General features: G+C 39.1%; 10 protein-coding genes, 3 long non-coding RNA genes, 1 other non-coding gene and 8 pseudogenes across 67 annotated transcripts; 12 read left to right on the top strand and 10 right to left on the bottom strand.

Annotated features, from left to right (window-relative positions):
* Positions 1 to 135103: 135103 nt before the first annotated feature.
* HNRNPLL (heterogeneous nuclear ribonucleoprotein L like) lies at positions 135104 to 174923 on the bottom strand. Of its 3 annotated transcripts, none has more exons than XM_077843553.1 (13): positions 174360 to 174921; positions 163769 to 163887; positions 158370 to 158607; positions 156626 to 156711; positions 154621 to 154717; positions 154462 to 154534; positions 149957 to 150028; positions 144897 to 145114; positions 141505 to 141626; positions 140839 to 141040; positions 139881 to 139938; positions 139695 to 139793; positions 135104 to 136249 (listed from the first exon to the last, which is right to left on the bottom strand). In XM_077843553.1, exons 1-13 carry the CDS (start codon positions 174558 to 174560, stop codon positions 136194 to 136196), a joined length of 1641 nt encoding a protein of 546 aa, XP_077699679.1. In that variant the 5' UTR covers positions 174561 to 174921; the 3' UTR covers positions 135104 to 136193. The 3 variants fall into 3 exon arrangements, with proteins under 3 accessions (XP_077699679.1, XP_077699681.1, XP_077699680.1); XM_077843555.1 differs by lacking the exon at positions 174360 to 174921 and adding an exon at positions 167057 to 167125; XM_077843554.1 differs by lacking the exon at positions 149957 to 150028 and having other exon boundaries at positions 174360 to 174923.
* LOC144280959 (mitochondrial fission 1 protein pseudogene) lies at positions 155378 to 155860 on the top strand (annotated as a pseudogene).
* GALM (galactose mutarotase) lies at positions 174112 to 284234 on the top strand. 3 transcript variants are annotated; one of them, XM_077843559.1, is made up of 8 exons: positions 174112 to 174200; positions 234512 to 234770; positions 241329 to 241483; positions 246615 to 246821; positions 252462 to 252543; positions 280313 to 280454; positions 281922 to 282096; positions 282874 to 284234. In XM_077843559.1, the coding sequence occupies exons 2-8, from the start codon at positions 234743 to 234745 to the stop codon at positions 282949 to 282951; spliced, it is 867 nt and encodes a 288-aa protein (XP_077699685.1). In that variant the 5' UTR covers positions 174112 to 174200; positions 234512 to 234742; the 3' UTR covers positions 282952 to 284234. The 3 variants fall into 3 exon arrangements, with proteins under 3 accessions (XP_077699685.1, XP_077699683.1, XP_077699684.1); XM_077843558.1 differs by lacking the exon at positions 174112 to 174200 and adding an exon at positions 232885 to 233007; XM_077843557.1 differs by lacking the exons at positions 174112 to 174200; positions 234512 to 234770 and adding an exon at positions 232608 to 233007.
* SRSF7 (serine and arginine rich splicing factor 7) lies at positions 283100 to 307035 on the bottom strand. 11 transcript variants are annotated; one of them, XR_013349408.1, is made up of 10 exons: positions 306852 to 307033; positions 305645 to 305825; positions 305190 to 305366; positions 304241 to 304315; positions 304050 to 304160; positions 302038 to 302091; positions 301461 to 301496; positions 297465 to 297549; positions 296599 to 296629; positions 283100 to 287648 (listed from the first exon to the last, which is right to left on the bottom strand). XR_013349408.1 is itself a non-coding variant. In XM_077843565.1 (9 exons), exons 1-8 carry the CDS (start codon positions 306877 to 306879, stop codon positions 297495 to 297497), a joined length of 708 nt encoding a protein of 235 aa, XP_077699691.1. In that variant the 5' UTR covers positions 306880 to 307035; the 3' UTR covers positions 283100 to 287648; positions 297465 to 297494. The 11 variants fall into 11 exon arrangements, 7 of the variants coding, with proteins under 7 accessions (XP_077699691.1, XP_077699687.1, XP_077699689.1 ...); XR_013349411.1 differs by lacking the exon at positions 296599 to 296629 and adding an exon at positions 294132 to 294263; XR_013349410.1 differs by lacking the exon at positions 296599 to 296629 and having other exon boundaries at positions 283100 to 287322; positions 287421 to 287648.
* Positions 306580 to 362447, top strand: LOC144280955 (tetratricopeptide repeat protein 39B pseudogene; annotated as a pseudogene). 4 transcript variants are annotated; one of them, XR_013349407.1, is made up of 5 exons: positions 307201 to 307426; positions 322199 to 322356; positions 350393 to 350627; positions 361226 to 361336; positions 362145 to 362447. The product of XR_013349407.1 is annotated as a tetratricopeptide repeat protein 39B pseudogene, transcript variant X4 (transcript). The 4 variants fall into 4 exon arrangements; XR_013349404.1 differs by lacking the exons at positions 350393 to 350627; positions 361226 to 361336; positions 362145 to 362447 and adding an exon at positions 306580 to 307176 and having other exon boundaries at positions 307304 to 307426; positions 322199 to 324357; XR_013349405.1 differs by lacking the exons at positions 350393 to 350627; positions 361226 to 361336; positions 362145 to 362447 and adding an exon at positions 306580 to 307176 and having other exon boundaries at positions 307304 to 307447; positions 322199 to 324357.
* On the top strand, positions 324507 to 340094 carry GEMIN6 (gem nuclear organelle associated protein 6). Of its 3 annotated transcripts, none has more exons than XM_077843569.1 (4): positions 324507 to 325543; positions 332983 to 333138; positions 334340 to 334471; positions 336925 to 340094. In XM_077843569.1, exons 2-4 carry the CDS (start codon positions 333089 to 333091, stop codon positions 337298 to 337300), a joined length of 558 nt encoding a protein of 185 aa, XP_077699695.1. In that variant the 5' UTR covers positions 324507 to 325543; positions 332983 to 333088; the 3' UTR covers positions 337301 to 340094. The 3 variants fall into 3 exon arrangements, with proteins under 3 accessions (XP_077699695.1, XP_077699696.1, XP_077699694.1); XM_077843568.1 differs by lacking the exons at positions 324507 to 325543; positions 332983 to 333138 and adding exons at positions 333478 to 333617; positions 333826 to 333964; XM_077843570.1 differs by lacking the exons at positions 324507 to 325543; positions 332983 to 333138 and adding an exon at positions 333467 to 333558.
* Positions 341236 to 404745, bottom strand: DHX57 (DExH-box helicase 57). Of its 8 annotated transcripts, none has more exons than XR_013349403.1 (25): positions 404624 to 404745; positions 396107 to 396324; positions 388529 to 388687; positions 387335 to 387520; positions 386003 to 386841; positions 384256 to 384434; positions 382676 to 382797; positions 381059 to 381254; positions 380375 to 380499; positions 375641 to 375774; positions 374095 to 374149; positions 372245 to 372450; positions 369135 to 369251; positions 366058 to 366154; positions 365065 to 365238; positions 364243 to 364443; positions 362741 to 363017; positions 360035 to 360130; positions 359869 to 359952; positions 356951 to 357085; positions 355986 to 356060; positions 353763 to 353897; positions 350451 to 350651; positions 347170 to 349110; positions 341236 to 345283 (listed from the first exon to the last, which is right to left on the bottom strand). XR_013349403.1 is itself a non-coding variant. In XM_077843546.1 (25 exons), exons 3-25 carry the CDS (start codon positions 396316 to 396318, stop codon positions 348967 to 348969), a joined length of 4149 nt encoding a protein of 1382 aa, XP_077699672.1. In that variant the 5' UTR covers positions 396319 to 396324; positions 400572 to 400709; positions 403905 to 404204; the 3' UTR covers positions 341236 to 348966. The 8 variants fall into 8 exon arrangements, 7 of the variants coding, with proteins under 7 accessions (XP_077699672.1, XP_077699671.1, XP_077699673.1 ...); XM_077843546.1 differs by lacking the exon at positions 404624 to 404745 and adding exons at positions 400572 to 400709; positions 403905 to 404204 and having other exon boundaries at positions 341236 to 349110; XM_077843545.1 differs by having other exon boundaries at positions 341236 to 349110.
* On the top strand, positions 404243 to 412133 carry MORN2 (MORN repeat containing 2). Its single transcript, XM_077916002.1, has 6 exons — positions 404243 to 404636; positions 404720 to 404851; positions 407564 to 407614; positions 408172 to 408278; positions 409131 to 409267; positions 411902 to 412133. Exons 1-6 carry the CDS (start codon positions 404243 to 404245, stop codon positions 412002 to 412004), a joined length of 924 nt encoding a protein of 307 aa, XP_077772128.1. The 3' UTR covers positions 412005 to 412133.
* A 3005-nt stretch (positions 412134 to 415138) lies between these two features.
* ARHGEF33 (Rho guanine nucleotide exchange factor 33) lies at positions 415139 to 500741 on the top strand. 4 transcript variants are annotated; one of them, XM_077843529.1, is made up of 19 exons: positions 415139 to 415267; positions 420489 to 420558; positions 443914 to 444024; positions 445596 to 445645; positions 452988 to 453152; positions 453472 to 453593; positions 454566 to 454708; positions 457573 to 457632; positions 458445 to 458669; positions 463524 to 463653; positions 469321 to 469453; positions 470964 to 471047; positions 472217 to 472300; positions 473968 to 474116; positions 475169 to 475333; positions 477921 to 478737; positions 483025 to 483164; positions 488163 to 488237; positions 490030 to 490162. In XM_077843529.1, the coding sequence occupies exons 3-18, from the start codon at positions 444000 to 444002 to the stop codon at positions 488212 to 488214; spliced, it is 2544 nt and encodes an 847-aa protein (XP_077699655.1). In that variant the 5' UTR covers positions 415139 to 415267; positions 420489 to 420558; positions 443914 to 443999; the 3' UTR covers positions 488215 to 488237; positions 490030 to 490162. The 4 variants fall into 4 exon arrangements, with proteins under 4 accessions (XP_077699655.1, XP_077699656.1, XP_077699653.1 ...); XM_077843530.1 differs by lacking the exon at positions 490030 to 490162 and adding an exon at positions 489316 to 489597; XM_077843527.1 differs by lacking the exon at positions 488163 to 488237 and having other exon boundaries at positions 490030 to 500741.
* On the bottom strand, positions 431028 to 478502 carry LOC144280951 (uncharacterized). 4 transcript variants are annotated; one of them, XR_013349395.1, is made up of 10 exons: positions 477297 to 478502; positions 469346 to 469432; positions 464961 to 465030; positions 458827 to 458897; positions 458053 to 458141; positions 445451 to 445589; positions 443870 to 443974; positions 439675 to 439849; positions 435952 to 436602; positions 431029 to 431381 (listed from the first exon to the last, which is right to left on the bottom strand). It is a non-coding gene; the product is annotated as an uncharacterized LOC144280951 (long non-coding RNA). The 4 variants fall into 4 exon arrangements; XR_013349397.1 differs by having other exon boundaries at positions 443875 to 443974; XR_013349398.1 differs by lacking the exons at positions 469346 to 469432; positions 477297 to 478502 and adding an exon at positions 466112 to 466595 and having other exon boundaries at positions 431028 to 431381.
* On the bottom strand, positions 499481 to 639417 carry SOS1 (SOS Ras/Rac guanine nucleotide exchange factor 1). 2 transcript variants are annotated; one of them, XM_077843519.1, is made up of 23 exons: positions 639232 to 639417; positions 575792 to 575917; positions 567985 to 568116; positions 565878 to 566042; positions 563806 to 564015; positions 559782 to 559925; positions 553624 to 553734; positions 553451 to 553549; positions 538590 to 538717; positions 537142 to 537797; positions 528164 to 528245; positions 527251 to 527373; positions 526899 to 527002; positions 525734 to 525956; positions 524491 to 524610; positions 518783 to 518945; positions 518162 to 518279; positions 511903 to 512075; positions 511589 to 511705; positions 510075 to 510339; positions 504667 to 504711; positions 502824 to 502942; positions 499481 to 501951 (listed from the first exon to the last, which is right to left on the bottom strand). In XM_077843519.1, the coding sequence occupies exons 1-23, from the start codon at positions 639316 to 639318 to the stop codon at positions 501460 to 501462; spliced, it is 4002 nt and encodes a 1333-aa protein (XP_077699645.1). In that variant the 5' UTR covers positions 639319 to 639417; the 3' UTR covers positions 499481 to 501459. The 2 variants fall into 2 exon arrangements, with proteins under 2 accessions (XP_077699645.1, XP_077699646.1); XM_077843520.1 differs by lacking the exon at positions 504667 to 504711.
* On the top strand, positions 584619 to 584715 carry LOC144281487 (U6 spliceosomal RNA; annotated as a pseudogene).
* Positions 639418 to 642565: 3148 nt separating the features above from the next.
* LOC144280952 (uncharacterized) lies at positions 642566 to 708330 on the top strand. Of its 3 annotated transcripts, none has more exons than XR_013349401.1 (5): positions 642566 to 642676; positions 699709 to 699808; positions 703769 to 703839; positions 705299 to 705384; positions 708278 to 708330. It is a non-coding gene; the product is annotated as an uncharacterized LOC144280952 (long non-coding RNA). The 3 variants fall into 3 exon arrangements; XR_013349402.1 differs by lacking the exon at positions 642566 to 642676 and adding an exon at positions 670806 to 671206; XR_013349400.1 differs by lacking the exons at positions 642566 to 642676; positions 699709 to 699808 and adding an exon at positions 702483 to 702769.
* On the bottom strand, positions 664217 to 746405 carry CDKL4 (cyclin dependent kinase like 4). 12 transcript variants are annotated; one of them, XM_077843542.1, is made up of 12 exons: positions 742460 to 742671; positions 741784 to 742127; positions 726203 to 726426; positions 722777 to 722898; positions 710478 to 710550; positions 703989 to 704079; positions 702548 to 702745; positions 701079 to 701161; positions 699122 to 699178; positions 694778 to 694912; positions 682990 to 683036; positions 664217 to 664535 (listed from the first exon to the last, which is right to left on the bottom strand). In XM_077843542.1, exons 3-12 carry the CDS (start codon positions 726368 to 726370, stop codon positions 664499 to 664501), a joined length of 1011 nt encoding a protein of 336 aa, XP_077699668.1. In that variant the 5' UTR covers positions 726371 to 726426; positions 741784 to 742127; positions 742460 to 742671; the 3' UTR covers positions 664217 to 664498. The 12 variants fall into 12 exon arrangements, with proteins under 12 accessions (XP_077699668.1, XP_077699662.1, XP_077699665.1 ...); XM_077843536.1 differs by lacking the exons at positions 664217 to 664535; positions 741784 to 742127 and adding exons at positions 680425 to 681350; positions 742169 to 742295 and having other exon boundaries at positions 742388 to 742672; XM_077843539.1 differs by lacking the exon at positions 664217 to 664535 and adding an exon at positions 680425 to 682884 and having other exon boundaries at positions 742460 to 742672.
* LOC144280947 (mRNA cap guanine-N(7) methyltransferase pseudogene) lies at positions 729827 to 741217 on the bottom strand (annotated as a pseudogene). The gene is made up of 2 exons (XR_013349393.1): positions 741093 to 741217; positions 729827 to 731657 (listed from the first exon to the last, which is right to left on the bottom strand). The product of XR_013349393.1 is annotated as an mRNA cap guanine-N(7) methyltransferase pseudogene (transcript).
* Positions 744713 to 932225, bottom strand: MAP4K3 (mitogen-activated protein kinase kinase kinase kinase 3). 6 transcript variants are annotated; one of them, XM_077843526.1, is made up of 36 exons: positions 931957 to 932013; positions 863750 to 863807; positions 842782 to 842876; positions 836776 to 836866; positions 825200 to 825264; positions 819489 to 819544; positions 818845 to 818892; positions 814525 to 814567; positions 812948 to 813020; positions 810395 to 810526; positions 810126 to 810188; positions 809961 to 810042; positions 809753 to 809863; positions 805271 to 805349; positions 799901 to 799959; positions 798578 to 798640; positions 789019 to 789077; positions 787363 to 787395; positions 783400 to 783438; positions 783113 to 783166; positions 781013 to 781055; positions 779223 to 779382; positions 778273 to 778385; positions 775330 to 775371; positions 772739 to 772823; positions 771339 to 771418; positions 766015 to 766075; positions 765817 to 765934; positions 761351 to 761409; positions 760257 to 760360; positions 756054 to 756225; positions 753053 to 753121; positions 752877 to 752969; positions 749915 to 749985; positions 747130 to 747185; positions 744713 to 746466 (listed from the first exon to the last, which is right to left on the bottom strand). In XM_077843526.1, exons 4-36 carry the CDS (start codon positions 836829 to 836831, stop codon positions 746379 to 746381), a joined length of 2529 nt encoding a protein of 842 aa, XP_077699652.1. In that variant the 5' UTR covers positions 836832 to 836866; positions 842782 to 842876; positions 863750 to 863807; positions 931957 to 932013; the 3' UTR covers positions 744713 to 746378. The 6 variants fall into 6 exon arrangements, 5 of the variants coding, with proteins under 5 accessions (XP_077699652.1, XP_077699647.1, XP_077699648.1 ...); XM_077843521.1 differs by lacking the exon at positions 842782 to 842876 and having other exon boundaries at positions 931957 to 932221; XR_013349392.1 differs by lacking the exon at positions 842782 to 842876 and having other exon boundaries at positions 746384 to 746466; positions 749915 to 750010; positions 931957 to 932225.
* On the top strand, positions 931252 to 934003 carry LOC144280950 (uncharacterized). Its single transcript, XR_013349394.1, has 2 exons — positions 931252 to 931690; positions 932773 to 934003. It is a non-coding gene; the product is annotated as an uncharacterized LOC144280950 (long non-coding RNA).
* Positions 934004 to 943946: 9943 nt separating this feature from the next.
* Positions 943947 to 944021, top strand: LOC144281428 (small nucleolar RNA SNORD59). The gene has a single exon (XR_013349962.1). It is a non-coding gene; the product is annotated as a small nucleolar RNA SNORD59 (small nucleolar RNA).
* Positions 944022 to 951821: 7800 nt separating this feature from the next.
* On the top strand, positions 951822 to 952457 carry LOC144324664 (transcription factor BTF3 pseudogene; annotated as a pseudogene).
* Positions 952458 to 967992: 15535 nt separating this feature from the next.
* On the bottom strand, positions 967993 to 969160 carry LOC144280949 (large ribosomal subunit protein uL1m pseudogene; annotated as a pseudogene).
* Positions 969161 to 1045524: 76364 nt separating this feature from the next.
* Positions 1045525 to 1045872, top strand: LOC144324547 (MICOS complex subunit MIC13 pseudogene; annotated as a pseudogene).
* Positions 1045873 to 1069443: 23571 nt separating this feature from the next.
* LOC144324663 (microtubule-associated protein RP/EB family member 1 pseudogene) lies at positions 1069444 to 1070621 on the bottom strand (annotated as a pseudogene).
* Positions 1070622 to 1089042: the final 18421 nt, after the last annotated feature.

Genomic DNA, 1089042 nt, shown 5'->3' with positions numbered 1-1089042 from the left:
CACTTGCTATGGATAACCCAGAAACTGGAGCAATCCAGGCTCCAGATTGCAATTCTGACTCTGTGACAGGATTACTTGAAAATGTGTTTACCCGCCATGTAGCTTCATTTTCACAAAACTGAAGGGGGTGCAACATACCACTATCACTTATAGACTGGTTGGTTGGTTTCTTCTTGAGCAAGTATTTATGCGCAATGTACTGCTCTGCCCAGCCAAGCCATCTCCTCCAGCACCCCTCCCATCAGCATGTGCTTTCCTCAGAGTTCTTAAGGACAAAGCCATATCCTTGCTGGTGCTGACAGTGCCCATGGAGAAAGCTAGGGTGTGTGCCAAGCAGGCAGACTGCTGATGCTCCTAGAACCTCTGGTCCAGTGGGCACCACAGCTAAGAAAATTCCACATAGAGGCAGTGAGATCAGCCTCTAACCAGTGCTGCCACGGTTTGTTCCAAGCAGTTCTGCTTATGCCTAAAGATTCTCAAAGACTGCAGTTTCATCCTCTCACCTCCTGCTGGGAATGCCTCAAAATCTCATGAAGCCAATTCCTCTGTTTCTGGATTCTCCCCTCAAAGTTTCCAGATATCGTGCCTCTCTTCTGCCACTCACTTCTCAGAACCAACTCCTCAGTAATCCTACTTGTCCTCCCAGCAGGGGCACTGGATATTTGACCAACCCAGCACAATGCACATTGTGGATAAAAAGGGGATGCAAAGCCAAAAGAGACTTGAACAAGAAATATTGTCCTCACTAGCTGTATTTTGGCCCTAGTTTGGGACAGCAAAATTGGCCTATAACAGATGTTAAAAATACTTAAGAATTTTAGCCTGGAAAAAATAAAGAATTTTAGCCTGGGTTAAGTATTTTCCTCCTGTTCTTATTTTAAGTATGTAGAACCAAAAATGTGCATGTCCATCTGGAAAACAGCATGTTTAGGTTTTAGTTGTGGGTATATTTAAATCTGAAGGTCAAGGCCAACAACACCCTACATCCTGAATTGGAACCCTGTCCTCATATACAGTCATGTTTTCTTTTATTTCATCCTGAATGATGAGGGACAGGATCTGTCAAATGCCATGAAGAAACACTAGAGTAGGTTCATCATGACTGAAGATAGGATACTCGTTCTTGACAAGATAAGCAGGTTACATCTCATCAGAAATGTTGCAGTTGTATAACAGAACATGAGATTTTTTGGTCTAATATTTTCACAAGGATAACTATTTTCAGAGTAATTTCAACATCTTTCATAATGGTTATGTGACAACCGAGGGCTGGTGGCCATTCTGGGCTAAACACCATTCACAGAAGACTAAGGCATGGTAACTTTCCAAAATTAAGACAAGAGAGTTCCAGGAAACCGCTAAAATTAGGTATACACATAGATGCTCCAGGCAGGTAGGAAGGAAAATAACAGGTCTCTAGTGAAAAAACAAAAACAAAACAAACAAATGAACAAACAAACAAAAAACCCCAGGAAAATAGGTATGTGGGGATAAAGGAGCTAGTTTTGAGCAGTAGAGAATGGGCAGAGGAAACTAAGAGGAAATTCAATTTAGGAAGGTAAGAGAAGGCTGACAAGCAGAGAAGTGCCCTTTGTGGGTCCAAAAGCAGGAAAAGAAATTCAACAACAAAAGTTCAGGAACCCCAAAAACGAGAATAAAGGGAATGTATTAGAGTCACATATGATTCTGGAGAGTTTGTATCTGCTCATGAAAAGATGGTGCTCCTAAATCCCACAGCAAGGAGATGAAGAATAACATGACCTTGATTTCTATTCTATCTTCCCCAGCATCTGCGAAAGCAATCTGGCCAGCTATTCCCTCTTGGGTGGGTAGGGAAGGGGAGAAGCATACACACTACAAAGGCGAGAGGGAAATATAAAGGAAAATAGCATCAAGTATTTCAGTAGAGAGACTTGGGAGTGCTGTTCAGGAAACACCCTGAGATGAGTGTGGGATCTGTTAGACTGTGCCTCAGGGAGTCTATAATAGGCTTGTAGATAGTGATCACAACCCAAAGGCATCTTTGTAGGCTGAATAGATCCTTTCAAAATTAGATCATCTGCAGTTCCACGAGTATGAATATTTTAAATCTAAGACTATGCCTGATTCCCCAGGTAGCATACCTGGGGAATTTACAGCATAAGGATATAATATTGGACACAAGCTACCAATCCACCACGGGTTTCCAAAATAGCTTTTCTCTCCTGCCAATGAGATCTCTGATCACATCTCCAAGTCTTTAGCAGGTTCCTCCTGGAACATAAAGGGCAACATTAAAACTCATAGGCTGTGTCTAGTAAACCCCTTTTTGAGGACACAATATAATCTTGAAGGGAAAGCTAGGCTATTTCATTACTCAAAGTGGAATAATAATTGATAATACATTTTCTATTTCTCCTTCCTCTGCTCTTCCTTCTTCCAACCAAAATGTTGACTTGTCCACACATTTATCTTCTGTAGTTGCAAACTGGCTGCCAAAGTTGTTAAGTGCGCCATAGAGATGTAACAGTGTGAACAAAGGAGAATCTATTTCCTGCCTTGAATCCCTTTTCTTCAGGGGGAATTTTAAGTTTTTAATTTAGTTTTTAAATTTTTAACTTAATTTTAAGTTTTCTTTAAACTTTCTTACAGTCTCACTGCTTAAAATTGCTACTCATGCCAATTCCTAGTCTTTGACAAGGAAAATGGCCTTTCCATGATTGGATCTTGTAATCAAGATCCACCCTGCCTTGGGCTAAAATCAGCTTTCCCTAAAGCACTAAGTTGCCTTATATCTGACCAAAGTTGAGATATTGTTAGTAAGGAAGGGAGGAATGGCTGATGGAGAGACAGCCATATTGTTTGTCGTAGAGAAGAATATGACTTCCAAACATACCCTAACCCACCACCTAGCTCCTCCTGCTCCAACAATCCACTTGCCACAAGGCTAATGACTCCTCCTCTCCTACCCCTAAAATTGGGCATAACTGAAGCAATGAAGGCTCTCCACAAACAGGCTACGAGCAAGCCTGGAAGTCCTAAGACCCAGTCAAGAATTCTACAAGTACCAGAAAAATTAATATGAGTCATAGACAGCTTATGTTGAAACATAAACCAACTGAGAAGCATAAGTTGTACCACTGATGATAATAAAGGACCTTTTAATTCTTAGTAAGCCCCAGTTAGGTATTGTTCCTGTTCATGCCTTGACCTGGGTTGTTTGATTGAGGTTTCTGTGGGTTTCTGTGAGGTTTCCTGGGTTTCTGTGAGGCCTTGCTGTATATTGAAAATCCTGTTTATCTTATTGTCACACATATCCTTATAATAGAGTCTCCCATAACTAAAAGTAACTTTAATAGTTGGATTTTTCTCTGCAGAAAATCAGTTTAACCTGGAGGCCCAGAGTTGGGAACCAAATAAGACCTACAGATTATTTTATCCTCACATAGTTAGCCTATAATGTGGTTTTAAAAATTTCTAAATTAGGGCACCTCAGTGGCTTAGTTAGTAAGCATCTGCCTTTAGCTCAGGTCATTATCCCAGGATTCTGGGATAGAGCCCCTGTCAGGCGTCCTGCTCAGTAGGGAGTTGGCTTCTCCCTGCGCCCCTCCCCCCACTCTTGGGCACTCTCTCACTCGCGCTCTCTCTCAAATAAATAAATAAAATCTTTTAAAAAGTAATAAAATTTCTTCGTTAACTACAAACATTTAAAAATCAAGAAATCACATTTTTAAAAATCTGGATTTCTGGATTTTTCTCAAAAAACCAGATCTGACCATGGAGTCACATGGTGACCATTATCTGAGGCTGACTAGAGATTCCCCTTTGGAAGGAAAGTAGATTCTCCAGCTTGCTACAGACTCCATTTCATATTCATGCTGCCTGCTTGATCCATCTGAAATTTATGGCCCTTGGCTACCTAATCAAAACTACACATGCACTTGCCTAATGTACCTGAATTTAATAAACACAAGAATCATAGCCAATTCAATCTGAGATTGAAAAGCAAATGTATATATGAAGTGAGAGACATACATGTGTGTAACACATGATAGGAGACATATGATCTCCAAGAAGAGCTGAGACATGAGGCCCATCCCCCAAGGAAAAACATTCCAAAACTCACAGCCCTCCTCCCTCTCCCCACAAATCTTGGGAAGCTGGCCAGCCCTGATAGGAGAGGAAGAGGAAAGAGTCAAATGTGCTATTGTGTTCTGGTCTAGTCTACAACAATCACCATGTCGGGGGAGGCCCCAGAGCACTAGATCTGATTACCTACTGATTGTGATTTCAGCTTGCAGAACAAGCCTGTTCCTATTAGTGACTGTATACAATTACTAACTGATATGCTTTTGGGATTTTACCACAATATGCTTTTCAGGGATTTCTCATTTCTTGCACCATCCTCTACACACAGTCACACAGACATTTACACATGTGCACACACACGCATACACACAAACACACATGCTCTTACCTTGATAGGTCGGATAGCAGGCGGCCCAAAAGGAGTCGAAACCTAGCTCTGTTTCAGGGTCCATTTTTTCTTCTTTTAATCCCCACTTAATGACCACATCCGTTAAAACCTATCTTCCTTGCTGAATGTCAGAGTCCAAAATGGAAAGGCCAGGGATGGGAGTGGAGGGATCTATCTACCAATTATTTTCAGTAAGTGCCTAATTCCAAACTAAATCAGAACTGTAAAAATGTACTAACTTAACATCTCAGGATCTCATCCAGAAATAGCCAACATCCAATATGAATAAAAATGTGCATAGCATGATACAAGGCTGTATGTTGAAATGGGCAATTGAGTACAGATCTTTTAGTTGATGAGATGACAGAAATAGTTCTTAAAAATTAGGACAGATAAAAAAAAAGTCAGCAAAACAGGGAACTAAGTATCATAGAGATCACTGTGGCCTTTGGAGAAATTTCTATCAAACTGGATGCAGCCATAGGGAAATTAGGCTAGTGTAATAAGATCAGACATTTTGAGTCCAAAGCACCCCTTTAAGCATGGAAGAACACAAACAATGCTTCCTCCTGATAACCCAGGGTAAGGCAGTCTTCTATCTGTTCTACTTTCTGGTGGTGTAAGGTACGTGCCTCAGGAAAATCCTGTTGAAAATAGAAGGGTTCATTCTACGTAAAGAGTTTTAGCTCTTGGAATGTAGGTTCTGGTAGAACATCAAGAGGCTGGACATTTTCTAGAATTCCTGTCGGATCCTTTCATCACCCTAGGAAGTGCCTGAAAATAATGATTCAGTGAGGAACTGGGAACAGAGAGATGTTGCATAGACCTTAATGGATTTGCTTCCATTATTCAGTTCAGCCCAATTCAATCAGAACTACTCTGTGTCCAGCACTGTGTTAAGGGATATAACAAATGTGAAAGAAGTTTATGACAAAGCCCTTGACCTCGAGAAGCTTGCCATCTTGTTGGGTAGGCACCGAAATCAATCTAATCTTTACCTAATCTCAGGTTTCTTATGTACCATTCCACAAATACATTTATTAAATTATAACAAATTAAGTTAAAATCCATCACTGGTTGTATTCCAGCATAGCTAAAATGAGTAGATAATGTCAAGTGTTGAAAAGAATGTGGAGCAACTGGGCCTCTCATATATCTATGATAGAAGAAAAATTGGTAACACCATTTTGGAAAATTCTTTGGCAGTATTTGTAAATATAAGTATATCCCAGGATCCAGAAATTCTACTTCTGGATTTATACCCAACTGAAATCAATGTATATTTTCACCAAAAGACATATATAAAAATGGTCACAGCTGCACTATTCATAAAATTGCCCCAAAACTGGAAACAACCCAAATGGCCATCAGTAGCAGAATAGTTAAACAGCATACTCAGGCAATAAGCTGCTAAAGAGCCTGGGAATAAAAAAACCATACCGAACAATATGAATGAGTCTTACCAACATAATGTGAGCAAAAAAAGGCAGACCAAAAAAAAAAAAAAAAAAAAAGACAACTAATACAATATGATTGCATTGGTACAAAGTTCAAAAGCAGAAAAACTAATCTATTGTGGTAGAACTCAAGATAGTGGTTATCTTTGCTCAGAAAGGATAGTCGTTTGAATGACAGGCAAGAGGAAGACTCTGGGGTGCTGATCATGATTTATTTCTTGATCTGGGAGGTGATCACATGAGTCACATGAGTGTTCACTTTGTGCAAAATCACTGAGCTCTATGTGATTTGCACACATTTCTACAAAATTTGTCAATAAATAAATCCATACAAGGGTCACATTGAGTATTTTAAATGCATCGATATTTTCTAAACATCTCTACTAATGGAGAATTGAAGCCCAGAAGAGTAGTAGAAATTTACTTCCGGCAGTCTTTGACTGGGACCAGGAATTGCAAGTTTCTGAACTCCCTGTTCTGTGACTGATTCTCTAGACAATTTTAGAAAAACATTACTTGTCATATATCTATTTTTAAAAATAGCAAGTTTGGCTTTCATTCTTCAATCACCATCTAATAGGTTTGCCTTTAAGGGTAAAATATGTGAAATTGCCTGGCAGTTGATGCTTTCAATGTTAAATCAAAATGAAAATTCTAGTCCCTTTAAATTTTCATGATAGGTAACAAAATTCTGCTGCACATAGGGAATGGGTTGTTATTATCCAAAGGAAATCATTATCATTCTCATCCTCTGCTCAGCCCACAGGTAAAGTTTAGACTGTCTGCCATAAATCTTTATGTGGAAGCCAAGCTCTCCTTTCCTTTCCTTTCAGAGGGACGGGGACAGGTGCTTTCTCAATCCTTACATGGATGGATTCCTTTGCTCTGAGGAACAGGAGAAGAAACAAGTCTTAGCAGAATCTGAGCCAAAATGACAAGAGAGTTGGTCTTGATGGAAGGGGACCTGGGGCTGTCTCTTATTAACAGGAAAATTGTAACCAGTCATTCTACCCCTCAAATTTCAATTTACTCATGTTTAAGATGAAGCCATAACAATCCTACTTATGTCATTGGGTTGTCTTGAGGTAAAAGTGAGATTATGTATATAAAAGGTTTTTGGAAACTAGAAAGCGCTACACAAATGCAAAGGATTATATTTGTGTAAGAATGCTGTCAGTAAACTCTGTTGTTTTAAAGTCAGGGGTCCAGGGGATGAGAATATAGCACAGTGAGCAAGACAAACAAGGTCCCAGCACTCAAACAGCTTAGGTAGTGAGATCTTTATACATAAGATAGCAAAAGGCCAAACAAAAAATAAGATGACTTTGATGGTCAGTAATATTGTCATAACATTGTGTGGTGACAGATGGTGACTACAGTGATCATGGTGAGCATTGATTAATGTATAGAATTGTGGAATCACTATGTTGCACACTTGAAACTAATATAACATTGCATATTAACTATACTTCAATAAAAAATAAATAAGTTTGGCTAATTAAAAAGTGCTATGAAGAAAATAAAGCAAAGCAGTGCAACAGAGAGTGACTAGGAGATTCCATTAGGTTGGATGACCAAGGACAGCCTCCCTGAGAGGAGGTCTTTGAGGCTGTGTCCTCAAAGGGAATAGGAAGCTCTGGAGGCAGAGTGCTCCAGGCACAGGGGACAGCAGAGCCAAAGGTGCTGAGATGGGAGGAAGCTTCATGTGTGTGTGAGGACCAAAGAGAGAGCCCCTGTGGTTAGAGCAGAGAGAGAAAGGAAAGATGGCCTGACAGGCAGGCAGAGGCCAGAGCACAGAAGACATCGTGGATTGTGCTAGAAGCTGGTCACTTAGGGAAAGGATGCAGGTAGAAAAGAGGGCACAGGACCAGGATTCATTTAAAGCAGAGGAAGAACTGGCAGCAAAAGACTTTTCTCCCAGGGAAATAGCTGTGAAACCATAAAGTCAGGCCTTCCTCTGACTTGCAGTATTTCAGACAAACACCACTCAGGTTTCAGACATGGATTCACTTTGAAGCTGGTGAGGGGTAAGCTTCAGAATGCCCCACTTGTACAAGGCTCTTCCAAGGCCCCTGGAGGTACTTCAGCATTTTGTAATCCAATTTGGTATTCTTTTTCTTCAAAAGATCTCCCCAAACCTATCTCTACCCCTGAATGTGTCCAAATGTTACTGCAAATTTCTAGAATCAGAACTTCAGCAACAAGTCAGAACCCAGAGGTTTGTAAATATGCCTCCTTTTGACTACTCAGGGTTCATTTCAACCAGCTGGGAAGCCTGAGATCAACATTTCTGTGGGCTGCCCTACTTACTTCTCTTTGCCTGACTAAGCCCTGGGACCAAACTTTTCACAGTCTGACCCTGGCTAACCTTCCCAGCCTCATTCTCCATGGCTTCTCTAACCTTCTCCCTCCTCTGCCTCCACTACCTCCCCACACCTATAAAAATCTTCAGCAACGTGCTCCTGTTCTGGCAACCAGTAAATCCTTTCTTGGCTCTGTATTTTTATACATGCTATTCCTCGTGCCTGAATGCTCTTCCCCCTTCTCCTGTCAAACCCTTGTTGCACCCATACTCTACAAAACTGGAGTCCTCTTGCCCTTCTCCAATTACTGCTCCCATGACACTGAAAGCATCACTCAATGAAGACACCAACCTCAGTGTAATCAGTTACTCTTTACATGACTATTCTCCTCACACCCCGCAGCACACTGGCCCAGTAGATTCCTGGAGAACAGTGCATATTCATCTCCTGCATTCTCTTGCCCCATCCCAGGATCTAGCACATCAAGTAGTGAATCAGTGGATGGCAATCTCCCAAATGTTCGGCAGGAGAGAACATGAGTGTTTGAGGAAGCTTCTAGTTTGGCCAAAATACCTCTAAGCATTTTTTTTTCTTTTTAATTTATGTCCGCATCCATCCCAGTATGCCCAGGGCCTGGTAAATACTGGGTGGTCGGTAAGCAGTCGTTGGCGGAGTCGTTGTGCATGATTCCAATACAAAGTACAGGCACTGCCAGGTGGCTCCCCTGCTCTCGTGGGGAGCTCACACTCCAGTGCAAGGTGTAACATGGCTCTAATTATAAACAAAAGTGAGTAAATAGCTAATTGCAAATAGCAGAAAGTATTATGAAGACCTTAAAAGAACCACAGGTAGAGGAAGGGAACCACGGTGAAAGGGCACCAAGGTTGACACTGTAAAGGAGTAACCAATGACTTATCCCTGGGGTTTGCTACACAAAAGAGAACAAAATCGTCTGGTTCTCTCAGGGGCTATGGGTTTGGCAAGGAGGTGGATGTGGCTTGGTTGGAACTCCTTCCCCTGAAAACTCTTCCTGGAGCCCTGTGCTAGGAGCAAAGCTTTCCCAGGGCAGTCACAGGCCTGGTGCCAGGCAGCTGGGTGGTAGAGCCGGCCTCAGTGTTTACTAAACAAACCAATGTGATTATCCTGTCAAGATCTGAAAGACAAAGACAAAAAACTTAGCATAAATACAAGGCCACCTATTCAATTAAAGCTTCAAACCAGGGCAGCTAAAAGCCTGAATATAAAGCAGTCAGGGAGAGTTTTATTAAAAGTGAGTTACATAACTTGAGACTTGCTTGAGACTCAAACAAAGGCGTTCTTATCTCAAGGTTAAAGCAAAGAATTAAGACTAGCAGCGGTCTCCAAGCACTTCTCCTAAAACTTGCTGCCGTAGTGAGGGACCAGCCTGGGAATGAAGGGTGACAGAGGCCTCTCCAGCCAGCTGCTCCCTTGGGTTCCTTAGGACGTCTTCTGGGTGGGCTGTTGCTCCCCGCGGATGGTGGAATGGCAGGACAGTCACATCGATCACCAACTCGTAACTCAAGAACTGTCCCATTCCACCACCCACTCCTGTTACGGTGAAGAAACCCTAGAGATGACCCAGCCAGGTACTGCGGGACAGGGACCAGAGCTGCCAACCAGGCCAGCGCCCCTTCCACTCCACCCCACCACCTGCACCTTCAGACACATCCACGCACCTTGGTCAGCAGCCCATGGCTGGAGGGGGCAAGGGCACATGCCCCCAAACACTGGCTGAGGCCAGCCCCAGCCCCACCCCCAGCCCCACTGAGAGCTTCACTTTTCTCCTTTTCCTTTCTTCATTCTACCCTTTTCCTTCCCAACCCACTGATGACACAGAGGGACCCAGATGCATTGTTTTGTCTTACTGGCACATGGGAGGCAGTGCAGTCTGGAAACAAAATGTTTCTCTTTCAACCTCTTCTACCTCTCTATTCTAGCCTAAGCCTTGTCCACCCGGGGCCTCTAGCCACCCCCATCCCTGACCCAGCCTTTTCCTCCTTTGTGCAAGTCAAGAGTCCTATCAGTGGACATAATTAAAAGATAAAGTCTTTGGGCAGCCCAGGTGGTTCAGCGGTTTAGCGCCGCCTTCAGCCTGGGGCATGATCCTGGAGACCCGGGACCCAGTCCCACGTCAGGCTCCCTGCGTGGAGCCTGCTTCTCCCTCTGCCTGTGTTTCTGCCTCTCTCTCTCTCTCTCTCTCTCTATGTCTCTCATGAATAAATAAATAAAATCTTTAAAAAAAAAAAAGATACAGTCTTTGGGATAGGGATTTCTGGCTCTCCCAGAGATTAGAATTTAGAGGTAATTCTGGTGCTCCAAGGGGAATTGAAGCTACCCAACTCCCCCACCACCTCCTTGAGGGAGCAGTCATCCCATCCTGCTGTCCGTCACCAGCTCCAGTCAGGGGCTCCTGCTTCAGTGGAACCTACATTTGCCAATGCTGTACTCCGAGGTTACACCCTCGGGTGCTGTCCTCCTTGGGGACGTGCAACGCTAGGCAGCTCAGAAGTCCTGACTTGCACAAAGGAGAAAAGGGTGATGTTTGAGCCACGTATGGCAGCAGGCAGGTGGTTTATAGCTTTAAATCCAGTGGGATGTCATCCAAGCTGGTTCTACAGAGGGACAATGAAGACCTTCTTTGGAGGACTGGGCGGGGCTAGGTTAAAGCACCAGGCAGGCTCTTTGAGCCGTTCTGTTCTGTAGGCTCCCAGGAGTGTTGGCATTACACAATCTCTTGCCGGACAGACAGGCAGAACTGGCAAGCTCGCTAGAACACAACGAGGTCTTAGGAGAGAGCTTTTTCCCTGCAACTCTGCCAGCGTTCCTAATCACACTGGCTCTCGATTTAGGGACTTCAAATGACAAAATGATAAGGTCTGAAATTTGTTTTGCCGCACCATAGAAAATTGTAAGACTCCCCCTGGGCCAGAAAATTTTTCTAAGTGTTAATTCTGAATAAGTGGCTTTTCCAAACCCTTTGGCATTAGCCAAGCACACCAGAGAGAATGAAAACTTGCTTTTCTGGGGGACCAGGTCCTGCGCTGTCCCTTTCTCTTTACTGGGCAGGGTTTGTCTTAAATTTGCATCTAAACAAAGGGCGCCAGCAGCAAACTGGGTGGCTGTTGCTGGGTTGTTTTGCATTTTTCCATCATCTTATTTAGAAAGCAAATATTATTATTTCTTATTTTGGTTCCCTCCAAGTGAAATGGTCTTTTAGATCCAGCATATTTCGGGATTAGTTTGTGTAAGGGTTTATGAGAATGTCTGTTTAAACTTCTAATGCTGGGATCCCTGGGTGGCTCAGCGGTTTGGCGCCTGCCTTTGGCCCAGAGTGTGATCCTGGAGTCCCGGGGTCAAGTCCCACATCAGGCTCAAGTCCCACATCAGGCTCCCTGCATGGAGCCTGCTTCTCCCTCTGCCTGTGTCTCTACCTCTCTCTCTCTATGTGTCTCTCATGAATAAATAAATAAAATCTTTAAAATAAATAAATAAAAATAAATAAATTTCTAGTGCTGCCTTTAGACCCATCCAAGAGTGAAGTCTCCCCAGGGTACCCAACTACTCCCAGAGGGTAAACCCTCTACGAGGAATCAGCCAGGGAGCTAAGTAACACAGGAGGAAGGCTGCCTCTTCTGTGGCATCCAAGGGTTGGGCCTACCGACTTCTGATTGTACTTCTGGAAACTACCATCCACCTCTACTGAAGTTAGCTACTGGAAAGAGCCACAGAATATCTCCATGGTATTTCCTTCATGGATGTCATTGAAAACATGGTATAACTGTCATGCAAGACTCTCTTTATGAGGATTCTTAGGAGAAATTTCTTTCTGGACTTAAGACCACAGGCATACATACCTTTTTTGAATAATTATACCACCTTAGGATATTTGCATGCAGTCTTCAGAACCCAGCCATACATTCTGGATGGAACCTGCCTATGTAGTTCTATCAGGGCTGCCCTGAGGTGATCTGCCTGACTAGACCCTCAAATCCCAGAGAATACCTCCTAGGAACCATCAACCCAGACCCAGAGCTTCAAGAAGCCTGACCTCAGCCCAAAAGCAGATCCCTATGGACATATCATTCTTTCAATAACAAATATTTCATATGACAAGTATGTACAGAGCATCTACTATGTGTCAGAGGATATAGCCATGACATGACAGGCACAATTCGTTCTTTTCATAGAGTCTAATAGGATTTATCTCACTGGATCCATTTGAGCTTGTAGATATGCCAATGAAATTAACAGTCAGCTAAGAAGGAAACCTCAGAAAAAGACCAGAAGACCAAATTAACAGCAAAAATGAAAAGATGGAGCCAGAGTGAATGAGAACACATAGAAAAAGAGAAAAACTATATTTCTGTTAGCAGTATAGTCTTGGGCAAATGACTTAAACCCCTGAGTTCCCACATCTAAAAAATGATTATACCACAAAGGCTTATCGTGAGAAATAAGTGAGATAAAGCTCTTAACACACACTGATAAAGCTCCTTGCACATGCTCAATAAATACTGGCTGCAACTTTCACTACTATCCAAGGAGTGCTGAGGGGAGTAGAGCCCATAGGATGAGCATTGTGGCCACTTGACCCATTTCAATGGGATTGACAGGATTGGTGTTAGCAGGAAATGGAAATGTGGGGACAATAGAGGGGTCATGCCTGTGAGGTCACCTGAAGCCTACTATTTCCCATAGAAACTATTTTTTCTCTTACACTTCAATAATTTTTCATCAATCCTCATACCCTCTCTCTTTTCAGATACAGAAACTCCCGTTGTCCCTTCCATTTTACTGATGAGAATGGTTTCCTTTTTATTGATCTTGGCCAACGTTAGAAAGTTAGCACAGATAGAAAGTCCAGACTTTCTAACTCGTGTTTGTGCATTTTCTCACCCATGATTGTGCATTTTCTGTTCTGAGGGAAAGCGGAAATCAATTGGTTTTCTTGTTTTTTCCTTTTTGGCAGTAGCAAGCAGTGTCACATGCCACACACAGAAGTCTAAACAGCACACATTCTAATTTAGGAGTTCCTTACAACTGGCTTTGGGGTTATTGCTTCTCTAAAGTAAATAGTCAAATACCCCATTAAATGTAACATCTAAGTGACTCTTGGCTGCAGCCCTTGACCTAGAATTCTGGGGTGCAAAAAAGTTAGGGAAGTTCCAAAGATGTGGTTCCCTCTGGCTCACATATCAGCCTCAGTGAATGGCTCACTTCTGTTTCAAGGGGTTGATCTTCTTTGTACTGTCTGGGCAATGAAAGTTGAATTTCAAAGCAACAAGATCCTAAAATCCCAGATTTTGAAAAGCCAGTTTCCTCATGTTCTGTGCTTCATTGTACCCATCGGCCCCGGCCCACACCCATTCCTCTACCCCTCCTTACCCTTTATGGCCCTGAAGAACTTCTCCAAGTCCAAGCAGAGAGTAGTTCTATCAACAAAGTGGTGAGAGGCCCACTCCCACCCCCAGCACTGGAGCCGCAGGAGTTGAGACACACTTAAGAGAAATGACCTTGCTGTAGGAAAACCTAGAAAGGCTAGGAAATGATGGAGAAAGAGCATGCCACTAGTAATTTCTACTCATGCAAGGTGCAGAGGTCAGCAATATAAATAGAACAGGGGCAACTCTCAAGCCTTCATGCCTTTATTCTCCATAGACATTTTATTTTATTTATTTATTTATTTATTTATTTATTTATTTATTTATTTATTTTAAAACAACCACCTTTGCTCCACACCATTGCACTGAACACTTTCCTCGAGTTCCTTCCTCCCCCTCAACTCTATGCCTCTCACCTTCTTCTGCTGGCCACATTTTCTAACTCAGTATTTTTTCCCATCCTCTTTTTTTTTTAATTTATTTATTTATGATAGTTACAGAGAGAGAGAGAGGCATAGACACAGGCAGAGGGAGAAGCAGGCTCCATGCACCAGGAGCCCGATGTGGGATTCGATCCCAGGTCTCCAGGATCCCTCCTTGGGCCAGAGGCAGGCGCCAAACCGCTGCGCCACCCAGGGATCCCTCCATAGACATTTTAGTGCAAATGAGCTAGATTGGGCTCAACATAATCCCAGTTTATTGACCCTCAGTTACCTTCAGGGAATCAGTTGGCCCTTCCAACCCATTGCTAATGAAATTTGGAAGAAAAACCCACTGGGCGTAAACTCTACATCCAGAATCTAGAGTTAACTGTGACCATTGGTAACAGTTTTTGGACAAAGGCAATGTTTTTAGAAACCTACTCTATTATTGCTCTGCACCATAAATTCAGGGGACCACCCCCTTACTTCTCTTATCTCCTCAGCCTGGTCTCTTAAGGAACCGTTGAGTGTTTATCAACTATTCATTCTGGTAAGAGTGATAAGGGGAAATGCTTTTGTTTTCTATGATAAAGCTTCTGTGTTCTGTTCTCATGGTTAGGCAAGTCACCACAGCCTGGGAGATTTATCAGTTACCCACGCCAATTTTGGGAGCTTACAACTTTGAATCAAACAAGAGATATTCGCTATTTGTACAAACCTAGCAAGCCAATGTGGAAAACTCGGGAGAGAATATATACTTTGACCAAATTATTCAAGTCAACAACATCTCATCTCCTAGGTCAATTGACCACTGAATCATAATGCCTGATAGCCACATGACCCTTCAAGGAGAGCTTACAAAGCATGTTCTCATTTGTTATCTCCTGACACTCCCAGCAGCCCTCTTGCTGTGGACTTGACTGGTGTTATCACAGAGCAGGCTCTGAACTCTGAGCCCAAAGGATAGAGCTCCAGCTCCAGCCACTTCCTTGGTTGATGTGCTTGGGTAATTTCACTTCAACTCTGATCCTCAGTCTTCTCTTCTGCACAAAGGAACTAAAACACCCAGAGATGGATGGAACTGACAAAGCTTTAGCTTCAGCACCTACTGTTGTACGATTTCTTTTCCTTTGGTGCCACAGTTCTTTGATCACTCTGCTTCAAAGAATGAAGAAGTAGACCAGACACAGAGTGGTGGGCAGCAAAGCAAAGTTTATTGAGTGACAATACAAAGCTCCCAAAGAGAGAGAGGGGACCTGAGAGGGTTGCAGATTTGACGTTTAGATCTAGGGGTTTTAATGGGCTTGTTGGCAGGCTGTTTTAATCTGATTAATCCTCTATGCGCCTGTCACCCAATCAGGTTTTTGTCATGTACCTATCATGTGGGAAAGGGTAGAGGGCTCCCTCCAGGGTGGTATAAAATCCTTTGAAGGGTGGTTTCCTCTTAGGGCAGGGGGACTCCTTGTCCCTGCCTGCCTTACTTCTGACTTTCCTTCATTACTACCACCTGCACAGGATGTGAACCTAATTTTGTGTCCCTTTCCTTAGAGAAGACTCCCCAAATTGTAATAAGCTTCAGGATTCAAAAAACCTAGATCAATTTCCCAATAAGACCTGTTTAGTCTCATACCAAGAAGCCAAAATATGACTGGTATTTGTATGGCCTCAGCTCTGCCAAATGGCCCATGATGATCACCATTCATCACATACTAGAGGGACTTTGGTGGAGAATTGCTTTCCACTGCATCGGAGCCCCTGGTCTGGAGATTACACCATCACCTCTGTTAGGGCATTTGACCAATGTCTGCTTGAAGCGGAAGAGCCCTCTGTATGAATAGCTGCAGCCCTGTCTCAAGGTGGGACGAGCTCTGTGATACAATCCTATAATCCATGCTCCTTTGGGATCAGATTGAAGCTAGACTGCAGATGGGCTGACATCCTTACTTAGCTCTTTCTGCTTCCCTCACTCCCTTTCATCGCCCTACAGGTTATATATGTCCGTGAATCCTCACCCGGGGCCCAGCTTCCAGGGTACCTGACCTAAGATACAGTGATAAGGAGAGTATATCATTATCGCCCACGTCAAAGCCTTTCTGGTCCACTTTCAAACACAGTCAAAGAGCCATGAGCCCCTGAGACCCCTGCAGCCAATGCTCAGGCTACTGCACAGATGTATTTACTTATTCCATGACTAGTATCCCTGTCTGAGGCCCATCCTGGGCCCCTAGCCAAGTTCAGAGATGCAGGGTTCTAGGTACCTTTGGAACTAGGCAGTGGGAGGGTGAAGGCCGTGAAGCTGAGCGTTTGGTAAAACTCTACACTGTGATCGCCCCACCCTTAATGTCTTCTCTGAGCACTTGTTTTAGATGTTAGGAAAGGAGACCAAATGATGAGAAAAGAATGATTGGTAGCATTATGCCTCTTTTGATCATTTTCTCAACGTTTTTTACCCAGGAGATTTATAACTAGCTCTTTGTCCCCGCTGAATAGACGAGAAATCCAGGCTCTCCAGTGTTGCCTGTCATTTTACAGAAGACAGAGTTCGGGAGGAAAAAGATTTAGAGCCTCTTTCTGTCTCATCTCTGACTTGGCCTGTGACTTTAAATGAATTAATTGTCACCCTTTAGCACTCATGTGTGTGGCATGGAAATTTACTTTCATGCCCCACAAAGAGTAAAGACTCTTGGAGAAAGATATCATAACAGCAAGACCACCATCTACAAAAGAGACATAATTTTTAAATCACCAAAAAGGACACACAAGGAATTCTTCATGAAAGGGAATAAAATGTGAGGCAGGAAGTACTTATTACCAAAGTGTTTGCTCCCCCAGGCCTTTAGCGCTAAAGGGTCTAGAGATCATTAGTCCGCCACTTCCTTACACAAATGAGACAGGCAGGTATAGGCTTTGCAGACACATTGTGAGGAGCTAGGTCCAAATACAGAAGTATCATTTAAGGGAGAGAGGAACAGGTAGGCCTGATGAAGCTAGGCAGGTATATTCCAGAAAGAGCTATCATAGGCTGGAAAAGCCCAGTTAGGGGACTACGACCCAAGAAGCAAGGGTTCAGGGAACTCACCCAGGTAAGGCTCCCAGTGCCCAACATGGAATTCACCACAATCCTGGCTTTTCTGGATCAAAAGTTTCCCATAGATATCCTTGGAACTTATCTCAGAATGTGGATAGTACTATATTGAGTAGGGAGCAAAATAACAGGGTTAACTGTGTGACCTTGGTCAAATTACTATCTTCCATTTCCTTGTCTGTAGTAGGTCCTCCTTTACTCATCTTTTGGGCTGGAATCAGATTCTGTTCCAGGCAAGTATGTATGAAATTGCTTTGAAACCTGTAGAGTGAGAACTGTCAATGTAAGATAATAACATCTGTGGATAGATAAGAAGGGAGAGAGAAAAGAAAGCTTTTCAGAATAGGAAGAAAGGAGCTCCAAGATCTGTAGGCTCATTCAGCCTGGTCGCTGAGCCGATGCAAGGCCAGGCTTACAATGCATGCAGAGTCTTCCCTACTGTTGAGAGGGAGCTGGAAGGAACCCCATGCTCAGTGTCCAGTGCTCCTGGCAAGAATGAGTCTGCCTTTGGGAATCCACAGAAGTAGGAGCTGCCATCTAGTCTTCCTATCATAAGCAACCACATATGGTCCATCTGTCTGACTGTTCTCTGCCATGATTTCTGGTTCCAATTCCCTCTCCAGCACCCTGTTGGGATTAGGGCCCATTCCTAAGCTCTGATCCAATTGGCTGGGGCCCTGTTCATTCCAGTCTCTTCCCCAGGACAGATGGACATGTTGGATAAACATATTAAATATACATAGAGCAACCAAACTCTCAGAAATCCTGCCCTCTACTTTACCTGCTCAATTCCAACAGAATCTCCCGTGGACTCGCTCAGTCTGGATCACACTCAGCACCACTCCCCAGGCTTAATGGTTTGAACCATGGATTCCGCTCCTGGGGGAGGAGTCTTCTGCAATTCCCCCCATTCCAGCTATTTCCCCCTCCCCCCCTACATTGACATTAGTTGCAACATGCTCCCTCTTCCCCGGAGCCTACAATACTGATAATGACAGTTTCAAATATCTTTCCCTAAAAATTTCAGCAAAGAAAGGCACAAGATAAAAGGCTCAAAAGAAATAAGGAGCATGTACTTCTAAAATTTTCATCCTTCAAAGGAACAATCAAAGATAATTAAAATATTAGTGAAGAAAACATAATTATATTTGCATATCCTTTAAATTATAAATTAGCATGCTGCTCCTTAAAAAAAGTTTTTTTTTTTTAATTTCAACAACTTAGGTAATTGAAGTGATGAAGTTTGTGGAACCCTGATTGCCTGTGAAATAAATACACCTTGTATGTTCTCCATATAACACTTCAAAGTGTTGTTCTTGGAGCAGAGGAGAGTACTCCTAGAGACTTCATCTTGAGATTACCAGGGCCAAACCAGACTGATTGTAAACCAAGTGGCAGTTGGTGAGAAGTGGCTTTAGGGGCTTGGATTGGACACTCAGAGACAAAATGGGAAGACAGAGGTGGGAGCAGAGACAGGAAATTGTCTACTTGGAGAGAGACTGGAGTAGGTTTTGATAAATCCTTGGTAGCCTTGGAATGGCCAGGGAGGGAGCCATTTAGGCATCAGGTGGGTCTGGATTCTTCTCTTCCCTCCGGGAGCCTGTGTGAGAAGGGTAGGTCTCTGGAGGTAGAGAAAAGACGGAAGACATTTCTGGTTTTGATGCTAATTCACCTGCTGCATGGCAACTGGTCAGAAGGCAGATGATGACTTTCTCCTGAAGTCACAACTCAATCTACTCACCTCTAAAATTCACCAATATTGCAGCACCAAGGATGGGCACAGCCTCAAAGTTAGAATATCCACGCATCTAGAACAGGAATTCACACTTTGTTTTGTTTAGTGAGAAGTCTCTTCTTCTTTCATCTTGACTAATAGGTAATGTGGTCGATCATTTAGATCAAGTCTGGTAAACAAAGCAGGCAAATACAATTTGGAACCCCAAATCACAGTGCGAGCATGTGGGGTCCCTAACTAACATGGCTCCCAGGGGGCTTTGCTGGGACTAGCTGGTTATTAACCTAGATAGCAGAAAGAACATTTCAAAGGGGGCAAAGGTAACAACTGAGAGAAGAGGAGGAAGGTCCCTCATGAGGGTCAAAAGCTTGAATCGTCAACTATTGTGTTGATAGTTACTCTTCTACTTAAGATCCTTCTTTGGCTCCCCCTTGTCAAAGGATGACCCCCAACCACCATTGTCCATTAGGGTGACATACAAGACCCTGGCTTGGCCTTATCTCTTCACATGACCTCCAGATATTTAACTTCAGGCATCCAGATTGCTAGTGACTGGGTTGATCTAGTAACTACTCAACCATGAGTCAGCTTTCCTCACCCTGTAATAATTCCTGCCCTTCCTATGCCTGGGAAATGCCTCTTCTTCCTTAAAAATCAGACCTTCCCCTTCCCAGCAACGTGCCTCCCCCAGTTGACCATTCCCTCTTTGGGCCACTAACCTAGTTTCTGCACCGCTTTATTAGACTCATTGATTTTATGAGTCTGTAAATCCCTCCAGGTGAAGATGACTGTGACTTACCACCCTCCATACTTTCAGTGCCCAGCACTGTGAATGGCAAAATTTAGGAACTTCACCAATGTTTGTTGAATCAAATTGAATTGAAATTGAATATGACAAAAAATTGACTATGACTCTGAAATAACAAGCATTTTTTTAAAGATTTTATTTATTTATTCATGACAGACACAAAAAGAGAAAGAGGCAAAGACACAGGCAGAGGGAGAAGCAGGCTCCATGCAGGGAGCCCGATGTGGGACTCGATCCCACATCTCCAGGATCACACTCTGGGCTGAAGGCAGCGCTAAACCGCTGAGCCACCAAAGCTGCCTGCATTTTCTTTTTCTTGTCTAACTCACAAATAGCGTGAGAAGAAAAATAAAGTAATATGTGCATACCATCTCCAAATAAATTATCTTAGAGAACAACTTCTATGTGAATTTTGGATCTGCAAATTCTATCAAAGAATTCTATACATGAAGGTAAAACCAAATTTGTCTCCTCAGTTTGCAGTTTAGACCCAGGATGACATTCAGTTAACTTTATCCATTAGTGGTTGTAAAAAAGGTGGGTGTTCTAATTAATCAGTTTAAGAGCCATCATAAAAGAACACAGGAGACCTGGATCCTGGGTCCTGGCTTTTCCATTTACCACCTTCTATGGACTCTGGGCAAATCACTTCACCTTAATTCCTTCAGCTTCAGAATGTGGATTATAAGTTTTTCTTGTTTAAAATACTGGATAGGGACATCTGGTTGGCTCAGTGGTTGAGCAGCTGCCTTCAGCTCGGGTCATGATCCCGGGGTCCTGGGATCGGGTCCCAAATTGGGCTCCCCACAGGGAGCCTACTTCTCCCTCTGCCTATGTCTCTGCCTCTCTCTCTCTAAGTCTCTCATGAATAAATAAATAAAATCTTTAAAAATAAAATAAAATACTGGATAGCTGAAAATCGATCTGTCAGTATGAGGTATCATTAGGTATACCTGACCAATTCCCCAGGAATAAATATCTTAACATTTAACACCAGAAAATATTAAGCAAAACTCACATCTTTCTTTGCTGATTCAGAAGGCACTTCAGCAAGAGCTTTGGGCTCATCATTATAAACATCACTTCCCATTACACCATTTGCACTTTGTGCAAATACCAGTCAGTTAATAGAAAGTTCCATTTGATAGAATGGTACATAAACCAACCTTTGAATAATATTATATATTTTCTTAAATGGACACACCATGAAACAATTTAATGAGGTTACTACCAAAACAGCTTTGAGTTTTCATGAGTTAAATGCATAGCTATGGCTGGAAAGGATTGTTTCAACTCCATCAGCTTAATCACAGTTTACTGGTCCCAAGTGGGTTTCGAGGGATGGTGTCAGGCATTACCATGTGTGGTCAGTGACTCACACCCAAATCACTGTTTTCAGGCAGGAGACTCAAACATTTGGGCAATAAGCCTTGTAAAATTCTTATTTATAGGGAGGTTAAGCAGCCTTTGGGATTAGTCTCATCCAAAGAGGGTTTTAAAGACCTGCATTGACTGCAAATCAGAATATTCCCATTTACTTCAGTGACACAGAAACTGCATTCTAGGGAAAACATTTGTCTTCCTCCAGACTTGTTAGACACTATATATCTTGGTGAACATTACCTTATAAAGAAGTGGTCTGGGAGCTGAACAAGAGCTGTCCACTGAAGCTACATGTTCAGTCTCATAAACTCATCCACCACTGGGAAATTCCATTTGTAATTTTGTTCTGAAACAGGATCAGAAAGAAAAGGTGGCAGGGCTGTTCTTGGGGCAAAGACTGGATTAAAATCTCTAGAGAAATAAAATCATGTTTGGCAAAGTAAGGAGGACAGAAGAATTGGATGACTGATTGAGTTCAGCCAGGAAAGCGCTGGAAATGAGATGGAAAAATCAGAAGTCATGGTGGAAGGGAAGTAGAAGCTTCTGGAAAGAGGCTGGAGCGAAGGGGACTCCCATGCAGGATCAAGGGGAAGCTCTGCAAAACTTGACATGACACGAAAGAGCATCATCAATAATGAAGGAGGTAGCAGGTGTGAGAGAGAGCCAGTGGCAGTGAGGGAGCATGCCTTTGCCCCAGTTCTAAAATGGAACAACCCACACAAAAACCATGTTTCTCAAGTGAGAGCTGTGGAGTGACCATCCACACTTGGAGCTTGTTTGAAATGCAGAGGCCCAGGCCCCATCCCAGATCCACTGAGTCAGAGCTTGCACTTTAACAGGAACCCTGGGGGAATTGGTGCACAGGAACCTGAGCCCTGGTTTTATTTTAGGGCCCTGGCAACCTCCTCTCCTCTTTTTCTTTGTTTTCCTTCTTCTCCCCTTCATCTTTCATTACTTCTTCCTCAAATTCCAAAACCAGGTCATGTGTGAAAATCAGTATCTGCTTGTCTCGACCTGATCTAATTCAAACACTCAAATATATTGCTACTTGGTCCTGAGTCAAAGCCCAAACTAGCCTCAATTCATAAACACGTGAACAAAATCATTCATCGGGCCCCAGAAAAACAGAAAGCAAGAGCCCTCCCCCACAAGATCTATATTTGTGTCATTTCTTGATACAGAGCCATAAGTGTACACAGGGCTTTGTTGGGGAGCATGCCAACAAGACTATAATCCTTGCCCTTTAAAAAAATATTTTTTTCTTTTTCTCTTATGCCTTAGGGAATAGCTAGGGTGGGGATAGCGTTAGGAAATCTTTGGGCCAAACTATATAAAATGAATGGAAGGAAGCCATAGGTATTTGTTAGGGCCTCCAGACTACTCTAAGAAAACAATCAAGACTTTCCCAAACAATATGCATATGAGCAGATTCTTGCTGTGCAAGGAAACCAGCCCTCAGTTATCTAAAGAAGTCTCAGCCACACACACGCACACACACACACACACACACACATCCCACAAGAGATCCTACAGGAATTTGGGCCAAAGATACCTGTTTAAAAAATAAATGTATAAAAGAAAATGTAAAAAGGAAAAATATTTCATAGTACTTATAAAAACAGTTAAATTAAATCTGAAATAGCCATTTGATAAAATATCCTGTAGTCACTCAAATCAGAGTTTCAATAATATTTAGCATAAAGCATTAAGAATAAGTGGTGAGGCAGGATACAAAATATATTTATATTCACCGTTTTCCCACTTTTACGTAAATAAAAAAGGAGAACTAAATATACCAAAACGTTAATGGCCTGTATCTCCAAATTTGAGATAAGTGACTTAAATGTTACTCTCTGCACTCTTCTATATTTTCCAACTGGTATGGGCATACAACTCGTACAAGTACTCTTCCAAATGGTCACATTTGTCTCGGTAAAAATTCTTTCTTGACTTCACAAATTCTCTTTTCTCTCTACAGCCTCAACAAAGCCCACTTAATTTTCCCATCCAGAAAAGAGGTGGTTCAGAGAATTCTATCCATTGGAAAAATCATGCCGGCTCTAGACACCGAGAAGAGGGGAAAGCAGGATCGGGAGGGGGTCAAAACGAGGAAATTTAACAACTTCCCAAATCGTCTTACATCAGCCCTTCAGTATGAGATTCTAGATTTCATTCAGAGCATTTTTCATTCCCAAACATACCCATCATTGATTGACACAGAAACACTCTAAAGTCCAAAAGCATGTTCGCACACTATCCAGAAGCTCAGAAGCAGCACAATTTTTTGAGATATTCCAGTTCACTAGTTCTCAATTCTGGTGTGTGTTGGAGTTGCCTGGTGAGCTTGAAAAAACATTAACACCCAAGTCCTACCCTCAGAGCTTCTGATTTTACTGGTCTGGGGTGTGGCCTAGGCATCTGGGTTTCCTTAGAGCTCCCGATTGGGTGATTGGATATGGAATGCTGTAGCCCCTGCTCTTACCCAAACTACCCTGCAACCCCACAGATGTACATTACCCTGGTCCAGGTGACATGTCCAGCTTTAGCCAGCTCATCCCTGGCATCCAGAACCTGATCACATATTTGGCTACAGGCAAAACAGCTACCTGACTATAATGAACTACAAGGTGGGCAGCCAGGTTCTGTAACTGTGCAAGAGGAGGAGGACCAATTTAAGCGGACAAGTCCAATCCTGACCACATGGGTAACACCTGCTTTTTGGGGCCAGACAGATGCAAGGTAATTCACTTGGCCAAGAGCTCTCAGCTGCTGAGTGGTTGGGTCAAGATTCTCATCCTAAAGCCTTGGTCTTTCACCTGAATACTACAGGATAAAACATCGAATGCATTTTTAAAATATCTTTTGGATTTCAAAATAAGCTTAGATCTATAGAAAGTTTGAGGAGAGAGCACAAAGTACTCCTGTGCAACCCTCACCCAGCTTCCCCTAATATTAACATCTTACCGAGCCAGGGTACATCTGTCCAAACTAACACAGGGGCATTGCTACGTTCTCATTCTAACTACGGACTTTATCCAGGCTTCACCAGTTTCCTTACTAATCTCCTTTTGTCTGTTCCAGGATCCCATATTAAGGACTAATACATTTTAATACAACATAGGAAATGTCACAGGATAATTAATTATCAAATGCAGACAGTAAAAAAGAGCTGAGAGAGGCTCTTTTCTAGCTTTCTAGCTGAGAGAGGTCGAGGCATGTATCTCAGAACCAGTGGGATCTCTGATGTGCCTTGAGGGATGTGTCCTGGTTCCATGGCAGACAGGGGTAGGGCAGGCATTCCAGCTCTCAGGAATGTCTGATGGGGCTCAGTGTACTAACTGCCTGAGGAATTTGCAGCTCACATTGGACAGAGTATAAGGCTCCAACCACAGACTGGGACCAGAGACCAAGGGGTCAAGCGTTGCTGTGCGGGAGAGGAGAAACTTTCCCACGCCCTGAAGTCACACCGCTTGCGCTGTGCTCTGCAAAAATGCAGAGTCTCCAGATCCAGGCTTATTTCTGAAGTTACTCTCTCAAGTCAAAGGAACCAAAGTAACAAATTAAATATTCAGACTTGTTCTCCTGAGGGGTCTCTTTTATTTGCTTCTCCAGGGGCCACTGTGGCCCTGAGGCTGCGTGGGGCTGGCGAGCAGGTGCTAGCACTGAGCCGCTGCCAGGAGGGAGCCAAACTGAGTCTGCCTGAGTAGAACCTCGGCACCCTTGGGGGACCCCTCAGCTCTGGCTGTCTCTCCTTAGGAAGTCACTGATCTTTGAGGTGGACTCGGCGCCCAAGGCAGGCTAGGACTGACATTTTAGTGTTCTGACTATATTTAACGTGGAATACATTCTAGATTTAGCTCTTCAGCTAGGATAGAATTTTCCCCTTCCCCTGCCTTCACTGTTCGGGGCCAGGTCTAGGGTGAGGCAAGAAAGGTGGCTGGGGCACACAATTGAAGGGGGACCTTGTACCACCTTGAGAACAAGCACCTCCCTCAGTTCCCCCACCCCCGGGGCCCTCGGCTCACCTCACCCCAGCCCCAGCCCAGCTACCACCTCCCCATCCACTGCTCCACCCCTGTGGTATCACCGCGATGATTTTTTTAAAAAAGATTTTATTTATTTATTCATGAGAAACAGAGACAGAGGCAGAGACTGAAGCAGAGACTGAGGCAGAGGAAGAAGCAGGCTCCCTGCGGGGAGCCCCGTGTGGGACTCCATCCCAGGACCCTGGGATCAAGACCTGAGCCAAGGCAGACGCTCAACCACTGAGCCACCCAAGTGCTCCTCACCTAGCACCTGCAGAATAAAAAAGGGGCCAAAAAACCCCCACATTTTGAGCTTTCCCTGTTACAACTAATAGAGGTTTAAATGTCCAAACCCCTCGCTTTGAAACAGGACTAAATATGAACAGTCCTCCCCAGGCAGCAGGCTAGTTAGTGAGGGCTTATGTTCAGCAGCTGCCATGTGGGACAGCAGATAAGACCTGGGACACGGCCACTTGCTGGGTCGTGCTGCATCAGGCACCCTCTGCTTCAGCTCCTCTACGGACTCTGTGCCTAAGGAGTCTGGGGTTTAGAAAGAAGAGAGATTCTAGAACTTCTGAGTCTTCTGACTTAGAAATATAAAGCCAGTGAGGAGAAAGAAGTAGGAGAGCTGGCCAATGGTCCAGAAAGATCAACTTAGCAGAAAAGAGCAGAACTCTCCTGATGGCTGTTGATGAGTCTGGCTTGTTGGACACACTGGACATCCACGCAGGGCTAACAGCTCAGAACTGCCTCCAAGCACCTCAGTCCTGATTTTCTCAAATGAAAAATAATGGAATTTTAATTAGCGAATGGTTCTCAACCCTGACTGCGTCCTAGCATCACAGGGGGCTTTAGAAACATCAATGCCTGAGCCCTGCTCTGGAGGCATGGTTTAATTAGTCAGGCCCAGCCACCAATGCTTTTCAAAACCCCCAGGTGGTTCAAACGTGTTGCCACACAAGAACCTCTGTGACAGGTGAGATTTAACTCCACCTCTGACATTCTATGATCCTGAGAAATAATAGGTAACTGTTTTTGGCCTTGCTTCTCTGGACAGAACCCAGTTCAGGAGCTCCCATTAAAATGCCACAGTGGGTTTGTGTGTGTGTGTGTGTTTGTGTGTGTGTATGTGTGTGTGTGTGTGTGTGTGTTTTAAAAAGAAGGTTAAGCGTTTTTAGTAAAGTCTCTGGATCCTGACAGAAGGATGTCGAGGAAAAGGCAGCCATGATAACAGGGTGAATGAGCAAATTTTCAAGTAGAAACTGTCCCGGGGGGCTCACAGCTACAGTGGCAGCTGAAAAGTCACCCTTAAGTTGCTTCAGTGCTCAGAAGCCAGGGGCCCAGTCCCAGAGAATGGCCTTGTTGCCCTAATGATTATGCAATGACCCAGCTGCCCACAAAGTGGGTGCAAGGCTGTGAGTAATCAGTGGACAACTTCAGCTCCACATCCCAGGAGGACACCAATGCCAATTAAACCAGAGGTCACCTGTGTCTGACAAGGATGGTGGCCAGCCTGGGCTTCACTGAGTGGTAAGTGATCATAGATGCTGCTGTGCAGTAGCCATTAGGGACTAAGCACACTGGTCACATGCAAGAGCATAGTGATTGAAAGGTCCACAGGAGATTGGGCAACAGTGGATTTCAGGACCAAAGTCCCAGGGCAGAAGTATGGCTGGTGTCTCACAGTAGCTTCCCAGGACAGCTGCCCAGTGTATTACAACAGGGCTCTTATCCAGAGCATAAAGAGTTTTTATTCCCTTCCTGCTTTTTTTTTTTAACCCTCTTCTGGACTTTCCACGTGGACTATGAATGCCAAGTGCTGTGAACACCAAGTGATGCTTTGGAACACACTGCCACCTCAGAAAACATCCTCAGGAACTTTCTGCTTGTCTGGTAGTGGAGGTTCTTGACCCCAGCTGCATGTTGGATTTGACTGGTCTCAAGTGAGGTCTGGGTATCAGTAGGGTTTTGGTTTTTTTTTTTTAAGATTTTATTTATTCATGAGACACACACACACATACACACAGAGAGAGGCAGAGACACAGGCCGAGGGAGAAGCAGGCTCCACGCAGGGAGCCTGACGTGGGACTCGATCCCAGGATCCCGGGATCACAACCTGGGCTGAAGGCAGCGCCAAACCGCTGAGCCACCCGGGCTGCCCTCAGTAGGGTTTTCAATCTCCCCAGATGACTCTGATGTACAGCCAGTGGTGAAAAGCATAGGACTAAGCCGTGCCTGGCTCAGGTGAGGAGGTGGTGGGATGGATTGGAGGGAGTCATGGCAAGTGTCTCAGGGGAGTCATGGAGAGATGGAACAAGACCAAGACATGGCAAGCTGGAAAGTTTTCAGAAATCACCTATGGGGGCAGCCCGGGTGGCTCAGCGGTTTGGTGCTGCCTACAGCCACAGTGGCTGGGTGACAGGGGAATGGCTGGGTGCCAAGAGTATAAAGATGAATAAGACCCAGGCCCTACCCTCAGGGAGCACACAGTCTACTGGGAAGACAGACATACAAATTGTGTAACGAAAGTTGGACATGGACTATGTATGTATTCAACTCAGGCATATGGGGCAAGAACCTTCTGTGATCTGGGAACTGTCTACGTTGGGGACCAGAGATCTGAGGCTACGAGACAGGTAGGGCTATATTGGGATGTAAGCTAAGCATATACCAGCTTAAAAGTATGGACCTTGTCTTGTAGTGGATGAGAACCCCCCAAGAATGCTAATCAAGATCGTGGCATAATCTGATGAGTGGAAAGATATGCCCAGCAGCCTAGTGGCACTGTTTCCAGGTAGAGGAAAGTCTTTGAGGAGATCTTGAGATGATTTTTGCTACCTATGCCCCATCCTGCTTTTGGAGGAAAGGAAAAGAGAAGTGGATTGAATCATTGACCAGCCACTGTTTCTCCATAGCTGACACAGGAATTGGCCATGGTCTCTGTTGAGTTTTCTGCTGCTCAGAACCATAAAACAAAGGGTGTCTTTCAATTTCCAAGCATTGCAAAAACCTTGCCTTCCTTCCCTCTAATTCAAGTTATAAAAAACAACAACAACTATCTCGACAGTCAAGGGTAAAACAAAAGGAGCTGGTCTTTGAACTTCAGGGGTCTGCTTCCTACATAGGAAGTAAGGGCACACTGAGCAAGTTCCTTACCCACCTCCCACTAGCTCACTTTGACCTTCCTTTGATGGTCAAGCCCATTTCTCTAGACCCCCAGTGATTTCTATCATTGCTTGGGTCAACCTGCTGCCTCCTCCTCTGAAAGAAAGCAGCACAGAGTCCCTGGGCTCATTGGTTCAACAATGATTTCTGTACTTTATTTGCTCAGATCAGGAAAAAAAAAAAAACCTCCAACTTTTTGACTGCGAGAAGACGCAGACATGCAGACATCATGCTTGATAGAGTGTCAGAGAGAGGCATTATTTATTCAACTGGCTTGATTAGTGAGTGCCAGACAGCTATTAGAACAAAAATCATGCTTTCAGACAACTGTGTCTATTTATGAAATGGTGAGCCTCTGCTGAAAGCCCAGATAATGCTTGTTATCTTCACCCACACTAGCCAAATGTTTGGGTAAATAAAGATGTTACATGAAATTCCCTGTCACTTTAACACAAATTGACATAAAATGGAACACTATTCTGTTTTGTTCCATTTCATGGCTGGGTGACTTCCAAGGCCAAGGAAAGGGGAAGGGGAGGGTTTCCTGGGGCTAAGGATCCTGCTTAACCTGCCACCCTCCTCTGTGCAGACATACCAGGTCCTCCCCTGAGACCATGGTTCATTGTATATCAGGTAACCTAATCTTTGAGTGGTTGCTAGAATTGGCCATCTGTAACCAGTATTTTAATCTAAATAGACCTACACACACAGGTGACCAATACAAGGGCATCGGGCACACTGATCCCATTGCTAGCCACTTGTTAAGATTGTCTGCCTTTGTTTTTTTATCTGGCTCTGACCCCTTGCTCAATGTTGATATCTAGCCAAAGGCCAAAGACACTTCAGGCTTTGTTCCTTGTTCTTGGGCCCCTGGAGAACATGATCTATTTTTTTTCCTTGCTTTTGACTGTAAGTACTGGGCATGCACTAACCCTGAAGCTCCCCTGTGACAACACCCCAGATAAGCACAAGTGAGCCCCTCCACTAGGCAAGTTCTAGTTTCCCATATAGAGGGTTGAACAAAAGTGGAAGATGAGTCAGTTGTGACAACCAGAAAGAGCAGTTACTGGACTTTTCCTAGAATCCAACTTGCTCAAATATTCATCTTGCTCAGGTATCCAACTATAACACGGAGAACCAGAAGTAGCCAACCCATTTTACCAGTCAGGCTACATTGACTAAGAAGCCACTCTTAGGCCGATCCACTTTTTGAAAAGCAGCTGCAGACATGGTATAAACATGTGCTCTTGCTAATAGAGACCATATGCACCTCTTCTTGCCCTTAGGTGTAGTCTGCCCACACTGACTATTTCATTTTGCAGCTTCATGCAGTGGAAGGAGGGCTTCCACCCCATTCCCTTCTCGTCTCCCATCCTAAATCTTCAGAAGGAGCTCATTGACCCACTTTGTAATGTGGCTGCTTCCACTGTAGCCCTTTGATGCAGGTGAGAGCATGGCATGAAACATTAAGACATGGTGGCCCTCCAAAGAAGGGAATTCCCACAATTGATCAAACTAAGTGAGGGTTATCACACTGTCTTGTTCCTGAACTCTATCAATCCTGATCCCATTTCACAAAACAAGAGTTCCCCTGTTGCATCCCAGCTATATCAAAAGATAAAGGCTGGAGTCACTTTAAGATAAGCCACTTGTGGAACCCTTACCAATTATTGCCTTGTAATACAGATGATCCCTTTTCTATCACTGTATAATGGAGAAAAAAAATTGAGCTGTCCAGTCTGAAGAGACCCTGTGTCTTAGACAAAGACTTTGTTCTGTATTCTGGAGGAGGCCAGTCCTCAACAAAAGGCAATATGATGGAGAAGTTAAGCTCATAGTTCCTGGAGTTAATTAAGGGCTGAGTTCAAATGCCTGCTCCAACATTTATAGCTGTGTGACATGCAGCCTCAGTTTTACCACCTATAAATGAAAATAGTTGATACCCACCTCCTGGTGTTGGCATGACAATGACTTGAGATAATGCACGAAGAGTACCTAACATGGAACACAGAAGGCTTTTCATGATGCTGGATAGACTTGGTCTTCAGTGATGTCCCTTTGTAGTGTCATCCCTATTCCCCACCCCTGTGTCCTGGGGTGCCCAAGACTCTATAACCAGGCTTGCTTCTCAATTGTTCCTTCTCCATATGATTTCCCAAGGAGACTTTATGAAATTTTTACCCCCATTTGAATTTAAAATCCTTCATGGCTCATTAAAACAGTCAAGTCAAAGCTGAAGTCTTTATCATGGGCCCCCAAACCCACTCTCAGTTTGGATCCTGCCTACCTCTCCCACCTCACCTTGTCTATTCCAAGCTCTCACCATGCTAGACATTTGCTATTGCTCAGATAAGCCATGCTCTTTCATTACAATGCATGTCTGTACAAGCTGTCCCCTCTTCCTGCCATACCTTTCCCCTGGCTACCTCCAGAGAGCCTAGCTAACCAGTTTCCAAGATTTGTACTATCAGGAGATTCCTGGAGACTCTTGACCACCTCAACCTGCATTCTGTATTAGATATGCTTCACTTGGCTCTATCAAAGTCTTTATCCACTGTATTTACTTGTCTTTGCTATTAAATTCTGAGTTTCTTGACTATAGGAATACATTTTCAGAACCAACCACAGAGCTTGACATGAATGAGACATTCAATAAAGTCTGATTGCCTGAAACACCAATGATATGTTTTTGAAACCATGTGTACTAGAAGGGATGATGAAACACGTAGTCCTTTTCTCCATGTGATTAAGTGAACTAGTTGGGCACTTAACCCATGACCTTGGCCACAACAATTCAGCTGGCATGTCTAGATGCTTCACCAGAAACAGAAGCCAGCACTGTGTATAAAATATCAAGTTTTAAAGTTGGAAACCTACTTTCAAAGTCCTTGTTTCTTGTGATCTTGGCCAAAATGCTTAACTTTGTTTTCCTTGCCTACGAACAGAGTTTATAGTGCCCGGCTGTAGAGAATAAATGAGACAATGCCTATATAAGTAAAAAGTACCATTAAAATTCTTTCTGTATCTAATTGTTATGGCCACTTTCAGAAAATGGGGGATATTCCAATTTTCTAAGCCACAGTTCATCCTTGTCCCTTAAATATCAAGTCATTGTCTGGTACCAGAAAATATTGATCACCTGCGTTTTTCTCATGTTTGTACTGCATCTCAAGTGGAGACCTGGGCATAAATTTTACACCCCTCATGACATTTAGATGTTACAGAATTCACTGGAGCCTGACTCTAGCCCAGCACCATCCCTAGAGACCATGCTGTGGGACTGGGGTCACAGCAAAACTCCTATAATGAGCTCTTTCCAGCACGGCCAGCAAAAAACAACCCTCAGCTAGGATATAACCTGTCCTAGCACAGATTTCTATGCTTTCACAGGTCAGCCTCTAGTGAGATGAGTGATAAAACCAAAAAAAGCTGAAATTAACTGTGGGAATAAGGTTTGCATTATTCATCTGTAAGGATTCTGTATAGCGTTTTAATAATACATATATTAAGCATGGCTAAGCTTCTCCCTGCTTATAATTATTAACAAGTTGCAGAGAGACTCATGGTAATTATCGTCTGGGAATACCACTCAGTGTATAACTCTCAGAAGGTGAACTAATTCCCAAGGTCAGGTGATGTGGAGCAGGAATGTCAAAGTGTGCAGTATATAAAGTAATTAATAAGGTAACCACGAGCAATAAGGCCATAAATCCATCTAAGAGGTTAGAATCTCCCCCGGAAGGAGAACTTGTAGCCTGACCAGGATTTGCACATTTCTAACCTTTGTTGTTACTGATGTGCAATTTTTGGTTAGCATCCCCTTGGTAACCAGCACATGGAACCCAGAATGTGAACCTGAGACGGAGGAGAAGTCAGAAAGCCTTTATTCATTACACAAACATTGCAGAAGCACTCACTGAATGCCTGGCACAGCACAGGTCCATTAAGATAAGTTCCCGGCCTTAAGGAGTCATAGATGAGCAACAACGTGATAAGGGTAGTTCCAAGTGTGCACAGAGTCCCAGGAGAGCCCAGAGAAAGAAGCAGCTCATTCTTTCTGGGAATACTTGAAAGGGTATCTATGAGGATGTGGCTTTGAAGCGGAAGTCTTGAGAAGTCCTTCTGGCCCAGAAGTCAGAAAAGGGCATTCCAGGTGAAAGAGAAAAGCAGATGCATTGACTCCCTGTCCACCGGGAGCCAAAATGGGTCCACCTAGGGCATGAGTCAGACAAGCTGGCCATGAACCTCAGAGTCAAGCTAAGCAAGGAGAGGAGAGGGCCTGAGAAAAGGGCCAGCCAAAACCTTTAGAGAGCTGGGAGGTCATCGATGACCAAGTCTGGGTCAGTTGACAGCAGGGTCGGAGGGTCAGATGCTGACAGAACAGAGGGAGACAGGAGAGGTGGAAGAGACCCAGCCTCCTGTTTATTGGTGACAGCTACTTGGTGGGTTGATCTGGTTTAAAAGTGAGGGACTGGGGGCACCTGGGTGGCTCAGTGGTTGAGCATCTGCCTTTGGCTCAGGGGGGTGATCCTGGGGTCCTAGGATTGAGTCCCATATCTGGCTCCCTGTGGAAATCCTTCTTCTCCCTCTGCCTGTGTCTCTGCCTCTCTCTCTAAGGAATACGGCTCCATCTCGTAGTCCATGGGAAAACATTATGGTATCTTAGGCCTGGGAGTGACACAGAATTATATTTTGGAAAGATCACTGTGGCAGCACTATGGAAGACTCACCAGAGCAGCCTTTCTTGGAGGGTAGTAGACACTCTGTCTTAGAACTTATTTAAAAGGAATATGCATCATGTTAGCTATACCCTATATCTACCAAATCCAAATTCAGTGGAGACGCCTAGGAATCTGCATTTTTATCTTTCCCTGGTATTTGGGGGGCACACTCGAGCCTGCAAGCCATCACCGGGGCAAGACAAGACAGGATCTGTACTGAGAAGGAGGCTAGTAAAGAAACATGCAAGCAAAGACCCTGTCACACATAGAGGGTGCATACTAAGAATGGGACAGATAAATGAATAAATAGGACAGAAACAGGTTTTGGAGACTGATGGGATGAAGAGAGGTCAACTCCAAAATATAAGGTAGAAGCATATGACATACAGTGTCTGCCTTCCACAGTGCAATAAATGTTGAATTTGGGGGGGGGGGGGAAGACACAAGAATACTCAACCTCCATGAATTATTTTGTAGAATAAGGGCAGACCAAACTCCACAATGCTTGGTTTCAGTGGTTCTCACCCTGACTGCACATTAGGATCACCTAGGGACCTTTACAAAGTTATAGGAACCTGGAGCCTACCCCTAGACCAATTAAATCTGAATCTTGGAACAACAGGGGCAGCCCGGGCATCAGTACATCTCCAAAGCTCCCCAAAGGATTTTAATGCACAGCCAGGGTTAGGAATTGATAATCCTTAGAAGTGACAGATAACAGAAGGGAAAAGTGGCTTTATTCCTTCGCCCTGATCATCATGGAGAATACAAAATCACCAAAATGGGAAAACGGCAATTTGGGGATGAGACGGACCCAAGACTGATTTCATGGTATGTAATCCAAGAGATCCAGTTTAATATCCTTGAAAGGCAGTGTGAGGAAATGTCCAGAAAACCCAGCTTTCCGTTATCCCAATGTGGAAACCGGGACACAGCAGATGGCAGGATAATGGATTGCATCTGCTCAAGTTAGAGCTGCTTTTATTTGCAAGACATCAAATTCATATTGACTGCGGGACAGCTGATATGATTTATTTCTAATGAAAATGGAGGCATCGGGGCTCTGTCTTTGCTCGTTACCCTAAGACAGAGTCTTGTCTGTGATCAGGACACACCGGATGACAGAACATGTATGCAGGGACCGCAAGAGGCGGTCCCTGCTCTCAGGGACTAACTGTTGGAGAATCTCCACCTGCCCAGCAGAGAAGCAGTGAACTTCCCCACCCAGAGCCCCGCTCCTCCAGAGCAGTCAGGTACGTACCAGGGAAACACCATTTATATTTCCTTTTCACCATTAATTATGTAATCCTACATGTGCTCTCAAAAGTGCAGCATGAGATTTCGAAAAGAAAATGCAATAGGTATAGTGCATTCATTCCTGAAAGAAATCATCTCCAGCGACATGAAAGCAGCCCTAGCCCCTGGCGCCTGAGATCCTCTCCAGCTCAGCAGTGTGAAATGAGCAGGGAGCCTGCCTGCTGCCCCAACCGCTCCTAGCTGCTTCCTGAGGCTGTGACAGTGTGAAAGGGAGGGCAGAAGGACATGGGGTGGAGGGAAGAACAGGAACACCTGAGTGACAAGCAGCATTTTTCCCACACCTCTCAGGAAAAGAGCAGAACCAAGCCAGGTGCCCCGCTACCTGCCCAAACCTGGGAATGCCTACTGATGTTTCAAAGAGGGTCAGTCCTGTGGAATGGGTCTTAGGAATCTTCCACTTCTGAACTCCCAATTTACAGATGAGAAAACGAGACCAGAGGAAAAACTGGCTTGCCCAAGATCACAGGATGACCCAGTGGCAGTTTGGGCTTCGGGTCTCCTGATTCTCAGATGCTCCCCTTCTTTTCCTCACCAGTAGATCTCAAGCTTGGCTCCACAGAGGAATCATCTGGGGAGATTTACAAAACCCATGCCCAGCCCTACCCCCCAGAGATCCCAGCTGTGGGATGGGGGTGGGGAGAGTCTGGATGTTGGCACTTTACAGTTCCCCAGGTGATGGGCAGTGCGCCCAAAACAGAGGGCCCCTGTGCCCTGGCTTAACTTGACTCAGCTGTCTGTTCCCTCTTGGTCCAGGATAAGCCCAGCCCTGTGCTAGGGGCCTGAGCTGGGAAAATGCAGCAGACTCGGTTCTTGCCCCATAGCTGCTCAGCATCAGGCAGAAGAGCCTACCGTGAGAGGCTCATTCCAGCAGCAGAATTCGTAAGAGTAACCATATAAAGAGAGATAAGTGGTAGCAGTGATTAACTCCATATGGGAAGGCTGAGGGAGGCGGTATTTGAGTCTGTGGTAGAGGACAAAGAGGAGTTTGCTGAGAGAACTGCAAGATGCAGAAGGGTTTTCCAGGGAGAGAGAACAGCAAATGCAAAGTCCTGAAGGCATGAAGTGACCCAGCACATTCGAAGCTTGGTGTATCCAAAGCAGGGCGCAAGGTGGGAGGCAGGCAGGTGCTGGATCCCAAAGGGCCTAATGATATAAACCATTCTAAGGGTTGGGGGATTATCTGGGAATGATGTTGAACCACTGATCTAGGTCATGCAGAAGGATGGCAAGGTTAACTTGCATTTTAGGAAAGCAACCCTAACGGTGGCATGGATAGTGAATGGGAAGGGCAAGAAGCCAGAGGCAGGAAGGCAGAGGGACGATGAGGGTCTAGGGAGTGGCAACAAGCCCTGAGAGCAGAAGACAAATAAAGCCCAAATGCTCATCTCTGCCCTGATTCACTGCACTTAGAGGTGGGATTGATAGCATGAGGTGGCTAATTGGTTAAGGAGCAAGAAGGCCTGATTCCAATGCAACTCCTTCCTATTCCTCTTCATATACTTGGAACTGAACGGCCCACTCCCCACTGCCTTGGATACTGCTGGCCCCTCAGCCTGGCATGCCTATCCCTCCCCATGTCCAAATGTCCGAAGAGAATATATCCTTTAGGTCTCAAATTGATGCTGCTTCCCTCGAAAATCTGGATTAGGAAGGAAGAAAGGTAGGAAGGAAGGAAGGAAAGGGCAAAGTTCAGCAACTCTATTCCACGTGTTCTCAGAAACAGGTCTTTGCACCATGCCTCCTGAGAGTCTTCCTTCTCGTCCACGGGGTAAGCCACCATTCCTTCACAACTCCGCCAAAAGCCACCTGTACTGGGAAGGTGTGTTTGGTACTTGCAGACATGGGTTGTGTCCCATAGCACTTCTGCATTCCTCTGTCAGTATTTAGAGAATTGTTTCAAGTTGTCAGTACTGTTTTCCCTCCTAGGGTAAATAGGCTCTTCTGAAAACAGGAGCCTTTTCGTCTTATTGTCTCCTATTCTGACCCAGCACACGGAAAAAAGGTGATGAAAGTTCGTTGAATGAATGGGTGTCAGAGCCAAATTGATGAATCTAGGGAAGTGTTCTACAAGGACGATGATGATGCTTATGGGATGCTGGAGGCCCCCCCCCCTTAGAACAGGGCACCTCAGATTTACCTCTCTGGCATCAAGTGATGCCCAAGGGTGGAGTCTTATAGTGGGGAAGTACACCCATGCCTTTTGAACTTGTCTGCAGACCACTTGGAAGGCTTCCTGAGGCTAGTGCAAGGCTGGGAACTGCACTCTGGGAGCTGCTTCCAAGGCATTCCCTCAGAGGAGAGTTTAGCCATGGCAGGGAGCGGAAGGGAGAGACAAGACTGCCCTATCCAGGAAGAGTCAGGCTTATCCTTGTCTTCTGTGCAACTCTCCCTAGGGCGTGGCCCTCTCCCAAGGAACTGATATGTTCCAGAAGCACCTCTCCCTCCAGCAATCTCTCTTAGCTGGGTATTATGAAGGAACATTTGATGAGCTGATACACTCAAGCAATGCACCAGTACTTCCTAGCTTAGTCATCCCACAGGATGACCTTTTAAGGTGCTGGAAGATTCACAGGAGTTTCAGGTGCTGTAGCAACCTGAAGGGAAACGTATGTAGACCTCAGCAGTGTCCTCCAACTCCCCCACCATGAGGGAACTCGTATATTTGAGAGTCATTCCTGCTCCCTTCGAGTCACACATCCAGGCATGGAGTCCAGATTTTTTGAGTCTGAGCTGACAACTCAAGGGAGAGAGCACTGAGAGCTCTGCTGGAGGGCAGCATTGCTGAAATTAAAAGGAATCATTTTATCTGGTGCAGTGTCTCCACATGATTGCTCCCCTGTGGCAGCTATGATGTTGGGGTAAGCCTCCGTACGTACCCCAGGGCCTAGGGGGAAGGAGGGGGGAGCAAGGAGAATCATGGGAAGGAGGAGGGACAGGAAGAGGCCCTCCTGGACACACATGTGTCAGTGGGAGATTTATGGGGGGGCTCTGCTGATGCACAGACAACAAACACCTTTCAAACCAGCCACATTCCTTTCTGGGAACCGGAGAGGAGAGGGTGTGACTCCATGGCAAAATTCCCCCTGAGGCTTTGGCTCTGCAGGAAGCTCCTGGCTGTTCTCTAGAAGGTGCAACTCCCATAGGAGAAGACAGACAGGCTCGGCAAGGGCAGGCAGGTGCGGCTGGGCCAGCCCTTCATCACCCTTAGGCCGGTTCAATCTGGAGGGCCCCACCTCAGGTCTGCCATCTGCTTGGAAATGAGGTCTGGGCAAAAGCCATTGATAGGAAAGCCTCTCTCCCTGGGAGGCCGTGGGCTTTAAATCACCCAGAGGAATTGTGGAGTGGAGGCCTGGCTTGACACCCTAAAAGCCACTCCCAAGAATGGGTACAGTAAAATCATCCTGAGGGTGGGTTAAAAAGAAGTTAGAGTGAAGGACACGATGCCCACATCCAGAACGTTTCTATTGCTCAGATGGGTGGATGTGTTCTTCAGGATGATGCTTGGAAGCCTCTCGAATTTGTTCTCGATCAGGCTACCCAACTTGATACTATTCCTTCAGGCCAGCTTCTTTTTGCCCAGACCTTAAATTCAACCTCCAGCATTACAATGGTGTCCTCGAGAGACACCATTTTAATTTTCAGTGAAAAGCATCAGCCACCTCTTCATATTGTACTTCTTCCACTTTGAGTTTTAAAAAGAATTTCTTCCTTCTGTCTCTCCTGATCCAGCTGTAGAATTCCCTGACCTCAACATGAAGTCCTTGTAGACTCCAGCCCTAAAACATTCTGAGTCCACATAAAGCCTCCCCTGTGGCATGCTACCACGGTAAGATTTGGATGGATCTAAGCTCCCATCTGACAGTTCCTCCTCCCTTCTCTTGGTCCATCCAACAGAAAGGCTATTTACCAAATGGCCTTGAAGCCTTTCCCTGGTGCTTCCTTCTGGATTGATCTAGCAGACATTCATGAAACTCCCATTTTGTGCCAGGCACTTTACCAGCCACTAGGAATGCACAACAAGTAGGACTAGAGAGAGGAGATAGCAAGCCAGAAGGTCCTTTTCCTTGCTGAGAGTAGAGGACTGACCCTAAAGTATGACACTGGCCCTGTGAGACAGGATTAACTGGAAGCTCTCAAATTCATTTACATCATCAGATTTTTCTAGGCCTCACTTGCTGCCTCCACTGCAGTTAGACTTATAGGTGTGGCCCCAGTGACAACTAAGGCAAACCATGTTGCAATTTTCCTCTTAGCCCCGTACACATCTCTGAGCCTGGGAGAGCAGGTGCACGAGAGGAGCACCTAGGAGGCAGGGAGGGTGGGGTTCTCCATGCATTCTGCCGGTAACTGGCAGTGCCACCAACTTGGTTTGTTCATCTGACCTGCCCTCTCCCCGCAGAATGGGTTAGGAATAACAACTGTCCCAAAACCAGACTGAAGGTCTTGGCCCACTTTTAAGGATTTCCAAACCAATGCAGCTCAAGCTATCCTGCAGCTGTGCCTTTAAGAGAATGATGCAGGCAGCTGAGCTCATCTTTCATGAGCTCATCTTGCAGAAGGTGTGGTCTTTTCTTCCTTACCATTTTTCTTATGCTGCCAGAGTCTGAAGACTTAGAGGAATTCCTACAAAATAGCTCACCTTTGCTTGGCCCATGAAACACAAAAACCCTGCAGCAAACATCAGTCTAACGGGTCATCATACTCCGAAGGAGTGTAATAAACGGCATTTTATTCTGCGCCTGACAGTTGGTTCCAGCCCTCTGTCCTCAGCCCCTGGTTTAAGACGCTTATTCTGGGCAGTTCCAGAGAGCAACAATAGCCATTCATCAGTAATGTTTGAACTACAGATCGTTATCCATCCATCACTTTTGACTGTGACTGTGTTTGTAATAATGAAGAATTAGGCCAGCAAGTGCTAATCCTCAGAATCTGGTCTCAGACCCAGTTGTAATATCACTTCTGCTACTATAAGCAACACGATCCTGGGCAAGTTACTGAATTTCTCTGAGTCTCAGTTTTCTCATCTGTAAAATGAAGTTAATGGCACTTACCTCATAAAATCAACGTGACAATTGTATTAAAGAGTGTCACACATGGGTGGCACAGAACCAGTACTTGACAGATGGTCCATGAATGCGCTGATGGTCTGGCAGGGGAGGGCCATAATATTCCCTTTGACAGCCGTTGTCTATTGACCAGGAAGATAGAGAAAGGAACAATTTTGCTTGTTAAAATTCTCACACCTCTTCCTCCACAACTTAGCCCTTCACTCTCTCTTGGTTATCTGCCTGCGGCTCCCACCAAAATGCCAAAGCTCTTTGAGGTCACAGATTATGGCCCAGTGGTCAGCAGTCTTTCTACATTTTTTAGATAGTTAATAAATATTTGTGCATGAATGCATGGATTTTTTTTTTCACCTGACTAGTTGAATATGACTTTTGCTGCTTATGGGTATCACTACCCAGGAAATGTAGAGTCTAAGATGGGAGGGACATGGGTTTAATATTTACTGATTCCTCATACCTGCCACCTATCATTAAATCCAAAATCTTTAGACCTTGCTGCTTTGCATGACTGGATTAGATTGCATATAGGAATTTTGCAAAGCAAGAAAGATACATCACACCAATTTTCATCTCAGTTTCTATTCCTTTCAAGAGGCTCTCCAAAGCCACTTAGTCCCCCAGCAATAATCACGCACAAGGCAAAGAAATTAAAAACTTTGGATGGGAAGACATTAAATTAGTCTCTGGAATGTAGTAAAAGACATAATCAGGGATGTATCCTTTCCCTGGACTTCTTTCCGGCCCCTGCCACTGACTCTGAGCAGAACAAGTACTCATGGGGAAGGTTCCTCTTGGATAATGAGAGAAAATACATTAAAATCTTGTTACAAATTGCTGCTTGGTACTTTGGATTTGTTGTACTATAGGTATGATCATGTTCCCATGCACAGTGGTGTATAAAAAACATCACTCCTGATAACAACAAAAACCTACAATATAGAGTTTCTAAAACACAGAGTCTCTTGGTAATAAAAAGCTGCAAGGCCCCAATAACCCAACAGTTCTCTTTATCCCCTTTCATCGACGATGTTCCAGGGAAATCTACTGTGCTTCTCCCTTCCAGTCTCTTGGGAATCATGGGGATAATGTGCGCTTGGGGAAGGTGGGGTGGGGAGGTGGTGCTTGATGGGGTGTGGATGCAAATAAGCTGGTTATAGCGCAGGGTAGTTGTATCAAAGAGGAGCCTGGTCAGAAAGGAAGCAAAAGGCCCAGCCTGGCTTGTAAGGACTCTGGGGGAATCAAAATTCCAGATAGAAAATCCAGAGTAGAGTTTAGTTTGTTTGTATTTGTTTTAATAGAGCAATAAGACTGGACATGGGTTTTCTGCCCATGTGTATGTAGGTTTACTGCTTGAGGTAGAAAGACTTCAATGCAAAGATGGGACTTCCTCTCTCATCAGGAAGGGGATTGGCCTTCAGTAAAACCCCAAAGCCTGTAAACAAGGTTTTGTCTGCCAAGTGAACAGGCCTGGGTGGTTGCCGGTCCCATTTTCAGAAGTCATTTCCTTGGAAACCCCTGCCCAGCTGAGCCCATTTGGCCTGGTAGCCCAGAGCACTTGAGGAAGTTCTTAACCTCCACCCACCAGAGCTGAGGCACCCACATGGCCCAGTTTCCCTTCAGATATTTCACCCATAGGTCTGCACGATTAGGCTTGTGTCTGACAGGTGTTCTCAGAGGGGAGGAGAGGAGGGTTGGAAAGTACAGCCATGGGAAACACCCCTGTAGTAATAACTGATCCCCTTACCAAGTCCCTCACTCCCTCATGCCCCTTCTTAGTGAAGCCTTCTTGGACATGCTAATTAAATGTGCAATTTCCCCAGCCCCTGTCCCTAGTACCCCTTAGCTCCTGTCCCTGCTTTATTTTTCTCTGTAGAACTTACTACCTTTTGACATTATTTTTTATTTTTTTAATTATTTTTTAAGATTTTATTTATTTATTCATGAAGGACACAGAGAGAGAGAGGCAGAGACATAGGCAGAGGGAGAAGCAGGCTCCATGCAGGGAGCCCGATGAGGGACTCAATCCCAGGTGTCCAGGAAGACGCCCTGAGTTGAAGGCAGGCGTCAAACTGCTGAGCCACCCAGGGATCCCCCGACATTATTTTTTATTTATGTGTTTACTTTCTCTCCCACTATGTTGTAAGCTCCAAGAAGGTAAGATTTTTGTCTACCTTGTTCACTGTATTCCCAGTACCTAGAGCAGTGGGTGGCACATAGCAGGCACTCAGTAAATGTATTTGTTTCAATCAAGGCCTATTGACAGCCAAGTGCTTTACATTGATTACAGCCCCCAAGCCAACCCTACAAGTGAACATTGGTCCCTGAGGGAAACTAATGTCCTCTCCATGGATAGGTAGGGCCACTCTCTGCCTTCAGAAGAGTACTACTTTCCTAAAGGGTGTTTGTTTGTTTTTAATTTAAATTCAACTTGCCAACATATAGTATAATACCCACTGCTTATCACATCATGTGCCCTCTTTAATGCCTGTCACCCAGTTACTCTCATCCTCTCAAATTCCTTCCCTTCCACAACCCTTTGTTTCCCAGAGTTAGGAGTCTCTCATGGTTTCTCTTCCTCTAATTTTTCCCCACTCAGTTTCTCCCTTTCTCTTATGGTCCCTTTTGCTATTTCATATACTTGACTTACAAGTGAAAACATATAATAATTGTCTTTCTCCTATTGACTTATTTCGCTCCACATAATACCATCTAGTTCCATCTATGTCAATGTAAATGGTAGATAGTCATCCTTTCTGATGGCTGCGTAATATTTCGTTGTATATATATACCACATCTTCTTTATCCATTCATCTGTCGAAGAACATTTTGGCTCCTTCCATAATTTGGCTATGGTGGACATTGCTGCTAGGAACATTGGGGTGCAGGTGTCCTATCATTTCATTGCATCTGTGTCTTTGGCGTAAATACTCAGTAGTGCAATTGCTGGGTCATGGGATAGCTCTATTTTTAACTTCTTGAGGAACCCCCACACTGTTTTCCAGAGTCGCTGCAGCAGCATGCAGTGTTCCCACCAACAATGCAAGAGGGTTCCCCTTTCTCCACATCCTCGTCAACATTTGCTGTTTCCTGTCTTGTTAATTTTAGCCATTTTCACCGGTGTGAGGCGGCATCTCATTGTGGTTTTGATTTGTATTTCCCTGATGGCAAGTGATGTGGAGCATTTTTTCATGTGCTTGTTGGCCATGGGTAGGTCTTCTTTGGAGAAATGTCTGTTCATGTCTCCAGAGGGTGTTTTAACAACCACTGTGTTAGTGGGAAGAGTCACTCTGTCTGGTTAAAATTCTCAGAATAAGTGTGTCTTCTTCTGTTTCTTAAATTCAAATTGGTTAGGGGATCCCTGGGTGGCTCAGCTGTTTAGCGCCTGCCTTCGGCCCAGGGCATGATCCTGGAGTCCCACATCGGGCTCCCTTCATGGAGCCTGCTTCTCCCTCTGCCTGTGTCTCTGCCTCTCTCTCTCTCTCTCTCTCTCTCTTTGTGTCTCTCATGAATAAATAAAATCTTTTTAAAAAATTCAAATTGGTTAAAAAAAAAAAAAAAAACAGACCCTGCTGTCCTCCTCTGTCTCCCAGTTAGACTTGCTTCTGTCAAGGAGTCAGTCTTGGCCTGAAGTTTGATCTCTCTAGAGAATGGCTGGCATCCCACTTTCTCGTTTTCACTGGGCAAGGTAGCTCAAGAAGTCATGGTTCTTTGCTGAACAACAGAAATCCAAACTGGCTAATTTAAATAGAAAAGATATTTATTGAAGAATGTTAGGCAGTTCACAAACTCTCTAGCTCTCAGCGCTAGAGAAACAGGCCTAGAAGCAGCTAGAAAAACACCCTAAATCACACCACAAAAGTGGTCCCAGAGAGACACCATTTTTGCCACTCCTATTTTCAGACACTCCAGCTCACCCCCCCCGCTCCCCCCCGCATCAACAACCCCAGCATGGGGCACAGATGCTGCCCTGGGAATCTCGTCCACACTACCTGAGAAAGTGGACCAGGCTGCTGCCACTTTCGCATAAATGGGTTCACACACCACCTGCTCCTTACATAATCAACTTCAGAGTCTGCAGGGAGAGTGTCCTACTGTCTAAACCCAGTTGGAACACTGGCTCCCTGGCAGCAAGGGAGGCTGGGAAAAGAAATATCTGATCTTCTCCCATGGGAAGAAGATGAGGTCACATTTCTCAAATGATGAAGTGATCAAAAAAGTATGACAAATGTTTACTTCATTGATATACTTGGTTCTCCTGGTCAAATGCCCTCTTACTAGCACCGTAATGCAACATTAATTTCTAATAGAGAAATCTTATAGTCCCCTTTTCACACGAGAAGATGGACTTAGGGTCAGAGACTTGTCCAAGGTCACACAGCTCAACAACATCTGATTAAATATTCAAACTCCCACACCACACTGACTCAGCTGCACCTCACTGCCTTCATCCATCAGTTGCCTCCACTTTCCTATTCTTTATTATCTATGTCTTCATGTATATTTCCTTTTGGTCTCATCTCCCCTGTCACATGATAGATTCCTATTCCTTCTCCACTCAACCCACTGACTAAAGGTAGGAGGGAGCCCAGAGGTCTGCAGCAGATGCAGGTGCAGCCATCCAACAGCCATTCACTGCCCATCCCCTGCTAACAGAGCACCCGCTTTGTCCAAGAGACAAGAGGCTGGGCCTCGGGAGTGCATGGTGATTGGTACAAGTGTGCTTCTCCTTTGAGTTTCCATCACCTCTGATTCCCTGACCACCTTAGCACCTCCTGCCTCGAGGTACCCGCTCTGCTCTCACCTGCCCTGTTCCACTCTTCTGGTCCCTGGCCTCACATTCCACCCTCTATCAAGTCCTCTTCTCGAGGAACCTTGACTTCAAAGTAAGCAAAGCTTCCCTCACACCTCGAGGGAGGCGGTGGTTGTACAACATTGTAGATGCAATATATGCCACTGAGTTGTATGCCTTAGAATAGTTCATTGAATATATGTGAATTTCACGTCCAAAAAAAAAAAAAAAGTCCCTTTACTCTAAACTTGCTCTGCTCCATTTTCTTGCTGCTAGCCTTCACGAAATTTGGCCCTCCCTTGAAAGAAGGCACCATATGTCCTGATACATCTTATCCCCCACTTCATTTGCCACCTTTCCCCACTCAATAGAAATCCTTAATATGAAGCCCATGAACACCCAAAGAGGGCTGTGAGCTCCCTAAAAATATTTGCAGAATTTTAAATATTATATATGGCATTACAAATATTTTAAAGGGACTTGTGATCTCCAAAAATGTTAATGTAAAGCACATGTCAAAAAAAGAGGAGGAAATTGATATATATTTGTATATGTATGCATAGAGTATACCTTCAGCAGCAGTTTACAAACTTCAGCATGCACCAGGAGGGCTTGTTAAAACGCAGATTTCTGGGTTCCCCCCCAACCCCCTGCCAAACTTTCTTCTTTAATAAGTTTGAGGTGGGATCTGAGAATTTGCATCTCTAACAAGCTCCGGGGTGATTATTTTACTGCTTGTCCATGGATAGAGTCTGTTGTGAGATACATAAAAACTGTTAATATGATTGACTTCAGGGAGGGAGAACTTGTTGGCTGGGGGCACAGGTAGAATTTCTCGCTGCACCCTTTTGTATCTTTTGAATTTCTGTCTATGTGAGTATATTACCTACTCCAAAACAAACTTGATATTGAAAAAAAAAGAAATGAGAACATCACTACCTTGAACTCACTACCCTCACCCACATGATAAAAGAGAGAGTTTTATTTAAATAACTAGAGATTCTTCCAGAAGGTCACCACCCTCTTCCCTCTTTCTCCCTTTGTTTCTCATTTGTATGCTGTGCGTCCACTCAGTGTTACTTTATTCAAATAACCCCTGCTGCTGGGTACCCGAGCACATTTCCACCTTCCAAGAGGAATCCTACTTGTGTTCAAAGAGCTAAAAAACACAATGGCAAATTCAGTTGTCTAAGAAAATAAAACAATGAAATACTGCTTTCCACAAAATTTAAAAGTTATTAAACATCCAAAATATGTTGGCAGGCATTGGGGAATACAGACTTTTTGCACTACTGGTAGAAATAAAAATTGGATTATCTCTAGAAGGCAATCTGGCCTTTAAAAATGTGCACAGCCTTTGACCTAATTAATTCCACTTATAGAAATAAATCCTAAGGAAACAGCAAGAGATGCATAAAAGCATTTATAATTAAGGATGTTCATCTCAGCATGAAAAACCAGAAAAAAAATCATGGTCGAACAATCAGTGTTTATTAAATATACTATGCCACATTTATCATGGAACCCAATATTACAATTTAAAAACTGTATTGTAAAAAGATACTTTCTGACATGGAAACGTGCTCATGTTGTATTATCACGCAACAGAATAAATCAGGTGACAAAACAGCATCATGATATGTTTAGAAAATTATGAATATAAGATAATTTGAAAGATCTATTCTGTAGTATTTAATAGCAGTTAATCTCTGTCGTGATTACAGGTGGATTTTACTTTCATTTCATTTTCATTGTACTCATCAATATTTCAAACTTTCCACACTGAGTGTATACTGCTTTTATTAAAAACAAGAACAGAAAAAAAGGGGAAAGGGAGCTCATGTTGACATTAATTACACTTCCTCGTACAAGGACACTCAAGATGGGTCAGATACAAGGCCTCTGAAGGAGAATCCTCAGGGAATGCTGTTGAATGCCCATCCTGAGACACCACTCCCCGGGGTTTCTTGAGCTTCTGGCAACCAGGGTAGTGTGGGGGCAAGAGCTTTTCACTCTGGTCTCTTCTGCTGCTGCTGCTTATCAGGACAGCACCCACAGGAGGCGCCATGGTGGTGCCCAGCCCATGGCCAAGGCCCCAGCAGAGCCTGCAGTAAGTATACAGACCCACCCAAATCACTGGCCGAGAGCAAAACATGGGTGCAGGTCTTAAGGCAAGGAGTGAGTGTCCCGACCTGTGCGGAATGCTGGGTGGTTTGTGGTTAACCGCACCTCCCAAGGAGCTGGGCAGGCTTGAGGCCAAGTGAGAATGGAGCGTGGGAGCTGGTTATGGGAGTGAGAAAAAGAAAGTGTAGTAATTGAGACTGAGACTTAAGCTGAAACAGTGTAGGAGTTGACAGAGATGGAGGTGCAGATACAGACCGACTTGGGCTAACTTTGGAGGAGAACAAGTTTTTCCACCAGGGAGCTGGACTTTTGCTAGGGCTGGAGCCCCCTGCTCATGGGAGCGGGAGCCATTGTTTAAAACAACACCAACAAAAACCTCATTGTGATTCTAAGAAAATACTGAATCTGAGGAATACACAAGGTTTAGGCCTCATGGGGACTCTTCAGTATGTCCAAAGCCTCCAACGTTATTCTTCACAGCCATCTTCCAGGGTAGACTAGCCATGGCATGGTCCCCAGACTTAAAAGAAAGAAGAAAGAAAGAAAGAAGAAAGAAAGGAAAGAAAGAAAGAAAGAAAGAAAGAAAGAAAGAAAGAAAGAAAGAAAGAAAGAAAAAGAAAACAGCTGAGGAATTAAAGTTGCGTTTCCACAACTCGACCATATTGAAGTGACAGGACATGTTCTATCATGTTGGTTAGTTTACTGTTCAAGCAAAGTTTGCAACTTCTCTGAACTTCCACATGACAAAAAAAAAAAAAAAATTTTTTTTGCAAAGATGGAAGCTGTGATTTAGTAGAAGGATCATAGGATTTAGAGCCACCCAACTGTGCAACTGCCCAACCACCACAAGGTTTGAGTGCTAGCCCCACACTTGAGAGAGTCAAGTAATCTCTGTGAGCTGTGTTTTCCTTGCATGTAAAATTGAGAAATTCACTCCTCCAACAAATATTTATTGAGTACCTACTACACGTCAGAGACTGTACTAGGCACTGGGGACCCAATCATGAGCCAATTCCCACCGTCCTAGGGATGGGATCATTTTATGGCCACAGTCTTCGTACTCTGAAAGTTAAAAAATGCTTTTCACATTTTTGAGTTAGTGAAATAATTAAAAGGAGGGTATTAAAAAAAAAAAGGAGGGTATTTTGTAACTTATAAAAAGTCATACAAAATTCCAATTTCAGTGTCCTCAAGTCAAAGTTCATTGGAACACAGTCCTATTCATGAGTCCACTTGGTGTCCAGGGGCTGCTTCCACAATCCAGTGGCAGAGCTGAGCAGTTGTAACGGAGATTGAAAAGCCCACAAATCTGCAAATATTTACCATCTGGCTCTTTAAAAAAAAACATGTGGTGACCCTTGAACTAAAGGAAGAATAACAGGTGATAACAGACTCCAAAAAGTTCTATGAAATTAAAAGAGGAGAGGAATTTGTCAAGGCTGTTAAGAAGGTGAAAATTAAAATGCTCCATTGCTTTTTCTGGCATTCTGTAACATCAGCTCCCAAATCTGAGTGTTTCTAGGTCTTGCTGGGCTGTGGGTACCCACCAGGTGGAAGGAACAGATGTATCTGGAACTTCAGTGGCTCCTGCCTCCACCTATGCAAGCCTGGCCCTCTAGCCCCACCTAAGATGCACCGGTGTTCCCCACCCAGAGTCTGGGAGGGAGACTCATGTCTTCTCAGGCTGCCCTCTGGGAATACACCTGTATTCTTGCCAAAGGCGCTGTTTCCATGACACCAGAGGTGCAGACCAGCCTGCAGGTATGCCTTCTGCTATCCTCACATGAAAGAGAGATGCTTTGCTGCACAGGGACAGAAGGACAATGCCCCTCCTCTGCTCGGTGTCCCTGAGAGTTAACTTTAAAACCAAAGCACATAGCTCTGGCCTCTGCCTCCCCAAGGCCCTGTGGAAAGGGCCCCTCAGGTCCCTACCTGGCTGCCTGTCCTATTGGCCTGGGAAGACAAGGCCAGAGATTGGCATTGCCTTGTATCTGTGCCAAACTCTCCCCCTTCCTCTCCCCCAGCATTGCCCCCCACCCAAGCCAACCACCTGGGACCTGTATTGACAACTGAATACAGGTGTGCCTCAGTTTTATGATCTGCTATATAATCTCTGTGCTGTACACGTGGTATTTCCTAATCCAGCTCCCCGTCGGCCACGCACCCCTGGACTTTCTCCTGCCACAATTTGGTGACACATGCATTCAGGAGGTCAGCCTGGGGCTCCCTCGCTTCTCTCCACGTGCGGCGGGCCCCAGGCAGCTCCGTCAGTACGTCAGCAGCACTGTGCCAGGCCTCGGGCCCAGGGAGCCGGTGGAGGCACCAGGCAGCAGGAACACAGCCTGCAAAGGAGGCCTCTGCCTCTGGTTCCCTGTGGGGGGCACGCTGGCCTCCCGAAGTGTCAGGTTAGAGCTCTGACAGCCTCCCTGCCTCCAGCCTGCCCCTGGCCCCTAGGCTGAACCCTGTCCTGACTCTCAGGCCAGCTACTCCGGCCTGCACGGGCTTTGATAGCGACACCCTGCTGTGAAGAGTCCAGTTCCTCAGGCCTATGGACCTCCTGCCACAAAGGCCCACCCAGCTCCACCACCCAGGGCACCCACACCATTTCTCAGCTTTGGCTGAGCCTCCGGTGCCCACTGCATCTTGCATGCTACGTGTTCAGACTGGGTCAGCACCCTTAACCGTCCCCTCCCTACCCATGCCTGGGCTTCCTGCCCTCCCCCCAATTTTTAAGGAGCATCTTCAGCTCCCCTCTTTAGCCCAGAAACTCTCACCAGCTTGTGTGAGATGGGGGTTCCGGTGTGGAACAACCCTGCTGTTCCATTAGTTAATTCTGGCTTTTCCAGTCTGGCTTCCTTCCCTTACCCTGAAGGACCTGTGCCACCAATGTCCCAGCATGGCTCAGGGCCCAAACCCACTTAACAATGATGGCAGCTGGGGTCATGGCTTGCTTCCGTGCTCTAGTAGAGCAGAACAGAAAATGGGGAGACAAGTGGAAAAAACAACTATTAACACACCTCACATAGGCTCTAGGTGGGCTCAAAAACTGGGGTGGGCCCAGCTTAACGGGGAAAGGCATCCAGGGACTCAGGAGGTGGGAAGACAGAGGGTAGAAGAGGGGTGACAGAGAGGCCTGCTCCCCCCAGCAGAGGCTAGCGGTGAGTTTCTTTTTTGAGGAAAGGCCACATCTACATGTGTTTCTGTACCTTTAAGGAGGCAAGAAAGCAGAGACAAAGGGACGGAGGGAAATGTGCACACAGGACTCTCAAGCGATTAGTCAAATCCCCCTGGCTTCTCTGCCCTATTTCCAAGTATGTGGATGGATCCAATTCCTCTGTTGTTCCTCAGTCTCTCCTAATCCAGGATATGATTATATGAAGTAGATTAAAGGTGTCTGTGACCAAAGTAGGGGCTGCTACACTCCTGGAACCGGTTTTGCAAGAGTCTGTGTTCATTTAAATTCAATTAGCAGACTTGGAATTGCTCATGCTGACTTCTGATTCTTGATGACAAAGTGAAAATTGATGTAAAGTTTTATAGGGAGTTTGTAACTTATGGGATGCTGTCCCTCCAGCAATGCCCTTAAAAAGCCAGCTCTCAGAATACAACTGAGATCAAGCGTGTTTTAGGGAAAATTCTTTCATCAGGTGGGAAGTTGGATGGAGGACTTCCAGGGTCCCTTCTAATTCAAAGCTTTTATGTCTCTGAGGTTACTGGATGCCGAAGTGCAGGGCCAGAAAAACCATCTAACAAAAGAGGTTTAAAAAGACTTGACAACGTGTTTTATCCAGGGCAAAGTGAGCCCAAACATTTCAAACTAGAGCTATCAACAAAGAATGTGTTTGCAAACCAGACACAATTTAAAATAAGCTTCAGCTGGCAAATGATAAACCTTCCCTAAAAAGGTAATCAGATGGGAGAGTGAACAAACATTGGAAGTGGTATTAGAAAAGATATCTGCACCATCCAGCAGGCTCTCAGACTTTTAACTCCAAATAGACCCGTACACTTGTTTGGGGCAGGGTGGGTGGGGCGATAAAAAAAAAAAAAAGGGAAAGTTAGGATTGTTGCATCCTACTCAGCTGGTGGCTGTGGGAAAGCCACAAGAAATGGAGTACTCCGTGGCAGCTTTGAAAAGGAAAACAAAACAGGCTAAGTCCTGAGGATTGTGGTGTGGGAAGAAAGGGTTATAAAGTGGGTTAGGTGAGGTCCCTGGGCCATGAGAGCAGGAAGTCCCTGGGATGGTGGGACACACCCCAGTCCAACTGCTGGTACCCATGGCAGACGGGCAGGGAGTGGCTTACGTTCCTCCTCTCTCACTGATGCCATTCTACGTCTTCACAGCACCACATTTGATGCCGTCCTTTAGGTTCAGACCATTCACCATACCAACCTCCACCTTTTATTGGCCTGGTAGGGAGCTTTGGCTTTGACAAAATAGATTTTTTAATATTTTCACTGTGCAATAGATCATACTTACAAAAGAATGTGTGTGATCGATATGTACTGTTCAAAGAATAATAATAAAGCCAAACACCCACACATTACCACCCAGCTTAAGGAATAAAATATGGCCAATACCCTGAAGTTCCCTCTGTTCTGAGCCCCTTCCCAATTGCTTCTCCACACACCCGACCCCACACCACCCCCCGGCAAGCCCCTGACCTGACACATGTGTTGTTCACTCCCTTGGATTCTCTTCAATCCATTTATAATGGACCCCCTAACCATCATATTACTTAATGGTGCCTGGTCTTGAAGTTCACATAATGAATCCATACTAATTGCAGTCTCCTCTATTTGTTCCTTATGCTCCGCAGTAGGTATTTTTGAAATTCATCCATGTTGATATATGTAGCTGGAGTTTATTCACTGTCTCTGCTATGCAGGAGTCCATTGTCTGATTACATCACCATCACTTCTTGTTTACAGACATCTGGGTTGTTACCTTTTTTAGTTGTAAACAAAGCTATTATGAACATTCTGGTACGTGTCTCCTGTAGAATATGGGGGAGCCTTTCCTCGGGCATAGCTCCTCGAGGGTAGTCCGCAGACCCACTGCTGGTGCCCATACTGGCACTGCTTTACCATGAGGTAAGGAAGCTGTACCAGAACATGAAGCAACTGCACTATTTAATACTGTGGAGCGGGACCAGTGGTTTTTCCACAGCAGGACTCCACTGCGAAAGAGCAGCTGAGTTAAAGTCTGGCACAAGCACCTCATTTCTTCTTACCTCTGGCACTTTGCTGAGCCCAAGGTGCCCTTTGCCTTTTTTCTTCACCCTCATCTACCAACCTGTAGATCTCTCCCCGGTCAATGAAGACTCCGGCCACTTACTCAGTCTCCAAGTTTGCTCAACAAAAATCTGTTGAATGGATGAATGAATGAATGAATGAATAATTTGCCCTTCCCCACTCACACATCTACCTTAGGATTTCCATATTCTTCCATGAACCTCACCTCCCCAGTTGATTTGTCAGGCGGTGGGAACAAGCACTGACAAGCAAGCTGGGAGAGTCAAAGTCCTTTCCAGCATTTTTCATCCCGAAACCAACAACGGAAGTCACTCTCTCTCCAATGCAAAAGCTATGAGGCCATTCACCAGGACGGTCAGAAGCCCTCTTTCCCACCTCGGGAGAAAGCAGGTCTGCCATGACGGGGGATTGAGTCGCACAGAGAAAACGAGTAGGAACAAGAATAGGAGCAAGAACCTGGCAGCACTTCAGTCCCAGCCCTCAGTGTTGGGTCTGGCTGCATCCTGCCTTTTCCATGCAGTTATTCAAGAGCATTCTTGGTTTGTCCTTTTTCCCAAAGCTGGCTGAAACTGTGTTTCCGGGTCTGGAAAGAAAATAAATACTCTATACTTTAGCCCTTGTAAGCTGCAGAAAGCTGGAATCAAGATTGACCTTTGGACTGCAAAGCTAGTTTTCAAGGATATTTTTGAAGAATGGTTGTCAGTCCTTTGGATTTGTGTTGGTACCAACACCAAACAAAAACAAAAACCAAGCAAAACAAAAACTTACAAGCAGATGGGAGATCACTGTATTGTAGTATGAGAGTCATTCCCATCTTTCCCACCACTGCTCAGGTATTGGCTTTTACTTGGGGCACACTCATGACCACACGTGTCTCAATGCTGATCTCACACAAGGTGTGCAAGGCCCTCTTTACCAGGAGTTTCCTCTGTGGTACATCATTCAGGATGCCATGTGACACCACCAGGAAGGCTCTTTTCCCACATCCAAATATAACCCACGTGTATGTGGAGGGTCCAGGAAGAACATGTGACAGTAGCTGGGACAGTCAGGACTCTGTTGATAAAAGGAGATGGAGAAGAAGCTCTAAGCAAAGGGACTTTAAGAAATAGCAGGAGTCTCCTGAGGAACATTTGATCCAGAGATAATTGCTTTAAAAGCCAAAGGGGCTTTTAAATCATTTACCACAGAAACTGAAAGCCCTTTGTGGGCATTTCATCTGTCTTAGTTCATGGTCTTAGTGGACACAAAGCTCAATTAAGTCAGGGTCATGGTATCTGCAGTGGACAGAACAGATCAGGTCATTGCCCCCACCCCACCCCCCACTCACCCATAGATGAGCACCCTGAGTGTTCCTGGGTCACCTGGTCACACAGTCTGTTTTGGAATCTACCCAACCTGGGCATGCTTCTGTGGTGGATAATCTTGGTGCTCCTCCAAGGTTCTCTTCCATGTTTTCTCTCTCTGCAGAGCTGCTCCTGGGCTTCGGAAACCCACTTTGCCCGCAGCCAGAATAGCTGAAGGTGGCTGGCCATTTAAGCCCAGACCCTGTGGCCCTTAGCTAATGAATGCGGATGAGTACAAAAGCATGCATGCAGCAGGTGTTGAGCACTTTACTGGTAAAGTAACTAGTAGCCAGTGAACAGGGGGAAACAATGGGGATCCACAGCAGGAGTTTGCCATTAGTTTTCCCTCTGACACCTCCACGCAAAACAGCTCAAAACCCAGCAGAGGATAGTGGGGCACAGACTACACGTGCTCTAGGTCTGATCTGAGCAGAAAAGGGAATCCTCGTGCTCAGAGGCAGAGGGCAAAGTGTACCACTTTACCGTTTTTCCTTTCCTCTTCTCTGCTTCTCTGTGTCCCAGCCCCTAAGCTGTGCCACAACTACTGGGGGACAAATGATGTCAAAGCTGGAAGCTGGTGTTGGAAGAGAAAGTTGTACTTCTGGGAGTTGCAGTGACCTACTCCCACTTGAGAGCATCCCACATTATTTTCATTCCTCCTTCTCCCTCCCTTCTCTTCCTCCCTTAAGCAAGTGACGAGATGAGCCTATATCCGAGAGGACATGTCTTGCAGGAGGTGAAAAAGAGTGAAACTCATTTCCTCACTCTCCGCTCCAAGCCCAGACTGAGAACACTATTAAAGAAATCACATAATCTGGAAGTTAACAAAAACGGAGAGGAGAAAGAGCACTAGCCTTGGAATCAGAAGGCCAAGATTCAAACCACAGTCATATCTCTTATTAACTCAACGGTGGTGAGCAAATATCTTGTACTCAATGGCTTCTGGTCTGCTCTTAAATTGCATCTTAATTGCGGGTAATAACACCAGCTTGAGGATTCATACTCTGACACCTGTGAAAATATTTGGGTACATATCAGGTATAAATACTGTGGGACTTGGTCTTGATATTTGTCCCCTAGGTACTCAAAGTTTAAGCTAGACACAATGAAGGAAACTCAGAAAATATCAAAAAGAGAATTTCAAACCTGAGTTGATGTGACCTCTCACCTCTGTGAAGAGAAAGTGGGTGTTCAAGGGGTTAAGTGACTTCTCTAAAGCCACCAAGTCAGTTACAGAGCTGGGGTTGGAATCTGGCCTTCACCAACTGGTCCTCTGCATTCTTCTGTTACCACACGTCCCCTTACAGTGAGTGAGCTAGCCTGGTGGCCACCCTCATGCTGAACAGGCAAGTCTCACAAATACCAAGCAGACAGAGTAGCTGAGAGGACATTAGGTCATACAGCCCCAGGCTGCCATTCACTGTAAAGGGACCTCAGGATCCATGGGGATGGAGAGGCCTTCTAATGAGCCTTACAGACTATTTGACCAGGCGGGAAAGATAACTAATACCTGAGGTAATTGATTTACTACGTGAGCCAGACTCCTCAGCCCACAAGAAGAGAACAACTTTATTCTTTCCCACCACGACTTTTTAACACCTCTGGTGGGAGGGACCCTCCCCTCCCTGCCCACACACAAAGGACAGTTCAAGCGGGTCTATGCATTTCCCAGACACTTTCACGATTAACTGATTGCATCATTTTCAGATACTGAAAAAGCACAATCAAATCTAAACCTAAACATCTCTGTCATGTCCAGTTTAAAGTACATCCTGTCTCCATCTCCATCCTGAACCCCAAACAGCAGACCAGCAGTAGGAGTGATTCTGTGTCACTTGTTCTTTCTGCATCCACCTCTTCCTCTGCTTCCCCCACTGACCATAATGTCCAAGGTAGTGAAGCCTAGGCTAGTCCAGGGTAGTGGTGAGGGGGCTCAGGGTGAGGGAACAGGTAAGTGGGCCACAAGGTCTTATTTAGCCAATGCTGTTGTAATCTGCCTTGGTGAGTTCTGTGTGGCCAGTACCCAAACACTGCGTCTTTCTCAAAGAAAGAGCTTTGTGGGTTCTCCAGGGACCTTCCCCTTTGACTTACTCTCTAGTTCCTCCACATTCCTCCAAAGGCACACCAACAGAATGCCCTTCTGCTGGGGCCACCTTGACCTCATAGGTCATCTTCTTGGGCCAGACCTTTCAACTCAAGCCAGATCCCCTTCCTCTGGTGTCTGCCACATGCTAGAATTGCAAGCTGTCCCCCAGAACTTTTTCAATGTCTGTCCAGTAGCAGCACATTGCCACATCTCAAATGAGCTGCAGGAGAGGGGCAATTGCAGATGTCAATTTCCCCTTACGGTAGTATCCTCTTCCACGTTAATGGTTTTTAAACCTCCACCACTTGGCTTGAGTTACGCAGGAGGGGAGGAGAAGCACATAGCATCCTGCTCATTGGGCCAATGGTTTTCATCCATCTATCACTTTCTCTTTCTCTTGTATTTGGGATGAAAGTGGATGATAGGCTAGGGTTTTTGAGGATATCTTTTAGCAAGTCTTACAATGCCTTTTTAAGAATAGGGGTACATTGATACTTCTCATTCACCTAGGGACCTCACTTATGACCAGGAGCATTTCTACATTCTGTCACACCAGATTTTTACACCAACAATAAGTGTAATTCGTGGGGATATAAAAAATACCTGAAATTCTAATTCATCTGCCTTCTCCTTTGTTACTCACTGGCAAGAAAGGAATCACTATGGACCGTTTTAATTGATTCAACAAAAGTTTCAACATCCTTCATGAAGATAATCATCTCTGATCATAAAAGTTCTGGCCATAATAAATGTAGACTATGGGCAGACAGCATCCATCAGAAATCTGCTTTTCTACTTGAGCACAGAGTCAGGAAGCAAAGGACTTTGCCCACAACAGGGAGACCCAGAGAGTCCATGTGCCGACCAGTGAGCCTACGCTCATTTCCTTACTCCCCAGTCACATGCTAGCTCAGAAGTCTGATCTTCTATAAAAGAATCATAATGTAGATGCCCTTCATTATTTGCTTTATTCAGAAAAGAAGAAATGTGCTGTTGAAGATGATAAAATACTTTTCACAATCTGAAGACAAATAAGAATGGAGGGAGGAAAGAAAGAAGAAAGGAATCAAAGATGTAACAGACATTGAGAAATTGGCATGACGGAGGAAGTAAACCTCAGGAAGGGTAATAGGACTCCTTATCTTGATATGCAATGAAACTCATAAATTATCTCCTCAAATCTTTCCCCAAAAAACTCCAGCTTCGCTTAATTTTTCATGTGTTTCAGGAACACTTGAAATTCTCACTTAAGATCTAAAAGGCAGGATGCCTGGGTGGTTCAGTGGTTGCGCATCTGCCTTTGACCCAGGGTGTGATCCTGTAGTCCTGGGATTTAGTCCTACATGGGGCTTCCTGAATGGAACCTGCTTCTCCTCCCTCTGCCTGTGTCTCTGCCTCTCTCTCTCTCTCTCTGTATCTCTCATGAATAAATAAATAAAATCTTTAAAAAAAATGATCTAAAAGGCTAAGAGGCATATGCATCCTAATGTTTATAGCAGCAATATCCACAAGAGCCAAAATATGGAAAGACCCCAGATGTCCATTGACAGATGTGGTATATATACAACAGAATATTACTCAGCCATCAAAACAATGAAATCTTGTCATTTGCAAGGATGTGGATGGAACGAGAGGGTAATTATGCTAAGCAAAATAAGTCAGAGAAAGACACATACCATATGATTTCACTCACGTGTGGAATTCAAGAAACAAAACAGATGAACATAGGGAAGGGGAAGGAAAAATAAGATAGATACAGAGATGGAAGACAAACCATAAGAGATTCTTAGCTATAGGGAACAAACTGAGGGTTGCTGGAGAGGAGAGGGGTAGAGGGATAGGGTAACTGGGTGATGGGCATTAAGAAAGGCACATGATATAATGAGCATTGGGTGTTATATGCAAATGGTGAATCACTAAATACTACCTCTGAAACTAATACACTTTATGTTAACTATACAGAATTTAAATTAAAAAATTTTTTAAAGATTTAAAAGGCTATTTATTAATAATGCATCCTATTTATATCATACTTTCTACTTTTCAAAGTGTTCTATTGTTTTCAATTCTCATAAACACGCTGTGGGGTAGATAGGGCAGGCACTTTCATGATTGAAGGTAGCTAAGGTTCAGAGAGGTTCAGTAAATTATGCAAGATCACACAGCCAGGTATTAACAGAACCCAGGCCAGAAATGAGAAATTCTCAGGCCTGGTTCAGTGCTCTTTTCTCTATACTGTGCTGCCTTGGATCACCACTCAGGAAATCTCAAGGAGAGTTCAAATGGTATGAATTAAAATGTAATTTTAATTAAAATGTAAATGTATAGTCAAGTAGCTATAGTTTCCTCCCCATTAGCATGTAGGACAGCTATCAAGTGGCAACCCTGGGACGTCCTGGGCATTTTATTACCCTGACACCCAACTCTTTGAGAGGCAGATAGAGGCCTGTAGACCTTTGAGTCTGAGCTTTTCGTGGGGATTATGAAATCAATTAGTGTGTCAACAAACATTTCTGAATAGAATAGAAAATATCACACTGCATCATATGGGAAGATGAAGCATTGCCTTGCAAAGTTGTTATTATTGTGTGTGTGTTTGTGTGTAATGTAAGTTTTGTTTTGTTTTGTTTTTAACCATGGATCATTGTCAAAAATGTTTGGAAACTCTGCTTTACAGAAGAACTTCTAGCCAAACTCCTAGCCAAACTTCTAGCTGTTACCAGTTAGTTATATGCTTTTACATTCCACAGATATAAAATTTTAGAAAAAAGGGGGGGGGGGGTTGCAGTAAACAAAATTTGGAGCTATTTTAATAAAAATCCAATTAAGCAGAATGTTTAGGGAATTTACTGTCCTGGTTAATTGAATCTCTACATTAATGAGGACAAATTGAAAACCCTGTCAAGATGCAGGATTGCAGAACTTTATAGGTAGGCGAGACCTTGGAGATTGGTTTTCCCCTGCTCCCTCAATCCTCTGCTGGTGGAAGCCCAGACCCAGAAGGAGGGAACCGCCTGCCCTGGGCCCTGCAGACAAGCCAAGACCCAGGCCCACAAATTGCCTGCTCAAAGCTCCTGTGAGATTGAGCTGAATCGCAGTGCAATCGTCCGTAACCCTTGGGATTGCTTAATAAAACCTTTAAAATAAAACCTCAGCTTTCAGTTTGTCTTTGCCATTGTCTTTTCTCATAGGTCAGTGTCGTTGAGTTACAGAATTTAGAGCAAACACCAAAGATCTGTTGGTAGCATCAAAAGACTGGAGTGGCTGAGCCCCTCTCCCTCTCTCTCTCTCTCTCCCTCTCTCTCTGATTGATTAGAATTCACTTTTCTTTGTTTCCTCTGATCTTGTTTCTTCATACATTATTAGTATTCCAGACGCAGGGTGAGAACTTTCTTTTTTTTAATATATTTTTTATATTGCTTGAGGCTGAAAGAGGCTGTTTTCATCCTTGGAACTCTCTAAAGCATCCCATGACCCCACTCTGCCACCGTTCCTGCATACAAGCTATTATTTCATTCATTCTAGCACATCGAAACTGAAACACCTAGCACCATACTTCAAAGGCACGCGTTGTTCTCTGTGCACAGTCGTCCTTTCAACACATATATACAAGCACCTCCTGAATGGCAGGCACTGTACGAGCTGCTGGGGATGCAGCAGGGAACAAAATGGAAAAATTCTTGCTCTTACAAAGCTTATATTTCAATGTCAGCAAATAGACAGTAAATGAATACACAAGTAAGAATGTGGTATGTCAGATGGTAATAGGTACGAAGGAGGGGGAAACAGCAAGATATAGGAAAACAGAGATTGTCAGGGGTGGGTCATTACTATTTTATGGGGAGTCATTGGGGAAGGTCTTGCTAATCAAAATACAGAGACCTGGAGGAAGTAAGGGGGTGAGACATGTCACTCTCTGGGAGAAGAGAGTTGCTAGCAGAGAAAAAAATTGTAAGTGAACAGCATTTTAAGCATCAGGCTACAAATGCTTTCCCTCAGGTACCAACGTCTGACTGTTAAATCCCCCTCACCAGTGACACAGTCCTAAAGGGTATTTTATGTTGATTTAGGGATAAGACAAGTTGCATTGGTTCATTCCAGTCACAAGCATAAGTGCCAAGTGCAGGGATTCTCTAATGAAAGACACAGATGGCCCCTGCCCGCGAGATTAGTGACCAATGGTCTATACACAATGGTCAGGGTATGAAAAGTATTGCAGAGGAAAGAAAGCATAAAAAGTCTTCCAGAATAGGAGGAAGGGGGATTTCAAGCAGAGGAAATAACAAATTTGGGTAAAGGTACAGGGGTAGGAGAGCAGATGGTACATTCCTGGTTCCCAAATTGGTATGATTGGAAGGTGAGTCTCAGGAAATGGGGGTAGAAATGGGAACAAATGTGGATGCCCCTCTGATCTCTGGAGCACTATTAAAATCTCTCCTGGTTGCAGCCCAGAAAAGCAGGCTGAGGTGGAGAGATGGGGATGAGAGTGGGAAGGCTCTGGACAGGGGAATAGGAGCCACATTATAAAGTCACGAATTTAAATATTTGAAGCAGAAGAATTATTTGATCAGATTTGCCTTTTATAAAGATCTATTGATACATAGAGGATGAAGGAGGAAGGGACTGGAAGCAGGAGAAGCAGTGAAAACTCTGAAGGGGCTCATAGGTCCAGAATAATGCAGGTAAGAAAAGCAGAGAAGGTCCCCTAAGAGGCTGGCAGATGATGCAGAAAGAGTGGGATGGACTTGCCACTATTTCAAGGATAGGATGGACCTGGGGTTGGATGTGCTCTCAGGGCACAAGAAACAAGTTTAGGAGGAAAGGGAGCAATTCCCTCTTAGAAGACAGAGCCAGAAAAGAAAAGCTATGTCCTGAAGGCTGTTTGGAATTCCTCAAATGACACCACTGGCATAGAAGCAAGGACTGTTACTTTCACAGATGATGGCTTTAATGTGTAATTGTAGAACTGGCTGATTGGTTTGGGGGAGTAGATTCCAACCGCAGACTATCATAAAATACAAGATAAAATGTACAGTAACGTGGTTAACTCTACAAAAGCCATACCAGGATTTACATATCCAAACAAATATTATATTTCTTGGAGGCTACACATTATTTCCAGTCTGCACCTGTTGAGAACTGCCTCAGACTTCTCTTGGGGATATCCCTTCATGACCATAGCCCCAGAGCTAGAAAATTTCAGCCTTTGATGGAAAATCTATTTTTCAGAAAAGATGCTTATTTGCCACAAAAGAACAGTGGTTGCCTGAGACAGGGTAGGTGGGGGCATAGAGAAAAGAGATGGGATATCAAGGGACACAAGAGAATTTTGGAGGGTGATGCACTCATGTCTCAATTGTGGTGATGGGTTTCATGAACCCATGAGTTTATTTATTTATTTATTTATTTATTTATTTATTTTTATTTTTATTTTTTTTTATTTATGATAGTCACAGAGAGAGAAAGAGAGGCAGGGACATAGGCAGGGGGAGAAGCAGGCTCCATGCACCAGGAGCCCGACGTGGGACCCGATCCCGGGTCTCCAGGATCGCGCCCTGGGCCAAAGGCAGGCGCCAAACTGCTGCGCCACCCAGGGATCCCGAACCCATGAGTTTATATATAAATTCATCAAAATGTACGCTTAAATATGTGCAGTTTATTGTACATCAGTTACATCCCAATAAATCTATTTTTTAAAGTCGTTTGTTGCAAAGAGTAATACCTAAGGCTCATGATCATGTTGAGGAACCCTCTCCTTTATTATTTTTTTAGTGAAAATTTAAAAGAATATTCTACTTGTGTGTCTACCAGGCTGACTTGAAGGCAATTCTCAGTACAGATTGGTTTTTGTTTTAAAAAAAAAAAAAGGAAGAAAAATAAATAAATTAATTAATTAATTAATTAATTAATTAATTAAAAAGGAAGAAAAAGTCACAGAAACAAATGAACTGCCCCCAGTAAAGGATAGTTTTCATGTGAGCAAGTACATCCTAGAACATATAGTCATGCCCTGTAATCTAAATTGGAATCCAATGACTTAGTATCTTCTGGTTCTTCTACTCACTCTCATGAAGGACAGCTCTCCACGTACGTATTGTGCCTTTTGCTTGGCTCATCCAGAGAAGGGGTTGAATAAGAACAAGTATCATTGCTTCTACTACCTGGGGTTTGCATTTCAAATATCCAGGTCCAGTCTTAGAGAGCTGAGATTCCAGAAAGTTTTCCTGACTGCCCCCACTCCCACCTCACCTCCACCTAACATCGTCCTCTGACCAGTTTACCAATGTCTGGAAGTCTACCACTGGAAGATTATTTCCTTTGGGTTAAACCATCCCATTCTCCAAGAATCCCATTGGAAAGTAGGATCCTGGAGGGCAGGCCTGGATGGTGTGCCAAAAGGGGAGAGCCTGGAGTTAGCTGGGGGCGCTGTAAGGACACTGGCCTCCAAGGGTGGAGGTCACCAATGAAAGAAAAGGGAGTCCAGCTAGGGGAGATAAGTTGCCACAGAGGGCCTAAACTAAAGCTATTCCCCATTTTTTAGTCATATATTTATTCAGAAAGCATTTATTGAGTATCAGCATTCCCAACTTGGTTTTACTTCCCGACTTAGTATCAAACACAGTGATACAAAGGAGGAAGTTCTGCAAAGTTGATGAGCAAGCTGACCTGCTCTGTAATAAGAGAGCTGGCCCGTGCATCAGCAGCTGGTCCCACAGGGACTCAGAGGCCAGGTGCTCACATCACACCTTGAGCAGAAGTTTGGAATTAAATGAAACAGAATATTGACAAATGAAAGTTTTAGAGAAGCATGAAAACTATGAATGCAAAGCAGGTGGGGATGCTATTAAAATAGTTCATCTAAAAATAGTCTAATTCCATCTAGGGGCCAAACCCGATTAGGTTTCGTGTTCATTTGGGTTCATAGTCTGTCTATGCCTCCTTCGGCTCTGTGGGGCCAACATTGGAAGGAAAGAGGGTATCCTCCTCAATCTTTATGCTCAGTCACAACACACTGACCCATCATCCAAAGCAGAGCCCAAGAATGGAGAGGTTTGGAGACCAGGAAGTAAATGTTGAATGTGGAGCTGTCTGGAGCTAGAAAAAACTTGAAGTGATTTAGGAAAGTTAATAAGCCCTCCTTTTGACCCATCTCCCCTCAGGCAAATGAAGTCAGAACCTCAGTGGGGTCATCCATAAAATTCCCAAACCTCTGGCCTCTCCTGTGGTCCCAGCCGTCACATGGCTCAGCCTAGGGGACATAAAGGAGAGTGAAGCAAGGTCCAAGTGGAGAAGCTTGTATTTCACTCAGCTGTAGCACGGGGCAGTGGTCTGAGAAACCAAATCCATCCTCAAAGCTTATTCTTGAGTCTGGCAAAGGCATAGTGCTCAGGGAGTTCCACTGTTGAGGGGAGACCACTGAAATCAGGACCCAGAAAGCGGATTGTGCTGGACAAGTGTCGTGGCTCCTACCCATCCTCAGCCCTTTTTATAGAAACGGCCCTCTGATGTAAGGCTGGGCCCTATGGTTAGACCATGTGACACTGAGCTCTTGCCATCCCCTCCAGCACCACAGCTCCCTGGCCCAAGGTGGCTCTGCCTGGCTAGTGACCCAGGACTCAGGGCCCCACCTGCGCTCAAAGATGGCTAGGCCGCTCCACCTCCCTCCCAGCAGCACCAGCGGTGGGCAGAGCAGCCTCGCTCAGTTGGGTCTTGTCACAAGAGCTTCATTTTTCACTAGTGCCGTCTTCACCCTGCTCTGTTGCAATGTCCCTTTCTTCTAGCAATTTAGAGGAGGCCACGGAGGTTATGAGTAGCCAGAGTCAAGGAGTGACCCAGGAGAGAAGCAACGAGGAAGCCAAAGGTGGGACAGGATAGCAGACCTAGGGGGCAGCTGAGTCATCTGGAGGAGCCTGCAGTGCTCATCAGCAGTCCCACTGCGGGGTCCGCAGAGCCAGGCAGGATCTGGAGCCACCACCCAGGTCCTTCCCTGTGAGCTCTGATCCCGGGTGGCTCTTGTTTCCCTCCCTGTACAATGTTCCTGATTGCTCTGTATGGGGCAATACCAAACTCACCCCAAACACCCCTTCCTCGGGTGAGCTCGAGGTTTCTCCCCCTTGCTAACCAATGAGCCAAACAACGGTTTTGCAAGAGGTCTCTGGCCTCCCCTGAGCACAGAAGGCCAAAAACATGATATGGTTCCAGGGAAACCAGTGAGGCCCTTTGCCCACTGGAAGCAGAGGGTGAACCTGCAGGCTGCTTTCCTGTGAGGCATTAAATGTTTTTCTTTCCACAAATCATTTTTCCAAAGTTTAGAGGAAGCAACATGGTGTAGGAGAAATAAAACTGTGCCTCCCTAAATCAGTGATGCGAGTTTGGCCAAGCAAATTTAAGTCCCTGTCCCAGTTTTGTTTTATCATAAAAAATGCAGAATGAATAATAATTGCCCTACTGCCTTGAAGATCTTTTTGTGAAGATCACATAAAAATAAGCATAAGAAGCCTTGGGGAAGCATGTATAAGAGCTATATTATTTTATGAACTGAAAATGAGAGTGGGAAGTAGGAGGTGGCATTGCACATGCCAACCAACAAAGGAGTCACTGCCATTCCCTTCTGCCAAGGTTAATGGACTCAGCACTAAAGAAGCCAAAAGATGAATGTTTGTATCTCCCAATAATGAGGACTGTGGCTTCCTGCCTATACCCAAAGTCACTGTTATTTCCACAAGGGACATTAGAAGAATTAGAATTTATCCCCCTCCACTGCCTCCCTATCCTCTCTCTCCCTCTCTCTCTCTCTGTCACTCACTCTCTCCACTCCTAGCTGCAGGTAACCACACAATCCAGGTGAAAGCAGCTTAAACAACAGAAAATTCCCATGCAATTTCCAATCCCCCGATTTGTTAATGTAGTGGCATATGAGTTGGCCTATGTCCTCGGGCTTCCCGCCACAGGGTTACAAAAAGGCTGCTTCAGCCCTACACAGCACATTCTCCCCCAACCACACCCAAGAGCAGGAGAGATTTTTCTTAAATGTCTCTGGGGCATTTCTGTCATTGGAGCAAAAAACTTGTTCAGGAAAGCTCCCTTCCTCTCACACACACACACACACACACACACACACACACAACCAACACAGAACATCCTCCAAAAGGGCCGGGAAAGGTTCTCGGCATCTCTAGTGGGAATGGGCACCGCCAGCAAGAAAAAAGCAGAGGGCGGGATTGCAAGGCAGTAGCACAGAAGAGACATCTGTAGGGTTGGCAAGAGCATTTCAGTGCAGAGAATGAAGTTCATTCTTGTTAAATGAAGCAGAAGAATTTGTTCCAGGGTATTAATTGGCCAACAAAATTATTGTAAAGGCTAAAGAAGCAGATTCTGAGTTGAAGATTCAGGAAAGAGTCCTATAGTCACCCAGCTGCCTGATCTGCGCTCGGAAAGCCAAGGGCTCCAGAACCACACTGCCTTGAGCACACCATGTCTGCCGTGGTCCACACTGGGCTCACGGATGACCCATCCTGCCTCTTCACACCCACAAGGCCAGAGACTGGACGTTGAGATCCCCACTCCAGCTGTTATAGGAAAACCAAACACCTCCCCAACCAAATTTTCTGGTAGAATCTTGGATCCCCTCAATTCAGTGGTTCAAAATTCACAGGAAAGATTTCAACAGGCAGAATCAAGTCGGAACAGAAACTATAGCTGCAAGAGAGTCTGGGAAGTGTCCTTGTTAGCTCTTAATCACCTGTGATACAGGGAGGTACACCAGAAGGATGGAAGACATGGAATTCCAACCCCACCTAATCAGCCACAGTAATCAACTGTGTTGGCCACACTCTGCTTCAGGCTATAGCTTCGAGCTTCAATTGGGTCAGTCCATATGTTCAAGGTAGGGGCCAGAGGTGGGGTCTTTCCCTGATTCCAGGGCCACAGAACATGACAATCAGCATACCTCATTCTCCTGGCCGTAGTAGTCGGCTCAAGCAGACGCACGCCTTAGGGCCGTTCAAGCTGATCAACCCTCGGGACTCTTGCCCAAGCTCCTGGAAAATGAAGCTTGCTCTTTCCAGCTAAACAAGAACCTGAAAAATCTAGAGCTGCTACATCCATCTTTCATTACAAAAGAAAAGCCCATCTGAGAATGGAGCCAACAGAGATGAGGCAAAGCCAAGAGATGGAGAGAAGTTAGGATCTGATGATATTTTTGAACCCCTGGATTCACCCATTCCTGAAGCCTTCTGGGCTGTTCAGGTACATGAGTCAATATCTTCTCTTTTTGTTTAAGTTCATTTTAATTGTCATGGTCAGGGTGAGGGACACAGAGGAGTGTTATCCAAGACGAATTTTGATCATTTCCCCTTAACATGCAGGAGGTGGCCACTGGTTTATTGAGATTACTACCCCAACTCCTTAAGGGTTAACTACTCATAGTGAAGTGAGAAAGTCCAGAAACAATGGAGAGATGTGAGCAGCTGGAGCTAGGGTTACAGCATGGACAGCTGCAGCCTTGCTTTTCTTCATTGATATAAAAACCACTCTTGTCTCTGAATCCCCAGTGGGCTGGGGGTGTGTTCATTTTGCTTTGAAAGATTACAGGGGTCTTCACATTTTCCTTGGGAATCTCATTTAGAAGCAATAATAAGATCAGAATGCATTATCCTATTTTCAAATAGATATTAAATATATATTTAAAATTTTGCATTTTGGATGAATAAATACATTCTTTTTAATCAATCAAATAAACTTATTAATAACAACATATACATTTGTCTTCATAATATTGAAGATGTTGTGCAAATGGACTGTTCAACACACTCAAGCTAACTTATCGTTTCAACCGCTGCCTAGGTGAGGAGAGATGAGGGGCCCGATGAATCTGATGGTCCTCAGCATTGAGTGTACAACTGGGCAAGGGGACCCTCACGGAGTCAGTGCACCGGGACCCTGTGCTGTGCCACTAGATACTCCCTTTGGGAATGGAAGTCTGATTCCGCCAGATGCCCCAAAGGTTGTCAGCTAATAGGCCTCAGCTGTCCACCCTCTTTGGGGATTATATTGATTGAAGATGACTGCCTTATCCAAGGTCACAGTCGGTCCTTCCAAGGGCAGCCCTCATCCAATGACTGACGATGCAGGAGAGAAAGGTCATGTGACCTCCCCTTCCAGTCACTCCTGCTCCCTCCCCCTGGGGGTGACCCCAGCAGCACTCCCCAGTAAACACCCTAGCTCTACCCTCCATCTCAGAATCTGCCTCCCAGGAGACTCCTGCAGACCCCAGTCTCGGACAACAGTTGCTGGATGTAGGGGTTCAACCAGGTGTAACAGAGAAAGATTCCAAACCAATTTCCACACTTCTCAGCAGCTCCCACTGTTTCTGCTGCTCCCCGTCCCTGCCCCATCTTCTTGTGCAAATAAAATTATCCTTCATGGTCCAGGCTCACTGCTCACCCTCTCTACGAAAACCCCCCAAATCCCCAGGCAGCAGTGGGCTCTCCCTGTCCTGAATTCCCATAGCATTTTGTGTGTGCCTCTTTCAGGATGCATCATCTGCTTGGGTTTTTTGAAGTTTTGCATTTTCAGTTTCTGCCACTGAGTTTTTGAGTTGGTGAGGTACCTTCTCTGAGCCAATTTCTCTGTTCTATAAAATGGGAACAATGATACTCTGGGGGATAAGGTAAGCCAAAGCCCCTACCCCAGAGTCTGGTCCTCCAAAAAATCCTCAATGTGCCTATTTCTTCTCTCCTTCCTCCTAAATGGGCCACTCTCCTCAAGAAAAATGGAATGCCTTCAGTTTTTCTGCTCTCTCAGGGAGGAGCAAGCAGCAGGAGCCCCCTTGAGAGTATCTGACCTCCCCACACACTGCCCTCCACAGAGCTTTGGCTATTTGCAAACAGAAGAAGCGATATTATTTGTGGCTTTGAAGAGACAAAGGATACACCCAGGTATACTCCTCTGTGGTCACACTGCAGTCAGCTTGCCCTAGAACATCTAAATCTCTGTCTATTTTTAGGATCAGAGTTAATTTTCTGGCTTGGTGTGAGCACCCTGAACGGGGGAGGAAGTTAAAAGTGGATGGTGTTTCACTGTTAGGTATATATCCAAAGAATTGAAAACAGGGACTCATATGGATACTTGCACACCAATGTTCACTGCAGGATTATCCACAATAGCCAAAAAATGGAAACCCTGGTGTCCACCAACAGATGATTGGGTCAGCAGACCATGGTGTATATATATGATGGAATATTATTTAGCCTTAAAAAGGAATGAAGTTCTGACACCTGCTACATCATGGATTAACCTTCATAGCATGAAGCTAAGCTCAGTGAAATAAGCCAGACACAAAAAGGACAAATGTTGTATGATTCCACTTATATGAGATGTCTGGAATAAGTCAATTCATAGAGACCGAAAGTACATTGGAAGTTACCAAGGGCTGGGAGGAGGGCAAAGTAGAGAACTAGTTCAGAGCTACAGAGTTTCTGTTTGAGGTGATGGAAACATTTTGGAAAGGAGTGATGGTCGTTCAACATTGTGAATGTAATCAATAGCTCTGAATTCATACTTAAAAATTGCACACTTCATGTTACAAATATTTTACCACAATTTTAAAAGTTAATGTTGTAATATGTCAAAAAACTATTGAATTATACTTTAAATGAGTGAATAATATGTGAGTTATAGCTCAATAAAACTTTTTTTAGAATGATATTTACTATAATGGCTCATTCTGGGGCACAAAGGGCTGTATAAAATTCAAAGACCAAAAAACAAACAAACAAACAAACCCAAACCTAATCCGCAACTGAAGGAGAGATGTGACATTTTTAGCTAGGGTCTCCCTCTGGGCCTCCTTTCCCCCCTTGGCGCCTAGACCATTCTGCAGGGCTGCACTCCCCCTCAATTTCTTTATTTTTTTTTATTCTTTAAAATTTTTTTTATTTGAATTCAATTCGCCAACATATAGTATAACACCCAGTGCTCATCCCATCAGTACCCTCCTCAGTGCCCGTCACCCAGTCAGCCCATCCCCCAACCCACCTCCCTTTCAGCAACCCTTTGTTTCCCAGAGGTAGAAGTCTCTCATGGTTTGTCTTCCTCTCTAATTTTTCCCAACTCAGTTTCCCTCCTTTCTCTTCTAGTCCCTTTCACTATTTTTTTATATTCCGCATATAAGTGAAACCATATGATGATTGTGCTTCTCCAATTGACTTATTTCACTCAGCATAATACCCTCCAGTTCCACCCACTCCCCTGCAGTTTCTGAGAAAACACCAGATTTGTTGCACACAGTGCTCTCCCAGGATTTTGGTCATTTCATCTGGCAGCTGAAGACTGTAGCAACCTCCCAAACCCCCCACCCCACCCCCAGGTAGGACAGGTCTTGAACAGGCACCCTGGGTGTTAGTGCTTCTCCTGCCTTTGCAGTAGAGAGGACTAATCCTTGGAAAGGCTGGCTTCTGGTATGAGAGGGGTTGGGGACAGAGAGCTCAAGAGGCTAGCAAGTCTGCCTCCCACCAGGATGCAGAGCCTGCTGGGCAGGCTATAGAACACTTGCAATGAAATGTGAGAACCTGCGTGTTTTATGCTTCTACATCCTTCTCTAATTTAATACCGGGATCCACAGCCACCGCTGCCGCCAAACACATAACCATACACTTCAGATTCCGGGGCAGGTACTTCTCAATTAACATAAGAATTAGTAAGGGAAGCAGGTTTGCATCATACAGGAGTCCTGAGCCCACAGGCCTATAAAGGGCACAAGGGAAATGCAGATGAACAAAGCAAGCTTCTCTTCATCCAGTGAAGTGTTTTAGGTGAAATTTCTTAATATTCATGTCATTGTTGGCAACTACCTCAATATTTCAATGTCCTGAATACCCAAGCCCAGGCACAACTTCAGGCTGTTGCCTCTGCCCCTGACTTGTCAATTTTTACCACAATCCTCTAAGATGAGTGTTATTAACCCCATTTCTGCAAACAAGGTGTCACACAAGATGGGTCCCTGTTACCAGGATCCAAGACAAATGCCATGATGTCACAAGGCATGAGCTAGGGAATGTGCTATCTAGGGGAAAGGACAAATGAATCAAGTAAGGATCTACAAAATGAGTGAAGGCAGCCATCCCTTGGATCCACCCATCCTCCCAAATAGTACAAGCCTAAGAACAAACCTGACAGTAGAGCCAGACAGTCTGGATTTGCCAGCTGCTTATAGTTGTCAGAATGCCAACTGTGCAGATCTTGGGGTCCATGGGATATTAGAGACCCTCTGTCAGGAGAGCATAAGTGAGCCTAAAGGCTAAGTTGAGATGCAGTGCCTCCTGTAGGGAGTCAGTGGGAACCTCCCACCAGGTCCCTGAAGGCTCACTTTCCGGGCGATCTAGAATAAGAACCTAGGGTCACTTTAGACAATTCTGATTACTGTACCACATGAGGAATCTGAGGCCCAGAGAGTTTAAGGCACGTGAGAGCAAGATCACACAACTGGTAGATGGCAGAGTTCAGATTCTAAATCACGCTTTTTTCACCACACTGTATCTCAAGGATAACATCCTTGTTATCCAACCCATGGTCCTCCCTGCTTTCCGCTGGAGCAGCCCGTGGGGTCAGCATACTCGCAGGTGTCTCAGGTTTATTGTGGGGATGAGGCTGAAACCTGCTCTCCCAGGTTCTCTGGGATGACTAGAACCAAGGGGAAGCCTTGGAGGCACCAGTAACACCAGTTCACTCTGTGCTATCTCCGAGATTTCTAGATGGCAAGGCCACTTGTCTTTCTCTTTCAAGTTTGATTTCCCAGTTTCCAGAGCCAGAGGCAGACCCTGAAAAAAATCTATACTAACTCCAGTAAATACAGATACCATTAACACCTCAGCTCCTTCTTTCCCCTAGGACAACAGAAATATAGTTCAACATGGATAATAGTAAAGTCTTGCAATGTGGGTGTGGGTGGGTGTGTAGATCCCTGTATGAGGTTCTGGGAGAGTTGAATAAAAATGTCCTTCCCTTTCAAGGGATCGGTACACTTTGGTAACAGCCAACCTATGTGAGCCAAAGACCATCATAAACTGAGTGATTCTAATAGAAGGCAAACAGAACACAGAGCAATTTATACCCTATCCTTGTTGTAATTTCAAAGTCTCAGAAAATTTAATTAGAGGAATCCCAAGAGTAATTTAGATCTGTCTTGTGTTTCATTGGTCTTGCATTGGCACGGCTTGGGACATTCAGGATGTATTTGTGTCCTTCACCTTTTCTTCTGTCTGAGTCAGAGTCTTTTACTGTCCCATTTGGCCATAGTACTGGTCTGGAAATCTTTGAGCCTAGCGCCCAAGGACACATATGTACCACTGACCAGCCCCCATAACACAGACATTCTTTTGGTTCTCTTGTTGGCTGGAGTTATTTTGCCATGTCTGAGAAGCTGCTGAAGTGACAGCTTCACCTGTGTCCCGGCTCTATCAGCTCTCACAGCTGTGGCAATGTGAGCGCCTGATGTAAATGCAGTCAAGGCCCTGGGAGGAATCCCTGGTTGGAGAGAACAGGTTGTGAGATAAGAATGACATTCCAAACCGTGCCGAAGGCATTTGGAGATGCAGCCTGAGAAATTCTGGAGGACGCGCAAGTTGCTCCCAGCTACAGAAGATGCAAGGACACGTGGTCTGAGAGAGGCCAACTGACCTCAGAGTCATCTCAAGCACGTACTCTGACCCACCCAGGAAGCAGCTGGCCAGAGATGGACCCAATGGGGATCCCTGTGGTCCTCAACCTTACTGCCTTATTAATGGGTAGATAAGTCAAAATATTTATAAAGGCAGTTCTTTTTCTCCACTGTGCTTGCTTGCTTGATTTACAAGTCCAGGGACGAGGCCTGGCCGTCCAAGATGACAGCGAACTGAGATTCCATTCTTTAATCATCCTTATTTTTAGTCATGGGGATAAGGGAGTTGAATTACTATCCTGTCACCCCCTTGAGCTGAAATCCATCTGTTCCTAAGAATCTCAATGGAAAGTTTAGGCCTGTCTTTGTGTTCTGTAACCTCTATTTTTGGAATAGAAGTGTTCTCCAAAATCTACTTTTTAAAAATCCAGATTTGCTAACCTGTGTATAACCTTATTATTTTTCCCTCTTTATCTGCTCCGTCATCATCACCACTCCCCATATCCCCTGAGATCCACCCCTGTCAAACACCTACTACACAGGGAATGTTGTTCTGAAAGTCATCATTCCTCTCATAGGTAACTGCACAGAACAGCAAGAAGGCACTTCAGGGAGGTCGAGTGTTGCACTCGTCATGGAATTTGGAGAGCAAGCTTGAGCTGGGAATTCAGCAGTCAGCAAAGGTGCCTGTCCTTTTTCTGGAGACCTGTCAGTCCTGGGTTGAATGTCAGAGTACACTCCCGATCCGCCCGCAGGTTTCATCTGATGGTTTTGACCTTTACAACGGGGTGTGTTACCGGGGCAAGTTTCCCATTGATTCAATGAGCCTCATTTGGAATCAGTTGAGTAATTACGATTTTTCTGGCTTCCCACCCTATTCTAATTAGTGTACTTTACCTAACCAGAGCCAGCAGGAGCTGCCTCAAAGTCTCTGCATCCCTTCCTCCTGGATCTATGAAGCTTGTTTGACTGGAAAGTAAATATTATTTGCTAAAAGTAGCTCAGATCGAGTTTATAAGCTCAAGATTCCTCATCCTCCTTCCTGCCTCCTCCCCAGCCACCCCCAATCTTTCTTCTTCCCTGTCAATGTATGCAATAATAGAATCTTGATCTTTAATCATCTTTTTCATCTCTTCAGTTAGTGTCACACTTTTGGGCTCATCTGAGAAAGACTTCAGGGATGGGTTGATGAGTGAGTGGGAGACCCTGCGGGGCAGTGAGCTGTGGGGCCGCCCTGAGAGCACAGGTGGAAGCTTGAAGTTGAGAAGTTTCCAAGGAAGGGTAGACTCCCTGAGCTGTCACCCTGACCATTCTCAGGGGGGAAGAGAGGATAAAGCCCAGGTGAGCCTTCCTCAAAGTGGAAATAGTCAAGGTCTGGCCCTTGGGATGAGTAGGCTTGGTGAAGCTCCCTCCCAAGCCGGTGGAGGTGTGAGCCTTGTTGTCTCCCATCCCATGTCTCCCGCCTGGATCAATACTTCTCAAAAAGTTCCAGCAACAGAATCCCCACCTGAAACAAAATTTAGGCAGAATCAACCGATAAAGCCAATAAAAGCTAAGTAGCCGGTGGCAGGGGGTGAGGGGGTGCAAGGCATGAGCTTCTTCCTCAGTCCTCCCTTTCGCCACCCACCCTCTGTCCTTGCAATAGCCCCAGCAAACATCCAGGGAACAGTGTTTGGGGACCTCTGCACCTCCAGAGCACGTGGGCTGCTTTAGGCAGAAGGACATTGTAATCTTAGCCTTCCCCTGCACCCCCTCCCTTTCCCCAACTGGAGAGGACAGATGCTCCCAAGTAAATGAGTTGAAATTCAAGTAAGAGAAATTCCTGGGGGCTGTTTACTTGGTGTTCCATGGCTAACAGGTTTTACTGTGCCCTCTGGCTGAATCATCCCTCTGGGGGTGGGGATGGGGGGGTGGCAGACGGTGCCAGGAAGCCTGGGCAGCGTTGGGTGGCAGCACTGCCACCTCGAAGACACGTGGTGTCTGCTACCTGCCCACCTGCTCGGTTCTTCCCACATCTCTCCCTCCTGCAGACAGATTCCTGGCTCTAGTGTGTGGGGTTTCCTCATGCCCGCTCACCCCTTCTATACCGAGTCTGCATCAAATTAAGACAGCAGGGATTTGTGGGGGGAGAGAAGATAGGGAAGTGTTCATACCCGAAAAAGTCCTCTTTTTTTTTTTTAACCTGGTGCAGCACTTACTGAGCATCCATCCAGCAGAGCAGATGCTAGACTCCTCCTTGACATCTCCTGGGAGCCCTGGGAAGCGTGTTGGACCCCGAGTCCTCGGAGCGGGGCTCTGCTTCCAGCTCTGCCACGAACCGTTCCAGTGGCCTTGAGCAAATGTCTCGATTCTCCAAACTTGGCTTTCGATAAAATTAAAAGGTGGTCCCTAAGGTCTCTTCTAGCCTTACCCTTAATGGGCCACTCGTGGTCACTGCCTGGTCAGTCCTTAGCCTCCCCTCTGACGTCAGGGGCCCCGGAGGCTCTTTGGGTGACATTACTCTGAATAGTGCCCTGCTCCTTGAATGGAATCGGCCTTGCAACCCGCCCACCGGGAACCACCTGGAACGGAGAAGATGCCAAAAGCAGTCCACACACTCAACCAATTAGGGCTAGCCCGCAGGGAGGTGGCAGGTGGGGACTCTATCCCAAAGGGGCCCTCCTGACTGATGGTGACCAGATCATCAGATTTTTTTGTGTCAGGAAGATGAATGTGAGGTTCTTACAGAGAAGATGCCAGAATAACCACAGGGAGACAGACTGCCTCGAAACAAAGTGTGGCCATTGTTCTACTTTTTTTTTTTTTTTTTTTAAGATTTTATTTATTTATTTGACAGAGCAAGCACAAGTAAGGGGAGAGGCAGGCAGGGGGAGAGGGAGAAGCAAGCTCCATGTGGAGCAGAGAGTCTGACATGGAGCTTGATCCCAGGACCCCAGGATCATGACCTGAGCCTAAGGCAGACACTTAACCATCTGAGCCACCCAGGCACCCCCCATTGTTCTACTTCTTGAAGGAGGTCCCACAGGCCAGCTCCAGGAGCCCTGGGACAAAGCACAGCTCTGTACTGACGAGATGGCTTTCCAGGACTCCTCATGTCCCCTCCTGTGGGCTTACAGTTCACATTCATCACCTGAGGAGAGCCAGACCTGTCTTGTTCCCCGTAGCCCAAAAGTGCCTAGAAGCGATGATCCTATTCTATTCTGTCAGCAGGTCATGATAGGTCATTAATCTCCTAGGTCATAAATCTCCTGACACCCTGAATTTGTGTTGGGCATGATTGCTCCTTCCTGACCCAACACGTAGGGTTAACTCCTTGTGGGTCAATGGAGCAAGCATTTCTTCAAAATCAGGGCCCTGAGTGGTTCGTTTATTATTAACTGGTAAGGTAACTTTGAGAAAGGTGCTTGACCTCTGCCTCAGTCTCCTCAGCCTCTGATGAGAACAATATTATTCAATCTACCTGCCTCCAAGGGCTTTTGTGGAAAGAAATTAAATGCGATCGTGTACATGAACCTGCTTAAGTGTACACAATGTACTGGGTAAACAATTGTCCTTAATAGCCAAACAGTGAAGGGCATGAGACAGCAGAAGGTAGAAATTAAGAGCACCAACTCTGGCGTGTCCTACAAGGCCTACTTAGCCTGTGTGCCTCAGTTTTCTCATCTGTAAAATGGGGGTGATTACACCAGCACCGCTTCATAAGGCTGCTTAACTTAATGTACATCAAGAACTTAGAACAATGCATAGCATATAGTAAATGCTAAATTAATGTCTTGTATTATTAAGAAGAACACACTCCTCTGGCTAGAAGCACATCTGGTGGGCACCCACAGCCCTCCTGTGCACCTGGGAATGAAGCCCTGCCTGGGCCTTGGGAAGGAAAACGTGGCAGGTCTGGCACAACTCCTCCCTCACAGCAGGTTCCTGGCCTTCTATCCTGCACTGGTACTGTGAGACTCCATGCAACTTCCTCTGGCCCAAAAGCCCCCGTAGAAAAGAAAGAAGACCATAGTGACTTGTCCCACAATCCTCTGGATTGCTTCCTGTGTGGTATCCGGGAAGAATGCCTCACTCCAGGAGTCCCCAGGTGTGCACCCTATTGCAGAGGGGAGCCTTAGCACATGCATGTTGAAGAATCAGAGAGAGAAAGAACGCAGTAGAGCTCCCCTGGAAAGGAATAGAGAATTACTATTGCTGTAAATACCTTTACAAATAAATGATTCCTCAGCCTTACTTTTGCCTATAATGTTCCTCGTTATAGACCCCCACCGCCACCCCTTGAGTTCAGAATGAGGTAGAAATTTTTTTTCAGGATTTTATTTATTTCAGAGAAAGAGCAAGAGAGAACATGAGCAGGGAAGAGTGGGATTCCCCACTGAGGAGGGAGACCAGCATGGGCTCAATCCCAGGACCCTGAGATCATGACCTGAGCCGAAGGCAGATGCTTAACCAACTGAGCTACCCCTGAGGTAGAAATTTTAAAAGCAGTCTTATTCCAGAATTTGGTGTACTCTTCTCAGCAAACCTCTATATTGGGAGCAGCAGTCACTGACCCCATTGCAAGGGAGGTGGGGGGAAGGATGCACCCAGACTGCTGTGACCTCACGCTGCCATGTCTGAGGAAGTGACTTGAGCAAGAAAGCCCCAAGTCCTGGGGGCCTGGCCCTTGCCCACCACTCTACCTGGCAAAGGCATAGAAGCATCTCTGCCACACATCACTCTGTTGTTTCTGCAGTGGTCCTAAGTCAGACTGTCACAAATGATCATCCAAGTGAACCCTGAAAGGTCCCCACTGCAGCAGTGGGGACTGGTGAGGAACAGGGTGACCACTGCATTTTGAGAGACTCTTCTGTGTTTAGTCAGCCTCCGGTTGGCTTTCCACACTCCGCAGTGTCTATCCATGACCACATTCATGTCCAGCTGGAATGACAGCTTTGGCTCCGGGTTTGGATTTCTTAACCACGACATGAGCCGAGAATGCGGAATGGCACGTAACAGTGACCAGGTCTTGGTATTTGCTCTGATGGCACAAAGACTTTTGTCCTGGAGTCAGATGTCAAGCCAAACCTTGAACTCTGCTGCCCTGGCTTCAGCAGTTGCTTCATAAGTGAGTCCTAACAATTGTTCCACGTGATCAGAGGGAAGAAATAGCATAGTGCCATCCTCAAGGCTTAGCAAGGACACCAGCATGCAGTCCCAGGAAGGCTGTGGGTTACAAGAGAGTATGTCCCAGAGCCCTGGAGTGGAGTTAGTCTCGGCAGCCTCTGTCATGTGACTCCTGTCCATTTCCCCTCAGAGGGAATTTCTCTCTCTCTATGGAGTAAGGGGGCAGGCATGAGGTTTTCTCTGTGGGAACCAAAATGTTCCTACAGACTTTATCTTTTTCAACTTCAAAAACACCTTTTTTTTTTTTTTAAATGTAAGGTATTTTCTGAAGTCTGCATGAGGTATGCATAGTATTATCATGAATCCTATTGTAGGGCTAAGCTGTGAGGTCCATGGCATCACATGAGTGTAATTCACTCTTTCCTTCGACCAGTATAAAACTAAAACAACCTGCTAAGCAGTGTGTAAGTTTCTCCCACTAAAACTCACATCTGGTCACAGGATGGTTCCAAGGTGGGGGGCAGACCCCCATGAAGACCTTTCAGAGGCCACAAATACAGAACCAGTTAAGGAATCCACCCCAAAGGAAAATAACATCAAATTGCATTTTTTTCAAAGTGTAAGGGAAGAAGAACACAGATCTGGTTTTACTCATGATAAATATTTCATTAGCAAACGATCTCCACCTCTCCCCTCCTCCCACCCACTGCTCACTCCTCTACCCTCCTCCCTCCACCGACTTTGCAACCCAGCCTAGGGGAGTGGGGGAGGCGGAGGGGGGGTGCATTTGAGTGATGTCATTGCCTAGAAAGTGAGAGCTCTTCCCAGGGGAGAGGGGGAGACTTCCAAACACTGCAAAGTGGTCGGAAGCAGGAGCCGAGGGGCAGTTCCCTGGGGGAGGGATGAGAATACTCTGGGGAAAGCCGGGTGAGACTCTGTAATCTCGAGGAGAGAGAGGACTCTTCTTTGCAGAGTCCAGCTGTGGAAGGCTCACCGAAGGGAGCTGAAGCTGTGGGAGCCTGCGAGAGAATGATAGGGGAGGGCAGACATGGAGTCAAGCAGAAAATTATCTTGACTCATCTAGGAAACTAAGGACGAAAGCAATAACTCAGTTTCTACATGTGCTCTTGGGGAAAGGAGAAGATTGTTCCCAGAGAAACACTGGCCTTCTTAGTCTGCCTTAGAAGACCTTAGACTCAAAGCCAGGGCTGGGGGAATAAAGAGGAGCAGGAAACCAGAAAGATCTGGAGATAACTCCGTAGTATTTTTGGTTAACACAAGCGGGGCCTTTAACCGCCAGATCCGATACTCTTAGAGGTAGGTACTGCACCCCAACACTTGTCTCCACTTAGCTAGGCACCGAAAGTTTGGATGTGTAAACACTGCTGTTGGAGGGGCAACACAGGAGCCCAAAAGGGGGGGAGAGACAGGAGGTCATAGTGGCTCAGACGGTTAGGCATCTGCCTTCAGCTCAGGTCATGATCCCTGGGTCCCTGCTCAGCCTGGAGCCTGCTTCTCCCTCTCCCTCACCCCTGCTTATACTCTCTCTCCCTATCTCTCACTCTCTCTCTCTCTCTCTAATACATAAATAAAATCTTTCAAAAGGCGGGGGGGGGGGGGTGAGGGGTAGAGGCTATGATTCCCGGGGCACCCCTTTGGAAAAGCCATTTCTCCTTGACCTTAGATGAAGGTCTATTCCTTGTTAATTTCTCCCTAAATAAGTTTCTTTAGCTCTTAAAAAAAATAGTGGTTCTCAAAGCAGGGGTCCTTGTACTAGCTGCATCAACATCACCTGGGAACTTGTTAGAAATGCAAATTCCCTACCTGATGCCAGCAACCTATGTTTTAACAAGCCCTTCTGCTGACTGTGATGCCCATGTGCAGGCTTGTCTAAGCACCATCACTTTAGCCGAATGGCAGACCCACTGAACCAAGAAAGTATTAAATATTTCACCCTTTCCTGTTTATCGATCCATGTTTGGCTTTTGTATTTAAAAGTTCTTTGCAGATGGGACGCCTGGGTGGCTCAGCGGTTGAGCATCTGCCTTTGGCTCAGGGCGTGATCCTGGAGTCCCAGGATGGGATCAAGTCCCACGTCAGGTTTCCTGCATGGAGCCTGCTTCTACCTCTGCCTGTATCTCTGCCTCTCCCTCTCTCTCTGTGTCTCTCATGAATAAATAAATAAAATCTTTAAAAAATAAAATAAATAAAAGTTCTTTGCAGAAATGTACAGGGTTTCTATGACATGTAGCTCAGTGTTTCTGAGGTTATGATGCACACTATTGAGTTAACTCTTTTAACCTTGGGGGTAAGGAAGAAGTAGGTAAAACAGGGCCAAAATGTAATTTGATCAACCTTCCTTCCTAAGCTGAGGGAAGTGCATCAAAGTGAACGGAAGAGATGCAGGGAACAAACCTTGAAAGACTCTTAACACTCCAAAACAAACTGAGGGTCACTGGAGGGGAGAGTGGTGGGGGATGGAGCCACTGGGGGACGGGCATGAAGGAGGGCACTTGATGGAATGAGCTCTGGGCATTCCATGCAATTGATGAAACACTAAATTCTACCTCTAAAACTAATAATATATTATATGGTAACTAAATTGAATTCAAATTTAAAAATTTTTTTAAATATTTTATTTATTTATTCATAGAGACACACAGAGAGAAAGAGAGAGAGAGAGAGAGAGAGGCAGAGACACAGGCAGAGGGAGAAGCAGGCTCCATGCAGGGAGCCTGACGTGGGACTTGATCCTGGATCTCCAGGATCACACCCCGGGCTGCAGGCGGCGCTAAACCACTGCACCACTGGGGCTGCCCAAATTTAAAAATTTTTAATAAAAAATTAAAAAGAGAGAGAAAGAGGCAGGGGACCAGGCTCCAGCTGCCTTTGACTCCCTCCCTCTAAACAGAGCCGCCTGAATCTACAAAGCAACTGAGAAGTGTCCTTAAGACTACACTAGCTCGTCCTTCTCTTTGGAAATAAGAGCTTGCAGGGCTGCCCGTGGCAGGTGAGTAACCCCCAAGATTGTTCATATGCATCCCATTTCCTTTTCACTTTCAAGGTCAATCATTCTAGTATTTCTCAACACTGATTCCCTGCCCCACTCCTGGGGAAAATGGAATTTAGAGTCCTGGAGACTCAGCTGCAGTCAGCCACCCATTGGCCTCACCCTGTCCCTCCCCCAAGCCACACATTCCCTGTGACTCTCTCCTCTGGGTTCCAGAACTGCCGAAACATTCCAAGACAGAGGTGATCCCTTCCCACCTGGCTCACATTGTCAAAAGAGATAAGGGAGGCCAAAGACAGGTATCTGTCAGGGGAGCCAAGATCTACGTGCTCCCTGCAGCCTCTGGCAGGCCCAGATGAGAAGGGAATTGGAGCTTTGGCACAATGCCTGGAGAAGGCTGAGGCTGAGGCGGAGAAGGGGCTGTTATGTAAGTGAAGCACATGGATTGGAGCCCTGCTATTCACCTGTTGCTAATTAGTGCACTCGCTCGCAGGAAAAAAATCTGCCTGCTGGTACAAGCTTACCTAACTTTCAGAGTAAAGGCAGAAAGAGGCAATCTAGAAGGGTTTCGTTCAGTTCAGCAGAAACATTCATTGAACCATAGGGTACCTATTAGATACTGGGGATCCTGAAATAAATAAACCAGGGTCCCTCCTCACCACTGGCTCATGGTCAAGAAGAGGGACACAGGATTGTCAACAGTCCTTTGCAACCCATGTGATTTACGATCCATGTGATACATAAAATGAAACTCTCATCAGTGTACAACAAGCCTGCAGAAAAGCTTTGAAAATTAAGTTAAGCAGACCCAGTGGTTTCTTCCAGAAAGGCGTTCCAGGCAGGAAAAACAATGTGTGCAAAAGCTGGGGAGTGGGGCTGGGGTCCTCTAACCTGGCAAAATTAAGTGAAGGTTCAAACGCCAGGAGCAGAGTCAGGAAGACCGGCTGCCTCCTTGCAGGGCCAAAATCTGAGTGGAAGGAGCAGAGAAAGAGTGAGGGTAAGAACAGGTCAGGACTGAATGGACAGGGAAAGATCGGGGGAAGGGAGGCCAGGGAGATTGCTCGGACAACCAGCGAGCGTGGAGGCCTTTATGGGCCAGTGGGGACGCTGCTTAGAAGAGCCAGCCTAGCCCAGATGGCAGGGTGGCTGCGGCAAGCAGACACAGCTGTGTGCAGACCCCAGTGCTCCCAACCAGTAGGAGGGGCTGCTCTGCTTGAAGAAAGAGTGGAAGTTGGAGCCCAGAAACTTTTTTAAGCCCCTGGACGAGGCCTACTGTGTCTGGGAGGGCATGAACAGGATTAAAAGGGAGACTCCAGGAGAGCAGAGCATAAATCTGCCCATTTGCACCCAAGAGGAAGACAACTGCTTACTGGATATCTTTACCTTGAACCCCCATGGACACTCAAACATAACATGTCCAAAACAGATATGTGATCACCACCCCTCCTCCCTAACTCACACCCAGAAACCCCATGAGGCCTCTCTCCCACCTCCTCTCTCTAAGCAAATTATTTACTAAATCACTCTTGAATCTGCTCACCTCCTATTAGTTTCCGGGTGCCATGGTCACAAATGACTACAAATTTAGTAGCTTAAAACAACACAAATTTATTATCTTATAGTTCCTGGAGGTCACAAGCCTAAAATAAGTCTCACTGGGCTCACATCAAAGTGCCAGCAGAGCTGTGTCCCTTCCGGAGACTTTAGGGGGAAATTCATCCCCTGGACTTGTTCCAGCTTCTGGAGGTTACTGCGTTCTCCGGCTCTTGACCCCTTCCTCCATTGTGAGAGCCTCTCTGACTTTGACCTTCTGCTTTCTTCCATCTTTTAAGGATTCCTGGGATTAGCTCAAGCCCACCCAGAACATCTAGAGTAACCTCTCAATCTCGAGATCCTTAATTTAACCACATCTGCAAAGTCTCTTTTACCATGAAGGTAACACTGTCACAGATTCCAGGCTTAGAAAGTGAATGAAGTCTTTTTTCTGCCATCTGGGCAGTTATTCGGCCCACCACACAGCTCTGCCCAACGCCTCTGTCACCAGCGTCTCTCATGTGGAGCTGTCACTATGTTGCCAATACATAGCCAGCTCATGAAGTATTTAATGAGGGGAGAAGAAAAGAGGGAAAGAAGAAAGAGAAGTGGAGGAAGGAAAGGGTTCCTCTTCCCATGGTCCCCTTGTGGGAAAGGATGCCTTCATTCCCAGGCTCTCACCTGGGCTCCCTGACCCCAGGGTGTCCCCCTCCACACCATTCTTGGCCATGCGGTTTCCTTCTGTCCTTGCTCTTTGCCACCAAGCTTTTCCTTGCTATCTTCTCTGTCTGGAAGCTTTTCTCTGACCATCCTAATAGTCATCCTCACTGCACCCCAACCTCCACACAGAGCACCTGGCCAGGTGATGGCCCTTTGGCTCCAGCGGCTCTGTTACCTCCCCAGAAGCCTTCTCAGACTTCTAGGTTGCGGTGAGTTGGGGCTCTGGGGGGCACGTGGAGCCCTGCTCTCATCTCTCCCAGCCTTTACTTCATCTGCTTGGGACTGCCTGTCTCCTCATCCATCTTTTCTGAGCTTTATATGCTTGAGGACAGGTCAGAATCTTGTTCCATGTTGTCCCCCAAGTACATTGTAAGGCTCGGTAAATATTTCTGAATCAGAGGTGCCTGGGTAGCTCAGTGGGTTAAGTGTCTGTCTTTGGCTCAGGTCATGATCCTGGGGTCCTGGGGTCAAGTCCTGCCTCAGACTCCCTGCTCGGTGAAGAGTCTGCTTCTCCCTCTGTCTCTGCCCCTCCCCCTGCTCTCTCTCACTCAAATGAATATATATATATATAAATATATATATATATATTTATTTCTGAATCAGATTTTTTTAAATAAAATAATATTCTCTTTGATTGAAAAGTCTTTGGGTACCAGATCCAATCTGGCCAGCTCCTAGACAGCCAGACCCTGCTCTTTCTTAGTGCTTAGGGCAGCATTCTTTACTCATGGAGATATGTTCCCAGGCCTCCAGAGGATACCTAAAACCTCAGATAACACTGAACCTATACAGGCTATGCTTTTTTCTCTACACACATATCTATGATAAAGTTTAATTTCTAAATTAGGCACAGTAAGAGATGAACAACAATAATCAATCATAACAGTATACCAGAATAAGTTATGCAAATGTGGTCTCTCTCTCAAAATATCTTCTTATACTGTACTCACTCTTCTCCTCCTGTGATGATGTGAGATGATAAAGTGCCCACGTGATGAGATGAAGCGAGGTGAACGAAGTCGGTCTTGTAGCATGTTAGGCAACTACTGATCTTCTGTCGATACGGCAGAAAAGGATCATCTGCTTTCAGACTGAGGTTGGCCTCTGGTAACTGAAACCTCAGATAAAGGGGGACCACCGTATTACCTGCTGCTGACTCGACTGGAAGGTGTGGTGGCAAAGTCAGTAGAGGGACATTTTCCTATAGACATAGAGGGGCCAGTAAACAGTTCAAAGCTTGTCAGTCGGTCCCAGATCAGGAAGGCAACTAGGGACAAGGCCCTGGCAAAGAGGCCTGGGAGGTTTTCCAAAGCCAGAATCCAGAAAAGAGGTTTCCCCACTTGGGTCACATAGGCAAGGCTGGACCCTGCTGTCTGTAATTTCATCACTGGCCAGAGCTGGATTCCTGCAACATAGCAAGAATTCCAGGACAGCACACGTGAGGCAGCAGCTGGACTGTCAGCCTTGTGCTAAACCAAGGCAGAGCCAATGCGGCAGCTCTCCAGCAGAGGTGCACATGTGGGGGCCCCACAGCCCTCCCACACTCAGCTCTTCTCCACCAAAGGCCTCTCCCCACACCTCTCCCCTCCCGATTGTACTCCCCCAAATGCCAGGTCTGCTCAAGGAGGGGAGACATTTAGGAGAGTACCACCAAATCTCTAGCAACTTCAACAGTTGATGAGAAAAAATTGTTAACAATGACTCTTTTCCGTCTGCTTTTAATAGAAAAATTTACAAAATAATAGTTTCCTTCAAGAGTTAGTGTGGCCAAGACAAATTATGTCAAAAGTACTTGTCAACTTGCTTATAGGCTAAACAAGTATCTCTTTTTTCTCACTCTCTTTCTCTGTTTTTTTTTTTTAACTTTCTTAAAATGAATATTATTAGAACTTTTCACAGCCCAAACTCAGCTTCTCACTTCCATTCCATATGGAAATTTTTGCTTTGGCTTATTTATTTTCACAGCTCTATGATATTCCGTAGCATGTCTACTCTACAATGTATTCATCCATTTTGCTCTTGGTGGATATTTAGGTTGTTCTGAGTTTTTTCCCTCTGTCAAATAATTTTTTTTCCTCTTTCAAATAATTCTGCAATATATTCTTCTACAAAGTCTCCTTATGCACACTCAGGAGAGTCTCTTACGTGGAATCGATGGGTAAGTACTTCCTCAACTTGACAAAAGGAGTAGTGTCATTACTAAGCTACTATCCAAAACGGCTGCATCCATTCACCCTCCCACCAAGAACACGTGTTCCCATTGCTACATATATCCCCCAATACTTTGCAAATATTTTGGGGTTTCACCAATCTTACAGGTATAAAATGTTATCTGGTTTGCGGTAATTTACATTTCTCTGGCTACTAGTGGGATCGAGTATCTTTTCGTGTATTTATTGACCTTTTGGATTTCTTCTGTGAAATGCTTGCTCATATCTTTGGCCTGATTTTCTACTGAGTTGTTTGTTTTAATCTTATCAATCTATATTTTGTTTTTTTCATACACTTTCTGGATACCAGTCCTTTGTCATTTATAGGCTATGTCTGTTCAAGTCCTCCAAGAAGCAGACACTAGAAGGGAATTAGAAGTGCAAGACAAGGGCAGCCCTGGTGGTGCAGCGGTTTAGTGCTGCCTGCAGCCCGGGTGTGATCCTGGAGACCTGGGATCGAGTCCCACGTTGGGCTCCCTGCATGGAGCCTGCTTCTCCCTCTGCCAGTGTCTCTAATCCTCTCTCTCTCTCAATAAATAAATAAATCTTTAAAAAAAAAAAAAAAAAGAAGTGCAAGACAATTATTGGGGCTAATGCTTATGAATGGGAGTGGGAGTGATGGGAGTGGGAGTCATTGGGGAGAGTCTTCAGATGCCAACGCAGATCTTGATACATGGAAAGGGGAAGGAAAAAGAAAGGAGGATTGGGCAGGAAGAGCCTCCACTGTAGGGCAACTCTGAGAAAGTGTCTGTCCAGCTAATGAGCCCTAGAAGTTTGCCTTTTAAAAGAATTCGACATTGGGCAGGAATGTCTCAGCTCTAGCTCTCCAGCCATGCTCAATTTTTAGCAGGGACCAAGCCAGGGAGAACATGGCCTCAGCTTGAACACGGTGGTGGATCTCAAGGGTACAGCAGCTACAGGCTCCCCTCTAGTCACACACCTGGCAGGTGCTTCTCTCTAGAAGGGAGACTGAGCAGCACACTCCTATGGCTGCCACACTGCCAAGATCTTCTGCTTGGCACTTGTCTATTTTTTATTTTTCCCTTACAGCATCTTTTGGGGAAAAGAAGCTTCACATTTTACATGGTCAAATTTACCACTACTTTTCTTTATGGTTTGGTCTTTTTGTTTTCAGATAGTATTGCCTACACTGTGATCTTGACAGTTTTCTGTATTTGCTCTTAGAAGTCCTAAAGTCCTGCTTTTCAAATTTTTCACCCAGAACTTGATGGGTTCTTTTGGGTTTTGTTTTTCTGTATGGATTACCAAATTCCCAGGGCCATTAGTTGAATGGTTCATTCTTTTTCCATGGATCTACATGTCATCCCTGTCACATATCAAGTCTTCACACATATAGGGACCTGTCTGGGGGTTGTCTATTCTGTTCCATTGGTTCTGTCTCTTTCTGGGCCAACACCACATGGCCTTAATTTAGTAAATCTAAGAACCTTACAGGGCAAGTCACTCATCTTGTTTTTTTCAAAACTTTATAACTCTTTTGGCCCTTTGCTTTTTCACAGCAAGGTTAAAATCATCTTGTCTACTTACAAACACACACACAAAAAAAAAAGAAAAAAAAAAAACCTGCCCAGATTTGGTTTGGTGTCACATAGAGTTTATAAATTAATTTAGGAAAAATTGAAAGTGACAGTGAATCTTTGTATCATGAACACTTTATTCATCTATTGAAGAATACCTAAATAAGTGTGAAGTTTTATCATTTTCTTCATAAAGATCACGTATACATTTAATTAGATTTATTTCTGGTCCCTTACAGCTTTTGTTTCCTTTTCAGATGTTAGCTTTAAAAGCTTCTGTTTTCTAACAGGGATTGGTCATAAAAATGCAAATTGGTTTTTGCATAATGATCTTCTATTTAGCAAACCTGATGTATCTCTTACAAGTTGTATGAGGCTCCTTTTTACACATCTCTAGAAAATCTGGATCCTCTGTACCCAAAGAGAATCCATTAGGCTTTTACCCTTGGTTACCTCAGCAATCCTAGCAGGGGACTCTGCTGACTCCCCTGGCTAAACAGCAACGCCCCCTTCTGGAGACCTGCCAGGGAGCCAGAACTCTTCTGCAGGATAGCTGTGGTGCTTGTTTAGATCCAACAGGGATCTGGACAGAGTAGCCTAACTTGAGGTCAGCTTTACTGTTACAAAATAGAATGATCCCCAGGCAAAAGGCTCAGAGCCAGCCGGTTAGACAAGGGGCTGCCTGGATGACCTGATTAAAAGATGTCGTTTCTTGATTGGCCACATCCACTCTGTCCTTCCACTCTCCCTACTTGAAAAGGCCTTGGGGACATCAGAAAGCAGGCCAGAGGGAGGAGGCAGCACTGTATGGAGAAAGGGAGTTAGAGTGAAGCCTGCCCCTCACCCAGCCCACCCCCACTGAGCTCTCAAACTGTTCCCAAACTAGGTTCCACTTCCAGTGTCCATCTGGCCTGCTGCTGGAGGGCAATTGGGCAGCTTCCAGAGACCTATGTGAGGCCAGAAAGATGTGCTCTGTGGATCATTGGCTTTGGGGACTCCAGATACTGGAGAGAGACAGAAGATGAAAATGTGATGTCCAGGGATCCCTGGGTGGCGCAGCAGTTTAGCGCCTGCCTTTGGCCCAGGGCGCGATCCTGGAGACCCGGGATCGAATCCCACGTCGGGCTCCCGGTGCATGGAGCCTGCTTCTCCCTCTGCCTATGTCTCTGCCTCTCTCTCTGTGTGTGTGTGTGACTATCATAAATAAATAAAAATTTTTTTAAAAAAGTTTAAAAAAAAAGAAAGAAAACATGATGTCCATTTAGTGGACACAGGCCTCTCATTAGCCTTCAGCTATCTCCACAAAACAGTCCTGAGGCAAAGTGACTTTTCCAGGGATCCCATTATCTCTTCTCTCATTTCTCCATGGCCTACTTGGGTGTACAGGGTCTTGGTGACTTAACGTGAAGTCTTGGGTTTTATTCCCATATCCATCAAAGCTGTGAGCCAGTGACGCACAGTGAAAAATGAATGATTTGAGTCCGACAGATCTGAGTTCAAATTCCCATATGGTCTCAAGCATAGTATAGTCAACTCTTCCAAGCTTTAGTTTCTCCCTCTGCCTATGGAAGAAGGAAATATTTTCTTTGCGGGCTTAGTGAGATGATAAAATTAAATCAAGTACATCACCCCAGAGTGGGTGCCTAATAAAGATGTTTGAGTCCTTAGATGGTTTGTGAGGAAATTGTTAGATCACTCTTCTAGTTTAATGGAGTGTTGGGTACTTGCCAATCTCACCTCTTTTCCAGTGAATCAAGAAATATGAGTTCCCCTGAAATGAGCAGCCACTATGTACAATGTTGTATGCTCAAGATGGAGTTCATGTGCATATGTTAACTCATTTTATCCTTAGGACAACTCTGTGAGGTGCACGGAGTGGATATTATGGCCATGCTTCAAATGAAGAAATTAAGGTCCAGAGAAGCAACATGACTTCCTGAAGTTGGAGGCAGGATATAGAAGAACTGAGATAAGCTGTGTGCTTCATGGAAGCCTTTGCTGACTTTGGCCCCATTGGGTCATTTCCCTTCTCCTTTCCTGGCAACCTAGTTCCAGACCTCAGGTAACCCCACGGTTTTTAGCTAAGTTCCAGGGCAGTCCTGACGTCTCCTTTTCAGATGACAAATTAAGTATTTCAATTGCCAGGAGCAACAGTTCACCCACTCACTGGACCCTCCCAGTCTCCAGTGTTTTCCTGCCAACAAGAATTGACTGAAAAGCTATTGTTTCTATTATTCTTGCTTTTCAGAGGAACTGCTGTTCTGTATAAAGTCCCTGAGGTGGAAAGTGCAATCAGAATAAGGTGGAGAGGAAAGAAAGGTTAATGAGAAGAAAAGAAGGGCAAGAGAGGCTGTTTATAGGAATTAGCAAATCATTATTTAAACCAAAAATGATTTTTTTGTATATTAACTCTATTATAATTTCTGTGCATTTGTATGGCTTCCTCCACTCACCTGTAAGCTTCTCGAAGGGGAAAGTGTGTGTGTGTGTGTGTGTGTGTGTGTGTGTGTGTGTGTGTATCTGTCCTTCTGTGTCTGTATTTAATCTATGGCACCTGACCTGATATCTAATACATAAACAACTACCCCATAGAAAGAAGGAATTGCTGGTCCATCTTTCCAGAAATGCCTCATCCTTGGGCTTTCAGTTGTGCCTGACACACCATGACAGTCTCCACCTCCTGGAGGGCTATTCCCTTTGACAAGTTAACTGAGTCCTCTCCCCACTGTCCATAGAGCAGAGTAGCATACCGTGGGAGAGGACTGTGATGAGTGAGGCCAAGGGAACAGAGGATTATATGGGATACTGTCAGTCCTGGGAGAGACCCAAGTGGGAATATACTCCTGGGACATGCAGCATGGATGGTTTTGCCCTTGTAAGAAGAAGACAAATCACTCCACCAGGAGGAGCCCTGAGAAGGCAAACATGGCTCATGCTATCATCATTAGCTTGACCTGGGTCTGCTTCCACACTGCAGCCTGCACCATAAGGCAGAGCAACGCTATGTGGCTGCTGTGTGAATCAAGCTGACAACCCCAAAGCTCATTCCTTTGGTCCCCATCAAAATTGAGCCAGACAACTACAGACCTCTGCAGAGTAAGAGATGCTCTACAGCAAGGGATGCCCAGAGCCTCAATCCACTAGGACAAGTCAAGAGGCTACTGATGTATTTGTTTCTTATTTGTCTGTTCCATTCACTGTTTTGATCATTGGTTTTTTTCACTCATTCGTTCCTTTATTCTCTTATTTTGTCACTCATTCATTAACATATTTATCCCTGCTTTGTTACAAAATGGACTTAAGGTGGAACAACTTATCCCAAAGATGACATTTTTAAGTTGATTTGATCCCATCAATAATTCAATAATTTGAATATTTGCAATACTAATTTGCAATTGTATGAATTGCATTCAGTAATTTAATTCAACAAATAATAATTAAATGCCAATTCTAATAAAGATGAGACAACATCAGTGAGAAGACAAAGATGGGCGCCACCCAACTCTACCTTCTAGCCTGGGTGTAGACAAGTGGGTGTGGACAAGTAAACAATCACAAAACAATTGCACACTAGTTATCTTTTTTTTTTAAGTCTTTACTTATTTATTTGACAGAGAGAGAGAGAGCTGGGGGAGCAATAGAGGGAGAGGGAGAAGCAGTCTCCCCGCTGAGCAGGGAGCCCAATGTGGTGCTCGACCCCAGGACCCCGAGGTCATGACCTGAGCCAAAGGCAGATGTCTGGCCGACTGAGTCACCCAGGTGCCCCCAGTTGTCTCTCTAGTGATCAAGGCTGAACATTCTACATTACTGTCAGTCCCTAAATACTGCAGATATTCATTTTAAAAGCTGTTTATATTCTACGTACTATAATGACATCTCACTAATTGTCATATCATTCTTCAACAACCAAAAACTGCTCCCCAGATTAAGACTGATGCAGCAGCAGCCCCATGTCCCCCACCGCCAGGCTTTGCTGTCTAAAAACCTGCTGTTCCTACCCAGATAGTGGCCTTGGGACATTGCTGTGTCCTTATGAAAGGAAGAACTTACAAACAAACCTATCAGAAGTTAAGACAACCAGTGGACAATTTTAAGTGCAACCTGCAAACCTCAAGTAAAAGGCAAAATTTGCCAAGATCCCATTCTGGGTCTAATTCCTCTGGTGCTGGCCCCCCAACCCCAGGTCTAATTCTTATTGGCTCAGTGAGAATCCTTTGTTTCACTTCCCTCCACCCTGAGTGCAAACCAGGGTTTCTCCCTTCAATGAGGAGCTGCTGGTGATCCAAGTACTTTTCCAGGTTTACTCAGAAAGAGACCTTTGTTCTCTTGATCTTCCACGTTTCATGAAAGAGCAGATTCCAAGCTAAATCCTGTCCAGAGGACTATGGGAAATCCATTTAATCTCTGAACCAGAGCTTCTGCTTGGAGAAATAAGAATTCTGCTGCCTGTCCTGCCTACCTCCTCAGGCTGGCTGTGAGACTGAGCCCTGTGAAGCACACAGCCAGTATCAAGAGAGGGAGGAGTCCTACTCACTCATCCATCTTCCAACGAATGGCCTGGTTCTCTGTTCTGTGTTCACCTGCATCCGCTGTGGTCAAGTCAGATCACTCTGCAGAGGTCCACAGCCATGTTTTACTTGCTTTTTGTTTTCACTTGGCCTTGTTATGTGGTAAATGACCCTGATATTTTTCTTCCCACAAGCCTCCCAGATGCTTTAAATGGAGTATTTGGTGCCCCAAACCTATATTACACTCTGAAGAAGAGGAGAAACTGACCTCTGTATAAACCAACATAAGAATGAAACCAATCTCAGGTGCTGGGGTTGGGAGTCAAACCCCATGTTCCTCCAGCTACAAGCAACATTTGAGACCACCCAGGCCAATCCCTGCCTTTAATGAATGGAGACCACTGGACTCCAGGTCACCCCAGTTAGTGAAAAGCCAAGCCCCACAGCCACCATGTTTGTCTCTCCAGTCACATAATAGCCAGCATTTGTACCCTGAGTTTTAAATATTTCTTAATGTGTTTGAGTGTATTCTCTCATTTCATCTCCTTAAGATGTCACCTTTTTCAGATGAGCAGGAAATCAGGCCAGGGAAAGAGAAATGACTTCCTTTGTGGTCATTCACAAAGTTAGTATCTGGGCTGTAAGTAGTGTCTAGGTCCTGGAATCCCAGGGCCTGAGTTTCCCAACAGCTGGTTTTAATAGTAAGTAGGACAATTGCAGGACCTAGCAAGAGCAGGGCTCTGGGGTAAAGGAGCCTGGTGATTTAGGAGGAAGCCCTGGCATGTCAGATAACACTACTGTTACACATCAGAGCTTGAAGTAAAGAAAGGTCTCTCTGGTCTGGATTAAGGGCCAATTGCTTTTCAATGCAATGGAAGGATCTAGCAAGGTAGCTTTCAAAGTATGGTCTCCAGGTGAGCAGCATCAGTGTCCCCTAGGGAATTATTAGAAATGCAAATTCCAGGATCCCTGGGTGGCGCAGCAGTTTGGCGCCTGCCTTTGGCCCAGGGCGCGATCCTGGAGACTCGGGATCGAGTCCCACATCGGGCTCCCGGTGCATGGAGCCTGCTTCTCCCTCTGCCTGTGTCTCTGCCTCTCTCTGTGTGTGTGTGTGTGTGTGACTATCGTAGATTTAAAAAAAAAAAAAAAAAGAAAAGAAATGCAAATTCCCCAACTAATGAGATCAGAAACTGGCCCCTGGGTGTGGTGCCCACGCACTGTGTTTTAGTAAGCCTTGTGAGGATTCTGATGCAGGCTCCCAGTTTGAGGGCATCCACTCAAAGAGCAATATTCTCAAGTTTTGGTCCCGGGAGCCCAGCCTCAGGATCTCCAGAGGCAGCTTTTGAAATAGGTGATTGGAGATGCAATGAAAGAACCAGAGATTACTCCTTCCGGCCATCATTTCCCAAACCGGCCTAACCTGAAGTATTACTATGGACCTCTTGAAAAGACCAATGGGAAAGGGCAGACCAGCACTCTGAGCTAGAGCAGCTAACAAACCATGAATTGGTTAATGGCTTCTCAGACTTGAATGAGCGTCAGGATTCCCTGGAGGGCTTGTTCTAGCACACACTGCTGGGCCACCCCCCCTCAGAATTTTTAATCCCATGGGTCTGCAGTGGGACCTGACATTAGATCATCTTGATTATATCACCCTTGATTGCAGTACTGGTCCCAATCACCAGTGCCCAGGATTCTGATTCTTATTTATTGAGCATGATGATCATCTCATAATTTTGTTTTTAATTTATGGAGAACTTGGCATCCAGTATCATATGAAGGTACTTGAATGACCCATTGGCCCAAAAGCACCTCCTGCTTTCTGAGAAATTTCCAACATCAGAATCACCAAGTGAGGGACAGGGTGACTGGAACTACACAGGGAGCTAAGAGTTCCTCTGGTCTTCTCTCATTTTGCCTGGAAACATGCATTAAATTGTTTTGTTAACATTTTGGTGCTGGGATAGTGAGATGCAAAGGAGTTCTGTAGGTAGAACCATGGCTAAAACCAGCTCCAAGGAAAACGAGATGGGGGCAGAGGGCAGTCTGAAGATGGGTGTGAGGGTGGCTGCCCCAGGACAGTTCTGGGGAGATATGGGGCACGCGGGTACCTGCTTTTGTGTACTACCATCTGGATTACCAAAGTGGTTGCCAGACACAAAAGAGAGAAATGAATGTCCGAGCAAAAGAGCCCCTGATGGCTCCAAAGGGAAGTCAATAGGAACTAGTGACTCGGCTCCCAACCAGCTGTGTGTGTCCTGTTTAAGTCACAAGAGCCTTGTCTCTCCCTCGTGTATTGTCCCAGTTCTCATCCTGTACCCAGGAAGGCAAGTATTCTGTCTAGATCATTCCATAAGGAGGCTGGGTCACTTATTTCTGGGAGGATGTGGTACAGGTCCATGGAGGGAGAAGACAGACAGCTCAACCTCAGACAGAAATATGTATCCTGAAACTGGAGACCCCCATGGAGACTGGTATCAGATAACTGAGGACAAGACTGTAAACACAGGCACCTCTGTCTGCTACTGTCCTGCAAGCAGTGTCCAGGGGATGCTATCTTCCTAGGGCAGCCTGATTGGGCCTAGGGGCCAGTTCTTTGTATAAAAGCTTTGCCTGGAAAAAAATATTTCCTTTGTGCAGGCTCAAAAGAGGCTTCTGGGTGAGCTCAGTGCCTTAGTGGACAGCGAGCAAAGAGGGGGATTAAAGTGTTGGAAACAGATGGATAAGGTTAGGGGCTGCAAACACAGAAGGCTGAGGGCTACACCGACAGAGGCTTTTGAACATATCAAAGAAACTAATTTTGCAACATTCTGCTCGCAAGCCAGGCACTTTGCTGGTTATTGGTCCTCTCCAGGCAAAGGTACAGAAATGGGCTCAGACCTAAGTCACTTGCCTGAGGTCACCCAGCTGGTAGTGACAAAGCCAGGGCTCATCTGACTTGAGGCTCACCCTGCCATGTGGTCTTCAGGGGGAACAATAGTAGAGCCTGTGTTTAAGGGGAAAAAAGGTGGCACTTGGGTATTTTCTATTTCTGCAACATGAGAGATTGGTTTACACATTAATAGGAATTGTCTGAAATAAAAACAGATTCTCTCAGGATGTTAAAGAAATCTCTTTGTGAGATGACTGCCCTGAAAGTGGGAGAGTGCATGGCGAAGGGGCCCCTTGGTAATCCAGGGGCAACCCAGAGGAAAGGACATGGATTTGGGGCCTAGAAGTAGCTTTGGAGAGTCACAGAAGAGAGAGAGCCACAGAGGAGGGAGAGCCACAAAAGCCTCCCACCCCCACCAAACAGACACACATACACAAAATCAAACTGAAAATTTGGGGGCCTTTATTTTTTTACCTTAACACTCAAAGGATGGGGATCCCTGGGTGGCGCAGCAGTTTAGCGCCTGCCTTTGGCCCAGGGCGCGATCCTGGAGACCCAGGATTGAATCCCACGTCGGGCTCCCGGTGCATGGAGCCTGCTTCTCCCTCTGCCTATGTCTCTTCCTCTCTCTCTCTCTCTCTCTGTGACTATCATAAATAAAAATTAAAAAAAAAAAATACCATTTAAAAAAAAAGCACTCAAAGGAATGAGGCTCTCAGGTATGATAGGCAGTGAAGTGGCTATTTTGGGCCATTACACTTGCCTGTCCCTCCCCTCATCCCCCAACATAAGTACCATTGCTTATTCTGATACTTGGAGGAAGAGGGAGATTTGTGCTCAGAGACCTTCCAAGCAGAAGCCATCTGAGACTGGGTGCTTGTCCTCCACGGGCCCTGCCACACAGCTGTTGTGTTCCCATCCCATCTGGCTGTGTCCAGATGCAGGCTCAAAGGTCCTCACACTACAGGTGCCAGCCAAGAATGGAATGATTAAGAGCAAAATAAAATCCAAACCTTGGCAGTCTCTTTGTCCATGAGTTTCAGCATCTGCAAGCTGTTTGCCATCAAAAATGAGCCCCTTGGGGAGGAGTTCTGCATGTAACTGGATCCTGAGAAGCTCCAATTCCCTAGTGACTGAAGACAGACTCCCCCCATTTCAGGAGCAGAGAGGGTTGCTCCACAGTCACACTGAACTGTGTCAGATGCTCAAGGAGGACCCTCTCTAATTAGCCTTGTCTACCTGGTCCCCTGAACACCCTATGGACCTTTCCTTCACCTCTACTTACAATACTGTTCTTGCCTGGATGTGCCTCTCTTCTCTCCCTGCCATTTAAATCCTATTCATTTTTCAAGGACTGACTGGAAGGCACTTTCTCTCTGGAAGACTCTCAGGTCACCCCGCCCCTGGAGATCTCTTCCTCCTGTGAATTATTCACCTTGCCTGTCTGCACCATTCATTTGGCTTCTAAATGGCCCTCACTCCCCTCCAGGTTAGTGGACTTGACTTTGAGACGAGTCTATTCAGATGATTGTGCTTTTCCTGGTATTTCCTGGTATTTATGTGCACAATAAGCACTCAAATACTCATTGTTTGACTGCCAATGAATTATGGACAAACTCCTTCAAAAATATTTTTATTGGACCTGCATTATATCCTCTCAGGAACACATATTCCAGTCTTCTGAAGCTTATAACGTGAAAAGAAAGTCTTGCCGAGTACAGGAGAATATAACAAGGCATATCTATTCATATAGGAAAGAAAACGGAAAATATTCAAAATCCCACTATCTAGAGTCAACCAAGGTTTGGTGTTTTGTTTTTTTTTTTTTTTTTTCATTTTTGTTGTTTTTTAAAGATATTATTTATTTATTTGAGAGAGAGAAAGGGAGAGACAGAGCGGGGGAAAGGACAGAGGTAGAGAATCCCAAGCAGACTCCGAGCTGAGCTCAGAGCCCAATGTAGACCTGACCCCATGGCTGTGAGATCATGACACGAGCCAAAATCAAGAGTCAGACACTCAATGAACTGAGCCACCCCAGTGTCCCTAGAATCAACAAGGGTTTAAGTGTTAAGATACAGCCTTCCAAACATTTCTATAGATAGGTAGTTTTTTTTTTAATAACAGCTTTATTGAGATATGATTCACATATCATACAATTGGACAGTCATATGGAAAAAGATAAAATTTAATCCATTTCTCACACTAAACACCTGGATAAATCTAAATGGGTCAAAGATCTAAATGTAAAATTGAAATCATGTAAATAATAGGAAAAAAATAGATGAAATATTTTATAACCTAGGGGAGGCAAAATCCAGAAGGAATAACAGAAAAGATGAATAAGTTTGGCTCCATAGTAACATAAAAACATCCTAAGTGAAATCAAAAGGCAAATGAAAAGCTGAAAGAAATAACTGGTAAATCCAGACAAAGGGCTAATATCCTTAATAATCAGAGAACTTCAAAAAAGAAAAAGCCAGACAACCTGATAGAAAAACGGGCAAAAGAGATGAACAGGCATTTCATAGAAAAAGGAAAGCAAATGAAACTACATTCACCATTGCTCATAACAAAAGAACTGTAAAATTAAACTAAACTGAAATATCATTCATTATTGTTGGGATCATCAAAAGTCCAAACATTTGACAATATACTCTATTGGTGAGTGTTTGAGAAAATAATTGCTCTCCAGCATTTTTGTTGGGAATTCAAAATGATACAATCTCTGTGGAGGAGGGTTTTGTAATGTCAAGCAAAATTGCATGTGCCTTTTCCCTTCGACCCAGAAATTACAGTTCTAGGAGCCTACCCCAAATGTAACTACCAAAATTGTGAAATGACATATGCTCAAGGTTATTCATTGCAACACCATCTATAATAGCAAAGACATGAAACAACTCAAATGTCTATCAACAGGGGACTTGTTGAATACATTCTGGAATATAAAAGAATAAGGATGTGGGTTGTCTGGGTGGCTCAGCGGTTGAGCGTCTGCCTTTGGCTCGGGACGTGATCCCGGGGCTCCAGGATCAAGTCCCACGTCAGGCTCCCTGCATGGAGCCTGCTTCTCCCTCTGTCTGTGTCTCTGCTGCTCTGTCTCTCATGAATAAATAAATAAAATCTTAAAAAAAAAAGAATAAGGATGGCCTTCAGAAATACAAAGTTAGAAGGGTAGAGTGTGCTGTTTTGTTAGAAAGGGTGGAGGACTACAAGCCTATGTACATATAAACAACAATGGAACACTAAAACGAATCTAATTATAGACAAGCAAGAATCCAGATGGTGGTTGAATGGAGACATGAAATCTAAACTTCTCTGTTTGTATCATTTTTATAATTTTTACTTGTAGCCATATAGATATTTTACAGTATTAAAAAACAAAAACATATTTAAAAAAGGCAACACCCATCCATCAAAAACAGACTGAGACAGATGAAAAGAACAGGGTTTTCAAGTTGATTTCATGATCACATGAAGAAGTACTTCAAGTGACTTAAAAGCCAGTTTTTGACTGTGGATACCTAGTGGGTAGAGCCTGGGGTGACAAAAACATCTTAAATAAATCGTATTCCTCAGTCTTCCTAGTTATTCCTTTTTTTTTTGTTTTGTTTTGTTTTTTGTTTTGTTTTGTTTTGTTTTGTTTTGTTTTTTATTTTTTTTCCTAGTTATTCCATAGGACAAATGACCCACTTTTGCCAACAAATAAAATGGATAAAAACTAAAAAGAAGACAATCTCTTATAGATTAGAAGGGACTTAAGACAGCCACAACCAAATGCAACCAAAAAGAGAGTTTTGAAATAGAGAAACCTGAACTCTAACATTAGGTGAGATTAGGAATCATCATTAAATTTATTGAGTGTGATAACAATAACGTGGTTGTAAGTTTTTTTAATTCTTTCTCAGAGATTTGTTTTCTCCCTGTGTCTTTGGATTTTTTTTTAAGTATGGCTTCAATCAAATAAGCTTCCCAGGAACTAAGTGGTGACTTCCAGAGTTCCAGGGAGACATACTTAGGATTCTGTGACACTAAGTCCTGTGTCAAACACCTGAGTCAATGGTAAACTTTTCAGAAGGTGCGAGTGAGAAATAGAGCCTTAAAAATAATGACCTTAGAGGATGTATTCTGTTTTATCAAGTTGATTGAAGTGGAAAAGCCTTTGCAGTGTATATAAATCAAACCATCCAAGTCAGAGAACGCAGGCCCTAGAGCCAAGCTGCAGGTTCAAATTCCAGCTCTGCCAACTCCTCCTCTATGGCCTTGGGGCCAGTTCCTTAGCTTCCCTGTTCCTCAGTTTCCCTACCCACATAAGGGGGGGGGGGGTGTGATAATCATACCTACCTCATAAGGTTATCATAAGGAGTAATTAAGTTACATACACAGAAAGTGCTCAGAACAGTGACTGGCACATATGAAACATAATATGTTATTAAACATAATAAATCTTTTCTTTAAGCATTTTTTTAAAATTTTTTTTTATTTATTTATGATAGTCACAGAGAGAGAGAGAGGCAGAGACACAGGCAGAGGGAGAAGCAGGCTCCATGCACCGGGAGCCTGATGTGGGATTCGATCCCAGGTCTCCAGGATCGCGCCCTGGGCCAAAGGCAGGCGCCAAACCGCTGTGCCACCCAGGGATCCCCTTCTTTAAGCATTTAAATTTTGGAATAAATTTGCCAGCCATATACATTGCCCCTTTTAGTTTTCCAAGAGAAATTATTTTTTCTAGAATTATTTTTGCATCTTTAAATAGTGAACATGTTAGTGGGGAAATACAACCAATAGATCATTACATTCGCCCCCTAGCACCCTTCCACAATGATGTGCCCTCTTCTGGTGACTCTTGGGGTCTGAGGAGTGGGCTTGCCCACTAACTATAAAGGGCCCACCAGGCCAGGTGCCAATCTCAGGACTACTTTGTCCAGGAAGCCCCCCACATCCCTTGGTCCAGGTTAGGTTCTCTCGTTGGCCTTTTTGCCTACAGTGGGTAACCACCACTTGAGAGCACACTCATTACAGTGAAATTCCCATCTTGTTCATCTTACAGGATGGCATTTATTGAAGAGAGAGCTTTGCCTTGCTCTCCTTTGTAATCCCTAGCATGGTGCCTGTCACCCAGTGGGTGTTTGATGATCGCTTGTTAAAATGATCTGAGTTGCATCATCACCCAGTGGGTAGAGGACCTAGTGCCTGAGCAGAAAGAAGGAGATAGAAGAAGAGTGTCAGAAGGGGAAAGGAGGCCATGGGCAAACTGCCAGTCTGCATTTCTCCTTGGGGACCACCCGGGCCATCAAAACTTAAATCCCACTTCATTAAAAATATGTTGCTTAATCACTCCTGGTATATGTTCCATGCTTCACCCCACAGCCATTTACTGAAGAACCCCCTGAAATATAATCTTACCCCCAAAAAACTTCAGATTGGTAGAAGAGATCAAGTCAAAGTATCCAATCAACAGAATGAAAAGGAAACTGATGAAATGGGAGAAAATATTTGCAAATCATATACCTGATAAGGGATTAATACCCAGAATATATAAAGAACTTCCACGATTCAACAACAAAGACCATAAAAATAAATAATCCAATTTAAAAATGGACAAAGGACTTGAATGGACATTTCTACAAGACATATAAATGGCCAACAAGCATATGAAAAAATGTTCAATATCATTAATCATTAGGAAAATGCAAATCAGAACCACAGTTAGATATCAACTCACACCCATCAAGCTGGCTGCTATAAGAAAACAGAAGCAAAAACTAAAATAGAAAATAACAAGTGTTGGTCAGGATGTGGAGAAACAGGAACCCTTGTGCTCTATTGATGGGGATGTAAAAGACTGCAGCTACTCTGGAAAACAGTGTGGAAGTTCCTCAAGAAATTAAAAATAGAACTATATGAACCAGGCAAGAGACTGAACATCTGTGTGCCCCCACTATTCGTACGTTCAAATTCCAACCCCAATGTGGTGGCATTTGGAGCTATGGCCTCTGGGAGATCATGAAGGCAGGACCCTTATGAATGAGATTAGTGCTCTTATAAAAAAGACCCAGGGAGGCCCCTCACCCCTCTGCCATGTGAGGACACGACAAAAAAAACAGATATCTATGAACCAGAAAGTAGATCCCCACCAGACATTGAATCTGCCCAACACCTCGATCCAGAACTGTGAGAGATAAACTTTTGTTGTTTATAAGCCACTTATCTATAGTATTCTGTTACCACAGCCCAAATAGACTAAGACAATCCAGCAATTCCACTTCTGAGCATATCTTCAAAAGAACTGGAGCGGGATCTCAGAGATATTTGCACACCCGTGTTCATAACAGTACTATTCCCTATAGCCAAGAGGCAGAGGGGACCCAAGTGTCCATCAGTATGAATAAATGTGTGTATACATACAATGGAAAATTATTTGCCCTTGAAAAAGAAGGAAATTTTAACACATGCTACATGAATGAACATTGAGGGCATTATGCTAAGGAAAATAAGCCAGTCACATAAAGTCAAATCCTGTATGAGTCCACTCACATGAGATATCTAGAGAAGATAAACTCATAGAAATGGAAAGTACAGTAGTGGTTACTGGGGGCTGCCGGGAAGGAGGAGGTGAGAGTTATTTCATGGGTACAGGGTTGCAAGTTCTGGAGACTGGCTGCACAATAACATGAATACACTTACCACTACTGAACTGTACACTTAAATATGTTTAAGATAGTACATTTTACTTTATATTTTTTTATCACAATCTTTGAAAAGAGAGAGAGAAACCAGGTGCAAAAACCAATTCCAAACAACTTATTGAATAATCTCAACTAGTTAGGAGATAAAAACAGGATTCTTGGTCCTATAATTGCCTCCCAACTAGTCCAGGTTGTCCGTCCTTTTTTTTCTAAATAGTGGGTCCTATAAGCACTTCTTTACCATATTCTATAGCTTCCTGGTCATCGTTGATTATTTCAGATTTAAGACTCAATCCTGGGCAGCCCCTGGTGGCTCAGCGGTTTAGCGCCGCCTGCAGCCCAGGGTGTGATCCGGTTCGAGTCCTACATTGGGTTCCTTGCATGGAGCCTGCTTCTCCCTCTGCCTGTGTCTCTGCCTCTGTGTATGTGTGTGTGTGTGTGTGTGTGTGTGTTTCTCATGAATAAATAAATAAATAAATCTTAAAAAAAAAAAAAAAGACTCAATCTTGTTCTTCTTTTATCTGATCACCTTTCCTCCCAGACTTCCTGGGAGACCAGTCCACGGCTGCAGCTTTAGACTTGTTCTTCTCTTTACCCATGACACCCTCTCCTCTCTAGGCCTCAGATAGTGTTGGACCAGGAAGCAAGAGAGGTGGTAGAGAGGTGTCTCCTTACTTTGACAGAGCTTGGTTACATGGCTCTATCTCCTACACTTCTCAAAGCAGTGGTTCTGGGCCCTCTCTGCCCCCCACAGGATCCCTTGAGCATTACCTTTCTCTCATCCTTTTACCCCTGTTCCAAACTGCAAGGTCAACAAGTCTTTGGACCAAGCAAATAACCATTTGGGAGAACAATGCCTGACTCCTGAAAAACACTTGTGTTTTTTTCTGATTCCCTCAGATCCCCACTCCCTTTCTTGGCTTCAAGGAGTGGAGTGAATAACCTCTCTCCCTTTTCAATCCTCTTCTTATATGGATTGATGGGGGTAGAGGAGATAGCTTAGATGGCTGGTTAGGGCAGGAAGCCTGGCTTTTCCAACTTCTGGGGCTCCCTGGGGCTCTCTGAATTGAGAGAACTTTGACCCTTACCAATCACCCTCGCTCAAACCAGCTGTGTCATAAGCAGTCAGAAGAGGAAAGCTCACCCTCAATACTAGGGAATTCAGGGGGCCAGGAAACATTGGAATGGACCTCCAAGGATGGGTCAAATTTGGCAAAGTGGAGACTAACGGCCAGATGAGAGGGAGGGAGAAGCCGAGGGCACTGAGTGGTAGGCCAGCACAGGCAAAGGCCCAGTGACAAAAAGTTATAGGACTTGTGAGTGGCACCATTGACACATTCATGAAGGGGTCATAGAAATAAGGCTGGAGCAGACCTACCCCTGCCCAGGGTTCTATTTCGGATCGTACTCAGCTCTGTCTGCCTTGAGGAAGGATGACAGCTACTGTGCACCGCTCCCAGGACCAGGTCAAGATTGGCCAGGGCAGAGCCCTGAAATACCCAAATTCACTTGCCCTGCAATGAGCTGTTTGCACTGGCTGTCAGCCTGGAAAGCAGCCTACATTTATGGCTTACGCTTTCTTTCTTTCTTCCTTTTTATTTCAAGATTTATTTATTTATTTGAAAGAGAGAACACTCGAGCAGGGGTAGGGGCATAGGGAGAAAGAGTCTCAAGTAGGCTCCTTGGTAAGTGGGTAGCCTGACTCAGGGCTCCATCTCACCACCCCAAGATCATGACCTAAGACAAATTCAAAAGTCTGTCACTTAATCAACTGCGCCACCCAGGCGCCCCTGCTTGCGCTTTCTTTTGTCTCCAGACATAAAATCAGCAAAATTTGTTCTGCAGTCAATCACATTTTTTGTGGGCTTCTTGCAGAAGTGCCAGCTGCTTCTCTGTAACTCGGACCACTCCACGCAGCTCATTCTAACCTAAAGGACACAGCCCCAAACGCATCGTATCCGGCCAGCCTGCCCTGAATTCCCACCACCTGAATTCCCAACCTTATGGGGAGGGGGGGAGTTACTCAAGGGGACAGGTGGACTTTAGCTCTGACCACTCACCTGCCATGTGACTTTGGACACGTTAGTCTCTCAACCTCAAACTGATCAGAAAATGGGGTGAATACAATCTGCCTTGACCTAGGATCAAAGGGGGGAAGTCATATGCACGAACCTGCACTTGAGAAGTGTCGTGACAGACACACGTAAGAAGCAGTGACAATGATGTGTAGCTCTGTACGCCAAAGGCAGCGTTTCTCCTCTCAAAGCCCAGAGACTCTAAGTGCATCAGGAAGCAGACAGCATGTGCGCTCCCAGGGGAGAGATCTGTGCACAGAGGACATGATAAATAATAGTGCCAGCTCAAAATAAACACTAGTGTCACAAAACACTGCTTCCAGCCCCCCCCCGCACCCCGTGTTTGGGGTGTTCCCTTGCTCTGTTCCGCCTCCCTGCTCTTTCTATTTCTATAGCACCCATCACCATGGCATCTAGGTACTCAAATAAACACATGAAGTTTAAACCAGAGCCGTCTGTGGGAAGACACACTCGGCTTCCGAAGCTTGTCGCCTGACGCTGGGCCTGGAAGAGGAGCGACAGGTCGAACTGTCTCCGTGGATGATAGAATCTCAAGATTACCTGTGGGAGGAGAGAAGTCAACACTCAAGGCCTAGCAAATACCCACGGGGGGTAGCACCTTATTAGCTGCCTGGGGACTGAGAGTAATGAGTCGGTGCTGCTTGCCCTCAAGGATGCACAGCCTCTAAGGCAAGAGCAGACTCTCCAAATAGAGGCCCAGAGTGGGGACATCAGATGACACCGGGGCTTGTCCCCGCCCGAGGTGGATATACACACAGCCCACGTTTTTACGAACCACAAGCCAGAATCTATTAGGCAAAACGACCTTATTATTCTATTTCCAAAGGCAAGATGTCTTCAAGAGGGTGTGGAGTGAATGTGGGCATCCTGGAGTCTCTGGGGCAGGTCATTGTTTAGAGTCACCGTCACAGGTGGCTATGGGAAATAGGGCTGTGCCTGAAAGCCTGTGACGAGGGATCACAGGGATGGGCAGCTTTCCAGGCAGGATGCTCCTTCCCAGGGCACTGCCACGTGTCCACAACACCTTCTTGAATATTTCTGGGGGTGGGGGTGGGGTAATTTCAATATTGAAGCAAAAATCTGCTTCCTACTAACTTGTTCCTTGATCCCAATTTGCTCTCTTATCTTCCCCAGAATAAATACCTTCTCCTCCACATTCTAAATATTTTTAATCTTTTAAAAAAATGTTTTAAAGATTTTATTTATTTATTCATGAGAGACACAGAGAGAGAAGCAGAGACATAGGCAGAGGGAGAAGCAGGCTTCATGCAGGGAGCCCAATGCAGGACTAGATCCCAGGACTCCAGGATCATGCCCTGAGCCAAAGGCAGATGCTCAGCTGCTGAGCCACCCAGGCATCCCTTTTTAAAAATTTTTTAAAGATTTTATTTATTTATTTGAGAAGAGAGAGCAAGAGCTGGGAGAGGGGCAGAGGGGGAGGAAGAGGGAGAGAATCTCAAGCCGACTCCATACCAAGCACAGAGCTCAATGCGGGGCTTGATCCCATGACCCTGAGATCATGACCTGAGCTGAAACCAAGAGTCAGACGCCCAACCAATCAAGCTACCCAGGTGCCCTCATGTTCTAAATATTTAAAGAGGGATTAGTTATTGCATGTCTTCTTTATTCTAAACCAAACATCCTTAATTCCTGTGAATATTTCTTGTTTCCCTGGCCTGTCATCCACAATGCCTTGTTAATTATATGCTAATGTATGATGCGTCTTTTTAGAAAGATGGTTTGACCAGAGTCGTGGCATACTTCAGCCACAAGAGGAATCTCAAGGCTCCCTTAATCCACCCTAGAAGAGAAGGAAGCTTTCTAGCTTTCCTGGAAATGGGTACAGAGTTAAGCAAACATTCGTTCGGCTTCTTCCATTCTCCCTGTTAGCATCTCTATCTCTTGGAAACACACACCTCTGGTCTCTTATCAAAGGGACCAGTGTTTGCCTCCTGTAAGAGCAGAGAATGGGCCCTTAGGAAAAGGGAAGCCAGACAAAGGAGATACAGAGTGTCTGGCCTTCAACCATACTCAAGGCCCAGAAGGGCTTTGGTCCCTTTACCCAGGTTTTCTCATCAACCAAGTAAAAAGGCCAGATAAGGGGGGCCAGAGAGGCTTCTCCCCCGCCTTTGGCCTGGACTTAGATCTAGGGAAAAGGAGTGCTTGAGGCCCACTCAGCCAAGAGAGCTGGCCAAGACTGAGCCATCTCCACCTCCTTCCAACAAAGAACAGCCAACAACCAACAGAGAGTGAGTACACTACAGTGGGATGACTACATCCCACGGGCCAGGTGCTGTGCTATTGATGCAAACACACATTGCATTTACCTTTTGAACCAGTTTCACTATTGGCTCTTACTGAAATCATGGGTTACAAGGCACAACGTTTTCCTAAATAAAATTGACCCTAGATTCTGCGAGGTTTAGCATCAGAAGGAGGAGTCAAAGAGGAAGGGATGTCACTCTATCATTAACCTTCAGGTTTTCTCACTTCCATTACCATGTCAACCCTGAACTGGTACCCGGGGCCGCAGCCTTCTCTTACAGTTGGAATCTAAATGCAGACATCACCCCCCTTCCCTCCTCTGTTGATTTTCCGTTGGCTCTGCAAAACCCAAGTGGCTTTGCCAGTATAGGGATTGACTTCAACATAGCTATTTTGTCCCTAGGTTCTAACCCAGCTCAGTCGGTCTGAGAGACCCATACACTTGCCCAAAGAGTCTGATATAAGTCTTCAAGTATCCTCTTTGCATTCCTCATTTCTACATGGAGGGCACCATCCTGCAGCCCAGCCCCCCGGAGACCTCCCATTGGCAGTTTTGACATCTTCAATCTCTGTACAAAGTGAGAGCACCCACTCTGCAGACTGACCAACTTTATGCTGCTCAGATCATGGAATCAGATATGAGAAATGTCCCTCCTCCTTAAGAGAGTACCCTTAATAATGAATGACCCTGCCCTTCAGGACCCTGCCTTTTCATAGTGAGGTTATGCACACTAACGCAGTATTCACAAAGGAAAAGGCCAGTCTAGTCCCTGGCCAGGGCAGGCCTCCATGGACTTGGGCCTTCACTGCAGAAACTGTGGGCAGCTCTGGATGATGGATGAGGCCTTGCCCTCAAAGGGACTGCCCTCCCTCTGTGGCATCCAGAACCTGCTTCATATAACGAGAGGTGGCCTGTGTGCTGAAGAGGATCCAGCAGAGAGCTCCCTTCAGGATGGGCCTAGCCTCTGAGCAGTGCAGACCATAGGAAAGAGAGCATGTGCCCCCAGAGAACTGCCTTCAGGTTTAGGTAGCCAATGAAGTCCTGCAAATTCACCTTGTGTGGCTGTAAGTTGCCAGGACCTCACTGATCTTGGCAGGCTCATGAGAGAGGGAGAGTTGGTGCCTAGGTCCCTACCTGGGTCGGGCCTGCAGGCTATGGAGCACTGTGCCCTCTGCCAGGGCCCCCACAGACTCTTCTGGCTTCACAGTGGTGTTCATCGTCCTCCAGCCCTGGGGCGAAAGGCTTGTCTGCAGACACCAAAAATTTGGTGCTCAGAATCTGTGCTGGAGGTCCTCGAGACTGGCCAAATGCCCTTGGGAGGCATGCTCACTCTGTCTTGGCTCTGGCGGACCACAGGTCTGCATTCCTCACAAGCCTAAGATGACTGCGGTGAGGGGAAAAATAACATTACATGGCACGATTCCAGCTTTAATAGGGTTTCTGCAAAGAATTGAGGATACCAAGAACTATACATGTGTATGTACATAAATGGGTGAACTTTAAGTACTTGGAATTCTTAAAGAGCTCGTTTTAAGAGTCCTTAGGCAAAACCACCCCTTTCTCAGCTAAACTTCCCCTTTCTGGAAGGTGGAACAGGCTGGGGAGGTGAGCCCGGCTGGGGCTGGAAGGCGGGTTCTTCACTCAGTCTCTCCGGCCAGGGCTCCCGAGGCCTGAGGCCTGCTCCGCCCAGACAGAACGCTCCAGGCAAGGTCAAAGGCCTCCACCAGGTCCTCAGAGGAGGGCCGCCCCCGCCCCCGCCCCCGCCCCCCCTCGGGACCGCGGCCCAGGTCCCACCGCTGAGGGCCGCGCACCCCGCCCGCGAGGCCCGGGCACCGGGGAGCCCCCCGCTGGTGGGGCGTCTGGCCACCAGGTGGCGCCACTCGGCTGCCGGCGCGCCCCGGGGCGGGGGGGCGGGTGGCTGCGGCCCAGGGAGCAGAGGACCGAGGACCACCCGAGCCAAGCCGCCCCACCCTACGGCTCCGTCACACCAGCTCGTGCCTGGGGCTGGGGGCAGGCAGTTTCAGCGGAATTACTGAACAGTCTCGTAAAAAAAAAAAAAAAAAAAATCAGTGGAATTACTGAACAGTTCCATCCCACCCACCACTCTCGCATCAATTTAAAAATAAACTGTGCTAAGGGAAGTTGTTGGCGACAATGGAATAGTACAGAACATCCTTAATACTGACAGCAGTAGAGGACTGTGTTTAAGAAGGAGTGTGGGTTCTGGAGTCTCAATGAGTTCGAATCCTACCTAATGACCGTGTACATTAATCCCCATATCCTACTGCCTCATCTGCAAATGCAGATAGGTAACCTAGAACTTATACATGGAGCTGTGAACAGGAATTAAATGAGTCGATACACCACATATGTAGGTGTGTATATTTAATATATGTACATATTAACTATATAAGAGTATATGTATATGTCTATAAATTATATTTTATATATACAAAATTATAGGTGTATATGTAATAGTATACAAACGTCTAACATAGTGAGCACCAATGTCAGCTCTATTGTATATTTCACTATGCAACGTCTATGAATCATTTATTTTTAAAAACATCTTTCAAAAAAATAAACAAAAATAAAAAATAAAAACATCTTTCATTCAAACAAGAGAAAGTCACACCTTTGGAGCTTTTTTGTTATCTTTTTATATGGAGATTTTCAAATGTTTATAAAACCAGCAAAAATAGTATAATGAACCCCTATGGACCCGTCACCTACTTTCAATAATTATTAACACATGGTCAATTCTGTTTAATCTATACCCTGTGTCCCCTCCCACAGTCAGCTGGGTTATTCTAAAGCAGACCCCAGATCTCATATTATTTCATTCCTACACACTTACCTATTACACAATAACTTTTAAAGCTCAATGTATATTTAATACTGCCTCAATGAATAGTCTGTTGTATTCATCAGTCCATGATTTCCCATGACACTGAGTATCTTTTCCACAGCATCATTTGACACAGAAATTGGAACTGAATACTGAATCAGTAATGAAAATTTTGGAGCAACAGATTTTTTGCTGGTAAAGTATTTCCACTTCTCAAAAGATGTGTTCTAAGGAAGGAACATTGCCTTCAGCCACTGGCTCCCTCCCAGTGAGAACCCCAAGGCTGCTCTTTTATCTATGGAGACCCAGCCCAGGCTGAATTATCACAGTCAGGGAAGGAGATTTCTCTTAAATTACACAATCAGATTCCTGCACTCAGAGCAGGGTATGATCCATTTCAAGAAGGAAATCACTTCTCCAGACACTTGAAGGTTTTAAGATACACACTCAATACTTCAGTGGATAATTCATGGTCTGCCTAGAGTGTTGCTGACACAGTACCAATGTTATTTTCACGCTGAAAATTCAACTAAATTTTTTTCCTCAAGGCACTTTGGAACTATGTTAATGTTTTAAACTATTGTCATTAGATATATAGGTATATAGAGAGAGATATACATATATATATTCTAATATAAGGAATACGTGTGTGTGCCTAATATTCCTTGCATTGAGAGCCCTTTGAGACAGAAAAAAATATGGAAGCCAAAGAAATAATAAGGTCCTGTTTCAATTATATCCTTTTGAAATTCTGCGCTTGTGTTACTATACACTGCCTGAGTGGCAGACAAAGTTAATGTGATGGGAGGCAGGATCTCAGTGCGCTCTAGGATACTTTTGAGCTTCTTTGGAAAGGGTTATCTTATTTCCAGTATAATTAGTAACAGTAGCCAACATCAGAGTGTCTCAGATTTTGTAATATTTATATTACTATTAATAAGGGACTTTCATAAGAAACAGACTATTTAATCCTCAGAACTCTATGGAGTTGGGATTATACCCATTTTACAAAGGAGGACACTGCAACCAAAATTCAAGACAATCTGGGAATACATACACACACACAGAGTATTTCAATTTGTAGTTTAATGAGCTAAGTGAATTCTCTCACTGAATCAAAATGGTATACAAATCTTGGTGCTGTTCTCCTGTTATATTTATAAAGTAGGCATCTGTCTTCCTCTCATTCTCAACACAGGAAAAAATGTAACCATGTTATATCAAGCAGAGAGACTGTCTAGACCTAGGTATATAATTCCCCATTTCCTCCATTCTCTTTTAGCAAACTGACTGAGTTATCTAGCACAATTACGCCTTTTTCTGATCATTAGTCTCCAGTGTCTGGGTTAGGATTCTGAGCGCTCCATAGGGTAAGGTGTCCAATTCCTACAGCCTCTGCACCTTGAGAATGAGACTCCTTGGGGATCAATAAAGCTGAGTAGCAACGCTAAAGGTCTGGGACAGTACAGTCTTGTAGGAACCTGGGCCCTCACACACTTCCAGGAGAGGGCCTGGGAGGTAACCTTTATGTCTATGGCTGTTGGCAAATGATCGGAAGCCAAGATCAAGAATTCTCCAAAATTCTGGGGCAGCCCGGGTGGCTCAGCGGTTTAGTGCTGCCTTCAGCCCAGGGCGTGATCCTGGAGACCCGGGATGGAGTCCCACGTCGGGATCCCTGCATGGGCCCTGCTTCTCCCTCTGCCTGTGTCTCTTCCCCTCTCTCTCTCTCTCTCTCTCTCTGTCTCTCATGAATAAATAAATAAAATCTTAAAAAAAAAAAAGAATTCTCCAAAATCCTTTTCTTCCTTTAAAATCTTGATCCTTTGGGGTGCCTGAGTGGCTCAGCGCATTAAGCATCCGACTCTTGCTCTCCACTCAGGTCTTGATCTCTGGGTTGTGAGTTCAGGCCCTGTGTTGGGCTCCACAGTGGGCATGGAGCCTACTTTTAATTAATTAATAAAAATAAAATAAAATAAAATAAAATATAAAATAAAATAAAATCTTGATCCTTCTAGGAAGATAAAAATCATCCCTTTCTTCACATTACCATGACAGCTTGGGCACATTTCCTAGGCTCTTGCATTCTATCAGTTGATATCTTTGTTAGCCTTCCCACTTCATGACAAATGTAGAGAAGGAGGAGATAGGCCCATTCATCTTCAGATTCCTCAGGACCCAACCCCATAGAAAGTAGGTGCCTAATAATTATTGATTGACTTTATGATTCAAATCATTGGGGCAACTTGACTCTTATACCATCTACGGCTAACTTACATGCTGTTGTAGTTCTTTTACATCATTCACAAATTGCCTGGGTTTTTGCATTGTGATGTTTTGTTTTGTTTTGCTTTGTTTTGTTTTGTTTTGTTAATACCAATGCTCCGGATCCAAAAGTTCCTTGCTAAGTGAGGAATGTGCCAGCTCCAAGTGTCCCTGGGGTACTATTAACTATAAAATTTAAGAACTACTAGAAGTGGAGCTGGTGAGAAAAGAGTGATTGCAAAATGTAGCTCTTGCATCAGTCATCCATTTTTCCATTTTCTCCTCCTTAAAGTCATGTGCCCTTGGGCTACAGTGGAGTCGTCTGCCCTGGTCACTCAACAAGTAATACATGGAAGAAAGCCCAAGCCAAGCTTTGGGCTCAGCATAATACTCCTTTATGTGAAGCAGACTCCTTCTGTGTGACTGCAAAGCCCTGGCAACAATCCACAGCTAGAATATGTTATGGCCCATGGACTTATTTTTTAGAAATGGGCATCTTTTTGCTGACTGCTGCACTCTGAGGGAGTCTATTCCTCTTGCTATTCCAACTGGCCCAGAGTTTGACTGTCTTTCTACAAGTGTCCCTAAAGTTAACATTTCCTCTTTTTTTTTTTTAAGATTTTATTTATTTATTCATGAGAGACAGAGAGAGAGGCAGAGACATAGGCTGAGGGAGAGGCAGGCTCCTTGAAGGGACCCCAATGTGGGGCTTGATCCCAGGACTCCAGGATCAAGCCCTGAGTCTAAGGCAGATGCTCAACCTCAGCGCCACCCAGACATCCCAACATTTCCTCTTTCTACCCTATCCCGCTAAGGCTTACGGTAAGACATGCTGTGTGGCATGCCTACAGCATTCATTCTTTGCCCATGTCCATCCAGGACAATCGTGTTGCTCGTGAGAACACAATGCAATCTCTGCAGTGGGCAGCAAGTGCCATGCGATCTGGAGGGTCCCAGCCTCTCTGAGGTCTGCCTACACCTCATCCTTACATTGTCTTGCACACCACCATCATGTCTATCTTCCTAAGATTCCTACTCTCCTTGGGCTGCTTCTCTTTCAGGAATCTACTGTGGCTGTCCACTGCCTACTGGGAGGGAAAAAGGTGACATATTTGGTGAGTACCCACTACCCTATGTACCAGGGATTTACACACACTCTATTGAAGCCTGTGGGTGAGGGATATTCTCCTCATTCATAAGATGCAGGCTCTGCAGCTCAGAGAGGTTAAGAAACTTGCTCCAAGTCATACATCTTGTAAATAGTAGAATCAGGACTGACCCTAAAGTCCACACCCTCCACACCATCTGTCCTCCTGAGAGCAGAAGACAGATGGGTAAAGCACTCTGGAATTCAGACATTTCCTCATCTGTCCCTACCTAACCAACATACCCTCACCTTCCAGTTCCCACAGTCAGATCATTCTCTGAAAGGCCCTCACACACCTGGCTCCTTCACACAATGAATGTATCCTGGAGGTGCAAATGTGGAAATGATCTTCTTGCACCTGGGAAAGTAAGAGGCGGGGTGAAGACTCTTTGGCCTCTGCCTTCACTGGCCCTCACTGGGCTCCCTGGGAGCCTACTGTTTGCCTGCAACCTCCTGCAAAAGAAGCCACCAGAACACACCTACAGTCAAGTGCAGAGTTTGAGATTTGCTGCCCTGAAGGGGACCACAGAGCCTCAGTGAGAGGGCGTCCAAAGGAGTTGATGGTAGGGTTTGGGATTGTGCTCAGTGATTCTGGGGAGGATTCAGGAAGTGGGGCGGTGCTCTGGATTGGATGTTGGCAGGAAGCAGTAGTGATGCTCTGATGGGTACCTTAATTCTTATCTAGAAGGTAGGAGGAGAGAAGCAAGCCTACAGCTATAAGGGAGAAGGAAGCGGCAGGCGCTCCTATTACCCAGGAGTAGGGGAAGGCTAGGTGGTCATTTTTGTGATCTGGACAAGTTCTTGCTTCCGATGATGGTCACACATGATGACAGATGGGTCTTGTTTTTGTCTTGACCCACCAGAGTGACAGAGTGGCCTTGTCTGATGCAAGTGTTCTGTGAGGCTGTTCATGTTTTTTTTTTTTTTTAATTTTTTTATTTATTTATTATAGTCACAGAGAGAGAGAGAGAGAGGCAGAGACACAGGCAGAGGGAGAAGCAGGCTCCATGCACCGGGAGCCCGACGTGGGATTCGATCCCGGGTCTCCAGGATCGCGCCCTGGGCCAAAGGCAGGTGCTAAACCGCTGCGCCACCCAGGGATCCCGCGGCTGTTCATGTTGAACAAGAGTGTACGACAGGCAGTGGTGTGCGGCCAGCTGCTCTTCTCTTCTCTCTCCCACTTTCTCCGTAGAGCTGGTGTTCTGGTTTACACATTCTTTTTTTTTTTTTTAAGATTTTATTTATTTATTCATGAGAGGCACAGAGAGAGAGAGGGGGGCAGAGACATAGGCAGAGGGACAAGCAGGCTCCCCGCAGGGAGCCCGACATGGGACTCGATCCCGGGTCTCCAAGATCACACCCTGGGCCGAAGGCAGCGCTAAACCGCTGAGCCACCCGGGCTGCCCTGGTTTACACATTCGATGTCCTCTCCCCACGGCCCTGTCTGGACCCTGGTTCTCTCCCGTCAGTGAATCTCTGCCTCCAAATACAACTTAGTGCTCGTGTGTCCACATGCCTACGGAGGCTGAAGCCGTGTAGAGGGGTGCAGGCATTTCTGGAGAAGAGTGGGACCAGCGTGAGAGAGCTGATGGGCGCAGGGAGCCAGGCCCACCATGGGACCAGCCAGCCAAGTGGGAGGCAGAGGGGCAGGGAAGGCATTCCTCCCCCCAGGAACCAAGGCGCTGCTGGCTCTTTGGGACTCTGAGGGCACATGCTGCTACCTTGTAACTCTGGCAGAGCCCTGAGCACAGACTGGGCTCCCTAGCGGGTACCTCTGCCTGGACGCTGTGCCAAGGTCCCTCCCCACACCCAGGAGGCAGGCTCTGAAATCACGGGAGCTGCGGGTACTGCAAAATGTACGGTATGACTATTACATGATCCAACATACATCCATAGATTGGGAGACAAAGGCTGGGCTATTTTTGTGTCTTAGGAAAGCACTTTTAAAGATGACAATACCCTCACTGTAACAACTTAAACAGGTTGAATTACAGAAAGTTTTTTTTTTTTAGATTTTATTTGTTTATTCATGAGAGACACAGAGAGAGAGAGAGAGAGAGAGAGGCAGAGACATTGGCAGAGGGAGAAGCAGGCCCCATGCGGGGAGCCCAACGTGGGACTCAATCCCAGGACCAGGATCACACCCTGAGCAGAAGGCAGACACTCAACCGCTAAGCCCCCCAGGCATCCCAGAAAGATTTTTTTTAAATCGTTTCTTCCTCCTCTGCCCAATCCTACTCTCTTAAAGTAACTGGTGTTAGCATTTCCGTGTAGTTCATCCCATACTTTTCTGCTTATACAGAATTGCCTATTTAGAGTCTCACTTTTGCTTTTTATAAAAATATGATCATGCTCTTCATATTATTCTACAACTTGCTTATTTGAACTTAACTATATGTCTTCTACACCTTTCCAAGTTAATATGTATAAATGTGTGGTTCATTTTATTTAAGGATTGCCTAATATTCCATAAAATGGATGTACCACAATTTATGAAATCAGCTCGACATGAATCATGGTTTAGGGTTCCATCTTATCAGCTTTGTTTGCTAATGGTAATGTCTGGGCTAGTCTTGTTTGGTTGTAATCTCTTAAATAACGAAGACCATGTCTGAAATACAAATTTCCTTCCTAGAACCTAACACATCACTGCCTACACACATCACACATTTGACATGACATGAATATTCTTTTAATTTTGGAAATGCTCATAATGTCTTCTTTTCATTTGCTAAAAGGAAGACAGTTCTTAGGATGAGAGACCCATATTTGGCACATTTGCTGAGCTGGAGGGGATAATTTTTATTTTCCTAATCCCATACATTCCAAATTTTCTCCGTATGTCAATCTCCCTCCCAACATGTGCATCAAATTTTCCTTTGAAAATACTGTTGTATCACTACAGAAATTATTTAAATTCAACCCTCTGCACCATAAAATAATTCAAGTTTCAGAGCAAGGCTGCCTAATCGAACACCCTTGTTTTAAAGATGAACCAAGTGAGGCTTGAAAGAATTGATAACCTGCTAAAGTCACATGGCTGCTCAGTAGAGCACCTGGGCTAGGACCACACCAGGGCTCCCTCCACTGCTGGACACAGTCCCTCCAGGGCTTGGGGACGGAGGGGCTCAGCACACAGGCCGTGGTGTTTGTATTCGAGGAAGATTTAAAAGTAGACTATTACTGTTTCTCAAAGACAAACAGGTAAGAGACTAGAGTTCCTGAAGAGGGAACTCTTTCCACCAGATGCTAAGCCAATGCTTGTTTTCCCCAGGTCTGCACTTGTTCCAGCTGGCAGTTTTCCCTGCATCCAGCAGTGACTTGAGTGGTGAATGGACCTCCTTTCTCACATTCCCACATGATCCCTGGCATTCCAGCACACCCTGGCCTGGAGTTAGGGGCTGTTCACTAGCTGGTTATATAAAGATGAAATCCACCAGGCATGGACAGAGAGGAAACCCTGATCAGGAATGAATGGATCCAGCTTATAAAATTTTTGAGATAGTTTTTAATGGGAAACAATACCAAAAAATCTTCTTTTTGCTATTTATACAAACACATGAACACAGCATCACTAGGCATCCTTCTAGTTCCTTAGAAAAGGTCAGCCCCAGCAACTAAAGGATGCTAAAGGTTAATTTCCTTTAGTTTCAGTGTAAAATTCTCCCTGGGCCTTACATAAAGTGGGACATACCTGGGGCACACTTTCTGATCCCCCACATATATTTGGATGAAGCTGCTCAGACCCCTTTGAGAGGTAGTAGCACAATAACCAGAAGACCCCGAGAGTATTTGGGACACTTCCTATTTCAAATATTTTATCAGACCATATGTTGAATGATGCTTCTTGACTTTTCAGAAAATATAGGTGATAATGTTATAGAATGGAAGTACAAAAGACAAAGAAAGCAAAAAACCAAAAATCAAAAACCCAACCCTCTTTCTTCTCCTCACTAAATGAGTATAAATGAAGACAGAACTACCAATTGTTTCCTATGGATGTTTTATTTCCTGTCTCAAAATGGAAAAAACAAACACAAGAAGTACAAGAACAAAACACAGCCTCTTAGAGACACAAGTTTCTACCTGCTAGGAAAACAGGAATCTTTAAAAACAAGTCTTCTTCCTTTATAGGGTAGCAATAATTATGTTGCCAAGGAAATCTTGCCTCCTTAGACTTACCTTGTATAAGAAGCAAAATGTAGCCAGAAAAGACGAGTTCAAAAGCCTGGAGACCGTTCTTCTAGTTCCTGTCCTCAGTTTTCCATTCTGTGGAAACTGGACCTGAGACTTCCCAGCAAAATATTGAGGCAGCTGTGCTGTGTATAGCTCCCGTGCCCAAAGACTCAGGTCCATTATTCCACAGACTTCTAAGGGACTGTCAGGGAACAAATGGGCAGTGATAATGCTATTTTCCAAGCATTTATGAATCAACCATGAGGGTCAGGGAAGAGGAGCTCATTTTGCTTTCCAGGAAACACCCTCTATCTGAAAGGAAGGTGATACATATGAAGCACTTCCAGAGTTAGCCCAGTGCATTTGCTGCCCTTTCATTATGGTGATAGTGATAAAAGTCATAGCTACTATTTATTGAGACTATGTGCTATAAATGTATTATCTTGTTTAGTCCTCCTAATGACTCTATCACTATTCCTACTTTACCTACAAGAAAACAGATTTCGAGATGTTAAGAAAAATACCTAATATCATACAGCTAGTAAGTGCTAAAGCTGGTATTCAAACTAGTTCTATGAGACTGCAAAGGCCATTTAGCTAACAATTGTGCTTTCCTATCTCCTTTAATGGACATTTGATGGATTTCTGAGTGATTAACTAGAAGAAAGACAGACAGAAAGGGAGGAAGGGAGAGAAAGAAAGGTAGGAAGAGGGAGGGAGAGAGGGAGGAAAGGAGAGAAAAGGAAGGAGGGAAGGAAGGAAGGAAGGAAGGAAGGAAGGAAGGAAGGAAGGAAGGAAGGAAGGAAGGAAGATTCAGTTAAACATATCCACAAAGATCAGCCAACAGCTGCTCAGTGGTGATGTTAACAGAAACTGCTATGGAGCCAGCTCCATTCCCTCATCAGTTCCAGCATCAGAATAACCTGGGCACACTCTGGAGAACGGTATGGAGGTTCCTAAGAAAGTTAAAAATATAGCTATCCTATGACCCAGCAATTGCACTATTAGGTATTTACCCAAAGGATACAAAGATACAGATTCGAACGGGTATATGCACATCAATGATGTGTCTAGCAGCATTATCAGCAATAGGCAAACTACAGAGAGAACCCAAATGTCTATCGGCTGATGAATAGATAAAGATGATGTGATGTATATATACAATGGAATATTACTCAGCCATTAGAAAGAATGAAATCTTGTCCTTTACAATGACATGGATGGAACTAGAAGGTATGCTAAGTGAAATAAGTCAGAGAAAGACAAATATCATATGATCTCACTCATATGTGGAATTCAAAAAACAAAACAGATGAACATGTGGGAAGGGGGCAGGGAGGGAGAGAGAGAAATAAACCACAAGAGACTCTTAACAATAGAGAACAAACTGAGGGTGGATGGAGAGAGATGGTGGGATGGGCTAGATGAGTGGTGGGCACCTTTTGTCATGAGTACTGAGTGTTGTACATGATGAATCACCGAATTCTACTCCAGAAACCAACACTGCACTGTATGTTAACTGAGTAAAATTTAAATAAATTTTTAAAAAACAGAGAGGAAAACCTGGGTAGTTAGGAGAAAGGACTATTGTTGGGCTCATTCCAGACCTGCTGAGTCAGAGTCTCTGGGGATGGGGCCTAGGAATCCCCATGTTCCCACACCTCCCGCACCTGCCTACCCACCCTCAGGCAATTCTGCTGCACTGCTGTTTTAGGAGGTCTGAGAACAGCTTCTGGTCAATGGCCATGCCTACAGGCTCACCTGGAAGACTCAGTTGTCCTGGCATAAGTAGCAATAGTAACCACCTTTATTCCCATAAGTGAGAATAAGCTTAGACAATCAATTTGCATGTGTATATTTCTGTATTTTTTGTACCAAAATCAGACCATATGATACATGCTATTTTATAACCTGTTTTTTTAATTTAATGATTCCTGCTTTTCTATATAAGTAAAATTTCATCTTTGCTAATACCAATTCATACTCAGATTTCTTGTCATCCCAAAAATCTAGTTTAATCAGCATATAACTGTTTTATAATAGGTAGGACTATTTAAACTGAAAACAGTTTATATATATATATATATATATATATATATATATATATATATATAACATCAACTTATTAAATAGACAAGATGTACTATGGGCCATGCCATCTTTTGGATTTTTCTGGATACTTCTTGTTGATTCATTCATTCCCGTTTTCTGTATTACTTATCAACGAAAAATTAAAGTTTGATGGAGTCAAGTTTGGGTCTACATCATAATGTTTACTTCATCTCTGTATCATATTGGAAAACATGTACCACCTCATCTACCTGCCATTACTGATGCTAAGGTCAACCATTGGATGAGGGTGATGACCTTCTGATCCCACAACAGGAGAGTTACATTTTTCCCCTTGCAATTAGAAAGTCATCTATACAGCATCAATTTGGCTTTCTATAAACATACGGTTTCGCATCAACCGTATACCTAATGCTTTTAGCACCCTTGATAATTGTTGCCTGAGTTAGGGATGTTGCAGAATGTTGACTTGCTAATTCTATTAATCCTATTACATTATTAGCAGTTATTATTTGGTAACATAGAGATTTTTACTAATCATCTGAGGCCATTTGGTTACCAGTTCCTATTTGAAAGGCAAATTACATTTCTTTCTTTTCCTCTACCATTTTCCAATTAAGGAGCTAGTTTAACAGCCATTGGGCCCAAATTCTAGAGTTCCCTTTGCACAGACATGATTGGCAATCAGAAATATTCCACCAGAAAGAGTACCCGTGGTAAGTGTTGACCTAAGCTAGCTATAATTTTCACATCTGACCCTTGAGCCACTATCCTGTACTGCATTTCTTTGAGCTCAGAAAGTTCTTAAATAGCACTTAGTTTGTGATAAAACACACTCTGTTGCCTCTCAGAAATGAGCTTTCATTAAGCAGAAACAGAATGGTTCTAGTTAATGGGCTTTCAAGAAACAGGAGCATTGTACCAAGTTACAGGACAATGATTCTTGTGTTCACAGTTTGACATATGGTGTAGGTCTTTAAAAGGGGTCACATCATCACACACTGTGGCAAGATCAACAATATCTCTCATTGTAAATGCCCTTCTTACACCGTGACTTTAACACTCTTGCCAGTGAGAGGTGGGGTCTGTGTTCCCTTCCCTTGAATCTGGGCAGGCTGGTGGCATAGCAGAAGTGACACTATGTAAGGATATATCACCATTTGTTTATTCATTTGCTTGTTGATGGGCATTTGGTTGTTTCCAATTTTGTGCTATTACAAATAAAGTTGCTATGAGCATTTGTGTACAAGTCATTGTGTGGACATGTACTTTCTTCTAGGAGTAAATGGCTGGATCACATGGCAGGTGTATGGTTTAACTCTTAGGAAACTGCCAAATAGTTTTTGCAAAGTGTTGTACCATTTTACATTCGTGCCAGAAATGTAGAAATTTCCAGTTCCTCCACAGCCTCACCAACATTTCTTATGGTCAGTCATCTCAATTTTAAGCCATTCTAATAGGTATGGAGTGGTTACTCACTGGGGCTTTAATTTCCATTTCCCTAATGACTAATGATGTTAAGCATCTATGCATGTGCTTATTGATCATTCACATATATTCTTTGGTGAAATGTCTATTCTAACCTTTTTGACAAGTTCTAATAGGGTTGTTTTCTTTCTTTCTTTCTTTCTTTCTTTCTTTCTTTCTTTCTTTTTTTACTAATTTATTTTATTTAGTTTTTTGAGTGAGAGCACACATGTGTGCATGAGCAAGGGTGGGGAGGGACAGAGAGAGAGAGGGAGAGAATCTTAAGCAGGCTCCATGCTGGGCATGGAGCTCGATTCTCACAGTCCTGAGACAAGACCTGAGCTGAAATCAAGAGTTGGATGCTTAACTGACTGAGCCATTTAGGTGCCCCAGGATTGTTTTCCTATATTGAGTTTCAAAGGTTGTTTATATTTTCTAGATACAAGTCATTTATCAGATATGTACATTGCAAATATTTTCTCTTAGTCCATGGCTTGTCTTTTCATTCTAAGAGCAGAAGTTTTTTTTTTTTTTAAGAGAAGTTTTTAATTTTGATTAAGTCCAATTTATGAGTTGTTCTTTTATAGATCATTCTTTTGGTGTCATAACTAAGAAATCTTTGCCTAAACCAAGGTCACAAAGATTTTTCTATGTTTTGTCTACAAGTTTTATAGTTTTAGCTTTCTTACATTTATTTTTTTTTAATTTTATTTATTCATGAGACACACAGAGAGAGAGACAGAGGCAGAGACACAGGTGGAGGGAGAAGCAGGCTCCATGCAGGGAGCCTGATGTGGGACCTTATCCCAGGACTCCAGGATGACGTCCTGGGCTGAAGGCAGACGCTAAACTGCTGAGCCACCTAGGGATCCCCTCTTTCTTATATTTAGATCCATGACCTATCTTGATTAATTTTTTCTGTATATGTTACAGAATATGAGTTGGAAGTTCTTTTGTTGTTTTTTGCTTTTGTACAGCCAATTGTTATGGCAACATTTGTTGAAAAGACTATCCTTTCACCACTGAATTATCTTTTCATCTTTATATCATCAATGTATGTATAGATCTCTTTCCACGCTCTTTATTCTGTTCCACTGATTTATTTCTATCTTGTGCCACCACCCACTATGTTTATAAGTTTGAAACCAGATAGTTTCAGTTCTCCAATTTTGTTCTTTTTCAAAGTTGTTTTGACTATCCTGGGTCCTTTGCATTTCATATAAGTTTTTTGGAATCAAGTTATACATTTTAATTGGGAAAAAAAAAGCCTGCTAGGATTTTGATGGGATTGTCTTAAATTTATAGATCAATCAGCAAGAGTTGACATTTTAAACATTCTGAATTCAATAGCCAAACATGATAGTAGAGTAACTAGTCAGAAAATATAATGAAAGAAAAGATTCAATTCACAGTAACAAAAATAAAACACCTAGGAGAAGTATATTAAACTCCACATAAAGAATATCACAAAAATAAAAAAATAAAAAAAAAGTATCACAAAAATATGCTGAAAGACTTAAAAGGAGACCTAAATCTCCTAGATAGATTAATGTAAATAATATAATAATAATGTAAACATGTATTTAGATATTATATATTTATATTTTACCTGTTACATGTACAGAGTAAATGTAAATATATAATAACATAAAACTATATTAATTCCTCTCAAAATATAAACCTAATGCCACTCTAATGAAAACTCTGGCCTTTGTTTTAACTTGGTAAATTGATCCTCAAATTATTTTTTTTAAGATTTTAATTATTTATTCATCAGAGATACACAGAGAGAGAGAGAGGCAGAGACACAGGCAGAGGGAGAAGCAGGCTCCATGCAGGGAGCCCGATGCGGGACTTGATCCTGGGACTCCAGGATGACGCCCTGGGTCTAAGGCAGGCAATAAACCGCTGAGGCACCCAGGGATCCCCCAATCCTCAAATTAATCTAGAAGAATAAGTACTTAAGAATAGGCAAGAAAAATGTGAAAAATAAGATACATGAGAGTTGCTAGAGTAGCTTACTCTGTCAGATATCAAATTAAAAACATAATATGGGTTCAGTGGGACAGATTAGAGAATACAAAACCAGACACAAGCATTAAGGGGATTTAGTATACCGCCTGTGTAGGATTATTCCAGAAACTATGTTAAGACAATTGGTTATACATAAGGAGAAAAATTAGATCTTTGTGTTGCACAGTACACAAAAATGAATTCTCAACTGGATCAAAACTCTTAAATCCTAAAAAAAGAGACTATTAAACTATAAGAAAATACTTGTAGAACTTCAGAATAGAGTTTGTCTTTCAAATAAGGATTTTTAATCTATAAACCTCATGTTTATTTTAAAATTTTACACAAATATGTAGCTAGGTTAATATACATGTAAACAAAAAGTTGGAGGAAGATCCTGCAGGCTGTAATATGGCTAGGAAGTGGGATTACAGTGGACTTTCATCATCTGTTTTATATTTTGAAGATGTTTGAATTTTGTCTGATTATCTTTGCAGTTAGAAAAAAGCAAACAAAAAATCCATATTATGTACTCTGATGAAATATATCAATACTCTCAGAAGATAATTAACTAAAACAAAGCTATGTGCAAAATGCTTCAATTTCCAAAATATTAAAATTTTGTGAATTCTATGCTTAGCATTCTATGTTCATTATGCTTGATTCACTTTGATTTGCTGATGACTTTCCAAATATAGCATTCAGAATTGACCTAATATTCCAGAAATATTCTGGCCAACCTGCAGAACAGTAAGACATGACCTGAAAACTAATGTTTCCCTCTCCTTATTTTGTTAGTGTTGTTTTAGCCTCCTCACAGTGTGGTTTCATCGAGGCATACTCCCTTTTATTGCGCTTCACTTTGGTGCACTTTGCAGGCACTGCTTTTCTTACTAACTAAAGGTTTGGGGCAACTCTTCATCGAGCAGGTCTATCAGTACCATTTTTTCAACAGTATTTGCTTACTTCATGTCTCTGTCACATTTTGGCAAGTCTTGCAATATTTTAAACTTTTTCATTATTATCATTATATTTGAATTGCTGTAATCTCACAATACAACTTTAATGGATAAGATGTTCCTTCTTACAGATGAGCAAAGAAAGTGGTTTCTTGAGATGGAATCTACTCCTGGTAAAGATGCTGTGAAGATTGTTGAAATGACAACAAAGGATTTAAAATATTAAATAAACCTAACTGATAAAGCAGCAATAGTGTTTGAGAGGATTGACTCCAATTTTGAAAGAAGTTCTGTGGGTAAAATGCTGCTAACATCAATGCTACAGAGAAATTGTTCATGAAAGGAAGAGTTAATCAATAGGGCAAATTTCATTGTCTTATTTTATGAAATTGTCACAGCCATCCCAGCCTTGAGCAACCACCACCCTGTTCAGTCAGCAACCCTCAACATCGAGGCAAGACCCTTCACTAGCAAAAAGATTGATTACCTGGAAACTCAAATGAAGGCTAGTATTTTTTAGCAATGAAGTATTTTTAAAGTATGAACATTATTTTTTAGATATATTATTGCACACTTACTAGATTCCAGTATAGTGTAAACATAACTTTCACATGCACTAGGAAACCTAAAAATTCATTGACTTGCTTTATTGTGGTATTCTTTATTGCAGTGGTCTGGAGCCCAACCCACAGTACCTCTGAGGTATACCTGTATTTAGACTGTGGTCAGTAAAAAGCCCCCCAGTCATCCAACCAGGTTTCTGTTGGAAAACTAACCAACTCTATTAGTTTTTATTCTTGTCATAACAAATTACCACAAAGTTAATGGGTTAAACAACACAAATTTATTACCATACAGTCCAATAGATCAGGAATCTGATGTTGGTTTCACTTGGCTAAAACGAAGGTGTCAGCAAGGCTGTGTTCCTGTCTGGAGGTTCTAGGGAGAATCCACTTCTTTGTTCCTTCGGGTTGTTGACATAATTCGGTTCACTGCAGTTGTAGCACTGAGACTCCTATTTGCTTGCTGATTGTCAGTTTAAGGACTGTTCTCATCTTCTAGAGGCTACCCACATTCCTTGACTTGTGGCCTCAACCCTCCATCTTAAAATCCATCAATAGCAGGTCAAATTCTCTTCGAATATCTCCTCCTTCTCCTATCTCCTCCTTCAATGCTGAAGGAAAGTTCTCAATTTCAAAGACTCATGTGATTAGATTGGCCCCTCCTAGATAATCCAGGATATTCTCCCCAACCAAAAGTCAGTAAATTTACTCACATCCGCAAAATCCCTTTTGCCGTGAGGTTATATATTTACAGGTTTTGGGGATTAGGACATCAACATCTTTGGGAGCAGTTAAGTGCGTATGCTTTGGAATCCTCAGGGGTTGGAATCTGGTTCTAACACCTAACAGGCAAAGAATCTTGGACAAGTTACTTTAAATTTTTTCTTTTTTATAATAATGGCATCGACTCCAACTGACTCTCATAAAAACTACAGAACACATATACTTAGCAGGTGCCTAACATACAAACATAACTGTTAGCTATTATTAAACTTAAATGAGGAACATTTAATCTCAAATTTCATATTATTGTTTCCAACCCAGCGCCACAGCCTGTCAAGATAGTTTTTAATCTCAATTCTGTGGTCTGCAATATTATAACTTCCTTTTAGATTTGTGTTATCTTCCCCTTGATAAGCACACTTGCTCCTCCATTTTGGTCACAAAGTTAGGGAAGGTCAAACTGTAGCTCTGGCACCCATGGAGACAACTCTTCTCTTTGAGAACAATTTCATGTGAAAGGCCCTGACTCCCTGGGTCAGGTGCTGAGAAAGGGAAAGGAAATACAAAGGCTTCTGCCCTCAAGACATTTCTAGTCTAATTAATGGCCCTTTTCAAAACAAGAAAAAAATAGGGTCACTGCAAATGGCACCATGGCCTGCTCTAAGACAATTTAGTTTTAGGTGGATAAATGAGGTAAGTAAAGGAGATATTAACATCCCCATTTTATAGATTAATAAACAACCAAGGCTCAGGACATTTTAAAGGACTTGTTTAGGCTCATTTGGCTAATGAAGGGCAGAGGGAAGCCATGAACCCAGGATTTCTGAATCCAAATTCTACATTCCTTCCCCCTCAGCACTCTTCCTTCTAAGGGTATGGAAATCACAATGAAAAATAGCTTCCTGTGAACTGGGGTGAGCACACCACTGGCATACAGTTCTGCTTGCCACATATCAGAACCTGAAAAGCCCCAGAAAGGAGATAACTAAATGATGTAAGAAATCCTGGGCCTTATCAGGGAAATACAAATCAAAACCACAATGAGATACCACCTCACACCAGTGAGAATGGGGAAAATGGGAAAACAAGGCAGGAAACCACAAATGCTGGAGAGGATGCGGAGAAAAGGGAACCCTCTTACATTGTTAGTGGGAATGTGAACTGGTGCAGCCACTCTGGAAAACTGTGTGGAGGTTCCTCAAAGAGTTAAAAATAGACCTGCCCTACGACCTAGCAATTGCACTGCTGGGGATTTACCCCAAAGATACAGATGCAATGAAACGCCGGGACACGTGCACCCTGATGTTTATAGCAGCAATGTCCACAATAGCCAAACTGTGGAAGGAGCCTCGGTGTCCATCGAAAGATGAATGGATAAAGAAGATGTGGTCTATGTATACAGTGGAATATTCCTCAGCCATTAGAAACGACAAATACCCACCATTTGCTTCCACGTGGATGGAACTGGAGGGTATTATGCTGAGTGAAGTAAGTCAATCGGAGAAGGACAAAGATTATATGTTCTCATTCATTTGGGGAATATAAATAATAGTGAAAGGGAATAGAAGGGAAAGGAGAAGAATTGGGTAGGAAATATCAGAAAGGGAGACAGAACATGGAAGACTCCTAACTCTGGGAAACGAACTAGGGGTGGTGGAAGGGGAGGAGAGCAGAGGATGGGGGTAAATGGGTGACGGGCACTGAGGGGGGCACTTGATGGGATGAGCACTGGGTGTTATTCTGTATGTTGGCAAATTGAACACCAACAAAAAATAAATTATTAAAAAAAAAAAGAAACAGAAATTGAGGGTTGCCTGGCTGGCTGAGTCAGCAGAGCATGTGACTCTTGACCTTGGGTTTGTAAATTCACAATGGGTGTAGAGATTACTTAAAATAAAATAAACAGAAATTGAAAAAAAAAAAAGAAAGAAAGAAAGAAAGAAAGAAAGAAAGAAAGAAAGAAAGAAAAGAAAGAAAGAAAGAAGAAAGAAAGAAAAAGAAAGAAAGAGAAAGAAAGAAAGAAAGAAAGAAAGAAAGAAAGAAAGAAAGAAAGAAAGAAATCAATCAATCAATCAATCCTGGGCCTTTGATGAAGAGCTACTTCATTAGAATTAAAAAAAAAAAGGGACACCTGGGTGGCTCAGCGGTTGAGCACCTGCCTTTGGCCCCCAAGCGTGATTCCAGAGTCCCGGGATCAAGTCCCACATCGGGCTCCCTGCATGGAGCCTACTTCTCTGTGTCTCTGCCCCCCTCTCTCTCTCTCTCTCTCTCTCTCTGTGTGTCTTTCATGAATAAATAAATAAAATCTTTAAAAAAAAAAAAAAAAAAGAGGGCACCTAGGTAGTTCAGTGGTTAAGCGTCTGCCTTTGGCTCAGGTCATGATCCCTTGGGTCCTGGGATCGAGTCCTTCAGCTCCTTGCTTCTCCCTCTGCCTATGTCTCTGACTCTCATGAATAAATAAAATATTTTATTAAATCACAGATATGGCCAACATAGATGAAAATCCAATATTGTGACTTCAAAATCCCATATTCATAAAAGGGTCAATATGTACCACATCCTGGTTGTGTAAGATCTCAATTTACTATAACATGTGTATACAAACATACATATATATATTCAATACTAAAAGTGAAATTCTATCACATAAACTTCTTTTAAACTAACAGTTTAATTTTGCCTGGCTTTAGAATTTAGGAGGTCTTTTATGGAGATCGTATAAGTCTACAGAAAACAAACAAACAAACCACTGTCCAGATAGGTTGAAATCATTCAAACCAGCAACTTATTGGATTTTCTATTACCTGAGCTATTACATTTTATTTTATTTTTTTTTAATTTTTATTTATTTATGATAGTCACAGAGAGAGAGAGAGAGAGGCAGAGACACAGGCAGAGGGAGAAGCAGACTCCATGCACCGGGAGCCTGATGTGGGATTCGATCCCGGGTCTCCAGGATCGCGCCCTGGGCCAAAGGCAGGCGCCAAACCGCTGCGCCACCCAGGGATCCCTGAGCTATTACATTTTAATCTACAAACCCATTTTTATTATTGAAGAAGTTTCAAAGGAGCAGCTGACCATGAATTTGAAATGACAATGATTGGGTTGTGACAGCCTCTATTTCTCTCCCAAGTGTCAACCCCATAGCAGTGCAGAGGTCCTCTCCAATGGAAGTGCCCCCTATCTGTCCTGAAGATTTATATTGACTACCATCAGAAGCATGTTTATATTCTTTCACTGTGAGGTAAGTAGGACAGATATTGTTCTCATTTTACACAAAAAGAGTCTAAGGCTTAAGGTACCTTAAATGACTTTGCTCAAGGTCACACAGCTCATTGGTCGAACAGCTGGGACAGGAAGTCAGATCTCACAAGTCCTGTTACACAGTGCTACCTCAAAGTTATTAGCAATTATTTTTCACTCATCCAAAACAACAGAATGTAGTAAGAGTTCTGTTTCTGTCCCTTCTTAATTTCAATACATTGTCTTGAAATATGTATAAATTATGCCTTAACTGAAAAATACCACTTTCCCGCAGTATATCCAGTCACCTGTCTGCCAGGACAGAAAGATATTTCTAAGAATCTTTGGGAGTTGGCAAGTTGTATACATGATCAAAGCAGGACTTTTGGTTGAGACAGGACTATAATGCAGACAGACTATTAAGCCAGGTCTTTCCAGTAAGGTGTCTCCCATTTAATGGAGCTGTTTCTAAAATGCCTATCTATGATCACTCCCTCTCACTAGATGGCCAATGGCACAGTGAGATTTTCTTGTGATCATAGATGTCTAGATTTTTCTCAAAGCCACATAGCTTCAGGAGAAAAAAAAATCAAAGTTTTAGCTACTGTGTTTCTTTTTTTCCAACTCTTGAGTCAGAAGCTGGTGCACCTCAGATATTTCTTCAAGCTCAGAAAGGCAAACCAATACCTGAGTGTGCCAACACTACTGTTCTCCTCCCCCATCACAGCAACCCATCCCATAACCTGGCCCCATCTATCTTACCTGTAACCTGAATAGAGGTGGCTGGTATCATTAGGGAATACCATGGAAAAGCAGCACTGTTGCTTGGCAGCAATCTCCTCAGCTAGCTTCCCATAAACTGGGATAGAAATTTCTTCCTCTAATCCAAGTTACCTCTGTAATATATACCAACTTGAAGGATCCTCACATAAACATTCATGATGTAAGAAATTGGTAGGCAGCCTGATTCTTTCCTTTATTCCTTTATGCTATAAGGGCAAAGTTACTAGGGAACAAGAATAATTAATCCAATCAGGGGATCCCTGGGTGGCTCAGCGGTTTAGCGTCGCCTTCAGCCCAGGGCCTGATCCTGGAGTCCCAGGATGGAGTCCCACATTGGGCTCCCTGCATGGAACCTGCTTCTCCCTCTGCCTGTGTCTCTGCCTCTCTCTCTCTCTCTCTCTCTCTCTCTCTCGAATAAATAAATCTTAAATCTCTGTGTCTCTCATGAATAAATAAGTAAAATATTTTTTAAAAAATTCAACCAATCCATGAAAATTATCTGCATAATTCAGACAAGAAAAAAACTCACTCAAGAACAATTTTACTCATTTTATTCAAATAATTTTGACAGCCCCTTTCCCCAGTGATAACTGCTGGGTCAGAGAAGAACTTAAAAAAAAAAAAAAAAAGTGAACACCACCAAATAGAACTGCTTTCTTGAGCAAACAGTGTCATCTAGCCCAAATTGTATCAATTCTGCATTGTATCAATGCAGAACCTAGGAACCATTACTATAATCCAGGTCTCCTTCCTCACAGTCTCTGCCCTTTGCACTATATGCAGTCACGTGCTCTTCACAGGAAGAGCATCACAGCCCATCAAACAATCCAATGTGTCACACCTGGTGGTAAGTAGGTTGAGCGTTGGCGCTCCCAGGGGTTTTCCCTGGGCATTTTCAGGGACTTACCCTACAATTTATAAACCGTGTAGTCTTCATTCACACATAATGGAAATAATTCCCCAAAGCAGTCCTACCTTCCTCAGAAACATAAATGAACAAAGGAAAATAACAGGTTTTACTGATTCCAAGACTAGTGTTAAGAGCAGAAACTGGGGGGGAAAAAAAGAGCAGAAACTGGGGACTACAGGGTTATTACACAGCAGCAGGACATTCAACAGGCGTGGAACTGTTTTTGGCACAGTGGTAGAAATTTCAGTTCAATAGCACTTTGCTGAGAAATATTGTGGTATTAAATAATCATACGAGGTCTTTTAAGAACAAATCTAAATTTGTATTAGCAAAAGTCCTGTAAATATTACTTATCCTTATAATAGTTTAGCAAGAAAAGCTCTACCATGATTGAGGTCACTGATATTGGAATCAGTCCTTTTCGACTACTTTGGTTTGTTTTTTTTGTTGTTGCTGTTGTTGTTGTTTTTAATTTATCCATTTGAGAGAGAGGCAGAGGGAGAGGGAGAAACAGATTCCCCGCTGAGCGGAGAGCATGACATGGGACTTGATCCCAGGATCCTGAGATCATAACTCAAGCAAAAGGCTTAATGGACTGAGCCACCTAGGTGCCCCCAATTACTTTGTATTGGGCAGAAAAAGCTCAGGTTTTATCATGTATCATACAGATGCATAAAACAAAACACATTAGCATTCTCATTTTAGATAAAAGTCCCCTAAAGCCCTCTTGAGCAAACCATAAGAACACATATATACATAAACTTTTTTGTTTTATGTATTATTTTCCATATATATATATATATATATATATATATATATATATCAGTCTCTTATTGAAGTTCTCAAGACTTTGAAGCAGCTATAAATGCAATACATGGATCAAAGTCTAAAAAAACAGGGTAGACTGGATAAGATAGCCTATAAACTTTCAAGGAAATTGGGTATATTCATAACTATGTCTGTAGTCTGAGGCTCACTAAGTGAAGACAGCTCAAAACTGTTTTAGTAGAGAGTCCCCCTGAACTGAGCAGCTAGTGTACTACTCTGGTTTAGGAGTGCTGAGAAGTTCTACTTTCTATTTATGGAATTATACCTATCATTTCTCAAACCCTCTTTCCTAACTGCTCACTGTTCATGAGACCCAATGGACTCTCTTCCCTGGCTCCTACTCTCCTGCCCCATAGTCCATGACAGAACAGAAGCAGCCAACCAACAGAGCAATTCAACCATAAGCCAGATTTAGAATCACATCTTCCACTGGTGTTAGGGGATATTAATCCACACTCCCCCCATGCCCACTTCCTCAACCTATTTAACTAGCTATATGAAAGCCCTGACACCCTCACTATATTGAACCTCATCCAAACTGAAGGGTTGCTGGGCCAAACCTTTTCTTTCATTGTAAAATACACATAAAATTATCATTTCAACCATTTTAAAGTGTACAATTCCATGGCATTTAGTATTTCATAGTTTGGCTAAACGTTACCACCCTCCAGTTCCAGAGCAGTATCATCACCCTCCTGTATCCACTCTCCATTCATGCGACCCCCAGCCCCCTGGCAAACTACTTATTCTGCTGTCATTTACCACAGCAATTAGTAGTTTGGGCTAATATTGCTAATACTTCACTGAGAAGGACCAATTAATTCAATGAAGCAAAAGGGATTTTTGTTTATATTAAGAATTTTAGGGATCCCTGGGTGGCGCAGCGGTTTGGCGCCTGCCTTTGGCCCAGGGCGCGATCCTGGAGACCCAGGATCGAATCCCACGTCGGGCTCCCGGTGCATGGAGCCTGCTTCTCCCTCTGCCTATGTCTCTGCCTCTCTCTCTCTCTCTCTCTCTCTCTGTGACTATCATAAATAATAAATAAAATAAAATAAAAAAATAAAAAAAAAAAAAAAAAGAATTTTAAGGACTAACATCTGGATTCTAAATCCAATTTAACTTCAGGTCATAATATCCCTGTAGGTTTTGTTAAACCTTAACAGATTACCATATCTGGGTCCCTCATCATTAATTTGTCAAGTAAAATTAATTACCATCCCCGTTTCCCTCCATACTCTGTAGTGTTAATCACTCCTTGATCTCATTTTTCCATTTTATAGAATTCATAAAAGAACAAATTTAAGTTATATTACTCAAAGATTAAAGATTCACTAGTCGATTTTTGGTTCCTCCTTCCTAGGAAATAGTGTTTCCTATCTGGGAAGATATCTTTGCCATTCTTCTGTTGGCTCCTTTGTAAGCTCAAATTGACCCACTGACTTTTAAAAGCCCAACTTTTAATGTCTGGCACATTCTGTGCACTTAACAGATGTTTAAAAAAAAAAAAGAGTTAAATGTCCAAGAAGCTAAATGGTTGCAAGTGACACTTCTGGTATGGTTTTTGTAGAAACTATTATCTGTTGGCTCAAATTGTCATTTTTCCTTTGCACGTCTAAGTAATAACAAAAATAATCTTAACTACATTTGTTTTGTGACATCATAAGATCACAAATTTTAAATGAAAAGCAACAAATAATACAATTTGCTTTGACTATTAGAAACACAAACATATAGTCCAATTAAGTCAAAATCTGCAGATGGACCAGTATAATTCTAGTTTCTACTCATGGAATCATCCCCCTCCTCCAGCCCTCCAACACCCCCCCTCCCAAACCCCTACAAAATCCTCTTTTCTGTTCAGAATCACTGTCAACTATTACTGGGCAACACAAGGCATCATTTACCACGTTTTTCTCCTATTGTCTTAAGAAAAAGGAATTTCAAACAAACAAAACCACATCCATAATCATCTTAACAACCTAAATTTCATAATCCTAAATTGTAATCAAGTTTCAAGTCTCCAAATTATTCCACTGGTATTCAGTTATCTAATCAGCTATACTCAAATTATAGTAATAATCACAATATTTCAGGCCATTTATTGGTTTAACTTTCCAAGCTCTCAATAATCCCCAGAAAGGATTAATATTGCTCTTGATTTCTCTTGGTATTTCTGCGGAGAAAAAAAGATAATCAAATTATCAAATCAACTCAAAGCAAGTATTTCAAGGTTGTTCAGCAGCTTTAGCCTGATTACTGTCACCTAAGGGAGCTGTGTATGTTTTCAAATCAGAAATTCCCACTAATTCAGTGCTTCTACTAAATTCAATTAAGTTCTGTAAAATTTTCATAAAAAGATTTAAGTTACACAATAGGGAGAATTTGTGTCTCTCTCTCAATAAATAAAATCTTTAAATAAAAAATAAAAATAGGGCTACCTGTCAAACAATTCTCCATGCTCTTTCATTCAATTGTGTGGTTTTTTTTAAAGATTTATTTATTCATGAGAGAGAGAGAGAGGCAGAGACATAGGCAGAGGGAAGCAGGCTCCATGCAGGGAGCCTGAGGTGGGACTCGATCCCGGGACTCCAGAGTCACACCCTGGGCGAAGGCAGGGGCTCAATCACTGAGCCACCCAGGCATCCCTGATTGTGTTTACATTACAATGGCCAAAGATGAGATTTAGGCACTTAGACATTCTTCAAACTGAAAAGGAAACTCTGAAGACAAGAGTCTACTGAGCATGATCAAACTTGCTTATGCTCACGGTGGTTTCCAAAGCTATCTAAATTAGGGTGTCTTTATAGTTCTCCTCCTTCTGTGTATCATTTTTTTCCACCTGCTGGTTGCTCTCAAGATAGTAAATTGGCTGTTGCAGTCCCAGGCCGACCTCACAGATGTAGGCCACACCCCTTTGGGAGAGTATTTCCTCCTCCATTCTTCAACAAATCCTGTCTTCACTGTCTTTGGATCAATCTATCCCCCTTACCTGTTCAACCCAGAACCAGATTAGTTTAAATCCACAGTTCCCAACCCAGCCCAGACAATCTGACATCCTTACATTAATGCTGAACTAAGTCTTTGATAATACCTACCTACCTATCTACCTAATATACACACACACACACATACACACACACAGTTTTTGAAGAAAAACAACATTAAAACTTAATTATATTATCAGGGAGAAATAAAACTTATAATGAAATGCATAGTGTGATACATAAATGTTCAGGAATGGCTATAATAGAGGAAAAAGAGGAGTATGACTGCTGCAAATGAAAACTGACCCTGATGTGCTGTAATGTCAAGTACTGTAATGACATAGTTTTCCAAAATAGCAAAACAACTCTTGGAAATATTCCAAACAAAATAATCATCCTTCCTTGATTTACAAGGCAGTTGCATTCCTAGGAAATTCTTTGTACTGTATACAAAAAACACCATTAATATCTACAAAATATTATTCACTCTAAGATCAGATAGTATCTGATGGGATACTGGCAAGTCATATAGGACAGGGACAATTCTTCCTAGTCCCTGCCCATCAAATATTTGTAGTAGTATCCCCCAAACCATGAAGAAGCACCCCTACATGCTGTTGAAATGTTCTCTAAGGGGGCCACCGGCTGTAGGAATCCGATGAAGTCAGTAAGGCTCACTCAAACCTCAATTACTTTACAAAATGAAGAAAGGTGAGAGGCAGCAATATCCACTTCCTCATTCATAAATTAAAACTAAGAGAATTTCACCCAAAACCCAAAAAATACAATTTAAAAATGAGCATAAGACATGAGCAGACATTTCTTCAAAGAAGACATACAGATGGCCAACAGACACTTGAAAAGATGCTCATCATCACGGAAATGCAAATCAAAACTACCTCACACTTGTCAGAATGATTAAAATAAAAAAGAAACAAACAACAGGCATTGCGAGAAAGTGGAGGAAAAGAAAACTTCTAGCACTGGCAGGAATGCAAACTGGGGCAGCCACTAGGGACAAAAGCATGGAGGTTCCTCAAGAAGTTAAAAATAGAGCTCCCCTACAACCCAGCAACCCACTATTGGGTATGTACCCAAAGAATACAAAAACATTAATTCAAAATGATACAAGAACCTAATGTTTATAGCTGTGTTACTTACAACAGCCAAATTATGGAAACAGCCCAAAAGTCCATCCACTGATGAATAAAGGTGTGTGTGTGTGTTCACACCAGGGAGAATGGTGAAAATTAACAAGACAGGAAACAACAAATGTTGGAGAGGATGTGGAGAAAGGGGAACCCTCTTGCACTGTTGGTGGGAATGTGAACTGGTGCAGCCACTCTGGAAAACTGTGTGGAGGTTCCTCAAAGAGTTAAAAATAGATCTGCCCTACGACCCAGCAATTGCACTGTTGGGGATTTACCCCAAAGATACAGATGCTGTGAAATGGCAGGACACCTGCACCCCAATGTTTATAGCACCGATGTCCATGATAGCCAAACTGTGGAAGGAGCCTCGGCATCCATCGAAAGAGGAATGGATAGAGAAGATGTGGTGTACACTGGAATATTACTCAGCCATTAGAAATGACGAATACCATTTGCTTCAACGTGGATAGAACTGGAGGGTATTATGCTGAGTGAAGGAAGTCAATTGGAGAAGGACAAACATCATATGGTTTCATTCATTCGGGGAATATAAGAAATAGTGAAAGGGACTATAGGGGAAAGGAGAGAAAACGATTGGGAAATATAGAAGGTGACAAACCATGAGAGACTCCTAACTCTGGGAAAGGAACAAGGGGTAGTGGGAGGGAAGGTGGGCAAGGGGTGTGATTGGGTGACAGGCACTGACGGAGGCACTTGATGGGATGAGCACTGAGTGTTATGCTATATGTTGGCAAATCGAACTCCAATAAAAAGTGTGTACACCTACATATAATGGAATATTGTTCAGCCATAAAAAAGAATGAAAGCTTCACATTTGCAATGACATGGATGGAGCTAGGGTATAATGCTCAGTAAAAAAGTCAGAGAAAGACAAATAACAAATATCACATGATATCACTCATATGTGGAATTTAAGAAACAAAATAAGCAAAGGGGGCGAAAAAAAAAAAAAAAAAACCTGATGGTTTACCAGAGGGGAGGTGGATGGCGGTTGGGTTAAATAGGTGATGGGGATTAAGACGTGCACTTGTGATGATGAGCACTGGGTGATTAAAATAAAAACTTAAAAACAAAACACCAAGAGAATTTCAAGTGCTTCCTCAGATAAAAGGCTTTATATTCAAGAAATGTCTACTAATAAATCAAAGTCTTTTGTATTTGTTCAAGTTCAAAGCATGTTAAAATTGAGATGGCCAGAAAGGTGATAAGCTGAATGAACTAAATAAAATATATCAGTTTTTAATTAGCACTTGAATCCATTTGGTAGAAATGGTAGGTTTTAGGAAAAAGCAACAATATTACAAATTAAATATCCACTAGATTTCAAACTCCCAATAACTTTCTCGGCTTTAAACAAGAATCATGTTTGCACATTCACTTATATTTTGGTTGACATTGGAAACCATCATAGTAGAAATAATTTAGAAGGAATAAAACATGCTGAGGGACAGAAACTATGAATCTTGTTTCCTCTAAATCCGCTTATGACTTAATTCTGTGAGCAAACAAGTGGAATTATGAATAAAAAGGCTTGCTACTTTTCTTAATAAAGATTTTATTTATCTGAGAGAGCAAGCAAGCATGAGTAGGGGTGAGAGAGGCAGAGGGAGAAGGAGAAGCAGACTCCCTACTGAGCAGGGAGTGGGACTTGGGGCTCAATCCTGGAACCCTAGGATCATAACCTGAGTAGAAGGCAGACACTGAATGGACTGAGCCACCTAGGTGCCCCCCAAATTTTTGCTACTCTTTACGTGGTCCCTTAAATGGACTAAGTCTCTTGAGCCAAAGGACCATATGGAGGCAGGAAAGCTTACTGCAGTTATCTTTCTTACAAGGACCCTTGTCACCTGAAAAACTTTTGGAAGCAAAGCTCCTTGTGCTTGATTCTTAATTATGGAAGAATGCTCTAGTCAAAATTGCTTTGCGCTAGAGAGGGAATGAAGTATCACTAACAACTACTAAAAAGCAATTACCTAGCAACCTAACCCTACAGATAGTGATTTTTTAAAAATGAAACACAGCTGACCCTATTTGGTCATTTTTATTCTCTTCTCTCATTTCAGTCCCAGAAAGTATAGTCTGGATAACCAAATCACTAGGATGCTGGTAAGTCTCATGTCAGCTGCAATTGCAATTTTTTAAAATTTGGGGTAGTACCCTCAGTAGGAAAGTATGGTTTTAATAGGCAGCTTATATTCCTTAACTCAGTCATACAGATGTATTATCAAACATTTACTGGAATTTAGATACGGAACAGGATTCTATTATTTAAAAAAATAAACTCACAGCTAATATTATTTCTTTACAGCTATAGAATCTGCTCTTTCATGTTCTCCTAAAAGTGGAAAGATAGCATAAAGAAGTTGTTGTTAAGGCTAAGGAAAGAGAGAGTGTTGTCAGAGCCAATTCCATTCTAGGATCAGATAATATCAGATATTCAACAGCAGTGCTGCCCAAGCAAGTAAACTGTCAAAGATATTACTGATAGCAACAGAATAGGGCTGACGTATCAGTGATCTATGAATAAACAAGGTACAACTTAACATACTTTACACATGAAGAATTTACTGATCATTTTGTTGGGGAAAGAGCATTAAGATAGAGTTCATACCTAAAAGTCAATACCACTTAGAGGTGCCTGGGTGGAGCAGTTGGTTGAGTGACTAACTTGGTTTCAGCTTAGGTCTGATCTCAGGGTTGTGGGATCGAGCCCCAAATCAGCTCTCAGTGCAGTCTTCCTATGACTCTCTCCATCTCCCTCTACCCCTCCCTCCCTGCACTCTTCTAAAATAAGTAAATCTTTAAAAAAAATAAATAAAAAATAGTAATACCATTTAAACCAAATCTAAATTAAATAAGCCCTGTCACCATCCAAGGGTTTCTTTCCTAAAACCTTAGGTACAACATAAAATAATCTATAACACTGACATCACGATTAGTTTTCAGAAGAGGGGAAGGGAAGGAAACAATTCTACAAACTCAGAAGTTACCTTTTAAAATGAAAGCATTTTAATTTTGCAATAAATGTAGAAAAGTATTTATAGGAGAGGGGGGATAAAGCTTTGTTTATTGTAGAGTTACGTAAACTTAGGTATTAAATTGGCAATGAATGAATGAGGAATATACACCACTGAGTACCACACACTTACAGTTCATATACAAAGTTACCCTTGGCAAAACTGACTGGGTTCTATAAGAGTCTAAAATGCCTCAAGACTGAACTTAAATTTTTCTAGGTCTTTAGAGGGCTAAAGGGACATTGGTTGACAGCTGTTTAAATTCAAAGGGAAATAAATGTTAATGTGTTTGGTATCCATCTTTACTTACTGTTCAAAAATTCTAAAACTTTTTAAAATCCTGCCTCATTTCATTTATTTTTTTAAAGATTTCATTTATTTATTCATGAAAGACAGAGAGAGAGAGGCAGATTCATAGGTAGAGGGAGAAGCAGGCTCCCTGTGGGGTCCCTCATGCGGAACTCGAACCCTGGACCCTGGGATCATGACCTGAGTCCAAGGCAGACGCTCAACCACTGAGCCACCCAGGCATTCCCGCCTCATTTCTAAAAGGATTAAGGCAAAATGTCTTTTTTAAGTTAAAATTCACAATAAAACTTTTACAAAAGATCTAAATGGAACTTCTACTTGCAAATTTGTTTAAAACTCTCAAGATCACAAAACTGCTATTGCCAACTATAAACTTCAGTTATTTTAGGTAGATGAAATATTGTCCCTTTTATTAAAGATAAAAATATAAAATGGCTATATGACATTTTTATTATAAAAAAGCTCTGAATTTGCTAAGTGTGCTACAGTCTCTTAATACCATGTTTACACCTTCCTTACACCTTCCTTGAGATGTAGTACTTTCCAAAAAAAAGGAAAAAAAACAGATCCAGTGGGAAAGAGAATGTTTAATAAATGGTGTTGAAACAAACAGCTATCTGTTTGGAATAAAAATAAAATTAGATCCTTACACCTTGCACCATATAGAAAAATACATATATTACTGATGGATTCAAGAGTAAAAAATAAAAATGCAAGTACCCAAAATTCTACATACAATTTTAAGGGGTTCACAGACTCCCTAAAGCCCCTCCATGGATCTCAGGTTAAGAATTGTTAATAACTTCTATTAAAATCTCAATGCCAAATACCAAGTGTGTTTTCAAGATCAAGTCACATGCAACAAATGAAGATGAACACATTAACTCATTGTTGTAACTTTATAAAATCTCCAAACTGGAACTAGAAACAGAGGCATGTCAATACAAATGGACAATGACTTAAAAAAAAAAAAATACACCAATTTAAATAAGTTTGAGTGCATACTGTACAAGTGTATCCATGTCTGTTAGCCTTTCAGAAATATAAAATCAGCTAAATCTTTAGTACTTAAAATTCATTATGTGCAATGTTATTCTCAAACTTGATTAAAATACTTAATAAATACAAGTTATGTTTAATATGAATAACTGCAACATACTTAAAACATCTAAACATATAATAGGAACTCTATAATATTAAAATGCAATACTTTCACCTGCATTAATCTCATACACAATGGAAAAATACTTGCAGATAATTAGCATTAAGAATGCAAATATATTTTCACTGTGGAAGAAAAATAATAAGATTAGAAATCATATATTTGTGTAATCTACAAGGAAGCTGTAGATAGTCTACATTATGACATTCTATTTTAAAATGAAAACAATTCAATATTTAACTTTACAACAAATTTACTCAAGGCAAAATATCTGTTTATTACAGAACAGGATCTTAAATCAAAGTAAGCAAGGCAACATTAGATCAACCATCTTAGATTTTTCTTAATGAAGTGTAGCTTTAAAATTGTAATAAAGGTGAACATAAATTCTAACATGCTCTTCTCTTCTTATAAATGGGATGATGTAGAAAAGCAAAGCTTCAACGTGTAGGGATTGGAACCATCTGTAAAAATAAAAAAAAAGTTAACAGCTCACTTCATCAAACTTTCAAGATTACTCTGAGTTAGCAGAGTAAATTATTTCACCTTTTTATAGAATCAGAAGCAGAAACATAAAGAAGGAAAATTTTTATCTAAGTAAGGTAAGGGGAAGATTACTTTTGTATATCTCCACCAGCAGGTAAGCTACATGTAGGCAGGAACTTTTATCCACAGCTACACACTCTTGCTACTGCTCTAAACCCTATCTGACACACAGAGGCACTCAACATCTCTTAGTGAATTAGTTAATCATTACAGATAAACAGTATAGGATTAAGCTTATGTCCATTAGTGAAGCTCATTTTGCAGAATATATTAGAATGGCAATTCCTCTATAAAAGCCAATTCAAACTGAAAGGAAACAAACCATGAGACCCTTAACTCCAGGAAACCAACTGAGGGTTGCTGAAGGGGAAGTGGGTGGGGGAATGAGATAATTATGAGATGGGCATTAAAGAGAGCATGTGATGTGATGAACACTGGGTGTTGTATGCAACTCATGAATTACTAAATTCTACATCTGAAACTAATGATGTCCTTCCTGTATGTTGGCTAATTGAATTTAAAACTTTTTAAAAAGCCAATTCAAATAGAGGCTGGGAAATGGGATAAGAATGGAATGTAAGGGAAGATATTAATAAGCTGAAAAAGTTCCAGGATCTAGTATTAAATTCTAGAATTAAAGGTTCCCTGGGTGGTTCAGTGGTTTGGTGTCTGCCTTTAGCCCAGGGCATGATCCTGGAGTCCCAGGATCGAGTCCCGCATCGGGCTCCCTGTGTAGAGCCTGCTTCCCCCTGCCTGCGTCTCTGCTTCTCTGTGTGTGTGTCTCTCATGAATAAATAAATAAATAAAATTCTTTAAAAAAATAAAAATTCTAGAATTACTCAAAAAACAGAGTATAATCCACAAAATTTTTTCCATTTTACACATTTTTCTTTCTTTTCAGACCAAAGAGAACTCCTCCTCAATTAATTATGCAAAGAAATAATTCCAGTATCTTAATGGATTAAATTTTTTTAAATTCCTATAAAGGAAGAAGCATATAAATTAACAGGTATTTGCAGGACACTGGAGAGAATAAAAAGATAAATAATTATTCCTGCCTCCAAGTAGTTTATTTACTTATTTATTTAAACAAATGTTTTCAATTTTTTTTTTAAAAGATTTTATTTATTCGTGAGAGACAGAGAGAGAGAGAGAGGCAGAGACAGAGGCAGAGGGAAAAGCAGGCTCCATGCAGGGAGCCTGACAGAGAGAGAGAGAGACACAGAGAGAGAGACAGAGAGAGAGAAAGGCAGAGACACAGGCAGAGGGAGAAGCAAGCTCCATGCAGGGAGCCTGACGTGAGACTTGATCCTAGGACTCCAGGATCATGCCCTGGGCTGAAGGTGGCACTAAACTGCTGAGCCACTCGGGCTGCCCCAAGTAGTTTAAAATACATCTTGAGTATGTCTCAAATATGTATATAATTTTAAAACCTTTAAAAGCCTTCTAGCAAAGATTAAGCTTGATTCACTACTTAAAATTTATTTTCGTTGACTAAAAGTTATATGAAAGGAGGTACTCTTATTCTTTAATTAAAATTTTCAAACATAGGGCAGCCCCGGTGGCGCAGCTGTTTGGCGCTGCCTGCAGCCTGGGATGTGATCCTGGAGACCTGGGATCAAGTCCCACATCGGGTTCCCTGCATGGAGCCTGCTTCTCCCTCTGCCTCTGTCTCTGCCTCTCTCTCTGTGTCTATGAATAAATAAATAAAATCTTTAAAAAAATTTTTTTTTCAAACATAAAAAATATATAAATTGACACGATAAACTCCCATTTATCTATCACCTAGTTTTAATAACTGTCAACATTTGGCAGTCTTATTTCATCTACTTATTCTCCACACACATTTTGGGAGCTGGAATATTTTAAAGTAAATCCTAGATATATTATTCCACCCACAAATCCTTCAGTGTGTATTTTTCCTTTTTTTCCACATTACACCTAATAAAATTAATACTTTTTTCTTCCACTATTAGAAAAATAAGGGTTTAACACTCCTTAAATCCAGGATCAAAGTAAAGTACACAGCACAAAGCTTCAAAAGTTAAATACTGGAGTGTATTTTGTATGATAGAAAAAGAAGCCTTTACCATTCTGGAGAATAAACAGTGACAATTTCACTTAATACAAATTAAAACAATGGAATTCCATTTTTCATCTATCATACTGGCTAAAAATTGAAAGTTTGACAAGACTCAGTGTTGGTAAGAATGTTGGGCAATGGGCATTTTCATATACCACAGCTAGAGATGTAAACTGTACAACCTTTCTAAAGGGCAATCTAGTAACATTTATTAGAATATAAACCTTTATGTTCTCCACCATTAGGAAATTGCCCTACAAAATAGAAAAAGTGCAATGATAGGGAGGTTATTATAGTAACAGAAAAAACAACTAGAAAAAAACAGTATTCACTAGTAGGGAAATGGGTAAATCAAATAAACTGTGGTGTATCTCTACTATGAATAGCTACTCTGTCTGTGCTTTGGGGGAAAAAAAAGTAGTAGCCTTGCATATGCTGATACAGAAATAGCTCCAAGACATATTAAGTGAAAACAGCAAGGCATAGAAGAGTATGTATAGAAAAACCATTTTGTATAACTTTTAAAAACATAGATATACATACACTGAGGAGGAGGAATAAAAGGAGACAAGTTAGAAGCTACTGAAAGCTTTTTAACTTTCATTTTGTACCACTGTGTGTCGTTTTTTAACCATATATGTATTGCTTTCTTCTAAAAAGATCAACAGGGACTGTGGGAGCCAGTATCCAAGACGGCCCCAATGGTCTCTACCCTCCTGGTATTCACAGCTCTGTATGGTCCCCTCCCCACACTGTACTCTGGTTGATCTGTGGGACCACAAGGATACAACATAAGTGATAGTATGTCACTTCCAATGTTAGGTTATAAAAGATACTGGGGCCTCTGTTTTAGTCATTTCTCTCATCTCTCGCAGATCACTCACTCGAAGTAAACCAGCTACAATGAAATGGCCAATGTAGCTTAACTGGACTTGCAAATAAGCACATAAATGAGCTTGGAAATGGATTACCCACTTCCCAATCATGACTTGAAATGACTGTAGACCCAGACAACAGCTTGACTGAAACTTCAAGAGACCCTAAGCTAGAAATACCCAGCTACACTGTACATGTTACTGACCCTCAGTTTGCTGTTTTAAGCTGCTTGGTATGGTAATGTTACACAGCAACAGGTAACTAATAAAAGGACTGTTATGAGTTGCAGGACTTATATGCCTTTTTTCTTCATACTTCTCTATATTTAAAAAAAAGTGTTATTTTAAAATTGTTGATGTTTCTGAAGTAACTCCTATTGAATAATTATGACACATCTTTCTTACTTGGAACTCTTATCTGGTAGTGATTAAGTGCTGTAAGGGCTTCTACCGCATCAGTTTTGCATTCCCATTCTAACAGCCCGGAAAGCGTTTTGGCAGAAGCTAAAACAAAACAAAGAAACAAAAATCCAGTTATTTGCTTGTCATCAGTTTAACCAGAAAACTTAAAAAGAGGGAATGTGCACTTACGTTTTGCGTCAAACACTTTATATTTGATAAATGTAAGAACTTCATGGTCATTACATAACTGTCAAAGAAATGTAAAACCCCATTAAAAATATGGCCAAAATAATATTCCTGCCTTTTTTTCTTTTTTTTTTTTAGAATGTAAACTTTATGGGGGCACATGGGTGGCTCAGACAGTTAAGTGTCTGACTCTTGATTTCAGCTGACCTCATGATCTCAGAGTCATGAGATGAAGCCCCACATCAGGCTCTATGCTGGGTGTAGAGCCTGCTTAGGATTCTTACTTTCCCTCTGCCCCTCCCCCCTTCCTGCGTGTGCACATGTGTGCATGCTCTTGCATGTTCTCTCTCTCTAGAAAAAAGAAAAAAAAGTAAACTTTGTGGTACAGTTTAAGTCCGGCATGAATGAATTAAGTCAAACATGTTTTTAGACTGGTAAGTTCTATGAGAAAATCAATTTTAAAAAGTGATATTTCTTATAAACTATGTAAGTAATTTAGTGCTAATACAATAAAACTATAAATTTTATGTAACATGTATGCTCAGAGTTGTCAGGATTTATTTAGTACCTAAGGTAGAGAGTAGAGTTCCAGAAAAATCAATTATTTTCTAAAGCATTTCCTACAGTTTGACAAAAAGGCAGGGATATATAAAATTTTGTAACGGACAAGATTTAAGGGCATAGTAAAATAATTTTCTAAATGCAGAAGTCAGGTATTTCATTCCAACTCTCAAAATAACTGAGCCACAAACCAACAAAAGACTAAAAATACTAATAATGCAGAATGGAGGCCAGAAAAGCACAATGGTCAAAGAGTGAGCTATAAAGTACCAAATAAATAACAGAACACCAATAATATCAAAAGCAGAAGATGAATAGTGCAAGACTTTAAAATGAGGTAAAAATGTTATAAATTTTAAAATAATAGGAACATTCTACGTAATTGTATTTTAACACCTACCTTTGTGAAGGTCTCCTCTGTGACACACAGTGGAACATTATAATAATGCAGCACACATGAGGGTGGCTGGATTATATTCTTAGATGCTTGACCAGCACTTGTAAAGCGATTATTTTTGCTCATTGCAAAATCTTTGTAGCTACTTGTACCATCCTCCAGCTCAAATATTTGACTTGGAACAACTGAATGTTGTTTAGACACACTAAAGATTGGGAAGGAAAAAGGTAAAAAACATGTTAGATAAAAAGCAGCAAGTAGGCAGTCTCAAAATGTTAGTATCTATGCCTGCACCAATTTTAACAAATAATACACATAGCTATTTAAATATGATTCAAATATTTAATATTTAAACACTTATTTGAATATTTAAATTTAAGTTATAATCCACGACTCTTATAAGTTTAGGTATATTCTCACATTAGGAAACTTTACATAAAACTTGCCCATTTTAACATGCTGTTTTACAATCATAACACTAAAAGCTAAGTATAGGTGAGCAAAACCTGAATTATATGACCTTAACATGCTATGTCAAAAATGGTAACATTATAGGTGCTAGTTTCAAATGTGCTCTCAATTACATTAAAATATTCTAAAACTGAAATATCTAATAAAAACGATAAAGATTTTTTAATACATTTAAAATTTACCACTTAAGATAATTACCAAACATTAAGTCTTTTCCCAAATAATTTGACATTGTTAAGGTGTGTGACAGCTCTTTCTACAGCATACTCATCACCCATTTCTACCAGTGCTGTACCAGGAATGGTCTTCATAAATTTTACCTGCAAATACAAAATCCCAAAAAGGTGACTATTTCCCTTCTACAATAACAGAATTTCTGAGAGTATGATTTAAGTGGTTGAGGTCAAATACAGACGATCATCTAGAATCTTGACTTTATTCTGCTGTGCTATTAAGACACTCTTAGGGCAGCCCGGGTGGCTTAGCGGTTTAGTGCCGCCTGCAGCCCAGGGCCTGATCCTGGAGGCCCGGGATTGAGTCCCACATTGGGCTCCCTGCATGGAGCCTACTTTTCCCTCTGCCTGTGCCTCTGCCTCTCTCTCTCTGTGTCTCTCATGAATAAATAAAAAAAAAAAAGACACTCTTAACTCTTACCAAAACTCAACAAAGATAAAAGGTAAAAAGGAAGACTGTAATTCTACTGTGTAGCACAATGAAGAAGAGCACAGGCTTACTCTGTCTCTGCTATGTATTGCATGACTTAGGGTAATTTTCTTCTCCAAGCTACAGACTTCCCTATAAAACAGAGACAATGATAACATCTGATAGGGTTCACCGATATTTATTCATTCAATAAATATTAGGTGCCTAAAATGTCTTAATAAACACTGAGCTAGATACTGGGGATTAATGGTGAACATAATAGACCTGGTCTTCTTGAAACTTATATTCTGGTAGGTAGGATAAAAAATTTAAAACTATTCAGAATGCTGTTAAAGCAATTAACAAGATGCTATAAGAAATACTGCAAGACAGCCTTGAGATAGCAGTGACAGCAGGAAGGCTTGTACAAGGTAGGGGCAGTTTAAAAACCAGGCACACTTCACAAGTTTCCATTGCATCTTGGACAAAAGCTCATACCTATCCTCTTATTTTATTCTGGTTTTAGTAGGTAACACTGTAGTAATAAGGGTTAAATGGGTTAAAGTAGGATAGTCATTCAGCATATTACGCACCCCTTACAAAGTCCTTAAATAGCTATTCTGTACCACTAACATTCATGATACCTTGAACATACTTATTTGTTAACCGTAAAAGACTACTACAAATACATTTATACAACAAATACAGCATAGTATTTATATCCATCCTTGCAACTACCAAATTTATTTATTTATTTTTTTAAAGGGAAGGATTTTATTTTATTTAAATTTTTATTTATTTATGATAGTCACATCAGAGAGAGAGAGAGACAGGCAGAGACACAGGCAGAGGGAGAAGCAGGCTCCATGCACCAGGAGCCCAACGTGGGATTCGATCCCGGGTCTCCAGGATCGCGCCCTGGGCCAAAGGCAGGCGCTAAACCGCTGCCCCACCCAGGGATCCCGCAACTACCAATTTTAATGGGCTATCCTAGCATTTTTATTTTTATTTATTTATTTTTTTATCCTAGCATTTTTATACTATACCTATACTTCAACAAAACTCAGTTGTAGCAGAACTTTTCAACTTGAAATCAATTACCTTCGTGTGGGCAAACCTTCTATACTTTGATTTAATCAACCTGCAAATCTAGCAATGACTAAATATCTAATGCTAAACATGTAACTCTTATCCTTGTAAATTTCAAAGAAAAAAAAAAAAAGGTGAGGCATAATTAACTATATATAAATCTTTTAAAATATTACCATAGCTTAAGTTTCATATATCATAATCATTTAAAAAGTTGAAAAAAAATTTTTTTTACTTTTATTTAGTTATTCATGATAGACACACAGAGAAAGCCAGAGACATAGGCAGAGGGAGAAGCAGGCTCCTGTAGGGAGCCCGATGCAGGACTCAATCCCAGGATCCTGGGATCACAACCTGAGCCAAAGGCAGACACTTAACCACTGAGCCACTCAGGGGCCCCTGTTTAAACATTTTTGAGATGTGAGACCGGAATTGCTCAAATAGCACACAGAAAACTTAAGTTTATCAGACAAAGCAATTTAGGTTTCTAAATCATGAGATAATTAGTTCATAACAGAAAAGACAAAAATATACTAAAGATGTTAATTAAACTGCCTGATTCTGATTGCCTATAAATGTGAAAAGCACAAACAGAAAAGTAACATTATGTGATAAGGTTAAAATACACATTAAAGCCCATTTAGGTATCAAACATGCAGTTCTTCCACCTTAACTAACATCTAGGTGTCTAAGAGAAATGTCTGTGTGAAAAAATCTGAACTACTTCTCAATGTTGCTAAATCTGTCCCATGTATTCCTGGCAAGTTATATAAGCAGAAATATCCCATATGTTATCCCTAGACCAAATGTGGGATTTTCTTTCTTTTCTTTTCTAAATGCGGTCAAATGGTTATGTTGAGGAAATTCTTGTTTCAGAGATTTTCTGAGTTGCTTTCTCAGATCAAGAAGCTTTTAGAATTAACAAAGTAAGAACTAAGAGTACCAACTTTTCAACCCAGGCTCCCTCATGCACACACATTTATGACTCATGCTTGTACCTTTTTTATTGTGAAAAGAATAAAGAAAAATAACATTATCTCAGTACTGAAATTCAAATTAGCAAGTGTATCAAATAACTGGTAACTTAAAACAACCAATCATTTCCCCAGTTAAATTTTCCATGATTCTTTAAAAAATAGTTTAGTGGGACACCTGGGTGGCTCAGTGGTTGAGCATCTGCCTTCGGCTCAGGGCGTGATCCCGGAGCTCCAGAATCAAGTCCCGCATTGGGCTCCCTGCATAGAGCCTGCTTCTTCCTCCTGTGTCTCTGCCTCTCTCTCTCTCTCTCTCTCTCTCTCTCTCTCTCTGTCTCTCATGAATAAATACATAAATACATAAATCTTAAAAGGCAAGCCTCCAGATACAGTTTTGAACACATTCTTTCAAAGTGGGTCACTGTTTTAGATACTGATAGACCTAAAAGCACATTGTTCCTCAGAAGATACTAGAGCCCTAGCACTTAGGAGGCAAGTATTAAATCTAGAAGTCTCCTAAAACTCATGATATACGGCCAAGCTCCATGAAAGTAACTGCTCTTTCTAATTCTACAGTTAACAGGTTAAATGCTAGACACTCTTTGCATCATTACAATCAAAACAGGGTAGTAATTGATTAAACTACTGCTTTGGATTTCTATTTATATTAGCTATTTTTAAAGTATTTTTAGTAGCAACAACCTATACTGATGACTTACCAATAAAACCCAATTTCTGAAGCTTGTAATGAATTTTTAGCTTATGTGGGTTATTACTGGAAGAACTTTTATGTTCCTAATATAAGAAGACACACATATTTGCTGACTTTTCAGACTTCCCTACTAGATATCCTAGCAAAAGAAATTAATATAAAACAAAACTTACCTTTTCAATATTTCCATATAAGCAGAAAAGGTTGAACACTCTTGAACAATTCATTTTTAGCTGATGCAATCCACTAACCATTACAACTGAACCAGAGGGATTTCCTCCATGCATGTAAGAGGAAGAAGCCTGTGGTAATGGATACGCAACAAGTTCAGGTGTGTCTCGAGAGCCCATTCTGTAACGACTCGGTAAAGGCAATAATGGACCATGGGATCCTATAAAAATGATAAACAAAACACAACTTTAGCAGACACACTTCACACTAATAGTAAACTCTTAATATTAGCTAGTGTGATGCATGTCCAAGGAAAACTCAAATGTGTTTTCAAATATAACCTGTGGAGATTAATAAAATCTGTACTTCTTTCTACCAAATCCAAGATGCATTGACCTGCATATATGTCAGGCTTTTAAGTTTATATTTTAAAAAATACTGTTAACAAAAAAGTGTATATAAGATCAGGCCAAAGATAGCAGGGATGGAGGGGTATTAATGTAAAACTTTGGGCCACTGTGTATAAATTATAATTATCTCAAATTTGTTTAAAAACCATTCTGTCAATATCTTTTGGAGATAATATGATAATATATACAGTGAAATCTCGGAAACTATCTATATACAGATATAACAAAAAGAACATCTCTTTAATCCACTGAAAGGCTATCCCCTTGAATAGATTTTACTGTAATGTGCTTTCTGGTTAGTATTTTATTCCCCTAATTCTAATCTAGGAAATAAAACCTCTAATTTTGTTAATATCACACCTACTGAAAGGTGTCATTTATTCAGCATCTGCATTATCTGAAACATCAAGAACCCAGAAGAAAATAATGCCTGAGTATCTGAAACTGTTGTCACAACACACACACAAAATCTACATCTCTTATTGAGAATCCTTATGAAGAATCAACTTGCTAATTTTAGAGTAGTTCTAAACAACTTTGATTTATCTGATTTCCCATCCGTAAAACAAGAAAATAAAGCTAAAGTGAATGGAACAGACAGGAATGGGGGAGTCTGGAGAACTGATACTAAAAGCAGGCACAGGGCACATTCACAATAGCAAGAACTGAGAAGCAACTAAGAAGACTGATAAAGTGGTGGTTGCGGAGGGGAGAAGGGAGGGGGTGAAAGAGGTGAAGGGGATTAAGAAGTACCAACTCCCAGTTACAAAAATAATAATAATAATAATAAGTCTCTGGATGAAAAGTACAGCATAGGGAATATGGCCCACAACACTGTAATAACATGATATGGTACTACACTTATCATGGTGAGCACTGCACAATGCATAGACTTGTCCAACTGCTATGTTGTCTAGCTGAAACTAATATAACATTGTATGTCAGAAAAAAAAATTTAAAAAAAGAAAAAAAACACTGTATGTCAACTATACCTCAATTAAAAAAAAAAGCAGCAAAAAAAAAAAAAAAGCAGCAGTAACTAAAATGGATATATAACTCAGAATTATAAACCTATACATGTTAGGTGTTCCTGAGTTAGTGATTACAGAAGCATACTCTTGTACATGCAAAGCTCCTCCTGATGTGCAAGATACCAATCCAAAAGCCCAAGTCTTTTCCTCATTTCTCAAGAAATAAAGAGTATGTAATGCTACTGGCTCTCATTTTTATGTAAGACTAAGGGACACTTGTCATCTATCAGGTAAGTTACCAAAACCACATTTTGGTATTCATATTAGAGTTTCTGCAGACTCCAATTTAGTATTTATATTTAGTATTCTAAATATAGCTGCCATTCATAACAACACAGCAATACTACCAATGAGCATACACACAGTGTGAATTCCTACAATTTCATGGAGGGAGAAACACTTCATCAATGCATCATCATCATCAGTGTTGCCTTAAATTGGAATGGTTTTCAACTGCCCTTCTCACTGATAATTAGTAGTTTATCAAAACAAACAATATAGCTCATGGTGAGTTACTTGTTAGTGACTATACTTATTTTGGCCTCTAATTTAAACTTGATACATAAGCTAAGGTCAAATATCACTCATTCTTATCCCTACTGCAAAAGTACATATCCATACCACATCATCCCTCCACTACCACCATTTGCTTGTACAGTAATGACACTTCACTATTATCGCTACATTTTGTCATAGAAAGTAGGAAGATGTGTGGCAGACGAGCAGTGGAAACTTCCACTCTATTTAAAGTCCAAAAATGTTGAGATCCACTGCCATAGGTAACAACTGAATTCAGTGCAAGAGAATATAACTGATATTGGTAATCATGACCTCAGCTTTCAGGATTAAATTATGTTGTCTACACTATTTAAATTGTTGCCTATATTTTAAGAAGAAAAAATAGAAATCTTTTAAAAGCTTTCTATACATAAAACAAAAAGTTCACACAAAATGTTTTGATGCTTGGACAGCCTGGGGTAGGCTCAGCAGTTTAGCGCCGCCTTCAGCCCAGGGCCTGATCCTGGAGACCCGGGATCAAGTCCCGCATTGAGCTCCCTGCATGGAGCCTGCTTCTCCCTCTGCCTGTGGTCTCTGCTTCTCTCTCTCCCTGTGTCTCTCATGAATAAATAAGTAAAATCTTTAAAAAAAAAAAAAAAAAAAAAAGTTTTGATGCTCAAAAGCTAATACTTTGGGTATTAAAAAAATTAACTTTATGTGGAAAAATGCTACATAAATGGCATTATTATAATTTTGAAGACATTTTTCACCCTTATACTTTGAAACCTTTGGTTCAGGGGCCATATCCAAAGATGCTAGCAATTAATATACAATTTTTTTCTGAGGTTTAGAGAAAATAAATCTGTGTAATGGCAAAAATAGTATTTTTCAAGTATGAGGGCGTCTACTAGTTCACCTCCTAGGACAGGGCTTCCCAAAGTAAAAGATTTAAAGAATTCTGAAAGCACAGATCTTTAATACTATAATAAACTGATGTATAAATTTAATATAAGTAAACAATTAAACCTTTTCTATTCCTTTATTCTCATAGACCATCAGAAAGGAAAAGCCACCCATGGTATCATATAACACCAGAGTGCAAAAATACCTGTTTTGCTGAACTGCAGATGTGAAGGGATACAGCTATGATTTGCAGTTTTTAAAAAGGCTCAACATATCACTAGCACCTACTCCCATCTCTGCTTTTCCCCAATTTCCTCACCTTACTTCTCCACCTCTTTTTAGTCATCTCTCTCTCTTTCTCTCTCTCCTCCAATACTCTATTCTGCTTACTTCCCGAGGAAAGCAGAACAAGTTATCGTCAGAATTAACTGTTTCAATGGACATAGCTCAGAATGTATACCCCTACATAACCCCACCACAACCATTCTTCCTCAGGAGGACCCTATTTATCTGCCAATGCAAAGAATTTTGCACCTCTCTTTAAGTTTACATTTTAAAATTTATACACACACACACACACACACGCAAAATCAATTAAGGTATGAAACTGACAAAGAATTTCACTTTGGCTTTTTAAAAATATCAAGTTCTTCTAGGACATATAACATTTTTATTTATACAATTTTTCAGTGAGATATAGTTTATAAAAAAAAAAAAAGGCAAACCTGAAAACCCATACTGAGAAAATAGTCTGTGTCAACACTACCACAGCAGGGTTCTTGGTCCTTCATTTATTTTTTTCACAGATTTTTCTAGATTCCTTTGGCAAAATATTTAAACTATTTTTAGCCCTTTCCTGACTGTCATAACACATATACTCCACAACTACACTACAAATTTATGATTAGGGAAGCCCTGGTGGTGCAGCGGTTTGGCGCCGCCTGCAGCCTGGGGTGTGATCCTGGAGACCCGGGATCAAGTCCCACGTCGGGCTCTCTGCGTGGAGCCTGGTTCTCCCTCTGCCTGTGTCTCTGCCTCTTTCTCTCTCTGAATAAATAAATAAAAATCTTAAAAAAAAAAAACTTATGATTAGAAATCTTTGTTACCCTCCATTATGGAAAGCGCAGTGGGCTCCTAATAAGGGCTCCTAATGACCAACTTAATATTTATGCTGTTAAAGAAACAGCTAAGAAAAATGATCAAGGAACGCACTAAAACAGCTGTAATAAGATTCTCTTTCCATATCACATTTACTGTTTTGACAACAAAGAGATTGTTTCAATCACTTCTGCCATATAGACTACCATATAACTGAACATACACACACACACACACACACACACACATAAGTTAATAAATTCCAGAGTTCAAAAAAAGACACTAAGGAATGCAATTTGAAAACATTTCAGAGCCAACACCGGGTGCTTTTCGAAAATAAATCCCGAGAGTACAGTATAACAATTTCTATTTTCTATCACTTCTAAGAGCATTGTACTTCAGCTTTAAACCACAGAATAGGTGAGGTCAATAACTACTACTAAAAACTAAAAAACATTTAAAAAACACAAACCTTATAACCAGTTAAAAGTCTTATCAATAACAATTCTCAACATCTACCCCTACAAGGATAATAGTCTGATACCTAACTTTTTCCTTGGGAAGACTATTATTTTAGGTTTCATGATCTCATCTTATCAACATAGCAAACATTAAAACTGAAGTTTTAAAAGAGGAATTAAATACAAACAAATTTAGCCAAAGCCAAAATACCAACTCCAGAACTAAAGAATTAGGCTCTAACCAGAAACATGTTTCTTTTTGACAAATGCCCCTCTTTCTGCCTTTATTACTCAAAGTTCCTCATTGTTCGTAATTGCTAGAATGGAAGAAAATATACTTACTAAGCAGTAATATTTCTCTTTGGTCCTCTAACAGACCAGAGCCTATTACTAATCAAAACCAAACCAAACCAAACTAGTAATAAAGCTTTCAATCCCCAACCAACAGCTCTCATTCATCTCAAGGATTATATATCAATATCCTAAGAAAACAAAGGATTTTGGACAACTCCTTGGGAGTACATTATAAGGGACTGATCCCCTATAAACCAAGTCAGGTGAGCAGGAAAAATAGAGACAAGAAATGTGCCATTCTTCATCAGAAATGCAAAAATTCTAATAGTTCATCTATACTACCTTCCTTCTGCCTTGACAAACTTACCATAGCCATCATGTCTAAACGAAGAAGGGTGTTCTCCCAAAATGGCTTGTCTCTGGCGACCCTTTCCTCTATCTGACACAAAAGTAGAAACATGGTTTTAACAATTTTGACCCAAGTACTTAACAGAGTACTCACATGGGAAACACCCATTCAAAACATCCATTACAATTCATAAAAGAAATATGATTCCTGGTTAACTTTAAACATCCATTCATATCCAATTTAAATACAAACACCAAGAGTTTAAGGAAGTAACTCTATCTAACAAATTCCACTTAACTTGAAAATATCTTTTTGGCAAATGCCAAATACAATCACACTTTCAAATTTAAGGAAAGAATGGATACTTTTCAGAAAGTGAACATACACAATGCTAGAGTTTGACACTGTACAGAAGTTTTTACCAATACATGTCTTTAAAACAAGCTTTAAGTGCAGTACTTTTGAAAGACAGTACCTGAATCATACTATTAGCTTCAACAGCAACACATTTTCAAAGTGGGCTTCTTTCAAGAAGTTCAGCATAAGCCAACAACAACCTGTATTACATGGTTTCACAATCAGTAAACACAGAGTATTTTGTATGTATATACACATATTTACAAACACCTACTGACTTGAGAGCTGGAAATTTGCACATCACTGGCCCATATTATATCATGGATTGGTCATTGTGTATAGACCTTAACACCAGGCAGGACTATGAGCACTCCCCAAAGTTTAAATATGCCAAGATAAAGCTAACCAAGGGGGCTACATTATTGGATGAGAGTACTACAATACTCCTAAAAAACAATTTTAATTCTAGCTAAGTTTTTAGGAAAGGCATGCCAATTTTCCTAAATTTAATTTGAGACATCAAAAAAAAAATTACTTGTAAGTTTCTAAAATAACACTTCCTATGTTGGTTGGTAAATTTTAGAAATTATTGTACAATATTTTTAGAAAGTTTGCTGATCATATTATAGTACCAAATAAGAATTTTTTTAAATGTATCTTTGAGTCTGGTCATTCTAAATCTTTGAAAATTCATAAAGAGGCTTTCAATAAATCCTTAGTCACCTAAACAAATGAGGTTTATGGGAGATGAGAAATAATTTTCACTTCAGCCTAGAGAAGTTGTCATTTTAAGTACCTATTTCAAGTTATCATAGCATTAAAAGGGACCTAAGAGGTCATTTAATTCAACTTTTATTCAGTATATAAATTCTCTTTATACCATCCCTATCAATCAAAAAAACCATCTAGCCCTCTGCTTCCCCAAAACCCATAAAAAGGTACTCATTACTTTCCCTTAAATTTTCAGTTGGTCCAAAATTAGAAGATAATTAATTTTTATATTGTATAGAAATTGGTCCTCTACCCATATTCTATCCCACTTGGGGCCTCACAGACTTAGTCTTTCTCCAAAAACCCTTTCATATGCTCCAAGTTATTAAGATCCTCCCTCCATTTCCCCAAAGTCATTTCTTCTCCCATCATTCATAGTTCCTTCTTTCCATTACATGGATTCCACCATCACCATTTAAGTCCCACTCCTCTTGAATTAACCCAGTCAGCTAATCCTTTCTGTTAGTATTCCTCTATTTAAGTATGCCACCAAACACTACATGAAATTCCTTATCTGATCTAAGGAATCTTAAACCAAAACCACTATAAGGTCTTCACGGCTCAGTTTTATTGAAACAAGTTAACAGTGTGCTATAAAGGAAAGAGCACTAGATTAGGAATCAGAAGATTCCAATTTAACCACTAATTCACTGTATAATCACAGAAACTCGGGACACCTTGGTAGCTCAGTGGTTTAGCGCCTGCTTTTGGCCCAGGGCATGATCCTGGAGTCCCAGGATCGAGTCCCACATTGGGCTTCCTGCATGGAACCTGCTTCTCCCTCTGCCTGTGTCTCTGCCTCTCTCTTCTCTGTGTCTCTCATGAATAAATAAAATCTTAAAAAAAAAAAAATCACAGAAACTCACAATCTTCATTCATAAAATGAAGGAGTTAAGAGTAGATGGTCTCCCAAGGTATCTTTCAACCAAACATTCTCATTATTAATAATTCTCTTCATTTGAAGTATTCGCTACCTAATATAAGGTCACATAAAACAGAAGTGTGCAGAAGAATCAAATACTGATTATATCAGTCTATAAATAGTGGCTTGTAACTTTCCATGAATACATCTAAAATCTGATGGAAGCTATATTACCTTCTCCCCAAAAAAAGTGCACACATACACAAGTTTTGCTTAACATTTCTGGAACGATTTTCTGGAGTCCAGGCTAAGAACTTTTTGCACTAAAATGTAATTTGGGCTGAAAAGGACTTTTAAAAATGAGGTAATATTTATTACAGAGTTCTTTTTGGTAGAAAAAGTTACAATTCAGTTATCAACTTGATTGGATGATGAAATCACTACAAAAACAAGAATATAAACTGCTACAGTCTTGCCAGACAAGTATCTGTCAGGAATTACAAAGCAAGAATTCTTTTCCTTTGAAAACCAACTAAAATTCCACTTTACTTCTTTATATTTCACTCTTTAAATATCTACCTCACACATTTCTAACCTTTTCTGATTATAACTCTTATAGGAAAAACTAACCAAGGCTGGCTCTGCATAAACTTTAGACCTCCTAACAGAACAGATGTAAACACTAGTAAGTAAGAAGCATATCCACAAACGTTTTAAGAGACATTAAGAGAAATGTGACCAAAACTCACTCTCTCAAATGAGTTTTTTAAAAAAAAGTATTCAATAACAGACTGTAAATTGACAGAAGTGAGAGATTTCTCATCAACCACTTGTTCTGTTGTTTGAGTACTAAGGCTTTTTTTCCAATACTGTATTCAACTGTACCAAGCTTATGCCAAGCAGATTTGTGAGTAGGGAAAAATGTGGGGTCCGGCCAAAGCTGCATCACAATACAAACCTGTTTGCAACCCCGTGCATAAGGCAAGATGATTTCCTAACAATTGAGAATTAAAGAGGCCAATCATCCAAAGTTCTAAATATTGGAACATGCACAAGATCATTGCATTGTCTTTTATTTTTTCTTTTTGCAAGAGTACATGCACTATTGCGTCCCTACTGCCCAAGATATTTTGGATGCCACAAAAATTTTTCCTACTTTATGGACTTTTACAGATATGATCATATTGGTAAGTTTTTCCAACATGTGGTTCAAAAACTGATATTGTAGTTGAGGTGTAGCCAATACTGCAGCCCCCTTGTTTTTACAAGATCCACATTTTAATTTGTATATTCCAAAATTGCCACACAATTAGTTGAACAATTTTATCAGTCAAATCTATGCTCATGAAATCTAGCATTTATAAGTTATAGGTGAAAATGCATCTCAAATGAAATGCTTATTTTAAGATTTATCAGATTTAAATATAGTGTACCTTGAACAGACATGTTACTTTCACCTATATTTAAAATGTCAAAATTTCTAGTTACACAAGTTAACATGAGTGATAGATAACCTTAAATTGTTACAAAAAGTGACAACTTATAAACAGCCACTTTACAAAAAAAAAAAAAAATCAAACCACACAGAAACCATCTTTTACATATAATGCATCTTTTCATCGTGTTAATCTGTTCGATGTCCACAATTAAGGTAAAAAAAAAACCCAAAAGAGTAAACTTAAGTGCAGCAAGTGTGCACCTTTCTAATCCTTTTATCTTTAATATCTGTGTGGATTGGTTGAGCATTAGCAGTTCTCAAGACCTATAGATAAATTGGTCCTGGTTATTGCCAATTAACAATTTGAATCTAAGCTGCAAACAGTTACATTAATGGGCATTAAGATTTACAACATTGTAAATAAAGTCTAGTACTTCGTGAAAAGTCTTAAATTCTACAACTGAAGCCTTAAGGGAAATCAGACCAATATACATATACAACTTGAATAAATGGGCACAGTCTATCATGGTGTTCATCCCATGCAAGTCTGAAGTACTGTTAAGTGTCCTCCTTTAAAAACTTGGGGTGATGGTGCATGCAGTATGCAGTCAAGGTGAATTGCAAGTCTGAGTTTTTCAGAGGGCTTTTTGCTGATGCCGATGTTGTGCATGATGAAGTGTAGAGTCAGCCTGCTGGAGTCCTCTATCCTTCTTAATGCCTCGTCCAGCTTGGGGGAAAAGTCCTTTCCATAGAGAAGCAGTGTGCAAGTTTGCAGTTTGTAAGGAATATTCTGAATCAGTTTCCTCTCCTCCAAAGAGAGAGAGCTGCTTGGAGAAATGCAAGTCCTTGAACTGCGGGCGTGCCTGTATGTGTGGGCTCCTTGTTGAACTAAATATAAATAACTCAGTACACACCAGTAGGGGGCACTAATTTCAAGGTTATTTTCCAGTATTACAAGGCCTTTAGCAACACAAGCATTCACCAAACAAGGTTTTCATTTGAATGAACTAGCTCACCTCAGGAAAAAGGAAGCTAACTGCACGTAAAAAATTTGTCAGCAGATGTAAGACATTCTAAAATGCATAAAATACTTACCTCGTCTTCCCAAATATGGTTTAGTGTAGTCCCAACTGTCATTGTCATTCCTAATAACATTTAGACGAGTTGGCTGTTAAGATTAAAAAAAAAGTAAGCTCAAATTGTATATCCAAAGCATAAATATTTCTTTGGCAAAGTGTTGAAAAAAATATTTACCCTTGCATATTCAATTTTTAGTGTGCAACATCCAGCATATATATCTGCTCCATTGAGTGCTGCTTTAGCTTTCTGGGCACAAAGGACTGATTCAAACATAAGATCTATTAAGGAAATTTGGTTTAAATTAAATATTTAATCATTATTCACTGCCTAAAAAAAAGAACTGAAAATAATCAGACATAACTCTCGCTTCTAGAAATGCTTTACCAATAAAATTTCTAGATGAATTTTAGGAGAATTTCTTTTTAAGATCAAGGGTGCCAAAGAAAACATAATAAACCAAAAACTCGACATTAATCCTCCTATGCCATTAGAAGTACTTTATAAATTGAAAGGAAGAGGGGAAATGGAGCATGGTCCCATTCCCTGGCAAACGACAGTCTGCTCTCTTAAAACAGGAAATATTTTACTCTTAAAGGAGGAAAAACATTACAAAAAAAAAAACTATATAAAACAAATAATTGATTTTATATATTTCTGAGAAGGCAGGGTTTTTTTTAATTTTTTTTAGAAGGCAGGGTTTTATAATCACTTAACTACCTTCATTTTATTGGTTTTAAAAAATTATTTGGTCTATAGTTAAAAAAAAAAAAATCACCAAAGTGGTTTAAAAAAAAAAAAAAAAAGAGCAAAACACCTTGCTGGAAGTCAGCACCATTAAAAGTTTGCTGTAGAAGAAAGTGGCTCTCCCTGCCAATAGACCATGGAGACTGGTGGCACAGTAGCAACCTAGGTGTGAGGAGTGTGAGGATTGCAGTGGCAGCGGCCATGGAGGCCATACTGAACAAGTTGGTGTCTGTGGATGACCTGCTGAAGTTTGTTAAAGAAATTTCAAATCTGGGAAGGTAGCAGGTTTCGTGTCCAAGAGCACACGGTTTGAGTATGGCTGGTGCCTGATGCAAAGCAAGTACAGCGATGACATCCGCAAAGGCATTGCACTGCTAGAGTAGCTGCTCCCCAAAAGGAGTAAAGAGCAGTGGGCTTATGTCTTCTACCTGGCTATGGGGAACTACTGGCTCAAAGAATATGAGAAGGCACTAAAGCATGTGCGGGGGCTGCTGCAGACAGAGCCTCAGAACAACCAAGCCCAGGAACTGGAATGGCTCATTGACAAGGCCAGGAAGAAAGATGGACTAGTGGACATGGCCATTGTTGGAGATGTGGCCCTAGGCGTAGTGGACCTGGCTGGACTCATCCGACTTGCTGTATCCAAGTCCAAATCCTGAGTGAGATCATACCTCCAACCTCTGCCCAGAGATATGTGGGAGTCTATGGGGGATACTTGAAGAGGGGGGACCCATCCAACTTTGTTGTACCTTTCCTCTATATCCCATCACTGCCTGCCAGCCTACAGCCTCCTTTCCCCAGAGACATGTCTAATAGCCCCAAACCATGTGCTCTAGAATGAGTGTTAATAAAACTGGGCCTTGGCTTAGGGGGAAAAAAAAAGTTTGCTGTAAAGCCCTCATGTTTTTCTATGCATACACATGTACACATAGGTGGGGGGGAGGGGTGGGTAGTTATTATTTTCTTTTTACATGGCATTATACAATACATAGTATTTTGCAACTTGCACCTTTTACTCAACAATTAACAAATTTAACAATGAAAAATTCTTACATAAACTATGACCATTTAAAAAATTCAACAAAAAAAGGTAAGAAGAGTTTTATATTGTCAACTCTATAAAGTTTTGGTACTTTCAAACTACTTATTTTAAGGAGAGGTTCACATTTTAGAAAGGTACAAATGTACATATTATCAAACATTTTTTCCCCATTAAAAAAAAGACAAAGCACACTCTGGAGATGCAGCACTAGAATGTTTTTAGGTAGCAAGGTATTCTTATCTGTAAGTACTGCAGTTTCATTGTTTAAATCTAAAGTAGTTTGGGGGAGAGGAGTGGAGAATACCACTTGTCTAGAAATTATAAAGGGAAAACAAGAGCACATTACACAGCATTCCTATACATCAATAAAAAAAATTTATAAGTAAAGGATATTCAACCATTGCTTGTATCCCATTTCTCTTGAATATAACAATACGCTGTACTTTTCCAACAGGGTTGCATACAGTATATAAAACATCCTATGAAGGAAAGAAAACAAGATTTCTTCACATTTTATATTTGGAAAAACAAGAAAGTTATACTATACCTTTTTCAACTTAAAAAAAAAAACTTGTCAAGATGTCATTTCTATTCATTACTATTAAACTTTTAAAAACTGTTACACTTCTAAATTATTTCCTCACCCATACAGTATATCTAACATTAAAAAAATTACAATGAAACATTTCAAAAGGACTGTAACCTATTTTATCTCCTAAATAAATACTTGATTCCTATTTCACAGGTACCTAAAATAACGTCTGACAATACACAATAAAACCAACCTATAATCAATTAATATATGTTTCATTTTCCAAATGTGATTCTGAAATGTTTTATGATCCCTTAAATTATAGTAATAAATACTTATTAAGAAGTGTTACTACTTCTTAAAAAAAAAAAAAAGAAGTAGTAACAGATCAACTTGGTATTCATTTTTTAAGGGATGACTATACAGAGACAAGACTCTGGGAAGATCATTTATACAATGTTAGATATCAACAAACAAGATCCCTGAATTAAATAATAAAGAACTAAAATACCCACTTAACAACAACTCTTCAGCTGTCAAGAAATTTCTTGAGCATCTACAATTACATGGTGGCACCATTAGGTACTAGGAATACAACCATAAACCAATGAGAGTACTTGTACTAGATCAGATTTGTTCTTTTTCCTCAAACACAAAATACTAGAACTATATTGATACTGCTTATTAATAAGTCTAGAAGTATTACAGAGGTAAATAATATCTAGTAAAATTTAAATAGTATCTTATGCTTTATGTCCCAATATCACATACCCTTACTAGAAATCATACCAAGTGAAGCTTCCCTTACTGTGATACTCTATTCATCACAAAAATAAAGTTCCCTTGTCACTGATTTATTATGAAACAGCATGTGACTATGGAGTAAAAAACTTAACTGATTCAGGACATGAATCCTTTATATAAATTCTGCTAATATCACTTTTTTTAAAGGGTATGACAGAATTTTAAGTAAATCAGACAGGTTTTTTTTGTTGTTGTTGTTTTTTGTTGTTTTTTTTTTAATTTATGATAGTCACACAGAGAGAGAGAGAGAGAGAGAGGCAGAGACACGGGCAGAGGGAGAAGCAGGCTCCATGCACTGGGAGCCCGACGTGGGACTGGATCCTGGGTCTCCAAGATCACACCCTAGGCCAAAGGCAGGCGCTAAACCGCTGCGCCACCCAGGGATCCCTCAGACAGGTTTTTAATACGTGATCTCAAACCACTTAAAATGATATATACATCTTCAGGCTTCTGTCCTTTCTTAGTAGTTGCCCTTAACAATTGTGCTTGCACATGAGTGAGAGAAGTTTCTTGGTCATTTCTAACAAGTCTAATTCCCTATCCAAAACAGAGTTAACACTGATGCTGAATGTACAAAATCTATAATGTGCTTATTTAATTGTGACAACTGCATATCTGACCTTTTCAGCTTCAGTGCTCAAAATCTGTTTGTTACATGATAGTCAAAATTAAGATTCATCTTAATAATCCTTTTAAAAACATTATTTTTAAATATCTAGAAGGCAGTGAAGAAAACTAAGTCACTCCAGAAGCAATTTTCAAAATCATTTTTAATTTAGCTTATTATCCTAAAATACATACCACTGTAATTGGATAAAGAGGATTCTGAATTGATAGCAGAAGAACTTTGTTGCCTCCTGATGGATCATCAGTATTTCCTGGCCGAGTGATCCTCTTGCTTGTAGAATAGTTGAAAAAAGCCTGTTGACCAGCAATGTACACAGGTTCATCCGCAGCAAATGTCACACATTCTTTGGCACTATCTATGTTTTCAAACTCCACTAGAGCCTGCCGTTTAAATGGCATCATCATAACATAGCTGAAAGGCAGATTGGGAAAGAATATCCAAATATAATAAATTCAGTTACTGTTATTCTCAATCAAGAAAAAGTAGACTTTAATAAAAATGTGTGAAATAATACAGATTAGTATTCTTTACTATATATATCCAGTTTTCATCAATTATTAAATCATCCAAATAAATTGTGGTACACCAGGCAGATGATTCATATTTGAAAACTTATCCTATGACTGAAAGGTTGTCCATCTTTGGCCCTTCTCAAGCACAAGTCTGTTATCAGTCATTAATGACACCGCCCCATTTTATTCTTCAGGCTGCCAAAGCAGTATTAGAAAATAGAGAGATATAGAAACCAATAGGAATAAAACTGTAGAGTAGCAGATGGGACCCTTAACAACAGAAACTACCCCTATTGAATTTTCTAAATAAATAAGTGCTCACACTAATAATTAAGAAATGACTATATACTTTCATTTATCTTACTAAAAACAAGGGAACCAAAAGATACATGAAAGCAACTCCAAACCAACCAAATTTCATACAAATAAATGATCTCCAAAATATTTTTAAATATTAAAGAATCTAGGATGCCTGGGTGGCTCAGTGGTTGAGCATCTGCCTTAAGCTCAGGGAGCGATCCTGGAGTCCTGGGATTGAGTCCCACATCGGGCTCCCTGCATGGAGCCTGAGTCTCCCTCTGTCTGTGTCTCTGCCTCTCTCTAATGAAATCTTTAAAAAAAAAAAAATTAATCCATGAAAAGATACTCACTAGATTATGGTAACTGCGGTTGCCTATGAGCAAGAAGGTGATATTATTTACATTTCACTGTATACTCTTGGGAAGGAACATATTTTAGTACACCAAATGAAAAATAAAGCAATGAAGGGAAGAAGGGAACAAAGAAATCAAAGCACGTGGATTACACCAGGGGAAACAATATGCCCTCTATTCACAAGAACAAACACCTTAAAAATATTTAAAATACAATTATGGTTTTATAATAACAGAAGGCTGCAGGAAAAAAAAAAAAACCATCAGGTCAGGTACTCAGTGACAGCACTGCTTCTCAATCAAGCATCCAGACCTACTGCTATCCTTTAGAAACTGGCAAATGGTTTATTTTGTGGCCTGGCAAATTATGTAATTTTTTTTTAATTTTTTTTTTTTTTTAATTTATGATAGTCAGAGAGAGAGAGAGAGGCAGAGATACAGGCAGAGGGAGAAGCAGGCTCCATGCACCGGGAGCCCGATGTGGGACTCGATCCCGGGTCTCCAGGATCGCGCCCTGGGCCAAAGGCAGGCGCCAAACCGCTGCGCCACCCAGGGATCCCCAAATTATGTAATTTCTTATGATTTTCAGCTTCCTCATTTATAAAACTTGGAAGGATTGTTGTCAAGATTATGTTACTGCATACAAACTGCTTGCCTTGCTTCATTCATCTTCAAATCCTTGGGAATTTAGAAACAGAGCAGACACATTAACAGGCATTCAATCAATTATTTGCTGGTCTATGAAGCTTGCTAGCTCTACCCACCCACACTGTTTCAAATTAAACAATACAGAAATAATAGACTTTTTTAAAGATTATTTATTTATTCATAGAGACAGAGAGAGAGAGAGAGAGAGAGAGAGAGAGAGAGAGGCAGAGACACAGGCAGAGGGAGAAGCAGGCTCCATGCAGAGAGCCTGACATGGGACTCGATCCAGGGTCTCCAGGATCACGCCCTAGGCTGCAGGCGGCGCTAAACCACTGCCGGAAATTAAAGATTTACCAATCATGAATGCAAAATATAAATCCCAGGAGGGAAACATTCCTTTTAGAAACTTCTGGCTGAAGTTCTCAAGTCTTGCATACAAAAAATAGAAAACCCTGGAATCAGGACTACGCTAAAGAAATTAAAGAATAAACATTCTCCTCTCACAAAAAAAACAAAAAAAGTTGGTTGAATAAATGGTATTACCAAGTAAATATGTTAATAATGCCCTTTTATGGACGCCTGGGTGGCTCAGTAGTTGAGCGTCTGCCTTTGGCTCAGGTAATGATCCTGGGTTCCTGGGACTAAGTCCCATATTGCGCTCCCTGTGGAGAGCCTGCTTCTCCCTCTGCCTATGTCCTGATTCTCTCTCTGTGTCTCTCATGAATAAATAAAATCTTAAAAAAAAATAATAATGCCTTTTTATTCTTTAGCACAGGAAATTATAAAAGTTCAAAAATAAATTCTTTATTGGCCTATTTTAGACATGGTCATAGTAAAACTGCCTTCTGTAACTAAACTAAGTGAGCTAGAGATTTAAAAGTTGAGAAGTGGCAGGATGCCTGGGTGGCTCAGTGGTTGAGCATCTGCCTTTGGCTCAGGGCCTGATCCCAGGATCCGGAATGAATCCTGAGTCCCAAGTCCCACCACTGGGCTATCTGCGGGGAGCCTACTTCTCCCTCTGCCTGTGTCTCTGCCTCTCTAGGTCTCTCATGAATAAATAAATCTTAAAAAAAAAAAAGTTAAGAAGTGGCATCATGTGGAGATAAAGAAGAAGAAATTAGAATATTGCAGATAGCAGATATTTTTAGAATGCACCTAAAGTATTGGGCATGTAATTTGTAAGAAACCTTTAAAAGCATTAATATGAGGAAGATTGGAAGAACAAAGAAAATAAAAAAGTAAAAGGCCTAAGGACATGGTAGGGTCAGTGCTTTCAACTTCTAACTCAAAACACATTTACTAATTTTTAAATAAAAACAGAAGGAAGCAAAAGATTTATTATACAAATTAGGTCCCAAAAGTTTTGTTTTAAAATTTTAAACCAACGTAGCTAATTATACATAGCATCCTCTCCTTTAATGGAAGGGGGAAAGGGAGAAAGAGAGACTCAGTATAGATTTTTTTTTTTTAAGATTTTATTTATTTATCCATGAGAGACCCACAGAGAGAGAGGCAGAGACACAGGCAGAGAGAGAAGCAGGCTTCACACAGGGAGCCCGACGCGGGACTCGATCTTGGGTCTCCAGGATCACACCCCAGGCTGCAGGCGGTGCCAAACCACTGAGCCAGCCAGGCTGCCCCTCAGTATAGATTTTTAAATATTATTTTGATCCTAACACATGAATACACTAAAGAATAAAGACAAAAATAGAATTTTATTATACTGACACAACCATTCTCAACATCTTATACTTTCTCCTAAACTTCTTTCCTACACATCTAGTTTTTAGGCGTAAACTTACTATGTGTTGAACTTAGTGACACATCCTTTTAATATGTGCAGCTTCTATATAATCTTATAATCCCACACACACCACTAAAGAAATAAACAGAGAAAGATTCTATAAATGCAACATTTGAAGTAAAATACCTACTCCTCGCTGGAGGCTATTTCAAGGTTCTTTCAGCTTTAACAGCTGCCATCTTATTCAAGATCATTGCATATAAATAAAACTCCTATCACACATATTTATCCCAATTAAACTTTTAATTATACACTAATTTTTCCAATTATTTTGCAACTTTTTACCCACAAAACTACCAATCCTGAAGGCAGAATGCAAATTAACTGAATTACATTCACATATAAAACACTTTATCATGGACTAAGTATCAAAAAGTATACAGGCTAAAAATAGGCCACTCAAAAGGGATTCAAATAACTAACCAACTTCAACAAATAGTCTTATTTCTTTAAGGCCCAATATTCAGGTCATGGTCATAATTAACATCAAAATATCAATACAGTTATTATTTCTCTAAAGTTTCCACCAGTATTTGCTCATCAGCTTGTTTTCTGACATTGCTTCAGTATTTCTTCACTTTAAGGAAATAACTTTAAAAGCCCAATATAAAAGAATAGAAGAAAAAATAAGCCCAGAAATAACCATCTCTTTCTAACTCCATGGGATGATGCAATCCATAGGGTTAGTCTAGAGCAAACATGCAAGTCTAAGCAAGGTCTAAGAGGTTTGCTTCAATATATAAAGCTCCAGACAAACTTATTTCCAATATCCACTTAAAATGACTAAGAAGTGATAGTCATCTTAATGACACTTTAAGAAATGGGCTTTCTTCTGCCCTGTGGATTGCCAATTTGTACCTCCAAGAATAAACAATATATAACTGTAGTTTCTGAGGTACATAAGTTGAGGATAACAGGTTTGCCAAGTCATCCACCTCTTTATAACATGGTCATCAAAAAAATTAATAAAAAAGATGACAGAAGGTGTCACCTAACACTACTCCTACTCCTTTGAAGCAATGATTCCTTTCCGTTGGACATGTCTGATCAATCTCTCACCATTTATTTATACATCCATTCAATACTCAGAACTCCACATCAAATTTTATAAGATGGAAGCAATCAAGCAACCGATTTATCTCTGTAAATATACTGAAACTTCTCTGCTGTTTCTGTATTTTGAGTTAGTCTGTGTTTCTAAGGCCTATAACCAAAACCCCAAACATATTCACCAAGGAAAAAATAAAAAAATCAACTCTAGACTATCCATACTAAGAAGAGAACAACAGCCCGGCATACTCCAAAAATAATTTAGAAAGACTTTTTGAGTGTCTATTTTTGGCAACAGATTCACTTTTCTGATTATGTTTTCACTTAAGTCAATATTCTTAAGCACACACCAGCTGTGGGAAGAGAAAAGAGGACCCTGAGTGAATACAAAACACAAAAATAAAACTAGGATAAAACACTGACAGCTCATGACCTGCTTAAGAACTCATAGCAACACACCTAAGCAAATAATGCCTACCCTTAATCTACCCACTTTTACTTGCCAATTAATTCTTAAAAATTCCAAAATAAATAACAACAAAAAATCAGTTTTTAAGTACCACTACTTAAAACTCTAAAGACGAAGAGTGTAATCAACTCGTTTAAACATTAAAGCAGTGTTTAACAAGGAATCATGGACTCATTTGAAAATCAGATGAAAGATGTCATAATCTATTTTACATACAACACCTGGCTGCGGAGTGAGAGGCAAGCATGGATCCACAAAAATACATCCATGCATCATCCGAGAAGGTTAAAAATAAGAAGCTCAAAGGGTTCTAAGGAAATACACTCACAGGCAAACTTAATATAAATTATGGTTAAACATCAAGGATTGTAGCAAGCAAGCAAGGCTTGTTTTACCATACTGTTTTCAATCTGCACAAAGTCCCTATGAGCCTTACCATATTGTCCCAAATTTCTCCAGAGCCTCCACAAGGTCTGCTTCCACCACAGATTCACAGAGTCCTCGAACATGGACAACAGGTGAAACAGAAACTTTATGATGACTTCCACCTGCCTCCTAGCAAGAGAAAATAATTTCTAGTTAAAAACTTCATTTTTAAAAGATCTTATTTATTTGAGAGAAAGAGAGCACTACACGCACGCACACAAGAGCAGGGGCCAAAGGAGAAGGAGTAGCAGGCTCCTTGTTGAGCAGGATCCCCCAGGATCCCCCAGGACCACCAGGAGCCAAAGGCAGGCGCTTAACCAACTGAGCCACCCATGCACGCCTAGTTAAAAACTTTAAAAGTCTAAATTGCATTTTGGTAAATTCAATTCTGCATTAAAAAGCAAACATTAAAAAAAAAAATCCAAACCAAACTGCATTCACAAGTTAGCAAAAGGACCTAAGAATAAAATCATCAATTAAATGTTTGGCATGATAATTTTGATTTCTTAAAAGGTAGGATTCTCTAATAAGTACAACATAATAACTTATTTCAACTTCAATCTCCAAAAAAATTTTAGCAGATACGAAGTATGCTATGACTGGAATTATATGTTATACTCATAATTTTATAGTTTCACGTCCATAAAATCAAAATCTCAAGTAGTCCAAATGAACAAAACATTTTAATTTTAAATGTTTCTTTAACATAAAGATTATAAACTTTATTTATATCCTCTTTTGTTCTTAATTGGTTACCTAGTCCCACTATAATTTGAAGTTACTTACTTAAGCAGTACAATCACATTTATACAAGGTACCTCTCTATTGACAAACAAGTATCACTCAAAAATGCAAGCCTCCCAGGGCTTCTAGAGTACTGTATGTCTTGGAGTACACCCAGCAGACAGTTTTAAATGTAAGTAAACGGACTATATTTAAGAATTACTTGGGCAGCCCCGGTGTCTCAGCAGTTTAGCGCTGCCTGCAGCCCAGGGTGTGATCCTGGAGACCCTGGATGAAGTCCCAGGTCAGGCTCCCTGCATGGAGCCTGCTTCTCCCTCTGCCTGTGTCTTTGCCTCTCTCTCTCTCCTCTCTGTGCATTCTCATGAATAAATAAATAAAATATTTTTAAAAATAATAATAATTACTTTGTAAATGAAAACAGCTTTCTCACCTGCTTAGTCAAGTTCTATTAAGACAAAAATCTGTATTAACAACTAGCCACTGGGCATCTCTCTTACATCACTTCAGAAATGACTTCCATATATGATCCATACACACAGAAAAAAAATCTATTAAATAAAAAGCTTTTTTCTCTTACAGACTAACCTAAAAGCACAAATGTTTTACCTTTAAAACTTAAGAATCATGTTAAGAAAACTAAATCTCTTTATGGCTAGTTTAAAATATTCACCAATTTCTCTTTACTATAAAGACTGTTAGAAAAATATAACAGTCTAGTGCCCTGCCAATAAAAAAGTTACATCATGGTTTAAAGAGCTGATTTAAATATATAAATTAACCATGGGACTACTCTCTTACACTATTTTTTTTTAATTTTTTTTTTAATTTATTTATGATAGTCACAGAGAGACACAGAGAGAGAGGCAGAGACATAGGCAGAGGGAGAAGCAGGCTCCATGCACCGGGAGCCCGATGTGGGATTCGATCCCGGGTCTCCAGGATCGCACCCTGGGCCAAAGGCAGGCGCCAAACCGCTGCGCCACCCAGGGATCCCACTCTCTTACACTACTGTCAAATTCAACAAATAAATTCAGTCCTCTCCAAATACTAATAACTTGGAATTTCATTTGAATTGCTTATGCTGAGTCTTTTCTATGGTCAAGTAGATATTCATTATACACCACTAAGTTTGAAAGGAATAATTCTGATTGTATACTATGCAACCAAACACTCTATTAACAACCTTAAATGAGCTCTGCCCAAGTAAAGTTCAATAACCAAATGTACCTTAACATCAATAAGCTACTAAATATAACTGGACAACAATTCAGAAAAAAAGCTCTAAACCATACATATATTTAAAGTTTAAGTTAACAAATTTTACTCTAAAAATAATGCAACAGTAAACTTCAAGAAATAAGACAGTCATCTCGGTCCTTAAAAATCAGTTGGCGAAGGTAAATGTGCAAAGGAAAACTACATTGGCCAAGGCTCTTCAAAAAGTTAGCATGAAAAAATAGTGGAAGATCTTAGATTAAGACTAAAGAGAGACAACAATCAAAGGTAATACCTTAGTCTTCATTTTATAACAGATAAAAACTGCTATGAAAGATATTTTAAGGACAATTGGAGAAATTTAAATACAGATAGGATATTATATTATGTAACAGAACTATTTATTGTCTTAGGTACCATTATGATAATGGTAATGTTGATGTGAAAAGAATATCCTTATTCTTAGGAAAGCTGGGATATATTTAGGGATGGATTGTCATGATGTGTGCAACTTACTTTCACAGTTTAGGGGGAAAAATGTATATGAGTATGGATATACATGTACAGAGATAAAATCTCAAATGGCAAAATGTTAAGAACTAGGTAAAGGGCATATGTAATTGGATTATTTCCCATAATAAAAAATTGGAAAATTATTTTATTATATAATATTTAAGGTCTACAATAAGGTATGAAGAACAATGTAGTCATTAATTCACCACCCGGTTTAACAAATAAAACACTACCAATCATCTGAATATGTCTCCTACCTCCCTTCCCATCATGGATAACCACTACCTTGAATATAATGGTAAAAAATATGACTATTTTCAAATTGATCTTCTCACAAAGAAGTGGATTATAGGACCAATTTTTTAAAATCCCTCAAAAATAACTGCTGTTAATATATTATTATTTAATTTGTTTTCTAAATGGAACAGTTCAAGACTTAAGTCATTCTTCTGAAGCTGGAAGCAATTAAATAGGGACGCCTGGGTGACTCACGGTTGAGCATCTACCTTCGGCCCAGGGTATGATCCTGGAGTCTCAAGATGGAGTCCCCCATGGGGCTGGGCTCCCTGCATGGCGCCTGCTTCTCTCTCTGCCTATGTCTCTGCCTCTCTCTCTCTCTGTCTCTCATGAATAAATAAAATCTTTAAAAAAAGATTTGGCAAAGGCTATTAAAAAAACATTTTTAAAAAATACTATTTTTTAATGCTATTAAACATACTTAGGGGGAAGATACAATTATCTCAACTTCAAGGCAGAAAATATATCATATCCCCCTTGCATTTCTCTTATCCCCACTAATGAATCTTCCATTCATGAGTTTATCTACCTTGATAGTTCTCCAATCTTTAGATCTCTTTTCTTGAACTTCACATTTTTTCATCCTTTGTTTAAATAAAAAAAAAGGAAAAAAAAACCCTGGGATTGTTTCCAAATATAAAACCAATCAATATATTAGTGACATCTTTTCAAACAATATTTTCACACGCCCCCCTTTTGTTTTTTTGTTTTTTGTTTTGGGTTTTTTTTAAAAAAAGAGAGAGTGTGTGCGCACAGGTGTGTGAGCATATGTGCAGCAAGCAGGGGAAGAAGGGGCAAAATCTTAAGTAGGCTCCACACTCAGCACAGCAGAGCCGGATGTGGGACTCAATCTCACAACCCTGAGATCATGACCCAAGCCAAAATCAAGAGTCAGTTGCTTAACCTACTGAGCCCACCCTGGCGCCCCCTAAAACTTTTCTCAAATCAGTATTTTCTTATCTCTAGCTATGCTATACACTGGTGATAAGAAATCTGAAATCATCTGTACAACTTCTTTTACTTACCCTAAAATTACCTCTTTAAAGCATGATACTATGAATCTAATTTCTAAATTGGTAAATAAATATTATTTACCCTACCCATGTATTTACATTTTGATCATGTCTTCTCCAGTTCAGTTTTTTTTAAACCTTTCTCATACAGAAGTCCAGTCTTTCCATTTCAAATATTTAGTTATCTAGATTCCCTCCTGATCTATTTGTCGATTACTTATCAGACTAAAAACAGTAATCCAAGTAGCACTCAGCAAATGAAGCCATTGCTGCACTTTACATATACCTTTTTTTTTTAATCACCCTATCCCTTCTTTAGCCAAACTTTGTCAACTATAACGGAGGCATTATTTTTTCCCTTTGCAGGCTACAGACCAGTCTAGTCATAACCATTCCAAACTCTCAGTCCCGTGAAGGCTATCTCAAGTACCAACTCTAATAATACCAACTTTAAGTGCTAATTTTGACTACTGCTGATTGAAGACCATGCTCTATTGAAGAGAAGGGAAGCTCAGGAGAGTATAGATGAAGCTTCTACCTGAGAGTCCTGAGAGGACTAGGAAGGGCCCATAACGTCTCTTCACATAGTAAAGCAACAATTATAAATTATAAATTATAAACCAGTAAAGGCCAGGCACAACATCCTTATTAGGCTTTGTTTTCCCAACATCTTCATGCACAACACATGCTTAACAACACAAGAAATGCTAAACAGCAGCTGAACCCTCTTCTGCCCTCTTATATAGTTAGAGGATTAAAAAAAAGACCAACCTCAAATTCAATAATTCAGTCCCCAACACCAGACACAGAACAACTGCCAAGGGATTATCTAGCTTCCTTACACACCTCCAATGACAGGAAACATACTACTCATGAGACAATCCATTAAATCTTTAGAAAATTCTCCACAATATGCATCCAAATCTGTCTCTCCATAGTTTTGTATCCAAAATGACCTTTGAAGTCAGACCAGCGTCTGAATCTTTGGACATTCATTGGCTCAGTGATCTTAGACTAATTAACTTTTTGAGCTTCAGTTTCACTACTAAAAAAAAAAAAAAACTCTGATCACATAAGATTACAATAAATGGGACAACAAATATAAAATGTCTAGCATAGTTGCAAGATATAGTTATTTAACAAGGGTTCAAGAAATATTAAATGGCACCCCCTACCCTGATATAGTTATTTAACAAGAGTTCAAGAAATATTAAATGGCACCTCCTACCCTTATCTACATTTCCCTTTTCTACATGACAACCTTCCAAATATTTGTAATGATTGTTCAAATTACACCTAAATATACCCTTCAGGCTACACAGCTCCAGATTCTTCTGTCATTCCTCTTATAACGTGATTTCAAATGTCTTTTCCATGCTGGTAATCATTCTCTGGATGAATTAGAATTTATCAACATTAAAAAAAAACACAATCAATAGATATTTATATTTCTTTTACTTTGGATACTTCATACAAACAAAAGACAAAGGGGTTTTAAGGGGCAGCTGCAAATATTTTTTAATTCACACTATGCTTAGAGTTAACTACATAATTTTTCTTACTAAATAAATTACACCTCTTTACTTTTTTCTTCTTCTTTTTTTTTTTTTTTAGAGAGGAAGTGAAGTGGGGGGAAGGGCAGGTCAGTATAGGGAATCTTAAGAGGGCTGCAGGAGCCCACCACCCTGAGATGATGACCTGAGCCAAAATCAAGAGTTAAACACTTAACTGACTGAGCCGAGGGGCCCCTTTCTTTTCTTTTTTTTAAAGAAATACAGCAGATCCAAAATATGGGAAACCCTTTAATTTTCTTATCTAAAGTTTTTAGGTACATTTGATCACATAACAGAGCTATGATTAAAAAGAACAGCCATACTCAAATAACTTTTTAAAAAAATCTTCATTTTGCTCGTGTAGTAGAAATTATTTGGGTTGCCTACCTAGAGCCCCTGTCCCCTTCTTCTAGTTAAACACATACACACACGCACACACTTGGAACTCTGTTATTCCACCAGTGTTCTCAATCACACAATCATGCCTGCCCAATTTCTGAGGTAGCCCAGTGATTAGATGCAGGGAGAACAAAGATTAAAAGTGTTGATCAGAAGGGATACATATGGACACTGAGGAAGAGAGTGTTCTCTATTTGCTAGCGCTAAGAATGTAAGTCTAGCTTTATAACTACACAGAAGATATAAAGCACACAGAATCAAGTCACAATGACATCACCCAAATCCCTAGATCCAGCCATGCCTGAAACCACCACCACAACTTGGCTTTCCAGTTACATGGGCCAGTAAAATTCCCCACATCTGCCAACTTTTTGTTTTGCTTAAGCTCACCTGAACTGTTGCTGTGGCTGCAACTGCAAGCTTTGAAAGTTGTATCCAATTTCATAGAGGCAAAAAAAAGAAGTACTAAAGATGTAGAATCACAGATTTTTAGATATGTAATTTTTTTTCTTATATCCCCATCAGTGAGAATAGCATCTAGCACACAAAAGGTGCTCAAGTATTGTTTTTTGATGAATTAAGAGATCACAGTGATCATCTAATCCAACCTCCCCATGTGATAGTTGAGTTCCAGAGAGGTTAAGTCACAAAGCATGTTGGTAGCAGATCCAAGACAACTGCCTTTGTTGGGCTTATGGCTCTATTAACAGCTCTTTTCACTGTTATGTACTAACATGATGAAATATAGTCACTTGTTAAAACCAAAAGATAGCAGGGACGCCTGGGTGGCTCAGCAATTGAGCATCTGCCTCCAGCTCAGGGTGTGGTCCTGGAGTCCTGGGATCAGAGTCCCACATGGTGCTCCCCTCCTTGGGGAGCCTGCTTCTCTCTCTCTGTCTCTGCCTCTCTGTGTCTCTCATGAATAAATAAAATCTTTAAAAAAAAAAAAAAGATAGTAAAATCTACTACTTTTCACTTCTTTCCTAATATCAGGCCAGAAAATCCTCACGCTACTACAGCAGCTTAGCTAAAGGAGACAGGGAACACTATTGCTATAGAAGCCTCAAGACTTTGGCACTTCCCTCCAGGGCACACATCCTTTAACTTTTTTATTGCCCAGGGTATAGTTACCATGCTCACTGTCAGCCTCTAAACTTTTCCTGTGGGAGCTAAGCTAACAAAGTGACCTCATCTCCTCTCCCATCCCACATTCATCCAACAAGCCATCATAATATTCCTATGCATCTTTGTAATTCAGATCCTTAAAGTATAGTAGTGTATCATAAATTCAAACTAGATTCTCTATATGATATATATCACTAGGAAATCTTAGGATCTACATTTTTATCTTGGCATTTTGCCATCTTGTAAGTCTATTTATTAAAAAGTTGAGAAATAAATTCTCACATCAGCAAACAAACCACTTTAACAATCTGATTTGCCTGTTTACTCACCGGCACAATACAGTGAATGAAAAATTTAAAAGCCTCCAAAATGAATTAGCACTCTATAAATGTTTTTTGATACCAGTCTTTTATAAAAGATCTTTTCTATGTAATCTCCCAATTTAATTCCTCAACTGGTTTTGCCAAGTAAAGTCCTAATATTTGTAAGTCAAACTGCTTTTTTAAAAGTAAGCAGATATGAATGCCTGGGTGGCTCAGCAGTTGAGCATCTGCCTTCGGCTGAGTGTGATCTCTGGATCGGGAATCGAGTCCCACATGGGGCTCCCTGTAGGGAGCCTGCTTCTCCCTCTGCCTCTCTCTCTCTGTGCTTTTCACGAATAAATAAATCTTAAAAAAAAAAAAAAAAAAAAAAGCAGATACAGGGGTGCCTGGGAGGCTCAGTTGGTTGGGCATCTATCTTTGGCTTAGGTCATGGTCCAGGGTCCTAGGATTTGAGCCCCCACATCAGGCTCCCTGCTCAGCAGGGAGTCTGCTCCTGCCTCTCTCTCTGCCTATCCCCTCATACTCTGCTTTCTCTCTCTTATACTCTCTCTCAAATAAACAATCTTTTAAAAAAATAAAGCAGATACAGAAATGTACCATTAATATGATCTTGAAGGTCATGACTGCTAAATTTAAGACTACTCACTCTACAAGAATAAAGTAATTGTATAATACATAGCACAAACCTCCATAATCCAGCTTTGTGCAACAATGCAGTCAAGTGGATATGAAACACTCTAGGAATTTTTGATCTTCAAATTAAGTACAAGAAGCCATAAATCTAAAGTATCTTATTTCTCATATCCAAATTCATTTCTTCTTTTCCTAACTCATTTGTCTATACACCTTAAAACAACATGATCATTCACAATGATCAATTCATCTTTAAATTATAAGTATTTATAAAAATACTCATTTTCTTTCTTTTTAAAGATTTGAGAGAGAGCACACACGAGAGGGGAGGAGCAGAGGGAGAGGGACAAGTAGACTCCCAGCGTAGAGCTTGAGGGGGGACTCCTTGATCTCACAACCCTAAGATTAGGACCTGAGCCGAAATCAAGAGTCAGACATTTATTGAGCCACCCAGGAGCCCCATCACTGCTTTTCTAAATACGGCAGTCTTTAAATCTAATCATTTTTAAAGCACTCATGGAAACTTAATTATCCAAAGCAAAATAATGTAAATCTTTGAAGTCTTTGCATCTTACAAACCTCCAACTGGAGTGGAAAAGCTTGATTATTATTGTATCTAATCTACGTTTACTGTTTTTAACAGTTTGATCACCAGGTATTTATTTCTTCTATGGCTGGAGGTTGAGCCAAACCCATTTCAGTTAGATGAATTATCATATTTCTGGCTGATGACGCACTAGACATTAAACTTCTATCTAGGGAATGTCTATCCTAATAAAATTTTATTATGTACAGGTTTCCATAGTTGCAATTATTTCAAAATAGTACCAAAAATTACACGAATAAAAAAGTTTAAAGACAGGAAAAATAAGCCTTCATTAGATTTCATGGTACAGTATTGCATTCTACAGTTGAATAAAAGCAATTCACTCTCCCCTAAGAAACAAAACTGTAAGATAAACAAAAATTAGAATTTTTAACTTAATCTGCATATGTTAGTTCCTGCCTGGGTAATTTAAAAGCGGCATTACATTAATCACTGAACTACAACATCAGGTATGGAAAGATTCAACTTTTTATATTTTACAGACTAAGCAAATTCAAGAGTAGTAGTTAACTGACTTTCCCAAAGGCACATAGATTGTATGCTAGCTAAGACTTCTGACTCTCCTCAAGCCTTGCCCAGTGCAATTTCCACTGCCAGATCCAATTCACTTTGGATATGTTAATTATATATTATTTTCTTACCAACATCCAAAATAATACTATTGCCCTAATGTTTAATCAATTTTTCAAAAAAAAATTTTTCATAAACAGATTAAAGTATCTTTCCAAGACACTGAAGGGAGATATTTCATGCTGCTATGCAAAAAACTCAAGACTTTTGGCAAAAGAAATACACTGATCCATGAGATCCATCTAAAATATCAGTTACAATATTCCTGTTTCAATTCCACAGTGGAATGGTCTTTGAACTGAAACTTTTAAGAAAACATGCATTTCTTTTATTCGCATGTTCAAGTTACATTCTGAATATTCCAAATACCTAGGCACAAAAATCAAAAGCTATTATTTAGCCAGGAGGAGACATTTATTTAGAAGAAGAAAAAGTTCCTTTTTTTCTAACGTGTTGAAACCTGTTTGGTATTTGGAAACTCTAACACGGACTACTTGACCAGAATTTTTTACGTAAAAATTCAAACTATTACTAAAGACTTAAATAATTCGCCTCTTATAAAAAGTGAAAACATCCTAAGTAGAATATGTGTGCACAATTCTTTTAAACTTCAGGTAAAGTTTCCTTTCAAAAAAAAAAAAAATCACAATTGTGTTAAATGTTTGAAGGACATCTAGGCTATTATTAAGACCCCTTAAGGGCACCCAATAAAGGGCGACAACTTGCTTTGCTTTGTTTCCTTAAAGTCATGCAACTGAAGCCGAGTTACTACTACTACCTGCGGACCAGACGACTGTTCACATTCCTTCTGCCTCCAGCTAACAAGAGCAACAAGAATGCAGGAATGTGTGTTTAAGGCAGTCAGAGTTCTGTTCCTCCTTTCGTGGGGCAAATGTGCCACGAGCAAACGGCCAATGAAGAACTAAGGCGATTTTACGATTTTACTTAAAAACAAGGGCGGTGTTAAGACCTTACCAACACTTTTTTTTTTGGAAAAAGGCATGCACGCGCGCGCCATGCCTGCCAAGAGTGAACATTTTGAAATTAAACCTCCAGAACTGGGGTGCGAGCGCCGGGGCGCGACCTGTCAGCGGGTGGCGGCTGCGCTCGGGGCCCAGGCGGAGAGGGACCCCGGCCGAACCCACGCAAACCGTCCTGCGGCCGAGCCGGGCGCGCGGATGCTGCGGGCTCGGCGGCAGGAGGCGGAGACCGAGGGTCGCGCCGACGCCCGCCCGCCGGCGGAGTTGAACTAACAAAGAGCAAGCGGCGCTCGAGCGGCGCTCGGGAGCCCCCAGGGCGCGCAAGCAACGCCGCCCCGCCGCCCCCGCCCCCGCGCCCGCGCCCGCGCCCGCCCGGCTCCCCTCCCCGAGTTCGGGGCCGGCGGACGAGCGCGCGCGCGGGGCCTGCGGCCAGGCCGGAGCCGGATTCGCGGTCGGGATGCGCGAAACAGGTAGGGCAGACAGGCTAATCCCGGCCGGCCCCGCGCAGCAGCAGCAGCAGCAGCAGCAGCAGCAGGGAGGGGGCCCCGGGCGCGCGGAGGGCCCCGCCGCCCGGCCCTGCTTCCCCGGGAGCCGCCAGGCACCGCGGACGGGGCGCCGCGCTTTGTTACCGGCTGAGAGAAGCTCCGGCCGCCGCCGCCGCCGCCGCCGCCGCCATCGCCCCCGCCTCGGGGCGTCGCTTCCCGGCGGTTCTCGCCCTCTTCGGCCGAGTAGTCGATCTCCCCCTCCTCGGTCTTGAGGCGCTTGGCCTGGCTCTCGTACTCGCGGTCCTCCTCGTAGGTCTCCCTGGGGGAGGAGGAGGAGGAGGACATGGCGGCGGCCGGAGGGACCGGCGGGCGGGCGAGCGGGTGGGGGTGGCGGCGGGGCGCGGGCCTCGGACGCCGCCGGCCGTCCCCGCCACTGGCCGAGCCTCTCGAGCGAAGGGCCGCGCTGCCGGGCGGGCCGCGGGAGCCGGGCGGGCGCAGAGGGCGGGCGGGATGCGGGGGGCGGGGGGCGCCCCAGGAGGAGGCTCCGGAGCGGCCGCTCCCCTTTATTACGGAGCCCACATTCAGCCTCTCCCTCCTCCTCCGTCTCTGCTTCCAGCCCCGGGGAGCGAATCTAAGGATGGGGACGCGGCCGTGGCTTCCGGTCTTCCCTCCTCCCCTAATCCGCTCCCCGCCGCCCAGGCCGAGCCTCCGCCCCCGCCCTCGCGGCCGCCGCGCAGGATCGAATCCAGCCGCAGCCCGCGGGAAGCGCCCCCCGGCCTGGGCCCCGCTCCCCATTGGCAGGCGGAAAAGTCGACCGCGCTTCCAATTGGCCGCACGGACTGTTCGTCAAGAGCCGCCCACGGCTCGGCCCCGCCCTCCTCCCTGCGCCGGGCCGACTCGCCGCTGGCCTGCGAGTCCCGAGCGCGCAACGCTCGCCGCGCGCTGCCCGGGAGCCGTTGCTGCGCGGCGGCCGTTAGCGCCGCTGGATTCTCTCGCGCGCCGGAGCCGGGCGTGGAGGGAACCCCAGCGGGCCTCGAGGCGTGCAGGGGAGCCGGGGCTGCGGGTGTTAACCGCCCTCCCGCTAATTTAAATGCTCTTATTCTCTTGACAAGACGGTGGGGAAAACCTCTAAACTCCCTGCAGAGAGAGCTCGCACAGCCCTTAAAAACTACAGAGGCCGACGGGAGGAGAGGGTTTTTGGAACCATGAAAGTAGGCTTCTCTCTCTCTCCCTCTCTGTTGTGTGCAAAATCGGATGAGAGTGGGTGCACCCTCTCCCCGCCCCTCACTAGATATTTGGAGATCAGCGGTCTACATTTAGCAAGGCGCAGGTGGACGTCAGTGCGACCCGTGATAGCGTTTGCCATCTAGGCCTCTCTTTCCTGACACTTAGGGGGGACTGCTGTGTGTAAATTCCTGGGTTTTAGATCTTCCGTGCGATATGTCATCCTTCATCCCAACCCTTTGCTCTCGGGCTGATGAATCTGTTTCAACGTTATCGTTTATTTTTGAAAGATACAGAAACTTAGGAAAATTCTGTTTCTCCCTCGGGCCAGGACTCCTTTCCTTCGTGGAGCCCCGAGGACTCTTCCAAGCTTCTACTTGCTGCTTTCTCTCTGTCTCTCTCTCTCTTTTTTTTTGCAGGGCCCTTTATATTTCACCTCTTAGGGTGTTCTGTTTTAAAGACTAGAAACGCTTGAAGACGAACTGTGCTGTTTTTTTTGTTTTGTTTTGTTTTGTTTTTCTCACCTGCTGTGCAGATCCCTGGCATAAGTTAGATACTCAACAATGCGGAGTGAGTGGTCCTTGGGAAATAAAGGTCCAGTATCTGTCAGGAGAGAAACTAGCAAATCTAATCCAACCTAACTGCCCTCTGTGACTTAACCCCCGGAGGGTTGCCTGGGATAGAGACCCTTAAGTGTTTCCATTGTCTTTATCCTTCCATGCTCTTCTAAATGTGGCTCTTCCTTTCCTAACCTTGTGGATTGTTTCCTCCTCCCACCTTGTTCTCCCTCATTTCCAAAGTTATTTCCTCCAAAAAAAGCCATTTTTATTTATTGCTGGCAGTGCTTTAACACACACTGTTTTTTACTTTATAATTTACACTGCCTGTCATTTTGGGGGGGAAAAATGCAAGCTTTTCACAGCACCATAGAGCTTATAATCAAATTTGTGTGCAGCTGCAAGTGTACACTGACAGAACTAAAAAAATGTTAGAAATTTATTTTTTAGATTAAGATAGAATGGAAGTAGACAAAAGAAATACCAAAGAGGGAGCTGCAGTGCTGGCCACATGAGGAAATATTACCGACAGAGCATTGGGAAGAATGAAAAGAGCCAGAAAGAAGGCCTTATCCAAACTTTCCAAATATTTTATAGTGATAGTGAAAATATTCTCCAAGCCTACCTCCAACTCCTAGATTATACCAGGTTAAAATTCAAGTCTCACACCAATCCAGAAGGAAACCCAGCCTTGCGAAACCTTGCAGTTATACTCAGTGTTTACTAACAGAAGGTGGGAAGGAATATGTACCAGCATGAAACTTGGTTCTTTTTTGGAATAGGTCACATCAAACTGCTCAGTAAAAAAAAACCTGAAGACGTGAAACATAGTCTGTTTAAAGGACATCGATCCGTACATTGACCACAGGTTATCTGTGAGCTTATTGCTGATAAGTTGTTCAGTGACAAGTCCTTCGATAAGGAGAATGCTAGCTAGCTAATCACTCTGCCATGAGAAGAGCTAAAGAAGGAGGGCATAAATTATACTCTGCATGATTTAACTTAAATGAGATAAATTACACACCTCCCAGGAGCCAGAAATGCCTAAGAAACCCAGTAACAGCTCCTAAATGCCCTGACCATCTGGAATTTCTTTTGCACTACATCTAGCCTCAGGCCTTTGGCTGATTGTCTGAATGCTTGATTGGATTGGATGCTCTTGATTAGGATAAGAAACAACCATGAACTACCATTACCACAACTCAAAGTGGATTCAGAGGCTCTACTAGAATGGGAGACAGGTCTAGAGCAGCCCTGGGGAAACTGGAAACTGATAGTCAAGGTCCTTTATAATCTAACCCTGAGTTGCTATTTAGTTTTAAATTTCATTACTGACTGTAATTTATAAGATACCTGGGGATCCCTGGGTGGCTCAGCTGTTTAGCGCCTGCCTTTGGCCCAGGTCTTGATCCTGGAGTCCCGGGATCGAGTCCCACGTTGGGCTCCCAGCATGGAGGCTGCTGCTTCCTCTTCCTGTGTCTCCTCCTGCCTCTCTCTATGTCTATCATGAATAAGTAAATAAATCTGTAAAAAAAATTATAAGATAGTGTGCTAAGTGATGAAGGGACCAGAAAACTATATGAAATCATCCCTGCCTTCTCAAAGCTTGCAGTCAAGTCAAGGAAACAAGACACATGTAATAACAGCCATTCACAGTGTGCTGGGTACTATGCTAGCCACTATACAGGTCATGTCAGCAAATTCTGACAGAAGCCCTCTTACAGGCATTATTACTTTGCCCATTTTACAATTAAACAATCCAGGAAGGGTTAAGGAGGACCTGCCGTAAAGACCAAGCCAACCAGAGAGTAAGAATTAGAACCCAAGCTATCTGATTCCAGATCCAGTACTCATCAAGAATGATTTTTTAAATTTACTGCCACAAACACAGATCTTATACTCACTTATCATGATACTAACTTATTCACTAATTTCTACCAGGGCTTATGTAGTAGTAATTCTAGAAAGGGATGAATAGATTATAGTTTTCATCATTTTTATTAGTATAAGGAAATTTAATTGGCTTCCATAAGAAATTACAAACAAAGCTGTTTTAGTGTTCATTTTTAAATTTAATTTCTATAGAAAAGGCTCAGAAATCAATAGAGAAGTATCTTTATTTTCTGATGGATACATCATATGAACAACTGGCAATGCAAACTATGAACTTTTCATACCCAAACTCAATTTCCAATATTGCAACTATTTGACTGAATATACAAAACTTTGTTTTCTGCCTCAGCTTTTTCAAAATCAAATAAAACCCTTATGCACACCTTATTTGTGAGCCACATTTCCAAAGAATTGGAACTATAGAGGTATATTTTCATTAAGACCTGTTTAACAACAACAACAACAAAAACCTGTTTAACACAGGGACGCCTGGGTGGCTCAGCAGTTGAGCATCTACCTTTGGCTCAGGGTGTGATCCTGGAGTCCCGGGATCGAGTCCCATGTCGGGCTCCCTGCATGGAGCCTGCTTCTCTCTCTACCTGTGTCTCTGCCTCTCTCTCTGTATCTCCCATGAATAAATAAATAAAAACTTAAAAAAAAAAAAAGACCTGTTTAACACAAACAAAGCCCAGACAGAGACAAATCAATTAGTTCCTATGAAACTGTCAAATCCCAAGTATGCTTGTGATGATATCACTTCTGTGTTTGACAGAGATCCCCCAAGAAAGGACACTCTGTCCTGTACCCAAGCTAACCCCTTTAATTTGATCTACATTTGGTTTGTTATGGTGAAAAGCCACAGTTCCAAGTGGATGCACCCTGTAGGAAGTGCTTGAGCACTATTAGCTCGCTGTGTAGTCAAGTGTAACCACAGTGGTATTCTCTTTTGGGCACTATCATCATGCACATCTGCTTTGGGGCTGGAACTACTACCTTATTCTGCCTCTTTAAAAAAAAAAGTTGTGATAAGTCAGCAAAAATAAAATAGATTTACTTTAGAGGACTAGCTCAGATACTAAATAATGATGGGTAAAATTCAGATTCTTACCATCATAGTGGTAGCCACTTAGTCTTAGAAATAATACTTAAATTATTTCCACTTCTAACTCCTGTGAATTGAGAGTGCTTTAGACATCTTTAAAATTTTTTTAATAAGCAAGAAGAGTAAAATCGTAGCATTTCTATCCCCAGTTGAGAGCAAATAGAATTTATCAAAGTAAATTCACTGACATGAAAATATAAAGATTAACAAGTAGTTGCTCACACTTAACAAAATGGTACTAAATGCTATGGATCATTCCCAATGGTATAGAAGATGAAATAATTGGGAGTAATCAGTATTTAGTGCCTTTTTGTTAAGTAGAGCTCTTGGTTCTTTTCTTTTTTAACTTAAGAAAAATAAAAACTTCTTGGAAACACCCCATTTCACCCCATCAAGGAAGTTTCCTTAGTAAGAAAGTTACTAATTCACTCATTGTTTTTCCCGATCTTTGATGCTGCAACCACTAAAAATGACAAGGAATACTAAAGAGAACACATAAACTAGGTTTTTAGACCTTTTTTTTTTTTTTAAGATTTTATTTATTTATTCATGGTAAACATAGGGGGAGAGAGAGGCAGAGACACAGGCAGAAGGAGAAGCAGGCTCCATGCAGGGAGCCTGATGTGGGACTCCAGGATCGCGCCCTGGGCCAAAGGCAGGCGCTAAACCGCTTAGCCACCCAGGGATTCCCCTTTTTTTTTTTTTTAATTTACCTTTCCCACCTTCAGCTTTCTCGGCCTGGCAATGTCTTTGCATTCTGAATATGTTAGGGGGCATTTGAATCAAATGGAATGGATTTTTAACAGAATTGTATAATCGTTTCCCTTGATACTATGTACTTTCCGAAATTATTGTGGCAGTTTCCTCCACCACTACCCCTAAGATCAGAAAATCAATAGATCATCTTTAAGACAAGAAAAGAAGAAAAAAAAAAAGACAAAAGTGTTTGGCCCATGCAGCCTAACCACAAATCAGTTACTGAGTTTGGCTAGACCTGTGCCATCCAGTGCAGTGGCCACTAGTCACACATGGCTATTTACATTTAAATTAGTTGTAATTAAAGAAAATGTAAAATTCTATTTCTGAGTCATACTAGTCACATTTTTTAAAAAAGATTTTATTTATTTATGATAGACATAGAAAGAGAGGCAGAGACAAAGGCAGAAGGAGAGGCAGGCTCCATGCCGGGAGCCCGACGCAGGACTCGATCCCGGGGCTCCAGGATTGCGCCCTGGGCCAAAGGCAGGCGCCATACCTCTGAGCCACCCAGGGATCCCCCTACTAGTTGCATTTTAAGTAACCAATAGCCACATGTACAACTGGCTGCTGCTTTGGATATGCTGGACTGGACTGTAGCATAGGACCGTATCTTATTCATCTTTTTGTGTTCTCATCACCTACAACATTGTACATGGTAGCCACTGACTAGACACTTGTTGGTCTGAGTTAAGCTCTCCTTCTCCTAGCTTAAGAAAAGGAAGCACATAAAACATGTAAGTTGTGCAACTTAGGTATATGTATATGTCTCAAAGATTTATCCATAATTTGATTTGCTCCTCACCCATATTTGAAATGAGATCATTTAAAAGATATAATTACATTTTTCAGCCAACTAAGCTATATTTTGTACACTAGATATACCAAAATGTGTATGATTTAAATTTGTCAACCAGTTGTATTAAATGAAGCACATCTATCGAAAGATTTCTTATTGTGAATATTTTTCAAACGTGAAAATTCTTCTCACAAAGTAGTCACTCTCTGACTTATCTCTAAGAATGCCATTACATTGGGGTACCTGGGTGGCTCAATTAGCTGAGTGTCTGCCTTTGGCCCAGGTCATGATCCCAGAGTTCTGGGATCAAGCCCCACGTCCTGCTCCCTGCTCAGTGAGGAGCCTGCTTCTCCCTCTGGCTCTGCTGCTCCTCCTCCCATTTGTGCTCTTTCTCTCAAATAAATCTTTAAAAAAAGAATGCCATTACACGATCATCAGAATTTCCACTGAATTGAGAATAAAGCAAACAAAAGTATTTTTTAAAGGTGCTATCATAAGCATCCTATATTAAAAGTCCATAGGATAAATTTACTATTATTACTAATTATAAATAAATAAATAAATAGCACTGCATAGAAGAACTTTACTATGTACAAAGCAGTTTCATATACATTGCCTGATTTGATTCTCACAGAAACATTGAAGTAGAGCAAGTCCTTACTGTCTCCTTTTGACAATGTTCAGAAAAACTAATCTTTTGTCTCTCAATTCCCATCTTCTTTCCAGTATATCAATGAGGACATATGGACTGTTATTTATGGGGATTAGTTTGGCATTGGAACTTTTAATTTTTCTGTCCTATTTGGATGGGACTACTTTCTTAGGAATATAATTTTGGGGCAGCCCGGGTGGCTCAGCGGATTAGTGCCGCCTTCAGCCCAGGGTGTGATCCTGGAGACCCAGGATCAAGTCCCACGTCGGGCACCCTGCATGGAGCCTGCTTCTCCCTTTGCCTGTGTCTCTGCCCCTCTCTCTCTCTCTCTCTCTCTCTCTCTCTCATGAATAGATAAAGTCTTTAAAGAAAAAAAGGAATATAATTTTTAATTATATATAGATATGTAATATATATAAACACTGGTTCAGAGAAGACCCTCAATAAATACTGGCTAAATAAATCAGTGAATACATGTATGGTCCTGAAAACAGCTGACTATATGAATCAAAGTTGAATTTCAGAGAACAGAATTCATTCCAGTTAGTTTAAGCCAGAAGTATTAAAATACTTAAAGAATAATTGAGAGTATTAATGGAATGCTTTTCTTTCTTTTTTCTTTCTTTTTTCTTTCTTTTTCTTTATATATATATAAGAGAGAAAGTGTTGGGAGGGGCAGGAGAAGAAAAGAGAGAATCTTAGGTAGGCTCCATGCCTAACATGGAGCCTGATGTGAAGCTTGATCTCACGACCCTGAGATCACGACCTGAGCTGAAATCAAGAATCAGATGCTTAACTGACTGAGGTACCCACGCGCCCCCAATTTTGCATTCCTAACAAGCCCCCAGGTGCTGCTGCTGCTGCTGATGTGAAGACTACATTTTGGATACCAGCATTTTAGATAAGTCTTCTCCAACTCAGCTGCCAAAAGAATGGATTGTGCCAAGGCAATGATTCCCTTCAACCCTTGGGACAGCTAGATGAGGCCAGGTGCAGGCAGTTTCAAGGCTGATTGGCTCCAACTTCCATCAGTGTGCCATACGAGTACTAATATTTTCTACATGTGCTGTGATGTGGGAAGCATTGCAGTCTTTGAATAAATATGTCTGTTATTGAGTCTTTGTCAAATATTGGCCAATACATGTAGTCTTTTCGGAATCCTTTATTAGTAGCAGATTTTTTTTTTAATATTAACTATTCCTGCAACACATTTAGAGAACTAAAGATAGCTTGGGGTTCCCCAGGTGGTTCAGTTGGTTGAACATCTAACTCTTGATTTCAGCTCAGGTCATGATCTCAGGGTTGTGGAATTGAGCCCCGCATCAGGCTCTGCACTCAGCATGGAGTCTGTTTAAGATTCCCTTTTACCTCTCCCTCTGCCCCTCTCTCTGCTCACTCTCTCTAAAAATAAGTAAATAAATCTTAAAAAAAAAAAAAAAAAGAGAGAGAGAGAGAGAGAGAGAAAGGGAGAGAGAAGGATATACCAGGGTGGCTCAGTGTTTGAGCATCTGCCTTTGGCTCAGGGTGTGATCCCAGGTCCAGGATAGAGTTCCACATCGGGCTCCCTGGGAGGAGCCTGCTTCTCCCTCTGTCTATGTCTCTGTCTCCCTGTCTCCCTCTCTGTGTCTCCATGAATAAATAAAATCTTTAAAAAAAAATTTTTTTTAAAGAGAACTAAAGATAGCTATAGTCAACTTACATATCACCAAGTCAACCCTTATAATGAAGATTTACAGTGAGAAAAGATAGTAATAGGGCACTTGAGCAGCTCAGTTAAGTGTCCAACTCTTGATTTTGGCTCAGGTCATGGTCTCAGGGTCATGAGATGGAGTCCTGTCTTGGACTCTGAGCTGGGCATGGGCATGGAGCTTGCTTAAGAGTATTTCTCTCCCGGGCAGCCCCAGTGGCTCAGCGGTTTAGCGCTGCCTTCAGCCCAGGGTGATCCTGGAGACCTGGGATCGAGTCCCACATCAGGTTCCTGGCATGGAGCCTGCTTCTCCCTCTGCCTGTATCTCTGCCTCTCTCTCTCTTTGTGTCTCTCATGAATAAATAAATAAAATCTTTTAAAAAAGTCTCTCTTGCTCTTGCTCTCTCACCCCTTGCCCCTTTCCAACCCCCCCATGCACATGTGCACTAAAAAAAGAAAAAGAAAAAAAAAAAAGATAAAAGATGGCTTCAGCTCTTCTGCTAATGACATCAAAATGACCATAGGAAGGGAGAAGAGAGAAAAGTCCATCTGCTAGATTGTTTCTATATTGTGCAATGTTTTTTTGTTTTTGTTTTGTTTTTGTTTCAGAAAAGAAGTGGCAATTTATAAAAATGATATTTGGAGTTGTTTCTTCATGGATGCCAATGTTTGCAATTTAAACACAATATATATATATATATATATATATATATATATATATATTTATTTATTTATTTATTTATTTATTTATTTTGGTCCTACAGACAGTAAAACAAACTCTAGGCCTTTTAAAATAGGTGAGGCAATAGTTCTACATAGTCAAATTGAATTCTTTTCACAAGCAGCAACATTTCAACCACTCCTTAAATTCCTTCTCGGCCCCCAGCTTTTCAGCCTTATCAACCAGGTGTAAGTGGAACACTAAAGGTGTATTTGTTGGATAAGAAGAGAGAAAATGTTGTAGCCATTAGCCTTACATGGAGAGCAACCATGTGTGCCCTTGATGTGGGGTTCTGAATGGTTGGGACACCATAGCTATTGTATGCTCAGTGTAAGAGGGTGAAGAACTGAGATCAACAAAGGTAAGTTTCACCCACTTCCACAACTTTAAAAGATTAAATGTGCCCAGTGTTGTTGGGAAAGACGATTGCCAGTCACCTCCAGATTCAAATAAAAGAAAGAGAAGAATGAGTTAAAGAAGATAAATGATCTTGGAGTGCCTGGCTGGCTCAGTCAGTAGAGCATACGACTCTTGGTATCAGGGTCTTGAGTTTAAGCCCCACACTGGGCAGAGAGCCTCCTTAAAAAAAAAAAAAAAGGACAAATAATCTAGTAATGAAATGGGTTGAAGTATCAGGCCTGTATTGATTTCTGTTTACTTTGGTCTTGGTATTTTGAAAGGATCTAGTTGTGACATTCCAGCATCACAATTCAATACTGAGACAGAGGGCAGCCCTGGTGGCGCAGCGGTTTAGCACCGCCTGCAGCCCAGGGTGTGATCCTGGAGACCCTGGATCGAGTCCCACGTCGTGCTGTCTGCATGGAGCCTGCTTCTCTCTCTGCCTCTCTCTCTCTCTCTCTGTGTCTCTATGAATAAATAAATAAAATCTTTAAAAAAAAAAAATACTGAGACAGAGGGCAGCCCTGGTGGCTTAGCGGTTTAGCGCCGCCGTCTGCCTGGGGTGTGATCCTGGAGACCCGAGATTGAGTCCCATGTCAGGCTCCCTGCGTGGAGCCTGCTTCTCCCTCTGCCTGTCTCTGCCTCTCTCTCTCTCTCTCTCTGTCTCTCGTGAATAAATAAAAACAAATACTGAGACAGATTCAATGATTCATAATCCAGTTGACATCATTACCACCTGGTAAAAAGAATTGATTATTAGTGGGTGGTTTTGTTTTTAAGATTTTATTTATTTTAGAGAATACGAGCAGCAGGGCAGGAGGGACAGAGGGAGAGAATCCCAAGCAGATGCCCCACCAAGTGCAGAGCTCAATGCAGGGCTCCATCACACAATCCTGAGATCACGACCTGAGCTGAAACCAAGAGTTGGACGCTCAACCATCTGAGCCACCCAGGCACCCAATTCTTTTTTTTTTTTTTTTTTTTTTCAGGCACCCAATTCTTACTTTGAGATACCAACAACGACTACATCAATTCTTCTCTGCATTTTGGGCTGGTCTTACAGTCACCTGACTAAAAACTACGTTCCCAGTTCCCCTTGCAGCTAGGTGTGACCTTGTGACAAAGTTCTTGCCAATGAAATATGAGCAGAAAGGTTGGTGGAACTGCTGTGTCATTGCTTAAAAAGAAATGGTTTGCCCTCTATGTTCTCTTTCCCTTCTTGCATCCTAGAGTATAGACATGGGACTGAATCAGCTTCTACCAAGCAGAACATGTAAGAGATGGCAGGGCAACCAGACTGAAGGCACTAGGTCCCTGGATGAGTTTTGTGGAGCAAAGTCACTCCCCAGCCTGAACCACATACTTCCAGACTGTTACATGAGAAAGGCAAACTTCCATTTTGCTTTTATGCCTTATTTTGGGATTTCTTGGTGATGGCAGTTTCTAACCTATACCTAACATATCTCTGGTAGACCCTCCAGGGAGGGAAACAGGATTGCTGGAGACCACAGCTTGAAAGAATACTTCACATATTCTTTTATACTTTTCAATTTTGTGGCATATACACTATTCCCTAGTTATTAAAAATTCATCAATCAGTTCATTAATTTGTTAGTGCCTTTGTATCCCTGTTGAATTAAACAAAAACAAGTATTATCTTACTAGAGAGTGTTTTTTCGTCCTGGCTAAGAGAAAGAGGCATGTTGTTTGTCCCCAGATCTTCAATATCTTGACTCTACCACCAACTTTAGCAGATATTCCTAGAAGCTGTGCTAGCAGGAGCAACAATCTAAATCATTAAGTGTAATGAGAACTAGGAACCAAATGCCACTATGAGTGCTACTGGTTTTATGGGAACACAATGCTTTCTATGCTGTCATCTGCCCCAGTAAAGTCAGTCACATTCAGCTAGTTGCTTCAAGTGACTACTCCTACCCCATCTGTCCATCTAACAAATATTGATCATGCATATAACTTTATAGTGTACCCCTACTCGACCCCATGGTAGGCACTAAGGAAAGGAAGATGAATAGGACACTGTCACACTTCTCTGTGTCTATGTCAGTACTTCTATTCTTAATGAAGGCTAAAATATAGAATTACCCCTCCCCACTTATGTGATACTTCAAGAAACAGTGGCAGGGATGCCTGGGTGGCTCAGGGTGTGATCCTAGGATCCAGGATCCAGTCCATGTCAGGCTCCCTATGGGGAGCCTGCTTCTCCCTCTGCCTATGTCACTGCCTCTTTCTCTCTGTGTCTCTCATGAATAAATAAATCTTAAAAAAAAAACAGTGGCAAATATAAATTGGGTAAAGAGATATCCTCTTTGCCCCTCAAATATCACTGTATATTCAAAAAGCCAAAGCTGTCAGATATAATCCTCTCTCGGCACCATCACTTCCCACTTACAAAATTATAGCATTAGAAACTGTGGAAAAAAAAAAAAAAACTGTGGTTAAAGGCAAATTTTAATTCTCTTTGATAAACTGATAATAATTAATGTATTTTGCCAAAGTTAATGTTTGTTAAGTTATGTATACCAGTTTTAAGAGTCATTAAGGTTATAATACCCTGGGGTGCCTAGATGGCTCAGTCAGTTAAACATCAGACTCTGGATTTCAACCCAGGTCCTGATCTCAGGGTTGTGAGATCAAACTGTTGTGTCAGGCTCCACACTCTGCTTGAGATTCTGTCTCTCTCCTTCTGCCCCTCCTCCACTCCCTCTGTAAAATAAAATAAAATAAAATAAAATAAAATAAAATAAAATAAAATAAAATAAAATCTATAATACCCTTTATTAAGGTAATTTTACTCATGGGAATTTAATTCAAACTAATATAGAAGCCATATGTATGAAGATGCTCATAACATCATATCTAAGAGTGGGGACATCATTACCTAAATTATGATTGCCAGCTAGATGATATAAGTGATAATTATAAAAATTTTATAAAAATAAAAAAGGATACAATAGTTGTTAAAAGTATAATACAAATGTGTGTGTGTACAGGGTTTCTCAACCTTGCCACTATGGACATTTTGGATTGGATAATTCTTTTTTTGAGAGGGAGCTGTATACTGTAGTCTTTTTGTTCATCTATTGGAAACCCAATAGATGCCAGTAGCCCCTACCTGCCCCTAGTAGGGACAATTAAAAATATCTCCAGATATTCTCAACTGTCCCCTGCAAGGCAATCTTCTCTAGTTGAGAATCATTAGTAGATGTACTCTCTATATAGTGCATGTTCTGTGATCACAGTTATATAATATATTTGCACATACAGATAAAGGTGGAAGGAAATTTAGAAAAACTAAAAAGACATCTTTACTAGAGTGATGAAGTTATTGAAGCTTTTAAACATTCTTTTTAATATTTTTGCAAAAAGAGGTTCTTGCGTGGTGCAGTTAAGCACCTGATTCTTGGTTTTGGCTCAGGTGGTGATCTCAGGGTTATGGATTGAGCTCTGAGTTGGACTTCTCACTCAGCACCGAATCTGCTTGGATTTCTCCTCCCTCTGCCCCACTTGCTCATGATATCTCATTCTCTCTCTCTAAAATAAGTAAATAACCTTTTTTTTTTTTTTTTTTTATGATAGTCACAGAGAGAGAGAGAGAGAGGCAGAGACATAGGCAGAGGGAGAAGCAGGCTCCATGCACCGACGTGGAGCCCGACGTGGGATTTGATCCCGGGTCTCCAGGATCGCGCCCTGGGCCAAAGGCAGGCGCCAAACCGCTGCGCCACCCAGGGATCCCAAGTAAATAACTTTTAAAAATATTTTTGCAATAAAACATTAAGAGAGTTAAAATTGAGTATTGTTAAAATTCGTAAACTCTTCTAAGGAGTTTTAATCTTTAAAAATTATTATACATTTCATTATTAGAGATGATTTTCTTTTTTTTGTTATTTGTTTAAGTTTTTATTTTAATTCCAGTTAGTTAATATACAGTATTATATTAGTTTCAAGTATATAATGTAATGATTCAACAATTCTATACATCACCCAGTGCTCATCATAAGTGTATTACTTAATCCTAATCACCCCCATCTCCCATTCCCCTACCCTCTGGTAATAACCATCAGTTTGTTCCCTATAGTTAAAAGTCTGTTTCTTAGTTTGTCTCTCCCTCGGTTTTTCCCTCTTTGCTCATTTGTTTTGTTTCTTAAATTCCACATATCGGTGAAATCATATGTTATTTGTCTTTCTCTGACTGACTTATTTCGCTTAGCATTATACTTTTGAGCTCCATCCATGTCATTACAAATGCCAAGAGATAGGTTTTACCTTCCTATGATAGTCATATCATCAAAAGAAACTTTATTTAGATGACTGCAATATCATTTTTTAAAAGATTTATTTATTTATTTATTTATTTATTTATTTATTTATTTATTTATGAGAGAGCCTGAAAGCACAAAGCAGGGGAATGGCAGAGGGAGAGGGTGGATGTGAGGCTCCATCCCAGGACCACAGGACCATGCCCTGAGCCGAAGGCTGGTGCTTAACTGACTGAGCCACCCAGTCAAGGAAGCCAAACTGACATATGATTCAGTTGGGGAAGAAGGACACAATGACCCATTAATAGTGGACATGATTGTCATTCTGCAGAATGCTGCCTGGAGCTAGCCCACAATCAGAATTGCCACTGATTTCAGAAGAAACTTTGTACAAGAAAAAAAAAATGAATTCAGAATTATTTCATCATTGATCCCCATGATTTGAGTAAGAACTTAATGTATGTGGCTTCAATGGGAAAGTTACTGAAAATATTTTGACAATGCCCAGTGTTATAAAAAAAAAAAAAAAATGTAGGGATCCCTGGGTGGCGCAGCGGTTTAGCGCCTGCCTTTGGCCCAGGGCGCGATCCTGGAGACCCGGGATCGAATCCCACGTCGGGCTCCCGGTGCATGGAGCCTGCTTCTCCCTCTGCCTGTGTCTCTGCCTCTCTCTCTCTCTCTCTCTCTGTGACTATCATAAATAAATAAAAATTTAAAAAAAATGTATTAGGGATTACAACATCTAACATTTGCAGGATACTTTACAGCACTTCTTCTCTTATATAATAGATGTGAGCACAAGAAATAGAACCTCACTTATGAACATGTACTGAGTAATAGAGCAAGTATATAATATAGTGTAAGCTACTCTAACCCTGTAAGATTGGGAAAGAATAAAACCATTGTCAACATTTATATAGCCACTCTGTTTTTGCTCCACTAGTACAGATGATTTAAGATGATTTTTTGAAAATCTCAATGACATTGAAAAGCAATCTGTCTGAACGGCAGGTGATCTGGTGGACCTAAGCTTTGGCAGACAGGGAGACCTTCTCCTGTTCTGGGGCATATATTTGAATCTGTTAACAAATACAGGAGCGTTTGACTCTTAGTGAGGTATGTTCGGAGACTTGGGGAATTTGGAGGTTGAGAAAGAAAGGAAAAGAGAGAAGATTGGGAGAAAATCTGGAAGAGCAGTGCAGAAGGCACGGCTTCTCACTGCTCTACCTCTACTCTACCCCAACACACTGGGTCCTGTGCACTCATTAGATCCTTGCAAAAAGAAGTGTTAGAATCAGAAGCTGAAACTTTCTCGTGATACTTTGTTGGACTGAGCACATATCAGTGCTGTTTTGAGACCCAGGTAGGAAAGGACAGAGTGGAATGGGGGCATTATCTTAATTGCTGGGTGGGTGGATCAAATCACACCTACCAAGTGCCTTGTAGGATTGGAGCAGCAGAAAAGCAGAATTTACATGGAAGGTCCTAGCTACAGGGTGGGCGCCTCCTTCAAACAGATTTTGAACAAGAAACTTCCACCAGGAAACTATAATAGAATCATTTCTGCTGGTACTATTATCACACCAAATTAAAACTTACTTAAAATGATGTAGCACAGGGGCACCCGCCTGACTCAGTCAGTGGAGCATGCAGCTCTTGTGGGGTTGTGAGTTCATGGAGTATGGAGATTACTTAAAAAGAATCTTAAAAAGAAATTATACAAAAAAAAATCAGTTCAACGTTCATTCCAAAAGTTTAGAATGCTTTATATTGAATGTTGTAACCCCTGTTAGGGACCGTGCTGATTAGCACAAAAGGACAAGATTTTAATCAATCAGTAAATGATAGGTAAATGAACCTACAGTGGATATCTCTTGTTATTAACAGTCTGGTTTCACGACCCTTTATATTAGAACTCTTCTTTCCTGTAAGGAACCCAGTCCCGGTATCTCAGGTGGGGCTGAACTCTCACATGACCATTATGACAGATGTGTGCAAGTGACCAGGGCAGGCCAGCCAGAGTTCTGTTTCCTCAGTGTCTTTGCTTGCTTGTTTCAGAGATGTATATGTGACCCACCAGAACATATCGGAATTTTTGGTTAGAATTGTTGGGATAGACTGTCCTCTTAGTTGGATTTGCTAAGCTGGGGATATAGGCATCTGGGACTGGAGAAGCCCAGAATGAAACTTCAAGAGATAAGCAGAGCTGGAGATAGGGAAACAGGACTAATGACATTGTTGGAACCTTTGGATTCAGTTATGCCTGAAGCCAACTTTGTGTTGACTCCCCTATCTTCTACCATCCACTTCGGAGTAGTAGGCTCAATTACACCAGTCCCAAATCAATTTACCTGGCTCAACAGGAGTCAAAACTCCCATCATTTCCTAGTTCTAGGTTCCTGGGCTTTGCTTCCAGGCAATGGTGTCAATGAAACAACTGGTGAGGGCAGCCCCGGGTGGCTCAGGAGTTTAGTGCCACCTTTGGCCCTGGGCGTGATCCTGGAGACCTGGGATCGAGTCCCACATCAGGCTCCCTGCATGGAGCCTGCTTCTCCCTCTGCCTGTGTCTCTGCTTCTGTCTCTCTCTGTGTGTCTCTCATAAATAAATAAATAAAATCTTAAAAAAAAAAAAAAAAGAACTGACAATAAGAATATGCAAGCAAATGATTCTTTATTTTCATTAACTTTGGCCAAAGAGGAATGCCTGGCTCAGCTGTTAAGCATCTGCCTTGGGCTCAGGGAGTGATCCTGGGTCTAGGGATCAAGTCCTGCATCGGGCTCCCTGCAAGGAGCCTACTTCTCCCTCTATGTCTCTGCCTTTCTCTCTGTGTCTCTCATGAATAAATAAAATCTTTTTAAAAAAACAAAACAAAAAAACAACTTTGGCCAAAGACAGGGAGAAAGACAGCAGTTTCGAAGTATCTAAAGCTCTCTCGAGCCTACAGGATGTAGATAATCCTTTTTATAACCAGAAATCATTTTCCTCATGATACTACTCTTATCTGTAGTCATGTCACTTCCAAAAGTGCACTACCTCCAAGGTTTAGTTAGCTAGATTACCTGTGGCTTTGTTACTAATTGTTATTTTTCTTGCATGTGATCTTTGCCATTATCATAAAGAAAGTGTTTCATCATCAGAATACCTGGGGCGTGGCTGGCTCAGTGATAGAGCATGCAACTCTTGATTCTCAGGGTTATGAGTTTGAGCCCCATGTTGGGTGTAGAGATTACTTAAAAATAAACTCTAAAAAGAGAAGAACACCCACAGGGAAAGAGAACATCACAACTTTAATGAAGCTTGAACCAACCCAGGTCCAATCCCCACTGTGTTCTTGGTTCCTCTTGGCTTTGTATTCATAAAAACAGACTTTCTGCAGTCCCTGCCCATCTCCCCCTTGTTTTGCCTCCTTCCAAAACTTTGGCTGACATGTTCAAATTTGCCCTAAATTTGCTATCTTAGCTAATTTTATCTTTACTAACTTACATGGATAGCTTCTCTTCCTCCTACGTAATACATTCTCTCTCTGAATTTCTCTTTTAGACCAAAATTGTCCATTCAACCCTCTGGACCTCCTACCTTTCAGGAGCCAATAAATTCTTCTTTTCCTTAAGCCTGTTTAGGGAGGGTTTCTTTTGCTAAAAAGCAATTCTTGGGATCCCTGGGTGGCGCAGCGGTTTGGCGCCTGCCTTTGGCCCAGGGCGCGATCCTGGAGACCCAGGATCGAATCCCACATCAGGCTCCCGGTGCATGGAGCCTGCTTCTCCCTCTGCCTATGTCTCTGCCTCTCTCTCTCTCTCTCTCTCTCTCTCTATCATAAATAAATAAAAATTAAAAAATAAAAAATAAAAAAAAAGCAATTCTTGCTCCTGCCACAACATGCTGAATGCTGGACCATTAAACCCTTCTCAGGGGTTTTCATTGCAAGAGCCAGTTACTAGGATGTTTGCTATCATAATTCCTGAAATGAAGAAAAATATGGTAGAATGACCAGACACCTGTGCCTCCTCCCAAACACTAGTAAAATAATGGTAAAAGAATACAGTTAAAAAAAGTATTAGCCCTCAACAAAAAAATTGGAAACAGAAACAAAGGCTATTCAACAAACTTATGGAAGATGAAAAGTGAAGGGAGAAGTAATAACTAACCTAACAGAATAGAGGAAGTTGAAATCCAAACATCTCAGAAGGGGGTTTCCAATGAATAATAAGCTAGAAACCAAGAGTCTCAGTGCTTGGACCACAAAAGGTACAAGTGAAGGTGTAACTCCAAAAGTAATGTGAATAATGAACTATAAAAGGACAATGGTTGGACCTCTAGTCCCCAGTCCCCTTCTCAATGCTAAGTAGCCAGCAAAATACCACTCCATAGGAGAATGGAGGTTCATATTCTGGAGAAAATCCAAGAGGCTCTGGATTTGAAGACTAAGCCACATGCAGGGTAAGGACAAGTCATTGAGTTGAAAACTGGAGTATCATATAAGTAGCTAATACTGACCTATGGGGAGCCTGAGGCATGTCCTTCTCCCCAGCTCACACCAATCAATTAGATTCTCCTCCAAAGAAACTAGACCGGTCCAGAGGAAAGACCTATAGACACTGATATTAGACAGTCCCCAAATAATAAGGCTGGTCAGGACCCAGTGGTCTATAGCAAAGCCCTTAAAGCAATAAACCTTGTCAATGCACCCAGGGCCCCCAAAGAGCTTTCTTCATGAGTCAGTCTTAAAAATTAGTGGCCAGTCAGTGTCCATCGAAAGATGAATGGATAAAGAAGATGTGGTTTATGTATACAATGGAATATTACTCAGCCATTAGAAACGACAAATATCCACCATTTGCTTCGACGTGGATAGAACTGGAAGGTATTATGCTGAGTGAAATAAGTCAATCGGAGAAGGACAAACATATGGTCTCATTCATTTGGGGAATATAAAAAAAAGTGAAAGGGAATAAAAGGGAAAGGAGAAAAAATGAGTGGGAAATATCAGAAAGGGAGACAGAACATGAGAGACTCCTAACTCTGGGAAACGAACTAGGGGTGGTGGAAGGGGAGGTGGGCGGAGGGGTGGGGGTGACTGGGTGATGGGCACTGAGGGGGGCACTTGAGGGGATGAGCACTGGGTGTTATTCTATATGTTGGCAAATTGAACACCAATAAAAAATAAATTTACAAAAAAATTAAAAATTAAAAAATTAGTGGCCAGCCAAATAAACCAGATATTTGAGAAAAACCTGCAACATGAAAGAAGTATGCCAAAACAAACAGAAAAACGGAAGCCAGAGAGTCCTCAACCCTAGAAAGAGTAGTCTAGTTACAATCCCTGCTTCTGAGGATGTTTGATAGCAGTGTTAGAACTACTATGGCCACAGAGTCTCGTTGCTAAGATTACATTCAGTTGCAAGTAACAGAGAACCAGACCACAATTGATCAAATAGCAGTTTATCACATGAGAAGAAATTGAAGGTATTCAGCAATATCCTGCTAGAGTTCAAACTACGAATTTAGGGATCTTTGCTTTGTTTCTATCAACAGTGCCTAGAACAGCACATAGAATATATATAGTAGGACTCAAAAAATATTTGTTAACTGAATGAATGAATCTCTTCCTCTCTTCTCCTTGCTCCTCTACTCCACCTTCCACCTCTTTTGCAGAAGAAAATCACAACATTTCAGGCATGTGAGGGATTGTCCCTTAGTTCCCATTCAATGCTACACATTGTCCAGCCAGCAAAGGGTATTATCAATCACATACAACTATCTGAATGACTAAACTTTTAAGAATTATGCCCAAAATGTGATGAAGAAAGAGAATTTGTACAGCCTTTACTTCTGCCACTATTGCTGGTTGTTTTATAAATAGATCCTTTGTGACCACTCCCGCCAGCAAATGCTCCTATGTTCTCTAGGCTGAAGTTTCAAGGAGAAAGTGGAGTGGTTATGATGGACTGTGATTAGAAGACCAAATAGGGGGCAGTCCAGGTGGCTCAGCGGTTTAGCGCCACCTTCAGCCCAGGGCATGATCCTGGAGACCCGGGATCGAGTCCCACATCAGGCTCCCTGCATGGAGCCTGCTTCTCCTTCTGCCTGTGTCTGTTCCTCTCTCTCTCTCTCTCTCTCTCTGTCTCATGAATAAATAAATAAAATCTTAAAAAAAAAAAAAAAGACCAAATAGGACACAGATCTGAAGTGGGGCATTTTTAAACAGCTGTTTTGATGTAGCCAGGTCCAAACGGCCTATATAAATGTGAAATCACTATTTTAAAAATATACCAAGTAATGGATGCAGCAGACATTCTTAACTGTTGCACTATTATTAAGACGTTATTTTCAAACTTAATGATGATTCTGGGAAAGGAGAATAATGGATCCTGTTATATATATATATATATAATATATATATATATATATATATATTATATATAATATATATTAGATCAAAATCAAAGATAACTATGAGGTCCAGGATCCCTGGGTGGCGCAGCGGTTTGGCGCCTGCCTTTGGCCCAGGGCGCGATCCTGGAGACCCGGGATCGAATCCCACGTCGGGCTCCCAGTGCATGGAGCCTGCTTCTCCCTCTGCCTGTGTCTCTGCCTCTCTCTCTCTCTCTCTGTGTGACTATCATAAATAAAAAAAAATTTTTTTAAATTAAAAAAAAAAACTATGAGGTCCACAGGATGTAGAAGTATCTATCCTCTAGTCTAGAATAGTATTTCTCACCATTTTTTTTTCTTTCTCCTCTTTCAGTAAATACAAGAATCTCAGCTCCTGCAGAAATTCATTTCTTACCACCCAAGGAGACTTTGTCAAGCTTTACTTTCTTCAGTTACAATATGAAATTTGTTTTAACTAGCCGATCAAAAGTCTCTTAGGCTTAGCTTTTGAGCAGCCTCTTGGATAACTCAGTCATGAAGGCAGACACTCAGTGACATTCTGAGGATGGTGGTTCAATAATGGGGGATGGCAGGGTAGAAGGAGAGGGGGACCTCAGATCCAGGTGGTATCCAGGATCCTTGCTAGTCTCTGCTATGAAAGGACTGATTTCTCAGGACTCTTCTCCCTGCCTGATGGATCCTGAGTGCAAATGTTCCTTCCTCTCTGGCCATGTAGGGTATTGTGCTGCCATCACTGATGGAGTTGCTCATTTTGTCCATTTGTTTTGAGACCTAAAATCTCTGTGTATGTGGTTCTTCATCCCAGCACAGGCATCTATTCAAGGGTGTACTGCGACATGCTTAACAACTATTTCCAACTCACATCATGTCCTCAGGCCCCTAACTGCACAGAGCGTGTTCTGGGATGCCTTTTCAGGGACCACATGTTACTCTGGCTATACCATGAATCCTTCTGAAGCTCTGGCTGCTACAGAAGAGAAGAGCTTCTCAAAGATCTCACAGTGTTTTTTCCTGGTCTCTAGCTAAGCAAAGATGAGAGCTTGGGGTGGCCATGAGGGGACAGGGACTTCAGAGAGTTAGAGTGAGTAGATTCATGGTGATGTCCCACATCCACCTCTTCAGCCCTCTTCTCATGGAAGATTGTCACTGGCCAAGGAAGAGAGAAGCTGAGAGAGCAGGAAACTTTGCTTTTCCCTCCTGGTCTCAGTCTCCAGTAGCTGCCCATCCATCTTGAAAGGCCTCATTCACTTTTCAACAAATGTTCACTCTTATCAGAAGTTTTTTTTTTTTTAAGATTTATTTTATTATTTGTTTGAGAGAGAGAGCACAAGTGGGGTGGGGTGGAGAAAGGGAGAAGGAGAGAATCCCAAGGAAACTCTGCACTGAGCATAGAGCTCAACGAAGGGCTCCATCTCATTGCCCTGAGATCATGACCTGAGCCAAAACCAAGAGTCGGATACTTAACCAACTGTGACTGAGGCACCCTGTCAGAAGAGTTTTTAAAAACATGAGTCAAAACTCTTATGTGGTCCTATCCCTCAGGTACTTTGTAAGCATCTCTCATAACTCATGCAGCTTGCATTTGGTTTAAAAATTTGTAATTTAAAAAGCTCTGTCAATCAGCATTAAAAGATATGTAAACTTAACATGGAAAAGTAAAATTTATTAATTCGTTATGGTGCTGGAATTATGGGTGGTTTTCACTCAGTAGTTTTTATTTATATCACTATTACATAATGATGTTTATGAATTTTTTATGCTTTAAGAAAAAAGGCTAAAAGTTGTTGTCATCTATAACCCAGCTCCAGAGACTGATTCCCAAGTTAGCCTAGTTCATCTCTGAATTAATCTCTTGAGGATCTGAGAACTCTATAGTGTCACACAGAACACCACCAACTTTACATGGTCATAGCAACATACTTTTAAACCACTTGAGGATGTTTTATGTATCATATACAACATGAAATACAGTGTTAAAATGATAAGTGTTAAACCTTTGAAATGTAATGTGCTCAGAAACAAAATCATACAAAAATCAGTTGTGTTTCTATGTACCAACAGTGAAATATCTGAAAAAGAAATACAGAAAACAGTCCCATTTATAATGGCATCAAAAACAATAAAATACTCAGGAACAAATGTAACCAGGTGAAAGAGCTGTACATGGAAAACTGTAAGACTTTGATGAAAGAAATTGAGAAGATACAAATAAGTGGAAAGATGTCCTGGGTTAATGGATTGGAAGAACAAATATTATTAAAATGTTCACACTATCTATAACCATCTACATATAAATTCAGTGCAATCCCTATCAAAATTCCAATGGCATTTGGCATAGGTCGCAGATTTTTTTTTTTAAATCCTGATATTTGTATGGAATCACAAAAGACCTAAAATAGCCACAGCAATCCTGGGAAAGAAGAACAAAGCTTTAGGCATCATCTGCCTTATTTCAAATTTTATTACAAAGCTATAGTAATCAAAACAATATAGTACTGGCATAAAAATAGACACATAAACCAATGGAACAGAATCAAAAGCCCAGAAAAACAAAAAAACATGTATCTATGGCCAACTAATATTTGACAAGGGAGCCAAGAATACTCACTGGGAAATGGACAGTCTCTTCAATAAATAGTGCTAGGAAAACTGAAAAAACAATCATGAAAAAGAATGAAATTAGATCCCTTACATCACTCACAAAAATTAACCTGAAATGGTTTGAAGACTTAAAGATAAGGCCTAAAACTATAAAATTCTTACAGAATAAAACATAGAGGAAAAGTTCCTTGACATTGGTCCTGGCAATGACTTTTTTTGGATATGATACCAAGAGTGCAGGCAACAAAAGTAAAAATAAACAAGTGGGACTACATCAAACTAAAAAACTTCTGCCAGCAAAAGAAAATATCAACAAAATGAAAAAGCAATCTATTGAATGGGAGTAAATAGTTACAAACCATCTATGTAATAAGAGGTTAAAATCCAAAATATATAAAGAACTCCCACAACTCAATAGCAAAAATAATAATAATAATCAGTTTCAAAATGGGTAGAGGACCCGAATAGACATTTTCCAAAGAACGCATACAGGTGACCAACAGGTACATGAAAAGATACCCGACAATACTAATCAAGGAAATCAAATCACAACCACAGTGAGATACCACTTCACATCTGTTAGCAAGGCTATTTTCAAAAAGACAAAAGAGTTAAGTGCCAGGGAGGGTTTGGAGAAAAGGAGGGCACCCTTGTGCACTGTTGACAGAAATGTAAATTGGTACAGCCAATATGGAAAAACGTTGGAGGCTCCTCAAAAAAATAGAACTAACCATATGATCCAGCAACGCACTTCTGAGTATATATCTGAAGGAAACAAAATCACTGTCTCAAAGAATCATCGGTACTTCGATGTTCACTGCAGCATTATTCACAATATCCAAGACACAGAAACAACCTAAGTGTCTGTGCACAGATGAATGGGTAAAGAACACCACACACACACACACACAGAGAGAGAGAGAGAGAATATTATTCAGCCATGAAAAAGGAAGTTCTGCCACTTGGCACAACATGGATGGATCTTAGGGCATTATGCTAAGTGAAGTAAATCAGAGAGAGAAAGATAAATACTCTATGATTTCTCAGATACGTGGAATCTAATGAAGCCTAACTCCTAGAAAGGGTGGTGGTTGACAGGGCAAGGTGGGGGAAATAGGGAGATGGTGATCAGAGGGTACACACCTGCAGGGATAAGATGAATACATTCTGAGGCCCTAATGTACAGCCGGTGACTATAGTTAACAATACTGTGTTATATACTTGAAAGTTGCTGAAAGAGGAGATCTTAAGTATTCTCACCACACACATATACACACAAAAGGTAACTTTGTGAGGTGATAATGGATGTATACATGTATCAAATCATCACCCTGCACACTGTAAACTTATACAATATTATATTTCAACTACATCTCAATAAAGCTGGGGAGAGGGAATGATGTGCTTGCAGAACTCTTTTTTGAAGACTCATTTTACATTTTTAAAATTTTTTTTTAATATTTTTTTTTTTTTTATGATAGTCACACAGAGAGAAGAGAAAGAGGCAGAGACACAGGCAGAGGGAGAAGCAGGCTCCATTCAGGGAGCCCAACGTGGGACTCGATCCCAGATCTCCTGGATCAGGCGCTGGGCTGCAGGCGGTGCTAAACCGCTGAGCGGTCCAGGCCATTTTACATTTTTTTTTGATGCTGATCGTTAACAGTCCCACATGGACACGCTAACTGCCAGTTAACTAGAGGGAAAGTTTCCTTAGGGAAAGGAAAGGGTGTCAGCAGCAATACCATCTGCTAATTTGCCAATGATCATTATTCTGATTACCTGTATTTAACAATTAGCAGTCTAAACCAAGGGTTCTCAAACGGGAATCGGGCTCTACTAAAACCAGGAAACAGGGAGCAGCCGGGTGGCGGTAGGAGCCGTTACAGGAGCCAGAGCTGCTGATTAAGCTGATCAAGATGACAACCTCCCAAAAGCACCGAGACTTCGTGGCGGAGCCCATGGGGGAAAAGCCAGTGGGGAGTCTGGCTGGGATTGGTGAAGTCTTGGGCAAGAAGCTGGACGAAAGGGGCCTTGACAAGGCCTCTGTGGTCCTTGGCCAGTTTCTGGTGCTAAAGAAAGATGAAGATCTCTTCCGGGAATGGCTGAAGGACACATGTGGTGCCAATGCTAAGCAGTCCCGGGACGCTCCGGGTGCCTTCGACAGTGGAGAGCCCCCAGCCCCAAGCCCCAGCATGGAGTCTCCCGAGTTTGCAGCCGCGTGGGGACTCCTCCCCTGTCCTCTCCTCTACAAAGGAAGAGATTGCTGTTGTTGTACTCACTTCTGATGTACTTCAAGGTCTTTGGGAGTTCTCTTCCTCTCACCATTTCAACTTTTTTGAAATTCTCACTCTTGCATGCATCTCCCCACTCCTTCCCCCTGCCAGCTTCATGTCAACAATTATCAGCTTTACTGAGTGAGTTCCTGGCCCTTCCCTCACCCCCACCCCCACTAGTCTGGTCTGTTTTATGCTATTTGGCTCCTTTTTTGGCAGAACAGTCACTGTCCTTGTAAAGTTTTTTAAATCAATAAAGTCAGTGGCCTTCAAAAAAATAAAATAAAACCAGGAAACATGCCTCTGAGCCTTTGGCAGCCATCAAGCCACTCCTGTTAACAACTTCCCTCACAACCTTCACAGGTCCCCAGCCCCCCAAAAAGGCAAGGGGCCAGCAGCATCCTCTTCTCTGCTTTGGTCCGGGGTCCCCTCTGGAGAGACACTTGTACCACCCCCTCCCTCTCAGCTCCCACGCAGGTCTCCCCGTAACCTAAAACTTTCACGGAGGTGCTTAGGAGGTAGAGATCTCCGCATTGGGTTAGTGACAAGCCCAGGAATGTATCTGAATCTTGGTGGCAAGTCATGTTATAGTGGTGTCATATAATCCTTTGTGGCTTCACAAAGTGTCCTGTACTCGTATATTTGCAGCCTGACTGAAAAAAAATCAGTAATAAAAATAGCATCTAATGTATTGAGAATGTACCACAATGCCGAGTACTCTGTTAAACACTCCACATTTATTAACTCACATTATCCTTAGAGCAATCCTGGCAAATACTCTTACTATCCCATTTTACCAACATGAAAAGTGAGGCTAGGAGGTTAAATAACTCGCCTAAAGTTACACAGCTAGTAAATAATTGTTAGAATTGGGTTTTCTTACATTGTAAGCAAGAGAAAACCACTTGAGCTAAATTCAGGTCCATCCTCCTACACAAAAAGGAGATTTAACAGAGGCTATTACCAGGAACCCAAGGGTCAGGAACATCAGGCATCAAGATGGAATTGAATCAAGAATTGGAAATCGGGATCCCTGGGTGGCGCAGCGGTTTGGCGCCTGCCTTTGGCCCAGGGTGCAGATCCTGGAGACCCAGGATCGAATCCCACATCGGCCTCCCGGTGCATGGAGCCTGCTTTTCTCTCTGCCTCTCTCTCCTGTGTGACTATCATAAATAAATAAATAAAAAAAAAAAAAAAAAAAAAGTCCTTTAGGGACCTCTCTCTCTGTCTCTCATGAATAAATAAATAAAATCTTTAAAAAAAAAAAAAAAAAAAGAATTGGAAATCTATTATGAACAATGTGAATGCCCAGAATTCATGTGAGGGTATGTTTGTGATTAGGAGTTCATCTCTCTCTTCCTTTCGATCTTCCTTAAGATCTCTTGCCTTATTCTCGGCCTATCTTCCTCCTTCTGTTTCATTCTTTTCTATGCTCCAGGCATAGCCTCTGCTGCTCCATATGTGCATAGCCAAATATAGCTGCCCCCTACCATAGCTTGCAAGTCTACTTGTTCTTAAGTGGGAACAACTCTAAATATTAGGAGAGAGAATTTGATTAATCTTGTTTCCTCCTTTGATCCAATTAAATATGTCCAGTCAGCTATGGGCGTTCTCAGAGGAGGCTGTGGTCTGGGAACATTTCCCAGACCAAAATATGTATTCCCCAGTGCTTGAGATAGGATTAGAACCCAGATCTTTCTCACTCCAGAGCCAGAGTTCTTAACTACCATGTTATTCTAAAAGAATGAAAGTGAATACCTAGGGGATTTCCACATTGCTAAAATCATAGCAAACAACATTTTATAAAGTTGATTTATTAAACTGGATGAAGATTCAGTACATTATTGCACACACTTTTGTGTATCTAAAACATTTCATCATTTAAAAAGCCAACGCATCAGTAGCAACAAGAAAACAAAGCACTTGCTCCCCAGTGGCTTCCCAAAGTTCCTAGTTTCACAAAGTCAAGGAGCTTGAAGTGCTGCTGATGGACAACAAACCTCAATGGGCAGAGATTGTTCACAGTATCTTCCCCTAGGACCATGAAGCCATTATGGAAAGAGCAGCCCAGCTGGCCATCAGAGTCACCAAGCCCAATACCAGGCTACACAGCAAAGAAAGTGAATGGACAGATGGCTATGTGCACATCGTATTTGTGTTAATAAAACCGTAAAACTACAAAACAGAAAGACTTTCTTAAAAAAGCCAAAGCATATAAAACATTGATTTTTAGAAAAAAAATCAAAAGGTGCTTGGGTGGCTCAGTTAAGTGTTTGCCTTTGGCTCTGGTCATGATCCCGGAATCCTGTGATTGAGCTCTGCATTGGGCTCCATGCTTAGTGGGGAGTCTGCTTCTCCCTCTCCCTCTGCCTCTCCTCCTTGCTTGTATGCTCTCTCTCTCTCTCTCTCTCTCTCTCTCTCAAATAAATAGATCATTTTTTAAAAAGGTGATTAAGGAAAAAAAATAAAAAGGTGATTAAGGACTATCCTTTTTAGCAGTATAGTGCCCTAACTATTCAGAGTAAATTTCCCTGTAAAGAACACCTAAAAATACTGGATAAAGTATTTCTTTTTAAAAACCACACATTTTTAAAAAGTCTTTTATTTTTTTTTAATTTTTATTTATTTATGATAGTCACACACAGAGAGAGAGAGAGGCAGAGACACAGGCAGAGGGAGAAGCAGGCTCCATGCAGGGAGCCCCACGTGGGACTCAATTCCGGGTCTCCAGGATCTCGCCCTGGGCCAAAGGCAGGCGCTAAACCGCTGCGCCACCCAGGGATCCCTAAAAAGTCTTTTAAATACATGGTTGCATATGAAGGAAATCCATGGGTGGGGAATACAAACTTGTTCAATTTATTATTAATCTTTAAACTGTACAAATATGTTATATATACTTTTTTGTTTTAATATCTTCATATTTTTAATTTAAAAGATGATGAGTTCATTTTAAAAATCACTACATTTTTTAAAAAGTTGAAAATGCATAAATAACGCAGAATTAAAGTATCAATATTGTATACAGCTCATATAAATCCATCAGATAAATACTAAGACCATGTTAGACAATGGAACAGAAGTCAAGAGTCAATAAATTCAAATAAAAGGAAATATAAATAGATCAAATATGCACAGTAAAAAACAAAGTTTCATCAACCCAGTAGTAAAAAAGAAATTAAATATTTAAGTGCTGTCATGTCTTGAATTTTAAAAAATATTAAAAATATATTCATTTTCGGCACTGCTAATAGATAAATTAATAGAATTTGTGAAAAGCAACTTCTCAATACCTATCAAGAGTTCTGAAGTGTTTATACTCTTTGGTTAAATAATACCATTTCTAGGAATCTTGTATAGAAATTATTCTTATACACCAGCAAGTATTTTTTATTACAAAGAGGGTGATATTTACTGAATGCTTATGCCATGCACCAAGTATGGTGCTAAAATCATGAAATCGGAGGTGTCATAATCTCAATCTCACAAATAAGGAGACTTGGGCTACATTACTGCCCAAATTACTCAGCCGGCAGGTACTATGGCCCCATCCAAACCCAGGCAGTGTGATTCTATAACCCATATATTTTTTTTAATTTAATTTTTTTGAGAGAGAGAGAGAGAGAGAGCACAAGCAAGGAGGAGAAGCAGAGGGAAAGGGAGAAGCAGACTCTCCGCTGAGCAGGGAGCCTAATGCAGGGTTTGATCCCAGAGCCCCAAGATCATGACCTGACCAAAAGCAGAAGCTTAACTGACTGAGCCACCCAGGCAATCCTAGAATCCATATTTTTAAGTGCCACACTATACTGGAGCATTGCAGCATTGTTTCTAATTGTCAAAAACAAAACCGAACACTTCTTAACAATTCAATAAACAGCATGAGACAACTATTCATGGAGAAGAAATGAAAGGGGAAAAAAAACTGGCAACAACCTTAATATCCAATAGTAGGCAAATAGCACAATAAAGTGTGGTACTATGTTTATGTGCAATAAGAGAAGGGAGATTACTCATTTCAGAAAAATGTCAGTACATGGGAGAATAGGCATCTTAGAAATGAAGAAATGTGGCATCATGGTTCAGTGCAAATGTATTACGGTTAAAATTAAACTAAAAATGAAACTCCTACTTATGGTAAATCAATAGCATCATCTTAGTAAGCAAAAGAGAGCACTTCTGCATTTATATTCTAATTTACTGTGAGCAGATAATACGTTCACATTGTCCAAACATCAAACAAGCATAAAAATATACACGGTAGAAAGTCTCAGTCTTGCTCTGTCCCAATTCCAGTCAGTTATCATCCCTAAACCCAACACAGCTCATCAATAGTAGCAGTTTTTTGTTTAGCCTTCCATGGGATTGTTCCTGGTCAAAGAGGTCAACTTTTGTCCTCTTCTTTTTTCTCACATTATAAGATACTAGATGCATATTTCCAGCAACTTGACTTTTTTTCATTTAGTCTTTTTTTTTAATACTTTTTAAAATTTTATTTGAGAGAGAGGCAGAGACACAGGCAGAGGCAGAAGGAGAAGCAGGCTCCATGCAGGGAGCCTGATGCGGAACTCGATCCCAGGTCTCCAGGATCACGCCCTGGGCAGAAGGCAGGCACCAAACTACTGAGCCATCCAGGTGTCCCTCATTTAGTCTATCTTGAAAATCTTTCTAAATCAATACAAAAAAGCACCTACTCATTCTTTTTAATAGCTGTATAGTATTCCAAAGTAATTGTACCATAAATTCTTTAATGAAGCCTATATTAGTTGACATCTGTGTTGCTTCCAATTTTTTGCTATTACCAAAAAATGCTGCAATGAATAATATTTCTTAGATACTATCTCTAGAAATCATTGTTAAAAGTGGAATGTTGGGGGGCACCTAGGTGGCCCCGTGGTTGAGCATCTGCCTTTGGTTCAGGTCGTGATCCCAGGGTCCTGGGATCGAGTCCCTCATCAGCCTCCCCACAGGGAACCTGCTTCTCCCTTTGCCTATGTCTATGCCTCTATCTGTGTCTCTCGTGAATAAATAAATAAAATCTTAAAAAAAAAAAAGTGAAGTGCCAAGTCCGAATGTATACCAATTTATAGTTTTGATGGATCCTACCAATCCCTAATGCACTAAAACTTTATGCCATTAGGTCTTCCTACCCAGGAACAGGTCTGCTTTTCCATTGATCCCAGCCTTCATTTATGGAGGACAACACATTTTGGGCCCACTACGGTTTTTTTTGTTTTGTTTCTAAGATTTTATTTATTTGTGAGGGAGAGGGAAAAGTAGACTCCTCGCTGAGTAGAGAGTGTGTGTAAGGCTTGATCTCAGGACCCTGGGCTGATGACCTGAGCCAAAGGCAAATGCTTAACCGACTGAGCCACCCAGGCACCCCAGGACCCACTACTTTTCAAAACACAATGCATATATAAAAAACAAAACAAAACAAAGCTATATATCAATGATTTCAGTTATGCAAAAAAAAAAAAAAAAAAAGAGAGAGAGAGAGAGAGAGGTTTGGTGAGGTAAAAAAAAAAAGTAGTTCATTATGTTAACAATCTATCAGGGCAGGTGGGATTATGAGTCACATGTGTTACCTCTGTAACTACTCTGTAGTCTTTTTTTATCCTTTTCTGCATTTTTCAATTTCTTGCTTTAGTTTGTTTTGATACAGTGAGCATGATTAGTTTTTAAATAAGAGCTTTTTAACTAAATGTCATTTGGCTCAGTCTTTTGCCTTCAGTCTGCCAATGTGAGACAACTAAAGCAAAAACTTTAAGTGACAGGCCTGGGGTCACATTAAACTACTCATCTTGGTGGGAGGACAGTTCAAGGTTCCTGCCTCCCAGCATGGGACCTCCCTCTCGCCCACAACTTCCCATACTTCTCTGAGTTATTTGGCAACTATGGAGGTTTTGGTTGCTTTGTAACGTTTGGGAAATTGGGCTCCATAAATTTCATTCTGTTTTGATGTAGTATTTTAAGGCTTGATTTAGTGCTGCATTTTGATACAACTCTAGACTGTTTTTGTTTTGTTTAAGATTTATTTATTTTTGAGAAAGAATGAGAGAGCTGAGGGGTGGGGGTGCAGAGGAAGAGGGATAGGAAGAGAAAGAGGCTCAAGCAGGCTCCCTGCTGAGCACAGAGCCCCACACAGGACTCCATCTGAGACCCTGAGACCATGACCTGAGGAGAAATCAAGACTCTGTCGGTTAGCAGACTGAGTCACCCAGGTGCCCCTAGGCTGTGTTTTGAAAATGATGTCATCACCAATATCCCTGCAATAAATGTCTCCTGAAAACCCCAGGTATCCTCATCACTTTCCTGAAGACTGAGCTGAATGCAGTTCAATCTAGCCAACTCTCACTGAGGCACATTTTCACTTCCCAAATGTCCACCTGGCTCTTCACACGTGATGTCTGCCTGCACTATAAAAAAATATCAGGGAATCCCTGGGTGGCTCAGCAATTTAGCGCCTGCCTTTGGCCCAGGGCGTGATCCTGGAGTCCTGGGATCCAGTCCCACGTCGGGCTCTCTGCATGGAGCCTGCTTCTCCTTCTGCCTGTGTCTCCGCCTCTGTCTCTCTGTGTGTCTCTCATGAATAAATAAATAAAATCTTTAAAATATATATATATATCATAAGGCTTTTGCTTGGCAAAATATGGCCCAGTTTTATGACCAATAACTGAGGCAATAAATACACTGGAAATTCTACATTTCCAGGAAAGACATCATTTGATGGAAAAGGTGATGCATGGTAGAGGATAGGAAGCAGGTGGAACCAGGCATATGTGGGGTTTCTAGAAGCCTGAAAAGGAAGCACAAGTCTGCAGTTATACCATGAAATTTTTTTCCTTTTTTTTTTTTAAATTATAAGTAAGTTCTACACCCAATGTGGGGCTGGAACTCACCACCCCAAGATCAAGAGTCATATGCTCCACCAACTGAGCCAGCAAGGTACCCCTATTTTTTTCTTTCTTTTTTTCTTTTTTCTTTTATGTAAGCTCTACACCCAACATGGAAGAAAAAAATATTTTATTTGAAATCTCAAATTAGTCAATAACTTTTCAAAGTAATAAGATTTAGCATTATTCATCAGGGGAGAAAAGCAAGATAAATCCACGAAAAATTGGCCCTGAGAGTTAGGTACTTTAAGATGAAATTGTGAAGTGTCTAGATAAAGCAAACTCCCTTTTTGTTCTTACAGCATCTTATATCAAGGGATAAATTCATGAAAGACCAATCAAGAAGCAGCTATATCCTTGCTCTGACTTTGACCTTTCTCAGAGAAGAATGTGGTTTTGCTAAAATAAGAAAAGAATCTATTGAGGTCATGCTATACTTGATTTTTATCTTTTAAAATTTGGCAGAAATTCTGACCTAAACCTACTGGCTGTGCTGACAATCCCATCGAAGAATTTATTTAAACTGGTGCCACTGTCACTGGTGCAGAATCTTGTCTTAGGAAACTTGACAGTTTTGGGAAACCACAGTTTAGAGATGTATAATTTGATTCTCTATGGGACAATTTAAATCAGAATTTTTGAAGGGAAAAATTCTAATATAGAGACTCATTAAGGGAAAAATTTGCTGAAAACTTCCGTTAGGGGATAATTGCTATGTGGCATAAGAGATTTTCCCCTCTTTGGTCAATTCTTATAATAATTCTTTTTTATAGAACAAAGCCCTCTGAACTTCATATTTGGGGAAGGAAAGGAAGGAAGAAAGATCTTAAAATTCTGGGGGAAATAAAAAAATGGCTACTCAGTTACCTTTTAGGGGCTCATCCCAGACAAAAGTATAAGCAAGTTTCCTCTCCTGCTATCGTAACTCCCAGTACTCCTGTTTTGTTTTGGGGGTACTGTTTTTACCCCAGTACCCACCTGTTTTGTATTGCTTCAAACTCTTGTTCTCAGCCAGATGTTTTTTTATAAACAAATTCTCATTAAGATGACTTACCTTTCCGAGGAATACTCACATTTCAAAAAGATTTATAAATACCAAAAGGCACATAACTCTGTGCCTTTAGACACTGTGCTTTAGAGCTTAGAAGAGGCTGGTGGGGAACATAGTAGGGAACCATATCAGAATTCCTGATTATAGTACACAGGTTGGTCACACATGTCTCCTGCAGAAGGTTAGTGTCAGTTCACCAAAATGCCAAAGAAAAAGAATCTTGATTATTTCTACATTCAAATAAAGAAGGAATAGTTTAAAACTGATAGCATATACATTTTATTTTTAAATTTTATTTATTTCTTTGAGAGAGAGAGAACACAAACAGGAGGAGGGGCAGAGGAAGAAGCAGACTCCCCACTGAGCAGGAAGCCTGATTCAGGACTTGATCCCAAGACCCTGGAATCTTGGGAGAAGATCAGATGGCAGATGCCCAACCAACTGAGCCCAGTCACCCTATTTTTATTGTTTGAAGCAAAAAAATCAAGCCATGGCTCCAAGTCCTATATCAACCATTTCATTTAACACATTCAAAATATTTTAACTGTTAGGCAAAGGAGATTCACAAAATATTCATAGAAAAATAATAAATGAAGGCATCTACCATGCCTAATACATACCTCAGTATGAGAAATAATTAATCCTTCCAATTATAAATTTTCTTTTTCTGTTACTTGTCAGCTCACTGGGTTTTCCTGGATTAGGAACAATGAAAACTCATACCGACTATAACAGATTGTTAGATTTTCATTCTCCTGATTTAAAAAAAGTTGGGCATCTTAAAGAAATTCATAAATTATGCCGTATAAAAATGTATAAATGAAGAACATTGAGATAAATGGAAATGAAGGTAAGAAAATAAAGTCATGTGATTAATACACAAAAGCCATGCCATGAGGATCCTTCCTGTAAATAGAGGTGGGCTATATTTTTGGTTTTGAGCTTCCAGCAGTGAAGAAAGAAAAAAACTCAGATCAGTTATTAAATCAAAAGCCAAGGGATCCCTGGGTGGCGCAGCGGTTTGGCGCCTGCCTTTGGCCCAGGGCGCGATCCTGGAGACCCGGGATCGAATCCCACATCAGGCTCCCGGTGCATGGAGCCTGCTTCTCCCTCTGCCTGTGTCTCTGCCTCTCTCTCTCTCTGTGACTATCATAAATAAATAAAAAAAAAAAAATAAAAAAAAAAAAAGAAAGTAAAAAAAAAAAAAAAAAAAGCCAAGTTGGAGTTCTATTCACAGAGCCTAAGTAAACAGGGCCCAGATGTTGTTAGGTGCAGCACTGTGCATGTATTTGAGCTCCTGTATGAATCTGGAACTAAGGATCAAGATGCAGAATTGTAGTAGAGAGAAGACAAGCCATATTTAGGAAAGAGCAAACTCCTTACGAAATCTGGTGGCTCTAGGGTATTCACAGACCAGTTGCAGAGAGGGCCAGCCTCAGGGGCTTATAGCTGTCACCGGCTCATCCCCATACAGCAGCAAACAAAACAAACAAAAACAAACATCCTAGGGGCCTCTAGATGGCTCAGTCAGTTAAACATCTGGCTCAGATCATGATCTCAGGGTTGTGCGATGGAGCTCCATGCTGAGTATGAAGCCTGCTTAAGATGCTCTCTCTCCCTCTCCTTCTGCTCCTCTCCCACCCCCATCTCCTCACCCCTGCTCATGCACGCATGCTCGCTCACTCTCTCCCTAAAAAAAAAAAAAAAAAAAAGTCCTAGAGCAACCCACCAAGAATTCTATACTAGGGCAGCCCCGGTGGCGCAGCGGTTTAGCGCTGCCTGCAATCCAGGTCATGATCCTGGAGACCCCGGATTGAGTCTCACGTCAGGCTGCCTTCATGGAGCCTGCTTCTCCCTCTGCCTGTGTCTCTGCCTCTCTCTCTTTCTGTGTGTGTCTCTATGAATAAATAAATTTAAAAAAAAAGAATTCTATACTAAAAAAAAAAAGAAGGAAAAAAGCATTCATGACAAAAAAGTGAGAAATAGTGAAAAATGAAGTCGAAGGATTCACAGCAAATGTATGGTTGATCATTGCAGAAGATGAGACAGAGATGAGCATGTGATGACAGTGGAGATCAAAGGTACTTCAAATGCATTGGGGAAGATTTTATTATACACAGAAATACACATAAAGGTTAAAAGCAAATATGCCAACATGCTAACAGCTCTCAATTCTGGGAAGTGAGAAAACTTTGTATTTTATACTTATCTGTATTTTTTAATTATTTAAAAATTTAAAAATAAAAATAGAGGAGATGGTAGTAAGAGGGGATACATTGGTAAAAGATTCCTGAAGAAGATGAGTTTTGGGGCAAATTATGAAAAACAGACTTTGGATGGCCTCAGGGGAGACTTGCCAGAGTGTAAGACTGAGGAGCTTTCTGTTTGGAAGCTAATTAGGGACATAAAAATTATGTATGTGAAACACCTAGATGCCAATACACAGCCACACAGAACTAAAGTTCCAGCACTTATCATTAATAACAGAGAAAGCGGGCAGCTTGCGTAGCTCAGAGGTTTAGCGCTGCCTTCAGCCCGGGGCGTGGTCCTAGAGACCCAGGATTGAGTCCCACTTCAGGCTCCCTGCATGGACCCTGCTTCTTCCTCTGCCTGTGTCTCTGCCTCTCTGTGTGTGTGTCTCTCATGAATAAATAAATAAAATCTTTTAAAAAATTAAAATTAAAAAATAACAGAGAAAGCAAAAAAATTACTTCAGAATGAGTAATTCAGAGTTTTCCACATGACTCAACCTCAGACACATTTCCATTTCTTTATTCTTCCTCATTCATCTTCACCCATACTTATACCATTACTATGTCACTGAATTTCTTTGGAATGGTCTAGAAATAAGAGGAAGGAAGGAAGGAAGGAAGGAAGGAAGGAAGGAAGGAAGGAAGGAAGGAAGGAAGGAAGGGAGGGAGGGAGGGAGGGGTGGACAGGGAAACTAAGGGAGACAGGGAGAGGAGAGAGAAGAGAGTTCAGCATATTGTGCAAAGAACTTACTAATGGGCAAGATGATCATGCATCCTAGAAAAGAAAGAAAAACCAAATTAGTTCACAATAGGTGTTCCACAATATCATCTTAGAAAATAAGAAGTCTTAGATTTTGAGGAACAAAAGGAAAGGTTGCCCTAGAGGCCACATGACAAGTCTCCCACCCTGTGACTAAAACATACCTAAACATTTTTTTGCTTTGTTGGATTGGCTATTTTTCTGAGTATGTGGTTACAACAAAAAAACTCCACCTCATGTTTCTCAATCCTATTTATATCAACTCAAGTTCTTGATGTCATTTCTGTGTTAGAGTCCTTTTCTTTCTTTCTTTTTTTTTTAAAAAATATTTTATTTACTTGTGAGAAAGAGCATAAGTATGGGGAGGGGCAGAGGGAAAGGGAGAAGCAGACTCCCCACTGACCAGGGAGCCCAATACGGGGCTTGATCCTAGGACCCTGGGATCATGGCCTGAGCCCAAGGCAGAGTATTCACTGACTGAGCCACCCAGGCAACCCAAGTCCTTTTCTTTTTAAGGACAGTTCATTTTCTTGGTATCTCTGGGTACTGTGTATCAATTAACAGGGTAAGCCACTGGGACACCTGGCAATAGATGCTGTTACTACAGCTGCAGAACTCATCTATGCTATAAAACTGCATTTAAATTTTGTCTTTTACAGTTTGAATGAAGTATGATTCCATTATGATGCTATTGAGCACATTTATAATGTGAGCATTCACAAACACTCTGTGGTAAAATGGCTCAATTGCCCTTTCTTCCTGAAGTGTTGAACACCGAGATCTGTTGCCTGGTTTAAAGCAACTGTAATGTGAGGTCAGAGTCAGATACTTTAAGTCCTGCAGATCAAAAAGCATAACACCATATTGACAATTTTCTTTGGGGGAAAAATGCATATATTTTCACTATAATTACTGTATCTTAGTTCTTAATGAGGTATGTCTTTTCCAGAGAAAATTTAAAAAGAAAGTCTGATGCAGATAAAATGTTTAAATGAGGGAAGAAAGTGAGAACATTCAAATCACTCTGAAATAATGATAAATTATAACAGCTTCCAACAATTACTTAGTTCTTATGAAAAGTATTTACCATGGCAACCACTGCATCAAATTGCTCTTAAATAGGTCCCGAGCCATATGCAAAAAAAAAAAAAAAAAAAAAAGCAAGACAAAATCCGTCTCCTAGACCCATATTTGTTCAGTTTAGAGCGAGGAGGTAGCCTACGGTAGCATGATAATACATAATACATGTGTACCATGCTTTCTTTGTCATACAACACCTCACATATACCATCTTATAGTTGTGTTCGTGATGCAGAATCACTTTAATTATCTTGATCTCCTTCTTGATGTTTCAGACTATTTAAGATTTTATTTATTTGAGAGAGAGTGAGAGCACAGAAGCAGGAGAAGGAGGAAAGGGAGAGGGAGAAGCAGGCTCCCCACTGAGCAGGGGAGCTCCACGTGGAACTAGATCCCAGAAACCTGAGATCTTGTCCCAAAGCCCAAGGCAGCAGCTCAATCAACCAACCCACCTAGGTGCCCCTGTTTCAAACTACTTAAATGTGAAATAAGAGGTCTTCAGTAGCAAATGTGGAGGGGTCTCTCCTCTCATGGAATTACTGAAATAGTGTTAAATTCTTGAGGACCTTTCCCCAACACAGGTCTCCCTCCACTTTGATTTCATATTATAAATGAATATATACAAGAATCTTAAGGAAACATTCTAATTTGTTGACAAAGATATAAGAACAAAGATATACAGTGCAGCACTATAAAAATCAAGGAATTAGAGCATGTTCTTATTTATTACGCCATTAGTCTGGAGGCAGACTGCCTTGTTTTAAAATCCAGATTTTGGGGGCAGCCCCGGTGGCCCAGCAGTTTATATGATTTATAAATCACATACCCTGCGTTTGGCGCAGGGTGTGATCCTGGAGACACAGGATCGAGTCCCACGTGGGGCTCCCTGCATGGAGCCTGCATTTCCCTCTGCTGTGTCTCTACCTCTCAATCTCTCTCTCTCTCTCTGTCATGAATAAATAAATAAATCTTTAAAAATAAATAAAGTAAATAAATAAATAAAATAAAATCCAGCCTTTGCTACTTCCAAGATATGTGACCTCCTTTTCTCTCAGTTTCTCACCTGTAAAATTGGGATAACCCTAATACCTATGTATAAGATTATTATAAGATTTCTTCAAGTCAGTACAGGAACAGGGCACATGAACAATGCATAGCAAGTACAATGTGTTTGCTATCATTGTCATCATCATCATTAGTAAGCACATACTATGTGCCTGGCCACAAAATCCTTGATATACATAGGCTCATTTCATCATTGCAGAAAACTTATATAGTAAGTAGTATTAGTCACATTTTACAAATGGAATGTCAGAAGAATTACATAATCTGCCAAAATCACACAAGAAGTAAATGGTGCATAGCTAATCATACAAATAATTTAGGGCTCTGGGCCAGTTTTTGCCAAATTTAGGATAGAAGAGTTGTGAAGAAATATCTGACTTAAAATATCGGCTACATGGTTTACAAAAAGTTCACTTTGGTAGGGGACTAAAGAGTAGCTACTGGCCAGAGCATCTGATACTGAAGTATAATGCAAGACCATTGGGAATGCTCACTGGGAGAGACACACGATATTAACAAAAAATTACAGTCAGAGAAAACATGGAACAATACTACACCCAAATTATAAATAGGGTCAGGTACAGCAAATTGCACTGTTAATGTGCAGAATTGTAACCTAGCTGTTTCTCAGATGCACAGCTCTGCACAGGATGGTCCAGGAAGCAAATAATCATTTATTATGTGACAACTGTTGACATTCTAGAAGAAGGTCAGCAAACTATGACTCATGGACCCACTGCTTGTTTTTGCAAGTAAAGTTTTATCAGAACTCAGCCACACCTACGTGTTCATACACACTCTGTGGTTGTTTTTGAACTATAATGGCAGAGATGGGTAGTTGTGAAGAATACCATATGGCCCACCAAAACCTGAAATATTTACTATCTGGCCCATTTCAGAAAAAATTTCCTGATCCCTGTTCTAGAGCAATGCTGGAAAGGCCAGCCTATCTATCTATCTATGTTTATAAGAAGAAATTACATCTGAATTAGAAAGAATTAGATTATTAAATAGATGACGTTCATATTTTGTAAAGAACAGTTTGTATGCCCAAGACTTTTTTAACGATGACACTCAGATGTGGGGTTTTTTTGTTGTTTTTTTTTTTAAGGAGAGAGTTGAGGAGGAAATAGTGAGCTTTGTCTTGAATAGGATAAGCATATGGTGGCAGTGGCACACCCAAGCTTCTACTTAGAATAGTTATTAGGCAGATGGAGATAGAAGTCTAATGCCTGGGAGATAGGACAAGACTGGAGTTGCTGATTTGAGAGTCATGAGTCAAAAGGTGCTCTTTTGAGTTCATAAAGATTTAGAAAGCATATGAAAAAAATAAAAATAAGAAGCACCTTTTTTTTAAAGATTTTATTTATTTACTCATGAGAGACACAGAGAAAGAGAGGCAGAGACTTAGGCAGAGAGAGAAGCAGGCTCCATGCAGGGAGCCGGATGTGGGACTCGATCCTGGGACCCCAGGATCACACCCTGGGTCAAAGGCAGACGCTCAACCACCGAGCCACCCAGATGTCCCCCAAGATTATTTAATGTTTTGGATTCTAGTATATAAAAAGTTGGACAGTTATTAAAATTAGGATCTAATCTCTATTATTCTGACTTGTATTATTATATTTTTTAAGGATTTCCCTTTACTGACATGATAAAACTCTATTCTTCCTAAAATTGCCTAGCCAATGTAGTAAATATTTGTATTAACTGTTTCTCTATTTTTTTTAAAAGATTTTATTTATTTATTCATGAGAGACACACAGAGAGAGGCAGAGACACAGGCAGAGGAAGAAGCAGGCTCCATGCAGGGAGCCCGACGTGGGACTCGAACCCCTGTCTCCAGGATCACACCCTTGGCCGAAGGCAGGCATCAAACTGCTGAGCCACCCAGGGATCCCCAACTGTTTCTCTATTTAACCATTGGAAAGTTCTTAGTATTTTTTACAGCTTTCACAATTAACAATTATACAATTAACAGCTTTCACAATTGTCAATTATTACAGCATATTCCTCTTGCGGTAATAATTACACATTTTTACTTCAACAACTGATCTTTCGGTAGATATTCAGCTGTTTGGTTTTCCCAAAATCAATACTGACAGCGGAATTGTAGCGCCTCCATCTTGAAAAGTTTAAAATATGTAGACAAACCTAATTTTTGTTTAGGATATTAAGAAAAATTCAACTGAGTAGACTTTAAAGATCTTATTAACTATTTAATGATTCATGAATTGGGCAGCATCCAATCTAGCAGATAGAAGGTAGCTCTGAAGAGCTGTACAAAATAAGGGACTTTATAGGCAGAAGGTTACTGGGAACAAGGAGGTTGTACTAGGCAAATCGGGGAATGGTAATTGCATGGTTACTTTTTAGGGGATGGCAGGGATCTATCAGGCAGATTACCTAACTACTGCTGATCAGGTGATGCCGGATTGTTTTAAGATTCCATTGGCGGGGTGGGGGGCAGCCCTGGTGGCTCAGTGGCTTGGCGCTGCTTTCAGCCCAGGGTGTGATCCTAGAGACCTGGGATCGAGTCCCACGTCAGACTGTCTGCATGGAGCCTGCTTCTCCCTGTGTCTATGCTTCTCTCTCTTGTGAATAAAAAAAAAAAAAAAAGATTCCATTCCTGGGAGAGCCGGTTTCGGTTTGGTGATGTGGTGCTTAGCATCAGCAGCTCTATTTGGGTCCTTTTGTCTTGTTTTAAATAAAGATTATAATGATAAAGGCATATCTGAGAGTAAAAGCCAAAGTCAGACAGAAATTTGGCTCTTCTGTGGGGAAAGATGGGGAATGAAGTAGGGAAAAAATACCCAGAAGGGCCAGTTTTGGGGCACCTGGGTGGCTCAGTGGTTGAGTCTTTGGCTCATGGTGTGATTCCAGGGTCTGGGGATTGAGACCCACACAACAGGCCAACAAGTCCCCACAGGGAGCCTGCTTCTCCCTGTGTGTCTCCTGAGTAAATGAAATCTTTAAAAAAGAAAACAATTTTATTTGTAACGTTTCATTTCTTAAGCAAGGATTTGAAACTTCAGTGTTTATTATATTACTCTCTACTCTTTTTCACCTGCCTCAAAAGTTTAATAACAATAAGAAAGATAGCAGCAAATAAAAAAAGCTGCTTATTAAGAATGCCCTTGCAGTTCTAGAAACTGGAAATATTTCTCATTTCCAAACTTTTTAAATTGGAAAAAGATTCTAAAATAGGGATTTATCTTTTCTTCAAAGGTGAAATTATTGGTTTTTAAATCACCATTCAGCAGTTGATGTATTTAAATCTCAGAAAATAAAGTTAAAAACAAGCATAAAATTCACATAGTAACGTAGCCACATACCATTTTTTGACGGCAAGCTGATACAAAACATTTTTCTGCTCTAGTGATGGTAATTAAAGGAAAAAGAAAAGAAAAGAGCTGAGAGGAAAAGAAACTGGGTAGTTTGATTGGGTTTGAAACCAAATGAACAACATTCAAATCTGCGGTCTTCAGGGTTAAGATCTCTACGTGATCTGGAACCCCATCTCAAAAGCTGGCTCATGGAAACGTTCCTCCCACTTCTATTTGGGCACAATTTTTCTATTTTCAGTATTACCTGGCGCAAATTTTCTGGTTTTCTCCACAGATCCCCCAAACATCTGATCAGAAAGCCCTAGCCCTGGATATTCCTTGGTGAAGGTGGTTGGCCCGGGCAAAGTACCTGCCTCGTTTCCTGTTTTCTCTCTCATCTAGGTACAACAGGGACCCAGCAGAGCAGGATATGACAGTTAGAGGGAATGCTGCAAACAAGAGTGAAAGCAATTACTCTGCGTCTTAGGTGCATTTGCTCGTTTGCATTTCAGTAGATAAGTGATACTATCTCTTGCACTTAAATGGGACAGGCTGTACCCGGTCAAGTAGAGAAGAAAAGGCACCTGCCTCCAGTTATCACTATCAATTAGCAGCTTGTTTGGCTTTCTTCAGGACTGCGGGGGGTGGGGGGGGTGGGGGGGGTGGGGGGGGCGGGTGTACAGGGCACGTGTTTTGTATTTTTTTTTTTAATGAAAGCCTTCCACTTGGGGATCCCTGGGTGGCTCAATGGTTTGGCGCCTGCCTTTGGCCCAGGGCGTGATCCTGGAGTCCTCGGGATCGAGTCCCATGTCCTGCTCCCTGCGTGGAGCCTGTGTCTCTGACTCTCTGTGTCTCTCATGAATAAATAAATAAAAACTTAAAAAAAAAAATGAAAGCCTTCCCCCAATGAGTTTTTCAATTCCAGTTTTGAGTTTGTAACTTTATATCTACTTTATGTCTTTTCCAAGTCTCACTTGAAGAGAGATTGGAATAGAAAACAGCCAAGATTTAGAAAACAGCATGATACTTGTGGACAAAGTGAGGAAAGGGATGAGGGGCAGAGAAATTCCTTCACTGAGTGAGATAATGAATCATTTCCTTCACACACAAAAAAAACTCTTACCACAGCAGATGAACTGCATTTCATGATATATTTAGATCTAGGTATCTACTCTGCAGCTCATTTTTATAATGCTTTCTACTGACTTCCTAGCAGAAAATCCCCCTTGAAACATTTGTTATCAGAGAGTAAAATAATGGTTGCCTAGTCCTGGGGGTGCTGCGGGTGGGGATGAGAGTGACTTGCAAGAGGTTACTTTTTGGGATAATGAAAATGTTTCAATCTTAGATTTGGGTGACGGCTGCATGAGTGGGAATATACGCTGTACAGACCTGAGATTTTTCCTAACATGCTCTCTCCCCACTTCCCATCAGGGCTTCTTTATAATTGATCTCATGGACAATCTAACCCAATATAGCCCCGTGATAGACACGGGATTAGCAACCCCAAAGCCATTCATAGAATCCTCTTTTTCTGCCTTTTTCTTTTGTAGTGGCTGGAAAGCAAAATACCTGATTTTTTTTTTTCATTTTTGCTGTGAGGAGCGACCATATGATTCAGTTCTGGCCAATACAACACAAACCGGACTCAATTACCCAGGATTTCCAGGAAAGTGTCACTTTCCAGATTCATAGATACAACTGGCAGGTACAACTTCATCTCTGTTGCCTTCTCCCCTTCCAACTGCCTAGAAGGTAAATATGAGGTGCAACAGCCAGTTGGGGACAAGAAGTGACAAGCATGAGGAGAAAAGCCCAGAAGCTAAGAAAGGTGGAGCAGAAAAACTGAAAAAGCCTTGGTCCTCATCAGCATTTCTTAGCGGCTATACCAGCGCTGGATTGCTCAGTTCTGGATTTCTCATAAGAAAAAGAAAAGTCTTTTGAGTTAACATATTGCTGCTATTGCTATTGCCAACAGGTACCCTGTTATTTGCAACCAAAAGCACTCCTAACCAGCCAATTATGAGACTATTTAAAAATGATTTAAATATGTCAGTGTCAAAGTGGTTTTATTTTAATGGCCAGGGGCTGCTTCTCATGTATAGAAAAGACCATTTATAGTTAATTGGAGTTTGAGTTAATTTATTATTTATTGAAGAATCGTATTTTGCTTAAACCTTAAAGTTTATTTTTATTATTTGTTTAAAGATTTATTTATTTATTAATGAGAGACACAGAGAGAGAGAAGCAGAGACATAGGCAGAGGGAAAAGCAGGCTTCTTGCAGGGAGCCTGATGTGGGACTCAATCCCGGATCCTGGGATCAGACTCTCAGCCGAAGATAGACGCTCAACCGCTGAGCCACCCACGCGTCCCAAACCTTAAAGTTTAATTTAAAATATTTTATCTTCCTTACAGATCTAGTAAGGTAAGTGCCACACTAGAGATTTGTGCACAAATGAAGACAAAGAGTGTCTTCACAGAGAAGACACAGAGAAGAAACAGAGAAGCATCTGAGCTAGGCCCAAAGAATAAAGGAAAAAGATGTTCCAGAATGAAAGAATCCATAAACTCAGAGGCACGAAAGAGTATGATGTGCTACATGGGTACATGAGGCTGGAGAAGGTGAGATGATGTTAGGAAACCAATTGAAGCCAAATCCTTTCAACTCTTGTGTACAAGACTAAGTTGCTTAAACTGTATCCTACAGAAAATAGAAGCTTTTAGCAGTTTCGAAGGGAATGACATGATCATATGGATGTTTTATTTTATTCCACTTTATTTTTTAAAGATTTTATTTATTTATTCATGAGAGACCCAGAGAGAGAGAGAGGCAGAGACACAGGCAGAAGCAGGCTCCGATGTGGGACTCGATCCCAGGACTCTAGGATCATACCCTGGGCTGAAGGCAGGCGCTAAACCGCTGAGCCACCCAGGTGTCCCGATATGGATGTTTTAGAAAGTGGGGCACACGCTCAGTTGGTTGAGCGTTCGACTCTTGATTTCAGCTCAAGTCCTGATCTCAGGGTCCTGGGATTGAGCCCCAAGTCAGGCTTTGTGCTCAGTTTAGAATTCTCTCTGTGTCTCCCTCTCCCTCCCAGATTATGCTCTCTTTCTCTTTTTCTCTCTCTAAAACAAATAATAAAAAAATAATAATAATAATAAATAAATAAATAAAATAAATAACAAACAAATAATTAAATCTTTTAAAGAAAGAAAGAAAAAAGAGATTGCAGGCCACAGTTAGGGAGGCTATTTGAAAAATACTGTAGAGAGGATTAGGAACCGAACAAAGAAAAGACCCCACTGCAGAGGCTGCGGGGGACCCCCAGGGTAGGGGTCCAATGCAGGACAAGGCAGAGGCTGAGGTTCCACAGTCAGAGAGAGCTGAGGGGAGGCAAAGCTGGCCAGGGAGAGGGGTTCAGTGTTCCAGGAGGCATTGCTGAGGCCGTAAAGGGCCAGCTGTTAACTGCTGGAGCCTGCCACTTAGGAACCAGCACAGTGCATAGCGAACAGGTGGACAAGGCAGCAGAGGAGGCAAAGGACACCCCCCCTCCACCCTAGGACCTTGGCTCTTCCTGCAGTGGTAGACTCCTAAGCCCCACCCCTCCCTCTTCTCCAAACACCTGCTCACCATATTAGGAAAAGAAACCAACAAAGGCGGAGGTTATCTGAAAATTACAATATCTTTAGCCAAGAGAAACTGAACATACCTATTTAATTAATTAAACAAGGAGGCCATTAGACTGAGGTGACCCTGATGCCATGGCAGCCTAAGTAAGCAAACCAAAATCTAAGCCCGTAAATGCCTCAAGGTTATGAAACTGAAACCTAAAGACATCCAGTCACCAACAGCCAACCAGACTAAACTATGGCCAATCAATAATTCCTTGCTTCACTTCCACCTTTTCTCCAGAAAAGTCTTATTCCTAACCACTTCCAGTTTGGTGCTGCCCATTCAAGTCGATTTTTTTTTTTTTAAGATTTATTTTTGAGAGAAAGTGAGAGAGAAAGAGCATGAATGGGGAGAAAGGTCAGAGGGACAGGGAGAAGCAGACTCCTCACTGAGCACGGAGCCCCATGGATGCAAGACTCGATCCCAGGACCCTGGGATCATGACCTGAGCCGAAGGCAGATGCTTAACCAACTGAGCCACCCAGGCACCCCTTGTTGATTTTTAATCAAATAAGCTCTTTAAATTTTTAATATGCCTCAGTTTATCTTTTAATACACCCAAGGAGATCATTTCAATTATCAGCATTGTCATGCTTTAAACCAAATCAGACATTTAGCTAATCACCACCACCACCATTAGCAGCTAACCATGTAATTAGGAGCGCTAGAGAAGGCCAGATCAATTATGGACAAAATAATAGGAAAGCCATCTTCTCTGCAAAACATAGGTATAGCACCGGTTAAATTATACACCTCAGATACAGAAGCACCATGAAAGCAGAGTCAAACATACAAACATTGGTTGATTCTATCCTATACCGTCCATGGGCAGCACTGGATCTGGGGGACATTGGCAATTGGGTCACTAGAGATAATTCCCACTTAGGAGGCAGGTACATTTTGGAGGACCTGGCCCTGACCCGAGACTCTCCAGTTCTTTGCCCCAGTCTATGTTCATCAAATGACCCATGATTATTATTATTAGTTCAATCAATTCTTTAATACTAGAGACTGGTATTGGAAAAGGACCCCTTTCCCCCTTAAAAGAAACAGGAATGGACTTTGATTTTATATAAACAGGACTTAGACCCTTAGTCCAGAGCATACGCCTCATGTCAGAAGCAGCCCAAGATGGAATCAACCATGTTATAATCAGCATGAGAAATGTAGATCCCAGCAATTTCTAGAACTGCTGGCTGGGTTCTACCTTAGGAATTTGAGTTCTGCAAAAAGACAGGAAACATTTAGCAAGACCGGTGATTTCCCAAGATATATCTGAGAAATGACTGTTTCAGTAAGTAGCATCTGTATGGACTGAAGGTGTTCATACCTGGTTGTGCAGAGATGCTGCATCAGCACTGCCCTTTCCATAGCAGTGATAATGGAGTGACTGACACTCTATTCTGTGGCTGCAGTGGCTCTAGCTCACAACCAGCTCGTACCAGCTCAACATGTTCCTTTTTTTTAAATATATTTTTTAATGTATTTACTTGAGAGAGAGCAAGAGCTAGAGAGAGCACAGAGGGAGAGGGAGAAGCAGACTCCCAACCGAGTAGGGAGCTGATGTGAGGCTTGATCCAGGGACCCTGGGGTCATGACCTGAGCCAAAGGCAGGCACTTAACCAACTGAGCCACCCAGGTGCCCCTCGATATGTTCTCTTTTTGTTACTTACTATTTTGATATAAGAAGTGGAGCTAGGCAGGCCTGAGTCAATACTCACTGTGCCTCCTTTGCTACAGTCTTCCCTGAATCTTGTTTTTTCTCAGCCATGAGAATACCAATGGTCATTACCTCTCAGGCAGATAAACTAGGTAAAACACCTAACAATGCACAGCCTGGCACCCAACAGCCACAGACCACTGTTAATTCTGATTCCTTTTTCTGAGTTTCTGATTCCAAACTGAGGCAGACTCTCCAGGATCCTCAAGATTGACCTCGGCTTGGGGTCCTCTGCACCCACTTGTAATTCTTTCTCATCTTTAGGGGAAGAACATAACCTGCAGTCAGACTTGGGGCCCTTTGTTTAGGGCATGATTGGACATACTTCTGGAAGGAATGGTGTTGGGAGTGTGGGGTACAACTCAAGGAAACGCATGATTCTCAAACTTCAGTGAGCATGGGAATCATTTAGGGAGTTTATTAAAAATACAGATACCCGGGGTCCTGGGATCAAGTCCTGCGTCAGGCTTCCTGCAGGAAACCTGCTTCTCCCTCTGCCTATGTCTTTGCCTCTCTCTGCGTGTCTCTCCTGAATAAATAAATCTTAAAAAAAAAAAAAAATACAGATACCCAAGTCCCTCCCTCAATGACTAAGAAGAGTCACTGAGCCACTGAAAGTCAGACCCAGGAATCTATATTTTTAATACAGTCCTCAGAAATTCTAAAGTGCACCAAAGTTTCCTCCTCCTTGACCTTGGTTACTCCCTGAAGACAGAGTGGGTGGCAGGGCACAGTTGGGGGCTGTGGGAAAATAAAAAATATTTGGTCTCTGTCTCTACTTTCTGGCACGTAGCTCCCCAAACCTTTGGACTCTCTTGAATGATAAGAATGTCTTAAGCGATGAGTGTCTTATGCTAATGAAACAACCCTTGGGCTGTGTCAAGGGGCTAAGAACTCCAGGTTGAGAACTGTCTGGAGAAAAACCAACCAAGTAATTAGAGGGTTAGAATTTTCTACCTCACCCCTTGACCTCCAGGGAGGGAAGAAGAGTGGAAATTGAGTTCGATCACCAATGGCCAGAGCTTTAATCAAATTTGCCTACCTAATGAAACCTTGAGAAAAACCCTAAAGGACAGATTGGTGAAGACATTCATGTGCTTGGAGATGGCACTCCAGGAAAGAACATGGAAACTCTGCACCAATCCCCAGTCCTCACCTTGACCACCCCCATAACTTATCTTATGTGTCTCCTCCACTTTGCTGTTCCTGAAGTAGAACCTTTAGAATGAACGGGTAAACCTAAGTCAAGTGTTTTTCCTGAGTTCTATGAGTCATTCTTGCAAATTATCAGATCTGAAGGGACTCATGGCAACTCCCAAATTTGTAGTCAGGGTAAACCCTCATAGTCCACTTGCAACTGGTGTGTGTGCCAGCCCATGGGACCAGGCCCTCTAACCCATGAGATCGGACCCAAACTCTAGGTAAAGGGTGTCAGAATTGAATTGTTGGGCACCCAGTTAGTGTCATAGAATTGGTTGGTATCTGTAAAAACATGATACATTTAGTGTCAGAAAAAAAACCACACAGAGGCCCTGTCGTATTTTATCTCCTTCTGACTTCACCTGGCCCTGGTACAACTGCACTTCTTTATAAAATGTGGGTAAGCCTAGAAGAAATGGCCAAGTCTGTTGCAATTCTCTGACCTAAATTCAGTGTTAGCTTTTTGAAGAGTAACAGAAATGGGGCTTAAATTTTCCCTATTCAAATCTACCCAAAGGAGGGCAGAATTTGCCTACAGACCTCTGACCTGCTGATTGTAATCCACACCACAGCCAGTGGGCAATCTTCAACAGGCCAGGGAGGAAAGGTCTCTCTCTGGAACAGGGCACAAGTCCATTTTCTGGAATCATTTTATGGGCTCACTGACCTCCTTGACTCTGGCTAAAACCACTTGATATGCCTCTTGACCTTTTGAGCTAGGTCCTGTGGTGTCTGCAAGACTTCTTCCATCTACCCAGATTCTTTGCCTATTTATCAATAGTCAAGCCTCTCCTCATGCCCCAAAGTTGCTACAATAAATTCACTCAGCCATTTATTTCCACCAGAATATGCCACAAGAGTCCAAACAAAGGCTTTTCTGGTAAGCTTTCCTGTCCTGGCTTCATGCCCAAGGTCTCAGCTGCACTGCAGTGTTTGTTATTAGGATGCTATACCTTCCCTTCCTTGCTTTCTCTTCCCTTTCCTCCTGGAGAAGCCACACCGTTTTAGCAGTCAATGCCACCCATCTTGGTTTACCACCTGATATTCCCAAAACCATTCAAAAGGGCCTTCATTCTTAGCCTTTTTTTTTTTAATAATATATTGTGATTTTTGGCAGACTTCTACTAAGACCCTGTTAGAACAAAGTTAACCTTGTTAGTGATTGTCTTGCCCACCTGCAGGGAGGGAGACATGATCAATTTGGTAAAATTTGGCACAAAATCAACCTATTCTGAAGTTTGATACAATTATGTGAATAAGTTATAAGCCACTGTGATATGAGTGGAGGTAATGTATGAACTTTCAGGATGTATCCTCAAAGGGAAGGGGCCTGCTCCTTCTTCAATATCCCCCACTCCTCACATGCTCCCCTTCAAGCTGTGACTCTCAATGTGGACATGGTGGCATACTTCCTTAGCTAAATGGACTTTAGGTCATACCCTTCAGGTAGTGAAGCAGCAAGCTAGAGGGAACTTATGTACCAGATGACCACATTGAGCAGAGCTGCCATACTAACCTTGGACTACTCGTTGAGAGAAGCAATCCACCAAGGCCCTGAGCATCCCTGAACATCCTTTTTGGGTATACTAAGAATTCAAAGCCTACTCTGGAGGCAACCATTTCTCGAGGTTGAGTTTGCAGTGAGCAGATCCGTCTTCTCCCAGACAAAGAGCAGGCTTGCTTACCACTCATTATAAAAGTGGTAGGTTCCAGTTGTAATGTAAATCCACTGTACATATCACGTCCACCTTGGTTCCTCTGTGTTGCCTCTGTGACTCTTGGGGGGCATAGGCAACCAGCCCCAGCAGAATGCATATGCTGCTTGCTATGCAGTGAGAAATGAAATCCTTTGTCTTAGACCCAGGAGTCTGTGTTTTCAGTCAGAATCCATGAAACAGTAATTTATTAACTTGCAAATAGGGTAAAATCCCAGATCTTGGGAACCCTGGGTGGCGCAGCGGTTTAGCGCCTGCCTTTGGCCCAGGGCGCAATCCTGGAGACCCGGGATCGAATCCCACGTCGGGCTCCCGGTGCATGGAGCCTGCTTCTCCCTCTGCCTTTGTCTCTGCCTCTCTCTCTCTCTCTCTGTGTGACTATCATAAATAAATAAAAATTTAAAAAAATTTTTAAAAATCCCAGATCTTTTTTTTTTTTAAGATTTTATTTATTTATTCATGAGAGACACAAGAGAGAGAGGCAGACAGAGACATAGGCAGAGGGAGAAGCAGGTTCCATGCAGGAAGCCTGATGCAGGACTCAGTCCCCAGACTCCAGGAACACACCCTGGACGGAAGGCAGACACTTAACTGCTGAGCCACCCAGGCATCTCTAAAATCCCGGATCTTGACATACCTACCTCTGGACTGTTTTGGAGGAAAAAGAAAACTTGTATCTTTCTTGAGCCACCATTATTTTGGATCTCCATTATAGGCAGCCAAACCTAATTCTAAGTAATCAAAGAGTAACTTTCCAAAGCTCTAATTTGGAAAAACAACAATAACAAAACATGCTTGTCACATCTTGTCAGAAATTTATCTTTCAAGCAGAGCCAAATGTGATCCATTCAGAAGCGAGAAATTATAAAAGTAAGAAGTATATGCCCCTTGGGACCCCTTGAACATGTATCCTAGAGAAATTAAGACCACACTATGACTGGTTAGCAGGTATCACAGATACTGAATCGAAGTTTACTTAATCAGCCTGGCAAAACCACAAGAGCAAAGTCTCCACATTTATGTGGGTCAGATCATCTTTAAATGTTTTAAATGCTTGAATGTTACTTTCTGCCAAGACTTCTTTTCAGCCATGCTTTTTGATATAAGATTCCACATTATGAGGGAGGGAGTCCAGACGAACTCAGAGAGCAATTCTCTTGTTCATAGAAGAGGAGGAGGCAGGGGTGAATCTACTTCAGGCTCGGCTGAGTCTGAGCTCGTGTTCTTTCTAGAATGTTGGCAGCTCTTGTCCTTTGAAAAACAGCAGGGTGATTGAAGATGTTGAGAAAGGTTCAAGCAAGTTTGCGTCACTACCACTTTAGTCAGGAGACCGAAGCGGACAAAGATAAGAAGTGAGGATGTGGCACACCTGCTACGAAACCACTGACAAAGTGTTGATAGCTCTTCTTGAGACACAGGTATTTTGATGTGTCAAAAATTAAGTGCTTGAATTCTCTGCAAGAATTCCCTGTGCATTTATTTCTTATTTCTCTAACCCATTCACAATTCTCTGACAAAATTACCCCATGACTCTTTTTGGTGGGCAAATGCTGCTGTTGCCTGTTTGGTATCCATTTTCACTTTGAGACTAGCATCTAGATCTTCCCTTAGAGAGTCGCTCCCCACTCTCCTCCAGCCCACATTGCTATAAGTGAGGTGACTCAACCCTACCAAGCACCAGGCAATTGGCTCAGAAGAGCACATAACCTGGTAAGATTCAACACTGGGATAATTTTGTTGACGCTATTTGGGATTGTGAGGCTTCCTATGTCCTGAGATTGCTAGTCTAGGGATAATATAAGTTTGGAGATGCTAGGAATCATAGGTAGAGAAAACAGTCTGAAAATGGGGCCAACACATCAGAAAACAGAACAAGAGGAAGAGAGAAACCAAGTTCTCTTTTTTTTTTTAATCTTTTTTTTTTTTTAAAGATTTTATTTGTTTATTCATGAGGGACAGAGAGAGAGAAAGAGAGAGAGAGGCAGAGGGAGAAGCAGGCTCCATGCAAGGAGCCTGACGTGGGACTCGATCCCGGGTCTCCAGGATCAGGCCCTGGGCTGAGGGCGGCACTAAACCACTGAGCCACCGGGCAGCCCCGAAACCAAGTTCTCTTGACAGAGTTTTAGCTCAGATCCAGCCATGCCTAAAGGTAGATTCATTCATAGACTTTTCACTATGTTATAATAATTTCCCTTTCCTTTTTTTGCCTAAGCCAAACATGAGCTGGTTTATAACTTGTAGAATTAAAAGAGTTCTGATTCTTGAAAGTATTGCTGTTACAAAGGACAACTCGAAGTGTTTATCCATTCTATATAAAACCAAAGAGGGATCCCTGGGTGGCTCAGTAGTTCAGTGCCTGCCTTCCTCCCGAGGCTTGATCTTGGGGTCCCGGGATCGAGTCCCGCGTTGGGCTCCGGCATGGAGCCTGCTTCTCCCTCTGCCTGTGTCTCTGCCTCTGTGTGTGTGTGTCTCTCATGAATAAATAAATAAAACATTAAAAAATAAAATAAAATAAAACCAAAGAATGTGCTCAGGCCAGTTGAGGCTTTATAATTTGTATAAATAGGTGCCACAATCAAGTAAAAGGGAATGAATGAGGGACTGGTTTTGAAGCTTCTTTACATGACATTGATTAAACATCTATTATTCATATCAAAAAGTGAGGGGGAAGAAAAGACATCCCCCCCAAACCACTCCCTTGGCAACATCATTCACTCAAACTAAGGAAAGATCAACCAACAGGGTTTCCAGAGCACTATGAGGGTTTAATACATATCTGACTATTAGTGCTTACCTGAGGCTGAAGGATGTAGTAGAAAGTGCTCTAGATTAAAATCTTAGTTCTACAACCCCCTCAAGCTAAATGATCCTAGACTAATGGCTTAAATTCAGGGAGATCTAGCTTATTTTGCAAGGTTTAGTATTTGCTATAAATGATATTCCTGCATCCTTCTGTACTATTTTTTTCTTCCTTAACATAATTATAGAGGCGCCTGGGTGGCTCAGTCAGGTAAGTGTCTGCCTTCAGCTCAGGTCATGATCCCAGGATCCTGGGATGGAGTCCCACATCCATCAGGCTCCCTGCTCAGCAGGGAGTCTGCTTCTCTCTCTCTCCCTCTGCCAATCCTCCTGTTTGTGCTCTCTCATTCTCTCTCTGTCAAATAAATAAATATTTAAAAAAAACATTTAATTATGAAATTTATGCCTGAAGGCCTGTGGAGTCCCTAGTGCATTTATTTTCCTGTTATGTCATATTGTGTTACATGGATATATACCAAAATCTTTTTATCCATTTTCAAATTGCTGGACTTAGGTTGATTTCAAATTTGTATTCTTACGCATAATACTGCTATAAATATTCTTAAACCTGTATGCAAAAAATCATCTAGTGTATATTCCAAGACACGGAATTGCTGGGTTACATGCAATTTGACTTTATTAGATATTGACAGGTTGTCCTCCAACATGGTTTTATCAATTGAGATTCCTACCAGCTATGTACAAGAGACGCTTCACATCCTGTCCCACATATTTTTTAGTGATCTTCTAATCTGTTCTAGTTATTGGGATACAGCAGTGAAAATTCTTGCTCTCCTGGAGCTTTCATTTTCTTGACAGAAGACCTAATAAGTAAACAAATGACAATATAACAGGTCTGGAGGCGATGAGAGCCTCCTTTCCAGAGTGTATGGGTGCCAAGGACTAGCTCTTCTTCTCCTTGGGCCCTTCTTAACCTACAGTAAATGAATGCAATGCCCTCTTGAGCTCAATGTGACCTAATTCCAGAAACTCATTTTTTAAACTTGTAATTACCATAAAAATTAGGAGATGAACATTTTACACTGGCGTAATATATTAGAATTGCTTTGGAATCCAGGTTCTCAGTTGACCGCAGTACCAGGCAGCATATACAGAAGTAGTTAAATGCTCCTATCTCTGCAGTCAAAGTGCCCAGGATCAAATCTTGATTTCCTGACTTAGAAATTATGTGACCTTGAACAAGTTACTTAACCTCAATAAGTCTCAGTTTCTGTATCAGGTAACAGTGTCTGATTCATTAGAGGTGTTTATCATGGTGCCAGTACATTTTTAGCACTTTATATTTACTAAGAACCAATTAATAAAAATTGGATGGACCAATCCCAATAAAAATAGGATATTATTCCCATTTCATAGTTGAGGAAACTGAAGTTCAGAGTGGTTGAACAAATTGCCTGGCCAGTAAGTTCCAATGCCTTTTGGACCCAGGTTTTCTGATATCAGAGCCAGTTTTCCATTACAGCATTGTAAATATGAATGCATCATGTATTCACTCAATGATTATTTACTGAGCATCTAAAATTGCCAGTCCCCGTGTTTGATGCTAGGAAATTCTAAAATAGTCCTAATAAAGCTGAACATCTCTGGGCAATCCTGAAACTACAACTCCTTTGAGGCCAGTCCCAGTGTTTTTTTTTTCATTCAACACTGGTAATGAATTCTGAAGATTTTACTGAAGGCTTTCTGGAAGATAGAGATGAACATTGTATCATATTAAGACTGTAACTTTCTTGAAGGCAAGGATCCTGATTTTTTTTTTAATTTATTTATTCATGAGAGACACACAGAGAGAGGTAGAGACATAGCAGAGAGAGAAGCAGGCTCTCTGCAGAGAGCCTGATGTGGGACTCGATCCCAGAACCCCGGGATCATGACCTGAGCCAAAGGCAGATGCTCAACCACTGAACCACCCAGGTGTCTCAAGGATCAGGTTTTACATATCAATGGGCAACCAGAGCTTAGCACAGTGCCTGGCACATACTTAATGAATCTTTGATGAATGAACATGTCATACAGCAAAATTTAATCCATCTTCCTCAACAACTTTTCTCCTGCCCTCATCATACTTTCCCCAGCAATCACTCCAAAATTATTGATGAAACAGGTGAGTTGAAGTGTGAAGAATTCTGCCTCTGGTGATCCTGTTGGGGTTCTCCCAGGTATTCTGAGCTTCCAGATGAGTAGGTTTCTTCTGAAACCACATATAGTGTTGTTGAGGTTGCAAAAAGTGTATGAGTCAAAATATCAAGTCAGGGAGCCAATAATTGAGTAAACAGTAACAACAAAATGTACTCATGGAAAGATAAAGAATGATCTAAGACACTGCATAGTTGAGTGCCCAAATGAAGAGAACTGACGATAAACACTATTCGAGTTCAGAGCAATGACAAACCCAACAGGAAGATGGTAACTAATCAACTGAAAAGAAGCTATTCTGGGTCTCTTTATAGACAAACTGTGAGGTGTGGTGAGTTGGTTTTATTATTATGGCTCAGAGACTTTCCTCTGCCTAACACCTTGTCAACGGCTTAAAGCTTTGGAGCCATTTCCATGGGCCCTGGGTCTGATGGGTCCCAGGAGCAGCACACCTGCAGTGTCTATACAGAATGAGGAGGTAGGGCCCAGGGTCCAAGGACTCAGATCTCCTCATTCCTAGCACCCCAAGCACTCAACTTTGGAGATTAACCTCTAGCAAAGAAGAAAAACTGACCTTATTCTTTACCTGTCTACCCTGGCACCACACTCTCTGGTTGAGAGAAAAGGTATCTATTTTAAGCAACTCCTCTTGACATAAATGTTACAATTCCTTCTCTTTTTACCTCATAACTTCACCCTTGGTGCCCATTCCAAAAATAAAAATAAATACTTCCTTGAATTTGACAATGCTTCGTTTTCAAAGTTACTATCTTACTTCTGACCTAATCCAACCTTGGAGATGGAAAATATTTCCTTCGATTTAGGGCGCCTCTTCTTCCTTTTTTTTTTTTTAAGTTCACAAATATTCCTTTAATATATTTATTTTAAGTAGGCTCCACATCCAACATGAGGCTTGAACTCATGACCCTGAAATCAAGAGCCACGTGCTCTACCGTCTGAGCCAGCCAGATGTCCCAAGTGTACAAATATTCCTTTAGAGTATCACTAGGAAAATGGGATATTTTGGTAAGAAAAGTCAAGGTTCAGGCCTGACAGCTGACCTAGCACAAGCTAGTTCTAGTTAGAACAATATGTTAAGCCCTTAAAAGTGAAAGGAAAGTGAAATAAAGAAATGTCCCCTTACATCTTAGAGAGACATCATAGTCTGTTTCATTTTCTACCAAGCCTAGCTACAATACCTCCCTTAGTGACACTTGGCTTTGGCCATTCAAATGCATTTATCTCTTTCTGTGACAACATGAGCTTGGCAGAACATTGAGAACTGGAGGCTGAGAAAAGAAAATGCAGTCTTCCTGCCCACAGAAGAGAGTCTGAGACATCAGTGCTAACACAGCATTGCCGAAAGGGCTCGTATATGAATCAGCCACAAATGTGAAGTGGGCTGATGAGGATTGCAGAGTTTATGAGAATTTCTGATGAAGCAGCACGCAAGAGCGCTATCGGCTATTGTGTGAGGCTGGGGCAGTCTGTAATTTGACTTGTTTGGGTCTTTTTGTTATTATGTGTTTCGCTTCACCAAGGCTTGTTGCAAGCTCTCTTTTTCCTTTGCTATCACAATTCCCCTGCTTCATGAATGAGAATTGAGGCTTGTGGCAAGAATGTTAAATATTCCTTCAAACTGCAGACAGAGAGGGCTGAGAAACAGTTATGTTGCATTAGCATCTGATTCCAGGAACACGATTCCAGTTCTCCTCATTTTCCAACCATGGATGCATTTTGGCGCTTACTGCGGTCTAGTTGGATTCCTGCTGCAGAACCTAGAAACCAAACTGAAAGCAGTGTCAAGCATAGATGAGTCTAAAGGTGGTCAAGTAAAACATGTCTTCTGGTTTCCAGCATCCTCCTCCTTCCTAGGCCCAGTACTGTCTAGATTTGACACATTTAGCAAAGAAACAGGCTCCTGTATTTTATATGACAATCCTGTTAAGGACTTTAGGAGCTCTATCTTAGTCTTATGGCATCAGAGCCTATTTTTGGGGAAAAAAAAACCCACAAGAGATCAGTCATCAAACTGTTAAGTAGCATTTCTCAAAGTCTGGTCCCAGATAATCTGCATTAGAATAACCTAGGAAATGAAAGGGGCAGATTCCTGAGTCTTGCCCTTGACTCACAGAATCAGAAATTCCAGGAATAAGCCTGTAAATACACATTCTTGAAAAATCTCAGGTAATTTTGAGGCACTCTACAGCATGATCTGTTGTCTTTTCCTCTCCCACCACCCCTTTTCTGCTTGTAGAAAAGAGATAATGAAAGTACAGTATGTGACATTTAGGGGGGAACTCAATAAATATTCCCTCAATTCCTTCTTTCTCTCTTCCTCTCTCTCTTTTTTTTTTTTAAGATTTATTTAGTTATTTATTTATGATAGACATAGAGAGAGAGAGGCAGAGACACAGGAGGAGGGAGAAGCAGGCTCCATGTGGGGAGCCCGACGTGGGACTCGATCCGGGGACTCCAGGATCGCGCCTGGGGCCAAAGGCAGGCGCTAAACCCCTGAGCCACCCAGGGATCCCCCTCCCTCTCTTTTTTTAAAGATTTATTTATTAATTTGAGAGACAGAGACAGAGCGAGTGAGCATGTGAGCTGGAGGAGGGGCAAAGGGAGAGAATCCCCAAGCAAGCAGACTTCCCCTATGGAGGAGGGAGCCTGGGACTTGATCCCATAACCCTCAATCATGATCTTAACTGACTCAGCCACCCAGGGAACCCTCCCTTAATCCCTTCTTAAAGGAATTTTGGATTTCATGAACTAAATGGGGTAGATCCTCAAGGCCCTTCCCCAGAGCCCTGAGGTAAAGAAAGTCAGATGCTGTCTCTGACCACCTCCATGGAACCAAGCCCTACCTTATCTACACTTGATTCTGTCCAGCTGGGCTGCTACTGTAGGTCCACAGCCAGCACAAGCATGTCCAGAGCTTCACTGTGTGGGACAAACAGAATGACTCTTCAGTGTTCAGAGTGGCCTGCACTTACTTGCCCTTTCTCTAAATCACCTCTGCACTTCTGCACTTCTTTCTCCTCGAGATCAAAGAGTTCATTTAAAACCAGAATCTCCTACCCCACCCCCACCCCCCACATTCGTCTGTGTCTAATTCTGCTCTCTGTGTTTTCCAGGATTTCATCTGAAAGTCTGCCACCAACGTTAATGAACAGCTAGCTCACTGCTAGCTCACTGGCACCTGTTTGAGAACCGCGTGCCAGGAACGGGGGGTAGCATCCCGCAGATTCAGGGTTTGGGTTTGGCCCGTAGAAAGACTACAGGCCCCAAGATGCAATTTCACCTTTCAAAGACTACCACTCCCAACATGCAATGCAGCCAGAGTTAGCGAAGGAAAAGACGGGCTGGAAATTTTGCCTTCCTGTCACCCTCAGGCAAAGGAAAGATTCAGAAAGTCGCCAGGGGATATTTTTTGCAGGAATGGTCACTCCCTGAATCTAGGCAAGGAAGGGGAGGGGCCTGGGCCGCGTCCCGCCTCTTCTCCAGCAAACTTCTCCCGCTCCTGCCTCGCGGCTGCAGTTCCCGGGGCTGGGAGTCGCTGCCCGCCCCTGGCTTTGCCCATGGTCTCGGTGACTAGAGCCGTGTTCGGGGACCTGCCCTCAGGGGCAGGGACAGTGGAGAAGTTCCAGCTGCAGTCTGACCTGCTCAAAGTGGACATCATCTCCTGGGGCTGCACCATTACGGCCCTGGAGGTCAAAGACAGGCAGGGCAGGGCGTCAGATGTGGTGCTCGGCTTTGCAGAGCTGGAAGGTGGGTTGAACTCGGCCTGGGCTGCGGGCCCCCAGCCCTGCCGCTCACCCCCCCTGGGTCGGGCTGCTGCCCGGGACCCAGGGGGAAGCCCCGAGCTGGTCGCCGAGCTGGTCGCCGTCAGGGTGCCTGCAGCCGGCCGACTTTCTGTGTTTCCATCCATTGCCCGGGAAAAGACGAATGAGTGGGAACAGCTATAGGACATGGCCTCTGGTTGTCTATTTAGGCTTTGCTTTAATTAATTGAGAATAGTTGAAGGTAAGATAAAACCCCAGTAACCCAGGAGCCATCTTTGAACCCGAGGGCAAAAAGAAGGAAAAGCTGGCTAAGAAGGGGGTGTGACTCCCAGTTCTTCCCTCAGGTTCTTTTTGTAGAAGGACAAATCAAGACCTGCCTCATCTACTTCCTTTTTTTTTTTTTTTTCCTTCCTCTTCTACTTCCTTTTTTCTTCATCAACTTCTCTTGGAGGCCTCCTTCTCTTGGTGTCTCAGAAATGCTCCAACATGGCTCAGTGGGTGCAGACAATTTAGCCACTTGGGCTGGAGTAATATAGTGCCCAGCATTGGCTGGCTGCTCAGTGAAAAGTGGAAGACCCACTCATTGTCTAGCAATGAGGTCTCCCACTAGAATGAACCTCCACTTTATTGGAATCCATGGGCAATTGGGATGATGTATTCATCTGTGCATCCAAAAACTGTTCATTCAGTTATCTCATTCAGACAAGGTCCTCAGTCACCCTCACAGAGCTTGCTCTTCAGCTGGGGAGATAGACATTAGCCAAATAATCGCATTCAGAAGTAATTGCAGTTGCAGTTTGATCTCAGCAAAGGAAAATGTATGCAGCGCTCTCATGTCACTACCGTGTAGCTAGGCAGGAGATGAGGTCTGAAATAAAGTTGGTGAAGGGAATCTGCTTGAAGATAAAGGCCCTTTGCTCAGTGGAAGGGGCCGGGGCAAAAACTGCTAGAGGAGGTTTGAGGTTTTCCTCTAGGTGTGTCTTTCTATCTGTTTGATTCTTTAGACATGTAACATGGCTTATGGTTAGAAGTCAACAGAAGACTCTGGGTCTTGGTTTTCTCTGGTGGGGGTTCAGATCTTCTGTCATCAGAGTCAGAAGGCAAGGGGGTTGACGAGTGACAAAAGACAATTCTTGAGAATCATTTTGCTGAGTCACCTGTTAGTAGCATAACTATTTTCTATGCTGACACAGAATCACAAAGAGATTACTTGGCTGGTGCAAAATTGCCCAGTGGGGTCGAAAAATTGGACATAGTGCCTAGAATTCTGAGCCAGCAAAGCATTGGAGATGCTAAGCTGTCAGCATCTGCTTTTTTTTTTTTTTTTTTTTTGAATTTTATCGCCTCTTCCATCTCTGCCTTATCACTGCTCAGGAGATAAACGCCCTCCCTCTGCACCTCTACACACACACACATTCACCTACCCTCACTCCTTACCACTTTTAATTCCAATAGAAGAGTCACACGGATCTTTTTTTTTTTTTTTTAAGATTTTATTTATTCATGAGAGACACAGAATGAGAGAGGCAGAGACACAGCCAGAGGGAAAAGCAGGCTTCATGCAAGGAGTCCGATGTGGGACCGGATCCCGGGACTCCAGGATCACGCCCTGCATTGAAGGCAGGCGCTAAACCGCTGAGCCACCCAGGCGTCCCAAGAGTCACACGGATCTTATAAGACAAGGCGTCTTTGTGGACTTCTAATGAACCACGTGCCATGACATGACACCTGGGAAACAGCAGTGTCTTTGTAAGCATGGAAGTGTCAATTTTTTGAGGGGGCATCCATACAGTGGAGCCATCCCTAGGAGTCTGTGACTTCTGCAGGAGTCTAAGTGAAGAAAGTACTATCCCCACAGGTTCTTAAAAGGGAGAAAACAAATAGATCCCCTTGGATTACAGTGATCTAGCTTGTGCTGTATTGCCCTCCATGTTAGTAACATGTCTTGAGAACGTTAAATAGCATTTTCTTATTAGGCTTCACAAAAAAGGTTGAATCAAAGTGTCTAAAATATTCTGGGTGCTGAGTCGAGACAGACATCCTCATTCCTGAAAGCTTGAATCAAAATGTCTAACATATTTTGGTTATTGGGTCAAGATAGACATCCTCATTCCTATGCCATAATTTAGATAATTGAATTATTTTTTAAGGCTTTTCAATTTTTTTAACTTTTTAAGAGATTTTATTTATTCATTCATGAGAGACAGAGGCAGAGGGAGAAACAGGCTCGCTTCAGGGAGCCTGATGTGGGACTTGATCCTAGAATGCTGGTATCATGCCCTGAGCCAGAGGCAGACACTCAACCACTGAGCCACCCAGGCGTCCCTTTAAGGCTTTTTAAAAATATATATTTTATTTATTTATTTGACAGAGAGAGAGCGTGTGAACACAAACAGGGGGAGCCGCAGGCAGAGGGAGAGGGAGAAGCAGGCTCTCCCGCTGAGCAGGGAGCAGGGAGCCAGACACAGGACTTAGTCTCAGGACCCAGGGATCATGACCTGCGCCAAAGGCAGACACAACCGACAGAGCCACCCAGGCGCCCCTAGATAATTGAATTACTGATTTTAAAAGGAAAGCAAGCTATTTGCAGAAGAGGAGAGGTTGGAAAAAAGCCCTCACAATATCAAGTAATGCTTTCTAATATGTGTACCCATCTTCGTGGTTAATGCAAGTGGCCCTTTGTTCCCTTTTTACAGCCCTGTCTTTCAGTTTTTTTGTAGATTCTTTCAGTATTGCTGAAGATAAAAGAAGACTTCGTATATGTCATAACAGGAAGCATACTTGGCTCGGTTAGAATAGTGTGAAATGGCGCTCTGCTACTATTTTGACCAATTTTTGTGTATTAAAACCCATGTTAAGAAACTGGCAAAAGTGGGGCACCTGCTTGGTTGGTGGAGCAAACGACTCTCCATCCCAGGGTTGTGAGTTTGAGCCCCACAATGGGTGTAGAGATTGCTTAAAAAATAAAATAAAATCTTAAAAAAGAGAGAGAAATTGCTAACAGTGATTGTTAGAAGGAGGCTTAATTTTCACTGTTGATTCATTTTGAATATCTGAATATGTAAGTATTATATAAACAAAACTGAGGTAAATCATTTAAAGCTCTAACACATAACAGAATATGACAATAGGGGGTTATCTTGACATTACTATTTCCCTGAAACGTTTTGAACCACAGGAAGGAGCTAAGCATGGGTAATTCCATGAGACAGGGTCCTTTTGTAACTGCCAGGTTCGATGTGAACTCTCTCCAGTTTCCCAGATAGATTATATAAACTGTTTGGATCATGGCCATGACCGGAGGTCAGAATGGCTCAATTTCTCCCTGGGAAAATTAGATCTTTCTTCTGTAGAATTCTAAAGAGGTAAATCATATGATCTTTTAGTTATAGCCTGGAAAAATTAGTAATGCCTCCTATGAATTTTTCTGCCATTTTTTTGTACTTAAAATATTTAAAGTGCTTTTCATCTTCGGGTCCCACCCACAGTCATTATGACTTCTTTCAAAACCTGTGATGAGACTATATGCCTATAAGCCACAGGTATAAACAGCCTACCCACACAATCAGTGCCTGTTCTGCCCCCTTGCCTTCCCCCCCAGTTACCACCAAATACCCAGCTATTAACTGCCATGAGAGCCATTATGGAAAAAGTAGAAAAAACAGACTTCGTGCTTTTAGAAAACCACAGTTCATAGGGGGTGGAGGAAATGGGACGGGTTTAGAGGCTGTGGTGTGGTACTCCACATGCCCAAGAGTGCCCTTGTAGGAGCACTGGGGATTCCTGATTTAAATCTCCACTTTGTCCCTTAAAGCTGTGGGACCCAAGCATGTTATTTCACCTCCCTAGACTTATTTCCTCACCTTAACTAATGGGTAATGATGAGGAAATGTGTTTCCGGTTGCAATAGTGTCTGTCCGTAGTGAGCCATCAATAATTTTTATCTCCTTTCCTTCCCCTGCCCCCAAATATCTTCCCCTCACACTACTTGAACCTTTTACATCGCTTGCTTAACACTGAATAAAGGGCAGGAAGAGGGGTACCTGGGTGGTTCAGTGGTTGAGTGGCTGCCTTTGGCTCAGTCCTGATCCCAGGGTCCTGGGATTGAGTCCGCATCGGGCTCCCCACACAGAACCTGCTTCTCCCTCTGCCTGTGTCTCTGCCTCTCGCTCTGTGTCTCATAAATAATAAATAAAATCTTTAAAAAGGGGGGAGGGGATGTGAAGATCCATGTGGACAACCAGCAGCCATTTGAAAATAGAGAAAATATTGGGGACGATTAAAGTGCTTGTCAATTAAAGTAGTGTTTGTTTCTCTCCCAAAGCCAAAGGAAAGTCATTCAGTTTGGAGAAGCTTAGACTGGGATTGGAAGGCAATTTTATTTCAACTTCAGGGCACTTTGGCTGGTTTGGGCTGTATGAGGTGGACTGCCCAGCTGGGGTCTGTGGGATGCTAGAGGAGTGGAGAGATCCGTTAATACATTCTGGCCAGTCCTTTGCCCAGGAAAAGGGACAGACTATTCCTTTGCTCTTTACCTGACATGGGCAATTGGCTTGATTAAATCATCATTTGTGGATTGACCTGGAAAACTTTGTCCTTTTTACATGGAAAACACTATTTTCTGCACTTCAAAACAAGCTGTTTAGTCATGTCCTGTTCAGAATTTGAGGATTGTCACTTTTTATAATTCTGATTTGATATAAAAGCTTAGTAAACATATGAAGATAGTATAAAATCCATTTGTTCTAAGGAGTTTTTTGGAGACAGTTGGCAGCATTGGTTTCTGAAATACAATTAGTTATGAGAAGAATGTGGATTTAAACAGTCTGGCTCCTGAGTACTTGTTCTTACGCATCACATTATTTGAAAAGCACAAGGCTTTCTGGTGAATTGAACTTACAACCATCTCTTCTCCTAGGCCACACTGACCTCTCCACCAACTCCCACCTCCCTTCTGATAACTAGTTGTATGTGGGGGCAAATTACTTCACCTGTCTATCCTTAGTTTCCATATTTATAAAATGAGAGTAATAATTTTGTCTACCTCATAACTATCCAGAAGGCGAAATTAGTCAAATGTAGAGCACTTTGAAAGCAGCTGAGCCTTAGGAAGAACTCAGTGGCAGCTATTATGATAGTCCATGGGCAGGACTCTGAGGACCTGCAGGTTAGCAACGGAGTGAATCAGGAAAGATCTGGCAAAGAATGATTGATGTTTTACTTATGCCCAAGGTTGAGTAATGGAAACCTATGACCTGTAACTGGCCCAATGGTCCAGGGTCTGTATCCTGAGAGCCCCTCCAGCCATGGTAAAAATAATTTATATGCTTGAATTGTGTACTCTTCTGATCCACATAGATGGGATGGATATAGAATCTATCTCCAAACCTTAGTCTCTACCATTGCAATCATATGGTAGAGGTACTTAGAGAAGGAAAGATCTATGTAACATGCCCATGCACAACTTATAAGTAAAAGGACTCAAGCACATTGCTTTTTATAGCCCCCTAAAAAGCCCAACAACAGTTTTGCTCATCAATATGCCATGTTGCCATCAAAAGGAATATGGTAGATGGATATGTAGTCACTTGGATAGATCTTAAGGCATTTGATAAATGGGAAGTTGCAAAATGATGTGCATAGTACAATTCTCTTTATATAAATATTGCATTTGGGTATTTGTATGTGCTTCTCTGTAGTTAATTAAACAAACAAACAAAAATGGAAGTGTATATGCCAAACCGTTAGCTGTGGTTGTCACTGGGAAAAAGAAGAGTTAAAGCATAAAAGAGGGACTTTCACATTTTACTCTTTTTTTTTTAAGAGTTTTATTTTTATGTATTCATGAGAGACACAGAGAGAGAGAGAGGCACAGACACAGGCAGAGAGAGAAGCAGGCTCCATACAGCGAGCCCGATGTGGGACTCGATCCTGGGACTCCGGGATCACACCCTGGGCTAAAGGCAGATGCTCAACCACTGAGCCAACCAGGCATCCCCACATTTTACTCTTTCCTTAAAAAAATTATTTATTTATTTATTTATTTATTTATTTATTTATTTATTTATGTAAGATAAAGAGAGAGAGAGCCAGAGTGGGGAAGGGGGAGTAGAGGGAGAGAAAGAATCTCAAGCAGACTCCTCTGTGAGCATGGAGCCTAATGTGGGGCTGTATCCCACAACCCCGAGATCATGACCTAAGCCGAAATCAAGAGTTGGATGCCTATCCAACTGAGGCACTCAGGTGCCTCTTTCTATTTTACTCTTTCTTAAGTTTGCCTGATTTAGTGAGTGAAAATACAGGTGTCCTATATTTTTATTTTTATCTTAAGTATGAATTTGAGATAACAAATGAGGGTTTAAAAAAATTTTTTTTTAAGTTTTTATTCATTAATTTATCTCTACACCCAACATGGGGCTTAAACTCACAGCCCCCAAGGTGAAGAGTCACAGGCTCTTCTGACTAAGCCAGCCAGGTGCCCCAGCAAATGGTTTTTAAGTGTCAACTATGTCTCATGTATAATAATAATGTGGGTGTACTTATACTAAAAAATTATTGTTTATCTGATGTTCAGATTCAACCAGGTGCTGTATTTCCTCTGACAAACCCACTCTATATATTTGTTTAATGCTTTTTAAAGGATAGATTCATGGGACACCTGGGTGGCTCAGCAGTTGAGCATTTGCCTTTGGCTCAGGGCGTGATACTAGAGTCCTGGGATCGAGTCCCACATCAGGCTTCCCACAAGGAGCCTGCTTCTCCCTCTGCCTGTGTCTCTGCCTCTCTCTCTCTGTCTCTCATGAATAAATAAATAAAATAAAATCTTTTTTAAAAAATAAAGGATAGTTTCATGAAATGATTGTATAATTTATTTTTATTTTTCATTAAAAAATATTTTGTTTATTTATTCATGAGAGACACATGGAGACAGGGAGAGAGAGAAGCAGGCTCCCTGTGGGGAGCCTGATGTGAGACTCAATCCCAGGACCCTGGGATCACACCCTGAGCCAAAGGCAGACGCTCAACCACTGAGCCACCCAGGTGCCTTGTATTATTTTTTTAAAAATTAAGAAAGAAAGAAGAATTCTTGTCAAGACAATACAAAAATATAACCTAGGAGATTGGCCTAGAAACGAGCGGATTACAAAGCAGCATGTAAACTAAGACTCCATTTTTATAAAATGAAGAAAAGCACATGTCTGCATGTACTAAAAGACAGGAGCATATACATAAGAATATTAACAGTAGTTCTCTCTAGTGATGAGGTTAGGATGATTTAAGTTTCTTGGGGCACCTGGGTGGCTCAGTTGGTTGCACATTTGCCTTTTGGTTTTGGCTTGGTCATGACCTCATGGGTTGTGAGATCGAGCCCCAAGTGGGGCTCTGTGCTTAGCACAGAGTCTGCTTAAGACTCTCTCTCCCTCTGCCTTCCCCCCGCCTCAAATAAATAAATCTTTATTTTTTATTTATTTTTTTTAAATTTTTTAATTTTTATTTATTTATGATAGTCACACACAGAGAGAGAGAGAGGCAGAGACATAGGCAGAGGGAGAAGCAGGCTCCATGCACCGGGAGCCCGACGTGGGATTCGATCCCGGGTCTCCAGGATCACGCCCTGGGCCAAAGGCAGGCGCTAAACTGCTGCGCCACCCAGGGATCCCTAAATAAATCTTTAAAAAAAAATGTCTTCTTTGTGCTTGATAAAGTTCTTTTAAATTGTTTATAAAGAACAGGCATTACTTTAGGAAAGAGAAAACATTGTGTGTAAAGAACACCATTTTTTCTGTGCTTCCCTGAGGACTTAAATATGTCCAAGTTGTTATTACTTTCAGCTTCTCTCAGGAGAAAGTGGTGTGCAGTACTGTGAGCCTGACCTTTGGTTTGAAGTTTTATTTTACTTTATTTTATTTAAAGGTTGTATTTATTTATTCATGAGAGAGGCAGAGACATAGGCAGAGTGAGAAGCATGCTCCCTGTGGGGACCCCCATGTGGGACTCGATCCCCAAACCCCAGGATCATGCCCTGAGCCAAAGGCAGATTCTCAACCACTGAGCCACCCAGATGGATGCCCCTGGTTTGAAGGCTTTTTTGTTTTTAGAGATTTTATTTATTTATTCATGAGAGACACAGAGAGGCAGAGACACAAGCAGAGGGAGAAGCAGGCTCCATGCAGGGAGCCTGACGCAGGACTCAGTCCCAGATCTCCAGGATCATGCCCTGGGCGGAAGGCAGACGCTTAACCACTGAGCCACCCAGGCGTCCCCGGTTTGAAGTTTTAAAAAACACTTTTATCTCATGTCCTGCAGGCTACCTCCAAAAGCAGCCCTACTTTGGAGCAGTGGTTGGCAGGGTGGCGAACCGAATTGCCAAAGGGACATTCACATTGGACGGGAAGGAGTACAAGCTGGCCATTAACAATGGGCCCAACAGTCTGCATGGAGGAATCCGAGGGTTTGACAAGGTGAGTCAGGGGCCCTGGACAGAATCCTCACCTAGTACCCCTCACGGAGTACCTTCAAACACACCATCTATTTGCCAGGCTCACTCCCAGGCCCTATAGCAAATGCATGGTGAGGTGATACAGGAAAGAGGCTGCTCCAGTTGTTGGAGGGAGCAGATGCACTCCCTGGTCCGGGACTCATCCTTCTGTAGCTCCTCTGATGGTAACAGGCAGGGGAGCCATGAGTGAAAGGGCGATAGCCCTTGACTGGGGAAAGTTGGGGAATGACTTTCTCCTAGTGTCGGCATCAGGAAGTCCAGTGGACCTTAGGCACAACAGAAAACTGTACAAGGCATCTGCATGGATTCTCTCTTATGCTTACTAGAGCCCTGTGTTATCACCAAATGAGGTATCTGAGGGTCTGAAAGGCCATGTACCTCCTAGGTTGGGCTGTCCGGCCTGCAGCCCTCATTTCTTTCTTTCTTTTTTTTTTTTTTTTAAAGATTTTATTTATTTATTCATGAGAGACACACACACACACACAACACGCAGAGAGAGAGAGAGAGAGAGGCAGAGACACAGGCAGAGGGAGAAGCAGGCTCCATGCAGGCAGCCCAACTTGGGACTCAATCCCGGGTCTCCAGGATCACGGCCTGGGCCGAAGGCAGGCGGCAAACCACTGAGTCACCCAGGGATCCCCCCCGCCCCCATTTCTACACTATACCTGCTGGTGTCATCCATGGCCTCTATAGGCACCCCCGGTCCAACACACACCCCTGAAACTCATTAAGCCCCCTCTCCATGTGGCAGTGTGTGCCACATCCAGGCCTAGCCTTCCACTGAAGTGCCTCATGCCTCAAAATTACCTCAGATTCTTCCCCAATGACCCCTTTCCACATTAAAACTCCCATTCCCCAAGTGAATTCCTGGAAAAACAAGGTTAGGACAGCAAATTGATCAGATAGCTTCTCCCTGAGGTAGAAATGCCTGGCATGCTTCCTAACTGGGAGTCTGAGGGTTAACACCCAGCAACTCTCTTACTAGTCTAATTTCAGGGAAACAATTTTGGTAACTAACTCTCCTTTATTTTATTTTATTTTATTTTATTTTTAAAAATATTTTATTTATTTATTCATGAGAGAGAGAAAGAGAGAGGCAGAGACACAGGCAGAGGGAGAAGCAGGCTCCATGCAGGGAGCCTGACATGGGACTTGATCCTGGATCTCCAGGATCAGGCCCTGGGCCAAAGGCAGTGCTAAACCACTGAGCCACCCGGGCTGCCCACTAACTCTCCTTTAAATTATACCACCCAGTTTATTCCCTAAAGAAGAACCAGAAAATACCGTAACATGTATGGCAGCTAAAGATCACCATTTCTTCTTTTCTGCCTCTTACTGCCACCTGTCCCTTTGAAGGAAGTTGGTCACTCTGTCAGCAACTTCCTGTCTGTGGCCTAGAACCATACTGCCCCTCTGTTCCCCATTCCTCCATGATGGGACTCCTCATACCAGGAAGGCATGAAGGCAAGGGGTAGCCCCTGTCCTGGCAGTCCCAGGGCAGAGGGTCTCTGAAATATGGCAGGTGCATGGGCAAAACCCAACCAGAGGAGGTTAGGCCCAGCTGTGTTCTGACAGGGATCCTGTCCTGGCAGTCCCAGGGCAGAGGGTCTCTGAAATATGGCAGGTGCATGGGCAAAACCCAACCAGAGGAGGTTAGGCCCAGCTGTGTTCTGACAGGGATCTTCAGACAAGCCTCAGAACAACACCTGTTCTGGCTTGTTCCTCTTCCCTCTATTCCACTGTAGTATTTTCTGTGATATTGCTTCACATGTGTCCCCGGTAAAAACACAGCAAGATAGTATACACATCCTTCAGAGCACCGTGCCTACTGATTCCCTTCTGTGAACCAGGGAGCACGATATGGTGGGGATTTCTGAGACTCCAGTATAGTGAAGGAGCCAGACCCTTAGATAAATAGCTGCTATAGGCAACAAGCCCCATAATATGGATGTCAGTAGTGTGTTATAGAAACTGGGTGTGGACAAATTCATGGCAACTGGGGAGGTAGGATTTGAAGAAAATCCTTTGAAGAAAAAATAGCATTTCATTTAGGAAGTAGGTACTGGAAAAGATGGCTGTGCAGAAGCCCAGAGAGGGTGGGGAAAGACTTGGAATTTATCCTGAAGATATTGAAAGCTTTTGAACTGTAAACTTTTGTACAGAAACATGAGCAGTATCAGGTGAACTTTGTTTCAAGTTGTATTTCATCTCAACAGTTACTGAATAATAGCTGCTTTGTAGATATGTCTTTTTCTATTTATAGCAACACATTTTTTTTTAAAAGATGAAATTTGAATAACCTAACAGGGTTAGAAATGGTACATAAGTAAGCCTAGAGATGCAAATGTGAAAATTTTCAGGAAATTTTGAAACTATAGGGTCAGGGATATTCTCGCATGAATAGGAATGGTTTTCCACATAATTATACTTATCTGATAATGACGGTTTACACAAAAAAACTTTCCACTGTGTTCTTTCTCTGAAGGACAAAAACTAGGTAGCAAGTTAAGAACATTTTATTTCAAGTACTTTATTCTTAAAATTTTCCATTTGGGGGATTTTTTTTCTTTTTTTAATCATGCATATAACTGGCTTTGTATTTTAAGTATCTTGAAAGTTCAGCATTTCTAGGAGATAACTAGGGTGTAAAATTAATTTTTTACTAAGGTCAGTGAATTTGTTTCAGATACCAGCTGCTCTCACCATAGGTAAAGGCAGAGGCCTCCGCTCCTGCTGGGCTTCCCTTCCTGGTAAATGTGGGATCTCTCAACATCAGTAAGAGAGATCCAGGCCACACTAGAAGCAGGTGGGCAGAACCTGGGCTCAAAAGCCATTCTTATAGCCCACAGCAATTATTATCTTTCAAGTCTATTTGGAATGACAGTGTTCGGCCTCAACTCTTTTTTTTTTTTTTTTATAATTTTTTATTTATTATTTATGATAGTCACACAGAGAGAGGGAGAGAGGCAGAGACACAGGCAGAGGGAGAAGCAGGCTCCATGCACCGGGAGCCCGACGTGGGATTCGATCCTGGGTCCTCAGGATCAGGCCCTGGGCCAAAGGCAGGCGCCAAACCGCTGCGCCACCCAGGGATCCCCGGCCTCAACTCTTCCGTTGAAAAAAGGAGATTCAAACAAAACATTCACTGAAATGAAGATGTGAAATGGTGTAGACTACCTGCATGAGCTTGAATCTTAGTTCTGTCCCTAATGACATGTGTGACTTTAAAAAAATATTTTATTTATTCATTCATGAGAGACACAGAGCGAGAGAGAGGTAGAGACATAGGCAGAAGGAGAAGCTAGCTCCCAATGGGGAGCCTGATGCGGGACTCAGTCCCACGACCCCAGGATCACGACCTGAGCCGGAAGCAGACACTCAACCACTGAGCCACCCAGGTGCCCCCGTGTATGACTTTAAACAAGATTTCCTCCCCTTTAAACAATAGGCATGGGGCACCTGGGTAGCACAATGGGTTAGGCATCTGACTCTTGGTTTCAGCTCAGGTCATGATATCAGAGCTGTGAGATCAAGCCCCTTGTCCAGCTCCATGCTCAGGTCAGAGTCTGCTTAAGATTCTCTCCCTCAAAAAACAAACAAACAAACAAAAAACACTGTCTCTCTCCCTCTTCCTCTGCCCCTCCCCATTGCATGTACACTCTCTCTCTCTGTAAAATAAATAAATAAATTTTTTTTTAAAAAAAGAGTTTTAAACAATGAGCATGAAGTATGGAAAGGTTCTACTCAACTACCCTGGAATATGGGAGGTGGAAGTGGGCAAAGTAACACCACTGAATTCAGTTTGCTCATCTTGTAAAATGGGGTCATAGTATTAGTTGGAGCCATTTGAAATTGCCAGTGTTCAATTCTTTTGACCTACAAAGACAATCATTTTGTTTGGTTCAACCAAATCCTTACCTTATAAAATGATTTATGTAAAGCACCAGGTCAGTGACTGGTGAGCACCAAACAAATAGAGGTCTCATGTCAGTAAAGACCTCTTGATTAGTGAACCCCAGGGCTCCCCAAAGGGATCGGGCTTTCCAAGCAGTATATTCTCTGAAAGCATAGAATAAGGAAACAAGCTCAGGATAAGACCACTGTCTTCCCAGCTGGAAGAAGCTAGGAAAAGTAGTATATTCTTTCTGAGCCCAGCTCTCTCAGCTCTCTCATCGTTAAAGAGGATAATGGTGCCTATAATGAGTCAGCTTGGAGACAAATAAGACAGTGTCTGTGCAGTTCCTAACAAAGTGTCTTGGCTCATCATGGGCACCCAGTAAATCCTGGTTGTCCCTCCCCTGTATGGGTGGGTAATCTTGAGGCCTCTAGGGCAAAGGTGAGAAGAACCGCTGTGCAAATACAAGATTCCTATTTCCAAAAGCAAAAAAACTCCTGGAACCTTCTTTTTCTTGCCACCCTTAGAATCATATTTTCTAGAATGAGAAGAAAACTTCAAGATCATTTTTTCAATCCCTTTGTGGCAGGGACTCATGCCCACCCGACATCACACACTGAGCTAAGAACAAACCTGGCACCCAAATCAGGACTCCTGACTTGTGGGCAGAACTCTTCCTAACAGAACAAGTGCCTTCTTATTTGTTTGGAACTCTGCCCAGGGAATACAGAAACTCTTGAGGCATTTTTTAAAATAAATATTCAAAAAAAAATAATAAAATAAAATAAATATTCATAAATAGTATTTTCCAGGAAAAGAGGGGCTGATTTATTAAGGTCATCTTTTAATACCATTGGCAGATATTGCTATATGACATTTATCAGAATGAGATACCAAGATTAAAAAAAAAAAACTTTTAAAGAAGGGGAGGAAGAAAATATTGTAAACACATACATCTAAGTTTAGGGAGAAAGAATATAGGGAATATGAATACGTAAAGAGAAAAAATTTTTTCTCTCAAAGTCTACTTTTTTGTATAAACAAAATTTTAGAACAACTAATATCTAAGCTATTATTTAAACATCATAAAGATCATACAACCATTTCTCTTCCTAGAATTAGCTAGCTTTAATATTGAAATGTGGCATTTAGCTCAAGATTGCAATGACTGAAAAGCTTTGAAAACACTTTTTTCTAGGTCCTCTGGACCCCTGAAGTGCTGTCAAATGGCGTCCAGTTCTCAAGGGTCAGTCCAGATGGTGAGGAAGGTTACCCTGGAGAGTTGAAAGTCTGGGTGACATACACGCTGGATGGTGGGGAGCTTAAGATCAACTACCGAGCACAGGCCAGTCAGACCACACCAGTCAATCTGACCAACCATTCTTATTTCAACCTGGCAGGCCAGGTAAGTGAACTTGCCTCTGCTCTCCTGCTGTGTGCTTTGTGGAATGGCCTAGGGAGTGGCTGGAGAGACCAACCCAGGATAGAATTACTCTTGCAATGGGGTCAGCCCTGGCAATGAGGAAAAATGTCTAGCAAGGCAGCTCACTCATAGTAGGTGCTCAATAAATGGAAGTTATAGAGAAAGATAGAAAGAGTATATTTATTACCCAGAGAATGATCTCTTTCCTACATGTTCAGACAAGTAACTAGCTAATTCAAGAATTCCCTCTCATCTAACTGTACCATGAGCTTACATTTGTTTCCTCATTCCACTCCTACCCCTAAAAAATTCCAGTGAAGGCAGTTTCCACCCTTGGGACTTTATTTATTTATTTTTTTTTTTTCACCCTTGGGACTTTAAAAATGGGCTTGGCTCTGTCCCTTTCAACATGCTGCTAACATTTGTGTGCCTCCACTGTGCCGCCCACCCTAAGAGTGGTGGAGAGACACTCCCGACCCCTCAGGTAAACCCCTCTACGTTATCCTATTCCCTCCTAATGGTAATATTTCGGCTTGTTGAAGAAGCTGTTACATGAGGCAGAGTAGAAAGTTTAGCTAAACTCTGTAGACTTCCTCTTCATCATCATTGTCTACTATACTTGAATCGCTTTGGCATGATTTCCTACCACAAGATGATGTTCACAGCCAGCTAGTAATATCTTGCTTTTTTACACTCTTTTAGGAGTCTGCTGATGATGTGCTGCTTTTTTTTCTAGGATCTTTCCAAGTAGCACGAATTAATTGGTTCTTATATAATTTCCAAAGTTCTCCCTTTAAAAATAAGATGATTCTAAACTTGTCTATTGCTTATCCTCAGAAACTTCCACCATCCTCCTTAAGATCTTAAAGACAAAGCAAAAATCAAAACCAAAACAAACATGCCCAGCCATAAGAGGCTCTGCAATAATGTGCATAAAGACCGTACTTTTTATAGTAAGTTCAGAAAGAAACTTGAAGAAATAGAACAAAATATTAGTATTTTTTTTTATAGGTAGTAGATCATGGTGATTTTTCACTCTTTTCTGCATTTTTGTATACTTAGGACATCCTATTTTATAATTGGGGGCAGGGGTAGGTGCTCTAAAGAAATAGATTCAGAAATGGAAATTGCACTAAGTATTACATCTGCTGATATATTCCAATCAAGGAGACAAAGTGAGAATGCAGTTCACTAAAGCTCTTTCCATTTACTTGGCAAGAGGACCCTCACAGATCACAGACCCCACCCACAAGGGTGATCAAGGTTAACTGCCTTCTGTGTACTCTTAGTGAGTGCAACTCAAATCCACAGCCACTAGCTTCAGGGTTGAGGATGGCAGGGGGTCATTAGCCCTTTGAGGCATTTTGATAAGAGTGGGTGGTCATTCACCGGGCCTCGGGTCTAGGGGCCTCTGCATCTTTGGAACATCTCTTGCTCTACCCAGGAAAGTGTGATTATGTGTCTTAAACCCTCCCCAGGGAAATAGCTCAGAACTTGATCATTTAAAGTAGTTGACTTCATCTTATATATTTCTTGTTGCTTCTTTATTGGTTTTTAAATTTAATAAGCAATATGTTTGTTCTACCTGGGGCCGAATTTTGACTCATCACTTCTGAGTGTCAGTGGCCTGGGGGGAGGAGAGAACTGTGTTTTTCAAAGAATGAAAAAGGTTTATAGGTTGCAGGTTGTTTGGGCTTTGTTGTTGTTGATGATGTTCCTTCCTTATCTCACCCCAAACTGGACAAACATTCTAAGAGGTAGGAAAGTGGCCTGGGGGAATTGGAGATGAAAAGCCATAGTGGGGTTCCAGCATGACTAGGGGATGGGGTATGTCAGCAAGGACCCTGGTTCTTCCATCTTTCTATTCTGCTTCTTCAGTATTTTGGCTTCTATGTTAGGGCTCAACTTCTCCTTTTCACAAGATCGTTGGCACAGCTCCAGGAATCACTTTTTCATATAGTCACATCCAGAGGCAAGTGAAAAAGGGACCTATTCCTATTCCTCCAATGTTCCATTTTGAAGATTAAACAGAAGTCTTCCCAGAAGCTTCCCAGCAGACTTTGCCTCACATTTCATGGGCCAGAAGTGTGTCCCTGCCCTGCCTAACCCAATACTAGCAAGGGATTTGGACCACCATGATGGGCTTAGGCCAATCAAAATTCACCCGGTGGGATTAGGGGGGCCATCCTTTCCCTGAGTATGTGGCCTACCACAGAATGAACCAACAAGTCACCATTCTGCCAGGGAAAAGGGAGGGTGCCAGTAAAGGAGCTGCTGTGGCTTTTGGGTAGTATTGTAGAGTTGGCGATAGCCTGCTAGAGGTGATGAAAGCTGAAGTAAGGCAGTGGTAGTAGCAATGCACGGAAAGGTCTGTAAAGCCCCGTGCAGGCCACAGTGAGCTCTGTAAATGGTTAATGTCCTGAACTAGTAGCAGCTGAGCAAAGCTAACCAAAGCAAACACTGAACCCAGAGGTGGGCCTCAAGATCTGTTGGTGGATCCGCATTCTTTTGCCAGGTTTTCATCAGCCTAGAAAGGAAATGAATACAGCAGGAATATTCCACCAGAGTGGATCATCGCATTATTCCAGGTCAGAAGAGTTATAAAATGAAGCATGCTTCCCTTTAATAAAGGAATGTAGGTGTCGCTTGATGACCCAGTGCCCATTAAGAGAGTGGCTCTCTAATAAATGTTCCTTTCCTTCCCCCCCAGCTTCTTCCTAACCTCTCAGACTTGTGAATTTATTTGGTGAATCATTTTCTTCCTGCCCTAGAGCTACAAAGCAAATAGAAGAAGGAAATTCCTAAGCAGCTTTATTCATAATAGTAAAAAACTGGAAACAAGCAAAAGTCTGTCAACAAGGAAATGGACAAACAGATTGTGATACATTCATGCAATGGAATACTACTCAGCCTTCGACTGAGCACTGAGCAGATAGAGCCAAGGAGGGGCACCTGGGTGGCTCAGTTGGTTACGTAGCTACCTTTGGCTTAGGTCATGATTCCAGGGTCCTGCGATTGAGTCCCACATTAGGCTCCCTGCTCGATGGGGAGCCTGCTTCTGTCTCTCCTGCTCCCTCTGCTATGTTCTCTCTCTCTCTCTCTCTCTCTGTCAAATAAAAAGATAATAATAAAATCTTAAAAAAAAAAGAGAGAAAGAGAGCCAAGGAAATAGCTCCTAGTTCTCTGCTCCCCTCAGAAGCAGAGGCCTCTTCAGTGCTGGCAGTACCCCTGAGGCATGAGGAGATGGGAGTAGGGAGAGCCAGGCAGGAGAGACCACTCTAGCCTAGAGCTGCTCTAGGGGATGCAGTAGACCCCTTCCATTTTGGACCAACCTTCTCACATCAGAATAGGGGCTAAACGAGTGGCTAAGCGTAGAAACTGTGGGCAGAAGAGAGGCCTCTGCCCTGGTCTTGTCTCCCGTCCACTCCTATCCCTGCCCATATGAACCCATGGGGAGGACACAAGACCATGGCTGTTCTTCAGAAACAGCCTTCCCGGAGTGTCATTAAAGCAGTTTCTGGCATGTTTACACATAGATTCTCAAGGTCTCTAAAATGCTGGCATTTGTCCTCAGGACAACTCCATTTGATTATGTGGGCCTAAGTTTTTCTGACTAGAGAATCTGTTTCGGTTAACCTGCAGGGTTCCGCCTCCTTCTGCTTGCTTCTCGAGAACCCAGCCTAGCTTTCAGTTTAGCTTAGCTCAGTCTCTCAACCCGAGCATACTAACACGTTGGGTCAGGCAATTTCTTTGCTGCAGGGGTGCGTCTAATAGGGTGTTTGGCAGAATTGCTGGCCTCTTCCCACTAGATGCCAGTATCATTACCACCCCCAGTCATGACAGTCAAAAATGTCTCCAGAACATTGTCAAATTTTGTCCTCTGGCAAAATCATCCCTAGTGGAGACACACTAGTTTAGCTTATTTTTGAGCATTCACTAAGCAAAAGCCCTCTCCTGGTTGCCCTTACACATCTTTTGCTGTGAAGCTTGAAAATATACTATTAAAATATAATCCTTTTTATCAGAAATCTGTATGTGTCTTTTCCAATTTGCAAGTAGCACAACACAGCTTTACTAAACTGTTCTTCAGGGATCCCTGCGTGGCGCAGCGGTTTGGCGCCTGCCTTTGGCCCAGGGCGTGATCCTGGAGACCCGGGATCGAATCCCACGTCGGGCTCCCGGTGCATGGAGCCTGCTTCTCCCTCTGCCTGTGTCTCTGCCTCTCTCTCTCTCTCTCTCTCTCTCTCTGTGTGACTATCATAAATAAATAAAAAAAAAATTTAAACTGTTCTTCACAAGAACCCTGGAAAAGATGGGAGCATCATTGGCCCAATTTTACCCTGAAGGACAAGAGAGTCAAGGTTAAGTGATTTCCCTGGGGCCACTCCATGATAACCAGAACTAGACCCCAGGCCTTCTGATTACTGACTGGTCTTTGACTCCCCCTGGGAAGACAGGCTGCATGGTTAATGGAAGTAACTCCAGTTCTGACTCCCAGGCTTTTGTCATTTGGTACAGGGTGGGTCCTCTGGATGGGAGTTGAGCCAGAGAAAGGAGAGAGATACCCCTACCTCCAAGCCTGCTGGTGATAGTTGGCCATCCAGCTCTTGTGTTTCAGGTCAACAGCTCTTGTTCTTCTGTTTGCCTAGCATGTGAGGAGAGCGTGAGAAACCCCTCTGCTAATAAGTCAAAGTCCAAAAGCCTTTCAAAACACTGATGTCTCTGACTTTTCACACTAATAATTCTATTTAGAAAAGAAAATACATGCTGGGCTCACACTGGAAAACTTTTTTTTAAAGGATTTTATTTATTTGACACAGAGCACAAACAGGGGGAGCAGCAGGGAGAAGGGAGAGGAAGAAGCAGACTCCCCACTGAACAGGAAGCCACACCTGGGGCTCAATCCCAGGACCCTGAGATCACATCCCAAGCCAAGGCAGATCCTTAACTGCTAAGCCACTCAGCCACCCATGGAAAATTTCTTTCAAATGTACAGTTGCTATGTTGAGGACTTAACTACCTACATTTAAATGAACATATTTATCATTGCTGTACGTCAAATGGGATTTCTTTCTTCTTTTTTTTATTTTTATTTTTTTATTTTTTTTATGAGAGAGAGAGAGTATGAGCTGGGAGAGGGGCAGAGGAAAAGGGAGAAGCAGACTCCCTGCTAAGCAGGGAGCCTGACATGGGGCTCAATCCCAGGACCCTGGGATCATGACCCGAGCCATAGGCAGACACTTAATCAACTGAGCCACCCAGGTGTCCCGAAATGGAATTTCTAAAGTGTTTGTCAATGCCTAAAAATATTTCTGCAAGAGAAGTTAAAAAGCAAAAGTACATGGGGCACCTGAGTGGCTCAGTCGGTTAAATGATTGACTCTTGATTGTGGCTCAGGTCATGATCTCAGGGTTATGGGATTGAGCCCTACATGGGGCTCTCCACTGAATGCTGAACATGGAGCCTGCTTGGGATTCTCTTTCCCTCTTCCTCTGCCCCTCCTCACTGCTTGTGTTCTCTCTCTCTCTCAAATAAATCTTTTTTTTTTTTTTTTTAAAGGCAAAAATACAAAATAAGACTAAGCATTAGGTCTTATTTTCTTTCTCAACCTTTCCCTTCCAGGGTTCTCCAAACATATATGACCATGAAGTCACTATAGATGCTGATGCCTTTTTGCCTGTGGATGAAACCCTGATTCCTACAGGTTGGTGAATTTAAACTTTTTTATGGGAATGCAGAGCTGGGGTGTGATTGGGGGAGTACTGAAACTTCATTTACCTAAATGTATTTTCTCTGTTGGCTTCCAAATTACATATAATTACCATGATTAGTCACTTATGTTGGTTAAGGTTGGGTGATCATATAATTAAACACCCAAGTCAGGACATTTTTGAGAGGGAAAGGGGATGCTATTAATAATTAACCCAGGGCAACAGGGAAATTCTAAACAACCTGGGCAACATGGCCATCCTAGCCAAGCCTAGACGGCAAGAATTCTCTGCTAAAATGTAAATCTGATACTTCTTAACACCTCACCAGAGCTAAATTTATCTAGGCATTACTTCACCAGTGCAGGACACTGATAGAGCCCGATGTGGTTTTTGATGGAGGAGGAAAGGTTGTACCCTGGGTAAGACAAATGCATATGTCACCTTTAGGATAGAGTTGGGTGGATGGGGTAGCATGGAGAGTTCAAAGTATGAAAAGGCAGGGTGAGGTGTTGCCAAACTCAAACGTTATGAATGTGTGAGTGTGTGTGCCTCCTAGGTCAAATGAATTGAGATCATCTTGGTTATTATTATTTGGGATCAAAACTAGCTTGGGATGCCTGGTGGCTCAGTGGTTGAGTGTCTGCCTTTGGCTCAGGGCATGATCCTGTTCCACATCGGACTTCCGGCATGGAGCTTGCTTCTCCTTCTGCCTGTGTCTCTGCCTCTCTCTGTGTCTCTCATGAATAAATAAATAAATTGTTTAAAAAAAGAAAAAAACTACCTTATTCAAATAGGCAAATCCATTGAAATAGAAAGTAGATTAGGAGGTTGTAGGGGCTGGGGACAGAGGGCAATGGAAAGTAACAATGGCTACAAGATTTCTTTTTGAAAAAAAAAGAAAAAATTTCTTTTTGGGCTGATAAAAAGATTCTGGAATTAGGTAGAGGTGATGGTTGCACAACCTATAAACATACTAAACACTACTGAACTATGCACTTTAAAAGGGTGAACTTTGTGGTATGTGGATTATATCTCAATTAAAAACAAGAAAAAAACAAACAAACAACCTTGGTTCATGTGTTGCCTCCAGAATTAAGTGGTGTAGATTTTTTTTTTTAATTTTTTATTTATTTATGATAGTCACACACAGAGAGAGAGAGAGGCAGAGACACAGGCAGAGGGAGAAGCAGGCTCCATGCACCGGGAGCCCGACGTGGGATTCGATCCAGGGTCTCCCGGATCGCGCCCCGGGCCAAAGGCAGGTGCCAAACCGCTGCGCCACCCAGGGATCCCAGTGGTGTAGATTTGTACTAGATTGTAGGTGTACCACCATCTGTGTCGAGGGGACAGGTTGATGACCTCAAGATGGCTGACAGGGGTGCTGTTATTTGTGGCAGCTTATGGGAATTCATGTAAAGTAATTACCCCAAAGCAGGGGTCCAGAAATTCTTACTGAATTTCATTAAAATCAGAGCTGAGGTAAGTGTAGAAGGCTTAGTCAAAGAAAACCAAAGTAAACAAAGTAGAGGATGAAGGGAAAGAAGAACAGAAATCTAGAAACACACACTTTTGTATCAGCTCCTCTCCCTCTGGGAAGAAGGGCAGCTGCCTGCTGCCTCTTGACAGGCCAAGATCTCTGGCCTGTGTCTGACAGAGACTTAGAGCACTAAATGTCCTGTGTTGCGCTCCAACCTTCCATAAGTCCATCTGCTGGCAGCTACATGTGGGAGGTCAGGAAGGTCTTTTCCTCTCTTCCCACCCCCTGTAGGGGTGCTATTACTTTGGTTATCACCTCTGCTAATGAAGAGCTTAAGAATGATAGATAATGAACAGTTTGAAGCCAAGGGCACCGTAATCAAATAATCAAGGTTTACATCATCACCAATAAGTTGTATTGTGTCCTCTTCATATGATATACTGAAAAAGCACATCATTTGTGTCATATTCTGTCAGAAATGTCTTACCTCATTTCATTTAGGACAAGGCATCACATGAACCCAATTGAGGGACAGTCTACAAAATAATTGACCAGGACTCTTCAGTAGTGTCAAGGTCATGAAAGACAAAACAAGCCTGAAGAATGGTCACAGAAGAGAGTAGGGAGATGGGACAACTAAATGTAGTGTGAGATCCCGGACTGGATCCTGAGCCAGAAAGAGGACTTTAGTGGGAACATTGGTGAAATTCTAGTGAAGCATGTAGTAAAAAGTATTGTACCAATGTTAATTTCTTGTGATTATTGTACCATGGTTATATATATATCAACATTAGGGAAAGGACAGGTATACAGAGATGTACTATATTTTTAGATTTTATTTTTAAGAAGTCTCTACCCTCGTTGTGGGGCTCAAACTCACAACCCTGAGATTAAGAGTCGCACAGTCAACTGACTGAGCCAGCCAGATGCCCCCAGAGATGTACTATTTTTGTAACCTTTCTGAAGTCTAAAATTATTTCAAAATTTAAAAAAATTTTAAAGCCCAGGGCTCCAAGTAAGATATTACTTTAATTTTCCTGGACACCTGCCTTCCTTTATAGGTAAGGGCTTCTGTTTTATTTTGGCGTCTTTCAAATAATGGGGTTGTGTTTATGGCCACTAATTCAAAATGTTTATAAGAAAATGGTAAGAATGTGAGTCTCCATACAAAATAGCAACTTCCATGAACAGCAGGAATTGGAAACCCATAAATACAGAGACTGCAAAGCTAATTAGAATAATAATGAGAAATCAAGATAAATGGATTAAAATTTTTTGCATCACAGTTTTGAACGTTTTCCTAGCTCCAGGGCTGAGTTTACAGACTTTTACATTGGTCTTGGTAACATGTATCATCTTCTGATATTTACATGACTCAACGTGAGGATGAGTAAGCTGGCCCATCTTGTCCTAGATGCGGCAGGATTGCATTTAAACTCTTAGGTTGTGAGCTGCAAGAAAAAAGTGGTGGCGGCTGCTGTTTCGTAACTGATAAGGAAGAAAATGAATTCAGTAGCTTCTAGGTGGAGGTGATGAAATTAGTGCATATTTATATGTGTACATTTATAAAATCTTATCCTGTCCTGTTGCGTTTTGATCAGATGAGAATCACAAAAATGCATAATTCATGCCATGTAAAGATTATTTGTCACGATGGTAGGAGATAATGGTGGCAAAACACAGTAGAGCTTAACATGTAATCTGCTGAGATGTGGAAAACATTCATCTCAGGTCTGCACTGTGAATGGTTTTAGGACCAAATTCTATACTTTGTACTAATTTTGAACACCTGTGAAGCTGAATAGAGCTCTGGATCCTAGGATGCAAGAGCCCCAGTTGTAGTCTGGGCTCTGTTGTTAACTAGCTAGGCAACCTTCAGTGTGGGTGTGTTTGTAGCGCTTTAACATTTAACTTCCCTATGCCCTCATTTCCTTTTCTGCAAATGGGAAAGATGCTGAACTCAATCCAATTTTATGAACTAGTAAGTTTTCTTTAAAAAATAATTTCAGAGACTTACATGGGGTTGCCCAACTTTTCATTTTGCCAAGTTAGAAAGCCATGATAAATATAGGGCTATTAAAACTAATGGGAATGTATATATATTATATTTCAATTAAAAAATAATTTAAACTAACTGGAATAATAATGAGGAACAGAAATAAATAGACCAGTGATGCTTGGCTGACTCAGTCGGTAAAGCTCTCAAACTTGCGGTTGTGAGTTCAAGTCTCATGGTGGGCACGGAGCCTACTTAAGAAAAAAAGGAAGAAAGAAATAGACTACATTTATTTTTTTTAAACCCATGCTGCCATTTATAATCACCAGCTTTTCATAAAAGAAAATATTTTAACACCACAAAAGTGGGGAATTTTTTTTTTTTAAAGATTTTATTTATTTGAGAGAGAAAAAGCCAGAGACAGAGCATGAGCAGGAGGGGCAGAGGGAGAAGGAGAAGCAGACTCCCCCCTGAGCAGGGAGCCCCAAGCAGGACTTGATCCCTGGACTCTGGGATTAAAATCTGAGACTAAGGCAGACATAACCGACTGAGCCTCTCAGGTGCCCCATAAAAGTAGGGAAATTTAAATCTCAGGATAAGTAACTACCCTTTAAATTGAATTCATCTTGTTTTTTAAAGAAATGTGATAGGGCACCTACAAGGCTCTTAATATAATATTTTACTGCTATTTCTACCACCCTTCAAATCCATTAAAACACTATCATGAAAGTAAGTAAGTTGCAACAGCTTCAGAGCACATAAAATCCTTAAGTCTCTTTAACTATGTCTGTTTGCCCAGTGACACTTCAACTGAAATTATAGGGTTATTTCTTCTCCCCCTTTGTCAGAAATGCATGAAAAACAAGTGAATTGTATGTTTCCTTTGGAACTGCCTCCAAAAATGAGTGTTAACTGCACTGTGCACTGCCCTAATGGAAGAATTCATGCATTGGCACTCTTTCAGCCAAGAACAAATCTCTAGGAGCCCAGATTTCATCAGACTCGTAACACTGACCCAAAGCCCATGAGCATGTGGCTTCATTCTGAGACCAGTCCGTGTCATTTGGTCATTTGGAGAGTTGACAGTCTAGTGGAGGAGTCAGCCAGAATATTATTCATTAACCTGGAAAATGTCAGGATAGATAGAACTCGAAGACTTGCTACAGAGGGAAAGCACTGCCTGGGGGCTCCCAGATCAAGGATGAGAATTAAATAACAACTGAAAGGGCAAGTGGAGCTTTGCCAGGCAGTGAGGAGAAAGATGTTCTGGATAGAGATGAAGAAGAAAAGGGAGTGCAGGCACAGCAGGACTGTCCCCAGGAAAGCGCTGGGCTTCTGAAGCATTCAGGGCATGCTCTTAGTGTCAGAAAACTAATGGGCCTAGAGAGGTTGGCTGGGACCATGTTAGATATGCACCAGGTTCTGGTATGGCTCCAATCCTGGATGACCGTAGGTTGCCCTGGACTTTGAGTCTGATTTACACAGGCCAGACTCACAGGTGTACCTGAGTCCAGTCTTAAACACCCGGATATTCAGCCAGAAGTGGACTGAACCACAAGGCCACTTCCTTGAGACATGGTACAAGAAACCCGTTAGACCAGCCACACATTGTTAAGAGTTCTGGGGATTGATATGCAGTATCTAGAGATTGTGGTTGTGCTGAATTGAGAAAAAGGAAGATACTGTTTATTTGTGAGATGAGGTGAAGGTTTATGATAATAATAGCTAATATCTCAGAGAGGAATTTATAGATGATAATCTACACTAGATTCCCATAAGGTAGTTTCTGTTAATTTTTCATATTTAACAGATATAGAACCTGTAGCCCAAAAAGTTTAAGTAACTTACTGGGGATCACCCAGTTAACAAGTGGTGTGAAGCTGGGATTCAAACCTAGGGAGGCCAGTATTTCAACTCAGACTCTTAACTAGACCCATACTCTGCAGACCCTACCGTGGGGTTAGATGTCAAGAAGGGTTCTGGGATAGGGAAGCGGGATGGGAGGGGAAAGAAAGAAAAGTAAACTAAATTCTTGATAGTATAGATAGCCAAGATCACCATGTAGTCATGACCTGGGAAGTAAGCCAGAAAGAAAAAGCTTCAACAGTTGTCAGTTCTCATTTCCTTTCTACCTTTTATATAAGTAGCCTTACAGCATCTCCATTGTCCTCCCTTTATTTTGACTTTTCTGCAAAGAAAACAGAAAATAAGTTATATTGGAAAGGGGGGAGGGGAGGAGAAAGACAAAGATGGAGGCATAAGAGGCTTTCCTGAGACTAAAGAGCATGAATAGAAGTGCCTGGCCGTGTTAGACTGACCAGGAAGGGAATGTGGAAAAGGAACAAGTCGAGAAGAGTCCAGTTTCAAGCTCAGAATTATTCTCCGGGTCCCCTCAGTAATCTCGGAGGTCATTGTGCTGTTGCAATGTAGTACCTTGTTTGGTAATGCATCCTGCTGGCTCTTGGTCTTCTCATCTGCCAAATCTTGTCATGATCAGGCTATTGTTGCAGGTCTGCTGTCTTCAGGTATTCACACTGGTCATTTCTGTTGAAGGTGGTAGGAAGTTCACCAATATAGTAGAAGAAAAGCTTAACCATGTACCTGGGTAGCTTTCAGTTATCTGGAAGGTTTACTTACAATGAGATGCCTCGTTTCACCAGCAGGGTGCTGGGCAATGACTTCATTCTAGATCCTTTGGCTGTCTCTGGCTTTCCCCTGGGCTGCTGCCTGGTGGTGGGGAAGCTCTGCAGAGGCTGGCAGGCCAGTTTGGTCTCCTTGTGTATGAATGGCTCTACTGTCAGTTATTTTGTCAGTGAACCATCCACCATCCTGTGCCTTCTACTCCAAATCCTTGTTTGTGTGTTTATTTCTTTTAGATTTCTCATTTTAGGGTAGTAAAAAAATCCTCATTATTTTTACTTGGAGCTCCCAGAGAGAAAAGTCTCTCTTACCATCATTGTACCAAAAAAGAAACCAATGACTCCTTACCTGAACTCACTATCACAGGAAGAGACAGCTGCAAAACATGTCTGAAAGAATGGCTCACAAAGGAGAATTTGTGGTGGATTTGGAGGAAGCTCGGGGCAACATTGTAACCATGAGGACTTTTATCAGATCATTCTTTGAATTCTGTAGGGGTTTGTCCCAAATGCTTTATCTGACAAATTGCAATTTCTTTTTTCTTTTCTTTTCTTTTTTTTTTTTCAAATTGCAATTTCTGTAGCTTCATTTAGCCAGCCTCCTTTTGACTTTCTGCCAAGGCCCTTAGGCTCCCTTCGAAGCCCATGTCTTTCTGTGATACAAAGATGTTTAATGGTCCCAGGCCCTGCCTTTTGGGACTATTAATTTATACATATGTTTGTTTTTCAACTCCTTCCTTTTGTTTGCCCTTCATACAACTATTTCTGAGAGAAATGCTGATGCAGATCTAAACTTTGCGGGTGTTTTTCACCTTGGTTATAGATATTTGGTAAATAATTTTTCAGGTGAAGGGAAAACCCACTGCCATAAGAAAGTAGCACCTCTTATTTTACAGTAGCTGTGAGACTGTGGCCGAGGTACTCAGTAAAAAGGGACCTTCCCCCTGTGTGTGTTTGGGGGAGGGGCGGAGCCTTGGCCTCCATTTTGCTTGTTGCAGGCTCACCTCACCAGTTGGGCGTTATCACACAGGAAGGAAAGGGATATGTTGCCATGCAGTTTTCAGGAGCCAGAGCAAGCACATACCATGAAATCCCCTTGTCTTAAACTCATAGCCCCCGTTTATACCTCTACCCCAGGCAGGGCCCTCAGACCTAGCAGAGTCTGGCTCTCGTTTTGCTCCTACCTGTCTTCCTGTTAGCAATTTGGGCAACATATAAAATGTCTTCAGCCCTTTCAATCAGTAAAACGCAGAAGACAACAGCCTGTATTGCGTGGCTTCTTCATTTTCCCCCTTTCTCTGTGCATCTACTGAAAAGCTATCCTCCTACTGAAAAGCTATCCTTTTCCCAAAGCTCAGTGAAAAAACCTCAGCAAATATGGGGGTAGCAGAAGCCTTCAAAGGGCCCATTCAAATAATTTAGTCACACGCACACCCCCACTCTCCCCCTGTAAATTTCTGCCATTTTGCCATTCCTGAGGGCTTCCAGGCAAACAATATTCTTTGTGTGTTGTTAGGCTGCAAGACTCCAGCATCTTTGCTGTTCTTTTTTTTTGGGGGGGGGGGTAAGTTAAAAAAAAGAAGAAGAAAATATGTTGAATAAAATAGGAGAATGCCTCACCTAGCTTCTGAAACTACTGCTCTGGATGTAATTCTGGGCACTTTGGCATTGGCAGTGCTGTCTGGGTCACGTGGTCCTTGCTTACAGGTGTCTCTCCCATGCCACGGCTGCACCACCACCGGAAGGCCTCTGCAAGGCTGAGAGCTTGGTTCACCTGTAGACCAAGAGCAGAGTCTGCAGCTAAGCTGTCAGGCTGGGTTTGCACATCAGCAGTTAGTTTAGCTTTGCTTCTTCTGAGCAGTTGTCCTCCCTACTTGAAAAAAAAAATGCAGCCCATAAAGCATTTGCCACTACTTAGGATGGGCTCCTACTCTGTTACTGAGGTATCTTCAGAACTTCTTTAGTGTGTGTTTATGTTTGTTGTTGTCAGGGCTGTCTGTGTAGTTTCCCGAAAGTGCAACTCCTGGAAGCAGTTTATCAGGAAGGACCAGTGTGTGATCGGTGTCCACAGAGAGAGGACATTCCAATGCCAGATCTCTGTACTGCCATGTCGGGCGTTTAGCTTCAGGACCTGAGTCTAGTGTCCTGTCCAGTGGCAACCAGAGAAAATTGGTTCCCAGGAACCCTACTCAGGTGGGAAGCCAGCTAAATATGAGCAGGTGAGAAAATTCAGGCCTTCTGTTTCCCCAGAGATTAATTCATTCCCAGGATTGTAAACATTACACGTCCCCCTTTCGCCTTCCAGAACCGTGAGACTCGGAGGCAGTGTGGGCAACCTGCCCAGCAAGATATTATCATGTACACAACATTGTGCAGAACCAAGCACGTGTCTTTCATAGGCATTTTTGGCACATGGCTTTTTTTTCCCTTTAATTTTGCTGTTCTTTACTTGCAGTCGTAGATAAGGAATTTAAAAAGCAAAAAAAGGAATGCTTTGACTAGGTCTTTTGCCTCTTAAAGTAACATTAGTAAAATTCTATCTTATTCTTTTCCTTGAGAAAAGATACCTTTTATTTTTATAGAAATCTACCCAGCCGACTCTGTCCCCCAGCCCATCTGTGTTCACTCGCTATTCTTGCGGCTCTTGGTTTTTGAAAGCGCCTTCTAAAATTACATGAAAGCAGCTCCATTTTGACAAAATTAGAATTCTGGTACGAACAGCTTACCGTGAGGCTGTGGAGAAAGGCCCAGCAAAACCTTTGTATTTTCTTCCACCCTGTCTGGGTTCAACCCATAGTTCAGTCAATTTTATAATTACTTCCCTAGGGCAGGTCTAAAGTCTCTGCTCTGGAGAAATAACAAATTCCAAAATAGTCTCCTGTTTCAAAGATGGTGCAAACAAAGACTGTTTTGATCTACATGTTTTAATCATTCTGGAGCTTCTTACAGAAAATTCCTTTAGACTTTCTATGATTCTAAAATGTTGGACATAAGGCTAGCTTCAAACCTACATCAGGACGGGTCCTCTTTCCTTTTCCTTTTCCCCCACTTTTACCTTTTCCCCCACTTTTACCTTTTCCCCCACTTTTACCTTTTCCTTACCCCTTACCCAGTATTGTTAGTCATAACAATATCCTACCATACCATTTCTTAAACTAAGACTGTATTTTTTTTAGAGAAGTTTTAGGTTCACAGCAAAATTGAGCAGAAGTTACAGCAATTTCCCATATACCGCACAGCACCCCCCTCTCTCTTCCACATCCCCCACCAGGAGTGGAGCATTTCTTATAGCTGATGAGCCTACAGTGACATATCATCATCACCCAAAGTTCATAGTTTACATTAGGGTTCACTCTTGGACATAGGTATAATGACATGTATCCATCATTATGATAGCACACAGAGTAGTATTCACTGCCCTAAATATCCACTGGATATAACAGTAGTAGTTTCAGGGATCCCTGGGTGGCGCAGCGGTTTGGCGCCTGCCTTTGGCCCAGGGCGCGATCCTGGAGACCCGGGATCGAATCCCACGTCGGGCTCCCTGCATGGAGCCTGCTTCTCCCTCTGCCTATGTCTCTGCCTCTCTCTCTCTCTGTGTGACTGTCATGAATAAATAAATAAAATCTTTAAAAAAAAAAAAAAAAAAACAGTAGTAGTTTCAACCAATCCTTCAGTACGCTTCCTCTTTCCTTTTGAGTCTCCCCTCCCCCCAATATTGTTAAGTCATCAGGACCTGCTGATTTTTAACTCCTAAGTATTTCTCAAATCTGTCTCCTCATTGGGTATCATTGATTATAGGGTTCTATTTCCATTGTCACTATCCTGGTTAGGCTGTCTTTTCTTGTCTAGATCACTGCCCGGCTTGTATTATGAGTTTCACAAATTGAGAGCAGTGAATGAACAAACGAATCTGGAGAATAGCTCTCTAACTGTGGGGGGGAAAAATCTCTTTAGATCTATCCTCCATCTGGTTACTAAACTTATCTATCTAAAATGCAAATCTTACTTTGATACCCCCCAGCTTAAAAACCTTTTACGTGGCTCCCAGGCCACACACCAGCTGCCTCCCAGACCCATCTCCCAGCGTGCCTTACTCATGCCCCACACTCCTGCCACCCACAGGCACCACCCAACTCCCCCTTCTCTGTTGCATAAACCCTCTGCTCTTCAAGGCTATGTACTTCCTCCTTAGAAATCCTTCCCCCCTCCCTCCTGCTTCCTGGAAACAATAGATTCTTTGTTGTTCAAGGTTTTTTGTAATGACAGAAACTCTTTAGAGCTCACCCTGTGCCCAGAGCTCACCTTTCTTATATTCCCCTGCACAAGTCTGCCTGGGATGATCTATCAGGATTTAGTTACAGATCTAAAGTAGGGAGCTGGAAGGGAGCTTTAGGCTTGATCTCTTTAGCTTCAAGCAAAACTATGCTGAACACAAAAATGAAACCCAGTAAGAGCCAGGCTATACATTCTAGGAAAGGTACTCCTTCCTTTCCCTACACTCAGTCTCTCTCCTGTCTTCTCTCTTCTTGACATTTGTTTTCAATAGAGCATATTACTACAATACTGCAGGATAACCAGAATTCAGAAATCCTGGGCATGGGTCTCCCTTTTGCTACCTACCAGCTATGCACTCAAGTCAGCCAGGAAAACTCACTGGGCCTCATAACCTAATCTGCTACCGTTCATCAGATGGGGGTTACATCAGTTGAACTCTGAAGTCCTGTTGGTTCTAAGTCTGATTCAGAGACCCTGTGGAATCTCTAAACCAGATATTCATCACCAAGGTCCATACATGTATGTCTGGGAAGATGATGAGAGATTTTCAGGGAATTGCTGGCCCCCCGAAATTCTGTGTAAAGCCCTGTATGAGCTGATGGCATCATCTTGGTTCATAGAGGGTTTGTCTTTTTTAAGGCGGTGGGAGTGGTTGTCTGGTCCTTTTTTCCTTTCAAGGTAATGATAGTTTATGGTTATCCTACTATGTATTATAATATATAAAGATAGCCATTGTTTTGGAGATGAACACTAGTGTGTTTTCTTTTTTGTAATCTTCAGGGTGGCTTTAAACTTTTTTTTTTTTTTTTGCTAATTTATCATCAGTTGATTTTCTGAAGGGATCTAGAAGACTAGCTTAGCTACAGGAGGAAGATAGCATTCCAGGAGAAAATAACTTCTCCAAGGTTCCATCTGGAGGAGCAGCAACTGCCAGGGGTGAGGATTGGATGGCTTTTCTGTTTCTGCTTGATCAGATGAATGAAATTGCCTTTCTGTAGCCACTAGCAGTCAGGACTCCAGGCGAGGCCATCAGTCTGTGGAATGTAGGAGCAGGCAGGCACGCTGGGGCCCCGCTGTAAGTGAGGAGCCAGAGCATGGTGTCCTGGCTGTCACCTTCAGCTCTGCATTTCTGGAGACAAGCACCTCGAGCCATGGGTCTGCTCCCCAAGCTTCTTCGTTTTCCATTCTTATCACCGGCCCACACCAAGCACCTGCTACGTGTCAGGTACTATGCAAGCCCCAGGGAAGCAATGTGCCCTGCCTGCACGGAGAACATGCAGCCATGTATATAGCACAGGTCCTGTGCTTGAAGAAATAAAACTAGTGTTATTAAAGAAAGAATTTGAATAACACTAAAAAAGTGAAACTCATGATATTGGTACTTATGGAATGTTAGTTACCCTGGAGCTGTTTCTTCTATGACAGGTCCCTCGTAGACAGTTGGAGGAAGTTCACTATAGAAACTCTCCTGGTAAAAAAAAAAAAAAAGAAAAGAAAAGAAAAAAAGAAAAAAGAAACTCTCCTGGTAGCAATAATACTCTCCAACTGGGTGCATTACTGAATCCTTCTCAATAAAAGGGTCCCAAGAACAGTTTTATGAGGCTCCAGAATAACCCCCAAAGCAATACTTGTGTTCCCTGCTAGAAAACACATCACTGCTACAAGATTGGCAAACACAAGCCAGCCTGGTGGAAATTTGGCAGGAAGAAAGCTCAGAAATTAGCACTTGGCCAGGCATTATGTAATTCCTATGAAAATTTCAGACTAACAACAAGTAAATTTGCCAGAAGAGATGTTATTTGCTAGAGCTCTGACTAGCTGGTGTTTAACACCCACTCTCCCCACCCCGGATCTGGACAGGGGCTGGCTGTGGTTCATTCCTTCAAGGTCACTCCATTCTGAAGGACCTTAGAGATAACTGTGGGTTTTGCACCATGGGCCTGAGGCTGATTCACACAAGTACTCAGAGCAGATTTATATTCAGTTCAACCAACATTTATGGAGCGCCTGCTGATGGCTACCTGCTTCCTGAGGCATTGGCCATGGAAAGATGATTGAACACTATCTCTGCCCTTGAGAAGCTCACAGGGAGTAAAGAATCTAATGTGGTCAGGACAGTGGAAGAGGTAATGTCCATGGGGCTAAGGGAGTGTAGAGGCAAGGGTAGAAGGAGGCTTTCTCAAGATCACCCTGAGCTGCAAGAAGTTTCTTAGTGTGAGGATCTAGCAACAAGGAGAATGGGATACATTTGTGAAGGCACCACCAATATTTAAGGTATAAGACAAGCTCACATGAAAAGCACTGAGGGAGATGGTTAGATATAGAAGGCAAACAAAGAGAAAAGGTGAATGGAAGTCATGGAGTGGCCAACCTCATCAGTGCTCCAGAGAGTACTCTCCCTAGGGAAACCTGGGGAGAGTGCGTTGGGCTGCAGTGGCTGTTCCTGCTTACCTCATTTTACAGAGTAGTGAGGGTAGAAGCCAGGCCATGACAGCTAGAGAAGCCACTGAAAGTGAGGAAGGAGAATCAAGGAGCACAGGCCAAAGAGGAGTTTCCAACTAAGGCAACTTTCTTGAGTACAGAATTTCAGGCTCCACCTCAGAGATTCTGGTTCATTTACTTTAGTGTGGGGCCAGGGAATCTGGGAACCACTAGTGTTGAATTTGCTTTCAGTAACCTGTGAAAGGAAGAAGACATGCCTCCATGAGGTGGAGATGCAGGGTCAGGAAGAGTTTTTTTCGGGAGAGAGGAGCTGATGGAGGGCAGGTAAAATGTTTGTCGAAGGGTACCAGGTGAGGATGGAAACCAGGAATCTGTGGTGGCCTCAGTTGGTGCTTCTGGGAGTTTTCTCCAGATTTTCTCAGAGAAGGCAGACTGTGAGATGATCCAAAGCTGGAATTTTGTAAAGTAGGAAGGGCAGAAGGACAGGGTGTAAGACAGGTCACTAAGAGTGGTACTAACCAAGTGGACTCAGATCATAGACACTGGGCCCAGGCAAAGAGCGAAGGACATGAGGGACCTGATGCACACTATAGCAGCGGAACCTGGAGACCAGGGGAATGTAGTGGCACTCTGGAGAACAGGTCTGTCAGGAATGCCCCTTCAGGAAGGCTGCAGATTGACAGTGGGCGAACTTTCCACTGGCTGCAAATCCCTGGAGGCCATCTTGATGTGAGTCTAGGATGGAAAAATTTTCTGCATGAAAATGCCTCGTGTGGGCCCAACTGTGAAGTGTAAAATTGCGTCCTCACCTGAAAACAACATGTAACTGGGTTTAGCATCTTATGCTTCAGATGGCATGTAATATCCAGAAGCAATACCCATTGCAAGTCAAAGTAAAATCAGAAAATGCTCAGTGAAAAGAAAAAGAAAACAGCAGAGAATAAAGCCACAAACCCCAAAGCTTTGGCAGAGGAAAGGGGGAAAACTGCCATAGAGACAAGCTTTGAGGTTGTGTGATCTATGAAAATTTATAGAAATGTTACCTTAAAAAAAAAAAAAAAAAAACCCAGGGTGCTTTACTTGCCAACCACTGGAATGAAGACAAAATTCCCACCCAGGGTGTTACTTTTAATTATCATTCTCTTTATGTTGTTTCTTAAAATAATAACAGGCATTCTAGAGATGATATACCAAGATGGCTTAATTAGGTGTCAGTTGAGTACCTGTGCCCACGAGCCCCATTACCGCTGGCTTCCTTATGCAAATTTGACTGGCTTCTGAACCTGACTAGATAAAGAAACAGACAGAACTGGAGCAGCTGGGCTGGCAGCACAGCTGGGCTGTCCCCACAGAGACCAGACTCCCATGGCAAGGTGCTCTTCCCATTGCCCCAGCATTCCTCACCCCCCCGCCACCCGCCCCTGTGCTTTTTTTTTAACTCAGATGAACGCACGGCACATCCAGCCTGGGTCTCCCTTAGATGATCTCCACAATCGGTGCCTTTCACCTACAGGGCACACATAGAGCTTGTTAATATGCAGATTCCGACTCAGTTGGTCTGAGGTAGAGCTTCTGTGTCCCATGTCTAAAAAGCCCCCGGTGATGGTCCAGGGTCCATCCTTTCTCTAGGCACCTAAAAAGCTCTAAAAAGCTCTGCCTAGCCTCAAGTTTATTAGGTTTTCCCTCTTGGGGCACCTACTTCTCCCTTCCAGCTCTCCTCCCCAACAACCCTGTTGTCCTCCTACTACCCCCTGAGATTCCTTTATTCCCTGCCCTCCTTCAACTTTTCATCTCCCACTTCTGGACCTCTCTGTAGGTCATTCTATAAAGAGCTGCTCTCGGCCAATGGCCTCCCTAGATAAGACAAGCTAACAATTATTTATTCATTCATTCATTTATTTATTTTTGAGCTAATTTTATTTATTTATTTTTTTAGATTTCATTTATTTATTCATGAGAAACACAGAAAGAGGCAGAAACAGAGGCAGAGGGAGAAGCAGGCTCCCTGCAGGAGCCTGATGTGGGACTGGATCCTGGGACCTTGGGATCATGCCCTGAGCCAAAGGCACACAGGCTCAACCGCTGAGCCACCCAGGCATCCCTAAAAATTTGATTTTAAAAAGAGAGAGGGGGCGCACCTGTGTGGCTTAGTCAGTTAATCATCTGTCTGCCTTCTGCTCAGGTCATGGTCTCAGGGTCCTAGGATCGAGCCCCACATTGTCAGGCTCTCTGCTCATCAGAGAGTCTGCATCTCCCTCTGGCTCTCTCTCTCTCTCTCTCTCTCTCTCTCTCTCTCTTTTTTTAAAGATTTTATTTATCCATTAATGAGAGACACAGAGAGAGAGAGGCAGAGACACAGGCAGAGGGAGAAGCAGGCTCCATGCAGGGAGCCTGACATGGGACTCGATCCTGGGTCTCCAGGATCATGCCCTGGGCCAAAGGCAGGTGCCCAACCACTGAGCCACCCAGGGATCCCTGGCTCTCCCTCTCAAATAAATAAATAAATAAAATCTTTTTTAAAAATTAAAAACTAAGAGGAGGGAAATAACTAGATGTGTCTCTAAGGGGAACAACCTGCTTCATCGTGTTTATCACCTGGGCCAATGGATCTACAGCCTTGGAAGGTCATAGTTGGAAAAGTTGAATCCCAGACTTTTGGGCTCCATGGGCACTCAGGTGCTTCTGGGTCAAGATGTTCACGGTCCATCCTGGGTCAACACATCAGAAAGTCCTTTCTGAAATTGAGCTGGGATCCATCTACCTAGACCCAGCCTCAGTTCTCCTACTTCTTGTCTCAAGCCTCAGAAGGTAGCTGTGATGGTGCCCCCCAAGTCATTTCTTCTTCAGGAAGAGCTGTTCTTCTTATGCCATGAGTTGGCCATGGTCCTCTGCTTCTCCTTCTGTAGGTCTAGGCCTCTCCATCTGTGATGCCTGCACTGCAAAAAGTAATCAAAAACTGTCACCACCTCATTACACTCTTTATGTAACTCCTTTTGAATTTACTGCCAACCACATCCTTAAACTCATTTTCACACATGCTGTAGCTCAGCTACATCTCCCTAGTCAGTAATAATTGTAGTCATTAGACGTAACATTTATGAGAATTAGTATAACATGATAGCTAAGAACACATGCTCTGGAACCAGACAGCCTAGATGTGAAGCACTTAATGAAGAACCGTGTCATTGTTAGTTATCACCATCATGACTATCATCATCACACCTGTGCTAAGCACTTGCCCACAATAACTATTTTAATCCCCATGACAACTTCCTGGGATTTATTGGGCTATATTGTCCTGATTTTACAAGTAAGGAGATGCAACCTCAAAAGATTATTTTTTGTGCCCAGGGTTAGAGTTATGGTGCAAAGCTAGGCAGTGTCCTTTGCTTTTTGGTCTTTGGCTTTTGGGACACAAGTACAGGACCATATCTGTTGCCATTATCCACAATTTTTTTCTACTTATCGGTGCTTTACTCCCACTTTGTGCTGTCTTTTGTATTCCTGGTTCTGTTTATTCCAAGTGAATCTGCCTCCTGGCTTTGTGCTGTCTGTCCTAATTTGAGAAGAGTATCTTCTGTGTCTTCATCCAGATCACCCACAGATCAGAGGCCACGTGACAACCCCCTCCAGATTCTGCTCACTGCAGCCCAGGTGGTGTTCCATTTCCTGAAGCTCCCCATGCCACCAGCTTTGTGATCCTGTCAGAGAAGCCTAGGGGGTAGCCTGGGAATGATTTGTATTTGAATATATCTGTATTTGGTTCCTAGTGAGCATGCTTCATCTTGCCTTCCAGGTCTCCATTCTAGAATTCTTCCAAGACAGAGAGCAGCTCCTAAATTTATAGTTTGTGAAATATTCCCTCCAGGCAGGGCCAGTTGCAAAGACCAGGTCAAATGCAAGGTCTGCTGAACACGCACAGCAGAGAGGATACTGACCACGTGCTACAGATAGTGAGACCTACGAGGCTGGCTCTACATTTCAAGGCTCCCTTCTTTCGGACTCCACAGGCCTTCTATGTCCTGACTAAACCATAGGAGGCTGAGCAGCGAGGTTGAGCAGTCGTGGTGGCCAATATTTCTGTGCAGGGAAAACATGGGGCAGCAGTCTCATTAGAAGGGAGACTGGAGAGGGCCTTGAAACTTAAATCATAGGTTTATTTGGAGCGATTTGCAAGAAAGGGGAGCACTGATGGAAATCCGAGAGGCTAGAGCCCCCACAAAAAGCCATTTCTTGGTACTGCCACTGCGCCAATTGACCAGAAAGGCTGGACTAATTTCTTCCTTCTCTCCTACTGTACTATTGCCTGACCCTAAGCCATTCATTCAATTTGGCTATCTTCAGTTACCACCCTTTTCGATGTCAGAATGTCAACCACCTGTGTCTGGTGCTCTTCCTGGCTTCTTGCGAGCCATGACTGTGGGAGCCTCCTGGCTCTTGGAGGACAGCAGGACGCCATGGGTCTGCCATGAGCCTGGGCTCCCTAATTATGCCACTGTTGCTGGAGCCTGCCCAAGCTACTGTAAAGCAGCAAAACAAGCGTGCTGGAAAATGCTTCCGCCCCAAAGCGTTCCCTTTTGAAATCATCAAGCAAATGCCAAATACTTTCTTTCTGTGTGGTCAGGCCGCAAAGCTGTCCCTCTCGTGCTAGAGCAGTTAGGGCGGACTGAGCCCGGTGGATCTAGGAGGACTTGGGGAAGGCAGTCTTAGTTCTCAGATCAGCATGTGGCCCTAGCAATGCACCTACTCTTGGGCAGTGGGTCCCCCAGGATGCCATGAAAAATGACGGGGACGGGTGAGGGAGCTTCCACTGGAAAGAGAAGATGCCTCTGATCTTAGTGCGGTGAGTCCTTGGTATGCCGTTGAACACTTAAATGCTGACTTTAACACATCAGGAAAACAAAGTGGTTAAAGGCGTGGACTCAAACCCTGACTGCTTAGGTTTAAATGCAGCTCTGTGACATTGGATCATTTATTTAACCTCTGCAAACTTCACGTGTAAAGCAAAGGTAATCGCTGGACCTATCTCGCTGGTTGCGAAGATTAAATGAGGTGCTACATGTAAGGTGCATGGAACAACAGCTCCTGACATTTCACAAGAGCTTTGTAAGGATTAACTACTATTATTACCATTATCATTATCCTCACCATCACCACCATTTCTGAGTGTTGAATGCGTACCAGCTACTGAGCTAAGCACATACATGCATTAGCTCGTTTAACTACCCTGTGAAATAGGTGTAATGCTTCAATTATGCCTCAGTCGAGGAAATGGACATTTGGAGAGGTTAATTAACCCGCACAGAGCTAAACAGGTAAAAAATTGGTGAAGTCAGGATTTGGAGCCAAGTTTCCCTAACTCCAGAGTCTATGCTATTATCACCCCTGGCCACGGTCCATAAAAACAGCTGTTACAGAGTACTTTCTGCACACTGGATAGGATGCAGAGCACTCTACATTCCTTATCTTGTTTAATTTTCATAATCCTATGAGGTAGATACTCTTCTTATCCCCAGTTTACAGATGAGGAAAGCAAGGTTCAGAGAGCTAAGCAACCTCCACACATTTTTACAGCAAAGAATTTAAATCCAGGCTGCCTAATGCTTAAAATCCATTCTAATATCTACTGGGATTGACTGCCAAACAAGTGAGCAAGATGCTGCTCCTGGGAGGTTGATAACAGTCAGAGATCTTGACTCCTGAGGGCCACGGTAACCCAGGGGGACACAGTTTGCCGATCAGCCCTTTTCTGAGCTATCATTAGGAGCAATTTGCACTTTTTCTTATGCTTCACGTTCCTGCAATTTCTGTAAACTGCTGATTTGCTCAGATTAAGATGTGCTCCTGTGCATTTCACATATTCCTTTATTGTACGTCCTGCAAAAATGTGCAAGAATCATAAATAGTCCAGAAGGAGGTCCTGATGTATTGTGCATTGCCATAGGAGGAGTCTGCGGATTCCCAGACTGCATTCCTTGACCAAAAACACCTGCGGTTGGACGACTACAACATTCCAGATGCGCATTTCAGGATCAGGTCATGAGAGGGCAACTTGCTTGGTGATGACTAGTGGTCTAGATTTCACCAGACTGGAAATCAGGGATTCTTTACCAGTCATGCGTGACTGATCTTCAGCCGTTCTGAGAACATTCTTTACGTTCGTGTGCATTTTCCTAGAGAGAGAGCCCGTAACTCTTACAATATTCTCAAAGGAGTACATGACTCAAAAAACGGTTTAAAAACTACAGTTCTAGGGATGCCTGGGTGGCTCAGCGGTTGAGCGCCTGCCTTCAGCCCAGGGTGTGATTCTGGAGTCCTGGGATCAAATCCCACGTTGGGCTCCCTGCGTGGAGCCTGCTTCTCCCTCTGCCTGTGTCTCTGCCTCTCTCTCTCTCTGTCTCTCATGAATAAATAAATATAATCTTAAAAAAAAAAACACAGTTCTAGGTTTAAAAATCACTAAGGGAGGAAACTTCAGAAACAAAACCAAACCAAAAAATCCTGAATCCTTTTTAATGGAAATGGCAGTGCTCCCTGAAGGCAGAAATGCACCTTCCTTTTGCATCTGTGATTTATGCTATAATGAATAATTGTTCTCTCTGTTCTCTGTTGAGAGGGGGAGAGGGAGAGAGAGACAGAGAGAGAGACAGAGAGGAAAGGAACAGAGAGACAGACCACCATGTGCCAGGTACTACCCTAAAGATAAGACTTCCTTTAATCATTCACTCAATTAAATCTCACACTATCTGTTGTAGGTAGATACCAATATTAACTCTGAATCTTACAGAGGCATAGAAACTTACCCAAGGTCAATTACTAAATTCATCTAAATCCTAAGATGTCTTACATAGATTTGTAGATCAAAATACAGGACAAATCATATAAAATAATTTTCAAATAATATACTTAATTTTACATACTTGATTTTTAAAATATTTTTTTAATATTTCTTTTCTAAGGGAGAAAAAAATATTGGAAAGAAATTTCTCCTCTCAAAATTTTCTAGAAAGTCTATGCCAGATTTTTTTCTTTTCCCAAAATAATTTTTAATTATTATTATAAATGAGACTTTGCGGAGGACTGTCCAATGGGACTATAATTTTATGGCTGTGCTTGTGTTACTGGGTTGTGAGAAGATGAGAGAGAAAGGGGACCTGCCAGGAAGGGGCTAAAAATGAATGAACATGGAAATGCAGTGACTCTTGCAGTGACCATCTGTTCATCTTCTCAGAGATTCAGGCACTAGGGCCACCAGGCAGAGGAAAAGAGCAATTTCTGATGATGAGAAATTAAAAGCATTGAATTAAAATTCACCCCAGGTGAATTTTCTCAGTCAGACAGAGAGAGAGTGTTCATGCCCAGATGTTACAAAAAGACATTTCACTGTAGTCAGTGTTTGATCATGAGTTCAAAGGACTAATTCACCTTCCACTCCACTTTCTTAAGTCGTTTGCCCCCCAAATTAATTCAGAGCTAGGGGCTTCTAGGGTATGTGTAATATAAATGCATCTTGCCTATGCTCTACATACAACTTCACAGGTGACAGGTGACAGGAGTCCATGCCTATGCTTGTTTGGTCTTGTACCTTGTCCACTGAGCCAGTCCTGACTTCTTTTTCAAGATAAGGCTCTGTCACCACCTCTGGAAAGCCTTCTCTGCCCCCCACAGCTGCACAGGGAGCTGCTTCTGTCTGTTCCAAGAGAGCCCATTGGATGCCACTCTCACTGCCTTTGTCACACTCCCCTATCAGTGTTAATTTTTTTGTCTGTCTCCTTCACCAGATTCTAGGCTCTCAGGTCAGCTGCATGCCTGGCACTTAAAGCTGCTCAAAAATGTGTGAACCAACAACTTACTTGTTTCTTCCCCACCCAAAAGTAATTACGAGGATTAGTGTTCTTAAGGAAGAACCAGTTAAGGACGCTTCTATGTGATAAAGGGAGGGGAAGGGTGCATTAATCTCCTGTCAAGACCAGTCAAGTGCCAAGAGGTGAAAATATCCTAAGGCAGTGTACTAGTTATCTATTGCTATATAATAAATGACTCCACACTTCATGTATTATCTTTCACTGTTTCTGTGGTCAGGAATTCAGACAGGGTGTATCCTGTGTCTGCATGTGATGTCTGGGGCTCATTTGCTCACATGCCTAGCTGAGGTCATCAGCAAAATACCCCACACGTGGCCTTTCAATGTGACTTGAACTTCCTTACAACATGGCGGCTGGCTTCCAAGAGCAAATATCCTGGAGAGCAAGGGCCAAGCAGAAACCACTTCGTTTTTACAACCTGACCTCAGAAGTCACACAGCATCATTTGTGCCGTATTCTATTGGTGGAGGCAGTTACAAGGGTCCTTCCTGGTTTAAGGTAGGGAACAGACTCCACCTCTCAATGAAGGAGTGTCAACATCATATTATAAGTAGAACCTGTGGAATGGCATACACACTGGCGCGGCCATCTTTGAAAAGTGAAATCTGGTGATGCCTGGGTGGCTCAGTCAGTTGGGTACCTGCCTTTGGCTTAGGTCATGATCCCAGAGTCCTGGAATCTAGGCCCACATTAGGGAGATGGCTTCTCCCTCTCCCTCTGTCCCCCACTTGTGATTGCTCTGTCTTTCTAGTGCTTACTCTCTCAGATAAATAAAAAATCTTAAAAAAGAAAAAGAAAAGAAAAGAAAAGGAAAGAGAAAAGTGAAATCTGCCACAAGCAGTCATGGGGAAAGGGCCGAAGTCAGTATAATAGAATACATATAAGAACCCCTTATGTAAGATAAGAGATATGAATGAAAGCAGATGGATTTCATGAAGGCAATGAGTCTTTCCTTTGCTGCCAGAAGGCAGGTAATTATAACTCTGTCAGGATGCAAATAGGAAAAGGAAGATTTAACACCTTGTGAGAGAGTCACTGTTTTCAGTTATTAGATCTGCATCATCATCTTGCAAAGATGGGGCAGCTGTAGTTGCCAGAGTGACACATCTCTTGAGGTCATCTATAGACATCACCTCATTCCTGGCTTACTTTCTTTTTTTAAAAAGATTTTATTTATTCATGAGAGACATAGAGAGAGAGAGAGGCAGAGACACAGGCAGAGGGAGACGCAGGCTCCATGCAGGAAGCCCAACGTGGGACTTGATCCAGGGTCTCCAGGATCATGCCCTGGGCCGAAGGCAGGCGCCAGACCACTGAGCCCCACCCCAGGCATCCCCCTGGCTCACTTTCATTCCAACACCACTCTTGTTGTAGTCCCTAATTATTTTATTATCCATATTGATGATACTCTGACCTCCCAGCTTCTTGACATCGTCTCTTCCAAAGATCTTATCCCCAAACCTTCTCAGTTACTCACTCCCTTGGTCATTGGGTCATCACCTCTTACTGTAGCCATCTACAATCCCTAGTTAAGATGTCTATTCCATCCCCAACAATTCTTTGATGCCACACAAAGCGATAGTCCCTTGATTCTACCATCATTTCACTGCCCCTTGCCTGCTCATGAGCTCGCTTCCACCTACTGCATCAGAAATCTGCCATTAGATTCACTCTTTTGCATGTGCTCTGCACTCCCTCACCCACCTCCTCTTTCTGTGTCTCTCCTAACAAACCCAATCAGCCAAATCCTCCACAGCTGCCACCCCGCAGGGCCTGGTCTCTCACTCTAAATTCATGACAGTAACCTCAGGTGAGTGCACAGTGGTGCCTGCAGTCAGTGGGGTAAGTAGAAATGCTACCTCGAGCTGCTCGCCCGCACCAGAGCTGTAACCCCATACCTTTGAATCGGAGCCCACCATCCACTCAGACATCATGGCATTGCTGCTCAGACCCTAATGCACAGTCAGCCAACCTCCAGGAACATTAAGAAATCCTCTTCAGGGACGCCTGGGTGGCTCGGCAGTTGAGCATCTGCCTTTGGCTCAGGGCGTAATCATGGGGTCCCAGGATTGAGTCCCGCATCGGGCTCCCCGTGGGGAGCCTGCTTCTCCCTCTGCCTGTGTCTCTGCATCTCTCATGAAAAAATAAATAAAATCTTAAAAAAATATATCTTCTTCAGACAACAGCTTCTCTCTGCTGACACCTCAGCTTTCTGGTAGCTTCAAAACTGAAGTCTGGTGATGTGACATCCTCTCTGAGGGCACCCTTTCCATTTCCGCTTCATTTTCTGTACACTCAGCGTTGCTGAGCTATTTTGACATCTTCTATTCTTAGCACCAAAGCACAAAGTCACATATGCAGATAGACCAAAATTAGAAGAACAGCACATTGATTTTCCAAACCCTTTGAAAAATCAAGAACACTTGGGGGCTTGGTGGTGGAAGGGGCTGTGACCAAGTCACTCCAGGGTGAGGAGCCTGGAGACTGACACAAAGGAGACGCGTCACCTTGGGCAAGTCCCTTTAGCTGTCTGAGTCCCAATCTTATCTGCGAAGCAAGAGGACTGCATGAGGTAATTCGGAAGGCCCTTTCTAGATCATTCATTCTGACTTTGACACAGGATGCTACAACATTCACAGTTGTCCCTGCTTTTTCTGCCTCTACTTCATTCATCAGTTTTTCAATCAAGTAAAGGGCCATTGCATGCTTAGAGGGTACAAAGATAAAAGGACACAATCCCTGCCCTCTAGGAGTTTGATAAAATCCTATAATTATGCCTAATGTGATAAATGTTTTGAAGAAGGTATGTTTCGAAGTGTGATAGGAACAAAGTAGAAAAGGAGATTAGTTGTAGCTGTAGAGCTTGAATCCTTCACAGAGGAAATGGCTTTAGAGAGTAAGTATTCTTACACAACTTTGCCAAGGTGTGGTGGAGGTAGGCACAGAGAGGACATTCCAGTTATGAGAAAAGGCCCAGAGCCATAGTGAATCTGGGAGACAAATTCCACGTTTTCATTATCCCCAATTATTGGGTACATGAGGTACGTGTTTCAGGGCATGAGGCTGGAAAAAGATGGATTGGAATCCCTCTTTCTTTTTTTCTTCTCATTCAGCAGAAGATCTCATTTTAGATTTATCCCAAGTTTCTCAAATTTAAGTCAGGGTTTCTCTGCCATCCTTGAAATCTTATCCCCTCTAGGCTCTCCTTTGTGTTACATATGTTATCCTGAAATTTGACCTGTTTATTGATGCCACCCACCTGAAACCATTTATCATATATTCCCATGTAATATATAAAGCTGAAAGTAATAGCTTCATTTTACAGAGAAAAAAGTTAACATAAACATTGATTTGTAGATCAATACCAGGTAAATATGCGCTGAAATGTGCCCTGGCTCCCTCCTTCATGAAAATTTCATGACATAAAGTGAGGAGAAATAAGTAATCTTGGCCGACTTGTGCAATATTACATTGGGACTGTCATATAAGGGTTAGATTTTAAGTCAAGCATGGTTTTAAGGAACTAAATATTGTGAATACCATATAAGGATAGGGAAGAAAGTGTAATGTAAATTAATACTCAGAATATGGGTTGGTAAGACTAAAATAATCTTCTGGAACCCATGAAAATAGCTGCTACTTTTTCCCAGATTAATTCTTTCATAAGGAAGCATTTTACCTTTTTAAAAATCAGTGTGGGGTGGTTGGTCACCCAGACTTTGCAAGACAGTAGGACCCACAGGGTCATTACCATCCAGGATTTGGTCTTGGGCCTGTGGTACCCAAAAAGTTCAATTATTCATTTTTGCAGAACTGATGAGGGTTTAGAGGACTATGAACCCTGAGGCGGATGTCTGTAAAGCAAGCTCTTTATATTGTGTCTCTCTAGCACCATCTACTGGGAAACAAAAGTGGCTTTATTAGGATTCTTAAGAGTTGAAAGCATCAGAACCCAAGTCAGGTAGCAAAGAGAAGGAGAGTGAGAAAGGAAAAGCTTAGCAGAGTCTAAGAAACAGAGGATTAAGTATATTGAAGTTATTTATATATAGATAGATGTAACTACTTAAACAAAACTACAAACTTTTGAACTTATAAGACACACACATACACAGACCATATAATACAAGATTTTAGAAAGTAAGCAACAACAAAATTCATAAACACAGAAAGCAACCATAAAATGTAATGACAAAACTAAGAATACTTAGAACATATGTATGTCATGGTAATGCCATAAAATGCCTCTATTAAAGTTTCTCAGATTAAATCACAAAGCAAACCCTAAGGAATGCTGTGTACAACCAAGTTGTGGGGAAGGTTAAAATATGAGATTTCAAAAGCAAACCAAGCAGATGAAAGCCAAAGTGGCAGGGGTCTCAATCTTAATATCAGTAAAGACTGATTTCAGGAAAGAAAGCATTAAATTTATATAAAAGGAAGACACCTTGTAATGATAAAGAATACAATTCACAAAGTTCACCATATCTGAGACCATAAAGAAAACCACAGGTAGCTTCACAAAATAGGAGTAATAGAGCCAATACTGACCTAGAAATGTTTTAACTCTTAATAATTCTTGGATCAAAAGGGAACTCAAACCCTGAAACTAGTAACATCTAGAAAATCACATCATAATTATATATAATGCAAATATATACACAATATATATTGGAATATATAATAAATGGAAATATGATGTTATAATTATATATAATGGAAACTCCTACATGTGATATAAAGCCTATTGCTCAGAAAAACATTGTAGCACTAAATACTTACACTAATTTAAAAATATGTGAAAATATGGGATGCCTGGATGGCTCAGCGGTTGAGAATCTGCCTTCGGCTCAGGTCCTGATCCCGGAATCCGGGACCAAATCCCACACTGGGCTGGCTCCTTGCGGGGAGTCTGCTTCTCCCACTGCTTAGGTCTCTGCCTCTTTCTCTCTGTGTCTCCCATGAATAAATAAATAAATTCTTTTTTAAAAAATAAAAATATGTGAAAATACATTAATTAGGAACCTATCCAAGATATTTGAAAAATAACAAAATAAACCCAAAAGAACAAAAAAAATTAATACAAATAAAAGCAGAAATTATGATTTTAAAAAGAGGAGAAAAAAATAAAATAGATAAAGCATTAGCTAACTTATTCAGTGCACAGTTAGAAAAGAACACAGGCCAATAACCACAGGTGAAATTGAAAGGATCATAAGTTACGGTCTTCCTCGACCCTACAAATAAATTGGAAGTAATATAGATGGAATGCATACATTTCTAGAAAAATATAGATTTGTATTTATGACACTAGAAAATAAATTTTAAATAGATTATCATAGAAAACAGAAATATGAATGCGTTGAGTTGTCTAATGAATACATAGGAATAAATTTAGCAGCAACCTCCAAGACAAACTGAGTAAAAAGATCAAGGTGGAGGGACACCTGGATGGCTCAGTGATTGAGCGTCTGCCTTTGGCTCAGGTCGTGATCCCAGGGTCCTGGGATGGAGTCCTGAATCGGGTTCTGCGCTGGGAGCCTGCTTCTCCCTCTGCCTATGTCTCTGACTCTTCAGTCTCTCATGAATAAATAGTCTTTTTTTTTTTTTTTTTTTAAGATCAAGGTGGAAACAAGCTGTATTTTTCTGTATGCGTGCATGGTCTGCATTTAGTATTTGGATATCTTTGTAATGTCTCTGGAAGGATTTGTGAGGAACAAGCAACAGTAGTTGCTTCTGTTGAAGTTTGATCTGTGGGGAACAAAGATAGAGATTGTTTTGGTTTTATGGTATTTTGTACCTTTTACATTTGTTACTTTTCAAATTGATTACATGTGCAAATATTACCCATTCAAAAATTCTTTTTCAGACAAGCAGAACTAAGGTAAAGGAAACAGATGGTTTTAAAGGATATTTTCAAAAAGAATGCTACTTAATTTTTCCTAAAGCTGACTCTGGTAAGGGAAGAATTCTTTTGTGTGCTTCCCAAACTCCCTTGGTCAAACAGTGGACACCAGATGTGCACTAGGATGGCATTGGCCAGGCCTCTGTGTCCCCCTTGGGTGCTTTGGACCCCAGGCATCCTCGCAGCTCAGCGTGAACTCACAGATTCCAGTCCTCACATACCAGGACTGTGTTTCTGAACAGCAGCTCCAAGTCTAAGAAAAGGATGCCTCCTTTCACCCAAAGATAGCAAATTTGTATTTCCTCTTTAGTATTTAGGAACACACAAAAGCAGAACTAAATTATTATAGTGGCTAAAGTTGGTTCTCCTTTTACTTGTTTAAATCTTTTAATGGTAAGGTACAAGTTCCTGATTTTTCCTAGCCTCCTCAGGTTTCAGACCCATTTTGCATGCTACCTCTCTCTCCTCTAAAGTAGTGTAGAAACCAAGTTCCTAAAATATCTCCATCTGGCCACATGAAAGGAAAAAGTATTTGTAGCCCTAAAAGAGTATGTTAACTAGCGTTTGTATTCACTTTTTTTAAAATTTGATTTATTTATTCATGAGAGACACACACAGAGAGAGAGAGGCAGAGACACAGGCAGAAGGAGAAGCAGGCTCCACACAGGGAGCCAGATGCGAGACTCGATCCCAGGACCCCAGGATCACGTCCTGGGCCGAAGGCAGGTACTAAACCGCTGAGCCACCCAGGGATTCCCTGTGTTCGCCTTTAAATATATGATACAGTTCTAGAACAAAAGAAAACTTTTAAAGAAACTAAACTGGGCTTCCAGTTATGAAATGAATAAATCATAGGAATGAAAGGCACAGCATAGGGACTAGTCAGTGGTACTGTAATAGCGTTGTATGGTGACAGATGGGAGCTACACTCACGGTGAGCACAGCATAATGTAAAGAAGCTGATTCACTATGTTGCACACCTGAAACTCATGCAGTATTGTGTTAACTATGTTCAAATTTTTGAAAAAAATTGAATAAATACAGAAACTGAACTGGATCAGGGTGTAAGGCTCTGAAATAGAGTCCCTCTCCTCTTTCAAGAAAGCATGGCCAGAGGAAGAGTACTCCAGCCTGCTGCCCTTTTATCTGCCTCTTCCCACCAGGAGAAGTTGCTCCAGTACAAGGAACAGCGTTTGACCTGAGGAAGCCAGTCGAGCTTGGAAAACACCTGCAGGAGTTCCATATCAATGGCTTTGACCACAATTTCTGTCTGAAGGGATCTAAAGAAAAGCACTTTTGTGCACGGTAGGTCCTTTCCACTTACTGTCTCCGTAGGGAAGAAGAGACTCCGTCTCCTATACGAGGAGCTTCTGCTCTGGCCATATCAATAGCATTTACTATGCCGCAGGGACCAAATACCACATCCTCGGTCTTCTCAAAGCTCCTGCTCCACAGAGTAGCTCCATGGAACCATCCCCCCACCCCCCCTCGCCATTATCCCTGGGCTCCCACCTAGCAATCCTGCCTCTCTTTGCTCCCTCTCTCCCCATCTGTGCCTGTTCTTTAAGGACCATCTTTTATTAGAAGCCCCGACTGAAGTCACCTCTGCTTCCCTTGAACTTCTGGAGCCCTCTGTACTTTGTTCATTTGTGATTCGTGCCCTGTCTACTTCCATGGAAAGTCCGAGGCTGCACTTCTCCCAGAGCACCTGCCACCGGCAGCCTTGTCCGATAGGCGTCTGCGTGCACTCTTCTCCTCACTAGACTCTGAGCTCCTCATGCCGTCTCATCCCTGTGAGTCCCCCCCGTCTCTGCCCTAGTCCCTAACACCCTGCTTGGCACTAGCAAATAACAAATGTCTGTAGAAGAAATGGATGTTAAGTAAAGCAGAGAAAATGATTCAGACTCTAGTAGAAGCTTCGAAAGCTTTCTCTCTCTCAGAGCCCCAGTCCCTGTGTTCTTCCAGATGGAGTCTGCTCTCCTCCGCTTGACTAATGTTCACATTTCTCTCTCTACTGCCCCCACCTCGAGGAGACTCTCCTGCCTCCTCCTCTCCAGTATTCAAATCCTGGCCCTCCCCTTCCCAAACAGCTTTCCCTGAACCTTTTGACTGACTGTGCATAGTTGGAATGTTTTACCTCTCAGTAAGAGGGTAAGACTGAAGCTTTCCTTTATCCATATCCCTTCAACACCAGTATGGGACCAGGTGGCTACTCTCAGCTCTGTAGAGGCCTGCTTAAAAAAAAAAAAAAAAAAAAAGGAAACAGTGAATCTAGCAGAAACTGATGGTACAGCTGTTCTCAGGAGAGATCTGACCACAGAGTACGACCTGTTCTAGCCCGAGGGAAAGGGAGTGGTTTAATTTAGAAAAGCATCTCTTCTCTTTCAAAAGACATAGCTGGTGGTTTTGCCAAGCCAAGCCGAGAGCACCAACTGTTTAAGAGAAAGAATCTCAGCCCCTCCAGAACCTGAAAACTGCATCTTTTCAGCCTGACTGCCCCAACAGACATACATACATATATATCTAGCTGGGGTGAGCCTTCCCCAGAGAGGCCACGATCACAGTGAGAGCTTGCTATTGAAGGATCTTCAGAACCACCTGCTCACGCCTCACCCAGGAGACTGCGAGAATTGCCCATCATGCTCTCATCTTTGTCTCCCAGTCCCTGCTCTGGGGCTGGGTCTGATTACTGTCTCCAAGGCTGCTTCCCAGCTTCTACTTGTCCCAGCTAGCTTTTCTGTCCTATACTTACATGATTTGCTTTCTTCCCAGGGTCCATCATGCTGGAAGTGGCCGTGTCCTGGAAGTGTACACTACCCAGCCTGGGATCCAGTTTTACACAGGCAACTTCCTGGATGGCACGCTGAAGGGCAAGAGTGGAGCAGTCTATCCCAAGCACTCCGGTTTCTGTCTCGAGACCCAGAACTGGCCTGATGCAGTCCATCAGGTAAAGCTCCAGCCCAGCTTTTCAGTGCTGTTGTGTCCAAGGTCACTCTGTATGACAAGGGTCATGACACTCAAATCAGGTCTGTATGATTCAAAAGTTCATGTTGGTGGTTCTCTTCTCCAAGTTATGATAAGGAAACCCTTAGCCAAGTTACTAACACAGCATTTATGTATTTTTATATCTATTTTGTGTCTTCAAAGCCTTTATCCGGTTTAATGTTGCTCCTTGTCAATACCTGCTCATCTTTTGAACCACGCTTTTTTTGGTGGGTGTGTGGGGGAGAAGGGGAGGGAGAAAGAGAATCCTAAGCAAGCTCCACGCCCAACATGGAGCCGACACCCTGAGATCATGACCTGAGCAGAAATCAAGAATCAGACGCCTAACTGACTGAACCACCCAGTCCCTCCCTGCAACCACACTTTTAAAATGATCCTATCTTTTCTTCCTATTTGCTTACTGGTGACCTCTTTTTCTAGCTACTGCCTAGAGTAGTGCTCCTCAAAGGACCAGCTCATCAGACGTTTGCAGCTTGCACCAGAATGTGAATTGATACAGGGCCTCCATCAGGAAAGTCCTGCTGTAACGTGTGCTCAGTGATGTAGCTGGTTTTCATTCCAGCTGAAGTTCTTTATCTCCTTGCAAACCAATAGTAAACAATTGTTACATTGGCAGCTGGTTCTCAGAGCCAGTCTAGAGACCAGTCTAAAGCCATCCTGAATGGTGAAGGGTGCAGCCTGGGCTGGCAACGTATAACCTGTATTGTTTTTCCCTCCACAGCCCAACTTCCCTCCTGTGCTGCTGAGGCCTGGGGAGGAGTATGACCACACCACTTGGCTCAAGTTTTCTGTGGCTTAAGGAAGTGTAAAGATGTGACCTCCTCCAGGGCCAGGCTGGGAGCCCCTTCAGCAGCTTGTCTCCTGCCCAGAGAGATTTAGAGGCTTTAAAAGTGATCCTGTGAATGAAACCCACATAAAGGGTAGCTTCCTAATGATTAGTCTGAGTATTGATTTTTCTTTCCCAGTGACTGACTACAGGTCAGGTCTATGAGCAGCTCTCTCCTCTGTGTAGTTAAGAGGACTCACTGGGTGGCTCAGTGATTGAGCATCTGCCTTCGGCTCAGGGTGTGATCCTGGAGTCCCAGGATCGAGTCCCACATCAGGTTCCCTGCACAGAGCCTGCTTCTGCCTCTGCCTATGTCTCTGCCTCTCTCTCTGTGTCTCTCATGAATAAATACATAAAATCTTAAAAAAAAAAAAAAAAAAAAAGAGGACTCATCCATTAATGTCATCACCTGAGCCCTGACCCTAGCCCAGAAGTGGTATCCAAGCCCCTTATACCGTTTTGGCTCCATCTCTTCACCCTGTTGCTTTCTTCTCTACTTTTTACCCTTCCTTTGATCCTTTCATTCCTTTTCTTTGTCCTCCTCCTCCACCGCTCCCCTGTGCAGCACTGTGGAGTTTATAGTCACATTAGCTCATTTTTACATGCTAGCAGATGGACTTGTCTGCCTTGATAAGGCAGGAGATGACGGACAGCCAGGGAGCTGGGGCCTAGGGAGGATAAATGACCCTTGTAAAAAGCATATAGCTAGGAAAAATTTTAGCCAGGACTTGACATCAGATCATGCACATTCAGCTCCCCTTCTTTGCTTCCATTTCAGCCCGCCAGGGCACCCAGGGTCACTGATGGGCAAAGGAGGGGAGGGGGCTGACCTTCCTCTCTTAGGCCAGCCTTTCTTCCCAGATTTACATTTATAATAAGCATCAGTCTGAGTTGAGTTTACCGGATCTTTAGGGATGTCACTTAAAGGGCCAGATCAAAATATCAAGAATCTAATTTTGATTCTCTGCCTTTGGGGTTGAGAAAGTCCCAGCCCAGCAAAGGTATGGGAAGAAAGTCAGCCACTAGAGATGAGCTGTGTCAGTGTGGAGACAAGACCTTACTTAGGACTACACATTGCTCCTAGAGCAAGAGATTGAGTTATGTAGATGAGGCTGGGGCTCCCCCCTTTCCTGAACAATGGAATCACTAGTTATGGGTTTGAGTTGATGGTTACTTTAGGTTTTTAAAGAAATGAATCTTATACTTCTGTATACTAGCAACCAGTTGAAATAAAACCAAAAGCTGCACCTTCAGAAGACTCCCAGTCTCCTCATTCATTTTTAAAATGTCTCAGACACGGACCTTTGGGAAATTGACCAAGTGTATAGTGTATTCTGGATCCCACTGTGCTCTCCAGTACAAGCCCCAGCATCTTCCTAGAAAAAACCACCTAACTGGTAGCCTGTTGCGTTCCCATGCTTCTTAACAACAACAATAAACCAAAAATAGTGTTCATTTTTTAATTCATTTCATCACAGATTTTCTGGATACCTTTTGGGTCCATGGTTCTCTGCTGAGTCTTTTAAGGAATTCAAGAAGTAATGTTTAAGATACAGTGTAGTGCCCCTCAGGGACCTCAGTCTCTCTGGGGAAGACAAGACCAACAGTGACAATAACATGATGTAGATTTGCACCACAACAGACCAAACCTTGAGCACTAACTTTGCTACTGGTATTTACTGCACAGCAAACTAATTTCACTTGTCCTCAATTTTTCTCACCTATAAGGCAAAGATATTAGACTTGAAATGTCTGGAAGGCAAATCTATGTCTGCAGAGCTAGAATGAACACTGGCCACTAGTCACATTCTTTTTCCACAGAGCCCTCCTCCTGTGCCCATGACAAAGGACCTGAGAAGGTGGAGAGCAAATGCTTAAGCCAGCCAGAGCACTGAGCAACAGACCTTGAGGGCTAGGAGCTGTGACCTTGGGTTTGAGCAGGCACTGAACTCTAATTATTGTTTGGGGCCCTGCACAATGTATACTTCCATCACACATTCTTCTAGGAAATCTGTGGACAGTTGAATTCTTACCCTGTTACTGGGATTGCAAGGATTCTCCTCCTTTATGGCTCATCTTATTTTATGGTTGTCAAAAATATGTTTGAAGAAATTATTTCATCTGATCATTATAACCTATAATGAGGTAGCAAAATCCTCATTTAAACAAAAAGAGGTCGGGATGCCTGGGGGGCTCAGTGGTTAAGTGTCTACCTTTGGCTCAGGGCGTGACCCTGGAGACCCGGGATAGAGTCCATCTGGCTCCTTGCATGGAGCCTGCTTCTCCCTCTGCCTGTGTCTCTGCCCCTCTCTCTGTGTCTCTCATGAATAAATACATAAAATCTTTAAAAATTATAATAATAAATAAAAAACTATTAAATAAATTAGAAATAAAATAAATTTTAAAAAAAAGGTCACAGGGATGCCTGGGTGGCTCAGTGGTTGAGTGTATGCCTTTGGCTCAGGGCGTGATCCAGGGTCCAGGATCAAGTCCTGCATCAGTCTCCTTGCGGGGAGCCTGCTTCTCCCTCTGCCTGTATCTCTGCATCTGTGTCTCTCATGAATAAATAAATAAAATATTAAAAACAAACAAACAACAAAAAAACGAGGTCACTGGCTAGAGAAAGTAATAGTGCCAGAAAGTGGCAAACTAGAACACAAGCCCTTCAATTAGAAACCCAATTTATTTTATTTTTTTAAAGATTTTTAAAATTTTTTATTTATTCATGAGAGACACAGAGCGAGAGAGAGAGAGAAGCAGAGACACAGGCAGAGGGAGAAGCAGGCCCCATGCCGGGAGTCCGATGCAGGACTCGATCCCAGATCTCCAGGATCATGCCCCGGGCTGCAGGCGGCGCTAAACCTCTGGGCCAATGGGGCTGCCCTAGAAACCCAATTTAAAAAAAAAAAGGGTGGGGGGCAGCCCAATGTATATTCTAGTGGCACTACACTCCAAAAAAGTCCCCAATTTTTCCTTACAAAGGGGAAAATCTAAGATTCATAACAAAAAGTATTAGTAAATGGAGAATTTTTACTCAATCACCATTAGTAGCAATGTAAATAATACCACTTTTTTAGAGGAAAATTTCACAGAATCTATTAATATTAGCAATCTTGCAAAATTCCTAATCTAGCAATTCCACTTTTAAAAATCTTTCCTAGGGACGCCTGGGTGACTCAGTGGTTTAGTGCCTGCCTTCAGCCCAGGGCATGATCCTGGGGTCCCGGGATCGAGTCCCACATCGGGTTCCCTGCATGGAGCCTGCTTCTCTCTCTGCCTATGTCTCTGCCTCTCTCTGTGGCTCTCATGAATAAATAAATGAAATCTTAAAAAAAAAATCTTTCCTATAGAAATATTAGCACAAATCTGTAAAGACAAACATTCAGACAAGGATGTTCATTGTAATCTAATTAGCAATAATATAAAATTGAAAATTACTTAACACCCATCAATACAAGAATGATTAGCCATACAATGGAGTACTACTGAAAGACCATTAAAACAGAGGACATCAAATTATACACTATCCTGCTTTTGTAAAATAAAATAAAACAAAAATTTACACATATTTGTAAAGTCTAGAAGGGCTAATTAAGTTATTAACAATTGTGTCCTCTGGCCAACAGAATTTGGAGGGGAACTGAGGACTTTCACTTTTTACTTTTTTTATATTGTTTGAATTGCCAAGCATCTTCCTTTTGCAATTAATAATTTAAGTCTGCAAAATGAGGGGGGAAGACACATTTTTTTTTTAAGACACATTTTTAAAAACAGTATTTCAGACTTACAGGAAAGTTGCAAGAACAGTATAAAAAATTTCCATATACCCCACACTCAGAAATCTCATTCAAATTTCACCACCTGTCTCTATGTCCTTCCTAGTAAAAGGGTCCAAACCAAGAGCACAAATTGTACTTAAGTTTCTTCAGTTTCCTTCAATCTGGCACAATTCCTCAGTCCTCTTGACTTGACCTTTATAACCTTCATTTTTGGAGACTGCAGGAAAGTTATTTTATACAATGTGCCTCCATTGGGATTTGTCTGGTGTTTCCTCTTGATCAGATTGATGTCATATATCTTTCGCAGGAATATCACTGAAATAATGCTGTTCTTCACACCGCAGCCTCTCAGGTAATGCCAAGTTCCAGGTGTGGCCTCTCACCGATGAGGTTAACTTTGTAGGTGCTGGATACCAGGTTTCTTCAGTCTAAAGCTACCAATATATATGTTAGCCATGGGGCCTTAGAGATGAAATACTAAGCTGACTGCAATGTATCTATTAGTTTAATTAATTGTTCAACGCAGGGTTGTAATATTCTAGGTGCCAGAAATCATTTAGGAAACCTTAGAGGAAAAGAAAGAAAAAGAGTATTTTCTTATTCACAGGTAAACATAACTACAAATTAGTTCCCAATTTAAGTGGCCTCTAGGTTTGAGAATACATTTATTACTCAAGTACAGTTGACCGTTGTTGAGCAATGCAAGGATTCACTCTACGCAGTCAAGAATTCACGTGTGGGATCCCTGGGTGGCGCAGCAGTTTGGCGCCTGCCTTTGGCCCAGGGCGCGATCCTGGAGAGCCGGGATCGAATCCCACGTCAGTCTCCCAGTGCATGGAGCCTGCTTATCCCTCTGCCTGTGTCTCTGCCTCTCTCTCTCTCACTGTGTGCCTATCATGAAAAAAAAAAAAAAAAAGAATTCACGTGTAAATTTCGACTCCCCCAGAGCTTAACTGCTAATAGCCTATTGTTGATTGAAAGCCTTACTGACAACATATAAACAGTTCAATAACACATAGTTTGCAAATCTGTATCACATATTGTATTCTTACAATAAAATAAGCTAAGCTGAGAAAAATATTAGGAGAAAATAAGCTGAGAAAAAATATTAGGAGAATAAGAGAAAATACATTTACAGTACTGTGATGTATTTTCACATATATGTGAACCTATGCAGTTCAAACCCATGTTGTTCAAGGGTTAATCATACTTTGTTTTCCTTTTTTTTAAAAAAAAAAAGATTTATTTATTCATGAGAGACACAGAGAGAGAGAGACAGACACAGGCAGAAGGAGAAGCAGGCTCCATGCAGGGAGCCTGACGTGGGATTCGATCTCGGGTCTCCAGGATCACACCCTGGGCTGAAGGCGGTAATAAACGGTTGAGCCACCCGGGCTGCCCTGTTTTCCTCTGTTCTAAGGAGTTGTCTTTCATAATAAATAAAATAATTACAAACAAAAAACAAAGTAACATCTTCCACTCATTAAAATAATAAATAAATAATATAAATAAATAAGTAAGTAAGGTGCCTGAGTGGCTCAGCCAGTTAGGCATCTAACACTTGATTTCAGCTCAAGTCATAACCTCAGGGTTGTGGCAGCGTGCCCCACATCAGGCTCCTTGCTCAGTGCAGAGTCTGCTTATCCCTCTCCCTCTACTCCTCCTCCAGTGAGCTCACTCAAATGAATAATAAATCTTAAAAATAAGCAAATAAAAAGTTACTTAACCCCAGTAAGGATATGCACCTTTAGGGCAGCTGGAAGAAGATACTGGTAATTAATTCTGTTTATGAAAGACAATAAAAAGGCTAACTATAGGGACGCTTGGGTGGCTCAGCGGTTGAGCGTCTGCCTTTGGCTCAGGGTGTGATCCTGGGGTCCTGGGATCGAGTCCCACATCCGGCTCCCTGTATGGAGCCTGCTTCTCCCTCTGCCTATGTCTCTCTGTGTGTCTTTCGTGACTAAATAAATAAAATCTTCAAGGAAAAAAAAAAGGCTATGTCAAGCAACAAATCTGGTGAAAGTAAAATCTTAGAAAAATTGATCTTTTGTGGTAGAAACCACAAAAGTGGTTTCTATCCCTTCTTATGAAATACACACATAAAAGAACTTTGATTTGCCTGAGAAAAGACCTTCTATATCCTTATGAGACATGTAGAGTGTGACAACATGTGAGCTTAATTCTGGCATTTTATGATGAGCTTCATGAAGATGTCAGGAAGAAACAAAACTTTACAGTCTAATAGGACAATTTTAGTTCCTGTGAAATGGTGAAGAGAAACATGGTATTCAATATGAAAAATCACCACACAACCAGTTATTAAAGCCTTGTTGAAAATGCAAACATCCACTAAAAATGCAACACAACCTATCCCACCCCCACAAGAATACATTTCTAGGAGAGCATGCCTTCTTAACCATACACCCCTAACCCACACCCAGACTAGTGCTATTATTCTGAGTTCTGACTCTTTACAAGATGATCATATCACTGACTTCAGTTCAATGATCTATGGGTTCCTGTTTCAAATTCTTAGAAGTTCTTATCATTTGCTGTGGGATTTTCATTTTTCCAATTCCCATCATTTTGCCTAACAAAGTAAGATGTGGTAATAACTGCACAAACATCGCTGTAAAGATCCCTGGATGGCTCAGTGGTTTAGTGCCTGCCTTCGGCCCAGGGCGTGGTCCTGGAGTCCCGGGATCAAGTCCCAAGTCGGGCTCGCTCCCTGCATGGAGCCTGCTTCTCTCTCTGCCTGTGTCTCTGCCTCTCTCTCTCCCTGTCTCATGAATAAATAAATAAAATCTTAAAAAAAAAATAAAGACTAAACTAAGATGCCATGCTGTGGAGGTTGAACTGTTATGACCGCTAGGTAACCAATGACGTCCAATCTCAAAGGACTAAAGGAAGTCAGTGTTAATGAATACAAGGAGAGTCTGTGAAAAGTAAAAATACAGAACTACTATACTAGCAGAAGACAGAAGGGAGACAGAGCATGTACCTCCTGTTCCTTAGCCAGTTCCCATTATCAGTCACAACCATTTTAAACAACTGGACCACCAGTTTGCAGTGGGTTATTCACAGTTTTGACAGGAGTGCAATCCTTTTCCAATTGAGCCATTTATCTTTTTCAAGTTTCAACTTCTCCTCTTCCTTCTCCTCCTCATAACTCAAGTGTCAGGTGCTTTGGGTAGCACTCCCAAGTAGCCAAGTAAGGAGCCAAGTAAGGCTACAGTACTTACTGTAGCCAACTAAGGAGGATCAGCAGATCCTCTCCTCAAAAAAGCAACTATAATGCCGAAAAAAAAATTGACAAAACAGCTTTGGTGCTCTGGAAACCAGCCAAAAGCATACAACAGTCTGAGATGTGTTTATGTTTGGAAAACTGTAGGACTTGGGCAGCCCTGGTGGTGCAGCGGTTTAGCATCGCCTGCAGCCTGGGGTGTGATCCTGGAGACCTGGGATTGAGTCCCATATCGGGCTTCCTGCATGGAGCCTGCTTCTTCCTCTGCCTGTGTCTCTGCCTCTGTCTCTCTCTCTCTCTCTCTCCTCTCTGAATAAATAAATAAATCTTTTTAAAAAAGAAAAAAAACACATTTCTTTAAAAAAAAAAAAAAAGGAAAACTGTAGGACTTTGTATAGGAATAGTGGGACACTATGGCATTCTTGCCTGGGGCTGCTGCCATTCCCTTATTCCACCAAGCTCAATCACTATAGAGGTTCTACCAGGGGCAAAACAGAACATGAGGCCCAGTAGGTTGCTGTGGTGGAAGGGGGAGGGCTCACTCAATTTGAATGGTGGGTGACATCAATGCCCAACAGCTTTATCAATAGAAGTAATGATCTCATTGCTATGCAAGCAGGGACAGCTGATGGCTCTACTAGCCTGATGTTGCAATCTGGTTGGAACATGCAGATTTCAGGCTGATCAGAGGCTGCACACATGCATAGTAGAAACCAGACAGGGTCCAGGCTGCACTCTCCTGGCCAGCTCTGAGGCTGCACGCATGTGCAGAGAAAATTAAAAGGGGTTCAGCAGGGATCCCTGGGTGGCGCAGCGGTTTGGCGCCTGCCTTTGGCCCAGGGCGCGATCCTGGAGACCCGGGATCGAATCCCACATCGGGCTCCCGGTGCATGGAGCCTGCTTCTCCCTCTGCCTGTGTCTCTGCCTCTCTCTCTCTCTGTGTGTGACTGTCATAAAAAAAAAAAAAAAAAAAAAAAAATTAAAAAAAATAAATAAAACTAAAAGATGGTTCAAGTTGGCAGATTAACTTTATGAGAAAAAAAAAAAAGGGGGTTCAGCAAAAAGTAAAAGCCAGGATTGATAACACTGAATTCACTCTCCACCTACAAACCAATCCACCAGCAAAGGGCAGAAATCTGACTGACTGGTTGAGGTGTCTGAGCTACAACCTGTCTAGTGATTGGCTCACCACTAAGCTATGCAGACACAAGGCAACCCCCTAGAAAGCTAAACTTAAAAATAAACACAAGAGGGGCACCTGAGTGGCTCAGTTAAGCATCTGCCTTTGGCTTAAGTCATGATCTCAGAGTCCTGGGATCAAATCCCACATTGGGCTCCCTGCTCAGTACGGAGCCTGCTTCTCCGTCTGTGTGCTGCTCCCCATGCTTGTGTTCTTTCTCTCTCAAATAACTAAAATCTTAAAAATAAAATAAACAGGGCAGCCTGGAGGGCTCAGCGGTTTAGCACCACCTTCAGCCCAGGGTGTGATCCTGGAGACCCGGGATCGAGTCCCACCTCAGGCTCCCTGAATGGAGCCTGCTTCTCCCTCTGCCTATGTCTCTGCCTCTCTCTGTGTGTATCTCTCATGAATAAATAAATAAAATATTTAAAAAAAAATAACTAATTAAATAAACACAAAGTTAAGAATCACCAAAAAGTTGAGTGGAGATAGATTTAAAAAAGAAGTGAAAACTGTTAGGTTGAAATGTACAGTAATAAATGAAAAGTGCACTAAAGAAGGTCAGAAACAGATTTGAGATGACAGGATAAAAAATAAGTGAACTTGAAGATAAACCAATAGATATTCAATCTGAAAAACAGAAAAGAGACTGAAAAAAACAACAGAATCTTGGGAGACCTGTAGGACATCAAGGTCTATTAACAACACCTTATGTGTGAAAGTCCAAAAAGGAGAGGACACTTTCTGCCTCCGATGCTGCCACGTTTGTGGCTAAGGGGGACAAAAAAAGGAGGACCCTTGACTGCACACATTCTGTAGAGGATGGAATCATGGGTATTACCAATTTTGAGCAGTTTCTTCAAGAGAGAATCCAAGTGAATGGAAAAGGTGGGAATCTTGGTGGAGGGATTGTAATTATTGAAAGGAGGGATAGTAATTTTTTAACTTCTGAGGTGCCATTTTCCAAAAGGTATTTGAAATATCTCATTTGAAGGATGATCTATGTGATTGTTTGCACAAAGTTGCTAACAGCAAAGTTATGAATTGCATTACTTCCGGATTAAGCAAGACAAGGAAGAGGAGCATTAAAACCCATTTATCTGGAATATTTTGTATGAGTTCTTGAATAAAACTTGAATACCAAAAAAAAACAAAACAAAACAAAAAAAAAAAAAAAGGAGAGGAAAGGATCAGAAAAATATTTCAAAAAATAATGGCGGGATGCCTGGATAGCTCAGCAGTTGAGCATCTTTCTTCGGCTCAGGGCATGATCCCAGGTCCAGGGATTGAGTCCCGCATCAGGCTCCCTGCAAGGAGCCTACTTCTCCCTCTGTCTATGCCTCTGCCTCTCTCTCTGTGTTTCTCATAAATAAATAAAATCTTTTTTAAAAAATGGCAAAAATCCTCAAATCTGACAAAAACCACTAATCGATAAAATCAAAAAGCTCAAATAACTCCAAGAGGATGAATACAAAAAGATCCCCACCTAGATACATAATATTTAAAAAGATGCCAAAAAGCAAAGAGAAAATTTGAAAGAGATAAATGACTCATTATTACAGGGACCACCAATACAAGTAACATCTAACTTCTCATCTCAAACAATGGAGTCCAGAAGGCAGTCCAGAATGACATAGTCAAAATGCTTAAAACCAAGGATTCTATATCACTTAAAACTACCATTCAAAACCAAAAATGAAATGAAAACATCCCCAGATAAAAAATCAGAGAATTCACTGCTAGCAGACCTGCCTTACTAGAAATACTAGAAGAAGTCCTTCATGCTAAAAGGAAATTAAGTAGCAACTTGAAACCTTGGAAAGAAATGAAGAATATCAGATATGGTAAATAGATGGGTCAGCAAAAAGAGTCTCTATATTTTCTCATCTCTTCTGTATAAGACTGTATAATGCAATAATTATGACACTGTATCACTGAATTTATAATACATTCAGCACACAGGAGAAGTTCAAGAAAAGGAAATACATTGGAGCAAAACTTCTGTATTTTACCAGAATATTAATCTGAAGTAGATGGTGATAAATGAAACTATGACAACTAAGGAAATAACTCACAAAAATAGTAAAAAATAAAATCAAGAGGAATTAAAATGACACACTAAGAAACCACTTAATACAAAAGAAGGCAAATATGAGAGGAAAAAAAGGAGACATATAGAAAACAAAATGGGAAATAAAATGTCAACTGTAAATCTAACCATATCAATAATTCCATTAACTATAGATGGCTTAAATACCCCAAAGGCAGACTGAATTAAAAAAGCAAGATCTAGCAACTAACTATATATGCACTGATAGGCTGAAAGTAAGTGGATGGAAAAGAGATGCCATACAAAACAGTCATCAATAGAGAGCTGGAGTGGCTATATTAATAACAGACAAAATAGACTTTAAAAAAAGAAATATTCATAGAAACAAAAATATTTTTTATTTATTTTTAAAGGATTTTATTCATGAGAGAGAGAGAGAGAGAGAGAGGCAGAGACACGCCGGCCCCATGCAGGGAGCCCGATGTGGGACTCAATCCTGGGTCTCCAGGATCACGCCCTGGGGGGCTGAAGGCACCGCTAAACTGCTGAGCCACCTGAGCCGCCCGAAACAAAAATATTTTGTAATAAAAGCATCATTACACCAGAAAGATATAATTATAAATGTATGTATGCAACCCGAAGAGCCATAGATGCTTTGAAGAAGTAACTGTGATCAGAGGCCATGTCTGGAGTTGCCTTAGTGTTGGGTAAAACCAATAGTTCTAGTAAATACTGCTTCAGGTTTTTCCTGAACAGTACATTAACTTTTTTTTTTTAGATGAATATTTCTCTGAGCACAGTGACCTCTGCTGGTATTTATATAAACTAAAATGCAGTTTCTACCACTTGCATAGAAAGGTTCCATTCCAGGGTCACTTGGGTGGCTCCGTGGTTGAGTACCTGCCTTCAGCTCAGGTCATGATCCCAGGGTCCTGGGATTGAGTCCTGCATCAGGATCCCTGAAGTGGAGGAGGGAGCCTTTGTCTATGTCTCTGCTTCTCTCTGTGTCTCTCATGAATAAATAAATAAAATCTTAAAAAAAGAAAAGAAAGGTTCCATTCCAGCATAAGGTCATTTGCTCAGAGAAAGGATCAGAGAAACATAAAGGATACATACATATTAGAACCTTCCTTTGAATCACATGAGTATTGCAAACTTTATTATAATAGTAATAAGCCAAACTGTCCATTAACTAGTGAACTAGGAGTGGGCCATCACTAGCCCCAACAGCAATAGTTTTCTCTTCTGGCTAAATATTGGAATCACCAGGAATATTTTTAGAGTATTGATGCTCAGCCCTCACCAATGATGATTTTGATTTCACTGGGAAGTTTCTAAGCCTTCTGGGTGATCCTAATATGTAACTAGGGATAAGAACCACTGACATAGAGTAAAAGGTTTCACCGATATTATAAGTGCATAAATGTTTAGCTAGAATTTGCCCCCTAGCTTCATAAAGCACTTCCTCAAGAATGAGTCACAGAGAAAAAATCCTCCCAGACCAAAAGTATGTCTTGGGAAGGCTGTTGCAACCCTACCAGCAATGGCACCCAAGATCTTCAGAAATAATTATATTGAAAATTATGAACAGTTGAAGATAAATGTCTAAACCAGAGTGGCAAACATTTTCTGTAAATGGTTTTGTGCCTTAGCCACTGTAACACAAAAAGTCAAGAGATGAGATAGGTAAACAAATGAGCCCGGCTGCAATCCAATAAAACTTTATGGATGCTGCAACTTGAATTTCACATAATTTTCATGTCATTAAGTGTCATTACACTTTTAATTTTTTCAACTATATAAAAATGTAGAAACCAGGGATCCCTGGGTGGCGCAGCGGTTTGGCGCCTGCCTTTGGCCCAGGGCGCGATCCTGGAGACCCAGGATCGAATCCCACGTCGGGCTCCCTGCATGGAGCCTGCTTCTCCCTCTGCCTGTGTCTCTGCCTCTCTCTCTCTCTCTCTGTGAGACTATCATAAATAAATAAAAATTAAAAAAAATTAAAAAAAAAATGTAGAAACCATCTTAGCTCATTAACCACATGAAAACAGCAGTGGGCCAAATCTGGCCTGTGGGTCGTAATTTCCAAAAATCCTGGTCTAAATAAATATTTTGCACTCTGAAAGATTATAAACGTTAAAGCACAGAATAGCCATCCTTATTTAAAGAAAGCAGTATGCTCTTACTATAGGAGCCCAGGAACTCTGGTGATGGTCATCTTGACAATGACAGAGATAATAACAAGCCCATCTACCTTTACCTCTGCCATATACATATTTTCTTTATAGCCAGATTTTTTTTTATGCTTGGCATTGAACAGATTCATTTTCTAGAATCCAGATTTCTTGAAGATAAGCTACAACCCAAAATTAAAACTAACAGGGTCTTTCCTATAGAATCACAGTCAAGTCACCTTCACTTTGGTTATTGAGAACAACCCAGGCAATCTGTAGAACTGGAAGGGATTACAGGATATACTGGGTGGCCCAGGTGGCTCGGCAGTTTAGCACTGCCTTCGGCCCAGGGCCTGATCCTGGAGACCCGGGATTGAGTCCCACATCGGGCTCCCTGCATGGAGCCTGCTTCTCCCTCTGCCTGTGTCTCTGCCTCTCTCTCTGTCTTCTCATGAATAAATAAATAAAATCTTAAAAAAAAAAAAAAAAAAAGAAATAGGTGCTGTTGGTCCGATGACTTTACCTTTCTTAGATGGGATAAGGTGACTTAACTGGGCTCACCAGCTCTTGGAGTGAAGGTAAGTCTCCACCCTTGTATGCAGAGAACTCTTTTTTTATTTTTTTATTTTATTTTTTTAATTTATTTATGATAGTCACAGAGAGAGAGAGAGAGAGGCAGAGACAAAGGCAGAGGGAGAAGCAGGCTCCATGCACTGGGAGCCCGACGTGGGTTTCGATCCCAGGTCTCCAGGATCGCGCCCTGGGCCAAAGGCAGGCGCCAAACCGCTGCACCACCCAGGGATCCCCTATGCAGAGAACTTTCTGCACAAAAATTTTCCACATCCTTTCAGAGCAGAACTCTTGAAGTTTAATCCAAAGGAGGAGAAAAAGCCCTTGCACTGGAATTGCAGAGTAGACCTGGACATTATAAACAGTGGCTATGGATCCATCATCTGCTTGTCTGCAAGCAGATTCAGACAGTAGTCAAGAGTCAGTCTTGGAGGTGGCTAGAAGGAAATGTGAGTTTTTATAATTGAAATGGTGATTATAAAGGTCTGAGAGTTGAAGAGGAGGTTCCAATTTTATATGCTTGGTTTAACAGATTAAAATTCATTAATTTATTCATCCATTAATTTTTCCTTCAAATATTTAAGTATCAGGCAATGAGGAAATGGAACAACAAGGCCTGGTACCTGCTATCACAATTAGACTTCGGTGGCATACCTGCAGAGATGGAAATAGGCAATTACAGTGTGAATAGGAATCTGACTATAGAAGTTCAGTGTTGAGAGCAAGGGAATGTAACCTAAACTTTTGAATCTGTGGAAACTGGAAAGTTTCCAGAATGGGGGTAAATACCATTCTGCCACAAATTAAAAACCAAAAACTATGCTGAGACACCATTTCCCAACATATGATTGGTAAAATTAACAAGTGATAGCCTACCATGTGGTTACACAAAGTATACCATGTAGGTAAGAGTACAGAGAAACAATCATATACCTTGTCACCAAAGCAAACAATACAATGCCAGGATAAGTGCACATATTCTTTGACCCAGCAATTTAACTTCTAGGGATTATCCAAGATATGCAGGGTCATGTGTGCAATGTATTGTACAAGGCTATTTACTACAGCATTGTTACAGTAATTAGAAACAACCCTCAAATCCATTGATAGGGAACTGATTCAATTCCTGTTACTCTTTGCTCAAAAATGCTTGGTGGAAAAAAAGTAAAAATGCTTGTCTTCTCCGTATACAAGATCCTATACGATCTCTATATATCCTATACCCCTCTCCCTTTCTATGCCATCTCTTCCCATTCTCCCCTCTGGTTCGCTTCATACTGGCCTCCTTACCCAACTCAAACCACTTCATGGCCTTTGAGTTTACTGTGTCCTATCCAAAACACTCTATCCCCACAAGCTGATGTACCTTACTCTCTCACTTGCACAAATGTCACTTTCGGAGGTCTCCCTCCAACATCTTTTACCTAATACCAACTAACTCCCTCTCTCTCCCTCGGCTTCACTGTTGTACATACACGTTATTACCCACCTGACGTTTGTTCATTTGTCTCTCCAGAACTCAAGCTCCATGAAGATAAAGACTTTGTTCACCTGTTTTCCAAGGGTAGCAGTACCTGGCACATTGAAGGGGGCACAAGTTAACTATATAAATTATGCAACACCCAGGAACTAAATAGTATGCAATGTAAAAGAATGAGCAAACGACATTTTACGTGAAAGAACTCTAAAATGTTAAGTGACAAAAACAAGGTATATCTATTTTGTGTTAAAAGGAAAATGGAGAAAATACGTTTACTTGCTCAGGCTATATAATTGCTTGTTTACCTTTGGGGAGATAACTGGGCAGCTGAGTCAGAGTTAGGAAACCTTTTCATTGTATACACCTCGAATATAAGTTACCAAGTCAAAAAATAAAATAAAATGAAAAATAAGTTGAGTCAGTGGGAAAAAGGAAAAAAGAACTAGATTTGAAAATTGGTCTTAAGGATCTAACAATTAATTTGCTACTGCATTCCACATGCTTGTTATCCTTCTATCCAGCCTCTTTTCCTCATAAAGTCTAGAAAGAAAATAGCCTAGTTATTAACAATGGTGTAATCTACAATGGGTAGAATGTTATATCTTCTGATTTTCCCCTATAGTTTTAAGGGAGCAGTAAGAAGCTTTATCGATTAGAAAAGCAAGGGCTTTCAAACAATAGGTAGGATTCAAATGTCTCCTTCTCCCTAATAAGAGAATAGTACAGAATTAACAATCTCTGAACCCATCTCCTCTTCTCTGAGATGGGGAGTTAACAGTATTATTTTGTTGTGGGGACAAAACATTCCTTTGCTATTTTTTACGAGAATGGTAACAAGAAACCTAGAAGGTGTGGAAAAATAACCTATCAGCCTTTAAAACTGTCTAGTGGTGCTTCCCTGCCACCTTCCCTTCACTTTAGTTCTGGATAGAACAGCTTTAATACTACCATACCATAAACCTAGGCATTTTCACCCCATTTCTTTGGCTTGTCAAGTTTTCACCACCCTCCAGACAGTCGAAGACTAGCCAGGACCCTAGTAAATGTGTTACTTTGAACTTATCTTTCTAGCTATGCAATTATATATACATCTTGTAGATTGTATGGCTCTCCCTTCCAAATGTCTCCAAACAACGGTTGCTCAGTTAAGAGCCAGATCTAGTGAATTCTTTGCTTTTACTCTTCACTCTGATTACTCTTTGCCAAGCTGTTTTCGAGCTTTCCATTTATCTTGGAAATCACCATGCCCCTTTAGACTTCCAAGATAAGCTACACAAAGATGAGAAACAATCCTACACCACCATTCATTTAACCAAGTCTCAAAGTGATGGCATTTCCAAACTCCAATTTTCTTCCTCCTCAGGAAAGAACATGGCAAGGTGGTAGGACCTCTTTCACAGGATACTTAGCCTAGCTCTAAGTCCAAAGGAAGACTACCATTGTGAAGTTAAGGGTATTCATTACCTACCTCCCAACACCTTTCTATAGGTGAGAGGATCAAAATATTGTGTCCAAAGTACTGTCTGATGTGTTCATTAGCTACTAATACCAGGTTTAAAATTTAGAATGAGCCTAGACTAGCACTGACCAAGTCAGTCACATAAATTGAGCATTCCTAACATCTAAAACTGCGAACAGAAAGTACACTGCATCAAAGTGTATCAAATATTTTAAGATGTATGCTAATCATAGTAGTTCCTGTCAAGCATGTGATAAGTACTGGCCTAGATACCCAACATTCTCTTTCTCATTAAGGGCAGCACTTTCTGTGCTTGTTTCTTAAACCCATTTTTGACCCTACCCCTCCCTCCATATCCTTTCCATACTTCTGCACTAATCTCTAGGATGCTGCTAGTTAGTTAATCCATCCCAAAGCTACAGGATTAGATTCCTACTCTAGGCTCAGAACTCCCACTTCCAAAAATTGAGTATCAGGATTGTTTGTTCTCTGCAGATTTATTAAGTGAACTTATCTTTATATTAATACAGAACAATTAAAGCTGACCAAGTCAACAAATAAGCCTGCCGATTATACACAAAGCTTTACACCATTATAATTCAGCCAGTTGTCAAAATTCTGAAAACAAAGCATCCAATCTTCCAATGCACTAGTGATCAGACCAAATAAATTTGATGCAGACCAGTATTCCCCTTTTTTATACCAATGCTAATGAATACCTGGTTAAAAAAAAAAAAAAAACTTGACCAGAAAACTCAAAATTAACTATTACCTGCCCTACTAAAGATATTTAAAGTCTCAACAAAGAATCTATTGGCTATATTTCTAAGATCTACCAGATGCTACCAAAACAACTATATGAGGTGTTGCTAAATGTAGGTGAGATTTACATAACTCCTTTAGTCTCATTAACATTTCTAATTAACATCTTTTTCTTTTGACATCTTTAATTACTTTTGCACCAGCCTGGCAAAATAAGATGTTGGTAGTCAGGAACTGAAAAACCTAAGTTGGAAATTAACAGATCTCTGCTCTGAATAAGGCAATTCATTTTAAAAGACAGATTATCTGGACTGGAAAATTTTGCAAAGCTGGTTTACATGAAGCTGTTTTGTCCTAAATTCAGACAATTCCTCAAACATGCAAAAGTTGTGGTATAAAATGAATGTTGGAAACCAAAAAAAAAAAACCCCAGAGAATTTATTAAAACCAGGAGTTCTAATTTGACACCATCCCATCTAAATAGCCTGAAAACCTCAATTTAGTTCTATTAACTAAAATAGCCTTTGGAATCAGTGGTCCCTCTAGGTTGACAGACTGAGATTAGAGCTTGATACCTAGTAACACCAACTCCAAGAGATTAATGTAGGAACTGGTCAGATACGCTATTAAAGAACTTGAGTTCTTATCTCACCCAAAGCTCTAAGAATAAAAAGGAATTTTCCAAGTGTATGTATTCTATAGCTAACGATGTTTAAGACTCAAGTAACACCATTAAACTTTGAATGTAGGTCTGTATGAATATGGTTACTATCAAGGTTTACCCCTGAAGCTTAACAGAATATTGATATTGAACACAAATCAGAAATCTAGTTAGAAACATTTTATTTAAATGTGCCAAATAAAAACCCACATTTTCAGACCATAGGATGTTAATACATTCAACAAAAATTTATATTATCTTACTGCTGTGAATTTACAGAGTAATAATCCAGATCCATTTTGATTAGATGGTTGAAATACCCTTCCTAGGTTACACTTTACAGACATCACAAATCCCTTATAATAATGTAAACAAAATAACTTTTCCCTAAAAGGTGAACTTGAGAACTTCAGTCCACTCTCTCAGGACTTGCACTTCTTCGCGGACTTCCTGATGGGGAACGACTAAAAAGAAAAACATTAAGTTCGGAACTGATTAGTATTTACTGAAATTTATTCTTATGTACATGTCAAGGGAAAACTCAATTTCAATGAACTCAAAGGTGGCCAAAGGTACTATACGCATCAGAGAACAAAAAAATTTTAAGATTTACATATAAATCCTTTGTTCCTGGTTAAGATTAGGTTTAATAGCCTTGCAAAAATTCCAAGTTAAAGAGAACAACTATTTGAATTCTGGGAATTTTTTATAATTAAGTGGCAACTAAACAAGATAATGCTTTAACTGTAAGATTTCAACCTAAACATTTTTTTTCCTTCCTGTGGGTACCTCATTTACCTATTGTCCCATGTGGAGGAAAAAGCACATTTCTTAACATGAAATTATACAGTTAAAGGTTCACAGGGCAAAACATCTTAATAACCATCTTAACAATTTAATGACTAAATATTCACCAAAAATACAAGCTAATGTTGAAATGGGAAATGCAATCACCTACGAAACTTACTATCTAGTAATATATATACATACATACATATACATATATACATAAATATATATATATATAGCACCAATTCTCCAAAGAGCTCAAAGCCTGTAAAGTAAGCAGTAAGCAAAACATATTCTGCAGATGCCACACTTGACAACAAATTATGTAGCTTACCTTCTTTTTGGAGATGGAGATCTGGACTTTGATCGGCTGTCAAAACATGAGAAATTCTATTAAGAAAAAGTACTAACCAATCTCTTTCTTATAATCACAGTATCATGAAATGAACCCCCAAATTGCCCTGAGCTTAAAATTAAAAGGTCAGGCTGCAGTTAAACTGAAAAAGAGCCTACCAGTTTGCGAACAAAAGCCAATCTTCCAACACTGTTCTTCATAAAATGAGTGAATTGCTTCATTGTATCACTATCTTTACACTCTGGCTTTATGCACAATTATCTCAGAATGCTTCTCTAGGGCCCATCAGTTCTAAGAAGGCCTCTTCATATACCCCAAAGTCAAACTTCTGTCTCACCATAGCTTGACATTTCCTTGTCCAAAAGTCAGCCCTAACAGGCCATGTATAAGTCAAGTTCTAAAGTTTGGTATACTAGAGTAAGGTACAGGTACTGTGTTCCCACTAACACCTAGACTTAAATTTAACACTTGAAATTTCAACAATTCAAAACACTTTGAACTCTTTGGATATTGGTGCCATATAACTAGAAAAGCATTAATCAGATTTTTACCCTACCTGCTTCTTGGTCGTGAAAGTGATCTGGATCTTGATCTTGACCTCGACCGGGATCTTAACAAAAAGAAAAACAATTATACCAATTAGTTCATAGGAATAAGCTCCTTAAATATCTACTGAGCACTTGTTAAACTAAGAATAGAGAAACTAAAATTAAGCAAGACACAGGGCACCTGGCTAATTCAGTGGATAGAGTATATGACTCTTGATCTCAGGACTATGAGTCAGAGACCATGCCAAGTATAAAGATTAAAGAAATTTAAAATCAAGTATTAAAAAAAAACCCCACAATCTAAGCTCTGGTACCAAAATAAGCAACCACACACTTCAATTACTTAGTTCTATCATACTCCACCACTGGGCTGATTGTCACAGTTCCTGCACAGAGGTACAAAATTCTTAAACAGCGTATAATATCCAAGAGAAAGAAATGGTTTTAAAATTGGTGTGGTTTGGTTTAATTTTATCTTGAATCAAACCAGTATTACACAGATCCCTAAACGGAGATTTCAATTATTCTGGTAAGAAGCTCAGTATAAAATCACAACTGGAGGGATCCCTGGGTGACGCAGCGGTTTGGCGCCTGCCTTTGGCCCAGGGCACGATCCTGGAGGACCAGGATCGAATCCCACATCGGGCTCCCGGTGCATGGAGCCTGCTTCTCCCTCTGCCTGTGTCTCTGCCTCTCTCTCTCTCTCTCTGTGACTATCATAAATAAATAAAAATTAAAAAAAAAAACAAAAAAAAATCACAACTGGGGAAGCACATGAGTGGTTCAGCAGTTGAGCATCTACTTCTGGCTCAGGCCATGATCCCAGGGTCCTGGGATCAAGTCCCGCATCAGGCTCCACAGGGAGGCCTGCTTCTCCTTTTGCCTACATCTCTGCCTCTGATGAAGTCTTAAAAAAAAGAAACTACAAAAAAATTAATTACAACTTGGTCTTAAGACTTTATTCTTAGATCAATAAACTTTCATGGTTCAGGACTATTGATTTGTCACACAAACCAAGTCAAGTTCTAAAATACACACATTGGGGTCCGACAACCAAAGGCATTTATCTAGGCAGAATCCAGAGCTTTCAAGTGGACCACAAATTTAGAATCCCTGCATTTAGAGATTTTGTGCTATTATTCAACAGTAGGAACTCCCAGTGGCATTCCCTACTAATGACTCAACTGTAGTATTGTCAACTCCTTATTTTACAATCTTACCATTTCTACCACCTTTAAAAGACTTCTACAAAGGAACAAAAAAAGCTAGGATTCTTAGTTGATTTTTAACTTACATTTCAGTGTCTCTGGTTAAAAAGCAGGCCACACACCCCAAATCTACACAATTACTACTCTGAACAACTTTCCAGTCTCATTCACTTCATCACTCCAAAAAGGAGAAATTTAGGTGTCAACTTGCTTCTGAATCTCCTCCTGGTTCTAATGGTCCTCTTCTTACCAGAGATCAAGCAACTATCCTCTCTTAGAGGTAGTAGCATCATTTACCTATACAGACATAATCTGTCTGACTTTCGAAAAGCTTTAGGCAACATGTCTACCCAGAGTGTTCACTGGAATGACTTGGGGATTTGTGCTTTGGACCTTCCTCTACCATGGCCTCTCAAGCAACCCTTAAAAAAAAAAAATCTTTGATCAGATTTCTCTTTAACTGTATAATTACAGTAATATCCATTTACAGGTCATGTATAAATTCAACTTTTTTTTAAGATATGAGAGGCACCCATGGGGGTGGGGGGTAGGGCAGAGGGAGAAGCAGACTTCACTGAGCAGAGAGCACAACCTAGGACTCAAACCCAGAATCTGGGGATCATGACCTGAGCCAAAGGCAGACACTCGACTGAACCACCCAGACACCCTAAAATTCAACTTTTAGATCTCCAAATATTTTCTGAAGCAATCCATTTAAATTATATCTTTAAGACACTCCTTAATGGTCTTAAAGTGCAGTCATTAAGACGTGACAATCCAAATACAAGTAAGGGAAAGAAAGTGTTACATACTGGAAATACCTCGATCCTTTTATAGAACCAGACCTAGATCGTCTGAGCGAAGCTGATCTTGATCTACGAAGAGACACAGATCTTGATCGTCGTGGAGATGCTGATCTTGACCTGATAAACAAATCAAAGTTTAAGTCTCAAGTCCAACTAAAGATTAACACTTGTTAAAATTTAAATTAAATATTTCTCACCTCCTTCCCCTGCTCCTGCTGCGTGAGCGGGAGTATCGCCTACCTCTGGATCTTGAATGTGATCTAGATCGTGACCTATTTTTTTAAGTCAGAGAAAAACAAAATGTTAGATGGTAACTCGTTTTTAGAGTTTGTGTGCCTCTGCTGAAATCAAATCTCAAAACTATTTAAATTTAGTGTCTCATTTGGAAATAAACTCTGGGCCTATTAGTTTTTTTTTTTTTTTTTTTTTTACTACCTAAAAAAAGATTTGTTAAAAGCTGAATTACATCTTAGAATTACATAATATAAAACACTGTAATGTGTATTTAAAATAAACCTTGCAAGTTTGCAGGTCGACCCTCTTTGGCCCATGGTCTAGTAGATCTAGACGATCTAGAAGTATCTATAGCCGATCGCTGCATCTAGATGTTTTCTTCAATCTAACGACGATCAAACTGACAGCCAAATGAGCCAGGTGAGGCTTGATTGACGCAAGAAGATTTTTCTAGTTGGGAATGTGGTCAATCTGATGTTCCTCTTTCTAAACCGGAGGGGGCCCCAATTGTAAGCCAAATTTACTGTTACGGCGATCACCGTCTCAAATTTTCTGCCCTTTAAAGAATAAGGTGAAGCTAGGTGTAGATGACTCGAGGGGATCTGGCCTCTTATGCTGATCACCTCAAGGTCTAGGAGGATCTTAATTGTCGGATTTGCAAGGCGCCTCAGCATGATATCATAAGGCTCGTGACATTCTGAATCAAGGCGACTGACTCAAACGAAGAAACCTGAAAGGTTTTGACCAGGTTGATTATTAATATATTAACATTTGTTTAATTAAACAAAAATTGTAAAATACACCTGTACAATTAACATTCAAGTTTATAGAAAAATACTAGTTTCTGCCTTGCTAATAAAAAAATTACTCGATTAACTAGTATACCAACCATTCCTTTATTAAAATAAATACCTGCTTCGCCGCCGCCGGCTATAACGATGACAATCATAAGCATAATGTCCCTTTTCGCCACATTCATAGCATCTATCATTGGGATCAAAGGGACGTCGGGCAGGTGGTCTATCAAAACGAGATCTCCGAGGCATGCCTGTTGATAATTCAACTCTCACTCGGGAACCACAAATCACCCTACAAAAAAAGGCAACAAAATTCTAATGCTAAAAAAATAAACAATTCTAGATTTAGAGCTTTCCAACCATGCTTTTCCCTCACAAACTTCAGCTATCTTTATAAACCTTTCCAACTCCACCTTTGTGCCTCCTTCATATCTTTATCTTAAGTATATAGTCATGATTAGCTACTTAAGTCTCCTCTAGACTACAGAATCTATGCTTGTCACCTAGCTCACTACTCAATCCACAGGAATGTTCTAATAAACGTCAATTTCATAACCAACTCTTACTTACTTCCCATCCAGGCCTCGCACTGCATCTTCTGCATCTCTAGGATCTTCAAATTCCACAAAGGCAAATCCTGGAGGATTTCTCGCAATCCACACAGTTCTTAAAGGACCATAATAACTGAAAGCCCTTTCTAACTCTCCTTTGCCGGCACCGGTTCCCAGATTACCAACATACACCTTGGTTTCTGTTTAAAAACGCAAATAGAAGAATGAATGTTATGCAAAATTTTGCCTACGTCTGAGTGAATTTTGTGCCCCAAACAGACCATCCGTTAAGATTGTGCCAAGCACGTTCAATGCTTTATCAAGGATTTAATTTAGTCTTAAAGCCAGCGAAGCCCATACATTTCTGAAAAGCCAGGCGTGTGACAAAGTTCTTAACGTTCTAATAGGGAAACGACCTCCAAAACAGAAGCAGACACGTGGTAGGATATTCCGAGGCGTGGGGCGGGCTCCGCCCCGGCCCCGCCCCCGAGTCCCGGCAGCCCCGGGCGCGCGGGGAGCGCGCGGGCCGGCAGCGTCGGCGGCGGCGGCGGGCGGGCCCCGGCAGGGGCCGGACCGGGAGAGCGGGGCTGCGCCGGCTCTCGTCCTCCGCGGCAACCGCCCGAGGCGCAGGCTCGCCCAAGACTCCAGCTCCCCGCCCCAGAGCCATAAACCGCGCTCGAAAGAGCTAAAAGAGAAAAGAAACCAGCCGCCAGACGAAAAGATTAGGTCTCCATTCCCACTCAATTCGACCGACTGTCTGACGAGAATGCGCAGCTCGAAGCTGCCCCACTTCTGTCCGGTCTCAAATCCATCCTTGCTTTTAAGGCTGCGACCCGATCTGTCTGCTAAAGTGGCGGGAAAGCGCCAAGGAAATGCGCCACCATGGTCGTCAATGTGCGCAAAATGGCAGCCGGGAGCGGGGGGGTGGGGGGCGGGCGGGCGGCTTCCAGGAGGGCAACGGGGAAGCCGTGACCGTGGGCCTGCCGTGGGCTGTGGTTGAGACGAAAACGCCCGAGAAGGAATACGGAACCCACCCAGACTTGCGCCCGCCATCCCCCGGCTGCCTCCGATACCCCGCCCCCGCGGCCTCCGGCTTCGTATGGTGTACGCCGAGGCCGCCATTACGCACGCGGAATAACCGTCTCCCAACCGCCGCGCCAACCCCACGGCCTCGCAGTACTCACTGCATCCGCAGCAACGCCCCTCACTGGGCCCTGGCCTCTTACCTCCTCCGTACCGCCCGTAACGCGACATGATGCTGGCCCGCGAGCTCGGCGCTTTCCGCTCGCAGTGCCCAGGGAGCGAGGAATACAAAAGCTGCGAAACCCAGTGAGTGGCCTACGGTCCCGGCGGCACTACGAGGAAGAGTCTGGGTTCGCGCTTATATACGCGGCGGCGGCTTCTCTCTGCGCATGCGTCATCTCGACGTTCTGCGCGGCACAAAGGAGCTGGGCGGAAACAGCGGAGGGGCGGCGCGGAGGGAACTGAAGGGGCTAAGACGCTGGGAACGGGCGGAGGGATACGTTTCCATGGGAACGCCAGACCTCGCCGGTAAACCCGTGGACTTCCCCGCCGCGTCCCGCCCCCTCCCCTCCCCTCCCCCTTTTCCTTCCTTCTCCCTCCCCCCTTTTATTTCCCCCCAGTCTAGGAACCCTCAGCTCAGGTAGTCTTACTGCAGGTACACTACACCGGCCTTACGAAAGGCTGTAAAATTTAACCGCTGATGTTGCAGCTGTCGCCGCCTTTCTGCGGGGGGACCTGGCTTAGACTGCTGCTCAGTCGTCTCCGGGGCTCATCAGAGGTAATCGGGAGTTTGGCCAGGGTGAGAGCTGCATAAACCCCTCCATTCTGAGTAGTGGTCACTGCGCCCTGGGCCTCAAAAGGAGTGCCGTGCCCAGGGACTGCACCGACCCTCCGGCCGCTTCAGAACCAATTTTCACCCACACCGTCTGAGTTCTTGGACTCTGGGGCACAGAGGAATAGAGTTGTAGTTCGTTTTACGGTTATTTTGAAATTGTGCAAAGCCCCTAAATCCTTAAAGCATTCTAGCTAGTGGCAGTTATGAAATTATTTGCATTTGAAGCACAGATTTATTTGTGCTTTCTTTCTAGTGCTTTCTGCTTTGAATTGTAGTAACACATCTCATCCACTAATACTCCTATCCTGAGGACTGGGACTTTAAGTCGTCTTCGAGTAACAGCCTTGCTGCTCAGCCAAACTCTATAGAAAATAAATGTAAACCCTTTCTTTAGATAGAATTGCTTAACATAAGTTCTGATTGTATTTTTATTAGGTATAGTTGACATACAATGTTATATTCATTTCACATGTACAGCATAGTGTTTTAACAATTCTTTGCATTACTGGATGTTCGCCCTAAGTGTAGTCACCACCTGTCACGCATACATTTTTATGGTATTATTGACTATATTTCCAATGCTATACTTTTCAGATTTGATTTTATGCAATGTATTTTCCAAATGCCAAGTCTACAAATACAGATTTAACTCCTTTTTCACCAGCTACAAAAAAAAAAAAAAAAAAGACATTACACTATATATAATAAATACTTGGAATATTTGAGTTGGAATTGCTTCACATAAAAGATGTAATCATTAGCTATTTGTATCTCTATGTTTTTCATCTGTAACTTCACGTGATGTATCTGGATGTGTGATGCGGACTATGGAAGACAGGAGATTTAGTTGGTGAATAAAATATGGATCCTCTCTTGACAATGCTACAAATTTATATACGTATTTTTTTCAGATGTATCAAATTATAGAAAGAATACATCCATTGCAAGAAAATTCTAGCAAGAAAATAGAAGTTCTATAGAATGTTATATTTATTCTCCTTTAGTTTTATTGATTGTGTTTTCTACTTAACTGGGTTCTTCTCAAAGGATTAAATGATAAAGATCTTTTTATATACTCCCTCGAAGACTGGGTATCAGTTCTGTAAAGGCTCACTAATTTGACTTTCTTCTATTAAGAAATTATGGGGGTGCCTGGGTGGCTCTGTCTGTTAAGCATCCAACTCTTGATAGACCCCCACCTCAGGCTCCAAGCTGGGTGAGAAGCCTGCTTAAGACTCTCTCCCTCCACCCCATCCCTGCCACTCAAAAAAAAAAAAAAAAAAGAATTTATGAAAAGTGTTGTTGCACAAAGCACAGGTAACTTATTGGAAGATAGTACTTATTATACTATTAGGCCTCAATACATGTTTTTTTGTCTCTGAATACAAAGTCTATTGTACTAAGGAGAATTCTGAAGGATGTCATACTATAAAAAATATGAAAAGAAGCAATTTTCCAACTTACACAACTGCTTTCAAGCACATTAAAGGAAAAGTGATAAACCCTGCCTGGCTTGCCTTCCTCTCTAGGAAATAGGTGCTTTGATAAGCTAACTACATGCTATTTATCTGTATTAGAAAAGGGCCAATTCTAGGCTGAGCTTTGCTATCCTAGGTACCATGAAAAAACAATAGTTCTGAATGGTATTTCCATACACTAGTCTACTGAACACTCTAAGAACACATAACCAATTCTTTTCACTAAATGTCAATCCAAATCAGGGAGATAGTATTGTACAGAACACTTTTATTTCCACTGATTCTTTTGAAATCAGTTTCAGCCACATAAATTTCTGCCTATAGGATTATGTGTTAAATTAAGATCATTTTCCCAGATTCAATTGGAATATAAAAGGTACTTTAATCAACGAATAATCTTTTTTTTTTTTTCAACGAATATTCTAAGATTTCCTAATATGAAATTTTAAGTGATTCTTATTATATCACTTTTTTTTTTTTTTTTTTTTTTTAGAATTTATTCATTTGAGAGAGAGAGAGAAAGAGAGAAAGAGATCAGGGGGAAGGGTAGAGGGAGAGGGAGAAGCTGACTCCTGACCTAGCAGGAAGCCTGATGCCAGGCCTGATCCCAGGACTCCAGGATCATGACCTGAGCCAAAGGCAGACACTTAACCAACTGAGCCACCCAGGAGCCCCTGTATTACTGTTGTTAAATAATACTGATTATATTATTAGTTTATGAGAGGGTGGGTTAATTCTTAATCCTCTTACAGCAGCTTTCGAAATTTATCTGCATTTCCTAAATTGAGTTTTTCCAGAGAGGCATTAAAGGAAAAGTTCACTCTTTCTCTTATTTTCTATTCCATTTTAGTTTCACTTTTTTTTTTTAAGATTTTATTTATTTATTCATGAGGGACACACACACACACACACAGAGAGAGAGAGAGAGAGAGGCAGAGACACAGGCAGAGGGATAAGCAGGCTCCATGCAGGGAGCCCAATGTGGGACTCAACCCTGGGACCCCAGGATCACGCCCTGTGTGGAAGGCAGGCACTAAACCACTGAGCCACCCAGGGATCCCTTAGTTTCACTTTTAAATCGTTCCAATTTTAGCTTGTATGTGAAAACTTTAAACCGAAACCAGGTTTAGTCCTTTTGAATATGTATCTATTTTTATTTTTTTAAAGATTTTATTTATTTACTCATGACAGACAGAGAGAGAGAGAGGCAGAGACACAGGCAGAGGGAGAAGCAGGCTTCATGCAGGGAGCCCGATGTGGGACTCAATCCCGGGTCTCCAGGATCATGCCCTGGGCCAAAGCAGAAGCCAAACCACTGGGCCACTCAGGGATCCCCGCACATGTATCTATTTTTAATGTAAAAAATAGTCTGTACTTATAAACACTAGTGTTTTAATATGTATTTATGTGTGTGCTATATATATATGTGTACTGTGGGCCAGTCCAAATAGCTGTATTCAACTACAACTTGCTTTTCTTTTTTTCAACATTTCATAATCTTCTATTCCCTCTAGAATGTTCTTACAAACTTCTAGGAAGGAAAAATCGTCAGAATTATGTTTATGATTCTTTCATTTTTAAAATATTTTATTTATTTATTCGTGAGAGACACACCAGGAGAGGCAGAGACAGAGGCAGAGGGAGAAGCAGCCTCCATGCAGGGAGCCCGAGGTAGGACTCAATCCTGGGACCACAGGATCACATCCTGAGCCAAAGGCAGATGCTCAACCACTGAGCCCCCCAGGCATCCCTAATTCTTTCATTTTGTATCAAGAAATTAACTTTTCGTTAGCCAAGCCCTGGATTATAATCAGAACTGAAGTATGGAGATGGGGCTGGGGGAGCAACAGGTAAAAAATGCCAGTGCCTTAACCAACTTGAAAGGGTGAAACTAGGAAGAATGAAAATGTGATGCAAGAGTGCTGCACTGATACAAATACTACTAAATGGCTGGTTTAAGAATATAAAGCAATCTAGTAAGGATGAGGCTTTCTGAGGAATGCCTGATTGTATTAAAAAGAGTGAAACTGTAAAACCATCAAACCCCATTGAATTATGTTGTTCCTTATCTAAAGAAAGAATATTAATGAAAGGGACTTAGGGGCGCCTGGGTGGCACAGAGATTGAGTGTCTGCCTCGGGCTCGGGTCATGATCCTGGGGTCCTGGAATCGAGTCCCACATCTGGCTCCTCACAGAGTGCCTGCTTCTCCCTCTGCCTGTGTCTCTGTCCCTCTCTTTCTGTCTCTCATGAATAAATAAATAAAATCTTAAAAAAAAATGAAAGGGGGATCCCTGGGTGGCGCAGCAGTTTGGCGCCTGCCTTTGGCCCAGGGCGCGATCCTGGAGACCCGGGATCGAATCCCACGTCGGGCTCCTGGTGCCTGGAGCCTGCTTCTCCCTCTGCCTATGTCTCTGCCTCTCTCTCTCTCTCTGTGACTATCATAAATAAATAAAAAATTTAAAAAAAATGAAAGGGACTTGGTCACCTTGTTGTCTTAACTAGAAAGCTAGACTAGCTTGGACAGAGTTTAGCAGTTCTAAACTGTCACTATCTTAGAGAGAACCTATGTTATTAGCCTGCTCTCAGCTGTACTTAAAGATTACTGCTCAAGACTGTTGACTTCCCTCATTGATGTTTTGATACCGATTTTTCAATTCCCAGAAATGAATATCCTCTACCATAAATCAATAAAAATTATTGTTCTTCATGAATTCTTTCCTTAGGATAGGTGGTAGGTATAGTATAATGATTAAGAGCATATAAACTCATGGAGTGTGACCGTTGGGTTTGAAGCGTGGCTCCACCATTTAATTAATAGCTGCCTACCCTTGATCAAGTTGTTAATCTCCTGGTACTTCAGATTCCTCATCTGCAAAATGGGGTTTGAGAGTAGTACTCATCTCAGAGAGTAGTTGTTAGGATTACATGAGGTAAATCAAGCAAATGACATTGCCCAGTGTCTAGCACATACTGAGTACTCAATAAATGTTAGCTGTTAGGAGGATGAAGAAGAGAGGCAGTAGTAGTGGTTTGACTAACCTTTGTCAGCTGCTAAAAATTTGATATGACCTGGGTACACTGACAGAAATGAAGTTTTGTTTCTGGAAAGCCAGGGACAAGACCCTGAAACACGGTGACCAGCTTATGCCCACTCCTAAGATGTCTTTGTCTCTTCACTCATTTGCTTCTAAGTGAAATTGTTACTTTTCTTCTTTGACCCTATCCACAGAGACAAAAACAATCTGACACTTAAAAAAACCAACAAGTCAGAAAAAGAAATTTTCTTCATGAAAAGTGGATCTGCAAGAATCCTGAAATCAAATGCTGAAACTTGCTTAAAGGGTTTATGCAAAGGCATTTGCCTATGGAATTGGGGTGGGGAGGGGAATGGATGTATGTTCATGAGCAATGGGGAAATTGTTGCTTTTTATTACAAAGTTAAGTCTTTGAAGCTAATTTCTTTTTTTTGAGAGGGAGTGCAGAAAGAGAGGGAGAGAGAATCTTAAGCAGGCTCCAGGCCCAGCTTGGAGCCAACTTGGGGCTCCATCTCATGACCCTGAGATCATGACCTGAGCTGAAACTCCATGAGACTCCCAACCAACTGAGCCACGCAGATGCCCCTTTGAAACTAATTTCAATAAGATTAAGCATACCTTTTTTCCTAAAAAAAAAAAAAAAAAGATTTTATTTTGGGCAGCCCAGGTGGCTCAGAGGTTTAGCACTGCCTTCAGCTCAGGGAGTAATCCTGGAGACCTGGGATCGAGTCCCACATCAGGCTCCCTGCATAGAGCCTGCTTCTCCTTCTGCCTGTGTGTCTGCCTCTCTCTCTCTTTCTCTCTCTCTGTGTCTCTCATGAATAAATAAATAAAATCTTAAAAAATAAAATAAAATATTTTATTTATTTATTCATGAGAGACACAGAAAGAATACAGAGACATAGGCAGAGGGAGAAGCAGACTCCCTGCAGGGAGCCTGATATGGGATTCATTCCTGGAACTCCAGGATCATGCCCTGCGCCAAAGGCAGATGCTCAGCCACTGAGCCACTCAGGCATCACAAGAGTACCTTTCTTTAAAAAGCAAATAGAAAACCTATTCCCAAGCCAATGATAAATGGATACATATACTGTGACTCAAATAGATAAGTTTAGACTTCATAAGAAAGAAATGGTTTGAAACACATAGGGAAACAAGGAATTTTATTAAATCATTAGTCTAACCACCTCATTTTTCAAATGAGACTAAGACCTAGAATTGTAACATGGTGAGTGCAGTGGTACCCAAATCTTGCTATGAAGACTGTCAGAACTTTGATAAAAACATCTCCAATTCCAGGGATGCTGGGGTGGCTCAGTGGTTGAGTGCCGGGATTGAGTCACACATCAGGCTCCCTGCGTGGAGCCTGCTTCTCCCTCTGCCTATGTCTCTGTCTCTCTGTGTGTGTTTCTTATGAATAAATAAATAAAACCTTGAAAAAAAAAAACTCCAATTCCATAAAAATAGTTACTATTCCAACCACTCTTTCTTGGGAAGAACCATCTTTTATTCTGTGAATATGTCGTATTTATTTATTTATTCATTTATCTTTTTTTTATCTTATTTTTTTAATGTTCCTCTGCCCCCCCCCCCTCTTTTTTAGGTGGTTCTGTTTTTATTTTTATTTATTTTTTTAATTTTTTTATGATAGTCACACAGAGAGAGAGAGAGGCAGAGACACAGGCAGAGGGAGAAGCAGGCTCCATGCACCGGGAGCCGGACATGGGATTCGATCCCGGGTCTCCAGGATCGCGCCCTGGGCCAAAGGCAGGCGCTAAACTGCTGCGCCACCCAGGGATCCCTAGGTGGTTCTGTTTTTAAATTTAAATTCAATTTGCCAACATATAGTGCTGCCCCTTTTAATGAAAGGATGCTAACAGTAATTTTTTTAAATCTCATGTTTTCTTTTAAGTTTGTTTGGTTTTAATAATCTCTACACCCAATGTGGAACTCAAACCCACCACCCTGAGATCAAAAGTCAGCATTCTTCTCTGACCGAGCCAACTAGGCACTCCTCTTCATGTTTTCTTGATAGAAAAAGTTTGTACCCTCCATCCTCCAGTATTTTTCAGATCTACCTAGTTCCCCAAATCCAAGACTATGGAATCTCTAGTTAAGAACCAAGTCTGATAGGGTGCCTAGCTAGCTCAGTCAGTAGAACCTCTGACTCTTGATCTCAGGATCTTGACTTCAAGCCCCACTTTGGGCATACAGCTTACTTAAAAAAAAAAAAAAAAAAAAAGACTTCACCCAGTAAAAAGTAGGAAAAAAAACCCCACAGAAACAGACAAGAAAAAAGGCTCCCCAACGAAAAAATTGTCTGTCCTTACTAAAAATGCAAATTAAAACAACATGCTATTTTTGTCAGGAGTGCGGTTAAATCGGCAATTATATACACTAAATATTTGAGGGTCAATTTAGCAATAGGTTGTTTCCTTCTTTTTTTTTTTTTTTTTTAAGATTTTATGTATTTATTCATGAGAGACACATAGAGAAAGAGGCAGAGACACAGGCAGAGGGAGTAGCAGGCTCCATGCAGGGAGCCTGATGTGGGACTTGATCCTGGGACCCCAGGTTCACACCCTGAGCCGAAGGCGGCGTTAAACTGCTGAGCCCCGAGCTGCCCTAGGTTGTTTCCTGAATTAAACACTTTTATATCCTATATACTGCCCCCTGCACACACACACAAACTTTAGAATATATAAAATTTAATTATTCAAAAATATCCTTTAACTTTTCACTAATTCAAATACAACATTTATAATTAGTATGTAATTTTTAAATTTTATTTTTAAATTTTAACTAGGCGCCATGCCCAACATGGGGCTTTAACTCATGACCCTGATGATCAAGACTCACAGGGTCACATGACTGAGCCAGCCAGGCACCCCAATTAGTATATAATTTTGAGATCGTATTGGGTATGGGCACCTTTGTGACTGTTCTTTCTTTGGAAAACTGGTCCCAGCAATTTTCACCTCATTGGTATGGAGTATGATTCCCCACAGTCCATAATCACTGTCTCAATCTGTGGTTACAGCCATATTCCAACATGAATATGGTGAACTGGAAAAAGTATTGAGTTCAGAAGTAAGGCAACATATGTTCCCATCTTTATTACTAAATAATCATATTATTTTATATATGTTACAAACTTTCTGGGCCTCATTTTTCTCATATTAAAAGAGGTTTCTAGCCTCCAATTATCTTACTAATGTTAGTATTTGCTGAGTATTTACTATGTGCCAGACACTATACTAAGTGTTTTACATATGTTAACTCTTTTTTTCACTTTAAAATCAAAGCAAACTGCTCTTTTTTTTTTTTTTAAGATTTTATTTCTTTATTCACGAGAGACACACAGAGAGAGAGAGAGAGAGGCAGAGACATGGCAGAGGGAGAAGCAGGGAGCCCAACAGGGGCGCGCAACTCAACCCTGGGACTCCAGGATCACGCCCTGGGGTGAAGACAGGCGCTAAACCTCTGAGCCACGCAGGGATTCCCCCTGTTTGTTAGTTTTTAAGATTTTTAAATTTTTATTTATTCATGAGAGACACACAGAAAGAGGCAGAGACATAGGCAGAGGGAGAAGCAGGCTCCCTGCAGGGAGCCCAGTATGGGACTTGATCCCAGATCCTGGGATCACGCCCTGAGCCAAAGGCAGATGCTCAACCGCGGAGCCATCTAGGCGTCCCCAAGCTGCTCATTTTTTAACAGACCTCTGCCCCTTTCCTTATGCTATTCTTATCCTTATAATATTAATATTCCTTGACTGTTCCTGTGAACAATCCTACCTATGAAAGTCCTACTCATAGTTAAAAGCTTAGCTTAAATATATCACTTCCTAGAATCAGAGAAGTTAAATGATTTGCCCAAGGCCTTCCACCTACCTCTTTGATGAATATAGTCTGAGTTCATGAAAAGAGCAATGACCTGGGACTTAGAAGACTTGAAATTGAATACTGTCTCTGCAATTTACTACTTGGTTTTAGACAAATCACTTACATGTTTTAGACATTGGTTGTTTCATTTGTATTCATTCATGTAATATACATTCAAGTATACTTTGAAAAATGATTCAAAGCTAATAATACAATTCAAAATTTTGAGTTATTTTGGACAGCAATGTTGTATGTTCTTCTGTACTTAGCTAAATTATTCCACTGGATTATATGGATAAGGTTATTAAGTATCCAGGGGTGCCTAGGTGGCTCAGTTAGTTAAGCATCTGCCTTTGGCTCAGGTCATGATCTTGGGGTCTTGGGATTGGGCTCCACGTTGGGCTCTCTGCTCAGCAGGGAGTCAGCTTCTCCCTCTCCCTCTGTGCTCTCTCTCTCTCTCTCTCTCTCAAATAAATAAAATCCTGAGTCTCCAGGATCAGGCCCTGGGCCGAAGGCAGCGCTAAACCGCTGAGCCACCGGGGCTGCCCAATAAAATCTTTTTTAAAAGATTATTAATTATCCATGTAATATTAAATTCAGAATGCAAAAACTTTCTTAAGTTATAAAAATAATTTACTTTTGCTATAGAAAATGGAAAATATAGAAAGCAGAATGAAAAAAACAACAATAATCCTACATGGCTTAACTTTCCCAATAAAATATGTCATGTTCACTGCTACAGATAAATAATTGCCAAATAATCCTACATGGCTTAACTTTCCCAATAAAATATGTCATGTTCACTGCTATAGATAAATAAATAATTGCCAAATGACATCTTTTAAAAGAAAGAAGTTTGGGGAGCCTGGCTGGCTCAGGCAGAAAAACATGTGACTTCTGATCTTTGGGTTGTGAATTTGAGCCCCACATTGGATGTAGAGATTAAATAAATTTTTAAAAATTAAAAAATAAGATTAAATAAATAAGTTAGCTCATGTTATACTGTTGACTATGACTGTCAGCTCTGCAGTCCAACCACCTGGGTTTGAATCCTGTTCTCCATACATACATCAACTATGATTTTGGGCAAGTCACTTAACTTCACTTAGACTCAGTTTCCCCATACATAAAAGAGAAATGACAATAATACCCACTTCATCCAGTTGTGAGAGTTACATGAAATAAGCATGCAAAACTATTATAGGCTTCTCCCCCCCCCCGAATATAAGTAACATATTGATTGTGGAAATTATAAATAGTACAAATACCAGGCTGTGAATTTTGTGAGGGCAGGGTCCAACTCTATTTCATTAACTAGGTTATGCCTATTTCATAGCATAGTCCTTATATAGTAGGTGCTCAATATTTACTGAATGTTGTTAAATAAAGAATATACGGGGATCCCTGGGTGGCTCAGCGGTTTGGCGCCTGCCTTCGGCCCAGGGCGCAATCCTGGAGTCCCGGGATCGAGTCCCACATCCGGCTCCCTGCATGGAGCCTGCTTCTCCCTCCTGTGTCTCTGCCTCTCTCTCTCTGTCTATCATGAATAAATAAATAAAATCTTAAAAAAAAAAAGAATATAAATGTTATCCATAATCCCACCACTCAGATATAATCATTATTATAATCTGAAATTTATAGTTCCAATTTTTACCTATGCATATATCACTTCTTTGGAAAAAAATCACATCATATAGTTTTGTAAAAACCTTCTCTTTTTACTTAGTATATGTGATGGTTAATTTTACGAGTCAACATGACTGGTCCACAGGACCAGACATTTGGCCAAATATTATTCTGGATGTGTTTGTGAGGGTGTTTGAATGAGATTAACATTTGAATCAGTAGTAAGCAGTACTGAGTAAAGCAGATTGACTCCCCTATGTGGATGGACCTCATCCAATTAATTGAAGACCTGAATAGAACATAACAAAAGACTGAGCAAGATAGAATTCCTCCTGTGTGACTGTCTGAGCCAGAACATCAGTCTTTTCCTGCCTTAGGACTCTACTTGAAAAATTGGCTCTTCCTGGATTTTGAGCCTGCTGGCTTTCAGATTAGAATTTATACCATGGGGTCTCCTGGGTCTGCAGCTTGCCAATTACAGATCTTGAGACTCCTCAGCCTCCAGATCTGCATGAGCCAGTTCTTTATTTTATGTATTATTTTGTATATACCTGGCATTGGTTATGCTTCTCTGGAGAACCCCAACTAATACAGTACATTATACCATAAACAATTTCTTAAGTCATTAAATAGTCTACAACATTATAATGTTTGCGATAGTATTCCATCAGTATCCACTGTTGTAAGAAATTTAGATTTTCATTTTTGTATTATAAATAATGCTGAAGTATATATACCTTCTGTAGATATTTATATACATCCCTGATTATAACCTTAGGATAATTCCATAAGTAAAATTACTTGGTCAAAGAGTATAAAAAAAAATTTAAATGTTGGGGCACATGGGTGGCCTAGTCAGTTAAGCAACTGATTTTTGCCTTCAGCTCAGGTCATGATTTCAGGGTCATGGGATTAAGCCCCACAACAAACACAACAAGCCCCACGTTGAGCCCCATCTCAAGCCCCCGTCCCACTCCATGCTCAGAGAAGAGTCTGCTTGGGATTCTCACCCTCTCCCTTTGTCCCTCCCCCCCACAATAAATAGATCATTTAAAAAAATGTAAAAGCTTTTAAAACATGTTGCCAAATAGCTCTCCAAAATGGTTGCAGCCACTTATGTATACCCACCAACAAGTCCACAAAGGTATTTGGTTTTCTGCACCTTCATTAACACTGGATGAATTTTTTTTTAATTTTTTTTTAATTTTTATTTATTTATGATAGTCACAGAGAGAGAGAGAGAGAGAGGCAGAGACACAGGCAGAGGGAGAAGCAGGCTCCATGCACCGGGAGCCCGACGTGGGATTCGATCCCGGGTCTCCAGGATCGCGCCCTGGGCCAAAGGCAGGCGCTAAACCGCTGCGCCACCCAGGGATCCCTGGATGAATTTTTTTAATCTGCCAAATTTCATTTTTAAGATGGAGATATTTTAAAATTTTTCATTTTATTATTTATAATGAGATTCAACATTATGCTTATTGGTAATTAATTTATTTACGTCCTTTGTTGATTTTTCTGTTGGGGTGTTTTTCCTAGCTTAGTGATCCCTAGGAACTCTTACTATATTAAGGACACCAATTCTTTGTAGTATTTGTTGTTACATTTTTTAGTATCATAGTTTTAAAAGTAAAAGGATTACTTCATCTTGAATTTATCTTAGTATATGTAAATTGAAAACTGTCATAGCCATTTAATAAATGCTAATTTAGTTTGATAACTAAGTGCCAGTCATTATACTTGATGATGAAGATAGATATAAAAGATGCAAAAAAAAAAAAGACCAGTGTTTAAAAATATATATATATTTTATACCAGCAAGTGCTGGTATAGAGGTAAGCACAAGGCATCATGGGAATACATAGGATGTTCACTTATCTTAGTCTGAAAGAAGAGATCAAGAGATTCTCACATCTTCTATATCTCTCCTCAAATGTCACCTTATTGGGGAGGCCTTCTCTGACTACCCTACATAAAATACCAAGTACCTTATACCCCATCACTCTCTAAATTTCTTATTCTGTCTTAATCTGTTTTAGTCTTCCTCATAGCATATATCAACTGCTGACATGTTGTTTATTCATTTGTGTTTTCCTCCACATCACAACATCCTTCTCCCTGCCAAGAATGCCCCTCCCCTAAGAAAACCAATTCCATGGTAGCCAGGTCTTTATTTTGTTCATTGCTGTATCCCTAGCACCAAGAATAGTGCTCAGTATATTGAAGGGGCTCAATTCAATCTGTATTAAACGAATAAGAGAAAGGAAGGCTCTTCTCTGTTAGTGTAAGAGGTTTTTCTCATCTCATCCAAGGCTTTCCTCCCCACACTTGTGCTCTGTATCCCTCTCTGCTTCCTCTCTATCTTACTCAAGCCCCTACTCGACTGATCTTCCTGGCTCAGTATTAGTGCTCCCTAATCCATTCTTACTAGACTGATATTTTTTTTATTTTAATTGTTTAAAACATTTTATTTTGTTGAGAGAGAGGGAGGGAACATGAGGGGCAGAAGGAGAAGCAGACTCCCCGTTGAGCAGGGAGCCTGATGTGAGTCTTGATCCCAGGACTCTGGGATTGTGACCTGAGCCAAAGGCAGATGTTTAACGGACTGAGCCACCCATGTGCCCCTGATCCTTAAAAAAAAACAAAACAAAAACAAAGAGATTACATTTTTAAGTAATCTCTACACCCAATGTGGAGCTTGAATTTACAACGCCGCGATCAAGAGTCACATGCTCTACCAATGGAGCAAGTCAGGCACCCTGCTAGAGTGATCTTTTAAAAGTAGACAAGTGGACAGAGGTAAAGAAGACATCTCAGACAGAACATTTTAAGCAAAAGAATGATAAAATGACTCCACTTCTATTGCCAAAAGCTATGAAACTCCTCACACAGCAGTCTGCATCCCAAACGTCATTTAAAACAATTTGGCAAAAAAAAAAAAAAAAAATTTAAATTAAATTTAAAAAAATTAAACAATTTGGCAAGCACCTGCTATATGCCAGGATATGAGGGGATTTGTATAAAATAATATATTGAGTATTTACACTATATGCCAGGTACTGTTCTGACTGCTTTCCATATATTAATCTACCTAATTCTCCCAACACTCTTTGGTAGAAGTATTATTATTCCCTATTTGCAGATGAGAAACAGAAGCACAGTAAAGGCAAGCAAGTGGAGAATCAGGATTCAAACCTAAGCAGTCTAACTTAACAGTTTGTGCATTTTACCATATCATACCATTTTACCGTATTATAACCTCATTAAAGAAGAATGTCCAGGGTGATTTGGAGGACAACAGAGAGGTACTGCATTCAACAAAGTAGATCTGACAGGATTTGGTCACTGATGGATATGGGAGGAGGAAAAAAAAGAGAGAGATCTAGTGTGGATGATAGTACTAATCATCTAAAGAGAGAATACAAGAGTTAGAGGAGGAGGATATAGTCTTAAGGGTCTATAAATAACATGCCTTTTCCTGTCTGAGTTCAGAACCAATGGAATATAGATGCAAGAGTCAGGCTGAAGGACCCCAAAGTTGATTTTTGATTAAGTTGACAGTTACTGTGGTTTCAGATGTGATGAGCTGCCAGGACGCCTGGGTGGCTCAGTAGCTGAGCATCTGCCCTTCGGTTTAGGGTGTGATCCCAGAGTCCCATATCGGGCTTGCACAGGGAGCCTGCTTCTCCCTCTGCCTGTGTCTCTGTGTCTCTCATGAATATATAAATAAAATCTTAAAAAAAAAAAAAAAGACGTGATGTGCTGCCAACTGGGCTCACCGATGCTTCACCCCCTAATTAAACCTTTGCCCATCTGGTCCCAGGCACAGCTAGAGAGCAGAAAACAAACTCTTTCTGGTTGTTGGTTTCAGGCCAATTCAAAAGGAGGAATTCAGAAGGGATAGAGCAACACTCTTCCAGGTCTTTTTATCAGCTCCCAGCCAGAAGTCAGCCCAGAGTATTCCTCTAGCAGAAAAGTCCCCTTATGGGAACATTAAGAGCAAGGGATTGGGGGGATAGGAGAAATAGGGAGAAGCTGGTAAAAGAATACAAACTTTCAGTTATAAGATGAATGAGATCTAAGTATCTAATATATGACATGGTGGCTATAGTTGATAACATTGTATTGTATAATTGAAATTTGCTGAAAGTAGAAAAATGTTCTTATCACCCCTAGACCATCATGTTATATACTTTAAATGTCTTACAGTTTTGGGCAGCCCCGGTGGCGCAGCGGTTTAGCGCCGCCTGTAGCCCAGGGCGTGATCCTGGAGACCCTGAGTCGAGTCCCACATCAGGTTCTCTGCATGATGCCGACTTCTCCCTCTGCCTGTGTCTCTGCCTCTCTCTCTCTCTGTCTCTATGAATAAATAAATTAAAAAAAATAAATGAATAAATAAATTAAAAAAAATAAATATCTTACAGTTTTGTCAATTTTTTCTCAGTAAAACTGAGTGGGGGGGCAGAGAATAGAGAGTGTATCAATTATACAAAAAGAAAAAAAAATTTCTTAAAGGGAATAAGCCTTCCCCCATCAACATTTCTGAAAATGTGTATTATTGCTGAAAGAACTCTTTGTTTATAAAGGATTTACTTCACATGTTTTCTATATATTACAAATGATTTGAATTTCTCAGAAATACCTCTTATGAGTAAATAAAATTCTTTCTCTCCCCTCCCCATCTTGTCTGCCATAGATGAGAATATTCTAATGCTGCACCCACACTATTAGTTTGTCTGCCTCCGTTGTAACAGCGACACCTCAGGCTGTAGAAGAAGTGAGCTCAGTTGGGAGAGCAGGAGCTACCCTCATTGCGGCCACATCACTCCCTGTCAGATACTGCCCATCTCTAAAGTAAGGAAGCAAATATGTCACTTACTCTAAGTAAAAGAGAAAATGATAAGGAGAATGTCTTTACATCATTTACTCTAAGTAAGGCAGAAAGTGATGAGGACAAATTTGAAGATGCCTATGAAACTATCCCTGTGGCAACAACAATGAATCTAATGTCTTCCTTAGAAGAATGCACAACTGGATTGTATTTATTTCTAAATAATAGATTCAAAGAGGCCATAGATCTTATTCATCCATGGTCAAAAAACAGTATATACCATGCTCTAATTTATAATATCCTTATGGTTGTTAAGGCCATCTTGACTTTTGACCCACTGGATATACAGATTGGAATGACTACCACAAAGGAAGCTTTGAAAACCTGCAATGGTTTCCGAAGAAAATCTAGGATGACAAGTTTTTCTCATCTAGTGAATAAACAGGGAATAAAGGCTATCAAAGAAGAGGAATTGCATGCAGAAGTCTGCTATGCTGAGTGCTTGATTCTGAAATCCACTGTAACATTTATACAAGACGACAGTATGTTTGCTTTCCTTAAAAGTGCAATCAACATCGGGTTAAGTTATCAAATATACAAAGACTGTCAACAAGTATTAACACAGATACCTAACAACCAGAGCAAAACCTACAGACATCTGGTTGGAGGAGTAAAATTTGGACTTGGAGCATTCAATCTGATATTATCACTTGTGCCACCAAAGACCCTTAAACTACTCAATATTGTTGGATATTCTGGTGATAGAGACGTGGGCTTGACTTTGCTTTATGAGAGTGCATCTGAATCCCATATAAACAATATCTTAAGTGTTCTAACTCTACTCTTTTATTACAGTTATATCTTTGTAGCTTTTGGTGTTGAAAAGGGTCACAGTTCTGCTGTAGAGGACCTCTTCCTAATCTACCTCCAGAAATTTCCAAACTGTGTCATACTTAAATTTTTTCATGCACGTTTTAGTATGCTGAAAGGAAATTTTAAAAATGCACAGTTAGTATTAGAGCAATGCATTTTTATTCAAAATGAATGGAAGCAGTTTCATCACCTCTGTTATTGGGAACTCATGTGGTGCCATGTTTTTCTGCGGAATTGGAAGCAGGCTTACCACTATGCTGACCTACTGTCTCATAAGAGCAGGTGGTCCAAGGCAATATATGTATACAGTAAAGCTATGCTACTCGCCTTGCTTCCTTCTGAGTCTGTCAAATCAGAGAGTGAGGACCTAAACTCTCTCTTCTTAAAAGTGGATAGCCTGAGAATCAAAATTTTAGGAACTTCTGTGCCAATAGAAAAGTTTGTTGCTGAGAAGGGCCAGCACTATGGCACTACTACAGGCTGGTTTACTGCACAGCCCATCCTGGAATTCATTTATGCCTGGAGTGGTTTCCGAGTCATGAGTAAAAAACTAGACCTTATTTCAAGCTGGTTATCAATAATTAATAGAGGAGAAGACCTTTTACGAGAAAATCCAAATAAAGAGTATGGCACAGATGACATAAGTTTGTTAAATTTACTGAAAGGTCTATGCCTGAAACATTTAGGCAGATATTCGACAGCTGAGCATTACTTTAATCGTGTCATTCAAAAGGAGAAGTTGTTAAAATATGACCACTATTTGGTGCCATACACTTATTACGAACTAGGAATTCTTCACTACCTAAAAGGAGATTATGAGAGTGCAACAAAAAACCTAGACAACATAAAAAACTACAAAGACTATTCCATGGAAGCCCGATTACAGTTTAGGACTCACATAGCTCTTGAACAAATAGCTAAAGAAAAGCGATGGTCTTGACACAAACCAAACAAAGTGTGGTTTTGTTTATTATGAGTGAAGTATCTGCAATCAGCAAGGTAATTAGCAGTCAAAAAATTATTTCTTTGTTGAAGAAATCCAAGAAGAGGCAGCTGCTAAGAATCTGATCAGTAACAAGAAAGGAATTGGCCATTACTTTTCCCTCTTTCCCTCTCCTTACCTATAAAATGGAATGTCTTAGACTGGCAAATGGAGTGATGCACATTTTCTTGAAAAAGAAAAGGCAAATAATGTACAGTTGACCCTTGAACAACACAGAGATTATGGGTGCTGACCTATGTGCAGTCAAAAATCTGTGTATAACTTTTGACTCCCCCAAAACTTAACCACTAGTAGCCTACTGTTGACTAGAAGCATTATCAATAACAAAAACTGTCAATTAACATATATTTTGTGTGTTGCATGTATTACATACTGTTTTTATACTAAAGTAAGCTAGAGAAAAATTATTAAGAAAATAATAAGAGAAAATACGTTTATAGTACACAGTACCATATCAAAAAAAAGTCCATGTATAAGTGAACCCACATAATTCAAACCCATGTTGTTCAAGGGCCAACTGTACATTATAAAATCTACTCTCTCTTCTATGTTATGAATTTTTCAATTATGTTAGATAACATTTTCAAAAACTCAAAAAATATTTTTTTAACATCTCACTTGATTATATATATACACTTGCAAATAAAATAGGAAAAGAAGCTACACCAGGAATCCCAGTGCCCTATAAATGTTTTTACTGTTAAAAGAAAGAAAAAAACCCTTAAGGTCTTACTGACATTTCAAAACAATGATGTACCTAACAGCATGGACTCTGAATACTTTTCTCTTTTATAGTAAATTCTATTGGCTTTTTATACCAGAGAAGATATTTTTCCCCACGTCTACTTTACCTTTCACCAGTAGTCTATTTTACCTTTTTCACTAGGAAGCTCAAATAGGGGTCTATAATTTGTCACAGGGTAGAAAAGAAAAGGCCCCCCTTACACACACACACACACACACACACACACACACAAGCAAACCCTTTGTAGAGAAGTGGAAGAAGCCAGGGAGGATATTCACTAGGCAAGAAAAAAGACTAAGCCCATGGAGGCTTGAATTACTGCTGGCACTCCCTTAGCGACCCTCCCTAGGGTGTTAAGAAGTGACAACATAATTAAACCCTTGCATCTATCCAGTTGCCATTGTTAGTGAGCTAATCTGAGAGTAAACGGCAGCTGTACGAATGGGATATTGCTTTACCTGCCTTGGGGGTAAAATCAGTACCTAGACCATTTAATTTCCAGACCATTAAATCTGGCTGGGTGTATCCTCCCTTGGAAAGTCACCCTTGGAAACAGACCTTGCTGGGAAAGTCTGGTTTGCTAAAACAGGTGAGTGAAACACGTTATGTTAATGTTTTGGGCATCCAAGCAATTGACTGGATCACAATGAGGAGCTAGGATTTCAGATTTAAAATGTTTTACTTTGAAAAGCACATTTCTCCTTAACTAAAAATAGACTGTCAGGTGAAGACCTGTGCTTAAGTTTTCTCCATTATTTAATCAGTAGGGTAAAGTGGTTAAGAGGGCAGGCTCTGGGCTGATGGCCTGGATTGGTACCCCTGCTCCCACATTAGCTAGCCATATGCTCTTGGGCCTCTGCGCCTCAGTGTCCCCTGGCTATAAAGCAGGGATAATAGATCCTAGTTCATGTTTTTTTCTGGGTTAATTAAGATTGAGTTAATACACATGTATTATTACTACTACTCTTCTTACTAATAGTAAGAAGAAGAAGAATACATTGTTACCCAGTGCAGAAGATTTAAATTATTTCCTCAGAAAAAGCAAAGGTGCCCTTGTTACTGCTTTCCCAATCTGAAGCTTGACCTGTTACTTTGCTTTTTCTATTTTAGTTGATCTTGGTCACTTATGAAATAAGTAACTGCCTAAATTGGGCAGCCCGGGTGGCTCAGTGGTTTAGTGCTGCCTTTGGCCCAGGGCGTGACCCTGGGGTCCTGGGAATCCAGTCCCATATCAGGCTCCCTGCATGGAGCCTGCTTCTCCCTCTGTCTGTGCCTCCCTCGCTCGCTCTCTCTGTCTCTCATGAATAAATAAATAATAAAATCTTAAAAAAAAAAAAAACACCATTTAAAAAAAAAAAAGAAACTGCCTAAATTATGGTTTTGTGTTTTGTCCCAGCTTCTTCCAAGAGTAAATTTATTAATTGGTTAAATAAACACATGTTGAATGCCTACCATTTGCAGCACTGAACAGGGTATTTAGGATATAAAGTATGTTCTCTCTCCTGAGGACTTTATTAGGGAGACAAGTTAGAAGAGGATTTTGTTGGGGTGGCAACACTAAAAACAGTTGCTTAGACAGGTAGGAATTTGTCTCAAACACAAGAAATCTGAAGGTAGATAGCTCAGGTCTGGTATGGCTCTTATTTTTCTGCTTGGCATGCCAGTCTTCCCATGCTTTTCTCCTTACACAGTGGAAAGAGGCTACCTCATCTCTGGGCCTTATGTCCAAACCAGGCAAGCTGGAAGACGAATGGTTAAGAAGCAAAAAAGGCTTTCTCCTTCTGAGGAGGCTTTGCCTTTTTATTTCAGAACGGACCAGGAATTTCCATATATATCTCATTGGCCAGGAATCTTCATATGGCCACTTCTACCTGCAAGGGAAGCTGAAGATTGAGTTGGAGCTTTCCAGCCTCATTAGGAGGTCGTGAAAAAGGACTGTTAAGTGACCCAAACCCACAGTAACTGCCACAACACATATGTAAATTAGAAGACTACAAAATGGTATGAGAAGGGTACAGCTGAAAAGGGAACAAGGCAACAATGAGATCAAGGAATCACCTGGAGAAGACTCTGGGGCTCCAACAGGAAATCTTGAAATTGGCATTTCCTTGGTGAAATTGCTATTCATAGCCCTGCTTTCTCACCCTTAACTGCCCAAGGGTTGACTAGACACATCAGGGCTGATTCTTACCAGTCAGATTCACAAGAGATTAAGATATAATTTGCTTTGCTAATTTATTTTTTTATACTAGGGACTATTCCAGAGTTGCAAACTCAGTTTCCTGTGGGATCAGGCAGTTAATGTAAACAATATAAAGCAGATGAATGGAAAAACAATAAGGGTGGTAGAAACTAGCTGTGAAGAAGACAGAGGAAACCCATCTAAAAGCTTTCAAATTAAAAAATAATAATTTTAAAAGATTTTAAACTGTGCAGATATTAAACTATCTGCACGTCCCGATAGGATGCCTAATTTGTGATTGCTGGTCTATTCCTTCTTACTGACTAGAAAGTGCTCATGTTTTCTTCTCAAGAACCACCTCTCTTGATAAACACTGTACCTAGGGCAGCCCCGGTGGCGCAGCGGCTTAGCGCTGTCTGCAGCCGCGGGTGTGATCCTGGAGACCCTGGATTGAGTCCCACGTCACGTCACGCTCTCTGCATGGAGCCTGCTTCTCCCTCTGCCTCTCTCTCTCTCTCTCTCTGCATCTCTATGAATAAATAAATAAAATCTTAAAAAAAAAAAAAAAAAAACAACAACACTGTACCTAGAAAACCAGCAGGGAGGAGTCATAAGGCAGCGGTGAGGGTGGAATCAGAATATGAAGCCGATAGTTTTAGGAATGTCTATTCCAGGCCAGCGTGAGACCTGATGAAGCATCTGTTCCCCACAATATGTATATATTTCTGGAAAGTCCCTACCTTGCAGATCCAGGGTCTCTCAGAAATACCTCCCAATCTTGTGCTTACTGACCTTTCTTCTATGCCTTCTGCTGCCAACCCTGGGGTACCGAAAGCCCCAGTAGGGTATAATAAGTTTCCGTTTACTAACATAAAATCCCATTCCAGTCCTGCTTCCACGAGAGTACAACCAGGTCACTTAGTTTCGAATTTTGGTCATCCCCACCTTCTCTAGTGATCCAGGCTATAGATGGTCTCTTTGTACAAACGAATCACAGATTGAACCATACCATTTTACTTAACATTTAGGGTTAATTTATAAAAGCTTGGAGGAGGGTGGCCCAGTGGCTCAGCGGTTTAGTGCTGCCTTTGGCCCAGGGCCTGATTCTGGGGACCCAGGATCGAGTCCCATGTTGGGCTCCCTGCATGGAGCCTGCTTCTCCCTCTGCCTGTGTCTCTGCCTGCCCACCCCCCCATGTGTTTCTCATGAATAAATAAATAAAATATTAAAAAAAAAAAGCTTGGAGGAGAGACCTCACTGTTGCCTTCCTGTGCCATAAACACAAAGTATTATTGAAGCATTTTTTATTCTGGGGAGAAATTTCTTACCTGATTTGGTAAACATAGTAACTATTTGGAGGCCTGAGATCCTGAGAAAAAGAGGAAGGGATTATGAATGAAGAACAGAGAAAAGCTTTGTTAAAGGATCAAAGTTCTCAACATGCCCTGCCCCAGTCCAATTAATCACTAAATCCTGTTGATTTTTCCTTTGAAATATTTGTTGATTCTACTCCTTTTTTCTCCTTTTTCATTTTCACTGCTATCAGCTTAGGCTAGGACTTTATTATTTCCTGTCTGGACCACTGCACTAATTTTTAGCTCAGCAGTCAATATCTTGTGTTGTTCCAAGGCAAGTCCAGGGAAAAATAAAAATAGTTAATCCCGCTTTTTTTTTCAAAACAAAATAAAATCTATGTAAAACATGTATATTCATACCACTTAGATTATGTCATTGACTAAGAGGAACTCAATGAAAAAAATAGCACCGATTTTTAGCCAGCCTAAAGATATTATCTGAGCATATTTTTTTTTTTTTTTATCTGAGCATATTTGAAAAACAATTACAGAAGCAGTTTGCCAAACCTTCATGCCTTACATGTGTTTGGTGCTTTAGAGTTCACAAAGTCTACTCAAAACATTTTTTAATCCAGGGAAAACAATCCTATCTTCACTCTACTACTAGGGAAACCAATTTTCTCTGAGGTTGTAAAATGTCCCCTCTGGGTAGGCCTCGGAAGTGCTGGTCAAAGCAGATAACTAATCGACTTAGAGACACTGCCTCCCTAAATCCGATTTCCATTTGGAAGGTGATTCTGGAAATTTTTTTTGTCCTGATACCACTGCTTTGTTTGGATAGAGAGGCTACATTTTACATAAAGTTTCATGCTGTGTATATATACTCTGTACTTCCCCGTTTTTCTCCACCTCTATTGTCTAATTTATCTGCATCCTTTCTAATACACTGATTTATTTAAAGATTTTATGTATTTATTGACGAGAGATAGAGACTGAGGCAGAGACATAGGCAGAGAGAGAAGCAGGCTCCCTGCAGGGAGCCCGATGTGGGACTTGATCCCGGACCCCAGGATCACACCCTGAGTCGAAGGCAGATGCTCAACCGCTGAGCCACCCAGGCGTCCCTCTAATTCACTGATTTAATCACGTTATTCTATCACTCAAATTCTTTCCATTCTCTTTGTATAGTATAACTATAATGTAGAACTCATTTTGAGTTAATATTTGAAAGTTCTTAAAGTAGTGCCTGGCACATATTAGGTGATATGTAACTGCCTAAGAAATGAAAATTCAGTTGAATGAAAATTGAGCACCTACTATATGCCAGGCAATGTGGTAAAGGTGGGAGATACAGTAGTAAATACAACAGACGTGACCCCTACCCTTAGAGGTTCACAGTGACTGTGTATGGCTTAGTCATGAAAATTTATTGCTGACAGGATGCTAGGTCATCTAATCCCACATTTTCATTTATAAATGAGGAAACTGAAATCTAAGAGGCAAATGACATCCAAAGTCATAAAGCTGGTAGGAACACAGTCAGTGGTGTGCAGGAACCAGCTTAAACTGTCTCAAAATAGCCCATTGTTAAATACTGAGGAATTTTTTGAGACAGTTGTTTAAAACATTGGTACCTTGAAATCAGATACGGTGGGAATATTTACACCTTAGAAATCAGCAAATAGTACAAATCAAGCCCCTTTTTTCCCCAGGAGAACCAGTTTACCAGGACATTACAGATTTAACCAAATTGAAACCAAGGTTGCTAAAACTCCCTGTCTACTGCTTTTCACTCCCATCTACACCTCCTTTGGTAAGGTTCTGTGTCCTATAGACACAGAATTTTTTGCAGTTGGTTCATTACCTATAAATCAAGTTCAAGGGCTACCTCTTTAGGAAGCTTTTCTCTAAGAACTTCTTCCCCAACCCTTCCCATTTATTACCACCTCCAGGTAGAATGACAGCTTACTCATTTACAAGTACAAGGAGACATCAGCTTCCCAAAGGCAAGACATTTTTAAAATGCTTTTGAGGGATCCCTGGGTGGCGCAGCGGTTTGGCGCCTGCCTTTGGCCCAGGGCGCGATCCTGGAGACCCGGGATCGAATCCCACATCGGGCTCCCGGTGCATGGAGCCTGCTTCTCCCTCTGCCTATGTCTCTGCCTCTCTCTCTCTCTCTCTCTGGGACTATCATAAATAAATAAAAATTAAAAAAAAAATAAAATAAAATGTTTTTGAATTTCTACTTAACAGAAAGTGTAGCATGTATAGCTACACAATATATGATTGATGAATAAATATAGAAATAAAGAATAGACACTTTTAGTGGGTTCTACTTGTTGAATAAATGAAAAAAACAGAACATTAAAAAAAATTGGGGCCAAAATGACCGGAGTTGTTTTTTTTTTTCTGATCTTCCCTTGCATGAAATATACTCAGCAAATATCTATCCCACTCCCACTCATTTTCTACCTACTCTTCTGTTTTTTTTCCATGATAAGTACATTCTTTATCTACCTACTATTATAGTCAACAATGTGAATAAAATTGTGATAGTCTAGCCAGGCAGAGCAGGTTTATCTTTGCACCATGATAAAGAACAGTGCTAAAACTACTGACAACTTTTTTTTTTAAAACTTCTAATTTTCTTCAGGGCAGTTAAGAAAAGGTTCTTTTAAGAAAAGTTTCTTGCTGGGGCACCTTGCTGGCTCAGTTGGTAGAGCATGCAATTCTTAAACAGGGTGGTGAGTTCAAACCCCATGTTGTGTGTAGAGATTATTTTTTTAAAGATTTTATTTATTAATGAGAGGAACAGAGACAGAGAGGCAGAGACACAGGCAGAGGGAGATGCAGGCTCCATGCAGGGAGCCTGATGTGGCACTCGATCACGGGTCTCCAGGATCAGGCCCTGGGCTGAAGGTGGCGCTAAACCAATGAGCCACCTGGGCTGCCCTAGAGATTACTTTAAAGTTTCTTTTTTTTTTTTTTTTTTAATTTTTATTTATTTATGATAGTCACAGAGAGAGAGAGGCAGAGACACAGGCAGAGGGAGAAGCAGGCTCCATGCACCGGGAGCCCGACGTGGGATTCGATCCCAGGTCTCCAGGATCGCGCCCTGGGCCAAAGGCAGGCGCCAAACCATTGCGCCACCCAGGGATCCCTAGAGATTACTTTAAAAAACAAACTTGTCTTGCTAAAATTAAACAAAATGTACTCCAAAATCTAGAATAAGCAATTTTGCACTTGGCAGAGGAAAGAGTTAAGTGTGTATGTGTGAAGGTTTGAGGGGGAGGTAGACATTAGAAAGGAGATGGAGTGAGAGGGAAGGGGAAGGGAGGGAGGAAAGTGGAAAATGTAAGAGAAGGAACATCACTTGGTCTAAGGGAGGCCCCAGGGGGACCAAGGGTAAGGGGTGACAGGGGAAAGGAAATGGTACATCTGAACTTGTTGAGGGTGGACTACAGGAGAGGGTCTTTCTGTAACCCTGCATTAGGGAGTGGGCTTGGCTCAGCCTGTTGTCAGCCAGTGACTCACATCATCAGATGCTGGGAATGATTCTTCATGTAGGAGGGGGGAAGAGAAGGGGAAGAAATTGCCCTAGTCTTATCAATTTAAAAGGGTGTCATTTAAGTTTGAAACTAGCTTCCAAAGTCTTTGATTCTGCAGTACAGATAGAAGGCTTAAAATCCCAATGACTAGTTGTCACAATTGGTTGAAGCTCTTTTGGACTGAATTTTTATGAAGTCATATATTCAACTTCACAGTATAACAACTGGTATTTATTTATGTTTTTGATTTAAGTAATCTCTATGCCCAACATGGGGCTTGGGCTCACTACCTGATGATCAAGAGTTGCGTGCTTTTCCGAATGAGCCAGCCAGACACCCCCGATTGGTATTTATATTAGCTCTTTGTAGATTTACAGAGGACTCAACCGGCATAATCTGAGTCTACTAAAGCCACATTAATATAATTAGCCAATCACTCAACAAGTGAAGGCTGCCAAAGGATTATTTGAAATGATGGCAATAAGACACAATATACTGCAAGGATTTTGTGAACTCAAATCCCAAGTTGTAACGGAAAAGCTGGCTAATTTTCAATGTTTTCTACATTGTGGTTTGAGAGTCCTCTAATTCAGTTTTTGTAAATCTCCTCTGGCGTTCACATTGGCAGAAACTCAACATTTAACACCATGTACCACTTTCCGGATCACACTTTATCTGGACCATGCCAGGAGCCAACTGCATACCAGAACAGAAATCTGCGGCAGAAGCGAGTCTTTTGCACTTTTCCACGGGGAGGGGGCGGTTGGGTGAGGAGTTAGAGGAGAGGCCGGGTCTTTCCTAGTGAGTAGGGCACTAGTCAGTGGTCTGCTAGGTGGAATTCATGCCAATCCTGTGCTTTTTGTTTCTGGCTTCTGTACCTTCAGTAGGACTGTAGCAAGGGCACATCCCAAAGGAGCAGACGTATTAATTGCCTTACACCAACCAACCAACCAACCAAAGATCTTGCCTCTATCGCTCTTCTCCAAAGCACTTTCATTTCCAGGAATACTGTCAACGAGAAACTGGAAGGAGACGTCTCCTCTTTAAAAACAAAAGGTTGAAAAAAAAAAAAAAAAAGGTTGAAATGTCCATCGTGAGAACGAAGAGGGATGGTTCTAGGGGAACAAGGAGCCTTATTATCACCATACAAAAACCTCAGGTGGGTGGCGCAGCGGTTTAGCGCCTGCCTTTGGCCCAGGGCGTGGTCCTGGAGTCCCGGGATCGGTCCCGCGTTGGGCTCCCTGCGTGGAGCCTGCTTCTCCCTCTGCCTGTGTGTGTGTCTCTCTCTCTGTCTCTCATGAATGAATGAATAAATCTTAAAAAAAAAAAAAAAAAAACAAAACCACCTCAGGCGCTGCCGGCACCCCGCACCTGGCCTTTATTCCCCCACACTTGGCGCCTCTCAGACCTCTAGGTATGACCAAGGACTACAAAGCAGAGAATTCTGGGGGAAGGAAGTGACGTTGCGGCGCAAAGCACGCTGGGCTCAGGTGGGCGGGGCTCAGGTGGGCGGGGCCGGAGTGCCTCCTTCCTCTCCGCGTGGTTGCTGCGTGCTCGGCGCTGCTGGGAGTTCTACCTGGTATTTCTCTCGTTTGTGGGTTTAAACGATTAAGTAGCACCAGGTTTGAGCACCGTTCTTTTTTTTTTTTTTTAAATTTATTTATTTATGATAGTCACAGAGAGAGAGAGAGAGAGAGAGAGGCAGAGACACAGGCAGAGGGAGAAGCAGGCTCCATGCACCGGGAGCCCGATGTGGGACTCGATCCCGGGTCTCCAGGATCGCACCCTGGGCCAAAGGCAGGCGCCAAACCGCTGTGCCACCCAGGGATCCCTTGAGCACCGTTCTAAGCGTCATGCAGCTGCAAGCGGGGCTACGGAATGTGCCTCGCTCTAGAGCCTTTGCTGCTGCCCCCGGGTTGGTGCAGCCTCCGGACTACTAGGAAATGGTCAAATCCAGCGGAGAAACAGCTAGAGAGCGCTAGTGGGTGGGTGTCAACGTTTTCTTTCTCAGTTGTGGCTGACGGTGATGGGTGAGCTCCTTTGATCGCAGGAGAGCAGAGTTAAATTGTTTGTTTGAGCCCCTGCCGACCGGAGTTCGAAGCCGGGGTGAAGGCGATCGCGCATGGCAGTGGGGGATGGGCCAGAACGAGGAAGCCAGATGAGTTACCCGAGGCTGGGCCCCGTGGCAACCCGGGGTCTCCTTAGTTTTCAGACTGGGTTGTGAAATAGCTGATAAGCTATTTTCCTGTTAGGGACCGTGAGGCAAATCACAGATGCGCTCTATCTCTAGGATGGAGATTAGGGGCAAGGCATTGCTTGAGTGGAACATCTATGTTAACCCGAACTGGTGATGCTTTTAGATCAGCCATGAATGAATGGATGAAGAAAGGCCCCTTAGAATGGCAAGATTACACGTACAAAGAAGTCAGAGTGACAGCCAGTGAGAAGGAGTATAAAGGATGGGTTTTAACCACAGACCCCGTTTCTGCCAAGTGAGTATGGGTCCTCCTTCCCTGAAATCCTGATGACACCCCTCTGTGCGGCCCATATGTCATGTCCAATTTAAGGAAGTAGATAAATGAAAGGCTAGTTATTCACACCTAAGAACTGTATTGCCTTTGAATCCAAGTGTTGTTCTAACAATGGATTACCTTGGCAGACCAGCCAGCTTTGTAGAAGGGAAACACTTATTACTACATTTTTATTAGAAAATCTCAAACATCCATGAATGTAGAGGGAATAGTTTAACAGACACTAGCCTTACTTTCCCCTTCTAAATATCTTTAAGCCAGTTGCAGATGCATACTTTTGTTCACAAATACCTTTTTATCTTTTAGCAGATGAGGACTTTTTAACGACCACAACAACATAATACTAAGCAAAAGTAATAATAACTTTATTATTAACAGTCTGTTTTTAGGTTTGCCTGGTTGTCTCAAAATATCTCTTTAATTGGTTTATTAATGCGGTCTAAGTATCTTAAGCTAGGACTTTGCACTTTCTCTTTTTTTAGTTTTCCGTGTCATTTATTTGTTGAAGAAATGGAATCATTTGTCTTACAGAATTGAACACATTCTGGATTTAGCTTATTGTATTATCATGGTGTAGTTTAACATGGTCTCTTAGCCTCCATATTTCCTATAAACTGGTATTCATATCATTTCATATAAACTGGTTTGATTAGGATCAGATTTGTTTTTTGCATGACTACTTTAAAGGTGGTGATACACAGACACACGCTTTATTTTGGAATGATTTTAGATTTACAGAAAAGAGTGCAGAGAGGACCCATCTACCCAGCCTCCCCTAATTGTTGGCATCTTACCCAACCATGGTACATTCCTCAGAACTAAAATTACATTAACTAAACTGCAATCATTTGGCTTTTAACAGTTTTTCCACTAATTGTTTGCCTTTTTCTGTTCCAGGATCCAATGTAGGATCCCATATAACATTTAATCGTCTTGTGTCCTTAGTCTCCTCTGAACTGTGACAATTTCTCAGTTATTCCATGTTTTTCATGACATTGACACTTTTGAAGAGTTCTGGTGAGGTATTTCGTAGAACATCTCTCAACTTGGATTTGTGTGATGGTTTCTCATAAATAGCCTGGGATTATAGACTTTGGGAAGAGGACCACACAAGTGAAATTCACATCACATCATATATTTTGTTTAGTTAGGAGTTTTGCATTTGTATTGATGAGTGAGATGAGCTTGTAGTTTTTATATTTTTAATCATCTTCTCTGCTTTTGGTATCAAGATTATATTAGCCTTATTAAACGAGTTAAGGTACAGTCCTTTTAAAGTGTCTACAAGAATTTGGTCAGGTCAGAAATGTTTGAACCAAAAAAAAAAAAACAAAAAAAAGAAAAAAAAAAAAAAAAAAAGAAATGTTTGAACCTTGGGGTGCCTGGCTGGCTTAGTCGGTGGAGCATGCAACTCTTGATTTTGGGATTGTGAGTTCAAGCTCCGATTGGGTGTGGAGATTAATTAAAAATAAAATCTTAGAAAAAATGTTTAAACTTTGAAAATTGTATATAATTTGTTGGTAAAATTGGGCCTTTTTCCCCCCCTCCACAGGAAGTAGAAATTTATATTTTCTCAGAAGTAGAAATTTATATTTTCTAGGAAGTTTTCTGTTTTAGTTTTCGAGACTATTGGCATAAATTTGTTCCTGATACTTTAAACTGCCAATCTTTGCTGCCTTCTTTCTAACATTATTTGTATGTGTCTTTTTTTTCCTGTTCTAATTAATCTTGCCTGAGTTTTGTGAATTTTACATGTTTTAAGAACCAACATTTGGCTTTGATGATCATGTTATTAACTCTTTTGTTTTCTATTTCGTCAATTTTGTGCTTTGTTATTTTCTTTGGTCGGCTTTGAAGGCGAGTTCTTCAGTTGTTTAACTCTAAAATTAAGTCTGTACCCTTTCTTTCTTTCTGATACACATTTAAGCCATTTATAATTCTTCAGTGCTTTAACTGCATCCCCCAATGATTGGTTTTAGGCTAGACAAAAAAGTCTAGATATGTAGGATTCTCAGTGAATACTTCTTTTTTTTTTTAAGATTTATTTATTCATGAGAGACACAGGGAGAGAGAGGAGAGAGAGAAAGTCAGAGACACAGGCAGAGGGAGAAGCAGGCTCCATGCAGGGAGCCTGATGTGGGACTCGATCCCGGGACTCCAGGATCACGCCCTGGTTTGAAGGCGGCTCTAAACCACTGAGCCACCCAGGCTGCCCAGTGAATACTTATTGAATGAGTATTTATAAACGTTTGGTAGTGAGGGGATTAATTTTAAACAGGGAAGTTCTTATTTCCTATTTGTAATTGCCTATTGGGGCTGGTGATGCCTCTCATTCCATTGCTTCTTCCACAGTTTTATGGGCCTTTGGGTTTTTCTTTTGCAAATCTGCTCTGAACTTAACTTTCCCTCCGAAGTATTGTCCTGGTGAACTTCCTGGAAGATGGCAGCATGTCTGTGACTGGAATTATGGGCCATGCTGTGCAGACTGTTGAAACTGTGAACGAAGGGGACCATGGAGTGAGAGAGAAGCTGAAACATTTGTTCATGTCTGGAGACTGCAAGGCCTACAGCCCTGAGGATCTGGAGAAGAGAAAGAACAGCCTAAAGAAATGGCTCGAGAAGAACCACATCCCCATCACTGAGCAGGGAGATTCACGAAGGACTTTGTGTGTGGCTGGGGTTCTGACAATAGAACCACCCTATGGTCCAGAAAATTGCAGCAGTCCTAATGAGATTATTCTGTCCCGTGTTCAGGATCTTATTCAAGGACATCTTGCAGCTTCCCAATGAGAGGCCAAGACCTATGGATGCATCGACTGAAATAACACTTCGTTTTTATTCCTTCATAAAATGTTTTGAATGTTAAATCCATGATATTACAAGATTTCAGAGGCACACAAGTGTGTTTGTGTGTGTGTGTGTGTTCTCCATTGTTTTGTTAAAATCAAAGATGTGGATTATGAGTGCTAATAAATAAGGGAACTATGGCAGGGATAGCATCACATGAAACAATAGCACAAGAACATTAGAATTGCAAGACTCTGCACAGGTGGCAGCACACCTCGGGTTTTGTTAGGCAAGAAATGTATTTGAAAGAAATGCAACACGTTTGATTCAATATAAGATGTTAAGTCCCTTGCACTAACTGGATGTGTCCATTTTAAAATAATTATTTATTGTGTAAGGATGAAATAGCTTTTGAATCAGAATATAGCGGAATATGTGCTTTTTTGTTTGAAGCTTGAAAGTTTCAACTACTTGTAAAATCTTAACACATAAGCTATATAACTTTTAAAGCCTTTCAAAGTGAGCACTGGCTGATACCTCTAAAAAAAAAAAAAAAGGTAAGCATCACGAGTATTTTGCGCTGAACTGAAACGTGGTTCCTGTGCTTGGTGGATTTGACCAAGGCTTTCGGCCCATGCTGCTTTCTGCCCGTACCGCATTCCCGGGTCAGGCTTTCCTGGAGGGAGAGATGCAGGAACATGCTTCACCAGAGCTGGCCCTACCCCGTGGAAGCCAGGCAGGGGCCAGGGCTCGATATGGAGGTTTCTGGCCTAGAAACCTAGGGCGGTATCTCAGATTGTCATTTGAGGGTGTTCTCAGGGACAGGTCTAGAGTGACCTCGGGGTTTTCACATCAGTTTAGAACCCCAGGCCTCTGATTCCCGAGGACACGGGTCAGCAGACTTTGAGACCTTGGGGCGAATGCAGCCTGCTGCCTCCATTTGGTAGGCTTTACTGGCACACAGCGTACCCACCAGTTTACGTATCTTCCGTGCCTGTTTTTGAGTCATGATGGCAGATTTGAATATTGTGACAAACTATATGGCTTGTATTTACAGAAAAATAGAGCCCTTTACAGAAAGTCTGCCCTAGGAAATCCTTGAAGCAGCCTGATATGCCAGAGCTTGGAGCAGACTTCCAAGGCAGTTTGGAACTGGATAGGCCATGTGCGCTGCTACAGGGCAGCCTCACTCACTGCTCCCTGGTCTGTCCTCAGGGATCATCTGTGCACACAGCCCTTTCAGTTCCCACATACGCCCCTTATTCAAAAGAAAAGAGAAGCGGTACCTTTTGGAAGAAAGACTTCAAGATATTCAGGTTTTAGGGACGCCTGGGTGGCTCAGTGGTTGAGTGTCTGCCTTCCACTCAGGTTGTGATCCTGGAGTCCTGGGATCAAGTCCCACATCAGGCTCTGCATGAGCCTGTTTCTCCTCCGTCTTCTGATGTCTCTCATGAATAAATAGAATCTTAAAAAAATATATTCAGGTTTTAGGGGGTCTTTGAATGCAGCTCAGTAACAGCTATTTCTCTGCCTAGTTGTCTAATGACAGGATGTAGCCTCACACTCCTCACACTTGAGCAAGCACCAGAATCAGCCAGAGAGCTTGTTAAAACATTGCAGGACCCTACCCCCAGCAGACTCTGGCTCAGTAGGTCCAAGTTGGGGCCCAGGCATTTAAATTTCTAACAAACTCCCAGATAATGGTAATGCTACCTGTCTCGGGCCATGATTGCAAAAGTAATTCAGGAACTTTGGGGGAAACAAAGTCCTTCCTTCACAACTTTAAAGTTCCCATGATCCTAAAGGGATTTAGTGCATAGCCTTTCTCCTTGTGACTAAGACCTCGTTCAAGTCTTGGAATGTCTTGGAAAAGCAAATAGGAGATGCAGAATAAGAAATTTAGTGTGGAAATGATTTTGGCAAAATACGGGGAGACCTTGAGATGAGAGAAGCCATGTAGGAAATTGCGCCTTGGTCCAAGGACAGGTGCACTGGTATTGGTAGATTTGTTTGCTGTCAGGCTAGTGAGCTGGGAGAAAGACTGTTTCTTGGCAACTGAGTCCTCCGATTGTTTAAACAATGCACCTGTGAACAAAACCTGAGTGCCCAAGAGGGTAAATGATCTGGCTCTGCCATGGAAACCTCATATTCTTATCATTTTGTCAAATCTATTTGTATTTCTAATATTTACTCCCATGCAATTACACACTAATTATGTAACTACAGCATACATGCACTGCTTTTAGCTTGTTTTAATGTAATTTCAGATTTATAGGAACTTTGCAAGAACAGAACAAACAAGTCTCATATATTCTTCTCTCAGCAGATGTTAACATTTTACCACATTTGTATTGTCTATGTGTGTGTGTTCATTTTATCCCCCTGAACTGTTTGAGAGTAAATCATGGACATGATGGAAAAATGACATTCTCTTAAATAACCACAGTACAGCCATCGAAATCAGAATAGTAACATTGATACAGTGCTGTGATTTAATACACACTTTATCCATATAATCTCAACGTCCTGTATTGCAAAAAACCAAAAAACCCCCACAAAATGAGTTTTAAAATTTGGACAATGTATCATGTTCAGTCATGTCCCTTCCTTTAATCTGGAATAGTTCCTCAGTCTTTCTTTGATTTAATGGGACATTGATATTTATTTTGTGGAATGACCCTCAATTTGAGTTTGTCTGATGTTTCCTTTTGTTGTAATTTGGTATGATGTTTTTGGGTAGGAATACCCTAGAAATGATAGTGTATTTTCAATAAATCATTTTGGGAGGCACATAAAACTGGTTTGTCCCATTTCTGGTGATGTTAACTGATCATTTGGTGAAGGTGTTGTTTGTCAAGTTTCTCCACGGTGAAGTTACTGTTTTTCTAAGTTCTTTTTTTTTTTTTTAACTCCTTTCTACATCCAGTGTGGGGCTTGAACTCATGACCTTGAGATCAAGAGTCACATGCTCTTCTGACTGAGACATCAGGTGCCCCACTATTTTTTTTAATAAAGGTATCTTAACAACAAATTTTTATTTATTTTTATTTAATAAATTAATTTTTTATTGGTGTTCAATTTACCAACATACAGAATAACACCCAGTGCTCATCCCGTCAAGTGTCCCCCTCAGTGCCCGTCACCCATTCACCCCCCCCCGCCCTCCTCCCCTTCCACCACCCCTAGTTCATTTCCCAGAGTTAGGAGTCTTTATATTCTGTCTCCCTTTCTGATAATTTCCCACACATTTCTTTTCCCTTCCCTTATATTCCCTTTCACTATTATTTATATTCCCCAAATGAATGAGAACATACACTGTCCTTCTCCGATTGACTTACTTCGCTCAGCATAATACCCTCCAGTTCCATCCACGTTGAAGCAAATGGTGGGTATTTGTCGTTTCTAATGGCTGAGTAATATTCCATTGTATACATAGACCACAGCTTCTTTATCCATTCATCTTTCGATGGCATTCATCTTTCGATGGACACCGAGGCTCCTTCCACAGTTTGGCTATTGTGGACATTGCTGCTAGAAACATCGGGGTGCAGGTGTCCCGGCGTTTCATTGCATCTGAATCTTTGGGGTAAATCCCCAACAGTGCAATTGCTGGGTTATTTATTTATTTTTAAAGATTTTGTGTTTAAGTACTCTCTACACCCAACATGGGGCTTGAATTCAACAACCTTGAGGTCAAGAGTTGTGTGCTTGATTGAGCCAGCCAGGCACCAAAATTTTTTTTTTTTTTAAATTTTTAGAGCACATTTTATGTGCCATCAGTAATGGGGGGCAGAGGAGAGAATCTTAGGCAGGCTCTACATCCAGCACAGAGCCCTATGTCGGGCTCAATCTCACCACCTTCAGACCATGATTTGAGCTGAAACCAAGAGTCAGAGGCTTAACCGACTGAGCCACCCAGGCACCACAGGCACCCAATATATTTTTAAAAAGAACTTTATTGAGAGGTATTATTAACATACCATAAAATTCATCCACTTGAAGTATAGATATCAGTGATCTTTACTACATTTAGAGTTGTGCAGTCATCACCACAATCCTTTATTTATGTTTTTAAACATTTCCATCCTCACAAGAGTCTGTTTCTCATTTGCAATTAATTCCCATTCCCACTCTCAGTCCCAGGCAACCACTAATTTTTTGTATCTGTATCTTTTACATTTCTGTACATTTCATATAAATGGAATCATACCATATGTGGTCTTGGTGTCTAGCTTCTCTCACTTAGCATTATGTTTTTGAAATTCATGCATGTTGTAGCATGTATCACAGGTTCCTTTTTATTACTGGATAATATCCTATTGTGAATATACTCCTTTTTGTTTATTCAGTCACCATGGATATTTGGATTGTTCCCAGTTTGGAGCTATTGTGAATAATGCTGCTGTGAATATTTGTGAAAAACCTTTGTGTGGACATATATTTTCATTTCTCTTGTGAAATAACCTAGGAGTGGAGTCACTGGATTATATGATAAATTATGTTTAACTTTTTAAGAAACTCAAGCTATGTTCTAATATAGCCACACCATTTTATGTGCCATCAGTAATGTAATGAGGGCTCCAGTTTCTCTGCACCCTTATCAGTACCTGTTATTATGTGTGATTCTAGAGGTTATGAAGTAGTATCTCCCTGTGGTTTTCATTTGAATTTCTCTAAAGACTAATGAGGTTGAGCATCTTTTCATGTGCTTATTAACCCATTTGTATATCCTTGGTGAAATGTTTACTCAAGTATTTTGCCCATTTTAAAAACTGAGTTTTCTACTTGAGTTGTAAGAGGTCTTAACATATATTTCTAGATATACAATTCTAGATACAAGTGCTTTATCAAAATATAATTTACAAATATTTCCTCCCAGTCTATGGCTTGTCTTATATTTTCTCGATGTTTTTGAACTGCAGAAGTTTAAGAAATTGGCTAAGTATGATTTATAATTTTTTTTGTTATCTATCATGCTTTTTGTGTTTGTAGCTAAGAATTCTTTGCCTAACTTAAGGTCACATAGACTTTTTAAAAAATATTTTATTTATTTATTCATGAGAGACAGAGAGAGAGAGAGAGAGAGAGGCAGAGACACAGGCAGAGGGAGAAGAAGGCTCCATGCAGGGAGCCCGACGTGGGACTCGATCTGGGGTCTCCAGGATCAGGCCCTGGGCTGAAGGTGGCACTAAACCGCTGAGCCACCCGGGCTGCCCTCACATAGACTTTCTTTTTTTTTTTTTTTTTTTCTTTTTTCTAATTTTAAACATTTGTTTATTTTAGAGGGAGAGCGCATATGATTGGCTGGAGGGGCAGAGGGAGAGAATCTCAAGCAGATTCCTCCCTGAGCACAGAGCCTGAGGTGGGGCTCTATCTAAACAACCCATGAGATCATGACCTGAGCCAAAACCAAGAGTCAGGTGCTTAACCAAATTATTCACCCAGGCACCCTCAAATACATTTTCAAGAGGGAGTAAGCCATACATTTATTCCCTACAGCTACTTCTTTGGTGATATACAGAGGTTTCCTCACAATGTTTTTTTTTTTTTTTTCTCCCCTTTCTCCTTCCACCTACTTCCCCTTACAGTGTTTAAAGAAGCACACCTAGGGGTGCCTGTGTGGCTTAGTCGGTTAAGCATTGCTTTAGGTCATGATCCTGGGGTTGGTCCTGGGATCAAGCCCCACAGCAGGCTCTCTGCTCAGCAGGGAGTCTGTTTGTCTCTCTCCCCATCCCTCTGCCCCTCCCCACTGCTCATGCTTTCTCTCTCTCTCTCACTTGCACACTCTCTCTCAATAAATAAAATCTTAAAAAAAAAAAAAAAGCACACGTACTTGCTGAATGAGATGAGATCTTTCAAAAGCAGAATAAAAGACTTAAAGCCATTAGTATCCTTCCTTTAATGTCAACAAATAAGCCATCTAGTTTCTTTAGAACCTTCAAAGGATCTTGCAGGGGGTAAATTATGCTCCTGATTGAATTTATTCAAGGAAACTTTATTTCTCTATTGTCCTATTTCTCCTTTGTTCCTGTTTATATCCTGACTTCCTAGGGTGGCTGGCACATAGCACCTGCTTAAAATGTTGGTTATATTGAAATTACGAGCATAAATGTCGGATGAATGTCTGCAACCCCAGCATGAGTCTCAAACTAGCCATGTAGTACACATTAGTTATAAACTGGACCATCAGCCTCCCTCTTAACTAATCAGATTGCATGCTTCAATTAATCTGTCTTAGCCATGCTTACTATGGAAAAGGGTGGTATAAAGATTTATGGGCCAGAAATAATGGGGACAGCTGGAGTTTAAATGGGAAAGTGCACAGGTGAATTTCAGAGACAGAAGGGTAGCATTAACAGCAACGTCTATGATTACAGATTGTTTTGTTTTGCGTCTATAGTCAATGGATTAGTTTCCTCCTCATATGGGATAGTTCCTTGGTGCCCATGATATAGCATGGCCCCTGATTTGTAAGGACATCTGTCTTCTAAAGAGCATAACATATCTTTGATTTTCAGTCTGGTAATCTTGCTAATAAGTCCTAAAACAAACTGATTTTTTTTTTCCAGCTCAAACTGTAGAAGGGTTACTGAGCCTAGAAATTACAGTTCCCAATGAGACTTCATGTTAGATTTCAACATTTTACAGTTATCTACCTAGAGAGCTATATACTCCCATCCCCCTTCTTAAAACCCTATTTGTGTTATACCATATCGGCCAAAGTCTACTAAGTTGGACTCTGTTCAAATAACAGAAAGATAAAGTAAGGGTGTGCATATTTCAGACATCTTAATGTGGGCCTACACGGGAGAATTTGAGTTTTGCAGTGAAAAACATTAGCAGTATGTCATATACAAATTGTATTTTCAAAAACCATGTTTTAACTTTTCACATTTTCAAAATAAGTGATATTTATAAAAACTAAATTTAATGGTAGAACATGTTTTTAAAATAAACATATCCCAGGGCACCTGGGTGACTCAGTTGGTTGAGCATCTCCCTCTGGCTCAGGTCATGATCCCAGGGTCCTGGGATGGAGCCTCACATCAGGCTTCCTGCTCAGCAGGGAGCTTGCTTCTCCCTTTCCCCCACTTGTGCTCTCTCTCGCTGCTCTCTCAAATAAATAAACTCTTAAAAAAATATATATATATATATATCCCTACCCATCTGGGTGTGCATGGTTTTTCCCATTTGTACATATAATTTCCTCAAATTATTAAGCACTGTATTTTGGTAACAACATGATGGATTCATAAGCTTTTATGCACACAGTACATGTTTATTAGAGTTGATTTGGGCATAATTTTCAGAGACAACTATGGGCATAATTTATATCTAATTAATAGACTTTTTAAGTAGTTACCTATCTCATTTTGTTTAGATTTTCTCCACCTTGGCACTACTGATGATTTGAACTGAATAATTTTTTGTTGAGGGGGGTGGCGGATCCTGTGCCTTATAGGATATTTAGCAGCATCTCTGGCTTCTAACCACTAGATGCCGGGAGTATACCCCAATCCCCCATTCAGCGGTGACATCTCCAAGATACTGCCAAATGTCCCCTGGTGGGCAAAATTGCTTCCAGTTGAGAACCACTGGTTTAAAACAAGTAAAATATACATTTTCTCTTATGAGAAAACTTCTTTATAGTCTTTGTACATGATAAGATCCTGTATTGTAGTTATCAACCTCTGGACAAATACAGTCTTACTTGAAAGGTTAACACAACTTTTGTTTTAATACATTTGAAAGTTAAGGATGGAATGAGGCAAAACTTACCACAAGGGGACTCTCAGGAAGTAAATGAGTCTTTTTGGCTATGTTATCCTGTCTTGAATCATTGTAGAAGAAAATTGGCCATGGATAATCTCCCTTTCATAAAATAAGTTCATTCAATATGGAAGGAAAATAAACTCCTTTAGGCCATTTTCAGTAAAACCCAGGTTGGAGGTAGTAGTAACTGTGTTATAAGGATTATGCAGGAATCTGCATAAGGAATAATAATTTTAAAAACCTGTTTGAAATGCTTCTGTTGAAAATATTTATTAAATATATAATTACACCATATTTAGGAATATCGTTATTTATAATGTCAGGATCATCATCCTAAACACTGATTTTCATTGTTGGTATTTATGGGAAGTTGCCCCCTACTTTTTTAAAGATTATTTGTTGAGAGAGAGAGAGAACCCATGATTGGGAGGAGGGGCAGAGGGAGAGAGAGAGAGACAATCTCAAGTGAACTTCACAATGAGCATGGAGCCCGACACGGGGCTCCATCTCCTCATCCCAAGATCATGACCTGAGCCACCCAGGCGCCACTGGGGAAATTGCCTTTTCAAACAAATCCCTTATACTGTCTTTGTTGCAATTTGTTTTTTTCCTAAAAAGTTGAAATATAGGTAGGAAATCCAGTGAATGAATCTAAGCCATTCTCCTGTAGCTATCTCACTGGGGCACTGTGTCCTAACTTATATACTCAATCAGCTGGGTTGGAACCGACTCAGGAGTAGACTCGGGGATGGCCCCAGGGGCAAAGATGGGGCAGAGGCTGAACTGTGGGGACAAGTTCATGTTTAGGCTGCTGTCCTGTATCTTTCCTAAAGAGTATCAAGCGAGTGATTCTCCAACAGAACTCCTTGTCTCTGCTCTTTGACAGAACAAATTATTAAGACATCTAAGATTTTAAAGCACTTTGAAGATTAATGATTGGCTATAAATCCTATTTAAGACCAATCTCTTTGATAAATCACTTTAGGGATAATAACTTATAAATGGCAAGAAAAAGGTCTCTTCTGTTAATGACTCACTGTGGTTAATGGTTTACACAGTCATTACATAGCTTTACATGCATGAGACTAAAAAGACACGAAGAAGCCTGTCACTCTGGAACAGTCTGGAACAGTCTGAAACGACTGCTATGGCAATAGACTGAGCTGTTTATACAGTGTTTCCACCTGAGGCACTGTCCTGTGAATACTCAAATACTGACACAGTTTCAGGATTAAGATCTAACTTCTGAAAACAATAGCTCACTCTGTATTTATTAACTGGCTAAATATTTTAAGCAAGTTCTACCTCCCCCCCCCCCCCCCCCCACCACTTTGGGAGAAAATAAACCCTGGGAATTATGCCTAATTCTAGCAGGACTTAGGAGGAAAGAACCAGCATATACACAGGCTTACGTACAATGGCACCATGAACATAATTCTGCTGCCCCCAGGGATCTTTATTTATGTGGCAATTAGGTGACACACAAAGGACAATGTCAAGAATGTGACGCCTGAGCTCCTCAGCTCAGCCCAGCAATTGAGAGAACAAGACAGAGTGCAGTTTTCAAAAAGCCAGCCTGGGCTGCATCTGAAAACCACACCCTTGGTCCCAATTTGCTTACATTTGCTACATTTTAATTTTACAAAGTACTTTCACAAGGTCTTATTTTATGATAACCTCTTAGGGATATATTCAAACCATTGCCCAGAAAGGAAAAAGAACATTTACCATATATGCCTACAGATCCACAGGCTGTGTGCTTTGGCATATTATTTAAACTGCTCACATAACAGAATGGGAGGATAAAGACCAAAGTTCACTACCTGTCAGAGAGTTTGAATTGTAATATTCAGATATGGAACTCAAGTAGGAAGAAGACCAACCTAATGCTTTGCCAACCTATGACCACCTTTGCAAGAATGTTTACCTTGTTTTCATCTCCTGAGAACTCCCCACTTACACAGACTACAACACGAGGGGACTAATTTTGTAGCAAGTACTTTACCAATATTGTTTCCTAGCTAGATTCCAGTAAAGGTAAAACAAATAGGTAAGAAACATTTACAGAATTCTTCATACAATTAACATGAAGTGCTTACCATCTTTCTGGGGTTTAGACATCCGGTTTCACCTTGAAATGCTATACTGCATTCTGATCTTCAATTGCGAAGAAGTAATCCCGTTTCACTTATTTCATAATTTTAATGAGGGGGCTTACGAAGTTCAGTTTTGGGGGTGGGGGAGGATTTTCTTATTCAGTGTCTTCAATCAAGGCTTCCCAATCTTTTCCAATCTTTCTGGCACATCTGTGAAATGACTTGTGCATTTGTATGTGGCTGCAAGTAACCAGCCCAAGAATAACTTCCTCGAGGGGAACGATTTCGAAGCACTTTTAATGGAAAGTTCTGTTGTTTATCGCCCCGCTGTACGCTCTGCTGCAAACTTGTGTTGAAGCTGCAGGTCCACTTGGGCAGATGGCTCCAGCTAGGGCAGCCAGCACGAGCTCCACTATAGCACCAAGAGTCAAAACTGGTTTAAGAAATGTTTTAGAGGGTTAGTGCGGTTTTCTCCTTCATTTCTCCTGAGCGGTTCTGTAACATGAGCCTTGTTTCAATAGCAAGTTAGAACTTGAATACTGCGGGTGCTATGCATATCCGTGTTTTTTTACTTAAAGTGAGGACATGAGTTAATGCCTTTTAAAAATACTACTTAGAGTCTAAACATTTCAAGCATGCCAAAGCTTCAACACACTTGACACTAGCCATTTGGGACAGTCTGAGAGGTTTTCTGAAAACTTAACCATTTGAAGTAATATGTTGAAAAGGGAACAGCCTTCACTGAATTGGGTTTGCTGACTAATTTGGATTCTATCCATAATATGAAATCTGTAGTGACTCTACCTGGGCGCCAAACACAAGAATATTTTTTCTATTCAGCTCTTCGGGATTCTTCCAGCCACACTGATAAATGTCCAGAGAAAATGTAAATGTATTAATAGTTTTCCAAAATGCTAGCTCCCCATTCACCTAAGTGGCAGCTGAAAATAAGCAGTCTCATGGAAGATATTTTTATGGCTGTAAATCTGACACTAGTGTGGCAACCTTTTCTACTTCGACTATGCCAAGTTGGCTGAGAATACCATCAAAATTCCCCTTTGGGTATCGTGAAATGTGGCCGTTAGATCTGAGCATGTTCCTAAGAGAGAGCAAAGATTCCTAATTGGAAAACTGAAAACAGAACAAAGACACCTGGATTGTTCTGCTTTTCTGAACAAGAATGGTAAGTATTAAAACCAGCTTGCATTTAATAACAAGAGCTCTTCAAGGTTGTTTTTTTTAGGCTGACTTTTAATGAGTAAAAATAAAAATCCCTCAGAAATTAGGTTTAAGTTTACTTTGTAGCCCATAGCCTTAAAATGAAATCTCAATTTTTCTTGTTCACATGATTTTTTTTTGTCCTCTGTTCTAACTTCTTTCAGATGAGCCTTTATGATAGATAAAACATTCAGTATTTCTCCCCATGCTCCTATCTTACCCCAGGAAAAAGCAAGAGAAAACAAATACGTACATTAAAACAGAATTGTATTAAACATTCACTTTTGTATTAGGAGAGGAATTTCATTTATCCCAGAATAGTCACAGAGAAAAAGACAGCAAGCTGGTTTTGAGACTGCCTCACATTGACACTCCAAATTGTGCTGGGAGTGCCCCTGAGCTGTTAACAACACTGTCTGGGAAACTCCTCTAAGGGAACGTGGTGTCTCAGCTTAGTGGGCAGTGCCTGGGCCCCTCCAGGGCAGCCCCAGCACAGAGCTTGGTTGGAGGTAGAGGTGCTGCTGTTATTTCCCAAGTAAGCAAGAAGCAGGGGAGTAGCAAGCACTCTCCTAAGACTGGTCTTTATTGTGTGGTGACAAGTTTCACAATTGTGCTGATGATCCGAGATCCTCGCGGACATGTACACAGATCTATGCTTGGGTTTTTAATCTTATCCTGGAGGAGCTGGTCAAGTTCGCAACGCAGTTCCTTTACTAATTCAGCCACCTAAAATGAAAGTTGCAACGTAAGCCGTGATTGGGTCAGTGAGGGAGGAAAGGTTCCTAAGGGAAACATCTCACGGATGACTGTCATTATTTTAGATTTCTGGTAGTAATTTTAACTCCATGGTGGGAGGAGGGGAGAAACTAACACATTTTTATTCTAGAAGTACTTCTAAAATTTCTTGATGCAGCTCTAAGAATGTTCACTCAATGTCAGCTCTGCAATATAATAAATGGGGTCATTATAAAAAGTCTCCTCTATCACATCTCATTTAAAGAGAAGATTAAATCTGGAAGAATGGCTTCTATGTAGCGTTCTGCATATTAAAGCTTGGTCAAGGGCAGCCCCAGTGGCGCAGCGGTTTAGCGCCGCCTGCAGCCCAGGGTGTGATCCTGGAGACCCGGGATCGAGTCCCACATCGGGCTCCTTGCATGGAGCCTGCTTCTCCCTCTGCCTGTGTCTCTGTCATTCTCTCTCTCTCTCTCTCTCTGTGTTTCTCATGAATAAATAAATAAATAAATCTTTAAAAAAAAAAAAAAAGCTTGGTCAACTTTTACAATTTGCTCCAAGAGAGGCAGGAAAATGGAGAATTAAAAATGCTAGATATTAAAGCCAAAAAATCTGTAGCTTTGGGATACATTTGATGCTTTCATGGGAAGAAACAACTCCACCTTTTTTATGGCATTTTCTTATGCTGATGTACAGCGGGCACTGGAGATGTCTTCCCAAAATGGTTTGCTGCTCCCCCATTATTTGGTAACCATGCAGTTTGCACCTGGCCTAATTCAAACAGGCTTATGCCATGAGCTCTGCCAGAGTGAATGGCTCAGATCATCACGGCCTTAGAGTTTATGACATTCCTTTGGTCATAGAAGTTGGTTTAAGAGAAGAAGTTTCTTGTCTCCCTGCTGGACAGTGTGCTGCTGCACAGATGTGAGGCCTGGAGCTATGGCAGCCATCCTGCTACCATGAGGTCAGCCAGACTTTTGTTGTCCCTGGGCTGCTGAATTAAACCAACCCTTTCTGGCTTTCTTGACCTGTACTGTGCAATACAACAGCCATCTGTCACATGTGGCTAATCTAATGGCCAGTTCAAACAGATGTGCTGGTGTATGTATGTAAAATACATCCCAGATTTTAAAGATTTAATATAAAAAAACAGTATAAAATATCTAATAAATTCTTATATTGATTACATGTTGAATATAAAACTTTTTAGGTGTATTAGGTTAAATAAAATTAAGATTAATTTCACTTATTTGTATTTTTTATGCGTGGCTACTAGAAAAATTGAAATACAGCCCTAGGGGGGCTCCTTCAGAGACGGAACTGATAGCCTTTACCTGATGGGAAGCAGCTGCAAAACGGATCCAACCATCATCCAAGGACACAACAAACTCCCCTCTCTGAAGCTGCACACTCACTTGGCCTCCTCCAAACAAGACCAGCGGGTACACGGACACCATACTGCAGTCTCGGATGAACACCCGACTGGTTTTGATCTTTTCATGGTACACCAGGTAGGGGCTGTCAAAGTGTCTGACCTGGAACAGGAAACCTCAGATGAGGGCACTGACAGCCTGAGGGGAACTCCACCCACTCCATGGATTTAAGTACCACCTGTCCATTGACAATTCCCCAAATTATCTCCAGCCTGTACCTTTCCCTTGAGGACAGACTTCTACATGCATCGACCTCAGGACGTCTCACTTTGGATATTTAATAATCATCTCAAACTCACGTTCAAAAGGAATTCTTGATTTTCCCCAACTTACAGTATTCCCCTCCTGCTCAGTAAGTGATATTCCTGTTCACCTAGCTGCTCACGTCCCAAACTGAGAAACTTTTCTCAACTGTTCTTTCCCCTCATGCTGTCGAAATGATCACTAGGTCCTGTCAGTTCTATTTTCAAAATATATAATGAACGGACATATTCCCTGCAATGTGACAGCTACCACCTTAGCTCAGAGCATCACTGCCTCCCACAGACCACTGCCACAGCCTCCTAAGCACCTGCTTGGCTTCTGTTTTACACCTTCAGTCTCTTTCCCACCTAGCAGCCACGGTTACCTTTTATTTATTTATTTTTAAAACTATTTTATTTATTTATTTGACAAAGACAGAGAGAACATAAGCAGGGGGAACAGTAGGCAGAGGAAGAAGCAGGCTCCCCACTGTACAGGGAGCCCAAAGTGGGGCTCTATCCTAGGACCCAGAGATCATGACCTGAGCCGAAGGCAGACACTTAACCCACTGAGCCACCCAGATACCCCTGCAATGATCTTTTAAAAACATAAATCCAATTAGGCTCAAAACCTTCCAGTGACTTCCTAAGAATAAAATCTCAGATCTATGGCCCACACAGTCCCACACAACCTGACCCTGCCCACTTGTCCCGACACATCTGCTCCTCTGGCACCTCATCATCCCATTCCACCTCTCCCAACCACTGGTCTGCATCTCCGGAAGCACACCAATATGCTTCTGTCTCATGGTCTTTGCACTTATTTCCTCTGCTGGAATGCTCTCTCCCTAGAGATCTTCATGGCTCGCCCTGTACTTTATTTAGGATCTGCTCAGTTGTTTTCTCCTCAGCGAGTTCTTCCCCGACCACATTTGGCAAAATGGCCTATCTCTTATCACTCTCAATCTCTTATTCTGTTTTATTTTCCTTGATTGCATTTGTCACTAACCTGAGATGATGTGTTTACTTATTTCTTTCCTGTCTTGCTCAGCAGAACTTAAGCTCCCTGAGGGCAGAGACCTTGTCTGTCTAGTTCATCCACTGTCCTCCATGGATCAGAGTAGTGCCTGGCACAGAGAAACTGCTAGGAGATACTGAATAATTTGGAATCATTGCATGAATGTCATGGTAAACTCAGAAGAGGAGGTAGAACTAACTGTGACCGCTGGCTCCTAAGTACGTATGTAGCTGAAAGACCAGATGGCCATCTGGTCCTCAAAGTCTTCTGGGCTGAGGAGACCCTTTTCGTGCTTGGCTGACACGTTACTCGGTAGTTCCAGGGGTTGGCCAGCCCTCACACTTCAAATTCTCTTCCTCCATCCCCCTGTCCTCTCTTTCTCCATCTCCCCTCAAAGTTTTATTGAGTGTCTGCTTTTAGGGAGGCGCCCTGCTACATGTCAAGAACATAAAAATGAAAACCATACAATTCCTGTCTTTAGAAATTTCATCCTTCCATGAAGATGATGTACCACAAACCATGAAATAACATGGTAAGCACAACTGTGGATAAAATGCACACCTGATGGTGGACCAAGAAACAAAGCAACTTTGAGGGAGAGTTGTTCAAATGGAAGCTCAAATTAGAGGAGCCTGCTGGGAATGAGAATGTATTCCAGGTTCCAAGAAAGCATGTTACATGTCATGGCACACAGAATGATCAAGGGAGGAGCAGTGGGAGACATGGTAAAAGAGGGGCCTGGCCTGAAAAGTCATGGGAGAGTTTGCAGGAGACTCCATATATGAAGAGTTTCAAGCAAGGGGATGACGTGACCCAATGTATGTTTTGTAAAGTTAATTCTGGCAGCAGTACTGTAAAAGGCTGGAGAGAAAGGACCAGAAGTCAGATCATTATAGCACTTTAGAGAAGAGACAGATGTTGGGGTTTGAACTGAGGAAGGGACAGTGGGAAGAAGAGGAACAAGCACATCTGAGAGTGTCAGAAGGTGGAACTGCTGGGACCTGGTGTCCACAAGGACTGGGGTAAAGAGAAAAGTGGCAGGGTCTCTATGAACGCAGGGTTCTAGTTTGGGTGGTGCTGTTCACCAAGACGGAATACAAGAAGAAAAGAATGAAGTGGAAAATAAGGAATTTGAATCTTCATTATCTGGCTGATGATTTCTGGCAGGAGAGCTCAGAAAGAGCCCAGGCCCAGAGAGAGAGGAGCAGGGGCTCAGTGACAGCACACAGGCGGCAGTGAGAATCACAGAGCTATGCTCTGATGGTTCAGGAAGAATAAGTGCACTATAGTGAGAAATGAGAACTCAGGACAGAACCGCTATTTCAGAGCAAAGGAAGAGAAACTCCTAAAAGAGGTGTCAGGGGATGATCAGAGAAAGGGAAGAAAGTGGCATTTCAGGAGCAAAACCACATGAAAGAGAGTTTCAAGAGGACAGGAGGTTAGTGGTGTCAGATACTACACAAGAGTCAAGTCTGATGAGGACCAGGGGGTGTTCACTGGGTAGGACACCAAGGAGGTGATGCATAGCTGGTGGTGAGTTCAATGGAGCGCTGGGAAAAGCCTCAGCAGCAGGCCTGGCCTCGGGAGAAAGCACCGAGGAAGTGCCATCAGTAAGCACAGGTCATTCCCTTTTAAGGCACAGATTTAGTGATCTCATTACATCCTTCTTTTTTTTTTTACATCCTGACTTCTTAAATCCCCACTGCAAAGAAACATCTGAAAGCAGGTTTGAACATTTTTTTTGGTATCCAGTAGAATTTTCTTGAAATGGAAATAGTCTTTCCCCAAACTGCCCAATTTCTAGTCTGTTCATACTTATTCAACCTCCCCCCAAGACAGTGGTGCTGCTGGGGATGGCGAAGGATAGAAGGAGGTATGGCTCACTTGAAGGGACTATGCTGCTCCCCACAAGACCTGCCGTATGTAAATAGAGGTGTCTCCCACCATTCCTACCTGGTAGTTCACTGAGGAAGGGTGAATGTGCACATATCCATCATTCTTGGTGACAAACTTCAACTCATCTGATTTTGGTTGCATTCTGACTGCTCCAGTACTGGTCTTCTGAAATTTCCCTTCTGGGCTTTTCACCTAAACAGGTTTTTGGAAAAAAATATAATAATAAATTTATGTATGTATGCATGTATTTATTTATTTCTATGACCAGAAGCATCCCTTGGCACGAAACCAGTCTTGTCTGAATGCTTTGGCTGTTTCTTCCCTGCTTCCTTTTGAAGGTAGTATAAGCATACTTTCCCCCTTTTATTTCTTTTTTCTGACCACCAAGAAGTGTGGATGTAGGTACAGTAGCCCTGGGAGACTCTACGGCACACCAGCCATATGGGGGTAGATGGATGTTGCTAACTCGAGGTCTGAAACCGATTCTCAGCTGCATCTAGCTGGCAGCAGTGGAGGACGAATCTGCTACTTTTGGAAGTAATCCTACTTTTCCAAATGCCTTTCTTTCCAAATGAGGGGGAAAAAAATGAATAAACACATTATCTCATTTAAAAAGAAAAATTTTAGGGACGTACCTGGGTGGCTCAGCGGTTGAGCACCTGCCTTCGGCCCAGGGCAAGATCCTAGAGTCCCGGGATCGAGTCCCACATGGGGCTCCATGCTTCTCCCTCTTCCTATGTCTCTGCCTCTCTCTCTCTCTCTCTCTCTCTCTCTCATGAATAAATAAACTAAAAATCTTTAAAAAAATTTATATGCACATACACATATATATGAATTATATATATGTATGTTTTGCAAAAATAATACATGTTTACTATAGAAAATAATATATTAGGAAAAAATAAGAAAATAAAGATATCTTATAATCACATGATTAAGAGATAACTTAATTGTATCTGCTAAATATTTTCATTTTTGGTGTTAGATTTGTTTTTATACAGAAACAAAGAAAACTATAAACATAAATAAAAGTACACAGGTATTGAAATTAACATAGGATCATTTTCTATAATCTTTTTATTTTATTTTATTTTTTTTTTCTATAATCTTTTTAAACTTAATATTTTGAGAACATTTTTCCATGTTAAATATTTTCTTAAAACATAATTCTAAATGGCTATATGGTATCTAGTTGTAAGGATCTATAATCATTTAATAAATTCCCTATTATTGGTACTTTTGATTGTTTGCAATTACAAACAGAGCTAGAATGAACATTCTTCTAGCTGTAGCTTTATGCATACATGCAATTAGTTCTTAATAAGTCCTCAGCAATGAAATTTAGAAAGGGTATATCAATTTACACTCCCACTAACAGTAAGAAGGTTCATTGTGGGGGGCTTCTGATAGCAGTAGTATTACAATTTTTAAAAACTTGTGGTACATCATAATCACCCAAAAGCCCATAGTTTACCTTTAGGTTCACTCTTGGTGGTGTATATTCTATGGGTTTGGGCAAATGTATAATGACATGTATCCATTACAATGGTATCATGCAGAGTATTTTCATTGCCTTAAAATTTTTTTATTTATTCTCCCCAATCCTTTGGGGTTACTTTGTCTCCATGCTTTTGCTCCAAATGATTTTTTAAAATAAATTTCAAACGGTTTGAAAAGTATTCAAGTACCGAACAGAAAATGTGCCAGAAATTCATCAGATGTCAACTGAGCATTTAACAAAATGATAAACGAGAAACAAGTTTGTACTCTGACAAATTCAGTCTTTCTAAGTTTGACAAGGGCTGGGAAATTAAAACTCAGGTACAACAGCAATGTACAGATAGGATTTTCCAGAAGGTTGGCCACAGGTGGTCCCATGGCAGAGCCCTAGCTTGTTTGATTTTGTTCTTATCTAACTGTAGTCCAGAGCAGAGGCCATAAGGGAAACTGTGGTAGAATCAAGCTTCTATCTAACATAGAAGGCTAGTTATGCACAAACTACTGACAGGGTCACATTTATGTACATTTAAATTTCTGGAATGTCGTAATCTGTCAGAAGGATTAAAAAGGCACTTCATTTTATACAATAAATGTATTCTTGAATGATGTATCGAACAGATTTGGGGAATTGAAGGATTGGAAATGTGTACAAAGTTTAAAAGGCTCTGTGTTTATTTGCATGCATCTCTTTAAGACAATTAATTTGTATGTCTTAACTTATGTCCCCTGGCTACAAATCAAACAAGAAGTGGTAGGACCCAGGAAAAAATGTTTTGTTACCTGCACCACATTTGGATAAAGAGCAGCACACAGCATTGCTGATATCAGCTTGGGATTCTCAGCATTTGAGTTTGCCTATGAGAGAAAGCAAGCATTGATCTTATAAGTAATGTGGCTACTTCTGTCTGTACCCTAGAATTTATCATTAGATTACATATGATTTCTTTCTTAAAACAAAACTAAAATACCTAATTTCTATGTTTTTGCTAGAGAAATTCTTTCCTTCTAAGTAAAAAATAAGTCCACTGGACCATATGCACACAGGACCCACTCCAAGAAGCCCCAGTAACTCTGGGTCTCTGCAAAGCAATTACAAAGCCAGTGTTTCTAAGGATCAGTAGACAGAGATTCTGGTTCATGAGATGTTCATCATCTGCAGAAAGTACTAAATGCACTGAGAACAGAGTGACATCAGGTTCATCTTGAAGAAGCGTTCTTCCCACGGTCATATAGAAGAACTATCCTTGGTTGGAAAAAAGCTGGTGTGATTTAAGAAGACATTCTTGAAACATCTATTTCACCTCTTATAGGCTTATCAAGAACCAGTGCGGGGATGCCGGGAGGGTGCAGTTGGTTAAGTAGCTTGGTTTCAGCTCAGGTCATCATTTCAGGGTTGTGAGATCAAGCCCTGCATCAGGCTCTGTGCTCAGCAAGGAGTTTGCTTGAGTTCCTCTATCCCTCTCCCTCTGCCTCTCCTGCTTATGCTTACTCTCTTTCTCTCTCTTTCAAAGAAAGAACGAACGAATGAACAAACTGGTATGAAATTAAAAAAAAAAAAATGTAGCAATTAACAGAAAAACCCTTCTGTTTTTAGGAGTGTGGTATACCTGACACTTTGTGGAAAGAAAATCAAGAATGCCACTAAGCCCACTGTTCAGAGGGCTTAGGTGAAGAATTAAGGGAGTTCATATATGGTTCATGCACCAATTGAAGAGAAATAAAAGAACTAACTACGCATTCTTTACCTCTTCTCCTGTGGCGTCCAAGATACCATCTCCTCCTTGGGCCCTCTTCTCGATTTCCCTTGCTCTGAGTCCTTCCTTTACAAAGCCTATATCTGATAACAGTTCAGTGAATTGTCGTTTGAGGCTGGCCATCTCCTGAAAGAAACAGAAAAAATCTTTAAGCCCGGGCATCAGCAAATTGAAGATGCGTGCAGTGTTTACTTCAGTGGATAGTAGTGAGGCTCACACAGGTCATCACACAGGTATGAAGATTATCTTGTCTGGTCATTTCCAGAAGGGCAATTTTTACTTAGATGAATTGGCAGACAGAGTGAAAGAGCTACCCAGAAATTCACCAATTTCAGAAAACCCAAGGATCATTTAACTCAAAAATCACATTTTTTCTTTTTTTTTTTTTTTAAAGATTTTATTTATTTATTCATGAGAGACACAGAGAGAGAGAGAGAGAGGCAGAGACACAGGCAGAGGGAGAGCCCGACATGGGACTCGATCCTGGGTCTCCAGGATCACACCCTGGGCCGAAGGTGGCGCTAAACTGCTGAGCCACCCGGGCTGCCCCCAAAATCACATTTTCAAAAACACATTGGATTTGGGGTAGGTCTGACTTTCCTGGCAGTTCTTAGGACAGCAGAACAGTTTATTTTGGGTCCCCAGCTCAAGGCACTGCAACATCACCTCACTTGCATTTCTGAGCAGATCCTCTGGGCCCCTTCCTGGAGCCTGGGTTGGTAGTGTTCTCTCAATGGATGTGGAATCCCCAGCTCTGAACTTACTTTCTATGACCTAATGATCCTTGGGCTCACATCTTTTCCTAGGAATAAGGATATTACTGAGTGGTTTAGATGCAGACACCCCTTTGTGTAGCCGAGCACAAGTGTGAGAAAGAAAAGAACAGACCTATTTTTCTTCTGCCACTGGTCAAATATAGGCTGTGTATCAGACAACATGGAAGGAGGTAAGGACAGTCAGGGGAACCGAGAGCCAAGCAACACTACTCTGTCTCGATGACAGCTCAACTATTTTCTCGGAATGTCTCAGGTACACGTGGATGACATGGCAAAATATAGCTAGGATTTCTCTATCATGACAAAGTTCTCATTGATATTTTAATAAATCTTAATATCTTTAGTGAGAAGAGGGAACTTGGATGGACCTTCTAGATCACAGCAAAATGTACATACACATGAAGAAAACGAATACATTTCATAAGAAATGTAATTTGAAAGAAATATCATTTTACACTTAAATATTAATGTCCTGAGGGCATATCTACTACTGCCCCTTACAGATAACATACCCTCCAGACCAGTGGTTCTCAACCTTGGCTGCATACTAGAATCCCTTGGTGCACCCAATGATAACAATGAATCCACCCACAGAGATCTAGATGTAACTGGCCTGGGATGGAACCTAGGCATTTTTCCTTATTATACTGTTAAGCCTCCTCAGGTGAATCTAATATGCAGCCAAGATTGAAAATTATTGCTTTTGATATACTTAGAACAAATGATGCTTCATTGTAGTACACCCCAAGGCATAAGAGAATGAAGGCAAATAGTGAGATGCTTTTGAAGTCTTTTATTTCATTTTAAATAACCAAATTCATTCACTTGTGCATTTCTTCAATGAGTCTTTACTGAGTATCAACTGTGTGCTAAGCACTGTTCCTTGATGCAGTGTTGAACACAACAGTAAGGTCTATGCTCTGAAGGGGCTTCTGGGATACATGGATGGATGGATGGATGGATGGATAGATAGATAAATGTCCGGTAGTGGGAAGCACTAAGGACATTAATTTTGTGTTCTACTCCAAGACATCTTTTATTTTTAAAACAAATTTCAAGCATTTATTTATTTGAGAGAAATGACAGAGATAGCGAGAGAGAATACGAGTGAAGAGGAGAAGGACACACAGACTCTCTGCTGAGCAGAGAGACCCACATGGGGCTCAATCCCAGGAACCTGAGATCATGACCCAAGCCAAAGGCAGATCTTAACTGACTGAGCCACCCAGGTGCCCCGAGACATCTTTTTTTTTTTTTTTTTTTTTTAAGATTTTATTTATTTACTCATGAGAGACACAGACCGCGTACGTGCAAGAGAGGCAGAGACACAGGCAGAGGGAGAAGCAGGCTCCATGCAGGGAACCTGACATGGGACTCGATCCTGGGTCTCCAGGATCACAACCTGGGCCGAAGGCAGTGCTAAACCGCTGAGCCACCCGGGCTGCCCTGGGACATCTTTTAATAGGAAAATAAAGTCCTTTCCCTTCCCCAGGCTCAAAATCTTTGAGCAAAACAATGCTTTAAAAAGATGTGTACCACCACTATTCTGGCTTCCATACCACTTTGGAAAGGTGCCTAAAACACTGTCATAAGAGAGCACAGAGCCCTCTCACTCACACAGAAGTGGACATAAGAAAAATTAACAAAATCTGGTTCAGTACTCGTTCTCTGGTTTTGTGGAGAAGGTAAGGAGTTTGGGGATGGTGATAGACTGCTCTGAGAATATGATGAGAGCCATGGTCCCTGTCTCCAAAATAAAGCACATATGTTTAAACATATGATTTTGCATACAAATTCGGGGTTTATGGATCCAGGTTAAGAATGTCTGGTATAATTACTAAAAAACGGACTTCCAGTAAGCTGTAATTTTCACAGTGTCTGTATTCTCTGATCCTTCACACAAACACAGATTCACTGAAAAGAGGAAAAATGGATCAGTTGAAAGGTTCAGCACAGAAGGCCTCGGAGGATATAAAACAGGAGTCTGTTTTACAGAGCTGGTAAAGCCAACCATATTCCAGAAATGACATTTTTAATGTCAAGGCAGGACAAGCGAGACAAAGTTGCAACACCCTCTTCTGTGTGGCTACAACAGAAAATGAATGAAAACAAACTGCCATGGGCACAACTCACCTGAAGAACTCTTCCAGACAAGAAGTTTTGTCTGCAGTAATTGTAACTTGCACGCATTCCTTCTTTCATACTTAGCTGCCACCCCTAATTTTGAAGAAAATAAAAGTGAACTTACTCTGTCGTTAGTGCCAATTCTAGTAATACATCTCAGTTATTATATACTTACCTTATATGCTCGTAGAAGGGCCAGATAGTCACTGTTTGCAAATGCAAATTCTAGCTTTTTCTGGTTAGCTTCCTCTTTTTTATCCCAGGGAGACACCTAAATGAGGAAAACCAGGTTTGAAGGGCACATTCATTTAACCTGAGGTTTCTTTCTTTTTTCTTCAAGATTTTAAGTAATCTCTATACCCAGTGTGGGGCTCGAACTTAACAACCCCGAGATCAAGAGTTGCATGCTCCACCAACTGAGCCAGCCAGGTGCCCCGTGATTTTTGATAATAATGCCAAGACCATTCAATGGTGAAAGAATAGTCTTTTCAACAAATGGTACTGGGACAAATGAATCGTTATATGCAGAAGAATGAAGTGGACTCTTACTCATGCCAATTTGCAAAAATTAACTCAAATACACCAAAGACCATAATGTAAGAGCTAAAACTATAAAACTCTTCTGGGGCACCTGGGTGGCTCAGTCGGTTAAGTGTCTGACTTTTGATTTCAGCTCATGTCATGATCTCTGGGTTGTGAGATCAATCCCCATCTTGGGCTCTGTGCTGAGCCTGAAAGTCTGCTTAAGATTCTCCCTCTCCCTCTGCCCCACCAAATAAAAATAAAGCTATAAAACTTAGAAAACCACATAGGGATAAATCTTCATAACTGGATCTGGCAATGGATTTTTTTTCTTTTTTTTTATTGAGGATTTTATATACTTACTTAGAGAGAGAGGGAAGGAGCATGTGCGCATGTACACACATGTTAGCAGGGGCAGTGGCAGGCAGGAGAGGGAGAAGTAGACTCCCAGCTGAGCAGGGATTCCCATGAGGGTCTGAATTCCAGAACCCAGGGATCATGACCTGAGCTGAAGGCAGACAACCCAGAGAGCCTCCCAGGCACCCCGGGATTTTTTTTTTTTTTTTCTTTTTTAGTGTAGTTGACACACGTTACATTAGTTTCAGGTATACAACACAGTGATTTGACAAGTCAATAATTTATACATTATGCCAATGCTCTCCACAAGTGTAGCTATCATCTGTCAATGGACAACACTATTACAATATGGTTAACTATACTCCTTATGCTTGCCTTTTATTCCCATGACTTATTCATTCTATAACTGGAAGCCTGTATCTTCCACTCCCCTTCAGCCATTTTGGTAATGGATTCTTTTTATTTTATTTATTTATTTATTTTTTAGGATTCTAAACTACGACAATGGAAGGTCGAAGAACAAAAAAGGGGATAAACTGGACTTCATCAAAATTAAAAACTTTTGTGTTTCAAAGGAAATATCAAGAAAGTGAAAAAGGTAACCCACAGAATAGGAAAAAATATTTGCAGATCTTATTTCTCATAAGGGACCAGAATAAACAACTCTTACAAATCAATAATAAAAGGATGAATAACCCAATTTTAAAAATGGGCAAAGGATCTGAATTTCTTGAAAGAAGATACACAAATGGCAAATAAGCAAATGAAAAGATGTTTATTATCATTAGCCATTAGGGAAACACAAATCGAAACTACAAATTCACAACCCCTAAGATGATTATAATAAAAAAATCAGATAATAACAAGTGTTGGTGAAGATAGGGAGAAATTGCAATCCTAATAAAATCCTGGTAGAATGTAATGTGAGGCTACTCTGAAAAAAAACCTGGAAATTCCTCAGAAAGTTAAATAGAGAGTTAACATTTGATCCAATAATTTTATTCCTAGGTATATACTTAAGATAAATGAAAACCTACATCTACATAAAAATTTGTACATGAACGTTCGTAGGCAAAGATGGGAACAATCCCAATGTCCATCCAGTGCTGAATGGATAAACAAAATTGGTAGGAACGTCCATACAAAGGAATATTATTTGGCAAAGGAATGAAGTACCGATTATGCTATAACACAGATGCACCTTAAAAGCATTATGCTAAGTGAAGAAGCCGTCACCAAAGACCATATATTATTTCATTAATATGTAATGTATGGAAGAGGTAAATCTATGAAGACAGAGCAAATTGGTGGTTATCTAGGGCTGTGGTGGATGAGGGATTAGAGGGCGGAAGGGGTGTGACTGCTAAGGGGTTTCTTTTTTTAAAAAGATTTTATTTATTTGACAGAGAGAGAGAGAGAAAGCGCGCGCACAAGCAGGGAGAGCAGCAGAGGGAGAGGAAGAAGCAGATTCCCCGCTGAGCAGGGAGCCCGATGTGGGGCTTGATCCCAAGATCCTGGGATCAGGATCTGAGTCGAAGGCAGATGCTTAACCAACTGAGTCACCCAGGCACCCCTGCTAAGGGGTTTCTTTATGAGGTAATAAAAATGTTTTAGACTTGACAATGGCGAGGACCACATAAACTAAAAATTACTGAATGTACAATTTAAGTGGGCAAATTATATTTCAATAAAACTGTTTAAAAACAGTGGTCCACTTTTTGCTTGCCTTCATTTTCTGATTTTTCTTTAATGAGCAAGGATGTAGCAGATACAATAAAAAGCACATTTAGGTTATTTTGATAAGATGGATCTTTAGTTCTTAATCTTTATTTGAGGTATGAATTTGAGGATCAGACAAAAGTTATAGACATTGTGACCTAAGAATTCCCATATATCATCCTCACAAGAAAATGTGGGGGCGGAGGTCTCACATAACCCTGAAGCCCCCATGGTCCCCTTAGAGACCTATGGACTCCAGTTTAGATGAATGTTGTTTACTTACAAAAGGAGACTTAAAAGCCAAACTGGCAGCAATGGTGAGGGCAGGATCCAGACAGCGGAAGATAGACCCAAACAGCATCAGTTTGCCGATTCTCACATCCACGGGCAGAGAGGCCAAGTGATACCCTAGGGGGGTCAGCTTTTCATCTGGAGTTAATGCTCCTAAGTCTCGTAATCGTATTTTTGAGGCGCGGAGAGAGTCAGTGTGCGGCGGCTCAATGAGCCGGGAAAACACAGACTGGAGATTGTGAGTGCTAAACATCTCTAAAATTTTAATTCTACAAAAAGAAAACAAAATAATAATTTGGCCATTTTATTTCTGGAGAGATGACACAGAGGAGTAAGCTTCTTTCTTGAAAGAAAATAGTTGATAATTTCCCAGACATATATGCTTTCATAAGCCAGACAATCCTAGTTTAAATACATCTTTTTTTCTTTTTCTTTTTTTTGGTGGGGGGAGGCGGGCAGAGAGAGAAGGAGAGAGTGAATCCTAAGCAGACTCTGAGCTGAGTGCAGAGCCCGATGGAGGGTTTGATCTCCTCACCCCAAGATCTTGACTCTGAGCTGAAATCAAGAGTTGGACGCCCAACTGACTGACTGAGCCACTCAGGTGTCCCTGAGGTGTTTTTAAACCATATGTGCTATGTAATTACATTTTCCCCTCTCTCATCTTCCCTCATGGATCATTCAACTTCCAAAGCTTTCTTAAATCCCCTAGTTCCTCTCATTTGCACTGTTACTACCTTAGATCAAGGCATCTGCTTGCCCAACTTCTCAAGACCTGACTGTGGACACTTAAAAGCAGGGCCTAGGTCTTGTATCCTATGTATCTCTAGTGCTTAGCTCAACCCTGGCAAATGGAAGGCTTTCAAAACATACCCACTGGATAAAAAGAGAGCTATAACATCTTTGTACAAGGAACTTTTTTTGCTTTGGGCTATTATTTTATGAGCATACTCCCTCCAAGTAGTGAATGGGTCATAGGGCATGGATAGTGTGAGTTCTAACATCACACCACCTGCATTTTCAGAAAGGCTGAACCAAAGGTTCCCTGGCTTCAATAACACTGAGTTCCATCATTCGTTCATTAAACCCTATTTTATGATATTTGTTCTTGTTTGTCAGATAAATAATGGTGTTTTTCAAGTTGTTTCTGTTTAGCTGGCTCTGATAATGAGGCTGTAGATTTTCTACCTTTGATGATTTAATATTGGTGTTGCTCCTAGCAGAAATTTCTTGAGAAGTCAGATTACTTTCCTGAGTTACAAATGTACTCTTAAGTTCTATTTTAGGGCCATTTTTTGCAATGTAAGAGATCTTCCTGTGCAGACCATGAAAACGAATGGTAAAGGCAACACTGAAGAGCTCTTTCTTTGCAAATGAATGAGTTCATCCATGTTCACTCTTAGCAAAATGTCTTCTACTAAGAAAAAGAAAACACAGAACTTAGGGTGAGAAACATGAAGACCTTCCAGAAGCCAGAACACAAAGATCAAGATGTACCTCAGACACAGCTGTTCTAATGGCACTCTTTGTATTTCTGGTAGCTGCTGCTTTAAAAGCTGGTGATTGAAGTGATGACTGGTGAATAAGTGGAAGCAGACCCCAGAGGCAACACGGCCTGCTCGACCTTTTCTTTGTAGAGCATTGGCTTGAGAGACAAAAGTATCCTCTAGGCTCTCCATCCCTTTGCTGGCATCATATCTACAGAGAAAAAGAAAATGTAAAAAGGAGTTATTTTTTAAAAACATGGCTAAGACCCTACTTTGCATGGAGAGAATAGAAGAACTACCCTGCTTCCACAGAAGAACCCAGTGTCCTCTGTGTTCTGGGATAGTTCAGTCCCTGGTAGGAGCACACTGTGCTGATTTATGTGGTGTCAAATGTTGGTGGACTACATACAGTTCCTTTATGCAACCTTTATTTTTATTTTTTTTTGTATTTATTTTGACAAGTAAAAATCGTATATATTTAAGCTATACAATGTGATGTTTTGATATATGTGTACACCATGAAATGGTTACCATAATCAAACCAATTAACACATCCATCACCACCTATATCACCTCTTTTTCATTCAAGCACATGTAAAGCATATGAAAGAAAGGAAAAATAATTACTTTCAAGATAAAAACCTTAAACTTTGCATCTCTATTTGACTTTAAGACTATGGTCCTGGTATAGAATCACTCATATATACTCACATAGTTTTCATAAAACATTTTTTCAAATGGCAATCCATGCAGCTCAGAAGCATTAATAATTAACACATCACTCTAAGTAAGCCATCTTTAGCCCTTCTCTTACATCGCCAAAAGAGAATACCTCTTTTCTTTCATTTTCCCAGAATCAATGACATAGACAACATCGTCGATGGTTATGGATGTCTCAGCAATGTTGGTGGAAATTATAATCTTAGTAACACCCACAGGGGGTTTTACAAACACAGCCTGCTGCTCTTCACTGGATAAAGATGAATGAAGTGGGTGAACCACACATCTGAAAGGAAATAAAAAGCACATTTAGTGTTCTAGCACAAAAGGCTGAAATTGGATTAATGATGGGTGAATTTCTACTAAAATTAACAACAGGACTCGAAGCATCAGCAGCTTCTCTATAACCTGCCCTCAGGGTCCAGCTCTTCCAAATGGGAAGGTTCCTTCTGAGCCTTACAAAACATTTACTCAGTTCTATGAATTAAAAATCTTGCACTGACTGGGGAAAAACTGGAGTGTAACTTAGTAGTAAATAATCAAGAGGACTAGATAGTTGATATTCTATAAATGAACAAGCCTAGAGCACATAACCAGTAGAGAATTATTTTTCCTCTATCTTTAAATCCAGAGAACAAGAGGCAGAGACAGTCATGTATGCTAAGAAACTTAATTCTTGTATTTCTAGGGAGTGTTCATTTCTTCAGTATTTAATATGAAAACTTAGATTGAAAGTTTGATATGAAAACACATGTCTTGCTACTGGAAAAGAAACTGTTACAAATAACTTTCTCAAATGGCAGCATTTCTTTGTTGTTACTTACACTGGCTTCTCCCATCCCCTGTACATGGCAACTGAAATTATATGCAATTTTGCTGAGTCACTACGCTAAGTAAAGAGAAATATTTTTATTTAATGGAATGGGAATGACTGATTCCCTGGAACAAATAGGTTTGTCTGCTTCCAGCTGGCATAACCAAACGTATTCTTGAGGAGTGACACCAGGGTCTAAAGAGGGTGATGGCTGTCAGAGACTGTTCTGGTTATTCATCTTTGCATATAACTGCAACAGACAATTAAGGATAGGGAAAGCAATTAACTTACCGATGACTGCGTCTGTTGTTGAAAAGAGAATTAGATTGTAGCTGTTCATATAGCATTTTGATTTCTGCTAGTCCCGGTAAAAATACGAGTATAGCACCTGGGTACATAAAAAGAATCAATGTGATAGATGCAAAAAAAAGAAAAACTAATATGGACTACAGAGCTATTTTAAATTTTAAAAATGTAATAAACTGAGATTTTTTTCACTGTCAGTTTCTGTTGTAAAGTCCCCAAGGATTTAATGGATAACAGTATTTTTCATACATTTTCTGACTTAGCTCCAAAATGAATGGGGCATAATTATCTTTCTACAAGAGGAAAAACTTAAGTGTAGAAAAATATAATACCTTAAGTTATACAACAATCATTAGCAAAACTCTTTAAACATATTTCTTCAGTGCACTGAATAATTGTGGAATATTTCAGTGCCAAGAGGGGGCACTCAACAAGAGTCACCTTCTTTTGTGCTTTATTCAGAGAGGAGATTGATGCCCCTCCTTTAATCCCACAAATATTTATTGGGTGCCTATGTCAGCCCTGTGCTAGATACAACGGCATATAAATATTTTATTTTATTTTATTTTTTTATGATAGTCACACAGAGAGAGAGAAAGAGGCAGAGACACAGGCAGAGGGAGAAGCAGGCTCCATGCACTGGGAGCCCGACGTGGGATTCGATCCCGGCTCTCCAGGATCGCGCCCTGGGCCAAAGGCAGGCGCCAAACCGCTGCGCCACCCAGGGATCCCTACAACGGCAAATAAACCAAAGATCTGCCCACAAGGAACTCAGGACCTATTCTTTATTACCATTATTCTCCCCACTAAGTAAATAGGGAAACTAATGCTTTTATACTATAAAGTGTTGAAACCAATCCTCAAAGATACCTTTTGCACCCTTCAGAGTTCCATTTTTGTAATAATTTAGTTTCCTTATTTACTTAGTGGGGATTTTTTTAAAAAGACATTATGAATTTATTTGAGACAGAGAAAGAGAGAATGAACAGGAGGGACAGAGGGAGAGGGAGAGAGAATTTCAAGCAGACTCCGTGCTGAGCACAGAGCCTGATGTGGAACTGTATGTCACAACCCTTGCATCACTACCTGAGCCAAAACCAAGTCAGTTGCTTAACTGACTGTGCCACCGAGACACTCCATAAATAAATGAACTTAAAAAGAGTGGTAAAATAATCTATATGGATGGGGAAATTTTTTTGGTCTATATTTCTCTGTGCCTCCTGATCTGTTCTGCCCTCACAGCTTGGTGACCTGTATTTGAGATAACTTTTTTTAATAAAGTAAGCTCTACATCCAATATGGAGCTTGAACTCACAACCCCAATGTCAAAAGTCACATGCTCTGTCAACTGAACCAGCCAGGCGTCCCTGTATCAGGGTTATCATTAACATCCACAAACATATCAGAGTCCCCAGAGTCCCCTCACTACAGTTACTCTGCTGTGAATTCAGGTAACTTTCTAACAGTTCTTTTTGTCTGCTATGCCTGATGTTTTTCAACAATCATCTTTTCCTTTGGGATGAACAAGACATTCAGCCCAGTGATAACGCATTAGCCAACACCAACTATTTGCCAAAAGATAACAAATAAGGCACTTTAATCCTTTCATGTGGCTCATGATGGTAACAAATAAGGCACTTCAATCCTTTCATGTGGTAATAATTACCATAATAATTACTAAATTATTAAATTTATTATTAAAGTCTAAGCAGAGGAGAGCAGCCATTCCCACTTTCTAAAGCACTGTGTACAGTGAGCACATGACGTAACTGTTTGATCAACTTATGGTCACCCAACAATGGCTGCATCTATTCATGCACATGACCAATTTTTACTCTGTACCTAAATATTCCAGATGTAATCCCAGAGTCTGAATAACACAGTGGTGTATGATAAATCCTTATTCTTAAGGAGTTTACATTCTATTGAAGGAAACTGTCAGCAAGCAGACCTATAATTCTGGATATAATGAAGTGCTAGAATGAAAATGAAGATCATTTTTGGATATCATAATAGCTTAAGGAGTAGAGGGCGGTGGGAAAACAAGGTGGTCAGAGAAGACTTCTCTGAAGAGAAGATATCTGACAGAAACCTGAATGATGGGAAGGATTCAGTTATGAGGAGACTTGGGAGATAAGGGGCTGCAAATGAGGTTAAGAAGGCCACTGGGATAGGAAGTCAGTGAGTAAGGGGAAAGTAGTGATTGCTCTGGGTCATACTAGTAGTAGTAGCAACAGTGATCATAGCAATAACGACGATGTATGTTATGATTATAATGTTACCATTAGAGATGGTATTTACTGGGCATTAACTATATGTCTGGTACTGTGCTAAGTGCTTTACATATGGTCTCTTTTTTTCTTTTTCTTTTTTTTTTTTTTTTAAAGATTTTATTATTAAGCAATCTCTATGCCCAACATGGGGCTTGAACTCACAACCCAGAGATCAAGAATCACATGCTCTGCTGACTGAGCCAGCCAGGTACCCCCTACATATGGTTTCTCTTAATCTTAAAAATAGCTGAATGTCAGAGGAATTATGACTGTCTTCATTTCACAAACAAGGAAACTGAGGTAGAGCAAGGATAAAGACTTTATCCAAGGCTACACAGTTCCCAAATAGCAGAGCTGGAAGTTTATCAGACTCCAAAGCCTGTTCTCTTAACCCCCTGCCCTGTGACCTCCATATGCAGAGTCTTCATGGGATTCAACACTCATTACCAGATTCTCATTTAGCCTGGGACTGAGGGTTTAATATATGGAGTACCCAGATCTTCTTTTTAGCTTTCCTCCTTTTGGACTTTGTATTGTTAATATCTTTTTGCTCAGTGGGAACAAGAGAATGGCAAGCAAAAAGGAGTCGGTGAACCTCAAAAAGTAAAAGGTAAAATTTCCTCCTGAAAAGCCTCATAAGCAATTTTACACACAACTAGGTGTGAAAAAGTGAGGGTGGGAGCAAGGGATCCAGGAAGGGAGGTCGGCCCCACAGTACCCACTGTCTCAGTAAGCGAGCTGCCTTCTTTTTTGCCATGTTACACACAAATGAAGACAACAAGTGGTTACCTGGAGGGTAGGAGTGCTTTCCATCTACAATCCACTCTAACAAGGCCTCTATTAATTCGAGATTAACCTTTTCAAAATCCATGATGGACATTGTTTTGATGACTGATTTGCTAACTCCTGAAAGAAAGGTAAAAATCAGAAGGATAATTATCCTTATTAAAGCAATGATGCCTGTGAACTAGGTGAATCTCTTCATTTAATAACACAGATGTTCACATTTACTCACCGAAATGAATTGTTTTCTTTCAGTCTCTCAGAAAATACGTTCTTACTAGGAGCACTTTTTGCTTGAACAATGACTTAAAGAATAGGCACCTGACCCTGCTGAAAAGGACCAGATTGGCGACTTTTTCCTTTCTTCCTTCCTCTCTTTTATCTATCACTCATTTATTGACAATTTAAATCTTAGAAACAAAAATCAAGTCAAATACAGTTTAGAAACCCTTTCCAGATTCATCAAGTCATGAGTCAGATCAGATAGAAGTCCAGGTAACAGTGATTCAAGGAATAAAAGGACAAAGACCACAGCTTTCACCAACATCCTCACGACAGTGACTCTTCACCTTTAAGTTCCTTTGAGAAAATGGCAAAAGTTCTGGATCTTCCCTGAAAAATACATATGATTTTAATGGCTTCACCATGAACCCCTGAAATCTAGTCATAGACTTTTAGGTAAGGGTCTCCAGTCTCCTCCTAATTTATCTAGGACTAGTGAAAGACAGAGTTCTTTGGGTTGTACTTTAAGCCTGAGCTCTTTTAAAAATAAATAGCTTATTCCTGGGGAGACTAACTCTCCAAAGACCACTGGCCTTTCTTTTTGGGTCTTCTTAATAGCCTATCACCCTAAATATAGTCTAACTGGAACAAAATAGTTGCAGGTGATATTAAGGAAGGGAAGCTTCCTATATTATGCTGAAAAGTTTGAAGAGTGGCAAAAGCAGTTTCTAAACAATGTTGTTCTGGCAGTATGAATCGGATACTGGTCAAACATGAAAGAAAGGAAGATACAAGCTACATAAATATGGATGTGGCTAGGTGTGGAAGGCAGAGAAGGAATAATTTTTATATGTCAAGATTCCAAAAAGCAAACTTTACAAAAAGGAGAAAGAATTAGCTAACAGAAAAAAAGAGAAGTGAAAATAATTTTTAAAAAATTTTAGTTTGACAGTTTTTTGCTAAACAATCATATACTTAAAAGGACTGATTATGATTATTTAACTAGAAAAGTTTTAAAAATTGAGCTCAGAAACATGTAATTTTCTGAAAAGTCAGGGAGCCTTGACATCAACTAGACCTGGTCTTTTGTTATACGGAAAGGGAGAAGCTAAGCGGTCAGCCCACTATCACGCAGAGCCAGGTTTCTTGACCCCAAATCTTCCATCCTCTTCCTTCAGAAAGGAGTTCTCAGAAGTGCTTTTTGAACTTGGTAAACTGTGTACTTGAAATTAGAAAGGTCTGGCTTAATCCAGTCATAATTTTTATTTATTTACTTTTAAAAGATTTTATTTATTTATTTTAGAGAGAGAGAGAGAGCGTGAATGGGAGGAGGGGCAGAGGGAGAATCTCAAGCAGACTCCACGCTGACCATGGAGCCCTTTGTGAACCTCTAGCTCACAACCCTGAGATCATTACCTGAGCTGAAATCAAAAGCTGGATGCTTAACCCACTGAGCCACCTAGTCATCCCATCCAGTCATAATTGTTAAAGAAAATTCTGAAATTTCAAAGGAGAAATCAAGGGGGTTTTCCTGTAACAGAATTTAATAGAATAAACAAATGGGAATTATCAGCTGGTATGACGTATGGAAAGAACACAAACTTTTTGACTCAGACATATTCGGATTAGAATTACAAATGTGCACTGACTAGCTGGGCCTTGTGCTGGGAATTTGTATTATCTCATTTAATTCCCTAAACAACACCATTTTATGGTTAGGGAAACTGAGGTACAGAGAGGAAAGAAGGATCAACACTGTTTCTGTGGTTTTCTTTCTTTTTTTAAGATTTTATTTATGTATTCATGAGAGACACAGAGAGAGTGGCCAAGACATAGGCAGAGAGAGAAGCAGGCTCCATGCAGGGAGGCTGACATGGAACTTGATCCCGGGTCTCCAGGACCACACACTGGGCTGAAGACAGCGCTAAACTGCTGAGCCACCTGGGCTGCCCTGGCCCAAACTCTTAAAAGAAAAATACAGGCTGGGGAGTTTTTTTCAGATTAAAAGAAACGAAAAACACATAACAATGAATGCAATATGTAATTGTGGACTGGATTCTGAACCAGAAAAAAATAGAAGTAAAGAATATTTTTTTAGATAATTGGCAAAGTTAGAATATTGGATATGGATTAAATAATAGTATTATATCAGTTAAATATCTTCATTTTGATTATATCCTGTGCTTATGCTTTTAAGAAATATAATTAAAGGGGCAGCCCGGGTGGCTCAGTGGTTTAGTGCCACCTTCAGTCCAGGTCCTGATCCTGGAGACCAGGGATTGAGTCCCATGTCGGGCTCCCTGCCTGGAGCCTGATTCTCCCTCTGCCTGTGTCTCTGCCTCTCTCTCTCTCTGTGTCTCTCATGAATAAATAAATAAAATCTTAAAAAAAAAAAAGAAAAGAAATATAATTAAAATATTAGGAATTAAGGGACATCATATCTGCAACTTATTCAAAAGGTTCATGAAAGAAATATATACATGCACACAGAGCAAATGATAAAGCAAATGAAACAAAATATTAATAATTGGTGAACTGGGGGTAAAGGATATAGGAGAGTTCATTGTATAGTCCTGCCCACTTTAATTTTGAATTTACAATCGTATCAAAATAAGAAGTCATAAAATACTCAAGAATATATTTATATTTCACTATCCCATTTTCCTATAATACATCTTCTATAATCACAAAAAAAGCCTACTGGTAACTATAGTAACAATTATACCTAAAAAGTGTTGGAATTGCTACTTTTCTAAGTTTAAAGTTGTTCTGATGAATTATGACAATATATATGAAACAAGAGCTACGTTTTTCTTCCTCTGGATCACCTGGGGGTGGGGGGGAACTGGTTGCCTTTCAGCATAACTGTAATATTCCCCCAGGGAACGCATTACCTTTATAGCGGGCCAGGAGCTGCTTAAAATCTAACTGTTGATCTGGCACTGCATCTTTGACAGAGTCCTGGTGCTGGAGGTGAAGAGAGAGCCTCAGGTCTTCTTCTACTTCTTCAAATGCGGTTCTGCTGCGCCTTGCTTTTAGCTTCTCCTTTGTCATCTGCTTCATGGAGCGCATATATGGGCTTCCGTCTTGTAACACATACCTGAGGAAGGAAGACAAAGGAATGGTTCTGTGTGTACCTGAGTCTGATGGTGAGAAATGAAAATTTTCACCTATTTATATGCTCATTCACCAGAATGCTACTCTGTTTCTGCCCAATTCATGTGCTACTCTTCCACCAGTCTGCTAGCTGTGCCCTATTTCTGATAGGGAACACACTGGAATGCTTTTGGTTCTGTTTCAAGATAATTCTGGAGGCAGTGAGTCTGAGTTTGAAAGTGAGAGAATAAAAAAAAAAAAAAGAAAGTGAGAGAATAAAGACAGGTAAACTAGTTGAAAGATTAATTTCCCCAGAGATTCACATTCAATAGAAATGGGATGGGGCCCAGAGAATAACAATTTTAATAAGCTCCCTGTGTATGCTTATTGCACACCAAAGTTTGAGAGCCACTGTTTCTGGGTTTTTAGCTTGAGAATACTGCATGATTAAATCAATAGAGAATTAGGAGTGGGGCTTATTAGAAAGGGAAGGAGCAGGGAGGAGAAAAATTCTGAATTGAATTCAGGTGCCAGATATCAAGGAGCTCAGAGGTCAGGAACAAGGATAATGATCTGGGAATTCTTGGCACAGAGGTAACATTTGAAATCACATGAGTCTAACAGAGGTATGAAAAAGTTTAACAGTGAGAAGAAGTAGTGCAAGGATAAAACCATGGGGAATCTTCAAGGTCAAAGAATGGGAAGAGAAATCAGGGCTTTCAAAGGAGAGAAATATATTTGTATCCAATGGAAATGACCTTCTCTATCCAGTACTGAAATTACAGACATCTTAACACTATACTGCAAGCTCCCTGAGACTTGTAGAATGATAATAGCTAACATTTATAAAGCATTTGCTATGCACCAAGCACAGTTCTAGACACTGGCAGCTATTACCTCCAAGAATTAATAAATAAATCCTCATAACAACCCTGTGAAGCAGCTATTAGTAATATGATCACTCTACCTATGATGAAACTGAGTCACAGAGAGATTAAACTACTTATCAATGTTACAGTTAGTAAGTAGAAGGATTTTTAAAAATCATTTATTTATTTTACATAATCTCTACACCCAACATGCTTGAACTCACAACCCTAAGATCAAGAGTTGCATGTTCCTCCAAGTAAGCCAGCTAGGTGCCCCTACTAAGTATAGGGATTTAAATACTGGCAGTCTATCTGCAGAATTGGTTTTTTTTTTTTCTTATTAAATTGTCCATGTATTTTGTCCTTCATCATTTTTTAAATAGATTCTGTTCTTCAGAGCAGTTTTAGGATCACAGCAATATCGAGCAGAAGTTAGAGAGATTTCTCAATACCCCCTGTTCCCCACATATGCATAGTCTCCCTCATTATCAATATCCCCCACCAGAGTGGTGTAATTGTTATAACTGATGAACCTACAAGGTACATCATGATCACCCAAAGCCTATAGTTTACATTAGGGTTCCAGTCAGTACTAACAATATACAATATTGTCTGTGAATTGCAAATATTGTATAATATTTGCTGAAAAGGGAAAATAAAATACTCAAACAGAGAATTAGAAGAAAAACTAACATATCTATTAAAATGCTGGCCCAGTGAAGTAAAATAATAATTGTGTTCAAAGTCTTTCACCAAACCTTCGTTAATGTCTTCCTTACCTTGTCACAGCAATTGCATCTTCCAGAAAAAATTGATCAACAGGAAATGTACGACCTAGAAGAACAAAAAAATAAACGAGAAAAGCCTCAGTTTCAACTATCTTGAAATAAATAGTTTGTATATGTAAAAATAACTTGTATGTGTAAAATTCTCTTAAAACAAAGCTTGGCACAATAAGGGGCTGTTTGTTCTGTGGTCTTAAAAATATCAAAAAAGAAAGAAAGCAAGCTTTTGATGATAAAACTAATTAGAAAGGATAGATTCCAGCTCATAAAAAACTCCAGGAGTGCATAGGTGAAGAGATGCTCATTTGGTTTTTTTTTTTTGAGATGCTCATTTGGTAGTAAGACTTTTTTTTAACCTCTTTTTTTAAAACCAGTTACACTTTTCCCACCCTCCCCCTTTCCTCCCTCTAACCAACAACTAGAAGAAATAATATCATTATCCTCAAAATTATCCCCAAATTTGGGACACCTGGGTGGCTCAGCAGTTGAGTGCCTGCCTTCGGCCCAGGGCATGATCTTGGAGTCCTGGGATTGGGTCCCACATCAGGCTGCATGTAGCCTGCTTCTTCTTTTTTTTTTTTTTTTGTAGTCTGCTTCTCTATCTGCCTATGTCTCTGCCTCTCTGAACAAATAAATAAAATCTTAAAAAAAAAAAAAAATGGGACGCCTGGGTGACTCAGCAGTTGAGCATCTGCCTTCAGTTCAGGGCATGATCCCGGGATCTGGGATCGAGTCCCGCATCGAGCTCCTTGCAGGGAGCCTGCTTCTCCCTCTGCCTATGTCTCTACCTGTCTCTTTCTGTGTCTTACCTGAATAAATAAATTTTAAAAATCTTAAAAAAAAGTTATCCCCAAATTCTTCCTTTGGCAATCAACTGCAAAAGGATAAAGCAAAGCCCATAGTGATAAATCAATCCCACAATGAGACTGAAACACCAAAAGACACAGACTATTCAATTTTACTTTCTCTCAGAGTAGGCCAACATCCAGAAAGTTAGCAGATTCTAGCAATGAATCAACATGCTATACAGATACAACTTCCCTCTTTATGACATTTTACCATTATTAGCTTACATTTTGATGTTAAACACAATGGAATCCTAGAAATCCTATTAGCCTAGACTTTTTAAAAAAGCACATATAAGGCAGCCCCGATGGCACAGCGGTTTAGTGCCGCCTGCAGCTCGGAGTGTGATGCTGGGGGCCCAGGATGGAGTCCTGCGTCGGGCTCCTTGCATGGAGCCTGCTTCTCCCTCTGCCTGTGTCTCTGCCTCTCTCTCTCTCTCTGTCTCTCATGAATAAATAAATAAAATCTTTAAAAAAATAAATAAATAAAAAGCACATATAAAACTGAAATCTCTTAGCAAATGGATATGTTACTTCTTTGTTAATTTTGTTATTTGGTCATAATTTTGTTATAAGTGAATCACTCTTCTAGAAAATAAGTATTAATACCTGTTATTTTATATCTCAAATGAACTTCAAAAATAATTATACTTGCTTATTAGAACAGTGCATATTTAAGGATGCATTTTAATCACCTGGTATAGTAATAACTGGGCAGGAACTGAAATATTCTGAAAAGAGTTCAGCATTTAAAGTTGCGCTCATTAGAATAACTTGAAGATTTGGTCTCTGCAACACAATGTCCTTCAAAACTAGTAGCAAGAAGTCACTAAAGGAAATAAAAGAAACACCTAAAGATCAAACAAATTCAATACATAAAAATGAATTAAATTCATTCAAAAATGAATTTTGGTGAATTTTAAGCATGGAATGTGTAAGATCTATGTGAAAAAAACTACAAATCTCACAGAAAGATGTGTCATGATCCTAGATGTGAACTTAAAATTATAAAGATACCCCCTGCAATAAACTAAAATCCGTGTAGTACCAATCAAAATACCAATAGGATCTATCATTGCCTTTGATAATTCTACTTCTTGATATCTACATGTACATAATGAAGAATATACAAGGATTTTCATGATTGCATTGTTTATAATAGTATAACAATGGAAACTACTTAAATATCCATCAACCAAGAAGTCATTAACTACAGTAAAATCACCCATTCTGTGGAATAACATGAGGCAGATAAAAGGAATAAGGTAGAGCTTTGATACTGATATGAAAACATCTCTAAGACATAGTGAAAAAAACTCAAGTTGTAGAATAATATGCGCCATAGAAAAGCAATATCCTTGCCTCAGCATCCCCTTTGTACTCTATTCTCAATAGAACAGACCAACAATTCTATTCAATGTAAATCTTACTGTGCCACTCTTCTCACAATCCTCTGATGACTTATTAAAGTCCTCACTAACAAGTTAGGTCCTACATGACATGATCTGCATCACCACCGCTCATCTCCTGTTGCTCTTCCCTTATTCACTCACTCTACCCACACTGTACTCCTTGCTGTCCTTAAGGAGTACCTCAGGTACTTTGCACATGTTATTAATCTGCCTGGAATAGGCTTCTCCTGGACATTCACAGGTAGCTCCCTCACTTCCTTCAAGTCTTTTTTTTTTTTTTTTTTTTTACTTCCCTCAAGTCTTTACTCAAAGATACATTTTCAGCCAGGCCTTCTCTTCTCTGGCTACTCTGTTTAAAAATTCAAATGCTCCCCTTCTCTGCATTTCATATCACCCTTAGCAGTTACCCTTTCTTAGCAGTTAACATATTCTACTTATTTATCTTTCTTATTGTTGAGCTCATCCATTAGAATATAAGCTTTATTAGGACAAGGATTTTGGTCTACTTTGTTCACTACTAAAAGTAATCTAGAACAATGTCTGGAGAATAGTAAGTGCCCAATAAATATTCTTTGACTTACTAATTGAGCCTATCATTTGTGTAAGACAAAAAAGGCCAGAAAATAAAAGTACCCATTCCTAACAAAGTAAACATACATGTCAATGTATAGAAGGACATATCATCAGTCTGATGCCCATAGTTATCTCTGGGGAGAGACTGGTGAGGACTTCCATTTTATCTGTACTGCCTGAAGAAAAAGAAAAATTAAAAAAATATGTATAGTAGGCCCCAGCCCAATGTGGAGCTCAAACTCTCAACCTCAAGACCAAGAGTCTCATGTTCTATTAACTGAGCCAGCAGGTGCCCCCTGTATTGCTTTTTCAATGACAGTATATTATTGTACTATTTAGTTTTCTTTAATTTCATGAGCTAATGTAATTGCATTAATGATTTTTTTTCTTTTTTAGGGAAAAGGAAATAATGTGTCAATAGGAAATGCTTAAATAATTTATAGTATATCCATGCTTTAAAATCTCCTTATGCAATTATTAACTTCAAAGATAGCTCATGCTATTATGTTAACTATTACATCAAAAGGAGTATAGAAAACTCCAATAGTGTTTGTAGAGACACATTATCTCTCTCTACCACATCTCTCCCCTAACTCCTAATACATCCCCAGAAGAAAACAGACCAAAACTGTAACAGGAAACTATTATATAGGGTACAGAAACTATTCTTGACATTTCTTTGATACTTTCTAAATATTTAGAAAAATCAAACTTGGTTAACTCTATGACCAGGAAATTCATTTAAAATTTTAAACTAACACAACTGTAACTTTTGTATATTCAACCTTCAAATTTTGTCTATATTTTTACCTAGATTTTACTCTCATTTTTTCTCCTTTTCTATCTGAGCTAGCAAGTATTCCCTTGCTTTTTCTTTTTCTTTTAATCTGTATACTGCTTTCCCATAGATTGGTATGTCTGGATCTCCCTTCTACAGTAACTTATCTTTATTCAGATGTTAAAATATTTTGAATTTTTAACTGTTGATATTCCACATTAAGTTTTATGAAATCTTTTACTTTTGAGAACATGATTACCCCTAGAAACCAGATCCAGAACTATGCTTCAGTTTCTCTGGGTATGTGGAAATATAAATATTATGAAATCCAAAGCCATTCTTTATACTTAAAGTTACACTGGATATAATTTCCCCTAAAGTTTTAAATGTATTTTTATAATACAATCATTTAAATATTATTAATCTGGTTGAATGTTATATTTGATTTCCTCCTCCAACTTATTTAATGAAAAAATTTTCTTCTTTCAAATGTTCACTTGAACATTTACCTGCAAAATGAAATGACTTACCATTTGTTTTTTCCCTCCTGTTTTCTGGAGTCTCTACAAAAAGATTATTTGCCCCTTAAAGATTCCCAGTGTTTTCTGTATTACCAGAGTATAAATGACTCTATAGAGTCATTTAAAAGTTTACTATTGTTGGGACCCATGGGTGGCTCAGTGCTTGAGCATCTGCCTTTGGCTCAGGTTGTGAACCTGGGGTCCTGGGATCAAGTCCTGCATCAGGCTTCCTGAGGGGAGCCTGCTTCTCCCTCTGCCTATGTCTCTGCCTCCCTCTTTATTTTGATCTATTCTTTTTTTTTTTTAAGATTTTATTTATTTATTCATGAGAGACACAGAGAGAGAGAGAAAGGCAGAGACATAGACAGAGGGAGAAGCAGGCTCCATGCAGGAAGCCCAATGTGGGACTTGATCCCGGGACTGCGGGATCAGGCCCTGAGCCAAAGGCAGACGCTCAACCACTGAGCCACCCAGGTGTCCCTCTTTTGATGTATTCTTTAAGTCTGCTTTTCTTTAGTGTCTAATTACTTCATATTTCTTGTTTACTAGCATATCAATGTATTTATTTCTTTAAACAAATAGTCTTCTAGTCATGTCTTCTCTATTCAGTTTGTAAAAATTTTTTATCATTCATGTTTCTTTTTTAAATTTTGCTATTAGCTATTTTCTGCTTCTCTGTCTGACAACTTTACTTAGACTTTGCTTCTTCTCTAGATATTTATAATAGGATAGTCCTTTTGGGGAAGTCTCAAAATTTTATGGTCTTTTTTCTCCCCTACTAGTTTTTTTGTTGTTATCGAACATGATCCACATGACAAACTATGGTTGATATCATCTATTAGCCCTTCCTTTTAAAATATTGAAGATTTGAGTTTATGTCCCAACCCCTTAATGACTTCTAATTCCATTAAAATAAAATCTAAGGGGTGCTTGGGTGGCTCAGTCAGTTAAGCGTCTGCCTTTGGCTCAGGTCATGATCCTGGGGTCCTGTGATGGGGCCCTGCTTCGGGTCTGCTTCTCCCTCTGCAGTACTGCCCCCCTCATGCTCTTGTACTTTCAACTCTCTCAAAAAAAATAAATAAATAAATAAAAATTTTTAAAGATTTTATTTATTCATGAGACACATAGAGAGAGAGAGACGCAGAGACACAGGTAGAGGGAGAAGCAGGTTCCATGCAAGGAGTCCAATGTGGGACTCAAACCCAGGAATCCGGGATCGTGCCCTGAGCCAGACAGGTGCTCAACTGCTGAGCCACTCAGGCTTCCCAAAATAAAGAAAATCTTAAAAAAAAAATCTAAATGCTTTATTGTCCATGGTATACGAGGTCCTCGAAGATCTGGCTCCTGCCTCTTCTACCCTACTTTTCCCCTCATATACTACTTTTCCCCTCATATACTACAACCAGCTCTGCACAGGCCTTCCTCCAGCTTCTGGGCTCATGACACCCTTTCCCACCAGAGCCTGCAAATGTTAGTCTTGCCGCCAGCTGTCACATGGGATGCCTTCTCATACTTCCATTTTTAATTTAAACGTCATCTCGAGAGAGATCAGCTCTGACCATCTTGTGAATCTCTCCTCCCAAAAGAGAGCATCCTGTTTATTCCTTCATGGCACTTACTCCAATTTGTAACTATTTATTTATTTGTTCATTATTTCTTTTTCCTTCCAGACCATGAGATAAAGGAGAATCACATATGCTTATTCACTCTAGTATCCCCAGCAGTTAATAGATCACTCTGCACTTAACCCAGTCTCAATAAATGCATGAATGAATGACAGACCAAATGAACTAAGAAGGAAGCACATATTGACCAATCTATCAACTACAGTGTATGTTACAACTGCTATTTCTACTAGGTACCAAGCCCAGCTCAGCACGAGGCCCAGGAGGGTGTAAAGTATCTCCTAGTAGAAGATGTCCCTGTAACATGATGACTCTTCTAGTGAAGAACATGTGCCCTCCTAGCATTTCTAGTGTTCCAGACCCTGGATATCAGGGAAGCAGTTCCTCTTCTCTAACTTGGCCTTCTCTGTGGCCTTTCTCTTTTGCTCTATGAAAACTGAATTAGAAACAGAACAAAATTATTTCAGTGATGTCTTTGTTTTAAGTATATGTCTGTTTGTTTGGAAGATCCTTGTTTTACCTTTCTTCTGTCCTCTCATGAACTTCATCAACAATGATATGGGTGACTCCTTGGAGAGATGTATCTCCTTCCAGCCTTCTCAGCAGCACGCCTGTGGTGCAGTACAACAGTCTGGTGGCTGAGGACTTACATAGAAAAGGGCACAGAAAGCATTCATGGAATTTTTGAAAAAAGGAAATACTTTCAAGGCCAATATGGCAAAGCCATTTTGAATGGATAGGGACAAAGAATCTTGAAAACCTCAGTAGTTCCATTTAATAGGAAACTACACTGAATGCATAGTTTCTTATTGGCAACAACAGTTAAAGCTTTTCTACTTCATATCAAAATTTTAAGTTTACAACTCATAAAAAGCATTCAAAGTTATTATAAAACATAAAACCAACAATGAGTGATGAACTCAATTCTGAATTTGTCCATTTCTTATTTGGTTGAATGGATTAAGTCCCAAGTTTAAGAGTAAAACAGCAATTACTAGATCATTTCTTCCAATAAAGAATAAAAGATCTTTATAGAAGAAATGAAATACATTCAAATAAGAGTTCTTATACCAAAACATTTCTTAAAGGTCTTAAGTTGTACTGAGGTACGTATCCCAACTTGCCCATGAGTCCCCAGGCCCCAAGAATTCCTGATAACAGAAACAAAATTTCTGTTATCAGGAAACCAGCAGAGTATACAAACCTTGACACTTTCCAGCCGGATCTGGTACCCCACAGTCAGACCCACTCTTTCTGTCCTTTCTTTAGCAACACGTTCAGCAACAGATATTGCTGAGATTCGTCGGGGCTGGGTACAGATAATGTTAGCCACCTTCTCAGGTGGTCCGCTCAGAGAATCATCCAGAATAAACTGAGGAATCTGTGTGGTTTTCCCACATCTGTATGTCAAAACAAATAAGTCCTAAAATGAGAGTTTTCAAGTGCTAGTTAAAAAAAAAAAAAAAAAAGCAATTATGTGCAATGAGGGAAGTGAGAAAGCTAATTATAATAAAACTTGTTCGGCTTCATTTATCTTCTAAACCAACCTACTGCCTTGTTACCTACAGCCCAAAACTGCTAGGAACTTGCACTTGGAAGAACAGAGCAATCATATATTAATTTAATATCATTGTAAAATTGGGACAATTGAGTAAACAATAGATTAAGTTCTGTAAACACCTCTAGGAATATGAACTCTGTATTTGAATCCTAAAGAAGTAGGAGTATTGTCTTATGATTTTATGTATTATCTTACTGATTTGGCTACAAGTGGACTGAGGTTAAAAAATAAGCCAGAAGATCTCAGATTAGTACTGTATCAGTGAGTCTGGGCACAAATGTAATTACTAGGTTGAATACCTATGAATATAGAATTAAATTAAGCCTATGACCTGTCCCTGTTAAATAAGTTTGGATAGGGATCCCTGGGTGGCGCAGCGGTTTGGCGCCTGCCTTTGGCCCAGGGCGTGATCCCGGAGACCCGGGATCGAATCCCCCACATCGGGCTCCCGGTGCATGGAGCCTGCTTCTCCCTCTGCCTGTGTCTCTGCCTCCCTCTCTCTCTCTGTAACTATCATAAATAAAAAATAAAAAATAAAAATAAGTTTGGATAACACATGAAAAGTGTGAAACAGGAAAAGAAATATGCCTTAAGTTGTTCTTAAAAGAACAAATAAAAGCTCTAAGAAAATCAGAATAAATTTAGAAGATGAAACTTCCCAAGTTAAATATTCTGTAAGGGCATCTGTGTGGCTCAGTTGGTTAAGCAGCTAGCTCTTGATTTCAGCTCAGGTCATGATCTCAGGGTCCTGGGATTGAGCTCCCCATTGGGCTCTGTGCTCAATGGGAGGAGTCTGCTTGAGGATTCTCTCTCCCTCTCCCTCCGCCCCTTCCCCACCTTGCATGTGTGCTCTCTCTAAAATAAATAAATCTTTTAAAATAAATAAATGTTCTGGAACTATCCTTTACATTTAAAAATAGGCCTGTTAAAAGCTTTCAGTTAGGGATGTCTGGATGGTGCACGTCCAACTCTATGCTCAGCATGGAGTCTGCTTAAGATTTTCCCTCCCTGTGTCCTTCCCCACTGTGTATTTGTGCTCTCGCTCTCTCTCTCTTTCTCAAATAAATCTTTAAAAAAAATGTTTTAAATGGCTGCAGACCTGCAATATTATGTTCTGTGAAATATTATTTCATACCATACCAGAAAGAGCACAAATAATAACAGCTACTAGTTTTTTACACATAGAACTGGTTATGGTAACCAGTGTACACACCATATTAATGGATTGAAAGCTACATTACAAATAAATTGCATTCTTACCCAGTCATACCACTTATAACAAGCACTTGGTGCTCACTCAACAATTTAAGAATGGTTTCTCTTTCTTCCCACGCAGGGAGTGATTGTCTTTCTTGCAGAATTGACTGGAACTGTCTGGAAGCCTAACAACATAAAAGATAAGGCATCAGTTAGGTTACTTTGAATCATCTTTCACAAACTCTGAGTGTGGAATCCCATAGCTTGACCCACCCTTTTTGCTCTTTAATAATTTGTTCAGAGATAGAAACTGCAGATTTGTTAGGATTAGGTGTTGATGACTTAAAGTCAGGAGGCTGCTCAGAGAATCAGCCAGAATAAGTTGTGAAATCTTTATGGTTTTCCTACATCTGAATAAATTGCAAGATCTTACAAGAGAAATAAACCATCCTGCTTAGCACTACATGGCTCTTCCTAGCAAGAGTCTCTGCATCAGCACTATCCAATAGAACTTTCCCTGTTAGTGGAAATGTCCTACATTAGTATTGTCCAGTATAACAACCTCTGGCTCCATGTGGCTAGGGAGCACTTGAAATGTGGCCAGTGCTACTGATAAACTGAATTATAAATTTTAATTTAATTTCAATTTAATTAATTTCAATTTAAATAGCCCACGTAGCTAGCTACCACATTGGACAGCATTAGATTTTTACTAAAATCAGTAAGAGCACTCATGAAAGGGTTCTTTTTGGCCAGGCATCACATATATGTAACTCAGTCTGACATCCAATGGCCAATAAACATTGTAGTGCATGTTAAAACTAAAGATGTATTTTTGAATAAGAAATTCATACTAATATATTATTTTCTGCATATAATTTTATCATATAAATTAATCATCTCTGAACACAAACTGATCAAATTGGAATGTACAATTTTTGGTTTCTATCACCTTACTATTTATGGTGTGAATTCCTATTTCTTTTGATGTCCTACAGGTATTGCACTGTAATATGCGATAGTGTCATACTGTGTCAAAAATCAGAATTAGAGCCTCATAATTAGAAGAGCCATTAAACAGCATCTAATCTAATCCCCAAGATGGGTAAGCTTTTGTCCTACACCCAACACCCCACTGTGCCCTAAAAGTTCACTTTAGGTTCTAAAATAATCTTTGTGTGAATGGAGTAAAAACAGCATGGACTTTAGAAACAGAGAATTAACTCAAACCAATGTGTTGCCACCTACTAGCTATGTGACTTTGGGCAAGTTATTTATCTTGTGATCCTCTGAAATGGGGTAAGGGTCTCTCCTTGTCCTTCTCCTTTCTATGCTATTCTTTCTAATGTAAATCACAGTATTAACTTTTATTTCACTTATCAGATCTTCTATCAGAGTACCAAAGCCACGTGATTCTGAGAATATTTGGTATATATGCGTGTTTCATTGTCACCAGCCACTGGATTTTCCAAAACTATCCAGAACATGCACCCATATTTGCTGTGGCATGCAGAGAGTTTGACCACTCAGAGTTAGAGAAAACCAAAAGTATACTAGGGAGGGTAGCCAAGGTTTCCTAATGCCTAATCCATTCATCCACACATTAGGGAGGCAGTGCTAGCCATTATCTCAGAATACTCTACCTGTTTTATTCGGAACTGCTTGCAGATTTTAGCATTTTCAGCATATACTGATTTTGCCTGCCAGTCATATCTTTTGGAAATCTTTTTCTTAAGGTTCACATAGCTTTCATTCTCCACTATAACTGGTGCAGGACCTTCATCCTCATCTGTCTCCTCCTCAGGTTCTGATTCTTTTTCAACTTGAAGGGGATAAAAGGAAACATTTTCAATATGGAGCCCTTTCTTTAGCAAAGGGGGAAAGTCACTATCTAATAAATAAAGTAACAACAAAAAATCATAAGATGGGAAAAAGTTAAAGCATGAATAAAGCAGGTTCATTCATTTCAACTACTTCTACTGCTCAAGAACTTAAAATCCATCTTCAAATAAACTTTAATCAAGTACAAGTGGCTACTGCTAAACCAAATTTAAAACGAAGAAAAAAAATCATGACACACCTTGTTAATTCCACAGACTTTTTACATTCAAGGAATTAACCAAAAGTTTCAACTACTTGCAAGTATTCCTAAAATCCTCTAACATACAACAACCTAAATGTCTATTAAGTGATAAATTGATAAACAAAATATGGCATGTCTATGTAATGGAATATTAGTCAGCAGTAAAATGAAGTATTGATACATCCTACAATATGAATGAACCTAAAAACATGATGCTAAGTGAAAGAAGCCACTCACAAAAGCCATATATCGTATGATTCCATTTCCATGAAGTGTACAGAATAGGCAAATGCATAGAGACAGAATGTAAATTCATGACTGTCAGGGGTTGAGGGAAGGAAGAAATGAGGATTCACTGCTAATAAGTAAGTATGAGGTTTCTTCTAGGGTTGATAAAAATGTTCTGAAATTAGATAGTGGTCACGGTTGTACAACCCTGTGAATATACTAAAAACCCACTGAATTGTACACTTTAAAATTAAGGGTAGATTTTATGGTATGTAAATTTTATCTCAATAAAGCTGTTACTTAAAAAAAAAGTCTATGCCACACATTTTGTCATTTCTCAAGGAATATATTTGAATCTCATATGCTAGAAGCTGCCATTTGGGAGCAAGTAGCTAGTGAGTACATCTACCCACTGTCCATCATCCACATCTCAATGCAATTTCATTGTTCTTTACTTATTGATGCTTACTTAAGATATCTTGTATAATAATAAGAACTTGTTTCTCTCAAAGAACGATGGTAACAAGAGAGAATTCTTTGGACTCTGAAAAAGGAGTTTAATTATAGTGTAAAAATCTGTATAACAAATCTGGATTTTGATAAAGCCAGAAGCTTGCACACACATTTTTTATACTTGAGGATTTAGGGGTTCATAAAGATAGCCCTAAGATAATGAATTTTGGGGGTCTAGTGTACCCTAGAAAGAGAAATATCTCTAAAAACTCATTTGAAAGTAATTCTGTGTAAAGCATCAGAAGTAAAACAAATGAATTAAATGAAACATTTCCTAGAAAGTTGTTTAAGGTTCTTCTAATCCCCAACTGCTAGAATCAACTTATACATCACTACAGACTTTCAATACAAAGAGCCCAATTATGGTGACAAAATTGGGACTTACAATTAAAGTTAGGCCACAGTTCAGAGGATTCTCATTCCTTTTTGCCCATGGACCAAGAAGAATGACTTGCCTAACATCACCAGGAGATCCTAGAGCAGCCCTTGCAAACTCTGACTTCCTTAATCCACCATTCTGAATGCCCAATCCAGAAAGCCCTCCACTCAGTCAAGGCCTTACATACCTTCAGCAATTTGACTTGATGTAAAAAAATTATTTGGAATCACTGGTTTACGACAGATAGGATTGTTTATTCTGGTTCCAGAGGATACTGGCATAAAGTTCACAGGAGGGACACTGTACTTGTGATGGGTATTTGTTAGTAAATTGACTATTTCTGATTCTTCCTCTAAAAGGGTTATCAAAGAATATACAACAGGTTCTGAAGTTTCTGCAAATGTCAAGGCCTTGCCGTAAAGGAACTCAGAAATATGTAAACGACAAGCCAGAGGTAGATTCTCATTGGTAGAATAAAATGCCACAAGGGGAGCTTGGTAAGGGTATTTGTGGTCTTTAGAAAATCGGATTTCAAGTTCATATAAAAAAGAGGCATCTTCATGAGCATTAAGATGAGAATCATCTACAATTCTTTCTGCTCTTCCGACAATTTGATTTGGGGGCACTTCATGTTTGAATTTGCATCTTGATCCAAATTTACAATTTCCTTTGAGGTAAAATTTACAGATTTCAAGAGTAGTCTCCTGTATATTTTTGGTACTTTCCTTTTGCTTGGATTTGCAGAATTTACTCGTCAAATACTCCAGTTCTAATCCAATGGTCCAGACTCGGTTCTGAATTCTTTCTATAAATTTTTCTCCACAGATTGACTTGAGAGCAAATGCCTCTTCCTGCCGCTGTTCTACACACTCTTCCACGCTTACATGGGCAACTGCCTCAGAGATCTTCATCTTCTCCCCAAATGTCTCTGAAAAACATTGTGTGAGTAGATGTTCTAGTGATGCCCCCACATCTCCATCACAAATCCTCAGGGCTGCCTGACAGCGTTCAGTGTTGAAACCATACCTAGCAAGTGTGAAACATGATAAAAAATATTAAGTAGTATCAAATCACAAAAGCGAGATTCAGTTAAATGTTTATGTGAAGTTGTAAGTTATAGGCAGGATCTGTATTTTGAAAGTTTCTGGTAATATTCCCTAATCAGTTTGTTCTAAAAGAGAGGATATTGGGACGCCTGGGTGGCTCGGTGGTTGGGCATCTGCTTTTGGCTCAGGGCGTGATCCCTGAGTCCTGGGATCAAGTCCCACATCTGGCTTCCTGCATGGAGCCTGCTTCTCCCTCTACCTATGTCTCTCCCTCTCTCTCTGTGTGTCTCTCCTAAATAAATAAATAAATAAAATCTTTTTAAAAAAAACATGAAAGAGGATATTAGACCTATCAGGCACCACTGCAACCCACACAATAGGAAAGTATTCAAGGTGGGGGGTAGTTGGGTTTATAGTACAATTTCAGTTTCTTCAGTTCTCCCCTAACTCCTATAAATGTTGAAAGCAATCACCTGGAAAGTTTCTGCACTGCAAATGTTGAGACTGTAAATTCTGGATTATGAGGCTCCACTGGGCCTGAGCCAGCATATTCCAATGGCTCACAGTCTGGAACAAGGGAAGCTTCTCGTCCAGCAGACCAGTACTGTTCATCATCACAATCAGGCTCATCATCTTCCTCCTCCCCAGAAATGCTTCTTCTGACAAAGATAACATTTTCATTTATTAGATTAATTTCCACGTATGTCGAAGAAAAATTTAGCAAGTGTCTAAGAATTTAGTGCAAGGAGCCAAAGGACATAGGATCCTAACCATTCTTCAGTCACTGATTTAAATGTTTACTGATCTCTTCATTTATATCTTGGCAATTAATATTTATCAGGCATTTATTACATGCAAAGTACTAGGGGAAGTGTTTCATATGTTCTATTTCTTTAAAAATCTTTCTACTAACCCTTAATCAGATACTATTGGAATCACCATTTTTCCGATGACCAACTAAAACTTAGAATTAGTAATTGCCAAAAGTTATACAGTAAAGAGCAACTAGAGACTTCCACCAAGGCAGTCTGACCCCAGAGCCTGTATTCTTAACTACAGAAGCTCTGGCTATCCTCTCTCCTCACTCATAAAAACCATGCCTAAGTTTTTGCTTTGCTGCATCGCCACCTTTCCTAAATCTAAAACAGATAAAGAGATTTGTAGATAGGATGGAAATTGAGCTGTTCATGACTGATCATCCATTAATTCTGGCAAATGGAATGAATTGACTTCTTTGACTGAAATCACAAAGCAAAACAGCCAAAAGAGTAAAAGTTGTTTCTCTTAAGCAGATGGTTATGAGAAAGTGTACTCCTAAGACTTCATCTGATCAACTCAATATTTGCTCCTAGAACAATACTGCTACTTGTTCACTACAAGGTTTTATTTGAAAGGCTCTCAATAAAGCAATTATGGAATCCATTTGAGCATTGTCCTCAGAAAAAAAAGATGAAAAGGCAATCTGTACTGCTCCCAGATATTGCAAAACAAACTCATTCTAAAATTGCTGCTGAATAATTATTCTTGTATTTCTTTTGGCTCACTTTCAACTAATTACATTGTCACAATAGGATCAGTATTGAAAAGTGTTCCAAAGACATACAGGACCTTCCCACTGCCAATATAACTTCCTTAATATACTAATTTACTTAAATAAAATAATTTACTCAGATCCAGCATCTGCATCTTGTTCCTGCAAGTCCCGGAGAAGAGCTTTCACTTTCTCTTGATTCTCAGAAGTCATATGCAGGGTCTGAAGTGGCACTTTGGCTTCAGGCTTCCATTTGGGGCGTGCCTCTCCTTTTCTTGTGCTACTGTTGCTAGGTCTGCAAAGGACACATTTACCTGTGACCAGAACTTTGACACTCACCTCACAGCCCCCAAACATAGAACATGAACTGGACTGTCTAGTACTGGACTGTTTACTACAGTACTTACCAGGCTTCATTATCTTGCAACTGCTGGAAAAAAATGCCTGATTCTTTTTTTTTTTTTTGCCTGTTAGATTCTTAATCATTAAATCTGGCTTCACTAACTCAAGAATCGTCTAGAAAAAGTAATGCCATGATGACTCCTATTGGAATAGAGGACTTTCAAAAGAAAAACATTACACACAAAGAATTATTTCATTCTATTTTAGGCTCCCAATCTGAAAACAATGAAGAATCTCATCTTACTGGTGCATATTAGGCCCTGCTTTTGAAATATTTACCTAAATTATCATTATTTCTTAATTACAAAAATAATAAATACATGTTCACTGGCGCAAAGTAGAAAACAGAAGTCATCCTAAATCACATCAATTCTTTTCAGACACATTTTTAATAAAATTATACAGCATATATAATCTTATATAATTAGCTTTATTTCCTTATCAAAATAAAACTGGCATTTCCCTAAGCTTATTCTCCTACAACATATTTTTAAAATGGTTACATATAGTTATAGATGCACTGGAATTTATTTCATTAATCTTTCATTATTGGATTTTAGATTTTTTTAGAAACTCTTTTTAGTATTTAAAATAATAATAAATTCTGGGCAGCCCGGGTGGCTCAGCGGTTTAGCGCTGCCTTCAGCCCAGGGCCTGATCCTGGAGACTCCCTACATGGAGCCTGCTTCTCCCTCTGCCTGTGTCTCTGCCTCTCTCTCTCTGAGTCTCTCATGAATAAATAAATAAAATCTTTTAAAAATAAATAAATAAATAATTCTAAAGTTTAACATTGTTCATTAAATTTCATTTTTTTGGGGGGGGGGTTGGCATGTTTCATTATAAATTTTCACAAAACTAGGAAAATGGAAGAAACTTTTTTTGTGTTTAAAATTGCAATCCATAATATTGAGACCTTGAAAAGAACCATACATTTATACTTGCAACATTGGGTAGCAAAGGAGAAAATATAATTGATTGTGGTTTTAGCCACTTAGTACAAATTTCTTTAAAGAAATATTGCCCCAAATCTATCATTTCCTCTTTTTTTTTTTTTTTAATGTAGGCTTCATGCCCATGTGAAGCTTGAACTCATGACCCTGACATTAAGAGTTGCATGCTCTGTCAACTGAGCAAACCAGGCACTCCTTAATAATGGAACACAAACACACACACACAAATGGAACCCACACTTTAGAGCGTTAATTTTAGGATTTTTTTCCCCAGTAATCTTTACACCCAACAGGGGGCTCAAACTCATAACCCCGAGATCAAGAGTTGCATGCTCTATTGACGAAGCCAGCAGGTGAAGAGATTTTTGTTTTGAAAAACTGCAATCTATAGAAATAAACATCCTTTACCTAGATTCACCAATTGTTAACATTTGCCATACATTAATGCATATATACATTTATGCAGCCTCTTCCTCTCTCTCTCTACGTATACACATATATGCCTATTATATGCCCCCTCTATTTTATATACATATTGCTGAACATCTGAACATAAGCTGCAGACACCATGAAGAGATCGTGTTCACTTTTAAATATTTCAACATGTGTTTTCTTTCTTTCTCTCTCTTTTTTTAAAATATTTTATTTATTTATTTGACAGAGAGAGAGCACAAGCAGGGTAAGTAGCAGAAGAGAGGGAGAAGCAGGTTCTCTGCTGAGAAATAAGTCTGATGCGGAGCTCGATCCCAGGACCCTGGGATCATGACTGAGCCGAAGGCAGATGCCCAATCGAGTCACCCAGGTGCCCCTTTGGCATTTATTTTCTAAGAACAGAGACAAATTCTTATATAACCACAATACTATTATAACTCACAAGATACTTTATATTGACACAATATCTTCTGAAATATAATCTATATTCAAAGCCCCCAATTATTTCAGTCATGTCCTCTATAGATTTTGATTATCTAATTAAAAATGATATTTAGCTTTTTTTTTTTTTTTCAAATTCCCTTAAGTTCCCTTACCTATTTCCTGACATTGTCTTTTTTGAAGAGCTCAGGTCAGTCATCTTGGAGAAATTCTCACAATTTGGATTTGTCTGATTGTTTCCTCATGATTTGCTAAAAAAAAAAAGTACATGGGGGGGTGGGACTACATGCTCCTAACTCACCACTTATCTTTATACCCCTTTACTTTTTTTTTTTTTTAAGATCTTATTTATTTATTCATGAGAGACAGACAGAGAGAGAGAGAGAGAGAGAGAGAGAGAGAGAGACAGGCAGAGGGAGAAGCAGGCTCTATGCAGGGAGCCCGAAGTGGGACTCGATCCTGGATCCCAGAATCACACCCTGAGCCAAAGGCAGATGCTCAACCGCTGTGCCACCCAGGCATCCCTATACCCCTTTACTTTGCCTTCTTTCCTGTTACTAGGGAAGAATGATCCTAGATCCTAAAGGCAACCCCTCTATTTGTATACTGTATCTCAATCTCTTCAGTCTCCTCAAGGAAATTATTCTAGCATTTACCTCTCCCTCTACATCATCAGTTCTCTATTCCCCGTGGAGCATTTCCATCAGTATATACACATGCTGTATAATGTCTACCATCTTAAAAAAACCAAACCAAATTCTCCCCTTGAGTGCACACCCTCTCAAACTATACTTATCTTTCTTTCTTCCTCTGCCCTTTATCATAAAACTCCTCAAAAGGGTTATCTACATCATTATCTTTGTCTCCACTTTCTTTTTCTCTTTGACAGACACTAAAATCAGGGTTTCTCCAAACCAAGTATATAAAACAGCTCTTGTCAAGGTTATGTATGCTATAGATTTAACTCAATGAAGCCTAAAACCAAAATTATGAGAAAACTCATATACTACACTAAGAAAACCCTGCCTCATCTCACCACCCATCAAGAGTCTTGAACACTATTGTTAATGAAGCTAAGGTGCAGACATTCACCAGCTGAGGCTTTGGAATAAAGCTACATGTGAGATAAGACCAAACTGGGGCCACAGAGAAGAGATGCTGTTAGCTTATTTTTCTCTAGGCATGTAATTGTTATGCCACACATGGAAGCAGTGTGAGATCTGGCTTTGGGATTCATAGAAAGGGGAGTTATCAGTTAAAAACTGAAATTACCTGATTCTTGGGAATCAACATGTGAGGAACATTTGGATTGCAAACTTTTCCATCTATCAGTTAATCTTACCTTGGTGCCTGCATAATCTCAAGTCCTTCTCAATAAAACAGAAGTCTCCAATAATCCTGAATTCAAATGAATAAACACCATGTAAAAATTTCCAATTTATCCCATTGGTTCAAGAAATTCCTGGTGGCCTTCAAATGTGTTCTCCGGGAGTCTGAGAGTCATAACTAGATTATACAGCGCCTTCATGGGAATGAACAAAATGCTGCATTTTCTAGTCCTATTTAGGGGAAGTTATCATTCCAATGGGGCAGAAGGGGAGCTGGGGCAAATGGGTAAAGGAAGTCAAAGGGAACAGATTTAGTAACAAGAGGAGTGTGTTCTGGAGACGTAGTGTACAATATTGTTACCATAGTTAACTATAATGTTTTATATATTTGAATTTGCCAAGACAGAGTTAACTATAATGTTTTACATATTTGAATTTGCTAAGACAATAGTTCTTAAAAGTTCACCCATATATAAAATTTAAAAAATAAAACAAATAAACAAAGAAAGAAAAAGAGACAAATGGGAAAGCAGACTCCTAAAGACACAGAACAAACTGGTGGTTGCCAGAGGGGAGGTGGGTGAGGAAATGTGTTAACTAGACAAAGCAGATTAAGAGTACACTTATCCTGATGAATACTGAGAAATGAATAAAACTGTTGAACAATTATACTGTACAATTGAAACTAATACAAGATTGTATATTAATTATACTTGGATAAAGAAAAAAGTTCACACCAAAAATAAATAAACTGTTAATATATAAGGCAATAGATGTGAAACCTAAAATGAAAAGTTACCTATGCTATCCACATTGCCAAATCCAGGGGACAGCTGTCTCTCTTGACCTCTCACAAGTACTCCTTTACAACTGAGTGTCCCCTTTAGGTATCCAATCCTATCTGACTGGATAATCCCCTTTAAAGCAACTTTATTTCCTAAGTCCAGAAACCAAATTCTCTTAGCTTTCCTCCTACTTCACTGGCAACTACACTATTCCCTCTGTCAGATTCTCCTAATATTTCTCAGTTCTAAGGCCCAGAGTATCCCAGTGCTCAAAGTTCAGACCTCTTCTCTATCTGTATAGTCTATCCCACCCAATCTTAGTTTTATTTTTTTTATTTATTCATTTTTTAAAGATTTTATTTATTTATTCATATAAGAGAGAGAGAGACAGAGACAGAGACACAGGCAGAAGGAGAAGCAGGCTCCATGCAGGGACCCTGATGTGGGACTCGATCCCGGGACCCCAGGATCACGCCCTGGGCCGAAGGCAGGTGCTAAACCGCTGAGCCACCCAGGGATCCCCCAATCTCATAGTTTTAAATAGTGGTTATTCAGACAACTCACACATTTACTTTTCTAGCTTAGATCTTTTCTTTGAACTCCAGACTATTATGTAAATCGTCTATGACATTTCTTCTCAGAGAGTATCTCCCAACTACTCTTCCTGCTTCCAACCCATGTTCCCCTGTAGTCTATTTTCCTTTTTTTTTTTAAAAAAAAGATTTTATATATTTATTCATGAGAGAGGCAGAGACATAGACAGAGGGAGAAGGTTCCCGCAGGGATCCTGATGCCAGACTTGGGCCCAGGACTCTAGGATCATGATCTGAGCCGAAGGCAGACGCTCAATCACTAAGCCACCCAGACGTCCTTGTAGTCTATTTTCCACACAGAATACTGAGTCAGGGCTACTGAGTTTAGTTGCACAGACTGTACGCTGTTCAAAAGTTCCTGTTGGGGTGGGAGGAGAATGAGGGAGGATGAGTTGGCAAGAGCTTGAATCCAATCCATGCTAGCTTATCAAGCCATGCATTCTGGGGCTATCACTGCCCCAAGAGAAAAGCACCATATTCTAATTCACACAAAGGCATATGCTGAATAGTAGCAATTCTGGCCTGAGAAACTGATGTCACACACCTTTGCCTCAAACCTGGCAGTGGCTTCCAAAGGCTGACCAAAAGCTACACAGTGTGAGCCTCTTGGATCTAACCATTACTCTCCTTCTTACTCATCCACTCTAGCCATGTCCTTTTCTGCCACTTCCTAACCCTTCCTGGCACTCTCTTAGCTGAGAGACTTTGTATTTGGTGCTCCCTCTGCCTTCAATGTTTTTCCCTCAGGTAGTTTCATAGCGCTCCCCTTCATATCCTTCTTTTCCCTGCTTAAAGGACATGTTATTAGAGAAGCCTTCCCTGATCACTCTATATAAAACAGCAACTGTTTAAAAATAACAGGAGTTTATTTTGGCATTTTTTACCTCTTTTATCTTCCTTTCTTTTTCTCCAGGGCACTTTCTACCTGGACATATATTATTTATGGTCTTTATACCTCAGACTTCCTTCTAGGAAGACAAGGACAATATTTTATTCATTGTTACAATTCTAGTCCCCAAAACAGTGCCTGGTGCATAGTAGGCACTCAGTATATACTTGCTGTGTGAATGAACATCTAAGACTGTAAGAACCTCCAATTATGTCTATGTTTTCAAAAACAAGGGAGCTGCATCTAACTCAGAAGTTAGGTTATTAAGTCAGCAGGTAAGATGAAAACATATCTTAAAATTACCTTGGAAGATTCCTTTAAAAAAAGATGTCAAGTTTGATATTGACATCTTAGTTCTCAATATGTCCAAAATGACTGTTTTTCTTCTTGAACAACAACAAAAAAAATTGTAGATTCTCTGGTTGAGTATCAGATGATGTATTTGATTATGTTACAGACCATGTATAAAAGCATATATTTAGGGGCACTTGGGTGGCTCAGTGGATTACATGTTTGCCTTTGACTCAGGTCATAATCCCAAGTTCCTGGGATCGAGTCCTGTATCAGGCTCCCTGCTCAGTGGGGAGTCTGCTTCTCCCTCTCCCTCTGTCCCTACCCCTGCTTGTGCTCTCTCACTTTCTCTCTCAAATAAATAAATAAAATCTTTGAAAAACAAAACCCTATATATTTAAACTCTAAAATCATATACTTAGTGCATCAAGTGGCTTCAAGTACAAAAAGCACTTGGATACTGAGGATGATGGAGGGAATTGTCCTTCTTCTTCCATATCTTGCTCACTGTGGGGCCCAGATTCATTTAGTGGCAAGTTTAAACCACTTAAATGCTATTTGCTTTTCTTTTTCTTTTCTTGAGTGCATATAATTGTATTCATTTAAGTTAAAAGCATGTATTATGCAGTTAAACTTCCAGCACTCACTTATATTCCTTTCTAACTAATATTTAGTTGGGAGTTATTCCCATAAAAGAAAGTGTACACATAGCTTTAAAGAAATCTCTTTTGTCTCTAAAGATTCCAGTACAGCCTGCGTTGCCATTTGAGAGACAATGAGAATCCTCTATCTATACTGCATAACATGCAGCAATAAAAGCTTTACTTTCATTAAATATTGATTAGAATTATCAGGATCTATTCATTATTTAAAAGTTGAATATGAAAGAAGCCTGGATATGACTCTGTCACTGGTCATCACATGAAGCACCAGTAAAGAGTTGGCTGATGTGTCTAGAAAATAGATAATTCATCAACTAAAAAGACAGAGTACAGCCAAGTAGCATTTCAGGTTTTTCAAACTACAGTGTGTAAGTGTGTAAGAAATACTTAAAATAACTTTTGCCAAAATGTCTTTCACTATTTCCAGTATTTACTTTCCTGGTAACATTAGTTACAATAACAGTATTACATTCAATTCACAGTGTCATGTTAAGTTGAAGTTAACTTCAGATTTCCATCTTCTTAAAAAAAAAAGCTGTTATTTGCCATCATGTCTTTAAGAAAAGGTTACAAGGGATCCCTGGGTGGCGCAGCAGTTTGGCGCCTGCCTTTGGCCCAGGGCGCGATCCTGGAGACCCGGGATCAAATCCCACATTGGGCTCCCGGTGCATGGAGCCTGCTTCTCCCTCTGCCTGTGTCTCTGCCTCTCTCTCTCTCTCTCTCTCTCTGAGACTGTCATAAATAAATAAAAATAAAAAATAAAAAATAAAAAAAAAAGAAAAGGTTACAAAATAGAGGACTGCAAGGTTTTAAAACAAGAGGAACAATTAACTTGACCAGAGTTTCTTAGCATTTCCCCCCCTTTCTCTTAGCTCTCTGCTGTCCCACAGATTAGAGATTGATACCGTTTCTATATTGAAACATTAAAAAAGTATAATGACCTGGATGAGCGCCTTGATTCAGTGAAGATACAAAAGTCATCACCTTCATCCCAAATTCTACTTGAGGCCTTTCTATTGCCAGCACTGCCACCGCCACTGCTGCCACCCCCATGAGATTTACTAGTGTGACTTCTGCCGCCTCTTCCTCCTCTAGAAGACCCTTTTCCACCTCCTTTGCCTGGCTTGCCTTTTCTTCTTACTGAAGAACTCATTTTCACCTGCAAGAGAAAAAATAATACAGATACCATAAAACCAGACAAGTATAACATTCCTTTGTCAAAGTTACAAATATAGCCCATTATAAAGAAATAAGGAAACACACATTTTAAAAAAGGTCTAGGTGAAGCATAGGTAACTGTTTTACAAAAGCCTTACAAGCCCATCCCTCTGAGGATTAATATGTAGTGACTTTCTCGGACACAGATGTCTTAACCAAGGATATGCAACAGAAATACATGGAGAAGTTCCAAAACACACATGCTTAAGCCCCAATCTTACATTCTGACTAGGTTAGATTTGCTGTAGGGTTTAAAAAACTCTAGTTGAAAAGACACTTTTTTCATGTATATAATATGTAATTTGATAAACAAAATTTTAATTTACATAATCACTTGCAGAGCCACAGACTTGATTCAGAGATTTTGCCTGTGTAGAGTAAAAGTACAGCGCTTTTGCATGCAGATGAAGTTGTTAACCAGTTTAAAACAGAATGATATAACTGTAAGATGTTTTATGTAAGCTTCATGGAAACTACAAAGAAAAGAAAAAAGTATATATATACAAAAGAGAAAGGAATCAAAGCATACCACCACAGAAAATCATCAAATCACAAAGACAGCAATAGAGGAAGAAAGGAACAAAGGAAGTGTAAAACACCTAAGAAACAATTAACAAAATATCAATATTAAGCCCTTACCTATTAATAATTACTTTAAATGTAAATAGATTAACTTCTCCAATCAAAAGACACAGGATGGATGAATAGATGAGAAAACAAGACCCAACTATATCCTTCCTACAACAGAAGTGCTTTGGCTTTAAAGACACAGACTGAAAGTGAAGGGATGGAAAAAGCTATTTCATGCAAATGGAAACCAAGAGAGCAGGGGCAACTATACTTTTATCGGGCAAAATAGACTTAATGGCAAAAGCTAACAATGGAGAAAGATGGTCATTATATAATGATAAGGGGATTGATTCATCAAGATGATCTAACAATTGTAAATATTTACACATCCAACATCAGTACACCTAAATATATAAAGCAAAACAATTTATAGACCGAAAAGGAAGTAAAAATGAAAATGATACATTAAAATTATAAAATATAGCCAAAGCTAGTTTTAAGATATTTTCTTAGACTTACATATTCCTATGTTAGGAGAAAATAGTTTTAACTCAAGAAGTAATAAGCTGCATTAAAAAGAATACCCAGGAATAAATTTAACCAAGGAGGTAAAAGAACTGTACACTGAAAACTATAGACATTGATGAAAAAAACTAAAGAAGACACATAAATGGAAAGATAGTCTATGTTCGTGGATTGGAAGAATTGATATTATTAGAATGTCCATACTACCCCAAGTAATCTCCAGATTCAATGCAACATCTATCAAAATTCCAATGGCATTTTTCACAGAAATAGAATAAATAATCCTAAAAGTTGCATGGAGCCACAAACGACCCTGAATAGCCAAAGCAATCTTGAGAAAGAACAAAGCTGGAGGCTGATTTCAAACTATATTACAAAGCTGTGGGAATAGAAACAGCATAGTATTGGCATAAAAGCAGACACACAGATGAATGGAACAGAATAGGGACCCCAGAAACAAACCCAAACATAGGGTCAATTAATTCGCAACAAAGGAGCCAAGACTATACAATGAGGAAAGAAGTTTCTTGAATAAATCGTGTTGGGAAAACTGGACAGCCACATGCAAAAGAATGAAATTAGACTATTATCTTATACCACACACAAAAATGAACTCAAATGGATTATTGACTTGAATGTAAGACCTGATGCTATACAACTCCTAGAAGAAAACACAGGTGGTAAACTCTGACATCAGTGTTGGTAATGATTTTTGTGACTCCAACTTCAAAATCAAAGGCAACAAAAGCAAAAATAAAAAGTGGGACTACATCAAACTAAAAAGTTTTTGCACAAAAAAGGAAAACATCAAAATGAAAAGGCAACCTACTAAATTGGAGAAAATATTTGCAAATCATATATCTGATAATGCGTTAAATATCTAAAATATATAAAGAGCTCATACAACTTATCAGAAAAAAATCCAATCAAAACATTAGCAAAGAAAAAAAAAAAAAAAAAAAAAAAAAAAAAACATTAGCAAAGAATCGGAAGAGACATTTTTCCAAAGAGAACATACAGATGGCTAACGGGTACATGAAAAAATGCTCAACATCACTAATTATCAGGGCAATACAAACCAAAACCAAAACCACAATGAAATATCACCTCACACTTCTGAGAATGGCTATTATCAAAAAGACAAGAATTAACAAGTGTTGGCAAGGATGTGGAGAAAAGGGAACTCTTGTGCACTCACTGTTGGTAGGAATGTAAATTGGCGCAGCCACTATGGAAAACAGTATGGAGGTTCTTCAAAAAATTCAAATTAGAACTAGCATAAATTTAATAATTCCACTTCTGGGTATTTATCCAAAGAAAATGAAAACACTAGTTCAAAAAGATACATACACCACTATATTGACTGAAGCATTATTTACAATAGCCAAGATATGGAAATAACCTAAGTATCCATGATGGATGAATGGATATAGAATATGTAAGATATATAGATATATATACACGCACAATGGGATACTACTCAGCCATAAAAGAGAATGAAATACTGTTATTTGTGACAAGGATGGACAGTGAGGGCATTTTGCTAAGTGAAATTAGAGACAGAAAGCAAATACTATACAATCTCATTTGTGTGTGGAATTTATAAACCAAAACACAGGCTCACAGATAAGAGAACAGATTGGTGGTTACCAGAGATGGGGGGTAGAGGGTGGGTAAAATGGGTAAAGGGGGTCAAAAGGTACAAACTTCCAGTTATAAAATAAATAAGTTATGGAGATATAATATACAGCATGGTGACTATAGTTAATAATACTCTATTGCATATTTGAAAGTTGCTAAGAGAGTAATCTTAAAAGTCTTCATCACAAGAAAAAAATCTTTTAACTATGTATGGGGTTGGTGCTAGCTAGACTTACTGTGGTGATCGTTTCACAATATATACAAATGACAAATCATTATGTTGTATACCTGAAACTAATATAATGCTATATGTCAGTTATACCTCAATTAAAAAAATTATCCAACTATATGCTATTTATTCATCACTTTAAATTCAAAGAAACAAATGAATGAAAAGTAAACAGATGGTAAAAGATAAATTATGCATACAGCAACCACAAGAAAGCTGGAGTGACTATGCTAATATCAGACAAAACAGACTTTAAAGCAAAAAAAAAAAAAGTTACTAGAAATAAAGGACATTTCATAATGTTAAAGGAGTTGATCTATCAGGAAGATGTAACAGTGATAAACATATATCACTGTTGGGGGACGCCTGGGTGGCTCCGCGGTTGAGCATCTGTCTTTGGTTCAGAGTGTGATCTCAGGGTTTTGGGATCGAGTCCCACATCGGGCTCCCTGCATGGAGCCTGCTTCTCCCTCTGCCTGTGTCTCTGCCTTGTTCTCTCTGTGTCTCTCATGAATAAATGAAATCTTTAAAAGAAAAAAAAGTAACAATTGGAAACTTCAATACCCCACTTCCAATAGTGGTGGAAGAACAACTAGATAGAAGATCAATAAGGAAACATTAGATTTAAAACACAGTATACTGGGATCCCTGGGTGGCTCAGTGGTTTAATGCCTGCATTCAGCTCAGGGCGTGATCCTGGAGTCCTCGGATCGAATCCCATGTCAGGCCTCCTGCATGGAGCCTGCTTCTCCTTCTGCCTGTGTCTCTGCCTCTCTCTCTCTCTATGTGTCTCTCATGAATAAATAAATGAAATCTTTGAAAAAAAGAAAATAAAACACAGTATACACCAACTAAGACCTAAGAGACATCTATAGGACACTCTACCCAACACCATATATATTTTTCTTGTTTGCAGAAGGAAAATTTTCTGGGACAAATCGTATCCTAGGTTAGAAAGCAAACCTCAATAAATTTAAAAAGATATAATGCAAAATGTGTTTTGCAACCATAGAAAAAAATGAAATTGGAAATAAAAGCAGGAAAAATTTTGGGAAACTCATTGTTATGTGGAAATTAAACTAGGCCTCTTGGTATTCCTTTCTTCAAAATCCTTCATAATAATACATATTTATACAGTGTTTATTTTATGTTTATCTGCCCTTTCCTCCTCTCAAAAAGCTCTCTGAAGGCAAGAATTAGGTCTATTTTGAGTAACACAGTACCTCTTACAGTGTCTTGTATACAGTAGGAATTCAATATATACTTGGGTAATGAATGATTGAAGGCTGAATGGCTGATATGAGACTGCAGATTCATTCTTTCCACAAATATTTTTTTGAGCACTTATCATGTGCCAGATCCTAGGGATATGACAGCAAAGAAGACAAAATTCCTCATGAAGCTTACCTTCCAAAGGGAAAGAAAAACAGTAAACAAATAGATAATATCAGTTAAGTGCTATACAGAAAAAGAAAATGCCTAAGACTGTTATTTTAAATAGAGTGGTCAGGTAAGGCCTCTCTGAGATCATGTTTGAACAGACACCTGAACAAACTGAGAGAATGAGCCATGAAATATTTGTGAAAATAGTATTCTGAGGGGAAGGTGCCAAGTCCAGTACATCTTCAATGCACTGAGCTGGACAAAAAGTAAGAAGTCTAAGGGGTCGGTACGAAAGTGAAGAACAGCAGTGAGGTCAGAGAGCAGAAAAAGCCAAGAAAACTCTGGAGACAGGGGGTGCCCCAGGAGGAGAGGCAAGAGAGAAGAGGCTGTGACCTCAGGAAAACCTGCAGGCCACAAAGCTAACATTGCATTGCCATGGTAAAGATCTGGTTGGGTTTAGTTTTTAAGTTGCAGTTGCTGCCAATTTAGGCTAATACCTGGCTTTGACGATTTTATACACAATATTTTTGTACATCACAACTTGGCCACCTTTGCTCCAAACAATAGGATGAATTTTCTTAAAGTAAGCTTAGTTTCTGAACTTTTTGGTGATTCACGTATGTGCATAGATTCTGTGATCCCATTTCATACTGCACCATACAGAAACACTTTGTATGAACGAATTGCTTTTTATTTTCACATTATTAGTAATGTCATGGTTCAATTACATGCTTATTCACCTCATAAATTTGTTATTAGTCTTTGAAGAAAAAATATGTAAATATGTACGTGTAACATGAGACTTTCTAAAGCAGGACTTAAAGTATTTTGGAGAAGTCTGACAGTGTATCACGTGAATTCGGATTTTACCTCAATGCCAAGAATTATGTTTAGAGAGGAAAAAAGAAGCTTGTTTTGATCTCAGAAAAATAGATTGCTTTGGGTTTTATGTAGCTTTAGATTCTTAAAAAGCTAGAATCTACTCTGTTTAACTAAAAGTCATTTGGAAAAAAAAATTTAATTCTGAATATGATAGGAAGTCACTAAAGAGCTGAGGCAAAAGATTGTTATGACTGACTCATGTTTTAAAACAATTAGGCTAGCTGCTATGTGAAGAATAAAAAGCCTGGGGGAGGGAGTGAGGAGGCCAACTAGGAGATTATTGCAGTTGTTCAGGCAGAACAAATAGAGGAAAAATAAGGTGGTTTGGACTAGAGTGGGAGTAGTAGAGTTGAAAACTGGTCACAGATTCTGAATGTATTTTAAATGTAGATGAATTAGACGAAAAGTATGAGAAAGAAATGTCTACAATTTTGGCCTAGGTTAACTGGGTAAATAGTGGTGTCATGTGCTCAGAATTGGAATATTGGGGAGGAAAAGATCTGGGGAGGGCGTCACAAATGCAGATTGGATATGTTGCCTTTGAGATGCCAATTAGATACTTACATGGAGACATACTGAAGGTAGTTGAATATACCAGTCTGCATTGAGGGGAAAGGTAAGATTATTTCATGTAACCCTCTAAAAATCTAGTACAGTAAATATTATCATCTATATGTTACAGAGGAGGAGCTTAGAGGACAAGTAAATTATATAACTTGTCTAATGTCACCTAATGTGTAGAAGCAAAGTCTGAAGCCAGGGTTTGAAACAATCTGTTTGACATCAAAGCCAAAATTCTTTCTTTTTTTTTTTTTTAAGATTTATTTATTCATGAGAAACACAGAGAGAGAGGCAGAGACACAGGCAGAGGGAGAAGCAGGCTCCATGCAGGGAGCCCAATGCGGGACTCAATCCTGGGACTCCACGCCCTGAGCCACTTGGGTGTCCCAGCCAAAATTCTTTCTACGGTATCTCCTCCTCCTCACCATCAACATGTACCTTGTATCGTCAATGCAAAGTTCAGTGATAAACCAGACTTCTTTTGATTTGTGCCTGGGACTTAATTTATAAAAGTGACAAGAAGAGGTCAATGTCACCAAAAGAAAAGTGTAACGTTATTCCCCGTTTGGCCAGAAAGGAGAGAAGTACATCACGCCACGCCAGGCCAGGCCACAGGAGGAAGCACCAAGTGTCAGGAGGCACAAAGGAGCCAGGGGAAGGCAAAGCCATAGTCCTTCTTAGGGTTTCCACAGGAAAGGCAGGCAGAATAAACAGTTTAGGATTGGCCAGTTAAAATAATTCCAGCAGACTTGGGGCATAGGGGCTGTCCTGGTTGCCTGTGACCTGACCCTGGGTTGATTTGGGGGTAGGGAAAAATTGGCTTGGTGGGCAAAAATTACTTAAAGCAGGTAGGTCGTTGGGGGTCGGTCTGCATATGAAAAGCATGTTCACAGGTCAAGGTCCGTTAACTATCCCTGGCAAGGGCAGTTTCTTGGCGAGCCAGGCCCCTAAGGTGTCAAAATATAATAAAATATGGAAAATAAAAAATGATTAATACACTTTTCCAATCCAAATTTAAAATCCCGTAATACCTGGGTGGCTCAGTGTTTGGGCGGCTGCCTTTGGCTTGGGTTGTGATTCTGGGATCTGGGATCTAGTCCTGCATAGGCCAGGTGGGATCCAGGCAGGCTGACCGGGGCCGGTGAGTCTGGACCAGCAGGATCCCAGGGACCAGCCTGCTATAAAGAGCCGGTTTCTTCCCTGCCTGTGTCTCTGCCTCTCTCTCTCTCTCTCTGTGTCTCATGATTAAATAAAAAAAAAAATTTAAATCCCTTCATTGCAAGTTTCCTGACTCCAGATCTCTTAGATAAGAATATCCTAAGAAGCCCAACTACCACAAATTCTTCTGTAAAAACAGTGGTGCTTATATGTATATATATATATACTCACAAAAATGTAGGGTCATTAAAAGCGTAACAAGAGGTCAAAAAAATAGGACAAACTGAATTCTGTAAAGTTGTGCATCAATAATTACTTATTATTTCTAGAACTCAGAAAAAGGGAAAGGATATACAAATCAGACAGAAAGATCAGAACTTCGGCTCAAAAAACACCCAGACCAGGTAAGTTTGTGTAAGTAAAATACATTAGGAAAAAAGCAAGAAGTTACCGCGCTCTGACTTTTAAAGAGTGGGTAGCCAACCAGAGCAAGCCCCAGCCAGCTTGGCTAACAACGATCAACAACCTGTCTCACACCCATCCAAAAAAAAAAAAAAAAAAAAAAAAGTCACCTTCACAACCTGATCTGCGATCTGCTCTCAAAATGTTGAAGGAAGACTTGCTGGCTGTATCCAATACGACTCACTCCAGATGCTCTCGAGGGAATGGGAATTGGGTTGTATCATCTACACGGATAAATCTACTATTTTATTCCATTTAGCCTGGGAAGATTCCAACTACTTTTTCTTCACCGTGGACACAGGGACCTAAGTTGGGCTCAAAGAGGATCCTTTGTTTCACACCCAAAACAGGCCCCCAGGCTCAGAATCACCAAACGGGATACTTAAAACCGATCACACCCACTCCCTTCCCAGCAAACCTCTGGCCCCGTAGAGCCAGCTCCCCGCAGATGCCCACACCTGGTACCTTTCTGCCAGCAAACACTCAGACCCAGATGACCAGGGACAAGAAAGGAAACCCGAGCCTCTCCAATGCAACTCTTTACCCCTCCAGCCGGGACGCGGACAACCCGGGATCCTGCTGGTGCAGACCCACCGGCCCCGGGCGGCCTGCCTGGATCCACCCGGCCGGACGCTCCTCACACCCCGACCACCCCGGGGAGGGAGGCGGGGGACGGCTCCGCACACCGACAACCACGGCGGCACACATCCCTGGTCCGCGGAACGGGAGGCCGTGGTGGGCTCGCAGCCTGCTTCCCGGGGCGGCGGTCGGAGGCAGCGCCCACAGGCGAGGGGTCCCGCCAGGGCTTCGCCACCCACCGCGACCTCACCTGGAGCGGCTCCGCCGCGGCCCTTCTGCGGCAGCACAACCTGCTGTCTTCTGATTGGCTCCGCTTCGGCCCCTCGCATATTCACTTCCGGGTGAGAGGTGCCTCGTCGCCCCGGCAACCAGGGCGCGCTCCGCACCCACTTAGCACTTGGTTCCCTCATTGCGGTAGAGCTGGCGGCCCCGGAGGAATCGCGGAGTCAAGAAAATCTCTGCCACACACCTCTGTCGAGTGAGTGCCCCTCCTCCCAATGCCCCGAGCGCGGAAGGGCACAGGGCTGCCCTAAGGAGAACTCCCCTTACGCCGCAGCGTGGCCCCTGGTGGCTCCGGTGTGGCTGTGACTTACTTCCTGATCGTCTACACTGGGCATGGCGTGGGGCACACGGAGAACCCGCCTGGCCTGGGGATCAGAACACCTGGATTCTACCTCTGATTCGGCCATCGACTGGCTGTTGTGAAATCTTAGTCAAGTGCCATCATCTCTGGGTTTCAGTTTCCTCTGTGGTGCCAGATGGTCTCCACATCTCTTAGGTTCTCCCTCGCTCTAACATTACAAAGTTTCAAATGTGGAGCAATTTAAGGGCATTTGAAAACAGGTTTTTTTTGGGAATCCTTGGGTGGCTCAGCAGTTTAGCGCTGCCTTCAGCCCAGGGTGTGATCCTGGAGACCTGGGATCGAGTCCCACGTCGGGCTCTCTGCATGGTGCCTGCTTCTGTCTCTGCCTCTCTCTCTGTGTCTTTCATGAATAAATAAATAAAATCTTAAAAAAAAAAAAACAGTTTTTTTTTGTATGATAAAGCACTGCTTGGTAAGCACTTAATGCCTGCTTCCCAAGTGCCATTCATTCACTAGACATTCAGTTCCTACGAACAAGTACTAAGCACCTACCACTAAGTACTAAACTGGACACTAGAGTGAGAAAAAAAAGATTTGACTAATCCCTGATCCCTGACCTGGGCGAGCTGGGTATTGTGATTGGGGATTCCAGCACAAAAGCGTTGTTTTAACAGGGTTCTAAGTGTGTGGAGACGCCTAGATGAGTCTAGGGTGAGGGGAGATAAGAAAGGCTTTGCTCAGGTGATACCTGTCTTTTTCTTTGTGCTTTTTTTCTGGGAAAAAATTGCAACTTCGTATCCCAGTTCACCAATTTACTTTTCCGTTGTATCCATTATGCTATTCAGTCATTACACCAATTATGTTATTCATTTCCTAGATTGCTAATTGGTTCTTTTTCATAACCTGTCTCAAGGATACTATACCCTCCCTTCCTCTCTGAGGATGTTACAGTATTCTGAGGTCTTCTACCTATTGTGTTATGTTTCCTCAAAGGGGATGAGCCTCCGGTCTTTTTCAATTGGCACCTAAATTAATTTTTATATTTTTTATTTTTTTAAAGATTTTATTTATTTATTAGAGACAGAGAGAGAGAGAGAGAGAAGCAGGTAGGCTCCATGCAGAGAGCCCGACACGGGACTCGATCCCAGTTCTCCAGGATCAGGCCCCAGGCCGATTGCCGGCGCTAAACCGCTGAGCCATAGGGGCTGCCCCTAAATTAATTTTTAAATAAAAATTTAGTTCTCTTGTCCCACCCGCAGAGATTCTGATTCAGTAATATAGGAACTTGCAAGCATCCTAGGTAATTCTGATGCACGAGCCACACTTTGAGTAACATTCTGGTAGACTCTATGGTCCCAGAAGTTAGAATTTACTTATCTTCTCCATATTTATGTGTTCTTTGCTATTGGAAAAAAAATAACTTCTAATGATTTAGTCCGCTAAATGTCCCAGGGCTTTGAGGCATAGATTCCCCTCAGTCCTTTCTTTTGATCTCGTCTCCATTCCAATCTCATTCTGTTTAGACAGCCTCACCCCTACCTCTCCCCACTATCATATACTATCTTTCTTTATTTTCTATTCCCTCCTTGTGCCAATTCCTCACTCCACTTTACCTCTGTGAGGGTATCAACAGGTCATAGAAGCTACCCAAGAGAAATAGAAACGTATATCCACACAAAAACTTATACATGAATGTCTATAGCAAAGATCTTCATAACAGCCCAAACTGGATAGACAACCCCACTGTCCACCAATTGATAAATGGATAAACAAACTGTTATTGCTGTACAGTGGACTGTTATTTGGTAAAAAGAGATGAAGTACTGCTACATGACATGGATGAACCTTAAAAACATGCTAAGTAAAAAAAAAAAAAAAGAAACATGCTAAGTAAAAGAAGCCAATCATAAAGGACCACATACTGTGTGACTCCATTTATATGTAATGGCCAAAATAGGCAAATCCATAGGGATAGGAAGTAGATTAGTGGTTGCCAGGGGCTGCCGTGGAGTTGAGGTGTGGCTGGGGATAGAGAAGAGATGGGAGTAGAAATTAGGGGAATGGAGACTAACTGTTAACATTCTAAAATTAGATTGTAATGATAGTTTCATACCTCTGAATATGCTAAAAAACATTAAATTGTATACTTTTAAAGGGTAAGTTTTATGGTATGTGAATTATACATTAATAAAGCTATTATAATAAATAAATAAAAATAGATCATCTAGACAAAATTATTAATTTCCTCAAGACCCTACACTAGATGATGGAAATGCCAAGTAATCATGATACGTGAGCAGCCCAGGTGGCTCAGCGGTTTAGTACCGCATTCAGCTCAGGGCCTGATCCTGAAGACCTAGGATCGAGTCCCACGTCGGGCTCCCTGCATGGAGCCTGCTTCTCCCTCTGCCTGTGTCTCTGCCTCTTTCTCTCTCCTTCTCTCTCTCTGTGTTTCTCATGAATAAATAAATAAACTCTTTAAAAAAAATCATGATACGTTTATGATCATATGAAGTGAGTCAGTTTGGTTAGCCCTTAAAGCACATTTGGTCTTCTAACATAAAAATATTTAAGTTTACGTGACTTTTCTTAACTCTTTTAAAACAGCTGCTGAAGTGTATAAGATAAACTTCATATTTCCAAATGGAGACAAGTATGGTAAGCACATATTTCAATTACTTTTTCTATCTCGATTTACATTAAATAGCTTAAGAGTAAAAGAAAAAGAGACTGTAAATTTTGTAAAACTACTATTGGAATATTCCATTAAATAAAATGACACAGAAATACTAATAGATGGACAGATTTTAAATTTAAACTCTAATGTTAAGTCTAGGCAGTATGCCTTGAAACCTATATATGGGATCTGTCAGTCTTCCTGGCTGGTATGTTTTAATGGTTACAGGACTAAGGGGCACCTGTCTTGCTCAGTCAGAAGAGCATACAACTCTTGATCTCAGGGTCATGAGTTCAAGACCCATGAAGGATGTAGAGATTACTTATATACATACATAAATTTAAAACAACAACAACAACAAACCCCAAGACCTTTTAAGTCCATAGAGCTCCTTATCTCTGGTCACATTAGTTTCAGTGCTAGAGAGCCAAAGAGACCCATAGGGGTGCAGTTGTGATTAGGCCCGAACATACTTTATCACCTAGTCAAACAAGGTTCCCATTCATAATGAGTTATAATATATTTATCTCTTATTTAGATGGTGACTGTACAAGAACATCTTCTGGAATCTTTGAGAGAAATGGAATAGGTATTCATACCACTCCTAATGGGATTGTCTACACAGGAAGCTGGAAAGATGACAAGGTATTGTTGTTATTGTAATATTGACAGTGGATAAGTAAACCTATTGCTTAAATGATTCCTGGCATTTCACCATTAATGAAAAACACATATGAGTAGACTATACAATAAAAATAACTGATATGGACATAGGAGTGATACTAAAGTCATAAAAGGTTTATCATCTTTTTTTAAAGTTTTATTTATTTAAGTAATCTCTACACCCAAAGTGAGGCTCAAACTCACAACCTCCCACCACCCACCACCCTGAGATCAAGAGTCTCATGCTCCTCTGAGCAAGCCATAGAGGCTCCCTGTCATCTTTATTATTATCTTTCTCATCTCCTATTCACTTAGTAGTTAAACTCATTACATAATTTACTCATCTAATCCTCATAGCAACCTCATGACATAGGTAAAAATTAATGCTCCTATTTTAAAAATGAGGGAAATCAGGCTCAGGTTTCTTGCCCAGGGAGTAATGAAACCAGATATATACCCGGGTCTGCCTGAATACAAATTTTTGTTGCTCATAACTAATTTGTACTGTTTCCTGGGCTAATTAAACTGGTTGTCCTTTAAGATCTTTGACATATTCACGATATCTTGAGGACTCTATTATCATCATCATGGACCCCCTAGATATTCAGATGCTCCAGATCAGGAACATTTGACTTGGTGGGCTTCAGAGAGAGATGCATTTGAAGGACAATGATAAATGGTAAATGTCTTATTTTATTTTTGTGGAAATAAAGGATGATACAATGATAGATTAAATAATAACCAAGTGGATGATAGACCTATTTATGTACATTTTTTAAGTATTCTAGGTAACTGAATGTTAGTTACTGAGATCATTTCCTTTGTTATAAACAGATGAATGGTTTTGGAAGACTTGAGCATTTTTCGGGAGCAGTGTATGAAGGACACTTTAAGGACAATATGTTTCATGGACTGGGGACATATACATTTCCAACTGGGGCAAAGTATACCGGAAACTTCAATGAAAATAGGTAGGCTTAAAATAAAGTCATCGTAGTTATAAAAGATTCTTTCCAGGCATATTTGCTTAAATATTATATTTAGTTAATACTAAAATGCTAAATATTCTTTTGTAATATATTTCATTAAAATATATTTATAATATATTTATTAAGAATTACTGGATTAGAAGCACCTGGGTGGCTCGGTGAGTTAAGTGTCTGACTCTTGATTTCAGCTCAGGTCATGAACTGAGTTGTGAGATCGAGCCCTGCATTGACCTCCAAGCTGGGCGTGGAAGCTGCTTAAAATTCTCTCTGTCTCTCTCTCTCTGCCCCTCACTCTGCCCCTCTCCCTCTCTCTCTATTAAAAAAAAAAAAAAAAAAAAGAATTGTTGGATTATTTGAGGGGGGAAATGTCATGAGAGGCTAAGACCATCATGAGCCTCCAAAAGAAAATATTCTTGGTAGTAATCTATTAGACTTTTCATTTATTTCCTCTTACCTTTCGTATTACTATAGAACCTTTTGAAGTCAACTTGAAAATGGAAAATAGTCAGAATTATTGAGAAAATTTAGGCCAAAAATTACTTTCACTTAAAATATCCAGATAAACTTTTTTTTTTTTTTTTTTAAAGAGGGAGCGAGGGAGATGGGGGAGAGGGAGAGGAAGCAAGAGAATCTTAAGCAGACTCCACACCCAGCATGGAGCCTGATATAGGGTTTCATCTCACAGCCTTGAGACCATGACCTGAGTCGAAACCAAGAGTTGGATGCTTAAACAGCTGAGCCACTCAGGCACCCCATCCTGATAAACTTTTAAAAAAGAAGCCTTGGGAGATAATTCATAACTGTTTATTGGATTTTACCTGATATATGTATGTATTTTTACTAAGATAATTTTTAAAATGTAAGCAAAATTAGTCTTCGGATTATAGAAATGTACCCATTGTTACCTTTCTGAACTTATGCTTGAAGGAAAAATAAAAGTGAAATGAAACAAAAGCACACTTTTATAGCTTAATCTTCACACTGAATATTATGCCATGTCATCCAGAGATTCATGTTTATTTATAAATATCTTTATTATTTCCAGAATTGAAAATGCAGACTAATTGTTATGAAGTTGTTGATATAAATACATTTTGAGGAGAGTAGAAAAGTATTCACCTTTTTTTATTCCAAGTCTGTGCTGATAACACAAACTTTTTCCACTGATGTTAATGAAGGGAAAAATTCTAACCCATGGTATTAAAGTCTATTTGTATATGTGAAGTACATTTTCACTACTTCCAAGAGTCCAAGAAAACCCTCCACATAGAATACAGCACCTCACACATAGTTGATAGTCAATAAATATTTGTTGAATAAATGAATGAACTAATATGAATTTTTCATTTTTTAACTGATTGTTTAAGTTTTGTATAAACTTAGTGTATGAGATCCAAAAATCTTGGACACCAAAATTTGTATAATAACAAGGTTTGCTGGAGGGTATTATGCTGAGTGAAGTAAGTCAGTCTGAGAAGGACAAACATTATATGTTCTCATTCATGTGGGGAATATAAATAATAGTGAAAGGGAATATAAGGGAAGGGAGAAGAAATGTGTGGGAAATATCAGAAAGGGAGACAGAAGGTAAAGACTGCTAACTCTGGGAAACGAACTAGGGGTGGTGGAAGGGGAGGGGGGGTTGGGAGTGATTGGGTGACAGGCACTGGGGGTTATTCTGTATGTTGGTAAATTGAACACCAATAAAAATAAATTAAAAAAAATAACAAGGTTTGTTTGGGATAGTAATGGTTTTGGTAGGATATGAAAGCAGGATGCTGAATTTTATTTTATTATTTTAATTTAATTTATTTTATTTTATTTTTAGGATGCTGAATTTTATTTATTTTTTTATTATTTTTTTAAGATTTTATTTATTTATTCATCAGAGAGAGAGAGAGGCAGAGACACAGGCAGAGGGAGAAGCAGGCTCCATGCAAGGGAGCAAGGGAGCCGACGTGGGACTCGACCCTGGGTCTCCAGGATCAGGCCCTGGGCCGAAGGCAGCGCCAAACCGCTGAGCCACCTGGGTTGCCCGAGGATGCTGAATTTTATTTCTTTTTTCTTTTTTTTTTTTAAGATTTATTTATTTATTTATATACTTATTTATGATAGACACAGAGAGAGAGAGAGAGAGAGAGAGAGATAGGCAGAGACACAGGAGGAGGGAGAAGCAGGCTCCGTGCCGGGAGCCCAACGTGGGACTCCATCCCGGGACTCCAGGATCGCGCCCCCTGGGCCAAAGGCAGGCGCTAAACCGCTGAGCCACCCAGGGATCCCTGGATGCTGAATTTTAATTTTTAATTTTTTTTTTTTTTTTTTAATGATAGTCACAGAGAGAGAGAGAGGCAGAGACACAGGCAGAAGGAGAAGCAGGCTCCATGCGCCGGGAGCCGGACATGGGACTCGATCCCAGGTCTCCAGGATCGCGCCCTGGGCCAAAGGCAGGCGCCAAACCGCCGCGCCACCCAGGGATCCCTGGATGCTGAATTTTAAATCAAAGTTTGAAAGTGGGAAGATATAATTCTTCAGGCATAGAGTATAATATGCTAGACAATCTTATACCTAGACTGTAAATTCTTGGCTAATGAACAAATTTATTTTTTACTATTGCAGGGTGGAAGGTGAAGGACAATATACTGATATCCAAGGACTAGAATGGTGTGGTAACTTTCATTTCACTGCTGCTCCAGGCCTGAAACTAAAGCTCCACATGTAGTATATTCTGCATTAAAGTTTTAATGTGGTAACTGAAGCTTTTAGTTATAAAGAAAACTTAGTTATCTGAAATAACTTCATACACTACCTCTGTATCATAATTTTGCCAATAAAACCACCATTCAACGTCTTTTTGAACTTTATTTTCATTATCTTATAATTAGTTTAAAATAAATTATGTGGGGATGGCTGGGTGGCTCAGCCAGTTGAGCATCCAATTCTTGATTTTGGCTCAGATCATAATCTCAGGGTCATGAGATCAAGCCCTGTGTCAAGCTCTGCACTGGGTGTGGAGCCTCCTTAAGATAGATTCTCCCCCTCCCTCTGGCTCTCCCCCTGCTTACATGCACACTCTCTCTTTCTCTCTAAAATAAACAAATCTGGGGGATCCCTGGGTGGCTCAGCGGTTTGGCACCTGCCTTTGGTCCAGGGTGTGATCCTGGAGTCCCGGGATCAAGTCCCACATCAGGCTCCATGCATGGAGCCTGCTTCTCCCTCTGCCTATGTCTCTGCCTCTCCCTGTCTCTGTGTCTCTCATGAATAAATAAATAAAATATTTTTTTTTAATTTTTTTCTTTTTAAATTTATTTATTCATGATAGTCACACGGAGAGAGAGAGAGAGGCAGAGAGAGACACAGGCAGAGGGAGAAGCAGGCTCCATGCACCAGGAGCCCGATTTGGGATTCGATCCCGGGTCTCCAGGATCGCACCCTGGGCCAAAGGCAGGCGCCAAACCGCTGCGCCACCCAGGGATCCCAATAAATAAAATATTTTAGAAAAATAAAATAAATCTTTTTTTTTTAAATAAAATAAATTATGTGATTCTTTTTTTTTTTTTTTTTTTAAGATTTTATTTATTTATTCATGACAGACACACAGAGAGAGAGGCAGAGACAGGCAGAGGGAGAAGCAGGCTCGATGCAGGGAGGCCGACGTGGAACTCAATCCTGGATCTCCAGGATCATACCCCAGGCTAAAGGAGGTGCCAAACCTATGGGCCATTGGGGCTGCCCTGTGATTCATTTTAATAAACACAGCAGAACTATCTAAATCTTGGCAAAGTCAATTTCCAATCCTGTGCCTGAGTTTTGTCATCTTTAAAAAGCATATCTCAAAAAAAAAAAAAAAAATCTCTATGTTAAAGGGAACTACCAAGGAATTGAAAAGAATCCACAGAATGGGAAGAAAGTCTTCTATCTGATGCAGGTTTAGATTCCAGAGTATATAAAGAACTCATATGTAAATATATATAAATAAAATAAAAATATAACCCAATTTAAAAATGGGCAAAGGATTTGTTTTTTGTTTAGTCGGGTTTTTAAAAGATTTTATTTATTTATTCATAAGAGACACACAGAGAGAGAGGCAAAGACACAGGCAGAGGGAAAAGTAGGCTCCACACAGGAAGCCTGACATGGGACTCGATCCCCAGTCTCCAGGATCATGCCCTGGTCTGAAGGCAGGCACCAAACCACTGAGCCACCCAGGCTTCCCAAAGGATTTGAATAGACATGTCTTCAAAGAAGATATGCAAATGTCTAATAAGCAAATGAAATCATTACTCTTTAGGAAAGAAGTAATATAGTAATACAGTGCTATAGTAAGATAGCACTTCACAATCACTCAGCTGGCTATATTAAAAAATACAATAACAAAGATTGGCAATGATAGGGAGAAATTGGAAACTGCCAACATTTCTGCTGCGAATATAAGATGGTACAGCTGCTATGGAAAAGTTTTTCAAAAAGTTAGGCATAGAGTTACCATATGACCCAGAAATTCCTAACTATGTCCCCCAAATGACCTGTATAGGAATATTCATGGCAGCATTATTCATAACAGTTCAATATTGGAAACAACCCAAATATCCATCAACTGTTGAATGTATAAAAAAATGTGGTATATCCATATAAAGGATTATTTTCAGCCATAAAAAGGAATGAAGTACTGACACATGCTACAACATGAATGAACCTTGAAAACATTATGCTAAGTGAAAGAAGCCAATTGCAAAAGGCCACACATTTACAGCCCTTATGTGAAACGCCCAGAATAGGCAAATCCATAGAGACAGGAAGTAGATCAGTGGTTGCCATGGGAGGAAGGAACTGGGAGGCATGGGGTTTCTTTTTGGGGGTGATGGAAATATTTTAGAATTAGTGGTGATGGTTATACAACCTTTGTGAATACTAAAATCACTGAATTATTCACAATAAAAGGGCAAATGTTATGTTTGGTATGTGAATTATATTTCAATTTTTTAAAAAGTATATTTCAATGTTTTGTGTCCTCATGTATTCTATGCCAAAGAAGCTTCTTCACGTTCTAGATAACACAGTTTTAAAATGGCCAGAAGAGTATATGACAGCTACATATTAAAAATTATAATAAAGACCTGAGTTTGCTGAAATTGTTTTTCTGAAAATGACAAAAAGTGCTGTAAACAGTAACTTCCATATCATATTTCTTCATTCAAAATCTTGCGGAAATTTGTACTTCTCAATATATCATTGCTAAATTCTTAAAAATTTCTTGTACTACTATAAATCTGGATTGAGATGTCTTTAAAATATAAATAAAAATGATATTTTTGTTAGTTTTCCATAATCATATATTATGTATTTAATTTCAAAAGACCCCATTTTTAACAGTTCAAAGATACATTTTTAAAATTAGACACTTTTGGATTTGTTGTTTAGCATTAATTGGTATGTTTTACAATTAAATATTATTATTATACTGGAATTTATACAAATTAAGATAAAGTAAGAGGGGGATGTTTTCAGGGACCAGGACATATAATTCAATTTCAAAATTTCTGGAAAATATAGAAAAATATCTGTTTTATTGCAAACCTAATTTTTCCCAATATTTTCCTTTAAAAGTATTTAAGGTAACAAGATAAATATTTTGCTTTTAAAATCTTTAACTTTTTATTGATAGAGGAATAACTTTTTAATGCTCAAATTTCCAGTTTTCTAAGATAACAAAGTCATTTCATTTAAACAGTTTTCTTTCTTTTACTCCTTGAAAGTAAATGCAGTTCAGTTGATTAGTTGATGCTAGAATTTGACCTGAAGCTTATGTAATTAGAAGAGACACTAGTTTTCCTCATTTAAAAGCCTAGTTAGCATATGACAGTCTCGTTTCCGGGGAAGTCAAACCTCCCCTGCTTTTTTTTTTTTTTTAATAACCTTTAAATTAATTTAGACTCCAGATAAGCCTTGATCTGAGGATGATATAACCACAGCAAGCAACATGGGGTAAGTGTGTGCTTTTATAAGCTTTGAAAGATGTTGAGAGGCGAAATATTTTCATAAAGGAAGGAATCCCATATATCCTTACTAATTCAGCTTCAAGCCACGCTGACATTAATTTAAGGTAGCCATTTAAAAGAAGTAACTATTTAAAAGTTATAACAATTTGTAAAACATTCATTTATTTTCTTGCTTAATTTTTAAATTATACCATAATCTGCCTTTGCAAGTTGTCAACTAATGAAGTGTTTGGGGACTGAAGAGTGTGGGATATTTATGTATTAATTTGAAGCAGAGTTACATTTTGAGAGTAATCTTAAAGATGACAGGATTCTCGATTTACAAGACTGATAAACCCAACATGTATATGCCTCTTTGGGATTAAGAATAAAGGATAAAAAAGATTAGGAATGTCTTTTGTGACACAGAAAAGGGACAGAGGATTCTATCAGAGTTCACTCTGCTATGTACCGAATAATGTGTGCTGATTAATTACACAGGGACATTAGTGAAACTTAATTCTAAACTCTTTGTGGGGTTTGGGAACACGATAAGAAGAATTGGGCTTCACTTGAAAGCTTTCTATTCTTTACTTAAGCAAGACTAGCATTCCATTATAATTAGTATTGGAATTAACGGGCTTTTATATGCTGAAACTAGTATTCTAAAAATGTAGAATTACGTCTTTTTATTACCATTTCGTCTTTTTAAATAGCGCCTTTCAATAAAAAAATCCTATTGCTGGAAATGGCATAACCATTTCATTGCAATCACTTCTGAAGGATTTAACATAAATGATCAGAAATTTATACTAGGGAAATTTTTTGACACATGTTTATTCTAAACAGTTTCCCTGAATTTAATTAACATCTACATTTTTGTTGATACCATGGACTCTGAAAATGCAGTCTAAATCAGTTTGAAGCCTCAGAGGCTTTTGAAAGGAAAGATGATCATAATATTGTTAACTTTTAATATAATACAATATAAAAGTTAACAGATAAACACCTTGTACAGATCGCACATTCATGTGGTTGATCTGATTTGGGACAGAATTGATGATTTGTCCTTATTCCCCCTCTTTCCCTCCTCTCTTCTCTCTATATAAGAGTGAATATCAACATAGCAGTAAACTAGTAAACTCCAAGCAATGAACACACAAAAAGTATTCCTTTCTTCCTTCCTCTCTGAAAAAAAATTTTTGTAAAATCAAACAATGGCAAGTGATTTACAGATGGTCTGAATTTTCATCTATGGACCCCAGATTCAGAATCTTCTGATTTTGAATGTAAGGACTGGAGTATGAGTTGCTCATTATTTTTGAATTTTTATAAAATGTAAGAATATTTAATTATTTCTGCTAATCTTCTCTCGGGGACAATGTTGAAAGTACTGATTCTTCCACTGACCATCTCCCAACACACACACACACACACACACACACACACACACACACGAAAGAAGCACAGTTTGTTCAATATCCATAGTTTGACAATCACATTACTACTGCTTGTCCCCAATGACTTGATTAATCACTGTGCTTTCAAGAATGCCAGAAATCATCTTGGGAATGCTGGAAGAAAAAAATGTTCATTATTTTATTTGTAAGGTGCTTTCAGTGCCCTAAATAAGATGAACTAAACCATAAATCACTAAACTTTACGGAGGATACTCTTCTGATTATTTTGTTACCTAATCCTGCCCTGACTGAGAGAAGAGAGTTTGGTAGGTATTGACACCCATTTAAGTCTTCCTAAAATAGAAAAATAAAAAAAAGTGGCAGCTGATCAGATGCTCAAATTTTTTCATTTGAGGAAGTCTTTAGAATTTATCCCCTGGGAATGAAGAAGCAGCTGTTTAGGATTTTTTTGGACAGGGATTACTTATCTCAGAGCTATTTGAGAATACAATACTCTTATATGGGTCTGTGCCAGCTCTTTCCATTTTTCCTCAGGCTGTGCTGGCATAGTTTTAGTGAACAATGAAGAGGCAAATAATAGAAAATTCTAACAATCCTCCTTCTCTCAAATTTTCACTGGATTCCTTATGGAGTATGACGCTGGGTGGGGTGGGTAGAGAGAAAGGGATAATTGTGGAAAAGTGGAAGGTTAATGTTAAGTTGATACCTGTTATTTATCATCATACTCGGGTAGAGGATGAACAATGGGAAAGAAGGGATGAATGCATATCTTTGCTAAGATACTTTTCCTTTTTCTTTTCTTTCTTTCTTTCTTTCTTTCTTTCTTTCTTTCTTTCTTTCTTTCTTTCTTTCTCTTTCTTTTTTTTTTAGATTTATTTATTTTAGGGAGAGAGAGAGAGCACAAGCGGGAGGGGCAGAGGGAGAGAGAATCTCAAGCGGACTCCACGCTGTGCGTGGATCTCCATATGGGGCTGGATCTCACCACCTTGAGATCACAACCTGAGTGGAAACCAAGAGTCCGCTGTTAACCCACTGCACCACCCAGGAGCCCCCTGAGATACTTTCCAATACTCTTTCCCCATCTACCGTGGACTCCCAGTTGACATCTGAGGATAATAAATGTTAAGGTTCTGCTAAAATTGTAGAACCAGTAAGTTCATTATTACAGCATATTCAACCTCCCTTTAGTTTCCCAGTTCAAATAAGTGCAATTTTAAAAACTCCTTAATGGCTATAATCTTCACTTTCTGAATCTGAGAATTACAATCCACATCTTTTTCCTGGGCAAAGTACACATTGAGCTCATGCAATAACCTCTGAAATGTTGCTTCTATCTGTGTCTTCTTGTCCTTTCTAATAGTTGCTTCCCTCATTCAGATCATCATCACCTCTTGGATTGCTTACAGGGCCTGCTCTCTGGCCTCCCTGCAGCTGGTGTTCCCTTTGTAGGGCATCCTGTGAGAAGCATCTCCTTACTGAAGACATGGCATCTGGCTACTCCCGTGTTTAAAACTTTCAGTGACTCCTTGTTCTCTCTACTGCAGAGCAGGCCCCCAAGCAGGTACCACGGCCCCGTATCTTTCCCCAGTCTCCCAGTCTAGCTTTTCCTCCTGCCCTACCCTTCATGCTCCCTAAAATCCCTAAGTCCACCTGTGTCTTGTGACTTTCTACTCTGTTCCTTTGCTGATCCTTTTTACCATTTCTACACGTTGTGCAAATCCCAGTCCAAATCCTATCTTTGCTTTTAAGATTTATTTACTTGAGAGAGAGAGGGAGAGAGCATGAGTGGAGGAAAGGGCAGGGGGAGAAGCAGACTCCCTGCTGAACATGGAGCCCACCTACTCGGGGCTCTATCCCAGGATTCAGAGATCATGACCTGAGCCGAGGTCAGACGCTTAACCAACTGAGCCAGCCAGGTGCCCCACAGATCCTATCTTCTTTGTGAAATTTTCTGTAATCCTCAGAACTAGAACCATCTTTTTTCCTCTGAAAGTTTTAGGCACTTTATATTTTTCTGATTGCATTTTTTATAATCCATTATGGGCTACAGGTTACTCGTGTGTCTTCCTGAAGGAGGAATAATGTCATCTTCATATTTCTCCTAATACCTGGCACAGTGCTTTTTACATGATATGTGCTCAGTTGAAATGAACTGTTTTTCTTTAATCCACAAAAAAAGCTAAAAACTGAATTTTAGCCAAACTTCCTTCTTTCTTCCCCAGTAGAATGGCCCCATCTTTCAAGTTCCTATCTGAAGAGCTCAAATGAGTGTATAATTCCACAATATAATTGTTGCAAGGAAGAAGGGTAAAAACAAGGATTGAAGTGATGCTCCTGAGGCTTCTGAAGAGTGGCGAATTTGTTATTCAATAAAAGGGACACACATACTTAAGGGAGAGAAGACTTTTAAGAATTAAAAATGCTTCTTGGTTTTAGACATTTCCCTAAAAGGCCAACATATCAGTAAGTTTGGGTTCATCTGCATAAGATGGAAAAGCAAAACAACAGTGGCTTAAACAAGCTAGAAGTTTATTTCTCTCTTATATTAAAAAAAAAAAAAAAAAAGCCTAGGGCTGCCTGGTTCGTTCAGTCAGTAGAGCATGTGACTCTTGATCTCAGGGATATGAGTTCAAGTTCCACATTGGGCACAGAGCCTATTAAAAAAAAAAAAAAAAAAAAAAAGCCCACAGGTTAGCAGTCCAGAGCTGTTAGAGTGGGTCCTTGTCTGAAGGACCCTGGTTCCTTCCATCCTGCTCTCCTGCCATCCTTAGTGTATCCCTCTTCGTTCAAGAAAGTTGTTCAGACTCCACCTATCTCATTTGTGTTCAGCCAGTAGGAAGGAAGAATAGGAATAAAAAAATGTTGTGTCTTTTGAGACTTCCCACAGATCATTCACATTATTTCTACTTCTGCCTCAGGGGTTGAATCTATTCACCTAGCTGTGAAGGAGAAGGGGGAACATAGTTTTTAAACTGGGTTACTAAAGAAGATTCTCTTAAGATAAAGGAGTGGACCTTGACAAAATGGCAAAGGAGACTTAGTAAGCCTTCAGTGCCGCTACTGCCCACATTCCAGCCAGAATCACATTCCAGCCTTGATCTCCCTTAATCCTCACACTTACATTCTTATTATGATGCCACTTATGCAAATCAAGAAACGGATGCCCAGAAAGATTCTGTGACTTGGCCAAACTGCCAAAGAAGAAGCTTCAGATAATGAAAAAATGAAAAATAAATAAAACAAGTAGCTGGGTTGAACCTGTTATATTACTCAAAAACAAACTTAAGCCCCACAACCCAAAAAACCCACCATATACTCATAGAGTATTTTCCAAATGGATTTCTACTTAATTTTGACTGTAGATCACCTCAATCAGCCCCTACAGAAAAACCTATTACAAACCCGTTTCACTTGTCACTTGAAGTACGTGACTTCATTTAATGTGGGATATTTAGGAAAATCTCTAGATTTGTGGCTTTCATCATTTTAGGGTCTGATGAATTGCTTTGAATGTTGAAGTACTCCAGCTGATTTTAAATACATAGGAATTTGTTTTTATTAGTCACCCAAAGATAGAAATACCAAGGTGAGTGTGTTTACTGAATACCAGGTAACTTAAAAAGGAAAGGGCTAAAAGAAACAAGAACTTTCATTTTTACTTTATATATTGTTGAATGATTAGAAATTTTTAACAGCAATCTTTATATATTGTTGAATGATTAGAAATTTTTAACAGCAATCTTAAAACAAAGGATGGTATAAATTACAAGATACCTATCCTTATCAATGGCCTTTTGTTTCTTGTAGAACCTCTAGAAAAATCAGAAAGACTTTACAAAACATGATGTGATGTCTACTGGTGGAGACAGGCCACGAGGTGAGTGAAAATTGCTTAGAGCTTATTTCTAGTAACGACACAGATGAGCTGAGAGCTTAGTTTAAACCAGTGCGGGTTCCCTGGGTGGCGCAGTGGTTTAGCGCCTGCCTTTGGCCCAGGGCGCGATCCTGGAGACCCGGGATCGAATCCCACGTCAGGCTCCCGGTGCATGGAGCCTGCTTCTCCCTCTGCCTGTGTCTCTGCCTCTCTCTCTCTCTCTGTGACTATCATAAATAAATAAAAAAATTAAAAAAAAAAAATAAACCAGTGTACTTAGTTTAAACTAGTACTTGTACTTCATTTATAAATTTAAACATTTATGCATTGCTTAAGAATCTTGTAATTCTCCTTTGTTTATTTGTTTTTATTTTTTAAAAGATTTTATTTATTTATTTGAGAGAAAGAGAGAGAGTGCAAGAGAGCAGGAACAAGAGGGAAGGGCAGAAGAAGAGGGAGAAGCAGATTCCCCGCTAAGCAGGGAACCTGAGGAGGTAGGGAGCTTGATCTCAGGTCCCTGGGATCATGACCTAAGCAGAAGATAGAGGCTTAACTGAGTCACCCATACACCCCAACTCTTCTTTATTTAAAAACAGGTAAATATATCATGAGATTCCTTCTTCATTAGCAGTCAGAGCTAAGCCACCTTATAAACTAGCCATGTTACATCAGACTTTTACTGAATGTATGAATGCTTACAGTATTGAGATAATAATGAACTATATTTTCACTGAGTTTTATTTTGAATGTCTTTGGAGATTGCAAACACAACAAAACCTTAAGGACAACAAAATTTGCATTCAACTAATATTTACTGAGTCCCTACTTCATGTTAGGCTTTGTGGCATGATAACTATGTGGGATAGGTAAGTATTATCCTCATTTTACAGATGAGGAGATGTAGGCTTATGAAGGGTAAGTAACATTCCCATGACATAAAACTAAATAAGTAGCAGGTCTGCAATTTGAAGCTAGATATCTCATGAACTTACGAAGAAAGTCCTATGGTTTAAAACATTATTTTAAAGTTTCGAAACTAAAAAGCACACATTGCAAAACAAACCAACTTGATCAAGGCAGAAGAGCCTAGAAGTGCCAGGGTGGGTTAGTCAGTTAAGTGGACAATTCTTGATTTTGGCTCGATCACAATCTTAGGGTCCTGGAATCGAGCCTTGGGTTGGGCTTCATGCTCAGCAAGGAGTCTGCTTGAGGATTGTCTCTCTCCCTCCACCTCTGTACCTTCCCCAACTTGTGCACATGCATACTCTCTCAAATAAAAAAATAAATCTTAAAAAAAAGACACAAGAGTATAAGTAAAATTTGAAAGTCCATCCCACCCCTACCCCATCCCTTTTTCCAAGAATAATCACTGTTAGTAGTAGTTTGGCATAAATGCTTCCATATCTTTCCTTTTGACCAATGTCAAAAGAAAATGTACTTTTTACTGTATCACACTTCCCATCTACTTAAAAAAAATCAATGAATAGAGGAGATTGAATTTAGTATATATCTACTAATATAAATATCTAGTCTAAAAAATGACTGAAATGTTCATTCAGCTAACATTAGGCCTCTAACTATAGAAATTCAAAGTATAGAACTCACTTTCTGTTTCACGGGGACTCATAATCTAGTGTAGCAGTTCTCAATTTGGTTTTGAGAGGGTAAATAGGGACTCTGTTGTGAGTCTGATGTGAGCTCTGAACCTACAACATAAAATTTTACCTATAACTCAGGGAATTCATGAACACCCTGAAAGTAATATGGATCCCTGCCTCTTGTAGAAGTAAGATTCTTAAATCAATAATTTAACATAAATACTATAATAGACATATGGACAAGACACTATTGCCGCACAAAAAAGCAAGGGCTTACCTTAAGCAAGACATGTCAAGAAAGACAAGGAAGAATGATACTTGCCCAGACTCTTGGAGGACACAAGGAGTGTGACAATTCGCCCAGTGTAAGGGAAGGAGATCCATTGAGGAACAACTCTATAAAGCCTAGAGGCCAGAAAAGACAGGGAACCAAACACAAGACTGTGTTTGGATAGTGTGTATACAAGAGTGACTAAAGATGACTTGGAGAGCTGGGGGGAGGCAGACCATGAAGGTAGAGGTCTGCTGTGTTAGGACATTTGAACTTTAGGAGTCACTGAAGGATTCTGATTCTGATTTTCATAGGTAAGTAAGAAGTCTATAATTAATGTATGACTGAATAAATGATCATGGGAATAGTAATTTAGATGATAGGATAAGATAGAAAAAGGAGATAAGACCACTTGATTCAGACTTATTGGAAGATCAGTGATTAAACAATAAGCTATTAGAAAGATATATTGCTAAAAATCGGATGGAAATCATTGGAAGGTCATTCCTTTTGCAAAGGAGACTGGGAGACTAAAGCTTGGAGACTGTGTGTGCAAGATAAAACTCAAAATTTGGAAAGCAGTTCTGTCCTCTCACTGCAGTGAGTCCCACACACAAACTAGTGTGGATCACTCAGGGAGTATCATTCACATCCCCATGCCTTCTGCTGTCCTCCAGTGACTCCTGATGGATGGTTTGTTTTTCCATCAACTCTTCCATCTTCAAAGAGTAGAGAAGAGAAAGACAGTAAAATTGGTCAGTTTCTCAATATTTCTACACTGAGTATATGTATTCCTTTCATAATTATTTTCCTAATTCAGGTTTCAAAGTAATGTAATTTAGAGCAAGGCTTACAAACAATGCCATATCTGGTTCATTTCTTTTTGAGTCTATTTAACCTAATATACCTAACTAAAAATCCAATTTTAGTCTCACCTCCTACTACTTGACAGTAGCTTATAATTGTGGCAAGACCATAATGTCCCAAGGATATTTACTTGATAAATATTTATTATTCATTAAAAACTTTACATATCAGATGCTGTAGGAGCTTTGAAGACTTATCCATATATTGAATATGCAGTTTTGTGTGTACGAGATATCATAAAAATTTGTTTAAATACAAAGAAGCATTTGGTCTTTGCCAAAGGGTAGTTGCTCCAAAAGATTTCTCAGTTCCCATGTTTAAATAGTGAACTTTTGTTAAAACAATATTTAATAATTTTAGGTGAAATAGCATTGATTTTTCCAGCTTGCCTTTTTGAGGTTATTGATTTGGAGCAAAAAAAAGCATCTCCTTGCTATTACTATGAATGAATAAAGTTCTGTGTCATTTTCTTTTCTTTTTTCCTCAGGTTTACTGAGGAATAATTGACAAATAAAATTGTAATGTTTTTAACCAGCTGATTTGTTATATGTGTATGCTATGAAAAGATTTCCCCCATCGAATTAATTAAAACATCCATCACCTCACATATTTACCTTTTTTTTTTTTTTTTTTGGTGAGAACATTAAGTTCTACTCTCTTAGAAATTTTCAATTATACAGTATTATTAACTTTAGTCACTAGGTTATACATTACACCCTCAGACCTTATTCATCTTATAACTTATACCCTTTTACCAACCTCTCCTTATTGTTGTCTGCTTTAGGGAATAAAAAAATCATTAACCATCCACATACTCTGGAATTGAATTAAATTCAACTCAAACTTGTGTTGAGTGCTCATCACAAAAAGTTCTCAAACTACCTCAGAGGAATGTGAACAAATAATATAAATGTATTTACCTTTAAAAGCCTAATTTTGCATGCCTCTCTATAAAATATCTCAGCATTTAAGAATATGTAATAATTTTTAAGTTGCTTATTACTAAGTAAAATTGCCATATAAGGAGATGATCTATATTTATCCTGAGGCTTAGAGTCCAGCACTCTAGTTTGGTAAGAACCAGATGCCCACCAGGCGCTATGGCTATGAATAAGACATGGTCCCTGCTTTAGTAGAGCTGACAGTTTTGCATGGGAAAAATAGTAAATATTGCTCAGCTAAACCGCTGAGCCACCCAGGGGTCCCCAATCCCAATTGAATTCTACAGATATTCCAAGAAAGGAGAAATAACTTGCTATTGGATTGAAGGAGGAAGTTCCAGAGGTAATTAATTATATTATTAACTATAGCTAATAATTCCCAGTAGGGAGAGATACTAATAGTATGGTATGAGAATGTAGTAGAAGAAGGGTTGACTAAAGATGATTTAGAGGATCAGAGCTGGCTTCGTAGAGAAGGAGGTGCTTGAATTGAACCTTGAAGGATGAGAAATACTTCTTTAGGTAAGGAAAAATGCTTGAGGCATAGAGAACGGGAGGAACAAAAGTACAGAGGCAAGTGTTTGATGAAATGCATGAACAGTGATCATCTACCAGCTTAGCTGTTATAAGTAGCAATATCATATTTCAACTAGTTCCAGCTTAGCTGTTATAAGTAGCAATATCATATCAGCCAATTTTTCTAGCTAGCCCAGGTACACATGGGGAGCCTTACCCTGGCAGCCTCTCCGAGGTTCCAGAGAAAAGTGCCTGAGAGGATGTGATGTGATTGTGATTTGCCAATCAGTTAGTGAGAAGGGGCTCCTGAAATATAAAATTAGGTGTCGAGAGACCTGAAGCAGGCTAAAACTCTGACACTCATTCAAACAGATTTGCTTTCAATATTTAATATTTGAATAAACAACAGGCTGATCCCCTCATGGAAGAAGAGTGAAAGAGGCCCCTCAGGGGCAATATTTGGCCTCCCATCCAGGGTCAAGGCAGTTTGGCTCCAGCCTCACACTACATCACTCAGCTGAACAAACATTTTATAAGGAAACTGGACTCACCTTTCTTAGTAGGCTTTTTATTGCCACTCAAGACTGTACCTAGGGAGTGCCCAGCTGACTCAGTTGGTATAACATGTGACTCTTAATCTCAGGTTGTGAGTTCAAGCCCCATGCTGGATGTGTAGCCTATTTTTAAATGAAAGAAAGATAAAAAAAAATAATAAAAAAATAAAAATAAAAATAAAAAAATAAAAAAAAAATTAAAAAAAAAAAAAATAAATAAATGAAAGAAAGAAAGAAGAAAGAAAGAAAGAAAGAAAGAAAGAAAGAAAGAAAGAAAGAAAGAAAGAAAGAAAGAAAGATTGCACCCAGGACAGCCCATCACCCCCACCTTCCCACCCACCCACCCACATAGCCTTACCATGTTTATCGAAGCATTTATTTTAATCACACAAGATGCTTTCCTTGAGAGAAGTCCTAACAAATACAGTTTTCTCCCACTCCCATTTCCAGGGCTCTTGTAGTGCCTCTGACACATTGGTGCATGCATAGCTCCTTAATCCAGCTCTAAATCCATTTTTAGGCCTGAGAGTGTCAAGCAGTTGATTGGTGGGGGCTCCCCTGTCACATAGCTGGGCTAAGGCTGCAGCTGAAAATGCAACTTCCAGATTCTGGCTCCTGCAATGGTAACCAGGGTTTCTGAGTGAGCCATTTTATTATTTCCATTCAAACAGGAGCTTAAGACTTAGTCAAGTCACTCAAACTCTTGACCTCATTTTCTTTATTCGTGAAGCAACAGGGTTTGGCTAGCTGATCTCTATGTAATCCTTCAGTTCTGATTTTCTTCACCACTATAAGCTTCATCTTTAGTTTAAAGATTGCAAGTAATTCTGGTTTGGTTTGGCTTGGTCTCTCCAAACTATGATATTGGTTCATTCATTTATTCAACACCTATTTATTTGAACCTATTCTGTGCTTGATCTTTCTGAGCCTCAGAAAATGTAGAGTGAATAAAAATGCCCATGCCCTGGTGAAGTGGAGGTGGCGGGCCAAGATGGCCAGTGAACAAATAAATAGATAGTATTGTCATTTACTGGTTAGTGCTACAGATAAAAACAAAGCAGTGAAAGGCAAGTGGACAATGGAAGTTGGGTCCTGCTCTTACACATGTGGTCAGGAAAGACCTTTCTAATAAAGTGATATTTAAGCAGCAACCAAAAGTCTTGAAACTTTTTTATCCTTGATGTATGAATATGGGATATTGTAAATTTGAGAAGACCTGGAAGTTCAAGAGATGGGAATGAAATCGGCCCTGGTAGAGGTACATAAAAGTCTGGGTTTCAACCTAGCTTTTCTCTGTCATGTCCTTCACATCCCAAGATTTTCACAAATGAACTATCTCACTTCTAGGATTCTAAACATTCTATTTTAACACTTTAATAATAACTTTTCAAATGTACTGCATCTACTTGCTTCTTTCACTTTTGTCAATGGGAATTATGCCTATAAGTATGTTAATTATGAATTAATAATAAATTCAAAAAGCTTTGATAATTGAATTTACAGGAATTTACCAAGTAGGGATTTGTTTAGCATGTGAATTTTGCATCCTGATTTTCAGTACTTTCCTCTTCAGCTCCACAAACCACAGCCCAGAGGAAGGACACAACCTAAAGAATGTGTGAGAAGGAGTTAAAGAATCAAGGACTAGATTGGAAATATTCTTTTCAAAGGGGTGGGTCTCTCTCCATCCTCATTCATCTTGCCTCCACTGGCTCATTCACGAACTGCCTATCATGTGATTTGTTTTGGAGCAGGCCAGAAGCACCGGTCCCCAAGCAGATGAATGGATGAATGGCAGACACTGCAGGCTGAAGGCAGGTTCTGTGGTTATTAAAAGAAAAGAAAGAACAGAAAAGAAAAGAAAAGAAAAGAAAAGAAAAGAAAAGAAAAGAAAAGAAAAGAAAAGAAAAGAAAAGAAGTGGGCAAACCCCAGGTAGTGAATTTGCCAAGGTGCATTCCAAAATGGGCTAAAAATGAAAAGGATTCATTTTGCTTCCAAAACACTAGCATTTTATATATATAGGCTAAGCCATTGCCGATTATCCTACTTTTTTTAAGTAACTTTTTTTTTTTTTTTTTTTTTTTTTTAGAGAGAGAGAACCAGCAGGATGAGGAAGGAGTAGAGGGAGAAAGAGGGGGCGGGGGTGGGGGAGAATGAGAATCTCGTAGGCTCCAAGCCTGATGCAGGGTCCAGCATGGGACTTGACATAGGTCTCAATCCCATGACCCTGAGACTATGACCTGAGCCGAAATCAAGAGTCAGTCACTTAACCGACTAAGCCACTCAGGTGCCCTGTAGGTTATCCTACTTTCTACCCTATAGCTCTGAGAACGCCTTTTCGGGCTGAAATAGAGCCTTAAATCCTTTCATTCTTTCTCCTTAGCATTTCCAGCCAAATTCTTCCTCCCTCAGTCTCTACATTCATGACTACCGATTATTAGATTTTTAGGTAAGAGAACATTAAACCACTTAATTATTAATAATTACACCTAATTAGCACATTAGATTATGTGCTAAATAGTTGCCACTTGCAGTGTTTAGCAGGTTTATCATCTTACTCAACAAGCTTTTTTTGAGTTCTTCTCTATGTAAGAACATAGAGTCAGCACCAAGGAGAGTAAGAGGTAGAAAAAAAATAGCCTCTTTTCTCCAGAAGTTTATAATGGAACCTGCGGCAGCAATCCCAGGACTCTGGGATCATAACTGCAGCCAAAGGCAGACACTTATCTGACTGAGCCACCCAGGCGCCCTAGAAAATGAGATTATTTATGTAAGATAAATAACAGTAGAAACTCATGGTTTAGGTTCCAACTGAATTCTTTTTTTTTTTTTTTTTTTAAGATTTTATTTATTTATTCATGAGAGATAGAGAGAGAGGCAGAGAAACAGGCAGAGGGAGAAGCAGGCTCCATACAGGGAGCCCAATGCAGGACTCAATCCTGGGACTCCAGGACACTCTGGGCCCAAGGCAGGCGCTAAACCGCTGAGCCACCCAGGGATCCCCGATTCCAATTGAATTCTACAGATATTCCAAGAAAGGAGAAATAACTTGCTATTGGATTGAAGGAGGAAGTTCCAGAGGTAAAGAGCCTGAGTTGGACCTCAGGGAAGGAATAAGGATTTGACAATTGGGGGAGGGGGAGGAGGGCAGACCAGGCAGCAGAGAAAGGAAGAAACAATGCAGGAATGAAAATGAATTAACTCAGCAGGCTGGAATACTTTCTACATATTGGAAACAAGGTTGGAGAGGAAGGTCAGGGACATTGTGGAGGACCCAGAAAAAATAATTGATGTATTATACTTTATAACTTGAGTCTTTGAGCAGAAGTAAGAAATGATCAAAGGAAAATAATCTAGGGGCACCTGGGTGGCTCAGTCCATTCTGCCTTTGGCTCAGGTTTGATCCCAGAGTCCTAAGATTGAGCCCCAGTTGTGGGCTCCCTGCTCATCAAGGAGTCTACTTATCCCTCTCCCTCTGCCCTTCCCCTCAACTCATGTGCATGCTCTCTCTATATATATCAAATAAATAAATAAATGCTTTAAAATAATAAAGGAATATAATCTAGTAGCAGTGTAGAGCATTGGATAAACTACTTAGGAAGCTCCTACAGATGTTTAGGCACATAGCAGTCAGGGTTGAAACAGAGAGAATGAAAAGAGAGAGGGGAAATTTAAGAAATATGACAAAGAAAGACTCGGAAGGATTTCACTGCTGGATTGGAGGAGGAGAGGAAGTTCATTTGGAGGTCTTGAGCCGGTGACAGGGCTAGGGAACTCCCAAGGGGGAGCCTGGAATAGGCTAAAGATGACCTGCAAGATTTAAACAGCTTGAGTTTGAGGTGACCATGGAACAGTCAGGTGAAAATATTCTTTAGAGAGGAATATAACAACCAGGGATGCTCATTTAGCAGGAAAAAAATAGCAAAAGATCTGAAGAATAGCTGATTTTGTTTCCTTCTCTCCAAATAAAGACCTAAGTACAAAAAAAAAAAAAAATCTAAAACTGCATAGTGGAAGAATTCAGGATTGGGAAATTGTGAACTGTTTACCATAAATCCAGTTTGGGGTACAGTGGCTTTTTGTCTTTTTGTCTCTGTTTTTGTTTTTAAGACTGAATAAAACAATTATGGAAGGCTGAGGGGACTGAGTGGGCTGGGAAAGGGAGGCTGTGAGTTGCTATGTCCCCATGTTCCCGAGTAATATTTGGAGACAGCCTGCTAGAGTCTAGTCTCAGCATTTTAGAGTTGAGAGCCTATTTCTATTACAGATGAAAATATGGAAGGCCAGAAAGAGGTCGTGGCTTCCTTGTGGCCCTGCAGAGTGAGAAGTCAGGGTTGCATCTCAGTCCCGACCCTGCCAGTAAGCAGGTGAACTACCATCTTGATACCGGAGAACATTTTTACATCCATCTATAGGGGGATGCCTGGTGAAAATGTTCAGATTGCATTACCAAGAAGCAAAATGGAGGGCCTATGAAAGCATGAAGTACGTGCCATCAGAGGCAGGAAATGATGTGGCATAGCACGTGTGTACCCCCTGTTAGATTGACTGACCTTGGTGAGAGAGCTATTTCCAAGTGACCTCAGAACAAGATGAAATGGGCATAATCTACACAAGGAATAATTTTCCTTACATCATGTTTAAACAGCCCTAGAATAGATGTCAAGTGTGATTGTTCAGTCTGTTTCCATATGTATTTTTTAAAAGTTCTGAAGAATAGGATTGCTATCTGACAATCGGGGATGGGAGAAGCATGTAATTCAGTTTGGAGGCAAGAGGATGAAGAACTTCTATGTTTCATTTACTTATTCCTGTCCCAACTTGTTCCCAAAAGGAAACTGAAACAGTGCAACAAGAGATTTGGGAATCAGAATATACTAGTCCCATTGTGTTCTTATTTCTTGATGGGATATCTCTAGACCTTTTGCCTTTGTGCCAAACCTACCAGATATTGGTAAGAAGTGGTAAGAAGTTACTCATGATTGGGTTTGATACACCTTAACTCTAGGAAGGCCATGCAGGAAATAGGCTAAAATTAGAGACGAAATAATCAAACTAATGATGAATTTACATTTTTCATTGATGAATAAAAATATTGAATATTTCTTTATTTAAGTTAGTATATGTTGTTAGACTCTAGTAATAACAGATTATAAAATGACCCTTGCCTTAGTGAGGATAGGTGACAGTTGAGGAGAATGGCCAAGATAGGCTTAGGAAGAGTATGACGCATGAACTGCCTTTTGGAGGTTGGTGGGATTTGGGTTGGAAGAGTGCAGAGGGTTTTAAGGCAGGGGACCTGCAGGAATTGAGATCCTCAGGTGCAAATGCATACAGCTTGTAGGTAGACCAGTTCTGCAAGGAGAATGTTGTAGCTTCTTAGTGGCCTGAGAACATTGCTGACCCCTGTCAACACTGCATGAGCTGTGGGGCTATTCTTCTAACTGAGGTTTTAGATTTGCAGGGTTTGTCTGTGATTTCCAACTCCTGGAGTCTTCGTTCACTGGGAGGTAATGAGAAATTACAGTCATTCTGAGGATTGGATTTTACACTATTCTCCTTTCTAGCAGTTCTGAAAGCGCCAAAGGCAGATCCAAATTGGATGTCATTTTATCTGAACTATGAAATGTCCCCCAGGAGAGGCAGCAGTAACCTGGTTTCCCCTCTCACCTAAAAAAGGCTTTAGTGACTGATGATCTATTTCACAAGGTACTACTAACTCAGCCACATGATCCAGCTCTTCTGAGGCTTGCTGCTGCCTCTGCCTCAGTGGGAAGCATACTTCCTGAGGACTAGTTAAGGTTTGCCACTTTGATAGACCCCTCTGCTAATTAGGGTCATCCCTAGGGCTGAAGCTCAGGGCTCTTTCTCCACGGTTCTCTTAGGAGCCTTTCTTGCCCTTCACTGTCTTCCTGCTTCTCCACTCAGGACCAGCCTGGTGAAAATACAGTGACAGTAACTTCATCTTCCTTTGAAGTAGGTATTACCTTGCACTGGGGCAACACTGGGCTCTCCACCTCTTGGAGAGTGTCTTGGAGAAGCTCTTAACTTCAGCTCAGATGAATCGAGAGAGAGAACCTGTTTGAAAGGTTGAAATTAAATTAGTAGAACCAGGATAAGAAAAGAGAGCGAGCACATCTTCCTGACTAGACCCATGCTATAGCATTTAGGTTCACAAAATTGGGTTCTGGCACATTTATGTATGCCAGACAATAAAATGAGTCAGAAGACCCCTTGGAAGTAATAGGCTCTGAAACTGGTGATATGTTTTGATGTCTCAAATGACATGATAAATTAAATTTTGACTTTAATTTTTAAAATAATTATCTCTAACCATTGGGTTGTTTTTTTGTGTGTGTGATAGCATACTGGTGTTTTTTTTTTTTTTTTTTTCCGATTGATGTTGACATATAGCAAGCAACTCAACCAAATTTCTCTATCCTGGCTGATATTATGTAAACAAATAAACATGAATATGCCTGTGGAGTAGAAGTAGAAAGATCTCTGTTTTTCTATATTTTTTTTAATTTATTTATTTTTTCATGAGAGACACAGAGGCAGAGACAGAGGCAGGCTCCACACAGACAGAGGCAGGGAGCCCAATGTAGGACTCGATCCTGGATCCCAGGATCACGCCCCGAGCCGAAGGCAGATGCTCAACCGCTGAGCCACCCAGGTGTCCCGTGTTACTCTGTATTCTGATGTAAAGAACCTCTATGTGCTCCTGAGATACAGGGTTGCCCACTTGTTGCTCCTTTTCTCACTGGCTTTGGGAGCTCTCGGATTGCTGGCAATAGTGAAGGATCAGTGGTACTTAGTTTTAGTGTGGGACCACTCCTTAGGAGATTGCAGGATCTTTAAGCCCCATGGTGGGCACAGGGGATATATTTCTGCTACTAAAACTTTGCTTGATGGGTTTTTTCCCCCCTCACAAAAACCACCTCCAGGCTAAACTCTTTCTATTTACCAGTAATTGTTTTTTGCCTATGTGAAGCACCATGTGTTAGAAGGCACGTTTCTCTTGTAGTACTGGATGGGAATTCAATTCAATTCCACAAGTATTTGTTGATGACAAACTCAGAATGTCACAAAGAGCTGGGGACACAAAGACAAATAAACCCCACTCTGCTCCCATGTTGCTCAGTCTGGTGAGGCGATTAGCATTCAGACAGTTAACCAACGCTATGATGATGGCTTTGTGACCTGGTTCAGTTGGCAGGGGCTGCCCTGTTTCTAGCAACACCCACATATGGGAAAAAATCAATTAAGAGTCTGACTTGAGGACCAAGGACCATTTTCAAAATAAGACTGCTTAATTGGGGGGCTGTCTGGCCCTATATTTTAATTCTTTAATGTATTGCTTTTGTCACCATAAGCTGTTATATATTCAAGAATGATTTGGTTATCTATATTTTTAGAAGCAGGAATAAAAAAATAACACTATCATGGGGTATCCTTGTTTTAAATACTTGCATCCATGCCTATATATTGTGAAATTTATTTTATCTCCCTATCATTTTGCTTCTAAGGGTCATGTCATGTTCTTTGTTTTCTTTGATTATGTTGATTAATAAATTATATTAATAGATTTATAAGCATCCAGCCATTTTTGTGCTCTAGAATAAATTCATGTTATTGTATTTTTGCTTTCTGATATTTTATTCAGAATATTTGTATATTTATTTATTTAGGCTATTCTAGAGTAGATTCAGGATCAGAACCTCATAGGATGGAAATAGTGATTTACATATGTACTATTCTCTGGTACAGATTAAATAATAGTCACTGCTATTTTCAGAAATTTCCTGTGATATTATCCTAGGTTATTTCTTATTTGAGAAGTAGATATTTGACATCCCTCTTTCAATATCTTCTCTAGACAGTTGTTGTTGACTTTATGGTTTTTATTTTTTAAAAAATTTTAAAAAGATTTTATTTATTTGAGAGAGAGAGAGAGAGAGAGCACAAGCAGGGGGAGTGGCAGGCAGAGGGAGACGGAGAAGCAGGCTCACCGCTGAGCAGGGAGTCCAATGTGGGATCACGACCTGAGCTGAAGGCAGATGCTTAACCAATTGAGTCACTCAGGTGACCCTGGCTTTATACGGTTTTTAAAACAAAGCTCAGCAATTTATGTTTTCCTAGAAAATTGTCCATTTCATCTAGCTTTAAAAATTATTGGCAATAAATGACACATAAAATTTTTAAAGTAATATTTCATAGCCTCTGAATTGGTGGTTATATCCCTCTTTTTTTCTATTCTCTCTCTCTCAATCTCCCTCTGTCTCATCAGACCTGTCAGAACTTTTCTCCTTTTACCAATCCATTCAACCTGTTTGTTCAGATGGCTCTCAGAGCCCACATAGGAAGGAACACATCATTAATGACAGTAAAAGTGTTTCCTTATATTATAGTGCTTTGAAATCCTGTGGCATGAAGTGGTTTATTTAAAGATCTAAGCTAATAGAGTAATGGTCTCACTTAGAGCTACTTCTTAAGTAACTTTGAGTAAATACTTAATTGTTCAGAGCTTCAGTCTCCTTCCATATAACCTAGATGGTAACAGTGCCTTGCAGAGGGATGAAGTAAGGGATCAAGTAATGATCTAGTAAGACAGCATCGGAGAAAGTACAAACTATGACATATATACAAACAAGGTCATGAAATATGTCATATCGTGAAACCTATGTCACTTCCAAGTTAGAGAAGAAATCAAACAACCCCTTCCATAATTTTTAAAGCATTCTTCTAAGATCAGACAGATCACAAAGATCATACAGATTTTCCTCCCTGAAAATGTTTGCAGGATTTTTCCTGATGAATTACTTTAGTTTCAGGGTAGAATATTTCCTCATCACCCTCCCCCCAACATAAAAAGTTCTCATTCTACTAATTAGAAATGTGCACTAAAGACCCATTCAATAAAGGACACCGAAATGGAAATTAACTCAATTCTGCTTTCAATTAATTCCAATTCCCCAAAGTGCCAAACTTTCTTTTTCTGTCACAGCAGTAATTGGAAAGTAATAAGACAATCCTAAGTTTTTGTGGTCTTATGCGTGTTTGTGTGTGTGCGGTATACATTCTAGGTCAGTCTGGGGGAGGGTCAGGAGATCTTTTTTGGTATTCTTTAGGCTTCTATTAACTTTATTAATATTATTAACTTTATTATTTGAATTAATTTCATAAAAAGTCTGGCTATCACTTCTTGGGTTAATTCCTATTTCTCTATTGCAATAATTTTATTGCAGTAATTTTAGAACCTTTGTCTTTAAGCAGCAGCAATCAATTTAAAAGGAAACCCTTCCCCAAAAGCTGCAGTTTGTTAATCAGACAAGAACAGGGAGACTCTGGTTGAAAGGGATGGAAAGGGGGGGTCCAGGTGCCCACAGCTTGGTGGCTTTCTCCTTGTTTCATGGCAGGTTCAAAAAAGCCCACAGGCTTCAAAGAATATACAGAAAACCATTGCTCTATATAACAATCAGCCATGGTTTAGTAACTAACAGGCTTTTCCTAAAAACTTAACAGTGTTTTCCAAGGGTCTGCCAAATCCCACATGGGTGTGTTTAGAGCCCAGGACTGCTATTGTAGAGATGGAAATATAGGAGGAAGACTGAGGAGGAGTAGAAGCCATGTTAACTTGGTGAGAGGAAAGCATCTGCTAGTTATTCAAAGGTAGGCAGTGATTCCAGCACAATGAAGGACAGATAGAGAATAGGCTCAGAGAGTGAGGGATTCCTACAGAAAATGAAGAAAAGACTAAGATCTCAAAGGGAATGTTAGAATGTAGTAAGGCTTTTTCCAGAAAAAGTCATACAACTTTTCCATGTAATCTTGTTATTGTCCCTTTTAAGATGTGCCTTTCAATGTATGTTACTCATTTATATGATCATAATATTTGCACTAGTAATTCTCTTCTGGAAACCTTGCCTAAGGAAAAACTGTCTTAAATATGAAAAGAAAAAAAAGCTATATTTCTTTTAATGTTTATTTATTATAGTGAAAAGAAGAAAACTGTCCTAATGTTGAATAATTGGGGGAAGGAAAGAAAACAATGACACATTTCCTCAATTATTTTTCAGTAACAAAAATAATGGTTGTGTAACTATTTGGAGAAAGATATAAAACAGCCTTCTGAAATCACAGAGACCTGAGTTCTAATTCAGACTCCCTCTGCCATTTTTTATCCATGATCCTGGGTATATTATCACTTCATTTTCCCAACCCTCAATATTCTCATTATAAAATGAGGATAATGATGCATGCTCAACAGAACCAATATGAGGATTCAATTAAATGTGATAATATAAATAAATATGAAGCAATAGTGTTTGGCACATAGCAGCTGTTCAATAAATATGATTTCTCTCTCCACCATTCTTTTTTTTTTTTTTTGAGTTCATTGGTGTTCAATTTACTAAAATACAGAATAACCCCCAGTGCCCGTCACCCATTCACTCCCACCCCCCGCCCTCCTCCCCTTCCAACACCCCTAGTTCGTTTCCCAGAGTTAGCAGTCTTTACGTTCTGTCTCCCTTTCTGATATTTCCCACACATTTCTTCCCCCTTCCCTTATATTCCCTTTCACTATTATTTATATTCCCCAAATGAATGAGAACATATAATGTTTGTCCTTCTCCGACTGACTTACTTCACTCAGCATAATACCCTCCAGTTCCATCCACGTTGAAGCAAATGGTGGGTATTTGTCATTTCTAATAGCTGAGTAATATTCCATTGTATACATAAACCACATCTTCTTTATCCATTCATCTTTCGTTGGACACCGAGGCTCCTTCCACAGTTTGGCTATCGTGGCCATTGCTGCTATAAACATCGGGGTGCAGGTGTCCCGGCGTTTCACTGCATCTGTATCTTTGGGGTAAATCCCCAGCAGTGCAATTGCTGGGTCGTAGGGCAAGTATATTTTTAACTGTTTGAGGAACCTCCACACAGTTTTCCAGAGTGGCTGCACCAGTTCACATTCCCACCAACAGTGTATGAGGGTTCCCTTTTCTCCACATCCTCTCCAACATTTGTTGTTTCCTGCCTTGTTAATTTTCCCCTTTCTCACTGGTGTGAGGTGGTATCTCATTGTGGTTTTGATTTGTATTTCCCTGATGGCAAGTGATGCAGAGCATTTTCTCATGTGCATGTTGGCCATGTCTATGTCTTCCTCTGTGAGATTTCTGTTCATGTCTTTTGCCCATTTCATGATTCTCCACCATTCTTTATATACATGGAAAGATGCTTAAACTCTATCAATGGATTCATTGACAAACTTAAGGAAATATATGGTTTCCTAGGAAAACAAATTACAGAATTAAGTAGAAAAATTGAGATTACCTTTGAGAAAACTGAAAAAGGTTTAAAGATATGTCTACTTTTTAAAAATATATTATTTATTTATATATTTATGAGAGACACAGAGAGAGAGGCAGAGACATAGGCAGAAAGAGAAGCAGGCTCTCTGCGGGGAGCCTGATGTGGGACTTGATCCCAGAACCTCCAGATTACTACCTGAGGCCAAAGGCAGATGCTCAATGACTGAGCCACTCAGCTGCCCAATCTGTCTACCTTTTCTTAAAAAGCACTAGGTCCAAATGATTTCATAGCTATGCTCTATTATCTTTTAAAGACAGATAATTCCAATTTAATTGAATTTTTTCTAAATTATAGGAAAAGATTGAAAACTTTCTAGTTCATTTTAGGAAGCTAGCATAACCTTAATGCCAAAAAAGAGTAAAAGATAAAAAACATAAATCTTCCACAGATCAAAATCACTCATGAATATAGATACAAATTGTCTAAATATTAACAAATAGAATCCAGCAGTATATCAAAAGAGATGACCAAGCAAATACTATAGAATGTAAGGACGACTCAACATCAAGGAATCAGCATAATTCATTATAATACTAAATTTTTAAGAAGTAATTCTATCAACAGCTACTGAGAGGACCAATAAAATATAATATGCATTCCTAATAAGAAATTTTAGTAAAATAGAACTAAAAAGAAATTACTTAAATATGATAAAGATTATTTGCCAAAAAGAGCAAGTATCATGCTTAAAGCCATTTACATTAAAATCAGAAAATGGATAATGATGTCCACTATTACCATTATTATTAAACACTATACTGGAAGCTCTAACAAATACAATGGTGACAGCGAAATAGCCAGTATAAATATTTGAAAATAAGGATAAAAATCACCTAGAAAGGAGGAACCTGGCTGGCTCAGTCAGAAGAGTGTGTGACTCTTGATCTCGGGGTTCTGGGCTTGAGCTTAACCCAGGCTTGGGGTAGAGATTATTTAAAAAATAAAATAAAATAAACTTAAAAAAATTACCTAGGAAGCTCAAGAAATACTCATTTATTTATTTTATTTTTTAAAGAGGGCTCCACTCTGGGTTTTAACTCACAATCCTAAGATCAAGACCTGAGGTGAGATCAAGAGTCGGACAGTTAAATGACTGAGCCACCCAGGTGTCCCCAAAAATACTCATTTAGAAATCTTTTGTAATTAATAAAGGAATTTACTAAGGTGGCCAAATGTAAAATAAATATAAAAAAGATAGAGGATACAGGGCAGATGAATGAATAAATAAAATCTTTAAAAAAAATAGAGGATACAAAAACCAGCTAGCAATGGAATTGGAAAAATGCCATTCACAATAGCAATAAAAATTATAAAACGCTGAAGAATAAATTTCACAGGAATGGTACAGGATCTTTAAGAAGAAAACAATAAAATCTGATCAAAAGACTTTTTTTTTAAATTAAAGATTTAATTTATTTATTCATGAGAGACACAGGCAGAGGGAGAAGCAGGCTCCACGCAGGGAGCCGGATGTGGGCTTGATTCCGGGATTCCAGGATCACACCCTGGGCCAAAGGGAGGCGCTCAACCACTGAGCTACCCAGGCATTCCTTTTTTTTTTTTTTTTAATTTTATTTTTTTTTATTTTTTATTTTTTTATTTATGATAGTCACAGAGAGAGAGAGAGAGAGAGAGAGAGAAAGGGGCAGAGACACAGGCAGAGGGAGAAGCAGGCTCCATGCGGGGAGCCTGACGTGGGATTCGATCCCGGGTCTCCAGGATCCCGCCCTGGGCCAAAGGCAGGCGTTAAACCGCTGCACCACCCAGGGATCCCCTACCCAGGCATTCCTGATCAAAAGACCTTAAGCAAGATCCAGTCAAATGGAAAAAACATACATGCTCTTGGATGACAAGATCTGATGTAAAAAAAGATCAGTTGTTCCAAATTAATATATAAATCTCATGTAATTTCAGTGAGAATCCCAATCTTTTTTGTAATGGGTAAAATAATCTTGGAGTTCATTTATTCATATGGTAAAATAAATATCAGATAAAACAAATTATAAAAAATAATAGTTGACTCGCCTTACCAAATATCTTTAAAATATCAGAGAACACCTATAATTTGTGGTTTGGGAATAGACATAGAGAGATCGGAATGGAATAGAGGGCCCACAAAAGGTCTCTGTGTATATGAGAATTTAATGTGTAACAAAAATAATGTTCAGTTCTGTGAAGGAAAAGGATGGCTATGCAATGACTGGTGCAGGTACAAATGGCTATCCATCTGGAAGATAAAGAAGATTGAACATGCCCTCACACTTCATATAATAACAAGTTCCAAATGAATTAAACACTTAAAAATAATGAATGCTTTAGGAGAAAATTTAGGGAAACATGGATATAAAACATTGGGGCTTCAGAGAGCTTTTAAAGCAGTGCAAGAAATCTAGAAGTAAAAAGGGAAAAATACCTATTTGATTTCATAAATTGAAAAATATTTCAGTAGCCAAAATGACCATAAAGTCAGAAGACCAAAAAAAAAAATTGATGGGAAAAATATTCAAAATTCACACAACAAATAAAAATCTAACCTGTATTATATGAAAACTCTTACTGATTGATAAGGAGAAGATAGATAACCCAATGGAAAAATATGCAAAACAGAGGAATAGGTAATCCCAAAACAGCATTTCTAAATGTACAGTAAGTATATGTAGAGATGCTCAGTAGCAGTAGTAATCAGCAAAAATAGCAATGAGCTATCACTTGTCACTCACCTAACTGGCAAGAAGTAAAAAGTGTTAATATCCACTATAGGCTGGGATACAGGAGAGGTACTCGTGCAATATTCTTGGGGGAAATGAGAATAATTACAGTCCTTTTGTGAAACAGCCTAGTTGTATCTGTTAAAACCACACATAATTAAAAGCACCAATGAGTAAGGCTCTATGTACCAAGTTGTTATAGGATTGTTTGCAGTGGCAAAGTAATGGAAATAGAGGGAATGTACGCCAATACAGAAATGATTAACATAGGTCATCCGTACCTCAGATACTAGACAGCCATTAAAAATAATTTATTGGGGATCCCTGGGTGGCTCAGTGGTTTGGTGCTTGCCTTCGGCCCAGGGCGTGATCCTGGGGTCTCAGGATCGAGTCCCGCGTCGGGCTCCCTGAGTGGAGCCTGCTTCTCCCTCTGCCTGTGTCTCTGCCTCTCTGTCTCTGTCATGAATAAATAAATATAATCTTAAAAAATGAATAAAAATAAATAAAAATAATTTATTGGATCTACACCAATTAACTTGGAAAGATTGCCACGATGTATTATTAAGTGAAAGAAATAAGATGCAGGGAGGTCTAGTTTGGACCTATGATAACTTGTATGTTCTGTGTATGTGTGTGTGTATACAATTATATGAGAATGGAGAAAGGAATGGAAGAACACTAGCAAACTGCTAACATGGATGGGACTGGGGAGGAACACTCCTCCTCTCTGCTCAAATGGCCACAATAAGAACATGAGTGGGCAGCCCGGGGGGCTCAGCGGTTTAGCGCCGCCTTCAGCCCAGGGCGTGATCCTGGAGACCCGGGATCGAGTCCCACGTCGGGCTCCCTGCATGGAGCCTGCTTCTCCACCTCTCTCTCTCTCTCTCTGTCTCTGTCTCTCATGAATAAATAAGTAAAATCTTAAAAAAAAAAAAAATGAGTAACAAGGATCCAATATTTTTGTAAAGGGGATTTTTTTAAAAAGATTTAATTTATTTATTCATGAGAGATACACAGAGAAAGGCAGAGAGACATAGGCAGAAGGAGAAGCAGGCTCCCTGCAGGGGGACTGTTTCAGGACTCGATTCCAGGACCCCGGGATCATGAGGTGAGCTGAATTCAAGCAGATGCTCAACCACTGAACCACCCAGGTGTCCCAAGAATCCAATTTTTTAAAAAAGATTTTATTTATTTATTTATTTATTTATTTATTTATTTATTTATTTATTCATTCATGAAAGACACATAGAGAAAGGCAGAGATACAGGCAGAAGGAGAAGCAGGCTCCATGAAGGGAGCCTGACGCGGGACTCGATGCCCGGACTCCACCATCATGCCCTGAGCCAAAGGCAGGCGCTAGACCACTGAGCCACCCAGGGATCCCCAAGAATCTAATTTTTAAAAAGAAAGTAAAGGGACTCCTGGGTGGCTCAGCGGTCGAGCGCCTTCGTTTGGCCCAGGGTGTGATCCTGGAGACTAGGATCGAGTCCCGTGTCAGGCTCCCTGCATGGAGCCTGCTTTTTCCCTCTGCCTGTGTCTCTGCCTCTCTCTGTGTGTGTCTCTCTGTCACTCATGAATAAATAAAGTCTTTAAAAAAATAAAAAATAAAATAAAAAGAGAGTAAAACATGGTATAATGTAGGTAATGCAATAGTGATGCAAGTAGGTCCAACCAATCATGTAAAACATTCAAGAGAAGAAAGATTGGCAGGCAATACAGCTAAATGATTATCGCGGTTGTTTAAGTAGAGGCATTATAGTTGGTTTTTTCCTCTATATTTTCTAAATTTTTTCCATTGTAGTTTTGTTGGTTTTGTATATAAATAAATAAAATAAAAATTCTAATTTACTTTCTACTAACCACACATTTTATCATGTCTTGAAATCAATCACCATAGGTAGATAGGTGAGCTTGATGATGTCCTAACTCTGAAAATGTGTAAATTTACATATTATTTATGACATATAAGAGATATTTTCAGTTTGTTTTTAATTAGTTGTAGATTAGATAACTAAATCCCTAGGAAATAATTATCCATAAAAATACGGCTTTCAATATTTCAAGATTTTTTTCTCCTCTAAACAGTAATAGACATCACTTCTAACAGTAATTTTCAAAGCTGTGAGGCTTTGAGCAGGTCATTTTCTTCCCCTCCCCAGGCCTCAGCTGAGCCTATAAATGAAGAAGCTGGATGAAATAATTTTCTCATGGCCTTTGGCTCTAACATTCTGTGATTTAATTTGCATACATCATAGAATGCATTAGATATCAAACAAATGAACAATTGCTAAGGAGAAGAAAGTTTTCCTCTGAGCAATACTTAAATCAGCTCTAAAAGATATTCAGATAACTAGAGAAAATGCCCAACCTTGATGTAACTTTCATGCTCACTTGAAAAATGTACAAGATTCCAAAGACTATATAGTATTGACTTTCTTGATATCCCTCATTTATAATTATATAGCTGTTGATAAAATGCTTTTTCATTAACGTTTACCCTTTTGCCCCTGGCAAGTTATTATTTTGCTTTACAGACTTCAATATATGAATGAAAGGTTGTTTTTGTTTTTTAAAAAGATTTATTTATTTGAGAGAGAGACAGTATGAGTGGGAGGGGCAGAGGGAGAGGGAGAGAAAATCTCAAGTAGACTCTACACTGACTGTGGAGCTGACTGCAGGCTCCATCTCATGACCCTGAGATCATGACCTGAGTTGAAACCAAGAGTTGGATGCTTAAGTGACTGTACCACCCAGAAACTCCTGAATGAAAAGTTTTAATTCTGATTTCTTGAGGTATAACATGTAGCAAATAAAATGCATTCCATTAAAACATACATTTTATGAATTTTGGCAAACTTATGCACCTGTATAACTACTATCACAATTAAGCAATAGAACATTTCTATCACTCTAAAAAGTTCCTTGTGCCTCTACCCAGTTAAGCCTCACCTCCTACCCTACATAATTACTGATCTGCATTTTGTCACTATAGATTAGATATGTCCTTTGTAGGCCAATGAACAAATTTTTTACTGTGTTTTCTCAGTGTTGGATAGTGTTAATATATTTTGATAGTTTCAATCAGGATTCTTAGTTGCATCCAACAAAAAAGAGCTCTGGCTGATTTCAGCAGCAAAGGAGTTTGTTGAAAGGCAGCTCATAGAATTTCTGGAAGACTGGGGAACAAGACTGGGATTATGCAGCCAGCAACAATGCCCCAAATCATAGAGTACAGCTGTTCTGGTGAGGAAAGCACCACAAGCAGCACTTGGAGTTACCTAAGCTCTGTACCACATCATGGTCACCACTACCACCCTTGCTGCCACTGCTGTTTTAGGAACTGTTTCTTAGAAAGTACTAAGTATGTCCAATATATCTGTCCTAGGAAATCCTTCTGCAACTTCCAGTGTCAACTGGAGTGAGTAAATCTGCGTGGCATATCCTAGGTCATGTGGCTCTTATGCATAAGCTGCAAGAAAGGCTAGAACATGCCACTTACAGCCTCTAGAGCAAGAGGTTTAATCAAACTTCATAAGATGGGAGGATTCCCCCATCATTGGAAGGGGTTAAAATTCTAGATGGCCAAAAGGAGGGCCAACGTCTACAATACTGACAGTTACATTTGTTCATTAGATTGCATTCTGAACTTGCAGCTTCATATCTAATGGTCACTACAACTAGGCCACATTTGATAACACCTCCTGTGTCTAAAGTGGCCTACCGGACTCTGAAAGTGGGAATGACATCATCAAAGCACTTACTGTGTAATGAAATAGAAGTAGATGTATTTGCCTTCATACTTGCTTAAGTTTTTTCTACTTAAGGTGATTTCCCTAAACCAGAACCTATTAATAAAATTAATGGGTCTAAACTAATGGATTTATTTTTTATTTTTATTTTTTTTAAACTAATGGATTTAATTGGAAAAAGAATGTAGCATATTAAAAACCACCATAATTTTAAGTAATAAATTTCATATTTATTTACAAAATACTTATCTTTAACTTTTTCTTTGAAGTTTTTACTTATTTATTCATGAAAGAGAGAGAGAGAGAGGCAGAGATGTAGCCATAGGGAGAAGCAGGCTCCCTGCAGGGAGCTCGATGTGGGACTTGATCCTAGTCAAAGGTGGATCCTCAACTGCTGAACCATCCAGGCATCCCTTACCTTAAACTTTTTTTTTTTAAGATTGTATTTATTCATGAGAGATACAGAGAGATTGGTAGTGACACAGGCAGAGGGAGAAGCGGGCTCCACACAGGAAGCCTGATGTGGGACTCAATCTTGGGACCCCAGGATCATGCCCTGAGCTGAAGGCAGATGCTCAACTGCTGAGCCACCCAGGCGACCCACCTTTAACTTTTAAACTAAATATTAACTTGATATTTTTCCGAAATTACATAAACCTCAAGTTGCCTCTAATAGCTGTGTTCATTTCAATTATTTTAAGTTAACACATAAAATAAGTCCAGTTACTTCACCAGTTCTTCCTGCTATCCCTTCTTGATTTCATTTGACAGGTCCAGAGAAGAAGGGGTGGCCTGATCCAGGGACAATGAAGATGTAATGTTGAAGAATCAGCTGGAGGAAAGAAGCAACAGTCACCATGGAAAAGACAAAAACAAAGCAAGGTTAGATTTTTCCTATGTCTTGCTTTATATTTTGGGATGTAAGAAATGTGGTTTCAGTGTTCTCTTGCCATTGTATCAAAACATGATAATATGTTACCTTGACTATTCTCATTTCCTTATCATCGTGTAATGACCACGAAGAGCACAAACTTGGTGCTAGAAAAACAGGAAATGCTATACATATAATTTGGTCTGAGTAGTTATCTTATTTTTCTTGGCAATAACTTTAGGACTTGCTTCAGGACAACCTGCTGAATGAGGCAAAGATACAGATTCAACTAAGAAACATCCAATACCCTCTAGGTTAGCCTAGAAACATAAGTGCTCTCTTTTCATCTTTGCCATATAGAATCAACCATATGGAAATAGTTTGTTATCACCTCCAATTTCCAGATAAGGAAACAGTCATAGAGAAGTCAAGCTACAATCACAAAATGTCAGAGTTTGATCTGGGAGCCTGGTCTCTGTTCTCACATTCTGGTCCTTGCCATGATACCAGGCTGTTGGAACACAGTGTAAAATAAGCTAAGTAATCTTTACCCAAGCTTGTGTGGGGAGTTTTGGTTATTTCAAACCATCCAGATTTTAGAGGAACAGGCTTCTATTTGTATAAGTTCTGGGCTGAGGTTATATATTATTTATGAACTTAATACACTGAGGGTGTTTCCTCTAAGGAAGGGTTTTCTATGCAGCATGTCTTAGAGAACAATATACGTGTCCATGTAACCAAACATTTGCAACCAGTACTTTCATCTATAAATTCATACAATGTGACCATTTCTCCAACAATGCAGATATAGCTAAATGGATGAGCTGCATGTTTTACACGGATTGTCTTGTATTCATGGTCAGCCAATCTGATTCTGAAAGGTACACTCTAAGCCAACCATCTTTCTCCCTAGTTTGTAGTGGTTTTTATAAACCTACTACTTCCTTTGTCTTTGCCCTGTGTTTTGCAATCTCTAGTGTTTCTAATATTATTTTCTTTTTGCCTGCATTCTTCCCAGAATCTTTCCATTGACAATTCCCTTCTACCAACCCTCTTGCCCAGGAAGACAATAAGATTACCTTAGCTGATCTGGGCAGTGACAGGAGGCGAGAGCTTAGAAGTTTGGCAAGGACATTTTATGCAGGCTTCCTGAGAACAGCAGAGTGATGATGGGGCAGGTGCCTTGTGTAGCCTTCCTGGTTATAGAACTACCCCCTCAAGTAAACTGCTGTCAGCCCCACGAACATGAAGGAAACCCTTCATGCACATTCCCTTCTGGTTGATTAATGATGATTAATCATTCAGTTCGGTTGAGAAACTTTCCCACTGCGGTAGAACACGTTTCTTTGTTTTGTTTTGTTTTGCTTTTCACTACAAGAGTTATATCAGGTAGAAATGGTTAGGTCATTAGGATGTGAATATAGAAACCACCCTCACCAGCTTATGTTTTGTTCTTATATTGTTGGTTTCTTGTCATGCAGTCACAGATTTAAGATCCTCTAAGTCCCCTTTTCCTCTGTGTGTGAAGAGGCCAGGGACAGAGTGAGTTATATTCATTGAACAGAGCTCTTTCTTCCTACAGGAGAGAATGAACATATGCCGATGAATAATCCTTCCACACAGATTTACCAGGTAAAGACAATTAGATTGTTTTGAACACTCCTTGTGTGATGATGATGACTGTCATTTGTGTATAAATTTTTCTAGCACTTGCAAGTGCTTACACATCTCTCACTGCGTTTGTTCACTTAACAGGACTCTGAGATAGGCAGGGGAGAGAGTGCCACTCATGTTGCACTTTTGAGAAAACTGTTTAGTGAAGAACAGCTTATCCAGGTTATAAATTATAGCACTATCACTTCCACATCCACTTTGCTTTTCTAGCCTGTCACCACCAACACTATGGCCATTACATTGTATAATGCCATCTCCACGAGAGACGAGAGTGAAGGAGAGAGCAAGATCTGTTTTTGTTTGTTTGTTTGTTTCCTACTTTAACAGGGAGAATTGAGGACTGAAAGGGAGTTTTAACACTGCAAATGTTCAAATATGGTGATAGAAAAAATTTTAAGCTCCTTTTAAACAATGGAAATAATGTGCAAGGAAGATACATATTCCGCAAAACATTTTGAAATACATTTGCAACAAGGATCACATGGGGCTGCTTTGGCTTTCTAAACAGTATTTGTTTGGCTTCTATCTTCTAAATGTAAATTTGAAGTAAAATTCTGTCCTTAAAAATCATGGGAATTAATTCTGATGTAATTTGTAGTATAAAAGCAGCTCTGGCTAGGGAAATTCATGCTCCTCTCTAGAGTTAGGGCACTGTTCTCTGGATTGCAGGAGGAGGGAGAAAGAAACAACAGGGCTTGATGGGCTGGGAGAAAGGATGACTTCAAAGTTGGCTGTAAAGTTCTAAGCTTTCGTTAGGATAAAGAGTAGTTTTCTGTAAAGAGCTACAGGAATCCAGAAGAGTGGAGAGTTTTAGGGGAAATATTATTTAGATTTGTTGAGATTAAGTGATAGTAGAGTGAATATTTTCACAACTAGTTGCAAGATATATCATGCAATAGATCATTGCTGCGGGCCAATGAGGGCAAGCCAACACAGAATTATGAAAACATTTTTGTAATCATGTTGCTCCTAGACCAAAACCAGCAGTGGGAATGGGTAGAGGAAAGAGCTTCATTTGAATTTAATACATATTTATTGAGCAGTTACTGTGTACAAAACCAACTGCTTGGCCTAATGAGAAATAACAGATGCAACAGATATTTGCAATTGATTTTTAAGTGTCCACCACCTGGAAAACATATACAATTAATAGTTCAAACAGGTAGGCTGTTGGAAGGATTACAACAGAGGGATGAATGAATATTGGCTGAAGGATTTGAACCAGGCATTTAAGGACAAATTGGTCGTTTGGTAAGTGGATATGGGGAAGGGTGTTTCAAGCAAAGGGACCAGCTTGAACAAAGGCCTGGAAGTAAGAGTGAGTCTTCACTCAGTGCTGATTTGATGCTGCACTTATCCATGACCTCCAAATGCCTTCCTTGCCCACCTCCTCTCTGTTCACATCTGACTTGTGTATGGCATATGAATGACTGTGAGTATGTCTTTAAACTTAGGCATGATTTAAAGTCTATTATAGACTTTATGTAGGTCACTCCCTGAATGTTGGCTAAATATAGCAGCAGTGGGGGGTGGCCTCATTCTCTTATTGTATCACAAACCCAAGTACATCTGTTCACAGTGGAACAAATGAAGAAGTGAAGTTGGTCTCTATGACCTCTGTGATGCTGTGATTATAACCCCATCCTTGTTTTAAAAGCATGCTTCCTAAGCCCCAGTCTGTTTACTCCAAGCAACATTTAACCAAAAGAAGATGAAGGAGAAGTAAAGAAAGAAGAAGAGGAAGAGGAAGGAGGGAAGCAGGGAGAGGTTAACTATAATAGAGTACAACCTATACCAAAAAGGGAGAGCAAAATATGAAACCTGAAGCAAAATGTGATGTGTTAGTCACTTTCCATCTATTTTATAGATCCTGACCTGATATTATAGTAAATATTATCTTGTTAATTTATTTATTTTTATTGTCTGTCTCCTTCTCTAGAATGTAAGCTCCAAGGGCAGGGATTTAGTACATCATGCTCTCTGTTGTAATCTCAGCATAAAGTACAGTGCCTGGAACATAACACATATTCAATAAATATTAGTTGGATGAATGAATGAGTATCTGCAAGATGTGTATATTGCTTTGAGCCAAGAGATATGATGTAGTCATTTAGTCTGGTGTCAAATGATGTTTGGAAAATTGTCTGATTCTTCTTCAGGAAAAAAATAAAAGAAGAGATCCTTACTTCATACCCAAATCAAAATAAACTCAAAAATGGATTAAAGGGCTAGAAATCTAAAAATCAAACCATAAAAATTTAGCATTAGTGAATATTTATCTAGTCTCTGCATGTGAAACATCTTTCTAAGTGAAAAAGCACTGGAAGAAATCACAAAGGGAAGGCCTAGAGATTTCACCCACATCACAATTAAAAATTTTCCCAATGTATATAAATATATTTTCAACCTATTCAAAGGCCTATAACAAAATGGAAAAATTATTACAAAAAATATCACAAGGGTTTAATGATATACAAATAGTTAATACAAGTCAGTAAAAAAAGACACTTCTAAGACCTCAGTAGAGTGTAGGCAAAAAATACAGAAAATTTACCAAAGTAGAACTATAGACAGTTAATAAATAGGAGAGAAAATTGAGACTTTTGAAGCTTATGACAATCTGATTAGTGAATAATGAAATAATAATACTTAATTCGGATGAGTGTGTGTAAATTAGTGGAAACTTTTTTTCTTTAAGATTTTATTTATTCATTCATGAGAACACAGAGAGAGAGAGAGGCAGAGACACAGGCAGAGGGAGAAGCAGGCTCCATGCAGGGAGCTGGATGTGGGACTCGATTCCGGGACTCCAGGATCATGCCCTGGGCCAAAGGCAGGCACTAAACCGCTGAGCCACCCAGGGATCCCCTAGTGGAAACTTTTACAAAAAGTATTAGTTAAAATACAGTAAAAGTGTTAAAATGTTCACAACCCTAATTGGCTCCCTGTTCTTTGGATGGATTTGACCTCCTTGGTGAATAAGGTACATTAACTCAAATAGGGTCACAAAAGCCAATAGGAGAATGAACACTACCATCTCCCACTCGAGAATTATCACTAGAACTAGTGAATGTGTGTGGATACACTGATTGCGCCTTAGCTCATCTTCCCTTTTATTTGAATCCAAGTCTACCCTGCTTTTCTCTCATCCTTGGTCCACTGTACATAAGCTTCTCAAAGTTCACCCAGTTTCTTCTCCAGAGTCAGATTGTGTTGCTTCAGACTGATTTCTTCCTTTTGCACATGGATTTTTAAAATAAGACTCCATTAACATGAGAAGTGGTGGTGGGGGCAACAATCAAGGCAACAGATATGGCAACTGCACCATCTTGGTCCTAGCTCAACTCCCGCCTAATGATGTGAATTCCAACTGTGTTTTTGGCTCGCTTGTAGGAATGTAAACATTGCAGTTTCCTCCATTTATATTACTTATATTCTATGCATTTTGTTTTTCTAAATACACTAATTTAGCCCTTTGGATCAAATACTACCCAACATCCTTAAACGCACAGTAATTTCATATTTAGGAATTTATCCTAAGGAAATAATTTGAAATACATACAAAAATTTAAATAAAATGTATTGTAGATCAGCATTATTTATAATATTGAAAAATTATAAACAACATGAATTTCCAAGAAGAGTGAATGAGTGGATAAACTCTGGCACATCCATTGGTTGGAATATTGAGCAACCATTAAAAATAGAGAAAAAATTTTGAAGTCTATGAAAAAGGGTTTATAAGAGTGTTTTGCAAAAAAGGGGGGCAGAATCAAAATATATCTGTAGTGTGATTTCAACTATATAAATGTCTGCACTTACTTTCACAGAACAAAACAGAAGGAAATATGCCAAAACATTCGCAATTGTATTAAAGTAAGGAGATTTGAAGTTCTTTTTTCTTTTTTCTTTTTCTCTCTAATGAAAATCATTTAAGAAAAAGAGTTATGTACCAAAACGACTCCTAACTAAAAAACTATGGGAACCAGTCCTACAGTAATAGGTTTCATCATTAAAACTGTCGTTGAAAGTTTTCTGCAATTTGTAAGTCCTGTTTGAGCCTCAGTCTCTTTTTGCCATTGAGGAATGTCTTCCAATACCAGAGAAATGAATTCTACTAGGCCTGTGGTGCATCCAGGGATCAATAAGATAAACTGGCACAACAAGCCTCATACCAGCTTCAATAATGCCCTGCAAGAATGTCATGAAGGGTCAACTTTTGCAGGGAGTGTAGAGGAGTAGATTTGGGAAATTTACTCTTGACTGTTCAAACGACTTGCTGCCCACTTTTTGTATTAAGTTATTGCATTTCTGGGGATTAATAAAAAGAACTAATATTAAGATGACAGTTGGCAGAAAAACTGTGTTTCCTCTGTACAAACCCTGGTTTGGGGGAAACCAAAGCAATTACGTTGGCATCCTTGCCATCATGTGCTGCTTCGTAGAGCCTGTAGTCAGGTGTTGTAGGAATGTGGCCTGCCATGTGGAGCTTTCTCAAATCTTGACATTTGTGACTTAGCTAGGATCTCAAGGCACAGGCACAGGCCCCTGAGTTTGCCCCATTGTAGCCTTTGACCTTGATTATGGAACAGAACAAAGGACAAATCTATGTGAAAAACAAGTTGGAACAACTTGCATAACTTATGAAAGTGTAGTTTGAGGGATCTTTGGTGGAAAAAAAAAGATGGGAAGACATTGATTAAAATTGACCTCGAGAAGAGATCAGAAGCCAAGAAAGTAAAGAAAATTGAGCAACAGAAATTGAGGACAGGAAATAGGAAGAATTCGGACTCGTCTCCCCTATTTCTTTGAGCGTAAGATGCCCTCTGTGGTGCCCTAGGCTTCGAAGTACAAGTCTTCCCTGAACCTGCCTCCAGTGGGAGCCCGCCTCCAGCGGCAGGATGGAGGGATCATAACCTCTCTAGAGCAGCTTCATGAAAAAATCAACGAGATGAGGAACGTGTTCAACTCGCTGGAGAACAAGGTAGACACCCATTTCTAATCCTTGGGGTGGGCTGTGGGCTGTCGAATGAGAGAGCTGAAGGGAGAGCAGAAAAAAAAAGATGTTACATCCGTGTCCTCAGAGTATTTTTTTATTCACAAGGAATGGCCAGTGAGTATTGGAAAACCAGTCTGTGGCAGCTAAAGATACTGAGTCGCATGCATCTAAAGAGTAGCATGTTGGTTCAGGCGTGTGATGATTCTCACTAATGGCATTCCCTTCCTGGCTTTTCAGTATTTGTGAAGCTGTTTATAAGGCAGTAGTGCTACTTCAGTGGCAGGTACCCAAGGGGCTCAAAGTAATACATAGGAAGGAAATGGGCTCATAGCTTAAAATGGTTTCAGAAATCTCAAGGTCCCCATATAACCAGATTGTTGGGGGAAACTCAATTTTTTTTTTGAGAGCTGGGGTTCTTCAGGCGAGGAAAAATCCTTTCCCCTAGGATCCTACTGCTGCCTTTTGGTTCCTGGGGGAATCTCTACATATCCCCCTAAGGGAGCAGTGATAATGAAACCTATTTCTGTTGGATGGTGGTTCCCTTTCTTTTTCAAACAGGAAATTTGAACTTACCTCAGAGCACCTGAATGAAGGTCAGGTTTCCTTTCTTCAATTTGAAAACTTGCACAATTTTTGCTTTGATATTATATTGCCATCAGTTTTGTTTATTTTGTTCACTGAAGATGAATTTGCATCACGAGAATTACCAGATCAAAAGTAGTTGACCTGGTGATTTCATCCATTATGATGACTAGATTAGGACACGTACTAAAATCCATCACAAAGATTAATTAAAATTAAGAATGATTGGAGCGAAATACAGATTGCTCATGTTGTTTCTCAGGCTTCCAGCCCTGAACACTTGGCAGATCCCACTTTTATCTTCAGAATGATCTCTTTGGTTCCTCTTATTTCTTCCTATTCCGGGCCCTTGAAAGAAACCTTGGTGAGGTACAGTGAACCACAAAACCTTATATTTCAAAAATGTGGTGTAGGAGACCAAATAATTTTATAGTGGGAGGTATCATTGCAAGTTGGAATCATTTGGATAACCAGATTCTGAAAATGTTTAGAAGTACACATTTGAAGGAATTTTGTTAATTTTGTTAAAAATTCTGTTTTGAAGAGAGAACTGGAGCCAAGAGTTCCTCTCCTTAGTAGAGTGTAAGATCATGAATTTCAAGAAAATAATGTTATTATCTTATTGTTATTATCTTAACTCTTTGTCTGTTGAAAATGCTTTTTTTTTGTTTGTTCAATAAAAAAAACTTGAACTTTTAGAAGTGCTCCATTTTCTCCACATTTCTGTTTGTGCTTTAACTTTTTGATGTGGTACTTAAAGGGGGAGAAGAAATAAAATTTTTTGAACACCTTCAATGTACCAAGCATGCACTGTGGCAGGAAACTTGCCTACATTTATTCATTTAATTCTCCAGACAGCCCTGTGAAATAGGTGTCACAGTAGTCATTTTATGCAGGAGGAGATTGCTACAAAGAGGTTAACTAACTTGCCTGAGGTCTTACTTCTTATAGGAGAGAGCTAGGATTTGTACCCTGACTCCAAAATTAATACCTTTTTCATGATGTGGAAGTTGACAACAGAAGTCCAATGTGTGCACTCCTACACAGCCAAGCTTGACTCTTGAAGATAATGCAACATCACTATCAACAGCGTGCTGAGCTCCTAACACTGTAGCTATTTCTTGCCACTGCAAATGCCATTTTCTCCTTTTCCACATCATCCAGTATATATATATATATATATATATATATATATATATATATATATATATATATCTCCTCTTCCCTTTCAAAGAAATTCTTAGATATGCTTAGTTTTTACTCTTTTTATCATTTAATTTTTTAAAGGAAAAATAACTGAATTTCTTCATCTTCTTATAACACCAAGGATAATATGATCCACCCCTTCTTTCATGGGATTCAAAGAGTTACTGGATCAAGATTGTATTCAACATGCATAGTTGCCTTTCAAGTAAATCTCATTTTAATCAAATGTGTTAGAATAAACAGTAGCTCACAGGAGCACTTGTAAACTTAATTAATTGCTTGCTTGCTTGTCACTGTCAAACTTCTGCAAGTGCTATATTAAAAAACTCTCTTTTCCCTAAATGAATGGAGCTAAAGTTGCCTTATGTTGTCTAAACTTAAGTCTACTAGTAAATGAAATTTATAGATTTTTAGGAGCCTGGTTTCTCAAACAAAGGAAAATTCATGGGGCCAATGGTAATATTTATAATAGTTTCTAGCAAATTTAATTCACTCTTGGCGATTATTATTTAGTTGCAGGCCTTGGCCTCTGAACTTAAAACTGGTTTCACAGAAGCAATGCAAGAACTGTCAAGAATTCAACATGGAGAATATGCTTTGGAAGAGAAGGTTAAGAGCTGCCGATGTTCCATGGAAGAAAAAGTTACTGAGATGAAGAATTCATTAAACTATTTCAAGGTAGGCTCCTCTTCTATTTCCCTGCTAAGCAGAGAGTAACAGAAGTAGAAAACACCTTTTTGTGTGGCAGCCAAATAAAAGAATTTCCTTCTGACCCATTCACTAATTATCATGAAACAAAACTCTATTTCCTGTTTTTCTTTTTTGGATCTTGGTGTTAAAATTATAGGCCACAATAGAAATAAGATGTTCATCTCTCATTCATTCATTCATTCATTCAACAAATATGTATTAAAAGCTTACTGTGTACTAGATATCATATTATATATCCTTTCAACCCTTTTATCACATTAAATATGTATCGATTCCTATTTTTTAGGAAGAGCTGAGCAATGCCATGTCAATGATTCAGGCCATCACTTCCAAACAAGAAGAAATGCAACAGAAAATTGAACAGCTTCAGCAGGAAAAGCGAAGAGAATCTCGAAAAGTTAAAGCCAAGTGAGTGTTTTACACAAAATTGGCCAAAGGCAAACCCATAAGCAGTAGCTTGTAAAGTGACATGGAGAATACCTTCCCCAATACACAGAGAGCTAACTGCCTATATACTTCTGGAATCTGCCACTCAGCATGTGATGGAGGTTATAGAATAATAAAAATTGGTTAATATTAAAAATGGAAGGTAATTATTACATGGAAAATGCACTTAACACAATAGGAAGTGAAATGAAAATGATATAAGATGGCATGTGGTATTTTATTTCAACTGTAAAAATGTGTAAGATAACAACTATAGAGATATATTTAAAAATAGTGACTATTGTCTTAATATAATGGGGTCACTAATTATTTTCTTTTTTTATTCATTTTCTAAAATTTCTGTAATGCTACACCTAGTTTACTTCTACTGTTGAAAATAAAATTTGTGTTAACGTCTCAATCAGGTTGAATCAATTAAATTTCACCATTAAACATATATGATCATTATTATGTTTTTCAATTATCGAATTTAAAATAGAAAAATATGAAAATAATATTTCTGTGGCCCTGAAGAATGGCTTCTTGTTTGCAGCTGGAAGACCTGCTGCCTCTTGGTATCTTTGTGTTGCTTTGTTAAGTGAATGTACATTATCCGAAGCAAATTATCATCATTGCAAACTGTAGAGATCCCGATGACAAGGAAGCCAGTAACAGAAAAACAAAAAATATAGATATTACAATTAGGATGTGATTTGTATGTATTTGAAATCTTTTCTCCAGCTTTGGAGATGAATTAAATTGAACTCTAAGAACTGCTAATATCTAACTATTTTTAATTTACAAAAACAGCACTTTTGTATGGCCCAACCTAATAATTCAGAATTTTTTTTAAATTATTCTGAACTAAAAAAAAAAAAAAAAAAAAAAAATTATTCTGAACTGATTTTCTTCTTAACCCATCAGGCATTCAGACTCTTTGTTTTCCTTCCCCAGGAAAACTCAAAAAGAAGAACATGGCTCACAGGCTGGGCCTGCTCAAGCACAAGGAAGTCCTTTCCGTTCAATCAATATCCCTGAGCCTGTTCTTCCAAGTGAAGACTTTACAAACCTTTTGCCCTCTCAGGCTTATGAAAAAGGTACACTTTGCAAATCATGTTGAATTAGCCAAGTCTTTCCCCTTGATTCCTAAAGCTTAAGTAATAGTGAGAATGGGCTTATGTCCTCCATCCTTATTATAGGAAAATGATGTATTGCTCAGAATTTTTCCTCCTGTAACTGGAATTTATAAGAATCTAGAGGATTGGGCAGCCTGGGTGGCTCAACGGTTTAGCGCCTGCCTTCGGCCCAGGGCCTGATCCTGGAGACCCAGGATCGAGTCCCACATCGGGCTCCCTGCATGGGGCCTGCTTCTCCCTCTGCCTGCATTTCTGCCTCTCTCTCTGTGTGTGTGTGTCTCTCATGAATAAATAAGTAAAAAAAAAAAAAAAAAAAAGAATCCAGAGGATTCTACGAGATCAAGAGAATCTGCCCAATTTTAAAAGATTTTTTAAAAAAGATTTTATTTATCAGAAAGAGAGAGAAAGAGAGCACAAGCAGGGGGAGCAGCAGAGGGAGAGGGAGAAGCAGACTCCCCACTGAGCAGAGAGCCCAACGTGGAAGTGGGGCTCAATTCCAGGACCCTGGGATCATGACCTGAGCTGAAGGCAGATGTTTAACTCACTGAGCCAGTCAGGCGCCCCTAAAAGATTTTCTTTTGGGGGAAAATACTTACCTGGGTTTTCTAAATTTCAAATACTAACCCCGGGAGAAAAATGTTACAAAAAATTATTCATTCTAATAACTCATTTTATTTTCTACATTGTCTCTCAATCCTCATCTCCCTGCATAAACATAAACATCTTAAAGATAGGCATATTCTTAGCATAAAATTGTGTGTTCTGTTTTTTTTTTTTTTCCCAGCAAGGTTTCACTGATAGGAGAAAATCATATCTGCCTTAACTGGTGGGCAGTGATGTCAGTGGCAATGTAGCTCTGCACCCCTCTTTCTCTGGATAACAAGAGCTGATGCTGCCTGTGGGCTGACAGTCACTAGCCACACTCTTGCACTGAAGGATAATAAAGCAGATGCTAGAAAATTGTTCCTGGGCAGTCCTACAGAAACTGGGTTTCCATCCAGTTACCTCCATCTGTACCCATGTCTGGTTACGCGTTTGCTACATCTTTGTATGCTCAGCACCATCTAGCAAAGCACCTTGTATGCCAGAGAGTGTAGACATTAATGTTGTTTAGAGGAATTGTCCTCTTTTTTTTTTTTTTTGGTCACATATAGAAAGTCTCCAAAAGAAGCTCAAGGACTTCTTAATCAATTGTAAGCTCCTCAATATATTGTAAGGCACAATATATTCCTAGACAATAAATCTTTTTTGAACAACTAAATATAAAAATATAAATAAAAAATCTAAATCAGATGGCTTTTAATCAGTTTAACTTCAAAATATGAAAATGCTTTTTTTTCTTTTTAGTGTTTTTACCCCTTTGAGTAGTTACTCTAGAGACTGATGGAAAACTCACCAACCCAACTGGGTAATGAGTGGGTTAATCACAGGTGGTTCTATTTTCTTTGCTCCGTGTCACGAAGAACAGGATATGAAAGGATAGTCTTATTAGGATAGAATACAGGATGGCCTTGAAAAGTAGAGGTCAGATCAATGCCAGGTCTAGGGAAGTTGAACATGTTCACAAGATAAAAGATTAAAAATTTTATATTCAAAGTGTTCAGATGGAGTTCAATTAGCTGTGTGGTGGCAACTCCTCCTTCCTTCCCTGTTATAATATGCATGGCTTATATATTATAGTTTATTCAACCAAGTTACTGCAGAATTTGGAAATAATGTGCCATAGTAAGAAATTCTGGGTATGATTGGTGGTAGGTTATGTTAAAATTCAGGATCTAAGGGCTAAACTTTCAGGAAGGGTTGGCTTACTCTCTGTTAATCATAAAATGGCTCAATTGTTGTTTGTTGCTCCAAAATTCAGTAGCTTAAAATAACAAACATTCATTATGTTATAGTTTCTTTGAGGCAGGAATCTGTGGGTGCCTCTGGCTCCAGGTCTTTCATGAGATTGCAGTCAAGGTGTTGGTTGTTCCACTATCCATTTCTCTTTCCTTCTATCCATCCATCACCCCAGACACAGACTTAGATGGTGGGAGATGGTAATGAACAAAACAACAAATATTCCTGCTCTCATGGAGCCTTTGTTCTGAAAAAAGCAGACAATGAACTGAGACAGATAAAATGTGTAGTATGTTAGTGATAAGGAGAAAAATAAGGAAACACAGGTATAATTTTAGAGAGGGTGTCAGGTAAAGACCTGAAGGAAGTGAGGATGTGAGCTTATGCATACTGAGGGGAAGAAAGGGATCAGCCCATGCCAAGGTCCTAGCGGGAACATAATTGAGATGTTCAAGTTGGAGAAGGAGCAGTGGCGCTAGAGCAGAGTGACCAAGGGAGACAATAGGAGATGAGGATTTAAGAAAAGAAAAAAATAGCAGGCAGAGGAGGGGACAGATATTTTAGGGCCTCATGGTCATTATAAAGCCTTTGGCTTTTATGCGGACACAGGAATCCATTGTTAAGCAGAGGAGTGACAGGGTCTGACTTACATTTGAACAGCATCATTCCAGCTCTTTTCATCATCACCATCCTCACCATCATAGTTAGACAATAATTTAGTTCTTACTCTGTGCAATTTACACATATTAATTGATTTAATTCTTTGGAAGTCTATGAGGTAAGTGCCACTTATTATATCTTCTTACAAATGGGAAAACAGCTTGCCACTATATTGATATTTATTTTATTTTTTGCTGCGCTGTCTCCCTTAGTAAACTCCTGACAGTTTACTGAGGGAGAGAGCATAAAAGAGAGCATCTCACAGAAGATGGCCAGCTCCTGTTAGTGGAATGAAATACTGATTGAAAGCTTTCCTTTCTTTATAGCCCAAGAGTCCAGATCCATGCATGTGGGAGATAGTAATGTGAAGGGGATGATGGGTCCTGGTAAGTAGCTCTGTTTTTAGTTCTCTTCTCTTCTAGCAATATCTACCCTTTCCCTCCTCTTATTCCCTCAGGCCCAAACCAGGCTTGAAAGAACTCAGGCAAGAGTTACTAATGGTTACTAAGAATCCAAGATGTATAGTGGAGTAAGTCAGTGACTCAGTTAAACCCAAGGAGACAGAAGGGGTGGAGATGTTTAAGACACCTAGTATTCTTGGTTCTTTCTGGCTCATTTAAATTATCAATGAAATAATACTCACTGACAAACTCACATGTATACGTAGCACGACATCAGTTTCCTACGGACACATTTTATAGTTTATTTAATTTAAAAGTTATTTACTTAATATTGAAAATTCATCTGTATTTTGTAAATTATTTCATCTTCCCACCTTCCATTCTTCCTTCATTTTTTCAACTTACCATTATGGAGCCAAGGAAGACAAATTCCAAAATAAAACATTGCTTTCAGCATCTTTCTTATTCTATATTTTTTCCCCTGGTGTGCTCACCTAAAAGGAAGGAGATATAAGGAGTCAATGCATACTACTACAAATTAATTATATTATTTTATAAATTTATTTGTTTAAATGCCTTATTTAGTAGAGATTACCTACAGAGAGTAGAGGATATATATAGGCCAGAAACAGACAGAGGTGATCTTTTGCAACTGTGGAAACTTTTAATCCTTAGTTGATGTATTTAATCCTCAAGGGATAGTTTGTACTCAAACAGGGGCATAATATTTATGAGTTCATAACAAATATAATTTGTTTTTAAAAAGTTGGATCTTGATGGCAGGTGTTATTTTTCAGGAATGAACCCAACAACTCCAGAAGCAGAAGAAAACCTAAAGTCTTGCCTCTCAGCTGATATCCAACCCAAGAGCCATCTCTCATCTGGTGTGTGGAGGCAGCCTAAGGATGGTAAAGAATGGGGTGACGAATATGTCACAAAAGACCACCCAGATAAACTCAAGGACGCTGGCCAGGGCAGACACAGCTCCTTGGAAAATGTTTTATGTGAAACCTCTTTAGCTGGTAAGTCCCAAGAGGAAATATAGGCTGAAAATTTGAAGAACAGGAAATCTAGTGGCTAGAACCCTTGCAATTTAGATTCAGTGGACCTACAAGACCACCTGGTATCTGATTTCCTTTTCAGACAAACACTAAAGCCAATAGAGATGAAGGGACTCACCTGAGGTCACATGGCCAGCTTGGGACAACCACCTTGATTCTGGATATCCATGACATTTAGTAATGCAGTGCCTTGGGAGGAAAAAAAGGCATAAAGTTGTTGGAGAAGAGGGCAGAATTTTATGATTTATTCAGTGGTGTGAAATCTTCAGTATGTGCCTCTTGCATCAGTAGTCTACCACCAAAATATCAAGCACTGCAACAGGGTCTGCCCTCCCTCCCTCCCTCCTGTTTTCCTTCCTTCCACTCCTTTGAATCACAAGTTGCTACATAACACTCATTATATGTCACACTATTGCATTTCTCTCCAACTATTTTGTGGAAGGTAATTTTTAAAAATTAATTTTTACTATCAAACACATGAAAAATTAAATAGCACTAAAAGGTTTATTATGAAGAAAACAGTAACCACTTTACATTGTTTTCAGTTCCTTCTGGTAATTGCTTCCATGTTTTCAAACAAGTTTATGCTGCCTTTTTTTTTTAAGATTTTATTTATTTATTCATGAGAGACACACAGAAAGAGAAAGGCAGAGACACAGGCAAAGGGAGGAGAAGCGGGCTCCATGCAAGGAGCCCAATGTGGGACTCGATCCCAGGACCCTGGGATCACGCCCTGAGCCAAAGGCAAATGCTCAACCACTGAGCTACCCAGGCGTCCCTACTTTTTTTTTTTTTTTTATCAGTAACTTACTGGGGGATAATTTACATACAGCAAAGTTCACAAAGCTTAAGTTCATTGACTTTTTATATATGTATATATACCCCCTTGTGATCACTACCTGGATCAAGATATACAGTAATACAGTATTTCTGTTACCCCAGAGAGTTCTCTCATGCACTTTACCACCTGAAGAACCACTATTCTGACTCCATCACTGTAAATTAGTTTTGTCTGTTCTTGAACTTCATACAGAGGGAATAATACAATGTGTACTCTTTTGAGTCAGGCTTCTTTCAATATAATGTGTTGTGTGTAATTCACTCAGTAGTGCATTCCTTTTTTTCAGTCACATTGAATAAATTTACCACAGTTTGCTTAACTGTTTTCTTGTTGAAGGACATTTGGATTGTTACCAGTTTAGGGCTATTATAAGTAAAACTGAAATGAATATTGTACAAATCTGTTTTGGATGTATGGCCTCATTTGTCTTGGGTGTACACGCAGGAGTAAAATCTCTAGATTATGGGATAGGATTAGGTTATACTTTGAAAGAAAATATCAAAGTTTTCCAAAGTGGTTGGGACATTTTATATTCCACCCAGTAATGTCTTTGAGTTACTAGATGGAATATAATGACCACAGTTAGTTAGTATGGTCAGTCTTTTTAATTTTTGCCATTCTCATAGGGGTGTGCTGGCATTGTAGTTTTAATTTACACTTCCCTGATCACTAATGATGTTGAGCATCTTTTCATGTGCTTATTAGTTATTTGTACATCTTCTTTTATGAAGTGCCTATTTAAGTTCTTTGTCCAACTTTTATTTATTTTTTTAAAAGATTTTATCTATTTATTCGTGAGAGACACACAGAAAGAGAGAAGCAGAGACACAGGCAGAGGGAGAGGCAGGCTCCATGCAGGGAGCCCGACATGGGACTTGATCCCAGGTCTCCAGGATTGGGTCCTGGGCTGAAGGCGGCACTAAACCGCTAAGCCACCCAGGCTGCCCTTTGTCCAACTTTTAAAGTGCATTATCTTCTTATTATCAATTAGTAGAATTTCTTAATATATTTTGGATATGAGTTCTTTATTATTAGTAGAATTTCTTAATATATTTTGGATATGAGTTCTTTATCTGTGTGGCAAATATTTTATTCCAGTATGTGGCTTGCCTTTTCACTTTCTTAATAGTCTTTTGCTGAATAGATGTTCTTAATTTTGATGAAGTTTATCCATTTTAAACTTTTTATATAGATTCTAACTTATGTGTCCTTCCAAGAAATCTTTGCCTATCTCAAAGTTGTGAAGATATTCTAGTATGTTTTCTTTGAGAATTTTTATAGTTTTAGCTTTCACATTTAGATCTATTATCTTTTTTTAGATGTTTTTTGAGTAAACTCTACACCCAATGTGGAACTCAAACTCATGACCCCAAGATCTAGAGTCAGATACTCTGCTAACTGAGCCAGTCAGGAGCTCAAACCTACTACTTATCTTGAATAGATTTTGATGTATGGTGTGAGGAAAGAGTCTGAGTTCATTTTTTTCCCTATATGTCTATCCAGTTACTTGAGTACCATTTATCAAAAATATCTTTCTTTCTATATTAAATTGTGTAGAGAGCATCAAGTGATTCACATATGGGTGGGTCTAATTCTAGACTCTATGTTCTTTTTATTCCAATTAGTAGAGAATTTATATCTTGTCAGTATTGAGTGTTCCAATCAAAGAACATGGGATATGTCTCCCTTTATATAGGTCCCCTTCAATTTTTCTTAGCAATGTAATGGGAAATCTATCATTTATATTCTTCTTCTTTTCCCCCACCAAAGCATTTGCCCTAGAGAACTCTATCATCCTACCCCATCCTGGTCTGTTGCACTGCTGCCATCCTGGGACTTTCCACTCTTCCTAAAAATTTCTTTCATAGTTCTCCAATGTCAGATTCCTGTTTGTTTGCTTTTATCTTGTGTGTCTTTGTTGGTTTCTTGGTTTACTCCTTGTTTGATGGAACTCATTGTCCAGTAGCTTCCACATACTTGTTGATAATTTAGGTGAATACAAAATATTTTTTCCCTCATCATTTTGAAGCAATTGTTCCATTGTCCTCTAATGTCTAATGTTACTATTGGAAAGTCCAATACCATTCTGATCCCTAGTACTTTGTTTCCTGATTGTTCTTTCTGGTAATTTTTAGCATCTTCTTTTTACCTTTGGTGTGCTAAAGTTTCACAGAAGTTTGAGTCTTTTTCATTAATTATGCTGAACACGGTAGGGCCCTTTCCTCTAGAAAAGTGTGTCCTGGTATTTTTTTCTATTATTAATCTGATAGTATCTTCACATCCATTTTCTTCTTTTCTCTGAAATTTCTAATAACTAATTTGATGTTGGGTCTCTTGGATTGATGTTCTTCACTACCTCTTCTTCACTTCTAGTCTCTTTTTCTTCAACATGTCTCTTTCTTGTTTTGGGGAGGAGTGAGGAAGAAGGCAGGAAACCTCTTTGACTTTATCTTCCACTCTTTTCTCTGAAAAAATGCCAAAATTTCTTCTTCTTCTCTCTCTCTCTCTCTCCTTCTTTTGGAATGTTCTCTTTTCTTAAAAATATAGCATACTGTAACTACTAAATGGGCAGAATGTTTTTCTCTTATCTCTTTGAGGATATTAATTATAGGATTTTAAAAAGATATTTATTTACTTATTTTTATATATGTAAGGAGAGTGTGCAAGTGGTAGGAGGCACAGAGGGAAAGAGAGAATCCTTCAGCAGACTCCCTGCTGAGTAAGGATTCCAAGGCAGGGCTCCATAGATCCCAGGACCCCAGATCATGGCCTGACCTGAAATCATGGTCGGCGCTTAACCAACTGAGCCACCTGGCTGCCCCTTAATTATAGGATTTTTAAAAAGTTTTGTTTCTGCATTGTCTCTTTTTTATTTAATGTACAATTGACATATAACATTATATCAGTTTCAGATGTACAACATAATGACTTGATATTTGTATATATTGTGAAATGATCACCACAATACATCTAGTTAATATCATCACCACACATAGGTAAACATTTCTTTCTTCTTTGAGGAGAACTTTTATGTCTACTCTTTTAGCAACTTTCAATTATGCAAGGCAATATTATTAATCATAGTCACCATGCTTTACATTACAGCCTCTGCATTGTCTCTATTCAAAATGCACATATACCTTTTTTTCTCTTTTTTTTATGGTGTAAGGTTGATTCAAATGTCTGAGGATTCTTGGCTGATATATATATATATATATGGCCCTAAATAAAAAACCTGCAAGATTCTATATTGGCCAAGCTTATCAGTTAAACAGGCTTCACTATAGGCTAAGCAGGTAGCAAAATAACTTTTTGGTAGGTGACTTCTTTATGTCAGTGAGTGTAGGTCTTTTTCCCTTGGATAGTTTAGTTTCTTTGGTGGAAGATCCTCCAGACTCCTGCCTGGAGAGTATAAGTCTGTCTACTGGTATTGTGGGAAGACCTGCAGGGGAAGGGGCTGAGAAGAATCTCCCCAATCACTATGCAAGCCTTCTCTGAGTCCCCTTGTTTTCATTTTGGCATCTCAACTCTTCCTTCTATGGTCGATGTCTTTAGTCCAGACCCCAGAGATAAGAGCCCCTCTAGTTTAATTTTTCACATTTTCCCATGGGGCGTAAATGAGGAAGTCATCTGGCCTGGGAGTAGGGGCCTGGAAGTCCAATTGCACTTTATGAAGACTTGTGTCCTGTTTTCAGCATTGATCTTTATTTGCACTTTCTATGATGCCTGGTGCCTCTACTCCTTGAGCCTTTCTGCTTCTCAGCAGATTTTCCATCTGCAGACAAGAACACCACAGTTTTGTGCCCTTACTCAGCTGAATTAATTACCATGCTTCCACTCTGTTTATCATCTTCCAAAAACTTGCCGATGTCTCTTTTTATTGCTTTCAATGTCTTTTTATTGCTTTCTATCATTTCCCAGAGCTTTGGAAAGGAGTGGTTGACAAAAATTCCCTCTTTGATTTGCTTTTAAAGCTAAAAGACAGACTGTGGCTCTAGAACTCCTTGAATCAGAAAGAAAATATGTCATCAACATCTCTCTGATCCTGAAGATCAAGGCAACATTCCAAGGGTCAGATGGAAAGAGGAATTCCAAAGAGAGAAGGTATCCATTGTATTCATTGCCTTTGATTTTCAGATTGATTAAAATTTTAAGGTAAGTTGTTTATTGTTTTCACTTTGGGAATTCTGGGACCTGCAAAGAGTTCCAGAAATAGTCTTTGAAGAGAGTGTAGGCAGTGACAGCAGGTAACCCCTGGCAAGTCTTACATTTAGACTTACAGCAGATAAGAAAAGGAATATAGTCTCTGAGACCTTCAGTGTTCCTGGCATATCTGTAAAGAACCTAAAGGGAGAATAAATGTTCCAGTGAGGGAGACATTGCTCTCGTTGCCATCTGCATGTCCTCCTAGGATCACAGGTCTCATAGAAGTAGAAGGGAATGGATGCAATGTAGGTCTGGAGCATTAAGTGGCCATTAGATACATGGCAAAGGGCTGAATAACTCTGGACTTGGATCTTTCTTATTTGTTCAGGTGATCCCATAGTACTAGACGGTGCACAACTGGTGTGTGTGTATGTGTGTGTGTGTGTGTGTGGTGAGGCAGTGCTTCCACAGGGTCTGCAGTATATTATAACAGCATGCTAGCTCCAAGATTACAACACTCCTTGATTGCTTCTGCTCATAATCTTTATATCTCCTCTGCTTCTTCTCCTTTGAGAAAAACAGGAAGGAGGAAACTCTGATTTGGTGGAAAAGACTAACATAATGAAGATGTAATCAGATTAGTTGAGGAAAAGGCCAATCCAAAAAATGGAAGGTCTGAATTATGGACTCTTACAGATAAATGCAGCATTAATAGTTTAAACAGTCTATCAGGTAATAGACCCTGGTGGTTCACAAGCTATGAATCCTTCTAGGGAAGTCCCTAACTGCATTTTCCTGCTCTTTACCATTCCCCAATTTTACTTGGCTTTGCCGCTGCCAGAAGTATACCTAGTTACCAGAACGCAATGCTCCCCCTTTCTAAATGGCTGAGGTGAGGGAATAACTCAAAAGTGGCTTGACTATTTTCAAGAACCATTTTACTGCAAAATTGAAGTAAGCAAAGTATAGAAAGTAACAAGGAACAGAAAGAGTGGTATGAGCTAAAGCTCTGATCACTAGTGGCCCTGGATGGGGCTTCACCCTCTCTCAGTGGCCACCCAGGTTCCTTCCAACGCTGGTCATTCCTTCCCAGTCTAGCCACTTGAATCCCCTGCTAGACTCCAATCTGGCTTGCCCTACCCTCCCACATTGCCCCTTTGGGCCTCTGAGAGGTCTCCACAGCCTCTACTGGAGACCTAGCTTCTATTTTGCCATTGCTAGAGACCTGCTCGGTTTACATTAATCAAATCTAAAGGCAAGTCTACCTTTTGGTGCAGCATTGCTTCCACATCTAAGATTCTGAGCCAGCAGAATTTCTTCCTTGTCTCTGAAAATCTAGGGATGGGGCATGGAAAGAGAGAGAATTATTTACTTTGGAACACAGTAACCAGGCACTTTGTTTATAACTTCATGAAATCTGCCCCAGAATCCTGTGAAGCCTACCTTATAGATGAAGAAACTAAGGTTCAGGGGGGATTTAAAGCCACATAGTTGATTAGTTCCAGACTTTGGACTCAGGCCCCTCTGCCCCTGTCCTTGTGACCTTTCTACATCACACTACTTCCCTGAGGACCATATTATTTCAAAGACATCACCTGATTAACAGCAACTTGTCAAGTTTCTCGGCCAGAAGCATACTCTGTCTGTCCCTGTTTCACAGCGTAGGGTTCTCTCTTAACAGCCCAGATTTCAACTCCACTGTCAGGAGTTCTTGACTCACTGAAGCTCTCTTCTACTTGCCATCACTTCCTTCTCCTCTAAGATCTTCTCCCATGACTGACCGATGACTGAGGAAGGACTGAGCTCTCTCAAATCCCGAGATTAGAAAAAGTTTAAAACTATCACACAATCCTCCATGAAAATAAGAAAAATAGTTATGTCTCATATCTGTGCTAATGCTATTCATGTTAGTTATTTGTTGAGCTAACCCTCTTTTTTCTTTTCATAGCTCAAGACGAAAAAGCTTTCAGTCAATATTCTTAGTACTCATGCAAAGACTCTAGGTCCGAGCTTTGCAGTGTTGCCATTTTTCCACCCCAGGGTTAGATTTCTGTTGAACTCCTTCACTCACTACATTTCTTCTTTTTTCTAAGCCTTTCTGAAGCCTCCATGTGCACTTTAAATAGGCCAGCTGAATGAAGTAACACAACAGAATGAGATGATTCCTTTTCTCTACTGGCATTTCTCCCCATGCAAAGATGAAAATAAATTGTAACATTTCCTATTTTTTTCCATTATACATTACAAGCCACCAGCACTTTCTACCCCTGCTGCAAAGTAACCTGGGGGTAAAAATAAAACCCACCATAACTACAACCTGCCACTCAAAACTGAGGTTGCCACCTCTTCTCAAATCTATAAAATAAAACTTTCGTTTTTCCCTACAAAAAAGTAAAGCCCTCAAGAGCCTCCTCACCCTGTGTCAAGCCGGCCCTGCTCCTGGCTGAACGAAAGGAGGTTGAGCTGCCAGCTGAGGTCTTGAGTAGAACTTGTGGGCTACTGTTCATTTGTTGGAGGATCACAAAAGTTGCAGTTCTTGAATATTTCTGGTATGATTCCTCTAGATAGAGTTACAAGCTCAGGATCAAACAGTCCTGTCTGTCTGAATACTTGTGAAGAAGGGCAACCTCAGCCTGAAAGTATTGCCAGGCTTCTAAGCTAAACTCCAGCTCCAAATTCACCAAGCACTCAGTATGCTCCAGATCACCACCAGGTGGCACATGCTTCATTATTGATGCCCCTCAAATGTGGTTACATCCCACTGTTAAAGCTCAGGAGTTATTTTGGCCTAAAATTAGACAGGCAAGAGTTAAGTTATTAACTTGAAACTCTAAGTGGGTTTTCCTTGATTGCTTTTGGTTTATCTCCCTTGTTTAAGTACTGTATTGTGGGAGTTGAAATAACTTTGAAGGTTTTAAAAAGAATAAACTACTCATGCAGTTGCTAGAATTTCATCCCTTGTAAGGAAGAGAAAAGAAGTTGAGTACTTAATACTTTCATCCTCATGAAAAAGTTGTCTCTAGGAGTCAGGTCTGGCTCTAAGCAAAACAATGAAACAGGTTATGTGTGTGTCTATACTGCTTGGTTGCTTCTTTCTCTTTCTGTTCTCCATCTCCTGGCTCACCTCCTCCACACTCCTCCCTGATTTCAAATAATATCCTTATTAAATAAAACTTTTTTTTTCAATATTTAGTATAGAACCCACTGTAGGTCATTGCTCTTCATGGAACTTACATGTTTCCATAATACTTGCTGGGAGCATTTTCTGACCCTCACCTTGAAACCTCAAGCTATTACCCCCAGCAGACAGCCCAGGAAGTACCTGGACTCTGACCAAGTTACCAGCTCTCCAATTCTGCAAGTACACTGGTTGCAGCATAGCAGAAGAAAGAAAGCTGACTTTCTCATAGCAGCATAGAGAAAGCTGACTTTCTCAAAATAAAGAGAAAGAAGGTCAGGTCAGGTGGGGCCAGGCGAGGCCAGAAAAAGAATAAAGAAAGAGAAAAAGAAAAGAGATAATCCAAGAGATATGACATAACCTATACAGACAACCCAACTCAAAGTCAGATCTCACCATGGCATGGTGCCCTAACATCTTTCAGTGTCACCCCAGGAATATTACCCAAAGTCATGACAGCCTTGGGTGGGGAGCAATCTTTCAGATCTAGACCTTTTGCTGGATCAGTGTTTTACTTTTTCAGTTCAGTCAGCTTTGCTTTCCTCTACCAGCTTTATGGTCTCCTCCCAGTCAGACTGTCTCCTAGCCACCCTTCCAGCTTCCCTCTGGTCTGGACAGGGATTACTTAGATCTTCTGAGCCCACTGCGTCAGTCATAAGAAGTCAAATTGGGAAGCCCCTCCATGTGAGCTTATGGACATGGGTTTGCCTATGTAAAGGCTAATGGTACAGGAGGTGGAGGGATAGAGACCAGTGGGAAGGAATCCTTATATCTTTTCACAGGGGGCTGGATACTCTCTCTGGTATCTGTGTCTTCTCTGAGCTGTAGCCCCAGGGGAATGTTTGCTTTTTGTAAAGATGGGTTGAAAACTTAAAAAAACTTTTTTTAATTTATGTATTTATGTATGTTTGTATTTATTTATTTATTTTTGGGAGGGGGTTAAAAAAAACTCCTTATCAAACCAGTGTTCTTCCTACTGTTCTCAACAAAGGTCTATTTGTTCCAGGTTGGCAAAGCACCCCAATGACCCACTAATTTATTCTCGTTGGACCCTGAGGGAATATCGAGATAAGTTCAGCCCTCAGTGATAAGCAGGCGATCACTTTCATCTTTGTTAAACCTGTGGTCTTGAAAGCACAAGAGAACCTGCTTTCAATTCCCATTAAGTCACCAAGTTAGAGCTTCAAACCTTGCTTTGGCCCAGCAAAACTCCTTTTCCTTACAGCTTCCTTCCTCATTCCTATAGGTCCCTGACTGCCCTGCCACTCTCCATCCAGTCTTCCTCTGGCCATGATTCTTTCTCTCACTCCTCTCCACCACATCCTTTGCTGACACCTCTCTTCCTTCTTTCACTTCCCCTGGAGAAAAATACAAACCAACCAACCAACCTGAGACATTCTGTGGGATGGGGGAGAGGGAAGTGAGAGGAGGGAGGGGCTCTGTGAAGCTCCAAGGAGTAGCAGGCCAGGCCTGGTCCTCAGCTTCCCCGGGTAAGACTGTGTCCTTGCCCAGTATTCCTCTTGGAAATAGGAAAGGGAAGGAGCTCTTTCAGAAGCCCATGCCCTGAGCATGTAGTTCCCAGCTTGAAACAAATTTTCATTTTTACCTAAATCAGAGTCTCTTACCTCGTAGCTAAGAATGATCAAGTGCCCCCTCAGTACTGTCATATACAGCATTAATTAGAGTAGACTATGTTGCACATCAAGCAGGAATAACTTTAAAGTTTTACAAAAGAGTTCCCTTAGAATTTCCACTGTCACATAAATGAGAAGAGCATAACAGTTTGGCTTTTAAAAGGCCACTCACGGGGCACCTGGCTGGCTCAGTTGGAAGAGTGTGTGATTCTTGATCTCAGGTTTGTGAGTTTGAGCCCTGCATTGGGTGTAGAGATTATCAAAAAGATAATAATAATTATAATAAAATAAATAAACTAAAAAAAAAAGCCATTTAAGCGATGTGCTCTTTATTAGTACAATACACAATTGTGGAGGAGCCATTGGTAAAGGGGTCTTTTTATCTTTATTCCTTTTTTAAAAGATTTATTTATTTATTTTAGAGAGAAAGAGTGTGTGTGTGTGTGTGCATGCATGCATGCTCTCAAGGATGGGTAGAGGGGCAGAGGGAAAGAATCTTTAAAGCAGAATCTCTTGAGTGTGGGGCCCAATTTGGGGCTCGATCCCAGGACCCTGAGATCATGAAAGCCAAAATAAAGAGTTGGACGCTTGACCAACTGAGCTACCCAGGCACCCCTAATGCGGTCTTTTTACATCTTGAGGATATTTGCTATTAGCTCTACAATGTCAAACTTAAAAAAAAAATCCTGATGTAGAGCTGCGACTCAAAATGTTTTGAATGACTGGGAAAATGGAACCTCCTGCATATATTCTCATAGGGTCTTTTCTTCTCTACACCTGGTTTGTGTGATCCTATCTCTATTCTGTTTCAAGCCTCTTCCCTGGCTCTTTACGGTACCTTGTCCAGCAGCACCTCGATTTGCTTCATGCTCTGCAGGAACGGGTCCTAAAGTGGCCACGCCAAGGAGTTCTTGGAGATTTATTCCTTAAGTTAACAAATGATGAGGTGAGTTTTTTTGGAAAAATCCTTTATAAGTTTGAATTACATGCATCTGTGTCCCCCTTGTCTGCTTCTTTGAATGGAGAACCTCAAATCAGTGATTTTCAGAGTTAGGAAAACTGTTGAGATGTATAGTCTAACCTCCTCATGCTACAGATAATGAAATAAAGCTCAGAAACATGAAAAGACTGCTGAAATCACTGAGTTAGCTAGGTAGTTGTGGACCTGTGATCCAAGTTTCCTAACTTCCAGCCCATCGCTTCCCACTGTACTATGTATAACTGCTTCATTGAATCTGCGTATGTGTGCATTTATGTATAAATAAATATATATATCATATATATATCCATTCACACATATGAAATAAATACAGGAGGGTTTGTGTATGTATATGTATTTCACACTTATTTCATTCCTTGTGAAAATGTGATGGGCAGCTATTTGTCTTGCATGTTTTTTTATTTTCACTTCCTTGGAGAAAAGGAAGGAAACTTTGCTAAGTTTCCAAGTCTCTATACTGTTCTGCAAAGAAAATATGACCCAGGCCAGAGGTTGCAGACTCAAATGCCTACAGGGCCAGGCAATGATAAAAATGAGTGGAAGAAAGCAGAATGTGATACAATATGGATCGTTGGGAGGTGAGCTTAAGTGGAGCATATATGCTTTTCTACAGGAAATACTATCCAATTATTATTCAGGAAGAAAGGATTACAGTTGCCAGATCTTCTGATACTTTAAGAGACACTGGCAATCCAGAATTTTGTTTGAAATTTTAAAAATATTCTGTGGGCTAATTAAAATTGGGCTGCAAAATTAACATGCAGAGTTAGCCTGCAATCAAACTCTATATATCAATGATTCTCAATGATAGGTGATAATACAAAGTTTACGGATTATTTACTTGTATAGTTTACAAATTATTTACTTACATGGATGTAATGTAATCCCTCTAATATCACTTTTATTTGTATTCAGTATGCTTTCTTGGTGAGAATTGTTGTATCTGTGGCAATATAACTTTGGAAGCTGAGAACTATTTTCCTGGAACATATTGCATAGGTGAATAAGCATTTGGTGGAAATACACAATTAGTGGAAGAAGTTGAGAATCATTGGTCTAGACACTGGGAAGTGAGTTGGACAAAGTTCCTTACTGGATGTAGATGATTGAAATTAAAAGTAACTTAAAAGCAAAATAGGCATTTTAATCATTTAACAATTTAAAAATACTTTTTCAACTTATGTGACCCCTTTTTGGTGCGTTGGTTTTCCACTTTCTCATTAAAACAGGACTATTGAGTTTGGTTCCCAAGTCCATATGGATATTTACCTTGAAATCAAAAAGACTTGAAAAAAGAATTAAAAAATAAAAAAAAAACATTAATGAGCACATTAAATAAATGATTAAGATAATCTGCCAAGTACTCCGTTTTTATATACATGACTCTATAAAAACATTAGCTGTTATCATTCCTGTTTCCAGGTTCTTACTATGCATTTTTGTGTTTGTTTTCAAGAATAATTTCTTGGATTATTACGTTGCCTATCTAAGGGACCTGCCTGAATGCATCTCTTTGGTTCATGTTGTTGTCCTGAAGGAGGTAAGGTAACTCTGTGCATGGACTGCTTTTTGGTTACATGTGTGTCTATAGGCCATTGCTCATCCACTTAGGAGAGGACAACACTCTCACTCTCATGTACTCAGCATGTCTTCCAGGCTGGGGAATGGCTCAAACAGAGCCACTGACACTTCTACCTGGGGTTAAAGGAGCCCACTTGAGGATGAGTGCCAGTGCTTTGGTCCTTGCCCTGCTCTACTCTCTTATATTCCATTGGAAGTTTGCCCAAAGTAAACAGGTGTTCTAAGCAGATATCCTCAAATTGCAGCTTGCATGTTATATGAAGATTTCCTCCTCTTCCAGGCTCAGACAATTTAACTCTGAATATTAAACTCAAATCATGCTGTGTCTTGTCAGTTTATAAGATGATAAAGTTCTAATCATATAGCTTAAAGTATTGCTACTGCAATGCTATATTAGGTACTCAATAAGCACATATAATTATCTAACAATTCTAGTTATTTTAGGTCAGTAAGTTGAGTTAATCAAGTTTTACAGGAGGTGAGGGTCTCTTTCTTATTAACATTTTACCTCAACCCTCCACTACTCTCAACTGTATGAGTATAATGCCCACCATATATTAGTGCTCAGCAAATATTTGAGAAAGGGAAGCAGAGGGAAGGGAAGAGGAGGGGAGGGGGAGGAGGGAAAGGAGGGGAGGGAGGGGAGGGAAAGAAAGGAACATGGAGAGAATGCGACCTGTTTCCTCTGCAGCCCAGCTGACAAGTTTCTAGTTACAGTCTTTCTCCACCCTCACAAGGCTCCAATTCACCCTTAGTGCCTACTAGCAAGCCACTGCAATGAGTACTTCCAAGAGAATCCTTATGAATTAATTCAACTCAAATATAATCTATTGACTGCCCAAATCTGTCCAGCACTGTGCTAAAAAAAGTGGTGGGGAATGAGGGGGTTGTTTGGAAAGTTGGGTGGATTTAAAAGAAGTATATGATATGCTTCCTGCTACAGAAGAATTGTCTCCTTGAGCATGTCTCTGAACAAGTGGCCTATGCAATGAAGGATCATGGCACTCTAGAGAAAGAAAATGCTCTGGAAATAAAAAAAAAACCCTTCTTACTCTGGTAGGACTCACTTTGGGGTTCTGCAGCCAGTGTCTTCAGGGACAATGAAGAGTGACTCTACCTTTCTTTCAGGGTGATGAAGAGATTAAATCTGACATCTACACACTGTTTTTTCACATAGTCCAGCGCATCCCTGAATATCTGATACATCTGCAGGTAGGCATGGCTGGGAATCCAACAAACTGATTTTCAAGCTAAACTACTATTTGTGGCTTGCAACTGAGAAACGTGGTAAAGGGTCAAGGAAGAATCATTGGTATTTCTAAGGGGTGATGAAATGATTTAGACTACTGTGATTACCCCATTCCTACTTTGTGGCATGAACTAAAATCTAAATATCTAAAAATCTTTGACTCATAACATTTATCTTTGAAGTTCTATCTTCGTTTACCAGCAATCCCCACCTCTGTTGATCCAAGATCTTCCTATAGCATCTCCTGATAGATTCTGAGTACCCATTCGGTCCTTTTCACCTTGTTCTACATCATCTAAATGAACCCCCAAACCCTTACCCCACCCCCTGGCATTTAAGAAGTATCTATATAACCTGTCCACTTAACTGCTATCCTGACTACTTTCTTTTGGCTCAAGTCCAAGGGCCTACCACATATTGCTCATGTTTTATGTCACAGAAAAACCATGTAGAAGTTGATGAGCTAACTTCTGCACACCATTTTACCACAGGGATTGCAGTACCTGGGAGGAAGTAGATTTGAGAGAAAAGCTCACCAACACCCTTATCAGTCCTTCTTATTTCTACCATCCATCTGTTCTGATTTAATTGCTGATTGAGGAGGGGCAGAGAGAGATGGAGAGGGAGAGAAACTCCAGCAGACTCCCTGCTGAGTGCAGAGCATGACATGGGACTTGATCTCATGACCTAGAGATCATGACCTGAGCTGAAATCAAGAGGCAGATGCTTAGCCAGCTGAACCACCCAGGTGCCTCAATAATTATCTTATTTAATGCTTTCAAAAATCCCATGAAATAAGTATCATTACCATAGCTTAGATAAGGAAATAGAGAGCCAGAGAAATTAAGTAACTTGTCCAAGTTAACACACCTCATAGGTGAAAAAAGTCTAGGACTGAAACCCTGGTCTTACAAGCAGTATGGTAAATAAGAGCCCTGATTCTACTGTCTGAATTCAACTTCTGGCTCTGCTACCTGTCAGATGTGTGACCTAATGACTTAACTTTGCTGTGCCTTGATTTCCTTATTTGTTAAATGGAGGTAATAATTGCACCTATCTAATCTAGCTAGCTATGGTAAACATTAACTGAGGAAACAAATCTGTAAAGGCATTAGTACTTGGCAATAGGAAGACTCAATAAATGTTAGCTTTCCCAGATCCAACTAATATGCATGTTCCTCTACAGGACAATAGGCAATATAATAGGAGGGACCAGCAGGCCAGGCTTGATCATAAACAGCCTCCCCTTCCAGCATGCCTTAATTCCTGACGTCTCACTATTGGCCTTACTCATTTGGGTCATAAGGCATTGCTTGTAGACAGTAATTGTTAGAATGGCTCCATTACCTTAGAGATCTAATGAGTAGATCCTTCTAATTTTTCAGAGGGAATTATCCAACGTTCATGTCCAACTGAAACAGGAGCTATGGTGACTATTATTCTCCCTTGGTGTGATGGACAAAGAGAATAGCAGGTTTAACCTTTCAGTTTACAATTAGATTGGCCACATATATTGATGTTCTGATTAAATGACTACCAAACCCTCACAACAGATGGAGGCAAGGTGCAAAAGAGACAAAAGTTTTCATTCTAATTATGCAAATGCTGCCTCCTTTTTATCTCCACCCAGAATGTCCTGAAGTTCACAGAGCAGGAACACCCTGACTATTACCTACTTCTGGTGTGTGTTCAGCGCCTTCGAGTATTTATCTCGCATTACACCCTGCTGTTTCAATGCAATGAGGATTTGCTTATTCAGAAACGGAAAAAGCTCAAGAAGTAAGCTTCTGATGGTGCCGTCTAGAGGGTTGATCAAAGGTTTCTGAGAACAGGGATACAGTCAGTGTGGGTACCTGTCACAAGTAACCTCATTGTATGTTAAATGGCTGAAATGTAGTGTCAGGGGGGTAGAAGAGAACAGAGAAGAGGATGAAAATGAGGTGGTCATGCTGGCTACAGGAGAGAGGTATCTATTACCTGGTGGTAATTTTCACCAGGTAATAGGTATAATTATTTTAGAAAAATAAAATTTTACTCTAATCCCTATACAGACCCCATCTTCTGTTATTAACCACTTTGAAAATAGTTATTTCCCTAAGTTTGCCAGGTTAAAAAAAGCAGTTTAAAGGCCAGAATGTAGTTTCTTTCATGAACTCAGCAAATATTTATTGAGCATGTATATCAGGCCCTGCTCTATGTATTGAGTATAGTGCAATGAACAAAACAGATAAAAAGCTTTGCCATGTAGAGCTTACTTTCTAGAGTTGGACAGCCAGTTAATAAATAGATGGTATAAATGCTGTGGATAAAAACAAAACAAATAAGGGAGAGGGTGGTAGTTGAACAAATTTCATGCTAAAGAGAAACAAAAAGGGCTGACTAGGGAGAATCTGGGCTTCAGAAGGAACAGAAACAACCCATAGCAGAATTTCCTAATGTCCTGGATTTCCTTTAACGTCATCCCAAGCCAATGAGGAAAACAATTTCTGGGGTTGTTTGAGACCAGAAAAAGATGCTATCTCCCAAGCTAGGGCTCCTCTAATGGAGGACATCTTCCTATACCATCCCTTTCCCCTAAACTTAATTCAGGCAATTAATCAGCATCCCTATTCTTGCCCAGCATCTAGCTTGTACTGTTATGTAAGCAACCTGGTTTGTAGAGAGCCATGGAGAGAGACAGACAGACAGAAAGAGAGAGGGAACTTCACAGCTGAGTTTCATCTGAGAAATATTGTTTCCTGATCTATCTTGGGATAATCTGAATCGATTCAGATAATTCAGAACCAATTTTCCACTGTATACCCTGAAAATTATTACTTCCATTCTCACAGATCATCCATGGCAAAGCTGTACAAAGGGCTGGCTTCCCAGTGTGCAAATACTGGACAAGATGCTTCCCCTACTGCAGGCCCTGAGGCTGTCCGTGACAGTGGGATCCACTCAGAAGAGATACTGCAACCCTACCCTTCTGCTCCCAGTGCTGGCCCTGCTGTCACGTAAGCACCTATTGCTATGGAAAGGTTAATGGCAATGCCCTTCGGTGGCAAGTCATCTGTATGGGGTCGCAGGACAGCCTGGAATAGGAGTATCATCTACAGGACTCTTGCCTCCCTCTTGCTCCATCAGGCCTAAATATGGCAGGCAAGCAGCTAACCCAATGGTTGGGTCCCAGAGGAAGGCTAATGTTAACAGGGCAGGTCTACAGGCTGAAGACTACACCTAACAATTTTATTACACATAACCACCTTCTATCTACAGCATAAGTCTCTCTGGGTTTATAAAGTGATTGAGTGGAAGAGTGCCACAACAAAACAGGAAGGCATTTTACAGCTCCTCAGAAGGGTGAGAACCCACCTAAGTTCTCTACAAGGTAGAGTAGAGGGAAAGAATCCCAGTCAGGGGTGAGTGGAAGTTTAGGTTCTGAGAGGAGAAATAGGCTTGAGGTGATACATAAAGAATGTTGTTTAGCCCTTCTCAATGCCCCTTGAAGCTTCTTCAGAAAGGGATTTTCTAAGTTCTTTTCTTCACTTAGGATAGCTTCTCTTAAAGTTGTTCTATGCATTGGATGTATTTGATAGCCTTTTAAAGTCTCTGCACACAACACTCTAGCACATTGAACTGGATTCGTATTCACCAGACTTCTCGATGATTTTTACATTAAGGATTAGGCCATTTATATATACTTGGAACTCTTTACCAAGGATAGGATAAAGTCAAATTAGCTACTTTTGATACCAGGATTTCTGGAAAGATAAGGGAAACCCAAACTCAAAATTCCAAAACCCCCCTATGTCAAATACAGATAATTCTCATCAAAGTATAGACTATAATTTCTGCTTTGGGTTTTATTATCTAAAGGAAAATTTAGAAGTTGTGCAAAAAGTTACTTTTCTTGTCTAAGATTACAATGAAGTAAGAGGTAGGCAATTGAGATTCTTTCAATTTTTAATCACTACAGTTTTTAAAATGCCAATTACAATCACTGCAAGGAGTATCTGATCAGTAATGAAAAATAAACGCTGTTTCCTCTTTCTGCCCTCATAAAATTGAGAAGATGTATTCTAGAAAGACAGAAGTGCAAATGTGGAAAGAAAAGAAAGAGAAATTCCATAATCATTCTGAAACCTGAGACATTAACCTTTCCATACAGAGAGCCCAGGAAGATTTTCTTCCTATAGAGAAAACCCCATAAGTCTTGTAGGGGGAGAACTCCATACAGAAAAAGTACCTTTCCAGGGTGGAGAGTGGAAGACAGGTAGGAAGAGGGTATTAACTTTTTGGGTCACTTCAGCTTTTATGACAATAAAGGTATCTTAAAGTGCAACAAATAGAACCAAAACAAACAAACAAACAAACAAAAACAAAAAAAGAAAAAGAAAAGAAATCCCTAGAGAGGATACCCCAACCAAAAAAGATGGCTGTCATTGCACCGTGTTGGCAAAATGGCCAGTAGAAAATTCAACAATTTTCCAAGTGAAAAGGCAATTCAAGTTAGGTATTTCATTTTATCATTTTTCACCTTTGAAAGTGTGAGACTTCATTTTCATCTTAAGATCGCCAGAGAAAGATACTTAGTTTTTGCATCTATTTTTCCTTTTTAATACATCTGCATTTTTAATGCATTTTTTTTTGTGTGTGTGTGTGTGTGTGTGTGTGTGTGGCAGAATTAGTAAACTAGCAGAACAATCAGGTTGGGTCAGTGTGTAGCCAGACACTCACATCTGCCTGGCAATCACCTTCTACCAGAACTGGCAAATCCCATCCAATCTGATGTGTATGCCACCCTAATATCTTATGTAAATTATTCATTATTCACGATTAAACATGAAATTGGGCATATTTAGAGTGAAAGCCTTTTCATTTTGGTGGGTTTTGAGGGTGAAAGTTCGAGAAGACTTTATACAGCACTCTCCACAGCGACAACATTTTCAAATTTTTCATTATGAAAACTTCAAATACCTACGAAGGTGTACCGTGAACCCCGTACTTCATCATCAAGATTCAACAGCTTTCAAGATCGTTACCCATTCATTCCATTTAGAAACGTAATTGTTCTTAAGCGCGAAGGTCCAGGAGTCGAACAAAAGCTCTTTCCATGACTTTGTATCATACCGCTAGGACAAAACAAATCGAGAGGTGAGAGGAAGGAGATGCCTCGGGGGCTCTGGACACGAGCTGGGTGAGCTGGGTGGGTCGGAGCTCCCCGGCGCGCGCCGGGTCAGGACGCTCCTTGGCCGACTTGCCTCGTCGACACGCAGCCTCCTTGCTCAGACAGAGACTTCGGGCACCCTCTCGCCAGATGGCATTTTCACCCCCCTAGGTGGGGGGCCAGGGCTCATGGGGCCTCCTCGGCTGGAGGAGCCTGTGGAGCTTGGTAGGTGACCCACGCCGGCGCGGGGGAGGGTGGAGGCGAGAGAGCGGAGCGGGCGGCTCCCGCGGCGCCGGGGCGGCGGCTGACAGAGCGTGTAGCGCCCGCCGTCGCCCTCGCCCTCGCCCTCGCCCTCGCCCTCCGCCTCGGCCGCTGAGGCCTGCACTAACCGACCGTAAGCACACCTCCTTTTGTGTTCTGTTTTCCTTTTAAAGACATCTGATGCCCCCAGTGAAGAAAAGCCAGCCACAGCCAAGCCTGATGGAGAGCATGCAGCCCGGGAAGCCCAGTGAGTGGGAGCTGGAGGGCAGAAAGCACGAGAGGCCCGAGAGCCTCCTGGCGCCCGCGCAGTTCTGTGCCGCCGAGCAGGACGTGAAGGCGCTGGCCGGGCCGCTGCAGGCCATCCCCGAGATGGACTTCGAGCCCTCGCCCGCCGAGCCGCTGGCCAACGTGGAGCGCTCCCTGCGCGCGCCGGCCGAGCTCCTGCCCGACGCCCGCGGCTTCGTGCCCGCGGGCTACGAGGAGTTCGAGTACGGCGGCGAGATCTTCGCGCTGCCCGCGCCCTACGACGAGGAGCCGTACCAGGCCCCGGCCCTCTTCGAGAACTGCTCGCCCGCCTCTTCCGAGTCCAGCCTGGACATCTGCTTCCTGCGGCCCGTCAGCTTCGCCATGGAGGCCGAGCGGCCCGAGCACCCGCTGCAGCCGCTGCCCAAGAGCGCCACGTCGCCGGCGGGCAGCAGCGGCGCCTACAAGCTGGAGGCGGCGGCGCAGGCGCACGGCAAGGCCAAGCCGCTGAGCCGCTCGCTCAAGGAGTTCCCGCGCGCGCCGCCCGCCGAGGGCGTGGCCCCGCGCCTCTACAGCACGCGCAGCAGCAGCGGCGGCCGCGCGCCCCTCAAGGCCGAGCGCGCCGCGCAGCCGCACGGCCCCGCCGCCGCCGCCGCCGCTGCCGCCGCCGCCCGCGGCGCGCCCCGGACCTTCTTCCCCCAGCAGAGGTCCCAAAGCGAAAAGCAGACCTATTTGGAAGTAAGGAGGGTAAAGTAAAACCAAACCCAAACCCACAGCGCCGGCAACCCCCCCGCCCCCCGGGTCCAGGTCTCCAGGGGGCAGCCTGGGCTCCCCTAGCGTGGAGGGGAAAGCGGGCTGGCCCGAGGGGCAGCGGAGGCCGCCGGGGGAGCTGCCCCCGAGGCGAGCGGCAGGGGCCCGGTGGCTGGCCCCGCACGTGGGCGTCCGGTGGCGAAGAGCCCGCAGAGCACGGACTCCTAGACCTGCTTACTGCCACCAGCCTCCCCTCCCGTCCGCTCCGCAGAGTTAGGGCTGTTTTCTGCCTTAAGCCGCGGCACCTCACGGTTGCACCTTTGCCTTCAGAGCCCTGCACGCTAGTCCGAGGCCTGTTTCCTCCTCTCCTGCTGCGCGCACCTGCGTGTGCAAGTGTTCGAAATGCCGAACACGGTGTGCCAGCCTGCCCCACTCCCTGACCCCGCACGAGCCTCGCCTGCAGCTGGGAAGGAGGCGGGTTGCCCCATCTCGCTGTGCACGGCCTGCAAAGTCTGCGGCGAATGGGGTCCCATTGCTTCGCAGATTCCGGTGGGACATGGACCACACGATGAGTCAAGGAGGCGTTGACTCGCAAACACCTTCTTTGGCGTCCGTATCAATGTTTAGTATTTTGGATGTCTAAACTTCCTCTCTGCAAGCCTTGGGACGTTTAAAGAGGTGTTCAAGTACATACGCATGAAACGTCTAGTGGTTCCTGAGCAGACAGTTTATCTGTGTGTGATCGGAACGATGCAGTTTCTGATTAAGCCGAGAGAGGCGAGATAGCTTTGACCTCTGCCATCATCCTTGCTGTCTAACTTCGTTTTAAGAGTGGTAGTTAGGGTTTGCAGGGCAGCTCTGTATTGGGACATCTTGAGAATGATACAGTCCAGGACTAACTTTACCTGCACCAAGTATCACTTGTATCAAGCCTAGGCTAGAGGAGATTTTTCCAGGAATGAGGGGCTCTATATTCCACGTATTCTTGTTTCCAAGTGAGCGAGGATAGATTGAGGATCACTGACTCCATTCATTCATTCATTTTTCAGTAGACACTGAGAACCTGCCTCCCAATGGGCTCTTTGCCAAGGGCTGAGGGTTCTGACATGAATAGCACCTAAATCTGCCCTCTAGCACCTCTGGCATATGGCAGGAAGGAAACCCAGAAACCCAGAATGATAATAAACTGTGGGAACACGTGGAGGGGTATTTAAACCCTCCTGGAGTGATGGTCAGAGAGGGCCTCCTGGATAAATTGAATGTCTTAATTCAACTTTAAAAGCTGCCTAGGTGAAGAGTGAGGTAGAGAAATATGAAGAAGGCTCATGAGTCTTTTTTTAAAAACAGCAAGGTGATGCTTTTCCTCTTGGATACTCTACCAAGTGGGAGTGATGGATCTCAGGCCAGAGGAACAGGAAGGGGCTGGGTTGTGAAGAGTCCTGGAGCTTGTAGCCCATCTAGACTCCAGCATCAAAGTCTGACTGGTTCCTGCAGAGGGACCTTAGTATGCTCAGCTGAAGTTGCTGAGATTCCCCAGGGTTCTGAGATATTTTTTCTGACTTTGATCTTCAACTCTGAACTTTACAAAATTCTATTAGGCAAAATTTCTGAGACAAATCAACCTTAGGCATGTGTCAGAGTTTAAAAGTTCATTAACATGGGGAAATAGGTAGGAAATAATGATGCCAATTCAAATTGACTTGAGATGGGCAGAGATTTACATATAAAACCTTCTAACTAGTATAGTCTAAGCTGCAAAGAATGCTTTTATTTCACATGTTCAAAAAAGTGTCTTCCCTCCCCGCTAGTTAATATGTGAAAAAATGGGAGTTCAGCAGTTGACAGGGAGAAAAAAACATTAATCAGAAATAAACAAGTAATATATCTGAGAAGCAAACAATGAGTAAAATATTTGTGGCTGTTTATCAGACATACCAGATAACAATAAACACTATATTACGGATTGTTACTCAGACATCCTGGACAGCAAGTTTCATCCCATAACAGTGTCAGACATGAATCAGCTCAGTTCAGAAAGTGACACTAAGGAGATGTCAAATAGAGGTCAGTTAAAAGGCCTTTTCTCTTTCAGTTGTCAGTAAATTTTTCAAGCATGTGAATTTTTCACACGAGGTTCACCTTGCTTATTATTTCTGTTCTTGGACAAAGGTTTTTCTTTCTAAAAATTCAGAAGGTGTGGACTGTTGGGAATCCTAGAGAGAGATGGAATGCAAAGTCTAGGAGGGCAGAGGCTGTGTGTGGGTATGTGCGTGTGCATGTATGTATGTATGTGCATGTACATTCATGTGTGTATATGGGCATGCATCTGTATATATATATATATATATATATATGCATATATGTATATGTGTGCTTGTATGTGAGTGTGGGTAGTTGAGGTGTGAGATAAGGTTTTAGTTGCAAAAGATGAACCCTTCAAAAGCCCTATCTTTAAAGGTGTCAGCTCTTTCCTACTGAGATGTGCAAAGCTCCTACTATTTCATCTCCTTAAGTATACTCTGTATATCTTCCACACCTGCCCCGCAGAGCCAGCCAAACCCTGTTTCTAAGAGGAAAGAAGGGAACATGCTTTAGTGCAAAGAGCACCTACCTGGGTGTCCGGAGATCTGGGTTCTAGTATTGGTTCTGGTGCCAAATAGCTGTGTGCTTTTGGTCAATTCACTTGGCATCTCTGTGTTTCCAGTTTTCTCCTCTATAAAAATAAGACAGTATATACCTTACCTAATTCACAGCATTGTTGTGAGGATCAGGCCAAATAAGATAAAGTATGTGAATATGCTTGTAAAGTATGGAATGCTATACAAATGGAAGATATTATCAAGATCATGATTGCATAGAAAGATGCAATCCTAAACAGTCCCTAAAAGCCCAGTTTTCAAAATATGTTCCTTGGGCTAGTAGTAAATGCATTCATTTACCTGGGAGCTTTTGTAATTGCAGAATTTGGGCCCCACCCCAAATGGGTGACTCATATAAACATTAAGTGCAGGTGGGCAGGAACATACATACCTTAAGCTACTGGTTTTTAAGATCTAAGTGTGTATCAGGATTACCTAGACCTAACTCCAGAGTTTCTGATTCAGAAAGTCTGGGTTGGGGCTCGGGGAATCTACATTTTAAATAGAAGCTCCAGTTGATCCTGTTGCCCCAGGACCACACTTTGAGAAATGCCCCACTAAGCTATCAAGATGTTGCTCTTCATAGTTTAGTTATGAATCTTAGTAGAGTCTCAGAGAATCTCCAAATCTGCTACTAAAACCCCAAGTTAAATTCTCAAAGTCAAACCCATGTGTCCTGAAAAAAGTCATCTCCATGCCTCACTTCACTGTCAGCAAGCAGGCACCCATCCAATTCATGAAAGTTTTGGGGTGTTTTTTGCTTTGATCTCTTGGGTTCTCTTCTTAGGTTCAAAATTAAGCAGCTATTTTAGGTCCCTTCTAAGTTCTCAGTCACTTCATTTCATGAATGAAATGAAATATTTCATTCATATGGAACATAAACATAAGTACATATCTATTTTATTTAGCACATCTCACGCTTGAAAAGAAACTAGAAAGTTCACAGAAGATAGGGCCTTGTTTTATTTATTTTTACTTTACACCGCAAATACCATGAATTAAGAATTATAAAAACTATATTAAAGGCGTATTTGCAGGGTGGAAATAATATGGCAGGCACACATACACACATGCATGTACATGTGCCTGTATACATAGTTGACATTTACTTCTAAACAGATATGAAAAAAAATAAAAAAAAATAAACAGATCTGACCTCTCAAAACCTCCTTCCCCATTTATGTCTAAAATGGAGAGTTAGGAATATGAGTTTAAAACTAACATTACAAGGAAGGAATTGCCTTATTTTGTAGAAAGAGAAACACTTCCAGAGATGTGAGGGGACCACTACTTGTTTTTCAGCAAGACAGTATTGGTACCAGAATAAGAAGCTGTTCTCCATAGTCTTAAGATACTTGCTAACTTCCCTTATGTCCTGATCTTTAATTATTTTTATACCATAATCTTACTCTAAGACTGTTTGCCTTGGTTCGTACAAAATCCTTCTGAACTCAGTAGAAAATTATCCTCTTGCCGACTTCTGATTTCTTTGTTAGCCTAGGTTTTTTAGTTGGAATAGGGTGCTCACTGTTAGTCTTTTGGGGTAGGAGAGGAAAGTGACAGAGTTAAAAGAATCGTCCCAATCAGAGGGTAATATTAACTTTGGAAATAGTAAATAAACACCCCTCTTTTATTTTATTTTCAGGAGATGCATTTAGAAGACACCACCAGATTCTGTCCAAAGGAAGAAAGAGAAAGTGAGCAAACATCTTTCAGCGATCAAAACCCCAGGCAAGACCAGAAAGGGGGCTTTCGCAGCTCCTTCCGCAAGCTCTTTAAAAAGAAGTGAGTAGCCCTTAGACAAGACAGCATTGTAACTCATTTCCCTTTGGGCTAAGTCTTGAGGTTTTAACAGTAATAAGTTTCGAGTAGCCGGGTTTCACACAACAGCTTCAAGCTCAGTGCCTGCAGCCAGTAGCCACGATTCCTGCCAGGTGAATATGTTTTCTTGTTGTAATCTCCTAGAGTAAAAGCAAACTCAGCCATGTCCTCTGCCTCTTTTAGCTCTTCCTTGTTCCCAAAGTTGTGTGTCTGAGAAGAGTAAGCAGAGGAGGTCCCCAGGGTAATGAGCTGATGACAATCAAATCCCTTTGAGACTGGGAGGCATGGGATCCACTGTTGGAGTTGGGTATAATGGGTGCTCCATCCAAATCTCCCCAGCTGTAGAAAGTTTTCCAGGGCATCTCAGCACTTCTGCTTATAGGAGTCTATAGTTATCCTGGATGCTAGTACTTGGTTTACTAGTGTTTTCCCTATCAGAAATGATGGAATGGATTTGCCTTGGGCCCTAGTTAAAGAAAAATTACTTTAATGGAGTTTCCATACTCCAGAGGAGGCAAAAACAAGACATTTCCCTCCTGTGGTCCTTCTAAGATTCTAAGTCCTTTTTGCAGGGAATCACCCATCAGGCATTTGGGCCAGCATTTATGAGCACTGTCTTACAGACTGGGAGATGATGGCCAAACCCCAGCATGAAATGTAAGGAAGAGAGATTGGAGCATTTAGCATTTGACCTGAGAGGGATTCTCCAGTCCAGTCACTGCCTGCCTGAGAGACTATTGTCTCTCATCTCCACTGGTCCTCAGGCCACCTCCCCCTCCCTTAGAGAGAGTTTCCCTGCTACTTAGTTTCTCTTGGGAGAGGAGGTTCTTGTAGTCAGTTTTCAACATTTAGTGGATGGAAAAGTTAAAGACACTGTAGCTGCCTTTGTGGAATTGCTTATAAGTGAGAAAGTAGAGGGAAATCACTTTCTCCCTTGAGGGTAGAAGTTACTGGCTGATGTAGATAATGGTCTTGATGGAAGAGTTGAGGGCAGGCCTGGAGTGAGGACTTTTTTTGATGATTTGTCCAATTTTTCTCCCATGGGGAGGATGGTACTGAGATTAGTAGATCTCTAATTGTGGGTCCCTGCCTGTTACTGGAAGAATGAGGAAGAGAAAGAGAGCAACATTATTACAGTTAGATACAGTACTACTCCACCATGTCCTCTTTCACTGTGACTAAGGTAGCCCTGTGCATGCATGCATGACTATTGCTAGATCCCTTTATGCAGAGGGCGAGGAGTTAAGACTTGTATTACTCTCTTTACCTTCATAGATTAGATTTTTCTTGGCCTACTGCCTGCCTCTGTCATGTTTGGCTGGGATGGAGAGACCTGGAAGCAGACAACCCTCCCAACCTAACCTTAGAATTTAGGCTCCTAAATCCTTCTAAGGACTCCTAAGATAGCCACTGCTTAAGCCTATCTTTTTGTTAAACCACAATATTGCCAAAACAAATAGCCACTTTTTACCCGCTGCCATTTATAGTGAGTGGGTACTGTCTGTTGGAAGACAGTGAGCCATGGATTCACCACTGGTTCCCATTTTTTGGAGCAATGTAAGAGAATGCTCTGTCCATTACTTGAGGCAGAGGGAGTAGACTTGTCCTCTCTGTGTCTAAGGGGCAGAACTAGGAGCAGTGGGTAAGAAGAAGAACTATCTAAAAACGCAGGTACTGGGAACTGGCTGCCTCTTGAGGGAATGGGTTCCCCTGAGTCGAAGCTAGATGACTTGGGTCAGGGATGCTAATGGAAGGGATTCCTGCACCGAGTGGGAAATTGCCCAAGATAAGCACCTGAGATTTGCTTTATCTGTACTTTGGCTTTGTTTTAGATCAATCTGAGTAATCACATCTTTTTAACACCTGGAACAAGAAATTAATATGGCGTTGGGACCTATAATTTTAAAGACTCACCATGTGGAAGACCTGATTTTACCTTTCTGTAGCCCTCCCACCACCCCCCGCCCCCCAGCCCTCGGCACAGTGCTGAGGACTAGCTGTGGACTCTCCAAATTCATGTTGGTTAATTGCTTGCAGTCTTCTTGCACCTTTTGGGGATCCTTCTTAGAGAGTTAAGTGGATCTCCTTCGACCTCTTATCTTTTCTCATAGATCAGTCTCTTCTGCACCAATCACAGTGCTGCCACCAATTCTGCTGCTGTCTTTGTATTTAAAATCTGAAGTGGTATATGAATGGAAGTGAAGGGGGTGCCACACAGATGGCTGCTCCCTCTGGCAGACTTTCCTAGCTTTGAACATCTAGGGTAGGATTGTGAGCACCACCAGGTGATATTTGCTTACTGCCTTGTGTCAGGGTACCATAATAGGTGCTTTGGGACAGGATAAAGAAGCAGCTTGAGTAGTTCTCCTGAGTGTTCTCATGTAAAAACCATGGGAAGTTTGCTCTACTATGCTAAGATAGAGAGGAAGGATAAGAAAGTCCCAGAGTAGCACAGAAAGGTCAGTGGCTCTTAACTCAGATGAGAACACACCATTCTTCTTGGTGGTTAAGCATTCTTTCTTATATGCATGTACTGTATGAGATACTTGTGTAGGAATCATGAATGACATAGTCCCAGCTGTTGTATAGGAACTTGCACTCTGAAGTCAGGCATGTGGACAGGTACAGGGAGGAACCAGAAAGAGACATTTAGCTCATTCTCCTCCCATGTGTGGAGAGGTCAGGCCGGCAGCAAGCCGTGTGACTTTAAGAAGTGGTTAATCCTGGGTCTTGGAGCCATGCCACAACCTGGCCTCCGAGGTCCAAAATGGACTAGTGCCAGAAAAGCCACCTGTGTCAAGTTTGGGGTTCGCTGCCTGCCTCCCCCACAGCCCTCTGGAGGCTCATTCCTGTCTACACTGACACACTTTTTGTATCCATAGGGGCTTGTTTGGCTGGTGGCCCCACACACCCAGAGTGCTGCTTCGGGATGAAGCTAGGCATGGAGCCAGATGCAGCAGAAAACCTGAGAAAGGGTTCTCTTCCCTCTGAGGCTGGGAGGGCCGAATGCTCAGACCCACAAGGATTCAAAAGGGAGAGTCAAGTTGACATCATAAAAAAAAAAAAAAAAAAAGTCCTGAAAAATGCCCAAGATATTTGGGAAAAGGATGATGCTCTGATTATTTCTATCTCAGGCACATTTGTCCTGGGTAGATACCAGGTCACATGTCCCTGAAAGCTGCCCAGAATTGATCAGAATAAAGACTACATATCTGAAGCTTGAAAATGTTAAGCAACTTTAAAAAATTTTAAATGAAGATCCTTAGAAGCCAGGAGCAGACCTAATATGATAGGCTGACGCTGGACTGAACCCTTATCTCTGCCTTTGAGCAGGGATTAAGACAAACCGTCCTGTTCTAGAAGGCTGGATATGGAGGCTGTTTAAGTCTTATATCTAGACTACTCTGAAGTGTGAAGCAAATGCTACTTTATCTATATATATATATAAATCTTGCACTTAGTTTAATAAGTATGCTTGGTTAGGGGTATGGCATGAACGAAGAGGATTATGTAAGACAGTTTAGAGGTAGAGAGTATAGGTGTTCTTTTATTCCCAAATTTGGGGAAGTGGAAGAAAAAGAATATGGCTTCCAAATGATTAATTCTGTTTCCTCACCCATTCTCATTCCCTTTAACGCTTTATACTTATATATCTCAGAGTGTCTCCTTCCTCCTCATCACCCTCCCTGTACCAGTCACATCAAAATCTCTCTCTTTTCTTAAAGACACACACATACAGAATACTTCTACAGGGCCCCATGTAACTGAACATCAGTGAATCCTCTTCTTTTGGTGTCTTACCAGCTGTTTTTGTGTATGCACAGCCTTGGCTGTGGAACCATGTAATAGAAAGGACTACCAAAGAATTTTTTTTTTCATATTTCATTTTTTTTTTACTACCAAAGAATTAATTGATAATTTATCCCACCTTCTTCTCTACTTCCTCAAAGCCTATTTCAAGTCCTCTCATTTCTTATCTACTGGGGATTCCTCTCTCATTTCCCTACATAACTTCAAAATCAAAGGAGATGATTGAAAGCATAACATTTTAGATGACTTAAACCTCATTACAAATGTTTCTTAATAGATCATTTGAAACCTATCACTAAGTTAAGGAAGGGTCTTTAGTGTACTAAGTTCTGTCTAGCACAAAAGAAGTAAAAGAAATAGTTGTAGTCCATTAGAAGCTTATAGTTCAGATGTAAGGGTAACCGAGCTGAAGGTTTAGTACCTAGAGCATAGTAAGCACTCAACAAACATATAGTAAAAGAATGCTAATTTGTCACCTTGTTGATTACTAGGGCTGACTGGTTTGGGGGACAGGATGGGTGTTGCCCTGCTCCCTTGCCTTTCCATGTGCAGGTTTGCTAAAGCTTTCACAGCAGACAATCTTTCCAATCAGAAAACCAGCCCTTCTTAGGTCAGAGGATTCCAGGGCACTGGATTTTACCCCTGCTCCTTTCCCAGCTCTAAATAAACTTACAAGGCTTATTTGTAGCAAATCTACACTTGTATGATCTACCCAGCTTGTTATTTTCTTTGTCTCTGTGGACTGAGAGGAAGGATGAAGGGCTGAAGGGAATAAAAGCAAATACGGTAGCTCCTTCTCCTAGATTCTGCAAATTATTTCCCAGTAATTTAGGTGTACATTACTTCAAAGCCTAATAGCCACACATTTGGAAGAGTCCAAGTGGCCACATACTATGTAAGCAAGTTAAAATTATCTTTGAAAGGATAAAAACAAGCTTATAGTCATGGCTACAGTAGAATGCTGGATTTTGAAAAGGATTAGCAAGTTAGCCATTAGTTAATTAATAGTTAATATCAGGAAATATAGAGAAATTCACATACTTGGAGACACAGAGAAAGTGATTTGTGAGAAGAGCGGTTAAAAAAAGAAAATACTAAGCTGAGTTTGTGGACTTTGAAAACTAGACAGGGCGATTTTGGCATTTGTTTCAGAAATGGGAACGCAACTGGTGAAGATTTCTGTGGTCCTTGGGGCTGGTGGTGACATCAAAGCTTTCCCATTTCCAGGTAAACACTAAACAGTTGCATGTTGGAACCATCAAAGTATAACATACTGGGTTTTGGAGAGATCAGATGTAGCTAAGAGGGGAAATGTGAGGTAAAGATTTTAAGTTTTGGCTAATGATTTTCTGATGAGAAACTGCCGTAAGGGGGAACCATTCAGAAGAAACACCACCAGATTAAAATCTTGCTTCCTATTTCCCACCCCAAAATATAGGCATTCCTAGCTTTCTGAATAGCAGAAGATATGGAAAAAGAATGAAATTGTCAAAAATATATCTTCCTAACATTTTGGGCACAACTGTACTACTCAGGGATGATTTGAACTGTAGGTAGGTGGGAATTCTGAGTTGAGAGGAGGTGTGGAGTCTTAGGGTGGGGCAGGTGGAGGCTCTCTTTCAAGGCAGAGTTGGGGGGGGGCTTCTGAAAGGGAAAAGGACTTTCACCTCACCAGATAAGATAGAATCTTATCTCATGAGTACCCAGATGGACTGGTGTTGAGAGAAAGAATAGTTTTTCCTCTATGCACTGTGATGTAGTGGAAAAGTGCTTCTTCCTGAATGAAAGTAGAAAACATGGTGGGCAGCTCTGGCTTCATCTGTGACACCAAGCATCAGGAATGAATAGTATTAAAAAAAAAAAAAATCCAGTCAGTCATCAGGTTTCCAGACATCAAGATTTTAGTCTTTGTGTGGATCCAACTTCTTTCCTTGAATAATATAAAGGGATGTTTGCATTCTGCCCAATTAATTCAGTAAGTGATAGAGTCACAATTAACTTATCTAACAACAACAATTAGGACTTGTAGCATACCAAAGATAGTGAAAGAATTTATCCTTCTTTTGTGGATAGTGGAAGCATGCCTGATTCTCCCTCAGCATATGGAGAACCTGTTCAGTTGTATAGGAGCTTTGGACAAAGAACTTCATGTCTAATGTGACTTCCATACATCCTGCATGAGGTCTTCTGATATTGGTCTTAGTCACTGGGCTAGTTTTACTCATTCTAGCTCAGAGTTTAAGTTAGCCAAAGGGCCCCAGCCTAGCTTATCAGAGGTTATTTCCAGAAAGCCTCCTCCCTCCAGGGACTTCTGACATGAACAAACTGGAGAAGGTGCAGAGCTGGAATGGATTACCCAACTGGCTTAACCAAGATAAAGGAAGAATGCACCCTCGACTGGGGACTCAATTGGACTGATTTGAGTTGTTGACTATTGATTGATTGGGCTTGGTCTCCTTCATGGTGGTTGAGATTATAGAATCTCCTCAATCTGACTACTGTACTAATTTCTGCATTCTACCAAATGTAGCATATATGTGTGGTTGGCTTCAATAAATCTTTCATTTAAAAATGAAAACAAGCAAAAGCAAGAGTTTGTAATGTAATGCCCAAATTCAGTAATGGCCCTTGATAGATAACCTTGATTGAGAACAATGAATTCCATCCATTTTAATTTAAGGGCCTTGGTAATTTGTGGAATAGTTGCTGGGTTGAATCAAAAATAAGATTTCCTAAATTTTCTGAGCTTTTGTTTCCCCTTTACAATGTTATACACAATATCTTACACTAACATACACAGTTGTCACAATTGTCTCCATAAAGCATTAGAAAGATATTCTCTTTATATTCGTTGCAAATTTTAGTTACACATGTGCTGAGTCATGAAATTGAAGGAAAGTAAAAATTATTCCAGATCTAAAAGGCAATTGTTTTACAAATGCAAAACAATTTGGATAGATAAAATATCTGAAAACAAAACCAAATCAACCTGTACTTTATCTGTGTGCTGAGATTTTAGGTCCAGTGGATCAGAATACAGGGAAAAAACTAATGAGAATCCCTCAATGGATCCTTCACCCACCAAACAAGATTTCTTCAGAAACCGACTTGCTCTTGCAAATGACCTTGACCAAGGAACAGCTGTGTAAAACATACTTAAAGTTGTATTGTCAAGTGGTAAGATGAGGATAAAAAGCTTGTATATATCTGTGTAGGAATATATATATATATATATATACACACATATATATATTGATGTATAAATCCCTGAGGAAAACTAATATAAATACTTACATATGAAACTAAATCAACATACAAGACATTGAAGAGATGAAGATTAGTCTATGGTTGAGAGCTGGCTTTTTGAACCTCAACACTTGGGAAAAGGGAAATGAAGACTTTTCACAGCATTACAGAAACACAATAAATTTGGAGGAAAATAAATATTTGTAAGAACAAAAACTTCCAACTTGAAGTCATTCCCCCAGTATAATATTGAGCATGTAACATGGATGTGAATTTTATGCTTCCTAGGCATTTACCTTATGAATTCATTCCAGTGCTCTTAGGCTAATACACATGGTGTTAGGGGCCAGGTCTGTCTTGCCATATATCTTCCAAAAACTCCAAGGCATACCTAAAGGCAAAGGATCAATTAACAAAGTTATATTTTACATGTTGCCAATCTGAGTTGTGGAGTATTTGTGCTTAAACCATGATATAGAAGGTTCAAAGCATATAGACACATTGATCTCCAAACAGGAAGAGAACCCTGAGAGTAGTATTTCTTTTGTTCTGTTGTTATGAAAATCAGTACAGGGACCAATGATATCTCTCAAAACTGGGAGGCCAAAGAAATATTTTCCCTCATGGGGATTATGCTGTAGATGAGAACAGTTCAGAGTCTATGTGTTACTGAGTATTCAGGATTTAAAGATCCACTAGTGATCCTGAATGTCACAAACACTCATGAACATATAGATTGGGGGGAAAAGCACTTATTAAGCTACATCTTCTCTTTAAAAAGACTTTCTTCAGTCTGGAAAGAAGATGGCAACATCAGTGCTTTAATGGCTCACACACATGGGTTGCTACAAAACACCAGGTCAGAATGAAAACTACGGCTGGCAGTTCTTTTTCTGTTTTCCAGAAGTAAGCTGTAAAAAAAACAAAAACAAAAAACAGTTTTTATAGCTCAGACAGGGGAATCATTGCAATGAGGCTTGCCTGGGTATGGGGTACTAAAATGTGCTTTGTTTCCACATGGATATGTCCAAGATGGTCCACATCCTTGACATGCCCCAAATGTAAGAATAATAGAAAAAAATTAGGTCTCTCTTCCCAGGCAGTTGTCTGTAATGAATTGGAGGCATTTGGTTACAGCTTATTCAAAATCTTGGTACTCAAACCAACTTTCTTTAGAGGGTGTTCCTCTAGGAATGTGCTGTATGATAGATTTGGGGGAAGTTTAGCTTCTGAGTGTTGTAGGTTTTCTTCTACTTGTCTGATGGTTAATTAGGAACTCATCCATTAGCATTTTGAACAATAGGAGGTCTGGAGCACTTAAAAGATCGCTTCCAAGTTTGGAATATTTGGAATATTTCCAATATTTAAGTGTAAGCCAAGCTTTTCATTTTCCTGAAGTTAATGAACTCCTTTGAAGTTCCAGTTTCTCTCTATTAGTAGGCCAAAGGTGGTTTGGGTGCAATGCCTGAAAGCACAACACAGAACTGACTGGATGTGGAAAGTGAAGTACAAATCACAGTCTTTTAAGTAAAGTGTAAAAACAATAACATTTCTTTCTCCTTCATAATGTTAATCATATAAATGATAGATTCCTGGGAAGGTTTCAAAAGCATCACACACCTCGCAAAGGATAACATCCTTTGAAAAAATCTTGATGTTACATCGGTAGCATAACTCAATTTTGTTGTGTCTTATGAAACTAGCATATAAAATTAGTAATAATTAGTGCTGCTACTCTCTGGGTCTCCATCACTCGATATCTGGATTTTTCTGGTAGCTTTCTGACTGTCCCCAAGTACTGTCTGTTCCCATCAATCCTACACATCTCTAACACATTAATATTTCCCAATGCTGGATTGTATGATACTCTTTGTTCTTATTGTCTACAAATTCTGAACTCCTTGACTTGACATTCAGGGCTGTCTGTCTCTCCAGTATGGCTCCAAATCTTCTCTTTGGCTGCCATCTCCCGTTTTATAGGCCTGCTGGACCACGTGTATCAGCAAAGCTGGGCTTTTATTGCTTGCTAGTGAGCCTTGAACCTTGCTTCATGCCTTTTTCCTAGCCTCTTTCCTCTCTGCTGGTCTTCAAGGTCCAGTTTAAGTCCCTCATCTTTTTGTGATCTCCTGTGTTGTAACATGTCTGTCTTTTGATATATTTTATCTTGTCTTCCCAAGAAGAATGTAAGTCCCTTCAAGGACAGGAACTATGACGTATCTTTGTAAATTCCTTTCCACTTCTAGAATAGTGTAGAGTAGACTACAGGGAATAAAATCTATTCATAATTTGACAAAGAGCTTCAGGATTGTCATTTTACCTTCCCGCCTTTCATTTTTTTTAAAAGAAAAATACCAATCACAAAGGAAATAAAATACAGTTGTCTTCAGAAGCACTTTTTGCTTAAAGGCAGAAGGCGCCACTGCCACTTTCACAGCATCTAGAGTTAGAAAACATCTCTCCACTTAAAAAAAAAGTTTGCTACTTTTTTCTGTGTTGTCCTGGCTCATTTCATAATCTTTCTACATAGTATTGTAAATCGACAGTGGAGATAGGATCTTTAATAATATTTCTTAATGACATTTAATATAATGCTGGATTAAGGATGAAGTCAGGGTGAGAAGGAGGTTTGCAGTTCCTACATCTGTGAGCTTCAGTCTCCTGGAGAAGTACAGTTTACAGGAGACTATAGCTGTCTTCTGGAAGTCTCTGGGTTCATAAGCAGAAAGAAACATTCCACCAGGAGATGAGGTGGATGTTTTCACGCAGGTTGGGAGTGGCAACAGGTCCCTTCTGCAGCCTGCTGTGGTTTGTGTACAAGCCCGAGCAAGGATTCCCCTGCTTTTCTGACTCCCAAAGTGGAACCTTGTAGAACCAGGGATTTGTGGAGCAGCACTCTAGGGTTCTCTGTAGTGGGTTGTTTGATCATGTGACAAATAGTTAAAACCTGTTGGAGGTTTGAAAGTAGAATGTTTCTTGCTTGCCCAGGGAAAACCATTTGAGTAGTGCTTTCTATAGAACTTCATGTCTCATTTGCTTACCTTCTTCAAGTCTTTACTATTATGTTACTTTTGCCATGAGGGCACTTGTAAAAATTCAGGTTCCTGGATACTAGCTCAGTCCCACTTTATTGAAATATTTGTGAGTGAGGCCCAGGCACCTGCATTTTAAATGCATTCGGGTGATTCTTTGCCCTACCAAAATTTTAGGGCCATTACATCTTAGACCAATAAATTGATCTTAGTATGTAAGCTTCGGCACGCAGATTCTATCCATAGATGGAAATTTAGGACAGAATAAAGAATTGATTACACTTATCTTGAGATACAGAAAGTTGATAGTTCATCAAAATCCAAATGAATCTTTCTGAATTCTTAAATTTATCATCTGTGACCTTTACTATCACATACAGTAATATTTTGGTTAAAATATACATATACACAGGATTAGTGTTCTTTATAATAAATTGACAAAATTGATTGTATAGTCCAGATAATTGCATGCACTTAGGAAAACAATAAAATGAATGTCTTATATTAAGTTGTATAATAAAATTAAATCTAGTTTCCAGACTAAACTTTCTCTTGAAATATCACCATTGATAATTTTCTTCCCAAGCCTAAACAGTAATGCTTTTGGGACACTTCGGATTCTCATAGCCTAAAAGTTGATTTAGCATGAAGATGTGACTGTAGCGCTCTCAGCATCTGAGCATCCTGGTATGTATGGAATATGGGCCAGTAAGTCTCACAGTGGTGGGGACAGGGTGAGGGAAAAGGGACATGATATATACTCTTTCAAAAAAGGAAATGAGTTAACAAAAGAGGTTGAGAAAATTGATGAGGACCTATATATTTTAAGGGAAAAAATAGAAATTGTTGTGTAATACTAGACCTAAATTTTAAACATATGTATAAGAATATACGATATGATTTAGGTAATGCTGAAAATATTATTTTTGGAGGTTGTCAGAACTGCAAAATAGTCAAGATTTTTCTACCCAAGTAACTTATTTTCCAAAACTTGTTTTCAGAGAGCTTATGCATGATCTTGGTAAGTCATCTAAACTCCTTTCTTATCTATAAACTAGATTTTTTTCTCCCCTCTTGCCTCATTCCCTTCAGAGGTAATTGTATTAAATGCTCATAATTCTTAGCAGGAAAACAACGTATTGTGTTTCTTCCTCATGTCTATAAAGCTGATTATCTGAAGACAGTGGTCTCTACTGTAGAGGTCTGTTGTTGGATACCATCTGTGTTTCTAAGTGGGTTGTTTCCATTCAGCCCTAGGCCACATCCCCTCTCCTTATTATCACATTTTCCAGGTGGGGCAAATGCTTTAGCATACAAGCATGCTCTTATTTCTTCCATTTTTTAAGCAAAAGATATCTTGACTGTTGTAGCTATGCCTTATATCTCTGCTTACCTTTCTAGTAAAACTTGAGTGAGGAAACTTGCTCCAGTTCTCTCCTCCCATTGTTTATTAGACTCACTTGGCCTGTACCACTCCCCTCAACTGGCTGTGTCCAGTTTATCACTGACTTTCACTTGCTAAATGAATAGTCCACTCTCTCTATCAAATAGTATTTGACATGCTTGTCACCTCTTCCTTCTGAAATACTACTACTACTACTACTAATTTACTAGTCTTCAAGGGCACAACATACTCTTGGGTTACATCTTTCTTTATTGGCAATTCCTTCTTAGTCAATTTGCTGGTTCTGCTTTCTCCTCCCTCTCTTATCAGAGTGGCCTGGGGGCTCTCCTTTACTTAGATCTCTTCTTTTTCCATTTTGTACTTACCTTCTTTGGTGATCATATCCAGTCTGCTAGCTTTAAAATATGATCTTTATGAAAGTGACTCCCAAATTTATAGCCTCAGCCCAGACACCTGTCAGAGGTCCGACATAGTTATATTTATTGAACTTAATATGTCTGAGCCTGCTTCATCACTACCTTCCCACCTCAGTTAATGGTAACTTTGTCCTTTAGTTGCTCAGACCAAAAGCCTTGAAGTCATCCTTGACAATTCTGTTTCTTTTTTTTTAATTCCTTTTTTTTTAAAAAAAAGATTTATTTATTTATTTGAGAGAGAGAGAGAATGCATGCACAAGGACTGGGAAGGGGCGGAGGGATAAGCAGACTCCCTGCTGAGCACGGAGCCTGTTGCAGGGCTTGTTCTAAGGACCTTGAGATCATGACCTGAGCCGAAGTCAGATGCTTAACCAACTGAGCCACCCAGGCACCCTGACAATTCTGTTTCTTAACCCCATGTTCAGCCTCTCAGCAAATTGGCCATCTCTGACCACTTGTCACCACCTGCACTGCTCTCACCTTGACCAAGCTAGCCTTCCCACTCCCACTCTTGACCCCTGATTGTTCTCAACATGGTCAGAGTGAACCTCTGCTCAAACGCTCTATGAGCTCCTTTTCTAAGAGAAGCCAAAGTCATTAAAAGTGATCTGGCCCCTGTTAAACCTCTGATGGCATCTCCTATTCTGCCTACATTCATTCCTCTCCAGGCACAAGTAGCCTCGCTATTCTTCAGATGTTCCACGTATGCTCCTGCTGCTGGGCTTCTCAACCGGCCTTTCCCTGTGACTGGGCATGTTCTCTTCCTCAGACACTTGCATGTCTCCTTCCTTCATCTCTTTCAAGTCTTTTCTCACATGCAATCTTCTCTCTGAGCTGACTCTGATCATCTCATTTAATATATTCTACCCCATCCCCTACATTCCTAGTCACCTTGTCTTTTTTTGTTGTTGTTCATAGCAGTTACAACATTCTTATGTATTTCTTATTGTCTACATCTCACTAGATTATGAATCTTATGATGGTACAGATTTTTGTTTTGTTCATTGCTATATTCCTAACATCAGAAGTATACCTGGAACAGTAAATATTTGTTGAATAGTCAGATGGGCCCTATGAAATGCTTATAATGTGGTCATTTAAAAGCAATTGAAATGATAGTAACATCAAAGGAAACTGGATAGTAAAGAATCAAGAAGTTATGGGAACTTCAGAATGAAATAGCAACCTCTTAAAAAAAGATACCTACAAGCAGGCAAACTTTGAAAACATATCCCTCATAACTTTAGTTATCTTTATTAAGCATTCTATTCTGTAAAAGGCATTGGGCTTCACACATTTTTACATTCTGTAGTTCATCATGAATGACCTTACACTTAAAAAATTCTTTACAGAGTATAACCATAAACTGTTATCTTTTTATGTTAAGCCTAGAAAGAATTGCTAAACGTCAGGCTGCCACATTCCAACAGGTCTTGGTAAGACTTGTCTGTCCAGGAACTGTGATATCTGAAAACTTTTATGGAATACAAGTGCCTCCCTCAGCCCTTTGAAACTTCATCCAGGTGACATCCAAGGTCACTAAGGTACTGATTTTCATCCCAAGGGTCTCCCAGTCACTATAGTCAGAGGGGCTTGATACAGGAGGAAATCCTGAATTTTCTCTGTATGATGATACAGGAAAAAGTACGTCCAAAGCAAGACTATGATAAAGAACAAACTATTTTCTCTATGGAGAGCACAAGCTAAAATAATGGTGACTGATGCTGAAAGGAGTGCTTTCTAAAATAAATACATACAGAAAGAATACACTTGTGGACTATGTAAGGCATTTTTCTTTATTATTTTTCGGTTTATCTTAGTAATGCCAGAAAAATAACAGCCATTATTTTCACTTTAAATGCAAACCGAATAATACTGCACACAGAGTACAAAGATTACCTACGAACGTGGTTAGGTACAAAGGCCATATTAGATGTATAGACTGCACTTTGTTTTTTTTACATCAGAGTAAGACTGACAGAGCAATTTTTTTGACGATTATTTTAGCAAATACCGTGCTACTAAACAAAGGCAAATACATACACACACACACACACACACACACATACACACACAAACACGTTTCTACTAAAGTTATACATGTCACTTTGACAAAGGCTTCTTCTCTGGTGAGTTTCACCAGATATTTGCACCCCAAGGTCCCCTGCCCTGATCCCGCCCCCAAATGCTGACTTGATCTGAAGAAAAAAATTAGAGATGTTCTTAATTAAAGGCACATTTGGCAGCTACTGAAAATGGCATGCATCTGGCACAGGTGCACTCTCCCTAAAGCCATACCACGTGACTTCCATCCTATGCATCTTGTTTCTTTGAATGATAGTCTAATGTGATCCACCTTCAGCTAACTTGATTTATAATTTTGCAGCAGTTGGCTACTTAATGCACTATTTTCATTAAAGGCAAAAGGGAAATTTGCTCAGAGTTGACAGAAAATGCACTTTACGGTGTCAAAAATGGAAAATAAGGCATGAAATTTACAAAATAAGTTACAAGTGCTTTTGTTTAGATTTAACATATAGACTTCATGCTTCTTAACTAGAGCTCAAAATATTTCATTGGCTCATGTATTAGGGATCATGAAATGATTTTTAGTAATGAGATGTTTCAAAAGAAAAATATTGAATAAATAAACTTAAGTCATCACTTTCCCTTATAAATAATTCTACTGCATAATTCTTTCAGCCAAACAGATATTCACCTTGTTGCTTTTACTGGTAAAGATGAATGTGCAACAGGACCTACACTTGTACAGCGGTCATACAGTGTAAGTTAAAAGAATAAGTGAATCTAACAATGGCAGCAGAATACCAAGAAATAAATGGTTAAGTTTCTTTCTAAATCTGGAGGAAACAAAAGGTTTTCCTCAATATATACAACACTAACAAATTGGGAACCTCTCCCTCCTCCATTTCCATGATTTGTTTTGCTGAGCCACTTAAAACTGAATTTAAGCTATCATTAAAAGGATGAAATACATGACTAAAGTAAGCTAAACTTAAGATTTAAGATCATGGTCGTAGATACCAAGTAAGTTTTAGTTTGTGTAACTTTTAATTTATGAAAAAAAAAAACCCATTAAGGAAGAATTCAAAACCATAATATACCCTCAAGTGAAACAATACTTGTTCACTAGACTGTTGTGTTGATTGTAGTATCATTAGTGTGGCATGCTTTTTCCTAAATTCAGATCCATTAAAACATTCTTGAGCTGTTAGAGCATAGTAACCTACTAAACATGTAATGTGAAACCCAACAGCCTTTAATTAAGCAAACTTTTAATGTTTGTGTATTTCCTGATAATTTGTACTTTTGAAATACATTAGGAGGGCTGGGAACAGTCAATTATCTGTCTTTCAATAAACTTAGAAACATATTACTTATCTGTTCCTGTTTTAAAAAGTGCTTAGATGTGAAAATTCTCCCTTTCTGTTGTTACAATCAGCCCACTTAATTCAACCTTGAAATATTTTTGTGCTCCAAAGATAATGAAACTTCTAAGAACATCTCCATTTCTAAAAGAAATGTCCCGTATTTTGGATTGTGGTTTATAAATAGTCATGCTGCCCTATCTTGTAATGTACTGGATTCAAAAGCAGAATTGAGTGGTGATGCATTTCTCTTCTTAGCCACTTCTTGTCCCTGAATAAGTATATTTTAGTTACTACAAAGAATAAATTTGTCGGCTAGTTCACATATGAAGAAGGCAAGGATAGTTTTCTCACCTCTCTTTAAGGGCCTCCAATGGAAAGGTTTCTAATCCGTTACCACTGCAGAAAATATTTTTACCCAAATGTCAACTTTAGAATAAAAATATCCTCTATCCACAATGCTGATGCACAGTGAAGTGGTCTCCTAGAACCACTGGGGGTAGAAGAATGGTTCCCTTCGGGAGAATCATGACTAGAAACCAAATCTGAACTTTTCCTCTATACATGATCAGGTGAGTTGAAAAGCCTTGCTGAAGGCTGACACACTGGCCAGGGAGATTGTGAATGGGCTCCCATGTGACTTCTCAGGCTCGCATTTGAAATGAGGTGGGATAATCCAAGAGAAGTGATCAGTAAGACATAGAAAGGGAAATCGTAGGGAAAATGAGGCTGTTCTAATAAAAAGTCATGAGGGATTCTGGAATGTGCACTAGGATTAATTGTAGCAGCTCTAGTAAGTAGGCGTAGATAAACACTTGTTGAATGAATGGTCTTATGAACACTTTGTGTACACGAGTAGATTTGAAATTAATTTTGGAGGAGACTTTTAAAAGGAGACATTTTACAGATAGAAAAATGGCTACCATAATAGGAATGGTACAAATATTAAACAAAAAAAGATTCAACTCTAACAAATAAGAAAGGATATGATAGGATGGATTGTTTAATGATGATGCAATCAACATTCTAGTCTTAAAGGACTATATACTGTAATACTGGTGAAGTACATTTAATGCTCTAATAAAGATCACAGGAAATTATTAAAGTACTAGGTTTCCACCATGATGCAGCACTTCTAAAAATGTCTCTAATGGCATGGTTAACAGAATTGCTGAGATGTTGCTTCATTATTCTGAAGACACATGCAGACACTGATGACTCTCTAATGATGGAACACTGCACAATTCACAGACATTGTAGTAGAGATTAATAAAACGTTTTCTCTTCGACAAATTGCATGCATTTCAGTCACAGTATTGGTTAGACTCAGATCAGTACATATGCTTAATGAATAATCCATATTATGATACTAATGATGTAGGTAGATGTTCTATTATGAATAGAGCAAAGACCTCAAGCAAGGTAGAATGTTTAATATAACAATCTGTATACATGTTGCCTAGGAAATTAAAAAACAAAGTTCTGCTTAAAATACCCATTCTAGTCTAACCAAATTTTTTCCTACATGCCAAACTGTAACTTTAGATCATTCTTTAAGATGAAATACATACATCCAGAACTAGAAACCACGGCGTACCGCAATACGTGCTTTTATGCTTAGTGTTTGCATGTGATGTGTGTGTGTGTGTGTTTCAACTGAAAGAAATAAGAATCAACCATTTTCTCCATATAATAATTTAATATATGCCAGTCAAACAAAGTATTTGTATCTTTATTCAATTAAATTAAAACAGACCTGCCAGGTTTATTATATAACATTCACTATATACACATGATTTCAGCAATGCAAGGTAATTCTAGATATGCTGATTACTCAACTATCAGTAAAACATGAATGGTGTCAGTGATGCCCAGCAAGTGGTTCTTTTCACACTGGGTGACTACATTTCCAGAGTATGGTTAGAGGGACAGCTATGAGCCATGACATGGATTACCAGTAAACTTTTGTGGGAGAAGGGGGGAAAATAACAATCTAGCATAGATTAACAGTCTCCTAAATGTAAATCGTATACATGACAGTTACATTTTTAAAAAAGTTCTTCTGTCATGTTAATGACACAAAACTTATCTGGTTTGAAGGCAACACCACCATGTTTTGTTTGTGTAGGGAGGGTGGGGGAATGCTCTTAAAATTAGTATAATTACTCCTAAAAAGAGAGACAGAGAGAGAGAGAGAGAGAGAAAGAAAAGAAAGAAAGAAAGAAAGAAAGAAAGAAAGAAAGAAAGAAAGGAAGGAAGGAAGGAAAGAAAAGAAAGAAGAAAAAGAAAAAGGAAGGAAAGAAAAAGAAAAGAGAAAAGAAAAGAAAAAAGGAAGGAAGGAAGGAAGGAAGAAAGACAAAGTACCTCTTTGGTGAAGCCTTGGTACCCATTCACTTCACTGTAATAATCTGTAAACAGGACTGTGGCACAGTGCTGGGCCTTGACGCCAACAAGGTCAGGCAGCACAGCCACTCCTCACAGTCCTTTGAATGATTTTTAAGAAAATATTCTAAAGTAGGATGAGTAAAAGCAAAGGAAAACAAAGGAGATATGAAGATCCCTGTTTAAGATTTCTTTTTAAAAAGTGCATATTTTGAATTACAAAAACTGTCATCATGTGGGCCTGCTGGACACTAGACTGTGTTTTCCATCCCTTTAATGATAAAGATCACTTCACAAAAAGAGGACCCCTGCCTATCGGCTAGAAACAGTCCCTTCACTTGATTTTCAGGTGAAATCAGTTGTCCAATTCCTCTAGATCAGTCTTTCCATATTCTGAACGAATACCATTTTCATGTTCTAATTACGTCTAGGTTCAAGTTCATTGTCTCATACTGCATCCCGAAGGAGAGGCGTTAGTGTTTGGAGTTGTCATTTTAACTCCTCAGTGCTGGCACATTCAGTGCCCTCTATTGCCAGCCATGGAGCTGGGGCTAGGAAACGTCCATCCCAGAACAGAGAAACTCAGGAAGAATGGGCATTCTCCAACAGGGGTGGTCCATCTCTGTGCACAGATGGGTGTGTGTGCTCCCTTTTATAAGTTTTCGGAGGGAGTTTAGGGATATGTTGGGAAGTGCTTTGTCGTGGAGGAACAGGCGGCCCAGTGACTGAAGGAAGGTCCGCTTCTTGTGTCAATGGTGGTGATGGCAGATGCCTTCTCGTGCCATGGGGAGAAGGTGTTTGAGGAGGAGGTGGTGTAAAAGGGGAAGGGCTGTTTGGGAAGAAGGCATTGCCATGATCACTTTTTTTGCCCAGAGGGGGAGGCTGGAGATGTAGTGGTGAGCTGGAGAAAACATCAGGTGTCCTCACAGGTTCTCGTGGTGGTAATAAGGGAGGGCTCTCAGGAGGGTCTGATATAGAGGTCCGGTCTGATATTGAATATCGCGGTGAATAGGCTTTTGATGTGGGCTGCCTAGGAGGAATTGCTGGGGGGCTGTCCAAATGCTTAGACATAATCTGACACAAATGAGAAAAAGAATAAAACACAAATTTATTAATAATTGATGTAGTACCACAAACATATTATGAATTAAGTTGGGGTTTTCAAAAACACAACTGGTAGAGCCCTGGGTATGGTTCAGGGGGTTTTGCCATATGTTTTAAATGAGGGTTTAATACCAATTTGTTAAGATTTTTTTTTTCTAAGTTTTTATTTTTCTCAACATTTTGTCGCTTGCTACTGCTTACCTATCAGTCTAGTATAAAATCATTTACAATTTAACATAAGTTAATCTTATAATTTAAAACTTACTACATTAACATTTTTTGATGTTCTGCAAAGAGTGTCTTGACTTGTTCAGGTGCTCTGTTCTCTGGACACTTGAGAACCCCTGAATCAAGTTAAGAGTTGGCAAAGAAAGAAGCTTAAACAACTGGGGAAAAAAAGGCTATTATAAGCTGTTAAGGTCTCTTCCAACCCAGAATCATCAGGCAAATCCCATTTAAAAGCATGTCAGATCTGTTAAGGGCTCAGATAGGTAATGTTTAAGATTCACTTTAAATGTGCTTTCATACAAAGCTTCACACCTCTTTGCTTCTTTCTCTTTCCTTGCATAGTCTCTGCTTGAGACTACATTACTCTTTATAGATTAAGCTTGTTTTTTTCCTTGACAGTACCCATAATTTAGATTTATAAGGGTTCTTAAAACATACCAAAAAACTATGTTCAGAAGAAAATAAATAAACATAACTGCAGGGTAAATTGTATTTAGTTCTTGTCTACACTCTATTAAGCTCAGCTACCCTGAAGTTTCAGCCTAACCTGGTGGGAACATGATTCTACTGTAACCATAATGACTCCAGTGTCAAGATGACAGGATTCTACTTACCTTAGACGGTGAAGATTCGGCGGGGGCAGATTCCGGCCTTCTTCGTGGAGGAACAGGAGGGGGGACAGGTACTTCATCAGTGCCCTTGGTTAAACTTATAGATGATACTGAAGCAGATCCTGTAGGGTGTTACATTTTTTAAAAAGTTGACAGGTATTCTATTTCATCTCTTAATCCTGTAAAGGCTTAGCTGGAAACTGCTTATATTTATTAAAAGAAATGTACAGAATTATCAAAAGCAGTTCAATAAACCAGTACATAATAGGATTTCCTTTACTAAAGCAAATTGCTCTAAAAGCATGCAGAAATTTCCTAGCAGAATTTTCAGAAAAAACAAACAAAACTGCCTAAGATATTCTGTTATTTTGCTTCTTGAACAAAATAACATTCCCACTGTTAATTTTTTACTGGAATTTTTAATTTCAATATTATTCTCAGAATCTGGGAGAAACAGCAAACTACTAAAAACTTTTGGAATGGTAATTTTATTAGGTTTTTTGTTATGGGCTCACTTTCTTTCTCTGACTTTATTAGTATAGAATTTCCTTGTCTTTACTGGATAGTCCTTGGGATTAGTTTTTGATCTTAACTGCTCTCCTGAGCAGTTTTCTCAAAGGGTGCCAGGGAGAGAATCTCATGTCTGGAGGAAGGGTCTCCTCACTTTGTCTAGGTATGGGCTGGCTCTCCTTGGTGAGTGAGCAAAATCAGGTTAATCATACTCTAATCCAAAAATTTTAATTGTGATAGAGCTATTTAAGATGACTGAGGCAGCCCTGATAAAAACAGAAATTACACTAGAATCTAGTGAACCTGATTTAAGAGTGAGTTGATGAACTGGCACAAAAAAGGTAAGTAAAGCTTCTTATTAGAACTTATCCTATAGACATTTATGATGACACGGGTGTAGTATAGGCATAAAGTAATTACATTTTGAGAGACAACATTTATATAAGTTGTTAGTTTATGCAAAGTATAAAAAAGATGAAAATACATAAATGATCAGAATTATACTTGGGAGGTTCTTGTTTTCCTTTAAGTACCAATAGCTTTTATTTTGTCGATTAAAAGTTATAACAATATAGAACTTAGAAGAGTGCTTTGTGTACTGATATTATTCAAATGAGCAACATTTTGGTCACCTACCTTTCTTCTTAGGAGACTATGTAGGAAGTTAATTTAGCTTACAACTAATGTTTTCCATTGTATACATTTTGAAATCATTTGTATGAAGGGCAGCATAACCCACTAATCTATTAGCTTAAAACTTATGGAATCATTTGATGAATTGTTAGTTGACTTTAAAAATAAAAAAGCAAATATCTACAGTATAACTTTATTTTGCTTAACAGTGATGAATATTTAGGCCATATAAATTAAGTTACAATTATAAGATAGTTCTTCTAAAGTCAAGTAGTAGTAGTCATTTGCCTACAGTCTGTGCTGTTGCCAGGCTAAGTGTATTTTGTGATTTAGACACTGCACATAGCTGCCAGCATTCCCATCTGCGCATGCATGCTCTTGCTTTTTTTTTTAAGTTGAGCATTAAAATATATTTAGAACTCTATAGTTGGAAAAGAGAAATGGTTAAATGTGGAAGTCACCCATATAATAATGTTCTTTTCAAAAGAGAAAATAGGTTTTACAAAAAGCATGAAAAGTATATAAGTTGAAGCAAATCATTTAGGATCAAAAGATAGCACGAGTGAACCCCTCGCTTCTATGATATTGCAAGCAATGTACCAATGCCGCCAGACCCAAGAAGAGTTTTAGCAGGGAAGGTTACACTTGGTTTAACTTTTAAAGCCAAAGCAAGAATTATGAGTCTTAAACCAAATATACTAACTTGGGCCATGGGGCAGTGAAACTTGGATAAAGACGGTATCGCTGCCTGTGAAAGGAAACAAGAAAGAGTAGATTTTTTTCTTTCATTGATAAATTCAACTCATCTGTAAAAATGCATTTCTGATAAAAATATAATTTTTGTTATTCTAGTTGTAAAGAATGGTACAGCAGTCTTTAGTAAACGCTCACTACTTCTTACTTTTGAGAAAAATAAAGAATTATGTTGAGCTAATATCATATTGGGAATTTTGAAGATTTCTTTTAGATTCTACTTGATGTCATAATATTTAAATGAAAAGCATTCATGAGAAAACTAAAATATCTTCTATTAGTGGAAGACTTTTAAAAAATGTATAAACCCAATTCAAGCAAAGAATTCAGCTGGACATTATAGAAACAGGTCATTTACTAGAGATTTTTTTGAAAACTCAAATGTGTGAAGTTAAGTAATAAATAATGAATTTATGTTATATAAATTGAAAAATAAAGGGGAATTTCTTACTAATATTATATACTTTTGAAAATGTTCTTGGAGCATATATTCTTATTGCAAAATAATTATAGCTTTGGATATTGTAAAACAAGCTTGAAAGGGATATAGCCTTTTCCTTCTGTATTCTTGAACACTTCCTATATATTTGGCACTTAGACACATTTTATACAGGAAACTCACTGACAAATTTAGGATGTTTAATTTCAACAGTATTAATTCTTCTAGAAAAAAAAAAAATGAAAACCATAAAAGCCAAAGCCCCAAGAGCATTAAAGTAGAAAAACTGAGACAAGAGGCTAAGTGATCTGTACTAAATCTACATAGTTGTTTATGTGACATTGCCTCCTATTACCAACATATTAAAGCGATAATATCCAAGAGACTAGAATAATTCCTGTAACACTAATCTCAGCTGATTTTTTTAAAAGTTCAGGTTCCTCTCTCCCTCTCTTTGTACAACAATCACTCAGATAATTTGGACGATTGTTTTTTTCTAGCTGCTTTGGTCAGAACAAGGATAATTTTATGTTTCAGGTTCAGTTGGCAAGATTATTAATGTGATTGCTATTTATATAGATATGGTGGGTATATTTCCCACACAGCCCCAATTTCCAACAATCTATCCCATTAATTTCCTTTCCTTATGGACTGATAGTTTATTTAGAGGCCATGGTTGTTACCAAGGGTAGCAATCCATTAATTCTAGTAAGTTATCTCTCAGAAGATAAAAAATAATTTTTGTATTTTGATGTTAAACGAAGCTGTTGTTCTTTCTGTCAGTGATTCACTCCACTATTTATTAGGCACCTATGATGGGACAGGGGTAAAGGAGTATTTACCTCTAGTGTTTCCCTACTCATGTTTTTTTCCACTTTTCTTAGAAAAGAAATAAATATGCCTCCTGGAGATAAGCCTCAAGAACTTGGTAGTACACTTAGTACAATATGAGAATAAAATAAAAACAAAGCTTCTGATAGCTACAAATGCAGGCTTTTACAAAGAATAATTATACCTATGTGTACCCACTGTACATACACAGACTTGACTTGGATCATATTTATATATATGGATGGTGCAGGCTTATGTGTGTGGTAAAGTAAGGGCACTTTTCTGATTTGTCATTTTATTTTTTAAGATTTTATTTATTTATTCATGAGAGACACAGAGGCAGAGACACAGGCAGAGGGAGAAGCAGGCTCCCTATAGGGAGATGTGGGACTCGATCCCAGGACCCCAGGATTATTTTGGCTTCCCTGAGCCAAAGGCAGACACTCAACCACTGAGCCACCCAGATGCCCCTGATTTGTCATTTTAAATGAATTTCTTGGTCTTACTGTCTGTAAAATGCTAAAAAAAACCTCTTAGAATTATTCGTGCCCTAATCAAGAAATATATACTAGAAATTCTATACTAGCTAGGAACCGAACAAATTCATGGATAATGACTTAATAGTGAAACCCAATTAATTAAAAAGGTAGTATTAATTTGTTAAGTACAAATCCCAGACAAAAGATCAGTGGTTCTCAATCTTGGCTACACATTATAATCCCCCTGGAAAGCTTTTACTTTATTTTTTTTAAAGATTTTTATTTTTTATCTATTTATTCATGAGGGGGGGGAGGGCAGAGACCTACAACAATCTTCTATGAAGAAAAGCCTTGCATTCCAGCTTGAAATGCTTGGAATACATCTTTTCTGGTTAAAGTTTCTTCTCCTGAGTCCTAGAGCTGAAGTTCATCAGCAGTAGACAGACCGGTGGGACCTCTGGCTGCCTTCTATGATCAGGCAATCTTCAAACAGGAAGGCACCTAGAACACTTTCCTCCTCCTCTCCACCTTGGGATGGCAGCAGAAACAAAGCAGCAAGCTGAGTGACCTCTCCCTTGGTTATGGAGACTGTCATGACCACCTCAAAGGTGGAGCTGGCCAGGCCAAGATGTGGAGCAGGGCTTTGAGTGGGAGAGTGTAGGAAGCTGACTAGGTGGGTGGCCAGTTTCCTTACCTCTCTGTCCTCACCACAAAGCTTTCCGTGACCACTCTTGCCCCTTCTGTGATCATCTTTGTGTAAACTTCCACAGCACTGTGTCTTCACCACTCATTTAGCATTTTGCTGAGCCCTTAGGTATCTTCTCTGGTAAAGCTTGCAATCTTACTGAGATTGAAAAATAAATATAGTACAAAGAGAATCATAGCATTTAACAATGGTTAAAGCATTTAACTATGATTTGCTTCGTACTATGATTATTTTTCCTTTCTCAGTAAGATTATGAGCTTTACCAGAAGAGATGTGATGTGTAAGTGCTTGGGAAGGAGTGAGACACGTAACAGATACTGGCCGATTAATTAGCTATGGTTTTAAAGTAAACTATTTTGAAAGACAAAACTAGAAGCAAAAAAGCACTACTATAACTGATCAAAAATTCTAGTCAAGCTTTGGCTTTTGAAAAACTTAGGCAATGATACTTTTGCTGCTATGTATCAAGTGGAATATGTTCAGATGAGCTAAGAATGTAGGCACAGCAGCTCTTTCCTGACAGGCCCTGAGGACGTAGGAAGTCTCTCCGTGGTGGAAACATTTTTGGCAAGCTGGGAGCTCCAGTGACCCCCACAGTACTAGTGGGTCTGTTAAGCAGAATTGGGGTCATGAGCACATGAGAACCTTCACTACACAGAGGCCCACAGGTAAGTTTTAAGTAAGGGACTGAGCACACAGATGATTTTATATTATGCTGACTTCTCTAATTTCAAAAGTTATTTTCAGTTTTTACTCAGAGGAAAGAGAATCGTAAAAGTTTTATCACAAAGAAAGCGAAATTGAGCAAACCCTCCAAGCTCAGCTTACAAAGCCTAACTCCTGGACCAGTGGTTCCTCCACCTGTCCAGCTGCTGAATACTGTTCCACTGCTGTGTAGGACAGAGCACTGCATTCCCAAGTGATTCCTTCTTCCCTCTATGACTTAACTGCTTTAAAGATCTAGCACCAGTAGGGAATGTTAATGTGCTTATCTCCTGTTTTTCCCTCCTCTTCCATTTTTAGCTACTTTTTAAACTAAGAGAAGCAGAATTTGCAATTGATAACTTTCATGTGATTTCAATCATTTATTTATGTGGGAATCTTCATAATATAGACCACACCTATCTGCTCTAAGAAAAAAAAACCCTGCAAAGAATTAAATAGGTCAGAATAAATCATGATTTGGGGTTGGGTATAATAAAAAGTGCTGGTTTTATTACTTAATTTTAGAGGGTTTATGAATTGGGGAATATAAGTGGGATTTTTTTTCTTTTTTTGCCTGATGTTTATTTGAACTTACAAAGATATCTGATAGCTTTAGTAGGTTTATAACGGGACTCCAAAATCCCCAGTAGCCAAATGAAGCCAAGATATAGTAATTCTCAAAACAAACACACCTTAGGTGGTAAAAAGAGATACTACTGGGCATCTACAAATGTATGTACAACACATGAATAAATAGATAGGATTCTGGGCCAAATCTCAAAATAATACACCTCTGAAGAATAATTTTAAGTCAATTTTTATTTAAAAAGTTAGGTTCTCTGAGTTGGAAGAAACCTCAAAAATCTAGCTGGATTTCCAGAAGGCACAGAAAATGTCTTTTATCTAAAAATCAGAGAAGCTCACTAGCAGACTGAGATCCTCAACCAGATTCCTAACTCCTAGGTCACCTGGCTCCTTGACCTCCTCCCCCATAATAACGACATGCTGTCTTCTCAGGACTGGATTTTGTTCTGTCTGATACTAGGAATTGGTCTGTACATTGATCTGAGATAGCCAATGGGAAGAGCATGTGGAAGTGTTTGTGAGAGGGGTAAAGCTGATGGGATTCAAGTTTTAATTCTGAACAAATGGAAAGAGTTCATGCATTCTTAGAGCTTTAAAGCTCCACATGGAATTAGAAATTCTAATTTCTAATTAGAAAATTAGAGGAAGCAAGGTGACCCTCATATAAAAGGTAGCCTCTTCAAAGGGCTAGAGCTGAGCTCTACTGTTTGGAAGCCACTAGGCACATGTGGATTAAGCATGTGAATGTGGCTAGTCTGAGTTGAGGTGTGCTCTAAGTGTAAAATGCATACTGGATTTTGACAATTTAGAACAAAAAGAGAATGTAAAATAGCTCAATAAATTTTTATCTTGAATTCATGTTGCAATGATAATATTTTACACACACTGAGTTAAATAAAATATATTAAAATCAATTTCACCTTATTCTTTTTGCTTTCGTAAGTGTGGCTATAGAACATTTAACGTACCTACGTGGCTCACGCTATATTTCTACTAGACAGCACTGATCTAGAAATCAGAAAGGAATGAGCAGTAGTATGCAGTCTGTGAGATCTGTACAGCTGGGCTTGAAAGCACAGGCAGTGTATTAGCGGGTGCTATACAGCATCTGCCAGATGGTGTAGACTGAGAAAGGGTTAAATAGGAGATTAAATTTGATACTTGCTGCAAAAATTGAAACCTATAGAGTTTGGTGAAAAGGGAATGATGTACTGAGTGGTATTCAAATATAATAATTTTGGAGGCAGCATTTAAAGCAGTGGATTGACAATCCTTGCAGATTTTAGGAGTTATCTTTGTTTCCTCTAGATACAAGGAAGGCGTTTTGAATTCACCAACTGAAAACAAACGCTCAAATCAAGTTTAAATTACCAATTTTATCACTAGGCCTTCTGGTAAAGTATAACAAATTTAAAGAGGGCTATTCAAACAGGTTTTAAAAAAATTGTAGGTTGCTGGAGTTTAGAATTTGCTTTATATTTTTATAATGATATATTTTGAAACGGTATTTGTCTACAAATTTACAAAAAATAAAAAAGTTATATATATTTTTTTACCTCAAGCACATATCATACTAACAATTACTTTAAAGCACTTAAAATTTTAGCACCTACTTGAGTGAAAAGGGCTCGAATGGTCGGAATCAAAAACGCTGCAAACATCTGTGGTACTAGAAGCACCAGAAGCAGGAGGAGGTGTTAACGGTGTTCTTGGAGAATTTGGTGCAGATGCTGTACTTTCTGTTTCACTTTCAGGGATTCTACTATAACTAATCTTCCTTGGCTCCTGCTGCAGAGGTGTAGGATGTCTCATGGTACCTGGTCTTGGGTTTGATGGACGAACACCAGGAGATTTTAGGGGATAGCTATATTTTTTTGGCTGTAGACGTATCAAAAGAAACACATTATTTATAATACCATAACAGAAAGGAAGGTTTTTTTGTATGCCTGGTAAAACTCAACTAATATCTTCGAAAACCACAAATCACTACTAAACAAATGATTAAAATCAAAGTGTCCAAGTTATATTAACATCCCGTTTCCATAAAGCCTTGGCTACCTAAAATAGTAGGCAATGGATTTCTTTAAATAGCGGAGTCTTAGTCCTAAAAATACTACGATATTTGTTATCTTGATATTTTTGAATGGGAATCTTTCTCAGATATGCTGTAGATTTCCCTGGCTTTTTAAACAGACCTTGTTGAACTAATTTAACCTTGCTGGAAAAGCCAGGATCATGATTATGAACTATAATACCTTATGATGCTGTAATACTGTGATGTTGGAATTGTTTGAGCTATTTACAAATGCATTAAATTGCTTCAGTTTTCATCTGTGTGTGTATGCTAGTTTTATGATTTTCTTACAGAGTGCTATTAGCAAAGCTCTTTGAAGCAAGACTATATAGCTACTTCTAATTTGCTGTTTTTAATGAATCTTTTAAAAAAAGGTTTTAGGCCTTAAGAAATTTTCTTGCGAGGTAATTGCATAAGCTTTAGTTCACAGATACTTTGAAATTTACCTTGGTTACTAAGGAAGCCACTTTTATTTACTTCTTGATTTTTTATTTTTTTAAGAAGGAACAAGACAGATTATATTCAGACCAGTGAGGTGATGACACTACGTAAAACTAGCCAGGCATTGACAAGTAATAAAAAACAATGGAAACTTTACTTTCCCCCAAAAAGTATCTTTAACCAAACTTGTTATTTTTATGGCTAATGATTCGTAGTTAAAAGTTTTCATAAGTTGTTACTTTAGAAAAGTCATAAATGAGTATGCTTAAGTGAATTAGTATAACTTAATCAAATTTCCTGCCTTTAAGAATACATCTCAAATAACATTTCTTTTTACAAAAACAACTTACATATTTGCCCAATTTCTTCATCTATCAGGATTTATTCATATTAATAGTAATGCTCACTTATTTCCAACCAAATGGGATATTCCTGAGCATACTTATTAAGCATTTATTCATTACTTCTATCCATCACAGGTACACTTCATCCCTGAATGACCTCATGGAAACTAATCTGTATAACACATATGGTAGTGATGATATAACCAGATATAGATAACTGCAAAAAAATCTATAAATATGAAAGAAATATAAATATGTGAATGCTTACAAATCTTGGCAGAGGCTTAGGGTTTCGTGGTTCTATCTCTAGGGATTTGTTGAAAAGATAATCTGTAAATTCTTTTTCCATGCTATTTCCCATTGGATTCAAATTTTCAAAAAACCTCTAAAATAAATGCAAGAAATAATTATTAATATTAAATATTTTAAATGCATTTGAAATTCATGAAAACATTTAACATATGAAAATTTGAGTTATTTTTAACTTTATTTTCCTTTATCACGTGTATGAAATAAACCAACTTTCATCAGCTGGTTTATAAACTTTATTAGAAAGACATATCCTCAAAGAATTCAACTTACTTTGATATCTGATTCTACTCGTAAACAATAAGGCTGATTTTGGTACTGCTGGATCTCTCCTGTTATTTCTGCTACTTTCCTCCTTTTGCTAAAGTTTATAAGCTCTTTTCCATGCCTTTTTAGGACCTCAGGGTTGCCTTCTTCTGTTTTCAAGATATTAGTTAGATAAATTCCTGGAAGATATAATTAAATTATTTCAAGGATAAGAAAGGAACCAGTTAGTTCTTTTTCTTTGTCAGTAATTGTCAGCATATCACACTACCATCTCAATCACCATAACCACAGATTTAAAGCACAGATTTCCATTCTATGAAAAACTAGCTAAATATCAAGAGAAATATTTTTATAAATGTCAAATTCTTCTGTGACACTTAAATTTTATAAATACGCAGAAAAAGGGAAACCAAGTTTAACAAATTTTAAGAGCTCTATCAGGAGGATAACCAATTTTCCATACCTCCAAAACCATGTGGTATTTGACACAAGTCCCTGTTTTGTTAAAGGAACTTTGAGCATAACCCACCACATAACAACACATATTTCTGGCCAAAGGGGAAAACATTAAATTCAAAGGATCATATTTTCTGCTTATTCAAAGCTTGTTTGGCTTTTGTAATTCAGAGGTAATACTGTTTGGATAGGCCTAGTTGTGGGAATGTAGAAGGACCTGCAAACTTATCAAACACAGTATTGCATATAATTTATGTCTGTTCTGGTCTTCAGTACTTCTAGGATGAGTGGCAGTCTCATAATTGAGCTCCTGTTTCCCCATCACTGTAGGTTGTGCACTGGAGGAGGAGAAGGAACCCAATCCAGGCACTTGCACATTCTTTATATGGCCCTCTGGGGCGGGGAGCACCTTAATTCCTTTCTGTTCTAGCATAAATGTTCTGGAGCCAACTCTGCAGCTTTCTGCTTGTGTGGTCTTGTGCAAGTTGCTTAGCTTCTCTGTGCCTTGGTTTTTTCATCTGTAAAATGAGGACAGCAGGGTTGCTTTGAGAAATAAGGGAGTAAATTTACATATAGACTTAGAATAGGGCCTGACAACAGCAAATACTTAATTAGCGATGGTTGTGATTGTTGATGCTGATTTGCCAGTCTTGCCTTATTCTTTTAAGCTTCTGCCTCTCCCCCTAAAGTACTGACTGTGACATTGGGGAAAGAAAAGAGTGTGTATGAATATCTGAGTTCATTCACCCAGCATACAAGTACTGAGTCTCTGCTGCATGCCCAGCACTGCATTAGGTGCTGCAGTACAAAGATGAACAAGACACACAGTCCCTGATCTCAAGGAGTTCAGAGCTTTGAATGTGGGCTACAGTACAGTTTGGTAAGTACTATATCAGTAGTAATGCGTAAGATGCTATGAGAGCACAGAGATGTGCCTGTCTGCCTTGGGCTGGTGGGAATAGAAAAAGCATCACAGATGAAGTGATGTTGACAATAAATCTCAAAAAATGAAGCAAAGTTTAATGAGTAAGAGAGGGGCATCCTAAGCAAAGCAGCAATGTGTACGAAGGCACTGGTTTGTGACGAAGCCTGGAAGGCATAGTCGGAGATAGCATGCTGTGTGTATGGCTAGACCAGAGGGGTTTGGTGTGTGGGTGGAGGAAGAGTGGAGGATAGGAGGACAGACATAGGCAAGGGATTACTAGTTCTAATCCCCTATCACTGCAGGTTGTGCATCACGGAAGGAGCAGAATGGACAAAATAACAGGCACTTTTGTTCTAATCATAGTGTAGTGGTTCTAAAGGCTTTTGTAGCAGAGGCACACTTTCAAATACCTGAATATTTGGCCACACTCCTGAAAAGATTAAATGACTCAAACTCCGTGAACAAGTCAGCAATAATGCAAAATGACAGATACCAATGCCTGTTTGGTTCTAAAAAGTATCTGGTTTTTAAGTGTATTAGTTGGCTGTTTCTTAGCACCTAGGCTACTCTTGATTATACATTCATATTCATAAGACAGATTTACCATGTGTTCTAATATGCACAGGCTTTTTATTTTCTACATCTGCCTGTTACTTGGCTCTTTTACTTGCAGCCAGTTATATCCTCCACTACACTACATTGCATGATGTACATAGCTCAATGTTCAGTCTGACAAACATATTCATATGGTAAACATATTTAAGGGGCAGCTGGAATCAACCTTCTACATTGGTCCCACATTGATGGCCCAAGAGTTTGTGGGTAGCAGCACCTGGATTGGAATCATGAGGAGCCTTTTTTAAAAGACCTTAATTTTTATTCATAGGAGATTATTGGCATCTTTGCATTCTAGAAGGTTTACTCTGGCTGTACTACGAAACCAGATGGGTTAGGAGTTAAGATTAGAAGCAGGATGAGCAATTAGCAGAGTAAATGTAGTCCTGGTGAGCTAATGAGGGCTATCTTAGGGTCTCCAGTGATAGAGTGAAGTGCATACATATTTAAGGGGTAGACTCTACAACAACTGAGTAATTGGTCTGGGCAGAGGGAGCAAGGTGGAAAAGAAGACTCTCAGATTTGTGCCTGACTGAACGGGTAGGGGTATAATGACTGCCACTGGGAACACAGAGGATAATAAACTATGGGACGTTGTATGTGTTCAGCATATACTTGAACAAAGTTGTGAAAATGCTTACACGTAGCATTTTGGGAGAGTTCTGGATAGAATCTGGAAATTATGTTATGACATATTAATGGCTAGTTAAAAGAAGAGCAAATGATTAAAGATGTATTCAAATTTTGTTGATCACACACTACCATCAGTAAAAAGTGTTTAAGCACGGATTCTCTCTCTCTCTCTTAAAAAAATACATAGACATATATATATGTATATGTATATGTATATGTAGTTTCTGAGTAAAAAATGTAGTACAAATGGATATATAGACCTGAATATCATCTACGGGTAAAGGTTAATTTTTTTCAATAGATCATTTTACATACCCTGCTCTGGTGATGGCTGTCTGGGGAGAAGGAAAGCAGAGCATTATGACATAAATAATGAAGAGGGGTAAGGTTTACATTGTTGCTGATGCCTTTCCCAATCTTTGTAGGAAAAACTGGCTGCTCAGGGTTCTAGGTTCCTATGTAGCACTTTGCACATACTTCAATATATACATTTCTGTGATGCAGTATTACATTTACTACATGGTACTATAATTTATTTTTCTGCTCTTTCAAGAGAGCTTATTGAGAATAAGACTATGTTTTATTTGTCTCTTGATTCTTGACACCCAGCGTGGCAGGTAGAGGCATTCAACAATATCTCTGAATGAATAAAAAGCACATTATTTCAGAATAGAAGAGAAAGCATTTGAAGAATGGCTCAGGATGCAAGAGACTTACAGTTAATCCTAAAATGGCAGGATACAAGAGTGGAAATGAAGCAGACTGAGAAGCAGCAGGAGGAGGACACAAAATTAGAGCTGTATGAAAGGAAAGAACAAAGCCAAAGCTACAGGCTTGGATGTTTGTGCAGGGAGGTGAGACTTGGCTAAAGGAACAGTCTATATCCTTTTACCTTAGAGGAAATGTTTGCCTACATATACCCATTTATTTTTTTTATTTTTTTATTTTTTTAATTTTTATTTACTTATGATAGTCACAGAGAGAGAGAGAGAGAGAGAGGCAGAGACACAGGCAGAGACAGAAGCAGGCTCCATGCACCGGGAGCCCGATGTGGGATTCGATCCCGGGTCTCCAGGATCGCGCCCTGGGTCAAAGGCAGGCGCCAAACCGCTGCGCCACCCAGGGATCCCCATATACCCATTTATAAAAAGTAGAACACTTTGGTATGTGGAGAAAAACTGGGATATAGATCCACAGTCTGGGAAAGCCTCAGAAGGAGAAGTTGCCTTATTCTGTAAATGGTGCAGCACCAGCAAAAGACATGAATGAGAATTCTGGTAAGATGACAGAGGGAGTGAAAGTGTCAGATGCTACCTCTGACCCTCCCATAGAGGAGAAAAAAAAAAAATCCAAAAAAACTAGTCCCCAGAGTTAAGGATAAGAATCTGGAAGGAATTTCTACAAGCCACCATATAGACGATACAGAATTAGGAAGCAGCAATAACACCTGGTTCTACCCTCTGGTCAGAACCATGAAAGGCTGTGTGGCTAACCCCAGGAACTGGGGAACAGCAAAGATCATCTTAGAGCAGCAGAACTGACCTTGAAACAGCAAAGCTCAATAACCAGAGAGATAAGCAGAGGTAGGTAGGAAAGCTGGCAGGTGACTTGTCTGTACCTATCAAACTAGCTACACTTTTGTGTTCACTCACCAAATCACATCGCCAACATCAAAACAAAGAAACCATACTCTAAATACAGGTCTGAAACTGTTTTTTTTTTTTTTCACTTAACAATGCATTAGGAAGATCAGTTATGTTAGCTCATATGTCTGATGGAGAATAGTTTAGAGAGTGCAGTCTGTGTGACTAACTGCTCACCAATCAGGGTGATAGGGTAGCAGGGACCAAACAGACAGCTGGGTGAATAGGCCCTGAAGTTTTGGTTCACCTCTGTGAGGTGTAGGAGGTGTAGAAGCTGTAGGATATCACAAGTAGTACAACCATAAGCTCAGGGAGCACAGGCAGGTACTGTGTATTTTTTACTTTTTCTATGCACCTGGCATAGTCCCTGATACTTCATAGGTACTCAAGAATTTGTTGACAGATGGAATGAAAGGAATATCAGGCCTACCCAGGTTCTTCCAAGGCTCCCTTGTATGAACTAGCACCACAGTCACCACACTTGAAATACACAGATTTTAATGCATCTGCTTCTTCTTTTTCTAAATTGTTTTAAAATTGTTTTTAACTCCTTATCAAAATTGTCTTTACATTCTTTCCTCTAGGAACTGTGGAAGGTCTGTGCATCTTCTGTAGTGCCCAGATAGGTATAACATTTCTAACTTACAAGATCTTATGTAAGATATATTTCATTTTGAAAATTAAATCTGATGAATCTGTACTTTTTTAAAAAAAGATTTTATTGATTTATTTGAAAGGGGGGGAGAGAGAGGGAGAGAGTGAGTGTGCATGTGTGCACATGACCTGGGGGAGGGGCAGAGGGAGAAGCAGACTCCCCACTGAGCAGGGAGGCCAGACATGGCTCAATCCCAGGGCCCTGAGATCACGACCTGAGTGAAAGGCAGATGCTTACCTGATTGAGCCAGCCAGGTACCCTTGAATCTGTACTTTTGTAATTAAAAAGAAAATGTTTTGCCAGAAAGAGAAAATAAATTAACCAATAGTTTTACCAAGAGTGTAGGGGGCAAAAAGTTCTCAGGAAAAAAAAAAAAATTCTAATGATAAAAAGTAATACATGATATAAAAAACAAAAGAAGAGAGTAATTACATTTCAGTTTTATCTTTTTGAAGTAAAAAGCAAAGTAAAAATAGAAATGGGAAAGATATATTGCAAATAGGAACAATTTAGATACATAAAACTGACTACTGATATTTTTAAAATAATGAGACAAGGGCAGCCCGGGGGGCTCAGTGGTTTAGCGCTGCCTTCAGCCCAGGGCCTGATCTTGGGGACCCGCGATGGAGTCCCACGTTGGGCTTCCTGCATGGAGCCTGCTTCTCCCTCTGCCTGTGTCTCTGCCTCTTTCTCTCTCTCTGTGTCTCTCATGAATGGATAAATAAAATCTTTAAAAAATATATAAAATAAAATAATAAGACAATTGTGTAGCAGAAAACAGAAATAGAAAAAAAATTAAGGAAGGAATGAAAATGTTACTAAAGAACTGTATCGTATAAAAGATTCCAGGCCTAGATACACTTTTTCTGTTGGCCTGTTTCAAAGTTTAAATGCTAAATCATTTCATGATATTCCAGAATAGAGTAAGATGGAAAGCTACTGAACTCTTGTTACAAAGTAAATATAATAATAACAAAAGCTGACAGATACAACACAAAGAAGAATCACAGACCAATCTCATTCATGTAGATGGATAAAAAATCCTAAATAGAATTCATTTGTACACTTAAAAGATCAATTTACTGTGAATAAATAAGGTTTAATATTAGTAAATAGGAAAGTTCAGTATTAGTAAACCTATAATTTTAATTTGCTAAGCAAGAACATTTTTCCCTTTTCAAAAGTCCTAATAGAGTAAAATTCTATGGTGATTCACATGCTAATTATTTATTAAATAAGTATTTTCTGCTGGCATATGACACGTACGTACATTCAGTCATTTAATGAAATAAATGTCTTGTTATATCCAGAAACAATAAAAATTCAAGAAATGCTCACCAAAGAAAGGCACACATGGTGGATTAATAGACCTGAGTTTTGCCAAATATTTCTTATAGTGATCTTCACTTAATTCATGAGCTTCTTCTAAAATTTTCTTTTGGCGACTTGGTATTTGCTACAAAAAAAAAAGAAATTTTGGGAGCATAAGTTTATAAAAGGAATCACAGGTTTGTCCCAAAATGCTGGGCTAAAAATAAAGCCAAATACAACAGTATCAGTTTGATTCTAAGAATGATAATAATTGTTTCAAACACACTATCTTTGTGGATCCTAGAACAAACTTGAGGTGTGTGTGTGTGTGTGTGTGTGTGTGAGAGAGATAGAGAGAGAGAAATCTAATTTATCTTGCAATTCCTTACACAATTACGAGAGCACTTAATTGTACATTACATATAAATTAAATCCTGAAAGGTTTTTCTTCTTCAAACCTAGCCTAGGACCTGTGAATGCATTTTAATGAGAATCCCTAATTTAAAAAGCACAACCAACTCAATACAAAACTTAGACAATTCCATCTTTTAAACTGTTACTGAAAAGACAGATGAGGCACTTAAAAATTAAAGACTATGATTGTTAAAATCCTGATTCTTCATTTAAGAAATACCTACACAAACCTACCTCAAATGTGTGGTCTAGTCTGTAAACAGGTGATGAGTTCATAGCACTGACAACCTCAAGAACACCATTGAAGTTGTTCAGCTCTTGAAAGACTTGTAGAATCTCAATTATTCGACTCACCACAGCTACTCTTTCTTCTAAGTTTTCAGTTTCTACAATACATCTGGGAATCAAAGACAAAAAATGAATTAAATTTGTAGTTTTCCCAACAAAGCTATAACTTAAGGAATTTAGTAAATAAAATAATGTAGGGTGGGGCAGATGGTTATAGTTATAGAGAGAATCTATATTCAGAGTGACAGGTGAACAGCAGAAGACCAGATAAGGCAGTGCCTTCAGTTGGGCATGGCGCTCTTTAGTTTTTCACACTGACACAGCCAAACAGTCCAGCTTTTTCCTATTCTATTAGGATTAATTGATGAGCTTAACATCTTGTTGAATGTATGCTGGTCTTTGGGATGTGGGTATTCTAGGGGAATTTATTCTGGAACTCAAGAATTCCGTGTCTCCTATTCGTCTAACTCCAAGATTGCAGTGATTAATGTTTCTTTCTTTGGTATACAGAAATAATTAGCTACATTTCTAGGAGCAGCTCTTTAGAAAAGCATTGAAATGTTAAAAAGTCAATGAAAGTATTTTACCATAATTAAGAATAAAATTTCTTAAATTACTAAGGAAGAAAAAAAGTCAAAAGCACTTTATATTTAAAAATCAAGAATCTTTGGAAGGTACATAAATTCCAGGACATAGTTAAAAGGAAGCATACTATGCTCAAAAAGAAAACTCCTCAGTAAGCACTTACTAATATTTGAGAGAATTTTTTAATTTACTAATCACCAGGAAAGAAAAAGGCATTTTAAACTTGGTTTTTAATAATGTAATATTAAACAACGTGTAATCTAAGAAAAAACCCAGTATATATAAATGGAAAAAAAATATAAATAAAGATTTAAAAATTTTCTTAAAAATATAAAGGTGAAAGTTACATTATTTGCCAATGAGGGTAAACGGTCACTAAGAAAAAAACTATTGTAAAACTATCAAAATAAATTCGCCTTGCTATCAAATTAAACATAACATGTTTACATGTTTAGAGCATTAGCTAGATCTCTACAAATATGTCATATAATGGCTAACTAGTTAGCTGGACATTTAAAAAAGTACAAGTATATTTACAGCTTTTATTTAACTATTTCAGTTGATATTACCTAGGTACACAGACTGAGATCACCTGTGGAGTTTTTGTAAAAACCAGGTAAGTCTGGGGTGATTTATCCATAGGTGACTCCAATTCTAATGTACATCCATGGCTGAGAACCACCATAGCAAACAAACAAGAATCTCTCACATTGAAAAAGCCAAAATTGGGACCCTTGTTTACTGTTGGTGGGGGGAATGCAAACTGGTATAGCTACTATGGAAAATAGTACGGAGGTTCCTCAAAAATTAAAAATAGAACTACCATATGATCATCCATCAGTTCCACTTTTGGTTATTTATTCAAAAGTATTGAAGTCAGGGTCTCAGCGATATTAGCACTCTATGTTTGTTGCAGTGTTTGTTCACAATAGCCATGATGTAGAAATAATTCAAATGCCCATCTATGGTTGAACAGATAAAGAAAATGTGGTATATACACATGATGGAATATTATTCAGCCTTAAAAAGAAGAAAATCCTGCAATATGTGACCATATTGATGAATCCTGAAGATGCTATTCTAATAAATAAGCCAATCACAGAAAGACAAACACTGCATGATTCTACACATATGAAGCATCTAAAATAAGTCAAAATTATAAAAGCATAAAGGGTGATTGCCAGGAGCTAGGGGAAGGGGATTAATAGGGAGTTGTCAACAAGCATGTATAAAATTTCAGTTACACAAGATGAATTCTAGAAATCCACTGTACATTATGCCTCAAAATTAAAAATACTGTATTACACATTTAAAAAAACTGTTAAGAGGGTACGTCTCATGTTAGGTGTTCTTACAACAATTTAAAAAAATAAGAAAAAGGAAAAAGTGCAGGAAATGGCCTTTCAGTCATCTATTAAAAAATAGGATAGAAATGAAAATGGTCTGTCTTATTGGTTATGTTTCCTCTTTATAGACATACATTTTAATCATTATGATAGAAAAGGTCTTCTGCATGTTTAAGTACAATTATTTAACTTGATAATGAAGCAATCAGGAAGCAACATTTAGATGGCAAATTATAAAGTTTTACTTTTTAAAAAAATTTATTTTATTAAAAAAAAATTTATTTTATTTGACAGAAAAAAAAAAGAGGAAGAGAACAATGGGAGAGGGGGAAAGGGAGAGGGAGAGAGAGAGAAGAATCTCAAGCAGACTCCCCGTTGAGCACAGAGCCCAATGTGGGGCTCGATCTTACAACCCTGAGATCATGACCTGAGACAAAAATCAAGAGTTGGACACAAACAACTGAGCCACCAAGGTGCCCCTAAAGTCTTACTTTTTAGAGGCTAAGAAATAATAACATAAAATAAGTAACTTGGAATGCTAATTTCTCTTTAGAAATTGCTTTCAAGCCTTTATCCACATTTTAGCTAAAGTTTCAGTCATATTAGTCAATTAATCACTTTGTATTTACTCAGAAAAAAATGGCCAGTGTATAAAATGCTACTCTGTGGCCCCAACTATAAAATTGCATTGAGATTCTGGATTGCTGATGTGGCAGTGTAAGCAGCTCTGCTTTCCCACTCCTCATTGAAACTGGTGAAAATTATACATATAAGTAAAAATATAAATATAATATAAATCTACCCCCCCTTCCTCAACATTTAAAATCTCTGGAAATAGCCCTAAGAGCAAATGGCAAATGAAGAAACATCTATTTAGGAAAATCTTGCCTCTCTTACTGAATTTTTGTAGAGTTTATGGCATTGGAACCAAGCCTCCTCCCTCCTTCCTCCCAAAGAACCTCTGGTGGTGGAGGGGAAGAGTCTACTCCAGTGAGCTGCAGCCAAGAATGCAGGTCTCCCTGTCCACCTAGCTCCCAGATTGAGGGCTTTCTTCTCTGGAGGAACAGGACTTTAGCATTTCTCATGCAGTCCCCAGCTGCCTGGTCACTGAGGCTAAATCCCTGCTGAGTGCAGCTGAGAAGTGGGGACTCCCTTCTTCTACCTAACTCCTACACGGAACATAGGTTCTCACCTATGTTGAACCCATGAAATACTGAGAATGCTGAGAAGACAGACTCTCCCTGGTTCCTGAGGCAGTGGTTCCATGCCAGGAGGATCTCACATACCACCCCCAACTATGCATTTGGCTCCTAGAGCAGGAATGTTTCAGAGAAGCTTGCCATCATCCTGAGCTCAGGAGGGCAGGCTCAAACAGTTCCTACTTACTCTTGTCATTTGCAACCAACTGTGAGGAAGTTTATCTTGAGAACAATGAAGGAAGGTTGTGGTGAAGGCGATAGGAAGATTCATGGATCTAACTGCCTACAATGTCGGTTGACTAGTTTGCAGGACAGAACCAGGGAAAAAGAGCTAAAAAGGGGTCTTCCTGGGGTCAGAACAAATATCAGAGACCTAAGAAACTACTCCTTAAGAGCAGTCTCAATTTGATTGGATTAGTTTGCAGATTAATTTATACCACTAGGGAAATGGTTTTGTAGGTTTTTTACAAGATTTTATTAATTTATTTGGGATAGAGAGTCCAAGAGCGCATGAGCAGAAGGGAGGGACAGAGGGAGAGGGGGAAGCAGACTCCCCACTGAGCAGGGAGCCCACCAGGGGCTTGATCCCAGGACCCCAAGATCATGACCTGAGCTGAAGGCTGACCCATGTGCCTGGGAAGTTGTTGAAACAGTAGAGTAATCAGTTACCAATTAGTGGAGTTTAACAACTGAGTGTGGCCAAGAAATCCCTACCTATACTGCCACCTTCTTAGGATGACGATGGACATACCCAAATCTATACCTCTCAGAAGAGGAACTTCTCAGCTTCAAGTCTCAGTATGGAGGGAGCAGGGGGGATAGGCTTCACTACAATAAATCTAGTTAGTTATTCACTAAATAAGCAATAACAGTAACAAGCTCTGGGGGTCAGGGGAAGGAACTACCCGTAAGTTGCTTTAATGTATTATCTAAAATGTCAAGTTTCCAACAAAAAACGAGGAGGCATGCAAAGCAACAAGAAAGTACAGCAGTCCCCACTCATCTGCAGTTTTATTTTCCCCAGTCTCAGTTACCCATAGCCAACCACATCCTACAGATGATCCTCCTTTTGAAGTATCAGCAGGTCATTAGTATCCTAAGGCTATGTCACATTACGTGAGCATTCACACCACTTAATCTCATCACATAGGCATTTTATCACCTCACATCATCACAAGAAGGGTGACTGTAGTACAGGAAGATATTTTGAGAGAGAGATCACGTTCACATACTTTTATTGTAGTATACTGTTATAACTGTTCTATGTTATTAGTTATTATTGTTAATCTTTTACTGTGCTTAATTTATAAATTAAACTTTATCATAGGTATGTATGTATAGAAACAAGACATAGTATATATAGGGTTCAGTACTATCCATGCTTTCAAGCATCCATTGGGGGCCCTGGAATGTATTCTCCATGGATAAGGGGGAATTACTGGATGACCCATTCATGAGGTAAAAAGCAGGGAATAGTAATTGCCTGTGAGAAGGACCAGATGTCAGATTTAACAGAAAATGATTTCAAAGTAGCCATTACGAATATGTTTACAGAACTAATGGAAAGAAAGCGGGATTTAAAAAGTACAGGAAGATAGGATGACAGAGTGCAGCACAGAATATCATAAAAGACACAGCAGTAAAAAAAAAAAAAAAAAAAAGACACAGCAGTAATAAAAAGAACCAAATGGAAACTCTAAAATTAAAAAATACAATAGTTAAAAAACTTACTAAAGAGGCTCAAAAGTACATTTGAACTGGCAGAAGAAATAATTAACTTGAAGATAGAGCTATCGTTCAAAAATGAAGGCAAAATAAAGACTTCCCCAGATAAACAAAAGCTGAGAGAATCTGTTGCTAGCAAACCCAGCAGAGGAAGACTACTAAAGAAAGTTCTTCAGGGTGAAAGCAAGGAACCCCAGATGGTAACACGAATCCACAAAAACAGAGTGCTAGTGACAGTAATTAAGTGATTACATAAGATGACACAAATGCATATTTTTTCTCATTGCTTCTGTGAACTGATTTAAAAAGCAAACTGTATAAAATAATATGTATGTAATGTATCGTTGGACTTAAAAGGCATCTATATATAATACATTGCCAATAACTACATAGAGGAGGTGGGCCACAAACGGTAAAGCAACAATTGTTATAATGTATTATTATCAGAGTTGCCTCATTATTATATGTAACACATAGTACAATAATACCACAAAAAAGGAAGACAGAATAGGGCTACCTAGGAGGAACACCTCTATGTACCCTGGAATCAAGCTAGCACAAGTCTGCAGCTGATTCTGAGAAGATAAAGCATCCACTAAACCCATCCTCAAGAAACCATTAAATGAAATAAAAATACATTAAAAAAAAAAGAGGAAAAAATACGTTAGAAAACTATTCTCCGTGCAAAACAAAGCAGGAATAGAGGAATAAAAAAGGACATGAGGCATACAAAAGCAGAACTGCATTTCAGGTTCTAAGAGCGGGCTGCTATGAAGCGTATGATGGCAGCACTACTTACTTCTCAAACCACAGAGTGAGATTAGTGGTGTGCCGGATCATTTTTAGAAGATTGGGAGAATTAATTTCTTTGTCTTCTTTTGTCCACACACTTCCAACTAATTCTGATGGCTGTACAGCTCTAAAATCATCAAGACACAATAATTCTACATGATACCTTTGCCTCTAGCACGCTGCTTTATTAAGTAAATGAGGTAAATAAAATCAAACACCCACATAAAACTTCTTTGAACACCAACAGAAAGGTTTATGAAAACAAGGCATAACAAAATCTTACAATTATGGGTATTTTTCTATTTCTATGTGTGTATCTATATACTTATATCATCACTTTATAGTAGCATTCTGCTTTGGGCAACATTGGGATTTTTCATAACATCTTTCCCAGCACTTACAAATACTATTTAATGAATTAGGGTGACAGTGTAATTTGGGATAGTTCTTTTAAATAATGGTATCTGTTATAATAATCAGTTCACTGAGGATATAGTAACCACTGTAATTCATAAATCTTTTTTCTTCCCCTAAAGGAGGCAGGGGAACATACCACAGAAAGCTCCTGCGAAATAAATAAAGTAGATTCTAATACATTAGGTTTTTGGGAAAGTGATGATTTTTGGAGCAGACAGAGATCTATAAATTAAGTTCCTTTTATTCATGTAGTTATTAAAAAATAGTTTGTTATTCTAAATTCTAAATAGTCCCCATTTAAAATGAGAAATACACTGAGACAGTAGTTACATTAATGCAGAAAAACTAAAAGAAGCTATGACTGGCCATAACTTAAGTTCACAACTACAAGGGCAGCAGCTAACTTACTGAATGTAAGTTACTTTGTGCTGGGCAATGTGCTAAGCACTTTATATACTGACTATTTCCAATCTAACAATGGCCCCAGGAATAGGTACTGTCATTAGCCCCATTTTAATCTTGAGGAAGCTCAGGGACACAAGAAGGCTCAAGTTGCCCAAGGATACCAAGCCGGTGATTGGTAAAGCCAGGATCTGCACTTAGCTTTACCAGCGGGAGTGACAACAGACACAACCTGTAAATCCAGGCAGAACAGGGGAATCAGGGAGAGAAAGAAGGGGAGGCTGTCTATCCATCAAGGCTTTACTACTACACACTTCAGGCACTAGCTCATTTATGTCTTTTAACATTCCTATAAGGCAGAAACCAGTATTTCATTAAAAAAAATTAACTCCTTTGAAATGATTTTTCAGCTTGAATGTCAAATTACATACCGATACAGATCTGATTCAAGTAAAGTGAGTTGTCGAGCAATTTCTATTGGGTGTAAGGTGAGCAGGTCAAAAGTCTCTATGTGCCCAGGCCTGCTTATATGCCACTCGACTGTGGGAGGTGAACTCTGAAATGTAATATTATGACCTGGTCCATTGTCTCTTGCAATTTTTTTCCTTTGGATTATTTTAGTGATGGATTCAACCCATTTTTTCATTGCTTTACCTGAAATACATTATATTTTAAATGACATTTAAATACTTTTCACTCAATTATTTTATTCTTTTAAAATATTTTAAAATTAGACAGGTGATACTTAAATATATCTTTGCTATTACAAAGTTCAATGATCAAAATTTAAAAAAAGGAAGTTCCCCTTTACCATTTCCCTGTTCCCTATCCTAATCTCATGCTCCTTCCCATGGCTAACCACCATTAACAGTCTCGTATACATTCTTCCACGTCCTTTCTAAATAAAATTAGAAAGTAACTCATTCATAGAGATTTCTCACCTCCACTCTTCCAAACTTCAGTTCAAAATGTTATTTTATAATCCTCCATAAAAAAGACATGAGATTTATAAGAATAAACTATACACATTCACTGTTAACCTAATTAACATTGCATTTTATACACCAAACAGTGCCAGGGGCTTGATTCCTTCATGTTAGAGTTTCTGATGTGACTCTGTTTTGTACTATGCATGAAAGTACTCTCATTTAACTCTTTATTTTCTGATTCTCATTTAGAGTGCACTATGGAAATTAGAAACAAGTTTGTCTAGGACATTCTTAGACCTACACAATCATAGAATCTTTGAAACTCGAGGGGATATGATGACACACCAGTTCCTAATTGTCTTCTGGTACACAGACCTTCAGATAAGTGGAAAAATAGCATAAATTGAGACTTTTTTTTAGCCAGTTCAAAAATAATCAGTAAGTTGATTTACTAAATGAAAATACACCAGGTCAACAGGGTGACTATTGAGGAATTTGTGAATCAAAACGTTTGATGAAAATTTTCAACTTTTTCAAGTGCTTATGCTGCCACTATTATAAACAACTTTTAACAACACTGAACAATAATGACATCAGTTGATAGTCACCATAGTGGTACTTTTACATGTAAAACTAGGCACTTAAAAAACAAAACAAAACACCATACCTCTCACTGTTCCAATAAATTCTTCCATTCGCTGCAAAAGATCTGCATCTCTTTCAAAATCATAGAAGTGGTGCTCTACCCAATGCCGACATACATTTAATACTCTATGGCATTAACACAGAAGAATAACTGAATTACATGGGAACTCAGACATAAATGTTTATCATGATGAATTGTGTAAATTAAAAGAGTAATTCTTTCCAAATTAAATAATTTTATCAGTGGCTTACACTTTTGCTTCCCTCATTTTACTTGTTACCTCCTCCTGCTTGGAAAGATCCTTATTTACTTCAATTCTGAAACCAAAGCTCAAGACAGACTTCACTACTTCAGTTATTTCATTACTGCTTACCGCAGTTGTACAGGCTGTATGTATTCTTTTCTAAACCTTTTTAGTTCTGCACTCAAGGGCTGATCTCCATTCTCTATAGCTATGCGATCAGCTTCTGTTGGCTCAGGCTCTGGAATTTCAAACCTAACATAAAACAGAACAAACTAATGAAAATACCAATAATATCAAATTATACAAACTGAAAACTACAAACCTTTTCACTAGTCAGCACAATAAAGAGAGCAATGTGAAAATTAACTACAGACATACATACATTATCAGTGAAAACAAGTAAGGCTTCTATAAAGGTTTAAAGATCTTACTTTAATTTTTAAAAAATAAATTAATATTTGCCAATATTAAAAAAATGAGAAACATAATAAAGAATACATGCAGAGTCTAAAAATAAATGTGATTATAAAGTTATGGGACTGCTGTTCATTTTTGGCTTGTGTAATCACTCTAAATCAGCTAACATAATACTTTTTAAGGGTAATGCTTAAAAAGTTGACTGTTCCTTGGGTGGCTGAAACACTTTTCTTGATTATGGTATTTGTTCACTGATAAGCTCCATTTTCTTCAACATGTGATATATTTGAAAAATTCTGTTTAGAACATCTAAATCATCAAAATTTAAGTTTCCAGAGCCTAAATTATACATTTTTATACAGTTCTTTAACTTGACTAATTCCATAAATTTGAAATTTCCCATACTGGGTTTCCATGTAAAAAAGAATGCTCATTTTTGTATTTCAATGATCAAAACTAAAAGATTATTATAATATAAATGGTCATCTAAGAGATGTTAGTTCTTAAAAAAGTACTCATGAACTATAATTTAAAGCTCATATAATTTATTTCTGAGAAACATGTAGGATCTTTTAGCTCAATCTCTTTAAAAAAAAAAGAATTTAAATATTTTACATTAACAGACCTTTCTATTATAAGACTCAGTAGTTCTTGAGGTTTACAAAAGGATCTGTATGTTGTAAGAAATGTCCGAACAAAATTGGGATCTAAGAAGAAAAAGGAAAATTATCTTATTAAAATCTTTGATTCAGAATGATTAAAGCTATTATCAACATTTTCAAAAGACAATGAACAATTTTAAAATTCCCAAAATGTTCTGACCACATAGAATGCTTTGGACTTTATAACAAATTGCTAGCCTAAGCCCTTACTAAAATCAGTGGCAAAACCAGTTACTAAGATTCTGTATCAACTTAGTTCTTGACCTCTGTACACTCTGAGTGGCTGAACTTACTAAACTCCTCATCAGCCGCAGGAATGCAAAGGGAAGAAAGGCAAAGAGCATGGAAACAAGCTTCCACCTGTTACCTGATCTCAGAACATCTCCAGTTGGTTTCTATCTACCTCATGAAGAGAAAGGCCACAGTGATAACCCATTACTTTTTCTGACATCCAGAATAGTTTATCTAGGATCAGCTACCTAGATTCCTTTAAATCATGTTAACAGAGCATTCAACTAGAAACTGGATCCTAGAATGCTGTAGATTAAATACAGTTTCTATAAATAAATAAATAAATAAATAAATAAATAAATAAATAAATAAAATACAGTTTCTCAATGATTTTATTTGCTAGAGGTCTTCATTAAAACTGCTAAAAGAAGCTTACAAATACCCATTAGTTATTAAACTACTAAATGTGTGAGAATATGGATTTGGTTCTCTTCACAAGTCAATTCTTTTTATTTCAAATAGTCATGGTAAGAGTTTAATCATAAGAGCAGGCGTCTCCAACTCTTTCCGTGAGAGAACCTACTTTTCATTCACATCTCCATGAAGTAAATCAGGAGGCTGACAGAGCATAGTAACTTCCCTAGGTCTGGCCTACTCCAGTCTATCCTTGCCAGTTTTCTCCCAGGTTGTGGAGAAAGGCTCCTGCCACCAGCACAAGAGACCTGGGCTGTCATCTTCTGCACAAAGAGGGGGAGAGACATTGTCCCACAATGGGAAAAAAAAAAAAAAAAATCATTCCCTCCTATGACTCAAATTTCATCAAGGTCCACATTTAGTTATCAGGCTTTAAAAAAAAGGAGGTGAGAATTCATAAACTTTTCTTACTGGGAGCATCCTTTTCCTGGTTTTCATTATGGACTGGTAAGCTCTAATGTAATGAGAAATTCATTGAGAGTAGCAAGTACCTTTATTTTTGTTAGGCTTCACACTGTGGATCCTTTATGAATACTATCGCTCTTCTATTAGCATAGGATTTACCAAGAATCAGAGTTAATTTGTTTGGAAAATTTCTACTTAGGCTGATTCTTTCTGATTAAGAACCACTGTAAAGTTAGCCTTAACATAAAATAATGATAATATATTAAACTCCCTTCCCCAAAGTAAATGCTTGGTTTTATCACAGAAATCTATTTCTGATCTGTTGGTATATGTGGTCATCAAGATAATGAATTGATTTAAATATCAGACAACTTGAATTTATAAGGTTTTTTTTTAAGTTAAAGAAAATTCACAGAATAAAAACATATTGATTTTAAATGCCCCTCTCCCTCCTCTACCTTCCAAGTCTAGAGTGGGGTTACTGATAAAAGTAATTCAAATATATACAATCCTTTAGTAATTTCCTCTCTGTTGGTATCTTATTGTTTGTCTTCAGTTACAGAGTTCCTCAAACGTTAAAGACTAATGTCTCATCCAGAAGAAAAGATTTTAGAACAGAAGGCTGTACAAGATTTTAAAACAGAGATTTATATCGATTTCATCACAATCCTCCCTTTCAAGAATCTACTTCCTGTTCTGCAAATCTATTTGTAAGGTGAGGCCTCTCAAAACATCATATGTCTAGGAATCAAAAGCAGTGGCCACTGCAGAGATGCTGAGCTGTCACTGATGGAGAGAGCTCAGACCCTTAGCAGACAGTGTTCCAAGTCTACTTGGATTCTAGCTGTATTCTAAATTTAAGCTGACCCCTCTATTTTAAAGGAAAAGTTTATTTTGGTCTAAAAACCGAAAACCAATATTCAGATCCATTTCTTCTCAGAGGCCACCTAAGTTAGGCTAAAAAGTTGTGGGATATCAAAGGTACTTTTAAACTGAAAAAGAATAAAAACAAGTTCTAAGTAAATTATTCTTTAAGAAAACTGCCTATTTTTAAAGGCAAACTACTTTTAAATGGTCTTTTCATCTTCAACCAAACCAAAATTTCTGGTCATTTCAGTATCTTAGTAACTGATGACAATGCGGGGAAAGTCCTGACATGCCTCGGTCCCACATCAGGCACAGTTCCTGCTATCTGTTATGTAACGTTCTCCAAGGGCACTCACATAATTACTCCTTATGATTTCTGTGAAGTGAGTGGGGCTGATGTTTTTCCTTTCTGCTTATGAGAGAAGTAGCTAAGACTCATCCAATGTCACACAGTAGAGTGGCAGAAACGCAACCAGACTCTAGATTGTGTGATTCCTAATTTTATGCTTTTTTCCTACTGTATCACATAACCTCTCTGGACTAAAGGATCCCTTCAAGTTTTCACAGCTGTGACATATAAATACAAAGAATAATTCTATGAGTTATGTAATCAATACAGAAACTTAAATAAATGATTAATTCAGAATGTAGCTGTAAACTGCTAATCTGGTTAAAGGCACTACAATGTCACTGAAAAATTAGCAGGCTAATTGTGATTCTGTAATTCTTGTTAAGCCTTCTTCCAGATTTTAGGAAGTAGCAGCTGTACCTTCCTGTACACTGTATTCAGAAGAGGAGTTTCTGAAGCGGGCAGTGAAATAAACACTCCCACAATCATCACTGTTGTACTAGATTCTAAAGTGACTCAAGTTTAAGTTGTTTTTAGCTTGATTAGAAATAAGAGCAGTCTTGCCAAAAAGAAAAAACCAGCAGAAGCTAAAAATAAACCAAGAAAACTTGGCAAAAGTTTAAGTACTTTCAAAAAATATCTTACAGGCTGCATATATTCCCAGGCTTGTATTGATTTAGACTCCATTTTTGGTTGCAAGTGGTGCAAAATTGCTAATGAATGAAAAACTTTTTATATAAAGAGAGGACATAACATCTGTATTTGAAATTTTAAACAATAAAAGGGTACATATTCCAGAAGCTATTTTTATCTCTATTAACTTCCCCTCTTCAGTGATTCTAACATGTACCATGTCCCACTAACCTCTGGAAACCTTTATCTTATGGATGATGTGAAGGACTAAGATAATTTGATATTTTAAAAATACCCATCAATAAGTACAGATTATATAATTTTTGTAAGGAAAAAAGTCCTACCTACTCAGGCAATGATAAAAGCTAAGTCTTATCCTGGTTCTGTTGGTTGTGAGGCAGCAGCTATCTACCTGTATTATAAAATGATGTTTCAGAGACAGATGGAAGGCAAACACATTAAAAATACAAAAGCCAGGCTGCTTTGGTTTCAGAACATAAGCACAAATATTTGTGGAGACCATGAAAATTGGCTAGTTTGAGAGTCTCCTTCTCTCCTTTTCTCACTTGCTTGTGGATGTAAATCCTGCAAACCTTCTCAAACATGATTTCAATATCAACAATGATAAAAACTTCCTTCTGGTTTTTCTTCGTTATTATTTTAGGTACTAGTCTCTTCTACTAGATTCTCAAATCCCTGCACTAAGATTTCTACACCAAGCTCACTAGCTGCTGTTTCCTTCCCTCTATACAACTCTCCATACAAATAGTTGCTCACTCTCCCATCAAATCCTTGATCCACGTTATTTTGAACAGGAGCTGCAGGTTTTTTTTCTGCTGATCTTCTAGCTGCCTTTTCTCCTTCACTTGAAAACTATTCTTTGAAAAATACTTCATTGCACAGTTCTTCAAAATCTTAGCAATTCAAAATATACCTATGTTAATGTTCAGAGGACAGCATGCTAAATTGAAGGTGATAATGCAACTGTTTTTTTTTTTTAGGTACCTATTTTGATTGACACTTGACATTTTATTTGGCAAGGTCAATGAAATTTATGAAATATTTGTTACATGGAGTTATTTATGTCAAGAATGCCCCTCCTCCCATCACCATAGTGAACTGCTTTTAATCAGGATGTCTGTTCATGTGATAATTCTCCCTTTAATACAGCCATTTAAAAAGCCACAAGAAACAATAAGCTCCTCAACAAGGGTTTATAAACAATCACTCTTGAATTCCTTAAAAAAGGAAACAGACGCTATGCTGACGCACAAACATTTAAAAAAATTATCAGAGAGTTTAAAAATAGAACAGCACTGCCCTATAGATCAAAAATTGTTCAAAAGATTTTTTTTTTTTTTAAAGTTAAGACACCCAAACTGAACTTATATAGGCCACAAACTCAAAAGAAATCTAATGCAGGTTTCTGAGGATTTTCTGAGGGCATAAAATAGAAATAAATATTTTAAAGAAAACTATCAACCGGTACAAGTTTTTTCAATACCATTTTCTAGAAAAGAGTTCACCATGTATGGGAAACACCTTTTTCCCACACTTCAATATGAAAAGCTTTTATTTCCATATAATGTCAGTTCTGAATTTTCCCTATCTCGAGGTCATCTCATTTCTCTAAAATAAGATTATCGAGTCAGACACACCATTACCAAACATTTCTTCACTCATGTCATTTTAAGTCTCAATAATTAATTTTTACTTTATCTCCTATAACTCTGAAACAGAAGTAAAATTCCTACTCTCATCTCTTCTTTACATGCATTGCTTTGTGTTCTCTTAAGGTAGGTAAGAAAAGTCTCTTCATATTCTTATCAGATTCAGAGTGATCTAACAAGATAGTGTCCCCTCTCCAGCATTTGAAATGAATTCCAAAGTTCTGATGTAGTTAGCAGATTACTATATTTACAGAAATACTGGATCTGAGAGACAAGTTATAAATCAGATTCCACATAAGAACCCGTTGGAATCTTTTAAGCAAGTTAAGCATTTTCTAATTTACCTTAATTTAACTTTTTCTCCAGAAAGCTTTCTTTTATAGGACAAACAACACCAATAGACTGGGTTTTGTTAAAAACTAAAATTATGATGCCCAATACCTAATGGTATACTAAAATCTATGCATTAAAGTGGAAGTTTGTCTATAGTTAGAGATGATTACCTATTTCAATAAGAGAAAAGAATTACTCTGCTTAAATCTTCACAGTAAACCTGTGTTTGCCCATTAATGAACAACCCATTTATATTGCTTGTAATTCAAACTACACATGAAATTCTATTTTTATTATGTGATAAACATAAGAAATATATTTTAATAATGAAAAAATTAGCCTTATATGAGTCACTGTAACATGGTATAAAGTACAGTCTATTAAGAATCAAGAAACCTAAGTTTTAGTCCTCATTCTGCAATTGGTATGATTTCTGGAAAATCATGTAATTTTCAGGGGCCTTGGGTTTTTGTCTGTTGTTTGAGGAATTGGTCATCTTGTCTGACACTGCAAATCTATAGCTGTTTCAAAGTTATTGTTAAAAACACTTGAGGGATCAAGTTGGCTGAAGCCACAGTGAAGTCTGAATCAAGTAAGGTTAAACCAGTTTTTCTTCTGGTTTTTATGACAATTTCTGACCAACCCATAAGCTAAAAAATGTTTGCAAGTGATGCTTAGTGGATATTAAATTTTCTCATATATTATAGCCAATGTCTTTTATTACAATTCTGTACAATATAATAAAAATGTACAAGTTAAATGTTAGCTTTTATTTCAGCCTAATTTGCACTGTATGTTCCAATAAAAATAGCTACCAACCAAATGAACCCCCCACTCCACCAAAAAAGAGAAGAGTAATAATTCTAAAAACAAACGGTCACTTGATCTGTTATTATTGTTGTGAGGACTCAAAGTACATTTAATCTGGAAGAGTCCTTAAAAAATAATTGTTTTCATGTTTTACAAGTTCACAGATGATCTAATAAAAACACATTCCATATTGCCAGTAACATATTCAGTTAACATATTCATACAGAAGAGTCCAAATAAGCTAGTAATTAATACTATTTGTACGTATTGTAAACCATAACTCAAGAAAGCTGCTTGTGTATTCCAGTTACACCAGTAATATACCGTAGTGACATATGTTAAAATATTCAATTAAGCTTCAAAAGAAGACAGAAAAGAAAAATGTCAAAAAACCTTGGCCACAACACTTCTAAAATTAACACTGGCATTTTATTCCTCGAGAAATTAGTAAAAGGAATTTTTGAAAAACTTTAACTTTTTAAAAAAGTAAAATAATCTTGTCAGTTTAAATGTGAATACACTTAGGCTTACAAAGTCCTGTAGATCTAGAAATTTCAGTGTTTTATACTAACTAGAAGTAAAACCATTGAAAATACTACTCTATTCAAAAGCTAAAGGTTAATATAAAGAAGAGCCACAATCAAAAATAACTCACAAGACACTACAGCAAAAGTACTATGTCTACAGACTTGGCTAGCATTGTGTACATTAAGGAGAAAAAATAATCAAGACTACAGAAAAACTCTCAGCTATGCTTGTTCAAGTTTTGTTTTAAAGTGTTTTCAATTCAAAAAATAAATAAAAAGCAGAGTTTCCAGAAAATATTTAATTGTAGTTCTGCAACTGTTTACTAATAAGTTAGTTCTGTGAAATGCAGTTTTTTAAAAAAACTTTATCAACAATCAAGTTTTACAGAAACAATTATATTAAAAAATTTGGAATCTGAAAATGTTTTCCAATTTAAATGCCACTATGGTGACATAATAAGTCTTCTTTAGCACTTTCTACTTAACATTGCTCTACAGGAAAAAAAAAACAGTAAAACTTTTGTCTTATGTAGATAAAAATCTAAGGATTAATTTAATACAGTCTAAGAACTCAAAGCAAAGGTATTTAAAATAAAAAACAGTTTAGGATGTTCATGCTAATGAAATCAGTGAATCATCTAAGACAGAATAATGTGGCAAGAAGAACAATTTGAACTTGTGTAACAACCTTAAAAATTCTTAAAAATCAAAGAAATAAGTATTCTGCAACCACAAGTTTCGAGTAATTTAATGAAACATTTTTGTAGTTGATTTTGATCTTAAAGAGTACACAGAAACTGATGAAGATCACAAAATAGGTTAGTCATATTAATTACTGAAAATTATACCTCTCAAAAAGTTTTATATAACATAAAAAAAGATGCTAGAGTAATCTGTTTCTTTTTTATGTAAAATCTTAGGCAGCTTATTTAACTTTCCTGTGCTTTTTTTCATTTTTGAGTCAGTAAAATGAAAACACTGATAGCAGAAGTTTCTAGGTGAAAAATCAGTAGTAAAATTGGAATCCCAGAGTAGGTTTCTTGCATGATCTTCAACGTGTTTCAGCTACTGCCTGCTACTACCAAATGGAATCTGTTTAGAGAATCCAAACTGCTTTTAATAACCTATGGAAAACACTAATATTTTACTATGGAAAAGGCTAGCTAGCAAAAGAACTACCAATTGGAGGCCAAATAAAAATGAAAACCAAAACAAAACTGGCTTATTTATCCCAGAGACATGTGGAGATAATGAAACATGATATTAACGAAAGTGTTTTGATATCACTGATAAAAATATTCTTTTTTTTTTTTTTTTGATAAAAATATTCTAACTTGATTTTACTTTTTTTGCAAAGAGGCCCTGATAGTTTCCAGGCCATTTAAGTAGTTCTGACTGGACATTTAATAAATCAAACAGATTAATATTATCAAATGCTATTCATCTTTATTACAATGGATCAGTTAATGGGTAATCTTTAAAAGTTTAACTGGTGCCAGAACAGTTTCCAGAGAGAATTGAGAACCCATTTAGAGGACTTTAAAAAATGAAAAAACAAAACAAACCAAAAGACCCCCACCTCCCTTAGAAATACACATCTCTTAGAAATAAGAATATATTTAAGCAAGAAGTATAGGGATGGAGGTTAACATTCACATTCAACTACTTCAGAAGAGCATTTATGTTATAAGATATACGTTTGAGTTTATAGATCTTTGTAATAAAAACATTCTTTGAAATTTTACATTTATATTTACAAAGAGCTTTTGCATATAGTCGTTGATCTGTTCTTTCCAATAACATTCTAAGGTTGCTGTTGGGATGTTGATTTTTGGGATGAAAACTGAGGTCTGGGACCTTAGGGAACTGTGACAGAGTGAGGGTGTAAATCCAGATTTGGTGCTCTTTCCACTATACCATAGGCTACAGCACTGTACAATTACCAAGCTTTCTATCGTGTAGGAAAGTTGAAGGTTGAGGAACATTGGATTATCATGGGTTACTTTACTAGAAGAAATAGAATTACTTTAAAAAAAAAAAATCATGTTTGTTCCTAAACTCTCCCAACATTACATTTGATTTGGCTTCCATCAATCTTCCTAGGTAGTTTGGACGCATTTGTCTCTTAAAAACTGCCCTGCTAAGGTAATACTGTTTTCTTAAATGTGATCAATTGTAAAACAGAAAAAAAATATTGAAAACTTTAATGAAAGTTTTAGGAATGGAAATTAAGAAAAAGCAATGCGCATATTCCAGCACAGTTCTGGTAATGAATGTATACTAAAATTTTTACTGACTTTAAGATCTCAGTAATGGAAAGAGAAGAAAGAAAGAAAAAAAAAGGTAAAGGTTTTTAGACCCTAATGATGATTTATCTTGTTTCTGCCACCAATTGGGTAAATTTAGCCAAGTGATTTTATTTTCTTACTTGTAATTCTGGTTGTAAAGTTAAAAATAATATTTAAATGTGGCAGAAAAGGTACAAATGGCAGTATTTTTAGGCAAAGGAAAATGAACTCGGAATAATGCAGAGATCTTTTGTTGTTAGTTTGCTTTCTATTTTAGGCACAATGACCTGTGCAGCAAAGAAAATCAGTTGGAAGCAGGAAAATAAAAGTGACAGGCAACTTTATATTTCTTACCTGCGTACATATGGTACGTGAGCCTCTCTATAAGTTTAATAACAGTTCCTGCTTTGATAATTGGAATTCCAGCCTTGGGCTGCATGTTTTCTTCAAATATTATATTCTCTTCAGAGTCAGGCTCTGCAAATCTATAAACATCGGCACTAGGGAGCCTCATCTGCTCCTCCTTCTCTTCCTGTAGCATCGTCACATCAAGCATCCTTTCCAGTGTACTCCGGTACTGTAAAGATATCAATGCTGCCATCCAATTGTTTTTCTCTTCAGCTGACTTGGCAGAAAATATAACACTATTTTCATCTTTTAAAATTATTTCAAAAGCATGCTTGTACTCACTGGTGTCATCTTTGTCATTAATTTGTACCTTTCTCATGAAAAACTTTTCTTTAAGACGATATTCTGCATTGCTAGCACCAGGAAGTCTTGGCTGCCCATGATTTGATTTACAGCAAATCATTAAGCCATCAAAGAGAAATATGTGTCTCTCATGTTTGGCTCCTACACGTGTAAGAGTTCCTTCCATTATAAATTCATTGCAACATTGTCCAATGTCTTTTCCCTCCCAACCATCAATATTCTTTTGAATCTCGTTCATTTTCTTGATTGCTAGTTGTTTCCCCTTCATTTGCTGACTATAAAACCGACATGCAGATTCACTGGGATAAAGGAAAAAAACATCATTAGTACACAGATGACAGACAATCTAGAATTCATAAAATAAAGGACAATATAAAAGTACATTTTAAAAAGTTGCACGGAGAAGGCTTTCATTAATTTTCCAAATATATTAGTGTTATAAAACTGCACCATTTTAGGAACTAAAGCAACACAGCAGAGACTTTTTTTAGTGCTCTAAAAAGAACAATGAGTAATGACAAAATTCTACTCTATAAATTTAGCTATGGAATGATTATTTCTACCTTGACTTCTAAATATTTAGAATGACAAATATTAAAAAGTAGCCCAATATAGTGAAAAAAATCGTTTAAAAGACTTTAAAAAAATTATTTAGAAGTGTTTAAGTGGACAAATCCTAAAGCTAACAAACATGCACATATTATAATTAAGAAAGTGGAAGCAATGTTATCTGAATTAATACCTCAAGTTATATAATCCCTAAAATAAAGGACACTACGAATTTTACTTTGACAGAACGATGATGTTGACATAAATCTACTCAAGACATTTTTCTCTGTCTCTCCCTTAGCTTACCAGTTGACTCTCAGGAGGTCTTGTCTGGGAGTACGCAAGGAAAATGCACAAATATGAAAGGTTTTTCAAACAATAACAAATTCTCTTGGCTTTGATGTCACTTCCTCTGAAAGACCAAGCTTGTCACTAAAACTATTTTCTTCATTGTTTACTTGAGGAGGGAACTGGGATCCCTGAATTTATACCAGAATACTCAGGGTGAAAGGGAGGATTATTAAAATAGTAAAAATATTCACCTCAGTCTTCGTTTTGCAAGACTTTTAGAACATATTTTTTCCATACCACTCTGAACATTAAGCAAAGCTGTTATTGCTTGTTTCAAACACTCCTTGTCCTCTTGATCTTCACTCTTTTCTTCTAACTGCTGCAAAGTCAAAATGACAAATCTGAACCCATAGGACAGTTTTGGACAAAAAAGAATAATAAGCTCATTTTATTTAAGAATGAAAATAACATTGATTCAACTCTTTCTGCCACAATAAAATTTTTAAACATGTCATAAAGTGTCTTCTTTATGTATTGCTTTCTGTATCGACATGCAACCAAGTTTTCCATATTAAAAAAAAAAAGATCAAAACCAGTGTTAAAAGATGTCATGCCTTGTGACAGGCAGTAATGTGCAGTTTCTCATCTGAATATGACTGAAGATAAATGAGGGACATGAATTATCTTCTTAACCAGCACAGGATTTGCACAGCAGTAAGCACATAGATAAGATGTCTCCTTAAGTACGGAATTTGGTCTTAGGTTTCTGGATCCAACACTACTATTGTAGCAACAGGATGATTAGGAAGATCAAGACACAAAGAAAGATGCAATATAGTGAAGAGGAACTTGCAGACACAAAACCTAGGCCCCAGTTTTGCCTCAACTTCCATGTGACTCTGGGGCAAATTACTTGGCTTCTGAGTCTCACTTTTCTCAACTGTCAAGGCTTGTAAAAAGCCTGCCCTGCCTACTTAATGGGGCTCTTATTAAAAATCAAAGCACTTATAAATGGTAATGTGCAGGATAAGTCTAAGTTGTTTCTTTGTAGTTCTACTGCAGAAGTAACATTGGTTATCATGAAGCACTTTGTTAGTATTCACACGTTAAGATTTTGAATAAAACTAGATATGTACATATTAGTGAAACTAAGTACATTTTCTATGAGTGGCAAATATACTATATAAGCTAGACAGAAACTCTGTACTTAGTAAGGATTGAGTCATGAAGAAGTACCAATTATCAATACAACAGGTGGTTATAATTCAAGCAAGCAATTAACTGAGGTATGAGTTACAATAAATGACAAGAATCCAGTAAACTTCTAAACCTATTTCCGGATACCAAAAAGAAAAAGTTAAGAACACGTATCAGTAGTTTTCACACAACATTTAAAAACACTTACTCTCTACCATAACAGAAAAGATGTGAGAAGTAAAATCACAAAATATTCAAAGTAATTAGTAAAGGTTTACTATTCAATGAGTGTAATTATTCATTATTACTTTAAGTATTTTATGTTCTTGAGAGATAGTCCTTAAAGATCAACAACACATTCCTTTGCATTTCACCTGATGAAATCAGTTATAACACATACACACACTGATGACTTGTGAAAAGTAAACATATTTTTTACTCAAAACCTAAATCATTATAAAAATAATTTAATAAAATATCTTAAATGCTCAGGTATTCCAGATATAGTAAATGCCATATTGTGATGTCTATTTAATGTTCAGTTTTATTATTCTAATTTCTTATATTAAGAACTCACCATACTTTCAACAAGAGGCACAATCTGCACTTTTTAGAAAAATATTCAATCTCAATTGTGTTAAGTAAAACAAAATTCTATTCATGATAAACCCCCAGGACAAAGAAGGGTAAAAAAATGTTTTTCTCCCTCAAAGCATATATATATATATATATACACACACTCATATATATTTTTACTCATAGTATTACTCTTCACTATGGCCAGCTAGATTAAAGAAAGTCAAGAGCCAAGTGTTCATAAAAGAAAGCTACCAGGTTTTTACTTAATGGATATAACTGGTAGGCTGAAGGCTGTACTTAGGGCATTCTTTCAAAATACTCTCCCCTTCCCTATTTTACTTTTCATATGGCGGAATTTTGGGAGACAAATAAAATGTTACTGTTAGCCTTACTGAGTTAAGGTTTCCAAGGCAGCAATTTCACATTGAAAGCAATGTGCATTAAGAAATGGCAAAATTCGGGCAGGGGGTGGGGGTGAGTGGGTGAGGGGAACTGAGGGGGACACTTGACGGGATGAGCACTGGGTGTTATTCTGTATGTTGGTAAACTGAACACCAATAAAAAATTATTTTATTAAAAAAAAAAAAAGAAATGGCAAAATTCTATGTGGTGTAACAAAAGCACCACTAAAGAAAATTATTTCACTGAGTTATTTCAGAATGCAATCACTCAAATATTTGAGTCAATAGGTTACAAGGCAATTTTTTAATCTTAAAGAGCTGGTAGAATATTGAGTCCTTCATATTCTATCCTTTTATTTTTTATATTATTAATTCAGGCAAACATACCTAAAGTCATACAAAAACCCACAGTTTTGACAGACATAAAAAGAGCTATGAAAGTAACAAATCAAAAAAAAAAAAAGTAACAAATCGACTTAGACATGCATTTGATTTTCTATTCTAATAATGTTTCAAGTTTCTGGGTCATTGATCTGTTATTAACTATATAGCATTTCACATATAGAATATGCCAGTATCGCAAAAATATTAATACATTTTAAAAACCACAAACCCAAAGTCTATGCCAAACCTGTAAGACTTTACTAATGAAGTAGTAATCTGCCCCAGAGTCACATGATAGTTGAGGCAAATTTTAAGTGCAATTTTTACCTTCGCACCATTACCCAAGCATCTAAAATAAATTTCAAGGTAATAAATGACTTTTCTTATAAGCATTTTTGTTAACATTGCTGACTTAAACTGGGCATTGGTGCAGAATAATTGAAGCTAGCTACTATCAAAGGTGTGGCTTACTGTTACAGAAACAAAGCAGTTGCAGAGAGTTCAACTAATTCACAAACATATAATGGCTTCCTTTTGTTTTAAAAAAAAACACAAAATCTTTGAATTCATGTTTTTATTTCTAGAAATTAATTTTTCCAATATGAGATTATATATAATGAAGGAACTGCCATTAGTAAATGATGACAGAGGCAGGAAAGAACCAGGATTTCTGAACCTCAGTTCAAGGACCTTCTCAATATACTATCTAAAAAACTGATATAACTTTGAAATACCTATTAAGAGAATATTCACCAAATAAAACCTATTCCATTCAAATAGGTGAATTGTAATGCACAGGATGACAAAATATACAATCAAGAAATATATAACTCTAAGATTTGGGACATAAAGATTTGTTTTTATCTTAAATGGGGATCGCGTTTTGATTGTGGAATGGTTACATGTATACTCTGATAAGATGCTAAGAATAGATTACAAAGTGGAAAATACATGGTCAAATAGAAAATTTAATTTACTATTTTTGTTAACAAATGTATGGAATATTATCCAAATTATTCCAGAAACCAACAGATTAAGCCAGCTGCTCCTGACTGTATGCTATCTCATAATTCACACATCCCATTTGAGGCTAAGCACAAGAAAGGCAATGACCCTCAACTATTCTTTTACAGTTGCATCAAAACTAAAAAGTATGGGTGAAAAAGATTAAATTCATAACTAAAATGAGATTTAGAGATGGTCTGCAGACTTCAATTACTCATACTACTTGCTAAGTCAGAAAGTACATTTCATAATCTAGTTCCTTTCCTCTCAAAAGTTATTTTATGTGTGGTGATTTCATATATGCTGATAATTCTTACAATACACAAAATTTCAAATAAGCGATATTAATATGTTAATAAAATTTGATCTTTTTAATCAGCCCAAGCTCTCATTTTCCCCCATAAGAAATGGAATAAACAGCATAAATTTGTAGTATAAGCAGTGTAAATTTATAATATAACTAGTATAGTTCTTCCATAATTATAATTTACATAATAGCTTTATTAAACTAACCAGTAGTTGAAAATATAAAAATGAAAGCTTAAAATATAAATTGTAACATGATGTATGATTCACTGCTAGGAAATAAAAGCAAAATTTTCAAAGTTTTTTGAAGGAAAAGTCACAAATTGTATTAAGATAATTAAGTGTGGCCCTTTGTATCCTTTCGAGAAACTATTTAGAATATTAATAGTAGCTGAGTGGAAAAAACTGAAAAGGGCAGATCAACAGGGGAAAGCCCATCAAGTTCTATTCAGAATTAAATTAACAAATATTAGCCTTACACTATTTCCCCTCTTACTGCTTTAAACACCACAGCCATAACAAATACTGCAGAAAAACTATAAAAATGCAAGAATTTCCAGTAATGGTAGTGAACTGAAGAAGTCTTGAGAGCCCTCCCACAGATAATAATTATATTATCTGGACAAAATGTAAAAAACAACCATTTGTAGGCACTGGAAAACATCTAAAAGAAAGCATAAGCCAGCAGCACCAATTATTCTTGAAAAGCTGCAACTAGCAAATGTACACACTTGTGCGATTTAAGGCTTTCCCCAACCTCTCATGGTAACAACAGTGGGGAAGAATGAGAAGAAAAGAAGCCTCTACAGGCCAGAGATCAAAGAGAGCACAGTTTAAAAAGACATTTAAGGGGGGAAATCTGGAAATGAACTGCAGAAGGATTGAAACCCAAAATCTGAAAATAAACTCTAAGTACCTGTTTGCTAAACTTTGCATGCACCGGACAACCCCAGGAAGCCTGGCAAAAAAGCAGGCAGAGACCAAAGAGGAATCTACTCTTGAAGGATAGAGCTCTAATGGAGAAGTTCTGAGGCTTTTTTTTTTTTTTTTTAAGAAATGGGTTTATTACCCAAATGTACACAGCTCAGGTAGCAGAAAGCTGAAGCCTTATTTGTTTCAGGTGCCAGGAGATAAAGCTTAAAGCTGACAGAGCAGCTGGAAATTAAGGGGAAATCCCTGGGTATAAGGGAACCACAGAGACTGTGCCCCCAAAACTGAACATAATCTCTGCCCAAACACTTGTCTGACTGCCAAATCATACATGCATAGGGGAGACCCAAGAGAATCACCTAAAGCAACATATAGAAATCCTAGAAAGTGAACAGAGATATCAGCTGCTGCATAATACAGAAGAGAAATTTTCAGCCGAGTCTAGGAAAGTGAACTGCCTATCAAAGTAAATAACCAAAGTAAGTAATCCCAAAACAAGAAACCCAGCAATCCTCAACACAATAGAATCCAGAATTGTTCACGAGCAAACAACAGGAAAGTGTGACCCATGTTCGGCGGGGGGGTGGGGGGGAGAGTCAATTAACAGAAAATGACTCCAAGTGGGCCCAGATGTTAGATTTAAGAAAGGTTTCAAAGAGGCTTTTATGATCATGTTCAAAGAATTAAAGGAAAACATGGTCTTACTGAGTGGACAGATAGGGAGTCTGTGGAAACTGTAAAGCAAAACCCAAATGGAAATTTTAGAGTAAGCAAGGTATTAATAGTTCTACTGACAGATTTAATAAAAATTACTAATTTGAAGGACAAAGAAAAAATAAGATTTAAGAAAAATGAACAGTCTTACAGATGTGTGGGACAACACGAATTAGTTCAACGTAAATGTACCTGAAGTTCCAGAAGGAGAGAAAATGAAATAAAAAAATGGCAGAAAATGCAACCATAATGGAAAAGCAAGTTAAAATCTGAAGCATGGAAAGGAGTTTGAAACTTTAAATAGGATATCAACCCTAAAAAGTGTTAGGCATAACATTTATGAAAATAAAATACCTTTAAAACTATCTTCCTGTTTTTATCAGAGAGAAAATTATAAATGCACCTCACAGTTTAGTTGATTTAAAATTTAAAATTAGAGTAGTACAATAGTCAGCTGTTTATTTATTATTACAATGGCTATTGAATTACACTATCTTATGTTTAACTTTATTTTATTATTTTTTAAACGATTTTATTTATTTATTCATGAGAGACACAGTCAGAGACCTAGGCAGAGGGAGAAGCAGGCTCCCAGCAAGGAGCCCAATGCAGGACTTGATCCTGAAGGCAGACGCTCAACCACTGAGAGACCAAGGCGTCCCCTATGTTTAACTTTAGACATTTAACACCTGTAGTCAGATATAATACCATTTAGCTCACTGCTTGGAGTCCATGGTTTCTGGATAAGAGTTTCCAAATTTAGAAACCTAGTTCAAGGGAATGGAAGCTAGATAGATCTCTGTTGGGCTTATTTTTATTACAGAAGCTATGTTTTCTAAATCTTCTCTTACTGCTGGTATTAAAACATCAGTTCATGGGCAGTATAGAAAATGGTCTGAAGCATACAGCAGTAAAACCAGATGTAAAAAATGAAAAAAATTATAGATAAAAAATGATGTAGAGTAGATGATTGCTATTGTACAGCTCCCAAACTGAAAAAGCAGCAACCAAAGACATTAACAAATGTATGCCAAGATGTTTGTGGTGGGGTTTGCAGAGCAGATTTCTTTACAAAGAGTTTTTGGCACACTACATGAAGGCCACTAGTGGGTGTTTAAAGTGTATTATGTACCACAATTTATATTTGACTCTTCATATTTGTTTTGTGTAGCATTTTTTTTAAAAAGGCTGTATATTGGGAGGATAAAATCTCTTAATTTTAATACTGCTCAAATTTTTAATTTTTTTAAGGTTTTTATTTTTTTATTAGAGAGAGAGAGAGAGAGAACTCTCGCATGTGCAAGTGATAACAAAAGGCAGAGGGGGAGAGAGAAGCTGACTCCCTGCAGGGAGCCGGAAGAGGGGGGGGGAGGGCAGCCGCAAATCCCAGGACCTTGGGAACATGACCTGAGTTGAAGTCAAATGCTTAACCGACTGAGCCACTCAGGCACCCAACATTTCTCAATTTTTTCTCCTAAGTTTTCCACTCACTGTACCATTCAGATCATTGAGTTCTAAATCTTTATCAGTAATCCTTTCCCACAATTCCTGTACTGAAACATTTGGGGCTATAATTTTTGTAATATTTGTGATGTTAAGAATAAAAAGAGCCAATCTTAAAATCAGTCCGCTATGCAAAAATCTAGGAATATTAGAAAATTTAATGTTGAATTCTGTTTTTTAAATTTTTAAAAAAGATTTTATTTCTAAGTAATCTCTACACCCGATATGGGGCTTAAATTTACAACCCCAAGATCAAGAGTCACATGGTCCACCAACTGAGCCAGCCAGGCACCACAAATGTTACATTTTAACATATAGCAAGAAGCTAACCAGGTGAGCCTTTGGATTAAAGTCATTAGTGTTCTTATTTTCTAAAATAAAGCTTGTGATCAAGATAAACACTGCAATGTTAAAATGAAATAACATCAACTACAATACTTACTATTCTGTTAGTCCTCAATTTAATTTACTTAAAAACACATGGTTATTATGATGTGTTAAAATTAAACCTGGACATGTTTTCTCTCAATTATTTTGCTATCTTGTACTTTTTATTATCAGTAAATACTAAGAAAGGTATAGAGATTTTAAGGGTTTAATTTTCTATTTTTTTCCCTTAAGAGAAAGCATATATGATAACCCCAAACCCAATTATATACACTTAGTCTTATTCAGATGATTTAGTAATTTTATATTCCTGTTCTTTTTTTACCTGCCTACAGTCTATCTGAAAAATACTGCAGCCATTAGCATTTCACAAGAATTTTTGGGACTAAAATTAAATTAAATTTTATTTTTTTAAATAAATACAAAATCTTACAAATAAATAAAAAATCTTACATTTTATGTATTTATTATGAGACTCAGAGAGAGAGGCAGAGACACAGACAGAGGGAGAAGCAGGCTCCTCACAGGGAGACTGATGCGGGACTTGACCCCCAGACTGGGATCAGGCCCTGAGCCAAAGGCAGATGCTCAACCGCTGAGCCACCCAGGCGTCCCTATAATTAAATTTTAAAATCTAAGATCAGAATGAAATGATACTTAACTGGCTTAATGTAAAACAATATATATATTGTTATATATATAATGTAAAACAATATATATAGTTATATATAATGTAAAACTATATATATATATATATTTAAGAGTCATTATATACTGGAAAATCAGAAAACCCAAAATGAGTATAATTCTATACTATACCAAAACTTAATTGTCATGGGTTGAACTGTGTTCAAGTCCTAACCTTTGGTACCAGGGAATATGATCTTATTTGAAAACTGGGTCTTTGCAGATAGAATCAAGTTGAGGTGAAGTCATATTGGATTAGAGTGGGCCCTACAACTGTTGACTTAGCACCTTTGTAAGAGAGAGGACAGAGCAGATGCAGAGATAACCGAAGAATGGGGAGCTGTGATGAAAGCCATGTGAAGATGGAGCCAAGGAAAGAAGTAATGGCATGGGCAAGCCAAGGGCTAGGCTACCAAGGATTGCTAGGATCCACCAAAAGGTAAGTGGCAGGATTCTTCTCTAAAGTCTTAAGAGGGAGTATGGCTCTGCTGATACCCTAATTTCGGACTTCTAGTCTCCAGAACTGTTAAAGCTCGAATTTTTGTTGTTTTTAAACTACACAGTTCGTGGTGCCTTTTTCTGGCAGCCATAGGAAATGAATACACTAATGTACATATAACAGTATAGATTTGAACCCAATTTTTAAAAAATATTTTTTTTTTATTTATTTGAGAGAGAGCGAGCAAGTACAAGCATGGGAAGCAGCAGAGGGAAGGGGGAGAAGCAGAGTCCCCAGTGACCAGGAAACCTGATGTCGGTCTGGATCCCAGGATCACAGGATCATGATCTGAGCCAAAAGCAGAAGCTTAACTGACTGAACTAACCATGCCCCTGAACCCAACTTTTTTAAATTGAGGGAAACTTACTTTTCCTTATATTGTATGGTCAACATACTTACATAGTCCCCAAGTAACAACTCTAAATTTGCTTAATAAAGCAAATTAAACTTCACAGAAAAGAGTATTATTTTTCAGTTTCAGAGCATTCAAGTCTTACACTTATTTGATTACTTGACTAAACTTTTATTATTTTCTGAATTTATAAAGTTTAAAGAGTTCTAAGTTTCCAGGGCACATGGGTGGCTCAGTCCATTAAATGTCGGACTCTTGATTTTGGCTTAGGTCATGATCTTGGGGGCATGGGATCAAGCCCTGTGTCGGGCTCTGTGCTCAGCAAGGAGTTGATAGAGACTCTCTTCTTTATTTATTTTAGAGAAAGCATGGGCAAGCATGGGGAGGGGTGCAGGGAGAGAGAGAGAGAGACAGAAACCTTTTAGCAGACTCTGCACTGAGCATGGAGTCTGATGTGGGGCTTGATCTTAACACCCTGAAATCAAGACCTGAGAGGAAACCAAGAATTGGACATTTAACCAACTGTGCCATCCAGGGATTTCAGATTCTCTCCTTCTTCCTCTACCCCTTCCCCCTGCTTACGTGCTCACTCTCTCTCTAATAAGTAAATTTTATAAAAAAAATTCTAAGTTTCCAAAATTAGTGTAATTACATACAATTTATAGTTAAACGTCTTTTAAAATATAAGACACCTATAGGAATTCTAAGGAAAACTTATTTTATTTTTGCAATTTTTTAAACAAGTGTTTACTGTCTAAGTGCCAGACACTACTAGGCACAAGAATTCAAAGATACTTAGGACTCACCCATTCTAAGGAAAACTTATTTTATTTTTGCAATTTTTTAAACAAGTGTTTACTGTCTAAGTGCCAGACACTACTAGGCACAAGAATTTAAAGATACTTAGGACTCACCCACTCTGTGTGAAGCACACAGTCTAATAACAAGGTAGACAATAGGAATGAGACAAGTTCTATGAGGAAGTATGAAGAAAGGAAACTCATTAGGTAAAAGAATCAGCGTAGGGAATCAAGATTAACTTGACAGAGAAACCAAGATTTGAGCAAACTGACAAGCAGGAATTTCTTAGATGAAAGGGGAAGCTAGAAACAGAAGGGAAGGGAAATGGGAACAAAAGGAAAGTGGAATCCTGAACAGGTTTGATATATCCAGGGCTGCTAAAAATTTTCTTATGGCTAAAGCATAAGTCGGGTTAAGACTAGGTACTGAGATGAGGCTGGAAAGAGGCTAAAGAACTTAGATTTGTGTTGAAGTTGATAGGGAACCAACTGTCCTTTTTAAACTGAAAATTCCAAGAGGCATAAAGGCCATATAGGAAGCTGCTACAGTAGTCCCAGCAAGACATGCTGGGAGACCTGGGCTAAGGCAGTGTTAGTTAAGTGTAGAGAACACAAGGAACTTCCAGAAATGTATTACATTTGAAAGATTTATTTATTTACTTGAGAGAGAGAGAGAGAGAGAGAGAGAAGGCACACACCCAGTGGTGGGGTGGGGCAGAGGGAGAGGGAAAGAGAATCCCAAGCAGACTCCATGCTGAGTGCAGAGCCTGACACTGGGCCAATCTCAACACCCTGAGATCACGACCTGAACTGAAACCAAGAGTTGGGTGCTTAACCATCTGCACCACCCAGGCGCCCCAGAAATATAATGTTTATATTTATAATATAAATATAAAAATATAATGTTCATAACATATTTTAAAAGGGTTTTATGTCAGAGACTCTACCAAAACAAACAAACAAACAAACAAACAAACCTACTAGAACTGATAAATTCAGTGAGGTCTCAAGTTACATATACAACTAATATAATACACAATAAATCTGTTACATTTCTATACACTAATAATGAAGTAGAAAGAGAAATTAAGAAAACAATCCCATTTGCAACTGCACCAAAAATAATAACATCCCTAGAAATAAACTTCATCAAGGAAGTGAAAGACACACAAGACCTCGAACAGCCAAAGCAATCTTGAGATAGAAGAACAAAGCTGGATGTATCAGAATCCCAGATTTCAAGGTACATTATAAAGTTGTAGTAATCAAAACAGTATGGCACTGGCACAAAACCACACACACAGATCAACAGAATAGAGAACCCAGAAATAAACACACACTTATATAGTCAATTGATCTACAACAAAGAAAGCAAGAAGATGCAATAGGTAAAGATACTCTCTTCAACAAATGGTGCTGGGAAAACTGGAGAGCTACATACAAAAGAATGTAACTGGAAAAGAATGTAACTGGACCACTTTCTTGCACCATATACAAAAATAAACTCGAAATAGATTAAAGACCTAAATGTGAGACTTAAAACCATAAAACTATTGGAAGAAAACAGGCACTAATTTCTTTGATATTGGTGGGCACCTGGGTGGCTCAGTGGTTGAGCATCTGCCTTTGGCTTGGGTTGTGATCCTGAGATCCTGGGATTGAGTCCCACATGAGGCTACCTGCAGGGAGCCTGCTTCTCCCTCTGCCTATGTCTCTGCCTCTCTCTCTATGTCTCTCATGAATACATAAATAAAATCTGGGATGCTTGGGTGGCTCAGCGGTTTAGTGCCTGCCTTCAGCCCAGGGCATGATCCTGGAGTCCTGGGATCGAGTCCCACATTGGGCTCCCTGTGTGGAGCCTGCTTCTCCCTCTGCCTGTGTCTCTGCCTCTCTCTCTCTGTGTCTCTCATGAATAAATAAATAAAATCTTTTTTTTAAAAAAATCTTTAAAAAAATTTGATATTGGCTGTAGAAACATTTTTCTAGATATGTCTCTCAGGCAAAGGAAACAAAAGCAAAATTACACTATTGGGTCTCTACAAAATAAAAAGCTTTCACACAGTGAAGGAAAAACAAAAATAAGAAGGCAACCTACTGAATGGAAGATGGTATTTGCAAATTATATATCCAATAAGGAGTTAATATCCAAAATATATAAAGAACTTATACAACTCAATGCCAAAACCCACAAGCAATCCAATTAAAAAATGGGCAGAGGATCCAAATAGACAATTTTCCAAAGAAGACATTTAGATGCCCCACCAACACATGAAAAGATGCTCAACATCACTGATCATCAGGGAAATGCAAATCAAAACTACAATGAGATATCACCTTTCACTTATCAAAATGGCTAAAATAAAAAAATACACAAAATAACAAGTGTTGGTGAGGATGTAGAGAAAAAGGAACCCACATGCACTGTTGGTGGCAATGTACATTGGTATAGCCCCTATGGAAAACAGTATGGAGATTCCTTAAAAAATTAAAAATATAATCCAGTAATTCTGCTACTGGGTATTTACCCAAGGAATACAAAAACACTAATTTGAAAAGATATACTGTACAACTATCTTTACTGCAGCATTACTTACAATAGCTAAATTATGGAAGCAGCCCAAGTGTCCAAGGATAGATGAATAAAGATGTGGTGTATATCTACAATAGAGTATTACTCAGTCATAAAAAGAATGAGATTTTTGCCATTTGTAACAATATGGATGGACCTACAGAATAATGCTAAATGAAATAAGTCAGTGAGAGAAAGACAAATACCATCTGATTTCACTCAAACGTGGAATTTAAGAAACAAAACTAACGAACAACAAAGAGAAAAAGAGGACAAAAAAACCAGACTCCTAAATACAAAGAACAAATTGATGGTTGCCAGAGGGGAGGCAGGTGAGGATCCCCTGAAGTAGTTAAAGGATTAAGGGTACACTTATCTTGATAAGTACTAAGTAATATACAGAATCACTGAATCCTTGTATTATACATCTGAAAATAATATAATACTGTGTGTTAATTATACTTCAACAAAAATAAAGAAAATATAAAAGGGTTTTATGGTCTAATTAATTTGGGAAACCCTAAGAAAACAATTAGATTGCTTTATTATGCAACTTAACAAAGTCTTTATTTTTTTAAAAAAATATTTTATTTATTTATTTATTCACGAGACACAGAGAGAGAGAGAGGCAGAGACACAGGCAGAGGGAGAAGCAGGCTCCATGCAGGGAGCCGGACATGGGACTCGATCCTGAATCTCCAGGATCACGCCCTGGGCTGAAGGTGGTGCTAAACCGCTGAGCCACCCAGGCGGCCCCAAAGTCTTTAATATTCTAGTGTACACTGAAAATTTCTAAGAGTATATAATTAAGGATGTAATGCAAAGAAAAAATAATAATAAAAAAAATAAAAAATAAAAAATAAAAAAAAATAAAAAAAAAAAAGGATGTAATGCTCCTCCAACATATTTGACCACTATACACACCCACCAACTTTTTATTTAAAGTATCCCATGGGACTAGCATCTCAAAGAATATTCTTTGAAAATACTGCTCAGTGAAAATATTTAATTAAGCAACAAACCAACAATTAGAAATTGAAAAATAAGTATAAATAATACATTAGAACAGAGGGAATGCAGAATAAAAAAGAGGGATCACAGTCTGTGAGATTAATTAGAAGGTTTCCACTCAATATACTACTAATTTTGCAATGGAACTTTAGGTAGTAATACAAACAAGGGTGCTTAAACCAATAGAAATCTTTTAAACTGCTGAATGATGTTTTCTAATAAAAATTCTATTACCACAACTTACAAATTAAAAAATCTTAATCACCTGTACTTGGGGGAGTAAATAATTTCTTACATTATTAAGATGATTAGGTTTTACAGCCTTTTGAATCTTCGTCAAAGCTTCCTATTATTATTATTTATAAATTAGTAACTGTTTCCAGGTTTTATCTGGCCTTTAATGTTTCAGAATTTCATTACAGTCTCATGTTAAAATCCCATTATCATACAAACTATTATGAACAAGGATTCTATATAATAAACTTGTTTGCAAATATCCCATGAGGACTACGGTTTGTCATAGTGAATTATTTGTAAAGAATGGTTTTGTATAACAAATGCTTCCTTCTTGATCATCCTCTTAAAATAATCATTCTATACCATAGTATATTGGTTTTTGGTCTATACCAAAGACCTTAAATGGTATGCTGTTTTCAGTCTACAATAGAGAGCTAAGAGCTCTATAATTCTGCTTGGTGATTAAATCCTTTAACTCCCTTGGTCCTTCTCCAGTTCAAACATTCCTACTTGAGAAATCTAGGGTCCAAATTACTATAATGTAAAAAGCCTGGGACTTCATTCACTGATTCATTGATAGCCCAATTTAGTATGTACTCCTGCAAATTGTAAACAAAATTTCTACTAATAAATTCTCCATAACAAAATCATGATATTAAATAGAATTTTTCCTTAATGAAGCACACATTCCTTTAAAAGCTAAAGAAATAATACTAGTATTAACCCATATCTTATTTTGTCTCTATGGGGCTAGTTCATTAAGGGTAAATAGATTATCTTTAATATTGCATCCTTTATTTTAAGCTTTTGAAAAAAAATGATTTTTAGGACATATTATCCACAATCCAAAGGAGATGTATGTCATTAGATACATACATAAGTTTTTTTTAAAGATTTTATTTATTTATTCATGAGAAACCCAGAAAGAAAGAGGCAGAGACATAGGCAAAGGGAGAAGCAGGCTCCATGCAGGGAGCCAAAGTGGGACTTGATCCCAGTACTCCAGGATCACGAGCTGAAAGTAGATGTGCTCAACTACTGAGCCACCCAGGCATCCCATATACATAAGTTGTTTAAAAGTAAATCACTTTGAGCTACATCAATGAATGACTCTTATACAGACCAAGTCCCTTTTTCCTTAGCTAATTTCAGTGTGTAAAGGAAAAGGGGGGAAAAATAAAAATCTTTTTATCAGTGCTTCCTAAATCGAGTATTTTGAACTGTGTGATCAAATAAGAAATTTTCACTGGGATTATACATAGTTCACTCTAAAGTAATGCTAAACAGTTTGAAAAAAATATTTTTTATGCCATGTAAGCAAAAAGGGCACAAGATAAAAATATCTGATGATTGCTTTAAAATTCACTATTAAAACTAGAGAAAATATAGAATTTTTTGCAGATTCATTTACATTTTATTCTTAACTAGAAAAAGCAATTAGATATAGACTAATGTTCATGGGTGCTCACATAATAATTCACAAATAAATTGGTAGGAAAAAAACTGCATCACATTTGCATGTTTTATAAATAGCAGTAAGAGTCTTCTTACCTTCAAAAGTTCAAAGTAATGTAGACAGTGGTAAACAGGGGCTAGAAGTAGCCTGGGTAAAACATACTGAACAGCTTCTTTGAAACCTTCGCCTATTGACTAAAAAACAAAGTAATTAATTTTTTTTAAGTTTCCTTTTCAGATATCATATATCTTTATTTAAATTACTATACCTGTAAATAGAGTGCTGCTCCAGGCTTTGATAACTGACTAAGGAAACGATCATGAAAACCAGGCCGTAAAATATCTCGAGCATATGATTCATATGGATCAAATGCCAGTTCCTTAGAAAATAAAGAATGTAAAAGATAAATAATCTTTCTCTAAGTTAAAACATAAATAACCTACCACCAGAAATACAGAAAGATTAAATTATGAGTACAGCTAAGCTAGCACAATTATATACTTCTTTTAAAGCCTCCAAACAAAATTACATGGCTATTAATTATAATTTTAATAGGATAAGTTTAATATTCTCCAGTAAGAGAGTAAGTAAATCAGTTCTTTCTGATGAATAATGGCATCCTTATATGTTATGACAAGGATTCTAGTAGAGCATTATCAACAAAAGTGGTCATAAGAATGGCAAGACTTATGGTTCTGGAAAACATAGTTAAGCTTCAACAATGAATACAGTTATCAACAATGAAGTAAAATATAAACCCTTAGAATATGGGTGCCCAACATTTATTTTCTCATGGCTGTTTCTTAGTGGTAGACTTTTACTTTCACATTCTTTAAGCCAGAGGTAAACAGTTTGTATCATCTAAAAATCATTGTTACAGTTTTCACAAACAGGAGTTTAATCCAAATTGCCGAAAATTTTACTATAATCAATCAACCATTAATAAACAAAAAAAAATTAATGGTTAGGTCTAAAAAAGTACAATCTATTGGTTTTGATGATTCCTAAGGGAAAGAGAATCAGTGTCTTGATTTCAGCAGGAGCCATCCTATGCCTTATTCCTGGTTTAAAACAAAACAAAACAAAACCAAAAACCTTAGGAGAACTGTGCTGTAGATTCTAACAAGAGCTCATTTCTAGGATGGGGAATTCCAGAAAGAGGAAGAGGACATCTAGTGGAGTACAGAAGGAAGAGGGGCTGACAGCACAAATGATATTTATATTCATTACCCTTAATATTATTCAGATTTTTTTTAAACAAAAAATTGAATAATAACAATACAAGATCAGAAATCAAAAGACCCGAGCTCTACTCTTTGTGAAATACACTATGGCACAGAAAGTTCTAAGTCATCTTGAATTCCTTGAACTGGCTCCTTATTAATTTCCCAATTTCAACTCCTTCAACCACTTTCCCAACTGTAAATCTCTATGATAATATAACACTGGAAATTGCAGTCCATCGTAGATTTTACAAGAATGAATAGTAAAGTCTCGACAAAGGAGTCAGGTGTGAACAGAGTAGATGGGAGAGAGGAATAAAAATGTGACTTGAAACTTTTATCTTGGGTCTCTTGAACTCTAGAAATCCTCTTGCTTAGCAGATAGTATTTACCCTCGCTCTCTTTCGATAAACTCTAATTTACTACAGAATTTGTATGACAGCTATATATAAAGTAAAGGCTATACACTGAAGTGGCTTAAAAGCATAATTTTAGAGTCTCAGAGATCCAGATTCCAATTCTGATTGTACTACTTATTAGCTGTGGGAGCTCTGATAAACTAAGCCAGGTTCTTCACTGGAAAGCGGATAATATCTACTTTCAAGGGATTGTTTTAGAAATTAAACGAGATATATGCAACATGCTTACAAATAAATGCTTACTGTCATGCACATAGTAGGCACTGAGTATGCTGTACCCAGTATTATCATTCTAAAATAGCTAATTTCAAGAAAGAAAAAACCAACACATAACTAGGAATCGAACTGCTAATCAGTTTAATTCTAGAAGGTCAATTTTTAGAATTGCAAGCACTTCTAGGAATCCTTGTACTAGTTAATAGATCATTTTATGATTAGTTTACTAGTTAAAAGTTAATACTTTTATTTTTTTAATTTAATTATCAATGTCATTGTGTATTAATGATTAAAAATGTAGAATATTCTAAACACTGAAATGTACAGAGAACAACCTAACATAACTATATTCATCATTTAGCTCAAAAAAGTTGAACATTTTATATTTGTTTCAATTTTTAAAAAAGAAATAAGACAGAATTGTGGTAATTGATCCTCCTGAGCTCCTTTTCACAAGTTTATCTCCTCCCCTACTGATCCCCAAAGAAATCACTGTCCTGAATTTGAATTTTATCATTCCCACATGTGTTTTTATAATTACTTATGTATCAAGAAATAAGGCAATGTTTCCAAACTTTATATAAATATCATAATGTATTTATTCTTCCCCAATTTGTACTTTACATTCAAAGTTGTGTCCAAGATTTATCCATTTGGATTAATGTGGTTTCTTCCATTTATTTATTCTAAACTCCGTAACATTCTATAGTATAGATATGTTTTTTTGAGATAATTTAGAATCACATGCAGTTACAAAAAATAACATAGAATGATTCTGTGTGCACACTACTCAGTTTCCCATCCTGGTAACATTTTCCAATAGTACAATATAGTACTCACAATCACAATCTGGCCATTGACCCCAACGTAGTAAAGTATGAAACATTTCTATCCACAGGCATCTCTCTTATTGACCTTTTTTAAAAAAGTTTTTTTTTCAAGGTCTTATTTATTTTTTTTAAGTAATCTCTACACCCGACATGGGGCTTGAACTCACAACCCAGGATCAACCCACGCTCAACTGACTGAGCCAGCCAGGCGCCCCTCTCTTGTTGCTCTTTTTAGAATCAGACCTCCCTCCTTCCTGTTAGCACCCAAGTCTAAATTATGTCTCTTTGTTTTGTAGCTCATGCTTTGGATGTGTCACATCTAGGAATCCTTTGCCAATGCCAAGGTTGTGAAGATTTAGCCTTGCTTTCTTCTAAGAGTTTTATCATTCTAGCTCTTACATTAGATCCATTTTATGTTTGTAAATGTGTGAGGCAAAAAGTTCAGTTTCATTCTTTCAGGTTTCTCATAACTTTATAGTGTCTTTTTGTGAACAAAAGTTTTAAAATTTTAATCTTTTATGGTATGCACTCTCTTAAGAATCCCTTTCTATCTCAAAGTCAAAAACATATTTTCCTATATTCTCTTCTAAACTTCTAAAGTATGCTTTCCATTTTTAGATTTTTAATCTGTTGAGAACTTGGGTATGAAGTGAGCTAAGGAATTTTTTTCTTTCCACATGGATAACCAGTGTATTTTTTAACCCAGCACTATTTTTTAATTCGTTTGTTCTTTCTCTACTGATTAATAATGTAATCTCAGTCACATACCACGTGTGTATGTATATTTTTTTCAGGGTACTCTATTCTGTCGCACTGTTTATAGCTACACCACTACTTTATATTTACTGTGCCTACATAATAAATTTTAAAATTTGACAAGACAAATCCTCTCAACTTGTTCTTCCTCAGAATTTTAATTTTTGTCCCTTCATTCTTCTACATTCATTCTTCCAAATTTTAGGATTAGTTTGCTATGCACTAGATTTAGAAATTTTTAGGAGACAACTGGTATCATTATACTATTGAGTATTTCCATACATGAACATAGTACGTATTCCCACTTACTGAGATCTTCTTTATGAATCTAATTATTTTATGATTTTCTTAATTGGTCTTGAATGTTTATTTGGCGCATTTCTGAATGTCTTATAGTTTTGTTTCTAGAGTGGAGTCTTTTTCCTTTAATGTCATGTGTATTCAATGGGTAATAACTGAGCATAGTAATACTATCAATTTTTATTTTATGTACCAACAATACTGAACTTGCCTAATACTTCTAATACTACACAAATCTTAGAATTGCCATGTTTACATGTTTTTGAACTTCCTACAAATAGAATTATATAGTATTTTGAGTGTCCTCATATAGTTCACCATGAGTCCTTCATTGGCTATAGATATTACAAATATTGTCTCCCTACCCTAGCTTCCCTTTTCATTCTCTTAATTTTGGTTACTGATACATATGTTCTTACCTTTAATGAAGTCCAATTTATCAATTTTTTCTTTCATGGTTTTGGTGTCTTATTTAAGAAATCTTTGCTTATTCTAAGGTCATGAAGATCTCTTACATTTGCTTCTGCAAGCTTTGTTATTTTAAATTTTGAACTCACTCTTGAAGAGAAGTCTAATTGGGCAGAAAATTCTATTTTCTCTTAGTACTTGAAGATATCACTCAAATGACTGTTAGTTTCTATTGTTAAAGAGAAGCCTTCTGTTTTTCTAGTTGTAGTTCCTTTCCAAGTAATACTCTTTTCTCTCTAATGGCTTTTAAGATTTTCTCTTTATCACTTGATGTTCTATAGTTTCACTATAATATTTTTAGCTGTAGGCTTATTTTTATTTATCCCGTCCAGTATTTGGAATTCATTTTTGATTGTGGGAACTCATGTCTTCATTTCTGGTAAATTCTCAATTTTCACCTCTTCAGATCTTTCTTCTCCATCATTCTTTACCTGAAACTCCTATTAGAGGCTATTAAAGCTCTTCGATATAGCCTTTATTACTCTTAGCTTTTCTTTCATATTCTAATTGTGGTTTCTCTGTGTCATATTTTTAGTTAATTCCTTCTTCCAATTCATTAATTTTTTACTTAAACTAGGTTTAGCAAATGTTTACTACATACTGAGTTTTTAATTATATTTAATTCCCAATATCCTAATTGTTTCTTTTGATACTTACCTGTTCTTATTTTCTTTCCACCGATTTTTATTTCACAACGTCTTCTTTAAAAATGGTATTTCTTCATTTATATGAGCATCCTAAACATCTTTTATAAACTCTTTGTATGTCTATTGTACAAAATTAATTTCATCTGGAATGAATTTATTTTCTAATTGTTGATTTTCCTATATTCTATACTTTATTCTATATTCTGTACTATACTAAGTCTATAGTACAGTAGTCTTCTGTACTATAGACTTTTCAGGGGGAGGCTTTTATTTTTTGGTTTCCTTTTTTTCTCTCCTATCCCTTTATGATCACTCTTCCAGACCCAAACCTGCTCTGTAACAGATTTTGGGGTTTTAAGCTCTATCATCATACCGGCTTGATATTGTAGGATAATTTGTTAGGTTTTAAAGTATTTTTGTTATAATGTAGTGTTTCTGTTTTCTTACCTCAAGTCCACGACTTCCTATAAAACCTTGCAGGGAGGAAGTTGATAGGATTTCCCTGGTATCCTCCTATGATCAGGGTTTTACAGCAAGAAGTCTTGCTCACTTTCACATTTAGTACATTTAGTACATTTAGTCTTCATTGTCCTTAAGAGCTGAACATCCAACTATCGGAGCTTATTACCTTGAATGTTTATTTCTAATCTTATTTTTGAGTCTAGTTATGTATATTCCTTCTTTTAAAAGTAATATACTTTATGACTTCTATGTGTTTGAAGCAAGAGTGGAGGGGCCCTAACGAAACTTAAGCTTACCAAAATATCCTGAAAAATATTATTATTTTTTTTTTTTTTACCAAACTCAACCCTGTGTTTATGGATTTTAGGCTTAGAATGAAGTAAGAGCTAAAGATCTCAGAATAACTATCAATGCTAACTCATTTGGACTAATTCATATATTTTAGAATTTGAATACCCAAGGAGGTGGTTACTATTTTTCCACCCCCATAACATCTGAATCATCTAGGTCCTAGTCTTGATTTTCCTATTCACTTCATTCCTCCTATTCTAAATAATAATGTATGGTTATCATAGCTTATAGTAATGAAGGTGATTAGCTAAATATTTTAGGTAGGTTACTTTAATTTTCACAAAAATCCTGAGTCCTACCTATTATTATGCCTATTTTAGAAATACAGACATGGGGATTTAGAGATTGGAGATAAATTGCCCACAGTCACATACAACTAATAAGTAGCAGAATTTAAACTGGAACACAAGTAGTCTAACCTAAGGTCCAGCTTCCATGGCTTCTTCAATCAAAGGGCATTGATGGACTTTTCTTAGCTTTGTTATAGAAGAAAAGATAATGGATTGTCAGGTGTAAATGCCTTGCCTCTGTGGGATCTGCTTTTTTACAATAGATGAGAGACTACTTTTTTGTGTGTTTCATAAGATAAAGAGACAAATGTTGACAATGAGCCTACAAGGAACAGACAATACGGCTAAGTAGTCAGCAGTCAATATCCAGGATTTTAGCTGGAAATAAGAATTAAGATTCCAATTTTAATGCAAATGTACAGCTTTTACGCAGAATTTTTTTTGGTGTATAATAAAGTACTTACCTCTGCTAAGTCTTCAAAGCAGCTTCCTACTAAGGGATGGGGGCTCCCTTCATCAGTCATTTCCACAGTATCTTCTATATGGCCCAGTAACTTTACACTAAGTTCATGTATATCTACTATACGACTAAATATATTTTCTACATCCTGTTGGGAGGAAAAACACATTAAGTCAATTGGGCTATAGAATAAAAAACAAATTTTGAGCCAATAAGTCATTTTATAATCATGAAATTTAACATGGCAAGTACAGTGAGAAATTTTAACAACTTATAAATCCAAGTAAAAGACAATTCAAGAATTCTTTTTTGCAAAGGTGTATAATTTGCAAATACATTTCTTTAGGTTGGGGTTCTCAAAATAATATATAGTACTTTTATGAAAACCATTTTTTAAAAACAGTTGAGTGAATGAAGCAAACGGCATTGTTTTTACATTTTTGCAAATCTCAACCATCTAGCTTAATAGAAGACAGCTGGATTTTCACATATATTTCTGCATTTAATCTGTTGTGATATGTTGTTTTTATTAAAGCATACAAAGAAAATCTAGTTTTACACAGATACTTGAAAAAGGGAGGAATATTTTAATAATTATTCAAATAATTGTAGATCTCTTTTTCAGTACTGTTTCTTTATTGAGATATGTCACACACCATAAAATTCACCCTTTTATTTTTATTTTTTATTTTTTTTAAATTTTTATTTATTTATGATAGTCACAGAGAGAGAGAGAGAGAGAGGCAGAGACATAGGCAGAGGGAGAAGCAGGCTCCATGCACCAGGAGCCCGATGTGGGATTCGATCCCGGGTCTCCAGGATCACGCCCTGGGCCAAAGGCAGGCGCTAAACCGCTGCGCCACCCAGGGATCCCAAATTCACCCTTTTAAAGTACACTATTCAATGGTTTTCACATATTCAGAGCTGTTCAGTTATTGCCACTATCAAATTCCAATGTATCTTCCTCACCCCAGAGAAGGTCTACATTCATTAGCAGTGTTCTCCATTCTTGTTTTCTGGCAGGGGCTGGCAACCATTAATCTACTTTCCATCTCTATGGATTTGCCCATTCTGGACATTTCATATAATGGAGTGAATAGCCTTTTATGATATTATACCAAAACTCAACAAATGGTAGTTTCTTTTTTTTAAAGATTTTATTTATCCATTAGAGAGAGAGCACAAGCAGGGGGAGTGGCAGAGGGAAAGGGAGCAGCAGACTCCCTGCTGAGCAGGGAACCCACTCAATCCCAGAACCCTGGGATCATGACCTGAGTCGAAACCAGACACTTAACCAACTGAGCCACCCAGGTACCCCTAAATGGTAGTTTCTTAAAGGTTAGTTACAATGTGGAATCTGAAACCATATCAATTTTGTACTTTTACATTAAAATCCATCAGTCTATATTTTAACTTTTAGAAAACTTTAACTTTTAGAAAAATGTCTAGGCAATTGAAAAACAAATATTCACTTACAATTATTCAGTTACTATTTTTTTGATTTGATTATTTTTAGTAGTGACTGTATTTTTTTCGTCAAATCAACTCTGAGGCATGATTCATATCCAATAATATATATATCTATTTTGATGTACTTTTGGATGAGATTTTATGTAGTTATTCACCCTTGTAACTATTACCATAGTCAAGATATAAAACAGTTTTATTACCTTAAGAAGTCTTCTTCTGCCCTATCCCCATTAATCACCACTACTGCCCCCAGGAAACCAGTGATTTGCTTTGTCAAAGATTAGACAGATTAGAATTCTAGAATATTAAACAAATGAAATCTTTTTTTTTTTTTTTTTTTTTAGGGAAAGAAATTTTATTTTCAAGGATTTGTGCATACAATGGTGAATAAAAAATTGTATTTCAACTATAAAAGGCTGACTCCATTCCACCCTGGTATTCAGGGTTTATGGTGATGCCAGTTTGAATCTGAGCCAATACTGCTATCCCCCTTCCTTCACCCCCTAAAAGACTCCCTCAGAGGAACAACCTCCTATAATTTTTAGCCAAAATACATATGGCACATCAACCAAAGTAATGAATAGCCTTCTGCTCATCTGCTTACATAAAGGCAAGAAATAAAATAAACTGTGTATTTGTTTCTTGCTGTAAATTACCTTCATATTGTGCACATTTTTGGTACTTTCTCATATGAAAACATCTCAAAATATAACAATTTAGGTCAAGATGTTATTTGCTCTTATTTGTCTAGTTTCTTGGCTAATGTTTTTGAGATACATCCATATTGTTGCTTTTATAACTACTTCATTCCTTTTAATTCTGAATAGTATTCCATTGCATGGACATACCACAATTTGTATATCCATTTACCTGTTGGTGGATATTTGGGTTGTTTCCAGTTTGGGGCCATTACAAATAAAGCTGTTATGAACACTCACAAACAAGTTTTGTGTGGACATGTTTTCATTTCTTCTGGGTAAAAACCTAGGAGTGGAATTGCAGGTAGTATGGCTAGTTTATGTTTAATGTTACACAAAACAGCCAAATTCTTTTCCTAACTATTTGTACTAGATCATATTCTCACAAGCAATGAGGGAATTTTACATTCCCATAAGCAGTTGCTCCACATTCTTTTCAGCATTTGGTATTGTCAGTCTTTTTAATCACAGCCTTTCTATCTAATGAGTTTGTAGTAGTATCTCACTGTGGTCTTTATGTGGCCTTTGCATTTCCCTTCTGGCTACCGATGTTGAGCATTGCTTTCAATGTGCTTTTCAGACATTGGTATAACTTCTTTCACAAAGTGTGTGAATTTTTGCCCACTTAAAATTATCGCGCTGTTATTCCAATTACTGAATTGTAAAAGCTCTTTATAAAGCTGGATTCAAGTCCTGTTAGATATATGTATTGCAAATAGGTTCTACCAATCTGTGGCTTATTTTGTGACAATGTCTTTAGAAGAGCAAGTTTTTCATTTTAATGAAGTCCAATTCGTTAATTTTTTATTTTATGGTCTTAATTTTTGTGTCTTAAGAAATCTTTGCCTATTCTTTACTCCTTTTTTTAAAGTAATGTCTATACCCAGTGTGGGGCTTGGACTCACAACCCCGAGATCAAGAGTCGCACTGTCCACTGACCGAGCCAGCCAGGTGCCCCTTCATTCTTTTATTTTTAAAAACAACTTTATTAAGGTAAAATTCACATAGAATGCATTTCATCTATTTAATGTGAACAATTCAGTGTTTTTTTAAAACTCTATATAAAGATTTGTGCAACTCATAAATGAATCCTCTAACTTTTAATGGTCAATCAGTGCCATAACTCAAGCCCCAGTTGCTGCTTCTATAGTGAGCACTACTTTTCTGTTAGTCATCCATGGGTAGACCTCTAAGAATTACTAGAATGTAACTCTCTTTGGCAATTTCAATTGTTCTTACCACTCAGCATTTCCCCAGCATTGAGTAGGCTGGTTTGATTACTATTGTAAGATCAGTGATTCCTCTCTAATTTTCAATGTCACAAGCTCTCTCCTTTTGTTCCTCAAAATATTGTTGTCATACTTCTATTGTGGAAATTACCACACTATACTGCAATTTAATATTAAGTTTACATTTCAATCTTGACTAGACTCAATTTGAGGGAAGGAACTGTTTTTATTCATCTTTGAATCCCTACCGTAAAGTACTATATGATGCCTAACAACATATATAGGCAGCACTGATGAAGTGTTAGTTGAAGGACTCAAATAAATGAGTCAAATTAAACAAAAAACATCTTCCACCTTAACAAGAAGCTTTATTCCTTGGAGTACAAAGAAGATTCTGTAAGTTCATTTGCACTTAGAGTTCAATCTAGAGTTTAGATTTTGTCTTTTAATTTTTGGTGTTGAATTTATTCAAACTATTGTAGCAACTATGAGATCATAGTCACTATGAATTAAATCCCACAACTTAAAAATATGACAAATTAGCAATCATGAACTACACAACTTCAAATCTGAGTTGTCATGTAAAATTATCAACACATGCAACGATGTATGTGTACACAACAATACTTACATTAGCTGAAAACAATTTTGAATTGGAGACAAAGGGCTCTCTAAAAACTTTTATAATTAAATTTAGTTCCCTTATGTACTGTCGAATTTCTGCCATAAATGCTTTTACCAAATCATAATAAGTTTGCTCTCCTGAGGTGGAAGGCTCTTCATCAGTCAAAGATAATATATTTATATCTTCTACATCTTGATGAAACATGTCCATTAATACCTAAACAGAAATATAAAACAAATACAATAAAATATGAATCTATAGTCAAGCTTAAGCACCCTAAGTTGCTCTTTGAACATAGTTCTTAAGTGATAAAAAGCAGGTACACAATTATCTCTTCTTGGCTATACTGCCTCTGTCACCTCCGTATCTCTCTAAAACAGAATTCCCCATCTAATATCACAAACTGCTTTCTCTAAGTTCTCTACTAATACTAGTATTGTCTCTCTTTTGTTAACCTATTACTTCAAATTTGTTCTCAAATCCTGTATTGGATTTCTCTCTTACTTAGTTTCTTCTGTTTTATACCCTTGCCATCGCTACCTCATTCCAGGGCTCATCACTCTGTATCTGATAATTCACAGTCTGCTAATTGGCCTCCTTAATTACATTTGTTGGAAACTGATCAAAACTAGTCCTGTTTCTTCAAAGAAGTCTACTATTATTATTCTTGCTAAACCTCATCTCTCCATTTCAGTAAATTTCTGTGTGATTATCCCTACAACAAAGTGAAGTAATATTTTATCTTGGATTATTTTCTGCTTGTTTCACAAATGTAAGTTTTCTCCTTCACCAACTCTGGAGACTTGTTTTGTGTTTTTTAAAAGAATTTATTTATTTATTTATTTATTTATTTATTTATTTATTTATTTATGAGAGAGCGAGCATGAGCAGGGTGAGTAGCAGAAATAGAAGAAGGCTTTCTGCTGAGCAGGGAGCAAGACATGGGGTTTGATCCCAGCATGAGCAGGGTGAGGGGCAGAAAGAGAAGGAGGCTTCCTGCTGAACAGGGAGCAAGACATAGGGTTCAATCCCAGGACCGTGGGATCATGATCTAAGTCTAAGATAGATGCTTAACCAACTGAGCCACTCAGGCACCCCTGGGGCCTTGTTTTACACTTCTTTTGTATTGCCTCCCTGTGTGAGCTCATAGTATGTACTCAAAAATACTTATCTAATTTATTTAGAAGTGTCAAGTATTTTACATTTACTGAAAAGATAACTCTTTTAAAAACCAAATACTTATTCCTTTAAAAATATCAATATATTTGAAATCCTTCCTCAGATCAGGTGTTTTTTAATCCTGTATGTTCACATTCTGAAAGAACAAAGAAGACTGGAACATAATTAAGTGAACTTAGTAATCAGAAAGAATATTCCAAATCAGTAAGAGTATAGTGAGAAAAAATGGATTGAAATCCTTCATCAGAAAATATTTTATTTTCTGCAAAGTTATTTTTATACAATGAAAATACTGAGGCAGTCTAGCATGATAATTAAAACCTTTAGACTCAAATCTAGAGTTTGAGTCTAGACTTTAAAACTTCTCAGAAAATTCAGGAACAATTTCTTTATCTCTCTGAACTTTAGTTTCCCTTTTATAAGAGCATCTTACCTTAGAGTGATACCATAAAGGCCAAATTACATAAATTTCATATATGCTTAACTTTCAATAAATGTTTGCTCTTAATATTATTATAATAAAACCATACAAGTAGTACCTACAGATAGTTAAGTATTGAAATAAAACTCAAGAGTTAAGCATTTTTATATTTTCAAAATCCATAATCTTCTAAGTGTCCCGATCTAAATAACTTAAAGAATTTTACTAATAAGAGATTATTACCAGTATTAACCCTATCTGCAAGAGCACATCAAAGAAAAACTGCATGACATGTTTAAACAGTTTAGTACTATATATAATACTCTATTTCCATAAAGTGTTATCTTGAGTACTTGCTATTGGGTTACTGGAAATGTATCCTAACACAATATATAATTTTATTGTCTGAACAGATTAGCATCCAATAAATCAGGAATAAAAATTTAAGAACAAAACATAGAGAAGATCAGTATCCTACCTTATCAGCACACATTGCCACTTTAATATCTTGTTTTGTAATTTCATAATGCCGTATATTCCGTACATAATTCCCCACCAGCTTTAAAATGTCTGCAGAAATGTATTCTAATACTGCTACTATGTAAACAGAAACTTGGTGGTCAATTTTATAACCTAGGACCTCCTGAAAAATTAAAAGAAAAACAGACTTAAAAATCATATACTATAAATTTGACACACCGATTAAAAAGAAACAATGCATACAATTTAGCTTAATTTTTAGAGTCCTGTGACTATCAACAACATTTAATTGTAGGTTCATCTGTGAATAATATACATACTGCTATTTGGAAATACAAGCTAAGCAAAGGTAAGGCAAAATTACCTATGATCATATAAAATACTTAAGTAGTACAGATTACTTAATAGATCATCCTTAATCTAGGAAGGGAAGCCCCAGTTTGGGGGTAGGGGAATGTTCACTTTATCTAATTCAGGAAACTTGGAATTAACTATAATAAGTAAAACTATAAATAAAATAATTTATATAATAAATTATTTAATAAAATAATAAATTTAAATAAATAAATAAATATAAAATAAATTTTATCTTTACGTAGAACAAAAGTTAATATATTACTGGTATCTGGGAATATCTAGTAGCCTTATAGCTCTATTCTTCTTTCCAAAAGAACCTGGGATCCCAAAACCCTAGTGGCACATTCCTGGTATCTATAACTGTTTCTATGGGGAAAAAAAAATCATGCTATGTTCTACTGAACAACAGTGGTTATTAAAAGCATGTTATTAAATAGTATGATTAGAATTCAAAGGATGTATGGGATTTTGTGGGGCTGACTAATGACTACAGGAAAACAAATTCTATTTTCTAAACGATCCAATTTAAAAAAACCTTTGAAATAAAAAGTTTACTTAAGTTGGGGACAGGTGGCATTTACCTTTAAAGACATGTAAAAACTATAAAATGTTTATAGTGATAAGGATGTATTAATAAATTGAATGATATCCACAACAGATCACAAAATTCAGTCTAGGATCATTATTAATACAGCATGCACATACCTCAATTTGTTAATTCTCTTAGAATATAATTTAATGTATGGCTGGTAAAAATCATGAAGAGAATTATAAAGAAGTATGCAATTACTAATAGAGTTCAGTAATTTTCTATAACTTGCACTTATTTCCTCAGACCAGTTAAGACATAGGCAGATATTTCTATTCCAACAACCCAAATACAAAACATAACCTTTTCACAGTCCTAAACATTATCCAAGTGTTAATCTTAAATCTTGAATAAGATCAAACAGATCTACATTTCCTGACACTATCACTCTGAGCCCTATGAACGTGAACTCAAAGTCACTCAATTACTTTCTGCCTCAGTCACCTCATCTACAAACTGGGCATGAGAATAAATCTGTGGAGTGTTATTACATAATATATGTAAGATTTAGCATTTTGCTTGTGTTATAGTTTATACAAAATTATGGATATCAAAGTATTGTTAAGGTTTTAATTACTATAGCCCCTATATTTTTTTATGTGAGTGTTAATAATTAGTTTGTTCATTTTATTAAATAAATAAGAGCTTCCAGCAATTATTCTTTCCACTAGTTGTGGAGAGATTCAGCTGACTGATTTAAATGAGGAGAGGACTGGGTAGTTTAGATAACCTTTAGAAAGTTTTTATTCAAAGCTTACACGTAGCTCTGTGTAAGCCTCAGTCTCACAGAGGTCCCTTCACACATAATGATGTGAAAGGTTTATAAGGACACTTAGGTCTAACCAACAAGCAAGGAGTTTTATAAATTCTCTGAGATTATAGTAACACCTGAGATGAATAAAATCCACAATTGTAACTTTTCTTTTAGTCTTTTCAATTTGCATATTTTTGTTGGTATGAAGTTACTTTAAATCACGATGCCCAACTTATACTTTCCTATTATATCATCCCTCCCCACAACAAGAATTCCTGGAAAAATTAATATGAGAGAATTTCACCCTTCAACTCACTATCATCCATAAAAATATATTCTTAATGTTTGAAAATCATGGGTTTTATTTTGCTTTTAAAAGGCAAGAAGGCAGTATTTCAGCTTTACCTTTAATAAAGGATGAATTTTTTCTACTGGGAGAGATAAAGGGTTTCTTCGCTTCCTCTTTTCAATAGCCGATTGGGCATCAGCTATTGCCCACTTATCAATTGGATGAGGGAAACTTTTTTGAACACGTTCCTTGGAAAATAGGAAAATAACAACTAAGCAACAAATACATTAAATAGTGCTCTTCACTTACCATTTACTTTTAAAATCAAAGAATATCAAAAGCAGGCTTTTCACATGTGGTATAATTTATACTACAAACATAACTTAAGCTAAGAGAACTATAGCTGTCAATGTATTAGTTTCTTAATTAGGAAATTAAGAGACTAAATATCCCTTATATTATCTCAGGGGAAAATCACATTCTGAATTTCGACTTCACTGTGATAAAGCTAATGACAAGAATGATTAGAATAACCATTGAATTGAGTATATAAAATCTCAAGAACAAGACCTAAATTCAAGAAACGTATATCTAAACCCAATTCTCCTTCATTTGTCTTTTCAACACCAATCATAACCTCAAGTAGTATTTTGCACTTGAAACCTCTAAGAATTTTTTTCTTCACTTTATTCATCCATACTAAAGTACCTAACTTCAAAACTATTTACACATCATGGAATCAAGGGTCTACACTTGGTAATAGTAATTTTTATATTTTGAATCCTTCATTGATCATTAATTTTTAACAAAATAATTTCTAGTACTTATTCAGTTAGAATTTCCACTGCAAGTGAAGGAACTCATATTAATGTAAAAGCTGAATTTCCATACTTTCATACTTTAATATAATTCACTTCAAAACATTCTCTTAAGTTTTTAAATTCCATTTTCAGGATACCATAGTTAAAGCCAGTAGAGGTCGCTATTAATTTAAACACATGTATGTAACTAGTAGTACATAAAAACTATTAGATAAAATTAAACATCATCATTACAAGTCTGAATAAAAACTTTTGTCAGTTGCTATTAAAATGGAAAATAAAAAGATTGCTATGTGATACTCTGGGGGAAAAACATGTTGATTCTAGGACATGTTAAGAACAAATTTATAAAGTGAGAATAGTTCAACCTATTCCAGTTAAATAAATTTTCTCTTCATCTACGTTTAAGGCTAAATCAGCTGCCCAACATAAGAAGTGATCGTTTCAATTCTAATTAATGAATTAGAGGTGTGTTGAAAGAAATTATTGTAATTATAATTTCACATACTTTTTGAAATGCCTAGTTGAAAGCTATTTGCCAGGACAGTATATCTTCATATAACACAGGCAGTATAGAGGTCCAAAATATTGGGGGTAGTCTGGCAGGTGAAAAAGGAGAAAAGAGAAGGGGAAAACGGTGGAAAGGAACAACCAAAGCAAAAATTCTTTTCCGTTTTCCCAGGAAACAACTTGGTAATCCAAAAGTAACAATTATAGATAGCCCTGTGGATTGCTAATTTCTTTTTCTTTCTTTTTTCCCCCTCAACTCAGAGTAAAATATAATAAATTTTTTGGTAAAGATTTTTATTTATTTATTCATGAGAGACAGAGACATAGGCAGATGGAGAAGCAGGCTCCTCACAGGGAGCCCGAAGCAGGACTCAATCACCGGACCCTAGGATCACACTCTGAGCTGAAGGCAGACACTCAACCAACCACTGAGCCACCCAGGCCTCCTAAAAATAATAAATTCTTAATACATTTCACATTACATCCTAACACATCATACACATACTAAGCTGGAACAAAGTTCATAAAACAGAACCTGCCCTTATTAGATGCAATGCACTGATATTTTCTATTCATTTAAAACATGTTGGGCAATGCACTAAAGTGATTTTATGACTTATTAATGGGTCATGACCTAGAATCTTAAAAAGCACTGGTGTATAATGGTGAGAGAAAAGCAGAAGAGAAGCTGAACTCAGTATGCCAATTCTAAATATACTGAACATATGTCTTTTTGGGGAAAAAAAGACATTGGTGGAATTACAGAGGCAAATGAGACAGGAGTAGAGGTGGAAGAAAAAAGAATAGCAATCCCTTCCCATCTCAGTTGTATCCATCTAATTCCAAGTTTATCTATTGTTTTGAGAAAGAAGGGGAAAGAAAATCAGGAATGATAAAAGAGGAAGCAAGAAAGGGAAAATAATACTGATGAAAAATACATTTTAAACTTACTTCTTAGTATATTACTGGAATCAAATTACCAACTGTATATTTAGGAGGTAATAATCGGAGTCAATGTATGGGAAAACTGGTAGGGTCAAAAAATAAAAGTGCCTTAAATGTCAAAAGGCCAAGTTGAAAGAATCACTTTATCCCTTGTAGTGGCAAATTTAATAGAGCACAATAAATTTTTACAATTATTTTATAGATTTTAAAAGTTTTTTTTTAAAGCCCAAAGAGGAATGATCAATGAAAGATTCATGAATTAAAATTCTAGTACTCTGCTACTTTAATAATTTCATTTGTTTGAAATGAGAAATTCCATCTTTATTAATATCTAGTGGCTTTGGAAAAAAATGAGATACAGAGCTAGGTTTAAGGTTCAACTGTCTCTTTATTAGCAGAACCCTCTCTTTTCCTTTACATAAAAAAAGGATCTAAATAGATATCCTTTCAGATCAATTCCAATACAAATATTCTAGGGCCTATGAAAATTCCCACACATGTATTTCAGCGTAAATATTCAGACCCACAGGTACTTTTGAAGTCCTATTAATAGTAATAAAGGCTTACTGTGGGGAATTGGGGGGGAGGGTCCTAGAAAGGTATAAAATATGGAGAAATTACCTGGGAAATCTAAACGTTAATAGAACACTTATTAGAAATTATAAAGATTCTTTAGGATGTGAAGGAAAAGAAGTTAATTTAAAAAAATGAATGGAAAAGTAAAGCACACTTTTAAAATTTTAGATTATAGCTCATAGAAAAAAAAGTCTTAGGTAAATTAGTCCAAGAAAGCCTGAGTTAAATGAGAAGAAAAATGCATCGGTATCATAAGAAATCAAAGTTGGTTAAATACAGGACATAGAGGCCAGAAAGGGAAAGAAGAAAGACATTAACAAATGGAAATCAGTTTCGTTAACCAGAGAAAAGAAGAAAAAGAACAAGTACAATTATGAAAGGATGAGACCTAAGAAATTAAATAAAATATACTTTACCAGGACACAGAAAAAAATACTATTATTTTTTGCTTCTATTTTTTAAAAAGATTAAATATAGAAAACGAACATAGGGAGAATAAACTAGACTGGAATAATTTTATACCTATGTTCTAAATATTAAATTATTTTGAAAAGACAGAAACAATACATACTCCTCCTCTGCATTCCCAGAGCATTCGTATAAATGCTTCCTTATTCATCCTGAACACTGCCTGACAGGTAGTAGATGCTCAAATATTGGTGGTATGGATTAGTTAATTTTGGCAATATCAATAAAAAGAAATCCCTTTCATTTGAACTATGACAGTCCCTAACCTGTGATTATCTGTAGTACCATTTATCAAAACTTTTAATTAACGTAAGCAAGATTACAGATATGTATTATATAATCCATCAGTTTTCAAGTACTTTTGAAGTATCTTTTCCCAAAATTACAGGGCAACTAAAACTTTTAGTTTTTCATTAAAACGAATCCCCTTGGGGCCAAATATTAAGCTTGAATTGCTATTCTACTTTGTTGATACTTTAATCGAAATGTATTCTTTAGAAAGATTAGAAATGTATATATTACACTAATTCAGATGGATCTATTTTTAAGTAAAATTTTTAATATGGCCCCCATATTTTAAAAAATTTTGATGAACTCTCACCTCAAAATTTATTTGAAGGGCTTGCAAAATTCATGGCCCTTATTATTTTAAAAGAAAGCTCTATAGATGTATTAAAGAAATTAAATGTATTAAAGAAATTAAACAAATGTATTAAAGAAATTAAAAATCCTAATGAATGAGAAAATGAAGAATTATTTTCTGATAAAAGAATCTAAGACACCATTATATTCATTTAAATATCTCTACATACCCATATTCTTGTCTAAATAAACTTTAGGGAATGGCACAAGAACAAAGGTATTTGATTATTGAATGGAAAAGACCCAAGTTTCCACCTTTTCTAAAAATCTACCATTCTGAGGGTTGTCTAACATATAAAATAAGGAGAATAACTACAGAGTTGTTATAAAGACAAATATGTATGTAACAGTACTCTGAAATCACAAAGCCTATTACACAACTCATTGTTATTTCTATTACTGTCATATATATTCTCTCTTCCAACCATTCCCAATCCCAAAGCCAGATCACTGATATATCACATGGCTATATCTATTTTAAGGGTCCAGGTTAAGTGCTTGAAAATAACAAGATAAGGCATAGGGTAAACGTATACCTTCAAGATCTCAGAAGTTTTCTGAACACTAAGAAGCTATAAAGTATTTTTTATTACTTAGAGTCTTGAGGGCTTGAGGGCCTACATATTGGTTAAATCTGCACAAGTTAAAGACTAAAGAGACTCAGTAATTTCCAAGAATTAATGGAAATTTCTTCAATATTGGAAAATTATATATTTGTTTCTATATTAATTAAAAGAAGAAGGCTAGATAAACATAGGTATATAGTATATAGTACAAGGTATCTAGAAAGAGCTGAATTTGAGTTTGTAATGTTATCAAACCAGGAAATTCCTGGAATGTCCTCTAACATCAGATTGTCAAGCAAGATGAGATCTGTATTCTAATACAGCAGGCAAAAGGATGAATGCTGCATTTTATAAACACTGTGGGAGAACCTAACTAAGATCCAAAAGAGCAATTGCAACTGGAAATGTTCATGAGAAGAGTCAGGCAACCAGTTCTATTCAAGATCTACTCTGAGTCCCAGTGTAATTAAGTATCTAAAAGAAATCATGAATATAAGATAGCTGATCTTATAATTCAATGGGAAAAATGGGATAAAAATGTATAAAACCTACTTTGAATTACTTAGGAAATCAAAGTGAATTACTATTCCATCATATAAAATATTTCTACATCCACAACCTCTGTAATTCAGTGTTTTTAAGAGTTTTATCTCTTTGCTTCAGCTGAAATCTGTTCTCCTGAAGACTTCTAGATCAAAAGCTGCCCTGTCCCAAAACCCACTTGAAGGTAAATTTAACATCTTTTCCACTCCCCAAGCTGTTTCTGGGTCATGTAAAATCTTGCCATCATCTGTGTGACTTTATCATCTATATTAAGGACACATAAAATACCCTGGCCTCTTAATTCCTTGAATACCTCAACTTGGGGACCTTTGCTTCTAGCCCAGCCACCATCACAGGGCCGCATCCTGCTTTGTAACTGTGTTACTGAGGAAATCTTAAATTCCAACAATTTTGTCTCTGATCCCAATCTATTCTTTTAATTCTCCCACTCAGGTATTTCAGTGTTATCAGTTCTCTGACCTTATTGAGAAATCCAATACCCTAGTTCCATGCATGTTTTTCCAGTTTACTTGCCCTCTCCTGGCAGAACAGCTGAGCTGGAATGTACATCCAGAAAGCTTACACTTTTGGGGTTAGTCTTGGCTTCACTACCTTTTAGCTGTGACCTTAGGCAAGGGCAATTTATTTAACCTCTCTGTGCTTCAGTTTCCACATTTATTCATTCAACATGTATTTCCCGAGTGCCTTCTCAGTGCCAGACATTGTTCTGGGCGCTAGGAATTTAGCAGTGAGCAAGAAAAATAACCTTGGAGCTTACATCTAGTAAGGGGAAAAAATAGCACCATCTTCATGGTGTTATTAAAAACTTTAAATAAAACGTAAAACATAGAAGTGTTTTAGAACAGTGCATGATACTATAGCAAGCACTCAAATATCGGCCATTATTACAGTTCACTTTTTTTCCCTATCCAGTTTGGATACACTTTTCAGAAGTTTCTTTCTTTTCTTTTTTTTTTTTTTTAAGATTTTATTTATTTCTTCATGAGAGACCCAGAGAGCACAGAGAGAGAGAGAGAGAGAGGGAGGCAGAGACATAGGCAGACGGAGAAGCAGGCTCCATGCAGGGAGCCCAATGTGAGACTTGATCCCAGGACTTCAGGATCACGCCCTGGGCTGAAGGCAGACACTCAACCACTGAGCTACCCAGGTGTCCCTTTTCAGAAGTTTCTTATCGGATATGCCCTCATATTAATTCCTCAGCCTCCTAGGGAACTAAGCAGGGCCTGGGGTATTTAGATATACCTCCTACCTAGCCACTCTTTGTGATAAAATCTTTATTTAATTCTATGTGTGTTGTATTCTGAAAGGTTATAAAGCATCGCTATTATTAAATTCCCTCATTCCTTGGCCTACGGTTCCACTGTATATCCATGGTGAAATACGTTCAACCCAACTATCTTTTTTGTGCCCACATTTGAAAATGGCAAAAGAAATGTCAGAGAAACTCAAAGATTTGTACCAGTATATAGTCAATGTCATTAAAGTCAAATTGATCCTTCATGCCAGAAAACTATATTTCTTCCAGCTCTATCTCCCATTTTTTACAGGTAGAATTTCAAACCTTTTTTCTTTTCTTTTCTTTTTTTTTTTTAATTTTTTTATTTATTTATGATAGTCACACAGAGAGAGAGAGAGAGAGAGAGAGAGAGAGAGGGAGGGAGAGACACAGGCAGAGGGAGAAACAGGCTCCATGCACCGGGAGCCCAACTCGGGATTCGATCTCCAGGATCGCGCCCTGGGCCAAAGGCAGGCGCTAAACCGCCGCGCCACCCAGGGATCCCACCTTTTTTCTTTTTTCTTTTCAGACTTTTGACTCCTTCAGATGCCTCTTCTAGGAGGCTAATCCTTAAGCCACAAAACCTATGTGATAAGTTTGTCCCTTTTATAGCTTCCCACATACCTTTTATTCAGTATATCACATAATGTTATTGCCCATACTCCCACCTGTATCTCCTCTAAACTAGAAACCCTAAAAACACAGGGGCCATATCATCTTACTAAGAGATTGCAAGAACTTCCTAGATTTTTATGTTTCCTTCTCTTCCAACTGGTGGGAAGGAGTTCACTTACTATCCAAAATACATGTAACAGGAATGCCTGGGTGGCTCATCGATTGAGCATCTGCCTTCAGCTCAGGGCGTGATCCAGACATTGAGTCCTGCATCAGGCTCCCCGTGGGAAGACTGCTTCTCCCTCTGCCTGTGTCTCTGCCTCTCTCTCTCTCTCTCTCTCTCTCTCTGTGTCTCTCATGAATAAATGATAAAATCTTTTTTAAAAAATAAAATAAAATACATGTAACAACTGAAGATCAAAACATTAACTGACATGAATTAAAAAAATTTTTTTTTAAATTTAATCTAAGTAGGCTCCATGACCAGCGGGGCTTAAACTAATGAGCCTGATATTAAGACCTGAGCTGAAATCATAGTCAGACGCTTAACCAACTGAGCCACCTAGGTGCCCCAAATGAAATGTTTTATAAATGATAGTTGGCTTTAAAAATGAAAGAAACACTTGAACATATTCCACTTTAAAGCTATGTGCATGTGCTTAAAATTCTTGCATCAAGAAGTAGTATTTGGAGGCCAACAAAAGTTCATTCCAGATTTAAAGCCAAACATGGAATAACTGGACAGCTAAAACATATACAAGTTATCATACACCTAATACAAAGAATAAATTCAGGCTTCATTTTTTTAGTACCACATATATATTTTGTGGACTTGAAGAGCAAACTCTTCCGCTGACATTACAATAAGTACAGATTAGATATATGTGTGTATATACATATCTGTATATATGAAGTAAATACAAGGCAAAATTTAACATACCTCTACATCTGAAGCACTTCGGGGCTGAGCTTGGCATAGCATATTTAATAACTGCAAAATTAATTCTTCAACATATTGAAGAGCATCGTCACTAGACTCAAGAGTCGGATGAACTTGTCCCTGGACCTATAAACAAAAAGCAAAAGTAATTAAAATGTAGATTTGTACTCAAGTATACGATCTGGCTTGCAATACAGATTTAAATATTATGACCCAGAAGTCAGTTCTTAAACTTTTTCCCAGCTACATATACCATCTAGGCTTATTCACATGCTCCTGGAGATTCAGATACTTAACCACAAATTTCAATATATTTTTTTTCTTAAACCACAGTTACCTTGAGGTGTGGGAATGCAGAGAGGGAGAGAGAGGATAAGCCAGGAATAAAAGATGCAGTTTATATGGTTTTCATCATGAACCAGTGGTAGAAGAGAAAACAAACAAACAAAAGAAAACAACAAAAAAAAGTGGTAGTTAGATCATTTATTACTTGGGCAAAATTGACCTCCCATGAGTCTCTAGCCCTTGTTCCACTCTCTTTCCCACTAAATGATAAAATCCAAAAGGGATTTCACCAATATAACACCAGCACATAATAGAAACTTGATAAATGTTTGTTGAATACAAAGTCACCTTATATCAAAGGACACAAAATGAGCACTTCTGACAATCTGTGACTGTCTCTGCTTTAGTAGTCACTTATTCATAAATGCATAATAATCTTTACCTTCATTTTCCTCAACTGTTTCTTTGGAGGTACATTAGGCCACTGGCCTCTGTAAAACTTACATTTTAATAACCATCATGATAGTCTTTACTGGCATACTTTGCCATTCACTATGGGTCACAACTATTTCTCTCTCTCTCTCTCTTTCTCTCTCTCTCTTTTTTTTTTTTTTTTACTTTTTAAATATCTTATTTATTTGAGACAGAGATAGCATAAGCAGTGGGGAGGTGCAGAGGGAAAGGGAGAAGCAGACTCCCAACTGAGCAGGGAGCCCGAGCTTAGGGCTCAATCCCAGGACTCTGGGATCATGACCTAAGCCGAAGGCAGACATTTAACTGGCTGAGCCACCCAGGTCCCCCCTATGCCCTACTTTTAAAAAATGGCAGAAATATCAGTTCCAGGAGACAACATATATTTTAAAATATGCTCAGCTCTCCAAAGAGTGGCAGAGTTCTCTTTGGAGGAAAGTGCACAATACTCGCTGCCCAAGCACATGTAGTATGGTTTATACTATTATACTTCATCAGCAGACAAGGTATGAAAGCCTCAGTGTAGGGGGACATTTTAATAGTATACCACATAAAACTTTCTGAAATGTATGTTATAAGTACATAGGGGGCGCCTGGGTGGCTGAGTCAGTTAAGTATCAGACTTGTGATTTCTGCTCAGGTCATCTCATGGGTCGAGATGGAGCCCCACATCAGGCTCTGCACTCAGTAGGGAGTCAGCTTGGGATTCTCTCTCTTTCTGCCCCTCCCCCCACTCATGGGCACTCGTACTCTTTCTCAAAGAAACGAATCTTAAAAAAACATAGTTCTATATATATATACATACATATAAAATACTTTTTATATAAGCATTTAAATTTTACTTTTTAAAAAATACATTTAAATTTTTTAAAAATGCTTTTTATAAGCATTTAAAATACTTTTTAAAGAAGAATTTTAGAGGCAAATAATACAACAGTTCACGACTGTAGGATGGGGTGCTACATCAAATATGAGACTTAAAACAACTTATTATTATTTTATAGGTGAAGAAACTAAGCCCCAAAAGACTTAAATAATTTGCCCAATCATTTTTGGTCATATTTAGGATAGCAATTACCAACCTGATTGTAACTGATTTGTTTATAAATCTCTCCACCCTATTAGATGACTGAATGGCTGTACAATTAAAATAATGGATAGAGTTTGAACTTAGAACCCAGAATCTGTTTCTCAGCTCAGTGCTTGCTATTCACCATACCATCATACTCTAATGTGTATAGCTAATGAACCTTGTAAACCTATTTCCCTTCAACACTTAACAAGATTAAACCACTTTTTTGTTTTTAAACTAGAACTTCACATATATTTTATTTATTAATTTGAGTATAGGTGACACACAATGTTACAATGGTTTTAGGTATACAACAGTGATTCACCTTCTCTATACCTATGCTCACAAGTAGTTACCATCTGTCACCATACAATACTATTATAGTATCACTGACTATATTCCAGATGCTGTTCCTTCTATTCTCTTATTAATCATTCCACAACCAGACGCCTGTATCTCCCATTCCCCTTCACCTACTTAGCCCATCTCCATAGCCCCTTCCCTCTGGCAACCATCAGTTTGTTCTCTGTATTTATAGGTCTGATTCTTCTTACAAAAGTTTTATATTTATTCATTGAATTGCATGCACCCACTGGCTTGAATGGCCTTCTCTGATACCCTTGACCTTCATGGCTGATTTATCTTCATTTATTAGTAAATCTTAACACCAGATGGTGTGCTTTTCTTGGGGGGCTCTCAGTCAACACAATCTATTCTACCTCTCTTCTTTGCTCCTTTCGCATTTTCTTGTGAAGTTCCTTATTTTCCTCTATCTCTTAAGTATGAATTATATTGTTTGTTTACTCCCTTCTTTTGTTCTTTCCCCCCAATCTTATTTACTTCCACATTTTAAACTATAATCTATGTAGATGACTCAAAATCTAATTCTCTCCTGAGTTTTAGACACGTACTTCAAATCACTTACTAGATATCTCCACCACCTATCCTACCCAAATCTCTAATATATATATATAACTTGGGGAGAAAAAGGAATTTATTATAAAAGTTTAATAAGAAAAACTGTATCTCGGGACACCTGGCTGGCTCAGCTGGTGGAGCATGTGACTCTTGATCTCTGGGTTGTAGGTTCAGCCCCACACTGGGTGTAGAGATCACTTAAAAATAAAAAATAAAATCTTTTTTTTTAAAAAAAAAAGCACTTAAAAGAAGAAAAACTGTATCTCACACATAGAACTAAATTTAAAAAAATGAAAGTATATTTGAGAAAACACAGTATAGACAGCTCCTGTTTTCACAAGATGTAGTACTGGAAACTGTAGCTATAATTGGGGTTTACATTCCCGTCCAACGCTCCAGCATCATATGAACTATAGCTACAGATTTATAAAACCACAGAATTTTAGAAATAAAAGGGACTTTAGAAGTCATTTAACTCAGCCCCACTATTTATTTAGCAAATGAGAAAAAGGAAACACCCACGATCCTATAGCTAACTAGTAATGCTGTAAATATTGAACCTGGGCCTCCTGGTGTTTGGGCTACAGCTCTTTCCACTAAACCCTTGACTGTCAAATTTGGAGTCTGAGGAGTGTCCTAGTAGACACACTAGCATAAGGAAAATGTCCACAAACTTTATCTATTCACATGGTAGAGTTCCATAGAACACTTGGCTGGCTTGAAGTATGCTGTCATACTTTAATGAACATTGGCATGTAATAAATGCAAATGCAGCACTTATAAACCTGTATAATCTGAAAAGGTACAATCATTTTCATTCAAAATTATAAGCAAAATTTATAAAATTATAAAGTTACTAAAAATCCAGCTAAAATGCTATAGATAAAATGAAAATATTTAATCAACAATAATTTTAATTAACTTTTAAAAATATCAAAGCCCTCTGAGGTTTAGGTACACAGAAACACATTTTAAAAAGTGTTCAGGGGGCAGCCCCAGTGGCGCAGCGGTTTAGCGCCGCCTGCAGCCCAGGGCGTGATCCTGGAGACCCTGGATCGAGTCCCACGTCAGGCTCTCTGTATGATGCCTGCTTCTCCCTCTGCCTGTGTCTCTGCCTCTCTCTCTCTGTCTCTATGAATAAATAAATAAAATCTTTTAAAAAATAAATAAATAAAAATAAAAAGTGTTCAGGGAAAGTGTAAATTAATCAGATATTTTTTTAAATGTTCTTTGTTTTTCAAAGAAACCCATGGAAACAATATAATTCTTCACTAATATATATATCCATCTCTGGCTGCTCTTCAATTTACACTTTATGCTGAAGCAATTCAAACTATTTGCAGTTTGCTAAAACATGGCATGCAGTTTTACTCACACTGTTCTCCATGCCTATCATTCATTCTCTGTCCCTTTCATCTGCCTGTTTGGCTTTCAAAGCCCAGATCTCATCTCATTTGGGAAGACTTCCTTGTTTCTCACCTCTTTCTAAGGTAGAATTAATCTCATTCATTTAAATGATTTATTGACTCAATTATTAAGTACCAGACTCTATTGGTGTGGGATACATAGAGATAAACCAAAAACAACCCCTGCTTATAGAGGCCTTTATTCTGCTAATGCTTACCATATTTTTGTTATCAGTCTGTCATATTGAATTACATTGCATGTTCCCTTGTTTACTGGATGGACTGTGATGATCTAATTGGGCAGAGCCTTGTTTATCTAGTTATAGAATCTTATGCTCTTTATTTTGCACTCTAAATCCCTGACATTGACAGTATATTCAAAGCCTTGGTGCTATAGGGATGAAAGGGATAAAATATTTCTTTCTTGGAATTAAGATTGAAAAGGGGATAGTGGTAAGGCTTGAGTTTGGGTGATTTCAGGAGCATATACCCCGAAAGCAGAAACTCAACATATAAAGACAGAACTAAAATAGATGCTTATTATGTAGAATCAAATGAACTGTATATAACCAGAGTAGTGAAATGCTATGGTTTAAACAAACAAACTTGATATTGCTTATAATTTAGGCACATACAATTCAAATGTTGGCTAGGTTTGACACCTCACATGACGCATACAATTTTAAAAATTTAAATTCAAACCATTTTATTCACTGATAGTTACTAATAGCCAAATAAAACCTATTAGATAAGTTAATCACAAAGAATTAGGCTTAAACAGAAAATAATGCATGGTGCCAGCTGTTCTAAGTTTATGAATATTAACCTTTACCATATCTTAAACTTGTCAAATGAGGATCACAAGGTTCATTCACATGAAAGACTAATGTTATTTTATTTCCTTAAAAACAAAAACAATACTTCAAAACCTCTGACTGAAAAGTATGGACAATGGTAAATGTTTCAAGACAAGAGAGCACCAATTCCTGAAATACACACTTTGCTCTTTATTCTTTTAAGGAAGATGCCGTTAAGAGATTTCTTAATGAGCAGACATAAGTAGTATTACATTTCCTATACAGACAGAATAAAAAAACAGCTCTTTTCTATGAGTGTTACAGCTGTATAGGGTTACAGCTAAAGCATTCCATTCCACTTAAGTGGTACTCAAATGTATTTAATAGATCAAATGATCCAAATTATTCAAGACCATACAGAATAGGTTACCCAGCCAAATCTTACGACAGCCTTCAAAAGTCATCTACAGCTGATATTCACTGAGGGTGTGTGTAACACCAGTTATAAAAAGCATGATGGGTTTATACATCAAATGTGGGCTCTATCTTATATACGGTTTTCAAAATATATTTATTGACATATATTTTTTAAGATTTTATTTATTTATTCATGAGAGACACAGAGAGAGAGGGGGCAGAGACACAGGCAGAGGGAGAAGCAAGCTCCATGCAGGGAGCCTAACATGGGACTCGATCCCTGGTCTCTAGGATCACACCCTGGGCTGCAGGTGGCGCTACACCACTGTGCCACCAGGGCTGCCCTATATTTATTGATATTAAAAACTTCATATACTTCAAAAAATATAATTAGGTAATTTAAGTAAAGCAAATGCAAGAACTTCAGTAAAGAATTAATGTTAACTATGGATAAGAAATTCATGTGATCATGACAGTGACTCATTCTTTTAAGGTATAATCATTATATTCAACTGAAGATGTCATGTTGAATTTTAAACCTTCTTTAAGGACTGCTTGCATCTATCTTGATGGTCTGTTTTGTCTCTAGTGGTTTCTAACAGGTTCAGAAGCAACTTTGTTGACTATTATTGCCAGATTTTGTGGAATTTGAAAAAAAACAAAGGGATCAGGTCTATTTCAATTCCTAGTTGTTTGATACAAGTCCTCTAAGTGTATTCAGCAACCCCTTGGGTAAACTGCCAGAAAACACTATGTTGAATTCTGATGAATTTTTCATAGCCTTTTCTAGCTAATGGCTCTCTGAAGAATTAGAAAGGCTTCTGGAGTGTATTTTGTCCTATCTTGAGCACAGATCTGCTACTTTTATTTATAACTACAACAGAGAATATAAAATAAAACTGGTATTCTCAAAATCTTTATCCTAGCAAATAATATTAAAGATTTGGATTGTTAAATTTCTTTCTCAGTGTTACAATGATTATTTAGCCAACATTTGAGGTTTTAGGTGCTTATCTCTCCTCATTCATAGATTTAAGAATCACAGCAAAAATCCTTTGTAAACAAAATTTAAGAAGCCAAAAAATAAAACAAATCAGAGAATTTAAATCTTTTCTATAATTAAATTGACTAAAAAGATTTTCTCATTTCTTGGAGCCTGTTAATTAGCCTTTAGGCCCATATATATAACAATCTTTCTTTCTTTCTTTCCACACTTCCCCTTATTTGCTGGGGACACAAAGAGGAATAAGGACATAGCATCTGCCTCACAAAGAGTTCAGCTCACAGAGGAGCTAGACATGTACACAACTGACTTAACAATGTGATGGGGCTAAAATGTAGTTATATTTAAGATAGAGTGATGACAAAAAAAAAAAAGGGAGTGACCCTGTTGATGGTGTGAGGAGTATCAGAAGTCTTCTCAAGCAGGGTGCCTGAGTGCCTCAGTCAGGTAAGCGTCTGACTCTTGATTTCAGCTCAGGTCAGGATCTCAGGGTTTTGAGATTGAGCTCCATGTTGGGCTCTGCGCTGGGCATGAAGCCTGCTTAAGATTCTCTCTCTCCCTCTGCCCCTACCCTCCTCCAGCTTGCACTCTCTCTCTCTCTAAAAAAAAAAGAAAGAAAGAAAAGAAAAAAAAAAGTCTTCCCAAGTAAAACACATATAAACTGGGGCATAAAGAATAAGATATGAAAGGCAGCACTTAAGGAAGCAGGGCTTTTACTAAAAAAGCCAGCATACAAAAAATTATAGAGGCCAAGACCAAATGATATGTTGGGAAACTTTAAGAATTGGGTCTAAGAGCACCTGGAGGGAAGGCTAAGCCTAAAGGACAGGTTTGTGTTTAATGCGAAGAAGTGGGGAGGTGAGTGACCAGAGAAGTAAAGAAAAACTGAAAGGTTTTAAACAAGACACTGACATAACTAGATCTGTTTGCTCAAGAATCTCTCTGGTATCAGGATGAAGATTGAGTTGAAATGAAGATGAGACTGAAGGAAGCAAAACTAATTGGAAGGATGGTATATAGGCTCTGGAAAAACAAACAGTGAAGGCCTGAACCAAGGCAGAAATAGGGGGAGGTGAGAAAGTGAGGAAGTGTGTTTGGACAACTATTTTGAAGGAGAGTGGGGGCAACAATGAGAACCACCAACTTAACCAGTATAGGAAATATTATAAGAGGACAGTATTTTGCAGAAATTCAAGTTGAGCACTTCAGTTTAAGGTTCTTGTATCTTATGTAGTGAAACAAAGCTGAATTTTTTTTTTATCAAGTGGTTTTGAAATTTTTATTTAGTTTTTTTTTTGGTTGTAAAGAATTATTTGCCCTAGTAGTATTTCAAATACTCAAGTAGCAAAACTACTTAAGTACTGGGTGTTTATGGAAGAGATATATTTACTTTTTAACCTACTAGTTGTCATAACTACAGGACGTAAAGAGGGCTTATTTAATGAATACTTGCAAATAACTTAGTCCCAATTTTCAAGATTTTTCATTTTTACTAATGTTAAATGATTACAGTAAATTAACTGAAATAAGTAAAAATTATTTAAGACAACTTATCACATATTTGGTCATGTGAGCAAAATATAAATAAATAAACAATTTGAGAACCTGTGTACACTGTAGAGGTAGCTTTTGACTACTACCCATGGCCCAAAAATAATTAAGATAATTTAAACTGTAATTAAATTTTTAAAATAAAAGCAACGAAAAAAGATATAGCTAACATATAGCAAAAACTTTAAATTATAGGAAATATAGTCACTGAAAAAGTCTATCTCATACCATCTGAAGAAATTTTCAATTATAATAGGAGAAATTTTAAAAACATACACATTTAACTCTTCATTCAACGTTATTTTAAGATTATTTATTTACTTATTTATTTGAAAGAAAAAGAGAACAAGTAAGCAGAGCAGAAGGCAGAGGCAGAGGAAGCAGCAGACTCCCCACTGAGCAGGGAGCCCAACGTGGGGGTGATCCCTGGACCATGGAAGCTGGAAGCAAACACACTTAACCACTAACCAACTGAGCCACCCAGGTGGCTCTTCATTCAAAATTAAATTGTAAATGCCGATGTAAGCCTGGGACATCTCATTGTACCAGAAAGGAAGGAAGCTCTTAGAGGGGAATGGGTCATAACAAACAAAACAAAACAAGAGAACACAGAAATATCATGAAGAAGCTTCTCATGGGACGCCTGGAAGGCTCAGTGGTTGAGCATCTGCCTTTGGCTCAGGGTGTGATCCCGATCTAAGGATCCGGTCCCACATCAGGCTCCCCACAGGGAGCCTGCTCCTCCCTCTGCCTATGTCTCTGCCTCTCTCTCTCTCTCTCTCTCTCTCTCTCTCTCTGTCTCTCATGAATAAATAAATAAAACCTTAGAAAAAAAAAAAGCTTCTCACTTGCAAAATATGGGCTAATTCAAGAACCAAATCAACCTTAACTAAAATATGTTGAATCTGTGCTCATTTGCTAGCACATATACTAAATTTGAAAAACACAAAGAAGATTAGTATGGCTCCTGTGCAAGAATGACATGTGAAATACAATGAATCTATAAAAAACCAATGAGGTCAAATGATGTTTATAAAATACCAAACTCATTAAACAGCACTGGAAATAACTGAGGCATCAATTCTTTATTCTGAAAGAATTTATATACATTCTTCTTTTCCTGTCTGAACTATGCTCTGGGATAACCAAACAATCCAAGCTGATGAGGAAATCTTCCTTACAGAAGGATTCCAGATAAATGTAAAAGGAACGCAGAGTTCAAAAAACATCCATTTGCAACTTGAACAACATAAATTCAGACATTAATCCAGCCAATGAACTGTTATATGAAGAGTTCATCTTTATAAAGAAGGGCTAAGGCTATCACCTCCTGAATCCCCTGATCAATTTTAGATAGCACCACTAAAATTGGGGTCAGACTTGATGCAGTGTGAAGCCACAGCACCACCTGTGAAGTAATCTTGCCAAAAAAGCTAAAAATAAATCTAATAAAAAATCCAGAATGTTGAACATCTTGCACAACTGTCCCAGTTCCTGCAACAAGTCAATTGGGAAAGGAGAGTCTATAAATTAAAGAAATTTAAGAGACATAACAACTACATTTAATATGCAGATTTTGTTTGGCTCCTGATTCCAATAAACCAACTGCAAAAACGACACTTCTCTGGTGCTTGTGTGGTTCAAGTGGTTAAATGTCTGCCTTCAGCTCATGATCCCAGGGTACTAGGATGGAGTCCTGAACATTGGAGAGTCTGCTTCTCCCTCTCCCTCTACTCCTCTCCATCCCCCACCTGCTCATGCTCCCACTCTCTCTCAAATAAGTAAAAAGCTTAAAAAAAAATGACACTTCTCAAATGGACAAATGTGAATTTTGACTAGTATTACTAGATGACACCAAGAAACTGTTAATTTTGATAACTATGATAATGGCATTGCAGTTCTATAAGAAGAAAAATGCATACTGAAACAGGTAGGGAGGAAATGACCTCTAATGAATGTGATCTGCTTTAAAGTCCTTTGGGAAAAATAAAAAGGAAGGTGGATAAAGATGAAGTAAATGTGGCAAAAGCTAGATAACTCTAGGTGATGGACACATGAAGATTTGTTCTGCCTACTTTGTATATGTTTAAAATTTTTCTTTAAAAATATTGGTGTGGGATATAAAAATATTACATATCACCTACAGAGACTATCACCAATGCAAATTCACCGCATTCCTACTATTCCCTTTGGGAAGGTCTGGGGATGGGCCCCATGATCTGTATCTTTAATAATACCTCTGGAAATTCTTGCAAGTGATCCTGAGATCATACTCTGAGAAATACTAACAGAGAAGAAAGAACTTCTAAAGTCCTAAATATATCTAGAGATGTTAAGAGGAACACTGATAGAAGATCTACAACCTGAGCTAACTTTTGAAAAATGAATGGAAATCTTCTGGGTGAATCAATGAAGAGAGCAATCTAGCAGGAATACTGCGGGTAAATACACAAAAATATGAGAGAGAATACATCCAATGCCCTGATCTTGGTTTCTAACATCATTCTCCAAAGGAGAAAGAAGGGTTCTTTGCATATATGGTTGATTCTAGGTCTGGGGACGGGTATATACAGAATGAGCCTAGAGCATGTTGTAATACTGGAAAGTAAAAAAGTGCTCAAAAACCAAAAGAGTAGGGTATGTCAAAAAGACCTAAGAGGGGAAAAAAAGAAAGAATGAAAGAAAGGGAAAAACAACACAGGAGCCAACATGAAAGAGTTTCCAATGGTCAAAGCTGGTACAATCTGAGCAAGAAAAGAGTACTGGATTATAACCCAAAGTATAAATAAATAAGTATCCATGAGGCTATCCTGATACATATACAGATAGATATATGAAACATAAATATATATTTATTTTCTGAAATAAAGGGAGATGGTCTCTTTTCATATATATATATATATATATATATATATGAAATATATATCATTTCCTTTATACATATATGCAACTATAAAGTTACTCCCTCCCCTATCTTTTCCATATTCTTTAGAAGCAAGCTGGGGGACGGGTACTTAATACTATCCTCTTTAGTTACAATCCATTTCTACAGCATACATAAAGGATGGGGGATGGAGGAGTAACCTTATACTGGATAAAGCTAACAAACACTACCTTGGCCAAGTGCTCAAAGATTAACATCAACAATGACAAGTCATGCTAATAACAGGTACCTTTGATATGCTATGACAAAAAAATGGCACTTTCCTTCTGTAGTTTTCCTACCAAAAACGTATGACCTCAGTCTAACCATGAGAAAATGCAAATCCAAATAGAGAAGCATTCTGCTTCTCTAGAAGTACTGACCAGTACTTCTCAAAGTCATCAAGTACAAGAAAAATCTGAGAAACTGTCACAGACCAGAGGAGGCAAGGGAGAAAAGATGACTAAATGTAATGCGGTAATCTGGGTGGGATTCTGAAGCAGTAAAAAGAACCATGTGGGAAAACTGGCAAAATGTGAATAAGGTAGTAGATTCAGTAAATAGTCATATACTTATGTTGATTTTTTAGTTGTGACATACCACAGTGACATATGGCATTAATAAGGAGAAATTAGGTAAGGGGTATACAAGAATTTTCTGTATTATCTTTGCAACTTTTCTGTAAATATAAAACTGCTGTAAAGTTTATTTTTAAAAATGTGGGTTGTGGCTGAAGTAGTACTAGAAAGAAATTTAAAGCCTTACCGTTTATATTAGAAGAGAAGAAAGGATGAAAATGAATGGGCTAAGCATCTGATGTAAAAAACTGGGGATGGGAGGAGAAAGATATATTAAAACAGCACTACCTAAAAGAAAGAAATAAAAAGCAATAATAAATAAAAAATAGGTAACTCCCTGGACCTCACACCATGCCACGTGCAGCTAGAGAGAGAAAGTGGGGGTCTGAGAACAAGGTTACAGGCCCTCACCAGACATCAAATCTGTCAGTGCCTTGATTTTGGACTCTATACCCTCCAGAACTGTGAGAAATACGTTTCTGTTGTTTATAAGCTACCCAAGTCTATGGTATTCTGTTACAGCAACTGAATAGGCTAGATACAAACTATACAGATAAAATCAAAGATGGACCAAATACATAACTGTGATGAACAAAAGATTTAGAAACCTTTAAAAAAGTATGGAAGAACATCTTTATAATTTGAGGCAGTAAAGAATTTCTTTGAAGACACAAAAAGCATAAAACAAAGAAAAATCATAATTCAATCTCTTAAATTAAGAACTACTGCTTCATCAAACAAAATACAAAAAATACAAAGCTAAGTCACACACTGGGAGAAAATAAATGGAGCACATATAATCTACAAAGGATAAATATCCAGGATAAAGAACTCTAAAGTATTAATAAAAACAAACTCCATTTTTTTTTAAATGGGTAAAAGACATGTAAAGGGATTTCACATAAGAGGAAACACAACTGCTGCATAAATAATACAAAGGTGCTCAGCTTCAACCTTGTAAATATTCGGGTAAACAGAAATTAAAACTATGAAATATAATTTCAGATCTTACTTTTTTGACAAAAATTTAAAGTCTGAGAGTATCAAGTGTTAGTGAAGATGTGAAAAAACTTCATTCATTACTGGTGGAAATATAAAACAACATAACCTTTTGGATTAAAGTTTCAGAATACTGGGGTGCCTAGGTGGCTCAGTTAAACATCTGCCTTCAGCTCAGGTCATGATCCCAGGGTCACAGGATTGAGCCATGTGTTGGGCTCCCTGTTCAGTGGGGAGTCTGCTTCTCTCTCTCCCTCTACCCCAAACCCTCCCCCTGCTCGTGCTCTCTTTCTCTCAAATAAATAAAATCTTAAAAAAAAAAAAAAGGTTTGAAAAAGCCTAGTAAAGCTGAATATACATATATTACATGGTCAGCATTTCTGCTTTTTATTATATTATAGATGAACTCTTTTTTTCCCCCAAGTAATAAGCTCTATGCCCAATGTGAGGCTTGAAGTCACAACTGTGAAATCAAGAGCTGCACTGTCTACTGAGCCAGCCAGATGCTCAAAGAACTCTTAAATGTGTGCAAAAATGAATAAGCACAAAAATGTTAATAGTAAGTAACGTCTGAAACGCAAAACTTGGAAACAACCCCAATGTCTATCAACACAATGGATCAATACATTGTAGTAAATTCACAAAGTGGAATATTATATACTAGTGAAAGTGAGTGAACTAAAAGCTGCAGAGTAACACAAATGGCTCTCAAAATCATAATATTGGGTAAAAACGTAAGTCACAGAATAATATAAACAATATGATTCCATTTATATCAAGTTCAGAAAAGGCAAAATCAAACTATGCATTGTTCAGAAATTTACATATGTGATAAAACTGTAAAGAAATGTAAACAATTGATTAATCCAAAACTCAGTAAATTGTTACTTCCAAGTGATGGGAGAGGACATGCAATCAGGTAGAGAAACTCAAGGGCTTTTTAAGTATTAGAAATACCTTATATCTTAAACCATGTGTTACATACATAGGTGTTCATTTTAAACTGAATGTTAGTTACATGCACTTTTTAAAATGTATGATATACTTAAATTTTTTTTTAATTAAAGGATTCTGAGTAATATTTAAAACTATTTTTTCTAGTCTTGGAAGTTTTTAAGTATTTTCTTCAGTAAATGTTATAAAATATAAATAATACATAACTTTACGAGGAAAAAATGTGTTTATTGTTAATTTGGATAATGAGTACTGAGCAAAACAAATAAACTGATGCAACTATAAGATTGACAAGTTTTGGGTTTTTTTAAAAAAAGGATTTTATTCATTCATATGAGTGAGAGAGAGAGAGCACAAGCAGGAGGAAGGGCAGAGTCTTTGCTGAGCACGGAACTGGACCCGGGGCTCGAACCCAGGACCCTGAGATCATGATGACCCAAGCCAAAGTCAGATGCTTAATTAACCACCTGAGCCACCCAAGCGCCCCTACAAGTTCTTAATTGTTAGCAAAGAATGTTCATAGTTGTTAAGTTAAAAAGTTCTGATTTTTTTTCTTGCATTTATTAACGAGGTAAAATCCATACTATGTTCTATAGTCAGAATTTAAGTGGTTACTTGTCTGTTTTTTTCATTTTTATGGAAACATCAGTTAATAAATAGGGAAGAAATCCTAGTCTGATTCTGATTAATTACACAATAAAATCAGGTTGTACTTATTTCCTCATATAATCTCATTTTAAATTCTAAAACTGGAACCAAAATTTGTTAACTCTGGTGGAAGAAGATTTGTGTTTAGGCCTATGTATATATACTTAAGAATAAAAGGTACTATAACTTTATATGTATACGTTCCTTCTATTCATCATAGGGCATTTTTATTTTTAAATCTTTGCAAATATTTAATCCATGTTACAATTTTTTTATAATTTCCCTGATTTTTAATTCATAAATATAGCATCTGACTATTCACAAGTTTCTGGATTTTTTATTAAAAACTTCTCCATAAGAAATACTCTCCTAGGTCATATAAAAAGGATATAGAAAATGATACCTGTTTAAGAATTAATAGTAAAGTTGAAGAAAGGAAATACAAACACATACAATCATAAAATCTAAAAGTGTTGAAAAGAAAGAGCCAGAAGTGACTTTGTATCCTAAGTTCCCACCTAAGGAGGGTGTCTTACAAAATGGCTTGAAAATACAATGCATCACATCAAAAAATTTAAAAAGCTGACAAAGTACTAAGAATAATCAAGTTTTGGACTAATTAAGCACGGGGGCCTGGCTTCTTTGCCTTGTTACACACTATTAGCTTTTTATCTTATTTTTAATAAAAGTTAGAGCCGGGGCAGCCCGGGTGGCTCAGCGGTTTAGTACTCCCTTCGGCCCAGGGTGTGATCCTGGAGACCTGGGATGGAGTCCCACGTCGGGCCCCCTGCATGGAGCCTGCTTCTGCCTCTCCCTCTGCCTGTGCCTCTGTCTGTGCCTCTTTCTCTCTGTGTGTTTCTCATGAATAAATAAATAAAAATCTTAAAAAAATAAAATAAAATAAAATAAAATAAAATAAAAGTTAAGAGTACTTATAGTTAAACCCTTGAGTGAGTTTGAAATTTTCACCCAGAAGCATCTTATTTCTAATTTTAATGTCTGCTCCAGGGAGAAAAGTAAACTTGAACTGACTAGTATCATGAACTGTTCAACTTATTCCATTTTGTTATTTATATCTCAATAATGAAAATCAAACTTGAAATAGGGACTTAAGCCCTCAGCTAGTATGTAGCCAAGAGACAGGATATAGTTAGGTATTTTACAAAACTTGTTAAAAATCTAAATTCATGTGGGAGCACAGCCAAATTATTCAAGCTACAGAAGGAAGAGAAATAAAATAAACACTACTATATAAACATCAGAATTAAGATTATAGACCATCTTAGCCTGATAGAATGTTTGGTTCTAAACAAAGTTCTTCTAACCTTCCTCTTACAATTCTTTCATTCATGCAACAAACATTTGTTAAGCAGCCTATATGCTCAGCAGTGTAGCAGGCATTGGGGAAAAGCAGAAAAGACAAAGTTCTAGTCCTCGCAGAACTTAAATTCTTTGGTCTAGGTTGGACTTGTGTCTTTTCCATCATTTTCCTCTGTATTTTTGGCAAAGAAAAATGAAATCTATGTTAACGAAAAAATAAAGAAGAATAGAAAAATAAGATATCTTAATGTAATAATCAAAATTTACCAAAGAAGAGCCAGAAAATCTAGCTAGGTTGTAAAGCTCCATAAAGAGGTGAAGGCCATAGAAATGGATCTAGGAAATAGTACAAACTAAGAGTGAATAAAATCTCAGTCCAGGGTAGACCACAGAGCAGTGAAGGACAGGACAGAATCTTGGTAGCACCTACCTGCAAGCAGCAAGCAGATGAAGATGAGGCAAAACAAAAACCATTGTCCAAGAGCTTTAAATGTTGCAAAATTCACAGTATTTTGAGAAGACCAATTCATGAACAATTAGCACATAATTGGTGACCTCTTAGAGTAGCATGCGCAGAACCCAAATGGCAACTCAAATGAAACTCAACAAAATGGGACTCAATTGTCTGGCCATTGTGGAATAAATGGGAAGAGAGAGAGGGGAAGAGAGATCCTAAACGCAGACTGCTCCTGGGGGGAAACTCTAGGGAAGAAAACAAAAGATGTAACTGTAAAAGTCTTAAAAAGAGATCCAAAACACAGAAGGTAAAGGAAATACCCAACTGTGAGTCAAAAATTGATTACTCTTGTTATTTCATGCATTTTAAAGGAAGACATTTTACCTATGTTGATAAAGATTTAAAAGAAATCACTTGTTTGTGTGGTAAACTTCCCATTCAACACCCATGTGCCAGAGATGAGCACACTGCCTGACACATTCATTCAGGAAATATTACTTGAGAGCCTGCTATGTTTCAGATACACAGTATACACCTAATGGATATCCTATTACTTCTTACTGGCTTTTATTTCTAATAAAGGTTTAGTGGCTAATGAGTTATGTTTTCCTTCTGTTTCTAACCAAAGTGGATATTGCACGTGTAATAAGGTGGCCAGAGATAAATAGGCAAATACAAACACAGACTGGGAAGTATACTAAATTAGACATTTTGTTTGGGGATAATCTTTTAGAACCCATTTGGGAAGAAAGCGTAAGTAAACAACAAATTGGGAAAAGGGAGGAAAAGTATGCAAAAGCTGCAAGGGTACTAACCTGCCAGCTAGGACAAGTGGGACCTCTTTTCTTGCTTCTAATAACTCTCCCTTCCCCCATTTCTGGTTTTTCTACGCACTTCCAGCAGTTCCAACAAAAGGAACAGGTCCCTGGTCATCATAGAGTAACAAGCCCCAGAATTACCTTCCCACTTTGAAAAATTTATAAAACCAAATATATGAAACAAAGATTTTCAGATATTGGGAAAAAGGCAACTCAAAACTATGATGCCTAAAAGGAAGGGAAATCAATGAGGTGACCCCTATAACTGCTCAGCTTCTGCCAGGAGGCAGTTTTCAGGTCTCTGAGCAGGGAGAGAGTAGAGGAAGGACTCAAAGGAAGCCCGGAAATCTCAAGTTAAAGAGACAGAAATCATACAGGTCAAAGTGGCCAAATATGTGCAGTAGGGTGTGAAAATGGAGAAGACTGCCCAAGACAGAGGAAGCTCTAGAGATCTGCAGAGTACTCTCAAATCTATGGCTGAGTACTGATGTGCACAAGTGAGAAAAAATTTCTCAAGGCCAGGAAAGAACCACCAAAAGGGCCGCAGACAAAACAATTCCTAGAGCTCACACAGGAGTGGGATTAGTTCATGCTGCCATCAGCCACAGTGGAAAGATCTCTTAATACATGGAATATCATGTAAAGTTCTTAAGAAAATACTACCTCAGTAGTAAAACTAAAACCTGCTTTGGATCTGCTCTAACAAAGCTTAAAGCAAGTCTCAAAAGGTAAACATATCCTAAATAATTTAATTACTTGTCAGAACAAAATACAATACTATTCATAAAATATAACAAAATCCAGTACACAACAATATAAAATTCATTAATTTCCAACAACCAATAAAAAATCACTAGCAGGCAAAGCAGCAGAAAAATATAACCCAAAAGCAGAAGAGTTAATCAACTGAACCTGGAAAATGGTAAGGATGATGGAATCAGCAAAGAAATTGAAATAGCTAGCATAAGGCCACAAAACACATCTCCACAAATTCAAAAACAAAACAAAAAACAAATGAAGTCACACCATGCATCTTTTCTGACCGCAATACTATGAAACTAGAAATCAGGCACAAGAAAAAAATCTGGAAAGAGCATGAATACATAGAGGTTAAATAATGTTACTAAACATTGAATGGGTCAACCAAGAAATTAAAGACATCAAAAATTACTTGGAAGCAAATGAAAATTAAAAAGCAGACAAAATCTTTGGGATGCAGCAAAAGTGGATCTGAGAGAGAATACAGTATTATAGTAATACAGGCCTACCTCAAGAAGCAAGAATCTCAAGTAAACAACCTAACCTCACATCTAAAGGAGCTGGAAAAAAAGAACTACAAAACCCCAAACCAGCAAAAGGAATAAAAATGAAGGAAATATTAAAGATTAGGGCAGAAATGAAAGATACAAAAACAAAAAAAACACAATAGAACAGATCAATGAAACCAGGAGAGATGGTTCTTTGAAAAGATCAACAAAATTGATGAACCTCAAGCCAGACTCAAAAAAGGTGGGGTGGGGGAGGGGACCCAAATCAACAAAATTACCAACAAAAGAGGAAAACTAACAACCAACATCACAGAAATACAAACAACTGTTAACAGAATATTATGAAAACCTATATGCCAACAAATTGGGATAACTCAGAAGAAACAGATAAATTCCTAGAAACATAAAACTTATCAAAACTAAAGCAAGGAATGATAAAAAATTTGAACAGACCAATTGTCAGCAATGAAACTGAATCAGTAATCAAAAAAATTTCCAAAACACCGAAGTCCAGGACCAGATGAATTCACAGAATTCTACCAAATATTTAAAGAGTTAATACCTATTCCTCTCAAACTATTCAAAAGAAAAAAATACATATGTATATATATACATATATATGAGGAAGGAAAACTTCTAAATTCTTTCTATGAAGCCATTGTCACCCTGATACCAAAACCAGATAAAGACACTACAAGTGAAGAGAACCCACAGGCCAGTATCTCTCAGGTATTATATATGCAAAAATCCTAAACAAAGTATTAGCAAACTGAATCCAACAATTCATTAAAAAAAAAAATCATACATCATGACCACGTGGGATTTATTCCCAGGATGCAAGGGTGGGCCAATATTCACAAAATAATCAACATGATACATCATATCAATAAGAGAAAATATAAAAATCATATGATCAATTCATGCAGAAAAAACATGTGACAAAGTACAACATTCAGGGATGCCTGGGTGGTTCAGCGGTTGAGCATCTGCCTTTGGCTCAGGGTGTGATCTCAGAATCCTGGGATGGAGTCCCACATCCGGCTCCCTGCATGGAGTCTGCTTCTCCCTCTCCCTGCATCTCTGCCTCTCTCTCTGTGTCTCTCATGAATAAATAAATCTTAAAAAAAATAAAAAGTACAACATTCATTCATAATTGATAAAAAAAAAAAAAAAACCCTCTGCAAATTAGGTCTAGAGGGAACACACCTCAACCCAATTAAGGCCTTAAATGAAAACCCACAGCCAACATCATATTCAATGGTGAAAAACAGAGCTTTTCCCCCTAAGGTGAGAAACAAGGCAAGGATGTCCACTCTTAACCACTTTTTTCAACATAGTACCAAAAGTCCTAGCTACAGCAATTAGACAACAGTAAAAATAAAAGGCATCCAAATTGGTAAGGAAGACGTAAAATTCACTATTTGCAGATGACATGATACTATACACAGAAAACCCTAAAAACTCCACCAAAAAATTACTGGACTGATAAATGAAGTCAATAAATCACAGGATACAAAATCAATGTACAAAAATCTGTTGCATTCCTATACATTAATAATGATGTAGCGGAAAGTGAAATTAAGGAAATAATCACATTTACAGTTGCACCAAAACCAATAAAGCAAACTTAACCAAAGAGTTCAAAGACCTATACCCTGAAAACTATAAAACACTGATGAAAGAAATTCAAGATAACACAAAGAAATGGAAAGATATTCCATGCCTATGAACTGGAAGAACAAACATTGTTAAAATGTCTATACCACCCAAAGTAATCTACAGATTTAAAGCAATTCCTATCAAATACCAACAATATTTTTCACAAAAGTAGAACAAGCAATCCTAAATTCGTACGGAACCATGAAAGACCTTGCAGAGCCAAAACAATCTTGAAAAAAAAAAATAAAACTGGAGGTATCATAATTCCAGGTTTCAAGTTATATTACAAAGCTGCAGTACTTAGAACAGTATGGTACTGGAACAAAAACACACATCAATGGAATAGAGTAGAAAACTCAGAAATAAACCCACAATTACATGGTCAATCCATCATCAACAAAGGAAGAATGAATACATAATGGGAAAAAGACAAATCTCTTCAACAATTGGTGCTGGGAAAACAGGAGAGCTACATGCAAAAGAATGAAACTGGACCACTTTCTTGCACCATATACAAAAATAAACAAAAAAGATTTTAAAGACCTAAACCTGAGACCTGAAATCATAAAAAACCTTGAAGAGAGCAATGGCAATAATTTGTCTGACATTGGCCATAGCAACATTTTTTTTGGATGTGTGTCCTGAGGCAAGGGAAAAAAAAAACAAAAGCTACTGAGACTGCATCAAAATAAAAAATTTCAGGGACACCTGGGTGGCTCAGCAGTTGAACATCTGCCTCTGCTCAGGACATTGTCCCAGGGTCCCAAGATCCAGTCCTGCATCAGACTCCCCGCAAGGAGCCTGCTTCTGCCTCTGCCTCTGTGTCTCAAATAAATAAATAAATAAATAAATAAATAAATAAATAAATAAATAAATAAAATCTTTAAAATAAATAAAAAATAAATTTAAAAATTTCTGCACAGTGAAGGAAACAATAAAAAAACTAAAAGGCACCCTACTGGGTGGGAGAGACAGTTGCAAATGACATATCCGATAAAGGGTTAGTAGCTAAAACATTATGTACTTATACAACTCAACACCAAAAAAAATCCAATTTAAAAATGGCTAATAGACATGAACAGACATTTCTCTAAAGAAGATATACAGATGGCCAAGAGACACATGAAAAGATCCTCAACATCACTCATCATCAAGGAAACGCAACTCAAAACTATGTTGAGATATTACCTCACACCTGTCAGAATGGCTAAAATAAAAAACACAAAAAACAAGTGTGGGTGATGATGTGGAGAAACAGGAACCCTCTTGGTACTGTTGATGGGATTGGAAACTGGTGCAGCCACTATGGAAATTAGTATGGAGATTCCTCAAAAAATTAAAAATAGAACTATCGTATGATCCAGGAATTGCACTACTGGGATTTACCCAAAAATACAAAACATCCCTATGTTTATTGCATCATTATTTACAATAGTCAAACTATGGAAGCAGCCCAAGTGCCCATCTGTAGATGAATGGATAAAGAAAATGTGGTCTACACATACAGTGGAATATTATTCAGTCATAAAAAGAAACGAAATCTTGCATTTGCAACAACATGGATAAAGCTAGAGAATTTAATGCTAAGCAAAGTAAGTCAGAGAAAGACACTATATAATCTCACTATGTGAAATTTAAGAAATGAAACAAATAAAGGAAGAAAAAAAAAGAGACAAACCATGAAACAGACTCTTAACTATAGAGAACAAATTGATGGTTACCAGAGGGAAGGTGGGTGAGGGAATGGGTGAAATAGGTGATGAGGATTAAAGAATACATTAATCATGAAGAAAAAATAAATAAAAATAGCTAGAATATAATGTAAAGGAAAAATATGAACATGATGAGGAAAAGATACAAAAATTTATTTAAATAAAACTTCTAGAGATAAAATTATAATATCTGAAGTGGAAGATACAGTAGATTGAATACTGCAAAACAAAATACAGGGGAACTTTGAGACACAGCAGAGAAACTCTTCAAAATTAAGCACCAACGGAGGGGGGGAAAAACGACTGAAAAAAATGATAAACCTCCATGACCCTTGGGACAATACTAAGCAGTCTAAGAGATATGGAACTGGAGTCCCAGCAAGGCAGACAGAAAAAAATGTTTAATAAGGAAGAAGTTCCGCTGTGGGAGGCTGTGTTTGGGCCCCAGGCCCACCAAGAGCACTTTGGCAAGTAATGCAACAAAGCAGTTGGCTGTGTTTTAATAAGAAACTACAAGGATTTACATTTCTAGTTTTTACTCTGATAGGATTAAAACCTTGACTTATGTTTAGTCTAAGTATGTCCCTTTTCTTATATTTATCAGTGTGGGAGGAAATAAGAACATTAAAAAAAGAAAGAAAAAAGTTATTTTCTACCTCAACTGGACTCAAATATTTATTAAAGATCTGCTGTGCAGCAAGACCTTATTCTAAATGTCAGAGATTCAACATTAAATGAAGTTCACACTGAGCTTATATTATAGTAAGAAAAGGGGTCTGGCCTGTGCATTTATTTTTTAAAAATAAGAAACCTTAATTTCAGCCTCAATCCACTGAAATGAGACATCAAGTATATACAATAAAAAGGATGGGGCACCTGGGTGACTCGGTTGAGCATCCAATTCTTGGTTTCGACTCAGGTCATGATCTCAAGGTTATGGAATAGAGTCCTGTGCCCAGCTCTGCGCTCAGCAGGGAGTCTGCTTGAGATTCTCTCTCTACCTTTCCCTCTGCCCCCCCTTTCCCTACTCACAAACACATACTCTCTAAAATAAATAAATAGATCTTTAAAAAACTATGTTTAAAAAAAGGAAACTACATATGTAACCACAGTACATATGACAGTCTCTATGAATTGAACATGTCTTATTATTCAAAGTACATAAAACACTCTACTCACACATAACTAATGAATGTATCATGTAAGCACATAACTGGTGGTTAATCCAGAATTCTCTTTCCCAACAGAGCCAGGATCCCATCCTCCCTACATTTTATTGTAATTATCATATCACCCATATATTCTGCTCCTTGCCTACTACCAGTCTTCTTGCATTCTTTTACAGAAGACAGAATCCCTCCCCACATTAGGATAAATCAGAAGAACGAGAGTTCTGTTCACGTAGTACTTATGAAATGGATGAATCACACTGTTAAATTCTGTATGGTATTAGCTATTTTATTATGAGTTAAACATGCTTTGTAGGATAGTATTGTTATTGGACTGAACCGTGTCCCCTAAAAATGCGTATGTTTAAGTCCTAATTCTCAGCACTTCAGAATATGGCTATATTTGGAGATGGGTTCTTTAAAGGCAACTCAGTTAAAATTAGGTCATTAGGGTAGGCCCAAATCCAATCTGTTCTTATAAAAAGGAAATTTGGACACATATATACAAAGAGGAGAGATCATGCAAAGACACAGGGAAAAGATGGCCATTTACAAGCCAAAGAGAGAGGCCTCAGAAGCAATCAAACCTGTCACAACTTTGATCTCAGACTTCTAGTCTCCAGAATTACAATAAAATAAATTCCGGTTGTTTAAGCCATCTGGTTTGTTATGGTAGCCCTGGCAAACTAATACAACTATGTATCCATTAAAAAGAATTAAAACTATGCCATTTGACAGACTTCCACAAGGTATGATTTTTTTTTTTCCATAAAGATTTTATTTATCTACTATTTGAGAGAGAGAGTAAGCAACAGAGACAGGACAAGCAGGGGCAAAGGGGAAAGCAGATTCCCCTGCTGAGCAAGGAGCCCAAAGTGGGACTCCACCCCAGGACCCTGGGATCATGACCTAAGCCAAAGGCAGGCACTTAACCGACTGAGCCACCCAGGTGCCCAAAGTATTCTTAAGACAGAAAAATGTAAAGTACAAGGAATCTCAAACCATATACATGTGCATGTGCGTATATTCTATATTATAAATATACATTTGTACATGAACATGACAACTGGATGAAAATATGTAATAATATAGCCTGAATTGTTAACATGGGTTAAAGGTGCTGGCAGAGGAGGAAGGGAAGAATGATGGGAGAAAAACCAACCAACCACTCTCTTCCCACCCTTCCCAAAAAACTGTACTGAAAATAATTGTGCCATTTTTATATATGTTTGTAACATTTTATATATGCATAAATAAAACTAAATTTTTCATTTAAATAAAGGTCTTATGATTGCTTTTCTGCTGTGTGTACATCAGCCATGGGAAAGACAGTATCCAAAGTCCTTTCCCACAGGAAATAACTATACACAAATTCCAAATATGTGTCAATTGCCAAGTTCATATCATCTTGCATTTGTTTTGCTTTAAAAACAATAAGTATGGCCTTCCAAAACAAATTTTTTTTATTACTTTTTGTGATAACAGAGTTCCCACCAATAAAACAAATAACTGATTCAAGAAAAAGAATCTCTGATGGTTTTTTAGTTCTTCAAGCATTTTCTTAATCTTCATATTTGAGTCTTCCAAATGTGGCAGAAATCCCTGTTATCAGTGATGTCCTTGACACAAGCAGGAGCTCTCTATAAAATCCCAGTTTTTTCCCATAGCATTCCCATACATTCTATCCTTCTGCTGAAATTTCAATACCATTTGAAGAGGCATCTTTAAAGTTGGAGTAGCAATTCACAACACATGTGTGTCTACCGTCTATTCTTTGTTAGTTTTCCTAAAAATACCAACAGATGGCAGTTTGTGACTTGAATATATTTCTAGTAAGATTCACCAGTTGACTCCCCCTAACTTTGAAGTGTTAGATTCTAAAATCTATTGAGTCAAAGGCAGAAGAGCAGAAGGAAAAGCTTTTACAAATGCAAACTTCTCTAAACAGATCAGGTTCCTTGATGTCTAATTCTAAGACAGTAAATTGATTTACTAGATAAACTAAATGGATTTCACACATACAGATATTTTCTTTTCTGGAAGGTAAAATGGTCAATGTCATCTGTGAATCTATTTGTAAATTTTATCCATTTTCAGATTTTGAGTTAAAGAGGCTATATCCCAAATAAGGCACATGCACACAGGCATGTGTTCACCAGATATCGTGCTAGATACTAGGAATATAAAATAGACACAGCCCCTGCCCTCACAGACAGTAAGGCTACAGAGGGTATGTGTAAAACAGGAATATTAGAAGTAGCTTTCCCCTACTACCTTCTACTATTCTAGAATGTGGCTGAATGTCCCTGCAAGAAAACAGAATCTACTGACTCCTGGGCTCAACTGTGACAAATATATTCTTCAAAGGGAAGCTTTAGAAAATAGTCACATTTAAGGAAGACATACTAGGCACAAATGGTTGGGTGTAGAGATCACTTTGATGCAAAGGATCAGTGCCACAGAATGACAGAGTTGCTTCAGGTTTCCTGATAACTGACATTAAGTGTGAGTATTACATATTTATACTTCATAAAAATACTCCATTAAATACAATCAGTGTATCTTAGTTTTGTAAATATTAAACATTGCCAACATGGCAAGAATAACAGGGTTGTCAAATGATAAAGTCTTGTCTGCAAAACTCAAGTACTATGATTTAACAACTTCACACTTTTCAATCACAAGACAATTAAATCCATGGGATCTTTATAATAACAAGATCTACTATTTTCTTGGAGACTGCTAAGGGGGAGGAAAAAAATAACAGGAGTTGTCAGAATACCTATCTTGGAGGTCTGACTTCCCCTGTATGTATGATCTTAGGTAAGACATTAAATTTCCTAAAATTTCAAGCTTCTCTCCTGAAAATGGCAATATCATTACTCATTTCCTCAGGATACTGTGATGATCAAATAAAATCACGTATCTGAAGGCACTTTAAAAAATACAATGCTAAATAATGAGTAGTCATTATTCACATTACCATACATAGTGAGGCACAAATTTTAACAGCTGAACATAAAACACATAGATGAAGATTATATGTACTTGACCTTATCAATCTGATAGTTTCTCAGTTTTTTATTTTTTTTTAAATTTTATTTATTTTTTCATGAGAGTCACAGAGAGAGAGAGAGAGAGAATGGCAGAGACATAGGCAGAGGGAGAAGCAAGCTCCCCTCAAGGAGCCCAATGTGGGACTCGATCCTGGATCCCGGGATCAGGACCTGAGCTGAAGGCAGATGCTCAACTGCTGAGCCATCCAGGTGTTCCTCTCAGTTCCACTTTAAAAGATACACCAGTAAAACCCATATTATTCCACTTCGAATTATATAATCCTAAATATTAGTCATTCTTAACCTACACGAAGCATAACAATTATCTAAAAGTGTTTTTTTTTGTTTGTTTGTTTTTTGGGCTTCTTTTTAAATGCAGCCTTCTGAGCCTCAACCCTAGATATTATGGTTCAGTATGTGTGGGGTGAAACCAAGGAACATGCTTCTTTTTTTTAACTGTGGTAAAATAAAAGTTACCACTTACCATTTTTAGGTGAGCAATTTAGTGGCGTTAAGTACATTCACATTGTTGTACAACCATTACCATTATCCATCTGCAGAACTCTGTAGCCATTAAACAGTAACACTCCATCCCTTCTTCTCTCCAGTCCCTGATAACTACTCTTTTATTTTCTGTCTCCATGAATTTGGCTATTCTAGGTATTTCATAGAAGTGGAATCATACATTCGTCCTTTTGTATCTGACTTCTTTCCCCTGGCAAAATGTTTCAGGGTTCATCCATGTTGCAGCATACAGCTGATTTCATTGCCTTTTTTAAGCTGGTAAAACTCCTAATCTTTTTTTAAGAGTATTTTTTTAAAGCATTTTTTAAAAATATTGAGAAGATAGATTTCCTGTATATTATATACCCCCCTGCCTCCACTCATGCATAGCCTCTGCTGTACCAACATCTACACCAAACTGGTACATTTGCTACAACTATATGAATCTACACTGCTACATCATCACCCAACATCTTTAGTTTACATTAGAGTTCACTCTTGGTGTTGTATGGGTTTTGACAAATGTATAACGAGGTGTATGCACTATTACAGTATCACAGACAATAGTTTCCCTGCCCTAAGAATTCTCTGTACTCTATTCATCTTTCCCTCCCACCCAACCCCTGATCTTTTAGCTATCTCCAGAGTTTTGCCTTTCCCAAAATGGCATAGTTTGGAGATATACAGTAGGCAGCATTTTCAGATTGGTTCTTTCACTTAATAAAATAATGCATGTAACGTCCTCCATATCCTTTCACAGCTTGATAGCTCACTTCTTTTCAGTGTTAACTAATATTCCATTGTCTGGATATACCACAGTTTATTCATTCACCTACTGAAGGAAGTCTTGGTTGCTTTTAAGTCCTGCCAAATATGAATAAATCTGCTATAAAATCCATGTGCAGGTTTTTTGTGGATGTAAGTTTTCAGTTCCTTTGGGTAAATTCCCAAAGTGTGATTGTTGGCTTACATCATAAGAGTATATTCAGTTTCATAAAAAAATCACCAAACTAACTTCTAAAATGGCTGCACTATTTTGCATTTCCAAGAGCAATGAATGGGAGTTTCCTATTGCTCCACATTCTTGCCACCAGTTGATGTTGCTAGTGTTCCAGATTTCATTATAACAAAGAGGTAGTGATATCTCATTTTAGTTTTATTTTTCTTTTCCCTGATGACCTATTATGTGAAGTATTTTTATTTGCCATTGTGTATCTTCTTTGGTGAGGTGTCTGTGAGGGTCTTTGGCCCATTTTTTTTTGGCCCATTTTTAATTGGGTTATTACTGTTGAGTCTTAAGAGTTCTTTGTATATTTTAGATAACTATCCTTTATTAGATTACATCTTTTGCAAATATTTTCACCCAGCCCATCGCTTGTCTTTTTATTCACTTGACAGGATCTTCTGCAGGGCAGAAAATTTTAATTCTAATGAAAGTCTAGCTTACCAGTTCTTTCTTTCTTTCTTTTTAAGATTTTATTTATTTATTCACGAAGGACACACAGAGACAGGTAGAGACAAAGGTAGAGGGAGAAGCAGGCTCCCTGTGAGGAGCCTGATGAGAGACTCGATCCCAGGACCCCAAGATCATGATCTGAGCCAAAGGCAGATGCTCAACCACTGAGCCACCCAGGTAACCCACCCCCCCATCAGTTATTTCTTTCATTGATCATGCCTAGTGTTGTATCTAAAACAGCACTGCCAAGATCATCTAGATTTTCTCCTATGCTACCTTCTAAGAATCTTAGTTTTGTATTTTACACTTAGGTCTGTGACTTACTTTGAATTAATTTTTGTGACAGCTGTAATGTCTGTCTAGATTCATTTTTTGCATGTGGATGTCTGATTGTTCCAGCATCTTTTTTTTAAGATTGTATTTATTTGTTCATGAGAGACATGCAGAGACATAGGCAGAGGGAGAGGCAGGCTTTCTGTGAGGAGCCCAATTTGGGACTCGATCCCCAGACCCTGGGATCACACCTTGAGCAGAAGGCAGATGCTCAACTGCTGAGCCACCCAGACATCCCATTCCAGCAACATTTGTTGAAGAAGCTACCTTTGCTCAACTGTATTGCTTTTGTTCCTTGGTCAAAGATCAATTAACTATATTTATATGGGTCTATTTTGGGGCTCTCTATTCTGTTCCACTGATCTATTTGTCTATTCTTTCACCGATACCACCCTGTCTTGATTACTATAGCTTCAGTGTAACTCTTAAAGTCAGGTAGTATCAATACTTTGACTTTGTTCTCATTCAGTATAGCCTTAGCTATTCTGGGTCTTTTGGCTTTCCATATAAACTTTAAAATCAGTTTGTAAATATCAGTAAGATAATTTGCTGGGATAATTTTCACTGATATTACAGTGAATCTATAGATTGAGTTGGGAAAAACTAACATCTTGACAATATCAAGGAGTTCCTATCCATGAACATGGAGTCTCTCTCCATTTATTTAGTTCTTTGATTTCTTTCATCAGAGTTTTATAGTTTTCCTCATATAGATCTTATGTATATTTTGTTAGATTTATACCTCATTATTTCAATTTTGGGGTGCTAATGTAAATAGTATCCATTCTTTGCTTATCAGTTATTTCTTTCATTGATCATGCCTAGTGTTGTATCTAAAACAGCACTGCCAAGATCATCTAGATTTTCTCCTATGCTACCTTCTAAGAATCTTATAATTTTGTATTTTACACTTAGGTCTGTGACTCACTTTGAATTAATTCTTTGTCTAGTTTAAGATGACTATCAATCCTATTCCTTTATTTTTGTTGTTGTTGTTTTTTAAAGATTTTATTTATTTATTCAGGAGAGACGGGGGTTGGGGGGGTGGGCAGAGAGACAGGCAGAGGGAGAAGCAGGCTCCATGCAGGGAGCCTAACGTGGGACTCGATCCCGGGTCTCCAGGATTACATCCTGGGCTGAAGGTGGCACTAGACCGCTAAGCCACCCAGGCTGCCCTTAGTCCTTTATTTTGGACCAGCCATTCTGTATCTAAACTAAGAGTTTTCAGCCTCAGCACTACTGATATCTTGAGCCAAATAATTCTCTTTTGTGGGGGGTCTGTCTTTTGTAGCATAAGATATTTAGCTGCATAACCGGCCTCTAACCATTGAATGACATTAGCATTCGTGCCCCTGCCAGTTGTAACAACCAAAAATGTCATCAGACATTGTCAAGTGTCCTCTGGAGGTGGGGCAAAATCACTGCTGGTGGAGAACTGCTGATTTAAAGCACACCTTTCCCTATCTCTTCACAGTCTACCAGGTGCAGCTGGATCTCCTGACCTCCTATAAATTTTCTTGGATAAAAATTAAATCTCCAGTAGTTCATAATTCTTCAGCCTGGCACAATAGACCTTTTCCTCACTACTGCTTAAATATATTCTGTTAAATATTCTCTTCCTTGTGCTTTCATAAACATACATTCACATTCTATTTATACCTCAACTTTTAAAAATAGCAAAATCCATATATTTATACCTTATATATCTACTGACAAATTATAGCTTCTTGAGGCAAGAGAGGAGGTGATAGATTTAAAACTTGAAATAAATTTTTACCAAAAAATAAAAGTAAGCCTCAAAAGACTTATACATTTTCAAATAAAATCTCTTTAAAAGCAAGACAAATTTAAATCTACTTGGAAGCTCTTAATTAGTTGTAAAAATGTCTCTTCAAATTACGCATTCAAGAAAAACTTCCTATCACTCAAAGTCTCCAATTAAAGCTTAAAATGAATATGACAATTTACTTCTAAATATCAACATCCTGTTATAACTTCAGAACTCTTATGAAGCTCTATTACTTCTTTTGTAAAATGTAACTTTAAAAGGAGTCTCAGCATATACAAAGATCTCAAAAAAGCAATTATCACAGAAATACTGTAATTTTTTAAATAAATGAATTTTATTTATCTTTTAAGGATTTTATTCATTTATTCATGAGAGACACAGAGAGAGAGGCAGAGACATAGGCAGAGAGGGCCCGATGCAGGACTCGATCCCTGGACACCAGGATCACACCCTGAGCTGAAGGCAGCTGCTCAACTGTTCAACAACCACTGAGCCACCCGGCATCCCTAAATAAATGCATTTTAAAAACTAACACTTAAATAAAGGTTTGTTAACTCTTACAGTAACAGGAAACTTCTTATCCTTTTTTTCTAATCTTCAAACAATCTTACAGGATAGGCAATATTTTCCTCACTGTACAGATAATAAGGGGTTATACAGGCCATTCTTAATATATGTGAATAATTTAGAGCTGGATTAAAATATTTTTATTTATTTATTTAAATTTAATTTGCCAACATATAGTATAATACCCAATGCTCATCCCATCAAGTGTCCACCCTCCTTAGCGCCGGTCACCCAGTAACCTCCCCTTCCACAACCCTTTGTTTGTTTCCCAGAGTTAGGAGTCTTTCATGGTTTGTCTCCCTCTCTAATTTATCCCCACTCAGTTTCCCTCCTTTCCCTTATAATCCCTTTCACTATTTCTTATGTTCCACGTATGAATGAAATCATATGACTGTCCTTCGCTGATTGACAGCATAATACCCTCCAGTTCCATCCACATCGAAGCAAATGGTGGATATTCCTCCTTTTTGATGGCTAATATTCCATTGTGTATATATATCACATCTTCTTTAAAGAGTTGGATTAAAATCTTGATTATTTTATTAAGTAGCTGTATGACTCTAGACAAAATATTTGACTTCTTAGTTTTCCTACTCCATAAACTGAGGATAATACCTCTATTACAATGTTAAAACAGAGATTAAATAATAAATTCAAATATGTTATAACTTCAAGGGATTATGTGTATGAATGTGCCCATAAAATTTTAAGTAACTCCCTTATCAGTTAAATGGTAATTGAAGCCCCTTCACTACACAGTGCACCACATACACAGTAAGGTTTTTTAATACTATCACACCGGTAAGTAGTGAGCTAAGTAAGTTTATTTCAGAAATTACCAATGTAGGGCACCTGGGTGGCTCAGTGGTTACGTGTTGCCTTTGGCTCAGGTCATGATCCTGGGGTCCTGGGATTGAGTCCTGCATCGGGCTCCCTGAGAGAACCTACTTCTCCTTCTGCCTATGTCCCTGCCTCTCTCTGTGTGTCTCTCATGAATAAATAAATAAAATATTTAAGAAAAAAAAAAAAGAAAGAAAGAAATTACTAATGCAACAGTCCAGGTGTTTTTGTACTATTGTACAAAAAGTATTTTAACTGCAGTCTTGGATGCTTTCAATAGAGGCAGCAATCCAGTTTTAACTAATCCTTGTTCCTTCTATGGGTTTATAAAGAGTTTACCCTTTAACTAATATGCAGCAAATACCCGTCATTCCTGGGTGTCTTCTTAATAGGACTGTGACTTCCTTTTGAGGAATTCTTCCCTCTGTACAATCTTAGAGAAAGAGGACTTTCTGGTGACCATAGAGAAGCCAAGAGGCTAGACCCTAACTCTTCCAGTTCCAGGGGTAGGTAGACAATCTCTGCTAAAGTATAAGCATGTAACCCAAGGAAGGAAAAACTGGAAGTCCATCAACAACAGAAGCTGGGATCCACCAGGCCTTTTCCACTTAGGAGCCTGCAGCATAAACCCTGAAGCCCTAGACAGAGCTCCCTGGGCTCCTGCCAATTCCTTCCATGAACCCCTGAGCAGTACCTTCCAACAAATCTCTTTTATGATCAAGACCTTTTATTTGCAACCAAGAATCCCAACTGATATACTACTAAACTAATGGGAAACTGAAAGGTTTGTCTTTTTGAAATCTGGAAATAAACATGATAAGGAAGGTGGATGAGCTGCTTTCTCATGCTGACATTTGGCCTGTGGGTTTTAAAAGTACATTATTAAATAAAATTCCTAATCATTAAGATATATCAATAATTATTTCCTTAAAATTGAATTTTTAAAGTATGAAGTTATTATAGATATCCAGGGTACATAAAATTATAGAATTGAATATTTCTGTGCCTGCTTAACTCTTAACACATAACAGGAAAAAAAAAATCACCAAATGTCAGTCTTTAACCCACTAAATCAGAGACAAGCCTTTCCCTTAAGACTTAGTAAGAATTTGCTATTGTGGATTTGGGACTCTTAATCATGCAATATAACACCATAACAATTCTGTAACCTCCTTTGGTGTAGGAGATACATCTTTTAAACCCCTAGATTCTCGGTCTGCAACTCAATAATCAGGTAAATTCAGTAAAACATCAAATATCATCTAAAAATGCAACTTCCTGAAAATGTATTATAGTTTATAACACCTTTTAAGTAAAGAATATTAATAAGTACATCAAGCAATAAAACTGTAATTTTGGAAAAACATGTTGAATGTTCCTGACCAGTAGCTTGTTTCAATCACCTAGATTTTTTTTTTTTAAGATTTTATTTATTTATTCATGAGAGACACAGAGAGAGGCAGGCAGAGATACAGGCAGAGGAGAAGCAGGCTCCATGCAGGGAGCCCGACGTGGGACTCAATCCCAGGTCTCCAGAATCATGCCCTGGGCCAAAGGCGGCGCTAAACCGCTGAGCCACTGGGGCTTGCCCATTGATTTAAACCAAATCCTAACATATAAAATAGTGGTTTTCTACTATATATATAGTATTTCTACTATATTTTCCTGAAATAACTAATCACCCATATGATAGGTCCTACTAAATAAACTATAGCAGGAAAGACAATTTTTATATTTTCCTGAAATAACTAATCACCCATATGATAGGTCCTACTAAACTATAGCAGGAAAGACAATTTTTAGTGTTTTTGCAATGGGAAAGCACATTTTTGCACTTTAGAGCAAAGTATTTGCAATCCAAATGATTCAGTACCACTTTCATTCCCACCAACACAGAGCAGGGTAGATCAAGTGTAAGAAATTCTACTCAGGGATCCCTATTTTCACATTCAAAATCAGGTATGTTCTACTGGTAGGTTTTTACTTAAGATCTTTTTTTTTTTTTTAAGATTTTATTTATTTATTCATGAGAGACGGGGGGCAGGGGGGGCAGAGACACAGGCAAAGGGAGAAGCAGGCACCCTGTGGGGAGCCCGATGTGGGACTCGATCCAGGACTCCAGGATCACGCCCTGGGCTGAAGGCAGCCGCTAAACTGCTGACCTACCCAGGGATCCCCATGATCATTTGACACAATACTGAAATTGCTAAGAAATCAGAGGGAACAGCAAGCACAAAAGCCCAACACAGGAGACTGCTTAGAGGAACAAAAAGTTCAGTGTGACTACAGCAGAGTCAGCAGAGTTTGGAGATGAGATCAGAGAGATAGGAGGCAAGATCACTTAAGGACTTTGAGCACAATACAGCAGCAATGATGAAAAGCCAATGAGAAGGTCGTGTAGAGTCTTTCTACAAGGGTGCACTGCTACTTTTAATTCAGGGAACAAAAAGGTCATTGCTATGGTTTCAGACTCCACATTGCATTTAAGAAACTACCACTTGTGGGGTCTGATGTCAAAGAAAAATATTCATAATAGCTGAAAAACCTGTTAAATACCTCTTCCCTTTCCAACAATTTGTATGCATAAGACTGGATTTTCTTCATACAGCTCACCTAAAACAACATATCACAATTGATTGAATGCAGAAGCAGATATAAGAATACAGGTTTGTTTTACTAAGGAAGTCATTAAAGAGATCTGCAAAAATGTAAAACAATACCTCTCTAAATTTTTTTTATCTTGGAAAATATAGTTCTTTTAATAAGAACGTTAATACCTAACAGCTTATTATTTTTATTTAAATTAATTTTTTTGTTTTATTCTCAAAAATATAAATTTGTGGGTATAACCCATATAAACAGTGCTCTTTGGGAGCCTCAATAATTTTTTAAGAGTGCATAGGGGATCCTGAGATAAAAAATTTGAGAACTACTCATTTATCAATCAAAGATGTCCTGGAGTAGCATTCCCCAAACATCATTAATAATTTTGGAGGACTCCTTGTCAGATAAACTACAGAAAATCTATTTACAAATAATTTAACAGTCAGCCACACACATCATCTCTCTTCTCTCACTAAAACCCAAAACTATAAACCTGTTAGTCAAAGGATTTTTATAACTTTTAGGGAGGAGAAGGGAGCTCCCAAGAGAAATCTTCAATGAGCCACAATATATAATACAGAACATAATACGAATAAAAGTAAAGCTACTCTGGTTAAAATGAGGGTGGTATTTTCTGCCTCCAGTTCATCCATCATTTTAGCTACCATGAAAATCCCTTAAAGTACTACTTAGAATTTCACAGAATGCAGCTTTTAAATCTTTATTTTAAACTGCTGCTTAAACTTGCTGCTTACTTAAGTTTCAGAAAGGTTCTGCCATTGTTTTAAATGGTCATTTTCAACTTTACTCTCCAGGAGAAACCAGATGTATGTTTTTTGCATCTATATAGACAACCACAAAATTGTTTAAATCTCATAGAGAACTCTCAGAGCCATGAGAATGTCTAAGGATTCTTGAGAAACTACTTCAGGACTGGTAAATGGGTGGAGTTAACATAAAAAGGCTTCCTGAAAAAAAGAGACACTATGATTAGGCAAGCAGAAAAGGCTCAGCTCAGAAATGAGAGGTTCCATAAGGGCAAGGGTGAGCCATAGCTTCTAGGCTATAAAGGAGAATAGCCAGTCAGTCCGTGGCTCTCAAGTACCAAAGTTCTGCAGACTACATGCAAGTTTATAATTTAGATAGTAAAATAACTCCCTTTCCTCAATCGGGCCAGATGAACATTTCTTATTTTGCTAAATTCCCTACATTAAGGAAAATTTAAAAGGTGAGACAAACCAAGCCTCAAGTCTTAATAGGAATACTTGCTTCCAAGACAAAAATTATCCCAGTTCCACATATTCTGAGTTGACATAGGATAGGGCTGTGTCACTGTTCAAAGAAGACAGAGGGGAGTCATTAAGAGTTTTAAGAGTGAAGCAGAAAATTATTTTAGCAACATTACAGAGTGACTGGAAGAGGCTATTGGCTGTATAGAAGTCTAGGCATGAGCTGACCAAAGGCAACTGGGAAATAATTTCATTGGGAAATAGTTTCATAAGTCAGTAGTGTTTTCACAATCCATTTTTAATGTTTAATATCATTTCTGTGCATTCTACAGTTGGTACATGAAAAGCAAGATGTTTATGTGGAGCTACTTATTTGGCTACCCAAACTCTTATAAAAGAAACAATGCAGATCAACTAATTTTGGGGGGGAACCCCACAAAAAAGGTTGTTTAACTATTAAAGTGAGGCTGAATGAAAAAAAGACATTTTAGTATTTCCACAATAATTAAAATGAACATCTATGGCCTATAACCTAGGCTAGTGAAAGCAAGACTGTCTTTCCCCTATGCAGACTTAGGGAGTTTTTTTTTAAAGGCAAGAGAAGGGGAAAGGTGAGCAGTTTTATATTTTTTCTATTACTTCCTTTCCTCAGTAACTCCCTCTGAATTTTCTAATAGGTATAAGAGGTATCAAAGAAACAACATGCTGAATGTGCTCCATTTTACATGAGCTAATTTATGGAAATCTATCCCACATCTCACCTGCACACATTCTTTAAGATCTGTCTTCTTCATTTTATGTTACCTTTAAGGGCAGAATAGAAAAGGGCCTATAAGGGGGGATGTTGACCAAAGGGTACAATGTTTCATTCATATAGGATGAATAAATTCTGGAGCTCTAATGTTGAGTTGGCTTTTTTCTTTTTTAGTTTTTCTTTATTTAAATAATCTCTACACCCAACATGGGGCTCAAACTCCCCACCCCAAGATCAGAATCACATGCTCTTCCAACTGAACCAGCCAGACACATTCCTCTGGAGATCTAATGCATAGCATGGTGACTATAGTTAATAATATTGTACTATATATTTAAAATTTGCTCCCAGAGTAATTGGGAGCAAATTTTTTTGTGTTTTCACAACACAAAAAAACTGGTAACTATGTGAGGTAATAGATATGTTAGTTAGCTTGACTGTGGTGAACATTTCATGATGTATATGTGTACCAAAACAGTTGTACACCTTAAATATAAATAGTTTTTGACAATCACACCTCAATAAAGCTAAAGTCGGTGGGGAGAGAAAACAAAAACAAAGAGAAAACAAAAACAAAGAGATATCAATAATATATATCTTTTAAAACCTAATTATTTGTCAGGCTACATTCATGTGGGTTTGTTTGGCTACATTCATGTGGGTTTGTTTGGTATTGTTTGTTTTTGGTGTAAAGTAATAAAATATCATTTAGTATAGAACAAGTATAAAAAGTCATTTCAAAAATATTAAGCTTTTTTATTACCTAATGAAATATGTTACCAAGGAGACCTATATTTGAGAAACACTAAAAATATATTAGCTGAAATAAATTTTTATTTTTCTTCAAACAATAAGGAATTAACAGAAATAAAATTACTACCAATACCCACCACTAATTTGCTATGAGATCTTGGATCAAGTGATTTAACTAATCTCTACAGAGGGGGACTGAATTGAATGCTTTGTAAAGTTCCTTTACGTCCTAAAACTCTTTATTAAATATCTACTTAAGTTCAAGGAAATTTGTGAGGATCTACGAAAGACAATCCTAGGAAAAAGGTATATGTTCTGTATATAGGAGCCTTGAAAAAAACCCAAATAATTTAGCCTTAACAATGGCTAAATATTATTTAAAAACTATAATATATATGCAAGTATATGCAAATTATATATGGAAATGTGGGATAAAAATAAAAGTTTTATCCCTTTTATCAGGTAGAAACTCCTCTATTTATCAGCATTACTCGAATATTATGATAGTTCATAGGGATCATTAAAGTAGAGGTCCAGGAATCAACTGTAAAATCTTGGGCCCCACCCAAGACCTTCTGAATATCTAGGAACCTCTAGAAGTGGGCCCCAATGAAGTAAGTTTCAACAGCCCCTCCATGTGATTCTAATGCTTAATAAAGTTTGAGAACAACTGCGCTAACATACAAGAGCGTGGATTAACGATCAACATCCATGATGAGAACGGTTTAAGTATTTTCACCTATTGAAAATTAAATGTTTATGTAAGCTTAAATTAACTATTCTTTATTAATCATAATATTATAAGAATACTTTGGTTTACATAATGGGAGAAAATATTTGCAATTCACATATCTAATAAGAAACTTGTATTCAGAATAATAAAGAACTCTCGCAACTCAACAACAAAAGGACAAATAACCCAATTAACAAATGAGAAATAATCTGAATAGATATTTTCCCAAATAAGATATAAAAATGGCAAATATGTATTGAAAAGGTGTTTAACATCATTACTTATCAGGGAAATGCAAACGAAAACCACAATGAAATAATCACTTCACACCAACGACAATGTAGGCTAGAATCTAAAAGGTAAGGGTTGGTGAAGGAGAAATCAAAACCTCACATATTGCTAGTGGGAATATAAAATGGTGCAGCCACTTAGGAAAACAATCTGATGGCTCCTCAAACACAGAGTTACCTATACCTCAGTAATTTTCCTCCAAAAGAAATGGAAACATTATGACCACACAAAAAATTGGAAATAAAATTCATACAGCAACATTAGAACAGCAAAAGGTAGAAATAACCTAAATATCTATTGATGAATGCATAAATAAAATTTAGCATATCCATAAAATGGACTCTAATTTGGCTATCAAAAGGAATGAAATACTGATACACACAATGTTGATGAATCTTGAAAACATTTTGATCAGTCAAAGACAACAGTCTCAAAAAACCCATGTAATGGGATGCCTGAGTGGCACAGTAGTTGAGTATCTGCCTTTGGCTCAGGGCGTGATCCCAGTCTTGGGATCAAGTCCCACATCGGGCTCCCTTCGGGGAGCCTGCTTCTCCTTCTGCCAGTGTCTCTGCCTCTTTCTCTGTGTTTCTCATGAATAAGTAAATAAAATCTTAAAAAAAAAAAAAAAAAACACGTATGAGTGCATATGACTGTATTAGATGAAATGTCCAGAATAGACAAAACCAGAGAGACAGAAAGTATACAAATGGTTGCCTGGGGCTGGGGGCCTAGAAGGAGACAGCTAAAGGGTACAAAGTTTCTTTTTGAGGTGATGAAAATGGCTGATAATAGACTATTAGTGATGGTTGCACAATTTTAGGAATTATTCCCCAAATATATACTTCAAATGGGTGGACTATACAATATATAAATTATACGCCAATAAAACTCTTCCCCAAAAGAGAGACGGAGAAAGAGGAGAAAGGACATAACACAGTAAGAAAATATAAAGAAAAACCTATATATTAGCTGCAAGAATATTTAGTAGTATGCCTAAACCAACTGTTGAACAATTAAATAATATAGAAAACACATTATATGAATCCTGACAGCATTCTGGGCACCCATCCTAACTAAGCCTAGCTTGAATTATATTTATTTAGAAATTACCAAAATTTGTTCCAAATGTGGAAACTTCTAACAAACGAGCATTTGTGTAGAAATACAAGGATATTTTTAAAAAACACTTTTAAAAAGTGGATGTATACTTCTTTCATAAAATGCTTGACTAATTTCTTCTTGCTTTGAATGACCAGCAGCACACGAAGAACAGTTTTCAAATTATGAGCACAGAATGAAGGGCTTCCCCAGAGGTATGAAAAACACTAACCGGGAGAGGGGAGGAGACAGCACAATTCTACATACTGTCTCTGCCAGAAGAAAAATACACAACTTTCTTTGTGACCTGTTAATATATTGAGTTTTCATTTAAGGTATTGTTTTATTAAGTACTATCTCTACTTCTAAAAATGGACAAGGGTTTTAATACTGAGACGAAAAACAAAAGATTCTGAAGTCCAAAAGACTACGCTATATGGATTCTGAGTGAGGCTTATAGAATGAAGGAAGAGATATTCCTTTTTATTTCGTACTATTATTTATTTATTTCAATACTGAATGCTTATTACTATTAAAAAAAGGATTCCCTTAAATGAGTCATAAGGAAGGTTTCTATCTTTTAAGTTCTTTTTTTAAATTTTTAAGACAGCTACAAACCATTACAAGGATGTCCAGTTACCGGCATAATGCCTATTAAATGTTGGCCATTTGAAATTTTTATTTTTAATATAGAAATAAACTTGTATTTTGATGTAACCAATATATACAGACTAAAACAGCTTAGTATTCTGAATTGCTAAAAAGCATTATGTACTAATATTCTTAGACCACATAAGGAATGTTTTGGTTTTTCCTTAATATTTTGGTAGAACAATTAATTCTGCAAGAAGCTGGACACTTGGTACTTTCATCATTCTAAAAAGTAGAATTCATTTCATATACTAAAACTATTAGTAAGATATCAATAAATGTATCATTATGTATTTTGCCAACTTCAAAGTTGTTTGACCTAATTACTGTAAGAGAACTCTCAATAGAAGACAAAAACCAGAAAAAGCAGAAGCAAAACTAGAATTGGCTTATTACAAAGATCTGAAAAGATTTCTGATTACTTTCACTTTTCCCATCTTGGAAAGCTTAAGATACCCAGGTAAAATGCTAATTTAACACAGGTATAACTTAAAATATAGTCATAAGGAGACTCCACTACACTCAAGTCCTGGTAGTTTTATAGCACAAATATTATGGGCTGAGATACTTGATTCCAAATTTCAATGAAGTGAAAAATTATTTTATTATATAATTTGAACTGCCCTGGTTTAGAATCAAGGAGTGAGGATGGCCAATAATTTTACTATGTAATTTAAATATAATTTTAATATAGAAGTTAAATATAATTTTTCCCCTCACCCCCTGGAGACTTTCTTTTCAAGGGTTAATTTACATAGCTATAGCTGCTATTAATAAGTCATGATCCCAGTGTCCTGGGATCAAGCCCTATGTCAGACTCCCTGCTCAGCAGAGAATCTGTTTCTCCCTCTGCCCCTCACCCTGCTTATGTTCACTCGCTTTCTCTCTCTCAAATAAATAAATCTTAAAAAAAAAAGTAGTAGCTTCATTATGAAATAATTTTACTAAAAACTTTATAGGTATTTCAAGACCAATACAACTTCAATTGGGAAAAAACTATTTTTTCACAAAAAATAAATAATCATATGCAAATACAACGTAGAATTTCTAAATAGACTAGCTAGAAGGTAGACAAAGAAAAACACCTTATTCATATTTTAAAAAAATTAGAATGACAACAGACTTCTCATCCAAAATCATGGAGGTCAGAAAGATGTGGCATAATATTTTTTAGGAGCAAAACAAAAAGAGTTATCAATCCAGAATACCATATCCAGTAAAAATACATTCTGGAATGAAGCAAAACTAAGAAAATACATTAACGGTAGACCTACCCTAACAGAATGGCTAGGGCAGTCCTGGGGGCTCAGTGGTTTAGCACCGCCTTCAGCCCAGGGTGTGATCCTGGAGACCTGGGATCATGTCCCAGGTCAGACTCCCTGCGTGGAGGCTGCTTTTCCCTCTGCCTGTGTCTCTGCCTCTCTGTGTCTCTCATGAATAAATAAATAAAATCTTAAAAAAAAAAAAAAAAAAGGAATTGCTAAAGGAAGTTATCTAAAAAGAAAAACAAGAAAAGGAACTTGAGAATATCAGGAAGAAAGGAAGAACATTAGAAAATATATGTGAAAATACAATAGTAAATACAATTCTTTCTCCTTTGACCTTTATAATTTTGTTTTAACCATTTATGTTTGATGGTTAAAACAAAATTATAATGCTGTCTCATGTGGTTCTAAATGTATGGCGAAGAACTATCAAGACAACCATAAACAAAAGTGAGTAAAGGAAGTTTTCTCTATACTTCAATCAAACTGACAAAATGACACCAATACACTGCAGTAAGTTATATGTATATATAATGCCTAGAACCACTAAAAAGCATACAAGAAGATACTCAAAAACACTATAAATAAATAAAAATGAAATTCTAACAAATGTTCAAGCAACCTGCAGTAAGGCAGGAAAAAGAAAATAGAAACAAAAAAGTACAAAGAGAAAATAATAACTAAAATAACAGGCTATAACACCAATACACTGCAGTAAGTTATATGTATATATAATGCCTAGAACCACTAAAAAGCATACAAAAAGATACTCAAAAACACTATGAGTAAATAAAAATGAAATTCTAACAAATGTTCAAGCAACCTGCAGTAAAGCAGGAAAAAGAAAATAGAAACAAAAAAGTACAAAGAGAAAATAATAACTAAAATAACAGGCTATAACATAGCAATAATTACACTGCATAAAAATGGTCTGAACATACCAATTAAAAGCAGATGTTGCAGAGTGTTTTAAAAGATATGACCCAACTATTTGCTATCTACATGATACTTCAAATATAAAAATATATATCACATAAACATTAATCAAAGGAAGCAGGAATAGCAATATTAATATCAGATAAAGTAACTTCAAATCAAGGAAACTTTATCAAAGAGAGGGACATTACATAACTATAAAGAGGTCAGTCCACAAGAAGCTACAGCAACCCCAAAAGTATATCCACCAAGCAGAACTCCAAAATATGTGAAGCAAAAACTGAGAGAACTGAAAGAATATAGAAACAAATTCAAAGTTACAGTTGGACGATTCAACACCCTTCTCTGAACAATTAATAAAACAAGTATAGAGAAAATCACCAACAATAAACACACACACACACACACATCAATCAACAAGAATTAACTGACCATTTTTTTTTTTTAATTTTTATTTATTTATGATAGTCACACAGAGAGAGAGAGAGAGGGGCAGAGACATAGGCAGAAGGAGAAGCAGGCTCCATGCACCGGGAGCCCGACGTGGGATTCGATCCCGGGTCTCCAGGATCGCGCCCTGGGCCAAAGGCAGGTGCCAAACCGCTGCGCCACCCAGGGATCCCTTAACTGACCATTTATAAAACACTCCATACAGGGGCACCTGGGTGACTCAGTCAGTTAAGCATCTACCTTCGGCTTAGGTCATGATCCCAGAGTCCTGGGATCCAGCCCTTTGTCAGGCTCCATGCAGCCTTGAGATTCTCTCTCTGCCTCTTCTCTGTGCTTCTGCTCTTTCTCAAATAAATCAAATCTTAAAAACAAAACAAAAAACCCCACTCCATACAATAGTAGAGTACACATTCTTTTCAAGTATGTAACATAAAAAAAAAAAAAAGATAAACATACCTAGGACTACATAACAAACCTTAGCAAATTTAAAAGAATTGAAAACGCACAGAATATATTCTCTGATCACAGTAAAAATCAAACTAGAAATTAATAATAGAAAAATATCCAAATGCTTGGAAACTAAAAAAACCACTTTTACCTAAATAAACAAAGATGGGATAAAGGGGCAAAGAGTAAATCTCAAGGGAATTCACACACACACACACACACACACACACACACACACACGAAAGAAATACATATATATTTCTTCCATATACATGTGAAAGAAAATTAAAACATAATATATTAAAATTTGGGGGTGCCTAGGTGGCTCAGTTGATTAAGCATCTGCCTTCAGTTCAGGTTATGATTCCAGGGTCCTGGGATCAAGCCTCTGCCTTGAGCTCTCTGCTCAGTGGGGAGCCTGCTTGTCCTGCTCCTGCCCTCTCTCACTGTGACTATCCCTGTCTCTCTCTCAAATAAATTTTTTAAAATGTTAAAATTTGTGGGGATTACGTAAAACAATGCTGGGAAGGAAATTTATAGCACACTAGAAAAGAGGGAAAGCCTCAAATCAATCATTTAAGAACCCCAGAAAAGAAGAGCAAGCTAAAAGCAAACCAAGAGGAAGGAAGGAAATAATAAAGATGAGAAACGAATGAAATTGAAAACAGGAAAAAAAAAATAGAGAAAAATCAATGAAACTACTATTCTTTTTTCTTTCAAAGATTTATTTATTTAATTCAAAAAAGACAAAGAGCACAAGCAAGTGTGCATTGGTGGGGAGGAGCAAAGGGAGAGAGAGAAAGTCTAAAGGTCCACAATGAACACAAAGCCCCATGTGGGGCTCAATCACATGACCCTGAGATTATGACCTGAGCTGACACCAAGAGTCCAATGCTTAATCAACTGCACCACTCAGGTGGTCTGAGAAATAAAAAATTGACAAACATCTAACAAGACTAACAAAGGAAAAAGACAAGACACAGATTCTCAATATTAGGACAAAATCGGGACTGAAGCATGGAGACCACTACAGACTGTGCAACTATAAAAGAATAATAAGAGAATAAACCATGAACAACTCTTCAGACACAAGTTGACAATTCAGAAAAAAATGGATCAATTTCTCAAAAAACAAAAAACCTACCATAACTTACTCATTATGAAACCATTTGAATAACCCTATACCTACTAAATAAATTTCATTTGTAATTTCAAAACACTCTAAAAAGAACTCATCAGGCCTAAATGGTTTCATGAAAATTTATAGCAAACTTAAAAGAAATTAACACCAATTCCCACAATCTCAGCCAGAAAACAACTGAAATACTTTCAAATTCATCTATTAAGCTAGTATTACCCCACAACACTAAAACCAGACAGAAACAGTACAAAAAAGAAAACTATATACCAATATCCTTCATAATTACAGATCCTTAACAAAATATTGGCAAATGGAATTCAGGAATACACAAAAAGTAATTATTACACACCACGACCAAGAAGAGTTTATCACAGGGATGTAGGTCGGGATCAGTATTCTAAAACTTATCAATATAATACACCATATTAAAAAGCTAAAGGAAAAAATCCACATTGATCACACTAACTGAGGTAGAGAAAACATCTGACAGATCTCAACACCCATTTGTGGAGAGGGAGTTGACAACACCTTTTAGAAAAACAGGAAAGAAAGTACCTCAACTTGATAAAGAGCATCTACAATATACCTACAGTCACCATACACTAGACAGTGAAAGACTTAATGGTTTCTCCCTGCAACTGGGAGGTGGGGAGACAAGAATATCCACTGTCAACATATTGAACATCATGCTATTAGTAAAACCCTGCAAAAAGCAAAAATAACAAAAAAAAGGGAATCCTTAGAACAAACTGAGGACAAAGGATACAAGAGAAACATACAGAAATCAATTGTATTTTGATATAGTGACAATAAACAGAAGCATACTAAACAAACTAAACTAAATTAAAAATAATCCACACACCCAAAATACTTCAGTTCCAGTCTAAGAAAACGAATACAGGACTTATATGCTGAAAACAATACAATATTGGTGAAAGAAATCAAAACTCTAAATAAACGGACAGTCTATGTTTGATGGAAGGGGAGACTTAACACAGTAAGAAAGTCAATTCTCCCACCCACTTAAATTAATACATAGGTTTAACACAATTCCTATCAATATCCCAGAGAGATTTTTCTTAAAGGATATCGACAAGATTATTCTAAAACTTATATGAAAAAGAAAGAGAACTAGAATAGCTAAACTAATTTTGGAAAAAGATAAAATGAAAAAAATTATTCTACCCAATTTCAAGACTCATTATATAGCTACAGCAATAAAAACTATGTAGTATTGGCAGACAGAGAGACACAGACAGAATAGAGAACCTAGAAATAGGTCCAGAAAAATATGCCCAATTAATTTGTGAAGAAAGTGCAAAAAAATTCAATGGAAGAGACTGCCTTTCCAACAACTCAAGATACTTCAGACTTACATGTAATATAAAAGTAAAAAATTCAGGAAAAAAATATATGACAAAATTTTCAGGATCCATTAATAGCCAAAGAGTACTAAGACTTGACACCAATCCATAAAAGACCGATAAATTACACTTCATCAAAATTTAAAATTTTTGCTCTGAGAAAGACCCTGCTAAGTAGACAAAAAGACGAGCTAAGGAGTGGAACAAAATATTTACAAACCACATATCCAACAAATGATTAGCATCGTGTGTGTGTGTGTGTGTGTATGAGTATTTATTTAGCATATGTATATTTAGTTAATACATATTATTTATTTTATATATATATACACACATACATATACACACGGATTATTCCTTTACCGTTGAGTTTTAAGAATTTTTAAATAATCCAATTTGAGAGTAAATAATCTGATTAGAAAATGGGTAAGAGGGATCCCTGGGTGGCGCAGCGGTTTGGCTGCGGTGCGATCCTGGAGACCCAGGATCGAATCCCACATCGGGCTCCCGGTGCATGGAGCCTGCTTCTCCCTCTGCCTATGTCTCTGCCTCTCTCTCTCTCTCTCTCTCTCTCTCTCTGTGACTATCATAAATAAATTTAAAAAATCAAAAATAAAAAAAAAAAAAAAAAAAGAAAATGGGTAAGAGACATGAAGAGTTCACATACTGATGATGACATATATACAAGTTTTCACTGCACTGGTGTTTACAATACAAAAAGACAGAAAATGACCTCAGTGTTTCTGAATAGACTAGTTAAATAAATTACAGTATAACCAAACAATAGAATGCAGCCATAGAAAAGAATGAGAGTGATCTTAAATATTATGCTCTCCAAAATATATTGAAAAGGGGGGGGGGGGGACAAAGATGCAAAAGAGAGTATACCAAAATAAAAAAAAGGAAAAAAAAAACAAAAATATACGCACACATATATTTTAAACACTTGTTTATCATAAAAAAAAATCTGTAATAAGAGAAAAAGATGGATGTTACATAATGACAGAAGAGCCAATCCAACAAAAGAATATAACACTTATAAATATTTATGCATCCAACAGAGGAGCACATAAATATATAAGGCAAATATTAACAGAAAACATACAAGAAAATCTCAGCCTTGAATGACATGTTAAATCACTGCACTTAACAGATATATTCAGAACATTCCATTCAAAAGCAACAGAATATACATTCTTTTCAAGTGTACATTTTCCAGGACAAATCATATGTGGTCACAAGAAGTCTTAATAAATCTAAGAGAACAGACATTATATCAGGGATCTTTTCCAACCACAACAATCTGAAACTGGAAATTACATGAAGAAAACTGGAAAATTCACGAACATGTAGAGATCAAACACCATGCTACTGAACTACCAATGGGGTCAAAGAAGAAATCAAGAGAAACCCAAAAATACCTTAAAACAATTGAAAATGAAAATACAACAAATTTGTGCGGCAAAAGCAGTTTTGAGACAGAAGTTTATAGCAATAAATGCCTACCTCAAGAAAGAAGAAAAGTCTCAAATAAACAGCCCAACTTAGACCTCAAAGAATTAGAAAATAACAAAGCCCAAAGTTAGTAGGAGGAAGGGAATAACAAAGATTAGAGCAGGAATAAATTAAATAGAGACTAAACAGATCAATGAAACTAAGAGCTAGTTCTTTGAAAAGATAAAATTGACAAGCCATTAGGCTTATCACGAAAAAAAGAGAGGGCTTAAATAAAGTCAGAAATGAAAGAAGTCACAACTGATACCACAGAAATATAAAGGATTTTAAGAGACAACTTTCAGCAATTATATGCCAACAAATTGGACAACCTAGAAGAAATGGATAATTTCCTAGAAACATACTTACCAGAACTGAATCATGATGAAATAGAAAATCTGAACAGATTGATTACTAAAGGAGATTGAATCAATAAAAAACTTCTTGGGACACCTGGGTGGCTCAGCAGTTGAGCGTCTGCCATTGGTAAGGGCGTGATCCCAGAGTTCCAGGATGGAGTCCCACGTCGGGCTCCCCGCATGGAGCCTGCTTCTCCCTCTGCCTGTGTCTCTGCCTCTCTCTGTGTGTCTCTAGTGATTAATTTAAAAACAAAATCTTAAAACAAAAACAAAAACCTCCCAATGAACCAAAGTCCAGGACTAGACAACTCCAGTGGTGAATTCTCCCTAACAGTCAAAGGAAGATTAATACCAATCAATCCTTCTCAAACTCTTCCAAAAAAACAGAGGAGGAGGGAACTCTTCCAAGCCCAATTAATGAGGCTACCTTTACCCTATCAGGGGCAATATCAGACAAGGACACCACAAGAAAATTACAGACCACTATCCCTGGTGAACAAAAATGCAAAAATCCTTAACAAAATATTAGCAAACTGAATTCCACAGTATATTAAAGGGATCATAGTCTGGGATCAAGTGGGATTTATTCCAGGGATGCAAGGATGGTTCAACATCTGCAGATCAGTCAATGTGATATACCACATTAACAAAATGAAAGATAAAATTCATATAATCAACTCAATGGATGCAGAAAAATACTTGACAAAAAAATCCATTTATGATAAAAACTCTCAACAAAGTGGGCATAGAACAACCCTCAACATAATAACAGACATATATGACAAGCCCACAGCTAACATCATACTCAATGGTAAAAAACTGAAAGCATTTCCTCTAAGATCAGAAACATGACAAGTATGCTCACTCTCACCATTTTTATTCAACGTAGTATTGGAAGTCTTAGCCAGAGCAATTAGGCAAGAAAAAAAAATATAAAAGGCAAGCTAATTGAAAAGGAAGAAGTAAAAGTGTCATTACCTGCAGATGGCATGATATTATACAAAGAATACACTAAAAGCTCCATCAGAAAACTGCTAGAACTGAAATTAATTCAGTAAAGCTGAAGGACACAGGGTCAAAACACTAAAAACTGCCTTTCTACAAACCAATAACAAACTATCAGAAAGAAAGATAAAGAAAACAATCCCACTTACAATTGCATCAGAAAGAATAAAATACCTAGGAATAAATTTAACCAAAGAGGAGGAAGAATAATTGAAAACTATAAAACATTAATAAAAGAAATTGAAGAAGACACAAATGGAAAGTTATTCTACACTTATGGACAGGAAGAATCAATATTATTACAATGTTCATGCTACTCAAAACAATCTACAGATTCAAAGCAATATCTATCAAAATTCCAATGGCATTTTAAAAAACACTTTGAGAGAGAGTTGAGGACAAGTGGGGAGAGGGGCAGGAGAGAACCTGAAGAAGACTGTGCTCAGCATAGAGCCCAAAAGTGGGGGGGGGGGGTCAATCCCATGACCCTGATACCATGACCTGAGCCAAAACCAAGAGTCAGACACCTAACCGACTGAGCCAGCCAGGTGCCCCACCAATGGCATTTTTCAAAGAAATACAATAAATAATCCTAAAATTTATACAATAATAGTCCTAAAATGGAACTAGAAAAAACCCTATAGGTTTTGTAACCTAGGCAATGTAATCTTGAGAAAGAAGAACAAAACTGTAGGGATCAAAAAACAAAACAAAACAAAACAAAACAGGACACCTGGATAGCTCAGCAGCCTTTGGCTCAGGGCGTGATCTCGTGATCAAGTCTCATGTCGGGCTCCTTGCAGGGAGCCTGTTTCTCCCCTCTTTCTCTCTATCTCTCATGAATAAATAAAATCTTCAACAAAACAAAACAACTGTAGATATCATGTGCCCTGATTTTAAACTATATTACAAAGCTATAATACTTATTAATAACAGAATGGCACTGCAATAAAAACACACACAAAGATCAATGGAACAATCTAGAGAGCCCAGAAATAAACCCATGCATACTGGCCAATTAATTTATAACAAAGGAACCAAGAACATACAATGGGGAAAGGACAAGCCTTTAATCCATCTTTAGTTAATTTCTGTGTATGATACAAGATAACAATCATTCTTTTGCATGTGGCTGTCCAATTAACTAAATGGATTAAAGACATGAACAAAAAATTAAATTAAATTAAATTAAAAAAATAAAATAAAATAATTTAAAAAAGACTTGAGGGGATCCCTGGATGGCTCAGCAGTTTAGTGCCGGCCTTCGGCCCAGGGTGTGGCCCTGGAGTCTCAGGATCAAGTACCAAGTCAGGCTCCCTGCATGGAGCCTGCTTCTCCCTCTGCCTATGTCTCTGTCTCTGTCTCTCTCTCTGAATGAATAAATAAATATTAAAAAAAAAAAAAGACTTGAACATAAGACCTGAAACCATAAAACTCCTAGAAGAAAACATAGAAAGCAATCTCCTTAATATTGGTCTTGGCAAAGTTTTTCTGAATGTGACACCAAAAGCAAAAATAAGTAAGTGGGACTATACCATACTAAAAAAGCTTCTGCACAGCAAAATGTAAAAGCAACCATTTAAATGGAAGAAAATATTTGTACATCATATGCCTGATAAGGAACAAATATCCAAAATATATAAAGAACCCATACAACCCAACAGCCTCCCCCAAATCAAAAAATAAATAAATAAATAAATAAATAAATAAATAAATAAATAAATAAAAATGGGCAGAAGATCTAAATAGATGCTTTTCCAAAGATGACAGACAGCCAAATGGGTACATGAAAAGATGCTAAACAACATTCATCATCAGGAAAGTACAAATCAAAATCAAAATGAGATATCACTTCACACCTGTCAGAATAGCTACTATTAAAAAGACAAGAGGGGAGCCTGGCTGGCTCGGTTGGTAGAATTTGCTACTCTTGATTTTAGGGTGGCAAGTTCAAGCCCCATATTGGGTATAGAGATTACTTAAAAATAAAATTTTAAAAATTAGAAGACAAGAAATAACAAATGTTGGCAAAGATGTAGAGAAAAGGGAAGTCTTGTGCATCACTGGTGGGCATGTATGTTGGTAGGGCCACTATGGAAAACAGTATGGAGGTTCCTCAAAAAATTTAAAAAAGAAAACAAAAACACTAACTTCAAGTTATATGCACTAGCATGTTCACTGCAGCTTTATTTATATTAGCTAGGATATGGAAACAAACTAAGTGTCCACAGATGGATGGATAAAGAAATTGTGATATAAAGGAATACTATTTAGCCATAAAAAAGAATGAAAATTTGCCATCTGCTACAACATAGATGGACCTCTGAAGCATTATGCTAAATAAAAATGGACACCTAACTCACACCATATACAAAATTTAACCCAAAATAAATCAATGACCTAAATATAAGTGCTAAAACCATAAACCTCCTAGAATAAAACTTAGGGATAAATCTTCATGATGTTGGATTTGGCAAAAGATTTTTAGATATGACATTAAAAGCATGAACAATGCAAGAAAAAATAAAATTTTTTATGCAAGGACATTATCAAGAAATTGAATAACACAACATGGTTGGGTTTGAATGGGTCTATCATCAAGAAAAATAGGGGTGCCTGGGTGGCTCCATTGGTTAAGTGTCTGGCTGTTGGTTTCAGCTCAGGTCTTGATCTCAGGGTTGTGAGTTCAAACACAGCATGGAGCCCACTTAAAAAAAAAAAAAAAAGGACATCTAATGATTTACTAAAACTTAACAAAAATACAATCTAATTTTAAAAATGGGCAATGGATTTGAATAGACATTTTTTATAAAGAAGATCTAGAGATGGCCAATAAACACATGAGAAAATGCTCAATATCATTAATCATAAGGGAAATACAAACCAAAAGCACAATGAGCTATCATGTCATACCAAACTAAGATAGCAATTTTTAAAAGAAAAAACAAAAAATAAGAAGTATAGGTGAGGATGTGGAGAAATTAGAACCATTGTGTGTTACTGGTGGGAATGTAAAATGGCTGCTATGGAAAACAGTATGGCAGTTCCTCATAAAGATAAACATAGCATTTCCAAATGACCCAGCAATTCCACTTCTAGATATATACCCAAAAGAACTGAAAACAAGATTCAGGTGTCTGTATACCCATGTTCATTGTAGCATTGTTCACAATAGCAAAAAGACAGAAACAACCCAAATGTCCATCAATAGGTGAATGGATAAACAAAATGTGATATAAACATACAATGGAATATTATTCAACCCTAAGAAAGAATGAAATTCTGATACATGCTACAATATGAATGAACCTTGAAGACATTATACTGTGAAGTCAGACACAAAAGAACAAATATTGTATGATTCCACGTACATGAAATATCTAGAATAGGCAAATTCACAGAGGCAGAAAGTAGATTAGAGGTTACCAGGGGCTGAGGGAGAGGGAAGTGGAGAGCTATTGCTTAATTTGTGCAGAGTTTCTGTTTGGGATGATGAAAAAGTTTTGGAAATAGTGGCGATGGTTGCGCAACACTGTGAATGTAGTTATTGGCACTGAATTATACACTTAAGAACAGTTAAGATGGCTAATTTTATGTTACATATATTTAAAATTAAGAGAGTTATTAAGTGTATGTACAAAAATCAGAATCCTACCAAAGTCCTTAACAAAAACAGGTGTAAAAGTAATTATCAGTTAGTGCATTCCATTACAAATTATTTGGCCATACACAGAAATCAATTTACTTGCAAATGATTTAGATTATAAGTAAAATAGAAAATGAATCGTATCTATATAGAAAGGGAAAACTTTACTTTGGGCATATAAATGAGCAACTAGAATTATTAGCTTATTACAGAAAGTCTCTGTTAATGAAAAACTCCACTTTTCTTTTTCTCTCAAGATCTATTTATTATCTATTTTGAACCCTGAACTGTCAAATTCCTTTCTATATACTAAGGTCAATCCTATTTGCAATTGGGATGCTTTAAGGTATAGGGGGAGAGTATAGACTTATGTTTTATCACCAGATACAAGTTTCAGAGAAACAAATTTTTTTATTTTGAATTGCATATCCATAATGCTTGCCATACAGTAAGAGCTCCACAAATTTAGTGAATAAAACCAAACCAGTCAAATCAGCAGGAAGCAACATTAAAAAATTTTTTTCAAAATCATCTTCCTGTTACACTTTTAAAATATGCATTTTAAAAATAATATCTAAGTAATTCAGGGTCCATAAAACTCAAACTTTAAATTTTTCCCCTATGTATACTCCTAACCCCAATGGGAAGTGACCAGAATTTGACTTTTTGATGAATTTCTTGTACTGATCTGTGCTTGTCTGCCTCTGAGGTAGCCCAAATCTAGAAAGGAAAATCAACAAGCAGTCATCTTCATGTTGGATAGTGGACCACTTAAGGTAGTGCTGAAGTGCTCCTAGTTCATATAGTAGAGTAATATGGGTATCATTCGCATTGTTTTCTTTTGCTTTTACTGCTTTGTTTGTGGTTTTGTACATTAAAGGTTTAATTACAAGATAAACTTGAATGTGAAATGTGAACTTTACTTGACAACTACTAAAGCAAACTGTGTACTACTAATATGAACGATAATTAAGTTTTGACTTTTAAAACTCACCCTAAGTGGGGATCCGTGGATGGCTTGGTGGTTTGGTGCCTGCCTTTGGCCCAGGGTGTGCTCCTGGAGACCTGGGATTGGGTCCCGCATTGGGCTCCCTGCATGGAGCCTGCTTCTCTCTCTGCCTGTGTCTCTGCCTCTCTGCCTCTCTCTCTCTCTCTCTCTCTCTCATGAATAAATAAATAAAATCTTTAAAAAAATAAAAATTAAAAAAAATAAAACTCACCCTAAGATAGATAGATAGATAGATAGATAGATAGATAGATTTTTTTTCCCCTTTTTACAGCATAAAGGGCTTGGGGGCAGGGGGAAGTCCCCCTTGAAGTGGTGGAAGATTGTAACTGATTATCCCAAATCAGGCAATTTATAGCTACAGAGGTGACTCTGGCTGGCTACGAGAAGGAGTCTCTCAAATCTTGAACTCCAGGGAAGATAACTGACTGAGGACTCCAGCTGCTGCATTCAGAGATCCATTACGGTGCTCGTACAGAGGCTGCGCTCAGGTGGCAGCTACCAGTCAGGGACTGAGCAAGGCAGGCAAACTAAGGCAGGCTTATTCCTGGGAAACGAAGAGTCCCTGTGACAGGCAACTCTCACCCAAGAACTTTCCTTAGAACTGCACTGAAAGTGTCAGACACTTTCACCCAAAGTTCCTTCCTCCCTTACCTCTCTCTCTCTCCTTCACTTGGGAGTCAGACTTGCATCATAGTCTAAAGACTCTCCCTAACTCCTTCCCCATTTTCTCTCACAAGTACTTCTAATAAATACTTGCACACCCAACCCCATTTTGGCATCTGCTTCTCCCCTGCATTACACACTTTAAAAAAAAAAAAAAAAACTTAGCCATTTCGAGGCACCTGGGTGGTCTGTTAAGCATCCAACTCTTGATATCAGCCCAGGTCTTGATCTCAGGGTTGTGAGTTCAAGCCCCACATTGGGCTTCACACTGGGCATGCATGTATGAATATATACATATATATAGCCATTTAAAATGAATTATTTCTAAAATACAGTATTTGCTTACCTATTTGCTAAAATGGTATATGCTGAACATGGCAATTCCGATGTCCTTTGAAGTTGAAGGTGTCAACCAACACCTAACTTGAAGGGACAGACTCAGAAGCACATGCCATTCAACAAATACGTCCTGAGCATCAGCTATACGTGAGAAAATATGCTAAGCATTTTAGGGAATATAGGATCCTATTGTTGAGGTACTTCCCAATATAGAGAAAGACAGAAGCCATAGATGCAAACTTTGAAGGGCAGACTCACTAAGTACTAAAATAGAGGTATAGAGTCCTAAGTAAACCAAGAGATTCATTCTCCTTAGGGGATGGAGTTGTAGTGTTTCTACTCCTCCTTTATGGAGAAAATGGTATTTGAAATGTACTTTGAAATACATTATCAGAGCTTTCAGGTTGTTGCCTGCCTATAATTCCTGAGGACAGTTCAACGACACTTTCCATTCCTGCCACACTTGGCTATCCTCTAACTGTAAACCCCTTCTAACACAATCCTCTCACACCCTCTCATTCCCAGAGTACTGAAGGCTTCTTAGTTCTTCTTCTCCTAAGATGCTCCTCTCCTGGTATGTCCTTTTTCATCCCATTACTACTTAGACCTCTAAGCCAGAAAGTGAAGAATAAGTTTTGATTTCTCTCTCTCTCACTACTCTACCATTCAATCATCATTCTACTTCTGCATCTGAAATCTGTCCACTTTTCTCTATCCCCACAGCTGTTGCCCTGGTCAAAACCACCATCATCCCATCCTAACTAGCCTTCCTGCCTACAGTTCTACTACTATGTATTGTATGTTCCACAGAGCAGCCAGTGAGCCTTCAAAATTCACACCTAGAGGCACCTGGGTGACTCAGTCGGTTAAGCCTCTGACTCCTGGTTTCCACTCAGGTCACAATCTCAAGGTTATGAGATTGAGCCCCATTATCAGGCTACATGGTCAGCAGAGAGTTTGCTTAAGATTCTCTCTCTCCCTCTCCCTCTGCCCCCCCCCCACTTGCTCGTATGATAAAATCTTTTTAAAAAATTCATATCTAATTGTCAATATCCTGCTTGAAACCTTTCAAGCCACAGTGGTGGCTTTCATTGGTTCCTCACTGCTCACAAGATCTGGCCCCATGCTCTAGTCTCCAGCTACTCAGAACTCCTAAAAAGCTGAGCTCCTCTTAGACTCCAAGCCACCACAAATCCTTGAATACTTCCTCCTCATCCTCACTTAATTCCCTTTCCACTTAAAACATCACTTCTGTCACTCCCAAACATAAACACACAGGATAGTCTCCAAGCTTCCTATTGCCACCCCAAGCCTTTACTTCTCAGCCCCCTCCTTTGTGGTCTATGCTAGCTTTCCATTAACTAGTGCCCTTAAAATTCTTAATTTTTTATGCAGCAGAACCCCTTTTCCAAATGTCATCCTATGCAGAGCCCTAATGCATAAAAAGGCTGAGCTTCTCAGCTTAAAGCAAGGGATTTCAAAGCCCTCTTCATTCAGTCTTCTGAATTCTAAGGCACTTCTCTTTCCTAAAATCTAAGGTGCAAGATAATTAAACCACCACTGTACTGTATTATACCGCCTACTCAAAGGAAGCAATACAGTACAGTAGAAAGAGTTGTCTTTGAAGCTGGACAGACTCAGGTTCAAATCCTAATTCTATCCTGTATTAGTTTTAAGATCTTGAGCAGTCTGCCTCTCTAAGGATCATTTCCTCATCTGTAAAACTCAGCTATAAAAACAGATGACCACTCTCACTACTTTCATTCAACATTTAATGGAGGTCGTAGCCAGTAAAATAAGGAAAGGGAAATTAATTAATTAATTAATTAATTAATTAATTTTGGATTGTCTGTAGTTACAGATGACATAATCACATAGAAAATTCTGTGGAACTACAACTACCAGCAAAATCAAAGGATATGACCTCAACATATAAAAAGCAGCTTTATGTTTGCATATTTGTGACAATTAGGAAATAAAATTCTAGGGGTAGCTGGATGGCTCAACCAGTTGATTTCAGCTCAGATCATGATCTCAATGGGCTCCCTGCTCAGTGGGGAGTCTGCTTATCTTCCTCCTTCTCTCCCTCTGTCCCTCACCCCACCACATGCTCCCATGCATGCTCTGTCTCAAAATAAATAAAATCTTAAAAAAAAAAGAAAAAATTCTAAAACAATTTACAATAGCATCAAAACACAAAATACTTAGGGTTAAACTTAACCAAAGACATCTAAGACTTCTCCATTGAAAACTACAAAGTGTTGCTGACAGAAATTAAAAACTCTTGGGGTGCCTTCAGCTCAGGTCATGATCCCAGGGTCCTGAAATCAAGCCTCACAATTAGGCTCCCTGCTCAAGTGGGGAGTCTGCTTCTCTTTCTCCCTCTGCCCCTTCCCCTGCTGGTGCTTGTCCTTTCGGAAGGAAGGAAGGAAGGAAGGAAGGAAGGAAGGAAGGAAGGAAGGAAGGAAGGAAGGAAGGAAAGAAAGAAAGAAAGAAAGAAAGAAAGAAAGAAAGAAAGAAAGAAAGAAAGAAAGAAAGAAAGAAAGAAAGAAATTTAAAAGTCTATATAAATGGAGAGATATACCATGTTCATGGACCCAAAGATTTAATACTGTTAAGGTGTCAACTCTCCATAGTGATCAATCTATAGACTCAATGCAATCACAATCAAAATCTCACCAAGATATTTTGGTAGAAATTTATAGTGAAATCCAAATCTAGAAACACTAAAAGAATATTTTAAAAGAAGAACAAAATTGGAGGACTTAACACTACCTAACTTCAAGACTTACTGAATCCACAGTAACCAAAAGTATGGTACTGATATAAACAAACTGACCACTGGGATAGACTGAAAATGTTTGAATATACATTCACATAAATATATATGATATATATTCAATTAGTTTTCATAAAAGCATCACAGTCCAACAGGGAAAGGAAAATCTCTTCAACACATAGTTCTATAATAACTAGATCTCAGCATAAAAAAAGAATCAATTCCCACTTATACACAATAATTAACCTGATAGGGACCACAGATTATATAAAAGCTAAAACTTCGGATTTTAGTATATGTGCTGCCAAAGCGAGCACTATAAAAGCTAAAACTATAAAGTTTCTTTAGAAAACAACATTAGGGAATTATTTCATGATTTGGTGGCAGGCAGGGGGTTCTTACAGAGCAATGACCAAAAAAAAAAAAACCTAATAAATTTGACTCCTTTGATATTTAAAAATCTGCTCATCAAAAAACACCATTAGGAGAACAAATAAACAAGCCATAGGACAGAATATGTTTATATTCATAAAACATCTTTCTGATAAACAAGTTATCCAAGACATACAAAGAACTCTTATGACTCAATACTAAAAACTCAAAATTTAAAATGGGCAACAGATTTATGCAGACACCATTCAAAGGAAGACATAAGAATGGCCAATAAGAACATGAAAAGGTGTTTAATATCAGTCACCAGGATAATGCAAATTAAAACCACCATGACCACTGCACACCCATCACAGCAACTAAAATTAAAGACTAATAACATCAAAATGTGGAGCAACTAGAACTCTCATACATTGTTGATGGGAATATAAAAGGTACAATCACTTTGAGAAAAAGTCTGGCAGTTTCTTAGAAAACTAAACAGACACTCTATAAGCCATTTACCTAACAGTATTTACCCAAGAGAAATGAAAGCGTAGTCCTACCAAAAAAAAAAAAAAAAAAAAAAAAACTTGTATAATAAGAACATTCATCGAAACACTATTCATAATAGCCTCAAACTGGAAACCTCCCAGGTATCTAACCACTTGATAAACTCTGACACAATCCTATGATAGAAAAATGGACTGAATTTCTGATAAACACAACCACAAAGCCTTACCAAAAACATATACTATATGATTCTATTAATATGATGTTCTAGAATAGGTATGATTAATCTATGGTAGGAGGATAAAAGATCAGAACAGTTGCAGGGATCGACAGGTAAGGCACATGAGGGAAACTTCAGTAGTGATAGTAATGTCTGATATCTTGATAGAGGCTTGGGATTCTATTGGTCAAAACTCATCAAATGGTACAATTAACACTTGTACATTCCACTGTACATTAGATTTTACCTAAAAACCAAAAAGAACTGTAAAAACACACTGAACTATAGTTAATAACATGCATACTTAAGTGTTTAGGGATAAAATGTACTGATATCTGTAACTTTGAAATGCATGAAAATGTAAGATGGATTGGTGGATGGAGGGAGGAAAGGATAGGCATGTGATAAAGCAAACAGTAAAATGTAAATTATAGAACCTAGGTGATGAGCTGAAATTTTCATAATAAAATGTTGGGTAAAAAAGGACAAAAAAATTCAAAAATAAAGTGCAAAGTTCTTTCCTATTCTACCCACAGTTGTGAAATAAAATACATTATGGAAAATAGGGAGTAGTTGTCACTTACATTATTTTTGGCTGAAGCATCCTCACTGCTGTAATTTCTGGACCTCACTGCCATTGCTGGATTAGAGTCTTCCTTTCCACTACAACATATGCCATAATCCTTGGACTTCGTCATCATCCATATGTATAGAGTACTCCAATCCATCATTCAATACACCAACTCTGGAGCTCCTAACTGTCTTATTTCTCTCATCTCTGGAATCTTAAAATGCTAAAGTATAATTGTCATTTCTACTCATAATCCCCGATCTGCTCTCACTACCCTACCCTCCTCTTCCAACTCATCAGGATTCCTAATCCATGGGAGCCGCCTTTTTTTTTTTTTTAAAGATTTTATTTATTTATTCATGAGAGACACAGAGAGAGAAGTAGAGATGTAGGCAGAGGGAGAAGCAAAGTAGGCTGCTCGCAGGGAGCCCAATGCAGGACTTGATCTCCAGACCCATGATCACACCCTGAGCCGAAGGCAGATGCTCAAATGTTGACCCACCCAGGCATCCCCATGGGAGCTTTCATTTAAACCTCCACGACCTGTCTTACAGCTTTACCTCCTATCATTTGAAATACTGCTATCCTTAGTCTCTATTGCAACCACCTGCTACCAATTCTTGATCTGTACCCCCTCTACCTAAACTGATGAGTGCTGCTGGAGGAAATCTCATAACCAGACCAATTAATGATACTCCAAGTTTATGGTCTCCACACTCAGCACTGCTCAGCAATTCCTTTCTAATTCACTGGCTGGCTCCTTCTCCACAATCCCTAACAGCAATTCCAAAACTTCACCCTGCTTCTTAAACTCCTTACTCATTTCTCTTTCCTCACTCTATGTAAAGATTCTTGCCTTTTGTTTCAATATGAAAACAGAGACTACCTGCCATGAACTCCCTGCCCCACAACGTACAAACCCAACTTTATTTCTTTCCTCTCCAACACAGAAAAAAGGTTGCCATCACCCCTGCTAGAAGTAGCACAGCAGTGTTTAAAAATGCACTCTTAAAAAAATAAAAATAAAAATGCAGACTCTCTAACCAAATTACTCTTTCAAAACCTGTTTTTTGTCTTCATTCAACAAATTCCACACACCTGAGTTATACAATCTGTTAAATTTTAACAAATGTATATATCCCTGAAACTATCAGTATAATCAACAAATGAACACAAAAGCCTTCCCCAAAAACAACCACTGACCTTTTTGTCACTGTAGATGAGTTTTCAATTTCAAGAATTTTACATAGTTATATAGTATATACTCTTTTTTGAGCTGGCTTAATTATTTTGGAGATTCAGCCATATTGTCATTTGTGTCAATAATTCATTCCTTTTTATCACCAAGTAGTATTCCAATGTAGGACTATTTCACAATTTGTTTATTCATTCACCGTTAGTGGACATTTGGGTTGATTCCATGAACAGAGCTGTCACGAACATCTAGGTGTAAGTCTTTGTATGGATAAAGGCTTCATCTTTTTTTTTTTTTTTTTAAAGACTTATTTGAGAGAGAAGAAGCAGGAGAGGCAGAAAAAAAAGGAGAGCATTTCAAGCAAACTCTGCACTGAGCTTGGAGCCCAAGGTGGGGCTGGATCTCACGACATGAGATCATGACCTGAGCTGAAACCAAGAGTCGGACGCTTAAATGATTGTGCCATCCAAGTGCCCCAAGGCTTCATCTATTCTTTTTTTTTTTTTTTTTTAAGATTTTTAATTTATTTATTCATAGAGACAGAGAGAGAGAGAGAGGCAGAGACAAAGGCAGAGGGAGAAGCAGGCATCATACAGAGAGCCTGACGTGGGACTCGATCCATGGTCTCCAGGATCACGCCCTGGGCTGCAGGCGGTGCTAAACCGCTGTGCCACCGGGGCTGCCCAAGGCTTCATCTATTCTTAAGCCTTTACTTACACCCCTAGCAGTCCCAAATCTGCGGCGGCAGATACTAACAACCAACTGCCAGCTTTGACAAGTCCACCTTTTAAATCAACATGTCCCAAATGTGTTTTTATGCCACTCTCTCCACCCCCAGGAGCTTCTCCTCCTCCATCCTGTCTTGACTAAAGGTACACAAACCAGAAACTTAAGACTCTTCCTGCTCTCTTATCACGTGCCCTACATCTCTCAAAATCCATCCCTACATCTCTTAGTTCAAATGCACCCTTAATTCAAATGTATATCATCTCTTGGCTGGACTACTAAACTAAACTAGCCTTCTAACTTTTCTCCTTACCTCTGGTCTCATTCTTTTCCAATGCATTTTCTATTCTATAGCCAAAGTGAATTTTCTAAAATTCCAAACTGATTTTCATCCCCTCAAGAAAAAATTCAAACTGCTTAGCTTAATATTAAAAAATTTCTCTATAAACCAGTTTCCTCTCCAAACTCATCCTCTGCCCCTTCCCACCCTGCTCTAACTTAGTCATTTCTGGATGATGTCATTTACTTTTTTATCCTTAGTGCCAAGGGCATTACCTGGTCTGTAGTAAGCATGACATATTTGTGCAATAGATAAGATAGGACTTAGATTGATATAGTGAAACATTCTGCACATATCCAGGAAAAGCAGTCATCCAGTTTAGCTGAAGCATAAAGAATATGAAATATTATGGTAAGCAATCCAGTCAGAAAAGCAGGATGAAGCCAGATCACTGATCACCACCAATTCCATGCTAAAGACTGTGTACCTCATCTTATGCCCTCAAAATTTATCAATTGTTTTTTTGTGTGTGTTTTTAAGTTTTTATTTAAATTCTAGTTAGTTAATATATAGTATAATACTGGTTTCAGGAGATTTTAGTGATTCATCACTTACATGTAACACTCAATGCTCAAGTGCCCTCCTTAATCCCCATCACCCATTTAGCCCATCCCCTGGCCCACCACCCCTCCAGCAACCCTCAGTTTGCTCTCTGTAGTTAAGAGACTCTTACAGTTTGCTTCTCCCTTTTCTCCCTCCCCCTATGTTGACACCAGTGGTTGAGAACAAGAGTGCAACATATTCAGAAGTGTTCTATAACTTCTGAAATCTCAAAAAACAGATATGGGAAAGGTAAGAGGCAGTAAACTAGTTAAGAGGCTATCTACAGTAGTGTGGGAAAGGAGACTCAGAGTAGAAGGCAACAGATTAGAAGAACATGTCAAAACGGAATAAACCTATAGGCTGTGCCTGGGTATGGGGAGGAATAGTAAAAGAGAGAAGTAAGAGACGATTCCAAAGTTTTGAACCAAATAAAATAATAAAGCCCTAATCAAGAGGAATTTTTTAAATAGTCAGTGTAAGGGAGAGAGGTGACGGTTTTAGTTTGGGTATTCCCTCACCCATTTAGCCAAATTATGTGCCTACTAGATAAGTATCAGGCACTGAATGTGTGAAGGGTAAAAAGAGGGGTAAAATACCATTCCTATTCTCAAGGACCATCCAATCTAGTCCTGGGATGGGGGAGATGGCTAAATAGGAACTTACAACTCACTGAAGTGCTAGGGTTTGCTGCTAAAAGAAAATAAACACTATCCAACTCAGCCCTGAGGATTTGAGAAAACACCTGAGTTAGTGTTGGCCAGGCAAAGGGCAGTCCAGGTTAAGAGAATAACATAACAACAGAGCCTCAGGTAAGAAAACACAAGTTGGGCACTTGTTTCTGCAAACAGTAAAATAAGTCTAAAGGAAGAGTTCAAAATAGGGAGCTATCCACATGAAATGTCTAGCAAGCAGGTGAAAATGCAGGTCTGAGCTGCCAGGAGTGCATCCAGATATGCAATAGATTTTCAACCTCATCTTAGGTGGCTTAGAGTCAAGAGCAGAGGCTATCTCAAATAAGAATTGGAAGAATCTTTACTTATCAGCTAGATTGTGTACACTTCCACCTCCCCCCATCACTTCTGTCATGCAAGGTTATCTCTGCTTCAAGTCAAAGCAGGTTTATGTAAATAGGCAACGAGGACCGGTGGGGACTGTGAAAAATTGGAGATGCATGCCCAGTCTAAAGAGGAAAGCCATTCACTCAGCTCCAGCAGTTTACGGTCTTGCCCAGTGGGGAGAGACCTTCCTATTCTTCAAGAAAAACTGAAAATTCAGATTTTACGTAACATCTCCCACGTTTAAATACTGGCAACTAATTACATTAAAAGTTTGTAAAAGAACACTGTGCCAGCCAAACAGAATGCTTCTATGGAAAATGCTTCAGCAAGGGCCACCAGAGTGGCAGTTAGACTTGATCTGCCAACTCCTACAGTGCTCTTTCCATTACTTCACAGTACCCTCAACTAACAGACTATCTTGATGGTTCCCTGGGACAGGAGTTGTTTGCTCCTAAGCCAAACAGCCCCAAACAGATTGGGTTTTAGGAGTTCTTCTGTATGTTCTCAACAATGTCTCTGTCTCCTCCCCACTCCACCCCCACCTCCATCAGTACCAGGCTTCTATCATGACTGAGACCTCCTACTCCCCTCTTATAAGCTAAGACACCAAGATTACAGGTAAAGTAAAAAGAGTTGAGAGCCCTGATGGGATAGCTAATGAATACGGTATATAAGGAATATGGCATCTCTCTGGTTTTCTTAGAAAACAGTATCACAGAGATGCCTATTACTTACTCAGACACTTAAGGAAAAGAGTCAGTAACTTATATCTGAAAAAAATGAGCAAATTCGGCTAACTAAATAGTTTCCACTGTAAGCTTCCAAGGAGCTGTTGGGGGGGCGGGGGGGGGGGAGTGCTGCGTAGGGCAAAAGGGAAAGTAAAAGTTGCTGGCCTTTGGGAAACATCAGGCACTTTTTAAGACACAGTTTTTAAAAGTATAAATGTTTAGAACAAAAGGTACACCACAATCTCAACTCTCAGTAGGAGCAAAAATATTTTTAATAACATAAAAAACATTTTTTGAGCAACAAGAAATTGGGATTAAGCAACACTACTAAAGTAATCTATTTATAGAAAAGGTAAAAGGGAAACAAAAAAACACCGTTTTTATGTTCAAACACATCAGTTTCTGACGCTTTGGTGTTTGTACTAAGTCACAATGTTGCTTTAGAAGCTTTTAAAGTGTAGCAACAATTCCTAAATGTACTAAAACATTTTAAAAGCACAGATCATGGAGTGTACAACTTTAGATAACAATGTGGCAAACGTGAAAAAATACAGAAAGGCTGAAAATCCAAATTAACAAAGCAAGATAGAATGAAGATTCTCGGACGCTGGGGGGGGGGGGTGGGGGGGGTTGGGGAGGGAGTAGCCTGTGCACCCGCCCCTGTTCCCCGGGGCAGTGGGGGAATCCGGGGGAATGAAGGGTGATTACAGAGGGCGAGCGGAGCAGGCCGTGTTCCGGCTGGCAGGCGAGCTCTGCAATTACCCAGAGCCAGCGGTGTGGCTAGAGCGTTCTCGAGCCCACCGAAAACAGCACACTGGACACCTAAAACTGGAGGCTGACAGCAGTTCCCCGGGCAAGACGGACGAGGCGGAAAAGTGGCCTGCTTTGACCTCCGCTGCAAGCTGAGCCTCCCCCAACTCCTGCCTGCGAGTCGGGGGGGCAGGACAGTCACCTCTCCGAGGCTGGATGATTCGGACAAACTCTGCCTGGCTTCCCGAGGCCTTCCCACACACCCGGTGAATGTCAACAGCGAGCCGGCGAGCGTGGGGGAAGCCTCCCAGGCCGGGAAGAAAGACGGCCCAGCGCGCGCCCCGCCTCCCCGGCCCGGCCCTTCCCCGGCCCTTCCCCGGCCGCGGCCCCGCGCCCTCGCAGGGGCTGCGAGCCGGGAAGCAGGGTCCCGCGCGCGCTCCTCACCTTCTTCAGCGCCGGCACCAGCAGCCCCCGCCACTTGGGTGCGTTCTCCTCGCTGAAGAACTCGTACGGCAGCTGCTGCGCCTGCATGGTGCCCCCGGGGCGCCTCTGGGCGGGGAGAGGGGCGGCGGCGGCCGGGCCGGGGAGCCGCGAGAGGGCGAGCTCGCAGCACCCAACAGGCCCGCGGCCCCGCCGGACGGCCCGGCCCCCTCGGGGCGCCGCGCGGCCGGGCTAGCCCCGCAGAGGCGGCTGACGGGCGAGGCCCGCGCCCGGCCAGCCACCCGACACGGGCACCCGCGGCGGACAGCGAACGCAGCCCGGAGGCGGCGGCGGCGGCATCCCGCACCACCGCCCCGGGGCCGGGCCCCCCCGCCCCTCCCCGGCCCGCCGGCGCCGCCCCGGGCTGCCCTCCGCCGCGGCCGCCGCCCGCCGGGGCTACGCTCCCGGGCCCGGCCTGGCCCCGCGGCGCGGCCGGCGGCTGGGGGAGGGCGTGTGGAGGGACACTCCGGCCGCGGCGCCCGCTCCGCGCGGCGGGGACCCCGAAACGCAAGCGGCCCGGGGCGGAGCGGGGCCGGGGCGGAGCGGGGGAGGGGAAAGGCCCGAGGTCGTCGTCGGAGGATCCGGCTGCCCGGAGGTGCCGCCGCCGACGCCGGTGTAGCGCTCCAGCTTCCTACTAGCGAACTGAACCTGCTCGCTACTGAGCATGCGCCGCCCGGCGGGGCCGGTTCGCTCCGGGTTTTCCGGCTCCCCAGCGGAGGAGGAGGGAAGCGCGGGAGGGGGGGCGCCCCCGAGGACTGCAGGGGAGGAGCCAAACGGCCCCGGGGCGTCGAACCCTGGCCTGCGGGGTGGGGTGCGAGCTACCGCGAAGCAACCCCCATTGTGTGCTTGGGTCGCGAGGGCTCCCACCTCTCGGGAGTCCCCGGGCCTTTAGTTTCGGAAAGGGGCGTGTGTGTGTGTGTGTGTGTGTGTGTGTGTGTGTGTGTACTTTGTTCCTGAACATGAAGACCTGCCCAGGGCATGCAATGTATAGTAAACAGACTGGACAAAAGATAGGTGCTTTTCTCACGAAACCTACTGCTCGATATTTGTCGGGTAATAGAAGTGATTGCAGTATTTCCCATACGTCTCCCCCCCGACCTCAAGATTTATCACCAAGAATAAAATGCGTACCTGCGGTGTAGATTTTGCGTGTGCGTTTTGAGTTCAATATGTTCATCTTTCAAAGCCACTTAAATTTGAACGCCTTTGAATAAATTATTTATTTAAGGTGATTCTTAAAGAATCACCTCCGTGGAAACAGACCTCTTTCGCAGCTCCCAGGTCCCAGAACGTGGGGCACTTGGTTTATCTGTTTTGTAATCTCTCCTGGCTCTCTGAACTAGATAGCAAACTCCTGCAAGGCAGATCTTTTGCACCACGGGCTCTACACAGAATAGGCACTTAGTGAATGTTTGGGGAGCGCTAAAGGAGCATTATCTACAAACTGTTCATCTCAGGGATGCAGGTGTTTAACAACGGACTGTGTGGCTGGCCCTCACGGTTTACCATTAAGTGCTTTTTGAGCACAATCTCGTTTAATACTCATAGCAATCCCATTGTATTCATTTCACAGGTGAGGAGACAGTTTAGAGAACTAGCTTTGGTTAAAGTTGATACTGGACACTGCTATTCCAGAGAACAATAAACAGGATCGCATAGATGAAAACGTTAAAGCAGTTATAGTTCCTAATCTCTACAAGACCTCTTTGCCGAACTCTTAGAAAAGCCTTAGGTCTTTCCCTTTTAAAATGTACACGCAATTTGCATTTTAATATCCTTCACATTTTCAAAGTATTCGCAATGGACATTTTGAAAATCATCCATACATCCTGTGGGTAAGATGGAGATAGAGGAATCACAGCTTTTAGAGGAGTTGGGGGCAGGAGAAGGGGGTTTCAGGGGAAAGAAGGGTCTCAGCCAGCCATCTTCAAATATGATATGAAAGGACTAACATGGAAAAAATCATAGGATATGTAATATGGTTTATGTGATTCTAAACAATTGAACTAAGATCAAGCCTCTGGCTCAAATTATTCCTTGGCTTCCCATTGCTCTTAGAATACTTTTTTTTTTTTTTAAAGAGTATTTATTAGAGAGAGCACGTGAGCATGCTCGCGGAGGAGGGGAAGAGGGAGCAGCAGTGAGAATCTAAGCAGACTCCCTGCTAAGCATAGAGCCCCACCCCGGCTCCGCTGTGGGAAGATCACGACCTCGGCCGAGAGTCAGCGGCTGGCTGCTTAACCGAGTGACCCACCCAGGCGCCCCCTCTTAGCATACTTTTCAAAAACTTCTTACCACGACCCGCAAAGTCTGCATCTGGCCCCTGTTTTACATTCTCAACCTTGGCTCACCACACTCCCAAGTCACACTAGCCTTTTGTCTATTCCTAGAAAACACCAAACTCTTTCCTGCTTCAGGAAAGCTCTGTGCTTCCCTCAACCTGTAACTCACTTTGCTTCTAACTCTCCACTTGGCTGGTTACAAACGTTACCACCTCCAAGAGCCCTTCTCCCATCACGCCAAGTTGTTCCCACCTATGTTTTCACCATAAACCTTGCTTATTCCCTTGCTAGCATCATCACAGCCGCTAGAGTGCATTCCAAGAGCTCAACCTCTCTGCTGCATCCTTGCATCCCCACCACCTACAGTCCCTGATACACACAGGGGCTCAACAAATATTTTCAAAGGAACGAGAGTTGGAGGAAACTTCGAGGAAGGCTATCGAATCACAGTCGTCCCAGAAACACAGACGGTCTTCGGGGGCGGGGGGTGGGGGTGGTGCCAATAAAAACCGTACATTCCGGGGTTAATAGGTTAGATCTGGAGTCCCCTACAACCTGGGAGTCTCCGATTTGACTGCAGAGGTAAACAAGCCCTCTTGAAACATGGGTTACAGCCCGGCACGAGCATGCTTAACGGCCAGAGCAGGTTTTCACTAGCTTAGATCTACGTTTTGGCCGCAGCCTGAGAGCAAGCAGCTGGCGGAAGATTGCAGAGGCTCGAGGCTCGACGCTTCTCAGCGGAGCCCCAAGGGGCGTGGTTCTGGGCTCGGCGCCGCTGAGGTCGGAGAGCAACCGAGCCCCTCCGCGCCGTTTGCTTGTGTCTCTTGGCACAAATCAAAACACCTTACGGCCGTGCAGCGGTACAAGACAGCCGCGGGAGACGCGGACAGCGTCTAGTGGAAACGCGAAAACTCCCTGGGGGCGCTCAGCCTTAACGGCCGACGGCCGCCCGCGGCGGCGCAGGCGCAGAGGTTCCGTCCGCGCCCCTCCCCAGCCCTAAAGAGCCTTGAGCCAGAGCGGACGTGACGCACGGGGGCGCGCCCGACAAACTAGCCGAGGCCCGAGTGCGACGCGTCCAGGAGGGCTAGCCGAGTTCCGAGAGTGTCGCGACGGCCCCCGCGCCGCGGGTAAGGGGGCGGGGAGGGAGCTTGGGCCGGCGGCGCGCCCCCTGCAGGCAGCAGTGCTCTTCTCCCTGCGCCGCCTCCCTCCCCCCGCCGCAGCCGCGGGGCTCCCCGCCTGGCTGCGGCGACAGTCATGCTGCTGAAGCGGCCCTCGGGTCCAGTTCCTCCCTGTTCAGGAGCCTTCACTGCTATCCCAGGATAAAGTCCAGAGTCCTTAGCTCGGTATTCATGACCTTGCACAATCAGACCACACTACTTATCTCTCCAGCTCTATCTCACTTAAAGTGGACTACTGTTAACCCATCAGGTTCTGCTTCCTGCCTAGGCTGTTCCGTCCGCGTGGTGAGCCCACAGCAGCCCCCCCCGCCCCGCCAGGGCTTCACCTCATCTCCCTTGTGCGCACTCACCGAGGAACTAACTCTTTTCCACGCTCTTGCGCCCCCTTCTCTCTCAGGTCTTTCCCGACCCCCCCCCCCCCACCCCGCCCCGGGTTCAGGATTCTTACCGTTAAGCTTTAGAGCCCAGTGCGCAGAAGAAACAGCAGTTTCAGCCACCAGCAGAGCCACAGTCCTCTTCCAGCGGCATATCCTCGCTTCGTGTCCCTCCTTAACCCTGTCTCTCTTCCCAACCCCTACTTTTTCAATTCCAGTTCTCCAAATAGTATGTCCCTAAGAGACCACAACAGGGAAAATAGTGACCCAGGAAACCACCGCATACCTACCCTTTATCACTTTTTAGTTACGACTCTGATTTCCTCCATCTGTATCTCTCCGTCAAAGACGGTGGGGAGCAGGGTAGGGACGGTTAGAAGAAAAGATCCAAAAGCTCTCCAAGATAATGTGAGACTGTTCCTGGCCCTTTGTTTTTTAAGAGCCCCCCAGAGTCCAGTTTGCCTTTTTTTTTTTTTTTTGCAAAAGTCTCTTTCAAGTTGTAATGGCACCTCAAACTGATTGCATCCTGATCCCATGCAACTTTAATCAAATTCCCAACAGAGTTTGTCATGAACCTTGATTAACTGATTCTACAATGTATATGGGATAGCAAAACAAAAAAACAAGACAAAACCCTGTTCTATAAAAAGAACAAGGTAGCAAAAATTAAGATATGGAGACTTTATTACAGAGCCAGAGTAATCAAAACAATGTGGTGTCAACACAGGAATAGACAAACAAACCAATGGATCAGGGAAGGACCACATACGTGGACACTTGATTGCAGATGATTAGGGAAGGGATGTACTGCTCAATACGTGGAATATAGGCAATTGATAAATACATACAGAAAAAATGAAATTCTATCCCCAACTCATGTGCTGCACAAAACAGTCCCACTTTGGCAGAAGACTTAAATACTAAAAGTCATAACATTAGAAGAAAATATAGCATGTTTTGATGAGCTCAGAGTAGGAAAAAATTTCTCAAATAAGAGACAAAAAACACAAACCATAAATTTAAAGTTTGACAAATGTGATTTCATTAAAATTAAGAACTTCTCTAAATCCAAACATACTATTAACAAGTGAAAGGACAAAGGGTGCCGGCTGTCTCAGTTGGTGGAGCATGCAATTCTTGACCTCCGGGTTAGGTTATGATTTGGAACCCCACATCAGGTGTAGAGTTTACTTTTAAAAAAAGTGAAAGGTGGGACCCCTGGGTGGCTCAGTGGTTGAGCATCTGCCTTCCACTCAGGGCTCAGGGCGTGATCCTGGAGTCCTGTGATCGAGTCCCACATGGGGCTCCCTGCATGGCCTGCTTCCCCCTCTGCCTGTGTCTCTGCCTCTCATGAATAAACAAATAAAATCTTAAAATAAAATAAAATAATAAAAAAGTGAAAGGATATGCCATTAAATAAGAGAAAGCAGTTAAAAGTCACATAACCAAAAAAGAACTTGTATTCAGAACATGTAGTTTACTTTAGAGGAAATAAGAATGGCTATATGTTCACCTCATTAGTGATCAGGGAAACACAAGTTAAAACCACAGTGAAAAATATTATGTCATACCCATTGAATTGGCAAAAATCTAGAAGCTGAAGAATACTAAGATTTGGCAAGGATGTAAAGCAATGGAGATTCTCATCCACAGCTATGTGAAAATAAATTAGTACACAATTTACAGACAACTATTTCTTAAAAGATAGTTGATAAAAGCATAGATATATTCCCATAGCATATATATTCCAGAAATTGATTGTAATAACAGAAACAGTAGAATGGGTAAACAAATTGTGGAATACTGGCACCTCCAGAACTGTGAGTAATAAATTTCTGTTGTTTGAAAGCCACCCCATGTGGTATTTTGTTATAACAGCCCAAATGAACTAAGGCACACATTGACTTGTTTGTCTTATTATTTTATTTTTTAAAGGATTTTATTATTTGACAGAGAGAAAGAGAGAGAGGGAGATCCAGAGAGCCCAAGCAGGTGAGTGGGGGGAAAGGCAGAGGGAGAAGGAGAAGCAGACTCCTTGCTGAGCAAGGAACCTGTTACAGGGCTCGATCCTAGGACCCTGGGATCATGACCTGAGCCGAAGGCAGACGTTCAACTGACTAGGCCACCCAGATGCCCCTGTCTTATTATTTTGAAATTTAAACACATACACTCTTTTTTTGTATGTACATGTTACAAATACATGCTACACACAGAGGAGGGATGTTGATTATAATGGGTGAATAATGAGAGAGCCGAGTGAATTCATAGACCATTCTGAACAGGACTGTGACAGTCTCAGAAATGCACTTAGGAAGTAAAATCTATTTGCTCCTAACTATAGACCAGAATCTAGAAGTAAGCACAAGTACACAGCACTTTGAAGACAAGCCATCGATATGGACTGCCAGTTTCCCTTCTCTGCTCTTCTCACCAACAAAAGGCTAACATTTCCAAAGCTTCTCAATCTCAGATACTAAAGATTAGAGAGACCACCAAAGACAGAAAATAAGAGCTACTTAGGTCAACGAACTCAGTCCTTTAATGTTCTTTGTTGCCCTAAGCAAATTACTTAAGACCTATATAACCCTGAGATCTTGAACTGAGCCAAAACCAAGAGTAGGGCATTTAACCAAATGAGCCACCCAGGTGTCCCTCAAGGGTTAATTTTTAGAATCATTTGGCATTTTAATTTTCAAATAAGTAGTGTATTCACAGGGGCGCCGGGGTGGCTCGGTAGGTTAAACGTCAGTCTTCACTCAGGTCATGATCCCAGGGTCCCAGGATCGAGTGCCCTTCACCCCTCATTGGGCCCCTCATCCTCCACCTGCTTAGCAGAGCTTCTGCTTCTGCCTCTCCCTCTGCCGCTCCTTGCCACTCATGCTCTCTCTTTCTCTCTCTGTCAGATAAATAAAATCTTTTTTTTTAAAAAAAGGGTAATATATTCGTGTTATTCAAAAAGTATCTTTTTTACCCTGCCCCCAAGCTATAATGCTTCTACCTATTCTTGCTACTAACAGGTAACAATTTTTATTAGTGGCTTATTTATTCTCCATACAAAAACAAGCAGGCACAAATACAATTTTCTAACAGAAAAGTTTCCAAGTTTCCAGTTTCAGAAAATTTCTTATGAAGAAAAAGTTTTATTTCAAAAACTTTTCAGAGAAAAGCTTCAAAACAGCGGAAGGATTCCCATATATCTTTCATGTAGAATCACCAATTTTTTTTGTATATTTTTTTAAGTAGAGTTTGATTTGCCAACATATAGCATAACACCCAGTGCTCATCCCATCAAGTGCCCCCCTCAGTGCCCATCACCCAGTAACCCCAACCCCCCACCCACCTCCCTTTCCACTACCCCAGAGTTAGGAATCTCTCATGTTTTGTCACCCTCACTGATCACTGATATTTTCACTCATTTTCACTGATTTTCTCTCCTTTCCCCTTTATTCCCTTTCATTATGTTTTATATTCCCCGAATGAATGAGACCATATAATGTTTGTCCTTCTCCAATTGACTTATTTCACTCAGCATAATACCCTCCAGTTCCATCCACGTTGAAGCAAATTGTGGGTATTCGTCATTTCTAGTGGCTGAGTAATATTCCATTGTATACATAAACCACATCTTCTTTATCCATTCATCTGTCGATGGACACCGAGGCTCCTTCCACAGTTTGGCCATTGTGGACATTGCTGCTATAAACATTGGGGTGCAGATGTCCCGGCATTTCACTGCATCTGTATCTTTGGGGTAAATCCCCAGCAGTGCAATTGCTGGGTCATAGGGCAGTTTTTAACTCTTTGAGGAACCTCCACACAGTTTTCCAGAGTGGCTGCGCCAGTTCACATTCCCACCAACAGTGCAAGAGGGTTCCCCTTTCTCCACATCCTCTCCAACATTTGTTGTTTCCTGTCTTGTTAATTTTCCCCATTCTCACTGGTGTAAGGTGGTATCTCATTGTGGTTTTGATTTGTATTTCCCTGATGGCAAGTGATGCGGAACATTTTCTCATGTGCTTGTTGGCCATGTCTATGTCTTCTTTGGTGAGATTCACCAAATTTTTAAGACATTGCCACTTTTGCCATATCATTTACTCTCTGTCCTTGTCTCTCCATATGTATATACATACATACATACACATATGTGCACATAATACTTCTTCAGAATTACTTGAGTGCCATTTGCACTCATCATCCCCTTTACCCCAAACATTTCAGTGAGTCAGTGTGCATTTCCCAGAACAAGGATTTTCATTTACATGATCAGAGTAAAATTATTAAATTCAGAAAATTAACATCAATATAATACTACTCTCTAATCTCCAGACCATTTTTCATCGATTGTTCCAACAATGTTCTCTGTAGAGACTGCTTTTCCTGGTCAGGATCATAGACCGCGTTCAGATTTCAAGGCTCCTCAGTCTCCTTTTAATCTGGAACAGTTCCTCAGTCTTTCTTTGTCTTTCCTGGTGTTGGCTTTTAAGATGACAGGCTATTTAGTTACATAATATTCCTCAGTGTGGATTTGTTTGAGGAGCATGTTAAGAGTTAGGTTTTGTCTTTTTGGCAGGGATAGTACATGAATGAGATGTTCTGGGACTGTCACATCAGAGGGCACACGAAGACAGTTTCTTCCATCAGTGGTGATGCTAACTTTGATTACTTGGTTAAGGTGGAGTCAGACAAATTTCTCCAATGTAAAGTTATTTTTAGCTTTTGTGGTTAATTAGTAACTTGTACAAATATATGTTATTTTTTAAAAAAACAGCTTTACTGAAATGTAATTCACATCCTGTACAATTGACCCTTTTAAAGTTTTCAAATCGGGGTGCTGGGTGGCTCAATTCTTGGTCATGGTCTCAGGGTTGTAAGATTGAGTCCCACATTGGGCTCTGTGCTGAGTGGGGAGTCTTGAGATTTTTTTCTCCCCCCCTTCCCTTTTACTCCCCCAACTCCCCACCCGTGCTCTCTCTCTTTCTAAAATAAAGTGTTCAAATCAATGGTTTTTAGTATATTCACAGAGTTGTGCAACCATCATCACAATCAATTTTGGAATATTCTCATCACACTCCCCTCTCAAATAAGCTTCATATCCATTAGAGTCATCACTCGTTTTCCCCCAACCTCCCCCAGCTTCAGGCAACTGCTAACCTACTTCCAGCCTCCATACATAGATTTGGCTATTCCAGAGAGATAAATGGAAACATACAATATGTGGTCTTTGTGACTGGCTTCTTTTTCTTAGTATAATGTCTTTAAGGGTTCCTTCATGTTATGGCATGTATTTCATTAATTTTCTTGTCAAGTAATATTTTGTTGCATGGATATACCACATTTTATTTGTCCATTCATCAGTCGATGAAATTTTGGGTTATTTCCACTTTTTGGGTAGTGAATGCTGTTATGAACATTTATGTATAAGTTTTTATGTAGACATATGTTTTCATTTCTCCTGGGTATGTAAGTAGGTAGTGGAATTGCTGTGGCATATGGTAACCCTACGTTTAATCTTTTGAAGAACTACCAGAACTTTCTCCTAAGTGATCGCATCATTTTACATTTAAATCAGCAATATACGAGGGTTATGATTTGTCTATGTCCTTACCAACGTTTTTTATTGTCTTTTTTTATTATAGCCATCCTAGATAGGTATGAAGTGGTATGTCATTGTGGTTTTGATTTTCATTTCCCTGATGGCTAATGATGCTGAGTATCTTTTCATGTACTTAATGGCCATGCGTATATCTTCTCTGGAGAAATGTCTATTCAGATCTTCTTCTCATTCTTTAATTGGGCCATTTGTCTTTTTATTATTGAATTATAAGAGTTCTCTCTACATTCTGAATACAAGACCCTTACCATATACATGATTTGCAAATATTTTCTCTGATTCTTTGGGTTGTCTTTTTATTTTGTTACTGGCCCTTTGAAGAAAAAAAAAAGTTTTTCATTTAAATCTAATTTATCTACTGTTGTTGTCACTGTGTGTTTGGTGTCATTTCTAAAAAGACTGTGCCTAACCCAGCATCATGAAGAGTTATCTCTATATTTTCACCTAAGAGTTTTGGCACTTCAGCTTTTAGATTTAGGTCTATCATCCATTTTGAGTTCATTTTTGTGTGTGGCATGAAGAAGGGGTCTAATTTCATTCTTTTATAGATGGATAAACAGTTATCCCAGCACCACTTATTGAAAAAACTATTCTTTTCTCATTGAAATGTGTTGATATCCTTATTGAAAATTAATTGGCCATACATGTCAGGGTTTGCTTATGGACACTGAATTCTATTCCATTGATCCATATGTCTATCCTCATGCTAATTGTACACTGTCTTGATTATTGTATTTTGTAATAAATTTTGAAATAAGGAAGGGTGAGGTCTTTAACTCTGTTATTCTTTTTCCAAGATTGTTTTGGCTATTCTTGGTTCCTTGCAATTCTATATGCATTTTATGATCAGCTTGCCAATTTCCACAAAAAAAGGAAGTTTGGATTTCGTTAGGGATTGCATTGAGTCTGTAGATCAATTTGGTTAATAGTGCCATCTTAAACAATATTAACTTTTTTGATTCATGAACATGAAATGTCATTAACACTTGTGCAGATCTTTAATTTCTTTCAATAATGTTTTGTCGTTTTCACAGTGTATGTCTTGCACTTTTTTTGTATTTCTAAGTTCTATTTTATTCTTTTTGATCTTATTATAAATAGCTGTTTTCTTAATATCATTATCAGGTTGTGTATTGGTAGTATATAGAAATAAAATTAATTTTTATGTATTTGTATTTTGCCTTGCAACATTCTAAACTCATTTATTAGGTCTAAAAATATGTATTATTACATTCCTGTTTTATTAACAAATTGTAACAAACAGTGTTTTAAATGTTTTTGCTACCCTTAATAGTTTATCTTAACCATGTCTCCAAATCCATATATAAAGAGAATTCTCATGTTTCTGTAGTTACGTAGAATTCTATTACCTAAATATACAATAATTTATTTTACCAGTCCCCTTTTGAGGGACATTTGGTTTTTTCCTAATCTTTGATTACAAACAGCACTGCAACAAGTAAAATTATTTTGCTTGTATTCAAGTATATCTGAGGATAAATTCCCTGAAGAGGGATTGCTGGGTCCATGAAAAGTACATTTGCAATTTTGATAAATATAGACAAACTAGTGGGCTAATTATTTAATGTTCATAATGTATTTTAGGGTGCTCATTAGGAGTGGTATAGTAATATTAAGCCAAGACAAAAACATCTTAGTTACCTAATAGTGACTATTCATATTATATTAGTATCTCTAAGGACTTTAAGATAGTATTCTTGAAGTGGTAATACCTCCCGAATGATATATAGGACAAATTATCATTTTTAATACTATTGTCTTATTCTGTATTCATTCTATAAAGCATGTAGCTTAATTTCAGCAGATAAATTTATACCACGATACATCTGCTGTCAATTCTTTCTCCCTCTGTCTGTCTCTTTTTTTTTTAAGTAAACTCTACCCCCAAATGGAGTTGGGACTCATACTCCGGAGATTAAGAGTCATGTGTTCTACTGACTGAGCCAGCCAGGAGCCCTGCTGTCAATTCTTTGGATATCAGGGCTGTTACCCCATTGAGAGATAAAATGATCTGCCAAACTAGTGGAGTTACACTAGACTGTATTAGCTAAGTGACGTACAAAATGGCTATTTTTTCCCAAGTATATAAATAAATAAATGATAGAGCCAGTCAAGCCAATTGATGAGTTGTCATTTCTTAAAAAAACTGATGTTGTTTATAGGTTTTACATCCTCATCATTTTTTTTTAAATAGGAAATTGTAAAGAAGCAGCACATAATTTGTTTTGTCTGTAACACTGATGCTAACTTGTGGCAGACATGGAGATGCTGTGTAGCCCAGATATCTCTTTAAGAAAGGACTCAATTTGTCTTGACTCTTCATACGTTTGAAATTTAATTTAGAAAAACCAAAGCGCTACAGAACTATTTAAATAAAAGCACGTATCTTCCATTTGCAAAAAAAAAAAAAAAAAAAAAGAAAGGACTCAATTGCCCAACTTCAAGGATTATGCAGTGAGCTGACAGCCTCCAGCTGTTAACCCCTTCACGTCTCCTTCAGCTTTTGAGCCAAGGCCATACTCTTCTTGAGGTGGCCTCAATTGATGACTCAGCAAGATGGTAGAACAAAAGACTGGCCATTTCCACCCATTGCAGGACTCCTCTACTGGGCAAGCTTTGCTCTGGAACTCCCCACTGGGATGGGAGAGTCATTGCAGATCTGCATTGTGGTCTTCTGGCTCCTCTGCCTGGTCTTGCTTCCTCCTTTCTCCCTTCATGGACATTAACTTCTCAGTAAGCCTTTTGCACTCTTAGCTTCATCTCAGTTGGGTCTTCCCAGCAGACCCAACTAATACTTTTGTGTATAAATACTGTTTACAGGATATCAACCGATGTTTTTAATCATGATGCATCCATATAAGCACCTTAAATTCATTGATTATAGAAATACATCCATAATTTCCTAAACTGATCCCTTTCTCATGATATGCACAGAAATTGATATAGCTCTACATCTCTCAGTAAAGAGATTGCAGTTTACCCTAATTTTGGTTATGTTCCTTAAACAGAGTTTAGTTAGAATAAATATGGCTAAAGCATTCAAACTTCATCAGATCTATTCTTCTTTAACTGCTTTGGACAGAGACAATCTCTTTTTTGGGGAGTGGTGGTGGTCAATAAACTACCAGCAGTTCTAAAAGAAGACAGAGAGAGAAAAGTAATACAAAAACAAATAGCACATCCCATCATCCCTTGTGCAACAGCACATTTCCCCAAATCTTTGAAAATTACTTATACATGCGTGGCTTATGAAGAGAATGCCAGAAACATAGTTTCATAAGGATTATATTAAACTTTTCTTGTCCCTGAGGCAGAAGCATTACTGCTTCAGAACTGATTTCCTCTTAACCTCCTCTGCCTAGAAATGAAAAAGTTTGCCTTGATTTATGGGGTGTCTAGTTTTTGTTTTCTTAATTCTAACATAGAAGTTAAAACAAAAACAACAAAGCCTGAGGATGGAAAACAACACCAACAGCTATAGAAGAATTTATTTATTTTTTAAGAATTGAATTTTTTAAAAAAGATTTTATTTATTTTAGAGAGAGAGAAAGTTAGTGAGAGGGCGGAGCAGACAGAGAGGGGGAGGGACCAGCAGACTCCATGCTCAGTGCAGAGCCCAATGCAGGGCTCCATCTCACCCTCCTGAGATGATGACATGAGCTGAAATCAAGAGTCAGTCACCCAACTGACTGGGTCACCCAGGTGCTTCAAGAATTGAATTTTAATTTTCTCAGCTGATCAGGCAAAAATAGATTATCTTCTTACTGAAGCCAGTGGGACCAGTTCTCACAAAATATTTTGTTACGATATCCCTTTCTGTTGTTTATTGATTTTAGGTAGGAGAAGCAGAGGGAGAAAGACTTGAGATGGAATCTATGTGCCTATTAGGTTAAGCACATCTCTTGTAAGTTTATTCCTAGTTCTTGTTAACTTTTGTTGTCATTTGGAATGGAATTTTGAAATTACATTTCTACCCAATCTTTTTTTTTTTTTAATCTAACCATTGCTTTCATATAATTATCTTAACTCTGGCTACTTTATGAAGTTTTTCATTCACACCAACAGTTTTCTTTTTAAAATAGTGTTTTTGATTCCCTATGTTTATGATCATTTTCTGTGCAAACCTTGACAATTTTGCCTTCAGCCTTTTCATAAGGAGGGAGGGAGGAGCAAGACCTGGACCCTATAACCACTCTCCACTCTGCCTTGACCAAAATTGAAAATGCTGCCACTACTGATGCTGAAAGCTGCTGAATCAAAAAGTCATCTGCCAAATTAATAAGCTACTGCTACTGTGGCTAGCTCCAGAACCAGGCCACCTCTGCCGCGGTCTACACCAGCAATGCAGATGCTCTGCACACTGCCTCTCCACAGATGACTTGGTTTCAGATTAAAATCTCACATGCATGCTTCTGTTTGATGGGACATCTTGAGCCTTAGCCACAAAGAGAGCCTGGGATAGAGTTTTTTAGCTTCCATCTGTGCATTCATTATAAAGCATGCCAATTTGCAATAAGGCCATAGTATTCCTTAGCATGTTTCCTTATATTTCTTATTTTTATTGTGATTAAATATATATACCATAAAACTTACCATTTTAAGTGTATGGTTCAATAGTGTTGAGTATATTCACGTTTTTGTGCAATTTCCAAAACCCTTTTCATCTTGCAAAACTGAAACCCTGTACCCATTAAACAACAATTCTCCATTTCCTCCTTCTACTTTCTGTTTCTATGAGTCCACCATTCTACTTTCTGTTTCTATGAGTCCAACTTCTTTAGGTACCTCATTTAAGTGGAATCATATTTGTCTTTTTTGTGACTGTCTTGTTTCACTTAGCATAATGCCCTCAAGTTGCATCCATGTTGTATCATGTGTCAGAATTCCTTCCTTTTTAAGGCTGAATAATCTTCCATTGTATGGATATACCACATTTTGTTTATTAATTCATCTGTCAATGGACACTGAGATTCCTTGCACCTCTTGGCTGTTGTGAATAATGCCACTAAGAACATGGTTGTACAAATATCTTTTTGAAGTCCTGCTTTTAATGCATACCCATTTCTTTCTTCCTAGGGCTTTAAAAAGGTAAGGGCTGGTAAATTTTATCAAATGATTTTTTTAGTATCTGTAGCAGATAATACTTTTTGAGAGGTTGAAATATTATCACCCACCCCACATGCTTGATGTGCTCTTCATTGAGTTGTAGGGTTTATATGACCCTGAGAATATCTCTGCGACTGCCTGGACAGAGTATGGCCAAAATGATGGTATGTTACCTGCAAGGCTGGATCATAAAAATGCAATGCATTTCTACCCTCTGCTCCTGGGATGCTCATTTTTGGATCCCATCAGCCATGCTATGAGAGGGTTCAGATTAACCCTTGCAGAAAGTACCTGGAGAGGCCATGTATGAGTTTTCCACCTGACATCCCAGCATTAAGTGTAAAACAAGCAAGTGATGATACCTCCAGATGATTCTGTTCCTCAGTCATCAAGACACCCCACACTTTGAGTCTCCCCAGTGAGGCTCTGGACACTGTAGAGCAGAGGTAAATGGTCTCTGCTGTGCTCTATTTGATTACTGACCCTCAGTATTTGTGAGTGTAAGCAAATGGTTGCTTTACACCCTGAGGTTTTGGGGGTGGTTTGTTACACAGTAATAAATAACCAGTACTATACCTAATAATATGAGCATTTGGTTATTCTTCATTCATCTTTTGATGTAATATTTAAGTACCCATACATTCCTAGAATAAACTGTCCTTGTTTGTTTTTTTCTTTTTCTAAGATTTTATTTATGTATTCATGAGAGACACAGAGAGAGGCAGACGCACAGACACAGGTAGAGGGAGAAGCAGGCTCCATGCAGGGAGCCCCACGCGGGACTCGATCCCAGGTCTCCAGGATCAGGCCCCAGGCCGAAGGCGGCACTAAACCGCTACACCACCGGGACTGCCCTGTCTTTGCTCATATTAATAAACTTCTGGGTTTAGTTTGCTGGTGTGATTCAGATAAATAATTATTATTCTAAAACAAAACTGGCCTTAACTGCTTCTGCCTTCTAAGGGGAAAGGTGATATAATTTATACTGGAAGAGGAATAAATATCCGCACTATTCTATTCCACTTTCAGGGCAGTTGCCTACTGTCTCTTCTCTTCTTATTTGGTTTAAATCCCATGTTTGCCACTATGATCAATCCCTTGAGAATACTTTCCATTTCCCTACCTTTCTCCCTTTACCATACTTGCCTTGCAAAAAAGTTCAGCCTCCGATAACCCCATCCACCCACCAGTTCTGTGCCTGCACATGTGATCTGGGCTGTGCTCAGCTGGTGTCACCATAATTTCATGATCACAAGCCTTGTAAACTGAACCAGTCTTTGGAACACCTAATTTACACCTTTGCCTCTTACTTTATTTCTCCCACCTGTTTCCACCTCCTTTTTGCTCCTGACCTTGACTTTTACCTCATTAATAAAATCAAAACCATCAACCTGGAGCTCTTCCATCCTGCCACATCCTTCTCCTTCATCTTAATTCAAGGACCATGTGTATCACCCCAGGGTGCCGCTTTCAAAGAACTGGTTTGGCTGTGGGCAGAAGAAACGAACATTTTGGAGCCTTTCCAATGTCCCAGGTATACCTTACTTACATTTTGGTTTACGAAGCAGGGGTTAGTATTCCCACTTTTCTGAGGCGAAAACTGAGGCTCAGCAAATTTAAGCACTTTGCCCTACCTCACCCACTGCAATGCTGTTGGCGGACCAGAGTCCGTGCTTGCCTACTGCACTTCATCTCCATGGTTCCCCATGCCAAGGACTCTCTGTACATTGCTGTTTCAGATTTATCTTTTGAAAAATGAGACCGTTCAAGAGAGGAAAGTTCCAACAGCTTATTCTTTGATCTTTCGAAGGACATCAGTGTGTGAGAATATGTCGGGTCCAGCTGGGGCTGACAGCAGGTTGTAACTTGAACAAGTCACCCTGCTCAATCCCATTCTTGCTCTTCAGTGCTTTGTGTTTAGGAGGTAAATCTGATCCTGAGTCACTATGTAACTCCTACCTTTAAAACTTAGTCCTAGAAAAATGGATCTTTGGCCTAAGTTTGTGAAACCATAACATATTTTTATGTTTGTTATCTGTATATGCTTTACATTTGCTTTACATAAAATGAGACCAGCACTGAGTCTCCCCAAAATGAGACCCATTACTAAGTTAATTTAGCATGATATAACACCATCCCGGGGTGGGGGGCGGTGGGCAGCTGTTTCCTACCATTTTACAAATCTTTTATATTTTGCAGTATTAGGACATTTTCTTAAAGCCAAATAAATGTGTTTGCTTAAGTGCACATTGGAATGTCTTTAATTATGTGTTTCTGTTGTATATAATTATCATGGAATGTAGGCGAGCCAAAGACTGGACATGATTTTCCCCCTGGGTTCTCAGTCTGGCATATCTATCTGACTTTGGCTTTCACTCCAGGGCACTTGGAGATTAGAGCTAAAAAGAGCCTGAAAAAGTGGGCACTGCAGTTCAGCGCTTGCTTTGCCCTGCCTTCTGAGCTCCACAGCCCGTAGCTAGGATGGACAGTGACACAACGACATCTTGCTGGACTGGGAGTGTGTGGAGTAGGGGGAGGAGAAGGCTGTGCTGATTGAGGCAGGGGATAAAAATATATGAGAATGTTGAGCCCAGAACTGCATAATTTCAGTCTTATCAGCTCTGCTGAAAGTGACATTTATAATCCACTTGCAACATAGGAAAAAATGAAAGCCAGTCCAGTTTCTCTGGGTCATCCTCTTCTTCCCCCGCTGACAGGGTTCGCCTTCAAGCTGCCCAAAGCGTCACCCCACCCATCCCGCCCACCTGGCTGCCTCTTTGCTCCATTTCCCCCTTCCTTACCCAAGCCTCACTTCCAAGGCCCTCACCTGCCAGGGTCCAAACTCCCGTTTCCTCAGAGATTCTGAATTCACTGAACCAAACCCTGGCATGTAACCTTAGTTTTGCCTATCCAGCTCCCCCTTCTTTCCTTTGGGAGCTTTCCTTTGGGAAACCACTTTTCCCCGGCTGCATTCCCATCATTTTGACCTGCCCTTTCCCCAGCCAGGAGGATCTTTACTGATGAAATTCATGTAAAAAGGCAGGAGCTAGAGAAGTGGTCTTTGAGGTACCCTTTCAGTTATGCTCATTATAGATCCAACTCCATTGATTCCTTAAAATGGCTTTGAGACTGGAATGGAGACTATGTAAAGAAGATAAGTGTGGGGCCTGTCTAAACTGCATTGAGGATTTTTAAAAAGATTTTATTTATTTATTCATGAGAGACACACAGAGAGAGGCAGAGACATAGGCAGAGGGAGAAACAGAATCCCCGGGGGGAGCCCCATGCGGGACTCGATCCCAGGACCCCAGGATCACATCTTGAGCCTAAGGCAGATGTTCAACCACTGAGCCACCCTGGTGTCCCTGATTGAGTATTAAACTAGCTGTCTTTTACAGGCTGTCAGGAGCAAAGACACATTATTTTCTGATTTAGTCTTCCTCATTATCACACAAAATTTCACAAGAGTGGTTTATGGTTTTATATCTAGCAAGGAGGTAGTACTTGTTCCAGAGAACGGAGCTAATTTATTTCTGCAGAGTAAAGTGATTCCTATCCCCCACCCCCACTGCTATAGAAAGCAGAGTGGCTGCAGCAGCATTGATTTTTTTTTAACTTGTCTTACAACATTTCTCTTTCATATTCTTTTAAAATCTATATTGCTAAGATGCTAAGACAAGCAACTTTCTTAGAAAAAGAAATCCCTGATGCAATGTTATAAAAATACTTTTCACTAGATATGGGTGTCTCTGTGTTGCTCTTTTCTAACTTCAAAGCCACGAAATGCAGTAATTTCTCTGAGCATAATTTCTTCAGGAATTGCGACCCTCTGCCATTAGGCTTATAGGAAACATTTTGTTCAGGATCCTAATTTTGTAAGTAAAGGGATGGAGCCTAAAGAAAAATCAGTACTTGCTTGAGGTCAAACAAGTCTGTTAATACCAAAAGTAAAATTAGATTTCTTGGTCCTAAAATGCTTATAACCTTTCAATGTGATCTTGCCTGGTATTTCAAGGAAGGTCTGCCCTTTTCAGATCCTGTGATTCTAGGACAAAATAACAACAGGAGCAGTATCTGAACTTAGCCAGAGAAAGGTGCTGATTTACTCTGATTCTTTTTTTCCCCTTTTATATGTTTATTTTAAATAATCCTTGCTTGTGTGAATACTCTGTCCCTTAACAAACCATCACCCAATGGGTTCTCAAACCAATAGTTCTTAAAGTGTGATCCTGGAATCCGCATCATATGGGACTTGAATAAAAAAGCAAATTCTTAGCACCCTCAGCCCCCAGACCAGCTGAACTCTGGGGGTGGATCCAGTAATTTGTGTTTTAACAAGCTTCTAATTGATTCTAATACACATTGACATTTGAGAACCACTGATTTAGATACTCCTTACTGGCATTAATTAAATTATTGAAGTTGCAATATGGTAAATTTCCATCATCCGTTGAACACTTACTCGCTGGAATTCTTCCTCTTTTTTTACTGAGATATTATTGACATATAACATTGGGTAAGTGCAAGGTGTACAATGTGTTGACTTGGTACAATTCTATATAGCAATATGATTACCATCGTAGTGTTAGCTAACATCTCTTTCAGGTCACATAATTATCATTTCTTTTTTTTGTGTGGTGAAACATTTATGATTGAGTGTCTCAGTAACTTAGAAATATATAATATATTGTTAATCACAATACTTTGTATCGGATGCTTAGAACGTATTCATCTTCTAACTGCTGGTTTTATCTTTTGACCAACATTTTCCTATTTCCTCCAGCCCCTAGCCCCTGATAATTATAATTCTACTCTTTCTGTGAGTTCAGCTTTTTTAGATTCCACACATAAATGAGATCATGTAAATTTGTCTTTCTCTATCTGGCATGTGTCACTTAGCATAATGCTCTCAAGGTCCATCCGTGTTGTCATAAATGGCAAGATTTCCTTCTTTCTTAAGGCTGAATAATATTTCATCATATATATGATGAAAATTGTGTGTGTGTGTATGTATGTATATATATATGGTGGAATATAATGGTGGAAAAATTATATATTCCACCATATATATATATATATATATATATATATATATCATTATATATATCACATCTTCTTTATTCATTCATCCATTGATGGACACTTAGTTTGTTTCTATATCTTGGCTATTGTGAATAATGCTGCAATAAACATGGGAGTGCAGCTATCTTTTCAATATCCTATTTTTATTTCCTTTGAATATACAGCCAGAAGTGGGATTGCTGGATCAGTAATATGGTAGTTCTATTTTTAATTTTTTGAGGAAGCTCCATAATATTTTCCGTAGTGACTGCACTGATTTACATTCCCACCAAGAATGTACAAATATTCCCTTTGCTCCACATTCTCGCCAACACTTGTTTCTTGTCTTTTTGACGATAGCCATTCTAACAGATGTGTGGTGAGATCTCACTATAGTTTTGACTTGCATTTGACTTGCATTTCTGATGATTAGTGATGTTGAGCACTTTATGTACCTGTTGGCCATTTGTCTGTCTTCTTTGGAAAACTGTCTAGTCAGTTCCTCTACCTATTTTGATGGGATTGTTTAGGGGGTGGGGTTTGCTATTGAGTTTATAAATTCTTAATATATTTTGGATATTGACTCTTTACCTGATACGTGGTTTAAATATTTTCTTCCATTCTGTAGGTTGCTTTTTCATTTTGTTGGTTCATTAGCTAGAATCCTTTTCTATAAAGTTTTATTTATTTATTTTAGAGACAGAAAGTGTGGAGGGGCAGAAGAGAGTCTTAAGAAGACTCCCTGCTGAGCACAGAGCCCCACATGGGGCTCAATCTTAGGACCCTGATATCACAACCTGAGCCAAAACCAAGTCACTTAACTGACTATGTCACCCAGGCACCCCTAGTTGGAATCCTTCTATACAGAAAAACTTTCTTTTGCCTTGCCCTACTTTTCTCTCTATTCTCCTCTCTTCCTCCATCTCCATGGATTCATAGACTTTGGAAATTCAGCATGCTAAAATCTGTTACAGTCACCATTCTTTTGAATATCCAAATAGTCTCTCATTTACCTGATGGAATCTCCTTCAAGCTGTTGCTGTGTTCTTTCCACCAGGCTCCAGAAGGTGTTTAGAGCATCTTGCTGTCTGATGCAAGAAGATTCAGTGATTCTTGACTGTGTATTTGATTGTTTTTATATGAATCTTGAGGGCAGGAACAAAGTCTGCTAGTGAACATTAACCAGAAGGGACCTGATATCTAAATAATGTTCTCCACAGTAAATTTATTCACGCAAGATGAGTTTGACCATTATTTTGGAAAGGGCAAAGCCTGTTCAAAGTTATATTGAAGTCTCTGTGATTCTTAGACTAGGGTGATTCAGAATAGGTGTAAATTGCAGTGTTTTGTTATGACTTTAGGTTAACTGACTCTGAGGTCAGATCCTTAATCAGATAAAAAAAGACACTCACTCATAATTGGCAAGAGCATGCTGGAGATAGTAAAATGAGATATTTGGTTTCAGTCTTTAATGTGTATGGATTTTAGGATCTATATAATACAGCAGACACAGCTACTTAAAATATCTCAGTGCTTATCAGAGTAACCTAAACGTAAAATTAATCTGCAAATTTAATACAGCTACTTGAAATAATTAATATTTCAATACATACCAGAATAACCTAAACAGAAATTAATTTGCAAAGAGAATAATACCTTATACTTGCAAAATGATTACTATGAGTCAGGCACTGCACTGAGCGCTTAACATGTATTAACTCAAGTATTGCTTTTAAAACCTCTATGAGGCAGGTGCTCTTAGTATTCCTATTCTACAGATAAGTAAACTGAGGGAGAAAAAGGTTTAGTATCTTACCCCAGGCAGCACAGCTAAGCAATGGTAAGCAGTCCATGCTCTTAACTGCCACACTATAATGCCTTTCTAAATGTGTACTGATAAATATAATTAACTGAAGAGATTGCTCTCTGATTAACTTATTATTTAGCTTCATAATATTTTCAGCAAGAGAATAGAAGTAGTGGAGTATTGTGGCAACAGCCCAGGAGTTTTGAATGTCAAAACCTGCTTGTGGGTTCCAACTAAAGCTCATGTATGAACTTAGGCAAAATCGTTCTAAGCTTCAGCTTCTTCATCTGTAAAATAAAGCTAATAATATGTTCTCTGCTTACCACTTAGTCATAAGGATTAGATAGCATAATGGGTGTGAAAGTGCATTGTAAATTGGGTTAGACATAGAATCTTAACAGTATAAAACATATCTTACGTTTTTCTATTTATAAAGCAAGTTCACATCTCAGTTTAAAATATTCTGGATCCTTAAACTATTTCTCTTATATTTTATTTATGACTGAATCTTCCAAACTGGCAAATTTCTTTTTTTTCCCCCTTAATTATTTGACTTCCCATCTTGGACTTATTAAAATTTTTATAAAATCATTATGCAAATAAAGCATCTTTTACGTGCATCTCCCAGAGGCAAATTTTAACTTCTTGTCATGTTTCAATTTTATCTGCTACATGCAGGCGACATAATCTGCTGCTCTGGTGGCTCATGCATTTGTGTTTTGCATATTTCATACAAGAAAATGGATTGGAGAGAGAAGTCGACCAGATGGGATTCTCTTTCCAGGCAAAGAAGAACCAGAAAAAATTTGCATGACCACGATCTCTTCTGTGGACAAAGGATGCTTGTTTTCAGGACTGGCAATTGGTCATAGAGTGACAACCCATCCCTGAATTCCTGAGATGCCCTAGGTTTACAATCTGAGGTTCTTAAATAGTTCCCAAGGTGCAATTATATCCAAATTTAATCAACCCCAGAAAATAGCTAATTAAAAATAATCATGTAAAACAGCAGGTCTTTTCTCCAAAATTAAACACGCACTTTCTTTTACTGGCTGTTTAGACAAGTCTTGCAAAAGCCCAGCCACCTGTTCTGGGGTGGGGGTTGGGGGGTAGGGAAGGAGGTACTGGAGTTCCTAGGAGGTGACTGTTCTTGGCAGCCACCTCCACCCAGTCCTTCCTGGAATCTGTCATTGTCAGCTTCTGCTGAGATATGACTTTGTACTTGGTGGGTAAAGATAGGCAAGACATTTTTTTCTTTAACCTCTCTTTGACTCTCTTTTCCAAACTCTTGTTTACATTTTTTAAGTGACATAATTAGAGTAAAGCTCCTAAAATAGTGTGTGATCCTCCCTTCGCTTGTCTCTTTTCCTCCCTCTTGGCAGCCCTGACTACTCTGGTTCCCCAGGCATTGCCCTATTACCCAGGAAGTTGGGTGTGGTTTCCAGAAGGTTTGGTTGGGATTTACATTCTGGTTTGCATTGATGATTTAATCCATCCTTTGGGCCTCTTTCAGCAGAAAACCAGACAGAATATTTTTCTGACCTAATTTGTTTTTCTCTAAATTAACACCTCACAGAATAGAATGCCACAGAGTAAAACCAGTAGAGAGGGGAGTGTTTTTCTGAAAATTAGGAAATTTCGAGAATTCATGGACCATAATGGAGACACTTGGGGAAGCAACACTTTGGAACTGAGGTTAATGTTCTCCTCTAGCTCAGTTTCTTTTGTTCCCTTGTCTTAATAGCCAGCTAGCGCAGTTATCTAACACTAAACAAAACAAAACAAAACAAAACAAAAAAACAAGAAACAATGAAAAAATATTTCAAGTTCTTGGGGATTGTGAATTTTTTGTGTTGACCGCCACTGAGCAGGCAGTGAAGAGATGAGCTCTGGCAACTCAGCAAGACCTGAATTGTTAAGGCAGTATTGAGTATTGAGAGCCACTTTGTTTTGTAATGCCCCATGACTCTACTTTTAAATGTCTATTTTCAATTCAGTTCTATTTTAGTTCATCATATTGTTTTGTCTGTTTTGTTTTTAATTGACATACACTTTGCATAGAGCTGAATGCACAGATATTAGATGTATAGTTGCATGAGTTTTGACAATTGTATACATCTGTGTAACCCCAGTCAAGATGTAGAACATTTTCATCACTCTAGAAAATTCCCTCATTGCTCTTTACTTATCCCAGCCTAACTCCAAATAACCACTCTTCTGATTTGTATCACCACAGGTCAATAGTTCTACCTGTTTGAACTTATATAAATAGAATCATGAACTATGTACTCTCCTTTTTGTATGTGGATTCTTTTACTCAACATAATGTCATTGAAATAGCAAGTCTCTCTCATCCATGCTATTACATGGATCAGTAGTTGGTTCTTTTTTTCTCTTTTTTAGATTTTATTTATTTATTCATGAGAGACATAGAGAGGCTGAGACACAGGCAGAGAGATAATCAGGCTCCATGCAGGGAGCCCAATGTGGGACTTGATCCTGGGACTCCAGGGTCACACCCTGGGCCGAAGGCAGATGCTCAACCGCTGAGCCACCCAGGCATTCCCCACCCCCCTTCTTTTTATTGTGGTAAAATATACGTAAAGTTTACAATTTAACTATTTTTACATGTACAATTCAGTGCCCTTAAGTGCATTCAGGGTGTCGTGTCACCATCGCCACTACCCACTTCTGGAAATTTTTCAACATCCCAAACTGAAACTCTGTCCCATTAAACTGTATCTCCCCAGCATCTGGTAACCACTATTCTACTTCCTGTCTCTATGAATTTGACTATTTGAGGTATCTCATAGAAGTGGAACCATGCAATATTTGTCCTTTTGTCTCTGGATTCTTTCCCTTAGCATAAGGTTTCCAAGGTTTGTCCATGTTGAAGTATGTATCAAGAATCTCATTCAATTTTAAGGCTGAATGATATTCCATTGTATCTATATCCCACGTTTTCTTTATCTATTTATCTATTGATGGACATTTGGGTTGTTTCCACTTTCTGGCTATTGTGAACAATGGTGCTATGAACATTGGTAGACAAGGACCTGTTTTAACCCAGGCTGTCAATTCTTTGGAGTAGATACCTTGGAGTGGAATTGCTAGATCATGTGGTAATTCTAGGTTTAACTTTTTGAAGAACCACCAAACTGTTGTCCACAGGTCCTGAACCATTTGATATTCCCCAAAGCAGTGCAGGAGGGAGTTCTCAATTTCCCAGCCCATACTCTTTATTTTCCTCTTTTTAAAAAAGAATAGCTATTTTGATTAGTATCAAATGACATCTCATTGTGGTTTTCATTTGCATTTTCCTAATGACATGATTGAGTATCTTCCTGCACTTATATTTACTAGGCAGCTTTCTGAACTTCTCCCTAATCTTTTTGCAGGAATGATTTGAAATACTATTTAATCTAGAACAATAAACTACAGATTTTTTATCCTCACAGAGAAATTCAATTTGAAAATATTTTAGAGGAATTGACTTTTTTGTAGTTGTTGTTGCCAAGAAAGAACTTAATACTGCCATGTCCTATGGCTATCATTTTACAAATGATAAGACATTTTAGTTTAAAAAAAAGAAGGAAGAATAATCCCTAAATAAAGGAGAGACTTTTGAATTAATTTGGCTTAAGGAAAAAATTATTTTTTTGTCCGTATTTTTCTCATTTTTGCTGTGATCCAGAAAAACCAACTGGTTCTTGAGTCTCGCTGGTCTGGAGCAGACTTCTCCAAAGGCAGAAACATGCACTCAGGATACAAGATCTCATGGAGAGAAAATATCAGAACTTGTTTTTCTTTTTTTCTTTTTTTTTTTGTCTGGAAAAGAAGAAAGATATGAAGCATTCTGCTATTTAACATGGAGGCCAACACTGGCATCCTCATTTAGCCACATCTGAGAGAAAGAAGTTTCATGATATGGATAGTTTGACAGTGAGGCTTCCATTCACTCTTTGACTTTTAGCCTATTAGAGTATTTGTGGAATATTGTAGCCTTGGTAAGCCTTCTTTTTTTTTCTTTTTTTAAGATTTATTTATTTGAGAGAGAGAGAGAAAAAAGAGAGAGCATGTGCAAGTGCACTCACATGCCCAGGCATGCACATAAGCATGTACCTACATGCGCAGGAACCCATATGCACATGCATATGCACATGTGCACACACATGCTCACGAGTGCATAAGCAGCGTGGAGAGCAGAGGGAGAGAGGGAGAGAGAGAATATCCCAGACTTCTCTGTGAGCACAGAGCATGACAAGGGGATTGATCCCACCACCCTGAGATCATAACCTGAGCCAAAACCAACACTTGGATATCCAATAAACTGAGCCATACAGGCACCTGAGGTAAGCCTTCTTAAGTGGACTTAGTGGAATATTTATAATAACACTTTGTAATGAGGTAGGGAGTGTGGGGAACATCTTTTCTTTTGGGACTACCCAAAGTCTTTAAGATTTTATTATTTATTTATTTATTTATTTATTTTAGAGAGAGAGAGTAGGGACAGGGGCAGAGGTAGAGAATCTTCAAGCAGCGGATCCCTGAGTAGCTCAGCAGGTTTAGCGCCTGCCTTCGGCCCAGGGCATGATCCTGGAGTGCCAAGATCAAGTCCCGGGTGAGGCTCCCTGCATGGAGCCTGCTTCTCCCTCTGCCTGTGTCTCTGCCTCTCTTGCTCTCTGTGTCTCTCATGAATAAATAAATAAAATCCAAAAAAAAAAAAAAAAGAGAATCTTCAAGCAGACTCCCTGGTGAGTACTACCCCAACTTGGGGCTTGATGAGATCATGATCTGAGCAGAAACCAAGAATTGGAAGATCAACCAACTAAGCCACCCAGGTGCCCTACACCCAACTGGGACTTGAATTCACAACCCTGAGATCAAGAGTCACATGCTCTATCAACTGAGCCAGCCAGGCACCCCTGGAACTACCCAAAGTCTTTAGAATTCTCTCTCCACATTTTGATAATTTCTCAGAATCAAAATCTCACTTCTCAATATAAAACGTGAAAAACTACATTTTTCAATCTTTTTCTGAGCTAAGATGCACACTTTTCTTTTTTAAGATTCATTTATTTATTTTAGGAGGGGAGGGGCAGAGGGAGAGGGAGGGAAATCCTTAAGTAGACTCCCTAATGAGTGCAGAGCCTGATGTGGGGCTTGATTCCAGGACCCTGAGATCATGACCTGAGCTGAAATCAAGAGCTAGACGCTCAACCAAATGAGCCACCAAGGTGCAGACTTTTGATATGGATTCCATCTGTAAGGCTCAGGTGAGTGAGATTGATTTGGAACTGAATCACACAAGTGAAGAGGCATGGTGTGAGGCATCATTTTGCTGTGGCAAAGTGGCATAGTCCTGGAGTCAGCAGGTACAGGTACAGATCCCTTGGTAAGACAGTTCTGGATTGGACCTTTGGAAGTTCACTCAAGGAACTGTTTCTTTAGCCCTTCTGTTTATTCTTTTTAGTTGACTATCTCCCTTTCTGCTCAAACTTGCTAGAGTAGATTCTGTTTTTTTTTTTAAAGATTTTATTATTTATTCATGAGAATACACAGAGAGGAGACAGAGAGAGAGAGAGAGGCAGAGGCACAGGCAGAGGGAGAAGCTAGCTCCATGCAGGGAGCCGGACGTGGGACTCAATCCGTGGTCTCCAGGGTCACGCCCTGGGATGAAGGCAGCGCTAAACCGCTGAGCCACCAGGGATGCCCAGATTCTACTGTTTTTAACCAAGAACCCTCCTGACCAATTTAAGGAGATGACCAGAACACAAAGGTTTTCCTGATTATCTAGAGGCAAAGTCCTTAAAAGAATTGTCAAGCGTGGTGAAGTTACCTATCTTTCTTTTACAAGAAGATACGGGTTGGGGGATCCCTGGGTGGCTCAGCGGTTTAGCGCCTGCCTTTGGCCCAGGGCGCAATCCTGGAGTCCCGGGGTCGAGTCCTGGGGTCGAGTCCTGTGTCGGGCTCCCGACATGGAGCCTGCTTCTCCCTCCTCCTGTGTCTCTGCCTCTCTCTCTCTATCATGAATAAATAAATAAATAAATCTTAAAAAAAAAAAAAAAGATGCGGGTTGATCTTGTCTTTCAAGTGTTGACAATTTTTTTAAGCTTGCTACTAGATATTTTTTGGAAAAAACAAACCAGACCAACTTTTTAAGACACAAGTGACATTTTTAGAAATAGATAATATGGTAACTGCTTTTTGAAAGAAATTTATACTTTGAAGAAATTATTTTGAAAAAGTATACTTGGAAAGAATTCCATCATTCTGCTATTTTTTAAAAAACCTCAAAGTATAATCATACCTTTTTAAAAAAGATTTTATTTATATATTCATGATAGACATAGAGAAAGAGAGAGAGGCAGGGACACAGGCAGAGGGAGAAGCAGGCTCCATGCAGGGAGCCTGACGTGGGACTGCAGGCACTGAACCGCTGAGCCACCCAGGGATCCCCTATAATCATACCTTTAAAAAATATGTATTATGTGCACACACAAAAAATTTAAAAACAGAATTTTCTAACATGTTTAAAAATCTTACAAATGTAGAGTTTTAATAAGTTTCAAATACACTTGTTTAAAATAAGAATTTGACAACTTCCAATTAATCTGTAAGAATAACTAATTCACTTTAGGGAAAATGGAAAACTTTTCTAACCAAATTTCAACAACACATTAATATAATTGTTAGGTAAGGATTAAAAATGAGTATTATGATTTAGGAAGCTTATCTAATAATATAATACTGTTTTGAAGCACTTTTTTTTTTTTAGCTTTGACAGACTTTAATGGAATGTATTGGGGGAAAAAAAAAAAAGCTGAACATAGAACCAGACCTTTGCTTATTGCAAAGTGCTAAACCAAACATTATAATCATGACATATTCAATTATATTTCTCTTACTAATTATATTGCTATGCTAGTAATGATATATACTTTTTAAGATTTTATTTATTTATTCATTAGAGACAGAGAAAGAGGCAGAGACATAGGCAGAGGGTGGGACTCGATCCCAGGACCCCAGGATCAGGACCTGAGCCAAAGGCAGATCCTCAACCACTGAGCCACCCAGGTGCCCCTAGTAATGAAATTTTTAGTAAGAGCAAAATTTTTGTATCAGTAATAACTGAAATAAATATTTTTTAAAGCATGTGATTTAGCTTAGTATGTATATATGTATGATTTACAAGTTAGTAAATAGATATATTAGAAATGCATGCTTAAAACAATTTTTAACCCAGTATATCCAAAGTATTATTTTAACATATAATGGATAGAATATTAATAATGAGATATTTCACATTCTCTCTTTCATACTGCCTTTGAAATCAAGTATGTATTTTATACTTAACCAGATTTCAGTTTGAACCAGCCATAACTCAAGGGCTTATGTGGTGGCTACTGTATTGGACAGCACAGCTCTCGCTGTATTATAATTTACCTTCCTTATTTTCAATGTCTTTTCTAACTTTGTTTCATTCAGGCTGTTGAAAACAGGCAAGTGTAATATATTTTTCAACCATCTTTCAAAACAAACAACAAAAATCAGGAAGAAACAATCTATCAAGAATACTGTATGCCTAGTTCTATGTAGGTTTATTGGAAATAGTCTAGAGGTTTTGTACCTTTGCATCTAAAATTCCGTATTAACATCTTTGCTAAGTAGAATCTATACTAAGGGATCTGAATGTGGGTGTGGTAATTCCTATCTACTGTCTCCAAAATAGGATTTTAGGTAATTATATTATTAACCAAAATTGTGGTATTGTAGCCATCAGTTCTATCAATGTGTCTGCCTATCATGTCTTTATATTTTATAAAGTGAGTGGCAGGTACTTGTTTTGTTCTAAGAATTCATCACTCGAACCACATTCAAGTGTCTGCTTAAGATTGTATTTAGTATTTGGACAACTCAGATACAATCTAATGTAGCCTTATTCTCAAACTTGAGGAAAATATAGTAGATAATGTCTAAAAAGGGCAATTATTAAACTAACTTCTGTAAACATAACTGAGGTAAATAAAGGCTTCAGATAAGAATTCACTTCGAAATTAGCCAGAAGAGGTTTAGCCCCGTAGATGACACAAATTGGCTTGGATGATGCAAATGCAGGCTATATATGAATCATCCTTATTTGTTTATTAAGCGTGGAAAGGAGGTAAAAGATTTGGCTCCTGGTTTTACTTTTGTCTATGTGATTAGTTATTTTTAAGAAAAATTACAGAAAGCCAGTCATTATGTGCTCAACAGTGCATTTTAGAGCTCTTAGAGAAGATCATGGTCACCTGAACCAGTCACCCTCATTTTATAGTGAAAGAAACCCAGGCCTGAGGTGTGTGGGCTGGGGCTGATTCCCAGGTCTCTCAACTCCCTGCCCAATGCTTTCTACTGAGCTACTAAAGGACATGAGTAAGCGATATTCAAAAGAAAACACACAAGTGGCAAAAACACATATAAAAAGTTTATATTGAATACAAATTAAAACCAGAAGATACCAATTTGTTTTTCATTGAACAAATTGGCAAAGATGCAAGTTTATAACAAGGATTGTTTTTTTTTGTTTTTGTTTTTGTTTTTGTTTTTATGTGAGACTTTTGGGAAATGGGCTGGCTGGTATCTGAAATTTCACAAATAGAGATCTAGTCCTTTGGCTTAAAATGTTATCTCATCTTAAACATGAAAAAAGAATAAAATGTTATGCTTTACTAATATTTACACCTTAAAGAAAGTGAGTGCCTCAGCTCCTTTGCTGAGAATGGGGTTTCCCTGGGGTAAAGGGAGAAAGTCCAATGTCTGTAGATTTCCAATGCCTTATGAATGAGAACATGTTTGTGTGTGAAGGTTTGGGAGACAGAGGCAAATGGCCTTTCTCACAGTTTACCTAGATGGGCTGGCTCTGATAATAACGAGCCCATCATGGGACAGTTTCAGGATGTTAGAGTCATTAAAAAAAAAAAAAAAAAAAAAACTCCCAGAAAAAAATTATTTTGATCTCTTTTCCTACATTCTTCATAGCTGGCATTTGGGTTTGGGATTTATTTGGTGAGCATTCTTTCCTTTGCCTTTTGTATTGAATTTATGGAGAAGTTCTGTTTCTTAGAGATGATCCTTTGAAGCCGGAGATGAAGTTTGAGGTCTTTCTGTCTAAAAGTTCCCTCTTGGGCAGCCCTGGTGGCTCAGCGGTTTAGTGCTGCCTTCAGCCCAGGGCGCAATCCTGGAGACCCAGGATTGAGTCCCATGTCAGGCTCCCTGCATGGAGCCTGCTTCTCCCTCTGCCTGTGTCTCTGACTCTCTCTTTCTCTGTGTGTGTCTCTCCTGAATAAATAAATAAAAATAAAATCTGAAAAATAAATAAAAATAAAAGTTCCCTCTTTATACAAGTCCTGAAGAAGCAAGGCTATTAGAGGCTCAGCTCAGGAAGATGCTGGGCAGATATTGGGTACTTCCTGTTCATGTATCCAAATGGCAAATATAGGAAAGCAATGAGGCTCCTATTTCAATTCCTTCAGATTTATGATCCTTGATTAATGTTTTCATATAAACTTCCCCTCATTCCCAAGTGGGTCTGAGGCAATGTGAACTTACTGCATTCAACCCGGAGCTCTTGCTTGCAGACAAGAGATTGCCAAAGGACCAGGGGTTTTGGGGTTTTTTTTTGTTTTTTTAGATTCTTGCATTATGTCATCTCATAGTGTGATAAACCAAGTTATTATCATGAGCAATTTTTTTAATCTGCAAAGTATTTTATAGTTTACAGAGGCCTTTAAAATCCTTTTCGTTTGACTCAACAATCTTGCAAGCTAAGAAGGAAGGGTCTTGACAGTGTGCAGATGAGGAAACTAAAAATGAGAGACTTTTGTAAAGATTTTTTTGTTCAAGTAATCTCTACACCCAGCGTGGGGTTTGAACTCACTACCCCCCTGATCAAGAGTCACATGCTCTACGGACAAAGCCAGCCAGGTGCCCTCTGCCCCCAAATGAGAGACTTCTGATTTCAAAGTTACTAAGTGACAGGTAAAAAACGAAGATTTACACCCAGGTCTCCTAATTCCAGCCCCTTTTTCCTTCTACTTTACCACAGTTCCTCTCCATAAAAGCAAAGGGGGGAAAATCATTCATCATGGCAATTAGGAAGATAAATCCCCAGCAACCTTATTGCTTGAAGCTAATTCCCTTTCAAGGGTCCTCCAGCTGAAGTCTGCTGCCTCGGGCGAGTCACTGAATGTTGCTCTTGTAATCTCCCGCTGGGTCAAGTCCTCAAGCAGCCACACTGCCCTTGCACCACCGCTGCCCTCTGCTTACCGCCGGCTGGCGTCCCCTGGTCTCTGCTGTGACCACAGCAGCCGAGAGAGCTGGCTGTCCACCAGGAGGGAAACACCCTCTTTTCCACAAGAAAGAGAGGTAGCCGGAGCACACCGCGCAGCCTCCCTCCCCCCGGGCTGCTGACTGAGCTCTAACCCAGGGGACGTGAGGAAGAGTTCCATCTGTCTCAGGTAAAAAGAATCCCTGGCCGTCCACTTTCCCTCTTCTCCCTTCCTGTGGCTTAAACACCGATGACTGAACCGACCCTGGGAGCTGCGTGTCAAGGGTGGCACAGCAGCCGTCCTCATGGCCCTGAGTGCCTGTGAGGAACGGCCGGGCCCACGGCGGTGCAGCCCTGTGACCATTAGGTGACAGGGAAGTCAACCTCTCTGTAGTCTGAATCACCAAATTTTGGGGTCTCCTATTTACAGATGTGTAGGGTGTTACTCCACTGTTATCCCTTGACTCCTCCTGGCTGCTCCATCCCTTCTAGCTGGAAGCTCTCTAACGGTTCATGGTGCCTCAGTACCAGGCTATAATCTTTCATGAGACATTATGGAAAGTTTGGGAACAAAGAAATCACTCGGAGGCAGCAGTGGGGCAGATGCATCCTCAGGGTCTGTGGCGGCCCCAGGGGCTTGCCTAGTGGCGGGCGGCTTCCCGCTCCGGCCCCACCCTGCAGCCAGCGCCCTTGAGGCTTTATCGCTGTAAGGATGGTCAGTGTGGCAGCGTCAGCTTCCCACCCACAAAGGCCACAATCGCACTAGCGTGAAAGACTTTTTTTTTTTTACATGCAACACTTTGGAGAAAAAGGACTCCTGGTCCGGTCACAAGGTTACCCGCCTTTCTGCCCTCTCCGCTGCAGCTGTGACGGGTTAACGTGGCCACACGCGTCCCCTCCCCTCCCACTCTTTTCCTTCCCCTCCTTTCTTTCATTAAAATAAAAAACACTGATTGCAGGTAGCCGCCAGCAGAGGCTGGGCTGAGGGCCGCAGCTGAGGAGGATGTGAAGGCCTTACCTCGTTCCAAGTCACATCCAAGTTCTCACGGTGGCCCACACAAAGGCCTCTCCTGACCGCCTGTGGTCTTTGAGCTTTTAGAATCAGTCTGTAGGGAAGCAGGGAGAGCAAGTCTCCGTCCAGAACCCTGTGAATGTTACCAACCCTGACGACAGAGATTATGGGGCTGGAAGTTAGCAGGGAGAAGGAGAGGTGAGGGTGCGGTGGTGCCTCCCGCTTTATGAACCAAGTCTAGCTGATGGACTTTAAAAGGCGTACGTGTATTAGAGGCATAAAAGGGAACCCACGGAGGAACTAGATCTGTTCAGGGGGGGCAGGAAGGGGGCACCAAGGAGTCCAAGTGATCAAAATCTGCAATCAGCAATCAAAAAGTAATAAATACCCAGTTTAATATCAGTACTCTAATGCCAGAGAGTATTAACTTTTATTACTACTTTATGAGCACACTTAACGAAGGCATGTATGCCATTAACTGTTATCTAAAGCCTGGTGGGATCGCTCTCCAAAGGCGGGCCTCCTGTTAATTCCTGCTCCTGGGACGTCCCTCGCCACACTGAATCAGTGAGCGCTGACCCAGGCCTCACTTTAGCTAATAGAAGGTAGCAGAAGTGACACCCTGTCCGTTCTTGGCTTTAAGGGGGCTGGCAGCGTCTGCTTTTGTCTATTTTGGAGTCCCGAGCACACATGTAAGAAGTTCTGCCACCCTGCTGGATGCACGTTGTGGAGAGATCACACACAGAGAGAAAGGCGCTGAAATTACCAGGGGACATGGAGACAGGCCAGGCCGCCCGGTGCCCCATCTCAGCTCCCCCTTCCAGGCAGGTGTGGGGTGAGGCCGGCTTGGCTGTTTCAGGCCCATCGCTATCTGGCTTGAGCAGCAGCACGAGACACCCTGAGCGGGGCCAGCAGAAATCATGGTCCCGCTGGGCCCCAGCTGACCCACACACGGGTGAGAGATAATGAAATGGCTGTTGTTGTCAGCCTCAAAGTTTTGGGGCGGTTTGTTATGGAGCAAAAGATAACTGGAACAGGCATGTTTAATCTTTTTCTGTCAGGTCACTCGCTTCCTGCTCAAGTTCCAAAATATTAATCCCCAAATTCCAAGAACTGAGGAGAGTGTGGGGAAGGGAGGAGCGGGAGGAAGATGGAGAGCAGGATGTCTGGTTGCCACATGGGGTGAGGTGGGAGTGAAATGGCCTCTGTGGTAGGGGAATAAAAGGACTCTTCTACCCATGAATGTCAACATTCAAATTTGGAGTTTTCTGGAGCCACTATAGATATCCTGCCTCCATCTTCTCATTTTTCTCCCCATCCTTAGTAAAGACTGCTAGACTGCTACCCACACATTACTTTGTATGAGTAGAATTTTTGTAAAAATTCAGGGGCTGGATTCATGGTTGGATGCTTCCTAGGGAACACTTTCAAACTCAGAAGAGAAGGTGGACTTGGGCTTGGTCTGGTGGTTTGCCATGGGACCCGCACTGCTCCTGAGTAGAAGGTTCTAGAGGCATTGCAAGTTTCCACCGGGCCTTTTGTTCCTGTGCCCTCTGCCATGAGAAGGGCATACCCCGTATAGCATCTGCTCCTTTAGCCTTGGTGTCTAAGTGAGAAGACACATGAACCTGTTCTCAAACCATAACCTGCGGTAGCCAAACCACAACCACTGCCCTGTAACAGGAGCAGGAAATAAATATTTGTTGTAGGTCACTAAGATTTTGAGGTTGTTACACGGCATAATCTAGCAAAAGCAAACTAATATGAAGCCCAGACTCTAAAGGCTTCCAGAGGGGAGAAAAGAAATCTGGTCATTTACAAAGGGTCCAAGTTAGACAATGTCAGGCTTAAGATCAGCAATGCCAATCAACGATCTTAAGATCATTACCGTTAGAAGGTAATGGAGCCCTGTCTTCAAAGCTGTGAGATAAAAGTATTCTGACTTTAAAATCTATAACTTATATGATACATTCATGTACACAAAAACTTGGAAAGCATACCATCTATGTGCTTCTCATGAAATTAAAAAACACATATATGGTGTTATAGTTTTTTTCTTTTTAAAAAGATTTTAAAATTTATTTTAGGGGGGTAGGGGGTGTGCAGAGAGGGGCAGAGGGAGAGGGAGAGAGAGAGAATCTCAAGCAGCCTCCATGCCCAGTGCAGAGCCCAAGTCGGGGCTTGATCTCATGACTCTGAGATCATGACCTGAGCCAAAACCAAGAGTTGGATGCCCAACCGACTGAGCCATTCAGGTGCCCTGGCATTATATTTTATCCTAACAAAGTGAAAAGGAAAAAGAAAACCCTTTCTTGATAGTGAAGGTATGGGGAAATAGTGATGGTATAAAGAAATATGTAAATTAATTTGTTTCTGGAGAACTTAGCAAAACCTATAAAAATCCTAAAAATATTCCCATCTTTGAATCAGCAATTTCATTTGCAGAAATTTATTTGAGGAAAATTAGCATCAATATAGACAAGGATTTAGCTACTAAGATGTGGCACAAAGCATTATATATAATAGTGATAATTGGGAACAGCCTAATGTACATACTGGGCAGGCATTAACTATTATGTAATTTTTAAAAAATTATCCCTTTGAACTAAATACTGTGCATTTTATGAAATGTTTAGAAGATATAAAAATAAACCTTTTTTTTACTCTTATGCTCCAGCTACTGAGTTTCCTCCTTGAAGGCAATTATTCCAGTTTCCTTTTCAATCTTTCCAGAGACATTCTTCCTTTATATATGTACATATGCATAACTAGATTATATATTAATTATTTATGCATATGTGTATTTTATAACGGTAGCACACTGCTACCACACTACTCTGCTCTTGGCTTTTTACACTTAATTCTTCTTAGAGATTACTCAGTGTAAGCACGTGGATCATGACCTCATTCTTTTAAACAACTCTAGGGTATTCCTTTGATATGTGTCCCTTAATTTACCTAAGCCATTTTGAGAAGATCAGATCTGTAAAGGATTTATAGAAGAACATTTAATAACATGCATAGAAGTTTATGATTTATCAAGGTAAAAAAAAATGAAGCAGCAGATTACAATGTGGTTGAGCGCTATAGCAGTCTGCAAGTCAACAGATAGTCTCTTCCCAATGCTTAGGACACCTATTTGCATGAAAGCCTAGCATTTGCCATTACAAATTCCTGGACTGATTCAACCACTGTGCCCTTTGTTCTAGTGAGCTGGCCTTTGTAACCAGGGAAACAGCCCCAGTTCATAATCTAAAGAAATATTGCAGAGATAGTCCAGCTAAAGATAAGAAATAGGGTTATATTATTCTCTGGGGACTTAGTGATCCCTCTCTCCCCCCCTCTCTCTCTATCCTGCCTTCCCCCCACCTTTTGTGTGTATGTATGTATGTGGTTTTATGACTTTGACAATCAGTGGTTAGTTCTCATCCACATTGTCCAGAAGTTTTTGAAAGTGGTGACAGGGACATAGGTAACCAACATATAAAGCTTGTTTGGTGAATTTTTATCCTCATCATGTTTCCTAGACAACATGGATACTGTATAGCACATTCTTATTCCTTTGACCCAGATACTTTGCTGAGCCTGGTGTCAATGCACATACCTGGCATTCCCATCTCCTTCAAGGCAAATTTCTAGATTTCGTTGAGTGCCTGACGGGCTTGCTTCTTGAAGCCCATTCCATGATGTCCATGTGAATGTTGATGGTATAGTCTCTGGTCACTACCCCACTGATGGCAGGCAACCCTTCTTCTGGGAGCCATTCTGTGGGGCCCAACTTGGAAAGACTTGGTTATCTTAACACACTTTTATTTTCCAGGGCCATTTATGATGCCAGGCAGCACCACAGTAGAAGCTTCCAACCCCAGACTTCCCTGCTGCTAGTTAATCCAGGGGTGGACTACACTACCACCTCCTTTGCTTGTGCTACTAATTGGGTTAGGAATAGAGGAATGGGTTAATAAATGAGTGACTAGAGGCCTTTCAGTCTTGCAGAAACTATAAAATCAACACTAAGAGAAAAACGGGTTGGAGTCCTGGGATCACGCCCTGGAGATCTGCCAGCCCTGCCCCATCTGAGTTTTCCTCACTCACTCAGCTGAACGCTGGACCCTTACTGGGAAGCAATGACAAGAAGGGAGAAGACTGGTCCAGGTCCTGATGATGTGAAAAGCTTGTCACAACTGGAACCTAATCTCTGCCTCCAAAAGTGTATGTTGAAACAAGTATCCCTTAAAAAAGGACAACAACAGAGCTTCTTATTTTGGAATAATTCTAGACTTACAGAAAGGTTGCAGATATTACTTATAGTTCCTGTATACCCCTGACCCATATTCCCCTAATGTTAACATCTTACATTACCGCGGCACATTTGTGAAAGCCAGGAAACCAGTATCAGTTCATTACCATTAGTCGAATTCCAGAATTTACTTGGGTTTCACTAGCTTCTCTATCAATGTCCTTTTGCTGTTTTAGTATCCAGTCTGGGATCCCATGTTGCACTGAGTCACATCTCCTCTGCTCTCTGCATCTCCTTTCCTGGTCTTTCTCTTTCACAACCTTGACAGTTCTGTAGAGTATTGGTTAGGTATTTTGTAGACTCAAATATGGTTCATCTCATGTTTTTTCTCATTATTACACTGAGATTATGGGTTGTGGGAAGAATACCAGAGGTGAAGTACCCTTCTCTTCATACCAGATTGGGGGTATAGGACATCACCGCGGCTGGTCACTGGTGATGCTAACTTGGATCACACAGGTAGGTGGGGTTTCTCAACTCTCAAGTCACTATTTTGTCCCTTTCCATATTCTATTCTTTGGAAGAGTTACTAAGTCTAACCTGCATTCAAGGAGAGGAAAACTGGGCTCCACTTCTTGGAGGGAATAATATTTACAAAGATTATTTGGAATTCACCTGAAAGAAGCTTTGTCCTCCCTTCATTTATTTATTTAGGTGTTTATTTATGTATTTATGTATGTATATACAAGCATCCTTTTAGTTAAAAGTGGTAAATAGTCTTGTTTAAGTAAAGAGGTTGAGTCAGTACTTATGCTTTTAGCAAAGTTGACTGTCCCCTATGACAGGGAATACCCCTTCTAGGGGTTCCTAATGGATATAAGAACAGGGACTCTAAATAAAGACAGTTTAATCTCAGCTCTGCCACATGTTAGCTATATGACCATGGGCAAATTTCTTAATCTCTCAGTTTTTTCTTTTTTTAAAAGTTTTTTTTTAAAGATTTTATTTATTTACTTGAGAGAGAGAGAGTGAGAGAGAAAGAGGGAGAGAGAGAGAGAGGGAGCACGCGAGTGAGCAGGGGGAGAGGCAGAGGGAGTAGATTCCCCCCCACTGAGTAGGGAGCCAGATACAGGGCAGATCCTGGGACTCCAGGATCATGACCTGAGCTGAAGGCAGACCCTCAACTGACTGAGCCACCCAGGCATCCCTCAGTTTTTCTTTTTCAAAAATAGACATACTATATATTAAAAATACTGTTTAAGGGTACGTGGCTGGCTCAGTCTGTAGAGCACGTTACTCTTGATCTTGGGGTTGTAAGTTCAAGTTCTATGTTGGATGTAGAGATTATTTAAACAAAAAATCTTTTAAAAATACTATCTTGGACAGCCCAGGTGGCTCAGCGGTTTAGCACTGCCTTCAGCCCAGGGCATGATCCTGGAGACCTGGGATCGAGTCCCACGTCAGGCTCCCTGCATGGAGCCTGCTTCTCCCTCTGCCTGTGTCTCTGCCTCTCTCTCTCTCTGTGTCTCTCATGAATAAATACAATCTTTAAAAAAAAAATACTATCTTATAGAATTTAATGAGATGGGGTGCTGGGGGGCCTTTGGCTCAGGTCATGATCCCAGGGTCCTGGAATGAGCCTCTCACTGGGCTCCTTGCTCAGTGGGGAACCTCCTTATCCCTCTCCCTTTGCCCCTCCCCTGCTTGTGGTCACTGGCTCTATCTCTCTGTCAAATAAATAAAATCTTAAAAAAAAAAGATGGGACGTCTGGGTGGCTCAGCGGTTGGGCACCTGCTTTCAGCTCAGGGTGTGATCCTGGAGTCCTGGGATCGAGTCCCACTTCGGGCTCCCTGTATGGAGCCTGCTTCTCCCTCTGCCTGTGTCTCTGCCTCTCTCTCTCTCTTTCAGGAATAAATAAATAAAATCTTAAGAAAAAAAGAATTTAATGAGATAATTTAAACACATAGCATAGGATATAATGAATAGTTAATGCTTAATAAATATTAGTTATTTATTACATGATTTAATTTTATTAGATTAAGAAGTATATATGTAATGTGCATATGAATACATATATATACTCACACATAGAATCAGTGGTTGATGATATTCTTAGTGACTTTATTTTCTTCCCTTTGCTTATTTGTACATTTTAAATTTTCTATAAAAACATTTTTTAATTTTCCAATTAAGAGAAAAATATAATAAAATTTTCCAGATTGATAACGCCTACCACTGCCACAAGTATGGAAAATGACCACTTTCTCATATCACTGCTGGGGAGAAAACTTGCCAAATCTTTTCTGAAGATTGCTTTGGCAATAAGTAGCAGAAGATTTTGCAGACTGTCTAACTCAGCACTTCCATTTCTAGCTATTTATCAGATTAAGATATTGTACAGAATATATACATAAAGAATTATCTTTATAAATGTTCAGTACATCAATTATGAGAGCAAAAACTAGTAATAACTAAATCCTACATATGAATTATGGTCTTGGGAAACCAAAAGATCATTTCGTAGAAAACTATTTAATGAAATTATTAAAATGTTGACAATATATTTTAGTGACAAAGGGAAAAAATTATGACCATATTATTTTATTTTTGTAAAACACACAAAGTTGTTTAAAAAATATAAGTGGTGACAGTTATTATCTCTGTGTTGTTGGATCATGAGTGACTTCCTATTTTCTTATTTGGGTTTATCTGCATTTTCCAGATTGCCTATGAGGAACCTAAATTATTTTTGGAAATTGAAAAAGCCAATGCTATTTTTAACATGCTCAACACAGAGAATTTGAAAAATATAAAATTTTATATAGAAGAAAGTAACGATTTTACCACTTAGGGCTATTACTAATAATGTGTTAATTCTTTTATGTAAATGTGTAATCTGTCACTCCTCCCTCCTACCCAGGTTAGGATCATACCACGTACAATGTTTTGTATTCTGTTTTTTTTTTTTTTCCTAAAACTTAACTCTGTATCATAAATATCTCCCTAAGTTTTGAATACTTTTAAAAACAATGTTTAAAAAAAACAAAGACCGGGGCAAACTGCAGGAACTGATGTATAAAGATTCATTACAAAGTGCACAAAGCAAGCTGCAAAGCCATATTATAGGGTGATCATATAAGATAGTCACCAAGCACATAATTTTGATTATCCCGTAAGAGGAGGAATTTTGGGGAAATAATTGGAGGCTTAAAATTTTAAAATAATGTGGATATTATTATTTCTTTGATCAGAAAAGTGATACTGTTTTAAAATAAATAAAAACTACATTTTTAAAGTGCTGTACAATATTCTACTATTCCCTAAAATTTCCTTTTGGATATTTGGATTTGTTTCCACCTTTTCATTATATAAATAATGATCATCCTAGGATGAATATCTTTGTTTTCAAGCCCTTTTCTGAGCTCCTTATATCCTATGACAAATTTGAAGAAAAAGTCCTAGATCAATTTGTGTGTACTGATCTTAAAGTATTCTGCTTAAAACATATGCTTGTACATAAATGTATGCCTATATATAAAGAGTAACAGATTTAACTTTCTATTTCTTAATAAAAATCAGCAAGACTGCTTAGTTTATGGCCTTCAGTTTACTCAGAGAATTTCTCATGGGAAAAACATACTCTCTTTTGAAATATATTTCAGAGTTTTATTTGAAAACTCCATTAGAAACTTTGAAAACTGGCTAATAGTCTACACCAAAGAAATGGAGGCAATAGATCAATGTTCTTGCATTAAGCTAATGTGATGCAGGCCAATTCACTAACAGTACTCTGACATGGGATTCAGAAAAGAGATTGTAAAAAATAAAAATTAAAAATTAAAAAAGTCATTAATGCATGGTTTTATCCTCTATCCTATTTTAAAACATAAATATAAGGGCGCCTGGGTGGTTCAGTCGGTTAAGCATCTGGCTCTTGATTTCAGCTCAGGTTATGATATTGGAGTCCTGAGATGGAGCCCTGTGTTGGGCTCGGTGCTTAGTAGGGAATCTCCCTGAGGACTCTCTCTTTCTCCCTCTGCTCCTCCCCCTGCTCTCACACATATATGTGCTTTCTCTCTGTCTCTCTCTAAAATAAGCCAATAAATCTAAAAAAATAAAATAAATATAAATATAGAAAAATGCATATAGAACTAGTTTTTATCAAAAGTGAGTTTTATCGAGGTATAATTCACATATCATAAAATTTATCCCCTTAAAGTACACAATTGGATGGTTTTAGTATAGATATAGATTGTATAACCGTCACCACTGTCTTATTTTAGAACATTTTCATCATTCTTGCTTTTGGAAATTATCCCCCCATTTTATTTTATAATTATTATACATAGACGCTACTTCAAATCCATTATCAAATCAGGCAGCAGGGAGACCACATAGTTAAATAAATAAATACAGTTCTGACAACCCAGTTAACCTGTGTTTAACATTTCTTTTGGCCTTGGCCTTGGCTTTCTTATCTATAAAATCAGATGTTTGGTGAGCTCTCACAAAGGACTCTGATTTAAATTTTTTTTGTGTAGCATTCATATGATTGTTCATATTTCATGATAATTTCAGTACCATCCACTTCGGTTAGAGCCAGGCCTTTGCATATACAGAGGAGGAATATGCAGATGCCTTTATTTACAAATGTGATGAGATCTACCCAAAAGAGACAACACATTGTTATAGTTTGGGGCTAGCCAGTTAGCTAAGGACACATGTTATATAGTTACTTTAGTTAAGATTGGCCTTAGAGAAATTACAAATATCAGGGTGTAAGAATTCAGCGAAAATTGAAAATGCCCCAAAGCAAGGGACCTGGCTTCAGACAACTAATGCTTACCACCTTTAAATGCAAAAATAAGTGAAAAGTTTGGCAGAAGTTTTCTGAAAATTTAAAAGCCGGCTCTGCCCAGTCCTGGCTACCTTTGTGAACCTAAGATTTCTTACTTGTAAAATGTGGCTAACAATACCTATTTACTCCCATATTGGGGAGAGTATGTATAAAGCATCCAGTCGTCCAGTGCCTGACATCTGAGGAGGGCTTCACGTAATTTAGTTCCCTTGGATCAGTTAATCTACCAAGAACATAAAGGTCATCAGAAAAGAGGTGGTACGGAGAAGGACAATCATCATATGCTTTCACTCATATGTGGAATATAAGAAACAGTGAAAGAGACCTTAAGGGAAAGGAGGAGAACTTAGTGGGGAAAATTAGAGAGGGAGACAAACCATGAGAGACTCCTAACTCTGGGAAACAAAGGGTTGCAGCAGGGGAGGTGGGTAAGGGAATGGGGTGACTGGGTGACGGGCACTGAGGAGGGCACTTGGTGGGATGAGCACTGGGTGTTATACTATATATTGGCAAATTGAATTTAAAAAAAGAAAGAAAAGATATGGTAATATATAATGCAATATATGATACATGCCTAAATCAGTGAAATTAAGGATTAATCGAAAGAGCCATGGATGCCTGGATGGCTCAGTCAGTTAAGCATCTGCCTTTGGCTCAGGTCATGATCTTGGGGTCCTGGGATTGAGCCCTGAGTCGGGCTCCCTGCTCAGGAATCTGCTTATCCCTCTCTCTTTGCCCTCCCCCAACCTCCTGCTCATGTTTGCACTCTCTTTCTCAAAAAAATAAATAAATAAAAATCAATAAATAAGATCTTTAAAGAGAAAAAAAACATAATTTGCCTCCATAATGCATCAATGATTTGTATTTCAAGCATGATAGCTGCTTTATATTTAGAATATTGATTTAAAATATTTCTTTCCTTTCTACGACATAAGGCTTGAGATTTCTATTACTACTTAATGCTTCTCTCCAGCTTTGATCCTATCAAACTTCCTAAAATATCCAACTGCATTGGTCATTGTTGCTCCCTTGTGGGTTTAGAAATTCTGAAAATTAAGGGGTGTCTGGCTGGCTAAGTCAGTGGAGCATAAAGCTCTTAATCTTGGGGTCCTGAGTTCCAGCCCCATGTTGCAGGGTAGAATGTACTAAAAAAAATAACCTTAAACCCCGAAATTTTGAAAATTAAAACAACAAACAAACAGAAAACACCATGTAAATTTGTGCCACATAGGTTCTGATGGTTAACAAGTTGATATAAAATTAAAATATTGTAAAAAATGTTCAAGGATTTTATATACTGAGATCCCTGGAAAATCTGCAAGCAATGTTACCTCGATGGAGTCTTCTTGCAGATCTTGGCCAAAGATTTACTTTAATCCTTAGGAACTGTGCAATTTGAAAATTGAAGTTTCAATTTCACCTGTACTTAATAGCTATCTGCCAGCCTTATGTGTTCTTCCTTGTTGATGTTACTGATCAAAGGATGTGCACTTATTGGGCAAAAATGGTACTTTCCCTCTTCAGAGTGGCATCCAGCTTATCTATTTATAGTATGCCATAATCTATGGCAACAAGTAGTTTAAAGTGCTTACAAAGGCAAAACAAAACAACAGCAAATCCCAAGCCCAGTGTTGAATATAACGTAAACTCTCTAATACCTCTTAAATATTTTTGGTTTGCTGAAAAATTGACAGCAGGGCTCCTGCAAAGCAACTGCACCCTCAGGATTTTGCACTTGCCACCATGGAGCTAGCTCTCTGTAGCAGACAGGTTGGAGAAAGGAGATCTTAGAGTAGCTTGGGACGGTGGAAGAATACAGGACTAGTTCCTTCTTTGTGAAGCAGACAGAGCATGATCCCTACCTGGGCTCTTTCTCTGTCCTCACTTCTCCATTCAATCTGTGACAGACCTGAGAAAAGGAGGGAAAGAGGACACATATACGGGACAAGAGAATAATGACAGCTGTTTATATCATTTCACAAAATATCTCTTGGTCAGAAGGATCCTTAAAAACATAGAGCTAGAACCTATTGCCCTTTGCCCACTTAGCTCTGGTGCATGCTCTTTGTTAGGAATGATGCCTGAGTGTGGCACTAGTAAATACCTGAAGCCCACAGTTTGCTGTCAGCATATTTCTACCTCCATTTCTTACCCCCTGTGGTGGCCTCCACTCCCAATCCCTAAAGAGAGACCAGTGCTCTGATGTTGCCCTGTAGCCACTCAATAGTGTCACCCAGGGAAGCCCACATGTCCATTTTCTCAGCATACTGATGACAAACAGCTCTTGGGAAAGCTATTCCTTTAAATAAATTCACACAAAAATCCCAACTGGTACTTTATCTCCCTAATCTTCTCAGTGGAATTACTCTGGAACCCAGATGGATTTCTAAATGTTAAATATTTAAAGTAGAATGAGGAAGAGATTTTTATCTCTTCTAGGCCAAGCAGCTTCTGGGCAGAATTAGTCATGGTCTTGATCTATTTCAAGTGTAAAGGCTCAAGATGCAGGGGAAGGCAAACTGGTGAGTGCCAGGGCAAGAGGGAAGAGGTCCTTTGTCCTTGGTTGGAAGTCCTGAGAGCTGTCTAGATGCTAACCCTGCAGAACTTCCTGGAGTTTGGGGCAACAGTAGCCCTGAATTACATTATAGAATCTGGATTTGGAAATGGAAAAGGGGACTCCCAACAGATCTCTTGAGGCCAACTCATGGCTAAGAACCTGTGATTTAGAGGACACATTTGATGGAATCAATTTTGGTGAGGGATTTTTCTGCTAAAAGTGATCACATTAAAGGAAGAATAAAGAGTATGACATCTAAAGAGATGTCAGTCTCTAAAACAAATGTGTGTGTGTGTGTGTGTGTGTGTGTGTGTTTAAGCAAGCTCTACACCCAATGTGGGACTTGAAGTCATGACCCTTAGATCAAGAGTTGCATGCTCTACTAACTGAGCCAGCTAGCTGTCCCTCTAAAACAAATATATTTTAGAGACTTGTTTGAATTCAATCTAAGATTATTTTCAAACTTATATAAGGTAGTGCTGGTGTTTTACAGAGGATTCTTATATTTTAGACTAAATACAGTATGATTTTTTTCTGACCTGAAAATTGCAGGTAGTAGAAGGGGGAGATTAGCCAAACCTACAGGGGAGGCAATTGGATATTGGAGGAATTTCTGCTCTTTTCTGTCAGAGTAGAAAGTGCAATGATGGGTTTTTGGTGAAGGAAGAAACTAATGACATAGGATAGGGATTTAAATCCAAGAAAAGTAAATGTGTAGAAAGGAGGATAATTATGCAAGAGGAAGGGAGGAACGGTGGAAAGGTGATCTTGAGATGAGGACTATGGCAGGACAAGTGACAAATGCCAATTCTTCCCCTAGATGCAATTCTGACAGTTCCTCTCCTTTTTTGTTTTTCCTTTCACTGCAGGCATTCCTCAAAGATTGGGACTTTTTTTCTCACTCACAGCAGTGCCTCACAAATACAAATTGTTCATATGATTTCCTTGCCAGGACACACACACATTAAATGAAGACTTCAGTCTCTAGCATTGGTCTCTTGCCTTTTTTTTTTTTTTTTTTTCTTCTGTAGTTGAATTTCCAATAGCTAACCATCCTGGACACACACAATACCAAATTTGCTTTGTGTATTCCCATTCCTAAAATGCTTTTAAAAAAGATTTTATTTATTTATTCATGAGAGACACAGACAGAGAAAGGCAGAGACACAGAGGGAGAAGCAGGCTCCATGCAGGGAGCCCGATGTGGGACTTGATCCGGGGTCTCCAGGATCAGGCCTTGGGCTGAAGATGGCGCTAAACCAGAGCCACCAGGCTGCCCCCTAAAATGTTTCGTAATCAAAATTTAGTTGTACCTCCCCAGCCAATTCTTCTATCTCTGATGATTCAACCCCTCAGGAAATTTCTTGGGAGTTATGGTCAGATTATGATTCTGATGTTCGTGTCTTCTCTACGTTTTCTGGTGAGGTCTTAATAAGCCCATCAGGCTGTTTCTTCTTGGTGGCTATATATTTCCTTGAAGGCTTATTTTTTTCTGTGTCTGCCTAGTACTTGATAACTTGATAGTGTTTGCTAGACAATAAGCAAACATTTTTAATAATGTCAATAAATTCAACTGACGTAAAAAGAAAAAGTTGGCATTTCTGTCTGCTGGAAAATAAGGGCCTTTTCCTGTTGGAAATGCACAAGCCACTACATGGAAGATATGAGCAGTTGAGAAGGATGAGGTCTCACACTTTTTGGGAGGAAACATGGCAACCACTGTCTTTAAAAAAAAAAAGTCTAGATTGTTGGGGAGCATGGTGGGGGATGGGCAAATTAGGTGAAGGGTATTAGGAAGTACAAATTTCCAGCTAGGAAATAATTAAGTCATGGGGATGAAAAGTACAGCACAGGGAATGTAGTCAACAATATTGTAATGACTTTATATGGTGACAGCTGGTAATACACGTACTGTGAGGAACACTTCAACCCATATATAAATGTCGAATCACTATGTTGTATGCTTGAGACTGTTATAGTATTGTATGTCAACTCTATTTCCATTTAAAGAACAATAAATAAGTGAAATAGCAAAAATTCTCTTGATTTCTTTCAAAGGGCTAGATATTAATGTAGAAGTTAATATATTCCCAAACCCCAGAAGGTAATAAAAGTAATAATCAGTCATCATATACTCTATTACAAAGCACATTAACATCATTGTTTCATGTAATACTTCTCATGACCTCAGGTATTAAGATTCTCATTTCAGGTAAGTGTTATTATTCTCACTGTAGAGTTGAAGACATTGATGATCAAAGGTCATGACCTGAAAGTGGCAAAGCCAAAATATGACCTCTGGTAGGATGTCTTTCTGGTTCAGAGAGAGGGAAAATGTGGAAAGATGATGGAACCAGTCATCCTGAATACTCAAAGGTGCTAGAGACCTTTCTGAATGAGGAGAAACTCTTTTTTTTGTGAAATTTAGATAAGCCTTTTCCCTAAAAGCACAAAGATGATCACTAACTTGTGTCTGCTAAATGGGAGGATGAGTAAGGAGCACTGGTTAAAAACACTCACCAGTACCCAGACTGACTGACTCTTGTTTTGGGCAAAAGGTTGAAAACTAATAGTCTGGCACCTATACAGTTATCTAACAAAGATGGGAATATTTTTCTTGCAAAAAGAAGGAAAGTTTCTCTTGGGCCACTGTAAAGAGATCAAGTCAATTTCTACCAAGAATGTACTCATGTATTTGTAAAATCCAACATTTGGATCATTTGTTCATTATGGTGTTTTAGATTTCCTGCATAGGGCAGTTACACACGGTTTATGAGAAGATTTTCCTCTTTTGTTTCTTTTAAAGATTTTATTTAATCCTAAGACACACACACACACACACACACACACACAGAGAGAGAGAGAGAGAGAGAGAGAGAGGCAGAGACATAGGCAGAGGGAGAAGCAGGCTCACTGCAGGGAGCCTGATGTGGGACTCGATCCCAGGACCCTGGGATCATGCTCTGAGCCAAAGGCAGACGCTCAACTGCTGAGCCACCCAGGCATCCCAAGATTGTCTTCTTTGGAAGCATAGTAGCCTGGACTAAAATAAATAGGATCCAAAGAGAGAGGCCAATGGGTAGCAGAGAAGAATGATTGTCAGATTCTCTAGAGTATATAGAATAAATAAAATCTTAAAAAAAATAATGAAAGCAGAAAGATTAGTTCAAAAGAAAATAAAAGAATTGAAGCATCTTTAAAGAATGACCTCATTCATTACTTTACTAATTGTTTTTCTCTCTTTTGATCATTGCTCTAAGTTCTGTCTTGAGCCTCTTCACCTTTTTAAACCTACAACAGAAACCATTGTGATGACTTGGAATTGAAGTTGCAAGAGAATTTCGTATTTTGTAGCTTACGTATTAGGAAGGGTCAGAGAACTATTTTGATGAATTGAAAGAAAAAGAATCTCACAGCCTCAAAGTGAATGTTCTCAGGGATAAGCATCTATTGGGTTGGACTGGAAAAGATTTTGTTAATTTCCCCATTTGTGAAAATTGCCAACGCAAGGCACAAAAAGGAATAGTTGCTACATCAACTGTTCAGATAGTCCAACTGCGAGGAAATGAAATAAAAGGTTCTGAAATTTATATATGAATATGACAGTTTCTCTCATTTAAATACAAAGTATTAGGCAATGGATTAATAGGTGAGTTGAACAAAAATAAGGAGACAGAAATATTTCTAACTTTTATTAAAATAAGCTAAAGAACATATTTAGATTAAGTTATATATACAAATAAGGTCACCAAAGTATTTAAGCCCATATTTAGGTTTTCTAAATATCTTAAGCTAAGTTTTTAAGATATTATGTATATTTAACACAATAACTAAAACTGCTTTGTAGTAAATTGTTTCTGTACTATAAGTTGTCATTATGCTAATGATCATGTGCTAATTAATACTACAGCTACAATTTCATGTGATTTGAAATAGACCTACTTCTATACTAATATATTCTATACTAATATATTCTAAAACCATAAGCAGACACAACATTTTCAATGTGACTGTATTGAGAGATATGGTCAGTGACTAGTGTACACAACAGAAAAGAAAAATTTTAACTTTATAAATACAAGTTGTTTATATTCATTTTAAGTAGGATAACCAATTCTTAGCTTGAGTAGATTATAGGTTAAATATAAAGTAGACTGAACCTGAGTCTCTGCTGCTCAAATATAAAACAGGAATAATTCAATATTTGTAGAATTCCCTTAAGTTACCATTTACTGAACGCATTAAAAGTTTTGCTGAAGTTAGAAATGTCCTCAGTGTTCTTTGCCTTAATGGATATCTTAAATTAGTATTTCATTGCATATGTGTCATTTCCAAGCTAATTAGAGTTAGATTAAAAATCAAAGAATGATTATATAGTACTCTGCATTTTAAAAGCACACCTGTTTTATTTACATTAATTAAAATTTGGTGATAATTAGCTTTAAAAAATCCACTTTAGTTTATAAAATTGAACCTCCATTAGATAGTTGTCTGCAAACTACTACTGACTTGATAGAAAGAACTAGGAGGGGGTGGTTGTGTGTGTGTGTTGATATGAGTGTGAAAGCAAGCAAGCAAGAGAGGGGTCAGAGACAGGGAAGGAGAGAAAGATCTCCTAGCTCCTGGCTAGATCATAAAATCCAAAATTTATCTTAATGTTGTTAATGAGAAACAATCTCTAGAAAGTCTCTTCTAGTGGGAGAAAGGTCCAGGACAGAAACACCATGTGGAATTCTCCATTGCACATAGGTCCACAGCTGAACGGGAGCCCTAGACATCCCCTAGCTTATCTCTTCCCTTATTTTACAAATGAGATAATGAAGGCACAGCAAAGTTACTTGTTGTGACCAGGCTACATGGAGAATTGCAAGCCAGTAGAGAACCTAGTGTCCTAACACCCAGACCAAGTGATAATTCTATTATTCTTTAACCTATCACTTGTAAAGACTTTGTCTTCTACTAAAACAGGAATGACGTTGTTGAGTTCATGATTTTAATAGAAAACAAATGCCACACCTCCACACACATCCACACCCAGAACATTACTTTATCATATAAGTGGCGTTTTATCTTCATGCCTTAATTGTATGCATCACAAATCTGTATATTTGTATGTAATGCGTACATATGCACTATAAATCTGAATCTGTGATTCAGCTAATGCCTTACACTGACTCCCTAATTTTTTCAAGATTTTAAGGTTTATGGAATTTTAGGCTCACTCTTCTTCCAGTAGTTTTAATTAATAAAACATTTTGGGGTGTGTGTGTTTTATTTTTTCTTTTGAGAATTCTGTGCCATTCAGGTTGTTCCAAAATCAGGATTGGAAATCACTGGTAGTGACAAATGACTGAGAAAGTGCCATCTTTTTGAAAAACTGTAATTCTGGGGCAAATAAGCTAAAGAAGCATAACAATTCTTCAGAGTTGATAATTTTTTTCAGAATAACATTAATTTTCTTAGGTCTTATAGTTTGGGAGATCTGCAGGAGCAATGAAAGCAATGACACGACTAAGTTAGAAGGGGGACAGTCTATTCTCTTCTTGCCTTTTTCTTTCCTGCTCGAGAGCTTCATTTATACCCCTTACTCAATTATGTCCCTAATCCAAAGCATGCAAAGAGCCCCTTGACAACAACTTTTTAACGATTCAATATAGTTAAAATAATCTTCAAAAAGTGACCCCCTAAAAGGGCTTTGTGTCTGGGGGCAAGTTGGAACAAGTGCATTCAACAGGACTGAAATGCAGCCCAGAGGCAAAGTCCAAGCCAGTAGCCTTCCAGGGCTGATAAATGTCTAATGAATCGTCTTTTTCTATGGTATATTTCCTTCTTCCCTGAAGAAGCAGGAGCACAAAGAACTAAAGACTGCATTTTTAGTGTTCTGTAAAGTGCTCTGCAAACAAAACAAAACAAAACACAAACAAAATGAACTGCTTGGCTGTTTGGAGTTTCTCAGGTCCAATGTGGAAAGTCTGAGGAAACCAGGGTGCAAAGAGATCATGCTGGGGCGGAGAGAGGGAGAGCATTCAGGCAGTGTCACTCACCACAACGGCACAGTATTTGGACAGCACCAGGAAAGAGCTCTACACATAAATTAAAAAGCCTGAAAGCTGGCATGCGTGAGACAGGTGCAGGTAAGCCAGAAACTTTACGAGGATGTAAAGGAAATGCATGGTTACAGAATCCTGTGGGCTTTTGTGATGAGCTTGGTAGGTTTTACAAAAGTCACTACTTAATTTGGGCACTATATGCTGAAGTGCAACTGTCTTCCATGTGGCTGAGAAATGCAAGGGAGTATGTGTAGTACCTAAGTGCTAAATGGGCACTTAAAACAGAAAAGAATTGCAGGTTGAGGTCTGCATGCCTGTGTGATTCAGAGGTGGCAGTGCTACAGGGCCTGGGTCACCAGGGGAAAGTGCCTGTGTGCAAATGTTACTCAGAAGATTGTTTTTTGGGAGACACCTGGGTGGCTCAGTGGTTTGGCACCTGCCTTCGGCTCAGGACATGATCCTGAAGCCCCAGGGATCGAGTCCTGCATCAGGGTCCCTGCACGGAGCCTGCTTCTGCCTCTGCCTGTGTCTCTGCCTCTCTCTCTGTCTGTGTCTCTCATGAATAAATAAAATCTTTTTTTTTTTTTAAAAAGGAGGTTGTTTTTCTTCATAGTAAAAGGATGGCAAAGAGCATTTTCCTAAGCATTAGATGCTTTCTCCACTCTCCTCCCCAGTGATCTCTAAATGATGGATTTGTCTATGGAAAAAAAATTGCGAAAGTAAAATGCCAGTTTGCATTAATTCTTACATGTAAGCAAAAATAAGAAAAGGCAGTCACCTATCAACCCTTGCCAAAAAGTCCATCATCGTTTGAAGCATGATTATAAGCAAAATGGGAACTAGGGTTGTGTGCTGTATTTTGAATTTCTGAGTGTGTGTGTGTGTGTGATACAGTCTAGATATTTAGGAAAGCTGGTGCAGTATGAGTAGCTTGGCAGTAAGAAGGCTTACATGATAGAAACACTATGAAAGTTAAAAAGAACTCTCAGCAAAGTTGCCTTTTATCTTTTATTTCTCATTTTCCTTGTTCCTGTAGTATTATTTAATTAAAAATGCAAGAAACATACAAATCTGAAGAGGCACAGTCTTGATGATAAAATGACTATAAGCAGACCACAGGAGCTTATATTCACACTAAGCTCTTAAATGACTAAATAAGCCCACTTAGAATGTTCTTCCAGTGAGCAAGAAAATATTATTTAGATGCCACAATTCCTAAGTGATGCTCCCATATAACTGAAGAAGATTCTCTAGAAGTCTACATAGCCATGTTTATAAGTGCAATAAACTTTTAGAGTTGAACATAAGACATTAGTGTGTTTTCCTAAAACAATTTATGCTTGGTATATAGGTGCTAGACACACGGCATCTTTGGACTTATGGGTATTTGCAAAATCTGACAATGTTAAGGTAAGCATGCCAGACCCAGGAGCAGAAAAGAGTTAGTGAAACAATCTTAACATTTATTGAGACATCACTGTTTTGTGCCTTTATGCCAGACAGTGATAGAGAACCCCATGCTATTATTTTACATGAGTTTCTTGTTAGCAAACTAAAAGCCCTTTAAATAACTTCATTCTTAGATGTCTAGGATAAAAGGCACCTACCATGATGTTTCAAAACTAATAAACATATATTTATATATTTGTACATATGTGTGCATGTATGTGGGTATATCTGTCAAGTTTACTTGGGAAATATCCCAGTGTAAACTGGGCCTACCTATTGTGATGTTTGCTTGCTTCCTTTTATTGGTAGAAGACACAGAGCAGTTAACTGAAAGATAATCTTTCTGCTGTTAGAAGCATTTACAAACCTGATGTGATCGTGATATACCAGTTTAGGGCTGCAAAAGCTCACAGAAGCTGTGGATTCAAATGTTTGGAAGAGTATTGGCAGTGAACTATTTAGGACACACACCCAACAGGATACATCCAGGTACTGAAATGATTGAGCCAGGAAAAAGAATAAGAAACTATGATGTTCTAAAGGACAGCATTAGAATCAGCAGTCAGTTATCGCAGGGGATTATGTCAGGAAGATGGTAATTCCTTGTAGTGTAGCCACCTTATTTGCTGTGTTGAATGTATGGAATTTTCTCTGGCTAGCATTAAAATTAGAATCATCAATGTCTCACGAGACAGAGAAAGTAGAGTCTGCCCTGAAATCGAGGGATAAACCTACATGACATTTCAAAGTTCCCTTCCTCCACCAATATAAAATCCAGCATTACTCAACAGAGTTACAATAAGAGTGAATTAAAATGCAGAAACATAATGTCATTCCTTAGACAAACAACAGCTAGGCAAGATATTTGATAATGTTCTAAGACATTATGTAGTCAGGTAAGCTGAAATGACATATGTAAATCTTTTTTTAAAAATCAACATACAAGCCCACAAATTCTCAATATAAATTGCCTCGGGAGGGGCTGCTCTGATGAAATTGAAAATGTCTCCTCCATATGTGCAGTTTCAGACTCTATAACATTTAAAGAAAATGTTCTAAAAGATAAAGTTGGCATATAAAAAGCACGGGCAGAGGAATCAGTAATGATCAGAGCAAAACAATTCTAGAAGGCATCTTAATTTTCATATGGCTCATTTGCATCTGAAACACTGAGAATTCCTATCTCTCTTGTACAAAAATGTGTACATATTAAATTACTTTCCACTTGAAAGAACATTTTCCTAAATGTTTGGAAGATGATCAAATTTTAACTGGAGGACTTGTTTTCTTCCATCAGGTGTGGGGGAGATGTGGCTTCCTGGTATGAGAGGCAACAGTTGATTCTAATAGCAGAACAAGACAAAAATAAGAAAGTAAATGGAAAATAATTCCTATTTGTACAGTTTGATTTAAAGATGATAAAACAAAAAGGATACACATGATACAAAGATGTCAAAAGACATCAATTTAAAAATCAAATAGGGTTACCCTTCCAAAAATTGTGATACTCTGATACTTGAAAATTAGGTTCTATTACTTATTCTATTACTATACTTATTATTACTTATTCTAGGATCCTCAAGGGTGTAGCTGATTTATTTCAGTACATTCATTTCTGAGTATCTCAGTGTTTAAAAGCTACATGCCCACCAGGTGTTAGGCAATAATTCCAAGAGTACTTTTTACCTGTCTTAAATTTTTAATTTCAGCATATTAATTTTAGGATATTGGCAAAACAGTAAAGATTTAAAACCTCTTTCCTATCAGTTGTTTAAACAATATTTAGTCTTAAGGAAATTGCTGGTCACTTACTCAGAGATCTAGGAGTTGGGATCTAGGTAGAAATTTGAACTCACAAAGCAAAACCACATTGAATGAAAAAAATCTTTTTGAATTTTTAGTTTATTTTCTGATATGGTAAAATGCTTAGGGAAGAGGCACATGTTCAGAAAGAAAACCAGAACCTGAACGACATCCCTGTCTTTCTCTTGGCCTTTCTCTCCAGAGACTTCGGCTGGTGGCGGAAGGTGTTAGGCCTGGTCTCAATGATAGGTGCTCTAGTAAGGCTTTCTTGTAAAGTGGGCTGGGATGCAGGTGACTGCATAAGGATGGAGAACATGACATGAGTTCTGTAAATGAGATTATCTAGGTACATGCTGCTCTCTGTGCCTCTTTTCCTTCTGGAGAAATAAAGTCCCTGATCTGTATCAGCTGGGCTAGAGGGTATTAAGGAATGGGGAACACAGCCTCTGACAGGAGACTAGAAGGGGTGAGTGTGAGAAACTTGAATCAGGAACCAAGGGGATCCTTGGATGACCTTAAGGTGAGTGTGGGAAACTTGAATCAGGAACCAAGGGGATCCTTGGATGAACCAAGGTTCATCCTCCCAGGCCAAAGGTAGGGAATCTGGTGAGATGTTTTTAAGGGGATAGTGTTTTTATGCACAACTCACCCTGTATTTCAAACTGCTGCCTCAGACTTATTTGAGCAATGCTAATCTTTCAGTTTAGTAAAGCGTATTGGGCTTGACTTGCGAACACATAACTCAAACAGCAAAAGATAAAATGGTCTATGCAGCAAAATTTTGAAAATCATCTTAATATGTCATCTTGTTGATTGGTTAGATCTTTCTCAACAAACTTTGATTTTAATGATCAAAAATTTGAAAAGACAAAAACCCCTGCTTTCTTCCTATATAGTAGACATGCTAATGAGAAGATAAGTGACCAATAAGTAGATCAAAGGTTGAAGCTTAAGCAAACATAGAATGGGATGATTGTCAGTCTGATAAATTGAAAATTACATCTTCACTTATTAATAAGCAATGTTCGTTTATTTATTTATTTGGATAGTATTTACCAAGTACCTTCTATGGGGCAGACACTGTTTTAGGTGCTGGGGATACAAGATAGAAAATAAACTTCAAACCAAAACATACCCACTTCCATGGGGTTTATGTTTCAACTTCAAAGTTTTTCTGAAACCAAGTAAACCAAGTAAAGCACCTTAAAAAACGCAGAATCGGTATTTGTCATATTCATCATATTATTCTATGATATTGGCATTTTTTAGGATAGAATTTGGTTCCCAGGTGTTTGAGTTTCATCTCTTAGTATCTGCCAGAGCTTGTCGTTGGTTTTGAGGAAGAGCCTAGGGAAGACAGGCTTGGGTGCCTGCCATCGGTAAAAAGATGGCAGGTCAAGTTTCTTTTAATGGTGCGTCTGGAGGCATCAGGAGGGTCCCAGGATTCCTCTGTAATGTTCAAACTCAGTCTTGCTGTCATTAGGGATTTTTTTGTATGAAGTTGTATTTCAGGTACATGATCTGGCAGGTGAACTATCCAATCAGCATAGTAAAAAGTTGAGCAATACTCTGACTCAAGTATGTTTGGAATAAGATTTTGCAACAAATTTGAATATTTCCATAGTTTTATGGTTTTATTACATCAATCACCAAAAATTTATTAAAATAAACAAATATAACTAAACCAGTACAAAGAAAGGTCTTGGTGTCCACCTACTCTCACTTTGAAAGGTAGAAAAAAGAAAATAAAAGAATAATTTTTATAGCACTTTAACTTTTGAACTGAGGTACCTGCTGACGTCTTCTGTTTCTTCCTTCAGTATGTGCTTTTCTTTTAATATGGTCCTCGTGAAAAGAATCAAAGTAGGGACTCTCCAGGAGTTGGGCACAGGTTAATCTGTCATCAGGATTCATCTTCAGACACTCCTTTGGAAGAAAATAAAGTATTAAAAGAGGAGCCTTTTTTGTTACTGTGCCCCAAAACTGAATAACTTGTTAGAGCAAATAAGAGTTTAGAAAATCTTCAGGTTTGCAAATGATCAAGTACTTGAAACTTGTTAATATATGGAATTGCTTTTCCTTTTGCCATTTCAAAGTCTTGAGGGTAAAATTGACCATTCAGTGTCTCTGGAAGGGAGCTACAAGTAGGTCAGGTGATTCTACCAATGACATCTCTTCATTACTTGTCAAAGTAAATAGTTTGTGGGACACTTCAAGTGTGATCCTGTGTGTGATCTCGGCTGCACCAGCATTACGTGGGAACTTCTTATAAATGCAGTTCTTGGGATGCCTGGGTGGCTCAGTGGTTAAGCATCTGGCTTCTGGCTCAGGGCGTGATCCTGGAGACCGGGATCGAGTCCCACATCCGGCTCCCTGCATGGAGCCTGCTTCTCCCTCTGCCTGTGTCTCTGCCTCTCTCTCTCTCTTTGGGTGTCGCTCATAATAAATAAATAAAATCTTTAAAAATAAATAAATAAATAAATAAATGCAGTTCTTGCTCAGGCCAAAGCACCGGGGGTGGGGCCCAGCAATCTGCATTTGATAAGCCCTCTGGGTGATTCTGATACTGCTCAAGTTTGAGAACCACTAGTTTAGAGAGATGGGTGAAGTATGAGTGTTCATAATGAAACCAGTCTAAAACCTGGATAATTGACATATATATTTATATAAGAAAAGCTAGAGGCAAAAAGGAAAAGATAGCATCATGACCCTTATATTAGAGGCTACTGGAAGCCTCTAGCTTTGCCTTCAGGAGAGGGGAAGACTCTGGCAGCAGTGGGGTCAGTGGAGTCCTGTCACAAAGATTTTCTTCAAGAAGCCCTGGTACTCTTTGGCCAGAGAATGGGGCTTTTCCCATGAAGAAACACAGATTATGATTCTTAAGGAATTAGAGCAGCCTTTGAACACCCAGGCACTGGAGACCTGAAATTTCTTGCCTCATGACCATAAATAGAGAAGTAAAACTTATCAACATAACAGACTTAGTTTTGAGGCATATGAGTGTCCAGATAATTACATTGACTCAGGCTGCCCCAGCCTGGGCTGCCCTGTGGTATGCGTTCCTCCTTAACCCCAGCTGACCTCAGGTCTCTGAGATCCTTACAAATGCTGCCACCCCTACAGTCTCACCTGCCCTTCAGAGCCATGTCTGATTGGACCCGGTTTTAAGAAACAACTCTGCTCAGTCAGCATAATTAGATTCACCTGTCCTTCCACAGCCACTACCTGCTCCAAGCAGATCCCCCACCCTCACCACAAGTTAATGATTTGTGCCATAATTAAGTCTAACTGCTACCGGGGGTCTGTCTCCTCAAATTCTAACACTGTCAGGACTATAACCAGCACAAAAAGACTGATATTCAAAGATTCTGAATATAAACTGTAGTAGTCTATTTCTTCATCACGTTGCTCTGGCTTTTGCCTCCATCATTCCACGTAAGTGATTCCTGCCATTCATACCTATGACTTCCAGATTTATAAATCCAATAGGGAGATCATGTTCTCATCTCCACAGTATTAGACACTATTGACCACATCCTCCTTTCTCGAAACTCCCTTTGGCTTCCTGATGCCTCCCTTTCCTTTTTACCTCGTGACCACTCCTCAAACCAACCTTTGTTAACTTACCTCCTTCTCCACTGTGGGTGGATAGAACTCTTCCAGGCACATTCCTAGGCTCTTTCTGTCTCTCTGTTTCTAGCTAATCTCACTGATGCTTAATGGCTTCAATTATTAAGGTTTATCAGAGACTTCCACATGTATATTTCTGGTCCAGACCTCTCCTTTGAGCTCCAGACCCACATATGCAGTAGTCTACTTAACACTTCTGATTGGTCTCAAGGGCACTGTTATAGATTGACTTGTGTCCCACCACCCCCAACTATGGTGAAGTCCTAACTCCCAGTATCTCATCATGCGACCTTATTTGGAATTAGGGTCTTTACAAATGTAAAGGGTTAAGATGAGATCATAAAGCTCTGCCATAGATTGGCTACTGCATGCCACCACTAACTTTGGCTGTCACTGGCTGGCACTTCACCCATTTGAGCATTTTATTGCATAGATGGTAGTCTATTCCCATGGGACAACTTTCTGTTACAGTAGCTAGTATTTATTTGTTGTTAAAGATATTACTCAGCTATTAGAAATGACAAATACCCACCATTTGCTTCAACGTGGATGGAACTGGAGGGTATTATGCTGAGTGGAGTAAGTCAGTCGGAGAAGGACAAACATTATATGTTCTCATTCATTTGGGGAATATAAATAATAGTGAAAGGGAATATAAGGGAAGGGAGAAGAAATGTGTGGGAAATATCAGAAAGGGAGACAGAACGTAAAGACTGCTAACTCTGGGAAATGAACTAGGGGTGGTAGAAGGGGAGGAGGGCGGGGGGTGGGAGTGAATGGGTGACGGCACTGGGGGTTATTCTGTATGTTAGTAAATTGAACACCAATAAAAAATAAATTAAAAAAAAAAGATATCTCAATTGCAATTAGTTTAAGAAAGTCTTCCTTCATTTAGCCTGGGGCAGGAGTATAGCAGACAGGGTGTGGCCCATGGAACAGCACAATCTTTGATGCACTTAGAGAATACTTAGGTCTCAGATCAGATGTTACAGATATAAATCAAATAGCTGAGTGAAAAAACTAGCTTCATCCAGAAGTGGGCAGGCAAACATGGCACTTCACCTTTGGAGCTGAAGACAGGGAGTTTGTCCTATATCTTGGAGTATTTTTTTAAAAGGTTTTATTTACTTATTCATGAGAGACACACAGAAAGAGGCAGAGACTTAGGCAGAGGGAGAAGCAGGCTCCCCGTGGGGAGCCTAATGTGGGACTCAATCCTAGGACCCCGGGATCACACCCTGAGCCAAAGGCAAATGCTCAATCACTGAGCCACCCACGTGTCCCCCTTGGAGTTTTTCTGCCCTGGAGTTGCCTTCTAGGAAGTTTTTTTCCTCTGGTTAGAGGAGTAACCAGCAGAAGGCTGGACCTACACCTGAGAATGGGTTGGGTTTGTAGTACTGGACAGATACCTCTCCACAGGAGGTCTTGCTAAATAGCAGGTGGGTCATAACAATCTGTCCAGAACAAGGTTAGGAAGTTGGACTTCTAGGACAGGGCCTTCAGAGTGCTGGATTAAGGCAAGTCAGAGCAGGGAGAGAGAGAGAAGGCAGCTGAGAGCCAGTGAAGCATTGGTAAGGGCAGTCTGAGGGCACAGAGATGCCAGGCTTTCAGGAGGACTCAAACCAAAGGAATCCAGCACCCTGGATAGCACCTTGGCAGTGACCACCACTAGAACAATGGCTAGTCTATCCAATTGACTCTAGGTCATCCAGGTGGTTCTGCCTTCTAGATCAGATGATTTCTGAGCTAGGCTGTGTATCATAATCACCTAGGGGGATGTTTAAAGATGCAAATTCCAAGGTCCTATACAGAGAGATTATGCTTCTGTAACTCTGAGGTTAGATACTGGAAAGTATATTTTTAAAAAGCTCGTTCTGATGAGTAGTCATTCTGATGAATAGTATGGAAACCGCTGCTATAGATAGAACTTAATTGGTTGCTAAAGATAGATACCTTTACTGATATCTCCATCCATATCCCACTAAGAGCTTTCAGTATCCATGGTGGATATAAGAGTCACATCTTCTTGCATGGGTCAGTTGGTCAAGCATGAATGGCAGCCTAATCATAGGTGAATTTCTTCTGCTTTATATTAGAATTTTTAAAAATATTTTATTTATTTATTTATTCACGAGAGACACAGAGATATAGGCAGAGGGAGAAACAAGTTCCCTGCAGGGAGCCTGACAAGGGACTGGACCCAAGGATCCTGGGATCATGACTCAAGCTGAAGGCAGACACTCAACCACTGAGCCACCCAGGTGCCCCTGCTTTATATTAGAATTTGTCCTTTGTTTGACTATTTCTTTTGGGCCTAGTAAAAGAACTCTATCTAGCATCTTCATGTCTCTGAGTTTGCCTGGTCTATTAATTTTTTAAAAAATGATTTTAAATTTCATTTAACCCAATGTATCTAAAACATTATATTGTCAATCCCTCCCAGAGTTACCAGCTTCAATTATTACAATTTGTAGTCAATAATGGTTATAATTGATTCTTAAGTACCTTCATGAAATTCAAAGACATGGGGTGAGCATCTGAGAACTTTTCTTCAAGAGTTTCCTAGAAAACAAAATAAAGAATTTCAATGTTACATAACAACAAAGTTATGTTTATTTTGAATATATTAGAAGTAAGTGCACTCTGGAGAAAGACCTCCCCTAGGAGACTAGATAATTCCTTTTAGGGACTTTCTTAAAGTCCATTTTTATATAATTTTACACTATAGTACAAAGGTTAAAAGACAAAAGCTGGAATTATTTATTTCACATTGTCTTGCAATTGATGCTTGGTAAATGTGAACTCCAAATTTCCCTGAAATCCTACAACAGTACTTTAATAGCTGTGCCAGGTCTACTTATAGGGAATGCTTTGAGCATTAATGAAAATGTGTTGAGCTACATGTGTATGAGCACTATAGAAAGCAACAGAATGATAAACACAAAATTCAGAATAGTAGGGAAGGAAGAGAATGGAATTAAGGGAGGAGCACATAGGGAAGGGGAAGCTTCAAAGATTTCAAAGATAATAGTAATAGTCTCCTTTATGGTTTTTAGTTTTTTTTTTAACTTTTTTTTTTTTTTTTTTTTTAGGTTGGCTCCACACCTAGTGTGAATTCACAACCCTGAGATCAAGACCTAAGCCGAGATCAAAAGTCAGACACTCAACCAACTGAGCCACTGAGGTGCACAGGTAATAGTCTCCTTTAACTAGGCAGCAAGTATTGTGAATTTGTATTCCATTCTTTAAACTAAACTGTTACGTAAATGTTCTTTTGTAATTTAACTTCTAACCTTGTTAATTCAATTTTAACCTTTTGTTGTATTTATTAAAACCTTTAACAAATATAGGGGCACCTGAGTGGTGCAGTAGATTAAGTGGCTGACTCTTGGTTTTGGCTCAGGTCATGCTCTTAGGGTCCTCAGATCCAGCCCTGGGTGGGGATCCACACTCAGCATGTAAGTCACTCAGCCTGCAAGTAGGCTAAAGTTTCTCTCTCCCTCTCTCTCTATTCCCTCCCCCACCCCCACTCACTCATTTGTGCCTTCCAGCTTTCAAATGAATAAATCAATCTTTTTTTTAAAAAAAGCGTTAACAAATATAAAAAAAGAAATCTAGTATATATCAAAGTATCATATGAAATATCAAATTTAAAATAAACAGGGTGTCTGGAGATGGTTGGGATCATTTGAACCTCAGATTGTTCACATGGCTATGAACCATAATATGGCTTTACAGACTTTCCCCATCCCTGCACCACTCTTGTGCCAACACAGCCTAAATGTGGGCAAACATCTCTTCTAACAGTCCTTTCAATCTATAGGCAGAATTTAGACCACATGGAGCTTTAAAAGTCATAGCCCATGCTTAGCTAACACAGACAGGAAATCAATGTCTAGAGAGAGTAAGAGTGTCAAGTAGTCACTGACACATGCCCAAAGAAAGGCAAAGAACACAGCAAGAGTGTAACCGTGATTAATGTGGTTTAGAGTTTTGGTTTGGATACAATGAGGATCATTTTGTAGAATGACTTTCCACATGAAAATATCTGTTGTGAAGAAATGGTTTTTATGGACTTGGGCTTTGTTTTACAAGCTGAAAAAATAGAGAATGCATGTTATCAAAATAAAGAAGACTATACAGTAAGTACCATTTAACAGTAGACAATTATTTTAGGGAAAGGTACTGGGTGTTTTGACTAAAAGGATCAAGGTATTTATGTAAGGTACTAAATAAACTTTCATTCCAAATTTAATATTAAGTTAATCTTTGACTAGATAGGGCAAAGAGACTTTTAAAGCATTCTCTGGGTTAATTTATATCATTTTAATACAACTTCTTTGATCTGTGTGTCAGTGTGCCAGAAGGAAAACAGGAGCCAAAAGTTCAGATATTTTTAAAAATACCCCTTTAAAGAAAGCTGCAACACAAATAATAAAACATCCAAAATTGAGCAGTTTACCATGTCTTCTGGCTCAGGAATACTGATGCCATGGAAAAACTGGTTACTTTTGAAGATAGATTGATGTCTTGGGATTAGTTTTCCTGTAAAATACAAACCATGCAACTCATGATAAATTTAATAAAAATAAAATGTTTAAATGGTTAACTTCTGAGGTCCAGATATATAAGAATACTAAACCTGATTATTCCTTCCAGATTTGGAAGGAATGAGTCGCTGCAAAAACATGCCTCCTCAGGGAAGGTCAGTTCTCCCATGCAACTCTTTTAGTCATATGTGGCTCGGTCTGCCATGCAGCTCTCACCAAAAGAGTAGGTATGAAAACCATATTGAGGGCTTTACACACATGATCTCATAACTGTCTCATAGTAGTTGCTATTTTTAATTTGGAAAATGAGGCTCAGAAGCTTAATAACCTGTTTAAAGTCACATGGTCATTAAGAGACAGATGCAGGACTCACACTCAGGTCTGTCTAATGTCTGCTAAATGTAAATTTGCACAGTCCTTTTAGAAATAAACCAAACAATATATACTTAAGGCATGGCTTGTGGTGATACTCTACCCTACATTTTTCATGCTGTGAGTTCTCCAGAAGAATGTGTTGGAACCAAACAGGGACGTTCATAAGACCAAACAGCAGTGTGGTTCCATTGCCTAGCAGCCACGCTGCCAGGATAGCCTATGGGAAGGAATTAATAAATACCTATTTTGTGTGTGGATGTATTGCTTTCCTTGAGTCCCTGCTGTTTGGTGTAAAGCTATAGCTAACCTTCTGGTTACATCCTCTGCCAACTGCCACAGATGCTGACACATGGTGAAAACTTATGAAAAAGGCCCCTTGAATCCCATTCCTGCTTTGTATGTAACTGTTGTATGACTTCATGGAAGCTCCCTGAGCCTCAGTTTCCTCATTTGTAACACAGACACAACTAAAAATGTTATGTCCTTAATGGGTTTTTTCTTGTATGTCCTTAAGACTGAAGAGACGTGTGTGAAAGTAATACGTAAATTCTAAAGTGCTATACAAAGGAACAGAGTTGAGTTGCAACAGAGACTGCAGAGCATACAAAACCTAAAATATTTATCATCGAGCGCTTTATAGAAAAGTCTGACCCTTGCTCTAGAGTTGGGGGGAAATCTCTTTTACAGTGGGCAGAAATAACATTTGATCAAATATCTCTTAGAGTCAGCTCTATGCAGATGACTCCTATTTTAGCCTGATACAGAAAGTAAGTATATAGCTTATTCCATGGCTAATTGACTTGACTTGGAAAGGTACCTGAGAGCTCCTCACTGAGAGGAGATATGGCTCTGCATTGAGAAAATGGTTGGACTTTGGCTACAGCCCAGAACAAGCAACTGAGCAGCACTTTGGAGAAGCAAGAAAGCTCTCGTTCATTACAGTGACGTCCTCTTCTATCACTGTAACAATTTAGCAACTCTGTAAGCCATAAAATGCAACTCATACCCAGTGTTCTGATGATCAGATAAAGCTGGTCCACATCTGATTTTCCAGGCCAGAGTGGCTGGCCTGTCTGAAGCTCTGCAAAAACGCAGCCAATAGCCCATATGTCTACTGAAGAACCATACTGTGTGTCTCCCACAAGAAGTTCAGGAGCTCGGTACCATCGGGTAGCGACATAGTCCGTGTAGGCGTCTCCTGGAACTGCAAATGCGTCAGTCAGATCAGGTGGGTCACATTCCTTTACCATGTGAATGACTCTGGGAGCTGGTCTGGCATTCAGGCAGGCTTCAGTGACTCTGAGGCCACAATACTCCTAACAGTTGAGGCAGTGAAGCACTAACTGTGTAAATACTTCCACTGTGTGCTCAGGTAGGAAAGTCAACTCCCAAGGGTCTTTCAGCTTAGCATCTATATCATCCTACATTTGGGGTGGGGGCAGGAGTGAGGGTTCCTGTAGTGTAACCTCAAGTTGAAACCAGCTTCCAAGTGTATCATGAAGCTACCTGCGTCTGGTCCTATCAGGATACTGATTCTGGGCGCAACCACCTCGTGGTGAATTGTTGCTAATGCGTGTTTTTGCTTGCCCGACAATTCTAGATTCAGGGAGAAATAATGCTTTGTTCCCTTGCCCTTTGATTCCCCACTGTCTGGGATGACTTCCTCTTTTCTTTTCTTTCTCTTCTTTCTTTTCCTTCCTTCCTTCCTCCCTCTTTCTTCTTACTTTCTTTTCTTTCTTTCTCTTTCTTTCTTTCTTTCTTTCTTTCTTTCTCTCTCTCTCTCTCTCTCTCTCTCTTTCTTTCTTTCTTTCTAGATTTTATCTATTTATTTGTGTGTGTGTGAGAGAGAGAGAGAACAAGTGAGAGCATGAGCCAGGGCAGGAAGAGGGAGAAACAGGCACCCTGATGGGCAGGGAGCCTGCCCTGGGGCTCAATCTCAGGACTCTGAGATCATGACCTGAGTCCCCTGGGCGCCCCCACTTCCTTTTCCTTAGCACTGTCTCTGAAGCCTCTCCTCAACTTTTGGTTTACTATTCTAGTTGCACCAACCCCATGTGGGGTTTTCATGACCTCTCTGGGGCACAGTAATGTCTCCCTCCAGGGAACCATCTGCACCCTTGCTTTGGTACTTCACTGTGAGCCATCTAGTTTTATTCTTTTGTTTCTTGTACTTCAGATTATAAGTGCATGAAGAACAGAAATGCATCTTGTAATTCTTTTCCTCTAGGAGGCAAAGCACATGAATGCGACATGCAATAAATTTGAGTGGAGTGGAGCAGAGCTGTAGTGCAAACCAAGGTACCGGCTAAAAGGTAGACGTGAGCCTTTCTTCTTTGAAATAATCACAGTGTCACATTTAGCATCTATCTGTTCCATTTCTAAAGTAAGAGTTTATCTCATTTCATAATCATCTGAATTGGATGAGCAAGTGAAAAATTGCTACTTACTCAGAATTCGTGCAAACCCAAAGTCACAGATCTTGATTATCCCTTGCTTAGTTATTAGAATATTTTCAGGTTTTACATCTCTGTGAATACACTGTAAGATAATATTTGATTATTTCTCAGCGTCATCAAAGTGACAAAGCATAATAAACATTATTAGTTTAAATGATAAACACAGCTTATGAGATCAAAACAAATATGCTTTTCCTTCATTTTTCTAAAAGAACTTTAATTGGCAGGTTTTCACTTGTAAACCTTATCACACCAAAAGGAAAAAAAAATCAAAATGCTGCTATGGAGGTGAAGAAATAAAACTATAATTGTTGGATAAGAAAACTTTTTTTTTTTCTTTGAGAAGGCAATGCCACACAATTATTTCTTTTTTCTTTTCTCTTTTTAAATATTTATTTATTTATCCAGAGAGAGAGAGAGAGAGAGAGAGAGAGTCAGAGACACAGGCAGAGGAAGAAGCAGGCTCCATGCAGGAAGTCTGACGTGGGACTCGATCCCAGGTCTCCAGGATCACACCCCGGGCTGCAGGCGGCGCTAAACTGCTGTGCCACTGGGGCTGCCCCACACAATTATTTCTTCCACATTTTACTGGGCTCTACTTAAACTGTAAGAGGTAAAACCCTAGATGAGATTAGACTCAATCTACCTCTGGTAAGAACTGTTGCCCAAAAATCACAATTCAGTTAAGTATTGCAGATTTGGGAAACTGGAAAATACATGTGAATGATAGAAAACATTTCTTAGGGGGATCCCTGGGTGGCTCAGTGGTTGAGTGTCTGTCTTCGGCTCAGGGCATGATCCTAGAGTCCTGGGATTGAGTCCCACATCAGGCTCCCTGCATGGAGCCTGCTTCTCCCTCTGCCTATGTCCCTATGTCTCTGTCTCTGTCTCTCTCTCTCTCCCCGTGTCTCTCATGAATAAATAAATAAAATCTTTAAAAAAAAAAAAAGAAAACATTTCTTAAAAATTGGCTTATATAAAAAATTTGGCTTATAATTAGAGCGACCATATTATTTACTGACCAAATTGGGATGTGTAAAAGGATCTCTGTTAGTAATCAATGCCAGGACAACAGGAACAAACCACAAGGGTCCTGGGTAAGTTGGGAGCTATGGTCACCTACTTCTCTGGCATCAGGGGATGAGGACCACTTCCACTCCCTCAGCAGGGAGCTAACCTGGAGGGATTAGCAGCTCTCCTGAGAGATGACCACACAGTGCTGTCTGCTGGGCTCCCTCCTAGGAGAGCAGGACACCATGAGGCATTCTCACATCACAGAGGCTCCTGCTATTTCTCTCTAGGTAGAGACCTGACAGTTTGCTGCATCACTGAAATGACCCTGAGTGGAGCATGGGCTCCTCATTGGACATGCGAGGACCAGGCTGAGGTGAGGATGAAGGCTGAGTGAACCTCCCTCTTCCTTCTTCTAGAAATGGCTGCTCCATGTTCTCAGAGGCTCTCTGAGAACACAGCTCAGGCCCTATTCCTCAGAACTTTATCTTTCCAGTCCTTTCTCCCAAACAAGCAAACAAAATTGATGTTGTTCTTCTACAGATCAGCCCTCATATTGAGCTCTGTCCTTTTCAAAGTACTTGCACATGAATCATTTCATTCCTGCCACAATCTTGTGAATGCAAGACTCCACTGACAGGGTCCCTGGAGGAAGTGTCACAGTAATTTGCTCCTTTTGCCTCATTCCTCTCCTATGCTACTGGTCCCTTTATAAATTCCTGCTACATTGACAATTCTGAAATAATTTTTCTTTGCTTCTATTGGAGCTATCTGGGAAGAGAAAAAGCTGAATCCAAAATCATTTGAGGTCACAAAAATGGCAGTGGTAGTAGAAGTTTGTTCCTACTTAGTCTCAATTATTGTCAACTGTCTCACGATTTGTATGACCAAAAGAAGAAAACTCTAGCCCTCTTTAATGTCCTAAGGCCTTAGATATTAATTTTTTAAGGATACATTGCTATAATATATACCAACATAGTTTTGAGATCCTATCTTTTAAGCAACACAGTTATGAAACTTGGATTAACACTGAGTTCTCTTCACAATAGTTGGTGATTTACTAGGAATAGATTGTGTCCCTCAAAAGAGTTTGCATCAAATCCTACAATTTTTGGACTATGTGTGGCATTATCAAGCAGATGGACTTACACTGACACTTGTTTTTTGGCCTATTTAAATATGATTTTTGGATCTAATGCAAATCCATGCAAAATTTTTAGTAATTTATTTTCCAACCAAAAAATACAAAGGCAAATGAAGTATTGATGTTTCCCAAAGAAACAGAAAAAAAAAATATATGGGTGTAGGTGCAGTAAGAGAAGCAACAAAATAATGAGGAATAGGATACTGAATAAAGAAAAAGAGTAAGAATCTCTGGAACAGTAAGAAGTCAAGCAAGGAGAATGGAAGCCGCTGAGTGAGTCACAGAATATTCACTTTCTCGGTTGCAAAGCCACACTCAGTGCTAACTCGGTAGTACTTCTTGCAATCAGCTTACTTTCCACCAAAGAACAAGAAACCTGCAAGTCACCGTGACAGAAGCAGTTCTTTTTAATAACCTGGGTTGCATACACAGTTTTAGAAAACATTGCTCATGTTGGGTTATTGTGGTTAATGTATAATCTCATTTTAACTGGCTCACAAGCCAACAAGAAAAGATATCCACGACTCTCAACTTTAAGAAACTCCAGAACTTTCACAAATTGCTTCTCATACAACCTGATCAAATAATAGTTTTCTTTCTTTCTTTTTAAATGTTTTATTTTTAAAGGAATCTTTACACTCAAAATGGCGCTCAAACTCATGATCCCAAGATCAAGAGTTCCTGGCTCTACCAACTGAGCCAGCCAGGTGTTCCTAAATAATAGTCTTGTTATCTGAGGTCATCCTCTTTGAGCTTTACAGATGGATACTAATACAGCAGTGAGGAAAAGGACCTCCTTCTTGACAGCCAGAACATAAATATGAAGAAGATGATGATGGATGTTGCAGCCCAATACACACACATCTTTGAAGTCACTGTAGTTTTGGCATTTTGAGATAAAGTTCTTTTTGTCTAATATATCAAGTATATAAAAATCCATGAGTTCATAATGATACTAAATGGGTCACTTTAGTTAACTCATTCTAGCAATATTATTGGGTGAGAAAGAACAAAATGAGTAGGTATTTTCTTAAGTCCAGTGCTTCTCAAAATTTAATGTGCACGTGAATCTCCTAGAGATCTTATTAAAATGCAAATTCTGGTTCAGTAGATCTAGGGTGGGCCTGAGGATCCTGCATTTCTAATGAGCTCCCAGGTGGTCTCTGTTAACTACACTTTGAGTAATAAGGTCTTAATTCCTTACTACTTTAACCTTCCTTGTCTTAGTTCGGATCACCACTCTGGAGATAATAAGTAGTCCTGGTTCCCATAGGTTGAAAGTTGTGAATTTTCAGCAACACCATTGGGTTAGATTGCCTTATCTGTTCTTTGAGAGTATCATGAGGGTTCCTTTAAAAATAAGGGGGGGAGGGTAAAGGTTTTAGATGTAGTATTGTAACAGTTTATACATGACCTAAATTTTTTCCTTTGCATGCATTTTAGTAATAGATAAAATAAGAAGATACACAAAGGCTTACCATAGCATAAGAAAATGAGATAACCAGAGTTCAGAAGTAATTCCCATGTTGGAGGAGGGAAGTGTGTCTGAAAAATTATCTTTTTTTTTTTAAAGATTTATTTATTTATTCATGAGAAAGAGAGAGAGAGAGAGAGAGAGAGGCAGAGACACAGGCAGAGGAAGGTACAGGCGCCATGCAGGGAGCCCGACGAAATTATCCATTTGTAATAGAGGTCATGGATTATCAATTGGAGGTTTTAAAACTTAAGATACAGAACATTTCTGAGCAGAGAAATGATGGTAGTTGCACTGAGCTATAATAATGTTTGGTCTGCTGGAAATTATAAGTCACAATTAGGTAGGTAAGCTGATTGATTCATTCATTCATCTAGTTATTCAACAAATATTTATTGAGTGAGCACCTTTTATATAAGAAGACCATGCCAGATGTTGAAGAGATACAAAGATAAATCAGCCTCGATATTGCATTCAAGTTTATAAACTAGTACACAGGAAAGTGTCTGATAATAGAGATAAAGGACAAACACTATGATAAACAGAATTTTCAAAAATAATTTTAACTACCCATAACACTCCTACAAGAACCTTAGGTAAACTTTAACACTTCTTTTTTTTTTTTTTTTTAAACTTTAACACTTCTGATAGCATGATGGAAAGCAACAGAGATGTGGTTTTAATTCAGCATCATCTTTAGTAAGTATTTGAAAGCATTTGCATCATGAAAACCAGACTTATGTATCTTGTGAACAGTATTTCTCTATATTTTTTATTTTTATTTTTTTTAAGTAGGCTCCATGGCCAGCATGGAGCCCAATGTGGGGCTTGACTTCACAACCCTGAGATCAAGACCTGAGCTGATATCAAGAGTCAGGCGTTGAGGGGATCCCTGGGTAGCTCAGTGGTTTAGCCCCTGCCTTCGGCCCAGGGCATGATCCTGGAGTCCTGGGATTGAGTCCCACATTGGGCTCCCTGCATGGAGCCTGCTTCTCCCTCTGCCTGTGTCTCTGCCTCCCTCTCTTTCTCTCTCTCTCTCTGTCTCTCATGAATAAATAAATAAAATCTTAAAAAAAAAAAAGTCAGGCGCTAAACTGAATGAGTTGCCCATGTATCCTAACAAAATACTTTATTTAAAATATAAGCTTTTGATTGATCCTAACAAACTCTTCATTGACTTTCTTAAAACTAAAGGAAGCTTCCCCTAAGTATTGAAATTTATTTCCATGATTCTGCATTCTTTTCCAGCAATCCTAGACTATGTTAGACATTCCACTGGCATCAACATTGACCGTATGGTAGTCTGTATCCTTGCTCAGGCACTGCCTCTGTCTAGGTACCAACTCAAAAGGTCTAGAGTTATTGTTTAAAAACTATCATTATATTAAAAGTCTCTCGAAGACAACTTAAAGAAGTTCCCACTGGTCCAAGATGGGACAATTTGAATGTTAGAGAGAATGACAATTGCAAAGGATTGAAACACATCGGTGATATAAGATCCATAAGTTTGTAATGATGCCTATATTCCCCTAAAATCTTCATTGTTCACTCTTGGAGGTTGCTAAGATACCAACTTATCACTGTTTGTGTTAGCAAATAAAGGAATAATCACATCTTTATCTTATTGTATTGTACTGTAGCCAGAGTCCTTGAGGGTTGGTTCTTCTCCATATAATTCGAATTAATAAATGCAGATGAAATAATAGATTTTGAAAATCGCCATCTTTTAACCCTAATGAAATACTAGATATAGGCAATAAACAACAATGGATGCTAAAGCCATCAAGTAAAAAGGCTGACCAGGAAATTAATAATGGAGAGGATCAAACTAATAGCTCGAGTCCACTAATCTATTTTAAGATTATCAAAAGTGGAACAAGCTGGCATATGCCTTGTGATGTTAAACAAGACATGTACATGTACAGCATTACATATGAAATATTCTTGTTTGAAAAACTGAACCTGAAATTATCAAGTCTCTAGACACAATACCAATTTACTAGAAATACTGGGAAAGAACAAGTTAAATGACACAGGAAGCAATCAGCCACAAGGATCTCTGGAACACAGGAGTATTCCAAGTGTATTTCTTGGACCTGCAGCTTCAGTATTAACTGGGCAAAGGTTAGAAATGCAAATTCTTGGGGCCCTACCCTGGACCTCTGGAATCAGAAACTCTGAAGGGGCGGGGGCAGCAAACTCTATCTTAATGAGACCTTCATGGCAGATGATGCATCCTCAGGTTTGAGAACTATGGATCTAGAAAACTAACAATAAAAATAAAAAAAAAAAATGATAGAGGAAGGGGGCCTGTTAGAGAACAAAGGACTCAGAAAACATTAAGACCAAAATCAAATCAAGTGCCATGGGGAGTTACACCACTGCTATCCTGCAAACTTATTTAACCCACTTTAAAAATGATCACAGGAGGGATCCCTGGGTGGCGCAGCGGTTTAGCGCCTGCCTTTGGCCCAGGGCGCGATCCTGGAGATCCGGGATCGAATCCCACGTCGGGCTCCCGGTGCATGGAGCCTGCTTCTCCCTCTGCCTCTCTCTCTCTCTCTCTCTCTCTGTGTGACTATCATAAATTAAAACAAACAAAAAAAAATGATCACAGGAATCTCCAATAGGATGGCAAAAGGAACATTAAATTTACACAAGCTTTTAATTCATAAGGATTTACTAATTTGGTTCTCATGGAAATTGGGGAGAAAAAAAAAAGGCCACAGATTGCATTCCCTATATTCTGTGACTGTCTTCCTTTCCCTCCATCCTTAGCTCTTTAAAGCGATCCCTGAGCTATTTAGAAGAAAAGAAGAAATTAACAAATATATTGGAAAATGTTACTTACGTTATGTTTATGACAGAAATTAAGAGCTTGAAGTGTTTGCCATAATACACTTTTGATCACTCCATCAGCAACTCTAGGGGAAAGAAAATGAAAAGGGAAATGAAAACTCCTAAGATAGAGTCAGGCGTGGGTGCTGGGAACAGAAATGGAGTGGGTAGGGCTTGCCATGGCCAACAAACACGGTGCAAAGGGTGTGCTGGAGATATTTTATTTGAATGTGTTAATGAAAATTGCTTTACTATGTTTTCATTATAGATAATTTTCTCTTGCGATTTGAAAATTTTAGATCTGTAGAAATGATATATGCTTATCACAAAAATCAAACTGTATTGAAACATAAAGGAATAGAAAGTACTGACTCAAAACTTGCTACCCCAAACTAATTGCTGTAACGTACAGTGGCTGTCTCTTCAGGTACCTGTATCTCTCCCTCTGTCTCTCTGCATTTTTAACTTTAATTTTCTGAGAGAGAGAGAGAGAGAGAGAGAATAAGAGTGAGTGAGTGTGGGGGGAAGGAATAAAGGGAGAGAAAAAATCTTAAGCATGCTCCATGCCCAGCACAGAGCCCAACGTGGGGCTTGATCTCACGACCCTGAGATCATGACCTGAGCCAAAATCAAGAGTCAGACACTTAACCAACTGAGCCCCACAGGTGCTCCTTTAATTTTAAATAAATGCATTCATATGGCTCAAAATTTAAAGAGTATAAAAGTATATCCACGAAGAAAAGTCTTCCATACCTGGGTAGTCCAACATTTCAATCTCTGCAACCTCCCCCGCCTCTTTCAGAAACCTTTTATGCATAGGGGTATAAACACTAATGCGTCTACATCTATTTCGTGGTCTCATTATATGGATGTGTCATAATTTACTTACTTAGTTCCCACTGGTGAGCAATTAGGTTGACTCAGTTTTATTCCTAGAAACATTTCAATGAATATCCATAATCATTCATCTTATTACAGTTGTGCAATTATCTTTTTAGGGTGAGTTCCAGAAATGGGATTTCCAGAACCAATGGAGGGCACATTTTACATTTTGATCCTGCAGGTATGACCTTCAGGTAATCTGAAATGACCTTCAGGTAATCTGAAACCTGGTTTTGCAGGAAGGAAGGCATACTTGAAGACTGGCTTCCAGCAGTTTGGTGGTAAACACATTCAAGTAGGTGCTGTAGTTGTGTAACAGTTTCTCATACCTGGTAAGCATGCAGGTACGCAGCCAGGGCCAGCCAGGGAGCACACACGTCCCCTGAGAAGGGGAGGCTGGGTGCTTCTTGTCCCTGCAGAATCCTGGAAGTACTGGAAGGTATTTTCCCCTGCAGAACTGGGGATCTGGGCAACTTACATTCTGCCTGGGAGTAGTCTACTTTGTCTAACCATCTCTATAAATTATAGCCATTACATTCCCTTTAACTTTCTGTTAGTATCTTTCCATTCATCACTGTCCCATGATGTGCCTTCAGTTACAGACTGCCAAGCTACCTTGTCTAAAAAAGCTTATGCCCATTTACACGCCCACCAAACATCTGTGCATTAAAGTCCCTGTTTCCTCATTGTCTTGCCAACATCCGGTTTTGCCGATGTCATGTTTGCCAAACTGTGGTTAAAATAAAAAGATAGCTCATTTTGGTTTTCTTTTGCATTTCACTATTGGTGACTTTTGTTTTCACATGTTTATTGGACATTACGTTTCTTCTTTTGTGTACATTCTGCTCATGGCCTTTGTGTCTTTTTTGGCTATTTGTTTACTTATTTAAAAACTGATTCAGGGGATCCCTGGGTGGCTCAGCGGTTTGGCGCCTGCCTTTGGCCCAGGGCGCGATCCTGGAGACCCAGGATCGAATCCCACATCGGGCTCCCGGTGCATGGAGCCTGCTTCTCCCTCTGCCTGTGTCTCTGCCTCTCTCTCTCTCTCTATCATAAATAAATAAAAATTAAAAAAAAAAAGATCCTAACGCTAAAAAATAAAATAAAGTAAAAAAATAAAAAAAATAAAAACTGATTCATGAAGACTTGATGATATATATATACCGGATTCTGCATATATGCTGCAATATCCATGTGTTGTTTGTTTTTCAACCCTGTTCATGGGGATGAGGCTGCTGTTTACAGGTTTGAAAATCTGAAACACAAGATGTCTTTTGAAGATTTTTTTTTAAAGATTTTATTTATTTATTCCTGAGAGACACAAGAGAGAAGCAGAGACATAGACAGAGGAAGAAGCAGGCTCTTCACAGGGAGCCTGATGTGGGACTCAATTCCTGGACCAGGATCATGCCCTGAGCCAAAGGCAGACGCTCAACTGCTGAGCCACCCAGGTGTCCCTGAAGAACTTTTTAATTAAAATATTTTAAATTAGATGTGTTTGGAATATCTAATATTCCAAATATCCCCATCACTTGGCCTTAATGTTTTATCACATTTGGAAATTTAAATCATATGTTTAGATCAGTTTTTAAAAACTAAACTCATCCTGTAGGTGTAGCTGGTCTTACAGAGGAGTGGGATGGCCTATGTATGACATAGGCATGGCATTAGCTAGAAGACCTCACCAGGAGGAGCTGCAGTACATGCTGAGAAACAGCAACAAGTACATGGAGGTATTTTTCGCAGGGCAGTTTTCTGATTTCAGGTCACAATTATGGCGGCACGTTCTTGATATCCATGGTCTGGTGGGAGCCCTTTGACTCCAGTTCTTCTGATTATTAAATATTACTAATTTTGAAAGCCCCTAGTTCTCAGTATTAAATCCCTTTCCACTGCAAGTATATAGGGCCATTTCTATTTCCTGTCTCTTATAAAAACAATCAAGCAATGTCGTCTCCAGCCTGGTTCTAGGCAAAGAGGGGAGAAAGATCAGGTTATGTCAAAATTCAGAGACAAAAAGAATAGTACAGCCATTTTGAACACTATGAGGCAAGGTTCAAATCCCAGCTGTGCTGTTTCCAAGTTTTATAACTCTGGGCAAGTTACTTGTGCCTGCAGTTTTCCTCATGTGTAAAAATGGAACAATGCCCCATGAGTTTATTGAGAAGACTATTCCTGGGCATCCGGGTGGCTCAGACGGTTACATATCTGCCTTCGGCTCAGGTCATGATCCCAGACTCCTGGGATCAAACCCCAGGGGGGAATCTGCTTCTCCCTTTCCCTGCTGCTCTCTCTGCTTGTGCGCTCTCTAATAAATAAAATCTGAAGAGGAAGAGGAGGAGGAAGAGGAAGGAGAGGAAGGAGAAGACGATGATGATGACTATCCTCTAAGAGTCTGGGTTTTTATCTCTCCATAGGTTTAGGAAATGAGGGTCTGGGATCAGGTGAGACCAGAGATAGGACTGAGACCCTGTACAAAGACAAGAAGAACTCCAAGAGAATAGCAGTAAGAAAGAACAGGGAGTATAGGAGAAACAGTTAGGAAGCCAGGGTGGTCAAAACATGAGTGAAGAAGTTGGTGAGGTTGGCAGGAGCCAAAGCACAGAGGGCCTTACAGATCTGGGTAAGTAGTTTGAATTTTATTCTAAGTCTAAGGGAAAGCCATTGAAAGGACTCAAGGTGGCAAGTGGCATAACATGGAGAATGGATTTCTAGGGTCAGAGTGGATACAGGAAGGTTGATTAGGTGGCAAATTTAATGATGCAGGTGAGATCTGGTGATTTGATTAGAGTGGTGGTGGTAGAGAGAAGGGAAATGGATTTCAGTCCTTGTGAGGGACTGTTAAGAGAAACATGCAGCCCAATTCATGTAGAAATGTAATGCTGGGCGGGATGTACGGACTGCAGGTCCGGGGGATCAAGTCCTGGAATTTGGAGATAGGGGCAAGTGTTCAAAGGCTGGTAGAACCAAGGTTTCTAGTGTTAATAACATGGAATCCAGCATGAACGAATGCCATAGGAAAGTCCTGGGTTCTTGCTGTGGAAGAAGAATGTTTGTTTTGTGGCATCTCATGGGAAGTGTCATGGTTCTGCTCTACACAGAACAGCTCAGATTTCGAGAAAGCAGGTTCCATCATAGGCACCACAACATATATTCAAAGTACCAGCTACAAACAAATACCATTGATCTTACAAAGAGAAGATAGTTATCAAAGAGAAGACAGATTCACACAGTGCTCATTCCAGAAAGATAGAGGATTGCAACATTATTCAGCCAAAGGCAGCATGTTTCAAAGTGTTTTGAAGTGAAATCAAACCTTCAGAAGTCAACTGACACTCAGTGTTCCCTTACCCTGGGTAAGTGCAGAAACAAATACTGCAAGGAATAGTGAAGGCCTGAGAGCAAAAACCAGACGTCCTTACTCAAGGTTGAAGAAGGGTGTCATGATTGGGAAATTCAGACTGGATTGCTCAGGGACTGCTCTCTTGGGTCACTGAGACGAATCCGAATGCTGACATCAGGACTCATCATCTTTGCTTTAATTTGTTATACAACTTCACATAGGAAAACCTGATTTCATTGTCACTACCCGAGTAACACTGCCACTTCGGTAACCTCCTCCTCATTGATTTCCTCCCATAGGCCCACAGATACTCCACTTTGGCCCCATTGGTTTCTGTGGTTCCCTGAACATGCCAGGCTTGTTCACACCTCCAGATCCTTGTGTTTATTGTTCGTTCTCCTCCCCTCCCTACGCATTCTCTAACCCCTCCCTGTGTTTTCTTTCAATTCAAGGACTTCGTCTTATTCACTGTTGTAGCCCTGCGGGTACCTAGAATGGTACCTGGTATCTAATAGGTACTTCACTAACCTTGTTTTACAGGCACTCTGGACATTTTATAAACCAGCACCCCATAATACATCCTTTTCATTTAAACTAGCTGGAGTGAATTCTGTTGTTGAATCCTGACTGGTTCAGAAGATGATACCAGAAGCGTTTGTGGGCAGGACACCAAGGCCTTGGGAATTGGGGACTGGCTATCTGATTTAATTGGGTCTAAAGGCGGGAGAACCTGAGTACCACTGGCAACTGGACTAGGTGGTAGATGGGCACCTAGAGACAAAACAATTGTTAAATCATCATCTGTGGTCATTTGGAATAAAATGCCCATTCAAGGCAAGCCTTTGGCGGACTGAATGTGACAGAACAACATGGGAAACATAAATAATAAAAGTGGAGCAGGTTGGCTTTTTCTAACTTCATGAGAAATTTTTAAGAAGGATAGGGTTAGGGCTTTAATATCTTTGTTCAAGACCCACTTAGGAAGCCAGGAGTTTCAATGCTTGCCCTAAAAGATCCCTTTATTAATTGTGTGTGTGTAGAACTCACTTCATGGACCTTTAGGGATAACATGAAATGACTGAAAAATCAAACCAAGGAGAATAATCCTGCAGGGTGTTAAGTGATGAGATAGATTTAACTTACATGAGGTTAATTAATTTCTCAATTAACTGAGAAAGAGCTATCTATATTTCAAGAATTGAAATGTGACACTCAGGTGTATTTATATAGCTAAGAGCACCCCAACTTCCCACCAAACATCCTGTCTCATGCAAACTGGTCCCCAAACTTGTATGATGAGGCTCGTTTTGCCTTGACAGAAACCCTCTAATGTTCTCACTTGAGGTAGCTGTGTTGCACGGGGATAACCATTCTTCTCAAGGCTCCTCTCCCCAATACTTCTCAAGGTCTCCAAACCTTATCTAAAGTCAGATTTCAGGATGTCCCATGGGGCCTATTACAAAGTCAAACAGAGGAAGAGGTTTATGCAGCCAAAAGAACTATAAGATGTTGCTAATTTCCAATGGGGAATGCCTATGAGAATGGATTTCATTGATGTAGGACCAGAGAGGAAGAATCATAATTTTATATTGGACTGATTATTATAATATGGACACACTTACTAGAGATTCTAGTTTCAACAGACTACCTGGAACAGCTAGGAATGAATCTAGCTGATTACTAAACTGGTTGATTAAAACCTGGCTAAATGGCTGCCTATGGCAATTGAAGTTGAATGCCAGAAATCATTAGTAAAATGAGGAGGAGGAGATCCAAAGATCTGAGGAGATAGAGTGTTGGAGAGGATTTTTCATACGCAACATGCTCATCTACCTCTCAACTGTGCCTCCTCAAGGTGTTTAATGGTAGTGCCAATCTATGCTCTTCTCCAAACGCATGGTATGGCTTTCAGTTTTCTATTTTGGTAAAGAAGCAGAAGGATACCAGCCAATTGTACCAGGCTCTTCCTACCACCATAGTTTTCATTCCTTGGATCAAAGCCAGCTGGCTTCCCACCACCTCCCCCTCTCCCTTCTTCTAGTGTATTCATTTCAACTATCCAGGTAGGAAATGGGAAAAAAATCCCAAGGATGGATCTGTGGACCTACTAGGACAACTGTGAGATGGATTTGAGTCAAGATTTCATTTATCACCAGACTTAATGCTTCCTGCTTTCCATCCCTCTAAACTGACTGCAGTGTCTTTCAAGGTCACTGGTCACTGGTTTTACCTCAGAGCCTTGTCCAGTAATTCCTGAAATATAGGGTATTTCTCTTTTCCCAGTATGCAACTGTCCTGGTAAATGGCTACAGACTACTTTAGGGCAGGCTAAGAGGAGAATTAATTACAGATGTGTGATGTTACTGCAGGGCCATTCCTCAAGGACAGCCATCTTCCCTTGAGTCACCAGGTACTGGTTCTGTGAACTGGTTATTGTGGTGACTCAAGTCAAGCCTCTCACCAGTTTTATAGAACAAACAGAACCTTAGCAGTCTGCCCTTTTATTTTGGTTTGAGAGACCCTATGGTCAATTAGGCCATTTTGATCAATCACCCTTGGCTCTGTTGCCTGTTACAATTCTGAAAATGAACAACTACTATTTGGCCACTGTCATCCAGGGATCTCATCATCCCCACTGAAATCAGGAAGCCATTTCAAAGAAAGGCTCTCCCTACACTTCATTATCTGGGACATGATGCTTGTGCAACCCTCACTGATGTATTTCTCGGTACTCATGATTCACAGTCAATTTTCTACCAAACCACACCCTGTCTTATGGGAATTTTTCTATGAACAGTTAAGTGAGAGAGAAATTCAAGCCTTTTATATGTCAATTATACATCAATAAAGCTAAAGTTAAAAAAAAAAAAAGAAACTGAAGAAGCCTGACTTACATATATACATAATGTGCTACTGTCAGCCAGAAGTGGAATGGACAGCTGTAGTTTTATAAACCCACTAGCTTTATAATACTATAATCACTTATAATTGTTCCTTTGCATTTCTGATTCCTCATTAGATCTTAATCTTCTTGAAGGCAGGATTATTCCATTAAACATAGTGCAATGGGAAGGAAAATCCTTCCTCTGGCAGGGACGCAATTTCTCTCACATAACCAATTAACTTGCCCATTGTACTTACTATAGAACACAGCAGGGTCTTAGAGAATGGGAATAGATTATTTTAAGTTTAATCAGGTGATGTCAGTTTCAGCTGCTGTACATACATGTAGTTTCTTTACTTGAGCAAATCCAGCCCAGTCTCAGTACCCAGTACTCAGCATGCAGCTATTGATCTAACAAGTGCTTTTTTTTCTATCCAAACAGAAGACACCAAAGGTTTTATCTGGCAGAGGAAGCAGTACATTTTCACCATCTTAGTGTTAAATCAGCTCTTCTTAATGACACGATTTAGTGCTTGGATCTCTTGGTCATCATCTAACCATCCCACAGCTCAGCCTACCTACCTGTCCACTATGTTGATTGCCTCATATCTGCACACCAGTTATTTATCCAAACTGTGAATTTACTCTATTAAACAATGGCTCAAATAGGATTGGTATGTGTGCAGTCTGGTTGTTTACCTGTTTCTATTCACTGGTTTTACACTCTCTTTGTTATTACTTAAGTAGGTTTTAAGAAGGGAGTGAAGATAGATGGATGTTTTAAATTAATCATTATTATGCAGAAGTACCCTGCGTTTCATAAAAAGAGTGGCAGGTTCTGCACTGTTCTCCTATGTAGATCCAAGTCTCAGGGTGGACCAAAAGCACATGTATGCACTAGCCCTGCTAAATACACTTATAAAACTTAAAAAGAGTGGAAAGTAGGTAGTTCAGAGATCCTTGTGAGGGTAGCTCAGTCGGAAGAGTGTGAGACTCCTGATCTCTCAGGGTCATGAGTTTGAGCCCCACATTGGGTATAAATTGGGTATAAATAAAACTTAAAAAAGAGAGAGTGCGAGAGAGATCCTTGTGGTTGCTAAATACACTGTATGAAAGATTACTTGACTATGTTTTGCTCCTTCTTGCTGTGCATTCCTCCCATGACTGTCCATCTGGCCAACTCTTCCCTTTGTAAAGTCTAAGGCTAAACACTTCCTTCTCTGCAGAAACTTCCCTGATTCCCCAGGACTGGCAGATGTTGCAGTTGTACCAACATTAACCCAATCAACATTGCCATTTGTTTTTTTTTTTTTTAATTTTTTAATTTTTTATTTTTATTTATGATAGAGAGAGAGAGAGGCAGAGACACAGGCAGAGGGAGAAGCAGGCTCCATGCACCGGGAGCCCGACGCGGGATTTGATCCCGGGTCTCCAGGATCGCGCCCTGGGCCAAAGGCAGGCGCCAAACCGCTGCGCCACCCAGGGATCCCCAACATTGCCATTTGTAACTGCTATTCTGGGTATATGTCTCTCGATTCAATTTTAAGCTTCTTGAGGGCAGGACTGAGCCACTATATCTTTGTATCCTCTGCACCAGCAGAAGTCCTCAATAAGTTATTTCTGAAGTGAATGAATAAAAGAATGGTGCACACTGAGGAAGCTGTTAAGTTTAATTAGATTTGAATTCTGCACTCAAAATACTTACAATCCAGTAAGAGAGAATGCACATAAAAACACATAAGGCAGGTAGGTACCAAGGACGTAACAGAGATAGAAATAAAACTCTGTGGCTATGCCAAGGAGGGAGGAATTCCACCCAGGTGGAGGAATTTCTGAGATGTTGAGAATATCTAGGATTTCCCATTTTATTTATTTTTTAAAGATTTTATTATCTACACCCAACCCCCATATCAAAAATCACATGCTCTACCAACTAAGCCAGCCAGGTGCCCCTAGGATTTCCCATTGCAAAGATGATGATAGAGAAAGGGAAAGTGGAATAAGTTAGAATATTCCAAGTTAAAGGAAGAGCATCAGCTAAGTCCCACAAGTAGGAAGGCTTATGGCGCATAGAGGAAAGAGAAAGATGTTTAGTTCAGTTAAACAGGTATGTGTATTGTATGTATGGTATGTTTATTTTTAGGGCCTTTTTTTTTTAAAAAAAAGACAGTCTTTGTCTTTTTTAAAAATTTTTTTAAAAGATTTTATTTATTTATTCATGAGAGAGAGAGAGAGGTAGAGGGAGAAGCAGGTTCCATGCAGGGAGCCCGACGTGGGACTCGATCTGGGTCTCGATCTGGGTCTCCAGGATCAGGCCCTGGGCTGAAGGTGGCGCAAAATCACTGAGCCACCCGGGCTGCCCCTGTTTTTAGGGCTTTGAACAATATATGAAGTTTACATTTCTAACTTTATGAAAATATATGTTAGTTTATAAATTAACTTGTAGGATGGTTAAACAATCTGTCCTCTAAGCCAATACAAAACCTATTTAGCTCATAATAAAGATGAATTAATTCATCATGTAAACTGTTTTTTAAAATAATTTTTATTTTAAAAGTAAAATTTGTGCATTCACTGGGATATTGGAACAATTCAAAATAAATTTCAATTACAATGGACATTCTATTTTCTAATCTCATTTTTTCCCACAGTATCATTTCATGAATATTTCCCCAGAACATGACTATTTTACAGCTTCCATTTTAATGGGCTGGATGCATCATGTTCCATTATATGGATGTAGCAAAGTGCAGTTAACCAAATCTTTACTATTAGAAAATTAAGTAAGTCCCAATTTTTTGTTGTTATAAATGTTGTTGTGTTGAACATTCTTATGTGTAATTTTGCAACTGATTATTTTATTATAAATTTCTCTAAATAGAATGTTTATCAAAGGATGAAAACCATTTAAAGGATTTTCATACATACTGCTAAATTTCCCTTCAATTATATACTCTCAGCAGCTGTGAATCAGAGTGACACATTCCTTGACTTTAACAATGCTAGGTATATTGGTTTTTCAAAATTCTTTGCTGATTTGATAGGCAAGAAATGGTACCTTATTTTAAATTTTTGATTTTTTTCTAATTAATTGGGAGAATAAACATGTTCTCCAAGGTGTGTTTGTCATTTTCCCCTCTGCTTTATGATTTACTTTTTCATGTAGGAATTGGATGTAAGTTCCATAAAAGTTAGGCAACTTTTTTTGTATGTTCTGTTTACTGCTATATCCTCTGTATCCAGCTGGAACAATAGTAGGATTTGACTCAAGTTTTTTTGGATGAATAGATTTTCGAAATGGGTGTTACTCTTTTAAAACATTTAATTTAATAAAATCTGCAAATGAAATTATATTAATTCTTCACCTGGCAAATAAATTTTTAGTTTTGTTTATGGTACTTTTTGTCAAAGGAAATCTCTAACTGATTTAGTATTTGGCAGTTAAGGTCCCCTTTCTTTTTTTAAAAAAAGATATTGATTTAGATAACTTGATTTTCAAGTTAAAAAAATCCCGTTGGCACTCTGATTAGATTTTTGTGCAATAAATAAATAAAGGAAGCAGTATCTTTGTAATAATGAATATTTCCATCCAGAAATATACGTTAACTTATTTTTTTATTTGTTTATTGTTTTAAAAGATTTTATTTATTTATTCATGAGAGACACAGAGAGAGGGGGCGGGCAGAAACACAGGCAGAGGGAGACACAGGCTCCATGCAGGGAGCCCAATATGGGACTCGATCCCAGGACTCCAGGATCATGCCCTGGGCCAAAGGCAGGCACCAAACCCCTGAGCCACCCAGGGAGCCCCAGAAATATATGTTAATTTAAATAAAATCATTTATGTACCTCACCTAAGTTTTGTAGTTGTCTTTACGTAGAGTCTGAAGAATTCTTTTTATCTTCTAAACTTTTTTGTTGTTGACATTTGAATGAGATGCTTCTCCACTAGATTTTCTAAAGTGCTGATTGGTACAAAAGCTGTTAATTTTTGTGTGTGGAATTTGGAGAGCTGTAGTCATTATACTGAATTCCACTGGTTGTAATGACTCTTAGGCAATTCTCTTAGAGTTTGTAGAATACTATCATCCAGACAAAAATGATTAATCTTGTCTCCAAAGTTATACATTCTATTTGTTTTTCTTATTACAATACATTGGCTAGAGCTCTTGGAATGTTACATTATACTGGTGACAACTGACTTCTTTGTTTCTCACTTTAATGGTGGTTCCTTTAGTATAAAATTAGCTGTTGATTTGAAGAGGGGTGTGTGTGTGTGCACACACATGTACACTAAGGAAGTATTTTAATCCTAGTTTGCTAAGGTTCCCCCCCGCCCAATAACTAGGAAAGGATGTTGAATTTATCAACTGCCTTTTCAAATTTTATCAACCCCACGTATTTTTTTGGTCCGTTGACCTACTAGTGAATTATATGAATTCTAATATTGAATCCTAATATTGAACCATGGTTCATTCCTTGAATTCATACAGACATTCCTCATTTTATTGCCCTCGGTTTTATTGTGCTTTGCTTTATTGCACTCCACAGACATTGTGTTTTTTACCAATTGACAGTTTACGGAAACCCCCTGTGAAGCAAGTTCATTGGCGCTATTTTTCCAATAGCCATCGTTGTGTCTGTGTTTGGTAATTCTTATAATATTTCAAACCTTTCCTTATTATTATATTTTATGGTGATCTGCAATTAGTGATTATGACTTGCTGAAAGTTCTGATGATGGTTAGCATTTTTAAAAGCAATATGATATTTTAAAGTTAAAGTATGTACAGTGTTTTTTAGACATAATGTTATCACACACTTAATAGACTACAATATAGTGTAAACATAACTTTTTAAACACACTCGGAAACCAACAAATTCATTTGACTCACTTTATTGCAATCTTTGCTTTATTGCAGTGGTCTGGAGCCAAATCTGCAATATCTCCAAGGTATAACCTCATACATAATAGCATCGGGATGCATTGTGATTTATATTTGCAGCCGATTTGTATTCCTAAATATTTTTACTCTAGGTTAGTATTTGTGTCCCTCTGAGCACATCCTAAGATGGGAAAGAGGTAGTCAACAGATGCATCTTGGTAGAAAGAGGAGTGTGTTTCAGATGTAAAATCTGCCACAGTTAGCCCAACATATAATGAAACTGAGTGGTCATAGAGTCTCAGTTTCCAGATTACTTACCCTTTTGGATTTCTTTCCAGCTCATTTAAAAGTGTGTGATCACAGTATTCAAATACTAAATGCATTTTCCTTTTTCTTCTGAAAACCTCAATGAGGTTCACAAGGTTTGGGTGTTTTAATTGCTGCAAAAGGAAATACAAAGTTCAATGATTTGTTTCTCTTGGTAGTTTCTCCCAGATCCCTTACAACTTAAACAATGCAAGGCCTTGCTTATCTTTCTCTTTGCATTTCTTGTGGATAATTTTATTATGGTTACTCACAAGAGAAAACTACTCTTAGTAAGAATCATAGACACTTAAGGTTGGGGAAAAAAGAAGACATTTTTCTTCTTCTAATGTACCTGTAACAGGTGGTAATTAAGCTGCTTGAATCTCTGGAGATAGCAAATGAAGTACACACATGAAATAAAGGTACCGATGCCATAAATACTTTATGGATTTTGTGAAAATTCTAAATATCCAAGTCATAAAGGAACCTGAATAAAAAATTGAGGAGGTAGAAGTATTGAATTAAAGGCTATAAAGATTATCAATCCCCATTTAGCTTGCAGAGTGCCGGAGATTTAAAACAAATGTCAGCTGGATTTAAGTGGTGTCTGGATTTTAGATCCCAACTTCCAAATCCGGCTAAACTACCTATTGTAGGAGTTCCCACAGTGTGTTTTTAATTTATCATCTATTCAGCTCTGTTCTTTGATTCTATTGCTTTCTCTTATGCTTAGATATTTTATGTGTTAAATTCTATCTCAAGCTAAAGCATTTCACAAGGCAGCCTCTGTTTAATGTTTTAAACCAGGGGAGAAATTCTATTATGGGTAAGATAACCCATCATAGAGTAACTGTATAATTTATCATCCAATCAGGGTAAAGAGTATAAGACAAGACTGTCCCAGGCAAACAGGCAGATACAGTCACTCTGCCTATATCTAGGGTGGCCACATAATTTAGCACACAAACCAGGATGCCTTTTTTTTTTTTCCAAAGATTTCATTTATTTACTCATGAGAGACACAGAGAGAAAAAGGCAGAGACACTGGCAGAGGGAGAAGCAGGCTCCATGCAAGAAGCCTCGATCCTGGGACTCCAGGATCATGCCCTGAGTGGAAGGCAGATGCTCAACCACTGAGCCACCCAGGTGTCCCAAACCAGGATGCTTTTGAAAGAAGGTGCTAATCAGACTGGACTCTGGGACAATAGCTATAAACAGGACATCTGGTCACTCCCATCTACATATAACTCATTTTCTCTATTGTTTTCCCTGTATATTAGATACATCACTTTTCAAACCTTACGCCACTTAGAAAGATATCTATATAGAGGGAGCACCATATTTTGCATATAGTGGGAGCTGCATAAATATTTTACAGGCCCAATAGAAACAGCATCCTCTACTTTAGTTTCTGTAAGCATGGTTTGAGGGGGGAAAAATCACTCTGCAACTATGTGCTCAATAGTTTGGGAAAAATGACTCCATCACATATTAAAAATATGTCCAGAGCACAAAATCGATTTGCCATTGCCTAAAGAGCAGAAAGGCAAAGAATGGATGGACAGGTCATACAGGTAAGCCAGCCACTTTGTGCTATGCTAAAAACCACAGAAGGGAAGAAAACAGTGTTTTTACCAGGAAAGTAAGGGATTTATAGATGCTAACCTGGTCAAATCTGTCTTTGGGCAGCTCAGCAATTTATATCCCTTTTGCAAATAAAATTAACTTAGCCCAGAAAAACAGTGACTTGTATAAATAAAACAGGTAATACGGAGGACAAAAATCAAATCACATTTAAATACTAGGAGGATGTGAGGAAGGTAAGATACATTTATTTTGGAAGGAATCTGTTCAGGGCATGCATGGGTGTAACACATCATATAGCTGGCAAGAGGTACATTAGAAGAATCATCGCCAGACAAGCTGAGGTGGAATCTTACTACTTTAAAAAAAAAAAAAGATTTTATTTACTTATTCATAAGAGACACACAGAGCGAGGCAGAGACATAGGCAGAGAGGCAGGCTTCTGCGGGGAGCCTGATGCAGGACTTGATCCCAGGACCCCAGGATCACACCCTGAGCTGAAGAGCTCAACCACTGAGCCACCCAGGGCCCCTCCGACTTACTTATGACCTTAAAGTCCATTCTTAAATTGGGGCATTGTGACCCAGGAGGTACTACCTGAGCTTAACCTTACTTGCAGACATGAGGCGGCTGCAGATGCTGGATAAAAAGCATTTACTTTTATGAGAAAACCACCCACGGCCGGTTCAGACACACCCTGTAGCTTATTAGCTCTGCGACAAAGCCGCCTGGCTAACCCGCGCCCTCTGCCGGCTGTGAGGTATCAGTGAACCAGTTTTTATGATGGGAAAATTCTGCATATATTAAATTATATTTTAAACTATTATTAGTTTGAGAAAACCTGCTGCAAATAATACTTGGAAGGACGGATAATGTGGTAATTGTTATCCTCCTCTAAAAACTGGTTTCTGGGATTTTCCTAAAAGAAAGATGGCACAGGTCAAAAGTAAGGAAATCACACTTTTATTACTCAAAGTGTGGTCTATAAATCAGCACCTACTGTGCCATCGGGGAGTTTGCTTGAAATGCTGAATCTCAGGCTGGCCATGGACCTTTGACTCAAAATCTTCATTTTAGCAGAGTCCCCTCGGGAATTCCAAAGCACATTAATGTTTGAGAAGTGCTGTCCTGTACCTCAGTTTCCTCTCTGATAAAATAAGGATGATGGATGAGAGGCATCCCTAAGGTCTTCTGTGCTTCTAACACCATAAGATTTCTAGGACTGGAAAATATTTACGTTGAAGACTTATCTTACATGTCAAATCCTATCAGAGTAAAAACAACTTTAGAGGTGCCTGGCTGGCTCAGTCTTAAAGCATGTGATTTGATCTCTGGGTCTGGAGTTCAAGCCCTACGTTGGGCATAGACCTTACTTAAAAAAAAAAAAAAAACCTAACAAAATCTTTGTGAAAAATATCTATATGGCTGGGGGAGATACTCAATATGCCTAAGACCTGGTGGAGTGAAGCACAGATGCCATATTGATGCCTACAGGGGCACTGGTACAGTCCTGGTGGGCTCCTGTGCCAGGAGGTGTTCTTTTAGCTGCTGGTTTGTGGGGAGAAGGGAGGTGGGCAGGTGGAGAAAGGCCAAGGTGGGGGAGGGGGAGGGTAAACACTGGGGTGAAGGGACTTAGGACATTGAATATTTACCAACCACAATGTAAGGACTTCAATATCAGAACTGCCAAAGTCCAAAGTAATAATCAATTTATTTTCCATAGTTGCTGATACCAAGAAATTTAAGTTCAATGAGAAAAAAATATCACTTTAAAATCCATTTGAATTGTAATTTTGGCATACACATTTCATCCAATACCATGATGTTATAGATATACAGAGAAAGTTAACGTACCTTCAACATACGTATTTCCCTTAGTGCTATTTTCTTAATAACAGGATCATCTTCAGATTCCACAAATTTTTTAATAGCTACCACTTGTCCTGAGGTTTTGTTTCTGCATTTGAATACAACCCCATAAGACCCTTCTCCAATCTTAGCTAATTTTTCGTACTTTTCCATTACAGTTGAAATGACTTATATTACTGTATTGATTGACTTGCAGCACAATGTTACACCTGGAAAATAAGATGACTCAGCTTAATCAAGTTATCAAGGACAACGTGCTCACAGTCTCTTACGTAAAACCGATTTACTTAGATCCCAAAATTTCTTTCCGTCATTTAATTTTAAATACACTTAAAAATACTGGAACATTATTTTGGTAATTCAGTTTAGTCATAATGCGGTTCTTCCAGCTACTAGAAAGATTTTATATATTTCTTATAATGGGTCTGCTTTTAGCTCAGTTGAATTAAAGAATTTGTGGAAAGGAACCGTATCCAGTCTACTTTCATTATCCTCAAGTAAATTATTAAAATATGATGCTGTAAAATCCAGCTGGTGGAACATTTCATACTCTTGAATACAGTGTTTATCTTTTCCTTCCTCACCTCTCTGACTAGGGGACTAGAAAGAATTGAGGAAGAGACAGGGTACAAAGTGCTATACTTCCACCTGGTGGAGAGAAGAAAGAGTAGATGCGGTTGCTGACCAAAGCAGCCATTAAAAACAGAAAATCTTTTCAGTGCATCATTTATTGCTCTTAGCTTTTATAATATGTACGAAGAAACAGATCCTTAAATTCTTAGCTCCCAAATAAAATAAAGAGCATGAAAAAGGAGACAGGTTTCTCTAATTTTTCAATGATGCTTTCTTTCATAGGGATTTCCATGGAAATATTTTTCTGTCCTCCATCACTCACTTCACTTGTGAATTTTGTGGTGACTGGATTACATGTTGAAGAAGGCCAACATTATTAAATAAATAAGTCTAGGATTAAAAATATATAGCTTTACATTTTTAATATAAACCACTTTATCAAGCAGAATCTTAATATAATCTAATAGTGATAATAATAGCACTTAAGTAATATTGTCCTATGAATGTTACATATAATTTTGCAACCATTCTATGAAGTAAGTGCTATTTCTAACCAATTATGTGGATGAGAAAACCAAGGGAAAGTGAAGCTAGGATGAAATTAGAACCCAGAAAGTCAGGTTCCAGATCACAATTTGAATCACTATGCTATACTGCCTCTCAGTTAATTCAAAAGAATGCACAGTCCAGGTCTTAGTATTAATAAACTGTCAAGTGAAATGCTGACCACTTTTACAAATTTCTCCTGGTTCAAATGAGTACTTTTTTTTTTTTACTTCACTAACATCTTTTTCATCATCCACAGAGTGTCTCAGTGGAGAAAGAAATCATCCACGCTCACTTGCCACCATAGAGATACACAACTGGGAAAAGTGTTTTACTTGGGTAAATGACTATTACTAAATGTTTTACAATGCTATATATATTTTTTATAGATTCTATTTTCTCTTATTAAAGGGAGAAAATGGAAGCAATATACACTTAATGCATGGAAAATTCATCAAAGATTATGTTTTGAAAACTCTGTAGGTTATACCATTTTGTTACATAAATATTATTATCTTAAATGTATTTAGATACAAGCATGCATACATTTGTTCTTCAGGCTAGTTACAGGTGATAGGAAAGAAAATAGAAACTAGGAATTTGCTTTAGAAAGTTATTGGTGTAAATCTCTGTGGATTTATGAATTCAACCTGCTTGATAAGTCCCATGTTACCGGCATAAACTATGAATATGCCAAAAAGCTTAATTATGATATTTAAGTCTTTGTATTATTTTATTTCTCTCTAGGTAGATGATTTGATCTACTGATCTATGATTTTCTGTTTTTGCAAATGGCTTAATAATGATTGAGTTCTCAGACTAATACTTAGATCTCTCAGTTACATCAACCAAACTTCTGAATTCAATAAAATAAAGCACCAGAAAATAGTAAAAATATTATTTTATCTGGTAACCTCTCAATAGTAGCTGTTTTCTAAAGCCCTTATATGTTCATGGAAGATGAGTCTGAGCATGCAGAGAGGACTCAGACCAACGCAGAAATTCCTCAAAGGCATTTATGGTTCTAATTCCAGCTTACTAGGACTCTACTGGAGTGTGAAGAAGCAGTAATTCTTAATATCTTAACTGAGGTACAGACCAATTATATGTTTGATGACTATCTCTACACAAATAGAATCATCTCAAAATCGGTTTGTTTTAAATAAAATGCCTTCTTTCTTATTCTCTACACTTACCCAAAGTTCCCAACCCTCTCCATATTATACCTAAATGGCTTGGGAAGATGTATATGGTGGAGAACTTTGATAGTGCTGAGGATAATGGTGGCTGTCTAAATCTAATCTCTTCAATAAACAATAAAACCATATTAAATGCAATGCTTCCAACATTGCAGTAAGACAGAGGAATTTACAAATTAAAGTAGAAAAGTAAACTCCAAATTCTGGAAGAGATATCTCTGAAGGTCCCACTTTACAGAGAGCAAATACAGGATTGGGGTGGGATCTGTAAAAACTGTCAAGAAGACAGAAGAGGAAATGAAGGGTCTATGATAGACTTAAAATCATCCCCCCTCCATCCCTTGAGGAGAAAAAACAGCACACATGCAGAAATCCTAAGTGTGTCTGGTAGATCAAATGTCTGCTGCAGGGAAGGGACTTAAAGGCAAGGATGCTGAGGAGGCATCAGTCAGCGTGACACTGCTCTTGGGGAAGAGAAGGGCAGGAGGGAAGGGAGAGGCCTCCCCAAGCTCCATCAGAGGCTGGATAGAGAAGGGAAAAAGAAGCAAGAGGGATAGATTTGTGTCCCTGCAAGACAAAGGAGAACCCAAAACTGAAGGGCATGCAAATCTCTTCACCACTAATTTTTAAAATGTGCTACTCATGAAAAAAACTGCACTTTGGTACAGTGACAAAAAGAACTATCTTGAGCTAGGATAGCTGTCAATTATTACAAGACAAATCCTGCCAAGGAAATAAAATACAGAAGAGCAGTTTCCATACAAACCTATTACTGGAAGAAAATAGAAATGAGAATCAAACATTTTAGCTGAAGAAAATCATGCCAAAAAATAAAACTAACAATGAAGCAGAAGAAAACTATCACAACACTCCAAACTGATTTAAGTATCTTCTAACATTCATCTGGAGATATGAAAGGCTACTTTTCTTTTTTAAAGATTTTATTTATTTCAGAGAGGGAGAGAAAACACGGGGGAGAGGGGAGAGGGGAGAGGGAGAAGCAGGCTCCTTGCTGAGCAGGGAGCCCAATGCATGTGGGGTTTGATCCCAGGACCCTGGGATCATGACCTGAACTGAAGGCAGATGTTTAACTGAGCCACCCAGGTACCCCCATGAAAAGCCACTTTGTTTTGTTTTGTTTTTTACAGAACACAATCCATTTAATCTTGAACAACACTATATAACAAAACTACAGAAATGAGCACAAACCCCACAAACCAGTATGCTCCCTCATCAATTCTATAACTGCAATAAATTTAATACTGTAAACAAACACTGAGCAAATCAGAGCACTGTGGAAAGAGCTCAGGAGCTCAAACAAGTCATACTATAATTTTTATGCGCTAAGAGAGTAGTGAGGCAAATGGAATTCTTAGAACATTACTTAAAAATAGATTTTTAAAGACAAAGGTCCCAACTGATTCTTATACACACACACAAAAGTTCATCTGTCACAGACAGCAAATGTTGAATTTATACACTGGAGTTTCCGGCAGCATCCTGCACATTTAGAATAATTAAAGTTGTCAAATCTAGGATGGATCATTCACATCTGTAGAGGACGGGACACAGCTGTCCTGGGCTACTGCGTATGTGCTCACTGCTGCTTCTCAAATGCAAAAACCAAGTAAATACTTGTGGCTTCCCACTCTGATTTACTTAAGGTTCCCAAAGGTAACCTTACTTGACTGTTCTTCATGTATTCTGCTGCATGTTCATAGTCATCCACCTTCTCAGAGGCAAGTTTGGAATTCTCCTTTGCTGGATATGGCTCCAAGGCCTGCATTAGTTTTAACAACATTTTATTTTCGTTGTTCTTAATCTTTTCCTCATAGAATTCCAGAAATGTCTTTTTGTAGACTAGTTTCATATTGTACTTCTTCGCCATTTCATTTAGCAATGGAAAATAGACCAAGAATTCAGGGACATCCACAACACCTTCCAAGTTGAAGTCATGTTTGCAGCCGAATAAAGGATAATCTCCTTTCTTCTGAAACTTCACAGTATATGTCTCATTCCCAAATGATTCTGTTTCTGAAGCTTCAAGGCGTCTTATCAGTTCAAAGCTATTGGGAGTGGTACCAATAAAATAGCCTCCAGGGCTCAGTCTCACAGGCATTTCTGAGCATCATGTCAGCCTGCTCATAGGATTCAAATGAATAATGACAGACAAACTGACGACTACAGATGTCAAAGCACGTTTCGGGGTCACGAAATTTGTTAATCAAAAGTTCCTTTGAACAATCAGCAGTTACAAATTCTGCATTGAAAATATATTCGTTATCACGACAACGATTTTTCATGTCCTCATACCGCTGCTGACACTGTTTGACAGAAACATCAGCGATATCCGTACAAACTAGCTTGTTAATTCTTCCCTTTTTCCATTTGAGCAAATCTCCACCTTTACCACATCCCAGGTCCAAAACAGTGATATCGCGTTTTTTTTTCTGTCGTACCTTTTCTAAAAATTCCCCAATGAGGACACTTTTCATCCAATTATTAGTTTCTTAGGTAAAAAATATGACTTTGGCTACGCTTCTCCAAACCAACTTCCTGTAGTTCATGATAGTGGGCAGCCACTGCTGAACTGTGTCCTTCTTCTAAGTTTTTTTGCTTTTCAGGAATATCCTCAAGTTCTATTTTTCTCTTCTTCTGTGTGTCATCTCCAGTAGAAGGTTCATCTTTGGGAAAATCATCAGTTTCCATTCTTCTTTTCCTTGAAATGCCCTCATCATCACCAGAACCTTTTTCCTCTTGGACAATTTCAGCATCAAGTTTTCTTTTCTTGGTTGGAGTATCTTCCCCACAACTAGAACTTTCCTTTATAAGATCATCTTCAAATTCCTTTCTCTTTTTTGGTGTGTCTGCTTGTCCCCAGACAGGAGCCTTTTCAGAAAGTCCAGTCCCAGGAGTGGTTGTGTTTTCATTAATACTGAATGAAGACTTTGTTTCCAAATCTTTTGATGCTTTTGCCTCTTCGAGAGAGAGCTTTTCACACTCTTCTGCTTTTGCAGAATTTTCCATTTTTGATTACTTAAGTAGGTGGCAAAACTTCATGAATAAGTGGAACTGTTGGGTGTTTCTTCTGGCCTAGTGACACCACGCAGGCGGCCACAGCTCTGTTTGTGGAAGCACGAAAAGCCACTTTGAATTAGAAATTCAAATAAGACCAGAAATGAAAGAAAGAGAAAGAAAGAAAGAAAGAAAGAAAGAAAGAAAGAAAGAAAGAAAGAAAGAAAGAAAGAAAGAAAAGAAAAGAAAAGGAAAGGAAAGGAAAGAAAAGAAAAGAAAAGAAAAGAAAGAAAAGTTATTTGAACTCAGGAAACAAGAAAAAGACAAAACCATCTCACAGATAATGGCTAAAAAACACAAGATGCCAATGGGATAATAGATTCTAATGAAAATTGGAAGGGGCATTTTAAAAAAGCAATGAAGAGAACAGCAATCAAGAGAATAAAAATGAGGGAAAAAAGTAACAGATTTTAGAGCGAAAGTGGTTGAAATAGAAGACAGGCAAAAAAGACCCAACATATGTAACTAGAATCTCTGAAGAAAAAAAAAACAGTGTAACAGAACCAATAGTTGAAACTATAAACTATGAAATTTTTCTGGCAACAAAATAAGATTGGAGTATACATATTGAAAAGGCCCATGAGGTAGTTGGCAAAACTGAATCACAACAATCAACTCTAAGGTGTATTGGAATAAAACTATCAAATCAAATACTTACATAGCCTGTAGGCATAAAGACTAAAGTGTAGGAGAATGAGAGTGACATCCAAATTGTCAAGAGAACACACAATGCAACATAAAAATATAGCAGCCTTTTGAAGACACTCAAGAAAGTGAAAGCCAGGATTTTCTACTCAACCAAACTGTCCTTCAAGTAGCAAAGTTATAGAAACTGTTCAAAATACGCAAGAACTCCAGGTATATTGCATTCATAAACCTTCTCACAGAATCTACAAGAGGACAACTTTTACCCAACCAAGAGCTGATTGGGAAAACTGCAGGAAGAGATTTACAGTAAGCATCTAATATATTTAATTGAAGACTAAAGCAAAAGTGGGGACAATGGTGGAAGAGTAACATATAAATGTTAGAAGTGCAGGACGCCTGGGTGGCTCAGTGGTTGAACCTCTGCCTTTGGCTCAGGGCATGATCCCAGAGTCCTGGGATCAAGTCCCACATTGGACTCTCTGCATGAAGCCTGCTTCTCCCTCTGCCTGTGTCTCTGCCTGTCTCTCTCTCTCTCTGTGTCTCTCATGAATAAACACAATCTTTAAAAAAATAAATGTTAAAAGTACTGACAGGTTAGAAAGTACTGCAATTAAAAATATGTGTAAGAGGGATGCTTGGCTGGCTCAGTGGTTAAACGCCTGCCTTCAGCTCAGGGCGTGATCCTGGAGTCCCAGGATCGAGCCCCACATGGGGCTCCCTGCATGGAGCCTGCTTCTCCCTCTGCCTATATTTCTGCCTTTCTCTGTGTGTGTGTCTCTCATGAATAAATACATAAAATCTTAAAAAAATAAAAATATGTGTAAGAAATGGAAAGGGAAAGAAGAAAGCAGAATAAACTCATTCATAACTGAACAGATGGGGGAGTAAAATATACCATTAAAAACAGACAAACCATAAAATAAAAGGTTAAATAAGAAAGCAGGGACTAAGAGCATTAAAAAAATACCCAAAGAAATCTGAGACATAAAAACCAACACAATACATAAAGAAACACAGATTAATATTGTACACATAAAAATTATAATATAAAACAATACGACAGAATAAAGACTAATATCAGTGATACCAATAATTATGAGTGAGCTTAACTCACTTATTAAATGAAAAAGATTTTCAATTTTACTCTCAAAGCAAGCTCCAACTATATGCTCTGTGCAAGAGACACATCCAAAGTGATTCAGAAAAGTTAAAATAAAAAGACAAGCAAAGGTATTCAGGGCAAATGGAAACATTAAGAAAGAAGATTTATGATCCTAGTATCTGACTGAGTAGAACTAAAACTACAAAAAGAATTAAATACAACAGAAGGGGGGTAGTTTTAATGCTAAAGCCACAATTCACAATGAAGATATAAGAGCCTCCAAATAATATAGCAATTACTGTTATAAAAGCAGAAACTTTAGGACATGCAAGAAGACATGCACTGAAATACATTAATAATGAAACTTAAATATACTACTGTCAGGAAAAGGCAAGGTAAATGCACAGAAGATACGTAACTATGTAGAAGACTTAAAAATGTAACCATAAAGGCAGCCTTTAGAAAGGCAGCATTGAATTTTACACTCTGATAATCTAAAATGTACCTTCTTCTCAAGCACACATGGAATATTTATAAAAAATGATCATATATTAGGTCACAAAGAAAACATTAGAAAGTTTCATAATTAGAAATCACAAAATCATTCTGATTACAAACTATCAAACTAGAAATTAGAATTAAAATATATATACATAAAATTAAAAAAAAGACTTTCCACCTAGAAACAAAAAAAGCCTTCAATTAAATACCTCTTGCGGAAATGCAAACTTAAATAATGGAATGTAAAAAAATAATAATGAAAATACTACATATCTAAAGCAATGATATATATTTAAAGTGGGGATTCTCACGTGGGTGTGATTTTAGCCCCCAGGGGTATTTTTCAATGTCTGGAGATATTTTTGGTTATTATGGGTATGTAGAGGCCAAGGGTGCTGCTAAGTATTCCTCAATGCACAGGATAGAACCCCACGATAAAGAATTACCTATCCAAGATGTTTATAATGCCATGGTTGAGATAACCTGACATACAGAAATTAGGAGAAAAAAATCCAGAGATCAAAACAATATAGAAGAAAAATGAGTAAAAATAACAAGCTTAACAATTTAAAAAAAGAACTACAAAATAAGCCAAAGAAAGCACAAGAAACAATAAAACTGATGCAGAAATTAATAGAGAACACAAAAATAATAGATCTAATTAATAAACCCAAATATTAGTTCCTTAAAAAAATTAAAACAAACCTATAACTAGCTTAACCAAGAAAAAAGGGAGAAAGAATGAATATAAGAAATAAAAATAAGAAATGACAAGAATAACCACCAAAGAGAACAATGTTTTTAAGAATCATGAGGCTACTTTGCAGACATCTATAAAAATGAATCTGAAAATGTAGATGAAATGGATAATTTTCTAGAGAAATACAGTTTACAAAAATTTACTTATTTAGAGGTTGAGAACTTAGAGTAATTTTGTATAAGAAATAATTTGTGGTGTGTGTGTGTGTGTGTTTAATCCCACAAAAAGCACCAGGGGCCAACTATGGCTTTGACTACTGTGGGGGTAAAGAGGTTGGCAATCCTCTTTCTAAAACACAAGACTAGTCAAAATTGTCAAAAAAACAAAACTAAAGCCAACACATAACAATTTGGGGGCTCTGGAAATCAACCAAAGGCAAAACACAAATTGAGAAGTATTTATTCATGATACATTAGAACTCTACTTAAGGACAATGGGCGTCTGTGGCTTCTTACCCGGGTCTGCTTGCCATTCTTTATCTATCCCCATTCTCCAGCTCAGCAGGTGTAGCAGTTCTACCACTGTGAACAGGCCATAAACCAGAAGCCTTACTCTAAGAGAAAATGTGCTTGATATGGCTCAAACCTGTGACAGGCTGAAAACCTGTGACAATACTATCAGTAAAATCCTTAAAAATTCAGTAAGAAACAAATGGGGAAAACCCCCACAGCTTTGCAAGCCTAAGGGTATGGTTCCTGTAGGGGTGAGCTGCAGACTAGCCAAAAATTTATGGGAGGATCCTGGAAATATAAGAACCATAGAAGAGTTTGGTTGGCTTTACATATCTCTGGCTAACTGGGAAACTATGAGGAATGCACAGGAAAGATAAAGGAAGTTAAAGCTGAGGCAGATTTGAGGACTGACTGAATTATGAATATGCTCTTCAACCCACACACTGATCCACTGGGAAAGGGTGAAAGACTATGGCTAGAGTTGTTTAAATACCACTGCTGCCCAAACTATTGGTGACCACTAAACTATGCAGACAATGGTTAGTCCTAGAGAGCCAGGCCAAAAAAATTAAAAACTGAACACAGACAACAACAGTCACACCCTCAGAAGGAGATAGATTCTGGAATACAAGCAGGTTACAAAAACAAAAACAAAAGCAACCCACAAAATTTTCCTCAGGGGGGAAAACTGGAATCCAGTATAGATATAATATCTAAAGTGTCTAGTGTCTAGTTTTCAATTAAAAAAAAATGAGACATGCTAAGAAAAAGCATGTCTTCCTGATACTCAGGAAAAAAAAGTTAATAAAAATGGATTCTGAATGGATCTAGCTATTTTATTTAGCTGACAAAGACTTTAAAGCAACAATTATAAATTTGTTCAAATAATTAAAGCAATATAAAGAATTAAAGAATTATATGACAATGATTTAATAAATAGGAAAGCTCAACAACAACAACAAAAAAATGACAAGTTTAAAAAAAAAAAAAAAAAAGAACCAAACAAATTTTTGAGTCGAGAGGTACAACTGAAATGAAAAATTCCCTACATGGGCTCAAGAGCAGACTTGAGATGGCAGAAGAAAGACTCAATGAATCTGAAGATATATTAATGGAAAAAGACCAATATCCAAGAGAGAAAAAAAGACTAAACAGAGCCTCAGAGGCCTGTGGTACAAAATCAATAGTACCAACATAAATGTAATGACATTCCCAGAAAGACAAGCGAGAAAAAGGGGCAGAAGAAAATAATGAAAGAAATAATGGCAAAAAAGTTCCAAGTTTAATGGAAAATATTAATTTATAGATTCAAGAGCTAAATGAATCTCAAAGTAGGATAAACATTAGGAGATCCAGCTCTAGATATATTATAGCCAAACTGTTAAAAGCCAAACTGTTAAAAGCCAAAGATAAAGAGAATATCTTGAAAACAGTGAGAAAGATCCATTCACATACAAAGGAACAATAATCCTTTCTGACAATAATCCTTTAATGACAGTTCATCATTAATGAACTGATGCATCAGAAAAACAGCAAAAAATCAATAAAACAAAAAGTTGGTTCTTCAAAAAGATCAATGAAATTGATGAATTTTTAGACTAAGAAAATAGAGAAAAAAATCATTCAAATCACAATCACCTAGAGAAATTAAAAATGGCTAACAGAATATTATGAATAGTTTTATGCAGCCAAATCAGACAATGTGGTTGGCTTAAAAAGACGAAATATCAAAACTGACTCAAGAAAAAGATAGAAAATTTGACTTGCCCATAACAAATGAAGAAACTGGATAATAATGAAAAATAACCCACAAAGAAAAGAGTCAGATGGCTTCATAGTGAATTCTACCAAACATTCAAAAAAGAATTAATGCCAATATTTACAAACTAGTCCTAAAAATAGAAGAGGAGGAAACATTTCCTAACTAAATCCATAAGGCCAATATTCCCTTGATACACAGACTAAGAAATTACCAGAAAAACTACAGATTATTTTCATAAATACAGACACAAGAATCCTCAATGAAATAATTGGCAAACCAAATCCAGACACATATAAAAAAGATTATATACCATGAATATGTGGAATTTATTTCAAGAATGCAAGTTTGGTTAATATCTTTTTTTTTTAAAGATTTATTTATTTATTTATTCAGAGAGAGAGAGAGAGAGAGAGAAAGGCAGAGACAGGCAGAGAGAGAAGCAGGCTCCATGTAGGGAGCCCGACGTGGGACTGGATCCCGGGTCTCCAGGATCACACCCCAGGCTGCAGGCAGGGCTTAACCGCTGCGCCACTCGGGTTGCCCAGTGTGGTTAATATCAATGTGTAACACCATAATAGTAACAGAATAAAAGACCCAACCACATGACCATTTCAATAGGCATAAAAAAAAAAGCATTGATAAAAGCCAACACTCACTCATGATAAAAATCTCAACAAATCATGAATAGAAGGGACCTTCCTCAAGGGCATATGTGAAAAATGTAGTTAACGTGTGAAAAATGTAGTTAACATGTTTAAAGACAATGCTTTCTCCCTAAGACTGGGAAAATGATTTTGCTTTTACCACTTCTATTTAACATTGTATTGGAAGTTCTTGCCATTGCAATAAAACAAGAAAAATAAATTAAAGTTATATAGATTGGAAATGGAAAGTAAAGCTGTCATTACTTGGAAATGCCACGATACTGTATGTAAAAAAAGAAAACCCTAATGAATCTATAAAAAAGCAACTTGAACTAATGAACATATTTGCAATGTAGTAGGATACATGATCAATATAACATACTAAATTGTCTATGCACTAACGACAATTTGGAAATGAAAACAATTCCACTCATCATAACATTAAAAGAATAAAACATTTAGAAATGAATTTAACAAGTGAAGTGTAAGACCTGAACATTGAAAATTAAAGGAGAGATAAATAAAAGGAGAGAAATGTCATGGTCATTGGTTGGAAAACTCAATAAAATGTCAGTGCTCCATAAATTCACTGACAGATTAAATTCAATCCCTATAAAAATCCCAATAGACTTTTTTGGGGCTAGAAATTGACAAGATGAACCTAAGACTGATATGTAAATGCACAGTACCAGGAAGAGCCAAAGCAAACTGGAATAAAAACAAAAACAAACAAATAAAAACAAAAAAAAAATAAAAAATAAAAACAAAAAATAAAGACTTACAATACTTGACTTCAAATTTTACCATAAAGTTATAGTCAATCAAAGGATATGGCATTGGAATAAAGATAGACATATATATTAGTGAAACATTCAAGAGATAACACTTTTTATTTATAGCCAATTGATTTTGACAAAGATGCCCTGGCAATTCAATGAAGATAGACTATTTTCAACAAATGATGCTAGGACAATTAGCATCCACAAGTAACAACAACAAAAGCCAAAAAAACCTTAGATACCTTACACAATATACAAAAATTAACTCAAAATGGATCACAGACCAAAATGTAAGAGCCACAACTACTACTGAGTTCTAGTTAAAAAAAAAAAAAAGGAGAAAAATCTTTTTGACCTTAAGTTAGGCAAAAATATCCAAGAGATGACACTAAAAGCTTGATACGTAAAAGAAAATTGATAAAATGAATTTATCAAAATTACAATCTTCTGCTCTTCAAAAAAAAAGAAAATGAAAAAACAAGCTGCAGACTCAAGAAAATGTGAGATAAAGGATTTGTATACACAATATATATATACAGTACTCTTACAATTCAACAGGCAGCCAGATAACCTACGTTAAAAATGGACAAAAGGTATTTTTCAAGTAAATTCTATCCCCAACATGGGGCTCAAACTCAGAACCCCAAGATCAAGAGTCACATGCTCTGCTGAGCCAGCCAGTCACCCTATAAATGGACAAAAGGTTTCAAGAGACATTTCACCAAAGAAGATACACAAATGTTTAATAAGCACATGAAAGAATGCTATTAGCCATTAGGAAACGTAAAATAAAACCACAATGATACTTCTACACACACACCAGAACGGGTAAAATCCAAAAGACTGACAATATCAAGGATTGATAAGGATGTATAGAAACTGAAACTCTCACACATTAATGGTGGGAATGTTAAATGGCACAGCCCCACTGGTAAATAGTTTGGTTATATCCTAAAAGTTAAACATAAAACATAAATAACAATTCTATTCTTTGGTATCTACTCAGGAAAAATAAAAATATATGCCTGTACAAAGACATGTATGCAGGTGTTTATAGTACCATTATTCATAAAAGCTTCAATTGAAAACAATCTAAATGTCCATTAACTGATGAATGAAAATCCATGCGATGAAATACTCATTCAGCATTAAAAGGAAAGTACTGATATATTCTATTATGTGATAAGCATAAAAAAAAACCCACAACTGAAAACATATGCTATGTGAAAGAAGCCAGACAACTCTCCTCCCACCCCCCACATATTGTATGATTCCATTTACATGGAATTTCTAGAAAAGGCAAATGTGCCACCGAGAAAGACCCAGGATTTCCTTAGTGGTACTGTTGCCTGAAATGCAAAGCCTGAATTGAATCATGAGAAAAAAGTAGAAATAATTTTGACATCCTACAAATATCTGGCCTGTGATTTTTTAAAAGTGCTAAGGTCATAAAAGACAATGGTCAAGGCACTGTTCCAGAAGGAAGGAGACTGAAAAGACATGAAAATAAAATGCGGTGTTGATCCTGAAATGAATCTTAGAATAACTATAAAGAGCAATGCTGGGATAATTGGTGAAACCTAAATATTGACTGTGGGTTAGGTATTAAATTTCCTGATTTTGGTAATCTGTACTGTGGTTATGTAAGAACATGTCTTCATTCTTAGGCAGTTTACACTGAACTACTTAAGCATAAAGGTACATGATGTCTGCAACTTACTCTCAAAAGGCACAGAAACATTGAAAGATACAAAAAATTAATTACTCTCAAAAGGTATATCAAAAAATTGAGGTACTCTCAAAAGTCAAACAGATGAAACTGGTTGAAAATATTTTTCACAGTCATTAGTGATGTTCAATTGAATTTATGTATCTCTTGGCTATGGGGCGGGCTTCCTGACTTCAAAATTTACCAAATATCTGACTGTTAAATTAATGAAATTCCGTGCACAAAGGCAAGAACAGATATGGAGTTGGACCCATTGGTAAATACAGAAACATATCTGAGTGGGTAAGATACTTGAGTGGATCATTAAATTCTTTGAAAGTTTCCTATTTTATTTCCTTAGTCTGAAGGAAATGATGCACATAGAAACAGAAAACCCTGGGAGGCGGATTATTTTCCATGACCGTATCACAAAGCAGGTCCTAAGGGCTCAAGCAAGCCTATGGAATACACTGGGGGAAGAAAATTAAGAAAGAGAGAGTAATGGGGTGAAAACATACTTATTAATTTCCTGATCTTAAATCTATAAGAAACTGGTGTAAACAGCGGTGTTAGGAACAAGGGAAGCAAAGGGAGACATTTTCAAGACCAGGCCAGCCCAGTTAAATTCTGCAGGCTTAAAGCCACAAGGTGCTATGTTATTTATTACTGTTTCCAATGCAACCAAACCTGCACTATTCATGTTTAATAGAACTGATCAGGAAAAATGGGCTGCGAAAGGATTCTGCATCTGTCTTAGGAACATCATATTGTATCACGGAACTTCAAAAGTACACACACACCTGTTAACAAAGTTGTTTGTTTTTTTTTTTTTAAAGATTTTATTTATTCAGAGAGAGAGAGGGGTGGGGTGGGGCAGAGACACAGGCAGCGGAGAAGCAGGCTCCATGCAGGGAGCCCGATGCAGGACTCGATCCCGGGTCTCCAGGATCACGTCCCGGGCCGAAGGCATCCGGGCTGCCCAACAAACTCGTCCTGACGACGGTACAATCATATTAATTAAAAGCATCCCAGGAAACAGGAAGACCACGTAATTTATATAAGCCAGGAAACTGGTTTTGTTTAAACCACCACCACCACCACCACCACATTTCCTATGTACGCGTACCTGGAAGCGTGGCCGAGTCCGCTTGACCTCCAGGCCTCTAAAGGGGTCTCGACCCCCCAAGGCAGCGCAGCCCGGCGGCCACCCGGGCCCGGCCTCCCGAGGCGCAGCTGCGCGCCCGCGGCCCCTCCCGCCCCCCCGCCCCGCTCCAGGCCCCAGGGAGCCGCGGCGCGGGGTGCGGCCTCAGGAACGCCCCTCGCCGGGAGCGTGCGCGCAGACCCCGCCTGGCTCTCCCCCAGGCCCCCGGCCCGCCCGCAACCGACTTCCGGCGCGGACCCCGGGCGCGCCCCACGCAGCCCCGCGCAGCCCCGCGCAGCCCCGGCCGCCCCAACCCTGGGCGTCGCTGCGCGCGGGCCGCCCCCGCACAGCCGCTGCGGAGCGCTAGGCCGCGGCGTCTCCCGGGCAACCGGACGCTCAGCGCGCGCCGGCCCGGCGGCTTCCGGAGCCTGCGGAGCCCCCGCGCCCGCCGCCGGGGGAGCCCGGCCGCCTGCCTCCCCTCGCGGCGTAGGGCTGGGGCCGTGGTGGGGGCGCGAGCGACCCCTGGGCGGAGCCACGGTCGCGGTGCAGACGCAGCCGAGCTTCTGCCCCGCGAGCCCGACGGCGCCTCAAGAAGGCGCTCAGGAAACTCTGAAACGACCGGGGCTGGCGGCGGGCTTGTAGGAGGCGCTCCTCTCCAAGCCCCCAGCGCACTTACAATGAAGCACGAGTGGATGTTGCAAACGGGCGGCCTCCCTGCCCGGGCGGGGACCTTCAGTCCGTCCAATCTTCCGTCGTGAGTACTTTTCAGGCTTGCCTTGTGCAAACGGCTTTTCGGCGGAGGCCTGGAGCTGCTGCGTGACGGGCAGCCCCGGGCTCCAGCGCGGCGCACGCTGCCGCCGACTCCAGCACCCGGCGCCGCGGTTCTCCCCGAGACGCACCGGCCGCCCGGTGGGGGAAACCGTCAAGCGAGGGTGTGACGACTGCTCTCCTGAAGTAAACGTATCCCGCCGGACAGGATCGTTTTTGCCAAAGCTTACTCTTCTTGTTCCCAAGTACGAACTTAAAAAAAAAATACTGTATGTTAAGGAGCACATACATACTTTGTTTAGCATCAATAAAGCGGTCCTCAATGTGCCGGATTTAGGGTGACCATACTTCCTTCCCCTTCTTCCTTCGGGTGACTGACTGTACCCCTTTCCTCATCTTCGATTTTCCATCTGCTTTCATCTGCTTAGAAAATACCAGATTTATCTCCTTTATCTCCTTCCTCCTTCAAGACCAAGCATGTTCCCAATAAACTCAAATCTACATGAACTCACATCTATTCATTTCTGTACCACTTCTGCCCCCCTCCTGCTACAGAAAACCTTCTAAGGATTCAAGTAGATCACCTCAACACAAACCCAGCAGCCTGGTTTCATGGGCCGTGTGTCTGATCGCTGGGGTTCCCAAACTGTTGACTGCGGAGCTCCTGGCTCCCTTCCTCATTAGGAAGCTCTCCACAATCAGGCCCAACCTTGCTTTTTAGCTTCGTGCCCCGTTGCTATGCTCCGGGCACTCCAAACTGAGCTCAGCTGCGTTTACCACTCTTCCAGGAACGTGCATTCAAGGTCCTTGAACTCTGGTCTAGCCTACAGCTCGCTGACCTTTTGTCCTGCACCTGATAAACCCTTCATCAATTAACAACCCGGTTTATATATAACTTTCCACGTAAAGGCTTTCTTTTTCCCAAAGCATAATTAGGTGCAGCCCTTTGTACCTTTCTTTAATTTTTTTTCATTCAAGTGGGCTCCTTGAATACTGGAAATGCTGCTTTTTCTTTTTTTTTTTTTCCAGTGCCAGTGAGGTGCCTGGATACACTGTGACATATAAGTTGGTTGAGTATTCACAAAGTAAAAAGTCTTTGCAATGAGTTTTGACTAGACTTAATAAGCTTTAACTGTAAAGTTATTTTATGCAAATCCTCTTATTCTAATACAAAAACACTTTGAATAAAGAAAATGCTTTTTGGTAAAGCAAAAAATGGAAGACAGGAAGAGAATTTCTCCTGTTGCAAGAGAAGGAAATCAGAATTTGAAATCTAACTCCTGGAGAAAAATGCTTAATGTGTTTTAGAGGGCAGTGGATACACTGCTTGTATTTTGTGTAATACATACTTCAGTAGTTAAGAGTATGTACACTTTGAACCAAAGTGGCCTGGGTTCAAATCCTGCCTCCACCACTTTTCAGCTATATTATCTTAGGAAGTTATTTAAGCTTTCTGTGCCTTAGTTTCTTCATTTGTAAAATAGCATTAACAATAGCTACCCACTTGGGCTGTTCTGGGGCTTCAGTGGGACGATATATGTAAAGCATGTAGAATCACACCTGACAGAGATACATGCACTGAACTCTTACAATATTCCCTCAAATAATACTTTTAGTGCTTACCCATGATTTTGTATAGCACGCATTTTCATATTTCTTCTAGTAATGGTGAAAACTGCTGTCTGTCCTGTTTCCTGATCTCTCCTGTAATCAGTGGCACACTTGCCAGCTGAATGACTGCAACAGGCCCAGAAACAACTGATCTCATTCTTCTCAACACTAGTGTCTAAAAAACTAGCTAATAAAATAGGTAGCTTGAACTTCAATGAAGCTGAGATACATTGCTCCAACATTTCAGTGTGTCTCTTTTCCTTCTGAATACAGATCTTTAATCAAAAAATATTAGGTGAAGCCACAAAATTTACACTTTTAAGAGTCATCAAAGATTATTCTGAGGCATGTGATCCTTGGACCACCGTCAGAAAAATGATTTAAATTCAGGTCAGCCAATGTTTCCCACATGGGGACTACACATCAGAATAATCTGTACGACTTTATACAAATAACAGGTTACTTGGGCTTGGCCCCCAAAGTGTGATTCCAGGGGTCTATGTTGTTTAAAAGCCCATGAATAACACACAAACCAGCTGTATATTTTCTGGAAATAATTCTAAGTGTCTGACAGTTAAATATGATTGTTAAATTTTCTGAGATGCGACTCTATATATATATAACTTACAGGACTTGGAAACTAGAAAAAACAGTGGTCCAGAAAAAGGATCAACAACTTGGTCAATAAATGCCAAGAACAAAATCTTAATTTCTTGAAAGTCTATTCCATGAGTCTTTCTTTTTCAAAAAGTCAATGATAATGTTATTCTGGCAAAGATGTGTTTTTGAGTCATTATTCAGTCATTAATGCTAAGATCAGTGACAATGTATTTATTTGGGAAAAGTGACACATATATACAACTGCTATAATTATTAACACCTATATGATTTAGAAGTCATGTTTTAGATAAGAAAACTGTTCTAGAGTCAAGTAAATTACCTAACATCACACAGAAGGGTGGTGACACTACCAAGAGTAGAAATGGTGCCTCATGATCCACCATCCAGTTCTTCCAATCTAATTGTCCCCTTCTTTAACTTCCAAAACTGCATTCCCAACACGCTCCCCTTCCTTTCTGTAACCCAGGAGTTGGCATACTTTTTCTATAAAAGGGTCAGACGGTAAATGTTTAAGGCTCTGTAAGCCATACAGCTTTCTTGCAACCATTCACCTCTGTCACTGTAGCACAAACACAGCCATAAACAACACATAAATGAGTATGTGGTGCGGTGTTCCAATGAAACTTTATTTACAAAAACAGGTGGTAAGCAGGATTGGGCTGAGGTATGTTTGCCGACACCTGCTCCGTAAGACTATGAATGTTCAATTGATTTTTCTGATCGGAAAGTTGAAAATTCTATAAAAGATGCCCCGTTATGAAACTGAGATGACACTTCAAATAAAAATATGATCTAAGGGACATGAAGTATTTAAGGGGGTATTTAAAGAGTCAACGCAGAATGATTAAAAACTGTTTTCTCCTTAATATATTTTAGTCTTACTCCATATAAGCCAGATGACAAGCTACTATACAACCGCATGTTAAAAAACATGTTTATTTTACACTATGTACAATCAGGAACATATTTAAAAGCATTATCAATTAAAATAAATGAAGACCATAAATCACAATTTAGTTTGTTCCTAGTGTATATATCCACATTAAAATATAAAGAACATATACCAAAAAAGAGCCAAAGTGTGCATTTTGCTAAAACTTGGTATATACATATTCCATTGGAAAAAAGCAATCAAAAAGGACCTTAAATCAAAACTAAGTTCCTGTGATGTGTAGTAACCATTATATTGTTCATATGAGGTAGTAACTAAATTATTTTGGCCATGTGTGAATACTCTAAGTCAAAAGAAATATGAAAATGATCATAAAATAAGGCCAACCAAAGCAAAAATTTCACTAGAAATTTGAACCACTCCACTCTATGGAATGTTATATAGTTCTTCAATATGATTATATGAAATGTTTAGTGTGGACTCTTTAATAATGCTAATTTATCCTTTGTGCATACTTTGCATACTGTAATTCAGACAACAACTGCAGTGTTATATCACGGTACCGCTATTCTGTGATTCAAAATTTTTTCAAAGGTATGTTTTTAAGCACAGACAATCTTACAGGATTCTGCTTAAATATAAAAAGACCAGTTACTACAACAGGTGGTTAATTGGTTTGTTTCACATAGAAAACAATCCAAATACATTTAAAAAAAGATATTGTGGAGCCAAATGTGTATTGACAATGTCACAGCTTACTTTTGTGACTTAATACATCACATATCGATATTCTGTGCAAATATAAACACCAGTGTACTTGCATTAAAATTAAAAACAAGATTATAAAATGATTATAGCCTCCATTACAATTTTGAAAGTTACAAGATTTATATTTGTATTACTAAATTACATATAATAAAAATACAATAGTGTTAAATGTACTGTTTGCCAGCATCCCATTTTGTAATATAGCCACACCCAAGAATATACTAAGAATTCTTAAAATATTAACCCCAGTTGCATTTTTCATCAACATTTACATTTGTACAGATAAGACGCTTACTTGTACATCTCATAAAAGTACATTATCTACATAAATTCTTAGTGTATGTCTTCAGCAATATGAAGTTTCACAGAAAAATACTGCCCATATGTACAAAGATTACATAACAATGAATTAAGCACTTGTGTGGTTCAATATGCTAAATATATCCATACCACTTAAAACAAAAAGGCTCCCCATCTTGTCTCATGCCACAATAAATTACATGTAACTGAAGCCAGGTCACTGCAGCTTTTGTACAGCTTCAAGCATTCATCAATGTTGCGGCAGTAGTGTTTGTTCTTTCTAGAATTAACTGTCCAAAGCACAGACTTCCTCAGTAACTGTTTTCATGGCCTGCCAGGATGTATAAGTTGCTATTTGCCGTGGGGTTATCAGTTGGCCTACTTTCCAAAACCACGACCCTAAAATAATAATAATAATAATAATAATTAATAATAATCAGACAAAATGTTATTCTTGAAAACTAACGTTAGCAGAAACGTTTTCCATTGCTTCTTCATTTTATGCCTCTATAAATGCTGTTTATTTGATTTGTGGACAGAAAATGATTTGCAAATCCCTATGATTACAGAACCAGTTCCAACCCCAGGAAATAATTTTGCTGCCCACCATCTCCCACCTCTAAGCTGGTGTTCTAAGGGTCAGAGGTGGAGAAAACCTGTATTTGGAATAATTTGGGGAACTTAATTTTTACAAGGTATAAAATCATCTGTCGTTCAAGAATCAGAAAGTATACCAGAATAGAACCCAAAGATTCTATGTGGCACTAAAACCAAAAAGTTTTATTTGTTAGCATATGGTATTTCCTCTTTCTCACCCTGTAAATCATACTTTAGATAGCACATTTAATGCAAAATTAGTACTGACAGATAGATATATTCCTGCTACTTGGAAGATCAGGCACATTTTATAACTTTCTGACTTGTGAATTCTTCAGTGTGAAAAATATAATGTTGAATATATTACTGTAGAAATTTCAATTCCCTTGAAAAAGAAATCAGTTTCATGCTGGATTTATGAAATGCATTTAGTACTATGTATTTAACACAACCCATTCTCCATACCTGTCAGATCCAAGCAGTCTGAAAATTCTTGTGTTATCTGAAATTTCTTGTGTTACCTGTTCAATTAAAATATAAACTTAATTTCTGGAATTAAAGGCACAAAATTTTATATGGGCATTTAATTTATAGCTCTACTGAAAAGAAATATAATTCCTAAGATGAAAATAGAACCTTGCATGATTGTTAACTTAAATCAGTACATAAATACATCAGAGTTTGTTAGTCTATGTGCTTAATTTTCAATTAATCATAAAATAGGAGAGTAGGAAAACCATTTACTTATTAATTACAGACCCCGGAAAAATTTAAAAGCAAGCACCTAGACCATTTATCTATCAGAAACCTCTGTCAGTTATGTTAATACTAACAGCAAGGCCACTGTAGCAGCAAGCCACTCAGATCTGGTTCTTTTATTTCAAAGGCTGCGCTGTGGTATGATGGGACAAATTCGAGATTGGAATTTGAAGCCCTGCTCTCCCACTTATGGGAGTGTCCAGTTACGACACTGGACAAGGTTATATAATTTCCTGAAAATGGTTTTGTCTTCTGTAAAATAAAAAGAGAAAAATCTCTACCCTGCAGTACTGTGCAGTGTTCTTAGAAGCAGTAGTAGGTATAAGCACTAGCTAAGGCAGTGCTTATACTTACTTAGCTTACTAGCTAAGGCAGTGCTCAATAGATGATTTTTCTTTCCTGTATCTCCCCCAGTCTCCTGAAATAGTATTTTCTGAAGGCATGTATCCTTTAAGAAGTCCTCAGTGTGGCAAATTACCAGTTGGGAAGTTAAAGATAAGTCTATGGGAGAAAGAAAAACCCACTATTTTTGCTTACTAAATGCAAAACATTCTAAATTATAATGGCATAACTTCTCCCCACAATGTCATAGGCTGAAAAAACCATTTGATTTCCAAACTAAATGCATTCTATTAGTACCTCTAAAATTGGTTATTCTGGAAACACTAAGGATTCTCACTCTCTTTTGGAACCCAGCACATCTGAAGGCTACAACCTGTTAACTTCAGTAATAGTGGCTCACCATGACTGATCTTCAGTGTGTTTGGGGGTTTGCCTAATAGAAGGACCTAACATTTTTGGAGGAGCAGTATTCAGTACAGGCTGTTGGCACAGTTTGAAACAGCCCCTCAGGGGATTTTTTTGGACAACCTTTTCTTTTTCTGAAACTGCTCTCTTGTATCCTGCCCATGGTGTCTTTCTTTCTCTGCCTAGTGTTTATTAGTTGCTGACTATTCTTATCTCCTGCTCAATTCCCCCAGGTGATTTTTCAAACTTCCTGAGAAGCCCTTTTGTGGGAAGAGCTACTAGAAACATATTAGCTATGAAGTTTCTTTTCTTTCATTTAAAATTTTTATTTTTAAGCAGTCTCTACAACCCAATGGGGCTCGAATTTATAACCCTGTGCCTTGGCTAAAAGCCGCATGCTCTACAGATGGAGCCAATCAGATGCCCCTATGACTTTTCTGGAATACTTATTATAAGCCAGGCATTATGCTAAGCATATTACATGCTTCCTTTCATTTAATATTAATAACTCAAAGAAGTAAGTACTATTTTGTTATCTTCAATTCACAAATGAAAAAGTATAGGCAAAGAGAAGTTAAGTGACATGCAATGGCCACAGTTATGAAATAGCAGGATGGAGACTTGAATCCGGTACTTTCAACTCCAGAACTCATGCTCATGGTAACTCTGCTATAATGTCCACTTGGTTAGAAGACATACTTTGAGCTTAGAATGACAGTTTAGAACACAAATGAGCTACTTTCTTGCTTCAGGCACCCAAGGTTCTCTTTTCCCTCTAATGCTCAAGTGAAAGTTAAACTATTGAGAGGGGTTTGGGGTACTGAAACGTTGGAAACGTCCAAGGAAACTGAGAGTTTCTGGTGACTTAATTTGCCCATAATATTCTTAGGGGCAATACCACATCTTGCTCACATCTGTAATCCCAGTGCATTCTGGTGGAAATGCTGAGCAGAACTGAGTATGTCACAGGAACTGGGAGTTAAATTGTTCCTGGAGCTAAATTAAGGCAGGAAGAAACAAGTGGGGCACCTGGGTGGCTCAGTCAGTTAAACATTGACTCTTGATTTCAGCTCAGGTCATGGTTTCAGGGTTGTGAGATTAAGCCCCATATTGGGTTCTACACTCTGCTTGGCATTTTCTCTCCCTCTGCCCCTCCCCCCATGCTCATGTTCTCTCTCTAAAATAATAAATAATAAATAGAATCTAAACAAAAACCAGACATACAATTTGCATATCTCTACCAAAGCATCTATAGAAAAGGAGAGGAGGAGCCAAAGAATCTTATAAATGTCAAGTGAATACGGGTAAGAGAGACAACAGGTAAGGCAGTTGAAAAGGAATGTGCAATCCTTTACTTATAAGCCTGCTCTGGTCATTATTTCTGAAATACAAAGTAGAAAGTTGCCTCAAGACAGAGCCAGCATCTACACTCTTGTTCCAAGTGTGGTCTGGGAGAGTTGAAAGAAAATCACTTTTAGCAGTATCAGGAAATTCTTGTTCTGAATGTAGGAGTATCTGGTTGCACATAAAATATGCACTGGAGTTGTTTGAGTGAATGGAGAGAGGTGCTGCAGAGTATGTGCTATTAATTTAATTACCAGGCTGAATACAGTAAATATTAATAAAGTGAGCATACCAAGTATTCCTCTATTAATTAGGAATTTTTCAAAGTTAAAGGAAATTATTTGAAGTAGAATTTGATAGCTTCATGACTATTTAATGGACACAATTTTTAAAAGCTTACCTCATTAGATCTAAAACTTCTACCTTGCATTCCATGTTTCCAGAACGCTAGCACACTGTCTTGTAGGCAAACTAGCAGGCAAGAACAGCTCAGTTACTGTTAATAGTACAAAAGTTCAACCAATAAGCATCATTTTGTCCCTCTATCTTGTATAGCAATACTTCATTTAATAACTATCAGCTATTCCATATTTACATGGCATCTTTACTTTTGTTTTTGTTTTGTTTTTTTTTTGCATCTTTACTTTTGAAATGAAAAATACACATATGCCAGATAGAACTTATTCAACTTTTTGGCAGGAAAAAAGAAAATTCTTCAAAAATATTGTTTTGTTTCTAGAAATTTTTTTGAAAATATTTGAAAATGACAATATTTGAAAATAAGGTGTTTCAAACACCTAGAAAAATATGAGAATAGCACAGAAACATATGCATTTACTATTTAACTAGCAAATCCTAACATTTTGCCATATTTGCCTTTTGTTTTAAATAAAAACAAATATAGCTGGCATCCACATAAAACCTCCTGTAATCCCATTCCAGTCCTTCTTCCCTCCCTGACACACTATTTTAAAACTGGTGCTTGGGCAGCCCGGGTGGCTCAGTGGTTTAGCGCCACCTTCAGCCCAGGGCGTGGTCCTGGAGACCCGGGATCGAGTCCCAGGTCAGAGTCCCTGCATGGGGACATGCTTCTCCCTCTGCCTGTGTCTCTGCCTCTCTCTGTCTCTCATGAATAAATATAAAATCTTAAAAAAATGCATATTTAAATACATACTTTTGTGTGTATTCAGCAAGGAAACGTCCAATTTTGTTTCTTGTAGATAGCCAATTGTACCAGCATCATTTGCTGAACATCCACCATTTTCCACTGACATATTATGCTTATAAATTTCCATCATATATAGGCCCATTTCTGAGCCTTCTCTTCTAGAGCCACTGTTCTATTTATTTATCCCTGTCTTGCTTGAGCCCACACTGTCTTAATCACTATAGCTTTATAAAAGTTTCAACACTGAGTAGGGCAAGTATTCTTTGAAATGTATTTTACTGTTCTTAGCCTTTGGTTCTTTCATATGAATTTTAAGATCAGCTTATCAAGTGGCATAAAACATCTTGTCAGGATTTTTATTATAAATGCACTAAATTTGTGGTTTCATTTATTAAGAACTGACACCTTTCTTATATTCTGTCATTCTATCCATGGACATGGTATAGTTCTTCATTTGTTCAAATCGACTTTTATGTTTTTAAACAATAATTTTAAACAATTTGGAATTTCCTAGATAATGACCTTAAACATATTCTGATTACATTTAATTCCACCTATTTTATTGCCATTGTCAATGAGATCTTTTTTCCTTTCAAAAATTTCACAATTACCGGCACACTGAAAAGTGATTCATTTCTGTTAGTCACATTCAGCAACTCTGAATTCTCCTAGTGGTTCCTGTTTAGAGAGCTGTACATTCTATATAGATAATACCATCAGCAAAAAAGGATCTTGTGTTTTTTTCTTTCTAATCCTCATAGTTTCCTTTCTTGTCTAGTAAGATGTTGAAATGTGATGATAGTAGGTATTCTTACCTTGTTCTTGACTTTAATGGGAGAGTTTAACCATTAAAACATGAATATTTTAAAATATACTTTGCTAGATGAAGAACATTTCCTTCTATTCCTAATTTGCTAAGAAGTTGGGTTCTTTTTTTCTTAAATCACGAATGACTTGGATTTTACTCAATGCTTTTTGTCTATTTACCAAAAAATTATGTGATTTTTTGCTTTTAAAATTTAGTAAACAAATTTTCTGATGCTTAACTATCCCTACTTTCCTGACATAAAGTCTATTATTTGATGATACAGAATTCTATTTGTTAGTACTTTAGATTTTTTTCAAAATCTATTTTTGTGAGACTGGATAATTTTGTTTTCTATGTTAATCTTGCTTGACCTTAGTATCAGTGTCAAACACTGATTTGTTCAGCATTCCTTCTCTATCAATAATCTGAAATAGTTTGTATAGATAGAGATCATCTCTTTTTTTAAGGGTGGATAAAAATCTCCTATAAAGCCATCAGGCCTTAGGTGCGGAGAGTCTTGGTTACCAGGCATCTCAAGCAAGGAGCCTGGCTCTGGTTCCTATCTCCTGTGGGATACTTTTCATCTTCTTTATTACCAGGAGCCCAGCACATCTGTTGGCTTCAGGCCTGCATACTGCTTTGAGTTTCTGTTCTTTATCTTACTCTTTGGCCCTGACCTTGTGTTTTTAAGCATGGATTCCATTTTAACATCTTGAAGAGATTTCCCTCATTATCATCGGCATTTGCTTGCTGGCAGAGAGGCATTCTAATTGGAGGACAGAGTAAAAATAGAGCCAGGAATAAGACAAATGAACTATTTGCTCTCGGCCCTACCCTCAATCAACATATATATGTGGAAATATCTTTCACTGATAACAAGACCAAAAAAATTGTCTAGTTAAATACTGAATTAGCTCTCCTTCATTTTTCCAGCATCATCTCATATATGATCATTTTTACCTACTTTTCTGGAATGTAATCATTTTAGAATACTGATTCTGTAAGAAATCTTTTTTCAGAAAACACTCTAGTCAAGCAAAATGTGAGGATGATAAGGAGATTCCATGATCTCATTATGGAGGTGCTTAAAATGCTCTGATAAGCAAATACAACAGCAAAAATATAACAGAGTACCCTAAGTCTGAAATTTTCAAGTATTTATAGGGAAACTACAGGAATTTGGAGAAATGGGAATTCACAACTGTGTTATGAAAAATAATATTTAATTATTTCTTTTGAAATGTCAAATCTCTAAGGAGGGTAACATTATTTATAGATTATATCAGTTATTAACTATTTCAGAGAATTATAAAAGACTGCTACTTCAAATAACTATCACATAAGTTATTTTAAGGAGCTCTTAAGAAATCCAAAACTTTTACTTACCTATTGATTCAATCTGGAAATCAAAGGTGAGTTCAGATGATAGTTTTCTGCTAGATTTTAATCTTCCTTGGAGATTTACTATTTTGATACAACCTAAAGAAGGTAGGGAAAATTCACTCAGAAACCAAGATTAAGAAAAAAGTGTTAAAATAAGGTGTTCATAAAGAAAAACTTACAGTCCAAGCATACAAGAATGGTATCTCTCTCCAGTTGAGTTACGTGAGTAACATTTGTCTGTGGGCTATCTGTAACACAAACAAACTCAATAAACTTACAAAAAAGTAATATTGAAAGCACAGAAGTATAAAAACAAGAATTCTGAACATCACTGAATTTGAAATGGATTTACATTTTTAGCTATACATATATAGTGGCTGAACCAGGCTGCTTGGGGGTCTAAACTCTGATCCAAGTGCTAAACAAAGTGAGTGCTCGGTGGAACGCTATCGTCATTACTACTGTCAATCTTCTTCATTTGTATGTGGAATCAGGAGTCTAATCTTCTATATTATGGTTATGAGTGATTCCTCCTTTTAAGCTCAGAAGGCCACGGACTATGCTTTTGTACTTTATTATATGGTTGTGCCTGGCACCACATGTAATATTTACTGAGTGAATCAAAGTCAAATATTTCAAGTACAAATGAAATTAAAAGAAATACTGAAGTATTTTGAGAAGTATAAATACCAAAATGCAAAGAGGCATTACTTTTATTATAATGATTTATCAAAGTTCTTACAAACTCAGAATATTTAAATAATGATTTGCCATAAAGTGAAAAGTAGGTTATCCTAAACTTTATATGAACGTCAAAACTGAAATTGCTGAGCTATAGGCCTTTGTTTCTGGCCTTATATTTCCTAAGAGTCTGATGACCTACAGTCCGCTGTTTCTATTTCCCATAGTATTTAGGTATCCAAGGACTGCAGTATTTCAGACCTGCAAATGTATTTTAGACCTGGTACTTCTGTAACTATCCAGGGCTGAAAGAACCTAGAGTAGGCCTCCTGCAAATCTGATCTTTGTAGCCCTTATACACATGGGTGAAAATTAACAATCTATTCAATCTAGATCTACACAATCTATTTCAGTTCAGGAAGCCAGTCCAGCATTACTAGAGAGAAAGCCAGGAAAATAAGGTTTTATCAACTGCTTGTATTAATTAGTTACCACGCACTGGAATCATCTAGAGATCTTTAAAAAATACTGATGCATAGCTTTACCTCTAGATGTTCTTATTTAATTGAGGGTGTGTGTGACTTGAGGTGTCAGGAGTTTTAAAAGCTTCCCAAGTAGATTCTAAACTGCAGCAGAGTTTAGAAAACCACTGGTTTAGAATCTCGTTTGATGTAAAAGTCTAACTATACTTTCTCTTACTCAATTTTTATCTCACCATCTCAAAACCAGAGATGAGTTATACTTATCATATTTAACCTCTAATAAAGAGATATCCTTACAGGAAGGGAATGAAATTAAAAATTCCTTAAAAGGAAGGTACCCATAGTATTAAATTCTTTTGTGCAGAGATTAGGCCCTTCATTCAATAGTTTGTAGAGAAGGATTTAAAATTAAAATGCTTGGGAGAAATAAGGCATTAACTGAAAATCACTAACAATAAAGTACCAGTCACCCAACAATGCCTGTCTGTAAAACAGAGGCGAAGAGATCAGGAAAGCAGGAGTGAGCCCACTATCTGAAAGGAAGAAGCAGTGTCTAAGGGAAAAGGCCGTATAGATTATTTAGGGGAGCCAGAGAAGCCACATTATGTTGCCAAGGGCCAACCACGTTTTCCTTCAACAATATGTCCTTAAAGGAAAACGGTTTCAAGTTTCCTGGGCTTCAGTAAGTCCTGTAATTGTCTCTAGGGTTCTTAATGTGTTTGTGATTTTTTTCTACTGCAGAAAACTTCAACTCTTAATTTCTTTCCTTTTGTGAACACTCAGGCTTCCAACAAACTCCTGACTCATCAGTATTTAGTAGTAAACTGGCTTAACATTTCCGTAAGAACCCAAAAACTCTGACAAAGAGGCTCTACAAGACTTTTAAAAATTGCCTTCTAGGGGCACCTGAGTAGTTCAGTCAGTTAAGCATGACTCTTAATTTTGGCTCAGGTCATGATCTCAGGGTCATGAGATTGAGCCCTATGTCAGGCTCCACACTGGGCATGGAGTTCTGTTAAGATTATCCCCCTCAATCTCCCTGTCCCTCTACCTCTCTGCCCTTCACATGCCTTGCTCTCTAAATAAATAAAAAGTGCCTTCTAAAATGGCCACTGTATTTTACAGCAAAACACCATACAATGTCATTTTAAAAGGGAGAAACAACAAAAGGAGCTCCATAATAAATACAGTGCTTTAAAAATAAGAAAAAAAAAACTGTCCAGGTTACTTTTTTTAAAGTGTAAAAGTTCAGATTTACTTACCACATAACACAAGTTTTACTAATGCGTACTGATTATAACAAAATTGAAGGTTTCAAACTATAATCAAATTTCTGTAAAAAGCTCATTAATTGTAAATAATATTTCTAGCTATGAAGGAAAGATCTGCTATGCAACTAAACAACGCAGATCAAAATGTAAGGAAACAAGTTATATAAAAAATTATTTTCAAGTACCATCTAATATTTCAGAAGGAGCTATTTCATTATAATTTATATCCTAATTACAAATCATTAAAAATTTATTAAAGTTATAGTAGCTGTGTTTCAATTCTAGGAATAAAATGGAAAATAAACTACACTCAATGCAGTTTTTCCTTTTATTTAAATCAACTTTTCTAGGCCTGAGATAGGTGTATTTGTGTAGTTTTCAAAGTGTGGTTCCTGTATTCACATCATCAGCACCACATAGGAACATACAAAAGTAAAATCCGCAGGTCCCACGTCAGATGTACTGAACGAAGAACTCTCGCAGTGGGGGCCAGCAAGCCTCCAGGTGATTCAGATGTATACTTGGGTTCAGGAATGCATTATGTTTTAAATGTGTCAAACAAATTAGCTGTTTTAAAGCAAGCCATATTCTTTTTCCAGAAGTTATTAAGTTATTCCAGATTAGATTTTAATATGTTATTCCAGATTAGTTTTTTATGCACTATATTTGCCTGAGAGCTACAGTAAGTTTATTATTTATAAAATCAAATAATGTATTGGCCTTAATAATCAACAAAAATCACAAACCTGATTCTGTAAACCATGAAGAGGTAGAATTTGGATTGACTGTTTCAAATCGAACCACTTGGTTGAAGTCTCTCCCTCTACTGACACCAACACAGACTAAAGGGTACTCCTGTTCAGGAACTACCAGCATTTCAAACATTCTAAGTGGACATGGTATAGGAAAATCTATGTGCTAAAGAGAGAAACAAAAATATATTAAACAAAGGAAAGCAAAAGCCAAATAGTTTCATGAGAACACCGTTAAGAATTTTTAGTTTTATGAAAATAAAGAAAATAACTCTCTACTAAAAGATTGCTTCTTGCCACAGAAACTTTGGATATGCAGAGAAATACAAATTATAAAGTATTTAAGGTTTAAGCACTGTACAAATTTTTTAAAGTTAAAAAAATCACATAATTTTAGGACATCATGGCTAGAAGGGAACTTATAAATCACCTGTCTAGCCCTCTCTTTTCAGAGGTGGAAACCGAGACCTAGGAATCTGGTGACTGGTCCAGGGTCCTCCAGCCCTTTCTGGCAGTATCTCCTGCCTCCCAATTTGATGCTGCTTCAGTTATACTCCCTGCCTTCTTATCCAACTGAGCAAACATGGGTAAGAGCACTGAAATGCTAGTTAGCAAGAAACCCTCTTCTTGTAACTGGACAGGAAAAAAAAAATCACAAATAAGAGATATTTATCCTCATATCTCAAGTGACTATTCATGAACTCACAGTTATGATGCAACCAATTTTATTTAACTTCAAAGTTATTTTTATGTTGCTACAGAATGCTATAGAAAGTCTAAATAAATTCATATTTACTAAATTTAGAAAAATCGATGGAGAACATTAACATAATCAGGAAATTAAACTACCAACTACTATACATATCCACCTGAATGACTAAAATGAAATGATTGACACAAAAAGTGTTACCCAGAGAGGAGCAGACGAACGCTCACAAGGTGATATGTGCATGACCTGTATAGTATGGCCACACTAGATACCTACATTATCTGTTCCTGCTGAAGATATGCATCCCTTTGAGCCTGGCAAGAATACTCTGGTTATACGTTCTAGAGAACATGAGTATGCATGTGCATAGGAGGCATATGCAAAAATGTTCACAGCAGTACTGTTCAAATAACAAAAAACTGGAAGTATCCCAAATGCTCATCTACAGTAGATAGATAAAATAATGGCATATTCACACAATGGGAAATTATAGAACAATGAAAATGAGCTATATCCAACAATGAAATATGTTGTTACACAAAAGTCAGACATGAATGAGTATATACTTTATGATTCCATGTACATACTGTTGAAAAATCAGGTAAAATTAATTCTAATGTTTTAGAGGTGCATGTTTATCCGGTAAAAATGGAAAGTACAGGCGCTGACTTGGTGGGAGGTGCCATGGGGAGTTCTGAGTAGCTAGTGATACTCTTCACAATAAAAGTTGCTTTTTCAAAAAATATCAATCTTATACATACTTTAATAAGTCCACTCAGTATCTTTGTATTTTTGTTGCTCTTATAAATGGGCTGTATTTTCATTTTATTCTGCAAAGGGTAAGCAGTAATGGTACTTACCAAAGCTACTGAATTTATATTTTAATTTGGCAACTCATAGATTCTAAAGAAAATAAAGTCTGGAGAAAATAAACTGGTAAAATGGGGCTACCGTAACTACCATTCTTAGAGAGTTAGAAAATATGATGTGGTCCTGTGGCTAGAAGGTAAAGCCTGTGCATCTGTTGTCCTCATCCATATCCCTTCCTTCCCTGTGACTGCCAGAGCACCTACAAGTGTACAGAGACTTTTCATCAATGCTCTCCAAATCCCCTCTCTAGAAGCCTTCCCATTACCTGAGGAATAGGCTTTCCATAAAATTGGCCATATTTTTTAATAAGGTAAAACAATTTAAATAATTCTCTTTGAAAAAAATTCTCTTTGAAATGTGATAAGAACAGTAAAGCAGAAAACAATGCTTCTGTTTAATTTTGTCAGCAAATAAGAAAACCAAGAGATTCTGAATAATTCTATTTAGCTTCTAATAATGTGTGCTAAGTCATTAACAGAAGAGGATTCCCATCTAAGAGCTTTAAATCCAGTTGCTATTGGTAATGGTCTTTGAACCAGTGACTACATCTTATTCATTTTCTTCTCTAGTTAAAAAGCACTGTGCCTGGTTTGTAATAAGCACATAATATGTTTGCTGGAAAGGTCTTTAATTTCTAACTTTTACTTATGAAAATGTAGTCTAATGAAGCAAAATCTCTGTCAGAAATGTCATTAAGAGGAAGGGAGACTACAGAAAGGATAAAAATGTTTTTAAACACATAAGACTGTAGAATAGAAAAATCATAAACACTAATCACAATAATGTCAAACTTAGAAACAAAATATCCCCAGTATTTTGAAGTAGAGAGATGGGAAAGAGAGTTGGGTTAAGATTCAGGGTAAGGGCCTACAGAGAGCTCAGGGAGTATAAGGAAAATGGGAAGTGTGCAGTCTTAAGGGAGATGGTATTCCAAGTGTAGTATCTTAGAACACTGGCAACAGGCCTCATTAATTAGTCAGTGCCAGGCTCCCTGCAACCAACCACCTGGAAAAGAGAACATGTGGATGGGTAATTTTTAAGCTTCTCATGTCTTCAAAGTGTATATTCTTTCCTGCATGTTCTTCATATCTAAAATTCCTTTTTTTTTTAAGATTTTATTTATTTATTCATAGAGACAGAGAGAGAAAGAGAGAGGCAGAGGGAGAAGCAGGCTCCATGCAGGGAGCCCGATGTGGGACTTGATCCTGGGTCTCCAGGATCACACCCCAGGCGGCACGAAACCGCTGCACCACCAGGGCTGCCCCCTAAAATTCCTTTAATAGAGAAAAGGTCTTTCATTATATGTTAGGATAAGTGGTATAACATATCAGGTAATGTAAAAAATTCATTCATCCTAAGTTTTAATCAGACTCGATCTATGAAAACTGACAGAATGAAACTATTTTTTATTCTGCTATAGGTTAGGAATGAAAGGAATTGGGAGGACCTAATTAAAATAAAAAGGAAAAGATAGGAAGACAACAGGGAAGGGAAGGGCTGCAGAAAAATCAAACTGTGCACACTTTATACCCCCCATCTAGAGGAGGCATGCTTTTGTTAAATAGGCAAAAATAAAGAGGACCGGAGAACAAAACCGTTTTTGCCATAAATGGGCTGTATTCAGAAGTCTTGCTTTAGATAGTTCATATGGCTATTTATTTCTCCCCTTCAGTTTTTGGTTTAAACAATTTTTACTTCAGTGATTTGTGGCAAGAGCACCTCAATGGGTTCAAAATTCTTGAAACTATTTTTTCATTTCTTTAGCCCTACTTAATGTTGAGGTTAACAAATAGTGATAGGAAATTAAAAAGATTCTTTAGTCACTTACAGAAATTCAAATAACAGGAAGCCAATACTTTAAGTACCCTAAGGCTGGATTATAAAATTTAGGAAGAATCTTCTCCAATTATATTCTGACCCCAATTTCTAGGGAGATGTCAAATGCTCAGGAAGTAAGACTACTTAATTTATATAAAATAGCAAAGAAAACAGCTTTAAAAATTCATTTGGTATTTCCTTGATGTGAATGAGCCCTTTTGTTAGTTTTTCCTCCAATTTTAAGTTACAGTTGAATAATATTAAATATTTTAAAGAATATTCATTAATTAAAGATTCTAGAGAAACTTAGGTACAAAAAAACCATCCATGGGAAGGCCTGACCAAATTAACAGTTAGGCATATAATCCAAGTAAATTCCCTCTCACTATGGTTATTCCCTTGTCCTCTTAGGCCAAATGCCAACCTGTAGGTTGTTTCTCCACTGTGATGAAGCAGGTCAGCCAGAGAACATATTTAAACAACATTCCACTGCTTCTTAACACCTCCTGTTCTGGACATCAGACTGTGTGTGTGAGATGCTATTTCTTGCTCCTTCTGCCATTTCCCTTAAGTATTTCTCTAGTCTCTTTTAAAACTTATATCTGGCTAACTGATTTCCTTACAATTAGGAAATTTCCTTTCCTGCCACATAATCCAAAATCATGAAATTAACTTGGGAAGTAATGGGAAAAAAAGAAAAAATGTGGTGTTTGGGTTTTTTTTTTTTTTTTGAAGAACAAGAAAATTGACTTAATTAAGCTTTTATACTAAGAATGACTTAGGTTGCTTTTCATGCTTACCTTAATTAACATAAATTTCTGCATTGGTTCAACCCATTCTAATAAAACAATGCTAGTCTGAAGTGCCCCACATAGGTACTTATGGCCTGTGTAAGGATTTCGCACTGTCAAGGCAAAAAAGTATATGTAAGTTCTCTTATAATGCAAAGTCCTGACAACAGTAGTTGCATGCTCTGAAAACAAACAAAAGCTGGCTGTCAGTTCATTTCTTAATCAGACTGCAGGGTGAAAACACCTTCCATGAGAGTAGGAAACTCCATCACTTGCAGGAGTTTTGTCTTATTACAAATAAGTTCTAGGGTCTGGGGTTAGGAAAAAAGATTTTAGGTCTCATGGTACCAGGACGATTAGGTGAGGCAGCAAGATCCTGAAGGAAGATCATACATGGGTTTGGGGAGAAGTTGCCAAATAGGCTAAATATAGCACATTTAGGGAAAGGTGGCTAAGGGTGCTTTTGGTAGTAATGTTCAGAGACAGTGATATTTTGGTTCTAGCAACATGAAGACATTAATCAAATCTTAAAATATAGGTTTACAAATAAAACAAAGCCTCAGAGTTTCTTAAGGGAAGGAAAGAAAATTATTTTTTGCTTTTGCTAGGGGCAAATAAAACAGCTGGTTGTGATGGGAATGGGGGAGGAATTTAGGATCATGGTGTGTGAAGGAGATTATAACCTTCACATCATAGGAATATGATTTCACATATTAAAGGCATGAAGATATATGCTCAATGAATAAATGCAGTTTCATAAGCTATTACTGAGCAGCATGTGAATGATAAGGAACAGGCCCCCCCCTGGAGAACGGGGTATGATAAAGTGCTATAATAAAAAGTCATCCTACTTTCTCCATTTACTCAGTCAATAAATTATTTGCAAAACGACCGTTATGTGCAAGGTACTATATTAGGTTTAGTTTACATGGAGACTGAATGGCCAAGACATTTGTTTTACTTAAGGGGGAAAAATAAACTACTACTGCCAGAATGCCCTGGAGAAGTACTATTTTATACTAGATTTAAAAATGAGCCTCACAGTGTTTTCTTATCTGCTCTGCAAAGCAGGAGAACTACACGTCATGGAACAGTTTACTTACCAACACAACATTTCTGACACCACTTGGTTTCAGGGATTTTTGCTGATACAGCAAATTTCCTAAATGTAAATGAAAATGAATATATAATACATGTAGGTGAAGTTAGTATATGATAATGGTGTCATTACAGATCAGTGGAGAAAGGATGAGTTGTTAAAAATTGGTGCTGACCTACTAGGTCATCTACTAAAAATAATACACTTGCTCTGTTTCTCATCCCTCCTCCAATTCCAAATAGATTAAGGATTTATTAATGTATGAAGAACAGGACTATAAAATATTTAGATTTAGAAGAATACGACCTTGAAATTTCTTTAAAGAATGCAAAAAGAACAAATTATACAGGGAATATTAATAAACCTTTGATACTTTTTCATGGATGGACCCCCCTACCACCACAAACTACAGGTGGCATTCAATTTATTGAATGAATTTGTTAAATAATATTAATAACTTTGGTTTACCAAAAGATACCACTAAGTAAAAAGCCATAAACTGAGGAAAGATATTTTTAGCACATACAGTAAATTTAAGCTATGTAAAATGCTGTCTCACCACTAAAACAATTTATAAAAATTTTTTAATAAGAATTTTTTAAAGACATTTTTTATTTCTCTCCTTAGGAAGAGTGGGATATAGATTTTTCTGGCAAAGGTCGTTTAGGGGTTCTGCAAACATCAGATTCAAACTTAATTTGTAAAAATCCATTTAAAATTATTTTTTTAAACTGCAATTAAAAAATATACATAAACTCAAAAGCCTTTTATCAAGAAAGATAATATAACACTGTTAGTGCAAAGTTATGCAAACATCAAATTATATTTCTCCATTTTTGCACACATATTTAAACTTCTTTTACATGTGTAAATGTGTCACAGATTAGATATTGCTCTGCATGTCTTTTCTTCTTTTAAAAAAAAATAAGAGTTGTGCTTTGCTGGTAACAAAATTGTAAAGCATGCATGTGATGCTCAATACCATTTCAAACAAGCTTAGAATAATCTTGATGTTCTTGTTGCTGTACAACTGGCAGCTGAGTAGATCAAGCATATAATGCTGAGGTATTGTTAATGTTAGCTTTTAATATGTTGTACATGCTGTTTATATTTATAAAAATCTTTAATAACTACTGCTAACATTTACTGAGAACTTACTGTTTGCCATGAACTTCACATGTTCTGTATTAGTCCCTCTGATAATGCCATGAGATAGGTCATAGCATAGAAATCTGAGGGTTAGATTTAATAATTTCCTCAAGGTCATACACTTAGCAGTTCTAGGCAAGAAAGAATTCTAATCTAGTGCCTTAGTCTAACTGTAGTGCTCACAGTCATTCAACTTTGAAAAAAAATTTTACTTCTCTTTTATGATTGTGGATCAGTTTAACTAGAGTGCTCTGAGCTTGCAAGAGAAGCTGTTAAAATTTGTTACCACTTGTAAGTACTTTATCTGTGTGAATTAGCATTTTATTAGTATTATGGTACCCAAACAATGACACAGAAATTCATCAGATACTGAGGCACTGAATGACAACAATAATGATCTAGAATACATTGATTCCAAATTTGGGGTTAAAGACCTACTGTTGCCTTCAACTATGTTCTTATCAAGAAGAGTTTTACATTCCAATTCACACATTAATATTTATGAAAATACCCCTTTCATGTACAGTGAAATTTCATACAGCTTAAAACAAAAATTCCCCCCACCTGTAAATTAATTAAATTGCTCAAACAAAAGTGCTTTTCAGAGTTTAAAAAAATCTGAATCAAGGTCTTGAAAGATTTCCACTGCAACAAGTTTAATGTTCCTGGTCCACACTTGTAAACTTGCCCCCTGGCTCCCAAGGTTACTTAGGGGTTAAGTTACTGAAGCTGTCAAAACCCAGGAGGATTAACTGACTGCAAAGTACTGAGGGATTATACAGAGAATACCACATAATCAATACTACTAATTACAGCTTAGAGTTAACGATAATGAAACTATTCAAAACTGAGTTGTGAGCAGCACACTAAAATGTTATAAAAGTTTATAATTTTCTACAGTGATCTATACAGACTTACCTTACTTTCAGTAATGATTTTACAATAAGGCAATAAAATTTATTTACTGGCACCTAATTAACTAGAATCCTAAGTGAACCAACATTCTCAACTTATTTAATGTAAGATATTTTAGCATATATTACAGACACAGTTCAATTTATCATGCCTAACAATGATGACAAAAGATCTACTTATTAAGATGCCAGAAACCATGGTGGATATGATACATACATATTTTATCATTTTAAAAATAACTTTGCAAGACTGGTATACTGGTTCTATTTTCTAGATGAATACCCTGAGAGGTTGTGTAATTTATTCAAGGTCCCAAACCTAGTAAGTGAACAAGGCAGGATTTAAATTCACTCTACCTGGATTCCAAAACTTATGCTTTCTTAAAGAAGCTTTACAGTATGATACAATGAGTACCTAGATTTATGAGAACTACAGCACATTACAAGATGCTCAAAGGAAGTTTAATTTGTACTCATTTTACAGAAGAACTAGTACTAATACACATATAAAATTTTATCATGCAAACAAGGCTTTCAGATTTCCTGCCAGTAAATGAGAGAATAGTCGATTTTACAATAACTAACTTCTTGATAACAAAACTGAAGAAAGCTGGAAGGACACATTGGTGAGTGCTACCAACACCAAAGACTGACTGTAACAAAGTAACAATGTAGAGGTAAAGTACTCTTAGAGGTAACCTCTTCCTCTATGGAAACTCCTTAAATGAAGAGGTAATACGGTATTCAATGCTGTCTCATGTATATACTAGGAAACTTTCTGCACATCTGGTATATTTAGTAAAATTTGAAGAACTGAACACAGCTACAAAAAAGCTCAAATAAAGCTACGAATGTCTCTATTCTGACAAAATGATATTAATAAGTGAATACGTTAAAGTTTACATGCTTTACATTCCTTAGAGGGCTCTTGTACCTTACATTTATTTTTAAAGTTTGGTGGTCAGTTTCTGTGCCCAGAGGAATTGAGGATTATCAAGTTAGATGGATAAATGGACTGTGACCACAACAGCATCAAGTGGCAGCTGGGAGGAACAAAGGAGCATTATAAACTCTATGTGAAAAAAGAAACTCCCTGACTCCATTCTTGGGGCTAGTTATAGGGGCAACTCCAATTCCGACTGTAAATATTATAATGTAAATATAATAAATCAAGTTCATAGTTGCAACTCTGAATCATCATGAAAACGTGTCCAGTTAAACTCAATGTAATCTATTTTAAGAAGACAGAAAAGCATGCCGTATAATTTTTAAATGATTTTCATCAAAAAGGTTTATTTTTTAAAAAGATTTTATTTATTTATTCATGACAGACACAGAGAGAGGAAGAGACATAGGCAGAGGGAGAAGCAGGCTCCCTGCAGGGGAGCCAATGTGGGACTCAATCCCCGGACCCCGGGATCACGCCCTGAGATGAAGGCAGACACTTAACCACTGAGCCACCCAGACGTCCCCAAAAAGGTTCATTTTTTTTTTAAGATTTTATTTTTTTATGAGAGACAGAGAGAGAGAGAGAGAGAGAGACAGAGAGAGAGAGAGGCAGAGACATAGCCAGAGGGAGAAGGTGGCTCCATTCAGGGAGCCTGATGTGGGACTCGATCCTGGGACCCCAGGATCATGCCCTGGGCCGAAGGCAGGTGCCAAACTGCTGAGCCACCCAGGGATCCCCCCCAAAGGTTAATTTTTAAGAAGTATTTTGCACAAGGGGGCAAATTTTAGCTCTACTGTAAACTCAGCAATTGAGAACAACAGCTTTTCAAAGTACTTGAAAGCTAAGGTTGTACATTAGTTGTTCTATAATGATGCAGTAAAGGAAGAATGGCTATAGTATAATGTTTCCATAAAATATAATTTATATCAGACTCAGAAGACCTTTTGGTCAACAAATGAGGTACAACACAATAATAACCAAAGGAAGAAAGAAATAATGAAAACTCCCTGAAAGTAGAAAAGCAAAATCCCTCAATTCCTAAGTAACTATCTTCTAAAGCAAAAAGCTTGATTTAATAAATCATTTTGATTTTCTAAGGTTAAAAACTCTACTTTGACAAAAATTCACTTTACTCAAAACAAGTATGTCGAAAACACGATGTGTGATGAAAATTTACTAGCAAATTATAGAAAAAAACTAGTTTTAACCTTGTAAAACATACTAAATACTCATCAGTTTCAAAGTTCCAGAGGGGCCTCTCAGTTCTGTGAAAATATATTATCTCTCACATTTTTTCTTCACATGTGATTTCTACTAACCCAAACTGAGTGCTTTTTTCAATTTCTGTAGTATAACTATTATTTAGAATTAATTAATGTATTATCTTTAAGGATGAAACATAATTATTTTTTATTTATTTATTTTTTTAGGAGGAAACATAATTAAATGTACAATTACCTCGGCAGTATTCGGTCAGGGAGTTTGTGTGCTGGAATAGCAACAGGTAACTTTTGCATTTGTCTGGCATAATCAAAAAGCCCTGGTAAATTATGGGAATAGAGCTGAGAAGCTTTACCTGTTAAGAAAAATAAACATGATATAAAAGCTAATAACATAAATAGGAATAATAAGATATGTAAAAAGTAAAAGACTTACCAGATATTGATAGTAAGCAATTGTTCATTACATATAACCATGTACACCTTCGGGGGAATAACTAATAAAAAAAAAAGAAAAGGCAAAGTTTACAAAAGATAACAGATAAAAGAGTAATGTAAATATGTACATATTAACCATGTAAGCTATCTTATCAACAGGTCAGTTCTTAAAAAAGAAAATTATTTTTAATAGAAATTCATTTTAGAAGACATTTAAAACAAGATGATATACATTTACTTACACTTATATGGGAGAAAAAGAAGTAAACTAGCAATGTAATTTTATTATCTAAGTCTCAACATGATGTGATTAGTTTGAGTCCCAAACTATAAGAGGAGAAGAGACAATTTCAAGCCATGTCTATCCCTTTATTTTGGTTCTAGGGTTAAATAATTAACTTTCCTGTGTACCTCTCCAAATATGTTTATATCTAGGTATATGGAAATCCATGGCTTCTAGAGCAGAAGAGACAGAAATCATAGTGCAGTGGAACACAGGGTAAAGAAACACCAGGTATGGAGGAAAAAAAGCCTGAGAGAACATAATGAAAATGCACAAATAATTAAGAATATAAATATGGGATTCATTTCTGAAATACAGCCCATAAGAATTGAAAGTCACTTCTGTAAGTTTGAAAGTGATTAGTATTTAGGAAAAAGAAGAGGGAATTTCATGAACACAGTCCATATACTTTGAAGGTAAAACATAACTGCTCTCATTAAGACATTTTATCATGAAGATCAGTGGTTCTCAAAGTGGTCCCTCCATCTGCATCAGCAATATTAGCATCACGAGGGCATTTGTTAGAAATACAAATTCTTGGATCTCATCCCCAGATTTACTCAAACAGAAATTCTGAAGGTAGGTCCAGCAATTTAGGTTTTAATCAGCCCTCCAGGTGATTCGACGCATACTGGTCTGAGAGCCACCGATGAATATAGTTAAGTGTTCTGATTTAACAAGCCTGAGTGTTGGGTTTGTGCTGGGATCTGGCAGCTCCTGCTTCAGTTCCTCCAAAGTAGATTGGGATGTGGGCAGGGAACAGAGAGAATGAAGGGACGGATGAAATATACCAAGGTATCTACGGACTTTCCTTTATTAAAGCACAAAGTCTCAATGATGGCCCTAAATAATTAAAGGAGAAAAGGTAATAATAAAAGGGAAACAAAAAATCTATTTTATATAAAACCTGTTTCATATATTTGCAAAATATACTCAAAGTATCTAATTTCTCCAAATAAAACATGGCAATATAGTTTTTTAAAAAAATTATTATTGAAATATAGTTGACATACAATGTTATATTAATTTCAGGTGCACAGCATAGCGATTTGACAATTCTATACATTATCCAATGACCACCATGATAAGTGTAGCCACCATCTGTTGCCATACACTTTATTACAATATTATTGACTATGTTCTCTATGTTGTACTTTTGCCATAGTTTTTAATTTTGGAAAATGTGCCTACAGCTGTGTCTTAGACTGAAAGGACATAAACATTTCCTACTTTATACTCTTCATAAAAAATTCACAATAGAGGGATCCCTGGGTGGCGCAGCGGTTTGGTGCCTGCCTTTGGCCCAGCGCGCGATCCCGGAGACCCAGGATCGAATCCCACATCGGGCTCCCGGTGCATGGAGCCTGCTTCTCCCTCTGCCTGTGTCTCTGCCTCTCTCTCTCTCTCTGTGTGACTATCATAAATAAATAAAAAAAAAATTAAAAAAAAAAATTCACAATAGAATTGGAAATTCATTGGCTATATTGAGAAAATTTGGCAGAAAAAGGGGCAATGACTTATAAGTCACATAGCAATGTTATCAAAGTAGCAAAAAATTGATTTTTATTTAATACTGTCTTGAACTGGATTTATCATAAAAAACAAAAAGCAGTTCTCTAGTATTAAATCTATGGCTTATTGTGAGATGATATATTTGTAAATATAAGTGAGCTAGCTTGTTGAATACAAGCATACATAAAGTAGCAGGGCAAGACACAAACTCCTTGCATAATAAATTATCAACATAGGGACAATGAAAAAGTATTTATACAAAGTTATATTAAGTGGATTTCACATTGGATTTTAGTTTTTAACCACATTTAATAAAACCCTAAAGCTTTTCTAGATTTCTAATGTCTACTTCTTTTAGCAAAGTAGGTTCTGGGTGAAATAAAGGGGAACTCTTATACATTGTTGGTGGGAATGCAGCCACTCTGGAAAACAGTATGGAGGTTCCTCAAAAAGCTGAAAACAAAGCCACCCTACAGCCCAGCAATTGCACTACTGGGTATTTACCCCAAGGATACAAATGTAGTGATCCAAAGGGGCACCTGCACATAGCAGCAATGTCCACAATAGCCAAACTATGGAAAGAGTCGAGATGTCCATTGGCAGATGAATGGAAAAAGAAGATGTGGTGTATATATATATGCAATGGAATATTACTCAGCCATCAAAAAAAAACCAAAACGAAATCTTGCCATTTGCAACAATGTGAATGGAACTAGAGGGTATTATGCTAAGTGAAATAAATCAATCAAGGAAGACAATTATCATATGATCTCACTCATATGTGGAATTTAAGACGCAAAGCAGAGTATCATAGGAGAAGGGAGGAGAAAAATAAAACAAGATGAAATCATAGAGGGAGACAAACCATAAGAGAGTCTTAATCATAGGAGACAAACTGAGGGTCACTGGAGAATAGGGGTAACTAGGTGATGGGCATTAAGGAGGTCACGTGGTATAATGAGCATAGGTACTATATTAGACTGATGAATCACTGACCACTACCTCTGAAACCAATAATACATTTTATGTTAATTAAATGAATTTAAATAAAATTTTTAAATGCAAAAAGTAAATAAAACTATATAATAAATTGGTTCTATAGTTTGCATAGACTCAGATATCTGCTTTCTCAGTGACTGTGACTTGGGATAATGTGATCTCTGTGAGTCAGTGTTCTTATTTGTAAAATGGAGCGCCTATACCTAATAGAGTTGTTGTGGTGATTAAACAAGGGCGTGGAAGACTGGCACACGCTGAGCAATCAACAAATATTTCACTATAAATAATAAAAGCTGATAAAAAATTTAAAATCAGGACTCTGTTTGGTGTCATTTTCTCTCCTTCCGGTGTCTTCCCCTATCTAGCAGACTCATGCTACCTGGTCTCTTTCCCCTAGAGGACAGAGAGAAATCCACCTAATAATTTCACAGCGAGACAAAAAAAACCCCTCAGGATCTCATATATTCTCATTCCCTACTTCCAAGGGCTTCCTCTGGGAGGGAAAAGGTTTCACTTTGTAAGGCATGTGTAGCTCAGAATATTATTACTCAATCAGTGTAGTTTCCAATACTGAAGCATCTCAGGAGGGGACTTCTTGCAGACTAGTACTGGGAGAGGTGGTGGGCACCTTCACTTGACTGTCCCTTGAATTAGGCGGATAAATACTTACCTCAACTATGCATGAAGTTGGTCTTGCTCCTTAAAATTAATACTATTATTTGTAAGGTGATTTTTAGATATCTTTTAGATATCTTCTTACGTCCAAGAAAGGTATTACTACCTTTGAATTAGTTACTGATTATTATATATAATCAGAAAATAAATAACTTCTCTAGTTCCTAGTATTTTTCAGCCACCTCACTATATACCACTTCCAGATTGCAAGATTTAGAGTATATCATACAGTTTAGGATCTTGTTAGAAAATCTAAATTAAAAATGCTGCAGTGAGAAAAGATGGAAATGTTTGGTTAAGAGATTACCATTAGATTTTTTTTCCTCTCCATTGTATTTGTAATCAATTTATCTTTTTTTTTTTTTTTTTTTCAATTTATCTTGATAATGGACAGCTTTATACCCAACAGGCACCCAAAACTTACTGGGACCAAAATGCATGCAGTATCATTCCCATCAAATCTACTTGCCCTTCTGTATATTGTCCCTGACTGGTGGTACTGCTGTTATTCATGCTGGAGACCGGGACTCAACCTAGACTTCCTGGCTTCCATGGTGAAGTGGTCATTCAATGTGGCCAATTTCAGATCTTTAATCTTTCTCTAGGTTTAGTGTTTCTCTACAGAAGCAATACAAGTGGGAGAGGCAGTGTGGTGAAGTAGTTAAGGACATGGGACTCTGGAGCTAGCTAGCCTGGACTCATATCCCACCCAGTCAGCACTTAATAGTTGTGGGATCTCTGAAAAGTTACTAATCCTTTCCTAATCCTTTCTGTGCCTCAGATTTCTCATCGGAAATGTGATTCATGATTGTATACATCTTTGAGAATTGTGAAGATTAAGTAAGTTTATTATACAAAGCATTTAAAAATAGTATCTGAAAAAAAAATAGTATCTGGCAGGGGCACCTGGGTGGCTCAGTCACAGTTGAGCATCTGACTCTCGGGTTCAGCTCAGGCCATGATCCCATGGGTCATAGGACTGAGCCCTGCTAACTGGGGAGTCTACTTGAGATTCTTTCCCTCCACCTACTCTCTCTCTCTCTGGGATAAATAAATAAATCTTAAAAAAAAAATTAAAAACAGTATCTGGCACATAGTAAGTTTTATATGGATACTAGCTGCTAACACAATCACTATCATTTTTGCAGGTTGTTTAGCATTGCTAGCCTCTGGGTACTAAATGACCAGCCACTGGACAGTAACAAATGTCCTCATATAATTCCAAACTCCACTTTTTCCTTTCTGTCCTCTCTACTTCTGCCCTGCCTCAATGCTTCTTCACCTTTTGACCAAAATATCTTGTGTCATCTCTCATCACACTGCAAACAGTTCTAAAGACATGGATCTTGTCAACAGCATGGTATACACAAAGCTTGCGGGTGGCAGCTGCCTTCCCCACCTGCCTCCATTTACTATTACTATTCTGCACTCATTCTATATTCCAGTCAGACTGTCTGTTCATGGTTCCCTGTTCTTGTCATGCAGTTTCACAACTCCACGGCTTTATACTTACCCTCTGTCTGTGAAGCTTCCACTCATTGCCATGGATGGTTTCTTCTCACCTGCCCACAGGAGGAACTAATGACTCCCACCTCTGTGGCTTCTACGTTGAGCTCATTCCTAGTGTGATACCTAACCTGAGTATTATAATGACTGCTATGTCTCTTTCTCTGTTATGTTGTGAGGTCCTGCAGGGTGAGGACTAGTCCTGTGAATGTGTCCTTAGTACCTGACAAATACAACATGCTCCATGGAGCTTTTATGGATAAGAGGCAGAAAATCTTAGAAGTGAATTTTTTTTTGTCTAGTACCTATATATACTTTTTTAAAAGGGAAAGTTTAAAATGACATACCTGTTCCATTGATGTTTCATGAAGTTCATTAAGATTCAAAGTATAAATCCCTTCTTCGGCACCAAATATCAAATACTGATCTGAAATGGCAAAAGTAATTCACTGGTTTTGATATGTAAAATACTTTCAGAAAGGACTTATATACAGATTGAATAAATATGTAATAACATGAAGAAAGAATTACTGTGATTGATAGGCAATAAATATATTTTAATACAAGTAAGTGGATAAACACTGTAACTCAGTGAACTGAGCTATATGTAAATACCAGCCTCAAAGCAGTAAGGCAAACTTTTATGTAAAACGGGTTTTGAAGACTAGACTGCTAGGGTTCTTCACTCATCAGAGGGTGCTGAGAACTGTTAGAGAATCTGTAGTTCCTTTTCTAAAATTCCTTTAATAAAGGATCATGTACAATTGATATACAGAACATAAATAAAGAAGAACTGGTACAGCTTAAAGATATTTTTGCAGATGGGTGACCATTATAGCAGTAGCATTAAAAAACCAGGATCTGAAAACCAACCAACCAACCAGGATCTGGCCTATTCAAAAAGTTAACTAAAACTTGGACAGCTCCTACTCAGTATCTTTTAGAAGATGGTACACTAGTCATGGTCCTGTCTGATCTGCTTTGATAATAAAAAACAGGCAACAACTTCTCCACACTACACTGAGGTATGCTGAGAACTGAATGCCAAGAGCATTCCTATACTGCCCATAATTTAGCATTAGTGCTGGCAGATTAAAGGCATAAGCTTTGTTGTCTGACAAAACAACTGAACTGGGTTCAAAGTGCAGCTCTACTCCTGACTGGTGATGAAACAATGAACCTCTCTGAATTCATTCTCCTTATCTGTGAAATACCAGTTCCTACACCTTGAATTTTTAAAAGATTCAGTAAGACGACATGTGGGCATGTACTCACATAGATCTTATATACACAGATACTAAGATACAGATATATAGTGAAAGAATGCAGATAGTCTTTAGTCAGGAAGTAATGACGATTCTTAATATGATCTCCTTTAAGATGGAGAGGTCCTCTAAAGTAGTCACTATACCCTGGATCCCGGGTAGTTAAACTCCTTTAAGAACAGCTGTACCTAAAACGCAAAGATACTGAATGTGCAGCAGCAGAAAAAAACTTTTCTAGAAGTAATTAGGGTGACATAGAGTATATGGTTTCACTCTATTGATATGGGCACCACAGTGAAATTTCAGTCACGAGTCAACTCAAACACTGCTAACAACATAAAGAAACATTTACTTTAAATAATTTTTAAAAATCACAACCAAAATTTTTTCAGAAAGGTATTCAGAACATGAAGAAAACTGAATGCTTTCATGACCTCAGTTTAAAAAACAAATAGGTAACAGATAAAAACATATGGTACTACCTCTTGTATCTGGGTTTATCCATGATGTTGCACAGTGAATTTTCAAAGGACATCCATTAAAAACCTTCGAAAAACATGCACCCATCTGGAAAAACGAAGAAAAACCAAGCAATACAATATTCCTTGATAAGAAGTAAATCAAGATGAAAATTTCATTTCATGACTTATAATGTTATTAATCATTGAATTTAATATTATAACATGAAACAGGTATAGCTGATTTCAAATTCATATTACAGACTTCAAAACATGGGTCTGTACTCATTAAAAATAAAGAAAAAACATAAGCCATGCGCTTAATTCACCCTGGATAGATTCAATAAAAAGCTTTATTTATGTTAATATTTATCAAGCTCATTTACAAGTCTTTCATATAATAAACACCTTATCAGGAAACACAATACCATTCATTTGAACTTTTTTTTTTTTTTATCTTCAAAGAGTAAAATGTTAATTTTGAAACTGTTGTTTAGGTCAGAATAAATAAATATAAGAAGGTTTATTCATTTAATCACTTTTACTACCAACAACTTGGGGAGAAAAGAATACAAAAATATTTGGTGAGAAGAGCACTGTGCATCATTTTATAGCTAGAATATTTTCCTCAAAAATATGGAGATGATATCCAGAAACAGAATACATTACTATAGTCGATTATAATGGATTATAAAAATGTTAATGTAAAAAATAAAACAATAAACCTTAAGATTTCCTTTTTACTCACAGAAGCCTACCAACCAGTATTTTTTTAAGATCTTAGTACCAAAAAACAAGCACCACCTGGTAGTACCATCAGGTGGTAGAAGACCAATAAAAAATGTTTTTATGGTGCAGGGCAGAAACTGTATCATTTAAACTAATTCTAGGGATCCCTTGGTGGCTCAGCAATTTAGTGCCTGCCTTTGGCCCAGGACACAATCCTGGAGTCCTGGGATCAAGTCCCACACTGGGCTACCTGCATGGAGCCTGCTTCTCTCTCTGCCTGTATCTCTGCCAATCTCTCTGTGTGTCTCATGAATAAATAAATAAAATCTTAAAAAAAAAAAACAAGAAACCTAATCTTGATAATTACTCTTTAAGACAGCTGCCAAAATTTGTATGTGGAGGTGCCTGCCAAACTCCTAAAAATCCAACTGATGAAATGAGGTGCCAAACAATCAAACCAACCCAACCTAAGCTAGTCTGGATAGTTGATCCTAGCTGGCTTTTCAGTTATGAGCTCTTCCCTGTCAGCTGCACACCTGACCCGAGAGTTTTGTGCTATGGCCAAGCAAGAAATCTTGTCCCGTTAAGGGTCTCTGATAAACTCGGGAGACCTTTGCTCTCAAAACTCTTACTTTATAAGATACGGTATAAATATTTATATCTTTTTAAAATATTTATATCTTTATACTAATTACAAATTGAAGAAACTAAAAAAGGCTAAAAAGAAGAGTCAAAAAATTACAGATTAGAAACGCAGCTGACACCTTCTAAATTAGCGTCACACTATGTTTTAGGTTTTTGCAGTAGCAAAAACGCAGTTCTATCTATACCAATGCACAATTACACTGAGCTAATATAATTTTAATCCTAGGATAGTATGCTCTAATCCAAAAAACAAAAAGCAAAACCAGGACAAACTGGAACACAGGGGTATATCTAGGTTCTAGTTCTAGCTCTGGTTGGAAATGGGTGGAGTTCTGCAAAGATTCTGGGGTCTGTTTCATTCATGGTCCAAATAAAGAGTTCGGGCCAGATGGTCGTTTAATATTCCTTCTAGTTCTAAACTTCAGTTTTTGATAACTGAAAACGCTAGAAGGGGCGCCTGGGTGGCTAGGTCAGTTAAGCGTCTGCCTGGTCTTAGGTCATGGTCCTGGGATCCAGCCCAGCATCAGGATCCCTGCTCAGCGGGGAGCCTGCTTCTCCCTCTGCCTGCTGCTCCCCTGCTTGTAGTCTCTCTCTCTGTCACAGAAAGAAAAGAAAAGAAAAGAAAAGAAAAGAAAAGAAAAGAAAAGAAAAGAAAAGAAAAGAAAAGAAAAGAAAAAAAAAGAAAAGAGAGGAGAGGAGAGGAGAGGAGAGGAGAGGAGAGGAGAGGAGAGGAGAGGAGAGGAGAAAATGCTAGGAAAAAAGTGTCATATCTACATTTTGTACTTCCTACTGTATTCATGTGCCTTTTCCACATTTTTTAAAACATATCTACAAAGATTATTAACAATTTTTGGAATAAAGGAGCTTAAAATGTATAATTTATCATAATTTTATTCTGAAAAGCTACTTTTCAGATATAACAATGTTTATTTTTTAAAAAAGACTTTACTTATTCATGAGAGATGGTGGGGGGGGTGGGGGGCAGAGACACAGGCAGAGGGAGAAGCAGGCCCCATGCAGGAAGCCTGATGCGGGACTTGATCCCGGGACTCCAGGACTAAGCCCTGGGCCAAAGGCAAGCGCTAAACCGCTGAGCCACCCAGGGATCCCCTAAATTAGCAATCTTACAGACTTTTTCAATAATAATGGAGAATCAAACAGGTAAAAAATCTAACCAAAGATAGTCAATTATCTGCCATTGTATTTAGCTTGAAAACAATCTATCTGATATTTATACTTACATGTACTTTAGGTGTTGGGGGTAGACCGTTACTAATAGGCTTCTAGAAAAAGAATACATGCATGAATACACTTTTTTTTTGTTGCTGTTTGGTGTAACAATACTGTATTTCAAACATATATATCAAAATAAAATACATGAATACTTTTTCTTTGTAAAACAAAATATAATAGGCTGAAGTTCTCTTTATTTTTTTTTTGAAGCTCTCTTTAACTCTTCTACAGTCCTGATACATGCTCCCCCAAAAAACTGGTTCAGTGTGTACCCTTCCAAACCTTTTTTCTAGACAACTATAGGTATTCATATATTTGTGTATATTCCCATTTTTGTGCATGTGTGTGTGTGCGTGTGTATATATGTGTGTGTGTGTGTGTGTGTGTATGTATATATATAAAACCCACAGAAAACACTGTTTTTGTGTGTGTTTTAGAACAAATAGTTATGTACTATTTTATCAACCTCTTTGCCTTAATGTTGGGCCTTGGACAGATCTTCGTATCAATATACACATCTGGTTCATCTGTTTTAACTGGAGCACAGTATGAACATACTTTATTTAGCTATTCCCTAATTATTAATGGATTTTTAAGTTATTTTTCATTTTTTACTGTAACAACATTGCATAACCACTCTGGTATACGTCCTACTATGCAATGTATGAATGACTTTATTAGGGTATGCTGTGAAAAGAGAAACCACTGGAACAAAAGGGCTGCACCTTTTACCCTTTGGCAGATACCGACCACTGTCCTTCTGAATGCTCATTTCATAACATACCCACCAGCAACGTTGGAGAGCGCTGGTTCCTTATGGTTTCACAGACAATGTTATCAAACTGATCAGTAAAAAATGTTTTCTCCTTAATTTGCAGGCCTCTGATTGTTAGGAAAATTGAGAATATTTAAAAACCAGTTTATTCATTATCTATATATTCTCTTCTGTGAATTGTCTTTTTCCCTCTTTTACTGAGTTATCTTTTTTCTTATCTGAGTTCTTTATATAATCTAGATTTGAATACTATATTAAACACATTACAAATGTCTTATCTAGGTCTGTAGATTATCTTAACCTTGTTTACAATGTCAACTGAAGTTTCACATTTTGATGGATTCAAATTTATCAATCACTGGTCAAAGTATACTGATAATTATAAGGAAGAGTAAAAATTGCATAACTGTTTATCTACAACATGCTCAAGAATGTGAAATATTCTTCTAAGGGGCTACATGACTTGGAGTATAAGATTTGTCCCCCACAGAAGGAAATCTCTTTGAGATTATATATTTTAAACAAATTTTATGAAAGTCTAGACTTCTCTGGAGGTTAATCTTAATATTTTAACGATGACATCCTAATTTTTTCTCAATCTAAGTCAAAAATATCTAAATGGAATGACAAAATTTAAAAACTATTGTTAATTGATATCATATAAATGATACAGATGAAATATTCTGTGTAGTACTACTTCTGTAACTACTACACAGTTTTGAAATTAAGACTATTTGAAATTTTACTTTGTAGATATGTATATGAGGATGTACAGCCTATTACGGCTACCAATTTCTGACAATTTTTTTTCATTTTGCAAATAATTTATGTACTTAGTTTTATATTGATATCCTTAAATTATGTTAGATTATCTACTTTAGCAAAACATTTTTAATTAGGAAGCTCTGAACCTTCTAACTGCCAGATTTACATTAGAAATTGACAGAACTGGCTATAAATAATTTCAAGCTGGTGAAACTGTAATCATGTTTCAATATGTCATGGATACTACTTATCTTATCATACAGTCATGGACATATTTCAGAATTACTCTTAGTTTCACTACTACAGCATAGTAATTCCTTCTAATGAAATAAGGTAACAGAGTGAATTAAAAATGCATACATAAAAAATGTATACATCTCCCAAAGGCTTTTATGCTGTACTACAGAACAGTAGGTTGTATTTCTGTACTACTACATTAACAGGGCTGCTAAAATTTAAACTGATGAAAACAAAGAGGCCCCGCTCAGTTGGAGAGACTTCATAAAAACTTATTCCTGAAGGGCATTTTATGCTTTTGTTAACATCCTACCTAAATTTCACAAATTATGATGGATAAAGCCAGTTAAATGCTTTAACTGAATATAAAAATAAAGTTTGTCATATTATGTCATGAAATCTTAAAAAAAGTTGACTATCAGATATAGTACAAAAGCCTCTAGCAATATGCTTACTACATAAAAACATAGCTATATGTGCAGAAACATTTGAAATGTACTATAAATATAATATACCATAAATATATGTGTATATTATACACAAAAAATTAAAATCTCATTAGCATCTGAATTGAGGACTTTAAGGACTTTTTAAGTATTACACTGAAAGATAAATGTTAAAATATTTTAATCTCTCAATAAAAATTATTTATGTTTTATAATTGTGTCACAGTGTTTTATCCAAATTTGTAACAGGAATAAGCTGCTAAGGTTAATTTCATCTTTCCTGAAGTGTTATTTTATATCTACTGGAAAATAATTTTTTCTCATTAAGTTTTTTTTTTTTTGAGTAGTAATACCAAGAATTATGTAATCTACAGTCAGAAATTTGTCCTGAGTAAACGTTCTAGCTTTCCTTATCTGTCCATGTCCTTTCCATAACTTTTTGAGACTGAAAAATGAACTTTTAAAGAATCAATCTCATCATAATGAGAATAATAGTTACCTGTATACAGAAGGTCACATTTTATAATACACTATTATAACAAACTGGCCACCATTCAAGTATGTCACAGCAGTTATTTTTTAAAGATTTAAGCAATCTATTATCATTATAATTAATATATTAAATACTATATTATAAAATCTATAATTGCCACAGTTTCATTAATTATAACGAAACTAACTTAACACAATGAAAAACACAAGTAGAGCTTATAAATATAAATACCTACTGGTACATCTTTCTTTTCTTTCCTTGAAGGGTTTGTGCCTCTGTGTTCATTCTGTTGTTGATATAGTGAACCATCTCGTTCTCCATTTAACTGGAAGGAGCTCACTCCATTTCCTTCAGTAAGATGTTTAAATATATTTTAAAAGGATTAATTTTCATGAAAACTTTCGTTCAGAAAATCATCAAGTAGGAAAGAAAAATAAGATCTCTCAGTTTCTGCCTTCATTTGGGATCATCCCATCAGAAATATTTAGCACTCAAGGAAAAAGTCTTATACGCATGTTCTGCTACTTAGACCTCTATTTTTCTCATACAAATTTAAATCAGGTTATATCTAAGCACATATATTGTGTAAAAGACAAAGAAATACTGAATACATAACTACTTTTAGGAAAGGGTAATCTGCAGTATGTTATCCAGGAAACTTTAGTTGTTCTTTTTTTTAAATTGCTTTTTATGCATAACATCCAAGAATATATATTAAAACAGCATCTTCTAGTATTAATTTGGAGGCAAATATCCAGTAATAGTGACAATCATTTTTCTAAAAATGATAAATAAAATAAGGAAGTTAGAGTAGTACTCTTCTCTTTTTCTAAAACACAAGTAGCCTACAACTTGTCCCTGTCTGTTCAGAATTCAGTTTCTTCTGTTGCCACCTAAGATAAATGATGAATTAGCATTCACAATTCTCCAAGAGGGAAGAGGGCTAGATACGAAATGAGAAACAAGCACATCTGAATCCCAGAATGGGTAACAGGTAATCCTGTCATATAAACACTTCAAACCATGTGGCAAAAAGCAGAAAACATCTCTACAGTCAACTGCCTTCCTTCTCCTCTCCCTCAAAGGAATTTCAAATATTCCCTTAAAAGAAGGATATCCTCCATTTTCTTTACACAGTACTAAACCCTAGTAACATACTTCTCTCACCCTTCCTTCCCCCATTACCTAAAGCAATTGGCTTTTGTGGAGGTAATCTGGGAGGTGGTGGTCTAGGTGGAACTTGGGATGGCTTTGCAGGGCTCTCTGATGTGGGACATCTCTTGATAGTTCCTTGATTATCATCCTCAGTAGAATGAGTTTCCTGTGGTATGAATATGGACTTAGGCTGAAAAAATACAGAAAAGGAAACAATGATTAAACATGAAATTACTCGTTTCATTCAAAAGGTAAAACATTAAACATTTTCTCTTACGTATTAAATACTATTATATATCAGGCTTTTAAACTGTGTTTACTAGCTAAGCTTCAAGATTATTCAACTATCTGATTATCTTACATATATCCTTAAAACGTACAATAATGGGTTTTCTCAGAAAAAAAGGCCCCTTAATTCCTTCACAAGCTTTCCTATGTAGACTTGCTAAGTAAAAATATTTTTCTTTTCTGATCTCCAATTTAAATGAGTCTCTTTTTATTTTAAGTATTCAGGCTAATCAGATTTCAGTTCTTTACAATGCTAAACTGTCTGTTTTAGATGACTCAATGTCTTTTATGTTAAAGCTTAATCTTTAAGCTAGGGCAGGAGAAGATACCAATTAAAATTTTATCATACTGGAGAATACTAACACAGCAATATGGAATGGCTAAGAAACTTTCTGTGCAGGCATTGAAAAAACCTCCGGTCAGCTGACAGTTTAGAGAATTTATAAATTCTTTTTTTTTTTTTTGATTTTTTTGAATTTTTATTTATTTATGATAGTCACACAGAGAGAGAGAGAGAGAGGTAGAGACATAGGCAGAGGGAGAAGCAGGCTCCATGCACCTGGAGCCCGACGTGGGATTCGATCCCGGGTCTCCAGGATCGCGCCCTGGGCCAAAGGCAGGCACTAAACCGCTGCGCCACCCAGGGATCCCTATACATTCTTATAAATGTGTCCCTTATTAGGAAGATTGCTTGCTGCAGCACTTATCTTTTTGAAATTCTAATGTAAAACTAAACAAGCAAGTGCAATATTATCTACCTATGTGAATCATAATTTTTTTCAAAAGTATAAAATGAAAACAAAATATAGTAGTACCACTGGATGCCAAGACTGGTCAGACTCCAATTGTCATTTATAATCCCTAATTTCAAACCTTACTACAGCTCATTTTATAACTAGTTCAATTTATTTATTTATTTATTTATTTTTAACTAGTTCAATTTTATAACTAAAATTTGCTCTGCATATAAACTTAAAAAATAAATTCATATTAGTATTACTATATTAACCCATTTTGTTTTTAAAAATACCATCAGAATAATTTTAGTATTTTATGATGCTTTTAACAAAAGGATTTTGTTGATAAAAATTTCTGAAAATTACTGTCCTATCTTATATTTTTAATGTAAAAGTACCTTCTGAGAGTTACACATCTATGATGATAAATTGCTATCCATTACTCATTCTCAGGAAATCTGTTACTAGTAGACCATACATAGATTTTGAAAGAAAAATTCTTACAAAAAATGTGAGATTTCCAATCAGATGAAATAATACTAACTCATTATTAATCATTTTCAAGTACAAATTTCTAGAACTTACTATTTAGAATAAACACTAAGTGATGAGGTAGATAACTAAAAAAAAGACAAAAATAATCACAATCATATATATCATGGTTAGTAACTTCTTCATGATTTTTTTTTTTTTTGTGGCTCCAAGTGAAAGTAAGCTACAGAGAAACAATACAGTAAGAAGTGACAGATCACTCACACACACACACACGTAATTCAAACTGAAAAACCTGCTCACCTTTGGTGGCAAAGGAGGTGGAACTTTCGCTTTCATGGTTGAACTATAAAAACATGAGAGTTTAGAATCAGAATTAAATTGTTACTAAAATATAATTAATTTTTCAAAGATATGGAGGAAAATTTGCATAAACAAGTTCCTTTTTCTGAGATTATGAGTGTTTTCCAAAGTATTCTGTGAAATGTTCAAGTTATACTGAATGACTTATTCAGAAGTAATTAAGGAGATATGCTTTCTTGGTTTCAAATTAAAACAGGAAGATAACTACAATTCCAGTTTATATCAATCAGAAGGTAATTATTATAAAAAACATAAGTGGTAATTAGGTTAGGGAAAAATAGCAAAATGATATAGTATAAAAATATATTACAAGCCTCATTTTTACTACCGTTAGATATGAAATATTTCTGATGAAGCTGATCAAAAGCTACATATATTTGCTGTAAAATTTTAGGTAGAATTTATTTGATTGAAGCTAAAATTCATTAAAATTCATTACTGGGGTTTTAGATGTACAAAAAAATTGGAAGATGAGGGAGCATAACTCTCAGATGAGGAAAGGGAGGCTGAGAGGTAAAGTGACCTGACTCAAGGTCACAGAGTAGTGAGGTACAAAGGAAAACCTATGCCTCCATCCCTCCAGCTATTAGTCAGGTGTCACTGTACTATGAAACTGCACCTTTCTTTAAAGGAAAAAGAAATCTAAAAAAACTATGTATTAGTTTCACTTCACTAAGTGAAAATATGCCCTCTTTAAAAATACACTTATATCCAATGTATGTGTTTATTTAAAACATATCAGACGAAATTTAATCAACCAAGTACAAGCTTCTTTGTAGTCATAGTAGTAATTATAGCATCTGCAAGTTACCAATTTATGACATTAAACTACAAGACGTATTTACTGTTTGTTAATTAGTTTCTTTCAAAGTTGTCATTAGCCAGTGCCTTGAACTGAATTTTGTCCACTAAAATTCCTATGTTGAAGCCCTAATACCCAATGTGATTGTATTTGGACATAGGGCTTCTAGGGTAAGGTTAAATGAGATCATCAGGGTGGGGGTCTTGATTCAACAAAGACCTTGGAAGAAGAGTAAGAGAGATCGTTCCTTTTCTCTCTCTCTGTACACATTGAGAAAAGGCTATCTGAGGATATAATAAGAAGGCAGCTGTCTACAACTCAGGAGTAGGGCCCTCCTATTCCTTAGATAAAGGAACTGAATGGGCAGTTCCTTCATCTAAAATACCCAGACTCCAGAGCGGTGACAACTTTCTGTTATTCAAGTCACTCAGTCTGTGGTATTTTCTTATGGCAGCCCAAGCTAAAACAGACTTGCTTGGTAACAAGAATACCCAAATATGTGGAAGCAGCTTTGGAACTGAGTAACAGGTAGAGGCTAGAAGAGTTCTAAAGTACATGCTAGAAATATGGATGCTAAGAGTAATTTTGGTGAGAGGTCAGAAAGAGGAAAGCTGGAGAAAAAGTTTCCATCATCTTAGAGTACAAAAATAATCATTCACAGAATGTTGGTAGAATGAGGATATTATAGGATATTCTGCTGAGATCTTAGATGGGAATGATAAACGTACTACTGTAAACAGGAGGAAAGGTGATCCCTGTTATAGAAAGGCAGACAACTTAGCTGAATTGTGCTCATATTCTAGTGTTTAGTGAAAGGTTAACTAAGGTCATAAGAGTGGGTCCCTCATTGGACAGGATTGGAGGCCTTCTAAGAAAAGGAGGAGAGATTTTTCTCTGCATATATGGACTGAGGAAAGCCCATGTGAACCTGGTGAAAAGGTAGCCATCTGCAGGCCTGAAAGAGATCTCTCATCAGGAACTAAACTGGCCAGCAGCTCGAGCCTGACTTCTGAGCCTCCAGAATTGTGAGATAAATTGTTTAAACCACCAGCCTATGGTATTTTGTTAATGCAGCTTAAGCTCACTAATATAACTAGAATAGAGAAAGAAACTGTGGTATAATCCATAATACTAAGTTACTAATGATACTAAAATTACTGGCAATATTAAGCTGTCAGATTTATGAAACCAAGCCAAATAATACCTTCTCTTTTATCAAAAACAGAAACAGAACTTACTGTTTAGATTCATCATCATCCCCTTCATCATCTTCTAAATGTGCCACATGCCCTCTAAGGACAAAGGATAATTCCACTGTCACTAAATGGACTTTAACCAAAATGGCTTAATAAGAAATTTTAGAAAATGCAAGAAGGGCTACTGCAAGACAGAATTTTATTTCTGCAGCTTTACAGGATTTAGAATTAAACAACAGTACAACTTTAGGCTATAAGATAGAGAAGGGGGCAGACTTTACTCATCTATGACGAGAAGTATTTTAAGCTTAATTAAAAATCAAAATTACCGCTGATGTAATTCTTCCTCAACAGACTTCAGAAGACTCCTTAAAAGAAAACAAAAACAAAAACAAAAAATGTGAATAAATAAGCAAAGGAATACCAAGTACATATTTTCATCACTTTAACCTTACCCACAAATTTTTAAATTACTTTTTACTACTTACTAACATCCACCACAATGATTTCTATACCATAGAACATCAAGTTATACTTAATAATATATCTCTATTTTCTGTTGCTAATGTCTTTACACATGTATTTGAAATGAACAAAATAAATCCTAATGTCTACTGAAAAATACCAATTCAAACAGAGGACAACCCACCATGAAATGTCACAATAGGACTGACACAACCATAATTGCAGGGTCATAGTCAGGGTTTTCCAGGATTCAAATTAACCTGGAACATTTTACCTGACACCTGAAATTATATTTTCTTTTTTTTAAAATAAGGAAGGTGACACACTTTAAAAAAAACATGCTCTCAGGCAATCCTACAAAATGAAACTCAACATGTTGGATCTCTGCAAAAGCATGCATGCATGTGATGTGAATACATGAATGTAGTAGCACTTTGCTTTCACAGAAGACACTCACTTACCTGAAGTATCTGTTCTCCAGTGGTGTACTGGCAAACACATTTACACTTTTGGGAGACTAAGCCTGTATCAGACCAGGTGTGAGGATTTTATCATTAGGAGCAATTTATGAAACTCTGGTATTCAGGAATGTAAGAGAGCACTCATGGCATTCCTGAGGTTCCCTTGCTTCTTTTCACTGCAAGTTCATGCAGCTTATCTCCTACATTACACTCTTCATAAAAACTCTGTAGCTTTCTTAAAGCCAATGGGATAGGGAGAAATATGGCTACCGAAAGACTGAGGTAAAAGTGAGTCCACAGAAAATTTACTTTCCTCCAAAGTTGTAAGGCAGTACCTTCTAACTATTTTCCCCCTCTGATATATATTGGAAAAACCGTCCTTAAAATTATCAAAACATAAGACCAAAGAAACTGAAAGGTACGGTTAGCTGGTATAAACAATTAACAGAATAGATTTTGGTCTTCAGATATTTTAATTAGGCCAGCTTACTAACAATGTAAGTATTAAAAAATGACAAAGCTCTAGCTCAAGTGTAAATGACATGGGAAAATAATAAATTAACTGCAAATCCTACTTTGCAGATAAATAAAATTGAGGTATGTCAATCAAATCTATCATCCTATTCACAAAGCCCCTCAAGGGCTAGCTCTAGGAAGGCAGGAGCTTCTGACTTGAAGCAGGAAAGCAAAAATGATGATGCCAGGTTATGAATCTGAGTCCTGCCTCTGCCTCTGTAAGCTGTGTGGACTTCAAGAAGTTACTCTGATTTCCCAATTCTTCAGTTTCCATATCTATAAAACAGGAATTATAACAGTATCTACATCAAAGTGTTTATCTAAAGATACACTGAATATGGGTAAAATGCTCAAAATAGTAATTTAGAATATATTTAAGTACTCAATTAGTATTTTCTTTATTATGATTGACTAAGCAATATTTCCTTAAACTAGCAATTCTCAAAATGTGGTCTAGGGATTTCTGAGTCTCCTGTAGGGGGTCTGCAAGAACAAAACTATTTTCATGATACATATGATGCGGAAAGCATTTACCTTTTGCACTCTTATTCTTTTATCGAGAATGAAACTCTGGAGTTTTCCAGAGATTACAAAATGTATGATAACACAACAGATTAGTAGCAGACATAAGAATCCAGCTGCCTTCTATTAAACCAGATATTAAAGAGATTTGCCACTTTTCTTACTATTATTTTGTTTCAGAAAAATAGCTGTTTTTCATTAAAAATGTTATTAGTGGGCCCCATCAAAATGTCTGTTGAATTACACTTACATATATAAATAATCACAATTATTTGCTGCTTCTAAGTCTCATGAGAGGAATCAAGCAGTGTAACAAGGAAGGTATCATAAAGAGGTGCCACTTAAATTGGTCCTTAATGATGAGGAACTTTTTAAAATACAAACATAAAAATGTTATTTATGATAACATGTAATGAGTATATTACTATTTTAAATAAGTCAATATTTTAAAAAGGTCTCAGTGTAAATTTCCAAAACAATAAATATTGACAGTTATAACCTATATAAACAAAAGCTCACTGGAGTCCTCAACAATTTTTAAGACTGTAAAGCGATCTTGAGACCAAAAATTGAAGAGGTGCTTCTTTAAACTATTTTACTAAGTTAAACACAGTACCCTCTGAAGTGTAGTGTGGGTTTTTATATCATTTTAAAAGCTATGAAAAACACTTTTTCATTACATTGAACAATGTTCAATAATGAACATTAATTCATTATTGTTATAACAATAGTTTTTTGGGGGGCATCTCCCAAATAATCAAATTTGAAAATAATTAAGAGGGAAATTAAAAATGTAGTTTCTTTTCAATTACCATATTTAATTGGATTTACACAGCAGTCCACTTTAAAAGAAAAAAAAAAGAATCTTCCAGGGATTGTTAGGTTCTCCAAAAATAAGAGAGAAAGGCTGAATAAGAACACAGAAAAGCAGCTAGCCTATGGCTAGGGACTCATGTAAAATTTTAATTTATTTACTTGTAAATCTCCTATATGTTATAGATATTTTGTTTATAGAATTCATGAAATTTTAGAGAAAAGTAGGATATATGATTTGCTTCTCAGGCTTTTTAAAAGAGAAAATGAAATATCGCTACATTTGCTAAGAGGTTCATTTATAGTAAATATTGTATTTTGAGTGCCCTAGAGAAAAATATGACACTGATTTAACCAACAAGATTGGGTGTTCTACAATGAACAGTATCACTATTCACTAGTTGATGTGGATTGTTCTGTTATGAAAATTTTAGAAAGTAATGAACAAAATAAAACAAAAATGATGCCCACAGATACTGAATTACTAAGTCAATCTAAACTACAAAATCTGGATGCAAGGTTAAAAATGGAACAATATTGCAATATAGATTTAATCAATAAAGTGAAGAAACTGATACAGGGAAGTAAAAAACCACAGCCAAAATATTTAGCATATTCAAATTAGGTAAGAAATTCACGCTGCTGGTTACTAAAATCTGAAATTGCCTAACTGGCTCAAAATAATCTTTTAAGTATTGTCCTGATTATATTTAAAGACAAAACAATAAAAACCTTCCTATTTCTTTAAAACCAAAGAACAGTTCTATTCACTCATATTCATATCACATTCACAATCAACAATTACTTACTGAATAAATACTACAGATAAGGGCAATTAATAAGCATTTACTAAACCCTAATTGTCCTAAATGCTTTGCAATGATTACTACATTTTACCCTTAGCACCCTACAAGGCAGGGACTATTATAATCCCCATTTTACTAGCGAAAATGGAAGTAAGTTCCTCAAAGTCACATAGCTTACAGGAAGAGACTGTTTAGACTCCAGGCCTGGCATTTATTACGACTATATATTCAATTGTGCCAGGAACTGTGTAATTCAGTTTACTCTTCATTATCTAAGACTGTAGAATAGAATTTATCTTTAGAATTTTTGCTTTACATTAAAAACAAAGTTAAAAATAAGTTTTGTTTTAAAAATGGTATTTTGTTGGTTTTAAATGATCAGAAAAGTTGATCCCAATAAGTATTTAAGAGAAAACAAAACCCAGTAAGTTAAAATACTATCAATCTACTAAGAAAAACAAAAAACCCACAAACTATCTTAGTTCCTGTTTGGTCTGGAATAGGTAGAAACCCATAAATGGAAATCTGTCTGCCTGATCACCTATGGAGAAAGCAGGAAATCCTGTGAGTTTTAAAACACTGCCTAGTCACAAGAATAAAGCAGACATATCAGTACAGTAAGAGAAGTGCTACATCCATGCTCATGTCACATGTATGTATATACCTTTACACGAAACACAGCCAAAGGTCAAACTTTTGGCCAACCTACCTTGCCAGTGATTCGTTATATAGAATACAGTTCCTTAAGCAGGGATCCAATTAATCAAAAAACGAAGGTTGGGCAAATTATTAACATTTTACCTAGCCAAAGTAACTATATACTATGAAAATGTCTAACAATTCAATTAGACAATGGGAACTAAGGAATCTGGAAAAACATTTAGTGATGGGCCATATTTTTTTTTTTTGCATTTCTGCAAGTATATAATTTAAAAATTTAAGATGAACTAAAGAAGTATAAATGAAATTTCTCCAAATTATCCATTGTCTCTTAAAATATACCAAAATTTGCCAACAAGGTCCGTAAAACCAGTGACCTTAAATTTAGAAAAAATAACATAAAAACACTTCAGAATTTTTATTTACTAACCACTATAAGACAAATTTTCTTTACTGTCCATCAATGAATCAGGACAGATTATAAATAGCACATAGTTCCTATTTAGATAAAATTTCATTTTTCTATTAAGGAAATTTTATGCTTATTTTCTATTTTAGGAAACCTAAATCAGGTAATTTTTAAAACTTCATTGTATTTAACTCAAGTTCAGTTTAAATCAAAACTGATGCCTTCCTTTCTCTAGGTTGTCATTCAAAATCTTTCCTTTGTGTTGAGAAAAGATAGTGTATTTAAACACTTCGTCAACAAAAAAGGAGAGAGACATGATATTGCATTATTTTTAAATTTGAGCTACTCATCTTTAGTCACCATTTCTCAATTGCTTAACTTAAAGTATGGATGGATGGACGTATATTTCTCTAGTTTTTAAGTGAAATCCTATGTTGAAATTTCGAGTTGTTCTGATTATCACAACAACATCTATATTGCTGGGAGATTTCGGCAATTTAAATAGTATTTCCTTACAAATTAGATTTTATAATGATAATCTATCCATGAACTCAGGAAATGAGAACCTACTGGGAAGGGCAGAGTCCTGTCCCCCGACCTTGGTGACTCAGGAGTATGAGCAACTTAACACTATTATACCTTGTAAGCTGCCTTTTCACCACAGTGCTGCATCACCCACACAGTCACTGGCATAGAAGAGGCCTTAGTAATTGTTGGATTTACTTCTTACATGAACTGATAATTCTTAAGACACTAGACACATTTTAACTATTATCTGCTTTTTGAAAAGATCTCAATGGCTATAAAGTCAGGATAAAGATTTCTACACAGTATGAATACTTCCAGCTATTTTCAGAGCCAACACACCTGGAACATGTACCAAAGCAAGTTTTATAAGGAATAAACAGGTCAACTTTAACAATAAAATAAAATAAAATAAAATCCTGAAACATATATTGTCTTCAGTTGGAATGTACTTCATTTCCTCTAACAAGTAAGATCTACAAAGTAGCTTGATATAAAAACCTTAAGGTAACTGTCCCCATTATGACAATTACTGACTAAATGATTAGCAAAGTAGCAGTGAAGAAAAGTTAAAAGCATATTAGAAAACATATCTACCAGACTAATATAATTTACTTCTGCAAATATTAAAACATACATATATTAAATATATTTATTATATATAATAAAATATACAGTAAGTATAAATACATAATATAATAAATATATTAAAATATAAAGTAACTTAATTATTCTTGAACTTAAACTTAATTTAAAAAGAACTTTACTTACTTGTTTGCACCCAAAAAGTAACTACCTTGGTGTCCTTGTCCATATTCTAGTTGTAGATCCTAACAGTATAAAATTACATATTTAGCAAAATAGTAGTATATCACAAATGATACACAAATATATATATTTTAAGAGAAACCCGACTGCAAATAAATCTGTATTGCTATATGTTCTTAAAAAAAAAAAAGGCATAGTAGGACTTCCAACAATAAAGTGTGTCAGAAGTTTGTAGTTGTGGTTCACGTATTTATTTAAGTTCCTTATTTTCATGGGAACTTGCTTGAATAATATATGCAAGTTTCATTTATGGTTATTGCTTTTGTAGTTAAAATTTGCAAGAGTCAGTTTTAGAAAGAAAAATGCTCAAGGTATTTGATATCAAGCTATAATGAAGGAAAAATGATTACAGAAGAGAACAAGCAATAAAAATCTTGACCTTGTATGTAAGATGTACAAGAAGTATGTGTGTGTGTGTGTGTGTGTGTGTGTGTGTATATACACACACACACACACACAACATTCACATATTTCTACCATTGTTTCATGCAGGTAATAATTTTTTAAAGATATAGCATAGGATGGTCTTTTAAAGTAAATTCTATAGATGAATATGCATATCTAATTTAAGGTTGTAAATTACACTTAAAGGATTTTTTAATAATTTTTTAAAGAATTAAGTAGCAAACCTTCAAGTAAGCATTAAGGTAGTTTCTTAACTAGACATTTCCACTGAATGCTACAGATTGTATAGAGTTAAGAATTGAAATTCAAAGGGACTAGCAATATATATCCTCAACTGTCTTCTTGAGGAAAAATAATGTTTTCTAACAACCATGGAAAATACAAAGTAAAGCTTCCCTTCCTCCCCTTCTTACGTCACTGTATTTCAAGCATGGTTTTAACAATAAAGAGGGAATATTTAACATTTTAAATGAATTTTATTTTCATTAGAATATAGTGTAAAGTGTTTCCTAATTATACAAGATATTGCCAAATGCACAACCAGGATTTAGTGCAAAAGATATCTCCCCTTCAGGTAGCCTTCTAAGACTATGCAGGAAGAAAAGTGCAACCTCTTCCATGTCTCCACAGCATTTCATACTTAGTTCTCCTCTAGCACTTAGACTGTCTTTTTAATTAATTTATTAGACCAGTCCATAAAAAAAATAGGAGCCAGGCTATGAGCTCCTCAAACAAAGGGATACTGTTAAATCCATCTTTCTTCCTTCCCTACAGCCCACAGTCTAGAATACTTAGTACACACTACTAGGCCCTTAAAATAACTGCTGGTTCAAATGCCAACAGCTTATTTTCCTATAGACAACCAACACTTCAGCCTCATTAAGATACACAAATGCTAGGAATACTAAGCCTAGGAATATGAGGGTTCTAAGCAATACTAAGCCTAGGAATATGAGGATTCTAAGCAATACATTACACTTAAGTGAAAAGCACTGTAACATTAAAGTACTTCAATACCTGTCAAAAAGATAACTAATGAAAAACAAAATAAAAATCCTGGTTTAGACAAGATTCAAATTTCATCTTCTTCAATATTTCTGTTCTTTCATGTATAATGAATGGTCATATCAGTGACAGAAAATACATCATAAACAAATAAGATTAGTCAAATGTCACACTGGCATCAGATGAAATTCTAATGAAAAAGGATACCTGTTCTAATTCATAATGATATATCTTAATAGGATGATAGCACTATTATCACAAGACTGCCACACAATTATTATGCTGCACAGTTTACGTGGCCATGACTTTGTACAGGAACACTTAACCTTTGGTATTCAGTAAAGAGAAGTACTAATCTCAATGAATACACTTTCAAATTCAAGTTTGTTTTCTTCAGCTATAGGTAACTGCACCACCTCTACCATACCAGCAATCTCTTCAGCCAACAGAATGTCTTAAGCCCTAAATTAAATGATGGCTTCTAAAATTGTACATTTGTAGAGTGGCCATGGTTATATAAACACAGACGTGGCTGTTGTACGAACAGTCACTTATGATACAGAACAACCACCAGGTTGATGACAAGGATTTTTTAAAAAAATCAAATGAGATTAGCAGAGTACTTAGGAAGGTAAGAGAAGAACCTAAAGTAACAAGTGTAGTATTTTAATAGAAAACTGAACATAGGTTCATATGCAGAATAACACTCAGGCCAGGGAAAAGCTGGAGATAGAGAGAAGTCTGATGATTAAATGCACCATGTCTCAAGCCCTAAGGGGAAAGCTAAAATTAAAAGGGGCTCATTCTTTATTAATTCCTTCTCCATAAATCAAGTTATGTTTTTAGTAACCATGGAACAAAAACAATGTACGAAGAAGGTCATCGAATAAAAGAATTATACTAAGTCCTTCTAATAAGTACTGTCATTTAATTCAACTATTATTTACGAAGAACCTATTATATTTCAGGAATTCAGACAGTAAATCATTTAAGAAAAACAACTGAAAGAAGTAAAAAGAAAGAAAGAAATAGGAAAGGAAGCAAAGTAAAACTTGGGCAAAGTTAGTAGCTGTTTATGTATCTTTAGAAGAGCCTAAGGAAGACTGATCTAAAATGCTTGTCAAAAAGTACTTGGAAGCAATTCTATAATAGAAAAATGCTGGGATCCCTGGGTGGCGCAGCGGTTTAGCGCCTGCCTTTGGCCCAGGGCACGATCCTGGAGACCCGGGATCAAATCCCACATCGGGCTCTCGGTGCATGGAGCCTGCTTCTCCCTCTGCCTATGTCTCTGCCTCTCTCTCTGTGACTATCATAAATAAAAAAAAAAAAGCAATCCCCTAGTTTAAAAAAAAAAAAAAGAAAGAAAAAGAAAAATGCTACCAAAATTAGGCTTGGAAAAGCACTCAAGATAACCCTAGATGATGGTAAAACACAACAATCCTTTGTAAGCTAAAGAATACATTTGAACATGCCAGGAGAGAAATTTAAAAAATTAGTAGCACAAATGAGGCATCAGCTTATTAATGAATGACAATGTTTAACTACACAGTAAAGTCAAGTAAGTAGCAACATGGCTGGAGACATGCAGCCTCCTCATACAGATTCAACCTTCAGGATCACACAGAATTAAAAGTGGTTACTCTAGCCGGATCAAAGTATCTTTTTGGGTTAAAAATCCTAACTTCAGGTTTAATGAATGAGGAAGCACTGAAAGCATTGAAAAAGATAAAGGACAGAACACAGAACACCAGAAAAGGAAAATACATGATCAAAAAAATTTTATTATGGAGTTTTTTAATATGCCCCTTGGTAAGTTATAAACAGCAGGAAGTTAATAGAACTGATACAACTGGCTACAGAAACATAAAAGAAAAATTATTTTAGCAATCTATTTTAACCTACAAAAAAGAGAACAGCACAAGAGAATTTTTTTCCTCATCAAAAAATGAGAAAATTATGATGCAAATAAGGTTATTTTAAGTTATCTTTTAATAATGATAGGTAATTTACAGAAGTAAAAAAGGACTAAATCGTGGACAAATACAAAAATATTTAATTTCTTAAAAAAAGAGAAGCCAGTGAGGTCAGGACATGCAGAGTGAGTGGATGAACACTAGTATTATTCATGAGTCTTACACTGGTGAACTTGGAAATGAAGAACAGCAGGGTAGGTCTGCCATTCCAGAGAATGTCCGATCACTGGGCAGTTATGAAATGAATTTTCCTTAGAAACTGTCTTTATATGTATTAGGTAAGAAGATTAACTATGCCACATAAATTTAGTATGTGAAAATTTAATAAACTTGAAATAAAATTGGCATTTACGATTTATTTTCCAGAACACATTTATTTTTGGACTTTATTCAATTTTGACCTAATTAAGGGGAAATCTTAAAGCACTTTTGTTATGTTTACTAATAATGATCAAATAGGTGTATCTTTTTGACATGTTTTTAATTATAATTTAAATATTTTATTCTTTCTTTTTCAGGTGTACTGTAAAAGTTTCTTTAGAGAAAAGATTGTTATTATTTATGTTCCTCCACAGCAGTTAACATAGTATTTTGCATATAATTAACTTTAAATATATTTTTCACTGGTATATCAGATAAAATATCCAGTAAAATTAGGTAAGTTAGAAAAAAATTGGCATCAGTTAAATAGATTATATAAACTTTTAACTGAAGACAGCTCTTTTACATCAGATAAATCCATTTTTAAAGTTATGGGCAAAACTCTTACTATTTTCTAAATAATATATTTTATGAACCAACATATCCAAAGTATTATCATTCTCCCACATAATATAAAAATGACTAAGGATATGTTTACAGTTTTTTTTCCAACTGAAGTATAGTTGACACATATTACATTATTTCCAGGTACACAACATAGTGACTTAAAATCTCTTTATACTATCTCCCCACAACTGGAATTACCATCTGTCACCACATGACATTATTACTTCCCTATGCCATTTCATTCTGTAACTAGAAGCCTATACCTCCTACTCTCCTTAACCCATTTTGCCCATCTCCCACCCCCCTCTCTTCCGGCAACCACCAGCTTGTTGTCTGTATTTATGGGTCTGTTTTTTCCCCTTTTTGGCTTGTCTGTTCATTTGCTTTGTTTCTGAGATTCCACATATAAGTGAAATCACATGGTATTTGGCTTTCTCTAACTTTATTTCATGTAGCATATCTTCTAGGTCCATCCAAGGTTTTGCAAATGGAAAGATCTCATCCTTTTTTTATTGCCAAATAGTAATATTCCAGTGTGTGTGTGTGTGTGTGTGTGTGTGTGTGTGTGTGTGTATCACATCTTCATCCATTCATCTATCTATGAACACTTAAGTTTCAATGTCTTGGCTATTATAAATAATGCTGCAATACATAGAGGGGTCCATATATCTTTTAGAATTAGTGTTTTCATTTTCTTTGGGTAAATAAAGAAAATGTAGTAGTGTAACTACTGGATTTTATAGTATCTCTATTTTTAATTTTTTTCAGGAACCTCCATACTGTTTTCCACAGTGGCTGCATTAATTTACAACTCCACTTAACAGTGCACAAGGGTTCCTTTTCCTCCAATTCCGTGACAACACTTGTTATTTCCTGAGTTTTGATTCTAGCCATTCTGATAGATCTGAGGTGATATCTCATTGTGGTTTTGATTTTCATTTACCTAATAACTAGTGACGCTGAGTGTCTTTCCATGTGTCTGTTTGGCCATCTGCTGTCTTTGGAAAATGTGCTCCTTTTTTAACCAGATTGGGTTTTTTTGGTGTTGAGTTATATAAGTTTTTTAGATATTTTAGATATTAACCCCTTACTGGATATGTTATTTACAAATATCTTCTCCTATTTGATAGGTTAACTTTTCGTTTTGTTGATGACTTCCTTCTCTGTGCAAAGTTTTATATTTCAGTGTAGTCTCAATAATTTACTTTTGCTTTTGTTTCCCTTGCCTCAGGAGACCTATCTAGAAAAATGTTGCTAAGGGAACAAGAGATTACTACCTATGTTTTCTTCTAGAAGCAAAATTCTTACTATTTAATTATTACATCATGGTGAGGTTTTTAACTTTGGCATCTTCGTAAAACTTGCAGATCTGTTTTACTAACAATTCTAGAAATCAAGCTCTGTTCTCCTGGTTTCATATTTTATGATTATCTAATTTTAAAAAATCACTTTACTGTAATAATGAAATTTGAGATATAATAGTCTCAATTCATTTACAAAATTATAAAATGAATGCACTTGGCCCTTAAAACAATAAGAAATCACTGATGATATGGGAATTTTAAGCAACAAGGTCTTTAAAGGGGAAAATGTTTTGAGGTGCCTGGGTAGCTCAGTTGGTTAAGTGTCTGACTGTTGGTTTCAGCTCAGGTCATGATCTCAAGGTCATGAGATCGAGTCCCCCCATGGGCTGCACAGCATGGAGTCAGCTTAAGAGTCTCTCCTCTCTCCCCTTCTGCCCCCTCCTCTGCATACATGTGTGGGGACTCTAAATAAATAAAATCTTTAAAAACAAACAGAAAAGGGGTAAATGTTTCTTCCGGGTCCCAAAAGATTTACAGTTGTCATCTTGGTACCAAGTGCCTACTAAATGACATGCCAGACATTTTGGGTTCATCAGGTTTCTAGTGGCAACAAGTATTTGTAACAGTTGGAAATCTTGCTCACAGTGGCAAAGTTTTAGGACTGATGAAATTAGGCAACTGAAATAGATATGGACACTTCATACCCATTAGGATGGCTATTATCACTCTTACACACATGCACACATAAAAAGAAAATAACAAGTGTTGATGAGGATGTGGGGAAATTGGAGCCTTTGTCATTGCTGGTAGAACTGTAAAAGGACATAGCTGCTATGGAAAGTGGCATGGCATTTCCCTTAAAAATTAAATGTAGTGGGATGCCTGGGTGGCTCAGCTATTGGTGTCTGCCTTTGGCTCAGGGCATTATCCTGGGATCCAGGATCGGGTCCTGCGTTGGGCTCCCTGTGGGGAGCCTACTTCTCCCTCTTCCTGTGTCTCTGCCTCTCTCTTTCTCTGTATCTCTCATGAATAAAGAAATAAATCTTAAAAAAAAATTAAATGTTGAATTATGACATGATGCAGCAAGTCTCCTTCTTGTTATATGCCTTGAAGACCTAGAAGTAGAAACTCTACAGATATTGCACATCCATGTTCATAGCAGCATTATTCACAACAATTAAAAGGTGGAAGTAATCCAACTGTCCAATGACAGATAAATGAACAAACAAAATGTGCGTACAGACACACAGACACAGAGGAACATCATTCAGCCTTAAAAAGGAAATTCTGACACATGCTACAACATGGATGAATCTTTTAAAGATTTTATTTATTTATTCATGAGACAGAGAGAGAGAGAGAGAGAGAGAGAGACAGGCAGAGGGAGAAGCAGGCTCCATGCAGGGAGCCTGACGTGGGACTCGATCCTGGGTCTCTAGGATCAGGTCCTGGGCTGAAGGCGGCACTAAACTGCTGAGCCACCCGGGCTGCCCAACATGGATGAATCTTAAAAGATGTTGTGACATTATACTAAATGAAGGCAGCCAGTCACAGAAGGACAAATATTGTATGAGTCCACTTATATAAGGTACATCAAAGAGACAGAAAATAGAATAGTGGTTGCCAGGCACTGGAAAGAAGGAGGAATAGGAATTACTGTTTGATGGGTAAGGAGCTGCACTGTGGGAAGATGAAAATGTTCTGGAGATGGATAGTGGTGATGGTTGCACAACAATATGAGTGAACTTAATGCTACTGTACACTTAAAAATGGTTATAATGGTAAATTTATGTTATGTATATTTTATCACAATAAGAAAATAACTATGGAACATGTATATGTTGATTAAAAAAAGAGATCACGAGTGTGAGCTCAGTATTCGTGGAAAGAGATTTGATGACGTAGGGTAGAGGCAACATGGACTAGTGGTTTAGGTTTAAATTCCTGAACCAGGCTGACTCAATCAAACCCCACCTCTGCCATTATTTAGCTGGGTGGTAAGACCAATTTCAATTTCATTGTACCTTAAATCCCCTCATTTGTAAAGTAAGGATTTTAAGTTAATAATTTGAAGTGTTTAGAATGGCTTGTGCTTAAAAACTTGTAGATAAATGTTAGTTTTTATTATCATCAGAGGTAAATTTTAAAGGTTGACTTTATAAATTGTAGGATCTGACAAATATGTCGTTCATCCCTCTTCTGCCAGAACTATCTAACTATCCCTAAAACCCTCTGTCCTAAGAAACTCCTGATGATTTGGGGGTGGGAGCAGTTCTAGGGAACAGAGCAGAGATAACTTATTCAGGTTACGAGGATAGTTCCAGAAACACAGAGCACAGAAAAGATTAACTGTAATTCTAAAGACTACGTTTCTGGGTTTGTTATTTTTCTAGACAATATTAATAAATAAGTCACTTTAAACTTTTGATTCTGTGGTATTTCCACAACAAATTTCATTGTCATTCTAGCCTATATATGTGTAATTCTGAAAAAATCTTTAATCCGAAAATCACTGTTTTCCTCAGACATTTCATTTTTCTTGCTCTTGTGGACAGTTAATTCTCAATCCTTACACTTTCTGGTCCTCCCTAGTACTTGATGCATCCTTCTTTCTTTTGTGACAGTCCATGTACTGACTTCTTCCAGCTTTTCAACTGTTTCTTCCCTCTCTCCCATGTCAGTTCTACCTTTGACTACAAAACACAGGGATCACCCATCGTGTTAACTAGTTTTCGGCACTCCTTCCTCCTTTGGCCCTAATTAGGGAACACACACAATCTCATGGTTTCATCTGTCACTTCTTCTTTTATGACTTTACTCTTCCTCTTCTGAGCTAATTCCATAATTCCAGGAGTAGTATGACCATTTCTATGACTTCAGCTCTTTATCTGCCATCTCTCAAAACTGTGGGCTGTGCTGATGTTCATTCCCATGAACCGTTGGAGGCAGTTGCCCACTCTCTTCCTGAAGAATCTATCATGGTTCCTACACTAAAATGAAATCAGTCTTAGTCTCTTCCAGAAGCCAGATAATCACATTAACCCAAAAAAGCTCTTCTCTGATTTCCACAGCACTATTACATATAGTTAGCCTCTCGCCATCGTCAATGGTCACCACCTGTTGGCAATCCAATATATTTTGCTGCATGGCTGAAAGTTTATATGTCCAAGTATTTTCTGCCCATCAAGACAGCAACTTTCTCAAAATAGAAATTGTATGTAAATAGTCTCTTTCATGTTCTACAAATATTACAGGGCATAGATTTAAGAATTTATATAATCACTTAAACCAACCAGAGGCGAAAGAAGTAGGTTAAGGCAGAGAGAAAGAAAAGAGAATGAAAAGTCCAAAGGAAAGGCAGAAAAGTACAATCCAGGAGTAAATATGGAAGCAACTTGGAATCCTGGCTAGCTATAAACATAGAAAAGACTACTTAATACCAACTTCTAAAAGTACTATTTATTTAATATTTACCAGGGTTAATTTCCCTTTTTCTTTAACTAATGGTAACACAGCCTTAATATTTATAACTTCAGGGAGGCTTTAAAATCCAAATTTTGGCCTGAGAAAACTGGATATTACCTAATGTTACAAAGTTAAAATTTCACCTGAGACTGATTTCACTGTTATTTTTTAAATTATATATGCATAAATTATATACATAATATATAAAACAGTTATATATATGAATGGAGATGTATACATATAGATGATTTCTAGTTTACGAAAATAAGTCACATTATTAAAACTGAACATTTTTATAGGAAAATGTAATTTTAAAAATTTGAGTGAAAAAATTAAATACTTCTCATAAAAAAGGAAAAGTTTTTAATTTTTCATTGTAATATATTTGAGTTGATACATCTATTTAACTTGTTTTGGGAAAAAACGGCTATAATCAATATAGCTTGCTAAATAGCAGGAACTTATAAAACAATGCTTAAACTGGTTCATTAAAATTGAACAAAATATTTGATCAAAAAAAAACACCCAAAAACAATTAAGACTAAACAATGCTGACAAAGAAAATCAGAAGACGAGAAATACCAGATTAGATCTTGCAGTGTAGTATATTTCTTCTGAACTGTCCAAAAAACCATCACTGTCGGGCTGTTTAGCAGAGACCAAAAAACCCAAGTTATTTACACTTAGACTAAAAGCCACAAATTCACAAAGGGAAACTGTCACAAGTGAGGTAAGTCCTGCTAACATAATTTTATTAAGGCAAATGCCAAGTCAAATAATATTAAAGAACTTCTAAAATAGCAATAATGCAACAACTCTGCTCTGTGATGCAGTTATTAAATTAGTACTGAATTTAAATACATGCAATGCCAACTTAAAAAGAAAAACAAAAAACAAACTCAAACTGCCTTAACAAAATACTATTAGCATTTATAAATATCATGACTAGACTACTTTTTGTTTTTCATCTCCTCCATCCTCTACATAAATGTTGGGCTTAAGTATTTTAAATAATAATTTTAAGAAGTTTTGTTTAACCTTCCATGCTGGTATACTGAACTAGATTAACTCCATAATTTAAAAGCTAAAGATTCACTTTGTATCTTTAGTCAAGTGGGTTAAAATAGGCACTAAATTTAAGAGGAAAGTTCCCATTTCAATCCTTAGTACTTATTAACAGTTACTTTCTTCTCATTATTGAATAGGAAAGAAAAAATGAAACATATAATCTGGAGCTGTAAGAAACTAATTTTATTAGGATTAATTTTGTTTTTTAAGTCTAATTCTTTGTTCTTCCACAGAATATTATCATCTTAAATATTTGCAAAACATGTTGCTTCTAAGACTGCATCTAAAAATATCATATATCTGGACAGGCATATTTAAAATCTTAACAAAAAAGAATCATGAAAAGAATATTGTGAATGACAGACTTGATCTACTATGTATGCCTAGTCTCTCCTGAGTTTTAGTCCAAACAGATTTGACTCTACCCTGATGTTTAGAAAACTGGCTTACACTCTTAAAAGGCTGCCCATAAATTCAGTGAGATGCCCTTTTACTGGTCCAACATTCTAATTTAAAATGGTGGCATTTGTCCCAATAAATGCATACACAAAAAGCCCCTCAAAAGTTGAGAAACAAAAATGGGGGTGGAGGGAAGGCCAGCATTAAAAACATTTAATTGGAGAATGGTAAAACTAGTAAGTTTCTCCTAATTTTGAGAATATCCAATCTCAGCAACACAGATTTATTTTTTCTAAATTTTAGAATTACTTACCTTTTTATTTCCCCAAATGCTTTTAAAAATATCAGTAACTAGATTTTTTTTTAGTCAGTATCAATATCTCAAAGACTAATTAAAATACTGATTTTCAGTGTTAACATTTCAAGACTACTACTTACAAGTTCATGATGTGGTTCTGTTTCCTTCCTTAAGGGTGGATCAAATTTTACTTGGCCAACTAGAAAAGAAAAGAAGTAAAGCCACAATCTGTTTCTCTGTTTCTATATTCTTAATTCTTAATGATGTAATAATTTTAAGCTACCCCATGGGAAAACATTTAATTTTATCATCTACCATAAAGTGATTATAACCCAAAGATTTAAATGAAGAATCTGTTGGCTGAAAAAAGCCCAATACAGTCCAGGTAGGATATCAAAGCTTAATCTGTTAATCCCAAGCCTCTTCCATAGTAAAATAAACAAACAAACAAACAAATAAATAAAATAAAATAAAAATTAAAAAATCATTAACAAAATTACAGTCAGGATCTAACTTGTTACTTCACTGTGACCCAGCATTAATTAGAGGCAATCTTAATTTAGGATTTAGGTGGGTAGACAGCAACTGAGGCAAAGTACTTTTGGAAGCCAGCCTTCAAGATGGCCTCTAATGATGATTCCTGCTCTCCTGGTGTTTATAAATTTGTGTAACACCTTCCAACATCACTAGGGTTGGTCTATGTGACCAAGTGAATATGGCAGAGTGATGGTATATCACTTCCAAGATAAGGCTTTTGTCTTGGGCTTTCTCTAGTGGATTACTTCTTCTGGAGAAGTCACGCTTTGAGCAGCCCTGAAGAGCGTCTACATGGTACATAACTGAAGCCTCAGTGAAGAGTTATGTAATCTCAGAAGCAAATCCTCCAGCCCAGCCAAGGTTTCAAATGACTGCAGCCCCAGCTGATGTAACTTCTTAAGAGACCTAAGCCAGAACCACCTAGCTAAGTTGTACTGGATTCCTGACCCTCAGAATATGTGAGATAAAAATGCTTATTGTTTTAAGCTGCTAAATTTTGGGATAATTTGTTATGTAACAATAAATAATATAACATTGTAGCTCACGTATAAACTAGCTAGGGCGTACATAAATTAATTGTACTACTCTCACCTTTTCCTTGCTATTATACTGAATGTTTCATTACCTTTATCTTTAGTTTCTTTTTTTTTTTTTATCTTTAGTTTCTTTTTTTTTTTTTTTTTAAATTTTTATTTATTTATGATAGGCACACAGTGAGAGAGAGAGAGGCAGAGACACAGGCAGAGAGAGAAGCAGGCTCCATGCACCAGGAGCCTGACGTGGGACTCGATCCCGGATCTCCAGGATCACGCCCTGGGCCAAAGGCAGGCGCCAAACCGCTGCGCCACCCAGGGATCCCTTATCTTTAGTTTCTATATCTCATTATCATGATCTACTTTTATAACCTGGGTAAAGCATTTAAGATCACTGAGATAAAAGCAGAGGTAAAACAATAAATGCAATAAAAAACATTAAAATAATAAACAATAAAATAATGCAATAAAAAAATTAAAAAGAAAAACAATCATAAATATGTTACAGTTCAACTAGTGAAATAGCAATTCTCAGTCAAGATAGGGAAATTAGGGATCCCTGGGTGGCTCAGTGGTTTGGTGCCTGCCTTGGGCCCGGGGCGTGATCCTGGAGTCCCAGGATCGAGTCCCTGCATGGAGCCTGCTTCTGCCTCTGCCTGTGTCTCTGCCTCTCTCTCTCTCTCTCTCTTTCTGTGTGTGTCTCATGAATAAATAAATAAAATCTTAAAAAAAAAAAAGATAGGGAAATTAGTGAAATTTCAAAGTATAATCACTGATAATTGCTTTGATTTTAGCTTTGTATATAGGATTTATTATGAATGCTAATACAAATTAAAGGAGACCATGGGATTTAAATATTTAGCAATAGAAGGCATAAGTACAAAAAACTGGGAAATAGAGCTGTATAAAACCTCCAGTTGTGTAAGTCTGTATATAGTTTATAGCTGTTCTGGACCAGCTATCAAATTCTGGCCCTTAAAGGTGAGTAGGTTCTTCAATAAGAGGTTCCTCATACTTGTCCATACATGATCACACATCAAGGACCATAAGGTAACTTTTAGTAAGGTATTAAAAATTTATATTTGTATATATATATAAATAAAGTATATATTTATTCACCTTCATAGAGGCCTAGTAAACAGCTCTCATCTACATTTGTCATCAAATGATGTATTACAAATCATGTAATAAAGTTACATAAGGATAGTTTGTACATCTATCTGCTTTGTGTTTTTGTCACATGTGAACAGGCCAGTTTCCCCTACACGTTCACTGAATGCACGTGTGCAGGGATGTTGTCTTAGACTAACTTTCACGTCAAGGATAAGACTTTAACTGTAGCAGGTATCCAATATCCCTGTCCTCTGTGGGAATGCATTCCCAGAAAGGGAGGACTGCACACCAGTCCCTCTGGAGATTCATTATTCATACCTGTTCTCTTCAAATTCCCTAAAGTTATGACAAGCTTCTTCCACAGAATCATCCAGCTACTGTTCAAATAGTTATTGTTAGTTATTTAGCTCAATAATTATTTAGCACACAAGGCTAGTTAGTTATTTAGTTCAATAGTTATTTAGCACACAAGGCTGTGTGCTAAAATGTCCTTCATAACACCAGAAGCTCTCAACTTTCTGTAATTGTCTATTGGTCTTGATCTCTGTTTCCTTTTTCATCATCTTGAACACATGTCAAGCCACACACCACAAATTTCCATTTTAATATCCAGACGGAAACGCCTTTCTTAGCTTCTCCGAGACAGCACCAATGCAACATTACCACTTGCTGAGCCTACACTAGCAATTATGGGTCCAAACTACCTACTATGGCAGACAGGAAAAGCCCCAGAATTACTTCTTAAAGCAAGTTTTTGCTTATCATATTTAAGTGAAGGCAGAGAGGATTCCCAAAAGGGAAAGAATGACACCTTTTCTGCAAATGAGTCCATTTTCACTCAAGTTGTTGCCTAAACACCATTAATTTAAATAAACAAAATCTTGGTTGCATGGAGAGACACCATGTAACTGGGAACACTATCAAGAGAAACAAATATATACAATTATTAAAATAATTTTTCCAAAGCCTGTCTTTATAGTTAATAGCATTAGCTATTCTATCACATCTCACGTAAAATCATAAAATATTCTAAGAAAGCAGATATTAGAATATTGTGTAAGATTTAAAAGCCTCAAATATTGAACTTGCAAATTATTAAAAGTAGTGGTTGCTACCAAAAGGAAAAAGGTCCATCATACTTCACCTGCTCCCACCAAAGGGAGGGCCTATCAGAATCTCAGAAAAACTGGGGTACAGGCATCTGTTTCAAATAGCATATACATCATATGCAGTTAGAAGCTGAAAATCACTAATATAAATTTGTAAAGAATGACTGAGAAAGAACTGCACTTTGCAATAAAGAGCCTGATAATATAATTTTTTTAAAGAATTAGGTAACAAGATTAAAGTTCTTTTTTTTTTTTCTTAAAAAGATTTTATTTATTTATTCATGATAGAGAGAGAGAGAGAGAGAGGCAGAGACACAGGCAGAGGGAGAAACAGGCTCCATGCCAGGAGCCCAACGCGGGACTTGATCTCGGGACTCCAGGATCGCGCCCTGGGTCAAAGGCAGGTGCTAAACCACTGAGCCACCCAGGGATCCCCAAGATTAAAATTCTTTAAATTAGATTTTCAATAGTACTGAACACAGTTTTCTAAATCAATGACAGAGCTATCTCTGATCACTATTTGTATTATTAAAGAAATGACAGACATCTTATAATTGCTTTTTGTATATGAAAAAAAGGAAATGTTTATATACTAAAGTCATTTTCAAAAAAATATGCTTGGAAGGAAATTAGCAAATTTAAATCATCTGGCTTCAGATGGAACTTTAAAAGGTCACACAATGAACTGTTGGCAAACAAAGTGCCAAATTTCAGTCCTGGGCCTTTGTACAATGCATGATGCTTTCTTTCAAGAGTTTCCTCCTTTTAAGAGCATTTCTAAGTAGCACCAGCAAAAAGTTTTTCTAAGAACTTAATATATAGTGTATGGTCCAGCCAAAGCTTCAAAGAAAAGTTTGCAAAGAACCTGCAGTGTAAAATCCACACAAGTGTGGAGAGGTGGTTTCTGAAAAAGAGCAGTGTTTATGAAAGACCACTAGGCTGGAAGTTGAAAGAGATCCAAAGTTTGCTCTTTGGTGTATGAGTTTATCCCACAGGCAAATCTATGCATTTCTGCATTTCTTATGTGGGTTTTTTCCCTATTAAATGGTGATAGTGGGCAGCCCGGGTGGCTCGGCGGTTTAGCGCTGCCTTCAGCCCAGGGCCTGATCCTGGAGACCCAGGATCGAGTCCCATGTCAGGCTCCCTGCATGGAGCCTGCTTCTCCCTCCGCCTGTGTCTCTGCCTGTCTCTCCATTTCTCATGAGTAAATAAATAAAATCTTTAAAAAAATAAAATAAAAATAAATGGTGATAGTGTCTGCAACTACTTACTTAGCTTTTCAAAGACACAGCTTCATCTTAATTAAAGTATGAAATGACTATTATTATCATTACTGATCTAGACAAAAATTGGGAACAGTTTCTTTACAGTAGTTATCTTAAGTTACCACATTACCTAATTTCACTAAAGTCATTTTGGATACCAGATCCTTTAGGATAAATCTTTTACCCATAGAAAACTGTTATCAGAAGCCTCATTGCACTAAATTAGCATTCTAAGTCATAGAGAATTAATGCTTCCAAGATGAAAAAAGTTTAGGCACTATTGCTGCAGGTTCCCACTGGCAGAATCACTGATGAGCTGATAGTACCAGATTCCATGTGAATGGATGGTCTGTCTCAGCAGGCCTTAACTTGGCGGTCCGTAAGAATTACCTGAAGGACTCTTTTAAAAGACAGAGTCCTGGGCTGACCAAAGACCCAGTGAATCAAGATTTGTGGAAAAGTAGGGCCGGGAATCCATTTTAGCACTCAGAGGCTAAGTCATTTTGCAGATCTCTACACCTCTCCTAGCTACTCAAAGTGTGGCCATGGAACCATAAACATCTACATAATGTGGGGGCCTGTGAGAATAACCTCAGGTTCTGCCTTAGATCCATTGAATCAGAAACTGCACTTTAACAAGCTCTCTAGATGTGTTATATACACCTACCAGTTTAAGAAGCACTGCTGCATTTACTTCTGTTCTGCCTGGTTGAGGAATTTTATTCCTCCTCCAAACAATAACAACATAAATACATCCCCTCTCTCTCACTACAGAAAATTCACCAGGAATAAGGTAAACGAAATTCTTACTGCCTAATTAAATTCTACCTTTAAAAAGATTTACTAAGAATGACTATTTGGAAGAAAATGAACAGAAATAATTATAATTAAATTACAACTTGAAATCTTATTTCTCATTGTTAAATTATGAAGTGTGCATAGTATATACTTACAGTTTATCTCCGATCGTGTTTTTTCTTCTCTTACATTTCTACTTGTTGAGTGAATTCTATGTGGTACAGCAACAAGAGGCTAGGAAAGAAAAAAATCAATGACATGTGGCATTTGATAATCAAGTCACAGTGTAGTCCACAAAATTATCCAAATGTGAAAGAGACTCCATTTTATGCAAAAATAGGGCAAAATATAATGATTCTGTGAATATTTTTTTCAAAAAGAGGCTACTACAAACTGGGAGCTTCAAAGATTATGGATATATTTTATCTTCAGCAGTTTCCCAATAAATGTTCTCTGAGTTGAATATAAGATATTTATGATTTGTGGTCTTTTTACTTAGTTAACACATTTTTCCCCCTTTATGTTTTTTCTTGTAGGAGTAGTGCTCTATTTTCTTTCCTTTCACTGTATTAAAATCTCTCTATGTGTACTGTCACACTCAGAAACATTCTGGGGCAGGGCGAGGCAGGTGGTGGGGTGGTGATGAGTTCTACTGCTACATCACGGACATTCCTCCAACCTTTTGGAGTACAGGGGGTCCTATCTATCTGTAATGCTTCTGCAGCTCCATCTCATACACTTCAAGGTCTCACCTTAAGAGGTGATGCCAGCATCTATTTCATGTACCAAATAGGTTTTTTTCTGTGTGTGAAATGCTTCCCTTGAAGTTATTACCTTTGAAGGAGATACATTCTTAGATGTATCTTCATGGGAAATGTAATTTATAAAGACTTGAGCTCAAATTACCAGATTTGAAAGGCAGATCAAGAACATGACCCAAGTTAACTATTCTCAGTACAGGCACATCTCAGGAAATAAAGCCATATGAATTTAAAATACCCCAAATAGGGGATCCCTGGGTGGCGCAGTGGTTTAGCGCCTGCCTTTGGCCCAGGGCGCGATCCTGGAGACCCGGGATCGAATCCCACGTCGGGCTCCCGGTGCATGGAGCCTGCTTCTCCCTCTGCCTATGTCTCTGCCTCTCTCCTTCTCTCTCTATCATAAATAAATAAAAAATAAAAAACAAATTTATTTAAAAAAATAATAAAAAAAAATACCCCAAATACTGAAATACTGACAGTAAAATATAGCAAAAATCATTTCAAAAATGGAGTATTTACACTTAACATGTACACAGTGATTTGTAGTTTACAATGTGCTTTCATACACCTGAGCTCATTTTGTCCTTAAAATAAACTTAGGAACCTAGTACTAGTCTTCATTTTAATTTTTTTTTTATTTTATTTATTTATGATAGTCACAGAGAGAGAGAGAGAGAGAGAGAGAGAGACAGAGACAGAGACAGAGACACAGGCAGAGAGAGAAGCAGGCTCCATGCACCGGGAGCCCGATGTGGGATTCGATCCCGGGTCTCCAGGATCGCGCCCTGGGCCAAAGGCAGGCGCCAAACCGCTGCACCACCCAGGGATCCCCTAGTCTTCATTTTATAGATAAAAACACTGAAACTCAAAATTAGGGCACTCAGCTTATTAGATGCAGAGCTGGAAAAGAAAAAAAACCCTGTACTTCTGATCACAATATATAGTAGCAAAAACAAATAAGCAAACAAAAAAGGGTATCATGTCAGGTTAGTCACACAGATTGCTATCATCAGTGAACATGAATAAAACCTATGACTGCCTGTAAGAACAGTTTTACTTACCCAGCTTAAATGGTGTAACTATGAAATTATTAAATCTTAGAATGCTACACACAATAAATGGATTAACATGTAGGAGAAGAAAATTATATCAAGTAAAAATGAGAATCACCATTACTCCAATGTGTACTACTTCTAAAACAAACTATATGGGAACTCAACAAAAAAAAAAAAAAAGAAAAAAAAAGAAAAATGCCCTTCTAACAGTGTATGATGCATAATAAATATCAGAGACTATAGTAAACTAGTAGATGTGCTAAGTATTTTCAAGAGTATTCAGCCTTCACACAACATGCACAGTATCACAGCAAAGGCTGAAATGTTAGTTAGATACATTCAAATTATGAGTGACAACACAGCACTCAGCAATTTCCTTCACAAAGCATTTGCAAATAAGATTATGAATTTCTCTGGAAAAAGTATTTTATGATGGAAAAGTACTCCCCCTAACTTATAATTCTAATACAAACACAGTCCTCATATGAAAGATGAATTTCTTTCTCTGTTACGTGAGAAAACTTCAGGAGAATTTTTATTCCACAGACTGCTTCTGTATTTGGCTTATTATTTCTCCTCTTTAAATACATTTTCAAAAGGACTTCATAATTCAGTACAAAAAGTCAACAGGATGAACTAAGAGGCAATGGCGTAGCATTCAGCACACCGAGAAAACAGTCCTTTCTTGCAGTCTTAATATGCAGGAATTTCAGTTACCACGATTTAGTAAAATTATACCAGTCCCCCCATCACATGGTTCAAGTTTCAGTCAGCAGTATGTTAATATTCAGTGTATTAATACCTTATTCACTTAGTACATTAATTATAATTGCATGATGTGCAAATTTCACTGCTAACTCTCCACTCTACTCACAGGTCACCAGGTGACTAACAGGTGCATGCCATGCCGAATGACTAATCACATCACTTCTTTCCAAGTCTGTGACTGGTCACTGAGCATCTGTTATTCAGTTCATGCACAGACAGCAAAGTGGGTAGTTGTGCTGTGTAATGCACTCATGTGACATTTTAACAAAAGCTGGTAACTGAAGGAGAATTAGCCAACAAAGATAAAAGTGCTTCAAAGAAATAAAAAGTGATAACCCACAGATAATGCTGGCAAAAAAATCTGAATCTAACATACATTGATTTATAAAAGGAAACAGCTGACTGTGAGAGGGTGGACCCTGCTGCTGCTCAGGAGACTGTAGAAGTACTGCCAGAGAGCTTGGTGAAGGTGAACTTACTGCTATCAATGAAGAAAGTAGTTGTGATTTAAAAAAAAAAAAAAAAAAAGAAAGAAAAAAGAAAAAAGATGGAAGATGCCCCAGAAGTGGCACCAGCAAATTTCATATCACAGAAATTTGAATACTGAGATATTTCATGCATTGAAAGTACAAAGGATAAAATGTTGGAAGTTGATACAAACTCAGAAAGGAATAGGACATTCACCAAGGCAGAGAAAAGATATTCACTCTGTGTCCTGAAGGTATGACAAGAGAAGTGCAAGCACTGTGCAATCTACTCAGTAAGTAGACTACTTGATAATTCATCTATGTAAGTTTTTTGGTAAACAAATGAAACACATTCATTCGCATTGGCTCTACTATTTTAAATAACAGCACGCTAGGTAAACATTAGTTTTAATCTTTTTTTCACTTCCTCATACATTTAAAACTGACAATAAGAGAATTTTTAATATTTTGAGAGAAATTTTTTAAAGTCACAGAACATGGTGATGATTACGATCACTTTGCAAGGTGTCTCAGCTTACAGGGTCATTTTCACAGTCCTGCACCACCATGTAAATTCAGGACTGCTTATATGTTTTGAATTATAGCAGAAGAGTATAAAAGGAAGTTTATAAAAAACACAAAATTAAGCAAAAAAAATAATAATTTTTCCCTATGATAAGGTCAATAATACTTCACGTTTCTTAAGTTTTGTTTTCAAACTCTTTTACAGACCTTGAACAAAAGGACAGACAGTTGATTTAATTATGGCTGTGTAATGATAGCAAGCTAGAGCAATGGTGAATTGATAGAAAGGTTCTCTCTGACTTAAGACAATAAGCGACCACCTTTCTGACCACTGAGAGCTATATCGGTCCCTGAGTATCATCAGTGAAATTTACATCATTTTAAGTACCTTCCACAAAGCCAGTCAGGGTCAAGGCTATTCATGTCAGTTACAGACCCAATAATAAAATCCTGCCATGTCACATTTACTAAATTTATCTTAGGTGCCACAATTATTAGCTATGTCAACAGAAGAGAAGCTTCCTTTGATATCAATGCTTCCATCATCATATTAGTTATTTTATTTTTCTCAACTACACTGGCTCATTTTTAAACCTTTCCATAGTAGATAATTAGGGTTTCAGTCACCAACAAAAATCAATCTTACACTTTCTACTAACCACTAATAATTAATAATTCATGAGGTGCTGTACAAGGATTCTTTTTAAGAGGAAAATTGAACAGAAATTTTGAGTATATTCTAGCATCTGATTTAGGTGCTTCCCATTTGCATTCTCTCTTTTATAGTGATTTAATGGGCAACTTTATTTGAAATAACTACAATAATTTCACCAAGTGGATTAGATGATTGTGCCTTTGCCATTTTCAGCAAACAGTCACCCTTAAGAAGTAAGAAAAACGCAGCACATGACTTTCCTAAGAGAGACCAAGTCAAAGAGTTAATTATTCCCTTATAAGATTTTTATTTAAACTAGACCCAGGACTTTAAAAAACTGCTTCTGAGATACACATACCTACATACATTTATGTTAAATGTGCTAACTGGTAAAAACAGTTCCTACCTCGGGATCATCATCATCAAAATCATGGTAAGTGGAATGATCTGGATTATTCACTTTATCCAACAGTTCAATTGCCAAAGACCGTGTCAAAGGTTGTGTGACAAAAGGATGCTATAAAAATAACATAGTACAGAACACTCATTAGAAACCTAATTGGATGACATTTTATCTTTTGAAAAAAAGACATATTACAGGGCAAAAATAATACCTGTAGTAACTTCTCAGCAGTAGGTCTTTTTTTTGGATTTTTGGTAAGTGCCATTTTCACAAAATGATGAAAACTATTTGACCTAAGAAATTTTGAAAATCAGACTTTTAAATTTTAATTCTTTTTTACACTTGATTATAAAGTAAATAACACAAAAATACTTACCACTTCATTTTATCCTTTAGTTTAGGAGGCTGAAAATTACTTTTTGTCATTAGAAATAATGCTCTGAAAAATCAACAAAACATTAATAGCATTTTTAAGATTTCATATTTTAAACACATAATATAATTCTATTACTATTAATAATTCTATTACTGTTAATAGGTAGAACAAGACTAAAAATATTATTTGTTCATGATGTAATAAATATTGGGCGGAGAGGGGATTATCCTTCATTTAAGCATAGAATTCTTCAGTTACAACACACTGACCTCATTGGGTGTAAGTCAAACATAGGCGGCTGAAGCTCAGCGAGTTCTATGGCAGTGATTCCCACTGCCCAGAGATCACAGAGCTGATTGTACCCCCCTTTCCTCTCAACAGCTGCAACTTCTGGAGCCATCCTGAAGGAAATATTGAGGGGGGGGGGGGAAACTTCTGTTTATTGTATTTTCTTTCATATTCCCACCAGAAGCACTTGGAACTATGACTATCTAAGCTGAGGCCTATTTAGGTCCTGATATCTGAAAAATAAGTATATAGTATTTCAAAGTTCTCTCCCAAGATCTTGACCTTGTAAAGACCCTCCCCCAAGACCCTACTGGTGATTCCTTGGTTACTTTGCTATACTTTGCTATACTTACTATAAAGATTTATAAAACTTTACAATATAGCAACATAATCAAATTTGTCTACTTCGGTATCTTCTGTACAATTTTGCAGAATTTTACAGAGAAATAACATCTTGTAATAAATGATCTGTAATTTTTAGCTCCACCTGCTTAAACCAATCAACTGCAATCTGGCCTGTTTTCATGTGACCAACACTATTTACTGAGGTATCAGTAATCCTCATTTAGTACTTAACTTATATTTACTATAAAATTGATTGGTAGTTTTTCAGTTTTATTATAATGGTAGAAGTTACAAAAATGAGTGCTTGCTTTTTAAAACTGTATTTATTTGGAGGAAAGTGACTCAAACTTCGTTTTCTTTCTTTTAACTTTCCTACATAGTCTTATTCTAATTATATCTCTATAAATTTGTCTTTGATTTAAATGATTATATTAATTTTCAAATATAAGAATTTTAAGTCCTAAACAACAGTTTTAAAAATAACCAACTCTTACATATCAAAAGAATTACTGAAATAAGTAGCTTTACAAATATACATTTGTCTTCCTAGTATGGTTTCAGGAAACTCAAGTAAGTCAGTAAAGTTAAACACACACATACACAACACAATCCTCTAACTTTCAAAATGCTTGTTCTTAAAATCTTTCTAAACTTAAAGTACTTCTAAAAATATTCAAACTACTGTAAGAAAAGTAATTTTACAGTATGTCAGTTATTACTAGATTCCAGCTTGCTGGTAGAAATGCACTATCGGAGAATGAAAGTGCATAAAGCTAATATGCCTGGTTTTCTGTGAAAGGTGATGTCCTCCATTCCTCTATAAAAGTATGAGTGAAAGATTCCAGCTAGTGCACTTCTACTCCTGTCAGACTGTACGCTTACCACAGTCAATTGAGTTCATCTCTGAATCGGCTTATTCATTATACTACATAATTATATAACAAATAATATTTAATTGTTACAAAAAACTCATTTGTTATGAAATTAAAAAGAGCAAGTTATTAAAATTAAAGTGAATGCTTTCAAAACCTTATTAAAGACAAGTTTCTAAAGACAAAACCAAAAAACCTGGCAAATTAGTTAAGAATATGACACCTGTAAAAGACTAGAAAGGCTGTAGGCTGTGTAATTCCATTTGTATGACATTCAGGGAAAAGGTAAAACTACAGAAACACAAATCAGATAGGGTATTGCCAGAGGCTAGCGATGAGAGGATAGAATTTACTAAAAGTGGACAAAAGAACACTTCCTTGGGTGCTGGAAACTTATCTTTTGTATCGATTATGGTAGTATTTCTCACCACCACAGCATGCAAGTTTCTCAGTGGTGGGAAAACTGCATATCTAATAAGGCTGAATTTATACCTCATACGTCTGACTTTAAAAAAAAAAAAAAAAAAAGGTCACATGCTTAGTCCAAGTTCTGCACTTTAGAGAAACACAACCCGGGAAATATAGCTGTTGCACTGTGGGTATAGGTCATATTATTAAGATAGAACTCTAATTAGTGGGCCTCTTAAAGAAAAGGCGTTGGTCCTATGGCAAAGAAAATAAAAGTACACTCACATGTGTATATATGTTTAAGGTACATATGTATTAATTTTGAGATTTGCTATTCAATAGATGTTTTTTATTAACTGAGTAACTGCCAACCTTAGTCACTTTGGATGAGAGATCCATTCTGTACTATATCCCTAAAGTTCATGTGGGAAAGACATGATATTAGAGAGATGAAGAGTCAGAATGTTCCCAAAATTTACTTTGCCTAATTCACAGTTTCAGATGCTCCCAATATAGTTCCTACTTTCTTACAAGAGGGGTAACATTAGTTTCTAATCTCTGAAGCTGGAGCTGGAGATCACTTATCATCAACATTTACTAAGTATGTGTAAAACCATGCTGGACCCCAGAGAATCAATGAGAGTTCCTTTATATAGAGGTTCCCAAAAGCCATTATTCATCTTTTTAAAGTCTTTTCCACTTAATGAAAATAAACATGATAAAATGTTCTTTGGCTGTGTAATCCACTCACAAGTGTACATGCCTAAATTGCTTAAGCTACTGATTATCTTCTTAATCTGTTTTAGTCCTAAAATTTTTGACCAGTCTATTTTTTTCAGTAAGTGCTGACTTCAATAATGATAAAAAAAAAAAAAAAAAAAGTTAAATTGTCAATTAAAATACAATTACCAATATGGTGTACCAATGAAAGACTTCCGTTTGGCAATTGTAGCTGTAATCTGTGCAGATACTCCAAAATCAGCTATTAAAAAATAAGAAACATTTAGAAAAGAAAGCAGAGGGAAAGTAAAATTATTTACAATAACATGAGAAGAAACTTTTAATAATTCTTTTCATTAAACTAATTTAACAGAAATGAGATCTTCTTAAATATCACACATTAAAATTTATCACTTTTATGGGTCAGCATTAAAATATCACAAAGTAGTCAGTGTACATCACAGTCAAACAGAATCCCATATATCCCTGCATAAATCAAATGACAACAAAAGTCAAGATCAAATGATTTTGATGAGAAAGAAACAGCTGAGAAAATTTTAAGCTGCCAGACTTAATAATATTATAATTTCAAATTCCCAGAACCTGAAATTCAAGGAACATCACTGGAAGGGGCTGTAAGTAATAACATATTCTATTCACTTTCTGTTATATTCTTAATAACGGACATCAAACAAACTAATAAACTACTGGCCAATCTACCCTAGCCTGAAAAGACATCCAAACAGAATATTCGGAAAATCTCACCTCAACAATACATTTCTAATACCAAAACTAATTACTACCAGGTAATTTGTTTTTATGTAGGATTTGTTGCTATTCTTTGAATATGCTGAGTTCTAAATATTTTCTAGTTTTTTAATGGTCATTTCTAAATCCTTATTGACCAAGATACATATTGGAGGTCTGTCCAGAAGTCACATAATACTAACACAAAATATTAAACTGCTGATAGAAACTGTCTGCTAAGCCATCAATAGTTAAATAAATGCTTTTTTCATCTTTAGAGGTGGTTCAGAAAAGTGTTATTATGTGTTAATGTTCAGATACATACTTTTCAATCTGATTAGTCCTATTGTAGGCTACGGTTCAAAATAGTTTTATTTGTGCTTTTATAAATGTGTTTTGAATTCTGATCTTATAGTAGTATGTAATTCAAAACAATTTTATTATTAAATTCTTCATTTAACACCTAACAGCCATGATTTTATTTACAAAAACTACTATACATGTTTCCAGTCTTCAACTTTCAAATTCAGTTATTCTTTAAGAGTTTTGAATTCTATTTCAGTCATAAACAAAAGTTACAAAATAAAAGGTACAGTTTGAAAAAAAAAGCCACATCCAGCATTGATACTACAGTCTTATGTAATTAATACTGTATTTTATTTTAAAAGCTGATGTAAAGGATGTAGGATTCTGGTATAATTGATTTTTTAGCTTTTGTTTACCTTGTCTTTTGGTTACAAAGTAGTTCTGTACAAATTATTCTTACTAAAAGTCACATGCCTCAGGTTACAGTAAAGGAATTTTATCTTTACAACAAATCTGTCATATGTAAAGGGCAGATTATCCCCACTTAAGAGGAACCAGATACAGACAGGTTACCTATGCCCCACAATGAGATTTCCACCTAAAAATATAGAAATGCTGAGGGAAAAAGCCCAGTCCTAACAGAGGAAAATATATATAAACTTACTATGGTCTGGAGTAAATTTGCACAAATGACAAAATTTTAATTTACTTACCCAATTTTACATGACCATTATCCGTTAACAGAATGTTAGCTCCCTTCAAAGTGAGAACATTTTAAAGTAAGAATCATTTTTTCAGATAGCACATATAATAGATAAGATATATATATTTAAAATAATCACAAGTAGCAGCCTTAGAACTAGAAGTACTCAAAATTCAAAGTATCCTCAATTAAAGTGTTACATCATTATATTCACAGGAAAATTTGTCCACGTTTTAGGAAATCATTATAAAATGTTCCACCTTGCAAAAGGCTGCTACTAACACAATATGAATGTTATTATAAAAATGATGTATTAGTTTTCATCTAAATGTTATTTTCTTACTGATCCAACACTGTGACTGCACTAAAATGTGACCTTATATTGGCATTTTCAATTCCTTTTACTGTATTTTAAACTTATTTCCTGTTCAAAAGACCCCCAAACTTTCCTTTCTAGGAATTGATCATTAGTTGAAACAGTGCTGGTGTGGAAGATTCTATCTGGCTATTTACTATCTTAATGTGTCTGCCCACTGTTTAGGCCCACTCAGAACAGAAACAATTAGCCACTGGCCCACCCAATTAAAAATGTTATCTGTCTGCACGACTGTGAGATAACAGAAAATACAGACTGGCTTCTACCCTCGGTTCCTGGCACAGCCCTCTGGAAACCCCGATAATTTCCTAAGTGACAAGAACATTGGGAGCATCTCTTGTTCTAATATATGGTCTCAGACCCTGGTTCCTGACACAGTGTTCTTGAAACATTTGTAATTTTGGGGTGATAGGAGAGTCTTCTGTTCTAACGAACCAACCCTGAGTGGGCTCCTGGATGAGGAATGTCACTGGAAAGACCAAGTCATGATCATAAGCTTGGAATTCTCAGCCCTGCCCCACATTCTCTTGAGAAGGGAGAAGAGCTGAAAATGGGGTTAATGACTGATTATGCCAACATGAGGATGGGGTTTGGAGAGCCTCTAGGTTGGTGAACATGTAGAGGTCCTGGGAGAGGGATGTGTCTGAAGAGGGCATGGAAGCTCCACGCCACCTTCCCACACACCTTGCCCTATATATCTCTCCCATCTGGATATTCATCTGTATCTTTTACCAAATCATTTAATAAACTGGTAAATGTAAATACCTGTTAAAGAGGTTCTGTGAGCCTCTTTAACAGATTGATTGAACCCAAGGAGAGGGTCTTTGGAACCTCTGATCCATATAGCCAGTTGCTCAGAAGCACAGCTGATAACATGGGCTTGCAACCTGTATTGGGCATGCATGTGTGTGTGGTGGAGGGAAGGGACATCTTGTGGGAGTGAGCCCTTATCTGTGGGATCTGATGCTATTTCCTGGTAAATAGGGTTAGAATTGAGTTAAATGGGGTCAGAATTGAGTTACATGGTAGGACATTCAGTTGGTGTCACAGAGAACTGCTTGCTGTGGGAGAAAACCTTCACACATTTGGTGACACAAGTGTCCAAAATGTTCTGCATAAGTAAAGATGACTTGTGAAAGAAGCACACAGTAGGGAAGAACTGGGTTTTTTCCCTACATAGAGAGGAAAAAACTCAGTTTTTTCCCATTACAATGCCCTATTAGGCACTTCTACATCCTGACCTGAGCCTAAAGTAACCACTTCATCTTCAATAAGCTCAAAGTTGTTGGAGGAGGTAGAAATACTGTCTCCCAAGGTGTATAGACTTTTCATTTTTTTGTTTTGTTTTGGTTTTTTGCCTTTTCTGTAACTGAATGAGCAAGCAAAAGTAAACTGGCTCTTTAGTCAAAGGTGCCACCAATCATGTAATTGTAGCCTTACAGGAAAAATACTAGGAAACTCCTTCCCACCCAAAAAAAGAGGAAGCTGTAAAAGAGGAAGATATAACATAAGACTGTACTCCCTGATATTACTGCGGCAGTATGGAATAATGGGAGAAAGGAAAAAATGGAGGGACAAGAGACTACAGTACAGATACTTTTTTTTAGAGGGGGCACAAATGGAGAGAGAGAATCTTAAGAAGGCTCCATGCCCAGCAGAGCCTGATATGGGGCTCCATCTCAACCCTGAGATCATGACCTGGGCCAAAATCAAGAGTCAGATGCTTAACCAACTGATATAGCAGGGATTTTAACTTGATGTGGGCCCCTGCTATCTAGATGTCTGCCACAGTCCTCAGCTTGGTCTTTTCCTAGCTCCCGGTTAATTTTCCTAAATTACATCACATCACGTGCATCTGGCCTTTGATGCTCCCCTCCTTCCATCCTTCTGTTCCTCTCTTCCTGAGCAACCAAGTGATATCTTAAGCTGTAGGGTTATAGTAGTAAATAAGAATAAGCTCCAGCTCTCATGAAGTTTACACTGAATAGGAGAGAAAGAAAATCTAAAAATGAATACACACATACACACACAAATGAATGGATTAACAAATGATTCAAAGCCAGGAAGAGATAAGTACTCTAAGACAGGTAAAGCAGGAAGGGAAGGGCTCTCTAAGGCAGTGATATCTGAGCAGAGATCCGGATGAAGTGAGGGTGCATGAGCCATGCCAAATCTGGGAGAAAAACATTCGGGAAAGAGGGCTCACCAAATACAAAGCCTTGGTGCCAGAATGAGTTCAACATATTCCAAAAACATCAAGTTTAGTGTGGCTGGAACAAAATGAGTAAAATGGAGAGGAGTGTGAGATGAGGTCAGAGAGAAAAGCAGGGGTCAGATCATGTATAACCTTATAGGCCATGGTAAAAATCTGGATTTTACACTGAGTATGGTAAGAAGCCAAAGGTGGTTTATAAACAGAAGAGTGACGCACTCTGATTTAAAAAGATCATTCTGGTTGCCAGGTGGAGAAGTGACTGTAGAAACACTCAAGTACAGAGCAGTTAGAAGGCTGCTACAGAAGTGCAGATGAGATAGAATAAACTGATGGCTTAGATCAGGGTAGAAATAGTGGCTACGGGCAGAATTTTCCCAGTTGGGCTCAGATTCTGAAGTTTGGCACACAACTCCTCGTGTAATGGGAGCACAAACCCACCTGGCCAAACCCATCTCCTGTTACTCTCGTAAGTTCTCTTCTCTTCAGTAATACAGTGCAACTTTTCTACTCCCTAAATTGACCCCACACTTTCTGACCTATCTTTGCTGACATTGTGCCCTCTGCTTGGAAGGCACTCCAACCTCCATTTCTGATAAATATTGATCAGTATTTCCAGATTATCTACTTGCGGGTGACATAGTACCTTTCTTGACTTACTCATGTTATGATCTTTTCTTCCTTTCAGCTCCAAAGCTCTTTGCTTATGTCTTTTAAGCGGCTTATAAAAAAAAATACTTAAAGGGGGATACCTGGGTGGCTCAGTGGTTGAGCGTCTGCCTTTGCTCAGGGCATGATCCTGGGGTCCTGGGATAGAGTCCCACATCAGGCTCTCCACACGGAGCCTGCTTCTCCCTCTGCCTGTGTCTCTGCCTCTCCCTGTCTCTCACGAAAAAATAAACAGAATCTTAAAAAAAAAAACTTAAAGGGATCTCAGCAGGTGACCTGACAATCCACTGAAATTTCATACAAAATATGAAGGCATGTGCATAAAGACATTTTTTGAGAAGAGAGTTCATGGCTTTCATCAGAGACTCAAAAGAGCAATAGGATACTCTCGCCCACCCACAAAAAAGTTAAAAACCTTTATGCTAAAGAAAATTTCAGAAAACAAAAGGGGGAGAGAAGCAGGAGAAAAGATGAACAAGGAAGAAGGTAAAAGAAAAATAAATGAAAGAAAAAAATAACTAAGTTGGGAAAATGGCAGTATCTTCAGAAATAACTTTAGGAGTCCCATCACAGCACCTAGTTTTTTACCACAGAGCTAACTAACCCCAGCACATCCAGTGCACCTGCTCTCCTCTGCCAGTTAAATCAAAGACCATTAGAAAATATTACAGTTGAATTTATCTATTTTGAAACATTATTAATGATAGCTCCTTAAGATTACCAAAGTTTATTTTTCATATTAAAGCATAAAATGTTCTAAAAACCCTAACTTGATGGAAGCTAAAGATCTAATCTGCTTTTTACAAGTAAGTAACTACAGATAAGCTAATATGGGTTACTGCAATACTAACCCACAGAGTATACTTTAAAAGGGTGAATTTTATGGTATGTGAACTGTATTTCAATAAAGCTGCTTTAGAAAAGTAATAAAACTCTTAAAAGTATCACTCAATTTTATTATAGTAACATATTTTAGGTAAGAAATTTCATCAAATAGATTAAGACAATATTGCTTAACAGTTTGATTATTTAAAAATGAAAAGAGGTCATTAGCTTAAACATATGATGTATACCTTTATATCTCTGTGCATTTTTCCTTTACTATGAAGATAGTATAATCCCTGGAATTTCAAAAAACAAAAAAACAAATATTAATAAGACTTTACTACAGAGCATACTTCAAAATGTAAAGTGATTAACTGAATAGTAGTTTCTATTTTTTATTTACTCATTACAGAAAGTCTAGTGGTAATCATTAATTTATTTTACTGAAATAGCCTAAAAGACAAAAGAATCAAGAAAATTAAAGGCAAAGCTTAGCTGGAACTACTAATTTTCTTAAGACAAATACTTTTCACTAAACCTTGCAGATAGTTTGAAATAACTTTTAAAAAGTATAAACGCAATTAGCATTAGAATGAGTTTCAATTCCTATACATAATTCCTATTCAATTCCAACACTTAATTACTTTCTTTGGTATTAAGGGGAATATAAAATAATAAATCCATAGCAGTTACATTTTAGGAGGTCATATTATCACAGTGAGGCTTTACAGTATTTGCAAATATAATTTGAGTTTACTACACAATCAAAAATATGTTAAAATCCAAGAGTTTACCAAACTAGAATGCTCAATCTTTATTTAACAGATAATACAGAACAATTAAACACTGAATCTAATAAAGAATGGCAATTTTTAATTAGCACTGGATTTACCTGTAGTGTTTCTCTGCTAACATAAGCAATTTGCAGTTCTGACAGAGGTCCCGTTACTGTAAGAAAAGAAAATTAATATTAATGAAATTAGTCAAGGTATGTTTTTCAGTGAATGATGAAGTTTTATAAGCTCCACTAAGCAAGAGCCTTGATATACCTAAACAACTGTACTAAAATGTAAGCTCCATGAAGGCAGAATTTTTTAAATCTGATTTTCTCATTGTTGTATCCCCAGTATTTAGAACAGTTCCTGGCATGGGAAAGCTGCTACATAAATGTTTGTGGAATGAGTAAGACTGAAGAGGCTTAGCTAGTTTTTACTAAAGTTTTTCTAAAATTGGTATGTAATACATATATTAAGGCTAGTTTTTTGTTATTCTTTAAGGAGGTATGCAGAGGGAGAAGGAATGAGAGATTCTTAAAGCAGGGCTCAATCTCATGACCCTGAGATCACGAACTGAGCCAAAATCAGGAGTCAGACACTTAACCAAATGAGCCACCTAGGGGCCCCATATTACAGCTAGTTTTAAGTCAATATTTTTTTTTCTTAAAATAATTATCTTTATAGCTATAAAATTAGTATGCTCATTATAAAAATCCAATCAATAGACAAGTTTGGAAAGTAAAGGTCTCTTTCTTAGCCAAATTACTCAAGAACAGGCACTATCAATAGTTTGACCTATAATCTATCAGATGATTTTATGTAGAAATAGATTTTAAATAATGTATATATACATCTCACAGAAAAATATGAATGGGATCATATTACACATAAAATTCTGAAACCGGCCTTTTTCACTTACCATCAAAACATGTAACTCAATCATAATATTTAAATAATGTTTCTCTGTGTGCATCTATCCACTACTGAAGACATTTAAGCATTTTCTCTTTCATTACCAAATCACTTCGGAATAAAGAAATACATTAAGTGGGATAGGCTATTCTAAAAATCGAATTAAATTCCAATGATAGAATCTTTTGCTAGTTAGTAAGTGCTTTGTAAAAATGTTTACTTTCAAATATTTGTGGTATTTTACAATTGTGGAAAACAGAAATCTATTCACTTATATTTTGTTGAGAACAAGTCTTGGAATGAATGCCTGAAGATAAGTCATATAAGAATTAGTTCTTGTGGTTTGTAAACCCACTCTCACTCAGTAAGATGGGCCTCCTTTAGATTTGTTTCCACAATATGGCAAACAATCTGAAAATCCTGAAAGTAACACCTAGAAATGACAGAAAAGAATATTTTAAATAATCTTTTAAATGTCTAAGTTAAGCAGTAAGAGACTTCCCCAGGAGCCAAAAACAAAAGGGAAAATGAAAATCAGAAGGATAAAATGTGAAATATTCTAGCTATCTCTAAGAGGAAAGTCATCTTGGTAAGCTGGGGCTTTAGTTTTATCCACTTCATGGGCATAAAGGAAAATGCCATTCATTGGTCTGTAGACAAAAAGTTAGAACAAATATGCCCATAAAACCAGAACCTTCAAAGGGCCACATCCTCATATTAAATGGTAGACAAGGACAAGGAGAAAAGGATTTTGTGTCATGGCCTGGGATGTGGACAGGGGAAAAATGTCTTCTAGATTGTATCACCATAGGCGGCTTCTTCCCTCAGGTTTAGGGTTCAAACGTATCAGATAAACTGAGGTCTTGGGATCACAGGGGAAAAAAAGAAAACCCTCTGTGGAAGGACACACACTCAAAAGGCATATGGAATTCTCATTGAAGATGATCTCAGAATTTAAAATTTTGGTGACACCTGGGTGGCTCAGTGGTTGAGCATCTGCCTTCAGCTCAGGGCGTGATCCCAGAGTCCCGGGATCGAGTCCCACATCGGTCTCCCTGCATGGAGCCTGCTTCTCCCTCTCTCTCTGTCTCTCTCATGAATAAATAAAATCTTAAAAAAATAAAAGAATTTAAAATTTTTAAATAACTGAAAAGCAATTCATCGTAAATGACATCGAATGTAGAAAACTGTAGAGAACAATATTAAAAGAAGAAAAATGTTCAATAGAAAAGAAAAAAAAAGCATTATGTTGGAACAATAAAAGGTCTAATGTTCTTCAAAAAGAGAAGCAACTCATGAAAAAACATAAATTCAAATGGATCCTCCCCCCCCCCCCCAACACACACACACTCCTGTGGTAGTTTAAAACATGTCCATGAATTCTTTGATAGTTTCCACCTCAAGTGTTGGAATTTAATTCCCTTCCTGAGAATGGTCTGGACAGAAAGGACTTGCTTCTAAAGAACAAAATACGGTGGAAGTGATAGAATACAACTTCTACAACTACACATCATTGAAGGCTTTGTGGCTTCCTCCTTGCTCTTTGGGATCACGTACTCTGGCGGAAGCCAGCTGCAACATCGTGAAGACACTCAAGCTGTCCTATAGCTAGATCCACATAGTAAAAAACTGAGACCTGCCAACAGCCACCAAGGACCTGAAGCTTTCTGCCAATAGCCATATTAAGTGAATCAACATGAAAGTGAATTCTCCAGCCCTCGTCAAGCCTGCAGATGACTGCATTCCCAGCCAATAGCTAGACTACAACTTCATGAAAGAACTTGAGCTAGATATGCCCAACTAAGCCATTCTTGAATCCCTGACCTTCAGAAACTGGGACATAATATTTGCTGTTTTAAGTTGCCAAATTTTGGGATCATTTGTTATATAGCAATAGACAACTAATACAATTCCCTCTTATAAGAAGATTTAAATTTTAAAAAATCCTATGGAGTGATGGAATTAAGAGCAGTAAAGCAAAATATAAAAATCGGCTTAATGATACCTTAGAAAGCAGAAGTAATAGGAAAAAAGCAGACTGCAAATTTTGCATGACAGATCAAAATATGCTTTGCATACACCTATACAAAAGCAAACTCCCATTAAGCATTAGCTTTATGAGAAAAAAAAACTCCTCTTTCACTAGAAAAGTGACCCAAGTTATACTACTCCCTATTCTATACAGAATGACAACGCGGTAAAAGAGAGAGGAGAAAGAGAAACACAGAAAGAAATGGAGGTATTTGTCTTATGCGGCTGTGCAAGTAGAGAGCTCTGCAGACTAGCCAAACAGGAGTATTACACATTGCCATAAGGAGGTCACCGGGTGGAAATCAGGATGCAGTCAAGAGTGAATACAGACAGATACTGGGTATACAGCTGCTAACCAGTATAAATAAATCAATATTAACAAATTCATATTACTTTGTTACTTCCAACATTTGGTTGAAATGAAATGACAAGAAACATGACAGAACTATTTTTGTAACTAAGCTGGTCTTCTTGCTTCTTAACGAAGAAAGCAGAACCAGACACCTAAGACCAAGCATATATACATCTGATGTTACTTAACAATCCAAGAAACGCTAAAGAAAGGGACGCTTGAAAAACTAAAGATGTAAATGAAGGAATGAAAAATTACAAGAGAATGAGCCACAAATACAAAATGAAGGGAGACTTGAAATCGAACCAATACTTTCTAGAGATGAAAAATACAGTCACCAAAATTAAATCCTAATGGATGTACTAAGCACAGCTGTAACATCAGTGAACCAACTCTAAGATGGTTATGAGTATCCTCAGTGCTCTACTGAAGGATTAAAAAGTGCAAAATATGCAGCTGAACTTAAGAGACATGGAGAAGGTCTAATGTATACCTAACCTAATTGATATTCTATTTTTTTTGTTTTTTGTTTTTTTTTTTAATTGATATTCTCAAAGGAAAAATCAAAGAGACTGGGTTAGAAAAGATTTTAAGAGATAGTAATTAAAGAAAAAAAGAGAGTAATTGACAATGATCCAGGCTTGATGAATAAATTAAATCCTCTCAGGTAAGGATTTTAAGTCCTAAGCAAGAAAAATGTAAATCCATGTTTAGATACTAAAAACATAAAAAATTAAGAGGAAGAAAAGTCTTAAAATCAATTAGAAAGGAAGAATAATATGTAGTTGGAGTGACAAAAGATACCAACAACTATAGAAGCTAGAAGACAGTGGTCTAGTATCTTCAAAATGCTGCCAGAACATATCTGCTTCTACCCCCCACTGAAACTACGATTGAAGAGTGAGAGTCAAACACTGAGAGACTCAGCAGAAACAGCTTCAGGATGAAGGAAATTAAATAAGTGAGAAAAAGGGAAATAGCTTCTTGAATTTAGAATGCAGATAACATAAGCTTCCAGAAATACTGTGTATGTTCTGCAATGCAAAATAAGGCCAAATATTTCTCAATTTTCACTGAATCTCTGAAATCAAAATGTCATTAATAAAAAAATTCTCAAATATAAAGAACAGCCATACATAATAAAAAATATTCTCAGAAAAGAAACACCTTCTCATAAAGCAGAAATATTCTCATGTTCTTCCATCTGGCTTTCCTAGGCTCCCCATATCTGACCCTATTCCCCAATAGGGAATAGATTGCATACCAGTATGAGTGATCTCACATGTCATACCTTCATGTCACTGTATTGTTGTTTCATCTCCTAGAATGTCCTACCTCTTCTACTCAAAGTTTATATATCTTACAAAGACCAATTAAAAACCCATTTTCTTCATTAAGCCTTTGAAACCAATTCCAGAAAATCTATCATTTCCATTCTCCCATTCCAACTATAGTTAGTAGTACCTTAAAATACTATTATGTCAATATTATGGTAAGGAAAATCTACACCAAGAAGATACAGTAAATTGAGTGAAATGGAGACAGTAAAATTCCTAATCAAAGAGTCTTTTAACATCTGCTTTATTATAATCAGCCCCCCAAATTACATAAGGGGCCCTAATGGGAAAATCTGAGCCCAAATACCATATCAAGAAAAATGAAAATTTTTTCCAAAATAATTTCTCATAAAATTGACATATGACTTAAGACATTATTTTATTTTACATTAATCAAAAAGCACAGCTTCAGTAAAAGAATAAACCTACTCTGCAGTTTGTGACAATTACCCATTAAAAGAACCAGAATGAGACAGGGAGAGAAAGAAAAGACAAACACTGTCATTGTACTTTACAAATCTTTCTTAAATATTCCACTAAAATCTCAATTTAAAAAAGATTTAAGGGGATCCCTGGGTGGCGCAGCAGTTGGCGCCTGCCTTTGGCCCAGGGCGCGATCCTGGAGACCCAGGATCGAATCCCACATCGGGCTCCCGGTGCATGGAGCCTGCTTCTCTCTCTGCCTATGTCTCTGCCTCTCTCTCTCTCTCTCTCTCTGTGACTATCATAAAATAAAAATAAATAAATAAATAAATAAATACATACATAAATATTAAAAAAAAGATTTAATTTCTCAGAATCTAGTATTTGAAAAAGTAAACAATTAATTGATGATTCTTGAATATATGAGAGTAAAATCAATTATCTTTGTATTAATACTACTCATGTATTAACTGGATATTCTTTTGGCTTAGTGTTCACAACCAAGGCCTTTATGTATTTTTTTTACAAATCTGAGTTTGAAATTTTGAACTAATTATACATATCTTCTTTAAAATCAGCAAATAATTCAACTGCACATAATTTTGCAACCTATAAAGCAAACGCTCCTTTCATTTGTATAGATCTTAAATTCTTTTATATATCTAATAATAAAACATACCTTCCTCAAAGCAACATTCATGCTTTAATACAGTAAATAACTATATTTTAAGAAATTCTACTTAATTTGTATAAAACATAACTTTTGCCTTACCATGATAAATATCCTGTAAAGAACCACCTCCACAAAACTCCATGCAAATCCAAAGTTTATCTCGCCTACGAAGAGAAAATAAGCATGTATCACATTGTCATGATTAAAATTATGTGAGGTAACAAGTATTTTAAGATTGTATCCTATAATCTTGAAAAAAACCACGTAAATGAAAAGCGCTGAGAAAAAAGCTAGTTAATCTCTATCAGTAAAAGAATTACTTAATATGTTATCATAAGGCAACTCAAGATTTTAATCCTTAAAATACATCATTTGTAGGATATAAAGATGTCATCAGGTTCATTCAAATGAGAGAAAATTTCCCTTTAGTTAAAAGCTTCTTACCATGTACCCAAAGATGGTATTATAAAAGTTAAATGTTAATTAAAACATTCATACCAAAAACTATGTAGAAAATTCACTACAGAATGGTAATATATCTCAAAGCATATCACTTTAACAGTGTCATCATCAACAAAACAGACGAATGTATACTTTACCCTCACACCTAGATTCAACCAAGGTCTTTCCAAAATAATCTGTTAAAATTTATCACTGTCTTTAGATAGCATTTCTCTCTCACACTCACTTAAGATACCATCATCACACTCACAGGAGAAATGATTAGCAAAATTTATTAGCTTATTCCTTGGCTCAATCATTCACTACTTCATCTCAAAGTGTATCAAGAAATGTAGTATTCTCATGGGACAGAGATGGACTAGAAAGTCTCTGAACTCAGCAAGTTCAATAGAATGCAGAATATTCTGCCTTAATATGTCTTTCTCACCACTGCATTCACAGTACCTAGAAGAAAAGCCAGCAAATATTTCATAAATGAATGAATGCAAGAGTGACTGAAAGAATAAACATATGGGTTAGATACATCAAAAGTCAGCAAACCACGGCTAATGAGCCAAATACAGCCTGCTGCCTGATTTGTACAGCTCATGAACTAAGAATGGTTTTTATATTTTGAAATCATGGAAGGGCAAAAGTCAAAAGAAGAATAGCACATGACAATTACAAGAAATTTAAATTTTAGTCTCCATACAAAGTTTTCTGGAAACACAGTCACCTTCATTTATGTTTACATTTGTACTAAAGCAACAGAGTTGAGTAACTATGACAGAGAGAAACCGACAAAGCCTAAAATATTTACCATATGGTCTTTTACAGAAAAGACCCTGGATTAGATTATAATTTCATTAAGTACATAATCTAGGCATGTATAAAGTTCTATGAGAACCCAGAGGTAAGAATACCTAGGAAAGTCAAGGGAAATAACTAGGGAGGAGATACCATTTGAGTTGGGTCTTGAAGTAGGAATTCATCACAGAGACAGGGGACTCTGAGCAGAGAATGACAATTTGACAGAAGATGCCACAGTTGAGAGACTGTGGGTGATATAATGTGATTGGAACACAGAGTAGCTGAAGAGACAATGGCAGGAAAGGAAGCGAGAATAGGTTGGATCACACTGTAAAGCAACGCTTGGTTTGTAAGCTCCTCAGTTTAGTTACCTTCATCTAGATGATCTCTACTTAATTCTTTTAAAATGTGCCATCCAGAATCAAGCATTATTCCAAGTGTTGCATAAACAGTTCATAAAAAGTGGAGCTGTTAATCAGGAGTAGATCACATATGGTGGTATTGGTGAGATTAACCAGACCTGAGAGGTGGAGCTGACCTGGGTGAGTGCAATGGGACAATGCAGCATGTAACAAGGGAACACAAGTATCCAAGCATAAAGGTTGGCAAACTTAAGAGTACAGAGTGAAAAAATTACCATGGTTCTAAAGGCAAAGCTGCATATCCTGAGGACCAGAAGAAATCTAAAGTCACAATAGTATCTAAATTTCACAGAAACCTGAAGTCACTTTAGTATCTAAAATCCACCTACCAATGAAAGAAACTGAGGCATGACAGTATGGTATATAGTATGAGCTATATACCATAAAACCAGTGGCCTGGTTTTAATAACTCTCAGAATGGATGCCTAGTGCTGGCAGATGTGTAGCCTTATCCAAAAGTATGAAGGCATTTATGACTAGTGATTGCTACACAGGGAGAAGTCTGTCTAGCCCAGAGAATCTAACAATTACCTCCTTTATTTGAACACTTATATTTCTATTAACTTGGCTAAAGGCTTATCTTCAGGTTCTTAGCAACTGCTCTTAAAAACTGATTTGCAAGGCTGAAGTGAACTAAAACCTCTGGATCTTTTTTGTATAAATAGTCATCAGATGATTTTCTCCAGCAACACATTTACCTGGTTCATTAAAACTATGCATAGGGCTTTGTCCTTATTTGTTAAATCTCATTCTTTAAAAAAAAAAAAAAAAGTAGTCTTGATTCACATACTTTTGTTTCTGACATACATCTTACCAGCTCTCCAACTGTTTTTACTTAAAATACTTGAGCATGGACATTATGACACTCATTTCTAATTGGAAACACCCCTCTGTGCTACTGCCCACACGCTCCAGAAGTGGTTGATTGGAAAGACCCTAAGCAGGGGTCTACCTTCCAGAAGCAGCTACTATAAGGGCTTTGCTTTTAAGCTATTCTGATCTGTATGAGTGAATGTACTAAAGAGCTAAGAAATGTCAGAAATATTTTTTTTTACTGATGACATAAATCTACTCTATGTAGACTGCTTACAATGATCATTTGGTACCTCTCTACCTTTGCTTGAAATAGGGTGTAAGACCTTGGCCAGTCCACCAACCAAAAAACTTTGGAATGAATGCTGCTTTGGCTCCAATTTGATATGTGTAGATAAATGGAAGACAGCATAGCCTGGTCTCTCTAGGTTAGCTGAATCCTTCCTCTAAGAATGGTGATTCTCAAAAGTGTGGTCTGGAGGTCTCTGAGAGCCATTCAAGGGGGTCAGCAAGGTCAAACCATTTTCATCATAACACTAAAAAGCTATTTTCCCTTTATACTCTCATGAGAATCCAGAGGAATTTTCCAGAAACTAGACAAAGTGCTGTTGATGTCATTCCTCCAACAGCTACTGCAATATGTGCTTATGTATTCTTGCTTCAAAATTCTCTGAAGTTTTAATTTTTAATATAGTTATTATCAATAGATAATAACCTACATAATTTAAACAAAAGCTCTTTGTGGTACTCAGTAATTTTTAAGAATGTAAAATAAAAGAGGTTCTAATACCAAAATGTTTGGGAACCACTACTCCATAGTATTTTCACATCTGCCCCCAAATGGACCATGTAAAATACCATCCCAAGTGGTTAAGGAATAGGTAGTGGGTGAGTGGTTGTTTGCAGTCTGCTCAGGATAAAATGAAATAACATGTAAATTGTTTAGTAAAAGACCCAGAATATAAACCCAATTTATATTCTGTAAGCTGTTTTCTACTCCTTTTGTTATAATTCATCTTGTAGTATATTCATGTAAATCACCTAAGTTGTTCCTGGAACTGAACAAAGGTATAAATAAATAAAATTGGCGTTTTCCTTTTTAAGAAAGAAAAAGAGAGATGGAATTGACTAACGACTTCTTACTAAAGTCATGTTAAACACTTCTTTCTTATAAATGCTAATTATCTGATTAATAATTTATCCTAGTCGGAGCTGATGACTGGGATCAAGTTTAACAGTCTACTCTGTAGAAATCACCTTTTTCTTTCCTTTACAAATTGGTCATTGCCAATCCCTAATATTTTGGTGTCTCCCCTATTCGTCAAAAGACACTGATAGTGGATACCAATCCTATCTGTTAACCTTTCAGTATAACAAGATACAATTTATATAAGTCTAAAAGCTTATATTCATTTAAAGTGTCTAGCTGTTTTATAATTATCTCACCTATCTCATGCTTCAATCCCTACGTAGTAATGCTTTTCCTACCCTTTGCAACTTGAAAATAATTCTCCTCAGTAGAGAAAACAGACACAGGAAATAAGTTCTCTGTAATACATATTTCACTATCTCTTGATCCTCTACTTGACACTGTTCTATTCCCTTTTCCCATCCTGCTTAAAAGCATAATTTTCTAGTCATTCTATGTAAAATGACTTTCCAAACTTAAAGGAAAAAAAAAATCAGGATTTGAAAAAATATATATACTACATATATACTCTTTACCTTTTAAGGTGCCTAGAATACTTTTAATTTATATAACATTCTATTTAGTTAAGTCTGGTATTATCAAAAAAAGGTTGAATATTCAGAGTCTATTAGAAAAAGGACTTCCATCTGTTGCATGAATGTCCCTCTTGTGATGACAAATTTGCATCTGCTTTTGGTCATTCACCAAGCCATCTGCCTAACAGGAAAGGACTCGAGTCAATCAGCCCATTTTATGCAGGCCAATACATCCCCAAAATCTTTGTCCCTAGACAGCTACAGTTAACCACTGAGGTAAATATTCAAGGTATCACTATAGGTATTAAATTTCCTCAGAATTCTTTTCTCTTATTTTGTAAAGCTATCTTTTAAGGAAGAGAAAAATAAATAAAACAGGGGAAGTTCACTATTTTAATCTTCTAGTTCAATGTTTACTAGGAACATATAGGAACTAACATTCTAATACTAATTCTATTTCACTTAACTGACAATCTTTTAATTTCTAAAACATACTTTTTAATCTTCCCATACTTTGTAACACATCACAAACTTAAAACTGATTAGACAATACAGACTTATATATTTTGCCCAAATATAACATAACTTAAAAAGTAAAATAAAATGTGAGCAAGATGACCAAGAATCCACAGCTCTAGAATATCTGCTAGAAACAGGCATACCAAATCATTCTCCCTGAGATGGGAGAATGCCATGCCACCATGCCATGCCACCACAGTGCAGTCCCCTCATATCTATACTTAACTGTGGGTTATCTTGCTGAACAAAAGCATTTGCCAATAGCTACTCCACCATATTCAGCAAAAATAATTCAACTTATAACCATAACTGTCAATGTGAAAAATAAAAAATTTAGTAACTGCTAGTTGTTTTAATATAGGATATTTATGTAAACTGAATTTAAAATATTTTGGCGCATTTTTAAGATTTTATTTATTTATTTAGAGAGAAAGAATGTATGTGGGGGGGCACAATGGGACAGGGAGAGAGAGAATCTCAAGCAGACTCCCCACTGAGCATGGAGCCCAATGCAGAGCTCCATCTCATGACCCAGAGATTATGACCAGAGCTGAAATCAAGAGTCAGACACTCAACTGACTGAACCACTCAGGTGCCCCCGGTGCATTTTTCAACAGACATGCAAAAACTACTGCCTTCCAAAAGGTTATAAGTAATTCATCTATCTCCTTAACCATTAACAAGGGGTAGTTATTTATTCAGAGATACATATTTATACCTAACAATTAGCCCCCAGTTCAATCTACTAATTTCCAAAGAATGGGTGACTGGACAGCAAACCTACATGAAGTATAGTTCCCATTTAAAAACAATCAATGTATAGGGCACCTGGGTGGCTAAGTCGGGTAAGCTCCTGCCTTTGGCTAGGATCATGATCTTGGGGTCTTGGGATCCAGCCCCATAATCAGGCTCCCTGCTCAGGGAGGAGCCTGCTTCTCCCTCTCCCTCTACTCCTCCCCACTGCACATACACTCTTTCAAATAAATAAAATCTTAAAAATAAATATTTAAAAAACAATGTACAGTTAAACCAGTTTTTGAAATGCCACATACTGTAGTCTTCTCTTGGAAATTAACAATGACACTGGTAAGTTAAAGGCTCTAAGAAACCCTGCAGTGAAGCAGGGGCTGTTGCCAGAAGGAAAGGAAGAAAGGTGGGGAGAGGAAACAAAAGATAAGAAAGAAAGGAAGAATGGGGATAGTGAAAGTTGGGGAAGTGAAAGGGGAGGAGGAAGAAAGGGATAAAAAAGGAACAAAGAGGAAGAAGAAATAAAACTTCCACTACTTCCCCAAATTATTTATTCCATAGACCCACTTGTTTCAAATCACATATCAGCATCCCCAGAACTAATGTTCTGTAGGAAACACCGTAGCAACACTGATATAAAGAGGTATTCTCATTATAGAGTTCCACCAATTTTTTTGCTTAAAGCAGTGGTTCTCAACTGGGGGTGATTTTGTCCCTCAAGGAATATTTGGCAATGTCGAAGACATTTTGCGTTGTTAAAACTGGGGAAGTGCTACTGGCACCTAGGAGAGGTTAAAGAAATTGCTAACTATCCTATATGGCCTTTGAAGTAACTGCTATTGCTACTCCTCCTATTGCCCTTGAAGGAAACAAATGTTGTTTGTGGGAGAATAACCAAAAAACTAAAAACAAAACAGGAACACTGGTAGAAAACCGCTGAAATCAGTACGAAGTACCTTAGTTTGGCTAATGGTATCATACTAGTGTTGATTTCCTAGTTTTGACAAATACACCACGGTTCTGTGAGATGTCAGCATTAGAGAACACTGAGAGGAACTCTTCGTATTCTCTTTACAACTTTGATGTAAATCCAACACATCCCCGAATTAAAAGTTGCCTTTTTAAAAAAAGAGGGTAGCTAGGTATAAATTAAAGTGAACTTAACTATAATCTTTATTTCCATAGTGTGAGCATTCAAAAAAGCATTTCCAGCTATTAAGATCCTGTGGTTTCCCTCTCCAGCTCCATCTCTAGGCTCTGGAAAAAAAAATTCTCCCAGTTTCTATATAACTCAAGAGACAGCCACCTCTTTCCTGGATTACTATAATAAAGGTACTATAATAAATGAACTTACTCCCTGTCTCAATCCGCTATACATCAGGTCCATTCTCCAAAGAATTTATCACGGTGTTACAACCTTTAGCAAAGATGCTCAATACCTACAGGTCCTAAATTAAGGGATAGAAAGTTCTTTTTGGCCACATCTCTATAGCCTTACGTATGGTTACTACACCCTTTCCCTTTAGGCTCTAATATGAAACTATTAGTTGTCTCCTGAGCACTTCATGATTTTTTTCATGCATGCATTTCTTTTGCCAGAAATTACGATTTTCTACACACATACACATGCTATAATAAACATCCACTAATACTTTAACACTCAATATTTAGGAATCATATCATTCATAGAGCTTTCTCGGATTCCCTCACTTTGACAAAACTAGATTTTTCTATCATCTTCACCACTTTGGGTCTTATGTGGAAATTATTATTGCACCTAGCATATTTTGTTGCAATTATTTGCTCGTGTGTATTTCTTTTATTAGATTAAGAACTCCTTAAAGGCAAGAGTTGTGTTTTATCAGTCTTTACATCTCCAGAAACCAATATAGCACTCTATATACATCCATTTTTTAATAATGGTGGTGATCTGGGGTGCCTGAGTGGCTCAGTCAGTTAAGAGTCTGCCTTTGGCTTAGGTCATGATCCCAGGGTTCTGGGATCGAGTCCTCCACCAGGCTCCTTTCCTTTCCCCCTGCTCATGCATGTGCTCTCTCAAATAAATAAATAAAACTTTTTAAAAAACGGTGGTGATTTACAAATGTTATGAGATAAATTATGCTCATGCAAAGTTCTGATCTATTCGCTTATCTTTCGAGGGGTATCTGTTGTTTTTCAACTGCAGCTTTAAGAGTTCAAACTGGAGAGAACGGTCTCAATTTTCTTAATTTGTTCTGATAGGATATGTTGGGCTAGGAATGCTTAGAAGGAACCTAAAGAGTCATTACTCACTTAAAAGAAGCAACAGTTAAAGTCTACTGGGAAGAATAGGTCTATGACAATTTAAATCTGCTATTTCATATACACAAAAAAATCTACAAAAAAAATTTTTTTTCTAAAAAGAAAAACCAGGACTATTTTCTTTTATAAACTTCAGAGAGTTTTGTCTATCCAGTCCTTGTTGTACAGTATAGGTACTTAGGCTCTTAACAGACACAGACTTTAAATGATATTGAAGAGTAGGAAATGCCCTATTAAGAATAACACTAGGTATCTTGTCTTTGAGGAGCTCAGTTTCAGGATTTCTTCAAGAAATGAGCATAGCTACTCTATTATAAAAGAGGCTTCTGAACTTAATTATATGCTGATCATCTATTCAGTAAATTTATAGGATAAGTTTGATTTCCTGAAGAGGAAATGTATTAATTTAGCTCAATTTCCTCAAAAAATTTTTTTGTCTAAATTTGTTATAATAGGCTATAAAGGCAATAAGAAGGAAGTTGCTAAGAACAGTATATATTTTAGGGGGATTGTATCAAGTTAAAAAAAACAAGTTCCTTGTCTTCGGTAAAATCATTTGGTAAAGAGAAGGAATCCAAGAAACCATGTTCCCTTTTAGATGAAATCTGGCCGTCCCAGGCTGAGTAATATGGTAGACAGCCAATCAACTATCTAGAGAGCCTGGTTTAAATCCTGGGTTAAAACCAGAGCCTAGTTTAGATCCATCCATCTTTGGATGACCTAAAGAAGTCATCTGATGCAGCATCCCATTTTCTCATCAGTAAAAAGAGTGGGCCTATGTGACAATATCCCTTAGTTCCTTCCAGCTCTAATACTTGGAAGCCTAATCATTAGTATTCTGCACTCCAAATTTGACTGAGTCTGGACTTTAATTAGGAAAAAAGGGAAGAATCACTATAGAAAAAAAGAGCTAGAGAAGGAAAGAATTAATTGCTGTTCTGTTATACTACTGTTTGCTTTCCTATCACTTTCATCAGTTACACCAGTTACAGAATAAAACATCTATTTAAACCTGCATTTCCTATGTTGGATTATACAAGTCCAAACTAACAGATAGCCCTATTGAAAAAAATGACTCCAATTTTGCTGTTTTACTTTGGTTTCTGGGCAATTTTGCTCTTTGTAGTCTTACATTTGGATTAAAAGTACCTTTTAAAAAAATTCACCTAGCTATACACAAAACATAAATTTGTGTACCCTCAGTATGTACATTATGCTCCCAAAAAAGTTTACATTAAAAAAGATATTCAGAATATAGTCAGAATACACATCTCCTGAAATCTAAGAGAAAACACAATTTTTGTTAAGCATAACCTAATTTGCTTTCTCGTAGTATGTCTAGAAGTGAAGGTTAACTCAAGGGGAATTCACATTTTGGTGGGTAATAAGAACAAATCTTTTGCTGCCTAATCTGTACAGGAAGACTCTTATCTAAGTAACCCAGACAAATGTCCAGTTTAGTTTAGTGTTAGGGGTTTTTTAGGGGGTGGGGGTGGAGTTTTATTTGGTCAGCTCTTTCAGCAAGAAAGAAAGATTGAGTCAATCTTTCTTCCACGAGCACAGTATTACAGAGAACTACAACTCTATTCTGTCAGTAACTTGCAGTTGGACTGTAAACTAAATACTTGATATTAAACTCTCTCAAGCACCTTATTTAAAGAATGGAAATAGTATCTACCAAAGTAATATTGATAACAGTGTTGTTGAAAAGATCAAATGAGATATTAACATAACACTTAAAAATAGTTAAGAAGCAGTAATAGCAAAAGTAGTAGTAATAGAGGTTGGTAATTAGGAAGCATTATATCTTAACCACTGTTCTTAACACTTTACATATATTTACCCATTATCCTGTAGCTATCACACCATGTATCTATTATTATCCCCATTTTATAGATGTGGAAATGGAGGTTCAGAGTATTTAGGTAATTTGCTGTAAGTCATTCAGTTAATAAATGGAGTCAAGACTCAACCAACCCAAACAATCTGACTCCAGAACTCAAGCTCTTCACTACCCTATGCGCTATCGTCTCCATGGCAGAAAGACCAAGGTTGCCATATATAGATGGGGCTATCCTGGAATAATAAATTAGGCTTTGAATAGTCCCACAGTTCCAGAAGATTCAGACCATGTTTGAGAAATACCCTTAGATCAACAACTTGTTTGCCCTTGGAGGAGAAAAACATTTTGTGATGCTTCTCAGCCGAATACAAGTAGGTCATTTTGTTAGGACCAGTAACAATAAAATAAATTGTTTTGAAGTGATGGTTTTAATGTATTGGCAGTAATCAATTCTTTTTATTACAAACTTAACTGATTTTTTTTTTTTTTTTAACTTAACTGATTTTAAAATCAGTTTCTGGGACACCTGGGTGACTCAGTCGGTCGAGTGCCTGACTCTTGGTATCAGCTCTGGTCATGATCTCATGGTCAAGGAATCAAGCCGTGCATTGGGATCTGTGCAGCACAGAGTTTGATTCAGATTCTCCCCATCTCTCCCACTCACTCTCTCTCTCTCAAATAAAACCTTTTAAAAAAGAGGGGGGGGGGCTGTTTCTTTGACTTGATATAGTAATTGCCTGCGCTGAGTCTGTCGTAAAATAAAAATTGATGCAGAAACTTTGTTTCTGTTTGAACCACTCACCATTAAAGTGGTTTTAAATTGGCTGTTATAGAACCCATTCAAAATATATTAATGGTCATTGACCTGAGGGTAGTACCCATCCCTATGTTAAGTGAAGTCTCCATTAAACTCACTCTTCAATCTGAATGAAGGTGGGGCAATCAAAACTGTTCAAGAGTGGTTAGAATTGGGCAGCCCTGGTGGCTCAACGGTTTAGTGCTGCCTTCGGCTCAGGGCATGATCCTGGAGACCCGGGGATCGAGTTCCACGTCCAGCTCCCTGCATGGAGCCTGCTTCTCCCTCTGCCTGTGTCTCTGCATCTCTCTCTGTGTCTCTCATGAATAAATAAAATCTTTTTATTTTTATTTTTTTTTAAAAAGAGTGGTTAGAATCAAGAAGAGCTGGTCTGGTTGGCTCTTTGCAAGCTGGCAAGAAAAAAGGCAGAACTGCTCTGTCTTTTCCATATGCTGTGCCTCCATCAGAAGAGAAGTAGGGTTTTTTGTACCTAGATCATAGGACAATGGAAGCTACAGTAAGCTACTTCCTTATATAGCTTATAGTATAACAGAATAAAATGTTGAGTTTTTTTAAGACATAAGAAAACATTCTTCAATCCAATTTTTAAGGAGGAATATTAAAAATAACTAGGTCACAGCATTCAGCTCAAAACTACACACAGAAGTGAACAGAAAAACAGGATTTGACCTCGGGGTCATCCCTGATGGACTGCGGTACCCAACATGGTCCCGCCAAACCAAAAACAGGGGGCCACAATTCACAGTCTAAGTTTACTTTATCACCTGGGAAAGTAAAAAGTCAGTGAAATAATTACAGTTCCCAGTCCTTTGGACAAAATGAAGGGAAGGGATAATGCAGTACCCTGAGGCTAGAAGCACAAAAGAAGGAAAAAGTCTCTACTAAAACCCTAGCAGTTAGAGTGCTCCTGAATTTCTAAATCCACCCAAGTCCAGAAATAAGGGGCAATGAATGGCATGTTTAGATCTCTAGGCTATCACAGGAAGACTAACCATTAAGAGTCAATTTTTACCTGCCAGCCTCCTCACTAAACCACATCCCGAATTCTCCAGAGTACAAGAGAAAAATCACAGACTATGATATTGGTCACAGAATGAACATAAACAGGTCAGAAATAAGTTTCATTCACATGAAAATATCCTCTATCCTCAAAACATAAATAAAATTATAAAACATACGATTAGAGCTAATTTTATTTTGTTAAATGTATCAGGTGATAGGAAACAAAACAATGTACCTGAGATAGCTTCCAAAATAAGCAACAATATTTGGGTGTTTACAGTCTTTCATCATAATAATTTCTTGCTGTACAACTGCAAAGTCTTCTCCTAGAATAAAAAACAAGCATGTTGAATATATAATAGATAAGGTTCAAAATGTCAATTTGTTGGAAAACATAATAATGTTGATGTTATATTTACTATAGTTTCAGTCCTGACAGAAAGCACAGCGATTAAAAGTCTGAACTCTAGTTCTAGACTATCTAGAATCAAATACTAACTCTGTGTCTCTTACTAAGCTATGTGAACTTGAGCAAGTTACTTGACTTTTCTGTGTCAATTTCGTCCTCTGTAAAACAGGGATAAAAATAACAACTTACCTCATAGGGCTGTTGGAAAAGTTAAATGGGCTAATATATGCAAAATGCTTAGAACAGTGCCCAGTACAGAGTAAGTGCTATATAAGCATTTGCTATTATTAGTATTATGTCTTGGATATAATCATCATATAATCCATTGGAAAACATACATGGCTTTTTTCTTTCACCACCAAATAACATTTAATAAAATTTTAGCACAATTTTAGTACAATTTTAGCTTGTGCTAAATTAAATGTTAGGGTAGGAACCCGTATACACCAGGAGTATCAAATATACCTCCACAAGTTCTTGAGCTGTGAGGCCTACACTCCAGCAGTACTGGATTACCTGATGGCCCACATACACAGGCTTCTCCTGGATGCAAGGGCCTTGTTCCTACTGTACTGGGATGCAGAACTGGATTGTATTTAGCCTGGTGGGACTATTAGTAAATAATCTCTCTCCTTCTACTCCCTTCTTGCCCAAATTCTTCAAAATAAGATCTGGCAATCCTATAGCAGTATCACATGCTCTGGCTCTTGAAAGAACACTTTTGATAGAGAGAAACAGAACTACAGTGAATGCAAATGTGGTGAACCAGAGACTATGCAGAAAGAACAAATGGAAGTACTTATCATTTAAATGAAAGTAGCTCTGCACCACTAATTCAGTTTTTAAAGCATTATATACTATGAACAGCCTGATTAAATATATATTAGTGGCAAAGTAAGGAAAAAGGTTTCCTAAGTTAAAGCACAAATCCTATTAGGTCATTATGGAAGCCCTGATATTTTCTTGCCTTGGCATTTTCCTACGATAAACTGAGACTTAAAGTAGCCTACCCATGAACCATTTGAAGCCAGTGTCAAAACTCATCTCACTGCCCCAGTTACAAGGGAAGAAGTAACAGAGAAAAGACAGTATGTCAGGTTCTTAATTTCAGCAATGAAGTGAGTACAAAAATCAAAGATTTCCAAAGGAAGAAAAACAGGAAATTTTTATGCTTCCAAAATTTCAGAAGAAAACCACTGAATGAACTACAATCTTCTTCTGAGTTTACTTCACACCATTAAGAATTCCTGATTTTCATTATATTAAGAAAAATCCAGTTAGAAAGAACAACAATAACAACAAAAAACTAATTAGGAATGAAAAAAAGCCAAATAAACTAATATCAATTTTCAGGGATATACTAAATATTTTGAAAGTTCTTCACCTTCCTCTCAATTGTACTTGACTGGAAACAGTGAAGGGGTTACATGAGATCAAAGTTAATCCAGTCAGAATAAACTCTAGGACTTTAGTTTGATGGTTAAGGATAGCAACTCTCTTTCTGGGGGGTAGTCATTGCACAATTTAAAGGGAGCCAGCTTTAGAACAAAGTTGATCAGCAAAAACCATGGGGGAGAAACAGGAAAATGGGAAGGAGGAAGGCTCACCTGAGCCTCTATAGCAAGCCTCATCTGCCTCTGTAAGCTTCAGATACACCTGCACATGATCAATAAATTCCCTGAACTGTTTAAACTACCTTGAGTTGTGGTTTCTGTTACAACTGTAAGCGTCACATCTTCTACTATGATCTTTGCACATATGACACTGCATCAATGTCTGAATGGCTACATTCTCACTAGAATATTATATCCTCTAAGAGAGGACTACGCCTTAATCATTTTTGTATCCCTAGCAACTAATATGTAAGCAATAAAACTGTTGCCTAAATAAATCTATGATACAAGATAATTCCTCTACATGTTGACTCTAAATCAAAAATGTCTGTTTTTTGGTTTAATTTCAACCAGTTATTAACCATGCTTATACAACTGATTGCTTATTTGCTACTTCTGTGTTTAACAAAAGTCTGTGAATGGCTTTAAGTCTTCAACTACATCTTTCCCAGGAAAAGGTGTCAAACCAAAGTGCTTCCTATTTTCCTATGAAGTCATTTTCTATGTGACTATGATGCCCAAGTTAAATTCAAATTTTTGTGGGAAAAAAATTTTTTTTTAATTTTTTTTTTTTATGTATTTATGATAGTCACAGAGAGAGAGAGAGGCAGAGACACAGGCAGAGGGAGAAGCAGGCTCCATGCACCGGGAGCCCGATGTGGGATTCGATCCCGGGTCTCCAGAATCGCGCCCTGGGCCAAAGGCAGGCGCCGAACCGCTGCACCACCCAGGGATCCCGTGGGAAAAAATTTTCAAAGAAAAAAAATCCACAGCTCAATCTTTTTAAAAAGATTTTATTTACTTATGTATTCATGAGAGACACACAGAGGCAGAGAAATAGGCAGAGAGAGAAGCAGGCTCCCTATAGGGAGCCTGATGAGGGATTGATCCCAGGACCCCAGGATCATGACCTAAACAGAAGGCAGATGCTCAACCCCTAAGCCACCCAGGAGCCCCACAGTTCAATTTTTGAAGGTAATTGAAAAAGCCAAATTTGGGAAGGAAAAAAGAAAAGAGTTTCTATATGGCAATAATCCAAAAGAGCCTAATAGTTCTAAAGTACTTTCTTCAAAGCTCCAGAGAAATATACTCCAAAGAATAAACAGGTACCCCCACCCAAAATAACTAGCACACTTAAATTGGATACTGTAGAACAGTATGGTTAGGCTAGATACATAATCTCTAAAAATTCTTTCCAATTCTGAAAGTCTAGGATTTTTTATTAAATTTTTAGACATTAAAGTGAAGAACACATCTGCCAAAAAATGGCATAAAGAAAGGCAGGCAGGCAAGCAAGCAGGCAGGCAGGTAGGTAGGCAGACAGGAAAACAGAAAGAAACCCTAATTGAGAAAAACAGGCAGGCCTACAAGCAGAGCAGATCATGAATAAATCCAAGTAAACAAAAAAATACAAAGACTTGAGAAGTTCTTAGAATAAACATGACATATATTTAGTGTTCAATAAATGTTAATTATTTGCAGCAGGCTAAAATAATAGCCCCAAAAGTAGAAAAGTCCTAATCCCTAAAACTTGTGATATTACCTTATATGGCAAAAAGGATTTTGCAAATATGATGAAATTATGGAACTTGAGATAGGGAAATTATCCTGAATTATTTAAATGTAATTACTAGTGTACTTGCAAGAGGGAATCAGAGGGAGACTGGAGTATAAGAAGACAAGAAGCAAAATATTATGCTTTGAAGATAGAGGAAGAAGCCAAGAATTAAAGGAGTACAGCTCTAAAAGTTGGAAAAGACAAGGAAACGCAATCCCCCTTAAAGTCTCCAGAGGGAATGCAGCCCTATTGACACCTGGATCTTGACCAGTGACACACACTTTGGATTTCAGAGTTCCAGAACTCTAAGAGAATCAATTGTGCTTTTCCAGGCACCAAGTTGGTGGTAATCCGTTACAGTAGCCACAGGAAACTAATACACTATTACTATCAGCATTACTATTATTGTGACAGAACTGGCTAGCCATTCACAAATAATCAGTGTTCTCCCTTCCATTGCATAGAAGTTACTGGTGGCAGTCAAAGACAACTCTCCCCTCAAGATGAACACTAATGTGCCCAAGAGACTAGTTCCTGCCAATGCAAAGTGAGCAAAAGTAAAATGTACTTATCCCACTATTTATTTACCTATAAGCAAACTACATAACACTGTGAGGCCCTAGGAAATACAAGAAGTCTGGGTCCCCGAGTCACTAAAAGGAACAAAGTCATCCAACACATTAAGCATCTGCACTGAACTATTACATAAACTTAAAATAAGACTTTATTATATTAAGTCACTCATAAGTTCTAGTTATTATAGTAAACATTATCCTATGCTGATATAATAACTACCATCCATTTGTTAAAAAAAAAAAAAAAAAAAAAAAGGTTGTCCATAGTAGGTGCTTCACAAATGTTTTCGTGGATTAACAAGATTAGTCCCTCTATTTGATAGAGTACAGAACCAGATTATAGGCATTTCTCTCTATTTGGTAGATAATGCTTGCCTGTAAACAGCTATATTTAGCCATATGTATGAGAATAAAAGAGGAGATTTGAATGTCATGGGGGTGAAAGCTACAATGAAACACAGAACCTCTAGTACCTCCTTGCCTTTTAGATACCAACTGACAATCACTGCATTTCCAACAGTTCATAAAATTCTTTCTTTTTTGACAAAATAATACATAATCTTAAATTGAATGCATATTCAACTGACTGCCATTTTGGTATACCTAATTATTTTCACTGGTGTAAACTAGCCACATTTATAAAACCTACTCTTCTTACATTAACATAAGCATTTTGAATTAATAAACTACTCACTTGCTTTTTTAATAAAATTATAACAAAAATTCAATAAAAGAATTATACATGTACTGTTGTTTGGATAAATACGGTGAAGCTGTCAAAACAGAACTAATGGTTGGGAGGCAGAACTGTCATTTTGCTCTGTGTAACAGCTTATGCATGTAATTCTAAGTCTTTATATGAAGGCAGCTGACATGTCTCTTTACACTAAATAGAAGTAGAGGTTATTTGAAAACCAAACCAGGACAACTGAAGGACTGATTATCTGTATTGGGAGGTGAACCAACAGTCCATTACGTTCATGTTTTCAGGGAACCAAGTCTTAGTCTATTTGTAAACTGTATATACTATTTCCTTAGTTCTGTCCCTGTGAAGTAAACATAAATTTACAAGTCATCTACAATTTCCCTTTGTTTTCTTATTTTGTTTCCTATTTCCCTATTTTGTTACTTTGCTTTCTTATTTTCCTTTAGTTATCTTTATGTCTCTCTTCTAAGCTTTCTTATTTTCCTTTAGTTATCTTTATGTCTCTCTTCTAAATGTTTAACATCTTCACAACCCTAATAAGCTGACAAATGTCATGATGAAATAATTTTCATTATCAACAGTAATTTAACACAGTAACAGAGCAAATTAGAATTAATAATGCTTTTAATGATCACTTTTTAAGATTTTAAAAGCAAGTTTTCTCAACTTGTAATAGAGATGATTTACCTTCCAACTTATAACTATGAAGAGCTACATGTGTGAGTGTAAATTTTGTATACATATATTATTTGTGAAAATATCTAATGCTTTAATTTGGATAAAGATAAAGTTATTCTCTGGATAGTCTCTCCTGAGAACATATTCAACCACCACCATACACTGAGCACCAAGTATTATGTAAAAGAGAATGTGCTAGAGACTATAGGTAGAGTTCTAGAAATGAACAAGACTTTCCTTGACTTTAATAAACGTACAGGGGGCATAAAATTTGTACTGGACTCACCATATCTAGCACACTGTCATCATAAAGGATATGTACTTTGGAATCAAAATACTGATTTATGAAACCTGATTTTACAACTTTCTAGTTGTATGATCTTAGGCAAATTCATTCATATTCTCTTTTTCTGAATTCAGGCTCCTCATAAAATGGAGATAATAATGCCTCCCCTTGAGGTTATTGTAAGGATTAGATGAAAAACACTTAAAATACTTAGAACAAGGCTTCACACATGCTCATTACCATTATCTGCTATTACGACCACCCAGTAGGATGTGTTATTTACTATTTTACATTATTTTTCCTACTATTCTCCCCTTTCACTCTACTTCAGCCACAGAAGTCCTCCCTGCTTTTCCTTGAATACCATAACAAGCTTCTGACTCTCATTCAGCCTTTACAGTTTCTACTCATACTACCTGAAGAGCTCTTTTCCACCCAGATGGTTGCTTCCTCACTTCTTTCAGGTCTCTACTCAACTGTTGCCTTCAAGGTGAGATCTTCTCTGATATTCCTATATAAAACAGCAACCCATAATCACAACTCCACAAACACCCTTACTGCTCTGGTTTCTCTATAGTATTTAACCATATCTAACATACTATATGTCTACTTATTCATTATGTCCCCTAACACATGATGGGACACTGAATATGAATGAGTCAACGAATAATTCTACAAGTACTAAGCAGCTAAAATCCACAAGAGAAAAAAAATAAGGTGGATAAATAGTAAAGATACAAAATTCTCATTATTTGCAGTATATATGATTACATTCCTGGAAAGCAAGCAAACAGAAATCAATTGGGAAAACAACCAGTTATTTAAAAAGAAAGAAAGAAAGAAAAAACCAGAAAAAAATTTTAAATCCTAAGTTAACAAATTAGAATACATCAAATTAAATTACATATCTACGGGGATCCCTGGGTGGCTCAGCGGTTTGGCACCCGCCTTTGGCCCAGGGCGTGATCCTGGGGACCTGGGATCAAGTCCCACATCGGGTTCCTTGCATGGAGCCTGCTTCTCCCTCTGCCTGTGTCTCTGCCTCTCTTCTCTCTCTCTCATGAATAAATAAATAAAATGTTTAAAAAAAAATACATATCTAAGGATAAGCTTTAAAATGTGTAGGCCATAAATAAAGCATTTTGGGGGATAAAAGATCCCAAAACTGGAAAGACATTTCAATTTTTTTTTTTAAAGAGATAGAATGTGAATGTGAAGGAGGTGGGGAGAGGGGGAGAGAGAATCTCAAGCAGACTCCACACTCAGTGCAGAGTCCAACAGAGGGCTCAATCTCATAACTCTGAGATCATGATCTGAGCTGAAATCAAGAGTTGGATGCCTAACCAAACAAGCTACCTAGGCACTCTAACACTTCACCTTAAAAAAAAAAAAATTTTTTTTTTAAGGTTTTATTTATTTACTTGACTGAGAAAGAGTAAGAGCAGGGAGAGAGGGAGAAGCAGACACCTCACTGAGCAGGGCTCCCAATGTGAGGCTCAATCCCAGGACCCCAGGATCCTGGGGGACGCTTAACTGAGCCACCCAGGCACCCCCTAATACTTCACTTTTGAATAGAAGAATTTACTATGGTAAAGACTGCAACTGACTCATGAATTAATTCCTGAATTAATGTATTACCAATCAAAATACCAATTGAACATAAAAAAATTAAAATTATATTCATCAGAAAAAATAAAAATGGTAGAACCATTTTGTAATTGGTATTACTTTAAAATAAGTAGTTCTTACTTAAGAATTCATATACCCCCTGGCAAATAAAAAAAAAAAAGAATTCATATATCCAAAAGAATTCTCATATTTTTTTATTCTTTACCTACCCTGGATCATGTTAAATGTCCTCTGCCAGAGATAAGGAAAAGAAATAAAGCATCTGAACTGGAAAGGGATAAGTCAAATTATCTGTTTACAGTTGACATGATCTTATAGGTTAGAAAAAAAAAAAAAAACCTAAAGATTTCATAAGACAATTGTAAGCACTAAAAAAATGAATTCATCAAAGTTGCAGAATATAAAAACACACAAAAATTAGTAGTGTTACATACTCAAGCAATGAATAATCTGAAAAAAAATTAAGAAAATCTCAATTATAATCTCACCAAAAAGAATAAAATACTTAGAAATAAGCTTAAACAAGGGAGTGAAAGACTTGTACACTAACAAGTACCAAATATTGCTGAAAGAAATGAATAAATGGAAAGATATCCCATATTCACAGACTGGAAGACTTTATATTGTTATCCCTATAAAGTAAGGATAGTGTCCTTACTATCTAAAGTGATCTATAGATTCAATGCAGAAATCTCAGTGGCATTTTTTGCAAAAAAAAGAAAAAACAATCCTAAAAGTCATATGAAACCATCACAAAGGATCCTGAATATTCAAAACAATCTTGAGAAAAAAGAACCAAGCTGGAGTCCTCACATTTCTTGATTTCAAAACATACTACAAAGTTACAGTACTTAAAACAGAATGGTATTCGCATAAACACAAATATACAGACCAATGAAACAGAATAGAGAGCACAGAAATAAACCCACACATATATGGCCAATTGATTTTGAACAAGGGCAACAAGACTACACAATGGGGATAGAACAGTCTCTCCAATAAATGGTGCTGGAAAAACTGGATATCAACATTCTGAAAAATGAAAGTGGATCTTTATCTTACACCACACAAAAAAAATCAACTCAAAATGGATTAAGGACTTAACTCAAAACCTAAAATTCCTAAAAGAAAACACTGGGGGAAAACTTCATAATGTTGTTGGCAATTATTCTTGGATATAACATGAAAAGAACAAGCAACAATCTTGTTTTCCCAATGGCCTCTCCCAAGGAAATTTTAATGACACAGATACTATGCATGAGTTTGTGTCTGTGCTACATACATAAAAAGAGTAAGATTTTTTTCCCACACCCAAAGAATAAAATTCTACTCCCTTTTCATTTTAAAGAAATATTTGAGAAAACATTTCCCAATATAAATAGATGGTCTACAGGTAGTGGCTTAACCTGAAATTCCTGACTAACCTGCTAGGTCCTTTTCTCTTACCTGGATCCAGCTCTTTTTTGGAGAGCCTGGTTTATTAATATAGCTCTCATGGAAGATTCAAAATAAAGTAGATACCCATAACTCAGAAGTGAAGTCTCAGTACAAGTCCTCTGGCTTATATCCTTCCTACTTTATTAAAAGTTATAGCAGCATACCTAGAGTTTATATAAAGCGGGCCTGTAGTACGCTCGAAAAACATTCTGAAGTAAGAACAGAAAAAGGAAACCTAAATCATGGTAGTGATTATAGTGAAGAATATAATGGGCAATGATTTCTCCTTCTTTATCATGCTTACCAACAAGAGCCACAATCCTATTGTTAGAGATAGTTCTCAAACTTTGAATTTGTTCAAACTCTCTAACTTTCTGGTTTTCCCTCGTAAAGCTTGATTTAAAAATATAATTTTCTAGTGGCTCCCGATCCCGAGGCTATATAGGGATAAACCACAGCTGAATAAAACTTAAGAAAATATCAGTCTCTAAAATCAAAACATTACAGCAAAACTATTCTCCCTATTACCTCAATTTGGATGTATAGGGCACCTCTCCATAGTAACCTGCCAGTCATGTTTCAGTCCTATTGTCCTATTCCAGCCTAAAATCTCATGTAGGCAGCTCTGCCTTCCATGCCACTCAACTATGGATGCTATTAAGTGTAATAGGTCTTCTTACCCGCAGGGTCTCTCTTCTGAATCTACAGTGACCCGTGTACTAATCTGTAAAAAACAAACAAACAAACAAACAAAAAAAAATTCCCACAGTCCACAGGGAGAAGTCTAAATCTTTGGGCTACTATTTACAGTTCTCCATTAACTATTATCAATCTGCTTTTCACATCTTATTTCCCAACCATAACCAAACAGAGCATATCACTCAGGTCTTATTTCCCAAACAGGCCTAGTAGGCCAACATCACCTTTGCTTTCACATGACCCTCATATGAAATATGCTCCATTCTATAGCTAGCAAAATCCCAGCCAGTCTTGGAGGCTCAACTGAACTGTTCCCTTTCCTAATTATACCAAGCGAAATGAACCTCACAATCTCTACGGAACTCACCCAAAGAATCAGGATAGATGAGCAACTCTGTTCTATTCATGTTCCCTCACATAGCATCTTGCCTAGATACTCCCTATCTAGAGCATTTACAGAGTAAACAGTCAAAGCCAGCTATTCATTGACCTGGGAAGTGATTAAGTTTTTCTTTTTTCTTTTTTTTTTTTTTAAAGATTTTATTTATTTATTCATAGAGAGAGAGAGAGAGGCAGAGACACAGGCAGAGGGAGAAGCAGGCTCCATGCAGGGAGCCTGACGTGGGACTCGATCTCTGGTCTCCAGGATCACACCCCAGGCTGCAGGCGGCTCTAAACCGCTGCGCCACGGGGGCTGCCCTGATTAAGTTTCTCTAATCACAGCTACCCCCATTCCTTCCTGCCGGCAGAATTCATATATACACACACTTGGCTCAATGAGTGAATCCCTATAATCTGGTTGCTACATAAACACTCTAGTTAATTTTCACAATGGGTAGCAAGCTCCATGAAGGCAAGAACCCCGTCTTTATATCTCCTATTCTAACTGAATGGAGTGCTAAATAAATACTTATGCAGTTAAATCCACTGAACAGATACACAGGACTGGAAATGAGCAAGAAATGGTAGATATATGAAATAGTCCTTTGTTATTTGTTTTTTAAATTTTTGAGTATTACCCTTCAAAGTGTGAATACCTAGTCTGTCCGGTATAGTCAGCCTCAAGCCCACAACATGTCTCTAATATATTAAAGAGTAACTAAGCAATCCATGAATAATCTTTGAAAAGTAATTATCACAAATGATGTAACAATGACTCTCTTCATGATGGCAATAAACAGTGCAGCACTGAGTAAACAACTGGTAGTAAGGGATCTACTATAAAGCACTCCAGGGAGATTGGAAAAGGAGCCAGATAAGTAATTTCCCTGGTGTCTTCAACTCTATGATGAAAATAAAGGGGGAAAAGCACCTCTTCTACCTCTCAGGGATGAAAGAATTAATGTCAAAAGTTGATGGGAAAAAAATTTCTAAGACCTAACTGTGGAGATCCATTAAAAACTCAGGGAGTGAGGTCTTCCCAGTGACTTTCATACTTGCAAAATTTTGCTCTACAATTTCATAAATGCGGCTCTTGTAGAAACCAAACAGAATACCCTATTCTTCTTACTACGAACTTCCCTGCTCATCAATCTCTATACATTTCATTGTGTTGAAAAAGAAATGAGTTTCCCTATTTAGAAGAAATGAGAGTTTCTCCGAGTTGCTACCTAATTAATCAGTGTTATCTGCATTTACATTCTACTTTAAAAACTGGTGCTGCAAGCAATAGCACGAATGAGTAATTAGAAGTAACTGTAATTAAATCCTATTTTCTAGTGTGGAAAAAGTAAACAATGAGCCAAGAATCAGAGGAACCAGATTCACAAATAAGATGTGTGAGTGTGGGTGAATTATAAATGCAGTACCTCCTTTTTCACAACAGGAAATTTGAGAGTCAGGCTTAAGAGATAGTTCAAATAGAACTTCCCTGTCGCCACATATTTTCTATGACAAAAGTTTTCAAAGTTGTGAAACATCTGACAACCACTGAGAAAGATGACCTAAAGAGTTCCTTGTGGCTCTAAAACTGATCTTAAAACACACGAAGAAAAAAAAAAAAGACTCAAGACTCATGATGCAGGTACTTGTAACACCTTCTAAGAACTGGAAGGTGAAGTGTTCTACTAGCAAGCTCTGCCATGAGCTCTCATCCTGATTTACTTTTAGTTTTCTTTTAAAATAAGTCTCTAAGAGTCGGCAGTGTGCTAGCCCAACCGGGTTAAAGACCACAGGAATAAACCTGTGGTCAGATAAACAGATTTACTGATGCATGGCAATGGAGGGAGACTGCACACCAGGGGAATCTTCAGCCATCTCACAAAACAAAGGAAAAGATAACAGTTATTGTAAGATTTGAGGAGGAGTGGAGTTTAGGTGAAATTTAAATGAAGTAGCGTTGTGATAGGCTTAGAGCAAAGCAGAGCTGTATGTAAAGGGGTCTAATTCAGGACTGGACTACAAAGTGAACTCAATGTTCTCTTTCCTTTGCAACTACCAAGTTAAGATATATCCTGATGATGTATCCAGAAACCCCTTATCTGAGACTGTGCATCTCACCTGTAAATCAAGATTGCTCCTCTATATCAAAATGACTTCAGATTCTCCAGACAAGAGTAGGATATTTTACTCTTGCTGATACAATTACAAACAGCTAAGTTTCTGCTGGTCTATGATTTTCAAGTGCAAAGTTTCTCAGGATATAAGCAAGCCATAGTCAAAGATGGGTTTATAACACTTTCCAACTGCACCATTCTTGGGAGAAATATTGTTTGAAAACAGGCTTTGTGTCTGTTATACTAGCCTGATAAATAAGCAAATTTTTATTTTGTCCATTAGTTACCTGAGATTCCCATCTCCATTTTATATGTGTGAAGAACAACTTGCTAACTAAACTTCACTTGATGTTATTTAGAAAGAGGAGTTCATTTGCTTGTTTATCTTTTGGTTTGTTTATTATGCATTAATTTCTCCACAAAAGATGTCAAATTCAGGAGATACACAGGTTTTAAAGAAAAAGACAACTGACAGGATGGTAGAAGATATTTGCAAATGTCTCATCTAATAAAGGGTTAGTATCCAAAATATATAAAGAACTTTGACCAAACTCAACACCCAAAGAACAAATAATCCAATCAAGAAATAGGCAGAAGACATGAATAGACATTTCTCCAAAGGCGGCATACAAATGGCCAACAGACACAAGTAAAAGAAAAGGCATCTTGGAATCTTTAATAAAACACATGAGAAATTAAAAAAAAAAAAAGAGTGGGGAAGAAAAGTAATTTCTCAAAAATCACGACTATAACACTCTGGATGCTCAATGCTATTCCACTGATCTATATATAGGTCTATCCTTATGCCAATCAAGGCCACACTGTCTTGATTACTGCAGCTTTGTAATAACTTCCAAAATTGGAGCAGTATAATAAACCCTTCAACTCTGTTCTTTTTTTCAAGACTATTTTAACAATTCTGAGTCCCTTGCATTTCCATAATTTTTAGGGTCAGCTTGTCAATTTCTGCCAAAAAACGAGTTGGGATTTTGAGAGAAACTGTGTTGAATCTGTGTGTCAATTTTACAAGTTCTGCCATCTTAATAATATTAAGTCTTCTATCTATAACTATGGAAGGTCCTCCCATTCAGATCTTCTTTCAGTAGTGTTTTGTAGTTTTCAATGTACAAGTCTTATGTTTCTTTTATTAAATTTATTAAATTTATATCTAAATTGTCCATTAGTTACATATATACACACATATATTTAATGTTTGAACGGATTTTTTTGACATTTTAAAACCATGATTTTCTATGTGATAGCCCAGGCAGGGCCCCCACCGTTTGGTTACAGTATTTTTGTAAAAATATTTCATTTTCAAATGTGTTCTTTTTTTTTTTTTTTTTTCAAATGTGTTCTTTTAAAAAGTCAGTGATTCATGCTTTTAGAAATTTCAATGTTACATATTTGGGGAAAATGTTCTAAGGAATAAAGGATTCCTTTAAGTTGAGAAACATAAATAAATGCCAGCAGAAACGGATGACCACCCTAAGCACTGAGTTACTGGTCACTGTGCTGCATGGGATGTGTGGCCCTGTGGACTTCAGTGAAATGCAAAATGGGGCCTTACTGACTTTCGGTGCCTTGACTCTTCCATGGGTGCTTTGGACCCCCTTTATTATGTTAATCTTAGTTTAGTACTTAATCTTAATTTGATGCTATTCTAATTAAAATTGCAAAGTCCTGTTCAGAATGTCACTGCTTGTATATAGAAATAAAATTGATTCTTTGTATACTGATCTTGTATCATGCAACCTTACTGAATCTGTTATTAGTTTTAATTATATTTTAGTGGATTCCTTAAGATTTTCTAGATACAAGATCATATTACCTGCAAACAGATGATTTTACATTTTCCTTTCTAATCTCAATGCCTCTTATTTCTTTTTCCTAACTGTCCTAAGAAGATCTACAATGATGAACAGATATGGTGAAAGTGTGCCTTATCTTGTCCCTGATATGAGAGAAAAGCATCTTTGCTTTTCATCATTAAGCATGATTGCTAACTGTAGGTGTTTTATACATGCACTTTATCAGGTTGAGGAAGTTCCTCTGTATTTCTAGTCTGTTTAGTTTTTTTTTTTTTTAATCATGAAAGGGTTTTGGATTTTGTCAATCATCTTTTCTGCATTGTTGAGATGATTTTTGTTATTATTCTATTAATATGGTGTACTACAGTAACTGATTTTCAGATGTTAAACCAATTTTGCATTCGTGGGATAAATGCCACTTGGTTATGTGTACAGTCTTTTTTTATACATTGCTAAATGTGTTTTGCTATGCTTTTGTGGAGGTCTGTAGTTTTCTTGTTAAGTCTTTGTTTGGTTTGATAGCAAGGCAATACTGACCTCCTGGAATGAGTAGTTCCTGAGTTCCTTTCCTTTTTTGGGGGTGGAAGGGAATTGTGAAGTACCGATATTTAAACATTTAGTAGAATTCACCAGTAAAGACATCTGTTCTTGAGTTTTTTCCAGGAACATCCCTTTTCTGGTTACTAATTTCAACTTGTTATGGGTCTATTCAAATTTTCCACTCCTTCTTGAATCAGTTTTAATGATGTGTCTTTTTAGGAATTTATCCATTTCACCCATGTATCTAACTTGTTGGCATTCAAGTGTTCATAGTATGTTCATAATCCTTTTTATTTCTGTAAGTTCAGCAGTAATATCCCTCCTTTCCTTCTTGATTTTAGTAATTTTAATCTTCTTTTTCCTTGGCTGAACTAAAGATCTGTCAATTTTGTTGATCTTTTCAAAGAACTAATTTTCAGCTACCCTGATTTTCTCTATTGTTCTATAATCTATTTTATCTCCAATCTAATCTTTATCATTTCTTTCCTTATGTTTGTCTTTGGTTTAATCTGTTACTTTTTAATTTCTTCCTTTTTTTGTTTTCATTTCTTAAAGTGGAAATTAGCTTATTAATTTGAAACTTTCTTTTTTAATATAGGCATCAACAGCTATAAGTTCCCCTCTAAGCACTGCTTTGGCTGCATAAGTTTTCATACACTGTATTTTCATTTTTTATTCCTCTTGAAGTACTTCCTAATTTCCCTTATGATTTCATTTGAGTCATTAAGAGTGTTGTTTAATTTCCATATATTTGTGACTTGCCCAAATTTCCTCATGTCACTAATTTCTAACCTTAGTAGTACTCTTGAAGAATGTACTTTGTATGATTTTAATTCTTTTAAACTTATTGAGACCTGTTTTATGACCATAATATGGTTTATTCTGGAGAATACTTTATGTTTACTTGAGAAGAGCATGTGTTCTGTACTACTGGGTGGAGTATTCTATATATGTATCAGGTCTACTTGCTTTATAGCATTTCTATTTCCTTGTGAATCTTCTGCCTAGCTGTACTACTAATTATTAAAAGTGGAGTATTAAAGTTTCCAATTTTTATTGTCTATTTCTCTCTCCTTTTGTTAGTTTTGTTTCAAATATTCTGAGGCTTTGTTGTTAAGTGCAAGTATTGTTTTCTACTCTTTTTCATAACAATATACATAATTTACATTGTGAGCTAATTTTGTTTCCTTTTTATTATACCCTTTTACCAACCTTTCACTATATCCCCACCTCCCATCCCCAGGCAAACCACTTTTCTATGCTTTGTTTCTAGGAGTTTGACCTTTTTTTGTTTTCATTTTTTAAGATTCTACATGTAAGTGATACCATGCAGTATCTGTGTCTAACTTATTTCACTTAGCATAAGGCCTGCAAGGTCCATCCATGTTGTTGCAATTGATAGCATCTCCTTCTTTCTGGTAGCAGAATAACCCTCCACTGTGAATGTATACACTACATCTTCCTTTGTCCATTCATCATCAATAGACATGTAGGTGGTTTCCAAATTTTCGCTACGGTAAAATTAATGCTACAGGAAAAATAAGAGTGCAGCTATCCTTCAATATCCTATTTTCACATCCTTGGGATATATACCCAGAAGCCGGACTGCTAGATAGTGTAGAATTTCTATTCTTAATTTTTTGAGGAACCTCTAAACTGTTTTCCACAGTAGTGGCACCAATTTATATTCCCACCAACAGTACACGAGGGTTCCCTTTCTCCACATCCTCACCAACATTTATCTCGTCTTTTTTAGGATAAACAGCTAAAACGCTTCTGCACAACAAAGAAAACAATCAACAAAATAAAAAGGCAATCTATGGAATCGAAGAAAATATCTGCAAATCATATACCCAAAAAGGACTTAATAACCAAAAAAATATAAAGAACTCACACAAGTTAACAGAAAAGAAAGTATGATCTAAAAAATGAGCAAAAAAACTGAATGGATATTTTTCCAAAGAAGACATACAAGTAGCCAAAGCGTATGTGAAAAGATGTTCAATATCATTAATAATCAGGGAAATGCAAATCAAAACCACCAAATATAACCTCATACCTGTTAGAATGGCTATCATCAAAAAGATAAGAGATAACAAGAGGGGGCTAATATTTTATTGTGAAGACCTCTGGAACTACAATTTCCATTTATAACACATCAAGGAAATGTATGTTTTGTTAGAAGCAATAGTCTTAAAAGGAAACTGGACTTTCTTCTATATTGGCATTATATGAGAGTGCAATAAATATTAAATTTGTGTTAGTACCATTTCATGTTAAATACCAAGAATCACTAGTATGCATGACACATTTGGAATCAAGAAGACTTACGCAAAAGGATGAGATTATGGACTAACATACCTTAGTACTGCTTTTCTCTTTTCTATAAAAGTACTTCTACCTCTCATTAAACATCTGTCTTGGTATTACTATGTTGTTGGGTTTTTTTTACCCACTTTATGAGTAAGGCTGAAGATAATTTACAAATATATACTTGTTATCCTCTGAGAATTTGGAGAACAGGTAACATGGATGCATAATTAACATTACAGGAACAGGAATTTCACTAATGAGCAGTTTTTAAAAGAGACAAGTTTATCTACTTGGGAGTAGTACCTTGTCTAGTTCTCTTAATACTAATTTATCCTTAAGTCTAATTTCTAGAGAAGAGAGAAACTTTTAATAGCTGAAAATTGATGATACAATGTTTTCAAATAATATTCTAATGATAGTTCTTGAATAGTAACATAGCTATGTTAATTAAAACAATAAAAAATGATTTATTTCTAACTTCAGTTAGGCATATAACACCATACAACAGCCCTGTCACTGGCAACTAGTCAGTTTCTTCTATTTCCTACAGTGGCTCCTAAAACAATAAAAAAGTAATTTCCATTATTCTTCAGGTATCCTACCTAGCTGAGAGTGAACAGAGGCAGGTAAGGACCAAGCTTCCTCCATCTAAGAAAATGGAGCCCCCATTGTAGAGATCTTTTTCTACCCTCTCCTCAACCTTAAAGCTAATTTATATTTGTGTCTACTCCTGGCCCTTTACAAAGATGTGATCCCATAAGAGGTATTCTCTTCTTTTGCAAAAGAGGCACCTCCTGATTTTATCTCTTCCAAGCTCTCTCTCAACCTTGTTTCATCATTTATATTCTTTCATACCTTATCTCTAGCACCACTCCTTTCCTTTCAGCCTACACACATGCTCAAACTTACTTCAATGTAAAAACTTTCCCTTAACCTTTTTCTCCCCTGTTAGAGCAGTCCCCCTATTGCTTTTCACAGCCAAGCTCTTCAAAGAGTAGTCTCAGCTTGGTTTCCTTCATGCCTTCCATCCATTCCTCAACCCACTATAATCTATTTTTTACCCCAGGACTCTGCTGAAATTACTCTTGCAAAGGTCCATGTCATTCTAAGACCCAAATCCAAGACTCCTTATCATTTCTGAAGCAGCATTTAATACTAGCAACCCCTTGTTTCTTTTTGAAACTCTCCAACTACAACTACTACCTAAACAATGACTTTCAAATCCATGCTTCTACCTAGGTCTTGGAGCTAGGTCAGCTCGCTCTCTCTCTCTCTGAGCACGCACCAGACCTCTAGATCAAATTGATACTGTACATATCTACACTAACAATCTCTAAACACTTCATAATCAACATGTCTCAAATAATTGGAAATATGTTATTTATTTCATTCTACCACCTAAATACCTCTCAATTCCAGCTCTGCTATAACCAAACCACCTTGGTGCAAATCCTCATGGTAACACATTTGAGTGCCTCTTGGGGGTAGCCTGCTATTTTTGCTTCCAATAGCCATTCTTTCCTTCTTGGACATACAGCTGCCAGGCTAGAGACCACACATCCCAGCCTCTTATTAATTTGTGTGACCACATAAGCAAGTTGTCAGCAACAGAAAATGAGCAGAATTGGTGGGTGACTTCCAATTTCATTTGTTAAAAGAAAAGTTGCTTAGGGGGATCCCTGCCTTTGGCCCAGGGCATGATCCTGGAGTCCTGGGAACAAGTCCCACATAAGGCTCCCTGCATGGAGCCTGCTTCTCCCTCTGCTTGTGTCTCTGCCCACCCCACCCCCCTCTGTCTCTCTCAGGAATAAATAAAATCTTTAAAAAAAAAAAAAAGTGAAGTTGCTTGCTTTAAAATGCCTATTTCGACCAGCTAAAGATGGACACACAATGACCTAGCTTCACAACAGTAGGTGAATGTGTGCACTACTGGGTGATATCATAAAATGAAAGAACAGGCATCCCTGAATGAGTTCATGGAATAGTATTGAGTACCAACCTGAGCTCACCTCGTAACTGTTATATGAGACAGAAATAAATGTCTATCTTCCTTAGGTCACTTTATTTTGGAGTTTCTTTGTATAGCAGTTAACCTGAACCCTAATACCCTTCTCCATATAACTCTTAACTGGTCTCCCTATTTCCAGTATTAACATTTCAGTACATTTGTCATAATACTGCCAGTTATCTTCAAAACAGAGGATAAATATTAGTCTTCTCCCTAATAACATTCTACGACTCACAGCTCCAGACGTTTTGGCATAGCATAGAAGGTGTCATGGTATACAATCTGGCCTTAATTTATTTCTGGCTTCCACCCTTTAAGACCCACTCCCATCCCTGGCCACATCCCCATTTCCCCACACAGATACTTTATGTCTAACATCATTAGACTGCAACTCTCTCCAGTGTTAGAAAAAAAATACATAACCCAAAAGCTCTGCAAATGAGAGAAGAGGTAAAGAAAATTACTCTAAATTCTGATGAGGCAACCAGAAGAATGTGAGCAGATAAAATATACTTTACACACAGTTATTAAAAGGATAAACCTCAGGGTTTCTTCTTTGTAGGAAGCATTTGAAGATGCACTGTCCATTTCATGGGCTGAAATGTCAAAGTATCAACACCCATAAGGAAAAGAAAATAAGTGGCTATTTTAATTATATGGATAATACAGATTTTTGAGGTAAAATCCATATAATAAAGTGTAGAATTCAGTGGCATTTAGTATATTCACAATGCTGTGCCCCCATCACATCTATCTAATTCTAAAACATTTTTATCAGCCTTGAAAGAGACCCTATACCCTTAAGTAGTTACTTCCTATTCCCTCACTCTTCCCCAGCAGCCACAAATCCTCTTTCTGTCTATGGTTTTACTTAGTCTGTGTATTTTCATATAAATGGAATCATACAACATGAGACCTATTGTTTCTCACTTCTTTCATTTTAGCATGTTTCTGAGGTGCCTCTTTATAGCATTTTATCAATATAGAGGACATAAATTTTACAAACAGTGTTATTTGTAAATGAAACATACTGGAACCAACCTAAATGCTCACACATAGGGACAGTGACAAAACTAACTATGGTACGTATATATGATGGAGTACTATGCAGAATGAGAAAGATCTCTAGCAACTAGTGTGGAATGATTTTCCAGATATGCTAAGTGAAAAAAGCAAAATTCACAGAGGTATTATAGTATGCTACCTTTTATGAAAGAAAATAAGAAAATATTCATGTATTTCCTCATTTGAAAGGGTAAAAAACCACCACCACCACCACAAAACCAAAAAACAGCACAAGAAAACATGGAAAGGAAAACCTGAGGGATGCCTGGGTGGCTCAGCAGTTGAGTGTCTGCCTTTGGCTAAGGGTGTGATCCCACGGTCTGGGACTGAGTCCTGCATTGGGCTCCCTGCGAGGAGCCTGTTTCTCCCTCTGCCTGTCTCTCTGCCTCTGTCTCTCATGAATAAATTTTAAAAATCTTTAAAAAAAAAAAGAAAAAATCTGACACCAAAGAACAGGCTAAAAAGGATAAAAGTATAATGCTTCCCTAAGTATACTTTTTTGTATACCTCTGCCTTTCAGAATCATGTTAAAGTTTCACATACTTTAAAAACACTCTAAAAGAAAATAAAACAAAGATGGGGGAGGCATCCCCCAAATGAATACAACCAAAACAAATGAGCTGGCCATATGTTATGGGTTGAATTGTGTCCCCCCTAAAGATATGATGAAGTCTCAACCTCCAGTATTTGTGAATGTGACCCAACTTAAAAATAGGGTCTTTGCAGTTATCAAGTCAAGGTGAATCCTGTCAGGTGATCTCTATTACTGGTGTCCTTATATGAGTGGGAAATTTGGACACAGGAAGCACACTGTTTGATGATGAAGGCAAAGGCTGGTGCCCTCTACAGGCCAAGAAACGCCAAAGATTGCAGGCCATCACCAGAAACTAGAGTAGAAGCATGGAATATATTTTTTCTCAAGCTCTCAGAAAGAACCAACTCTGACACATTGATTTCCAACTTCCAGCCTCCCAGAACTGTGAAAGAATAAATTTCTATTGCTTTAAGCCACCTAGTTTGTGGTATTTTGTTACAATTGACCTAGGAAACTAATAAACCATGGAGACTTGAAATGAGTAACATAAACACTTTTGAAAGGGTAAGGGAGGTGGAGAACCAAACACTAGATCAGTGTATGTTCTAAAGATAAAAAGAACTCTAAACAAAAAATGATCTCTAGTTAGCTGATTTCTCACAGAGGCCTGGATTAACAATTCTGAAATTACTTTTGTGTTCAAGGAAAAAGCAAAGAAATATCCAATATATTGTAGCTAATGGAAACTAAGCACCTCCCTATTGGAAAAAAGAGTTACAAATACGGAAAGGAGAGAATGAACCCTGTGGCCTTAGACTAGCATTGGTTTTAGACAGTCAGATGGGTAGAGGTGTAGGAGAAGTGTGGCTAAATGTGTATTTATGTGTGCATCTGCATGGGATGTCTATCTCTTAAAGTAGCCTAGTAACAAGGACCCTTCAGCAGCAATAACTACACCTAGAATCCAAAACAAAGGCTTAAGAACTCTTTTAGATTAAAGAAACTCAAGAGACCTGGCAACTGAATGCAACACATGATCTTGGATTTTCTTTTGACTTCAAGGGATATTACTGGGACAACTGACAAAATCTGAGTAAGGTCTGTGGGTTAAATAATAGCATTGTAACAGCATTAATTTTCTGATTTTGAGAATTGTACTTTTATATAAGACAAAAACATTTCATTGTTAAAGGAAATACACACTATAAAGTATTCAGGGGAAGATGGTATCTTTTAATATAGGAAAGAATAAAGTAAAAATAATTCAGTACTGAGAAATCTGGGTGAAATACTAAAATTCTTTGTACTATTCTCTTAACTTTTCTCTAAAGTCTACAATTTAAAAATATAAAAACTTAAATTTTAGTTAAAAGTTTAAAATAAATGACCATGGGTTTTATAGTAGAGAGGCAAACTTTCAAAGAGCATTGCTGGAGAACCAGAAATTATTCTAAACATTCCATGAAGTATCTGTAAGGCAATACACATAATAACATAGGCTCTAGAAAAAACATAAACCTGGATTTGAGTTTGCTCCAATGTTACACAGTCCTAAGGTAAATTATTTCATCTTTCTCTGCCTCTATTCTACATCTGTGAGGTGAGGATGATAATATCATACCTACTGCAAGGTGTTACTGTGAGGACTGAAACAATGCATATGAAGAGTAAGTACAGAGTTTGGCATGCAGCCCTAAGCAAATGTTCAAAAAGTGGCTGCTGTGACTTTTATCACTATTATTGTTTTTGTTATGTGGATATGTGAATTTCAGGAAAAAAATTCCATCATCTGGAAAAACACTAATAAAGTGAATTCCTGTTAAACCAAGTTCTGTACATTATCATTTCCTAGATTTCTAGCCCACTTGAATTATGCTGCCAATTTCTCCCCTGTACCTCCTCTGACATAGAAAATAGAAAATAAACCCAATATGATAGTTGTTTTCCCCGCCAGCATTTCAGAGCTTATCAATGCTACTTACATAGACAACACAGATTTAATTTTAAGACTATATATATATATATAAAATGAAGATCTAGATCAAACATATAAAAAGGATCAATGTGAAACAAAGAAAAACAAAGACAAACCAAAAGAAAAAGACTCTTACCTGTAAAAAACAAACTGATGGTTATCAGAGTGGAGGTGGATGGGGGATGGGTGAAAGAGGTTAAGGGGATTAAAAGTATACTTATTATGATAAGCAGTGGGTGATGTACAGAATTGCTGAATCACTATATGGTACATCTGAAATTAATATAACACTGTATATTATAATATGCTGAAATTAAAATTTAAAAGAAGAACTAATTGATTTATCCTAAGATTGTCTTGATTTTATCTCACAAATAATAAAAGCTTCTCTCCATTTTTTCCAGAAACTAGGATGGGCAGCCTACAAAAGGCTAAAAAGTTACCTTGTTCCACAGAGTATAAGAACTCTAGTAATTGAACTCATAAGTATTTTTCTTTTACATAAAAAACAGGTTTTATGGCTGACAAATTACTCACTGCACTGATCACCAGTTTGGACCACCTCTCTGAGGACCTGGAGACACCCTGGGGATCTGTGTCCACTCACATGCATCCTTATCTATCCTTTGCAATGCTTGTTCCGTGGTTCAGTGGTAGGCAAGCATATTAAGCTGATCTCAGCAGTATATCCTTGGCAATCTTTGAACTCCAACCAGCCCTTGGCTGTCTATATAATCGTGTGTGCCATATGTAATGTCTGTATATAGACATTACATTCTCCTGTATGAAAAAGGAGAAAACCACCAAAAGTGGACCGTGTTCATATAACAGGTGGTAGAACCATGATGTTTAGTTTCCTCTTTTTGTTTAATTGTATTTTTGTTACTTTTACTATAATAATCAAACATAGTCTTTGCAATTTAAGTTTACATATGTTATAAACTATTATTATATGTTAACTAACTGGAATTCAAATAAAAACTTTCAAAAGTTATAGTCTGTTGGTTATCAAAGGATTACTGAGAAAACCAAATATAAATTAAAGCTACATGGAGGTGCCTGGCTGGCTCAGTCAGTGGAGCATGCGACTCTTGATCTTGAGGTCATGAGTTTGAGCCCCACATTGGGTGTAGAGATTACTTAAGATAAAATAAACTTTTTTTTTTTAAAGAAACAAACTCATTAAAAATAAAATAAAATAAATTAAAGCCACATGAGTAAGACTGGAAGTCCCAGTGATGTACACAAACTAAATTCACATTCAAATAAAGAATTTTGTCCATATGTCTGAATTAGTTTTCATTTAGCTTCAGGTTCAAATCAGGTAGAGAAAAGAAAGGAAGAAAGGGAAAGGGAAGAAAGAAAAGAAAGAAAAGAAAGAAAGAAAAAAGAGAAAAGAAAGAGAAGGAAGGAAGGAAAGAAAAAGAGAAAGAGAAAGAAAAAGAAAGAGAAAGAGAAAGAAAGAAAAGAAAAAGAAATGATAGAAAATAACAAACTTTGGATGCAAAATCTTCATTATGTTACACTGAAGTATTTCAGATTTGATTTTTGGTTTTCAAAAAGTTTGAGACTGGCCATGAGAATTCTAAGTTACAAAAATGTGAACATACCATCAAGAAGCTATCTCCCTCCACCACATTCCAAATCAAATCTGAATCTTATCAATCCTATGAGGCTAACTACCAATTCACAGAACATATTAAATGACACCATAAGGAGGCAATGAGCAAAACCCAAACTGAGAGAATAATTCTACACAACAAATAAACAAGTTTCTTCAACAAAAAAACTTCAAGGAAAAAGAAGAGATTTTTAAAAAAGAAGAGATAAAGAAGGAACCTATGAATATAAAAGAAATTTGATACACATCAACTAACTGCAGTATGTGGAACTTATTTTATGGTGAGGAAGCTATTATTAATATTGTTAAGACATAGCAATGGCATTGTGGTCATATATTTTTATCACTTTGTTAATGCATATTTTAAAATCATGTAATTCATCCATATCAAGTATACAATTCAACAGGGTTTTTTTTTAGTAATTTACCAACTTGTGCAACCATCACTGTAAACCAGTTTTAGAATATAATCCCAATAAGATCCCTCATGTCTATTAACTGTTAATCACACCACCCCACACACATACCAGTCCATTAGTCCACTTTCTGACTCTTCAGATTTGCCTCTTCTGAACATCTCACACAAACAGAATCATACAATATGTAGTCTCTCGAGTCTGGCTCCTCTCACACAGCACATTTTTAGTTCATTTATGTCATTGCAAACATCAACAATTTGTTTCTTTTTATTGCTGAATAATATTCCATTGTATGCACATATTTTGTCTTTTCATTTACCAGTTGATAGGCAGTCGTTTCCATCTTCAGACTATTATGAATAATGCTACTATGAACTTGTGTGTGAAAGCTATGCACGCAGATGCACAAGAGTGGAACTGCTGGGTCACTATGGCAAATTAATGTTTAACTTTGTAAGACACTGCCATAATGCCAAACATTTTTCCAAAGTAGATGGACCATTTTATGTTCCTGTAAGAGTTCCTGTTTTGGTTATACTTTGGGTTCTTATCCTTTAGCCATATATGATGGAAGATTAAGGGCTAAAATGATATGACATTTGGGATCTGATTCAAAATTACAAGTGAGGGAAGGAAGGTAGTGTATAAAGATCAAACAAAATTGGTCATATTTTGAAAATTATAATACTGTTAGTAGTAATAATAGCTACTTACTACAGTTCGTACTTTGTTCCAGGCACTATTTTAAGTGCTTTAGATATATCAGCTCATTTAATCCCTACAACAACCTTAAGAGGAAGCTACTATTATTATTTCCATTTTAGAGATCAGGAAAGAGAGAACCAGAAAGCTTACGCAATGTGGTCAAGCCAGGACTACAATCAAAGTAGCCTGGGTTTAGATCTGTGCTCTTTACCACCAGGCCATATACTTCAAGCTGACCAATGAGTGATATGTCAAATTAAGGCAACAAAATTAAATGCTAAGATTCAGGTAGTTTCTATGAAGATCTAAGCAGGGAATGTAATAATAACTAAATTTAAGGGTATCTAATAGCACATATATGATGCTATTGTTATCTCTGAACAGTAGAATACGATTTTTCTTTTTTAATTGTATTTTCTACTTTTAAAATAATAGTATATGCATGACAATGTTCAAGATTAACATCATAACAATACAAACATCCCATCAGTCAGAAAACAAATGACTTGATGAACAATAAGATTTTTCAAATTCCTCATTTTTTAAAGAAAATATTAAGAGTTACTGAATGAGTACTATGAACCAGACAGTAAGTTTAGTGCTATGGACACAAACTAGATTAAAGCCTAGAAACAAAGAAAGGCTATTCTAGGATGATAATACAGCTGTGGTAAGTGCTATAAGGAAGCTATTTCTGCAGAGGAGTCCCCTTACTCAGACGAGGAACAGGAAGACCTGAAGGAGAAGGCACTAAGCTGACTGAAGGAATGACATATGTATAACTACTTCGAATCAGAGATGATTTCATCAAATAACATAGCCATATCTTAAGGATTACAAATGAAGACTATGCTTCAAATGCCAAATCTTCCTTTTTTTTTTTTTACCTCAGACTTCACCAACTTCAAATATCCCCTAAAACATAGGAGATTCAAAGAAAAACTTGTCTTCTACGTTAAAGTGTTAATTAAAGTATACAAAATTTGTAAGTATGTGTAACTAAGAAAGTATTTTTTTATTCATTATATTTGAGTGTGATCTGATCACAGTCTGTCAACACATCCTGAAGTTTCATCTTAATGGCACTTCTAAAAAGTTTATTGATGATCTAAATCAGAAGCGTGCAAACTATGGCTGTAGGTGGCCTGGTTTGTTAAGAATGGTGTTTCCTTTTAGAGGGAGAAGGGGGGTGGTGGAGATATGTATACAGAGACCACATGTGGTCCACAGAGCCTAAATTATTTTACTGTCTAGACTTTTCAGAAAAAAACTGCACACTTTCAAAACAAAACAAAACTACCAAATGGGTTTATACTCACACCAAGGATAAAACCTGTTTTACCAAATTCCTGTATTATCAGTTTGGAGTGGAGGGAGCCATCAGAAAGGCACTACCATCACTATGGAACTCAGCCTAGACACTAGCACAATTGCTTGCTTATAGTGGCAAAGAGAAAAAGAGAGAAAGGACTTTTAAGAGAGAATAAACAAGACTGTATTGATCAGAAAGACAGGAGTTCTGCAAGAGGTGGGGGATTTCAGAAAGAAAATACAGTTTCTGCAAGAGGTGGGGGATTTCAGAGAGAAAATACAGTTGAAACAGAAAAAAAAATACAGTCATTCTAGGGGCTCCACAATAAGCCGCTCACGTTGGAAGGTAACTACTATAGCAGTATTAAGGACCCATAAAATGTGAGGGCTAGAGCGACTGAGAAAACTTAGGCTCAGAAAAGTTACCTGGCCAAGTTACAGAGCAAGAGCACAAAGTACTGGGCTCCCAGCACCCCAGTCTCAGTTCAGTGCTTTCCCCTGCATCACACTGACCTCTCACTGCAGTACAGGGTTAACCTGGAAAAACATCACTCCAGACTGGTGGCAGATTAGCTCAACTAAGTTCAGAAGAAACAAGGTCGCTCCAGAAGTTCACCTCCCTTCCCCAATTATGAGTGATTTTTCAAGAAAGAATTGAACCAGCTGTCTACAGGTCTCAAAGAGGAGGAAAGAGTAGACCACACTTCTCTTTCCCAGAAGATGTTAGGAACAATCAGAGAATGCTGATCAAACATCATTTAAATCAGCCTTAAAGTCATCCAATGGCTTACAGCAATAAGAAACATCAAATTTCAATTTACCTGGTTCCAATTTTATTACTTTAATTGCTGCCAATTCACCAGTGTTTACATTCCGTGCCTAAAAGAGAAGAAAAGATAACTGTGAAAAAAAGCTTTCATAAAAAATTTTATGAAATATTTTAGTTTACTGTTTATTTTCAGTTATATAGAAATATTTTAATTAATTAATTTATTTATTTATTCATGATAGAGAGAGAGGCAGAGAGAGAAGCAGGCTCCATGCCGGGAGTCTGACGTGAGACCTGATCCCAGGACTCCAGGACCGCCCCCTGGGCCAAAGGCAGGCGCCAAACGGCTGAGCCACCCAGGGATCCCCTAGAAATATTTTTAAAGCAAGAACTGCCAAAGGTATTTACATTTACAAAATAGTTTCTTCACAATGAATATCAACATTAATTCAAATGTAAATTTAATTATGGTGATAATAAATGAACAGACACAAAGATTTCTTGTGTATGTTAGCATTGTTCTAAGTGTTTGAGTAATTCATTTATCCCCCACAACAACCTTTTTTTTTTTAGATTTTATTTATTTATTCATGAACGACACAGAGAGGAAGGCATAGACATAGGCAGAAGGAGAAGCAGGCTCCATGCAGGGAGCCTGACGCGGGACTCAATCCCAGGTCTCCAGGATCACATCCTGGACTGAAGGCGGCGCTAAACTGGTGAGCCACCCAGGCTGCCCCCACAACAATCTTATAAGGGAAGTACTAATATACATCCACGTTGCAGATGAGGAAACTGAAGCACAGAGAAGTTAAAGAATTTACTGAGGCCATACTGTGAGTAAGCGACAGTAGTAAGATTCCAATCCAAGAAGTCTGACTTCAGAGTCTGAGCTTTTAAGCATTATACTCTACTGTCATCCTCTCAAAACTGTTAAAATTTTGAATTAATTAACTAGCCTTAAACTTTTAAACTTATTTTTTTTTTAATATTTTATTCATTTGAGACAGGGGGGGGGGGCAGAGACACAGGCAGAGGGAGAAGCAGGCTCCATGCAGGGAGCCTGATGCGGGACTTGATCCCAGGTCTCCAGGACCACGCCCTGGGCTGAAGGTGGCACCAAACCGCTAAGCCACCGGGGCTGCCCAAACTTTTAAACTTAAAAATCTTAGAATATGGGGCGCCTGAGTGGCACAGTCAGTTAAGCGTCTGTCTTCCACTCAGGTCCTGATCCCAGCAACCTGGGATCCATCATCATCTATCCTCAGGCTCCCTGCTCAGTGGGGAGTCTGCTTCTCTCTCTCTCCCTCTCCTTGTGTTCTCTCACTCTCAATAAATAAGTAAAATCTTAAATCTTAACAAAAAAACTTAGAATATGAAAAGCTAATATAGTTATATAAGTACATAATGATAATGTAACTACAAAAACAGCCCCCTCCTGCATGTTTGAACACAACTAATGGTACAATCAATTAAGTGCAGTTTCAGTACAAATCAAATATATTTTTATAAGCCACATATTAAAAATAAAAATTATTTTAAAAACCAGTCCAAGAGCACCTGCTTGGAGTGAGTTAAGTGTCTGACTTAGGTTCATCAGGCTTCGTGCTCAGCAGGGAGTCTTTTTCCCTCTCCTTTCCCCCCTCCTCTGTGTGCATAGGCGCATAAATTCTCTAATAGATAAATAATATCTGGGGTGCTTGAGTGGCTCAGTCAGTTAAGCATCTGCCTTGAGCTCAGGGTCCTGGGATCAAGCTCCATCGGGCTCTCTGCTCACTCTCCCTCGGTGCACTCTCTCTCAAAGTAAAAATAAAATCTTTAAAACAAAAGATAAATAAAGTCTTAAAAAAATCAATCCATAATATTAGGTTGCTGGTATTTACAACTGTAATTATGTATAAATAAGCAGAAATGGTCTTTTCAATTTCTATGAAAATAGCAATTCTTTGTCAACTTAAAATGTTTTACAATTGGATCATAACTTTCAAAATATTTCAAACTGCTTATAACTGTTACATAATACTTAAACTAACTGAAACTTAATTTCATAACAACCAATGAAGATCAATATACACAACTCCTTGATCACAAAAAGATACATTCCTGAGCAAAATTACTTAGTTGCAAAACTCTTTTTTTTTTTAAAGATTTTATTTTTAAGTAATCTCTACAGCCAAAGTGGAGCTTGAACTCACAAACCCAAGATCAAGAGTTGCACATTTCACTGACTGAGGCAGCCAGGCACCCCACAAAACTCTTATGAATGTAATGATGAAGATCATGGAATCACCCACAAGAAATGACAACAGCATTAACAGTGGAATCCTTCTAAGAATACTGGAGCATTAAAAGTGTCAGACAAGAATCTAGGAAGGCAGATATGGGGACACAGCCATTGCTGCGATATAAAATTTAACCTTTTAACTCAAAGAAGAAACAAGGGTATTAAAAGTTCTCTATCATATCAAAGTACCTGCCTGGCTCAGTCAGAAGGGCATGCGACTCTTAAATCTTGGGATCAAGTTCCAGCCCCACATCGGATGCAGAGATTACCTAAATATATATACATATTTTTAAAGATTTCCCCATAATAATTAAGAAAAAATTTTAAATTCAATTGGCAGAGAAAATTCATTCCTCCTGAAAAAAATCCCCATAACCAACGAACATTTATCATGGCCAACTATTATTGGCAGTACAAAACAGATTTGAAGTTATTTCAAACTAAACCTGATTTCTGTTAAATGAGATAGACATTTCAAATACAATGCCAGGTAGGTGTGCATTCCCTTTCCTAGGATGAGATTGTGTGTGTGTGTATGTATGTGTACATGCACACATACATACACACATATATACACACATATGATGAAATAGAAATAAAACCAGAATATTGTTCTAGGAGCATTTTCTAAAGGAAGGGGGTATAGTGTGCCTGTAAAATATTCAGGTATATCACTAAGACTCATAAATCTCCTCAAACACTATCACAACTACTTGCCTCTCCTCACACTTCATGAACTTTTCCTGTGAGGCTCCTAGATACTCTGTTCTCTAATACCCACCTTTTTTAGTACTTATCCAAATAAAATAAGACAAGATGCTACTCTACCCAATACTCAATTCTCCATTTAAAAAATCGTGCCATGGTTTTGTCTTCTGTTTATTGAAAATAAATTCAGAGTATGGGTGATTCCATTATATAAAAGCAGAGATTATATGAGCTCATAGAAAGCCAGGATGATTTTTTTATATCTGAAATTTAGTCCGTAACTGACCACAAGAGGGCACTACTGACAACACAAGTTATACAGTGTCCAAAATGGCTACTGTACACAATGTATTACTCTTCTAAAAATAGATTTACTAAGTTAACACCAGCACATATTCATCAGAAAAACTATGACAGTGAACAACTTATCAGTAGCACTTATCAGACTAAAGTCAGTTATTTACAATACGCTTGGACTCAAATATAATTTTTCAAAATGTAAATCAGTCCAGAAATTTCTTAAGGGTAACAAAAGAGTTTTTAAAATTATGATTCTTTAGAATGAAAAAACCAAAACAGCCAAAGGATTACTGCTCTTTTTTACCTCCTGAAAATCTTCCAATATGTAACTTATTTGACAGAATTAAGGTAACTCACACAAAGGGAAGAAAAATAACAAAAACCCCATGCAAGTTGAATAACAAAAACCCCAAGCAAGTTCTGAGCTTTTCTGCATCAAAATCCAGATGTTTATTAATGAAAAGTCTTATACACTTTTTAAGATTTTGCTTTTTATTCAGAGAGAGATCAGGGAAGGGGAAGAGGCAGAGGAAGAAGAAGAGAGAATTTCCATGAGGCTCCATTACCCTGAGAGGTCACGACCTGAGCTGAAATCAGAGTCAGATGTTTAACTAAATGAGCCATCCAGGAGCCCCTAAAGAAAAGTCTTTAAAGCATTATAATTCATCAAGAATCTTGGTATTCTGGTTAAATCATATTTTGTCATCTCTAAATTTACAATGGCCAAGATCACTCACTGAGATTAATATAAAAATTAATAGTATATCTCCTATACTCTGGAACTACTATTCTTTTAGCAATCACCAAGACTGATTTATTAGGAAGAAAATGAGAACAAGGTAAATAATGTAAAATACCACCGTGTATAAAGTTTAAAAAAATTTTTAAGATTTATTTATTTGGGGGACGCCTGGGTGGCTCAGCAGTTGAGCACCTGCCTTCTGCCCAGGGCGTGATCCTGGAGTCCTGGGATCAAGTACCACGTTGGGGTCCTGCATGGAGCCTGCTTCTCCCTCTCCCTGTGTCTCTGCCTCTGCCTCTCTCTCTCTCTCTCTGTCGTGAATAAATAAAATCTTTTAAAAATGAATAAAATATTTTTGAAATTCAGTATCAATAACATAATATTCTCAGACTTGCTCAGGACAGAAAACTGAGGATAAATACTCTAAACATCTAGACCTAGAAGGCTTCTGTGACCTCAATGCTATGACCATCATTTGTTATTTGCTCTGAAAATGATATTCAGATCATGTCATTCTTGAAAACTCTTCAGGAATACATAACTGCTTTAAAGACAAAATTCCTATTTCTTGTCTGAGAATTTAAATTTTTACTAAATATAGCACTTTTTGTAACAGCTTTTATTGAGATATAATTCACATCCCATAAAATTTTCCCGTTCAGCACACACAATTCAGTGGTTTTAGTATATTCAGTTACATAGCCATAACTACTGTCTAACTTTGGAACATTTCATCACCCCAAAAAGAAACCCCAGACTCGTCAGTTAGCAGTCACTCCCTGATCCTCCCCCTCCTAGTCTCTGAGAGCTACTAGTCTACTTTCTACCTCTATCGATTTGACTATTCTGGATATTTCATATAAGCAGATCATATAAAATGTGGGCCTTTGTGATGGGCTTCCTTCACTGAGCAGAACATTTTCAGATTCATCCATGCTGCAGCAATGTACCAGTCTGTACTTCACTCCTTTTGTTATTGAATAATCCTCAACTGTATGGAAATATCACATTTTGTTTATCTATTTATCAGCTGAAGGATATTTAGGTTGTTTCCACTTTTCAGCTATTATGAATAATGCCTCTAATGAACATTAGAACACACTTTTTAAAAAAGATTTAAGAGAGAGAAAGAGAGCATGAATAGGGGGTGGGAAGAGGGAGAAGCAGGCTCCCCGCCAAGCAGAGAGCCACATAGGGCTTGATCCAGCATCCTGGGATCACGACCTGAGCCAAAGGGAGATGCTTAACTGACTGAGCCACCCAGGCACCCTCAGTGTCACATTTTTGCTTTCATTTCTCTTGGGTACAGACAGACCTAAGAGTAGAAGTGATGAGTCACATGGTAACTCTGTTTGGCTCTTTGAAGAACTGTTAAATTTTTCTCAAAGTGGTTGCACCATTTTATATGATGACCAGCAATATATGAAGATTCCAATTTCTCTGCATCTTTGCCAATGTCTGTTGTTATGGTTTTTATTTTAGCTGTCCTAGTGGGTGTGAAGTAGTATCTCATCATAGTCTGACTTGCACTTCACTAATGACTAATGATGTTGAAGAATGTTTTTTCATATGCTTATTGGTCATTTAAATATTTTCTTTGGAAAAATGTCATATTCACCTCTGCCCATTTCTGTGTTGTCTTTTAACTGTTGACTTAGAAGAATTACTTATAGATCCTGATATAAGTCTCTTATCAGTTACATGATTTGCAAATATTTAATCCTATCCTGTGGATTGTCTTCATTTTCTTGATGGCATTCTTTGAAGCACAAAAGTTTTAAATTTTAATCAAATACGATTTGTCTATTTTTTGTTGCTTTGCTTTTGGTATCATAGCTTAGAAACCAATGCCTAATCCAAGGTCACAAAGATTTTTTTTTTTTCCCTACATTTTCTTCTAAGTGTTCACTTGCCCCAACTCCTTCCTCCTGGGCCTAACTGCCACATAATTCTTTAAAGCACAGCTTAGGTTATTATCACTTCCCAGGAGCCCTTTTCCCTATTGCCTCTCTGGCTTAGGCATCCACATCCACACACACACACACACACACACACACACACACACACTCCCAAATGGGAGTAGGCCTGTCAGGAAAGTCCTGCAGATCTGGAATTAGTCTGTTTGGAGGGGTTCTTACAAACTATTATGATTCAAAGCTGTCCCAGAAGTCAGTTCGGTTCAGTCAGACTTTTAAAAGCCATTCATATTAGAACTAATTTGAGAAAGGATTTTTCTGAGATGATTTCATGCTGACTACTATGTTATCCCCAACTATTAGAAAAGAATCCTTGAGTGTGAGTAAACAATATAATCAAGAAACAATCATTAAGAGGCAAAAAGTGTACTACCGTATGATTAAGTAGCTAGACAGTCATTACCAATAAAATAATCTATTGACTATGTACCAAGCACCCCCAGGTACTCAAAGCTTATTCCTTAGAAGAGTCTGTCCAATATTAATATGAAGAAAGGTTCAGAAATGGGAGTGAAGATATATGAAGTTTAGTCCTGGTCCTGCCAGTAACTAGCAATGGGATCTGAGCAAGTAATTTCCTTTCTGTCTTCTTCCAAACTCCTTCCCCCAGTTTAAAAACAAGTGAAAAAAGACTTTTTCTAATGTTCCTTCTAATTCTAAAAGTCAATGTTTATATCAAATAATGTAAGTCTAACAGATTCCAAATATTAAACCAGCTGGCTAGTTACATAAGAATCATATTAGGGGAAAAAAAAAAGAATATTAGGAATTTAAAAACAAACCAGTAACAAAAAAATACCATCACTAATTTTTAATCAACAGATTTAAGACAGGAACCATTAATCTGTATTTAAAGCTACTGATTTACTTCTGAAGTTCTGCCAGGTTTGGGGACTTGGTGTGAGACACTGTGCCATCTGAATTTTATAAAATATAAATACCAACTTCTAAGTCTAAAAACAGTGTTATAGGGATGGCTTTATGAAAGAGATTACCATTTAAGCAGAGGTTTGCAAAATGGGCTGGATTGCAACAAACACACAGAAGAGTGATGGGAAAGAGGGCAGAGAAAGAAAAGCATGAGCAAAGGCACAGGGACAAAAAACACAGGCTATTTTGAGTGCATATGGCGAGCCAAGCCTCAGAGTACCTCCCATATAAATAATCCCTTTCAGAGGTAAATGGCTAACCCACAGCCCCTGCTGAAGTAATAGTTTTGACTGCTTTTCCAGCTACTTGAACTGGGTGTGAGTCTACCACAAGGGCAACTAAATGTACAGGAAGACTGATAGAGTAACCTCCGTCCCTGGTTTGCTTAGGGACACTCCTAGTTTATGCCTACTGTCCTAGCAGAATTCTCAATAATGCCCACTTTCATTCTCAAAATTAAGTTTTTATTTAATTTGGATGATAAAGTATAAAGTCACTCCACCAGTAAACCCTGAGCTGACATGAAGAAAAGATATAGGCCAGATTCTCTAAAATAGAGGTAAAAAAACATGACCATTAAAAAAAAAATTTCAGTATAGTTAACATACATATAGTTACATTAGTTTCAAGTGTACAATATAGTGATTCAACAATTCTATACACCATTCAGTGCTTATCATGATTAAGTATACTCCTAATTCCCTTCATCTACTTCACCCACCCGCCTCCCACATCTCTACTCCAGTAACCATCCATTTGTCAGAAATTGATCTGTTTTTATAAGTAAAATTTTACTGGAACACAGCCATGTTTATTTAAGTATTGTCTATGGCGGGCAGCCCGGGTGGCTCGGCGGTTTAGCGCCGCCTTCAGCCCGGGGTGTGATCCCGGAGATCGGGGATCGAGTCCCACGTCAGGGTCCCTGCATGGGCCCTGCTTCTCCCTCTGCCTGTGTCTCTGCCCCCCCCACCCCTTTCTCTCTGTCTCTCATGAATAAATAAATAAAATCTTTAAAATTAGAAAAAAAAGTATTGTCTATGGCTGGTTTCACAATACAATGGTAGAGCTGAATAGTTGAGATGGAGACCATATGAAGTATCTGAAGTACATACTATTTGGCTCTTTGGAGGAAAAATTGGTGGACTCCCCCACTCTAAAACAGCACTGTCCAATAGAACTTTCTGCACTGATGGAAATGTTTTGTATCTGGATTGGACAATAGAGTGGCCCCATGCCACATGTAGTTGTCAATCAACTGAAAGCTAGAACTGAAGAATTGAATTTTATTTATGAATGCAATAAAATATTTAAATTGGGGAATTTTAATTTTTTTGAGATATAACTACATTTAAAATTTATGTTTTAGGTGTACAAAATAACTTGATAGATGTACGTACTACAAAACAATTACCACAATAAGTTTAGTTAACATCTATGACTACACATACTTAAAAATTTTTTCCTTGTGATGAGAACTTTTAAGATCCATTCCCCACCCCACCCCAAAAAATAAAATCCATTCTCTCTGCATCTTTCAAATATACAATATAGTATTGTTATAATTGTAGTCACCATGCTGTACATTAATTACATCCTCAGGATTTATTTAGCTTATAACTGAAAAAAAATCAACTTTAAAAAATATAGTTCTAGTAGTTTTAACACAGGTATAGATTTGTGTAACCACCATCACCAGTCAGAAGCAGAAAAGTTCCATTACTGCAAAAACTCCCTTGGGAGTTACATGCTTGCCTCACCTAACTCCTGGCAACCACCGACTGGATATTTGCCGCTATAATTTTGTCTTTTCAAGAATTTCATATAAATTAAATCATTCATTATGTAACTTTTAGAGATGTCTTCTTTCACCAAGTGGCTGCATTTACCTTTAGTTTTGTTCCTTCTCATTGTTGAGTAGTATTCTATTGTATGAATCACTGTTTATCCACTACCAGTGGAAGCATATACTAGCTGCTTTTAGTTTTTGCCAAATATGAATCAAGCTGCTATGAACACACAAGCACAGGTTACAAAAATACCCAGAAGTGAAACTCAGTTTTATGGTGGGTATGTGTTTTACTTTGTAAAAACAACAAAAACTACCAAACTCTTTGTATAGTAGCTGTCCCACTGTTCATTTCCAGCAGCAATGTATGACAGTCCCAGTTGTTCTATATCCTTGCCAGTAATTGGTACTGTACTTTCAATTTTGTCATTCTAACAAGTGTGTAAGAGTATCTTGTGGTGGTTTTAGTTTGCAATTCCTTAATGGCTAATGATGTTGAACATCTATTCAGATACTCATTTGCTATCCTTTGGCAAAGTGTGTTCTAGTCTTTTTTCTACGTTTTAATTGGGATGTTTACTTTCTTATTGTTGAATTTTGAGAGTTCTTTACATATTCCAGATACAAGTTATCAGGTATGTAATTTGCAAATACATTTTTTCACACTCTATAGCTTGTCTTTTCATTTAATTAATAGTGTCATTCCCAGAGTGTTATGGACTGAATTGTGTGCACTCATTCATAAAATTCATATAACCGCCCCCCACACACACACACAGAGTACCTTAGAATGTAACTGTATTTGGAGACAGGCTAAAGAAGTAATTAAGGTTAAATGGAGTCATATGGTGGGGGAGGGGGGGACAGGGGGCCTCTAATCCAGTAGGGCTAGTATTATTATAAGAAAAGAAAGGAATCCACAGATGTGCACACACAGAGAAAAGGCCATGTGAGAACACAATAGGAGGCAGCCACCTGCAATCCATGGAGAGAACTTCAGGAGAAACCAACTCTAGCAACACCTTGATCTTGAACTTCTAGTTTCCAGAACTGTGAGAAAATAAAATTTCAATTGTTTAAGACGCCCAGTCTGGTATTTTGTTATGGCAGTCCTAGCAAACTAATACATAGAGCAAAAATTTATACTTAAAGTCCAATTTATCAACTTTTCTTTTATGGATTATGCTTTGGTGTCAAGTCCAAAACCTTTCTACTTAATCCCAAATCAAAGATTTTTCTTTCTTCTTAAAAAACAAGTTTTACATTTAGATTCATGATATATTTTTATTTAATTTTTAAGGTGGGGGACTTAGGTTGAGAATTTCGTTATTTGTTTTTGCATGAATATGTCCAACTGTTCTAATACTATTTGTTGAAAAGACTATCCTTCCTGCATTGAATTGCCTTTCACCTCTGTCAAAATCAGCTGGCTATACCTGTGTGGGTTTGTGGATGCTATATGGATCCACTGATCTTATATCTATCTCTTACTAATAATGTTACACAGTCTTGATTACTGTAGCTTTACAGGAAGTCTTAAAAATAAATTACTATAATTCCTCCAACTTTTTCTTTTTCGAAGTGCTTTAGGTATTCCATTCTAGGTCTTTAACCTTTCCCTATAAATTTTAGAATCAACTTGTCTATATTTATTTTTTTAAAATACTGCTGGGATTCTGTTTGGAATTGCATTAAGTCAATATCAATTTGGGGAGAACTGACATCTTTACTATGTAGAGTCTTCCTATCCATGAACACTAACCTCTAGGTTTTCTCCAGTATCTTTCATCAATGTTTTACGGTTAACACATACAGATCCAACACATTATTTTAACAGTCTTGTGTAGCTAGTGACCACTGTATTAGACATCACAGCTTTAAAAATTTTGAACTTGGAAATACTGAGAAACAGTACCACCATACAACGTAACTCGATGTGAAAACTATGCCATAAAATTGTGCTAGTGTCTTAGCAAGTAAGACCTTTGGCAAAGCGAAGATTTGAAGTAGTAGAAAAGATCAATAAGGAGACAGTTAAAAAAGAGCAGAGAACAGAATGAATGCACAGAACAAATTATAAGAGATCATGAGAAAGGAACAGATCTCCAAACTTGCCTTGAGTTCTTCGTAACATTCCATTTCCATTTCACATGTATCTTTACAACAGCCTCTTTTTTCTTGAATTACCTCAAATGGCTCTTTGTTTCCTGAAACCAAATGATTAAAGGTCTATATTTCTAGGGCTATATGATGTATTCTTTTTTCTTTAAAAGACTGTATTTATTTGAGAGAGAGAGAGCAGGAGTGGAGGGAAGGGTAGAAGTAGAGAGAGGGAGAAACAGACTCTCCACTGAGTGCAGAGCCTGATGCAGGACTCCATCCTAGGATGCTGAGACCTAAGCGGAAGTCACTTAACTGACTGAGCCACCCAGGTGCCCCATATGATGCTCATTTCAAAAAGGAAGAAAAACAGATGGAGACTATCATACTAACTTTTTTTTTTAATGCACTTAGCTAATGACTGAATATAATGGAAAATAATCTGTAAATGATAAAGGACAAACATATCAATAAATTAGACTTTAAAGTTTAATCTAGGATTCAAAATGGGCTTGTTCTCTATCATTAACACTTTTAAATGGCAGACTACAAATGTCAATTTAACTGATAACAGTGGCATTGAATTTGGGAAAACGCAAAGGTTCAAATAACTAAATTCCAACTTCCCACTTTAGAAACAACAGCAAGCAGTATCTCTAACCCAGTGGTGCTCCAACTCTAGTGTATATACAAATTACCCGAGCCTTTACTTTTGGAAATATGTTAGATGAGATATGAGAATCCCTCTATTACAAATACCTAGATATGGCAGATAAGATACAGCAAATATTCTTTTAAATGCATTGCTGGACTCACAAGAAATCCATAGGCAGCAAAAACAAAGACAAAACAGTAATTAATCAAATATACCTGTTGAGTGTATTTATTTAATAAAATCAGAGTGGTAAGCAAGAGCTAAAGCCATGATCTTAGCTTAAAGTTACAATCTAGAGATTTGAATTTTGACTTTTATTAGATGGAATGAAAGGTGGAATTAAGACCACTGCATAGAACTGGCAATGTCCTTGAAAGGCCACACTCCTCAGTGAATGTGTAGACCTGGGTGGGAGAGAATGTGTGTCCACTAACAAGGGCAGCAAATAAAAAAACTCTATGAATCAGGCCTTCACTGGAATGGGATCCACTGAAAATTATTGCAAGCCTATTCTCAGTTAAGTATAAATATATACTTCTTTCAAGGACCAGGAGATTCAAGCCAATAAATGAATTTAAGCTGTTTCTGGGTTGGGGGTTCTGAAAGGCATCTGTCAGGGAGAGAAGCAAATTCTCTGTGTGAAGCCAAACAGACCCTTCAACCCTATGTGATCCAAGGAGATTCCTAAATATTACTATTAGCCAAATATGGGATTAAAACAAAAAGAAACAAACCACCACAGCAGCAAAAGCTATAAAAAAAAAATTTAAATCTGCAAGATGTTCAAATTTTGGAATTAACAGATCATAATATATAAGATTACAATTAGGTATGCTTTAAACGTTTACAGAAATAAAAGTAAGTATGAAGTGTATAGGCCAGAAACAAGAGACAAACAAAAGTGACTTGGGAGACAGGAAAAAAATAACTTAATAGAATTTCGGGGGATATATATAGATGTGTATATATTCATTCCTTGAAATTAAAAATCTAGTTGGAGTAGATACAGAGAAAGAATTAGTAAACCAAATGACAGATCTGAATCAGTAAAGAAAAAAAGAAGATATGAAAGAGATGAGACATCTTAAGATCATCTTATCTCATAAAAGAGATTAACATATCAAATTACAACTTCATTAGGAAATAGGAAAAAAAAATTGGAGAAACAACAATATCTCAAGGGACACTGGCTGAAATTTTTCCAGAATGAACAGAAGACCTTGTATTCAGGAGACACCAAAAGTCTCAAGAAGAATAAATAAAAAAGTCTCAAGAAGAAAAATAAATGAAAAAGAAATTAAAATAAATACATAAATCATTTAAATAAATAAAAAAATAAGTACCATCCAGATACATCATATGAAACTGCAAAACGCCAAAGGCAAAGAGAGGCCTTTAAAACCAGAGAGAGGCACCTGGGTGGCTCATGGTTGAGCGGCTGCCTTCGCCTCAGGGCGTGCTCCTGGAGTCCTGCCTGCATCTGGCTCCCTGCAAGGAGCCTGCTACTCCCTCTGCCTATGTCTCTGCCTCTCTCTGTGTCTCATGAATGAATATTTTTAAAAACAAAAATAAAACCAGACAGAGGAGTTAGATTACTTACAAAGGAACAATTATACTTCTCAGAGAAATAATAAAGGTCAAAATAATACTGCACTAAAAGTAATTAAGTCACTTCAGAATTGCATTCCTAAGTAAAAACATCATACAAAAAATAGGACAAGGGGCAGCCCAGTGGCTCAGCGGTTTAGCGCTGCCTTCAGCGACCCTTGGAGACCCAGGGTTGAGTCCCACATCGGGCTCCCTGCATGGAGCCTGCTTCTCCCTCTGCCTGTGTCTCTGCCTCTCTCTCTCTCTCTGGCTCTCATGAATAAATAAAATCTAAAAAAAAAAAAAAAAATAGGACAAACAATAACAACAACAAAAAACCCCACATATTTTGAAAACCAAAACAATTTAACTACCAAAAAGTTTGGAATATCTTTCTAGGGGGAATCCCTGGGTGGCTCAGCAGTTTAGCGCCTGCCTTTGGCCCAGGGCGTGATCCACGCCAGGATCGAGTCCCACATTGGGCTCCCTGCATGGAGCCTGCTTCTCCCTCTGCCTGTGTCTCTGCCTCTGTGTGTGTGTGTGTGTGTCTCATGCATAAATAAATAAAATCTTTAAAAAAAATGTATATATATATATATATATATATATATATCCTTCTAAAGATATAGTTCAAGATTAAAAAGAAAAAGACTCAGAATGAAAGTCTAAATGCAAAAAGGAGCAAAAATAATTTGGCAACCTTGAGTTGATCAAAACAAACACTGATGACTGTAGAGAGCAGTAACAATAATATCTAATTTATGGGGATCCCTGGGTGGAGCAGTGGTTTGGCGCCTGCCTTTGGCCCAGGGCGCGATCCTGGAGACCCGGGATCGAATCCCACATCGGGCTCCTGGTGCATGGAGCCTGCTTCTCCCTCTGCCTGTGTCTCTGCCTCTCTCTCTCTCTCTGTGACTATCATAAATAAATAAAAAGGAGAATTATTTTAAAAAAAAAAATCTAATTTATGAAATTTTTTTAAAAGTGAGAACTCAAATACTGAAAAAAATGGCATGTAAATGGAAAAGTGTGATGGACATTAAAGCGCTCCAAGGGGTGGCACCTGGGTGGCTCAGTCGGTGGTTAAGCATTCGAGACTCTTGGTCTCAGCCCAGGTCATGATACCAGGGTTGGGACTTTAAGCACCCCTTGCACTCTGCACTGGGCTCCAGGCTCTAAGGAACTTGCATTGTTTAGGAAGTGTGCAGAGTTAGGGAGTAATGTGAAATCATAGATTAGATATATGAATTAAATTAAGAGTAACTTCTAAAATACTAGCCCATTGGTGGTAGAAAGGAGGTATCTGTGACTGTGTGGAGGCATTCTGCTTGTGCTAATAACTGGGGATGATAAGGGTATCTGGTAGGTAGGAGGAGTCAAGGATTTTAAGTGTCCTGGTGTGCCTATGAAGTGCCACATAGTGACAGTCCTGGCCAAAATGCCAATAGCCCTACAACAGTATGAAATAATACATATTCCTACCAAAAATGGAATTTAAATAATTCAATATGGAAATTAAACAATTAAAATCACCTATAAATGTGCTCTAAGTCACAAATTCTTGGGCTCCACAAATAACAAACTCTGAATCAATAGGTCTGAGGTGAGACTCAGGAACTTACGGTTTTAAGAACTACCCAAGCAACTGTGATGCAACAGTCCATCAATCACACTTTGAGAAACATTACAGCCTAATGAGGCAGATGACGGGGTTTCAGAGACTCCCATTACAAGAGCTGCCTATTGCTGAGGAGAAATCTAGCAATAGGGAGTAGGTGGTGGCAGAAGTTCATATGCACATACCATTAGGAGTACCCAAATTAGGAACTGCAGAGCAAAAAGAAAAAGGGTTTAAATAATAACAATGCTTTCTCATTACATCAAAGGCTTTTTCTTTTAATTACTGGAAATGAAGTTATAATAGAATGGATCAGGACACCATAAATAAAATAATTCAACCCACAACCTACAAATAAACCACCTATAAAACAGATGGTGGGAAGGTCTATCTTCAGAAGTCCCACCCATATTCTGACCTACACTCTGAGTAAATGCCCTTCCTTTACCAATTCCTAACAACTGGGCAGCAAAATAGTATTTCTGAAAGATACTAAATATATTCTGGAAAAAAGAGTTCCTTGTACTGAAAATAATAATATGTTGTCTTCCTAGAGATTAACAATGCACAACAGTACATTAAGAGTCTGAAAATTCTACAGTAAGGAAATCCATTTGCTTTGACTCCATATTTCCCATATGATTTGATTAAAAGGATCTCCCAAGTCTTCCCCATTTTCATTACAAAATTTAAGATTTAGAAAATGATGTTCACTTGTGTAAATGCTCTTTATTCCCTGCTGTATCTCTGACACCAGGACAGTGACTCGAACACAACAGGCACTCAAAAAAAAAGTTTGCTGAATGAGTAATTAAAATCAGCTGCACGCTGGTAAATGTTTAAAAATCAGCTTGGGGGAAATAGGGAGAGCAAGCCTTGATTGGTGGTATTTCAAGATTGTAAACACTCCCACCATGGCTACCAATTTGTAATCTCTGAACACAAAATTGGAAAGAGATGCTCATAATCTCACTAGGACAAAAAGGCTCCAGGACATCAATGATTAAAATGCTAAATGTAGCTTATTTTATGCAAATGCAGAGTAACACCTCACAAACCAGTACCCCTGCAGAATGAAGACTGAGTTTTCCAGATACTGGGATAAAAATGTTAAGTGCAAACTGTGTGTTTTTTTCAATTCAAAGAAATACTGTACATTTATTAAGTGTGAGGTACAAAATCTATTATTTTCTGTTAACTCAGCATTGTCAATTATCTATAAACTGTCAAAAGGGATGATCGTAAAGATTACAGAGGTATATAAAGCTAAATATCTTTTACTAAATTACAGGTTCTTAACTGGGAACCCAAGGATGGGCTTCAAGGCACCTAAGAACCCCTGACACTGAACACAAACTGGTAACATGTTTATGTATCTTTCTGGGAAAAAATTCTATAGCTTCCCATCAGGCATCTCAAAAGTGTCCATAACCCAAAGATTAAGAACCACTTCTTCAAGAAAAGAATTGAGAAGAACTACAAAAACAACCACAAAAGATGTAACAAAATGGTATAAGGACATACATGTCAACAATTACTTTGAACATATGTAGATTAAATGTGCCAATCAAAGGACAAAGGGTGATGGAATGTATAAAAATGTATAAATGTATTAAAAAGCAAGACCTATGGTGCCTACAAGAGAGTCATTTCAGATCTAAAGACACATACACATTAAGAGTGAAGGGATGGAAAAGCATTTATCAAGCAAATGGAAGTGACAAGAAAGTCAGGGTAGCAATACTTAACATCAGACAAAATGGACTTTAAAACAGAGTAAAATTATAACAAAAGACAAAGAACACTATATAATCATAAAAAGAACAATCCAACAGGAAGATACAACAACTATAAATATTTATGAGCCCAACATGGGAGCATCCAAATACATAATAAAGTAGCTAGTAACAAACATAAAGGAAGTAATCAACAGTAATACAATAATAGTAGGGAACTTTAACACCCCACCTACATCAATGGATAGATCATCCAAACAGAAAATCAACAAGGAAATAGTGGCTTTGAATGATACATTGGACCAGATGGAGCTAACAGATATACTCAGAACATTCTATCCTAAAACAACAGGATACACATTCTGAAGTGCACATGGAACATCCTCCGGAATGGATCACGTATTAGGCCACAAATCAAGTCTCAACAAATTTAAAAAGATTGTAGTCACTGTAGTCACACCATGCATCTTTTCTGACCACAGCACTATGAAACTAGAAATCAACCACAAAAAAAAAAAAAAACTGGAAAGAATACAAATAAATACAGGTTAAATAACATGCTACTAAACAGTGAATGAATCAACCAAGAAATCATAGAGGAAATTAAAAAATACATGGAGGCAAATAAAATGAAAATACAATGATCCAAAATCTTTGGGATACAGCAAAAAGCTATCCAAAGAAGGAAGTTATAGCAATATAGGCCCACCTCAAGAAGCCAGAAAAATCTCAAATATACAATCTAAACTTATACCTTAAAAAATAGAAAAAGAACAAAATCTAAAGCCAAGAAGAAAAAAGGAAATAATAAAGATCAGAGCAGAAATAAATGAAATAGAAACTACAACATCAAAAAAACAATAGAACACATCAGTGAAATCAGGAACTGGTTCCTTGAAAAGAGCAACAAAATCAATAAGCCTTTATTTATCCAGAGTCATAGAAAAGAAAAAAGAGAACTCAAAATCAGAAAAGAGAAAAAAAAAAAAACAAAACCCAACACCATAGAGATACAAAGGCTTAAAGAGATTATGAAAAATTATATGCCAACAAATTGGGACAACCTAGAAGAAATGGATAAATTTCTAGAAACACGTAACCTTCTGAAAACTGAATCATAAATAAATAGAAAATTTGAACAGACTGATTACCAGCAATGAAACTGAGTGGTAATCAAAAATTTCCCAAGAAACAAAAAGTCTAGAACCAGATGATTTCACAGGTAATTCTACCAAACATTTATGGAGGAACTAATACCTATCCTTCTCAAACTATTCCAAAAAATAGGAGAGGAAAGAAAGCATCCAAATCATTGTACAATACCAGTATTACCCTGATACCAAACCAGATAAAGACACAACAAAATAAGAGAACCACAGGTTAACACTTCTGGTGAACACGGATACAAAAATCCTCAACAAAATATCAGCAAACCGAATCCAACAATACATTAAAAAATCATTCACCATGATCAAATGAGATGTATTCCTGGGATTCAAAGGTGGTCCAATATTCACAAACCAATCAATATGATATATACATCAACATAAGATAAAAAACATGATCATTTCAATAGATGAAGAAAAAGCATTTGATAAAGTACAACAGCCAGCCATGATAAAAACACTCAATGAGGGATCCCTGGGTGGCGCAGCGGTTTGGCGCCTGCCTTTGGCCCAGGGCGTGATCCTGGAGACCCAGAATCGAATCCCACGTCAGGCTCCCGGTGCATGGAGCCTGCTTCTCCCTCTGCCTATGTCTCTGCCTCTCTCTCTCTCCCTGTGTGACTATCATAAATAAATAAAAATTAAAAAAAAAATTATTAAAAAAAAAAAAAACACTCAATGAAGTAGGTTTGAAGGGAACATACCTCAACATAATATGGGCTATATATGAAAAACCCATAGCTTATTTCATACTCAATGGTCAAAATCTGAGAGCTTTTCCCCTAAGATCAGAAACAAGGATGTTCACTCTCTCCACTTTTATTCAACATAATACTGGAAGTTATAGCCACAGTAATTAGACAAGAAAAAGAAAAGCCATGCAAAATGGTAAGAATTAAAAGTTTCACTATTTGCAGATGACATGATACTATACATAGAAAAACCTAAAGACTCCACCAAAAAAACTACTAGAACTGACAAATGAAGGCCACAAGATACAAAATCGATGTACAGAAATACACTGCATTTCTATACACCAATAATGAAGCAGAAAGCGAAATTAAGAAAACAATCCCATTTACAATTGCACCAAAAATATTAAAATACCTAGGAATAAACTTAACCAAGGAGGTAAATGACCTGTACTCTGAAAACTGTAAAACACTGACGAAAGAAATTGAAGATAACCACAAACAAATGGTAAGAAAGTCCATGTTCATGGACTGGAAGAACAAATATTGTTTAAAATGACCATACTACCCAAAGCAATCTACAGATTTAATGCAATTCCTATCAAAATACCATTAGCATTTTTCAAGAATGAAAACAATCCTAAAATATGTACGGAACCACAAAAGACCCTGAATGGCCAAAGCAATCTTGAAAAAGAAGAACAAGACTGGAGGTATCACAATCCCAGATTTCAAAATATGCTATGAAGTAATCAAAATAGTATGACACCAGCACAAATATAAACACATAGATCAAGGACACAAAATAGCCCAGAACTAAACCCACAATTATATGCTCAGTTAATAAAGGAGACAAGCATATGCAATGGGAGAAAGATAGTCTCGTCAACAAATGGTGTTGGATAAACTAGACAGCTATATGAAAAAGAATGAAATTGGATGTGTTCTTACAACACACACAAAAATAAACTCAAAATAGATTAAAGATCTAAATGTAAGACCTGAAACCATAAAAATCCTAGAAGGGAGCACAGGCAGTAATTTCTCTGGCATTGGCTATAGCAACAGTTTTGTAGATATGTCTTCTAAGGCAAGGGAAACAAAACCAAACTGCTGGGATTTTAGGGACGCCTGGGTGGCTCAGCCATTAAGTGTCTGCTTTCGGCTCAGGGCATGATCCTGGAGTCCCGGGATTGAGTCCTATATGGGGCTCCCTGCATGGAGCCTGCTTCTCCCTCTGCCTATGTCTCTGCCTCTGTGTGTGTGTGTGTGTGTGTGTGTGTCTCTCATGAATGAATGAATGAATGAATGACCCTATTGGGATCGTATAAAAATAAAAAGCTTCTGCACAGTGAAGTAAACAATCAACTAAACTAAAAGACAACTTACTGAAAGGGAAAAGGTATTTGCAAATGACATATCCAATGAAGAGTATCCAAAATATATAAAGAACTTATACAATACCAAAATCAGTGCTATTATTGGGACATACATATCCTCTTGTTTTATGATAGAGTCCCAAACTTAAATATATTTATAAAACTTAGCTTCATAAACCAATGAATGTTATCTTCATAAAACACTCCTAGTGATACTAGAGACATACTATGTAAAATTTCATATCATACTATCATATTTCGTATCATACTATATAAAATTTTTCTACCATTATTCCTCCTTTTGCCTATTAAAAAATTCACCTATTATTATAGGAGACTCCTCAGTATGAATACATTTTTCACATTTCTCCTCTGTTCCTATAACCCTTCAAATGAATCTCATTTGCTTCTGTTACTGCAGGGCTTTTTACGTCAATTATATTACAAAATCTCAAAGGATAAACTGAAGAAGGAGCCAGTGGAAGGTGAGACAACCTCTAAGGCCATACTGTATTAGAGCAGGCCTGAAGTGATGATCACTGAAACTGAATTTAATGGGAACGGAGAAAAACGGTTAAAATTATACCTCACTTCACATTTTGCAGCTTGTGGTGCCCAGAGCCAAAATTAACAAGAGCCACATTATACTTGCTTAAGCAATTATTTTCAGGAATAAGCAGCTATGCTTTCTGCTGCATTTTCAATCCAGAGTTGTCTAGAACAGTCTTCAAGTGAAGGGCCACAATGGAGCTGGGCCATTCCTCTCTAGTGAAGTTAGACCTGAGCTCTATCAGGCTGCCGAAGTATCAAGATATGAAGACATATCTTCAAGTAAGTTATGAAACAGCTTGGCCAGATGGACAGGAAAAAGAAATGTAAGAGCACACTATGGGAAAAAAAAGACCAGTTCACAGAATATGACAGGGGAAGACAAGACCAAACAGACAGGTATAGACAGGAATGGCTAGATACACAGACCACTGACAGTAACTGGAACTGATCTCCCAAGTACCACATATTGATGGGATAGTCTGTGGTTTCCATGATAATCTCACATAGGTCTCTAAGAGCTGAAGTAAAGATATTGGAGAATGAGTTCCTACTGCCCTTGGTAACAGTTGTAGCCTCCTCTCAAAATCAGTCTCGCCTGGAAAGGGACCTTTTCCTATGAGTCAGATAGAATGTGAATCCATTAAACTGCTGAAGTAATCACTCTCTAATTATTCTCCCAGAATAGGAAACTTAAAATGTAAAACAAGTATCTGTGAACTCACAACTCCAGTTTTTTTAAAAATCTATTTTTTTAATTAGAGAAGTGAACATTCCACAGGCTACTCCCCTTTTATTTTTGTTTGTCCCATAATCCTAGGGACAAAGTAGAACAATCCCTCTAGAAACCCTTATTCCATTAAACAAATAGGTAGGCAGGCAAGATGATACATGTATGCAGGCAAACATGAATACATATAAAGGCAATAAAGATAGTGGCTACGTATATGTTCTAGGGGTTTGAGTCTATCTCCATCATTTATTATAAATACACACATAATACATTTATAATGTATTATACATCATATAAGCATATATGATGATAAGCAAGTTCTTCAACCTCCATGTACCAGTTTCCTCATCTGTAAAATGGAGATATCGAATGAGGTAAATGAAATAATGAGGTAGTTGTGAGGTTTAGTTAGTACTTGTAAAGTGCTTAGAACAAAATAGTCAAATACTAAGTGTCCATTATCAACTATTATTCTATTATTGAAACCCACATAGAAATGCATTAAATTTCATTTTAAATTTGCAGCAGGGCAGGTAATGTTTATTCTGTTTGTTACAATGTTCTGTTTCCTAAATATAATCAGATAAATATTTTCATAATCTGGAAAAAAATCTTATTTAAAAATTTCACTGTGTTTCTAAGATTAAAGACATACTGTGAGATTTCTGTACTTTTCCAGCATCTTAACTCAGTAAAGTGATTCTCAGAATTTGGATAAACCAGGAAAATATTGAGAAATCTACTTAAAATGAACTACACTAGGTATATTCAGAAAAAATAGTAATTCCAATTCTTTTTTAAGATTTTATTTATTTGATAGGAAGAGGGAATACAAGCACAGGAAGCAGCAGAGGCAGAGGCAGGGGGAGAAGCAGGCTATCTGCAGAGCAGGAAGCCCAATACAGGGCTCGATCTCAGGACTCTGGGATCATGACCTGAGCTGAAGGCAGACATTTATCTGACTGAGCTACCCAGACACCCCAGTAATTCCAACTTCTGTTAAAAAGCATTTAATATCAAGCAGAAGCTTCACAGTTAAGTGTATATAGTAAGATGATGTTTATACAAACCAAATAGTCATTATATAAAGTAAAAAATCATCTTTTAAAATTACCTGTTTTAGAAATACAAATTTACACGAAGCTCTTACCTAAGAGTAGAGACTGCTGTAGTTAATCATACCAGATAATTCCAAGCTTGGTCTATGTTGACATGATATATCCTACTACAACATTTAAGGACTTCACTGAAAGGTTGGAGCATTGGTAGTAAAGCAAGTAAGTATGTCATCTCAAATTGTGCATAACACAAACATGCTATCATAGTAATTATTCAGTAATAACTCAGTTATAAGAATAGACTTCTTGTAAACCTAAGAAAATGAAATAGCTCCAAAAGCATGATTTATTTGGCGTTTATAAAATTCACACTAAGGGCAGCCCAGGTGGCTCAGAGGTTTAGCACCGCCTTCAGCCCAGGGTGTGATACTGGAGATCTGGGATCGAGTCCCACGTCCGGCTCCCTACATGGAGCCTGCTTCTCCCTCTGCCTCTCTCTCTCATTCTCTCTCTCTCTCTGTTTCTCATGAATAAATAAATAAAATTAAAATAAAATTCACACTAAGCAGGCAGCAACAATGAAAGGGCTGAAAATAAAGAAACCTAAAGTCATAACCTGATATACTCCAATCGCTTCCATTCCAACTGGCTAGTATGAGTGACAAAAGGCTAGATGCTATACACAAATGCTGAAGAGTGGTGGCAAGGAAGGCAATAAAGTGGCTTCTCCTGTTGGTAATCAGCTAAAAGAGAACAGAGTAGCAAAGAGAAAGGTAAGAGGCAGTGACAGTCAGTTATGATAATCACAGGAAAGAAGTCAGAGGACAATACGGTCAAAGCCTTGCTGCAGAAGCACAGAGTATCTGAGCCTAAAAAGTCATATGCTTACAACCTACAAGAGCAAAGGGCACACAGTCGCATTGCACAAATTGCTAATTTTCTTTAGAAAATATGCTAAGCGCGTTCTAAAATACATTTGGAAGTGAAAATGTGTGATTGACTAAGGAAAATTTTTCAAAGATTAATGAAAAGGATAAACTGCTATATAAAGTACCAAAACATATGATAAAGTCACAATTATTAGAAAAGTGCATTTGGGCACATGAATAGACAAATATCAATGGAATAAAAGAGTTCAAATTAGGAATATGATAAAGACAGAAATTCAGATTGGTGGTGAAAAGACCCTTGAAGAACTATCTATTCAGTTGGGGGAAAAAAAAATCAGACTCCTATCTTATGCTATGCACAAAAGTTAAATTCAGGTGTTTTCAGACTTTAATATAAAAAGCACAATTACTGAAATACTAGAAAAAAGACTGCATTTTGATAATCATGGAGTGAGGGCCTCTGAAAACTAACATGAACCCAGAAATCACAGAAAAAGTAGCAAAAGTATCTGACCACATACAAATTACACATCCTACATAGCAAAATAAGTAGAAAATGGGCAAAGGACGATATGAAATAGCAATATGTAGAAGAAATATAAATAATAAATATTACTAAAAATTATCAAGCTCAGCAAAAATCAAAGAATGTAAGTTAAAATAAAATACATTTTGTGTATCAATTTGGCAAAATTCAAATAAATTAATGACTTGAATAAATGACATGAATGAAAGGAAAAACAGGAGTAAAATGGACATCCCCACATATTCATGAGGAGGGTATTGGAAGAATAATTTTTAAAGGAATGATTTTTACTATCACCATTTTAAAACATATATCCTTTCACCTAATTTCATTTCTAACAATCTATTCCACAAATATTCTTTAAAAATGTACAAATATGTGTAATATTTGCTGCAGCAATATTTATAAAATTAAAAACAACCTAAATACCCATTACTGGGACACCTGGGTGGCTCAGCAGTTGAGCATCTGCCTTTGGCCCAGGACGTGATCCTGAAGGCCGGGGATCAAGTCCCACTTTGGGCTCCCTGCATGGAGCCTCCTTCTCCCTCTGCCTCTGCCTCTCTCTCTGTGTGACTCTCATGAATAAATAAATAAAATCTTTAAAAAATAAAAAATAAAAAAAATAAATACCCATTACTAAGAAAATGATCAAATACAATTATGGTAAATTTATACTATGAAATGCCATTGGAAGCAGAACCTTAATGTATAGACATGAGATTTCCATAACAGGGTACTGAATTAGAAGAGCAAGGTGCATAATGATATAAAATTAAAAATAAAATGAGATATATACAGATATATACAGCACATACACACAAAATTCTGCACATAGAATTTACATATATACAAAAAAAGCTCTAGAAATGTATACATACAAGGAACTAGTGGTTAGATATATTAACAGGAAGGGGGAGTGGAAGGAAAGGACTCTCACTACTTTAGTGTCTTGATTTTTTTTTTTTTTTTGTAAGTAGACTCCACACCCATTGGGAGTGTGGAGCCCAATGCAGAGCCTGAACTCATGATGCCAAAATCAAGACTGTCAAGATCTTGAGCCAAGATCAAGACAGAAAATGAGATCAAGAGACACTCAACTGACTGAGCTATCCAGGCTTCCCAGCCAGTTTTAATTTTTTTTGAAAAGGTATGCATTACTAGAAATAAAAAAAGAAAAGCAAAATGTTAAAAAGTTGTGTTAATAACTTTTAAAAGCACTACAATAACCCATATACAACATAAAAAAACTACACACAACAAACTGAGGAGGATTCATCTATGACTTAGGCTAAAAAAAATTCAAAATGTTGGCAAATTCTCAATCTCTGAAGTCTGTAAGCAGTGTCACATCATGCACAAAGTCAAATAAAAGCACAAAGATTTCAGTTTTATGCTTTCCTATGAAAACAAGAGAACATCCCTATGACTTCTCATTGAAAAGCACAGACTTTGCCAAACCGTATGCATTTCCCAGGTAAGAATCTTGGCATTTCAAAGTAACCATATTTAAAGATTAAGTATTATAAGGCAAACAATTCATGAGACTGACAGAGGATTATGTTACTTTGTCAGAGCCCTCATTTCAAATCATGATCTCTTCAAAAGTTTTGCAACATCAGTACCAGGCTCCTTCAGTCACTCTTGCCTATTTTCACTCTAGCAGCAATCCCTAGTGTGAAGCAGATGAAAACCAGCAATCTCTTTTATGTATGTTAATATCATAAGAGCTCAAAAAGTATAATCAACTTTGATGATTACAAATATCCTATAATCGGGATCCCTGGGTGGCTGGCTCAGTGGTATGGCGCCTGCCTTTGGCCCAGGGCGTGATCCTGGAGTCCCGGGATCGAGTCCCAAGTAGGGCTCCCTGCATGGAGCCTGCTTCTCCCTCTGCCTGTGTCTCTGACTCTCTCTCTCTCTGTGTCTCTCATGAATAAATAAATAAAATCTTTAAAAAAAAAAAAAAACAAATATCCTATAACCTTTAAAAATTATATTTGCTAATTACCTAGAACAAGCTAGGTTATCTCTAAAAAAATATTAACTCGTAATCAATAGTGTATTTTTAGCACTCTAACACAGTAGAACATTAGTTTTATGTAATTTTACAGTTTTCCTATCAGGAAATGTTTTGTCCCTGATTCAACATATGAATCAATGTACTTACTCAGAAAATGATAATGTGGATGATGGTACCAAATCAGCAATAAACACAAAAGAACTGCCTCTTACCAAGCACTTATGATGTGCCAGGCATTGGGCCAGAAGCTTTTTGCATAAAGCTCATTCACTCCACAATGATCCTATAAGATAGGCATTATTATTATTACATCTTTTTATAGAATAATTAACTGGCACCCCAAGAAATAAACAAATTGAAACCTAGACTGTCTTGATTCCAGAAAGCTATGCTCTTAATCACCAAGTTACCCATAATCAGGAATATTATTCAAAAATAATTCTTTGAGGGATCCCTGGGTGGCACAGCGGTTTGGCGCCTGCCTTTGGCCCGGGGCACGATCCTGGAGACTCGGGATCGAATCCCACGTCGGGCTCCTGGTGCATGGAGCCTGCTTCTCCCTCTGCCTGTGTCTCTGCCTCTCTCTCTCTCTCTGTGACTATCATAAATAAAAAAAAATAATAATAATAATTCTTTGAAAATGAATATTCATTATGCAGACACCATATACACTTTCATTCGCCACTTTAAAGATTTAATTGTGAATTTCACTTGTGCCTAGATTTCATTTTTGAAGAAAACATTAGAGAATGCTTACAAAGTCACCAATTGCTTCATTTAACAAATACTGAGTGTTAGGCACTGTGCAAGATGTTCCTTATAATGAGCTCTTGGAGGAAGAAGACAATCTAATGTAGGAGAAAAACAGAGTTGGAAACTTCATACTGTTCTGTACAAAAAAAACTAGAAGATCTTTAGGTAAAAGGAAGTCAGGGAAGGATTCTCTGATGACCCAATTGTGTTCTAATATTATACATAAAGATACATGCTTTTTGACCAAGATTTTGTGCCTTTGAAGTACAAACACATACAAATGCAAAAGATCTTTATTTCCTAACTCTTAATAATCTGAAGCAAAAATAAAAGGAATCATTCCACTGTGATAGCAATTAGATTCTATCAGAATTGGATGACTCAGTGGTTGAGTGTATACCTTTGGCTCAGGTTGTGATTCCAGGATCCTGGGATGGGATCCCACATGGTTCCCTGCAGGAAGTCTGTTTCTCCCTCTGCCTATGTCTCTGCCTCTCTCTCAGTGTCTCTGATGAATAAATAGGTAAAATCTTTATCAAAAAAAAAGAAGAATCTATCAGTTGAGTTTGCAGTAAGAGCAAATACTAGTAGTTCAGACACTCATGAAATTAAACAACTTTCTACCATTCTGATACCCAGTTTAAAAAATTGATCTAGGGGGATCCCTGGGTGGCGCAGCGGTTTGGCGCCTGCCTTTGGCCCAGGGCGCGATCCTGGAGACCCGGGATCGAATCCCACATCAGGCTCCCGGTGCATGGAGCCTGCTTCTCCCTCTGCCTGTGTCTCTGCCTCTCTCTCAGTGTCTCTGATGAATAAATAGGTAAAATCTTTATCAAAAAAAAAGAAGAATCTATCAGTTGAGTTTGCAGTAAGAGCAAATACTAGTAGTTCAGACACTCATGAAATTAAACAACTTTCTACCATTCTGATACCCAGTTTAAAAAATTGATCTAGGGGGATCCCTGGGTGGCGCAGCGGTTTGGCGCCTGCCTTTGGCCCAGGGCGCGATCCTGGAGACCCGGGATCGAGTCCCACGTCGGGCTCCCAGTGCATGGAGCCTGCTTCTCCCTCTGCCTGTGTCTCTGCCTGTGTCTCTGCCTCTCTCTCTCTCTGTGACTATCATAAATAAATAAAAATTTTTAAAAAAAATTGATCTAGGGATGCCTGGGTGGCTCAATGATTGAGCATCTGCCTTGGGCTCAGGGTGTGATCCTGGGGCATGGGGATCAAGTCCCCCACCAGGCTCCTGGCAGGGAGCCTGCTTCTCCCTCTGCCTGTGTCTCTGCCTCTCACTCAGTGTTCTCATGAATAAATCTTTTTAAAAAGAAAAAAAAAATTTTAAAGATCTATGCCATGGTTTCCATTCAAGAAGTAACACCAACTCACAACGAAGCACTAATATCATAACGTGTCTCAGCTACCAGGGTTTCAATATGTGAAAAATATCACAGAGATTAAGAGTAGAAACATGATTGCCTGTTGTTGACAAATCTAAAATCAGTATATAAAAGAGATTTAACCAAACAACCTATACACACACATACAGATATTTTTAACTCATACTGGTTTTAATATGTCAAGTAGCTTTTTCCATTACTTGCAATACTAGCTTTTGTTCATTTTGTTAGTATATACAGTCAACCATCAGTTTTTCATTAACTATGTTATAATTTGTTAGTATATACAGTCAACCATCAGATTTTCATAACTATGTTATAGCTAAAAAGAGAAATGTAATGCCTCTGACACTATTCTCTTATTCAAAAGAGAAATTATATAATTCAACTTGATAGACTAGATTATTGGCTTCCTTTCTCACTATTAAGTGCCCACATCCAATTTTATTGTGACTTAAGACTCCTTCTCCTAAAATCTACTGTGACATTCTATACTTACTCCAATTTCCAATTTTCTTTTCTCACACCCATCAATGAATCAGAAACCCAAGCACCCTACATTACAAAGTAAAACATTTTATCAAATGATTCCTTCCCATTTATCTTTAAAGAGAACAAGAAAAAGGACTGAGCTCTCAATTACTCTTCAAAATATTTCCTGATTTATATGCTTTATTTAAAACCTGAAAAGTTTAGCATGCATAAGACTAGACCCTTTTTAAAAGTTCAAGATGATGTTGTGTTTCCTGTGTAGGATATATGTATATTTAAATCCTAAAATATCAGAAAAGCAAGGAATATCAGGAATACAAGTATTTTTATACTTAGAGCCTAATACTCCAGAATCCCCCAGGGTGAAATAAAAGACAATTCAGTTTATGTTTCTGAATTCTGGGAATATTTTTTTTAAGATTTTATTTATTTATTCATGAGAGACAGAGAGAGAGAGAGAGAGAGAGAGAGAAGCAGAGGGAGAAGCAGGCTCCACGCAGGGAGGCCAACACGGGACTCAATCCTGGGTCTCCAGGATCAGGTCCTGTGCTGAAGGTGGCACTAAACCGCTGAATAACCCGAGCTGACCTGGGAATATTTTTTTTACTCAAGACAACATGCTTTAGCTTCAAGCCCCAAATTTTTAAACGATCAGAGTAAAGCACTTTTCATAAAATTTCAGCAAAAATATTATCCTTAAACAGTGTCCTCTTAACTTAAGAAACCATTCTTACTTTTTGAAGGAAGTAGACCTTTATTCCTAAAATATGAGAGACCCGAAAACTCTTCAAGTAGGGCCTACTACATTAATGCAAAGTCTTGGTCAGACATAGTATAAACCTGCCAAGAAACAAACTGGTGAAGTCTTATACTTAATATTTGTATAAAGAAAAAAATAAGAACTTGATTACACCCAATGAAGCTTCTATGAGGTATATTATAAAAATATTACTAAATTATTCAAAACCACATGTGCCAACTCAGTATTCAACTTAACTAAACTACATCACATACCAGGAAATATTTGGATTTCATATCACCCTTAATACATTCACCAAATAAAAACCTTCAAATTTCAAATCAAAGAAATAATTATTTTTCAACTTGCTAGGGTAGGGTTCATTATACTACACATCTATACCAAGAAAAATGTATAGTATAATCAATAATGTCTCTCTACCAAGACTTTAGCACCCCCCCCCAAAAAAAGGAAGCTATATAACACCTACCACCTCTTTCAAAAGTGCTTTAAAACAATATTTAAAATTCTGAGCACAAATCTAAGAGAATTCAGTAAGATAGGCTATAAAATGAATGTACAGAAATCAATAGCCAGTATGTCTATATGTGAACAGCAACAGAAGATTTAAAGGACTAAAAGACCTCATTTCCAAAAGCACCAAAACAACAAAATATTTGTGCATTTTCACTTAATCAAAAATGTGCAAGCTTATGAAGAAAAGTTTAAACACCTTTAAAAATGAAAGGAGAGGCACTTAGGTGGTTCAGTCTGTTAAGTGTCTGCCTTCAGCTCAGGTCATGATCCCAGGGTTCTGGGATCAAGCCCCACTATGGGGGCTCCCTCCTCAGCAGGAAGCCTGCTTCTCCCTCCCTCCCTCTGCCCCTCCCCTGTTTGTGCTCTCTTTCAAATAAAATCTTTTTAAAAAAATAAAGTAAAAAGAATCATTCTTTTTTTAAAAAATGAAAGAATTCAATGAAGAAAAAGCTATAATCGTATTCTTGGGAGAGATGGGGTAAACATCACAAATGTGTCAACTCTTAAGGTAATTTACATTTTACACAAATCCTATAAAAATGCCAACTTGTTTTTCCTCCAGAGACTAGACAGGCCGATTCTAAAGATCCCATTGAAAAATAAACAAAAAAAGAAAAAAAAAAGAAAAGAAAAGAAAAATAAAACAAGCAATAACCACCATGAAAACCCTGAAAAAAGAACAATGAGAAAACAGCTCTAACAGATATTAAAGTTTCTTATAAAGCCTCAAAAGTTAAAACGGAGTATAAGTGGCAAATAAAGAAACCAATGAGACAAAATAGAAAGTTCAGAAATAGACCTATACAGGGATCCCTGGGTGGCTCAGCAGTTTAGTGCCTGCCTTCTGCCCAGGGTGTGTGATCCTGGAGTCCCAGGATCCAGTCCCACATCAGGCTCCCTGCATGGAGCCTGCTTCTCCCTCTGCCTGTGTCTCTGCCTCTCTCTCTCTCTCTCTCTCTCTTTCTCTGTGTGTGTGTGTGTGTGTTTCTCATGAATAAATAAATCTTTAAAAAGAAATAGACCTACAAAGAATTTCTAGAAAGAGAAGACAATCTAACAAAAAAGTGGACAAAGTATACGAGAAAAAAACACAAATGGCCCTTAAATACACAGGTAAGATGCTTAACTCATGAGAACAGAAACGCAAACCAAAAAGTACACTGAGATACCATTTCTTATCCAATGGGCAAAATCTGAGGAAAGTGCAACCACTCTCTAGTCAAGCTGCTGGGCAATGTATGCTCCACAGACCCCTCATACATTGCTGGTGGGAAAATGTACAACCTTTATATAAAGGGAATATAAAAATATCTTTCAAACTTACAGATGCATTTATACTCTTTCACCTAGCCAACATTTCTAGGAACCTAAGAAACAGGATACCACAAATATAAAAAATAACAAAGAAGATTATGGACTATGCAATTATAATAGTAAAAGATTAGACACTTTCAAGTAACTGGCAACAGTGTTGAATAACTATGGTTGAATAAACTATGATACATACACACAACTGAATACTACCCAGTTTAAAAAAAAAAATGGGAAGGGCAGCCCTGGTGGCCCAGCAGTTTAGCGCCACGTTCAGCCCAGGGCCTGATCCTGGAGACCCAGGATCGAGTCCTGAATCGGGCTGCCTGCATGGAGCCTGCTTCTCCCTCTGCCTGTGTCTCTGCCTCTCTCTCTCTCTCTCCCTCTGCCTGTGTCTCTGCCTCTCTCTCTCTCTCTCTCTCTCTGTCTCTCATGAATAAATAAATAAGTTTTTTTTAAAAAAAAGGAAGATCTTTATTTATTGATGTGGAGAGAGCTTCAAAATATAAAACTGTAAAAGAAAACAAGGTGAAGAACAATAGTATGTTATCTTTTGACTAAAAGGAGGAGGAAATAAAATATATTATTTGAACTAGCTACTGGCAAAATAAAGTCTGGAAGAATAAACAGAAATTAGTAAAAATAATGACATGCAATGGGCTAGGTGAGGATAGGCAGGAGGACCAAGACTCCTCAGAGTATACTTTTTAAAAATTCATTTTTATTTTTGAGCCATGTAAATAAATATATTTCCTAGTCAAAAAAATCTAGTTAAAAACATGAGATGCCTGGGTAGCTCAGCAGTTGAGCATGTTTGCCTTCAGCTCAGGGGGTAATGCTGGAGTTCTGGGATCGAGTCCCACATCAGGCTCCTTGCATGGAGCCTGTTCTCCCTCTGCCTATGTCTCTGCCTCTCTCTCTCTCTGTGTCTCTCATGAATAAATAAATAAAAATCTTAAAAAAAAATAAAAAGTTAAATTTGAAATAGATGTAAAGAAGGTGACTTGGTTGATATTTGGTCAAAAAAAAAAATCACTGGACCATGGTGTAAGTCTTCCTGAGTAGTATAACTAAAATTATAAAAATACTAATCATTGTGTGAAACACCAATATCACAAATATAATCACATTTGCATGTTCATATCAAATTTTAAACCAACCTATTAAAACTAGAGAATGCACTTTTAAAACTCATGTGGTACTGTATAGCAAAAAAGCATACTGTTCACCTTGATCAAGTTTATAGCTGTACTTTATATGTTAATAGAAGTCAGCAAGAGTGAGTAAACACTTGTGAAAGGTAGCAAATACTTCTGACAATGTAAACGTTTTAAATAACAGCCAGCTCAGTGTAGGTCAGGCTTATGCTAAAACTGGTAAAAAGCAGCCTTAGATACAGTCAAGGAATGAAAACAGAAAAGGAAAGGCCACTTCCAGTATCTGCCACATTCTCTTCTAATACAACAAAAAAGGATACGGGAACCATCTTGCTTCCATCTTTGGGTGGCTGAAAGTTTTGTTTAGGACCAGAAGGAGGAAATAAAAGTTTACATTTACCACCTCACTGACATAAGTGAAGGTGGCTCATTCAAAAACTGTTTTAGGAACTTCATTAGTTAAATGAAAGCTAGACAAAAGGGTCATTTTCTAGTAAAGGCTGCCCTAGCTGACTAGGAGCAGGGTCAGATAAGCCTGGCAGTGACTCCTGGAGAATCAGAATCTAAGCTGTAGCCACATCACTCAGAGAAATCTGAGTACTTACATACAAACTGTGCCAAAAAGTTAAGGGCTCCTGTTACAAGCATACGTTTTAGTGTTTATTACAAGAGGCTGCTCTCTAAGTAGGCTCTTTGTTCTCGTATCTAAGATCTAGCTGGGTAAATAATATTTATATGGGGGTGGGTTTAATCTGATTTTTAAAAAGGTATTTTAGGTTTCTGAGAACATTTACAGACATGCTCATAAAAAGAAAAACAAACAGGTGAATTTAAAAACAAGAACCCAATCCCAGGGACTCCTAGGTGGCTCAGTCGGTTAAGCATCTGCCTTTGGTTAAGGTCATGATTCCCAGGGCCTGGGATCGAGCCCCACACATTGGGCTCCCTGCTTGGCAAAGAGTCTGTTTCTCCCTCTCCCTCTGTTGCTTCTGCTTGTGCTCTCTCACATATGCTCTCTCAAATAAATAAATAAAATCTTAAAAAAAAAAACAAAACCCAATCCTGTGGTAAAATAAGCAGACCCTTTACTCAGACTTCTAAGCTCAAGACCTATATAACCAACTAGACAATCCCACTTGCCCTACAATATACCTCAAGTTCAATACCCCCTGCCCTCAAACCCTGCTATTCCTCAGATATAATGCCACCACTCAACACCATACAAGCCTAAATCCTGTAACCTAACACTTTAACTATTCCCTGCCATTCCCCACCTCTTCCACTTACAGAATTATAAATGTCCTTTTATTTCTGTTTCCATTCCTCATGCCCTGGAGTTTGAGTTACTATTATCTCTTCTCTACAACACTAAAAATGGTCTCCATCCTAGATCCTGCCTTGACTTTACAATTCCTGCATCTAAGCTTTCACTTTTTATTAGCATAAATTGCTCACAATATTCCCCTATGAGTTTTTAAATATTTGCTATATTGGTAGGTATGCCCTCTTTGTTCTTAATAATAATTAATAAAAACTATTTGCGCCTTTCTTATGTCTTACATGACCTTGTTAAAAACTTATCGTTCTTACATATCTTTTCAAATATATAGCATTAGGTTTTATCAATCAGCTTTTTAAAAAACTTCTGTTTTTTTTATTATTTTATTTATTTATGATAGTTACAGAGAGAGAGAGAGAGGCAGAGACACAGGCAGAGGGAGAAGCAGGCTCCATGCACCGGGAGCCCGATGTGGGATTCGATCCCGGGTCTCCAGGATCGCGCCCTGGGCCAAAGGCAGGCGCCAAACCGCTGCGCCACCCAGGGATCCCTCAATCAGCTTTTTAAAAATTTTTTTCTTCCTATTTAATCCCTGCCCCTCCTTTTTATTTACATTTCTTCCAGTGCCTATGAGTTTACTCTGCCCTTTTTCTGATTTTGGGGGGTATTTAATCTTTTTATATTTTTGTTCTTTCTTGTTTTTTTAAGAAATAAAACTGTATAAATCAGACTATAATAATACAGTCCTGGGTAATTTTCAAGGTTTGTAAACTATACATCACAAAGCGGGAAAACTATTTAAAAGTATATTTCAGGATGAAATCCTAAGAGATAACCTCAGTAACTTTGATATTGGTAAATTATTTCTTAAATACAACAAAAGTAGCATGAATAAGAGTCATGAGTGAATAAACAAACTATGTTATAACCCTACAATGGAACAATACTCAACAATAAAAAGTAATAAACTACTGATATATGCAACAAGGACAAATCTCACCATAATTAAGTAAAAGAAGCCAAACAAAGAGTACATACAGTATGATTCCATGCATATAAAATTCTAGAAAATGCAAACTAAGCTAAACTGCCAAAGAGCAAATGAGTGGTTCCCTGGAAACTAGTTAGTGACTAAAAAGATTATTTGGGGGCATAAAGAAACTTCTGAGGATTATGCATATATTATTGACTGTGAGGTGATGGCTTCACAAGTATATACAGATGTAAAAATTTATTTTTTTTTAATTTTTTTTTTATTTATTTATGATAGTCACACACAGAGAGAGAGAGAGAGAGAGAGAGAGGCAGAGACACCGGCAGAGGGAGAAGCAGGCTCCATGCACCGGGAGCCCGACGTGGGATTCGATCCCGGGTCTCCAGGATTGCGCCCTGGGCCAAAGGCAGGCGCCAAACCGCTGCGCCACCCAGGGATCCCCAGATGTAAAAATTTAAATCATACAATTTAAACATGTGCAGTTTACTGTATGTCAATTACACTTGCATAAAGCCTTTTTTAAAAAGAACAGGAGAACTTGGGGGATCTCTGGGTGGCTCAGCGGTCTGGTGCCTGCCTTTGACCAGGTGTGATCCTGGAGTCCCAGGATCGAGCCCCAAGTCGGGCTCCCTGCATGGAGCCTGCTTCTCCCTCTGCCTGTGTCTCTGCCTCTCTCTCTCTCTCTCTCTCTGTGTGTCTCTCATGAATAAATAAATAAAATCTTAAAAAAAAAAAAAAAAAGGAAAGGAAAGGAAACCTTCAAGGTCACTTTCTCCCCACACGTTGTAACTTTTCTTGGCATTCTCAGGCAGAATCTATATTCATACCACATCACAGAACTTAAAATATACTTCAAATATACTTCTAAAATAAAATCACAGTTATGCTATTTGTATGTCTGTCTTCCCTGTTAAGACTATGAGCTCCCAGAATGTCTTATTCATATTTTTATACCCAAGACATAGAACAGTGCTTATGCATAGTAAGTGCTCCATACATACACAATTAATTGAATATATGTTTAATTTTTTAAAAACCAGTAACTAGGTGATAGGCACTAAGGAGGGCACTTGATGGGATGAGCACTGGGTGTTATATATATTGGCCAAATGAATTTAAATAAAATATTAAAAATAAAATTTTAAAAACCAAATGAAGAGCCTTGAGTAAATGAAATTTGGCTTGAAAATAGATACTGGATGGAAATACGAAAGGGAGTCAAAAATGAGTAATACTGTTAAGCCTCAATAAAGATCCACTTGAAACTGGATTTAATGCTTCAGTATAAACACTTAGCCAGTTCATGAATTTATCCAGAAAAATTCAGTGTGAAGAACAGAAATAAGAAAGTAGGGACACCTGGGTGGCTCAGTGGCTTAACATCTTTCTTCAGCTCAGGTCATGATCCTGGCATCCTGGATCAAGTCCTGGCATCAGGCTCCCTGAAGGGAGCTTCTCCCTCTGCCTAGGTCTCTGCCTCTCTGTGTCTCTCAGAATGAATAAATAAAATCTTAAAAAAAAAGAAGAAGAAGAAGAAAGAAAGAGTAGATACTGAGAGAAACTCAAAGGTAAAAACTAAAGAGGACAAAGCGGGATCCCTGGGTGGCGCAGCGGTTTGGCGCCTGCCTTTGGCCCAGGGCGCGATCCTGGAGACCCGGGATCGAATCCCACGTCGGGCTCCCGGTGCATGGAGCCTGCTTCTCCCTCTGCCTGTGTCTCTGCCTCTCTCTCTCTCTCTCTGTGTGTGACTATCATAAATAATAAAAATTAAAAAAAATAAATAATAAAACTTAAAAAAAATAAAAATAAAGAGGACAAAGCAATTCAATACTATGGACAAAGACAGACTAAGAATAATTATCCAGATTCTATACACAATTGGTGGTTGAGTCTATATAAATGCCTATTTACCAAACACTATAATAAATGTATAGACAAACCTCTAATCCACAGGCACGAAGATAAAGACAGTATGGTTAAGAGAAAGAATAGCTTTCAGAGGGTCGATAGTGCATAAGCAAATAGTTTCTAAGTGCCAGCTCCAACAAAGGACTGAAAATAGCAGAAAGGCATTTCTACTGCTAAAGGTACTTTGAAAATCTCTCTGTGCACCGGAGACACAAAATGCTACAATGGTTTATGTCTAACATTCTTTAGGTTTTTCTGATTATATCAGAAAGGTAACTCTGGCCAGTCTCTGGTTTCAATTATACCTAGGTCTGGGTGGGAGGACAGTAATTTAGAATAGTGGAAGAGGGCCTACTAATCTGTCTTTCAACAAGGCTGATTTCTAGTTCAGGAACAGACCAACTACATTATTTAAGTCAAAGAGGCAGAAGAATCACAGATGGACTGGCATGATACACCACAAAGAGCCAGAATCAAGAATTCTGAGTTCCCTCTATTCATGCAACAACCTGCACCCAGTTTTAATAATTTGAATAATATAATCACAAGGCAACTGATATTATTGAAAAAAATCTTAGAATTTTTTTAAAGCTTTGTATCTACATAAATTTTGGTTCTGTGCCCATACATTAAAATAACAAATTTTACTAAACCACTTTAGTCATTAAACAACAGCCAACAATATTATTTTATGATTTTAAAACACACACAAGTATATGGAAAAAAAAAAACAGAATTTGTCTTCAAGAGACAAATATTAATTTACTTAGAATGAAAATGATGTGTGTGTGTGCGTGTGTGTGTATATATATGTGTATATACATATACACATATATACATGTATATATGTGTGTGTGTATATACATACATATATATATATAATCTTATTCTTTTTTTTCTTAAGTAGGCTCCACATCCAGCTAGGAGCCCAAAGCAGGTCTTGAAATCACAACCCTGAGATCAAGACCTGAGCTGGGGGTGCCTGGGTGGCTCAGCTGGTTAAGTGACTGCCTTTGGTTCAGGTCATGATCACCGGTTTCCTGGATCAAGCCCTCCACTGGGAGTCTGCTTTTCCCTTTTCCTCTGCTTCTCCCCCAACTCATGCTCTCTCTCAAATAAATAAATAAAATCTTTAAAACAAAACAAAAACAAAAACCTGAGCTTAGATCAAGAGTCAGATGCTTGGGGGATCCCTGGGTGGCTCAGCGGTTTGGCGCCTGCCTTTGGCCCAGGGCACGATCCTGGAGTCCCGGGATTGAGTCCCGCGTCGGGCTCCTGGCATGGAGCCTGCTTCTCCCTCCTCTTGGGTCTCTGCCTCTCTCTGTCTATAATTAATTAATTAATTAATCAATCAATCAATCTATCTATCTTTAAAAAGAAAAAAAAAAGAGTCAGATGCTTAAGGGACTGAACCACCCAGGCACCCCCAACCAAACCAAAGACCTTGTGGAAGGTATTCTTTAAATAGCAGGATCCCAGGGTGCTCAGCAGGAAGTCTGTTTTTTCCCCTTCCCCTTCCCTCTACCCCTCCTCCCTGCTCATGTTCCCCTCCACCAAATGAATAAAATCTTTAAAAAAAAAAATAAAAACAAAACAAAAAAAAAAAGCCTTTGAAGATCATAACTAGTACTTTTTAAAAATAAGAAATGTAAAAGGGGAAAGGAGAGAAAATGAGTGAAAATATCAGTGAGGGTGAAAAAACATGAGACACCTAACTCTGGGAGATGAACAAGGGGTAGTGGAAAGGGAGGTAGGCAGGGGGTTGGGGTGAGTGGGTGATGGGCACTGAGGGGGGCACTTGGCAGGATGAGCAAGTGTTATGCTATATGTTGGCAAATTGAACTCCAATAAAAAAATAATAGTAACAACTACAGAGCTACAAACAAAAATAAGAAATGTAAAAACATTTTTCTAACTTTTAAAAAACTTCTCAAAAATAAAACTTTCTTACTGTACCAATTAAATAAAAATATAGGAAATAGCCATTTGAAATACATAAAGGCTGGGGTGCCTGGTGACTGAGTCATTTGGGCATACAACTCTTGATTTTCACTCAGGATCAGGTCCTGATCCAAGGTCCTGAGATCAAATCCCCCTTGCCAGGCTCTGTGCTCAGTGGGGAGTCTATTTCTCTTTCCCTCCCTCCCTACCTCCCCACTTGCTCCCTCTCTAAAGTAAATAAATAAATCTTTAAAAAAAATCATAAAGGCTATGTGATATAATGACATTAAAGGAAGTACATATATATCATAGTTAAATAAATAAATCTTTAAAAAATCATAAAGGCTATGTGACATTAAAGGAAGTACACATATATATCAGTTATTGATGTTAATGTTCTAGTACTGCTCTTCTATATTACTTTTCATTCAAATGAAATATATCTACACCATATAATGTAGACAGTCATTAAGCAAACCTTTTAGAAATAATTAAATGTGTTTAAAAGAACTGAAAATTTTGATGTCATTATACTGTTTTACTTAAAGTTGAGACAAATGGACAAAACCCAATGTCCTCTTAAATACAGGACAATAATTAAACAGTAATAATTATGCCTTAAACTGAGAGAATTTCGTAAGTACTAGAAAATGGATATCCATATCCAGGAAACAAGTCTTTGTGACCTCTATTTTTAGTTAAAGCTATTATTTGAGATCTAATTTAAAAGCTGAGTACAGAGAGATAGCCAGTAAATTTGACTCCCTTACTGCTGGCATAAATGTAGAGCTTTGCCTGCATTTTTCCTACTTAAAAACGATACCACATAGTTGCAGTGCATAATCCAGACTGAATATACAAAATTACATTCCCTCTCTTAACAGTGACTCCATTTCACTATGTAAAAGAGAATGGTGCCAGATTTCAGTGTCTTTTTTTATTATTAAAATATTTCCTAAAAGTAAATTACATGCCAGGTGTGGTATTAGGTGTCCAAAAACAAAGCTATTATTAACTTAACACTTTGTCTTTGTTAGATGGTAAAACTACAATGTTAGAATTCTGAAAGTCCATTTCCCTGGAAGACCAGGTGAGACTGGTGAGAAAGTGGATGGAACTAGGGAACTCTGATCTAGCAAGGGCTTCATCATTCAACCAGTTTAGGGTATACCATGTATCTCTGTTCTACACATGGGCACAAAAGTCTTCCAGAGTTGAAAAAATAATTCTAAGGGTAAGAAGAACTGGGATTATTAGCACTGAAAAAATAAGAGGTCTGCAGAAAGGGAAATTGAATGCTTTCAGATTCTAAGGATATCTGCTATCACATTTACATGGTAGCTAAAAGGAATAGATTTAAATGCTTGACAAGTAATGCCTATGGCACTCTAGAGTTTTCAAAGTATTTTCATACTATTTCATTTTAATCTTAATTTTCCTGAAATTATAATTTTACATGGAAAAGAACTGAGTGAGGGTAAACCAGGCTTTTAGCAGTAGGCTAGCCTGGCATTTCCCAAAGTACATTCTGTCAAACTGGGATATTATAGTCATTAGGTAAAAGAATAAATTAATAAATAAATCTGTTTAGGTTCATGATCAACTAATTTAGGAAAATAATTGATCAAAGTTAAAAACTACATCTACTACAGGACTTCTCAGTCTTCACTATATAATGCGAATCTGTAAGTGGAGAAAGGGAGTAAGTATCATTTCCCAAACTCATCACAGAATCCTTTAATCTTTTAATTAAGTATCATTTTGAGCATCTAATGTTCCAGAAAACAAACTCTGGGAAACTGCACTACTGTACCAAACAAAATAAGAATCAAGTCAGAGAACATACTTCCAGAGGCAAAATTCTACCGACAGCCAGAAGGTCACAGACCTGGAAAAAAGACCACAAAATACCTTTTGAGAAGACCAAAATGTCTACCATAAACAAAGCTGCAAAGTCAATGCCACCTTCCTTTGGATATATACACTGAACAACTAACTACAGTCATTAATGATTTCCTCCAAAATATTTACTGAGTGACTACATTGTTCCAGGCACTATGGTGGAAGCTAGAGATATAACTGTGAATAGTATGGGAGAAAGTCCATGATCCTACAAAGCTTACATTCCAATTGGGGGACACAAAAAACAAGAGAATATCAGATTAATAAAATAGATTAGATCAGATTTCCCCTATGCAGGAAGAAAAACAAAAATGTGAATTATGTGGTAAAGAAAATATGAGCGGTTTGGCGCCTGCCTTTGGCCCAGGGCGCGATCCTGGAGACCTGGGATCGAATCCCACGTCGGGCTCCCGGTGCATGGAGCCTGCTTCTTCCTCTGCCTGTGTCTCTGCCTCATTCTCTCTCTCTCTCTCTCTCTGTGACTATCACAAATAAATAAAAAAAATTAAAAAAAAAAAAAGAAAATATGATTGAGATGGGCCGATTAAAAAAAACATAAAATAAATGAATGAATATAGGCTCAAACTTAGGTAACAATAAAGAATAGGAACAAATAGGAGCACTGGCTGGTTCAGTCTGTAAAGCATGCAACTCTTGCTCTCAGAGTTGTGAGTTCAAGTCCCACATTGGGCGCAGAGCTTACCTGAAGGAAAAAAACAGGAATAAGTACTATTATATGATAACAGTCAACACTTATGAAGTACTTAGTATGTGCAGAGTACTATACTAAGATTTAAATGTTTTATTATTTAAACCCCACAATAACCTTTTGAGCTAAGTACTACTAATCATTCCCCCATTACAAAGGAAACTGAGGTAGAGAAGTTAAAAGGGGTGCTCAAGGTCACAAAGCTAAAAACCAGTAGAGCTTAAATTCAAATGCAGCAATCTAGGTCAGGATGATAAATTCTGATTTGGCCATCTGACCAAGCACTACCTACTTGGCAAATACCAAATTATTGCCACTGCAATAATTATAAAGATTTTTTTCGACCTCCTCATTGTCTATTATGTATAAAACTAATTTCATCTACCTCTCTGAGTCAACAGCAAAAGACCGAAAAAATGATTATATGCATTTTTTCCCCTTAGGAAAAGTAGAAATTGCATCCTGACATACAATTTTACCTAAGCTATCAAGAAATTTATCAAAGAGCACACTGTGGCAATTAAAGAACCAGGCTAAATTCCTTGAACAAGAAGAAGAAAACTATGGCCCCAAGTGGTTAAGTAACTAAACCACAGTCATTTACCTAAATAACAAGGGAGCCAGGAGCAAAACCAAACTTACTGTGTCTCCATTATTATCCTCATGCGTTGACTATGGGGACCAAATCAGTGCAGAGGATGGACTGAACTGGGTACATCAGTGGTTAGACTGTATTATACTGGTATTGGTGAGAATAGCAACACAAAACATACCTGATACCAAATCTTATGTAAGTGGGAATTCATTAAATAATGGTAACTCATTTAATCCAAAATTAAGACCCAAATTCCTAGAGAATCGTGACTATTGGCACCAACAATTTCTGGAAAAACTAAGGAGTTCAAAGGCTAGGCACAATCCCATAAGCCAAGTGCAACGGCTTCTAATTTGGGTATGGTTCACAACTAGATTTTTTCTGTCAAATGACAACCTGTACTTGTAAAGTCCAAACTCCTCCAGGAAGCAAGGTGTTTTTTAGAGTTATGGTTTTTAAACAGTTCCAAATGTATGGCCATCATTTAAGAATCATATGGTCCAACTGAAGATGTATCAAAATTAATGATTAAAGTTACATTTTCTATACTAACAGCTTTGACTCTGCTTAAGCAATAGGAGAAATTTAACATACTCCACACTAAAGAAATGGGACTTATCAACACAAACAAAAAAGAGCTTTTCCCTTTGCAATTATTGGTAGATAAGTAATAAATACAACCTAGTTCCAACTCAATTATGACTTAGTTGAAATAGGTTTATGAGACTAAATGCTCTTAAAACTGAGTGGGAGAAAAAGATGAGACAATAAAGAAGAGAAAACGGAATTACAATGAAACAAAGGCAACTGTGTGCGTTATTTCAATGAGAACTAAACCATATTCTGATGGTTTCTAATGGTTTTAATGTCTCTCCAATCTTTACAGGTTAATAGTGTTAGACAAAACAGTCACCTTTGGCTTCCAATAATAGTTAATATAAAAACAATTATAAATCAACATTTGGAAGAGTAAATTCCATTTATCACTATCTTATCTCTGATTTTAAGACTCATATTTAAATCAGTGGTTGTATAACTTATTGAACTGTATATTTTAAATGGGTGAATTGTATGGTATGTGAATTATATCTCAATAAAACTGTTAAAATTTAAGTCAGATGCTGAGAAGGGGTCAGAAGTGTTTAATGCTCCAGAATATATATAGAAAAGCTGACCAATGAAACCAAATGCTAAACAGGCTCTGGTGAAACAGAACAGATTTGATATATCTGGCATATTAATAAAGAAATCCCTTCAACTGATTTGGTTCTTGATCAGCAGCCAGCTAAACGCCTTTGCTAATTGCAATCCTGACCCACTCCTCTCCCCTCTATGCAAGAGACATATGTGAAGAGGGTGAAAACCACATGCTTCTACCAGAAGGAAAAAATAATCTTCTGGCAATTATGGTGGGGTAGTTTGGGGAAGAGAGAGCTGTTAATTCCAGAACATTTTCAAAAGCATCAACTACTTTCCTCGCAAGCACAATGTCCTTAAAAACCAGAAGAAAACAAACTTCCTGATCTTCTAAGTATAAGATCCATTTCTCCATGGTTGCCTTTTTAAGGAAATTTACTCTTTTCTAGCCACTGTCCCTTCTTGTGTTGAGGAGAGGACTTTGAGGATTTTTCGACTATCAACTGAATCACTTCCAACCCTCCTCCTTTGGCAAAAAATACTTCTTTAAAAATTAGAAACCAACCTGACCGGTGTATATCCATGTTCACACACCTACTTTTGGCAGTGTAGCCAAATGCATGGACTCTACAACCAGACTGCCTGGGTTTAACTGCTACTGTGCCATTTACAAACTGGGGACTCTTGGACTACAGCTCTTTGTGCCCTCTAGTTTCATTTGTAAAATAGGAACAATTACAGTTCCTACATTATACCATGGATTAATTTATTACCAATTTTAGTCTCACCAACACTTCGCATGTGGTATTTAATAATAATAATCAATATTATTATTATTCAAAGAGTGAACTAGCAGCTTAAAAAGTATGAGAACAGTTTGGTTTTGAAAACTTACAGAGTTGTGACAACGCCCTAAAAGCTATACAGATATACTGAGACTGGACAAATATGTAAATGACTGGCAAATGGTGGGAGGTCCTTCTCACTACTGAAGAAGGAGGCTACAGTAGATAAGCAATGTGGGAAGGCTAGAATGAACCATGTGGTAGTGGATTAGATTTGGAGACAGCAGTATGAACTCATGTTCAACTGAAAAATAGATTAAGTTAGATACAGAAATAAATACTATGTGTATGTATACAAGGATTACATATATATATTTATATTTAGTTAGGTTAGCAACACAGTTTTATTAATTTCCTAGCTCTATCCACTGAGAAGGCCTAGAAGTAATAACACACCAGTAATAATAAATACACTGAGAACCTATATCTTGGTTTCTTATTCTATTTCCATTAAAAGGAACCAGTGATCCTTAGAGAAATGGCTGGTTATAAGGCTGGGGAAGTGAATATACATGATGAGCCTAGAACACCTATACTGCCAGAAAGTCAGGAAGTATTAAAAACAAAATGATGAAGACTATCAAAGGGACACAAGGGACAGCCTAAAAGAGCTCTCAATGGCTAAGGTGAAACAATGTGAACAACTTGACTACTGGATTAAAACCCAAAGTATAAAAGCATTTATAAATCTACTGGATATAAAATAACTAAAGGGCAAAAATACAAATCTCCATACAGAGGAATTCCAAGGACTTTAGTTACTGCCTCCCTCAAAAAGATGCTTAAGTGTAGGGGTGAGTTTGGTGATTTGCTTTCAGAGAGCAACATGGAAAAGAAACACACTACAAAATCAGCGCCCCTCAAAACTGCTAAGATCATCAAAAACAAAGAAAAAGGGTGAAACTGTCAGAGACTAGAAAATTCTGCTTAAAAAGATGATGACTAAATGTCATGTGCTATCCTGCAGGGTCCTGGGACAGAAACGGGACATTAGGGAAAAACTAGTGAAATCCAAATAAGCTGTGGAGTTTGCTTAATAGTGATATACCAATGTTGGTTCCTTTAGTTATGACACATGTACCATGGTCATGTAAGATGTTAACAAAAGAGGGAAAACTGAGTGAGAAGTACACAGAAACTCTCTAATATCTTTGTGATTTTTAAAATTTTTTTAAAATCTTAAGAATTAAACAATTTAAATATTTTTAAACAAATAATTTAAATATTTTTAATGTTATGAGTTTAAAAAGGTAACGTTAAATCTTGACTGATAAATAAAAAGGTACTTCTCTCCCCAAACAGCTGATTGTATCTTATCTCATAATTTATGTAAACAATGTTCACTAAAAAAATAACATCCCATAAGCTTAATTCCCAGACTTTTCTAAGAAACACCAAAATAAGTTAAATTATATTTTTAAAATAGTTTGTCTACACTCTTGTAACACATAGTTTAATTAAATTTCAACACCTTTTATATGATCACTTCCTGTAAAAGTTGTTATAAAAGTATTCTTTGGCAGCCCGGGTGGCTCAGCAGTTTATTTTTTTATTATTATTTTTTTTAATTTTTATTTATTTATGATAGTCACACAGAGAGAGAGAGAGAGAGAGAGAGAGAGAGGCAGAGACATAGGCAGAAGGAGAAGCAGGCTCCATGCACCGGGAGCCCGACGTGGGATTCGATCCCAGGTCTCCAGGATCGCGCCCTGGGCCAAAGGCAGGCGCCAAACCGCTGCGCCACCCAGGGATCCCGGCTCAGCAGTTTAGAGCCACCTCGAGCCCGGGCCTGATCTTGGAGACCCAGAATCGAGCCCCACATCAGTCTCCCTGCATGGAGCCTGCTTCTCCCTCTGCCTGTGTGTGTGTGTGTGTGTGTGTGTGTGTGTGTCTTATGAATAAATAAAATCTTTTAAAAAAAGTATTCTTAAAAAAAAAAGTATTCTTTAAATTGTAATTCATATATTGCATGATAACATGATAGAAACAGCTAAAGAAATCTTGACACAATTTAAACTTACTGTAAAAATAGCAACTCTGCCCAGTAATTAACAGAAACCTTCAATTTTGGTTTTTGAAGAAAAAAAAGTTTGTCAAACCTCATATAACCACAGTTTACTGAAGGAAAAAAAAAAAACTCAACATTTCAAATCAAAACCTCTTGCTCCAGTAGTGTTACAGAATCAACATCACAGCACTAACCAGAAACAGGAAACCCCAAAAGAAAAGTATCAACACAATGACTGAAATAAAAATAATGACTGACATTACTGTTCAAACTGGAGAACATTCAAAACTCTTAACATAACTGTGTGTGTGGTGGGTTTCTGCAAGTCTCTGTTTCATGTTCTTCAGAAGTTTGGGGTTTGAGTTTTTACTGAAAGGAGAAAAGGGTGGTAGAGTATGGCGTGAACAAGGAATGGAGAAAGGAAAGATGAACAGGTTTTAATAATGACACCGTCCATCTAGTTTATCATTCAGTACCTTCAATGCTTTATTTCTGTCAACTTAGTCACCTTCCAAGAATGACATGGAGGGAGAGGAGTGCATAGGAACAGTGAAAGATCCTAAGTCATCTATTTCTGAGACACTGTAAGTAAGGATAACAGGAATCCAAACATGGATTTTAAGGATGTACACATGTTGAAAGAAAACTCTGATAACAGTGGTTAATTTTTATCTCTATTTACTCCATTATGCCTACCTGTTTCAACTAAAAAAATATTCAGTTACTTGTAATACCAAAACTTTTCCTTAAAGACCGTAACTTCCACAAGCATGTATACTTACATCACAGGTCTTTTAGATCATATTTCATTCTTTCACTTAAATAGGTCTTAAAAGAAAGCTTGAAATCATGAATCTTGAATTCCTTGGATATTAAAAGTGAAAACAAAGTTAGATAAGAGCTTTCCTTCCTTTGCAAACTAAGGACAAAAGATGTCCCTTATCCAGGCTCCCATCACCGCATAATTCCTGTTTTCAAGTGTGCTCTTTCTTTAACTGTATCTCCCTACTGGTCCCTTCAAATCTGCTAGTTTCTCATTTCAGTGGTAGACAGGAAGGGGATGGGACCACACTTTTCTACTTAAATACAATACCCTAAATCAATTCATCCAAATACCTAACTCCACATCTCTTCATTCAACTTCTTCTAAGCCATCTATGTCCAAAATGTCCCCTGCTATCAATAGAAATCACATCATTATCATTCACTCTTGAATGGGTACAAGACATTCCAGATAATCTGAAATATCAGACTATGAATTGTCTACCCTACATCACTCCCGCCTAGCCTCCATAGAACTAAGTGGTCCCTGCCATCAAATAGCTCATTATCTACACTTCAGTTCAAACATCTTCAGTGGTTCCCTATTTCTGTCATACTTAATTTGTACCCTGGAGAGTTTCTCAAGACATATTTTGGTCTTAACTACCTCTCCGTTGCAAACAGCGACAACAAAGCATAGGTTCTGGAGTTAAGACTGACTGAATTCAAATTCTAGTTTTACCACTTACTAGATGTATGACTTTGGGCCTATTCTTGACCTTTCTTTTAGTGCCTCAGTTTCCACATCTATGAAATGGAAGTAACAGCAATGCGTACCTCCTGCTGCTGTGAGGAAGATTAAAGTGAGAATACCTATATAGTGCTTACATTAAAAAAAAAAAATCACACCTGGTACATAGTAAATACTTCATAAATGCAATCTGCTATTATAATTATTCTTACTGACATTCAGTACTTCCTAGTATTCTCATACAAATAATTTGAGGCTTGTTGAGGAGTTTCCTGTGTGATCCCTTCTTGCTTATTCCTCCCCCAACAGGTCTTCATTCTGCAATATTCATCTCAAATATAATGCCATTCCACTTTATCAGTCTAAATCTAAACCACACCTCATGGCCTAACTTTCTCTCTTTTCCAAAAAGCCTTTCCTCTTTGGCCATGGACTGCAGCATTTTCTCACTTTTCAATTTTTATCGAGAATCACATAATTCAGTAAATAATCACAAGATGATACATATTATTTAATGTTGTGATTAAATTACTTAGTACCATCCCCGTATCTAGTCTGCCACCTCGTTGAGAAGAGGGATTACATCCTCTTCATCAGCCATAGCCCAAACTCGGCACAGATTCTCCATAAACACTCTGATGCACACCCTAAAATAAGAATGAGGGACGCCTGGGTGGCTCAGCAGCTGAGCGTCTGCCTTTGGCCCAGGGCATGATTCTGGGATCCGGGATCAAGTCCCACATCGGGCTCCTTGCAGGGAGCCTGCTTCTCCTTCTGCCTATGTCTCTGCCCCTCTCTCTGTGTCTCTCATGAGTAAATAAATAAAATATTTAAAAATAAAGTAAGAATGATATGGTACTAGAAGGATGTAAACAGGAGGAAACTCAACAACTGACTACAGAAAATGTATGTCACCATCCCCTTACCTTCTGAATCACCTGCAATTAGCATTCTTTGCCAACCATTTCAACCACTCAAGAAAATGACTCTACAGGCAGCAAACATATCCTCCTAACTAGACTCACTGGTCTCCCAGTACTTACCTCCCCTAGTACTCTGCTGTATATGACTCCAAATTACCACTTTTTATTAATCTCAAACTACCTGTATTTGTATATGAACAATTTATTTATTTTTTATGTATTTATTCATGAGAGACACACAGAGAAAGCGGCAGACATAAGCAGAGGGAGAAGCAGGCTCCCTGCAGGGAGCCCAATGCGGAACTTGATCCCAGAACCCCAGGATCATGACCTGAGCCAATGGAAGACGCTCAACCACTGAGCCACCCAGGTTACCCTGTATATGAACACTTTAGAGGGAAGACCATGTAAAGACACTAAGAAGAAACAGCCATTTATAAGCCAAGGAGAGAATACTCATAAAAAAACTAACCCTAACAACACCTTGATCTCAGACTGCTAGCCTCCAGAACTTTGAGAAAATAAATTTCTACTGGTTCAGCGATCCACTCTGTGATACTTTGTTAGAAAGCTCTAACACACTAATACAAGAACCAGAAACAGATTCATACAAACACAGTTAAGTGATCTTTGACAAAAGAGCAAGGGCAATTAAATGGAAAAAGGGTGGTCCTTTCAACAAATGAAACTGAATCAACCGGACAGCCATGAGAGATAACAAAGAAAAGAAAGAGAAAAGAAAGAAAGACGGAGGTAGGAAGGGAGGAATGCAGGAAGGGAGGGAAGAGAGAGAGAAAGAGCAAGGAGGGAGGGAAGAGAGAGAGAAAGAGAGAAGGAAAGAAGGAAGGTAGTCAGGCAAGCAGGCAGGAAGAAAAGATCTAGATACAGATCCTACACTTCTCCCAAAACTAACTTGGATCAACATGGATCAGACCTACATGTAAAATGCTAAACTTCTAAAAGTTTTAGAAGATAACTGAAAATCCAGGTGACTTTGGTTTGGATTTGGAAGTCAGTTTTTAGATCTAACACCAAAGGCAGGAGATCCCTGGATGGCTCAGCGGTTTAAAGCCTGCCTCTGGCCCAGGGCATGATCCTGGGGTCGGGGGATTGGGTACCACATCGGGCTCCCTGCATGGAGCCTGCTGCTTCTCCCTCTGCCTGTGTCTCTGCCTCTGCCCCCCCCCCCCTCTCTCTCTCTCTCTCTGTGTGTGTCTCTCATGAATAAATAAATTAAATATTAAAAAATAAATAAATAAATAACACCAAAGGCATGATTAACAACAAACTTGATAAGTTGGACTTCGCTAAATTAAAAAACTTCTGCTCTGCTAAAGACACTGTAAAGAATGCAAAGCCACAGACTGGGAGAAAATATTTGTAAAACATATAGCTGATAAAGGACCTGTATCAAAATATATAAAGAACTCTTAAAACTCAATAATAAGACAACCAAATCAATTTTTTTTTTTTTTTACCAAGCCAATTTTTGAAAGGACAAAAGATCTGAAGGGACACTTATTAAACAAGATATATAGATGGAAAATAAGCATAGGAAAAGATGCTCAACATTACAGGTCACTAGGGAAGTGCAAATTAAAACTACAATGATACCACTACACACCTATTAGAATGGTCAAAATCCAAAACACTGACAACATCAAATGCTAGGAAGGATGTGGAGCAATAGGAATGGGAATTGCTGCTGTTGGCAATGCAAAATGGTGTAGACACTCTGGAAGACAGTTGGGCATTTTCTCACAAAGCTAAACGGCCTTACCACACAATCCAGCAATTGCATCCCTTGATATTAACCAAATGAGCTGAAAACTTGTCCAAACACATGCACACAGATGTTTACAGAAGCTTTATTCATAACAGCCAAAACTTAGAAGCAACCAAGATGTCAATCGATACATGACTGAATTTGTAAACTATGATACAATCATACACTGGGATATCATTCAGTGATTTAAAAAAAAAAAAAAAAGAGCTATATAAGTTCCAAAAAGACTTGAAGGTTGAAGGAACCTTAAATGCATATTGCAAAGTGAAAGAAGGCAGTGTGAATAGTCTACATACTGGGGTGCTTGGGGGGCTCTGTTGGTTAAGTGTCTGTTTTCAGCTCAGGTCATGATCTTAGGGGTCCTGGGACTGAGCCTCACATGGGGTTCTCTGCTCAGCAGGAAATCTGCTTCTCCCTCTCCCTCTGACCCCCCCCCCCCCGCAACTTGTGCTCTCTTTCTCCCTCTCAAATAAAATCTTAAAAAAAAAAAAAAAAAAAAGGTCTACATACCAATGATTCTAATTTGATTCTAATTATATGCCATTCTGGAAAAGGCAAAACTATAGACAGTAAAAAGATCAGTGGTTGCCAGCAGCGGGAAAGGGGGATAAGGCAGAGGCAGACTCAGATAATTTTCAAAGCAGTGAAAATACTCTGTAGGATACCGTGATGGCTACATGTCTAATAGATCTGTCCAAGCCCATAGAATGTACAATACCAAGAGTGAGCCCTAATGTGAAATCAATACTGTTTTGTTAATTTTAACAAACATATTGCACTAATGCAGAATATTAGCAGGGGTATATAGGAACTTTGTACATTTTTTTTAGAGGCAGGGAAGGGCAGACGGAGACAATTTCAAACGTGGAGCCCAATGCAGGGCCCGATCCCACAACCCTGAGATCATCTGAACTGAAATCAAGAGTTGGATGCTTAACCGACTGAGCCACCCAAGCACCCTAGGAACTCTGTACTTGTTCAATTTTTCTGTAAACCTGAAAACAGCTGAGTCCACAAAAACAGAAGTAAACCCTGGGTACAATAGATGAAGGGAAATGGAAAACCAGGATTGGGGTTTCCACCAACAGTAGCATAAGGATAAAAATAGAAGAGATGGGGAAGGGAGAAATTGGCCTTTGCAAACTAGATGTTTGAGGTTTTAAAATTACTTCAGGATAGGTAACTATCCTTACCTATCTACTACTCAACTACTCAAAACAATATATTAGTACAGAGACCCCTGGATAAAACTAGGCCCCTGGAAAGGATTCTCGGTAAGGTAAAAACAAAAACACAAAAAGCAACCCACAAACACAGGAGAATGATAAAAACAAAGCTGGTCTCTCCTTGGGCTGTGAATAGGAAGAAAAAAAAGTCCCCTAAGAATGCAAAACCAGGGACACCTGCAGTTGAGTGTCCACCTTTGGCTTAGGGCGTGATCCCAGAGTACCAGAGTACCGGGATGGAGATGGAGTCCCACATCGGGCTTCCTGCATGGAGCCTGCTTCTCCTTCTGCCTATGTCTCTGCCTCTCTGTCTTTCATGAATGAAAAAATAAAATCTTAAAAAAAAAAAAAAAAGAATGCAAAACCAAGGCCCAGATGCTCATTTGGGCTTGGGGTTCAAATGTGCATTACTGGGACACCTGGGTGGCTCAGTTGATTAAGCGTCTGGCTTCAACTCAGGTCATGATTTTCCAGGATTCTGGCATCCGCCCCCATGTCAGGCTCCTGGCTCAGCAGGGAACCTGCCTCTCCCTTCCCCCTGCTCAAGCTCTCTATCTCCTACTCTCTCTCTCCATCAAATAAATAAAATGTTTTAAAAAAAAAAAAAGTCAAATGTGCATTATTCATGAAGCGTAAGGAATTCCGAACAGAGAAATTAACAAAGATCAGTCCTAGACCAAAGAGACTCATGAGGTTCCTGGAAGAAGCAAAAGTAAAACTATTTTGGAAAGACACCCCCACAATTTGAGCCACAAAAAATTCTTACAGAAAAAACTTGATGAATTCAGAATTAAAATAAAAATCTACCATAAGTGAGTCAGCAAACACAACAACAAACAGCAAGATTAAAAAACCCTTAAAATCTGAAAAGACAGTAGTAATTTGAAAGAAAATGTTAAGTATGTTAAAATAATCAAAATTAGAAAAAGGAATCAAGAGATGCCTGTGTAGCTCAGTGGTCGAGCATCTGCCTTTGGCTCAGGTTGTGGTCCTGGGGTCCTGGGATCAAGTCCCTCATCGGGCTCCCTGCAGGGACCCTGCTTCTCCCTCTGCCTGTGTCTCTGCCTATGTCTCTGCCTCTCTCATGAATAAAATCTAAAGAAAAATTAAATTAAAATAAAACCCAATTAAAAAATAAAAATCCTTGGGCAGCCTCGGTGGCTCAACCTTTTAGCGTGGCCTTCAGCCCAGGGCCTGATCCTGAAGACCCAGGATCAAGTCCCATGTCCCTGCATGGAGCCTGCTTCTTCCTCTGCCTGTGTCTCTGCCTCTTTCTCTCGCTCTCTCACATGAATAAAATATTTTAAAAAATAAAAAATAAAAATCCTTAAGTCTAAAAATAAGGTGAAAGCTCTTCATCACAATGCAATATCAACTAATAAATGCAGAAGTAGTTAATGGAATTAGAAAAGCACTATTTTGCACCACAATAGTAATAACTCAAGTATGACTCCTCAATGGATGTTAAAACTAATAAAAAGTACAAATCAGATGAGGAAGGAGATACCATACAGTCTTAAGATATCTTCCCACAAATTATTTATTAATTACAAAAGGAAAAAATAACAACTTTATATGAAGAAACCTGGCAGATCCATGTTAACCAAGTGATCAAAACTAGTATTAATAATGGAACAAGTGAGCACCATATGCCTCCTGATACTATTAAGAGGACCTATCGCTTATATACACTTCTGCCAAAAATGCATATCCTGAATTAGAACAAAAGGAACACCAGATATACCATTTTTCAACAACAAAAAAATGATGTATACTCCTAAAAAGTGTCAGTGTCTAAAAAGTTGAAAAACTATTCTAGATTAAAATAGACCACAAAATTTTGCAAAGTAAAAGTGACGTACGATCCTGGATTGATGTTTGGACTAGGAGAAAATTACTATTGTGGATCTCATTAGGCCCACTAGTAGAAATCTGAATAAGGCCCATAAATCCAGTAACAGTATTGTATTAATATTAAAATTTTCTGATTTTGCTAACTGTATTTTTATTTAAATGAATACATTTAGACAAAAAAAGAATAATGAATGTTTATCGCTAAAGGAGCATGATATCTGCAATCTACTCCCAAATGTTTCAGATAAAAATATAATATGTACGTATAGAGAGAGAAAATGTGATAAAATGTGGCAGTGTTAAACATGGTGAATGTGGTAAGGGTGTAAAAGAGTTCTTTGTATTATTTTTGCAATTGTCCTATGAGTTCAAATTATTTCCCCCCAAAAAAGGATTTTTTAAAAGCAACAGATTATACACAGACTAATTGAAAATATTGAATATATGAACCATAATACAAGATACAGAATAAAGAGTTGGAAAAATCATGACTTTACGGGACATGGTGAAATAAAAGGATAAAGCATACAATAGGAGCTCTCAAAGGGAAACAAGAAAGAGATAGGGAAGAAATAATAGTCAAAGATTTACCAGCTCAGAATTTCCCAGGACTAATGAAATGCTACTCTTTAAAGAAAAAAAAAAAAAAACCAACACAAGAATTTTTATTCAAATCCACATCTAAAAACCATCAACATGAAAACTGCAGGACACAAGAGTCAAACAAACAAAAAAATCCTTTTTTTAAAAGATTTATTTACTTATTAGCAGAGTAAGGGGTATAGATGCAGAGGGAGAGAGACAATTTCCAGCAGACTCCTCACTGAGCACAGACACAGGGCAAGATCCCACAACCCTGAGACCATAACCTGAGCAGAAATCAAGAAATCAAGAGTCAGATGCTTAACCAACTGAGCCACCCAGACACCTTCCCCTTCCCCAAAAATCTTAAAAGTCAGAGAGAAAAAATAGGTTAGCTAAAACAGTTAAATTGGTAACAGACCTTTTTTTTTTTTTTCAGACCTTTTTTTTTAACCATTTTATGACAATAGACTTTTTAGCAACAGCAACAGGTAACCAGAAGATAACAGAGTATCCTCAAAGTTCTGAGAGATTGTCAACTTAAGAGTTCTATATCAAAAAAAAAAAAGAGTTCTATATCACCCAAATTATGATTTGAAAGTAAAGACACAATAATGACATTTCTGAGGTTAAAAGACTGAGTTCACCTTATACAGTCCCTCACTTGAAAGAGAAAGAAACAAATAAAGATGAGAAAGAAAGAAAAAGAACCTTTCCAAATAATGCTCAGGAAAAATACTGAACCCAGAATGCTAGCGTACAATGCCAAGACATAATGGTGAGCAATTAAATTTGAAAACACATATAGATAAATTGTAAAGGAGAACTTTCTGTAATAAAATAATGTTAAAAAACACTTATCGGAGAGGGGCCCCTAGACAGCTCAGTTGGTTAAGCATCTGCCTTGGGTTTAGGTCATGATCTCACATTCCTGGGATTGAGCCCGGCATTGTGGTCCCTGCTTACCCAGGAGTCTGCTTCTCCCTCTCCCCTCTGCTCGTGCTCTCTCTCTTTCAAATAAATAAATAAAATCTTAAAAAAAAAAAAAACCCACTAATCAAGGAGATATAAAACAATGTAGAACCAAAGTAAAAAACAACACAAAAAGGAAGAAAGTAACTGAATTAAAGTACTCCAAAGTTCATGTACTTACCAGAAAGAAAACAGAAATATGCATGTTGAAATTTCAAGGTAATCACCAAAAGTATAAAAATAAAATGTATAACTTTTAACTCAATAGAGGGGAATGAGGGGGAAATAAAAGGAAAATGCATTGAATAACATCCAAACAGCAACCTAAGGTTAGAAAGACAAGCCTGGCCTTAACGAATTTGGAAAATTTTATACTATACATCAAGTGAGTTCAAATTCTTCAGTTGACATTCATTTGTATCTTGGGTCCCTGAAACATTATCTATCACATTTCCTATTACGGACCCTTATTTTAGTTAGAATGGCTATCTGTAACCTCTGCCCACTTTGGTCCCACGGGACTTTTTTTTTTTTTTTACATTTTATTTATTTATCTTTTTAATTAACTTACAGGGGGGAGAGAGAGAGAGATTGAGACAGATTGAGCACATGCACATACACAGGGGGAAAGAGAATCTCAAACAGACTCCATGCTAAATGTAGAGCCTGATGCAGGGTTCAATCCCACAATCCTGAGACCATGACCTAAGCTGAACTCAAGAGTCAGATGCCCAACCAGCTGAGCCACCCAGGCACCCCCCCTACAGTAGTATTTTTACCTGTTTTTACTCTTTTGGAATGGCTTCTCCCACAGTTCTCTACAAACACAAACCCCGTATTTCTTTAAGTACTAGGTCAAGACACACTCTTCCAGAAAGTCTTTACCAGACTAACCCCATCTCATCTTACCCTTAAACTGAATTTCTATAGAATTTATAATATATCATTGCTTTTTTAATTATTAAAATACTGCCTTAGGAAATTCCTTAAATCTTCGATTTAGCATAAGCTCCTCAAAATCAGAGAGAAATTTTTTAGGATCCCCTAAACAATCTGGCACAATGTTGTTCATTATTCACTTAAGGATGAAGCAAACTAAGTTATTTTTCTTCAGTAAGTTAAAAAATATGAAATCTGCAAAATATGCACACATAAATACATATCTCATATAAAAATATCTCAGATTTTTAAAGACTTTGCTTTGATCTTTAGATAAGAATGCTAAAGTGAACAGATTTTAAAGTCATTTCCCATTTTCCTTTCTTTTCACTTTTGCCAATTTTAAAATTGGCATGCTCAGAGCTAAAATGTACAAGGTCAAGTGAAAGGAAGTCAGACATCACTAATACAGTGAAGATTTTAATAAAAACTGAAAATGTGGCTCACATTCTGATTACTGCACCATCTTGAAGAAGTATTACAGAGTAATTATCTTTACTACAATATTAAGAGAAAAGGCTAGGGATAAAATTTAGAAGTTAAAAAAAATAAAAGCAAAGCAATGATAAGATAAAGATCTAAATAAATGGAGAGCAATAACACATTCATGTATCAGAAGACTCAATGCTGTTAAGATCTCAAATTTCCACAAATTGAGCTACATAATCCCAATAAAATCCCAGGAGGCTATCTACATGATAAAATGTCTTAAAATTATGCACAGAGACATGAAAAAAATGGGCATGCAAAAAGTGGTGAAATCTAAGGTCTAGTTAATTGCACTGTGTCAAATCAAGCTCCTGATTTTGATAATGCATCATATATAAAGCAGTCACTACTGGAAGAAGTTGGATATTTGCTATACACAAGATCTCTTTGAACTCTTTTTACAACTTTTTACAACTTCCTATGAAGTTGGATCTCGGTGCATCTCATGATTGAAAAAATAAAATCTTAAAAAAATAATAAAATAAAGATTTTATTTATTCATTCATGAGAGACAGAGAGAGAGAGAGGCAGAGACATAGAGGGAGAAGCAGGCTCCATGCAGGAAGCCCGATGTGGGACTCGATCCCTGGACCCCTGTCGGGATCATGCCCTGAGCTGAAGGCAGACGCTCAACCAGTGAGCCTCCCAGGCATCCCTCATTTACATGAAGTTCTAAAAGAGTTTTTACAGGGACAGAAATCAGAACAAAGATTGCTATGAGGGAGGGGGTGTGAAACCAACTGGGAAGGGGCACAAGGGAACTTTCTGAGGTTAAGGAAATGTTCTACCTTAATAAGGCTGTGGGTTACACAGCTGTATCTATGTCAAAACTCCTCTAATTGAAATACTTAAGATTTATTCATTTCACTGTAAATAAACTACAATTTTATCTTAGAAATATGTAACAGCATACAAGCTTTGTAAAATATTTGTCTATAAAACACCAGAAGAAAATACATCAAAATACTCAGAATATATATCTCTTGGGAGTTAGATCATTATTTTTTAAAATGCATTATGAACATATATATGCCATAACAAAACAAGAACATATTTAAATGTATGCCACAATAGGGGCACCTTGGTGGTGCAGTCAGGTAAACATCCAACTCTTGGTTTTAGCTCAGGTCATGATCTCAAGGTCATGAGATCGAGCTGCAGTTGGGCTCCACACTCAGAGTGGAGTCTGCTTGAGACACTCTGTTCTCTCCCTCTCCCCTCCCTGCTGTCTGTGCTCTCTCCCTCTCTAAAAGTAAGTCTTTAAAAAAATGTATGCCACAATAAAAACATCTAGCCCATATTCTACTGTTCTACTCACTAATTCCTACATCAATTACCCTCCAAATCTGTAGCACTGTTTGACAGGAAGACATCTTTGCAGGTCTTCCTAGTAATCCCTCAGTAAGAGCTGAGAGAAAAGTACTGATCTTATCAATTTCCATTAGTTCTAAAGGCCTGCTAAAGAATATACTCCACAGAGAAAGGAAGCATCACTCTATTAGTTTCTTCAGAGAAACTATAGCAAAAAAATGAAACAAAATCTCACAGATATCTCTTTAGAAATACCCCAATTTCCATCACAGTTCCTCCCTCTTTGTAACTGGCATCATTCTCCCACTACTAATTTATTTGAACAAATATTTTATGTGCTCCTCAGGCTTAAAATTTTGAAGTTCTCTTCAAATCATCTTTCTCCATCCTCCTATTTCTTCACAAAGCCCCATCAAATGTTTCTCCAAGATGCTTTTCATCAGTTCCTTCCTTTCCATTCTTTTTACTACTTTTCATCTTGTCTGCTCCATCATCACTTTTTTTTTTTTTTTTTTTTATGATAGTCACACAGAGAGAGAGAGAGAGAGAGGCAGAGACACAGGCAGAGGGAGAAGCAGGCTCCATGCACCAGGAGCCCGACGTGGGATTCGATCCCGGGTCTCCAGGATCGTGCCCTGGGCCAAAGGCAGGCGCTAAACCGCTGCGCCACCCAGGGATCCCTGCTCCATCATCACTTAACCTCACCCTTAGTTTACTCCACATAATCTTCTAGCACAATTCTGTGAATCCCTTAGAGCCTCTGGGATTCTTGAGGGTTTGAAAAGTCAAAATAATTTTCATAACTATATAAAAATGTTATTTGCCCACTTTAACTGTGTTGACATTTGCACAAGAGAGCAAAAGCAATGGCTCTAAAACTGCTGGTGCCTTGGCACCAATCAAAGCAGTGTCCCACAATGTACTACCAATCACTGTATTCTTCACTGCCATGTACTCAAAGGAAAAAAAAAAAAAAGCCAGTTTCACTGAAGAATGTCCTTATTGAAACATAAACATTATTAATTGTATTAACTCCTAACCCTTAATACAAGTCATTTTGATATTTTATTTTATGAAATACATAAAACCCTTCCATTGCATACCAAAGTACAATGCAATGGTTGGTTCAAAGAACAGCATTTGTGATTTTGAGTTGCAAATTGAACTAGCCACCTTTTCCATAGGACATCATTTTTATTGGAAAGAACTGACAAATTGATTATTCATGCTTAGATATCTGACATTTTATTGAAAATGAATTAACAAATCTGTCACTTCAATGAAAAAACCCTACAGTATTTGGTTGTGATACATTTAATTTAGTTCCTTAAAAACAGAAATTTGAATCTTGGAAAACTTCTATGTACCATCAATACTTTTAAACTTTTCTGATGAAAGGAGTAATTATTTTTGATACTGTATAATGAAATACGGAAACTATGGGAGATCTGAATAACTCAGTGAATCTCTACTTTCCAAATGACCAATGTATGTTAAAAGAATCATGCATGGGTAAAAAAAGACCCATTTAAGTCCAAGAGAGACCAATAATCATTTTAACATAGCCAGGAGGAAAACTTCATGATATGGTCTTGGATTCCACATAACAACTAACTTATGTATTTAAATTTTTATTTATTTATTCATGAGAGACACACACAGAGATAGAGGCAGAGACACAGGCAGAGGGAGAAGTAGGCTCCATGCAGGGAGGCCGATGTGGGAGTCTCGATCCCAGGACTCCAGGATCATGCCCTGGGCTGAAAGCAGGTGCTCAACTGCTACCCACCCCGGTGTCCCAACAACTAACTTTTAAAAAGTTATAAACTGTCAAATTGTGAAAAGTATCAGAGGAAAATATCCACGATTATCTGAAAAGGCTATTAAAGTATTGTTTTCCAGGGCAGCCCAGGTGGCTCATCGGTTTAGCATCTGCCTTCAGCCAGGGCCTGATCCTGGAGACCTGGGATCGAGTCCCACGTCAGGCTCCATGCAGGGAGCCTGCTCCTCCCTCTGCCTGTGTCTCTGCCTCTGTCTCTCTCTCTCTGTCTCTTAATAATAAATAAAATCTTTAAAAAATATATTGTTTTCCAAATACATACAAGATACCAGATTTTCTTCATATTATGTCAACAAAATATCCCAACAGAATAATGAAGAAGTAGAACTGAGACTCTTACTTAACCAAATACTAAACTTCTCAGGTATAATTGCTAATATGGTCAACAGCAATAGATATTGACATAATCACAATCCTGAAGTTCTCAATGGCATAAAGGAGCTCTGACACCAAAAATTTGAGAATCACAGATTCTATTTAGCAGATAACTCCATCTTTCCTTTCTGATCCATTCTCATCATGATTGCCAGGATAATCCTGAGCACAGCACTTCAACGTCACTCCTTGTAGAGAAACCTTTCAAGTTCCCGAAGTCCTACCATTTCATATCTAAGTGATTTTATCTAGTTTCCAAGTTTATAAATTGGCCCTACCTTATCTAACAAATATTTCTCCATGCTCCTCAACACAAGCCTTCTGTGTTAGTGAATCCCCTCTTCTAGTCTCCAAGCCTTTACCCATCCTGGTAGTTACACATACCTGTGAATACCAAGGCCCTTATTCCCTCCTCTGCCCACTTCCTCTCTCCCCCTACTGGCTCTCAACTATCTAACCTTAATTCATTTTTCGGGGGCCAGAGGTCAAAAAAGACAGTGCCTTGAATGTTAGGTTTAAAAGTTTGTACTCGGGATCCCTGGGTGGCGCAGCGGTTTGGCGCCTGCCTTTGGCCCAGGGCGCAATCCTGGAGACCCAGGATCGAATCCCACATCAGGCTCCCAGTGCATGGAGCTGCTTCTCCCTCTGCCTATGTCTCTGCCTCTCTCTCTTTCTCTCTCTGTGACTATCATAAATAAATAAAAATTTTTAAAAATTTTTAAAAAATAAAATAAAAGTTTGTACTCTACAGGCAATGTAGGAAGATTTTTTTTTTTAAGATTTTATTTTTATTTATTCAAGACAAACACAGAGAGAGACACAGGCAGAGGGAGAAGCAGGCTCCATGCAGGGAGCCTGATGCGGGACTCGATCCCGGATCTCCAGGATCACACCCCAGGCTGAAGGCGGTGCCAAACTGCTGGGCCACCAGGGCTGCCCTATAGAGGAAGATTCTTTGAGCAGGAGAAGGTGGATGACCATCTCAAACTCCTAACAAGACTTTAATCGAACAAAATAAATGTCTTATTTGAACATAACTAAAATTCATAGTCAAATCTAAAAATCTTCTGAAGAGTTTAAGGACTAAGGTAAGCAGTACACTGAAATCCAAACCTATAATCTCAGGTCAAGGCAGCCTGGAACTCTGAAAAGTGGCATCTTCCAGAACAAAAAAGACTGAAAAACGAAGCTAAAGCAGAAAATAAACATGTTTTCATCTCTTGAATCTAAGGTCTTTTGGTTTCGATGAACAAAATCCATTCTTAAGACATAGACATGGCCAACAAGCACATGAGAAAATGCTCCGCATCACTTGCCATAGGGAAATACGAATCAAAACCACAATGAGATACCACCTCACACCAGTGAGAATGGGGAAAATTAACAAGGCAGGAAACAACAAATGTTGGAGAGGATGTGGAGAAAGGGGAACCCTCTTGCACTGTTGGTGGGAATGTGAACTGTGCAGCCACTCAGGAAAACTGTGTGGAGGTTCCTCAAAGAGTCAAAAATAGATCTGCCCTACGACCCAGCAATTGCACTACTGGGGATTTACCCCAAAGATACAGATGCAGTGAAACGCCGGGACACCCGCACCCCAATGTTTATAGTAGCAATATCCACAATAGCCAAACTGTGGAAGGGGCCTCGGTGTCCATCGAAAGATGAATGGATAAAGAAGATGTGGTATATGTATACAACGGAATATTACTCAGCTATTAGAAACGACAAATATGGGACACCTCGGTGGCTCAGCAGTTGCGCATCCGCCTTCGGCTCGGATCCTGATCCCGGGGTCTGGGGATCGAGTCCCACATCGGGCTCCCTGCCAGGGCCTGCTTCTCCCTCTCCCTATGTCTCTGCCTCTCTCTGTGTATCTCATGAATGAATAAGTAAAATCTTAAAAAAAAAAAAAAAGAAAGAAACGACAAATACCCACCATTTGCTTCAACGTGGATGGAACTGGAGGGTATTATGCTGAGTGAAATAAGTCAATCGGAGAAGGACAAACATTATATGGTCTCATTCATTTGGGGAATATAAAAAATAGTGAAAGGGAATAAAGGGGAAAGGAGAAAAAAATGAGTGGGAAATATCAGAAAGGGAGACAGAACACGAGAGACTCCTAACTCTGGGAAACGAACAAGGGTGGTAAAAGGGAGTTGGGCGGGGGGTGAGGGTGACTGGGTGACGGGCACTGAGGGGGGCACTTGATGGGATGAGCACTGGGTGTTATTCTATATGTTGGCAAATTGAATTCCAATAAAAAAAATCCTCTCCTAAAATCCTAATACTATTAAAAACAAAACAAAATAAAACCATATGTAACAGCTACATACATTCACTAGTCACTAAAGGTCTTTGGTTTAAAATGACAGTGTCTTCATATGCACAAAATAGGTATGACCATCACTTAATATGCAAAAGATACATGAGGCCTACTGATTTACTTTAGGCCTAATAATAATTCAAAATGCTTAATTCATTCTGTACCCACTATGCCAGAACTCTAGGTCAATCCCAATGTCCTCTCTGTAAAACCTATGATTTATCCCAATCAGAAACGATTTCCTTTCTCTAAATTCACGTAGCATATGGTTTGTCCTCTTCATGTCAGTTCATTCACTCATTCCACAAATATGCACTGAGAGTCTAATATGGGCCAGTTACTCTTCTAGGCTCTAGAACACAGCATGAACAGAATAAAGCCATCAGCTTCCCGGATTTCAACTATGGTGGGAAGAGAAAGGTAATACACAACTAAATATAAGGTGACAGATGTCATAATAAAAATGAAAATTAGGTAAAGAGCAGAGGTAAATTTTCTATAAAGCTAACAACTTAAAAAAGTTCAGCCTCCCTCACTTGCATGAGCCTCTCTGAGTGCTGAGAATCACTAGGACATGCAGAATGCCATAGGAGGTGACCAGTAGCAGCCAGGATGCTAATAGGCAGCATTTTATGGGAGCATTTCTGAGTAAATACATAAAGAAATCTCAGAAGAAAAGGACCTGACTCTAAGGTTACAGCATTTTGTTGGGACACCTTTTCTCATTCTAAATAAATACTCACTTTCATACCAAATTTGTTATTCTAATTTATTTATTTACTTAATGAGAGCCCTCAAAGCTGTATAAACTCCAGGCTCCACAAAATCTAGATCCATTCCTGCTAATGAGAGAAAATGAGTGGGGTGCTGTTTCCTATAGGGTGGTAAGGAAAAACACATTGAAAGGTGACATTTGAGTTGAGACCCAAGGGAACAGAAGAAGCAAACCATGCAGCTATTGGGGGAGGGCAGAATTCAGGCACAGAACACCAAGTACAAAAACCCTAAGGCAGGTACATGAGAAGCAGGGTATGTTAGGGCAGTAGCAGGAAAAATACATAATAGTAAGTAATACTAGACCATAGAAGCAATTAATGATTACAGAGTCTTGTGTGCCAGGCACAGTCCTAAACACTATTCTAAGCATTGCTACTTTACAACTGAATAAACTGAGGCACAGAGAAAAGAATGAAAGTAAATGGCTAACACTTGCTGAAGCCAGGCAGTCTGACTCCAGAACCCAGCTCACCCAGCTCTTAAACCACTTTACTAATAAGCTACAGAGAGGTCGGCTGTTCAGATTATGGAGTGTCTAGACAATCTCAGCCAGTAAGAGTGTTAATACTCTAGAAAAGAAATCAACAAGGTTTTGATCTCAAACTATGATAGCTAAAATAGGTACACGTTTTATGTCCCTATAAATACCAAGTGCCATGTCTTGTCATTTTTGCTACTCCACTCACAGTCCCTAACACATTTCCTTTCATATTATAGCTATTCTATGTACGACGGTTGTTCCTTGTACTCTCAAGAGAACTAGCAACTATTCACTCTCAATGCAAAATAATGTATTAGATGTTCTTTCACAAGTAAATACATATACACATCAAATCAAACACTTCCTTCAGGGAATCAGATCCATATTAAAGTCAGATAACCTGTTTTGTATTTTTAAAGCTCTCAAGAGAGGGCAGCCCCAGTGGCCAAGCGGTGTAGCACCGCCTGCAGCCCGGGGTGTGATCCTGGAGACCGGGGATGGAGTCCCACACATTGGGCTCCCTGCATGGAGCCTGCTTCTCCCTCTGCCTGTGCCTCTGCCTTTCTCTCTCTCCCTCTCCCTCCCTCTCTCTCTGTCATGAATAAACAAATAAAATCTTAAGAATAAATAAATAAATAAAGCTCTCAAGAGAAACTATCTCACAATCCATTCCACTGTCACTTTCCATCTCAAATAAATACCGATGCTGGAAAATTCTACCTTAATTTACCTTAAATGCACAAACAATGTTTCTGAAGTTTAGGACCATTTCCTCAGGATCCTCCAGACTTTGTCCTCCATGAAAGTAAAAAAATAAGCATACTCCTGATCATACTGTATTTTACTTCAGCTATTCTTTTCTAAATGCTTAAGGTGTTCATGTTTCTCAACAGGTTTCAGAACTGAGTTTTCCAGTCTTATAAACACTGACTATAATGAAAGAATTAGTCTTTGATGATACTAATCAGAACACCTTGAAAAGATACAGAACTACAAATAAGCAAACACAATTCACTAAATGCTTGAACAAATTAATTTCCTGATTTCACTGCCCAATCTTCCATTTTTCTTCAGTCAGCTTTCACAGAGACTCTGTTTACATACAGTACCATGTGAATGTTACTTTGGAGCTTAGCAACATTGCAGCCTCTGCTTCACCAGCAATGGCTTCCAAACACACACAGATAAAATCAGTATCGACATTTCCAAAGCATGTTCTCTACAAGGCACAAATTCTAAGAACAAGCAATATGTATTACAAAGAAAAAGAATCCCACAGTCAAGTAAGTTTGGAGTTTGCTGGTTAAGCAACACTTAACCAGTTTCTTTACCATATGACTTCTGAACCTTTAGTATACTCAGAGTAATCCTTTTCCTGGAGCTTCCCAACCACATTTTGAAATGCCTACACTCCTGTCCAGGATAAGAGATGATTCCAATGCCCCAAGCCTTAGCAAACTATCAACAGTTGGAGCTTTTGACAAAAGTGGGATACAAGGAAAGGCCCATTCGGAGGCAGATGTAGTCTGTGAAGAGGTCAGGTGGAGACAATGGGGAGAGCTCAAGAGGAAGCATAAGCTGGAGACAACTGGGAATCGTTCACAGGGATCAAAGTTAAGTCTTAAGACTAGACCAGATACTTCTGCAGAAACATTAAGACTGGTCCTTCAAACTTCCTTGCCTTACCCCATCTCCAGCTTTAGTATCTTCTGCTGGTCTCTAGCAATAAATCTAGAAAAACATCAGGACATGGGGAGGAATAAGACCAATCCAACTGAAAAACTGCCTGTGAAAATCCTATTAATGTAGACAGATGTTGATAATGTGATCTGGCATAAGACTACCTAATATCTCCAAGAGAACTCTTTGAAATGACAAACCTAGAGGTTATTCATTCTTTTCTTTTTTGTAAATGTAATGAATGCTATAAGCCATCTCTACAGAAAAACACACGCACACAATATTAAACCTATTAATTTCAGAGGGCTTCCCGGGCCTCCTGAGGCCCAACCATTGAGCTCTCTAGTCAAGTCTTAGTTCCCTAGATAACCCCTGCTACAAATACTTCATCTCACAGATGAAGGGCATAGTTACAGGACATTTAAAAGTATGACCGTTTTTTTAAACTGTATTTTCCACGTACTTTAAGATAGTGCAGAGAAAATGTATACTATATTTATGTATATTTTTCAGTCTAGAAAAAATGAAAACTTATTTGTTGAGTAAAACTCAAGTCATTTATCTAACACCAAAAACAGAAAGGCATATGAGCGATAACACCTTCACAACAAAAGAGCTGAGGCGCTAGCTAATTTTACAAGGCCACATAGCTAATAAATTTTAGATCTTCCACATTCTACTTCAGTGCTTTTTAACTAAACCATGCCACCTTAAGTAAGCGTATTATTTCATTGGGTAGGATAGTTTTTAAAATAAAAATCCCTTGAAACACCCACCTTCTAAGAATGACTATAAATAATTAGATCTCTTATTTACTTAATGTGATCATTCCATTTTTAGCACCTAAACACAAATTAAGGAGCAAATTATACATACTGGCTTTTGAAAACAAATCCTCTAATGCACTCCTCTCTAATCAACACAATTTGTATAAATAAGAAAAATCTAAAACAGCAAAACAAATACAAAAAATCTGTTATCTTTATACATGGACATGATTACAGACAAAAATACAAAAAGCTTAAGCTTTGGGTTATTTAGCAAGGAGGGGGTATGATGCCAAAAACCACACGGAGTTTCTCTGCTTTGGGCCCTTGGTATGGGAAGAGTCTGGCAGGCAGGGATCAAGCATCTATTATCTGATGTCCACTTGGCAGACTCTACAAAAACAATGAGCCCTGGCTGCACAGCAGGAGTTAGGTATTCCAACTACTACTTAAAGATCCACTCTCACAGAGTGGCTACAACTCAATGTGCTGAACTACAGTTGTGCCTTAATTTCTCCACTGGAAACTCAGTAATATGCTATCTGCTCATATCCCATCTTTATAGAGGCAGTACTGCTATTATTAAGAATGCAGTCTTGGGTGGCCTGGGTGGTTCAGTCAGTTAAGCATTTTACTTCTGCTCTGGTTATGATCTCAGGGTCCTGGGATCCAGTCCGTGGGGAGTCTGCTTGTCCTTCTCCCTCTCTTCCTCCCCTGCTTGTGCTCTCTGACTTAAATTTAAAAAAAAAAATTTTTTTTAAATGCAGTCTCTAAAGGCTAAGGTTCAAACTGTGGCTTTGCCACTTGCCAACTCTGGCAAATTACTGCAATTTACCTGTGCCTCAATTTCCTCAAATGCAAAATGGAATTAATAAGAGCACCTATTTCATAGGGTTGCTGCAAGGAGTAAATAAATTAATACATGGAAAATCTTAGAGCAGTGCCTAGCAAATAATAAGCACTCCATAAATGTTAGTTCTCATTATCATTACCTTAAACAGATGACAAGAGTAATCAACTTATACCTGTATTGGACTTAGATGTCCTCAGGAAATTACAGGCTTTAATTTTTTTTACTTTTTAATCATGTGGCTTAACTACCAGCTGTTTTTTCTAAATATAGTAAATACATGGCCAATTATTTTTGTAAAGAACTTGAAAAGAACTTACTGTACACACTGCCACCTAGGACTGACACATTAAAGTTTAGTTAACTTTTCAACTGAATGTAATTTTTTTGAAAGATTTTATTTATTCATGAGAGACAGAGAGAGAGAGAGAGAGAGAGGCAGAGACACAGGCAGAGGGAGCCTGATGTGGGACTCGATCTTGGGACTCCAGTCCAGGATCATGCCCTGAGCGGAAGGCAGACGCTCAACTACTGAACCACTCAGGTGTCCCCAACTGAATGTAATTAGACTCCCTTAACCAGCTCTAATCTACTTGGATCCATTCGCTTCAACTTTCATAATCACTACCAATTCCAAAACAGCCACGGTTATTCTTACCTGGACTATTACAATGGCTGCCTAACTGTTCTTTTCCTCTCCAATCTACACTCCAGTAAAGTAGATCTTTTAAATCTAATTTTACTCCTCTACATAAAACCCTGCAATGGCTCCCCATTGCCCTAGAGAAAAATCTGACCTCCTTAAGGGACCTAAGAGGCCTGTATGATCTATTCTCCTGACTGTTCAGGCCACTGAGGTCTTTCAAATCCTTACCCTGGTTCCTTGGGTCCTCACAGCCTTCTCAGATTATGCTCTATCTGGCATAATCTTCTCTCCCCACTGCCTCTGACTCCCCAAAGGAGATCAGGTCCTCCTGTTTCTGCATTCATAACCCTAATCCTAATCTTCTTTTCTCCTGGGCAGCACAAAATAAAACTGCAATAAAATAATTACCCAAATGGTCGTTTAATGTTCTTCTTGCTCCCTCAGAAATATAAACTCCAAGTAAGACTTAGGAATAGGTCTCTTTTCCTGCTACAACCCAAGTGCTTACATGTCCAGTACCTTATACACAACAGGTGTACACAAACCGCCTATACTATCTTATGAGAAAAACTGACGAGACAAATGATGACAGAAGGCGAATCAACCACGAAACAAAACAAATGCAGAATCCTAGCTGCATTGTGAGTGGACATACGTGTTTTACTGAAGTAAAAGCCAAAAACCTACTGCTAAACCACGGGCAAAAAGTTTAGCTAGGACTAAACTTTCCAAAGTAAAATTAAGTTTCTCTGTGCATCCTCAGATGTCATGTGAAACAAGAGGAGTTCCACTCCAGTCACCAGTAAGAAGATACACAACTAAATCAAGACTGCTGCCACATTTGGCACTATCCGCTTCCTGGCAGTCTCTGCGAGGCCAAGAGTTGAGCTGGCCAGGGAAAGAGTGATTTATCTCCCACATTTAAAAGGGGTCCCTCTACAACAGGAATGCTGTACGACTAATACCCTTTGAATTCTAACCTAGTCAAGCCACTACCTTTCCTGAGTATTCAATTCGCTTTAAAAAAAAAAAAAAAAAAGGCTGAATCTTCTGTGTCACTGACAAAAACAAGTTTAATGAGGCATCATAGTCCAATTCCATCTGGAGAAAACAAAGTTGCTTTTTCCTCCAAAACAGGGGTAAAAAAAAAAAAAAGAAAGAAAAATTATACTAACGAGATCTCTTTAACTAACGAAAGTCATTACTTGGGGAAAAAAAATTTTTTTTTTTTACTTGGAAAATTAAAAGATGGCATGCGGATGCTAAGAGGCAAAAGGCTGAGGGGGGCGGCTGTGGCAGTGGTAACTACTGCCGGCCCGGGGGTGGGGGGCAGTAGCGGCAGACCTACCCAGCGGGCCGTCCCAGCTCCGTCGGACGCACACAGGTTTGACATACGCCAAACGCCCCGCCAGCGGGGCCGTCGCACTGACCCTGTCAATGCAACAAACGACAAGCCCCACTCCGCGCTGTGCTGAGGAGAGCGGCCCGCTCGCGTCCAGGGAAGCGCTCAGGTAAGCGCCCCGAGGTCTCGGGGTTACCCGCTTGGCCCTTTGTTCGTTCCAAGGCAGCGGAGCCCCGGGCGCCCGCTCCAGCTCCAGCTCCAGCTCCAGCTCCTGCTCCTGCTCCTCCTCCTCCCCCACAGCTCCCGGGCGCCCGCGTCTCCCTCAGAGGGGCAGCGCGGACGCGGGCGCCCAGACGGCGGCGGCGGCGCCCCCCGCCCTCCCCGCGGCGGGTCCCGACCCCGCGGCCTCCGCGGCGCGCGGCCCCTCGCCTTTACCTTGTAGACGTCGCCGTAGGTGCCGCTGCCGATGCGCTGAATCAGCTCGAAGTCCTCCTGCGGATTCCGGCGGGACAGATCGAAGCCGGGGTTCATGGCGGGCCCCGGGTGCCCCCCGCCTCCCTCCCGGGCCGGGGAGGGGGGGCGCTCAGGGGGCCACACGGAGAGTGGGAGCCGCGGCCGGCCCCCTGCTCCCCCGGTGGTCACAATCGGCCGGCTCCACGCTGCGGCCGCCGCCGCCGCTCCTCTCACGCCGCCGCCGCCGCCGCCCAGGCTAACCGTCCCCGCCCCCGCAGCCCGCCGCCGCGCCGAACCCGGGTCACACCCACAAGGAGAGGAGAACGCTCGCAGCCCCTCGCTCGGGGTGCAACTCCAACATGGCTTCCGCCTTCGCCGCTCCTCCCCCTCCCCTTACTCCGGCTCCTCCACCCTCCTCCCCCTTTTCCCGGCTCCGGCCCGACTGCGCAGCCGCGATCCCGGAGGGAGCGCTCCCCGGCCCCGCGCGCGTGCGGCCCCGTGCGCGCTCCGGCTCCGGCTCCGGCTCCGGCTCCCGCTCCGCGCGCCTGCCGGGCGTGGGCGGGCGGGCGAGCGGCGGGGCGGCCAGGCCGCCGGGGGCCCCGCTCCCGCGTCGCGTTCCCGAGGGCGTGCCTGCCCCAGGGGGCCGTGGGGTGGTGGAAAGTAGCTCCCGTTCGCTGCTGATTCACCCGAACGGCAAAGTTGGATGTTGTTGCCCTCTCAACGTCCCAACCGTAAGCAGCTGGTATAGTTTTAATTTGCAAGACAGCCAGTGTCCCCAATTTATTTATTTTTTTTAAGCATCTATACCTAGGACACAGCCGAGCATCGGAGATTTTCCGGGATTGCAGAGAAGGAGTGGCCATGAGGAGAGCCCCTGAGAGGAGTGAGCCGTGCTAGCTTGGATACCCGACACTGGGCCCGGGCCCGAGGTGCAGAAGAGGGCAGGCCCGGAGAGCAGCCAGGAGGCGTGTGGAGTGGAGAGGGCGTGGGAAGCTCTGGGGGAAAAACACGCTGCGAGGCCGCCCGCCAGCCCCAGTGGAGGGCGTGGGAAGCAGGCAGAGCCTAGAACTAAAGCAGTGATTGACCTTCTTCTCCAGAGACGCTGGATTATCAAAGACCCGGGCGGGGACAGCCCAAGCTGTGGAGCAACCTTGCGAGGGAGAGGTTGTGGAGGGTGGAGCGTGAACAAGATCCGTCCTGCACCTGACGTGTAAACATAAGGATGATGCGGAAGCTCTTTGGTTGACCTACCCACAACCCCACCCTGCGTGAGACCCAGATTGTGAGCATTAACAGCCAATCTATGTGGACACCAGCTCCAACTGTTACTCCCTGTGCAGGCAAGCATGTGAACATGGGTTAATTTTCTGTTCTCAATACATTGTCCACTAGGCCTTTCCAAAAGCTTTAATCAAGCTTTAATCGATGGCCACTTGGACGGTACCACTTGGAGTCTTGTTTCAGAAATGTCTTCCTAATATCCATAGGCACCACACCTTCTGACCACTAGTGTTCCCTAATGCCCAAACCTCTTAAGGATAAAATAAGTATAATCAACTTTGCCTACAGTAAGATTGCATATTTATTAAGTTCTCAAAGAAGTTGTTTATCTGAGTATCTGTTGACTAGAAGATGTTGGGAAATGACCATCTCTTCGCCTACTCAAGTAACCTTACAATTGTCTTCATTTTTAATTAAAGCATCAGTTAATACGTGCATATAACTTAAATTACTGCTATATGAGTCCTTATCGTGGGTTTTTTTGTTTTGTTTTGTTTTGTTTTTTCTACCCATGATAGATCTTACCTTAAGGCTCTGGTATCTTGAGAATTAAACTCCTGAATATAAATGTTACTCCATTCCTGCTTTTGCCTGTTTATGGCACTTGCTGGGAACCCAGACTGCAAGCCTTTCTTGTCCACATTTCTTGTCCACATTTGAAGAATTGTTTGGTCTCTTTAAGCCAAACATGAGAATAATTAGTCCAGGATTCAGATAAGCAGACCTAATAAACTATCCCAAATAGGAATCAGTTCTGCTCTTTTTCTCTGCCTTTTCAATACAGGAAAGCCAAATTCTCAGCACAAGAACCTGGTAATGGTTTCACTGTTTTGTTTGCTGGGATTATCATCTGTGCAGATAACTGCATTTGCATCACTAATAGACTTCTTTCAAAGAGAAAAGACATTTCAGTAGGGCTGAACCGGTCTTTAAGGTTTTGTTTGTTCCATTTTGGCAAGGCCAAGCTAGTCCTTTTGAAAAAGGATTGATTTTCATGTAAGGGCCTGATTTGCCATAGGGTTACAGCATAAATAAAAAGGCTTTTGCAATTAACTGTTCACAAAGCATAAAATATTTTGTTTTTTGTACAATATACATGCAGATGCCAAATCTGATGTCTTTGTTTTTCCTATTCCAATGCTCCTCAACGTTGCTAGAAGTAACACTAATGATCACACTTTCTTTGAATCCGAGAAATAGCTTCCCTCTTCTATGATTAGAAACATCCTTAGAAGTCATCTACTCTTTTCAATTCAAGAACTGCATCTATACCATCTTTCCTGAGTTTATTGCTAGTTGAATACCTTCAGTAAAAGGAAATTCACTGCTCCCCAAAGCAACTCACCTTGTTATAAGATAGTGCTAGAGAATGATCATAATAACAACAAAAACAATAGTCACATCTAACATTACCAAGTGCCTACACAGTGCCAGGAACTGAGCCAAGTATTTCCGTGTATTATCTCATTTAATTTTCACAACAACTTGATGACATAGGTATTATCATTATTTTTTGAGGTATAGGCAGATTAAACTGGCTCAAACTAAAGGAAGTTGAAATTTTTTTTTTTTTTTTTTTTTTTAAGGAAGTTGAAATTTGAGCAGAGGATAAGACACAAAGGCCTGACTCCTCTTAGCCACTAACCCATACTCTGCTTTACGGTATACTTTTTAAAATTTCTCTTATGCTAAATCAATACCTGCCTCCTTGTCATGCATTTAGAGTCAACGATTAACCTCAAAAGAAAAAAAAAAAAGAGTCAAAGATTATTAGATTCTAGTGGTACAGAAAATAGAGAAGAAAACCACAGTGCCTTGCTCTCAGGGGGTTTGCAGTCTCACAAAACTGATATATAGGAAGGATGTTAAAGCTAAATCTTAAAGAATGTGTTGGAGTTAGCCAGAGAAGTAAAGGGGAGGGCATACACTCCAGGCTGACTGCTTAGCCCTACCCCCTTAAAGCACCCACCTATGTAAGCATCACACTGTAGGGAGCAGGTAAAGGCCAAGATGGACAGTATATCCAGACCACCCTTCTCTTAGCCCATCCTTCATCAGTCTGTAGCTTAGGGATTCTTTAGTCTCTGTACCAACTTTCAGTTTTAGTCTCGGACTTCTGTCTAACCACCCGTTGGATCTGCTTCTTTGGTTTACTGACTTCATAATCACCACTCACATTTCAGTATGCCAAGAGCTCTGAGAAAGGAACATGGAGCAAGCCTTAGCTCAGAAAAAGACCCTACAACCAGGTCATCCATGAGAGGAGGAGAATCAGACCCAGACATATGTGAAGCAAAGACAGAGAGTTCCAGGATGTTATATAGCCTAGTCTAGCACAGCTCTGAGCCAGGCAGGCTACCTACCTGATTCATATCTTATCTCTGTCCCCTACTGAATGACCTTCAAAAGTTATTTCAAAATGGGGCTGCTCTGGAGATAAAACTAAAATGTATGTTAAGGAGCACCTGGGTGGCTCAGTCAGTTAAGCATCTGACTCTTGGTTTCAGCTCAGGTCATGATCTCCTTGGTCATGGGGTCAAGCCCTGAGTTAGACTCCACCTTCAGCAGGGAGTCAGCTTGAGATTCTCTCTGCGCCTCTACCCACTCATGCTTTCTCTCCCTCTGTCCCTTAAATAAATAAATAAATAAATAAATAAATAAATAAATAAATCATTAAACATAAATAAATAAAATACATTTTAAAGTCAGTAGTGCCTGGGCCACAGCAAGCCCACAAAATACTAATTACTATTATTTTGAATATTTTTTAGAATGTTTTATTTATTTATTTATTTATTTATTTATTTATTGGTATAAGTGTAACTATTTTTTTTTTTTACAGGGTTAGATTAATTTCAGGCGTACAATATAGTGATTCAACCATTTCATACATCCCTCGATGCTCATCATGACAAGCGTACTCCTTAGCCCCATCGCCTATTTAACCCAATCTCCCACCCACCTATTTTAGGTTTTAAAGGATGACAGTCATGGGGATGGGCATGGAGATATTATTTAGGAAACAAATGCAATAATATATATAAGAGAACCTGATTTAAAGCCAAGGATGCTGAAGCCAGAGAGAAGAGAAAGAACACAAAGATCATTAGAAGGTGGAATTGAAGGTTTGAAGGGGTGAGGAAGCAGGCAAACAATGGGTGATGTGTAGGCTTAGACAACAGGAAGGTCCCAAGAGGGTGATAGTATTTACCATAGTAGGAGGTATTAGGGTTATTTGGGGGAGGATTTTATTTTTTTATTTATTTATTTTTTTTAATTTTTATTTATTTATGATAGTCACAGAGAGAGAGAGAGGCAGAGACATAGGCAGAGGGAGAAGCAGGCTCCATGCACCGGGAGCCCGACGTGGGATTCGATCCCAGGTCTCCAGGATCGCGCCCTGGGCCAAAGGCAGGCGCCAAACCGCTGCGCCACCCAGGGATCCCTGGGGGAGGATTTTAGTGTTGAGTCAAAGTAAATGATTCTGCTTCATATCTATTAAGGTGGAGATGCTCAACTAGAAACGTAAAATTGGTGACAAAAAATAGAGTTGAAACTTAGAAAGGATGTCAGGGCTAATTTTTAAATGTTGAGAGTCATAGTTTAGGAGTTATTAAGTATCTGTTATGTTCCAAACACTATATTAGGTTCTAACCGTGTAACAAGGCATGGTTGGGTTACAGACAAATTCTCAGATAATTCCTTTACAATGAGATGAGTCCTAGGGTGCAGGGAAGCAGAGCCAGAAGGAGATGTTAGGTGCTACTTAGGCTAACAATCAAGCCCTACATCAGGCTAACAATTTGGCTCTTTTTCAAGCCAATATATATTTTAAATTTTTCTTTAAATATTTTTTAAAATAATATATTCATTTACTTAAGGTAAGGTGGAGCTCTGCATGGGGAATAGGTGGAGATGGAAGTCCTCAGGTGTAAGCTTTCAGCTTCCACCCTGATATTCTGAGCAATTCAGTTCTCCCAAATTTGCATATGTCCCAGCACAGTTATTTCTCAATGGAGGTTTTATTAGCACTTAGGGTAGGACAATTCTTCCTTGTGTGGGGCTGTCCTCTATTTCAGTACTGCTCCCAGCCACACTGACATCAACCACAAAAATAGCTGCACATATTTCCAAATGTCTAGGGTTGGCCTGGGGTGGGGGATGGGAGTGACTGGATTGAGAATATTTGTCTATCATGTCCTTGAGAGAACTGTCACCCACACCAAACTATTTATCATAGTATTCCTTTCTATCTCATATAGGATATACCCTGAGACAAGTTCTGATATATAAAATATTGTTATATTATTTCCAATGCTTAGCACCCAAGTGGGGTTTCACTGCCTTCTATAGATTCACAACCAAGAGTCCACCCGCTTTTTATCACATAGTTCCTAGGATCGCATAGGAGGGTACCAAATCTAGTCTTCACAGGTTATGGAAGACTTCACAGAGGAAGGAACCTCTAGGCTGAGACTTAAAAGACAAGTAGAGAATTAGGCAAGCAAAAACCTATACTCCATACCAAGCGTACAGTGTTTACATCCAAAGAAACAAGTAGTTCTATTTAAGGAGAGTAGCAGGAGAGGCTAGTGTGGTAAGCAAGGACTGGTCCATTAAGGAGCATGTAAATTATGTTAAATAATTTGCATTTTCTTTTTTAAAGATTTTATTTATTCATGAGAGACACAGAGAGAGGCAGAGAGAGAAGCAGACTCCTCACAGGGAGCCTGATGTGGGACTTGATCCCAAAACTGGGATCAAGCCCTGAGCCGAAGGCAGATGCTCAACCGCTGAGCCACCCAGCCATCCAGGCATTTCTTCTTAAGAGTGCTGTTGGGTTTTCAGCACAGGAGCAGGGTGATCTCTTTTGCTCTTTAGACATACTCCACCAGCTACAGATGGAGAATGAGTTGCAGTCAGGTGGCAGGACTGGAGATGAGTTAGGAGAATAGTTCAGAGGCCATTGTAGCAGTCCACCTAGAAGAAAAAAGATGGTCTGAGTTAACATATGAACTCAGCATCCCCTTTCAGTCATGTATTTGAATTGTGGGTTGAGATGAATTTTCATAGGGAAAATAAATGAAATAGGCAGAAAATGGGTTCCTAGAAAACCCCAACATTTAAACTGTGAGCAAAGGCAGAGAATCTAGCAAAGGAGGCTAGGAAGGTGAGATCCAATATGATATGTGGAAATGGAATGGTGTGGTAGCCATAGGAGTGCACCACTTAGGATTCCCTTCAAGGAAGCATATGCTGTAAGGAGTGTGAATTACTGACAGCCTCTAGCCACCATGCCTTTGGCATCCATCACAGCCTTCATGCAGAGGTCTCAATCTCCCCAGATGCTCCCAACCAGTGACTGAGCACAGCCCGTCATTCCTCCCCAATGCAATTTCCTCTACTGGACAACCTTTGCTATGGGGCACCCCATTGGCATCACTGATCTAGTCTCAGAGCTTCCCTGCAGACTGAGGCTCTTCCTCCCCAGGCCTTCTTCCTTCTTTCTCTCCTTTCACAAGTTTTAAGCCATGCATTGCAGTCTGAAAGCCTTCCTACTCTTGCTCCCTTTCCTCTTTATCCTTCACATGTGCATCTTGCACTTCAAATTCAGCTTACCATCAACTAGTACAATTGATATCAATGCAGCAAAGGAGGGAATTTTAAGAGAGTGATCAAGCTGAGTTAAATTCCAGAGAGAGATTAAGGAAGAGAGAGACAGAAAAGTTTCGTCAGATCTGTCATTATGGAGGTGAGTGCCAATCTAATTATTGAAGTTCATAGTCCTTTTTCTACTATTGTGTCTCCTCTTAGTTATATTCTCCCATACATCATAATCTTCATACATCTCATCTAGATTCCCTTATTATGAACACATTTAATTCATTAATATCTTTTTAAAATTTGGCACCAGGAAGTGAGTTCAGTATTCCAAATGCAGTTTGGTCAATGTTGACTATGGCAAAATTGTAACTATCTGTTATTTGAATACTCTATTATAGCCTAAACTTTCAGGGTTTTTTATAGCCACAACAACTCAGGGTCACTGTACTGCTTGACACCAGGGGATGCCATTGAAATTATACAATCCTCAAATCCAAACCTGGCCCTGGGTCCTAATTTTTAAAATCTCCAAAACCCTGGAGGTGCCTGGGTGGCTCAGTCGGTTAAGCGTCTGCCTTCGGCTCAGATTATGATCTCTGGGTCCTGGAATAGAGCCCCACATCAGTCTCCCTGCTCAGCGGAGAGTCTGCTTCTCCCTCTCCCTCTGTCCGTCCCCTCCACCCACCCCCGCCACTCTCTTGCTATCTCAGATAAAGAAATACAATCTTTAAAATATAAAAAAAAAAGGAATAAAAATCCCCCAAACTCATAATTGCTTCCCTCTAAATCAGATCATCAGAGGCATTCTTGAACCCTCATTGCCATAAAATGCCAGGGACAGGAACCCCGGTCTCATGCATCCTACTGTAAAGTTCCTGCCTTGTCAACAGTTTATCAGACCAGATATCATCTTCTCATCACCAACCCATATATAACAACAACAACAAAAACACAGGGGGTTTTGTTGTACTTCTACCCAATATTGCTTCCAGGTGAGATCTTGCAAAGAAAAGTCAGACAGAAGCCTAAAACCTTACTTAGATAGATAAGAACTTCCAATCTTGTTGAGAAGCCAGGATTTTAAGGGGGGTGCTCTTTGGGTTTTAAGGGGGTGCAGCACCCCCTTAAAAGGGGGTAATTGATACCTTTTTAGACTCAGCTAATCCTTGAGGCTGTGTGAAAAATAGATGACAAAGTATGGAAGGATTGCAAGGAAGTATAGGTGGAATACAGACTGGGTGAGAGATTGAGAGATGCTGAGATAATCTAATTGATGAAACTCCTGATTGTATTCATCTTTTATCCCATGATCGATTTGAGCATAGTGTTTCCCTGGTTTCCTTTTACATAATATTTAGCCTACAGTTCCCCTTTGATCTCCCCAGTTAAAGTGTGTTGCCCTGTACCTTTGTTCCCAAATACAGAGTGAGGCCACTGTTGGACCAGATCAAGTTAGTCTAGAACAAATGTGGTTACATACACTCTGTTTCTGGAGTAGATTACTACCCAGATTGTTATCCTACCGGTCTTTTTTTTAAAGAAGCTTTGTTCTAGTTATTTTTCCTCCCTTCAGAGGACTCCAACCCCTACTCCCAACAAAACCTGTAATAAAGCAATCTGCTTATAAATTAGAAAATACATCTCTTTGGGAAAAAAAAAATCCTCTAATTTGTTTTTTTAATTAATTAATTATTTTCTAATTTGGTTTAAACCTGGACTGAAGGTTTGTCTTCTTGATCAAAACAGACAAAAAGGTAGCAATAAACGCTCTGTTAAATAATTCAAATAACTTGCCAGGGGTTTTCCATTATTTCTTTACTCCCTGGTCATATTCAAGGTGATGTATAGATAGCCCAAGTCTCAGACTGACCCAGATCAATGGCCCAGGAGCTGGATTCATTGGCAGGGTCTGAGCTCATAGCAAAGCCCATTTGGATCAAGGTATACCTCTTCTCAGTATTGGAGTCAAAACTTTGCCTGGAATCTGATCATTTGGGTCACTCAAAAATACTTTAAAAAATATATATGTTTAAATCAGGACTCATGTGTTAGTATTAACTTTCCCAGCTAAACATCTGACATCATCAGGATAGTTTAAACATGTGTTGATAGAATAACAAAAGGAAGGAAACTCATGAACCATTTCCCTGCTGCTTTGTATTTTATTTACAAATGGCTAAGCTGCCAAATGAAGTTTGTAAATAGCCTTTTTCAAGCTCAATGTGGCGCCAATATCTGAAAATGTTAAATGAACTTTTATTTATTTGCTTTAATATAAATTCAGTTAATTAACATACAGTGCATTATTAGTTTCAGAGGTAGAGTTCAGTGATTCATTAGTCTTATATAACACCCAGTGCTCATTACATCACATGCCCTCCTTAATGCCTATCACCTAGTTACCCTTCCCTCCACTCCCCTATATGAACTTTTAATGCCAAAAAGTGTAACACTTTTAAGTTGCTGATACCAATATTTAGGGTTTACCTCTCACCTAAGGAGAGCACTTGCCAGTCATTCCAAATCAATCCAACATCATGTCTGCAAATCTGAATGTAGTCTGTTTTCTGCTACATGGTGCAAGTCTCTTAGTGTTTTTGTCCCCATTCTCTTCCTCTTCTAATAATACTACACCTGGGCAATAAACATGTCTCTTAAAATGCCAACAATGAAAATATGGAAGTCCTGAAGGGAAACTAAATTTGGAATGAATAAGAGTTTACTTTGAAGCATGTTAATTTTGAAGAGCATCAAGGAGGGGACATCACAAGGGCAGTGACAGATTTAGGAAGTGCAAAAGGCAATTAGATCATGATGTGTAAATGTGAGTCATAGAAATAAAGATGGTAGAATCATGGGATACTCCAAGTGAAAAGTTTGAGAGTGTAGAGCAATGGTGAGCAACCTCTTTTTCTTTCCTTCATTTTTTTTAAGGACCACTTAGGGGAGTCTGGGTAGCTCAGTGGGTTAAGCGTTGGACTCTTGATTTTTGCTCAAGTCATGATCTCAGGGTCACGAGATTGAGCCCCACGATGGGCCTGCTTGAGATTCTCTCTCTCTCTCTCTCTCCCTCTGCACAATCCTTCTTAAGAAAGAGAGAACAACTTAAAAGGAGCAAAAAGTGTTTATGAACCTTTTTTTTAAAAAACATTCAAAGTGAAAATAGTGTTACTGACTTCCATAACAAGAACTTCTGCTCTGGGATGATTATTAAGATATGAATACCTGTTCTTCTCCCAGGCAGTGTTTTCTAGCCTGTCCTAGCTTGATATATTTGTATGCAGAATTTAAGGTAAGGGGAGTAGAGACATGAGTGGAGAAGTGAGAAGAGAAGGATAAGTAAGCCAGAAAGGAGCTAAGTGAACCTTTAAAGTGTTGAAAGAAAGGGAGAAGGGAGATGGCCAAAAATACCAACAAACTGGGTTCTAGAGAAAGAGTTTAGAGGTTATATATAAGACTAGAGAGAATAGAATGGAATGCAAGTGTGCCTCTGTAACCATAAATGGCTTCCTCTGATGTTCTTTGAGAGCAATAAAGATAAACAAAGGTTGGAATACCTTTTTAAAATTACTGTGATCCTAAGCAGAGTCTGACATAGGTGGGACACCAGGACTTATTAGGGTTGCAAGAAGAACGCCAATGAGAAATTTGGCAATGGTTCTGAACTGCTACAATGTTATCTGGTCATACTAAGTCATGACACAGAAACAGCTTTCAAATCTTTTACCACTTAATTTACATTGCTTTTTAAAAGGTATACATGTTTTTACATTTATAACTTATTTTATCTTTGGAATGATTCCTTAAATTATTATCATCCATAATTTATAGATGAGGAAATTGAAGGTTAGAGAAGTGAAAGACAGAAACAGATCAGGATTAATGATTAGATCCAGTTAATTGAACATCTACTGAGCCTTGCTTACTGAGATTCAGGTTGTGCTATATATGAGGAAACGCAAAAATGGTTAAAATGTGCATGCAATCCTCAGCCATTATACCATTCTTGCTTTACTCTTTCCCAGTTCTCTCTGAGAGGATGGATCTCTCTTCTAAGCCTAGGCCAGGCTAGTTCATAACGAGATCCATCTGGGAGCATCACTGACACAGCAAGATTACAGGAAGAATTGACTCCAGGGTACTCTGGCAGTTCCAAGTCGGTGGTGTAGTCATCAGAATTGCAAGATAAGGAAGATCTGGGAACTCTTATACACTACTGAGTAGAGAATAAATTGGTACAATTACATCGGAAGACAATTTAGCAATATCTATTAAAACTAAAGAGGCCCTTTTCTTACATTTAACAATTCCACTTCTCTCTATATATATCCAAGAAACTCTCCCTTAAATGCATAAGGAGACATTTAAATGAATATTCATTGAAGCATCATGTATAACAGGAAAATAATTGGAAACAGCCTAAATGTTCATCAACCTGAGAGTGGTTCAGTAAATTGTATGATCACACAGTGGAATACTATATTGTAGTTAAAATAAATGAACTAGAACTAGAGCTATAACATACATCAATCTAAAAAAATAGAATATCTAGTGAAAACAAGAAAGTGGCAGGAGATATGTAAAGCATGCTACCATTTATGTTAGCTTCAGACCCATGAAACAATAGTCCACATTTCTAAGTGTGATAAACATTTTAAAATATTAATTGTAATAATAACTCCAAATTCAGGATAGTTGTTACCTCTGCTGAAGAAGGAGAATGACAGAGTATGTAGATGCCTTTAGCCAAATCTGTGTCCCCTCTTAAAAGTGGATCTGAAACACATATGGCAAAAAGCAAATATTTGATAAAATTTGGTGGGAAAGGAGAGTTCATATTATTATTTCCTATATGCTGTAGGCTCGAAATATTTCATTTAAAAGTATATAGGGGCCTTCAATCCTGGAATTCTGGGATTTTTTTCTTTGTGCAGAAATTTCTTTATTCCCCCTTTTCTCATGTTGAAACTCCATCCATTTTTTGATATTTAATTCAAGTCTCACTACCTTATTGAGAATTTCTGTGGCAATCTTGTTAGTCCATGCTATGCTCCATAAAGTTCTGTAGGTCTAGAAGGTACTCTTGTATTCTATGATGATTTTATCAAAATGACTTTTGTTTTTCTGAGTATGCTGAAGCCACATATTAGGTATTGAGAAGGAGTAGAAAAAAAATAAAGTTCCTTTGTACACTATGTTTGTATGACCAGAATTCTTTCATGTTGTTGTTTAAATATATATTGCCTTGCACTAATATTTGGTTTATTGAACATAAATTTTGATTCTCTAATTATATTGTAAGAGCCTTAAGAGCAGGGACAATGTCTTGAACTTTTAAAATTCTTCCCCAGTGTCCAGTGGAACCTAACCAAATACTTATTAAAGAAAAATGACATATAAACCAATAATTATTATCCTTCCTACAAAACATTTATATAGAATGTTGAAAATACTAGTTGGAGCTACATTTGCTTTTATTTTCCCAGAGAGAGAATAGTAATGAACTGTGAAATGACCAACACTCAGGCAGCAGAAGGAGAAAAAGAAGAAATAATGGTTTTGTATATTACACATTCTGGATAATCAGCTCTTGAATGATTAAGTGTAGAAAATCTCTTATGAGTAAAAGCAGATTTTAAAAATATATTTTATGACTGTGGACTTGTTTTATAGATCATTTCCAGTTTTCAGATGATTCCAGGCCAAACTTACAAATTATTTTGGAAAAACGTTTCCTCTTACGATATGCTAGATAGCCATGTACAATATACCTTGTTGTCATTCTGCCTTCATTCCAATATTTATTGGACTACATGTAGGAATGGTGACCCAGGGAAACTAAAACACAAAAAAGTGTTCCATCTGTAGAATCAGGAAAGAGTGTTGAAGAAAAACTAATTACTTTGAATTTTATTTACCCTTAGTACCTCTTGTAAAAAGTGTTTGGTGGACAGCCCTGGTGTCTCAGCGGTTTAGCGCCGCCTTTGGCCCAGGATGGGATCTTGGGGGCCCGGGTCAAGTCCCATGTCAGGCTCCCTTCTCCCTCTGCCTGTGTCTCTGCCTCTCTCTCTCTCTGTCTCTCATGCATAAATAAATAAATAAAATCTTAAAAAGAAAAAAAGTGGTACTTGAGGCAACCACATTTGAAATCTCAGAGTAAAAGTCTATATTAGTCCGGGATTAAAGCTAAAGAGAAAAAAAAAAAAAAGCTAAAGAACATAGGGAATGGTAAGAGGTCTGGACCACATTGTCTCTCCTCAGAACCAAAAGTTGGGTATTGAAGAATGAGATAAATTTAAGAATCAGTGCAGTTATTTTATTAAAAGCCACAGCTGCTAGGCCAAAACTACTACCACATTGTGTCTGAAGAATTTCATAATGAACTTTTGTAATATTTCATTAAACCAGGACACTATCTTGTGATTATTTGGCCTAAGTACTATAACACTCAAAATTAAGTTCTCTAAATTAAAACTTACCTACATCTGTATATATAACTGCATTTTTAACTTCACAGTGTACCTCAGGGAATTATATCTCTTATTACCCTCCTCTATTTCTATGTCATTTGTATCCTAGTGAAGACAAAGGCACAAAAATATCTTGCAATTTCATAGGAGAGCATATATTCCCTCATTTTCACTAATTTGTAAATGTTAATGTTGAAGAAAACCCTGAAGCAAAGTGACCAGAGTATTCCTATAATAATGAGGGGTCTTATCATTGGTCTCTGCAGTTTTCCCTTTCCCTAAATAAAGTGAAGAAAAGTGCTATTCTACAGATATTATGTATAATGAGTTGACTGGGTTTTTAAAGTTCCCCAAAGGATAAGTGTTTATAACTTGGAATTAATTTCTCATGGAAATACTATGATTATGTTTGGTTTAAAACCTAATATATTAGTAGGTATGAGATGTTAGTTGATTATGAAATTGTACCTCATTTTGTTGTCCAATAAACTTATCATAGAAAAACCAGAAGTATTTTTCCCTTCTCCAGCATAGAGGGAGGTTAAGATGGTGATTTTCTAAAGCCTCAGGGAGGCAGAAAACACAACTATCTGTCAGGGGGAGGGTTCCAATAAAGGGGAATGGCTTGACTTCGGGAGAATTTGGATCTGTTGAACCCAGAAAGAGAGAAACCAGACAAGTGTCAGTTTCCATAAACAGTAAGGATCTGTCTACTCCCAGATAACAGATCAGAATGGTATACAACTCTGATGAAGATGTCAGCAAGGATATCTTGTCTCAGAAGTAGTAAAAGTATTAATTTCTGCTAAGCTGAAACAAGTCAAAGATACACATTATAAATTCTAGAATTACTATTAAGAGAATAGTAAAATTATGTATAAATAATATAATGAGGGATGCCTGGGTAGCTCAGCAGTTGAGCATCTGTCTTTGGCCTAGGGCGTGATGCTGGGGTGTCGGGATTGAGTCCCAAATCTGGCTCCCCACAGAAGCCTGTTTCTCTCTCTGCCTAGGTCTCTGCCTCTCTCTCTCTCTCTCTCTTTCTCTCTCTCCATCTGTGCCTCTCATGAATAAATAAATAAAAATCTTAAAAAAAAAATATAATACATAAATAGAAGAGAGCATAATTTAAAAAAATAGTCAATGAAATCAAAGGAAGATAAGAAAAAAGGACCAAGTAACAAGTAGGATAAATAGAAAACAAAATAGTAAGATGTTAACTATGAATCCAAATATATCATTAATTACTATAAATATAAATGCATAATATTCCATTAAAAACAAAGATTTCTATACTTGTTTTTTTTTATTTTTTTAGATTTTATTTATTTACTCATGAGAGACACACAGATATATACAGAGATATAGGCAGAGGGAGAAGTAGGCTCCATGCAGGGAGCCTGATGTGGGACTCAGTCTCAGGACTCCAGGATCATGTCCTGGGCCAAAGGCAGGCACTAAACCGCTGAGCCACCCAGGCATCCTCATATTGGTTTTAAATAGATGGGGCACCTGGGTGGCTCAGTCAGGTAAGCATCTGACTCTTGATTTTGGCTCAGATCATGATCTCAGGGTGGAGAGATCTGGCTCTATGCTCAGTGGAGAGTTTGCTTGAGATTCTCTCCTTCTCCCTCTGCTTTTCCCCTCCAACTCCCCACTTGTGCATGCATGCACTCTCTCTCTCTAAAATAAGTAAATAAATCTTAATAAATAAATATACATATTTAATAATACAATATTATAATAAATATATATGTGCTTTTTCAAAATATATGTTACAATCTAAAATAATACCACAGAATTACCTGAGAGTGCGCCATGCCCCTTCAGACCAGCTGTTCCATTAGATTTCCAGGGTCATAGTCCCAGTTTAAAGCAGTAGTACTTCTGGAAGGGAGTGGTGCTGGGCTCTGGCCTTCTCACAGAGAGAGGTCAGGGACTGGGTCAGTATTGTGGGCATGTGTATATCTTCCCGAGTTCTCTTACAGTCCTTGCTGGGACTCCCTGACTTATTTTGGTTGGTACCTATTGCTACTTCTTTTACAAAATACACTTTGTAGAACTGATTAGATTACCTTGTTTATTTAATGTGAGTTTGTGCCTTTTTGTCTCAATCTTCCAAAACAGGTATAGTGGAGGGAAAAAAATAGTCTAATAAAATCCTAGACAGGGACGCCTGGGTGGCTCAGGGGTTGGGCATCTGCCTTTGGCTCAGGGTATGATCCTGGGTCCGGGGATTGAGTCCCACATCAGGTTCCCTGTTGGGAGCCTGCTTCTTCCTCTGCCTATGTCTCTCCACCTCTCAGTGTCTCTCATGAATAAATAAATAAAATCTTTAAGAAAAAAATAAAATAAAATCCTAGACAGAGGAAAAATAAATAAGTAAATAAAATAATGCCACAGAAAAGTTAAAGGTAAAAGTAAGAAAGATATTTTATGCAAACATTAATCCAAAGTAAACTGGTATAGCTATACAATAATATTATAAAGTAGACATTAAGGAAAAAGCATTATTAGAAATATAATGTGGTATTTCATGATAAATAAAAACAGTAACTTATCAGGAAGTTGTAACAATTCTAATTTTGTATACAATTTACAATAGACTACAAAATATTGAGAACAAAGGAGTTGCACAAACTGCAAGGAATAATAGACAAATCTACAATCACAGTAGGAGCCTTTATTTTCTTTTAATATTTTATTCATTTATTCATGAGAGACACAGAGAAAGAGGCAGAGACACAAGCAGAGGGAGAAGCAGGCTCCATGGAGGGAGCCTGATATGGGACTTGATCCCGAGACTCTGGGATCACACCCTGAGCCAAAGGCAGATGCTCAACCACTGAGCCACGCAGGTGTCCGGTGGAGCCTTTACTACATCTGTCAGTGTCTAAAAGAATAAGGAGACAAAAAAAAAAAAGAAAAAAAAAGAAAAAGAAAGAATAAGGAGACAAAACTTAGTAAAGGTATACAACATTTAGACAACATGACTAACAAAATTGAATCAATTGATGCATATGGAATATTTCATGCAACAACTGCAGAATTCACTTTTGTTTCATGTAAGTAATGAACATTTAATAAAAATGACAATAACTTGGGCCATTAAGCAAGCCTCCCCATATTTCAAAAGATTGAAATTATACAGAGTATGTTCTTTGAGCAGAGAACAGTTAACAGTCAACAACTTTTTAAAAACTACAAAATTCCCAAACATATAGAAATTAGGCAATATACTTCTAAATATTCCATCAGCCAAAGGAAAATAACAATGGAAGTGAAAAAAAATTTTTGAACTACATAAAAATAAAAACTAAAACTGTTAGGTAGGAAAATTATAATCTTAAAGGCTGAAATTTATAACTTTAGAGAAGAAATACTTAAGGATCCATCTCAAGAACTTAGAGGAAAAAAATTAAACATGAAGAAAGTATAAAAAAGGTAATGATAAAGTAAAGAGAAAAAATTAATGAAAAAATGTACAGTAGAGTCACTTAAAAAATACTAAAACTGATGAGTGCATAGCAAGACAGATCATGCATATGAAACAGAAACAAAAGCAAAAAGGGTACATATTACTTCTCTCAGACTTGGAAAGAGGAACATCACTATGGATCCTACAGACATTACAAAGTTGAAGTAAAAATATTTTAGATAACTTAATGTAATAAATTTGAAAATTTAGATGAAAAATTTCTAGAAACAACCCAACTTATAACAAGTGACACCAAAGAAATAGGAAATTTGAATAGTACTATATTAACCAAAGAAACAAAATAGTGATCAAAAATCTTCACACAATAAATATCCAGATTCTGGTGATTTCACCAGCAGTATATTTTTCTAAAAGTTTAAGGAAGAAGTAACACTAATCATATACAAACTCAGAGAACAGAAAAAGGATCCCCAAACCTGAGAAGTTCATTACAAGAAAAAATTACAGACTAGTCTTTCTCTTATCAAAGATGAAAAATCTTCTGAGGCACTTGGGTGGCTCAGTTGGTAAGTGTCTGAGTCTTGATTTCAGCTCGGGTCATCTCGGAATCATGAGATGGAGCCCTGAGGCAGGTTCCTTGCTCAACAGGCAGTCTGCTTGAGTTTCTCTCTTCTTCTTCCTCTGTCCCTTCCTCCTCTCTCTCTCTCTGTCTCAAATAAATAAATCTTTTAAAAAAAGATGAAAAAAACTTCTGAATTAAATATTGGCAAAACAAATCCAGTAATATATATGTAAATATTTATATATATAATATATATATATTTAAAGATTTTATTTATTTATTAATGAGAAACACAGAAAGAGAGCGCTGAGTGGCAGAGACACAGGCAGAGGGAGAAGCAGGCTCCAAGCAGGGAGCCTGACATGGGACTTGATCCCAGGTCTCCAGGATCAGGCCCTGGGCTGAAGGCGGTGCTAAACTGCTGAGCCACCCAGGCTGCCCGATCCAGTAATATATTAAACATAAAATGTGTGTTTATTTCAAGCATTCAAGATTGATTTAACATAAAATCTAAAAAAAACAAAACAAAACAAAAAAACACTAAAATCTCACTGTATACCAATTAATAGTATAAGTGAAAATGTATATATTCATCTTTGTAGATACAGAAAAGGAATTTGATAAAACTCAACTTCATTATTTATTTTTTTTAAAAAATATTTTATTATTTATTCATAAGAGACAGAGAGAGAGAAAGAGAGAGAGAGAGATTGAGAGAGGCAGAGACATAGGCAGAGGGAGAAGCAGGCCCCATGCAGGGAACCTGATGTGGGACTCCATCCCGGGATTCTGGGATTACTCCAAGCCAAAGGCAGAGGCTCAACTGCTAAGCCACCCAGGCATCCCACATTCATTCATATTTAAAAACTCTTAGCAAACTAGGAATTCCCTCTCTTTTTGGTATTCTTTTATTTTGAAATAATTTTAGATTTCTAGAAAAGTTGCAAAAAAGAGAAAGAACTCCTGTATCACCTTCACCAAGAATCTGTAATCATTTACATTTTATCACATTTGTTTTATTAATGTCACTCTGTCTATATTACTTTTCTGAGCTATTAAAGAATAAGACATGATATCTCTTTATCACTAAAATACTTCAGTGTGTATTTTTCTTTTTTAAGATTTTATTTATTTATTCATGAGAGACACAGAGTAAGGCAGAGACATAGGCAGAGGGAGAAGCAAGCTTCCTGTGGAGAGCCCAATGCAGGACTTGATCACAGGACCTGGGGATCACAACCTGAGCCGAAGACAGACACGCAACCACTGAGCCACCCAGGTTCCTCTAGTGTGTATTTTTAAAGGACAATCCATTTACATAACACGGTAAAATTACCAAAACTGGGATATATAATATAATATAATATAATATAATATAATATAATATAATAATATAATATAATATATAGACCTTACTAAATCTCACCAATTTTCCTAATACTATTTTTTTGCCATTAAAAAGAACCATTTTTTCTGTTTCAGGATCCAATCCAGGATTATACAGTACATTAGTTGTCATGTCATTTTAATCTTTTAAAATCCAAAATAGTTCATTATCTTTACTTTTTATTTTATGACCTGACATTTTGAAGAGTACAAGCTTGTTATTGTGTAGAATGTACCTCTACTGGGTTCAATTAATGTTTCCTCATGAATAGATTCAGATAATGGGTTTTTAGCAGAAATACCAAAGAAGTGGTATTGTACCTCTGACAATGTCTTACAACAGGATGCTCACGGTTTGTCCCATTGTTGGTAATGTTGACTTTAATCAACCAATTAAGGTAATGTCTATCAGGTTCTTATATTGTAAAATTACATTTTCCTCTTTGTAACTAAAAGTATTTTATGTGGAGATATTTTGAGAGTATGTTAATATCTTCTTTTTCATTAAATTTCACCTGCTAATTTTTAACATCTTTTGATGATTCTTTCCTGAATTAATAATTACTCTGATTACAAAATGATTTTCCAATCTAATCATTCCTTATATATTTATTAGTTAGAATTCTAAAAATGACCCAAAAATGGGTCAGAGACTTGAATGGGTATTTTAAAAAAGATAATATCTAAGTGGCCAAGAAACACAGCATAAGTACAAGTTAAAATCAGAAGATATGATACAACTGGAACTCTTGTCTATGCTGTTGGTGAGAATATAAATTGGTATACCGAGTTGAAACCCAGCAGTTTCTAAGAAAGCTGAAATCTGTGCATAGCCTCTAAGCCAGCAATTTCAGTCCTATTTGCAGTGGCCAAAATTTGGAAACAACCCAGAAGTCTTCCCATAGTAGAATAGGTACATAAATTATGTATATCTGTGCAATCCAATGCTACACAGAATGAGAATGGATGAACTGTTGCTATACATGCATGAAGTTTATAGACATGCTGACTGAAAGAAACAGTACAGAAAAGGGTGCATTTGTTTAAGGTTCAAAAACAGAAGAGATCTTGCATCCCTGCGTGTGTGCCTAACCTCAGCTGGTCCGCCCGAGACCCCCGAGCTCCAACCCTAGTGCCCCGCGCGGTGCCATTTGTGCTCCAACAAGATGAAAGAAACTATCATGAACCAGAAGAAACTCACCAAACTGCAAGCACAGGTGCGCATTGGTGGGAAAGGAACTGCTCCCCGAAAGAAGAAGGTGATTCATAGAACAGCTACAGCAGATGATAAAAAACTTCAGTTCTCCTTAAAGAAGTTAGGGGTAAACAATATCTCTGGTATTGAAGAAATGAATATGTTCACAAACCAAGGAACAGTGATCCATTTTAACAACCCTAAAGTTCAGGCATCACTGGCAGTGAACACTTTCACCATTACAGGCCATGCTGAGACAAAGCAGCTGACAGAAATGCTACCCAGTATCTTAAACCAGCTTGGTGCAGAAAGTCTGACTAGTTTAAGAAGACTGGCTGAAGCTCTGCCCAAACAATCCGTGGATGGAAAAGCACCACTTGCTACCGGAGAGGAGGAGGATGATGAAGTTCCAGATCTTGTGGAGAATTTTGATGAAGCTTCCAAGAATGAAGCAAACTGAATTGAGTCAACTTCTGAAGAAGATAAAACTTGAAGAAGTTACTGGGAGCTGCTATTTTATATTATGACTCCTTTTTAAAATTTTGTTCATGGGGATCCCTGGGTGGCGCAGCGGTTTGGTGCCTGCCTTTGGCCCAGGGCGCGATCCTGGAGACCCGGGATCGAATCCCACATCGGGCTCCCGGTGCATGGAGCCTGCTTCTCCCTCTGCCTGTGATTCTGTCTGTCTGTCTCTCTCTCTCTGTGACTATCATAAATAAATAAAAATTAAAAAAAAATTTTTGTTCATGGATCTGATAAAATCTAGATCTCTAATATTTTTAAGCCCAAGCCCCTTGGACACTGCAGCTCTTTTCAGTTTTTGCTTATACACGATTCATTCTTTGCAGCTAATTAAGCTGAAGAAGCCTGGGAATAAAGTTTGAAACAAGGTTAATAAAGTTCTTTGCCTAGAAAAAAAAAACAACAGACGATATTAGGTTACTGTGATAGAAGTCAGGAGTGTGGTTATCTGACAGGTGGTTGTAATTGAGTGGGAGCATAAGGGGGCTTCTAGAGTACTTGTCCTCCTTGATCTTCATACTAGTCACATGGGTGTGTTTACTTTGTGAAAATTCATTGAGATCTTGCCCTTATGATTTGTACCATTTTATTTATTTATGATATATTCAATAAAAGGTTTATTTAAAATGTTATGCTCACATGAATACTTGTATAACAGTTACAACATAGAACATGATTTATAACCAAGTAAATTCTATTTGTTTGAATTTGCCCAATCTAAGAACATCTTATAAATGGAAATCCTAACATACAAAACAGAAAAATACCTATAGCACAAAAGCACCCTTCACTTTTCAAAGCGAAACATCAAATGCATGAAAGGAACAGGGATAACATCCATAGCAGATCCATTTTTTAATTTTGTAAATTTACCCTAAGGAAAGAAAGAACTCAACACACAAATCTTGCTGTGAAAATGTTCATTTTAAACATCATATCTGCTAGCAAAACACTAAAATCAACTCAAATATCCAAATACTGGATCAAGATTTAATAAAGTATGACATGCCAGTACAAGAAAATAACATACATGAAAAATGATGTATGGAAGGCCTTATAGAAACACTAAACAATTTTTGCAGGTACAATGTTAGGTAGAAAAATTCAAATGTAAGATGATATGTATATCATGATGCTAAAGAGAACCAATAGGTAAGATGAAAAAATTAAAAACTTGTGTTGTAGTCATAGGTTTACGGTTATACTTTTTGAAGGGGTAAACTTCCCTCCTTCCCCTATGAATATTCTTTCTCTCTCTGTCTTTTTGAAGATCTAATTGGCTTTATTAAACAATTCATGAATGGGAAAGCATCCCATCTAGCAAATAGAAGGGCACTCCCCTCCATGAATATTCTTTATTATTATTCAGTCAGTTAGGGTTCTTTTGTTGCAAGCAATAGAAACTAACTTTTTTTCTTTAGTTTGAAAGAGAAAGCAAGCTAGAGAGGGAGAAAGAGAGAGAGAGAGAGAGAGAGCACAAGTATGAGGAGGAGTGGAGGGAGAGAGAGAGAGAGCAGATTCCCTGCTGAGAACATGCAGGGACTTGATCCCAGGACTCTGGGATCATGACCTGAGCCAAAGGCAGATGCTTAACCCACTGAGCACCCAAGTATCCCCAATAGAAACTAACTTCTATTAAAAAATAGATTTATGGAGCCATAGAGGAGTAACTTACGGAATCAAATGAATAACTAAATGTCCAGGAGGAAAGAAGAAGAGCTAGGAAGTTTCAGAGATCTTAGAAACAAATATCTCTAACCAGTTCTCCCATATTCTACCTCCTGATGACTTGTTTTAAATGCTTTCTGTCCCTCCTTGCCTCTACTCAATATTCAAATTATTGGGAGAGAAAATCGGATTGTCCTAGCCCAAGTCAAGTATCCACCTTGTCCTTGATTGGCAACCACATCAGAACAGCCTGGAGTTGGGGAAAGCCACTTTCCTTTTTTTTTTTTTTTTAAGATTTATTTATTTATTCATGAGAGACATAGACTGAGAGAGAGAGGCAGAGACATAGGCAGAGGGAGAAGCAGGCTCCTCTCAGGGATCCTGATGCGGGACTTGATCCCGAATGCCAGGATCACGACCTGAGCTGAAGGCAGGGCCCAACTGCTGAGCCACTCAGGCTCCCGAAAGCCACTTTCCTAAGGGGGAAGGGTAGTGTTGTTACCAACCAGATGAACAGGGAGCCAAAAGATGCTGGGTGGAGAAAGCAACTGGTACATGAAATCTTAATCATTTTTCCAATAAATCAGAATATTACTACCTTTGTCTTATAGTAAATGAAAATATGCTTATTGTAGAAAATTTGCACAATTTAGAAAAGTATATAGTAAAAGAGTAATGAAAAAGCCAGCATTCTTTATCCCACTATCCATAGCCTTGTGTTTATTATTCACTGCTACATAACAAATTACTCTCAAAACTAGAGTGCCTAGAATAAAGTAGATTAGTGGTTGCCTAGGGCTGGGAGTACTGGGGATGATAGCTAAAGAGCATAAGATTCCTTTTTTCTTTTTTTTTTCAGAATTTTTTTTATCATGTTCTAAAATTGGATTGTGATGGTTGCACAACTCTGAATACACTAAAACCACTGAGATTTCAATGGGCAAATGTTAAGGTATGTGAATTATATCTTAATAAGGCTGTATTTAAAAAATAGTAGGGTAACCAACTATCCCAGTTTGCCCAGACTTCTCTGATTTTAGCACTGGCAATCCTGTATTCCAAGGAAACCCTTCAGTCCTGGTAAAACCTGGACAGCTGATCATCTTATACAAAATGTAGCAGTTTAGGGCAGCCCCCAGGGCCCAGCGGTTTAGCACTACCTTCGGCCCAGGGTGTGATCCTGGAGATCTGGAATCAAGGCCCACATCGGGCTGCCTGCATGGAGCCTGCTTCTCCCTCTGCCTGTGTCTCTGCCTCTCACTCTCTCTGTGTCTGTCATGAATAAATAAAATATTTTTTAAAAATGTAGCAGTTTAAGACAACAAACATTTGTTATCTCATAGTTTCTTTAGATCAAAAACCTAGGAGGAACTTAACTAGGAGACCCGGGGTCTCTTAAAAGGTTTCAGTCAAGATGTCATGGGACTATAGTCATCTGAAGGCTTGACTTGAGCCAGAGGATTTGCTTTCGAATTTACTTGTGTGGTTTTGTCAAACGGCCTCAATGACTTGCCATTTGGGTCTCTTCACAGAGTGCCCTCATGACATAGCAACTTGTTTTCCCCAAAAGCTTATGATCTGAGAGGAAGACCCAGAGACTAACATGGATGCTGTAGAGTCTTTTATAACCTAATCTTGAAAGTTGTGTGTCATCACTTCCGTCATACTCGATTTGTCACACATATCAACTCTGTAACAGTGTGAGAGGAAACTACACAAGGGTGTGAATACCAGGAAGCAACAACCATTGCCCTATTCTGGAGGCTGGCTCCCACAAGTGGTAATGCCAACTCTAACCCTACCAGCATTTTACTGAAATTTTGCTGATTTTTAAATTAAAACATGCCCATTATGAAACATATGGACAGTATAAGAGTACAAGAGAAAAACATTTTACAATGAATACTTTGTGTATAAATTTTACTTCTATCTCTGATTAGATGGGATAGATCTCTAGATGTGCAATTATTAGAGCACATGGTTTAAGTATCTTAAGACTTGTTACATATTGCCAAAATGCTTTTCTGATACTTGCTTGGTATCAGTGCCCATTTTGCCATACCCCTGTTAGCCTTAAGTATTATTGTTAGCAACTCTGCCAATTTCTATGAAAAATTTTATGTTCTTGTTTCAGAGTGTCTTTTTAAGTTAAGCATTTTCCCATGTGTAGTGGCCATTGCTAATAAATAAGCATGTAACAGGCCATAAATCCTCTCTAGATACATTCATGCATTCATTTAATATTTGTTGAATGCCTTCTGTAACAACACAGCTCCCAAGATGTTCACATTCACATGAAAGAGACTGGAGAAGGAAACAGTTCGATACATTCTAATCTGAGGAAATATTTAAAGAGCACAAAGTCAGGAAACCATTGGCAAGCTGATGAAGACTGAAAGAAATTTTTCTTGTTGGAGCATTGAGTACAGAGGTGGAGGATGAGGAAGTCCTAAGAGAATCAGACCAGACTACGGAGGTCAAAGCAAATCTTATTGGTCTTCTCAGTTCTATTAAGGTTAGACCTTATACCTGAGGGTAAGGGGAAAGCAGGAAAGAGCTCTTTTGTTTTTTAGGTAATCTCTATGCCCAACATGGGGCTCAAACACAAGGCCCATAGATCAAGTGTTGCATGCTCTCCTGACAGAGCCAGCCAGGCACCCCAGGAAAGAGTTTTAAACATGAGAGTGAGATAATCAGATGTGTGTTTTTGGGATATCCCTTTGGCTAAACTGTGGACAAAAAAACAGAGAGGGGTAATAATGGACATAGGACAGATGGTCAGAGAGGAAACAGCTATAGTCCGGGAAAGAGATAAAGATGGCCTGATCTTGGGGAGCAGTGGGAAGGATATTGAGAAATATCCCTTGTCCCAGTCTAGGTTTCTGAGAAAATTAAGTTATAAACGATTGAAAAAAAAAAAGTTATAAACGATTGGCAGATAGACTCCAAAACATGCCATTTTTGGCTGAAAACACAATGATGGAGGTTTTAGCTGAGTGTGAAAGCCAAATGAGATGCAAAGTAAACCCCTGGATCAGGGCAGGCCCCTCTGAGGTAAATGTGGTATGCCACCTGGATGCCTCTTCAGAAATAAAGGATGTATTCCCCTGGCTACTGGGAGTGCTGCGAAAACCATCAGCTAGCAGCCTTCTTTTGGGATGGCCTTGGCTATAGAGAACCACTAGCCCAAAGTCATGTTCCCTTCCTGGGGTGGCTGGCATCCAATGACAGATCAGAGTGGGAATATAAAGTCATGGTCCCCTAGCCCCTATCTGAGACAACTTTGAAAGGTCATCTAAGCTTTGGAGCCATCCCCCTCAGGGTCACCTGAAGCCTTTATTGGTACTGAACCTCAACTCAACTTCTCCCTTTGTTCAATCTTGCTTCTTCCCTCCCCTCCCCTCCCCTCCCCTCCCCTCTCTTCCCCTCCCCTCCTCACTCCCTGTCCCTCCCTTTCCTTCTCCTCTCCTTCCCACTCCTATTCTTTTCATCCTAACCTTTCCATGCCCTTTCTGTTCTTTTTTTTCCCCTTCCCTTCTCCTCCCTCCACAAGTATTGATCCTGAGAGTATTGCCTAATAAACCTCCTATGCATAATATATATCTCAGTATTTGCTTCCTAGGCAGCCAAACCTGTGACATCCTCTGGGACATCCTCTGGGGCATGGTGCACCTGGATGACTATTAGAATGTGTGCTCCTGTAGGGGTGCCTGTCTGGTTCAGTAGTAAAAGTGTGCAACTCTTAATCTTGGAGTCATGAGTTTGAGCCCCACATTGGGTGTAGAGATTATAAATAAATAAATAAATAAATAAATAAATAAATAAATAAATAAAATTAACTTAAAAAAGTAATGTTTCCCTGCAGCTAGCAGTCGAGAGAATAAAGAGTGGCTCAGAACATGCCCAATTTACCCTTTCCAAATGTACAAATCATGGGTCACTCCACCTTCCCTGAGATGGAGCAGTTAAATGCATGGAGAGATTCTAGCCATTATACCACCTATGTTTCTTCAACAAGTTGGAAACATTAGGACAATATTGAGTGACATTAAAGAAATAGAATCTTTGGGAATTAACGTAGTTGATGTAGGTGAGGAAAAATAGGACCAGTTAAGAATTACTCTTAGGTTTCTTACTTGGGTAACTGATGATATGGTAGTGCCATTGACTGAGATAAAAGAAAAAAAAAAAAAAAAGCTTGGAAGAAAATAGGAATTCAATTTGAGGTGTTTTAGGATGTCCAAGTAGAGTCATTCATTAGGCAATTAAAGATACAAACCTGGAGTTGAGGAACGTGACCTGGAATAGCAATATAACTGCATGTAATCAGCAGCATATGCCTAATGATGAAGATCTCACAGAGAAATAATTTAGGGAATAGAAATAAATTTATTTTAAAAACCCCAACAACTTCTAATTAGCATTTTCAGAGATTTGAGAAGCTATTACCAAGTAAAACAAGAGCAAGGATGCTATAATACGAATGTTCAGAAATATGAGGAAATTTTGGGAATGAAAAGTCTGATTGGCAAAATTAAAAATTCAGTAGAAAGATTAGATAGTTGATAAGACACCTCAGAAAGTAGAATATGAGTAGAAGGTGAGAGACATAAAGGGTGATTCCAAAAGATCCAACAGTAGGTATTTTCATGTAGCCCTCATCCTGGTTCCCTTTTATTTGTTGTCCGTCCTTGGATGTTTCTGGACCAGCTTTTAGCAGGAAGTTCATATGAGGAAAGGCCAGGGTTTTGTGATGGATCAAAGGAAAGGATCCAGGAGAGGGGAAGAAATGGAGGGGTGGGGGGGAGGTAACTGATGGAGTACTCTCCCTGAGAAGACTAATGGGGTAGCTGCAGAAATGTGGTGCAGGGTCTCACCTTAATTGAAAGGATGCCCTTTCTTTGTGCAAGATGGAGAAAAATATGTGCAGGGGCAGATTGCTATAACAGAATACCATACACTGGGTGGATTATAAACAACAGAAATTTATTTCTTACAATTCTGGAAGCTGGGAAATCCAAGATTGAGGCATGGTACATTCAGTGTCTCCTGACAGCATGCTTTTTGGCTGTTTTCTTGTTGTGTCCTTAGGTGTAGGGGTGGGGAGAGCTCTAAGGGGCATCTGTTATAAGGGCACTGATCCCAGCCACGATGGCTCTACCCTTGCAACCTAATCACCTCCCAAAGACCCCACCTCCAAATACCATCACACTGGGGAGTAGGTTTCAGCATATAAATTTTGGGGTGAGGGGGCACAAATAATCAATCTATGTAAGTGAAGTGATTGAAAACCAAGGGAGTCCTTTTCTGATTGTTTGTATTTTCTCACTAAAGTATGAGCACTGTCATTTGCTGAGGCTAACTGCACAAGCCTGGAAGTTGGGATAGGATGTGGGTCGGGAACTCTGAGGAATATGGAGAGGTTTTTGTTTTTTTTGAAATAGACCAAATGAAGGATGAAAAACACCAGAGCTGCATAAGGAAACAAGAAGTGATTTCCAGGCTACCTGGAGGGCCCAGGTAAGATGTAGGCCAAAAGCAGTGGATGGTTGAAAGTAGACTTTGACAACAGGAACAGAATTGAGGAATCTCTGGAAAGGGGAGACAAACTATACACATAAAGAAAAGGCTCCTAGGTTCTTCTGAGAAGAGAGCTTTAAAAATGAAAAATAGAAAAACTTCCTCTTCTGAGTCATAGGCCTAATTTTCATCAGCTCCCCAGTCCTGCTGATTTTCCTTTGATGTTTACAAAGGGACATGTGATTATAAAGGGGAAAGGTGAAGGGTATAATAAACCAAGGATGCAGGAGGAGGAAGGCACTGGAGAGCCTAAAGGAGGGAAGGAACAGCACGCTCCAGCTGAGAGGAAGCAGCCAGGGGAAGGGTTTCCTCCAGCCCTCTCTGGTGGAGCACCCTTTAGCACAGCAATTCCCTGCAGGGATCAGACACTTGGTTGTCTTCCTTGCTCTACTCTCAGCATCTAGAACAGAGCCTGGTGCCACACAGGTGCAAAGTGCAAGTTTGGTGAATGAATGAATTCCACAGTGCAGTTACTGGCATTTTCAGTGGTGGAGGACACAAAAGTTTCCTTTTTTTTTTTTTACCCCTTCCCCTCTTTACAAAAAGTTTTCAGACAGCCTTTGGGCCTGCTGGGGCCTTTTCAAAAGACAAATAGTCCTAGCGCTGCTCCAAAGAACCCACCACCCACCTTCCATTGAGAACTGCCTCTCTCTATTCTTGTTGGAAAGGGAGGCACAGCTTGCTTTGCAAGAAACTTGCATAGGAAATGGTGCAATCTGGGCTGTTTTTCAGCCTTTTCAACCTCATTTCCTAAATTAAAGAAAGAAATGTAAGGAATCTTAGGAATATGAAACCTCTCCAGAATAATCTTTATTGAGCTGTGCTTGGAGCCAGCTGAAATCCTGAAGGGCTGTCAAGGCAGCCAAGAAGAAAAGAAAATGAGAAATAACTTCATCTTAGCCAAACTCTGAAAAAGATATCTAGAGCAGCTGCTATTTTTTCCTTCCCAGAATGGTTTGCCTTTCCCCCAGTTTGATGATTGTTTTAGATTATTTTGGGGGTAGAAGAGGAGAAAGGAGGAGGGAATCCAGGGTTTAGGAAGTAGCATGATGAGGTTAGTTGTACCCTGTAAGCTTTATCATTTACACAGCTGTTTTATATGTGCCGACTTCCTCTCCTTTCAGGATGCCACCAACCGGTAAGTAAGGAATTTATTCCCCGGCATCCTCTGTAGGAGGTTGTTCACAGCATTCTGCTTCCCCTTGCCCAATTCATCTCTACAGAGCTGCATCAGGAGGTGAAGGACCATTTTGTGTGCCCTACAATTATCCAAAAAGAGTGCAAGAAAAACTGTCTAGTCTGCTAGATGGGTGAAGAACACGACTACGCTAGAAATTTCCAGCAATGGTATCCCCAGCTTGCCCTTTTGCTGTGAGCACAGCCCAAAGTCCACACGTGTTTTCCCCTGAAATCTCCACCTCCCCACTGCCAGACGGGTTTGGCTGGTTCCCACAGGCACTGAGAGGGTGGGAGGAGGCAGCCTATGGAGTGGCAATTTGCTCGACCCTCATTCTCATTTCATTCTGTGATAATCTGTTCCAAAAGTGAGCTGGATATGAGAAAGGAACTGAAACGGATTTGCCCATGGTCCATGTCCCTCTGAATGTTGACACAGGAGTGAAGCACAGAATTGCTGCACCCGGGCCTGGCCCCGGGGCACATGGGCTGACTCACTGCTACACCAGGAATGCAGCTAGTCTGGAATGCAGCGCAGGGGCCCAGACGCCTGACTGGGAGCAGGACTTTAGAAAGGGGAAGGTCTTTTCCTAAACAGAATGAAGACCTACATTTGTAAAGCTAAGGAATCTTGAAAAAAAAAAAAAAAGAAAAAAAAAGAAAAAGAAAAAGAAAAAGAAAAGAAAGAAAGAAAGAAAGAAAGAAAGAAAGAAAGAAAGAAAGAAAGAAAGAAAATCACACACTACAGATAAATAAAACATTTTTCTTTCTACCCTTCCTCCCACCTCCATTTCAGTTCCTGCATTGGGCAAACACTGAGCTCAATCTGGACTGTATCTGTTCAGATATTTATATATCTGCATTATTTACCCGTATATTATATATTTGTTTACATATGAGTCTGTATGTATACTCAAACACACAATTTTAGAGAGAGAGAGAGAGAGAGAGAGAGAGAGAGGGAATTTTGCATATCAGATAGTGTGGATTGTTCCTCAATTTTTTTTTTAATTTAGCCATGTCTCTTGGAGATTTTTCTGTGTCCGTGTGTTCTAATTCTTTTTAACCACCGCATACTCTTATGTAACTCAGATGCATCATTGTTTATTCAACCGTCTCTCTTTTGAAGATCATTTAGGTTGCTCTAAGTTTTTAATATATTAGTGAACAATCTTGTGCCTGCTTTCTTTTTGCCCACATATTTTGCCCACAGTATTTCTGTGGGGTAGATATCAAAGTGTGAGATTGCTGAGTCAAAAGATAGATGCATCTAAAGTTGGAAGGACCACTGCTCAATTTGCTCTCCAAAAAAATGCTCAACCAGTTTATTTATTTTTTATTTTTTTAAAAAAATTTATTTTATTATTCGTGAGAGACAGAGAGAGAGAGAGAGAGAGAGAGAGGCAGAGACAGAGGCAGAGGGAGAAGCAGGCTCCATGCAGGGAGCCTGATGCTCGACTCTATACCTGGACTCCAGGATCACGCCCTGGGCTGAAGGCAGGCGCTAAACCACTGAGCCACCCAGGGGTCCCAACTTGACCAGTTTATATTTCCAGCAATGGTGTAAGACAGCACGTCTTTCCCAGAATGCTTGCCAACACTGGATATCGATCTTTCTTGCTTATTGCCAGTCAAATGTGTGAAAAATGGTATCCTCTTGTGTTTATTTGCATTCTCCCTCCCCACAAATTGATGAGACTGAGCATCTTTTCAAATGTTTGTCATTTATGTTTCCTCTTTTGTGAATTGCCTATCATATATTTTGTCCATTTTTCTATTCCGCTTATCTTTTTTTGAGGACATGAACAAGCAAGTCCATTGCTATATATGTTACAATGTGCTCGTGCAGTCTATACCTAGAATTTTAATTTCGTTTCCAGCTTCTTTTGTTGAACGAATTTAAAGTGTTAGTAAAGTAAAATTTATTTAGTTTTTAAATCCTTTTCTTTATGGCTTTTGAGTTTTGCATATTGTTTTAGGAGATCTTCCCTACTCCCAAGGTCATAAACATGGTCTTCTATATATTTTCTTTTAAGTTTGATAATATTTTTGTTTTCCTACCTGAATTTATCTAGAATTTATTTTAATAAAACACGTGATGTAAAAAAGTAACTTAATTTATTTTTATATCCAATTGTTTCAACATCATTTATTTATTTTTTAAAATAAATACATTTTTAAAAGAATAAATTTTATTTACTTATTCATGAGAGACAGAGAGAGAGAGGCAGAGACATAGGCAGAGGGAGAAGCAGGCTCCCCACGGGGAGCCTGATGCTGGACTCCATCCCAGGATCCAGGGTCATGACCCCAGCTGAAGGCAGACTCTCAACTGCTGAGCCACCCAGGCATCCCTCAACATCATTTATTGAAGAGTCCATTTTTTTCCTCATTGTTTTGAAATACTATCTTTATAATGTACTAAATTCTCATATACCTGAACCTGTCTCCGGGCTCTCTCTTCTGTTCCATTGAGCTATTGATCAATCCTTGTTCTTTTGGAAATACATTGAATTTATGAGTAATTTGGGGGACAATTGTTATCTTGACAACATTAAGTCCTCCTATTTAGGTCCTTTGTCTAAGTGTCATATCTTTTTCTTCCAGTTCTTGTACATATCTGCAAGATATGGCGTTACTGGTGACTACTTTCTAATTTTGCTGCTGTTGTAAATGGAATCTGTTTTTTTTCTTATCACACTTTATATTCTTAAAATGATCAGTTTGTTGACTTTTTTTTTTTTTTTTTTGCATTTGACCTTGCATCATTAGTTCTTGAAAGTTTTTCAGTTGATTTTCTTGGATTTTCTAAGTATGTTATTCTAGGATTTCCTTGGATTTTCTTGCTCATGTTATCTGCAAATAGAAATAGCTATGTCTCTTTGTTCTTATTTTGCCTAGAATCTTTCAGGTAAGAATAACAGAAACATAATTCAAACCAACTTACTCAAAAAAGGAAACTCATGGGCTCACTTAGCAGATAAGAAGCCAATATGACAGGATCCAAGATGTCATTAGATTTTGGTCTTGCTTTCTACACCTCTCAAGGGTACTTCTCTCTATCTTGACTCCCTTTCTAGGCAGGATCTCCCTGTGTGGTGACAAGAAGTCTGCCAGAGAAGCTCCAGGCTTACATCCTAGTCTCTCAGCAATACTCAGAGCAAGCGTACTTCTTTTGTAGTGTTGCTACCAGAAATAATATAAGGATTGGTTCTAACTCACTGATTTGCTCACATGCTCATCTCTGAGCCAATCATCTTAGTTAGGGTGTTAGAATATGCACATAGACAGGGAGTGAGTCTGGTTCTCCAAGGAAAATTGGAGTGCTGTCATTAGGAAAAAAGGAAACAGATGCTGGAGAGAGAAAATCAAGGGCTTTCCATGCCACTGTATTTAAACCTCTTTCAATATTTTCAATCTTTCAATATATAAATTTCCAATTTCTTTTCTTTGTCTTACAAGCTTTCCTTCCATTTTTAGTCTGGAGTGAACTCTCCTCAATGTTGTTGCTTCTATTTTGGGTATTCTTTCTTAGCACTAATTTCCTCCGTCCCACCTTCCCTCCTTGCTTCCCTTCTTCCTTCCTCTGAACTTAACCTTCCCTGTTTAGTAGTTCTGTGGTTATTTCCATCTCGTTTCTGGGACTCTCAGGCCAGACCTTGATCTTATCGCATTGTATTACACATCCAATTTCTTCTCTGGGATTGGACTCTGGCCATGAGACTGCGACGGATTCTTCCACCCTCCTTATGTACGTAGGTTTCTACAAGCCTGTAGCCCTAGGCAGCTCCTGACTCTTGATCCCAGCCCTTGATTTCAGATGGGTCTTCTGCTTCTCATGGAGATGTCCAGCTCCTGAATGCTTCTGTTTGCTCTTGGCAGAATTCAGCCACTCAGCATATTGTTTCTGTTCCATTTCTGGGCTGCAGAGGTGTTTTTAAGTGTGAACATGCCTAACAGTTCTCCCATTTTATATTCCATCTGTTATCACTATCATTCTGGATTGGAGTGGTCCTCCAAGCACCAACGGGGCTAGAAGTCCACTCCTGTTTTTTCTCAACTGTCTGTGACTTACCTTCCTCTCTTGCCTTTCTTTGGAAACCCACTGTCTGAAGTCACCACTCACCAAATTGAACAGCTTTTTCTTTGGTCCTCATTTTCCTTCACCCTGAGGCAGTATCCAATAGTGTTGACTGTTCTTCATTTATCCCTCTCTTCCTTTGTCTGATACAATGCTCCACTGTCTTATTTCACTTTCTCTTCTGACTCTTCCTTTTTTTTTTTTTTTTTTTAATTACCTTCAGTTCCTTCTCTCATTTTGTAACTGTAGGTGTTTCACAAGGCCACGGCCTTTGCACTCTGGTTTTACCCTCTTTTTTTTTTTTTTTTTTAAGATTTTATTTATTTATTTATTCATGAGAGACACACAGAGAGAGAAAGAGGCAGAGACAGAGGCAGAGGGAGAAGCAGGCTCCATGCAGGGAGCCTGACTTGGGACTCGATACCTCGTCTCCAGGATCAGGCCCTGGGCTGTAGGCGGCGCTAAACCGCTGAGCCACCCGGGCTACCCGTACCCTCTCTTTTTTAATCATTCTCATAACTTTGGTAATCTCTAAAATGATTCCCTGTCATCTCCCTAGGATATTATTCCTGCTGTGTCCTATAGCTATAAATTTTTAAAAAAGATTTTATTTATTTATTCATGAGAGACACAGAGAGAGAGGCAGAGACATAGGCAGTGGCAGAAGCAGGCTCCCTGCAGGAAATCTGATGTAGGGACTCGATTCCAGGGATCATGCCCTTAGTCAAAGGCAGATGCTCAACCACTGAGCCACCCAGGTGCCCCTATAACTATAAATTTGCTGTGGTACATCTGCTTGATGTCCTGCTGTCCCATCAAATTTCCTTTCCTTTTTGGATTAAGAGACACAAACTTCCAGTTATGGAATAAATAAGTCACAGAGCTGAAAGGTACAGCATGGGGAGTATAGTCATTAACATTGTCACAATACCGTATGATGACAGATGGTGACTACACTAAACGTGGCGAGTACTAAGTGATGTATAGAATTGTGGACTGTTGTATACTTGAACCTAATATAACATCATATGTTAATTATACTTCAACAATCTAAAATTAAAAGAAAATTCCTTCCCCTTTTGAACCTTCCAAATTCCATCATAGTTTTATCTTTCTCTTAGTTTCTAAGGCTCAAACTCATACCCACCCTTGATTCCTCCTATTTTCTCCAGAGCCAGTTAATTACACATTCTATTGATCTTTTTTCCTTGAATTTTCTCTTTTTGCCATTGCCCTATGTGTCTGCTTCGATCCCTTATCATTCCTCTTTTAGGCAGTTTCGGTGATTTCCCAATGAAACAGAAAAGTTAAATGTAGCAATATTTTGATGAGTTTGTGTTAGAATTTATTATTTTAGACACCCCACCAAAAAAAAAAAAGAAGACTTAACATAAATATTCATAGCATTATTCCCTCTCCCTCCCCAAAGGAGGAAGAATCCTCTGTTGAATGGACGAAACATCAAGATTGATGTGCTGTGCTGATCTGAGTGATGGGTTCAGTCTAGAAAAGCTAAAAGGTTTTATCAGAAAGAGCAAGAAGCTATCAAAAGAAAATTCATTCAAGCTGAGACTTGAAGGATGAGTAGGAACTACTTAGGCAACCCAGGGAGAAGAGGATTGTATTCTACACTGAGGGGGAAGCATGAGCAAAACAACATGATGCCTGTGTGTGTGTGTGTGTGTGTGTGTGTCTGTCTGTGTGTGTGACAGGGTCTACAAAGAGTAACTGTGAGTGAGGAACAGGGGAGATCTGAAGCTGGACAGAAAAGCTTTTTACGCCAAGTTAAGGACCATCACTTGGGGTGTCATGGAAACATTGGAAGTGGGGATGTGGTCACAGGGCCACATTTGTGGCCAGGTTTCTAGTTGGGATGGCATCTTTCATCAAGCAGAACTTGAGAGAGGGAAAATGGGTATCTGATGGGGGTTCTGAGGAGATTGTGAATACTTCTCTACACTGCTTCTTTTGGGCTGCTTGTGAAGGCAGGATTGCTGAACAGGGGGGTCTCTGTTCAGAGAACAGGGGGAAAGTATTCAGGGCAACCCTTAGAAATGGGGCTTTTGGGGAGCACCTGGGTGGCCCAGTGGTTGAGCATCTGCCTTCAGCTTAGGTTGTGATCCTAGGGTCCTGGGATTGAGTCCTGCATCAGGCTCCCCACAGGGAGCCTGCTTCTCCCTCTGCCTGTGTCTCTGCCTCTCTCTGTGTGTCTCTCATAAATAAATAAATACAATCTTTAAAAAAACAAAACAAAACAGGAATGGGGCTCCTGGGATAGTCAGAATGTGTCCAGTGGGGAGGCAGAAGCAAGGTTTGGATCAAAGGAACTGACACTGCACTGGGAAGATGACTGCATGGCTATCATATCTAAAAGGAGTTTCGTAAATGAAAAAGAATGCAAGAGTCAAGTTGACGCCTTAGCCCTCGTTTCACTATCCCGCTACTTGTGATACTCCTGTTAGCCCTTTAGAACCCACCTGGAACGCCAGCTTCTCTCTGAAGCTTTTCCTCTAGCTTCTGTCCACAGTTATCTCTTTCTTTTTAGAACCTCTATAACTTGTGGTTTACAAGTATTTTATCTCTTTGTATTTCCCCTTATGGGTAAAATCTCTCAAGACTGGCTTCCTTATCTTTGCATTTCCTCCACCACCCAGACTCTGCTCTGTATACCCTCTGTACTGAAGAAACGATAATTGAACTGAATCTTCACTTCCACAGAAAGGTACATCCTACAGGGTTTCATAAATATGAATCATAAATAATAAAATATTTCAAGGAATTTGAATATTTCAAACCTCCATCTATACAAAACCCAAATAATTCATGTAAATATTTGAAGAATAAAATCTTATCTAACAATTCAAGACATATTTGTTTTCTTTCAGACACAGAGAACATTTTATTTTCTTACTTTTTAAAGTGTTATAAGATTTTCCAGCATTAAAATTCATTTTTAAGTAAGATGATCAAGAAATAACAAGACACTAAATTATACAGTTTTATAATTTTCTGTTACTTTTTGTTTTTTAAGATTTTATTTATTTATTCATGAGAGACACACAGAGAGAGGCAGAGACATAGACAAAGGGAGAAGTAGGCTCCCTGTGGGGAGCCTGGTGTAGGACTCTATCCCAGGATGCTGGGATCATGCCCTGAGCCAAAGGCAGCTGCTCAAGCACTGAAACACCCAGGTGCCGCTCTGTTGCTTCTTAATCCACTGAAAATTTCCTAGTGTGATACTTGTAGACAGCTTCACTGCTGCTTTCTTTGGTCTCTACTCCTTTAGGCCACAATGGCTCAATCCTTAGTAACAAAATTCCAGTGAAAGCACCTACCACAAAGGGTCCCAAATTCAGGCATCTGTGCCTACATTGATAACAGATCAGTTGCTTGCAGATTGGCAGCTATCTGGTAACTGGACATATCTAGTATTGCTTTTTTTTGGTTTTGAAAATGCTCTTCCTTTCTTCATCTACCTTAATTTCATGTCCAGTTTTAAATAATTCAAGAACTTTGGGGATGTCACAGGCAATGGAATTCCAAGTCTTGGAAATCTTTTTTTTTTTTTCCATTTTCTTCTTTAATGGATTAAGCTTGGGCATTATTTCTGGAACAGCTACATAAAAGTCTGATTGAATTTCATCATCCAAAATCTTCTGAATCAGATTAGCTCTTCCTCAAACAGCAGCTCCATTTTCTTCTGCTATTTTAATCTCTGATGCATTCCCTGTAAATACAGCAACTTTATTATTTCTGAGACATATGAGTATGAAGAACTTAGAACATTGGCCAATGGCTCCACATTTTTCTTCTTCCCCAGCACCATGTCCAGTGTCAAATCAAAAGAAATGCTTTGCTTTGGATTAGTAAAGTCCAGATTCTGAAATGTCTTAAGCAAGCAATTAGCTATTTCCACATCATATAGCTGCCTTGGATGTAAGCGTTTTAAGTAGATCTCATCCTGATGTTCACCTTCCAGAAAGGTTCTTTTTTTTTTTCTTGTCTACTGCTTTTTCTCAGCATCTTTTCTGTTTACTTTGCAGATTTTGTAAAACAACAAAATGTCCATTGGGCACTTGAACATGGACAGAACAAGGATGAACAGGTGCCTGATAAGCCACCTTGGAAAGATTATGCCTTCGGTGATGTATGGAGGCTGTCATCTTATGGCTACCAGCATGTTGACCATTCCAGATTGTGTTCAATATACTGTTCTTTATTCTGGTCCATAAACAGAGATCTCGTGCTTGGTGGAAAGCTCAGCTCAAGAAGCTTTGAAATGCAGATTAGGTTAATTACACCAGAATTATATTTGAAAATTGAGAAGAAGCATTTTCTAAAAGGCAAATTCCAAATATATGCCTTTTCAAAGGAAGTGTCATTTGGAAAGAAACTGAATCACACCATGAAATCTGTGGCATTTCTTTTGGTCTCCACTCTCTTCTATACTAGTGGTAGGCTCGTGTGATATGTAGAAATGTGCTTAATCAAATTTAGCTTGACTTCTCAAGTTAAGAAATGTATATGAAGTATTTCTGAGATAAGAAGAGGCACATTCTTTTTTTAGCAAGCATACTTCCTATGCTGCTGCATTTGCCTGATTCCCTTATTTGAAAATTTGGCTTTGCTTATAAAATCTACAAATTTCTATTTGTTTAGAACAGGGCTAGAATAGCCTGGGATCCTATGGAGCTGAATGGTATTTTAGAGTGCTGATTCTCATTTTCTCTTCAATAAAGATTGCAATACGCTATTTGTATCTTACAGTACACACACTGGGGATTACCCACCTGGGAAAGGGACCCAGATTAAGCCTTTTGTTTGTGGAGCTATGTGATGTTGAGCAAGTCTCTGAGATAAAATGAAGGACTATTGCCTGAAACTCCATGAATCTGTAGTTTAAATATAATCAACTCTAAGGTTTAATGATTTCTTTGATAATTTAAAAAAAATGCTAGTGACCATAAATGCATACTGCTGATCCCTGAATTTATTTTTGAAATAATTTAAGACAGGGGAACCTGGGTGGTTGAGTGTCTACCTCTGGCTCGGGGCATAATTCTGGGGTCCTGGGATCGAGACAGGAGCCTGATTCTCCCTTCCCTCTGCCTATGTCTCTGCCTCTGTGTCTCTCATGAATAAATTAATAGAATCTTAAAAAAAAAAAAAATCTAAGACAGAGAGAGGTTCATGAGGTCCTTTTCTTTATATAAATTTTATATGGGATATGTTTGTCTGAGGTAGCACATGCCAAGAGTTAGAGGTCTATAGAGGCCACCAGAATTAGAGATGTAGAGATAAGGATAATGGAATATTTTTCATTTGGAAAAAAAAGTATAACAGAAATGAGTTTCTAATTTTACTGCAAATAACTTGTAGGACTGAAGATGATTACACTGTCACACACTTCTACATTGAATAAGCACTATGCAAAAGGATCAGTTACAATGCAGTAATTTACAAAGATTAAAAAGAGTCTAATTTTTAAGAGCTCATTTTAAGGGTTGTTGATTTTTAAATCAATTTGCTTATTGTTTCTTAGTTTGCCTTTTGTTTTGAGAAGCTTCTCTCAGGAAAAGAAATTTTATGCAGGAAATATATGTGATCATCTTTGTGATGTGTTAAAATTGAAAGAAAATTTAACTTTAGCAAGAAAAATGATACTAGATGCAGAAATAGACAAAGAACCACATACTAGATGTAGATTAGATATAATGTATAAAGATGATTCTTTATAATGGCTTTTAAAATTCAACTTTAAGATACAGATTTTTTTTTTTTACTGAGGAAAGGAGAGCAATGTATTTGTATTGGAATTTAGTCATATGTATTTTTTCATATGTGTACATCTACATATGAATGCCTGTGTTTATATAATTACATGCTGTATACTATGCATATACAGTGTACATACACTTATATATGTTGGCATTCTTGTCTATTCTGTAGAAAGAAAAGGCTGCTATACTTAAAAATATCTAGCATTCAGTTAATTCTGAAAAAATCACATTGTTTCTTGGCTTTTTTTGTTACTTCCTGTTGGCCTAGTGACAATGACTCATTATAACGTAATGTAATACATACGGTTTCCAGTATCACATGATGAATCTAAATGGATATATAAGAAATCTGAAACACCTTTCTTGTTTAAAAAATGTAAACATTGAACAGAAGCTTATTCATCAGAGAATTTTATGTCACTAAATAGTAAGTGCTTTGATTTCAGTAATACTAAGACTCCAACAGAATCGATCTTCAGTGAAATAATGTGGCTGAATTTTACTTTTTAGTAATTATTTTGTAGCTTATATGTACACAGAAACTTTTATTTTTTTAAGATTTTATTTATTTATTTATTAAGATTTTATTTATTTATTTATTAAGATTTTATTTATTTATTTTACAGAGAGAGAGAGAGAGAGAGAGAACAAGCAGGGGGAGTTGCAGGAAGAGGGAGAGTGAGAAGCAGGTTCCCGCTAAGCCTCGAGCCTGATGGAGCTCAATCCCAGGACTCTGGGATCATGACCTGAGCCGAAGGTGGACGCCCAACCAACTGAGCCTCCCAGGCACCCCCAAAGAAACCTTTTCAAACCATTAGTTCATTGTCTCTTTCGGCAAATAGATCACTTTTATTATAGGTGCTGAAATAACATTTTCTCAATATTAGATTTATGTGATACCGGTACTGATTTCAAAGTTGAAAAACAAAGTCTCCAATGGTTAACTTGAGAGGGGAAAAGAGTAAACAAATACAAACACAAAAGAACAAATATTCTTTTTTTAAGATTTTATTTATTTATTCATGAGAGACACACAGAGAGAGAGGCAGAGACACAGCCAGAGGGAGAAGCAGGCTCCATGCAGGGAGCCCAACCTGAGACTCCATCCCAGGTCTCCAGGATCACACCCTGGACTGAAGGCGGCGCTAAACCGCTTAGCCACCTGGGGTGCCCAAGAACAAGTATTTTTGAGTTAATAGTCCCCTAAGGAGAATGGAAGAATTAGATTAACAAATATTTCAGTTGAAGAAGGTCTTAACAAAGTTTAAGCTACTAATTTAATGATAATTAATGGAAATTAGTGGAATTCAAGAGTGAAGAAATTTCTACAATTATAGCATGAAAGAATGAAGAGAATTTTGTTAGGGAAGCTATTGTTTTTGAATGAAGAGTTAACAATCAAGTAGTAAATTAGGAAACTAACAATTACATGGTAAAGAGAATCCAATATATGTAAATTACTCTCACTGTAGGTAGAAAAGTTGTTTGATTTTATTTCCCTAAGCCACCTCAAGAACCACCTACCAATAAAGAAAGTTACATTTTTGGGCTCACCTTTCATTGTCTGGATAATATTCCTGGGTAGGTAATCATCTCCATTTGGAGCTGGAAACATTTGCATTAGAAATCAATCTACTTCTAAATGATGTATTTTATTTCAAATAATCTTAATGTTGCTCAATTGAAATTTGTTGCTTTTTTTTCATCAACAAGCTGATGTTCCAATAATATTATGCATATTAAAAAAAATACAATTCTGTAGTTCTGACTGAACCTGGCCAAGTATCAGAATTGTAAATGATAAACCATGAAGGTCTTACATGATTGGTTCTCCTCTCGGAAGGGTTAGGAGCTCTGAGATTTCTAAATAGATTTACTTCACAAGTATCCCAGAGATTCTTCTGCTTTTGCTTCTCATTTCCTTCTTGATAAGATTCTATTTCCTTTCTCTTCCTCTTCACGCTGTTACTTATCATAGTTTCAAAATATGGTAGCCCCCCTAAGCCACTGCTTTCAGCAAGTGAGTCATCATGAGATAACTGAAGATTTGGGGGCATATGTGTTACTTTTGTTCCTGTTAATTCTTTACTTTCTACCCCACTATGGATATAATAAACTTCCATATTTGGCACCAGATTTTTTATTTTTTTATTTTTGCTACCGTTCTGGCATTGAAACATCAGCCTGTCTCATTTTCTTTGAATCCAAGATTAAGCCATAATGAAAAAAAAAAAAAAAAAAAAAAAAGAGAGAGAGAGAAGAAAAGAAAAAAGAAAAAGCCACAGTGCAGTCTTAAAACAATACGTAATGGATTTACTTATTGTTCTTGACCCTTGGTTTAGTAATGACGAGGCTTGGAAGAAAATGAACCTCTTTTTACTCTTTCAAGAACGGTACAATAGACTAAATGTTTTTGTCCCCCAAATTCATATGTTGAAACTTAATTCCCAGTTGATGGCCTTTAGGAGGTGATTAGGTCATGAGGGTGGAGCCATCCTGACTGGAATTTGTCATGTGATTAGGTCATGAGGGTGGAGCCATCCTGACTGGAATTTGTGTTCTTACAAAAGGAACCACATAGAGCTCTCTTGCCCCTTCCTCCATGTGAGAACACACCGAGAAACCTGCCATTTGTGAACCAGGAACTGGGCTCTTGCCAGACACCAAATTTGCTACTGTCTTGATGTTGGGCTTCCCAACCTCCAGTGCTGTGAGAAATAAATTTCTGTTGTTTATAATCATCTAGTCTATGGTATTCTGCTATAGCAGCTCAAATGGATTGAGACATATGGCGACCTTGTTTGGAGAAAAGATGGAAATCAGGGCAACATGGATCCCTTCTTTTTCCCATATACATCTCATACCTTCATCTGGCAGAGAGTGATCTTTGCTGCTTGGATACCCTACACAAATGGGTCCCTGCACCAGTTGATTTCAAATCTTGTTCCCTCATCCCAACCCCCTTATATCCTAAAGCTAGCATTTGCTACCCAATCCCCCAAAGTTCCGTGTAATTCCATCTATATTAAAATGTGGGTAGGAGTTGTAATAAAGGGTAACTTGACTGTGAACCTTGATAGATTTAGAATCTTTTCCTAATATTAGTCAGGCTTCCCTGACCACCTTCATTTTCTTCATTTTTCAAGTACATGGGACAACCTGGGAAGTCTGTGACACTGCCAACAAGAGACCAGGGATCTCTCTGCCAGGAAATGTGACAGAAATGAATCTCTGCCCAGTCATGTCTTTGATGCTCATCCCCATAATTCTTATTTGCTATAATAACTACTGTCTTCTACCTTCATTTCAGATGAGGAAATTGAAGCCCTAATAAATGTTAAGGGATTTAAGGGCAGGACTCACATAACAAATTAGAGGGACAACAAGGATTTTAATTATTTTTTAAAAATATTTTCAGAATTTATTTATGAGAGACACAGGCAGAGGGAGAAGCAGGCTCCATGCAGGGAGCCCGACATGGGACTCGATACCAGGTCTCCAGGATCACGCCCTGGGCTGAAAGCAGCGCTAAACTGCTGAGCCACCCGGGCTTCCGTAGGATTTTAATTCTTATCTGTTTACACTTTTTCCTCACAATTCCCATTGCTGCCTTTTGTGTAAATACCTGGTTAACACAGGAAGAAGAGAATTATGACAGCTTCTGGTCTTTGAATGCCATAGATTTACTTCATATTAATGCCATTAATCATCCAATTATTGTCAAATCGATTTAAATCTTGTGAGATCAGCATCTCCTGAAATTCAGTGCATTTATTGAACACTTTTTTGCATACAATGCAGTGTATTAGGTTCTGTCTGGGGGAACTAAAAAAAGAAGATACAGCCCCTGACATACAGTCTTATCCTCTAGTTAGGAAACCAAATGCACAGAAAATGATTTAAAAAACTGTATAATTACAACATATTTCCTTCAACTCATCAGTAAGATGAAAACTGTCTTGCCTTTTCCATAGCATTACCATTACAGCCAAAGATTCTCTTACTATGGCCCCTCAAAATAAGCTATATTTTGCTCTCAAAGTGGAGTCAACCATGAGTCCATTTCTCCCATATTTTCTTGACATGTCTCTGCAGTTCTTTAGCAACCTCTTTGTGTTTCTCTCACATGTCACTCTTCTCCATGAGGCAGAAGCTTGGTTTTTATCGGCGGATATTATGGGCCATGTTGGCTGGATTCCCGTGGGGGTGTGTCTCATGGTGGGGGCTCAAACATACTCTTTCTCTGGCTGCTTCAATGCAAAGGCCTCCATGCAACCTGGAGGCTGGCCTTCCACTGAATTGCCATGTTGGGCACAGTTAGCTGCCCAAGTTGGGATTGTACCTTTTGGTAAGTTCTTCCTTTCAGGAGCTAGAGAGGAAAGAGGAGTCAGTATTGCACCTGCCTGGCAGGAGCCCTGGCCCACTCTTCACCCCCCCACCCCAACCTCAGCCCTCTCTTGGCCTACTTTTGACTCTTGGACTTTGCTCTCTGGTGGGTGAAGAAAGACAGCCCCACTGGCTGCTTCAGGCTGGGGCTTTTTAGCTTGATGATCTGGGGCAGCAGTCCAGATGGTGCTGCACTTGGTAGGGGACACACACTCTAAGCTGTTGCTGCTTCTCTCTGGCTGGTGTGTCGTCTTTTTATGTACATTATTAGAGGAAAAGAAAAAAAGAGAGAGAAAGAGTGAGAGATGGAGAAAGAAAAAAGAGATGGGGAAAGGAGAGAAGCAGAAAAGAAGAATGAAAATATCAGTTTTTGTTCTTGTATGGGATTGGCATTTTACTGATTGTTTCTCTCCCCCCTCCCAACTTGGTTCCTGTCATGGCCTCTCTGATTCAGTAAGTCAAGGCTGGGGCCTGAGATTCCGCATTTCCAACAAGCTCCTGGGTGAAGCCAATGTTTTTGATCCTCAGACCATACTCTAAGTAGCAAGGGTCTTGAGTAATAACACATCAAATATTCTGTCAGTTTCTTCCCCAGTCTACAGATAACATCTAACACTAAAACAGCACTTAATATGTGCCTGACAGTATTTTAAGTGCTTCGCATGTGTCAACTCATTCAATCCTCATGATGCCCTATGAGATGGGCACTATTATTAGCCCTACTTCACAGCTGGGGAAACCAAGGCACAAAGTTAATTTGTAAATATCACATAGTAAGCAGTAGAGCCTAGATTCAAATTCAGTCTGGCTTCAGAGTCCATGTGTGAAGTTCCATTCCTATTTCAACAGTTTACAAACTCATTGCCTTCTTCCAGACATACTTTTTCAATACTTCTCACTTAAAGTGTGGAAACCAGCTTGAAAGTAGTGTTCCTATGATGTGATTGACCAAAGATGTGACTGTTATAGATCATCCTGATATAGGAATTCACCATTATATTAGCCACACTGCCAACTTTGTGCCTGATGTAAATTTGATCATTAGAGCCAGTACTCAAGGATCCCTAGGCAGCTGTGGTTTTGGCTGTTTTTTGTTTTGTTTTGTTTTTGTCAAATAGAGGCAGCAAGGTCAGCTGAGGTTAATAGCTCTAGCTGATCACTGAGGCAGCAAGAGAAATAGCTCCAAGACAAACACACTGTTCATTGTGTAGCCTGAGGGGAGAGATCTGGCTAGAAAGACTGAACTGGGCAGGGGTGAGGGGTGAAATAGGATACTCTGTGGTGAGGAGGTTGGTGGCTGGTCAAGGCAGAAAGGAGAGAGGCTGGGCAAACTGGAGTCTTATGAATGAGCCAAGTTTGGATCAAGAAAGACCATTCATTCATTCATTCATTCATTCATTCATTCAATATTAATCGACAACCTACTACACTCTAGTCACCATGCTATATGCTGCTGATACAGTGATGGATAAGACAACTCTGGTCCCTTTCCTCGGGGGATTCTAATTCTTATGGAGAGACTGCTAAGACAAAACCAAACCAAACCAAACCAGACAAGAAAGCAGACAAATAAATCATTGCAGGCTATAATGAATGTCCTGAAGGAAAGCAAGAGTCAGAGATGGTGAAACCAAGGGACACCCTAGCTTTAGGTAGGGTGGCCAGAGAAGGCCTTTGGCTGAGGCTGAAAATCAGAGGAGTTAGATATGGGGAGAGAGCATTCTAGGCAAGAACCAGCTGTGCAAAGAATCCAAGGGTGGAAATGAAAGAGAGGCTGGCAGGATTTTGGGGACCCATAGTCATCTATTGGGAATGGGTACAAATAGACATAAGGATTAATGCTGAGAATAACTGATATGAAACAAAATTAATTGGCTTTGACAGCCTGGTCAGTTCTCATCTGGAGTATCATGTTGAATTCTTGACATATCAGAGTGTCAAGGCTCATGGGTCATTGGCTGCCACAGCCTCTGAAATTGGGAAATATTTTTTAGGCAAGTCCCAGTTCCTATTGTTTGGCTTTTTTTTTTTTTTTTTTTTTTTTTTTTGATTTAAAGGCCCATCTCTGGGTTGCAAGGGTCTCACTGAAGTTCTAACAATCCTTACAGAGAAACCTTTATCTAGGTTACTGTGATAAAGGGCAAGGGCAGAAAGAAAGCATAGGGTGGGGTTAGTGTGGAGAAGTCAAGGCACACTGACCATCTCTTCTCTGAACTCTCAATCTCACAGACCTACTGCATAAAAGAGAGGAGGTTGGTCTGGATGCCTCTTAAGTGTGAACTGCTAATGGTTCTTAGTGACCAACACATTTCCTAAGGCTCCTCAATGACCTTTTAGGTGATTTTTGGAGAATTTTTTTGAGAGGAAAATGTAGTTCATCAATGTATTGGTGAACTACAGGTTACAACTGAGGAGAATCTGTCCTTTTCTACCCTTTTGAGAATCAGAGCATTTGTCATCCCCCAGGCCCTCCTCAGTTGTAACCTGGATTACTGTATTGGTGTCTCACAACTGGTCCCCCTGACTCATCTCTCACACCTACAATCTGTCATCCACAGAGGTTTCAGAAAGATTTTACTAAAATTCACATTGTATCTTATCCCTATCCTTGGCTTAAAGTGGCTCCTCATTACCACTAATTAATTACTCTTTCATTTTAAAGATTTTGTTTATTTATTCATGAGACACACGGAGAGAGGCAAAGACATAGGCAGAGGGAGAAGCAGGCTCCCCTGCGGGGAGTCTGATGTGGGACTGGATCCCAGGACCCAGGGATCAAGGCTTAAGCCAAAGGCAGACACTCAACTGCTGAGCCACCCAGGCATCCCTAATTAATTACTCTTAAAAATCTGAACTTCTTTTGTTGACATTCAATGCCTTTTGCCATCTGACCTTTGCCTAAACTGCCACTCTCATTTCCTGCCATATCTCTCTACTATGAATTATGGCCATACTACACTACTTGCTCTTTACTGAAATAATCATGTTCTTGTATCACGTCTCTTCTTTCTCATATGAGGTTCCACTTGTTTCTTCCTTAACTACTTCCTATTTATCCTATAAAGGATAATGAGTTTAAACCTCATTTCCTTTAGGAAGTCTTCCTTGATTTCCCTAGTCAGGATTAAGTGCTTAATCTAAGGTTGTAACACATTGTATATGCCTCTGTTACAACACTCAGCATCTAACTCTTTTTCTGTCTTCTCTACAAAAACCTTGAGCTTTTTGAGGGCTGGGACTGCATCCGTTAGTGCTTAACTGTGCCCTGCACATAACAGCCTTAGAAAGGTTTATGGAGTAGCTGCATTTGCACCTTCTACTTTCTGGCTTTATTGTAGTTTTCCATGATTTCTCACAGATTATAAAGAACTCATGTTAATTTCTACATCACATATATTTCCCATCTCTACCTACTCTTTTGGGGAGTAGGGGAAAACGATTTGTTTAAGCTGAGGTCTAGAGACATATATTTCTAACTTTGTCAGTCTTGCAGCAATCTCTAATGAGAATTTTTTATTACCTATGGTTTAATCCAAGGGCTCATATCTTGCTATGATTTAGGATACCAAATTATAGACTTTTAGACCTAGAAAGGACCTTAGAGGGCAGCCCTGGTGGCCCAGCGGTTTAGCGCCACCTTCAGCCCAGATCCTGGAGACCCGGGATTGAGTCCCATGTCAGGCTCCCTGCATGAAGCCTGCTTCTCCATCTGCCTGTATCTCTGCCTCTCTCTCTGTGTCTCTCATGAATAAATAAATAAAATCTTTAGAAAAAAAAAAGAAAGGATCTTAGAATGATCAAATCTAATATTTCACTTTACAGACAAGGGCATGAAGACTCAGAGAGTGGTTAAGTGAACCCTCTAGAATCACCCTACTAGTTGTAGTTGGTGGCAGTTAGCCCTAGAACTAGGGCTCCATTCTTCCCGCCCTGCATCCTTTCCCCTAAATATGGCCACTCTTCAAATCTTTAGCTTCTTTTGATGTCAGAGACCCACTACGAATTTGATCTTGGTTGATTCACCAAGCCGAGGTTTTCATATTGCCTTTGGAACTAATCATTTATTAGGTTATTAGTAAATAAATTAATATTATGCTTTTTCATTTGGAGGCCTGCTAAACTCTGAACCTCTTTCTTAAAAAATCCTGAGGGGGGGAAAAAAATCCTGAGGGGACGTTAGAAAAAAAGAAGCATAAGTGTTGGACAGATTGTTAGTCTTTTGTTGGTCTCTCAGGAGTCTTTCATTCTATCACAGATTGGTTCATAGCAGAGCAGCTAATGAGCACTGGCACTTCCTTTATAATGGAAAGACATTCACGTTGTCTCTTTTAAGAATGCTCTAGAAGGGAAGTGGGAAGTTGTACATAAATATTATCTCCCATGGAAGCAAATAAGTTCCTTTACTAGAATTTAAAAAGTATAGGTGCAGTTTGCTAATTTTTTTACTTTAAAAAATTTGGCTACTTATTAGATTTGGTTAGTAGCATTGTGGACTACTACTACAAAGATTTAGCAATCTTTCATTTTAATATAGAATATTTCCTTTAAAAAAAGATGTATTTATTTATTTTAGAGAGAGACAGTGAGAGAGCACCTGTGTGCATACAAGGGGCAGGGTGCAGAGGGAAGGAGAGTCTTAAGTAGACTCCAGGTTGAGTGTGGAGCCTGATGTGAGGCTCGACCCCATGACCCTGAGATCACAACCCTGAGATCATGACCTGAAATCAAGAGCTGAAATCAAGAGTGGATGCTTAACCAACTGTGCCACCCCAGTGCCCCAAGAATATTTCAAACATACAGAAAAGTACAGAGAATAAAATAAAAATCATGTATCTACTACCCAGCTCAGTCAGTCATATAATAAAATGCTGCCATATTTGCTTCAGACCTCTTTCTCATTCACTCCATCCCACCCTCCCTTATTCTTCTCTTTCTCCTGTCCAAATTAAAATCTTACAGATGTAAAGTCCCTGTAACCAACCTGCCCCATTCTTCTGCTGCTTTTGACAGAGTTGACACCTATCTTGAATTTTTAGTTGTTTTTTTTTTTAAAGATTTAATTTTTATTTTAGAGAGAGAGAGAGAGAGCCAGTGTGTGTGAGCAGGGTGCGGGGATGGTGTGCAGAAGGGGAAGGAGAGAGAAAATCTCAATCACACTCCATTCTGAGTGTGGAGCACCACAAGGAGCTCAATCCCAGGACCCTCTCAGATCATAACCTAAGCTGAAGTCAAGAGCCAGATGCTAAATGGACTGAGCCACCCAGGTGTCCTTTTTTTCTTTTTCTTGAGTAGACTTCCTGTCCAACGTGGGTCTTAAATTCATGACTCTGAAATCATGAGTCACATGCTCTACTGACTGAGCCAGCCAGGTGCCCCTGAATTTTGAGTTTCAATTTTGTGTTTTTTTATACTTATAGTATACACATATCCATAAACAATAATGGTTTTTGCCTGTCTTCCATCTTTATAAGATGATATATTCTACGCTTCTCAAGTTTTCGTTCAACATGTATTAATACACATCTTCCAGTTCATTTAAACTGTGATATGATATTCCATTGTATAAAAGGAACACAAGTTACCTATTCCATTCTCTTGATGCATCTTTCAATTGTTCCATATTTTTCTCTTATAAACAATATGGGAACTGTTTCCTTGTGAGAGTTCTATACCTACATGTGGTGTCACCAAGTTGTGTCATTAGTATTGAGATGAGTTTTCATTTAATAGGAAAATAATCTGATTAGTTATTTAAAAGAAAAAATAAAGTTAAGTGCTGGGAGAAACAGAATGTCAGGAATAAAAATAAAATACTATGGAATGGTAAGTGACTGAGATAGAATCCTATGCTTTTTTTAAAAAAATTCATCTTTTGACAAAAAAAGTAGATTTAACATATAAATAAATGGAACAACCACCAAGAGCCACAGATTTTCATCTACACGTAAGACATTGACTTTTTTTTTTTTTAAAGTAATTTCTACACCCAATGTGGGGCTCGAACTCACAAGATCAAGAGTTGTATGCTCCACCGATGGAGCCAGCCAGGCACCCCGAGACACTACCTTTTGTGTCATTGCTTCCATTAAGTTTCTTAGAACTTTCCTTTTTCTTCTGTGAAAATTTACTACTTCCTCCTTTGGGCCTCCATTCTATCTACTTCTATTATTTGATATATTGTATGTTATATTTGCAATGGTTTGTTTATATGTTTCTCTTAATAGGCTGGGTATTGTTTGAGGGCAGAGTTCATGTCTTACTTGTGTCCCCAAGGTGTGGAGCACAGAAGGTAGTTACTACAGTCCAAATAATGAATGAAGGTCTAAATAATGGAAGATCTTATATACCCAGCATTTGTTTCTGTTGATAGGATACTTCAGTGAAAACTTGCAATATTGAAAAGGTTTTCTATTTGGCTTTAACTGGAACTTCAATCGGAAGTTTCATGTAAAATTTAATAAAAATGACTAATAAAGCAGAGAAATCACTTAAAATTTGACTGTGGACACTTGCAGTATATGATTAGTAGCTTTAAGTATACAGTTAATTTTAGAAAAACTTTAATCCTACAAATTACCAAGAAATCATCTGTAAAATACTTTCTATTCTCATTTAGGGATTTAATTCTTTATCAACAACTAAGATTTTCAAAACCCTTTATTCTTATGATCTGGGATACTGGGATTTTGCCTTATTAGGATTGCTGATTAAAAGAAATAGTTCTTCTAAAGTGCTTAGCACAATGTTTGGCAAAACAGTAACTAAATAAGTATTAGGTTTACTATTATTGACTGATTTCATACTTAGATTCCTCTCATTTATACCATGTGTTTCCTGGTATTTATATGTTTGTCCATCTCCCGTTTTGGAGTAGTGCATTGATTAGTAAAACTGCCAGCTCAGAAAAAAGAAGGCATCTAAAATTTCTGATCCTAAAATTAAGCACATAATGGGAAATTCCGGAATTTTTTGTGAGTCAGGTATAAGAAACAGAAAGGGATTACGTATTATAAATATATTTGTCAAAATGTAGAAAGTCATTAGAATATTAAAAGAAGGCTTACTCCTATTAGAGGAATCACTTATTATGAATAATATATCACATGCACGAAAGAAGGCAGTAGCTAGTTTCATTTTCCCCAAAACACCCTTTCAATGGTAAATTTGAGGCAGCTGTAGTTTGCCAAAGTATAAACCAGTGAGGTCCACCATAACTAGTATGTGTTTACATTTTGACTCATGGAGCCTGTCAGGCTTTAATCACAGGGGAACAAGTAATCTTACTCAGACTTCATTGTTTAATCTTCCATTCACTTGTTTTCTAAGAATGTTTCAGCCTGTGGGAAGGTTCCTCTCTGATTACAACATGTAGTCCTGATTTCTGCAATTTATCTTCATTTGCCATTTTGAGGTAGCTATGAAAATCCTATGATAAGCTCCTTATTTCCCCATCTATGCATCTAAACCTCATTGAGCTGGATTCATCTTTTTTTTTTTTTAAAAGATTTTATTTATTTAATCATGATAGATCCACAGAGAGAGAGGGAGAGAGGCGCAGGCACAGGCAGAAGGAGAAGCAGGCTCCTTGCAGGGAGCCCGATGTGGGACTCGATCCTGGTCTCCAGGATCTGGCCCTGGGCTGAAGGCGGCGCTAAACCGCTAAGCCACCCGGCTGCCCTGGATTCATCTTAAGTACATTTTGAAATCACATCAGCACTTTCAGATCAGCAAGTTACTTCTTAATAAATTACTGTCTTACTATTAGATGATATTTTAAATACATGAAAGAGAACAGTTTCCAAATGTGTGCAACTGCTTCCAGGGAATAGTAAATTGGAGCCTTTAATTAAATGAAAGTCCCTAATTTTTATTATACAGTCAGTGGATATTTGAATAACTAGCTGTATGAGTTATATTTGTACAAAAGGAATTTTCTAAGTCCAACTGTCCCTATTTCAAAATATAGTTTTGGGGCACCTGGCTGACTCAGTCAGTAGAGCATGATGCATGTGATTCTTGATATTGGGGTAGTGAGTTCAAGCCCCATGTTGGGGGTAGAGTTTAGTTTAAAAAAATAATTGAAGAAATAATACATTAAAATTAGGTCCAGTTCCATGGCAAAACTGGAAATGGAATGGTCATGTCTCCATTGCTAAAAAAAAAAAAAAAAAAAAAAAGAAAAAAAATTAGAAGCTTACAGCAATAAACTGAACCAATAGAGGAAGAACAACCTCTAGGCTCCCCCACCTTACTTTTTTTCCCCGGAATTGATCAGATAATTTACTCAGTTAACATTGTGTAGTCACTAGAAAGTCAGTTCTTCATTCTAAAATTTCTTCCACTCAAGTAAACAATTTGATGCATATAAATTGGATTTAAAAATCCTTCTAATAAATATCTAGATATATGCCTTGAATCGGCTCCCTAATTTGGGTCACAGAAATGTAAAACCAGAGATGATAATAGCTACATTAAGTACCATTTATTGAGCATCTCCTATGTGACAAAAATTTTATATACTTTAGACCTTACAGCAAATTTGCTGGATGAATTTTATTTTATTTTCTTAAAGGTTTAATTTATTTATTAATGAGAGACACAGAGAGAGAGAGAGAGAGAGAGGCAGAGACACAGGCAGAGGGAGAAGCAGGCTCCAAGCAGGGAGCCTGACGCAGGCCTTGATCCTGGGTCTCCAGGATCAGGCCCTGGGCTGATAGTGGCGCTAAACCACTGGGCCACTCCGGCCGCACTGTTGGATGAATTTTAGGTAGGAGGAAATCTCTGCTCAGATTGGTTACGTAACTTGCCCAAATTTGCCCAGTTGGTAAGTCAGAAGGCTGATATTAAAATCTTAGCCCATCTGGTAGCAGTGCCCAAGAACATTTGTTCTTTCCTCTGCAAAACAGTTGATTCAAAGTGAAATTACTTTATGGTCACTTTGACAGTTGATTTTTCAGAAAAGCTATAAGACATTGATTCAAAGGTGATAAAAATATGTCCAGTTAGGATACAATTGCATTTTCTTTAATAGTTCCTGTATTTGCCAGCTGGTTTTCTCTTTCCCCACTTGAAATATTTGCAGAAACATACTGTTAACTAATCTACTAACTTTACCTCTACCCTCACTCCTCTCCTGCTAACCACATACCATTAACAGAAAATAATTTCCTTTCAAATTATATAACCAAATTTATAACTCACACATAATTATCACACAGTAACATTTATTAACCTAAATGATGGCCACGTTTTTGCCAAGATTCACCAGTTCTGAAGTTACTTGCCAGAAAAACAGATTTCTTAATAGTTTGGTGAGACTAGGTGCCAAATTACCCAGAGGATGAATAACAATTACTGCTGGTCCTGTTGACCAATCTGCTCAGCTGTTTCCTGAAATTTCCAGTGCCTTGAGAGAATTCAGCCAGGATGGCCCCCGAAATCTGCACTGGGACCTGATCGACTGATAAGTCAGAGTACAAATGCTGTGAACAGATCCAACAGAGGTTCAGGTGACAACCCAAGCAGGAGTTCAGGAAGTCTCAGAGGCACAGATACTAGACTAGCTACCATGTAGAGACCAATTTCTAAGAGCCAGACACTGTGCTAGCAGCTCTATATACAGGATTTCATTTACTCTTCTTAGGCCAGGTTGCGTAGTAGTTAACCACATGGACACAGAGCCAGAGTAATATGGCCTTGGGTCCTTGGGCGGGCAATGGAAAATGTGTTTCAGTTTCTATGTCTGTAAAATACTTCACAGAGTTGAAGGTAGAAATGAATTCAATTACACAAACTTTTTCAACAGTTCATGGTATGGAGATAGCACTCAGGATACTCAATATATGTTGGCCATTAATTCTCAGAATGACCTGGGCACCTGGGTGGCTCAGTGGTTGAACACTTGCCTTTCGCTCAGGTCGTGATCCCGGGATCCTGGGATCTAGTCCCTCATTGGGTTCCCTGCAGGGAGCCTGCTTCTCCCTCTGCCTATGTTTCTGTGTCTCTCATGAATAAATAAATAAAATCTTAAAGAAAAAATTCTCATAATGACCTTATGAGCTAGAGGCTATTCTGATCATCATTTACAGTTTAGGAAGTTGAGGCTTGGAAGTGGCCTGTGGTAGAAGCAGATTTTGAAAATAGGTCAGTGTGACATCAAAGCCTGTGCTCCTTTTTCACTGTGCCATTTGGCCTGTCAGTACAAGATGCACAGAGCATGCAAAAGAACGTATGGCATCAGCCTCAAGGCCTCTTGCTTCCATGTATGTGATAAGTGCCCTCTGGATGACTTGTGGAGTGGTGGGGCAAGCATTCCAGGGCTTCCTCCATCCAGATGGGAATGTGAACCATGCAAACCACCTCAGTGAAGACTTAACCACAGCCAGGTGACTCCACCAGTGGTGACGAAAGTGTGCAAATGGAGAACAGGAGGTGGGAGCCTTCACACACCTCCAACCCTTCCTGTCTCCTGGCATAGTCATATCCCCTGGCACAAACCAGCCAGAGAAATCCATATCCACTCACTCAGAACCTCAAAGAGAATCATACAGCAGACTTTTCTGCCTGTTGGATAATAATTAGAATTGAGCTTCTAGTGTAAATCTTTAAAAAAATCTTATGAATTAGATATAATTATCCCATTTAAGAAATGAAGAAATTAAGGCCCAGAAGAATTAGGTGAACTGCCCAAGGTTATTACACAGCTTACAAATGAACAACTAGGATTCCAACGTCAGTTTATATCTTAATCCCAAACCCATGCCACGTTCCTCTCACAGGGATTGCTCCTTTGGCTTGGGGAAATTACAAAATCATTGTTTTTCCTAATCTTTTTGTTGCTATCATTTGACCATCTCATTTTTTTGTTACTGATTTTATCCAAGAGCAAGAACATGCTACAGAATTCTTGGAGTAGCTGTTGACATTAAATGCTCTAATTTAAGAGATTACGGATTATCTGTGGATTGCTATTTCTCCATACTGTCTCTTCCTCCTACTATCTCACATATTTGACATCTGATGATTAGAATCTTTTTAGGGGTTCTTGAAAACACTCATTTGTGGGAAAGTGCTAGCTAAAATTATTACAGGCAGACATTTGTGTTCTCATAGCCTTACAGTAGAGGGAAGAAAGTAAATTTTGGTTTCATGAAAATGTACACTGCAAAGGTTTTCTTAAAATTCTCCACAAGGGGGGCACCTGGGTGGTTCAGTGATTGAGCGTCTGCCTTTGGCTCAGGTGGTGATCCCGGGGTCCTGGGATCGAATCCCACATTGGGCTCCCCGCAGGAATCCTGCTTCTCCATCTGCCTATGTCTCTGCCTCTCTGTATGTCTCATGAATAAATAAATAAAATCTTCCAAAAAAATTTTCCACAAAGTGAAGATAATCAATTAATCGTAGATAGTAAAATAATTAGTCAATACAGTAGTGACATCAGGAACATCAGGAATGGTTATCGGTTTTGCTATTTCAAGCTTACAGCAAATTATTCATTTTGACAGTACAAAATCTCTGGGACAGTCAGAGGACTTGAACAGCCTCCTCTGTCACTCTTAGTGCCACTGAAGGGACTGAAACTTCATAAACTTAGACCTTCACCCTCCGAGCTCTGACTCTCTTCTTCCTATAGGGAATGAACATGTTGCCTGCAGGAGGTATTTGTGAAACCTTTTCATATTATCTCATCACTATGATGATCAACAGATGTGGCCTGAAAGCCTTTTATATGCAGACCTTGAAGTTGGACATTAGACGGTCTGTGGTGCAGAGCCTGGAAACCTTGTGCACGGGGAGCCATAAAGGGCATGTGCCACATCCGTAAGTGGTAACCTCATCCCTTAATGTTGAAGTGGTTTTACTTTCCTCTACTAGCAAGGATAGCAAATACCTATCTTGCTTTTATTTTCTGATGGCATATCTAGCACATTTTGCAATTTGAAAGCATTGATTCCCATAACCAGTCTAATTCAGGAAGAACTCTTACAACCACCAATCTCTGCCAAGACTCTTTTCAGTGGCCACCTCCACCTCCAATTTCATGTAAATAGCAAATACTCTGTAATATTTTATCTACAGGAGACACTGTTGACTTGCAGGAGTAGTAACCATATTTGTGTGTTTTTTTTTTTTCACGCAAGAAGTTTAAAAATGCTTCATGCTCTAAAAACAAACAAAATCTGAAAGAACTTACCTCTGTCACAACGTCATCTATAACAAGTGACTTTAAGATGAAGACTTCTTTGTGAGAAATAAAACCTCCTGGATTTAGCATTCAGCTCTCACTTTCATTAAACAGAGTTGTCATTTTCGACCCAAGCTTTCCCTAGAGACAGCAATTCCACCAGGGGAAGCAATATGTGAAGTTATTGCAAGAAAGTTTTTGTGTGAAATTGTGACTCTTGCCAGAGATGTCATATGTTTTAGTTAACTTCCTTCCCAAGAACTAGGAAAATTTCCCAAGCCCCAGATACATACAACTGGAATGCTATTCAGAAGTCAGTAGTACAGGCAGAAGAGAATGACCGAATTTTATACACTCCATTTGTTTCTGGAGATAAAGCCTCTGTTCTATTTTCCTCAAGGTGAAAGTCCAATTCACTTTGAAAATTGTAAAGCCTTATTCCACTGGAAGGAAATGATTATGATTTCTGTCACTGTGATTACTATTTATACCATTATAAATTTACCTAAGGAAGGTAGGTGATAGCTCTGGATTCGTTCCAGAGCTCCTTAAGGAGTAAAACTATACCACTGACAACCTACAAGACATTCTGTTCGTCTTTTCCTTCTCAGCCTTTCAGTGTTGTAAGCTATCTTCCACAACGCTGTTGATTAGAAACTCTGCACATACACACTGCAAGAGTAATTAACGTTTGCCATGTTGACTCTCAGGAACTACAATACCATGAAGTACACTCCAGGATTATCAAGGTGAAATTAAATTACGCTCAATACAGTTTGAGAGCAATTTTACTCGTGGACTGGAGCACCTCCACAGGGATGTTATGAAGTTGGTTCCTACCAGCCTGTGAGAGCCAATTGTTAAATACTAAGGAATAATGCAAGCCAGATGGTAAACCTTTGCGATTGGGCCATGGTGAGAATATTTCTATGACAGGAAGTAGCTTCCATGCTTCCCTTTCCACTTCCTCAGTGCAATAGCAATATGCATCTCCATAAAGGAGAGTACCTTTTTTTCCTGCAGGGAAAGATGCTCTGACCTTGCCAGGTCCCCACCACTCCCTCCTGCAGAGCCTGTGAACTCCACCTCAGTTAGGGCAACCATCACTCAAAACAACCTTTGCCTTGTTTACATGCTTATCTCTATACCTCAAGACCTTCAGCCTCCTGAGAATAGAGAGGATATCTTATTTTTAAATCTTTACTAACTAGCCTCATTCCTGGAACCTGGAAGGAACACTGAACATTCTCAATGAGTTGAGTTTGAATAAAGTTTCAGCTTTTTGAAATGGAAACAAAAAAGAATAGATTGAATATTTATTCTAACCTAATCTTTGATAGGAAAGGAGATGGATGCCATTGCTCTGTTTTTTTACATTCCTTCCTAAGCTTTGTTTACTTTGGCTTTTGTTTGGCTCTTGGGATAGAGGCAATGTTCAATTTTGAGACTTTAGACCCCCTCTGAATGACTAATTACTGACATGCTGGATTTTGGCTTTATTTCATCATTTTGTGACTCAGACTAGGGAGAATTTGGGGTTAATATAATGGGGATTGACTTGAACCTACTATTAACAGTACAGCTAAAATTTGTGGGCCCTGAGCTACAGGGCCCACAAATCTCAATCTCTGCTCAATCACCAGCTCACCTGCACCATCACCTACAGAGGATTGCCCTTCTGGTTGATGCACCCCGGCACCGTTGGCACATGGTCCTGCACCACGGATTTAACCCGCTGGGTAGAATGCCAACAACTTGCAGAGGACTCACATGGCCAGTTTTCACCAGCCTGGTAACTTGTAGCCATTATGGAGAAGTACTTTCCTCTGTTTGTGGGGACGATGATTATAATTGGTCCCAAAATAGACTATTCGGCACCCAGCACAGTGCCTCATACATAGTAAGTACTTAATAGCTTTTTTGTGGCCTGAATGGATTTGTAAGAGAATGAATGTGCTTGGGTATATTTGGAGCAAATTATCTATGTTTGGTCAATTTTCTTTTTCAAATAAAAGATCTACAAACGAAAGAAAAAAACATACAGGACTCTGTCCTTTGTGTGCACAGTCTTACTCTATTCTTTCCACACTCCTATGGAGTAGGTATTATTATTTTGCTTATTTTACAGCTAAAGAAACAGAGGCATAGGGAGTGACCAGACCAGGGTTATCGAAGGGCAAAGATTGAACCTGGGTCTATAAGATTTTTAAGTCTGGCTTTTGAATCCCACACTACACTGCTTATAGACCTCACTGCTTAAGCTGCATTAGAGAGATGGTGCTGAGGCCGAGAAGGTGATTCAGCCTTTCAGTAAATGCTAATTGGGCACTGTCTTAGCTCTGGCTTCCATTGCAAAACTGAGATCATCATTCATGACTTAAACAACAGACATTTATTTCTCAGTTCTGAAGGCTGGCAAGTCCAAGATCAAAGCACCAGCAGATTCAGTTCCTGGTGAGGTCTACTTCCTGGCCTCTCTGTGTGTCATGTGACCTTTCCTGGGTGAATACAGGGGAGAGAGAGGTCTTACTCTGTCTTTTCACTGTCTATCATAAGAGCACCGCCCTTCTGTCGTCATCCAGATTTAATTATCTTCCAAAGGCCCCACCTCCAAATACCATCACATTGGGATTTAAGGCTTCAATATATGAATTCTCTGGAATGTGCTAGACAGAACTCTAAAAAAGAAAACAGCACAGCAAGTTCTGGACGAGGGTGAGGCAAGCAAATGACCTAGGGCACCACACGCAAGGAGGTACCCACCCTCAGGTACTCACCCTACACTTGGACAATCCTGCAACTCCATGAATCCATGTGCCTTGCTTACCTCATCCCAGCCCTGCAACACCAACTGTCCTTTGCTCTTGGGGAGCTCAGTGTCCAGGAAGGGCCTGATATCAGTATGGATCAGAACAGGAGGGAGAAACTCCACCATCATTTGAACAAGAAAAGTTTAATATAAAATTTATTAAAGAGCAGTTGATTGTTTAGAAACCCATAAAGACACAGGGGAAGAGTCTATGACAAGAGAAGCCAAAGAAGTTTTGACCTTCAGGATAAGAGTGTGGACTTTTTTTTCCCCCTTTGGGCTATGCCTGAGTGAGCATGACTTGCCCTATTTATTAGACAACATTACTCTCTGCAGCACTTCCTTTCAGATCACCCCAGGCATTTAGGCTATTTAAAAAATCTAAATAACATCTCAGTCAAACTCACATTCCGAGGGAGAAATGTTTTAATCTGTCTTTTCCCAGAATGGCCTTTAAGACTGGGAGGGAGTGCAAACAGGCTGGGTGACTGGTCAATGTATTTGGATATTTATGGGAACCAAGAGGTTTTGGCAAAAGTACATATACATCTCAAGCTTTAAATAGAGAGAGAGAGAGAGAGAGAGAGTGTGTGTGTGTGTGTGTATATATATATATATATATAAAATTTGATATCATACAAACAACATAGTAGAATCTGAGTGCAGGTCAAACGCAACAGCTGTTTGTGATCTCTCCTAAACTATAATAACAGAAGTGCTTTAAAAAATTCCCTTCCTTTCTCCAACTTTCAAAGTATTTAATATTTGCATAATGATTAATATCTGGCTCCAGAGGAAATCCCCAAAGGGAGAGACAGCAAAGCAGCATTTTGAACTGCAAGTGCGTGGAAAAGAGACAAGAAGGAGCGGGTCAAGTCTTCCACTTTGGAGCCTACTCTCCGGGGAGTTCTACAAATGGTGGCCATCCTGTTGACCATGACACTGGGACCTGGACAGCTGAAGGGACACAATCCCAGACAATGGGACAATAAGTTCTAACTAGGCCAAAAAGTGCAGTTCCAATTAAGGCATGATAACACATTCCCTATTTACAGAGAGGGAGACCTTGAATATTTCAAAGAAATCTCAGCTTTGGAAGGGCTGAATCCTTATTCTCAGAACCCTGGAATATACCTACATCAGCCCAACCAAGGAATTCTCCTAGTACTTTGTTTTCCACAGAAGGTCTTCAGACGGGCTATGTATTTTCTTGTGATATCAGGGGCCCCAGAAGGCTTTCGGCTGGAGCAAGGGCATCTCTTGGCCTCAGTATTTGACCTGTAAAATTAAAGCATTCAGCTAGATGAATGGCTCCCAACCTTGCTGCATTTTAGAATTTGCAGAATCTGGGGAACTTTCAAATAATACTCAACCCCTGCATCCCACTTCAGGCTAATTAAATCAGGATGTTTGGCAGGTGGGCCCAGAAGGTTAGTATTTTAAGAAACCTCAGTGAGGCGAATATGCAGTCAGACTTGAGAGGTACTTGCAGCTCTAACCTACAACTCTATGATGCACAACCTGTGGGTGAACCTTTGTACATATTGAAAAAATTGTTTCTGTTATGACAAACTCTCATTGACTGTTAGCTGTTTATGAACACGTGTGTGCTTTTGGATGGAGTCTACATAAGAACACACAAAAATGAAAAAAGCTATATTAGGTACAAGGAAAAAGAGAGTTTTTCTTTAAAATTTCAAAAATACTGTATTGCCTTCACAACAACAAAAAACCACAGCTCTCATTACCAAACACTCCCTCCTCACTCACTCTTTTTGCAGTTTTGGGTCTGGCTGTTTTCAGAAGGTTGTTAAAGCCTGACCTCTGATCATAATAAAAGCATCTGTGTTCTTTGGTCAGAGCTGGGTTTCTCAAATAACTTTCTGTCTCTCTGCCCTGGAATATTATTTCACGAAAGAAGTTGAAACTTTCATGTGGGTATGGACATTCTCATTGTAGAGGGCCTAATATAAGTGGTCATTCAATGTGTATTCAATTATGACCGAACATATCTCATGACTCTGTTCTGAACTCCAGTATGAAATGTATAGTTCATGAATCATATTCATCAACCATGGCCATCATAAATATTCATCTAATGTCTGTCTTCATTAGGTGGTTATTAACATGTCAAAGATATTTATAGAGAAAATGAAAGTGATAAATTCTATCTATATTTACTCTTATTTGAAAGACTATTTTTAGAGTACTCTTTGATAAAAGGCTTTTAATAAAGGGAAGTTTCCTTTAGAAATAGTCTTCTGTTTTCAAGCTAATAGTCTTACACGAAGAAAGTTTATTAATGTTTTGCTTGTTGAATGACATTAGCCAAGCAATGGGCTATGTAAATAGTCCAGTTCAGAGAAGGAGAACATAAAGTACTGCTCTCAAAAGGCTACATTGATGCCTTCTCTACTAACAGTACTCTGGAGTTTATTTTTCTAATGAAAAGAGGCAGCAGTGATTCCTTTCCACCCTTACCTGATCCCCTTGGTAATCAATAACCCATCATAAGATTGTTACTTGCATTTGGGATACAGTCTGAATAGAATAGAGCAGGGATTGGCAAACTTTTTCTTTAAAAGCCCAAACAGTAAATATTTTTGGCTTTACTATTCAACTCTGGGGTTGTAATGCCAAAGAAGCTAGAGATAATATGCAAATGAACGTATGTGGTGGTGTTCCAAAAAAAACTTCTTTATTAAAAAAACAAAAACAAAAACCAAAAAACAGGTGGTGGGCTGGATTTGGCTTACAGGCTATAGTTTGCCCACTGGTGGAACATAGCAAACCCAATAAGCTGTCAAACCAGCTTTCAGGTTGTAGTGGGCCAGGATTAGGAATTTTAACACAACCCAAAAAAGACAGGCAGTGTTGGGGTTCCACATGAACAAGTAGATCAACCATGATGGGAAAAGTCATGAGAATACATTAACAATTAAAGAGTGTTAACAGCAATGGCTAGAGTTTACAGAGGACTTGCTTTGTAACTTGTGTCAACCACTTTCCAAGCAATCTTTATAATAACCTGGAAGTAGATATTATTGTATTCCCATTTTATAGATGCTGAAACTGAGGCATGGAGGGGTTAATTAAATTTCCCAACATACAGCTAGTAAGTGGCATGGCTGAGATGTGAACCCAGACAGTCTGACTTTAGAGATTGCTCTTCTTTTTTTTAGAGAGAGAAGATGTATGCACAGGTACATAAGCCTGGTTGGGGGGCTGGTAAGAAGGGGGCAGGAACAGAGGGAGGAGAGAGAGAATATTAAGCAGGCTCCATACTCAGCACTGAGACCCATGTGGGGCTTGATCTCACAATCCTGAGATCACGACCTGAGCTGAAATCAAGAGTCTCACACTTAATCAACTGAGCCACCCAGGGGCCGCTAGAGACTACTCTTTTAACAGCTATGCATTATTACCTCCTGCTAGGGGACAGCCAAGTCCAAAGTCATCATAGCTAAGAGGGAAGAGTTTCTATATTGGTACTGTAGTCTTGATTCAAATTCTAAGGGTTCACTAGGCTGAGGATAGACCAAGAATAGTGTCCTGGGGTGTACACTGGGGAGAGACTATTCTCCATGGGTCCCTTATGTTTCTGCATGTTTTTAAGAAAAGACATTGGCAGCCTTTTGTCGGGAACTATGTTTTCATATTGAATAGCCTTGGCAGATAGAGACAGTGTTTCCCTCTGGAGCAGAGGGAAGGTTAGCTTGCTGTACTATTACGCTAAAGATCATGCCTCCCTCTGGGGCAAAGTTGGGTAAGTTTGCTTGCACCCCTTATAAAAGATTAGGGTTCTTCAGTGCCCTTATAAAAGAGACCTCAAAATGCCACTGAAATGTTTGCTTTAAAATGGTTAATTTTATGGTTTTTAATTTAATTTTATTTTTTAAAAGATTTTATTTATTTATTCATGAGAGACACAGAGAGAGAGAGGCAGAGACACAGGCAGAGGGAGAAGATCCATGCAGGGAGCCCGACATAGGACCTGATCCCAGGTCTCCATGATCACACCCTGGGCCAAAGGAGGCGCTAAATCGCTGAGCCACCGGGACTGCCCGATTAATTTTATGTTATGTGGATTTCACCTCAATTGAAAAAATCAAGATAAAAGTGAAAACAAACAAACAAACAAACAAACAAAAAACCCTTAGCCATATAAGAGGCAGACTCTCCCTAGACACTGAATATGCTTGTGCCTTGATCTTGGACTTCCCAGCCTCTAGAACTGTGACGAATAGATTTCCATCATTTATAAGTCACCAGGTATATAGGATTTAGGTTATGGTAGCCCAGTTTAAAGCCAGAAGACCTGTATTGAAACCAGAGAGAGGCAAGCCTTTTAGCTCTTGATTACATAACTAGCAGAGTGGTATAGTCCTCTGAGAAGTTCTAAAACTGACCAGAAAGTGTTAAAGGTGTACAGCTGATTCATTGGAATGATTTTTTCAATAAACCATAGCTGTAACATAAGTATCACACCCTGGCAATTTAATATAGTAGTAGTTCCTGAACATAGTGGCTCATCAGGATCACATGGTATATTAAAAGAAAAATAATAAAACAACAGATTCCTGAGCTCCACCTCATATATGATGAATCAGAATATCTGTGGGTGGAGCTCAGAAATCAGTATTTTAAAAAGTTTCCCCAGGTTATTAAGACACACTGAGTCCCTGCATTATTCTGATCGTAAAGATTGATGGGGCAACTGGGTGGCTGTTTGTTGGGTGTCTACCTTTGGCTCGAGTCATGATCTCAGGGTCCTGGGATCCAGCCTGCATAGGACTCCCTGCTCAGTGGGGTGCATGCTTCTTCCTCTCCTGCTGCTGCTCCCTGCCCTCCGTTTGTGCTCTCTCCAGTGCTCTTTCTATCAAATAAATAAAATCTTAAAAAAAAAAGATTGAATTCAATCACAGATAAGTCCTTGTACTTCTCTGTACCTTTCTTCAATTGTTACTCAAATAGTTAAACTCTAGACTTGTGTTGTAAAGTGGCAATTAGCCACATGTGGATATTTAAAATGAAATTAATCAAAATTAAATAAAATTTAAAATTCAATTCCTCAGTTGTATTAGCTACATTAAGGTTTTTACAGTTACATGTGGCTAGTAGTTACAGCATCATATAGTGCAGATACTGAACAGTTTCATCATCACAGAAAGTTCTGTTGAATAGAGGGGCTCTAGAATAGCTTCTATCAGAAAAGAAGGAAGCTATCAGATTACTGGGATTGTACCAAAAAGACTCAAGAGTCAACACAAGTAAGTCAATATCCCATTGAGCAAAGATAGGATAATTTGACCACCACTTAAAATAATAGCTGCAATGGGTTGAAATATATTAAATATATTTAAATTCATGACTAAAATAAAATTTATTGGTGACTTTTAGAGGATGCAAGGGAACCAAGTCATCACTTGAAAACTGGAAAATAAAGGATTATCCAGCATTTAATCAATACTTTTTAGAGGAAAGCCTGGGTAAATGGAGATAGTACTGAGATGCATATCAGAAAGCCCATTAGCAGGTCCCACAGGACGAGCACCTGTTGCCCTTTGCCATGGTTAATTCAATAACACATCCTTGTGCTGGGTTTTCTTCCCTCTCGTACTTCCTATATCCTACTTTCTTGTTCTCTGGGATTCCCAAATAAATTACTGTATGTAAATGCCTATCTCTGGCTCTGCTCTGGTGGGATCCCAGCCTGGGACAGCATTCTAGCACCAAATTTTTTTTAAAGATTTATTTATTTACTTGAGAGGGAGAGAGAGAGAGAGAGAGAGAGAGCGCGAGCGAGCAAGCGGCAGGAGGGGCAGAGGGAGAGAATCCTGAAGCCGACTTCCCGCTGAGCATGGAGCCCCACATAAGGTTTGATCCCAGGACCCTAAGAAAATGCCTCAGCTGAGATCAAGAGTCAGCCACTTAGGCAACAGCCATTCAGGTGCCCCTCTAGTATAAATTCTTAAAAGAGAATTTAACTGTACCTGGCGTATAGGTTTGATTGTTTGGTTATGCTTCCACTACTGGTCCAATCTCCTGTGAGGGGCTGTCCCTTCAAGAGATATACATGCAATATCTTCAAGTAGAAGAGGTAGAGGGGAGAGAGAGTTGTGGGAGTCAGAATGAAGTAACATTTCAGTCTAGAGCCTTGTTGTTGCTCTGATCTGTTGACCAGCAGGTTCAGGATCACCTGGACCTTGTTAGAAATGAGTACTCACTCTCAGGCCCCCGCTAGACCAACTGAATGCAAATCTGCAGTTAACAAGACTCCCCAGTGATCTGCATGTACAAAGTTAAAGAATTCTCCTTTAGAGGAAGTAATAATTATCCAGCTCAGAGATATTTTCACAAGAGTTAAAATGTTGAATCCAAATGTCAATGGGAAGCACATATAGGAGCAGGGGAGAACATGCTATTGTGTGTATTGTGGTGGGGCAGTTGGAAGAGGAAAAGTGGTAATGAATCTGTGAGAAACACTTTAAATTCATATTAGGAAAAATATCTACACCTACATTAATATATTTTGTACCATAAACCTCAAAAAATGTTCAAGTGGGAAAATAAAACCACCCCCAAAATCAACAAAAAGCAATGTCTATGTGTCGTAAACACAGAGCAGGTTCTTACTGAACAACTGTTAAATATTGAATTGAAGGCTTGTGTTAGGGGCAGGGTGTGTGCATCTGTGAGGGATGGGAAACCAATCTTGGCAATCTTCCACCTCCGCCTAGACTCTCCGGGCTTCGCTATTCCTGCCTCTCCCTTTTCCAAACTTCTGACACACAGTTCACTGCCCCCTGTCCCATGTATAAACTCTCAGCTACAGGCATGGTGCATTAGTAAATGTTTAGCAACTGGATCTCCAGAAATAAATATAAAGCTCTAATTTGTAGAGCTTGCCAATTTCTATGGTACAAACATTGCCATCATGGCTGGTTGTAAGCTGCATGCCGTTAATTGAACACAGAGTCAGGAGACGGTGCAACTGACCCCAGTATGCCACTGGAAATAATTGGGAGGAAGGGTACGAAGGAAATAAAGCATAGACAGGACACTGTAGAGTGGTCTATAGCACTTCTCAGCAGTGAGGGGAGAAAAAACTAAGTTGATGGCCTAGAGTGCTGCCTTTAACTTCAGTTACTGTGATTCAGAAACATAGCTATCTACTTCAAGTCAAAAGGGCTTGCATTGTATCCTTGGCTCTATGCTGGAGATTTGGCCATCTTCCCCAATCTTTGGCTATCTCTTAGCTTTGACTTTATTGAGAACTTCCTTATGTAGAGTTTAAAAGAATCAGAAACTCAGCTGTGGAAAAGTTTTTCGGGCAGCCAGAGTGACTCGTATTCTATGTTTACTGAAGCTACTTTCATAAACATTAACTGAACTCTGGAATCCTCAGACTTACCCTTCATGGATGCACCACACCCCAATTTCCCCTGAGTGTATCCAAATGACTCCTACCCAGCTTCCTCAGGTGTTACACACCCTGCTTCCCTGGCCAGAGTTCAAGCCCTCACCTGGTTTCTTTGGACATCATCCAAGAGCTGCATACCTGTCTCTCCTGGGAGATCTCCAGCTGGCACATAAACTCCCTTCCCTCAGGCATATTAGTAGATAATGCACATCTATCTTGCTGTGGGCACTGGCAAGTAGCTTTCATTGGTCCTTCTGCCTAATAAGCACTGCTTTGGAGGCTTGATGTTTTCCAAAGGCCTGATCCAGGGGCTCCATCCCCTCTGGGCATCCCTCAAGCTGCACAGCCATTGATCTGTTTTGTGGCTCTGGGCCAGCAGAAGCCCCCTCTCCTCCCCTTTACTGACAAAACACACACCTGAATTTCCCAAAATTGCTGTGGTTCTCACCTTTCACTTTTTCTTGGAAAGCATCCAGTGCTAGAAATCCAGCTCACTAGAGACAGCCTGAGTTAATGCTTCTTAATCTGCATGAAATAGAATTTTTTTAACCTTCTCTTTGGTGTTTAATCAATGGTGACTTTCAGGAAAGGCACACTTCTTTTAGCAGATTAAAAGTGCATATTTGCAGTCCTAATATCTGTTTGGAATGCAATACCTTGTTTGTCCTCTCCCCGCGTGAATGCACCTTCATTTTTAGATTTATGATTTGGCTTTTATTTCTTCTAAAATAGAGACAAAAGTAGTGGAAGTCCCCTTATCTCTGTCAGAGCTGGGGCCTCTTCTCAGGATTACTTCCTTTCCAGCCCCTCAAAGCAGCCATCATTTATGTTCATTCCTTCTAATCCTCATTCTCTCCTTATGTGTTCTCTTCCGAGCACATAAGCACATTGCTACCCTTTCTTACAAAGTCAATGCCCGCTTGCATGATATGGGATAGCTTCCATGGACAGAAGCACCCCAGGTGGCTCAGCTAACTCACCACTGCTTTTGTGTCTCCCAGGTTGGGGAGGGCACTTGGTGTATCCTTCCTGCCAGCTGAGAACCCTACTCTGCCCTTTCAGTGTCCCATTCAGAATGAGGCCAAAAGTCTCCAGACTAAAGAATGCCTTTAATCAAACCCAAGTTATGCAGGAAGGAATCCCAACAGCTTCTGCTGTTGGCCTGTGAAGCTAACTAAGCTGGAGCATCCTTGACCTCTCTTCTTTCTCCCAGATGTTCAATGAACTTGTGTTCAATTTGTCCTCCAGCCCTCCACAGAGTTGCATTCCGTGAGGCCTCTGGTGAGTTTGAAAGGCTGCCAGTCTGGACACAAAAATGGAAGTGCCTGAGGGAGAGAGTCTTCCAAAGTTCTCAGTTGTCAGAGAGATGAACATCATCAAATGACTCTGAAAAGATGAAAGGGATTGACATTGAAAGCAGGCAGTTGGAAGATTTGACTGTCTAAGGGATGAGGCTCAATAGGAGGCAGGAGCCATAGCAGTGAAAATCCTGCACTGAAACTGCTAACATGATGAACAAGTATTCGGGAAACTTACCAGAGAAGGTCAACTTGAATGGGCACTAATGAGTCAATGGCTCCAATCTAGTAACAAGTCATACCATAGCAACCAAAGTCATCTGGAGGTGGGGTGCAATGTAATTGTAATGGCCCCTGAGGACAGGCATTAGGACGCAGGATGAGGGATGCCTGGGGGGCTCAGCGGTTGAGCATCTGCCTTTGGCTCAGGGCATGATCCTGGAGTGCCCGGATCGAGTCCCATATCAGGCTCCCTGCATGGAGTCTGCTTCTCCCTCTGCCTGTGTCTCTGCCTCTCTCTCTCCCTCATGAATAAATAAATAAAATCTTAAAAAAAAAAAAGGACACAGGATGAGATTGGTGAACTCCTGCCCGTGAGGAAATGATCAAGTATCTCACTAAAATATGGACTGTGAATATGCTCAGAAGAATTCTTAGTGCATAGGCTCAAACATGTTAACTCTCTCTGCCTTTTATTAAAGCCCTTACTTGGAAAAAGGACTAAAGTAGATGTGGGCAGATCTTACAAATGCATAAGGCTGATCTTATGATCAGCCTGCCTGAGCTTGTATATTGTAGGTATTCAGAAAATGGCTTGATTAGAATGTAATAGGGCTCTTCCCCTGTCGTGGGGCACCCTGGCCCTGGTCTTTAAAGAGTTAAGTGACAGTGACAAATGTTTGGAATGTCCCACAGTGGTATGTAGTGCCCCGTCCACAGATACGTTAACTCTCTGCTGGGACAGGGCTTCATCCTTCATCTGTTTATTCCAAAATAGATAAATGCTGGGTGTTCTCTTGACTTTGGAAGAGGTAAGATAGCACAGGGAATTAATATATGTCTGAAATCTGAGAGTGTCAGATGTGGGCATCAGCATACATCTTGAAACCAGGAAAGTAGCCTTTCCCCATCCTCCTCATTTCCAAAAATATCTTTCCCAGATATTCTCTATTGTCTTGCCCTGAGCAGTTGGGTCTTAATCAGTTTGCCTTATAAGGGACTTCAGGGTTTCAAGAGCCCTCCCAATAGGAAGTTTTCCCTGCTGTTCTGCTTGAGCTGCCTTCTGATTAATTTTAGTTCATTATGTCTGTAAAGACAGGGAGGGCTTTATGGGGCCAAAGGTCCAATCATCGTGGGAAGAATGAATCATTCCGAGAACAGTGAGAAGGGCTGGAAGGCGAAGGTGGCTGAGTGGCAGGAAGCTGGGGGTGGAAGGACGACTGAGAAGAGCATCAAGACAGCCTGGCTTCTCTTTCCATTCCTCCCACTAGGGGGTGCCCAGCATCCCGCAATGATCTCTAGTATAGGAAGCGGAAGTGTAGGGGGCACCGTTGCTTTCATAGAAGGGCACTGGCTAATCCAAGTTTTGTGAATCTCTGCCCTGAGTTGAGAGGAGATGGGGTGGTGGGAAGGGTCTCACGCCAGTAAGTACACAAATGCCCCTTAAGTATCAGAGAAGCCTCAGTCCATGGAAAGCCCTGGAATATCATGCGTTCCCTAGGACCCACTGGTCTTCAACATCAGTAATGGGACTAATTGTGGATCTGAAAATCCTCTTGTTGGTGTGATATTTTACCCTGAGGGTAAAGCCATTATAGGGATAACAAATGAGCAAGGTAGAGGGATTGTTTGGAGGTCAGGAATGGAATGGAGATCAAAGATAAAGTGAGATTCCTAAACAGAGTAGATAACAAGGGTGGATAAAGGTCAGGGAGAGGTGAGGGTATTTTGAGGGTCTCAAAACATCCATTCCTTCAGAATGGCCATAGCATGACTTTTAGCTAGAGGTGGCCTTGTGGAAAGAATGTGGAATTTGCGCCTGGACAGACATGAGTTCAAATTTCATCCCAAGCACTCAATAGCCACTTGATCTTGGGGATTTAGGAAAGCTAGTCAATCTCTCTAATCTGTAATTCTCTCATCTCCTAAATGAACTAATAATACTAGGGTTATTTGAGAATCGAAAGGGTAATGAATATTCTTGGAAGGTGAAGGAGGGTCAGTAATCTATTCTCCAGTCTGACAAGGCACTTTAAGACCAAAAACCAAAGCAAGCCACTCCATACCATTCACACTGTTTTAGTCAGGGTAGTTTATGGACAAGGGAGATGAGGCGGGTAGGAGGATAGACCACCCTGGGCACGACGCAGCCAGCTGCTCTCCATTCAATCTGGACCTTAATCACCAGCTTTTATGGAGTGAGGGGCATGGTGGTGAGGTCACAAGGTAATTATCTAAAGTGGGACCTTCCATTCACTGATCATCTCTATGAGTTACTTAAAGTGGGGACTTCTGTGCATGACTTCAGGAAAGATAAGAACAAGCCTTCCTGAATTCTGATCAGGGCATATATTACCTTCCGCGGGGCCTGGAAAATGGAGTCTGGAGGGAGGTCATTGTGTTGGGCGTGAACAAGATAGAGGGCTAAATGTGGAGTCAGTGTCATCAGCACTTCTATACATATAAAGCATGAAATAAATGTAATCTTCTTTCTTTCATTTTCCCCTATTTGGAAATGGCTGAGAACAAAGAAGGAAGTATCTATTGCTGTGGTCCTGGTACTCCAAGGCCTCAGATACCAGGACCGCAGTCCCGGGGCAAGAGAGTCTTCCTTGGCCTCTGGGGCTTTTTACACTGCAGAACTTCACTGAGTATTTAGGACATGCTGGAGTAGTTCTGGCCCCTGTGACCCTTTGGACCAGCCCTTATACTTTGCAGACTTGTGGGCCATACAGTCCCCAACTAAATTTTTAGAGGTCACCAACTGGTCCAGAGGCCTTCGGTCCTGGAGTGTTAAGTTGTCTTGCCTATGCCACACAGAGTGCCAAAGCTTGGCTTGAAATGCCCATGCAGGGATCCCTGGGTGGCGCAGCGGTTTGGCGCCTGCCTTTGGCCCGGGGCGCGATCCTGGAGACCCGGGATCGAATCCCACGTCGGGCTCCCGGTGCATGGAGCCTGCTTCTCCCTCTGCCTGTGTCTCTGCCTCTCTGTCTCTCTCTGTGTGACTATCATGAATAAATAAATAAAATCTTTAAAAAAAAAAAAAAAAAGAAATGCCCATGCAATGTTTTCCTATATTACCAGTTAATCCATGCTAATGTGACAATGACCCACAATTCTTTTCAACATAGTGTTCCAATGTGTGGGCCACAGGCCAGCTGTACCCCAGCATCAGAAGGTGGGCTTAATAAAAACACAGATTCCTGGACCCCTGCCACTCAGTGACCCCCTGGTCACTCAGATCCTCTAAAGTTGAAAGGCAATGACTTACAAAGTTCCTAGTCCCAGGTCACACCTTTATAGGGAAATAGAATGCCTGAGTCTGCCCAAGTGCTCTTTTGTAGGGGAAAGCTGGGGCCCTTTTGTGGGCGGAAGTCTTGACAGTTCAAAGATCATACCCTACGGGTGTTTCTGACTGAGCTTATTTATAGAGCCAACTTTGTTCCTAGCTGCTTACTTACTTCCCTGGAACTTCCTAAATGTTGGAATCGTTTCTGTGAAGGTCATGGAAGACCATTTCTGTAGATACCCGACGAGATGGTGTGCTTTAGAAAGGTCAGCTTGATTTTCTCCTGAGCCACAGTAATAATCTGGCCTCCTGCCAAGGCAGTGGGGGTGGGGAGGGAGTTTTGGGTTTTGTTTCTGGGGATTGGGAGCACCAGGATAAAGGGATTGCCAGCTGCCACTTCTTTGGCACTGATGGAGCACTTACTGCCAGCATAGCTGTGTCTAGATTGAGGGCTGTGGTAAAAATGACCACGGCTCATAGGCTGTGAACTCCAATTTCTCAGTCTTGAGAGTGGGCTCTGGACATGAGAACAGACTTCATGAGCTTCCTCCTGACAACAAGGATGGCATGAGCTGGCTTTGCAGAAGGAACTTGTGACCATGGATCACTCTTTAGAGGGACAGACCTTTCCAGACTTAGAGGAACAGCAGTGGCAGTAGACTCTGCTCTGAGTTTGAAGCCCTCCGAGTAAGAGGGTTCATTTTTGCCTCAGGGGTGGGGGTGGGGGTGGGGAGTGTCTCCGCACTGCAGAATGGCAGTGGGTCTTTAGGGGATACAGGGGGCTGCAGAGAGATTTTGTAATAAGAATTCATCTCAGCTTCAAAATGCCCCAAATGAACATAAAAATGCTGCCAGGAAGGCCGTTGTTGTTATCTTAAATCTCTTTTTTGGCACAGGATGGAAAACAATTTTAGTAAAATAAAACCAACAAGTCATCGCTTGTGCAGCAAATGTCACTGTCCACAGCATCTGTCTGGCCCCCAGGAGGTGGGGGTGGGGCCATGTGGAGGCAGTTTCAGCCTCCTTTCCTTCAAGGGGGCCTGCATATCTGATGGTAAAGAGGTCCCCTCCACAGAGCTTCATTCCACCCTTCCCAATCCTTTTGGTTTTCGAGGAACAAGAGGATTCATCTGACTCAACTGGAGATGGCTCCCTTCCCTAATTTATTCTATTCCCGAAGCTTCACTGCTCCCAGGCTCAGCACGAGTAGGCAGGAGCCTGGGGAAGATGCAGCCCCTGCAGAGACACAAGCTTGCAGACGTGGGGCTGCCCCTTCCCTGGGCCCGAGGCGAAGACAAATTCCAACCTCTTTCTTGTCATTCAGCAGGTTCTGTTGAACCTGGAAAGGAAATGAATTCCAAAGGCAGGAAGTGACCCAGAGCCCATAACAATATGTGAAAAGCCAAACCGGTGCTTCCGTCACTTTGTCTCAGACTATTCTAATCTGTGTACCAGGAAGCCTAACCCATTACCAGATGGAGATTTGTTTTCGGACGCCTCTTGGCATCTGCCACTCCCGGCTGGTGACATTTGCACGTTTCAAGAAGGCAAACCTGTTCTGACATCTTCAAACTTGCGGAGAGGTGCAGCCTTAGGAAAGTCCTTGGGTCTCTTGCTGGTGGCGCCGACCATCTGATGTGCTGCAGGCTGCTGGCCTCGAGCCTAGAACACTAGCATGCTGAGTCTGTTCCTGAAGATTTGCAGAATCTGAAATCAAAATGCCCCATGCTGCCAGAAAGGCTGGCTCCCTTGCCTGTTTCCCAATCCCTTCTCACCAGGCTTTCCCAAAGAAATCTGATGAGTCAGGAAGAAAGAAAACATGTCTGAGGGGGATCTGGGGTGGGCTGGTCTCTCTCATGGCTTCAGAAAACTCCCTCCTGTTTTGCAACGTGGGTTATGGTTAGGGATTCGGTGACTTTGTTTCTTCCTCTCCCAGCTCTCACTGTGAGAGACCCTTCATGTACCACTGGTGAAATTAGCTCAGTGAAAGCAGGAAGGCCCTCTGATGGTAATGAGTCACCATTACAAAGAAGTTTTGACTTCACTTCTATCCCCATGAGCAGAGCAAGAAAATGTTCCCACCTCTGCTCCCAGAAGGAACCATCATTCAGCTGCTTTGTTCTGGCCCGGGGGCCTGTACTTTTCCAAGGCTTTTAATTTTTACTGAACACCATTCATCAGCCTTCCCACTGAAGGCTGTGTGCCAGTTGGATTCTAAACACGGTGAGGTGGCTTCTGGGATAGTTGCTCCAAACAGGTATCCTGCTAATCCCCTGGAGGTCATCGGAAAGTAGCTATAGCTGAATGAATAATGTGCCCAACTCTTTCAACCCTTTCAAAATGTGACACGGATTAAAGTATAAAGAATCCAATATATTTGTTGACACCTGGTTTATAAGAAAGCTCTAGCGAGAAAGAAGGGGGACGTTCAACATCAGGCTGGGGAAATGGGAGCCCGCAGGGGAGGACGCTGCTCTCCTGTGTTCTGGCATCACATACCTGTCCTGGCTTGTGAAACTCCTCTGTGCCACTACCCCAAATTGCGTGCTGTTTGTGGTGAAAGACTTCAAAAAGTATGTTGTGATAAGCTTGGATTTGTCCCAAGGGAATGTGGTCTCCATTACAAGACGCTTAATACCAGAGACAGGTTGTACCAATGGTATGTAGCTGGTAGTAAACAGTAGATAAAAGAACCTAGAAGATCTTCACAAAGAGAAAGAAGGGGGGAGAGACGATCTTCCCAACAAGGGAAGAGAAGAGAGGTATGGGTTCCTTTCTCCCCTCGCTTCTGCCTATGAGCAGTGAGCCAGGAAAACACAGGCATGGGAGACAGAGGGAGGCCATCATTCTAACTCTTGACACCAGCCAACAGGATAAATAGTTTATATTACAATGATGACAATGACTCTAATGACAAAGAGATGGTATTGACTCAGATTTAAAAAGAAACAGGCATATGATTTCAAGCTATGCTTAAGCTCCAAAACACTATTGTCAGAGCCACTTAGGTGATCCAAGGGACTTCTCACTACAGTTAGAGGAATTTGGGGTGAGTGAAAGAAATATAATTGGAGGGGAAAATCAGGATTAGGTTAGGATTAGGATTAGGATTAAGACAATTTAAGATGCGATTGACAATGCTTAAAAATTAGTGAGAAAGGTATCAAATATATACCTATTTTTATGCTGCTCTCAGCCTTGTAAAAGATTTTGCTATGCTTCCTGAGGCACGTATTCAGGGTGCCTGGCCATTATGGGCCTAACAGTCATCTACAACCTTCATCATAGACACAACGTCAAAATACAACTCCTTTGAGGCAGCAACAAAAGGTCAGAGCCAGAACGCAGTGGGAAATGTTATGGGTGCTCAGATTTAACAGAGGTAGTTGCTGGGTGCTTACAGTAGATACTTAGGTTTTGCCAATGAGAGAAGAGATTCAAAAATGGAGAAAGAATAGAGCCATAGGTCCCAAACCATGTGCCAGGTGCCCGGGATATCACAGATGCTCCCAGGACTTGACGTCGAGGTCAAACTAGCTCACCGTTCCAACAGTAAATTGTGTTCCATTCCTCTCAAAGACCTCTTGTCTCCGAGAAGTTGGGTTTTCAGCAATGGTTAGAAAATACGAGTACTGAGTGAAAGTCAGTGTGGAACAAGAGGTGCAGATGGTGCTGCCTGGAGAGATTCCAAGGTTCAAGAAGACTTTCAGGGTCCAGTCAGCATATACTTCCTTTATTTATTTATTTTTTAAAGATTTTATTTATTTATTCATGAGAGCACAGAGAGAGAGGCAGAGACACAGGCAGAGGGAGAAGCAGACTCCACACAGGGAGCCCGACTTGGGATTGGATCCCCGGTCTCCAGGATCACCACCTGGGCCGAAGGCAGACACTTTAACTGCTGAGCTACCCAGGCATCCCTATACTTCCTTTTGTAAGTAACTGATGTTAAGAATAGAACAACAACAACAACAACAAAATATATATATATATATTTTTTTTAAATTTATGTGTCTTATTATTTTTTAAACTTCTGAGTTGTTGGGAGCTAACTACTGGATGTATAATGTTTCTGTTGTATTTCTTTTGAGCTAGGAGCTCCGTAAAAAAAAAAAAAAGACTGGCATGCTAAGATGCTATGAATGGGGAAAGTTGGGGAGCCTCTGGATGAGAACAATACAAACTGTATCAAGGGGCAAGGTACATTTTAATGGTTCAGGTTCATTGGTGAAAATAAAAAAGCAGGGCAGCCCCGGTGGCCCAGCAGTTTGGCGCTGCCTTCGGCCTGAGGTGTGATTCTGGAGACCTGGGATCGAGTCCCATGTCAGGCTCCCTGCACGGAGCCTGCTTCTCTCCCTCTCCCTCTGCCTCTCTCTCTCTCTCTCTGTCATGAATAAATAAATAAAATCTTAAAGAAAAGAAAAGAAAAGAAAAGAAAAGAAAAGAAAAGAAAAGAAAAGAAAAGAGCAGTTCTGTTTTCCTCTGCATCTCACCCAGGACACTACTCCCAGTATTTCCCCCCTGTTCCCATGTGAGATGAAGCATTCTGAATATTTTTATTTATGCAACTATTTGGTAGACTATTTTTTTAAAAGATTTTATTTATTCATGAGAGACATGGAGAGAGGGCAGAGATATAGGCAGAGGGAGAAGCAGGCTCCTCCCAGAGAGTCCGATGAGGGACTTGATCCTGGATCCCAGGATCACAACCTGAGCTGAAGGCACTCAACTGCTGAGCCACCCAGGCATCCCTATTTGGTAGATTATTAAAGTTATTTTATATCATGCTTCTCAAACTATCTTCAGTGAAGGACTTTTTTTTTTTTTTTTTTTTAATTTCCAGTGGATTGTGTGATGGTTAGTTTTTTTTTTTTTTTTTTTTTTAATTTTCATTTATTTATATTAGTCACAGAGAGAGAGAGAGAGGCAGAGACACAGGCAGAGGGAGAAGCAGGCTCCATGCACCGGGAGCCTGATGTGGGATTCGATCCCGGGTCTCCAGGATCACGCCCTGGGCCAAAGGCAGGCGCCAAACCGCTGCGCCACCCAGGGATCCCTGGTTAGTTTTTTTGTGTTAACTTGCCTTGACCATGGTGCCCAGATATTTGGTCTGGGTATTCCTATGAAGGTGTTTTTTTGGGATGACATTAATGTTAAAATAAGTGGACTTTGAGTAAAGCAGATTACCTTCATAACATGGATGGGCCTCCTTCAATCAATTGAAGGTCTTACTAGAACAAAGATAAAACTTCCCTGAGCAGGAAGAAATTCCTGCCAGTAGACTGCCTTTGGTCTACAACTCTTCCCTGAAATAGATCTCTCTCTCTAGAAATACACACACACACACACACACACACACACACACACACACTCATGCCCCTCTTGGTTCTATTTCTCTGGAGAATGCTAACTAATGTAGATTGATACTTTAAAAAATGCAATAAAATAAATTTCTAGGAATGCCTGGGTAGCTCATTTGTTCATGTCTGCCTTTGGCTCAGGGCATGATCCTGGAGTTCCAGGATTGAGTCCCACATTGGGATCCCTGTGAGGAGACTGCTCCTCTCTCTGCCTGTGTCTCTGTGTCTTTCATAAATAAATAAATAAATAAAATTTTAAAAATAAATTCTAGGAAAATGATCATATGTTTAAATATTGTGGAACTGTTAAATTGCTACAAAAGTTTCTAAATACCTACTATCAGTTTCCATATTTAGTTTATCTGATTGAAAATAAAATGTTTGTAGGACACAGAGTAGTGCTTACCTCATAAAAATGTAAATATATACATACATGCATACATATTTGCACACATACTTATTTTTTATTTCAAACTAATTTTAAATTTGTTGGAAAGTTACAAAACTAATACCGAGATTTCCCATATATTCCCTCATCTAAGTTCCCTAATTTTAACATCTATATAAACATAGTACAGTCTTCAAAATGAAGATACTGACATTGGTACAAAACTATTAACTAAACTATTCAAACTATTAACAAGAGTTTATTCAAATTTCACCATGTATATTTTAAATGGTGAAGTCACAATGCTAAGATGTGCGACTTTAGTAGCTATTGGGCAAGAAAATATTTCCAGAATGGGTTGAGATCATTGCTTTCTTGTGTTTGTAGATGAGCCAGCTGAGAACTAGAAGTCTGACAGTAATTGTGGATTGTTCTGTCGAAGAATATAAAGACCACAAACCTTAATTAAAAACATCTCACACATATTGACTGAGTGAATACCACAGCTTCTAAGCATGTCTATCATTACTGCCAGAAATAACAAATTCTTTTGTAACTAGAAAGATTAGTCACTTAATGACAGGATGTATAGAGCAGAATGTAATGATGGAATATAGAGAGCTTGGATGAGAATCTGAAATGTCATGCATTTCTGGCCAAGCCATCCCTCTTCATCTCTTCTGCAAAGTCTTCTATGACCTGCCCTGGTTAGAACCATAGTAATGGCTTCGGGGGCCCCTATCGTAATGACTGTACAGATTTCCATCATGGTGCCTGTAACACTTCATTGCTGTAATTTGTGTAGGTGCCTGCGAAACAGTGAGCATCTCATGAGCATGGCTGTATCTTATTCACCCTGGTGTCTCAATACCTGGCATTATGCCTTAGACATAGCAGGCAGGCCGCACATGCTCAGTGAATGAATGAATGAATGAATGAATGAATGAATGAAACACACAATACATTTACATCAACATTTTTCTTTCTACCTCATCTCCTTTGGGAAAAGAACCATAGCTTGAACTCAATCCAGCGAATAGGACAATGTCACAGTATATTAAAGGGAAAGGCTTTCAAGGGCCTTGTGTTTGAGAAACAGATAGGCTTTGAATGTCAGGTGTGACTTAAAAGCTGAATAAAGAATATCATTTTTACACATAGCGCAAGGGTGTGGGTGCTGACTCACTTTATTCAGTAGATGCATTGTACTTCTTAGGTAATTTTATCCACTTTAGTGTAATCTGCTTTCCTCCTAGGCTGGTGAGTTATTAGTTACTATTATTATTCAGCATTTCTACAGTATGTGTTTTCAAAGTGTTATGTTCCTCATTCTTTGAGCTACGTAGAATATAGGTAATGAAAGGGTGTTTAGTCTCTCGTGTAACTGATATTCAATACATTTTTGTTGACTGATTCATCACTGAACTCAGTTGGGGACCAGCCTGTGCTACCGTGTGGGAAGAAAGCCTCCCTGGCTTTTCCAAGGAAGAGTGTGGGGAGGGCGGGGCAGCAGGACAAAGGTTGGAGAGGCAAGGGAGTAGGAATTCCTCTCAGCTGGCAGGAGAGGAGCCTTCTGAATCTCCCACCCACTTCAGCCATCCTCAGGGCACTCTGAGATTTTGGACACATTGTGTTTACTTGCTCTGTGAAGGAGTAGGTCCTTTGGTTGGAGCTGCTGTTTCTTAGGAGCAAATTGTTTAGGGACTGCTTTTATGGGTCTGGTAATCAATTTTCAGCTTTCTACTTATGTTTTTGATATCACCAGATTATGAAGCTGGGAAAAAAGACATCAAGAAAAATTGATAGAAACCCAGAACATAAAAGCTGAATAATGAGATATTCTTATAGGAGGTATTGCATTATGGCAGGGGGACAAGTGACAAAGAAACTTAATCCTAAGGGTCTCTAGTGGCAAAGACACACTGAAAACATATAGCTGAGAAATGGAGAGGGGAAGAGATTTAACTCCTATTTCTTGGAAACCTCACTTCCTCCTAGGAGCCCTGCTCAGTGGTCTGCTGCTCTGGTTCTGCCAACTGAGAGATAAAAAGGGTTTTGGCAGTGGGCATTAGGGTGAAGGTTGTTAGCTTAAAAAAGAATAATATATTAGGTCCCCAGTAAGTAGGCAGAGAATCCTCCCTTCTTCCGCCGCCCCCCCCCCCTCAGGACATGACATTTGTGTACTTCTGTTTTATTGGGCAATGACCACAAATATTTGTCTGGAACACAACTTGGAAAAAAGGAAAGTTGAGAAGATAAAAATACAAACCTTTCCCAGTGGTTGGGTTGGCTGGGAGAGGTATGGCAATCCTCAGGGAAATGCGATGCCATAAAGCCAAACACCTACCTCATCCAGGGCCTGGCAGGTCCGGTGAGTCTGGGGTCATACATGAAGGCCACCACCAAGGTCAGAGAATCAGCCTGGAGCTCTCAGCAAAGGAGCAAAGCAGATTTCTCTCATCTCGGGTAGGAGCTCAGATCCAGACGTCATAGAGTATTACGGGGATTAAATGATATAGTGGCCTGCAAAGGCAAAGGACACAGAGCCTGGCACCCAGCATATGCTCAAGACTAAGTGGATTTCCTTCCCTGCCGTGACTTCGCGAGACCTCGGGGGTGGGACACTGTGTGTCAGATGATGGCTTCATGCCATGTAGGTATTCTGCACTTTAGAAAACACTGGAAAGTTGAATCCAGGCAAACTGCAAATTCTTCAATTCTGGTTGAGGTGAGCCATAGCTTCCTAATTTGCAAGACATTGTGGTTCTGGGCAATAATTTTGTGATTTGAATGAGGAGACATGCCTGATATAATTTCCTCAGAAAATGATTGGTCTGGATTTCAACTCAGAAGAGATACCTGAGGGCAGGCCCTGTGGCTTACCGGTTTAGCGCCGCCTTCAGCCCAGGGCATGATCCTGGAGTCCCTGGATCGAGTCCCACGTCGGGCTCCCTGCATGGAGCCTGCTTCTCCCTCTGCCTGTGTCTCTGCCTCTCTCTCTGTCTCTGTGTCCCTCATGAATAAATAAATAAAAAATGGTTTTAAAAAAAGAAGAAGAAGAGATACCTGAATACTCTCACCCCTAGGAGCTGCTTCTATTTCAGTTTTGGGTGAGGACACAATCTCTGAGAAAGATGAGATAGGATTTCATTGGTAGTATCTCACCAGCTTCTCATAAATATTTTGCTTAGAATCCTAAACCAGGGAACAACATGGAGTTTAACCCTAAGCGCTTCACTCTCCACCAACATTGTCATACCATTGACAGAGTTCCTGCCATTTGTGACCACCTTGCAACCAGACCCTTCTACTTGCCTCATCTCTCTGGCCCAAAGGCAACTCCTCTGGCCAATTATCCTTCTCAGTCCTGAATCTCTCCACTGTGCTGCCTGCTTTCTCATTATGTTTTCATTTTCAGTCTCTTCGTGTCAACTGGATTCTTCTCGTCAGCTGGAAAGCATACTTAAGGTTCTCTTTGGGAGTAGGGTAGGTTGGATGGAGACAACCCTATTCCATTCCTACATTCTCCTTAGACTATCACATTTTCTTTTCCCCTTTCCAGAAATTTAAATAAAGTATATCTATACTTATTGGCTGTGTTTGCTCACTTCTCATTTAATCTTCAGGTCACGATCAGGTTGGCTCCTGCCTCATCAACACAACCAAACAGCTTGTGCTAAGGTCATTCATCTCCCTTGACCTCTCAGAAATGGTCTACACTGTTGACCACCTCCCTTCTCCCTTGTCCTTGAAACAGTCTTTTCTTGGCTTCACTGACACAAGATTCTTCTCATTTCCTTGATCTTCTCTGACAGCTCATTTACTATCTCTTTTGCAGCCTTATCTATTCTTCCCAGGTCAATAAATATTAAAATACCCAAGAGTCAATCCTAGACATGTTTCTTTTCTTATTTTATGTTTTATTCATGCCAAAAATGTTTCCCCAGCCTACACCTCTCCTCTGAGCTCTGGACTCACATGTCCAACTTCCTACTTAACATCTCCATTTGGAAATCTCTCAGGCATCCAAAATGTAACTCCTCCAAAACCAAACACTTGATCTTTCCTTCCAATTTTGTCAGTGCCCCCTGTTTCACTGAAGGGTGAAGCAGGCCAGAACTTGGACTCACCATGACCCTTCCAGAGCTGCCTTACACTTCATATTTAATTTTGTCTCCTAAACTTCTCTTGCATCCATACATACTCTTCTCCTACTTCCATTCCCATTATTCTAATCTAAGCTACCATCATTTCTTATGTGGATTACTGTAAACACCTCCTTATTTGTCTGTCTGCAGCCTATTTAATCTCCCCCTCCTACAACGTACCAGAGTGATTTCTTTATCTGATCTTCAAGTCTTGTCACCTCTCCACCTAAAAATATTTATTTGAATACTTTTCCATTATTTGGGGATTCAGTATTCTTTTTTTTTTTTTTTTAAGATTTTATTTATTTATTCATGAGACACACACAGAGGGAGAGGCAGGGACACAGGCAGAGGGAGAAGCAGGCTCCATGCAGGGAGCCCAATGTGGGACTCAATCCCGGAATTCTGGGATCACGCCCTGAGCCAGAGGCAGATGGTCAACTGCTGAGCCACCCAGCCGTCCCTGGGGATTCAGTATTCTTTAACATGACCACAGGCCCTGTATCCATGCAACTTTATCTCAAACCATGCTCTGCCATGCTTTTTTGTACTCCAGCCACTCTAGCCTTCTCTCAGTTCCTTTTACTTGATATGCTGCCTCTCATCGATTATTCTTTGCCCAGATTGCTCTTCCCTCCTTCACCTTGTAAATTCCATCCATTCTTCAAATCTCAGCTCAGTCATGGCTTCCTCAGGGGTATCTTCCCTGACGTCTATGACCAGGGCAAATTACTACCATTTGGCCATGGGTATTCCTCCTTTCTACACTGATCATATCTGTAATTTTTTATTTATTGATGTGACTATTTGGTTAAAATATATTTCTCACTGACTATAGATTCCATTGAGATAAGGACTGAGCCTGGTTTTCTGTGCATAGAGGCCACAGAGTACCTAATAATACATAGTAGGTGCTTGGCAAATGCATTTGTTGAATGAATGAATGAATGAATGCAGACATTGTTTTCTCTAGTTTCCTTTTCCTTTTTCTTTTTTAAAAGATTTTATTTATTCATTCATGAGAGACACAGAGATAAAGAGCGAGGCAGAGACACAGGCAGAGGGAGAAGCAGGCTCCATGCAGGGACCCCGACATGGGACTCGTTTCCAGGTCTCCAGGATCACGCCCTGGGCTGAAGGCAGTGCTAAACCGCTAAGCCACCCGGGCTGCCCCAATTACTTTATTTTTTAAAGATTTTATTCATTTATCTGAAATAGAGAGCACAAGCAGGGGAAGCAGCAGAGAGGGACAAGCAGGCTTCCCACTGAGCAAGAATTCTTATGTGGGGCACCATCCCAGGACTCTGGGATCATGACGTGAGCTGAAGGCAGACACTTAACTGAGTGAGCCACCTAGGTGCCCCTATTTTCTTTAATTTCTTTGGCTCCCTCTTCTTTTGGATGTTTCATCCAAGCCCTATCCTTTGTTTAATTATCGGGACTTCAATTCATGGATTTGGTTTATATATCCAGTGCTGCTGAGCCTACTTCCTATTGTTGGTAATGAAACCTATGAGATCCTGTATAGCCTTTGAACATTTCCTCCTTTGTAGCATATTTAGCTCTCCTGAAATAATTTTGTTATTATTTGGATTCTGTCCACTTCAGGCTTAGATAATGAGTGTACCACCTGAGGAAAGGTGTCTTCCATCTGGAACAATCAGATCATGAAATTGAGGAACTCTAACTAATCATGTAGTGTAATTTCTTAAAGCAGAAATCCTTTCCATATGACTCATGACAGATAAAAATAGCTAATGTTTATTGAGCATAGGTCAGTTACCGCCTTAAGAACATTTACATGGATAACTGCATTTAGCCCTTAACAACCATATGGGAAAGTACAATTTAAGTACAGTTACCATAATGCATTTTATATAGATGAAGAGACAGTGGAACGCCTAGCTAAAGTCATATGAGTGGCAAATGGCAAAGTTAAGATTAAAACCCATTCAGTTTGGCAGAGCCAGAGCTTTTAGCCACTGTGCTATGCTATGCCACTTGTGTAGTTAGCCAACATTTACAAGGACATTTTCAGGGATAGGCACTTACTCCACTGTGAGCTGGATACTTGGCCTAAGGTTGTCTTCTGTAATTTCAAGACACATTTCCTAGTTTCGCCCTCTAAAACTATACAGAATAGTCTGCTCCAACTTCCATAGACAGCCATTTAAATATTTTCAAATACTAAGAGTATTTTTTTTCTATTCATAAAAATAACTTATGCTCATTGTAGAAAATTTGGAAAATTCAAATAGTATAAAGAAAATAAGAATCATTCATAATCAAGGAGAAAACAAATGTTATCTGCCGAGAATCATTTAGGTTTTTGTTGTTATTTTTAACATCCACGGAAATTCATTAAGGGTCCATGTAAAACCTGTGGCCAATCAGAACACCTGGTTCTCAATCATACGTCCTTCCGTTAAGCCAGATTTTGTTTTTTGTCTTATATAGAATCCTAGATGTAGAATTTTACATTTATCCCTTATAAGCTATATTTTGTTGGTTTGATTTTTCTTATGCCTTAATAAAAACTTTTTGAATCCAGATTCTGCTATCTAATATGTTAGCCTTCCAGTTTTGTATATTATTTATTATATATTATATATTATATATTTTGTATATGATTTTGGTGACAAGGCTTTCTAAATCTTTATCTGGACATTTATAAAATGCTGAGTGGGAAAGAGCCCTGCAATACACCCTTAGGGTTCTCATGAATCTATTCAGGTTGACATGAATCTATTTATCAACCATTTAGTATGGTTGCTCAAGAAAATTAAAATCCATATAATTTCATTTTCATTGAAACCACATTTTTTCCCCCACTACAGCTATGACAATTTCATGACTTAATTGAATACATTGCTAAAATTTGGGTACATTTCATCTATGGCATTTCTCAACTTCACTAGTGTAGTAAGTAACTCTACAAGAAAAAGATGTCATATATATATATATATATATTTTTTTTTTTAAGTGAAACTAGGCTGACTCCGAGTGATCACTTCTTAATTTCGAAGTGCTCACAAATCATCATTTAAATACTCCATTCTAGAACTTGCCTGGAAATCACTGGAAGCCAATCTGTTACTTCAGACTTTTCACTGCAGATGAAGTAGCTCTGTGTAGACAAACTGGCCCTGAGTAATATTTAATGGGGTTGAAGAAATGATCCTGTGGGTATATATTGTCTTATTGTTTCTACTTCAGAAGATCAGCTTCCTGTCAACATACAGGAAACTAGAAAGCTGTGGTCTAATAATATAGCCACTGACAGGAAGATTGTTTAGATTGCTCTTCCAGATTTCTCAATTGAATAATGTTGGTGAAGAGTGACTGCTTCTTATTTTATTTATGACTTTGGATCAACTACAAGGCTACCTGATTTTATGTAGCAGATGTGCTGCTTCAATGTTGCATATAAATTGTTTTTTTGCAAGTCAAGTTCTACCTAAATTGTACTACTATGGGAGTTTAATTTTAAGGCCATCTTGTTGTGAGACATTTGATAAAGTCAAGAATTCTTCTGTGATTTTTCTGTTTGGATTTAAAAGCCCAGGGTTGCTTAAAGCAAAGCAAAATTACACTATATTTATTTACTTTTAGAACAGGAACCTAACATGATTTTTTGTGACTGTCACCCTGAGCAAATAGGATTTGGGAAATCTTGGGACTGTCAGACAGCTAATGCATAAAATGAGAGCCTCTACCCTCAGCCACATTCTCTGGGGCCACCCCTGCATATGGAAGACTGCTTTCTTTTGATTTTTCCTGACTGATATTTTTCTCATTTTTCAACTCAAATCAATAATGTGAAGAGGATTTTATTGATTCATCTTCTCTGAGTCCTCTTGTCACTCAGCTGGTAGGGGGTGGGGTTGGTGGCTCACTGCTGAGGCTTCTGTCATATCTCTGTGTCTATCACTTGCTTGGGCTGGAGCTATGTGGAGGCCAGAACCTTAACTTAGTCACCTGTGTATCTCTCTAAAACCAGCCATGCCTCTTGGAAACGGCTGTTCACCACACATTCAATGATTCAGTGGTGACTCCTAAACTTACAGAACCCTACAGCAGGTGATATCATGGGGTCCACCCCATTGCCATCAAGGGGATCATAATGGTTTGGACTGGCTTCCTGCTTCCTGTGATACCCGCCCCTAAACTCCTACAACATTCTGTAACTCTGAGGCTCATTGGCCCTTCACCAAGACTTCCTTCTTTTGCTCTTGTGTGGGGGTGTGGGTGTGGGTATGTGTGTATATATTACTTATAGACATGAATAGTCTGTCTAGATTCCAGGTCAGGTACTATGCCTTAACCTTAATCCCAACCCTTAACCTTAATCCTAACTCATAACTTCAATCCTGACTTTGATTCTAATCCTAAATCTGAAATACTGGAGTCTAGCAAAGACCCCCAATCATAGTGAGCTTTTAACAAATTTTTTATTGTGAATATTATTATGATCTTGACATAGTTAAGAGAGCCAGAAACTAAAACAACCACACATTTTCTACATCACATTTCTCAATGAGAATTATGGTTTAGAATGAGCATCCCTTGGCAATGAAAGAGCCAGAGGATTCAAATACTTTCAGTATAAATATTAGTGTTCAGTATGCAACTCAGTATCTTATTGCTATGACAATTAGTCTACATGGAGGAGTTATGCTAACCTTATCAGTTAATTGGAGCAGCCAATTGATGAAGGCCACATCATTTGCCAATATAGCATATTTACTTTAAAGTGTGTGCTTTTTCTAGTTTTTATCCTCTCATTACTGATTTCATAGGAATTTTATAGACAACTTTAAGCAAAATAAGGTAAATGAATCAATTATTTAACTAGAACCACTAATACCCTTCCTTTACTTTCAGAACCAGTGACATCATTTGTGGGGCCAAGGCAAAATGAAAATGTGATAAAGTTCAAGAATTTCAAGATAGTGACAGCAGAGCATTAAACCAAGTGCACACCTATAAAGCCAGCCCTTACTGCTTTCCAGATAGGGGAACTGAGGTCTAGAAAGGCACAGCAAAACGCTGCCAAGGTCATAGCTGATGAGGGCTGGCAAAGTGGCTCAAACTCTGTCACTGGAAGCTTGGTGACTGCTCTCTGGCTTCCTTGGGCTTCTCCCACTGCCCAGCATCACCACGATGTGGCAGCTGGGGGAACATCACCTGTGCTGTGAACGGGAAGGTCTGCTTTTGCCATTTTTCTTTGGTTGTCCGACCCTTAGCCTGCTGTCTTTCCTACCTCCGCACCTGAGCTTATTTGCATATGCTATTCCTCATGGTCAGCATGACCTCTTCCAATGGTTTTCTTGAAAACTCTGGGGAGAAGATTTCTGAAATGCTGGTGGAGCGAAAGCTAAGTGGGGACTTTCTGCAGACTGGATTGCTCTCCTTGGCTCCGTGCCAGAGAGGACATGTTTCTTCACCCTGAGTTCTCCCTCCCCAAATCCCAGCCTAGACGAAATTCTAAGGACAAGCCTAAAGGTCTTTGCTAAAGCAGCCTTACCAGAGGCTCCTAAGTATGCTGTATGCTAAGAAAGAGGGGGAAAAATTCCATTGTGAGAATTTTTCAAATAGAAAATACCATTCCTTCCATCCTTAGGAAACCAATTCCCAACCTCCTGCCCTACTTTACTTCATCCCCATCATGAATTGAACATGGCTGTGCCAGAATTCCGAGGACTTGAGAATTTGATAAAGAGTTCTATTTCCTTCTTTCTCTCCAGAGGGACTCTACAGTCAGGGGCTAAAGGAATTCAGACCTCTTTAGTGTGCCAAATTCCCCCAAGCCCTAGACATTGCATTAACCACAGAATGTGGCCAAGCCAGTCCTTTTGAGGAAGCCCTGCTGCCCTGAGCCCCACAGCTACACTGACCTAGGCTTGCAACTAGCCCACTGGTTTTTGACTTTATTAGTAAAATTCAGGCAGGTCTGAAGAAACCCTTGATTCAATGAAAACAAGAATAGCTAGTTATTATTTTTTAAAAGGAGAGGGAGGAGGGGGAATTTCACATTATCCCTCCTGGGTGGCTCAGGCGGTAGAGTGTGTAGGACTCTTGATTTCGGCTCAGATCACTATCTCAGGGTCCTGTGATTGAGCCCTGAGTCAGGGCCCCATGTTAAGGAGGGAGCTTGTTTCTTCTTTCTCTGCCCCGTCCCCCATCCCCGCCCCCTGCACGCCCTCCTACACTGCTTGTGTTCTCTCTCCCTCTGCTCTCTCTCAAATAAGTAAAATCTTTAAAAAAAAAGGACCTTATCTAGAAGCAGGTAGATAAAATAAAGGCACACTGGCAGGCATAGGAACACTTTAATAATAATATAAAACAAGCTGATAAGGGCCAAATGCAAAGTACAGACTGCTTCTTGTAGTAATGAGTAGAATGAAAGGATCAGGTGAGTTAACCAGGGAAGCTTCCTGTAGGAGGTACCTTTCAAAGCAGAGTTTTGAAGGTGGTCTGGGGGAGGGGAAGTGCCAGGGGAAAAGGAAGGAGGCAATCCCTCTGGGAACTGAGACGATGATTTGGATTATCTAGTCAAATCTTCTTTCCCCCTCAATTATTGTATTTTATCTTTCACATGTATTTTTGGCTATAGTTTAAATGATTTAGACCTCTCTGTCCACATACATCTGATCTCTGAGGTAGCCTTGGTTGGTTTTGCAGGTATTTATAGTTACATTATAAAATATCTTAAAAAAAATAGAGTTGGGGCTGTATAACATGAAACCTTAACTCTGGATAAAAATGCCAAGATGTGAACTCTGCTGCCTCCTTTTAGTAATTACTCATTTCTGGCAAAAAAGCAGATGGCTTAATTTACCCCGAGGACAACTTAAAAACACTATTGCCAGTTAATTCACTCCCAACCCTGTTCCCCAAATAGTTATTTCTCCTTTTCTCATTTGAGTTCTCATTTAAAAAATTATCAATCTTTTCTGATTCATGGTGTGTAGGCATTTTCTTAATCTGGATAAAGTTAACCCTTTCCTCTAAAGGCATATGTACTTTGTTCTCTCTGGGAATGTCATGCATGGAGAAGGCCAATAGATTACTCTTTATAAGTGGACAAATTACATCTGCATTCTGTGTATATCTTGATCAGTACCTTCTTTATAGGCAAGCAAAAACCTTTCTGTATCTGTTGATACGTACACCAGTTAAAGCAGGAATTTAGATAAATGTTCACGGGATTAGAAGTCATTGAGCTTCACAGACCTGATCCGTAAGAGGGGGTGGAGGAGACCTCCTCTTGCTTCATAGAATCCGATTGCTCCTATTCCATATCATCTTTCTAAGAGGATTTAAAAGTTGGTTTCAAACAGCTGTCAGAATGATTCCCCCCTTTCTTAAGGCACTCATTAGAAAATAAAACCAGATATAATTAACAAACAAACAAACCTATCTGCCTGCTGTTCTGACTTGTTATAATAAGTGTTATTTCTACTTACAAACAGTTTCCTGTCAGCATCCTGCTGTTTCTTTAATAAGACTTCTGCACTGGGGAAGAAAAAAGCTCTGCATTAAAATTAAGCGTTGACTTGTCGTCACTTCTCTTCCTGCTCATCTGCGTTGAGATTCAATTTGCTTCGAGGTTGAAAGGAACTAAAATGTCAAAATCATCACGAAGAGAGAAGAGAGACCTCTCTGCTCCTAGAGTTGGCTGAAGGAAGGATGGGGCTGCCATCAGGCTCATAATAAACACCCTGTTGCCTCACTCCTGGGCTTGGTGGCCTCTGGGGCCCCCAGAATATGGGAAAATCTTTTCAGGTTCCTGGGATTGGTTTTCCAGATGGATGATGATGTTCCAGCATCCTTGAGCAAGTTCCAGGGGCCCATGTGAGTGGGTAGATCCAGAGGGAACTTTGACCCTGAAACTAGCCTGTGGGTTTGGTCAGAATAGGAGGCTGAATGGAAATAACTGGAAAGTGGTTGAGGTGGCCAGTTCAGCAGCAGAGATAATGCTATGTGGTCAAAATGTGGGGTATTATGGATTTTCCAAGCTAATATTTTTAATACTAAGAAATTGTAAACATATCCAAAGAAGGTAAAATAGGGTAATGAACTACCATAGATCCATCACCCAGTTTCAATATTTATTCATGCTTTGTTTAACTGATACCCCCACCAACTTCCCCTCACTGTATTATTTTTGAAACAAATTCAAGGCATTATATCATTTCATCTATAAATATTTTAGTTTGTCTCTCCAAAAAATAAAGACTCCTTTAAAAAAATATATATATAACCACAGTACCATTAGCATACCTAAAAATAATTAACAATTTCTTCCTACAGTCAAATATCCAGTGCTTAAATTTCAAGTTGTCTTGTAAATGAATTTTTTAAATAGTTTGGTCAAGATTCAAATAAGTCTTGTTTGATATGTTTATTAAGTTTCTCTTTCTCTCCTTTTTAAAATAAATTGTTCATTTGGAATAATGGCAGATTTACAGAAAAGTTGCAAACATAGTACAGAGAGTTCTCATGTACTCTTCACCCAGTTTCCACTAATGTTCACATCTCACATGATTATAGTGTATTTGTCAAAACCAAGAGAATAACACTGGTCCATTACCATTAACTAATCTACAGGCTTTATTCAGATTTCCCTAAGTTTCCTCCTAATGCCCCTTTCCTGTTGCAGGATCCAATCTGGGTTGTTACTCTGTGTTTAGTCATCATGATTCCTCAGACTTTTCCAATTTGTGACAGTTCCTCCATCTTGTTATTTATGACCTTGATATCGATCAAGCATTTTGTAGGAAGTCCCTCAGTTGAGATTTATTTGATGTTTTCTCACTATCAGACTGAAGTTATGGGTTTTTGTAAAGAATACCACAGAGGTAAAGTGTCCGTCTCATAGGCATTATATATCAGTATGACTTCAAGTCTCTTTTTAGGGGGCCTCGGTGGCTCAGTTGGTTAAGCATCCATCTCTTGATTTTGGCTCAGGTCATAATCTCAGGTTCGTGATATCAAGCCCGACAGCAGGCTCCCCACTCTGTGGGGCATCTGCTTGAGATTCTCTCTCCCTCTGCCTCCCCCACTCTCTCAAATAAATAAATAAATAAATAAATACATCTTTAAAAAAATATGACTTCAAGTCTCTTTTAAAAATTTTTTTTTATGCATTTCTCTCTCTCTCTTTTCCACTGCAAATTACTTGCTGAGAATCTGTAAGTTTTTGGGTTTCTAGCTGTTGTTTTATTTTGTTTACAATAGAGGGCATGGCCACTTTTTTGGCTGAGTGATGGAGGCTTCTGCCCAAAGCCCAGGCTGCTTCCCAACCAAACAGTTGCCATCTCATCTATTCCTGTTCATTTCCTTGTTTTTTTTTTTTTTTTTAAGATTTTATTTATTTATTCATGAGAGACACACAGAGAGAGGGCAGAGACAAAGGCAGAGGGAGAAGCAGCTCCCTGCAGGGAGCCCAATGTGGGACTTGATCCTGGGTCTCCAGGATTACTCCCTGGACTGAAGGTGGCAATAAACCACTGAGCCACCTGGGCTGTTCTTCTGTTCATTTCCATCCATAACATCACAAGACAGGGTTAAATAAAAGTCTGGGTTACTCTGCTGATTTTAGGTAGATGCTGGAGAGAAGGCCTGAAGAAAAAAAGACATCCTTAGCAGGAAATATATTTAAAAAAAAAAATTCATTGAAAACTATTTCCTGTATCAGTGAAAAATTTAGATAAGCAATGCACACACCACACACACACACACACACACACACACACACACACACTAGAAGAGGTATATAAATATATTACTGTTATTAAAAAAGAGAAGAAATACAACCAAGTTTTAGATAATGCTTATAACGAACAGCCATTAGAATATACCCGAGATGATTGAAATCTGGTTGACATTGGCGCTGGCCAACCAGAGTCCTCAAGTTTTCCTCTGGCACGATGCTAGCACAAGTGAACAAAGGAATAATAATTGTCTCCCTCTTGAACACAGAGCTTTCCATTTTACCACGTGTCTTTGCTTGTATTACTTAATGTCATTGTGAAGTCTTTGCAGGTCAAACAGGAAGCATTGCCCTTCCCCAGATAAGGAACTCACACAGCTGAGAGAGACCTTGTGACTTGGTCACAGGCTAGTTACAGATGGAAATGAGATTAGAAAGCAGGTGTCCTTCCTTTGCATGCTATTATCAGGTAGATTTAGATTAATGTCATCCAGGATTGACCTTGGAGGACTTTCTACTGTGGTATCAAATATCTCAGTATGAATACTTAAAATTAGAATTTAAAATTAGAGCCCCCAGTTTCTCATCGTGAACAGTCCAAATGTTGATGTAGAGCACCAGATTTGTGCTCTAAATTGGGTTTAGTGTTGCTATATTGATAGATATCTTACTAGTAAGCCTGGGTGGGCCGGGGAACATGCCCCATTTTACCCTGACTAGAGAGGGTCAGGTGGTAGCTCTGGAAGACCAATTGCTGACAATGGATAGGGGAGGTGCTCCTAGGTTCTGAGCTTCCCCAGGGCAGGGTCACCTTGGAGCCCACATAGCTTGGCTTCCTGGGAACAGAAAGATCCTTCTGAATCCAGCCCTTGGTGGTCCCTGTGGGCTCCCATCACAAATATGAAAGGAACATTTGCAAAGCATAGAAGGCAAGGGGGTGGTGAAGTAGAAGAGTGATTCACTAATGCTCTCCTGGAAAGAAAAGCTAGCACTTAAATCTTACATATATCTAAACATCTCAGACATAATTTCTGCCTCTGGTAATGACGATGCTAACACCAAAGTACTATGGGAATGGTGGCCCCTTGTTAATAGAGGAGTGACTATAATGAGGGTGCCCGTGGGTACACCTGTAGTTTCACAAGTGGGGCTCTGTTGCTCTTTTGTCTTGCTTGGTCCATGGGCAGTGCAGTTTAATGATGCTTCACACTGAGTATGCCTCAACCATGGTAAGGTATTTCAAGAAGATTCTAGTTGGGCTTCTGGATTCTTGGGCCATTAATATTTTTAATGGTGACAATAAAAGCTGGAGGAACTCCAGTCTCAGCAAGGGTTTTGGAGAGGCTGTGTAATAATGAGGCATGCAGAACCCTGGGTGGTAGGGCCTCCAGGCTCTTGCTCTGCTCTTGGCTGGCTCTGTGTCCTTGATCTTGCCACTTAGCCTCACTCTCTGCATTCCAGTGGAATATGCAGATAAAGCTCTCCTTGACCTGCCTAATAGGAAAGTTTTCAAAAACAGTTGATTGGGAGCATGGAAGGTGGGGGAAATTTGAAAGAAAGAGAAAAGGGGAAAAATTACATTTTGGAAACAAATTACTTAATAACAAGCAGCGACAGAATGCGTGCACATTGGAGTTTTATAGTCAGAGTGAAGATTTATTTGGCATTTTGAATTTGTTTTCTCAGTGAGCAGAGGCTATTTGAGGGAGTTGAGAGAAAGGAGAAAAGGGAAAGAAATTTAAAATGCCAAGAATAATCTGTGTAGAGGTCTCTACCAAAAATTCTACTGATGCACAAGTCTTCCTACTTATAGAAAAAAAGATCTTTCTATTATGATTACTCACACCATGTCTGCTTTCCACGTTGTTTTACAATTTGAGTTTCTTTTCCCAACACATTCTCCCAGCAATTGTCTAAAGCTCAAAAAGCAAAACTACTTAGACTGTTGGCCCTCTGAAGCCTTAGAACCATGGATGACCTAATTTTTTCCTAAGTCCTATTACTGAGCCTGGGTGTCTCAGCTTTTTAACCTTCCAAACACTGGCTTATCTTGGGGACCTGATGAAACACTGTGCCTAAGAATAACTTGGTGGTTTAAAAACAAACAGACTAAGTCCTGTGTAAGCCACCCATGAAGGGCATTTCTAATTCCCCCTTGGAAGCTTGATCTTGGATCAGAGTCACTTGTATTTCGGGGTCACCTGGTGAGATTAGTTTCCCCTCCACCTCCTTTTGTCAGAATCTTGCTTTCTCTGACCTTTCTCCCAGTTTCAGAGGTCACTTGGGTCAGGGCAAAATGTGGACACCCTGGTGAATCTGGCCAGAGAATGTTGGTCTCTCTGTAGCTCCAAGTACTGAAGGCTCTTGGCTGGAAGAGAATGCTGTTAACCTCATAAGGACCAGAGGGACCATAATTGCTCCTTCCTCTCATAGACTAAGCCCAGATCTTGCTGGGCTCAGTGGTGAATACATCTGCAGTATCTTAACAATTGCCCCCTCTCAGTGTTGCTTGTTCTATTATTGCTCTTGAGGACACCGTCTCTGACTAGTCCTGCCTTGTCCCACTGGAGGTGCAGTGGGCAGTGTGAAGACTGGAGAAACATTCTTGGTCATGGTTCTGCCACCAGACCAAGGCCTGTGTCTGTCCCCAACAAAGACTTTAGTTATAACTTTGTTCCTAGTCCTTGGCAGGGTTTCTGCTCACTGACAGGGCACTTTGCATGAGTGGTTCAACTTTCTAGAAGATTCAGTGGTGACATGTTATTCCCATCTTGAATCAGTCTTAGACATTTCCTCTTGGTTATACACGTGCTAAGGAAGTGGCATGGAGAGAGAAGGGTACTGGAGATCGGGGCTCTACAATAACCTTACCACCTGCTTAATGACTTAGGAAATATGCTTTAAGTTCTGAGAATATTATTTTTCTTGCTTGTAAATTGAGGGGATTAGGCTAAGATGATCTCTAAGGCCTATGTTATAATAAATAGAAAATTGATTTGGTAAAAAAAAGGCTAACACCTGTAGTATTCTGGTAGTATGCTATATACTATGTGTTCATGTGCAAATATATAGGTCTGAGAAACAAGAAATTGATAGAAGGAATTTCTTACCTATTTTTTCTTCTGCCATTCTTACCTATATTTTATTTTTCTTTAAAGATTTTGTTTATTTGAGAGAGAGTGAGAGCACAAGCAGGGAGAGCTGCAGAGGGAGAAACAGGCTTCCCACTGAGCAGAGAGCCTGATGTGGGGCTTGATCCTGGGACCCTGGGATCATGACCTGAGCCGAAGGCAGATGCTTAACCGACTGAGCCACCCAGGCACCCCAGAAATCGGTTATTATTGATGGAGTTTGCCTACTTAGTATACTATAAGGAGGGAAAACTCTTCCTGTGTTGGCCTGCTGGGTTTAGGTTTCTCAAGCCCACTAGTGACTATTTTATCACTTCTAAGTGAAATCAACATTGAAAATTGAGTGCTCCAACCATGGTGATTTGTAAGGGGTCAGCTATTATTAAACATTAGTGGCGATTTACCAAAATCCTTTCTTTCTGAAAATAAGTTATACAAAACTGTTATTTATTTATGAGTTTAAGATAGAAAAAGAGATGGAAGTACTGCTTTAAACCAGACGGAGTGTGGGCAGATGCTGGCCAAGATTTCCTTCCATACACGGCCCCTTGCAGACTAAGCGTCCAGCCTCTGGGGCAAAGGCAGGCAATTGTGTTAAATCATGCAAGATGGAGTGGCAGTCTGGTGAGGCACGTAAAATGAATTGAAAGCAGAGAACTACTTATTTGTCAGTAGCAATCCATCCCAGACATGAAGGCTGCAATGATAAAGAATGAGGATTCATTCTTATAATATACTCTCCTACTTCAAAAAACTTTTTTTCAAGAAGCACAACACACATATTTCAGCTTTTTACAATTTTCTAATTAGTATTAACTTATCAACACAGCACGAGTGAGTTTGGAATTTTCAGCCCAGCAAAAAATGCAGTTGCATGAGGATCTTTATAAGCCTCCTGTAATCTCCCCAAAATGTCCAAGATTACCTTCCTCTTCATTTTAATTAGAAAACTGGGTTGCAAATCAGAACAGGGATATAAAATTGACTTTGTCTCTCTTCCTCATTTTGTCACCTGGAACAAGTCAGTTAATCTGTTTGGACCTCAATTTTGGTAACATACCATCACACGTTTACATCTGTAAAAAATGTCCGCACTATTTCCTTAGGTGGGAAAAGCAGATATAAATAATTTATTTATTTATGCATTAGGCAGCTTTGCTACAGAAACAATGGCCCCCAAATCTCAGGGGCTTACAATAATAATTTATTCCTCTTTCATATATATGTTAATGACTACAGGAAGCTGCGTTTTGGCTCCTATTTCTTCTTATTCTGGGACCCAAAACAAGACTGGCTCTGATCATTTTGAGTCTCCTACTCCTGGCAGAGAGAAAGAGTAAGTTCACAGAAACACGCAATGGCCCTCAAACTTCTGCTTGGTTGTGGTGTATGTTATGTCTACTCATAGGCCATTGGCCGCGGTAAGCAAAGCAACATATTGAGTATTATGATGCGGTGGGGATAGGTAGCTGCTCACCACAGAAGGCATGCAAATAATTTGGCAACTGGCTGATTGCCTACAGAAATCATTTCTCCTACAGTAAAGAGGAATACATAAGAACAATAATACGATATATCACCATGTATTTAACTGTAAATGCATATGCATAAAGTCTGAGATGTTATTCATTAAAATACTCTTAGGCCAGAAGATTTGAAAACATATGTTCACACAAAATCTTGTACATGAATGTCCACAGCAGGATTATTACCCCAAAGGGGAAACAATCCAAATATTCATCAAAAAATGATAAATGGGTTGAAAAATATAGTATATCCATACAGTGGAATGCTTTTTAGGCATAAAGAAGAATGAAGTACTGGTACATGCTACAATGTGGATGAACCTTGAAAACATGATGATGAGTGAAAGACTCAAGTCACAAAAGACCACATATTGTAAGATTCCATTACAATGAAATGTCTAGAGTAGAGCAATCCATTGACAGAAAGTAGGTTAATGGTTGCAGGGGCTGGGAGGACAGAGGATAGGAAATGACTGCTGATAGGTAATGGGGTTTCTTTGGCATGATGAGAAAGTTCTGGAACTAGATAATGGTGATGACTGCACAACCTTGTGAATATACTAAAAACCTCTTAATTGTTCATTTTAAAAGGTTAGATATTATGGTGTGTGAACTATATCTCAATTTAAGAAGATTCACAGAAATTAATGGATGGTGAGATTGTAGAGAATTTTCACTTCTTCATGTGTTCATTCCTAGACAGCCTGAATTTTTTATAATGAGAAAATATTATTTTTATATTCAGAGAAAAAGAATGAAGATATTCTAATTGGGGAAAACACAAAAATATCAGTTGCACGAAATAAAGTTCCCTTGAATGCAATTCATGTATTCTAATCTCAAGTACTTGCAAGTTTAAAACGTAAACCATCCTTGAGTTAAGCACTTAAAACAGGGATCCCTGGGTGGCGCAGCGGTTTAGCACCTGCCTTTGGCCCAGGGTATGATCTTGGAGACCCGGGATTGAATCCCATGTTGGGCTCCTGGTGCATGGAGCCTGCTTCTCCCTCTGCCTATGTCTCTGCCTCTCTCTCTCTCTCTCTCTCTGTGACTATCATAAATAATAAAAAAAAAAATTTTAAACAAATTCATCACCTTTTTCTATAATTAACCTGGAGAGATGCAATAGCAGTGATGGAAATGTCTAAAATCAGAAAAAAAAGGTGAAAATTGGATTAATAAGGGTTATTTGTGGTCAACGCCAATCTACCTCATAGAGAAAAATGGTTTTCCAAAGGGTCAGAGTAGGTCAGGAGCACAATGATCTCCATATTCTTGCTTCTCTGCTGGGGAAAAATCAAAACCACAGCTTCACCTTTTGGTTCTACCATTGGAAAAATTACAAGTTTAATTAAGTCTTTTGGCCAAGGGTCCATTTTATTCTTGAGTACACATGAGAATGAATACCCTAGACAAGAAACAATTTTTTCAGGACAGAGATCTGGTGGTAAGGGGTTTCCAGAGTACTGAATTAGAGACTCAACTCAAAATGTTCAAGCAGACATCCAAGTGTGGGATGTCATCCAGCAGGTGAGTATGAGAGAATAAGCCATATTCAGTGCCCAATATTAAGATCAAGCTGAAGGATGCAGATGTGTGATGCAAGCATCTCGTTTACCACCACCACCCCCAACAGGAATTCCTCCCCAGACTCAGAAAATGCCATTGACCCTGTGCATCCAAAATCATCTGGAGAATCAGTGGCAAGCATGTCTCCTGTAGTCTGTCATTCTCAGTATTGAAGGAAGTGAGTGAACAATAATCAAAAAGCCACAAAGTCCACCAGCTCAGCATGCATGAAATATACCCTATTGAACAGGCAAGGCCTCTGCCCGCAAGAGATTTATAGTACAATATGGCAGACAAGAGAGGCCAACATGTAATCAGCAGAAAACTAGTACTCAGAAGAGTTGTACTTATGTGTAGTGTGTATGAGCACCTATTTCTAGAAAGTCCACGGCTTAGGTTCTTTACAAATAGCACACCATAAATGTAATTCAACCAAACATTACTGTTAGTCACAGCTTTGATCTGAAAGGTCAAAGGAAACCGAAAAAAAACCCCCACAAACCCTGTGACTTAACAGAATTTTGCTAAATGTTCTTTGGCCAGGAGCAGTCATAAATGATGTGGTGATGTAGCCTATTACTCATGATTTATAATTTGAAAAAGGAAAGGGCAAAGAAGTTGTTCTTCCTTATAATTCTGGCAAGAAAATACAAGGTCTTGCTATGCCCTTCCTAGGGCAATTTCCTGAAGAACAAAACCAAAACCACAAATAGCGCTGCAGCTCAGACCATTTTTACTGGCATTACCCATAATATTATGCTAATTATAATCTGCAACGCAGATTACATTAGCAAGGTGTAACAAGAAGCAATCAATGTTTCTAAAGTATGTTTTCTCCTTAGCCCTGCCTGACACTGTGCCCCTGAGGCTGCCTAGAGCTCTGGGTCTAACATTAGAGATGGCAGGCAGGGACTTAATATGTGCCTGATTGCCAAAGCTCTGCTAATAAGCACCAATACTCATCTGCACAGAAACTGTATCTTATATTGTGTATGAAGTACAAGTCTTTGGATTTTGATACTAATCTGAGAAAGTGTATCATCCACAGCTGGGAGAGTACATGCTGATTTTATTCAAGCACCTTGAGCTGTGCCCAGCATATAACAGTTTCTCAATAAATGTGTATTTTTAAATGATGAATGAACTACTACGAGGGCGCATTATATTAGAGCTCTCCAGAGAGACAGAACCAATAGATTGTGTGCATGTGTGGGTGTGCATACATGCCCACACATAGTATATATTTAATACACACACATAGTTTATATTTAAATATATTTATATATAGTATGTGTACACCCATACATATGTGTGTGTATATATATGTGGTGTATATATATATACACACATATAAATTAGTTTACATGATTATGGAAGCTGAGAGAGAAGTCCAGACCAGGAGAGCTCAAATATAGTTCCGATCCAAGTCTGAAAGCCTTGAGAAGCAGGAGAGCTGATGGTGTAAGTTCCATTCCAAGTCCGAATCTGAAGGCAGAAGATCAATGTTTCAGCTCAAGGGCAGTCAGGCAGAGAGAGAAAATTTGTTCTTACAAAAGCTTCTTTTGTTATGAATGACATGCATCTGTGAGCCTCAAAGTAAAATGTGTGGCCTGTGGCCACAGATCAGAATTTCTTGGGCATGAAGCTAATTGTCACCAAAGGATTGACTTGGTGTTCTGACAGCATTCGGTGCCTGCCTGATACACTTGATCAGTTCCCTTCATCATCAGCCACCCTTTAATACATGGATAATCAAACCGACATCGAGTGTGGGATGCCAGGACTCACACAGCAGACAGGCATGAGGTGGCATTGGAGCATGCAGGCTACATCAGAGAGCGGAGAGGCAGAGTGAACAGGAGGCCAGGGTTAATGGGTAGCATCTCAGCTAAGAATTTTCTTTTTTAAGATTTTATTTATTTATTTGACAGAGAGAGATAGAGAACGGCAGGCAGAGGGAGAGGGAGAAGCAGGCACCTCGCTGAGCAAGAAGCCCGATGCAGGGCTCGATCCCAGGACCCTGGGATCAGATGCTTAATCACCTGAGCCACCCAGGTGCCCCTCAGCTAAGAGTTTTCAATTAGAATCACCTGAGAAGGTTCAAAAACTACCCATGCTTGAGACTTTCTCCTGACCAATTAAATTAGAATCTCGTGGGAGGTGGGAAATGTTGGAGCCAAAGCACAAGTATTTTTTTTAAAATTTATTTATGATAGTCACACACAGAGAGAGAGAGAGAGAGAGGCAGAGACGCAGGCAGAGGGAGAAGCAGGCTCCATGCACCGGGAGCCCGACGTGGGACTCGATCCCGGGTCTCCAGGATCGCGCCCTGGGCCAAAGGCAGGCACCAAACCGCTGCGCCACCCAGGGATCCCGCGCAAGTATTTTTAAATGTTCCTCACATGATTCTAAAGTGAAGCCTGGATTGAGAACCTCTGTTCTGGGCTGTCCAATCACTTCTTTGTTATAATAAACTGCAATGGATTTTACTTGGGAATACCTGTTCAGAATAGAGGTTCTTAAACATGTCTGCATGTTGAAGTTGCCTGGGAGCTTCAAAACACCTATTCCTGGGTTCCACCATCACAGGTTGTGTTTGAATGGGTCTGGGGTATATAGCCTAGGCTTTGGGATTTTAAAAAGATCCCCCATTAATGCATAATCTCTAGCCCCACTCCAGATTTACAGAATCAGAATTTGTATTAAAAATAATGATTGTGGTAAAATATATATAACATAAAATTTATCATCTTAACCTTTTTGAAAAAGTTTTGAGAGAGTAAGTGGGGGGAGGGGGTACTGTGGAGCCCTTCACCCGTTCTTCCCAAGACCCTGAGATCATGACCTAAGCTGAAACCAAAAGTTAGCTGCTAAACCAACTGAGACACTCAGGTGTCCCCAGTCATAACCATTTTTAAGTTCACAGTTCAGTAATGATGTTAAGTACACTCACACTTTTGTGCAACCAATTTCCAGAACTCCTTTCATTTTGCAAAACTGAACTCTATACCCATTAAACCACAACTTCCCATTTCCCTACCCACTCTACTCCCTCAAACCCTGGTAATCACTAATCTACTTTTCCTCTCCATAAATTCCAGGTACCATGAAATTCTGTGTAAGTGGAATTATATAGTATTTGTGTTTTTGTAACTGGCTTATTTTACTTAGCACAATGTCCTCAAGGTTTATTCGTGTTGTAGCATGTGTCAGAATTTCCTTCCTTTTTAAGTCTGAACAATATTCCATTGTATGTATAGACCACAGCCTGTTTATCCACTCACTTATTGGTGGGCATCTGGGTTGCTTCCACCTCTTGGCTTTTGTGAACAGTGCTGATAAGAACGTAGGTATACAAATACTTCATTGAGACCCTGCTTTCATTTGTTTTCAATATATCCAGGAATGACTCGCCATACTGTTTTCCATAGTGGCTACAGCATTTTACATTCCCACCAACAGTGCACAAGGTTTCCAACTTCTATCTTTGCCAATGCTTGCTTCCTTCCTTCCTTCCTTCCTTCCTTCCTTTTCTCTTTCTTTTGTTCTTTTATTGTAGCCACCCTAAATGTGTGAAGTGCAGAATCTGCATTTTTAAGAAATATTTATTTGAGCGGGGAGAGGAAGAGAGAGAATCCTGAAGCAGACTCCCCACTGCGTGCTGGGCCCAACCTAGGGCTTGACCTCATGACCCCGAGATCATGACCTGGACCAAAAATCAAGAATCAGATGCTTAACAAACTGAGCCATCCAGGTGCCCCTGGAATTTGCATTTCATCCACATATGCAGGCGACTGTGGTTATAGTCTGAGAAAGTGCTCTACTGCCCAGGCTGGTTCCCTGGCTAGCCTCCCTCACTATGCATTTGCTTATATTTTGTACCATTGACCATGGTCTTGTGTTCTCAATGTTTATTTGGCTTTCCAGTTTTCTACAAGTAGCCATCATGGCTTAAACCTGTTCAACCTCTATTGTTCATTGGCAACTTTGTAAAAAGTACCCTCCTGGCTCAGATATAGAGGGTTTAAATCCAGGGGAAGCTGAGTTCTGTTCCTGAGGTCTCATGTGGTCCAATATAAGGATACAGAATATGAAGAAAGAGTCCAAGTAGTCCAAAGTAATAAAAAGGAAGCCTAATCTTACCTTATCATCACCAAACAATATAAAAAGGAATCAAGACCAGAACACCTAACAGCATTTCTTAAATCCTTTTATCTTTTCTCTCCAATTCATCCCAGTTTCTTTCTTTTTAAATATTTTATTTATTTATTCATGAGAAACACAGAGAGGCAGTGACATAGGCAGAGGGAGAAGCAGCCTTCCTGTAGGGGGCCTGATGTGGGATTTGATTCCAGGACCCTGGGATCATGCTCTGAGCCAAAGGCAGACACTCAACCACTGAGCCACCCATGTGCTCCATCATCCCAGTTTCAAAGTACTCCCCCCCTCCTCCTCCATCTCTCTCTCTTTTCTCTATCCTGCTCTCCAGTCCTCTACTTATTGGTACATCTGCCTAGTCCCTTTTGTAAGCAGATCCCCTCCTTAGGACTTTATCTTTTCATTTTCCAAAACAGCATCCCCAAGTCCTAGAACTGTCTGGGAAAGCTGCCTAATTCTTCAAGGGTCAGGGAGGAGGCAGTGGGCAGAGAAAGATGGCATTTTCCATGCAGGAGGGCGGATAGGAGAAGACTGGAAACTCTCATATGTTAATGACTAACTTGCATGTTTTTCTTTTCTACTGGATTGTGAATTCATTGAGGACTTTCTGTTTTCCCACGTGTATCTTCTGTCATAGTCAAGTTTCTGAGTCACAGTGACCATTCAGATATGCATGACAGCTGACTTCTTGGTGACCTAATCCATGTGTAGGGGAGGAACAAAATTCTCTTTCTCCCTAAGCACTTAGATTTTCTGGCTAGGGCTCTGCAAATTAGACTGACAAAAGAAGGATTAACAAGAGAACACAAACAGAAGTTCACTGCCATTCATTTGCATATATGTGGGAGCACTCAGAGATGAATAACTCAAAGAGGTGGTTAGAACTTGGGCTTATATAGTATCTTTTTTTTTTTTTTAAAGGAAACTTTTCTTTTTTTAGAGAGAGTGAGTGTGCATGTGCATGAACGGGGGGGTGGGGAGGGACAGAAGGAGAGAGAGAAAGAGATAGAGAGAATCTTTTTTTTTTTTTTTTTTTTGAGAGAGAGAATCTTAAGCAGGGTCCACCTTCAGCATGAAGCCTGATGTGTGGGGCTCAATCTCATGACCCTGAGATCATGACCTGAGCCAAAAAGAGTCAGATGTTTAACAGACTGAGCCACCCAGGCGCCCTTGTTTTTAGAGAAGTGATAAGACAAAGGAAAGGGATTTTGTGTTTCTAGGGGGGGCACATTGTGGGAAGGTAAATATATAGGGGAACTAATAGAAGACAAGGGCTGGTTAATAAAGTTTGTTATATGGATCCTTCACCAGGCTGAGAAGGGCCTAGAGTTGGCTCCAATAATTGAATTCTATCTTTTCTGGATGAGAGGGAAGGGGGGTGTCTTTATAAATTTATGTCCTACTTTTAGACAAATAGGGGAAGGACTGAGACTTTTCTTGTATTTACTTCTTCTTGATTGCCTTTAGCTCAAAATAATCAATATGTCAAGTGGCTTATTTTGAGATGGCATATTCTTTCCACGGATAACCTACAGGCCAGGTGTTCATTATGCTGAAAAAGAGTTCCTTGATACTCAGGTTATAATATCACCTAGGATTTACTCCCTTCTTCCCTGATGCCACAGAAATAGAACTTCCCAAGGGCCCTAATTGCTCTTGTATCCTCCAGTCTGTACCTGACATTCTCAACAAGACTCTTTGATGGAGGTGATATTTTGAAAATCCAGAGACCAGCAGTTCCCTTTGGAAGTGATATTTCACTGCTGTTTTCTCATCTGTAAAATCAATGCTTGTTTCACCCAGAGCTGGGTACAGATCTTCTCTCTTATGCATAAACAGTGTATTCTCTAAATTGATTCATCACTCTACACCCTGGCTCCTAATGACAGATGGCAGTTTTTCCTTGTCTTTCTTGCTTTTGAACATGGACATTAATCTGTAGACTAAATATTATGGAAAGTGCATGGACTGTCTCTGCAGCACATGTGTGACCTTCTCCTGTGGTCTCAGGAAGCTAGACCTAGGAAAGAACTTTAATATTCACCGCGAGTAAGCTGTAAATCTCACACTGTTGCTAAACTTGTAACATTAATCTTTCTGTGGCTCTGGGCATAAAATAATAAGGAAAATACCACAACTTACTACAGCTAGTCAATGGGCTGATAAGATGGATGCTGTTGTGTTTCAAAATTGTGCCAAGTTTATGTTGATAAAGTGACTTTCTTCTGGGAATCTAAAAAACAGTGCCTATGGTTCTAATCCTATATGACTCTGACTTTGTCTTAGATTTACATAAAATAGGAAATTGGCCCAATATGGCCTCATTCATCTTCATAATTCCTCTACTGATGAAATTTATGGGGAATGTAGTATTACTATTCTTTCACTACTAAGGTCTAGAGAGCTTAAGCTTTTAGTCAAACTAGCAAATTCTGTATTGGTTCCAGAACTAAAAGAAAAGGAATTGGTCTGTGGCTATACCTACATAAAAACAACAACAAAAACAAACTTTAAAAAAATTGCTATTGCATGATTTTGTTTATCAAAGGCAGTTGAATCTCACAGACTTAATCTATTCAGGGATGTAATTAGAATTGACTTGTCAGTCCCATGGAACAACTGGTCAATTCAGCCCAACCACCACTTTGGTGGATTAAAAAAAAAAAAAAACAAAAAAAAAACAAAAAAAACAAAAAAAACCAAAAACAAAACTTAGAGGAATGCCTGGTTGGCTCAGCACTTAAAGCGTTTGCCTTCAGCTCAGGGGGTGATCCTGGAGTCCCAGGATCGAGTCCCACATTGGACTCCCTGCATGGAACCTGCTTCTCCCTTTGCCTATGTCTCTACCTCTCTTTTTCTCTCTCATGAATAAATAAATAAAATCTTAAAAAATTTTTTTTAAAAAAACCTTAAGAATGTTTGATTCATCTACTAACTTGACTGCATGTGGACCACCAGCAGGTGATTATAATTAAGGTCTTTTTAATAGTCTTTGAGGAAATCTAATTCTAAATTCTGATTCTTGGGCATTTATTAAGTAGGAAAGGCTCGAATATCCCCTACTCCTTTCCACATCCACTGACTATGGTATGTATTTTGACATGGTCCAGATTTCTGTTGGGAATTTTGTTTAGCCATTAATGCAGGAGACCTGAAATACTAATAATACACAAGATAGAAGTTCATTTTTCTCACCTGTAAAAGACGCAGAGAATTGATATAGCTCAGAGGCAGGACATGGGGTGCTGTCCCTGTCTGATGAAAGCAAATTGCTTCTGGTATTTTAGGCTTATTAGGATGAGAAAAAAAAAAAACATTTGTAGACATAGTAAGTGCATATTAGATGGTCAGAATAGTGTCAATTTGCTCCAGGACAGATAACTCTAGGAAGAGGAGCAGGAACAGAAGTTACTAATTAAGATTTTGATAATTCACTATCATGTTCTAAATCCATCTGTTCACTGCACATGTTAAGCAGGTGAATTAAATGGGGACATAATAGAAATCACCACCCTTCAATTTTCTTTGATGATGACACTAATTCCCAGAATTCTCTTAAAAAACACAGCATTGCTTTTGGTTTTTTTTTGTTTTGTTTTGTTTTGTTTTGTTTTGTTTTTTAGGTGGGGGCAGTCCCAATAGTGCTTAATTTAGATCAGGAAGCCACTTTGAGGATTCTGCTATTTACTAAACTTCTCCATTCATACTGTAATTCAGGAATGGGGGCAAACAACCAGAGGTTGGATCAACAGAAACTTTGTGCCCTTCATGAAGTAGACTTGGACTCAAATTCCATTATAACTGGATCCCTCAAGATAAGGCTCTGCTCTGAGTTTGTTTGTATGTATGTATGTACTGAAACGGTGATGTTCTGGATCATTGGGGTTTAGCACAAATTCAAGGCCATGTCCAATAATTTGTGAAAGGTGTAGGAATTTCCCTTTCTCTAGTATACAATTACCCTGGTAAATGTGTGCAGGCACTTTTGGTGAAGGGGTAGAGGAAGATTTTTCTTTCTTTTTTTTTTTTTTTAAGGTTTTTATTTATTCATGAGACACACACACACACACACAGAGAGAGAGAGAGAGAGAGAGAGAGAGAGAGAGAGAGAGAATGAGAAGCAGAGACACAGGCAGAGGGAGAAGCAGGCTCCATGCAGGGATCCTGATGTGGGAGTCGATCCTGGGACTGGATCCTGGGACTCCAGGATCACTCCCTGGGCCAAAGTCAGGCGCTAAACCGCTGAGCCACCCAGGGATCCCCTAGAGAAAGATTTTCATATAGGTTTTTATTATGTCCTTCCTCAAAGTTTCTCCCTTTTATTTACTGAATTGAGAGTATTGATATTAGAAGACAGGCCATGCCTCTCTAGTGATGATTTAAGCTGGATATGATTACTTAAGTCTAGGTTTTTTCAGTTATACAGGTTAAGTACATCTTTCATAGGTTGCCCATCCAGTTCAGTTTTAGAAATACTGTGATCAATTAGCCACTACCAAAATATCTCTGCAAGTCAAATCATTCTATATATATATTTTTTAAAGTAAGCTCTAGGGATGCCTGAGTGGCTCAGCAGTTGAGCATCTGCCTTCGGCTCAGGATGGGATTCCTGGAGTTCCAGGATTGAGTCCCACATTGGGCTCCCAGCAAGGAGCCTGCTTCTCCCTCTGCCTATGTCTCTGCCTTCTCTCTGTGTGTCTCATGAATAAATAAAATCTTAAAAAAAAAAAATCAAATAAGCTCTACACCAAATGTGAGGCTCAAACTCAGGACCCCAAGATCAAGAGTCCCATGCTCCAGTAACTAAGCCAGCCAGGTGCCCCTCATTCTGTTATTATAATCTCCACATCAACTCTATTTCTGGCAGTTAAATCCTACTATGTAGTGTCTGTTTTTCTGGGCATCCACTAACCCTACTGAAATCAGGGAACTTTTTCAATAGCAATATCTCCTACCTTCATCTCTGGAGTACAGAAGAAATTCAACAAAGCACCCTTCGAGATTCTGGTTCTCTCTTCATTAATGTTTTCCTCAATGCCTTAAAAAAGGGAGTGTTCTCCAGACTTAGTTTGTGTGTATGTTAGATGTGTGTGATAAATCCACTCTAACATTCTTATCTCTCTGAATCTCCAGAGTTTACATTTCAGCTTCCTTCAGCAATAGGCCATATAGTAGGATCCAGGTTTCAGTCAACTAAACAGGTTAACAACTGTCTCGAGCTAAGAAAAATGAATCTAGACTCTCTAGTTTAGTATATCTGGGCCAATAATTTGGCCCATAAAATTATGTTTCTGGTGGAATACCCAATATAGTCTCCAGATTTTTGTCAGTACTAGTTTTAGCAAAATCTTTCAATTCTTTTGGCATGTGAATCTTTCCCTTCCATGTTTGACTTTAAATTGGCCCATAGAAACATGCTTGATCTGGAACTAATTTTAAGTCGGGTGGGAATGAAAGGTCACAGGTGTAGGGCATGAGGAGAGCCAGAATTCCTGTATAAGATAATTGCCTCAAATGAGGTTAATATAAGGTCTTCAAAAGGGCTGGACCAGGGTCCTCAGCTATGGGAGGTGGGGGAGAGACTGCTCCTTTCAGTAAGGGAGATGTACTCAGAATCATCTAGATCTTCCCAAATGCCCTCATTCTCATATAATACCCTGACTTTCATATCAGGTATGTAGTAGGGATATAGTTCACCTACACTGAAATTCAATAGCTGGCCAAATCTTACTCTGCCTTTGCTTTTTGGCCATGCCAATCCTGTAGCTATGAGATAAAAAATTATTTTAGAGGAGTTCAAGAAACTCCCTGTTTCTCTAACAATATCTTGGTCTGAGAATTTTTATTCTTTAAAGCCTGTCTTTCCTTTTAGAAGATCACCCATGGTAATTGAGGCAGCCATCCCAACCCATACTTCTTTTATTCCTTAGCACTACATAATGGTGTCTGTGGGGAAACAATCAAAAGGGAACCCCAAACTTTGGCTTCAGTAAATACTTTATTCCAAATGACAAAAGGTAATCATTTAAGTTGCTGTTCTACTACTTCATATATCATGGGTTACTAGGGTCCTGTCATTTAATAATACCCAAATAGGGGATCCCTGGGTGGCGCAGCAGTTTAGCGCCTGCCTTTGGCCCAGGGCGCGATCCTGGAGACCTGGGATAGAATCCCACGTCAGGCTCCCGGTGCATGGAGCCTGCTTCTCCCTCTGCCTATGTCTCTGCCCACCCCCCCCCCTCTCTCTCTGTGACTATCATAAATAAATAAAAATAAAAAAAAGTTATAATACCCAAATACCTCAACCTGACTAGGTCAGATAGCCAATCTAAGCTTCATGTCCTTGAAGTTGTTCACAATCACTTACAGTTCAATTTTTGTATTGGTCAGAGTTCCTTAGATGCCATCATTGAATTTACTGTTTACTTTGAGCAGAAAGGAATTTGTTAAGGGATAAAGAGCTTAAAGAATCATTACAAAGGTTAAAGAAACAGACTCTAGGTAATCTTCCAGGAATAACCCTTGTGTGCACTTCCACATTCCAAAATAACCTTCCAAGGGAGCTGTAGCATCTGCTATAATCAGGAAGCCACCATCGTGCTGGTTCCAGTTCATGCTAAAAATATGAGTAGAAATATGCCCTGCCTCTTTCCTGTATAAACTTTAGTTCAGAATCAGTCCAACACAGGTGCATCTAATTGGTAGAACCTCAATCACCCCAGGCACCGTAGCACAAGGAAGACCGGGAAGTACAACCTTTTATTTATTTTTAATTTATTGTTGAGAAGGCAGGATCTATAGAATGGGGAACTACCAAAATGTTAAAAAAAAAAAAGGGGCTCAAAATATTTCTGGACATCTGGTAAGGAGGCTGGATAATAGAAAGGGGAGAGTGATAGTAATCTTCTTGGGTTGGGTGATAGGTCCATGAGTATTCATCATTTCCTACTTTATAATGAATGCATACATGTATTAGTTTGGGATCTCCAGAGAAATTTACTGTAAAGAATTGATTCATGTGACTATGGAGGCTGAGAGTTCCCAAGATTTGTGGTTGGCAAGCTAGAGACCCAGGAGAATCAATGATGTATTTCCAGCCTGAGTTTGAAGGCAGAAGACTGATGTCCCAACTCAAAAAAAAAAAAAAAAGCAAGCAGAGAGAAAAAATTCTTTCTTAGCCTTTTACTTTACTCAGATCTTCTAGTGGCCCACTCACAACGAGGACAGCGATCTGCTTTACTCAGTCTATGGATTCAAATGCTAATCTCACTCAGAAGCACCTTCACACACCTGGAAATAATGTTTAACCTCGTGACCCAGTCAAATTGACACATAAAACGAACTGCCACAATATATGTTACCTACTTTTTAAATGTAATATATTAAATAATGTTTTTTGGTGTGAGATACAAAAAATGATTTTTTAAGTACAAATGATTGATATCCACTATAAAACTTAAGATTTTGATTGAATTTAAGTGCAAATGACTGAAAGGAGTAGTTCTTTAAGTTGCTATTATTTGGATCTTGGTTTGAAGGAGAATGAGTGGGTTGTTGAATGAAGTTTGGAGAGAGCGAACTTCATTCAGGTGTTTGTGAAGCAGAGAGATAAAAGAACGGGGTTTTGCAGCTCTAAAACAGATTTCTGCTACTTCACATTTTGCTTGGAACTGCTCAAACTCCTAGCAGTTTGCCTGAGACCTTTTTCCTTTTCATTCTTCACCTTGAGGGATATTGGAATTTTCAGGTGTCTAAGAGATTGTTAGTTTGTTGTGTATCTATCACTATGCCCTCTTTTCGTTTTTTAGTATACGTGGTAGGACTCTGAATTAAAAACTCACCCTTCCGAGCCCCTCTTTCTGGTTCTCTGGGTATTAGTTCACACAGTGTAAAAGCACAGGTTGGGCTGTGTACTTCATTATCTGCTGCTATTTATTTCAATCCTGGATTGGAAGAGTCAATGAGCAGAAATTGCATGAGGGAACTTTCTTCAAACCTACAGTTTATGAATAATGCATAATTCTCTGTGACTCATCAAAAGCAATGGTAAACAAAACCCAAACAGTTGGCCACCTCCTCAGCAATCCACAGACAGTGGTCCCACCCCTTACAAACTGTGAATGGCAATATTTGAAGGTAGCAATGGAAATCAGCGGTGCTAGTTTATCTTTAGTATCGCCCATATGTTTATTGGCACACAGTTAAGTCAGAAAAGCAACTGAGAGCAAAGACAAAAAGGTGTCCCGACTACTAAGGTATCTAGAGTTCACAGGATGTTACCGGGATCATTCCCTACTGCACCCCACATAGATAATTTTCCCTTGATCTCTTCCAGTTAATAAATTGGAAGCAACACCAGCTTTGCAGTCAGACAGTCTTGGGTTCAAATTCTGCCTCTGCTACTCAGGAGCTGTATGTCCTTGGGCAAGTTACTTAGCTTCTTCTTAGTTTCTTATCTTCCTTTCACTTTGGTCTCCTTTCAGTAAGAAGGGAGAATAGTAATCCTTAATTCTAGACACTCAGGGCTCTTAATTATAAGCAGCAGCAGCTGACTCTAGCTCATTAAGCAGAAAGGATATTGGGTGGCTCCCAGAGCAGGTGAGGGGCGAAGCAGGCTTAAAGCTAAGCTTCTGGGATCAAGGCCTGAAACTGCTGTAGGAGTGACCCAATAAGGAAGCTGCTGACCCTTATTTCCCTAAGAGCACAGCTTGGCTGCCAGGAACTCACGCTCTGCTACAACTCCGCCAGCACTGATATTTCCAGTCCAGGAATCCATTTTATTTTATTTTATTTATTTATTTTTTTAAGATTTTATTTATTCATGAGAGACACAGACCGAGGCAGAGACACAGGCAGAGGGAGAAGCAGGCTCCATGCAGGGAACCCGATGTGGGACTCAATCTTGGGACTCCAGGATCAGGCCCTGGGCCGAAGGCAGGTACTGAACTGCTGAGCCACCCAGGGATCCCAGAATCCATTTTACAACAACTGGTACTCGAGAAAACTGGGTGCCTCTGCCACCACCCTTGTCAGCAGATGGGTTCCAGGCATCACCTCCTTCCTCTGGTTCATCAGTTCTGATTAAACTGTTGCCTGGGCACATCTTAGTGATGGATCCTAGGCTTCATGCCTGTGTTCTAGCTGCCAAGGTCTTTGGGGAAGCAAATTTTTCTAACTTGACTTTAGGGAGGCAGAACTCATAAGGCAGGGAATTCTCCAAACATGGCAAAATGCATAAGAGATGTGAGAGAACTGGAAAGCATGACCTATATTATCTATCAAAGAGTTGTGAAAATTGAGTATGTTAAATGTCTGGCTGCTTCTGGAGTTCAATGATTTGTTTGTTTCCTGTTCTTCTTTCTTTATCAGAGATATCTATTGGCTCACTGGCTAAACTCCCAGGTTGGGTTCTACCAAGGCAGGATTTGTAAGTAAAGTGAAATGGAGCCTTTGACTTGGAGTGGGGTCTCTATTTCCTAGTGCTGCTCCCTGGATGGACCTGACCTCTTTTTTTTTTTTTTTTTTTTTTTTTTTTTTTTTAAGATTTTATTTACTTATTCATGAAAGACCCAGAGAGAGGCAGAGAAATAGGCAAAGGGGAGCTCCCTCAGGGGAGCCTGATGTGGAAATCAATCTCAGAACCCCCGGATCACTACTTGAGTTAAAGGCAGACACTCAACCACTGAGCCACCCAGGGGCCCCTGGACATGACCTCTTGACCTTACCTGCCCTGACCCTTACCTTCCCTGACCCATGGGAGCTGCTCATTCCTTTGTTACATTTGACCTTTCAGTTCTTGTATCTTTTGCTTGCTCATGACCACAGCAACCCAATGACATTCTCCACCTAACCTACCATTTTGTGCTAATATCTTGGCCTCTTGGCTCACAGATTTTTAGTTGGTAACCAATCCTGCTACCAACTGGATTCTTTCCTTGTCCTGATTTCTGGACAGTTAACATAGCATTCTTACATATTTTTTTTAGTCATTGAAGGAGACTTTCTACAAAATATTTGGATCTTTTATAAACAGTTCTTTTAGGTTCATATGAAATAATTTTCCTATCTCTAATGAATGAGAAATGAAGAAAGTCTTGAGTAGGAATGCAAAAAGACAAAAGGAACAGTTACAGAACGGTTTCCCTGTCACTCACCCCAGTTTTGTATTCTTCCTAAGAAGTAATTCATTAGTACTTTGTATACAGAGGGGAAAGAAATCCAAAACAACTTGTTCCAAGACATAAGCTAGTGTCTTTCTTACTGATAAATTTCCCCAAACCTTCTCAAGGCAGACTCTGCTTTCCCTTTCATGCCATTGCACTTGCAGAGTTGCCAAGCTTCTTTCCAACTAAAACAAAGGGCAGCATTCTCCACATTATCAGCCTGGCATCTGGCTGTTGGGACTCTGTGGGCTAAGAGAATGCCTTGAGGAGCTGGGCAGAGAGCAGTATGATCTTGTTCTGCCATCATGGCTCAGGGAGCCAGGAATTATTTGTCTACAGTTATTTATTCCAATTGTCCTGATATCTCACAACTTCATTTGACAGTCTGGGAAATGTTCTGCTCAACTGGCTGGAAATGTCCTTAGAAGTCCTTAAGCCCTTTGAATCCTGGGATATGATCTAGAGAAGTATATACAAGCTAGTATGAAAGATGATTATTGTTCTGAGTTGTCATAGCACAGTGACTGGCCCTCAGGATAAAGGCAATAGAAGTTATTCACTATTTTGCATCATAGATCTCCTATGGCGAGCCAAGAATTCCACCAGAGAATGTTGCAAAGACTTATGAGACTTTTCTTGCTTAATTGCATTCTCAAAATAACATATTAGAGACAGAGAATATCAGATAAAAAATGCTAGCATATCTTTAAGAAAAATATCTCTAAATGTGGCCCCATCCATTCACAATGGTGCGAAATAGGACCTAGAGTCAGACCACTTGGAATCTCAGTTCTGCTACCTTTAGAAGAGCATTTTGGATGAGACCTTGGTTCCACTATTATATAACTGCTTTATTCTATAAAAGTGAAGGACAAGGGTGCTTGGGTGGCTCAGTTGGTTGGGTGTCCAACTCTTGGTTTTGGCTCAGGTCATGATCTCAGGGTTGTGGGAGTGGCCCTGGGTCAAGCTCCAGCTCTGTGGAGAGTGTGCTTCTCTCCCTTTCCCTCTCCCTCTGCCCTTCCCCCACATGAGTGTTCTTTCTTTCTCAAGTGGATTTTTTTTTTTTTTAAAGTGAAGGACATAAAGTGCTGAAGTACCAGAATCCCTTTCTAGCACCTAAATTAACTAAGATTCGTTAGCTTGTTGGCAATAAAGGCCCTGAAAAAATAGGAGAGACAAAACTCCAAAGAAAGAACATGGTTCCAGAAAGGTCTAGAGAATAATAGCATGGAAGTGGCAATTCCAGTTGCGATGCCCAACTTGTGGTATTCTGTTGACCATGGAGCAACAGGAGGTAACTGGCATAGCCAAAATTATGGGATCCTCAGAGATAAATGAAAGACATCGCTCAGGAAGACTCCATCTACTATTAAATTTTGTCTACAACTCTCTGCCTGCTTAGCATATTTAGTTAGGCAGTAGAAGTACTAGTGGCAGATACAAAAAAAAAAAATGCTATTGATGGGGTAGGAATGAACAACAGGTTTATTTACAGCTAGTTGATATTATGCTGAAGGTTTCTGTATCACAGTCCTGTTGATGAGGGAGGAAATCCCAGACTTGCTGCCAAGTTTCATCATGGTGCATATGGACCTTATGCTTTCAGGTTCAGTGATCTTGGTCCAGCTGCAAGAATAACTTATGCATGAATTAGCAACAGAAACAGTAAAGCTATTGGCTGAGGACCAGGTGGATGGCAAGCTCTCTGCCCCTTGATACATATCTGGTGCTTGTAGTGTTGGTCTGGTTAATTTGGGCAAATCTGTCTCTGGCCTCCTGAACTCAGCTTCTAGAGGCTTAAGGCACCTGTTCCATTCATCTTGCTCTGGGTCTGTTTCTGACAACTAGATGTAAGTACAATCAATGACTGGTCAGAACTCTAATGCTGTGTTGGGAGTATAGGTAAGATATCTGCATTATTATGTTGTCCTAGCAGAGAATGGAAGAACAGAAATTAGCTTTTTATTCACCAAGTCCATGAGAAGGGTCAGGTCCAGAGAGGGGGTGTGAGTTACCCAAGATCACTTGAAAGAATGTCTGGCAGAAATGGGAACTTTCCAAAAAGGAATTAAAAATGAACAGTGGGCATATTTATTACCTTTCACCATCAGGTGGAGTTTGTTCACTAAACTATTATTATTAAAAAGGGAATAATTATCTTCCAGATGTTTCCAGGTTTAACCCACTGAGCGAAGACCGTATTGCCTATTGCCGATATGCAATTTTACAGAAGTTACGGCAGAAAGACACTTATTTTACTAGTTTAAGACAGTGCTAGATTTTAGGGAAATACCATTTTGTTTTGAAGGGACAGTGACGGCTGTTTATGCACAGCAAATTCTTGCACCCTGAAATACTGCTTTGTACTTCCTGACTGTCTTCCTGGGCTGCCTGTGACTCACAGTATAAGAATCCTTTAATTATTCCGAAAGTAGCTGGCTAGCGGCTGTTTTTTTTTCTTCTGTCTTTCCATTTCTCTCTCTCACAGGGTGTTGCTTCTCCATGTTGGAAGCGTTCTTTTCCATTAGCTTCTCCCATTCCATACAGCCCTTGGAGGTGTAGACATAGGGCATGTTTCTTTGCCTGGGAGCAGGGCAATTGTTCCTCTGCAGATCTGAGAGGGAGCTCCAGCCTTATTCCCAGTCTTCTGCTAGGATGGGGCCATAAGAGAAAATGAACTAGGGCCAGGCTGCACCCTGGTTGTGGCTTTTATTAGCTAACTTTTGTCTTTTTTCCTTTAAATAAAGTCCATTGTGGTTTATCTTTGCTTTTCGGTTTTTCTTTTCTCAATAAGGATCCATTTTGAGACACTGTCCATTTAACCAAGAAGATATAGTTCTCTGGCAAATCAGACTTCCCATTCTTGACAAAAGGGGCCAGACCCTTCCTTTCTCCTTTCCTTATGTGTCTTCCTCTCCTAGGCCAGGCAGATTTACAGAGAACTCGATTGGTTCTCAGGAAACATTCTTTCATTCATTCAAGAAGCACTTACTGAGGGTGGCGAGTCAAGTGCCCTCATGTGCAGAGCACAGTGACCATGGTGCCCTGAGTGTGGTCGCTGATGAGGTTCCTTATTAAGGGCAGTATGGCTGGGGGTGCCGCTTACCTGGTTTATGACCAGGAGTTGCTGGGGCCAAGCAACAAGAGCCAGGCTATTCTTCAGAAGGCTGAGGAGGTACTCCCTCCAGGCATGTACCAGTTCAGCCAGTAAATGTGTGAGTAGACTGGTCTGAAGATACCCTAGCTCCCAGCTCCTCCAAAATTTAACTTTCACATTTGCGACACCTGGAATTCAGGCATCATTACAGTGATATTGGCTCTGTCGGTGGCCCCCTCTAAGGCCTGTGAGTACTCCAAGCAGGGCTGGGACCACCTGAAAGAGTGAGCCAAGTAGTCTGTCAGAGGAGGCCACCTGTCCCAGTCAGGACAGGGGCAGGGGCAGCATAGACCTAGAGACTCCAGACTGGGACTGGGATCCCACTCCCAGGATAGTTCCTGGCCTTGACATCCAATAAAGGACTTTTTTTTTTTTTTTAAGATTTTATTTATTCATGAGAGAGAGAGATTGAGAGAGAGACAGGCAGAGACGTAGGCAGAGGGAGAAGCAGGCTCCATGCAGGGAGCCTGATGTGGGACTCAATCCTAGGACTCCAGGATCATGTCCTGGGCTGAAGGCAGGCAGTAAATTGCAGAGCCACCCAGGCATCCTCAGTAAAGGTCTTTGGAAGTGCAACCCCCCCGCCCCCCACAAACAACAACAATAACAAAAAATCCCCCCAAACTTAGGGTCTGCCTTAAGTAAGCTTAAAAACTGTCCAGTTTACCCAAGTCTGTCCAGGTTTAGAACTTAAAGTCCTAGAATGCAGGAAACCCTCAGTTTTGGGAAAACTCAGACAGCTGGTCACCCTAACCCTGAACAGAGCACTGTCTAGGAGCTTGGTATATAATTCGCCATCAGCTTCTCATGTACTCAGCAAAGCTGAGAGTTTCCAGATTCTTATAGAGGAAAGCATGATATGGTGGGAAAGTGTTTAATTAGAACTGAGGACCCTGGGCCCTGGCCCCACTGCAAAAGGGGCAGAGCTTAAGGGCAGATCACTGAACTTCCGTTTCCTCCTTTGAAGAGTAGAAACATTGGATTTGGTGTTCTTTGACTTTTTTTTTTTTTTTTTTTTTTTTTACAACCCAGATTCTACAATTCTATTTCTAAAGGAGTGTGATGAACCAATTCACACTAATTCGTAGTCCGAGATATGAGGCAATAGGTAATAAGGTTTCGTTGACACTTGCTGATGATGCTAATGTTTACAAAGTCCTTATTCTGTGTCACATACATCCATTATTTTACTTTATCCTCACAACTTTTTAAAGATTTAATCTATTTTAGAGAGAGAGAAGGAGGGAGGGAGTGAGAATGAGTGAGCAGGGTAAGGGGCAGAGGGTGAGGGAGAGAGAATCATGAATAGATTCCAAGCTGGGTGCAGAATCCAATGAGGGGTTTCATGAGGGGCTTGATCTCATGACCCTGAGATCATGACCTGAACTAAAACCAAGAGTTGGAGGCTCAACTAACTGAGCCACCCAGGCATTCCAAGGTAGATGCTTTCTTTATTTTCATTTACAGACAAGGGGCTCAAGGCCAAGAGAGAGGGTAAGAGCATGCCCCAAATCACACAGAAAGTTATGGATCAAAGATCAGAACCTGGGAGGTCCAGTTTCCCAAGCCCAAACTTGAACTGTTGCTCTCACTGGGTAGGGATGCGTCAACAGTTGAAATGAACAGGCTAATTGTTTCCCCTCAAGGGACTGGAAAGAGGAAACAGTGGCTATTTGGAATGAGGTCTTCCCATTTTGGGCTCAAAAGGTTATGGTCCCCCAAAATAGAGCATGGTATTTGAGAAATTAGTGTTTTTAGCTCATAGCAAGGCCCCTCCCTGTTCTTTAACACTAGACAAAGGGTGGTAGAACCAGTGGAGAATTAGAGCATCCCCATGCCCCACTCCTCCTTTCCTATTTTTGGAAGCTTTAGGATGGTTCTACTCCTTATAGGCTCTTGGTGAAGCACTTAAAGTGCTGTTAGCAAGGTTCAGAGGGTCACTGTCAGCTGCTCCTACTGTTTCTTACTATTGGTCTGGAAAATGATTCTGTTTAGATCAGGCTTGCCTAAAAGTGTGTGTATGGGTGGGGAGGAGTGTAGGAACATTCTTAGTAGGCATGCTTCTTCCCTTTCTTTAGAAAGGATGATTTGAAATACAAACAAAGTAAGTCTGTGGGGTCACATTCACAGCAGCTGGCAGAGTTTCACTTAATTAAACTACTGTGATTGCTTTATTCAAACATTTCACTTGCCCCATTCCCTTCCTCTCCGACTCCTTATGAAGGCAATGCTATTTCATTGGTGGGGGTGGGGTGGGGATTAAATGCTGTTAATCTTTAAGACCAACACTAATTAACAACATTTATTTTACTGTGGTTGTCTATGTGAAAGTATGCAGAAGTAAATTTATATTCTGAGAATGTGACCGCTTTGGACTGAAAAAATGCCATTAAAGGGAATTAACAGTTCCTCCCAACTCACCATCATCTGTTCTAAATTCCCCAGCGAGTAGTGAAGCACCAGGACTGGGGGCAGGAAAGGAAAACAAGGGCCAAAAGCTATGGCCAATTGAGCTGCCAGCTACCAGCATGATCATCCTAAAACCCAGCTCTGGCCCACTTTCTCTCCTGCTGTAAAACCTGGGACAGGTATCCTGCCTGGTGGGTCAAGGTGAACTCCATAGGCAGGCACAGAGAACATTCCACTATCTGGCTCCATCTCTGTCCTGTCCATCCCCCTGCACTAAGCACCCCATGTCCAGGCTCCAATCCTAGTTGCCCCCATCATTCTTTCCACACTGGGGTTTTTCGTAAATGATTCCCTTTCCCTTGAATGCCTTCCAGACCTACCACAGCTCTGCTACAGGTGACTTCCTTTCATGCTTTTAGTTAAAGACTGAGGCTTGCCTCTTTTATGAAGCCTGTCTGCATTCCCCCTGATTAAGTCTCTCCCTTCCTTGTGCACCTGTATTATTTTGTACATTTTGATTTGAGCATTTGTCAAATATAATCTTTATTGGCATTGCTGTCTCCTCCATCAGACTGTGTCTTATTTATCCGTGTTATCCCCTTCCAATTGCAGAGTCTGGCATAACATTGCACATAGGAAGTACTTAATAGATGCTTATTGAATGAGTACATAATAACTCTTACAATTTTATCGGTTGATACTGTGTGTTTACCATGTGCCAAGCATCGTGTACCTGTTGCATATGCATGTGTTTTGAAAGAGAGAAAGTGGGACACCTGGGTGGCTCAGAGGTTGAGTATCTGCCTTTGGTTCAGGGTGTGATCCAGGGGGCCCTGGGATCGAGTCCCGCATCGGGCTTCCTGCATGGAGCCTGCTTCTCCCTCTGACTGTCTGTGTCTCTGATGAATAAATAAAATCTTAAAAAAAAAAAAAAAAAGAAAGAAAGAAAAGTTTGAACGATCTGGGTCATGGTCCTTCAAAAACCGTAATATCCTGTGTGAGACAACGAGTTAAAGAGGAAAGCAGAAGAAGCACTGCAGAGATACAGATGCATGGTTCTTTAGAGGAATGGCAGTTGCACGGGAGCTGGAGTGGGAAGGAGGCACCATAGACCGAGTGGCATGAAAGGACATTGACAGACATGGAAATAGTAGAAGAACGGGGGCATCCAGGCTGAGGGAACAGTATGAGCAAAGGAATAAGGGCATAGTGATTTCCTGGGAACAAAGGTTCTGAAAGTTTTGTTCTCATTATATAGGGACTGCACACTTTTAAAAAATCTGAAATAAATCCCATTAATATCAATAAATGCATTTTCCCTAGTTGCCCAGATTTGCATTGTTTAAGCAGGAGTGGTGATTAATCATTTCTAAATTGCTCAAGGATATGAAGCAGGGTGCTCGAAAGTCTTTAGCAGCAGGAAATGCTTGTTGCAAATAAACTGTTTACAATTTACTTTCTGAGCATCATTTCTGTTGGGACCACGCAGCAGATAACAGTAGCAGGAGGTGTAAACCCAGTTCTAACGGAAGCCCAAAGTAAATGTTCATAGCCATTTCCTGTTGCAAAGTTTTAATAAGCTTGGCTGCAGTTCTAGAGACTTTCAATATAGAGTCAGGAAACAAAGTTGGATAATACAGTTGCATTTTTAAAATAAGAAGAAACAAACAAACAAAAAAGAAACAAACTGAAAATTTGTCCCTTAGCATTCCTTTATGAAAAGAAACATTTTAAAATCAGATACAATACTAAAACTTACCAGAAACTATGCTTGGTCAGTTTCTAGTTTTAGGATGGAAGGCTTTTTTCTTTTCTCTTTTCTCTTTTCTCTTTTTTCTCTCTTTTCTCTTCTCTTTTCTTTTCTCTTTTTTCTTTTCTCTTTTCTTCTTTTCTCTTTTCTCTTTTCTTTTCTCTTTTTTCTGTTCTCTTTTTTCTGTTCTCTTTTTTCTGTTCTCTTTTTTCTTTTCTCTTTTTTCTTTTCTCTTTTTTCTTTTCTCTTTTTTCTTTTCTCTTTTCTTTTCTCTTTTCTCTTTTCTTCTTTTCTCTTTTCTTCTTTTCTTTTCTTTCAGATTTTATTTACTCATGAGAGACACACAGGGAGAGACACAGACATAGGAGAAGCAGGCCCCCAGCAGGGAGCCTGATGCAGGACTCAATCCCAGGACCCTGGGATCATGACCTGAGCCAAAGGCAGATGCTCAACCACTAAGTCACCCAGGTGCCCCAGGATGGAAGGCTTTACATTTGCTAAGTGTATGTAGTATGTGGCAGCAATGACCAGTTTACAGATAGATGTTAGAGTTTATATTAAAAAGTTTTTTTTTAAAATATTTTATTTATTCATTCATGAGACACACGGTGGGGGGTGGGGGGTGGGTGCAGAGACATAGGCAGAGGGAGAAGCAAGTTCCACAAAGGGAGCCCAACGTGGGACTTGATCCCAGGACTCCAGGATCACACCCTGGGCCAAAGGCAGGCACTAAACTGCTGAGCTACCGAGGGATCCCAAAAAGTTTTAAATTTTATTTGGGACCCATTATTTTCAACAATATGTATGAAGTCCCTGGCTGTTAAAATATGCTGCTTATAATATGCAGCCTGTTTAAGCAGTATTTGGTAGATATACTTCCTGCATTCTAGATATTACTGTTAGACTCTGTTGGGTTCATGCATTCAAGGATTCGCAGGTGGAAAAATAAAGATGAAGAGACAATAATGATCTCTTCCATTTTCTCTGCACCCTTTAGAAGTCAACATACTTTCATATTCATGTTTTCAGTTTCCATAACCTGGTGAAGTGAAGAGAATATGAAAAATAATCCTCACTTTATAGATGTGGAGACCTAAAGGCAGAAATGATAGATAAAACTCAACCCACACACAACTGGTTATTGCCATGGAAAGAGCCAGAACTCTTGCCTTCTGACTTCTTGTACATTGCTACACTATGGTGCTCATGAATAAACTGACCCCGTGTAGAGTGTTGTAGAGATGAGGAGCAAGAGTAAATATCTAATTGCCATGGAGACCAAGGTAAAAAAGATGACAATTCCATGGCGGACAGCAATGAGTCAGAGGAAGCCTATAGTTCATCCATAAGGACAGAGGCTCCCTACAATCAACATACCTGTTGCTCATGCAATAGACATATTCTCACTAAAATTTGGATTTAAAAATCTCCGTGTCTTTCATAGGAAACAAAACAGCATCACATACCCAAGGCGGTAGATAATAACAGTAATAATCATAATGAACAGCTGTAGAGTGCTTGATCTATGGCAGGGACAGTGTTAAGAGCTTTATACCCACCGTGTCCTTTATAACAAGCCTGTGAGGAAGGTGCTATTACTGCTCTTGTGTTACAGAGGGAATCGAAGCTGACGTCGTTTGTCAAAGTTTCACGACTCATAAACCACAGAGCTGAGAACTGAACCCAAGCAGCCTACCCCCAAAGCCCACATGTTTCCGTGACATTATTCCAACTCCTACATGTCAGCTATGATGTCTGTGGGGTGAGGGAATGAAAAATATGCAGGATTGGGGGTTGAATCTGACCCTGAAGATTGAGTTCAAGTGTCAGATAACATCTGAAAAGGGAAGCCCTCCATCACAGGATCTCAGAACCAACCAAGGCTTCTGTCACTTGGGTTCTCACTCTAACACTGTGTCTCAGTGAACAAATCTCTTACCAGGCAAGTAAAGGGCATCAAAGTGTCAAGGACCAAACTGGTTCAAATGTTTTCCCACCTCTGTTTCCTTTTGTTCTCTAGGAGTTTATTTCTACTTCTTTGGTTCTGTTTCAGGGGTAATTTTCTAGATCTTGATTTGGCTGCCAGGAGAATTAGGTTTCTATCACCTTGAATCTTTAGCATGTTTTTAAACTTTTTTTTTTCTTTAAAGACTTTATTTATTCATTCATGAGAGACAGAGGCAGAGAGAGACACAGGCAGAGGGAGAAGCAGGCTCCTCTCAAGGAACCTGATTTGGGATTTGATCCTGGGACCATGGGATCACGTCCTGAGCTGAAGACATATGCCCAATCGCTGAGCCGCCCAGGCGTCCCTGTTTTTTAACTCTTAAAGAATCACTCCTTTTGAGGAGGCAAAGAATGTATTCCTTAAATATGAGTGTGATGGACTGAATGTTTGTGTCTTTCCAAAATGTTTGTGTTGAAACGCTAATCCCAGTGTGATGGTATCTGAAGGTAGACTGTTTGGGAGGTGATTAGGTCATGAGGATGGAGCCTTCAGCAATGGGATTAGTGGCCTTTTTTTTTTTTTTTTTTAAAGATTTTATTTGTTTATTCGAGAGAGAGAGAGAGAGAGAGAGAGGGAGGCAGAGACACAGGCAGAGGGAGAAGCAGGCTCCATGCAGGGAGCCTGATGTGGGACTCAATCCTGGGACTCCAGGATTATGCTTTGGGCCAAAGGCAGGTGTTAATCTGCTGAGCCACCCAGGGATCCCGGATTAGTGGCCTTTTAAGAGCCCAGAGAGCTAGTTAGCTTTCTTTTCTGCCATGTGATCATACAATAAGAAGTTAGACATCTGAAACCTAGAAGAACACCCTATCAGGACCTGGCCATCCTGGCACTCTGATCTCAGACTTCCAGCCTTGAGAACTATGAGAAATAAGTTTCTGTTGTTAAGCCACCTAGTGTATAGTATTTTGCTATAGTTGCCCAAACTGTCTAGGCAGTCAGATATGTAGGACCTTCTTTCTCAGAGGAGAACACTTTCTGTTCATCTCCATATCCTGCCTCCTTTCCCAAAGCTTCAGTAAGAAGCAAAGCCAAGCTGTCCTCCTGAGAATCCATCATTTACTCTCTAGGGACTTGACCTGTTCCTAGTGAATCTCAAAAGAAATGCTATGCAGCAGCCCTTTGAAATGAAATGCTTTTCTATTGAACCAGAAAATAATCACATCCTCCCATTTACTCTTTAGGGTACAAATTGATCTGACTTGATTTGTCAGGGAGCCAGAACTGCAGGCAAATAGATGCCAGAGAAATCAACCAATCTTTTAAGCCAGCAGTAATTGTTCCTCCTGTCGGCTGGCTAAATGACTTGTATCTGGAGGAGATGCTCAGAATGAATCAGAATGCCCGAGGTGACAGAAACACAGAGCATTCCAAAGTGGGCTCTAACAGAGTAAGTGTTTCTTCATGTCTTACAAGGGTTTGGTTTCGTGTTTCCACCCTCTTTACCTCTTATCTTGCCTCCTGGGGCTAGTGTCATTGGGCAGAAATCAGAGGCAATGCATGTATATAATAGCAAGGAAAATTATTTTGTATGAGGATGAGAAGATATGAGTAGTGGCGTTTAATCCGAGGATGTGTTTTCTTGTACTTTGATCATGAACAAACCCAGGAAGTTCCTTCAGAACAGGTACCATAGCAGAGGGGATTGAAGTCCCTTTGCTGGTAAGTTGTCCATTATCTTTAAATTAAAAAAAAAAAAAGGAAAAAGTTTAAATACACAAGGGAACTGTGAATAATATAACCAATATTCATGTGCTAGTTACTGAGATTTGCCATTTTCCCATATTAGTATTGGTTCCCTACCTCTCTCCTTTCCTTCTTCCTTCCTTAGAAATAAAGTGTAGCAGCGTAGCCAAATCTCCATATTTCCACTCTACTGTGTTATTTTCTCTTTCTTTCCAGAGAGAGCTGTTGAATTTATCTTTCTTGTTTATTAAAATTACTTTTACTATGTAGAATATATACAGAAACAATATACAGTCCTTTTTGGGGATGAGCTTTTAACAGTACTCTTGTGGTTTTCCTATAAGCATCTTTTAAAAACTTTTATATTTGATGTTATATTGTGATTTATCCATGCTGATATCAATAGATCTAGTTCAATTATTTTAACTGCAGTATTGTATTGCTTCCCAAATTTATTTCATATCTCTTCAGTGTACATAACCTAAGAGTGGAATTGCAAGGTAACAAGGTAAGCTTTTCTTCAATATCATTAGCTATTGCCAAATTGTTGACCTGGCACAGTTTGTATGGCATTCTCCTAATGGTAGACTAAAAAGGAATAAGCCATAGGAAGTCAATATAACAAGATGTAACAAAAAAACTAGCTGAATTGGGCCAACTGGGTTTGTTCTCTGTAATGTGATCCATGATATATATGGTTATATTTCCCTTCTTGAAATAAAAATATAATACAATCTGTATCCTACTTGAGGTAAAATAGTGTCTGGATTAGCATATATAGATATTCTCTCTAGATCTATATATGATATTTCTATATATTCTATCATGCATAGAGAGTAGGCAAGTAGCTAGATAAGAAGTCCTAAGTTACCACTCTGAGCTCCAAACTTTCACTCCATATCTTGATCTTCAAACGTAGTTGAAACATCTACTCAGCTTGGGAAATAAGCTTCATTTTGCACATAACCTAAAACACCTGTAGAAAACCAGCTCTTCAAAAAGGAAGGATGTACGAAGCACCTGGATGAGATCAGAACATCTGGTGCAGGTCATGGGACTCTAACAATCAGGAAAAAAAACCTGAAAAAGGTCTTAATTTCATTGTGTAACCAGACTGTGAATCCATGTTCAGACATATTCCCATTGATGGTACAGATGGAGCCTCATCTGCTCACACTGGACCTCATCTCCTCCCCAGAGGCTTCCCTAGTTATCCTGAGGAGGCCTCAAAGAGATGGCGTATCTTGGCCACTCGTTCTGTGCATTGACTCCTTTGTCAGGGGCCCTTACCCTTGTGTTGAATGGTTGGGCTCCAGTGAGAATGGGACCCTAGTAAGCACAGCCATAGGTTTCCCTTCTGAGGAAGACAAAGCTGCTCTGTCTGCATGCCAGAGTTGGGGCAGGGTGAGGAAGAGAGGAGAGCACTGTCCCCAGCTCTGTGTGCTGGGCTCTGAAGCAGCATGTGTGTGCCTAGATTTCTTCAAGTTCCTCCCTCAGCTTTTGGCACTGTTTTTTTTTTTTTTTTTTTTTAGAATCAAAATAAGTCCTTTGCAATGGGTTTGAAGTTAGAGTACAGAGAACACTGCCTCATCCTTGCCATTGTCACCTTGCTTTCCTTTCTCTTCTCTGAGGCATCCCATGGCAGCATTCTATTTTTTTTTCTTTATTTATTTATGATAGTCACACACACATAGAGAGAGAGAGAGAGAGGCAGAGGGAGAAGCAGGCTCCATGCACCAGGAGCCCGACGTGGGATTCGATCCCGGGTCTCCAGGATCGCGCCCTGGGCCAAAGGCAGGCACCAAACCGCTGCGCCACCCAGGGATCCCCCATGGCAGCATTCTAAATCCCAAAGCCCACAGGCATAGTGCTTCATGACAGTGGGGAGATGGGACCTAGCTTCAGTACCTTTGAGCATATCAAAATCTTTGTTCTAGTTCAAGCAAGATGCCCTGTTATATTAGTGTCACTAAAGATCTGAAGAGGCCTTGGGTGGGGGCATTCATTGTTTTTCTCACATGGCAGGTCAGCAACAGAAGCATGTGCAGAAACCAGACTTTTGAATGGAGAACAGAGCTGTAAATACACAGAAGAAAAAGCTTAATTGAAATTAAATCAACTCCCTACTCACCCCCCGCCCCAGCATTACTTAAAATATGTAATCACATTTCAAGAGTCTTTATTCAGGCACCCCACCTATTTTAATTATCTCATATTGTAGAACAAACCATCTTGAAATGTAGTGACTTATTATTTCCCACAATTCTGGGTTGGCTATGTGGCTCCTCTGCTGTTTTCACCCGGACTCACTTATGTGGTTGTATTGGACTGGGGGACCAAGGTGGCTTCATTCATGTTCTGGCAGATGGTCCTGGCTGTGGGCTACAGTGGCTTATTTTTCTCCATCCAGCCTCCCCTCCTTGTTGGCTAGACTGGGTTCTTTACATAGTGTTCTTAAGGCAGCGTTTCAAAAGGGAGGAAGCTGCAAAGGCTTCTTGAGGGCTAGGCTTTGGAATTCCTCTGCCACATTTGATTGGTGAAAACAAGACACAGGGCCAACCCAGAGTCAAGGCAGAGAAGCAGCCTCCACCCTTGAAGAGAGTTGTTACACAGTATTGTGGCCATATTCTTCAATTTACTACATCACTCAATCCTTGCTATGGCATCTCTGTTATTGTTCTACTTGAGTAAGATTAGTGAAGAGGTCCTTATTTTTTCCTGAGGCAACCTGCTTCATATAGATGAGCCACAGTCTTCTCCCTTTAGATGAATACCCTCTTGGTTCAAACTAAGCATCAGGGTCCCATGCTTCTTTAGCAAGTACTGGGGAAACAAAGTATTGGGATGAGTAAAAGGAAATTCACATTTAGGATATATAGATGGAATGACTTTTTTAAAATCTAAGTTCTAATTGAGCAAGGCATGCCTTTTGTGAGAAACAACCTCATTCTGAAGGGCTAAATTGGGCCATTGTGGGGCTGAGGGGAAATAAAATTAATGAGCTGACTGGGGCTGTACCTGGCTTAGTCTTGAAAGGAGAAGGATAAAGAGGGCCCTCGAGGATTCTAAGTTGTTCAGCTTAGTTCACTAGAGCAAGACTGAACAGATAAATTAGTTGAGGAGAAAGTCCGAGTCAGGAATAAAGTATACCCAGGGCTATATATATATCTCAGGAAATTAAGTATTGTCATAAGTAGTTACATGGCATGAAGACACAGGAGAGGCGAGAGGATGCCGACATGGTTTTGGTCTAGTGCCTTGTTACTCCTAGTGTGCTTACTGGGCCACCAGGAGAATCTTGAGCCCACCCTAAAAATCACTGAATCAGAATCTGCATTTTAACAAAATCATCAACTAACACATATGCTCATTAAACTTCAAGAAGAGTTGGCCTAGAGTCTTCCTGATACCATTAAGTCCTATCCCATGTGAGGCCCCACATAAAGCTGGCCTTTCTTCCAAAAAAGAACCATGTTTGGTACTAAGCAAGGCTTTCTGGGAATAGAGAGGGTCCAGTCTTACTATGGGCATTCACAACATATGACTCTTTTCTGTAATCCATTGAAACTCTACTGGAAGCCATGGACCCTCTCCCCAGAATGTACATGCACAACCATATACACCCAGAATTTCATCAAATTTGTGACTTCTCTGAAGCTTTGGTCTTAGGAGCCAGGATCAAGAACTTATGCTCTGCAGCCAGTGAGAAAGGGTAATTATTGCAAGCAGGTCCTGATCTGGTTTGAGTACCTACTGGCAGAAGGGGTGGAACCATGGAGGGATGGGTCATGCAGGGTTCTCACCAAGGTGGAAAGTGACTAACATGAAAAGCAAAGGACAGGCACCAACTGTTTACAGAGCTAAAGAAACTGTGTTTATAACACATAGTTTGCCAAGGAGGTGATAGTGAACAGATGTGTCATTTGCAATTATTCCTAAAGATGTTAATTATGCAAATGAAATCTCTGATTAGGGTTCTAAAAAAAGAACCCCATATATTATGGGGTGTTAGATGTGCACAATCAAGCATGCTTGCTGACTGTTCCTCCAGGTAATCACTGTTGGTGCCAGACTCCTCACCTGGGGCCCTTGTTTTAAATGTGGCACCCTGAGAGCCGGAGGAGGGGTTCTGTGAAGCACTTTCCACCTGCAGAATGTTAAAGCTGGAGGTGATCTCTGCGATCATGGAGTACAGCTCTGTCCTTGTGAATAAACAGAAACTGAGGCCCAGAGAAATGTTGTGACTTGTCACTAGTAGAGGGAGGATCAGAGCCCCTGTCTTTTACATCTTTCATTTGCTTTTCCTTGCCTTGTTGTGTCAATGGGGACATAAATCAATTACCAATTTTCTAGTCAGAGTCTACTCTGTGAAGTGAGGGCCAAGGGAATGAGATGAACAAAATATCTCCCTAACCCACTCAGGGTAGGCATTTAAGCAATTGCGGAGGGAAGGGGAAAGTGAGTAATTAGAATAATGGAGGGATTTATATTTTAAGGTGCACTGTTCGGGAGAGGAGCCACTAGTATTCTGCGACTCTTAAAGTTAAAATTAAATAAAATTCAGTAACATTTAAAATTTAGTTGCAGTAGTCCCATTTCAGATACTCGGTAGCTACTTGTAACTAGTGCTTCCCATACTGGACAATGCAGAACATTTCCATTACTGCAGAGAGTCCTATTGGGTAGGGCTTTCAAGAGCCTAGTGTCAGGTTTTCTGAGTCTGAATCCCAGTTCTACCACTTAGAGTAAAAGTTTCTGTGTGTTATTTAATATTTCCAAACCTCAGTGTCCTCATCTGTAAAGTGGGCACAAGCATAATATGTGCCTCAGTGGTTTGCTGTGAAGATCATGAATGTAGAAGAGACAATGTGTGCCAGGTGCTTAGCAAAAAGCAGCTTCTACTTATTAAGCACTGAATAAATGCCATTATTATCCTCATGAAGCATCTCTGGATCCTACATGAGCCTGTGTTTGGGGCACCTGGCTGGTCGGTCAGTAGAACATGTGACTCTTGATCTTGGAGTTGTGAGTTCAAGCCTCATGCTGGGTGTAGATATTACTTAAAAATAAAATCTTAAAAAAAAATGCAAGAAGAGGCAACTTGTTTCCTGGATGAGAAAAGACTTGCTTGCCCAGGGCACTGGGACTTCAAGAAGCCTAAGTAAGTCATGGTTGGGGTCATAGTGGAAGGAGGTCAGGAGCATGGAGGTGGAGGCTGGGAGAGGGTGGGGTGGGTGGGGTAGGGGAAGGTGATCAGGGTTCTGGGAACAAGGAGAAGACGATGTGGTGTGATTTGTGAGGAGTGGCAGGCAGGGAAGATCACTCGCTTGGTAGAGTTGTCAATGTCTGGCCCCCCAAGTGCCATGTGTGGCAGAGGCATCAATCAGGTGATGCAGCTGTTTCCAGACTCGTGGCCTCCTCCAAGGCATTGTACTAACCGCGTGCCTGCTTGTCCACAAGAGGGAGGCAAGGGAGAGGAGAGAAAGAAATCCTACAAGTCCAGCTGGTTCTTTGCCAGCAGCTCTGGTCAAAGGTTGGCTGTGGAGGAAAATGAAGTTCCTGATTAAAATAAGACTGCCTCTCGCGAAAGCTAGCAGGCCTCAGCTGTGTTTTCCTGGAACCCCTTACCTCAGGAGAGACGCTTTTTCCCCAAAGGTGGTCGGTTACTCAGAAAGTCCTACTTCATGGCCTCTGTGGAGGGCGGGGACCATTTTCACACATGGCGGGAGGCCGTGCCAACTTCCCAGCACCCCTGGACACGGCTTCCCGGGGCAGGACGCAGGACGCGTGAGAGGTGGCAGTCATCCAGGGACCTTCGCCACATGGCCTGCCACTCCGCAGTATCGATGGCGCTGCCAGGGCTCAGAAAGCATTGTGTGAGGCCTGGGGAGAAGGCATTAAAAACTAATTCTCTCTGCCCGAGGGAATTTTCATCTAATTCAGGAGCTGGTGAGCCAAGGGACAAAGGGGACTTCAGGTGGCCGAAGAGAACGAGCACGGCAGTAGGATCAGCAGATGTATTTTATTCCCTGGCCTGCCATTAATTAGCAGCATGACTTTGTGCCAGTTACTGCAGTTCTCCGGGCCTCCTCGCTCTCATCGTGAACCAGAGTAAGCGGCCGGACTGCGTGATTGTAAAGTCCTCCGTGTCTACACCTCTGGGCTTCCAATTCAGCTGGGGGCGTGGGGGTGTCTCTGCCATGAAGGGCGAGGCCTTCCACTAGGGTTGGGATTGACCAGGTAAAAGTGTAGAATGTCCAGTTTCACATAAACAATACATTTCACGCAATATTTGGGACATTCTTGTACTGCAAGGTTATTTGTTGGTTATTTGAAACCCAAGTTTGACTGGACACTCTGTATTTTATTTGGCAAACTGCCTTTCACCAAATATGTCTGTCCCTCACTGTGTAAGGGGTTGTTTCTGCCTTTCTCCATCCTCTTACGGGGAGCTCCTTGGCCACTGAGTGATGATAGCCATGACTTGTGATAGCAAGACCTTTGGCTTCCACTTAGGCTTTCGCTGCCTGGATATGAGCTAAGGGCTCTCTTCCCCTCCCTCTCTCTTGAGCAGGGGAAGCAGCAGGAAACTCTCCCTTTTCCTGCTGCCTGCTGCAGACCTCCGTCCTTCTGATGGCTGAGAGAGTGGACTTGCTGTCAGTTCTGAGGGCTCGGGCCCCAAGGTTTGGATTTGGGATGGGAGCAGAGGCACCCTTTGTCCTAAAGTTTAACCTTTCCCCCCTTTTTTCTCCAATCTAGCTTTTACCAGTGAACTCTGCATTTGGGGTATTATTGGGTGCTTGGTGGCTTAATAATAAGCTGATGTTTCCCTTCCAACTGGGTCAGTGCATTTCTATGTTCTCCTATTTGACCTAAGAGGGGGGAACTCTGGGACTTAGGTCCCAAGCCCCTTACATCATTGTTGTATCTATGAATCAGACTTATTGGCCTATTGAGATCCAGCCTCATTGATGGTGAAAAAGAAAAAGTGAAGTGGATGACATGTGACATCATTAGGCTGGGGTAGAAGGAAAGGATCAGATATAGGTCATCCTGGCATGTCTTATTTACTTATAGAAATGATCTGAGAGATCTATATTGTAAATGACAGCTTGCTGCATGAAAGAAGGTGGGGAGGGCTTTAGGCTGGTTACCCAGTCCTGATGTTTCTAGCTACAGATGTTTACCTGAGATGGTTATCAAAAGGTACCTCTTGAGATCCTTCACCAGCGGAGGCTGTGTTATAGCACTGGGACTTTCATAGGTTGGGCTCTTATTTCTTGCCTGGACCTTTGCCACACAGCATTGTAACTGCATGCCTCCTGTACTTGGTTTTCTTAAACACAAATCTGATTATGTTACTATGCTGCCCGAATCTTACTCTTTTCTACAGAAGCAAGTCCAAGCTCCTTAGCATGGTACACAAACCCTTCCCAGGCTGCTATAACAGTATTTGAATTCCAACTTTTCTCTAGCTACCATCTCCCCGCTCCCAGGCACTCTGGGTTGTAGCCCAGATAAACTACCAGCTGTCTCCTAAACATTCTCCTTACATCTCCAAACCTTTGCACCTTTTGGACCTTCTACTTCTAATGCCCTGCCTCTTTTCTCTCTGGTGAATGTTGTCTTTTGAGAATTAACTCAAATGTCAGCTCTCCAAAGCTGTCTCGAGTTTCTCCTCCCCAGCCAATTATCCATTCCCTTCCTCTGTGGTCTCAGACTCGACCACGTGGCATTACAACCACTGGGCTGCTGGGTGTCTATTTCTCCCACATGTCTAGGAGCTCCAAGAGGGCAAACATCTTGTATCATCCATCTTTGTATCTCCCTTCAATGTCACAAGCCTCTCCTATTTCCTGTATGTGACAGTGCCTGTCACAGAAGGGGTGGGGCATTCAATAAATAATCATTTCATGCATAAGGACAATAGACTATGGCTCACAGAGCTGATGTTTCAGTTGTTTTAATTGTGCGATGTGTGTGAATTGTCAGACCAAATAAATCTTCAGGGTGGAAATGACTGCATTGAAAAGTTAGTATAGGAACATACTGCAGCCCATAAAAATCCAATAGATACAGTAATTTAAATGAGGGATATTAAATCTTTATCTCAAGGCACAAATCAGAATAGAGCCACAGCATGATACACTTTTAATAGACTAACATTAGCATTAGTATCAGCATTCAGTAATCCTTCTTCCTTTGGGGTAGAGAATGCCTATTTTGGTATCAAACCACATCTCATCAACATATACATTGTGAGTATGACTTACAGAAGAGATTTTTTTTTTTTTTTTTTTTTGTCATGTGAGATCCAATGGATCGGCAAAACATCTCTGTTGGCAAGTACCTCGTGAGAGGCTGTGAGACTGATCCGAGAGTAAGGGGGTATTTATTTGGTATTTTGCCTAAATGAAATTTGGAGTGACACTTCTAACACTTTATTTTCTTCAATACACACTGCATAAATTTAGCTTTCAAAGTCTGAAGATCTTCAGGGGAATTAAAGTTTGAAGATCTGCAGGGGGAAAATTCACAAAGCTAGAAGCACTGTAAAGAGCACTGGACTTGGAGTCAAGATTCTAGTCCCAACTCTGTCACTAGCCAGATGAAAGAGGATGAGGAGGGCTTTAGGCTGGTTACCCAGCCCTGACGTTTCTAGTTATAGATGTTTATATGAGATGGTTATCAGAAAGACCTCTTGACATCCTTTGCCAGTGTGTGGCAAATGTGGCAATGAGTGTGGTCCCGGGGAAGTGACACAGCCTCTGAGGACCTTAGTTTCCCAATCTTTATAACACAGGGGCTGTACTAGTGACCTTTGAAGACATTTCTCTGCTCTGTCATTTTGATCCTATGTGGTCCTCTACAGGGACAGGTTGACCATGAACTTAATGAAACTTACGCTTCAGGGATCTTTGCTTGCATAGTTCCTTCCAAAAGCCCCAGGAGGGACCCCGTCAAAGTTTTTACAAGGCCACATATTTTTATAAAGTTTCAAAAGTAAGATATTTTGACTGAAATTGGTTACAACAGCTGTCTTTTTCTACACCCCACCCCATCATTACAATTCCCTAGTGTTGGGGGGCCTTGAAGTGACAGTAGGCATTTTTTGGGATCCAGATAAAGGGAAACTGAGTTGGGATATGTTGATTTTGAGTTTAATGATACATCTTTATATAGTCTGTAGTTACTTCTGGATATAGTTACACTGTTGTTTGCCATTCTCATGTAGGTATAGCTTCCAGAAATATTTCTACCACCTACTGTGCTGATTCAGTCACCACTGTGGCATGAAGATGCAAAGCCACACACAGTGTCATGGAATGAAGTGTTTCTACAATACTTGACACTGGAAGCATGTGTGGAATGGGAAGGAAACAATGTGCAGGGCTAGAAGCTAGTCTGCTGAAAATTCTTCCAATCATCAAATATCTAAGGTAAATAGAGGATTTGGTGCTCCCCCCGCCCCAGCCCCAGAAATGCTCTTCCACCAGGAATATACTTAGTAATGCAGCATATACCATTACAAACACACTGTTTTTTCTCTCTCTTTTTTTAAGTGCTCAAAATAGAATTTACCAGAATGCCTGTGTATGTAGGAGCAAAAACCTTTAATAGTACTACAAATAGTAAGTCTGTGATGTTGCAGGTTTTATTCATCTCAAAAGGAGTCTTAGCATATCTGACTTATCTTGTCTAGGTGAAGTCTGCTGGCTTCAGATGAAATAGCATGTAATATTGATACAATGCACTAAAAAGCCCCAAAGAGACAAAGGTTCTAGTGACAGAACTCCTATATTTATCAGTAAGGCAATTGATACAGTAGAAGAGTAATTTGGTTATCTTGTTACATAGTTCAATGTATTGTAGAGACGTAATTTGGTTATCCTATTATGTAGTTCAATATATTATAGAGACAATTTAAAAATGTATTTGACATACTCTTGTGGATGTCTTAATTTCAGATTAATTTTGTTATTTTTTTAAAAAGATTTTATTTATTTATTCATGAGACACATAGAGAGAGAGAGAGGCAGAGACACAGGCAGAGGCAGAAGCAGGCTCCAAGCAGGGAGCCCGACATGGGACTCGATCCTGGGTCTTCAGGATCAGGCCCTGGGCTGACACTAAGCCACCCGGCTTGCCCTAATTTCAGATTAATTTTGTGTCAATTTTCAGAATGGTTGATTATACTAAAATTCAAATATGAAGGAAAGAATGTATCCTATTGGAAACTGAAAATCTAAACCATGAGGGAGAACACCAACAGAAACTTCAAAATGTTTTTTCTTTTATCACCACAGAAGCTAAAAATTTTGATGCTTAAATCATAAAGACAAGGGGCACCTGGCTGGCTCAGTTGAAAGAGCATGCGACTCTTGATCTTGGGGCTGTGAGTTTGAGTCTCACATTGGGTGTCAAGATTCTACAATAAGTAGATAAATAAGAATAAAAAATCATAAAGACAAATAGGAGCATGAGAGCAAAGAAAATATAGATAAAATGATAACAGAAGAAGGAAATTTATGTGAATCAGGACATTCCAGACAAGGAATAGAAAAGCAGAAGGAAGATGAAGGTAATGGTCAGCACAAGGACACGGACTACAGAAAGGTTAACAAGTGTCATTGATACAAAGGGTATTTAAAATTAGTGACTGCACAAGAAACCTGAAATGCCATGACTCTTCTAGCTCACAATTGAAGAAAACTGGATAGAGCTTATCCCAGATTTCACAAAACTCTAAAAATTTGACATGACATTGTGACAAGTTGGAAGTTGAGAAAAACTTTTCTAAGCGATCAATAATTTGGTCCACAAGAAATGTTTTTTAAAATATTTTTTTGTCTCCCTACAGACAGAAAGATGTTAGGAAACATTGTTTAGCATATAATGAGACAGCTAAAAATTAAAAAAAATATTATAGATGTGTGTCATCAGTTCACTGGTAAACATGTTTTGTCATTTTCCCCCCTCTGAATCCTGTGATGTTTGCGATATTTTCAGCACTGGGAAATTAGTATTTTATTATGATTCATTCCTTCCTTGTAAATAAATATTCAATTTGCACTCAATATTTGTTTGTGATTTTATATTCTCTTTTGGTGTAAAAAAAAAAAAAAAAAAAGTTTTCCCAAATGATACAAGCTTTAGGAACCACAAAACCTGGATCTGTTGTTCCTCATCTGACAGCATCCTTTATGGAGAGCAGTGCTTCTCAAACTTTAATGTGCATGTGAATTCCATGGGGAGCTTGTTAAAATGCAGCTTCTGAAATTCTGCATTTCTAACAAGCTTCCAGGTGTGATCTAGGGAGCTCACTCTGGGAATCAAAGATCTAGAACGTGTTCTTATCTGGCTGTGCAGATCTCTTGTGCTGCTCTTCGAAAACATGGGTACCCAGGCCCCTACCTCTAGATTCTTACTCAGAAGGGTCTGGATTGGGGCCCTATGGTTGTATTTAAAAAAACAATGATACATTCCACAAGGAGAGAAAGAGGCCCTTTCATACACTGTTGGTGGGAATTCAAATTGATACAACCATTTTGGAGGTTGATTAGGCAATATCTTCCTGGAAGAAACCAAAAGGAAGTCAGCTGGCAAGGCTGTCTGGGAAAGGCAGTTTATAGATTCCCACTCCAGGGTCACAAATCAAAGTATGGACTGTGAGCAATAGATATATGACTAATACAGGGTACACTTTCTGTGATCTTGTAGTTCTAGCAATTTATCCTAGTAATATTTATATGTATCAAGATACATGCATAAGATTGTTCAATCTATATTATTTATGATAGGGGAAAAAGGCAGCCACTTACCCCTGCATCAGTAGATCACACAAATTATGGAACACCTGTACAATGGAATAACAATAGTTAATATTAACTAAACAATTACAATGTGCCATACATTGTTCTAGGTTATTTATAAGTATTCACTAAATTAGCCTTCACAACTATCATGTTTCCATTTTACAGAAGATGTGATTTATATGTATTGAACACAGAAAGCTGTCCAGGGATATAATAGGCACAAAACATGTAGCAGAATATTAAGTGTAATATAGTATGCGTTGCCAGCATAATGTACTAACAACAAAAAGTAATGCATTCCATTCTGTTGCACACTCCCTGGGAGATAACTACTGATCGAGCACAGAAATAAAAGGATATTCAGTTACATCAAACAAGCTGTTTTCGTGCAATTTGGTTAACTGGTAACACTCTCAGAAGAAGACAAAATTAAAACGATTGGGTGGATTGGATGTTTTAGAGTATTCTATTGGTCAGTGGTCAAACAGGTAGGCATCATGGGTGATCGTAACATTAGGGATGACGGGAAGAACTGACCCACAGATGTCCCTATATCTTGTTTCTTTTAGTGCACGTACCAGGGAGACTTTCTCTGGCTTTTCAGCTCACCTAACTCTTTGCATTATGCTGTTTCACCAGTGACTCCAATTCCTTCTTTTTAGTCCACAGCAAGTTTTTGTTTGTTTGTTTTAATATTTTCAGCACTTTACAGTGGGAATTTTCAAACAAACAGAAAAGACAAAAGAAATTTACAGGGGACACTCATACATCTGCCACCTAGATTGGATAGTTAACATTGTACAACTCTTGCTTTACAGTTCCTGTTTCTCTCTATGCATCTGCTGATCCACCTGACTATGGGGATGCATTTCCAAAGTAAGTCACTGACCTGAGTCTGTATACTTGCCCCTAAATACTTCTGTGTGCATATCAATAGGTATAGTTTAATATAGTTTAATATTTGTTTATAGTTCTTTTTCTTTTAAGGTAAAACTGATACACACAAAAATACACAAATCTAACATGTACCGTTTGATGATTTGTAACTAATGCCTACATTTGCTTAACTCAAACCTCTATCCAGAGAGAAGTTTACCATACCTGAGAGTTCCCTCTTGTCTCTTCCCTGGGGGCACTTCCCCACTCTGTATTAATTCCTTCCAGGCAACTATTGCTCTGATTTTTTTCCCCCACCACCCTTTGCTATTCTAAAACTTCTATGAATGGAAAGAAATAGTATGTCTTTTACGTAACACTTCTTTCTCTCAGCAGAGTGTTTTTGAGATTCATCTATGTTCTTGCTTGTGTTTATAGTTTGTTCCTTCATGCTATTCAGTAGTATTATATTGTATAAGTGTAGCACAGTTCATTTTCCTACTAATTGATACCTGGGATCTTTCTGATTTTTTTGCTCTTGTGATGAAAGCTGCTCTCAATATTCTTATACAAGTATTTTTGTGGACACTTTCATTTCTCTTGGGAAAATACCTAGAAATGCAATTCCTTGGTCAATAGGATATATATGCTGAGTTTATGCATCCTGAGCAATAATTTTGCAGAAATGATGCTTGTTCTTCCCAAAGCCTCTCACCAGGAGACATGTTGTCACCTCTTCCCACCACTAACCTAGACTCGATCATGTTGTTGTTGAGTCTCTCCACCTTAAAGCCAACATTCTGGCTTTGTAATTGATTAGTGTTTTATGGGGACATATTACAAGATTAGTCAATATTTTATTCTTTATTAAATTTCTAACTACCTGCCTTAGCATCCACAATTGACTGAGTTGACCAACTTTATGAAGGTTGCTACATAGTGAGTGGCTATTTCCAACATTTCTTCCATTTTTATTAGTTGGCATTCTAGTAGAAAGCTTTTCCCTCAACCATTCATTCATCACGTATATGAATATGCATGCATGGATTCCAATTTTATTAGTGGGTTGTAATCCATCACTACTATTCTTGTTTAAGTGTTTACTTGCCCGAAATTTGACCCTGTCATGCTGGCTCCTGTGTTCTTTTGGCATATCACCATTGTTCGTTGACCATTTCCTTATTTTCTGGCATAAGATGATGTTTCAGGTTCAACTTGAATTTTTTCTGTTGTAGCCCTGGAATCAGCCATTTTATCAAGGATATCTAGTTTCTTTTAATAAAGGACATTTAGATACCAAGATTTTGGCACTCAATGTGTTAATTGGTACTGGGGTGTCATTGCTTTTAGGCTTACTTAGTGGACACAGATAGTAAACATATACTGTAATATATAAATGTGTGTATATGAATATATATGTATACATCTGTTACTATTTCTATATCTGTGTATCTGTATATGTTTACACACACACATGCACAATAATAAAAACATAGGTTCATACTGATACCTCAATTCCAATCCAACACCTCACGGTTCTTTCTAAACTTCCTGTTTCAATGTTTATAAATATCTTCTCTGGCAATGAGAATATTGGCTTGTATGATACTCAGTGTACTTACCTATTTGCTCAATCTCCCAACCACACCAGCTGTCTCTTCTGCTTAGCAACCCCACATCCCACACCCTTCTTGCCTCACCCCTCCCTGCCCTGAATCTTTGGTCTTGGGGCTACCTGTCCATGCCTCTGTGTGGCTTCCTAAATGCTGTCACCCCCCTGTGACTTCAGTCACTCTGCTGACTTTTCCATGCTGGGAGTGGAAGTGAAAGGAACTTGGTACATGTTTTGGAGGTAAAAAATGAAAACGAACAAACCCATCCTTGTTGCATGTGCAGTAGTTCTCTATTTCCTAGCTCCTAGTCCTGAATTTTTGGTCTTTTAAACAGTAAGGGAAAGATTGAGTGTAGCAAGTTACAGTTTTATTTAAGGTCCCAAATAAAAGGCTTTATATCAGGCTATCAGAATTATAACCTGTGCCTGCTGTGGAATCAGCTCAGAATCATCATGGTATTGCCCAGCGGGGGCTAATGGTGTTCTGTAACAAGAGAACGTGCTTATGGCCAACAAAGGGGTTAATCAGTTATAAGGAATATCAGTGGAGGCCTCCGTTTGTTGAAATGTTGGCTGTCCTTGGGTGAGCACAGCAGAGGAGGATCCCAGCTATTCCCACCAGTCCTTGGCATCTGCGAGGTCTCAGCTGTGACAAGTTCACGGGCACCAATGTCAGGCTTTCACCCCCTGACTGGAGCTTCATGGGTGCTTTCTCATCAGTCTTTGGTTATCACCTTAGGGGAGAAACACTGCAGTAGTTAGTTTCACATTTTTAAGTCAGAGAAATAATCTGGCTTTTGGGAAACAATCTGAAAGCACTTTCTGGAAATTGCAGGAGGTAAGCACACCTGAGTGCACCAAGCACCATGCAGGTACTGGCTCTTTCATTTCTAGCTCGGTGTTTAATCATTGCCCCCACTGCATTCCCTGCACTCACTCACCAGAAAGCATAGATTTTTAGCTTCTTATAGATCAGATTGCATGAAGCTGGGCACTCTCAGGGTCTGCCTTCATCTCTTGCCACACACTCCCCAATTACCAGGGAACCCCCTTAATCAGCTCTGAGGTATGCTTCATTTCCTGGCTTGAGGAAGCCCATGACCTAAGATATGGAGGGCAAATTTGTTTCAATACAAATACCAGCTCTGATTGTTAGTATGGGCCTGAGAGGGCTGTATGGTAAAGAACTTTGATGCCTTTATGGGGCTCAATAGGAAAGAGTGCTATAATTGATTAGTGATGTCTGCCATGAGCATGGAAGGGAGGAATGGGTAAATGGACACCATATTTGCCACGTCTCTCCTAGGATTTAATCTTGTATAGCAGAAGATAGGTAAGATGCTCCTGCCCAAGGGAGTTAGGAGTAATTTTAAAACTGATTGGTATTATGTCATGTTTATCAACCCTGTTTATTTATTAATATTTTAACACATGTGTTCTCTGATTAATCACAAGAAAAGAGAGGAAGAAAAATAAATATTTATTGAGCATCTACTAATTGTCAGTTACTTCTTTTAGGAGCTTTATTAAATATATCTCGCTATATATCTAAAGCAATTTTTTTTTTTACTCTTAAGGCATTTATTTATTAAAATGTTCTCTGCCAAGATTTCACATTAGCATAAAATTCAAATTAGTCTTTACATTTCTCTAATGAGGACTCCACCTCAGTGTATGAAATAAAAGCACCTTCTCCAGCAGTGAGTGTTACCAGTGTCCACACAGTGAGCCCCACAGTCAGCCTCTCTGTTCCCTGGGTGACCCAACTAGATGTTAATACTGCTCTGCTACAGGGTAAAAGCTCCTAACTCAAACTCCTTGGAAAAGGGGTGAATATCAGTGGAAGCCTCCATTTGTTTAAGTGGAAAAGGGGTGAAGCTTCTGCAAGGTGTACTTTAAGAAGCGGTACTGTTTACTCATGAAAAGAAACCAGTGAGTCCTCTAAGAATAATAAAAGGAGACATTTTACAGTTAAGCACATGATTTGGAGTGAAGAATTCGGATGTTGCTCTGCTGGACCAGGCTATTAATACTCTTCTTGTTCCTCCTGTGGGCCCCCTTCATCAGGTATCACAAAGCCTTTGTTTGTGGCATTAGAGAATGTCCACGATCCTCTGCAATACAGGGTTGTTTTCCCCTTTGTTCTCCTGGCAAATCAATTCAATGTTTCTTAGCTTTCCAAAGTAGAAATCTCTTCCTCCAAGTCTTTGACAGTAGGTTTCAATACATTGACCTGCTGCATCAATTCAGCTGCTTTGTCATCCCCTTTGTACACACCAGGATTCTTTGGCACCACACCCGGCCAGCCTTTGGGGTTGCAGTAATTCTGTGTGTTGCAATGGGCCTCTATGGGGCTGCACTGCTAGAGCTGAAAGGTTTCTTTGGTTTGTTCAGATCTAGAGCAACAAGGGAGGGAGCCACTGCAGTTTTTTGACCTTGTCTGGCAGCTACAGGGTCATAGTCTTTCCCATCATAGTTGGCATCAAAAAACTTGAACCACTGAACAAATTCAAAATTGTCCTGAAACTTTCCTTTTACTAATTTGTCCACAGGAATTATTTTGTCAACACCCATTCTCTTAAAACCTGCTTGTAGTATTTTAAAGTTCTGGATGTATTCATGCTCTAGTTTAGCCTGGAATTTCACTTTCTTCAAGGCAATGGAGCCAGGGATCAGCAGGTCCACAAACTGACAATAGGCAACCCCTGAGCACAACTGTTCTTTGTCAGATTCAGCTGCAGAGACTCACTGATACAGGCCAGCACGCCATGTCGACTTGTTGTCACTGGTGACGGATGCTGAGTGTACGTTCACTGCCATCTTCAGCTCTCAGTGGGACCGCGTCTTTCAATTCCATCTTTGTCCTATTTAAAGCAATCCTGTAAAGTCAGAATATTACTCCCTTCCTAAAAAAATAAATTAAGCCTCGGGGAAGTAAAATATTTACCCTAAACCACAATAGAAAATTTTGAATCCAAGGATGACACTTATTCTGATATACTTGGGCAGTGGTTCAATATTGGGAACTTATTAGAGTCTCCGGGAGATTTTTTAAATATTTGAAAATACTGATGACCACATCTCATCCCCAATGAGTTACCTCAGAATCTCTGAAGTAGGGGAGGCTCAGGCATAGGAATGGTTTAAGAAATTCCCCAGGTAATTCAATTCTGCAGCCAGTGGGGAGAACTGCTATGCAAAGGGTGTAGGAAGCAGGATAATTAACATTTACAGGATGTCCACTCTGAGCCCAGCTTTTTCTTTTTTTCCCCAGACTCTAATTTAACTTTCATATAATTCCTTACAGGAAGCATCATTAGCCCCATTTTATCTATAAAGAAAACCGAGGTTCAGAAAATATAAGGAAATTACTTATCTTGTAGTAGATATCTTGTAGTAGAACTGGAATTTGAATGCAAATCTGTTTGCTTCCAAAGCATTTGCTCTTTGGTTAGGTTTCTTAATCCAGGCTCCACCCTTAACCTAGTGTTGAGCAAATCTGGATACCATGCAGCTTTCAAATTTGACTGCAATCTGTCATTCATAGAATATGAATGCTGAGGAAGCATTCATAGTCTTAGCATTGTTTTCATGGTAGAAAATGCAAAGGCCCACCCTAAAGTTACTACTTTTTATCCTGTAGGCTTTGGGCAGCTCAGGCTGAGGCTGGTTCCAGACCCAGAGGTCCTTTGTGGTGACCTTGCCTCCCTGAAGGATCTCTGTGTCTAGGTCAGGTAAGTTTGCAGTCCCCTCTTTCATCCCTAGGCAGATGGAAGAGATGCATTGTGGCCTGAACTCCTAAACCTGTGAGTCTTGGGCATCTGTGTTTCTGTTTTGGCTCTTGTGATGTCACACCGACTTTAGCTCCTTTGGTCAGAATCAGGTCTCTCCATGGGATAATTAAGCAAACCATCAGACCCTTAGATTGAAACAAACCTCCAGCTTGATCTAGTTCCAGCACCTTCTAAGGCAAACATGTCCTCTGTGGCTCCATCCTCAGAAAAGAATGCAGATACTGTTTAAATGCTTTCCAGAGGGGTACCTGGGGGCCTCAGTAGATTAAGCATCTGCCTTCAACTCAGGATCCCAGGGTCCTGGAATCAAGCCCCACATTGGGCTCCCTGCTCAGTGGGGAGTCTTCCTGTCCCTCTGTCCTTCTGTCTCTCTGCCCTTCCCCTCTGCTCATGCTCTCTCTCTCTCTCTCTCTCAAATAAATAAAATCTTAATAAAAAAATGCTTCCTGGAGATGAAACAGCTCTGTGCCCTGTATTCACTGGCACGTTGTTAGGCAGCCCAGCAGCTCAGAAACTCTTTCAAAATTAAGCTTATATATTGCTGTTTATAATTTTCAAGTCCCTCTGCTGACAGATTTTCCTCAATCTTATCAAAGACTGATTTCTATCAGGCTGATCCATCGACCAAGTTGTTTATGTGAATTAGGACAGCCTGAGCAAGGTTAGTTCCAGGCAAACATAGGAGTAGAGTCTCCAGAGAAGCCTATTTTCAATGTCCCTAATCATGCTTGCCTTTAGGGGACTGTCCTACTCACTCTCTCCAGTCAAACTTTTCTTCCTCCATCAGAATCCCTGTTGTCAGGAGAAATCTGGAAACTCAGCCACCATTAGGTGTAAGTGATGGAGAAAGCATGACTGCCCCCTCCTCAGAGCATTTACCATTCAGTAAGGATGAAGCCTTTACAAGGTTTGATGTAAAGAAACAAATTCAAGATGAACTGTAGTCATTAGACAGTTTGAGGGAACATAGCTTCCCAGAGCTTCTGATACCCTCTCCTCTTTTTTTTTTTTTTAAAGATTTTATTTATTTATTCATGAGAGACACACACAGAGACAGAGGCAGAGACACACACAGGCAGAGGGAGAAGCAGACCCCATGCAGGGAGCCCGACTGGGACTTGATCCCCCATCTCCAGGATCCGTCCCCGGGCTGAAGGTGGCGCTAAACCGCTGAGCCACTGGGGCTGCCCATATATCCTGTAGGTGAGTCTCCACCTGGGGGCTGCTGCCTCACCCCAAGCTGCTCTCTGCTCTGTGAACACTGGTTGGTCTTGTGGGAAGTTAGAACGGAGCATAGGGACCTGTGTTATCTGAGATCAAAGTGCACTAGAAAGTGGCCAGTTTGCTAAACTTAAAGCCTGGTGGGATTTGAATAGCACCCTGGGTTTGACCGATAATCTGTTTTAATTCTCTTCTCAAAGATGGTCCCTCCAAAAGTGCCGGTTGCACTCTCCCATTCCTGCTGCAAAAACAGGAGCCAGCGATTATTTGGAGGTCATCTTCTTCAGAACACACGGCTGATGCAGGCAGAGACATTCCTTAGAGGGCTTTCCGTTCCAGACAAGGCCCCAGCCTGCCTTCCTATCAGATGAAAATCTCAGCCTGCATTGGTTGAGGTACATGGATGCTAGACTCCTTAGCCCCGAGGTACAGAGATGGGAGTGTGTGTTTTATTTTTTACCGAGAAACCTGTCCAAATACTGCATTTTAGGAACTGGTAGGAAACACCAATGAAAATAAGAGCACCAAAGGCATAACAGAGCCTTTGAAAGCAGGACAGACTTTCCTAAGAGCCTACCTGGAGTCTGTGGGTAAGGCAGTTTGTATGCACTACACTCTCATCCTCACGAATCAATTTTTAAACTCGGTTTAGACTCTGGGAAGCAGTGAAATTGGGGATTTCAAATGAGCCTTGCAGTCCAGATGTGTCCATAATAGAAACCACTGGGCAGTGGGGCATAATTAACAACCTCTCCTTCACTGAGACTGCAGAATGGCATTAATTTTGCCAACTGGGCTTGACGTGAATTGGCTAGAATGTCTGAGTAGATTTCCAGCTGCTGCTCATGTAGCTCTGGCTTCCAGCACTATCTGCATTCCAAATAAAACGAGGCCGGAAATAGATGTGCGATACATGTTCAAAGCTATTTTTAATCAATGATCACTTAGTTCGCTGTGAAAGATTATCAGCAGGTCACAATCCATTTCGGATTTTGCTGTGTCCTGCAGAACTGATCTAAACACACAGTGACTTCAGTTTCCCCTGCGGTCCCTGTGCTCCATCAGCTCTGGGGATGGGGCAGGAGGAGGGCACTGGCGTGGAGGGCAGTCGCACAGATGTGTTCACAGTTACAAGTGCCACCGCTGGAGGGCCATTTACTTGGGCTAAGGCCCTGTATAAGTTTGCCCTGGTCCCACGAGAAATTTTGTCCAGCAATCATAAGCCCAAGGATTCTTTCCCCTTAACATCCATCCTGACACTCCTCATGTTATTGTCCAACCAGCCAGTCAACTTCAGTTCATGGGAGAACTCAGAATGTTTATTTCTCGTTGCTAACCCCTGTCTAGCTGGGGGGGATGCTGAGAGCAGCGTAAAGTTCTTTATAGATACTGGAAGCTCGAGGCTTCTGCAGGGATGGCTGCCAATATCATCCACGAGCTGTTGTTGTTGTTTAAATAATAGCACCTTAACATTTATTCAGCATGCTTACTGTTTGCAAGCAAATCTATAATCTCATTTGCAAAAGGCATTTACATAGTATGAATACTTAAATACTTATAATTGGGTATTAATTTTGTTTAACAGAATATGCTGATATTATTTTCCCCTCCCCTATTTCTTTCTGTTCTTTTTCTATAACGTGTCCTTTCTGATCCAGCTCTTCTGACATTTTTTTTTACACCTGTGTTGGCAACTGTATTTCAGTTTATCCCTAGGACTGTTAGTCTTGGTGCTTTATCTTACTATTTAAATAAAAAACCAACCTCTGTCTTTTACCCATAATATTCATTTTCCCCCTCATTTTCCATCTTCCCCAAATATTAATTTGTAGTTTCCCAAAATATTGCCATGGCTTATTTAGAGTTTATATGTGACTTCATCTCTTTTCAAATAAGTTCTATTAGTTGTATTTCTTTTCTCTTTTTTTTTTCAAGATTTATTTATTTATTTGGGATAGAGGGAGAGCATGAGAGAGAAGGCAGGTGGGAAGGGCAGGGAGAGAGAGTGTTAAGCAGACTCCCCGCTGAGCGCTGAACCTGATGCCAGGCTCAATCTCACAGCCCCAAGATCACAACCTGAGCCGAAATCAAGACTTAACTGACTGGCCCATCCAGGCACCCCTCTTTTCTATTCTTGAATTTTATAAGGATTGATCTGTCCATCTGTCAATGTTTGATTGTCATGTACCCAAAGGAAGTGGGTAGGATCCTGGAGGTGAAACTGGATTTCATATATACTTTTAAAAAGCCATAGGGTGGCCCAGGTGGCTCAGCGGTTTAGCAGTGCCGTTAGTCCAGGGCATGATCCTGGAGACCCGGGATCGAGTCCTGCGTTGGGCTCCTGCATGGAGCCTGCTTCTCCCTCTGCCTGTGTCTCTGCCTTTCTCTCTGTGTGTCTCTCATGAGTAAATAAATAAAACCTTTAAAAAAAGCCACAGGTAGGGTTACTTCCTATCTCAGTTGCCTGGGACTGTCCTGGTTTTAGCACTGAGCATGCCAAATCCTGGGAAAACTGACAGTCCAGGGAAACTGTGATGATTGATTGCCCTAGCTCCTAGGGTGACCTCCATCAGAAAAGGAGAAAATACAACTGATCAAGAAGACAGATTTGATGCCTCTAGTGCCTCTTTGTGCCTCAATTTCCTCATCTGTCAATTTGAGTTCATTAGTTATTGTGAGGATAAAGTCAGTTATAACTGCTGAAGAGCTTAGAATGTGCCTGGCACTTGGTCAGGGTTTCACTGAATATTAGCTATTATTGTCCTGTTTATCTTTTTTTTTTTTTTTTTAAGATACTATTTATTTACAAGAGAGAGTGAAGGCATAAGCAGGGGACAGGAGCAGAGGGAGAGGGAAAAGCAGACTGCTTGCTGAACAGGGAGCCTGATGTGAGACTTGACCCCAGGACCCTGGGATCATGACCTGAGCCGAAGGTAGAGGCTTAACCAACTGAGCCACCCAGGCACCCTGTTGTCTTCCTCCACCAGAACATAGGCGGTATGAGAGCAAGGTTTGTGCCTTCCATTAGCTCCTTCAGACCCACACTCTGCCTTCTCCAGCCTACACACTGACCCAGCAGAGTGGCCTATAAGGACTCCATCAATAGTGCTTGCTTCTGGCTGCAGGCTGGGTCTTGCTAATGTGGAGCACCAGCATGAGGTCAGAGTGAGGGGGAGTGAGTTGGGGAATTTATTCCTCTGACTTCTTCCGTGGGGTGGGCAGTCACACCAGGATGACTGTTGACTTTGATTGAGAATCACAAGCCTGTTAGGTGGCCTCTCCACAAGCTCTCTCTCCAGGCTCCACTAACCACTTCTTCCCTTTGCCTCTTCAGGTCCAGTGGTGTCCACTGTGACCATCCCCTGTGGTTCCTCTACACTCTGCCTCCACCTTCTTAAATCATCCTTGTGTTAAAGTCCCCTCAAATTGTCCAATGTGAACGTGTCATCTGATTTCCACCAGGACCTTGAGGATAGAGGGCCCTGGTTTGTTTCCTGTCCTTCCCCAGAGTCCTGGCAGACAGTAGAAGCTCAATAAAGTTCTGTGGTGTGAACGGAGTCAATGAATGAGCACACAAACAAGTGACATCTGAAGGTTGAGAAGGTGGTAGCCTGTGCAGTAAGGTGGAGGAAAGAGTCCAAGAAAGAGACAGAATTGAAAGGTTGGGCAGAGACAGGAGGGAGCGTTTTCAGTAAGTAAAAGACATGAATTATGCCCGAATTGGGAGGCTGGGAGTGAGAGCTGAGGCTGAAGAGGAAAGAAAGGGCAGGTTCTGGCAGCCCTTCTTTGTGTTAAGGACTCACAACCTCTTCCTGAGGGCAATCAAGAGGGAGGAAGAGAGGAAGGTTATATGACGGGAGGTATAATTTTTTTTTTTTTTACAAAAATTACAAACAGATGGTATGAATCTTTTCTAGAAGCCCATTGTTTTGATAATAAAAGAATTAATGCAAATCTGAAAATATAAAGAGAGATATGTCACCTGAGGTTCTAAAACCAAATGATAGTCTCTGTGTGGTTTGTAGAATAATGACCATCACAACAGCTATCTTTGATGTAGTGCCTACTAAGGGCCAGGCACTTGGTGAGTGATTTCTGCGTAATGACCCATTTAGTCCTCATGGCAAATCCGGGGCATGCAAAGTATTAGGGCTATTAGGTATCAACATTTAAAATACAGAAATTCGGGGCACCTGGGTGGCTCAATCGGTTAAGCATCTGGCTTCAGCTCAGGTCATGATCTCAGGGTCCTGGGACTGAGCCCCACATTGGGCTCCTGGTCAGCGGGGAGCCTGCTTCTCCCTCTCCTCCCCACTTGTGCTATTTCTGTCACTATCTCTCTCTCTCTCAAATAAATAAATTCTAAAAAAAAAATAATAAAATAATAGAGGAATTCTTCAGAGGCACCTGGATGGTGCAGTCAGTTAAGCACCTGCATCTTGGTTCTAGTCCTGTCATCAATTCCAGGTTGTGAGATTGGGCCCCATCCCTCTCCATGCTCAGCAGGGAGTCTGCTTAAGACTCTCTCTCCCTCCTCCATCCCCTCTATCCCCTGCATGCTCTCTCTTTAAAACAAATAAATACATCCCTAAAAGTAATAAGATGTAGGGATTATTCAGATTTTTCATCTGTGAACCTGATAGTGATGTTTTATATGACTTGGTCTTTGAAGAAACGCAAAACTTTTAGTCTTCCCAGCACAGCGAACAGTTTAAACATTGGTAACAAATGTCATCACTGAATGACACCAACTATTGTTTTCAACTTTTTGTTTTATAAAATTTTATATTATTCTTTTACAAAGATTTTATGTTTGAGTAATCTCTGCATTCAATGTGGGGCTCAAACTCACAACCCCATGGTCAAGAAGCACAGGCTCCACTGACAGAGCCAGCCTGGTGCACCTAACTCATTGTTAGCAGCTTAGACTTACAGAAGAATTATGAAAATAGTGCAGAGACTTTTCATATACTTTTCACCCACTTCTGCTGATGCTTACATCTTACATAACCATGATACAATGATTAAAACTAAGAAACTGACATTGGTATATCATTAACTGAATTGCAGATTTCATGATTTTCCCACTGTGTCTTCTTCCTGGACCAGGAGCCAGCCATGAGCTCATTGCATTTAATCTTTAATGTGAGAGTTTCCCAGCCTTTCCTTGTCTCCTATGACTTTAATAGTTTCAAAGAATCTGATCAGATATTTTATAGCCTGTCGCTCAGTTGGGGATTTCTTCATGTTTTCTCATGATTAGATTGTGATCATGCATTTTGGGAAGGGGCCTGCAGGGATTATATACCTTTCTCAGTGCACCATATTGGTGGGTACATGAGTCAATATATTTGATTACTAGTGATATTAACTTTGATCACTGGGTGAAAGTGGTGTCTGCCAGTTTTCTCTACTGTAGAGTGACTATTTTCCCCATTGTAATTAATAATCTGTGGACAATATTTTGAGACTATATGAATATCCTGTTTCTCTTCAGATTTATCCACTAATTTGGGCATTCATCAGAAGATCTGGTCTGTAGCTATTACTATTGTAGTGTTCTAATGGTGATTTCCTATGCCCCTGATTCCTTAAATATTTTTTATTTGGAATTCTTCTTTGATTTTTTGTTAAAGATTTTATTTATTTATTCATGAGAGACACAGAGTAAGAGGCAGAGACATAGGTAGAGGGAGAAGCAGGCTCCCTACAGGGAGCCTGATGCAGGACTCCATCCCAGAATCCCAGGATCATGATGTGAGCCAAAGGCAGATGCTCAATCACTGAATCACTCAGGTGCCCCTAATCAGAATTCTTCTATAAGGAAAAATTGTCCCTTCTCTTTTTACTTACTTATTTAATTTATATACATCAATATGGACTTTTGAATATTTACTTTATTCTTTGGGTTATAACCCTATACTATAATCATTTATTTTGTTATGTAAGTTGATCTAGCTTTGGCTACTGGGAGCTCTTTTAGATTGGCTCCTGTGTCCTTTTGATATACCTACATTTTGTTTTTGAGCACTTCCGTATTTCTGGCACCAAAAGATACTTCAGCCAACTATGTTTTTTTTTTTTTTAAATTATTAAACTTTATTTTTTAGAGTAGTTTTAGGTTTATAAAAAGTGAATAAAAAGTTCCATATGCCTGCCTCAGTTTCCCCTATTATTAACATCTTAATTGATATGGTGTATTTGTTATAACTGATGAACCAATGTTGTTCCTGAAGTCCATAGTCCCAATTAGGATTCACTCCGTGTTGTACATTCTATGAATTTTGACAAGTGCATAATGGTATTAACAATTACAATAACACACAAAGAAGTTTCACTGCCCCCAAAGTCCCTGTGCTCAATCTGTTCGGTCCTCCCTCTCCCTACTCCAAACTACTGATTACCATTGATCTTTTTACTGTCTCTATAGATTTGTCTTTTCCAGAATGTCATATTGTTGGAACCATACAATACGCAGCCTTTTTAGACAGGCTTCTTTCACTGAGGAATAGGCATTTATGGTTCTTCTATATTTTTTCATGACTTCATAGATCATTAAAAAGTTTTATTTCATGAAATATATAGATTCTTGCATGTCATGCAACATTTACAAAAACTGCCCATGTACTGGACTATAAAACAAGTCTCAATAAATTTCAAGAATTGGTAATCTACAGACCACATACTTTAAGTACAGCACAATCGAGGAATAAATCAATAACAAAGGATAGCTAAAGGAAAGATACCAGGCTGGAGGAAAATGAAATATTAACTAACTGTATTTCTGAGAAGCTGTAGCTATATTGAGACAAGCTCAATATCTTTGGTTGTGCTTGTGGGCTCATCTGTATAACTTGCCTGATTCTTGATCAGGAGTTCCTTTGAACTAGGCTAATTTTGGCCCTCTCCCAGGATTTCCCATAACTTAGGCAAACTACCTAAAGGTGACCCTTCCCTCAAAATCTCTAAATTTAAGGATTTTCTTTTTTTCAAATTATCCTAAAATCCACATCATTTTACCTTCCCGAAAGTAGCTATAACTATTGGGTCCTCCAAGCTTGTTCTGGTCAGACTGAATCTGGGTAGTCCTTGGGCTGTTAGTGGTGTCCTGAATTTAATGTAATAGCAGAAAACAGCTCACTGGGTTATACTGGTCAAGGTGTCAATGACTTGTACTACTCTGCTGTGTGGCTGGTTCAGAGGTTGTATTACAGAAACAGAAATGTAACTCATTTTTTATTGCTGTGTAATATTCCATTGTATGGATGCACCACAATTTATCTGTTCACTTACCAAAGGACATCTTGAATGCTTCCAAATTTTGGCAGTTTTGAATAAAGCTGCCATAAACATAAGTATTCAACTCATTTGGGTGAATACCTAGAAGTATGAATGCTGGATTGTAGGGTACAGCTGTTTAACTTTGTAACTGCCAAGCTATCTCCTAAAGTGGCTGTATAATTTTGCATCCCCATCAGCAATGTAGGTGAATTCCTATTGCTTCACATACTTGTTAACATTTGGTAGTGTTGGTATTTTGGGGTTTTAGCCATCCCAATAGGATATACCAACTGTAATATATAACTGGTCAAATCTAATAACACAGGCCATCTGAAATGTATGATGAAATATGTGACTTGAGAATTAGATTTCTAGAAATTGGGAAAGAAGCCAAGCAAAAGCAAGGTTGCCAAAAACAAAAGGAGGAAGAAGGTTCACTTTAGGATGACAAGATCAGTGTGAAAACACAAATAAAACTTAATTCCCAATCCTAAGGTCAAAAGTGAGGAAAGGGGCTACACCAGTATTTTTTTAGTATCTGGACATCTCCTTTATTATATCTTAAATTTGGTTATTTGGAATTCTTCAAGTACATTTTTCAAAAATAAATGGATAGTGTATTTTATGATCCTATGAACATTGGGAATGCCCTCAAGCATCAAAGACAAGTATTTCATAATGATGGAAAATCTGTTGTGCTTTAATGCTCAGTGTCATGATTTTTTTTTTTTTTTTGATTGAGGAACATTTACTACCCTAACCCATGTATTTTTGGTGCAATTATCACTTTAGAGGGAGTACACACCTAGACCTGGTTAGTTGTGAAAACTTGTCCACAATGATTGATGCAAATGGTGGGCCCCAAATAGGGCCAATCGAAGCCCTTGAATTAAGTTACATGTATGGATTTGAGCCATATGGATGTAGGGTTGGGATGCTTGTGGCCATATTTCCTGTCATGTGAATAGTCCATCTATAGCAAGACAGAATGAAATCACCATAAATAAAATGAAACAAGCAGGTCTGAGAGATAGAGGGAAAGAGAAAGAGAACAAGCTGGAGGGAAAAGAGTGAGAACCCAAGAAGGGTCCAAGTGAATTGTTAGAAATCTTTGATCTAGTTATGTTTGAAGACTTATTCTTGGGTTTTCCAGTCACACAAAACATAAATTTCCTTTGTTTGTCTTAAGATAGTTTGAGTTGGTTTTTTGTCTTTTACAACTATAAAAAGACATAGAATTGGTACTAGAATAAGCTATTGCTAGGTACAGGTCTACCATAAGTGGCATTGGATGGAGAACACCCTCCATACCTAGGGCTGGAAAGTTGACAATCTTTGCTGTGCTCTTCTGAAACATATGGTTAAAGGGTCACTTTATTTCTTTCGACTCAGACCACATGTCTGCTGAGACTGAAGCTTTAGAAGAGTCATCAAAATTTTAGGATGTTGCCTGCTTCTTGCATATCTTTCAAGAAAAGAAAAAGCTTAAGCATAAATTGGTCCCTCTGAAAGAAGGAAGGAAATAGTACATAACTTTGTTAAGAGATGCCTTTCCCCTATTTGGATGTGAGTGGTAATCTAAGACTGCTGTGGGTCAGATAATCAGGCACCACATGGAACTACAAAAGCCAATAACCCTGCCCCAAGCTGAAGTTAGTGTTGGCAGAAGTGGGGAGATGGGAAACAGTAGGGGATATGATGGGACTCTGGAGGAATTTGAGAAATCCGGAAGCGTGATCCTTCAAGCCCTTCTCCCAAACTCTCCTGCTGAGCATTTGCTGGTGGTGAAGTAATAATTCATTCCCTAGTAAACAGCAAACCAATGGCTTCAACTTGGGCACAGCACTGATTAGCTATCACTTAGCTGAGGAGTCATTTAGCTGAGAGCTAAGACCTGCTGCTAAGGGACAGATATGCAAAAGAGTCTATTCTGTAATCAAGGACACAATAAGACAAGATTTCTGGTTTTCACTTACAGAAGTAGGCTCCAATAAGTAGATGACTAGGGTTTAAAAAGTATTCAATTGCCAGAGAAATGATAACCTCAAAGAGCTTGGGATTGCTAGGTTTTAAGGCAATCCCCAGGTCCTTGTAATAACATCAAACATAAAAGGGACACTAAGGGGCAGGAACTCCAGAAGAATTTTTGTCTTGTGTTCATTTCAGGCATGCCTTGGAGAATGATGAATTTGGGTGATCTGTCTACAGGGCAAAGCCTGAGCAGTCAGATTAGTTTCACTGTCAAAATGTAAGTTATTTTACAGCATATGGTACATGCTGTGGCACATGTCATGTCAATCTTTCTGAATAGACCTTTAATTGAAGATATGATATTCCCTTTACTCTGTAAAGGAGGTGTAGGGGATCATTACATGGATCATTTAAACTGTAGGTTGTTGGATCAAGAGGAGCCATATCTGGATGTCAGAGATGTGTGCATCACCCAGAGTTCCAGGACATGAAGATGTGATGCTGGCTTGTCTATCTTGGGAGTAAATGTAATGTCAGTTATACATTAGTTGGACAAACATTAGGTGGAGGCACTTTTGAAATTGTAAGTGCAGAAAGCAAATGAATAAATAAATAAAATGCAGAAATAGACCAATAAATACAGAGAACAAACTGATGGTTGCTAGAGGGGAGGGAGGTAGAGGAATGGGCAAAATGGGTGAAGGGGATTGGAGGGGTACAGGCTTCCAATTATGGAATGCATAAGTCATGACGATAAAAGGCATAGGGAATACAGTCAGTGGTATTGCAATAGCTTTATATGGTGACAGATGGTAGCTACACTTGTGGTGAGCATAGCATAAAGTATAGTATAGAGGTTTTTGAGTCACTATCCTTAATCATTTTATACATATTTTTACATTGTGGAATGAGAATATTTTGGATATATTGGTTAAATAAAGTATATTATTAAAACAAATATATGAGATTAGATGGGCAGTTTTGTATCTCTTCTTGTCAGTTTAATTTCTCTTTCTACTGACTGGGTATGGGGATGCTGTGTTCCTACACATTTTAATTGCCTATCTATTACAAAATACATTTATGGGATTTTGAAGAGAAAGTGATGATTCATATAAGAAGAGAATGTGAGAGTTTAAAGGGATGATCTAGTTTAACCCACCATCTCCACTTCCATTCTACTGTTAAGGTCACAGTGCTAAGTAGGACTGGGGCAGGAATAATAATAATCATAATGATGAAGACCAAATAGTACTGGCAATTTTCACAAACACCATTGCATTTAGTGTTCACAAAGATCCTCTGAGCCTCCTGTTATTATTATAGCCTGTTTACCAGTGAGGAAATTACATTTTTGAAATGTCAAGGTATTTGTTTAAAAATATTATATTAAATCTCTAAACTTCCAATCCAGTATTTCCTCTATTACTCAAAGAAAACTCACTGGTTTTTGTCCACTCAATTGAGTTCTAATTAAAAATACTTTCCAAATTTGTATCTAGGATTATCTTTTTAAAGATTATGGTGAAATGCGCAGATGGTATCTAGCACCAAGATCTGATTTCCTATATTTCTTATAGTCTATATCACAAGTAATATTTCCCATGCTCCTTGATATTACACTGCCACGTGTTATTGTTGTCTAGTTTGTGTGTAGTCTGAGCAAAACCTTTTTCCCTGCCCAAATTCTAATAAATTTCTTTTGTGCCCCCTCTTTGTGACTTCTCTTAAGTTCACCCAAACTGTTAGTTCTTTCCAGCCTCTCCCTGGCAGATTGTCTATATCATGCTTCGGCTGTTCTTGTCAGCCATTGCAGCATAATTTGTGCAAAAATCTTGTAAACAGTGTCTTACAATATCATGGCCTCTGCTATTAATGCCTTCCTTCTCTTCCTTTTAAAATGATGTTCAGACCCTTTATTTTATGGAGTGGACCATTTTACCTTTCTTCTATGTGCAACTAGCCTTTTTTCATGAATTTACTAGGAGTCAGCACTGAAATTTTCACAGTCAAAGGTGCTGTTTAAATCCCTTGTTCCTTTGGTTTCCATTAGGATTCCTAATGGGAGCTGTGTAATGTTGAACATCGATCATGTCAAAGAGTTTGGGCCCTGCCATTTCCCAGTTGGGTCACCTGGGGCAAACTTCTCCAACCTCTAAAACAGTATCATATTGCATATACCTACCTAGCAGGATTGAGAAGATGGAATTAGATGAGAAAGCAAAGTGCCTAGAATTGTGTTTGTTAAAACAAAATGTTGGTTTCCATTTTTATTATTTCTGTAAATAATTCTTTCTTAGGTTGCAGTTTCTCTTTGTTGTCATGTTAACTACTTAGTCACATGTCACAAACTCACCAATGTCTTCTCTCTTTTGAAGCATTTTAAGTCACCATTTTGTTTTTGCCTAAGCTCTGTATTTCTTGAGCATCTTGATCCATTTGTCTTTTTAATCATTTTTTTTCATTCTTTTTCTGAGAGTTTTAGTCTCTGGCATCTTTAGATTGGAGAAATGGTCCCTGCAGGCCACTCCTCTACCATTTGTTGCATTTCATATTATAATAGTACTTGGCTAACTCCACATATCATCTGATACATCAGTCCCCAAAAAGTCATTTTGTTAAGATAGTGGAAAAATTGATACCCATCACTTTATAGTGATATGTTCTATTGGCTTATTGCCTGTTTTTCACCAAGCTCTTAGAAAAATGCATTCACATAAATATTATTAAATTATGTATAATTTATACTAACTTCATAGACTATGACTGATGATTTCTAATTCCATTCTTTTTAGTTGTGGGGCGATCAAGATCCTCTTCCAATTCTAATGCTTTTTTTTTATATTCAGGAAATTCGCCATTTAACAAATATTTATGTATAACAACCATTAACAAATGGTGGTATTCAGTGATGCAAAGATAAATAAGATTGTCCATCCTTTAAGGAATGCATAACAAGTAAGTTGTCCCGTCCTTAGCTCTTTAAAAGATATTTATATTCTCCCAAAACTGAAACAGTAAGAAGTAGAAAATTTGAACAGACCAATCACCAACAATGAAACTGAATCAGTAATTTAAAAAACTCCCCAAAAAACAAAAGCCCAGGACCAGATGACTTCACAGGTAAATTCTATGAAACACTTAAAGAAGAGTTAATGTTTATTCTTTTCAAACTATTCTTAAAAAATAGAAGAGGAAGGAAAGCTTCCAAGTTAATTTTATAGTGCCAGCATTACCCTGATACCAAAACCAGATAAAGACATGACAAAAAAAGAGAACTACAGACCAACACGTCTGATGAACTTAGATGCAAAAATTCTCAACAAAATATTAGCAAACTGAATCCAACAATACATTAAAAAGAATCATTCATTATGATCAAATGGGATTTATTCCTGGGATGCAAGGGTGGTTCAATATTTACAAATCAATCAATGTGATACATTATATCAAGAGAAAGGATTAAAACCATATGATCACTTCAATAGATGCAAAAAAAGCATTTGACGAAGTACAACATCCATCCACAATAAAAACCCTCAGTGAAGTAGGTTTAGAGGGAAGATGTCTCAACATAATAAAAGCCATAAATGAAAAATCCATAACTAACATCATACTCAATGGGGAAAAACTGAGAGCTTTCCCCCTAAGATCAGGAACAAGGCAAGGATAGCCACTCTTACAGCTTTTATTCAACATAATACTGGAAATCCTAGCTACAGCAATCAGACAAGAAAAAGAATAAAAGACATCCTGACTGTAGCATTCCAGCTGTTCTCTCTTTAAATCTCAGATCGAATTCGTAGGTTTTCAGGATGATTTGAAAGTTATCTAGGTAAGTTGGTGGGGACAGGTGACTTGGGGACCCTACTCTTCTGCCATTTTGCCCCACCCCAAGACATCCTAACTGGTAAGGAAACAGTAAAACTTTCATTATTTGCAGATGACATGATACCATATGTAGAAAACCCTAAAGACTCTACCAAAAAACTACCAGAACTGTTAAATGAATTCAGTAAGATCACAAAATACAAAACCAATATGCAGAAATACATTGCATTTTTATATACTAATAATGAAGTAGCAGAGAGAGAAATTAAAATGATCCCATTTATAATTACACCAAAAAGAATAAATTCTTAGACATAAACTTAACCAAGGAGGTGAAAGACCTATACTCTGAAAACTATAAAACTCTGATGAAAGAAATTGAAGATGACACAAACAAATGGAAAGATAGTCACGTTTATGGATTGGAAGAACCGCCGTTGTTACAATATCCATACTACTCAAAGCAATCTACAGATTTAATGCAGTCTGTATCAAAATACCAACAGTATTTTTCACAGAATGAGAACAATCCTAAAATCTATATGGAACCACAAAAGACTCCAAATAACCTCCAGTTTTGTTCTTCTTTTTCAAGATTGCTTTGGCTATCACAATTCCAGACTTCAAGATATACTACAAAGTCTTAGTAATCAAAACAGTATGGTACTGCCACAAAAATAGACACATCAATCAACAGTACCAAATGGAGAGCCCAAAAATAAACTCACGATTATATGGTCAATTAGTCTTTAACAAAGGAAGCAAGAATATGCAATGGGGAAAAGACAGTCTTTTCAACAGATGGTGTTGGGAAAACTGTACAGCTGCATGCACAAGACTGAAACTAGACCACTTTCTTACACCATATGCAAAAATAAACTCAAAATGGATTAAGGTCTTGAATGTGAGACCTGCAACCATAAAAATCCTAGAAGAGAGCACAGGAAGTAATTTCTCTGACATCAGCTGTAACAACATTTTTTAGATGCCTCTCTTGAGGCAGGGGAAACAAAAGCAAAAATAAACTACTGAAACTACCTTGAAATAAAAAGCTTCTGCACATGAAGGAAACATTCAACAAAACCAAAAGACAACCTACTGAAAGGGAGAAGATATATGCAGATGACATATCTGATAACGGGTTAGGATCTTGGCACAACTTGACACAAAAAAACCCCAAATAACCTAACTAAAAAATGGGCATAAGACATGAACAGATATTTCTCTACATGAGCCATACAGATGGTGAACAGAGACATGAACAGATGCTCAACATCACTCATCATCAGGTAAAAGCAAATCAAAACTACAATAAGATATCATCCCACACCTGTCAGAATGGCTAAAATCAAAACCACAAGAAACAAGTATGAGTGAGGATGTGAAGAAAAAGAACCTTCATGCACTGTTGGTGGGAATGCAAACTGGTGCAACCACTGTGGAAAACAGTATGGAGGTTCCAGTATGATCCAGTAATTTCAGTATTTACCTAATGAATATGAAAACACTCATTCAAAAATATATATGCACCCCTACGTTTATTGCAGCCTTATTTACAATAGTCATATTATGGAAGCAGCCCAAGTGTCCATTGATAGTCATATATATATGGACTTCATATATCTTCGTATCTCTCTCTCTCTCTCTCTCTCTATATATATATATATATATATATATATAATATATATATAGACTGTGATATATATGTGATATTCCATTATATAATGGAATATTACTCAGCCATAAAAGAATGTGATCTTTCCATTTGCAATGACATGGAGGGATCTAGAAAGTATAATGCTTAGTCAAGTAAGTCAGTCAGAGGAAGACAAACCTCATATGATTTCACTCAAATGTGGAATTTAAAAAACAAAACAAAGAAAAAGAGACAAACCAAAAAACAGACCCTTTTTTTTTTTAAAGATTTTATTTATTTATGCATGAGACACACACACACACACACACACACACACACAGAGAGAGAGAGAGAGAGAGAGAGAGAGAGAGAGAAAGAGAGGCAGAGGGAGAAGCAGGCTCCATGCAAGGAGCCCAACATGGGATTCGATCCTGGGAATCCAGGATCACACCCTGAGCCAAAGGCAGACACTCAACCACTGAGCCACCCAGGTGTCCCCCAAAAATAGACTCTTAACTGTAGAGGATAAACTGATGGTTATCAAAGGGAGGTCAGTGGGTGGATGGGTGAAATGAGTGAAGGGAATTAAGAGTACACTTATCATGATGAGCACTGAGTAATGTATAGAATTGTTGAATCACTACATTGTACACCTGAAACTAATGTAGCGCTGTATGTTAACTATATTGGAAACTAAAATTTTAAAGGGTAGTATATTCTTTTATTTTTTTATTTTTTAATTTTTATTTATTTATGATAGTCACACAGAGAGAGAGAGAGAGGTGGAGACATAGGCAGAGAGAGAAGCAGGCTCCATGCACCAGGAGCCCGATATGGGATTCGATCCCGGGTCTCCAGGATCGCGCCCTGGGCCAAAGGCAGGCGTTAAACCGCTGCGCCACCCAGGGATCCCTCTTTTATTTTTTTAATCGTTAAACTTGGCTTCTTACATAAATGATTATATAATCCTACATCCTTGGAATAATTTTCCCCATCAGGATTATCCTAAGGCTTATATATTAAAGTGAAAAAAAATGATTAGTGGGTTCCCAAAAGAAGTGGCTTGTGGTTTGGGTATAATTTGCTTACAATTTACATGAGCCTATTTTGAAAAGACTTCTTGGTTTCAAGTTAAAACACTTTGACTATAATTGAGAGTAGATTACTTGCTTTATGTCTGGCTGCCATAATTTATATAGATTGACTCCTCCAGAAAAAAATAGAGCCAGAAGTGAGTTGACAGTTAAATGGAACAGAAAAGAAAAAAAAAAAAGTCTCAAGAAATCTTTTAAAATAGTAGTGGCCCCCATCTAGAATAGTCCTCTCCTCTGCAAGAACTTTTGCAGTTAGTTGGAGTACAGTGTGACCAAGGGAGGTCTAGACTGTGAACTGACGGTTACTCCAAGTCTGCTCCTTGCTCAGTTATTTCCTTTACTGGTTTTTGATCTAGAACATGGAAGAACCCCTTGTCAAAATAGAAAAGTTTAGCCACAGAATTGCATGGCTG

The sequence above is a fragment of the Canis aureus genome, chromosome 12 (genome assembly GCF_053574225.1).
Source record: "Canis aureus isolate CA01 chromosome 12, VMU_Caureus_v.1.0, whole genome shotgun sequence".
NCBI classification, from domain to species: domain Eukaryota; kingdom Metazoa; phylum Chordata; class Mammalia; order Carnivora; family Canidae; genus Canis; species Canis aureus.
The sequence above is the reverse complement of the archived record's forward strand: the minus strand, read 5'-3'. Positions and strand labels throughout refer to the sequence as shown.

Excerpts from the sequence above, each read along its gene's own strand:
- HNRNPLL (XM_077843553.1), bottom strand. The coding sequence starts at position 174,560 with ATGTCCTCCTCCTCCTCCTCCCCCAGGGAGACCTACGAGGAGGACCGC. Across the intron at positions 158,608-163,768 it reads GAGAAATTTGGGACAATATG|CTATGTTATGATGATGCCAT; the intron begins GTAAGGCTCATA and ends TCTGCCTTTCAG. Across the intron at positions 154,718-156,625 it reads GGGATACAAGCAATGGTTGA|GTTTGAATCAGTCCTTTGTG; the intron begins ATATCCTTTACT and ends AATAGATCTTAT.
- GALM (XM_077843557.1), top strand. The coding sequence starts at position 232,818 with ATGGTCTCGGTGACTAGAGCCGTGTTCGGGGACCTGCCCTCAGGGGCA. Across the intron at positions 233,008-241,328 it reads CGGCTTTGCAGAGCTGGAAG|GCTACCTCCAAAAGCAGCCC; the intron begins GTGGGTTGAACT and ends CATGTCCTGCAG. Across the intron at positions 241,484-246,614 it reads GAATCCGAGGGTTTGACAAG|GTCCTCTGGACCCCTGAAGT; the intron begins GTGAGTCAGGGG and ends ACTTTTTTCTAG.
- SRSF7 (XM_077843561.1), bottom strand. The coding sequence starts at position 306,879 with ATGTCGCGTTACGGGCGGTACGGAGGAG. Across the intron at positions 305,367-305,644 it reads GTGCGAGGCCTGGATGGGAA|GGTGATTTGTGGTTCCCGAG; the intron begins GTAAGTAAGAGT and ends CTTTTTTTGTAG. Across the intron at positions 302,092-304,049 it reads AAAGGATCGAGGTATTTCCA|ATCCCGGTCGAGGTCAAGAT; the intron begins GTATGTAACACT and ends CTTTTTGTTAAG.
- GEMIN6 (XM_077843568.1), top strand. The coding sequence starts at position 333,858 with ATGTGCCTCGCTCTAGAGCCTTTGCTGCTGCCCCCGGGTTGGTGCAGC. Across the intron at positions 333,965-334,339 it reads CAGCTAGAGAGCGCTAGTGG|ATCAGCCATGAATGAATGGA; the intron begins GTGGGTGTCAAC and ends TGATGCTTTTAG. Across the intron at positions 334,472-336,924 it reads ACAGACCCCGTTTCTGCCAA|TATTGTCCTGGTGAACTTCC; the intron begins GTGAGTATGGGT and ends TTCCCTCCGAAG.
- DHX57 (XM_077843545.1), bottom strand. The coding sequence starts at position 396,318 with ATGAGTTCTTCAGTAAGAAGAAAAGGCAAGCCAGGCAAAGGAGGTGGA. Across the intron at positions 384,435-386,002 it reads ATCAAGTCAAATTGCTGAAG|TTGAAAAAGAATCAGAACCT; the intron begins GTATGTAAGGCC and ends ATCCCCTTCAAG. Across the intron at positions 363,018-364,242 it reads TTAGAACAGCTGTGTCTGAG|AATTAAAATTTTAGAGATGT; the intron begins GTACATCTTGAT and ends TTCTTTTTGTAG.
- MORN2 (XM_077916002.1), top strand. The coding sequence starts at position 404,243 with ATGCCCACACCTGGTACCTTTCTGCCAGCAAACACTCAGACCCAGATG. Across the intron at positions 404,637-404,719 it reads ACCTCACCTGGAGCGGCTCC|AGGTGCCTCGTCGCCCCGGC; the intron begins GCCGCGGCCCTT and ends CTTCCGGGTGAG. Across the intron at positions 408,279-409,130 it reads GAAGCTGGAAAGATGACAAG|ATGAATGGTTTTGGAAGACT; the intron begins GTATTGTTGTTA and ends TGTTATAAACAG.
- ARHGEF33 (XM_077843527.1), top strand. The coding sequence starts at position 444,000 with ATGGAAAAGACAAAAACAAAGCAAG. Across the intron at positions 475,334-477,920 it reads AGTGCTGGCCCTGCTGTCAC|ACATCTGATGCCCCCAGTGA; the intron begins GTAAGCACCTAT and ends TTCCTTTTAAAG. Across the intron at positions 483,165-490,029 it reads CGCAAGCTCTTTAAAAAGAA|GTCCAGTGGATCAGAATACA; the intron begins GTGAGTAGCCCT and ends CTGAGATTTTAG.
- SOS1 (XM_077843519.1), bottom strand. The coding sequence starts at position 639,318 with ATGCAGGCGCAGCAGCTGCCGTACGAGTTCTTCAGCGAGGAGAACGCA. Across the intron at positions 564,016-565,877 it reads TGGCAATGTGTGCTGATAAG|GTATTAATGGACATGTTTCA; the intron begins GTAGGATACTGA and ends ATTTCTGTTTAG. Across the intron at positions 538,718-553,450 it reads ATTACTTTGAACTTTTGAAG|CAGTTAGAAGAAAAGAGTGA; the intron begins GTAAGAAGACTC and ends TTGACTTTGCAG.
- CDKL4 (XM_077843538.1), bottom strand. The coding sequence starts at position 726,370 with ATGGAAAAGTACGAAAAATTAGCTAAGATTGGAGAAGGGTCTTATGGG. Across the intron at positions 710,551-722,776 it reads CTGGAAAGAAATCCAAAAGG|AGTTGCTGATGGAGTGATCA; the intron begins GTAAGTAATCTG and ends TCTTTCCCCTAG. Across the intron at positions 701,162-702,547 it reads TCTGATCATCAGAACACTGG|GAAAACTAATCCCAAGACAT; the intron begins GTATGAGTTGCA and ends TGTATTTTACAG.
- MAP4K3 (XM_077843521.1), bottom strand. The coding sequence starts at position 932,052 with ATGAACCCCGGCTTCGATCTGTCCCGCCGGAATCCGCAGGAGGACTTC. Across the intron at positions 813,021-814,524 it reads TAATGGTCATGTAAAATTGG|CTGATTTTGGAGTATCTGCA; the intron begins GTAAGTAAATTA and ends ATTTTTTAATAG. Across the intron at positions 783,439-787,362 it reads TATAACGAATCACTGGCAAG|GAGTCTTCTGAAGTCTGTTG; the intron begins GTAGGTTGGCCA and ends TTTTCTTTTAAG.